The sequence below is a fragment of the Eschrichtius robustus genome, chromosome 8, assembly GCF_028021215.1.
Source record: "Eschrichtius robustus isolate mEscRob2 chromosome 8, mEscRob2.pri, whole genome shotgun sequence".
Classification (NCBI taxonomy): Eukaryota; Metazoa; Chordata; class Mammalia; order Artiodactyla; family Eschrichtiidae; genus Eschrichtius; species Eschrichtius robustus.
In genome coordinates, this window is record NC_090831.1 from 12,561,560 (window position 1) to 13,714,992 (window position 1,153,433).

Sequence of the window (1,153,433 nt, forward strand, 5' to 3'; positions counted from 1 at the left end):
AGAGTGGAGCCTCCTGCTGCCTTCTCATCTTCTGTATTAGCCATTTGTTATATTTCCTGTGTTGACAGTTGAAACCCTAAAGGGTCAGCCTTTACAAACTTCTATTTACTGTTCATTCATCTCAGCAGTTTATAAAAAGGGTTATTCCTGAATAATTCAATGTAAAAACCTGAGCTAAACTTGGGAGAAAACACTACTACTGGGGTGGTAAGCTGCCTGATTTAGTTACACATAGCATAGGAAAAAATAAACCAAATATACTTTGTAATTTCACTCTAAAAGTCGTTTCTTTCCTTTACAGAAATAAAAATTTGCCTATAATATATTCCTGCTGGGCACTCTATCATCTTGTGTCATTCAAAAACAATACTCAGTTTGTCTCACCTGCAGAGATTTATAGATTAATCTTTAAATTTCTGGTTAGAAATTCATATATGTGAATGAAATGCACGTTGGCCTTTGGCTTTTCATTAAATATTTTTTCTGATTATAAACAATTATATTCTCATTCTGGAAAATATGGAAAGTGCAAAAAAGAATAAAGTAGGAAAAGAAACAAGTTATAATTCTTTCAATTTGTTGGACTCTTTAAAATTAAATCTCAGATTACTTCAGTGGGAAAAGAGGAATTCTTGAAGTAAAGACATAGATATTTTTTTGTCTGAGGTAGAGGAACCAAATAAGTAAGTGGAACTCAAAGAAGTATTTATTTCACATGGAATCAAGAGTCAGAAGGGTGAGCGGAATAAACGTCATTACATACAGTAGAGTTATTTGGGGTTTTGCAGAACCCAGGCCCTGCTCTTGCCCACCAGCATCACCAGCAACGAGAGAGTTGGTCAAAACCAACAGTGGGTTGGAAATACCTATATCCTGGTATAGCACTTTGAAAGCCACAAATCACAAATAACTGACGTTATTTCATCCTCTAACAATGCCATGAAATAGAATTTATTATCCTTTTAGAGGTCAGAACACTGAGTCTCAGAGAGGTTAAATGGCTTTACCAAAGCCACAGACTGATAAATGATCAAATCAGGACTGCAGACTAGGTCTTCTGACCCTTAGACTAGTGCTTGTTCTGTTAGATTTGGCCTCGTCTCTAGGATGATGATGATGATAATCACAGTTGTGATAAAGCCAACATTTCTTGAGCTCTTATTATGTGCTTGGCACTGTTCTAAATGCTTTACATGCATTAATTCATCCAGTAAAATGATGGAATAATCCCCCCAAAGTTCACAGTACAGAATTCTTTCTGCGTTTACAAATATGTAATTCCCCTTGGCATTGTGCAAAGTTATCACCTTCACGGTTCTGGAATCCAGAGAATTTATGCTAGATTGTGTGAAATGCTAGACAGAAGCATGGAAGAAGCAGATGGCCACCCTCAGGCCTAGAAAGGAGAAAATGGACCCTGACTAGGGAGGGGAATCAGTATTATTTCATACAATAAAAAGGCTGACTCACATTCCAAACAAAGTAAACCTAGCATTTTTATCATCTTTCTCTAATTTGGAGCTATCGGAGAGTACAGTTGTCTTTAAATTTGATTATAGATAAAGTCAGTTTGCAGAGGATTAGTGATATTTCATTACTTTGAAATTCTTGTTCAGTTGTTTCTATGCAAAGAATTTATTGAGGAATAATATGAGTTTTATTTTAGCAAAAACAGCAAAATTTAGTTTTACTCTATAAAATATCTGTTGAAATTTCTTCAATTTTTTTTCCTTCTTTTGTTCCCGGCCCAGAGAATTCTTACATAGCTTTTAAAAGTGGGTTTACCATCTGTATGAGACACCTGTTGTGTCCAGTTTCACATCCATTCAGCCCACCTTTTCTCCAAACCTTGCTATGGAAACCAGCTGCCAACAGGTGTACCTGGTCCGACAGCGCCACAAATCTCTCACTTTTTGATCACAGCACAGATGTTGTGGAAACCTGCCTGGCATCTGCCCCGCAGCAACCTGGTTATGCAAAGGAGTCAGCACTCTTGACCAATGGGTAGCAGGTGTGGGTAAATGCTGTCTTCTATGGTGCAGGTGGGCAATTCTGAAGCAAATTCTGCAAGGCTTCTCTGAGGGTCCTGATGGAAGGGAGTCCCAGTTGCCCTCAGGGTGACCAACAGGAGAGCACTTACTTTTTTTTTTGCACTGGCTTGAACCCTTTCCGTGGTTCACTCTCCCCAGCCTCCACTCCTGTTCCTTGGAATCACTTCCTAAAATAAACTACCTGTACACAATCCTTGGCTCCAGCTCTGCTTTCTGGGGAACCCCAGACTAAGACAGTCAGTTTTGCAAGTGGCCCTAGAAAACAGACCCTCAGGATGAGGCTTGGATTAGGATCTCTCCCTGGTTAGATGGTGGTAAGAGCTGCACTGCTGATACAGCCTCCTGGGAATACTCTGGGCCTGCAGTAGCCCCACAATTCCTAAGACTCTCAGGGTGGCCAAAGGGAAGAAGGTACCGTTAATAGGTGAAGCCACAGCCTACAGCGCTTGAATAGTACTGGAGCAGAGATCATCAAAGGACTTTGGAGTTGGCTGGCCTCCATCAGTTGCTTTTAAAACCTTAAACAATGTAAATCAAATGACTCAAGATAGGCAACAATCAACTCTAAACATGCTGTCAAATCAGAAGGTCTCCATGGTAGCATTTTAAGAGATCTTAATTTTTGTAGCTACAAGGCAGACTCCGATGAAAATCAGACTGAGGATTTAATTATAATGGTAGTCGAACAATAAAAGAGATTGAATATACCTCCTCAATAGGCCACATAGGCAAAGTCAGCCCGAGGAGGAAAAGAGTGGAATCCTAAGACCTAGGATGGGGAAAATTGGGTGGATGAGCCTGAACAAACTGAACTTCCAGATTCCCCTGTACCCTCTGGGAGCTCAAGGGCACAGGGCATATGTCATCCACTACAAGTACAATGTATAATCTCCTGCCCAGTTTCCAGACCTAAGGCAGTTCACAGACACAAACCCCTCGGCTTAAGGGAGAGTTAGTCCCCTTGAGAAAGGACCTGCCATGGCATCAAAAGTATGTACAATAAATATAGCCCCAATCCTTCCCAAAGGACATGTGTCCCTAGAATAAATAATTTGGAACTCAAGGGGTAGAAGTAGGATTGGTCCCTCTCACCATGATTCCTGTGACTTCTCTACCTGTGTCCCACCTGTGGAATGTACACTCCCATCTCCTACTTTAGGGTCTCTGCGGTCAGGGAGAAATACTTCCACCTGGGGATACTCACCTAAGGCTGTGACTGCTGCCTGGTCATTTGGGGCCCAACGTGCCAACAGGGCAGCAAACCAAGAAAGGAGTTGCCATACTGGAGGGGGTAACTGATTCCTATTACCACGAAGAGCAAGAGTTGCTATGACACAGTGAAGGCACGAAGCCTCTACCTGCTTCCAGCCTCTACCTGCAACAACAACTATAAAAGGCCAATTGTAGCAACCTCGGTCAGACGTGTGCCTGGCAAGAGATTCAACATACAGGGATGAAGGTCTATGTCTCTCTACCTGGGAAGCAGTGCAGATCAGCTGAAATGTTGGGCAAGAATGAGGGAAACCTAGAATAAGCAGTACTGTCGGCACAGGCCTCTCACCATCGTGGCCTCTCTTGTTGCGGAGCACAGGCTCCAGACGCGCAGGCTCAGTAATTGTGGCTCACGGGCCTAGCTGCTCCGCGGCATGTGGGATCCTCCCAGACCAGGGCTCGAACCCGTGTCCCCTGCATTGGTAGGCAGATTCCCAACCACTGCGCCACCAGGGAAGCCCTCTTTTTATTATTATTGCATTCAGGGCTCAGCGTAAACTTGTGCTTTTAATAGCATAATGAGATAGCTCATGAAGGCCCACATTTTGTTTCTTGAAAATTTTCTCCTAAGTGTTGCTAAAAAATAGAAAAAAATATTTTTCTTCTCAGATTTTGCCTTCTTAGAACCTACTTTCTGACATAACTTGTCAGACAAGCAAAACAGATATTGTTCTTAAAAGCTTCCCTCCCCATCCAGAACTGTCATGCCGGTCACATTATGCCACCTCCTAGAATGTCTTGGAGGTGCTGATGTGGGTCACAGTGGCATCATATAGTAGAATCTATGGGCAGTTATTTGTACCTAGGTTACTTGAGGTAAGGTTACTTGAGACAGGATGGTAACTAACGATTCAGTAGAGATCAGGTAGGAGAATTACCCATGAAATTGAACTTGTCCACTATAAGAAAGCATATATTACAATCAAAATTTATGAACTGAAAAATTAGTCAGCTATTTTATTACTTTCCTAGGGCTACCGTAACAAACCGAGTGGCTTAAAACAACAGAAATTTGTTCTCTCACAGTTCTGGGGTCCAGAAGTCCAAAATCAAGGTGTCAGCAGGGCCAGGCTCTCTGATGCTTCTAGGGGAGGATACCTCCTTGCCCCCTCCAGTTTCTGGTAGCCCCAGGCATTCCTTGGCTGTGACAGCATCACTCCAATCTCTGCCTCCGTCATCACTTAGCTGTCTTCTCTCTTCATGTCTCTGCATCACCTTCCCTCGGTGCATGTCTGTGTCCAAATTTCCCCTTCTTTTAAGAACACCAGTCATATTGGATGAGCACCCACCCTAATGACCTCATCTTAACTAATTACATCTGCAATGACCCTGTTTCTAAAAAAGGTCACATTTAGAGGTACTGAGGGTTAGGATTTCATACCTTTTGGGGGGACACAGTTCAACCCATAACAGGTGTAATCTTTGCAAGCATCTTAGAAACAATCCTGCAGTTTCAAGTTCTCACAGTGAACTGCTCTCAACTTGGGAGGACTCAAGGACTTGTTCACGTGAGAGGCTCTACGTGAGGACATACTGAAGGGCCATGGGAATGCCGGGAATTAGGTACTAGGACTGTCCTTGCTCATGAGCTCATGTGCTACCTGGCAGCTCTACCCAATGTAATAGAGACCATTCTATTGATACAGTAACTTGTATTTTCTTACGAGACAACAAATATTACTACAAGTTCACTTCTAATTCCTCATTTCTTGTCTTTTGTGTGGCTTTTGCATCAGCTACACTTTACTGCCAGTGGATCTAATGATAAACAGAAATCACGAATAATGTGATGGCATTCTGAAGAGAAGGAAAAATTTCAGTAAATTTGTTGTATGATTGAATAAATATATGTAAGTATTTACAGATATGTGTTGAGTGCCCATTATATTCAGAGACTTACTGATCATTTTTCCAGATACTATGCTGGGGGCTGGGGATGCAATAGAGAGCAAGATTTATGATTCTTATCCAAACGGAGCTTCGTGCCTATTAATTCTCTTGCTCCTTTTAACGCTGCATCAAGACAGCAGAGTTTCCAGGTGGGCTGGCTGGGCATTAGCACCCATGGACGAAGACGGAGTTACCAGAATGGATGCGAATTCAGATTTTTAAAGATGAATTTCAGTGAAAAAGAAACTTAAAGCATCTTGTTGATACAAACTGTAATAATGCTTGTATTTATGATACTGTCACTTCAATTTCTTTTTTTCCACTGGATCTCATTCACAATGAGTTCCTTATGGTATAAATATTAGTGAATACTCACTTGGAGACAATGGGATTTCTTACAGAGAGATCACAGAGGTCTTTAGTAGAATGTATTAGGTACACAGTCATAACAGAGAGAAAGAAATATGCACTAAATCCAAACTCAACTTTAACACTAAAGAAGTGACAGGAATCACCATTTGACAACTTGCTGAAAGATTTCTGAATGACCCAAACCAGTCTGAAATGCAGTGGAACTCAGAAGTAACAACATGATAAACTGTAAAAAGGATACTTCAAAAATATGTATATGTATGAACTTATGTGTATATATTTATAAGTAAATAAATATATACACATATTATGTACATATGCACATTATATATATACACACACACACACACACACACATCTATGGGGTTGTAAGGGGCCAATTCTCAGAAAACATGCAAATAAGGTCATGGCCTATTCTCTTCTTTCCCAGTGTTGTCAAAAATTGTTTTCTTGCTCTAGAGTTGAATAGAGCTTGATATATTTTTTTTTCAGAAAATTCCTGGGCTCAGGCAAGCAGTGTTAGGTGTCCAGATCCCCTTTAGAAGAATTATTTACTAAAGAATAATTGAGATCACTGCAATGCACCCAGAAACAGTAAATATGAACTGTTCTGATATACTGTCATATACATATCCTTAACCTCTGATTCAGCTTATTGGGGAAGCAGTGTGAATAGGGTGACCAGGCTTTCCAGGGAAGTTTGCTTGGGGCAGTCCTGGTTTATGCTTGTTGCCCTGGCATAATTGTCAGTAGCACCCTGTTTTACTTCTGAAAGTGTCCTAGTCTGAACAATAAATTATTGGTTTCCCAATAGACACAGAATCTGAAGACAAACTGTTAGATTTATCTAACAGATTTGTCTAAAATTCCACCTCATCCACACATCAAATAAGTCAATTAGGGCTTCCCTGGCGGCGCAGCGGTTGAGAATCTGCCTGCCAATGCAGGGGACACGGGTTCGAGCCCTGGTCTGGGAAGATCCCACATGCCGCGGAGCAACTGGGCCCGTGAGCCACAACTACTGAGCCTGCGCATCTGGAGCCTGTGCTCCACAACAAGAGAGGCCGCGATAGTGAGAGGCCCGCGCACCGCGATGAAGAGTGGCCCCCGCTTGCCACAACTGGAGAAAGCCCTCGCACAGAAACGAAGACCCAACACAGCAATCAATCAATCAATCAATCTTTTAAAAAAAAATAGGTCAATTAAACTCTAATCCTCAGTTTCCTCATCGGTAAACTATAAATACTCTTAATAACAACCTTTACATCCTAGTGTTGTTACAAGGATTACATGCATTGATTAATAAGTACCTGGCACCGTGCGTAGTTCACAGTTACTGCCCAATAAATACTAGCTGTTATTTTTATCATCACTGCATGATGCTGTCCTGATTTAAAACAGGGAGCACAGGAGCCCATCTCCCCTTCCAAAGCCACGTCTTGGAGTTGTACCTCTACCCTCCAAGTGCAGCCACCATTCTGGGTCTCTCTTTTAGGGTGTCCCCAAAGGATTTACAACCTGGATCTCTTTCCTTTGTCAGAAGTGAAGCCACTTGGCTTCTCTTCCAGATCTAGTTCTAAGCATGTCACTTTCAAATTAAACCCCATCATTGCCCACTAGTTTTAAACTGAATTTTTGAAAATAGCTTATCGTTAGATTTCACAGGAAGTCGCATCCGTCACTCTGGGATTGCCAAGAAGGAGGGTGCTGGAACTATTCCTAATCTGTCTTCTGTTCTTTTCTGAGTGGGCATTCATGCTTGTACAGCCTGCGTCTTGGCCAGGAAGGCTTACCTCTGCTGGGAAGGTTAGGTGGGAAAGCAATGAAATTGTAGCTGGGAGCGGATGCCAGGGCGGCAGTGGCACGATGATCCAGCAATATCAGAGTTCCCGCCGAGAGAGGTGGCGGTGGAAATGACGCTTTAATTGTCCTCGACGCTGCAGCTCAGTTCACGGAGAACAGAAGACTGTTCTTTAAACAGATGGCAAACCTGTCCATCCACAACCAGGCGTTTAATGAGATAAAGCAGAGCAGCCAGGGCTGCAGGTGTGTGAGTCCAGACCATTTTGGAAGACATCAATTTAATTGCTCTTCTATTTTCGTGAAAGCTCTTCCCAGATGCCTTCCTTACCCTCTATTCTACCTTCCTTCTTTATTTTTATCTTTCCTGCCTTTCTGGTGTTTGGATCACAATCAGATGGACGGTTTCCTTTCCTGACTCCCAGTGCCACAGGTTTTAAATCACGAGCGTAATTGGGGCAGCGTGGCGAAGCTGAAGGCATATGGACTCTGATGCCAGAGAGACCTGGGTGTGAATCTCTGCTCAGTTATTTAGTGGCAGTTTCCTTTTCTATAACATAATGATAGCACTTTCGTGAAGTTTGAAAAATGCAATATACGAAAAAAATATCAAGCATAGTTCCTAACCCTTAGTGGGTGTTCCATTAAAAAAAAAAAAAAAAAAAAAAAAGGAAACAAAACAGTGGCTGCTATTATTACTATGCCCAACTTTTCTTACATGATGTTGAAGTTAGGCTCTCCTAAGCTGCTCTTCCCAATTTATTTTAGGCTTCCAGCATAATACCCAGGGTCATGCCCAAGGAAATACAATTACATGGTACTCATGACCACTTTATTATGTTTACTCACTGCCCCATCCGAATTTCTCCTGCCCCTGTGTAAAAGCATCGCCCTCTGTACTGCCTCATGGAGTAGACCAACTAGTTGATCCCAATCAGTGATTAAGTCCTATATATTCAATTCAAAACAATTAGGTTCATTTCTATGAATGTCTACATGTGTAAAAACTGAATGCTACAGAGGCAGTGAGCTGGGCATATGTCATGGCCCCTGCCTTTCAGGTGCTACCTGTGAAATAGTTACACCTGAATAAATGTATAAAATGATCCTCTCTTGAGAAAAAACCAAGATTCTCTCCTGGATAAATAGTTCTGTTTCTATTCTGTCTTTGGATGTTTTATAATCCCCGTGGTACCCTGTGATGTTTGTGAAGTACTAGCATCATTTCCGTAACAGTCTAGTATCAGTTTCTGGAGAAGCAGCTCTTCCATCGTGGAGCTTTAGTACAGCTAGGAACAGAATAACTTAGCTATACCCTATTTTCCAAAGCTTAAACATAAAATTATAAAGTAAACCAGAAGTTGAAAAGGAAAAAAAAGTGATAACATGTGACAGTCAGCTGGGTGCCCATCTGGGAAGAACTAGGCTGAAAATGGAGCACAGGTCAAGGTCAGGAGTCAGCTGGGTAAAAGCCTGAACCACAAGGAGCGGAAGTGGGAGAGGGAGGGGACCTAGGGTTCAAGGCTGTTTGACCATGAGTGGCTCAGTGCCTGCAGGTTCTATAGTGTTGTTATCCCACAAGAATGCAAACTGGCAGCAGGGATGCCCCCTGGGCAGGTGAGACAGCAAGGGGAGGGGAGCATGCAACACAGGTGGCGCATCAGCTCTGCATGGTTTGGACAGTGGGCTGCTGCCAGACTCCTTTTTGAATATCTGTCCACTGACCTGGCAGATGTGCCACTGCTGGTCTTCATTAGGTGCTATGCACAGGCGCTGTCCAACACAGAACAAGCCCCACCGTCCACCGCTGGTGAAGGTGGCCTCTCCCTCCCCCTGGTTTGCACCATCTCTTTAACTAGCAAAGCAGCACCCTATCATAAGGTTCTGATTTAAGAGATGACTTCATTTTAGCAATAGTGAGTGCTGTAGATAAAATATTTAAAAGCCTTATGGTTTGATTAACATTTTAAGAGTTCAAAGAATTATAGCTTTTAACATCCAGATTTTTTTCTTTTTTATGTTTTAGTATAGGGAAGGGATTTGGGTATATGTCCTCTCTTTCAAATCCTGATCTAAACCAAACAAGAGGACCTTCCTCACGCTAATTAGCTATAGCTTTATCTTAACAGTTTTAGGTTAATGATGAATTCTCTGTGAAATGGGATGGCTTTTTGCCCTAAGGCTAAGAGGAACCAGACCCAAACGCAAATGATTTTAGGGACCAGACACCAATATAAACGGCAGAGTTTAAGGGCAATAGGGAATGGTAGAGGTGGTGGCGAAACAAAGGAATGCAGGCCCCACCTAAGGAGATTCAAATGCAACTTTTTTTTTTTTTAATGTGAAAAATAAAACTCTTCTGCAGGCTACATTTGATCAAAGGCTTTCATTTGCAAACCTTGCTTAAATGATTCGATATATTGCTTACAATCTAAATTTTTATTGCCAGGCATTTTGAAGCTTTGTTTATAAAACACAACATGTTGGTTCCTTTTCAAAATTCTCTTATTTCAACTTAACTTATATCCAACTTAACTTTCATAAATTTAGAACTATTTTTGCAAATCTCTATATGACCTCCTTTGTTTCCACTGACTTTTTCAGACTGAAATGGGGGGGTATGGCCGGTTGAGTAGAAGTGCAGTAGGCTCAGAGACATCTTGCTTGATTATATATATTCGAGTATTTGAAATTTACTTGAGAGCATAAGGTACACACATCTCAACACTGAGCAAATTCATTCATTAAACTGTTACTTTTCTGTTAACTCTTAATTCACCAAACACTTAAAGAATACCTTCTATGTGAGGTACATAGTTTTCAGGTGACTTTTATTCTACAATGAATATACAATGTGGTAAGAAATACAATGTGGTAAGTTCTATAAAGGAGGACTGGATCATTTGATATGATTAAATAAGAGGTATTTTTTTTGCCAGTTTGCCAGCCCGGCAAGTAGGAGAAAAATCGCCCATGTCTACAGAAAATTCTGTAAAGCAACATCTTAGCATAAAAAATTTGGTTCAACTCTTGGTCTTCATGTATAACCCTTGTTTGTAATGGAAATTGGTGTTGTGGTTTCCAAGACTGAGTGCATAGGATAGTTTCAGAGGTTAGGCACTGCTTTGCAAAGATCATGAGATATTCCACCCCAGTACCTAGAACAGTACCTAGCACACCGATTATAGATATTCAATCAGTATCTGTTGAATAACTAGGTGAACGGATCATTCAAGGTTCAGTTAAGAGGACTGGAGAGCTCTGTCTTGCTTTTGACACATGAAGCCCCTGAGGAATACGTGGGCAGTTCTCACAGTGTCTGATATACATCACTGAGCTCACCAGGCTGTTTCCATGTGTGAAGAGAGATCTCTGCAATCACCTGACTCCAATTATAGGCAGATGGTCAGTGACAAACATTGAGTTTACGGGGGAGTTCATTCTTCCCCTTTGGATAACTTAAGTGTTTCATCCTATGAAATAAAACTCACTGACCGGCATTAGATTCTTCAGTGCGTCCCAGAATAGCCATTTTAAGCACTGTGCAACGGAGTTTTAGAGTGGCAGGGCTAATTCAGTTACTTTGTGTTTGAAATTGGATTGACAAGGTCTATGCTTTCTGAACTTCCTTGTTTAAGAGAATATTTGGCTTATCACAATACTAACATGTAGTACCCGGTAGCCAGTAACAATAAGAGATATATGATATTGACCACGCTATATGTTATAGCGACAAAGCACATAGCTATGGATCCCAGCCTGTCAGGAGATAGTTTAGATCCCAAACATTCTGTCCTGGCCTCCTCATAATATTAACATTAACTATCATTGGCTGAGCACTATTCTTTGTGAGGCCCATGCCAGGGGCTTCATTTGCATTGTCTCTCATGTTAAAGGTGGCTCTTGCTATATACAGGTTAAAATGAAACAGCTGATGTACAAAGAGAAAAGTGCCTTGCCCCAAATCACGTACAAAGTGTCAAAGTCCTTGGGCACATTTGCATTTCATTGATTTTGTCTTTGGTTTCAAGCCCAGAAAGTATGGTTACTCTGTATTTCATTTACTAAGACTTACTTTATCACACATAGTTACAGCAATATAAAAGGTATAAAATAAAACAGAACTTAAGGGAAAAAAAGCACAATAGGAGCCCACCACAGTCCTACCCTGGTGTTTACACTTACAGGCACAGAGACCTTCTGTCAGTTTTCTCCACACGAAACGCTTTTCACTTTCACACGTGTTGTTCTTTCTGCCTGGAGTGCTGTTCCCTAAATAATCACCATCTTCCTATGACACCCCAATCTAAATCAGGTCACCCATTCATTTTTCCTCAGTACCCTGTAATTTTTCTTTATAGCACTTTCTACAGTTTTAGTTGGTATTTAATTTTGTGTTTATTTCGTTAATGCTCATTTCTCCCACAAAGGTAGGAACCACATTTGTTCATGTCTTAGTCAGCTGTTATAACAAAATATCGTAGATGGGGTGGTTTAAACAAGAGACATTTACTTTTCACAGCTCTGGAGGCTGGAAAATCTGAGATCAGGGTATTAGCATGGTTGGGTTCTGGTGAGAGCCCTCTTGCTGCGTCCTCACATGACGAAGAGAGAGGGAGAGAGAGAAAGCTCTTTGATCTCTTCTTATAAGGGCACTAATCCTATCACAAGGATCCCACCCTCATGATCTCATCCAAGCCTAATTACCTTCCAAAGGGCTCACCTCCAAATATCATCATGTAGGGGATTAGGGTTTCAACATAGGAACTTGAGAGGGCACACTTCAGTCCATAGCAGTTCACATAGGACAGTGTTTACCATAACACAGGTTCTCAATATTTACTTAATGAATAAATGAATGAATTAATTAAAAATGTCCAGAGATCTCTATGTCCCTTTGAAAGCTGCTAAATTACAACTGGAATCCAGAACAGGGGGAGTGCTCCAGCAACAATGTAAGTAAGTAAGTCTTTAAGCCAAGAGGTAAGTTCAGGAGCTGCTGAGAAACCAAGGCTACAAGTGAAAGAGCTAGGACAGCAATGCTTAGAGAACTCTGAAGTGAGCACCAGTGTAACAGTGGGTTGCAGCCCACCGCTGGGGCTACCACGGTGAAGATTTGACTTTTTCTTTGTCATGAGGCATCCAAATGCTATAGGTGAATGAGGTGGTAAGGAACTCACCATCATGCTCCATTGTCCCCTTGGACTGACTTACAAAACAGAAGTTCACAGTCAACAGTGGCAGGAAGGGAAGAGCATGAGAAGATGGTGGAGGGAGGTGGGTGGGGAAGGGAGGACCAAGACTAAGCCTGTCGTCTGAAATTCCACGTATTCTTTCTTCTGTGTCTCCATTTTTTTCCCGATCATTTTTCATTTTTCAGTGGAGATAGAGAGCCCCCTGTTTCTACTTCCTCCCTGAATCACACTGTTCAAAGGCAGCCTGCAATGGCCAGAAGAAGCCGCTACCTTTGGCCCACTTTTCTAGCTGAGATCAATAAGGCAGTGCGGTCACGGGGACAGGGCACCCAGGAGCTGGCTGCTCCCTGTGGTCTTGTACACAAGACTTTTGCCCTTTGTGGAGCCACCCATCTTCACTTAACGGCTTAAACTGTTTCTTTTTTTTTTAAAGGTCACATGAATTTAGGCATTAAACAAATTGCCAGATTAGCCAACATCAAAACCTTTTTATCCTAACAACAACAACAAAGGCTCTTGTAGCTACCACCCCTAAATAAAGAAGTACTTTAAATTAAAGATATATGGTTTAAAAATTCTGCCTATAAATAATAATCATTGATAATTATCCCTCACCAGAAACTAAAGAATTGGTGTGTTTCCCATGTATAAATGCTGACAACTACTCTATTTGCACAAAGAGCGTTACACAAGCAGAAATAGTTTCATTATTTAAATATTATTAAGAAAATCCTTTAAAAATAAAGGATTCCACTATACTTTATACCACATGAAAATGTAAGGTAGCATGTGCAAACTGTTTAAAGTGCTTGTTAAAGATTCTTATAATAAGAAAGTCTGGGAAAAGTAGAGTCACATCTTATCAAAACAATCTAAGAAATCTTAAGAATGCTGCTTTTCTAGTAATACATAAATATACACGAACATGAGCAAGAATCCAAGTAAAGAAACAGTTCTTATTCATAGGATTGACAGTTTTATTATTACACCAGCCTGAAATAACATATAATGGTGTGTGAGTGTGCACTGGAGTTTCTAAAAGCAGCTTTTAAGATAGGCTTAATGTGAGAAGGGTTCAACTTTCTTCTTTAAATTCTGGAGGATGGGGTCTCCTGGGGATAAAGGGGAAAAGTGGAGATAAACTTTTAATGCAATCTCTATTCTTGCCACAATTTGTTGTATTTATTTGTTCAGCTCTATTTATTGTGTAGTCGCCATATGCCAGGTCCTGTGGATACAGTGAGGGCCTTGACAAATACACACTCAGCCTTCAGGAAGCTCAGAGCACAGGCCAGAAATAGTCTAGCACAGAGAACGTCACAGGGAAGTAAAAGGTATTTAGGAACACTTGGTGGGGGAACCTAGCAAGACCAAGGGTGGGGGATCAGAGAAATCTTCCAGGAGGAAGAAACATCAAAATTAAGGGCCCTGGGATAAGTGAGACGTGACCAGGTCTGCAATGGGGGAGTGGAGAATGCTGAATCAGCAGAAATCCTGAGAAATTCTTTCAGGACCTGGTTTCCCCAATTTTTATTAATCATGAGCTGAGGCTCCTTTTAGATGATTTGAAGAAATTTCTAGGACTGAAAAAACTAAGTGCTTGTTATGATTGTTCTTGTGTCAGTTTGAATTTTGAATGTGTGTAAATAATTGATGAGGTTGAATCAGAGAGGTAAACCAGCTGGGCACCTTTAGTGGGGACCAATAAGAACCACAGCCATACCCAAAGAGCTGCACAAAAAGGAAGTGTGGTGTCTCTTCTTTGGGCCATGCTTTTGGGCACTAGGGAATGCCAATCCTTTCTGGGTGAGGGAGGGGGCAATAAAAGTAGGTTATGAGTTGGACCTGGATGTGTGTATGGGAGGGTTTTTTTTTTGATGTTATATACATCTAAAGGAACCTAAGACACACGTGTATTGAGGTGTGTGACTGTATTAGTCAGGGCTCTCTGGAGAAATAGAACCAACAGGATGTACATGAGGAGATTTATTATGGGTAATGGCTCACACAATTATGGAGACTGAGAAGATCTGCAAGATGGAGAACCAGGAAAACTGGGGGTATAATTCAGTCTGAGACTGAAGGCCTGAGAACCAGGAGTGCTTCTGTCTGAAGGAAGGAGAAGGTGGCCGTCCAAGCACAGAGAGCAACTTCACCCTTCCTCAGCCTTTTGCTCTATTCAGGCCTTCAACTGACTGACTGATGCCCACCACCTTGGGGAAGGTGGTTTTCTTTACTCGGTCTACCTATTTGACGCTAATCTCTTTCAGAAACATCCTCACAGATACACCCAGAAACGTTTTACCAGTTATCTGGGCATCCCTTAGTCCAATCAAGATGACATAAAATTAATCATCACAATGATCCAACTGCCAACCATTGGCCATCAAGTACTGTATTCCAGGCAGAGGGAATAACATATTAAAAGACCCAGAGGCTAAGATGCACCAGCATCTCCAGGTGACAGGAAGTACTTAAATAAGGGTGGGCCAAGTATAAGGCAGCAAATGGTGAAGGGTGAGTCAGAGAGTAACCAGCAAGATTTCAAGTGTGTTGAGATTTTAGAATGCTGGAAATGGAAAGCCATTTAATGCTTTAAGTAATGAAATGATATCATCAGATTTGCCTTTTCAGAAGAATACTCTGGCTGCAAGTTGGAGGCTAGATTTAAGTGATGGCAAGATTGGAAGGAAGAAAAGTAATTTAGCAAGGAGATGCGAGTGGCCCAGAGCTGGGAGTGGCAGCGGGCATGCGGAGATCTTGGACTGATGCACCTTGGTGATTTACCAGATGTGTGTCTCTGGGTGTGTGTGTGTGTGTGTGTGTAGTGAAAAAAGAGAGAGGTAAGGTTGACTCCCATGTTTACTGTTATGAGAACTGGGTGAATGGCTGGTGCAATCACCAAAAAAAAAAAAAAAAAAAAAAAAGGAATATAGAAAGAGAAGTTAATGTGTATAGGGATATTCCAGAGGTTATTACTACATCTTACATGTCTCCTTGTATGAGAAATGGAACTGAGTGTTGCCAGAATAATGACCATAGCCATTTGAGGGGAGTGTTTTGGAAAATAAAAACATTTGTAAGGGAGAATGCACTTAGATATTTGTTGCTGAAAGTAACTCTGACCTTGACTTCAACCCTTCCCACGTCAACATCCATTCCCAATCCCACCCACCTAAACCTTGTCCTTCCTTTTGGAGCTCTAGGTATGAATCTTACTACTATGCAACATGGCAGCGCTTTTGAAAGGAGCCGGCTGGCTACTTCTTTCTCCAGTGTAAAGCATAATGGACCTCCAAGGACAACAAAGTTCAAACAGATCTAAGCGAAAGGTTAAGACTCAACCAAAGCCTTTGTTACTCATCTTATTAATATTCCTTTTTTTTAATACCAAAACTTAGGCCTAATGTCCTGAGAAGGGAAGATTCATGCATATACCCTTAATATTAAAAAGCATTTTTTGAACCAACTGGCAAGAAAGTATTGTCATAACAACATCACTAATAATGATAATAATTTTATCTGCCTTCATTTATTGTCTACTATGTGCTAGTTGCTTCTTGAACATTATTTCCTTACTCATATAAACCCTACATATTTATTATCTCCATTTGCCAGATGAGCAATTGAGAGCAACGCTAAGTGGACCACAGAGGGAGGGCAGACCTTCAATCTGGTCTCCTTTCTATAGTCTAACCAATTACCTATACCTATAAGATAGTAAGAGCATATTTTGGAAATAAATCATTTCAAGTAAATAGATGTGGGCAGTGCTTTTGGCTCTGTCTTAATCTTTCCCTCAAGCCTAGGAGTTTTGACATAAAAGGTTCATGATTGCTTAGCTATGAATAGATCACTATTTTTTATTCACCTGTTGATGGACATTTGGAATGATCTATTAATATTTAACATATTTTAACATGATATTGATATTTAACATAATATTTAACAACATATTAAATATTCATATGTTGTTAAATATTCATTCCATTTTATTGCTGAATTGTATTCCACTGTATGAATATTCCACAATTTCCCGGTCAATGGGCAGCTTTCTTGCATGCAGTGATTTTAGGCCCAGGTCTTTTCATTCTGTGGTGTCACAAAATAAATAGGTTTGATGCCTATGCATTGAGTTGGCAAACAGATGTAGAGAATGTAGAGGTCTATAGTCACCTCGGCCCAGAAATAACCCCTTCTCACACACATACTTCACTGGTGAGAAATACTCATGTGGCCTCACCTCAATGCAAGTGTGTTGGAAAATGTAGCTGATTGGACAGCTGCTTCCCACCATACTCTATACTATGTAAAGAGGAAGCTGAGATTGGTGGATAGTTTTATGTCACTGTCATGGATGTTTAACCCATCAATCGTTTCCTTTAAAGTTTTTAACTTCGGAGTCATGTTTAAAAAATAGTTCTTCACTCAGGAATTAGAGAAACATTCACCAATATTCTTCTAACATTTACATCTTTTTAAACCAGGTAGCCTAACCTTAACACCATCCACTCTCCCCATTAATATGAAAGTGCACTTTAATCAAATACTAAAATAATTCTAGGGCTTCCCGGGTGGCCCAGTGGTTAAGAATCCACTTAACCCTGCCAACGCAGGGCACACGGGTTCGAGCCCTGGTCCGGGAAGATCACACATGCCACGCAGCAACTAAGCTTGTGGACCACAACTACTGAGCCTGACCTCTAGAGCCCGTGTGCCACAACTACTGAAGCCTGCGTGCCTAGAGCCCATGCTCCACAAGAGAAGCCACCGCAATGAGAAGCCCACACACCGCAACGAAGAGTAGCCCCCGCTCACCGCAACTAGAGAAAGCACGCGCGCAGCAATGAAGAGCGAACGCAGCCAAAAATATATATATAAATGAATAAAATAAATAAATTTAAAAAACTGAAAAATAAATAAAATAAAATAATTCTAAGACACACACTTGGCACCCTTTATGAACTTGACTGTGTTCTATTTCACTTTTGTCTTGGGCTCATACCAGCCCTTGAATATTTTAATTATAAAAGTTCTGTAATTAAAAAAAAATTCTCTGTGCCTCTCCCTCCAAAATTAGTCTTATTCTTTCAAAAAAAAACCTTTCCCATCATATGCTCATTATACATCAACATAAGTATCTCTCCAAATCTCTCCCTCAATCCTAAAATAATCACAGAAGAGTTTAATTAGTAGATAGATACATACATACATATATACATACATGACAGATAAACAGATCATAGACACATTTGGAGGATAACTGATATATTTTCAACGTTGATTTTTCTCATTTAGGAGCTTAGTGTTCATATTCAAGTTTTCTTATGTGTCCCTCATTATGCTTTCAACATTATAAACCTGGTTAAATATTAAATAAATACTTGCTGAATGGATCATATTACCATACTGTGCACACCTCTCATTAGATTATTCCTAGGTATTTTATATTATACTTTTGTCGCTTAATAAAAATATCTTTTTCTATTATAGATTTAAACTGCTTATTGCTAGTATATGAGAAAGCTAATCACTTAGAAGAACTGTATTATGTTGTAAAACTTTCATGACTGAGAACGTGTTTCTGTGGCTTTCATAAATGAATGATAGTTTCAATGGATATAGAATTCTAGGTCAAGAATATTTTCTTTTCACTGAAAACTACAGACATGACTCATACTATCTAATTATATTGATTGTTACTGAGATGTCTGAGGTCAACTGGATTTTTCTCTCCTTTTATTTAGCAACTTATTTTTCTTTCCCTGTTGGATGCTTATAGAATTTTTACATTATCAGAAATTAAAATACGTTTATGTCCAATTCCTTCATTAATTTTTTTCCTCTGTCATAACCTAAAAACCAAATTTTTAACTCAGGGAATTTTTTTCAATGATTTAATAATTTTTGCTCCTTTTTCACATGCCTTGTGAATAATATGAATTTCCATTATAAATATGTTGATCTCCTAGGCATTTCCTCCTGGTCTCTATCTTTTCTCCAGCATAATTATCTCATACTTTTCCTCTAAGCTACAGAAAAATTTTCAGTATTTGACTATTATTTCACCATTTTGTTGAAGTAGTGAATCTATGCTTCACTGCCTCTATTGTATTTTAATTTGGGGAATTTTAAAAATCTGAAGTCAAGCTTTACTTTATGTAATTGATGTAGTCTAGCATCAGTTAAGAAAACAATTCAATATATTTTAAAAAACATTTTACTATTAATCTTCTAGTAAGTTTGTTTCCTGGGGTGGGAGTGGTGATGGAATATTTCCTCTAAATTCCTTATACTAGTGTCTGTGTTTGGAACTAATAAATGTTTCCATAAATGTTATTTTTATAACTTAAAGTTTGTTCCCTCTTACCACCAACATCTCTCTATCTTTCCCCACCCCCAGCCCCTGGCAAAGTTCAACCTTTTTTTTTTTTTTTAGATTCTACATTTAAGCGGTACCATGAAGTATCTGTCTTCCTCTGAGAATCTAATATATAACACGATAACTATAGTTGATAACACTGTATTGCATAATTGAAATGTGCTAAGATTAAAATTTAAATGTTCTCACCAAAAAAAAAAAAAAAAATATCTGAGGTGATGGAGGCATTAACTCAGTGGGGGGAATCCTTTCACAATGAATAATGTATCAAATTGTTATGCTGTACACTTTAAATATCTTACAAACTTATTTGTCTATTATACCTCACAAAAGCTGGGGAGGGGGGAGAATGATTTTTTTTCCCTGCAGTTTACTCATCCTTTAAATGGTACTCCCTGCTTGTTTAGTTCTGTTACTTAACACGAGTTGAACCGGAAATTGTCCCAGGACACAACTTACAGTTCCAGACAAAAGCAGAGGGGCTTTACTTTTAACAGCTTAATTGTATTCAAAGTCCATTTTCTATCTGTGATTAGTAGAGAGGGAACCGGAACCAGAAGATCCACGCTGTGACTCATATATGGTGGGAACCCGGAGTTAGCTGGGTACCACCCACTTCTCTAACTGGTGTGACTGCCTTAGTGATGAGTACAAGCTCCCACTTCACTCAACAGGCCTTCCTCACCAAATTAAGTCAGAGCTGCCACTTCCTAAAGTTCTGGCTAAAGGAAGGTTACACTAATCTTGTTTTATAATCATATTTCTTTCAGTAGCCCAAAGATAGCTGGGACATTTCTCCCTTTCTCTAATTGTAGACAACTGCTCTTAAATGGACTTCACTGTCTCAATGTTACATTTTAGTCAGGGCACCATCCAGGCAAAGTGTAGGCAGGCTGAGGGCCAGGGCCTGCAGTTCTGAGGATGGTAACTGTAAAGCCTCAAGTTCCCTTCTGGCCTTCCCCGGCTTACTGTCATCTCCATCTCCCTTCTCTCTTAATCTTAAGGGTACCTGTGGCTTTCTGTCCTTTTTAGTCCCACATAGGTTCTTCCTTTGCATGAGATAAAAAGTCAGGCTGGTTGATTTTCACCTAGGTTAGGGCTCACCTGGATTCTATATTCCTGAATTCCCTCTAACTTCCTCTTTTGTGAATAGTGGGTATCCTTTCTTTTCTTCTTTTCTTTCTTTTCTCTTCTTCTTTTGAGTGCCCAACCTGACGTTTCTCTATTTCTTCTAATGGAGAGATCAGAGAAGAAGGTGCTAAATACGTGTCATCAAATTATTACGTTGAGCCGGAAGTCTACATTTCTGTATTAGTTTTCATATTCTAGTCCCATTAGCTTTAAATAGAGGAAGAATTTTATACCATGAATCTGAAGAAAAGAAGGAAAAAGAAAGAAGGGAGGGAGGGAGGGAGGGAGGAAGGGGGGAAGGGAGGAAGGGAGGAAGGAAGGAAGGAAGGAAGGAAGGAAGGAAGGAAGGAAGGAAGGACGGACCCAGACAGCAAAGCTATCGAAACACCACACTGACCGGTGAATTTACAAGGATTAACTTTTTCTGACTGACATAGTTAGACAGCCAATTAAAGCAGTGGGGGACACCTGGTAATATTAAAACATTTTGAAGGAAAAGTAGCAGTAAAAAGAAATGTACTAATGTATGTCTAATTTCACTATCCAAGATAAACCCTTCAATCTGCCAGATTCATCCTCTGGGTTGACAGCAGACCAAAGTCAACGCTGACCTTTGAGAAACCTCATGTTGATGCCTTTGGTCTTTGTGGAAAACACTGGAGGTAGCTTTAATTTAAAAGTTTCTCTGTCCACGGCACAACAACTTGTTAAGGTGTTGCAGACCAAGTCAATCCCTCCAGCTTTACAATACCATCTTTTAGATTGTAAAACTGCCCTTGAAAATGGCTGGAGCAATTCTGGGCACTCTTATCAGCTCTCGTGGCCTGTTGGCATGAGAACTCTTGGAAGACAGATTGGTGTCCTGCAGCAGTTCACTGTGCTGGATGGGCTCAATCCCTCCCCGGCACTCTCTCCAGCTGTCCTCCCTTCACACATGGCTACCTGGCCCTGCCCCCGGAGCTCTTCCTGCGTTCCCAGTTACCTGGTATACCCTTCATTTGCTTGCCATTTAAAGAATTCCCGCATTAAAGAGTCAAATGAAATAAATCCTCTCAAAGTTTACTTGCAAACAAACAACACCCCTAAAAAGTTAAGTTCCAAATAGTTTACTAAATTATAGTATACTATGATGCAGATATCAAAAATGCTAATGAAGAGATTTTTAATGTAAAATTATAATGATATGGGGAAATTCTGCAACATAAAGCAAAAATAAAAGGTTTACAGGGAAGTATATAATATTATATCAACTGTGGAAAAGGAAAGTGTATTCAAAAAAGAACGAAAGAGAATATACTAAAATGCTAATAGTTGTTGCCTCAGTATGGTAGCATTATGCATGATAGTTTTATTCCTTTATAAATATCTCCATATTTCTATAAAATACATTTTCTTGGACAATTTGTATTTTTTAATGATTTAATCACTTCAGTTTTTAATAACTTGAAATGTCAAGTAGATCACAGCACTTTATAAAATTGTCTACATAGTATGATTTCAACTAAAAATAATGTATAGATGACTTGATGAAAATATGGGGAAATGTTAATAGGCAATCTCTTCTCTAGGTGAGATAATGAGTGATTGCTATTCCATTTCATTTCAAAGTTCACCTATATTTTCAGACTGGGCACACTGGTGGTGTATTAATTTTATATTAGAAAATAATGCCTAAGGCAGAGGAGAAACAAGAAAATTGCTATGTTCCTAATACTCCTAGTAAACCAGTGTGCTACAAATACTTTCGATAAAAGTTAAGAGTTGTTTTCAGAAATTAAAGATATTAGCTTCACATATTTCAAGATAACATATTTCACATTCCCCAGTTCACAAGTAGCAAATAGTTTCTCAAAAATATTTTTACCTCAAAGTGAAGTCAACTGAAATGAGGGGAAATCCTGTGAGAAAATTAAAAACAAATAAAAATAGAAAAGGTCTAGCCAAAGGTTCATCATAAAACAAGGATTCTGGCAGGACTCTGAAATGGAATGAGAAGGTTTGAGAATATACACCTAAAGTCCAGGGCCCCCACTGCCTTCTTCTTCCACTGTTTTTTGTTTGTTTGTTTGTTTACAGCCTTTGGGAAGACATTTTGATACACAGAGGCCAGTGAAGAATTAGATCTTCTAATTCTTTCTGCAGTGGAGATGGGTATGCTCGCTGCTTTCTCAGTCCAGGGAATTCATTGTTAAGGAACTGTGTAGGTACATATCACCTGAAGAGGTATGGTGGTATGTTTCTTGGTGGGTGAATGACCTGAATTAGGAAATCTTGTTGCTGTTACCAAAAGAAGTGTGAATATCTTCCAGCAGAGTCATCAAGCCATCCAAATTAGACTTTAATCCAGACATTTGCAAAAATCTGTGGTGTCTTGATGGTTCGTGTGGAACTATACACAGCCTCTATCTAAAACAAAAGAAACAGCTGATTTATCTATTCAGGAAGACTAAGACATGATATTCAGAGGATGAAGATAAAATTCAAACAAATACTTATATTAGAGGACACCAGGCTTGGACCATAACTTCACTATGTCTATGTAAAGCAGGAAAGGTGAAAATAAATATCTACTTCTTTATCTTGTCATACCCTCAACCCTCCATGTAAAGAAATTAAAATCCTTATTCCACTCTCAGTAATTTCTTTTGGAAAAGAGATGCTTTAAGAAAATACTGGCAGTAAAGCTAAAACTTCTTTTTCATCTCCGATGAGAATTTGTTTCATGATTCATTTTGAACCATTTGACTCTAAACCGTTCTTTTATTTTTGTGTGTTCTTTTTAAAAAAGGAATTAATACATTTAGACATAGGAAAATACAACAAATCACATTTTACTATTCTCTGCATTCATACACAGCATGCTATTTTTTTCAATTTCAAGGACAATTCACCATCAAAACATATATTTAAACACATATAGACCCAAATAATGAAACTAACAATGCAAACATTTATTAATGTGCATATCCTACACACTTAAAGTTCCACACCACTTGAAGTGTACTGTCATTTATCTTGTATATTATTATAAATTAGAAAACTTAGTATGCCTTAATTTTTTTTCAAATTGGAGAACTTTATGGAGGGAATATTATGAAACATTAAGTGTACAACAGAGTGTTTGATTTTTATTGCCAGAATAATCTGTTCACTTGCTTCAAAATTGCCAATTTTCAGCTAAAGATCTTAAGGGAGCTCAAGGTGGCTTTTTCTGTTATACGTTTAACAAAAGTCAGAAAAAAAACCCAAAACAAAACCATGAAACCTTCAATACTTTCAAGCTCAAATTTCAGCCCACTGTTTATTTTTCTTTGTGCTCCCACTGCGCTATTGAACAAAGAGCTTGACATTCAAAGCTGGTTTGGGAAAAGAAAGAGGGGGCACAGCCAGTTGGGATTTGGCCCAACTACCAATAAATATGGAAGATAACAGTCATCTTAACGGCTTTCATTATGACTTGATATTCATTCACTGAACTTTTCAATATAGTAAAATGAATTAATGGGGAAAGGGAAAAAAGAAAATCTCACAATTATCCTATTTAGTGTTTAGGTTAGAGAAATTATACCTATTTGAAAGCAAAAACTTTAAATTATTATATTTCAAAATCCATTAGTTTCCGAAGAAGAATCTTCATTATACTGTTTATTTTCAAATTGAATCCAACTGCTCTACATTTTTCCTTAATACACTTTTCTATTTTATACCCCACCCCAAAAATGTCAGAAATATACTCAAATAAATAATTTAGGAAGCTTTTTAATCTCTCTTAAAAGAGTTTGTGTTAAATTTAGATAAACATAGTAATATTTGTGAAACATTTCATCTAGAGAAGCTACACATTTTTATGACTCCCTTTTAGTTCCATAATTTTTGTTTTAATATTTTAAAATAAAATACTGAATTAAAAATTAATATATTATTATTTAAACATTCAAATGATACAGAAGTTTTTTTAAAAAGTTCCTATCCCTCATTTCTTCTCCCCTCAAATCTAAGAGTTGGGTGTGTGTCTTGTCACATCTCCTTTTATAATATAGAAACATACAGAAACACACACACACACACACACACACACACACAGATGGGGTATGGATTTTTATAGACAGTGCTTTATATGTGATCTGTAACTTAATTTCTTCTTCTTTTATCCTTTCATCATGGACATTCTTCTGTAACAGAATAAATAGAGCAACCCTATTCTTCTCAATAGGAGTCATGTATTCCATTTTAGGACTGTACCAGGATTTATTTAACCAAGCCCTTACTGATGAGCAAGTCAGTTTTACTCTTAAACAAGTACACACGCATATCTATAAGTCACACCACATGAAATAGTCTAAAAAAAAAAAAAAATTAAGCACTCCTGCTTCTCCTCCAAAAGATCATCAATTTTAAACAGTTTCTGGGTTTTTTTAGACTTTTGATGGTTAACATTATAACTTTTAAACAATAAATTTAAATGTGTTACTTTATGTGTTACTTGACACTGTTAATTTTCTTTAATTAAAATGAATAATTTAGCACACTTACAACTACCCCTTGCTTTGCTTCCCCTTCCCCTTCATTTTATTATTTTTATATTGTTAAACTTTGTAACTTTTATATTGTTTTGATAAACACAGTGAAGTCTTCCCTGCCAGTGTTTAAAGTGAGTCTAAGATCCAAAGGCAGTGAGACAGCATCTGTGGTACTTTGACCGAGTGTGGCTTATTTGCTGCAGAGCCATATGGTGTGATGGGGCCATGAGAAAAGAACTCGGTCCTTGGTGCATGCACACAATTTTTCCAAACGTTAAGGTCCCAAGGGCTCTTCTCTAAGTTTGTTTTAGCTCTCTGGGCTGAATTCAGGCTTAATGGTAAGATGACAAAGATGACAAAGCTCAGAAGCTGTGTGACCCACAGGTAATAAGCCCTTCTGTTTTTTGGGCCTTGTTCTCATTTACAGACTGAGAGAGAAACTAGTCTGCCTCTGCTGGCTTCAGCATTTTAATATTCTAAATTATTGAATATCACCTAGAAATGTGTTGCAGGTACAATGACACTGCAGCCCTAAAAGCAGAGTTCTAACAGCAGAATTTAATTCCACTTTTCTAAGTGACCCTAAGTGATTGCCAAAGACATGTTCTCCTTAATGCCTCCATCATTTTAGTCCTTGGAGATATTTTGAAAATATGAGGCCATCACCTTTAATGGCCTCATTGGGTTTTCTGGTCTGTTTGTCTGTTTTGCTGCAAAGAAGAACACTCCTATTAAATCCTAGTGTGTGCACTTTAAAATGTAAAATTATCGTTTACCCTTTCCACGATAATCAGAGCTAACAATATAGATAAAGCTGGGATAATAGTAATACGTTGTACTAAACAGAGCAAACAATGTTTCTTCCGCACTTTTACACCCACAGCCTAGAATCATTTTCATTTCTCTCTCTCTCTCTAATCGTTGTGGGATTAGCACTGGAGATGAAAGATGGTGATTCAAAAGTCTGGATTTGGGCATACCAAGCAGTTACACATGTAACCCAACCAGGGCCTGTATGCAGAGTCTTCCAGCCATTCTATCAGGTCAGGAATCTTTCCTGGTAGATCTATCACTGCTGATGTGATTTTGACACTTCCCTCTCTCTTTCCTCACGGGGGGTGGGGTGGGGTGGGGGCCCGACCCAACACTTTGGCCTTATCAGCCCCCGCAGATGCTGCTCAGTGTCTCTTCCTGCCAGTTCTGGCTCAGCGCGGTGTCTCCTGGGCCCACTGACTGTTGGTTGCCATAACGACATTCAGCAGCCGAGGGAGGCCTGGCGGAGCAGTGACTGGGCCAGGTGGAGAGCGGGAGGTAGAACAGAGCTGAGCCACACCGAGTCCCAGCAAGGATGATCAGGAGGCAGGTGGCCATAGGAAAGGAGGAAGCCTCTGCACGGGCAGGGGCGGCGAGGAAGAGACAGAACCCATTATTGCAAAGTAGCAGGGTCTGGCCTCAGATGCTGCTGAAGTTAGAGAGGGAGGAAGAAGCTGGTGGGGAAAAGCGGAAGGAGAAAATAAAAAGGTCAAAAAATATCACAGGGAAGCATAAGAAAAATGGAAACCAGAAAAAGAGACATTTCTGCAACTGAAGAAATGTCAACCTCAGATATTGTGAATATAGTAAAGGTATTCTTCTCCGTGGCCCATTTATGCTTACACTAACATTGTTTTAACATGAAATTAGAGGTAAAGGGAGAGACCAGCTTCAGGAGGGAAATATGTACCAGTCTTGGTTATGACAGACTACTGGTTCAGGCCTTATTTAAATTTGTAAATCGTGGTTGAAAATACCTAATTTGCCTTCTTCCCTGAATTGTTAATGATTTCAATGAGTTGTTGAATATTCAGATACTTGGTAAACTCTAAAACATTCTACTGCTTGATGTAATGGCTCATCACTGCTTGATTTTATCATTATCAATATATTTTTTTTTAAATTTTTTAAAATTTATTATTTAATTATTATTTTTATTTTTGGCTGTTTTGGGTCTTCGTTTCTGTGCGAGGGCTTTCTCCAGTTGTGGCAAGTGGGGGCCACTCTTCATCGCGGTGCGCGGGCCTCTCACTATCGCGGCCTCTCTTGTTGCGGAGCACAGGCTCCAGACGCCCAGGCTCAGTAGTTGTGGCTCACAGGCCCAGTCACTCCGCGGCATGTGGGATCTTCCCAGACCAGGGCTCGAACCCGTGTCCCCTGCATTGGCAGGCAGACTCTCAACCACTGCGCCACCAGGGAAGCCCCTCATTATCAATATTTAATGGGCTTCTCTTTCACTCTTCCAATCTCATTTGAACCATTTTTGGAAGATTCTTTTCTTTCATTACTTATAGGATATTTGGACTCAAATTTTTCTCACAGGAGGAACTGAGATTTATAATCCAATAAGGCCAGATAACTTTCATCTGCTCTAGTTACTATCAGTAGAAATGATATAAAGTTGTAACCTAATTCAATTCAAACATCCCTATCTATATTCAATCAAAATTTCTTGATGCTATGTATCTTTGATGGATTCCTTTTTCTCTGACCAAACTGCTCACAACAAAGGAAAGCAAAATAAGGAAAGATAAAATATATATTGTATAAATGTATATTAGAGCACAGTGCCAGAGCTGAAAGTGACTTTGGGGAACAACTAGTACAATGCTCCTTAAACTTTAATTTGAGATGGGTCATCTAATGATCTTGTTAAAATCAGATTCTGATTTGGAAAGCCCAGGGTGGGGTAAGACTGCAGTTTTAACAAATACCCAGGTGTGCTGATACTGTAGGTCTTTGAGAGGCAAGAATCTATTACAGTGGCAATCAAAGATTTTGAGTTGCAGAACACTTTCTTTTAATAAAATCTGATAAAACAACTAAAATCACACCTGTGCACACTAAAGCAATGGTGGGAGGCCCAGAGACCTGGCTGTCCTCCCACAGTCCCCCGGGGTTTTTGAGTCATTTTCTAAGCACTTTCATGGAAGATCTTAAAATCTGTGGAACATGATATGAAATGCACAGGCTAATCTAAAAAGTTCTTTTAATCATAAGAAAACTGTCTCAGGAGAGTTTAAATATCAATAAATGAAATCATAAGATTCTCTATCCATACACATATATCCAATACACATACACAAAACATTCACACGAAGGCATGTGTACAGGCACTCCAGAGAACGGTTGGTGCTTTTCAGCATCCAAACTCTATTTGGAGGAAGCAAACCAGAAGATTAAAGCTGACAGTGTCTCTCTCTATCCCTTGGCAGGTAAGCTGAGAGCAAGTGACCGAGATTCAGCCAATCACAAAAGCTCATTCCAGGGACTTCAGACCTAGATGGAATGAAGCTAAAATTCAGAAACAGCTATTTATCATTCATGGTGGTGACACTGGAAGCAATAGTTCAAGAATGGTGGTTTGAGGAGCTACTATTCCAGGTTAATCATGGGAAATGACTGTAAGAAAAAGAGAGTGACCAACATGATGAAAGTAAAGAAATGTAACAGGTGGAACAAATAGAATATAAAAAAGTGAGAGAGCAGAAGAGCTTAAGATGATTGGAAAAGGGTTTCATACTGGTAAGTACACAGGAATGAGGCTCACATTTGGGTTGCACAGGCTAGCCCAGCTGCTACAGGGGCTTCAGTGGCACAACACTTTGGAGAGTCTCTAAACTCCATGAGGGCTGGATTTTACCTACAAACCTTTGCAAAAGGTAAGTCTTTAATATTTGCCAAATGGATGACGGATAGATACACATCCAAACATACATTCAGTATTTCTTATATGGTGCCATTTACAAACATGCAGGATAATAAGTAGAAGTTCACAAGGTGAGATTAGGACACTGACTACAATATCACCATGAACTTCAAAAGTAAAAAGAAATGAAGTCAGAAAAATCCTTCCTAAAATTTCTATGACTTTTTGACTACTGCTGGTAAAATTATGGAGAACTGTGGAACGGGAATGTATTTCTGCTTCCTGTAAGAAGCTTTCCAAATGAAAGGAAATAGAAAACTATCAAATTTGAAATAAAGACAAATGGTTGCTAAGGAATTAAAGGGACAAGATCACTGTGTTTAGTTTTTGGAAAGGGGAGTGAGCTTGGGCCAGAAGTAAAAATTCATCAAATTTTAGTCATGTTTATTTACTTATGATTTTCATTTTTATTTTAATGATTTCATTAAAAATTTTTTGTTTCCTTGTTATTTTGTCTGTTTTCAGATTTGTTTCTTAGGTACCCAAGTTTTCTTCGTTTCTTTTACTGTTTATAATTTGGAAATCATTTTTCCCAACTAATAGCTAATTTACATGTAAAATCCCTTTATAGGTATTTATTTAATTCTGTATCTTTAACACTTCAAAAATAAAATACAAGGATTTGAGAATCCCCCACCCACACACATAAAATGAAACATTTTGCAAGCAATTATTCACACTCCTCTAAGATTTTGTTGGTGTTACTTAGAATTTCATACCCAGAATATTATCATTTTTTTAAACATTTTTAGTTTCTTTTGGAAGAATTACTTAAATGTTTTTCTATTGTTTTTAACTTCTCACCATATTAACAACAGAGATTTAAATATTGATTCTTTGATTGGTTTCAATTACTCACTACCCTTCTTTTTACAACACAGTCTAATCCCCATTGGTTTTAATTATTCACCATATTTTCTTTTATAACACATAATCCTCATTACTTACTTTTTTAGTTTGATTCATTCCTCAGTCAGCTGGAATACTTTTTCAAGTATTTTTTTTTTTCCAGAAAAGGAATGTGGGTAAAAACATTTGGAGTCCTTTTATGTCTATTATTATGACTCTATTGCTTTCAAATATGAATGATAGCCTGTCTGGCTATAACATTCTTGGGTTTCAATATATTTCTCAAGAGTCTTGTGTTCGTTTCTCTTCCGTATTTTTCAAATTGTGGAGAGTCTGATGTCAACTTGAATTTTTTCCTTTTATAAACAAACTTCCTCCCCTGTCATCTTGATGCTTTAATTTTTCTTTAATTCAGGATTTTCTTCATCATAGTTTTAGATAAATGGTTTTCCCTGAGCTTTAAGTCCCCACCACCAAGAAAACATTCTACCATTATTTCTTTGGGAATTGCTTTTCCCGTAACTGCTCTGTTTTCTCCTGCATGTATCTTTGACTTCTTAGGGATGCCCTTTATATTTCTGATTAGTACATTTATCTCCTTAATTCTTTTACTCTAAATTCTGGGACATTTTCTCAATCTGGTATAGTAATTCACTGATTCAGTTTCCTGGAATATTCAACATATATTTTTTGTTTTCATGCCATAACCAACCCTTGTTAATCATCCTTTTCATCTGAAAGCTATCTTTTCTGATAGGTGCCTTGTTTGGAGACACAATAGCTCCCTGAAATCACAAAAAAAAATTTTAATGTTTTCATTCATTTCTTGAAGTAAATCTGTTCCATAGATTTGGAGAAGCATTTATTCTTCCACAGGTTTTCTGCTCTTGGATTACTGGCCATATATTAGATATCGGGTCACCTTTCTCTTTGTTCATCTTTACAGTTTGTTTATGTTTTTCTATTTTGTTTTATTTTTCAGTACTAAGAGAGTAAGGTGGTAACTGTAAACTACACTGTGCTACTCTCATTCACTAAATTAGTGGGAAAATAGAAGTATAGGTTTGCAGTAGATCTACTTTGTCACTTCAGACTTTCTCTTGACTGTGGGATAAAGGACAGTTCAAGGTCAACCATGCCAGTCGTCACTATCTCAGAGGATGTATTCACTGTGACTCTTGCTGGAGACCCTTTCTCTAAGTTGCATGACTACGTCCATTAGGCACTGGATGAAGCAGCGTGTGTTACAAAGCATGATGTCAATGGCACACACTTCTGAGAGAGAACACTGCACGTGTGCGTCAGGGAACTAGTATCACTGCACTTTCTCAGGGATGTCAGTACTGCCCACTCACTTTGCAGTGGCTCACCTTTGCTCAGGTACCTGTTGCAGACTTCCTGAAGCCTGTGGGGTTTTCCCATCATCTCAGATTCTTGTTCCTCAGGCAGAACTCTCTATTGCATCTGTTGACTCATAGATTGATCAGTCCTATCTCAATCCTGTCTCTCCTCACTGTGTTTTATGAAAATTCTTCCAAGCATCTGACGTGAAAATGTTATCTTCCCCTCACTTTTAGTACTTTATGGGTTTTATTCAATTTGTATATCTTTTTAGTCATCTTAATGCTAAGTGGATGAGTTAGACAATAGATGAAGATTTCCATCTTTATCCTGAGTTTCTTGTTTCTCACTTTTTGTTTTTGCACATTTTTGACAGTATGAAAACAAACTAATGCTATTTTTTTTTTAAAGCTGATCAGTGAACTTCTGAGATTCAACTGGGATCCTGAAATCAGCTCTGTCCAATAGAACTTTCTGCAATGAAGGAAATGTTCTTCTGATCTGTTCAATTCAGAAGCCACCAATAGGCTCATATAGTTATTGAGCACTTGCAATGTGGCTCATGTAACTGAGAGACTGAATTTTAAATTTTATTTAATTTGAATTTAAACAGCCACATGCACCAAGCAGTTAGTGTATTAGATAGCTCAGTCCTAGGTAAACATCATTTAAGTTTCAACATCTGAAACTGGAAGTCCTAGGCCTCACACTAAACTTATAAAATCATAATCTTGGGTGTGTTGGCATGGGGGGGATACATATTTTAAAAGTTCTCTCCATGATTCTTAATGTGCACTAAGATAGTCTTAGATGGTAGGTTTGATACCAGGAATAATGGAAATGAGACTTGGAAGGGTAATGACCTTGTGTTCTACCGAGCTTTAATACAAACTAAGTAACAATGAGTTGTGCACGTGAGAAGTTTGACTAGAAAATACTAAACCTTTACCACTGTCCCCCTACCTTATCTGAGACAGACATTGCCTGTCAATCACTGTGGACTTTTCTATGCAACCCACAAACAGAATCCTTCTCAAACAGGATCTTGCAACCCCTGAGGATCAGTCCCAGAGGAGAATCATGTTTGCTATCTAGATCAGGGGTCTACAAATCTTTTCTGTAAAAGGCCAGATAGTAAATGTTTTAGGTGTTGTGGTCCATATGCTCTTTGTCACAACTCATTTTGTCAATGGAGCATGAAAGCTGTCATAGACAATACATAAAAATGCGTGACTGTGTTCTAATAAAACTTTATGCATAGTGAAGTTCAAATTTTATATAATTTTCCCATATAATGAAATATTCTTTTTTACTTTTTCAACCATTTAAAAATATAAAAACTATTCTTAGCTCTTAGGCATAAATAAACAAGCATTGGGCTGGATTTGGTCCTTGGTGGGAGTTTGCCAACTCTCATCTAAATGACAGCTAAGGTCTCTTCCATTTCTAATATTTTATGAGTCAAAGCCTTTTTGCTATATATTTCCTAGAGTAGGACATTAGTATAATACTTGGTGGCTCTTTACGTCTTCTTATAACATAATATCAGGATCTGCACAATTCAGTATACAAAACACAGACATAATAGCGATAACTTCCTAAGGTAAAATCTCTACAACATGAGTGATTAATGTGATTATACATATGAAGGCAAATATAGTGACGTCTTAGCTTTTTGCCCTTCAATTTGCTTAAAAAATTTAAACATTTTCAAGTAAATGTCTACTGAATTTTATTCCAACAAAACTTTTATTTTGAAAATACTCTAGTCGTGCTATTTTTTTTAAAGAACCAACATTCTATTTATATCTAAACTGCAGTTATGTTCTAAGTTAGAACAATATTTATTTCTGCAAATCTACTACTCATTTTAGTTAACATTTAACTTCTTTCTATGCATTTAAAGTGGATGAATAAGTAACAAAAGCAAAAGCTTCTTAGAGACCTGCTAGGAGATCACTGTGAGGAGTATTCCCCGAACATCAGCTGCTATCACCCAATGACCCCCATTCACCATCCTGCCCCCCCACCTATGTGACTCATGTTTCTAGGTCAGAATGTGTTATTGTGATTGAGCATCAATCTCAGCAGGGCTCTGAGTTCAGGAACAACATACACTTCACATTTCCCAAACACCTACACATTACGCTTTCGTTATTTGCTTACCATTACTATTATTGCTGCCCATATATTTTATACTTCTTTTCATATTTCATTTATTACACAGTCAAGATAAGAGAAGACAGTTAAACATCAATATAGGATTCTAAAGCATTCAAATTTTAAAAATAAGGACATTCTACTCTTTTTCAACTAGTATTATGGATTTTTAAATTTTGTTTTGATTGTTTTTCTAAAGACTTGAAACACATTCTCACACATATTGGGGGGTAAATAATAATTTTTTTTTATAAAGATTGCCTTCTTTTGAAAACTTCTATTTTCTTAACTTCTAGACTTGAATTTTAATTTTATTTTGCTTGTTTCTTTTTTATATATACTACTATGTTGAATGCAGTTTCAAAAGTGTTCTCTACCTAATACTCTTGATTCCAACTTATTTAATAAAATCTTCTTCCCAAATAAATGGAAATTACTAGCAACCTCTGACTGGGTTGTTAATTACTATCCTGGGGCCAAGATGATGTAGCATTGTCAACAATACTAAAATACAAAACCAAACACACACACACACACAAAAACTGACCTACAGATCTTAAAATAAATATACTAAAGTTAAATAAAGAAAACATTTCATTATACTTGTGAGTCAGCATTTTTCTTCAGTAAAATTTGCTAAAAGACTGAAAATGAAAAAAAAAACTTCATTAGAAGAAAAATACAGAAGCAACACTTCTCTCCATGAATTTCAAACATAAAAAATAAGCAAGCATTATATAAAAATAAGAGGAAGAAATGGCAATATATTTTAAATAAAATGCTTAATGTTTTGCCCTATCCTGTTTAATCTACAAGATGATACTTAAAGGGGAAATATAAGAACTTTATAGCTAAAAGAGACTTTAAAAATCCCTTTATGTTATAGATAAGAAGCAAAGTCTGGAAAACGATGTGTTCATTAGCAGTAGGATCAGTACAGGAACACTTACAAGGTAGTTTCTTAACCTGCCTGTGGTGGTGAGTTCCATTAAAATGATTTGATTTCAAGTGGCTTCTCTGGGGTCACTTATAAGTTTGATATAAAAAATAGCTCACATTTATAGTACATCTGCTGTATATATTACTTGTAGGCTGAGATCACCAGTATGTTAGTATTTCACCCTAAGGCCCACTATATAAGTAGCAACACTCATACAGAATTATTTTACTATTTTAGCCATCAGTGGGTAGAGAACTATGAACAAATGACAACCATTCATCACCATCTTTTTCGATTTTGTTCTTACAACAGAAAATACACATTGCTACAAACCAGTGTGCCTGACACAAATAACAAAGACTACAAGAGTATTTTCACTTAGGTAACAGGTATGGTTAAGTCAACACTTATTAACTGGGGAAAAGGCACAGACTTCGGAGTCTGAAATATCCAGGTCCAAAGCAAATGGTTCCCAGTACAGCATATGGGCTCATGAATCTCTTTTCCTACATGTCAAACAAATTTATAATAACAGATAATATAGTACTATTTGTGAAGATGAATGACATTGAAGATAAAATACCTGGTAGAGTACCTGAAGTAATATTCACTTAATGACAATATTCTTTCTCCCGTCTGTTACTCCCTATAGGAGGGCCTGTAGTAATTTGCTAAATATTACCATTTTGGTCTGACAGAATTATTACAACTTTACATGCTTAACTGCTAACAGTCACTTAAACAAGGATGATATATAATTGCTGAATTATAAAACCATTAGCCCAAGAGATTAAAAACCATCACAAGAAACTCAAACTTCTCATATCTCAAGACCACAGAGCTGAAGTAGAGTGGGTGATTTCCCTTCTGTATCTTATGAGAAGCACAGAAATAGAAGTTTGGAAGAGTCAGACTTCAGACTTCTGGTGAAATGAAACTAGTAGGCTACTTTTCTTTTTTTGTCTTTGCAGAAAGAAGAGGTTGGGGATTTGTGTTCTAACAGCTCCTTCAGTGACTCTCTAGAAGTGGTGGGTAAAGAATTTGAAAATCTAAACTTGAAAGGGAAATAATATGAACATACCTCCATGCAATAAATAAGTAGCCCTGACTTGCACACCAACCCTGACAGCTATTATTAGACCCCACTGGTTAATTAGACAAACATATTTGGCTAATTTCCCTTCAAATTTACCATCAGTGTCAACACATTTGGATAATCCTAAAAGGCTGGGAATTTACAAGTCATAAACATTTAACAAAATAGCTAAGCTTCTTAAAATACTTTTCCCATCTGTGTTAAACCACAGAAAATCTAACCGGAACAGCATTATATCCCCCAGCCTACACAAGTTTTTATTAGAGATAGTAAGTCACTTAGAGCTCTATGCTTTAAGTGTAGGGGGAGAAACACAACACAACACAATAAAAAAAAAAACAAAAAAGCCAACTTTGACCCAACTTCTATTACTTTTTTTTTTAAAGTTTCTTAGAAGTTTTATTCATTTAGGAGCAAGTTTACTTTTATCTGTAAATGTCTTTTCACTGTCTCCCTTCAAACCATCATCTGCATTGTGAAGCCTGGCCTTTCCCCTGATGACCTAGTTACCCCGTCAGTTCTCTTATGGATACTCTTATTCCCCTACTCTGCTTAATGCACTAAAAGTCTAGGCCTTGCTCCCCAGAGCAGCTTTCTGATTACTGATCAGTTCTCATCCTTTCACTTTTCTACAATGGAAGTCCACAGAATTTGTTTTTATCAGCCTCTTGACCATCGTTTATCATCCTTCACCACTCACCATCACCTTCCTCAACCATCCATTTGCCTGATTCATTACCTTCTGCCCCTTTCCTTTTGTCATCACTAGTGATTTAAACATTACAGTGGATATTCTGACTCACTGCTGTTTACCTTCCTCCACTTTTTTGACCTTCCATTCCAGCAACCTCAGCCTCTAGTGAGTCCAGTCATATCCTGTGCATGCTGACCCAACACCTCCAAGATCCCAAACATTCTTATCTTTTCTGAGCGTGAGTTGATTATAGATCACACAACCCTTTATCTCCATTGCTTGAAACACTTTTGCTTTTGCTGAGCTCTCTAATTACTCATTTTCTAATGATCCCCACCAGTAATGCCTCTTGCCAGTTGGGGCTCTCTGGTTAGTCACTTCAATACTGACCTCCCTGACAAATTAGGCACCAGATTTCTAGGCCTCCACTCACACACACATTGCTTTTCTCAACGTTTTATTGCTTACGTTCCCAAAGGATGAGTGTCTAGGGGGTTATGTCCTGGTCTTCCCAAAGTGCGCAATCCCCATGGAGCTCAGCTTGATGGGAGAGTGGGAAAGAAGATGCCCTTCTACTCACTGTTCTGAATATCCCCTCTGTCACTTAGTACTCAGAGTGACAGGATTTTAGCCTCAAGGTTCCACATTTTTCCCTCCCATGAACAAACTCATCTGCTAAGACACTTCTCCAGGAGACATCTCCCATCACATACACACAAACAACATATACTTATGCAAACTAAGCTAACAATCCCATATTATCAACAACAACAACATAAGCAACAGTCTTCCATCCCATAAGCTCTCCACAAAATAGCCTCCCTGCCGCAACTCTCCAAGAACCTTTCGTTTGCTCCATTCATACTGACATTGCATTTCTGTTTTTCTGGAGAACCACTGCCCCCTACACACACACACGGAAAAAAATACTATGTCCCCAAATAGATTTAAAATATCTATTTGGCCTTCCTATTATACTAAATGCCAGCCATTGAATACAAACTAATTGCTTTCTCTAGCACTAGTTAACCCATCATAAGGGTATAAAAATTCCATGAGTCGAAACAGATTCGTGGCTCCTAATCATAGCAATTCTGACTTAGTAGGTCTGGAGTGGGGACTTGACTCTGTGTTTTAATAAGCACCCTACCTGCTTCTGATTCATGCTTTTTAGAATACTGCTTACCACACCCCAACTGCTGCTTGAGGACTAGCTTGAATGAGACATCAATCAATAGGAACCACAATACTATGGGTCTGCTCTTTGGGACATTTGTGCCATATGCCAACCACCCACCAGATTTATGATAGGAAGGCCTTCTAGAAGACCAACTTCCTTACATTCCTTTGAATGTTGCAGTAGACTAAGCAACTCTACTAACGTAAGACTAGCCAACTCTATAAACGCATTGCTGACCCCAACCATGTCCCTACCAAGCTCCCCTTCCTCTGCTTTCTATGGCACGAAGAGCACGAATAGAGGTTGAGACTGAGCTCACTGTAAAATTTCCTCTGTATGTCACAGTGATATAGTGATATATTATGTGCTTCTTTCTGATGTTTATGATTCTAGTCACAGTTCAAATATTATTGCATTTATTAGAACATTCAAAATAATATTAAAAATAATGGCAATGATGAGCTACCTCTTTTCTTATTGACATTATTCTTCATTAAAAAGAGCTTACTTGTAGTGCACAAAGCACTACTTTGATAACACTTGTATCAAAACATCATGGGGTTCTTGTTAAATAATCGGATTCCTGGGTCCCATTAAATGGTATTAAAATACTCTCTGGAAATCTGGAAATCTGCACTTTAATACATACTCTCAGGTGGCTCCAATTCCCACACAAAGCTCCCTGTGCCAGCACCAGCCTCTTATTGTTAATCAGAATCACCTGCAGAACTTTTATAACCTATTCAAGCTCATCCCTGGACTTAAAAATCAAAATCTGATGGGATGGAGAGAAAAAGAAGATGCTGTTGGAAGAAGCTCCTCAGATTAATTTTTTTTTTAAGTATAAAATTCAGGCCGAAGATTGAGTTAGTAAAACTTTCAGTTTGTGGCACATTATCATTATTGACCTGTGCAAGGCCCCCTTTTGTTTGGTTTGGTTTACTTTTTCCCCCTTCAAACCACTAGCCCTTCTCCCATTTCATGTCCTTTGATATGTATGGTTATTGTAAAATATATAGGGTTGTTTTGCGGCCTATGAACTTTTAATTTGCATAAATATAACACATGATAGATTTTTTCCTACTGTTTTCATTCAATAATGTTTTTAACAGTTACACATGTTGTTGCATGTTCAGAGTAATTCATTTGCTAATCAGTTTCTCACTGTCGTGAGGGATTACGCAGCATGCATTCGCATCAAAGACATTTCATTTATCCATTTATCCACGTCCCTGAGGAGCGACATCTAGGTCACCTCCAGTGCCCCACCACCATAAACAAAGAGAAACAAGCATTTCACTGGACAACATGCTGCGTTACGAAAATTTTTCATGCTTAGTTTAACAGAGAACTGCCGGATTGCCCCCCAGACTGGCTTCATGTGTTTACATACCTACTAGCAAGTAAGGCTGAGCACTTCATGTACCTGTTAGTTACTCAAGACTCCCTCTTAGGAATCACCTATCCATATATATGGACCGCTATTCTATTTGATCATGTATTTTTCTCTTCTTCATTTTCTTTTTTTTTTAAACTTTATTGAGGTTATGACTGACATACAAAAAAGCTGTACATATTTAATGTGTATAGCTTGATGTGTTTGGAGGTAAATACATATCATCAAACCATACTACAATCTATGCCGTAAACATATTCATCACCTCCAAAAGTTTCCTCTGCCCTATTACCATTTTTTGTGACAAAAACACTTAACATAAGATCTACCTTCTTGGCAAAAGTTTAAGTGTACAATACAGTAGTATTATTAACTGTAGGCTCTACACTGTACAGGAGATCTCTAGGACTTACTCATCTTGCGCAACTGAAACTTTGTACCCTTTCATTAGTACCTCCCCGTTTCCCCCTCCCCCAGCCCCTGGCAATCACCATTCTATTCTCTGCTTCTATGAGTTTGACTATTTTAGATGCCTTATGTAAGTGGTATAATGCAGTATTTTTCCTTCTGTATCTGGCTTATTTCACTTAGTGTACTGACCTCCAGGTTCATCCATGGGGTTGGAAATGGCAGGATTTCCTTTTTTAAGGCTGAATAATATTCTACTATATGTATACATTACATTTTAAAGAATAAATCTCTTTTCACGTGTGAACTTGTTAGTTTTGTATGCTGCAAATACCACTGCAATGTGTCATGTCTATTTGCTTTGCCTATAATGACGTGATTAAACAGAAATTCTGAATATTATGACAAATACATCCTTTTCCCCCTTTAGTGTTTGTGCATTTGGGTTCACTGAGATGTTTAAAGAGTCCTTCTCCACACCAAGATACAAAACCATTAGCTTATAAATTTTTTTTAGACTTATATTTTTATCCATCATCTTTAAATATTTAATTCTCCTGTGCCTTTTCTCTCACTTAATGGAATAGTCTAAACTTATGTTTCTTTATAAAGTGAGACAGTTTCAACACTCCTAAGTAAGCCACACTTTCTCTCTTGAATTTTGTGCTATCTACTTCATATACTAAGTTTCCACATGTACACACGTCTATTTCACCATGAATTGTGTGTTCCTGTGCCAACATTTTATCAATAAAACTTTACAACTTGTCTTAAATCCTTGTGGTGCACGTCATCTTTCTCTGTGCTACCTTTTAAAAACGGATCTAGTTATTTGTGATTCTGTGTCATGTATATGAGTTTTACAGTGAGCATGTAGAGTTCTTAAAAACATCCTATCATAGTTTTTATTAGAACTGACATGAATTTACAGATGCCATCAGTATTAATTCATTCCACCCATGAACATGCTATTCCTTTCCATTTATTCATTCGTTTCTGTTGTTCAATGTATTTTTAAGTTTATTTCTTACTTGCTTTACACATGAGTTATGATATATTTTCTATTCTATTTATTATGATACTACTGCTGGAATAGCCGAACAGTTAATATTTCTCAGTTAATCTTGTGTATATGGTTATTTTGCTGACCTGTTATTTCTAAAGGTTGTCTGATGCTTTTGAGGGATTTTCTTTGGTAAATGATCATATAGTCTACTCATAAGTAGAGTTTGCATCATCCCTTCAGATATTTACCTCTTATTCCTTTTTCTCATCTTATTGTTTTGTCCAGGACTTTTGAAAACATCTTGAATGAAAGTGATCATAATGGGCATCTTCAACTGGTCTCACAATATAGAGTAAGTTCTTTCATACTTTCTTGAGTTAAATGTTTGTCCCAAGTTTTTGATAAAAGGCTTTATTAACATAAAGGATGATTTTCTTTTGTCTCTGATTTTTTATTATAAATATGTGTTATTTAATCAAATTTTATTAAATTTTTTTTTCTCAATTTTTAAGATAATCATGTGTTCTTTCATGGACCATTAGTGTGGGAAATCATGTTGATTGCTTTTTGATGACCAAACATACTTGCCTTCTTGGGATAAACCTGAAGGTGATATATTGCAATATTATATATAATCATAAATATATATACTTAGAATAATATATTATAAATTATGGGTAAAACATATGTGATATGTATTATACAGACGATATAGACTACAATACAGATTAAATAAGCTAACATTTATGTAGCATTTTGCCTGTATTTTAATAAGTGAAATGTACTCTACATTTTGTTTCCCTATATTAACTTATCTTCTGTTGGTATCAAAGTAATACAAGTCGTGTAAAATAAGTTGAGAAATTCTATCTATGTATTTTTTAAAAACAACTTGTATAAAATAAACATTATCTGATCCTTGGAAATTTGAAAGAACATATATAAAATAACACCTGAGCTTCTGCATTAGCAACAAAGGAGGCTGAATAGTATTTCCATTTATTTAATGGCTTTTCTCTTTTTTTCTTGTGCCATGTTGGCAATATTATGATAAAGATATATATTTTAACAAGATTTTGAAATATATTTTCATATAATTGTTCACAGAATTTTTACTTTAAAACTATTATATAGTTATTTTCTTTTTAATTCTTGTTTTTATATTTTTACCTTCTACGTTTTTTCCTCAATGCCAGATTTTTCCATCTTATTTATCTTAAAAAAACTCCAGATTTTTCTTTAGTTAATCTTCCCTATTGTTTTTATTCTCTATGTCATTAATTTCTGCTATTATATTTAATATTGTTTCTGATATCTTTGGGTTTATGGTGAAACACTTTCTCCCACTGAGTTGAAAGCTTTGCTCATTTACTTTCCATATTTCTTCCTTTTGGATAAGTATATTTAATACTTTCAGTTCTTCCCTATGTGCTTCTTTAACTGTATCTAGGAAATTTTGATAGATTTTCCTTCATAAAAATAATTGTCATTTTTAATGGTTTCTTTCACAAAAATGTTATTAAATAGTATAATTTTTAGTTTTTAAGCCATTATTTCATTATTGATATCTAATTTTATTGCCTTAAGTTTAGAAAATAGTCTGTATGATGTTGATATCACACAACACAGTTTATGTATGCAGGGGGAGGGGTTACATGAGTGTTCAAAAATAATATGGAACCTCTGTTCAATATAAATTTCCCTATATATTTATCAGTTAAAAATCTATTACCTTGTTGTTCTATTCGATAACTTTGAGTACTTTTTTGTATTTTTGATCTTTGTTTTTGATGTTCCTAAATTTCATTTTAATAGATTTGGGCACAGTTTCCCCCTGCCCCCTTTAGCAATACTCTTTCACTCTTTAAGTCATTTTGACCTGAGGGCATTTCATCTTTCCTAAATTATGGTAAAATCTCTATGATTAGTTTGACAATTACTTCCTTTCTTCTACTTATTTTAATCTCATTTTAAGCCTTCTATTATATGAACGCTGACAACTCTGCCTTTATCCTTCCTACCTCTTAAATTTTATTTAAAAATTTCCATCTCTTTCTCCTTTCTTGTTGGCTCCTATAATAATTTATTCATCTGATTTTACAGAAACTTATTTGTTCGGTGGCTGTATCCATTCTACTATTCAATGACTTTTTATTGTTTCTAATCTACTATGCCATTTCATACTTAATTTTTCCAATTGGCTCTTGATAACTATCCACTTGTTTTTTTTTATCAATATCCTTTCTTACTTCTTTAAGAAACTTTCTGACTTTAAAAAGTTATTCTCTCTAGACGATTCTTCATGGGGATAGGTTGTTTAGTTTTTTTGCCTCTCAAAGGAGTTGTATTACTCAGAGGTTTTGTTATTATTCCCTAGGATCTCACATTTCCTTACCTGGCAGTATACCCCCGTAGGGAGGGACTGAAGTCCAGACCCTAACTTGTGCCCCTTCCAATAAGTTTAGGGGTGTGTGTATCAGGGCTCATTGAAAAAAGCCCCTGTCATGAACGTCTGGGTTCATTGTTCTTTATCGACCAGACCCCCAACCAATGGCCCTGCCACACAGAAAATTCCTATATCCCCATCTGGAAACTGCTTCCTCCCCAAAGCTACACCCCTCGCTTCTAATCACTTAGACTTTGGGGTAGATGGGGAGGAATAAAGGAAGGAATACTCATGGGTTGACTGGGCTACTTGTTGTAATCCACTAACAGCATAGGGAACAATCCCTGGACCGCCCTTGGGAAGTGTGGCCTGTGTTCTATCTCACAGTAGCACAGGAAAGGACAACGTTTGCCCTGTGATGTGTGTGGAAAGGCGGTCTGTAAACAAACACACACACATAAATGCAATGAAAAGGTCTAACCCCTTGGGCTCCTAGACTTTCTTCCTCCTGGGTTGCTGCATCACCCTTTGCCCAATCTCATCTTCTCTTTCCTAGGGGTTTCTCAGGATGTAGCAATATGGCTCTTGGTTTTATGGCATCGATATTATTTGCAGCATCTACAAGAAGGGAATCAGAGGGCTATATTTGTTCGCTATCTTGCCGGAGACTAAAATCTATTCCCAGGTATTTCTGATAGGTGTATTTCTCTCCATGTTGAAAATCTTTAATCTAATATTTGTCCACTACAAACAATTTTGGCTATTGGTTTATAATAGATAGTGTTTCTTTTATTAAAATATGTGTCAACGTGCTTTTGTAATTACCTGAAATCAATGTTTTTTTTAGGAATGTATATGTATTTTTTCAAGGCATCTATAGGAACTTTATGCAGATTGCATTATATTGACAGGGTCTCATATCTAAACATCAATATTACTGGATATATTTTATTTGATTATGGTGGATTATTCTTTTATTGTGTATTATTTACTTTTGCATATTTCATTTAAGGCTTTCTTATCTACTTTTATAAGTGAAATCTATCTCTAGTTTCTCAAATTATTTTTATGGAATATTATTATTTAATAAATTGTCACATTTTCATCCAGGAATAAAAGAGATGGCCACCTATAACTTTCCCTTGAATGTTGAAGGAATTAACCAGTTAATCCATATATGGATTGGACTACATAAGATTTCCAATATCCAACTAGTTTTGACCAGGAAAACAGACATTTCATATGTTTTTATCCACCTGAATATTAGAGGGAACACTCCCTATAGTTCTCATCAAGTTTTTACTTCATTGGGAGTAAACACTGATATACCAGTATATCATTTTGATTAAATGGAAAAGCATTCTTAATTTCTCTCCCAAACCTACCACACATATTTGGAATGATATACAGATGTATACTTTAAGAACAGTTCTAGAAAAATAAAAAAACCTATCCTTTTACTTACTAATCTTCTGGCCTATGATGTTCTAGACAAACAACACCGAAAAATTAAGTTTCATCTATCTATTGTTTGTCTTGTTTATTCCGGTCTTTCTTTCAAGGCAAAGTACATGGGAAAAACAAAATAAAACAGTGAACCAAGAATTCATGGGAGAGTCTTTTGAGTTCATTTTCTGGATGAGTGTTTCTCTACCTGAGCACCAGAAGAGAGGAGCTTCCAGGAAGTTAGAGAATTGAAAAATAGGGAGAAAGAATGAGTCACAAGAGGGTCTTACCCTTTTACTAAGAGGGAGATTGGATAAAAGATTTGGAAAATCACTGCAACTTACGTATACGTGTGCAGTTATCATGGGCTATTCTATTTCTCAAATGAAGCATGTACTATAATTATTTTGTGAGGCTATGAAATTCTAGAAATAAATAACATTAAAATGCCACAGGTTGTGTTAAAGTAAAATAATTTATTTATCATAAATTAAACTGCATGATAGAAATTTGGGGATTTTAATGATGAAGTACCCTTGGATAGAGTCCAGTATAGGCCTTCTACATAAAACATGTTTCAAAAGTGAACGATAGAACAGTTAAGTTTCCAGGGCAAAGTATCGAAAAACTGTATGTGACCCCTGTGTTAACCTCAATTTGCTCTGTGTATAGAGGACAATTTTAAAAGGTAAGATAGTGGAGAGAACTAAGTATTCACCCATTGTACCTTCAGAAAATACATTTCAGAATGTACTCACTGATTCCAGGATGGTTCAGGCTCATTAGAGCTAAGTTTGTGTTTGAGAAACCCTCCTCTCTGTGAACTTTGTTCTTGCTCTCCCTGTGGTTATGATGGCTCCCAGCCCTCCTGTTCTGAGAATCCAAATCTATTGCTTCTTTCATGACCTGTTTCAAAGCTCTTGTTTTAAAGAAGGATCTCCTAAATATCCCCCCCACCAAAAAAAGAAATATTTCCTACCCTACTGACCACTCTCAGGTAAGAAAGTTGATTGTAATTCCTAGGAGAGTGAGCCATGCCCTTTATAGTCCACAAAATTCTCTGCCACTTCTTAACTTTTCATTACTAGAGATCCTTTTGTGCATTAGACATCGCCCTCTCCTTGAAATCCTCTTTTGAAAATACAAGTATCTGGAGAAGGTCAAACACGAGACCCTTAATACTTTAGTATAGATAAGATTAGACTATGTCCCTTTGGCCCAGCGGTCTCATCAGAGTTCTAGGTGCCAAGAGGAGAGAATGGACGGTCAAAGAAAAGAGAGACAAAGTCTAGAGTGAGATCAGCTCACCATTTTTTTTCCTTTGGCCTTCCTAATTTTGCACATAACTATATTTTGGTTTAGTGTGAAAAGTAAGATTGCGGGGTCTCTTGTTAAACTGCCTAGGTTCAAATTCAGGCTCTACTACTTCCTGTATTTGTGACTTTGGGAAAAGTACTTCATTTTTCTATCCCACGGTTTCCTCATTTGTCAAATGAAAACAATGTATCTATCTCACAGAGTTGCTGTGAGCATTAAATGATGTAGTGCATATAAACTCTTAGGACACTGCAGGGCACAGAATCAACACTCAACATTACCTTCCTTTACTTTTCTCTACCTTGTCTCATTCAAAAAGTGCAGCTCTCAGAACCAGGGTCCTGATGTTTAATGGACTCACAGTTGAAATCTCACTTGCCTCTCTTTATATATAATAATCCACACATTCATCAGTGACTAGGACAGCTATTGCCTAGGACACCTGTCCTGCTTCTTTGTGAGCATATTTTCCTAAAGATCAAGACCTCTGTTAAGTCACAGTCTGGTTGTTACTAGTTCAAGACAGTGAGAAACTTGAGAGGAAGTGCTTCATTTACTTCAACATCTCAGTGCCCCACACAGCATCTGGAAAATGATAACCATGGGAAATACTGACTGGATTGAAAATATATTATTGTGATAAGAACAGTAACACTTGGGGTTTACCTTGATATCTTTATAATGCCATCTCTCCGATAAACTGCGAGCATTCTATAAACCTTGCCAACTGTAGTATATAATACTTGTTTCACATGGTTTTGAACTGGGAAATTATTCCCATTTAGGACAAAAAAAGGACACTTATTAAATGACACTAGGTGATAGGCAGTGTGCCCAGTGTTTGGGAATTATGAAAAAAGGAAAGACACAGTTCCTCCCTCTCTTAAGTACAGCTGGGGCTCCAGTCCTTAAGTACAACACTTTTCCCTACCTGGTCTTAGGGCAACACTCTCCTTTCTCCATGTTATCTCATAGTGAGAATGATTTCACAATCACATATACAAGTTTTGTTCACACCTGATGGCAAAACTTATCAAGACTTTTCTTAGTGCTGTTTGATTCTACTCTATCTTACCATGAATAGCAATAGCCTCCTAATAACACTCGCTATGTAATTTGCAACAATAACACTTGCTATGTAAAGGCCGTTAACCTCAATCAAAAAGATAAAAACAAACAGGAGTTAAATCATTATCTTTTCTTTAAATTGTGTGGTGTTATACAACCTCTGAACAACAGGGCTATCCATACTTTGCCCACTTTCTTATACCAATCATATGTGTAAAAATCTTATTTATCTATTTATTTATTTGGTTGTGCTTAACATTTGTACGAGTTTATTCTGAGCTTTTCCTGGTACCATCCTTAGGGCTACATAGCACTCTCTGGCCTTCTTTTATGGTTAAACACACATTTTCTTTTGAAATCTGAGTTCATAGAAAATCTTCTTCCCAGAAGCCATGTGCTCTAAATGATCTTTCAGCTTTCTAGTGAGAACTGGAATGACATGATCATTTATTTCCCAAGGTCCTCCTCATTTCCTAATCACCAGCCACTGAAGGACACCACAGTGGATCCAACATTATGGACTCTGAAGCCAGAGTTTCCATTCTAACTCCCTGCATTAATAATTACTGCCTATCACACAGTTATAAATCTCTCTGAGTCTTTACTTCCTCATCAGAAGAATAGGGCTAATAAATGCTTCTTCAGTTGGATTTTAAGAAGACTTGGTGATGTATGGCTGAGTCGCTTTGCTGTGCACCTGAAGCTATCACAACATTGTTAATCAGCTACACTCCAATATAAAATTTAAAAATTAAAAAAAAAAAACACGAAGACTCGCTGAGATGATGGCTATAGAAAACCTGGAAGAGTCTGATGAATGTGAGCTCTTCCATCCCATTTTGTTGACTAGACTCAAGGCCAGAGTAACCATTCATCTGTGGATCATTCTGGCTCTTCAGTCATAAAAGATTCTTCTGGGTACTCAAGAATATATCAACTGCTCAGTATTTAGAAGAAGGACATTGCCAACAGAAGACTAATTTCAATTCCAAAAGCATTTTGCTGTAATCTAAGGGGGATTCAAAGATGAGAGAGATAAGGTTTCTGACACTAATAGCCTGAATACTTGAGTTATACTCTACATGAGGAAAGCATCAGCTGTATCTTCTCTCTCTCTCTCTCTCTCTGAGCAGTCTGTGGTGTGGTATCTCTTGGCAACATCATTTATTTTTTTCTCTCCTCTTACTTGTCCATATCCATTTAGAACATTGTTTAACATATCAATGTACTTTTAATGCCAATCCACTTTGTACATTAGATCTCGTTTCTGAAGACGGATTTCACCTCCTTTTCCACTGCCATCATTACCCCTAAGACTCATCCCACCAAACCTTAGTGATAGCCATGATAGGGATTTTACCTATGTAAAACTGACTATATTAATCAAATGCCAAATGCCGAGTGGTTCATATCAAAACCCAAGATTTTGAGACAAATCAGATACTTTCTGAGGTAGTCTATTTACTATTCCCCTGTTCCACCCAGTTTTTAAGGGGTACTACTCCAGACTCACTGAGGACTTGTATGAGTCCTGACAAGCTCAACCTTAGTTATGCATACCGCTCAGGAACTATCTACAGCACTTCTGAGAATTGCACCGTAATGTCCCATTCTACATCTTTGGTTGTAATTCACCTTCCTTCACAAACTTTCAAGACCTGCTTGTTGAGTTTGGGCAATCTTACGCCACACATACTTCTCCCTCAAGTGGATCTCAGCTAATAATACGGTACAGTTGTTAAGAAGTGAACATAATCACAGATACTTCTAATATTAATATAAATTTACAAACCAGATAATAGAACTCCTGGAACTTACGGTTTTCAAATCTTACCTAGAGTTCTTTGTGAATTTTTGGCCTGTGCCTTTAAGGAATCTTTGAGAAACTGAAAAAAGACCACCAGAATGGTGAAAGCTCTACACATTATTTTATAATTGAAATGTTTGATGGACCTGGTTTTTATTGAAGATACTGAAAGGAGACAGGCTAGCTGATCTTGATATTTGGAATATTCACCTGTTAATAAAACAGATTTATTCTGTGGTACGTCAGAAGGCAGGACTAGGGGAAAAAAGAATGAACATTATAAGGAAGGAGATTAGAGATTTATACATCAGCAATACAGATATCAAATCTTTCCAACAAAGCCTGATGCCTTGAGATAGTGTGCATTCTCAATTTAGTCTTCAGCTTAACATCTCTCCTTAAAGTTCTTATACATGCCTTCAAAGAGGCCAGGTGCTGCACTAAAAATAGACGTTCTGATTTCTAGTAACTAACCCTTATTACCTTTACTCTCAACTATCATTTCAGCTCTTGCCTTACTCTTCATACAGTTTTGGGTATTTATTTTTTCTTCCCAGCTACAATTTTTCTCTTCTTGACAAAAATGATTATTCTTCCCTCAGGCTCCTCCAAGTTTGACCCAGCAACCCTGTCACCACTCCCCTCCAATCCGCATTTGGCATTCAAGCAGAAAAAAGGAAACTACATATTAGATATTATATAAAAAGAGCTTGCACTGAATAAGAAATTTAACACCTAGGATTTATAATCCCTTTCAAAGGTAAAACACACTGTCTTATAAAATACATTTAAATTATTGCCATCTCTAGAAAAACACATTTCTTTCTTCTGCGAGGATAACTGAAGAGAAAAATCTTTAAATTTTTAGTTGTTTTAACCAAAGTAAAATTACATTTTACTTTGTGGATTGAGGATTAACAATTATTGAGGCAACAGATGAAAACATATTAGGATTTTTTATTGATGGCATGGTGATTCCACAGAGGCTGGACACTGTTGAGCAGGGATTTTCAGGCTTCTCTGGCATTCATTTTCACAAGTAAAGCACATGCAATTTATAAATAATATTTAAAGCAAAGACTGTGAATAAAATACACTATTGAGCCCTTGCTCACTTGCAGTCTGGTCTGCTTTCTTGTGTTGGGGTAATGGGGTGGGATTCGAATGAATATAATGGCACTGCATTCAATCCTGGACAAGGGAGCTTGTTTCTGTCGTGTGTGGTAGTGGGGAAAAAATGAAGGTCTTATCCTTGCTTTAGCTCAGATCACCAACTATCCGTGTCACCTTAAAACAACCCATTATACTCACTGGCACCGTTTAAATAAGGATTCTGTTTAAATCCAGATAATCTAGGGTCCCCAAAAAGCTATAGAAACCATGGGAGGAAGGACGGACTGGGAGTTTGGGATCAGCATATGCAAAATATTATATACAGAACGGATGAACAGCAAGGTCTTACTGTATAGCACAGGGAACTATATTCAATACCCTATGATAAACCATAAAGGAAAAGAATATGAAAAAGAATGTATGCATACGTATAACTGAATCACTTTGCTGTACACCAGAAATTAACACATTGTAAATCAACTATACTTCAATTTTAAAAAACTAAAAAAAAAAAAAGACACGAAGAAACCGTGGGAGGAGGCCAAGCAAGCCAAGCAGGGCAGGGTGGAGAGGCAGAGACACCAACCTTTATGTTGCAGCTTCCAAGGCGCCAGTGGGGTCCCCCGGACTTCGTTTGCAAGAGTTGAGGGCCCGTCCGCAGGTCACCGGACAATGCTTCGTAAGGCCCCGGAGAAGCGCCAGGGTCGATGGGAAACAAAAGCCCTACCCAGCAGCCCCCGCGGGCGAAGCTGGGCGGAAGCGCAAGGCCTGCCGGGACGGAGGAGGGCGGGCGCCGGGTTTACCGGGAGCCGCTGCGCCTGGTTGGCTTTCTTGTTGAGTTGGCGCCAGGGAGCGCGTCGTTTGTTCCAGGTCGGCTGAAGCTGCCCGGGGAGCTGAATTGTGAGCGGAAGCCTGGCAACCAGACTGCAGCTCTGAGTTCGTTGGCCTTGCGAGCAGGCCTCCCCCGGGGGGGAACCGTGGCAGCGGCGGCGCCCGTGGTGGACCGCTGCTGGATGAAGCCTCGAAGCACGGGGACTTGATGGCCTTAGTCTCCTGCGCGCATCCCTGACTGCGCGGGTCTCGAAGCTGTCATCAACCAGGCCGAAAGCAAACTGCTCGGAGCCCCGTAACAGGTGCTCCTCCACATCCTGCTCTGGTCCGTGGGCCTGGGGAGGAAACATTTTCTGTATTTACGGTCTCTTCTGGAAGCTCTTGCATGACCCCAGATTCACATATCTTGGGACAGAAATAACCAGCAGTCGTAGGATATTGCCGGCTGAGCAGCAGTGACAAAAGGACCATCCCGACTGTGGGGTTACCTAGGCCCTGGCTGCACCGCCTCTGTATTCAAAAGCCCTTTTAGAAAGTACTAGTGATGTATCTTGAAAAGCACTTGGTACTTCTCGGTCATAACCCACCAATCTACGAAAGGAAATGTGGATAAAAAAGTTGGAAAAGAAATGAAAACGACTGGAAAGAAAAGAGTACACTTCAAGTTTAAGGAAGCAGATACGCAAAGGTAAGTAGTATGGTGAGTCCAAGAAACAAACTGCACGAAGAAAAGTACCTCTCCCAGTCTCCTCTGCGACGCTTCACTTACACCCCAAAGGAAATACTAGTCTTTCTGCAGTATGCATTCACCGGGGCATTTGCACAGCAATCTGTATGAATTTAGCCTATAGTATCTACAAAGGATGAAGAGTTAGGGACCAATTATAGTGGGAATTTCCTGTCAGACTCATTCTGCTTTCTCTGTGTTTTGTTTAGCTTTTGTTTTGTTTGTTTGTTTGTTTGTTTTGCATATGGGTAGCCAGAAAGGGCACACACGTGTGTGCATATAGCTGAATGATTCATCTGCTGGAGCTGCTACAACTAATATTTTTAATGAAACAATTATTTATTGTGGTTAGCATTTGGCTTTAGTCAGGTGATGAGAAATGAGATAAATCTTACAGTAAAGCCTATATTTTGAAATCCTGCCCCTGGGATTAGAGAGAGAGGATACAAACTTGCAAAATGCATAGAGGTTGGTAATGTACCTGCCTCCACCTTTTGATTCACTGTTCATGATTCTTGCTTTTCACATGGACTCTAAATAAGTGTTTCCTCTTGCTGGCTGACTTAGCCTTGTTTGAACGACTTGTGAGCACAGAGGAAAACATGACAGTGAATTGAAAACCCATGAGCTATTCAATAATATTTAATACCATATGTGGTTCTGTTAAGACACGTTTGGGACAAAATTTCTGGTTCTGTCCTGTTTCCATTGTTAAGTTTCCTTAACAATGTGTCATTATTTATGTCGTTTACACCCCTTACCCTCAAAGGTCTTAGCTGACTTAGAAAATGAGTAATAGGTAGGGCAAGTAGAACTTCTCAGAAAAAGTCCTGCATTTTTCATAGATTAAAAACACAACTATCTTTGGACATCTTCAGTAATTTAAAAAGTACACCCCACTGGTTGAGGAAAATAATTTAAATGATGGCCGCAAGCATGTTTAGACATTGGAACATGAGGCAAGTTTAAAGGAATCGCAAAATAAGCTCTTAAGTTTTTATTTTTATTTTTACAAAGTTGGTTTTTTTTTTTTTTTTTTCAATTAAATACTCCCTGTCCTGCACCCCACTCCACCTCATTTTCAGAATGTTCTCTTGCAGTGACAGTTAGCAGTGCAGTTACTTATGGCCAAGGGGCTAACAAAATATTCCACTGGGGTTTTAGGAGCTTAATTTGTGGCATAAATCTCTGTTCTCAGGCCTCTGGTCTCAGACCCCACAAGGCTGTCAAGTGGTGCCAGAGGGCAGTAGGACTTAGTTATAAGTTTTAACTTTTATAGCATTTAACATGACTCTAAGACCATTGTTTTCCACTGGATTTCAGATGGAGCTGGTAGTTCCTCAGGAGTCCCCCATCTGGGTTTCCATTAATCTTAGTAACAGGCTCAAATCCTTTTACATTCATGCTTTGTCTGCATCTGCAGCAGGGTGACGGTGGATGGAACAAATTACTCTTATTGTTTCCCGATATCCTTGCTCATGACAAAATCTTCCATAAAAGACGGCATCTTGTGGGTGGGATTTGTAAAAAGGACAAAATAGGAATGGCTTAAAGAGATTTTGTATTAAAATACTTTTTTTGTAGAAAGATCTTTGTGCGTGTGTTGGGGTAAGGTGTTAACATAAGGGTTACTGAGGTTAACTTAGATATAGAGAACTTCATCCTTTACGGGTTTATAGTTCTATGCATTTTAAAATAAGGCATACATTACATAAAGCAAAATCTGTCCTTTTTAGTGACTAGTTGCAAGCACAAGTTTTTACAAACATGAACAGTCATGTAGCACTCCTGAAATCAAGCTATAGAATATTTCTATTGATCCAAAAAAGTTTTCTTGTTCCCCTCTGTAGTCAATTCCCTTCTCTTACCCTACTCAGTAACAACCCCTGATCTGATTTTTGCCCCTATAGTTTTGCCTTTTCCAGAAAGGCCTATCAGTGAATTAAACATGTATGTAGCCTTTTGTGTCTGGCTTCTTTCCGTAAGCATAAAGTTTTTGAGATTCCTCCATGTTTTTACATGTGTCACTAGCTCCTTATTTCTTTTGCGTATCATTCCATTTTATGGGTATATATTTACACACATACACTTTTGTGTGGATGTACCACAATTTGTTTATTTACTTACTAATAGATGGACTTTTGAGTTATTCCTAGTTTTTGGTTATTATGAAGAAAAAGACTATAAACATTCACTTACAGGTTTTTGTGTGGACAAATGTTTTCATTTACCTTATATAAAATACCTAGAAGTGGGATTGGTAGATTGTGTAATTGTATATTTAACATTATAATAGGCTGCCAGACTTTTCCACCATGGCTGAACCTTGCTGGTGATTGTATTCCACCCAGCAAGGGATGAGCATTCCAGTTGCTCCAGATCTTCACCAGGGCTCGATATTGTCATGTTTGGGAAGTGTGTGGGGGTGGGGGTGTTTGTTTTAATTTGCCGTTCGATGTGTGTAGTTATATTTCTTTGCGGTTTCAGTTAAATTTGCCTAATGACTAATGATGCTTTATATGTGTCTAAGTGTGTCTGTGTATAATGATGATATATATGCATGCATATATTTATTTAGGGCAAGTGTTACAGTGCACGTACTGTTTTACACAAGGAGGACATGTTTCATAATCCCACCTTGGGGGATTGAGTTTGACACAGTGGGAAAAGTGAGGACTTTGGAATTGGGCAGATAAGGGTTTGAATTATGAGTTGTGTCACGGGGACAGGGACCACGTGTTATTCACCCCTATATCCCTCTTGTTGAACGCCATCTGGCTTGAGGTCAGTACCACTGCCTGGTACCTTGGCAGCGCTGTGCCTACAGCATGAAGGTTGGTAGAAGGAAACCATGTTTGTCACGGGACTGACAACAGCCAGTGTTTGGACATTTAAACTTATGTTTTATCAGAGGATTAATGTTTCGTGTCAGATTTACGTTCTCTCTAGCTGTTGTTTATGTACTCAGTTGGGCAAACTTAGCTGGAGAACTCCACAAGGCTGTGGGAGAGTATATATTTGTCCTTGCTCAAGCCAAGAGCACACGTAGTTCTGCTGCCCCCAAACTCAAGTAGCCCAGGTATTCCAGGGAAACCTGCCCTTTGAGATAAAGGATGAAACTGACTCAAACCCTAATCTATAAGCAGAAGTAGCTTGGATTTTGCTGATTCATTTTGATTTATGAATTATCATTGCTATACCATGTATGCTCTTCCTTTGTCAAACAACAAAACAAACCACATGAAAGCAGATATTAGACATCCCCATGCTCATAAAAATTCCTGTTTCTTCAAATTCAGTCCAGCAACCTGGTTTTCTGCCCAGATTTCTTTCTTCTGCCTATCTATCTAATCTAAATAAAACAGCAAAACTTTCTCTTATGAGAACCAAAATGTTTCCATTTTCTTATAAAGATTATCTTTTCTCTTTGTTCTTACCTCTCTTGTACAGCAATTTCCATTTCCATGATTCTGGTTCTAGACTTCATCATTTCTTTTAAGACTTTCCTATAGCCCCTTATTTACATCCTTTTAATATGACCAGATGTCTTTCTAAAGTATAGTCACAGACTCCTTGCGGGGAGAGGGGGTGCCTCATGTCCCTTGCTTATAAAATAATTACAAGTTTCTTGCTATTAATATCTAAAATCCTTCACAATCTGGCTACAAATTAACTTTTTCCAATGAACTTTTAACTTAAATATATGAAAACAATTCAAAACTCTTAAAGTATGTCCCTAAGCTACTTCATTTTGTGAGTTCAAGACCAACATTTCCAAATGCCTTAGAGCTATTCCTCGTGAATGTCTCTTACAAACACTTCAAGATCAAAATGGCCCAAATCATATTAATCATTTTTGTTATTTTATCCTCCTAAAACAATCCTCTAAGGATTAGTAAATGATAGACACGTTATAAATAGAGATAAGTATAACTTGACGGTGAGCACATAAACAGAGTTTGCTTCCTAATGGCCCCAGAATGAATAGCTATGGGAATTGAAGGTATTCTGATATGATTAACTAGAATATTTCTTGTTGGATCTTGCATATTTTGGTGTGGGAAGAGTTATCTGGTTAAGCAGATTTAAAATTTTTATCATTGATTGATTGATTGAAACTGAAATTATGTAATTTGCCACTTGATGCTAGGTCTGGAAGCATCACTTGAGTGGCCTTTCTAAAGTAAGAGAGCGACAGGCAAGTTGTTTTGCATTGCTTTAATACCCAGGTGTTATAGCTTGACAAATGGTATCCTTCTCAATACCCCTTTTATACAGAGCTAGTTGCTGGGTGTGAATTTGCATAGGGACCAAGGAACCTCCCAGGAACACATGGATGGAGACTGCAACTCCTTCTATTTTGAGTTTCTGTATTATTAGATATTTTCTGAATGATTTCAATACATGCAAATGAAATTCCTTGCCAAGAAATGAGTACTTTCCCATGTGCCTCACCCCTCCCCAACCTAAAAGGATGACAAAAGGAGATGGTGGGGTCTTATGATGGAAGGAAAGGAGTGTGGACTGAAGATGGGCCTCAAAGCCAGAGCCTACCTTGTCTGTTGAGTGAGGAGGTTGGTCTGCATGTGACATATGAGTCCTAACTCCTCTTGTGACCCAGCTATACTGGCATAGTGGGTTTGTTTGGCAACAGTGGCAGAGCCCCAGGTACCATGGAATGTAAATTAATGAGGTAACATACAGTAATGATCAAGCATATGGAGTCTGCAGCCGATTGCTGACCTCAAAATCCATTTGGGGCAAGTTACTTGTCCATACCTCAGTTGACTCACCAGTAATATGAGAATATTAATATTACATATTTCCTAAGATTGTGAAGAGGATTAAGTGACTTATTACTTATAAAGTGCTTAGAATAATCTCTTGTTCATAGTAAGTGCCATATAAGTGCTTGTTAAATAAAATGAAATCTCAGGAAGCCAGTGGCATATCAGCCTTGATCAAGGAGGTCAGCGGTCGAACTGTCCTCTCTCTAGAAACTAGATTTGTTTCATGGAGATTAAAATATCTAACACTTCAGTTACCTAATATAAAAGACATTGTTCTCCTAAAATACAGTTTCATTTTAATTTTGTCTCCTTGTATATACCTGGATATTTTTAAAATTAGAATACAAAATAGCTCTGTTGTTTTATTTAAAAATCCATAACTGAGTATCCACTGACAATTCAAACAATTTTTCCCAGTAATGGTTTTTAAACCAATTGTACAGATGTAAATGCAAATGTTTTGATAGTGTTTCATAAGGCTGTAGTCTTTGTGTGTACAAGTAGTCACATGTATGTAAGTCTGGCAAGTTGCAATCCCTGTTTATAATCAACACCAGAATAACACCAGAATAAAAAGGTAGACTGTTTCAGAATCCTACCCCATTAGAAATGGCATATCACATTCATTCTTCTCTCGTTTTGTGGCCTGAAACTGGACATCGTCCCATTTTGTTAATCTCAGTAGATTCTGTCAGATATTTGGTCATCCCCTTTCACTAAAACTAAAAACTATGTTTCATTTTTTTAAAATGCATTGTTGGCCTCTCCCAGTAACCATGATGAAATGGCAACACCAAGGAAATAAAGCAGCATTAGCAAATTCAAACACAGTGTTTCCTTTAATTGCTTCAGGGATCTGAAAGGCTAAAAGAACTATTGTATCCCTAGACAAGGTTGGCCTCTTTAGGAAAGCCAGGGACTTAAATTATGAGATTTCTGCATTTGGTTATCCTTCTCAGCAGATCATTGTTATAAAATCAAGCAGGATATCTTTTACACCTGAAACGTAAATGAAATGACATGTTTTTCTTGCAAAATATAAATGAAATGACATGTTATTTTTGCAAAATATGAGTGCTTTATCTAAATTATAGCTAAAACATCTTTTATTAACTCACTTATCCACGGGTCATTAAACAGTTTAGATCTTTGGAACATGACCACAGATATGAAATTAAACAAAAAGGTGGCCAATAACAACCACAAAGTTCATAGTCTTTTTTTTTTCAGGTTCCCATGTAGTCCTACTTTAAATCTAATTCCAACGAGTTTGAGAGACTGACTTCTCGACCTATGCAGATTAGAATTTGTGGTTTTTAGGAGGGTAAGGCCAGAAGACATAAGTGTAGTCAGGTCATCACCTGATTGGCTTTGATGATGCTGGAAAACCATAAAAAATAGATGCAGCATCTCACGAAAAACATGAAGTCATTAAGTTTAAGGGTAAGTAGCTATTTATACTTCAATAATACTAAAGAATATTCCACTGAACAGATATTTTGGAGTCATTAAAAATAGGTTATTTTAACACATTTTAGGAAGTTTCCATTTAAAAATATTTAATGGAATAAATTAAATATTTCTGTGAGGGTGCTTACAGTGGCAAACTCATATAACTGAAAAATCCACTTCCATCCAGCAGCTCATTCTCTGTGGCTATTTCGTATCTGTGGTTCTAACCCAGAAACACCATAAAACATACTCATGTAATGCTTCCTAATATTGCGTCCCCGTTTTTAAGTCAGAAAATATAGCAATAAGATCTATATCATATAGAATAAGCTGAATTCAAATCTAAGAGTTCATGAAATTATTTTAGAAAGACTCTGTTTATCTAGAATTTCAACTATTTTCAGTGTCACAAAAGAGAGCAAGAAGATGAAAGGTGATTTTTCCTTCCTCTACCACCTTATTCATTTTGCAACTAATCCATACAGTCATCACTCAGTATCTTGGGGAACTGGTTCCAGGACCTCTGCGGATACCAAAATCCTTGGATGCTCAAGTCCCTTATATAAAAATGGCATAGCATTTGCATATAACCTACACGTATTCTCCCATATACTTTAAATCATCTCTGGATTACTTATAATACCTAATACAATAGAAATGCTATGTAAATAGTTGTAATACAATGTAAATGTTATGTAAATAATTGCTGGTGTGCAGCGAATTCAAGTTTTCCTTTTTGGAACTTTCTGGAATTTTTTTTTTCTGAACATTTTCTATCCTTGGTCAGTCGAATTTGAGGATGCGGAACCTGCGCATACAGAGAGCCAGCTGTAATTGAGAGGCTCTATGGAGTGCTTTATTCTTCCTCTAAATTTACCCTTGCTTGATAGAACAGAAAAACTTGAAAAGGTGCACCTTAAGTGCAGAGACGGCTAGAAGCATGGGAGCTAAAAAGGAAACCAATTCCTAGAACATACCAGAAAGAATGATGTGAATGAAGTGATGACAATGGGGGACATTTACCAACTGAAACCATAGTTCAAAGATTATGCCTCAATAATATAAATTAGTACTGGCATGCCCAATTTTTGTATGGCTGAGGAAAACTTCACAAATTCAGTTGCCAACCTATCACAAACTAGTACAAGTAATATATATATCCTCCACCAGTGTACATTTGCAAATAGCACTCCAAAAAGTCCAAGGGCAAGACAATGCAAACTGGTGATGCCTTCAGATATGCCATTGGCCTTATCATTGCTCTAACGTCTCACAAGAATCCTTATTACATCTAGGTAGTATTTCTTTCCTAGAGTCAGTTATGGCCTTTAGAACACAAGTGACCATCAGTAGACAGTAAACTCATTTTGTTTTGTAAAATTTAGAATTGTTCCTCCCTCAGGATATGAAAATATCCTATACAAAGTACTTGAGACTCATCAAACTAACCCTTGACACTCGTACAAGCGTGATAATCACACGTCCTTTCTCTGTTGACATTTTGAGTGTACTTGAAGAGAACACAAAAGGTGATTTGAACTGTGAGACCAGTGGTATATAGTCTCATCATACCACTTGCATTCTGAAAGATGATTTTGATTTGAGTTTTTATTACTTTGTTAATGTTTCTGTTTATGGGATTTTCATTGTTTGGGACTAAACTTAAGGATGTTTTTTAGGCATTTACAACTGATTTGTCGGAGATGGTTTAAATTTGACTGCAGGGAGTCCAAATGAAAATTTCTCCTTAGAATTTGTATGAAGTTTATATTTGATTATAATTTTAATGTCTTTAACTTTTAACAACAGCACAAGCTGCCAGCATAAGAAGAATGTTTTACATCATGGGGTCATTGAGTGGATTGTAGAGTTTCATTAGTACAAGCCTTGGGTAAAACTGGAATAGGTGACATTTGGCTTTGCTATTCATAATCTCATCTTTTTTTTTTTGCTTTCTCTGAAACTTGGTACAGCTGGTATTCCTTCTGGCCTCGAGCACCCCTGTGTGATCTCCTTCTTTCTATCGACCCATACTTGTTGCCTTAGGAAACGTCTGATTTCAGTTTTCATCTCTTTGTTATGAATTTAGGTCTAGGTGTTACTCACATTGTGGAGGCAAAATTGATTGATTGGTCTCCTACTTAAAGTATTTCAGGCATCACTGAAGGTGGGAGAGGGGGCAGAGGGCCTTCCCAGTGACCTAGGGGTAAGGTCAGCCTTGATGTCATGAGCTCAGGTAGTCCAAGGGGGGAAAAATTAAAAAGAAAGAAATCTGAACCAAACTTATCAAATATTAATGAGTTTGGTAGAACTGAATTTTTTCATAGAATTCATTGCACTAACGTTGGCAGGCTGAAAGTCAGATTCTGATTTCTTTCTTTCCTGTTACAGACGTTAATTTGATTCAGGCAAACTATTTTGCAAACCACCCAGCATTTCTATGTTTTCAAAGTGAAATTAATCATCCTTTCCACCTGCCCATCCTTAGGCTATCGCTGTACTAAGGACACTGGTCAAGGAGTGCTTTTACAAATCCCTGAGTCAGGTGTGGCTACATGTGTGCAGTAGAGATCAGTGAGGAAAAAATTAGTGGCTGGAGGAAAATATGACATCATCATCATTAGGAAAATGTTGGTCAAAAAACCTATTTTGTCTTTACATAACCAGCTGCTTTGCATAATTAGATAGTATCTTAAAATACATATTACATGAAAAGATTATTTTGATAAATTTATAAAAGTCTGGATCTGATCCTTTTACCTCACTGATCTGAATTCTTCGTAAACTAAGCCCAGCTTCCATTTTCAGCCTCACCTCTGGACACAATTTAGTCATACTTATTTATTTGAGTCCGTGCTTCTCAAATGAGGTGGAATGGCATAAACTCTGCGGTAGTAGTTTATGAGGTAGCTAGGACAACACAAAATTTATGAAGTAACCAGGACACACACAAAACCCAAGGGACGCACTTGATACATTTTCCCAGAGCTTCAAATATTCCTCAAGAAAACATTGATTCACGTGGCAAGCAATTTTAAAACATTATTTATAAACAAATACAGGTGAAGTTTGGACTAGAATTCCAGATACTAATCTTTACTAATTTTTAAAATAAAGCAAAAAAGGTCAAAGAAATTCTACTTTGGTAAGATTATTTCCATCCTGACCCTCATCTTGCATAAAAACTTTCACTCTATTCTTTAGGGGTATTTAGGAACAGATATCTGAGAAGTACTTCATTAGCTCCACCAGATTATTCACAGGTTCCAGAACATTCCAGACGCTTGCTTGCCTCTGTACCTTTGCTCATAAGTTCCTTCTATTTAGAACCCTTGCCCCATCTCATTTCTCTTGAGAATCCTTACTAAAGCATTGGGTCTGGATCAAAAAAGTTTTCTTTTTTTTTTTTTTTTTAATGTTCCTTGAATACATCCCATCCTAATTTACAAAATAAACCTTTCCTTAGCCATGTCCTAGCCCCTTAGCATTTTAATGGACAACTGTTATTATATATATATTATACTGTATTATAGTTACATACTTATTTAACTTTCTTTCCTTAGACTTGAGAGAATTTTAAGAGAAAGGACCATGACTTTCTGGTTCCTTAGATCTTTCATAGTATCTGTGTCAAGCATATATCAGGTGTTTCTTGAATGAGTAATGAATTTGCTTAATCTAATAACAGTGGCATGAATATTGGTTCTCACACATGGTGGCTTCTGTGAGACTTCAGTTAATGTATTTAAAGATAGCAAATATTTTGAAATCAGACCTGGGTTTGAATCCCAGCTCTGCTAGTTCTTATTTGTGTGAATTTGGGAAATCATTTAATTTATCTAAACCTCAGTTTCTTCATGTTCAAAATGGGGATAATAATAACTCCCTCATGGTGTGGTTGTATGGATTCTGAAATGATCCATGCAAAATGTCTGGCACCTAGTAGGTACTAAATATTGTTTCCTCCTCCAGACCTATCAATCCCTGCCTACATGATATAATTTGAAGAGTGACGAATAAACTCCTAGCTCTATAATCACCCAATCCCAATAAGTCAGAGTCTCAGAAACCATGGTCAGGAGAGGGAGTGGGCTGGTTGAGTCGAAGACTGGGCAACTGGGACAAAGGGATGAAGTAAATGAAATATCATGTCTACAGTGGAAGGTAAAACGTAGGAACAAATCCAAAGGTGAAGATCTACGAGTGAGCATCTTGACTGACTGTAGATCCTAAACAAGACGGAATGGGTTGAATCGAGGAGCAGGTCTGCAGATGCCCTGTGAGGCATCAGTAGGGGTAGGGGGTCAGCTTTGCTGGGAGCAGCTTTCACTGACCCCACAAGAAGAGAGAGGGTCTGTTAAAAAGCTTTTGAGATATTTAAAGACTTACCCAAAATACATCCCCAAAGCTTTAAATCTCCACCCATCGTATTTCCTCCTTGGGTGATTTGTGGAAATGGCCATTTTTTAACCTGAATTAGTCAAATCTGGCGGAAGAGCAACTTGGCGTTTGATCAGAGATTGTTGTATCAGACTTAAAGACATGACAACAATGCCTGCTCTCAGTCAAGCAGAAAGCAGAAGCTTGATGGAATAAGAAAGAGAATGGGTAAATTTTGAGAGAAAAGGAAGTTGGGGAATAATTAAAAATGAGACATTGTGTAAATTCCGTTGGGATATTATCCATCTATGAGATACGTAGTGACTACCTGGAGGAGCTAAGAGGAGAGGAGTATAGGATTGGGCAACTGCAGGCAGGTACTGGGAAAACCACATCTGGTCAAGGCCCTCTCACTTCCTGCAAGCCCTTGTGAGGCTGGGAGCCTCTGCTTGGACCCCAATCCACCATTCATCTGGTTGAAAATAAGAGGACTCGTTTATCTACTCAGTGGAAGTGGATTAGAAGAGTTCATAGCGGGTTTCTGAAGGATCATTCCCACACGTTATTGTCCTTTCTCTCTTCTCTCTGTCAGATAAACCCATGCTGTAGCCAGTTTGGTGTAATCCTGTGTCTGCACTTCTCCTCTCTCTGCTCTTTCATTCACATCCTCTTTTCCCTCCATCTCCCTCCTGCTTCACAACAGTGCCACACAGACAGCACAGCAAGATGAAGCTGTGTTTTCCAAATATCAGGGCACGAAATGGTATGTAGAGCAGCAGTTCTCTTTTCAGACTTTCCCTTGCCCTAACTTCACACCCTGAGTTCCTCTTTATCCTTTACCCATTTACACTAATCCCGTGGTTTTAATAGAAGGTTCACTGACATCTGATATTTAAATGTTCCTTCTTGAAAATATGTAAACTTCAACTGATTAATGTAATTAAAGTAAAGCTCATGGGCACCACTTTGGAACTGGATAAAAATATTATTATCCAACAGAATAAGGATAAACTTGCTTGTTAACCACCGGTTCTGTTAGGAACATGTTCCCTCATGGGATCTCTGTAACTGGTGTGGTTCTTTTGGTTTGAGGCAGAGATGCTTTAAGGTATCATGTTGAGCCATGAAGGATCAGTTACCCGGAAGAACTAAGGGGAATATACGGCGTCTTTGTTATTGACACCCAGGCTAAAGTCAGGGAACAATTCAATAAAACTAATTAATGCTGATTTGATTCCACCTACAAATGTCACTGGCATAACATTTGCGGTCATCTTAAGAAAATGTAGTCATTCCAAGCATGGAAAAGCAAAACAGAGTACTTGTGAATTAAATAGCAAAGTAATTTAATAAGATATTCTTGAAAACACATTTGCTGAAAAATTCCATAATGTTACATAGAATTTAGTCATAACTCGGCACAATTCTAAACAATCACTGACTTATTAGCGTCAAAAGACGTTTATGGGGTCGTCTAATTGAACTCCTTCTCTTCAGCCACAGATGTACCCAAGATAGATCGTTTTCTAGCATTCTGCTAAGCATATTTGAGACCAGAGATTTTGCAGTTTTCCTTCAGTAAAACAGTGTGAGGTGGCTGAGTCATTCCTTGACTTTACTGAATAGCAGTGGATCTGCACTGCAGAGGTTGGAAGCGGTCTGCTCCCTCCCAGCCACAGAAAATAGCAGGAAGGAGAATGAGCTGCAAAAAGGAGAAGGCCAGGTGGGGCTAGCCCTGTGGGAAAGGCTGAGTTTGACTTGAGCTGCTGAAGTTTATTACTTGGGAGAGTTAAGAACATGCTTGGCATTTATCAGGGATCGCTTGATCTGATTTAAATATATGAGCACTGCCACCCACTGTTACTACTACCCACTGTCATTGGGGGATGTGGTTCCACACCCCGGCAGCTCATGCCTGTTGTTTATAATTTCGTGAAATTACTGAAAATTGCGATTTGGATCACTGGGGCTTCACTGGTAGCTTGAAATTCTTTCTGCAAGGGGATCTTGGTTCAGTGTGTGTGACTGTGACCTCCGAGCGTCCCACGACAGCCTCGATACTGTACAACAAGGCTTCTTCGTCCTTTTTGGAGCAGAGCCTCCTCGTGAAGATGAGGAACACTATATATATATGTACAGGGTACACGGAAAACTGCAGACAGTTCCAGGAGGTGTGCAGACCCCTTGGCGTCAGCCCGTTGGTCAATATCTGAGTCACCTCGGGCCACTGACATTACAGAAAGTAGCAAGTGCAACTGGCCAGACTGAAGACCTCACATTTTCTTTTTCTTTCTCTCTTTCTTTTTTTCTTTCTTTCTCTGATTTTAGAAACAGCACCACCAGGAGCAGGGACTTTCGCATATACAGTAAAAATGTACAGTATCTTCAATGCAAAGTTGGACAGGTGCCAACCCCCTCCCCCTCCCCACCCAGAAGCATCTTCATTTGAATTTAAAGGGGTGGATGAATGACAGCAAGACTCTGTTCTCCTTCTGACAGGGCTTTGGCAGATCATTGGTTGTCATCAAACCTATTCCATTTCTTGCTCCCTGCCAGGAATTCCACCTACATGCCTGATGGCAATTAGTCCCTCGTAGGTGCTAATGAATAAAACGCAGCACGTAGACTTCACGAGGATGAAAAAGCCTACGATCCAGATCCAGAGAGTCACTCCAAGTATCAGTCCCCCACGCCGGTCCCCCGTCAGCTGTCGCTCTCACCCTGTCCAGCACGTGCTGTGCCAGGGCCGGCAAGCCCGCCCCTCCTCTGCACGCTTGGGCACGGGGAGTAGAAGGGAGCTGTCCGATGAGGACACAACTCAGCAGAAAGCACGATTTTAGAACCTCAAGTGTTAACCTGTTTTTCTGTTGCTGTCACAGGCCATGATGCTACCAGTTTAGGACAGTCTGTGTTGGGGCATGTGAGCTAAATCTCCAAACCAAAAATGCTTTAGAAGAAGCATTTAGAGACCTCGTCAGAGAGCATTCTGCACTGGGTGGGTTTCGGGGCTTGTATTATCAGTGGTTCCCAAGACTTGCTGATAATCAGATGTCTCTAAGCAGCCTTTAAAAGTACAGATTCCTTGGCCCTGTCTCTGGAGAGTCTCTGCCGGGAGGTCTAGGATAGAGCCTGAGAATCTTAACTTTTTAAAAAAATCTTCCCAGGTGAATCTGATACTCATGCCGGGATCGATACTCTGGGATTAGATGAGCTCCTGTGTCCCATCTGACTGGAAAACTCCAGGACTAGGTGTTGATTGAAAGATTCTCAAAGATTGTGCTCACTATTCATCTGTACCTTTACTATGTTTTGGCGTTTAAAACGAGCAAAACGATTCTCTTTTGTAATGTGACCACCTATCAGATATAAATCAATGTTCAAAAGTTATTTTTAAATGAAGCTGTAGGTGATTTTTTTTAATACTTTTATTATAATTTCTAAATTTTATAACTTTACTGAAAAATGAACATGTATTTTTTTAATAATAAAAGCTCAACAAATGTTATTTTTAAAGATCTTTCTGCATCCCAACAGAAGCTAATTTGTTCACAGAGAAAACTATATTTTAGTACTGTTGGTGTCTTTTAAATCCTATGTGTTTTGACTTATGCATTTAAAAATATTGCTTAGAAAAGGGGATTATAGACCTCACCAGACTGTCACTTAGATAGTCCAACTTAAAAAAAAATGTCAAGGACCCCAATACACCAAAGACCAGTTTGTTATTCATATTTCGCATGTACACAAACATTGTCTTTCTAGGATCTTAAGATATGTTATCAAACAACTGCAGCTAAAGCCTTGGAGTGACACACATGCTTGCAGTTTTGTCTCCTCTGATGGTAGCAAACCAAAGAAAGTGACGAGAAAGAAATTTTTCTTCTAGTTTTCATGGGCTCCAAAAGTTAAGATAGTTTGAATAGGATTCCCTGGAGCATTTAAACTCCATCATGTTTATCAGAAAGAGAACTTAATCCAAACCCTTTGAGGTTTGTTCTTCTCTAGTCAATATCTATTACAGCAAAACAATCATGGTTCTAAAGTATAACAGTGAAGCTAGGAAGCAAAGAGAGATTTTTCTTTCTGATAGTGAAATGGGCAGGTGCAGTTGAATCTGAAAGGCCATAATTAAAACATTGTTCAGCGGAGGCATGGTAGAGGTTCATGCAAGACTGCACAAATCCTCCCCTGCCCCACACGGACGAGTTCAAGGTTTTGGCAGGAAAGGAGGCCGAAGGTGCACTGCCATTCAAGAAACAGAGTCCTGGAGCCTGAACTTTAGTACCCTTGAGGGACACATGGAAGAAATTCTACACTGCTGGACCTACAAAATTGGCTTGTTTAAATCCGTACATTTTGAACCACCTAAGAAAGGAAAGGAAAACAAACATTTTTAATTGAACATATAGTTATGTGGCAGGACTTACGCATACAGTAGGTTTTTAAAGCTCTAATGGAATAAGTAGTATTATTTCTATCATATAGATGGGAAATTAAGCCTAGTTGCGTAACTTGTCCAATGTCAGAATCAAATATATTTTATTTTTTACTGGCTGAATTATAGGATGGACATTGACTACATCTGTATATGATCAGATTAGAACATGCAGACTGAGAAAAGTGATGAGAACAGCGTTGGAAAATTCCTGGCACATCCTCTCAGCTCGTACCTGAGGCAGATCTTGTAAATCGATCACCGCTTTTTTTTTCCTTTCTGGCCCAGAAACGTGCCCAATGAAACATTCAAGGAAATCACTACAGATCAACTAGGGTTAGCACATGGGTAACACCTACCACCAGGGCAGCCAGGAGTGGTAGGCAGGGGCTGGTTGATGGAGCCCCGATTTCTAGCCTCTTCCCCAGGCTCCATGGAGGGGCAATTCCATAGCAACTCTGTACACTCCTTAAAAGATCACCTAAGTAATTGAGAAGATATTATCCTCTGATAATAGTTTATTGTGTTAGCTGTTCCACTGAATCATTTACAGGCTCTACATTCACAGGAAATAGATTGCTTTAACACAAAGGATTTAATCTCTGTGGAAGAAATGACTTACTCCTTGACTAGAGGTTAAGGCAGCTTTCTTTCTTTCCTTTTATTTTTTATTATTATTATTTTAAATTTGGTGGAGCGTTCCCACATCCCTCGTGGGTAGCTGCCTCCTCTGCATATGGGTAAACCAGCTGTCCTTTGTTACGACACACGCCCTCACAATGTCATGGGTTAAGACTGGTGGGAGTTGACTGAGAACTTTGAACAGCGATGACGGGTGTAGGCTACTAGTAGTTCTGGGCCAGGTCATACTTTGCCAGGGTTCAAAGCCGGAAGGCCAAGACTTTTGACCTGGACCACCATCTTTCAGGCTGCAGGCCAAGGATTGCTGAGGCCTAATATAGGCAGGGAGTCAATCAGGAGAACTTAAGAGGGAAAAAAAAAAAAAGATTCTGCCTTTGCTTAGTTCTCCAGATTGGCTCTCCAGATGGCCCTCTTTTCTCTGGTAAATTATGCAACAAGCTGCTTCAGCCGAGTTTTGCAGACCTGGATGATCTTGAACTGATTTCAACAAACGGGCGGACTTGTGGGGTTGCAGGGCTTTCTCCTAGTCCTTTCATCTGAGGAAGAACACTGGGGAAAGAAAGCCAGACAATTTCTGGCACCAGTCATAGAAATAGAGCAATAAACATACATAAGTACCATTGCTTTATGTCCGCCTTCATAAAAGAAATGATTTTGAAGAAGCTAAGAGGCTGTCTCATTAGGCAAGGTTAGAGTTCATCATGATTACTCCACAAAGAGGAATTTGGCCTTGCAAATTCTCACTAATTAAATGCCAGAATCGTTCTCCAGTAATATTGCTGGAATTGAAAATGAAGAAGGGTTGCTTTTCAACATAAAGAGGTATGAGGGTCTCACTCTCTGCTGTTATTAACACGTCCTGGAACCAAAATCAATAGTGCATGCAAATGAGCCTCTGATTATTTCTTTGATTTGGAGAACGTCTCCTCCCACCGTACCCTCCTGATTGAGGCAAAATGGATTAGCTCCTCAAGCCCTGGGACTGCTCTGAGTGCTGAGGAAGACGAGGTGGGGAGAGGCCACTCTGTGCCTTCCCACCCCCAGAAGCAACATCGCAGCCCTGACACAGCTTCTTCCTGTTCCTGCACTGGAAAGTAGAGGCACTGGGGCCAGCTTTGCCACTGAGCAGGGAGGAAGGCAGAGTGAGAACAGGAGGGAGAGTCAACAGACCAGGTGGCAGGGGGAGCAGACGGGTAGGTGGTGGCTGAGCTCAGACTACAAAGTGAAGAGTTTTAGGAAAGAGGAGCAACCCACTAAGAAGAGCAACTTGGGAACTAAGATGAAAGAGGAAACAAATAGAAGATTACGTGGCAAAAAAATGTTTTTGAGATGATGAAAGTGTATAAAAGCCAAATTACAATCCACCCAATCATCCATTCAAAACTTGTTAGGCACCTTTCAGACCCTGCACTGTGTGTTGGAATGCAAATAGGAACAAGATATGGTCCCTGCTCGTAGTCTTGGTACATAGGTAAGACCTTTAAAGGAGAATTAAAATATGATGTGATAAACTACCTAAAGAGAAACATCAGGTGCTAGAGGGACACAGAGGGAAGAGTGACTCAACGGGTGAAGGTTACAGGAAACGTGACAGAAGAGGAGTTACTTGAGTTGGATCATGAAGTTGATCAGGGTTTCCCAGATGAGAAGGGGGAGAGAGCATTCTCAGCAAAGGGAGCTGCAAGGCAATGGCATGGATGAAGGGGTGGAAGACCCCACTCGAGGGTGAAACAGTGGTACTTCTGAGACAGTGATACTGCCTGAGAACAGGCTGTGGAGACAGGAAGTGGTCATCCAAGAATATGGAAGCAGGCTAGTACCAGCCTTACATGTCATGCTAGGAACTTTGGATTTTCCTTTGATAGTACAGCACATTTGGAAGAGTTGGAAAGATAAAGTGATAAGTTTACTTAGTAGTGGGTAAGAGAAGGTAGGAAGGGAAAGGATTAGTGAGTGTTTAAATTCTGGTTCCCCAAACCAGAGCTTCCTTAGTTTCCCTTCAAGCTTAAAGCCAATAAATACCTAGTAGAGTGGGGCCTGATCAATTTACTGACTCCACATATAACTCACAGCTGATGTCATTATTAGTTATGCTTCTGAGAAGGACCACTGTAACCAAAGAGTGAAGACAATGCTAGTGTGAATAATTACTATTCATTTATTCAAACACTATTTCTAGGAACACATTCTACAGGCCAAGCACTGTGCCTGGCACTGGTTAAATGATGAAAAACATTACTATTGTGTTCTGTGACCTCTTGAAGCTTTTGTTGAAAAGGGAATAACAGTAAACATGTAAGTAAATACATAGTTATAAATCATGATACATCAAATGAAGGAAAAGACCAGAAAACCAAAAGAGAAAATAACAGGGTAGAGGGAGAGGACCAGTTTTACATGATATGTGAGTAGGAGTTTCATGAAAAGGGTAAGGTTGTAGGAGGTGGAAGGAGAAGGGTGTGTGATAGAATGAGTGAGATGATGTTGGAGAAATAGTAAGAACCAAAGTTGGCATGGACTTGTAGGCAGCTTAAGGGGATAGTCTATTATTCTCCATGGAATTGAAAACCATTAAAGGGGATGCTTTAAGTTTTTTAAAGATCACTCTGGCAGTGGTGTAAATGGATCAGAGGAAGGAAAGATTAGAGGTGGAGAACACCAGCTAGAGGGCAGTGGTCTAGGGAAGAGATAACAATAGCTTAGAAAAGAGTTGCTCACGGAGATCAGAAAAGCAGATGAGTATGAGTATTTCTGAGGATCCAATTAGAAAAAGCAACGAGAAAGCACTCTAAAGTAGAGGAAATGTAATCTGTGGAGTTGCTTGTCAGGCAATGGAAGAGCTAAACCAATAGGGGAGAGTGAGACAACCTTGAGCTTAAACAAGACACTTTCATCCTTCTCAGCGAGAGGGACCAGGAGAGAAGGTGGCACCACTGGAGCTCCTGGGCTGGAATCACCTGCTTGAAAGTTGGAGCCATTGCAAAGATGCCACCTATCATGGGGTGGAGGAAGAAATACCCTCTTCTCTCCTTTCTTCCTGTTCTCCATTATCCTATCAATGCCCTCCATTTATGCAACACAGCCAGAAGCCATCTGGCATGGGAACCTGGAAACATAATTTTCAGGGATAAATCCCCTATAGTACAGAACAGAGAAGATAAAAGATAAAGAGTGACTCTGAGTGCAAATAGACACAGGACTGGTATAATATGATACTTGTATTTTAAGGTAGAATTGACATGACTTGGTGATGAGTAAGGAGTAGGGAGATGAGCAGGGAAGAAATGTCAAGAATGGTCGCTAGGTTTTAGGCTTGAGCAACTGGTACCATACGCGGAACGAGGAAGATGTGGGACAGAAGTAGATTTGGTGATGAAGAGTATACAAAAAAATTCAGTTTGGGAGGGGTCAAGTGTAAGATGCCCATCAGATGTATACTCAAGAAGCCATTTAAATCAGGAAGTTGAATTTATAGATCTTGAGCTCAAAAGAGAAGTCAGAGCTTTTGGTTTCGAAGTCGTCAACATTTAGGTTGTATTTACGGCCATGAAAATCAATGAGGTCACCAAGGAAGAGAATTTAAAATAAGAAGATGGCTAGGACTTACCTCCATGAAGCCCACCATTTAGAGGGCAGACAAAGGAGGAGGAAGAGAAAAGGAGATGGGGAAGCCCATGTTACCAAAACAAAAAGACCCTACCACTCTTTTTTTTTTTTTTCCCAAGAGCAAGTATATTTATTTTATGATAACATAAGAATGTAAGACAGGTCACTTTACAGTTATATTTTATAATAGGAACAATAAACTAGAACTTAAGTTAAATGAAATTCTTAATATGAAATGATTCTGAGAATTACCATAAACCTTTCATCATAAAGTCTTCCGTAAAGAGTATGATACTAAAATTTCATGTATAGTTTCATCTTTCCAAGGAATAGTTTGTAAAAGGACATACTGAGAATAGCATACGTGTATTTAGTACATTACTATTTTCAAAGCACTTAAAATTTTTTAAATTGATGTAAACAACAGTCCAGTGAGAGATTTTTACCTCTCATTTTATAGATGATAAAGTTCAAGAGTGATAATATGTGGAGAATCACCATAATTTACTACTCTTTTCCATTTTAATTGATCAGAATATTTTATTTATTTGCATTTTAATATTATGCTGCAGTCTTATAAACAGATAAATATCCATTCACTCTGATAAGCAATAAAGAATAAAGGTTGCATAGGTAGTATTCCTTGGGAGAATAACAGAATTACAAAGAAACTTAATGAGCTAATTCAGTTTTTAATCTCTATTTATGGGACTGTTCTAAATAGCAGTTTTTCCATGTATGCAAGATAATTTAGCTTACAATCAAAGATAAAAGTAAGCTGCATTTTTTCCATTATTTCAGATAGCAAATAATATTGAGAACATTCAGTATAAGGTAAAATAGAGCTGAGGCACATTAAATGAGAAGGTAGGTATTTTCATTTAGTCAATCAACTGAATCAACCTTCAAAGCAGGTGAAATTGTACTATATGAAATCAACCCCTACCACTCTTGACAGCAAAATGCCTTCTGGCTACAAGCTACTTTTCTGCTCCCTTTTTAAGCAGAACTTCTTGATTCAGTTGTCTTTACTCACTATCTCCAATCCTACTCACATTCTATCCTGAGCTCTCTCTGCCCAGGCTCTTACCCCCATGGCCTCCACCGCAACTGATTATGTCAAAGTCATTAACAACTTTCACATTTCTAAGTATGAATCAATCCTCAGCTGATCTTACTTGACCTACCAGTTGGCTGACCACTTCACTTATAAGAAAGAAAGGTGGTACTATTAATAACCATGTGAAGACAACAGGCATGATAGAAGACTGTGCTGGGCAAACCACGACCTGTAGTCTTCCTGTCTATCAGCAGCAGTAAACACAGGTTTTCACTCCCTGCCTGATGCATGTGTCTTATTTGGCTTTCATTGCGCCACATCTAGTTGTCTTCCTGCCCCACTGTCAGTTGTTCTCAGTCTCCTGTGATGTTTCTCTCATCCACCAAACCACCTCACTTTGGAGTGCCCTCCAAAGTGGCCCCAGACTTCTTTTCTTCTCTATCAAAACCCATTTTCTTGGTGATCTCATCCAATAGCCTAGCTTTCAGATCTAACCGTGTACTAGTGTCTCTCAAATGTATCTCTCTAGTTTGAAAATCTCTCCAAACACAAATATTCAATTACACTGGTATATACCATCTCTACAACCAAAAACCCTGGACGTCCTCCCCAAACTTGTTTTGTGATCCTTCCCATTTCAGTTAATGCAACTCTGTGCTGTTTTTGTACAGGTTAAAAAGCTTGGAGTCATCCTTAACTTCTTTCTCTCTCTTTTTCACAGCCACATCTAACCTATCAGGAAATGCCAGCCTCTGTACCTCCAGGTATTTTCCGAATCCAGATGCTACTTACCACATCTACCATAACCGCCCTGGTCCAATGACTGAACAACGGTACCCACCTCCTTGCTCCTGTTCCCGTGCCCAGGTACTCTTCTCAGCTGGCTTTTGCCAGAGTGATTCTGTGAAACAGGTTGAATCGTGTCACTTATATGCTCAAAATAATCCAGATTTCTATCTCACTTAGACTATAAAGCCAAAGTCCTAACAAAAAGCCTACCAAGCCCCCAAATAACGTTTCTTCTCACCACCTAGTCCTCATCCCTGACATTGCCTTCTTCTCTTTGCTGGTCCTCGAACAAGCCGGGAGTGCTCCTGACACTGGACATCTGCTCTGGCTATTCCCTTGGCTTGAACAGGTCTCCCACCATTTACTCACGTGGCCCCTCCTGCAACTTTTTTGCTCAAATATCACTTCAGTGAGGTCTTCCCTAATCTCCCTTCTCGAAATTGAACCCCTTCATACCTCTTCCTAGTTTTTTCTCTTTTACCCTTATCATTATCTAATATACTGTACATTTTTGTATCTATTTTATCGTTTGTCTCCCCATACTGGAATACAAGCTCTATGAGGTTGGAGTGTTTATCAGTGTCGTTTACTGCTATATCCTAGCTCTTGGAATATAATGTAGAGTATAAACTCAATAAATATTTGTTAAATAATGATGAATAAGAAGAGTGGGTCATAGAAGAAAAGAAAACCAGGAGGGGATTGTGTTACAAAAGCCAAGAGAAGGGAGTGTTTCACAAAGAATAGAGTGATCAATGGCATCTAGTGCTGTTGAGACATCTTCTGACATGAGATCTGACATCATGTAGGTCCCCAATTATCAATGTATCGGAAAGAGAAGTTTCAGTGAAAAGGTGGAGGAAGAATACAGGCTGGAGGGAGATACAGACTGGAGGTTGATACAGACTGGAGGTCGTGCAGATTGAGTGGGAGATGATAAAGGGGATATACTTCAGCACACACAGCCAAGAAGCCTGGCAGTGACAGAGCAGGGGAGGGGGATGAAGATGAGACAAATCAAGGCCATCATCAAAACCCAATTAGCCAAGTTCCAAAACAAAGAACTTTCTTTGATGCTTGATCTACCCAATCATAAAGTCCTAACAACTGAATCTCAATTCAATTCAATTCCACTTCAATTGTTAGAAAGACCTCTCAATCCTACTCTTTCTTTCTGTTGTCATAGTTCCAGCTCTTATTTTAACAGTATTTCAGTAGATTCCTTACCATCAGTAAATGAGCTAGCCTCAGGCTCATCACATTTTTGGAGTTCCCCTCAGGGGAATTAAATAGGCTATGATCACAAGATTAACAGAAGTAAGAACTGAAGAACATGGACCAGAATAGCAGGGCTGATCTTCTAGCTCCTACTCCATCAACCCAACAGTACAAAACCATGTACAAAGAGGTGCATCAAATTTAGGTCCAACCCTTACCTAGATCAATAATCAGTGGATAATGAGCGTAGGGAAAATTGGGTGTGGTATCCAGAGTTCCAGGTGGCAGCTATTCTCTGTATGTGGCGATTCTGCAAGCCACGGTAGGGCATTCAAGTAAAGAAGTGAGAATACTGGTTGCATGGTGTATCCCTAGATAAAAAGAAACTGACAGGAGTAAATGGAGAGCTGATGGTATGGAGCGATGAAATGGGTACCAAAGAATAGAAAGAAAAGAGTGAATGGACACCTAGAGCTTGAACAGAGATTTCAGGCACAGACGGGTCACGTGGGATGAAGGTAGACGGGGAGACTGTAAATCCTGGCTCTCGCCAGCACAGGACTCTAGGAGCAGGGCAGCAGGATATTTTCAGACCCTATTTTCAGAGGCAAGGAGACTCTCAGTGTATCACCCGGTCTAGTTTTCATTGAACCAGGCTCTGACCTGGTGAAAAGCCTAATCATGGATGCTGAGCTTAGGCTGCAGCAGGCTCGGGCTGACACATGTCTTCACACCCTTCATGCTCTCCTTTAGTTCCATTCCCCCCTCTTCGGGGATACTAGGGTTCTCTTCCTCAGGCACGTTCTGATCGCACCACTTTTGTGACATCAGTCACTTAATCATTTTCCATTTCACAGCCTGAGTCTAACTTAGCTTTCAAACCTTCATGCCCTTCCTGCTCTCATTTCCTAATCATGCAGAAAGGGCCACTCTTTACCTCACTAAGCTCATCTAATGCCTTTGCTACTGCAGTTCCCACTGTTGCAAGGCTTCTCCTTTTCCATTCTCTACCAGACAGACTCCTATTCATATGTGAAAGTCCATTTTACCATGTTTCTTCCCCAACCATACATATTAATGTGTACTAATGAAGGACTACATCAAGTGCCATAAACTAGAAGCAAGTGTCTTAACAGTTGAAATAATTGCTCAGTGTTTTTTTATAGCATTTTAAAGCTATGAAAATGAAATGACCCAGGTAAAAGTTGCAATAAAAACACTAGCGTTTAGCATCATCTTGTACTCAGGTGTTTATGCGACACAGCATGTTATGAGACCATGGTCCCATATTTTTCAATTCATTATTTATTTATTTATTTATTTGTTTTTGGCTGTGTTGGGTCTTCGTTTCTGTGCGAGGGCTTTCTCTAGTTGCGGCAAGCGGGGGCCACTCTTCATCGCGGTGCGCGGGCCTCTCACTATTGCGGCCTCTCTTGTTGCGGAGCACAGGCTCCAGACGTGCAGGGCCAGTAGTTGTGGCTCATGGGCTTAGTTGTTCCGCGGCATGTGGGATCTTCCCAGACCAGGGCTCGAACCCGTGTCCCCTGCATTGGCAGGCAGATTCTCAACCACTGCACCACCAGGGAAACCCCTAAACTCATTTTTTAAAAAGACATCTTTAGAACTCATTAACAGCATCCCTGGCCTTTGTATTAGGTGAGGGACGGGTATGTTTAAAACAATAGTTCTCAACTGAGGGTGATTTTTGTTATCCAGGGGACATTTGGCAATGTCTAGAGACATTTTTGATTGTTGCAACTGGGGAAGGGAATGCTACTGGCATCTCGTGAGTACAGTCTAAAGATGCTGCCAATATTAAGTTGTTATGGAGTAATTTATCTTAGAGAGAGCTTTGAGAAGCCTGGAATGAGCACAGTATGGAGACAGCTTCTGTCTGATGCAGAGGAGGGAGCAAGGTGGAGTCAGATGCATGAGAGCAGCTGAGTGGGGCAGGAGGTGGCCCCCAGTGGACACTGCCAAACACAGCACTCCACAGAGCTCAGCTGGGAAACCACTAACGTAGTGAAAAGAAGATGGGGGTTTAATTCATTTAGATCTGTGTTATAATCCTGAATCCACCACTTAGTAATATCATAAATTTGGCTAAGCTCTTTAATCTTACCATGTCTTAGTTTTCTCCTCTGAAAAAGAAGAATAACAATGATCACTTCACGGGGTCATTGTGGAGGTTAAATAGAATGTTTGTAAAACTAAGCCATTGCCTAGGAAATGGTGCTTAATATTTTTAAATTTGTTTTAAAATAAATTCTTTCAATACTAAAGAATGCCACAGTTAGCCCCAGAAATACTGACTGAAAGCTCGTTAAAGTTTGAAGTTTATGATTATAAATTTCACTTTTACCATTTAAACTATTAAGAAAGACTTTATAGCAATATTATTTTTAAAAGGAAGACATTTCAAAATCTACAATTTATAGGACTACCCATTTACCAAAATAATCGACAAATTTTATAAATAATGATTGATTGCATATTTCTACAAAGCAGAGGCATGTGAGCTATTATGTACTGTAGACACACAAAGTACGAATGTAGATGTTATTGTAAGAGTGGGGCAGTAGACATCTATTGTTTCGCTTTCCTAGACTAGCATACACCTTTCTGCTGGGAAATCTTTCTTCCACTTTAACTTTGGGGTGTAAACAGGAGCTTCTCTTGGTTTATAAATCCTTCCCCCTCACCCACTGTTTATTGTTCCAGGGGAAAACATATAATCCAAGCTGGCATGATATTCTTGTCACCCTCCAGCTTTTCTGTACAGGTATGGACTCCTGATCCATGTTATACCAATAAAGCCCTTTCCTGGGATTTTTGAGCTTGAGATCAGAGAGAGAAAAAGCAAGTCTTAACTCTCTCTGGTGGTGAAATTGGAACATATAAATCAGCAGGTGGATTTCCTTCAATCTGAGAAAATGAAATAGGAAGCAGAGTTGTGGGCATGTGTGTATACTGTGCTGGGTGGTAGGGACAGTGAAAGACTTCCTCATTCCAGGCGTACATCTGAGGCCTGGCTATGCACCCAGCCGAACGCCCTGCCTTTCCCCACGTGTGGGTGTGAGTCAGGGAGTTCTCCCTTTGGCCTAATCTCGTTCTATTTGGATTTCTGTCACCTAAAACCATAAAAGTCTTTACTAATTCAAGTGAGTTATGCTTAGTCAAAAAACAAAAAAACAAAAACAAAACTCTCTGCAAGTTATCTAACTGGAGGCTATTATGGTGAAGGCTGGAAGAGTAAAAGATTTCTTCAGATAAACTACAGTTTATAAGTTACAAGTTAGTTGTGGAAACTTTAAAAAGTTAAATAGATCAGTTAATCTATGTAAGTTTTAAGCTCAGTCAGGAGACAGAAACCACCCCAGTTATTTTAACAGAGAGAATCCAGTGTAAAGGGTTGTTAGTTATGTGTGAAAGAACTAAAAGAGTGAAAGGAGAATTCTAAGGTATCATGAGGTGGCAACTGCAGGAAACAGCCACTGCCCACAGGGCTGGGGGAAGCAAGGGAAGGTGGGAATTATTAACACTTCCGAGCGTAGAGGAGCAGCCTGCTGGGGCCAGAAGCCAGGCCTTTGAGAAGATGTCCCTCAGCTGGCGCTGGTGCCTCTGAGGGGGCTTCATGAGACCTACTCTGTCGGTGTAGGAAGCACTGCCAGCTAGATTCAGCTCCTGCTCCAGTGCACTGTCACTGCTGGGGTGAAGAAGCGTTGCTCCGGTGACACTCACCGACAGGGAAAAGCAAGCCCTGCAGCCTTGCAAGCCCTCTTCTAGCTTTCTCTATCAGCAGAGCCTAATATGGAGCCCACTGACAGGCAGAAATGCGCTTTCAGAGTCCCAGGCCCTGAACACAAAGCTGATCATAGAAGGCGGATTTGAAGCTGAGGGACAGCAGCTTAATAATTGGCAGTCTATGAGGAGGATGAAATATATGTCAGCAGGACGTGGGGCATATTATTGACATTAGTCTGAGAAGAACATTCCCTGAAAAGGAGTAGTTGTTTAGTAAAAATTGTGTCTCTTCTTCCAGTGAAAATTCAGTCTCATGAGGCCACTGTTCGAGGTGCCAAGGTCTTGCTCCTGCCCAGGGAGACACCAGTCATTTGTCTCCATTAGGGTCCGTGTGATGCCATCAGATCACCTTCCCAAGTTCTAGCTGTAATTACTCGCTTCCAGTCTGTTCCCTGCAATTCAGATTCACCTTTCTCTTTCATCCTGTGCCTTCATAGAATGTCTTTTTCAGCTGTTGTCTACCTTTAAAACCCAACACATATTCTTTTCCCTTTGGGAGCATTTTCCAAACTAAAGTGATTTTTCTGCCTTCTTAGTTCCTAGTACGTTTTCTATGTTTTTCCTTTTTTTTTTTTTTTTACAAATAATGGTGATATGCTTTGTAATGTGGCTGGGGTCCATAGCCAGGCTCAGATCTCTCTGAACTAGAGAAAAAATTGGAAGGAACTGGAAGGAAATGTGAAGGAATTGGTGGGGAAAACTTGTGGCCTGGGCAGAAAGGCTCACCAGGCAGTCTGCATCCCGTGGTGGGACTAGGAAGTGAAGCTGAAGCAATCTGCTCTCACTGGCACCCAGTGCCCTGTTCACCTCCAAGCTCTGGCACCTTAGGCATGGGACACTAATGAACGATCTCCAGTTCCTAACTGCTCTTGAGGAGGAATGTAAGGCTAACCTGCTGATCCAAGTTTGCTTTAATTCCAGGACTGGGCATGTTTAAGGCTGTGCTTGAGTATCATTATGGGCTTCTGGAGTTTGGCTAAATTTGACATTGCTTAGATTAGTCAATGCTTTGTATCCTCATAGGTCTTTACCTAGTTCTTTAATAAGCTACTATGTGTAAAGGAATGATATCCAATCTTTCCTATGAAGATCTGCCTCCCCTATGGATTGAGAAAGAGACTTCTAATCTTTTACCAGTTCTGTTCCAGGACTGAAACTAAATTAGATCTGGATAAAATCTGAGATATTATCTTATTTATATGGGATCCTCATAGTTGACTATGGACCAGACCATAATTACCAAAGACATTCTACTCATGGTAGAATCCAGAAACTATAAAGAGGGGCAAAAAGTTCTACACATAGACACTGCATTCTTCCTGGAATAAATCCTTCCCATGGAAAGATTTCTTGTGACAGGTGATAACAGTCTTCCCCAATTACTTGTAAAAGTAAGTTGACAGTACAAAATTTCTTTTGAAGATACTCTATTAAGTACATCTCAACCAATGTTTACTGTCAAGCCAGGAATTTATGCCAGACAGGTAGAATCATTTTCCTTTATAAACCTATTATTAGCATCAGATAGACAAGCAGGCTGCTAAAAGAGTTTTCATTAGCATTTGCACATTACCAAGAGACAAATATTTTATCTCCTAGTCCCTCCATATATAATCCCCAGTGAAAAATATAACTACTATTTATTATGCCATGTACCAAAGCCTGTGCTAAATGGTTTATGCTTGTATTTGACACTAAGATCAAATACTTAAATGGCTTGAAATCCATGGCCTTTGATAATTTTCAGGCCATGTACTTTATGTCAAGTGTGTTCACAGTTCATTGGTTTTGCTAGAAATACTTATTGAATGCAGTGATTTCCTCTTATTTCCTTGGTTTCTCCTTTCTAGGCAAGCAGTGAGTAGTGAAATGAGGAAAGAAGGTTTCAAAACATACAAAACCTGTTCCTTGTGTAGATACAGCTTAAAGAATATAAACAGATGGGTTTCTCCCACAAGGACAGGTCATCATACCATCAGGGGAAAATGAGTTGGCTGCTGCTGAGTTAAGAAGCAATGAAGTCATTGCTATGCACATAATTAAAATGTGATATTTCAAGAGGAGTGAATCCAAGGAGGAAAAAAAGAAAAATTGCAGATAATACATACTGTGGTTGTGGCTTTGAATTAATATGTGCCTGGGTGCAGAAGAAGCAACGCAAACAAATGTCAGCCATTAAAAATAGGCAAAATAACAATATATTTAACCTGTAACCTTTTCCACCCCACCTTCCTCAACATACACCCTTAAAGCTACTATTATTTACTTTTGCTAAGCTCCTTTGAACTATATAAGTGTTGTTGGCAGACTGGATTTAGGACAGGTAGAATTGCTTGATGCACACCATTTTGCTGTCTAATAGAAGCCCTAGTCAGGATATAATAAGACAAACCAATCCAGAAAAGATGCATCCAGTTCACACCCCTCTTGATGTTGCAATGACACCTCTTGCATCTATATCTGAATTACTAAATTGACCCGTTTAGGAAAGAGGCTCTTCTTGTCATAGCCGTTATCTGGCTTACACAGGTATTCTCCTTTCTAAGCAGACTTAGGCCTAAATAAAGAAAAGAACACTATAGGATTTTGAACAATGGATCCTGTGCCCTTCCTGTCCAGGAAGCTGCCTAGTGAGGAGAAAACAGCAGATGCACAAGCAACTGTTATCTTGGGTAAAAGAGATGCTTTTCTTGGGACCATATCAGTTTCATGTTTATAGCTCCTTAGAAGGCTATATCTATATGATGACAGGCTTTCTGGTGAAAGCTGAGAAATTCAGTTGCAAATCTGAATGCTACAAAATGTGTGGCTATTTGGCAACGGGAGGATCAAACATCTGGATCTTTGACTCAGTTTTTCCATTTTCACCCAATATTTTCATATCGTGAAAAACACCAATTAAAAAAAGCAGCCAATATGGTGTTTTGGCTTTCTTAACAGCCAATTTGTATCTCAGAATGGTTGGACCAATTGATTGTTCTGCTTTACATGGCCAAAATGAACAGATCAAGATAAAAATAGTTGGTTAGGTAGCTGTTCCGATTTATTTCAATTGATATACTGGTGTTGTGAACTCTAGCTAAGTGCTTTACAAATGCAAATAATTTCCGACATCTAAGAATTCAGTAATCTATCAGGAAGTAGATAATTGTCACTTCTCCTCAGTTCTCCAGATAAAGAAATGGCACCAGGAGTAACATGATTTTCTTTGGGAAAAACGCACGTCAGTGTGTTCATTCTCTGTTAGAACTTGTGGGTTCCTCTCTCAGTGGGGCCTCAAACTGTCCAAATGAGACCAAACTACACATGAGTATTCACAGACAGCACACTACAGTTTACTTCTGAGGCTCTGAGGAATAGAATTACTGCAAGACTAAAAAAAGAAAAGACAGAAAAGTAAGAGAAATTGTATTGAAATTCTGTTTTACAGTGTACTACGTTGGAGTTTCCAAATATTCTAATTCTGGAGACTAGCCTACATTTTTTCAGGCTATCAATGTTAATATACTAAATGCATTTCATTTAGGAAATTAAGGGGTATGTAGATCAGGATAGAAATTATTGAGGTTATGATACAGTTTATGTACAATTTCACTTGAGTAATACTAGGTCTAATATTAAAGTGGTAAGAACCCTAGTCAGGGAATAGATTGTTTTTGGTAACATTTACATAATCAAGAAATGTTTTAAAAAGAAATGTAATTTATATACCTAAGTAAATCACCTTTGCATTACATATGCCATTCTTTTCCAGTAAAGATCACCTAGATCTACAAATACGAGTATAACCATTTTTGTAGGCCGGCATCTAGGTTTCCATATGATGATGATTCTATAGCTGCCTTCAAGATGACATTTTTTTTCCTTCTGGCAAGGAATATGATGCTATGGAAAGATTAAAAAAGAAAAAAATACTAAGTCAAAGAATAAAATTGAAATAATATTTAAGGAAAATTATTTTCTTTCCATGTATTTTTAAATTTTACAGCTTTCAAAATAACCCAGCATACAGTACCCCTCAGATTGACTGACTCATCTCCATGTCCACACACTTTCTTTAAAAACAGAAAAATCATTTTTGAAAATGATCAAAACATAACATTTTGCTGGAACAGATGCCGTGCCTGCGCTCTGTGCCACATTTTTGTAGTATTTAAAATGAATGTTTCAGTTTTAAACACCACGGCATGACTAATCGCCAGTGAGGAGGAAAGGAAGGTCCTAGAGGAGTCAAAGCTGGGGTCCTCCTGTACCCCATTTGTGAGAAACACTGTAGCTCTGGTCTGTGTGCACCTGGCACGTGTCCTAGGGCCGCCCTTCTCATGCTTTCTTCCCAGCAAGAAGTGTTTGTGAAAATTTGACTATCTTGAGATTCAAAGAAAAGGGGGCATTTTTTAAATATCTAAGACTGATATGCACTTTGGGGGGATCTGTTTGTAATTTAATTTTGCATCTCTTACTATATTCCATGCATCCTTTTAAGTACCATCTGAATTTTAACTTTTCAGGATGTATTCTGGATCCCAATTTAGCATAATATCCCAATTTGTATGTGCTTTGCCAGCAAAGTATTAACAATGGTCGTTTTCCCTTTTAAAATTGGCCTGATTTGGAAGATAAATTATGTTGTGACCCAAAGTACAAAGAGTCTCTGTCCAGGAAAAAAAAAAATACACGGTACATTATTTTTCTTGTTACATTTTTTATGTTAGTGGGTTTAGTGATGGATGGATAAAAATAGATGACACTTTAAATCAGGCTTCTCCACATTTCTACAAGTTTGGAAGACCAGCTATGTGATCTTTTACTTTTCACCAGGGTAAGAGATCAATAGGGCTTTGCCCTCTAATATTCTGCTGATTGTCATATTACAGTTGACTCCTGTGACTGGCACAGTGGCTTTCCTCTTCTTCTCTCACTTCCCTCTCCACATGCATGCCTCTGAAACCCGAGGAATCATTGAAGAAAACTTTTTCCAAGTAAAGGTTTTATAGGTCACTGTAGCATGTTAGGGTCATATGGCTATCCCAACCATGATGACAGTAATAATAAGTATTCTTCAGTATCAGGCTGTATGCAGTAGGACTAAAGACCTCCTTCTATTTATTAATAAATATTTTGCTCATTTCTAATCTTAACACATATGTAGGTTTTGGCCTGCTGTGAGCTCCAGAGTTTTTTGTTTGTTGGTTGGTTTTGTTTTTGTGAGATTTTTGTTTGTTTGTTTTGTCCTCATGGACTTACTCAAATTCTGTATCTTCTGGTCTTTGATGGGAAATGTGGGATTCGTGGAGAGACACAATCAGACAATTCTGTCCCAATTTTTATATGTTTCTAAATGTGTAAGGCAAAATCTAGGATCTACCATTATACTATGCCAGTCCACTGGAATCTTGTAATAATTATTAAGAGTTAATTTACTAACAAGGTTTCAATGGAAATATGGACAGAATGTGGGTGCATTTCACGATCCACAGTGTTGCAGTTAGTGATAAACCACTGATACTTCATCTTCCTTACATAAAGTATTCGTCTAACCCTGTGTCTAGAGTATTTGTCAGGGACTCAATCACACATTACATAATACCGTATTTTCCAGAGAGGAGTCATGGCTCACACCCTCAGAGCAATATTGTGAATGTATAGAAGGATATAGCCAGGTGTGGAGCCAGACAGGGATGGGGGCTATGCATTCATATTTCTTTACGTCATCCTGATTTATCATTTTGGGGAAAGTTCTATTTAAGTGGATTCTTGAATAGCACAAGAAACCCTATGTCTCTCCCTAATGGATGGTATTTATAAATGAGGAAAGGGTTGATCATAAGATAGAATATGGAAATGGAGAAATCGTCAAAACATTAACCTAAGCAGAAACTACCTAACTCTGCTGTTCCCACTGAAGATCTGCAATGTAAAATGATCAGTACATTTCTAGAAAGTGTTTACATTTCATTTATTTTGTTTTCTTTTTTATACTAGAAAAGCTTTGGGAAGCTTATACATGTACTATATGCAAGAGGAAGTCAGAAGGACTAAAAAATATGACTCTTGGGCATCTAATGACCTAAAATGCTGTTGAGAGTCAGCAATTTGAACTTATTATGGGGGTAAATAATTATTTGATAAATAGTGTCACATGAGAACATGTCACATATATTTGAGACTATCTCAGGTATTCCAGGATATCTCATATATTCCAGAATTATAGTGATTTCTAATATTTTATTTCATTCTTTCATAGGTGCCTTTTCATCAGATGAACATTTTTTTTGGATTAGAAAATATAATCACCGTTAATATAGCTTGGAAACCTTAAAGGCATCTAGAGAACAATTACATTAATGAATATGTGCATGTTTAGTAAACGCTTCAAGAAAGATAAGAAATAAGTTGGGACTTAAAGAATTACTGATTGGTTCAAGGGGAAAAGCTGAATATTTCAGGCAGTCAGAACAGAACAAGGAGGACCTAGGAAACTGTGAGATGGTAAGAACAGTAGTTGGCAAAGTCAGGGATTAGGTAGTGGACGAAAATAAGGTTGAATGGACGGGAATTCTGGAAGATCTTTAAAATGAAGTAATGCAGGAACGATTTGCCCTGGGGACCACCCCATGCTTTGACCAAGAAGAGTGACCACTTATTGTTGGACTTAGAAAGGTTGGTCTGATGGTGATGTGGAATAAAGCAGGGAAAGGGCAGAGTTGGGGCATCCAGGCCAGAAGTTAGTGTACTAATCTAGTTATGAAGTGACAAAGGCCTCAATAGCTAATTTTTCTTTTCAGTCATACAAAGATACTTTGCTGTTGACTTATAACAGCCCGGCCTAATCAGTCACCTCATTCAACAGACACAGGGTTGAGTGAAGGCAGTTTCTAAAAACCGAACCACCTCCTAGCGGTGAGGGGGCTCTAGCCTGCAGCATTTCCAATCAGATTGGACCACAACACTTTTGTTTCACGTAGCATATCCTGGGACCAGGGGGCCATTGAACATAGTAAGAAAGGCTTGTATACGGAAAAAAAAGAATGCAATATAGTTTCATGTGTGATATGGAATATAGATAAAATATAAAGATATATGGACATATAATTTCATTAGGATGGAATCATTTCATAACTGCAAGGAATTCAAGTAATTCAGCCTTTGCTAATTGCCTTTGGCTTTAAGGCTTGTCAGAATTCTTCTGCTCATTAAATTCATAATCTCTCCTTATGAGGGAGCATTGAGGACTCCAGAGAAGTGGTTCACCCACTCACAGCCCCCAAATCAGGCTGTTCATCATCTGAGTGTTTTTCTTCAAGCACACAAAGACACTATTTTCTTCTGGGTAGGGGCTTCCCCTGACCTCCCACCCACCCCTGTTAGGTAGGGAGTCATCCCCAGAGAGATGTGTCATTCTTGGAACAGAACAACATCCCTTGGCGAAGATTCACTGAGTAATCATTCAGCTAGAAGCATAAATCTACCCCGAGGGTCGGAAAAACCCATAGTGCATGAGAATAATGGGCAAAGGGAATTGCATTCCAGGCTATTAAAATAGACACAGACACTGAAGTGAATGTGCTGAGATGAAACAAAGGGAATTCTCCAAAATTCAAACATGGAACTCTGGGTGATAAACTCTTGCCTGGGTCGTGATTAACTCTTCAGTCACTAAGGAAGAGATCACTCTTGCCTTTTACTCAGGACAGTAAGGTGGTTGATCTGCACTGAGCCATTTTCTGTTGACTTCATGGAGCCTATAGGGAACACAAGCTTTCTTCCTTTTCCTCTTTCCTTTCTTGCCTGCTCCCCTTCCATTTGTGGCTATCATGTTGACCCTGAAAAAGACATTAGACAAAGGATTAGTCAGAACTCAGGATTCTCTGGTGAGTCAGAGCAGCCTACCTGCAGCCAGACAGGCCTGGGGCAGGGAGCAGAGTTGGCACCAGCCCTGCTCTGTAGGTTGGAACAGGAGCTGAGAGTGCTGTCCTTGCTGCAGAGGCTGGCGGGGAAGTTACTGCTGGGTGGGCTAGGCACAGGCCCAACAGGGATCAACATGTTCCCGTCACGATTCAGACAGACGCCTGGCACCAGGGGGTTCCAAGCTGGAGCCACCCAACAGGTGGGCAGAGCACTGCTCAGAAATTCAGACTGGCCAGGGGCTTGATTATTAAAAAGACAGGATATGGAAGGAGTGAGAACATGGACCCCTGGTCTCATTTGCCTCCCTTCTAACTATGTGATTAGGCAAATTACTTAACCTTTCTGAACCTCAGTTTCAAATAATGTTACTAAGGCTGTTATTATTTAAGGGTGAAATGAAATAATAAAAATATCTAATATTTATTCAGCACTAACTATATGTTAGGTACTATGCAAAGAGCCTGCTATGTATAATTATATTTAATCCCCATGGCAAACCTATGGGATAAATGTCACGATTATCTCCATTTCTTATGTGAGGAAACTAATACTCAGGTCACCAGCCGGTAAGGGATAAATCCAGATCTGGCTTCAAGGACCAAGAGTTTAGCCAAATGTATATCCCCTCTGAAAAATCTAACTCCTCTGCCACTGCTGTAGGAGATGGGGATGATGTTCCTGGCCCAAGTTCCTAGGGTACAACTCCAGTGCTTGGGGTGAGAGGGATAGCCAGATGATAGTAAGACTCTGGTCTTCTTCTCAGTCCAGAGAGAGAGAGCTGGGGCCCTGCTCAGTTTGTTGGAAAAGGCACCAAAAGCAAAGTTCACCCTTATAAACTGTAGCACATAGAAGGGACTTGAGTACAAGGAGCCATCAATAGAACTCAGTCTTCAAAATGGGGTGCCATGTGGGTGGGCAGGTAGCAAAGGAGGAGCTCAGGGATCAGCCCCGGGGCAGTGGCCCTGGATTATCATCCAACACAATCAAGGAAATTAGGAAAGAGTAGCAGAGGCTGCTACATGGAAGGTAGTTGAATCCTAACGCCCAGGTCAGGAGGCATGGGAAATGTGGGACAGGATAGGGTCCGTATCAGTTCAAGGGCTGGAGCTGGACTGAGCTTGCAGGTTTGGGATATCAGCGGACTCCTGTGGATTAAATCTAGATGGTAGAACATGAAAATTTATTCAGGTTATTTCTTTAATATTATCATGTGTGATTTTGTGTAGTGTACTGTAGTGTAATGTATTATAGTGCAAAATAGTGATAACAGTAGTACAGTAGTGTGTGGTGTGATGTAGTGTTGTGCTGTGTGGTATAGTTTGTTGCAGGATAGTATAGTACAGCATAATGAGGTGTGATATGGTAGTGTAGTGTATTGTAGTGTAGAGCAGCACAGTGTAGTACAGAGCAGCGTTCTGCTGTATCGTGTGCTGTCGCGTAGTTTGTTGTAGTAGACTGTAATGTAATGTAGTGAAAGAACCACTGAGCTAGAAGTCAGGAAACTTGAGTTCTCATCTTTTCTGTGCCATCAATAGCTGTATGGCCCTTGGATAAATCACTTAGCCCTTTTTGGCTGTAGTTTCTTGTAGCATGTAAAATGGGGAGGTTGGAAAAGATGATCTTGAAGGTCAGTTCTGAAACATCCCACAGCTTGGTGTTACTCATGAGACCTCTAACAACTTTATTTTCTGCCAAGATTTAGAGGTTGCTTATACAGACTTTCCCCAAGTTTAGAATGCCAGATAATGTTCCTGGAAGAAAGTAGAAAAGGAAAAAGCCCATAAATAGATTTTAGTACCAATCTAACATTAGGAACTAAATTAAATGAAAGGTTAACTTATTGCAATCCAATTCTGGTCATAATTCTTTGTGAAGTGAAAGGCATTCTTAGCCAAAATACTGGGAGGTCTGGGTAGCTGGAAACCAGCTCCAGAGAGTTTCCTTTGTTATACCCTTGGTACAAGCACAACTGCAGTACCTGGAGGTAAGCAATCAATTTGGTCAAAATTGCTGGACCAGATGATCCTACCAATCCAGATTACTGTTATCAGTAGTCAATTTTAACTGATTTATCCGCCAGAAGAAGTATGAATTCTGTACAATATTTTCAACTGAATTATTAATTGATCTAAAAATAAATGTACAAGTTTTAAAGTTAAATCATGTGAAGAGGCTTATTGAAAAACACAGAGGTTCTTTGTCTTACTCCTTTTCTCTTGCTCTAGTCCTCCTGCCCCAAAGCAACCACTTTTGACTGTTTCACCTATTACTTCTGGTATTTACACATTTTCATATTTATTAAATAATGTTATAGTACTCTCTTTTGATTCATCAATTTTAGACATTATCTGTTGACTTCCTGTGTTGATAGATTAGGCTTTAACTCTCTAACACCAACATTCCTTCTGGGTCCACTCTCCCACACTCATAACTTAGTACCATATTTTGAGATTGAATCAATATTTAGTGTTAACATTATTATGCCCCAGAAAATAGGGTGTACTGTGATTCTGTTTCCTTCCTTCCTTTTGTTTTTCCTTAATACAGGCCTTATTTTTGTTAATTTTCTTTGTATGTATTGTTAATTGTTTAAACATCTTCCAAAAACTTGTCTGTGAAGACTAATTTTTCACAAGGTGGATCACATCAGTTATCTTTCAGTGCCTTGTTCTGTTTTGTTTTGTTTTGAGACATCGCTAGGTCTGTTTCATAAGTGTCACCCTGGGACTTCCCTTTGTCCATCATCCTTAGAATTCCCTTTCTCCTTATTTGGGCTTCCTGTTCCCTGTGTCTCATGATGCCATCTGTAATGACACGCTCCTTTGTTTTGAAGGAGCAATTCCTTTAGCCATTCTGTCAGATTACAAATATAGTATTAGAGCAGGTATCATGATGATAACATGCCCTCGACACGCCTGTCTTTTGAGTCACAGGGTTCTAATTTAGACTGATTTCTTCAGTTCTGTGGACCCTTTTGTCATCCTGGAATTTCCCTTCTTCATCATTATGAATATTTCCTTGCTTCTCTTCTGTGTTGACTTGTCTGTTGTCTGAATCCTTTTTCTACCTATTTCTAGATTACTACCTCCTCTGGTGGAGAATTTCTTCCATTAGCTTCCTGAAAAAAGGTACAAGGGAGGCAAAATATTTGAGACCTTGAATGTTTGAAAAATGACTTTATTTTTACCCATACAATTGATTGATAGTTTGGCTAGGTATAGAATCCTAACAGGGAATTTCTTTTCCTTCAAAAGTTTAAAGAAATTACTCTTGTCACTTTCTTGCTTTCAGTCTGATCTAGAAAAGTCAGATTCCATTTTGATTATTGATCCTTTTTGTGTATTTTGTTTTTTCTCTCTGGAGGCTTCTAAAACTGCTGGTTTTGTTCTTTTTCCTGGAAGAGTTCCTTAACTTTATTTTCTAACCCACTATTGAGTTTTTCCATTTCTGCTATCTATAATGGTTTTAATTTCCAAGAGATATTTTTTGTTCTGTGAATACACACACACACACACACACACACACACACAGAGTTGATCCTCCTTATTCACAGAATTTGTAGTGGCACTTCTGTGATCATTCATAGATGTGTAGAACTTCAAGAAAATTTGAGTAAGTGATGCACACATTCCCAGCTGAGGTCAAAAAAGGTGATACTTTGCCTTCTTTTTTCAGCTCTCATACCGTAAACAAGTGTCCTTTTCATGGTATAACTAGTGCCTCATATTCCACATTTTTGTGCTTTTTGTTGCTTATGTACTGATCAGTTGACGAAAATGTCGTCAGAGGCTCAAAGGAGTCTAAGCCTGTATTTTCCCCTAGGGACCAATGATTCAGTATTCTCTACTTCAAAGTTGTAGTGACATTACAGAATATAAGTACCACGAATAATGAGAATCAACTGTATATATAATATAACGTATGTCTGTGTGTGCATGTGTATGTGTATTAATATAGTTTTCTTCTCCCTGCATAGTCTCTGTTTCTTCCAAGTTGCTTTTATTCTTCCATGTTAAGTGCCTCCTCGGTTATTTGATAGTATTTAGTTTCTTGATCATGATAAAAGTGAAAAATTAATAAGATGATTACATTCTCAGAGTGTGTGTGGAATCATGTTGACTTTGAGCTTCACTTTTTTTGAAAAACCCAAGTATGTCAATATCCCTACAGTTATTTTTGGTTGGTCAGATTATCTAGAGATTACTTCTTTCAAAGAGTATGCTCTTTCAGTTTTATGCATAATCGTAAAACTTTTCACCTCAATTTCCCTTTTCAAAATAAACCCTTAGAAAAAATAAAAAGGACAGATAAAAATTTAAACAATGAATAGGTTCTTTGCAGTATAGTCATTTTGAGAAACTGTCAACAGCCTATATTCTCAATGATCAATTAAATAAGAAGAACATACAAAAAATTTCCAGTGGAATGTTACAGAGTCATCAACTATTATATTTACAAAGAAATGTTAACATCAAAACAAATGCTTATCTTATAATAAAAACAAAGAGAACAATGTAGAATATGGTGGGATCTAAACAATGCCAGAATACATGTATAGATGGAGTTATGTCTAAATAGTAGGATTATGAGTGACTTTTATGCTTTTCTGTGTGTTTCATCATTTATTTAGCAAGTTTCCTACCATAAGCATGCTTTAAAAAGAAGAAGAGTTTATATCTAAGAACTAAGTGCTAATAGTAGTCTGCTTTCCTTTACTCCCAGTTTTCTATAGGACATATTAGTAACCAGAACTAGGGTTAGCAAGCATCTTGGTTTGCTTGGAACTAAGAGATTTCTCAGGATGTGGGTATTTCATTGCTAAAACTGGGACAGCTCTGGGCACGCTGATTGCTGGTCACCTTATAACCAAAACCCTTAATGGCAGAAATATATGGCAACATGTAAAATTGTTTTGAAAACTGGATTATATTCTTCTAAATATGCAAAAACAATAAAAATCTGTTAACTCTGCACAGAAAACAAGTTTCATTGAATTATACTTACAAACACATTCAAGATTGCCTAAAAATTATAGCATCAAATATTTGGATTTGTGAAAGTTTAATTGTATTTTATGTTTTACTTTCTTTTATATTTGGTTCTATTTTATAGTTAACATGACACAGAGGGACTATGTTGTATTGTGTAATGCTAGAAAAAGTTGGGAGCTTGCCTCCCTCTTGACTTCTTCTCAATTTCCTTCTCCTTCTTTGCTCCATCCACCCAATTCCAGAGTCTGTTCCTGTGGTCTCTTCATCTATACTCTATCAGTGACCCAAAGCTATAGCTTCAGGTCTCACCTTTACACAGAGACTCTCAAATTTATCCTTTCTTCTGATTTCCAGTATTTAATTTTCATCTCTATATTTCCTGTCATTTATCATATCCCAAACTACTTTTCCCTCCCTAAGTCACCAAGACCCTACAATTCCCCATTCAGATTAATCACTCTACCAACATTCAGGTTACCATCCATTTTCATTCATTCTGTCCCCTCACCATTCTCAAAGCAATCTATTGCTAAGTCTTGCCGATTTTAACTTCATAATATCTCTCTTCTTTGTCTATTTTGATAATTCCGGACTTTTTTGGCCACTGAGTGGTACTTTTAATATAGCTTCTAGCACTACTAGGAAGGCAAGCGTTTTGTTCTTTTAAATAGTCAGATGCCCGTACATTACTGTCTCTCCAGGTTCAGCAAAGTCTTCCTGCACCCCTGACCTCTTGCGTTTCTGAACTTGACTTCTGTACTCCATTCTAATTTTTATATCCACACCAGTCAGTGCTGGGCATATCTCTGACCTTTGCTTTGCCCTTCTACTTTGCCAACGTTTCCTGTACTATACTTTAGACAAACAAAATGTAGTTCTGTGGACACAGTCTGTGCCTCTACTTGCCACCTGGATGCATGCCAGACCTTGCTTGCCTGAGTATATCAGAAACTTGCAAAGGACACCAGGAGACTTTCAGGATTTCCCATGTACTTTACCCATATATGAAAGTCAGGAAGATACATTCTCATCTTCTTTCCATTGGATCCTAGAGCAGGAGAAACATTAAGGATACAAAGAGGCTCCTGACAGAGTAGTAGAGTCCCTTCTTGAAAGAGTTCCAGAGGTATTTGGAGATCCTTCTAAGTGGCAAATTTCCAACTAAGCTCTATCAAAGGTAAATCTCAAACCAAAAGGATACTACTATTTTTTGCCTCTTTTTTTTTTTAACATCTTTATTGGAGTATAATTGCTTTACAATGGTGTGTTAGTTTCTGCTTTATAACAAAGTGAACCAGCTATACATATACATATATCCCCATATCTCCTCCCTCTTGCGTCTCCCTCCCATCCTCCCTATCCCACCCCTCTAGGTGGTCACAAGGCACCGGGCTGATCTCCCTGTGCTATGTGGCTGCTTCCCACTAGTTATCTATTTTACGTTTGGTAGTGTACATATGTCCATGCCACTCTCTCACTTTGTCCCAGCTTACCCTTCACCCTCCCCGTGTCCTCAAGTCCATTCTCTATGTCTCCGTCTTTATTCCTGTCCTGCCCCTAGGTTCTTCGTGACCTTTTTTTTTTTTTTTTAGATTTATAGCACCTAAAGCAGAAGTCATACCAGCAGAGTTAGGTGGATCACTACCTCCAATGAAATAACTTGGCCTATGAAACTCTGAAACACATCAGTTTGGAAGGGAGTCACAGCACTTCATAAAGTCTCTTACCTGTGAACCTGGTACCCATGATTAGCCCATTTGGTCGCCTCAGATAGAGAAAACATGTAACACTTGTATTGAGATGTCAGGATCAAGCTATGAGTTTGATTCCCAAGGGTACATACAGAAAAATCTTGCATGCATGGCAAATACAGAAGTGGTGTTTGACAGGACATTTAAAAAGTAGTGGAACTCTTTCTTTAACAATTTTATTTGAGATCAAAATGTAAAGCAAAATTGGAATTATGTGCTTAAAGCTGGTTAGGCATCTCTTGGTAGATTCCATTATAGCCTTTGGAGAACTCTAGTGTTCTAGGAAATTATAATTTGAAATAAATCATAATAAAGATAATCTTTGTCCACATTTCCATAGAGGAAAAATTACATATGCAACTGTCCCCAAAATTAACTCTGTCCCCTTTCTCCAAATATCTTAATGACAAGTTCATGATGACTTGGATTTAATGTGCTTAAGCCGATTGGGTTGGTGGCCTAAGGCACTATTCAAACCCCCAAAATCTAAGTTGATGGGTCTTCATTGACCTATACAATGGCATAGACATAGATGTACAACCTCAGGGTCTGTGTGAGGAGTAAGAAAACCTTGGTCCTAGTGCTTTCAGATTATCCCCATGTGCATACAACAATCAAACATTTTTTTCCATAACAATAAACTGGCTTATTATTTGCAGAAACTGAAGATTGCTTTATTCCACAGCATTAAAACAGAAGACACCTTGTTTTACCACAGAATACTTTTCACCAAAGAAATATTCAAACTTTCAATTTCTGTAGAATTGATGTCAGGTAACAAGAGTAGAGTGTACTTGTTGCCCAGTTTTAGACTCTTAGAAATGCCCTTGCACTTTGCTTTTTAAGTAAGGAAGAAAATTTTGTGCCTTGTTCCGGAAATTGAATTTCTTTCTTTCCTTCAGTTCTTCCTTGCCATACCAACAAATGGCATATCTTTAGAAAATAGGAAAACATAGGAGTCTTCTCTTGAGAGATTGCCTACAACTTATAAAAGTTCAGTGATGCCTACAATTTATAAAAGTTCAGTGATATCATTTATCAAGTCAGCCAAATCACCCCTGTTTGTATCTGTACATTCTGGACACGAGTCAACAAGTTATTGTGTAGACTTGGATGACTGACCAAATAAAATGTGAATTCAAAGCCCCTTTTAATTCAATTGCCCACTGATTTCTTCCTCAATTCTTAGAGCTGATGATCCCATAAACATAATTAGTAACTTCTTTTCATTTAAATTCTACTTTAATGTCAACAAGTCAGCAGCCCTTTCTTATTAATGTAGTTCATTCCAGAATAAAATATAAACATCCTTTGCAGAATAGGATGTTAAAACTAAAATTTCTGCTGAAGTGACGAGATTCAGTCTTGAATCTCAAAATGAAGGGCCACACCAAAATGCAGAATTCATAAAGGAACTTATGGAGAACCAATCCCACAATACCTTCATCAAACTAAGGCCAGAAAGGGGGAATCAGAGTAAGTAAAGGAGTTCTGAGGCATTGTCTTTCACGAGAATTGTTATGTGGATGAGCCACTTCCAACCTTAAGGGGATTTGTTGGGGAGGTGGGGGTCTGGGAGTGGGAAGTTGCTGCTTACTCTGCCTCACTTATAGAGCCATATGAAGAGCTTGAAGCATGTTCTTGGAGTATGGGTTCCTCTTGGATTGCAGCCTTTATTCATGCCTGAGAAGGCTGTATGAAGGAAGCGATTTAAAATGGTTTATGGCAGGAAAGAGAGAGAATAGAAGACTGCATTTGGGAAGTACTCTCATTCATTCCAGGGCAAATGGTGTGAGAGTTTTTCTCAAGTACCACACAGAAAAGAGAAGGCCTAGAGCTATCTAAGTCCTACTTGAGAGGATGCTTGGAAGGAAAGACATTCATCAGAAGAGAATGGGCATGGAAAGGACCACCTGAGAACCATCATCTGAGTGGGAAGGGGCCTGCTTACCAGTCACCGGCTGAATAAAATTTGGGGGGAAAGGAGAGAAAAGGCTAACCATCCCCCTTCCCAGATGGTAGGTGGCTGTGCAATATAGGCCTTAACAGGAGGACAGGATGGAGGCGTCTAATCTTAGGATGAAAACTGAAATTATAATTGTTATCTTAACCTGGACATTCTAATTTCTCAATTGGCTGGTTTGCAATTTAACATGATTTTAAGTCTGCCTGTGACCCAGGATTGACTGGAGAAGTCTTGGTAGTAGAAGAAACAACCCCTTACCCCCAAATAAACTTTAAAAGAACAAAGGGAGACAAAGCAAAGTTGCATTTGATTACATTTTGGTTGAATTTTGGTCATGACTTTTCACATATTGATTTATATTTGGATTGTTGAATTCAATTCAATGAATATTTATTAAGTCCTTACTACAAGGAAAATTAATATTGTTTAGTTAAAAAAAAAAAAGTATGTGCTTTGGGGTCAGAAAACCCACCTTTGAATGCCAGACTTTCACCTAACTCACAGTATTGTCCCAAGGAACTTGACTTCTCAGAGCCTCAGTTTCCTCGTCTGTTGACTGAGGAAAATAAATTGAGATTATTTTGAGGATTGAATGGGATAGTGGAAAGACCAACAACTTGTTGGCATTTTGGAAAGTGCACTAAATGGTCACTCTATAACACATAGTCCTAGGTATGTACTCTTTAAGTGAGCTCAAAGAAAGAATACTGGTATTTGTATCAAGAGATCATTTCTTTGTAATTTTGAACAAGTTCTTTCTTGTCTTTGGAGGAATTACTTTTCAAATGCATTAATTAAGCAGTCTGCAGACTCCTCTCCACAGTCATATAAGGACAGACATACACAGAATAACAGTAATCGTCAGTCGTATTAATACTGGTTAGCCACAATGACACACACCTCTGAAATGGTTATTCAAAAAGAAATGTTAGAAAATATCTTTTTAAACACATGTCTCATAATAATGACTACATCTTGAGTAGTGCCTAAAATAGACTGACCTTGTACTTTTTTAGTGTCTAAAAAACGTAGATTCAGCACATCCAAAACCTCAAATGACTTATTCCAGGCTGTTGAAACCCCCGTCAGTGAAAAACCACTCATATTTTGGTGAAGGATGAGCCTACAAATTCTGCTTATTTTCTTCTACATTTAAGATCCTGAGCTATAACTGTGTGGACATTAAGATGACTAATACAGACTCTCTGGTCCTCAAGGAACTTAACAACAGAGTTGGGTAAACACAGCCTGGATGAACACAGTTACAAAGAAAGACATTTTATGCCAAATTCCAGGGTGGGGTGAGGTGACAGAGAGGCAGGTAAGAAAGTACCACAAAAGTTCTAAAAGGGTCAGGCAATTATCATCCAAACTAACCATCTCTGGTCTCCACCTCATGCTTTATAATTATATGGTCCTCTGACCCCTCCCCAGCTAGCAGTTTCCAAAAGACGGTAGAAATGCTCCACTGTGGATGACGTCATCGTTTGGCATTACTCACTACACTTGCAAGCTAGCCGGGACAAGGAATGTGATCTAGCCCTGTCAGGAGGATGCTGTACTTTCTCTGACCTGACTGAATACTTCACGGTCCTCAGGCCCCTTTTTCATCCCTGGCCATCTCCACACACTTTTAATCATAGTATGACAAGACACGCTAATCATAATTCATATGTAGCCCCATCAATCCCTTATAGGGGCCTGCAGTAATTTCCTTCCATTTACACTCATTCAGACTCTCTCTTTCTGGTTCCCAGTCTTCTCTTTATACTGTTTATTCTCAATCTGTGCTGGAGACTTGGGAATTTATTTTTCCAGTCCCTCAGAACTCTTTCTGTCCTAATGCCGCTAAGCTTTATATAGTTCCTTTTTCTAGAACTTTGACCCTGTCTTCATTATTTGACATTTCTTCACATGGAATTTCATCAGCCAGTTATCAGAATATGTTTCCATTTGTCTTTTCACATCGTCCTGAATTTTACCATTGGTCTCCTCTGTAGGGATCTAATTCTTTACTTTCATCACCTTATTACAAATAACTTTCGTTGGGCAAAGTTATTCAGTAAGAACACATTTAAACATGCCCTTATTCCTCCTAGCAATCACTTTCCATCTTTCTCTATATTTAGAAAAGTCAACAAAAAATTAACCTCCTCCAAAGACAATAGCATGTTCTATATATTTATGTGCAAATGCAAAGATTGCTCCTTAAATGTACCTGCTATCCTTAGGCATCATTCTCCCAGAGAACAAAATTCAAAGGAGTGTCTTTGGGGATACCATTTTTAAAAGAGTCATCAAAAACTGTATGTCTCCTTCCCTTGAATATTTTATTATAACCACTTTTCAGTAATTTATTCATTCACGGGTGCCCCTAATTTGCATCAAAGTATTAACTCCTTTCTTGATTCATTAAAGCTCTGTTACCGTCTCTAACCCCTTAGCAGCATTTGACACAGTTGAGCACTGGCCTTGGCTTCTTTAACACCACACACATCTATTAGTCCTCATACCTCCCAACCACTCTTTCTTAATCTCTTGCTGGTTCCTTCTTCTCTATCTAATTTGAATGATGAAGTCCTTGGGGTTTAGGTCTGGACCCTATTTTCTATCCACATTTTCCCCCTCGATGTTTTCATCTTATCTCATAGCTTTAGATACCATCCATATGATGATATCTATCAAAGTAATGTCTGAATCTCTCCCCTGAGCTTTTTTAAATTGAAGTATAGTTAATTTATAATACTATATTAGTTTCAGTTGTACAACATAGTGATTCAATATTTTTACAGATCATAGTCCATTTAAAGTTAGTATAAAATATTGGCTATATTCCCAGTTCTGTACATTACATACTTGTATCTTATTTATTTTATACCTAGTAGTTTGTACCTCTTAATCCCCTTCCCCTGTAATTCCCTTTTCCTAGAAAACTCTTCCCATAGTTCTTCTTATGAATGGGTTATTTTCATATTTCAGGTCTTAACTCAGATATTACTTCCTCAGAGAATGTTCAATGATTATCCTAGTCTTCCTACTAGCACTTATCACTATCTTGTACAAGAAGAAAAACCACATGGTAATGTCAATGGATACAGAAATAGAATTTGGCAAAATCCAACATCCATTCATAATAAAAACTTCAACAAACTAGGAATTGAAGGGAATTTCCTCAACTTGATAAAGAATATCTACAAAAAACTTAACAGCTAACACCATACTTAACGGTGAGAAACTAGAAACCTTCCCATTAAGGTCAGGAACTAAGCAAGGATTTCCCCTCTTTCTACTCTTTCAACATTGTAATTGAAGTCCTAGCTAATGTAACAAGACAAGAAAAGGAAATAAAAGTTATACAGATTGGGAAGGAAAAAATAAAACTTTCTTCACAGATGACATGATCATCTATGTAGAAAATCTGGAAGAATTTTTAAAAAAAAGAAAAAAAAACTCCTGAAATTAGTAAGACATTATAGCAAGGTTGTAGGATACAAGGTTAATATATAAAAGATAAAAGTCAGTTAGTTGCTTTCTAATATTTATATCACTAATGAAAAAGTGGAATTTGGAATTAAAACACAGTGTCATTTACATTAGCACCCACAAGGTGAAATACTTATGTATAAATCTAACAAAATATGTACAAGATCTATATGAGGAAAACTACAAAACTCTGATGAAAGAAATTGAGAAAGAACTAAATAAATGGAGAGATAGTCCATGTTCATGAGTAGGAATACTTAACATTTTCAAAATATCAGATCTTCCCAGCCTAATCTATAGATTCACTGCCATCCCCAAATCCCAACAAGTTATTTTGTAGACATAGACAAACTGAGTTTAACATTTGTATGGAGAAGTAAAAGACCCAGAATAGCCAACATAATATAGAAGGAGAAGAACAAAACTGGAGAACTGGCAGTACCTGACTTTAAGACTTACTATGTAGTCAACTGAACTTTGACAAAGGAACAAAGCAATATAGTTGAAAAAAAGATAGTCTTTTCAGAAAATTGTGCTGAAATGACTGAACAACCACAAGCAAAAAAAAGAAAAAGTATCTAGACACAGACGTTACAGCCCTCACAAAAATTTACTCAAAATGGATCATAGACCTAAATGTAAAATGCAAAAACTATAAAAATCCTAGAAGATAACATAGGAGAAAATCTAGATGACAATGAGTATGGTGATGACTTTTTAGATGCAACACCCAAAGGCACAATCCATAAAAGAAATAATTGATAAGCTGGACTTTATTAAAATTAAAAATTTGCTCTGTGAAATACATAGTGAAGAGAATGTGAAGATAAGCCACAGACCCAGAGAAAATATTTGCAAGAGACACATCTTGCAAAGGACTTTATCCAAAATACACAAAAATACTCTTATAACTCAACAATAAGAATATGAACAACCCAATTAAAATGGGCAAAATATCTGAACAGACACCTCATCACAGAAGATATACAGATGGAAAATAAGCATATGGTAAGATTCTCAACATCATATCTCAGGGAATTTCAAAGTAAAATAAGATCTTGCTATATACACCTATTAGAATGGCCAAAATCCAAAACACTGAAAATGCCAAATGCTGACAAGGATGTGGAGCAACAAGAACTCTCATTCATTGCTAGTGGGAACTCAAAATGCACTGCCACTTTTGAAGACATTTTGGCAGTTTATTACAAAACTAAACATACTCTTACCATATGAGTTACCAACCATGTTCCTTGGTATTTATACAAGTGATTTGAAACGTTATATCCACACAAAAGCCTGCACATGAATATTTATAGCAGCTTTATTCTTAATTGCCAAAACTTGGAAGCAACCAAGATGTCCTTCAGCAGGTGAATGGGTAAATAAAGTGTAGTACATCCAGATAATGGAATATTATTCAGCACTACAAGGAAATGAGCTATCAAGCCATGAGAAGACATGGAGGAACCTTAAATGTATATTGCTAAGTGAAAGAAGCCAGTCTGAAAAGTCTGCATATTGTACAATTCCAACTCTATGATATTCTGTAAAAGGCAAAACTATACGGACAGTAAAAGAATCAGTGGTTTCCAGGAATTAGGGAGGAAGAAGGAATGAACAGGCATAGCATAGAGGACATTTAGTGCAGTGAAACTATTCCGTAGGACATTACATGGTGTGTACATGTCATTATATATTTGTTGAAATCCATAGAATGTAGGCCACCAAGAGTGTATCCTAATGTGAACTATGTACTTTGGATGATGATGATGTAGCAATATTCATTGATCGTACAAATGTACCATTGTGGTTTGGGATGTTGTTAGTGGGGAAAGCTGTGCAAATGTGGAGGTGGGAAGTATATGGGAAATTTGTATCTTATGTTCAATTTTGCCGTGAACCTAAAACTGCTCTAAAAAATAAAGTCTATTTAAGGAAAGTTATATGTGATTTACATTGTCAGGAGAAACAGGATCCATCCCTCCCACCCTGCCCTGAAGTCTGGGAAGTGTCCAGGTGCCCTACTGTCAAGTTTGGAATCCAGCTTATAGGAAAAAGATACCATAGAGAAAACAGTAATCAACAGCAGTTAACAAGCTGTGATTGAACCATGTACAATTATAAATGACAATAGAAGTCAAGTTGTATGATTTATTGGATTCAGTAATCTGACTCACAAACCCTTAAAAAATAAAAGTTATATTTGAACATGTTAGAATACAATTTAGAAATAGTGTTTTCCAGTTTGGAAGTAGTATGATCCAGACTATAGTTGACAAAAGTAGTAATAGTAATGGCCCTAACATGTCTCTAAGAAATGACTGTTTGAGTCTCAATAGCTTGGTCATTCGTTTTTAAAATCCTTCTTATATGTTGCAACATTATGTGTACTTTTAACGTACAACTTATTTTGGGATTTTCAGAGTCTATAAACCATTTAATGAAAAACATGAAACATAACAAATACAAAAGTCAAACAACATTTTTAAACAAACGTTCTTTGAGGAAAGAAAAAAAGTTAATTTATATAGCAGTTTACTTTTAAAGCAACTCTGTAGTAACTAATACCAGTCATTTAACTGAAACTATTAATTGAATCAAAGAGAGGAAAAGGACCTTGAAGAGACATTTATGTCACGTCAGTTCTTCCAGATTGTAGGTTTAAAATATTAATTCAACAATCAATTTTTTTCACAAGGAAATTGAAATGCTTGACAATTCAGTTACTTTAGGCCCCGTTTGAAGTCTTGTGTGGTCTGAATTTGTGTGGCCATTCATCAATAAGATGATTCATCAGTGGTTTTAGCTTCCAACACAGCAGAAGATTTTAACTTGGGCATTGCTAGGAGTTACTCATAAAGCTGGCTTCTCTACTCTGTAAAGGAAAGGAAACCGAGAATACAACCATTATTCTATTATGTAGCTATAAGTTTTTACATACTGGTGGCTTTAAAATTTTCTTTTAGAAGAATAAGTTGTATCTAGTGGGTCTCAGTCAGGGTTCAGTTTATATACGGAGTTAGCGAAAGAAAGAGATGAATCTTTCAGAAATCCAGAAAGTAGGTTGAAGGTAGTAGTGAGGACCTCTGACAAGAACTGAGGAAACAAACTTCTCATCCTGAACTTCCCTGATGCTGTTTCCCCCACTTTTTTTTTTTTTTTTTAAAGATTAGTTAGTTTTTTTTTTAATAGCTACTTTATTTATTTATTTATTTATTTTTGGCTGTGTTGGGTCTCTTAGTTTCTGTGCGAGGGCTTTCTCTAGTTGCGGCGAGTGGGGGCCGCTCTTCATCGCGGTGCGCGGGCCTTTCACTATCGCGGCCCCTCCCGTTGCCGGGCACAGGCTCCAGACGCGCAGGCTCAGTAGTTGTGGCTCACGGGCCCAGTTGCTCCGCGCCTTGTGGGATCTTCCCAGACGAGGGCTCGAACCCGTGTCCCCTGCATTAGCAGGCAGATTCTCAACCACTGCGCCACCAGGGAAGCCCTCCCCCACGTATTTTAATACTGCAAATCCATCGAGGGCTAGGCCTTAAAATTTTTCTTCCTTCTGAATAAGTTGTTGCATTACAAGTTTGATACCCACTGGTCCAATTAATAAATCTGTAAATAATTGCTTTTATTTATTTTTGGTTGTTATCTGTGCACTCAGGATGTATTTGTTTGATTTTTAATATAATTGAAGAAAATAATCCACTCATAGGTAGCTTTAAATTTACAGGGCATGGACACAATATAGAAAATTTAAATCTTCTACTAGGGCTTCAAGTTTAATTACATAATTGAATGCCTTTGTTAAATGATCAATAAGTAATCCATTTATAGTTCACTCTAGTCTGTTTGACAAAGGAAAAGTACATAATAGAGTTCCTTCTGGCTTGTGAATCCTCCTCTTAAAACATAAGCAGCCTTACTGACAGACAGACAACATAGGAATGCACAAACCCTCTTTGTGGAAACTACCATGGCAATTTCCAGCAAACAGAGACACATTTGCTCTGTTGTATCTGGAAGGTACTAGCAATACGTGTCAGTCTGACCTCTTTCTCTAGTCTCCTACGTAGTTGGGCTTGGAACAAATCCCCATCTGTGTTATGGCTGTAGTACTTCTAATAGTTTGGCTTATGAGGTACATTTTTAAAGTGGGCTGCAGGCTTCCCTCCAGACAGACTATTAGAGCATTAGAAGAATCCCAGAGCATCCCACACTTCACAATCCCTCACCAAGGGCCAGGTCCTTCAAAAGAGGTATGACACAGGGCTCTCGTGAATGTCCAACAGAGGTTCCTCAGAGCCTGAGAAGGACAGGGACCCCAGGGATTGGTCAGACAATGGCACCATGGATCAAGTGTGCCTTAGTCAGAGGGTAATTACATCACACAAGGCAGTGAATGAGGAAAAGCTCAGAAAACAACAATTTGCACAAATAACATGGAGATTTTTAAAATAGATTACCCAAACTGCTTTTGAGGATTGAATGGGAAAATGTGTTCATTAACATCCTGCGGGGGTGTGTGTGTGTGTGTGTGTGTGCGGGTGTGTGCACATGCGTGGATGTATATGAATTCAGGTGTTATTAATATATTATTGGAAATTTATTGTCCTCCAGGATAAACTGGTCACTTATGAGGAGATATTCAATGAATAGTTGATAGACATATCAGAATCAAAGTTAGATCTAGTATTGTAGTAGATAAAGTTAGTAATAGTAGATAGTAGATAAAGTTATAGGATTGGATTAGATCACCAAATGAGAAAATATGGAGACCATCTAAAAAGAGTACCAAAAAAAAAAAAAAAAAGGAAGAGTACCTATGAGGATTGCAAGAGGCTTCATGTAGGAAGTGACACCTGAACTTAGACGTGAAATACTGATAATATATCAGTAGGCAGAGAGGTCAGAAAGGAAATTTCTGGTAAAATATTCAAATGTAGGAATATGTACTCAACGTTCAAGGAAGAGAAAACTGCAATTTGGAAAGTACACAGGCTGTACAGAGGCTGTATTCAAACATACTGGTGTAAAGTTAGGTTGAGGGAAAATGCCATACTTGTCCTATTAAGGTAGAGATATTTTAAAGATTTGTTCATGCTACGACCAGTTAATATAAAAAATAGAGATGATAAGGGGAAGAGAGGAGAACAGAGGAAATACAGAAAAAGATAATAATATGAAATAAGAACTGGATAGTAGTAGGGAGAGAAAGACTCTAGAGGAATAGAGAAAACTAAACAATGAGACAGACGAGGCTGAGATAAAGGACAGCCTCTGGGAATTTAAGATTAGCATTCGAGGCCCTGCCCTGGTGCTGTGCTGGATGTGAGGTCCTTGGCCATGTAAAGCATCTGTTAATGACTGGTAGGCATGGCTGTCGGACGGCTCTCCTCCTTAACTCGAGTCTCTCCTCTGCCTGATATAACCATGTAAACACCACAGCCTCTAGGAGAGTCATTCTTGTCTGCACTGAAGCACAGGTGACCATGGCAGGAAAAACAAGTCTGAAGGTCAAGTCTGGCTCCTCATCCACAGGTTCCTCATCAAATACTAAACAGACTCAAAAGTTAGCAGTTTTACCCAAATGACAGTCTGTCCTTCCCTGTAGGAAAGAAATCTCAACCTCCAAAAGATGAAAAGAAAATTCCTTTTGCAGTATGTATACCCTGGCTAGTCAAGGATAATAGCTATTGCCTGTACTTTACGGCACGCAAAGAGAAAATTCACCAGCAGATTACATATGGATATTTTTGCCTTGTCACCAGTAGAGTTTCCATTTCTGGACCTCAAGTTAAAGTGCTGCCACATCCCTTTTTTTGTTTGTTTATTATTCCCATACACTGTGCTGAACCATGGGAAGCACTGTGTTCTGACCAACCCCAGACTGCATGGTCTGCAGTCTGGGCAGTGTAGGGTCCGCTAGACCCAGTAATGTCATCCCCCTGTAGTTGGTGCAACTGGAGATGGGGCTTTTATCTGTGAACTTGTGTAATCCCAAGATTTAATTCACCTGATTCATTTCTGTGCTGTGTTTTCCAAACTTACTTCTCTTTGCAGGTTATTGAGACTCAGAAAAGCAGACTTTTGCTTAACTGATTACACTGAATAATAACTCTAGTCTAGTTTGCTTTCACATAGTTAACCTTATCACATTTCACACCAGTTACAAATGGTTACTCACAATTGCAGCATTCTGCCCATCCCTAAACTACAGGCCAGTTTCACACTTCTCCTGATAAGTTATTTCTCTAGCAGGCCAAAATACAAAGTTCCGAGGGCCTTAAGACTGTGGATTGCCCTGTCTTTTTGAACTAGGAGGGAGTGGGTGGGGCTAGAGAGAATTTTCTGAGTGTTTTCTAAGTACTAGGCAATGAACTAGGCTCAGTACATATTTTATCTCATTGAGTCCTCACAACTCTGCAAAGAATATATCATTATACTTATTTTATGATATAATGGATCCTTTATAGGTTGATTAACTTGCCAAACATTTTACAGCTACAAAGAATATGCTCATCAGTAAAGATCAGAAATCTTTATGATGTTATCTCAGGATTCTGAATCTAGAAGCAAGGCTAGAGTTGAACAACCCCACAAAACACGGACACCCATACCCAGGGTACTTTCTTGTGTGTGTGTGTGTGTGTTCTTGTTCTTTGGGATTCTTGTGCTGCAAACCCACAAGTTTTCTTAATATATACAAGTCTCTTTAGTTACTTGGGGAAGAAATTTCTTTAGCAAGTAATCCAATATTTCAGAAAGCTTATTTGGGTCTATTTGCCATAAGCCAATTTGTGTTTTTCAGGATTCCTGACCTTGTGAGTAATTATTATTAAATTTGAATGTGTTCAACTTCTTACTCTGTATTCCCATTTTTAACTATCTGTGTGGTGCATATATTCCCTGAAGGTCAGATTTCTGTGTGGTCCATATATTCCCTGATGGTCAGATTTTGGACTTTCATATGGCAGCTATCCCTCACAGACCCTTCCAAAAACCAAACAAACATAGAAACAAACAAATCTTACATTTTACTGCACTAACTTCTCAGCGGGCTTTCCCACCTATTTTCTCATCAGCTCCCCACAAATTCTTGAGAGATAAATAGGAGCTTCCAACCAAAAGACAAAGACCTGCCCTGTCCATTTTAACCTGCAGTTGACGTATAATTAGGGTGCCACTTATGCAAAATGAACTTGGCACAGAGTTCCAAATACAATACATTTTAAGGGGGAAAAAAAGTCACTGATTTCTAATTTCTGAACATTCCCAAACTCTCAAATTACTGAATTCATCAGAAGCCCCAAACTGCCCAGCCCTGAAACCATGGCCTTGGGCGTGAGGGAACCTGGGTTGTTGTTGTTAACTGGACATGTGTTTTTTCCACATGCTTTTCTCAAATCACAACCTGACATGGCTTAATTTTCAAAATCATTATTGGCCTTCCTCAAACCCAGAGCACTCATCCTCCAGCGCGTAGCTTTTTAGCCGTGGAAATAATAGTGCTAGTAATACTTTATTCACTCCAATAATCCCAGTGATTTTTCCATACATCACCTCAATTACTCAATTGTCTGCTTGTTAATCAGACTAGCTTTTCTCCAAGTGTGGCCTGGGGGTGACTGTGGGTCCCTGAAATTCTGTAGAAGATCCTTGCAGTCAAAACTATTTTCTTAATAATAATAAGGCATTATTTGTCTTTTTAAATTCTCATTTTCTGAAGAGTGTACAGTGGAGTTTTCTAGAGGCTGCTGTAACACCAATAGCAAAACAGATTGAATACAGAAGCAGATACAAGAACCTAGCGGTCTTCTATTAAGAAAGACATTGAAGAGATTTTGAAAAATGTAAAATCTATTTTTGTTTTGGAACATATAGTTTCTTAAAAATATGTTATTTATGTTAACATGGGATAGGTTTATTGTTATTTTAATAAATTATTGAACATTTTAGAATCTCTTCAGCTTTAATTTCTAATATGGTAACTATATAATTCATATAAACAAAAGCTCTTTTTTTTTTCAAAAGCTCTTTTTAAGAGTGCAAAGTGGTCCTGAGACCAGAGAGTTTGAGAACCACTGATCTTAGACCAAGGTAAATAATTTCTTGTCAAGGAAGAAGCCAAAAACCTGATATGAGTCTGATTAACTTTTTTTAGAAATCTTATGGATGAAGCAGCCAGAACAATGATATCTGGAAAAACTACTCCTGTCTCCACTGCCACCTTCCAAATACTTCCTCCTGAGTCTAAGCAAACTGCTTTTGCACACTCTTTCCTAAACCCCATCCTTGTAAATATATACATTCGCTCTGATTCCTCACTGTTGGAAGAAAGTAATTTCTTTTTACACACACACACACACACACACACACACACACACACACCCTTATAAACATAATTCTCTACTTTCCTCTTGTAACTTTTCTCACCACTCAGCTTTGTAGGTCAAGGGTTCACTGTTAGGACTTGATTTGCACCCATTCCTTATACCACTGGAGGAAATAAGGCAAGATTCAGGGGAAAAAAAAAAACTATTGAACAGTGCATGGAGGAAGGGATTTGGAACACCACAAAGTCCTTTTATTTTTTGCCATTTGCACCAGACACTTTATCAGTTCACACCAACTGTGGATTTGCAGAAGGGCTGATTTTCTTTCTCTGTGACCCAGCAGTAATGGCCTGCTCGCCTCTCTTACCCTCTCTCTCAGAACCTGGGAGAGAACAATGCAGCATTCTGGAGGTGTCAGGTAGCAGCTAGAGCTTGCCAACATGCTTGACACCTGAGTCCTCTAGTGATGGATACAGTAACTCCTCCTTTGGAGGTGGCCAACTCACTGGTGCCTGGAGACATATGGTGACTTCTTCCCTGCCAAAGAAACCAAGCCCCTGTGCCAGGGACTTAGTCAACCAGTGCTGACTCTCAGGCCTTCCTTCCCAGGGGACGATAAGTGAGCATCCCCCGGCATTGTTGTTTGTTCGGAGTCCAGCAGCCCTCCCTGGGCTCCCGGGTATCACCGTGTCAGGCACACAGAAAAGGAGAGAATTCGATCGATTGATAGGAGAGACATGATAGAGAGGGCAGCATCCTTCTCTGATCTCTCTGCCGATAGGAAAAGCAACACAGTGGCGCCCACGTTCTGCTCCAGCAAGTCAGTCCCGTAGGCCAGCTCAGGAAAGGGGGGCGCAAAGCAAAGAGCCTGCTGCTGTCGGGGGTTAAGTGACTTCAAGTTTCATCACTCCGTGCCATAGCGAGAGATTTATGCCAGCCTGGGTCGTTTTTCCCTAGAGTTCCTGAGGACGCTTGGGATCCCTTCCTTTTTTTTTTCCTTCTTTCTTTTAAATTTTCTTATTTGTTTCATCAGGAAAAATTAAAAATCTGCATATGGTTTTTAAAAAATCAAACAAGTACAGAAAGTTATAAAATGGTTGTAAGTATCCCATATTCCAGTACCCAACTTTTATTTTTCTACCCCGGCTGGCTACAACTAATAATTTTTTGTATCTAGGAAATAACAGTGTGTGTGTGTGTGTGTGTGTGTGTGTGTGTGTGTGTGTGTGTCTCCCCACAGCACAGTGATTAACAGTCCACAGTGCAGGATTTAGACTTGCACTGCCTGGTTTTGAATACTGGCTCCATCATTTGCTAAGACCTTGGGTGATTTACTTTGGCATTCTGACTCACAGATGGCCTACCTTTTAGAGTTGTTTAAGCGTGTAAAGGGCTTAAAATAGTACCTGGCACATAGTCATAATTAAATAAGTGCTGGGCATTATTACTTTTTATTATTAATATAATTAATATAATTATTATTTACATATAACTCCTTTTAAAAAATTTACACATACTAAACGTGATACTTTTAACTTTGCTTTATTTTTTCATCAAAATAAAATAGCTACAAGATCTTTCCATGTAAGCACAGATCTGCTTTATTCTCTTGAAATAGCTACATGGCCTTTTATTGTATGCATATACATTTCAAAAATTTAATTAGACTTCTATTGACTGGCATTTGGGTGTTTCCAGTTTTTTTCTATTATAGACAATGTTTGGAAAATTATTAACGTATCTCAGTGGTAAATTTCTAGCAGTGGGATGATATGGTCAAAGAATAAATGTATTTTTAAAATTACTTTTTCATTTTTAGCATTTGAAATTTTAATCTATTTGGAATTTATTTTTGGTAAGCTGTGAGGTAGGGATTCAGTCTTGTTTTCTTCCAGATTGATGACCAATTATGCAAATTTTATTAAATAAGACATCCTTTCCTCACTGAATTGAAAGCTTATTTGTTATATATTAAATTCTGGATCTTTTTTGAAAATTATATGTTTCAGGTGTATAGCGTTATAATTTGACATCTGTATACACTACAAAGGATCATCGTCACAAACCTAGTTACCATCCGTCACCATTCAGTTAACCTCCTTCACCCATTTCACCCACACCCCATCCCCTTCCCCTCACTAATATGATTTCTGTATCTATGAGTTTGTTTTTGTTTTATTTTGTTTGTTTGTTTGTTTTGTTTTTTTAGATTCCACATAAAAGTGAAATCATATAGTATTTGTCTTTTCCCTTCTGACTTACTTCACTTAACATGATACCTTCAAGGTCCATCCATGTTGTTGCAAAAGGCATGATTTCGTTCTTTTTTATGGCTGAGCTGTGTTCCATTATTGTATATACACCACATCTCCTTTATCCATTCATCCGTCAGTGGACACTTAGGTTGTTTCCATATCTTAGCTATTGTAAGTAATGCTGCAGTGAACATGGGGGTGCACGTATCTTTTTGAATCAGTGTTGTTGTGTTCTTCAGATAAATATGAAGAAGTGAAATAGCTGGGTCATATGGTAGTTTTATTCTTAATTTTTTGAGGACTCTCCATACTGGCCACAAATTGTCTTCTAGATCTTTTGTGAATTTGTTTTTGTGTGTATCAATTTTTAAGGAACTGAAATTTCTTTTGGTATAAGACCTCACAGGTCTTCTTCACAAGCGTGTTGTTTGTGTTTGAAATGTCCAGCCTGTTCTTAACATTGTTTATTGACTATTTTGTCTTTTTAATACTGATTTGGAATTCCAGAATTATCAAGCACTGAAATCCACATGTTTACCTGATCTCCTGTATCAAAATGAATTCATTATGAGAGCTTCACAATATGATTAATATCTAGTTTGATGGATATTACCTTCTTTCTGTTTTTCTGCATAATTTTGGTAACTATTCTTGCACATTGGATTTTTCCAGATGCAGTTTAATATCATTTTCTTAATTTCCCTAGCAGAAAAAAAAAACAGTTATCAAACTGTGAGTCGTTTAAACATATCAAATTGTATAGGTTGGGTATTAAGATTATTAAAGTGTGTTATCCCTATAAAATATAGTCTGAGCATGTCTCTTCTCTGCTCACAACCCTTCTAGGGCCCCCGTCTCACTCAGGCTGCAAGCCAGAGTTGTACTTGGCCAAGGGACCTGATGTGGTTCACTCCTGGCTGTCTCTCTCAACCCATCTCTGGTTACTTTCTCTCTTACTCCACACCAACCATTTGGGCCTGCTTGCTGTATTTAAACACCTGAATCCTCTCTCACTTCAAGGACTTTGCACATGACTTGCATCCTTGCCTCCTTTGGTCACAGCTTTAGATGCCACCGGTCAGTGAGGCCTTCCCTGACCATCCGGCCATGCTGTTTGAAAGAACACACTTTTAGGCAAATCTTCAGCACTCTATCTCCTTCCCCTGCTTTACATCTCTTCACATCACTCATCCGCATCACTTACGATATACTGTCTGTCTCCGCTCACTAGATCCCCCTCCATGAGGTCAGGGACTTTTGTCTATTTTGTTCGCTGCTGTCTCCTAGGCCTAGAACAGTACTTGATGCATACCAGATCCTCAGTAAATACCTTTTGAGCGAGTGAATGAATAAATGAATGAGTCTTTTCAAAATTCAGTGTCCCTATTCAAGACATGATATGGTTTAACACTTGAGTTTTCTTTCAAGTCCTGTACTTACATAAAAATGTATAATTCCTATTTTTCTATTGTACAGGAAACATTTTTTCCAATCTATTTTTAAGTGGTTATCATTTGCACATAGAAAGGCTATTGATTTTTTTGAGTTTTAATTTTGTAAATAGCTCCTTATTAAATGATATCATTCTAATCATTTTTCAATTCATTCTCTTGCGTTTTCTAGATATCAATAGTATATTATGCAAATAATGATAATTTTTGCATCTGCACTCCAATTATTATACCTGATTTATATGTGTTCCTTAATTGCCTTAGGTACTATTTACAGAAAATGTTAAATATAGTAGTTATAGAGGGCATCCCTGTCTTGATTCTTAATAAGAATGCTTCTAGTGTTTCATCCTTAACATGGTGGCTTTTTGTTGCATGTATTTATGCATATACATATACAAATACCCACATCCATGTACACACAGAGAATGTCACAGGAGTATCCATTTAGTTCTGTCAGTGCTCCTTTTTTTTAAATTAGCAATTAATGTTGAATTTTATTAAATTATATTTTGATATATTTGAAATAATTATGTTTTTACCTTTTAATCTATTTATATGATGAATTAATATGATTCATTCTTGAGGAAAATCTATTCGATTATGCTGTATTTTTCTTTCAAGGTGGTGTTGAATTTTATTTGCTAATGTTTTAAGATCCTTGAATTCATATTTATAAATGAAATTGATCCCTAGAGTGTATTTTCTCTACCATTTATTGGGTTTTCGATTTCAAATATATCACTTATCTTTATATTAGTTATTGCTTTCTAAAATTGTTTTAATCCCATTTTTTTCTGCATTCTTTCATTGATATAAAGCCTTTTTCCTTGCTTACTAATTTTCAATGGTGTGCATTTGGCTCTTGATATTTCTGATTTATTTAGTGATTCTGTAATTGTTTTTTTTTTGATCCTGAATTTGTTTCCTTAGCTTTGAAATTGTATTCTGTTGTTTTAATGTTTTGTTCTTGATGTCTTTCTTTTTTAAAACTTTTTGTTCTGTTTAAGTTCCAGAAAGAAAAACACTCATTGCAGGGAATTTCCAGCCAGTTCCTGGCTGGTATCATCTTACAGAATGCAAGCATTACCTGTCTTAGGCCTACTTTTCCTTTCCTCCATACTTACCGCAGCAGAATTTTTGCGTAGTTACCATCAGTGGTGTGTGAAACTGATTCACAAGTGTCAAATCTTCATATCTCTTCCCAGCTTCACATTCAGTGATGTCACTTTGGCAGGTTAAATTGGCTATGGTGGGAGTATTTTCCCCATGGCAATTGGCAAATGTTACATATTGCTTTTTTTTTCCCCCAGAAAGCCTATTGTTAAAACATTTACCAGCATGATCCTAGTTACCATAATATAGACGTTAATACCATGTAACCAGTTACCATAATATTTCTTTTCACCTCATTTATTATGAGCAAGTTCTAACGTCTATTAGATCTTTGTTCTGATAACATGCAGATGAATTCTCCTGGACATTCTGTCACCTCTTCTTGACTTTGTCCTTAGAGCTTCAGTTCGGAGTCAGGATAGTGTGTGTTTTCTTGAACTTTACTTCTCTTCCGCAAGAGTTTGGGGGGAGTAAGAGAAGGCGGCGCTTTTCTCCCTCAATAAGCCACTGTGCCTGGAAGCCTGATCTTTGCTAGGCCTCCACCAGCTTGGTTAAGGGGTGTGCGATAGGGTTCACTTCCCCTGGCCTGGGGCCTCTCCTCATCCTGTGTGAGTTACCTCCCAGTGCAGAAATCCCTTCTTCCACACCCCTTCAAGGTGGATCCTTAGGAAGGTATGTAATCTGCTCTCAGTGTTCCCTTCCTCCGCTTTACCCACAGATCTCAAGCAGCTTTCCCCTCTCCCTCCCAGCACATTGAGGAGTCTTGCCCAGCTTTTTGCTTTTTGACCTCAGGTGAGATTTTGGAGTGTTAAAGAGGGTCTTCTAATTTTTCAGAGCTTTCCTCTTTCTCCCCATCTCCTGCCTAAATACCTACACAGTCCCTCTTGTCTAAGTCTCTCTTGGTTGGGGGATATTCATGAAGTGTTATTCTGGGTTTTTTCAAATCTTTTCCCAAGACTAACTCTGAGGGTCATGACTAAGAGGCACATCAATTTCCAAAACCGATTATCTGTTTTTCTCTTTCCTCATTCATAACTTTGCAAAGATTATGAACTAAAGTTGTGCCTTTTTTTTTTTTCTGTAAAGTTTTGTGTATGTTTGATGCTGTATACTCACTTTGAGTTCATTTTATTTATTTATTTATTTTTTTGGCTGTGTTGGGTCTTCGATTCTGTGCGAGGGCTTTCTCTAGTTGTGGCAAGCGGGGGCCACTCTTCATCGCAGTGCGCGGGCCTCTCACTATCGCGGCCTCTCTTGTTGCGGAGCACAGGCTCCAGTCGCACAGGCTCAGTAGTTGTGGCTCACGGGCCTAGTTGCTCCGTGGCATGTGGGATCTTCCCAGACCAGGGCTCGAACCCGTGTCCCCTGCATTGGCAGGCAGATTCTCAACCACTGCGCCACCAGGGAAGCCCTACTTTGAGTTCATTTTGTTACATTTTAGTAAATAGATATTATATGATCTTTTTTCTCTTTACCATATTTCCTGCCTGAAATCTCCTCCTTCTGGCCCCATTTTTTGATTATACTTGTCAAAGAAAAACAAGATATGATATTAATAATGTTATTGAGTGTGTAATGTAGAAATGGATGAACATTTTTCTTACCATTCTCCATTTACTCAAATAGGGCTAATTCAAGTTCAAGAAAAAATGTGGCTTCCGGTTAAATGCATATTGACTGGTTTTAATTCACAAAAGCCTTTCAAGTGACTATGAAATTCAGATTGGATTGGAATTCTTCTGTGGGGAAAACAATAGTTCATTAACTGTGTATGAAAAGATATTAGGAATTACATTTAGTTATTTTAGACAACATGAAAAGCTACCAATCTAGTATCTACTATCCTACCTTGAAATGCACATATTTAGATCAAGTGATATTTTTTTTTAATTAATTAATTTTATTTTTTTTATTTATGGCTGTGTTGGGTCTTCGTTTCTGTGCGAGGGCTTTCTCTAGTTGTGGCAAGCGAGGGCCACTCTTCATCGCGGTGCGCGGGCCTCTCACTGTCGCGGCCTCTCTTGTTGCGGAGCACAGGCTCCAGACGCGCAGGCTCAGTAATTGTGGCTCACGGGCCCAGTTGCTCCGCGGCACGTGGGAATCCTCCCAGACCAGGGCTCGAACCCGTGTCCCCTGCATCGGCAGGCAGACTCTCAACCACTGCGCCACCAGGGAAGCCCCGATCAAGTGATTTTTATGTCAAAAGTACAATTATGTATTTACAAGGTATAAGTAAACACTTGTGACAATTCTGCCCATTCCATTTCTCTTGACCAAGTTTGCAAGTTCTGTAAGGATCAGAAAACCTAAAGATGCTAGTTTCTATTTTTATCAAGGCAGGCAAGACCTGTAAGCATTGCCCTAAATAATCTTTGGTACCTAGTGAAATTGGGCAGATCAAACAAATTCTGCAACAACAGAAATTTTGTACTGAACTCTCTGTCTTATACTGGAAGAGAATAAAATGATAAGCAGAGGGATTTGAAATTAGTCCACCGACACTGAGACGTTTGATCAACATGTGCTGGGACCTACTTTGGATCAAGCTCTACACATCTTGTATCATTTAATTATCATGACAACTTTGAGGTGCAGGTGTTATGATCTCCATTTGACAAGTATGGAAATGGAGGCCCAGAGAAGTGGTGGAACTTACTATAGATCACAGGGCTAATAAGGGGTGTTGGCAGACTTTTGGTTTAAGTCTGAACCCTTTTGGTTGTTCTATAATGCTTCCCCAAGCAGTCAAGAACATTCCATCCTTGGAAACTGCAATTACTCTCAAGAATGAATTACTTAGTTCTTGTCTCTGTGGCCACAGAGAGTCAGACCTACGGCCACTGTAGTTGGTAGGACTTGTTCTTTAGATGCTATCTGGAGGCTATGAGGGAACTAAAAAGTAGTCAGCAAGAGTTAATGACAAGGGACAAGGACAATTGACCTTATAACCTTGTTTTCATAGACTCACTGAATCTTTACAAAGGCAGCCAAACTAACGAAAACAGAAACTTTGTACATTTTGTCAATGTCTGAAGCATGCATACTTCTCCGCCATGCAGGTAATGTCATGAAAGTTCACACAAGAATCATATATGACTATTTAGGTCAAGTGCCAGACTTAAGAAGTGGGTGTAAAAAGGAAAGAAACAAAATAAAACAAACCCTTCATTGTATTATTTTACCTCTATACTACTCTCCATTCAATATAGCTGATTTTGTTCATAAAATTTACTGCTTTAAATAAATGAATTATTCAAATGTTAGTCAAATTAAGTTAATTTTGGTCTATTGGTGCAAAAAAGAAAGTTGTGTCCATAACAAACATGTGCACCTACCATGTACTTGGAACAAAGGACACGAGGTGAAAATGACGTTTCACTGTTCTTCAGGATCACCTCTACATGTAAAAATACAGGAAAATTGTCCTTCTGTTGTTGGAAGAGAATTGATTTTTATCTTGCCTCCTGTCTCTAAAAGGATAATGCTCAGTGTGTGACAAGGAGAAACAGAGAAATATCAGTACCCTGAGAGTGGGTTGCCATGAAAAGTGGGCTTCCAATAACTCGATTAGAGAAACATGGAGGAAAAGCCAGATGTGGCGTCTTGAACACTCAGTGGAGAATCCCACTGCTCCCTGCAGTCAGAGAGCAAGACTGAGCCAGACTTAAAGCCTGAGGGAGGGAGCCAGGGGGTCCAGGCCCAGGGAGGTCTGGCCCGAAGAGCCTGGAGGATGACGACAGGATGGAGGAAATATCTGCACAGAACAGAGACACCCTCAAACAGTCATCATACATTTAACATCTCTATTTAGGATGACCTCTTATTAAAGCATTCAGGCTCTCCAGGGACGCTCATAGACTCAGGAGAGGTATTGCTTTGTTCTAGACCGAAGTCTGAACTGTTACTTGAGGGTCATTGAGAATACATTACAAGGGTGTCATCAGTTCCAATGTTTTCATAATTTTCCCCCCATGCAAGGTTGACTGGGATAAAATCTAGACAGAAAGGTAATGACCACATAGAGAAGGGAACAAGTTAGCTATTACCTTGTTCCTTTGTTGGATATAAACAAGAGTATCAGTGATTTCTGGCCACAAAACATGCCTTCTGATCTAAATTTTCTAAATTTGTTTTCCCTAAAATGTCGGTTTATGAAAAATTCACCTCCGAGTTCGTCTACGTAGATTTACAAGGACTTTGAGTGTTAAGATTGATGTAAAATTTTGAAAAACATTAAAACGATGACAACTTTCTAGTTCCTGACAACTGGAACTTATTCAGCACAGGTTTATTTTGATGAGGATATTTACTTGTGATGAGTGCTAATTATAAAAGAATAAAATTCAAACTCATTTGTAATGGGTTTAAAAATGTCATTAAGTGCAGGCATTTTCTGTCATTTCCTTCAGGTTAGAGGGAGAAAACTATTTTCCTTTAGGTACGTTAAAATTATAGCCACTTGCCTTGATCCAGTTGCAATCTCATGGACCAACCACTGATCAGAAAGAGCATTTTTGGTGCCCAAAATGCCTGATTCTGCTTGATTCCAAAGACACTATTACAACCTAAGATTCTGATAAAATGTGCACATGGTCAGGTTGTAAGAATATTGAATTCTGACAATCCACTAGCCTCAGTGAAGTGGGCATTAGCCTGAGGAAAATCAGACTCTTTCCAGTGAAAATATAATCAATCTCTTTGGTCACTGAGCAAATAACCAGATATTGATTTCCAGATTTCAACTTATTTGTAGACAGGCCTGAACTTCGTTGGAATATTCTGTTGAGGCCAAAGACCAGGGGGAAATCTCCTGAAAACAAACAACAAACAAATAAAGTCCTTGTAATGATAAGAAAATATACAAGAAGCATTTTTTCTTTCAAGCCTAGGCAAACAGATATATAGAAAAGGTATGGTGATTTTAGAAGTAACCTTATTCAGATTCATAATGGTTTGAGATCCTTGGATGTTCCTTAGTATGTACAAAAATAAATAAATAAATAAACAGGGAGGAAATACAACTTCAGGAGCTATTTGAAGCACCTTTATTTGAAGTTATTACTATTACAATTCAAGATGTCAAATGCCAAAAGACATAAATTCAACATAAAGTTCAACTATCATGTAGTTGTCCCAAATGTTAAGAGAGATTGGCTTATCTGTAAATGAAGAAACCGTGAGGACTGTATAGCTTTTCTTGTTTTGTTTTGTTTTGTTTTTCTTTTAAAACATTGCTGAGCTACATGCAGTATAGCTTTGGCTTGTGGGAGGGAAAGCCAATGTGATCCTTGTTCTGCCTCAAATGCTTTTTGGATGACTTCCTAACTCCTTCTTTACTCCTATACATTTGGCATTAATTGTGCTTAAGGTTTTGGATGAAGCAGGAACCCAGAAGGGATATTAAGTTGTATCACTCAATAAAGCATTCTCTGTTCAGCCTGATGCATGGCCTTCTGGATCTTGGTGGGGTCACTGTTGGAATATCAAGGTCTGTCTGTCCTGGGATAGCAGGAGCCATAGGAGAGCCAAGATGGAGACCTTCAAGTACCGGGCCACATGGGCAAACTTGCAACTCTCTTGATTGGGAAAAAATAGCTCAAACTTGGCTATTGGAACAGCAGATCCAATTGGCCTGAGGAACAGCAGATCCCTGGTGCCTTCTTCGAAGTGCTTTCCACCTTTAATTTAGATGTTTCAAGGGAAATTTAATCCATATGTTTTGGATTCATTTGGACTTAACTCATAAATATGCTTCATCAAGTACTGCCAAGCTCTGTGTTCACCAGAATCAAGTAGTTTCATGGGACAATAGTGCAGACGGAGGAAACCTGATATACAAGGGTCCATCACCCAAACAAGGAAAAGAAACCCTCTGGTTCAAACCACTATCTATAAATAATCTTAGAGCAGTAATTTACCCTCCAACACTGTCATGGTAAAATAAACCACTTATGACTGCATGGGGCACATACAAGTACACATACAATAAATATATGCCCTTTCCCAGAGAAATATCACAACACGTGGTCTTTCTCATCATCAGTTCCAGAAAAGTTAACGACTCTAAGAAGGAAATAGAGGCATCTACCTATTTTAGCAGCTTTTAAAGTCCTCGCAGACTCTTTTCTCTGTGTATCTCACTTTATGTCTCTTGCTTTCTGTCTCTGTCTCTGTCATTACATAAGACTAGGGCTCTGCCAGGCCACAGGCTGAGAACCCTTTTACCTTCTGTGTATTTCTATTTGGTCAGATAATTTTGACCAACTTTACTTTCCCCAATGTAAAATGATATTATATCATTGAATATGCTTTCTTCCAAACTAAATCTCCCTTGCTCTGAGATGATTTTACAGCTTCCTAGGGGGCTGTGCCCTGCAGGCTAAGAATCCTTGTGTGGTCACTGCTCGGAATAATGCAAAGGAGAGTGGCTCAGTGAGAATAGTGTCACGGTCCCTCCCCATTCGTTTTTTCCCCTATATATTAAAATGTTATAGATTCAAGATGACCAGCTTCTATGTACTTTTAAACAAAAACGGTATTTTGGAGCAATATGTGATTTTAATATTCTCTGTGCTATAACATCTGTGTTCAGAGTTTTCAAAAATAAAGAAAGGGAATTCATGGCCCATTTCCAAATCAGTTCAAATTTCTTGTGCCAATGGCACCTAATACCTCAAAGGATCTGAGGGCATCTAATAACCAAATACACTTCAGGTAGTAGAGAAGCCTGTGGCAGGGTTGTTATCTTCACATTCTCATATTATAGAAAGTGAAAGGGGAGAGAATAGTGCAGGGTGATATGTCAGATGGGATTCCCAGATTCACGCACGCTGAATTCTCAGTTTTCAGCGAGGATGGACAGTCGTGCCATGATGGACGAAGCCCAGCAGTGCAGAGTTAAGTTGGCCAGGGTTAATGTTCTCATAGGCCACATTCCCTGAGCATTTCTTACCTAAGACAGTGCAACAGCAATTATGATGTCATTGGTTAGAAAGTCTGATGACATAGATGAGTAATAATCAGATTGGGCAACTAGATATTAGTGTAAAATATTATATAACTATCTTTTAAAATGCATAGCATCTTAGGCCAAATGTCCAAAGATTTTTGCCTTGTACAAAAGAACAACACTGCACATTTCCCCTTTCACAAGAAAGGACTATACATCTTTTTTTTTTTAAGATTTTTTTTTTATGTCTTTTTTATGTTTTTTTTTATGTCTTTTTTTTTTAAAGTCTTTATTGAATTTGTTTTTTTTTGTTTGTTTTGAATTTTATTTTATTTATTTTTTATACAGCAGGTTCTTATTAGTTATCCGTTTTATACATATTAGTGTATATATTGTCAATCCCAGTCTCCCAATTCATCACATCCCCCGACCCCGCCACTTTCCCCCCCGCTTGGTGTCCATACGTTTGTTCTCTACTTCTGTGTCTCTATTTCTGCCCTGCAGACCAGTTCATCTGTACCATTTTTCTAGGTTCCACATATATGTGTTAATATACGATATTTGTTTTTCTCTTTCTGACTTACTTCACTCTGTATGACAGTCTCTAGGTCCATCCACGTCTCTACAAATGACCTAATTTCATTCCTTTTTATGGCTGAGTAATATTCCATTGTATATATGTACCACATATATTTGAATCTGTTACAATATTGCTTCTGTTTTATGTTTTGGTTTTTTTTAGCTGTGAGGCATGTGGGATCTTAGCTCCCCAGCCAGGGATCGAACCCGCACCCACTGCGTTGGAAGGCAAAGTCTTAACCACTGAACCGCCAGGGAAGTCCCAGGACTACACATCTTTTATTTTGAAGTTGGAGCAAGAAAACAGGTTCAAAACAACACAGAATCAACTCACATTGTTCTTTTCCTCAGGCGGAGTGTGTATCAGATGATGCTCATTTTCCTCCCCTGTGCACTTTTCCAGTCAGAAACCCTGGTAGTGAATCTTCAAGGGGCCAACACGGAAACGGTGCTTTGCCTACATCCCTAAGTCCTTCCTGGTGGGTGTGGTGATTTGCTGAGGTATAACAAGCTTTCAAGAAAAGGAAAGCAGAGACAAAAGATGAAAGGGAGAAGAGAAACCAAGTAAGTAAAGAATGTTGACTGGTTTCCTAGCTGGTGAGAGCCACCAAATCCCTTTCCTGGTTTCAATGCAAGACAGACAGATTCACAAGGAAGGAACTGTACTTAGCGGACTGACCTGCACAGCCAAACCCCGCTCAGAACCTTGGCCAGCTTACCTGGGTTACTTCACCAGCCCTATCTACCTCCTTCTCCACCCACAACCTCCAGGCATTAAACTGCTTCTGAGCAGCTGAGCTCAGCCCTACCCTAAGTCACACAAAGCAGCCATCTGCACATCGCTGTGTCACCAGTAAACCCTTCACAGTGCATCCAAGATCCAAGGTATTTCCCTCTAATTGAATTTTTCACGTGTTAAAGGTGATTAGGGGGCTTCCCTGGTGGCGCAGTGGTTGAGAGTCTGCCTGTCAATGCAGGGGACACAGGTTCGAGCCCTGGTCTGGGAAGATCCCACATGCCGCGGAGCAACTAGGCCCGTGAGCCACAATTACTGAGCCTGCGCGTCTGGAGCCTGTGCTCCGCAACAAGAGAGGCCGCAATAGTGAGAGGCCCACGCACCGCGATGAGGAGTGGCCCCCACTTGCCGCAACTAGAGAAAGCCCTCGCACAGAAACGAAGACCCAACACAGCAATAAATAAATAAATAAATAAATAAATAAATAAATAAATAAATAAATAAATAAATAAATAAATATTTAAAAAAATAAATAAAAATAAAATTAGTTATTAAAAAAAAAAAAGGTGATTGGAAGTGGTTTCCATTCAACCTTGTGTGGGTTTCCCTTTTTAATACTCAGGAATGCCCCAAATATATTATGATTGAATGAGGTGGGTTGTCTCCCCTCAACTCAGGTGGATTTCCCTGGAGAGGGGCTCCTGTTAAGGCCAAGTGCCATTCTAAACTGTGAGGCACTACATTTAGCGTCGGCTCTAGTTCCTTTTCGAGGATTACCAAAGAAGAGGGGCCTTCGTGGAGAATGCTGGGGTTGGAGAAGTAGTGGCAGAAGGAATAAGGTCTGGGGAGCTCTTAGCTCAGGAGAAAACAGGGGAGCTGCAACCTACTAGCTCAACAAGGAAGTAGCACCATCAATCAAGAACCACGATGGGAAAGATTTTAGAAAACCTGGGAACCAGTGCAACTTTGGTTTTATGCCCCTTGTGCTTGTATTGGGATCAGCAAAGGAATCCTTGTCCTGCAGGAGACCCCAGCACCAAGTGGGGAGGCTGGGGAGACCACGCCGCAGCCCACAGCCCTATGCTGAGTCACAGCTCGCCGAGGTTCTCCTCAAAGCGGACAATTTCCCAGTTCATCGCTGGGGTTGACATATATACACTAATATGTATAAAATGGATAACTAATAAGAACCTGCTGTATAAAAAAAATAATAAAATTAAATTAAAAAAATTTCTTTAAAAAGCGGACAGTTTCTAAGAGGAATGCCAAGTAAGCCCTGAGCCAGAGAAGCAACTCAGGCTAAAAGCAGGCTGAGCTGTGGGGTTCTAGGACCCTCAGTTTTATAGTGTGACTGGCGCAGAGTCGCCATCACACTGAAAGGAGGTAAAAGCCCAGTGGGTTGTGGAGCGTGGAGAAACAACACCCTTCTTGGTCAGAAGAAAACCAATTATTTCAGCTCTTCAGTCCTGGGAGGTTTCAAGCTATTAAAGGTAGATAGCAGACACTCGATGTGTATGTCCATCTGGACTCCATCCTTGCTCTTCTGGTAATAGCACCTTTATTTTCCCTGTGGAAACTCTCCCCCATTCTCAGCCCACCCCACTCTCCGTCTCGGTGTAGACAAGTACCCCAGCCTCAGTCAATTAATGCTGCTCGGCGACAGTGATTGGTAAAGGCTGGAGCACGTGAACGATTTGGGGTCAAAGAGAGAATTGCTTAAGACTGTGTCAGCTGTTGGTAAAGAAAAGCTCTGTTGCCCTTGGACTTGTCCCTGTGAGGCTGAAAGTCTGAAGTTTCAGGGACTAGGCAAGGTAAGACTGAATCCTCCCGACATCCTTTGGGTTCCTGAATCAGCTCTGCTCCTGGACTTTCCAGTTAAGCAATCAGAAATAGTTCCTTTTCTGTTTCAGCTGGGTGCAGTCTGGTTTTCCATCACTTGCACCTAGAGATCCTAATACAGAACAGCATCAAGTTAAAAAAAAGAGCGGGGGTGGGGGGGACTAGTACAAAAGCATAAAATTAAAAAATGAGCAAGCAGATTAATTTAACTAGAGTGAGAGTCCATATAGGAGAGTAATGAGAAAACCATATGATCGTCTCAATAGATGTTGAAAATGCATTGGACAGACTCCAACACCATATGTGATTTTTTTAAACAAAAGACTTAAGGTGAAATGGATGGCTACTTCCTTATCATAATCAGGAACATCTATTTTAAACATCATACTTAGTGATGAAACAGTAAAGGCATTCTAATTAAAATTAGCCCCAAAACGAGGTAGATAGATAGACCAACAATTTATAGATTTGCTATTTGCACAAATTCCTGAAATGATTATTTTTCTTCTTTTGTTCTTGGAACTTTACCAAATGGTTTTAAAGTTCATGGGGAAAAAAAGCAGATGAGAACCACTAAGACTTACTCTAAAAGATATTAAAATATATTTTAGTACAACAACAATACAAATGGTATATTACGGTATAAAAATTGACTGTAAAATGAATCAATAGGATTGTTCAATAAATTTGGTTTATGAAATTGATGATTTGGCAGGAAATGAAGTTAACTTTTATTTATTAAATATTTAATATTTAGCTGAACTTTGCAATAAGTACAAATTTTCTAAAATTAAAAGAAATAGAAAAATAGGAAAGACAAGAACGTGCAGGAAGATATTGCACAGGAAATGATTAGTAAGTTACCTGGGCTATATACAACACATCCTAGGAAAACATAAAGATAAACATCAAACTGGAGAAAAGAATTACAACAAATATCTGAAGCTTAATATTCTTCATATATAAACTTTTTTTTTCCAATTCAATAAAGAAAATATGTATTTACTAACAGAATCCTAACTAAAGGAGATGAGATGATCGTTCTCAGGGCAAGAGATAAATTGCAAATGATCAATACAGGAAATGGGAACTCCTGCAATCTGCTAAAGGGAAAGAAAACTGTTGAAACCTTCCTGGAAAGCAATTAAGTCATGAGTGTCAAGAACCTTAAGGAGTTCAGACTTTTTGACCCAGTGATTCTGCTCTAGGATGCACCCTGAAGATACAATCAGAGGTCTAAACACACCAGTAAGAACAGGATAGTTCAGGGTGGCTTTACGTAAAACAACAAAAAGGGACCCAACTGAATAAATAAATTTTAATACATCCGTTTCAATTTTTTAAAAATCACAAAGATATTTTCTAGCAATTTTTGAAAGTTATATGATTTGTAACATTATAAAGAATATTATTTATTAAATGTAGGTGATATAATTATAGGTTATTTTCATTACTATGAAAATTTTTTCAGTTTTTTTCTACATATAAGTGAAATCATATGGCATTTTTTTTCCTTTGTCTTATTTACTTAGCATAATGCCCTTGAGGTCTATCCATGTTGCTGCAAATGGCATTATTTCATTCTTCTTTACGGCTGAGTAATATTCCATTGTATATATATACCACATCTCCTTTATCCATTCATCTGTTGATGGGCACTTGGTTTTTTCCATATCTTGGCTATTGAAAATAATGCTGCAGTGAACATAGGGGTGCATATTTCCTTTCTAATTAGTGTTTTTGTTTTCTTTGGATAAAAACCCAGGAGTGGAATTGCTGGATCTTATGGTAGTTCTGTTTTCAGTTTTTTAAGGAACCTCCATACTGTTTTCCATAGTGGCTGCACCAATTTACATTCCTACCAACAGTACATGAGGCTTTCCTTTTCTCTACATCTTCACCAACACTTGATCCTCTGACTTCATTCATTTTATAGCTGAAAGTTTTTACCCTTTTACCAACCTCTCCTTATTTCCACCACCTCCCACCCCTAGCAGCTACTTTTCTACTCTCTATTTCTAAGTTTGACTTTTTTTGTCTTTGTTTTTAGAATTCACATATAAGTGATAGTGTGCAGCATTTGTCTTTCTCTGTCTGGCTTATTTCACTCAGCATAATGCCCTCAAGTTCTATCCATATTGCAAATGGCAGGATTTCCTTCCTTCTCATGGCCGAGTAATATTCCATTTTATGTATACACACATACACACACTTCTTTATCCACTCACTAGGTTGTTTTCTATTGTGAATAATACAGCAGTGAACATGGGGGTGCAGATATCTCTTCAATATCCTGTTTTCCTTTGGGTATATACTCAGAAGTGAGATTACTGGACCATATGATAGTTCTACTTTTAATTTTTTGAGGAACCTCCCTACTGTTTTCCCTAGTGGCTGCGCCAATTTACATTCCCACCAACAGAGCACAGGGTTCTCTTTGCTCCATATCCTCACCGACGCTTGTCCTCTCCTGTCTCTTTGATGATATCCATGCAACAGGTGTGAGGTGATATCTCACTGTGGCTCTGATTTGCGTTTCCCTGGTGATTGGCGATGCTGTGGACCTTTTCACGTGCCTGTTGGCCATTTGTGTGTCTTCTTTGGAAAAAAAATGCTATTCGTTTCCTCTGCCCATTTTTTAATTGGGTTTTTTATTTGCAATTGAGTTGTATGAATTCTTTATGTATTTTGGATATCAACCACTTATCAGATATGTGATTTGCAAATATCTTCTATTCAGTAGGTTACCTTTTCATTTTGCTGCTGGTTTTCTTTGCTGTGCAAACGAACAGACAAAACAGAAACAGACACCTAGATACAGAGAACAAGCTGGTGGTTGCCAGAGGGGAGGGGTGGTAGGGGGATGGACAAAATAGGCGAAGAGGATTAAGAGGTACAGACTCCCAGCTACAAAAGAAATAAGTCACAGGGATGTACTGTACTCATAGGGAAAATAGTTGATACAACTTTGTATGGTGACAATAGTCACTGCTTTTATTGCAGTGATCATTTCATAATGTACAAAAATATCAAATCCCTATTCTGTACACCTGAAATCAATATAATATTGTATGTTAATTATAACTCAACTAAAAAATGTTTTAGTGTTTTTTTTTTATTATAGGAAGATCAGGAAGGAAAATAAAAGGCAAAACTGTAGTTAGTCATTTTAGATTGTCTCCTATTAATATAACAACCCAAAATTGTCAGGATTTTTTATTTCCTTAATCAAATTATACATTGATTATACATAAATGTGTGAATTTTTTATGGCATGCATTTTTACTTTTCATAAATTGGATTTATTAAACATACAGTCGTACTTTTATATATTTTATTTAAAGTTAACCTCAAATTAAAAATGTCTTTTTCAGAGACATAATTTGAGATAGGATCACCAAGGTCAGTTGCGCATGAATTGTTTATGTGGATTATTTCTGTCACCTTAACTATAAAGGAGGGAGGGAAGGAATCACTCTTCTTCCAGAGGTCTCCTGATTAACTGTGCTTAGACAACATCTATGGGGTAAAAGATTAAAGATTTAAACTTTGAAATTAAGTGTCTTTCTTAGGTGTTTAACTCTCTCATAATATGTGGTATCCTATTGGGTATTCATTCATTCAGTTAATCTGTAGGTGTATTAGCTAAGCAAATGCTTTAACCTTTCTAAGCCTCAGTTTCATCATCTGTAAAATGGGAATTATGTGACACTATCGACATCTAAAAGAGTGCCTGGTCACAGCAAGCACTGTGGACTCCAGCTCTGCTGACTCTCACTGGCATCCCTGGCCGATAGCAGTGCCACACGGCAGGTCACAGAAGTAGAGCAGCATGGTGCCAACTCTGTGGCTGGGCCCATGTCCCAGATCTTCTCCTCCCGGGCTGTGTTTCATTTCAGAAGAACATGACCTGGACACGCTCAGGGCAGAGGCATCTGTCCAAGTGGCTCTGATGGTTGGCCCCATGGTTAGAAATGCATTCTTTTGTAGGCCTTGTGAATCATTTACTGATAGCAGTAGTAGGTACGGAATTCCCACGCTTGTTGCGCAGTATTGTCTGTCACTCAAACACAAGGCCAGTGTACATGAAGACAATTCACACCCTGGTTGCCATTGTCGGTCTTGCTTCATAATGGCCTAAAGTTTAGAATAATCTAAAGTTGAGAATGTGCTGTATTAACTGCTAGCAAACTGCCTACCCAAGCGTGCAGGCATACTGCCTTGGGCCCTTTCCTGCATGTGGCCTGGGGCTGGGCTTTGGACTGGGGGGCTCTGATGGACAGAGGGAAGGACTTTATTGTTTTCTAAGTGATTCGATTTTTAAAGAAAGGTTTTGCTAACAAGGCTACCTTATATTCCAGGAACAAGTGCCAGTATTAAGGTAATCTTTAGGCAGGTGCCATTGCCCATGGTGTGTTTACTTTCCTACAAGTCCCTTTTTAAGACCTCCAACTGAAGCACTGTTTTCAATAAGTTAGAGACTAAAACCACTTCCTCTGTTAAGATGCAAATACACACGGGGTGGGCAAAAGACGTAATATACCCTGTCTATTGTTCCTACCTTCCTGAGGACAATTTCTGAGAGCAGGCTTACTGGGGCGAGTGGTGCTAGTCTCCGGACAAGAGGAAATGGTGAGGATGTAGCCCACCACTGGGGAGGGACATTGGGAGGGAGCTGAAGACCTTGCCCTTTATCCCCCATGGCTGCTCCAGGCCACACCTTGCAGCACAGGGCACAGGGGTGTAGCCCCCTCTGCATGCAACCCCTCTCAGGGGCTCCACCCCTGTCATCTCTGTGCCTCCGTGACCCATAGCAAGCCCTAGGGATGTTTGTATGTTCTTCCTCATGGTTGAAGACATTTTCTTATTTCCTTCATAAAACCGGACGCTTGCACATCTTGGTCCCTGCCTAAGCTAGAGTTAAGGAAGCAAAATAAAAGGTCCCCTGACACTTTCATCACATCTGGGTCAGAGACAAAGTGGGGAAGAGTGTTGAGAGTGCCAAACATCGGCAAGTCCCAGTATTATAGTAATCTCACTTTCTGTTTTCTCTAAAATTTGTTTAATCTTTTCCAGATTTACCGGCATAGACGATCACCTCATGGCCTGACCTTCTCCTGCCACACTGGAGGCTGGGCAAGGGGAGTGACTTCCCGGAGAAGAGGCTGCCCTTTAGCCAAGGTCCAATGCTACTAAGTTGTCCAGGAAACGGCCATTGCAGTAGGTGCTTTTTGAACTTTCTCATGTCCCATCAGCACCTTGATACCAGCACAGTTGGGGGCTTTTAAATATACCCGGTGGATAGGTAACTTATTCCCTTTTTCAAACTCAGATACTCTTGGCTACTCACTGTAAACTAAATACTTCTCTCCTTGGAAACCTCAGAATAGTTCTGTGTGATATCAACACCTATGCTGGAAAAAACAGGAACAAACAAAGCCATAAGGGACTGCCTTTGAAATGGAGCCTGGGAACCCGTCAACCACACTGAGTATTTGTTTGCTTTCCTTGTTTCCCTAGAACTGTGCTCACCTGGAGGCAACAGCCTGTACTTTTGTCGTTTGTTGGGATGAGGAGGGGCAAGGGAAAGGAGGCACTTTGGCTGGCTTGTCAAAGCATCCCCAACAGGAGACTGTTTAAAAAGTTCCTCTCTTAAGTAACCCTCAACCTGCTGTTCCTTTCATTGGGGGACATGCCAAGGGCTGCGGCTGACTCAGCTTGGGCCCAATTCTGCTGTCATTACTTAAACCCAAAGTTCCTGGTTCCCTGGCTTTGGTGGGGAGTTTGCCCACACAGAGAGGGTAGGGACAGCACCCTGGCTAGGACCGGCTTTGCGTTAGGTGTGTCTGAGGCTCTCATTTTCCTCTGTGAGCTCTAATTTCTGGCATCAAAGGAATGAAGGAAGCAAGGAGTTCTCTTTTCCAGAAGCAGCCCAGTTGAGGACACATAGATCCTATGTCACTCAAGCAGGAGGGTGGAGAAGGGGACACTCACTATCCTTCCTTGATAACGGAACAAGAGGCAGTCTGTTGAATCTTTCAGGTGAGAACAGATGTAGTCCAGTTCCTTTAGTTGGGAGCTACTTCTTATAAGGATGAGAAAGGAAGGGACTGTTTGGGTTTTTTTTTTCAATTTTTAAAAATTTTTTATTTTTTTATACTGAAGTATAGTTGATTTACAATGTTGTGTTAGTTTCAGGTGTACAGCAAAGTGAGTCAGTCATACATATACAGATACCTATTCTTTTTCAAATTCTTTTCCCGTATAGGTTTTTACAGCGTATTGAGTAGAGTTCCCCGGGCTATACAGTAGGCCCTTGTTGCTTATCTGTTTTAAATATAGTAGTGTGGATCTGTTAATCCAAAACTCCTAATTTATCCCTTCCCCCCATCTTTCCCCTTTGGTAACTGTAAGTTTGTTTTAGAAGTCTGTGAGTCTGCTTCTGTTTCGTAAATAAGTTCATTTGTATCATTTTTTTAGATTCCACATATAAGTGATATCATATGATATTAGTCTTTCCCTTTCTGACTTACTTCACTTAGTATGATAATCTCTAGGTCCATCCATGTTGCTGCAAATGGCATTTTTTCATTCTTTTGGATGGCTGAGTAATATTCCACTGTATATTTGCCTATCAACAGATGAACGGATAAAGAAGGTGTGGGAAGGGACCATTCTTTACCAGGATTGAAATGCCATATAGGACAAAGCACAGACCTGGCTGCCTGTGATTTTCTCTACTCCAGGGCTCTGCCATCAGGGTGCTGTGTCGTCTCCCTATCTCTGCAGTCAAGTCATCAAGTTACTATGTAGCTTGGGTTCAAACTCCCCAAGGAATGATCTCGTTAGTCACCATCTAGTATAGCGTGTCCTGTTGACCAGAGCTTCTCCCTCGTCTGCCAGTTGGCTGACCTCTATCTAGATGGCTGCCTTTGGCCCCGATGCCCATTCTTGGCCCACAGGTGAGACCAGCTAGTGGGACCACATGGTATGCTTCATTTGTGCATGAGGGATTGCCATGGCTCGTGGCCTTGGATGGGGGCCATAAGTGGGGCAAGCAGTCGGTATCATATTTTGCCCAGTTCTGCAGAGGCAGCGTTGAGGTGGTGGTGGTGTGGGAAAGGGTGGTTGTTTGCTAAATACTCTAAATAATTTGCGGCACCAAAAGTTTGGCTTTGGTTCTCCTCTTGTGGTCACGCGAAAGTAAGATGAGGAGCATTTTCCTAATTCCTGGGAGGGACCCTTAGCAGCTTTGGCATATGGGGAATTTACCACAGAGCTAAGCTTTAGCACCCCAAGGATGTCAGTGCCTCATAGTGACTGTGGCCCGTATGAGGGATCAGAGGGAGTGAAAGAGGTGACGCTGGAGGAGGCAAAGCGGGAGAGGGCTAGGATACCGGGTTGTTGAAGCTCGAAGAGAATGGACTGCGAGAGCACGTGGAAACCCTACAGTGACTCGAGGACTTGATTGTGGGGCCTTTTGGGAAAGGCCGGAGCCCTAAACCGGCAGGTGTAAGAGGAGCCACGAAAACATGCGCTATGATAAGGAAAAGGACAAGAAAAAGTCCAAAGAAAAGGAATAGGGAAAGAAAGAAGAATGAACTAAGGGGTAAGAACTTCAGCTTTGTACTGTGTAGGAATCAGCAGGCAGTTCTGAGATTTCATTCACTCAGGAGTTTAGAAAGAGATCCAAAATAAAGCCCAACCCAAGAGCAATTACTGTCACTCTTAGAGCAGTGAAGAGACCCAAGAGGTCATATATACATCATGCCAGGTGGGGAGCCAGCGTGAGTGAAGTTATAAGGAAAGTGCCGTAAAGTGAAGGCTTGGGGCTAAAAATGGTGAGAGCTTTAGAGCTGGAATTGGCAGAGAACTCGTGTTGTAATCCTGTGTCTTGTGGAGCAAACCGAGTTGCCAGCCCAGTTGAAATCATATTCCATTATATGAGCTGCTGACCTGCAGTTGTGCACTTTAGACATTAACGTCTTGACTATAATCGCCATGCCAACCCACCAGGCCATGTGTTTGCCTGTAAAAATACCTGCAAGTGTTCCTTAACTTGAGGTCTTATGACAATAAAAGAAGAGACTTGTTGAATTATATTTTAATATACAAGTCAATGCAATTAATGTATACTATAAATCATTCAATGATTTTTTAAAAGTGGCTCTAGTATAAATTTGCAGTTTTCCTTCACTTAGGAGCTGTTGGGAACTCATACGCTGGGGATGGTCTGCTCTCAAGTTCTGCTGACTTTCCTCTACCTATGCAGTGCTCTCCTTAACAAGTAGATCTTTAATCAAGACTCTGTTTTATTGTGTCAGGGCTTTTCCTCATAATTCCTGCTGACCAAGTTGCTCCAAGTTAACTTTAAGGCCAGTCTTCATCAGGAATGGCTAATACTTTTTGCTTCCTGCCAATCCCATCTGGAAATGTTGACAGTCTACTCTGCTTGGGGCCCTAGGGATTGGCATTCTCTCCATTTCCCCTCCAGCTCTTCCTCTTTCTGTATGGTTCCAAATTAGCCCTAAGTTTCCTGCTTTGTATTCTCTGCCCTTGGTGGCCATGGAAGGAGCTAAGTTCTGCCCTTTGGGTTAGGTCAGAGCATCCCTGATATTAAACAGAAATACGAACTTGATGCCCCTTTTTGTGTAATGCTGGCAGGAATCCCCTCAATAACTGCAACTTGGGAATTGTTTCTGTTGAGCCACTTTATACCTCCTTTAGTGAAGGTGTTAGTTATTTGAGCTTTAAAGAGGTCCAAGCTCTTCTACCACCACCCCCCATCCCCAAATATTATACGTAGTTACTGAAATGTTCCATACATACCTCCCATTATAAGGACTACTGCTACCTACGCCACCACTCCAGCCATCATCACCACAACTTTGCTACCTTATACTTGTATATTACTTCACAGTTTTCAAGGTACTTTCACAATCTTTACCCTATTTGATCTGCACAACCTCCTATGACCTATTCGTAGTACCTGTTATTACTCTTTTTCCAAGTGAAGATCCTGAAGGTTACATGTCCCAGGGTCATGACTTGGCCCAAGAGCACACGGCTAGTAAGTGGCAGAGCTGGAAAAAAACAGATGCTCAAGGTATTCACAGCGCTCAAAGTCCCTCCATAGTTTAACCTCTTCCCCATCATTTGCCCAGCTCCGGAGAGAGCTGCTCTCTGAGTGCTGGGAACGATGAAGTCTGAAAAGGATCTGACGAACTAATCTACATATGCTAACATTCAACGCTGATAAGTTTCAACATGTCACCCCTCTCAAGGACATTGCATTTTAATGAGCTTCATTCGGTTATATAACGTGAAGGAATACTTTCCCAAGTATAAAATTGCAGGTATAAGTGAGAAGTTAGCCGGGGACGTATTGGTGGAAAACGGGAACGTTCTGACGTCCCTCAAATCACATCATGTCCAGGATCCCCATCTGACGAACTCCCTGTTCCTCACGAGGCTGCCCCACCTGGGAGGTGTGGATTTACGCACCTGCCAGGAGCTTGAATACAGGCCTCCGGCTTCCTTTCCAGCCATGCATGGTAGGGTCTGTGTTTGTCTTGAACTCACTCCTCAAGCACGCATTGGCTCTTCTCCTGCACTCTCCCCAGCGCAGTTTTGCTCCAGGGCTTGTCACACCCGGTGCTATCAGATCTCTGACCGTGAGAAGCAGCAGCCCGGTGACCCAAAGCTTGGAGCAGTGGCAAGCAGCAAGGGTTAACCGGTTTTGCACGAAGCAAGCCTGGCTCAACCCTGTGAATCTCTTTTTCACATTTGCTGCTTGTTCATAACCCAAGCCCATCTGCCGCGCAAGTAACGATCCGCAGCTCCTGTTTCAGATGTCAGCCGCCCCAGCTGTTTCTCTCTCTCTGTAAACATGAAGGGGGGAAGCAATTACCGCAATATTAATATTCTGGCTTGATTATCTCTATGCAGCGAAGTGAAGACTGATGAATTCCCCTTGGGGCCCAGCGTCACTTCAGCTCCACACAGAGCACACCTACGCAGCGTAGCGCAGGCTATCACCTCCCAGGAAGGCCCAGGTGAACCTCGGAGCTTCTGCCTTGACCCTGGCCACCTGGAAATGCCAAGGTGAACGCGCTGCATGCAGGGAAAACTGATGAGTCGCTTGGTTCGTGCAGGGCTTTGAGAGTGAAGTCTACGTTGAAGTTGAGGAATGAGGCTTAAAGATACCCCATGTAGCTCGGGATGACTCTTAGGTCTGTTTTGATAGAGATTCCAAGAGTCATCATGTCTTCCATCAGCATTCTTTGGTTTAAAGTAAATGTCAGACAAAAGCTATCATCAAGAACATGTTTCCCGCTCTGGTTTTTCACTGCCATCCCGAGGCAGCAGGAACTGGAATGATCTGACTCATCAAGAAAGCTTTCTTCATTGTTTCCTAAATTTGTGTTACGCATCAGCACGTCTTCCCTCGGTCATAAGCAGGCACCCAAGCGCCGCGTGTGAGGAGCTCCGAGATACAAAATTTAATGTGGACCATTTCCTGCCCTCCTCAGACTTCATACTGCCTGATACTGGGGTAAGAACTTTATTATTTTTTTTTTTAGGCCGTACGGCATGTGGGATCTTATTTCCCTGACCGGGGATCAAACCCGTGCCCCCTGCAGGGGAAGTACGGAGTCTTAAACATTGGACCACCAGGGAAGTCCCAGGGGTAAGCACTTTAAAAAAGAGGTTGAATCAGAATCGGTCTGCTTGGCTTCAGCTCTTGGCTCTGCCGCGTTCCACACGTGTGACTCAAGGTCCATGACCTGCCCGTGCCTCAGTTTCCTCATTTATAAGATGAGGATAGCACAGTTGAGAGGATTAAAGGAGTTGATGGGCATGAAGTGTTTAGAACGGGCCCTGGCCACGCCCAGTGAAATATACATGTTGCTATTGTGCTGCTCCTTGTATCTGAAAGGGATTTCGTGTGATGGTGTCTGGGTGGAGGTACCGGGAAGGCCCCAGAGAAGAAGCATGTGTAAGCCATGCCTCGGACAAATGAACTCAAGAGTAGAAGAGAAACTGGAGGCCGCGGAAAACACATGGGCATAGTGACGAAGGAATCAAAGTTCTCAGTACGTTCGAAGTTAATTAAGTCACCCAGGGAACAAGAGAGTTGGGTGCATGGAGGCAGGAAAGTGAGCTAGGGTGAGCAGGGGATTTAAGTTTGGAATAGATTAGAAAAGACCCCACGTGACAAACCAAGGCATTGGGATGTGTTCTTATAAGGAATGGGAAGCCTTGGTAAGTTTCTAAGAAAATAACCTAAATAAATTCATGTTTTGAAAAACTGTAGGAGCAGGCAGTTGGGAAGACTAAAATGGCAAAAGCGCGGGGAGACTCCTGCCGGGTCAGTCAAGGCGGGGTCTGACCCAGGGCAGCAGAGTGCAGACAAGGGCACAGGGCAGCGACCAGAGGGCTGAGGGGGGTGAGCGAGAAGCTCAAACGGAAGCAGACCGTGAGGCTCAGGGTCCTGGCACGTGGGAGGAGGGAGACCCCCCTGCCGGCTTAGAGGACACAGGAGGACGTGAGGAGCAGCGGCACTCCCCTGGGGACTGACGTGGCTCTTGGTCACTGGAGGGGATTCCTGAGGTGCTCGAAGGCAGGGAGCAGCTCCTTCCCTCCAGCTGCACTTGAACAAGCCGCTTCTCCCCCCAGCAGCAGGTGTGAGCCCTGAGATCCCACCCACCTCCCAACCGAGCCAGCCAAGCACCGCCTCACGAAGGGAGGGAAGCCTGGCAGACTCTTCCTGGGCGTGGAAGTTCGCTCAGCTTATTCTAGCTTGCTGTAAGAGTCCTGCATTTTATAATGGACAGTCTTATTTCATGAAGCAGGTCGTTCTGGTATATGTGCGCGTGTGTATGTGTGTGTGCCGGAACACAGGTGTGCATGGGTGCACATGCATGTGTATGTGTGTGCGAGGGGAGGGGGTGGATCCGATAAGAAGCGTCGGATTTGCCTGATAAAGTGTCGTGGACTTCTAACCCCAACCTCGAATACCTCTCACCCATCCCACTGCTCTGGAATCTGTTAATGGTGACTCGATTCTTTCTTTCTGTTCAGCGTAGCCATATGCACCACAGTGGGGAATGTCTGTGGGTAGAACCCCTCCCTCTCAACAAGACAGCTCTGTGACCTTGAGCGGGTTACGGACTTGGCTTCCTCATGTGCAAATGTTCATAACTGCAAGGATTGTAAGTAGTATTGTAAGGACTAAATACAGTAAGGCAGCGAAGCCTCACATCTGCTAAGTGCAAAGTAAACGTAGGCTGTTGTCGTTGTGACAGGACGCTGACAAACTGACACGGCTCGCGGTCCGGGGTGGGGTCGGACAGGGCGCCCTCCCACCCCGGGCCAGGCTGTGTGCTGGGGGAGCCTGGAGTCCCAGCTCCGCCCCCGCGTGGCCTGAACCCCTCCGTGCCCGAGCTTCCCTTTGTGCAGAGTGGAGACGCCGACCACGCACCTTCTGCATCCACTTACTGTGCACGTGAAATTGTGTAAAGTGGTGAGAATGGTGCCTGGCGTCTAACAGGTACTATTGCTATTTAAGTTTAGCTGCTGATACCTCTCAAGTAGAGGAAAGGCAGAGACAAGGGGACTGGTGTGAGGGAAGGTGTCGTTGGTCCCATCATTGAAGATCGGCTTTTCTGATGACCAGGCCCGAGGACACAGCAAGACCCTAGCTGTCCCTGGAACTTGTGCGCTGTGACTATAGGTTTGGTAGGCTGTCCTTCTAGTGTCGTTTCCAAACTGGAACTAGAAACAACTCCCAAAGTACCCTGCCAGAACGTTTTAGGTTGTCTCAACATGATGACTCGGAGGGGATGGCATTCCTTTGGATCTATGAATTCAAATTTTTCTTTTTTTTTTTTTTAAAATGATTAATTCTTAAAGCCTTCACTTATACTCTTTTATTTATTTACTTTTGGCTGTGTTGAGTCTTCGCTTCCGTGCGAGGGCTTTCTCTAGTTGCGGCAAGCGGGGGCCACTCTTCATCGCGGTGCGCGGGCCTCTCACTATCGTGGGCTCTCTCGTTGCGGAGCACAGGCTGCAGACGCCCAGGCTCAGTAGTTGTGGCTCACGGGCCTAGTTGTTCCGTGGCATGTGGGATCTTCCCAGACCAGGGCTCAAACCCGTGTCCTCTGCATTAGCAGGCAGATTCTCAACCACTGCGCCACCAGGGAAGCCCCCCAAATTTTCCTTTTTAATTGAAGTATAGTTGATTTACAATGTTGTGTTGATGTGATTAATGTTGTGTAAAGTGATTCAGTTATACATATATATACATTCTTTTCTCAAATATATTTATTAAATATTACATTCCTACCCAGTCACCACTTTTTAAAGAGTTAAGAACAAGATGGGAAGAAGAGACCCATGAAGCTAGCTAGCCCCAGGCCTAAGAGTTGCTGCTTGCCTGTGAACACGGGTGTCCCGTTTTGAGAAATCCCAATGCACATCAATCAAAATCTGCTAAGCTTGTAAAAAAAAAAAAAGAGTGTAGTTTTCTGTAAAAAGAGTGAAGAGAATCAACATTTGCATTATCAAAGGATTCTTTGCTTCAGGGGGAAAAGAGACCACAAAGAAAGAAAGAAAAGAAAAAAAAAAGTAAAAAACAAAAATTAAAAAGGATTCCCCACATGGTCTGTTTAAATGGTATCCTTTCTTGGTGAATTTCAACCCTGATTCAATTTGCAAATATTGGATTTATACTGCAGTGCATAACCCATATGTTCCTGAGGAGGATTAAAAACGTGTAAAGTGAGGTACCCCCGTAGGAACGATATTTAGGAGAAATTAAAACAAACCGGAGAAAAGGAGCACGTTCCTTTGTAAAGAAGTCGGGTAATTGAACTCAGGGTGTGTGAGCTTAAACATCAGCTGAAAAGCAGCTGCTCTTCAGAGGAAGATGGGCCAAAAGAGTGAGGCTGGGCGGAAGTTGAGACGAGAACGGTTTAGTTCTTTAATGCTCCTGTGCGTGGATAAAAGGGTGAGAAGCAGGGGATCTACTTTGGCCCCAGCAGCGGTTCCAAGCAGTTCTAGAAGCTTCTGCCTCCCTGAATATGATCTTCCCACATGGCGGCTGGCGTGGAGGACCAGGGTCACACACATGGAGCAGTGATGTAGCAGGGCCGGCGGGGCAGGCACCTGTGAAGCCGCAGCCATAATACATTCTTCAGAAGCTGCTTTTTGACTTAATTGAGCACAATTTTCCATCCCATATGTGCAAAGCATTTCATCCGTTAGCATCTTCTTGGCTCCTCTGGGCTTCTTTCTTTCCATTCAAAAAAAAAAAAAAATATCAAAAAAAATCAAAACTCCCCATACTTCAACTCATCACACACAAATATTTTGCTTCTGAAATCCACTCCATTTTCTCCTTGACGACTGGCATATCTTAACCTGTAGAGAGGTTCAACCGCCCTCATCTGCTTTTGATTAATGCAAGTTCCCTCTTTCCTGGGTCTGAACCCAATCACATTAAACAAGGTACTTTGCTAAGTGTTCTGAGGCATAACAAGGGATCATGAACAGCTGTCTTAAAGGAGCTTACATTTTAATTTAATGTAATTTAACTTTAATTTAATTTCCATGTAACTGCCTGTCTGATTTTCTCAATTTCTACCATAGAGTACCCCCTCCAAAAAAGAAAAAAAAAAAAAAAAAACACCAAATGCTTCTAGAAACTTGCAAACTGACACTTTAACTCTTGTGTAGTTGGGGAAGGTGGGGAATACATGCGTCTATGTGCATATGTGTGCACTCACACACGCACAAAGATGCACAGATATCCAAAGTAACAACCTCAGATCCTATGTTGTAACCATGCTTTACTTAATTTTTAATTAAAAAAAATAATTTTTTTAGCTGGGAAATGCTGAGCAGCACTTCCTTGAAATGGTACTTTGCAGTTAACCGAATGAATGGCATAGATTGTGTCTTTTCTTTTATGCCCCCTTCACCTATTTCTCTGACCCTGCCCCCCACCTCTGGCAACCACCGATCTGTTCTCCGTACCTGTGAGCTTGGCTTTTGTGTGTTTCTTTGTTTGTTTATTTTTTAAGGTTTGTTCGTTTTTGTTTTTTTTTTAAGATTCCAGACATAACAAAGAGCACACGGTATTTGTCTTTCTCTGTCTGACTTAACTTCACTTAGCATAATGGGCTCAAGGTCCATCCACATTGTCACAAATGGCAAGATTTCATTCCTTTTTATGGCTGAATAATATTCTACTGTGTGTGTGTGTGTGTGTGTGTGTGTATATATATATATATATATATATATATACACACACATTTTCTTTATCCATTCATTTGTCAATGGATACTTAGGTTGTTTCTATATCTTGGCTATTGTAAATAATGCTGCAATAAACACGGGGGTGCATTTTGTCTTTTCAAGTTAGTGTTTTCATTTTTTTTCAGATAAATACCCAAAAGTGAAATTGCTAGGTCATATGGTAGATCTATTTTCAGTGTTTTGAGGAATCTTAATACTGTTTTTGACAGAGACTACTGTTTTACATTCCCACCAACAGTGCATAATGGCTTCCTTTTCTCCACATCCTAACCAACATTTGTTAATTCTTGTCTTTTTGATAATAGTCATTCTAACCAGTATAAGGTAATATATCTCATTGTGGTTTTGATTTGCATTCCAGGTGACTGATGATGTTGAGCATATTTTCATGTACCTGTTGGCCGTCTGTATGTCTTTTTCTGAAAAATGTCTATTCCAATCTTCTATTTTTTAATTGGATTTTTTTCCTTCTTTTTGCTACTGAGTTGTATGAGTTATTTATATATTTTGGGTATTAGCCCCTTAACATATAAATGATTTGAAAAAACTTTCTCCCACTCAGTAAGTTGCATTTTCATTTTGTTGATGGTTTCCTTTGTTGTGCAGAAGCTTTTTAATATGATGTAGTCCCACTTATTTATTTTTGCTTTTATTGCTTTCACTTTTGGTGTCAGATTTAAAAAAAAAAATCATTGCCAAGGCCATATTGCCTATGTTTTCTTCTAGAAGTTCTATGGTTTCAAATCTTACATTCAAGTCTTTCATACATTTTGAGTTAATTTTTGTATATGGTGTAAGATAGTGATCCAGTTTCAGTCTTTTGCACGTGACTGTCCAGTTTCCCTAACACCATTTATTGAAAAGAATGTCTTTTTCCCATTATATACTTGGCTCCTTTGTTGTAAATTAATTGGCCATATATTCATGGGTTTATTTCTGGGCTCTCTGTTCTGTTCCATTGATCTACGTGTCTGTTTTTTATGCCAGTACCAGTCTATGCTGTGATCATGCTTTACTTTAAACAATAGCAACCTTTTTTGGAATCTAGAATGAAAGGGCCTTTGACCTCAAGACCACATGTAGCCCAGATGTAACTGACCATGGTGAAGATGATTTCAAAGGGATAAATGCTGGGTGCAGGAAGAGTAGGAAAGGGCACTGTCGCAGTTGTGCAAGAGTGAAATGACAATGACCTAAACAAGAAAATGATTGTGGGAAGGGAATGGAGTCAAGATATATTCAAAGATAAATTTGTAGGACTTGGTAGTTCCATGGATTGGGGGGGGGGATAAGGAAAGTGTGGAGTCTCCGTTCACTCCCTTTTATCTGAGCAGATTGTTAGGAAGGTGGCATTGATGTTCATGGAGATACAGAACTCATGGACTGGAACAGATCCGGGGTGGAAATAGAATGAATTAAGTGTGGGACAAATTACCTTTGAGAGTACCGCGGGAATTCCAAGTATATATATATGCAGCCAGCCCTCGTATATGTCGAGGAGTCTGAAGCTGAAAGGAGAAATCCCTGCTGGAAAGCAGAAGAATGCCCCGTCGGAGAGGTGAGTAAAATCATGGAAGTCAACGACAGAGCAAGGATTAAGGACGGGTGAGTGGACAATTGTGTCGAGCAGTGTGGGTATCCTGCAGGCAGGGATTGGGGCACGTCCACTAGGTGTGGCAAAATGGTGGTTCTCCCCAGGCAGCTGCTGTGACACGTTGAGAAAGAAGACAGCAGAGGAGAGTTTGGGCGTTGGTAGAAGGCTGTTAGGCGAATGGCCGTGACTGTAGCCACACAGATCATCACAGTAATCTTGGCGTTTGTTCTGCAACCGCATGGCCTTTAGTTACAAAAGGGATGAGGAAAGCTTGGGAGGCTGTGTGAAGGCAAAGCCACGTGAATTCCCGGGAAACGCACTGAGTGCAGAGCATCATTCTAGTCTCTGGTCTCATCCTAAACCTGTCTCTGTCGAAGACACACGCACACGGCCAGATATGTGTGCCCCAAGAACGCGAAAGGACTCAGATTCTTTCCAATGTAGAAAAGTAAGAATTTTAAAGACCAGTACACATTGATGATCCTAGGAACATCAATGCATTTACAAAGCTCCCTCCCCCCCTTTCCTGGCTGTTGGATAGCAGGTTGGTAGATGACTAATACCAGCATTTTCAGGTGACAGATGATGTAATCGAATGGTCAGGAATCCTTTATTTGCAGTTAAGAGGCATGAGAAGTGATATTCAGAGATGGCTAGAACTCCAGCGCCTCACTTGTGCGCAAGGGATTTTGCAGGGATACCGATTCAACTCAGTTTCTCTACCAAACTCAGTCTCTACAAATCCTTGGATCCTTTAAAATGTAGATTAAGCATTTCTAACATATGACAGAATTATAGAGCAACTCTGTATTTAAAAACATCTCTCTGAACAGGCTGACCTTTATTTTCAGAGAGTATGTGGTCAGTGCTTCCTGTAGCAGTTGTGATGCCTGTGTGTTGACATACCCAGGCGTGCTGGCTGGTTCCCTGGGTACACAGCAGGCACTTAGAAAACGTGTCGAGTGGTTCGTGGAAGGTGTGCATTTCTAAATACCTGGCTAGGGTGAGATGTAGTCCACAGCTATAGATCGACACTTCAGACCTTCGCTGTAACCCCAGATCCCCTCCCCGTACCCCAGTCAGGATGACAGCTTCTGGCTGGTTCTCCTCCCATCTGAAACCACACTTGTGTAAGTCTCCTTCACCCATGGCTAGATGTACCCACTCACCAATTTCTGCCCCTCATAGGAAATATAAAAAAGCTCATAAAAATACAGGTGACTTAAGTGTGTGTTTCGGTTGCTAGTTTTGTCTCTTGACCTCCTTGATCTGCTGAGCTTTGGGACCTTTGCACACCTTTGCTAGATGACCTCTGACCCCTTCTAGGTGGAAGCAGTTCATCCTAGTGGTGGAGAATGTGGCCTCTGGCACTGCCTGGGCTGACTTCCCAGCTCTGCCACCTCCTATCTTTGTGCTGCGGGCAAATTGCCTAGCCTCTCTGTGCCCTGGTTTCCCCAGATCTAAAATGGGGCTAAAAATAGAACCTCTCGTCTGGTTATTATGAAGGTTAAATTAGTTAATACATGTTATGCGGCTGGAAGAGTGCCAAGCACATGGCAGACAGTCACTAGAGGCACTATAGTTGCGGAGTTGTGGTTATTACCTACTGCTCTAAGCTTCTCGGCCTACAGCTCCCCATTTCTGACCCCGTGGAGTGGCCGATGGAGGAGCCCTGCGGAGCCTGGGACTGGGCGTCAGCTGGCCTTGCTGCCGGCCGCCGGCGGCACAAAGCACACTTTAGCCACAGGTTCTCGGGCAGCTCTCAGGAAAGACAAATGTTCACTTGGGGCTCGGAATTGCTCTCCTGACTGAAAGGAGGTACAAAGAAGAGGAAATTCAAACCATTGTTCCCCTCAAATTATCTTTTATTGTACAGTGTTTGCTGATCCTTCGAGTTTTTTTTTTTAAACTGCGTTTTTTTGTTTGTTTGTTTGTTTTTTAAATTTTATTTATTTATTTATTTATTTTTGGCCGTGTTGGGTCTTCGTTTCTGTGCGAGGGCTTTCTCTAGTTGCAGCAAGTGGGGGCCACTCTTCATCGCGGTGCGCGGGCCTCTCACTATCGCGGCCTCTCTTGTTGCGGAGCACAGGCTCCAGACGCACAGGCTCAGTAACTGTGGCTCACGGGCCTAGTTGCTCCGCGGCATGTGGGATCCTCCCAGACCAGGGCTCGAACCCGTGTCCCCTGCATTAGCAGGCAGATTCTCAACCACTGCGCCACAAGGGAAGCCCTCGAGTTTTTTATTTACTCTCTCCTGACCCACTCAACTTCCAGAGGAAAAGAGAGTTTCAGAGATGTTGTAGGATTGAGCAGGGGCGAGACACATAACAGGAAGACATGTGTCCTTCATTTACGAGTCTTAATTTATGAAACTTTCTTCATTTACACCAGTTTCTTAACCCCTCAGACAACTGGCGTTACCCATTCTTGGATGAAAATGCTCCTTCTCCATTACTGGAGAGGACCAAGTCCAGCTGTCCCAGGTGATCTTCACAAGAAGCATAGGTGAGAGCCACCCTCCAACAGAGCTCCCAAGCTGCAGGTCCCCAGTGAACCCAGGCACATGTCCCCGTGGAGATCCGAGCACAGAAGGCATTTGGTGGGAAGACACCAACATCAGCAGGCCCTAGGAAGGAAAAGGAAATCTGTCTTTTCTTACTATAACTCACAGGCCCTTCTGGTAAAGGGAAATGATGGTCCAGGTAGCCTTGGAGACATTGCTGATAACAGAGACAAGAGGCTGGGGATGCAAAACTTAGTAGTGGCTGCAGCAGCAACAATGGCAGCTTGATTTATTGAACACTTACTATGTGCCAGCCATTGTGTTTAGTGCTTTATATGCATCATCCCATTTTATCCTCCCAAACCCCTCCTGTAGATGTTATCTAGTGAGAGACAACATCTGGTGTAGATGTCTCTTAGTGGTGGCTAAGAGGACAGGCTCTGGGGTGGGGTTTCTCAACCTCAGCACTGCTGACATTTGGAGCTGGGTAATTCTTGGTTGTGGGGACTGTCCTGTACATTGTAGGGTGTTAAGCAACGTCCCTTACTCAACCCTGTAAATACCAGTAATATCCCTCCCCTGTCCCAGTCGTCACAACCAAAAATGTCTCTAGGCATTGTCAAATGTCCCCTGGGGAGCAAAGTTACCCCTGGTGAAGGATCACGGCTCTAGACTCTCAGAAAAAGCACAGAGAATCCTAGCTCCCAACACTACTGGTATGGCTGTGGGTTAGTTTCCTCATTGGCGAATGTACACACCACATATTTTTAAAAATTTAACTGAAATAATTTCTGTATCATGCTTAGAACAGCACCTGGCCCAAAGGAAGTTTCAGTCGATGTTAGCTCCTTTAATTACTTGAAGTTTTACCTTTTGATATATTTTTGTAAACAGATGAAGAAACTGAGACTCAGAGAAGTTAAATAACTTGTTACATTCTCAGCGGAGGTGTGGCTGAGCCAGGTTCAAATCCAGACCGTCTGCCATCAGAGTCGCATGCCCTCAACCTGGCTCTCCTGCGGAGTAAGCTCGGAGTCAGCCAGGCTGTAAACTGTCCAGCCACTGGCTCGGGGCTGGCTGCCTGGGGTCCTAGTGGGACACAAGCCCTGGAGCCTGGTGACTCTCCCTGATAGCAGCAGGGGCGGCAGCGGCCCAAGCAGCTCAGCCAAGGCGGCCACTGCGGTTCCCTGGCCTTTGACATTGTCTGTCGGCATCACAAGTGGCCGCTATCAGGGATTACTATTTGCGTATCCGTGAATCACAATATGCCAGATTCATAAGAGCCAGATGTCACAGCTGACCCAGACGAGGCCCTCAGACAGATCCCACGCATTTCATGTGTCAGGCCTATATCCATTCATAAAACAGCTCCCTTCCAATCCCCAAATATAAGTCTTGAGAAAAAAAATTCAAAGTTGGATGTGCAATTCTGAGACTAGTTGCAACTGACTTCCAGACCTCACCCGCCTCCACCATCCCCATCCCCAGCCCCACAGTCATCTTATACTTTTAATTCTGGGTTAATTCTTCCATGGTTCAAAGCAGAAAGAGGGGCATGGTATCCATCATTCGACCCCAGAAAAGGAAAGAGGAATTCGAAGACATATGTAGGTGAGCATAGCATAATATTATTTTTGCTGTTGTAAATGTGAAAGCTACAGAAATAATTTGTGGTTGGACTCAGGGGAGATGTGTCACTAACATCCTCCCCTCTTTTTCTTTTCTGTTTTTTTTTAAACTGTTTTTGGAGCCACTTTCTCAGAAGCACAGCTGAAAACCCCTTAAAAACGCACACACGCATGCATACCAGTCTCAGGAGTTCGAGGGGTCTGGAGTAAGGATTTGAGGGGTTCAAGTCGGCTCCTCCTGTTAAAAATTACAGCTGCACCAAAGATGGTACAGAACATCAACCCAGGGCTCAGGAAGCTTGTCTGGTTCTCAGGAATGAGAAAGTGCATCTGTGCTGGATCAGACAGAAGGTGGAGGGTCAGGCTTCCCTCTCCCGTCACCACTCTGTCCAGAAAGAAAGGTCAGGGAGACGCCCACCGTGTCTGGCAGCATCCTGGTGGCTGGGTGCGGTCGAAACACAATGTCTGTCATTCATGAGTGGTCAAAAGACAGGGACGCATTTAAAAAAAACAAAATATGCGTGAAAAATCAACCTGGCGTTTAGTGTTACTCGCTTTTCGTTTTCACTTTTTGATTTCCTCCAGGGGCTGAAATTTTATCTCTCTTTTAGCAAACTGGAGCTGGCTCCCTCTCTTCCTCTGGCTTTTTCTCCCCAGTGGGCTCTCAGTGCCTATCCCACAGATACGCTCAGCCGATTAGGAAGCCTGTGCATTGTCACCAAGACCCGTTGTCACCAAGGAAATGTGTTGGGGCAGGTGCTTTCCATCCCCGCCTCCGCACACCTTCAGCCCTGCTGACCCTGCTAATTTTCAGGTTCAGCACTTGTCAGGTGCTGACAGAGAAGGCATTCCCTTTACAAAACACACCCACCCTGGGGTGTCCGTGCGTGCGAGCCTGTGTGCGTGCACCTGTGTGTCCCACTCTCCCGCAAGGTTCCACATTTCCCATGGGTCCCGCTAGTGAGGGAGTCGAAGTGACACGGCCCCAGTAGCTGTTCTAAGAAACTCTGGCCAAGGGCTAAGCTTGCCCCTCTTCCGAGGGTGTGCCCCCGGACATTCCTCCCTCCCCAAGAGGCACTTTTGGTGAATCAACACAAGCACCTTCACCCGCTGTGCCCCCGCCCCTTGGCTTGATGACCTACATTACTGGCGAGCACAGAGTCATTTCTTAGTTTAACTCACATCCGGTTAGACACAGGGATATTTGTTAAGGCTACTTTGTGGCAGGTAAGAATACATCAGAGGTCACTCCAAATCCATTCCAAATCCGTCTTGCAGGCCAACCCCGCAGAGAACCAGAAGGAGGAAATGACTCACTCTCCGAGCCCATTGCTCTCTGTAATCCCTGAGACTCTCTCCTGGCACAGAGAGCCAGGGGCCGTCGCCGAGGTTCAGCTGCTACTTGAAATCAAGTCCTGCCTCTAACAACACTGGTGCCCCCTGCTTTGCAGAGGAAGGCCCTGCCCTAATGGCATGTGTCTACAACCTGGGCCATTCTTGGATTGTACGAAGAGTGGACAGAAACAGCTTTCCCACCCACTCACTTTCCTGATAACCCTTAGAATGTCCGTTGTTGAAATAAGGTAGATTTAGTACATCGATAGCAAATGAGAATCACACATTTTCCCCAACTCACAATACTTCAGCTCTATTGTTTTCAAGCAAACTGATAGATTAAGTTGGAATTGTATAATCATGATACACCATCCTTCATTGGCCAAAACTTAGATTTCTTTACTCACTTGTCTCTCCAACAATCTGCCCATTCATTGGAGAACACATTAAGTGTGGGATCTGCCGGAAACAGCGAGACCCAGGGCACGGACATGAAGACACAGTCCCCATCGCTGATGGGTTGGCCAGATGGTAGATAGAGATGGGCAAGCAAACATGCACAATTATGTTGGCACCACGATCTGGATCTTCTGAAGCACAGGGCATTGACACAGTGCAGGCGGTCAGTACCACCTTCAGGCATCAGGAAGGCTCGCAAGACTGAACGAGCAGGTATTTCTAGGCATGAATGTGGGCAAAGGTTAAGCAGGCAGTGGGAACCCTTGGAGCTGTTTTGTGCCTCTGCCTTTACTCCTGGGGCTTTTTCTGCCTAGAATCCCCTAACCCAGCATGAAGGAAACTGCTGGCACATAGTAGGTAGCTACTGTGCCCATTGGGGTATTTATGAATAAATTCCTGATGATGAGTAGTTAAAGAAGCTGGTAAAGATGCAGTAAATCAAAGTAAGTGGAGGCAACTACAGACAAGGCCCAACAAACACATGGCGTGTGAATAGCTGCCCCTGGAGTCCTCGCCCACGGCGGATGTCATCAAGGATCAGAGAAGTTTTCTGGTTAAGTTTAGATGGCAAAGGACTCAGCTCTGCACAACAGAGCGCTTGACTGGCACACAAAGTGGAACCTATTTGCCATTTGCCTTTGTAGACTATTCATAGGAGGCACTTGACAAGGAAGAGTGAAATACATACATACATACATAGCATTAGAGATGAGACTATTTTCTCCATAAAGAGTCTTTGAATATACCTGGAGAAAGAATATGAGCTAGAACATCTGCATAGCGGTCACATCCCGTATATAGTGACAAGAATAAGAGAAACAGTTCTAGAATGTCTATACTTTTTTTCACTGTGATGTTTGTTTCTACACTGAACAAATGATTTGGATTTTCTGTGGGGTACTGGGCTCTCCGAGGGTAAGATGAGGTTGGTGGAGTTGTGAGGGTGAAGCGCTATGGAAATGCAGAGGGAAGGATGTGAACCTTCCAGCATGAGCGCTGAAGACTGCTCTAGAGGATGTAAAATTGAGCTGCACTTGAAAACACGGGTCATGTTTACACAGGAAGGAATTGTTAGAGAAATGACCGTTTAGGGAGGAAAAAGCCTGAAAAAGAAGTCTAAGAATAAAAATTTGAGGCATGGGGGGGATTACAGGGAAGAGTATAATGTGTCCAGAATATGCACTATGCTAAGTGCATCCTGGGCATTAATTAACTAAATCATCTCTTAATCACATGTGGTGTCAGTCAGTACAAGGGTCAGGCAGACAGTATGCTCATATTTTCATACTTTAGGGCCTTAAAGAAAATAAGTGACATTTTTAGGAAACAGAGGTTATGACAGTCACGGCCGATAAGAGATCCTTCATCACATCTATTTGGTCCTGGGAGAAAAGTCTGAACCACTGGCTCAGCTCAGGGCTGTCCTTCCATCCCTGGACAGGACGTGTATACAACCAGATTTCCCAACCTCAAAGGACTGCTGTAAATAGTAGATAAAATATATGAGTCTAGGACAAAGCCGGGAGCCCAGTCTGTACTTGGAGCACAGGAATTGTGGATTGTGGACAGTAAAGGAATGTTTCCAACTTCACCGGGGCATCAGGATCACCTGGAGGCTTCTTAAAACAGATTGCTGCCCCCTCCACCCCCCCCGGGAGTTTCTGATTCTGTAGGTCTGGAGAGGGACATGACGTTAGCATCCTTGGGCGATGCTGCTGGTCCAAGGACTGCTCCGTGGGGACACCCACACTGGGCCACACTGCCTTTCTGTGCTGTGTCACTTGACACACCCACTCTGAGCCTTTACTTCCTTCTGCAACTGTAGACTCAGAGAGAGGGAGTTGATAAACTCATCCAGGGAAAAGTTTCAGACAAGCCATTAATTTACTACCTATTACTTAATATAAATGAGGGAAATCCAATGGTAGAACTTATTTCAGGCACTTTAGGTCATGAAGTGGAAAAGGATTTGGAGGAAGGAAAGATTGATAATGCTTTTGAAATCATACCTCTCCTATAGGTGAGATGACTGGAAATCTGAGAATTTCTTGGCTAATAAAATGTAGTCAATATTCCTACGTAGCGGAAAGATCACTGCCTTCACCCGGCCCACGAATACTGCAGAGTTCAAGTCCCTTTTTCATCTGTTCTTCTTTCTCCCTCCCCCTCCCCTCCCCACCTGGGAGAGTACTGCCCTGGGCACTCCAGAACAGCTTTGACTGACCCTTGTGCAATAGACAAAGCATCAGTTACCATGACATCCAACCCAGCATGGACACGTTGGCACTGGTGGTAGGCCACATACATTCCTCAAAATCTGATGCTTCCTCTTGAAGGTCTAAATATGAAGGTTCAAGAACAGAAAACCCTAACCCCAGTCTGTCACTCAAGGATCCTGCGATTGCCGAGCGGAGGTTTAGAAAAGAAGCTGAGAATTTTTTTCTGGGAAACCACCAGTATTCCAGCAAAAGCCACAGCATAGTGAGAACTTCTGAGTAAAACTAGGAAATACCAGCTATGGAAAGAAATGGCAGTATGTTGACCATACATGTAAATAATTTCCTGCCCCCGCCCTCCCCTGCCAGCCATCATCTCCAGGGGAAAATAAGCACATCTGTGTGGGAGAGTGTCTGCCTTCTTCTGAACACAGGTCAGGAGCCAAGTCAGTCAGGAGAGCCCCATGGAAGCACAAGATACACAGCTTCGAAACATCACTGGCCTCTCTCTCAAGTACAATAATTGCCAGGGATGGTCCACAAGGTACACTCCTTCCTGACATGAGACCTTCCACATAGACCTCATTTCCAGTTGGCCCTCACTGGCGTGTGTTCATGCATATTAAGTAAAGGAACAAACATTTATTGAGCACCTTCGACGTACTAGACTTTGTGCTAAGTACCTTACACATAGTGATATCTTATTTAATCCTCACTCCAACCCTGTAAGGAATGTCCTGCATTAACAGATGAAGCATAGGCTTAACCAAGGTCGAGCCACCTACTGCACATTAGTGATGTGATATAAGATTCAATCCTGGACCTGCTTGAGGCAGAACAGCATCCAGCCATTGCTTTCAACAAAAGACCTGTCTTTTCGGTGGTTTTTTTAAAAATTATGTTAAAATACACATAATATAAAATTTACCATCTCTGCCATGTTTAAGTGTTCAGTAGTGTTAAGTGTATTCACACAGTTGGGCAATCAATCTCCAGAACTTTTTAATCTTGCAAAACTGAAATGTTCTACCCACTAAACAACAACTCCCCATTCTCCCTTCCCTCATCCCCTGGCAACCACCATTCTACTCTTTGTCTCTAGTACTTTGACTACTCTAGGGACTTCATATAAGTGAAATCATACAATAATTATCTTTTTGTGATGGGCTTATTTCACTGCACATAAGGTCTGCAGATTTCATCCACGTAGTAGCATGTGTCAGGACTTCCTTCCTTCTTAAGGCTGAATAATGTTCTATTATATGTACATATAAACATTTTGTTTATCCATTCATCTATGAATGGACAACTTGGGTTGCTTCTTTCTTTTGGCTATCATGAATAATGCTTCTGTAAACATCTGTGTGAAAACAGCTCTTCCAGACCCTGCTCTAATTTTTTTCTGGATATATATCCGGAAGTGGAATTTCTGGATCATTTGATGATTCTATTTTTAATTTTTTGAGTAACTGCAGTACTGCTTTTCATAGAGGCTGCACCATTTTACATTCTCACCAATAGTGCACAAAGGTTCCAATTTGTCCATGTCTTTGCCAATGCTTGTTATTTTCTAATGGGTGTGAGGTGTTATCTTGTGGTTTCTTGATTTGCATTTCCCTAATAATTAGTGATGCTAAGCATCTTTTCATATGCTTGTTGTATATCTTCTTTGGAGTAATGTCTATTCAAATTCGTTGCCTATTTTTAAATCAGGTTATGTGTTTTATTTGTTGTTGTTTCATTTTAGAAGTTGTTTATATATTCTGGATATCAAACCCTTATCAGATATATTATTTGCAAATATTTTCTCTCATTCCACAGGCTATTTTTCACTCTGTTGGTTGTGTCCTTTGATACACTGAAGTTTTAATTTGAATATAGTCCAGTTTATTTTTTCTTTTATTATTGTGCTTTTGTTGTCGTATCCAAGAAATCATTGTCAAATCCAATGTTGTGAGTCTTTTCCCCATGTTTCCTCTAAGAGTTTTATAGTTTTAGGTCTTATGTTTAGGTCTTTGATCCATTTTTTTTTTTTTTTTAAAGATGTTTGTTCCTAAGGGTCTGTTTCTCTACCATCATGGTGTTTTTTTTGTTTTTTTTTAAGTTTAATTTTTTTTAATTTATTTATTTATGGCTGTGTTGGGTCCTCGTTTCTGTGCGAGGGCTTTCTCTAGTTGCGGCAAGCGGGGACCACTCTTCATCGCGGTGCGCGGGCCTCTCACTATCACGGCCTCTCTTGTTGTGGAGCACAGGCTCCAGACGCGCAGGCTCAGTAGTTGTGGCTCACGGGCCCAGTTGCTCCGCGGCATGTGGGATCTTCCCAGACCAGGGCTCGAACCCGTGTCCCCTGCATTGGCAGGCAGATTTTCAACCACTGCGCCACCAGGGAAGCCCTCTTTGATCCATTTTCAGTTACTTCTTGTATATGGTGTAAAGTAAGGGTCCAACTCCATTCTTTTTCATGTGCCTATCCAGTTTTCCCAGCATTGTCCTTTCCCTACTGGATGGTCTTGGCATCCTTATAGGAAATTATTTGACCATATATGCAAAGGTTTTTTTCTGGGGTCCCTCTTCTAATCCATTGGTCTATACGTCTGTCTTTATTCCAGTACCACACTATTTTGATCACTGTAACTTTGTAATGAGTTTTGAAAGTCAACAAGTGTGAGACCTCCAGTTTTGTTCTTGGTCAAGGTCGCTTTGTCTATCAAAAGACCTGTTTTGAAGAGATAATAATAATAATGACTGTTTATTATTAAAAATCCAGAAAGGGAATGGAGTTCTTAAACATGCAAACTATGTCGCTTGCTTAGGATCAATGAGTATAGATGTCAGAACCATCTTTCAGTTTGAGAGGATCACGTTTTATAAGAATTTGAAGATGTTGTCCCCTCCTTCATAAGTTAGGTCAACTGACTTTAGAATTAGTCCTGCCTTGTCCCCTGTCTTATCCCTACTCTCCTGGCTACTCAGGGTCCTGGCTGAGTTTCTTGTTAGTTGAGCTGCTCTGGATGGAAGTTGTACTATATTCCCAGCCTCAAAATTGGGAGTCCAAGAGCAGCGGGGCAGAGGAGATCAGTAGTAAACAGAAGGAGATTTGTGGAAGCTCCATAGAGGGTTGGGGCAGTTCAAAAAAAATGGAGTTCCCTCTCCAGTTTTCAGTTTAGTGGCAGAGGGTTAAAGCCTGACAGAACAAAAATACCAAATTCCATAGGAAATGCCTCTTTCAGTCCAAGGCACTGTGGCTGGATATGTGGAGTGGAGATGGAAACCTTTTCTCCTTCCTTAAAAAAAATACAATCGAAGAAATATGAGAAAAGACAATACTGTTAGCGCACTGGAAGAGAGTGGTGAGAGGTCCATGGGAGCCTGGAGACCAGTTGTAATGCCAGAGCTGAGGAAACGTGAGCAAAAAGACAAGAACAGCAGTGATGGGAATGAAAGAAACCCAGGTAGTGGTTACAGAGATGCCTCAGGGTCCCAATGCTAACCTTAAGTATTGTCCTAAGGCACCAGCAGGCTTCCTAAGGTAGTCTGAGGCAAACTCAGACAGAGCATTACTCCGCTCCATAACTCTCCCTCCCCCGGAAGCTCTCTCCTTCCCAAGTATTCCCTGTTCATCATCACTGTGGTCTCTCCTTCCAAGATATCCTTGGCTTCTAAATAAACCCTCTCCTCCCCCCACCTCAACCCTTAACAAACCCTAGACACGTGTACACACGCATACACACACACACACACACACACACACACACACACACATATGACTGACTCTCCCTTCTTCCTGCCTTGAGCCTGGTCTCACAAGCACCTGCTCCCCAGGTGTCACCCAGGGGATGCTGAAAGGTTGGCAGTCAATGGCAAACACTTGATTGACAGGTGGCCTCGGGATGCCTTCACTTGGATAAGCCGGAGAGGCATGGGGGACTTTGAATTAGAACAGGGATCTCTGACTCTGCTCAATTTATGTGGCAGCCCGGATGGGAGGGGAGTCTGGGGGAGAATGGATACGTGCACATGTTTGGCTGAGGCACGTTGCTGTGCGCCTGACACTATCACAACATTGTTAATCGGCTGTACCCCAATATAAGATAAAAAGTTAAAAAATAAAGAACAGGGGTCTCTGGTAGAGAAAGAGCTGCCAACAGAGAAGTGAGCAAGATGCTAGAGGTAAAGTAAAATAATAAAACATGTTTAAAAGAACTTAATAATCATGCTTTAAAGAGCAGTCTGTATTTCCCTGCTCTACCTCACACGGGTCCTGTGTACTATGTCGTTCAATTCTGATAACTGCACTGCACGGTAAATGCTACCATCTTCAGTTTGCTGCTGATGAAACTGAAGAGAAGAGAGAGGAGACCCATATGCTCTCTTTTATGGAAACTATGAGGTCGGGTCTGAGCGGCAGAGATCTGGCCTCCTTTGATTAACCTGTTCTCCTTCTGTGGATAGACCCAGCTTTGGGGGAGTTCAGTCTGGGTTTATTAAAGCACAGTCATACCGCACAGGTCTCTGCCACTGCTGAGAGAGGCGACTCCTCTCCCTCCTCTTTCTGAAACCCTTATTGATCACAGAAGGAGTGAGTCCGCAACTACTGAGTAAAATATGCCTGCTTGGTCTACTCAGAGCAGTGTCATTCGTAGCCCACGTACGAATAGGTGTGAGGGGCGTCCCCTGAGGGGTCAGAGACAAGAAGCCTCATCTGGGCTTTTGGCCAAGGTGCCATTTTTGAGGGTTAACTTCTCAGGGCCTCAGTTTACTGCCTGCAGCATGGTGGAGGTGAGGGAAGAATAAGGGAAAAGCAACACCCAGAAGGCATCAGGGGGAAGTCTCCAGGAGTCCCTCACCACCCCCATACAGCCCAGCAGCAACCCTTTCTTTGCTCTCACCCAGGAACCACAGAAGGGGAAGAAGGTAGGGAAGAGGGACACCTCCCTTTCCTCCTGTCCCAGCAACGGGCTGGCATCCTGGTGACCTGGGCTGTATAATTCTCAAGGTCTTCTCCCAACCCTTCCCTCGCCCCCCAGTTCAGGATTTCTTGGGAAGAAAAATACAAGGATAAGAAGAACCGTTCGCCTCCCTTGCAGGGTGTGTATGGATTATAAGATAATTCTTCTCCTTTCCTGTGTTCTGAGTGACCCGACAACATTCCTTCATAGCAACTGCACTTTTATATGGATTAAGAACCAAATGTTGAAAACACAACAGAAAAAGGAATCTTATTGCAGTTTCCAATATCTGACCTGCCAAGAACCAGGAGCTTCAGGGAAGCTAAATCAATTACTTAAGAAGTTTCCATCTTTTCAGCTTTTCTCAAGAAAAGTTGGAGGTAGCCTCCAACCTATCTTTCCAAAAAAAAAAAAAAAAAAAAAAGTGCACACACGGCAGTGAACGGATAACAAAGGCATTTCCACCAATTCCTCATTGGATGGGAGGGCCTGCCTAGAGATTTGCCAAGAACACCGAAGCCAACTCCAGAAAGCTTCCTGGGATTGCAGTTGAAACAGCCCTCTTGATTAGTGAACTTTCCCAGGTTGGTTAAGAAATTTGCACTGTTCCCCTGTCAGCAAACTCAATTTTTTGGAATTCAGCACTTTGAAGCAAAAAAAAAAAAAAAAAAAGAAAAGAAAAGATCTAAGGACATGGACTGTATTGTCTTCTTTCTAGAATCTTATTGAAAATGTGTATTTTGTCATTTTTTTATTAATTTTTATTGGAGTCTAGTTGCTTTACAATGTTGTGTTAGTTTCTACTGTGCAGCAAAGGGAATCTGCTATACGTATACATATATCCCCTCACCTTTGGATTTCCTTCCCATTTAGGTCAGCACCGAGGATTAAGTACAGCCCCCTGTGCTATACAGTCGGTTCTCATTACTTATCTATTTTATGCATAGTGTCAATAGGGTATATATGTCAATCCCAATCTCCCAGTTCATCTCACCACCCCCCTTTCTCCTATTTTGTCATTTTTAAAAAGCTGCGTTCTACCCAATGCAATTCACCTAATGTTTGTCGAATGCCTAAGTGTGTCTGGTTTGTTGAATGCCTGATGTGAAAATTCAGAGATTCAGTGTGAATTCAGGAGCTCACGATGTAGAGGGGAAGGCAGCCTGCAAAGGGAGATCTGTGGAGGTACGGAATGCATGCTTCAAGGAAGGGGGTGTCTCTGTGGGGAAAAATGAGTCTGCTTCAGGGAGTCAGGACAGACTGGAGAAGAAGGATGAAGATGAATGCCCTTGGCTGGCAAGGGGAAGAAGTCATTCCCAAGCGAAGGGGCTTCCTTTGTGCGTCCAATTTTACATACTTTATCTCTGTTCATCCACACACAACAGGTGGGTTTCAGGTCTTACAGAATTAGTCTTTCCATGTTATGAGTGAGGAAACCGAGGCAACGAGAGACAGTTACGTGTCCAGGGTTACAAAACCGTAAACCACGGTTTGCACAGGTGTCTAAGTCACAGTCTGGGAGTTAGCTCTAGATGGAGGCCAACAGGCTTTGGTCAGAGGTGAAGGGAATGAATTCTGCTCTGAATACGTCAAGCTCGAGGTACACGTGGGAATAGATTAGCTAGAAATAAGGACCTGGGATTGGAAGAGAGTTGGGGGCGAGATGCGGGAGCATGGGCAGGTTGGTGACAGCTGGGGTATGTGTGAGAGTGAGTGAGATTGTCCCGGGCAGGCATGTGGTGAGAAAAGCAGCTGTAGATAGAACCCCAGGGCAACAGGAAGAGCCCGAAGACGGACAGAGAAAATGGGGGAGCGGCTGAAGCAGTAAAAAGAGAGGCAAAGCCATGGAAACCAAGACAGAGGAGAGTCTTCGGGAATGAACAGGGCCAGCAAATGCCATAAATGCTGCCAAGAGCTTACACGGGATGACAGCAGCCATTCGATTTGGCACTTGGAAGGTTATCGGGGACTTTAGTGGCAGGACTTTCAGTAGAGTACCGAGGGAAGAAGACAGGTGAGGACCTGGCAAGGAGGAAAGTGGGACAAGAAAGCAAAACTGGTTCTGCGCCATTTGTGGGTCTCTTTCAAGGTGGAGGAATTTTAAGAAAGTTGGCGTGCAGAAGGCAGGCTGTCAGTGAAGAAGAAGGGGTTCTGGGATAAAGTAGAGGCCGAAGGTTTGAGAAGGAACAGAACCCCAAAGGGAATGGTGTAGAAGTCAGCCTTGGAGAGATAAGAGGTGATGCAGGCAAGTGTGAAAGGCACTCAGGGAACAGCCCTGCCTGCTGCGAAGCTGGTGGCGGGAGCCTATGATGAGAAGGAGGAATCTTTACCTTTGTGTGGGTGTGTGTGTGTGTGTGTGGCAGCGCCGCGCGGCACGTGGGATCTCAGTTCCCCGACCAGGGATCGAACCCGCACTGCCTGCAGTGGCAGGGCGGAGTCTTACCCACTGGACTCCCAGGGAAGTCCCAGAGAAGGAAGAGTCTTATAGGGCCAGCGAGGCATGGAGCTCCTGAGGAAGATGGGACTTACAGGAATGAAGAAGTGCAGAGGGAGGCTGTCAGAGGCAGGTGTGATCGAGAAAGAACAACATCTGGTGTCCTGATAGCCATGGGGGAGACAGCGAAATGCCAGCAGAGACAGAGAAGTGAGTTTCCGTGCCAATCAATACGGGATGCTCCCGCCGGAAACACCAAGTAACTAAGCACACTTTACGTTATACCCAATATCCTCCATGGATGAAGACAGGAATGTGCACGCTAAGAAAAACAATTTAAGTAGATAACTTTTTCAGACACATTCTATGTGCCCAGTACTATGTTAATAGCTTTTTAAAATTTCCCAGTATGAATTGTTGTGGATGTTACCTCCAGTTTACAAATAAGGGACCTGAGGGTTTGTTAAGAAACTTGCCTCAGATCATCAAACTGGTTTGTCAGAACCAGATTTAGAACCCAGGTCTGTCTGTCTGATAACAGCACGCTCTTAAATATTACTTTTTTCCTGACGTAGAGAAATTGCTCACATACATTGTCACAAAAGGTTCGATATTTACAAAAACTTTCTAGAAAGGGGCTTTAATGTGATTACCCTCCTGGTGAGGTGGACATGAGCTGTTCATCCATCCCTTGTTTGCCCCCGCACTCATTCATTCATTCATTCATTCATTCCACAGACATGTATTTCTTTGAGCATCTATAATGAGCCTGGCATCAGGCAAGTCAGCAAAGATCCCCGTGTGAAGGAGACCTGATTCCTCCCTGGATGAGCTTTCAGCCTCAGAGCAAACATGTACCACAAAGATGTCCACTTCTCTATGGTAGGTGGCATGCGGGAAGACGGTGTGGGCACCCAGGGGCACCGAGGGCAAAAGGTTGCCCTTCCTGAAGGTCAGAAAAGATTCAAAGATGAAGTGGCCGGATCTGAGTGTCAGTGGTGAGTCGGTGTTGCGTGGACTCCCCTTGGGGCTGGGACCGGGAGCAGGGCAGGCAGGGGCGGTCCTGTGAGGGGAGGCTCAGGGCCAGGAACAGTGTAGCATGTGGAGCCACAAAAAGCCCAAGTGGCTAGAGTGAGTTCTCAAGCATCAAAAAGCTGCCCTCTTCCTGATTTTTTGATATACCAGCATGCACCTGCATAATTATCTGAGGGATATATTTATCTATGCCAACTCTAAAAATAATCTAGCTTCAAATTTTAAAAATCCACAAAATTGCTGTTTTAATCAGTGGTTATTTATTCCTTTGTAAGATGTTAAAATAAAAAAATATCCATTGGTATATCTTACAAATCACCTGTCGCGTGCATAATAAAGTGTGAACCCCCTTTGAGAGCATAGAGATGAGAGTCCAGATTGGGGGGGTCTTCAACTTTCGGGGCTCACACAGCACTTGGAGAGTATAATGGAAACGATGGAGCCTCTCTATGTAACCCTGTGGGTACTAGCACACACCCTCACGTGTGGTATTTTGCATGTTATTTAGGAAAGTAGCGGGGGACTTCCCTGGAGATCCAGTGGTTAAGACTTTGCCTTCCAATCAATGCAGGGGGTGCGAGTTCGATCCCTGGTCGGGGAGCTAAGATCCCGCATGACTTGCGGTCAAAAAACCAAAACATAAAACAGAAGCAATATTGCAAGAAATGCAATAAAGACTTTAAAAATTGTCCACACACACAAAAAAAATCTTAAAGAAAAAAAAGAAGAAGGGAGGGGGTCAGTGGTTCCTGGATGAGAGGTCGGGGTACCCTGCTGTAGGAGTAGGCAGGATGCAATATGAATGGTCGTGTTAAAGCCTGAAAGAGCAAAGCTGAACCCACCTGCTCTTCCTCTTATTTGGATGCCAGGAGGCCACCTGGTTGCACTCAATAGCCAGAGGTATCATTTCAGAAACTTTGTCGTCTCAGCAACAGGAAAACGGCAGCCTTAAGAGGTCCAGGCAAAACTGCTGTATAGTGCAGGGTTCCCAGCTCGGTGCTCTGTGGTGACTTAGATGGATGGGATGGGGGAGGGAGGGAGGGGAGATACGTATACATACAGCTGATTCACTTCGTTGTACAGCAGAAACTAACACAACATTGTAAAGCAACTATACCCCAATTTAAAAAAAAAAAAATGCAAAATCAGCCTCGGCCTGTGTAGATGGGGACTTCAGCCCTCTACTGGCTGAAGGGAAAGACTGAGTTAGCCCAGCAGGCAGCTCGTGGCAAAAAAAAAAAAAAAAAAGCAAGCCACGGAGGTGCAGAAGCAGGGCCACTGCCCCCAGGCACGAACAAGGAGGTGGGGGCTTGGCAAGCCGAGCTGAGAGGGTGGGAGAGGGAAACCGCCGCCACCAACCAGGAGCAGAGCCACGCTATTCAGTCTCTTAGCTCCGTGGCTGTGGCCGGGGCCCCGTTAAGTGACGCCCCCCAGCATCCACAGAGAGAGGGCCAGACAACAAGTAACGCTTGTCTTCCGCTGGCAGAACAAGTCCACTAGCCGGCCACTCTGCCTCCCCCAAAAGGCCAGAAGAAGGGCAGACGGAAGGAAGAGGGAAGAAAGAAAAGCAGCGAAGAAGGATCGATGGACACGCGGAAGAATGTCTGCTGCTTCAAATGTGGCACCGTTTAAGCTCCCAACGCGGGAGCCAAGAGCTCCCGTTAAATGGTGAGTCAACAAAAAGGTCAGCTCGTCCAGGGACCCAATTACCCTCCGCTTGGTGCCCAGGAAGGCCCAATTAATCCTCATTAGCTTGGCTTCGGTGGGGCTCTGAGCGCTCTGGCCCCTCCAGCTCCAGCCCGGGTTGTGGTCCTGGGTCCAAGCACCCCACTGTGAACCTTGTTTTCTCAAAGCTCACACTCGGCTTAAAACTCTTGCTGGTTTGACCCAAGAAAAAAGAGCCTGTGGCCTAGAGGTAATGAACTGTTCTCTCTAAGTCTGTCTCATCTTTCTCTAAAATAAGAATTGTTGACTGCACAAATATGACACGAATCAAGACACGCCACACCCCCCTCTCCCTTGCATACACTTACACACTCAGTCTCCTGAATGCACATGATTTGATTCTGAGTGAGAAGCTGGACCCTGTCAATATAGCCTAATTTAAATGCTTTAAGCAAAATGAAGAGTATCATTAAATTGCTTCTGCCTCTTGTGTTCTATTGGTTTAACACCTATGATAATAAGTTTGCAGCCCTTAAGCTAAGCAGACAATTCGGTACTAACATCCTGCCCCTGGAAGGTACAAGGACAGGATTGACAGGTCCAAACCTCTGCGGGGATGGACACTTTGTCTTCTGACAATTTCATCCTTTCATTTTAGTATTATCATTCCCCCTCCCTCCTGCCAATTTTCTTTTCCCACATTCCTTATCCGCAACCCCCAGTCGTGCCCCCGCCCTGGCTCGATTTCAGTTTCCTGTTCCTCAAACCTTGCTCTCGGGTGGGGACCAGCTCATTCACACAGAGCCACCTCAGGCCCATCATGGGTCAGAGTTCCCTAAAGTCTGATCCAGGGACCACCTGCAGCTGAAACACGTGGTGCGTGTCAACAGTTTAAATCCTGGGCTCCACTCACTGAATCACAATTTCCAGGAGTGGGAAATCGAAATAAGCATTTTAATTGTTTCCCAGGTTATTCCTCTGCATACACACACACACACACACACACACACACACACACACACACACACACACACATACACATGAAAAAACCGCTAAGATACAGCATTTGGCCTCCCAGGGCTATACGAGAAGTTTGTAAATCATACAGACTTGGCAATTCCAGGACAAGGAATGCACTAAGAGTTGGTCTCAGCTGGGAGATGTACGCACATGTGTGGATAATAGAGTTCCTGCTGTGTATGTGAGCTTCTCACGTCCAGTTCTCCACAAAAGGCCAACTGGAGAAGTTCAAGTGGCCATACCTCATTGCCCAAAGGCCAAAAGAGGGAGCTAGTATGGTAAGAGTGAAAGGGGGAAGGAATGCTGGCAAAGGGAGATGCGATAGGAAGGATGAGGGGGAAAAGGTCTGTACTTGTTGATCTGATTTCCTGCAACTTCTGAACATGTATTGGTAGGATGTCCCCACCGTGGTGGGATTAAATGGGCCTTGAGTATTGAATGACTAGACGTTGGGGCCCTGCTCATTTCCTTTGCCCCATGTACATTAGGCCACACAAAATAGGAGCTCAAATCTGGGACTTCCTCCCCTCCCCCATTCAAATGCACTCACTTCAGGAGCCTGGAGATGAAGCCCTGGGTCATTTAGAAATTGGGTTCTTCATGGAACACAAATCAGTCTGCTGTGGCTTAACCAGTTTCTTTTTTAATTTTTATTTATTTATTTATATTTTTATTTTTGGCTGTGTTGGGTCTTCATTTCTGTGCGAGGGCTTTCTCCAGTTGCGGAGAGCGGGGGCCACTCTTCATCGCGGTGCGCGGGCCTCTCACCGTCGCAGCCTCTCTTGTTGCGGAGCACAGGCTCCAGACGCGCAGGCTCAGTAATTGTGGCTCACGGGCCTAGTTGCTCCGTGGCATGTGGGATCTTCCCAGACCAGGGCTCGAACCCGTGTCCCCTGCATTGGCAGGCGGATTCTCAACCACTGCGCCACCAGGGAAGCCCTTAACCAGTTTCTTTTCCTTATTCGATGATACAGCTGCAGGTGGGAGCTGCCACATTTTTAAACTCCAAGGCTCCTTCTGTCTTTCTGACCTGCCTTCCTTGGAATGCAGCCTCATTCTCACCTTCCCTCTGTATTCCAGGCCCAAAGAGGAAAAGGGAAAGCACAAGGAGGAAAGGTGCCACTTCTATCAGGAAAACCCAACTTCCCCTGAATCCCCAGAAATCTTCTGCTTCTCACTGGTGAGAACTGCCTGCGATAGCCACCTCAGCTGCAAGGGAATGTGATGAAGGTAGCTCTTATTTTAAAAATCTGGAACATTGTCTCCTTGAATAACATTGGGATGCTTTAGTAAGGAAGAAAAGACACCTGGGTACGGAGGAGGTAAGGAGTGTGTGCCCCACGCCTAGAGACACAGCTTATCTGGGGAAGATGACTCTTCTCTGATGTGTATTTGCTTGTCCTCACAGCTGTGACCTGAATAGCAGGAATACTAAGCTCCTTCCCTCTTGACATAATCCCCCAGCTTTTAACATGTGCCTCAAGCTTCTTGAGCCTAATTTTAGGTTCATTCAAGTTGTTCTTTGGTTGAGACCCTACTTGGTGTCAGGCTTAAGGCCTCACCCGGTGGGCACGATGGGGTGAAGCTGTCTTCTGCTGTCATGCAGCTTGCATCGCAGCAGAGGGAGGGAGACACAGGACAGGTGGGTACAACACAGAGAGAGCAGAGCCATGACAAGGGAAGTAAATGATGCAGTGGGGACACACAATATGGCGGGACATTCAACCCATGGGGGGTTAGGGAGCTGCTCAGAGGGTAGTAAAGAGGGTAATGGAGATGAGAGGGTGGATTTTTCTAGGCAGAATGGCCAGCATCTTCTAAAGGACGTAGGGGACGAATATTGGTCTTCTGGAAACTTTTGAAGTTCAGAATGTCTGAAATATAGCCTGCAATGCAAGGGCAGGCAGTCAGGCGAGAGGTAGGCAAGGGTTAGATCATGGTGACCTTGTTGGGGCAGCATGCGGATCCGATAAAGGGCTTGAAGCAGAAGTCACAGATGGTCACAGAAGGTCACACTGCAATCTCTCTCAATTCTGGTAGCCTGTCTGGGAAGGACTGTTTTCACTGCCTTTAATCAGTCAGTTCAAATAACTCCATTCTAAATGGTTTCCATCTTATTTGGTGAAATAACTGGGTGGAGAACAGATGATTTTATTTTTCAGTCTTTTATGGTAGGTACCGTGTAGACTCAGCTTCTAAAATTTATGAATCAGAGAGACCAGATCACACTGCTAGTGTGCTCTCTGGCCTGTGACATCTAAAGCCACGTCACTGAGCCATCGAGACTTAGCATAAACTGTTGGCCTAGGACCTACTGTCGTGTTAAGAATCCTCCCCTGCAAGCCAGCACTACAGCACTCCCGACTACCTCCTTCCCTTCCCCTCACCAGCCCCTCCCACAACTCGGTAGGCAACTAGCTACTTCCAGCCAATGAAGACTCACCTTGGAATTAACCCAGTTTCTCTTCTGATCATAAGTGCAGAGCCCAAACAGAAATGTCAGCATACGTTCAGAAATTCTTCTATGTGATGGACCTAGGATGGAAATCGGGGTGGTATTGAAAATCCTTAGATACTGAATGAAGATACAAACAGAACAGCATCTGGAAACCTACTTTTCTGAATTTCTCAGCAGGGAAAAAAATGAAGGGAGAGATGGGAGGAGGGAGTAAAGCGTGCCAGGAAATAAAGGAGGTATTTATTGGCTGCTTCGTCCTTTGTAACCATCACCTTCACACACACACCCCAGCCTTTATGTTTGCACTCGTCCAGCAGATGAGCGATCCGGAGTTCAGAGAGGTTAAATGAAATCCTAAAGGATGAAGGCCCACGTCGCCCACATCATCCGCCCCCTCAAATGAGAAAGGCTTTAAAATGAAAACCCAATTTGTGTACTCTCTAAGAAAATCAAGTAGGAGCAGAAGACCTCAAATCAATCTGAAGATCCTAATAATGAAAAAACAGTCTTCACAAAACTTATGTTCACACAAAAGCCTGCGCATGAGTGTCTATAGCAGCTTTATTCATAATTGCCAAAAATTGGTAGCGACCGAGATATCCTTTAATAGGTGGATGGCTCAACTGTGGTCCAGCCATGCAGTGGAGCGTTATTCAGCAATAAAAGGAAATGAGTCATCAAGTCATGCAAAGACATGGAAGAACCTTAAATGCATATTACTAAGTGAAAGAAGCCAGTGCAAAAAGGGTACAATCTATATGAGTAACAATATGACATTCTGCAAAAGGCAAAACTATAGAGACAGGAAAAAGATCAGTGGCTGTTAGGAGTTGGGGGGAGGGATGAATAGGTGGAACACGGGGGATTTTTAGGGCAGTGAAACCATTCTGTACGATACTGTGATGATGGATACGTGACAGCAGACATTTGTCAAGACCCAAAGAATGCCCAACACGAGAGTGAACCCTAATGTCATCTTTGGACAGTTGGTTCGTCAGTTATCATAAATGTCCCACATGTCAATAACAGGAGAAACTGGGATGGGGGAGAGAGTACATAGGAAGTCTGTGTACTTTCGGTGCAATTTTTCTGAAAACCTAAAACTTCTCTGAAAAATAAAGTCTATTCAAAAAAAGTCTCTGGTATGAGCTTTTCCTGGAAGGAAGACACAGGAGCTTCAGATGCTCGTGGTGGACCTGGCAGAGGCAGGGGCTTCACAAGCTAAGGGACAGTTTCATGGACGTCCATTCACTCAGTCGCAGCCTAACACTGCTTACTCAAGAGGGTCGATAAGTCCCCTGCAGAATCTGGAGGTAAGCTCTCCCCTCTGACTTGGGGGTGTTCTAACCTGTGACTAGGAATTTTCAAGGAGACATGACCCCGTTGTCTGTGCAAACAAACAGCACTGTCCTCGTAAGTGTCACATTTTGAGTGAGGTGACTCATGCTCACGTCAGAGTCTCCAGATGACCGGGTTTTCAGGTCACCACACGGCATGGAGGCTGGCTGGCTGGCTGGCTGAGGAGTCTTCATGGGGGCTCCCACACCTCTGGGGACCCCAGGGGAGGAGGGCAAGAGGAAAGGCTGGCAGAAACGGGCTGCAAACAATCAGAAAAGCTAACCCTTTGATCCACTGTCTGAGAGACATGCGGAAAATGTGACTGTGGTGCTGCTGTGTCCTCCGAGCATAGCTCTTCCCTGGGGACACGCTAAGAAGAGTACAGGCTGCCACTGCTGAGGACTGAACAGTCAGCACTTCAGTAAGCCCACAGGGAGGCACGAGTGACACCCCGATGTTAGAGGTGAGGAGACCTGGGCTTACAGGAGCTGAAGGGACAGGCCTAAAGAATCCACCTGGGCTCTCAGAGGTGGAGGGGCAGGTCTAAGACACCCACCTGGGCTCACAGAGGTGAAGGGACAGGCCTAAGGCACCCACCTGGGCTCACAGAGCTGAAGGGGCAGGTCTAAAGCACCCACCTGGGCTCACAGAGCTGAAGGGACAGGCCTAAAGAATCCACCTGGGCTCTCAGAGGTGGAGGGGCAGGTCTAAGACACCCACCTGGGCTCACAGAGGTGAAGGGACAGGCCTAAAGCATCCACCTGGGCTCACAGAGCTGAAGGGACAGGCCTAAAGCATCCACCTGGGCTCACAGAGGTGAAGGGGCAGGTCTAAGTCACCCACCTGGGCTCTCAGAGGTGAAGGGACAGGCCTAAGGCACCCACCTGGGCTCACAGAGGTGAAGGGGCAGGTCTAAGTCACCCAGCCAGAGCACACTGTGGGTGCCTGTCTCCAGAGCTGGAGAGCTGAGTGGATTAGACATATTGATTTCCGCATTAGTAACCCAGGATGGCCTGTGATGAGTTTAGTCCTCTCGGGGGATTATTTAGTTAGTGTTCAACAGAAACAGGAAATCCTAATGCTTTTCTTTTTTTGAGGCCTTTCTTAGACCTCCTCTGCTTCCTTTGTTCCAGGCTAGTTTTCCCCACATATCTAGGCTCTCAGCCTCAGAAGAACGAAAGCTTATCTCCTTTCTCTTGGCTTCTAGGTCTACTGCTGTAACATAGGTACCCTCCACACTGAATTTAGGGGCAGGAGAAAGGGTCCAGACATGCGAGGCCCCTGCCTGACTGCCCGGCAGCCTGTGCCCTAAGCATCCACCAAAGGCTTCCCGAGTGCCGGATTCAGAGCTAAGCTTTTTTTTTTTTTTTTTAAGTATTTTGTCTTATTTATTTATTTTTGGCTGTGTTGGGTCTTCGTTTCTGTGCGAGGGCTTTTCTCTAGTTGTGGCAAGCGAGGGCCACTCCTCATCGCGGTGCACGGGCCTCTCACTATCGCGGACTCTCTTGTTGCGGAGCACAGGCTCCAGATGCGCAGGCTCAGTAATTGTGGCTCACGGGCCCAGTTGCTCCGCGGCACGTGGGATCTTCCCAGACCAAGGCTCGAACCCGTGTCCCCTGCATTGGCAGGCAGATTCTCAACCACTGCGCCACCAGGGAAGCCCAGAGCTAAGCATTTTTCATGCAGCATCTCATCTCATCCCTGAAACCTTATGATGAAGATCCCAATATCACCCCCGTTTCCACAGATGTGGAAAGCGAGACTTGGAGAGGTGAACTGCCTTGCAAAGCGGCAGAAGGCGTGGCAGCACTGAGGTGACAACTACGGTGCTCCAGACTCTTTTTTTCTTCAATCTGCCTTTTTTTAGACTTTTTATTTTCTATTGGAGTATAGTTGATTCACAGTGTCATGTTAGTTTCAGGTGTACAGCAACGTGATTCAGTGATACATACACATGTTCCAGATGCTTGAGTCCCACATGTGATAATGTGTATCTACTCAGCGTAAGCAGACCAAGGAGGAATGTCAGTCTTTCATATCGCAGACTCTCTGTGGTCTTTAGATGACATTTAAAAAAATCAAATATGTCCCTGTTATGTCTATTTTCTTCTAATGTTTTCCCAGTGGGAGTTCGAGACGTCTCCACGGGAGACAACTGCGTTATATTCCCCAGGAGCCCCGCGGCATGTCAAGAGTGACGTTACCATTGCCCTGAATACCCCTGATTCCCTCATAACCACAGAGCACAGTGTGTGCAAAATGCACAGACAAACTTCCTGTATATTTGTCCCCTCCATTCCAGGCATGCTTCTTATACCACAGAATGTTATATATACCCAGGAATTAATGAGTCTGCAAAGGGGAACTCCCCCTCCCCCCAGTATAATGCAAGCTTCAAACCTAGGCCAGCCACAAGGCAGGATTAGCATTTTTCTGCTCACGAACACGACGGAGCCACCAAGACCAGGAGCACCAAAGCCCTGGGCCCATCCTCAGCCCTGCCGCGGGAGAGGTCTTCCTTCTAGAACTGGTCGCTCCACTCATGGCACCCAGAGCCATCCTTTCCTCCTTTCCCTGGGATTCTTGCCTTAAAATTCCCCGAGAAGTCTATGGAAGGCGATGGCAAAGGATGAAGCCTGGAGATTTTTAGAGGACCAGCCCTTTAAGGCCCTAGGTGGAAGGCCTGAACTTCTTTTTCCAGAATTGCTTCAGCTTCCAAAAGTGAACTTCTGCTGGGTTCTAGAAATAATATTGACCTTTTAAAAAAAAAACACTTTTCAAGTATAAAACCTAAGAATCAGATACTCAGTATCTACGAAAGCCAGCATTAGGAAGGTGCCTTTGACATGGATACGGACTGTACCAGACTTTCCGCCTAGGTGTGTGTGTTAATGCTGTGTAAATACAATCAGATCGTGTTTACCTAAATACTCCCCAAATAATCACTTCTGAAATACCATAACTTTATTTCTTCTTCGACTTTTACTTCAAGTCCTTGTCGTGAGTTTCACTGAAGATAGACAGAATTAGCACGTCAAAATCAAATTGAATGCGGCCTTTTGCCCCAGACACCAAGGTTTCCCAGAGCTCCATGGCTGAAGGGCAGCTTTTCTCCGAACCCTCTTTAGTGCTGCAGAGATGGATCTGAAAGATCAAAGCTGTAAAATAGAGGCAGCCAGTGCAGAGACCTGCAGAGACCTGGCAAGTAACGTAAACGGGAGATGCCATGTGAGTGTCAGGAGCGGTGGTGACCAGGAGAGGAACTCAGGCCTTTAGACACAGGCCGTCACCACTCTGTTGGTGCCACGAGCTGGATCGTCTACGTGATAATGAAGGGCCCGGTGCAAAATGAAAATGCAGGGGCCTTTGTTAAGACAGCAACAGCGGAGCATGAAACCAAGCACGGGGCCCTTCTCAGTGCGGGACAGAGTGTGACCACGCAGGTCAGGGGGCCCAGGAAGCCAGCCCTGGCCACCCGGGTATGTCAGGCCAAGTTGACAAGAGCAGCGCACAGACACGAGAGCTTACTCGCTTCTTGAGACCTTTAAACCCAGATGAAGGCCCAGCAGGGATGTTGTAGGAGGTGGCCTGGCCTGCTGAGGGGTCAGCACTCAAGGGCCCCATCCTCTGCTGCCTTTCTTGGGGTCCACCCCTCCACCACTACCACCTGCTGCCAGACTTACAAATGCAAACCTGTTCAGAGAGCCTGAGCTCAGCTGCACCTGAGTCTTTGATAACCTGGCAAGGAACTTTTCCAAAAGGTGCGGGCACATAGGTAGACTCAGGGTAGAGACCTAATACATCTTCCTTTCTCGTCCTTCCATTCTAAAACAGAATGGATGTCTTTCTTACAACCATATTATTAAACGTTTTCACCTTTTTTTATAACTCATTGTATATTTAACTTTTTGTTTATTTTATAATTTATTGTTTCATTTTAAAATTTTTATGCGTTGATTCTCTTAAACATGCAGAAGAATTACATTTCAAATAGAATATACAGACCTCCAAGTATATTTAACCTTAGATTGAATAAATGCTGGCATTTGACCTATTTCTTTCAGATCCATATCTTTGTTTTAAGAAGGAAATCTTGCAGATATATTTGAAATGCTCCATATACTCCTTTCTCTTTTACCGAGAATTAACCACAGTCTTGAAGTTTTTATAACTTTCCCATCAAAGGTTTTATATTTTGACACTTACGTAGATGTATAGTATTATTTTCTTTTTCTGTTTAATTTACCAAAATCATATATTTGCAAGTTGTTTTGTTATTCCCTCCACGTAGAATAGATCTATGTTGATACAGTAGATCAAGGAGTATTCATTTTAACTGCTGTTTAGTAAGCCCCTATATATATGAAGGATAATTTATTGATGCCTCATGTATGAGTCTTCCTGTTTCCTTCTGATTTTTTGTTGTTGTGAAAAATGTGCAGTGAGGGTCCTGCTATTTGGGTCTTCGTGCGAGCAGGTACATTACGCAAGGATCTGTATCTAGTGGTAGAGTCTGAACATCTGCAAGTTGGGAGCAGCTTGGTGATATCCATCAGGGGCTGTTCCCATTTACTCCCCACATCAGGTCTGAGAGTTCCCAAACCTCACATCCTCGCCCACACTTGTTATGATGAGACATTATTTTTTGTCCAGCCAGTGGGTGTGAAGAGACACTTCACTGCTGATTGAATCTCCATTTCCCTGTCACTGATGGGATTGATATGTATTTCCATATGTTTATTGGTCACTAGGGTTTTCTCTTCTGCTAAACACTTATTTATATCCTTTGTCACTTTTTTAAGAGGTGGATTGTTTTCTCTCTTTTACTACTGTGAGGGAGTTCTTTATATTCTGAATATGGATTCTTTGTTGGTTGTAAGTGTAGCAAATATCTTTTCACGGTCTGTGGTTTGCTTTTTCACTTTGGATTGCCTTGTGTTATACAGAGGATTTTAATTTGCGTGTCACTAAATGTATCATTCTTTGTTTTTTGTGGTTTATGTGTCTTGTTTAGGGAATTCTTCTCTAATTCATGTGTGTAAAGATACTCTCCAATGTGTTCTTTTGTTTAAACTTAACTTCATAATTTTATATGGATTATTAAGTCTTTGTCCATAAGCATGTATTTTTTTTAAAAATTGTGGTAAAGTACACATAAGAGAAAATTTAACATCTCTCCAATATAGTCTTTGAAATATTTCAAAATTTGTTCTCCATATTTATGTCTTTAATCCTCCTGGAATGTAATTTTCTGTATTACAGAAATAGGTAATATTTCTATTAGGTAGGATGTAATATTTCTGAGTTAGTATTTCTAACATTTTTTTTTCCAAATGGAGTTTTCTCAGGATCATCTATTGAATAGCACATTCTGTCTCCACTTACTTGTAATGCCATTTCTGTCATATATCAATTTCCTGTATGTGTATGTTGCCTTTCATTGGTCAACTTGTCTGTTTCTTCACTAATACCCTGCTGTTTTAATTGTCATAACTTGATCATGATTACTGATACCAAATAAGGCAAGTTCATCTTTGTATTGTTAGGATGTTTTGGGCTGCACTAATACTGGCATAAGAAATGGGGTTTTATAAAATGCCATATAATAATAAGTTCGAAGAAAAATGGCTAGTGCTACTTCCAACCATCACTTTCTCGTGAAGTCCCATTCAAAGACAGAACGAGGCGTGGAGGCTTAAAAGGCATCCCTTGATTTTTATTAGGAAAAAACTATCCTTTCCCAGAAGCCCTGGTAGAGATTGCGCTTTACATGCCATTGCTCAGTTGCAGGTGAAATAGACAGCCATCCACCTGGGCCTGGCAAAGAGAAATAGGATTGCAATAATCGACGTATTATTGTGGCTTTGTCCATCTCTCCTTGTAATTCCGTTGTCCATTTTGACTTCATATATTTTGGGGCTATGCCGTTAGAACTTTAAAGATTCAGGATGATTATCTTCCTGGCAGATTGTTCCTTTTATTCTGATATAAGAATATATTTTCTATTTTTCTTCTTTTCCCTTAATAATTCTTTGTTGTCTTAAAGACTATTTTACCTAACATTAATATTAATATGCTGGTTTTCTTTTGATTAATGCTTTCCTCTATCGCTTGTCTCATCTCTTTACTTTCAAAATATATTTCTTTACATTTTACATCTTTCTCTCACATATATCAGTGAGGATGGGTTATGTTATGCTGTGGTAATAAACAGTTCTAACATTTCAACAGCTTAAAACAACAAAGATTTATCTCCCTCTTTCAAGCTGCAAGTCTCACAAGGCACCATGGGGAGCTCTGTTCCATTTCATCCTTCCCCTGGGGTTCAGAGCAGTCACTCTCCTAATCAATGCTAACGGTTGTAGCAGAAGAAGGGGGGAAAGTGATACATCACGCACTGGATGTGAAGGTTTCCACCCCAGTGTGGCACACATCCCTCCAGCATATGCTTTACAGGTCGTAACCAACACCTTCCTCTCATTCCTGGGGAGCAGGCAAGTGAAATCCAAACCATGAGTTCAGAATGAGAGTAAGAAATATTTAGTGAACAGCATTAATAACTCTCATAAGTTGTATTTGAACTGTTAAAATAAAATTCAGTTTGAGAGGCTGTATCAATTGGTAAGTTTATTTATATTTACTATGAATGCTGATCTATGGGACGATTTGTGTTTTCTATTTATTTCCCTTGCCTTTACTTTTTCTTGTACTTTTCCTTTCCTCTCATCTATTGGGGTTAAAAAAAATACATATTCTGTTTCTATGTTTATAGGTTCATCTTAACATTTTAATAAGTATATTTAATGCAGCAAATTAATATTTTTACTTTTGTCCCAAACATTACAAGGAACTCAAAATACAGTAGTTGTAGGGAGCATCCCCCGTCCTCTGTGGTGTTATTTCCTAGCATTTTAGTGCCACCTTGCTTTTAAGTCTCTCTCAAAATTGTTTTTAAAAATATTAAAAAAAATATATCTATATATTTTTAACAGTTAGTACTGTTTAGACTTTCCTCCCATTTTAACAATCATTTGCTCACCACTGCTTTTTTGCATCCTACGCCTCATTCCAGGGTTAATTTTCTTCCAATTTGATCACACTCTTTGATAGTTATCTCATCAAACATCTTTAAAGAAATAAGTCCCGCTCATTGTTTGTCAGAAAATGTCTTTATTTTGCCTTTTTTCTTGAATAGAACTTTAGCTACTTGTAGAATCCTACACTGACAGTTGTTTGCAACATAAGGTTATTTAGCACTTTGAAGATATTATCCCATGGTCTTCAGATCTTTATTTTTGGTGATAAGAAGTTCATCATCAGTCTAATTATCATTCTTTTATTTAAAATATCTTTTTTATTTTCTAGCTATTCTTAAGACCTTCTCCTTGTCTCTGGTGTTCCATAGCTCCACTACAATGTGTCTAAGTGAGGATTTTGTTTTAATCTATCCTGCTTAGGATTCACTGGGATTCCTACATCTGAGAACTGATGTGTTTAACAAATTCTGGGAAATCCTCTGCCATCCTTTTGAATGTTGCCTCTCTTCACTCTGTTTTTTCTTTCTGAAAGTTTATTTTTATTTTTAAAAAATTTTTCACATTCTAGTATTTTATTTTATTTTTATTTTTAATTTTTGGCCATGTCGCACGGCATGTAGGATCTTAGTTCCCCAACCGTGGGATCAGACCCACGACCCCTGCATTAGAAGCACAGAGTCTTAACCACTGGACTGCCAGGGAAGTCCCCCTTTCTGAAATTTTAATTTGACATATTTTAGACTGCCTAAATCTATCCTGCTTATTGCTTAACTTCTCTTTTAGCTTTCAGGTAATTCCAGGTGCTGCATTACGAGTAATTTCCCAGATTTTATATTTTTGTTTGTAGATTCTCTCCTCTACTATATATAATGTGGTCTTTAGTCTATCCTTTGAATTTTTTTATTGTATTTTTTCTCTTTGTAGAAAGAAGCTCAATTAGTTCTTTTGTTTAATTAGATTGTTCTTTTACACAGCGTCATGTCTTTCATCATGTTTTCTATTTCTTTTAAATAAAATATCTAATAATTTTAGATAATCTTGTTTTCTGGTTTCTTTCAGATTATTCTATTACTTCTAGTTCTTGGAGCGAGGGGAGACATTCATCCTCTTTTGACTGTCCCTGTTGACTTTCCTGTGGTGAGTAATTATTTGTATTATGTGCGATGTTTTTCTTCCAAGTACATCTTGACATTTTTCAGATTGGCATGTTTTCTCCTGAATGGTGATTTCTTACATAGAAAGTAATTCATTGTCTGATTCTAGCAACATGTAGACCCAAACTACTGCAGACTCACCTTCAACTACAAACATACAAAAATGTTGGATAAACTATAACAACAGCACGGTTTTAAAAACCTATCTGAGGGGAAAGAATAGAGGGCATCTCTTTTTTTCTCTGTTAAGTCCCTTTAGCTCTGAGTCCTTAATGGTTTTGTGTTTTCAAGGTACCCAAGCATTTCACCTGGGCCAGAGCAGCTTTCCCATTAATTTCTGAGTTGAGATTCTGCACTAGCTACAAGTGTTAATTTGATTGTCACTGTGAATATGGCAGGCTGGACACTTATTTGTTTCTTTTTCTGTTCTTCCCTGAGCCCTGGGCAGAGCAAGCTTGGTGCAGCATGCCAGGTTGGTCCTGGTGGTTTTTCTGTGAAGGTCTTTCACAGAGTGAGTAACCTTCTAGGGTTCAATGCCAGTCTCAATTCAAGCACCATGCCTCATGGGGCCAAAGTCCACGTTTCCTGTCAAGGTGTGAGCACCAGTATTTCCGCCCATGAATGGTAGGACACCTTTCTAAATCTAATTACCCCACTACCACATCAGGCTGCCTCTACGTTAGGTCTGTGCTGGCCGGGAGTTCTCTTTTCATTTCTGGCAACTAGAGATTCATTTTAATATTTATTTGTTCCCCTTGATATGTTTTAGAAACTGCTGTGTTGTTACAACTTATCCAGAATTCTTATGTTGTGGCGAAAGGTGCAATAGTTCAGTGCTCCACATTGCTAGAACCACTCGGTGCTCTATTTTCTGTGTGAGAAATCACTGCTCAGGGAAAAAAATCGCCAACCTGTAATTACTTTTATAGAAGCTTATTAAAACATTGAATTTTCATAATGAAGAAAACCTGGAAATAGCATATGTGAGTGTGTCAGAATGGCATCTACACCTCCAGGTAAGAAAAGTATTCTCCATTGCATCAGTCACTATTTACCTTTTGTGTCTTAGTCCATGGCCACGTTGTTTTAAACCTGTGTTTCGATAACGAAACTTTTCAAAATTAACATATGGAACCACACTTTTGCTAAACTATTTACTTCTCATTTCTTGTTTCCAGGTTTAGTTTAATATTATCCTTCACTTCAGCTACCATACTTTGTAGAAAATGCGTTCTTTTGCAGAGCCAAAGAAATGTAAAACAAAAATGACACACACACATGTCCCAAAAGTGTCCATCTGTTCATTCACCCTTCTGGAATTTAGGAATTTTTTCATATACTAGTATGGAGACTTTTCCCCTTTAAGACTCATATATTTGATATTTTGTGGGACCTGGTAAATCCATAACATAACCTGAGATAAGTTCCAGGGAGTAAGATAACATTTGTTATTTACAATCCATTCAATCCCCTTGACAATTGAGTGTTATTTTCACTCTAAGAGAAATGGTAAAACGAATGAGAATGAAAATTAAGTGCTGGGAGTTGGCAAAATAGGACTCTTATGTTGGTGAATATTGAACACAGGGAGAATGACAAGTGACAGCCAGCTAGGAATTACATTTCATGGGAAGGTACTTCATAGCCAAATATAGACAGAGATTACTGCTCACTGAAATCCTGTTTTGAAATATTCCTTAAGATTGTTAAGAGATGTGTTTGTTTTCCTATAGCCAAAGCCCCCAGGAAACCCATAGCAGCTCTATTCCTTGCACCGTTCAAGACAAGAACCATTACCAATAACACCCCCTCAGCCAGAAGCTATATTTACTGAATCAACCCTAATTACAGCTTTAGCTGAGGTTGTGAGGTCAAGAGAAGCAGTCACATCTTTCTCAGAAGGAAAACATGAGGTTGGAAAATTTGATCTGCAGAATTTGTTTTCCCACCCCAAGTATAGGGGATCTATCCAAGATATACAAATAATGGTGTGTTTTCAGTTCTCTCTTGTAATCCTGAAAACTACAAAAACAACGTGAAGGCAGCTGCTAATATATGAACAGGTTGGATTTCTGAAATGCATTCATAAGTATAGGAACAAGAATGAAGGGAAGACCAGCTCAAAAACTGGGCGACAGTTTAGTCCTTTGAGAGTCACATTGTAAATCAACCCACAAGGGATCAGGGTCAGGAGAGCAAAGTCACTTTAAGATGGCAGAACTTGAAGGTTCCAGTGTATCTATGACAAGTGCATGCATGGATGACATGTAAATTGTTGTGATCTGACAGTTTATTGCTAGAGTTTTCATCATGAATCTTAACCTCGATCCAGCAACCTTGCAAGTTGTCCTAAAGAGATCCTTAAAGATATACAAAGTAATCACATCAGTGTTGTTTATAGAGAAAAATAAAAAATAAACAAAGGTCAATGATGTTGGTTAAAGAATTGTTAACACTTGTTCACAATTATTTGTAACTGTTAATAATTTCAAAATCATGTTACAATATAGTGCATGCAACCCAGGGAAATTCTTCAGTTAGCATCTTTATCTTTGTCTTCCACAGCTTCTTCCGACTTTATTAGGTAGGGGGAATTCTCCAGATGGAAACTTAGGGAGCCCCATGTCTTGTTTTGTTTTGTTTTGTTTTAACCATTCTTAGCACGTAATTCTCAAATCTTAGCACCTGGTTTTAATATAAAACTTCTCTATCTAACTCGGACCCTCTGCAGGCAAAAAGTCTGGAAGGGCTAGTGGTTCTTCCTCACTCTCCACTCTGTTTCCTCACTTTTCCCCCATTTTCCTGACCTGTTCAGGGTTCTGGTCAGGGAGGGGAGGAGGAGGGAACAGGAAAGCTTTTGACTGGTTCTGTAATGAGAGGAGCCCTGCTCCTGGAGCCCGTTTGGAGGCCGAAGCTCTCTTTCTCTGGTTGGCCCTTTGCTGGCCTTTCCTGAGACCCGCCACTGGACTCACTTAATTGCATTTCTCTTGATGCTGTCATGTGTTCCTACCACTTGGCCACTCTCTTCACAGCAGCGCACTAGACAGAGACTCTGTAAGTCCCAAGGCCCCCAGGAAATCCTCTTGGGCTGCATTAAAGATGGTCTGACCAGCTCTCCCTGACTGTGAGGCCACATCTGGTCCATAAGAAACATCCACCTTCCTTTTCTCTGAGGGCAGGTAGGCTCAGGCTAGTGCATCTAGTCCAGCTCCGCTTTTAAGTTTTCCAAGCAAAAGTGAGACATCAGCCTACCGTATCTCCCCCACAGAGGAGAACACGTGTCAAATCAATTATGAGTGGCCCTTGAAGCTTTTCTCTTTTAATCAAGAACTTGATGTGGAATGGAAAGCATCCAGTCCCCATATTGGGATGCAGATTCTTATAGCTCCCTAACTGCTCTATTCATTGAAGTCTTTCTAAAAGCTTTCTCGATCTCCATGCTTGTCTCTTTATATACTTGATGTGAGGAAGGGGCCTAAGAACTATGAAACTCATTTTTTAACATCCCCTTTGAAATCCCCACCATGTGGAATGTCTTATTTTCACTCCTTTGTCTTTGCCATGCATTGCATATCTGTATCTCAGTGGAAACTTCATGCCACATCTGGGGATGTGAACGGCCCTTATCCAATAACTCCAGCCCCTTTGATAATGTCAGTGTCGAAGCTTTGGGGGAGACTTTGTGTATAGAAAGGGAATTCCTGAAGTTAAGTTTGTGGGAAAGGTCTTTAGTCAACTGAACTGTTTTGTTAGATGGAAAAAAAAAAGTGAAGAAAATGATTTCTGCTTGTGAGAGGGAGAAAGCAAAAACAGATTGGGAAGAGGGGAGAAAGTGCATGGCTGAGTAACATGGCTTAAAGACTAATGATCCCTAAGGAAAAGGATGTCTAATATTCAAGTGTAATGGCCTTCACATCCTGAACTTGAAGTCGGCTACGCATCAAAAAAATCCTTGTTTGGATAATTTGTTGTTACTAACCAATCAAGGAAAGAGCCTTATTTCCACATTTGGGTCTATGGCCAAAGCAAAATAAAGGAACAGCTGTAAGCTGAAGAGTGGAGAATGGAATTGAGAAGAAGCAGGAAGTTAGAGTCACAGGTGATCATTAGAATGTGAGACCCTGGGAAGTTGCCAGAATCCCGAGGAAAGCAATGAAATGAAGGACCAAGGCATCTTATCTAGATAATAAGGAGCAGAGAGACCCAGTTGACATCTGGCTTATGCATACAAGTGTACATATTAAAATGTCTGGAAGATGTTAACTGTGGCTATTGCAGAATGGTGGGATTATAAAAGATCATTATTTTCTTCTTCATTTTTTCCCACTAATATATGTTTCTTGGATTCTTCTACCATATTTTTGTAATTAGAAAAAAAAAGCAAAGTTGAGTTTAAAGGAAAAATAAAAGAAAAAATATGAATCAGAACCAGGTGAGTCAGGGAGACAGGAATCCATGGGCTCTACCTTGGCAAGTCCATTCTAGATGTAATGACCTGTTGGCCATTACACATTTAAATGTAAAACAGTATATTTCTATTTTGTTGTATATATGCATCAGTCTCTGAGATTAGGTAACATGCATCCACCCTGAAGGTACTTACCAAACAATAAAAATAAAGACAAATAGTAATTTTCAAAAATGTATTTCCCTGAAGAGCCAAGAAAGCTAAGGAACAAACATCAAACTGTAGTGACTTCAATAAGGAAAATGTTCTCTTAGGGGGCCTTTGGTTAGCCAACCACAACTTTTCCCAAGATACATCTTCATGGGTGTTGGGAAGGTGGGGACATTTTGTCCCCTAAGAAGAAAGCCGGGCATAGTGGTGGGGCTGGTCCTCGGGTTCCAGCCTGGCAATGGCTCTCTGATTTTCACAGAACCTCCCTCCACGTGTCTCCTGTTTCCTAAGGGGTATAGAGGGGGAGGGTGGCTGTTTAGGGGGCAGGTCTTCCAGTGGTCATGGCAGCTGGTAGCCGAGGCTGTAGGTGCCAATGGACAGAACTGTTTGCAAGGCTAGTGCTGCTTGTGAACGAGAGTGGTCCCCAGGTCACCACACTTGGAGAGATGAGGTACATCTTGCCTTGTGTACGGAAAGGTCTTACTCTCCATCTCGATCAGAAATATAGGCTTAGGAGGGGACATGCCAGTGCCCTGGCTCCTCCTGGAAAAGGGCCTTGGGTTAGGTGAGTAGACTTTCCTTTACTAGGGCATCCTAACAGATGGAGAGAAAAGGAGAAGGAGGGCGGGAGGAGAACAGTAGAGAGCTGTCACTGGTTCAGTCTAATAAAAAAAAAAAAGTAGGTTGACAGAAGTGACCGCCAGATAATACAGTGGTACAAGGTTGGGCTCTGGAGTCTGACTGCTTGAATCTGAATCGTGGCCTTGCCACTTACTGACCAAGAACACATTTCTTTCTTTTTTTTCTTTTTTCTTTTTTTAATTTTTATTGGAGTATAGTTGACTTACAATGTTGTGTTACTTTCTGCTGTACAGCAAAGTGAATCAGTTATACATATACATATATCCACTCTTTTTAGATTCTTTTCCCATACAGGTCATTACAGAGTATTGAGTAGAGTTCCCTGTGCTATACAGTAGGTCCTTGTTAGTTATCTGTTTTATATATAGGAGTGTGTATATGTCAATCCCAATCTCCCAATTTATCCCTCCCCCCTTTCCCCCCTGATAACCATAAATTGTTTTCTATATCTGTGACTCTATTTCTGTTTTGTAAATAAGTTTATTTGAACCATTTTTTTAGATTCCACATATAAGCGATATCATATGATATTTGTCCTTCTCTGCCCGACTGACTTCACTCAGTATGACAATCTCCAGGTCCATCCATGTTGCTGCAAATGGCACTACATTGTTCCCCTTTATGGCTGAGTAATATTCCACCACACATAGGTACCACATCCTCTCGGTCCATTCCTCTGTCGAGGGACCCCTAAGTTGCCCATGACCTGGCCGTTGTAAATACTGCTGCTGTGAACATTGGGGTGCATGCATCCCTTCAATTTATGGTTTTCTCTGGCTATGTGCCCAAGAGTGGGATTGCTGGATCATATGGTAGCTCTATTTTCAGTTTTCTAAGGAACCTCCACCCTGTTCTCCATAGTGGCTGCACCAGTTCACATTAAAGAACACGTTTCTTAACCACTCTCATCTGTGAAATGGGGATCATCAGGGGGCCAGTCTAACAGGTTCCTATGAACATTAGATAAGCTGTTGCAGGTAAAGCGCTTACCACGGTGCTCAGCACAGAGTACATGATCGATGAATGTCAGCTCTGAGGACAGGTGTTAAGGCCTGTGGGTGGGCGGTCATAAATCTCTCTCTGCACCCACCCCTTTACCCTACTTCCTAACTTACTTTCCCTCCTGGGTCCTCCCTTGTTGCCCACCAGGCACCAATCTTCTTGCTTCTTATCTGAGATTGGCGTTCTTGATTTAATGAAAATCATCAGGTTTAGCCTGTTCAGTCAATACTAAGCTGCCAGGTCACCCAGACGTTTTGCACTGGTCTCCACCAGCCAGGAAGAGGGATAATTAATTATACAGGCTGTTTTTAATTTAATCCACTCAACAAGCTCCTCAAATAGGTATTATTATTAGTCTATTTTTATAAAATGTGTAAACCAAGGCTCAGATAGGATAACTTACCCAAACACACATAGGAAAAATAACCCAAACTTTTTGTTTCTAATTTCAAGATGAGTGTCTAATTTTTGAAAATAAGACTGGAAAAAGATAGGTTCTTTCTTCTTTTCTCTTCTCTGTGAATATGTGAAAAAAAACCCAAAAATTATTTAACAACTTACCACTTTTTGAGTGTAACATTATCTAAATGCCGTTGAAGAATCACTAGTTCCACAAGAAGTTAATGCATAATAGACAAGAAAGGGAAAAAGAAAAATGAAAACAAAACAAATTTCCAGGTAAAAGCAGTTTGGGTGATGTTGGATTAAACCAAATGAGAAAAACTGATTTACTCTGGGAGTTCTCAGACTCTTCCACATGTAGGTCTCCAGAATTGTGGTATGAAATACTATATTACCCAAACTATCCTGGGGAGTTTTAAATAGGAAATCTTTTTTTTTTAATGGGAAATCTTTCTGGATTAATATTCCTTTGAAGTTCTACTCTATTACCATTTGGTGAAATTTTCAAATATATTTGACAGACTCTGTACAGAACATTTTGAGATGACATGGAAAAGGGGCAAAATATGATGAAAATATGTTTCTGTGTAAGTTACTGTTGTTAATAATAGAGTTCGTGATACGAAAATCTAAAAGTAGTGATCCCAGTGAAAACCAGGTGAGAGGCTTCCTGAATCCTGTGCGTGTGTATACGTATGCATGTGTGTCTAAGGATATGTTTGTGTGTTTTAACACAGAGGTATAAGAGCTTTTAATTTTTGCATTCTTTATTGTTTTGGTCCATGTTCTTAGAGGAACATGAAGCATGGTATTAAAAAGGTAATACAATAATCGTTCTTGAGACATGATCACTCTGAGATGAGGAAAGGTAGAGGGAACAGGTGTAAGTAAAATAAATGAGTGTAAGGGGAAGACCAGAGTAATAATTTCTCAGTAGACAAAGTGGTTTTTCATGGCTATGGCGGGAAAACAGCTGTAGTAGGGTTTCCTGGCACTCACTGTTTAAAAATTTTACACAAACTTAAAAAAAAATTTTAAAACAGTTTTAGATTTATAGAAAAGTTATGAAGGTGGTACAGAGAGTCCCCACGTGCCCCAGACCCCAGATTCCACTATTATTAGCATCTTACACTCGTATGATACACTTGTCACAATTAGTGAACAAATACTGATACCTTGTTATTAACTAGCGTCCATACTGTATTCAAATTTCCTTAGTTTCTATTTAAAGTCCTTTTTCCTTTTCCAGGATCCCACCCAGGACACCACATTACATTTACCTGTCATATCTCTTTGGGCTCTTCTTGGCTGTGGCAGTTCCTCAGACTTCCCTTGTTTTTGATGACTTTGGCAGCCTTGAGGAGTCCTAGTCAGGCATTCTGTAGAATATCCCTCAATTGGGATTTGTGTGATGTTTTTCTCATGATTAGTCGGGGGTTATGGGTGTGGGGGAGGAAAACCTCACAGATAAATTTATTCTCATCACATCCTATTTTTAAAGCCGCCAAAGAGATGGTGGCAAAGACTATGTGTTCACCAAAACCTGTTTCTATTTTTACCTAAGCACATAGCTAGCCTACATTTCTTAGCCTCCTTCGCTAAGTGAGGTCATGAACCTGGGTTCTAGCTAACAGACTCCCTAAGCTTTAACCCCAAAAAACCCCCCATGTATTTTCCATTGTTATTTCCTCATTCCTCACCTGCTGGTCTAATGCAAAGACTTCAGTGGAGGACTCTGAGACCCTGGGAAATGGCAGAACCGTGAGAATGAAGGATCCTGGGTCCCTGCATGACCCCGTGGAGCACAGCCCCAAGTGGCTTGCAGTACACTGGGATGGGAATGAGAAGTTAACCTTCGTTAAGCCACTGAGGTTTGGGGATCGTAAGGAACAGAAGTTAACCCTCCCTGAATCATACAGAGATGATCAGGGTGAAGCTCTATGCTGGGCACAAGATTGAGAAGAATCCATTTTTGAGTAAAACCCCTTCCCCTTTGTCGATCTGGCCAGTCAAGGTGTTTTCATAAAGAACCAGTCTTATGAGTACCCATCCCCTTTAACAACAAGTCCTTCCAGTCTGGAGGACTACCCTGAAACACCAGATCTTGGAAACCGTTCTGACTGAATGCAGACACCACACCGGGCTGAGAAGCGGTCTGCCCTGAGGGCTTGCCTCCTGGCAGACACACTCCTACTGCCACACACAGCCTGGGGACTTTTTGTGTGGTGAACTGTTGGCATTCAAGGGAGGAAGCAGGAAAGAGATTTGGGGGGATATGTGTAAATGGATTCCTGGGTTAAAATAGACAAATCTAGAAACAAAGTCACTCTGAATGTGTTTCCCACACGGCGGAGAGTTCACACTGGGTCTGCCATTGTCTCTGGGAGTTCATTGTCTGAAAGGCTCCACCAGGAATGGCCCATGGACAGTCTTGTTACCTCAGCACAGTTGAATAGAAATGGCCTAATGCCAGTGTCACTTGAAGGATGGGAAACTGAAACATCCATTCATTCCTACTTAGTTCTCCAAACCTGAGTGATACTAAGAATCATCTGGGGAGCACTTAAAAATCTAGAATTTAGGGCTCTGCTTTCAAAGATTCTGACTCACAAGGTCTGGAGTAGGGCCTGGGAATCTACACTTTAAAAACCCTACAGGAGGTAAGGATCAGCCAAGTTTGAAAATCTCTGATCACAACCGTTTTCAGTAACCATCTACACTAATTTATTTTGCTGCATCAATCGCTTAAAATCAGCATGGGTACACACACACTCACACACACACACACACACACACAAGCGTGCACATGCCATCAAACCATGCAAAGCAAAAAGCCTCCATTCACGCCACTATCAATTAATCAGTTTTTTTTCTGAGACAAGAGGCTCTTATTTGAGTTCCAGCTCTAATTCATTGTCTGTCTTTTCACTCCTGACTCCTTCAATGACCACCAGACTGCTGGGGAGAAAAAGTCTTCTCAATGTTAAGGATCCACATCAATATCTCCTGCCTATAATTGTATCTCTCCTTTAATTAAAAAGTTCTGCTTGCAATAATACTTGTCTTTTTGTTTAAAAAAAAAAAAAATCACAATTCCGGGAATTCCCTGGCAGTCCAATTGTTAGGACTCCACGCTTCCACTGCTGGGGGCCCGGGTTCGATCCCTGGTTGGGGAACTAAGATCCTGCAAGCTGCGTGGCACGGCCAAAAATTTTTTTAAATTAAAAAAACCCCACAGTTCTCAGGTACGTTATTGGGAAATGAATAGATTTCCAGCATATGCCATACGTGGGCTAATCTATGCTCTACATTTTCATTTGGTCATTTCCAATTTCTCCAACCTGCTTCTCTGGGTGCTGTGAATGCTGTGTCAGATCCCTAAGGTATTATGTCTGCCATCTTCCTCCACCTACCAGTAAAAGAAATCTAATGATAAAAACAGAAAGGGAATTCAGAAAGCTGAGTAAAAGTTTTCTTAGGGATCCTGTGTGGCCGTGCAACTCTCCCTAGTTTCATTTTCCCTTGTTTAAAAAAACATCTCTTTAGTCATCAGTTCAAACTGATTCCTGGGATTAATGTCAAGTTTGGTAGCTTTTCCCTTCAGGGATTATCACCTCCAGCCTGGCAATCACATCCCCAAGTCCTCTCAGTAGCCTGGAAGAAACTGGAACCCACCAGGAGAGGCTGGAATTCCTTTACAGTTTTCAGATCCCTTTTATCAATGCTTATCATGGTTTTCCAGTATGAAAGTGGTACAAATTGAGGTGCAAGTAAAATGCCCCTTCTCACTTCTTAAATCTGATGTGAGACTGATGGGGTGGCCGTGAATTAATTAATAAAAATATCTAAATTTGATGTTTCTTTTTTAAACAGTAGCTAATATATGTAATGATCAAACTTTTATTAGTCACCGGACGTTCCACCAGAATATTGGCCATTGCAACTCAATCCATTCACCACATCCTCCACCCCAACACACACACACACACACACACACACACACACACACACACACACACACACACACACACACACACACACACGTACTCATATACAGCCACATAATTTTTTTGGAAACAATTAGATTCATGTGCAGTTGCAAAACTTCACAGAGAGATCCCATGTACACTTCATCCAGTTTGCCCCAATGTTTTCGTTTTATGTAACCACAGTTCAGTATTAAAACCAGGAAACTGGCATGGGTACAATGTTGTTACACAGACTTTAAAAAATATATATTATTATCTGCTTCTCCAGGCAAAGGCTCCTTCTCAGAAGCCACTGACTTTCGCCAAATCAGCATCAAGTCACAACTGCCCTCCCGTGTGAACCCAGGTTGGTGGATTCAGTCAAAGGTTTTGTCTTAGAATTGGATTACGGTTCCCCAAATTTAAAAAAATTCCCCAAAGGGAAAAAAAAACCATCAAGCTAATTTCACATGGTGTGTGCTCCAGTTTATCCGTTGTTGTGTAACAAACCACCCCCAAATGGAGTAACTTAACCACATTTATTTTGCTCATAAATCTGTGATTCGGACAGGATTTGGTGGGGACAGTTTATCTCCGCCCGTCTGGATGAGTGCATCTCGGCTGGGAGGCAGGCTGCACCTGACACGGGCGAGGGCAGCGTGAGGGTGGGGCGCGGGGTCGTCTGAAAGCTCCCTCGGCCCCGTGCAAGTTTACTGCCTCAGCTGAGAAAAGTCAAGAGAGCTGGGAGCTGGGCCCCTGGGCTTCTCGGGCACGGCTCCCTCTGCAGTGTGGTCTCTCCTCAGGTTGCCTCCAGCACGGCAGCTTCAGGGAGGGTGTACTCCTTTTTTTTTTTTTTTTTAATTTTTATTGGAGTACAGTTGCTTCACAATGTTGTGTTAGTTTCTGCTGTACAGCAAAGTGAGTCAGCTATGCATATACATATATCCCCTCTTTTTTAGATCTACTTCCCATTTAGGTCACCACAGAGCATTGAGTAGAGTTCCCTGTGCTATACAGTAGGGTCTCATTAATTATCTCTTTTATACATAGTAGTGTGTATAATATATAGGTCAATCCCCATCTCCCAATCCATCCCACCCCCGCTTCCCCCCTTGGTATCCATAAGTTTGTTCTCTACATCTGTGTCTCTACCTCTGCTTTGCAAATAAGTTCATCTGTACCACTTTTCTAGATCCCACGTATAAGTGATATTATGTGATATTTGTTTTTCTCTTTCTGACTTACTTCACTCTGTATGACAGTCTGTAGGTCTGTCCACATCTCTGCAAATGGCACTATTTCATTCCTTTTTATGGCCAAGTAGTATTCCATTGTATGTATGTACCACATCTTCTTTATCCATTCCTCTGTCGATGGACACTTAGGTTGCTTCCATGACCTGGCTATTGTAAATAGTGCTGCAGTGAACATTGGGGTGCATGTCTCTTTTTGAATTATGGTTTTCTCTGGGTATATGCCCAGGAGTGGGATTGCTGAGTCATCTGGCAACTCTATTTTTAGTTTTTTGAGGAACCTCCATACTGTTCTCCATATTGGCTGCACCAATTTACATTCCCACCCACAGTGTAGGAGGGTTCCCTTTTTCAGGGAGGGTGTACTCCTTACATATCAGCTCAGGGTTCTCAAGACATGTGGGAGAGAGGCTGAAAGAGAGAGAGAGAGAGAAGCTACCAGCTCTTTATGCTGCAGCCTCAGAAGTCATGTAGCCTCGCATCCATGGTATTTTATTCACTGGGGAAGTTACAAAAAGGCACACTTTCAAAGATGGGATTTAGACCTCACCTTTTGTTGAAGCGTTGCAAAGTTTTGGAAGAGCGTGTGGGACCAGGAATGTTGTTGTGAGAGATTAGGAGGATAAACAAACCAGTGGGAAAAAAATTTTAAAGAAATGTTTCTCTTTTTTTTCAAAGCAAATAACCTATGTCATGATCAAAATTTTATTAAGTAGCCCCTTGAAATTCTGTCAGAATATTTGCCTTCCTCCATTAGCTCATAACTACAGCCACAAACACACACACGCACACACACGTGTACACACGTGCACAGGCAGACAAAGCTTGATGATTTCAGAGCCGATAGAGACCGAGAAACCATGGCATTGAGTGTGCTGAGTCCAGACAAATGATATTTACACACACACATCCAAATTTGAAAAGAAAATGTATTTCTTTAGGTTTCAGACACTGTAATAGATAGAAAGCAAAAATGAAAACCTGTTGCAAAGTTCTAAAAAACAAAAATACATGCATATGTACACCTATGCACACATGCACACACAGACATCACTTTTTTTTTTTCTATTACTGTATTTTTATCTCTGTCCTCAGCCAAAGCTTCCTTCTCAGAAGTCAGAACTGACTCACTGGCTGTCCATGAATCCAACATCAAGACACTATTGTCGGGAATTCCCTGGTGGTCCAGTGGTTAAGAATCCACCTTCCAATGCAGGGAACACAGGTTGGATCCCTGGTCAGAGAGCTAAGATCCCACATGCCATGGGGCAACTAAGCCCGTGCACTCTAAGGCCGGCGCGCCACAACTGGAGAGCCCGTGCGCCGCGACGGTGACCTGACGCAGCCAAATAAATAAATAATAAATATATTTTTTTAAATGTACACTTAAAAAAAAAAAAAAAAAAGACACTCTTGTCCCCTGATGTGGACTCAGGTTCGTGGGTTCAGCCAAATTGTTTTTGGTTTGTCTATGAACTGGGCTGTGGCTCCCAGGAGAAGGAACTGAAATCATCGAACTAATTTCACATGATGTACTAAGAAGAACGCAGTACCACATGAAGGAGTTGAGTGATTAGTTTACCAAGCCATCCAGCCCTATGTAAATGACCTGTGATAAATGACTGGTCAGCCAAAGGAGCAGAAATCATGTAGTATTTCCACAGTTTGTAGTGAAATGCCATTTGTGTTTATCATTGTTATGAAACAGCACAGTCAATTGCACGGGACAAAACTTTCTGCAATCACAGAAGTGACTTTTTAGTTAAAAAAACAAAATCACAGTATAAGATTGTATCAGACATTCTTTACTTGGATTATCAATGGTGGCTTGCAGATGGCCTTAGTGTGCTGACAGCCGTGTAATCCGCTTATACAGATATTTACAAGAGTTCTGAGTGTGGAAATACTTAAACAAGGTCGAGCTCTTTTGCCTTTTATTTAGAATTTTCATCGTAGATCCTGAGAGTCAAAAAGTACACCCACAGCTTCATCATGATACATTTCCTGACTTGGCATTCTTTTACTGGATTTTTCTTTCAGTTTCTCTGGATATAAGAGTAGTGTAATTGAATGGACAATCTTCTCATCTAAAACCTACATGAATCTTAGGGTAGCCCTGTCCAGAGAGAAGTGAAGTAATCACAGTATAAATGAGGCATTTGGATAGACTAATGCTTCTTATAAGTCAAGATTATCTAATTTACCATCAAAGGCCCCAGCTAGCTGTCACTTATCATTTTTTGAGCACTTGCCATGGGCAGGTGCCATGCTGACAGCTTTAGGTAACATTGCCTCTTTGATAATGACAAATTTCTATGCGGCTGGTACTATTATTCCCATTCTACAGGTAAAGAATCTGCAGCTCCTAAAGACTGAGGAACTTGACCAGGGCCACAGACACCTGGAGCCAGGTTGAACCCAGATTCGTCAGACGTGAACCGTTGCCCTAAGTCAGGTTAGTGCCGTGCCCTTAACAGAGACTTAAAAACTACACAGAAAAGCAATAAGGAGCTTTCGAGGTGATGGGAAGAGGCACAGTGGAGTGTAAGCTAATCAAGTCTGGGCCCTCCTGAGGAGTATAAGAAAATACTTACGAGTGATGGAAAGTTCACTGGAACTAATGCGGGAGGGTCCCTAGGCCCTGGAAAGAGGCTGGTTCCGAGAAATTTCCACACTTGAGAAGCTGGGGAATCATTATTTTTCCAGCTGAATGGCAAATAACTGCGGTTCTAACTGTCGTGATTTGGCTTCGCCAGTTATTGGTTGACCTGGGGCTGCACTCAAGAAAGATTCAAGAGTGGAGTATGAAGTAAAACAGGGAAAGAACATAAAACATAATTGATGAAAGGAGCTGGGTGTAATTCAGGGAAAAGACAGTAGCTCCGAAGTCGCATTGTAAAGAAAACAAACAAGCTGATCTGAGGTTGGACACAGCAGAAATTCTCCCACCGATGCATTCCCAGGGACTCCTGTTTGTGTGCACAAGTGTACATCTGTGAGTCTGAGTCTCCATGGTTGGATATAAGTGGGTGGGTCTGCAGCGATTCTTGTAAACTGTCCAAGTTCCATTGGCAGGGTGGTGGGACTACCTAACACTGCTTCCTGTCCCAGGGGATTACAGTCATTCTCTCACCTCTAATTTTCTCACCTCTGATTTTATCTACTTTGCTCCAAATCTTCTGACACAGCGCTTCTCAAACTTTAACATGCTTATGAATCATTTGGGAAAGACTGTGAAAGTGCAGAGTCTTCCTTAGTAAGTCTAGGGTGAGGTCAAAGTCGCTGTATTTCTCAGAAGCCCCTGGGGGTTATGGATGCCCCTGTTGGGGAACCACACTTTGAGTCATGGGGTTCTAAGCAATGAAATCGTCCTAGCACAGGAGGATGAGGATGGTGACTGTCTCAAGAAAACAGCATTTTCCTCTGTCTTCCCACTCGTTGGGCCACTACACACCACTTTCTGTAGGTTCTGATTTGTGGCGAAGGCTGAGGAAAGGATGGGCAGTAGGTGCCGCAGTCCTAGTCTTGCCCTCTTCCCAGAGCTGCTTTCTCTCCCATCCTCTGTCTGATCCCATCTGGATGGCTGGCCTTCCTTCCTCTCCAGAGGGAATTCCACTCACACAGCTGCTTCCTCCTGTGTCTCAAGCAGTGTTCTTACAGAAGAGTTAGACTCTAGAGCCTGGAATCGAGCACGCAAAATCAGCTGGCCTAGCCTTCCGCCCTCATTAGGGGGATGTCTAAACCATTCAAAGGGAGAGAGATGCCTATTTTCCTCACCCAAACCACCATCTTTTTTTTTTTTTTTTTCCCTTCTTAGCCGTTCATATTTTCAAACATTGGTGTGGGCCTTTGTTCAGCTGGAGACTCGGTCATCAAGACCACATTTGGATTAATTTGGTTCCAGGTCAAACAGTCCAACTTCACACATTTATCCCATGATTTCCTAATGCTGTTGAATGACACATCGTTTTATTTTTCCCTTTGTTTTTCTCTTTCAACTAATTTATTTAATGGGTCCAAAATGGGGGATTAGACCATAAAAACATGTGGTATCCTAATTGGATTTTGAAAATGTGTAAACATGGCCCTCCAGTGGCTTCGTATTACCATCTGGCCCAAATAGAAACTTCTGACCCTTGATTCCAACTTGCCTCCACTTGCTCCACCTCGGTGCCCCATCTCATGTGTTCCTTCTCTCCAGGGTCTCTCTGCTCCAGCAAAGCTGGGCTTCTGATTTTTCAAAACCCATTTCTCAATTTCTGCCTCAAGGCCTCTCCCTGAATTAGTCTACAGAGGAGCAGCAAGTTTCTACTTTCCATTCTCTACACCTTTCAGAAGGGTTTTTAGATTTCAGCTCAAGGTTGATGCCTCTAGGAATATTTCCAAAATCAACCCCAACCACTCTTCAACCTTCTGTGATCCCTAGTCCATTTCAGTGCCTTCTGATTATTTTGGCAAAATTTGTGTTCTGCTCATATATTTATGTGGCTCACTGAGTTCTTAACAGAAGCTAACTGCATGCTTCTTACGTGCTGGGTACTAATCCAGGTGCTGGGATCACAGTGAACAAGCAGGCAACATTCTTTTTTTTTTTTTAATTTTATTTATTTTTATTTATGTATTTATTTATTTATGGCTGTGTTGGGTCTTCGTTTCTGTGCGAGGGCTTTCTCTAGTTGCGGCAAGCGGGGGCCATTCTTCATCGCGGTGCGCGGGCCTCTCACTATTGCGGCCCCTCCTGTTGCGGGGCACGGGCTCCAGACGCGCAGGCTCAGTAATTGTGGCTCACGGGCCTAGTTGCTCCGTGGCATGTGGGATCTTCCCAGACCAGGGCTCGAACCTGCGTCCCCTGCATTGGCAGGCAGATTCTCAACCACTGCGCCACCAAGGAAGCCCCCAGGCAACGTTCTTAATATCGAAGAGTTTACATTCAGATTTGCAAAGGTGGAGAATGAGCCAAAAACAAATAAACAATCATTTCAGACGGTGAAGAGTACTTGCTATTGGGTGGTATAAGTCTATCGGGCAGGGTTAGGGTTAGTAAGTCAGTTTACTTTTGATCTGAACTCTCTGAATGCACTTTACAAAAACCTTTCATGTACTGAGCAAACACTTGTAGACTCACTTTATTTAGATGTGCACATTCCAGTTTGCATGTGAATAAAACATGTTGGACCAGGTCTCAAGGGAAGGTTCTTCATGAGGCCATTCATGCCTGGGAAAATGTCACTGAGGAGACTGACCACTGATTTCATTGGTGAGAAAGGGCCATACTGTAGTTTTCAGTGTAGCCCAGAGTTTCACAAACTTTAATTTCTCATTAGTTTTCCAAACTTTAATCAGATTTATCTGGGGTACTTGCTAATACTCCAGATGATTCTAGTGCAATTGACCTTTGGACCACATAATTAAACACTGTGTTATAACAATTTAATTGATAACAATCAGGACACGGAGATGGATGAATGGATGGGTGTAAGGATGGAAGGAAAGACGGATGCATGGGTGACCCAAAGATCTTTAAGCTGTAAGTTGGAAGCTGAATTCAGGGGGCATGTGATACAACATATGCTCGTTGACTCTACCTTTATCCGTCCTGTGGCTCTATGCCTGTGATTTGGGAAGGTGAGCTCAATTCAGGCTCCTTTCTCTAATTTTCGTGAAGAAAAAGCTTATCCTTTGAGCCCCAAATATAAAAAAAAACTGGTTTAAACAGGGTGTGTGAAATGTAATCTTTCATTCAATTGTCCATCACTTACTTACCTTAGAACTTGCATTTTTTGGAACCACATTTCCCCCCCAAACAAGTCACTTTTAAGTCATGTCCAATTTTGCTAGTATAACAAGATATTTAATACCATTGGAATCAGAGGTACCTTCCTTCATATTCTAACAAGACCCATAAAGAAACCATCATGCATTAGGACCAGAAACTACACTTTAGGGTGTCTGAGAGGCAGTAGGATGGTCCCACTGCCACCAAGCACCATCCTACCGGGCCCTCCCCAGTCTAGAGAAGACGGCTTAGTAAGGGCGATGTGGGAATTACAGTGCACTGGTACCAGTCTGTTCTCACCCTAACCAGGGGACCGGGAAGAGTATGTCTCCACTTCCGAAACCAAGTGGGGGGGGGGGTGCTCCAGAAGAGTCACTTATAATGACTGGGGTACTTGCAATAAAGGGAAATTGGCATTTCATTCTTTAATTGGAGGCCTTCTGAACCTCCAAAGCTCTCAGACCCTCCCTCAGGATGTTTCCATTGAAGAGGGGCTGCCAGAGCTCTTGGGGGAGCTTGATGTGTAGCCCTGAGGGGTGGCAAAGCATGTAGGAATATGCAATCTGTGACCCTCTTTTTAAAATCTTTTTAAAGATTTTTTTGATGTGGACCATTTTTTTTTAAAGTGTTTATTGAATTTGTTACAATATTGTTTCTGCTTTATGTTTTGGCTTCTTGGCTGCCAGGCATGTGGGATCCCAGCTCCCTGACCAGGGATTCAACCAGCAGTGCCCCACTACATTGGAAGGTGAAGTCCTAACCACTGGACCGCCAGGGAAGTCCCTGACCTTCTTTCAGCCTAGAAATTTCTGAAGGCATGAGTATCAGAACTTGGAGGAACTGTGGTGGAAATACCTGGGAAGGGCAGGATGATCCCCAGCCCACCTAGTTTTCTTCCATTCTTGGATGATGTGAATGAAAGAGGACCCCCGCCTTTCATTGGCTCCACCTGAGGGAGCCCAGATATTAGTGGAGGTGCTGGGTACAGGAGCCATGGGATTCCTTCAATAGCCACCAAGTCAAGACCCGGGATGGAGGGCTAATGGCAGACATGGCTGAATTGGGGAGGGTGGGGGGAAGCTTAAAAACCCACATACTCCACCTGTGGGGAAACCACTAGTAGTAGGTGGAACCAGGAAGAATCAGAAAAATGTCCAGAGGTGCCTCCCTCCCGAGAGTGAGTGGACATTTAAGGAAGGATTCTTGAGTTCCCTAGCCCTGCTTCAGGCTCCCAAGTATCTAGGTCTAGAGGAAGAAGAGGACAGCATTGATCCAGAGCCAGATCTTGCCCCCCATCCTCTTTCTAAACAGTCAGAGTCGCAGCTCTAGCTGTAAATTGGATATGCAATTAAGGGTTTAAATTAAGCCACACTAAGTTTTAATTACCAAATGTGACCAGGAAGTTATGGAATACACCCAAGATTTTGTTAAGGGAGGAGAAAATAGTGGCTTCTACATAGCACAATTGAACACAGAGATTTAAAAAAAAAATACATACAGCTATTTCATTTTTCTTTGGATCTCAGTTGCAATTCCTTCAAGACCCCATTGTCATAGAAGGCTTTATTGAAAGCAATTTTCATGCTCTCATGGTCAAATAATCCAAGAATGTTAATTTCCCTTTTCTTTTCCTGACTTTTTGCATACTTCTGGGATTGCATAATGCACTTTCACTCATTGATCACCCCATATTAAATCTTTCCTTAAAAGTTCAAAGTCAAGTATTTGGTCATTTGCAAGAGAATCTATCTGGCATTGAAGGCTAGGTCTCCAGAGTGAGGGGCTTAGAAGACAAGCCACAGCACTGCATCCGGTCTCCTGGGTGATATCCTAAGGCACGCACAAAGCAGAAATGATGCTACAGCCAGACTCAGAGAGAAGCGCATGAGCCCCCATTCTGAGCTCATGCTTGAGTTGACCTTTTGTTTACGTTTAGTCACTCTTGTATATACTTAGCTTTATTCTGGATTAAGGAGGCCTTGACTTGATGTAAAATGCTTTTAGAAAAGTCTTTTCAATGAGGACGGTCTCCACTGATCAAACCAGACCATGCAGACTGATCGGTAGGTTAACAGTAAGTCGGGTTAGTGGACAACTTGAGACACGAGACCCACCCTTTATTTCTATCTGATGACTCTGTGCGAAAATCTTTGTTTTATTGCTACCAAAGTTAAAACGGAAAAAAAAAATGTTTGAAAATGAAATCGTATTTGTGTTTCTATTCTTTAATTTTAAAAATAAAATATGAATCTCTAATTCTAATATTTTTCCAGATCAATAAAATAATATTTTTTTTTCCAGGAGCCTCCCTGAGGCCCCTCTTCTTTGAGTTTATGTCGTCAGTTGTCTAACAAACTAATGAAGATGCATGTTATAATGGATCCCTTCACTTCAGTGGATGATTATGTAACTTTCAGAAATCATTCCACAATCTTAGAATAGTCATTCTTGAATCAGCCAAGATATTCAGTCAATAAATGCCATTCCATGTGATCATTACTATGACTGCCAAACTGTGCAATCTTAAAATGTAGGGGGAAAAAAAAAAAAAAAGCAAGAAGGGTGAATATCCAGGATAAGACCAGGTATTTTGGGGCAGGAGGCTTTTCAGGTAGACTGGTCAGGTTCTACCTAAGTCCATTCCTACCTGGAAGTCTTTATCGTTGTCTTAAGCCTGGAGTCAACGACCATCATCCCCTTGAGAGTCTGAAACCTGAAACAAGCATATTTCTTTAAGCACCTTTGCAAAACTGCTTAATTTTCCATGAGAGCTCAGTGTCTTGACCTGGCTCCTGGAATTCAAGAAAAGGGTGGAAAGTCGAGTCCAATAAATGAATAACTTTCAGGAACTTCAAACTTCATTATTTCTGATGGCAACCCAACGCGTTTTCCATTGTAAAAAAAGGGGGGAAAAAAAAAAGGCCAGGTATTTTGTGCTCAAGTAGCTCTTTCTAAGCGAATGAGCGCACGCAGCCCTCTCTACCCTGGTTGAGAGCCTCACATTCTATATCTTGTTGGCTCAGACCGTCTTTGTTTCAAGTCCAGCCCCTGGTTGAGGGTCAGCTAACAAAAGACAGAATGAGGTTCAAATTCTTTAATTAGTTTTGTCAGTGATTCTCTGTGGTTGGCAAATAAAAGAAATACTTTCTGGGAGATCAGGTTCTCACACTGGAACTTTGGACAGGATAAAGCACTTGAAAGGCCAAGATCATTTTCAGCCCATTGTTCTAGCCTGTCTCTGAACTGGGCTTTTTGCTAAAGAGCTTTGGAGCCAAAATTTTTATGTCATCCCCAAAATCATGGCCCACAGGTACCAATAAGAATCTCTCTTTCAGATATTAAAGCACAGAGACCTGCCATCTTAGAAGGCCTTCATGAAACAGTGAACTCCCTGAGCCAATTGGGAGAAAAACAGTTTTTGTTGGTGAAGGTTTGTGAATGAGCACAGTCTGGGATACAGATTTCCTGAAATGCTCAGAGGTCGAGTCCTCCAAAGTGAGAGTGCTTAGAGCAGCATGAGGGCGGCTCACCAAGGATGCTGAAACACGCTTAGAAGTCAATGTTGAAGGTGGAGGAAAAAAAAAAAAAAGGAAATAAAAACTTTCAAAGAAGCATCTTTGGCATGACCATGCCCTATCATACCAGAAAGTTCTATTCTTTAAACTCGATGTAGGTCCTTCTACAACTGACCACATACCCTGATACAGAGGCAATAACTAACCTTAAAACTATGCAACTTCATTGATATGGCCATGTCCCGAGACAGAAATTCTTCGTATAGCACAGGATAAAAACAGGATTCCAGTTTTATCTCAAAAATGGGACATTGCAAATTCAGGCAAAACCCACAAAGGAGAAGTGACCATGTCTTTCCGGCTTACGAAGCAGCTGCAGCATGTCTGGAAGGAACCACACCCGCTGCCTCTTCTCTGACTCATCCCCCTCCTCCCTCCTTAGGGAATACCCGCCTCACTTCCTGAGCAGGAAAAGGTTTCATACGGGGGCACCTATTCTCTGCCCTCTGCGTCGGGGCCCGGGGCAGGGAGAAGGTGTCCAATCTTAGGGTGACAATTTCACAAATGTCTCTCTTGGGCAGTCTGACTTTCCTCTAAAGGCCTCTAACAAACCCAGATCATACATTCAGTTGAGGGGGAAGTATTTGATTTCAGTTGACGGGGAAGCATTTGATTTTCCTTTGAACTTGACTGTCCAGGAAAAAAAAAAAAAGTAATTCCTTGGCTAACATAAGGGTACAAATGAACTTATCTACAAAACAGAAATAGAGTCACAGATATAGAAAACAAATTTATGGTTAGCAGGGGGTAAGGAGGGGAGGGATAAATTGGGAGATTGGGATTGACATAAACACACTACTATATATAAAATAGATAAATAATAAGGATCTACTGTATAGCACAGGGAACTCTACTCAATACTCTTTAATTACCAATATGGGGAAAGAATCTAAAAAAAAGAGTGGATATATGTATATGTATAACTGATTCACTTTGCTGTACACCTGAAACTAACACAACATTATAAATCAACTATACTCCAATAAATTAAAAAAAAAAAAAAGTAATTCCTTGGGAGTATCACTTCTCTGACTTGAGGCACCAGATGACTCTCAAAACCATCTTGGGATCACATCATGTTCGCTGAATGAGAAATTCAAACATCAAGACAGAAAACAAGAGCAAAGAGAGAATAGAGAAAGTAGGCATTTGTTTACCACTTTTGGAGCAAACGCTCATCAATACCTGTTTCTCCCACTGGAGACATGTATTTTATGTGACCATCAGGGCCACGTCCACCGATGTCACCCACATCGTGTCATCCGTAAGTTCCATTCCCGACCTGCCATATCTTGGGAGTTTTCTTCCCAGTGGAAGGGATCAGGCACTTGTTTTATATTCAGAGGAACACTGAGATAGAGGTGATTTCTTTTCACAAGGGCAATGCACTACACACGTAACTTGTAGAATATGCAACTGCATGGTGACTTTTCTGTGTTATTATCTGCCTCTTAATTCAACACACTGGACAAATGTTCCCAGAGGGCAGAGAAGACAGAACTTGTAGCTCACTGATGTGCCCTGACAGCTCTCCTCTTCCGTACCCTGCCCGCTGGGCCTCTGGTTATATCCGCCAACGGTTACTTTCTGAACCCAGTGGTATTTGTGACTTTGCCCACGATGTCACCCGTTACTGATGTCTGCACATCAGGCCGGCCTCTTGGCTGCAACAGTTACCTCCCCGTGCCCCAGTTCTGCAGCAGGGTTGGAAGTTTTCGTGCTGGGTCTTTTAAATTATTTCTTCTGCCTCCCCTGCTTTGGATTGCTCGAAAAAATAGCAACTAACAACAGTAAGGCTGTCTTAAATTTGCCCAAAAGAAATTGCCTGGGACTTTTCAGAGGCCACATTCAATTTATGAATAAATGAAATGGATCTTCTCGACCAGCCATGACAATAAGCACTGGCCTACATATTCAGGGCCTGAAAGAAGTTGAGGCAATGGGCCTAATGAGAAGCAGTCAGCGGATCTAATGAGAATCAGACAGAAGGCCTAATGAGACATTTCACATGCTCTCCCTCTCCCTCCTCTTTTGTTCAGTTTTCATGGGAATCTGTGTTTGGGGAGCTCAGTTGCACTGGCTACAAGCAGATACATATGGCCCTAGTGGGGTGATCCAGGAAACAGTAGAAAGGCATGGAGATGGCCAGGGATGGGGGGAGGGTGAACTTGGAATATATACCCCCAGGCCATGATAATGTGGCAGGGCGGGGGGGGGGGGGGGGGGTTAGCTATTTGTTTTACTCATATTTTAATTGTATCTATGCCTTTTCCAGAATACCATAAAGTCATTGAGCTATTGGTGATGATACAGTAAACAGGCAGAGATTTCAATCTCATTACATCACTGCTTAGAGAGAAATAAAGAGGAAAAGTATGCAGGGCTGTTTCTGCGGCTGTCTCCATTCAGAGAACGATGACTGGAATGTAGGTGCTGCACAAAGGGGGATGCCCGGAATAGAGTCCTGATGAGGCCACGTTCCTTGGAACACTAGGTATTTTCATTTGTTGACCTTGGATGGAGGTGGCAGCTAGAGAAATAGCAGGAGCACAGACCTTCCTGAGTTACAGCTCTGTGTGTCAGTTACCTGTGCTGGTGGTATGCAAAGGAAATACGTATGTGTCCGAGCCACCGTTTGAAATGTTGTCTGACCCATGGATCTGTCGGTTTTGTAGTATAGCTTGGCTTTGAGAGAGTAGGCAAGATTGCTGTCTCACTATTTAGCCTGCAAGCCCGAGAAATGTGCACCGGTCCTTGTTGCCTGCCTATCCCATAACAGTCTCTGTGGATACACATACTCTTTGTTTTATTTGCTTGCCCCAGCACATGATTGAAATGCAACTCTATCCCTCTCTCTAGCCATCTATTTATTTATTTATGACAACTCTTCTTTTGGTTGTCAAGGTCTAACTTCCACTGGCCCACCCGTATCTTAAGGATCTGAAGGTAAATTAAACAGTCTTGTTCTTTGGTGGCGCCACTTAGTGGCCTCACAGGGCAACACAGTCTCAGCAGTTAAATGACTAAGGATTTGGAGATCAGATTATCACCCGGGTTAGTGGGGCGTGGACAGAGCAGACGTGCACCAGCATTTATACGTTCCAGGTACCAGGCTCAGAATTCACATATTTCAGCTTTTTAAAACTTTACAAAAATTCTATGGAGTAGATGATATTATTCTTGAAATGCGGCTGTTCATATTACCTAAAATTTCCTATGGGCAGAGGACTGTGCTAGATGCTTTACATTAACATTGCCTTGTTTTTCCTAATAATGATATTATGAGGTGTGAATTACGTGGTCTTTTGAGTCTAATTGCTTGGATCTGTAATGGGCTCCAGCTCCTACTTGCTGTGTGACCTTGAACAAATTACTTAACTTCTCTGTACCTATAGTAACAGCGATATAGTAATAGTACATCTCTCATAAAGTAAGCACTTGTAAAGTGTTTTAAAACGTGTCTGACACATAGTAAGCATTCAATATATACCAGCTAGTACTATTATTAACAATAGCAGCCACAGCTACTGCCTCAGTGCAACTAAACATTGCTGGACAAAAGCCCCAGTATAATGACTGGCCTCATACATCTCATGTCCATAAATCTCAAATGGACACTCAACAGCGCCGGACCATCCTACATGTATTTCCTTTCCACGTTCATTTTCAAATTCCCCCAAACAACTATTTCCCACCCCTCTATCCTCATACCATTTACATCATGACCACTTCCACACTCAGCTGATGAACTTGCCTCATTATTGAGGAAACGATTAGCTAGGAGCTTTTTCATTTCTCCCCAGCCATATCTGCTGACCTACCTGTTCTCCGCCCTCTGTCTTTGATAAGGGATGAAGTCCCCATTCCCATCAAATGCTAACGGCTCCAGTCACACACACCTGGATCTCATGTCCTCTAGTCTTTTCAAAGACTTGGCTCCTGTGTTTGCTAAATCCTCACAATTTCCCTTTCTCCTGGATCACTACCATCAGCATAAAACATGCAACCTTAAAAGAATCCTGCCTTGAGGCTACACCCCTTCCAGTTAACTCCCATTTTCTCCTCCCCATTGTTCTAGATAGAATGAGGATAAAAAACAATGCATCCTAATAAGACCTCTATTTCCACCAAACCCATCAGTCTGCCTTGGTCAAGGTCACCCATGACCTCTATGCCACCAAATCCATCGGCGGCCTCTCTCTCCTGGCTTTACCTCTCAGCAGGATTTAATGCATCTTCCCTGAGTTGCTGGGACACCAAGCTTGCTCTCTTGCTTTCACTCCCCACTCACCCACCTTCTCAGAGTAACCTTCACGTGTGGATGGGCTCACCTGAGAGCTCCATCCTAGCCCTCTTCTACTCTCTATCTGTATCTTTAACTTAGGAAATTCATCCAGATCCATCACCTTAAATATCGCTTTCATAAAAGTTGAAACAAGATCTTCCCAGCCCTGGCCTTTCCTTGAAACTCCAGATTCAGATACCTCCTCCTGACTTGTCCTTTCCATTGGAAATACACTGGTACCTCAAACTGCCACAACAGTAATTTTGATACCATCCTCAAACATCGTCCTTGTCCTGTTTTTTTTTTTTTTTTTTTAATCGTTTGATTTTTGGTCTTTTTTGTCAGTAAGCAGCATGACTGTTGACCGGTTTGTCATGTCAAAAGCCTAGGAACCTCTAGAAGGAGACTTTGATGCTTCTTTTCCTTTCTCAGCCTTAAAAACATGCTCTGCTTCTGTCCATGGCTCTCTACATGGACATTTCCCACTTGCAAAACCCAATCATTCCTTACATGCCGGCCAAAGTGTGTCTCCTAACTTACCCTGATCTCATCCCACACATTTACAATCTACTAGCCACGCAGCAGCTACAGACATTATCTGAAAATATAAATCAGATCACTTCCGTCACTTCTCTCCTTTAAATCCATCCGATGGCTTCCTTTCACACTGTAACTTAGCCCAAATTTCTCACTCTGGTTTTCAAAACACAATAGAGCAGAGTATCTTTAAGAAAAATGACATGAGGCTTTTCCTTAATTCTGAGAGTTCTCCAGTAACTTTCCAGCAAATTCCTTTCTTAACCTAAGTTAGCCAGAGTCTTAGTTGCTTACAGTTGAAGAACTATAATTATATAGCATGGGACTAGAATTACATTGAATGTCTTCATAGGAAAACGTTTGGGATGTGGATAAATTATGGACCTATCAACCAGATTGTCTACGTGCGTGTGTGTGTGTGTGTCTGTGTGTGTGAATGTGAGAAGTGTAATGAGAGATACACAGGCACTCACAAACATAGTGATACTTAATAAGAACTTGTTGAATTGCTTTGAATTTGACTTATAATTTCTCTATGAAATCTGCCTTCTCCCAAACCTCAAAAACAAAACAAAACAAAACAAAACCCTCCCATCTTGTCCTGGAGAGGAGAAGAACTGGCAAATAAAGGCCTTTAGTATGAGACTAGGGGACAAGAGGCACATTGCCGAGGGCCCATGATACTTTTAGGAGCCCTCAAAAATGTTTTACGTTCTTTATAATCATAAGAAAAACATAATATAATAATAATGAATATATAATACTGAATACAACTTGTAATATATTCACCTTTATACTAAAGCAGTCATAAAATGTAATTTTTAATATTTTTTGTGGAGGAAGGGGTCACTGAAGGCAAATATTCTGGAAAGGCCCCCATGAAGGTCATGCTATAATCCTGTTCCTGGAAGCCTTGCTCTCTGCAGAAAAGATTGGGGAAGGGGCTTCGGGATTTCTGGTCCCACTTGAATCTCACTGATTGGGGAAGGCCAAATGAAACCCAAATGGACACAGAAAAGCAAAAATAGCAGCTTTCCACTACACTTATTTTGTTTTTGTTTAACAGACACTTATCTAAAGCTCACTGGATGCAAGACACTATTCTAATTGCTTTGCAATCACTAAGTCATGTAATCTACTGTCTCCTAGGTGAATATGAAGTGAGTATCAAACACCTTCGCTTAACCTCTGCTAGGCTACTTCCTTCTCAAGGTAGATATTCTTCCAGGACCAAAAGGAATGTAAACACAGAATTTTTGAACTTGTAACTGCAATGCAGCAGGCATGAAATAGCTGAAAAACAGCAACCAAAAAACTGTTTTTAAGCTTAAGCTATAGTGTCCAGTGTTGACATACTTATAATGTCCTTAGTGATGTTCATCTTGTTTCAGGAAAACAGAAAGAAGAGAAAGAAGAAAGGAAGAAAGAAAGAAGGGAAGGAAGGAAGGAAGGAAGGGAGGAGAAAGAGAAACAGAGAGAGAGAGGGAAGGAGAGAGAGAGAGTGAGGGAGGAGGAAGGAAGGAAGGGTGAGCTGTGAGCAATCTGAGAGTGTCTTGTGTCTTTCAAGGAGCTCCCTCACCCTAGAAGATGTCCTCCAACCTACCTTAATGAATATGAGACCAAGTTAAACATGTGTCACTTCAGCAGGTCACAGCACAGCAATGCCTGTCACCCTGCGTTCTCAGGAGGTATGCACGTAATTGTCATATTCACATTGGGTTTATATTTACGTGTGCCAGTGCCCATCGGTGATTAGATTAACTGTTACAAAAACATAAATGTGATCCTTTTGTAGTCTTTTTCTTTTCTTTTCAATGAATTCCTCTCAGTGAAATTTCAAGCTGAAGCATCATTTGAAGCTGTGCTAAAGAGAGATCACCTGAGCTTTTGTGAAGTCCACAATGAACCGGACTTGCTCTGGCTGGAGAACCTGATGGGAAGAAGCTCTTTGTAGACCATCCCATCTCAATCGTGGATGCTCAAAAAACCAGGGGGCTTTCTAGAAGATCCCAACACTCAGGCCCTACCCAGACTGATTAAATCAGAGTCTTCGGGATTGTACCTGGGCATCAACTTTTCTAAAAGCCTCCTAAGCTATGCTGATATGCAGCCAGAATTCAGAAAAAACACTGATTTCTGTTTTGTAAATAAGTTCATTTGTACCATTCTTTTAGATTCCACACATAAGTGATATCACATGATACTTGTCTTTTCTCTCTTTCTCTGACTTATTTCACTCAGTATGACAATCTCTAGGTCTGTACGTGTTGCTGCAAATGGCACTATTTTGCTCTTTTTTATGGCTGAGTAATATTCCATTGTATACATACACCACATCTTCTTTATCCATTCATCTGTCAATGGATGTTTAGGTTGCTTCCATGTTCTGGCTACTGCAAATAGTGCTGCAAAGAACATTTTTTTAAATTATGGTTTTCTCCAGATATATGCCCCAAAACAGAAAAAGAGTCACAGGTGTGGAAAACAAACTTGTGGTTACCAAGAGGGAAAGGGGGGTGGTAAATTGGGAGATTGGGATTGACACGTATACACTATGTAAAATAGATCACTAATAAGGACCTACTGTATGGCACAGGGGGAGAAAGAAAAACAAACCAAAAACACTGATTTCGTACCAACTGAGTACTAGGACTACTAACACCCCAGCCCTTTGTATCAGTGGGATGCTCTACAGCTGTGACCTCCTCCATGTAACCCTACGTTTCTCTGTCTTTATTCTGGGATGACTTTTTAATTTAAAGTGATTATCTACTCAACTCACTAGTCCTAGTTTCAAAGTCATTTGGGAATTAGATCCTCATTGAAAAAGTGTCTTAGAACTGCAGAAGGGCTATGGAGAGCCCAGGGCTGGATCCCAGGACAACTGAGAGGTCCCCTAGGAGTCAGGATTGAAGTGGTCATTCACCAAGACACCAAGGGCAGCATCACTGGAAGGGCAGTCTGCACCATTGTCAAGGCAGGGAATAAAGCAAGTCAAGGGATCAATGCCAAGAATACTGGTTTAGGGGGAAAGTGAAGATAATCATTTCTGTCCAACAAAGATCTCTTGAGGACCTACTGTGTTCCAGATATTGGGCCAGGCATTGTAGGTACAATCCTACTGTCTAGGAGCTGAGAGTTTAAGGAGGAGATATCATCAAATAATTTTAAAATTACATGGGAAGTTATGAGCAGAGTGAGAAAGGATATTTGGTCCCAAGTGATGCATGTGAGTAGAACTTCTAGAACATACAACCTTACGCAATCCTTGAGAAGTGAATGTCAGTGAAGCAAGTTAGGGATGCCCAGGAAGTGGACAAAGCAAGGGCCAGGTGAGAGATGGTGGGACCAGGACTGGACCAGTGCCATTGTGGTGAAGGTTGGTGTGAATGAGCAGAGTCAAATCATCAGAACTTCAGGACCGATTGGATGTGTGGCTTGAGTGGGAGAGAGTAGACTCTAAATTTAAAAAGTCAAGCGCCGGGAGAATGTTGCTCTCAGGACATGGATTTTGAAATGGGTGGAGACAGGCAGTCTAAGATAAAGGCTATGAACCACATGAGGGTTAGGGGTGCCAGCTTTTAATGGGGTACCAGCTGTGCAGCTCAGGATGGTGCAGCCCTGAGTGGTTAAGCTGGAGGGGGCGTCTGCAGAGAATGAGGTGGCAAGCTAGGTGCCTGTGTCCTTCACCTTGATTCTGTACTTGACTCATCGCATTGACAGTTGGGATTAGTATTTTCCTAATTCAATTGTTTTTGTAAGTCCCCATTGGTCGGATGATTGCTTACAGGTGGCTATAAACTGAGAAATGATGGAGCGTGGCTTAGCCTCCCCTTTCTCCTTCCCTCAGCAAACCAGAGGCCTGGAAAATCTTGGGGTTGCCTTGTGAAAGGAAATGCACTCTAAACGAGGAGCTGAAGGAAGGTGGAACATTTAAATTAACCTCCAGTAGAAACCCCAGCCTACTTGTTATGGTCATTCTTGGCACCAAAGGCCTCCCATATTGGCTCAAATCCAGTAACACAAAAATGGTAAAGTTGCAGGACAGAAAGTTGGCATGGACCCTGTGGTGATTTCCCTGTCCCACTGACTCCCCTGCCTTGGAATTCTGTCTAGACTTGGCTTCAAGGCACATTCCTTCAGCTTTCAGTAGGCAGAGGTGTCCGGCTCTTGCAATGTGTACATGATTTTAAAAGAACTAAGAACAGGCTCTCAACCATTGCTTTCTTTTTTTTTTTTTTTTTCAACCACTGCTTTCTAAAGGTCAAATCTCACTGCTCCAAGTGTGAGCGGCAAACACAAATATATTCCAGATCACACAGCCCACAGGTGCAGAAGTGGAGTGCTGCAAATTTCACATGCAGACTGGCGGGGTCCTTTCTTTGAGTCTCCAGATGCACAGGGAATGTTTTATGTACAGGAAGACAGAGGCTACACAGGGACAGCTGGGCTTTGGAGAAAAAAAGTACGGACATGTAGTTAACTCTACCACAAATCCCCATATTCAAGCCACCAAGATAGGAGGGAGAAAGGAAGCATGCAGGGGGATTTCATCCACACATTTGTTCCAAAAATGTGGAGTGTTTACTATATGTCAGACATTTTCCAAAGATATTTTCCTGCCTGTGACAAAATTGCTCACACTAGAGAAATGTGTTTCTTGCCACTTAGAAATCACTATGCAATTCAGGGAGTTAGAAGATCGGCATACCGTTTGCCTTTGATTTATGACATCACCAGGAAAGTGATTTTATGACTTTCCTTTTATCTAACTAAGCTAGTCACTTTTCGCAAATGCCCTGGAGAGAAACATACCCTGAGAAGTGGGTTTCACAAAGGAAGCAACCTGCCTGAAGGAGGTTGGGAAATGTTTAACTGAAGTGCAATTACTGGTCTCTCTTGTTCTCGATGAATAATTGCCAGGAGGCTCTTGCCATGGACAGCCATTGGTCTTCAAATTCTCCACAAATAGAAATGCAAACCATTTTATGTGATGGTTACAGTAATGATGATGATGATGATGATGATGATGGTAGAATAGGCTAAGGAAAATACTGAAGGAGGTAAGAAGAGTGAGAAAAAAGCACAAAATTCTAAAACAATAAGGTGAGGGCAATGTTCATGGACATTGATACCAGGGTATCATTCATTCAGAGATATTTATTGGGCACCTATTATTTTCAGGTCATGCTAGGTGGTGGGGATATAATAATAAACAAAGAAATCAGACTTTCATGGAACTTGCATTATAGTGATGGAAGAGAGAAAACAGAAACAAAACAAAACATAGGATGCCAAATGCTGAGATAGAGGAAGAGGTACGGGGGAGGCCATGTGTGTACATGTCTTGGGGTGGGTGTTAATTTGCTTAATGGTGTTGGAGAAAGAGACTCCTAGAAGATAACATTTTGACTGATTCCAATGGCTAAAGGGAAGAGTCATTCTTTGGGCAAACAGAGCTGATTCTTTGACTTCCTCAGCATTTCTTTTCCTAGCCTTGGAGCTGAGCTGGTGTACCCTTCACATTCAGTATCCTCAGTTTCATAGGGAACATCTTTTGATTGTGGGAGCGGGTGGACTGAGACACAGGGAGAATTTACAACCAGTGCCTACCTTCTGTGCTCTCCTCCGGCCACGTCCCAGATCTCCTGCTCTGTATGCTACATAGTTCCTGAGCTATTCCCTGCTTCTTCCAAAAATGTCAAGAAACCTATCCAGAGCTTGTGTACCAATCTCTTCAAAATAAGGCCATGGCGTTTGTTAATTCAGGTCAAGGAGCTGGAAAAGAATAATGGTAGGAAGCTGGCAGGCTTCCAGAGTGGGTGTAACTCTTTGGGAGAAGTGGGCCGTGAATACTTTCTTTGTTCTTTTCCCTCCTTACATTGGATTGGGGGGTGGTATTTTCATTTTTAGTATGAATGATATGGAAGAAACTGGACTCCATCCTCTTACTTGAATGTGCCTTGTTAAAGTGGGTAGATGTCTTTACCTTTAAGCTAAATGCACCCTGCACACAATTTGGAGTCTGGCCTTGGCTGTCCCTGTCCTGATTAGCAGTCCAACCTTGGGGGCAGGAGTGACCACACCATGTGAAAAAGGATGGTACACGACAGATTTCCTGAGCAGCTTACACACCTTTCTCTCTGCTTTGCCCCTTCCTCGGGTATATTTAGGTCCCACCTAGTAAGATTTTAGAGTCTAGGACATAATTCTATAGTCAGGCAATTGGGTAGCTAAGCTGCTTTAGAGCCCTTGTCTCAATAATCCTTTATAATTGTGTAATGTTTTATTTGTTTGTCAAAGTTCTCTCCTATTTTCTCACTTGTTCTTCACAGTAGGGTTGTTAGAAGGCTTGTGCTATTTGAAAATCTGTTTTACAGATGAAAACTCTGGTCTCAGGGAAGCTGGGTTGCTAGTCCAAGGACATGAGAAGGTCATTTGGGAGCCCTGAGTGACATATAGCTCTTCCGACTCTCAATCTGTTGGTCTTCAACTGCATCTTAAATGTGCAGAACCCTGGGATTGGATCTCGGCCACAGGTGGAAATCCTTGCCAGTGGGAAACAAGTCACCTTCTTACCTACCTTCTACCCGGGGAGTGATTTGATCTCCCTGTACTCATGAAGGAAACTGCAGATGAAGCTGTTTCCTGTACAGTGAGATGTGAACATCCAACGATAGTGACAACTGGTGACACCGAGAGCCTCTCGTTTCCCACCTCTCCTCCCCAGAAACCCTCCACCCAGGGCTTGGCCACGATTCCGCCAACGCTTTCTGACTCAGGAGCTCGGCTCCACTGGCGAAGGAGTTTCCAGTGAAGCTACACAGGATAAGCAGAGGCGATGAGGCATCCCCTTCACCTGCCATGATGAAGCTTTGTCCTCTATGCAGTGAGCAAACATAGCACACAGAATACTGAACACATCCAGGAGTGCCATGTCGTGGGTGGCAGGGAGGGCTTCTAGGGAGCGAAAATAAGGGTGATGAGGTCCAGCTTCATTCGTGACCTAGAACCTGACTACCCAAGTGCTCCATAAAACCAGCAGATAAGCATCAACCAGGAGGTGGGGACTAGAAATGCAGAAACTCAGGCTTCTTCTGCAACCTCTGGAATTGGAACCTGCGTTTTACCAAGATCCCCAAGCCCCGACTCCTCATCCTGTCCCCTCTGTCCCCCGCACTTTCTCTCTCTCCCCTCGCTCCTCTGTTATCTTGGTGTCTGTCCGTCTAACTCACAACACTTTTGCTCTGGGATATACTTCTGGAATTCTTGCAACTTGTAGATGTTTTCTTTCCCCTCTTTACAGACAGAGAGCGCTTCACTAGGGTAAAACTGCCAGTAAGGGGCTTCCCTGGTGGTACAGTGGTTAAGAACCCGCCTGCCGATGCAGGAGACACGGGTTCGAGCCCTGACCCGGGAAGATCCCACATGCCGCGGAGCAACTAAGCCCGTGCGCCACAACTACTGAGCCTGTGCTCTAGAGCCCGTGAGCCACAACTACTGAAGCCCGTGCGCCTAGAGCCCGTGCTCCGCAACAAGAGAAGCCACCGCAATGAGAAGCCTGCGCACCACAATGAAGAGCAGCCCCCGCTCGCTGCAACTAGAGAAAAGCCCGCGCACAGCAACAAAGACCCAATGCAGCCGTACATACGTACATACATACATAAATAAATTTGGGAAAAAAAAAAAAAAAACTGCCAGTAAGCGTGACTGTGCCTTTGTCTGGTTCACTGCAGAGCCAAATCTCCTCCCTCAATGACCAGAACTCTTCCATACAAGGCCTCTCTGGCCCACTCTTTCCAGGGAAGCCTTTTCAGAACAAGGGAAAAGCAGTTTCTTCAACTGTAAAAATATCTACTTCACAGGGTTGTGGTAATGACTAGAGATTCTACACATGGAACATCTAGCCCAGTGCCTGAAGAAAACAGATGTCCTCAGTAACTGACGTATTATTGCAGTGGAGATAGGGGAATGTAAATCATATCCGGGGTGGGCTTTTGCCATAAAGCTACACAACATCCAAATCTTCTTAGTATTTTGGCGGAACCATGGGGGAGAAGAGCAAGGCTCACCTTCCACTATGGAGGTTCTAAGGGAGGGTCCCCCTGTGTATGTGAGGGGAGGAGAGGGGGCAGTGGACAGGCGGTAGAACTCAACCAATCAGAACCTCTGCCTGGGGCTCTGAATCTGGAAGTGACCGGCCGCAGGGGCACAGCCCAGCACCCATCCCGTCGGCCCACAGGAGGAAGCTTTCCTCCATCAGGTCAGGGCTCCCCCTCCGCGGTCACAACATGGCTGAGGGAACTTCAAACTTCACCACTTCAAACACCATCCAAAGAAAGAAAGGCCCTTCTGATATCCGCTTGTCCTGGGATCCGTTATCACTCATTGGCCCAGATTGTTTCGTTCCCATTATTATACTGATCACAGGGCTGAAGGTGGAAGCACTGACAGATATAAACCACTTAGGGCGCACTCCTAGGCCTGCCAGTGGGGTCTTTCCACCTAATCTCATGGCTCGACAAGAGGAAATAAATCCCCCCTCACCCTCACCCCCGACCCCAAATCAATAAGGATACAAAAGGTGAAGTGAGAATATAAGCTGAGGAGGAAACCAAAAAACCTCTACAAAAATTAAAACTGTGCTAAAAATATTTTTATGGACAAGGTCGTATATTAACTGGAAAAAAAAAAATCAAGTCGTAAAAACAGGATTTTCAGCATTCTTCTGTTTCTTTAATTATCTATCTATAAAACAGGATAAATAAAAGAATGCTATGGGAGCATAGCATTATGGGAGATTTTTATTTTATTCTTGATGCTTATCTCAATCTTTTACTTTTTTTCTCTATAATAAACATATTTTTAAACACGTACTTTCTTTAGCATCATTATTATCTTCAACATCAGTATCCACATTTTAGGACCCATCCAGTTCTACAGTATTGTATAAAATTAGTTTTGGGGTTTTTTTTGGTATCATTTTACTTTTTTTTGCCTTTTAAAAAAAATTTTATTGGAGTGTAATTGATTTACAATGTGCTAGTTTCTGCTGTACAGCAAAGTGAACCAGTTATACATACAGCTGTACATATTTCCACTCTTTTTAAGATTCTTTTCCCATATAGGCCATTACAGAGTACTGAGTAGAGTTCCCTGTGCTATACAATAGGTTCTTATTAGTTATCTATTTTATATATAGTAGTGTGTATATGTCAATCCCAATCTCCCAATTTATCCCTCCCCCGCTCTTACCCCCGTAACCATAGTTTGTTTTCTATATCTGTAACTCTATTTCTGTTTTGGGGCATATACTGGGAGAAAACCATAATTCAAAAAGATACATGCACCCCAATATTCATTGTAGCATTATTTACAATAGCCAGGACATGGAAGCAACCTAAATGTCCATCAACAGAGGAATGGATAAAGAAGATGTCGTGCATGTATACAATGGAACATTACTCAGCCATAAAAAAGAATGGAATAATGCCATTTGCAGCAACATGGATGGACCTAGAGATTATCATACTGACTGAAGTAAGTCAGACAGAGAAAGACAAATAGCATATGATATCGCTTATACATGGAATCTAAAAAAAGGGTACAAATAAAATCAGTTTTGTTGAAACATCTCTTTGTGATGTTATTTTCTCAGTAGCTTAGTCCCTTCTACAAAAGATGCCTTCAAGGAAAGCACATCTTCTTTTAGAAAAACGAACCCCAGAACCTGTTAGCCCTAGAAGGAGAATCTTCTACATGGGGGAGGGGTGATGAGGCAATTAAGTCTGCCTTCCTTTCCCTGGGATTTGCCCTCCCGTAAGGCCTCATCCCCACCTACCATGTCCACGGTGCTCTTAGACTTTAACACTTCTGCTCACGTTCAAACTGAACAACTTCTCATAGTTGCCTCTTTGCATAGCTGAAAACATGCTGGAAATTTTACAAAGAAAATAAAAGAATTTACCAATGAATGACGAAAAAATGAATAAACCCAAAACACCATGATTCTATTACACATACCCAGCTCTTTAGGGAGTAGAGATGGAGCTCACACAAGTTAAACCATCTAGAACAAGAGGATGGCATCCTACTCCCTGGATCCACCCCAGCTTTCTCCAAGCCTCCTTTTCTGTTCTTGAGAGGGAGAGAGAGAGAGAAGTTTCAAAGTGTTTCAATTAACCTCTCAGTTATAAGAATGGCTTCCACATAGGCCTCAGAACATCAACAAAAGTATTTATTTTATTTCTATTGGCTCCTCTGAGGGGATAATAAATAAAATGTAGAATCATGGTTCCTGCTCTAAGAAGCTTACCATTTCCAGTGGGAATATCCAACAAATGCCTGTAATTCTCGTTGGAGCCCCAAGAAGGAAGTATGGAAATGTTCTCCATTTATCACTGGGCTCATGGTTGGACGGTCTGTCTCCTGATCACTGCTTCCTCGACTCATACCTGGCCCTTACAAACCAGGTGTAGTGGCATCTCTTCCACGAAGCCTTCTCTGATCCCCTGCTCCAAAATCATAGGATTCCTTTTCTTCTGAACTCCCCACATATACTGCGCTTTTCTTGGGAGACATTTCACAGTTTAATAAAACGATTCCTCACTGGGGGAAAGAATGGGGGGGACACACCCTCTGAGAAGCATAAAATCATAGTGACAAGAACAATAAATGCCCTGTATTGAGAACTTGTAACCTGGAATAATATAATAAGCCTTTTCACAGTATCTCACTTAGTGATAACATCATATATGCTTCAAAATGATTATGTAACTCATCCAAATCACACAGAGAGAAGGTCTCATGTTTTAACTCCCGTCTGTTTTATTTATTCCAAAGGCCCTGCTTTGAATCACCAATTCCTCCTGAGAGTTTTCAAACGCCTCCCCAGACCTCCTCTCCTTCCACCCCTCCAGCCTAGGCTGTGGCCAGCACGTCAGGTCCGTACACTCTTTGTCAACCAGTGGGTCCCCGGGCTTGGTGGCAGGGGGCTGCCTTCTGTTCAGATGCTGAGCTGAAACAAGACTGAAGACCATGTAAATTTAGATCCTATTCATCTGCCTTGTCCCTCCTGCTGGGTTTGTACCCCTGCAGGGAAGAACCTTTTTTCATCTATCTGCCACCTTCCACATACACCAGCCCTGTGGAGTCTAGAACAAGGTCTCACTCCTATCATTTCTGTATGAGTTTTTTAACTAACATTTTTGAGTATGGGAAAGAACACAGAATAAACAGATTATGGAAGTGAAAATAATGTCAAGTGCATGTGATAACGTTTACCAGGGAAAGAGAGGCTTCCTGGAGGAGGTGATATTTTTCATTTCTTTTGCCTGGGAGGATCCTGACTTAGGAGAGATGAAGATGAATGGCAGCCTAGTTGGGGAGGATTGCATAATGGTCTGATGTAAAACATTTCTCGATGTTGATGAGAAATGACGGTGCTGATAGAGTTCCTGTGACCATAGAACAGATGAGCAAGAACGTTTAATTCTGGGAATTTCTGTTTTCCATCCCAGGGATTATTCCTTGGGCCATTATCGCTTCAGTGGATGAAGGTACTGGCTAAAAATAGGCTACTAATGTTTTCCTTAGAATTACAGCACACGTCAGAAGAGACTAATGACCCAACGCTGCACTGTTTTCTTTTCATTTCAGTTGGCCTCAAACAAATAAACCCGATAAATATTATCAGAGTCACATATGCTCATTAAGGGTTATAGTCAGTGGCTATGTTTGTTTTACTGTGTAATAGATGATGAAACCATGGTGATGAGTGGAGTAAGCTGGGATGGTTTTCATATTTTCCCATCTTAACACTGGAGACTGGCTCATTGTTTTTTTCACTGGCTTGTATTAGAAATAGAACAGCTTACTAAAACACTTATTCATTTTGACATGTCTTAAAGCAGTCCACACTCACATCTTCCAATCTACTTCAATGATACATGATAGGTGTTTGAAAGTGGTCCTTAAATATAGCGTTGAATGGGAAATAAGTACTTTCAGGGGGTGGACAACCAGTGTAAAAGCTTTCAGTTAAGAATTAGCATTCTTTAATAGCTTATTAATTATCCATAACCGAGGATTTTGTTGTTAATCATTTTATGGGTTAGAGAACAAAATTTGGCTCATGCTATATAAAATTTATGTTCTAAAAAGTCAAGATACACTGTACTGGCTTACTGTCCTTTTTCATTTTTTTTAAAGATTTCAGGCCAGTAAAAGAAAATAAGCACTGCAATTATTTCCTAATGAAAATACTACACATTTTCCTATCAGATCCTTACGGCCTTCATATTTTTAAGGAGACTGTGAAAAACGATGTCTTCTCCTTCCTCCAGAAATTCTTTCCAAAATGGTAAAATTGTACCTGTAATCTGGCTGTCTGTAAAGTCTCCTGTCCCCTTCTTGCTCTAATTCATTCTTCTGTCAACAGAGTGGTCTTTCTAAAATACAATCTGATCACATCCCTCTCCAGGTGAAAACCTTCAGTGGTTCACTATTAACGTAATCCAAGCCCTTTGCAGGACATATATGACTATTCATATCATTGCCTCTTTTAGCTCCTTTTAAAATTCTCCTTTCACTCTGTTATTACTCCCTTCCTATGTAATTCACAGTCATCCTGAACTCTGTATGTCCTAAAACTTGCAAACTTTTGCCCTTCAGCCTACAAATAACCTCCCACTTAATGTTCCGGTTAAATTGTTTTCATTACAGCTCCACTCAAATGCAACTTCTATGATTTTTTTTTTTTCACCTTTACCCCCAAACATCTAGTCATTCCCTTCTCTGTGCTCCTCTAATACATCCTTCAGGCATTCATAACATATTTCCATCACCCTGCATTTTCATTATGTTTTCATGTCTACTTTCCCCCAGCCACACCTCTACACCCCCTGCTGAGGATTTTGTCTTTTTTGTAAGTAAAAGCTCAACACTGATACAATTGCTGGCCCCAAGCAGGTCCTCCATAAATGTCCATTTACAGCACAATGAAATGAATGAATCACAAACCGCCCCCTCATGAGGAAGGAACACACCCAGAGCATATGCCTTTTAATGCCCTGATGCTAGTTGCTGTTCCAGACAGGAGTTCCAGACCAAAGCCAGAGACACGGTTCTGAAAAGTGTCCAGGGAGCTTTAGATTCTAGTTAAAACCACGTGTGGCCGAGAGAGCATCAGGGGTGATTACTTGAATGACGCCCACCTCCCAACTTTGTCCCCATTAAAGTGGCGTGAACACACACACTGTCTTCTTTGAAAAAGTTCCTTTGAGTCTCTGCTGAGAAGTATCCATTTAGAAGAAGAAAGGGTGCTTAGCATATCACCAGCCAGACAGCAGGGACTGTATATGTTCAGCAGCCACTTCCACGGGGATTCAGGCCTGTGGTTAATTTCCAAACAGATTTCAGGGACCTGATTTGGGAGGTGAGGTACGATCTTCTGGGGAAGGCTGCATAAGCCCAGAGAAAATGGTGTCACGCTTGACACTGATAAGGGTTCCACCAACATCATCCATATCTTCTCTGCAGTTATACACTCAATGCCATTTTAAAACGGTAACTATCAGAATATAGTTATAGAAACACAGAATGACACAGATGAAAGCCTTAGAGATAAATGTGTCAATACCCTTTATTATTCAGATGTGGACATAATAGTTTAGAAACAAGTTCTATCTGCATAAACTACTTGGGATATGGAGAAAAAATTTAGGTGAAAATAATACATAGAGGCGACAATTTGATGGAGTGGGCAGGCCACAAGTTCTGGGGTCAGATCATCCTGGGTTCATCTCTTACCACCCGTCTGGCCATAGGCAAGTTACTTAACCTCTTCAAGCCTCAGTGTCTTCAACTGTAAAAAGTACATCCTGCTATTTACTTCACAGGGTTGTGGTAATGACTAGAGATTCTACACATGGAACATCTAGCCCAGTGCCTGAAAAAAACAGATGTCCTCAATAACTGACGGATTACTGCAGTGGAGATAGGGGAATGTGTATCATATCTGGGGTGGACTTTTGCCATAAAGCTACACAACATCCAAATCTTCTTAGTATTTTGGAGGAACCATGGGGGAGAAGAGCAAGGCTCACCTTCCACTCTGGAGGTTCTAAGGGAGGGTCCCTGTGTGGGGGGGAGGGGGAGGAGAGGGGGCAGTGGACACGTGGTAGAGCTCAACCAATCAGAACCTCTGCCTGGGGCTCTGAATCTGGAAGTGACCGGCCGCAGGGGCACCGCCCAGCACCCTCACCAGTCTCCTGCCCTGACCGCATCCTGTAGGAGGACCGGCTATCCGGACCCCTTTGGTTCCTACCTATGCTCTGAGTCTGACATTTCCGGGAGCTCTCTGATCTCCTCCAGCAAATTCCTCATTTGTTTAGGTTAAATCAACTTGATTTCTATTTCTGACTAGTAAGACTCTCACTATCGATACAATTCCGATAGAGGCAGACTGATTCTTACCAATCTATTTACCGCCTGCTGTTAACACACTTGGCACTATATCATTTCCTCAGTTATAACCACGGCTTAATTTTCTGTGTTCACGGAGGAAGAGTAGTCTACAAAAATGAGAAATTGGGAGATTAGGATTGACATATACACTCTACTATATATAAAATAGATAACTAATAAGGACCTACTATATAGCACAGGGAACTCTGCTCAATATTCTGTAATGACCTATATGGGAAAAGAATATAAAAAAGAGTGGATATATGTACAGGTATATGTAAAGCTGGTTCACTTTGGTGTACAGCAGAAACTAACACAACATTGTAAATCACCTACACTCCAATAAAAATTAATTTAAAAAATGAGAAACTGTGAATGAACCACAAAGTTTACTTTGAGTCACAAAATGAAGTCATTATATATACAAACATAGGCTGAGAGCATCTCTGTATACTCTGAATTCAAGGGTCTGATCGAAATGGCAGTGGGAGTAGGAAAGGAGAAGCCCAAAATATCCAGTCTCACTGAGTGAGAGCCAGTTACAAAAGAAATGGTCATCTAGCGCAGACATCACTTTGCGCTAAGTAACCAGTGATTCTCCAATGTTTTTAAGTTGGAGGAAAATATATGACAGATGTGTTGGCGCTAGAAACAATAAAAACAGCTCCTTAAATCGCCAAGAAGGGGGGGGGGGGCGGGTGAGAAGGTAACACAATACAGGATAAATCAGGAGGGAGTGGGCAGGACTGCCTGTTATGGTTGAGGGTAGCAAGGGGATGATGCGGTCGGTAGCAGTAAACAAGCTTGGGGGGGGGAGGAAGTCTTGGACCACAAGCATCAACCAAAGCAGAAAAGTGCCCTGAACCCCACCCTGAAGGAAAAAGATATACAACTAGAGGAACACAAGAGGGATAAAATGCTAACAGAAACTCACATGGGACAATAACATTAAAGCACATACAAATAAATTTAATAAAACATAGGGAGGGAAATAATGACTCAGCATCCTGTGCTGAGTTCCCTGGTGGCGGTGGTTCTCAGCATCTAGGGTACATCGGAATGATCTGAGCTAAAAATGCAGATTCCTGGGCCTCTTGCCCAACAGGGGCTGCTATAGTGCTTTTTGTGGGGGGCCTGGGATGTGTATTTTTAACCGGTTCAGAAGTGCTTCTAGTGCAGGTAGCATTACTTGCTCCAATCGCAGATAAGCCCGGAAAGTTTTCTTAGTTTCAATAGGTACAATGTCAGGTTCGTGTTGTCCTGGGGTCGGGGGGCAAGGCTGCCTTTACGTCAGTTTCAGAGATCAGGATTGCCACCCAGCTGCACCCTCACAGGTTGCCACGTGGGTGGGCTTACCCCCCTGATCCCTGGAGGCGACACTGCCTCTCCCGTGGGCTGGAGTGAAGCATCAAACCAAAGAGGATTATTCTTGAGCTTTAAGAGCTAATGAATTTGCCTTGCTAGGTTTTGAACCTGTTTGGGGCCTGTCAGCTACTTCTTCCTTCTAACTTCTCCCTTTTGAAATGGGAATGTCTATCTTCTTCCTGTCCCACCGTTGTATTGTGGATGCATGTAACTTGTCTGGTTTCACAGGTTCACACTGGAAAATAATTTTTTCTTTTTTTTTTTTTTTGGCCTCACCGCACGGCATGTAGGATCTTAGTTCGCTCCCTGACCAGGGATGGAACCTGCGCCCCCTGCATTGGAAGTGCAGAGTCTTAACCACTGGACCGCCAGGGAAGTCCCTGGAGAAGAATTTTGCCTCAAGATGAATTGTGCCTGGAGTCTCACCCGTATCTGGTTTAGGTGACATTTAGGTGAGACCTTGGGCATTAGACTTTAGAGTGGATGCTGGAAGGAGGTAAGACTTTGGGGGCTATTGGGGTGGAAAGAATGTATTTTGCATGTGAAAAGGATGTGATTTTGAGGAGCTGGTGCAGAATATTACAGACGGAATGTTTATGTCCCCCTGAAATTCATGTGTTAAAGTCCTAACACCCAAGGTGATGGTATGTGAAGATGGGGCCTTTGGGAGGTAGTTAGGGTTACATGAGATCATGAGGATGAGGCCCTTATGGTGGGATTAGTGACCTTGTAAGAAGAGACACCAGAGCACTAGTTCTCTCCCTCTCTCCCTCTCTCTCTCTGTCTCTCTCTGTCTCTTCCATGTGAGGACACAATGAGAAAACAGCCATCTACAAGCCAGGAAGAAGACCTTCACCAGAACCTGTCCATCTTGATCTCAGAACTGTGAGAAATAAATTTCTGTTGTTTACCATAAATTGCTATCCAGTCTATGGTATTTTCATATGGCAGCTCAAGCAGACTAAGACACAGACCTAGGAAATGGTTGAGTTGGGATTTGAACCCAGAAGTCTGATTTGAGGACTTTTACCTCGACCAACGACACGACACTTTCAATAACCCTTTTTGCCAAAAGATATCTAGGAAGCAAGCCTTATCTTTTCTTAGAGTATGTTTCAGTCTCCAACATTTCCTTTATACCAAGGGACAGAGAAAAGTGTGACTTGATTGAAGGATCCAGGTGCTAGGATTTATTCTTCCTTCTGTAGCTAAGTGGCGGGACAGAAACTCCCCCACCTTTCCCCTCATGAAGCTGTGTAGACAGGCCACCAAGGGAAGGAGCAACTGAATCTCTCACTACAGGACTTGACCATGTCAGCAACACCTGTGCTGAAATGAAGTTTCACCAGAGGCAGCCTGGCCCACAAGGGGACCGCATAGCTGCCGTGAATCCAGGAGGGCCCGTGGATGACGCATACTCCAAGCAACTCATCAGACCACCGTGCACTGACCTTCTGTGGTCTGCTAAGTAGGGAACACTTGGAGAAAACACAAATACATATTTATGTATAAAGGTAAAGCATTTTGCAACAGCATTCCTGGTCTTTAGATTAACAAGTACAATATATCAGGTTCACAGGTATTTGGGGGTCAGATTTGCATCTTGGTAAAGAGTTGGTGCATGGTTATAGGGTGGTGTGATGAACATCTTGGAAGATGTTCACTGAGTATTTATTGAGTGAATGAATGAGATGAAAGCCTCTGTGACAAGAGCTGAGCCATCCCTGTCCGTGCCAGGATGTGGCAGTCCCCTGACAGGAGTCAAAGGAGCCTGGAGAGTGGGCACTGACTGCCTTGCCCCCTGGCCGACCTCTCGGTGACACTTGGGCTGGGCGGCAAAGAGAAAGGTGTTGCCGCCAATCAGGGCCACGGCGTGCATCCACGTGCAGTGCAGGGGTGCACCTGGGGGCTGAGGACCAGCCTGCGTGCCACGTGCCGGCCGTGTGCCCTGGCTCAGCTGCCTCAGTCCGAAGAGGGATGCTTTCTAGTCGGTCTGCCAAGAGCTGGGAGCCTTTGGTAATTCACACAAAGACACAGTAGGGCCATCCAGGACCCTGTCAATAACCCAGGGGAGTGCAGACCAGCAAGCCAGTGGGGAGCAGAAAGAACTTGAGTCTCAGGATGGCTGAGGTTTAAGGGTCAAGTGGCCGGCCCATCAGGCTGCAGAGTTAGCCTTTAGCGCACAGAAGGACAGCAGCCAGATCCAACATTAAAACTTCCCACAGGGGCAGGAGTTGGTGGCACTGAGTAGGAGTTCACTGGTCACTTTAATGCACTCTGGCCCTACATAATTTGGAGAGAAAAGCAAACACCAAGGGAACCACAGAAACAAGACAAAGGAGAGTAACCTTGTCTTATTTCTTTATCAAAAACAACATGCCGATTGGAAGGGGTGGTTTCCATTTCTGGTCAGAGTAGCAGCTTCATAAGTTTGGGTCCTCCTCCCCCCTCCCCCATCAACCCTAAGCATCTTGTCACCAAAGCATCCCTCCTTCCTTTATATTCCTTTTCCCATGGGCACAGATGGACCCAGGGAAAATGAGCACATGCAAGTTATGAATTTGCAAAGACTCATGACAGACTTTAAATAATCTACCCCAGGGGAAAACTAAGAGGCTGGAAACATTTGCAAGGACGTTGCCATTCTTTCTAGTAGTAGTGCTGGTCCAGTCCCTGCAACCTCTTAGCTTCATTCTCTGGGAGACAGAGCAGCAGCTCCCTTCTGCAGATGGTCTATTGCGTTTGCTGTTATTAGCGACATTGCAACCTGTTCCCTTTTCTCTCCCTCCCAGCAGCAGCCAGAGTATCGACCAGTCGGCCCTTGAAAGAGGAAAGCTGTTCCAGGCATGAGTCTGCGGTGGGTTGTCTGTACGTCCAGGCCTCTGCCTCGTACTCACTCCATCCTGATGGGGGCAGGAGGTGGAAACATTGCTAGACAGTCTGTTTCTGAAAAGGATCAACCTGCTGCTGAAAGATTTATCGGCGGGGAACTGTGAGGTAGGAGAAGGCCTTTACTTGAGCCAAAATTGGTCATTCAGAGTTCATTCTGTAACCTGATCATTTATTTATATTTTATGCACCTTCTCTCAAGGAGAAGAGGATGCATGTGGGACCATGACCTCATTGAATGTAGCGTGGTCAAGTGACTATCTCACCGGACAGCCTGTTAGAGACTTTTGTGTGCAGCTCCTTGGAACGTTGCTTTAACCCTTTGGGTTCTGTGTGAGCTCCAATGAGCAGGGGAAGATCAGGTTTTGCCTTCTCTACTCACATACACTACAAATGATGACACACAGCTCTTGGTTCCAGCAGACGCATGCTCTAGGCACAGATGTATCTCTCCCCATCCACTCCTGAAAGAGGACATGGCTGGTGAGAAGAGACAGAAGGCCTGGAAACACCGAAGACGGGTTGTGGGAAAGAAGATTCTTTTTGTAAATATTAATGGCCTATGTTCTCGTGAGATCACATTCAGTGACATGAAACATATCAATGGCTGGCAAAGGTAGTCACAACTTGGCACTGTTCTGGAAATCATAACAACACCTTCTCTGTCCACAAAGCTTTAGGCCTGTCAGAGTGTGCTTATTCCATTTCTATCCATGGGTATTTCTAGTCTTACTTCATGCAGGAGATAATGGAAGTCTAAGGAATGAGCTGCCCAAAGTCATTGGCCAGAGCTGGAATGTGAGCTTGTTTTGGGATGCTAAGGCCAGAGCTCTGTTCTTCAAGGTCCCTAAAACCACCTCAGGAGGATACTGAGGGCAAACAGTATCCTCAGGAAGCAATCTTGGAAGAAGCTGCTTGCCGTTCCCATTCACCCCCTCAAGGTTAGGTAGACCCCCTGGCTGGCTCCCTGACTCAGAATGACCCTCCTTCTCTGAGAATAGCCATCAATTCATCGGGTGACCCCCTGCCCCCACCAATGAACCGTCCAACTCTGACCCTCAGCCAGCAGGCCTCCTAATCATGATTGGTTCACATCGGGAGGGACACCTCATCCTGGGTTGGCTATTTAGGTTGGAACAAGGTGACACAGACTTGGGCTTCCATGGAACTTATTTAAGGCTGAGAAGGGAATGCCCATAATCTCTTGTTGCTGAATCTCAGAAGCCACTCTTATCTCCCTGTCTCCAAGTCTCGTTTGGGATTCTCCAAAAGCTTCCTCTTCTTCCTGGAGATTGTGTGGAAGACAGTGGAGGTTGGTTCGGTCAACACACATTCTCAACCAAGTCCTTCCTTGCATTCGTCTTGTTCTTGCATCTAAGGGGAACTATACTGTGGAGTTCTGGCCAAGGAGATGTAGGCACCACTCCCTGGGCTGGATTATGGGATCCAAAATAAAAAGGCAAAGATGTGTCCTTCCTATTTCTGGCTGACTGGGAAGCAGATGTTATGCCTAGAGGGGCAGAAATCATCTGGAAAACAGCTTTTTAAAAAAGCTGCACAGCTGAAAGATCACTGAATCTGGATATCAGCCCTGGAAAGCCTACCGTAGACTTATGACATATATAGAAAGGAAAATACAACTATTAGTTTACTACCTTGTACGTTGGGTATTCTGATATCTGCAAAAAGAAGCAGCTGCTTCTTGAGCTTAGAACTAACAGAACCTTGCAATCCCTTTTAAACATAGCAAACTGACTTAAATGATCTGAATATCGCAACTGTGACATAGGGACCAAGGAAGTCATCCATATGTAGAGATCCAGTGGAACACACTGTGTATTTAAGAAGGATGGCCCCTGAGATGCCTGCTTCTACATTTTCATTCCTTTACAGATTGGAACTCGATGAAGTCATCCTGGTCAGGTTTCTTTAGGCTATTTGAAAAGAAACGTATAAAAAACCTTGGGTAAAAAAGGTTATTGCGAGTATAGAAGAAATGTGGAATGATCTGGAAAATTGACCAGACACTATAGTCAGTTTACATTCCATTTACTGTCCATTCATTCATTCATTCATGGATTTATTCATCTTGCAACTAATGTTTATTGACCACAAATAGTAATGCCAGGTTCACGGATTCACGGTAAATATGATTTATCCCCTTTCAGAAAACTTTAACGTCTAGATCTGAAGGCAGATGATCCAGCAATTACTTCCTAAAAAGTCTGATGAGCATCTGGGTAGTAGGGATCTGCATATGTTTCATAGAAAAATGGAAAAATAGCTCAGCACGGCTAAGAACAAAAACTTCGAGCCCACATCATCACTTTTTTTTTTTTTTTTTTTTTTTGGCTCACCTAGCATTTGTGCTTTCCCAAGAAAAGATTTGAGAGGACTGGTTTGAGACCAGTCTTGGAAGGTGACTGGATCCCCTCCTGCCCAGTCATGGTGGCTGTTTCTGGAGTGTTTACATGACTTTGCCAGGGCTGCTCTGGCTGCCATAACAAAATACCACAGCCTGTGTGGCTTCAACAACAGAAACGTCTTTTTTCACAGTTCTGAACATTAGAAGTCCCAGATCAAGGTCCGGCAGGTTAAAGTTCTGGTGAGAACTCTCTTTCTGATTTGCAGACAGATGCCTTTTTGCTGTGGTCTTACATGGTGGAGAGAGAAAGCACTGGTATCTCTCCTTCTTCTTACAAATGCACCAACCTTGTCAGATTAGGGCCCTACCCCATGACCTCATTTAACCTTTTTCACCTCCTCTCAGGCTCTATCTCCAAATACAGTCACATGGGGAGTTAGGGCTCTAATGTATGAGTATTAGGGGCGGGGGGGGGACAGAAACATTCAGTCCATAACAGTGACTGATTCTTCCTGCCTGGAGAACATTCTTTATGGACATTACCGCAAGATCAGGAAGAACGTTAGGGCCAGTTTTCTTCAAACGTGCCTCTTTAGGTACTATGGACTTTTCCTTCAAACATTTCAATAGGAAAGGATGTGCTTCCCTGGTGGGCGGACACAAATAAACCACCTGGAGGGCACAGTCCTCAGGGTCTCTTCCCTGCAGAGCATCCAGCTTATCCACGTTACGGAGATACCACATCTGGCCAACAGGTATTTCAAATGATGTGTCCTGATGGGCCAGGACGCGCAAGGCAAACCATGGAGAGTCACTGCTGGCCGGGGGGCTGGGTGTAGGGGGTGGATTAAGGAGAGGGGCACCCCGTGGAATACAAAATGTGCCTGAGGATCTACACTTGCGTCTCACACACGTAAATAAAAGCCAGGGCTTCTAAGGTGGTTCTCTAATTGAGGTCAGGGTCAGAGATTCGCATGCTCGCTTAACAGAAGAGGAAACCAAAAAGAAGTGAATACACCGAAGTCATGGGAAGAGTCTGTGATAACAGCCGAGTTTCCCATATGGCCCAGACCACTGCAGCCACTACCAGGACGCATGTACCAGAGTCCTCGCCCAGGGGAGGCTTTGATCCAAGGACAAACCTTCCGTCCTGATGTAACTCTCTGATGGTTCAGTCTTGATTTTAGCAGTGTTAGCTACTGCTCCAGGGTCCTCTCCCAAAGTTTTCCTATATATTAAAGACAACACACCTGGAAAAGGGAGAGCACTTTCAACAGTAAAATTCAGATTGGCATAGACAAAGAGCCCCCAGGGAAGGACAGTAAAAAAAAGTAAGAATTGCATATTTCCACATCTGTTCCCAATGAGATTTATGTCAAATATTTTTATTATTTGACAAAAGCAATCCAAAGAATTACTTTGTTTTTCAGGATGCCTTGAAATGTCATTAAAATTCACCTACAAGCACACAGATACAACATACCACCTGTCTGCAGTGTTAGATCAAATGAGAAAACAGAGCCCTGGGCCTCCTGAATAGGAAGAGACTTGACCTGCTACAGGCAGGGTAGGGTGTGGGGAGGAGAGGCTGTTGCTTATCTTAGCATTTCTGTTCCCACCAACCTGGGGCAAGCAATCTATTTTCAGCTTGACACCAATCAGGAAATGGCCCTGCTAAAATATCCCCCCTGTTAATACAACGAGACATATCCCCGGAAAAGCAGAGAACACCAACATGGGCCTGAGTGCTCAGATGAGAGGAAGTCATTCCTGGGCCAACATGGGAAACACAACAGTCATTTTACAGAACACAATTGAGAAAGCAAACCTGCAAGAGGAAGTTTCTAGAAGGTCATCTGGTAACACTGGTAACAAGTACAGAATGTCTACAGCAGTGCAAACTCTTTGGTTGAGTGATTTCATTCCTCTGTATTTACCCTAAAGATATTTTTCCATCCTTTTTTTTTTTTTTTTTTTTTTTGGGGGGGGTGGTTTGTGCTGAGCAGCTTGCGGGGATCTTAATTCCCTGACCAGGAATTGAACCCGGGCCCTCGGCAGTGAAAGTGCCAAGTCCTAACCACTGGACTGCCAGGGAATTCCCTCCTAAAGATATTTGTAAATGTATAGGAAAGGATGTTTATTGTTCAGAGACAGTCCTTCACAGTTCTCTCGTGCTCCTGCACACCTTGCTGGGTATGCCAAGAATACAACATCCTTACCACTCTTTACCCAGGCCATTTCTCACACTTGCGCTTAAAACAAGTGACCTTGAAGGATGAGGTAATGTCTCCTCCCGGGGCAGAGAGCGGGCTTGCTTACTGCTTACCCAGCAGAAGGCGATTCCCTAAGCTCGATATTCCTCGGCTGTAATGCCAACCCACCCACCGCAAGCACCGCATCCATCCGGGCCCAGGGAACCACTGCTGTGGGGTTCGGGGGCCAGTGGAACCAACGGAACCAATGCCACGCTGATACTCCTGCTGTCTGTTGTGCTGTAGGTAATAAAGTCCCTTGTCTCTGATCCAGGAGTCTTGTGTCATCTGCCAGCATCCACAAGACAGCAACAAGCTTACTTCTGAGCTGGTAAGTAGGGTAAAATCAAATTCCAAACTTGACACTTAAGACACTATTGTTTAGTAAAAAACAATGAAACTAAATGGCTCCGAGGAAAAACTGATCAGGTTAATTATGGTACACATGTACCCAAAGTATGATGCAGGCATTTAAAATGACTTCAAGTTGCGTATTGATTGACACGGAAATAATATAACAATTTATTTTTGAGTGAAAAAAAACACTTGAGGCATCATGCTAGGTGAAATAATCCAGACAGAGAAAATCAAATTCTGCATGGTATCACCTATATGTGGATTCTAAAAAAAAAAAAAAACTCACAGAAACAGAGAGTAGAAAAGTAGTTGCAGGAGCTGGGAGTTGGCGGGAAATAGGGAGAGATTGGTACGAGCGTACAAACTTTCAGCTACAAGATGAATAAGGTCTGAGGATCTAACGTAAAACATGGTGACTATGGTTGACAGCACTGTATCATGTTCTCACAGGCAAAAAAGGATAAATACGTGAGGTGATGGGTGTGGTCATTACCGAGATGGGAGCCCTTGCACAATGTATATGTGTCCCAAATCTCCACAACGTACACTTTAAATATCTTACAATTTTATACGTCAATTATCCCTCAGTAAAGCTGAAATTAAAAAAGACGATCTGCCGCCACTATGAATTATACCATAATTCACCCACAAAGTCTGAGAGTCGGCCCTCAGTCTTGCTGACTCATGGCTACATGGATCCTTTTAAGATCTCTTAGGTGCCTCCCTTCCAGCTCTGGCCCGATCTAGGTCCTCCCAGCATCTTCCTGGAGATTACAATCACCTTTGAACTGGTCTCTGTCTCCATTCCACATCTCCCTAGCCCATCTATAACTCTGCTGCCACATTAATTTTTCTTAAAAAAAAAAAAAAAAAGCCCACAAATCAGAGCATGTCACTTAAAAAAAATTTTTTTTTATTGTGGTAAAAGTCACATAATATAAAACATACTATTTTAACCATATATAACTGTAGAGTTCAGTGCATGTCCCTCTTTTGCTTCAAATACTTCAGGGCCTCCCAACTACTGACAAAGAGTCCCCCGTCATCCGCTCCTGCTGGCCTCACCGAGTTTCTTTGACGTTGTCCCCCTCGCTCGGCCCCCCAGATTCATTCCTTTTGATTCCTTGCCCCTTCTTTATGGAATGCCCCACCCCGACCCTGTTAGGCAAATGCTTATTTCAAGATTCAGCTCCTCCGGGGAAGTGTGTCAGAACTGCCTCCCCAAGTTGAAATCCCACCTCCTTGGAGTGCCAACGAGATCATATGCAAATTCATCAAAACACTTACCAGGGGTTTCCCTGGTGGCGCAGTGGTTAAGAATCCGCCTGCCAGGCTGGCTGAATGGATACAAAAACAAGACCCATATATATGCTGTCTACAAGAGACCCACTTCAGACCTAGAGACACATACAGACTCAAAGTGAGGGGATGGAAAAAGATATTCCATGCAAATGGAAATCAAAAGAAAGCTGGAGTAGCAATTCTCATATCAGACAAAATAGACTTTAAAATAAAGACTATTACAAGAGACAAAGAAGGACACTATATAATGATCAAGGGATCAATCCAAGAGGAAGGTATAACAATTGTAAATATTTATGCACCCAACATAGGAGCACCTCAATACATAAGGCAAATACTAACAGCCATAAAAGGGGAAATCGACAGCAACACAATCATAGTAGGGGACTTTAACACCCCACTCTCACCAATGGACAGATCATCCAAAATGAAAATAAATAAGGAAACACAAGCTTTAAATGATACATTAAACAAGATGGACTTAATTGATATTTATAGGACATTCCACCCAAAAACAACAGAATACACATTTTTCTCAAGTGCTCATGGAACATTCTCCAGGATAGATCACATCTTGGGTCACAAATCAAGCCTTGGTAAATTTAAGAAAATTGAAATCGTATCAAGTATCTTTTCCGACCACAACGCTATGAGACTAGCTATCAATTACAGGAAAAGATCTGTAAAAAATACAAACACATGGAGGCTACACAATACACTACTTAATAACGAAGTGATCACTGAAGAAATCAAAGGGGAAATCAAAAAATACCTAGAAACAAATGACAATGGAGATACGATGACCCAAAACCTATGGGACGCAGCAAAAGCAGTGCTAAGAGGGAAGTTTATAGCAATACAAGCCTACCTCAAGAAACAGGAAACATCTTGAATAAACAACCTAACCTTGCACCTAAAGCAATTAGAGAAAGAAGAACAAAAAAACCCCAAAGCCAGCAGAAGGAAAGAAATTATAAAGATCAGGTCAGAAATAAATGAAAAAGAAATGAAGGAAACAATAGCAAAAATCAATGAAACTAAAAGCTGGTTCTTTGAGAAGATAAACAAAATTGATAAACCATTAGCCAGACTCATCAAGAGAAAAAGGGAGAAGACTCAAATCAATAGAATTAGAAATGAAAAAGGAGAAGTAACCACTGACACTGCAGAAATACAAAAGAACATGAGAGATTACTACAAGCAACTCTATGCCAATAAAATGGACAACCTGGAAGAAATGGACAGATTCTTAGAGATGCACAAACTGCCGAGACTGAACCAGGAAGAAATAGAAAATATGAACAGACCAATCACAAGCACTGAAATTGAAACTGTGATTAAAAACCTTCCAACAAACAAAAGCCCAGGACCAGATGGCTTCACAGGTGAATTCTATCAAACATTTAGAGAAGAGCTAACACCTATCCTTCTCAAACTCTTCCAAAATATTGCAGAGGGAGGAACACTCCCAAACTCATTCTACGAGGCCACCATCACCCTGATACCAAAACCAGACAAAGATGTCACAAAGAAAGAAAACTACAGGCCAATATCACTGATGAACACAGATGCAAAAATCCTCAACAAAATACTAGCAAACAGAATCCAACAGCACATTAAAAGGATCATACACCATGATCAAGTGGGGTTTATCCCAGGAATGCAAGGATTCTTCAATATACACAAATCAATCAATGTGATACACCATGTTAACAAATTGAAGGAGAAAAACCATATGATCATCTCAATAGATGCAGAGAAAGCTTTCGACAAAATTCAACACCCATTTATGATAAAAGCCCTGCAGAAAGTAGGCATAGAGGGAACTTTCCTCAACATAATAAAGGCCATATATGACAAACCCACAGCCAACATCGTCCTCAATGGTGAGAAACTGAAACCATTTCCACTAAGATCAGGAACAACACAAGGTTGCCCACTCTCACCACTATTATTCAACATAGTTTTGGAAGTGTTAGCCACAGCAATCAGAGAAGACAAAGAAATAAAAGGAATCCAAATTGGAAAACAAGAAGTAAAGCTGTCACTATTTGCAGATGACATGATACTATACATAGAGAATCCTAAAGATGCTACCAGAAAACTCCTAGAGCTAATCAATGAATTTGGTAGAGTAGCAGGATACAAAATTAATGCACTGAAATCTCTTGCATTTCTATACACTAATGACGAAAAATCTGAAAGTGAAATTAAGAAAACACTCCCGTTTACCACTGCAACAAAAAGAATAAAATATCTAGGAATAAACCCACCTAAGGAGACAAAAGACCTGTATGCAGAAAATTATAAGACACTGATGAAAGAAATTAAAGATGATACAAATAGATGGAGAGATATACCATGTTCCTGGATTGGAAGAATCAACATTGTGAAAATGACTCTACTACCCAAAGCAATCTACAGGTTCAATGCAATCCCTATCAAACTACCACTGGCATTTTTCACAGAACTAGAACAAAAAATTTCACAATTTGTATGGAAACACAAAAGACCCCGAATAGCCAAAGCAATCTTGAGAACGAAAAATGGAGCTGGGGGAATCAGGCTCCCTGGCTTCAGACTATATTACAAAGCTACAGTAATCAAGACAGTTTGGTACTAGCACAAAAACAGAAATATAGATCAATGGAAGAGGATAGAAAGCCCAGAGATAAACCCACACACGTATGGTCACCTTATCTTTGATAAAGGAGGCAAGAATATACAGTGGAGAAAAGACAGCCTCTTCAATAAGTGGTGCTGGGAAAATTGGACAGGTACATGTAAAAGTATGAAATTAGAACACTCCCTGACACCATGCACAAAAATAAACTCAAAATGGATTAAAGACCTAAGTGTAAGGCCAGACACTATCAAACTCTTAGAGGAAAACATAGGCAGAACACTCTATGACATACATCACAGCAAGATTCTTTTTGACCCAGCTCCCAGAGAAATGGAAATAAGAACACAAATAAACAAATGGGACCTAATGAAACTTAAAAGCTTTTGCACAGCAAAGGAAACCATAAACAAGACCAAAAGACAACCCTCAGAATGGGAGAAAATATTTGCAAACGAAGCAACTGACAAAGGATTAATCTCCAATATTTACAAGCAGCTCATGCAGCTCAATAACAAAAAAACGAACAACCCAATCCAAAAATGGGCAGAAGACCTAAATAGACATTTCTCCAAAGAAGATATACAGATTGCCAACAGACACATGAAAGAATGCTCAACATCATTAATCATTAGAGAAATGCAAACCAAAACTACAATGAGATATCATCTCACACCGGTCAGAATGGCCATCATCAAAAAATCTAGAAACAATAAATGCTGGAGAGGGTGTGGAGGAAAGGGAACACTCTTGCACTGTTGGTGGGAATGTAAATTGATACAGCCACTATGGAGAACACTATGGAGGTTCCTTAAAAAACTAAAAATAGAACTACCATACGACCCAGCAATCCCACTACTGGGCATATACCCTGAGAAAACCATAGTTCAAAAAGAGTCATGTACCAAAATGTTCATTGCAGCTCTATTTACAATAGCCAGGACATGGAAGCAACCTAAGTGTCCATCATCGGATGAATGGATAAAGAAGATGTGGCACATATATACAATGGAATATTACTCAGCCATAAAAAGAAATGAAATGGAGGTATTTGTAATGAGGTGGATGGAGTTAGAGTCTGTCATACAGAGTGAAGTAAGTCAGAAAGAGAAAAACAAATACAGTATGCTAACACATATATACGGAATCTAAGGGAAAAAAAAAAAAAAAGCCATGAAGAACCTAGTGGCAAGACGGAAATAAAGACACAGACCTACTAGAGAATGGACTTGAGGATATGGGGAGGGGGTGGGGTGAGATGTGACAGGGTAAGAGAGTGTCATGGACATATATACACTACCAAATGTAAAATGGATAGCTAGTGGGAAGCAGCCGCATAGCACAGGGAGATCAGCTCGGTGCTTTGTGACCACCTAGAGGGGTGGGATGGGGAGGGTGGGAGGGAGGGAGATGCAAGAGGGGAGAGATATGGGAACATATTGTATGTGTATAACTGATTCACTTTGTTATAAAGCAGAAGCTAACACACCATTGTAAGGCAATTATACTTCAATAAAGATGTTTAAAAAAAAAAAAAAGAATCCGCCTGCCAATGCTGGGGACACAGGTTTGAGCCCTGGTCCGGGAAGATACCACGTGCCGCAGCGCAACGAAGCGCGTGCGCCACAACTACTGAGCCTGCGCTCTAGAGCCTGTGCTCCGCAACAAGAGAAGCCACCGCAATGAGAAGCCCGTGCACCGCAAGGAAGAGTAGCCCCCGCTCACCGCAACTAGAGAAAGCCCGCGCGCAGCAACGAAGACCCAACGCAGTCAAAAAAAAAAAAAAAAAAAAAAAAAAAAAACCGGGCTTCCCTGGTGGCGCAGTGGTTGGGAATCTGCCTGCTAATGCAGGGGACACGGGTTCGCGCCCTGGTCTGGGAAGATCCCACATGCCACGGAGCAAGTAGGCCCGTGAGCCACAACTACTGAGCCTGCGCGTCTGGAGCCTGTGCTCCGCAACAAAAGAGGCCACAATAGTGAGAGGTCCGCGCACCGCGATGAAGAGTAGCCCCCGCTTGCCACAACTACAGGAAGCCCTAGCACAGAAACGAAGACCCAACATAGTAATCAATCAATCAATCAATAAATCTTTAAAAAAAAAAACCAAAACTTACCATCCTGTGTCCTATCTTTCTCTCCTATTGGCTTGTGAGCTCTCTGAGGGCAGAAACCACATCTTATTTATATTTACATCATCCACATCTAGTCTACTCTGGGCACAAAAAGACTATTTATACATAAACGAAAAAAATACAGTGAAAACTTCAGAGCCCGAGTTCACTCATACTGTCAAATGTTAATTCTGAAAAGTTCGAAGTTGAGGACCCCACCTGATGGACTCACTGTGCCGCCATCAGTATTTTGCTGCCCGGAATGGAATAAAGCAGGTGATTCCTACCTGCAAAGAATGTTGCTCTGGAAATATTTGTTTCTGTCTGACACAGTGTGGCCCCCTCTGCTGCCATTAGAGGGAGAACGAACACCTTGGCAAAGTCCACAGCCCTGGGACAAAAGCCATGGGGAAAAACTGACCCTGTAATGGCATACTATGCGTCATGAGATTATCTTAGGAACTGAGCATACTAAGATGCTTTAAGCCTCTTCAATAATTTATTATTAATGAAAACATTCAAAGGCAGAAACAAATGGCAACCCAGGCAGATCAACGCAGGTGTGGGAAATAAAACAAGCAAAAGCCTTTAGACAGAATGAGTGATCCGATAGGATGTGAGCCTGAAACTGGACAGCAGGTTTCTAGATTCCACTGAAAACGTATCATTTGGGACTGGACTCTAAAACACGGACCAAATGTAAGTTTGAACTATATTTCTTCAGGATGACCCCTTATCTGAAGCAGAGCATCACGTAACAGTGCTTCCCAAAAGGTTTTAAAACATCAAGACAGATCCCGTGATAGGCCTTGATAAGCCATTTCTAGCACGAGGATTTTTGCCGAGAAAGGCTCTGCAACAGCCAGTGGCCTTTACAGAGCTCCCTCTTAAGTCAGAAGCAGGACAAGCCATCCTGACACCCATGTTGCCCTGAGCTGGCCTCTCAGCTGGTTAGAGCAGGAGCTGGAAGGAAGGCATAACAGAGGGGCTGCTGGAAGGGACTGGGTCTCTGGGGGTGGCCCAGGACCCACAGGGCTACAAGCAGGCCACCAGAGAGGCTCATGAGGCAAGCTTTAAACCCCCTTAGGCCTCCATATTGGCAGCGCTTAAAGTAGGAGTCTTCCCACGACCTGTAGCGGGTCTATGGCAGCCAGCCCTTGAAGATGGAGCAGCGGCAGCCTTCTTGCTACTTGAGGTTTTGCTTCTGAAAACGCTTTTGCTCACCCCGCTTTGGATTCCTCCATCTTGGTTTACTAAACACTGAGTCCTGAATCCTCACCCTACCTTTAGCAAGCACAGCCTTTTGTCTTATGATCAGCATGACTTCTTTTCCCACAAGCCCTGGAGGACTTTGTTTGGTTACCTGAAGTCTCTTTTGGCCTCAGGAGCTGCCCCTCACCTCTGAGGTGGTCTCATCAAGGCTGGAAACCAGTAAGTCTGGACTCCACACTGCATCAGTTCCTCAGCTACCCAGAGCCAGAACCACCCTCCGAACCACATATACAGAAGTAGCATATTTAACTGATGGTGACTAACGGTGCTACCGTGGTCTGAGCTCAAGCCATGACAACAGAAGGAGACTGACCTTGAAGCACTTGTCACAGCTGACACGGCAAGCTCAGTGCCATTCTTTGATCCAGAGTTACGGGCACGTGAAGAGGACGGTTCAGTTTGTGACCTAGTCTGTGAGTGTTGTAAATGATTTGTTGTACAAGGGTTTATTTCATAAACATGTCAGAGATACTTAGATTATCTTACCCTATGTCGTTCATTCTACTTTCACAAAAGTAGGTAAATAAGACTCAGAGATAGGGACAGAAAGAGGAATTTGTTCCAACCCTTATCAGGTCCATTGTTCATAGAATAGCATGTGTTTCACTTGGAAATTTCCTTAGTTTAATGAAAGAGGAAAAAAAAATGGGTGGGTTATAGAGAAATCTATTGAAATTATTAAAATCACACTCCACAGATAAGAAATAAACATCGTATCCATTTTTTCTTCATTTGATTTCAGTCGTAGGCTCTATACTAGGGAAGAAAAAGTGGGGGAGTGTCTTTTTGTGGTTATTTCATGTATTTCTAGATGAGAAATCACTGTATTTTATTTCCAGAAATTCCCATCATTTGGGAAAAGTTATTCAAAGCTGCATAGCCAGAATTTATACAAGTATATCGTCGACTTCATTTTGATCGAGGGTGGGGATGTATGAGATCGGGAAATGGGGAGCGGATTGGGTGGGAGCGGATCTGGTTATCAGTTTCCTATGAGATGCGCTCCATGCTGAGGGGTTCTGTGCTTGTCATTGTCATTCAACGGAGATTCTGCGCTTCTCTCATGACTTGCACATGAACTTGGTGACTTACAATAACACTTTGTGATCCAATCTCAACTTGCTCTTTTCCATCTGTGACAAGGATAACATCCCTGGCTCTGGGGGGCCGCAGCACCTTTTCCCTGCCAGTGAGACTGAGCTCTGACCCGTGCAGAAGCAGCAGCTACAGGAGGGAGAGCACAGGACTCGACAGTAACAGGAGCGATCGCCCAGGGCATGTCCATTTTCACCCCATTTGGGCAACATGTAGCTTGTCTGAGTAACTCCTAAGTTGTGCTCCACAGACATTGAGCTTGGAGAAGGATATGCTTGGTCACGTCCAGGGTCACTGGATGGTAAGCACCAAACTTTCCAAAAGATGGCAGAAGGGAAGTACTACCAGATCTGATGGATCCACAAGTTCATTTTTCTAGATAACAGATAAGGAGCTAAGTTAAACATCTCTGGTCTGGTTGAAACAGCTTCTAGAACAGTTTCATATGTTTTCTCTCCATTTGTTCCTTCAGAAACTTTTTCAGCCAAACCATGAATCTCTTTCCAACATAGAGCAATCATATTGCTCTATGGTTAAGTTAAACTTTTGATCACTACTTAATGAAGTCCTTAACTTCTGAAGGGGTGAAAGAGAACAATCCATTACCAGTAAGAAAATATTGCTATCATAGGATCACTAATGGATATCCAGAGAATGATGCAAAACAGTGTTGCTTGTTTATTAGTTTGTTTTCAATTTTTCCATTAATGCAGAATCCTCCTTGTGAGTCCTTTCTCTCCTGGTCTCTCTTCAGTCTTTGTGTTCTGCTCCCTTCTTCCCAGAACCCTGCCTCCCAAGTAGTTGTCCAATTTACTTTTCCACCTGTACAGTCTCCATCAAAAATACAGCGTCCTATTCGTCTTTTAGGTTCTTCAAAATTAAAACGCACATGATAAACCTTTGTCTTGTTAATACTACCCACTTTTTATTTTATTTTATTTTTTATTTATTTATTTTTTGGCTGTATTGGGTCTTCGTTTCTGTGTGAGGGCTTACTCTAGTTGCAGCAAGCGGGGGCCACTCTTCATCGCGGTGCGCGGGCCTGTCACTATCACGGCCTCTCTTGTTGCGGAGCACAGGCTCCAGACGCGCAGGCTCAGTAGATGTGGCTCACGGGCTTAGTTGCTCCGTGGCATGTGGGATCTTCCCGGACCAGGGCTCGAACCCGTGTCCCCTGCATTGGCAGGCAGATTCTCAACCACTGCGCCACCAGGGAAGCCCTACTACCCACTTTTTATTGCACCACCTTGATGTTCTCTGCAAATAGATCTCTATTCTCTATTCTCTAAAAAGAAAGAAAAGTTTCTGAGTAAGAGAGTGGTGGAAAAGGAAAGGAAAGGAAAGGAAAGAAGGAGCATAGAGAAAAAAGGAAAGAAAAGAAAAAGGGGAGTGACAATAGGGGGAAAACACTGTTCTGTGACATTTGAAACTAGGCCATTACTGTGACTAAATTCTTACAATTTTTTTGATTTTCAGCCACTGTTTTTTTCAGTCATAGTATCTGCAAATTAGTGACGTTGAGCTAATATAAATAACTTTCCTTTTTCATTTTTTATTCTTTATTTTAAAATGAAGGATTCAATCTCTGATAGTAGCTGCATGATTATCTGATTCTATATCAGTTCTTTCAAAAGGATGTAATATGTCTTTCAGAAGTAGAATTGACAAATTCCTGAAACTTAAATCTACCAAAACACAAAAGTGTTTTTTAATTTTATCTCCTGTGTTTTCATGTAAATATATAATACTTTAAAAGAAACACCATATGCAGCTCAATTAATATGATTCATAGTGTTGTCCTTAGAAATTGGCCAATAATCATGTTGAGGTGGAACAATCTTTACTTTGAAAATTACCAAACATTGTTCTACTTTTTAACAATAGTAATGTATCTCTGCCTCTTTTCTCAGAGTAATTGATGAGGGTAAGACTAAAATAAATAAATTCATGAAGAAAGGAAAAAGAGAAAGAAAAGAAGGAACAATGATAAAAGAATGCAAATACAATGGCCACAAGGGCTCATATAGCCACACACATAAAAATTTGGCTTGAAGTCCCCGGGCAGCCAAAGCAAAGAAAGGGAGATACGGTCTTATTATTAGAGAAGAAGAAATGTACTAGTTCCTCAGGGAAGCAAATGTATTTTTCTTGTATTAATTTCACAAGGAACTCATGCTGGTGGGGTCTCATCTGGGGAACACTGAGAGATGAGTTCTACAGGCAAGGATGCCACACAGAGTCCCCCTTAAAAATCGAGGGTACGGCATTAAAACACAACCTAATTTAGGCAATTTTTAAACCCAAGTGTGAAGCTTTCTGTCCGCCAGCTTGAGTGAAGGCACTAATGGAGTGCTTAACCTTTAGACACCCTTGTTGAGACTAGATCACAGGCGGTTTACTATTGCCTTTTCAGTGCGGGCGTGGAAGGCCAGCAATGTGATGAGATAGTTGAAAGCAGATCCATTGTCTAGACCAGAGAAACTCAACCAACCACATTCGGGGCTCTTACCACCAACCACATCCGGCTCTCCGGCAGCTGTTCCGCTCATCCATGGCTGCCCCCACTCCGCACGGAGTTAGGCCCTAGGGGTAGATACGGACACAACTTCTCATAGGGAGTTATTTCCAGCATATAAAGGATTGAGTGTGCGCCTTCTGCAAACATGGCAGAGCATATTCTTGGGGCCTACGCAGTTGGGATCATCCCTGTGGAGCTGCAGAGACTGAGACTGGAACAGCTCTAGGGGACAAAGCACCCTCACCCAGTACTGAACACCACTGACGATGTTTTACCGAGTGAGCTTTGCTATGCGGGGTGGCTGGGTCCCAACCAGAGGGGGCCAAGTGCCTATGACATTTGAGGCACTTTCCTAGGCTGGGCTTTCCTCAACCCCTCCCCAGAATCTGGGTCTCAGAGCCTACCCTCTCACCGGTCAGCACAGCCAACATTGACGTCCCCACGAAGATCGGATATACTTCTGATTTTAGGATGTAATACAGTGTTTAAAATCAAGTTTCAATTTTAGTTAAGTTCCCATCTGTTTCCCTTCATATACTGTCCTTTTGACCTAAATGGGGATTTTTGCACCCCAAAAGACCTTCCCAACCAAGAACTAGATAAGCAAGATCCATGTTTACTCGAAGATAGTGAGACAAATCTTTTTCAATCTGTGGATGGTTCACTGATAGGAAATGAATAGGGAAGTTAATAAGACATTTCAATATCTTCACGACGACAAGAAATACTACATAGAATATGAAAACCTTTCTGAGAATTCCTAATACCACTTGCTTGATTTGTCATTTAGTGGGCTGAGAGACACTGCTTCAAGGTGAAGGAAAAACAGTTGCTCTGGACAAGTCCAGGAAATCTCTCCTGGTCCTAATCAGGATAGATCAGCTTCATGTAAATGTGATCTAAACCTGCATTTGATATCTCTTCAAAGGATCAAAATACTGAACAGCATAAAACCTTGCTGGGTTTGGCTTCACTTATTTTTAACTTCTATCCTGATGCTTTGGAATGGCTTCTAGATCATCTAGATGCACATGCCCTGCCAGAAAGAATGAAGAGAACGGACATACGCTAAGGATCGCATATAACCAGAATGAGCTGTACTAGACTATTGATATACGCAAGTAATATGTCCCCATGTTTATCCCATAGAGTGCCATTTAACATTGTTAAATTTTGTATGCAAATGCATTTGGAAAGGAGTGTTCCGTTTAATTTAACACAGCTCTCCTTAAGGAGAACAACACACAAACGTTTTCCCCTACAAATTGGCTCCAGGTAAGGCATGAAAGCGTATCCTACTGTTTAGGTTTCCAGAGACAATTCCGGAGACACATTCTTAAAAGTGGAGAAAAAAAATTGATGTCAAAAAGCTATCTAATTGGAGCCTAATATTGAAGTAAACCATGCATTAGTTGCATTGGAAAAAGTAAAAATCAATGAAGAACATCTCCGTCTCATTAGGAAGCTGATTTGGGAGGCCACACGGTCTTGCTCAGTGGGCCAGAGGAGCTTGGTGACAGCCTGCACTTGGCCAGCCAACACTATATTTATATCTGCTAAAAACATCTCTCACTTCTGGGTACACAAACCGAAATACTTGAAAATGAAACAAGTGTAATACGTACGTGTGGGAATAATTCAAATAATTAAGAATTGGGTACAATTTGAAATCGTATAACTTAGAATAAAGAACTTGTGGAAATTTCCAGCAACGGTGCCATAGATGCTTAAAGTACAATCCCTTTGGTTTGGTCAGTTTCTTCCTGGCCATTATTAGCAGGGGAGGAAGCTGGAAATACACTCATCTCCAGATGATCCTCCTGGAAACCTGCCTAAAAGGGCGACATGTAGATTTGAAAATAAACAGGCTGAGGCCGATTAGGGTAGAAAAGTTTCCAGGAGCTGATCTGTGACATTTCTATCTAACAAGCACATTGAACTCTGCCATGTTCCTTATCGAAAGTCAACCTGGAGCTATTGTGTGATCTGCCCAGGAAGGGCCAAGTCACCCACCTATTTCCCATCGAAAAGCATGCTATTTTCATTACATCAATCGTGGACTTTCCAACTTAGAACTCCTCAGCAGTCATGCAAGTGTGCTGCCACCCAAGCAAAACTCACTATTTTCTTGAGTGCTGCTGTTGTTGTTATTGTTGTTGTAGTTGTGTGTCTTTGTGTATCTGTATGTGTGCGTGTGTGTGTGTGTATGTCTTTGAAGGAATCCACATGGTAGGGGCTGGGAATTCTTGGGGAGGAGTCTATTGAACTGGGTGTCACTCAACTTGAAAGATCTGGAGACACCAACTGGCCACTTGAGGAAAGAGGACAGCAAGCACCCAGCTCGGTTCTATCTTAGGTTTGAAGCAAGTATAGAAGAGCTGGAGTCTTCTGAGTCCTCCCTTGCCTCTTCAGCAATAAAAGGTGGGAGAAGAAGGCCATCCTAGCAGAAGCCAAGGCCAGGGAGTGGAATGACTGATAACAAAGTAGAAAAGCAAGAGACAGACGACAGGGTCCTGGAGGCACCATGGAGTCCTCAGTGAGGGACCTCTTGGTCACACTTCTTCATCTTCTTTGGAGGGCAGGGAGGGGTGTTGTGTATGAACCCATCTGCCTTCAAAGTCTTCACTTGGAGAGCACCAGTATGTAGACAAGAAGTCCAGCCTTTGAAAAAGAGTTAACTTGGACTTGGTAAACTATTTCAGTTTGAAGCCATTCAAGATTTTTTTTTTTTTTTTTTTGGCCTCGCTTCGTGGCTTGTGGGATCTCAGTTCACCCCAGGGACTGAACATGGGCCACAGCAGTGAAAGCCTGGAATCCTAACCACTAGGCCACCAGGGAACTTCCGCCATTCAAGGTTTTTCAAGTATTTCTAAATACTTTTTCACTATGTAATTGAAAGTGACCTGATATGGGGGGCGTGGGGAGAACTCACATCCATTTACAGTAAACCCGGATAGCGGTATTTCCTAATATCATCTGTGTGTACATAGTATTTTTCCCTTGTAAGAGAGCATCCAAATCTTCCAAGAATAAACATTCACCTTCAAAAATCCTTAGGGTAAGTTATAATACTTTTCAGATGTGCCAGCTCAGATGTCTTGTCATATCACCATTGATATGTGTGTGACTGCTGCCGAACACTCACTGAAACACATATACATGTGTGCGAACTGAGGCATTAAAGTTCTGGAGGAGAAGCAGTGTGCTAGTATGGTAGTATATACATAATGAAATATAATACTGAAAATTTCATTTAAAAAAAGAGAAGGGAATTCCCTGGTGGTCCAGTGGTTAGGACTCTGTGCTTCCACTGCAGGGGGCACGGGTTCCATCCCTGGTCGGGGAACTAAGATAGATCCCGCATGCCACCTGGCATGGCCAAAAAAAATTAAAATAAAATACAAAAAGAGATAATATGTAAAGGCATGGGAAAGATTGGAAGAAGAACAAATGGAAAGAGACACTCCAAACTTCTCCAAGTTGATGTACCATATATTTGTAATGTTTCTCTTTAAAATAAGTATTTTTAATGCCACTAAAGCTCAGTCCTCTGAATTTCCAACATCTTTTAGATTCATGGGACATTTGAAAGTATTTACAGTATCTGGAAAGCTTGTGTATTGTGTAAGACTTTCTCTGGTTTCAAACAGTATTGTCTGGGCCTGGAAGCAAAATGGAGTATCCTTCTGATGGCACGAACGGGACCCTCCTTGCAAATACTGATGTCATTATGTACAATGACGGCTGCAAGAATAAATTTATATGGGAAAAGACAAAAGACTGACATGAACACAAAATCTATATATCTCAAGTCTCAGCTCCCAAAGAAATAGCCAAGACCACTATGAGAAACAACCTTTGAAGTGGGGAGTGCAGATGAGGTGCTATGCCCTTTTGTGGGTAGTTGTTTTTCCCCACCACACAAAGGGCTCAGAATCTAATGGTTATCACTGGCCGTTGAGCAATGGAACATCAAAGGTTTCTGGGGGAGTAGAGTTACTGCCAGATTTGACACTAAATCTGTTTGTGGGTCATATTCCAGTGTGAGTGACATGAATAATAGAATGATGGAGAAAGTTATCCATTAAATGTTGTGTTAGTGATCTATCTTGCAACTACCTTGGAACACAATCACGGGTGGCAATTCTTTTAAAAATTATAGCCGTGTTGGTAATTTCATGTGTAGAAGGAACGGCATGACTATAACAAATAGATAAACTATAAAAACAATTTTCTGTTTCACATTCAGACTTGTGCAATGTCACAGTACATGAGGACCTCCAAGACATCCATGGGGTTGCTTTGTAGAAGCAAACTAGCCTAAGGGTATGCCTGTACTTTGCCAAACACAGAATGAGAAAGCATTAGCCATTTTTTTGTGGTCTTCAAAATGGCAATGGAGGCTTCACTGGCTAAAGGAGAAGAGGCTGTCTTGCTGCATACTGGATAAAATAAAAGCTCAGGCATTCCTGCTGTTGTTCTTTATTCTACCAAGAAACTGCGAATGAACTTGATGCTCTACAGAAGCAAGAAGAGATATAACAATTATAAACACATGCACATATAATCAGAGTCCTAGAATACAAAAAACAAAAACTGACATAACTAAAGGGAAGAATATACAATTCATCAATCATGGTTGGAGACTTTGATACAACACTTTCAATAATGGTTACAACAACTACAAAGAATAATGAGAATATAGAAGATTTCAATAACACTGTAAACTGACTAGATCTAACAGACAACTATAGACGTCACCCAGCAACAGCAGAACACATATTATTCTCATTAGCCAGACTTATCAAGAAAAAAAGAAGACTCAAATCAATAGAATTAGAAATGAAAAAGGAGAAGTAACCACTGACACTGCAGAAATACAAAGGATCATGAAAGATTACTACAAGCAACTATATGCCAATAAAATGGACAACCTGGAAGAAATGGACAAATTCTTAGAAATGCACAAACTTCCGAGACTGAACCAGGAAGAAATAGAAAATATGAACAGACCAATCACAAGCACTGAAATTGAAACTGTGATTAAAAATCTTCCAACAAACAAAAGCCCAGGACCAGATGGCTTCACAGGCGAATTCCATCAAACATTTAGAGAAGAGCTAACACCTATCCTTCTCAAACTCTTCCAAAATATTGCAGAGGGAGGAACACTCCCAAACTCATTCTATGAAGCCACCATCACTCTGATACCAAAACCAGACAAAGATGTCACAAAGAAAGAAAATTACAGGCCAATATCACTGATGAACATAGATGCAAAAATCCTCAACAAAATACTAGCAAACAGAATCCAACAACACATTAAAAGGATCATACACTATGATCATGTGGGGTTTATCCCAGGAATGCAAGGATTCTTCAATATACACAAATCAATCAACGTGATACACCATATTAACAAATTGAAGGAGAAAAACCATATGATCATCTCAATAGATGCAGAGAAAGCTTTCAACAAAATTCAACACCCATTTATGATAAAAACCCTCCAGAAAGTAGGCATAAAGGGAACTTTCCTCAACATAATAAAGGCCATATATGACAAACCCACAGCCAACATCGTCCTCAATGGTGAGAAACTGAAACCATTTCCACTAAGATCAGGAACAAGACAAAGTTGCCCACTCTCACCACTATTATTCAACATAGTTTTGGAAGTTTTAGCCACAGCAATCAGAGAAGAAAAAGAAATAAAAGGAATCCAAATTGGAAAACAAGAAGTAAAGCTGTCACTGTTTGCAGATGACACGATACTATACATAGAGAATCCTAAATGATGCTACCAGAAAACTACTAGAGCTAATCAATGAATTTGGTAAAGTAGCAGGATACAAAATTAATGCACAGAAATCTCTTGCATTCCTATACACTAATGATGGAAAATCTGAAAGTGAAATTAAGAAAACACTCCCATTTACCACTGCAACAAAAAGAATAAAATATCTAGGAATAAACCCACCTAAGGAGACAAAAGACCTGTATGCAGAAAATTATAAGACACTGATGAAAGAAATTAAAGATGACACAAATAGATGGAGAGATATACCATGTTCTTGGATTGGAAGAATCAACATTGTGAAAATGACTCTACTACCCAAAGCAATCTACAGGTTCAATGCAATCCCTATCAAACTACCACTGGCATTTTTCACAGAACTGGAACAAAAAAATTTCACAATTTATATGGAAACACAAAAGACCCCAAATAGCCAAAGCAATCTTGAGAAAGAAAAAGGGAGCTGGGGGAATCAGGCTCCCTGACTTCAGACTATACTACAAAACTACAGTAATCAAGACAGCATGGTACTGGCACAAAAACAGAAATATAGATCAATGGAACAGGACAGAAAGCCCAGAGATAAACCCACGCACATATGGTCACCCTATCTTTGATAAAGGAGGCAAGAATATACAGTGGAGGAAAGACAGCCCCTTCAATAAGTGGTGCTGGGAAAACTGGACAGCTACGTGTAAAAGAATGAAATTAGAACACTCCCTAACACCACACACAAAAATAAACTCAAAATGGATTAAAGACCTAAATGTAAGGCCAGACACTATCAAACTCTTAGAGGAAAACATAGGCAGAACACTCTATGACATAAATCACAGCAAGATCCTTTTTGACCCACCTCCTAGAGAAATGGAAATAAAAACAAAAATAAACAAATGGGACCTAATGAAACTTAAAAGCTTTTGCACAGCAAAGGAAACCATAAACGAGACCAAAAGACAACCCTCAGAATGGGAGAAAATATTTGCAAACAAAGCAACTGACAAAGGATTAATCTCCAAAATTTACAAGCAGCTCATGCAGCTCAATATCAAAAAAACAAACAACCCAATGCAAAAATGGGCAGAATATCTAAATAGACATTTCTCCAAAGAAGATATACAGATTGGCAACAAACACATGAAAGAATGCTCAACATCATTAATCATTAGAGAAATGCAAACCAAAACTACAGTGAGATATCATCTCACACCGGTCAGAATGGCCATCATCAAAAAATCTAGAAACAATAAATGCTGGAGAGGGTGTGGAGAAAAGGGAACCCTCTTGCACTGTTGGTGGGAATGTAAGTTGATACAGCCACTATGGGGAACAGTATGAGGGTTCCTTAAAAAACTACAAATAGAACTACCATACGACCCAGCAATCCCACTACTGGGCATATACCCTGAGAAAACCATAATTCAAAAAGAGTCATGTACCAAAATGTTCATTGCAGCTCTATTTACAATAGCCAGGACATGGAAGGCACCTAAGGGTCCATCAACAGATGACTGGATAAAGAAGATGTGGCACATATATACCATGGAGTATTACTCAGCCATAAAAAGGAACGAAACTGAGTTATTTGTACTAGAGATAGAGACTAGAGCCTAGACCTAGAGACTGGACCTAGAGACTGTCATACAGAGTGAAATAAGTCAGAAAGAGAAAAACAAATACCGTATGCTGACACATATATATGGAATCTAAAAAAAAGAAAATGGTCAGAAGAACCTAGGGGCAAGATGGGAATAAGATGCAGACCTACTAGAGAATGGACCTGAGGATACGGGGAGGGGGAATGGTAAGCTGGGACAAAGTGAGAGAGTGGCATGGACATATATACACTACCAAACATAAAATAGATAGCTAGTGGGAAGCAGCCGCATAGCACAGAGAGATCAGCTTGGTGCTTTGTGACCACCTAGAGGGGTGGGATAGGGAGGGTGGGAGGGAGGGAGATGCAAGAGGGAAGAGATATGGGAACATATGTATATGTATAACTGATTCACTTTGTTATAAAGCAGAAACTGACACACCATTATAAAGCAATTATACTCTAATAAAGATGTTTAAAAAAAAAAAAGAATGCAAAAAAAAAGTGCATAGAAAATTCTACAGGATACATCATGTATCCATAAAAGGAGTCATGTATGTATCCATAAAAGGAGTCACAAAAAATTTAAAAGGATTGAAATCATATAAAATATAACATTCCATACAATGAAATAAAGTAGAAATCAATAACAAAGAAATTTGAAAAATTAAAAAATATGTGAAAATAAAACAACACCCTCTTAAACAATCAATAGGGCAAAGAAGAAATCACAGGGGAAATTAGAAAATATTTTGAGATGAATGAAAACAAAAATACAACATTTCAAAATATACGAGATGCAGCTAAAACAGTATGTAGAAGAAAATGTATAGTTCTAAACACATATATTTAAAAAGGAGAAAATCTCAAATCAATAACCTAACTTTCTATCTTAAGAAAGTATCAATGGGACTTCCCTGGCGGTCCAGTGGTTAAGACTCTGCGCTGCCACTGCAGGGGGCACGGGTTTGATCGCTGGTTGGGGAACTAAGATCCTGCATGCCACAGGGCGCGGCCAAAAAAAAAAAAAAAAAAACGATTGAAAGGAACAAACTAAAAGCAAGAAGGAGGAGGAAAATATTAAATAATAGAACCTAAATAAGTGAAATGGAAAATAGAAGAATAATAGGTAAACCAACAAAGCTAAAAGTTGGTTTTTTGAAAAGATCAACAAATATGATGAACTTTTAGCTAGACAGGCCAATAAGAAAAGAGAAAACTCCAATTACTAAAGTCAGGAGTGAGAGAGGGGGCATTACTACTGATCTTAGAGAAAGAAAAAGGATTTTAAGGGAGCGCTATAAACGACTGCATGACAACATTTTATATAACCTAGATGAAATAAGCAAATTCCTAGAAAGATACAAACTATCAAAACTGAATCAAGAAGAAACAGCCTAACAGTTCTAGGGGCTGGGAAGTGTAAGGTCAAGGTGCCAGTCAATTCAGCTCCTGGTGAGAGCTCTCTTCTTGACTTGTATGTAAATGGTTGCCTTCTCACTGCGTCCTCACAGGGCACAGAGAAAACCAGCAAGATCTCTCATGTCTCTTCTTATAAGGACATCAATCTCATCGTGAGATCTCACCCTCATGAGATCTTATCACTTATCACCTCATCTAACTCTTATCACTTCTCAAAGGTCCCATCTCTAACTGTTATCACATTGGGGGCTAAGCCTACAACACATGAATTTTGGATGGACACAAACATTTAGTCCGTCATGCAAAACAAACTACTTGAATCTAGAAAATTTCTGATTGCCTTTATCCCCACTTTTCGTTTTTGCTCTTTCACATTCTTCTGGTTTCTATCAGCAATTTCAGGAAATCACCTGATCCACTATCTATAAAGAGCCCATAAAGAGGAATTCTGTGGATGTTTGGCTGAATAACACCAAACAAAGAGTCTAAGAAAAAGACAATGTTACTCAATTCTCAAGAGCTCTTTTCTGTTTTCCATTATAAACTAAGAAGTGTAAGCCTCAAGATTCCCATTATTATTACTGAAATATTGAGTAAGAGCATGGTCCTGTTTAGAAAGCGTCAAACTGTATTAGATAGTATTTACTCAGCATTAACTAGCTACTGTCAGTTCTTAATTAGAAGAATGAGCAATGGAGTGGAAATTTTTAAATGATAATTCATCCAATGTTCATTTTGTTAGGCTTGAGTATTAGGCTCCTGGAATTCTCTGCTTCAAGGAAAACACCAAAGTTGCACTGTGAAGAGGCCATTTTGGAGGCAATAAGAAGCCATCCAGTTTCATTATCTTGGTCTCTGGTGCAGCTACTCTGTCCTCTCCACTCTGAACTGGAGGTCTGCCAGTCTCATGCAAAGCATAAGCCCCAAAGAGCTATTCTTGCTCATGAGTGCGTTTGTCGAGCTCTATCTGAAGGGCTTTGCAGAATAGAGAATGGTAACACTTGGAATAAATGGTGCTAATATCACAGTAAAGTTGAAAGCATGCTGTAGTTTGTCACAATGGTTGTCTCTGGGAAGATAATATAGATGCGGATAACTGAGGGAGACGAATGCATTGTGATTGCATCTATTAAGTGTATTAATGAGTAAGTCAAACAAGGCTCACTCCTTTCCCTGAAGCAATTCAAATTGCAGGAGTCATGCAGAAACCAGGCTTTACATGGGGGAATACCAGGTGGGCTCATCCCGTAAGATGAAAAACCATTCTCAGTGTGAAAGTTAAAAAAAGAAAAAGAAAAACAACTTTAATAAAAGAGTCAGGATGCACTTAAGAAAAAATAAAATGATTCCAAGGGAAAGTCTTGGAATCATAAGCTCACTCATAACCCAGAGACATCACCAATTAAGCTTGGCAAGCTGTGGTCTGCTACAGTTCTCTTCCTCCTTGAAACAGAGACCACAAAGAGTTCTGGGCATAAACACTAAACTTAGAGAAACTTACATGCGGTCCACAAGGACTGTTCATAGCAGCATACTGTCCATGTGACTGGAGAATGGATAAATAAATTATGATGTTATGATAGAATATTATATAGCAGTAAAAATAAGTGCACATAACACCATGATAGCATCTTAGAAACTGTGAGTGCAGAAGGTTCACCTTGACTTTACCAAAGTATTGATGGCACAGAATTAATAAGCAACAGGCACTCTCCATGTTTCCTTCCTCTGTTCACATCACCTAGAGAGACTATGCACTTCTTGGGCACGTAGACTGAGTTTTACGCAAGGCTGTGTATTCGAGCCCCAGAGGTGGTCTTCCCTGCTAAATGTGCCCTGTAATGGGCACCGAGGTGAAGCAGAGAGCTGAGGTCCTTGGACCTAGGCTGATGGCTGATGGGCTAATCCTCCCATCCAGTCCAGGGGGATTTTCCTGCAGGGTTTAAACTTGGCTGAAGGCCGAGTGAGGAAGTTTATCACCAACAGGGAAAAGCCTCCATTCACAGTTCAGGGAGATCAGGGTCCACGGCCTCAAGAGTGACTTGACTGAGTGAAGATTAGAAAAGAGACCAGGATTCACTTAAGCAGAGAGTGCGACTCAAAATGGGATGTGCAACACCAAATGCAGATTTTTGTTAAGGATGCAGGCAGCAGTGTTGGAATAGAGAAAACTGCAGATTTACGCAAGAGATTTATGGTCCCAAAGAAGAACCTTGACCAGTCAATGCTCGTGTCTAGGAAAAGGGCAGATTGAAGAGCCCTTGGGTTTTTCTGAAACTAGAAATTATAACAAGTATTTTCTTCCTCTTTGGATTAAAGTAAAAGCACATGCTTCTTTTACCATCATTTATTGATGGGAACTCTCTGGCTAAATTCTTTATATGTATATGTGCTGTGGATGAATGAATGAATGAATGAATGATGCAAAAACGTGGTTCATTATCACTAATGAGCAAACTAAAGTCACTCTGACTTAGAATTTGAGTCAAAACTGCTTAATGACCTTGATTTTCTGATTCTACACGGGCATTTTCCAGACCAAATATCTCTTGCATGGAATATCTTCAACATCCAAAGCACGCAATTCTCTGATGGCTTCTGGCAGTCACTTTTTGCTAAGCAACTCTCATGTTTTTAATAGATACATGTATAACTGAATCAATTTGCTGTACACCTGAAACTAATACTACAACATCGTTAACCAACTATACTCCAATATAAAATAAAAAGTTTAAAGAAATAAAAAATAAAACCAGGCAGGGGACCAGGGGTCCTGAGTTCCCAGATGGAGACCCCACAGGGTACACACCCTGAAGGAAACATTACTTATCTCTTTCTTTTCCTTCTACACACTCTCAGGCTAAGGAGTTTTCTTAAACTCCTTATACAGAGGCTCCAACTGAATCTCGAGTGTACCTGCCATGCCGTCTACCTCCCACCCTGGCTCACTTTCTAACCTTTCCGAGAGCACGTATGAAATGACCTTGTACCAGAGTGCCTGCTCCGGGTCTATCAGTAGCCAAGGGCTGGGACTTCCATGACAGCTCAGGGAGCAGATCTCCCATTGGTAATTACTTCATGTTGCCCATGCCTGTGTAAAGCAGGCAAAAAGCAGTAAATAGCACTGGGACACACAGGGGAAGTAGAGGCCTATAAGCGCAGCTACATGTTCCTTTTGCTGCAAGGTAAACGCTACTCACTGTTATCAGCAAGTTGCTAACTCCAACTTGGGGCAAGGGGCAAGGGCACCTTTCTATTGATCAACTTCAAGCTCACTAAGCTTCTCCCTGAATCCTGCTCATTTGGGGATGAGATGAAACATACCGGTGGGTTCTTTCCAGGGAAGAGACAGTCATGGGGGACTTGGAGACAGTGAAGAAAGCCAGAGTTCTTTGCTTCTTTACAAGCAGGCGTGTGATTTCAGTTTTGCCTGAGGCTGTTGTCTCCGGCTCCTGAGCGAAGACCAAGAACTTTGCCCCATGAGTCAGGGCCTGACCGCCAAGGCATGAACTTGAAGGCTGGCTCCAAGAGCCACCTGATGGAGAAGGAGGGCGTTTCCTTCTGAAGCGCCCAGGTCTTCAAAAAGGGCTGAAGAGTTTCCTGATATCTGGGCTGGGGTGCTGGTGCTTCCTCCACCAGGGGGGTCAGGTGGGTGACATCTTTACCGCCGGTCAGTTCTACAGAAACTCTGGGATACGTGGCAATCATTTCACTAAGCCCCAAAGGGATCCCGGGGAGACGTATAGTCCAATTCAGAGAAAAGTTAACCTTATTCATCAAAGAGCCCTACACTCCTCTAAACCCTGGCATAAAAATCAAGTGTCTCGGGTTTCCCTGGTGGCGCAGTGGTTGAGAATCTGCCTGCCAATGCAGGGGACACGGGTTCGAGCCCTGGTCTGGGAAGATCCCACATGCCGCGGAGCAACTGGGCCCGTGAGCCACAACTACTGAGCCTGCACGTCTGGAGCCTGTGCTCCGCAACAAGAGAGGCCGCGATAGTGAGAGGCCCGCGCACCGCGATGAAGAGTGGCCCCCACTTGCCACAACTAGAGAAAGCCCTCGCACAGAAACGAAGACCCAACACAGCCAAAATTAAATAAATAAATAAATAAATAAATAAATAAATAAATAAATAAATAAATAAATAAATAAATAAATAATCAAGTGTCTCCCTTCATAGGTGTGGATAACCAAGAGGAAACAATTCAGGTGATAGCAAGATGTTTTTTCTTTTTATCATATCTGAGCTAATATTGGAACACCTCGAGTCTCCTTTGAACTTGCAAATTAACTGACTCTAGTGTGGTTTATATTAATATTGTGGAAATAGATCACTTCTCCAGGTTGGAGTGAAAAAGACGGTAATATCAGATTTTAATGATCTAAATAAATGTCTGGGGCCTATTGTGAAGTTGCTTTTTCTCCAGTCTAAAATCTTCCTTCATTTGCTAATCATAAACACACACACACACACACACACACGTCTCCCTTTCCAGCTGGGGCCCCTGCAAGTCAGCAGGGTACAACCACCACTACTCCTGGAAGCTTGTGGAAACAAAGGCCTGTGCGGCAGACGCTGGCTGGGAAAAGCGGAGGCGTTTACTCCTGCTCCTGGGCCCTGACTGGGTCCTTCTTTGCCCCTGGAGAAACTCTAGTCTCCTCACCTGGCTACAGTGGCAGTTCTTCGAGGTGAAAGCATTCCTGCCCACACTAAACCGGCCTCCAGATGCTGCCTCCTCTCCCCTAGGCCTGGAACCTTCCTTCCCCTAGGGGCTGGTCAGAGCCCCGTGACACCTCAGAACCACTATTCATGTGGACGTCGGCTCAGGAGAAGGGGCACTGAGCCCAGCCTCTCTCTAGCGCCGTGGAGATCCCGTTCCAGAGGGCTTGTAATTCCTCTTCCCCGGGACCTTTTTAACTCAGACAGATGCCAACAACTTTGAACTTTAAAAGCACAGGGTTCAAGGACCCGTGCCTCCTCGCTCTTAGGAGGGATGTGCTTTCCATGTGCAAATTTACCCACTATTCTTGGTAACAACATCTTCTCTTGGGAGAAAATAAACAAAAATAACAATTCCACCTTGCTAGCACCTACTAAAGCGAGTCTTGCAGGCATTAATGTTTTCGGTTTATGTTAGTGCATTTCCATCCGTATCTCTAGAGCGCTGGCATTGGAAGTGCCAATATTGCCAGACCTATGGTGGGAGAAGCACGCACAGAGGGTCCCCCCGAGGTCCCCAACCAGGAACAGTGACCGTGAGGGCCGCACCAAGCTGCCCACTTCCGGCCTGGTTCCTTCTTCAGAGGGGCCCAGGGCAGGAGCGCTTGTCAGAGAAACAGGACTGCAATTCAACGACCATCCGAATGAACGTGTTTGACTTTTCTGTTCTCAATTTCTTTCCAAGACTTTCAGAAAACAAAGCTATTAAGTATTTCAATCTTAAAGCTGCTGATTTTTCATTTACCTCTTGGCCACATCTTCTCACACTCTTTCTCTTTCTCTCTCTAATAACATCTGAAAAGCTGCCATCCTTTCTCTTCCATCTGAGGATTCTGGGACATCCCTGAGATCAAACAGAAGATTTGCCAGGTAGCAAATGGGGCTGATGATTTTCTTGCAGAGACAGGGCAAGAATAGTGGAAGAGGGAGAAGAAGCAAAACCATCTCATCTGCCAACCAGCGACAACGGCAAAAGTAAAGCCCAGTTCGGGCCAGAGGGTATGACAAAATCCCCGGCAGACAGGAAGTCACTGTCAGACAGGCTGCGTGAGAGTGCATCGTTCCAGCCACTCCAGGAGGAAAAGTCCCATCCTCTCCTTCAGCCCTTTCCTTTTGGCAATATCAGCAGGTTGAAGGCAGGTGGCAACCAACGTTGAACTTTCTCCGGCTTCTCGCGACCTTCTTGTCAATCTCATTCACAGTCACTGTTTGTCCTGCACGTGGCATACTTTCCCCACAGATGCGGCCATATCAAAGAAAGAAGTCTTTGTCACAGCAGGGGATGTGCCAGAGCTGTACACTTAGGAATCAAGAGTGACCAAGACATGGTTCCTTCCCCTGAAAAAAATAACCGTCTAGCAGGTGAGCTGGACCCATACATCATTCCAATGCCAGGTCATAAGTGGCTGAATTCTAGAATGCCTAGGACACTGTGAGGTCACATGGAAGGACCTTTAACCCAGAAGAGGAGGTGGGGGAAGGTAGTCGAGGACAAAAGTCAAGTACCAGAGAAGGTGCCCCTAGGCTGAGTTGTACAGGACAAGTAGGGGACATTGTAAGAAAAACCATGGGGGAAGAGAGAAGCAGGACCTGCAGAAGATGAATTCAGAGAATCAGGGGAGGCCAGACTGTGGAGAGCTGAATGCATTCTGGGGCGGGTAGGGCTTTGTAAGTGAGGTAACAGGGGGTCACTGAGAGGTTTTGCATGAGGAAGTGAGATGGTCAGATGGATCCTTCTAGCAGGAATCTGGAAAATGAATCTGGGAGGGACGGCCGGTGGTCGAGAACGCTGGGACGAGACCTGTCAATCAGTTATTACAATATATGTGGCTAAGAGGTAATAAAAAGTGACTTAAGAACCCCTAGGGGTGGGGTTATTTATGAGGTGAAATTAATAGGACGTTTTGAGCGATTAAATGGCAAATGGAGGAGATGGAGGATGCAGAAGTAACTCCCGGCTGAGTGACGGGATGGATGGTGGCCCCCAGCAACAGCACAGAGAAGGGAGACGGAAGCTGCTTTTGAAGGAGATAAAAACATCAGGCAGGTTGTGTTGGAAGTTCCCAGGGGACTTCCCGGCGGATGTCTGGTAGGCATGGGGCACAAGAGTATGGGGCGTGAAGAGAGGGCATAGTGACAGAAATAAATGTGTGAGTCATCTGCACCTAAGAGGGGGATGAGGGCATGCGATCCAATGACTCACTCAGGAATGAGGAGAGGGGAAAGGAAAAACTCTGGAAAACCTCAACAGTGAAGCCCAACGCTTTCCATTCCTCTGAATTAAATCAGAGTGTTTAGGGTCACTTTTGTCCCATCGCCAATTTTGGGGGGACTTTTTCATCTATTCAGAACCCCACCCCCAGGCACCTGATCTTTCTGACAATGCAAAGAAAAAACAGATTTGCACCAAACAATAGTATAAGAGACTGAAAGCATTACCACTCCTTGTGAGATTTAGACTCTAAGGGACTATGGCTGGTTGAGTATTTTAATGCCGAGGAATGAACCGCAAAGAATTAAATTTCAGGTGTAAACAGTTTTGAAGGCAAGGTGGGCAGCAAGGAGTACATTCCCTCTTCTCTCCATTCTTGCCCCATCCTTTTATTCCAACCTTCTCCTTCCAGGATTCTGGTCTCATTCAGGGGATGCTGTGCATTTCACCCTGGAGAACAGCTGCAAGGTCTGTCAGAGGGAAGTGTCTCTAATACAAGTAAATCGTTCTCGTGCTAATTTGGGTCTCTTCTGGTAAGCATAGCCTTGATGCTAATAAACTAATAGAGTTTCTATATTATTCCCCTTCTTACTAAAGATTTCAGGAGGGTGGGGTTATGTGGTGGAGACGATTATTTTCCATCCAATTTCACTCTCTTCTCTCTAGGCTCACGGCTAGGCAACACTTCCCACTTCCCCTGGCAATGACCAACTGACTAGGTTCTCTCCAATGGAAAGAGCCTGACACCCCTGCACATGGACCTTCCAGGCTGTGGACAGGCTTCTCCTGTCCCCTCTGCAGGTACAGCCTGGGCATGGCTGCGCCTCAGACTCTACCATGCAGACGACGGCAAGACCCTAAGGAACAGTGTAGTCACAAGATGAAAGGAATCTGGGTGCCTGCTTGGATCCCACCGACCTTGAACTCTCACCTTGAACTTTAGAGAAAAACAAACTTTCTGTTCTTCGAGTCTCTAAATTTGGGATATCTTTGCCAAAGCAGCCTACCTCCCCTAACTAATGGAAGACAGAAGTAGTGGGTACGATGGGTAATAAAACCAAGATCTCCTCCTTCCTTTCAGGGGAGGCTGATCATTAAAAGAAATTCTAGAGAACACTGGAAGGCCGTTTAATAATGATTAGATGTCAAGGATATAAAGAAAGTTTACCAGATATTTGATAGCCATGCATTTTTGTCCGAAGTCGTCCCTATGTGGGGCTAATGCTTCTCAACTCAGAGGAAGAGAAACGGAAATTGTATGATGGAGGATGCTGTATGATGGTCCTCGTTGGAGCCTTTGAATAACTGTGTGAGTAACTGCTTTGCTTATTGTTGTGTCGGGTATTTCAGTTCTTTCAGTCTCTTCTTCAAATGACTTTCTGTGATAGTTTGAATTATTATTATTATTTAATTATTTTGTTCAGCAAATATTTCTTTCTTTCCCTTTCCTGTGTGGGTGAAGTTTATTTTCCTGCCCCACTGGTGCTTAGCTTGGCCCTATGTTTTTCTATAGCTAATGGAATGTCAGTGGACAGGTCTTCAATGAGTTTGTGCATTTTGGTTTGGCTCTTCTGCTTTGGGAATCTTCCATGAAAAGAGCCTGCTGCAGATAGAGAGGCCCTTGCAGCCTGGATTCCAGAATAAACACAGGTACAGCGGACCTGAATCCAACTCACAGTGCCTAGAGGAGCCCATTTTAGATCAGCAGCCGTCAGCCTGCAGAACTGAGAGCAAGAGGGCAAAGGCTGGTGTTATAAGCCGCCGAGCCTTGAACGAATCACGCAGTATTATTTTGGCAATAGCTTGTTCAGACATTCTCGCAGTAGATGTACCTGAATTTCTTTCTAAAAGCAGAAATCTGTTGGGAATACGGGACAAAGGAACTTATCTTGAAGTTGCCTTTACAGAGCAAGGAGACTCTTCTTATTTAGATTGTATATTTACTTGGGGCAAGCTAGTTGAGATTCGGGGATGGTGTGATGGTCTTAGTTCTAAAGTGTACGTTCTTTTCCACTCTAACATCGCTGGACCAGGATGTGTTATAAAATCAATGTGCATGTGGCCTTGTGGTCGATGAGAGAGTTTCTTCATTTCCTCAGCCCCACCCTCGGTGGTGCGTCCTTGAAAGGTAGTATCTTGCAGCCCAGCAACTCAGAAGAACAGTAGGGTTGGCAGGGCTGGAACAGATCAGGGGTGTGCTTCCAGACCAGGGCATCAAGTGTTTAAAAAGCATCATTAAATATTGATAGAGTACAAGTTAACTGAAAGCAATGGAGCATTCTGTTGTGAAAACGAGAGTCCGCATTGGAATATGGTGAAGTCACCTTTTTTGGAGAATATGCTTAATGGTCTGAGTGTAGTCTTTCAGAATCCAGGTTACTGTATCGTGTAGTAACAGAGCAATTATTTTCAATTTGGAAATTTTTCATAACAATTCTTACCATTTGGCCATCTTGACCATAAAAGCAAGCGTGGCCCCATCCAGCATGGGAAATTGCACCATATCAATTCATGATAGATGGAGTCACTTAGTTCTTGCCTCATGAAAGGTGGAGATTGTCAACTGAAAATTTTCATTTTAGTTTATCTGATATTAAGCTGCTCTTTTTGATTCTAGCTAGTCAACAGTTTCAGCTGCTGAAGTTTTCCCACGGAACAATGTTATAATTAGTTGGATAATTGGAAGTTGTGTTCCTGACCAAGGACTCATTAGCAAATAAATCATAGATATAACCAACAATATGTCATACGAGCAAGATACAGTTACCAGAAACCTCCAAAATCATTTGAATTAGTAAAATTATGATCCCAGGCCCATAAAATAGGCAGGAATTTACAAATAACATAAAATACAGGCCTAATGTATCATAAATTTGGCCAATCTGAAACTAATAGAAAGATAGCTATTGTAAACATTGAATTAAGACTTTCGTAGGATAATGTGTATGGCCTGGGTCTTCAAGGAAAGAAAAGCAATGTCTCACAGTAAGTTTAACCGATGCATTCTTCATTCCTCAGTAAATTCTGCTGCTGTAAATATGTCAAATAAAAGCCAATACTGTTTCTTGAGATGCAAGACCTTGGGGAAGACTGCTTAGGACAAAACACCAACAGATCTTAAATTTTAATTATTGCTATGCCCATCTATCTCCGTATATAATTAGCTGGCTCGTGGGACATGCGTGAGCACACGCGCACACACACACACACCCCCTCCCTCCTCCATAATTCCTTTAGTGTCCATCTCTAAACATTGGAATGTGAGAAACAACACCAAGAAAACACCTTTTGATGGTTCCTTTACACCAGCGGTTCTTAATTAACATGAATTTTCTTGATATTCAGTATGTCTGGAGACACTTTTGGTTGTCAAAACTGGTTGGTTCTACTGGCATCTAGTTGGTAGAGGCCAGGGATGCTGACGAAGAACCGACCACACACGGGGCAGTCCCCTATAACAAGGACTTGCCTGGCTCTAAACGTCAGTGTTGCCGAAGTTGAAAGACCCTGCTTTACACAAAGGTTCGTATTACAGAAGAAAGGTGGATTCAGCCAGTCGGCTTACTTGGATAATTCTTGACCATCTATCTTATCGCTCAGCAGGAAGCGCCACTCATCAGTAGCCCTATCACAGTTAACGTGCAAAGAAAGCAGGAAACTGGATTATTTTGTTCATCACAGTGATCTTAGCCCAGTGTCTGGCATGTTAAGGTGGTTTAATGAATATCTGTTAAGTAAAGGAATAAATGGATGGGAAGAGGAAGAAAGAGTAAGAAAGAAAGGAAGAAGGGGGGAAAAAGGAAGTGGATGGTGTTAGGACCAAAGTTTGCTCGATTTTGGTGAACTTGCTTCCCTTTCCTTTACTGTCTTCCAGAAAATCAGTAGGCACAGGTTCAGCTAACAATTATTGTTTACTAATTATTGCCATTAATGGCATATCATATTTAACTTATTGTGTTAGTAGTAATTAAAGGACTGTTATTGACGATCACTATACAATGGTTCTTGTAGCAGCTCACAAATCGAAGAGTTTTAAATAATGTCATTGACTTTCAATGGTACTCAAAATTTAGAAGATTATTTTCAAAAGAGCAATCACAACATCTAAAGAACCTAGGACTTCAAGTTTTTGGCAGGTTGTTTGATGTTTTGCATTGTTTTGCTTTGTTGCTTATCCTCTTTGGTCTTCTGGTCTTTCCCCAGCCATAAGCAATATCCTGGCAAAAGAGTCACCCTGGCTACTTTGAGGGAAGTGTACAGGAAAAACTGGAAAGTTATGCCCGCTAGCCATCTCACAGGGAAGGGGCTGGAAAGGGGAGGGGGACACGATGATATATATTCATAAAGTCCAGCCTTATTTTTAACACCTATTATCAGAATGCCTTCCTTCTTTCCCTAACTCACAATCCAGTGTCTGCATGGTCTCTGTCACAAGAAAACAACCAAAAACTAATAAACAAAACCCTGCAAGTTTCTCTGTAAAGGCATTTTGACTTTGTTCAGGGCCTACCATAGTTTCTACATGTAAAAGTCAATCATTAAATAAATGTTAAAATATTGAATGTATTTGGGATCTACCATGTGCCATCGGCTATACTGGGTACTGGACACAGAGAGATAAAGAATGCTTCTTGAGAAGGGAAACATGGATTACCATAAATAATGAAGCCCTGATCCATAGCTGGAAGAGACAGACGAGCAAAATTGGAAGGCGATACAGCAAAGGCTGATTAGAACTGTCAATTTCACCAAAAGAACTGCATCGGTCAGACAGGGCACTAAAATTCTTGGTCAACATTAGGCACACAGATAGTTATTCTTACTTCCTATCCCTTCTAAAATGCCCTATGTCCCCTCTCAGTTTGCATGCCAACAACACTTTAAAAACATGAATCAACTGTCAAGTTTATATCTCATTATAAAAATGGTCCATATTTTTACAGGCATCTATAGGCAGGCATCTCAATGTCTCTTAAACCCAACACGTGATAAATTAACTCTTTTCTGCAGATAGCAAATAGCAACCTAAGTTTATAATTCTTGCTACCCTCCATTAAAAGTTCATCATCTCAGGGCTTCCCTGGTGGCGCAGTGGTTGAGAATCTGCCTGCCAATGCAGGGGACACGGGTTCGAGCCCTGGTCTGGGAAGATCCCACATGCCGCGGAGCGACTGGGCCCGTGAGCCACAATTACTGAGCCTGCGCGTCTGGAGCCTGTGCTCCGCAACAAGAGAGGCCGCGATAGTGAGAGGCCCGCGCACCGCGATGAAGAATGGCCCCCACTTGCCGCAACTGGAGAAAGCCCTCACACAGAAACGAAGACCCAACACAGCCATAAATAAATAAATAAATAAATAAATAAATAAATAAATAAATAAATAAATAAATAAATAAATAAATAAATAAATAAATAAATAAATAAAATATTAAAAAAAAAAAGTTCATTGTCTCAGATTGGGCATTTTGCCATTTTTCTCATATTTTGACCTAACATCCATCATCCTTGGTCTTAATCTTCCGTCTATAGTTTAAGATATATTTCTGGTTAAGCCTATGATTGCTTCCTGTCTCAGAGGCTTCATCTATTCAATGGGCCCTTTATAGGCCATGGAAGAGCACTTTCCATGTTGAACACACACAAAAAACCTCAACAACAACAACCAACAAAAACCAAAACACCGGACATCCAGGTTAACACAAGAGCAGCTGGATTAGATCGAAATTATCCTACTCTGGATGCTTCTCTTCTTGTCACCAGCTTCCAACAAGGAAACTGAAATGTAAGTTAGGCCGTTGAACCCCAAATTAAGGAGGCAGCTGGCAATGTGAGCGCGTCCCTGGCGGGCGCCCTGGGGTGGACTCCTGTCTAACCAGGTTTGCTGTTTTTAGACTCAGACACATTGGCTCTAAACGCCACCACTCTGCAGGAATTTCATCCAGATGAACTGACTCTTCTGGAAACGTCCCTGATAAAGGCCCTAGATGAGTCCAAACTGCCTCATAACCTTGGAAGGTGCCAGAATAACCAGACAAGTGGCCTCGTCAGAATCTCTCACGAAATAACTGGAAGCAGGTAATAAGGAGAAAACAGGATTCCAGATGAAGTTACACAGAAAGAAAAGCCGAGCAAAGGCAGCCATGAGTGCGGGAGAACTAGGGTGCTTCAGCATAAATCTCCCTCCCTCCCTCCCTCTCCTTCCTGGGATGCTGCGGTGAGATCAGCAGCCCACACCTCCGCTGTCTTCACGTTTCATTGCATCTAGTGACCGGCTCCGACTGTCATAAAATAAAACAACACTCAGCAAGTGCGCACTGGCCCACAGCCCGAGACCAGGAGCTGAGTGAACCCAGGAGGACACGCAGCTGCCCCGCGGGGTAGTAAGTCAAAGACACAGGTGGAGGGACATTCCCTTTGTCCAAGTCACACTCGGAAAGCAAACCCAGCGTCCAGCAGCCTTGCTCCCAAGTGATCTATGGTTTTCCAGACCTCAGCCTGCCCTGGGCAGAGCCCTGGCCCAGGTGACCCGAGGAGGAACTGCTGATTTTGGAAAAGGCTGGGGCCGTATTTCTGCCACAACAAATGATCGGGTCTCCACTCTCTTTGACTTAATAAAAATGTTATTACTATGCTTGCAGTATATGTTCATTTTAGAAAAAAAAACATGAGAATAAAGAAAATAGAATAAGTGACCACCCAGAGATAGTTTTGTGGGATTTTAGGGTATTCCGTTCCAAAGATTTTTTTTCTGCATAAGACAGACCAGTGTATATTCTCCAAAAATGGAACCATACTATCCAGAGTACTTTTTTTAAATGTAAATAAAACATATGTACAGAAAAGTGCACAGAAAAGTGAACAACTCAATACAATCCCTATTATGTTGTAAATTCTTCCTTCTTTAATAATTCATTGTGGTTTCTACAGCTACAAACAGTCCGCTGGGTTTTAGCAGCCACTTGGTATTTAATTAGAGGGATCTTCCAACATTTGCTTAACCAACTTATGGTCCATATTTTTTAAATGACTTTCCTGATGGTGCCTTTCCCATTTTTCTCTTAGACTGAGGTTGAGTGTGAGTCTTTTTCTTACTGACTTATATACATATCTTACAAAAAAATAGTTACTTCTGAACATTTTGAAAATACAAAATAATGAAACTAGACCTCTATTTATTAATGTTAAGAATTAAAAGTAAGAATTGACTCTCCCTCATAAGATAAATTAATTAACAAAGTCTTCTTGCTTTACTCTTTCAGTTGTGGCGAGGATGATGCCAGACTTTTATCTCAGATTATAGTTGTAAAATGCAGTGTGTCTCAAGCATCGTCCACATACCCTTCTCATCTTTACACAGTTCCGAGTCAAAGATCCCATCCAGAAATAACATCGTGGTTAAGTGAATGGGCTGTGATGTTAAACAAATCTGGATTCAAGCTCTTTCTGTGACCTACTAGCCGTGTGACATTGGCAATATAATGTACTTAATCTCAGTTTCAGTTTTTTCAGCTGTGAAATGGGAAGAGTAATCATGCCAATTTCATAGGGTTTTTGTGAGCATTAGATGAGGCAACTTGCATAAAAATAACAAGAGCTACATGACAACTACATTTAGGCACAGCTTTACAGTCATAACGCCTGACATGGAATGATAACTTAATATGCGGTGGCTGTATTACACTCGTATTATTACACCTGTTCTTCACGGACGCTAATGACTAGAATGAGAAATTCCGAGCCCAGGGAGGTAGAAGCTAGATTAAGCACCACCTGCTATAGAACTTTGTCTCAGTGACGTTGATTTCTGTCTGGGAGTGCGACACAGAACATGCTAGTAGGTAGGCTAGGTCAGGGTGCAGAGATTGCATTTCTGAGCTGAGAGAGCATCTAATCTTCAGTGTGCTCAGGAAGGAGTGCAGAAGCCAGGAAAGCTCATGATCACACACCAGAAAGCCAAGTCCCCACTCTCACAAGTCTCTCTCTTTCACACACACACACACGCACACACACTCATACTTAGGACAAATGTTTCTCCTGATGAATAGATCCTTACTTCCAACAAAGAAAATATTTAACAATTGTATTCCTATTAGAAGTTTCTTTATAACTGAACTTCTAACTCCACGAATTTACCATTTTACAGAGATTGAAGTTGAAAGTGATGACATTATTTATCGCACAAAAAAATACTGTCATCTAGGACTTGGAGGGCATTATCGTCAGTGAAATAAGTCAGACAGAGAAAAACAAATACTGAACGGTCTCACTTCTGTGTGGAATCTTTAAAAAAAAAAAAAAAAAAAACTCATAGAAAATGAGTAGAATGGTGATTGCCAGGGGCTGGGGCATGGGGGAGAGGGAAGAGGTTGGTCAAAGGATAAAACCTTCCAGTTATAAGATGAGTAGATTCTGGGGATCTAATATTCAGCATGGTGACAATAGTGAACAATATTGTATTATATACTTGGAAGTTGCTGAAAGAGTAGATCTTAAATGTTCTCACCACACACAAAAAAGTGTAATTACATGGGCTGGTGGATGTGTTAACTAAACTTAATGTGGTAATCATTTCATAATTTATATGTGCAGCAAATCAGCATGTTGTACACCTTAAACTTACAGAATGTTCTATGTCCATTATATTTTTTTAAATTGGAGTATAATTCCATTATATCTTAATAAAGCTGGAAAACACCAAATAAATAAATAAATAAATAAAGCTAACTCACACAGATCTAAAACTTCTCTCTACCCTTTTTATTCTTTTCTGTTATTCTGAGCTTTATTTTCAGCACATGGTAGGAATTTTTATTATTTAATTTATTTTATTTTGAAATTTTATAGCTGTTCATTGATAGCAATTCATGGGCAGAAAGGACCCCTTTAAAAAATGTAAAGTCTAATTTTTGCTTTCAGGTGAGCAAACTTAGACTGAAACTTACTAAATATCTGGCCCAACTTCTAAGGTGAAATATCTGAGCATTTATCTGGTTCTGGAATACAGCACAGAATATTGTTTATGTTCATAGTTAAAATGTTTAGTACTTCTAAATATGTATAATTTTGTCTTTGCCTTTGCTTTTTGGAATAGGCCCACTGAAAAAGATATATCTGTTACATAAAATCATAAATGTTTAAACTCAATAATTCTACTTTTATTCCATTTTATATTAAACAATTATCTCTATCTATAGATCATTTAACATTGTTTTATTCTACTTTAATTACATTTGTTTAATTATAAATTTTAAAACGAAGTTCAAGTTTAGTTATGGTTATTATTATTTATGTTTAATAATAAGCATTACTGAGGATTGAAAAATAGAATAAAAATAAATAAACATGCCATCTTCCCCTGTTACTCAGGCAAACCTGGCTGAAATGATAAACCTAAAATGTTTTAATTGTCTTATACTAACCCTGGATATCAGTGTTATCAAAGACTAGAATAGGAAGCTAAATATGTGTTTTAAGAAAGGGGTTACTATATATATTGTTTTTTCTCCAATCCAAAATCTCTATGCTGTACCTTAAGACAATAGTATATGTCTTCATCTTCCAAATAAAAAAAATGTATTGTGGTAATATACATTAACATGAAATTGCTCATTTTTAAGTTCAGGGGCGTTCACACTGTTGTGCAACCATCACCACCATCCATCTCCAGAATTTGTTTTATCTTTCCAGACTGAAACGCTGTACCCCTTAAACAATACCTCCCCATTCCTCCCTCCCTCGCAGCCCCTGGCAACCACCATCCTACTTTCTGTCTCTATGAATTTGACTATTCTATATACCCTATATAAGTGGAATCGTACAACAGCAAAGAATTTTTTAAAGTGCAGCATAATTATCTTAATTTTAGTACAGTTAATCAAGCAAATTATGTCCTTTAAACTATAGGATCAACCCATCCTTGGTACATATACAAAGGCCTCATGGTTTGGCAATGCAATCTAAGCCTCGGCCTGATGGGGACCTGCTTCCATCAGGCAAACACAAAGCCCCTTTCTTTACCCTGTTTAGTTGAACCCTAAACAGTCTGACTGGCATTCTGGGTTCTGCCTGTATACTTTGTGTTTCTGATGGTGCAAACTCAGTCGTAAAAAACATCGACAGTACTTGCTTTAAAAGTACTTGCTGCCACTTAACTGTAAACAGACTTGTAATTTGGCTGTAAAAATTCACGACTTGCTGAAAGGAGCTATAATAAAGTCATAATGATTGCTGGTGTGAGCACCGTCGGAGAGGCCGTGAATGGCTGGCTGGCCACAAAGCACGGTATGTCCGCTGGAAGCTGGGTGAAGAGTGGGTAACAGCCACACGGGACTGCCCTTAGAGAGGTTCACCTTTCCTGTGATCTTCAATGCCCAACTATATCAAGTGCTAATGCGTTCACGGTCGTTGGCCAAATGCGTCAACATTATCAGCCTTACTGGGGGGACAGAGGCTCCCTTCAAGACCCTCGAGTCCTTTGAACACTGATCTTCCTTTTTGACAAAAGGTGTGGAGCAACGTTTGGAAATGAAGGCTAGAGATGGAGGCCGTTTCATGCTAAAAACTGTTCCGATTGGGAGTCTAGATGCCATCCTTCACCTTTTGTGTGATGAAAGAAAGCTTCTCCTTTCTCCAGGGATTGCTAGAGGAAGGTTTAGCCGAGAAAGAAGGTTATTTCTATTTTTTCTGAGGTGGGGGGCATGTAACCAAAATGTGAATTGTGTCAGAAGTGACTTCAGGACCAGAAGTGACCTGGTACCAGTGGGCCTGTGTCTGCCGTGGAGGCTTGGTGTCGAAGGAAGTTCTCATAGTGAACCTCAGTCTGAACAGACCAGAGTCTGAACAGAGCTACAATCTCACCAAGACCACCCCTCTCTTCCTTCCCCGGAGCTCTTTTCTCCCCTTCTCAACTCTATCTCTCTCTCACTTTCTGTGAGTTTCTACCCAGGGGACAGTGTGGACGTGGGGTCCCCTGCACAGGGAGCTGTCCCTCAGGTGACACTCGTTCTGGCTGAGGCCCATATAGATTTACTTCTCACCCCAGATACAGCTGCACAGCCCTTCAGAGGAGGAGAGTTTGACTAAAGAAAACAGCTGCCTTGGGACGTCCCTGGTGGCGCAGTGGTTAGGAATCCGCCTGCCAATGCAGGGGACACGGGTTCGAGCCCTGGTCCGGGAAGATCCCACATGCCACGGAACAACTAAGCCCGTGCGCCACAACTACTATCCATGTCTCACTAGTGACCTCCCCAGCCATTGGTCACTGAAGTCTCTTTCCCAATTCTTTGTAACCAAGCTCTGCTTACAATTCATGTCAGAGCTGGAAGTCATTTGGAATATCTACTCTGTAATGGACTTCAAGCTTCCCAAAGCCAAACAGAACATGAATCACAAGATGAAACACCTGAAACAGCAAGATCAGAGTCGGGACACCCTCCCCCATCCCACCCCTGCAAAACACACACACACGCACACACATCCTTCCAAATGTATTTATTTCTTTATGCCCAATGGGCCAAATATAATCTCTGGACTTATTATTATATGTATATTTGCCCTCGTTTGTCATGTTGAATTGCACGTGCTTTTGAAAACCACCCAAAATCCTTTGAGGAAAAATAATGTACAGACCAATCACCTCCTAAATGAAAAATCGACAAGGTGCCATTTTTCTGGCGAAGGCCCCCTCACCCCTGCCCTGCGGTTCTCACTCTGTCCTGAGTTCCTTCAGCTCTCTTGGAAGCAAGCTTCTCTGCTCCCCGTGGTTACATGCACACAGGTAGTTTCCTGAGAGGACCCCATGCTCTCGGTGGACGAGGCCCCTCGTATTTCTTCTGCATTTTTCTCAGGGTCCCTTGGCACCGACCCAGCCCAGGCCTGGGCCAGGAATATTCCTTTGATAACCAAACAAGCTCTATTGTTTTAGCCAGCCAGATCTGTAGCATGACCTCTGGAGATCAACAGCAGCAACTACTAGTTTTCTTTCACATCTACCAGGCCCACGGTCGTGGTTTAAGTAATAGTCGTTGAGGACTAAGTGAGCATCTTTGGAGAAGGTGGTGGTGAGTGAGACTCCAGCACGAGTCTGGGCAGCCTGCTTCACGAAGGCCGCTTTCCCCCGGAGAAAGCACCGCTCTTTCCGGTGTCCTGGGCCACCAGGGGACTAGTTAAGTATGGGAATTCCCAGCTCCCCTCAGGGCCTGACGCAGAAGGCCCACGCTGGGTCCAGGAGTCTGCAGGGTTAAGAAGTCACCCGTCGGATTCTAAGCCGGGTTTTCCCAGCAAAACGGGTCAAGGATAAAGAGTAGCTTGGAAGGAAAGTCCTGTCCTCCTGGGAAGATGACACCTCCACCCCCAAGCCTGATGCCCTCTGAGATGGGCGGGAGGCGGGTGCTCTAACCAACTCCACTGCCATCGCCCGGTATGAGCTTGGATCCGTCACTTCCTCTTCACGGTTGTAAGATGAACAAAACAACTGTCCACATTAACCTCCAGCAGGGCACACAGAAGGCTGGACGTGGAGAAAAACTTAACAGTTTCTTCATGAAAACCAAAATCTCTCCTTTACCGTGAAAACACATTACTGAAACGCAGGAAAGATGGAAACTCAAATGAGCATTATTCACTCTCATTTCCAATAGGATGTTAACCAAATGCACACTCAATAGCCCTGCAACACCTGATGTCTGCAGGATCCAAACTTCTCTATCTGCAAATCGCTGCGAGGCGAGAGTGGGCAGTTAGAGGCTGAGGCTTTGGTGACGGATGGACGTGGGGCGACCCCAGCCACAGCTTTTCCTCACTGCAGGAACCTTGACAAGCTACTTAACCTCTCAGGGGCCTTGGTTTTCTCACCTGCAAAACGGGAGTGATAAAGCCAACCCTCTTGGGAGGAGAGAGGAGATACGATCCCAGTATAAGAAACAGAGGTGACCAACGCCGAGAAAGAAGTGCAAATAAGCGATGAGCTTCCCCAAGAGGCTGTGAGCTCATGAAGTCCGGGGCCCTGACAATTGTGTGCATTTTGGTCCTCCCGGTGCCTGATAGGATGCCTGAGGTGAGGAAGGAACTCAGGCAGATTGCACTGGCTACAATCACAGGCAATGAGGATTGAAACTCGCCATGGGCCAAGCCCCAGGCTAAGTGTTTCATGGGCAAGATCTCACTTAATCCACCCAACTAGTTCACCTTACAGACAAGGTTTAGTAATCTGTCCAACATGGTGGAACATGGCCGTGAACTCCGAATTCAAAATCTGAACTACAGGTTTGCATGGGGGGCAGAGAGGGGCCGGAGGAAGAAAAAGCTGGGGGCTTGAAGATGGCTTCACGGACACCATGGTGCTTGCCCTGGACCTTGCAGGACAGAAAGATTTGAGACGAGCAGAGATGGGGAGAGGATTTAAGGAGAAGCACAAGCCGACTTGGCAGAGCTAGAAAGCACAGCCTGTCCCGTGAGGGCTCTCTCCTCCTGGTGGACGCAGGGCAGCAGCTCCACAGTGACCGAGGCTGTGGTCCCCGTGCTACTGTGACCCCCAGCCCGGGGCGGGGGCAGCTGATGCGGAAGCTCCTCCTTGACTAGGCTGCCCTTTGTCTTCAGAAATCAGGCTTAGTTTCTGCTTTGGAGCAGAGCGATATGTAACGGTGCGCACGGCCGGGCTCGGGGAGGGAGGTACCAGGTTAAAGACTCAATTTCCTGGCCTCGCCACTCTGCGTCACCCTTTTTAATGACATTTCAACATGGAGAGGGTTTCTGGTTTGTTTGTTTTTTTCCCCTCTTTAAATTAAACATACAGTAGGTGTTTTGTGTTTAATTTCCTTAAGAAAAAAGTGTATTATGGGGGTGAAATGTTTTAAAAAAACGTAGCAGGGAGTCTTGGAAGTTTATAAAAACCGTATTGTGTGCTCAAAGGACTGGGGTTACCTTTTGGGAGCCTTTTCATTCTCTCGGGAACGCCCACAATGCAGTTTTATGAGTTTTGTTTGTGGTTGTATTTTCGCCTTCATTCTTTCTCTCCTTTTCAGCCAGTGCGTTAGTCACGTCCTGAGTCGCTTGTCTTTTCATGCGCGTCTCCGAGGTGTGCTGCTGACACAAGAGCCCAGAGCCAGCAGGCTTTGGAGCCACTTCTGTTCCATCACGTCATTACCTTCACACGGCGTATTTATAGCAGCCGGGGTGCCAAGCGGGGCTTGGAGGCGGATGGAGGGCCAGGACGGGTAGGGAGGGCCTCACAGAGCACCTCTGTCCTGTCCATCAGGCTGGGAGGGCGCCAGGGGTGCCAGTCTGTCTGCAGAGAGAAGGGCGGAGCTACACACTGTCCAGCTCTCCCGCCCTGCCCCTCAGAGCCTGGGGTGCTGTCAGAGTGGCTGGGAGGCCACAGCTGGGGAGGAGCAGTAGGGGGGACCTAGCGGAGGAGGCAGGCCTGGCTCTGGACCCCTTCCCCGGCCCCCAGTGAGAGCCACTCCACTTTGATCTGACCCGTTACGGAAGTTCTAATTTTGTTTGCAGAAAATCTTCTTCATTTACCTAAAAAGTTTGTCCCTTATCTATGGGAACTCTCCTCTCCTAAGAAATGAACCATCTCAGGGCCCCTTGAGGCATCACCAAGTCTGCTCTCTGGCCCTCCACACCCCCTACTCCATCCCCTTCTCTGCTTCCTGCCCTTGAAATCCTCCAGGCCTTGTCCCTCACCGAAGGCTCCTGGTGACCTGCTGCAACAGCCCCCCATGGGCTCTCTGCTTCTAGGAGATACAACCCACTCTCCCCAGCCGCTGGAGTGATCATTCTACAACACAACTTAGATCCCATCCCCAAACCGGATGAAGCTCCTCTGTGGCTCAGCCACCTCCTAGAAGGTCAAGACCAATCATATTCACACAGACCCAAGGGCCTGCACACGCTGAGCCTTACTCACCTCTCCAGCTGCTCCCCCGCCTCCCCTTCATCGCCCAGTATGGCAACCTCACGGACCCTCTATTGACCCAGTGATTGATACGTATTTACTGAGCAACTATTATGTGCCTGGCATGCTGTCCATGCTGAATGAGAAATGGAAAGATGCCTGCCCGCATGGAGCTTGCCTTCCACAGGAGAAAAGGGGCAGAAACACGACCACACAAATCATATGGCCGGCAGGTGTTTCACAGGAAGCAAGGTAGGGGAGAAGAGAGGGGCCATTTAGTAGAGGGTGTGAGACTAGGCCTCTTTGGGCAGGTAACCTGTGAGCAGAGACCTGACAGGTGAGCAGCTAGGACAGAATCTGAGGAGGCAGCATTCTGGGGGCCCAGAAACAGGAGATGAGGCCAGGGAGGTGGGCAGGGTCAGAGCCAGGGCAGACGGTTAGGATTTTGTCTGATTGTGAAAGGAAACTATGGGAGCGTTGGAAGCAATTTCCATTTTTTAAAGACGGCCCCCCTCCAAGTTGCTGTGTGGACCAAGGTGATAGAGGAGGATGGGGTAGGGGCGGCCTATTCAGGACCCCAGGCCTGTGCACCAAGCGGAGGGAAGCACGGGGAAGACGCTTCACAGCCCCCTTCCTTCCCACCCCTGCCCACTGGCGATTTCAGAAGAGAGGCGCTTGCGCCCAGGAATGAATGGGAAGTAAGAACGAGGGGACAGATCTTTCCTGAAGTTTTGCTGGGAAAAGGCCCCGTGAAATAGGACTGTGTCTAGCAAGCAGTAACAGAGTCAAAGGAGGTCCGTTCACTTACTTACTGGCTGGAGGAGATGTTGGTGATGGTGGGATGTACTGTGTGTACACGTGGGATTCCACAGCGAGGGATCTGAGTCTGTGAGGCCAGGAGTCCCCTCCCGGGCCCCCAGGAAGTGCGAGGAGTGCGGTGTGAGGCCTGGCCATCGCTCCGTTTCTGCTTCTGAAGACAGTGAGGGCTCGTGGTCAGACAGCGCAAGGGTCCCCAGGACCCCTCGTGTCAGGATCGCGGTGCTCAGAGACAAGGCGTGAGCATCCCAGGGCCCTGTTTCCCAGCCCGCTCCTCTCAGGAAGGCCGGCCCCACAGAGCACACAGCCCTCAAGTCTGAAACTAGCTGTGCTCCCAGGGAGCCCTGCAGGCCATGTGCTTCCAGACCACCTGGCCCAGCCAGAAGCCACAGATCGATGGCCCCTGCTTTCCAGATGTCCCCCCGGGGCCACGGTGGCCGGTCAACCCACCTATAGGTCAGGCAGGGCCCGCATCCCTGCCCACTGGGCTCCGCGCTGCCAATGCGGCCTGTGGACCTGCCTCAGGTCGCGGCTTAACGCCGGGATCTCCCAGCTCCCTCCGTCACAGTGTCACAGTCAACCTCTAGCGCGACTGCATTTCCTTCCCTGCATTTTCTTTGTGCCAGAATAAAATCAGTCAAATAAAACAATCATGGGGCATCAGGCCACAGGCTGTTTGTCTCAGCCTAACTCACTCTGACAGCCTGGGGAGGACAGCAGCAGCCAGGGCTCAGGGTCCGGGAGCAGAAGTGGCCGCCGCCCTGCCCCAGCTGGAAGTAAGTATTCAGTACACGCAGGCTGGGTCACAGGGCTCTGCTCAGGCTTCCTCTGGGCACCTCGCCCCTCCTGGGCCTCCCCAACTCCAGCAGAGGCAGTGAGCAGGCCCATCTGTGCTGTACCTTCTTCCCTCTGAGGTCCGGGAACGCACAGGTCACCCCATCCATCCATCCTTCCATCCGTCCATCCATCGGGTCCCCGCGGAGATATTCCCAGCTGCCATCCCCAAAGGGCACCTGGCCTTCAATATTCTGTGACAGGGTTTTCAAGAAACCTATGTCCCTGCTTTAAAGCACAAGGCTGAGAATGTCATTCATCGTGGCGTCCTATGCAAATCAAGCTTATCTGGATCGTCCGAAAACACTGCTGCCACCCTCACATTGGGTGTCTCTCTACTCTGTGGTTCAAGCTTCATGGAGAGCCATTTCTATATCTTCCCGGAGCCTCTCAATCCACACTGTGGGCAGAGGAGGAGAGGAGGGCTGCTGTGGGCCAAGAGACATGGATTTAAGAGCAAGGAAGCCCCCGTTTCAACCCCAGCTCTGCCACTCCAGGGATCAAATAAGATGCTTAGCGCCAAACGCTTAGAGCCATGCCTTCCCAGTGAGCACTTAGGGCACCTGGTCCTGCGAGAGGCCGGCCACGTGGGAAGGCACTGGCCCCTCCCACTTCCGGGTGCCACACCCCCTTGCTTTTCATCCAAACTCTCTGAACGCTTCGTTTACGTGTCCTTTGCCTCCTCCTCCCAAACATGAAATTTCGGAGGTACTGGGAGTTAGTCCCAGAGCTCTGTCCCTTTCCTCTCCCCTGGGAAGCTCCGCCCTCCCACTTTTGTGTCTCCAGCCCACACCGCTCCTGAGACACCAAAAGGTCCTGGATAAACAAATGCCTCCTTGAGACACCACTGAAATGTCTCAAAAACAGAACTCATTATTCTCCTGCCAGAGCAGATCCTCAAGCCATATATTCCATTTCAGTCAATAATAACACTCATGGCCTGATGGCTGCATCTAGAAACTTAACAGATTGTCTCGATTCCACCCTCTCTGTCTTCACTACTCTTCTAATCCATTATTGAACTCCGTGGTCCTATACCTAAAATAAATTTGAATCTAGACTTGTCCACATGACCCCCGCCGCTACCCTCTCAGCAATCCAGATGATCATCACCTCTTATTCCAACCACCGCAGTAGCTTCCCAGCTGATTTCCAGCTTCTGGTCCTGCTACCACTCAGCCCATCTTCCAAACAATTGTGGTCTTTCTTTCTCAAAAGTCAGATCATGTCACTCAGCCACTTCAGTCCCCCCTGATAACTTCCTCATTACACACAGAATTCAGTTCACATTACTCTCCAGGACTTGGGATGCTCTATAGCATCCAGCCTTTGCTTTGCTCTTCAACTTCATCCCAAGCCACTCTCCCCACCACTAGCTATGCCCGGTCTCCCCTGGTCCTCCTTCCCACCTCGAGGTGACAATCCGAGCCCACCTCTGCATGACTCTATCATGCACTGTCTTAGCTGTTGCATTATTTTGCCTCATTTACAAGCATGGCTTTCTCTCCCACGTCCCTTGAGACTTCATCTTCACATATCCTAGGCCTCCACACCATACGATACACCGACACTTTTTGGACAGTGCACTGTTAATAGGGTGGTTTCTTATTGTGCTTCCGTGAAGTCTTTTAAAAGGGAAAAAAAAAAAAGGTGAAGGTCCTTCCACAACAGCATTAACATTTTGTTGTAATGAGAAAAAGTCGGGAAATTGATATCTAAATGTTCCCAACGCCAACATTAGTTTAAATTCTCATCCACACCCTTGGCCGAGGCAGGCCACACCAAGACAAGTCATCCTGCCCTTTGGAGCCCAATCATTAGAGAAGGGAAGTGTTTACATGGCCTCAGTGCGGGAATGATATAATGATTGCCTTCCCTCCCAGCAGGTCTCACCCTGTCTCAGGAAGACGTCAGGGGTCAGCACCAGGCCGGGCTCCAGGCTGATGAGTCACACTGGGAGAAGGCCAATCATCACAGGAGGAAGGTTGGCTCCAGAGGACTGAAGAAAGGAAATGGTACCTTTCCCTTGGAGGACTGAGGTTGAATCTGACCTCAGTCTGATGCCATGGAGAACCACCTGGTCTGTCTGGCTGGGGATCCAGGAAGGGGAACGGGGGTCCCCAGAGAGGAAGACTCAAAGGCCAGGCTCTAGCCAGGGCTCTTAGGAAATCTTCACTGCCAGGTCTCTGAGGAGCTCAGGTGAGGCAGGTGTTGGGAATATTGACCCGTCTTATTTTTTTCCATTTGTAGGTCTGGTTTCATGAAAAGCAGGCAGAAGTTGTGGAAAAGTGTACTTTGGAGAAGGCAGTAGAGGGGTGAGGCCAACAAGCTCTGGTTCTTCTCCAAGCCAGTACCTCTGCTATGGCACCCTTGAAGGACCATTGAATCAGGTGGTGAAAAATCTAGAGCTTACTTATATTACTGCCTCTTCTTCCTCTGACGCTATGACCATCACCACCACTTCAACACCGTCATCACCCCTCCACACCCCCGCCACTACCATCACTACCACTGGCTACCCTTTAGTGCCACTGAATTATTTGGCAGGTACCATTCGAGGTGCTTCGTGTTTACTTTTCATTTAATGTATCTTTAATAATGAGGAAACCAAGGTTTAGAGAATTCAGGCAACCTGACCACGGTCTATATCATGCAAGTGCAGAGCTGGGATTCTCACCCAGGTGTGTCTAACACCAGGGCTGTGCTCTCAGCAACTGTACCAGATGGAAGGTTCCCTTCAGGCCAGAAAAGAAAGGTTCAGATGAACAAGCAAACAACCATGAAGCAAAGGCCAGTCCTACTCCATGTCTCTCCCATTCCCAGACTGCTCTCTTTCTGCTCACTCATATGTTCGGCGACTCCATGGCACTCTTTAGAATGACCAACTGTCTTCCTGTCCCTTGGGGCCATCTCTCCCTTGCCCATTTCTACCAAGCAAAAGGTGCCCACCATGTTTCTACTAGTCTAAATTGCCACGGCCATTCTTGCATCCTCAGCAGGTCACTGTGAACGCTGTTTGAAAATTTCAGGAAAGAATAATTCCCTTCACAAAAGCTCCCCACCATCTAGCATAGCAGGAAACACGAGCTAAATCTTAAAAGTTGAGGAGGGAACCAAGGTGAAGGGCATCCGCCAGCCTCAGCCGTCCACTGAGCTGGGGCTACACAGTCCGAGGGAAGGCCCATCTCTCCAGGAATCCCAAAGCACTTGTTCCCTCACTGGAAGGTTCTAGGCGAGGGAAAAACAGACGAGTCAGGAAGCCTAGAATTTCATTTTCAATCATCAACTGCAAAGAGTTAATGTTGACACAGACCCTTCCAGGGAGATAAACAGTCTGTGGAAGGTTCCTGAGTCTTTTCTCTGCCTATGGCAGCAATTAAAGAGAGGATTGGCCAGGTAGCAGCTCCTGTTGCTGCCTTGGAAAATTTTCCAGTGGGCTTATCAGGCATAAACATCTTGGGATGAGTCTGATCCCAGTTAAAGAACCAAATGTCAGGAAAGCAAAACATAAAACTTGCCTAGGGTAGGGATTCCTTGACAGTCAGATTTTTTTTTTCACTAGGGTTACAAGAGAGAGGATGTGAAAGGAAAGCCCAGTCTGATTTTATGAGCCATAATCATAGTATTCCTCTCGCTGGAACACAGAACTCTTCTGTTATTGAAGCTCCTGGAAACTGAACGAACTAGAGACCACGTCTGTGGTTGTGTGTCTTGTTTCCCCAGTCGGGTGCCAGGTCAGTGGGGCCCTCCCTGGAGTCAGCAGGCAAGGTTTTTCTGTCCCTTCAGGGCTGAGGAAGAACTACATCAACTGCCTTATAGTAAAAAATATGGGAAGTTAAACCATACTTGGTGTTATGAAATCCGTTCAAGGTGTTTGCATTTTGAAACATTAAAACAGGCATCCTGGGAAGTCCCATCCTTAACTTCTAGAAGGTCAATCTTAGACTATAACAATTCTTGCAGCTAGCTTTTAATGAGATCTTACTCTGTCCTAAGCATTTTACACCATTATCTCATTCAACACTCATGACAATCCTATGAGGTAAACAGACATATTATATTATCCTTATTTTATAGGTAAAACTGACACAGAGAGGTTCAGAAACGTTTCTAAGGTCACACAGAACATATGTCAGAACAAAGATGTGATCTTAAGGCAGTTGGACTCCAGGGTCTATGCGATTAACTTCCATGTAATGTTACCTATGGATCAAAGAAACTGACTCTCAGTGGAATTGCTGATCCCACATCCTTAAGGTCCTCAAGTCACACACGGAGTTGAGGAATAAATAGCAGCTGGTCCCAAACCACCAGAGGCATGCTGCTTTGATTCCAAATACACATGGGAAAGGTCTTCACCTCTTGCATCTCATGAGCTGGATGGATACCTAATTAACAAGCCTGTGTTGTTAACAAGCAAGCATGGCGAGGCCTAGTGAACTGGCCACACAAACTCAAGTCGGGGACGCCAAGTTCTGATTGCCGTGGTGTAATCTCTTGCTTTCAGTGAGGCAAGACAGCTGAGCCACGAGGAGGAGACTCAGAGGGCAAATTGTGAAGATAATTCTCACTGGGCACCCTGTTGTCTGAGCTCAGGGCTAGGCAGTAAAAAAAGCTCTGCTGAGAAGAAGCAAACCAAACGATCCACATCATCTAGGAGGGTGGAAAAGGGCCAGGGAGATATGGGTCCAATTTTTTGAGGCCCCAAACCATAGGGAATCTTTCTAAGAAATAGCCAAGGACAAATGAGTGGTTCTAGAATAAATGAAATAAGATGAAACTGGTTTTACCTGCTAAAACACCAATTCTGATCACTCCCTTTTTCTCCTCTTTAAAATTAGACCAAGAAATCGGTGACTTTATTGTTCCGTTTATGCAACTAAATGGATACAACTTCAAAAAGGCCAAAGTTCCCCTGTATCATCTTTATTATCTTTAAGTCAACTTTAACCCGAATTCAATGGGAAGCAGACTTTACATGCCCTTGGTGTGACCAGCCCTCTAAGAGCCTTATTGTTTGCTCTAATAGTGAGCACAGAGATGTTCGTCTTCTGTTTATGACACTGGGGATCTTGAGAGCTCACTCAGACACACACACACACACACCCTTGACGTGTGCTACAAATAAGATAAATTCTACAGTGATCATTGGGTACTGCCTTCCACAGGGGGAAAGAGGATCAATTTTCACTGGAGGAAGTGGCTAAGGCGGCTAAGATGGTCCATTTATAACCCGACCCTAAAGAAATCCCATCAGTTGATTATGCTCCACAGAACAACTGGGTCATTTTGACTACTTTGGACTAGGAGTAAATAGAACTTTATGTAAAATTGTTTCTACTGGCCAGACTTCAAGAACTTAAAGTTTAGTGTTTGATATTTCGTAATCTTCATAAATTAATGAATATTAATGAATTCCCCACCCCCACCCCCGCCCCCGTTTCAGCCTGATGGACCATCCCCTGATGCTTGGAGGGTAACAGGAGAACTTCCTATTGGTGGCAGGTCTAGCCAGTTGCTTTCATCTCTACAAGGATGTTTCATAGCTTCCAAGACTTTGTCTAAAAGGAAACTTGGAAGCACGCAAAGGTGTGAGAAAAGGAACCTTTCTCAGGGATTTAGACAATAATGAGAACCAGTGTTGGTTTACTTAGCAAACCAAGTGACTCTCTTTCTCTGCTGGCTTTTGCATCTACCTTTTTACTACATTAGCCCTTAATGTTGCCTTAGGTTATGCCACTTCCCAAGGCTTCCCAATTCAGTTTTTCCTGCTGCTCTTTCTGCAGTCGGCTTTCCCTAAAGTGGGAGCGAGGACCTCAGAATAAACACAGTCCTTTTAACAACAAGGTTCCATCTTGACTCTCTCCAGGACCACCCTATTTGGGAGAAGCCAGTGTCAACTTCCACATGGAAAAGGATGTCTGGAAAAGACATCCGAGGTTATCTCCCAGCCCGTTGCTTTCCTTGGCATGACTAGAGTCATTGCAACTCTCGTGTTAAGACAGGGCCTGACAATATCCTCTTTCATATCGGGACACGGGGCCACTGGCATGTCCAAGCTAAAGCGAGAGAAGGAGCATTTGATAGGCAATAAAGTCGACTGTCATTCAGATGATCCAGTCTCCTAAACCCCATAAACAGGTGCCTGAGTCACAAGAGAGGAAGCAGTGGGTGCAACTGGAGAGGGCTGTTTCACTCAAGTCCCCGTAAATCATTGAGTGCCCAACAGAGTAGCTTTTCTATTTGTGTAATAAAATGGAACATAAGTATGGAGGAAAGGAATTCTTCCTACTTAGAAGGAGATCAGAGCAGCACACCAGGAAGTTCAGAGACTATAGCAGAGCTGTGTTCTTCAGGAGTGGCAGGTGATGGTTTCAAAGCAGCCAGGGCTTTGGGTGATGGGTCATGAGTGAATGACGGATACCTCCACGTTTCTGAGAACATGGGAGAGCATGTTATCCCATAAAACATGGGAATAGTTTCAGGGTACTTTAGAGGAAACTAAAGGTCCCATAGTGGACGATGGGAGGAAGAAAAGGGTAGAGGTTATGTTTGTTATGCTTTTTAATCCTAGTTTTATATCTTACATACTTGTACAACTTGGCATAAAAATCATTCTACATGGCTGCTAAGAACTGAAGGCTTGAAGGTCATTCTCCCTTGAGTCAACAAGAGGCTGATGGCCAGGGGGACCGTCCATGGCTTCATCATAATCCAGTCTCCTCCAGAACAGAGGGAGAATCTAACTGGCTACCTTTGTGCCATCACAACAGAACCTCTATCAGCGGGACTTCTTTGTCCTGTCATGAAACACTGGTTCAGCACAGGTCACAGAATCATAAACCATTAGTGCTGGAAGGTACCCAAGAGATCCTCTGGCTCAATGATTTCTTAACTGTTTTTAGTAAAATTTTTTCAAATGAAATTTTTCTTACACCTAAAAATATAAAATAAATACAGTAGCTATAATTCAATATGGCAGTTTGATCATAACTTTGTATTATTCTTATCTAATAAATAAAGATGGATTTAATTAGGGAAAAAATCATTATTTTACAGTCACTAATGAAACAATGGATCTAGGCAATAATCATAAATAGGTGCTGAAAACGTAAGATGGGAGGTTGAGGGGGAACTTTTCAATGGAAGGATTAATTCAACTGAGCCTATGGGTCAAATTTAGCCTTAGTAAAAGGGGGTTAATCAACTATATTGTGACTTCAGAAGGTGGCGCGACAGGAAGTACGTATGAAAAGTATCTACGAAGTACTCTTGCCTAAAAAATATTGAACCCTAATCTAATTAATCCTAAATATCAGTTTCCAGGACATAAAAAATAAATCAAGCAATACCATGAGGAAGCAATCAGCCAAATTCAGACTGTAGGACAGTCTGGCTTAGTTTCTCTACTTGATCAAATGCATGTGCAGTGGACTTTACTATTTCCCAATTATTCATTCTCCCTTCCTGTAAGAGGAAGGATTATACATTTGTAAGAGGATCATACATTCATGCCTACTGCCTTTTGGCTGGCCACTCTCGTGGTGGAACTGTATGCCTTCCTGCCCCATCAATCTTGATGGGGCCTCATGACTTGCCTTGGCCAATGGCAAGTGAGGAAAAGAGACTATGTCATGTCTAATCAAAGCTTTGCCCGTCACTGCATGATCAGCTATGTTGCCCTTTCACTTCTGCCACAAGAACATCCTTACACAAACAGCCTGGGTCCCAGAATAAGAAGACCCATGGAGAGAGGCTGAGTCACTGCCAAACTCTGAAGACAATGTACAATGTGAGCCAGAAAGAAAAGCCGTAACCTTTTTTTGTTATAGACATTGAGATTTGGGGGTCATTTGTTACCATGTGAAGCTGATAAATTTAATAGCACACACACACACACACACACTCACACACACAAAGAAGAACTGTTACAGAATAAAAGAAACTTAATAAATGTAGTCATTGAAGACATGTTGTGGACCATGATTGGACCTCAATTAAAACAACTCAATCTATAAAATTATTTGGGGATAACTGAAGCAATTTGGATAATGTTTGTGTACTATGTAGTATTAAGGAGTTATTGTTAATTTTGTTAGGTGTGAGAATGCTCATATATGCATGTATTTCTCAGGTAGAGAGGTATACTGGGGTATTTATGGGTCAAATGGTATGGTGTCTGGGTTTTCTTTTGAATATTCCAAGAAGCAACAGTAAGGGAATAGATAAAATGTTCACAAAATACTGATAATTGTTGAAGCTGGGTAATGAACACATAGAGGTTAATTATACCATTATCTCTAATTTTATGTATATTTTAAAATATTCCTTACAAATAAGTTTTAGATCATATCAAATAAGTTAAAGGGCATTAACAAACAATGACAGACAAGACATGATGGGAGTCCCCTGTAGACAAAAAATTCCAAAATTTCTGGATGATGTAGTGTTTGGAAGAGTGGTTATTTAGAAAGTAAAGTTGAGGAAGCGTCATTCGTGTGTGTGTGTGTGTGTGTGTGTGTGTGTGTGTTGGGGGTTGACAGGGAAGAGTATCCTTAAAATGAGTGTGACTTTAAAAAAAAAAGAGTGTGACAACAATGGGTGTGAGAGAGTCTACAAAAGCAACAGTTTATAACATCCACCCATCCACACACCTACAAACAGAATGAATAACGCCCAATAAAGTGTTTGTCTTCCAGGTGAAAAACAGGCTTCCAAACCAAAACAAAACCTGCTAATGTAGGCACTGATGCCCAAGAGCAAAGCACTCCAAAATCTGGCATTTTCAGGTCATGGTCAGCTCGCCACATATTCACCCTAAAATAGAGCCTAACAGTTAGACAGTCATCCCTGCCCAGAGGAAGACCAACCAGGTCACCGTTGCTCCATTCGTAAATGTGAGCAGACTACTAAGGATCTCACTGTCCAACGAGAGAAAACGTGCAGCATGACAGAGATAAACACAGAGGAAAAATGACACAAGAGAAAACAGAAAGAATTAAGAAACAGAGGACAATTTGTTTCTAAAAAAGGAAAAACTTTTGATGAACAGTCTCCGAGATTTGAAACAAGATGGCGTCCAGAAAACAAGAATAGGTTTCAATGAAAAAGGAAAAGTCAGAGACAAAGAAAGTACTGTTAGAAATTAAAATGCAACTTTAACCCTCACTCTGTCCCATCGAAACAAAGAAGAAAAGATAAAAGAAGATAATGTAGGCCCTACCAGAAAAGAAAGAGAAATAGGATACTCTCCATCACTGGGAAGGTGAAGGAAGTATTGGGACATACAGAAGAGGGATAAAATTAAGCAAATAAGAGGAGGGTGGAATAGCCATTTATCTGTGAGAACAATGGACACCAGAGCTTTGTTTAGATATTTGGTGTTTTCATCATGTCTGGTTTGTCACCATGCATTTTCAGAATATATGGCACACACATGTGCAGAAACAATTTAACGTGATGAGAATACTGTAGAAATGTTAAGCCAAACAAGAGTCAGTATCATAAGAAGTAAATCCTCGAGTATCTAATAACTCAGCCAGGCTTTTATTTCTAGATCTGAAAATCTCAAAGTCTAGCCTCTATATTACTTGTGAGCACTTGGTATAGAAAGGTTAAGGTTCCAAAAAAAATCTTAGTTTTGAAAGTTTGCCGTTTTCGGAGGAGAGTTATGTTTGAAATTTTTGTAAAACGAACGAAGTTACATATTGAGAAAAATTCTACTCACACCCTCCGCCACCACCCCCCGACTCATGGAGTACACGTTCATGCCTGCCGTACATTACTGAAAATCCACAAAACATGTCAAAATTACTTTCACACAGGCTTTGTCTAAAAATGCTCATCAAAGTGTTAGAGCCCACTTGGTAACGTCTGGGGAGAAGACATCCAGTGATGAACCTTGAAATCGCATGTGATTTCCAGTCAGCACACAAAGACCCAGACACACATGTGGTACGACACGGAAGATATTTTCTGGAAGCCCTTGCTAAACTGTTTATTACATTTTATCTGAAGATCATTTCAAGTTTTGATGACAAGCCGTAACTCAAGAGAAACTTTGTTCAACTGAGACCATCCTTTGGCCAAAGGAGGCTTCAAGCTGGTTAAAATGATCAATACACAAAACGAAGTTATCCCTTAAAAAAGAAATCACAAGTAGCCCTCAACTTTAAACGTTTTTGAACTTCATCCAGGCTCTAATTTAAAAAGGGGGTGGGGATCCCTGTATATATTGAAGAAGAGAAGGTTTTTTATGAATTCTGGGGGAGGGTACTGTCAAAAAAGGAATGGCTGACCCAGGGGAAGTTAGAAGGCTGACAACGTGGAATCCTGGAATGGCTCCCCTGCAATGGCTCCAGGAAACACAGGCCCCTCCAGAAGCAGCACAGACAGTGTCTGTTCCCAGTGGGGACCCTGGTGCTGAGCAGCATTTGTCAAGAGTGGCAGCCCTGGGAGGGACGCACGCTCACAAATTCATTCCGCGCAATGATTCACTAACCCAACCCAAAGGGCTTTACTATCCCAGCAAACTAAGTCCACCTTCCACGGGCCTGAGACAACCTATATGGAGTTTGCAGAGGAGTGTCTGATTTACGGTGGTGAAGCTTTCTTTCCTTCTCAAATAGAGCTCCAGCCTGCTGGGAGGAAAGAAGCCAAATAAAACACTTTCTGTATGTAGACTTCTAAGTCACAGGTGGCATCGGGCGCTTAGTTATGTCTTCAGCTTGGTACAGACACATAATCCCCTTCCCTTTAATGTGTTAAAAAAGACTTCCTAGAAATTCAAACATGCCCAGCCTGTACATTTTTCTTGTTTTTTTCCTGTGGAATAAATTGACAGACAGCTTGACTCTAGCATAATGATGTTTAAGAGAGTGGGGTTCCTGAGTACAAATGACAGCTCCAATGCATAAGTGCTCCATGACTTCTGGAAATTTGCTTCAGCAATCTAATTCTCAGTTTCCTCCCCTGTGAAATGTGGATGAAAGGTCGTATCAACCTTGAACAGTTACTATGAGGATTAATTGAGATAATCTTCATAAAGTTAAAATATTCCCCTGCCCAGAGGTATTGTGGCTGCAAACAACGGAAATAGTGACTCAAACTGGCTAAAACAATAACTAAATGTGTGTTTCATACAGGCTGGAATCCAGAAGAGCAGGCTTCCAGCACAAAATGATTGACAACTTGATGGATTGTCAAAAACCTAGGTTCTTTCCCTCTGCCGTATGCTATTCTTGGCATTGGTTCATCCCAAAGCTGCTTCCTCTCCTGGTCACATTTTGGCTTCCTATGGCAACTAGGACTACATTATTTCGTATTCATATTCAATAAAAAAGGACAAGGTAAACCTTGCAGAAGCTTCCAGTAGAATTCTCTCATCCCATTGGCTAGAATTGGATCACAAGCCCATCCTAAAATAATCGGTGCAAGGAGAACAGGATCACCATGACCAGAAGAAAGTCATCTTTGGAGAAGAAAAGGATGTAGGGAAAGATCATTTAAGTACCTGTAAAGGTTGCCTCTTATTAGCATTACTGTCCATGTTATGTTGCCCCTACAGTCTTACAGTTTTTCCAAAGATGCAACTGGCTATTGCTTCAAAGGTCTTGAAATAGAAAATGGATTTGTGTGTGTGTGTGTGTCACTTCAGGTTTATTTCTAGTAGTGGTCTAAAGTGATGCTTAAGAAAGATTCTGAGATGCCACCTATGCCAGGGAGGGGAAGGTAAAACAATCAGTTACAGGAATTGGCCAAGGGGGCAAGATATGGCTTCCTCAATGCCAAGGGTAGAACTGAACTGAACAGCTGGGCGTGTCCACTTGCATTCTTTCTCTGCCACTTTTTAACCTTTAGAACACACAGGACTACCTCTTGAAGACTTTCAGACTAAAACCAGGAGTGGATCTTCACCACTGAAGAATGAGTTTGACAAAACAGCTGGTCTTCCAGATTTCTGAGAGTGTGGGCTTTCTCAGCAGACCAGTTCAACAATATTCACTGAGCACTAACTCAGCTTCCTGTTTTGTGCCAGGTGCTTAGCAGAATCCAAAAGACGTGCAAGACACAAACTCTGTCCTTAAGAAATGTCCAGTCTATCTTGGAAAAGAAAGCACGTGGACAGTCAAGTGTTAAATAGTAGAACAAGGCAACCTAGAATTCAGGGTCCAAGGAAATTGCTAGAGCCATTTTAACTGGCCATGACTAAACTAACCAGGGAGAATCCCATAATTAACTGCAGCGCTGTTGTGCAGATTGGCATATGGGCTCGGCCTCAATCTGTACTAGGGACTGGTACTTTCCACGGAGCAGGCAGACAGATGGCCTCAGAGTTTTTCAGACTTTGCGTCAATGTCTCCCATGCGCTAACTGTAATCACAACCTTGACTTTATATAAATACGTCTTCTTCCAGAGAAGGGTGAATCCTGAAGCCTGATGAGGTGGTAAGTTTCTAGAGCTCTGCAAGTGTGGCAGTGGTTTCTCAAGGCTCTAGCTTCCAACAAACCCTCCGGATTCACAGCTCGAATATGATTGATCTGATCTAAATGGCTCTGTACCCTTGGCCCTAGAGAATATACTACATAGAGAATATATTGGAAATCACAAATACTTACGTGATTGCCCATCCCGACGCTGTGTGTTTACAACCTATGCGGAGCAGCTAAGTCTGATAAAAATGTATTGAGTAATAATAACAATAACATTTACTCACCAACAGACAATTAATTCTGAGCACTGGATAGACAAGAAGGGACATGCTATACAACTAGGGAAATGTATTTCTGGTTTACAAGGAATTCATAATCTGATTAAGCTGATACGATATAGATGTATGGAACACTATGTATAAAGCAACATATAAGACTACCACCTCTGGTCCGGGCCCTTACTGACTCACAGTCAGATCACGGCAGTCAGTCCCTTTGGAACCAGTCCTTTTATAATCCGTGTGCTCTATCACATCCGCCAGGGCCATCTTCCCAAAGTACAGCGGTGGGCAAGTCACTTCCTTGTTGGAACAACTACGTGGCATCCCAGTGCCCATCAAAAAATTACCCTCCTGGCTTTCCAGTCCTCCAACTACCCTCTAATATCTGCTCCTCTCCAGTCTTCCAGTCTATTGCCAATAGAGCAGCCCTCTTTCACTAAATTCATTTACTCAAGATCTCTATTTCCAAATATGTCATGGCTGCCCTGCCTCCAAGGCTTGCTCACCTGTGCATATAATACTCTTCCTGCTTATTATACTCTTCCTGCTTATAATACTGCTTCCTGCTTATAATACTCTTCCTTTACTTATTTAAGTCTCACTCTTCTTTGAAGAGGAAAATCTGTTTCCTACCTCATTACTTTCCTAAACACACTGGATTACAGAGATCATTCCCTCCGCTGAACTCCAATAGCACTGGCATTTCTTAGGTAGCACTGTGAGTCATTCTGCATCAATCTTATATAAGGGTCTTGCCTTCCCATCTGGGTTTCCAGTTCCTGGATGTTTAGTGCCTTGTCCCAACCCTATCTGCCCAAAGCTTAACAAACACAAGATCTTCAACAATGCTGTTGATGGCAACATAAAGTCAGGCACTGACTACTAGAGAGCAGAGTAATCAGTTACAATCAGAATGGACTAGAATGAATTTTAAAAAGCCTTACTAGGCAGGCGACTTCTTTGTAAACTGTGTTTGGAAGAAAGGACAGGAATGGCAGACGGGCAAGCAAGAAGCGTGTGGGTTAAAATGGAGATGGTGGACGTGGGACGGAACGGGTGGATCTGAGAGCCTGACCATGTTCTGATAGTTGAGCAAAATCAACAGATTGGTACGGAAGTCTGGTGGCCACATGCCCTTCCCTTTGCATATCTTCTAGGTGTAACTTGCTTAGGGCCATAGAGTTGACAATTAGGGCCAAGAAAAAGTCATCATCTAGGCTTAAATTCTATCTTATGACCTTTAAATGTGCTTCTTCCATTTAATTCTTTGAAATATTATTTCCTTGGGTGAGGTAACTTTTTCCAATGGGAAACTCGTTTGTGAGTTGTTTGCTCCTCATTTTAACCTTGTCAGAACAATTGGGCAGAACTGCAAATGCTGATTACTGCTTTGCACACATACTTATTCTGCTTTTCATGTCCTTGGGTCCCCTCGAAAACTCCACGTTGTAGCAAAGACCCTGTGACATTCATATGTAGGTTTTCAGGGGTGTCAGGGGATATCACGGGGCATGTGCTGCTCAAGGGGTCAGCTGGGTTCCACCGAGGCTGAAACTGAGATCCAATCCACTAGGTCTGACCTGAGATCCTTCCCATGCAGAACACTTCAACCTCAATCACACCTCAACTCTTCCTAGAGTAGCCATCTACCGGGTCCATACAGCAAAGAGAGGAAGATGTGCCGAGGAATGTGTGGATTATATCCTACTTATTTGTTAACTTTGCAAACCCTCTACTTCTCTACAGTTCTGGATCACCAGATACCCAAAAGGGGTCCTCTTAATTCCTCATTTAAAGTGTCTTTCTTCTCTAAACAGTACTATTCAAACCTGTCCATCAGTTTTGTCTATACATATGGCATTCTCCGTGCATCCACAGTACGACCCTAAATGAAAGAACCATGGAATGCAAGAACTTGAAATCTCAGAGGATCTCAGAAATCATCTCATCAAAGCCCCTTACTCTGTAGAGTCACCTATGGCCCTGGAGAGGAACATAGCCTGGCCACTCTCACCTGAGCATGTGACAGTTCTCTGATTCTATTAAGGACTAATATTTTTTTCCTACAATTTGACCTGTGTCCTTAATGCAACTGCCATTGTGAAGAACAACTGGGTTCCCTCCGTTAACGAGAATGTCTTGCTCCCTCCACTATAGAAGCACATTTACTGCAAGAAGTCAAAACAAGGATTTCACGTTTCCATCAAAAAAAAAAAAAAAAAAAAAAAAAAAGAAAAGAAAACACGTGTAGGCTTTATCTGGAGATCATATGATAGCTCAGTGAGCCCAATTCTCTCCTCTCTTAAACTTACATAATGTAAAAAAAAAAAGAAAAGGACATAGAGGTGATGAGTCAGACACCTGCTCAGAACAGTGTTTCGCAACAGCATTACTATTAGTATTTCAGGTGAACAATTCTCTGTTGGGGGCTGTGCATTGCTTGTGTTTATCGCCATCCCTAGCCTCTACTCACTCCCTCACCAGGAACACACTATCCTTGTGCTGCCCCCGTGATGAGAACCAAAAATGTCTCCAGACATTGCCAAATGTCCCATGGCGGAAAAGCTGATCCCACCCTTCTTGAGAACCAGTGGGTCTAGAACACGCCATGAATGCGGAGGTGACTCTGAGGGGTCCTTTCAGAAGTTTCTTGTCAGTATTTGACAGGCTCCCATCCGCCAACTCTGACATCACTGCTCTCATTTCCACCCTGGGCTCCCACAAAGAGGTCAACACACAGCAGGCAACTCAGTCCCTTTTTCTTCATCACGCCTCCTCACGGGGCTGTACAGGCGTATCACCCTTAACAGTGGAGATAACTGATGAAAATCATCATGTCGAAAGGTCAAAATTGAAAGCCACATATTAAAAAATGACTTTTTGCCATCATCTAATGGGTAACTGTATTTGTGATCTATCGCTGTGTCACAAATTGCCCCAAACGAAAGCTAACCTGATCTATTAAAAATAAAGCTGAGACAACAAATATGTATTATTTCACACAGTTTCTGAGGGTTGGGAATCTGGGTAAGCTGCACGGTTCTGAGATGTCGGTAAGCTGTTGGCTAGGGTTGCAGTCACTGTCAGGCTGTACTGAGGCCGGAGGATCTGCTTCCAAACTCACTCGTGTGGTTCTTGGATTCACTTCCTCATTGGTTGTTGGACAGAAGCTTTAGTTCTTTGTCATGTGGGACTCTACGTAGGGATGCCTCACTCCATGGCAATTGGCTTTCCCCCAAAGTGAGCGACAGAGAGAGACAGAGACAGAGACAGAGAGGCAGAATAGATGCTTTAGTTTTTTATACCCTAATCTGGGAAGTGACGCACCATCCCCTCTGCTCTATGCTGTTGTGTCCACAGACCACCCTTGGCACAACATGGGAAAGAACAGCGCAGAAGTGTGAAGCAGGGGTGAGGCTCACTGGGGCGCCAGCTTAGAGGCTGCCTACTGTGGAAACCCCTCAGTAACTTAAATCTTTCTAGAGTTTAAGCTCTTCCCAGATTGAGAACATGACAATTTCTGATCATAAGTATCCTCAGTTTCACCTGAGGGTGGGAAGGAATTTGCATCTGGTCAGAACGATGACCTGGGGCACCACATCATCCAAAGGAACACATTCCATTCCTTATAGGACAATAGTGGGTCAATTCATTTTAGAAGAATTTTCAATCAAAGCAGGTTTTTGGTTGCCCTCTTTCAATAGGAAAAAAAAAATTAAAAAACCATAGCACATATTATTTGCTATTTCAATCAGTCACGATGCCGTAAGAACATCAAGGTATAAGTAGCAAGGCCTTTCCAGACCCATGGTAAAACAAAGGGCATCAAGCTTAGCCTCCTACAAGAGATGGTCTCTGATCTGTCTCCTGGCCAAACACAGACTTGTGAGAAGGGCTCTGAGAGCACTCAAGTAATAATGGGGGACCCAATGGCCTCTGGTCCCTCATGCCCTTCCTATGTGCTGTTCTGTGGATGGTAACTTGACAGTTAGCTGAGGGGAACATCCCCTAGCCCTGTCTTCCCATCACTACCGCTGCATGCTCCTCCCCATGGCTCAGCCTTCACTCCAGAAGGAGCTGGTGTTCCCAGAGGCTGGGCACAGTGGAAATCATAATAAAAAGATTGTGATGCTAAAAAAAAAAAAAAAAAAAAAAAAATCTCTTCATCAAACTACATTTAATATTGAGATCCTTCTCTGAGTCAGAAATTTGCTTATAACAAACCATCTCACAACAGTGGAATAAAACAACCTTAGTTCATGTGGGTCAGAAATGTGGGTAAGGCTCAGCTGGGCCATTCTTCCGCTCCACGGGGCAGTGGCTGCTGTCGATTACTCAGCTGTATTCATGTGATTGCAGAGGTGGGCTGGAGGTCTGGGAAAGATTCACTCACATGTCTGGTGTCTTTGGGCTCCTCCGAGTGGCTCCTCTCTCTCTGAAGAGAGTGGGCATGGGTATCACGGGATTCCTCAAAGGACAGTGGTCAGACGCCTTTCATGGTGCTCGATTTCCAAGAGCAAAAGAGCATGACGCTAAACCTCTTCAAGGCTCAGCCTAGAATTGGCACTACCCCAATTGGGGTATTGGTAGTGCCCAATTGGCACTATCACGTCTACCCCATTCTGTTGGTCAAAAGGAGTCACTTTTGAAAAGTTCTCTCATGTCAAACCCCCTTTGTGCTTAAAAATCTCTGGCCTAATGTCTTTGACCTCTGGACCCAGACTTAAAGGACTCATGTGATTAGGTCAGACCCACCCAGACAATCTACCTATCTTAAGGTCAGCTGATTTTGGACCTTAATTATAGCTGCAAAATCCTTCCACAGCAGTACTTAGATTAGTGTTTGACTGAATAACTAGGAGAAAGTATGTGTACATCAGGGGCTGGGAATCTTGGGGACTATAGAATTCTGCCTACCAAAGTGAGACAACTGGTAAAATCTGAATAATGTTTGTACATTAATTAATAGTATTGTATCAACGTTAATTTGCTGGCTTAGCTAATTCTGTATATTGGTTACATAAAATGTTAATATTAGTGGAAACTAGGTGAGCAGTATATGGGAATTCTAAGTATTACTTTAATAGTTTTTGTAAATATAAAATTATTTAAAATAAAAAGTTCAAAAAAAAAAAAAGCAAGTCACCAGACCAGCCCAGGTTCCAGGGGAAGGAAAATAAAGTGCATCTTTTGATGGGAAGAGAGGCATGTGCCTATCGGGAGGGAGGAATTGATGGTGACCATCTTTGAAAAGTGTTTATTACAGGCACTACGAGTTTAAAAAAGAATGAACAACACCAGTTCTTCTCTCATAGAACATGTCATCTGGTGAGTGAGAGAATGTCTAGTGGACAGATATTTACTGTGTGTCTCCTGTAGAGTAAGCATCACGGTAATCACTGGAGATGCAGTCGTGACTAAGATACCCACAATATTACAGTTAATAGGAAAGAGCAATTGGTGACTAGTAATTATAACTCAGTGTGTGATAACTGTTACGGTCAGATAAATACAGAGGCCTGAGATAGCAAACAAGATGCAGAAATCACTTCCAATTGTGGAGATCAGAAAACGCTTCGTTCATGGGTTAAGACAAACACTAAGATGTACTCTCCTCTCCCCTCCACTCCAACCCTTTGAAATTGCTCCAAACAAATCGAGAGAAGTTATCTGTATGGTTCACTGCTGTATCTTTTATTTGGGGGGAATTATATTTTTCACTGAATTTGCTTGTAGAGTAGATTTTTATACAAATGAGTATTTTCCTACTAATAAAAATTGTAATTCAAGCTGGAGTCATATATATCATCCTAGATTATCTGTCGCACTTCTTTCATCTGTCCAAGGAGAATCTGAAATTTCATTGGAAATGGGTGTCACTCATTTCCTGACGTTCAGTACCTCTAATAAGCTATCCTTTGTTTACACTGATGTCTCTCTCTCTCTCTCCAGGTCTAGATTTCAGCAGTGTGCTGGTTGTTCTCTAGGGCACTAAATGGTGCCCCCTATGTGGTTAAGTCCAAGCGTTCTAGGCTCTATCATTTTTCCCAGCAACGGCCTTTGGGAGAGCTGCTTTTGACCTACTTCATCAGCAACCTTATGGCTCCATTGAACCTTTAAAAAGAGTCACACATGGCAGGCTATCTCTGTAAATTCATACACAGAAAAATCTTCTGGAGTTGGGGGAACATTTTCAGGTCCTCTTTGGTAGACGTATATGTTCTTAGGATGTTTAACAGTTGAAAAACTGTGATATCTCCCTGAGACGGCAGCCTGAGGAGACTTTCCTGAGGGTTTTGCTGACAGTGTTTGAGTTAAGCTGATCCTTTTGGGAACCCTGTTATTTCTAGAGCATTTGTAAAGGTTGAAATGAATGGATTAGGGTCTCTCTGCTCCTGATATGTCTTGCCCTTTACCCCTTTGAAGATCCCGAAGTCCTGGGGTGCATGAGATTTAGGGACACAATCTGAGGGTAGCGTCCGTGGTAATGACGGCAGGGTATCACTTAGTCACACTGAAGGTGATGGAGCAGAGGACCTGTGAGTGTGCCCACTTTAACATGACGACCTCCATCTTTTTCTTTTTTTTTTCGTGGCTATGCCATGCAGCACGTGGGATCTTAGTTCCCCGACCAGGGATCGAACCCGTGCCCCCTGCAGTGGAAGTGTGGAGTCTTAACCACTGGACCACCAGGGAAGCCCCGACCTCCATCTTCAGGCAGTAGCCTTCAGGGCTTCCCAGGCACACTGAATAAGTGCATTAGTACATATAAATCTATTAGGATAGTGCTTTACATATAAGACCTTAACAGACATTGTTGTTGGTGTCATTGTTATTATTATTATTATTAAGCATCAAATTTAACCCCAGTCACAGAACTCCTAAGAAGATCTTCCAGCATTGCTGAACTATATCTATCATGTATCCTGAGAGAGAGAGAGGAAAAAAAAGAATATAATAAGAGCTCTTATTTCACGCGGATGCAGAGTAAGTCTACTTCAACTTTGCACAGGAAATGAAAGGTACTGACTCTGACTACCAGCAGAATCCTCTTCCTCCCCCAGCTGGGCCTATTCTAGCTCTGACTGTTCATTCTCCCAAGTTAAAAAACCCTCCCCCAGAAATGTACCCACACAGAGGTCCACCAAGCTACTCACTTCACCACATGTCACCTGGGTCGTATGAGTGTAGCTGCACAAACTGATGAGTTTTGATCACTGTCATCTCTGCAGGGTTTTGTTGGTGACTTCAGCTAACTGAGTCACTTAGCGAGCCCTGAGCACCACCTCTGCTCGCGTGCTGGGCCCGCACCCTTTCACTTAAGTTTTCCCAGAAAGTAAATTTGGAGAGCCAGACAAATGTTTGGGATGCAGAAGATGGGAAACAGGGGCCCAGAGATGGAAACCCTAATGACTGGATATTTCCAACTCTGTCATATTTTTTAAGAATGGAACACTCTCCCATTTGTACAGTTCAGCAAATCAAGCTGAGAAGATTCAGGGTCCTGGGTCACTGGGCACTGTTTCCAGAGGTGACCTGTGGGTCATTGCATTTCTGTTTTGCCCCCTCATCTGTGTCAATGCCATTGCAAGCGTTTGGCTATCTATAATGATAATCTTGGAAATACAGTTCATTTTCTACCTCTCCTAAAGAGTGAATCTTTAGCAGTCCCCCCAAAATAGATGCTACAGTTTTCTTGACCCTCTGAGAAGAAAGAACACGGTAATGCCCATTAGTAGTATATTTCAAAGCTTTGATCAAGAACAGCCAGGAAGTCCTTTGTAAAACCTACAAACATAAATTCAAGTCTACTGGGGTGAATGTGTGTTACACATGTGGCCATGTCCCATACCAAGAGATGCTACAGCAATCCGAATTTTTCTCTAGGGTTCAGAAAGAGGTAAAGGGGCAGACAGAAAGATGTTTTCCTGTGGCCGTTTTACATTAATTTCTTTCCTCTCAGTTGTGTGTTCTGAAGCTGTGTCTTGCTTCATGGGCAGCATTTGTACACAAGTTCTGGGTGAGAGCAAGTTCTGCTCATTCTGCAGATGAGCAGCAAGAAAGCTTTGCTCCTCCAATCTCTGTGGTCAAGAGCCAAAGACACCAATGTGAGTTCAACAGACTGTCATGTGGTTCATTTGCAAAGAAAAAGAAAGGGGTGGGGGGAGAAAGGAGGGGCGTGTCTGAGTGTTTTTCATCCTGTTGAAAGAAGAAAGCAAAGGGAACTGTGAGGATCCAGGCTCCCCATTTCACAGATGGCAAAACCAAGGTGGAGAAGGTACCGCCTTTCTGGAGGCCGTTTGACAGCAGCGATTAGGGGCAAACTACTAATCCCCCTTAGAGGCCGAGTAGCTGCCTTCTCCAAGAAAAAGCAAGAAACAAAGGGACTTCCCTGGTGGTCCAGTGGTTAAGACTCCACGCATTTCCACTGTAGGGGGCACAGGTTCAATCCCTGGTCGGGGAACTAAGATCCCACATGTGGCAAGGCCAAAAAAAAAGAAAAGAAAAGAAAAAGCAAGAAACAAAGGCCAAGGCTGAGTGCTGGAGCAGAACCATTAACCCTCATGCCCTCCTTCCCCTTTCTCTGAGGAAAACTCAGTCACAACAGCAAGACCCCGGCTGTCACAGAGTCTAGTCTCTGCTCTGTATTACATTTTATTTATTTATGTTTTTCTTAGCACTGGGGGCATGTGACAGGTAGCAAGCCCGAGGGCTCTGCCTCAGACCGGGGTGACATCTGGAACACTCCTTCACTTTGTTCCCTGAGTTTTGAGGGAGAAGGAGAGGCAGCCAGTTATTCAGGGCTCACCCTACCCATAGATTAAGCCAAAATCGCTTGTGGAGCTGAAGTCATGGCCAGAATTACCACTAGCTATCTTCCAGATCACTGAACAAGTCCTATTTTTCTCGAGGTCAGTGGCGGCTTTTGGTGTCCATGCTTATGTAACACGGACAGAAAGAAAAAAAGAGAGAAAGAAGCGGAGGAGGAGGGAGAGGAAGAGAAAGGAGAGGGAGAAAGAAAACATTACTATAGAGAAAGGATGGGGAAAAAGTGAAAAGTCAAAAAGGAAGTGGAAATAAAAAAAGAGAAAGTAGAAAAAAATGGACTTACAGGGAGGTGTCAGTTAGTCACTTTGCAGGGCAGTGATTCTCCCGTCATTTTAAACTTTCAAACCAAGGAAGAGCAGCCTCCGTATTAGTTTCCTATTGGTGCTGTAACAAAATATCACAAATGCTGTGGCTTAAAACAGCACAAATGTATTATCTTACAGTTCTGGAGATCAGAAGTCCAAAATGAGTCCAAAATAGGTCTCACTGGGCTAAAATCAAGCAGGACTGCTTTCCTTCTAGAGGCTCTAAGGGAGAGTCCTTTTTTTTTTTTGCATTTTTCATCTTCTAGAAGATGCCTACGTTCCTTCATTCATTTCCATTTTCAAATCCCATAACGATCGGAAAAGTCCTTCTCCCATCATGTCACTCTGACACTGACTCTTCCACACTTAAAGGCCCCTGTGATTGTATCAGGCCCACCAGGAAAATCCAGGATAATCTCCTTATTTTAAGGTCAGCTGATTAGCAACCTTAATTCCCTCTTGCCATGGAAGCTGACACTATCCACAGGTTCTGGGAATTAGGACATGGGCCTCTTTGGTGTGCCTATCACAGCCTCTTATTTAAGAAAAAGGATACAAATGACCTTATTTACAAAACAGAAACAGACTCACAGACTTAGAGAATGAACTTATGGTTACCAGGAGGCCAGGTGGGAAGGGCGGCGGGGGTAGGGATAGATTGGGATTGACATATACACACTGCTCTGTATAAAACAGATAACCAACAGGGACCTACTGCAGAGCACAGGGAACTCTACTCAACATTCTGTGATAACCTATATGAGAAGAGAATCTGAAAAAGAATGAATATGTGTATAACTGAATCACTTGGCTGTACACCTGAAACTAACACAACATGGTTCATCAGCTATGCTCCAATATAAAATAAAAATTAAAAAAAAATGTTGCAAAGGGTCAGGAGGCTGGGTAGTCCCTTTAATGTTAAGATCGTAAAGAATGGGAAAAAAGAACTATTTCTCCAGAAAAAAAATTTGAGGTGGGTGAGTTCTGTTTCCTGGGTAGCATTTGAGCGCCTCTCAGTGCCCGTCCTCCCCTCTTGGCATTCACACGTCAGGTCAGGCTGGGCTCACACTGTGATGGGCTCACCAGGGTCCCCAGGGCCAACACACCCTTGGGTCTGCCTGACCTGGGCGTGCCCTCTCTTCCTTTCCTCCTCATCCAATTTACTTATTCCAACTCTCCTCCCTTCAAAACTCACATTCTCTCCCCCTAGTGTGTAGAATAAATGTATGGTTTCAAAGTATTTGCATTCATTTGTCAATAATACGTTAACTTCCTAGAGTGATACTAAAAGACATGGTTTTGAATCGGCTTTTGGGGAAATGTGTCTATTGGAGGTGCTTATACTCCACGAATCCCACCACATAAACCTGTCCTGCATAGAGCCAGCCTGGTTTAAAAGTTCAGGTCCAGGGACTTCCCTGGTGGTGCAGTGGTAAAGAATCCGCCAAAGGAGGGGACACAAGTTCGAGCCCTAGTCCGGGAAGATCCCACATGCCGCGGAGCAACTATGCCGGTGCACCACAACTACTGAGCCTGCGCTCTAGAGTCCGCGAGCCACAACTACTGAGCCCACGTGCCACAACTACTGAAGCGTGTGCACCTAGAGCCCGTGCTCCGCAACAAGAGAAGCCACTGCAATGAGAAGCCCAAGCACCGCAACGAAGAGTAGCCCCTGCTCGCCGCAACTAGAGAAAGCCCGCGCGCAGCAACAAAGACCCAACGCAGCCAAATGAATAAATTAAAAAAAAAAAAAAAAAAAAAAGTTCAGGTCCTTTTGTGCCCAAAAGATAGCCTGGTATGTCTATACAGAGAAACCATTTAAGCATCATATGAGAGTAGGAATTTATAAAACACTGAACCCTGGTATTACTATACTAGGATTGTAAGAAGTAACACAATTTTATCCTGATGTCTCAGAAAAGTTCTACATTTCCTCTGTGATGTGTTTTTTATTTTCCCAACAGCTGTTTGAAATGGAATTATGTACCTTTCTTCCCGAACCTTTTCATCCTCCTTAACAAATAATGATCGTACCACAAAATAGAGAGGGAAAAGAAGTGAGCTTGACATTCTGGCCTCCTAAGTGGCACTGATACTACAATCAAGGTGAACAACCATTTTCTGCAGCCATCTCGTGTCTGAAGAATCTCATGAATTTAAGGACTCACTATAGCGGATATTCTCCCATGAACAGAAGCAAATGCAAGAAGAATCTATTAATCTTGGGGGATGAGCTTGAAAATGAACAGCCCAGGGCCAGGGAATGGAGGGTGAGGACGGTGCCTTTCTTTCCCTCTCGTCTCCTTTGCCACATGAGCTGTCAGAGCAGAGGCAGACGATCTGGACCTAACGTTCTTTCTCAGCACCTGCTGGCCCAGGGTCTGGAGAACGAGTCCCTGTGGACAAAGGCAGCATTGAGCCACGTGGGACAGGGACAAGCAAGACTCACATCCATAAAAGCAGACCACAGGCCAACGTCATGGGACCAAAGAGTCAGTGGTGAGCTATCAAATGCAGGTGAGATATGAGCGGGTGTGAATTTCCGTGCCAAAGGCTGAAAGCAGGGGTCTTGAAGTCTTATGCAAAAGCCCCCCACTGTGGGGTTATCTAAGAGGTTAACCCCACATAGTCTAATAGTCTAATGAGCTAGTATGAAATAACCTATGTGAGACCTCCCTTGTTTTTCTGTTTTTTTTTTTTTTTAAATCATGATTGGGCTTCTAACTGCTAGTAGATGGACTGAACACGAAAGAACACCAAGTAACCCGGGGGAGTCACACAAAACTGGTCAATGTTCATTTCTCTTCTTCTGGGGAAACATTCAGCATATCAGAATGCATGATGGAAAATATCATGCTTGATTAACCAGAAAATCATGGCAGCAGAAAGTTTAAGAAAAAAATCAAGGGAAGGAAACCAGTTGCTCATGGACACACATAATGATTGACCTGCGAAGTTTCAAAGAACCTTCTAGGCCAACCTCAGACACAAATCTGCCAGAAGGTAGGCCTTGACACAAAGTGAACTGGAGCATATGGTATCTTAATAGTATGTTTGGTTTTGGAAATGCATAAGATAATAGGTCCTGATCATTAAAACAGCACATTGTTTATAGGTATAACTTGATCTGGGACATGTTGCTAGAAATTTTAGCAAGCACAGTGTTTCTTGCAGGACTAATTATCTATCTGAACATGAAATATATTCTAAATTACTTCTCTCACTAAATCAGTTGGGTAAATGCTATCTGTTGGGTAATGAACAGGTTCAAAGTTCTCCTGGATCGTTTTGAGGTGTGTCGGTGGAAATCTGGACAGCTACATATATGATTACACTGGAGATGGTCTCCAGTGGCGACTCTTGCTGTGGACCAAGACTGCACAATCAACCAACCTTGATTGATTTCAAGGTTTTAGAGGCATTCTGTGACCCTCTCTGAATGATCAACATCCTGCTACATATGGCGACCCAGATATTTAAGGGTTATTGCTCAGTAACCAAGTAATTTGCATTTCAAGACATCTACTTGGATCACTAGGAGAAATGGTGGAAAAACGTCTTTCAAGATATGTGTTTTGCCAATTCTCTGTCATCCAGCCTTTTACCATTTTCATTACTAATTGTATATACATGGAAGAATTTCATTTAGATGTCTGGCCTGAAGTGAATGTCTCCAAATATATATCTACAAATTAGCCACTGGGGGAAAAGTACTGAAGAAGGTATCAAATTACCCCTGCATGATGAAATTCTAACTAGTGGGATAACAGCAGGAGTTCTTCAGAATAAGTTGCCCACAAAGAGGAAAGCAGAGAGGACAATAAGTGTTTCAAGAATTAGTAGGCATTCTTCTAAAATGTCCCAGGAGGCCTCGTGAGAAGACAAACTTCCTATTTATTTGGAGTCCTTGATTCTACAAACATATTGGGGCTTACAGCATGCATAAATGGCTCGAATCTTTCCAATAAAAAAGAACACAATAAGAAAACTAGCTCTAAATCACAGTTTGAAAAATGAACATCTGTAATTTAACTTTCAGTGACCACTTGGCATGTAATGACATGGCTTTAAGATATATGTGCCTAACAGCGTGAATTGTGTCATGGGGTCATCTGATTCCTTGGTCTGTACCTGGGCTTGGGTGATTGGCAGTCTGAGTGACAATTCACCCTGGAACATATAGGCAAATCAGCCACCACCTTCTGGACAGAAGATGTTTCTATATTTCAAATTCACTGACAAATACTTAAATGCAAATACTTAATATTAAGGCATGATATATTCTTCTACAGTGGATACTCAGATCACAAAGAAATATTTTCCTTTCAGTCTCCAATTTATCATTATTTAGACGTTATTTAATACCGAGATAGTCATCTGACATTCATTTAAAAACCTATTGCATTTGTACTTGGCTCAAAATAAGGTACCAATTAAAGAACCACTCTTCACCCCATACATCCCAAAATTCATTGGTGGAGATTGATTTTCTGCCATGTCTCATGAAATAATCAAAGAAATACAACATAAAGCCACTATTTACCCCCATGGGGGAGAACGGAGCTCAGTTTTATAATGGACATTAACAAATTCCATGGTTTAAATTACAGATTAACAAAGGGTTCATGAGCTCAAAATTAAGTTATTCTGTTTAAAATCAATCACCGAGACTGTCATTCTGCTTATTGCTTTGACTTCCTAACAAAGGTTTAAATGAGGACTTTATGTGCAAGTAAAGAACGTCAAGAGATCTGCTCTTTTTCAGACCTGCGTGGGCTGGAGGGGCAAACGTTTAGGCTATTAACGTAATTAGAATGAGGAATGTATTTTTCCAGAAAAAAAAAAAAAAATCTTCACCCAAAAAAAAAAAAAATCCCACAAATCCACAATTAATCTATTATCTGGGGGGAAATGGTAAGGAATCAAAGGTGGGGTACGTTTAGAAAGCACTAGATTCATTGATACGAGAGCCATTCTGGAGACGCCAGGCAGGAAATCTGGAATTCCTCTAACTCTTCAGTGGCAGGCACCAGAATTGGGGAGAAGGGTCCAGAAAGGCTATTTTGCCTTTGCTAGCAAAATGCATTAGAACTGTGGTTTTGCAAAAAAGCATATTTCCTTTGTCACTCAACCTCATGTTGGGTCACCACTCCAGCGCCGAACAGCTCTGTGATGGCCCTGTCATCGTATCTGAGGACCTCCTTCAGGATGTGCGTCGTGTGCTGCCCAAGCAGGGGGGGCGGGCCGGCCTCTGACATCTTGAACTCACTGTATCTCACAGCTGGGCCTGTCAAAGCGGGAGGAAAGCAGGAAACCTGTTAATGACTAACCCTCAGAAATTCATTACCCAAGCAGCCTGGGGTGTTTGAGATGAATGCCAGGAATATCACTGCCAGTTACACCCTTGCAAATGGACCATCATTTTGGAAAGAACTGTCTTTGCACACATGGCTTTTCTTGACTTAGTTTTATCCAACTGTGCAGTGGTCATCTGACCTGCCCACCACCATGCAGGGGGCCACATGGATGCGCCTGGCCTGTCACAAAGACTCACAGGGGTAGGTCACTCAATTGAGTTGACTTTCTGGGTCCCAGAGAACAGTGGCCATGGGTACATAGTGTCTCTCCGAAGCTGGAAATCTGACCCCAGGTGAAGGTAACACAAAGGTTTACTGCTCAGCATCTACTGTAGGGTTCCAAGATTCAGTTCAACAGACCGCAGATCAACTACACCTCAGCCAGAGCCTGGGTGAAGCCTTTAGGTGGTAGCAGAGGCTATGCGTGCAAGCTTCATTGTCAGAGAGACTTCTGTTTGGATATCAGCTCTTCTACCTTCGAGCAGCGCGCCATCTCGGACTAATTACTTAACGTCTCTGAGCCTCGTGTTCTGCAACTAAACTGGGTATGATCAAGTTTACCACATGGACTTGATGTAAGGATTTAAATGAGATAATGGACAGAAAGCACGAAGTAAGCATCCCCTAACCCACAACAATGCACAAAACCTGCCGGCCACTATGATGACACAAGCTGCCCCATCACCTCCCTTGATGCTTTGCAGTGCAAGGGGGAAAGGATGTTTATTGTCAGCTCTTTGCCGAGCACTGAGCCACTGCAAACAGGGTGACTCAAGAAATGCTTTCAACACCTGTTGGGAATGGAGTTTATCATCCCCAGTCTTCACATAACGACACTGAAGTCCCCAAAGCTAATAAGGTTTTGCTCAAGGTCACATGGCTAATAATTAATAGCCCCAAGAAGCAGATCCATGTCCACCTGAGCTGTCTCACATTGAGGACCATGTACTTTCCATAACCTCAGCAGCCTCATCTTGCTTCTCACTCTTCCATGGACAAGCTGGGGAACATGCTGTTTCAACAGATTTTACTTCTGTTGCCTCATTCAATAAATGGTATTTATGTTGGCTGTCCTTTACATCTCACTTGATTAGGCTTCGGGAAAACAAATTAGGGAGTCACAAGAAGACTACAAAACAGTACATTTCTATCTCATAAAGATTTTTCCAGCCTCCTCTCGATTTGGGGAGCTCATAGGAAGAACAAATAAAACCAAGGCACATGTGGGTAACAGAATGTCAGTGAGTAAAGCAGCAAATGTGCTGCCGGCTCTTCGGAGAATTCCGTTCAGAAAAGGTCATGTTGAGGAAGCCGTTGTTGATGGAGAGAGGGGACACAGACCTCCTAAAACCATCAAGCCGCCCCTTTCTGTCACCCATACCATCCACTCCGGATAAATGGCAACTTCCAACTGATTCCACAGTTTTCCTTCTCTGAAGCTCGGGGAAATTCCTTTTTTTTTTTCCCTTCTCACACTTCCTTTCAAATGCTCCAGTGTATGACTGTTTTTTCACAGGTTGGTCCCTTTTCAGGAAAGGAGCACACATTGGGAAGCAGTGTCCCCTACACTCCCGGGAAAGCTGATAATTTGGTGTTTTAGGCATGTGATCCATTTTGACATTAACCATGGTTTTCATCTAAAACTTGTCTTTCAAAAGAAGGACTCTGCTGAGCGAATACAAGGCTGAAGTCAAAGTCATGTATGTGGCTTTTTCCTAACTGGATGACCTGAAGCAAGACGATCAACTGGAAAACAGTCACTTGACTATTCAGGAATCTGGGTTGAAACACAGCTACCATTTACTGCTATTGCTGCAGCTGCCAGCAGTATTAGCAGTGGTAGCTACTGTTTCCTAAGAATCTGGGCTGTGCCAGCCACTGTGCCAAAGGTTTTACATACATCATCTCCTATAATCCTCACGGCAATCCTGTATGGATGTTGACGGAGGTTTAAGGTAAAAGGGTTAAAGTTAGGATCCAGGTTGGAAAATGAGAATAACTTGCCCAACATCATACAGCTAGGAAGTTGTCAGTTTCCAAGTCCAGGTCTGTTGGGTTTAGGAACTTGGAGTTTTGTTAAAAAAAGAATGGGTTGAGGTGAAATTCACATAACATAAAATTCACCATTTTCAAGTGAACTATTCAGTGGCATTTAATACATTTGCAATGCTGTGTGACTACCACCTCTAATCTAGTTCCAAAATATTTCCATCGCTCCTGAAACGGAGCAGGACCCTACCTGTGGTCCTTGCCCCCCCCATGTCCTCCGCCTGCCTTTGGTCTGTGGAAAAACTTTAACCAAAGAATAAACTTAATCAGAGAAATGAGAAAATGCAGAAACAAAGGAAAACCGTACAACAAGGCTAAATAATAATAGTTTCGTCATTAAGCGTAGTTAAGGACCTTTAGTTCCTTCTCAAGGGCTATAGATAATATTCTGAGCCCTATCCTGTGAGCTGTCTTATAGACACTGAAACCCCACCAGGTGGAAGAAGTGAACTACATGATGGCCAGACTGTAGCCGTGACATTAGCTGCCACAGTTCCAAGAATTGGCCTCAAGGAAATGGGAATAAACCGACCCTGGAACTGAAGATTAACTGTACTTGAAACAATCAGGATGACGCTGGTCAGACCAGCGATGACCGATTTCAAGAAGACTGTCAGAGCTGACTGTGCTGTTCCTGCATGTAGCTCCCTCCCTCCATCTATAAAAGCTCTTGCTCCCTGACTGTGAGGGGTGGAGTTGGCCTTTGGACAGGCGTCCGCCCTCCCCCGCAGGGCATCTAAAATAAGGCAAACTTTCCTTTCTTCCAACCTTGCCTCTTTATTGGCAAGCAGCCTGACCCCACTTTCAATTACACTCTCAGTAAAACCCTCAACCCTTAAGCAGATTCTCTCAATTCTCCCCTCCCCTCACGCCCCTGGCAACCACTAACCTTCTTTCTGCCTCTAGGGATTTCTCTATTCTGGATATTCCATATCAATGAAATCACACAATATGTGGCCTTTAAGTGGCTGGTGTCCTCCACTTAGCATAATGTTTTTGAGATTCATCCACATTGGAGTACTGTGGTATTGGTACTTAGAACTTGGACTTTTAACCACCCTGCAGGGATGATGTATAAGGGAATTCTTCAGGTCCAGCCATAGGAAAGGGCAGTTCAACTTGTGTCACCCTCACTATGCACCATCCTTTCCTGGGAGCTTCCAGATCCACACCGAACACTATGCTACCAAGTTTGGGATGAAGGGCATTTAACACTTTGCACAAAAAAATCTTAGAGAATTTAGGTTAGTGGAATGGTATTACTTGGTAATTTTTAGACTTGCTAGGATAAAGACACCTGGAAGACACTATATATTTGGAAAGCTTAGGCTTCTTTAAATAAATATAAGTTACTAAGTAAGCCATATTGCAGTTTATGAAATTGTATATACTTTTTCATATGCCCCTTCAGAAACCAGGTATTTTGCATATGATTGATTTTAGAAAGATTCTGAAGCTGGGGTTTGTCCATGTAATTTAATATCAGAGTATGGTATAGGTATCTGTCTTGTACTGGCAGTTTTCACATTGCAATTTCCTATACGTTTCTTAAATACAGCAGTGCTCCCTTATCTGTAGGGGATAGTTTCCAAGACCCCATATGGATGCCTAAAACCACAGATAATGTCAAACCCTACGTATACTCTTTTTTCTTATCCACACATACTTATGATAAAGTTTAATTTATAAACAAGGCACAGTAAGTGATGAACAACTATAACTACTGATAACATAGAACAATGATAACATACACTGTAATAAAAGTTATGTAAAAGTGGTCTCTCAAAATATCTTACTGTACATATTTAATGCTTTTTCCATCTTAACTAAGCACCTATGACATACTGTGGCCTCAACTTTTGCAGTTTGAGGTGTGACAGCAAAACTAGCACGAATTTCTTTTTCCTTCTTCACAATTTCACAGATAGAAGATTCGCTCTGACTGTAGATCTCAGCGACCTCAGCTTACAGTTTATTTTTCTTTCCTTATTAAGTTGAGCACTTTCACCTTTTCGCTTAAAAGAAGCTCTTTACAGCTTCTCTTTGGCATATCCGAATTGCCAGCATCACTACTCTTGTGCTTTGGGAACATTATTCAGTAAAATAAGGGTCACTTGAACACATGTGCTGCCACTGACGGACAGTCAATCTGATAACCTAGATGGCTACCAAGTGACTAACGGGTGGATACGTTGGACAAAGGGATGATTCAACGGACAGAGGGGGATGGCGGGAGAGTTCATCACTCTCCTCAGAATGCCACACAATTTAAAATTTATGAATTATTTTTTCCTAGAATTTTCTGTTTAATATTTTTAGACCATGGTTGACAATAGGTAACTGAAACTTTGGAAAGTGAACCTGTGGATGGGGGTGAGTGAGGAGCTACTGTAGAGTATCATTTTGCCACGTGGTTTATAAAAAACAGAAATTTACAGTCCCTTAAAAAAATATATAGATATGCATAATGAGACAAGGAAGGCAATATCTAGATCCCAGAGAAAGCTAAATTCTCATGAGTCAATTGAATCCTGTCCTTGTAACCCTGTGCAATAATCCTATGTACCTGGGACGTCCCTCCCAGTCTAGGCTTTGCATGAAGGGTTTTTCAAATATTTGTTTCAAGAAGTAGAACATGTTTGACATAATTATTTACATCTAAGGTCCAGAAAGAATGATCTGATTTTCTGTTTAAAAAAAAAGATGAGCGGATAAGTCACATGTTCTTAAATTACTTTTTGGCAAAGCAATATCTACACCCGCATATGCTTTCAAACACTTGAAAGCTGTGCGATCTTGAGAATTCTTAAAAGTCCCTGAGTCTCAGTCTACAGATTTCTAAAGTGAGGTTGGCAATACCTATGGAGGATTGGTTTGAGCAGTTGGGTAATACAATATGGGTAATAACATCAGTAATAATCAAAGAAATGTGTATGAAGATAATGAGCCCCAATTTTGTTTATAAAACTAGCAAATCATCTTGTGGATGTCATCTTAGCATGTGTTTAAGACATCCGTGATTGGGACTTCCCTGGTGGTGCAGTGGTTGGGAGTCCGTCTGCCAATGCAGGGGACCCGGGTTCAAGCCCTGCTCTGGGAAGGTCCCACATGCCGTGGACCAACTAAGCCTGTGCGCCACAACTACTGAAGCCTGTGCGCCACAACTACTGAAGCCTGTGCGCCTAGAGCCCACGCTCCGCAACGAGAAGCCACTGCAATGAGAAGCCCGCGCACCACAAGAAGAGCAGCCCCCTCTTGCGGCAACTAGAGGAAACCCGCGTGCAGCAACGAAGACCCAACGCAGCCAAAAAAAATACATTAAAAAAAAAAAAGAGGTCTGTGATTGGTAGGAATACAAATTGGTGCAATCCTTCTGAAGGGAAATTTGTCAACTCAAAATCAAGAGTTTAAAAAGTGTTCACACACTTAGATGGAGAAATCCTGCTTAAAAAAATTTTTTTTTCTATGGATGTAAGCAGGAATATTGACAAATTTTATTGGCAAGGATCTAAACAACTTTCTAAATCTCCTTAATACTCTTAATACCTCTCTGCTTCCCACAAGGCTTTCTAACACACAGCCTGTGAGGGTCCTTTGTGGGGCATTCTGAACTTAAAAAAAAAAAAAAGAAAGAAAACTTTTCCATCTTTTCTTAGCTTCCAAAGATTACCTTGTTAAGAGTAGATGTTTAGCAATCATTCCCTCATGTACTGTCCTCAAAGGCCTATCTCTAACTGCTTCCTTCCAGATAAAGAGGTCAAATAGTTGTAATACTGAAAAAAAAATTAGGAAAATATGCCCAAAACTTTGGCACTGGTTCAATAAATTACAGTACATCTAAATGATGGCAAACTGTACTATAATTTCAAGTTGTGTATTTTGGGGCTTTGAACAGCTATAATTGCCTTCACTCTCTCCTGATAAACCACTGAAATAAAAGTACACGAGTTAAACAAACAAACGTAAAACTTCATATGAGGGAAAAGGATGGGAGAGAGCATCACTAGTGAATGGGATATTCCAACAAATTTAAGAATGACATGGGTGGGATCATGTTGATGGGGAAAAGAGGTAGAGAAAGCTGAAGCACAGAATATTCTACAAGGACACTGAGAGGAAGTCGATGCCAATTGGTCTATTTCACCTCCCCAAGAGCCTCTTTTTTAAAAATTTAATTTAATTAATTAATTTTTTTACATTTTTGGCCACTCTGCGCATGGCTTGTGGAATCCTAGTTCCCCGACCAGGGATCGCACCGGCACCCTTGGCAGTGAAATCGCCGAGTCCTAACCACTGGACCACCAGGGAATTCCTGAGCCTCTTTTCTTAAAATCAATGGTTAAGAGAGAGACAGATCTTAGACTAGAAGTAGGGCTGAAAGCAGAAGGATTGAACGCCTCGATATAGACTAGTCTCACTGGTTTCTACTAGAAACTAGAAGAAAGTGAAGCTTGCTTTCAAATTTCTAAACTGAAATGATGTTAAACCTAGAATTGTATATCCAGTCAAATGATTAATCGAATATGAAGGTATTTTCAAACTTTCAAAGATTAAACTTACTAAGTATGTTTCTTGAAGTTGACTCCAGTAAAACATTGGAGTAAACGAGATAAGAGGAAAATTTTGGTACGCACTGAGGACCAACCAAGAAGTGTAGGGAAGGAAGGTCCCAGAATGACAGCTTGGACAAGGTAGAGATGGAGAAGGACAGAGATCTTCAAAAGGGGGAGTCTAAGGAGGCAGAAGAGCCTTAACTGTATAATCAGTATGACTCAGAGGCTGGAAAAAGTAAAATAATGAGATAAAGCTACATACGCAAGAAAAAAAAATAAAAACTAGGAACTCCAGAAAAAAACAAAATTTGCCTAAGAAAATCAAGATTCAAATATGAAGCAAATTACAATGTGGCAAGATTTTAAGTAATTGATGGAATATAAGTAAAGAAAATCCATTTGACTTTGATGCCAAGAACATTCAAGAAGCACTTATTATCTGTGTATCCTCGATAACGGCACAAAGCATAGTGCATTAGATTGTCTATGAGTTGCTGTATGCCCTATGCAGGCAGGAAAATGCCAACTGTATTTGCTAACTGGCCCTCCATGCCTTTCGTGGTCCTTCTAATGAAGATAACAGCAAGCATCTTCTCTTGAACACTTGTGAGGACTGTGGACTCTGCTTTTTATTTGCATTATCTCACTGGACTTTTCAACTTATAAAATAGAGAGCATTATAACTTGCATTTTACAGATCAAGAAATTGAGACCCTTTAAAGGGTTAGTTTGTCTAAGGCTACCCAGCTAAGTAAGCGATAGAACCAGGACAAAATGTCCTATACGTCAGACTCCACGGTCCATGCTCTGTCATTCAATACAAATGTGTTGAACTAATTATTGCTAACAATTAAAGATATTTGAATAAATACTATTTATATTATTTTATTAATTCATTTATCCACTAATTTATTCTACATATAATTTGTGAGTATCCCTGTGTCAAGATCTGGGCTATATAATCTAGATACATGTTAGCAAACAAAATGTATCTAGACCCTCCTTTCATGGAATTTACATTCTGATTTGGAAGGCAGACAAATAGGCAAACAAATAAATAGTTTTAATTTGACAGAAATTATAAAATGAGTAGAAACCTAGCTGAAAAGAGGAGAATATTGCAGGCACGGTGGAGAGGGGTCATGGGGTAGTAAAGGACTACATAAGTCCCCTACATCCGAACCTTCAAGTTGTGAACTTTCAAAGATGTGAACGTGTCCCTGGATGCCAGCTGTCGTACTGGACTACTGTACTTTTCAAGGTACTGTACTGTAAGATTAAAAATGTTGATTTTTGTGTTTGTTTTTTATGTGTTATTTGTGTGAAAAGTATTATAAAACTATTACAGTACTACAGAACTGACTGTGTTAGTTGGGTACCTAGGCTAACTTGTGTGAACAGGCTTGATGTTCAAGGCACTGAAAAAAGTTCCAGGGTGGCTCAAATATCATTTGGTAGTTTCTAGATGAAGTTGGAGGGAGAGGCACAGGGATTTATAGGCTATGGTAGTAAACTTGGATCCTATTCTGAGTTCACTGGGAAGCAGCTGGGGCTTTAAGCAGAGCAGTGACAAGACTTAAATACTCCCGTTGCTGGGCGGAGAATGAGATCAAATGAGCTTGGAGGCTGTTCTGGGGAGATCAGAGGAGACGATGGTGGCCTAGACTAGGATGGTGCTTACAGAATTTAAGAAAAGTGGATGTATTTGAGAGCTGTTCGGTGATAGAATGAGAGGGCTTGCTGATGAAGTACACGGCCCACCCAAGGTAGTTGAGGAGGCAGGGAGAAGGATCAAAGGAGAACTCCCTTTTCTGAGTTGAGTAACTGGTGAGGCCGTTTACCAGATGCTGAATGGATTCACAGACAAGCCTGGGTGGAAGCAGAAGTCAAATTCTTTTTTGAAGATGCTGTTTGACTTGCCAATGAGATATCTGAGGAGAGAAGCCTTTAGCTATGCAAGTCTGGAATTCAGGGAAGAGTTTGGGCCAGGATATGTAAATTTAGAGGTCATTTACCATCTAAATGTCTTCATTCCAAAGCAATATTATTTCCAAGGCAACTGTATTTATTCCAACATCCCTGATGCTGAGGTTTTAAATTCGTTATTTAGGCAGTCTTTCCTCTATTATCTAAGTTCTATATCAAAATCTATTGCATCAAAATGGTTTGTGTCCCCAGGAAGCAAATTAAATGAATGAAAAATTAATCTGTATAGCTCATAAGTTCGGAGATAAATGCATTTCTTTTTTTTTTTTTTTTTTAAATAAATTCATTCATTTTATTTATTTATTTTTGGCTGTGTTGGGTCTTCGTTGCTGTGCGCGGGCTTTCTCCAGTTGCGGCGAGCGGGGGCCCTACTCCTCGTTGCAGTTTGCGGGCCTCTCATTGCGGTGGCTTCTCTTGTTGCGGAGCACGGGCTCCAGGCGCACAGGCTTCAGTAGTCGTGGCTCACGGGCTCCGGAGCGCAGGCTCGGCAGCTGTGATGCACGGGATCAGCTGCTCCGCGGCGTGCGGGATCTTCCTGGACCAGGGCTCGAACCCGTGTCACCTGCACCGGCAGGCGGACTCCCAACCACTGTGCCACCAGGGAAGCCCGCATTTCTTGCAAAGAGGAATTCTTGGCCTTGAACAGACACATCTCCACTGACTTGAGGGGTAGAAATCAGGGCAGTTTTACTTGTGAAAGAACTGTGGACTCTGTGCTCACAGAAAGAGGCAGAGAAAGAAAGGCAGAGTTCTCTGAGACTGAGTCATAGGTACTTAGGGATGACCAAAGGTGTGGATGTTTTTCATCTGCAGTAACAAAGGCAATCAAACCAAACAATGCTGAAAGAAATGCACACCACAGCAATCTCCAGCACAGCAGCTGGTACCAAACCTGGAACCCCAGGTGCTGTCCTTGTGAGGAGCCTACCTAGTCAAAGGATTAGTGGGCAAAGCCCTCACCAGGAAGGGGGCTGAGTGGCACAGCTTGTGGGTTAGACCCACTCCTCCATGAGGACTGTGTGCGAACTGCCCTCGGTCCCTCAGGAACAGTGTGTCAGATTCTAGGAGAGTGACAATGCCTTTGACCTCAACTTCTGCGTATGCCCATTCTTGGGAGGCTGAAATAATAAACCTCCAGGAACCCATAGGTCAAGAGCTGGAGGCTGACAAAATGCAAAGGTAGATGAGGAGGAACCTGCCCCAGTCTCTAGTCATGCACGATGACATTGGCAACTACTACTTAGTGAGCCCTTACTGTATACCAGGCCTGGGGCGAAGAGTTTTGTATTTGTTAATCTAATTTGATCCTCACAATAACCTTAGAGAGTTTTTGCATTTATCAGTGCCTTTTATTCCTATATCACAGAAGAGGAACATGCAGCTCAGAGAGGTTATGAAATATGCACAAGGGCACACAGCACACAGCAGATGCACATATAGATCTGCTGATTTCAAAGCCATTGTTTTCGAGAAGTGACATGGCAAGAGGGTTAAGAGCGTGGGTTTGGGGAGCCAGAGGGTCTAGATTCACATCCTGGCTCTGCCATGTATTGAGTGTATCTCCTTGGGTAATTTACTTAATCACCCGTGCCTCAGCATCTTTCTCTGTACAATGGGGATGAAAATGGTCCCTTCCATATAAAGTTGTGAGGAGTTTTAGAACTTCTTAGAACAGAACCGAGCACACAACAAGCACTCAATACATGCTAGCTGCTGTTGTTACCTTTCCTTCTTTGCTGCAGTGCTAACCTTAGCAACCTAGATTCCTCAAGTAGAGCCTTGGTCACCTGTTTATTTCAGACTTCTACTTCCCAGAACATGGACAAGTGAGCTGCATTTCAGATTCACGACAGCGAGCTGGGGATAAAAGCCTTAACTTTTAAAAATCTTTAACAGTCAAGGATAAGATTATTTAAAGGAAAAGGAAAAGGAAAGAGAGGAAGGAACCCTTTTTTAAAAAAACTCAATTCTATTCATTCATTTTACTTAAGGGCAGCTTTTTTTGTCTTCAAATACTAATTTTTTAAAAAGTTTTATTTTATATTGGAGTATAGTTGATTAACAATGTCATGTTAGTTTCAGGTATAGAGCAAAGCGATTCAGTTTACGTATACATGTATCTATTCTTTCTCAAATTCTTTTCCCATTTAGGTTGTTACAGAATATTGAGCAGAGCTCCCTGTGCTACAAGGAAGGAACCTTTTCTTAAGCACATCGGACATAAGAAGCACTTTTCAAATGTTTATTTCACGTATTCCTCACTACAACCCCTTGAGATAGGCATGTTTTCCTCTTCCTACAGATAACAAAAGGGAGGCTAAGGGAGGTTGAATGATTACCCGATCATCTGATAAGTACATACTTACTATCTCCAACGGCATCATAACATACACCAGAAATTAATTTTATACTCTCTCGAATTTTAACTAGTTACGTTAAAAGGAACTTTGGAAACATGGGACTTATTTTACTTACTTAACAAACACTTACTCTGTGCCAAACACTATTATATGTGCTTTGCGCATTTGATTCACTCAGCCCAGAAGGTACTACTGTGATCCCCATTTGCAAAATGGGGAAAACTCAGCAACACAGCAGGGGAGTCACAGAGCTAAAAGGGTCGCAGAGCTAAAAGGAGCTGAGCCAGGATTCCAAGCCAGAGAGTCTTGCTCCAAATCCCGAATCTTTGCCAACGGGCCACGCTGCTTCCCAGTAGAAAGGAAAAAGCAAAAGAACAGAGAATTATCTAAGCTGGAAAATAAACTCGGGGTCTTGGAGTAGAACATGCCAAGGAGCAGAACATGCCAGCTTCAGATTTCGTCTTCTGACAGTCTATTCCCTCTGTGTTTCTAGATCACAGTTCTACCAGATTTCTTATGCAACAGGTACTCATTACTACTTCACCTTTTCACATTAATTTGTCATACGCCACCTATTTCATTGTAGGAGGTCCTGGAAACACAGCAACATCGATACATTCTGATTTCTCATGTTTCTGAGTCAGGCAATGCTCTCCAAAGCTTTCCTCTCTACCCACCCCAAAAGGAACGAAACCTTCACTGTGTTCTCTGTGGAAAGTTATCTGGTTCAAGACACAGGGAGGGCCCAGTTCCTGGTGTGCCGGAAAATTCCTCAGACTAGCCCTGTGTCGTGTTTTCCATCTGTGGTTTGAGGCCCTTCGGTGACAAGACCCTGACTACTCTGTCTCATCTCCTCTTAGACGCCTTCCACGATTCTCTTAGGCTGAAAAGGGAATCTACCCCACATATGCAAACATCCCAAGCTACTCTAACTGTACACAGAGTTTGAGCCACGTTTCTATAATCCAGACCAACTTAATTATGTAAACAGTTTCAGGAAACAGAGGTAGCCAAACACATGTGGGAAACCATAACGAATATTCAAGTAAGGGGAACATAAGATCACATCATCACGAGGGAAGGGACCTCAACGGTCCTTTTCTCCAGAACTCCATGCACCTTCCATCGTCACGGTGCATTTCTAAAGCAATGAAACAACTTATTGCTCAACCTCACAGCAAACTGGCAAAGGATCAGAACTAAGGGTTAAATTAATTAACATAGCTGGCCAGTCCAATCATAATGGAAGAGAGAATGAATACAATTAAAACTAAGTGTGTGGGTCTTCTCATCTGTTGGTTTTTTTTTTTTTTTTTATGTCTGATATGGGTGTCAACTTTTTTAAAAAATTAAGAATACTTAAAAGCAAACATCTGTTTCATAATATATGAAATGCTATATCAAAAGTTTTTATTTTGACTTCTTCGGCCTATTGCTAAGATACGTACTATAGATACCATTTAATCTTCAAGGCTTACTAGCGTAATAAGCAGCCAAACTTCATCTCACTGAAAATAATGATAGCTCCAGTACCAAGTTATTTCACAATTTCCCCTCCACTGCTTGAACTCATCATCATAACAATAACAATATTTTTTATATGGTGCCTCTCAGCCATAGCATCCGGGGCGCCAAATGGAGCCATATTAGAACACATTAAACCCATTAGATGTAAGACAAAAACAGATAAAGCCATTTCAACTAGCATGGAATAGTGAAAAAAGGCCACAGAGAATAAAAATGGCTTTGGACATCTTGAACAGAAGGACTCGATCGATGGCACTGCTTATATGGTCCGGCATCCCAGAAACTCGAGGCAACGTGTGGTGTGTACCACCAACTTGGACGAGTCACCCAGTCTTGGCCAGGGCTCAGAAGCACCATATATCACTACTGCTGTAACAGACTTTAATTCATTATTTTGGAGCTCAATAAAGATGCCTCAAGCCCCGCTGCCTACGAGGCAAGAGTATATTTTCAACTATGTCTATGGTCCTGTGGTAGTCATCAGTGTTCATCAGATGTCCAGTTTCCACCTTCCAGGGCCACAAGGCAGTGTGACATGTCCTGATCCCTTTGTGTGAGGCCATGGGATTGGCCAACAAATGGTGAATGGGAGGGATGCGTATGCCCCACCTCCAGGCCAGAACACTCAGTGCTGAGGTAAGCCCCTCCAGGTCTCTCTGGTATAACAACTCCACCTTGCAAACCATGGTGAACATGGGATGTGAGCAAGGAATCTACTTGTGTTGTTTTAAGCCAGTGTGATTCGGGAACTGTTACTACAGCATGACCTAGCTTCTGGAGGCTGATTCCATGCCTCAGTTTTAAAACAGAGACCTATTTGCCTGAACCAGAGGAGGGGATCATTCACCTAGTCCCTCAGCACTCCTTTCAAAAGCATTCAGTTCAGATGTTCCAAATACTTTGAAACTCTCATTTTATGTGGAGTCAATTTTGCCCAGTGGAATGATGAGAACAGCTATTATTTATTGAGTACTTACATGTGTTAGGCATTTGGTGGAATGCTTTTCATATATTATCTTGTTTGATAGACTAAATGACTTTTAAAAGTAGGACGATTATTACACCGTTTTATCAACAAAGGAAAGTGGGGTTAAGCAACGTTATCAAAACAACACAGTCAGTCAACTAAAGAATTTTGTTAGAATTGAGGCTGGCTAAATACAAAGTGCATGCTCGTTAACACTAGGATATATTTCCTCTCTGCATAATGTGGAAGAAAATCTGTTCGCATATCAGTGGCTGAATAAATACCATTCTTTGGCAGATGGTGTTATAAAGCAGTACTGTATTATAAATACTTATATATTTCATGATTGCTAATCCATTAAGGCATTTATCTTTCATTTGATAAAGAAACAGGGTAACTTGCATTTGATTTATCTATCTTGTTCCAACCCACTGAAATGTCATAGTAGATTATCCATTTCCTGCTGGAAAAAATATACGGTCCATAAGGAAATGCTATTTATATTCATTAGCGAACACGCCATCTCCCCTCAAAGTGTGCTCCCCCAACTTTCAGCTGGGGTCTCTGAAAAATGTCGGGCTGGAAGAAACTACCCCCTGAATGCTTCTTTCCAACATTTGTGTTTGCTTCTAATTATTTTCAACACTTCTGAAAACGCTAGGAAGGGTGAAGAAACACCTTGCTGACAATGTGCTCTTTGCCAGAATAATCAATCCTCCAGCTTCTTTTGCTTTCTAAAATTCTAATATTCAATACAAGCTCTTTGGGCACATTCCCAAGATTTTGTTTGGTTCGACTTCACCATGGAAAACAAAATTGGTTCAGCTGAAGTCTGTAGCCAGAACGTTTTAAGCTTCATAGACCTTCAAAGTAGTGACCTTCTCCTCACCTCCTCTGCCTCTGTGCTCCATTAAGGGAAATACCGGAAGAAGTTTCCAGGCAGAGAAACCAGATTGCATTTCGGTTCACTTTTGAGAGGAGGAACTGAACAGAGCTGGAGCAGGTAGTTATTTGTGGCTCTTACCTCAAATGAGCTTTGAAAAGTTCTTCTGTAAACCTTGGAAGGTCTTTTTTAATTTAATAAAAATTGCCTGCGCTTCTTAGCCTCTTACCTTAAAGGAACAAGTCTTATATCTACCATAGTCTTTTCTTTTCCAAGAGTTTCTTAGATCACACAAATCACAATCACAGCCCAGGCAAATAGAGGATCAAGAAAATTAGGTCCTCAAATCTGCTGCTGGGAAAATGGGGGTGCTCATTATTTGTCACAAGAATTGATCTTAGGTTTTCTCTTGCACTTTGTCTCTGCAGTCCAGATGGAAAGACTTTAGGAGAAGGTCCTTTCCCTCTATGCCCCTATTTCCGTTTTGGCATCACCAGCCTCTCAATAACAGCATCCTAATCCTCAGCATTCCCTTTGAGACCTTGTTACGCCAGTGGTCCTGTCTCTGAAGTGTCTCTCACACCTCCCCACACTTCTGATCTTTTCTGCCACCTCCTCGGCCTGAAGCACTCTAAAATAGGAGGACCACTTGTCCAATCTTTTTTTCCCCAGCTGTTCCCTCCAGGCAACCTGCCCTCATTCCGCCTTGGACTGAATGCTGTGCAGGTCCCTGTGCCCACCTAGAAGGCATCTCAGGTTGGCGATCCTCAAACCCAATTATTCTGAAAGTTCTGTTCAGGCTAACTTGATGCAGAGCCTTTCCTTTTTTTCACAGTGCAAAGGAACAGCTCTCTTCTCTGACTCCCTATAACATCTGATCTGCTTCTCCTTTACGGTGTATCTCCACGTCTAATGGTATTGCCTCTTGGGATGTTTTTTGAGACCATAATCAATGTTTTGCTCATCTTCCATCCCTCACTGCACCTACCACACGGTGAGTGTTCAGTAAATAATTAGTGGAAGCATTAGACCAAAAAACCCTAACATATTCCTAGATTAGGAAATGAGACTACTAGAAATATGTGAAATACAGGAGGAAAGAGACATTAAGACTTGCAAATTAATATATTTTGCCCTAGGCGTCTAAATGGAGCCGTCTTGACTCTTCTCTTCCTCTCACATCCCATAACCAACCCATCGTCAAATCCTTCTGGTTCCACCTTCAAAATATATACAGAATCCAACCACTTTTTACAACCAGCCTAGTCCTGGCCACCATCACATCTTGCCTGGATTTCCGTGAGAGCCTCCTACCAGGTCTCCCTGCCTGCATGCTTCCCTGCAATGTATTCTCAACAAGGCAGCTGTAGTCATCCTTTAAAAACATAATTCAGATCAAGCCACTCCTCTGCTCAAAATTCTGCAAAGTTATACCTTTGTAGTTGTTGATGGCTCAGAATTTTGTTGAAGGATAGCCATCTCTCCTCCATAACTGTAAAAAACATTTTCATATTTGGTTTATAAACCCCAAACAGAATGATGGATCCAATTAACTTTGTTCATTTCTGTATCATCTGTTTCCTTGTAAGCACTTTTATATACACAACAGACTTCAGGATTTGTCCACTTATGTACCATATCAAGTGAATTCTGGTGCACAAACATCAAAAAAAAAAAAAAATCTGCAAAGCTTTCCCTGTTTGACTCTTGACAATGGGCTCTGAGACTCCAAATCACCTTCTAGCCTTCCAACTAAGCAGGCACCCCTGCAACCTCCCCTCCTGCATTGCTGCTCTTACTCTGCTCCACTGTGCTGGTTTTCTTAACCAGGCAGGCTCATCCTTAAGGGACTTGCTCCAGCTCTTCTTTCTGCTTGGAACATTCTTCTTTCTGATATCTACACAGATTGTTTCCTCAAATCCACCAAGTCTTCGCTCAGTGAGGTCTACCTTAACTACCTACCACCTTTAGCATTTCTACTTGCCATTCTGACCCTGTCACTTCCAATCACCCTCCCTCTGCTCTACTTCCTCTTCCTTCCATAGTACTTTTCAAATATGTCTGCCATTCTTTGCCTCCCTCTGCTAGAATGTAAGCTTTACAATGGCAGGGAGCTACAACTGTTTTCCTCAACAATATATTTGCTGAATACAAATGTATGAATGAATAAGTGAGTGCTTTAGTCCTAAATTCAGTTCTCAGGTTTCTTAAACAATGAGGTCACACCCTCAGACCTCAAGATTCGAGAAAAAGAAATCTTGTCAGATAGACCCAGAAGTAAGTTGAAGCAGTGTTACTGACTATGAACCGAAATAGTCACATGTAAACAGAAAAGTGTTCAATGCAATGTGTCTGTTCTCACTGCATCTGGTCTCTGCAGTTGTGCAACTTGCACATATGCTACCCATGAGGACAGACACCTGCAACGTTCTAAAGATGGAACATTCCAGCAGCTGTGTGGCATTTTTGAGTACAGAGATTCATATCACAGATTGGATGAAAACAGGTGTTCAGGAGAATTATTAAGCTCCATGAGGGCAGGAATCATATCTGTTTTGTTTGCACTGTCTAGAAGCCAGTAAATTGGGATGCTCAATACATATTCGTTATGTGAGTGTAGGAATAAAGAGAAAGGATCCCTATTATTTTCAGAAATAAACAAGGCAGTAAAAAGTAATTTTGTTATTCACACAAAGGAAGGTTTTACCACCTGGATGTTGGTACAATGATACCAAATTTTACCTCAATTTAGTTTGTTTAGAAGTTAATTTTTTATTATGACAATAATATGGGGGACTCTATGAACAATGTAAAATAGCTCAGAAAACACTGTCAGACTTAAACAATTGTTTATTATTCCTTCTTGGAAAGACAGAAGTTCTTTTGGATTTTTAATGACTGCTTTTCTGTTTGGAAAACGTAAGTCTTGGTTTTTATTTATATGAGACTATAATTTTTACAATTGCACGTTAATTTAATTTTGTTTCCCATGTTTCTCTTTGTTAGTGGGTATTGTGAATTTCACATAATAATAATAATACATGTCTGTTGTGGTGTACAAACACTTTCCTATTTATTCTTTCCTTTCCCACATGCTCCTTATTAGCTATTTCGAGCCTTACTTACAAAATGCCCTGCTGACTCTCTTGCACATGAATTCTGTGGTTATTCTTTCCTGGTATCTTTCGAATTATTTAAAAGCATTTAACAACAGTAAAAAGGGCTAATAACTATTGAATATCTGAAATGTTGTTTTCGTTTTTTACAGTTTCATTGTAAATTTGAAGATAGTCATTGACTTTTTATATATTAATTAAATGCATGAGTAATATTCTTTCCCCTCATTTGCACAGTTTCCAAGAACACAAACTTGGTTCTCTTCTTCCGCTAAGGGTAGGGCTGGCTATTGTCTATGAAATATGTTAGGATATCCTCAGTACATGCTGAGCGAGAAGACATTCTTACCACATTGGAACTTCATTAATTTTGCCTGAGTAACAATCCAGCTTAAGTAAATGAAAAATATGAAACCTATCATTTCTTACAAATAAATGAAACTAGGCCAGAGATGTCTTGTAAATCCATAGTAAAACTTCCTTAATAATATACACAAGTGGATTGTAATTAATACATCAATTCCTTGCCCACAAAAGGTACTTCTTTGTTTCAGCATGCTTATTTTTAGGAGTAGTTGAAACATTTCCTGTGTAACCATAATTAAGCCAATAATTTGTTCAGGAACTTTTTTTAAAAAACAAGATAGCACAAAGATAAACCTCAAAATTATCATCTAAATATCTAAATGGTCATATATTCCAAATTAATGAGAACCAAATTTAAAATGTTACTGTTCTTAGGTCTCTAAGTTCACAAGGTCCATAAAACCAGATCTGGTCCCAGATAATGATTTGTAGATTATCATGAACAAGAAGGTCCTTGATGAGCAGTGATACAGGAATAATTTATCATCTGTATCCTTAAAAAAATAAATAAGAAATACTCCAGTGAAAAGGTTTCTACATGACACTCTGAATCCCGGAGAAAAAGTCTAAATGATAATAAGTTTGAGAGTCCTCCCTGGATTAAACTTTCTCTGAAAGTTTTTGTACCTTAAAATTACATGAAGAGGTATAAAACAGTTTATGTGAGGAAAGAGACTATTTTCGTTCACTAGAAAAGGATTTGGAGGTGAAACTCTATATAAAGAATATTATGGACTTGAAAACATCCAAATACATGATATATATTTTAAGGAGAACCACAGTTTTGTTTCCTATGAAACAGAACATTCAAAACACCTTTAAGTGGCCACTCTACAGTGAGTCCAATTGCCCAGCCCACTGGTATGATGGCGAATGTGTAGTAAACCCCACAAAACATGTCTGAGAAAGTCCTGAGCATCCTCTTGGGCAAAATCCAGAAAAGGGGAGCATCTCCAAATTCCTGTTTTCTTTAGAAAGAAGAGGTGTGCTTGTTTACTCCACCCTTTGTTGGTCAAGGCCATTCCACCAAAGACAAGACAGATGCCTCAGTGCCTTGGGGTTTGTCAAAGTGTGAAAAAAGGGCTTCCCACCTCAATTTTCCAGCCTGACAAGTCAAAAATGCATATTGATGGGCCTGGCCTTATACCTAGTACATCAGAATCTTTGGGAGCAAGGCTTGTTATCTGAAATGGTATAAGCATTGAACTTGAACCACTAAATTGGAAAAGCCTTGCTACTTCCTAGCTTTGTGGATTTGGGCAAATTACTTAACCTCTTTCAGCATCAGTGTCCTCATCTATAACATGAGGGTGATAACCGTATCTAGTTCGTAGGCTAGTTTGGAGAACTAAGTGAGAAAATGCTTGCCAAGCACTTAACCCAAGCACCTATTAAGCCCTTGCAAATTGTTAATTCTTCTAATTAGTCTTGTTGTAATTAACATCACAGGGTCTGAGGGGCAGGGGCAATGAGAATTGAGTTTCTGCTTCATGATGGCTAGCAGTGATTCAAACTCATGCTTAGGATCTAGTCTGAATTTTAGTACAAAGAGACTCTTTCTAAAGGGAGGCTGTTTATTTCACCATAAGGAAATGGACAGTGAAATCTTAAAAATGTATTACATAAAAGAAATACCTTAGACTTTCATTTCTGACCTCTTTCCTCCCAAGTCCTTCCTCTTGCAACTAAAAAACTCTGGACATAAGGCAACAAAAAGTATAGGAAACAAGAATATGACTGCCAAGAGATCTTGAGACTTGGGGAACAACACTGAGGAGATTTTTCTGGGTTTCTTTGTGGCCTCCCATACATCCTGGACGGGACACTATAGAATCCACCAGCCCAAAACCACCAACAGACACAGACTAAATAAATGCCAACAAAAGCCTATTCCTCCTAGCCAAAATACTAGGAAAAGGGTGGCCTAATGAACCCTAAACATTTTTTGTCAATATCCGCTGTACTCTGGCCAAACACCAATGAGGGAGACCCCTCTATCACCACTGCTTCATGGTTCCAGTGGAGCCAAGCTGAAAGCTGATCTTCTATCCTACCAGCCTCACCCTAATCCCACAGAAGCAGGCAGTGGCTCTCTGATTTCCCAGCTCTGTAATGTCACCAAGACCAAGGGTGAGCAAATCTCTTATTTCCCATCCAATAGGGCAGATGGTAATCTACTTACTCTGCCAGGATAGTGTCATGGAAATCTGGAAGTGAGCTGAGTGGGGTTGGGAAACCCAGTGGGAAGCTGACCATACACACCAACTTGGCCTTCACGCTACACCTCAACAGAGGGATAGCCTGCTTAAAAAAGGGAAGATTGAATAGGATACAAAATCTCAGAATACAATGTCCAAAATGTCCCAGATACAACTGAAAATAACTCATTATAACCACAACCAGCAAAATCATAACTTGAATGAGAGAAGGCAATCACCAGGTGCCAATGCCAAGATAAACCAGATGTTGGAATTATGTGACAAGGATCATAAAGCAGACATCATAAAAATGCTTCATAAATAATCATGGGTTCTCTTGAAACAAATGAAAAAACATAAAACTCAGCAAAAATAGAAATCATGGAAAAGAACCAAAAGGAAATTGTAGAACTAAAAGACACAATAATCAAAATAAAAAGACTTACTGATGGGCTCAACAGCAGAGTGGAGATGACAGAGGACAGAGTCAGTGAACTTGAAACCAAATCAATAGTATTTATCAATCTAACAACAGAGAGAAAATGTATTTGAAAAAAGTGAAGAGAGAATCAGGACAATAACAGAAGAGTTAACATTTCTATCATTGGAGTCTCAGAAGAAGAGAGGGAAAGAGTGGGATGCTTTGAAAAAGTATTCAAACAAATAATGGACAAAACTTTCCAAATTTGGTGAAAAACACAAGTTTATAGCTGTAAGAATTTGAACAAACTTCCAATAGGACAAACCCATAGAAACTCATGCCAAGACACATCATAATTAAACTTCTGAAAACAAAAGACAAAAAAAAAAAAAAATCTTGAAAGCAATCAGGAAAAAAAAAAAAAGCACATTACCTATAAGGAAAAAACAATTCAAATGACGGGATTTATCATCCGAAATCACGGAGGACAGGAGAAAGTGGCACTTTAAAAATTTACTGAAAGAACTGTCTACTGTAAATTCTATATCTGGCAAAAAAATGTCCTTAAGAAATGAAGAGGAAATCAAGACATTCTCAGATGAAGGAAAACTAAAAGAATTTGTTAGTAACAAACCTGCCCTTAAAAAATAGCTAAAGGAAATTCTTTTAACAGAAAGGAAATAATAACAAAAGGAGACTCTGAGTTTCAGAAAGGAAAGAAGAATATCAGAATGGGTAAAAATAGGGGTAAATATACAGATAGTCCCCAATTTACTGTGGTTTGACATACTTACAATTGTTCAACTTTACAATGGTGTGAAAGTGATACGTATTCAGTACAAACTGTACTTTGAGTTTTGAATTTTGATCTTTTTCCTGGCTAGCAATACATGATACAATAGTCTTTTGTGATGCTGGGCAGTGGCAGCGAGTCACAGCCCCCAGTCAGCCACACAATCATGAGGGTGAACAATCAAGACATTAACAACCATTCTGTACCCATACAAAATTAAAGGACTTAAATGGAGTGAAGGTCTCTATACCTCACTTGAACTAGTAAAATGTCAACACCAGTAGACTGTGATAAGTTATGTATATACTACATAATACCTAAAGCAACCAGTTTAAAAATTCTATACAAAGATATACTCTAAGTAAATGAAAGCGGAATTCTGAAGATGTTCAAATAACTCACAGAAAGGCAAGAGAAGAGAAACAGCAAAAACAGAGAAAAAAATTCTTAAGCTGTAACATATCCCTAATTACTTAAATGTAAATGGTCTAAACTCACCAATTAAAAGACAGAGATTGGCAGAAAGGATAAAAAAAAATGCTGACTATTAGAAACTCATTTCAAATTTAATAACAGAGGTAAGTTGAAAGTAAAAGGTTGGATATATATTGTGAAAATACTCCTTTAAACAAAAGCAGGTGACTATAGTAATATCAGACAAGGTAGACTTTAGAGCAGAGAAAATTACTAGATACAAAAAGGGAAATTACAGTAAAGATGAAGGAATCAATTCAACAGAAATACATAACAATCCTAAATGTGTATACACCAAACAACAGAGCAGCAATTACACAAAGCAAAAACTGATGCTACTAAAAAGAGAAATGAACAAATACAAAATTAGAGTTGAAGACTTCAATATCCCACTCTCATAAATTGATAGAACTAGACAGAAGATCAGCAAGGATATAGAATTGAACAACTCAATCAACCAATGTACCTATATTAACATATATAGAACATTCCACCCAATAGGAACAGAATATACATTTGAAAATTAATAGGTTCAATCCACCATACCAACGGGTTAAAAAAGAAAAATGTTACAATAACATCAATTCACATAGAAAAAAGCATTAGACAAAATCCAACACCTGTTTGTGAAAAAAATTCTTAGCAAAATAGGAATACAGTATACATCCTCAACCTGATAAAGAGTATTTGAAAAACCCAACAGCTAACATCATATTTATGGTAAAAGACTGAATACTTTCTTCTAAGATTAGGAACAAGGAAAGATGTCTCCTCTTACCACTCTTATTTGACAAAGTACTCTAAGTTCTAACCGTCATAATAAGGCAAGAAAAAGAAGTAAAAAGCATGTGAGTTAGAAAGAAAGAAAAAAAGAAAACTGTCCCTCTTTGCAGATGACATGATTGTCTATGTAAAAAATCCCAAGTAATCTACAAACAAACCAAACAAAAACCTTTCAGAACTAATAAGTGAGTTCAGCAACGTTGCAGGATACAACACAAATACACAAAAAGTAATCACATTTCTATGTATTAACAAGTAAAATGTGGAAACAAAAATTTAAAACACAACGTTTCCAATCACTCCAAAGAAAATAAACTTAACAAGTAAACTCAACTTGTACAGAATAAGTATGCTGAAAATTACAAAATGCTGATGAAGAAATCATAGAAGAACTAAGTAAATGGAGAGATATACTGTGTTTGTGAATTGGAAGACTCAATATGGTAAAGATATCAATTCTCCTTAAATTGATATATGTGTTCCATGGAATCCCTATCAAAATCCAAGAAAGTTTGTTTTTTTTGTTTTGTTTTGTAAACACAGGCAAGCATACTCTAAATTTTATATGGAAAAGTAAAATATCTAGAATAGCTAAAACAATTTTGAAAGAGTGAAGTGAAAGGAATCACTCTACCCACTCTTAAGTATTATATATAGCTATAATAAAGACAGTGTGGTATTAGTGGAGAAATAGAAACATAAGTCAATGGAAATAGAGAATCCAGAAATAGACCCATACAAACATGACCAATTGATGTTTGAAAAAGTTGCAAAATCAATTAAATAGGAGAAAGATGGCCTTTTCAACAAATGGTGCTGGAGCAACTGGCTGTTATAGGCAGCCTAACCTCAACCTCAACCTAACCTCAACACTCTATAAAAATTAACTTAACGTAAGTCACAGAAATAAATGTAAAATGTGAAACTATAAAACTCAGAATAAACACTTAAAAAAATATCTTTGGGACCTAGAACTGGGTGAATAGGTCTTGACACCAAAAGTAAAATTCACAAAAGGAAAAACTGATAAATTGGACCTCATCAAGATTAATTTTTTTTTTCCATGAAAGACCATGTTAAGAGGATGAAAAGACAAACTACAGACTTGGAAAAAATAGTTGCAAACCAAACACTGACAAACTGATAAACAGGAAATATCAAACAATTCAATTAGAAAATGAGCAAAAGACATTTCATAGAAGAAAATATATAGTTGGCTAATAAGCACATTCAAAGATGTTCAATATAATCAGTTATCATGGAGATGTAAATTAAACTGCATCAGAATGACCAAAATAAAGAATAGTGATAGCACCAAATCCTGGTGATGATGCAGAAAAATTGAATCGCTCATACACTGCTGGCTGAAATGTGAACTGTTAACACTCACTCTGGAAAAAAGTATGACAGGTTTCTTTCAAAAGTACACAAACATTTACCATATGATCCAGCTACTGTACTATTGTACTCCTGGACATTTATCCGAGAAAAATTACAATTGGTGTTCATCCAGAAATCTGTTTGCAAATGTTCAAAACAGCTTTATTTGTAATAGCAAAAGCTGAAAATAACCCAAATGTCCTTCATGAAGAGTTAAACACTGTGACATTCATTCCATGGACTACTATTCAGCAATAAAATGAATGAACTACTGATACAAGCAACAGCTTGGATGGATCTCAAGGAATTTATGCTGAGTAAAAAAAGCCAAAATCAAAAAGTTACATACTGTATGCCTCCATTGATAGAACATTCTTGAAATGACAAAACTATATAGATGGAGGGGGACAAAATTCTTGAAATGACAAAATTATATAGAAGCGGGAAGGGTGGGAAATGGCAGTACCTATAAAGAGTAGCATGAGGGATCCTTGTGCTGGAGCTGTTCTGTTTTGGCCATTGTGGTGGTCACATGAATCTACATGTGTGATAAAACTGCAGAGAATTAAACACACACACACATGCTAACGAGTCATGTAAACTGGTGAAATCTGAATATGATCAGTGAATTGTATTAGTGTTAGTTTCCTGTCTATAATTTTGCATTATAGTTATGTTAGGTGTTATCATTGGGGGAAACTGGATGAAGGAATTATTTCTTACAATTTCATATAAATCTACAATTATCTTAAAATAAAAACTTTTTTAAAAGCCATAAAAAGACAATGAAAACAAACAAAAGCAATAACTTACATTTGATTAGTGATTTCCATTTTTTTTTTTTTTACTACAGATTATTTCCTATATAACTCCACATCTCAAGAAAATGGAAGATACTAATGATTTCTTCCCAATAGAAGATACTGGATATTTCTCGAACCTAAATGGATGGATCCTGAAATTGGGGCATGGAGAAGTAATTTTTCTGGACCAGAGGGCTTAATAATGGGTTAATGAAGATGTACTTCAAACCAAGAATAAACTTTGCTTTGAATCAAAAAAGATGTTTATCTTTTTAAAAAATTTGAAACCAAATGAGAATATACAATACAACCATCAAATATGTTCTCCTGCCGAATTGTTGGGAAGCCTTGGGGGATGCCTACCATGTCATACAAATCTGTTCATACTGGGTTGGGGGCAGTTAATGCAGGTCCTTTCTTGGAAACACTCTTTCTGGAGATCTGGCAGCAAAATGTGGGTGCTGTCAAAAGGAAGGTACTAACAGAACTTAACATTAAGTTAACTTAATATTGATTGCAGAACTTCTGCAATCAATATTTCAACATGCAAGAAACGAGGGAAGGTGTTTTGAAGCAGATGATAAAAAAATTTGAAGAACTTAGGAAATATTCAGAAGCAATATAAAAAATAATAGTCCACATTTAGTAATCTGAAAATTAGACATTAATTCTGTTATACATTTGCTTTTACATTTTTCAGTGAATCTGGATGAGACAAAGGACCAAATTCCAAAGCTGTTAGCAAGGAGAAATGGGAGAAAAAGACAACATTTTGACCTATACTGCCCAGTATCATAACAACCAGCTCCATGTGGGTACTTAAATTTAAAATTAAATAAAATTAAAATCCAGTTCCTCTGTTGGACTAGCAAATTTCCAGTGCTCAGTAGTCACATGTAGCTAGTGGCTACCATATTGGACAGTGCAGAAAACATTTTCATCATCTCAATAAAGTATTGAGCAACCCCAATCTAGATAATTTTTAAAAATACTACAAAGCTCCAAAACTTTTTTTTAATTTAAAAGGACACCGTTTTACAAAATGGCACCTCCCTAGAAGCATACGCATGGCCTAGAAGAGCAGCATTGGAAAGGACCCTAATAACATCATGTCAAAACATCTGTCATATGCTTGAATCTTTCTGGTTGTTCAGTTTATGTTCCAATATCTTTTTCTATAGCAAATAGTTGTTATTTTCTTCATTCTTTTTCAAGTTAAAAGAAACATTTCTGTTCTTTAAAACTATTCTATGGCTTTAAGTCTTTCATCACCTTGGCTCTTCACTGCTGGATTCCCATCTGAATTCCAATTTCTCTACATCTCTAACCAAATATCCTGTATCAAAATTAAATGCATGTTTCAGGTGCTCAGAATATGAAAGATTTGTCTTTTCCCTTATTCTAGATATTACACCTCTATTTTTACAGACTAAAATCATATGGTATCTTTCAGTAACCCCACCAATCAGTCTATTTGCACTGAGTTTTCAGTCAAATAAAACCCTGCAATAGGGTTAATGTGGACATTGGTCTAGCTAATTGAAATTTTTTGGTATCCTAATTCTAATAATGTCTCCATGAAGTGGACCACCTGCATACTTGTGAATACTTCAGGTGGCAAATTCAATTAATGTCATTGGTTTTGTAACAGATGCAAATTTATGGCCTCCTACATCTTTCCTGATGTAACTGATAAAAATGTTGACAACAGGGACCGAGGATATATCCTTGGAAAACTCTCACCATCACCCACCCCTAGCCCCCAAATCATCACAGTTTGGATCCAATCATCCTCAACTCAGTTGGACTCTAATAGTATCCAATCCATTCTTCTCTGCTTTATCCACAAAGACTTTCCTGGTAATCGAGATTTTTTTATTGAGTTTCCTGCAACATATGTTACCTTTTCCAGAAATCTAAAAACAGAGGCCGAAATTTTTTTTTTAGTTTAAGAAAAGTAAGAGGCTTTTACAGCCCAAAAGACAACTCATCAACCCTGGAGAACAGAGGATGCACTTAAGAGTCTTGGCACCCCACAGCGGGCAACTGTCACATTTTATGTTAAAACAATTCTGAGAACAATTCCTCACAATCCTACTGATTTTCAAACATTAATAAAGGTGAGGTCCTGCTAACCCTCTTGTACAAAACTACCTGAACTGGCGGTAGGAGAGTACGCCCTGCCTTCACCACTGTCTGGCTGGGATGTTTTAGAACCAAATCTCTTATTGATTCATTCAGTCTAGAGACAAATAGAGCAGCTGATCTCAAAGCAGGCGGCTGTACAGTAATGATGTAGCATGTGCCACCATCCTGAAAGGCATGGTTGTAGAGAAACATTGCAGGACACCATTATTTTTAACAATTTCTCCAGCTTGAAAATGGTTTGTGTCCATGACTTCAGTTTTCAAAAGACACAATGCAGTCTGGGACTTTAAGAGAATGTGGCTAATTAACTACTAAGTTTATGAACACATGTTGAAGTGGCCAAGCACTAACTAGGTTGCATTCTCCTACAGAAAATAGTCATGTAAAAAGGAGTCAATCAAGTCGATGTTTACTTTCCACATAGAACTTTGTGTCACAAACTGGAGAGAAATAATTCTGCAAGTAGGAAAAAAATGCTTTCCAAATAGGAAAGCTCCTTGAGTTCTTAATGTTTCTTGCTCTGTCCAGGGTCTTGGAATACAAACTATCTCAGTTCAACATTCCTACCTTTGGAGTTTGGATGAAGATTTGTTTTTCCTCCAAGAATCTGCAACTAAAATGTGATCTGTTTGATTATTATTTGGAGGATTAAAAACAAAAAGGACTATGTATTAGATTCTCCTCTAGCAGGACAACAAAGAAAAAGTAGGCTGTTGGAAAGGGAGATTCTGCTAAAGGGAGAACATGCAGCCAACAGAGCACAACGTTGTGTATTCTGAGGCAACCGTGGCAAGTAGACGTGGAGGACCGGAGGTAGAGTGCCCGGAAATGGAGATGGTCTGGAACAAATGGGGTGTCTAGGCCGAAATCTTCCTCTTCAGATAATTCTCTGTTGCTAGGAGTGCTTGAAAAAAACCACAGTGGATGCATGGAAGTTTGTGCATGTCCCTCCCTTCTTTGTTTTGTGTCAGAACAAAGAACACTGGAGTTTTGGAGACCGTGTGTTCTATTGTGTAATACTAGATGTAATACTAATATAGCATTGAACGGGATAGAAAGTGTTTTCACACGCATATCACAACAACACATGCTCACAATGACCCTGTGGAGTTAAGGGTGATCATTATTCTTCCCACTTAACGTTAAAGGAAAATAAGGCTCTGAGAGGCTATGTGTTGCCTAGGGTCCCCGATTAAGGAAGCAGAGCAAGGACTAGGGCCTTAGGATGGATACCTGTTCTGGGTACTTTTCGTGACTCTGCACTGCCACCCACATCATCAGAACTTTCCAGAGATGTCAGGACACACACAGGGAACAGTCCCACATCGGCACATGCTCCCTACTTACTGTTCACGTTCTGTCATGACTCAGCCTGCTCAGGTCACTGTACCACATTACAGAAGACCCTCCAACACACTCTGGGCCCTGAAACTGGAGCCACTACTACACATGGGTTCTAAGCACAGCCTACTGCCCTGCCAGAGGACCCTACTTTGGGAACCCTCTTTTGCTCTTGGAGCCCTTTACTCCCCCCTCCTTCAAATGCCCAGTATCCTCCAACACCCGAGGCTGACAGACAAGCAGCCCTGTTGAATCCAGCTGGGCTGGGGGCAGTGGTAAGGAGCATCTTACCCAGAGATAGGAGCACGAGCTGAATAATGTGAAGAGAAGTGTCCTTGGTGTCCCCATTTGGAACTCAAAAGCCTATTTTCCCACAGAATCGATGTGACGGGTGCTGACTGGCTAGCGAACTTCAATAATTCTGGAGGATCTAGTAGTATCTTGGTTGGACATTACACAGGGTTTCATGGATGACCCCAAGACCCCATCCATCATTGATAATATTGTTTCTAAGGGGAAATGCGTTTCGAGTTTCACATGACAACCCCACCAAAGAAGTTCTAGCAAACAAACCCATTTGCAAGTCGGGCACCGTCTGTCTTCCAGTACTGGCTGTTCTCCCACTTGTTCCCCTTGACATAACCTGTGTTCTCACGTCCAACTTCTGGGTGGCCCACGAAAACTATTGCTCCTCTGAGACTACAGCAGGTGTAAGCAATGAGTAGAAGGTGAAAGTTCTGGGGAAAGGTCTCTGCAGTAGAGGGAGGGAGTGAGGAGAGGGGAGAAGACAGAGTTGGACTCATTCACGGGACAGCAACGATGGATCAGTAAGCCTGTGATGTTGACAGGCTACAGGGACGGCCTTTTACGGGAATTAAAATGGAACTTTTAGGCAAGCAGGATGCATGTCATTAAGAAAGCACAGGCTGTGGATGAGGCAGGCCCGGGGTACATTCTGTCACTGAGGAGAATGGTCATTTTAAGCTAAATATTTAACCTCTCAGAAGATTCGGTTTTCTCATCTCTAAAATGGAGATAATGTTTACTTCTCAGAGTATTCGTGAAGATCATAATAATTTTGTAAACGTGACCAGCACAAGCCCTGGCAGCAGAGAGCAGGGATGTTACTTTTTCTAGCTTTCCTTGAGAGATGCAGTGTGATGCAGGGGAAGATTAGAGTGAAAAGGAATGGGTTCGAATTCCACTCTGGAATGGGCACCAGTGACAGCCTGTGGACATCCTCTGAGTGTCAGTCATCTGTGCTGCTCCAACAGGACTTCCTCAGAGGGCTTTGGTGGCTAGTAAATGAATTAATGTGTGTGTGAATGCCTGCCACCAGCTGGTGCTTGAGAAGCATTATGAGTTCAACATTTCAGCAACTGTGTGTTGACTGCCCAACTATGATCTAGAAAAATGATTCTGGAGTGTGGGGAAAGAAAGCCACAGCCTGTTATGTTAGATGGGTGGCAGGGAAGTTTCTCTGAATAGATGAGATTTGAGCAGAGACCCGAATGGATAGAGGGAGAAAGAGAGAGAGAGAGAGGTAAAGAGAAAGAGAGCCATAAAAATATCTAGGTAAAAGGATTTCCCTGGCAGTCCAGTAGTTAAGACTTCGTGCTTCCAATGCAGGGTGCGCAGGTTTGATCCCATGGTGCAGCATGGCCAAGAAAGAAAAAATTAAATAAAAAATAAATAAAATTAAAAAAAAAAAATCTAGGTAAAGAGGCGTCCAGGCAGAAGGAAGACCAAGGCTACGGGCCAGGCCCCTGGGGCTTGTGTGGGCCTGATTGAGAATCAGCGAGAAGGTCTCAGAAGGTCATGGTGATGGGGGGCAGGGAGCAGGGAAACGATGGGCATTGGAGGCCCCGGTGGCCCAGAGACTGTGCACTCTGCAGACACAGAAAGGACTCTCTACTTAGTTCTGAGCACAGGGAGGCCCTGGGAAGGTTTCGAAGAAGCCATCTAGAAAAGAGGTGGAGTGGCCCTAGCATTGGGAGGTGACGGCCGTCAGTGGTGAAGGTCAGAGGTGGCGGTGCCGGACCAGGGTGGGAGCAGCGGGAGGTCCAGATGTGTTCTGGTCGAGTGTGGATTTTGAAATAGAGCCGGTGAGATTTGCCAGTGGGTTGGTTTGGAGAGCGACAGAAAGAAGGGTGCTAAAGACAGAATTGAACTGTTTTCACTCTAAAGGTGATGCCGTTTACCGTGATGCAGAATAGCCTAGGGGGATCAGTGTTCTATTTGGAGCAGGTTGCATTTGATGTACCCTTTGGCGGTCTGTGTAGAGAGGTAAGGCAGACCCTGGAGCGCGGGGAAGGGCCCAGGTCTGGAACAGACGCTGCGGAAGTCTCAGCAGTGTAATGGTCTGAAAGGCAGGGACCAGACCCGGTTGTCTGAGGAGTGGAAATAGAGAAAAGGGAAGAGGACTGAGCCACCCCAGGGCAGCATTAAAGGTCTGCAGTTGGAGGGGACACACTCCAACACTGGAAATTAGCAGAAGGGACCCTTTCTAACTAAAGGTCTGCATGTTTCTTTTGCTTATTGCTTTTGTTTTCTTTTAACTAAAAAAAAAAAAAAAAAAAAAAAAAAAAATGAAGCATTTCAAACATACTGAATACCGAAAATAAAATGACTGACACTCCACCCCAATCTAATTTGTGAACACTTTGCTATATTCATTTCAAATACAGCAGAAGTCACGCCCTTCCAGCCCCACCCCCCCCCCTTCCCTTTCCAGAGGCTTCAGTGAGCCAATGAGCCTGGCATGTGGAAAGTTCTCAGTAAAGGTCAGGTACAGTGATGCTGGTGAGAAGTGACATGGTTGTGACCGTTATGATGACACTGACGTGGATCCTTCTCATGCAATTTCTAGCTTCTATTACGTAAATATATCTTCATGACAATGTACAGTACAGTTCGGTGTGGTTTTTGAAATTAATATAAATGGCTGACTTTTGGACTATATTGTTTTGTAACTGGCTTTTTTAAACTCAATATTGTGTTCTTGAGATGTCATTTTTTTTTTTTGGCCGTGCTGCGCAGCATGTAGGATCTTAGTTTCCCAACCAGGGATCGAACCCGTGCCCCCTGCAGTGGAAGCATGGAGTCTTAACCACTGGACCACCAGGGAGGTCCCGAGATGTCATTTCTCAATCTGTTAAGTCCGACACAGTTTAGGAAATAAGAGGAAGAGGAGGAGGAAACAAACCCTGCAAAGAGAGTAACGTGAGGGAGCTCTGGAAATCCCAACAGACACACCCGCTCCCCAGCACCTTTGTCCATCCCTTCATTCTTTCCCTCCCTCCTTAATTGTGTAGCTGTTTCAGGGGAAGGGGGTCTCACTCAATGTTGAAGCCATATTAAATGCTAGCTTCACAAGCACTCAAGCCAGGAAGGAACCCTAAAGACCACGTGGTCCCATAGCCCCCAGCTCGCTCCACTGCCCGAGCCCCAACTGTTACCAACCAGAGTTCTTGGCCTTCCCCAATCAACAGAAATTGACTAGAGGCCAGACAAGAAATTCAGGCAAGGCTTTACTGGGGTCCCTGCCGCAGCAGGGGGGAGCGAGAACAAACCACAGGTTCCCCTGCTTGCTGGCTCCCTGAAGGGGGGGCAAGCTTGTTTCTTATACAGGGTGAGGGTAGGGGTGTGTCCAGGGGTCGGGCCAGAAGGGCGGCTTGGGTGTTTTGCCCACCCCTTAGGTGGTGTTGTGTGCAGGGGGCACGCGCAGTACCTGCTTTTGCTCCCGACACCCTGTTTTTGCTCCAGGCTCTTCAAAAGTGGCAGTTGGGTTTTTTGGTGTCTTTGTATCTTTTGGGTCCAGAATTTGCCCCAGCTCGGCATGCACGCAGTTATTTTTAGTCCCACACAGTTTCTTTGTATTTTGTTCTCCAGGAGAGGTGTGTCCAGGTGCAAGTATTTGCAGCAAAGGGTCCCAGATCCCAGCCTGTCTCATGACAAAGAGCCACACAGTGGGTGACAAGAGTCCTCACCCCACGGAGTTTCTTGCGCTAGAGCAGCTTCATTTTACCCACGAATTGACGAACACACTCACTTCTGCCAGCGAAGCAAAACTGAACATAGAAGCGATACTTGCTGGTTACTGTTATTTTTCTGCTCTCTCATATTCCAATTGTCTGTTTTGTTTTTATTTCAGAGTCTTCATAGAACAGGCAATGTTTGGATTTCAGCTCCAAAGAGACGTGGGGAGACAGAGGGCACATTCCACATAAGGATCCAGGCATGAACTTCCAAGTGGCAATTTGACCCCTGTCGTCGTGGAGCTTAAGGGGGAGGACAGGACTAGTTTTCAAGCCCCTGCTGCCAACGTGCATTGGAAGGGCAACCTCTACGCTGCGGGTATCAAAGCAGCGCCGAGAGACAAGCGAGCCCCTCTGTGGCTGGATGGTATCCATGGCGTGGCGGAGTTTTGTTTCTGTTGCTCTTGTGAAGTTCAAGTTCTTGTGGCTTTTTCCCTTTTGCCAGCCTTGCTTGGGCCCCAAGGAGAGTTGCATGGTAAAGACTCCCTGGAGGGCAGGCTGGGCATGAGAGCTTTTAACATGTTAATTGACTAGAGAAAAGCCTCAGGCGCCCCAAATCAGAATCAGCTTGAAGCTGGTGAGCAGAGAATCAGCACTTTGGCCCCTAAATGTGAGCAGCTCCATGGGCCCCTAGCCTGTACCAGCCTAGACTGTACCCGCCTCTTTGCTCCCTCCCTCCTGCCAAGCCACTGAAGGCTTCTCGCCCTTTTCCTGAGGCTCCAATCTTAAAGCAGCAGGTGCCTGATACCAGTGGGATCTTCCCACCGCGGAATGTCTCAGGGCCAAGCAGCACCTGCCTCCCACCCGCCCTATCACCTCTGGTCCTTTGCCGCACGCACTTGTGGGTTTCATCTGACCTTGCACCCTGACTTCGCTCCACAATCTGTGTCTCTGTGTTTTTCTTTCCTATGCTTTTCTTTCTCTCCTGTTTACTGTGGCCCAAGCTCTGGAGCTTCTTCCTTTGTTTGTATGAAGGGGGAGTTCCTTCTGAGTCCCCTGTTTTGTTTTTTAATTATGTATGACACAAAGATGCATCCAAAAGAAAAATAAGACAGGAGAATCTAGTGGATTTGGTGGGGGGGGGGGGACGTGAAGAAAAGCAAACTTGCATCCCATTTTCCCAAACCTCGACCATATTTCTTTTCTTGGCCACATTCTCAGTTACACACCAAAGTCCACTTATTTTGTGCCTGAAGGGATAGGCAAAGATGCCTTCCTGCTCAGCATGTACTTAATACTTAAAAGAAATACCCTTTCTTTGTCTGGTGAGGTACCTGCTGTCAGCAGTGGAAAGTCAGGGCACCCGAGAGGCAAACTCTCTGGAAACCCGGGGCCAATTCCTCTGAAGATGGACGCCTTGTGGGTGATTCAAAAACAGCCCGAGTCCGAATGAACTGCATTCCCCACGTACTGTTCAAAGAATAATTCTTTCTCTTGAGCTGTGTACTTTCTGAAAACCATTTCTCTGGCCCGCAGCAGGCCCGGGCTTTGGTTGTGAGGCCCAGAGGTCTAGCTTCTTCACCCAACGCTTGCAAAATATTTATAGCAAATTCAAATACCTTCCATAGATTACTCTGATTCTCTGACTGATTTCTCCACCAGCTGTTCTCTGCCTGATTCATTGTGCAGATTTCTTCCTAGTGTAGTGGATATTCCCTAGTTACCTACCGTAATACTAGGTCTTACAGGTGTAGAGCATGTTTGTAATGCTTGTTCATACACTTTCAGGGAAAAAAAATCATAAAATACAATCTTATGTGTAATTTTCCTGAATACTAAGTGCTTTGCCCTAAACCTTAAGATAGTGTATCAGTTGAAGGATGCCAGGAATGACTTCACCTCGTGTACATGTACCTGTTATAAATTATATTCATTTTAAAATTAATTTCAAAGCCAGCTGTTATTGTTGCTAAAAGTAATCTCTGATGGTATGCTTTAGCAACTACCATTTAAAACTTAGAGACAACTAGCTGAGCAATCTGAGGATTTAAAAATACACAGCCTCTGGATTGCTTATTATGGTTTTACATTTTGAGTGTAAGTTTCCTTCTTAATTATGTTGTCTGCAGCACTTAATAAAATGAACTTTTATGGAAAATAAGGAAATACATATACATAATGTTGGAACTTTTGAGTGATTTATTTTTCCTTATTTTTTCTACCACACTCATTTAATTATCTCTACAGCAATGCTAAAATTGAAAGGCTGGTTCCTATTCCACGGGAGTTTGTTGGAAGTTCTAACTGGCAATGCAAGTACCTATGCAATCTTAATCCAAGGAGACAGCTCCTCTAACTGGAAGGTTGTCTGTTTTGACCATCAGATAGCTGGGCAGGATGGGGTACCTTCCCTAACTTACTCAATGAGCCAAGTCAACTCTGACAGAGCTGGGAGGAAGTATCTCCTTCAAAGTGAACACACATTGAATTCCACCTGCCCATTTTCCCTTATTCATGGGGAGTGGTAGTACTTCTGAAAAGTCAGGTTTTCTTTTTTCCTTTTGAATGTAATTGACACAATGAATATATGTAATATGAAAGATGAAAGAAAGAAAGAAAGAAAGAAAGAAAGAAAGAAAGAAAGAAAGAAAGAAAGAAGAAGGAAAGAAAGGAAGGAAGGAAGGAAGGAAGAAAGAAAAAGGAAGGAAGGAAGAAAAAGGACGGAAGGAAGGAAGAAGAAAGAAGAAAGAAAGAAAGAAAGAAAGAAAGAAAGAAAGAAAGAAAGAAAGAAAGAAAGAAAGAAAGAAAAAGAAAGAAAGAAAGAAAGAAAGAAAGAAAGAAAGAAAGAAAGAAAGAAAGAAAGAAAGAAAAGGAAGGAAGGAAGGAAGGAAGGAAGGAAGGAAGGAAGGAAGGAAGGAAGAAGGAAGGAAGGAAGGAAGAAAGGGGCTTCCCTGGTGGCACAGTGGTTAAGAATCCGCCTGCCGATGCAGGGGACACGGGTTCTATCCCTGGTCTGGGAGGATCCCACATGCCACGGAGCAACTGGGCCCATGCACCACAACTACTGAGCCTGTGCTCTAGAGTCCGCGAGCCACAACTACTGAGCCCGCGTGCCACAACTATTGAAGCCCGCGTGCCTAGAGCCCTGCTCCGCAACAAGAGAAGCCACCGCAGTGAGAAGCTCACGAACTACAACGAAGAGTAGCCCCCTCTCACTGCAACTAGCGGAAGCCTGCGTGCAGCAATGAAGACCCAACGCAGCCAAAAATAAAATAAATAAAGTAAATAAATTTAAAAAAAAAAGAAAGAAAGGGAAAGAGTGAGGGAAGGAAGAAAGATGGAAAGAAGAAGGAATCTTCAGCTTACGTTATTCATTTCAAATTAGGTTTCCTCAGAAAATCTGAGACTTTAAAAATGTTCTTCACTCAAGTCATAGAGAGATACAAATAATAAGTATATAGATTCAAACTCTTGTAAGTAATGCTAAAAACAAGGCAGCCAATGCTCCAACACGGGCAAGACCTCACTTGTCTCATGACTCATCAGTGTCCGTTTTAGCTTGACAAAAGCATGACCACATGTCAAAGACAATGCCATATGTTCACCAAATACAATTTAGTTTCCTCCTGGGCATACAGGAAGCTACATTTCCCAGTTTCTTTAGCATTTAGCTTTGGGCCATGAGTCTGAATTCTATCCAATGGAACACAAGTGAGGGTTTTGTATGCCACTTCCAGAGCTGGCTACTAGCCTCTCTCCTCTCTGCCCCTTTTATAGTAACCAGGGGACCACATATTGAAGGTGGATAAGAAGAGCCTAGATTCCTGAAAGACTGCATGAGATGATGTCATTTTCCCCATCACCACATTGGACTATAACAGGGGCAAACAAGAAATAATTATTTGAGACTAGGGGTTGTTTATAATAGCAGCTAGCATTACTGCCCAAATAATGCACACCATATTCTACCACATATGTTCTCTGTGTTGTTTATTTCCTGCCTCACCCATAGTCATCATTTTAAGATAAAAAAAAATAGGAAAAGTACTTCATCCACACAAGTGCTTCTCCCTACCTGATGTTTTTCCTCTTTTTCTTTCCTTCGTCCTTGGCTCCCCAACACACACACACACACATCTTTACCTTTACATACCCCTTTTCAGTTTTGAATTGGTATGCAGGCTTGTCAGCAAAGACTTCTTGGGCTTTCAGAACATCAATCAGCTTCATAGCTATAGGCAAAGTTCTTTCCTTAGGGAACACTTTTTATAAAGCAAGGGATATATTTTGCTTTCTCCAGTCAGAGTAAAGTTAAGGATGTAGCTAGCTACTTGTCATAAGCCTGAATAAGAGGGAGAAATTTTCTACTCACTGCTCACTGTCATTTTCTCTTTCTAACTTCTACTTCCCCTGAATTATTGATTAATCTAGCAATTACCCAGTGATCACCACTTTAACGTGAGTTCTTTTAGGAAAAGGACCAATGCTTACTCCCCTTTTATCCTCAGTATTTGGCACCTACTAGGTGCTCAATAAATGTTGGCTATTCTTTAATGATAACATTATAAATCAGGAAACCAATCAGCTTTAACTCTATCAAGAGGAATTAAGACAATTTCATGGGACCAGGACAGCTGTCTGGCCCATCTCATAGTTATTTGAATCCCAGATCTGAAACTGAAAGGAAATGAAATTTTAAATATAAATATCACTTTTTAATTCACCTTCAAATAACTTCTCTTTCTTTTTCTCTTCTCTCAAAAGAAAGAGAAGGAGGAGGAGGAAGACAAGGAGAAAGACAAAGAGGAGAAGGAGGAGGAAGAGGAGGAAAAGAAAGAAAAGGAAAGGAAACTTCTAAGAGGCTCATTTTCTTCTCCAAGCAGAAAATGGAGGTCTCAAACGCTTACAAAATCTGCCGCTTCCATCTCACATTTACAGTCAGCAGTGAAGTAGAGTTAGGTGGAGGAAATGAAAAACTACAGGAGTAGAAATTGCGTGTGCCGAGTACAAATGTAAAACTCCAGTTTCCACCTTCATTCTCCGGTGTTAGTTTTTGAAATCCCCATAGTAGGAAATCCACTTGAAATATGTTTGCCTTTGGATCTATTTTTAAATGAAAAAATCTTAGTGCTTCTGGTATATGTATGTACTAGAGACAGTCTTAACCTAAGACATTAAGAGAGAAGCCTGGGGGCAATTTATCAATGACAGAGCCCAACACCAGAAGAGAAATTCTAATGGCTTTTTAACACAGGTTCTATTTTTAAGACCTAATTGGCTTATCCACAGGGATTATTTCTGGTATTAAAATTTTCAAAAAGAGATTGTTCCAAGAAATTCAGACAGGATGTATGGTAAAAATCATCACTAAGGTGATACAACAGCAGTAAATATTTATTGATGCAAAATAAGAAGCTCTGGACTATTTGGGGACTTGCCTGCTACTGTGGTGAGTTATGAGAGACATCACAACTAAGGCCTGCTTTTGTTTTTCTTCTTGCAGCCAGAGAAATAAACGCAACCCTGAGAGTCATCAGAACATCCAAGGGGACTCGTGACCTGTCCCTTGGGAATATTTGGTCAAACTCCTGTCTACAGATTCTTCAGCTTCCCAGTCTTCCTCTTTTCCTATTCCCTTTAGCCTTCCTAGCTGCCCACTGGCATGGTATTTCTCCATTTCTTTAACACACTCACTTTTACATTTTAGTCCTTCTTCAGATTGCTCTCAGAATTTCTCCACACCCAGTAATATCTGGTTGCCTCAGATGGGTGAGTCCACTGGGGAGTGTAAATATGGATCAAGTGAACGACGGTGCTCTGCCAGGTTCCCTTCCAGCTCTTTAGGGACCCTGGTCTATTAATCATCGTCTCCCTTGTATATGCACCCTTTGTTTCTCTCTACTCATTTCTTCCTATTACAAGTACCTTCTATCTTAAAAGACAATCTTGTCTTGGAAGCATATATTCTATTAGCTCTGGTACTGTATCTTCCTACCTTCCTTCCCACAAAGACTGGTCTATATTCCCTGACCCTACTAGCTCACTTCCCATTAACTCCTCAACCTACTAAAATCCAAAACCCGGCTTCTGTCTCCACCATTCCACTGAAGCTACTCCCCTTGGCAGACCAATACTTCCACATTACCAATGTCCACGGTACTAAAGAAGAGGCTTTAAAACAGGAAGCATCTTCCAGATCCACTGCCACTTGCTGAAGAAAGCAGTTCTTGGTGGTTCTTTATGAGGAGGTAGACATATTGTGGGTACCACATTACCTTGCCTCCTGGCTACAGCTGACCCCAGGGGGTGGGTGTATACCAGTGACCCAAAGACTACCAATCTATAGACTAAGAGGTCCCTGTCTAATTAGAAACATGGGGATGAATTAGCCCAACTGGAATCTGTCCTTGAAAGCCTGGTCTAGAGATGGAATATGGCAGTGCAGCCAAAGCATGCAGACCTCCATAGACAGCCAAAGAGTTAGGTTGATGGCAGGCAGCCTAAAGAGAGATCACGAAGCACCTCCTACACAAAGGGATTGTGGAACCTCCTCTATGTTCCCATAGTTTTTTTCAGGAGGCAACAAGATATCCCGAGTGCAAGAGTTTATTTGTATCTTGAATGGACTTCTAGTTTCTGGACTGTCTTCCATACTCTACGAGGCCTGACTTTTCTGGAGTTCCTATTCTCCCTAAACCTGGTTGCAAAACTAGGGTTCCTGTCTACTTCATTTTCCTGAGTGTGTACTTACAATAAAGCCACTATTGCTTCATAAAACTTGAAGGAACATAGTCCTAGGTAGCAAAAAGCCCACATAAGTAATAGAGACACCCAGCAGACATTATCTTATGTCTGTGATATTTGACTCTGCTGATCACTACCTCCTTCTAGAAATTCTTTTTCCCTTGGCTTATGTACACTTCTTCTTGGTATTTGAATTCTATGGCTCTGTCTTTTCTTTCTTCACTATCTCTATTTCCTCACTTCAACCCTTAAAAATGGTTATTCCTCAGGCATACCATGATCCACTTTTCTTAAATCTATCAATATATATACTATCTCTCTTAAGAAGTACATACATTATTCAGCCATAAAAAAAGAATGAAATAATGCCATTTTTTGCAACATGGATGGACCTACAGATTATCATACTAAGTGAAGTAAGTCACACAGAGAAAGACAAATACCATATGATACCACTTATATGTGGAATCTAAAATATGACACAGGGACTTCCCTGGTGGGGCAGTGGTTGGGAGTCCGCCTGCCAGGGCAGGGAACACGGGTTTGAGCCCTGGTCCAGGAGGATCACACATGCCACAGAGCAACTGGGCCGGTGCACCACAACTACTGAGCCCACGTGCTGCAACTGCTGAAGCCCGCGCGCCTAGAGCCCGTGCTCTGCAACGGGAGAGGCCACCACAATGAGAAGCACGTGCACCTCGGCGAGGAGTGGCCCCTGCTCGCTGCAACTAGAGAGAGCCCGCATGCAGCAGCAAGGACCCAACGCAGCCAAAAATAAATAAATAAATAACTTTATTTTAAAAAATAAATAAATAAAAATAAGTAAAATACGACACAAATGAACTTATTTTCAAAACAGAAATAGACCCACAAACTTATGATTACCAAAGGGGTTACCGGAAGGAGGGGAGATAAATTAGGAGTTTGGGATTAACATATACACACTACTATATATAAAATAGATAAACAACAAGGACCTACTGTATAGCACAGGCAACCATATTTAATATCTTGTAATAACCTATAATGGAAAAGAATCTGAAAAAGAATATATGTGTGTGTGTACATATAACTGAATCATTCTGCTATACATTTGAAACTAACACAACATTGTAAATTAACTACAGTTCAATTAAAAAATAATTAAGCAAAAGTTAAAAAAAAAAAAGAGTACCTACACACATAGTCATGGCTCCAACCTCCATTTAAATCCTAATGACAGCTGCTTGCTGGACAACTTATCTTCATGGCATGTCACACAAGATCCTCCAGTTCCACATGGTGAGAACCAAAGTCACCATGATTTTGCACAAAATACCTCTTTGTCTTGAATTCCTTCCATTAACAGATGATACCCTTGTTATCCTAAGAGCCCCAGCCAGTGACACAATTCTAAATACAACACAGGCTCTTTATTTATTTATTTACTTGTTGGCCATGCCGCGTGGCATGCGGGATCTTAGTTCCCCAACCAGGGATGGAACCCATGCCCCCTGCAGTGGAAGAGTGGAGTCTTAACCACTGGACCGCCAGGAAGTCCGCTCCATGCTTTAACTACTTTCCAATAGATCTTTACCCCAGCCCTCCTCCATTGCTGTCTTGTTCTGGTTCTTCTCCCCTGAGCCCCCCTTGATCATTGCTTTTACTGGGTACTCCCACTGTGCCTTCTGTATACCTGCCACAGCATCAACCTGCTATACTGACAGCTGCTGGCTTCCCCATCTGCCTCTGTTAAGACTGCAAGTTCCTCGTGGGTAAAGATCCAGGTTTAGTCACATTTGTACTTCTACCACTGAGCACAATGCTGGCATACTACAGGTACATATTAATGTTGAGTAGATAATAAATAAATGACTAAACGAATGAAAAGTCAGACTTGCCTGCACTGTTCCAGCCTCCTAACTGCATCAAAACCCACTCAGCTAAAACTGGGAAATGTAATACTGAACAACAGAGGGGTTAGTTCTGTTGACTGAAAAAAATGCACAACCTAAAAGTTGAGAATTATGTTTTATTTGGTGGTCTTTCTGAGGACTCCATGCCCGGGAAGCAGCCTCTCAGATCGCTCTGAGGGACTGCTCCGAAGGGGTAATGGAGGAGCCAGGACATACGCGGGGTTCTGCAACAAACACCAGGCAGTGGGAACATCAAAAGATGACTGTTAATTAAAGAAAATCAGACATCTCAAGTTAAGGAATTTAGCCCTTTTCTATGTATGGAAAGATGCAAGAGTCTGGGTTCATTGAAATCATTCCTTTGGCATGCAGCTTAGGTATCTAGGGCCGGTATCATGTTCCTTCTCATCCTGAGTCCCCTCAGGGCCACCGCTGCGGGTGGCTGCAGTGGCTGAGGGCTTGTGCAGCAGACATAGTTCATCTGTAGTTCATAATCTCCAAACCTTTCCCCTCAAAAGGACCTCTCTTCTCAACAGACACTAGAAGACAAACACGTCCTCCTGACTCCCATCCCATCCCCTTCTCAGAGTCTTTCCTTACAAGACCTTCATGCAGCTCTCATTTGACTTATTTGGGGACTCCTACCAAATAGGGCGTGACTCTGAAGTTAATGGCCATAGCTAATACTGTAGAGCTGTGGTGACCTCACTCATCAAGGTTCTGTTCATTCCATATGTAGGGAGGACCTTTACTTTTGCACACCGTGGGGTTGCTGAAGAGTGGCCTTAACAACCTCCTTAGTCTTAAAACTTCACCTGTTGTCTTCATGGGCCATTGGTTCAAAAGGAAGGATTTGTGAAAGAGCTCGAGGAACCAAATACTAGTATGATGCCTCTTTACCTAAGTTAATCCTAGACTCTGTTGATGGTAGGAAATCCAGTTACCTTTTGCTGTGTGTGTGTGTGTGTGTGTGTGTGTGTGTGTGTGTGTGAGAGAGAGAGAGAGAGAGAGAGAGAGAAGGAGAAGGAAAGAAAGAGAGAAAGGAAGAAAGGAAGGAAGGAAGGAAGGAAGAAAGGGGAGGGAGGGAGGGAGAGAGAATACATGTACACACACAGATGTACTTGTATGTGTAGAATAAAATATAGAGTCACCATTGCCCATTTTGATTTGCCCACACTAACAGAAAAAGGTATTAGCATATATGGTAGAGAAAAATAGATTTATATAAAATTTTGCATGAAAAACTATAGATGGGAAAAATAATATGAGCTACAATTTATTTAACACTTATAATATTCAGACACTGTTAAGAACTTTACAAGCATTATCTTTAAAAATCCTTATAACAACCTTGTTTATAGATAAGAAAACCGAGCCTTTGATGTAGTTGAGTCACTTGGCAAAGTAACAGAACCAGGATTTAAAATTAGGTGGATTCATCTTCAAATCATGTTTCAACAGCTATAACACGCTGCTGATCAAATTTACCTTATCAAGTCCAACTTGCTAAGTTTCCAGATAACAAAACTGAGGCCCAAAGGTGTGAAGCAGCTTGTCCAAGGTCACACAGTTGGTTAGGGACAGAGTCAGGACTAGGCATGAACTGCCTAGGGGTAGCTTGCCTTGTCATTGAAATATGTGATTCCTGAAGACAGATAACAATGAATAAGAAAGAAAAGTCTGGGAGGTGAGCAAAATAAAGTCAGATGCTTTCCGCTTCTGCCTGACTTTGGGATGGCCTGCATTCTGTTTCCTATAAAATTGTCAAGAGACAACAATTACACTCATGGGAAGGAAAACAGTCTGTTTGAATGACACATACAAGAGATATTTTTGCATAAAAGCAGGGAATTGGGCCACTTACAGCCTCTTAAAGATCAAAAGGCCCTTGGAAGAATGTTCTTCCTCACCACCAGCTCCTTATCCCAACCCACAGCTGACTGACTTCCTTATTAGGCTTGGACAATGGAAGGGCAAAGAATTTAAACCAACTAGGCCTTGCGAAGTTCAGAAGAGTAAGGCTTGGGGAATGGAGGCAATGTCCCCTGGGAGCATGGCTGAAGTAGACCGTTTGGGCCATGAGGGTGGAGACAGTGCCCAAGCACATGGATGCCTCTGTATTCAGACCTGGCTGAACACAGTCCTCTCAAATCTAAGGCTTCCTAGTTTTCTAGACAGCCCTTCCCACTTGTCCGAGACCCCAGGCTTCTGCTGCAGGCTATCTGATATCCTCCGCTTACAGGGGAGGCTGGGGGCCAGTCTTCAAGAAAGGAGTCCTTCCAATGCTCCCAGGAATTAAGCAGGTCTCTGGGATTTGGAATCTGCTGCTAAGCCTGCTCCAGTGCTTTCCCTTGCTGGCAGACAGGGTAAGGGCAGGGTGGCCTAGGGACATGCCCAGTGTAGCTATATGGCCCTTCCACCCTTCCATCAAAACTCAAACTGCCCCCAAGTTAGCCTCTTCATGGTACTGGGCTTCTGTCTGGCTGTCCAGCTCCCTCCCATAGACCCTTCCTCAAGGGTTATCATCCTTTCCTAAATCTCAGCTCATTGACTAAGTTTTAGTTATATGACCTGGTCCTTGGGCAGTCTGCTTATTTCTGCTGAGAAACTGAGTAATTTCCTCCAGACTTTACCTGCCTTGGCATTGTGCTCTCCACGGATTCCTCCTCCTCAGTGGCCCTGGTTTATTGAAAATCTATCAGGTGAGGCCTCATATCAAGATTTACTATTCTATAGCATTAGGCATCAAATAATATCTGTTTTTTGAAAATGCTAATAGAACTGGCCTGTCGGTTGTCAATGATTCTCTCCAATTTGTGAGATTATAAAGAAACAGTTAACTGCAACCGCTGCTAAGCTCCCACGACTTCTACTACTACTATTACTAATTACCATCCTTTGGGTGATGGGCATTGTGCTAGGTGCTTTACATGCAGGAACTCATTTAATCTTTACAACTTTAAGAGGTAGGTAGTGGATATCCCTCTTATTTCCATTTGGCAGATCAGGAAACTGATATATAAATGTTGAGGTGGTTCTACATGGAGACTAGGTTAGGAGTCTTCTGAGATATTCATCATCTCATCCCTTAAGGCAGCTGGGCCAGACTCTCTGGCCTCTGCCTCAAGCAGCCCCAATTGTTTACTCCAGGGTTCTTACCCCAGCATCTGTACAAATATTATCATTTTTAAACGTATTCCATGACATTAAAAATGTTGCAAAGCCCTAGCTTAAGCAACTTGGTTAAGTGGTAGAGCCACTCTGAATTCGAATCTGTGGAAATCAGAACCTGAGCTCAAGACAAACATTCATAATGATTTTTTCCCTAGTGAAACAAATAAAAGGGGAGGGAGTAACAAAACCAAGATATAATTCTCCAAGGATGAGTATAAGAGAGCAAGATTTAGTTTCAGTAATTTTATAAAATTGAGAGAAAAGAGTGACAAAGTCCAGAAAAGAGAGGAAAATCAGGTTGAAGAGGGAGGTTACAATGATGATGGTTGAGAGGAGAAGGCTAAACCTGTCTTGAATAGAATCTCAGTACTCAAAGAGTTCCTCAGGAATAAATTACACTCAACGTTCATAGAGGCATGGACAGGATAAAATAGATTTAAAACAGGGTGGACTTTGGGGTGAACATCTGTTAAGTCTTGACCACGAGTCTGATGAAACCCTGAAACTGACTCTTCAGGACCACCTGGAATCCTCTGAGAACAAAATCCTGTCAATACTGCAGGGTTTAGACATCCTTCTTCTTAAAAGCTGGAATTTAGTCCAAAATCTCTAGCCCTAGGTACTTATAAACTTGAAATTTCTTTAAGCTTTTAGTTTTATTCTATAGACAAAAGATCTCATTAAACTTAATGGTTTTCACTTGGATGCTTGATATTTTTTGAGGGTTTGGAAGTGTATCTACTCATTGCTTCTCAGGAGGTTCCCCAAGTGCTTTCCACGATGCATGCGCTGTCTCAAGGGGCCTTTTCTTCTCACTGCTCTACACTTCTGGTGTTTGTCTCTGAGGCTCCTTAGATAACATTACACACACACACACACACACACACACACACACACACACACAATGATTTTAGACCAAGTCAGAGCAACACCCTCATTTTATGTTACTACAATAGCTTGATAATACACATGGAACCATTTACTATGTTCAAAAGCAGAGCACTAGCATTTTTATATTAAAAACAACCCCAAAGGAATATGTGCTCTTTTCACAAGGACTTGAAACAAATGACAGCTGCCATTAAGTCAACTGCACAGAAGAACTATTGATTCCTGACAGTGGAGGCATTAATTAACAGTTTCCTAGGCTGGATTCACGTTTGGATGATACCAAAGTGATTGCACCCCAAATGGTTTCCAAGAACTTGAACTTTGTAAGAAAAGCTTCGAGAAGGTTCAAACCAGTCTCAGTGTCTTTGTCATACCCTCATGGCCACAAGAGCTTGCATATACCCCTCTCTCTGCATAAAAGCAAGTCTCGTTGCTTTAAGGTGTGGTCAGGTTGGGGGTCAGCTTGAGTTGAAGTGGAGAACCCCAAACATATTTTGGCTTCCAGATAGGAAACCAGCAAATGGTTTTCTTTCTAACTAAACCCAAGGAAGAAAAATGTTCATGTCTGTTTTGATGAATGAGTTATTCAGAAGCAGTGAGTTCATCTGTTTTGGCGTCCAGAAATTGGTGAAGGCCCACATAAATAGTAAACAATGCCTTTCTAGCTTTGTGCCTCAACCCAAACAGTATGTTACATGCAGCCAGCCAGATTCTACCCGTGGACATACCAGGATGAGTCCCACTGCAGCCAATGAAAATTATGTGAGAATTTCTGGGGGGCAGAGTTCAGCTAGGGAGCTATGCACGAGGATCCAAGGACAGGGTTTGAGCCCAGAACTTAGCTCAATGGGTTGGATGCATGGGCCTTTAAAGACAATGCCTTTTTTCTTTGCCGTCTATTAACTAGCATGCTTCATGCAGGCATGGGAAAACTGATCCAGGAGCCAGTGAACCCTAAAACTGTCCAACTGTCTGAAGTCATACTATAACAAGACAGAGTCATTTTACTTCTGATGTGTGCTTTCGTGTAGACATATCGAAGCTGACCACAAATAAAAGTGAAAACAGATCCAGAATAAGTACAGCAAACAATGGAAAACAAATGGATTCTGGAGTTCAGATGACAAGACTGGTTTCGTATGCCCCCATATTTTTGCCTTTTTTCCCCTAAAACTGTTTTCTTTGCATTTCTAGCATTATTAATGGAATTAAATTATTCCACATGGGTGCAGAATCAGTCCCATGGTGCCAACATTTGTTTTCTGCACTCAAGCTGGGAGAAACACGGCACTTCCATGACAGTGGCACTGATCTTTTATTACGGCAATTTAGGACTCGGTGTTTACCCATGGGAAGGTGGGCATCATTCGGAACATATAAACGACAAGGACTTTGTTTGTGAATACCTTATCATGTTTTCTAACAGATGATTTCACTTAAGATATTCAGTCCTTGAATCCCCACAACGTTGATTACACTGAAAGAATGTGTTTGTTTGTCTGAGAAGGGCAACTGCCTGGACAGTCATATTCTTAAGAAGAAGAAGAAGAAGGACAATCCCACTCTTGCCCCCCTTAAATATAGAAATAGATGCAGGGCGAGGTGCAGTATCCCCTGGATTCCTTCTCTTAAAGTTCACATTATCTAAGAAATACTTATTAAGCATCTTTTACGTGCCAGGTACTTTTCTAGATGCTAGAGAGATAGCAATTAATTAAAAAATTACCAAGTGTCCTCTCTCATGGAGCCTACATTCTATTTGGTGTGGAGAAAATAAACAAATATATCAATACTTCATTGTTCAATTCAGCATTTGCTTAAATTTTTGCTCGGCATCTCTTCTCTAGTTTTAAGTCCAATGTTAGATTTCTGCACTAGGTGTATAATGCTGCCAAAATGTGTAAGCTTTTGGAAGGCAGGATGAGGTCTAGGTGCCTTTCTTTTCCAGGCAATCATCAATTCCTAAATGATTATGATCAGCATCTTTGAAACAATGAATCAAATACTATTGTCTCAAAATCCCATGTTCCATTTAGTCACTCTACTATATGGATTAAATTCCGTGCAGTGAAGTGGATCTTTTCAAATGACTAGATAGAAAAAGTCATAGAAATCACTCTTTTCTTCCTCTTCCAAAAGCAAATGTAATCAATGCACTACTCTGCCCACTATGGATTGTCATAATGTGCTTTATACTCTCGAATAAAACTAGCATTTAAAAAATACCAAATGCGATAGCATGAATGTGCCAAAAATGGTTTTCAATTTACTATATGGTTTTCTTTAGAACTACTGCTTGATTTCTTTCGGTTCACCTAAAACAAATCTCTCCCTAGGTGCATGATTATATTGTGTATGTGACTATTTTAAATAGCTGGCAAAAAAATTAATGATAATAGTGTCTACTATTTTTAATAGTTCAAAAATCTTATTTTGGAAGATACTCCTGTTTCCTTCTTGAGGATGGAATAAGAAGACACAACGTGAGGGAAGGAAGGACCACAGGAAATGTGATTTCATTAAGATTTAAATGAAAATGTGTCTTTCTGAGGCATATGGCAGGTAGTTAACAACACAGGCTTTGGAGTCAGAAAAAATTGGCTTGACTCCTGCTACACCAGTTGTATAATTTTAGGCATAGTTGAACCTCTCTGAGATCAATCTTCCCATCAGTAAAATGAGAACATTTTTCTTATAGAGATAGCAGTTGTGAGGGTAAAATGGAACAATATCCAATGAAGGACTTAGAGCAAGGTCTGGCATGTCTGTAAGTACTCTATACAGGGTAGCTGTTTGTTATTATTACTATAATCAGAAATATTGTTATATTATTTTACTATTACATGATCAAGTAGAGAATCTTGCTTGATCTTAACCATGTGCAGCAAGGAGAAGAAGAAAAGGAATGAAGTATAACAGAAAAGTTTTGTCTTCCAAAACAAAATTACAATTGAAAATAAAAATTAATAGTTTTATTATATCTCGCTGTGATCAACAACCGGGACTAAGTATCTTTTTAAAAGAAACATGAACCAATTTCTAACTTCCCATAATCAGGGAGTGAAAGTTAACAGGTTTAAATGGAAAACCATAAGTAATCTTTTAATTTCATTCAAATTTCTTATTGTAGCAAACACAAAACAGAACAAAAAAAAATGAAATCCAGTCATTTATAGATCTTCTGGTGCAAAGTGGGCTGAACTCTGAATTGGAAATAGGGCAAATGGTTACACTGAATGTCCCCACTTTGAGCTTCAAATCTGCAAGAAGTTGGCTCTTCAATACTGTGCTTTCCACCAGCTAGTCATGAAAGTATGTGCTACCCAAGGGATGCAAAGGATGCTCAGTGGCTTTATGGTGGGTATTTTTAGTGAGCCTGATGAAATGCACAGCTTCTGCATGTCCCCGCTTGATGGGAGTTGGGTTGTCCTCTTGGTTCCCCAGTGGGTCTCAGAGAGGAAGCACTTCTGCTCACTACTTGGAATCACTAGGACACACTGGGGGAAGGTGTTTACACGGCTTTAAAAATGACAAAGGGGAACTCGGAAGGATTTTATAGTCTGAACAGAAAACCTAATCCATAATGAAGGACGAGGGGGATCAGAATAGACAGTGAATGTAGACCCATCGGTAGAAAGAGGCTTTTGAAGTTTTAAAATGCTATTTTGGTGATGATCAAATTGAGAAGTCAGAAAGGAGACAATCTGAAAGTGCATGACCGTGTGTGTGTGTGTGTGTGTGTGTGTGTGTGTGTGTGTGAGTGCTGACACCACTGAGGAAATTTCCATAGGGGATAGAGAAAAAGTTCATTCACCCATTCTCTACAACCCTGCCTCTCACAGCGTAACTTCAAGTAATTTGTCTGGTCTAGTTTGAAATGACTAAGTGATGGGGTTTCCAAAATGTTCCCAGAGAGACTATTCCACAGTCTACAAAATTTCACTGTTTCCTCTTATTTAGCTTAATTTTACTCCACTTCAATTCACTGTTTCTATTCAAGGGGAAAAAAAAAGGAAGCCTGTTCTTTAAATTCATGTCATAGGAAACAGTTTCTGTTTTCTTTTCACTTTAATGATTGGGTTTCTCCGAGGCTATGCCTAACGTCTGCTAGAAGGGATACAAGACTATAAGCCAGTTCTTTTCTGGTTCAAAAGAGCTGTATTGGCTCACGTGTGAGGTCAAATCCTCATCGAGCTCAATTGTGAGGGCATTTTTAGTTGCATCTACCCTGGCTCACAGGGGCCTGAAGAACATCTGATAAACCATACATTACATAACATCTTTAGGGTTGTTTTTTTTCCCCATTCCTATGCCCAAGATACATAAATAAGAGTTTAAAGTTCAGCCCAATTTGAAATGTCCTCAAGCTTTCATTTCTAAACTTACTTCCTCACAGGAGCACAAAGACATCTGCTGTGCCTCCCGGAAGAAGGGACGTCCTCTCTTGAAAAAAATCAAGTCTTCATTTTCCTGGTTAAGATCTTAGACTATTGCCAGCTTCTTCAAACCCCTTCCCTCACTGCCCAAGTGAAACCTGCCCAGGAAGATGAACTTGAGTTCTACAAAGTTTCTTACCTAGGACACCTCCAGAAGACAGGGGAGATGTTTAGGATAAAATTTTAGTTTCTTTCCATCCTCTCTGAAATAAACCAAGCCTGTGAGTACAAGGCACAGGTCTCTAAGGAAATCTATCTCAGGCGCCCTGAAGATGCTCTGAATTGATGGGAGTGATTACATTAATGTAGACCCCAGGCTCCAAGACATGCTGGATCAGAAACTCCTGCAAATGGGGGCAAAGCTAATAAATGCCCTAGGGGATGTGTATGCACGCTCAAGTACGAGGACCTTGATGGAGTCAGTCTTTTTGACTCCATCCAGGAGAGTGTTTAGAAACTTTTGATACTTATGCTCTTCCTTACATGTGTTGCCTTTCCCTTTTCCCCTATGTATACTCACAATGGAACCATCCTCCACGCGGACAGCTGATCTGGTTCACGTGAAATGCAGACAACCAGAACCGTGGGACTGCTCTAGGTCAGCATAGCAAGGGAGTTGGGAACATGAAGCCAGCTGCCACTCACTGAACTTGAATCCAGCTGCCACTTACTGGCTGTGTGACCTTAGCCATGCCGCCTAACTGCCTCTGTCTTGGTTTCCTCCTCTCTCGAATAGTAGTAATAATAGCACCTACCTCATGGGCTAGTGTAAGGACTATATGATTCACTTAATTAATATTTGTAAAGGGCTTAAAAGAAAGCCTGAGATACAGTAAACCACTCTCTATAATAGCAGACACTGTAAATTTAGGACTCTGGTTTCAACTTCTGTACACAGTATAGCGCCGTCTGTAAACCCTGTACACCTTCTTGGGTAGAAAATAAAGAAACAGAGAAACTTGAATCTATGGTGAGCAGTGGCAGGAAAAAAAAAAAAAAAAAAAGAAACCTTGATGTCCACTCTCACCACTATTATTCAACATAGTTCTGGAAGTCCTAGCCACGGCAATCAGAGAAGAAAAAGAAATAAAAGGAATACAAATTGGAAAAGAAGAAGTAAAACTGTCACTGTTTGCAGATGACATGATACTATACATAGAGAATCCTAAAACTGCCACCAGAAAACTGCTAGAGCTAATTAATGAATATGGTAAAGTTGCAGGATACAAAATTAATGCACAGAAATCTCTTGCATTCCTATACACTAATGATGAAAAATCTGAAAGAGAAATTATGGAAACACTCCCATTTACCATTGCAACAAAAAGAATAAAATACTTAGGAATAAACCTACCTAGGGAGACAAAAGACCTGTATGCAGAAAACTATAAGACACTGATGAAAGAAATTAAAGATGATACCAACAGATGGAGAGATATACCATGTTCTTGGATTGGAAGAATCAACATTGTGAAAATGAGTATACTACCCAAAGCAATCTACAGGTTCAATGCAATCCCTATCAAATTACCAATGGCATTTTTTACAGAGCTAGAACAAATCATCTTAAAATTTGTATGGAGACACAAAAGACCCCGAATAGCCAAAGCAGTCTTGAAGCCAAAAAATGGAGCTGGAGGAATCAGACTCCCTGACTTCAGACTATACTACAAAGCTACAGTAATCAAGACAATATGGTACTGGCACAAAAACAGAAGCATAGATCAATGGAACAAGATAGAAAGCCCAGAGATTAACCCACGCACCTATGGTCAACTAATCTATGACAAAGGAGGCAAAGATATACAATGGAGAAAAGACAGTCTCTTCAATAAGTGGTGCTGGGAAAACTGGACAGCTACATGTAAAAGAATGAAATTAGAATACTCCCTAACACCATACACAAAAATAAACTCAAAATGGATTAGAGACCTAAATATAAGACTGGACACTATAAAACTCTTAGAGGAAAACATAGGAAGAACACTCTTTGACATAAATCACAGCAAGATCTTTTTTGATCCACCTCCTAGAGTAATGGAAATAAAAACAAAAATAAACAAGTGGGACCTAATGAAACTTCAAAGCTTTTGCCCAGCAAAGGAAACCATAAACAAGACCAAAAGACAACCCTCAGAATGGGAGAAAATATTTGCAAATGAATCAACGGACAAAGGATTAATCTCCAAAATATATAAACAGCTCATTCAGCTCAATATCAAAGAAACAAACACCCCAATCCAAAAATGGGCAGAAGACCTAAATAGACATTTCTCCAAAGAAGACATACAGACGGCCACGAAGCACATGAAAAGATGCTCAACATCACTAATTATTAGAGAAATGCAAATCAAAACTACAATGAGGTATCACCTCACTCCTGTTAGAATGGGCATCATCAGAAAATCTACAAACAACAAATGCTGGAGAGGGTGTGGAGAAAAGGGAACCCTCTTGCACTGTTGGTGGGAATGTAAATTGATACAGCCACTATGGAGAACAATATGGAGGTTCCTTAAAAAACTAAAAATAGAAATACCATATGACCCAGCAATCCCACTACTGGGCATATAGCCAGAGAAAACCGTAATTCAAAAAGACACATGCACCCGAATGTTCACTGCAGCACTATTTACAATAGCCAGGTCATGGAAGCAACCTAAATGCCCATCAGCAGACGAATGGATAAAGAAGTTGTGGTACATATATACAATGGAATATTACTCAGCCATAAAAAGGAACGAAACTGAGTCATTTGTTGAGACGTGGATGGATCTAGAGACAGTCATACAGAGTGAAGTAAGTCAGAAAGAGAAAAACAAATATCGTATATTAATGCATGTATGTGGAACCTAGAAAAATGGTACAGATGAGCCAGTTTGCAGGGCAGAAGTTGAGACACAGATGTAGAGAATGGACATATGGACACCAAGGGGGGAAAACTGCGGTGAGGTGGGGATGGTGGTGTGCTGAATTGGGCGATTGGGATTGACATGTATACACTGATGTGTATAAAATTGATGCCCAATAAGAACCTGCAGTATAAAAAAACAAACAAAACAACTAATACTAAACTTTTATTGGGTTATTTGTATGGAAATATGTTAATATAAATGTTTCAGACATTACATGAAATTTCTAAAAATCTTATATGTTCTGGTATAATGTTATATGTAATAATCCTAGTTATTACTTTAAAATGTATATCTCAGAAATAACTAATTTTCTTGTCAACTGCATTATTATGAACTTTCATCAAATCTTTAACCGTGGTCATTTTTAAGTCTTTTGTCATTTACAGACAGTTCTGGGTGTACTCTGATGATTTTGCAAATATGTTCCTATAAAAGGGTTTCATCTTCAAAAAATTCATGGAAAAGACTCTGACAAGTACAGGTTTCTGGTAACTGACTGTACTGCTGAACTGAATGAATAAGCATTTTCAGAACTCTAATGAAAAACTGATGAACTCATAAAAGTGCTAACAAAAGATCAAGATGAAAAAAAAAAAATTTAATTACATGGGACTGAGTGAACTGATGAGGATGAGTATAATTTTCGTGACTTTCTGTCTGAATTTAAAAAAAAAAAAAAAATCCCACAAGGACTCAGAGGCAAAGAATATACAAATCAATTTTCACTGCAAAGTAAAGGAGCTGTTACAGTGGAGGATTACTGGACTGAATGTCAATATTATGACATAGTATGAGTGTGTTTCATGTTTGGTAATTGCAATCATTGTTGCTTTTGTTGTGGTCATCCATGTACAATGCTTGGTGTCAGTCTATTTATCTCTTGTAAAAATAAAATACAGTGTGTGTGTGTTAAAAAAAAAAAAAAAAAAAAGAAACCTTGGTCTCTGTGGAATCTAGCAGGAACAGCAAAGACCCTACAAGAACATGAGTGCAATGCCCCAGACCATAGACACCCTCAGACAAGGCCACCCCTACCGTTCAGGGCAGAGAACATTAGCAAGAGGCTGCCAGACAGCTCAGACCCCACCATCATGTAAAGGAGAGGAGTACATCCTGCTTTTTGGCCAGGTAGGCTAGAATGAATCTTTGGACACTCATGACAAAGACTCTTGAATGTCAGAAATGAAAACCAATGTCTGCCTGGAGCACAGTGTCATTTTCCAGGCCCACGGTGACTAAAGCCACCCTCGCACTTGTACTAAGAAAGAATGTTCCTTTGGACAAAAAGATTCTGAAGAAAATCTTGCTGATTTTCCGGAAGAGAGTCCCTCCTAAATTTGTTACCTGGCTTTGTCTGTGACAGGTTCGCGATGGTAATGACTTTTTCGCGGCAGGTATTCAGTATTCTGCTTGTTTCACAAACTTCCTTCACTGTGTTTCGCAAGCTACTGCCAAGGGTAAGGCTTCTCCATGCCAGGTTTTCTGAAAAATTAATAAATCTACTGCCATAATCCTTACTGCCTCAACTGACAAATGTAATAAACGACAGGATACAAAACCCAGGTTTCCTAATGGGATTGCTTTCCCCTGTTTTTGGTTTTTTTTTTTCTGTCTTTGACAAGTCTTACAGAGTAGCACTTCTGAGACGTGGTCAAGTGCTATAAACCTAATCCTTAGCAATTTCCTCCTTAGCTCAAATAATCTAAATATTTTATTAATGGTAAAGGGTTTCACATGTCAACTATCAACCAACCCACCCTGGCCTATCCCTTGCCTCTGTCTTTTCTTCTGGTTGTTTGGATAATTTTCTTTAAGAAAACATACTTCTGTCAATATTTCAAACAAAACACACAGGATATTTTTCATACCCTTTCTTTAGAAGTTTTCAAAAGTAGCACGCTATTCCTAAGCACATCTATCAAAATGTTGCAATAACCCTGATGTCCGTTAAAATGAAAATGTGTTGGTTTAAGTGTGTGGATAAGTCAGAGGGCCAATTCCAGGAGATCCAAAGGGCTTTATGGTGCACAAAGGGAAGGGGGCGGCTGGCTCCAGACTCCCTGCTTGGGAGAAGCAGTTCTGGCAATCTTTCGGGACTTTGGAGATGTGACTGGAGATGGGTTTGGGCCCAGGATCTACTCTGCCTTGTAGGAGTCCCTTTGTCCAAGATGGCTGTGGGCATCCTCTAGTAGAGCAAAGCCATTCATCCACGTAGTCAACAGCCATCTCCCTATAGCAAAGATCTGCAGAGATTTACAATGGTGCTAGGGTAGTTTGTAATAAGGAATGACAAGTTATTACCTATTTGTGAACCTAACGTTTTGGGGGTAGAGTCCATTTAACAAAAATATTTTTTTAAACAAAAGAGAAAGCAACATTTATTACTAAGTGCTAACTATGTCAGCCAGTGTTTGAGGAACTTAGGTATTTTAGCTCCTTGGATCCACATGATAATTATGATAATTCTGTGAGGTAAGTTTCATTTCCCTCACTTTAAGGTAAGGATTATGATGCTCAGAGAGATTAAGCAGCGTCCACAAGGCATGTAGGATAAAGAGAAAATAAACGGTGGTATTTGAACCTTAGAGCATTAGAGAAAACAATGTATGTTTATTTAAAATCCAAGACACCAAAACACTTTGAAATGGTACCCACTAGCACTAGGAGGTATTGTTTGCTAAAACGGATTAAAATTCACTTCTTATTGTGATTAAAGCTCTGTTAGCAAGTGATGAATGCTGACTTTACCTTTTACTACGGTTAACTTAAAAATTTTTTCCTATATCTTCTCACTGTCTTAATGTTCTGCCTCAGCAATCCTAAACACATAGTTTTCTTTTATTTATATTTATTCATTTGTACAGATCTCAAAGTAACTCACAAAAAGGAGTGCACCACATAAAACAACAGAATTTGTATCTGTGCCAGAGTCATTCGTCATAATTAATTAATCTTAGCACACTCATTCATTCGACATACGCATTAATTGATCCAAGCTTTATGCAAGGAGCTCGGGATAAAAGATAAATAGAATACGGGTTTACACTCAAGGAAGTCACTGGGTAGAGAGGAAGACATCATAGCAAGTTATTATTACAACACAGTCTGATAACTGCTAGGAGGTGTAAGGAGGTGTAAGGAGTGTAAGGCAGCTTGGCGAATCTGTGTGTGGCTGGGGATTCCGTCAAAGTTGCTGATGCTTGAATTTTGAAGGAGGGATTACAGCTTTCCTGGTGTGCACTCCAAGTAGAGGAAACACCATGAAGCCATGCATCTGCACAATGCTGCAAATATGTCTGAGTGGCTAATGCATGCAGCAAGAGTTTGGGAGTGGGGCAAGACAGGCAGGGAAGGTGGACAGGGTCCTGCTTATGAAGTCTTTGTACTCTAGGCTATGGCATTTGAATTCTGACCTGTAGGTCAAGGGTATACAGGGGGCCAATCTAATACTGAGAGGCCCAGAATCTTAAAAGTACCTACCACTTATTTGCATCACTTCTTCTAAGCAAAGCAACCCCTGGCCATTCCTTCCGGGATCCATGCTTTTTATCGTGTGATCCTGGGAGCTTGAAAACAATAAACTGGGCTGGGAATCAGTGCCTGACTCAAACCAGTGGACATGAGAAAGTCCATTCGCCTACCAGGTAGATAGGATGGGAAATTTAGGGACGGAGAGGAAGGGATCGATTTGAGAGGCGTATAGGACTTGGAACTGAGGATTCTGTTGATCGGATGGATGTGGGGATTGAGGGGAAAGAAGCAGCTTAGGATGGCTGCAAAGTTTCTAGCGACAGTGACCGATAGGACCCATAATTCAGAGACCACGCACGGGAAGAGGAAGGTATTTCAGAGGACAGATGACCCGTGTAATTTGAGAGATCTTGAGTTACGAAACCGAAATAACTGAGTTGTATATTATGAAGGGAGTGGTTATATTTTCCAAATGAAAAACTGGTTTATAAGGACCTGCCTAGGATGCAGGTTTTTTTGTGAGAAAATAAGGGAGGTACATATTTCAACTTGGGCTATTACGAGAGCCCACTGCTGTGTACTTTAAATTAAATACTGACATCAAAGGTTAGTTTTATAGTTTAAAAAATCAGTTCATGTTGTGCTATTTCATAAACACTAACCTAAAATGCATAGAATTAAACTGTGCATCACCTACTCTGCTCTCTATCCTATCAGACATAGGAAAAGTTATCACAGGACTTAAATGAGACCCCTCAGTTTGCCCTGTAGGCTACAGATTGAGGAAACTTAGTCATGACCAGTAGCAAATGCTTTTGCAGAAATGTCCTGATCCACTTACGACTTTGCTCATACCCCAGTCAACCCTGGCTCTACTGTGCCTTGTTCTTTGGACGTTCAGCTTCCAGGCTGCCCCTGGCTCATCCCCAGGGACCGGCCAGTGGCTCATCCATTGCTGCTCTCCACTCACCACCATCCTCTCTTTTCAGCACCTGCCTCACGCCCAAACCGCTGGGGTTACCAGTTGGCGCCAGGCTTTCACTGGTTCACTGGTTTCAAGTCACTGCATAAAGTCAAACTCTTTCTCCAAAATGGCAAAGATATAAAAAAAGATATGAACTGTAGCCACACCTGCTGTAGAAGGCAATACAGCTTTGTGATGAAGACCAGGGCTATGGTGTCAGAAAAAAAAAGTTGGGTTCAAATCCCTGATCTGCCATTTATGGTGTAAGATTCTGAACGTGTTACTTTAGCTTGGTAGTTCTCTAAGCCTCATTTATAAAATAGGGATAATGAGGATAGAAGCAGCCTCCCAGCTTTTGATGTACAAATACAATAATACAATGATATATGACCAGTGCCTAACCTGGTACCTAACAGAGAGTAAAAGTTCAATATTTCTTCTTCTCTTCCTCTTCTGTTTTCTCATTATTATGAATTCTCCAGAATATGCTTCCTGTTAATGCAAAAATCTACCAAGTTGCCATCTTACAAAACACCTTCTCAGGAATGCTGAGGTCACTCCCTACCTTTCAATTAGAAGTCCTCTCCTTAAAACATCTATAATGTTTTCATCCCCCTGAAATCTCTTTGTATATATCCACTTGTTTACATGGGTTTATGGCTACAGGGGACACCAACCAACTGGATTCCAAACCCAATACTCACCCTCACTGTCCTATTTCAGTGCTATTAGACATCATTTACTATTTAGTGGACTCAAGGCACCATCTTTTCTTTTTTTTCCCTGAAAAGTATTTTTGGTACACAGACAAACACAGAAAGGGAAATTCTGAAAGGAAAGAACTTTGAGGTCTAGGATCCAAAGGGGTTATTATAAACAACTAAGAGTGTTTAAAAAAAAGAAAAGAAACATTTAAAAGAAGTCGAAAAATTACCTCGACAGGACCCTTTTCATTTATATTGCTTCAAGGAAAAGATCACATATTCAAAATGTTCCTATTAATTTTCATATGCTGCACTCACTCAGAATGCTTGACTATGTTCATAATGTTTTGGCACAAAAATGTAAATAACATTGCACTTCACCTTCCCAAGTTCCCACAGTCCATTTTCTGGGTAATAGAGGGAAGAATACACTAACAGTCAGAAACTGTGCACATTCTGCTGGTTGGAATCCAAAAGTAGTTTTAAAAAAAGTCTTCTGTCACAACTTGTTCTTGGGAGTTTGCTTCCTGCCAAGTAAAAACTATGATTTTCAGGAGAGCACAAACCCTCTTAAAAATCAGACAAGATGACAAGATCTCTGCATTGATTTGAATGGGAACCCTATTAAAATATCAATTTTCTACTTCAGGTCAAGACCTGGAACCCCTGCTTTTCTACTTCAGATTTTATTTTCCTTAAGAACTTCTGGAGCATTCCTATTTAGCTGTTTTCGGGAATGATGCCAACGTTCCTGTCACTTAGTGAAAGAAGACAGGCTCTAAAAGCATCTCAATTTTAGGATGGGGTACTACTGGGAATAGTAGCTACTTACAGAATGTCCATTGTCATAATAAAGAGGAAGGGAAAGTCAGAAGAGCTGGGTTCTAGTCTTGATTCTGCTATCAACTACTTCTTTGGTCTTAGGGAGGTCATTTTTACTTCATGCCAGCTTTCCTCAAGTGGCTCCGGAAATACACCCATCCTATGAGTTACCCTACTCTCAAAGATGCACACGCATATTACACACAATTTCTTCACTAAGGAAATCTGTAACTTTGTTTAACTCAGTGTTTCCCAAGCTTATTTGACCATGTAATTACAGATTAGTGTTCTACAGAACTCACTTTGGAAAGTATTATTTTAGGTATATATTTACTCGATAGAAAAAAAAAATAAGGGTATTAGAAAAGATGTACAGGCATACCTTGTTTTATTGCTCTCTGCCTTATTGCACTTTGAAGATAATGTGTTTTTTACAAATTGAAGTCTGTGGCATCCCTGCATTGTCAGATGATGGTTAGCAATTTTTAGCAATAACTTTTTTTTTTTTAAAGACTTTTGTTCTTTATTTTTTTTTAATTAATTAATTAATTTATTTATTTTTGGCTGTGTTGGGTCTTCGTTTCTGTGCGACGGCTTTCTCTAGTTGCGGCGAGCGGGGGCCACTCTTGTTGCGGAGCACAGGCTCCAGACGCGCAGGCTCAGTAATTGTGGCTCACGGGCCCAGTTGCTCCGCGGCATGTGGGATCCTCCCAGACCAGGGCTCGAACCCGTGTCCCCTGCATTGGCAGGCAGATTCTCAACCACTGCGCCACCAGGGAAGCCCAGCAATAACGTATTTTTTAATTAAGGTATTTTTATTGTTTTTTTAGACATAATGCTATTGCATATTTAATAGACGATTATATAGTGTAAACATAATTTTGACATGCACTGGGAAACCAAAAAACCCCCGTGTGCTTCACTTTTTTGCGATATTTGCTTTATTGCAGTGGTCTGGAATTGAACCTCCAATGTATGTCCATATATTAAGATTTCTGCGAACTTTTGTATTGTCTGATTGCTCAAAATGTCTGTGGCATGAAATGAGAATTGGAGAATGAAAAAAAACTTTTAATTAAATTTTAAAAAGGACATGGAACTTCTGGTTAGGGAAATAAGGTGGATTAACTATCATGAAAAACCTCTTGATAAAAGATATTTTTAAATGTTAGGATATATTTTTAAAATAGTTTACATGTATGGCTGAAACAAGAAAGGACAAGAAATCCTTTGGTGGGGGTGTAGGGAGGGCTTGGGGGAGGTAGGGAGGACCCAATAAACAGAGAAAATCATAAAAAGTTAATTCAGTGAATTCTGAAGCCAGCAGCTGCCCCAAGAACATTTACCATTGCTTACTGTCCTACAGTTATGGTATAAATGACCACTAAATAATAGAAGACATAGCCTAAGGGTTGTACAAGGTGAGAAGTCATATTTGGTCCCCATATTCCATAAAGCTGAGATCCACCCAAACTGTTATAAGCTCAATAAAATGGTAAATTATCCACCTCACATGGCACAATGGCAAGCAAGATTCTATGTCTCATTCTGATGAAGATTAATAAAATAATTTCCTTGAGAATGTATAACCACAAGTCAGTCCTCATACAGGTTTGAAGCTTGAATTCATACCATTTTGACAGTCACAAAAACTATAAGGTGAAATGTAGTTTAAAGAGTCATTAGGTTTGAAGTGCCATATGTCTACCAGAAACCAATACAAAGGAAAGTGCTCTCAATCTAGGGCTCAAAGAATTTCGACAAAGTCCCAATGAACATAACACACAAAACATACCTGAAAATAAGAGAGCAAAACAAGCAAACAAAGAGATATTCAGTTATTTCCGATATTAGATTATCAGGTGCAGTATATAAATACGTTTAAAGGAATAAAAGGAAGAATCAAAGTTATAAGAAAAAAGCAAAAGTCTTTGATCAGAATGATCAAAGAATGATCAGAAGTATTTGAAAACATACCTCCTAAAAGTGAAAAATAAAATCATTAAATTACAAACTCAGTGGAAAAATTAAACATCATTAGACACAGCTGAAGAGGCATTTAGTCAATTGTAAAACAGAACTGAAGATACTAAGCATACAATGGAAGGAACAAAGAATTTAAAAATATGAAAGAGAAGTTAAAAGACATGAAAGATAAAGTGTTAAGGGTTAACACACATCTAATTGGAGCTCCAGAAGGAGAGAATATAGAGTCAACATTGGAAGAATTTTCCAGAATTGGTGAAAGACTTGACTTCTCAGATTCAGGAAGCCTAACAAATTCCAAGATAATAATAAAAAAAAATCAATAAATCCATATTCAGACACACTCAGTAAAACTGAAAGAAAAAAAAAAAGGCCAAGAAAAAAGTTTAAATTGAGCAATAGAGAGAGAAAGAGAAAAAAATTCCTGTAAAGGAACACAGATAGCTGACTTCTCAAGAGCAAAAAATGAAGCCAATCTTTTTTAGATTCTTTTCCCATGTAGGCCATTACAGAGTATTGAGCAGAGTTCCCTGTGCTATACAGTAGGTCCTTATTAGTTATCTATTTTATATATAGTAGTGTGTATATGCCAATCCCAATCTCCCAATTTATCTCTCCCCACCACTTACCCCCGGTAACCGTAAGTTTTCTACATCTATGACTCTACTTCTGTTTTGTAAATAAGTTCATTTATACCCTTTTTTAATATACTTATGTGTATAGCTGATTCACTTTGCTGTACACCTGAAACTAACACAACACTGTAAATCAACTCTACTTCAATAAAATTTTTTTAAAAAGTGAAGCCAAGGTATGCTACTAGTCAGTGCAAATGATCACATAAAATACTCTGCAATCATGAAAACAAAGTAAAGCAAATGAGAAGCTGATCAGTTAAGTGACTAACTAGAGATAGGATATCATTAATGTTAAGGGTAGGGCCATCACTAATCATTTCTGAATGGAAGTCTCTAGGGAAGGGAGCAGTGCACTATTTACCACATCAAAGTTGCCACTGCCACTTCCTACTTTTGTTGCCATTGCCCCCTTCACCCCTCCTACAAAGTCAGAAATACTATGGTTACTCAATTAGAGATTCTTTCTAGGGCCATATATATGAGTATAACACAGGCAAATCTAGTAATTTACTAAATCTAATTATGGCTTTTAAAAAAATCAGTAAAAAGAAGCACATCTGAAATATCACATAAAGACAGAGTTTAAGCTGGTGGTTCCCAAACACATCTATACAGCAGACCCATCCAGGGAGTGTTTTTAAAAATGTGAATAGCTGTACCACACCTACTCTACTGAATCAGAATCCCAAGCACAGGAATCATACTTTTAAAAAGCTCTCCAGGTGATCTTTATACACTGACAGATTTTAACATTGTTGGTCTAAGTGAATTCCAGCTAGATCCAGCCTTGTGCTTCAAAGACCCATAACCTGGTTCTTATCAGGTCTCTGTCCCAAGAAAGCAGATACACTCAAAATCAAACTGCCTTTAAAGCCGAAATAGACACCAGACTGCCACTCCTTAATGTATATAGCTGTCACATGGAGCACAAATATTCATGTTTTCATGATTGGCCCATTCTCCACCTATAGTCAACTACATGGAAACACAATTAGAAGAAGAGGCTCTATCAATCTGCAATAGCAACCATGGTTACACGGACCAGATAGCTACCTTAAGTCCAGTATATTCCATCAGCATATTTTCTTTTGGGGAATTGATAGGTTGCTCGTGAATGCAGAATCCGGACAAGAGGAGTTAGGTCAATTGAAGATCACTTGAAATATTTCTCTCACCAAAGGGATGGTTTTCAATACAAGCTCAGAATATTCAAGTCTGTTGACAATGACCAGTGTTGTGGACAAGGTCAATGGCTTCAGGAGTCTTCTGACAATTGGGCTGACGGTACTTGGACGGGACTGTGATGGGCACAGGTGACATTGCCTCTGTAAAACTCCCTAGCTCACCACCCTAGCCCTGTTTCAGATGAAAACTTTTTTAATATACATTGCTCTTTTCTATTCTAAGACAGGAGCACATGTTCATATTTCTAAAGTCATGATGTGTCTTAAGATAGATGTATAGATTTAATGTGACTTAAAAAAAATCACATCAATGCAGCTCTGGCCACCAGATAAGAACTCTTTCTTCCATTGTAATTGCAAAATTTCGTGTAATGCCTTCTATTTACCCATCTCGGGTCAACCCTTAACCAATCAAGTGTGGGCAGAGGGGCAGGATCAAATTGGTTGCTCACAATCTCCATGTGTGGGGGAGGAATTTCCCCAGAAAAATGAGAGACTAGACCAATAAGACAGAGAAATAAGATAGAAGTGTGTAAGGCCAAATAGGTGCTGTGTTCATAGTATTCTTAATTCCAAAGGGAGCATCTGTCAGAAACAAACCAATTCATTAAAGTAACATGTTTATAAGAGCAGGGTGGCAGCCCAGGTGAGATCTTAAATGTATTTTTAGATTGTTTTAACAGTAGGAATTTGAACTGAGGTAAGACAAAATGTAAATCCAGGAATAATATTTCCATTTTTTATTCCTTCCTGCCTTTATTAAACATTGGCCTTGATTGCAAAAACTTGCCAACATTCTACTGTTTGTTTACATGGGACCTATGGAAACAGTATTAAGAAATTTATTCCTTCAAACTACCATCTTGCTCTTAAACAATTCTAATGTGCAACATTATGGTTACTCTTTCAAGCATACGAACTTGATCTAGTTAGCAAGCCTTACAGACCTCTGATCACTAAAGTAAATCCCCAGTCTCTGCATTTATGGAATAAAATATCCAGCATGAAATGGTAGTTCCTGGAAACTCAGATCAGTTAGAACGATGGTTAAGCAAACTAGTCAGTAAAAACATTCTTTGATTTTTAATAATTTTGTTTCCATCTTTAAGCAAAATTACTTGTCTACGTTGTGTAGACAGTAAAGAGTTACACAAATAGTTTACAGTAACGGTTACTTGATGAAGACAAACTTATGTTACACTGATTTTAATCCAGTGGTCTTACCTTTATCATAACAACTTTTATTTTCTTAATTGAAAAGATACATTTTATGTAAACAGCAAATGCATTTTCTGTCAAATATAATTAATGTCTTATAAATAAAGTTTATGAATTTTGTAAGAGAAAAGATTTTTGTTTGGCTTTTGAACGATCTTTGCAAAATAGCTTTCTCTGCTCTTTTGACATCTGTTAGCTCCTCCATATCCTGGAAGTATTAAGTGTATTATGCTTTCAGCTGGAAACAAATAAGAACAAATCTCAGCTATCTCATTTTATAAATCCTTTCAATCATTCGTAATATTCTTTGACTAGCAAATAAAAGGACGGCATCAAAAAAGCAATGTAATTCATTGCTTATAGATGGAAGTAATGACCATCAGTCATTGTCTAAGGACAGAATACAATACTCTATCTAAAACAGATCACACTCATATATTTTTTCATCACCCTATAAGTTGGAGTGCTCCTGAAAACATCACTGATGATATCTCAAATTTATATTTTTCCAAGGTAAAGTGATCAGAGTTGTGCACATAAGTAAAGATGTAGTGACATAAAATTCTTGAATTATTTCACTACTGCATTGAAATTAATTTTATTTGTCTGAAAATAATTTCTACTGCCCATCCTGTTATTCTATTATCCATTGGAATTGTTCTTTAAATCTGAATTAGAACTTCAGAGCAAAGATATTTTAATAAAATCCTTCTCTTTTATATGTTGGCTTTTAACTAAGTATTTGGTTTTTCATATTAGTATATATCTAAAAGTTGTGCAACAGCAGTGCAAATTCAATGATGGAGAAATTGCTTGCAGTACATTTTATCTTCCTCATATATATATATATACACAGATAAATCTTATTTTGAAGGCAGTCTTTGGGATCAGCCATTTCTGACCTTGAATTTTACCTCCGGCATTTACTAATCAAGGGAACTTGAACACTTTCCTAACCTTTCTGAGCATTGTTCTTTACTCATTTGTTCAATGTGGAACTCACACTCACCACACATTGAGTTTTATGGGGATTAGGTAAGTTGATCAGTATAACACCTGGTGCAGTGCTTTGAAACAAAGGGTACAGGATAAAAATCAGTTTCTTTCTGGGACTTCCCTGGAGGTCCAGTGGTTAAGACTTCGCCTTCCAATGCAGGGGGTACAGGTTCAATCCCTGGTTGGGGAGCTAAGATCCCACATCCCCCGTGGCCAGAAAACCAAAACATAAAACAGAAGCAATATTGTAACACATTCAATAAAGACTTTAAAAAATGGTCCACATCAAAAAAAAAAAAATCTTAAAAAAAAATCTGTTTCTTTCTATATTTTAATCAATAGAATTATAATATAAAATAGACATTTTCTCTTTAGAATTCTCTATTTTGGGGGGCTTTTTAAGAAGCAAGTGACCTAACTCAAAACCTAACTCAAGCCCCTCTCCTCTGGCAACCACCAGTTTGTTCTCTGTTTCTATGAGTCTGTTTCTGTTTTGTTTTGGGAGACAAGCTAAAATAGGTGAAGAAGATTAGGAGGTACAAACTTCCAGATGAAAAAGAGGTATCTCTGCCAATAGTTCCAGCAAGAATTCCAGAATTTTCTCTGATTATCTTATCTGGTTATGTGCCTAACCCTGAACTAAATTCTTTGGCCAGGAGACTTCAATAGACTCGTGATTCCTCATTGACCAAGGGAGAAGGTAGCAGCCCTACCTGAAGCATGATGAGAAGGAAGAAACATGAGAGGGACAACTGGGAAGTAAAAGCTGACACAAATGTGAGAAATGTCTGAATTTGAATATACACCCATCCCACACAGAGATTCATCTGAAGAGAATGGAAACTTTATAGGCTCAATATGTTTTATCATTTCCATTTGGTCCTTCTTTATAAGTTCTGTTTCTTTGCATAGATGTTCTATGTCATTGCTAAGATTTTCTACTTTTTCCTTGGTTTCAAGTGTGTTTGCAATTGCTTGTTGAAGCATTTTTATGATGGCTGCTTTAAAACCTATGTCAGATAATTCCAACATCTGTGCCTCTTCACTGCTGGCGTCTGTTGATTGTCTTATTCAAGTTGAGATTTTCCTCATTCTTGGGATGCAGAGTAATTTTTTATTGTATCCTAGACCATCATGGGTATTACGAGACTCTAGATGTTATTTAAATCTGTTATGGCAGGGGAAAGGAGGTACTGCCTCATTACTTCAAGGTGGTGGTGGAAGCCCATATTCCCCACTTGGTATCCATTGACACCTTGTGGTGATGGCGGCAAAAGAGATAGGAGAAAGCTCCTCAATGCTGCTAAGCAGGGGTGGAAGTTCAAGTTCCCCACTAGGCCTCTGCAGATACCACTCTGGCCCATAGGAAAAAGAGTGCCTGGTTACTCCTATCCATGTAGCTTCCAGTGACATGGCAGGTGGAACACGTGGCTTACCATTACTGGAAGATAATTAAAGTTCAGGCTTTCTACCTGGCCTCCTCTGACACCACTCCAGCATGCATGGGGAAGAATGCCTTGTTACCACTGGGTGGGAAAGGAGGTCCATGCTCCTCATGGGTCTCCACTTTCAACACGGGGGCTGTCTTCATTACAGCCAGGCAGGAATGAAGGTCCAGGCACCCTTCCTGGCCTTCTCTGACACCAACCTATTATGGGTGTGTGTTGTGGAAAGGCTCTCATTTCAGCTGGGTAAGGGCAGAACTCTAGGCCTCCTATTTTGTCTTTCCTGACAGAGGTGGGAGTGGGATTGTGTGTGTATGTGTGTATGTGTGTGTATTTGAGTGAAGTAGGGAGGTTATTGTCGAAAAGCCCGAAAAGTCTTCTGTCATTCTGGTCTGCACCTTTTCTAGTCCTTTGGCAAGACAGAACAGGCGTTTCTTGGGGCTTGTTTTTTTTGTTTTTTTTTGTGGGATTTTTTTGTCTTAGAATTATTTGGTTGCCAGCTTCTTCAACACCCCGTTGGGGATACATGAGGCAAAAAGAAATCCCAGGGAACTCACTGCCACGTTGATCCTTGGGTCCCTAGATCCCTAGCTGGTTTGCCTTCTTTTCGCCACCTTTTAGTCTTATGTTTATCTCTAATACTCACTTTTCTCTGAGATTTTGGCCCCTTAATCCAGACTGCCTTAAGAATCCCTAAACTCAAACCCAGTAAAACTGGTGAAAGCTCTAAGTAACCACTTTCTGGTAGGCTTCTATGCTGTGCATCAAAAATGGTACTTTCTTAGGTGGGCAAAATGAACCAGTGTATAGGTGTCACTTTAGTACATTTCCCTTCCCTTTGAGATGTTGACCCTTAAAGGCCTAGCTTTCTTGGTAGTTCCTCAGTGCTCTTCAAACAGATTTTTTAAATTTACCAAACTTATTATTTTTATTATTCAATTGAGGGTTGGTAAACTAAAAGCTAATCTTCCCATTACCAGAAATGGAACTCTCAGATATGTCCAAAGGGTGTTTATATAGCATTGTACCTGGTATCTTCTTCCTTTGTACCTGCTCTGGGCTAAAAAATTAATACTGATGGTGAAGGCCACAGTTAGACAGATTCCATTTGTAAAGTTTACTGGGAAATGAATAAGATGTTTACTAATGGGTTAGTAGGTATTTCCTATGGCAGATATTCAGCTTGTGTGCACTAGTACATCCATACTGGTTACTAAAATATCAATATATTAATTACTCAATAATTGCTGCCCTCTATACCTCCTTGGGATCCCACTGAACTTTCTAATGATCCAAAATATAAAGGTCTAACAGCTGATCAGGAGGCACCTTCAACAGTACTGCTCTGATGTCAAGGCTAGCATCCTACCATTTTTGATGAGGGTCCAGGCTTAGCTGTTGTTAAGTATTTTGAATACCACTCCTGCGTACACATGAGCCATGTTTGGTTTTTCTTTTGTTGTAGGGATTAATTCTATTTTCCTCTTGGTTATTTCCATAGAGAATTGTTTGGCATGGCTTTTTCATTTATTTGAATGATATGCAACAATATAATTAGCAAAAATATTCAGAATTGTTTCTGCTAATGAACTCTATTTTAATTTCTAGTCTATGAATATCTTTACCTTTCATTAACATAATTAAAATCAAACCTAATTGCCAGGTTAAGCCAAATAACTCCTGATAAGGCCAGCCTCACAGCTGAGATAATTTTTTCTTGTTAATCAAAAATGCTATGCTGAACACATGAAAATAAGAACACTCTATAACACGTCTTACAGAAAATAATCATTGCAAATCCATTAATAGTGGCCATCTTTATTTTTCTATTATTCACAGTAATTACTTCTCAAACTGTGGTCTCAGTGTATTATTGCCATTATGCTTCTGTGATAACATGCTCAAGTTTCACAAGAACATATGAGAATTTTGTGTTTCCTACCAGCCTTAATCAATATTTCGCTTATTAACTTTCTATAGGGAGATTCAAGGCATTCATTAAGCTAAATTATTTTGCTTTGAACTAAAATACAAGCAGAAGCCTAAGTAATGATTTTGCTAAATTGTAATGCAGTGGCAAAATCTCTGCTCCCTCATATTTTTTCACTCTGAAACTGACCCATTTAGAGGATCCTGCATGCAATATTTTAATGCCTTAACTTTAAAAATTTTTTTCTTCATATGCAACTTTGGAAATGGTGCCGTGCACTGCAAGTAAAAGGGCAAAGTGCTTATAAAGGGCAAAGTGCTTATATATGTATTACTAGTGCCCACTTTTTTTCACTATTGTGAAAAAAAGCCTTGGAGGCTTTTCTTGGATCTACCTCAAGTTCTTGGTTACTAATTGGGTGCAAAGAAATCTCAATATCAAATTTATCTTGTCTAACTAGGACTAAACTTCTTTGTGACTGACATATCTGAAACTACTGTAACGACTGGGTTACTAGATACAGGAAGACTGCCAGCTGGTCGGGATTCATTTCATTGAGCTAATTCAGTCATGCTTCCTACCCCTAAAGAATTAGTGAAAAACAGGTAGTCAGACCAAGTGAACGTGAGAACAGCCCTCTTGTCCGTGGACAATAAAGCAGTTTATGCTTCCTTATAGACGAAACAGTTCATATCAATTTTGTACACATTCTGGTTCACTCTGAGAGGCAGTTTTCAGCTGACAAAATGTACACAGAAAATGCGAAATTTATCAATATCAGGGGGCGTGGGGAGAATGGCAATGGCAGGAATTGACAGACTAAAACCACCTAGCTGTTGGCTATGATTAGAAATGTGAATGTTCCCTTCTAATTGGTCTCTACAAAAATATTTTGCTATCAAGATGTAATATGCAATATTACCTTGTCTTTATGGGATCCTATAGATAGATGTATGTTAATATTATTGATTTCTGACAGTAAGTAAAGCTTTATTTATTTTAGAGTGAGGAAATGGAAGCTCAGCCTAATTGGTGACTTGCTCAAGGTAACAAAACACGTAAGTAGAAAAGCCAGATTCTAACTCTTAGTTCCATGTCCTTTCCGTTTGACCACAGTCTGAGTAATACCTGCATATACTCTAATCACGTCTAATAATGCTGTTCCAATAATTAACAAGGAATTTCTAAGTCATTTCAGTATTACATTCATAATTGTTTAAAACTTATTTTTTTTCCTCAGTCCTTTTTACAGAAAAGATGAACTAGACAGAGGTCAAAGAAGGGGCACCCTCTGGTCTAAGAGATCAGGAATTCCCAGGGTATTAATAAGGGATTAGTCTATGAGAATTCCTCCCCAAAGCAAGTGAATCTAGTCCTCCGAATTTAATCTTTAGTAATGTAGGATTTTAATGATATAAAAGTGTTAGAAATAGCTGTGAGAAGAGAATGACCTAAGCAGTGCTGAATGGTCCACTTGAAACACTGAAAATGAGAATGACAAGAATGCGGTTAGCCCTGTCCCAGGGAGACATCATCAGAGGAGCTTAAGTCTCAGATAACTACAAAGACACACCGATGAGTGGAGCCGAAATAATCTTTCACAAGGTTCTGAGATCACTCTCCCCCAGCAACTGCTCTAAACTATCTGCTTCTATTTGCTCTGAAACCAGGCTCAAACCATCTCGCTAATACCAACTTGCCCTACTAGGTTTTTAGACGAAGAAGAAGGTGCTAAAGGCATGGATAGAAATATCCAAGCATTGCAAAAGGCTTCTCCTGCTCAACAATTTAATACATATTCATTCAACAAGCACTGATTGAATCACACACCCATGCTCAGCACTGAGGCATCAAAATAAAATAAAATAAAATAAAGATACCATTGCCCTTTGCAAGCTTAGACTCTGACTGGCTTTTTGGTGCCAATTACTTTTACGTGATTTTAAAAGGCATGAATCAGTTTCTCAGGATCTAAAACCTCCTGTGTGAGTAAATGATAGTGATCCAGGTCGAATAACTGAGGAAAACTCAGAGAAGTTCAGAGGCGAGAGCAAATCTAGCATCCCACCCTAAATATACTGGCATTCAGTCATATCCACATCAACACTGGTATGTTTTCTCAATAATTCACCAAGGGCCATTTCCTTTAGTAGGACATAGTCAGGGGCCTTCAGAGGTTAGCACCGAACAGAGAGTCTACCACAGGGAAGGGGCATCTTACTACCCCTCCTGGGCACCCCTTACTGGCCTCTCTCTTTAGTGCCCTAAAGTAGACATGAACCAATTAGTTTTGTTCATTAGTTTCAGCTAACACTGGCTGAAACTGTCTGAAGTTTCCTACCTCAATATTAAAGAAGAACAACGGAGAAATAAGAATATTAAACATTCAAAGTTTTTTATTCTAACCATTTTCCTTGGAGAATATTTTATTTTTCATTTTTGTTGTCATTTTGTTATTTTCAGCTTTTTTTCTGTTTTTTTTTTTTTTATTGAATTATAGTTGATACACACAGACAAGCTGATTAGGAAAAGCTTTCTGACTGTGTCAGAGCCAGTTGGCCTGTGGGGTTTGAAAGTCCTATTCCCCTTCTATATGGGATTCCCTGAAAAAGGGGTGACTACTTAGACCCCAAGAACTAAAGTTAACTCCACCAACAAGGAAGCCCAACGTCCCCTTCCTAGCACCAGCTGGCCTCCACAGGCAAGCTTCAGAATGTTGTCCCCACCCAGAGTTTTTAACAAAAGACACAATTTCCATTCCAGTTTCTGGCTGGAGGTCTGACTAATCATTGATACCAGGAAGAAACCCCTGATCAAGATTAACTTTCCTCAGGACAGAAGCAACCAAAACCCGTATCTTACAACAGCATTGTAACCACACAGCGCTGGTGTGGGAAGAGCTACACATGGGAACTTATCCCCTCACTCATTCCTGTTGACTGTTTCCCTTTTCCACAAAGGCATGGTAGGGAAGGAAAAGGCAACTGGTTGTTAGAAAGACTAAATAAAGGAGGAGAATGAAAGTGCTTGAGTTTGTTGGACATCCCAAGCTACTGGGGTAAAAAGAATCTTCATCGTGAAATAACTGTGTTCTTCCAGTCTCCTGTTGCTCTTCCTAAACAAGAATGTGGCAATGTCATGAGATGGATTTAGTCTGGAAAGGTGCAAAAAATGAGGCCCATGGCACTACTTCTAACCTTGACAACAATGAATTTTTTTCTGGATTCTCATTATTTTCAGACTCAATGAACCTGTGTGCCAATCCAAATACATGCAGCCCTCAAACTTTTCTAGACTTTTTCTAGTGCTTTAGTGTGAAATTAAAAGCAATGATCGAAATTTGGTGGCTGCAGGAGCACTTCTGCTGAAGATTTTGTTTGAATCCTCTGGTTAGGAAAGGAAGGAAACTTACAAATCTCATGTATTTACTGTTTAGCTTCTGTATGTCATACATCACAGACAATAAACAAAATAAACTGGTGATGATACCTGAAAATTTTTGCATATGTTTACCTTACTAAACTGTCTGAAAGTGAAAAGAAAGGAAACAAAGCAAAAATATTTATACTGGCAATAAAAGTATGAGAAAACTAAAGAATTAGAAGTTATTGATGAATTGGTGAAGCACACTTAAAAGGTATGGATATAAAAAAATAAAAACAAGGATATAAAGGATACAGTAGCACTATGTAAAACCCTGATAAATGTGTATTGAGAAAAAATAATACTTTAAACTTTCTAGGAAAAACAATGTTCTATTTATTTATACTGTACTTCTAAAAAATACGGTATATACCTTTTTCTCTTGTTTTTCTGGAAATATTTTTTTTCTAAATGTGAAAGTAATATTGTAAATATTTAGAAAAAAATACTGAATAAAATAAAAAAGTTAAAAATTACCCATAATCTTGCCACCCAGAAAGAATTGCTATCCTTAACATCAAAACATTATTATTAACATTTTGATGTATTTCCTTCTTCTAGACATTTTTTGGGGGAAGGCATAAACATTATATCAATTATGCAAAAGCTTGAATATTACATAACAATCTAAAAATTGAGTTTTAGACAAATAACAAGCTCTAACACCTTGATAGGAAAGAAGATTAAAATAAAAGAGAGAGAACTACCATTTGATGTTAAAAAGTTAGCTAAGGAAGCTAAGGAAGTAGTCTTGCCTGAGAAGCTGGTAGACTTGCTAATTCAGTGGTAGGGAAACAATTGCTAACTCATTACGGTACGTTCCTCATTACTGTATGTTCCACTTGGGCCACATTAGCCCTGAAATTTTAAAGAATTCCATTCATTCTCAGAAAACATTTATTCTTTCTGTTTTGGTCTGAACTCACACAACCACTGGTATGCCAACGCCTCAACCCATGCTGTAACTCAACACTCCACTATAATACATATATGTGTAAATATATACACACAAATATATGTGTGTACCAATGTGTGTATAAGTATATATGTTATGTGTACATGTAATATGTCTATGTACATGTACTACACATATGTGCATAGGTATATGTATATGTGTGTGTGTGTATATATATATACCCTGTACCAGAAACCAGAACATTTTATTAGAATTTGTTTCTTAGTCCTGGCTCATCCCTAGTGCTGGTGGACAGTTGAAGCATTTTTCCTGAGCCTGAAGATTCGATTGTTATGTAAGTTTTATTATGATAACATGGCTATCGTTGTATTAAAGGAGGAAAGGTTATCAATTCTGATGATGTCCTTTTAATTCCAAGGGAGTGTAAGACGGAAATGTATTGTCAGAAGCCCAAGGCTAAAAAAATGCAGATAATCAGAAAGCCTTGAGAATAACTATCTTGGGTATATATACACAACACTGCTACATTATGTGCATAGCTAAAGAGAAACAGCTAGCTGATACGACTTCAAGGAGAAGGAGATTATAACTGTACATGGAGAAGAAAAACTGAGATGAGCTCTCTTCAAAAGCCCATGTGACACCAAAAATAAGTAACAAAGTCTTCAACATGAGGAACCCAATGCCCAAAGAATGCAGAAAGATAAAAATCAGTGATGTTGTACTTTCTTTTTTCTTTTGGTGAACTTCATCCTTGGAAGTATTTCCCTTCTTCCATTTCGAAGATTTATAATGTAATCCTTTATGCTTTAATGGACTTCAAACTGTTTCCCCAAAATGTTTAAAACTTTTCAACGTTGGTGTTTTTAAATTTTTTAAAGACAAGAAAATTTAAAAAAATAGAAAAGAAAAGAAAAAACCCACACTAGGAACTCCAAGTCCTGCCAATTTTTCCTTCCTGCCAAGTCCGATTAGTATAAATGAAGGGTTTATTTTAAGAAATGCCTGATAAATTACTCTACACAATCAGTAATGAGGGTACTGTCAGCAAAGGAGAATCATTTCCAAAATTTACTTGGCATTAAGGAGCTAGAGCCTTCTAAGCTCAAACTGGGTTATGTGGCCCCAGCCCCTGTGGATTCCATAAATCTCTCCCTTCTTCTCGAGGACAGAGGAGTGGGCTGATATGTGTAACTACCGAGGTTTCTCTGTGTCAGCTTACGGTTTCTGAAAACTGCAACGAAACACGGTCATTTTCAAACTTTCCCTGTCAAAAGTTTCTACCACTCTTCAGAGTTCCTTTTCTTCTTGGGCTTTGCCCCAGAGGAAAATATTAAAGACCTTAGGTTTTTATAGTAAAATGAAAAATACAGGCCAGGATGAAACAGAAAACAGCATGATGTAAAAAGGAAAGGGGCAAAGAGCTTCATATTTCTTTTAGGCCATAAACGTTCACTCGGTGCCCGGTTCATATCCGATGTGACTTCGGAGAAATACAAGGGTAGTGATGTAGAGACCACAAGTCACTACTCAAACGTAAGAGCAAAGGAGGGCAACAAAGGACCACTTCTTTTGGAAAAAGGATGAAAGAAAAATGCATCAGTTAAAGAATCTGTGGATAATGGAAACCACGATGGTTACAATTCAACAATGGGAGTTGAGAATCATCTTCACGGCTTCTCCGCAGTCCCCCCATGGCTGTCTGCTCCTCTTTACTCAACCAGCGTGTGAAACCCATGGCATTTTTATTAATGAAAACCCTGAACCGAGAGCTCAGAAATAAGAGACATGCAGTGGTATCCTCTATCCCTAAACACTAATGGAAAACTCCCTTGTCTTAAAGTTTTATTTTTCTAAAGGGAGAAATAGCTGGATGTTCTTTTTGATTAATTACGGCAGCAAACCCCTACAAAGCTGTTGGGGGATGAGGAGTTTAAAGTTTGAAGTCTGTTATCTGTAAAGATTTTTGTGCTCTTTAGAGGAATAGCATTATAAAAGTTAATGTGCAAATAAAATAAACAAATACCTCCAGGCCTTGCCCACCCATGAGCAGTGCAGACTGGTCCCCCTCAATTTTCCTTGGCCCACTTATAAATCCCCCAGTGATGGGCTTCCAGTACTTTTGCTGTAAGACTATTTTCCAGCCACTGACTAAAAGACTTCCACTTACTCTAAGCGGCATCTGTATAATGTTTGTGGTGACCCTGCATCAAAATCTTGTTAGGCCTCCAAGTAGGAGACCAAAGTGTTTCACACAATTTATACTACTCATATTTTGTATTTAATATGTTTAAACACTAGGATCGGAGTTCAGCGTTTAATGCAATGCAGTCTGTACACAAGCTGACTAAATTACAGATGAACAGAGGAGATGCCGCATACTTCCTCCAATCTTATAGCAAGAGGAAAGACACCAGCTCTTCTTAGGAAATATTTATAAGTTCCAAGCATTCTTAGCTTCATTAATAGCAAACCTCACCATGGTCCTTAGAGGTCATCGAGAGGAACTGATCCCCATTTTGCAGATGAGGAAACTGAGACCTGGAAAGAGGTTGGGTGACTTTTTCAAAGGTAAGGTCAGAAACAGAGACAGGACAAGACAGGACGGGACCCAGCAGGATCTCAGACCCCTGAGCCATCCTGCCTGATTCATTTCTCCAAGGATGCTTCTCACAGTGCTACTTACCTCCTCTTACCAAGGGAGGGGTGGGAGGATTGGTCAATGTCCATGTTAACATTTCTTAGGAGGCTGGAAGGAGGCCAAAGGGGCTGGATAAATGGCCTGTAATCATGGCTTGACTTGTACTTGGTAAAAGCCATCCAGAAAATAACAATGGAGTGGAAAATCTCCCCCTTAACCCAGACTCTCAGCCTCATCTTACCTACCACAGAAATATGTTCCTACAAAAAAGGAAAATTTATTTCTCAGGTCTGATCCCTAGTTGCTACTAACATCATGTATCATTAATTACAAAGGTCAGGGTAAGAAAAGCATAAGCTTTTTACCAAGCAGGTCCACAATATTAATTAATATTCCTCAGCCTCCAAGCCTACGATCCACTGATTATTTTCTGATCTTTGACAGAGTGTACAGCAGAATGTAGAGTCCTTTCTTTGTAGTCTCCCCTTACCTTTGGGTGACAGACAGCATTCCTAGATCATTAAATTATGAGATAAGCCAATGGCAATACTTACAGGAAAAATGAGTGCTTCTGAAAGGATTCAATGTCAGCCAGAGGAAAAAAATAGTGAAGATGGATGTAAATTTCACATGGTCTAAATTTCTAAACATAACTTTAAACCTATTGTCAACTCTCTGGAGCCGGCTTTGCAAGCGGCTGGCTCCTGTACTGTTACACTCTTCCCCAGGCAAATCCAATTGATTCTTATGATTCTAATTCTGGCCTTGGTCATTCTATCCTCATACCTGTAAGGGCGCTGGGAGCACCGGTATCCTGAAGAGGCTGCAGAGGCAGCTATGATGTGTATGGTCTGATTCTGCAACCTCTGGCCATAGCTGATTAAACCAACAGAGCCCGGACTCAAAGGGAGCTAAGGGGTCTCCGTCTGTGTGACATTATGACCAGTGGGTCGGCTTGGAAAAGATAAGTGGTCTAAGTCCTCTCTGTGGAATCAGAGGTGGGAAGCTAAGCCTTGCAACTAACAGGTAGTGGTAGGCGGAGCTGGGGTGGCCATAGGGGTCAAGCATCTGCTGGATTTGTGAGTGGAGAGCCACTATGGATGCACAGAGGAAGCCAGGTGGGAAAGGGAGAGGAGAGTGAGGGCATGATGATTCAGAGAGACAGAGATGCCAGGGCGGTGCAGCTCAGCTTCTGCCCTTGCTGAAGCTGGTCATTCAGCTTCTCCCACGCACAAACTTTCAATAAATCCTGCTTCCCGTGAGGCAACTTAAGTGCATGTCTGTTTCTTGTAACCAAAAGAGCCTTGAGAAGAACAAAGGCCCCCAAGGAAATGATTAAAGACCTTCTGGGATAGTCCAAACTTTGCATCCAGCAACAGGCACACACAGCTCTCCCCAGGCCCGGGGCAACGTCAGGACTCCTGGAAGAGGGCGCCCCCTCGTGCAGCTCCTGGTTGCTTAGACTACTTCAAGCCACTTGGTCATTCTTCCTCTCAAGTTAACAAGAAGTGTCACGGAAATGTAATACTACTCATAGTTAGATTAAAAGATGACAAAAACAAAGCCAATGGATACGAAAAGAAATCCCACCAAGAAGACACAGATAGGGATAGAGCTATTCGTTTTGGATCTGATGTCTTTTTACTCTAAGAGTTAACAAGAATGTTAAGTGGTTAATTTTACCACTTCCTAAGGGGTACTCCTGATGTTCATGGAAAAGGTAACAGCGCCACATCTGATGCATACCTCCATATGTGCCTTTGTGTTCAAGCTCAGGAGAAAAAAAAAAAATAAGTAGGAACAGTCCCTAGAGACTAATATCTGGGTCCAGGCACAAGGATATGAGATCTGTGAGTGTCTGGTGAGCGTGAATCCAAGCAACCTGTCCCGATGAAGTGTAAACGAAAGGCCACCTACAGTGGAAAAGCAAATACTTCCTCATCCTTGCCTCTGCTAGTGAGATTTTTAACTCAAAACTTCATTTCTTCACAAGGTATTTTTCATAGATGAGCTCCCCATGACACCCTTCTAGAACTTTTAAGAACTTCTGGGCCTTCTCAATGGATTTCTACTCTACTACAAAGTATCTTTTCATTAAGGTTTCAGAGTGCTCCCTGAGGAGAAAAATCTGTTTGTCTTGGTGTATATCACACAGAGCCACAGAGCATGGTTCCATGAATGGCAAATTGATTTTATCCTGCATGCCAACTCCAAATGATTGTTTGAGCTCTGTGCAAAGAAGGGTTCTTTAAAGCCAAATGGCCTCTATGCTTGGTAAGAAAGAACCCAGGATCGATTAGCAATGTCTGGCACAGGCACGGGATGGAAAAGAGCCAGAGTGCTAGAAACTGATCACCTTTAGTTTACACCTTAAATGTATTGGCAAGTGTTTGATTTAGCACACTGCATTTCTGAGCTGAGCCCAAAACTTTTCTGCTTCAAATTTCCCTTCCAGATAGAGGTGCTGACATTCAAAGCTAAAATAATATACAGTAAATAACACTGATATGAAATGTTGCCTCTAAGTTCTGAAAAAGTAACAGTAACTAATTAATAACTGAAACTTCCAGAAGAATATGAAAACTCAAATCCAGGAAGTAAGGTTTTTCTCATGATTTGAAAGAATCATATGCCAGTTAAAGAGAAATAACCATAAAAATGAGAAAAATAAAAAGTAATGATGTAATAAACTTGGGTTTAAGTCCTAAAAAAACTCAAAAATTCTTTCACTCCAAGGCTAAGCTCTCCCTTCAGAACATATGTGGTTTTTTTTTTTCTTTTTTCCTTATTTTGATAAATGAGAAACTGAGGCATAGTGAAAAGGAAAAACTGATTCAAAGGCCCCGATGTGAATCAGTAGCAGATTCTGGGCATAGAATATAAGACTTGATTTGGAGCTGACTTGTTTTAGCTCTCACACACCTGGATTCCACGGCTGACTTTGACAGAACAGGATGAAGGCAACCGCTGGGCACCTCCTTGAAAACTGCAATATGGCCTGGCAGGAGACTGGCAAAGGTTCATGGTGGGCGGGGCTCAGGTGAGTGGTCAGGAAATTACTGGTCTGAAGGACAGTATATCTCAACCGAATAGAGTCTTCAGAACAGAAACTTTAGAAAGAGGAAAAGAAGTGCAGTAACAATTCCAGAAGCTGAACCATTTCTGAAAGCCTCATCTGTGTTCAAACTATGTATCGAGCACCTCCCTCTGACATTAAATGATGACTTGATTCTATGTTGCTGCTTCTTTAAAGGAATTGGGAAGACTGCACCTATATGGGCTTATTTATACTTTCATGAGAGGGGTGAAGTACAGAAATAATCCACTTACTTTACACTTAAGCCGGAGACAGTTTAATATCTTCGGCTTGCCCTCTGAAAGGATAAAGTGCATCTGTCTAAAATCAGACCAGATTCTCCCCACTGGAAAAGGAAAGCAAAAGGTTGGTACAGTGCAGTGATTATAGAATCAGACTCACTTCAGTTGGAATACTGGTCCTGCACCTCACCAGCTGTGTGACCTTAAACATATCCTTAATCTGAACCCTGGTTTCCAAATCCTTAAAGCAAAGAAAATAGTATCTACCTTGCAAGATGAAAGAATATTTTTTAAATAGTGTATGTTAAGCACCTGATCCAGTGTCTGACAGAGAGTACTCAATGCATAGTAAATATTAGCATATAGATATAACTCTTAGTATTGTCAACTGAGAATGCTTGTGGATGTTCGCTTTTCAGGAAGAGAAACTGGGACTCCATGTCCTGTCAAAGCCTTCAGGTATAAGTCAGTGGATACACCTACTTGTAAGTCAGGTATGTAATTGGACCAAGGACACCCCACTCATTATGAGCACAGCTCATTAGAATGTGCTGGCCCTTAAGACCACCTCCTTTTAGTACAAGTTACATAAATGGTTACTGATGGTAAAGTAGGTTATTTTCAAAAACTTCAGAGGTGTTCAGGCAACTCTTATGGCTCTCAAATAAATGTTTTTGTTTTTTGATGTTTGTTTTTGCTATCTCTTCCTTGCAGAAACAAACCCCAGTAATACCACAGTTGAAATTGCATGGTATGGGACTTCCCTGGTGGCTCAGTGGTTAAGAATCCACCTGCCAATGCAGGAGACATGGGTTCGAGCCCTGGTCCGGGAAGATCCCACATGCCGCGGAGCAACTAAGCCTGTGCACCACAACTACAGAGCCTGCGCTCTAGAGCCCGCAAACCACAACTACTGAGCCCAAGAGCCACAACTACTAAAGCCTGTGCGCCTAGAGCCTGTGCTCCGCAACAAGAGAAGCCACCACAATGAGAAGCCCACGCACTGCAACGAAGAGTAGCCCCTGCTCCCCACAACTAGAAAAAGCCCGCACGCAGCAGTGAAGACCCAACACAGCCAAAAATAAAATTAATTAATTAATTTAAAAAAAAAGAAATTGCATGGTATGGCAAGCTGTTACCAAAAATAAGTATCAAACATTACTGTGAAATATGCATTTTCCCAAAACAAGCATTTGGTCCATTTGAAGCACCAAATTGTCTTGCAGTTTAAAAGATGTGAACCATTTTATTTGACTTTTCCTCCCTTCTTTCCTGAATGTTACTAACAGGAGAACACTAATGACCATGAAAATTCAAGATACTTAACATCTTGAGGATCAGGACAAATTTGTGTTTTTTGCCAAGATGCCTTAGTTGTTATATTTCACAACTGCAGTATTTGGGGTAATTGAAAATATGAAATTTGTAGGAAAAACCAACATAAAATCAAAACCCAGAAGTCTTTTCAAGGTTTTATAATCTGTATTCAAATACCATCAACACCAGAAATAATTGTTAGGAAATTTAATTGCATTTGGGCAAGATACAGTGTCTTTGACCTACAGGTTCTATGTAAGCATCATAAAACCAAAATGTAGCAAAAATCCACATGATCAGCTGTCTCCCCATCTCTATAATGAGATGAGAAAATGCCAAATTAATTTCCTGGAACAACTGGCATCTGGGAAACTTTTAGGGTTAATGTTTAACATCTATTCCTGAAGGCAACATATATATATATATATATATATATATATATATATATATATATATATATATATATATATATATATATATATATATATATATATACACACATACACACACACACAGATATATATTAAATAATCTATATAGTATTTGTGAATCATTTTACTTAACTTCATATAATACTTATAATATATATAAATATGATATTTATAATATGTAATATATTGTTGTACTTATTGAGCTCTCTTTTATATAAATTAGAGCAAATCTTTCAGTTTTTGTTTTGCCTGCTACTTTCGAAGGCATTCTTTTGGCAACAATAATGTTTGGCCATTCAGTAGATAATTTAAATCTACTTTATAGAACTCCTTATCTCCCCTGTGACTTGTAGAAGGATTGTTTTGTAACCTTTGATAAAAGGGAAGGAAGACTGATTTCCAAAACTCTGAAATAATCACAAACTTTACACAATTTTGGTGAGTCTTAAATTAGGGGAAAAAAAACCCCCAAGTGTAACAAAAGAAAGATTTCGTTTCCCAGATGAATTAGGCAGTATTGTGGAATCCTAAGATCTAATGTAGTACATTTGCCCTCACTAAAAGTTGTTCAACACATTTCTGTACAAAACAGATTTATAGCATCCATTTTCACTCTGATTTCCTGTTTCTCTGTCCATCCACCAAGCAAGTATTTGGAAGACTACAATGGCTATGTGGAGTGTTTTAAGAGTTGACCTAGGAAGTGAGCACCCCTCTGGGAGCAATTTGATTGGTTAATAGTAGTTCTGAGCCCCATATGTGAATCTTTATGACCGCACAGCTTCAGGAATGAATTACTTGACCTCAACTTTCTCCATAGGGGTGCACACCTTAATTTTCCACACTAATTTTCAAATGGAATTACAAAAACACTTTACTTATCTAGAGGTCAACTATTCTACAAACTTAACTACCTGGAACACAGACAAAAGGCAAGCAAAAAAGTCTCTGTGCAGCCAAAAGTGATGTCATAAAAACCCACAGATTTTCCCCATCATAGTTTCATTTACCTGGATTTTATTTACAGTTCTGGTCACTATACTGAAGTTGTTTTTGAACCTGCAGCAGATAGGAAGAAACAATTCAAAAGGGCAAAAGAGGGACTGTTTGAAGCATTAAAGTAAGAACAATATGCTAATTTTAAAAAGCACTAATTTAAAGATTAGAGCAAAAGGACAAACAACTGCATATGCCTCATAAGTCTATGAAGACATCACTTATTCAAAACATAATAATTAGCATTCTTTATGATTATAAAAACAGAAAACTTTTCATTTTATTCAAACCACATTAATTAAGAAAGCCAACCAAGCATTTAAGTCATTTTATAAAATTTCATCGAATAAGAAAAACACTTCAAAAGGGTTATCAAAAAGGATAAGCTCTGGTGATTTATCTATCGTCCATCGATTGATAAATCTATACAGGATATTCACCTCTGTACAATAACTCATTCCCTCAGGGGAAAAACAAAAAAGATTTTTAAAGGTCAAAAGCTAAATTAATTACAGTAGATCGAATTACTGAATTTGGAAAAAGCGTATCTATCCAGTGCTGGATGATCTAATAGTAATTTAAAGAAATGTTTTTTGTGAACTCAAACATGGAAATCTTTTTTTTAAACCAGAAGCACGTTTTCCTCCAAAGAATAAAGGCTTTTATCTACAAACCACAGGAACTTGAAACAATCTGCAAGGCTTGAGTATGGGCTAATACTCAGCAGGTGGTAACAGGAAAATCCGAACCACAGCCAGAAACTGAGCTTTCAGGAAGAGTAAGTTGCCCTCTTTCCTAGTCTTACATGCTTTTGGTGTGGAAAGGGAGGAAGAAGGGAGAAGTGAGGGGACGTACATCCTGCTGAGGATGGAGAAGCAGGCCATGTACGGCCGACTCCAGGGAGTGAAAGGAGCACTACTAATAATCATGCTGAGACAACAGGCGTACATTGAGACAGTCCCAGGCAAACTAGAACATATGGTCACCCTAATTTTAAGGAGCAAGTTGAAAAGTACTCGGCTAATTAACTGTACTCTAACAATTCTTGAGGTAGCGGATCGTGGAAACATATGAACAGGTAATTCACAAAAGAATTCCATAGAATACCCTAAAAAATGGTCTCCCGGATTCTTATGGTCATTCAGTCATTCACTCAGTTAACCTCAGTTGATAGCTACTGTAACAATTACCTTTTTAAATAAAATCTCTCTTCCCTACTAGATTACAAGTTTTTAAGAGCAAGTATCATGTCTTTTTTCTTATTACATTGACTTTCAAGTCTGGTGTATTTTATTTCTTCAGCAGATGATAAATATCTGTTAATGATCAAAAGAGTATCCTTAAGAAAAATGAAGACCTATATACTGAGAACAATAATGACACTTCTACTGTCCCATCTAACCTTAATCTTACTAGGGTCAAACTAGTTGTTTGAACTGAAAGAGTGCTATAGGATTCTAGATTTCTCCAGACCATAGTACCTTTCTAGTATTTATGATCTCATGACACTGTTAAAGCACATTTCAGAAAAGAGGGATATCAGAAGAAAGATCGCTAGAAACAAAATTATGTATTTTTATCACTCAACAGATTTTTTACTCAATAAATTTATTCGTCTACCTCTTAACTGGATAGTGTTACAGTTACCTACATAATTTGGTTACATTAATACAGATTAGGGTCCACATGCAATCTGCTGCATTTTAATTGATTAAACTGACATAAACTTCCCTTGATCACATTTTTTTCTAAACCATCCTTACAGGGAAAAGTGAGGTGGGAATGTAAAGGAAATCTAAGTACAGTATCACCACCCCCTTCTCCATGGGGGATAAGTTCCAAGACCCCCAATGGATGCCTCAAACCTCAGACAGTACCAAACCCTAGGTATACTATGTTTTTTTCCTATACATACATACCTATGATAAAGTTTAATTTATAAATTGGGCACAATAAGAGATTAACAATAATAATAGGGCTTCCCTGGTGGCGCAGTGGTTGAGAATCCGCCTGCCAAGGCAGAGGACACGGGTTCGAGCCCTGGTCTGGGAGGATTCCCACGTGCCGCAGAGCAACTAAGCCTGTGCGCTGCAACTGCTGAGCCTGCGCTCTGGAGCCCGTGAGCCACAACTGCTGAACCTGAGTGCCACGGCTGCCGAGGCCCGCACGCCTGGAGCCCGTGCTCCACAGCAGGAGAGGCTGCCACGGTGAAAGACCCCCGGTTGCCGCAACTAGAGAAAGGCCCGCGCGTGGCAGTGAAGACCCAACGCAGCCAAAAATAAAATAGATAATAAAATAAATAAATTTTTAAAAAATTTACACTTTAAAAAAAACAATAATGATAAACTAGAACGATTATAACAACATACTGTAATAAAAGTTATGCAAAAGTAGTCTCTCTCAAAATATCTTATTGTACTAATTTAATCCCTTTTCTACCTTAATTGTGGCCATAACTTTTGCAGTTTGAGGTGTGACAGAAAAACTAGCAGGAATTTCTTTTTCCTGCACAATTTCATGAATAAAAGATTGGTTCTTACTGTAGATCTCAGCAACCTCAATGAACCTTTTTTTTTTCTTATTAATTTGAGAACTTTGAACTTTTCACTTAAAGGAAGCACTTTAGGCTTGCTCTTCGGCATATCCGATTTGCCAGCATCACGCGCTTGTGCTTTGGGGCCATTATTAAGTAAACTAAGGGTCACTTGAACAAAAGCACTACAATATGAGGACAGTGGATCTGATAACCAAGACGCTACCAAGTACAGAGCAGGGTACGCTGGACACAGGGGTGGGTCGTGTCCCGGGCAGGATGAAGCAGGACGGCACGAGATTTCATCACTCTACTCATAGACTAGCACTCAGTTTAAAACGTATCAATTGTGCAGGGAACTCCCTGGCAGTTCAGTGGTTAAGACTCCATGCTTCCACTGCAGGGGGCACGGGTTCGACCCCTGCTCAGGGAACTAAGATCCCACATGCTGCACGGTGCAGCCAAAAAACCAAAAACAACCAAAAAAAGTATGAATTATTTATTTCTAGAATTTTTCATTTAATATTTATCGACTTCGGTTGACTGCGGGTAACTGAAACCGTGGAAAGTGAAACAGATAAGGGGGTACTACTGTATGTCTTGTCATATGCAGAATTCTAACTTTTAGAACCATAAAATACACACATACACACACACGGCTACATTTGCTATATGTTTGGATGTACACTCTATTAATTTCCTAGGAATTGCTGCAAAACTATTTTAAGAGCATAAAATACAGTACAGCTTAAATTAAAGTATCTCCTCAAATCTCAAAATTTCTGGGATGCTGCCATCTGAAAACTCTGGGGTTAATTTATTCATTCACTCAATATAAATAAATTTTTATAGCTACTTTGCTAGGCAATACAGTGACAAAAACAGAGTTCCTGCCTCAAGTTGTTCACATTTCCATGTGAGAGACAGCCAAGGTAATAAAGGCGTTTGACACAGGTAAAGTATTCACAGGATGTATGGGGGCACAGAGCAGGGACAACTGACACAGTTGGGGTTAGGAACATCTTCTCAGAACAGGAACCACATAATCTGAGTTTTAAGTGATAATGTGACAGATAATGGTTCATTGTCAATTAATATCCCTTTCTTTCTTCCACAGAAATAGAGCATCTGGTTTTTAGTATGGTCAATGCCACCCCCTCACCCCAAGATGAAAACTACATTACCCAGCCTCTTTCCAAGTGACTAAGTACTTGTTAATGTATGTGAGTAGAGGTATAATTTGATAGCTTTCTGGAACCTTCCCCCAGAATATAGATGGAATGTGCTCCTTGTCCTCTTTGTGCTTTCCTCCATCTTTCTGACTGGAATATAGATGTGATGGCTGGAGCTCTAAACACTATCTTGTACTATGAAGACTAAGACATATTCTAGGGGAGGCAGAGCAATGAGCTGGTCTTAGAAGCCTGATTTCCTGTGGACATCCCAGAGCTGAGATGCCACACCAGTGCCAAACTGTCGTCTTCCGAATTGTCACAGGAGAGAATTAAACTTCTATTTAATAACGTTGCTATCTGGGGTCTCTGATATAGCTAAACATAATCCTGATGGAGACGAGTAGAAGTTATGTAGACAAAACAGAATGTAAAAGCCATTCACTACAGAGGAAACAACACATGCAAAATAACAGAGGCAAAGTAGCATGGTGCTTTAAGGAAACTTGTGAAGTTCAGCATGACAGGGGTTCAGGAAGGAAATAGATGGGCAAGTAGCAGGCTTGATCGTCATGCTAAGAAGTTTGGATTTAATTACACATGCATAGAAGTCATTCCAACACATATGTAAATTAAAAAGGAAAAATTCCATTATAAAGGAGCAACTTTACATAAGGCTGAATCTAAGAATCTACAAGTGGTATTGGGGGAGGAGAGTGAGACGGCTATATTTCTTTCATTGATATATGTATTTTGGCCCTCACTAGCTTGCTTAGAGCGCAAATAAAATTCCAAACACAGTCTAGGGAAAGGTAGGTATATTAGTTTCCTGTTGTCACTGTAACAAATGATCTCAAAATTAGTGGCTTAAAACAACCCAAATTTATTTTCTTACATTTCTGGAGGTCAGAAGTCTGAAATGAGCCTCACCAGGGTAAAGTCAAGGTGTGGGCAGAGCTACATTCTTTCTGGAGGCTCTAGCAGAGCCTTTGTCAGCTTCTAGTGGCTGCCTACATTCCTTGGCTTGTGGCCCATTCCTTCATCTTCAAAGCACATCACTCCAACCTCTGCTTCCACCATCACATCTTCTCCTCTGACTCCAATCCCTCCTGACAACCTCTTATAAAACTATCCTGAGGATATTCCAGGATAATCTCCCTAACTCAAGATCCTTAACTGAATCACATCTGCAAAGTCCTTTTTGCCATATAAAGTAACATTCACACGTTCCAGGAATTAGGACATGGGCATGTTCGGGGACTACTGTTCAGCCTACTACACAGCAGGGAATCAGGCAAAAAATTCAGATTACAAAATGGAAAATTCACTCACTTTAAAAGCCATTTAGGTCAATTCTCTATACTTAAATATAACATTCCCGCTAAGTCCCCACCCACTGTCTACTTTGATTGAACTCTACACTTACTGCCATGTTCACTATCTTTCCAGGAAATCTACACTCCCCTCTCCCCTTTTTCTTTACTGCTCCACAGGTAAAAAGTTTGTCCTTATTTTGAGCCCAATTCCCTACCCTATAACATCTCACAGTCTCAGCTCTGTCCTCCGAAGGCATATCCCTTGCTGAGTTAACCACTGTATCCGAGATGTCTACTAAACTTGCCCAGGGCAGGACATGAGTTCAAGGTCATCACTCTGCTGGCTGCTCTCTCCTTAAAGAACAGTTTGTCACACATGCCTCCCCATCAAGGTACACTGGGCAGTAGTCTGCCAGTGCAGGGTGCTGATGTTTGCTTGGATGCATGATTAGGCGTTTACATACAAAAGGAATGTCATGAACAGCTTAGGGGTATTACGAATGTGTCGCCAGCAGCGTAAACCATAATGAACGTGAAGGTGTTTGGATTGTAATATGGCAAACGCAACATTATTTGAAAGTAAATAAACTGTAGGGCCCAGTGTTTAAGCATCCAGCGTGGTCTTCACAGCAAATATTCTTTTAAAGAGCACCATTTGGTCTCGGTCATATTGAACACTTCCTAGAAATGACGACAGAAAGATAGGGTGGGTGTATGGGTTCTTTAAGACATATTGGTTGTTGGCATCTAGCTATCCAAATAAACTGAACAGATTTCTGGGTGGCTTTGCCCTCTGGTCAAAAGATGACTCCCATAGAGTGGCCTAGGAAAGCTAAAACTTCACCTTGATATCCTTCAGAGAGATCAAGAGTCCAGGTGGCTATTAAGGACCCCAGGAAGCTCCTGGGGACTGGTTCAGGGTGCAGGACACAGCCTTGAACTCCTGCACCCTGACTGTCGTGATCCCTCCAGGAGCAGTTACTGCCTCTTTCCACTGAAGCTGAGAAAGTTCTGAGAGATAGCTTGTTAAGCAGCTAGAGGCCAGTGCCTCTGAACTCTACTGAACAGAGAGGAAAAAGCTCAAGATGAGCTGGAGGCAGGTTCTGGGTGATGTTCTGCTTGGCTTTCTGCCCCTGGATCCTCTTCCCCCACTTCTGCAAACGCCGGGGGCTGCGCTCAGAAGATGCGGAGCTGGTCCAGTCCTCACTGCGCGCTGCACCCAGTTGATCCTCTTCCCCCACTTCTGCAAACTCCGGGGGCTGCGCTCAGAAGATGCGGAGCTGGTCCAGTCCTCACTGCGCGCTGCACCCAGTTGATCCTCTTCCCCCGCTTCTGTAAACTCCGGGGGCTGCGCTCAGAAGATGCGGAGCTGGTCCAGTCCTCACTGCGCGCTGCACCCAGTTGATCCTCTTCCCCCACTTCTGCAAACTCTGGGGGCTGCGCTCAGAAGATGCGGGGCTGGTCCAGTCCTCACTGCGTGCTGCACCCAGTCACTTGTTCGACTTTGCCCTGAAGCCAAGTCTCGCCTTTTGCTCAAGTTTTGAAGAGTAGTTTCTGCCCTCTCCCCGGGAGCTTTGTTCTGTCCTTAAAACCATTCTAGCCACCTTGTCCTTCCAGAATCTGGGAAAATCGATGATTCCATCTTGTTCTTGCCTTCTTCTTTCTTATGCCAGGATTTGAGTTCTGCTCCTGAACACCAGCCCTGTGGCTGGGGCCTTGCCAAGCAGAAGGATCTACCTGAGGTCCACTGCATACTGTTTGCTGGGGTTCTGTGATGTTCCTTGAACCTACAATCTCTGTTTGTGTGTTTTGTCAGGGCCCCTTGCCATCTCTTGGTAAATCAACACCGTATTTACCAGTTATCATGCCCCTCCTGATGGGTTGGCATTCTCTGCGTTGCCCATGGACAGGCTGCCCCCTGCCATTCCGCTGACCCACACCAGTGAATGTGTCCAGGTCCAAGTTCTTACATCATTGGGCTGCTCCATCCTGCTAGGGAGATCAACCCTGCCACTCTGCTCCGTGGTTTGATATAAGACCCAGGGATCAATGAGCGATCCTTCAGATTAATGGCATTTTTCAAAATGCACCATTAAGATCGTTTTTGGAGTGCTAAGGCTTAGGAATACCATACAATTGTCTTTTATAACACATGATTATATAATTCTCTTTTATAACACATGTGGTGTGATGAATTGGGAGATTGGGATTGACATGCATACACTGATGTGTATAAAATGGATGACTAATAAGAAAAAATAAAAAATAAATAAACATACATAGGTTATTTGTGAGTTAAAAAAACAAAACACATGATATACATTCTAGATGCACATCTTGTGTGTATGGAAGTATATAAGGAGGGTTCTTTTTTTTTCCAAGTAGAGGAATCAATATTATACTTTTTATTAGAAAATTCTATGAAGAGACCATCTATGTTATTAAAAAGAAAAAAGATAGGTTAGTTTCTACTGATCTATTTGTTTTCAGCCTTATGGTTTAGGTGAACTTTTCTCTTTGCAAAATACAGGCTTAAAGGTCTTAACTCACTGAAACATTTTCAAAAGCACCTAATAGGTAAATAAGGCAGACAATACATATTCAAACATGTCTTACTTTAGTGGTAGAGCTGTTGCTATTATACAATGATCATTATTAAAATAAGGTCTCCCTTAAGTACAGACTCCAGTTTTCCTGCCTACACTGCTATGCCCAGTCTGTTGTCCCCAGCTAACATCACTAAATTTTCCCCGGCACAAAGTAGACCTCATGTATATAAAAACAACAATAACTGACATTTGTATAATACTTAAAATATTTAACACAACACTTTCAAATACGTCACATAAATACACATACACTTCAAATTGGGTATATTAGCCAGAAGTATAGGATTGGATTACTTCTATTAAAAATATGTATGTGTATATATGTATATCCGATAAAAATATGTATATCCACTAAAGTCTAAAACTGACAGATTTTCCAGACAAAGACAAATATCATAGGGTATCACTTATATGTGAAATCTAAGAAAATGATACAAATGAACTTATTTACAAAGCAGGTACAGACTCACAGACATAGAAAACAAACTTACGGTTACCAAAGGGTTGGGGGGAGGGATAAATTAGGAGGTTGGGATTGATATACACACACTACTATATATAAAACAGATAATCAACAAGGAGGTACTGTACAGCACAGGAAACTCTACTTAATACTCTCTAATGACCTATATGGGAAAAGAATCTGAAAAAGAATAGATATATGTATATGTATGACTAAATCACTTTGCTGTACACCTGAAACTAACACAACATTGTAAATCTAATATACTCCAACATAAAATAAAATTTTAAAAAATTAAAAAAATTTAAAAAGATATTTAAAAAACTGACGGATTTTCAAATAATCTAGTAGTCCTAATAGAGTGTTATAGGGGGAAAAATATGTTTCAAAGGCTTAATTCTCACTAACATATTGAGATTTACATTTTTATTAGAAAACAAAAGTAAACTGACCTTAGGATTCGCAGGAATGTAGATTTGGGGGGAGAAAAAAACCAACAGGCATTAATACCTATAATATAAAAATATAAAACTGAATTTCGTTGTAACCAGAATTTGTCTGTGGATGGTATAGATTGCTTTTTCTACACTTTTTGGGGGGTCATGGTTTCAACCGCCTTTTAGATTTCAACCATATATTACACTGCAAAAATACAAAGTTATAACAGACTTCCATGTGTTTAAGTAGAAGAGCACTGAAATAAACTTCTCCCTTTTTCCCACCTCACACGAAAGTTTAAATGTTGACATTCCCATTCATATATGTGAAGTATTTAATAAGGGTAAAGAAGAGCGGTCCAAAGAAAACACATGGCTGAAAACTTAGAGGGTGATGCTTGATACTCAGGAAAAGCACCGGAAGAGGCTGGGTTGTCAGAGCATTTCCCTGCATATAAGAGAAGGTGCACTGGTTGACAGAAGTGAAAGATTCAGACCATTTCAGAAACTGTTCAAATATGTGCATCCACTCTATTTTTTTTCCCTCATGAATTCCAGTTTTTTTTTTTCCCCCTTTATTTGCCTTTCTTTAGTCTTCTTTGTTATTACCTCCTATGTCCCTTTAAATAAAGACAATGGAAACCAATGATAAACAGGAGTCAAATTTGCTTTTTACATTGGTTTGGAAATCTCTGATTCTAAAGTTAATTTTTCTTCTGGCTCAAATACTCAAATAGATGATATGAAGGCCTAAAAGTAAGTTATTTTCTATTTCAGGGGAGACACACAGTTTTTGTTTTCTTTTTTAAAACATCCTGCCCCTGAAAGCATCTGTGTCCAACTCTGGATCCCAGGCAGAGGGTTTGAGGGATGACTGAATGCAAAGAGCCCAAGAATCATCTTCAAGCAAAGTTTGGTTCGGTTTTGTTTTGTTTTGTTTTTTAATGAAAAGAATCCAGTGTCATAGAAAGTATCTTGGTATTTCAACTGGAATGGCTACCTTTGGTTTGGAGTTCCTATAGCTTTGGTTTGATTTAAGACCGATGTGTTTAAATGACACCTCTTTTGTTTTTTTGGACTTACTGGAAAATTTCACAATTCAAGATGTAGGAAAATAAAACAGAAAGAAAACTGTCTGTAATGCACTGCAAATGAAGGGACATCAACTAATTAAAACTCCTGGATCTCAAATGTCAAATATGGAGTAAGCTGTCACTTACACTTTCTGAGGACTCAGGGACCCTACTGCTATACACAGGCAAAAGATACCGAGGAAAACCTTGGTGCCATTCTGAGTATAACTTGAGCTACCATAAGCACAAAGAATAATACATCTACAAAACAGAAATAGAGTCATACATGTAGAAAACAAATTTACGGTTACCAGGGAGGAAAGGGGGGAAGGGATAAATTGGGAGATTGGGACCGACATCTACACACTACTCTATGTAAAATAGATAACTAATAAGGACCTACTGTGTAGCACAGGGAACTCTACTTAATACTCTGTAATGACCTATATGGGAAAAGAATCTAAAAGAGAGTGGATATATGTATATGTATAACTGATTCGCTTTGCTGTACAGCAGAAATTAACACAACATTGTAAATCAACTACACTCCAATAAAAGTTTTTAAAAATAAATAAAACTGGAATAATAAGTTCTCTCCTCCGAAAGAGCATGCTGCCACAACCCGTGGTCTGCTTTAAAGAGCTGGGTGAGAGCCCCAGCTGTAATCTTGCTCATGTCCAAGAAACTGACAGCTCACCTTAAACTCCAGGCCACAGAGGGAGGAAATCGGACTGGGGTTACTTCCACGGGAAGCGTTGACAGGGTAAAGGCCTTACCGGTTCAATTCGGTGAAACGGCTCCAATTAAATTTCATTTAAAGATATAATCTTCAGGATTATATTGTCTTGTTTTTAAAGTCTACTCCACCCTACTCTCTTGAATGATTCCAGAAGAATTGTTTAAGTAACTTACTTTTTTTAACCTTCCTGTCAGATCTGGTTTTTCCATCAGTCTTAATATACCGTTTATATTTTTTTTTTTAAGAAAAGAAGAAAGCATTATAAAGATAGCCAAACAAGATGATATATATCATCTCTGCTAAGGTCCTGCTATGGAACTGAATTCCTTAAGTTTGAAATGCGTTCCATGAATGTAAAAGACATAAGCAGTCCGTCCTGATGGCTAAAAAAGGCGAATGAGGTAACGGCAACACGGATGGCTGTTTGTCTCAAATGTCCTATAAATAGGAATGTGAAATTAATTTTTTTTCAATCTACATTCGCTCTATTGAAGGAAAATGCTCTTCAGTGGTAAGCTGAGGTTAGGTGTTTAAATTAAAATCTGAGTTGTCATTTCCATGCTTGTCATTTGGGAACTTCTTACTGAAATAAAAACGATACAAAGGTGTATATTTCCTAAATTTCCTGTAAAACTCTTGAATGCAGGATGCCACTTTGCATCTTCTAATCGAGTCTACTGGATTTATCTCCCCCTGCTGTATGTGTGCTGCAGGACAGTTGGAAAGAGGGCTTACCCGAGGCCTGCTATTGTGACAGCTGGTGGCTTTGGCATTTTCGTATAAACATGCAAGCCGAAGAGACATTTCTCCTTTATAATTGGCCCCATTTCCCCCTTCCTGGGACATTCCACAATGCCACCAACAATGAAGTGCTCAGAAAGGAGGAATCGTTTCTGTTTATGTGAAAATCGATCTGAACTCCGCGAGGCAAGGGAAGGAATAACAAAAAGCTTCAAAGACCACAAAGAGAAGTTATAATCAAATCTGGATGCTGTTTCTGAGATCTGACAGAGCTGCTCCACGCACCCGCTCTGAATGCTCAGGGAGCTAGGACCAACTGCCTTTGCTTCTAGCCCTGCCTGCTTCATTCCCTGCATCGCCCCGGCCAAGCTGCTTGGTGAAGCCGAGCCATGGCCCTGTCTGGGTTAAGCGTGGGCAATGCTCTTAGCGACCACCCAACTCTCAAACACAAGCGAGGCGCCTCACACGCTAAGCCACTGGTCGCAAGCTTATAAAAGCGATGACCAAAGAAGCCTTCAGAAGGCAGCAAGAGGACATGGATGTTTGAGTCACTTGGAATTGAATGCAAACTCACTGCCACTTACTGGTCGTGTGACCTCGGTCAGGTTACGTGATTGCTCCGAGGCTCAGTTTGCTCATCTGTAAAATGGGGATGCTAGCGTCTCTCTCAGAGTGTCCATAGGAAGATTAGCATCTGTATAGGTAAAGCACCTAATGCAGAGTCACAGAGTGTTCGCTAGTTTCATCAAGTGCTCTTGATGGTAACTATCCTTACTATGCTTTCCATCACAAGCTGTATCTCCACACACAGTGTAACAGAATGCACAGATTTTCTATGATTCTTACCAGCCAGGATATTACTATAATTCAGCTTAAGGGAAAACACATGTAGAGGCCTGAAGCAATCCTAAGTGTTGTTACCACCTCACAACATCCTGGAGCAAATTAAATATTGTGCTCTATTCTTCAGTTTCTGCCCCTAAGAAACATGAAATGTATGCATCCTTTTTAAAGGAAAAAAAAAAAAAAAATGTTGACACCAGGATATAAGAAAGAAAAGTTTCATCCTGAATCTTTATCCAAATAACTCCACTGACTTCCGCTGTGATGGCAGTCGAATCACCCTTACGGGTAAATACTGTTTCCCTGATAGGCTTCAATTCAAGCTTCCCTTTTGGTGCTTAAAGCCCACTTCTTCTCATCTGCCACATTAGGCAATTAATTGGGTCTTTATAGGCAGCTATCATACACCCCACTGTCATCGCTACTCAGTCATACATCTTAAATTCTCCACATCTTGCTACTTAAACCCTACCCCTTAATCACCTCATCATCTTTGTCACATTTAAAAAATTTCCTTCCACTTAATCAACTCCATTTTCTAAGCTAGAGTACGAACAATTGTGCAGGATTCCACTAAAGCAGCTTTCCCGAGGCTCGATGAAGAGGAAGCATTTTCTTCTTAAGTGGTTTCTTTAGATCCCAGGGTAGTTTCTGCTTCTAGTGCAAGAGCATCACCATGTGATCTGTTCTTGAGCTGCACTTCGGTGTTGCCCTCAATCCATTTCCATTTTTAATGCCTTTGAACAAGGCTCTCACGGGTGATGGCTGCACCAGCTTGAAGCAAAGGTGCCACTCAGCCACCCAGACACCCCCGTGGCCGTGCTCCTGGCTGACCCTCTGCTGCCCGGTGTTCGTGGGTGTTCAGCCCTCACAGGAGAAAGAAACCCCTCCTGATATTCTTCAGGACCCTTGGTCCCTTGAGCTAAGAAACAGGAAAAACTTCTGATCCTCAGAAGATGGGCAGCTTTCCATTTTGGCTTCCCTACCCTTTTGTTAGTGTCAACTAGCCAATTTCTCCAGTGAATGACCATTACAACCTGTTCCATGTGGCTCCAAGGGACACATGTGCTCAGTGGAGTGACCCACAAAATGCTTTTCCATGGGATCTGAGTAAGAGCTCTGGAAAGAAAAGGGCACCGCTGTCACATAACTTCAGGAAACACGACATCTCCCTCTTGGAGACTCAAAGCTATCTTAGAACGTTCATGGATCCGAGAAATGCCAAGGTAAAGAAAATCCATGGACCTTTGTTTAAGGCAGTTTCCCAAAGGTGTTGGACCAGAGAGTCATTTCTCGGTGAGACAACTATGAGGACGTCAAGAAGCTGCAGTGTGTGCAGAGTGTACTTTGGAAATGCTGCACCGTTTTGTGGTCTTGCTCTCGTTCCCCCTAAACAAGCTGTTACGTTCTCATCTGTGGTCTCTGAATCATTTTCACCTGCACGATCTGTCTAGCACAGTGCTGCTTCTGGAGGATGTTCTCACACCGCCGTGGTCTCCACTGACGCTGTGTACAACACATTTATCCAAGAGCTTCAAAGCTGGTTTGGCCCTACACACGTATCTGCAGCGACGGTCCAGGGTTCCCTGGTCCCCACTGCATTTCATTTGACTGGTCACTGTCAAACGCCCCATTAGACGAGCTCCTTGTCAGTCAGCACTTAGCACAGAGTAGATACTAGATCAATGTTCAATGAAAGAATGATTTGTTTTACTCTATTTCTTAGAGAAATATGCATGATTATTTCAATGTCCCATGTTTGAAAAATAACTAATAATGTGGCTAGTTTTATTTTCCCCCAAGAGTTGTGGCTACTGTAGACACTGCTGACAGTTTATTAATTATCTACAACGTGCTTCCACTTACTCCTACGCGCTGGGTCCTTGGCATGTATTGCTATTTAATTATCGTAATTATCTTAAGTGTTTGATCTTCATATTGCAGAAAAGACAGATGTCACTGAGACAGATCAGGAAGGCTGATCAGGAAGGCCTAGTATCGCCAACCATTTCTGGCAGAGCTGAGTTTGTACTCAGGTCTCCCCGACGGAGCCTGAATGCACTCCTCTCTACACCACACATATACGCCCCATGCACGTGGGAAAACAGCATAGAAATTAGCCAATTTTTTCTAGTAATCATATATTTTATTGCGGTAATATATATAACACAAAATTTATCATTTCCACCTTTTTTCATGTGTGCAATTCTGTGGCATTAAGTACATTCACACTGTTGTGTGACCATCACCACCATCCATCTCCAGAACTTTTCCGTCTTCCCCAACTGAGACTTTTCACCCATTAAACCCTAACTCTCCATTCCTCCCCCACCCAGACCTGGGGAATCACCCTTCTACTTTCTGTCTCTATGAATTTAACTACTCTAGGTCCCTCATATATGTGGAATCGTACAGAATTTGTCACTAACTTTTTTTTTTTTTTTTTTTTTGGCCGCACCGTGTGGCATGCAGGATCTTAGTTTCCCAGCCAGGGATCAAACCCGTGCCCGCTGCAGTGGAAGCACTGAGTCTTATCCACTGGACCGCCAGGGAAGTCCCTAACTTTTAAATTCTTGCTCTGGCCATAGTATCAACCACTCACTTGGAAAAAATATCACTGTAACGTTCTTGTACCAGCACGACACTGTTTGCAGATTAATTAAAGTTGCTTGAAGGGAACTGGCTTTAACTTGAAAATAAAACCCCCAGTGAGCAAGAAGAAATTTGCCCACATAGTACCAGTGCCACAGACAGATCACTGCAAAGATGAGAAATCTGGGTAAGTCAGCGTGGCAGCTTAACATCACGGGTCTTTTGATGATTGAAACCTGCATATATGTCCCAAATATTTTTCTTTCCTCCCCCCCCTTTCAAACTGCTTTTCTGTTGATGTGTGAAAACAGCACAACTTGAGGGAAATGTAATCCACATGCTTTGGTGCATTTACACTTATATGCTCTTGAGAATATCGAAATGGCCTAACAATATATTTTCTGATGGCTTTTTTTTTTTCATAGAAACACAATAATAGACTCAAAACCAAACTTAATCCCCAAAGGACGGAGGCTCAATCAAAGCTTAAATTATTGAATTTTAACATTCTTAAATAAATTTCCAAGCTCCTCTTTAAATGAAACATTTAAAATATGTTAATCAGCCTTTAGACTAGAGACTAAAGTTGTAAGATAAAAAACTCAATAACTGGCTCAACCTTCCTTTTGGGCTCAACTTTAGGAGACAGTAGGAAATAGGAAAAAGAGGACAGATTTCAGAGATACTCAGATCTGGGTTCCCATTGGTGCTGCAACACTTAGCAAGTCTCAATTTTCTCAACTGTAAAATGGACGTAATAATGTATGGCTTACTGAATTTTCCTAGAGATTAAACAAATCGTATGCATAAAGGGCTCATAGAGAGAGAGAAAGAGAGAGAGAGAGAGAAGTACTCAACAGATGTTCACTTACATTCCCTTGTTTCAAATTTGAATGTTCCACAGCAATGAAGCTATTAAAATCTATTCACAAAATACCTTATATGCAGTATTGTAAATGACATTTTTCCTTTAAACTGAAAGAATGCAAAAATCAATCTCATCAAAGCAAGACAAGGCACTAAAAGGTGAAGTCAGTTACTTAAGTTCATGTATCAACTTGAAGGCCCAGCAACCAAGAGAATGCAGTTTATGAAGAGTTTATGAGAGGTAAACCATTGAGGATATTCTTTAAGTCTATGTGGGGTAGTATTTCTCTAGCTTTTTGTGGCTGCAGCATCTTGTTGATGCTTTTATCTCACTATACACTCTTCTGAAATCCCCCAAATGTCTTGTACTACCGTTTTTTTCATTTGTAATCTAATTAAAATTAGGTTTTCTCTTAATTGCTTGAAAAGCATATGGCTTCTTGCAATAAGCTGGAGTATAGGGTTCACTGGAACACTTTCAACAGACACAGGGTTCTGAGTAGTTTTGACTAACGGGTCACCCACCCTGAGAGTCACATGGCCACCGTGACTTACATGATGTTCTGATGAAGGACAAGTTGGGAAGCATTTCAAGGCCCCTCATCCCTCCCCCTCTAGGCAGTGTCCTAACCTTACGCAAAGGATGAGCCCAGGGACTGCTAATGCCATACCAGATAAAGATATGACTATAGGGAGATACGGTCCCAAAAAAGTCGGTACACAGCTAACACAGGGAAGACAGCATTTGCTCCTGCTGAAAAGGAGATAGGCAATGAATTTCAAGACCCAGCTCAATGCCAAATAAATCCTTAAGGTTTGGAGGTGATGGCATAAGTGGGATATTGCACATGACCCCTTGGTTAGGTTAAAATATCTGAAGGTTCTTATTTAACCCTTTTACTACCATTTCTTTACCTCCACCAACACTTATTAATATTTATAGTACAGTGTGTGCCTCATCAAAATTAAACTATAATCCTTTGAAATAAGAAGACAGCTAACTCTACTGATATTTTCTCTGGCTAAGTCTTCTTAACAGGAGTAAATCTTGACACCTTAAGGAACCATATTTAAAGAAAACAATTTTCCCCTGGGATTCAGCCCACTTGTCATCTCTTCATGGACCACAGAGTCCCGACCTGGCAATGCTGGAGGAGAGCAAAGCCATTCCTCTCTCAGAGAGGACTAAAATGACCCCTTCTCCAACCCTAAATAAACCCCGCAATGAGGTCAAGCAACTCCTCCCGGCTGAAGCCCACTTGGAGGCAAAGTTAATGTCACTTCCTAATTATCCAAGTTAATTCCACAACACGGAAGTCCGAACTGGAAGATAATTTCAAGCCTTTTGCATTTAGCTATTACATAGTATCCGATTCTACTTCTCCAGCCAGTTTACGTGCCTAATTACATTTAATTAATTTATTCTTTAAAGATCTAGCGTAAAGTCAGTATTTAAATTAGATCCAGAAAAAGACTTCTCTGGGTACCCAATGAAAGCTGGCAGCAGCGAATACAGCAAGGACTCAAGAATTGATCCCGGAAAATGTCTGATCCGCCTTTTAAGACGAAAATGACAAAAAATGCTTTACCATCGTTGAGCCTTCCACTCTTCCTGTGGCTTTTTATTTTTGTTTTTATTTTGCTTTGATTTCTGTGTTTGGGTTGACACTCAGTGGTCTACTCAGATGATGTCAAATCTCTAAGCTCAAGGATCACTCTGCATAGTGATACTTGAGAAAACACCCCAAACAATGCAGAAGTCCAACTAAGTATGCACCCAGGAAAATTCTTTAGCCGTATTTAGAAATATGAATTTCTAATAGTGAAAACAACTCTGCACACCAGAATTTCACTGATAACTTAGGACTGATTTGGAACATGAGTTTCTGGCCTTTTGGACAGATGCACTTATCTTAGCGCCTAGGTTGATGAAGATGGTTGAAGAGGAACAACTGAGATCTTGGCCACCTTCCCAGTCCCGAGTAACAGGAACGTGAATTCCCTGAGCGTGAAAGTCCAGCTCTCACGGCATATTTCTTCCTCGTGGCACAGATAAGCATCGTTGATGGAGATCCCTAAGTCATATCAGCGATGGTAACTTGGCTCTTAGGGCTTCTCCAGTTCCTGATGGAAAGACATTCCTGGGGATGCTATTCACTCCTCCTGTTTCCTCCCTGCTCTCCTAGGAAGGAAAGTCACTCTGGCTATTCATTTCTCACTGAACAGTAACAATGTCTATGACCCCGCCTCACGGGAACGGGATTTCCAGGGAAGGCTGCAGGCACTCTGTTAAATCACCTGAGAATATGCTGATTTATTTAACTCTCAGGGCATTGCTGTGTGTTAAGGGCTTAATCAAGTTAAAAATCATTGAGGACTTTGGGAAGTACCATGGCTAGTCTATTTGAAAATCCACTTCCCTGCCAGCTCTGTCTCATTCTGTTGACAGACTATAGACCCTTCTTTTCATCTCTTTCCTCTTTTTTACAGCTTAGCCTGGTCCCTGAAGGAGTATGCTCTTTCTAGAACATAGATTATGCACTATACACAATGTGAAAACTTTACACATTCTTCCTGTTGTCATCTGAAAGATTTTTCTACCTGGAAGGAATAACTTATCTCATCTTTCACTCTCAGATTGGTTTTAGTTAGAATTCCTTATGAGAACCAACATATTTAAACTTCATGGAGGAAGATAAGCTGAAACTTTTGTGCCTCTTTAATTTGTCTTTTTCCCTAGTAAGATTTGTGACAGCTTTCCCCGTTGCTGTTATCCATTATCGAAATTTAACTAAACTTTGAGGATTTGTGATTTCAGAAGCATCATCTAATTTTCTATGTAAAGGGGAAAAAAAAAGCTAAAAGTAACGGGGAAAGCTGAAGGCGTGTATAGCACAGAAGAGGAAGATCTGTAACCATGCAAGAGACTAGGTGGTCACTCCATTTAGTGTATGTACTTCAAACTGGAAACAAACTAAAGAAGTAAAATAGATCTCTTTCAGATAGCTTCCACAGGTAGTCAATCTGTTCATAAAAAATTGTGTACTGCTTTAAATTGTCACAAATCATCTTTTTAGTTATTTTTCATCTAGTAGTTTTTTATCGTAATCATCATCCAGAAAACATCTGTTAGGTACTTCCTTGGTACGGAGGGTGCTGGTTAGAGTTAAAATGACAGCATCTTTGCCCTTCAGGAGCTTTACAAAAGAAAGGTGTCTTAGATCATCACTTATAAAAAGTCTTGCAAAACATTCGGAAATACAGTATGTTAGATAATCAAATAAGGAAGTACATTCAGCTTCTTAAAAAGTCACTATAAAAATCCAAATGTCAATATTCGAATACTTTGGTTTGAGCTACATTAATCCATAGTGGTGACTGTTCTTCCTGTATCCAACGCTCACTAGCTAAAAATTGTTGCAGGTTCCAAATACGAATATTAAAATACTGTGGGGAAAAACTTAAGAAAAGTTTTATTTAAAAGAACTTAGAGCTGCTTTCTGAAAACACAGATCAAGGGACCAGCAGGCAAGGGTAATTCAATTTAAAATCATTTTGCACGATAGAAGACGGCTTCCCTCTCACAGCCCTGACACACTCACCACTCAAATACTTCCCAGAAGTGCTGCTGGAATCAAATGACCACCATGCACATTTACAGGGCGGTACTGGTAAAAGGTTATGCTGAGAAACTAGAGTTACGCATCAAACTCTTATTTCAGTGACATCCTTTGAAGTTTGGAACTCAGCACCAAGGCTGTTTCGGCACCTACACAGTACACGGAAGGACAACGTGTTCCTTTCTGGCTAAAAGGCCAATAGCCAGCGGTATTATAAGAAGATGCAAATGGTGAATGGCTCAGTGGAAAGTGGCAGTCCTTTGGAATGTGATAACTAACGTAAGATCTTCCCACTAAAATCACAAATAAGGTGATGTTTATATGATGGCTCATCTCTTATTGAGGAAATGTGGTATGACCTGCAATGTCTTTCTTCATTTCCACGATTAACAAATGAGAATTTTATCAATTTCACAATTTAAAATTCAGGACATTAGAAGTTTTATAAAAATTTTCAACGGAGTTAGAAGCATTTTAGAAATTACACCTAAAAGCAGTCAGTGAGAACGCCTGCCAAACCAGGTTTGAGATTCCTCCCAATCTCCTCCTCTGGGTCCCACTTCACCCCCAGAGAGTAGAGACCTGAGACCTCAGCACAGATCTCCTTTACATTTTGATCTGTTTGTAATGTGATCATTAGCTCTACTTGAGGTCTTATTCTCCTGGCCTCTGGCTACCTCTCCAGGGTCATCTCCGTTCCTGCCCTTTCTCAGCTCCTCCAGCACCACGCTCAGCACCGCCCCGTCCCTCCCTCAGCCCACACCAGTTTGGCCCGGCTGACAACTGCTCGTAGGTCACGCGTCTGCTTACGGTTCATTCTCAGGGCCGCCTTTCCTGATCGCACGCGCTAGGTGAGGTCTCCCTCACCTGTGCTTTCAGGCCATCCTGCTGTTGCCCCTGGTTCTCCATGGAAACGCCCATCTCACTTTTCTGAATTTATTATTCAGAGTAACAAAAAAATTCCCTGGCAAACTGTAAGCTCCATGAGTGACTGGGCCCGTCCTGGGTACAACCCTATCACCAGAGCTTCATATAACGTATGGGACACGGTAGGCTTAGTGAGTTAAGTTGTGTGTGTGAGTGTGGGTGTGTTTAAGGTTTTAGCACTCAACCAGGTTATCTTAGTTAATTATGAGCAAATTGGTAGACTGTGCCCACTGTGCTGACACTTCTGTCACTAAACGAATGGTGAGCTAAAACTACGGACTGACTACTCCACTCACCAGGGACTCATAGAACACCAGATTACTTAAGCTGGGCAAAGAGAGATATGATGCACCTTCTCATTTATACTCCAATAAATAACTAGTTTTCTTTGTATCTTTCTACCTTTAACTGTAAAATAGGATTTAAAGGTCAAATGAGAGAGTAGTTTAATAAACAATGTTTGAAAAAAGAATGATAGAATTAGCAGGACTACATCTCATATTTAGAGATAATTCATGACTATTAACTAGTTTGCATGCTTTAACTATGACACGTATATACACAAATGAAATTTCTTTCTTAACTGTTTACTAGAGATTGGAGGTGGTGGGAAATGGTATGAAAAGGGAGCATGTTACAATAGATATAAATTAATAAAGGAGATAGTTTGGACTATACTACTTCGTTTATTATTTTAATATTGGTAATGGTTACAAATATTGGAACAATGTATTAAGTGCTGACAATAATTATTTAAGTAGCAAAAAGAAATTTTGAAGAGATAAATAATTTCCCATTCCTGTTCAAAGTATCTTCAACATTGGTGGACAAGCACCTTTAAGGTTTTAATCAATTAGCACTCTCCTATACAGGAACTCTAATGTGAGAATCTGAGGGAATGCTGTGGATTTATACATCTCTAAAAAAGGTGCCATAAATACTGTTCTCCAAGAGACAAATTTCTCATAATGACTAAGATGGAAATTCCTTCAGGCAAATTAGTGCAATATGTAGAAAATTCAGTACTGTTCACAAGAGATTCATTAATAACAAAGGTAATATAAATAAGTGGTTTTAATTATGATTTTCACTGTAAATATAAAGATGCAGACATATATGTAAATCAGCATAACTACATTTAATGAATCCAAAAATGTGTGTCCACTGGCTAACAAGAAAACAGTGCAGCATAAACACCACTTTTAACTCCACCCACCTTTCCTGTTTTGGCAGATTCGCCTCACTGAGGCATTGTGGGAGAATCTGAGTTATTTCTACGGCATTCATGAGGTTCCCAATGAGGACATTCCTTACAAAGAAAGGCGGAACTATCGTCCGTAAATAATATCAATGAAAAGGACAAACCACAGGAAAATTTTAAATTATTTACTGATAAATTCTCTTTGCATTTAATATCCCGTCCTGTCTGAGTGGTCTCTTACTGGGATACACTGAATTAGGAGATACAATAGCAACTTCTTATCTTATGTCTATGAGCAGAATTGTCTCTCCCCTTCATGGGGAGTCCAGATGTGCTGCCCTCAAAAGACACTCAGATACTAATTCCAAAAATAATCTAAACACATCCATTTCATCTCAAATCTGAGACTTCCTTTGTTGGTAATTCTATAGAGAGAATATAAGGTCAGTCAATAAGACAGACATACCAAAAAGATGCCTAAGCCCTATAAAAATTAAAGAAACAAAAATAAAAATTTCCAAAAGGAGATTAAAAAGTGATCTCTGTAGACCTGAGAATTATATTGTAGTAAATTGAATTTTGGGCCCTAGTTATTTACACCTCCCTCTGCCCATGCCTTCACCATGTAACTTTACAGTTTCTCTTCAAAGGAGAGGTATATTTTCCCCAACCCCATATAGCCTAACACTTGCTTTGGCCAATGAGTTGTGGGCAGAAGGGTCTGTTAGTTCTGCAAAAGCTCTTAAGTGGCATTGGGGTTTCTGTTTGCCTTCTTGCTCTTCTGGCATTGCCATGAGAAGAAATGAGAGGCACATGGAGCAGAACTGGGCCTAACTCACACTGGAGCCAAGTCCAGCCAGACCTGCATCTAGAAGCAAAGCCACCCAGGCAAGTCCAGCCTAGATCAGTCATCTACCATCCAATCCACATGCATGGAATAAATAAATGCTTATGCTTGAATGTTACTGAGATTTTTGTGGTTATTTGTTACACAGCATTATTGTGAGAATAGCTAACTGATACACTTATACATTAAAGTGAGCAAAAGGGGTATGCATTCTCCTTTAGGAGTCTGAAAAAATATTTCCTTCTTGATTGATTGTTTATTTATTTACCAAGGAAAGTCAGTAAATGCACATCTGACAGAGAGAGAGTTACATCCAATGAGTTCATTCTAGGTTGGCCTCTGACTTACTTTTTTCCTTACTATCATGCTAATAACTGTATTAACTTTCAAATGTTTACCTTATTCTCTCATGTGTTGGGGATATCAATGTGGCATGACCTCATCTGTAAACTTGTGGAATTAAATTAGATCAGTGGTTCTTGAATTATTCTTCAGGGACCCATGGTTCCAAAGAGGTGTTTGGAGGAGTATAGCATGATGAAAGCAGGGGAAAAAAGGTAAAGAGTTGGAGTGCTAACTTACCAATTGCAAAATTCGACCTTGATCTGTTTTAGATAGTTAGACTTCATTTCAGAAATCAGTTCCACTGTTTAAAAATTAAAGTTAAAAACTACTGGACAAAATGCTTTTTAAAGTCTTCTCATACTGAAAGCACTATGATCACATTTTTTGTTTTGACTATCCCCTTCTCTTTCTCGCTATTACCATGTCCTTAATTTCAGATGCCGACTGTCACCTGAAGTCTTGTAATAACTTCCAAACTTGACTCCCTGCTTTAAGTTACAAGTTGTGTCATTTCATTCCTCTGCTTAAAACTAGAGTAAAACTAAACCTAGTGGGGCCTCGAGGCTCTGATTCTCTCTTCAGTCTCCATTCCTGCCCCTCTTTCCTCACTACTTATTTATTATTTAATTTTTAATTTTTTTTATTTTTTTATCTTTATTGGAGTATAATTGCTTTACAATGTTGTGCTAGTTTCTGCTGTACAACAAACAAAGTGAATCAGCTATATGTATACATATATCCCCGTATTTCCTCCCTCTTGAGCCTCCCTCTCACCCTCCTTATCCCACCCCTCTAAGGTGGTCACAAAGCACCGAGCTGATCTCCCTGTGCTATGCAACAGCTTCCCACTAGCTATCCATTTTACATTTGGTAGTGTATATATGTCAATGCTACTCTCTCACTTTGTCCCAGCTTCCCCTTCCCCCCCCCCGTGTCCTCAAGCCCGTTCTCTACATCTGCATCTTTATTCCTGCCCTGCCACTAGGTTCATCAGTACCGTTTTTTAGATTCCATATATGTGAGTTAGCATACGGTATTTGTTTTTCTCTTTCTGACTTACTTCACTCTGCATGACAGATTCTAGGCCCATCCACCTCATTACAAATAACTCAGTTTCGTTCCTTTTTTATGGCTGAGTAATATTCCATTGTATATATGTGTCATGTCTTCTTTATCCATTCATCTGTCGATGGACATTTAGGTTGCTTCCATGTCCTGGCTATTGTAAATAGTGCTTCAATGAACATTGTGGTACATGACTCTTTTTGAATTATGGTTTTCTCAGGGTATATGCCCAGTAGTGGGATTGCTGGGTCATATGGTAGTTCTATTTTTAGTTTTTTAAGGAACCTCCATACTGTTCTCCATAGTGGCTGCACTAGTTTACATTCCCACCAACAGTGTAGGAGGGTTCCCTTTTCTCCACACCTTCTCCAGCATTTATTGTTTGTAGATTTTTTGATGATGGCCATTCTGACCGGTGAGAGATTATACCTCATTGTGGTTTTGATTTGCATTTCTCTTAGTGATGTTGAGCATCTTTTCATGTGTTTGTTGGCCATCTGTACGTCTTCTTTGGAGAAATCTTTCCTCACTTTCCGTTCCGGTTTAAAGCATACCCAGCTCTTTCCCACCTCAGAGCCTTCTCATAGGCTGGTCCCTCTGCTCCAGTGCTCTTCCCCTATTCTTCAATGTCAACTTCTAACTCTCCTTCAATTCTCAGTGTCCAAGTCATCCTCTCAGAGAGGCTTTTTCTGATCAACCTAAACGATCACAGGTCCCTCTGTCCCCATTACTCTCTATGATGCACACTGTTCATCCCCCTTCTTTGCACTTATCATGACTTACAGTTACAGGAACATTTGTTGGTTGCTTTTATTATCTGACTTTCCATTGAGTATGAGCTTCATGTGGCCAAGGGCCACGTTGCCTGGTTTATTTTTGCATTCCCAGGACCCAGAGCCTGGCACATAGTACATACTCAATAATATAAATGAAAAAATGACTTTCTTAGCTTTTATCAACATGCTTTTTTTCCCACTACTTTTCTATGCCATATAGCATTTCCCTGTTAACATGTGATCCCAGTTTCTGATATGCTTATACCTGCTCTCTCTCTTAGTTACCTCCCTTAATTCATGTATAACGTTCCTTATACTCCTGAATATCAGAATTTTCTCCTTCCATTTGCTTTACTCATCATACTTCCTTCCTCTCATTCTTTTTGTTGGCCAGTGGCCATGACCTGATCTGTTCTAGGACATTAATATCCAGCTGATCCCAAATCTTACAATTAGGTTATACCCACAACCAACATAACAATAGCAGTTACTCAAGAAATGAGATCTGATACCTACAGAAGTAAATACTTATGTCATTTGACAGAGGTGACTGAGGGATTTGGGAAATACCCAAATTTCAAGCAAGGTGACCAGGATATAGTTTCAGGAAAACAATGACCAAAGTTATATTCTAACGAATTTCATTATTCTCTGTCAGAAGAAGAGAAAAAAAAAAATGTGTATGATTTGTGTATAGCCCAGAAAATAGGGATGCAATGGACAAGAATGTGGAGTGTCTTTCTAGCAACGGCCAGAGTAGAGACGGCAGATCTGAGGAACGGTAATGTCACGATCACTAGAGAAGTGCAGTCTGTTGGGGCCAATAGGTCGATCATAAGCTCTCGCTACAGTTTGGATGCTCTGAGAGTCAGGCCTGAGGCTTCTCCCTAGAAGTGAAAAACCTGGCATTTTGGCTTAAGGCCAAAATGTCTTCAGTGAGTTTGTTTGGTATGAGTCAAGTTACAGAAATTCAATATATTCCGAGTTTTCTGAAAACATTTAGTTTCTTGATCGACAAAGCTAAGATCCATACCTTAAACCACAGTTCAGAAAAAGAAAAAAAAAAGAAAAAAAAAAAAATGCCCTGGCCTGAGTAGTCAGTAGCCTTGCTTGGACACCACCTCTCTGGTGCCTGGCTTTCTTTCTCATTCTCATACGAACCAAGCGTAATTTCAGAACATATTCCATGTCTATCGCCATCCATCTGTGGGCCATAAAGCACTTGTGTGAGTACGTGATTCCACAGAATGGAGTTAGGTAATACAAGCATTTTTTTGTCACCCAGACAATCAGGGTGAAGACACAAGGCCACAGCCTCAGCAAACACACTTGTGGGTGTGATTCTAGGGTTCCCCTTTTATCCAAAATGGAACGTTTAGATAATGTCTTGACAAGCTGCCTGGAGGGTCATCAGCTACTTGCAGTGATCAGCACAGGGAACAAGCTCATGAAGGAAGGAGTTAAGAAAAATAAAAATTTTCAAACCTGGGACTGATATCTTCCCCACAGTCGGATGTTTCATCTCCACAACGAGGCCATTGTGCAACACCTGAAAATGTAAAAACAGAGAGAAAAATTACTCACAAAGTAAAATTATCTTCAATCTCAAGGAATATGCAAAGCCACCTGTCCAATCCATTGAAGAAAGATATTGCAAAACACAGATTTTTTTTTCACATCTTTATTGGAGTATAACTGCTTTACAATGTTGTGTTAGTTTCTGCTGTATAACAAAGTGAATCAGCTATGTGTATACATATATCCCCATATCCCCTCCTTCTTGCGTCTGCCTCCCACCCTCCCTATCCCACCCCCTCTAGGTGGTCACAAAGCACCGAGCTGATCTCCCCGTGCAATACAGCTGCTTCCCACTAGCTACCTATTTTTCATTTGGTAGTGTATATATGTCCATGCTATTCTCTCACTTGAAATGTTCCTTTGAAAGTAAATATTTGAGGTTAAAATGTTTCCATCTTATATTAAACCCAGTGAAGCCAAAAAGAATGAGAAGACTCAAGGGCTAGCAAACTTGACTTTTATAAAGTCTTCCCACCCTTAAAAATGTTATTTGCTCCTAAATACAGGGTATGAGTTCCCCCCTTTCATCTATGCTTGATCCTCTGAATATTAAAGCTCAGCCTTTTCCTGCATGACCTCATAGCAGGATTGGGCCAAGGTCAACTGCAGAAGGACAGGATGGGAGGAACCAGGAACTGGAACAGAGGAGCCCTGGAAGTTTATTCAGCGGAAGGGGTGGGGAGTCAGTCCAGTTTGAAAGGTGAATCAGAGTACCCAGAAGGCCCAGTGACTGTGGGAAGGAGACAGATCAGAGCTGCTGTGACAAGCAATGAGCAGAGCCAGCTGACAGGGAGCACAGAGTAGGACCAGGTCAGAGGCCTGAGCAGGAGACTGAAACCAGAGATGTTCTCAGGGGTAACAAGACCTTACTCGTAAGACTAGGTTTCATAACTAGGACTCCACTACCCTGGAGTCAGCGGGATGGAGACAACTGAGAAAACAGAAAGCCAGGAACCCCATCCTAGAGGGCTGATTCGATCTCATGCATTGGACCAAGATAGGTATTTGGTGTCCCATCAAGACCACAAGGTAGACTTGACCTCGGGGTTAAGACTCAAGGCAGTTACTAGGACAGGGACGTTCTAGCAGAGCCCAACCAACAGAAATGTGACTTGATGCTGAATTGCTCGGCTACTGAAACAGAGCTACTTAAATCCTTGGCACCGTAGTTTAAATCCTTTAAACTACGTAAATCCTTGGCTGTAGTTTTTCCCAGGGGGTGGGCAGGAAACGAAAATCTGCCAGAGATCAAGTGCCCTCCAGCTGTAGGTAAAGGATGAGATGAGGGTATGGAACTAGATTCTAGAACATAAAACACGAATTACTGGAGGCAAAATGTTCTGTCGTACACAAATGAAAATGCTACAAAGTTGTCTTCTTTTGTTAGTTTGGTTTTTAACAACTGGAGGCTACCTGAGTATACTGTCTCAAAGAACCCCCAAATTCAGTTTTTTATTACTATTACTGGATCTTCAGTGAGACACATATTGGTGACTTACATGTGAATAGTGCTTCACCTGCACTATCTACCAAATGCAGAGCTTCTCTCTTCCTGTTCCATACAAAGAAGTATTTCAGTGGTCCAGTGAACCTGCGGACCACAATTTCATGCTAATATCCCAAAGAGTAGCAGTAGTAATGGTACTCTAGCATTTTGAGCCTCAGGTAAAAGCAAGATCTACACATCCCTATCCTTACCATAATCTTCCCACAGAGCAAAAGAGCATGAAATAAATGAACCAATAAAAATGTTTTCTCACTCGGAATACTCAGGGAGAGAGGACAAGTGTCTTGGCTTTTATCCATTTCCGGTGAGCTTACTGGTCACGTGATGGAATAAGCCATCCATACGACAACCTCCTGGATGATTTTTTAAGGTTAGAACTGTAACTCTGCCTATGGCTAAATATCCTGGCTTCCACTGTTTTCTCTGGGAATGGTCACCACTTTGGGGGCGATGCTCTTTACACGACCACGTCAAACCTCCCCACTGAGGGTGATGCCACAGCATAAGGAGATCCTTGCTAGGGATGCCTTGCCTTTCTTCTGGAATTGCCAGCTTTGCACCCAGGAGCTGGCCAGAGGAAATTCTTGCCGGTGTTCGAGCTGTGCTATAATTTAATTCTGGTGTGCCTCATTTCTCAGCACCCGCCCAGCACAGCCCCCTCCTTCGTGGGGGTGAGGGCTAAAAGCCAACGCGAGGTGCTAAATCTCAGTTCTACTGAGGACAGGAACAAAAATACCACGCTAAATTTCACTCGAAACAATTATCTGCACACTGAATCATTCTTCTCTTCTCGTATCTCTGTTGCCCTCCTGACTACCTCTTTGTAATAACGCCGCAGTGCTACTCACAAAAGACAAAAGTGAGTGTTCTCAGCTAAATATAACTTAACTGATAGTGTTAAAATTAATTAACGCTGAATTTTAATCATGTAGCAAACGTTAAGTGTCAAACGTGAAGGGGTAGTTGTTAAAGGTCAAGGGACATACGTCAAAGTTTGTAAAGCAAAAGCTAGCAGTTGATTGAAGTTTTTCGTGGAAGCAGCTTAAGGAGTGTAGTTCCTTCAGCTCTAACCCTCTCTGCTGTCTATAGGTGATATTCCCAATATGAAACTTTCTTATCTAACTGGATCAATTCCTTTGCATTGACAATTGTTCAGTTTTAAGCAGAAATGCAAATTCTTCTTACGCTTGAAAGGAAGGTAACTGCAGCTTCTCATTTGCTGTAGTAGTTTGTACAATTATGATGCAAATAGGCTAGTCTGAGCTCCCATCTTCAGAAAAGAATTGACTTATCTCCCTGCTTGGTTGCCACCCACCTTTTTATGTGAAGTCTGAGGTCCATCAAATTCCATTGGCTTTCTTCATGAATCAGGTCAGATTATCTCAGAACAGCTGAGGCTGTGGCACTGCTGTCTCTGGAAACCCTGCCTGATGACTCGGAACCTTGGAAAACTCTCCAGCCTTGTTTGTGGGGCAAGTCCTGCTCTGCTTCATAACATATTCAAGAATCTCAGAACCCAGGCAGTGTGTCTGGATTTTAACATAACTCTCTCCCGCTGCACTTCAGGCCTGTGTCGCATCCTAACTTCACCGGAAATGCAGGAACTGCCACTTGTCACCATGTGTATGACATTTCTTTGGGAATAGTTACTAAATGTTTCCTTTTCCTTTTCTCATCCAGGTGCAACGCCCCATTCTCTATTACCTTAATCAAGAAATTCAAATGTAAAGTGCTTCTTTTTCTGACCATTAACAACGGAATGGGGACCTCAGCCTTAGGGACCTCAAACTGCCATTTTCCTTGAAGGAAATTTCATGCCTGGAACCGCAGTCTGGCCATTCAGGATATTCTTTGTTTCATAATTAGTTATTTTAAAATAAGGCAAGGGGCCTTCCCAAGAACTCTGATGTGGACTTTGTCCTTCTTTTACTTATTTTATCCTCCTTCGATCCTTCATGGATTGGTAGCTCTTCTAAATTTCATTTCTTCTTGAAATTTCAAAAGCCTATTCTTGACAAGAATAGAACTGTAGACACTGCACCCATCTCTCTAGCAAAGTATCAGGCCTATTTAAAATAAGGTCTCTCTTTCTTCTTCAAGAGTTTAACAGATTGACAGCCTAATGACAGAGTCAAATGGTAATGTATTAATGATGGGGGGGAAGAGAAAAATGTATACCTTAAAGCAATGTGGGAAATAAAATTTTAAGTGGAAGTGGAAAAGTCTTTTTATAAAGTCCTATGGCAGGAATGGCAGCAAAAAGTCTGTAATACAGCAGTAGCGAGAAAATAAATGTTGAAAAAAACAAAAATCAATACTCACTATATAAGCAGTGAAAATCTCTATGGAAAGCAAGAGATCTGAGTCCAGAGTAGAATTAGCAAGCCATATTCAAATAAAAAGAGTGCCAGCATTAAAAGACGGACACAAATGATATGTGTGAAGACCTTATCAAAAATCAATGGGGACTTCCCTGGTGGCGCAATGGTTAGGAATCCGCCTGCCAGTGCAGGGGACACAGGTTCCATCCCAGGTCCGGGGAGATCCCACATGCCACGGAGCAACTAAGCCCATGCACCACAACTACTGAGCCTGCGCTCTAGAGCCTGCACGCCACAACTACTGAGCCTGCGCACCACAACAACTGAAGCCCACGTGCTCTAGGGCCCGTGCTCTGCAACAAGAGAAGCCACCACAAGTGAGAAGCCCACGCACAACGAAGAGTAAGCCCGCACTCGCCGCAACTAGAGAAAGCCCGCGCGCAGCAACAAAGACCCAACATGCCAAAAAAAAAAAAAATCAATGTAATACCCTCAATGACATTAACAATGATGCACAAAAGATAATCGATCTATCCATTCGCTGTGAATAGAGACATGACCTATCCATTCAATTTGACAAACATCATAGAGCACCTACATACTAGACGACATGGAAGGGCTGAGACTAAAAAAGGTGAATGAACTGGCATTCAAAGTGCCTACAATTGGAAGGTAGGCAATGAGACTTGAGCCAATTTTTATAACAGCGTACGTTCCATAATGAAGGCGTAATATCCAATGAGCAAAAAGTAAGTAACTCTGTCTACCTTGGAAGGAAGCTGAGGTTGTAGGTCAAGGAGGTCAGTAAAAGTCACAGAACAAAGAAGATACTGAAAATAAAACATTAGGTTGACAATTACAATGATAAATATAATAATGGCAGCTATTGCTCAACAAAACTCCTTAAGGGCCAGGCATTGTGTTAGGAGCTAAAGAGTTACCTCTTAGTGAGAGGATTAACTAGACTAGGTAGAACTACTATCACCTGCATTTCCACTGATAAAGTGATGGAAGCCTAAAGAGGTTAAATACTTGCCCAAGGTTTCATAATTAATAAGTGGCTGACCTTGGATTATAATTTAGGTGTATCTGATCCTAAACTCTTAGCCAGTTGGACACTTAGTAAAAGAAAAAAATAGACGAGCGTAATTTGATTTACCATTAAAATAACTAGCTGATGTGGTCAATTCTGTAAAACAAATCAGTCAGATCATTGGGGGGAGGGGACAGGTAATCCGCCAAAAGGCTGGCTTTGCACCATGCAGCCCAATTAATTAATGAACTGAACTGTTCCCTTCTAGGTAGCCAAGGATAGTCTGGCTCCCACAGAAATAAAGGCTGTGGAAAGAGGAAGGATTTTGGTCCCAGCCTAGCGCAGATGTTGAAGGGGACAGACCTAGAGGGTGACCTTGGGCAAGACACAAGTTCTCTGAGGGTCAGAACCCTCCTCAGTCAAAAGGGGGCAATGATACCTGTATCTCAGGCATTTGTAAGGATTAAGTAAGATGAGGAGTGAGCAGTGAGCGTGGTGCCTTGGACAGAGTAAGCTCAAAATAAATGGCAACTGTTCATCATTATTGATAGACTAGGTTAAACTCTGGCTCCACCAAGGATGAGCTTGTGGCTTTGGGGCACATTCACTCATGCAACAAACAAACGTTAAATGTATTAATGGTCATGATTAATAATAAGTATTAAATGCATATTAATGTGCTGGACATTGTTAAGTGCTAAGGAAAAACTGGGTCACAGAACAAGCAAGGTCCTTGCCCTCAAAAAGCTTATAGGCCTGTAAGGTGGACTTCTGAATTAAATGATACACACTGGTCTATTATTATTACATAATATCTGTTTAGTTCTCTGTTTTATTTCCAGTGCCTTGAACATTATCTGGCACTATCTGGTAGATGCTCAATAGTATTTTATAGGGTCTATTGAATTAAACTTATTTATTTGTTTGTTTGTTTAATTAAGTAGCAAGTAGCTCCTTCTGGTTTCTTTATTATATGGGTGGGGGAGTTGGAGGGAGTTCTCTGTTTTAAGCTTTTAATAAATACCTAAAGTTCTCTAGACACAGAACTATTTTACTGGGTTTCCAAAATATATTCACTTTTAAGAACTTAGTTATTAAGTCCCATTGTTGCCCTGCAATTCCCTCAGTTTCCTAAAGCTTTCCAGGTGATCTTGAATCTGTCCTAGATAATGCTCATTCCAGAGGCCATGCTGAAGAAGCTCTGCAAGGATCATGGCCATTAACCATGAAGAAAACTCAAAAAGGGTGACCTATGAATTCAGCAGAAACAACGGGCACGCACATTATACATGTAAAGTCAATCTGCCACACTTGAAGACAATAATCATAGCGTTCTTATTCGTTGGGAAAACTCAGAAAACCATTTTCAAAATAGGCAATAGTATCTTAGGAAGCAAAGGAAGCACTGGAGTAATCTCATTTATTGTATAGTATATTTTATCAATGTAGTCACATCCTTTAGCTCAACAGAAAATAACCTTGGAATAATACTTGAAAAGTTACATACTCAAAGGCATAACTTACAACTAACAAGTTAAAAGTTAATTCAACTGTTACTGAAAACTATGACTACAAAAAAATGCAAAAATAACATATAAATTCATTAAAGAATTGACATGTAATCTCCTAACTTTACTTACATAATGGAAATCAGATTTAAATGCTGACATTTTCGGTTTTCTTATTTCTTTTGAAACAACAACTACTGTAACCTTTTTTCTGGTGCTAATAATGCACACGACTCAGACTTTTCCTTCTTTTCTCTAATTAAAAATATGAATATGAATCATCCAAAGAGGTATGATAATATATATTATTGTTTGAGTGCTAACAAAATGAGCACCCGTGCACCCAAGACCCAGCTTAAGAAACAGAACATCACCAAAATGTTTGAAGCCCCAAGTTTGTCCCAGTCCCTCCCTCCTCTGTCACCAAATAATCACTCTCCTAAATCTTTTATCATTTCCTTACTTTTTAAATATTTGTACTCCACATTCATTTTCTCTAACAATTTAGTGTTTGTTTCCACCTATTTATAACATGTATGTCAGTGAAATCATGAGTATGTATTCTTCTCTGATTTACTTTTTCTCTTAACATTGTTAGTGAGACTCATCTATTTTGAAGCTTGTGGCCATGGGCCAATTATGGCCATTAATGTAAAGTATACTAGTATACAAATGTATCGTAATGTATTAATTCATTCTGCTCTTACGTTGTTTCCAGTTATTTCACCATGACAAGCAATGCTGGTATTAACCCATCTCTTCATGCAACATACACCTAGAGCTAGAATGGCTAAGACTTAGAGCACATGCATCTCAACTTGTTAGGTAATTTCAACTTATTTTTCTAATTGGTTTACCAACCATTCCCGCCAGCAATGAATATTATTTTTAGTTGCTTTACACCCTTAGCAAAACTTGATAGCATCAGAGTTTTTAGATTTTGCCAGTCTAATCACTGTGAAAATATTGAGGCTTTAGATTGTATTTTCTTGATTACCAATAAGGTTGAGTATATTTTCCCTGCTTAATAGCTATTTATATTTCTTCAGTGAAACGCTTGTTCAAGTCATTTGCGTGTTTTTCTATTGGCTTAATTATTTTTTTCTCATTGATTCATGGAGTTCTTTACATATTCCATTTATGAATCCCTCATTGGAACATAAATTGAAAATATTACGTCTTTATTTCTCACTCACTTGCTGATGAAAGAAATCAAAGGGGACTTAAATAAATGGAGAAGCATACCATGTTCTTGGATTGGAAGACTCAAGACAGTAAAGATGTCGGTTCTCCTCAGATTTATCTATAGGTTTACGCAATTCTTACCAAAATCCCAGCAAAGTTTTTTGTGTATATAAAGAAGCTTATTCTAAAATTCATTTGGAAAGACACAGGACCCAGAATAGCTTAAATACGAATAAAGTGAAAGGGAATCAGTCTACCTGATATTAAGGTATACTATATAGTTGCTATATACTTTAAGAGAGTATGGTATTGGCAGAGGGATAAACACATAAATCAATGGAACAGAATAGATGTCAGACATATATCCACACAAATATGCCCAAATAATACCTGACAAAGGTGTAAAGGAAGAAGGATAGCCTCCTCAACAAGTGGTATTGGAACAATTAGGAAGAAAAAAAACCAAAAAAACACCCCAACCTAAATCTCATCTCATAACTCACACAAAAGTTAACTCAAAGTGGATCATGGACTTCATTGAATAATTTAAAACTATAAAATTTAGAAAAGAATCTTTGGTATTGCTCTGCAAAAGATCATGTTAAGGGGATGGAAAAAGCTGAGACTAGGAGAAATATTTGCAAGCAATATATCTGATAAAGGACTAATATCTGGTATATATATAAAGAATTCTTACAACTTAAGAGTAAAAAGAAATCTAATTAGAAAACAGGCAAAAGACATAAACAGACATTTCACTAAAGAGGCTATACTGATGGTAAATAAGCACATGAAAAGATGTTCAATATCATTAACCATTAGAGAGTTGCAAATTAAAAGCACAAGGAGATATTACTATACATCTATCAGAATGGCCACGATTTTTTAAAGTGACAGCAAATATTGGCAAAGAGAAACTGGATCACTCATACGTTTCTGGTGAGAATGTAAAATGGGATAGCCATTGTGGAAAACAGCTTGGCAGTTTTTTAAAAAGTAAACGTGCAGCTGCATACGACCCAGCAGTTGCATTCCTGAGCATTTCTCCTTGATAAAGTAAAAGTTATGTTCATACAAAGAACTGCACTTCAATGTTCATAGAGCTTTATTTGTAATAGCCAAAAACTGGAAACAACACAGATGTCCTTCAACCAGTGAATCATTAAGCCAACTGCGGTACATCCATAGTATGAAATACTCACAGACGATAAAAAGGAACAGACTATTGACTCATACAGCAACCTGTATGAATCTTGAGGGAATTATGCTGAGTGAAAATGGCCAGCCCCCAAGGGTTACATAGTATATAATTCCATTTATATAGCATTCTTGAAATAATAAAATTCTAGAAATAGAGAATAGATTAGTGGTCAAGGTTAGAGGAGAGATGGGAGTGGAGGAGAGGAAGGTGGGTGTGGCTTTAAAAAGGCAACAAGAGGGATTCTTGTGATGGAACTGTTCTGTACCTTGACTGTATCAATGTCAATATCCTGGTTGGGATGTTGTAAGATAATTTTGCAAGATGTTACCCTTCCCGGAACCAGGGTAAAAGGTGCATGAGATCTCTCTGTATTATTTCTTGCAACTGCATGAGAATCTACAATTTTCTCAAAATAAAAAGTTTTATTTTCAGATGTTTTAAATTTGGATCATAGTTTGTTTTTTGAAAAACTGAATTGAATTTTGTGTATAACATGAAAAGGAATTTGATTTCGTTTTTTCCCTTAGAACAATTTTGAGCAGTCCTTCTTTTCCTTATGAATCTGTAATACTAGCTCTGTTGCAGATCATTTCTACACATGTTGGGCTCTTTGTCCTGTCCTAAGGGTCTGTTTGTCTGCCCCATTGCCGACACCACACTGACTAAATCACTGTAGATTTATCTTAAGTACCAGTGTTTCATTTGTCAAGGTCCTCACCCCACCCCTGCCTTATCCTTTGTCTTCAGGGGTTCCTGGCCCCTCTATAAATTTTAACGTCAACCTGTCAAATTCCAGGAAAACCCCATTGGGCAGAAATAATAACCTTACAATGTTACTGTACTCCCCATTAAACATTTACTTTAATAATTTCCATTTATTTAAGTCATTTTTAATATTTTTATAAAGTATAAGCATTTTTCCATAAAGGATTTACACATTTTTCATTAGCTTTACCCCTAACAAAAACAATCTATTTTAGCTGATACGGTAAAGTGAATCATTTTTTAATAGAAAACTTTGTTTATTGCTAGCATATAGAAATGAAATTAACTTTAAAATTTTGATTTTATATCTGGCAAACATTCCTTTTTTTTTCTTCTTTTTTATTGGCTGCTTTGGGTCTTCATTGCTACGTGCAGGCTTTCTCTAGTTGCTGAGAGCGGGGGCTACTCTTCGTTGCAGTGTGCAGGCTTCTCATTGCGGTGGCTTCTCTTGTTGCGGAGCATGGGCTCTAGGCGCGCGGGCTTCAGTAGTTGCAGCACAGGGGCTCAGTAGTTGCGGCACGTGGGCCCTAGAGTGCGTGGGCTTCAGTAGTTGTGGCTCACGGGCTCTAGAGCACAGGCTCAGTAGTTGTGGCACACAGGCTTAGTTGCTCTGCGGCACGTGGGATCTTCCCAGACCAGGGACGGAACGTATGTCCCCTGCATTGGCAGGTGGATTCTTAACCACTGCACCACCAGGGAAGTCCTAAACACTCTTATTAATTTGTAGATTCTGTTAGGTTTTCTATAAAATTAATTATATTATCTCTGAATAATTATAGTTTTGGTTTTCCGTTCTAATTCTTATACCTTTTATTTGGTTTTTTTATATTGCTTGCTAGGACTTCCAGTAAATTGGTGGAGTCTTAGTAGAAAGCATTTTTATCTTTTTCCCAGTTTTAAAGGAAATACACTTAATGTTTCATCATTATGTTTGCACCAAGGTATTGTAGGCACACTTTATTAGGTTAAGAAATCTATTCCTAGTCTGTTGAAAACTTGTATCATAGATGTTGACTTTTATCAAATTATCTTAATCCATTTATTAAGAGGATCATATAATTTTTCTCCATTAATCTGTTAACATGAGGAATTAACTAATTTTCTAATATTGAACCAAACTTACATTTCAAGAACAAACTAATTTTTAAGTTCTGTTTGCTAATGTTTTGTTTAAAATTTTCTTGTATCTATTGCCATGAGATTGGCCTGCAATTTTCCTTCCTTGTATTGACCTTGTTTAATTTTAGTATCAAGAGTAACTTTAAGTCATAAAGGGAGCTACAGTAATCCTCCTTTTCCTGTTTTCTGAAAGTGTTTATGTAAGATTGGAATTAACTGGTCCTTCCTTCAATACCTGGTGGAAACTTACCTACAAACCACCTGGAACTGGTGTTTTATTAGTGAGAATGTTTTTAATTATCAATGTCTTTTTCTAATCATACAGGGCAATTCAAATGTTCTACTTTTTCTTGAATAAGTTTCAATTAAACATATTTTGCAAGCATTTTACCACTCCTCTAACTTGTCAAATTTACTGTCTTAAAATTGTTTATTACTTGTCATACAATTTTAGAATTCTTATATCTTCCTGGTGAATTGAAATTTGTATTATTATGCAGTTACTTGTTGCAGAGTAATGCATTTTTTTATACATCTTTATTGGAGTATAACTGCTTCACAAAGCTGTGTTAGTTTCTGTTGTACAACAAGGTTAATCAGCCATATGTATACACATATCCCCATATCCCCTCCCTCTTGAGCCTCCCTCCCACACTCCCTATCCCCACCCCTCTAGGTCATCGCAAAGCACCGAGCTGATCTCCCTGTGCCACACGCTGCTTCCCACTAGCTATCTATTTTACATTGGGTAGTGTATATATGGTGATGCTACTCTCACTTTCCCCAGCTTCCCCCCTCACCCCCGCCATGTCCTCAAGTCCATTCTCTACATCTGCATCTTTATTCCTGCCCTGCCACTGGGTTCATCAGTACCATTTTTTTTTTTTTTTAGATTCCATATAAGTAGTGTTTTAAAGTTACACTAGCTTAATTTTGGTTTCTATTTTCTTCATATATCATTTTATGCCTATACAGTCAACCTGTCTAAGTTTTAGGTGTGTCTCTTGAAAATAGAAAAATCACAGTCTTTATCTTATTTTTTCTTTGTCTTTTAACTGGAGGATTTCACACATTTACATGAATTGAGATTACTAAAATGTTTGAATTCATTCCTAGCGTCTTAGTGCCTCCATTTGTCCCACCATTAAAAGAAAAGTCCCATTTTGCCTTGTTTGAGATTGATTGAGATTTCCCACATTTCCTAGTTTGAAGATATATATATCTATACTTTCACTATTCTTTTCCTCTAGAAATTTTAACATGCATATTTAACTGAACGAAACAGAAATTTGACCAACACCAATCCAGTTATCCTCATGCCAAATTACATGTCAGTTGTTCTCAATTTTCGCAGTTCCTGGTATGTGTCTCAGTAATTTTTTCACAATGCTCCTAGGCAAAAAAGAAGAATCTTTTGTTTTGTTTATTAAGTGATTATGTCAAAACAACTTAACACATATTTGTGTCCTAATAACTTAGTAGCCATTTGAAAAAAGCAAGAGACATAAATTGAAAGGAAAGGCACGGCATAACTGCTCAGATCTCGGAATAAAATTGAATACTTTCACTCTCATTTCTTGTTTCATATTGATTTTATCTTGGTACTTTTTTTTCACAGAAACATCCATCCAAAAACCCAGTTTCAAGAAGAAATAATGTAATCAAAAGGAACGTAGTACAATTCAACACTGAAACCATAAACTGCCTTGAGCTAGCATTCCATGCTGTCCAATAGACATTGCTGTGTCCCTTAGAAAATGTTAACATCTTCTGGTACCCCTGTGCATTTATGGGGATGCCACAGCTGCCTCAGTATATAGATTGGGAACAACAATTATATGCTATTGTTCAAAATTTTGGTTCTATATCTTTTTTTAATTCAAAAATTAGACAGTATTAATATTGTTTTCAAAGTCAATGTTTTTAACTTACTTCATGTCTACCAGATTTTTTGCTCATTTTTTTTTTAAATCATAGGACTTCCTTCCATGGTTGTGGTCCCTCATCCTGTAGGATAGTCATTAGAATTTCCACAGTCATCTGTTTATAGTAAATTCCCTTGGTTTTTATCTTCTTAGAAGTTACATTATTTTGCTCTCATTCTGAAAGATAGCTCTACTGGTTACACATTTCTAAGCTGACAGTTTTTTTTCTTTTGGCACCTTGATGATATTATTCCACAGTCATGTGGTTTTCATTGTTGTTTCAAGAAGTCGGCTGTTGGTCTAATTGCCAATCCTTTGTAAGTACAGATCTGCCTCGACTTAACGAGGCAGTTATGTCCTGATAAAGTCACCATAAGTCGCAAATGCATTTAATACAGCTAACCTACCAAGCATCACAGCTGAGCCTCGCCTACCTTAAACGTGCTCAGAACGCTTACGTTAGCCTACGGTTGGGCAAAATCTTCTAACATAATGCTGATTTTATAATACAGGGTTGAATGTTTCATGTAATTTATTGAATACTGAAAGTGAAATACAGAATGGTTGCCTGGGTACAGAATGGTTTTAAGCCTCTTGGTTGTTCACCCTCGAGATCTAGTGGCTGACTGGGAGGTGTTTGCTGCCGCGGCCCTGAATCACAAGACAGCATCTACTGCATATCACTGGCCCAAGAAAAGTTCAAAAACTCAAAATCCAAAGTACATTTTCTATTGAGTGCCTATCACTTTCATACCATCATAAATTGAAAAATCTTAAGTCTAACCCTAGTAAGTTGAGGACAAGTCTGTAATCTGGTTCTCCAGCCCCCGTCCCCCTCCCCCCAAGGCTCTGGGTGATTGAAAACTCTTCTCTATGTTTTTGGTTTTCTACCATCTTTCTAGGCCTCAACTGCTTTTTTATTTAATCTAATTTTTATGTAATCAATTGTGCCTTCAAAACTTCATGAATCTGAGGAATTAGGTCTTCAAAAGTTCTGGAAAAATCTCAACTATGATCAAATACTGCCTCTACCTATATACTCTCTATCTTCTCCTGGAACTCCAATCAGATATATATTAGCTAGACATCAGACTTGATCACTCTTATACTTGCTCTCTCTTCTTTGTCTCTCTGGGCTGAGTTCTAATTAACCTACTCATATCTATGTACCAGATCACAAATTCTCTCTTATGCTGTGTCTAATCTACCGTTTAACGTGTCTGCTGTTCAGCTATGATTATCCAGAGATGATTTGCATTTGTTTCATCCAAGTGAAGCACCAGCAAAATGGGACCACATTAAATTAAACTTCATGCTTTTAGATTTAGAGGTCCTGAATGGAATTAATTCCTGCCTTATATGCAGGATGGCAGGTATGTGGCTAAGACATCTTATGAGAGATTTTTTTCTCTCCACCTCTCCTGCAGAAGCCAAAGTCAAACAGGCCAGAATCCCTACTGTTTCCCTCTTCAGTCTTCCACACAGGTTTTAAATTTATTTTGTTGTTGTTGTTCTTCCCACCTAGTTCACCCACTGAGAATGCTGACTTTTGGATGTCCAAGGTTTATTCCGAAGTCCAACTTCCCACCTAGTGTGTGATTCAGGATTTCTGTCCTACCCCCATTTCTTATGACCCAGGAAGTTCAAGTTCTAAGCCCAAAGGTATCAGTCAGTGTACACTTCCATGCATGTGTGTCTTCGAATGACTTCTGTACCAGCAGGTTTTCTCTGCTCACATACTCCTCCACTTTGACAGAAACAGAGGTTCTTATGATGTCATCATGTCTTCTCTAAGCTATACTTTTCAGGCTTAATTTGCTACTCCAAAATTTCCCAATATTAATTCGCCTGGGGAATAAGTAAAATAACTATTAAGTGAAAGAGAATATAATAGAATCCAGTGAAATATAAAGGTGATTTATGAACTTTAAAGTCAGGATATTAGACGTCCAGACTTACATCATGTATTTTTTATTTTTTGGCTGCACCTCGAGGCATGCAGGGATCTTAGTTCCCCAACCAGGGGTCGAACTCGTGCCCCCCTGCAGTGGCAGCACGGAGTCTTAACCACTGGACCGCCAGGGAAGTCCCCAGACTTACATCCTCCTTGGCACTGGGACGTTTAATGAAATTATCCCAGAACCAGTTGCTATAAACTTTGGTGAAAGTTGAGAAGGTATTCTTTTCCCTCCAGCACGGGGGCCTGCAAAGCCCTATAAAAGGAACCATTCCAAGAGGTGATCAGCAGGGGGATTGTGTGTGCTGTCTTCACTTAGCATGAACCAAATAATTCCTTCTTTTTCAGGAATTATTCAACTGCCCCTTGGGAAAAGCGAGTTTTGATTAGTTCTAAGAACATGTCAGGAGGCTGTGAATGTATCATCTTTCTTGCTGGATTTAGTCCTCTCCTCCCAGGACACTCTAAAGACGCTAGGCAAAGTTCGGGTGTCCAGTCTAGGATGCATAACCTGATCTACTTTATTTAGTGAAATAGTTCTTGATCTTATTCAATATCGTGCAAGTAAACATTTTTCTTATTAATATCCATTAGTTGATCAAGAAATCATCACTTAAATGTGAATCACTGCCAACCACTCTCCTCTTTCAGAGAACAAAGTAACAAAAGAGTGTGAGAAGGGAAAAAGTCAGTTGGATGAAAATATAGCATGACCATAAAAAATTATGTGGACCCTTTGAGTGGGCAGAGTTTTCTAAGTGATGTGTCAAGGTTAGACAGTGTAAGCAGCATGAATGTAAAGAAAGGACAGGGGTGAGTGTGAGGAAATAGCTCTGCCTACCTCATACGGGGCAATGTGCATGCCCTGTCTCATTTTATCCATACAGAAGCCGAGTGGCATAGGTGTTATTATCTCCATTTCTTAGATGAAGAGGCAGACTTGGGAAGGTAAAATAACTTGATTAAGATCATAAATAGAGCGAAAAACTGGCACACCCATGTCTCTCTGACGGCAGAGCCTACACTCTTTCTATCACATTATGCTGTCTCTTAAGTGTTCAATACCACTTCCCACTACAGTAAGATTCTAGTGTTCCTGATCTGGGTCCCACACAGATATAAGGGGAAGGAATCACTGGGGACACCAAATATTCCAAATGATTCAGCAATTTGTCATTTCTTCTGTTGGCTTGAGTGCTACCTAGAAGCTCGGGTATAGTAAGATGCAAGTAATATTTTATTGGGGGCTTCCTTTCTGCCTCCTTGATGGTAGTGTGTTGTAAACTCTACTTGGGATCTAGTGACAGTAAGACATCTCCTTATTTGGAGTTGTAAAATGTTCCCTTAGGAAGTCCACAGGAATATGAAGGACAGCAGGGTGTAACAAAGCATCAGCAGCTGCTTCCTTAACAATCTCTTCTTTAATAAAGTCATGCGTGCCAAATGTGTTTAAGACTTGTTATCACTCTTGACACAGTATGATATAAGTTTAACCAGGAAAGGTTTTCAGCATCAGGAAACCACAGAGGAAATGATGTGGCACACACGATATCTAAACAGCCACAAAGCAGAACACCACTTGATAAATGTGATTATCCAGTCCTCTACCATGAGGAAGCAATATCGTGTGTTTACTTTATGTCAGACGTTCCAGAGAACCATAGCCACCCAAGAGGCAATCAAGTGACAGTCCTATGGCTCCAGAAAGATCATGGATGCTGCATACCACATCCTCCTTGTACCTGATTCATCAATCACAAAATCAGCTCAGGTTCAGAAAACGACAGAACTGTTATGATAATTAGCATGTCTCTAAGCACAAACCGCTAAGGTGGTGGTTCTAAAATTCACTGAATTCTGTGTTTTCATTTTATATTTTGGTTGGGTTTTCACAGGAACTTGTGTTGGTGGGGAAATATCTTGCTTGCTGCAGGCAGATGCGGGTTTGCTCTAGGGCGAGAGATAAGGAGAACTATTTTAGGAAGGAGCCTGGATGACTCTGGGGCGGGGGGAGATGATAGTGATCAGTGTGAACAGGGTCACTGATAACTTTGTGGGCAGTTGACCCTTGGGATACACCAAGAGATTTTTATCATCCAGAAAGGGCTGAGTCATACACACACACACACACACACACACACACACACACACACACACACGTATATATAATTTTGGCTTGAATTAGCTGGAGCGTGGGATGGAGGGGTAGGGATGGTCATACATAGAAACTAAAACAGAAGAGACATGAACCCATTTGAGAGTTAGGCCTGAGACCCTTTCAGACACATTTGTTTTCCCAGCTGACTTTTTGCATCCAGTGGCTCATAATTTCAATCACACATTATCAACCTGCCTTACAGGCACATTTTTCAGCCTGGATAGTCATAGCACTGTCACATCTCAATGGAGCAGCCAGAAAAGTGGTTCTCGCCTCTGGTTTGCTTAACTTGAGTATCATGGGAAATACTGTCTTATAATGCTAGCTGTGTGATCCATCTTCCTATCTATAACCTGGCTTTATCTTTTGGAATTGACACTTGACACTACTATCCCGATTTGGTCATTTTGCTTCTGCTCACAACGAAGACTTTCCTTCAAGCTGAACCCTGTGGTCAAATACACATCTTGTTTAGCCCAGTCCTTGAAACAAACCTTATATTGTATGTAGTAGCCACTCAAAGATATCGAGTCCTAATGCCTGGAACTTGTACATGTTACCTTATTTGGAAAAAAAGAGTCTTTGCAGATGTGATTAAATGAAGGATTTTAAAATGGCAAGATTACCCTGGATTATCCAGGAGGGCCCCAAATGCTATCACAAGTGTCCTTGTAAGAGACAGGCAAGAGGAGACAACACCAACACACCTACAAGGAGGTGGCAAGGTGACCAGAGAGGCTGAAAATTCAGTGAAGTGGCCACAAGCCAAAGAACACCTGGAGCCGCCAGAAGCTGGGAGAGGCAGGGGAAGATTCTCCCCTACAGCTGTCAGAGGGCCTGGGGTTTGTGTCAAACACCTTGGACCTGGAACTGTGAAAGAATAAATATCTTGCTTTAAGCCACCCGGTTTGTGGTCATCTGATACAACCGCCCTAAAATACACAGTACCTATCTCTTGAGTTAATCCAGATAGACCGTCAGGAGCTAGAATTCTCAGTTTAGTTCATGCACCCGAATCTAAACATCAAAATTTTGCCTGATCTTTATAAATCTCATTTATAAAGCCAAATGAGACTCAGAGTTTCTACATAAAGGAGACAGGAATATTTTCAGCAGCAGGCAGCCATGCTTCAATCAACTAGATGGTATTTCACTGAAATTATTTTCATGAGGGAATATTTTTTAATCCTATTTTTGCACACTTTTGGTACTAGCTTTGCCACTTTCAATAACCTGGTAGAAACTTAAACCTACGCACTATTTCCACATCAAATATTTCTTTCTGGGCTTCCCTGGTGGCGCAGTGGTTGAGAATCCGCCTGCCAATGCAGGGGACACGGGTTCGAGCCCTGGTCCGGGAAGATCCCACATGCCGCGGAGCAACTGGGCCCGTGAGCCACAACTGCTGAGCCTGCGCGTCTGGAGCCTGTGCCCCGCAACGGGAGGGGCCGCGATGGTGAGAGGCCCGCGCACCGCGATGAAGAGTGGCCTCCGCTTGCCACAACCGGAGAAAGCCCTCGCACGAAACGAAGACCCAACACAGCCAAAAAATAAATAAATAAAGTATCTATTAAAAAAAACAACAACAAAACTTAAAATTAAGCTTAAAAAATTAAAAAAAAAAATTTTTTTTCTTTCTTCCACTTCAGTGATCTGTTTATGCAAATTACCTGACCTCAGGTACAGGTTGGTGCTTCGTGGGGGAATGTGCACCGTATAAACGAAGATGCTTATTATCCTGCCTATTTTGGTTCATTTGTAGGATGCAGTTATTTACTGATGACTCACAAATATTGACTTTCTCAAGTTTTTCCCCAATGTATGAAGGCATGATTTGAGATGATTGTATAAGATATTTATAAAGTCTTAGACAGCTTTTGGCACACAGTAAGCATTAAATACATTTAGCTGTAATTATTATTATTGTCGTTATTATTTTGTTATATAAAGCCTTCTTAATGAAGCCGTCTCCCTTGCGTAACAAACCCATGAACTGGATGTACAGAACAGCATTCTAGTGAAACAGCTATATTCTGAGGTGTTGTATTTTACTTCCATAAGGTAAAAAAATATATATATTCGAAGAAGTTGTAAAGCTCCCTTTTTTCCCATAGGTGAGGCCTTCAGGAAACTCCTCTTTTCTTTAAGCTCCATTTAATCCTAAACAAATATACTTAATAGGAGAAAAGCCATGCTAGTCAAACATAAGCAATAAGATTCTATATGCCTAAAGCGACAATGAAATACCATATTTTATTGGCAACCTTCGTAAATATGTACATTCTTAAACAAGGAGGTACCTTTCAAGGGTGAAAGGAGACACATAATTTTTACCTTGAAGGTAAAGATCTAAATGTATATATCTTTTTGAGAAGGTTTTAGTCTACATATATATGAAGAACTTAAAAAAATACATCATTTGACCAAGTAATCCTAATTCGGTGCCTCTGTTCTAAAGAAACAGTTTTTTAAAAGGAAAAAAGCCTCACACGTAAAAATGTTCACCTCAGCACATTGAAGCATTATCAGATTGGTAATAACCTAAATCTTCAAATACAGAATAATAAATAACAATACAAATATACAGGCAGCTATTAAAATTATGTTCACAAAATTGTTTAATGACACAGGAAAGTTAAAAATGCAGGATACAAATTTGTATGAAGAGAGTCCCAAATATTAAGGGAAAACAAAGAATGAAAGGAAATATACCTCACTTATTTTGTACACAAGTGTCTAGAACCTCAGAATTCCTAGGGTATGCAAAATTCTCTTTCTGCCTATTGCAATGAAATATTTCATCGTTATGACTCATGCAGAACTAGATAAAAAGGTTGTATTAAATTTATAGTGACACTGTAAAGAATCAAAGTTTGAAAACCTCACTTCTCACCTGAACAGGATGACTAATTTGGAAGAAACCACACCTATGTGGAAGAATATGGTATTTCTTGCTGAGCCCCAGCACAGCTATCAGATATGAAGGGCATAACTGAATGTTTTCAATGGAATGGTCTACATTTGTCAAAGTATGAGTGTAGGATGAAAAAGAACTCTAAAGGCCCTTGGGACTCACCTAAATGAAAAGTGCTTACGAAAGAGGAGAGCAGTCCAGTGGGCCAGATTCTATTGCTGAAGATGAAGAAGGTTGCCTGGAAAATGGTTTCCAAAATGTTGCAGCTTTATATCCACTGAGACTTTGCATTCTGGGAACTAGATTTTGCATTCAAAAATGAATTCATATCTCTTGGATAAGCCAAAGAATAACTTCCAGGGGACAGCAATAATAAATTTCCTACTAAAGAAATCATGGCATGGAAAAGTATACTTGCGAAAGGCAAAAAGAATCTCAAAGGTCATGAAATCCTCGTATGGAAAGTTACTGCCTTAGCTAACAGTGAGCAAAGGAGTCACTAACAATAACATGATACCATCCTACTAATCTATTATTTAGTATTTGACAGCCCACAGGGGCCTCACCTGTTTCTCCAAACACAATATACACAGTCAGTGCAGCCCTTCAATCACACATACTGCTCTGTCTCAAGAGCTTTGCTTAAGCACCTCATCCATCTTTCACCTGCCATGCAAGTGTTGTGCCTTGTTTATATATCATTCTTTGTTTTCTTAGTGCACAGGCTTTTGGCTGTAAGCATTAAACCCTCCCCTGATGATCAAACTTGTTCCTCGCATGGAAATGCTTATTCCAAGCAGCACCTGTGTAGTCCATTATAGTGTGTTGCCACCATGGTGGTGGCGAGCCAACCCAACGCCAAGGTCCTCCAGAAAAAAACCCTGGCAACTCAGCTGGTAGATTACTGCACGGTTGTGGAGCCTCAGCTTCTCTTTTACCCCGCTCTAAAGGTAATCTCACTCCATGAACTATTATGCTGGAGTATAAGATGTTGACCTTTATAGACATCTAAAAAAGAGTTTAGTAACTGGGGCGTGCAGATTAGTCTGTATTAGGTAACAATTGCCAGTATTTAATAAGTGTTTACTGTGTGCCATGTATTTTGCATGGATTATTTCCTTTCACTGTCTGTTAGCCCCATTTTACAGACAAAGAAACTGAGGTACAGAGTCTATGTAATTTGTTAATGTCACCCAGCCAGTTTAAATGGCAGAGCTGGGATATGAATTGAGAGCGCCTGGTGCCAGAGCCAAAGCTGCCAACCCCTGTTCTATACTGTCTTCCACTTACTGCCTTCCTGACTATAAAGTTAGCTATTATTTTTCACCAGGAGTTGCTTGCTGCCCCTCTCTGTAAAGTTCTATACTCTCCTTACTCCCTCTGGTGGGTTCCTTGCCTAAAAAATTTATTGTCACAAATCAACACTGTCAACGGGTTTGAGGTAGTAGAAAATGGAGGAAAATACAATTTCTCCATGGAAAGAGTCTGGGACTTCCATCAAGAGCACAGCAATTCCGGGAACTAGAGACCTGGATTAAGTCTGTGGAGAAATAGGATTGTAAGGTAGGTATAAACGATTAGTTATAGGATTCAAGCGATTATTTCTAGGAGGGAGCATATCAGCCAAGCACTAGGACAGAAAGTTCTGGTAAATTCTAATAGTTAAAAGAGAGAGAAGAAACAAATGGAAAGGTTTGGAAAGGCTGTGGGAAAGGACAGGTCTCTACCCCATCGTCTTCCACGACTCTTAGTGTGTCATACTGGTCACCTACTTAATAGGTAGGATTTTAATCTAGAAGAAAATACTTTTACAAAGAAAAGTCTAAAGAGACTAGATCTTAATTATTCTCACCACACACAAAAAATGAAATGATAATTATGTGACGTGTTAGAGGTGTTGGCTAACACTACAATGGCAATCATAGTGTCATATATAAATGCACCAAATCAACATGTAGTACACCTTAAATAAATGTTATATGTCAAATACATTTCAATTAAAAATGAAAATAAATAAAACAAGATCAGATTTTTTTAAAAAAGGAAAGAAAAAAGTGAGCAAGCAGGAACTCAAAAGATTAAAAGATTAAATATGGGTAAGACTTCTAAGCTGGTCCCTCTCTACCAGGACAGAAAATGAATTGTATCATTTAGATATTAGCATTCTAAGAAGAAAGTTTCAGATAATACATATCTGTAAAAGAATACTCTAAAGAAAGGTCTCCCATTTTTCGATCATCCATTCATTCATTTACTCATTCACTCCTTCGCTTACTTAGGCTGAAGTGTGCTCTTGATCAGTGCTTCAAACCCTAGCCTGCAGAAGATCCCCTGGAGAGCTGGTTTAGGAGATTTACATTTCTGAGACTACCTTCCTAACACGCTCCCAGGTGATGTTGTTGCTGCCAGAACACACCTTGAGTAGCAAAACTCTATATAACTGCATGAGAAGACCACTGGATGTGCACATCCTGGGAGGGGAAACAAGGCCAGGCTGCAGTGACCGGGGGAAACCGGAGCTGGAAGGAGTCCACAACAGCTCCCATCCGAGAAGGCACTGCTCTGGTCAAGCATGTCTCTCAACCACTCTGAGTCCTTTTAGAGTTTTAACAGGGCTGTAGAAATGGGCTCCTGGCAAATGCAGCCAAAGGTGCTTTTTATCATGGCAGAATAGATGTTTAAAAGGATTTTCCTTTTGTTTTCTCAAACCTTAAATAAAATGAGTTTGTTAATGTTTTATCTGTTTCCAATTTGTGTTTTTTGTAAATAAAGGATATCGAGTTGATTCCAATAGAAGTCTGGCTTTCATGCATATGAGAGAAACATACATATGTTTTGTATGTATAAATTTATATATACATATACTCTGTATAACATGTCATATGCATAATAAACATATATATTACACATACAATACATATTCAAATTGCATTGTACTGACTTCAGAGGAGAAATTAGTAAACCACTTGCTGTACTTGGATCTCAGATTCCAGGCCATTGCATTCAGCCGGCCCCAGATCTTCTTAATAGGAGAGAGGAAGGACCAAGTATGCCACATAGACACAAATAGGCTCAGATGTGGCAAAAGCCATCTGTGTCATGTCCTCCCACTTGCTAGCGCTCCCATGTGAACAAATCCTCCTCGTATGTTTTGATTTCTCAGGTTAAGAGAACAACATCGTCAATCATGTGCTCATTTTTTTGCCTCAGTTGAGAGTTAAGTCTAGTGCTCAAGTGATCTCATCCCAGGCCCTGGCCCTTGGAATAAATATCTTTTCATTTTCTTTGCATGGTGTCTGGTCTTTTTCTTATTTTAATTTTGTTTTGTTGCCCATGTGTTTTGTTACCAACTGCTTTGAATCCTTTAAGGAAATAGACAGGAAATACATAAATATTGATGCATTTATTGATTCACCAACAGCTGCCAAGTGTCTATTAAGCGATAGGTACTGGGGATGAAGAGGGGGAAGATCTCCTATCATGAAAATGCAAAGAGAAAATAGACGATTGCTATGTGTAGTGGTTAAGGGATCAATATCCTCAATGTATGTCTCAAGTAATGGGATATAGTATGTTATTCAATAAAAGGAAAATCAGTTATTATTTGTCTGAAGGAACACGGTCAAATAAATGTAGACTTCCACATGTGAGCTTTTTAGAACTAGAAGCCAAGCATCTTTTAGGAACACCTAGTTTTCTCTGTCTTCATTGGCATGATAGATCATTGAGCACCATTTTTATAAAGTGTACAAAACTATTAAAATGAATATGCGTATGATCTCTGTAGTTCCCTCTCTGAGCCAAGAAACTTCAGAATGTTGACCTTCTAGGAAAGAGGATTAAATTATCCGTTTGGTCTGTTTGGACCAGTTTCCCAAGTGATAGATGTAAAGTAGTACCTTTCAGGGATTTGCGATTTGTTTTAGGTCAGCTTGAGGAGGCTTTAAAAATGCTAAGAGGATTTTTGATTGTTTTGTTTTGCTTTGTGTGTCAAGGGCCAACCTAATCACAGCTGGTTTAAGCATGGCCAACTTAATCATCGCTGGTTTAAGCAAGGCTAACCTAATCACCACTGGTTTAAGAAAGGCTAACACCAAAGCCCCTCAGGAACAGACACACTAGCTGTCTCGGTCTGCACTCATCCGCCAGGAATCTTACACGTTTGATTCACACTTGTACTCTGGTGCATTGTTCTCATGCCCGAGCCTGCGCGTTCTAGTATGCTGAAAACCGCATGAAGACTTGGATTCACTTTTTCCTTAACTTTCATTTCTCTCATTCATTGGATGAAGGAATCAATAAATAAATCACTGAGTCTTGCCCATCATTCATTGGCTGTCAATCCAGGAAGAAGCAACTCTATGTGGTTGGTCACTAAGAGTGACATTGTGAGCCCAGGTGTCTCTCCTCTAATGCTACTTGCTGACATGAAGCCATCATCAAGGTTTATGTACAAAATAAAGGGTGAGCCCTCCCCAAATCTGACTTACTTTCCTCATGAAGTTAATTCCTTGTAAGGAGAAACTCTTGCCTTGGCAGGACAGTTGCACATAGCCTGCGTTCCAGACTCACCAGCTGTACAAGGGGTGAAACTTCTGTGCCCAGGGTTGTGGGGAACAGAACACTCTCTGGCCCTTTGCCACACCCTGGCCCAGGACCTTCACAGCATCCATACTGCAACTCATCAGACCCAAGAGAGACCTGCTCTGATCCTGCCTCCAGAAGGTCCCGTTCAGAGGACCATGAGCATCTTAAGAAAATGCAGATTCTTCAGAGCTCCTTCAGGGCCACTATATCTGGAGTGGAGAAACATGTGGTTTTAGAATGGTCATTCCATCTTCTGTCTCTGTTGAGGCGACTCCAAAACAACCAGTGGAAAAGTGAAAATTTCATTTTCATGCAGTTGGTTTGACTGCTTGGTTGGAATTGACTATATTTGGTCTAAAACTGACTGTTTTCTCATTGAATGAGCCAACATTCCCAAGGAGCATTTAAATGAGCTCTGTCGTCACAGCATGGGAATGGCTGAGCCCTGCACCAAGGTCTATTTTCACTTGATTATATGTGTACTTATTATACAAAAATAGAGCAAAAATATGATTCTGCCAAGAGACTCTCCTACATTATAGTATAAGAGTGAGCTAGGATTTCTTTAAATTGAAGAGCTGCATGCTTGTTTTCACAGCTGTCAGCCTTCTTTCTGTTTAATTTTTTTCCCAATTGGTGTTATTCATTGTGGTTAATATTTAGGAGAATTTACTGGTAGCAAAATGTGCTTGTTGGCAACCCAAAAAGAGGAAGTCCTCTACTCTGTCAGTTTGTGGTGGATGGAATTGTTCATATAAAATAAAAATTGACTGGGAAAATGACCCCAAACACAGGCCAGCTTTCTTTGTATTTAAGCGGATAGGTTTTCTTGGTCATAGGCTTCTACAAGGCCTGCTTTCATCCTGGAACAGAATTATATATGCAGTTCTAAAATCTCTCATGAAAGGGCCGTCTTGAAATGCTTCCAACTCTAGAAGTCTCATTGGGAATCGTATTTTCTACTTCAAGCTACGCAAAACAAAATTTCAAAAGCTTCCACCCCTTCACAGATTGTACACATATGCCTAAACAGTGATAGAAGAAACTTGATTCCCACTGCAGCAACTGCAAACCAGAGGACACTCCTCTGAGGCAAAGAATGTCCAGGTTATAGGAATGGAATGAAGTCGCTGAAGAAAATGGTCAGTTATGGAATGTTCTGTGCATAAGTATGTCCATTAACTAAGAAATGAACTGAAATTACTAATGGATTTCATAACGGCCACCAAGAAGCTGCCAGTTGGCTGCAGCTTGGTGACAGATGGTAGTGACTGATCTGGACTAGATTTGACCTAGAGATAGTCCATCATTTATTAAATTGCAGTCCCAAATAAAATTCCCTGCATTGCAGCATTTTACCATTATGTCTCACAGTGAGATGCACTGATAGCATTCCTTATCTGCCACCGCTGTTGCAGACAGCAAACTATTCAAATGGCTTCCATGTAACACTCAGTAAAGAAAGTCCATAATGCCTCTCAAGAGATGGAGAAAAAAATGCAGCTTGAATGAGTGCCACTTGAGCGAGGTATAGGATGAAATGAAAGCACCGTTTTGTGCTAATCTGGTTTGTTACCTCCTGGCACCAAGATTTACCCCTCAGCTTTTTTTTTTTTAATCAAAGCATTCTCATTTACACAGCAACTGACAGGTAGTGACTGTTTAGGTTCTGCTTTCACCCATCAACACATCCTCAGAGTGAAGAAAGCTGCTGCAGACTGGCTCCAGGACCTGCCTATTTAGGGCTCTTGCATAAACAGTCACTCAAGTGGGCACATCAAAAGCCCCAATTACTGTCACCAGACTCATTGTTGGAGTATTTGGGAAAATGAACCTTAGCTGTGCTTTTGGAAGCTCAAGTTCATAAAGACCAGGAGGGAAAAAATTTCTATTGCTATAAATCCAGGTAGAACCTAGAAAGACATAGAGAAAATACAGGTCTGTTTTAAAATCTTTTATGTAACATGTGATAGACCTTCCTTTGTGTTGTCAAAACACCATGTAGCTTCTTGTTCTATTTCAAAGATGACAGGTAAAAGACAAGCTTTAATATAAGATATATGCATTCAAGAAGCAAAATGTAACATAGATAAGTGGTATTTGGTCACAGTAAGGTTACGTTTTACTTGTTTCAAAGAAAGAGAATACTACTATAAACAAAGCTTATACTTAACACATTACCCTAATCTTTTTATTAAAAAAAAAAAAAAAAAACCAAAAACCAAAAAAAACTTCCTGTTTAGCTGGAAGAAGCCTGAGTAATAAATGCTATAGTCTCTGTTCTCACACGTGTCCACTGAAAGGCCCCAAACGGTAGAGAGGAATAAACAGGGATCCCTCAAAGATTTGGGGGAAAACCCTACAGGGGCTGACCATGGATAAAATTTCTTTCTAATCTCACACCTTACCCTAAAACTGTATTCAAAGTTTGCATTTGACTCCACTGCATATCCATTTTTCTATGGATTAAAAAAATACTATTTAACATTACCTCACTATATAAAATTAATGCTCCAAGCAGTTGTGACATCTTTATCCTATAGCCTTGTGAACCCCTGCCACGTCCTCTTGTAGCTCTGGATATTTCTGTGCCAAACTTTGACAAACAGAGATCTAACCCAAGTTGCTCAGTTGATAGATAATACTCGAGCCCCAAGAGTTTGTGATTTAACCAAGTCACATGACTCGAAAATCACATGAGATTAAGTGACTTGCCCAAGGTCACACATAGCAGTAGAGAGACTGGAATCTAGATTTACGACTGTCACACCAGCATTGCATGTGCCTTGTGTGGTAACCAAAGGCTGCCTCGGACATTTCATCTGAGCTTGCGTGTCCTTGCACTAGAACTCCATGCCTTCCTATTTCAGGAGCTTGATTGCCTCTTGCCTCAACTTGCCCATCAGGTTTTCTTATTTATCCCAATTCTCCCTCTGTATTCACCCAATTCTCAATCTCATTCTGCTTTCAGGTTTTCTGTTGTGGTCTTTGGTAACTCTTTGCCTGACCCAGTTTTCAGCTTTGCTGTTCTTGAATCGGTGGCTTGTAGAGGTCCCATACATCTCGAGGCCCCATGACATATAGCTCTTCAGGGCTAGCTCCAGCTGGGCATGTTAACAAAGGGACCAAAGTGGGAAGAACAAGAGGAACCAAAAGCTCCCAAGGGAGATTAGAAATGGAGAAATCGCCTGGATGCAAACACCAGACAGCTAGAGCAGCAGAAGAGTTCATGATGATGATGATGATGATGACGATGACGATGATGACGATGACAGATGAAGCAAAGAGCCTGGAACAGACTGGGAAATAGACTGGGATACAGAGGACCGGAGAACAGGGAAGGGAAAGAATTGCCAGGCAGTCTCACAAAGAATAGCATGAGCGAAGGCCCACGTGCCAGAGAGCAGGGTACAGCCAATGCCCTAATGGAAGCCCTGCCTGGTAGAAGGCAAAATGGGATGGAGTCAGTGGGGGAAGACGAGCTTAGGAGGCTGACAAGTGCCAGATCATGTATGGCTTTGTAGGCTGTGTTAGGGAGCTTGGACATTATCCTAAGGACAAGGAAGGGATATTAAAAAGTTTAAACATGCAGTAAGTCAGTGAAATTTGCACTTTAGGAATGCTGCCTAGGAATTCTCCAGATCAACCTTAATTGCTGAAGGAACCATATTCAATCACCTTTTCAAAGTGGTCTCCTTTCATATCAATGGGTTGTTTTTTTCTTTAAAATTTTATATTATATAGTCTTTGAGAAGGAAGAAATATTTTTGTAGTCTCTAATATTATAAGAACTTGTTCCCAGAGTTTGTGGCAATAGTGTGGACACTGGCTCAAACACAAGTATGTGGAATCCATTTCAATAAGTATTATTTAAAATACTCAAAGTTCTTTCACTGAAAAAAAATGTCACTGCAGAATCACTTAAAAATGTTTACGTATATACCTAAATCTCCAAACTGCAGATAGCAATTTTAAATAGAACACCAAAAGCTGTACTATTATTAACCAGCCAGAAAACCTAGCAGTTCATTTATCAGAGAAAAAAAGTGTATAAATGCTTGACAGATGAAGGCAATAGCCATAATGTTATGACTTTATTTGTATTACATTATATAGACAAATCATGCCGACCCATCGGCCTCAAGTTACTACCCAGTTACCTATGGTAACAGATATTTTCCTCATTACTTAATAATACCAAATCTCAAATAAGTATCACAACATGAAAAACAGATGTTAAAATGTGACACTCAAGGTCAGGTTACATCAAATACTTGTTAATTTTTAAGTGCCTGGTTACTTCCCAAGAATTGTTTCTGAAAATTTTCACAAGATTTTGTTGGATTTGGTTGCAGGGGTTAAGAGTCTTAATACGTACAAAAGACACAAATACGAACTTGACTTGTTATTAATCAAAGTAGCAATAAAACAGGGAGAAACTGGTTTTTATACTAGAAGGCTCACTACTTTGCATGAAATGTGATTTTACACAAATGACCGAAATCAAGGGCATAGTTTATATTTTTAGTTCGATAACTTTCATTTGTATTCTCCCCTTAATATTTCAAATAATTTTAAATTATTAAAGGCATGACTCTCATTTTAAATAGAAAATAACTTTTCATTATTATGTAGTTACAGATGATAGTTTTCAAAATATATAAATAAAAAAGGGGATATAATCAAAATATATAAATAAAATCAAAATACATAAATAAAAAAGAGGACAATAGAATTCTCCTTATGGCACCACCCTCAGTAAACACCTCAAATAGAAAGTTAGTTTCGGGTTTTTTTCCTCTGTATTCATATATATATATATGTTTTTTTCCTGGAGAAATGGAATCAAAACAGCAAAGATCTTTCCATGCCAATTAATCTTCATCAACAGCATCATTTTTAATGACTGAAACAGTGCCCTGATGTAGATATGCTATAGTTTGTTTAACTAATCACTGATTCCTGAACACAAATCATTCCAATGTTTTGGTTTTATAAATATTATGGCAATGAACAAATATGTAGCTTAATCTTTCTACACATTCTTGATTATTTCCTCAGCGTAAATTCCAAGAAGTAAAATCTGCAGGTCAAAAGGATGCATGTTTTAAAAACTTTGGTACATAACTGCTAAATTGCAGCCAGAAAGATTGTACTGTTACCTTCCCACTGGAGGTGAGTAAATGACATTTTTCTGTCATGTTGGTTTTTTTTCTAGTTTGCTACCATACTTTCTTGATCTCAAGAGGCACATTTTCTCATCCTTAAAAACAAGTCACATTTTACAATTGATGGCATATCATATTTGTTAGTTCTGTTTTTTATTTTTTCCCTTTCTGGTGATACTTATAGTGCTGCATCATATGATCAATGTCTTAAGTGTCACAGAATTTAGTATTTGCCTTCATATGTGTGGCTAGGTTTAACAGATACACAGAAGATTTTAGCTTTTATATAGTCCAACAGTGTCTTCGTTAGCTGTCATGCTCATGATTTCTCTAATTATATGTAACAGTCACCTGTGTTTCCTCCTGTTATTATATTTTGCACTCAAATCTTTAATAAACTTGAAAATTACTTTTTCACAAATGAATTAGCCAATTACCCTAATGTTTACTGAATAAATCATTTTTGCTCATATATCACCAAGCTTATTCTATTTGAATATTAATAATTCCTATTATTTCAGTGTCTCAAACACAACCATTTAATAGATTTTCATTGGTTGATTAATTAAATTTGTAGAAACAATTTGTAGAGGTTGCTCTAGGTTAAGGGTTTGAACTCACAGTTTAGGGCTTCTGAAGGGACTCTGATTTTAGGGGTCAAAAGCCAATCGGCCATTTTGACTCCCTGACCTATCGCTGCTTCAGCCACATAATATATAATAGGACCCAGCAAACCGAAAACTAGTGTTCCTCCTTGTTGGCATCCATTCTTCTGGCCAACCGGAGTCAGTCAGGAGGGCTTACTGTGCAGGGCTGGAAAGTCTCTGCTTTCAGGACTCAACAAAACTCCACAGGAATGGATTGAGAGCCCACCAGGGCAACACGCTAAAGTCAGAACACACCTCTCACCCTGCTCAGCAGCTGCATTCACAAGTCCATCTTTTACAATGCCTGCATCCAGGCAGTGCACTCAACTAAGCTTTGATGAACAGCTATTCTGTGCCTCGAGTTAATGACAGGCAGATAGGTCTGAAAATGTTTCTCAGAGACCAGCCAGTAAAGTGCTATAAAATCCAGTCCTTAGTTTACTAATGTACAATGGGAGAACAAAGGAGTAAACAATGATCCAAGAGGAAGGGAGGAGAACAGAAAAACCACATGGAAGAGGTATCTGAAGAATCAGAGAAATCTGAAGATGCAGAGTGGGGATATGAGAGCTGGGAACACCTTAACATGTAGTTATGGGGTCTGTATCAGCAGGCTGTTTGGTTGAGGAAACTGCAAGCAGACCTGTGGGCTTGGGCATTGAAATGACAGTGAGGGTTAGGGTTAAGGTTAGGGTTAAGTCGGGGGAAACTGAAAAAGAATCAGATAGAAGATACTGTGAAGAGGTGAAATTAGGACTTGAAAAACTGATTGAATATGGAGAGGAAGGGACAGAGAGAAGTCTGGGCAGATTATCCATTTAGTAGCTTGTATGCTTGAGAACATGCTTGTACCCATCCATTGAGATAGAAAACACAGGAGGAGGGGCAAAGATACACTCAGTTTTAGACGTGTTGAGTTTGAGCCGCTGAGGCGGATATATCCTAGTAGCTATGCTCAGCTCACAGTTGGGTACCTGGAGCTCAGGAGAGAGTCAATCACATCCAACTGTAAATTACTTTAGCTCACTTTCTTTCCTAGTCAGAGCACCCTTGAGAAATGAGAGTTGAGCCTTTTTGCTTGTTTGTTTGTTTTGTGGGAAGCAGAATCCATGGATGGAGTAGACATTGGGTTCCCAAAAGGCAGGAGAGGGGAGGTCAGAAAATGGGAGAAGGGGCTTTAGGAAGGCAACAAAAGCAAGCCAACTGTTCTTTGCAATTGTGCAAATTAGGTCACAGTTGCGAAATTTCCCCTTCTCATCCCCCCCAACCATCAACACCTCTGTCCTGTTTGCTGTGCTGTCCATAAACTACTCATTCTTCGCTGTACAAATGAAATGAACAAGTGCTCAAGAATGACCTTTTGTACTAGGTTAGTCTGTTTTAAAAACAAAAGAGAGATTTTTTTAAAAGATACTGTTTCAATAGTATTAAAAGTGTGATTTTCATAATCCAAGTCACACCCCTGTAATTCTCCTTTTTCAAGACAATCTTAACTCCTGGCAGGTGGAAGGAGGAGGCATCTTCACAACTCAGTAGGTGTACAGACCTGTGATTTGCGACCCGATTTCTGGAATATGATATAACTCCTCTGTGAATTCGATTTTTCTCCCGTTAAAGCAGAATCAGAAGTAACACTATCCAGGGTGGGAGTTTCGATTGATAAATTGCCTTCACAAAAGGAGGAAAGGATGGATGGGAGCTGTGCAAGTATTAGGTATTTCACATACATATTATTTTTATATATTATCCTGTGCAGTTTGACTTGTAAAAATTCAAAGAGTCTCGCTTCCTCCAGGGTGTTACAATCGGCTTTAAACAGGTCCAGAGTTAAATTTGCTTCTGAGAACAAGTGTTAATGTCACTTAATTGATAACAGCCAATGTGAACCTTATTGTTTAAGACCTATGCATTACTAAATGGTTTCATTAAATAATGGAGAAGAACTTTAAAAAGAAAAACAAAGAAAACCCACACAGCACATGGTTTTCATTTGGGGAGTTAGGGCTGGAGAGAGGCTCAGCTCTGAGGCTGACTTCATGGCTTCGGGCAAAACTGGGAGATTAAACAGAAACTACAGCAGAACCATAGGTCTCGGTTTTCAGAGACACAACTCAGTATATGACAAATCTCAGGAAATCTTTTGTCTTTTTGGAGTAGGGGGAGAGTGAGTAGCTGTATTTTTGTTTTGTTTTGTTTTGTTTTCAATAATTAATGTTAGCTAAATAGTTTCACCATGAGAAGTGAAATAAAGTTTAAAATATTTCTTAGTTTAATAACTTTGGATAGTTTTCTACTGGCAAAAGGGAGGTAGATGTCAAATTACATCCCCTTATGTGGTCAAAATGCCCCCCTTCCGAAAGAGAAAAGAGAATATGAAGAACAATATAAAGCATGAGGGTCGGGGGAGAGGTAGGGGTTTGAGAAGGTGTGGAGCTGGAGTTTGAAGGAATAAGTGTTTGAAAGAATAATTCAAACATTTCTATACACAACTGATACTTCCCAGAAAAATACTCAAACTGACCACTGCTAGATACCTAAGTCCAGAGCAGGAGTCACATGTGCTACAGGATATTAAAATAGAATGACTTCCACCTCTGTTCTGGTTAAGACCAAACAAAGGTGAACACAAAATAGGAGGTTGCTGTGGTTCTAGACCACCTCTGTAGGACCTGCAAGGAGGTAGCAAAAATTAGCTTTGTAACCCTTAACAGCCACTGATGAAATGTTGGCGAATGATGGCGTTTATTGTAATAATACCTTCTGGCCATCTAAAAATCCTCTTTCCCTCAAGCTTAATAAGAGAAGTTTAAATAAGACAACTAAGAAAAGAGGAAAGGTTTATTATACCTGCTGGGTTCAGAGGCTGGGGCTGAGGAAACGCTAACAGATCAGGTGCAGGGCAGGCACTGTTTGAGCTAAGGGACCCGCGGTCAGATTTTCTGGGTGGGAGACTCCGAGAGTAATTCATGAAAGCACATCATGAGAGGGTCAGCTTTGAGCTGTCTCCAGGCCCAGAAGGTCTACACCAGATCATCCAACACCAGTCAAGTGAGGCTTTTTCTGCCCTACTCTCTCCTTGGGTCCCTCTCCTGGCAAGAATGAGGGTCAGGGGATAAATGACAGGTTAGGAAAGGCGACCGAAGCCAGCCGTGCGTCCCTCTTCTGTCCCCCACCCCAGCGGACTTCTGAATCAAAGTGGGCCAGGGCTAGGGGGGATATAGGAGTTATCGTTTTAAAATAAGTTCAGAGATATTATTAGTCCACTGTAATTGACATAGGAATTACATTTTAGATGAATCTTGTGATTGAAAGCAATGTGGCAGACTTCTTACTAGTAGATCACTGAAAAAGTGATGGGATCTTCCCAAGATGCAATGGCAGGAAAACCCAAGGGTTTAAAAAGCACAAAGGTGTGACATCTGCTCCTAAGTTTAACTCTAGGGAGATGTGAGGCCTGCAGATGCCAACAGCTCCACAGGGTCAGAGCCTCCATCCTGTGAATAAGGCACATTCAGAGGCTCAATGTTGAAACTGTGATTCAACATACTTTTTTGCAAGGATGCCACATAACTAGTAGTTATAATAAATAGAAGAAAAACAAACATACTTACATTTTAGTATATGGCCAGAATTTCTCTACAAGTAAGAGTTGCATACTCAAACCAAGTTTTATATGATCCTAAACTCTCTTTTTCTCTACATAGGCAATTGGCAGTTTTCCTTCCACACTGCTTTATGCTATGGGGGCTTTTACGTAACATCCTACCACAAATTAGGAGGAGAAATCAACTGACTTAGGCTACATAAGGTCAGATACACACTGCTTTCCAGTTCTGGCTGATGAAAAGCAATATGCTTTATTTGACTAGAAAATATAGCTGATCTGTTCTTATAAAATTACTTGTGGCTAAAAGGAGTAGGTTATATTTTTCACCAGACCTCACTAACCTCCTTCTCTCTTAGTATCCCCCCTTTAGCAAATAGCATATCCTAAAAGTTACAAGATGACTGTCTAGCAATCAGTATAAAATAATTTGAATACTCAGTCATTGATTCATCATGTCAAATCCCTATTTACCAGGCAAAGTAGCTATAGTCTATAAAATTGGTGTGGACTTGAATGTTTGTGTCCCCCCCCCACCACCCGCCCCGATTCCCATGTTGAAATCCTAACATCCGATGTGGTGGTATTAGGAGGTGGGGCCTTTGGGAGATAACTACATCATGAGAGTGGAGCCCCAACGAGGGAGATTAGTGCCCTTGTAAGAAGAGATACGGGAGAGTGGCTTCCTTACACTTCTCTCTCTGCCGTGTGAGGCTACAAAGAGATGACCCTCTGCAAACTAGGCAGTGGGTCTGACCAGACACAGGATCTGCCAGTACCTTGATCTTGGACTTCCAGCCTCCAGAACTGTGAGAAATAAATGCCTGTTGTTTAAGCCACCTAGTCTGTGGCGTTTTTGTGACAGAAGCCTGAGCTAAGACGTTCACATAGAGGGCAACAAAGCCAAAGTCAATTTCAAGTGCCAGCTCCTCCCCTTGAGACTGGGCCACCTTGTAGGTCAGGTAGGCTTGCTGAGGCTGTGTCCTCCCTTCGATGTGGGCCTCTCTTACAGGGTCATGGTAAGTACCCCTGCCATATGGTGAGGACTACCTATATGTAAACCAGGAACCTCCCCTGCACACGTCAAGGTCTGAGTCTCTTCAGGGTAAGTGAGAAAGACGAGATTGGATATTGTGCCCAAAGGTTTCACAAGCTTCCCATCTCGTTGGGGATACAAAGAGACATTTAAACAACATCCAGATAAAAACTGAATTCACAAAACAGTGTCAATTCCAATGAGCGGCTCAAAGAGTTAGTGCTAGGACTCCACAGGAGGAAGTGAAGGACGTGAGCAGCAGTGTTCGGGTTGCAAACGATGGGGACGCAGAGCTTGGTGAGGGGGTTGAATTGGCAAAGAGGAACAGACATGGGAATGTCTAATACAGACGTTGCAAACTGGTGGCTCAGCTGTAAGATTTCACAACAAAATCTGATTTCGAGCTTCTCTTCTAAACACAGAGGCTGAGTCTGAGCTGCCAGAAGAGGAGAAGAGGAGGTGTGCCACCCTCTAGCTCCCCACAGCAGTCTCCAGCTGAGCCTCTCCCACCCTTCGGCCTTCCCTTACCAGTGGTCCCTGACTGGCCCTTGTAGGTACCTGGGATTGCTATTCTCTGAGTTAGAAATGTCACTGACCTTGTTAAACAGTGACCCTAACCTGACTGAACATCAACCTACCCAGGCAACCACAAGCTACTTCCTATTCCTTTCTGGACCCCGTTCCACTGGCAGGAACTCATATCCTAACACCTCAAGGGGTGCGTTCCACACTCTAAACATAGAGAGACTATAGGCAAAGCTTGAATTTATTTTAGATGGCATCTTTGCAAACAAAAATTCTTAAAGGAAATTTTCTTAAATTAAGATCCCACCGAAAAAGAGAACCAAATGATAATAAAACCTCTGATGAGGACTAGGGCTGAATTTTCAATAAATTGATGATTATTAGCTAGGCTTCCCCACTCAAATAAAAGTATCTAGTTTCAGAATCTTTTTTTTTTTTTTCCTGGTCTAGAAAGTTTTTCTTATCCTTTTTTCTTCAAGCATGATTTTAGAAATCTCTCTTAATCTCTCTCTCTCTCATACACACACACACACACACACACACAAATCCCTAAAACCATTCCTTTTATCAAGATCTAGAGGAATGAGGTTGGAGGAGTAATGGAGTAGAAGAGAACCTCCAAAGATAAGGACTCTGGCATAAAACATTAAGCCTCACCCCCTTTGGTGCCCCTTACTCATCAGCTATAAAATAGAGGCTGGGACTGTATCTTATTCTTTCCATAAACTGTGAGATGGAGCACAAGTAATTTGTTCCTAAGACCTATAGAATAAAAATGTACTAATAACTTGTTTCTATATAAATAAACAAAAGCACATTTAAGATTATGTTTGTAGTAATGTATTTCTGTCTTGCATTCGACAACACTTTCTGGAATGGGAAAGAGGTGTCCCACCTTACAGCTAACACTCAGAGAGTGTTTTATAACTCAGGGAGAGATGGCAGTTACAGTGAGAAGTAAAACTTTGAAGAGAGGAACAATATCGAAAAATTATTTCGTAGAAAGTTTGCTGAATGTGATGCAGTGGACATATACCCCTACCCCTTCTTCAAGAAAATTTCAGTAAAGATTTATATGACTTCCAATGCCTTTTGGAGTTAAGATTTGGGTTTCTTTGTCTGAGGATGACTTCAAGGAAATCTACAATGTGATACATTCTCAAAGTTGTTCCCCCATCCCTGACTGGCATCAGCAAAACCTGGGAACTTAGCCCCACCCCAGATATGCATCAGAAATTCTTGGATGGGGCCCAGCAGTATGTATGTTAAGGAGTCCTCCAAATGATTTAGATGCATGCTGAAGTCTGAGAACTACACTAGAACCTGGAGCAAGCAGCCGTTATGGAGGACCCGTGTGTAGTGGAGACTGCTGGGGTCCACCCATACAGACCCCGTGATCAGCCAGTGCACCCATCCTCTGGCTGCTTTGAGTAGTAAAGCTGAGCACTTACTCCTGTGACTTTTTCCAGGGATTTACCCGTGACTGACAGAATGAGGAGAGGTGGCTGGGAAGCCACCTAACAGCCACCCTCACCCCGGGGGCAGCCAGTGACCAACTGACATAAGAAACTGAAGCTGGACCCTTTGAAGGGCAGGACAGCTCATGCCTGCGAGTCCTGTGCTTCAGGCCAAAGCTAGACTTTACCTAAGACCACATCCTTCTCCTCCCCTATCTTGCCCTCTTCACTCTCTCACAGGGTTTTCCTAAAGACTACTCCCTCATTAAATCAGTGCACCCAAATCCCTTTCTCACATTCCACTTCTAGGGAACCAGACTAAGACATTATTAATAGTTTTAATGATTAGAAGTGATTGCAAAGCTTGTCTTAGGGCCATGACAGGTGGGAGTAGTTATCGTTTGGTGAGAAAAGGAGTGCCTAAATAGGGGATACCCATAGGAGTCTAAGTATACCAAACTATACTTGGTTTCAGCTCAGTAAAAATAAAGGTTGAAAAATGATGAACCAAATGATCTCTACTGACCATTCAATTCCTAAAATGTATGTGTCATGACCATCCCTGGTAGTCAGTAAGAGATACTTAGTGTACAATTTTATTTGTGTTCAACTGTATGAAGAGAAAGGACAAGAAGTCTTAAGAGGGGTTGGCATTCATGTTCACTGCCATAAAACATCTCATTCAACAAATATTTATTGAGCCCCTATGTGCCAGGCACTGGGGCTTCCACAGTAAACTCTACGAGCAAAGTCTCTACCCTGAGGGAGCGTCCATCATGATGAGGGAGATAAGCAATAAACAGATGAATACACGTAATCTGATGCGACAGAGTGAGAAATATTATGAAGAAAAGCAAAGCAGGGGAAGGGGATAGAGAGTGATAACTCGGGGGGACGGCAGGAAGCTCACCAAGGAGGAGATACCTGAGCAGATACTTCAGTGCAGGAGGAAAGTCATGGGAGTGTTCCAGATAGAAGCAGCAGCAAGTGTAAAGACCCTGGTGGGGGCTCAGTTAGTGAGGAAGACAGTGGCAGGAGGTGAGTTCAGGAGGTAGCCAGGGCCCTGACCATGTAGGGGCTGGTAGGTCATAGTACAAACACGGTGTGTTGGGAAGCCCTCAGAGGTTCTGAGCAGGTGGTCGCATGATGGGACTTCGGTTTGAAAAGTCTGTCCTTATAGAGAAGAGGCTGAAGGCAGACAAAAGAATCAGAGACCACAGATAAGAGGACACTGCAGTGTTGACTAGACAAGACTGAGATGAAGACTTAACATCTTCCAGGCAAGTTTACTTACCTAACTAATCATTTACGTACTTTTTTAAAAGATTTATTTATTATTTATTTGTTTATTTTATTTACTTTTGGCTGCATCGGGGCTTAGTTGCAGCACGTGGGCTCTTTGTTGTGGTGCACAGGCTTCTCTCTAGTTGTAGAGCACAAGCTCAGTAGTTGTGGCTCGTGGGCTCTAGAGCGCAGGCTCAGTAGTTGTGGCACATGGGCTTAGTTGCCCCGTGGCATGTGGGATCTTAGTTCCCTGACCAGGGATCGAACCCGTGTCCCCTGCACTGGAAGGCGGATTCTTTACCACTGGACCACTGGATCACCAGAGAAGTCCCTAATCATTTACCTCTTTAATTCAGTGAGAGCTCTGAATGGCCTTGCAAGACGTGCACACTCTAGGCAAATCTCCTTCCTTCTTTATCACAAGCTGGGAAGGAAGGATTTACGGAGGCATTGAGTCTCAGCCATCCAGACTGAGTTAGGAACAGGACATCATTAAAGTACTTTCTGTGCTTTAAAGACCCAGGAAGCGTTTCAGTCCTGGTCCCCCAGGATGACATTAGCTCGATTATATTTCATAAAACAGCTCCCTGCTTCCTATCGTTGTGTGGATACTGTGAAGTTCTGGGAAGTTTCACTGAGACCAAGTCCTATTCTCTAAAGCCACAATGTAAGGAACAATTTATTTCCATCTCATTTTATTCAAAGTACATAAATATTATTAAACAATACCATGGAAGAAGACATATGATATCATCTATGCTAAAAACTAAAAATTTCTACTTCATTTTTTGCTTCCAATGACATCTATTCTTTGCTAAAATTTTACTGTCAGTAAGTTTTTAAATGCATGGAAAAAAGATTTCATTTACAATTTATAATCCAGAGAGTTTTAACAGAGGAAGTCAATTCTTCAGAAAGGAACAAAAACCCACCAGAGCTTACTTAGAAACAATATTTAAGGCTTACATCCGTGGAGATTTCTAATACTTCTCTTCTAAGTGGAATTCAATTTTCCCATTTGTAAGCATCCTGGTGGTGGTGGTTGTGGAGTATGTGCCTGTGCTCAGGTGGTTTAGGGAAAATGAGAAGAATGAAGGTGCTGGTTTTAAAATTAAACCTGAATCTTTCACATGCCTTAAGGATCATGTCCGAAAAGAAATTGCTTTCCTTGGGACCAAAGGTACTATCTCACCATTCAAATGCAAAGCACCAGAGGTTTATTTATACCTTCTCCATGATTTGTTTCCCAGATTTAGCTTTCTACAAGCACTTCCTTCAGGAAAACACACACTTTTCCTTTCTTGCAGCCCAGTTTCCTGTAGGAGCGCCTCTTTAGGAAATGATAATCACAGCATCATTCCTGTGTTTTATAGTGACAACTTAGAAGCAAAACACTCATATACGCATATACAAAACACCTCCCAAAACAAAATGAGGATGAAGCAGGAAAAAAGAGAATAAAGAAATTTTCTTCTTTTCCCAAACTGCCTCTCCTTTTTTTTTTTTAAGAGGAGTTATTGCAGTATTTTCAGAGCTTACACTGGGATTTCAAATCTATACCCTTCATTTAAAGGTAGATTCTTCCTATAGTGTGAGATAGATTCATGTAATCTGAGTCACTATTAGAGTTTGGTTCAAAGAAGCTCTACCTTAGGCAATTATAGAATACCCAGGGCTGCTCTTGGTGCTGGTGTGTTCCAAGGTGAAGATGAACAATGAGGGTGAGTAGTTTTCTAGGTGTCAGAGCTGTGTCATGACCACAATCTTTGTAACAACTCTCTTAAGGAATAGGACTGCTCATCTGACCTAAGTGAGAGTCTCTGGGGCTGTATCCACAAAAGGAAAAAGAGGGGGCAGCAGGGTTACATAGCCTAGCTTTCTGAACACAAAGCTATCATACAAAGCTATCTTGTAAACCCCTGACAGTGTTGTGGCTTCCTCTAGATTAAGCCTTAGCAAGGTCCCGAGAGACAGCTGCCCACTGGAGGTGGTCTCAGGAACAAGGCAAGTTGTCCTGCTGCTGAATGGATATTATTACCAATAGAAGAAGCTACTGCCATGAAAACAGCACCCAGGGAGGAAAGAGGAAGTTTCCGATTATTGATTGCTATAGACTGAATGCGTGTGTCCCCCCCCCCCCCAAAATTCATTTCAAAACCTAATCTTCAGTGTGATGGTATATAGAGGTGGGGCCTTTGGGAGGTGATTAAGTCATGAGGGTGGAGCCCTCAGGAATGGGATTAGTGCCCTTATAAAAGAGGGCCTAAAGAGCTTCCTCTCCCCTTCTGCCCTGTAAGGACAGTGAAACCATGGCAGTCTATGAATCAAGAAGTGGGCCCTCACCAGACACTGAATCTGCTGGTGCCTTGATCTTGGACTTCTTAGCTTCCAGAACTGTGAGAAATAATTTCTGTTATTTATAAGATACCCAGTTTATATTATTTTTGTTACAGCAGCCTAAACGGACTAAGACACTGATCATCAATTTCAACCTCACTCTTATAACAACCATATTTTCCCTCAATTCTAAGACTCTATCATGCTGACCTTTCAAGAGGGAATAAGAAATACCATCAAGATTGAAGGCACTTACCAATATAAATAAATAAAGACATATTTGCCATAAATAAAGAAAATATTATATTGTTGGAAATCATAATGATCATAAAAATATTAGACTACATTGAGCCCTTCCTAGGCTATATATTCAAAGGCAGCAAAAGGAAAAATAAACAAATGGGGCTACAAAAGGGAAAATAAACAAGGGGGGCTACATCAAGCTAAAAAGGTTCAGCAAAGGAAACTATCAACAAAAAGAAAAGGCAACCTATGGAATGGGGGAAAATATTTGCAAATCACATATCTGATAAGGAGTTAATATCCAAAATATATAAAGAACCCATACAACTCAACAGCAAAACCAACAAACAAAAAAACAATTTGATTAAAAAATGAGCAAAAGATCTGAATAGATATTTTGCCAAAGAAGACATACAGATGGCCAACAGGTACGTGAAAAGATGCTCAACATCACTAATCACCAGGGAAATGCAAATCAAAACCCCAATGAGATATCATTTCACATCTGTTAGAATGGCTATTATCAGAAAGATAAGAAATAACAAGTGTTGGCAAGGATGTGAAGAAAAGGGAACCCTTGTGCACTGTTGGGGGGAATGTAAATTGGTGCAGCCACTACGGAAAACATTACGAAAGTTCCTTAAAAAATTAAAAATAGAACGACCATATGATCCAGCAATTTCACTTCTGGGCATTTATCCAGAGAAAATGAAAACACTAAATTGAAAAGATATATGCACCTCCACGTTCATTGCAGCATTATTTATAATACTCAAGATATGGAAACAAGTTAAGTGTTGATGGATAAATGGCTAAAGAAGTTGTGGTATACCTCTTGCACTGCTGGTGGGAATGTAAATTGATACAGCCACTATGGAGAACAGTATGAGGTTCCTTAAAAAACTAAAAATAGAACTACCATACGACCCAGCAATCCCACTACTGGGCATATACCCTGAGAAAACCATAATTCAACAAGAGTCATGTACCACAGTGTTCATTGCAGCACTATTTACAATAGCCAGGACATGAAAGCAACCTAAGTGTCCATCGACAGATGAATGGATAAAGAAGATGTGGCACATATACACAATGGAATATTACTCAGCCATAAAAAGGAACAAAATTGAGTTATTTGTAATGAGGTGGATGGACCCAGAGACTGTCATACAGAGTGAAGTAAGTCAGAAAGAGAAAAACAAATACCATATGCTAACACATATATATGGAATCTAAAAAAAAAAAAAAAAAAAGGTTCTGAAGAAACTAGGGGCAGGACAGGAATAAAGACGCAGATGTAGAGAATGGACTTGAGGACACGGGGAGAGGGAAGGGTAAGCTGGGACGAAGTGAGAGAGTGGCATGGACTTATATACACTACCAAATATAAAATAGATAGCTAGTGGGAAGCAGCCGCATAGCACAGGGAGATCAGCTCGGTGCTTTGTGACCACCTAGAGGGGTGGGATAGGAAGGGTGGGAGGGAGACGCAAGAGGGAGGTGATATGGGGATATATGTATACGTATAGCTGATTCAGTTTGTTATAAAGCAGAAACTAACACAACAATGTAAAGCAATTATACTCCAATAAAGATATTAAAAAAAAAAAGAAGTTGTAGTATATATACAATGGAATATTATTCAGCCATAAAAAAGAAGGAATCCTGCCATTTGTGACAATATAGATGGCCTTCGAGGGCATATGCTAAATGAAATAAGTCAAACAGAGAAAGACAAATACCATATGATCTCACATGTGGAATCTTAGAAAACAAATGAACAAACAAACAAAAAACAAGCTCATAGATACAGAGAACAGATTGGTGGCTGCCAGAGGTGGGGTGGGCAAAAATGGGTGAAGGGATTTAAAAGGACAAACTTCCGGTTATAAAACAAATGTCATGGGGCTCTAATGTGCAGCATGGTGACTGCAGTTAACAATAGTGTGTTGCATATTTGACAGTTGCTATGAGAATAGATCTTAAAAGTTCTCATCACAAGAAAAAACAATCTGCAACTATGTATGGTGACAGATGTTACCTGGACATACTGTGGTGATCCTCTCACAGTATGTACAGATATTGAATCATTATGGGGTACATCTGAAACTAATACAATGTTGTATGTCATTTATACTTCAATAGAAAGAGAGAATAAAAAGAATTACCTGTAAATAAATAAATAAATGAAATACATTGCCTCCTTTAACCTTCATAAAAATTATAACCCTGAGGCAGATACAAGTTTTCTCATTTTACAGATGAGGAAGTTGAGGCTGAAGAAAAATGAAGGAAATTAAGAAAAGTGATGGAGCCCTGAGTTTTGTGACTCTGAACTCATGCCCAGTCCCTTCTGAGTTTCTGAGATGTGCTACCCTAAAAGGGAGACACCAGTAGGTGCAGCAGGTGGTCCAGCCCTCCCCGCTGTACCAATGAGACTCATGGATAAATTCAAAGAAATAAAGGCAATCATTTCACAACAACAGCATAGTTAAGTAGCCCAAGACCCTGATGTAAGCTCTGTTGCTTCTCATGGCATAAAAATCAAATCCCACTTCTGCCATGACCCAAATTTTAGGAGGTAATGTAGTAAATTGGAAGAACAGTTGCCCTGAGCTCTGAAAGATCTGGGGTTTATAACCATTCAGTGCTGGAATATAAGGGTGAAATTTCTAATTAGTGTCAAATGATGATCTATAAAATAAATGGTTCTGAGAAAATTAGAAATTAGAAGATAGATTCCCTACTTCTCAATAACACCAAAATAAACTCCAGATGAATCAAAACATTTTGAATAAAAATGAAAGCATAAAAAGCTTTGTGATGATGGAATAATTTTGCATCTTGATTGGAGTGATCATTACATGAATCTACACATGTGATAAGTGGCAGAGAATTATGTACACACATTGTACCAATTCCGGATGTTAATAGTGTGCTATAATTATGTAAAATGTAACCTTTGGGGGCAACTGGGTGAAGGGTACACAGGACTCCTCTGTACTATTTTTAAAAGTTCCGTTGAAGCTCTATCTCAAAAAAAAAAATTGAACATAATCATAAAAGAAATAGAATAAGGTAAAACTGAGTGGCTGAACTTGATGTGGGCAAGGAAGAATTCATTTTTTAATTGATAAATTTAACCACATAAAAATTGGAAATTTCTGAATGTCCAAAAATACAAACTGGAAAGGCAAATATTCAGATGTTTGCCTAAAACTGGAAATTTCTGAATGTCCAAAAATACAAACTGGAAAGGCAAATATTCAGATGTTTTCCCCATAGCTGACAAATGAGGGTTTAGAAGTATTAACTTAATATGATTTATAAAGTGGTTAAAAGTGTGGACTCTGGAGCCAGACAGCTAGGGTTAAAATCATGACTCTATCACTTGATAGCTGTGTGACTTTAAGAAAGTTACCCTCACTGACCTTCAACTTTACCATCTGTGAAATAGTATCTGGAACATAGTATCTGAATAGTATCTGGAACATAGTAACACGTGCAGTATTAGCTGAGTTAGTTGTTGTTGTTATGATAGATACAATTCAGTACAAAAGAAAGATAAATCCTTCTGTGATGCCAGGCTCTCCGCTATTCAGGATCTGGCTGGCTAAACTCATTCTGGATAAGACTGGACGGACTGTCCTGATATAACGAAATCCTCAGGCTGAGTCAGGCCTGGACGTTTATCCCAATAGCTGATGATCTGTATTAAGTGGCCTCTCCCCTGCGGTCACCTGTGAGCTGGATCTCTTCTCTCTTCGATGTGTCTACCTGCATCCACTTCTCTTCTCGTGCTGTGCCCCTAGTCCACTGTGGTTATGCATCCACTTCTCTTCTCGTGCTGTGCCCCTAGTCCACTGTAATTTCGTAACAGGATAATTGTAAGAGGCCCCTGGTGTCAATAACCACTGTCGTCACCTGCACACTCCCATACCTTAGCTCTGTTAACCCTCACAGTGTCCTTAGGTAGATATTACTACTATCTCCATTTAGAGAAAAGATGGTAACTCAAAGAAGTCACTGACTTGACCAAGATCACACAGCCAGCAAGTAGTAGCACCTAAGCTCAAAACCACTTTTTTCTAGCATGGGCTTTTGGACAACCTTCTTGACGCCTGACTTTTTTCTTGCTGTTTCTTGTCAGTGTTCCAGAAAGTAGTACACACCATACAAGTCTCATCTGGACAAGTCAGCTGCTCCTATAGTTGGGTCACACTCTATACAGGAATACACATTGCTTTCCGTGCTCTTACGATGCTTTAGAGCTCTGTCTCCCCAAATAGATTGGAGGCTCATAGGATACAGGGACCACGTGTTGACATTATCTGGTACCCACTCAGAACAATTGGTGCTGTGGCCTGTAACTTCAGATCGTTGGCCCCCAAATCTGGAACAGTGTTTTAAAAAAATTATCCATGTTTCTGTTTGAGAAACTCCTGTGTGTATGAATGACCAACTGGGATTATGAGCATGGAAGCCTGAGTGTCAGGTAGCCTGATACCAAGAAAGAGGAAGAGGATTTGCTTTATTGCCAGCTCTTGGGGCCAAGAACAAAACTTCTGTAAAATCATTATTTAGTGTGACCTTGGGCAAGTGGATAAACTTTACTGGATCTCTCTTTGCACAATGTAAAAGGAATCTATCACTTTTCAGGAAATCTACTCTATAAGATGGTACCTCCAATCCTTCCAATTGCCAAATAAATTTGAGTATCTACAGAGAGAAAGGGGAAGGTGGGAGGAGAAGAGGGCTCAAAAAACACATTCTGAGGGAATGCTGTGGACCAATGTAGAGCTTCACCTGTGCTGAGCTCTCCAGGGCAAAATTATCTGAAAGAACCATGTCAGTTGGACCCAGGCAATAACCACCACGCATAGAGGAGACAGGCCGACACAGGTATACGTACACATATTCCCCACACGCACACATACAGAATGTATCCTTCTCCTGTTACAATACTGGATGTGGATTATCACTTAGATGCTTTTCCTTGGGATAACAAAAGCGGGGGCAGGAATGTTAGAATGGCTGTTATGCGTACAGAACAGAACCAACCTCTAGTCAAAATCTTCTTGCACAGCATGTGGGCTGACTTAAGAGTAGCGTGGTTTTTGACTGTAAAAGAATTCCATGTTTAGCTCTGGTTTATAGGTGAGGGCCCTGCAGGATAAGAAAGCAGCCCAGAAAAACGCATTTCAGTGATCTTCTATTGAGCTGAAAATCCCACACTGGCGCTAGCAGGGTATTAATAAGAACGAACACCTTACCCCACAGTTCTCTCAACCCCGAAAGCGTGAAACAGACTCAATTTGATAAATTACTATGAAACTGAAAGCAGCTTTACAGTAGGTTGACCCTTAAAATAGAAGGTTAAAGTGAGGTGGACTCAGGGCCTTTAAAATACATAAGCATAAATCTAATGTACCAATACCACACGCTCCAGACGACGCTGCTGACCACACAGGAGGAAAATGAGGACGGATGCCCATCAACCAAGAAGCTGAGAAGGTAATTTGAGGCTCCTAGAGGTAATGAATAATGATTTAACTTGGTTGTCTTGACTTTGATGTTTTTATGGAAAAAGTCACATGAAAATGTGTTTTCTACTCCATTATTTCCCTCCTCTGAAACCGTGCCAAGTTTCTTTCACATTAGAAAAACATATCTCAACAGAATGAAAGGTTAGAAACTTGATTTTAAATTTCTCCTTACTTGTTCTAAACAGCCTGCCTGCCCGTCCAGCCCAAGTAGTAAGATGCAAAAGAGACCTAGCTGGTCACCGATAATTATCTCTTTATCGCCACCTAGGCAATCAGAGGCAAGCCAGCTGCCTTCAAATTGCCCTGCGTCCTGCAGAATCCTCAGGCTTTTGGTGGCGGTGAGGGTTATTTGGGGAAGCTAGTCCTTGGCTGGATTTAAAGAAAGGCTAATGACAATGAGAGAGCCGCATGCTGTGATGATGTAACCCAGGTGGATCTCACACTGATCTCTGAGTTTCTTCTGCATTTTGACTGCTTCACCTTGGCAAGCCTGTGTCAGCTAAGGGTTATAACTGTGGCCCAGAGGTACAGTAAGGGCTCTGAACCCGAGGCTGAGTTTCTAGAACACATCTCCCACTAACTCACTGTTTGGCTTCAGGCCATACATAAATTCTTCTACAGGTCAGTTTCCTCTGCTGCAAGGTAGAGGGAAGCTCCCACTTACCTACTTCACAGAGCTTCTCAGGGGAGATATAACGAATTGAACTGGCAGACCATGCTACCTTTTTAGAATTGCTCTAAAGATTCTCAAGAGTCGAAAACACACAGCTACTAAACGCAGCTCACGAGATGAAATATGGTAGAATGCAGATCTGGAAATTCACCTTCTACCGATGCTGGAATGGCTCGAGGACTTTGAACAGCTCCTTCAATCTCTATGTATCTCTCTATTTCCCTAAATAAACTGTGCCACTTTTCAGATGATCATCTGGAAAATGCTCTGCATACAGCCGGCGTATAATCAGTCTTTTCCAGGATACCTGTCTTTCGAAAAGCAGGTAGCAGCTACCTCTCTGAAAAGTGCAGTGTTACTCTCAGGAGCAGCCAGCCTCCCCCGCAGCGCTCTTCACAGCTGCCCACACCTCTGAACACTGGAGTGAGCCGGGGGTGAGCTCAGCTTTCAGAAGTGGCTGGAGGGGCTGAGAGAGCGGGAGCCTGCCACACTCACTTCCTAGGACAAGTTCAACCAAAGCCACATGAAAAGGTGGTTGCTTAATGTCGGCAGAACTTTTCAGAAGGCACCAAAGGAGGGCACGTGGGCAGGGGAGTGGGCAACTGTGTCATAAATGGAAGAATCCGAACACGTTTCCCATCCTCATATTTAAAATCTCTGAGGGAAGAGGAAGCTGGCCTCAGAGGCCTGGTGCTTTCCTGAAGAAACTATCAAAGGAAAGAATGATAAAAAAGAACCACAGTTCTTAGCAGGACCACTACCAACCAAACCAAAGAGGGGGAAGAGAAGGTTCCCCCGCAACCCCAACCTCTGCTTATAATTTTCAGACTGGGTCTGCTCTAGGAAGCTCCTCAGAAAGAGATGTGAGGTTCGGTTTAGTTCCTGGGATGCTTCTTTTCCTCAATAACTGCTTACAGCGGTACCTGCTCTTCTCATGCTCCCACTATAGATCCATTTAAGAAGCTCAATAAGAATCAATGGGGACTTCCCTGGTGGTCCAGCAGGTAAGGTTTTGCCTTCCAATGCAGGGGGTGCGGGTTCGATCCCTGGTCGGGGAGCTAAGATCCCACATGCCTCGCGGCCAAAAAAACCCAAAAAACAGAAGCAGTATTGTAACAAATTCAATAAAGACTTTAAAAACGGTCCACATTAAAAAAAAAAAAAAAAAAAGAATCAATGACTTTGTTTTGCGTCACACACCTCCTGGTAATTCTAACAAAATGTCCTGCCTGCTCAGCAAGTATCCCTTCCTATCTCAAATCAGGAAAGAAATTGATTCAAACAGAGGCTATAACTTAGACATAAAACCATCAATATAGTCAATGAATACATTTCCTTCACTTGATTTCCAGGACCAGGGAAAGTCATGAAGCATTCCCTCTGAGATCTGTCAATTCTCAGTCACAACAAAAATACGAATAATTGATTTGAAGCAGAACAACTGGAAAATTGTCCAAAATACTCAGACAGCATGATTGGCCTATTTCCTTCAGCATTCCAACTTACTCAAGCACTAGTCTGTTGGGAAGGTTTCCCACAATGAATACCCTGAATAGATTCAATGCTTCATTTCTCATTTCAAGATCACTTAAGTCCTGCAATATAAGATTCCACTCAAGTAAGGCCTGAAAAACCCATCAGTTAAGAAAAAGCTAAGTTCTCCTGAATGCTTTGAGAGTCTCCAGTCCTAAGATGGGACTGGAGACGTGAGTGCAGGCCCACTTCGCTAAAGCACGTACGCTGCATAATTTAAAACACAGCGTGTAAGGCAGCCCTTCAAGAGACTCCAATCATCTTCAGAGTCCCAGGAATTGTATTCAACTCACAAAATTTAGAATCGTCCACCCACACCATCTTCTTCTCACCCTTGTTCTAGCCTCCTCTGTGAATCGAGAGACACGCGCAGCTGCCGACAGCAATCACAAAGATTTCTCCAATAAAGCAAATCCCAGCAAAAAATGAAAAAAAAAATTTCCAGGAACACTCCCAGAATTTAGTGGTTCAGGGGTTAAATCCAATAGCCTGGGTTCCAATCCTGATTCTGCTGACAATTAAACAGTGAAGAGCATGTAAGTGCCCTTTATATATTTCCAGTTCGATAACATGAAGCAACATATGTGACCTTCATAACAAACCTCTGAGCGAGAAGGGGAGTCTCTGGCATCCCGAACTGACAGATGAGCAAGGCAGCCTCTGAGGTCTGCATGACTTGCCAAAGGTCCTATTTCTATCTCGGCAGAGCTGTTGTCACACACAGCCTTCTTGCTGGGTGTCCATCCCGTGTGGCCTGAGCTCTCTGTCTCCCCAGGTCACTACTGCTCTCACCTGCACACACATACCTACTCACTCTCCACCCTCCACACCCCTAGAAGCTGGTCTCACCACACCAGGCACTGTCACTCAGTCATTTGTGTACGTATCTTGTGTTCCTAAAGGTTGGAAACCTCGCTGAGGACAAGGAACCTGTGAGGCCCATCTTTGATGGTCAGAGGAGGTGGTACCACATCTTGTATGCAGCATGTGCCCCATAAATATTTGGCAAATTGAGCCAAATGTAACCAATCTGATAAAATTGCAAAACAGGTCAATTTTGTGCATCCCATATCCTGTAACCTCTTGTTCTCAACCTCAACTCCTATCTATCAAAACCTACTCAGAGATCTTTCAAACACATTAAAAATACTGTGTGATTGAGAAGAACTTAAAAATGTTGTTCACCACTGTAGATAATGAACTTGAATCTAAATGGATGTGGCTCTACTAATTCCAGGCATAGCCTGAAAGTCAGGGACGACTTGGAAGTGTTAGGGCTTTCCCAGCAGGCCAGAAATCACACTGAGAACACAGCGGCACTTCATTCAGCCTGTGCCAAAATCACAGGCATCTACAGTCACCCACCTTGGTTTTCTTCATCTATGAGTTGAAAAGTATGAGTCACAAACTGTTGGAAGTATTTTTAACTCACCAATTATTTGGATAGTAAAATGTAGTGTTTCAACCCTGACTGAATGCTAGAGCCAATCTCAGCAATCAATTAGACAGAGTTGACTTTGAAATCAAAGTAAAAGTCCAAGCGACAAAGAGTAAACTATTTAAAAAGATGATGCTGATATCCTGAAATGTGTAACTCAAAGCATCTGTGAACGCTCCACATAAATCACGGGGTGTAACTGCTTCTTTTTTTTTCTTTTTAACATCTTTATTGGAATATAATTGCTTTACAATGGTGTGTTAGTTTCAGCTGTATAACAAACTGAATCAGCTATATGTATACATATATCCCCATATCCCCTCCCTCTTGCGTCTCGTCTCCCTCCCACCCTCCCTACTCCACCCTTCTAGTTGGACACAAAGCACGGAGCTGATCTCCCTGTGCTATGCGGCTGCTTCCCACTAGCTATCTATTTTACATTTGGTAGTGTATATATGTCCATGCCACTCTCTCACTTCGTCCCAGCTTACCCTTCCCCCTCCCCATGTCCGTGTTAGCATACGGTATTTGTTTTTCTCTTTCTGACTGACTTCACTCTGTATGACAGACTCTAGGTCCATCCACCTCACTACAGATAACTCAATTTCGTTTCTTTTTATGTCTGAGTAATATTCCATTGTATACATGTGCCACACCTTCTTTATCCATTCATCTGTCGATGGACTCTTAGGTTGCTTCCATGTCCTGGCTATTGTAAATAGAGCTGCAATGAACATTGTGGTACATGACTCTTTTTGAATTATGGTCTTCTCAGGGTATATGCCCAGTAGTGGGATTGCTGGGTCGTATGGTAGTTCTATTTTTAGTTTTTTAAGGAACCTCCAAACAACATCAAAAAAACAAACAAACCAATCCAAAACTGGGCAGAAGACCTAAATAGACATTTCTCCAAAGAAGATATTCAGATTGCCAACAAACACATGAAAGGATGCTCAACATCACTAATCATCAGAGAAATGCAAATCAAAACTACAATGAGGTATCTATCACACCTCACACCAGTCAGAATGGCCATCATAAAATGTCTACAAACAATAAATGCTGGAGAGGGTGCGGAGAAGAGGGAACCTTCTTGCACTGTTGCTGGGAATATAAATTGATGCAGCCCCTATGCTTCTTCCTCTTTGATGTGGACCATGTGAACAGGCCCAGTCCTGCAGGAGGCAACACCCTGAGCTCCTTCTCAGCCCTGAGCTTGTGTTCCAGTTACAAATGGACACGCTAAGGCGTCTGCATACCATCCTGAAGATTCCCAAGACTCAGATCAAGGCAAGTCCACCCTCTAGCCTCAGCCTTTCTGCTTACACTCTGAGCCATCCATCCTGCCCCCGCCACCTCCTCCCTGGCACCTCCAGCAGCCTCGGTTCAGGTCGCCGGAACCGGCGACTCTCATCGCGGCGGCCTCTGAGCCACCAGCACCCCTGCCCCAGCCGTGCCGCACTGGCCGGCGTCTCCTCACAGCTCTGACTCCATCTCCAGGACTCACTCACGCTGCACCTCGCCTGGGACACCCACCCCAGTAACTCCCACTCCTCCTCCAAGGCTCAGCTCACACAACCTGGGACGTCTCCACTGATGCCGCAAGACGGAGTTGGAATCCCTTCCTCTCTGTTTTCCGAAAATCCTGGACATACACCAAGCACAGCACTTATGACGCTGACTAGTACTTCCTCTTAACTTCTCTACCTTGTGTCCTCGGAGATCCTGCAAGGGGCCAGCACACTGCGAGCACCAAGGAAAAAACTCGTTGGCTGACGGATTCATCGGATGCATGGGCAGCGGTAAGCGCAGTCAGAGCCATCACCTCGGACCACCGGGAAGAAACGGCCGAAAGCTGTTTGAGATGCCCCTGCTCCTCAGTGCCTGACACAGAGCCCGGTGCGCGTTATCCGTTAGTTAAATGAAACGGAACCACAGAATTCTTGCCTTGCCTTCCTTATTCATTCGACCGTCATTACTGATCATCTACTAAATACATGTCTTTCACTAGGCACTGTGGAAGCAACAGCCAGGTAAGCCGAGGGTCTAGAGGTGTCATGGATTCATAAACAGAGAAGTCATAGAGGTCGAAGTGAAATGCCAAGTATTCTTTGCAGGGGAAATAAGGATGATTTAGCTACAGAGATGAGTTTTGAGGCAGATCTTAGATGATGAGTACAGGAATATACACTTTTTCTGAGCCTTTTAGCTGTGTCTGTGTGTGTGTGTGTGTGTCAGTGTGTGCGCGCACACGCGTGTGTTTTGGATATCTGCTACTACCATCCGCAAAGTACCCTGGTATGAATATTTATGCAAATGTTAATTACACGCTATAATCTAAAACTCCCCTTGTTTATTTTCTGCCAACACAATGTCCTTTTGCATGTCTAACATTTTAGCTGTTCTTCGGATGACAGTTTTACATTCCACAGACCCTGGTTCACCATCCCTGAACTGCTTCCTCTCCAGAGCCCTGTTAATCTCTCATGTTTATTATCATTTTTTCAGCTGCAGTCATTGTGGACAGTAGTGTTTTCCCCACAGTAATAAATATTCATGTATTTATGAAGTAATGAAGAGTTGATGTCAAGTCAGGAGCGAATGAAACACAACATTAGATCGATTAGCATTCTCACACCTTCCTAGAGACTCAATTGCTTCAGACAAGAGGCTGAAACTTGGAGTTTGGAGGCTTTGATAATGACTACAGGATGGGAAGAAAAATAAAAGTTACAGTTGGCTAGTTATGGCTCTGGGTGTCATTTCTATTTCACAATAGGAAATGGGTAGGAAGCCTTTTCATACTATTTAATTTATCCTTTGGAGACTGAGATGGTCTACTTACCCCAAACATAAGATATAGTCTGGGTAGTGAGAACTAGAGTCCTCCTGGGAAATGAGGAGTTGCCTGCAATGGGGACTCCTAGTTTGAACTCAGACCCATACCTCTGACCTCAGACCTCCACTCAAAGGCACCTACTGGCTCAGAGACAGCTATTGTAGGGACACAAGTGTACGTTTCTGTTTCTACGATTCCTGTCTGATGGTGTGTGAAGATTAATGCAGAGTTCGTTTAAGAGAGCTTTGAAATAGTAACAGATATTTGCTGGACATGGGTGCATCCAGGTGTACACACACGGTGTACTAAGCAGATGTTCATTAGACGTATGATATTAGACAGAAAAAAGAAAAGAAGAACAAGGATGGTTTGATGGAGTAGTAGTGGTATAGGATAGTAGATAAATACTTTGTACTTGGAAAAGATCTGTAGTCCTAGCTCTGCCACTTACTAGCTGGGTGACCTTTGGAAATCTACTCAACCTCTCCAGGCCTTAGTTTCATCATGTCCTTAATGCAATGCTTCTTACCTGGGGGAAGTTTTGTGGGGGCCATTTGAGTGCAGATGGCAATTTCAACCCCCTTCAGTAATACCTCATAAGTACTCATCTTATGGCCAATGTTGACCTTAATCTCTCCTGAAACCAAGACTTAGATCATAAAACAAAAGTGTGGTCAGCACAAATGTGTGCTGATTTTCAAGCCAAAGCCACTAGAACTGACCAGGTGACTCACTAGCGCTGGACCATCCTACCCCACAAAATATCTCTAGGCATATGGTCCAGATTCTTCCTGCTACTTCTTGAGGCCAGGTGCTAATTTTATCTTAGAAAGTGCAGCACCATTTCCTAGGCAGTGATATCTTCTCAAAGGAGAGATCTGGCCACTGAACAATTCTGGTCAAGAATTGTTTTATGTCTTCTTTGGTTTGTTTGTTTAACCAGACCGAAAGAGGACAAATTCACATCTTTCTCACTGACTTAACCAAGGGCAAGGTTCTAGTTAGAGACCAGCAAGAACAATGTGGAAATCGTTCACTCACAATGTGAATCATTTTCAGACAATTCCCAGAAAATCTGGGATAAGTTAGGTGGAAGAGAGATAGATGACAGTATGTGGAAAACTTTATTTATGAATGTTAATAAAATTTCTATTGCAAAGGAAATACTAGAGACAAAACTGAAAAGCCCTACATTGAGAAGTGAAGCTTATTCCAGCCTGACTCTGAGATGCAAGCAAGCCAAAGACCGATTCATTAAGTGCCAAGCTCAAGAGAGGGATGGCAGGCTACAGCCACAGCTGGAGAAGTTCTCCTCCGCAGGGTTTTGCCAAGAGCTTGATCACATGCTTTGCAAAGCACGATAGATATGTAGGGCAGCCCTGACACCCTCGCTGAACTTCCCCCATGTCAGATTTTTGCAGCATGGAAACAAGTTGGTGGGTTTTGGATAAAAGGCAATCTTCCTCATTCACACTTGAGGCCTCTGACAGAAACTTTCAAAAATGCAAAACAACAGTGGCAGCTTGTCAAATTCAAGATTTTAATTCTTACAACATCTGGAGATCCCTTTTGAGGACAATGACTGATACAACCAGAATGGACTTGAACTTATGTAAATATGCACTCCAAGAAATATCCAGATCCGTGTTGGTTATATGATGGATACTGACACCTCTAATTTGTTTGAGCTGTGGGAATGTTTTCCAGAAGTATGGTGAGAACACAGCAGCAAGATGTTTCTGTGAGGGTTTGATATACTGACTTCTATTTTCCACAGGTTGGAATAAAATCATTTTAAAACAGTAACTGAAAGAAGTACCGCTCCTTAGAACTTTCCAGGTGATGGAAAGAGTAACTTTTAACTGCGTACATGTAACTGGGATTTGTGAGGAAGTGAATATCAGTTAAAGTGGCATCAAGGTTAAGATGAGGGTTTCAAAATTCTAATATTGAGGAATACACTGAACATCAGGTTTGAATTTTTTTTTATTTAAAAAGGTTTTCTTTAGCTAGCTAATTTTTATTCCATGATTATACCTTCCAGCAAATGTGCCCAATGCTCTACACTCCTTGGTAATCAAAGAGTATGACTACTGAAGTCCAAAGGTCTGTGTTCAAATCCTGGCTCTGATACCTGTGTGACTTAGGGAAACTTATTTAACCTCTCTGGCCCTCAGCTTCCTCGTTGGCTAAATGGGGATGATAATGGTATCTGCCTTATGTGGTCATTGTTTTAAAAATTAAATGAGTGAATTCATGTAAAGCATTTTGAAAGAGCAGGACCTGATATGTTTTAAGAGTTCTATCAATTCTAGCCCTCATTATCTAATTTCATCTTCACACAGATTTCATGAGGTAAGTACTATCCACCACTCTCATCTCACAGATGAGGAAAGTGAGGATTTGATAGGTAAATTAAGTTGCCCAAGGTCAGACAGCTCAGAAGGGGTAGAGCCAGTTCTTGAAATCTCTCTCTCAAAGCTCAAGCTTGCAAGCACTCACTCTATAATATATGTGGGGAAATAACTGTGAAGAGGAAGGGTTGGTCTTTCCTACTAAAGGAACTAATAGCTGCTAGGGCAGAGATCAGGAACGTTCTTAGTTCAGGAAGTAGCTCTCCATAACCCTCCAGGGGCATCTACAATGCCTTTCCTCTCCCCAAAGCACTTATAATAGAAGTGAAAAGGTTTGATTATAAAGACGAACCCTATCAAAACTCTTCTTCCTTCAATTTAACCAGGTCACTTCTTAACACTTAGCAAAAGCGTGAATATCTGAACGCCATTCTCCTCTCCTTCCCCAACAAACTTCTCATCACAATTGGTGATGAGAAGTCTGTTGTCGGTAGAATTTTGCCGACTGAGTCAACTTCGGCTGACTTCTGGCTGAAGGCAAAGAGGCCTAGCAGGCTCTTGCAGAATTTTTAAATGAAGTTTAGTGTTGGCGCCTGAGTCCTATTTGTACCTGCCCTTCTTCTGGAACCCTCTCTCCTCTATCACTCTCCCTTCCACGCCTCCTCCCTCCCCCCAACACCCATCCTCTTTTGCACTATACCATCTCTGCCTCATCTACTAAGATAGATGAGGCAGAGATGGTATAGTGCAAAAGAGTATAATTTTTGATATCAGAGAGACATAGGTTTAAATTCTGGTTCTACCACCTCCTAGCTATGTGATGGCAAGACCTACCTCTATGAACCTCTGTTTCTTCATCTATGAAACAGACAGTAGAATTAAATAAGAAAGGGATATAAACATTTTTGCTGCATGGTGCCCACTTAAAATTTTGGGTCTTTCTTGGCTTTTGTGCACATTATCTTCTCTTTGTAATCCTCCTCCCATTCCCCACCCCACCCCATTTCTTCTTCTTAGAACAGAGGAATGCCGCTGTTGAAAGTTTGGATAAAGGGGAATTATAATGACATGTTACAGGAGAGTCCCTCCAAGCAGAGTCCAGAAGGGAGAGATCCATCTGACTTGAATACCACAAACCTGATATCAAGGATGGCCCTAGTATGAAGATGAATGTAGTATTCTTAAGCCAGTGGACTTCAATGATTTCTGGCCCCATTGACAAAATCAAAATCATCACCATTATGGAGCAGACACAGCAGGATATCTTGGTTTGGTTCCATTAAATGTAATGCATCTAACATGGTTATTCTGACTCCACACTCACCGGAAATCTGGACCTGCCTGCTGGGGAGAATTATGGATCATACTGACTTTGCCTCTTTCCACACCCCAATGGCTGTGACATTTCACAATCAGAAAGCAGCATGGCTTCTGATTATGATCTGGCTGTGAGGAGAAAATCTCTGGTCCTATTTCAATCCTAGAGACAAAAAAAAAGTCTTTCCGTAAATTAATCAGTTTTCTGGAGTCTACCACAGACGCATATACAGTGCATCTCAGCATGAGACAATACGGATTGACCTTAAACACAAAAATGATTTCTTGCATCTTCAAGGAGAGTCTAGATCACTCTAGGACTTCATTAAGCTTTCTTTTATTTCTCCTGTTCCTATGGCCTCCATGTGTATTCTCTGAGATCCTTAGCTCTCCAACAGAAGAGAGCCCCAAACTCTGTTTTTCCTAGGTCCTCATCTTCTGCCCCCAAGAGGAAAAGTCAGAGAGCCAAATGCAAAAGACCCAAGTATATTTGGTCTTTATGTACTCTTGCCTTTGCCACTGGAGGAGAAACAGACCTTGTCAGTGACTTACGGTCAAAATTTTTAGGTCCTCCTAGAGACTCCAGCTTAAACGTTTATATGAATGAATCTCTCTTACTAGTCCATTAATGTGACTTACAGCAAGACCTATGAAAATGTAGCTTTTCAACAATTAATATATAACCTAATCAGCCATTAGAAGTCAGCACTTAAGAAAGATAATATTTGATTTATAGAGCACATATAAAGGTGACTAGGAAGAAAGTCTAAAGTCTAAAACATTTTCTTGTTCTAAATTTTTTTGAACAGAAGTCAACTCATGTCACAAAAATGTTCATGTTCATACATATGATGATACTGTAAATACAAGTTTTAAAAAGAGCTGTAAGGCAATAGCTGCAGACAACCAAATTGTAGCCATTTTGTTTACCATGTTGGCCTAAGTCACAAGCTCTACATGTTCTCAGCATCGTTTTTTTGACTCAACAATAAGGGCACAAACATGAATATTTTGTTGCTATTCCAAATGCATAAGAGAACAAATCCATTTATCTAAATATGAATTTGAAACTCTTTGGAGTATGGTGGCCATATGCACCAATCCTTAGAAAGTAAAAGCAAAATATTAATTTCCCTTTCTATTGGAACACTTGAGGTTTCTGACATGAGGAACTGATCCTATTAAGTGGTAATTTACAGTGGCTACTTATTGCTTAAATGTGGAAAATCCACAGGGGCAAATCATGGGAATTAAGGAAGAGAGTACCGTGAGTAAAATAATATGCACAGCTAACCCTCATCATTCATTCGGTACCATTCTCCCCCATCCAATACCCCATCCACTTCTTCACCTTCCACTCCATCCATCTGATACCCCGACTGCTCAATTAAATGAGAAATGCCTGGTGAAGTTTGCTACAGGAATTTGAGTTGCACCAACAGACTTGGTCTATTTACAAGAAATGAGCCTTCTGCCATGGTCTCCGAGAAAGATCCCTGCCTTTGCTATATGAGGCCCTTCACAGAGTGAGAAGGAAAGAGCTATGGATCAAGCGGAAATTTTGTCTTTATGAAAGCCAGCAGGCCAGTAGCAGAAAGGCTCCATCTGAAATCTAAGACAGCTATTCCATTAAGTTTGTTAAATTATCTCATTAGGAAATCACTCATAATAATCTTCCTTGTCCTTTGAGAGTGACATTCTAAACAAACTATGCTGCTCTCTCTTTGCTTGGAAATGTATGATTTTTTTAAAAAAAAATTCAGATGTCAAAGATAAAATACTGCCTCCCCATTATCTTCATTTTCCCCAGAACTTGAAGGTTCATCACTTGCCATTAACTGGACAGTTAAATCTTCTCTAGAACCATGAGATGTCTGCTTTAGCAAAGGCTTCTTTTTCAATTACCTGATAGGCTTACAATGAGTAAACAGAGAAAAATGCAGGGCAGTGGAAATTGGAATACATATTGATTGATTTGTGGCTTTCTGAGCAAGTCTTGGTTATGATAAGTTTTCAAAGAAACACCAAGTTGAGTCTTTGCCTCATGGAATTACGTAAGTTTCTTCCTTTCCTTCATTCACTGACAAATTATATACTCAGGCCCCACAGTCCTATAAGTTAGCCTTTAAATAAATCCATTTCATTTCAAAATTCCATAGTGGGACTTCAGAATGTCTATGCCCCCCAAAGTTTCTTTAAAATATGAATAGAGAATTTAAATAATCTCATCCACAAATATGTCATTTTAATTTATTTATATCATATAATTATTATGATAATATAATGTATAATCTATACTATGTGTTACTTACATATAAATTATTTTTCAACTCAAAAAGAATAAAATTTCATTATAGGAGATTTGGAAAATGCATAAAAAATTTTTTAAAAAGGGAACAGCTACTCATAATCTCTTTCCCAAACACAAAGAGTGTTACTATTTGAGTATATTTCCTTCCAAACTTTTTTATTTTGCATATTAACTTTAGTATAATTGTGGTCAAAGTGTGCTAGATATTTTGTATCTTACTATCTCCTCTTAAATATTATATACTTTAATGGTTTGATGATAATCTATTATTTAATACAACTATTTTGGGGCTTTGGGAGTTATTTTAAATTTTTTATTATTAATGGTATCTTGGAGACAAACATAATTTCAAGATAAATAAAAGTTCCACAGCAACTATTCCAGTGAATGGGAACAATACCTGTTTTTTTTATTTATTGGGGCAAATCGGAACTCAGAAGCAAAATGGCTAGTAGGTCGTAAATCATCTCACTTTAGATGTCTGGCAACAGAGACCCTTTTTGGTCCCTGCAGATTCAACTGAAATTTTGGTAAAAGAGGGAGATTGGGTCTCTAATGCCATCCATTGCAATACAGACATAAGCAAGAAGGCTCAGTCTATGGGACCAAGATTCATTGTACCATGGAACTCCAAAGGTCTTTACTTACATAGCAGTAATATATACCAACCATAGCCTTAAGAATTCTACTAAGATTTTTGCAATTCTATGACACCTTCTGGGTTAAGTCTTAACATCTTAAATGTTTAATAAACTTTATTGAGGGACAAATAGCTCCATATTACCAAATCAGTTCCTCGGTAAATAAGTTGATGGACAAAAACAAAACAAAACAAACAAACAAAAACACTTCTGGGCCTGTAACTCCAAACATACACAAAAGAAATGGATAATTTATCTTCTCCATTTCCAAGTACAACCACCTCCCCTCTGCTTGAGACTTGTTGACTTGTAGAATCTGGAAGATCCTCTGGGAAGGCCTTCAGAGGATCCTTATGGGAGAGTGCCAAAGAGCTTGACAAAAGTCTTGTGAGGTATGTGTGGGTAAAAATAATTGAGAGTAGAGGCTAATGCTTGCTTCTCATCTAGTGATTACTGAAGGAGGGAGGTCTGTTGCAGCGGCCCATATCAACAGAGCATGAAGCAACTGCAGTGTAGTATGGTGTTGGCTGGAAGAAAAAAGTGTAGGCACCCCCATTCCAGTTCCCCATGGGACTCTGAAGCTGTGGAAGAGGAACTCAGTTGTTGCTGAGCTGCTCAAGAAGGAACACAGCGGCTAGAGGAGCTGTGAGAGCTCTGGGGCTGCCAAGAGGACACCAAAAAAGAAACTAGGAGGCAATGCAGGTAGAAAAAGGATTGGGGTGTCATCAACTACTGGTACAGCTAGAGGGAAATGAATTTGCCACTGTGAGGGGGAGCTGGAGTAAAGTTGAAAGTCACCACAAGATATCACAACCACTACATCAGCAGAGTCCATCAGTCAGTGAAAGTAAGACAGAACCAGAAACAAGAATACCTGCTCACAACCAACAAGTGTCCACTGACATCATATCTCTGCTTTCCCATCTCTCCTCCTCCACCAATGGAGCCAGGCCTTGCCTGGAGAGGGACAATTACACATGGTAGGTGGAACACACATGTTTACTATTACTCCCTCCTAATTCTCCACAAAAACGATCATAAAGGAATTTTTTAAAGGATAGACTTAGAAGGACAAAGAGAACAGGAGAGAAAGTGACATAAAATAAGAGATGGTAGCAACAATGAGTTAGCTGAAAACGCAGTGGATGAGTGGTCATTAACTTAGAGATGGGAAAAAGCTAAAACTGTGGATTAGAGGGTGGGGTACAGTGAGAAACAAGCCAGGTTAAGCTGAAAACATCCAAATCCTGGAACTCAAGGCACCAGCAACCTCCAAAAAGTGGGGATGTGGGGTAAAGCTGAAAACAAGAGCACCTGTAGATGGTTGACTCTTGACTGTCCCTCCTCGTACTTTCTGGAAAGGCTGAACACCATCCACAGCCGAGGACAAAAGAGATAATCCATGCAGGAAACTAGGCAATTCAGTAAAAAATCTGCATGGCCATCATGAGATTCCCTAACCTCCTTCCCCCGCTTCGCTCATAGAACACAGACAACCAGGCTTAAACCCCACAGGCAGAGATTTGCAAGATTTCTCTCTAGAGAACTGAACAGACCAAGGATCTAGATCTGTAGATGCTGATATTTGGAGCCCCTCAATGAAAAAGCCTTCTTATCAGCCTATACTCAAGAAGCTACCCGTCAACAAGGCTTCCAGTCAGCTTTTTCCTGTCACATTCTTCAAACTTATGGTTACCAGGGGATAAGGGGGAGAAGTACATACTACTTTATATAAAATAGATAACTAATAAGAACCTGCTGTATAGCACAGGGAACTCTGCTCAATACTCTGTAATGGCCCATATAGGAAAAGAATCTTTAAAAAAAAAAAAAGGGGGGGATATATGTATATGTATAACTGATTCACTTTGCTGTACACCTGAAACTAACACAACATTGTAAATCAACTATACTCCAATAAAAATTTTTAAAAAAATAGATAGCCAATGCTGTCTTTCTATGCACCAAGCATCATTCCAAGCACATTTTAATTTTTTACACAAATTATTTCATTTAATGCTGTATGCATTTAACGTTTTGCACATATACAGATAAATTTATTTAATCATCATAAAAACTATAAGGTAAGTACCATTATCATCCTCATTTTTCCGAGTAGGAAACTGAGATATATAAAGACTAAAGTAACTTGCTCAAGGTTACAAGCTACAAGGTAGTATGGCCAGTTTCACAAACTTTCAATATGGATCCAGGGCCCATGCTTCTAATCTCTACAACATACTGCCCCAAAATCAAGGTAGAGACAAAGTCAAGGAAAAAAGAAAAAAGGGAAACAATGCAAACAGGCAACCAGGGACCAGAAGAAAAGGGTAAATCAACTATAACATATTTACTCAATTTGCTCATTGCATACATTAAAAAACAAAAGAAAACAAAACAAAAACCAGAAAACCAAGATGTTCTCTCATTCAATGAACAGGAGAATATGGGAGCAGAAGATTCAATACATGTAAAAGAACTGTAGCATTAAAAGACAAAAATAGAAAACAGGAGAGAAAACGAAGACAATCTATCTAGAAAAGAACTGTGGTGATATAGGTATCAAAGAAATAATATAAGAAAACTTCCTGATTGAATGAGTTCATGAATATTCAACTAGCTTAATCAATGAAAAAGGATTCACATTAAGAAATATCACTAACAAGACAACCTACTGAATGGGAGAAAATACTTGCAAATGACATGGCTGATAACAGGTTAATACCCAAAATATATAAACAGCTCATACAACTCATTATCAAAAAAACAAAGAACCTGATTTAAAAATGAGCGGAAGACATGAACAGACATTTTTCCAAAGAAGATATACAGATGGCCAACAGGCACATGGAAAGATACTCAACATCACTAATCATCAGAGAAAGGCAAATCAAAACCACAATGAGATATACCTCATACCTGTCAGAATGGCTATTATCAAAATGTCTACAAATAACAAATGTTGGAGAGGATGCAGAGAAGAGAGGACCCTCCTACACTGTAGCTGGGAATGTAACTTGGTGCAGCCACTATGGAGAACAGTATGGAGGTTCCTCAAAAAACTAAAAATAGAACTACCAGATGATCTAGCAATTCCACTTCTGAGCATATATCTGAAGAAAATATATAACTCAAAAAGATACATTCAAAAAGATATAGTCATCCTAACTCAAAAAGATATATTCATCCTTTATATTCATTATGCTAGCTGGATATTCATGAACTCATTCAATCTGGAATGTATATATCACTGCACCACTACTTATAATAGCCAAGATATGGAAGCGACCTAAGTGTCCATCAATAGATAAATGGACAAAGAAAATGTGGTATATATATACAGTGGAATACTACTCAGCCATAAAAAATATGAAATTCTGCCATTCGCAACAACATGGATGGACCTAGAGAGTATTAAGTTAGTGAAATAAGTCAGAGAAAGAAAAATACTCTGTATTATCACTTTTTGTGGAATCTAAAAAATGAAACGAATATATATTATGAAACAGACTTACAGATAGAGAGAACAAACCAGTGAAAGAGGGAAGTGCAGAGGGGCAGATAGGGTTCTGGGATGAAGAGATACAAACTGCTATGTATAAAATAGATAAGGAACAAGGCTATATTGTATATATAGCACAGGGAAACATAGCCATTGTTTTGTAATAAGGTTAGATGGAGTATAAACTATAAACGTACTGAATCACAGAGCTATACACCTGAAACTAATACAGTATTGTAAATCAACTGTACTTCAACTAAAATAAATAAATAAATAAAGCACTAAAAAAGAACAACATGGGAATGCATATATCTTTCCAATATCTTCTTTCATTTCCTTTAGATATATACCCAGAAGTAAAATTGCTGGATCATATGGTAGTTCTACTTTTAGTTTTTTGAGCACCCTCCATGCTGTTTTTCATAGTGGCTGCACTGCACCAATTTACATTCCCGCTAACCGTGCACAAGGGCTCCCTTTTCACCACATCCTCACCAACACTTGTTCTCTCTCATATTCTTGATGATAGCCATCCTAACAGGTGTGAGATGATATTTCATCATGCTTTTGATTTACATTTCCCTGAGGATGAGTAATATTGGGCACCTTTTCATGACCTCTTTCTTAACTAGAACATCAAAACCATTTGGAATTTACACGGAGTAACTGGGAAATTGCTTTTATTAAAATTTCCAATCACTGAAAAAGTCCAGGATTTTTTCTCAAGCAGAAAAATCATCTACAGTAAATTCTGAAAGAATAAATCATTGATATAAAGCAAGGAAAGGAAACTGACAAACCACAAAATAAAAAAGAATCCTATTTCCACCCCTGACATGTTAGAAGGTCTAAACTCTGCTGAAATAATAACGGTAACAGAAATGGAATTGATCCTTTCAATTCTCACACTATATATTGACTCTTCATTTTCAGATCCTCTCCTTTTGCAGACATCAAAAAATCAGAATGAAATAATATGAGGTCTACATTCACAAAATGAACAAAGAATAAAAACTATTTCAAGCTAGATTTAAAAAACATATAAACAAAAAATCTTCCCTTCCTCCTCCCAGGGAGAGTAAAGGGATTTTTTTTTTTTTTTTTTTTTTGTCTTTTGCCTCAGTTTTCTTTTTTTTTTTTTAAAGAGAATTTATTTTTTTATTTTATTTATTTATTTATCTTTTAGCCACTCCATATGGCATGTGGGATCTTAGTTCCCTGACGAGGGATCGAACCCGTGCCCCCTGCAGTGGAAGCATGGAGTCTTAACCACTGGACCACCAGGGAAGTCCCTGCCTCAGTTTTCTACGTAACTCCCTCAAGGTCCCCAGTACCTGGGGTGTACTATAGAGAGGGATCAGGATGCCTTGAGGTTAATGTCTCAGAGGAAGTCTTCAGTCGTCCTTTGCTAGTGGAAAGGTGCACACACTTAAAAGTTTTGCTTAAGTTTAAAGAAAACACAAGGACTTTTCTAATGTAAGTGTGAATGTTTCCTCATGTTGAATGGGTCATGGTAATAAACTGGACATGGTTCTTCATCTCATTAGTCATTACTGTCTCTAGAGCCTCCCTTACTGTACTACTACGTTAGTACCAGACTGTCACCCCCAGACAGAATGACCTTGACTACACTGCCACGCATCCCAGATTTGGATCTGGGCACCACGGCCTCCATCACCAAAGAGAGCATACAAAATGCAGAACGGGAGATACGTGATTCCCGATCATAAATGTCAAAATGCCCTCCAGATCAGTTTACCAATGTGAAATATAGAATTTTTTCCCTATAAAACCTCATGAAACAAGGAGTAGTTACATCCTTTGTTGGTGGTGGGGAATATAATTACCTTTGACAATAGGATGTATCCTGGGGCTTTCAAAGCAAAACTATTATGCCTTTTATTTTTCTTTTACTTTTTGTGTGTGTGTGTGTGTGTGTGTGCAATCCTTTCTTAAACATTTGGTCTACAGATGGATAGACCTGTGATTTTAAATGGCCTAATGAGCCTCAGACAGACTTCTAAGTAACACTCATGAATAAGCCAAAGAGAGAGTCTCAGATGCTAACATTTACCATACTAAGAACTTCTTTTCTGTTTGCAGATCTTTTTCCCTTTTAAAAAGTTAACACTTATTGAACATAATATATCCTGAATCTTTCGCAGGTGTTAAGCAGCTGACTTTAATTTTTTAAAGAACCAAATCCATCTATTACCAAACCAAAAAAAATTAGCTCTATTTATTTAGGTTATTTTGACAGTAAATCCTTCCTCTCTAGTCTGTCCTAGGAAAACGATTGCATTTCTCTGTAAAAATAAACTTTCCATGAAGATTAAGACATGAGCTCATGTGGACTTGCTCCTTAAAAAACTGAAGGGTACAAAATGTGACATTACATTTTCTTTTCTCTAACCCTTTAATAATTCAGGATGGAGGGACACAAACCAGCAATACTGGCTTAAAGATGAAATAGTATATCTTTCTATAATGGTACGAAATGCTATGGCATGGCAAGTAGCTTTAAGTTAAGGCATTGTCTAGACTGGATGTGAAATCCCCAACGTGGGAGAATACTGCAGTAAGAAGGGATCAATCACAGGAGAGCAAATGAGATTTGGAAAAAGGAGGGGAAAATTAACAAAGACAAACTAAATTTTAATTCGTGAAAGGTTTGACCTTGGACTCAGGACTCTACCCTAACATCTGGGCTTTTTTTTTTTTATCATAGATTTGTCAATGTTTTTGCTATTTTACCAAGTGATTATCTTGCGCTGTCTACGCCAAAGTGTTCTCTGCCTTCAGTCACCAAAGTAGGGACTAAATCAATAAAATAGGAGCAAAATAGGAACAGTTGCCTGGAGTACTACTCATTGTTAAAAAGGACCTTGACTTCATTGAAGGGACTGGCATAATAAAGGGTAGTTGGTGAAGTGGGATGCAGACTTGTCCAGTTTTCCAATGCATTGCTGCTATGATATTATAACTTTCTTTTAAAGTATTCCAGCATGGACAGGTGATGTATCCATGTGGGTTCATTTTCATCTATACCCTTGGGCTGGTCATCTGTGCTAATCAGGAGTACACACTCCAGGGTGGTTAGCTAGCATGGGAAACATCTTAATCAAAAGACAACTCAAGATACAATTATCACAAGAGAGTCCTCAGCTATCTTCAAATCTGATAAATACCAGGGGCTTTGTTCATTAGCATGACGGATATTTTTTTAAAAAATAGAAATAGTCTTTAATCAATGAAATTAGTGGCAAGATGTGTGATAGAAATATTGTAATGGCATTTCTACTTTCCCATAAATGAGGTTTAGGAATTTGGTAAAAGCTCAATTGTCTAAACTCTTTAGAATGGTGGCCTTGGCTCTCTGAAGAAGTCTTGTGTCCAGCCTCTGATTTGAAAAAGCATTGGTCACCACTTTCTGGAACTACAGGCAGCTACCAAGTCAACCAGAAATCACCTAAAATTTATGAATAACCAAATTGGCTAAGGTCCTTTTACAACAGTGGTCAAGAGACCTTCCTAAAAACCTGGGGCAAGTAAACCAAACTGGTTACAGTGTGGGATTAATTGGATCAAAATACCTATATTTTCTTCATGTCAGAAAAAAACATTTGTCTGCCCCTGTGTCTCATATAGATATACCATATGAGCAGATCACCCCTGGAAAAAATAAAAATAATTCACACCACTCACTCTGTGTTATTGCAGTGGAAATTTTTCTTATTATTTTGTTAAAAATCACCCAGTGATGTCTGGCTTTTTTTCAGTGAATTTACTCAGGAAGGGAAAGAAGGATTTCCCATCGATACCCTGTTTGTAGATTGTTTTCTTTCATTTGGTGACTGTAGTTCAGAAGGATTTTCCTGGTGAAGTAAGGAGGTATGGAAATTTTTTCTTGACAGCTAAATGTAACTCTAGATCAAGCCTTTTGTTTACTTCATCACACATTCATTCATTTTTGCTCATGGATAGGGAGCAAAGAAAGTGGTAAAAAAAAAAAAAAAAAAAGGTCTCCATGGTTGCCAATAAAACAGTGTGAAGCAGGAGATAAAATAGGAGCAGTACCTTATATTTTTGCTGCTGTGGCAGCCTGTCTCCAAGATGGCAACCAATGATCCTTGCCTTCTGGTATTCATGCACTTGTGTGGTCTCCTCCCATATTTTGAGGGCTGACCTGCATCATCAATAGAACAACACTACAGAAATAATGGTGTGTGAACTGAGAGCAGATCAGAAAAGATACTGCAGCTTCTGCTTTCATGTCTTTAATCTTTTTCTCCGGGAAGCCAGTTGCCATGCCCTGGGGAGAGGCTTACTGGAGAAGAACAGAAACCTACCACTAACAGCCTGCACCAATTTGCTGGCCATGTTTCTGGGTTATCTTGAAAGCAGACCGTGCAACCCCAGTCAAACTTTCAGGTGACTAGAGCCCAGGCCAACAAGTAACCACAAACTCATGAGAGACTCCAAGGCAAAACCACCCATCTAAGCTGCTCCTGAATTCCTGACCTACAGAAACCATTTATTTTGTTTAAAGTCACTATATTTTGGAGTAATTTGTTACGTAGCAATATATAACTAATACAGCTGCTAACCCAACAGCATTTTTAACTCCATTCTCTTTTGACTGTCATATACTGTAGAGATTTTAAAAAGCAAGATGCTAATTTTCTTATTAGCCTCCCTTGTAGCTACAAGCAGCCCAGGAACCAATTTTGACCAATGAGACATAAGGAGAAGTCTACTAAGGTAGTTTTCTTATAAAAGGAACTGTTTCAAAGAGAGAGTTCACTTACACAGCTCCCTTCCCCATGTTTCTGCTTTGAAAATAATGTCTTAAAGCTGAGGCAGCTTTCTTATAGCTGGGCTGCAGTAGGCATGAGAATGAAAAACTAACAGCAAAGGATTGTGGGGCAAACAGGAGAGAGCTTAGGTTCCCGGTAACACTGCTGTCTAGGTGAACTAGTGCTGGCTACATCCTACCACCTTGGTAGGTGATTAAAATAAACCCTATTTTTATAGCACTACTAGCTGGGGTTTCTATTACTTGCAGCTGACAGCATTCCTAATTGATGCAGACTTTGAATCAAAGAGGGAGTGCTTTAAATAACAAACCCTAAAATGTTGAATTGGCTGATGAGAAAGGAGAGGACAACAGGCTATGAGGTTCCAAGTATTCCTGTTTGGAAAGAGGATTACCTTGGTTATACAGTGATGAAGCATTTGTCTTAACTGTTGCCTGTTGGGATGCATACTGAAGAAAAGATGTAGTATTAGGGGAAAATGTAGAAAAACTGGTTGTAATAGCTTATTTTTCCAAGCACCCTATTTCTGCATATTTCAGAATGTTTAGAAAACTCACATGCGGAGGTGAGTGACTTTTCTGGGCACTTTATGGCATGGCATGTCAAATAGTAAGAACTTTTACACACACACACACACACACACACACACACACACACATACACACTGAGTGGTCAGGTCCTTCTGATGGCTTTGGGTTTGTATGCTTGGTTTACATACAATCTTTGTATGAAACTAAATAGGCGACTTTAAAACATAAGGTATTTTTCTCCTTTTGGCTTTCCTCTGTTTTGATAAATACCAGTTAAGTAAACTTTTTGTAAATTTTGATTTATACTTTTCCCATTTAGCCCCTGAATGGGAAATAAAAATTGGCAGGCATAAGAGCTCATGAAACATATTTCACTTTTTGCTCTACAATAAAATAACAATCATTAGAAAAGTAATAGTGGGCTTCCCTGGTGGCGCAGTGGTTAAGAATCCTCCTGCCAATGCAGGGGACATGTGTTCAAGCCCTGGTCTGGGAAAATCCCCCATGCCACAGAGCAACTAAGCCCGTGAGCCACAACTACTGAGCCTGCACCTACAGCCCGCAAGCCACAACTACTGAGCCTGTGCTCTAGAGCCCGCAAGCCACAACTACAGAAGCCCGCGTGCCTAGAGCCCATGCTCTGCAATGAGAGAAGCCACCGCAATGAGAAGCCCGCGCACCGCAACGAAGAGTAGCCCCCGCTCGCCACAACTAGAGAAAGCCCGCGCGCAGCAACGAAGAAAAGTAATAGTAACCATATATCAATCCTGTACTGTTTTAAAGCACATTATATGCATCATTTTATCCAATCTTCACAACAACTCTATAAGTTTTAACAGTCCCTTTTGCCAAATGAGAAAACTGAGGATGCTTACAAAGTAAGTCCAGCATCGTGTGGCTCCAGACTTCTGCTCATATCATTATGCTCTAATTCCTCCTAATGTTTCTGTTACTGTTAATTCTATTGCTTGAATATTTCTCAAGGTTGTCTCCTTCCCTGATGTGACTGGCCTCCACCTCCTCACTGGTCTCCCTGGCTCTCCTCCAATCTGACTGCAGCCACAGATGTCTTTCTCGAGTCTATACTTGCTCATGTTTACACACTGTCGTTTAAAGAATTAAGTCAAAGCTCCTTGACAGGGCACTTCTGAGTTCTGTGTCACTCACCCTTTACTTGCCCCCCAGCCTCTACTCTGCATTCCTCCCTGTTTTGACACCTCTTTATACCTCCTCTTAATACTCATTTGATGTCCTATCCATGCTGGGTTTCTCCCACTTACCTAAGCTTTTTCTGTCCCAGACTTTTGCAGTCAATGCCGCCTCTGCCTGGAGCACTTCCTCTGACTCTTCTGGTCTGAACTCTCACAGGCTTTTCCTCTTAGACATCACTTCTGAAGCACCTTGTGCTTCTATAAATTTCAGTCCTCACTGGCTTGTCTCTCTCTTAGCTTGAATGTATAAATAATTTTCACCACCGTGCTCCCAGTGTTCAATATAGGTTCAAGTCATTCATTCTTTAAAAAAAAAAAAAAAAATGCTTGTACCCTCATTTAAATAAAAATTGACCAAGACACAGCCCATTCTAAAGAGTGAACAATTGCTAAGGAACAAAAGTGAAGCTGTACTCCATCCATTGATTTATATTACAACTAGCACCATCTTATCAAAAAGTAAAGCTTTGTTGGCACACTGCATGCTACCCACACATATAGACAACATTCTGCTAGTTTCACAGATACAGCAAAGATCCCAGGCACCTGGTCTAACTAAACTTGCACATTTAACTAGTCATTCTCCTTGTAAAATATACCAAATTTTCTACACAAGAGAATGTATGTGTATATAGCCAATGTATATTTTATACATTATGGAATGTATGGAATTACACATTAGAATATTCTATATATATAATTATATAGTCTCTCTATATAATTAATTATAATTATCTAACAGAACAGATTCCCTTTCAATGTTAGAGTTATGTCAGCCTAATTCATGTCCTCTATCACCTTCCTAAACTCTCTGAGTAGACCAGATTCCATCAAAACTTGCTTTCCCAATATTCAGCATCCCACTGCCACCTTCTACACCATGGGTGAGAGAGCACTTCCTCTTTGTCTAATAAATCACCAATTTAGTTTTCTATACTTCTTACTATCACCAATACAGATTCTAATACTGCTATGTACTTAAATATTTCTTGAAAACTATCCCTATATCAACACCCTCAAAAAAAAAAAAATTAACCTGGATCTCCCCTTATCTATTTTTAACGATAGTCATTTTTTTAAATTTCCCTATTTAAGATTTATTTTAATTTTTGTATTTCCCATTGGATGAAGCTATTCTTTCTCAGAAATTCAAGCATGTCCACAGAGGCCAGAACTTTGGGTCTCCATCCAACTTCTTTCCTTCTGTGCTTGATGGACATACTCTGTGGCTATCAAATGGTTCACTATTATCTTTGGTTTTCGTAAGTGTTTGTCTTCTCTTACGTCTTCATGAGTATTTGAGTTAGGAAAGGGCATATCACGAAATGTAAATATGATGCCATTTTGAAATGAAAGGCCCTGCCTGTCCTTCAAGGATCTCTCCTTCTGCCGTAGGTGGCACTAACCAGCTGTATTTCTTGGAAGAGAAGTGTCAAATTAGGCAACAGGGCACTTGGCACGGCAAGGTAAACGAAGTTTCCACAGACTATCTCCTGTGGTCAAAGTCTCCATTTTATGCAGTCACTCCGTATAGAACATTCACTCCTCCTAGGAAGAAACAGCATTCAGTACTTTAGTAACAAACTTGTTCTTTCAGAAAAAGGAAGAACAGCCTCACATCTTAACCCTTTTACATTTCTTCCCTTGATAATACTTAATTTTTAACTACTCTTCCTCTCCAAACTAATTTCAGTAGAACTTTTGAAGTTTAAAATCTGTGACTGGTTTTCATTGTTGTTACTGTTGTGGTTGTTTGTTGTTGTTGGGTTAGTTTTTTGAATTTTATTTTATTTATTTTTTATACAGCAGGTTCTTATTAGTTATCTATTTTATACCTATCAGTATACATGACATGTATACATGTCAATCCCAATCTCCCAATTCATCCCACCACCACCCCTCCCCCGCCACTTTCCCCCCTTGGTGTCCATACGTCTGTTCTCTACATCTGTGTCTCTATTTCTGCCCTGCAAACCGGTTCATCTGTTGTTGTTTCAAGTGAGTTTGGCAGGAAATCAGTTTGGGGAGTAGAAGAGGTATCTAGAAAGATATCTGTAATATCTTCTAAGGTAGCAAAAACTCGTGCAAAATTGGGGGAGGAATTATTTATCTCCAATAGGATTAATAAAATCACAATGCATACAATTTTTGGCACTGAAACATAAAATTGGCTCCAAAGCACAGGTAATTTTGTTTCAAAGTCCAGCTATGCTTAATAATATTGCAATGAATCTGTGTTTGCAAATATTTCATTGAGATAACTGTTTTCAATTATTTTTGAATACATACACAGAAGTGGGATTGCTGGATCATATTCTATTTTTAATATTTTGAGGAACTGCCATATTGTTTTCCAAAACAGCTGCACCATTTTACATTCCCAGCAGCAGTGCATGAGGGTTCTAATTTCTCCACATCCTTACCAAAACTGGTTATTTTCTGGTGTTTTGATAGTAGCCATCCTCCTGGGTGTGAGGTGATACCAGCTGTGGGCTTGATTTGCATTTCCCTGATGTTGAGCATCTTTCATATGTGTGTTGACATCTGTATATCTTCTTGGGGAAATGTCTATTCAAGTCCATTGCCTATTATTTGGTTATTGGGTTACTCGGGTTTTTGCTGTTGAGTTGTAGGAACTAAAGATGAACATTTTTCCATGTCATTTGTATATCATCTTAGATGAAGTATCTGTTCATGTCTTTTGCCCATTTTCTAATCAGGTTTTTTTTACTGTGGTGTTGAGAATTTTTGTTTGTTTGTTTGCTTGTTACTAGGAGTATTAGTCCTTTGTCAGTTACGTGGATTGCAAATATTTTCTCCCATTCTGTAGCCTGTCTTTCATCCTCTCAACAGGGTACTTCAGAGAGTAAAGTTCCTAATTTTGATGAAATTCATCTTACCATTTTCTCCCTTTATGGATTATGCTTTTATGTCAAGTCTAAGAACTCTTTGCCGAGTCCTAGATCCCGAAGATTGTCTCCTGTTTTCCTAAAGGTCTTATAGTTTAATGCCTTACATTTAAACCTGTGATACATTTCGAGTTAAATTGTTGTATAAGGTGGACAGGTTTATTTTGTTTGTTTATTTGTTTATTTGCCTATGGATGTCCAATTTATCCAGAACCATTTGTTGAAAAGGCCGTCTTTCTTCTATGAATTGATTTTGCATCTTTGTCAAAAATTAGTTCGGCATATTTATGGGGGTCTATTTCTGGGTTCTTTCTTCTGTTCCATTGATGTATGTTGTCCCTCTTCCAATTCCACAAAGTCTTTAGTACTGCAGCTATATACGTCTTGAAATTGAGAAATCTCCCCCACTGCATTATTCTTTTTCAAAACTGTTTAGCTAGTCTAGATCCTGTGCCTTTAAACTTAAAATTTAAAAGAAGTTTGCCTGTATCTTGCTGGGATTTTGATAGGAATTGCATTTAACCTATACAGTCGTCCCTCGGTATCTGCACGGGATTGGTTTTAGGACCCCTCGCAGATAACAAAATCCAAGGATGCTCGAATCCCTTATGTAAAATGGCATAGTACAATTGGCCCTCTGTATCCATGGATGGAACCCACAGATACAAAGCATCGACTATATATCAGTATTGAGACAAGTGACATCTTTTCTATGTTGAGTCTTCTAATCCATGGACATGGCATGTCTCTCCATTTAGTTAAATCTTCTTTGATTTCCTTCATCAGCAATTTGTAGTTTTAGCATACAAGTCCTATACACACTTTGTTAGATTCACACTTAAGTATTTTATTTTTATTTTTGAGAGATTGTAAATGGTACTCTATTTTTAATTTTAGTGTCCAAAGGTTCATTGTCAGTATATAGAAATACAATTGATTTTAGTATGGTTAACATGCATCCTGTGATCTTACTGAGCTCACTTATTAGTTCTAGGGGTTTTCTGTAGATTTCTGATGATTTTCTATGTAGTCAATTATGTCATCTGCAAACAAAGACCATTTTATTTTCTTCTTTCCAACCTTTATGCTTTCTATTTCCTTTTGTTGCCTTATTGCAGTGGCTAGTACGTGCAGAACTTTGCAGACACACTTTAGCAAGTTGGTAAATTTCTCCTCTATTCCTATATTTCTGAGAGTTTTACTATGAATGCGTTTTAAATTTTTGCCAAGTGTTTTTTCTTCATTGACTGATATGATCACATGACTGTTCTTCTTTAGCCAGTTAATATGGTGGATCCATGGTAATCCATAGACTGGAGGACTCAACATAGGAAACATGTAAGCTCTCCCCAAATTGATGTATAGGTTTGACACAATTCCTTTCAAAACTTCAGCAAGACACATATAAGCTTGTATTTTCAAATACTGTACCTTGCATCTCTGGAATAAACCCTACTTTGTCACAGTGTATAACTCTTTCTACATATTGCTGAATTCTATTTACGAATATTTTTTAAAGATTTTTTTACTTCTATATTCCTGAGGAATATTGATCTGTAGTTTTCTTTTCTGTACTGTCTTGTCTGGTTTTGGTATCTGAGTAAAACTAGCATCATAAAATGAACTGCAGTGTAGTCTATCCTCTTTTAATTTCTGAGAGAGATTGTGTAAAATTAGGGTTCTTTTTTAAACACTTCCTTGGGGGGATTTTAAAATTATGACTTCAGTTTCATTAATAGTTATAGGGCTATTCAAATTATCTATTTGATTATTTAATTATTTTATATTGGGTGAGTTGTGATAGTTTGTGCTTATTGAAGAAGTGGTCCATTCCATCTAATTGTCAAGTTTATATGCATACAGTTGTTCATAGTATTCCTTTATTATCCTTTTGATGATGTCTGCAGGGTCTGCAGTAATATCCATTCTTGATATTACTCATTTCTGTCTTCTTTCTTTTTATCTTTGTCTGTTTTGTAGAGGTTTATCAATTTTATTAGTCTTTTAAAGAACCAGCTCTTTGTTTCAATGATTTTCTCTATTGCCTTTTCTATTTTTAATTTCATTGATTTCTGCTCTTACCTTTATTAATTCCTTCCTTCTGCATCTGTTTTATTTTGCTTTTTTCCTAGGTTCTTGAGGTGGGAGCTTAGCTTATTGATGTGAGACTTTTATTTTTTTCTGATGTTTGCATTTAGTGCTAAAAATTTCCCTCTCGGTGCTGCTTTAGCTGCATCTTGCAAATTCTGATACACTGTATTTTCATTTTCATTGTGTTCAGTTTTTTGTTTGTTTGTTTTTTACTTCTCTTGAGATTTCCTCTTTTATCCATGGATGATTTACTTATTTACAAGCGTGTTGCTTAGTCTTCCAGTGTTTGGAGAGTTTTCTATTATCTTCCTGCTATTAATTTCTAGTTTAATTTCATTGTGGTCAGAAAGTACACTCTACGATTTCAATTCTTTTAAATTTGTTGAGGTTTTTCTTGTGGTCCAGGGAATAGTCTATATTGGTATATGTTCTGGGGACACTTGGAAAAAATATGTATTCTGCTACTGTTGGATGTCAGTTATGTACTATTGGTTGACAGTGTTGTTGAGTTCTTCTATTTCCTTGCTGGTTTTCTGTCCAGTTGTTCTACAGGTTACTGAGAAAGGATTGTTGAAATCTCCTACTATAATTATAAATTTGAGTATTTCTCTTTTCAGTTCTATCAGTTTTAACTCACGTAGTTTGCACTCTGTTGCCTGCTGCTTACCCATTTAAATTTGCAATCTCTTCTTGAAGTATATACCCTTTTATCATTATATAATAACCCCACTGTGCCCTGATAATTTGCTTTGCTCTTAAGTTGACTTTATTTGGGTATTAATATAGTCACTCTTGCTTTCTTTCGATTAATGTTTTCAAAATACCTTTTCCCATCCTTTTACTTTCAAGTTACGAATTTTATTATATCTGAAGTGAGTTTCTTGTAGATAGTCATGTTTTTTAATCCGCTCTGCCAATCTTTATTTTTTAATTGGTGTATTTCAACCATTTACCTACAATGTAGTTTTTTTATATTTTAGGACTTGAGTCTACCCTTTTGTTTTGTTTTCTGTTTTTCTCTATTTCTTTTTCCTGCCTTCCTGTGTGTTACTTGTATATTTTTTAAAATTCTATTTTGGTTTAGATATGGTGTTTTTATTGTATCTCTTTATATAGCTTAGCTATAGTGTTTTTGAACTGTATCTCTTTATATAGATATTTAAGTGACTGCTCTAGGTATTATATATGCCTATTTTTAACTGTCCACAGGTATTGTCATTTTGCCGGTTTAAATGTAGAAACTTACTACCCTTTACATCTCTTTAGCCTCTTTTGTTTAGAATTGTCTTACTTAGTTCCTCTACATATTGATACATTTAGAACTAGCTCAGTGTCTGCAGTTTTGCTTTAACACTCAACCATAATTCAGAAAATTCCAGAGAAACCTAGTGTATTTACCCATATTTTTACTTACCATGTTCTTTCTTCCTTCCTTATGTTCCAAGATTTCTCCTCCCCCCTCCTCCAACTTTCATTTTTATTTAGAGAGTTTCCTTTAGTTATTATTTTAGGGTAGGTCTGTTAGTGACAAATTTCTCTTAGGTTTTTTCAGCTGAAAAATGTCTCTATTTTCCCTTCATTCCTGAAGGATTTATAGGAGGTTCTGGGTTGACAATTCTTTTCTTTCAGCACTGAAAATTATTGTGCCAATTCTTTCTTGGCTTCTATGATTTCTGATGAGAAATCTTCTGACATTTGAATTGTTTTTTTCTCTATAGGTGAGATGTCATTTTTTTATGGTTAAAGATTTTTTTCTACGTCTTTAGTTTTCGGAATTATGATGTGTTTGGCATGGATTTCTTTGGTTTTTTTCTTCAAGATTTGCTTCACTTCTTAAATCTCTACATTTATGTCTCTCGCCAAATTTGGGAAGTTTTTAGTTATTATTTCTTCCAGTACTTTTTCAGCCTCACCCTTTTTATTCTGTCCTTCCAGGATGCCAATAACAGGAGTGTTAAATCCCACAGGTCCCTGAGGCTCTGTTCACTTTTTTTTTTCCAGTCTATTTTCTCTCTGTTTTTCATATGAGGTGATTTCTAACATTCCATCTTAAAGTTTATTGATTTTTTTCTCTGGCCCCTCCACTCTGCTGTTGATGCCATCCACTGAGGGTTTTTTTTAAAAAATATTTTATTATTTTTAGTTCCAAAATGTCCATTGGGTTCTTTTTTATATCTTCTATATCTTTGCTGAGACTTTCCATTTCTTTGCTTAGACTTTCTATTTTTTTCTTTTGTTTCAAGCATTTCATAATAGCTAGTTCAAGCATTTTAATTATGGCTGCTTTAAAATATTTGTCAGATAATTCCCGCATCTCTGTCATCTCAGTTTTGGCATCTACTGATTGTCTTTTTTCATTAACCTTGAGATATCCCTAGTTCTTGGTATGATGAGTGATTAAAACCTGTGCAATGTGAGCATTATGTTATGAAATTCTGGATCTTATTTAAACCTTCTGTGTTAGCTGGCTTTATTTACTCTCTTTCAGCAAAACCCTTTCCTCTCCTCCCTCCCTTCCTTCTCTCCTTTTTACTGTATTTATGTATTTATTGGCACATGGAACGTTAAAATGGATTGAATTATTAAGTCCAAGACATTTCACATAACCCTCTCCTACTCTGCAAAAGCCCAGTAGTTTGGAGGGGAATAATCCCACCTTCAGCTTCAGAGGTTAGCCTCCTTTAGCCTAAGCCATTTTCAGTTGCCCCTCTGCCCTCATCAGCATTAAAGATTTGGGAACAGGCACATAAGCCAGGCTTAAACCTTTCAGCACCTAGTGACTCTCAGGCCTTAGCTACAGTTTATTAGAAATGTCCTAATTGGCCCAGTCAGACTAAAGCAAAGCACCCTCCTTCTCCTCTGAAGGTGACTTAGGAAACATGCAGCCATAATTGCTGCCGGCAGCAGCTCTGTGACCTTGAAGAAAGTCTTCTGAGGACAAAGCAAACTTACGGAGAACAGAGACTCAAAGTCCGAGCCCTGATTCACCACACCCAGGGCCCACACTATGCAGGATTTTCAGTTACTTAAGTCCATAAATCAGTAGTTCTCATCCCTGGCTGTCCATTAGATTCCTCTGGGAAGCTTATGGATACCTGAGACCCATCCTGTTTAAGTGTTCTGAGCTAAGCCCCTGGCATTTATATTTTTTAAAAGCTCCCCAGATGATTCTAACACTCCTCCAAGGCTGAGAACCACTACAATCAATCCTCTTTATTGTTGACGACTACTGAGTTAGGTTTCCCCTTACTTGCTCTTGAAAGCATTCTAACTCCAAATTTCCAAAATTTAACATGCATAAAAAAAATCACTTGATGATTTTCTTAAAATGCAGATTCTTATTCATGGCTCTACAGTGAGTATTAGTTTGCTAGGGCTACTATAACAAAGTACCACAAGCTGAGTGGCTTTAAAAAAGAAATGTATTCAAATTCTGGCATCTAGAAGTCGAAAATCAAGGTGTTGGTAGGGTTGGTTCCTCCCAAGGACTCTGAGGAAAGGATCTGTTCCAGGCCTCTCTGCTTGGCTTGTAGACAGCATCTTTCCTCTATGCATGTCTCTCTGTGTCCAAATCTCCCCTATTATTAGGATACCAGTCATATTAGATTAGGACCTACCTTAATTACCTCATTTGAACTTGATTACCTCTGTAAAGACTCTATTCCAAATAAGGTCACAGTCTGATGTTCTGGGGGTTAGGATTTCATATAAGAATTTTGGTGAGACACAGTTTTCATCCAAAATGGGTGAGGATTGATTATTTGCATTTCTAATGAACCTCCAACTGATGGCCATACTGCTGGCCCATGGATCACACTTTGAATAGCAAGGTCCTACCTGATATGTTTCTTATGCTTAAGACTGAGCAGAATTGAAGCCCTGCTATTCCAAGATGAATGGCCTTGCATCTACCTGAGGCATAACCAGCTAGTGGGCAGAATGCTAGAAATGGACTACTGTTCATGGATGTGGTATGGATTAATTTAAGAACACACGTACAAGAGACCACCCCACGCACAGAGGGTATCCTCTAAGAGAGCGAGTTGGGAGGAGGACCTTTAAGTAACCAAACACATATAAAGTCACTGTACCAAAAGGTCAGAAATAATTTTCTCTTGATGACTTTAAAAATAATACTTTTACATAACTTTCTTTTTTCACAGATTTTTCAATATTTTTGAAACATGTATGTATTATATTAATAAGTGGAAAGAAATGTTATTTTTAAAAGAATTATCCTTAATTAAAAAGTAAACAAACGGAAGCAATAACATCGACCGGGTCTATATCTTTATGAAACAGGGCAGTGGTTCTTTGCTGCAGTATTGGAGAGACCCTGGTATGCTAATGTTTTGCCATTGTTTGGACATGACGCTGAAGTTTTATTAATGTCACTTAAAGTACTAAAGTCTTCCTGTTTTCTATGTATGGAAACCAAGACTACTGCTCATGTGAGATTTTTGGTCATAAATTTGAAGTGAGTCTGGTCAGTGAAGTTGCATGTTTTTTCACTAGCAATGTTCAGCTTCACAGATACAGGTGTGACATAAGTAGACAGTTGGATTTAACCAGACTTGGGGTTTTGCCGGTCAAATACAATGAAAGGAGAGAGAAGTAAGGAACATGAGATTGCAAGAAATGTCATACTGCTGGGCAATGGAATCCCGCCAGTAGGCAGAGAAGGGAAGGCACAAGGAACATAAGGAACAGGTGAAAAGAGACACAGTAGAGATGAGTGGGAGAGTTCCTAGGCAGAACTGAGGGAATGAGCTAGAAACACAGGAGGTGATGGTCATTCTGGGTTGTTTTTATGAAATCAAGTTTTCTGAGGTGGTACAACCTCTAGGATATCACTGCCTGAGTGAGCTGCCAACAGGCGGTGGTAGAGATCATGGAAGCCAAAGAGATCAAAGAACAGAGAACCCTGCGTGTTGTTTGAATTATCTGCTTGGATGTGGAAACTGCTAAAAATAAAAGGAAAAGTGGTCACGAGCGAGACAATGACCCAAATGCTGACATCTTCAATAGGTAAGAGGGGCCAGGAGGCCAACAGATGATAACAGAAAGGGCTCAGGGTAATAAAGTCTGATGACATGCATGTCAAAGACAGAAGAGGGAAAGACAATTTAGAAGCAGAAGACAGAGAAAGGTGATACCTACCTGGACTTCTAGCCCAGATATATGTGGAGTAGGCAGAAATCAGAGCTGAAATATAATATAATCAGGCAGAAATATAATCAGGCAGAAATCAGAAATCATTGGACAGGTCTTGGAAGAGAGGCAGTGTGCTCAGGAGACAGCCAGGTTGGGTTATAGTCAGAGCAAGAAAGGGAAGGGAACTTTCCAAGCAAAGGCTGAGGCTGTGGGGAAGCTGATGATGAGAGATCACGATGGGGAAGTCAGGAGAGTGAGGGAGCAGAGCGTGGCAAGTGGGACGAGACTGAGACAGTCACAGGGCAGTGGGAGAGATGGAAGGTGGGGAGCTCTGAAGGAAACTGAGGACGTGAGGGCTGATGGGACCGGTCTTGGGTGTGTGCACTCAGTGACAGGCAAGCCCGGGAGGCCTTGTGGCTGCTAGATACTACAGCCCAGGGAATGTGGTCCAATACCTACAGGGAGGGGCTCTTTCCCAGAACATCTGGCTGTGCTCTCCTCATGGGTATCCCGCTTCACACGTGTGCCACGTTCGATCTGTGAATGCCGTCCTATGACAGCAATGACTAGCTGTCTACCAAAGGTTCATACTCTCCTTTCTTATTGCAGGATGAGAAGCAGCTTCCTAACCTGGGACTACATGTCCCAGATACCTCCCCTCACCCCAACCCTGTGAAATTAGATGGAGGCATGAATTAGGTGCAGCTAAGTTCTGGACAATATGAACAGGAGTGATGCATGTCACTTCAGGCCTGACCCACAAATACTTCTTTCCTGTGCTTACAGTCTTATCCCATTCACTGGCTGGATGTAAAGGTCATGGTGACACTGCAGGCCTCCTATTAAATACGGCAGAGCCTTTCTCAGCCTGAAGGACTATATACAGCAAGTCTTCTGATCAGGAGACTTTATGTGAGAACAATATAAACTTATGTTGAATAAGCCCCTAAAATTTCAGGGTTTATTTACTACAGCAGCTATTGTTACTTTGACCAATATGTATCTATCATGTGTCTCATAATTGGACCCAGAGTCCTCTTCAAAAATTTACTAAGATGCAGTGTCCCTACCACGCACCAACCATGACCCCATACCCCCTCCCTAGCTCATGTAAGGAGAGGACTAAGAAAAGGCGGGAGGTGAATGCTGGTTTTATGAGGAGCACAGCATATCTAGGGAGAAGGAGAGACAGGTATGCCCCACACCCAAAGCCAAGCGAGAAAAAAGTAAATATGTGAGGTGATGGATGTGTGAATTAATTCAACGGTGGGAATCCTTTCACAATGTGCATATATATATATCTATATATCTATATATATATCTATATATATAGATATATATATATATATATATCTATCTCAAATCGTCATGTTGTACACTTTAAATATATTACAAATTTATTTGTCAATTATACCCCAATGAAGCTTAAAAAAATATAAGATATCTGCCTCTGCTATTCCTCCTGCCTGACCCCAACAGATAAGGATCTAAGTCTAGAAGAGGGTGGGAAGAAGGTAAATCAGAGCCAGGTAAATCACACCCTTCCACTCTAAAGGAGAAGTCTAGCCTGTGACAGGAGAAAGACAAGGCTTTAAATTGAGTATGGCGTTAGACTAATATTTAAAAAACTGGAAATGTCTGGAGTCATTCCAATATGATGTTAAGAGATGGGAAAGTAGGAGAGGGGTCCAACATAACAGCTGGTAAAAATCAAGACCATTTTCTGTTTCCATCTCAGTGAGTTGAGATTCCTCAATATAGAGGTGATACATCATATAGTCATTCTGACTTGTAACTATTCAGAGGTTAATACAGAAATACCATATAGAAGGAATATGTAGAAGTCAATAGATGGAAATGTATGCGTTAACTGAAGACTTGATACATACTAATAGAGGGACAATGTGTTTGACTGCCATTTGGGGCTTCAGAGTTCTGAATAGTGGTGTTGTTGTGCAGTAGGTCACTGGGTTTGTTGTCAATAGACCGAGGATCTCATCCCAGCTCTATCACTTAAGCGCTACAAGAGCTTTACAAGTCACCTATCCTCTTTGACCTTAGTTCCTTCCTCTGGAAAATGGGGATTATGAAAATCTACTTCATGAGATTACTAATTAAAATGTACTAGGGCCTAATTGAACACTTGATATAGAATATGTAGTCCTGAGAGACACTTAAAGCAGAATTTGATAACTGGACATTTACATAAATGGTAGGATAGTTTTTATTCTGACCTTGTTGTCAATGTCAAATATAGCACAGATACAGTACTGACATAGTACTACCATGACCAAATTATTCCTGGGCTGACAACAACAAAGGAAATGGTCCCTTCCTGACTCAGCAAAGGGGAGAAAAAGCATGATACATACACACACACACACACATACACACACACAAAAGTCTATAACAGTTATACATATACATATAACTATTTTCATGGAAAATTGATTTATAGCTTTAAAGAAAAAAATAGCCTTAAGACCATGTAACCCCTAATGCATCCTTTCCCTAAAGCCATAAACACACCTCTGGTTATCCCATCCAACAAAAATATACCACAGCAGGTAGAGTCACAAAGAAGTAAATGGTTTCAATCTTTTCATTCATTTTAGTCTATTCCCTCAACAAAAACTTCAACCTGCAGGTGCATGCAGCATACTTCTGCAATGACAAGAGCAGTGTATCTTTGTAACCGGGGCTTCGCCTAATGATGTGTGAACTAAATGTTAACTGCAGCAAAATGACTCCAAGCCAAGAAAGCCCCAGTTGAGGGTCTCGCCTGGAAGAGGGGCTAAGCCGCAGGAACACACCAGAGTAGGGTTGCATCTTTGGTCCCTGGGAGATCATCATTCCTTTCCTTACCTGCACGTTCTAATGTTTTGAGGGCAGTGTGTGAATTAAATTGGAATTTTCAGTTTGCAGACATTCCTCACTTGAGGGTCCCAATTTGATTTCAGGCTGGAAACGAGCATCTAAATGAGTTTGAGAAAGGAGTAGGTTTTAAGAAAAGTCAAACCAGTGAAAGTAAAACACTAACCAGTTATCGTAGGGAAGCAGTTTCACATCTGGAACTGGTTATACGTGGAACAGAAGGAAGAGTTTTCTTAGGACAGTTGGTTTAATTATATTTTTAAAACAGGAAAGAGTAACCTAGGAATTCCAGCTCATCTCAAATGCAAACAGGTCTCCTCGAGCTAGTGAATAGTTTATCATTTCAACGAGAATCATGAGTGCTCTATCCATAAGAGGTTTCTATCAGCTGTTGATCAACAAAGGCAAATTTTCAAATGGCCCTTTGAGGTGCACAATTTGTCTGGGAGTTTTTGTGTATTAGGGTCAAATCTAGGTGTTCAGACATCTTGTCTCTTTTAAAAATGAAAAGATGCTGTGAGCAGAAGCATGGTTTTGGCATCAGACTGACCTAGATTTTAATTTTATTAGCTGTGTGACTTTGGGAATGTTACTTAATCTATCTTTATCTTTTCCTTATCTGGGAAATGGGAATAATTCCTATCTTGAAGAGATCTCTGTTCTGGTTATTACATTAAATCATAAAGCATATGTGAAACACCTAATGATTATGGGACTACGTGGCTATAAAAAGTATTCCACAAAAGTTAACTCTCTTGACTCTCCCTTTCTCTCTTTCCTCTGTCCTTTATTAACTTATTTTTCTAAAAGCGATACATTTTTGGCAAATACAATGAGACAGGAGGTTACATGTTCCCTGTGACTTAAAATTTTAGTAGCATAGCACAAAAGAATACAAGAAATGAAACACACACATAGATTTCAAAGTATTTGCCTTTGGATATCTCAGAAAAGTTTATCACTGTAGTGAAAGGCATTTCATGGAATGTATCTCCTGACATGTATTTTTATGACTGTAGCAAATTGTACCTTTATGCTTTCTCCGCCGCCTAACCCCAACCCACCAAAAATTGTCCATAGTGGCATATTACAATTTTTGATTCACCAAAATCAAGGCAATCACAGGGCCCTGGGGTTACAATACATCTTGGAACTGCCTTTGTAATCCATCTCTTTAGAACATTCAGGGTTACCAGGGGACAAGTTGGCAGACGAATACTTTGCCCAGCGTGGAGGACAGAATGCTGCCTTGCAATGAAGAAGTTTAGTGTAGCTAAGAAAGATGCTGAAAAGCAACGTTTTACTCCCGAGGAGCAGGTTATGACCTTTCAAATGAAACTCAGCCAGAACATTTATATCACACTAACACCAGTGAATGGAAAAGAGAGAAAGGTCAAGGATATAATCGTATTTGTGAAGGCATCGTGACATGGGTCGTTTTTATTGCCTTTCCCTTAAGTTTTTCTGAGGTTGATAATACATTTCATGAAATTAATAGTAATCTTGAATCCCTTCTATTTTCCCCACTTGAGTCCAGGTGCAGGAGCAATGAGGATGAGTTCGGGGACTGAGAGTGGCCCGGTGCTGTTGCTGGGACCAAGGAGATCAGGGTGACAAGTAAAGATGATTTCAAAAACACCAGATGCTACCGACCAAAAGTGGTGGAACAATGCATCCGAATTATCAAAAGAAAAGAGAGATGTTTGCCCACGTTTTTAAACCCCTAAGGACAGTTCTGAGGCACTTAGACTCGGTCTTTGTGTGTATGATGCACAGAGTGCAGGACGGACGAGATAGAGTCGATAACTTAAATGACATGCGAGAGAAGGGAGCCGCTTGATGTGGTTGAGCATTTGCTCTCCTTACACTCTGTTCTGTTTATAAACATTCCAGCTATGTGAATAATAAAGAGCCAAGCCCAGGCCTTTGTCATCCCTCCATGATCTTTCTGGTACCAAAGGGGCTCCGGAGGAGGTGTTGAGTTTTTGTGTGCTAAAGCTTGTCAAGGGCACATCAAAATGTAATAACGAAATCAACTACCAGACAGATTGGATGGCAGATTTTGGCAGCTAACAGGGAGCTTTCTCGTTATAGGACGTGCAGGCTTGTGGGTTGCAATGCAATTAGAAATGAATTTTTTTCTTCTTTGCCTGAGCTCTTCTTATACTTCTCATTCTCATAAGTGACAACAGCAAAAGACTACTTCTCACTCCCTAATGTACTCTATCCATCTCCGTGTTGCTGAAGTGACTGGTATCTTAGCATCAAATTTTAAAACATCAAATCAGTGTTCTTCAGTGTTTAAGAGACTGTGATACTTCAAGGAAAAGTCAGGGATATACTGCTTAAACTAATTCTCTTGAATTTTTTCTGTGGGTGCAAAATATCCTTTTGGTACTTGTAATTGTGGTGGTGGTGGTTATAACCATATGTCTCCAGTAGGAAAGCAAGATCTTTGTTTCTTAACAGCTGATGTGTACTTGCTACTGTGTCACACAGGAGTCCATAATACTGTTAGTGACAACTAAATCATTTCCACAGAAGCTAATTATAGCATTTGGGAAGGGAAAAGCAACACTAATTTTCTGCCACTTAATAGTCAGATTTCATGTGAAACAACCGAGTGAACCAGGTCAACCTGCTTTTCAGAGGTTAAAAGTGAGACACCCAAAGTGGTAAAGTGTTTCCCCCGAGATTTATAGCCTAGCTGGGCCAACATTAGGAATACATGCAACTGATCAAGCGACTCCCAGATTATCCTGGTTGTTGAAACCATAAACAATCCTGGAAAGGAGTGGAATAGGAGCTGAAGGTGAGGGGAAAGGAGAGAAGTGATTGAATTCAGCCTTTTAAATAGGCTCAGGGACTGCCCATTCATGAGTCAGCTACCATCTTAAGCCATTAAGCCCAACAGGAAGGTTGATGTATCCAACGGTTACAAAGAGGAGATGTAGAGAACAAATGTATGGACACCAAGTGGGGGGAAGGGGGGGTAGGATGAATTGGAGATTGGGATTGACATGTATACACTATTGATACTATGTATAAAATAGATAAACTAATCAGGACCTACTATATAGCACAGGGAACTCTACTCAGTGCTCTGTGGTGACCTAAATGGGAAGGAAATCCAAAAAAGAGGGGATATAGGTATACGTATAGCTGATTCACTTTCCTGTACAGTAGAAACTAACACAACATTGTTAAGCAACTATACTCCAATAAAAATTTATTAAAAAAAAAAAAAGAAAGAGGAGGTAATGGACAATAAAGTCACAATGCAGTTTATGTTTTTTTTTTAAACAGGATAAGAGGTTTCAATTTTATTCAACAACAACAACAAAACCTCAAGAATTGGATAGTAAATCCTTAAGAGATAAGAGGAACTAAAGAGAGGAACTAGCCCCCCATATTTATCACTCTTTTTATTTTACTGGGAGCGAGAGGAAATTTATTTACATATCTGAGATCTCTTTGAATCAGCAACAATTTTTTAATGCATTTAATATGTACCGGGTGCTATACCAGTTTCTGGGATTACAGAGGTAAACTAGAAACCTCCTCTGTCCAGCCATGATCAAGTAAAAGTAATGAGGAGATAGAGGTGCCGAAACCAACTCACGCACAAAGATGGAATTATCATGTCTCCTCTTCATGGAAACGAAGCTGGAGCTGAGTCTTGAACAAGCAATTTCAAGACAAACTTGAATGAAAGGACATAATAAGCAGAGGGGAAAACACCAGTCAAAGCAAAGAGGGTTGTAGTACAGCGTGAGGAATGAGGCTGGAGGCTCGGGCAGATATGAGATTTTGAAGAAGATCAAATATTCCGTGACAAGGAGTCTGGATAGAGAGAACATTCAGGGGCTTTAAGAAGGGGATGACATGATCTATGCCTTTTATTAAGAGCTTTAGGCAGCACTGTAGCAAACACATTGAAGAGGCTAGTAGTATTATATCAATACAGATTTTTCTTTCAAAACAATGTTTGGTAGCAGCCACTAGTGCAATTCCCCTAACTTATTTCCATGAAAACACAGCAAAAGTAAAAATACACCTAAAACCAGTATCAAGAGACAATGTCCAAATCTAAGAAAACGGGCAAAAATTAGAAGATAGTCGAGCTAGAGTGAGATATGCCTATCTCCCTAATATCTCCCCAATATTCTATTTCAGCCAGAGACTGAAAACCAGAAAGCCATGGTAGTAAACATAGGGGGAGAAGGTCTAGAGGTAGAATAGTAAATTTCGGAACACAGGTATAGACACAACTCTGGGATCACAAATGTTATAGTGTTTCACCAGAAAAAGAAGGCAGGGAAGAAGCAGTTGTTCCTTCAATGGGACAGAGGTTCATTATAAGTTAAGCCTGTTATGAAATGGGAGACAAATACATAAACCTGCCCTCCACGTGCACAACTAAGAAATCAATTTGGTCTCAGGGTATATAAAGGAAAGTCTAGTTGTCTTGTTCACTGAAAAATACTGAGTCATGACCCTTGTTTGAAAATAAGTGAGAGGAAAACCAATATGGAGAAAATAATTTTCAGAAAAAGGGAGGAAAAAAATAGTACCCACGAGATAGGAAAGAACAAAACACTTCATAACATTGATTTCTAGGCTGAGAAGAAATTTCAAGAAAATGTTTGATTTCCTCAATGAAAGACAAGAAGACAACTATGAATAGGAACAAATAATCTTAAGGAAACAACAGGCTAAAATAAAAAGATAAAAGGACATATTTAAAAGGGTAACAACAAAATGAAAAAATACTGCAAGGACACTAAAATCACATACTAAAATTAAAATAATATTTAAATTTGCACTGAGGGTAGGGCAGAAGCAATGACACAAAAAAACTCAAATAAATTATGTGGTGGTGGGCATTGAAGTTTTCTTAGTACAAAGGAAAACACCAAGCAGAAAGGAGGAAATGAGAGCTACAGATGATCAAAATTATAAAGCCAAGTTGAGGCTGAAAGGTGTTTCTGAAAAAAAGGATGAAATGAAAGAAAAGCAGCAATAATCAGATATAAGAGGATAAGGTTTCCTTGAGATGAAGAAAGACCTGTGTAACCAGATTGCAATGGGTGACAGTTTATAGTTCACAGGAAAACAGATGAAAAATTGCACGCCTAGGCACATCCTGATAACATTTTTAAAGGAAAAATTAGGTGACAAAAACTCCAAGTTCAGGAATACAAAGCAACAAATTCTGATCACTCTTAGCAATATCCTTTGCGATGTTAAATACCAAATGACACTGGAGGAACATCTTATTTATTGCTAATATTTGGTTAAAACATGTCCACGTCATCCCTGCTAACCATTTCTGCCAGAAACAGGTTATAAGAGGAAGCAGAACATTTCCCCCAGAAGCATATGCCCAACAGCAGTCTAAACCCTCAGCTTCCTGTAAAAGATCTCAGGTGATTCAAACTTCCTCAGAAGTATAATTTTAAAACATTATCTATGAGCAGAGAGCTAAAACCAAGATGTGGTAGGAAACCTCTAAGATGGCCTCTGATGGTCCCCATCTCCTGGTATATGTGCTTTTGTGGAATTGCCTCTTCTTGAACATAGATTGAATTTAGTTATGCCTTTCCAATGCATTAAATGTGACAGAGGTAGCAGAATGATACCTCCAAGATTAAGTTACAAAAGACTTGGCTTCTGTCTTGGGATCTCTCATTTTCTCCCTCCCTGAGGACTCCTGCTGCGATGTTGTAACCTGCGCAGTTGAGAGGACCACTGGCAAGGAACTGAGACAGGCCACCAGCCAAGAGCCTATGAGAAATTCAGACCCTCAATCCAACAATTTATGAGGAAATCAACCCTGACAACAAAACTCAGCCCCCCAGTAGCCTTCAGATGAGAATGCAGCCCTGACTAGCATGTCAACTGCAGTCTTGTGAAAGTCCTTGAGCTAGAGGCACCAATTAAACCATGCCCAGATTCCTGACACAAGAACTGAAATAAGAAATGATTGTTGTTTTAACACATTTTTGACCGGAGACGTATTATCGCCACAGGCGTTAGTTTCTGCAAAGTCCCCTGGTCAATAACGTGTTAAACCACAAAGTGCTGGGTAATTTGTTATGCAGCAGTAGATAACCAATATATAACAAGTTGATACTGAGTAAAGAATAAGGAGATAGAAAGTAAATCTTTGACTGGTCTCTGGGTCACTTCGTGTTCTGAAATTTCTACCATATGGCCTAGTTTTAAGTAACAGAAAATGAGTCTTGCTCTTGAGACAGGAGTCACCTCTGATCTAAGCAAGCACTTAATACAAGCCCATCAAGTCTCTGACCATGGGCTACACAGACTAATCCATCAATTAATACATCAATCAACCTATCTTTGATACTAAAATAAAATGTACAATAAAATCTTAAAATAGAAGATATAATTAACGTAGAACATCATAATCTAGGTCTAATCTAGGTCTAAATCTAATTAGGTCTAAAACCTCAGAATTTATTTGGAAGGCCTGATAGTACAGTGGTAGAGAACATAGCTCCAGGAGTAGAAGACTCTTGTTTGAGTGATGGAATCACTCCTATCCTATCCTCCAGGAAGGATACCTAGTAACCTTGGGAAAATTCCATAATCTCTCAATGCTTCAGTCTCCTCACCTGTAAAGCAGAGATATGCTATTACATGTATAGCACTAGAGCATGTTACTTACTCAGTAAATGTGAGGTATTATTACTATATTTTAAGGGCTAACAATGGAAAAGGGAAAAAGTAAATTTGCTCAACTCCTAATCTCAAGTATAGGCAACTCAAATACTGTTGTTTCAATCTGAATTCTGACAATTTGAAAAATGTAGGTCAAGAATGTTTTGGAAAAATGTAAAGGTAATAGAATATAGATATTTCAAAACACTGGAGAAGATATAAGCAAATAAAAAGACCCCCCCCAAAAAAAAATGTAGGACAGGAAGCATATAAAAACATCAAATAAATCAAAGACATTAGACTAAATATATTAATTAACAAATGAAAATTAGATTAAGCCCTCCAACTTTTTTAAGGAAAATGTTTTTTCAAATTCAGTCAAAAAACAAAATATTACTACTGTATTCATTTCCTAGGGCTGCTGAAGTAAATTGCCACAAACTGGGTGCCTTACAACAACAGAAGTGCCTTCCGTCACAGTTCTGGAGGCCAGCACAGGGTGAGCACTGTCTAGAAAGAGTCCACCCTTGCGTCTCTCTAGTTTCTGGTGGTTGCCTGCACTCCTTGGCCTCCCCGTCTTGTAGTTGCAGCTCCCTGATCCCTGCCCCCATCTCCAGGTGGCCATCTTTCCTCTGTGCGTGTGACTCTGTTTCTAAATCTCTCTCTCCTTATAAGGACACTAATCATTAGATTTAGGGCCAACCTTAATCCAGTATGACTTCATCTTAACTCTAGTATGTCTAAAAATCTTATTTCCAAAGGAGGTCACATTCACAGGTACCAAGGGTTAGGAATTCAACATATCTTTTAGGGGACAGTTCAACCCAGAGCAGCTATGTGCTATTTACAAAAGCACACCTAAAAGTAATCAGAAACAATCAGAATATGTGACAATAAGGAGATAGTCAAATTAGCATATATTCATATAATCAAATATCTAAAACCTACTAAATATGCAAATATTTTCTCCCATTCTGGGGGTTGTCTTAGTTACAAAACATAAACAGACTCACAGACTTAGAGAAGGAATTTATGGTTACCAGGGGGTAAGGGTGGGGGAGGAGGGATAGTTAGGGAGTTTGGGATTGACACGTTGTACACACTGCTATATTTAAAATGGATAACCAACAAGGACCTACTGTACAGCACAGGGAACTCTGCTCAATATTATGTAACAACCTAAATGGGAAAAGAAGTTGCAAAAGAATAGATACATGTATATGTATAACCGAATCACTTTGCTGAACATCTGAAACTAAAACAAGATTGTTAATCAACTATACTCCAATATAAAATTAAAAGTTAAAAAAAAACCTACTAAAAATCAGATAATGGAATAATAACTAATATGTGAGAAAATGTAAGTGATATGATATAAAGTATATTAAAATACAAATAGATAGTTAAGTAGGTAAAGAGATATAATAACTTCAAATCATCTGTGCACATGTATACACAGAAAAATACCTTAGAGGAAATACTCTAAAATATTAATAGTGGTCAACACTGGTTGGTAGGATGAGAGGTAATTTTTTTATCATCTTCATAATTTGCTCTACTTTCAATATTTTCTTACAGTTAGAATAATTTTTTTAGACTTTCATAATCTGTTTTTCTTTTTAGCAGGAAAAGTAAAGTATATTTTTCATAACCATCTTCAGATGGTTGTGGATATGCTTGCGTGTTTTTTGAAGGAATTTAATGAACCTCCAGGACTGGATGGGATGTGGAGTGGTTGTAAATTTACAAGCAATGTTCAGATCACACAGCAAATAACCTGGGTTTACAGTCAGAATATGGTACTTCCTGGCAGTATGAACGTGGGCAAATAACCTAACCTCTCTGCATCTCAGAGTCCTAACCTCTAAGCTGGAAATAGAATAGGACGTTATTTAGGACATCAGAACATTATTTTAGCAAAGTTTTTCCTAACATATTCAACAAAAATGACAGGTCAGTGGCTTTCTAGCTACAATTTGGCCAGCAATTTCATAAGGTATATCTGATAGTGTTAGTAGGAATAGAAGTGGTGGTAGTAACACTGAATCTTCTAAATAGTCCACATGTATATCCTAATTGAGTGTATTTCCCTAAAATGCAGTATGATGACTTTAATGACACACAAGACATAGAGGTCCTAAAGCGATTGTACAGTTCCCCCTGCCCCTCCCCTAGCAAACACACAGGTTAAGTCGGATGCATTTCCCAGTATTATTTGATATCCTTCAAGTGCCTTGATCTTACAATGATTTAATGTTATAGACTTTCAGTTACCTGTCCAGCCCCCAGTGAAACGGGCCACAGAAGGTGCTTGAAGGCCCTGATATTACCAGTTCCCGTCTGTTCCTGCCTTGCCCCGTCAAAGTGCGGGCGCTGAAGGCCTGGACCTCAGCCCCGCCCGGCCCGCTGAGCGGGGTGCTCAGAGCTCTCCTGCAAGAGCAGGGCAGTCCGGCATGTGCCCCATGTGCCCACTGTACTAGCAGCGCAGAGGTGCTCAGTTTCTGAGTCAGCACCACCACCTTCCTCGCCCTGACCCACACCGGGGTAAATAATTCAATCATGTAACAAACATTCACGGAATACAAGGATCTGTACTAGATACTGAACAAAATAGCACCTGCCCTCCTGGAGCTAAGTGAATTAAAGCGCTAAATGAATACAGAATTATGCATGGTGATGAGCAGCACGAAGGAAATAATAGGGTGCAAAGAAAGGGGAAAAAAACAGAAAGAGGTGACCCAGTTAGACTGGGGAAGAGGGAGGGCCTCTTGAAGGAGGTGACAATGAAATAAAAACCTCAATGATGACAGGAACAAGCTAGGCAAGGTGTTGGGGCCGGGAGAGGTTAGGGAATGTTGGATCATGGTCCTGAATGGGAAAGCAACAGACGAGTTCAAATAATAGAAATGAAACCAGCGTAGCGGTGCAGGGGAAGGAGGAAAGATATGGGTATGGGTTGGATAAACAGAGGTCAGATCTCGCAGAGTTTGGTCTCGTGGGGCACAGTAAGAAATACATTTTGATTCTGTTTTGACAGTAAGAAGAAGACACTGATAGGTTTTAAGCAAAGGAACAACAGTTAAACGGTTATTCAAATTATATTTTTATAAGATTGACTGCTTTCCGGAATATAGAGAGAAAATAGAAAGGAGTGGAAATGGGAGACCAATAAAGAGACACTTCCGTATGAAGTGTAATTAAGCCTTCAACTAGTGTGATGGCAAAGAAATGGATGCATTTGAGCTTTAGGCTGGGCAACAAATGACAGAGCTTGCTACTCCTTTGTATATTGGGAAAAGGAAGGAACCAATGGTCACTGCTGGATTCTTGCTTGAGCAAAATGGCTGGATGGTAGGGCCATTGACTGAGAGGAGGACAGACTTGGAGAAAATCTTCTTGGGGGGCTGGTGGTGATGGAGTTGAAAACAGGGATGACAGCTGAGTTTTCCAAATGTGATATTTGAAATACCTGGAAACCTAGTATCCAAAGGGAAATGAAGGAGGCAGTTAGACATACACATCTAGAACTGAAAGGTGGGGTCTGAGCTCAAGATGAAAACGTGAAAGCTGGTCCGTGTCAGAACTGCCCAGACCTTGGGCGACAGTTCCCACCTCGACCAGAGCCTTGGCCTGAATGCCAGCTTGGTGGCCTGGGGGACTGACCTCCCACCCACTCCTCCTCACTGAGGTGGAGGCCCTGCAGCCAACTGAGGTCCACCCTTGGATCCCGCTGGGTTTCCCCTCATGCAGACTGAACTGACCTAGAGACGCCCTGCTAGGATTCCAGACCCCAGATCTGCCTCCTCTGATCTGGATCCAGCCTGGACCGCACCACATGCCTGCGCTTTATCAGGGGCTTGCATTTTAAACGAGGCGGTGGAAAGGCAGTGCCTCTTGGCAGGAGATAAATCACAGTGTTTGAGGGACGTGAGGGTGGGAAAAATCTTGGGATGGATGGTCTCCTTTGTGCTCCACGGAACAGATGTACGCTCATGCGGTGTGAATGGAGGAGTATACGAGAAACGTAGTCCTGAGAGTATTTCTTTTCTTGCCCACATAGTCCCTGGCCCTCTGTGCACAGCTGGCCCTCCCACACCACACAGCAACCAGGAGAGAGAAGAGAGCCACGGTCAACAGCACCAGGCCCTGGAGTTCCTTTAGGACCATCCTCTCCCTCGCCCTCTAGATCAACAACTCCCTGTCTTGCTGACCAGCTCCCTGAGGGTGGGAAGGGCATTTTGGGCAGAGCCCATAGGAGGGAAGGCACAGAGTTGAGACACAGCCTGTGTGGGAGCCTCAGTGTCCCTCTACACTAAAGTATGTGCTGACTTGGTGACTTAGACGGAAAGGAGCAGGACATAGCATGTGACAGCAACTGCTGCCAGAACAACGTTGACTCACATCGGTTCCAATGCATTAAAAAGCCCTGTGTCATTCTGACTGGTGTGAGGTGATACCTCATTGTAGTTTTGATTTGCATTTCTCTAATGATTAGTGATGCTGAGCATCCTTTCATGTGTTTGTTGGCAATCTGTATATCTTCTTTGGAGAAATCTCTATTTAGGTCTTCTGCCCATTTCTGGATTGGGTTGTTTGTTTTTTTGATACTGAGCTGCATGAGCTGCTTGTAAATTTTGGAGGTTAATCCTTTGTTGGTTGCTCCGTTTGCAAATATTTTCTCCCATTCTGAGGGTTGTCTTTTCGTCTTGTTCATGGTTTCCTTTGCTGTGCAAAAGCTTTTAAGTTCCATTAGGTCCCATTTGTTTATTTTTGTTTTTATTTCCATTTCTCTAGGAGGTGGGTCAAAAAGGATCTTGCTGTGATTTATGTCATAGAGTGTTCTACCTATGTTTTCCTCTAAGAGTTTGATAGTGTCTGGCCTTACATTTAGGTCTTTAATCTATTTTGAGTTTATTTTTGTGTATGGTGTTAGGGAGTGTTCTAATTTCATTCTTTTACATGTAGCTGTCCAGTGTTCCCAGCACCACTTATTGAAGAGGCTGTCTTTTCTCCATTGTATATCCTTGCCTCCTTTATCAAAGATAAGGTGACCATATGTGCGTGGGTTTATCTCTGGGCTTTCTATTCTGTTCCATTGATCTATATTTCTGTTTTTGTGCCAGTACCATACTGTCTGGATTACTGTATCTACCAACAATAAATGCTGGAGAGGGTGTGGAGAAAAGGGAACCCTCTTGTGCTGTTGGTGGGAATATAAATTGACACAGCCACTATGGAGAACAGTATGGAGGTTCCTTAAAAAACTGTACCATACAACCCAGCAATCCCACTATTGGGCATATACCCCGAGAAAACCATAATTCAAAAAGAGTCATGTACCACAATGTTCACTGCAGCTCTGTTCACAATAGCCAGGACATGGAAGCAACCTAAGTGTCCACTGACCAATGAATGGATAAAGAAGATGTGGCACATATATACGATGGAATATTACTCAGCCATAAAATGAAATGAAATTGAGTTATTTGTAGTGAGGTGGGTGGACCCAGAGACTGTCATACAGAGTAAAGTAAGTCAGAAAGAGAAAAACAAATACCATATGCTAACACATATATATGGAATCTAAAAAAAAAAGGTTCTGAAGAACCTAGGGGCAAGACAGGAATAGAGATGCAGATGTAGAGAATGGACTTGAGGACACAGGGAGGGGCAAGGGTAAGCTGGGATGAAGTGAGAGAGTGGCATGGACACATATACAGTACCAAATGTAAAATAGATAGCTAGTGGGAAGCAGCCGCATAGCACAGGGAGATGAGCTTGGTGCTTTCTGACCACCTAGAGGGGTGGGATAGGGAGGGTGGGAGGGAGACGCAAGAGGAAGGGGATATGGAGATATATGAATATGTATAGCTGATTCACTTCGTTATACAGCAGAAGCTAACACACCATTGTAAAGCAATTATACTCCAATAAAGGTGTTAAAAAAAAAAAAAAGCCCTGCACCCACTGGCTCTCTCAGCGGGAGTAAATTTCACATGCCCGTGGGAATGGAACACTGGAAGGAGGCAGGAAGAGGAGATGGGCAGGAGAAGCATTTTGAAATGTATCATGCCACGAGCAGTGGAGACAAGCTGAGACAGCAGCCCAGCAGCAGTGCAGCTGAGGAAAGGCGTAGGATCTCCCTTCCCCCTGGACCCAGGTGCAGAGATGAAGATGGACCTACAAAGGGACCCTGGTGGACACCACGAACCAGTGTGAGAAGGGCAAGTCGCGGTGAGGGCAAGCGCCTACGGAGTCTGCCCCAGAGGGAAGTAAAGAGACAAAGGAACGAACGGCAGGGGCTTCCTCCTGGACCTGCAAACTTCATGCCAGGCGGCACAGTTCCCCGACAGCTTGCAACTGGCAGGCACATCTGCTCGTGACGGAACAGAGAAAGGGACCCTGAGATGAAAGGGTTCCGCGTGTCTGAGCACAGAACACTGTGCTTGAGCCAGTTGCTCTTGTCAACCAAGACTGAACTCCCTGCTTTCTGGTAAAGACCAGATCCACCTATGATAGTTCACCAGGCTGTGAATTAAATTGTACTGCAGGCAATGTGAAGAAAAGCAAGGCACCAGGACAGAAGAGTGCAATCAGTAATGAGATTCGCTTATTAATCCAATGTGCAATTATTGTGCACCAGGTGTAGGCACAGCCCAGAACAAAAGAGGCAGTAAGTAAGGAGGCAAGAGGAGCACAGCAGGACAGGTTCTTAATCTAGACATGGAAGCCACTGCTCTACAGGTCAAGAGATTGGTGGGGCAGTGGGGAGATGGGCTCTCTACCGGGGAAATCTAGAATTAATGGCTAACAAATAGGACTTAGTTTGTTGGACTTTCTCCAAGGAAATTTCCTCCATCTCCCATCACTCCTACAGTTTCAGAGAATCGGATACAGGAGTCACACCAGGATCGGTCTGTCAGCTTTATTACCAGTAAAGCTGCGTCAGAAGCCGTGGCTAGTACCTGAGGTCACAGTCAGGCACCCATCCCAAACTGCAGGCTTTCCCCACACCCATCCCAAACTGCAGGTTTTCCCCAATGCAGGGTCACAGCCTACCCCATCCGGTTGCCACAAGGGGCAAAGAACAAGCCTCGCCTGTAAGCAGACTGGGCTGACAGCAAGAAAACCCAGGGGGGCTGAGCCACACGAAGTCAGTGACTCTCCCCCAATCAGGCAATCAAATGAGTCCCCCTCTCCTTTGGGAGGGGGCTGGAAGGAAGGCTGAAAGTTTCCTCCCTTCCCAGTATTTCCAGAAGGACAGATGTTTCTATTTTATGGGCCTCAGTAGGGATGCCTGGAAAAGGAAGAAAATTACTCTCCTTGCATGGTACTGGCATATACTGTCAGATTGTACATTTTGATATTTAGGGGAAAAATTCTAATTCCTCAGTGAGCTAGAAGAAGGCCTAAAGATCATTTGGTCCAGTGGTCTTCAAATTTTTTTTTTTTCTTTTAGTTGCTGAACTCTTTCTTCGAATATAAAACACAAAAGACAGAGCCGCTCTGGCTGAAAGGTAAGAGGTGTGGAAAACCCAGGCTGGACCAATGAGGATGGCTCACCCTCCCCAGCAGCCATCCAAAGGTAACTCAAGAGGATCCCTAGGACTTCCCGCTACAGTTTCTAAACCTCTGAAATGGTTTACTATACTAGGAAAATGCTAACCAGAGAAGTTACATGACTGCCCAAACTGTGCAGCTGAGTCAATGGTGGAGATGGAGCTGCTAGAATCCATCATGGTATCCTGCACCTCCACAAGGGCTCGCAAATAACACAGAGAGTTTCAACTCACATGGAAGCGATCCTTATTAGTACTGGTCTCATTTCTTTTTCTACTACCATACATCTCATCTATGAATGTCCACTGGTCTTAGCAGAGTTCACACCGAACACTGCCATTGCTGCTGATAGAGATCTTTACCAAAGGGTAAATAATCATCATCAGGATGATTCAACTGAAGGAAAATGGATCAAAGGAGCTTCTGGGGTGACCTCCAGCACTATAGTTTGAATGTGTCTTTCTGTCTCTCCTTCCCAGAAGGGACCAGTCAACAAAGATAACAGATGTTTGTCACAATAGACAGCTGCTGGTTAGAACTGACTGTCCCCATTGTAACCCTGGCCCTCCATGAGAAAGGGGTGGTGAAGGGGGTATTTCCAAACCAGAAGGATACAACCTATTTGGCTAGTGAAGACAGAATTAGGTTGAATCATGAAATCAAGTGAAATGAAAACATTGAATCATATATGTTTTTATAAATTATAAATGGCTAAATATTGGCTCTTTTATGTGTTTCAACCTGTATTTCACTGGCCTGATCCCCAACCAACTTGGACCTCCCAGTAGTCCAGGCAATAGGCTCTGGTCCATGTTCATCCCTGATTCTACTTCTTAACTTAGGACCAGGACCAGAAACAATGGTGCGGCCTTTGATGTTAGGTTACGTGTGTTCTGCCAAGGACAACGGTGCATGTCAGAGGCACTCTCTCATGCCCTCCCTCTCCCTAACACTGGTTCCTGCCCATCCCCCCCTTTCCCCTGACCCTCAGTTCATGCCCACACACCTGCATCATACAGAGACTGCACTGAGACCACCAACTGATTTCACACCAATTACTGAATGCTTACAATGCAGAGCAACTTTCACTACTGTTAGAGGTCACAGAAGAGCCAGGAACCAGGGTTAGAATCTCTGCATTTGATCACTTACCCTTCCCCAGAACATTCTCAAAAGTACGTAAGAACATACTTATTTCTATGATCCCTCTCTTAATTATATCCAGGGCATAATCCCTGCAAAGCACATGCACGGTTTAACAAGCCGTTCTGTGAGCGTCAGGGGAAATCACATCATCACGTGTTAGCAAGCCAGAATATCACTATTACTAAACTTACTTTACAAAACAAAGTGGGGGTAAAAACCAGGGGAAGGGAACTTCGAACATCAAACAGGATTGATGGGCTTATCATCATTGCGCTACATTACAGGGTGACCTCGGCAGACTGGAAATTGGGTTACATCAACAAACCTTTCACTTTAAAGTGTGAGATGAAAGAGTACCTCCCCTCACATTTGCAGTATTACTGGCTCAGGTTTAAAGAAAGTATGCAGCCAGGTACGCGTGTCACATTTCAATCTGTGATATTGACATGGATGTGAAAACCCAAGCCTTTGAAACTGAGCCTTTCATATGTCGAACAAAAACCTGAAACGCACTCTGCTGCAAAGACCTGAAGGAGAGAGAAGGTAAGATGATAAAGGGGAAACCTTTACACATGAAACATTTCTGAATTCTCCTGCCATGGGCCATAACTCAAGTCTGCTAATGTAGAGCTTAGTTCAGATAATTGACATTGGTTTGTTTGGTTTTCTTCAATATCAAGGCTTACCTGCCCTGTAAAGATTCCAAAAAGTCAGCGATGTGTGGCCAAAGTAAGGAAAATTATTTAACAGAACCAGCCTTCCTTAAGATCAATTCAATTATAGTCCCTGAGTGCCACCCACCCGATAGTACCATCTTGTCGTTTATTTGTTTAGCTAAACTGGTTTCTACAGTGTTGCCTCAGCAAACCCCCAAGCAAGCAGTGAAGAGCTCATATACTGTATGCAAGCTTCACTAACCCTCTGCCAATGTTCTCTGTATTTTTTTCTACAGTATTCCAAAAGGAAAATGTCTCTGCCTTGTACTTTTAAGTGTTTTACTAGTATTGTATTTTTGACCTAGAGGTTAACAGACACCAAGCCATATAGCACATCCTCTGGCTTAATCAACAGGTACATATATAGGAAACAGAGGAAATACAGACAGAGGATGTCTTAACTTCCCATAAATCATTTTAAGCAAGGTCCTAAATTCTGCCCAATCATGACCTTCAGGTTAAGGTACAGGAAGGGTTAACAGATATATCACAAAGAGCATTTGAACTCCTTGTAAACAGGAATGAAAGGCGATCTGCTAATAGGTGATGATGCAAAACAACAGTAAAACACAAAGATGCCCTAATATTTTTAAAACCTTGAAAACATCTCCAGCCCCAGGTCCTTCCTTGGCTTCCGGCCAAGGGAACAGAACCCCAGGATGCATTACCCTTCCTAATTCTTCATAGTCTGCTTCATTTGGCAAAGGGCCTAAACCTAACCACAACAGTTAAAAAGAAAGGCTTACATTCTACTATAAAATATACAAATCATGAAATGTATACAACTAACAAAAACAGTCTCAGTACTACTTGATGAGAGGAATTTTGTGTGGGGTTTTTTTTTTTTTTTTAATTTGGCATTCCAGTAATGTGAAACCACTGTTTAAGGTAGAAAATCATTTTTCAATCTCAGGAAACATCGTTACTAACTGCCAAAAGTCAATCCATATAATAAGAACTATTTGCTAATGCTGAACACCTGCATTTTTAAAGATAGCCTCTCAGGACAGCTGTAGCCAAGTCTTCGAGTCTACTGATACAGCAGCTGAGCAAAAACACAAAATTTGTAGATAAGAATGCTTGCTGAATTAGCCATGCATGCATCTCTACTAAATCTGGTGTATTTATTGGTGGACTCCGATAGTCATTAGATACAATAAAGAACATACAAAATACGTCCAGGATGAGGATCCCAGCTGCTAAAAGCTTACATCTTGAGGTGGTAGGATACACAAATCAAAACATACTAAAGGCATAAACATATATCATGCTTATGGAAGCCATGTGTAAATATTTATTTCACGTCCCATGGTTAGTTTTAGCTTTTTTGGTTTCACTGTTTGATTTTCTGACTCACTAGGTATAATGGAAGAAGACAGCCACCAGAAGTTGGAAGGAAGGGTTCATTAAGAAGGTGCAGGGCTTCCCTGGTGGCACAGTGGTTCAGAATCCGCTTGCCAATGCAGGGCACACGGGTTCGAGCCCTGGTCCGGGGAGATCCCACATGCCGCGGAGCAACTAAACCCGTGCACCACAACTACTGAGCCTGTGCTCTAGAGCCTGCAAGCCACAACTACGGAGCCCGTGTGCCACAACTACTGAAGCCCGCGCACCTAGAGCCCGTGCTCTGCAACAAGAGAAGCCACTGTGATGAGAAGCCCACGCACTATAATGAAGAGAACCTTCCCGCTCGCCGCAACTAGAGAAAGCCGGCGCACAGTAACGAAGACCCAATGCAGCCAAAAATAAATAAATAAATTTATAAAAAAAAAAAAGAAGGTGCGCGCATTGCTTTATATTCTTCTGAAATGAGGACTTTCTAGCAAGCATCTTAAGGAGAGTTTACACATTCTCACATACTTGTTCAAACATAGTGATGTTGAATCGTTATAGCTTTTTCACTACAGTGGTCTCTTCTAACCAATAAAACAAGAACCAGAGAAAGAAGATTTTCATGTTATTATTACAAATAATAAAAACATTTATTCAGCACCTACTAAGAACCAGAAACGGAATGAAGTCCTTTATAAACACTGTCTTTAATTCTTACAGCATCTGTATCATGCTGCTTCTTTTGCCAACATTTAGTTAGCACTGACGTTTTGCCAGGCATTGTACTGGAAATGGAGTAGTTAGTAGAGTAGATGTGGTCCTGCCCTCACAGTTTACAATCTTGCCAGGAAGACATACATACAAGGAGTACTAACAAGTGAAACTGGGGTTATTAAGGAGGAGTAGAGCATGCCAGGGAACGCAAGCTAAACCTAGCCAAATGGTACAAATTCTGAAAACTGCACCAGAAGATTCAGAAAAAAACTTGCTGAGTAATCACATTCATCCCCAGAACTTTAAGTCAGCCCACTGTTCACTCAATTCAGTCTTTATATCTTGACATTTCTATTTAAATAGGATACCATGCAATCAGTTTTCTCTGGTTGACTGTGATTTCAGCATATTAGTAAGGTGAGAGGTACTGGAAGAGCTCTTAAATGCCAAGAAAAGAATAACTGACTTTTCTTTCCTTGGATTTCAAGTTTTTCCAATGCCCTCCTCTCTAGCACATGTCCTACCTTTATCTCCAAAGCAATCTGTTACCCCCTCTCCCTTCACCCAACCATGACACTTTTATCTCCATCACCCTTCTCCAAGGTTCTCTTACACCCCAGGAACTGCATCCCTACTCCATCCTCTTCCTAATACACACCCCATTTTCCCTCCTCCCTTACTGACCTCTAGAGCACCTCTGCACACTAGGATTGAACAACTCCCAAAGGCAGAAAGGACAAATTCATATAATTCTCTGGTATTAGGTCCTTGCCTCACTTGAAGCAGAAAAGAACTTTTCTGGAAGCAGTCTAATGCAGCTTTCACCACGTTGGGACATGTGCTCAGTCATTTTGGTCTTAAGATTTTTCAAAAGCAGGCACCAGCAAAGTGCCAAGATTAACATAAAGTGCCAAACTAACCAGAGTTCTTCGACATGCACGTGATGGATGATCGATCACATGGGAGTGATCCAGTCGTAGCTTCTCCTACTCTCTTCTGTCGAGAAAGCATCGCAGAATGCATGTGTGTAATGTTATTAAAGGGAAAACCTTGAACCTGCTTTTTTAAATAAACCGCTCTAAAATTTCACTTAGCTAGTAGTAACAATTATCTACGCTTACAACACACCTTACAACTAAGGCGTCGTGGTTACAAACCTGCCACCAAAAATAACTGCGAGAGGTTTGAAGACAAGGACTAGTTACCTTGCCTTCTAAAGACAAACTGACTCTTACTTTTAAGGACACTTACTATATGATAGAGGTAAACTTCCAAAATAAAGACACACATCAGCTTTTTTTATGGCACATGATCTGAAGGCACGAGTAGGTCTGATAAAATATAACACATACGTGCAAGTACTTACCCCGTAGCATTTCCTGAGAAATTCAAGCAGTATCACCACAAATAACAATAATGCTATCAAATACTTCCGAAAACTCCGAAACAAGTCAGAAGGAGGAATGCTATGAAACTGAGCCCGAAGTTTTCCTTTCCACATTGGCTGATTGTGTTCAATTTTACATCTACTAAACCTTTCCTTTTAAAGAATCTTCTGACCACTGTACTGCATTCTCAAAGGAGTACATTTCATGCTGTTAGCATAATAATCAATTAGTTAGCAGGAGGATGTTATCACTGTTGTAAAACTAAGAAACCACAGAGGTAACATATTAGAACATTTGTTGGGGTCCTCAATTAGTGGCAAAACAGGGAGAAACCAAGCTCTGGCATTCCTAATAAGGAACCATCCCACTGCAATGGGGACAGCCGCTTTTCTAAGGGTAGTGAGCCATGTGCTGTGGTAGCTTACTAACTAAGGTCTGACATTGAGGAATTAACCACAAATATACCAGAAAGTCATTTCTGTTTCTGGGAATGGCCTAGGGTCTAGAGCCATACAAAAGATCCCAGGGCTGACTGCCCACCTCCATTCACTATTAAATACTTATTTTTCTATTACTTTTCAGAGGTGCTGGTTCCTGTATCTCAGCCACGCTTCTCCTTGATACCAGACACTGAATTCAAATGTCTCAGTGGAGGTGCCAGGTGTCACAAGCCTGTAAAGGTTCTGGGCCTGCTGTTCACTGGGTGGCCAGTCTTGACACGGTGCTCACGGAGTCCCAGGGCAACTTCGTGAGTCATTGAGCCTATCTGGCTTTTCCTGCCCTTGATGAACAGAAAGAGGAAGCTGGGTTTAAAAAGTTGAAAATCTCCATTATAACTTCCCTGTTAGTTGAGTTTTCCCTGGAGTGAGGCAAAATTTCACTCATCAAACATAAACGGAAAACGTGTGCTTCATCAGGCACCCTTACCTATTGTAAGTAGCTCCCCTGTTGGGTTGCTCACCAAATAAAATCGGAAATAGCTTATTCCAAACTTTTCTAGATCTCATAGCCCAGTGCTAGCAAAAGTCAGCACTCCTTTCATTAGTAGTATTTGCCTTTGTGAAATCCCTGCCAGGAAAAGGAGGGGTTAGGAGTTCGTACCTTTCATGAATACTTTGGGGACATACATGTATTCAGAAGGAATATTTAAAATGCATTAAGACCAAAAGTCAGGCACTGATTAATTAGAATGGGTGCAGACTATGTTATTGTGGTGGTAAAATATACATAACGTAAAATTTACCCTTTTAACCATTTCAAGAGTACAATTCAGTGGCATTAAGTACATTCACAATGTTGTGCAACCATCACTACTATTATTTCCAGAACTTTTTTAGCATCCCCAAAAGAAACTCTATAGCTCTTAAACAAAAACTCCCCATTCTCCCCTCACTCCCAGCCCCTGGTAATCTCTACTTTATTTTGTGTCTCTCCGAATTTGCCTACTCTATGTACCTCATATAAGGACTACAGGGGTTTTAATGTCTATCATTCTTTGATACTCCTGATCATCAAAAGGTGAGTCTAACTTGAATATGGGTCTGCCTTAGTGACTCACTTCTAATTAACAGAATGAGTTAAAAGTGGCCTTGAGGAAACCATAATTCGAAAAGATACGTTCATCCCAATGTTCCCTGCAGCACTATTTACAATAGCGAGGACACGGAAGTAACCTAAATGTCCATCGACAGAGGAATGGATAAAGAAGATGTGGCACATATATACAATGGAATACTACTCAGCCATAAAAAAAGAAAAAAATAATGCCATTTGCAGCAACATGGATGGACCTAGAGATTGTCACACCGAGGGAAGTAGGTCAGACACAGAAAGACAAATATCATATGATATCGCTTATATGTGGAATCTAAAAAAAAGGGTACAAATGAACTTATTTACAAAACATAAGTAGAGTCACAGATGTAGCAAACAAACTTATGGTTACCAGGGGATAAAGGGGGGGAGGGATAATTTGGGAGATTGTGATTGACATACACACAGTACTAGATATAAAATAGATAACTAATAAGAACCTACTGTGTAGCACAGGGAACTCTACTGAATACTCTGTAATGGCCTATATGGGAAAAGAATCTAAAAAAAAAAGAGTGGATATATGTATACGTATAACTGATTAACTTTGCTGTACACCTGAAACTAACACAGCATTGTAAATCAACCATACTCCAATAAAAATTTAAATAAATAAATAAAAGTGGCCTTGGGTGATTTCAAGGCTAGGTCACAAAGACCATGCAGTTTCCACCTGGCTTCTTCTCTGTCTCTTACCCTTGGAATCCAGCTGCCATCCTCCGAAGAAGCCAAGCAGCCACATGGAAAGATCAAGTATAGGTATTCTGGCCATGGCCCCAGCTGAAGTCCCAGCCAATAGCCATCATCAACCACCAGACATGTGAGCGAGTCTTTAGATAATTCCAGCCCCCAGCTTTGGAGCCACCCCAGCTGACACCAAGTGAAACAGAGATAAGCTGGCCACATCGAAGCCTCCCCAAATTTCAGATTCATGAGAAAGATAAATGTTTTAATCGTTCTATGTCACTAAATTTTGAGGTAGTTTGTCATGCAGCAATAGATAATTGAAATACCAACCAATCAGGGTCAGTGCTGGCCAGTAACATCACATAGGTGTATATCAGCTGAATATCAGTCCTCTAAGTCTCCCGTAAAATAGATCAAGCAAAAAAATCAGAAACCCACTCCAGGAACTCTTGGAGACAAGATGGCTGCGGAATGTTCAATTAAATGAGTTCACAGTAACTTAGACCAAAGTTAAGGAAGGAAGGAAGGAATCAACAGTCTTGAATGAACTAGTGATACCTGAGTATCTGCACAATAGCTAGTAATATTCAAACCTTGGGAGAAAATTAGAAAATACTTAACCGAGGATTAGATATATTCATATTATTGATGGATACATATAATTATGAGAGAAAACATCAACGATGAGAGAAAACAGTGGATAGAAAACTAATCCACTGGCAAAATCAAAGTGTATTTCTCCTTGATAAGAAAACAAAATTCAGATTTTGGCTATTTTAATCACATGCCCCTTAACTTAATAAATATTATTGACAAAAATAGGTTAATAGGCGATCGTGGCGGCAGAAAGAGAGATAATACAAACAAACTCTGTCCTGGCAACAATATGGTTAAAAGAAAAAAATTAATGTTTCCAGTTTCAAAATATTACTTCAACTTAAAGCTTCCATAAAATGTGTTTACAAGTAGACTTTTGTTGTTTTGCGTTAATTTAACGTGATTGGCACTCTGTGCTTTTTCTAGCTATGAACTCACGGCTTTCTTCAGTTCTAGAAAATTCTTAGCTGTTATCATCTGTTGTATATTGTCTTTTCTTCATTCTATCCTCCTGGAACGCCTATTAAAAATATATTTCAATGTCTCAATTCATCCCGACTCTTCTCTTTCATATTTTCGTTTATTCCTTCTTTCTTTTCTTTTCTTTCTTCCTTTCCTTCCTTCCTTCCTTCTTTCCTTCCTTTCTCAATATTCTATGTAACCTACTCAGTTCTATTTCCCATTTCATTTCCCATTGCTTCTACTGTGTCCAATCTATTTATTCTCTTCATTGGAGTCTTTTTTCTTCAGTTTTTAATATATACAAAAAATTCATTTTCAAGATTTCTAATGGGTTCTTAGATGCATTTATCCACACTAGTTTCAAATTTTTTGGTTTTTTAATTCACAATTTCGAATTACTGTTTAATTTGGATACTAGTCCTTTTTTATTCTTTCAAAGATATATAAAATAATTTTATTGAAATCATTGGACAAATGCTTGATTATTTCTAATTCCTCAAGTGTAATTTCTCCCACTTGTTGGGTACACTTGCTATCTTTCATAATCTTGAATTTCCACATAGTCGTAAATTTGGGCTTTGTGAGTTCTTCTTGCCAGGGAAATTTTATTTGTTTTGTTTCTTTGCTTGTATCCCTTCCTAAACTCACATTCGTATAGTGGGCAGTTTCACCATTGCCTCAGCCTGACCCGAGAGCCCACAGCTCAGAACTAGGTCTTATTCTAGAAGCTTGGGACATTGCCCAGTGGGGAGCTGACAGCCCCAGTCTGCGTAGTAGCAAACGAAGTCATTATTGGAAAATCCACTGGAATGAGCAACTAGCTCTGCTTCCTCCCCTTGCATGTCATTTCTAATTCAGCCCCTGACATCATGGAGGGCATGGGCCCCTGTGATTCACCGTGGTGGGTACATTTTTTAGCACCTCATGGGGCTTGGACTACTGGGCCTGCTCCCACTTTCCAGTTTCAGTGTCCTGGGTATTTCAGCTCCTGCTCACCGTGTGGATTTTCATTCTATTTTTGTTCATTAGAGATTTTTATTTTAAATTCTGCTTTTAGTGAAACTCTGCTTTAAAAAAAAAAAAGTTCTCTCTTTTTTTTTTTTTTTCAATTTTCTGTGTTCCAAATGGATGGGGAGGTACACCCATTCTGTCATCTTGACCACAGAAGAAAAAAATTAGGATAAAAGGAATTCTGCTCTTTTCCTCAATTTTGAATGAAAATCCCTATAATTTTCATAGTTGAAAATTTCATCTTTATCATGAAGAGAAGGTAAAGTGAGCCTACCACTGCATAAAATAATATATTTGCTCTGAAAATACTACTATGAAGCAAGTGTTCTAGGTAACGCAGAGATCTGATGAATATTTGATTCAGTACTAGTACTACCAAAAGAATACAACTTTTAAATACATGTGCATATTTATGCAAAAGCAGAGGACATGTAACACACGTTACATCCTCACATGGGAAATAAACCTTTTGCAGATCTCCACAGCTCTGTTTAGGAGCCTTTAAATCTTTTGAATTACTGAGTTTTGCTTTTTTTTTTCAATTAATTTAATTTGTTATTTTTTATTGATTGATTATTTATTTATTTATTTATTTATTTTGGCCGCACCGTGAGGCTTGTGGGACCTTAGTTCCCCAGCCACGGATTGAACCAGGGGCCTCAGCAGTGAAAGCACGGAGTCCTAACCACAGGACCGCCAGGGAATTCCCTACTTTTTTTATATAAATTTTAAAGGTTACTTTCCATTTAAAGTTATTACCAAATATTGGCTATATTCCCCGTGTTGCACAATACATCCTTGAGCTTATCTTACACACAAGTTTGTACCTCTCACTCCCCCACTTGTGTATTGGGCCCTCCCATACTGATAACCACTAGTTTGTTCTCTATATGTGTGAGTCTGCTTCTTTTTTTGTCATATTCACTAGTTTGTTGTATTTTTTCGTGAATTTTGCTTTAGATTCATAGCATAAACAAGCTCATAGGCAAGTGAGAACTGGCTCTTCAGCTCTTCTAGTTTTCAAAGACAAGTTCTGATTGTCTGCTCTTGCACCAAGTATCATTTTCCTGGCTGGAGGTGCAGATGATTCAACACATACACTGACAACAGATTTCATATAAACACTTGTCTACATGTCAGTTCAATGGGAGCAAACTTTAATACGTTCAAAAACTCTGAGCTGAGTCAGTCCATTTTGGTGTAGGCTTGTCTTTCTACAAAGAGGTCAGATTCTGCCTATGGGACGTTGCATTTATAGAAAGTTTATTTTCTTTAAAAAGGAGAGATTCTCTTTTAATCCTTACTATTAAGTATTAAATAGATTTGAAAGAAAAAAACAGATACTTCTGATTTTGATTTTATTAAAATATGTCTTTACAGGAACTCAGAGGCAAAGTTACTGAGTACCTTCACCGGGTGATACAAAGAATGTGTAAGACACTCACAATTCTTCCTCTAGCTGATTTTATAATATTTACAATATAGTTGTTTTATAATATGTGAAGAAACCCTTATAAATCTGTCTCTCTCTGATTCTCCCCTTCTCTCTCCCTCCTCCCCTCCCCTTCATGGTTTTTGAAGATATTCTCCTAGAGATACACTTAAAAAAAAAAAAAAAGTTCTCTTAGCTGAAGAAAATGCTCTTTACAATGCAGTCTGTATCCAGTTTTATGAAATGTGCATGTTATTAACAGTAATTTTAGTGGAATTTATAAATACTATTGTCCTTCAATTTCAAGAGAACTCATAAACTAGTCATTGTTGTTTAATATTTCTAAATGAGAGAGTCTAAATCTCTTTTATGAGGAGGCAGAGAAAAAAATCATACTTTCAAAAATTTGTGCGACACGGTTAACACTCATTGAATGTTTTTTGAATAAATTAACATGATTTTACACAACCTGTGTGGAAACAGCTACATAACTTAATATTTTTCTTCTTGCTCAAGCATAGGAGGGCAAGAAAGTCAGAAGAAAAGAATTGATGGGGTGGCTCTACATTTTTTTTTTTAATTTTTATTGGAGCATAGTTGCCTTACAATGTTGTGTTAGTTTCTGCTGTACAGCAAAGTGAATCAGCTATACGTATACATATATCCCCTCACTGTTGGATTTCCTTCCCATTTAGGTCACCACAGAGCACTGAGTAGAGTTCCCTGTGCTATACAGTACGTTCTCATTAGTTATCTATTTTATACATAGTATCAATAGTGTATATATGACAATCCCAATCTCCCAGTTCATCCCACCTCCCCCTTTCCCCCTTGGTATCCATACATTTGTTCTCTACATCTGTGTCTCTATTTCTGCCTTGTAAATAAGATCGAATATGCCAATTTTTTCAGATTCCACATATATGTGTTAATATATGATATTTGTTTTTCTCTGACTTACTTCACACTATTTACAGTAGCCAGGACATGGAAACAACCTAAATGTCCATCAACAGAGGAATGGATAAAGAAGATGTGGTACATATATACAATGGAATATTACTCAGCCATAAAAAGGAACGAAATTGGGTCATTTGCAGAGATATGGATGGACCTAGAGACTGTCATACAGAGTGAAGTCAACTCCACATTTCTTTTTCACGATTGCCTAGTTTCTCTTCATGCTGAGTGAGGATGATAGGAAGTGAAAAGTGAATTGCAGAAGGACAAATGCTTGAACAGCAAGACCCATGGCCATCTCAGAACACCTAAGAGGGGACTCAGAGGTAGAAGATTCAGCTGAGAAAGTTTGGCATTTACTAGCCATAAGCTTTATGCCAGGCCCGAGATAAAAGGGCACAATTCTCATCTTTTAGCAAAAGGCAAGCAAAAGAGTATATCAGAGCTTCACTAATAGACGTTTTCCTAAAGAAGATAGTCAAATGGCCAACAAGTACATGAAAAGGTACTTGACATCACTAATTATTAGGGAAATGCAAATCAACCACAGTGAGATATCACCTCACACCTGTTAGAACGGCCATCATCAAAAAAACAAACAAAAACAAACAAAAAAACAAAACAAGAGAATAACAAATGCTGGCGAGAATGTGGAGAAAAGGGAACCCTTGTGCACTGGTGCTGGGAATGCAAATTGGTGCAGCCGCTATGAGAAACAGTATGGAGGTTCCTCAAAAAATTAACACTAGAAGTACCATATTATCTGGCAATTCCGCTTTGGAGATATATCCAAAGGTAACAAAATCACTATCCCAAAGATATCTGCACCTCCACATTCACTGCAGTACTATTTACAATAGCCAAAACATGGAAACAACCTAAGAGTCCATCAGTGAATGAATGGATAAAGAAAATGTGAATCCAGCCATAAAAAGCAGGAAGTTCTGCCATCTGTGACAACATGGATTGACCTTGAGAACATTATGCTAAGTGAAATAAGTCAGACAGAGAAAAGACAAAAACCGTGTGATCTCACTTATATGTGGAATCTAAAAAACCAAGCTCATAGAAAAAGAGATTTTGTGGTTGCCAGAAGTGGTAGGTGCTGGATGGGGGAATTGGGTGAAGGTAGCAAAAGTTACAAGCTTTCAGCTATAAGACTGTATATTTGAAGGTTGCTAAGAGACTAGATCTTAAAAGTTCTCATCACAAAGAAAAAAAATTTGTACTTATGTGAGGTGATGGACGTTAACTAAACTTGTGGTAATCATTTCACAATATATATGTGTATCAAATCATTATGTTGTACACCTTAAACCAATATAATGTTATATATCAAATGTATCTCAATAAAACTGGGAAAAAAATTCAAGAAAGGAAAAAAAAAAAAAAAAAAGGCTTTGCTGTGATGCTGACATACGGCCAAGAATGGAGGGGGACTTCCATCCCAAGAGGAAATCAGTCTCGGGCTCAGATGGGTCGTCCTGAGTATCTAGTGGTACCAACTTTATTACATACATACTTATGAAAAGCACCATTCCAGGCATACCGTGATGAATGAGGTCCTCCTTCCTTGGAGCTAGCATTCCAGTAAAACAGTTAGAAAGGGCTCTGGGCTGCGGGCATCTGCAGGGGGTAAGGTCAGAGTCTAAAGAAAGAAGCCAGTCACTTCAACAACCATGCTGGGTTAAAAGTCAAAGGTGGGTGCAAATGGGAGATAACTCCAAGTTCTCAAAGGAAAAAGTTCAAATCCCTGTAGAAATAAAGCAGACCTCTATTTTCCTAGAGAAAAGAGAAAGCCCTGTCCACGAGCAAGGGAATCTCAACTCAGTGGTCTTCTCGCTATGTCTGTCACACTCTACCTGGAATTTTGAGATAGAACTGGTCTTAGGTCTCAGAAGTGGTGGATATCTACAAGAAGAATCTCATCCAAGAAATCCATGGTATTACCTTCCTGATTACAAAAAGAAAAAGTCTAAAATCGAATCACCTCATCCCTCCCACAGTTACCCGGATCCAAATTCAGGCACAGTGTTTCCGATCATGAAAGGGCTCTTTTGCCAACATGTAGGCCAACTACTGATTTGGTTCTTTGATGAGTAAAAACAACCTCTTGAAGGTTCAATCTGTAAAACTAAATCTAAACAGCTGGTGACAGGGACAACAAATGTCCCAGGGTAATCTCATCCAGGATGCACATTACATTAAAAGACCCATTAACATGCATATACGGCCAAAGTTAGGAAGAAGAGGTGTTATTAAACATAAATCAGGAGTGCCTGTTGAAGGCTAGATGGTTTCTTGTTACATAGAAATATGTAACAAGGAAGAGAAACCCAGAGTCATCCAGAGTAAAGCTGCACAAGACATCCATGTTACAATAGAGGGCCCGTGATAACAAATACTGGTTCCTATTTCCACTCCGTTGTTCTTTTCTACCATCCTAGATCATGGGGTTATGAAGACAGGAGACAGTGAAGTGAAATAAAACAACTCTGGACTTCGGACAGATTTGGGTGTGAATGTCAAGGTAACCACTTGCTAGATAACCTGGGTCAAATTACACAACCACTCTGAGCCTCAATTTTCTAATCCATAGAAGAGAGATATTAATGACTATCTCAGAGGAGTTTCATGTGAAACAAATGAGATTCCCTCTCTCCCTCTCTCTCTTTCTCTCTCTCTCAGACACACACACCCACATACCCAAACATGCACACCCCAAACAGTTAATTAATTCCCATTCTGTTAGCTCTGAATCTTGTGTGTACGCTATTACACAACTTTCAACATATTTGTTATAAATTTGCCTTCTCTACTAAACCAAGAGCTCTTTGGGGACAGAACATATATCTCATTATCCTTCTGTCATGAGGATTCAGAAAGGTCTTAGCATAGAGCAGGTACTCAAAAAAAAAAAGTTCCTTTTTGGCTCTGTTTTTCTAACATTCACTGTGTTCATTTCACAAGAGCCCTCTCCTCCATTTAAGATAGGAAATGAGAACAAGAGAAAGACAGCACCTGAGTTCCAATATCACAATTGTGCACATGCAAGATCCTTTTACCACAAATGATGTTACAGTGAGAGATCTGCTATTTCTGGTTTCTGCTTATCCTTGTTTTGTGGTTACTCCTGTCTAAGAAGTAGTATCTTGGTTCTCAGATACTGGGTTGAGCAACTGTGGACAGAGAGCAGGTATTTTATCACGCAAACAGAAGAAGCAGGAGATAATGAAGAAGAAGATCTCCTCCCCCACTTCCTGAGATCCAACGTGGAGCAGGGCAAGGGGTTTCCTTCTTCAGTGTGACCTGACAGGTCGCTGGCATCAGAGGACTCTAGGTTTGGTCTAAGAAACAGCTACTGGAGGAGCGAAAGGGAAGAGCAGGTCAAGTCAGGGAGCTGCTGGCAGAGCAGGGGTTTCCTGACAGCACAAAGAAGGGGGTAGAGGAAATTTTGGGAAGCACAAGTGTAGGACTGAGCTGACCAACTGAGGGGGAGGTAAGGGCCATTCTGTGCCTAAGTGTAGGTTTAAACGGAGAAGCAGGAAGCCGGAAGTCAGGGGGAATAGAGGCAGGCTACCCCTGAAATGTTCCTCCCCTGAAGCGCTGGGGTTTTACTTCCCCCGTTGACATTGGGCTCAAAAATTTAGAGATGTTTTTCCTCAAACTCTGTAGCTTCTCATTCTAACTCTGCAGTTCACAAAATGGAGCTCTGCTTGTGGACTGACAGATCTTTTGAAGGGTCATTACATATTTTACATGTAATGTCAATTTTATATTTGGATAAAATATATAATCCAGATTTCAAGATTGATAACTCTTGATACATACATAATCTGACAGATGAGGCAGTCGAACTCTGATCACGAATTCTGAGCAATAACTTTCCTGGCTCATTCTCAAATAAAATAACTTGATTCTCCACTCAGTTACTACAGACTATGTGACTGTGGACAACACAGTCAAGGTCAAGGTCAAGGACAACCTTCTCAAGGTCCTTCAAAATTGACCCCCTCCTCCTTCCACACTCCCACCCCCTTTTCTAGCCACACAGGATTCCTGGAGGTCCCCAAAATCATGTTCGTAGCTGGAGTTTCGAAGTCCCTCTACCTCTTGACAAATCGAGTCTACCTTCAAGGCCGTCCTCAACGGTCTTCATCTGAGCACTCTGAGGGCCCTCGGGAAGAGAGGAACAGAGAATCTTCTCTCTGCCCTTGGTTTATCACTTACTCTCTATATGAGGGACTCTCTGATTTCAAATGATTGGCTGAATTATTTAGATCTCACATGTCCTGAAGGGGGGCACACAAGGTTCTTTCTTTCTGGATAAATATATCGTTCACTGATTTAAACCACATAAATGATGCTCAGTAAACGTCAGGCTGTATGTTGGGCTGGGCTTCTGTTCCTGATCTTATGGAGTTCACCGTTTAGTAGAAAATGATTAAACAGTTGGGGAAATGGAAAATCACGCTGTGATGAGGCGAGTACTATGACAGAGAAAAGCAAAGGGTGCTGAGAGATGATACAGAAGCTATCAGATGAGTATGATGCTCATCAGATGGTTGGTGAGTCAAATGAAATGGCCTAACTGAACTAATTCCCGTTTAGGGGTTTCTTTATTCTACTTATCTGAAGCCAGAGCCAACACTCCCTAAAAGTTTTGAATGGCATTTAATGCTTCCAGAAATTGCAGCTTACCTATCCGTAGATAAGACAGTTTCCCTTTCAGCTGAATCATATTCAGTCAAACTGTTCTGTTAAATAAATATAAAGTGGCCCCCTTGTGTAATTTAGAATACATAAGTTACGTGACCTTCCCCCACAGAGAGATTCTGCTGGTAGGTAAAGAAATAAAGTTGAGTGGTTTTATTCGTTTTTCGTGGCGTCAGGACCCCGAGCAGAGGGCTCAGGAAGGGAGGAGGGAGTGGCTCTGGGTGAGTCTCACCCTTCAGGGTGAGGACACCTGGGTCAGCGGGAGCAGGGGGGTGGCAATCCCTGGGCCACGGATGGAGAGCGTACACGCTGGGACCGGACGCCGATCCATGGGAACACAGCATGGGCAGCGAGAGGACAAGGGGTGATTACAGAGGCGCGAGGCGAGGGTTTTCGGTTTCGTTCTGGAACACTGAACTCCATTCCATGTATAGCTGGAAGCTGCTGGGGGATGGCTGTTAATTGGAGAGACCTCTTAGGATGCTGTTGTTACAAAACGTGAGAAGCGATGAAGGCCTAAATGAAGCAGTGACGGTGAGAGCAAAGGAGGGAGGGTGGATTCAAGGAAGCTATTTTAAAAGTTCTCTCTGAGGAATTCCCTGGCATTCCAGTGATTGGGACTCAGGGCTTTCACCTGCCACAGCCCCGGGTTCAATCCCTGGTCGGGGAACTAAGATCCCACAAGCTGCGTAACCGTCAAGGTTCTCTCTGTACAGCTTAATGACAGGTTGAATGCGGGGGCTAAGAGAGAGCCAGATCAAGGGTGACCTCTTTGTTTCTGACCGGAATGCCTGTTATTGGTAAGCTACAGAAAGAAAGGCAGATTCAGGAGGTGAGAGATGGAAAGATTATGAGTTTAGTTTGGCACGTGTTTGAGGTCTTGTGGAGCATCCAAGGCAGAATTTCCACATGACACATGACTACGTGTGTCTGGCCTATACTAGAGACAACTGGACTGAAAACGAGAATACTGGAAATGCTGGCATATATGTGGCTGCTGAGTTCTGTTCAGAAGCAAAAGAAGAACATATAGAACAAGAAGTAGGTCACGTATGTTATGACTATGATGGAAATCTATTAAGAGATATTCAGAAGCCAGAATCCTAAACTTTGTCTTGCCACCGAATTCCCAAGCTCTACCCTTTGCCCTCAAACTCCCGTCATGAGTTCCTCAAGGAAATACAAGCTTAGAGGTCAAGAACTAAGATGAGGCCAAAGTGTATGCTTTCCCACTGTAACGCTCCACCACTATACCTTCACCAACGTAGAAAGTCTCTAGGTGAGCGAGACTGGACCATCCATCCTCTAAAATCAGAGGCAGATGCAAAGGATCTACAACACATACAAGAAGCTGAGAGGCAGGTTAGTCCATTTGCCCTAAACTGAAACACAAGTCTCAGTCCTCCTCTGTATCTGACCACTCTGGTGTCAAGGAAAACTGTATCAAAGGAAAGGCAAACTGAGGTAAACAAGAGGACAAAGCAAGGGGTTTTGCCATGGTCTAGAATAGAGACTGTTTAATCCAGACACCAAGGTATTCTCAGGATAAGGTATTTCCCTAGCAGTAATGGCTCCAAACCCATATTGCTCCCAGTTTCATGGGCGGAAGAGAGGGACTGTCTAAGGGTAATAATCAAGAGATAGATAGAGAGTAAGAGACTCCCCTGCACCTGGTTCTAATAAATGTCATTGCCCTTGATCCCACTTAATCATCCCTCTTCCTTGGGGATGAAGTTAGGAGTCAGAAGTTACTAAGACTTGCCAAGAGCTCCCATTGAACCCAAAAGACCAAACAAAGGACCTTGATAAATATCTAAATTTTAGGAACTGACAAAACAAAGAGGAACTTTTAAGGAGGTGCCTGAGAAGGAAGGCTAAAAGGGCAGAAGGAAAAGTACAAGAGAGTGTACATTTCTAGAAATCATGAGAGGGTAGAATTTAGAAAGGACAAGTAGTCAAGAGTATAAAATGCAATTGGATGTGACAACTACAAGGGTCATAAGCGGCCTCAGTATACATGGTTTTCAGTGGAGTAGTATAGGACCAGAACCTCTGACAGTGGCGAACAGGAAGGCACACGATTCTTATATATGCTAAGATCTGCATGGGTTAGAGCATGAATTGAGAATTCCACTTTTACATGACAGCTAGCCAGCAGTCCTCAGAACTGGCTAATGGCCAAGATATAACAGAATTCTCAGCTAAGTTAGAAGGTACCTCAATAACATGGTCTTTGCTTAGTTAGTGCCCAGATGGCTCATTTGAGTTTCTGACCACCAGATGGTGAAGTATCACAAGAGTGTTCTAGTTTTTGATGAGCTGTGAACCTATACATTCTCCTTTCCTGCTTACCATTTGGACAAATGTGGGTTAGTATTTCTTTTGGAGCTGTAGATGAATAAACTTTTTTATCTTAAATTTCATGCTAAACAAAGATGAGAAGATAAAAGAAGGCCCCATAGGACATCAAACTCAACATGTCCAAAACACACACACACACACACACACACACACACACACACACACACACACCCCAGCAAAGAGGCAGAAAGAAACAGAGAAAACAAATTTCACAATCTGGTATTACATTAAAATAGAATACCTACACAGAAGTTACACTAATATTAATTTTGTTAGATGATTTGAGTCCTAGATTCAAGTCCTGGCTGTGCCACTTACCAGCTATGGATCTTGGGCAAGTTACTTATTCTCTCTTAGTTTCAGTTTCCTTTTTGGTGAAATGGGATGATAATAATAATATCAAACTCATAGAGTTGTAAGAATTAAGTTTAAGAACACATACATATAGCATGACTACTGGTGCAAAGTAAGGGCTCAATAAATGTTATCTACTCTAATTATTATGGCACTCAGAATCTGGCTGGGCCTCCAGTGGATCATTATGGACCTCAATACTAATTACAGCATATGTACTATTCGAGATAATTTGCACTCATAGAACACACATAACATAAACACCTATACATATGCATATACATGTGTGTAACAAGACAGTTTCTCCAAAAAGGCAGTCTCCACATTATAAAGAGCTTCGATCTAAAAATATATTGATACGAATGTTGTTTGATCTTAGAAATGTTTTTCCCCTCACACTGACTATAATAAAATTAATAAATAATAAATAATAAATAATAAAACACTGACTATAAATAATAAATAAATAATATAAATAAAATAATAAAATAATAAACACTGACTATATAATAATAAATAAAATTTATTTTATTTTATTTATTATTTTATTAGTTATTAATAAATAAATAATATAAATAAAATAATAAACACTGACTATAAATAATAAATAATAAATAATAAAACACTGACTGTAATAAAATAATCACAGAATTCTAGGACCCAAATTAACTTTATAAACAATGATACTTAGGAAAATGTAATAAAGTGAAGTGAAAATATTCAAGCTTCAAGGGAATTACTGGATGCTGAGAATATATTGGTCCAAGATCTATTCTAACTCTCTTCTAGTTATCAAGAGACTGAAGAGTTAAAACTTGGGGGGAAAAATCCAAGACACTCTTGTAATTAGGGCTCCGGGCAAGACTTAGTTCTTAGTTTTCACCAATCAGATGAATTTATATGACAGTTTTAAAAGTCTTTACTGAATGTGTTACAATATTGCTTCTGTTTTATGTTTTGTTTTTTCGGCCACGAGGCATGTGGGATCTTAGCTTCCCGACCAGGGATCGAATGCGCACCCCCTGCGTTGGAAGGTGAAGTCTTAACCACTGGATCTGCAGGGAAGTCTCTTACATGAAATTTTGATTTTGAATAGTGAGTCACGTGGAGAGAGAAGCAGAGTGTGAAGCATTCCACTTTCTATGTGGTTCCTGAATTGAGTTCTTCCTGGCTTAGTGGTCACTGTTGCTTTCCTAAGGGCAGCAGAAGCAGCAGACCTCTGGGAGCAATGGCTTCCTTATCATCAGCTCCCTACAGAGGTGGTGGTGGCCTCCTTGACTGAGCGCAGTAGAAGGTTCTGGGAGCTTGTCTCTAGGACGTCAGCCTTCTAGTCCAGCTCTTCCAACAGTTTTGAAGCACCTAATGCCCTGAATCAAACCTTCATCTACTTAAACTAGCTGTAATCGATCCTGCTGTCTGCAGTGGAACCATCCCTAAACAAGAGAGATGAGCAGAGTAAATACGGCTCTGGATCAGGGTCCAGGCACTGCTCATGCAAATCAGACTTTCTGAGATCCCTGCATTAGCGGGATCTAATTACCTAATCAGCATTACCTGTGCTGATTCCCACTGTTGAATTCCCCCCGCTTCAGAGCCCATAGAAACTAAGGGTACTTGCAAAACAACTTTCTATCAAAAAACCACATGGGATTGCGGTGGAGGAACTGAGGAGAAGGTGGAAGAACAGAGACATTTCAGAAGTAGAAAAGGAGGTATCTGTATGTATTGGTTGTCTGCAACGTAGTTATCTGAAAGATAGGCACCACCTGTAGTGGAAATACTCAAGAAGCAGCTTTGGAAAAGCCAAGCTTTTTGGATTCCACCCCAAGTTAACTCAGTCAGAACCGATGAGGGGTGGCACACCTAGGAATCTGACAACTGTGCTGGGGAGTGAGGTTTGAGAACCAATATCGTAGAGCAAGCATGCTTAAACAGAGAGTAAATGTCAACAATTTTACAACTATTCACTTTCAGAACTAATTTAGAACCTGAAAAGAGAAAGATCACTTTATCTAGGACACACGTTTCCTTTTGGCTTGCAGTTATTCATGTTAAAAGGAGCAGGATTTGCTGTCAGGTGAGATATCTCCATTCAAGGTGACAGGAACCCTTGTGTAAGCCAGAGAGCCTGAGGGCTACGGATGTCTCACCTGACGGGAACCACCGACTTAAGGAGAAATTAAACGGCATCCTCTGATGATTCAATCCTATCTGCCTGATCAGCGGTTCTAGAGAAGCACAGTGGTGATATTTTGCGCTTCTGGTTGAGAAGAGGCACATGCACCCCAATGTTCACTGAAGCATAATTTACAATAGCCAGGTCACGGAAGCAACCTAAATGTCCATTGACAGACAAATGGATAAAGAAGATGTGGTACATATATACGATGGAATATTACTCAGCCATAGAAAGGAACGAAATTGGGTCATTCGTAGAGATGTGGATGGACCTAGAGATTGTCATACAGAGTGAAGTAAGTCAGAAAGAGAAAAACAAATATCGTATATTAACGCATATATATGGAATCTAGAAAAATGGTACAGATGAACCGGTTTGCAAGGCAGAAATAGAGACACAGACGTAGAGAACAGACATATGGACACCAAGGGGGTAAAGGCGGGGGGGATGAATTGGGAGATTGGGATTGACATACATATCACTAATATGTATAAAATAGGTAACTAATGAGAACCTGCTGTATAGCACAGGGAACTCCACTTTGCTGTACAGTAGAAACTAACACAACACTGTAAAACAACTATACCCCAATTAAAAATAAATAAATACATAAATGAAAAGAAGATATCTGCCAAATCATTGGATTGGTCACTGGATTACCCAGGCTCACTGTGGTAAGCACCTTGCCTTTGAACGAGCCCATTTAAACAACAAAGCACAGTACATTTGGATATAAAAGCATTCAATATAGTCAATGCTGATAACATAAAAATCCAAAATCTAAAAGTCAGTAAACTGCTATATTCCAATGAACACAGGCACATGTTTTCCCTTTGGGGATGCGAGAACCGCGCTCACTCCTTCATACATTTAGAGAGACGATGTGCCACCAACCCTGCAGAGGACTTCCTCTCATGGGGCTTGAAGCCACCTCCACTCTCTTGTCTACATGCTTTTCAATCTTCACCAAAAGTAGGAGCTGGATAACAGGCCTCTTCCTCTTGGCATTTAGAAAGACCTCTATTTTCATTTCTTTTTTTAATACATAAATAAATCTTTATTTCATTAAAGTACCCACAGATTTTTTTCCAGCTCAAAATGGGCCTTCCTAAGTGTGTGGGTTTTTAAAAAATTTTTATTGGAGTATAGTTGATTCACAATGTTGTGTTACTTTCTGCTGTACAGCAAATTGAATCAGCTATACGCACACATATACCCACTCTTTTTTAGATTCTCTTCCCTGCAATGTAGTTGCATTTCATTACAGAGTATTGAGTACAGTTCCCTGTGCTATACAGTAGGTCCAAGCAATTATACACCAATAAAATGGACAACTTAGAAGAAAAGGACAAATCTTAGAAAGGTACAACCTTCCGAGACTGAACCAGGAAGAAAGAGAAAATATGAACAGATCAATCACAAGTACTGAAATTGAAACTATGATTTAAAAACTTCCAACAAAAAAAAAGCCCAGGACCAGATGGCTTCACAGGCGACTCCTATCAAACATTTAGAGAAGAGTTAATCCTTCTCAAACTATTCCAAAAAATTACAGAGGAAGGAACACTCCCAAGCTCATTTTATGAGGCCATTACCACCCTGATACCAAAATCAGACACAGATATCACAAAAAAAGGAAATCACAGGCCAATATCACTGATGAACATAGATACAAAAGTCCTCAACAAAACACTGGCAACCCGAATCCAACAACACATTAAAAGGATCATATACCATGAACAAGTAGGATTTATCCCCGGGATGCAAGGATTCTTCAGTATACATAAATCAATCAGTGAGATACACCATATTAACAAACTGAAGAATGAAAACCATATGATCATTTCATTTCTTATTATAAGAAAAATGTATGTAAAAAGCTAAGGAGAACTGGAAAAGTAGAATAGATTCATCACATCACCTTCCTTCCACTTCTAATGTTGAAACCATCTGATATTTTGAACAAATACTAAGAAAACAGGCTGATGGGAGAATTTCAACTAGTAATATAAAGGGAAAGAAACTGATACTTATTGAGCATTTTCTGAATGCCAAGCACTATGGTAGGGAAGTAGGTATTAAGGGAAGATCAGCAAATGGCCACAGGACACACAAGAAGATGTCGAACCAGGATTAGGCCCATGACTGTCTGGGCCCTTTCCCTATGAGCTCACTCATTATTGTTAAAAAGGAAAAAAAAAAAAAAAAGAATGTTTACTTAAGCACATTTCATTTAGAAATACAGATATCCAAATATACACTTAACATGACTTGCAGATTAAGCTCCGTTCTTTGCTGGATACTGGAAAAAACACATATTCCCAGAAGGGAGCTGAAAATAGTTGCATCCCTCAAATTCTATGAGAGTCTCTCAGGAGGCAGAAAAATGACACGGAGCCTGAGGAACTGCCCCAGGGGAGCAAGGATGCCAGAAGGTGGACCAGAACATCTTGGAAGAGAAGTGTTCTTTTGACCACTAGGTCTTTTGAGTAGCACAGTGCTGTAAAGAAGAGCTTGGAAGTGTCAGTGCCTGGCCCAAGCACGACCCACTGCTTTCTAACTCTGTGCCCTTTGGGCAGGTTGCTTAACCTCTTTTATTACTTAAAAGAAAATACAAATATGTACTTCACAGAATGTGAACATTTTTTTCTTTTTTAATTTTTATTGGGGTATAGTTGGTGTACAATGTTGTGTTAGTTTCAGGTGTACAGCAAAGTGAATCAGCTTATACATATACATATATCCACTCTTTTATAGATTATTTCCCTATATAGGTTATTACAGAATATTGAGTAGAGTTCCCTGTGCTATACAGTAGGTTCTTATTAGTTTTCTATTTTATATATAGTAGTGTGTATATGTCAATCCCAATCTCCCAATTTATCCTTCCCCTGCCTTCCCCGCTTGGTAACTATAAGTTTGTTTTCTACATCTGTGACTCTTTCTGTTTTGTAAATAAGTTCAATTAAATTAAAATTGTGAAGTTCTTAGCACAGGGTCTGATGCTGAGTACCTGCTTAATAAATTGTTTTTATCACTCTTAGTAGTAAATGTTCAAGAAAAACACAAATTGTTTACCTGCACTTCACACAGGCCCCTGATTCTTCTCCAACAAGGGTGATAGCTAGCCCCTGGTTTGGGTCTGCTGTTCCGCCTGGTTCTACCCCTCCAACAAGAGCTATACTGTGTTCACGTGGCTGGGGGGAACCTCATCTCAATAGCGTGCACCAGGGTTCTTCCTGGAGAGAAAACTGTCTTTGTTTAGAAAAATACCCTAATAAGTTGTTTGGGGTAGAAAAGGTGAGGTTCTGGGAGACATGGTTAAGAAAGAGGCAGCAAACAAAGCCTAGCTGAAGAACAGCCAGGGATTCTGAATTGAGGGATGACAAGAAGAAAGGGAGGGGGTTGAGTGGGCAGGAGTGGGGGAGGGAGTGGGAGGGGGAAGAGGAGCTGAGAGGGCCTGGACTTGGGGTGGCAAAGGGATGCAGCCAATAGGAACCTTCTGGTGGCAAAGCGGCTTAAGAATGTTTAAGAACAAGGATGCCTCATATTCTGCTTAAAGGTTTTGCTGGGATGTAAACCCTCTCCTGTTGCCTGCAGGTCTGCGTTATGGAAGAGTGCCATGTGGGCGTGAGCTGGGGATGAAGCGGGGATGCTGGTTCAGGGAAAAGGACTGAGTTCCCCTTGGGGTCAGCGTGGAGCACAGGGAGCAAGGTGGCTGGGGGAGATAAGATGCAGGAGGTCAAGAGTTAACCAGGAACTGGGAGAACTGGGTCGAGAATGTGCAGAAATCTAGAGGATAGCACTGGAACCTTCCAGGAGATGTGAAATGGGGGACTGAGACAATTTTATTTAAATCTCAAAGGACAGGGTGAACTCAGAGACAAGGACGACCTCGGCTAACATCTGAGTCACATTAGCAATTCCAGATCAGGGGGCGGGCGGGGCGGGAGATAAGAAAGCACTATGATAAGTGGGATTGTAGAAAGCAGTAATTTTCAAGGCTTGTTTGTATTTTACAGAGAAAGTTTTTTCTTCATATGAAACATTACTTGGAAGTCCAGTGTGAAAACAAATAAAAGATCATCTGTTCAGCTTGGTGTGTGTGTGCAGATGCGTGCGTGCGTGCATGCGTGTGTGTGTGTGTGTGTGTGTGTGTGTGTGTGAGAGAGAGAGAGAGAGAGAGAGAGAGAAGAAAGCGGGGAGAGGCAGAGCCATATCTACTTGCTTCTTCCACTTTCCATTTTCCTCTCACACATATCCCAGTTCTTCCCGTGATTGGGGTCTAAGCATCACGGTTTTAAAACCATATATAAAGGTGCACCTGGCTATTTTTCAAAGAAGGAGCGCATGAGGTAAGCAAGCAGGTCTCAAATCAGACTGCCTTTACTCCCTGTGTGAGTCTAGACAAATTACCTTGACACTTTTTTGTTCTTCATCCACAGAGTGGGTATTTAAAAGACCTCACAGGATGAGTGTGATGATTAAATGCAAAATTATGCATAAAGTATACTAAAAAGTGCTTAACCATTACTGTTACTGTAATACACTTTCTTTGCACAGGAATAATAAGCAGATGGTTTATCAAACAATTTCCAGGTTGGCAATTACCCAAAAGAGATCTCAGTAGAGAGATGGTCCACAGCGAAAGGAAGCTACTTGGGAGACACACCAGGGGTGGGGGGCTCTGGGGCAGCCTCAAACCGAGGGGAGAGTGAGGGAATCTCCAAGGGGAAGGAAGGTCCTCCACCCCACAAGAGTAACCACCGACACCATGCCAAGCCAGAGGGCGTCTGACTTATAACACACAACCTAAGTTACTCCACTAATTGTTCAACTCAAGGCCACTGGATTGACTTACTAAGAACCACATGCTGACTCTTCTTAGTATTTTAAAGGACCCTTAATTATCGTTAGCAGAAATAAACTGACTAAAATGTCAAAACTCAATGTCCAGTGAGACATGATGTCTTGAGACAGAAGTCAGAACGAAATATCAGTGAGAAAAAAATATTCACGACTCTACTGCTCCAGCCTTATTCTAAAATGCGGAAAGAGCAATTATCAGGAATCTAGAAGTTCCTTACAAAACACAATTTTCTCTCATGCCACCCCACCAAATTCTTGATCACACACTGGGACGTATGTGTGTGTGTTCCCAAAACTTAAAAGACACATATTATCTGAGCAAATAATCTAACAAACTCCAAAAGCTGAAATAGTGCATGTTTCTTACAAAAAAAAAAAAAAAAATTCTCAGAATTGTATTGCTTTTAAAAAAATTTATTAATCATTTTCTATAAAAGGAGATGTTAAAAAGTAGATGGAGTATAAAAATGATTTGTGTAGGCTCATAAAACAATAAACTGTACTTTGCAGAATGCAGAAAAATGAGAGAGAAATTTAGCTCTCTTCTATTTACAGTAGCCATGTGAAATCCAGGGCAGAGTCCAGTTCTGCACAATTCACGCTGCCCAGGCAACTTAGTTCTGTGGGGTATGTATTTGGGGACAAAGTTTGGAATCCTGCGGAGGGCTGAAATAGAATAGCATTGCTGATGTGTTTTTGGAAAGAAAAGTAAGATAGTAGTACCAAGACTTGGGAAAACAGCCCATAGTAAGACTCTAGAGTCCCTGGCACGGGGAGGTGGGCAAATAGAGAAAGAGAGTTAAAAGCCTGAAGGATAATGAAGTGTAGCCTTCCCTTGTGGAACCAAGGAGTGGTTCCATATGTCTTTATTGGCAGGGAGATTTCTAGAAAATCCTGTTATCAAGCATCAGAGAGTTTGGACAGAGATCAAATGAATTGCCCAAGGTCACACGCTGTGTCAGGGCAGACCCAGAGTTAGAACTCTTAGCCCTGAAGTTTCCAATCTATTGCTTGGCTCCCTAAACCACAAATGCTTGTCAAGGAAAAAGTCTCCCTAGAGCCGAGGCAACACAGCTGGAGAATATTAACCCCAAAGTTTAAAACAGACAGGATTTCACTGCATCACAGATCCATAACCTCTTTTGGTGGATACACAAGGAAAGCTGGAGGGCAAGGGGCTGGGGGGACAGGAATGGCTGAGAAAATAGAGAAGCTAAATGAGGTGATCAGATAGTCCCACATCAAACCATCACCCTTCAAAAACACACACACACACACACACACACACACACACACACATTCTATTAAACGTTCCCGGTTGAAAAAATTGAAAGTACTTGTCTGAGCGAAGAATCATCGCTTTCGAATAAGTCATTGGTGTGTGTGTATGTGTGTGTGTTTTCCTTAAACCCAGAAAAAAGACTCCTATTAGGGTCAATAATTAGTTCTGATCAAGTAGAAGATGAAAACAAACGAAACGAAACGAAACGAAACGTGAAGGCAGTGAAGTCTAAGACCATTGATAAAAGTACCTTTCACCTTCTGAATGATCTCCTTGTATTTTTTGGCCTTTAAGCCTTGGGTTTGCATCCTTTCTTGGCCATTAAGTCCACTGAGAAATTAAAACTATGGTCCTCTCCCAGGGAATAGTTTATGGACTCATACTCACAAGTTTAATATTAAAATTTTAGGAGTTCAAAGATTCCTTAAGTCAAAGAACCCCCTTATGAGAAGTCCTGTTGTAAGAGGCTTTGCAATGCTCAGAGGAAGATGTGAATGGCATTGACTGGTCCACTGGTTTCCAAAAACTTGTCCATGAGCCAGCTGCCTCGTGTCACACAGGTCACTTGTTAAAAATACAGATATCTGAATATCTTCCAGATCCTAATGGATCTGAATTGGGGGGCGGGGGGGCTACAGGGGTGGAGCAGGTGCCATAGGAACCAGTGTTTTAACAAACGTTCCAGATGATTCTGATACACAGTCAGACTTGAGAACCACTGCTTTGGACAGTTGCTTAGTGATGCTATTAACTATTTGGAAACTGAATGTGATAAAGGTGACAGAAGTTGGAAGAGAGGTGTGTAAGAACAGTGCTCATATTTTCCATTCCTAATTTGGGACTAATGGCCTAACAATGGCAAAAATATTTGAAATCTGGCCCATCCTAGGAAATCTGGGACATATGGTCATCATGATATAAGATGAAAAATGTCTGAGAAATCACTGCTTTAAAGATAAGATGACCAGATGGTCTACATTAAGACGGAAAGTTCCATCATTTGATTTCACATCCTGCATCTCTGATTTTCCCTTGCCTGTTACCTTCTCCTCAAGCTATCGAGGCACCCTCCTCCTTTTATCACCAGATTTCTCTAACTGCTCCATATGTCAGGAAACCTCACTCTAGCCCCTTCTGATCAGCCTCAGGGCTAATCCTCAGGTCAAGACCAGCCTCCCCTGTTCTCCTTTGCTTTATAAGCAAAAGCCCCAGAGATTTAACCTAGTTCCTTCTCCTTAGGTAGCTACTTCCACCCACTCTACCCTTGAGACTCTGTCCTCTCAAGAAACGAGCAAAAGAGCAAAATGCAGCTCAGCATCTGCAGCTGACTCTCTGAGAGTATTCACACCAGCCCAGTTTTATCACTGATCATTACAAGGAGAAAGTCAGGAAAAATGCAAATAACAAACACGGAAAAGCTCCCTCGTTTACAGTGATCTTCCTGTTGTAGTCACTGGGCTATAATTGCCGATTTCTTTATGTATCTTAAATTTCTTGCTTCCCATTTATTTCTCAACCTGTTATGATAATAAATACTATAATCATAATTATATAGAAAATATATATTATATAAATAAATATAATAAAATTGTCTTAGAAAATAGAATGAATAAAAACACAAGATAAATTGTTGGTGCATACTTATAGAACTGTTTTACTGGGACTTCCCAGGAGGTCCAGCGGTTAAGACTCCACACTCCCGGGCTTCCCTGGTGGCGCAGTGGTTGGGAATCTGCCTGACAATGCAGGGGACACGGGTTCGAGCCCTGTTCTGGGAAGATCCCACATGCCGCGGAGCAACTAGGCCCGTGAGCCACAACTACTGAGCCTGCGCGTCTGGAGCCTGTGCTCCGCAACAGGAGAGGCCGCGATAGTGAGAGGCCCGCGCACCGCGATGAAGAATGGCCCCCACTTGCCACAACTGGAGGAAGCCCTCGCACAGAAACGAAGACCCAACACAGCCATAAATAAATAAATAAATAAATAAAAATTAAAAACAAAACAAACAAACAAACAAAAAAAAGACTCCACACTCCCAACGCAGGGGGCCTGGGTTCGATCCCTAGTTAGGGAACTAGATCCTGCATGCGTGCCGCAACTAAGAGCCCGCATGCCGCAGCCAAGATCTTGCACACAGCAACGAAGATCCCGCGTGCTGCAGCTAAGACCAGGCGCAGCCAAATAAATAAATAAATATTAAAAAAAAAGAAAAAGAACTGTTTGACTCGCTGTTTCAGAAGCAGCAAAAGGAAATGGGCTGCAAAACACGAAACATCGTCCTCACTGGACTTGCCGTGGTGGTTTGCCGTGTGACACGTCCTGAAATTAGATGCTGAACTAAACCAAAAAAGGCAAAGACTCATACAAGAAAGAGCTTACCAAGAATGCGTCCACTTAAAAACAGACATTTCTCCCAGCATTTTGCCACCTTGTTCCTTGTGCTACTTACTTAGCGAACAGTGACTAAACCAGTCCTGTAAATTAATGTAAACAATCTATTTGAGTTTGAAATGATTATTTTTATCATTAGCATTATTACAGCCATTCATTAAGTGCTATGTTAAAAGCTGTAATCTATGTTATCTCACGTAATTTTTTCCAAAAATTTTAGAGAAGTGGAAAATGAGGCCCAGAGAGATTAAATATGTGAGCAAAGTCACGCAAATTAAGTGTGCTTGAACCAGTGTTGTGTTTACCAACCAGCTCTTTGGGGTCAGGGGAGAGTTCTGGTTTGTAATATTTGCTGCTTCCCACGGTGTAAATGCTCCCAGCAAGGGATTTCAAACTGCCCAGGTGATGTCACTGAACACGGAGTTGGGAAAAGATGCGCATGGTCCCATCTTGTCAGCTATGACATCGGCCCCAGCACACCATGGCTTGAATCCAGGCCAGCCTTATTCAAAAAGTGCTAATTCATCCGTTGCAGCATTCCTGTGATCATACATGAGTTCGGAAATTGGACACTGGCCATGTCTCTATCCTGGCAGTACCAAACAATTTGTAGAAGATGGCATATTTTTTCATTCACTGAAAAGGTAAAATATAGACGAAAGCCACCAAATTACCCTGTTGTTACCGTATAAAGACAGAATCAAATGTGAAAACTCTGTGGACAACTTTGAAAACTGAATTGGAAGTAATATAGCCAAGAAACATCATATAAAGTATGATGAGTCTACTAATGGAAAATATCAGCATTCTTTGCATTTTTTTCCAAAACCAAACGTTATAATCCAATAAAGAGAAGTCATACCGCCCAGTCCTCAGCTGTAACACCCAGGGTTTTTTTCCTTTGTTTCTTTCATCTGTATACCACATTGTGCTAAAATCATTCAAGTGTCTTTTACTGGTTACTTTCCAAAATACCCTAATATGCATCTTCTAGGGCAAAAGTTATAAATCAAGTCAATGTCTCCAATCCCAGTCTAACTCACGACTACTAATGAAAGAGAAAGGAGAAAAGCATATCTACCTTTTGAAAGATGAGCCTAAGTCATCCATAAGTGACTTTTCCCAAATAAAAAGACAGAGGAGTAGAGGAAAAGGCAAGTCTCCAGCATCAACTTTAAAACCAGTCATTACCCTGGTGAATTCACAAATTCATCACAAATGAATTTGAGGGAAAGGAATTTTTAAAAGGCTTTGCTTGGCTGAAAACATCAATGAGATAAAAGGTAAGAATTACTTTATGTACAATTATAAAACTAAAATAAATCTTCCCTCTATAACAGATTCCATAAACCATATCATGAAAATATGTTCTCTTATATGTTAAAAATTTCCAAAAAAGTCATAAACCTGATGGGAAGACCACTTATTATTAATGTATAAAGATTGGCAAACACAAAAACAAATCATAAAATTGTCAGAAATGATTTGCTTTGAGATTTTAATATAAAATGTTGAAGTACTCTAAATGAAGAAAAAACAAGAAAAATTAATAGACGAATATCATTTAGCCATGTGAAATACAGAATTTATTTTCTCAGCCGTTTGTCAGGAAAGTTCTTCCATTTTAAATATACTGGGTGAAATATATAGGATGGAAGAAAATAATACAAATACTAAATATTAAAGAATTAACAGACAAGACAGAAGGAGTTATGACTAATAATTTAGCAGTTTCAATAATTTAACAAAAATTTAGTAGTTTCAGTAATTTAATAAAAAGTAGCTCTATTAAAATGAGAATGCAAGAAGGCCCAGCAGTATCTTTGACGTATGGGTTCTTATAGAAGCAAACATGCCCATAGGCCTTTATAAATGACAGAATTTCCTCTCTGAAAGGATATTTGGAAGGCATCCCGAAGACTTACCTAATCAATGTGGAATCGCCACAGGATCCCTGGCCAGGGTGGGCGAGTTGGTGGAGGGGCAGGGGGCTTGGGGGAAGTGGGAAGAGACCCGTGTCTACCCCAACACCGGCCCTGATAGAAAATCTGCCATCTCTGGGACACATTCTGACGTTAAACACTAATTACGAGAGTGTCCATCTTTGTTCAGTGAGAATCTCTCTGTATACGTTAAGACTACTAGTCCTAATTATGCCTCCTAGAGGACAGAAGACAAGCAATGGAAAGAGTATAAGATTTAGAAACAGAACAATCAAACTCAAATTCTGATGTCATCGCCATTAACAAGGATAGGCCAAATCATTTAGATACTGAGCCTCAGTTTCTTCATTGGCAAAGCAGTGACTAAATAGCTACCTAGAAAGATTATGAAGATCAAATGAGATAGTTATGAAAAGTGCTTTATAAACTGGAAGTTGCCGTATAAATGACAGATAATGTGACTCCAATAATTACTTCTTACTATTTCCATCTATTTGACAGTCCCTAAATTATTTGAAAATAGCTACCAAATGCCGCCAAGGGTATCTGATGGGAGATAATTTCATGTTCAAATCAGAATGTATCAAAACATGCTACCAGCCTGGCTGTCACCTCTTAAGTGTTTCAGTTTGTTAACGAGAACAGAGTCATTTGGTCATATACAATTCTGAGACAGTAGTATGCCTACCACTTCAGTGATGCACGTGGTTACAGTAAAGGTCTGGTTAGATTCTGATATACTCTGGCAATAAAGCATTTCCTGTTGGATTAGATGTACAGTGTGAGAGAAAGAGTCAAGTGTGGTTCTAAGACTTCTGGCCTGAGCAACTGGAAAGATGAAGTTGTCATTTAACAGAGGAAGTGAGGAAGGAAGCCTGTGGACACAGCAGGTCTAGTGAGAAGATCAGTTAAATTTGACATGTTAATTAGACAACTATGAAGAGATGTCAAGTAGTACTCCTACAAAATAGGAATGAAAAGACCTATTAGAAAGACATTAGTGGTCGAACATATAATGTCGAAGCCAGCTCAAGAGTTCTTTGAAAATAATTCTTGAGATGTTAGCTTTGCAACAGGCCTTCGAAAACAACTGATCAAAATTAAAACAGGAAATCAGTGGAAATCTCCAAGAACAATGTCTTCTAGAAAAAGAATGTAATGGATTACAAGAAATACACGGTGCAATCAAGGAGCGGCGTTACAAAAAGTAGAAATATATTTTTTTCTCTCAAGTATGTAAAAGAAAGGCAACTAACAACCGGAAGAAAAATGCGATCTGAGACAACCTAATGTAGTAAATACGAAAAACCTGAAGTAAGACATGATTTTGAGCAATTGGTACAATGTAAGAAATAATCATTTATTTGGCATTTTTTGAAGAGCACAGAGGGGATGTCAGTGAAACCATCAAGAAGAAAATACAGTCATAGTTCTCCACTAAAAAATATATATGTAGTTATTGGTTTTCAATATTTACAATCAATTTATACGCAAAGACCTAAAGGTTATGAAATTTCTGAGATATTTTGACTGAAGTCTTCCAAGATTTTAAAACTTAACTCTTTAATACCACTAACAGTTATTTTGATACATGGTATCCTTAGAGAGGATCTACAGTTAATTTTTTAAGTAGCCAAGTTTCTTTTTTTCCTTGAAGAGCTGGTCAGTGAATAATAATTTTTTTTTAAAGAACTCTAACCAGTTGAATTTATATCTGAATTTTACTGGACATCTGAGCTCTTTTACCATGAGAATCAAAACTTCTTCTTTAAAAAAATATCTCAAAAGCATACACTTCATGGGCAAACTTCAGATAGCACAAAAGTATAAAGCTTCAAGCTTGAGAGAAACCTTGGAAGAGATCTTATTCAAAGCCCAGGACTAGATGACCTTTCAGTGCTTTCATCTAACCTTGATCATCTAAGGGTTTTCATTACGACCCATATGACAAAGGTGTTCTAGACATTAAAATGGTGTTCATCCATCTTTTAAAGACAGAATTCCAGGCTTTAGGAATGACTTCTTCAAAACAGTAAGAAGTACATAGATGCAAATGCCTTTGGAATCTTTTTTTTCAAATATTAAGCAAGAAGTTAAAAAAAAGTTGAAAAATAAAGTCTGAGTTAAAAAGAAAAAGACATAATATTCATTTGCCTTGTAGCATGATATGAAAAAAGTCATAAATATTCCTGACCTTTAATCCACTAAAGATAGGCTTTTCATATTTGAAGTGGAAGTATTTACTGACTATCTGGGTTCATTTATATGCGAATGGAAAATCTAGATTTTTGCCATGACAACCAACATTAATCAAATAAAAATGTGTTGCTCCCAAGCCCACAACATTCAGAATGGAATGTCACCTGAAGCTTTCAACTCCCCTCAAGGTGAAAGATGGAAAGGGGGGCCACACCCACTTCTACTGAAGACTTTTGCTCAAGGACCATAAGAGCCCTTAGTCCACTGCTACCTTCAGGGTCTTTCCTCTTCCTATTAAATTGCACAGTGACATAGTCCACAACATGTTTGAAATGGACTATTTATTCCTGAAATAATTTTCTTCTTCTCCAAGGATAACTAGGTTTGTATTCCTATTCCATCATTTACTAGCTCTTGGATCTTGCGCAAATCACTTGAACTTTAGCCTTGATTTTCTCAAAACTAATTTATCATACCTAATTCTTAGGTTTCTTTAAAGAATAAAGAAGATAGCATATGTAAATATGTAAACATATTATACAGTATCTGGTACATAATAGGCATTTAATAAATATTAACTGCATTCTGCAGTCATATATTTATATTTTTGACATTTTAGATAGTGATCCTGAAATCAAAAGTATACAGGGACCTTTGCAGGAAAAGAAACTGCTCCCGTTTCTAAGAGTTAATTAAGGGCATTAATTAAGCCCTAATGATATTAAACATTTTAAATGGTATGGGTGACTTTCAAGAAAGCAAATTCTTCTATATCTCCAGCAATAATTATTTGCTTTACTTTCTGTGCAGAGAAGGGACTCACTCTTTAAATGTGAAAGCATGTCGTGTACAATCAACAGAACAAAGCTGAAGCGGGGAGGAAGACTCAGTTTTTAAAATAAAGTTTATATTTGTAATGAGGTGGATGGACCTAGAGTCTGTCATACAGAGTGAAGTAAGTCAGAAAGAGAGAAACAAATACTGGATGCTAACGCACATATAAGGAATCTAAAAAAACCGGTACTGATGAACCTAGTGGCAGGGCAGGAATAAAGACACAGATGTAGAGAAGGGGAAGCTGGGACGAAGTGAGAGAGTGGCACTGACATATATACACTACCAAATGTAAAATGGATGGCTAGTGGGAAGCAGCCGCAAAGCACAGGGAGATCAGCTTGGTGCTTTGTGAACACCTAGAGGGGTGGGATAGGGAGGGGTGGGATAGGGAGGGTCAAGAGGGAGGGGAAATGGGGATATATGTACACATACAGCTGATTCACTGTGCTGTACAGCAGAAACTAACACAACATTGTAAAGCAATTATACTCCAATAAAAATATTTAAAAATAAAATAAAGTTTATACTAGGTCTTACTATTATACATAGCAATCTAAAAATTGTATTTGCTCCCGAATGATCTTTACGTGTTCCCTAAACAATCAAGAATTACAGAACACCACAGAAGCCACATTTCCATGCCCTAAGGAACCTAAGAGGTCATGTATTCTGCCCAACCTCTTTGAACAGATGAGAAGTCAAAGCATAGGCAGATGAAGTTCATTCCAGAAACAGGTGTTGGGTACCTGCTCTGTTTCAGTCAGGGAGCCCATCTAGGTCTGAACTTAACAAGGTCACCAAGACCTTCTGATTTCCCGTCCCCTATTCTTCTAGAGTACCCATATCCTGAGAGCAAAAATTAAATTTATTCTCACCTAAGAACTAAAGGGTGCAAATTAAAACACCACCATAATAAGTCATCCTGTTTACTACAGTACTAGGATTAAGAGGTTCTGGAAAAATGGTTTTCTGGGTACCTAAGGATGTCCAGAAATATTTTTATTTTAATCCCTATTATAAAAAATTATCAGTAATTCATTAATCTGTATTGTACTGCCTTGCATTTGTAAAAAGAAAGAGGAGGAGGAAGAATAAGAGGAGGGGGCACAGGTCGGGGAGGGGGAAGAAGAATATCTTTGAGGATTGAGGAGCTTATAGTACCCTCAAAAACCTGACTGTAAATAGGGTATGTAAACTATTAGCTTAGATTTCTGATGGATGCAGGATTCAGTATAGAATTAGAGAGTGTTTTTAAGTTTATTCTGTTTTTCTTTTTTCTCATTTTCCTTTTTTGTCATTTCCTCAAGTTTTATACAAAGGAAAAACACTCCAGTAAGTTCTGAATTTAGGATTTTCTTGTTGTTGGTAAGCTGTGGTACGATATTTATGTAATCTTTTAAAAATAACAGCACAATTACCATTAAGCTGTGGCCACCTTTCCTTATTTTTGTCTGTGAAAATGACTACTGTATAAACTAGCATTTCCCAAAGCATGGCCCTCAAACATTAACTGTAAGACGTTGCAAGAAATAAAGATGCCAGTCAAATAAACACAGCTTATGATCATCTCTTGGAGACTGACATGTTCATTGGGTCAGTAAAGGCTCTACGAAGTCCAGCAGAAGAGAAGCCTGGTTATGTTGCACACGCCAGTGCTTCCCAAACTAATGTAAAAAATTACACGTTTTCAGCAGAGTATCTATTAACATCCTCTTAAGTGCCATTGTACAAAACAGACCGAGGAAGAAGGCTGTAGCCACGTGGAAACCTGTTGTCTTCTTGAATGTAGAACTCAACAAAAGGAAGAGAAAGCAAGAAAAATGAAGCAACATCCCTTAAAGTCAACTGGATAACGGAATGGGTTTTGAAACAAACACTGCCTTGGGTTTGTGTATGGTTTTTGGTTTATCTTTTTCCTTCCTTCCCAGGGATATCCCCTGAAGGAAACTGTAGGCTTTCAGAGAGTAGAGACTGTAAAAATCCTACGCATATGAATTAGCATAGATAAGGTATTCAAAATCCAATGGAAATAACTTAAAAATTAATTAAATCTAAACTATAACCTATAGCATTCACTACTGTACTATTTAGAAATACTGGGTGCATGATAGGACTGGGAGGGAACAGCAAATGTGCATGTCAGCTGTTGCAAGAAGCCTACACCACTTGGCTTATCTTCCAAGAACAAAAGAATCAAAGACGAGAAAGGCATAATGTCAAGAAGTCATCGTGTGTGCTCTTTTCTTAAAAAAATTAATATTTTTTCAGTATAGTTGATTTACAACGTTGTGTTAGTTTCTGCTGTACAGCAAAGTGAATCAGTTATACATATACATATATCCACTCTTTTTTGGATTCTTCTCCCATACTACAGAGTATTGAGTAGTGTTCCCTGTGCTATTCAGTAGGTTCTTATTAGTTATCTATTTTACATACAGTCGTGTGTATATGTCAACCCCAATCTCCCAATTTAGTTCCCCCCCCCCTTCCCCCGTTGGTAACTATAGGTTTGATGTTTTCTATATCATCTGTGACTCTTTTTCTGTTTTGTATATAAGTTCATTTGTGTCATATTTTAGTTTCCACCTATAAGCTATATCATATGATATTTGTCTTTGTCTGACCTACTTCACTCACTATGACCCTCTCTAGGTGTGCTCTTTGTCACTGTGTGTGTTCTTTGTCGTTCTCTCTCTTCTCAGTCTACCCCAGGTCTGGAAAATAGTCATGATGGGGCTAAGTGAACTCTGATGGAAATAAACTGCCTAAATACAATTTCTAAGGGCCCAAAATAAATGTAGCAATCATTCTGGCATTTTCATCCGGTGCTCCCACTATCAACTCCAGCTGTGTAAGCAGCTTCATCGTGTCCTTCCTAAAGCCCTGTGATAATAGCCCACGCTCTGACTTTCAGTGTAAGACAGTCACACACACAGACTTTCAGAGGGAGTCTGGCATAGCTTATAGAAGTATTCATTGAATTTGGCTCCCAGGATTTAATCTGTGACTCTAAAATTCAAAGTATAATTGTGAATTACAATCGTAATTTTATTTCTAATAGCCATAATAACGTTAGCTAATCTTATTTGAATGCTACCATATGCCAGGCACTATACAAAGAGCTTTAGATAGGTTTTTCTCCTTTAATCGTCACGGCAACCCTGTAGACATAAGCATCCCCATTGTACAGATGAGAACCCCAAAGCACAGAGAGTTTAGGTAAAATTCCCAAGATTGCACAGCTATCAATAACTGTTTACAGATTCACGGAGATGATATTCCAATCTAGGCAGACTAACTCCAGATGGTTTCCTCTAAACCCTGATAACATGCTGCTTCCCATAAGTAAAGCAAAAGCTTCAGTTCTGATTGGCAAATGCAGCAAGTAAAAACGAAAGAATAATTCATAAAGGTCCTGATTTTTCTTGCTTGTGTGGTGGTTGAGTGTGTGCTCTGGAGTATGACTGTCTCAGTTCAAAGCCCTGCTCTGCCTCTAAACAGCTATATGCCTGTGAGCAAGAAGTTAACCTTACTAAAGTCTCAGTCTCATCTGTAACATAAGGATAATAATAACTAGCATTTATAGAGCACTTACTATATGCCATGCATTTCATATACTTTGCATATACTAATATATTTAATTCTATGAAGTAGGAGCTGTTATTATCCTTAATGATACTTAAGTAATGGTAGAATTAAATGTTTTAACTCATGTAAAGAACTTTGAATGATGCCTGACATACCATAATCGATAAATGTTAGCCATCAAACATATCACCACATACACTGAAACTTCAAAACACATTATTACAATCATAATCATCATCATAACAGCATCAAAGGAATGCTGCCCAAAACCAGCGGTATATTATTTTTTAAAAGGAGGGGGTAATCTAGGTCTCCAGCAATGCTTTACAATATAAATTTATAAAATAATAACAATAAAAAATGAAGAAGGCAGCTCTATGATAGTGGCTAAAGCAGCAGCTCTGCACACCGGCTGCCCAGATCGGAAGATCACCTTTGCTACTTAACAGCTGTGTGACTTTGGGCAAGTGGCTTACCCTGTCTGTGCCTCAGTTTATTCACCTGTAAAATGAAGATAATAAAAATGTCTGCCCTTAGAGGGTTGCAAAATGAAGATAATAATAATATTTGCTTTCTAGGATTATGAGGTTTAAATGAGATAACATATGTAGCATATTTATAAAAAAGCTTGGCAGACACTCAAAAAACAGCTAGTAGTAGTAGTAGTAGTACTATCACTACTATCATTACAACTACTGCTGTGCACTTCTACTACGTAACTCAGTATATCTTGTGACTGTTTTCCTCATAGGATTATTGCCCCAAGAGAAACAATGGGGCACATATGACATAGGGATAGCATTTGATTTAAAATAAACCCAACAGTCTGCATGAAGATCCAATATCTCCATTTCCTGAACTTTGCAAAATGACATCCGGTATGTTTTGGTTCTCTTTCAATCACATCTCAAAATCAGTGATCTAAAATGGAAAACTTCCTAGGGTATTATTCTTAACAAGTCATTACCAACCACCATGATATAGCACAGGGATATAAATGACACTTTAAAGAAAACTGAATTTACTGATAAATTATGGTAATTGCTTTACTTGAACCAGGGAATAACTGTTTACAGATTCACAGTCTAATAGCCTTTTCATTTTCAATGTTGGAAAAGGAATTATACTTCAAAGCATATGGTCATTCTGGAGTTTAATTACTAAATCTGATGTACCTTGATTATATAAAAGTATGAGAAAACGAGAATGTACAGCAAGTATACATAAAGGTGTCCACGTGTACTGTTAACAATGGGACATCAAAGCCTCATGGGGAACCAAGCATGCTTAGGGGAAATGTGTAAAAAGCACGTCCTTCACTAAAATCTACTTCCTTCCCCAGCCTTCCCAGTTTTGGATCAGGGGAGGAGTGTTGATCCCGACGGTAACTCTGACCTGTACTCAGTTGCTTTGAGAATTACCATAATTAATCTTAAACTGACATGGGGCAACACTGAGGCTCACAACGGAATTTGAAGCCAGGAGCACGAATAAATCCCCTTGGCCCAAAGTGGAGGCACACATACTAAGCTGTTAAAAATCAGGATTATTCTTCAAACCAGCACTGTGATCCCAAGGGAAGCCCAGAAATCATGGGGATTTGCTGGTCTCTTCTAAGAATACCCCATTTCCAAACACTCAGTTTGGGATGTGCCAAAACAAATGCATTTTCCAAGAGAGAGCAGATGAGGTAGGTGTAAACTGACCCAGGTTTTTCTTACCCAATACAAGTCAAATGTCTGGCTCATTTAGGAACTAGATCTCTTCTAACAAAAGAGTTAACTAGATTTTTTTCTTATTTATTTATTATTTATTTATGTATGTATGTATGTATGTATGTATGTATGTATTTAATGAATACTCCCCCCTACTCAAAAAACTTTATGAGATCACTAATAAAAAACACATTTTAAAAATCAGGGCCAAAAAAACTAAGACCGCAGCTAAAATATCACAAGGCGAACATAATTTGGGTGACAGATTCAGTTTTAAGCTTCCTGATGTTCAATGCAAGAAGGACAAAAGGTCTCCAAGAATTAAATTAAAGGCACTGCAGATAGACAGCCAGATTTAAATGATTATTCCAAAATTACAGGTCAGACTATTCCAGCGAATGTGTGTCTACTTAAGACTCACAGATCTACGCTACATTGTTTCAGAGCAACATCCTGTTGCCCTTTCCCCTAGAAAAACCTCTAGATTCTACAGAAGGATGGTCTCCACAGACAATATTTCAGTTCTTAAGATAGGTCGATGTTTTTATTTTAAACCAAAGACATGGATTATTACCAAGTAATGGCCACTATATTGCCAATAATGCACTCTTCCTTTGCTAAAAACTAAACAAAACCAAAACAAACGAAACAAAAAACTCCCTGTTTTGTACTGTGGACTTATCAAGATTTCAGAAAGAGATCAGTTCTCATTAGTTAGTCCAATGTATTTGCACAGCAAAAGCTCAGTAAATGTGCTGAGTCAAATTAGGCCCAATTCTTCAGGTATCAGATATATTATTATAAGCCACAGCTGTTCTTTTCATGTTATTTATTAAGGGTTGTAAGTGCGATTTTAGAAGTGTTCATATTTATATAAAATAAAGTGTATGAAAGAATAAAATCATTGTAATATATATTTTGTAAGGAAGAAGGAAAAGAGCTTAACATGCAGTGAAAAACTACCCTGTATCTCATTCTGGTCTCTAATATTTACACACATTATCTAATTTACTCCCCACAATACAGGCATAATTTGGAGATGTTATGGGTTCAATTCCAGACCAGTACAATAAACTGAATATTGCAATAAAGTGAGTTTCAAATTTTTTGGTTTCTCAATGCACAAAAAATTATGTTTACACTATACTGTAGTCTATTCAGTGTGCAACAGCATTAGTACTTTTAAAATGTACATACCTTGAGCCCCTGTGGCTGCCGAGAGAGGCAGGAAGATGCTCATGGGCATGGACGTGCAGCGGGTCTTTAAAGAACCGGTAAGAAGGGTGACGGCCTGGCAGGAGACCGCCGTCCCCATGATCGTATCTTGTGGCTTATATTAGGCACTTGGTTCCTTCGTTGCTGGACACCCTGGGACTTTAGGAGGCGAGTGGTCCCCTCCTGGAGTGCCACCTCAGCCGTGTGGACCCCGACGGGTCAGGACACCCAGAGAAGGCATATTTTCTTACGTCATATACTAAAACATAAGCCGTGCGGCTGACAGGGTCTCGGTGCTCCAGCTGGGTATCAGGCCTGAGCCTCTGAGGTGAGAGAGCCGATTTCAGGACACTGGTCCACCAGAGACCTCCTGGCCCCATGTAACATCAATCGGCGAGAGCTCTCCCGGAGATCTCCATCTCAACGCTAAGACCCAGCTCCACCCAACGGCCAGCAAGCTCCAGTGCTGGACGCCCCATGCCAAACAACTAGCACGATAGGAACACAACCCCACCCATTAGCAGAGAGGCTGCCTAAAATCATAATAAGTTCACAGACACCCCAAAACGCACCACTGGATGCAGCCCTGCCCACCTGAAAGACAAGATCGAGCCACACCCACCAGAACACAGGCACCAGTCCCCTCCACCAGGAAGCCTACACAAGCCACTGAACCAACCTCACCCACTAGAGGCACCCACCAAAAACAATGGGAACTAGGAACCTGCAGCCTGCGAAAAGGAGACCCCAAACACAGTAAGTTAAGAAAAATGAGAAGACAGAGAAACACACAGCAGGTGAAGGAGCAAGGTAAAAAACCCACCGGACCAAACAAATGAAGAGGAAATAGGCAGTCTACCTGAAAAAGAATTCAGAGTAATGATAGTAAAGATGATTCAAAATCTTGGAAGTAGAATGGAGAAAATACAAGAAACGTTTAACAAGGACCTAGAAGAACTAAAGAGCAAACAAACAATGACGAACAACACAATAAATGAAATTAAAAATTCTCTAGAAGGAATCAATAGCAGAAAAACTGAGGCAGAAGAACAGAGAAGTTACCTGGAAGATAAAATAGTGGCAATAACTACCACAGAGCAGAACAAAGAAAAAAGAATGAAAAGAATTGAGGACAGTCTCAGAGACCTCTGGGACAACGTTAAACACACCAACATTCGAGTTATAGGGGTCCCAGAAGAAGAAGAGAAAAAGAAAGGGTCTGAGAAAATATTTGAAGAAATTATAATTGAAAACTTCCATAGTATGGGAAAGGAAATAGTCAGTCAAGTCCAGGAAGCACAGAGAGTCCCATACAGGATAAATCCAAGGAGAAAAATGCCAAGACACATATTAATCAAACTATCAGGACAGGAATAAAGACACAGATGTAGAGAATGGAGTTGAGGACACAGGGAGGGGGAAGGGTGAGCTGGGATGAAGTGAGAGAGTAACACTGACATATATACACTACCAAATGTAAAATAGATAGCGAGTGGGAAGCAGCTGCATAGCACACAGGGAGATCAACTCTGTGCTTTGTGACTACCTAGAGGGGTGGGATAAGGAGGGTGGGAGGGAGACGAAAGAGGGAGGATATACGTATGCATATAGCTGATTCACTTTGTTATACAGCAGAAACTAACACAACATTGTAAAGCAATTATACTCCAATAAAGATGTTTAAAAAAATTAAATACAAAGAAAAAAATTAAAAGCAGCAAGGGAAAAGCAACAAACAACATACAAGGGAATCTCCATAAGGTTAACAGCTGATCTTTCAGCAGAAACTCTGCAAGCCAGAAGGGAGTGGCAGGACATATTTAAAGTGATAAAAGGGAAAAATCTACAACCAAGACTATTCTACCCAGCAAGGATCTCATTCAGATTTGATGGAGAAATTAAAATCTTTACAGACTAACAAAAGTTAAGAGAATTCAGCACCACCAAACCAGCTTTACAACAAATGCTAAAGGAACTTCTCTAGGCACGAAACACAAGAGAAGGAAAAGACCTACAATAACAAACCCAAAACAATTTTAAAAATGGTAATAGGAACATACATATCGATAATTACCTTAAATGTAAATGGACTAAATGCTCCCACCAAAAGACTGGCTGAATGGATACAAAAACAAGACCCATATATATGCTGTCTACAAGAGACCCACTTCAGACCTAGGGACACATACAGACTGAAAGTGAGGGGATGCAAAAAGATATTCCACGCAAATGGAAATCAAAAGAAAGCTGGAGCAGCAATCCTCATATCAGACAAAATTGACTTTAAAAGAAAGACTATTACAAAAGACAAAGAAGGACACTACATAATGATCAAGGGATCAATCCAAGAAGAAGATATAACAATGGTAAATATTTATGCACCCAACACAGGAGCACCTCAATACATAAGGCAAATGCTAACAGCCATAAAAGGGGAAATCAACAGTAACACAATCATAGTAGGGGACTTTAACACCCCACTTTCACCAATGGACAGATCATCCAAAATGAAAATAAATAAGGAATCACAAGCTTTAAATGACACATTACACAAGATGGACTTAATTGATATTTATAGGGCATTCCATCCACAAACAACAGAATACACTTTCTTCTTAAGTGCTCATGGAACATTCTCCAGGATAGATCATATATTGGGTCACAAATCAAGCACTGGTAAATTTAAGAAAATGGAAATTGTATCAAGTATCTTTTCTGACCACGACGCTATGAAACTAGATTATCAATTTCAGGAAAAAAATTGTGAAAAATACAAATACATGGAGGCTAAACGATACGCCCATTTATGATAAAAACTCTCCAGAAAGTGGGCATAGAGGGAACCTACCTCAACATAATAAAGGCCATATATGACAAACCCACAGCCAAGATCGTTCTCAATGGTGAAAAACTGAAACCATTTCCACTAAGATCAGGAACAAGACAAGGTTGCCCACTCTCACCACTATTATTTAACATCGTTTTGGAAGTTTTAGCCACAGCAATCAGAGAAGAAAAAGAAATAAAAGGAATCCAAATTGGAAAACAAGAAGTAAAGCTGTCACTGTTTGCAGATGACATGATGCTATACATAGAGAATCCTAAAAACGCTACCAGAAAACTGCTAGAGGTAATCAATGAATTTGGTAAAGTAGCAGGATACAAAATTAATGCACAGAAATCTCTTGCATTCCTATACACGAATGATGAAAAATCTGAAAGGAAAATTAAGGAAACACTCCCATTTACCATTACAACAAAAAGAATAAAATATCTAGGAATAAACCTACCTAAGGAGACAAAAGACCTGGATGCAAAAAACTATAAGACACTGGTGAAAGAAATTAAAGATGATACAAACAGATGGAGAGATATACCATGTTCTTGGATTGGAAGAATCAACATTGTGAAAATAACTATACTGCCCAAAGCAATCTACAGATCCAGTGCAATCCTTATCAAACTACCAATGGCATTTTCCACAGAACTAGAACCAAAAATTTCACAATTTGTATGGAAACACAAAAGACCCCAAATGGCCAAACAAGTCTTGAGAAAGAAAAACAGAGCTGGAGGAATCAGGCTCCCTGACTTCAGACTATACTACAAAGCTACAGTAATCAAGACAGTATGGTACTGGCACAAAAACAGAAATATACATCAATGGAACAGGATAGAAAGCCCAGAGATAAACCCACGCACACATGGTCACCTTATTTTTGATAAAGGAGGCAAGAATATACAATGGAGAAAAGACAGCCTCTTCAGTAAGTGGTGCTGGGAAAACTAGACAGCTACATGTAAAAGAATGAAATTAGAATGGTTCCTAACATCATACACAAAAATAAACTCAAAATGGATTAAAGACCTAAATGTAAGGCCAGACACTATAAAACTCTTAGAGGAAAACATAGGAAGAACACACTTTGACATAAATCACAGCAAGATCCTTTTTGACCCACCTCTGAGAGAAATGGAAATAAAAACAAAAATAAACAAATGAGACCTAATGAAACTTAAAAGCTTTTGCAAAGCAAAGGAAACCATAAGCAAGACAAAAAGACAACCCTCAGATTGGGAGAACATATTTGCAAACGAAGAACAAAGGATTAATCTCCAAAATATACAAGCAGCTCATGCAGCTCAATATCAAAAAAACAAACAACCCAATCCAAAAATGGGCAGAAGATCTAAATAGACATTTCTCCAAAGAAGATATACAGATAGCCAACAAGCACATGAAAGAATGCTCAACATCATTAATCATTAGAGAAATGCAAATCAAAACTACAATGAGGTATCACCTCACACCAGTCAGAATGGCCATCATCAGAAAATCTACAAACAACAAATGCTTGAGAGGGTGTGGAGAAAAGGAAACCCTCTTGCATTGTTGGTGGGAATGTAAATTGATACAGCCACTATGGAGAACAGTATGGAGGTTCCTTAAAAAACTAAAAATAGAACTACCATATGACCCAGTAATCCCACTACTGGGCATATACCCTGAGAACACCATAATTCAAAAAGAGTCATGTACCACAATGTTCAATGCAGCACTATTTACAATAGCCAGGACATGGAAGCAACTTAAGTGTCCTTCGACAGATAAACGGATAAAGAAGATGTGGCACATATATACAATGGAATACTACTCAGCCATAAAAAGAAACGAAACTGAGTTATTTGTAGTGAGGCGGATGGGCCGAGAGTCTGTCCTACAGAGTGAAGTAAGTCAGAAAGAGAAAAACAAATACCGTATGCTAACACACATATATGGAATCTAAAAAATAAACAAACAAACAAAAATGGTTCTGAAGAACCTAGGGGTAGGACAGGAATAGAGACGCAGACGTAGAGAATAGACTTAAGGACACGGGGAGTGGGAAGAGTAAGCTGGGATGAAGTGAGAGAGTGGCATGGACATATATACACTACCAAATGTAAAATAGATAGCTAGTGGGAAGCAGCTGCATCGCATGGGGAGATCAGGTCGGTGCTTTGTGATCACCTAGAGCGGTGTGAGGGAGATGCAAGAGGGAGGGGATATGTGGATATATGTATATGTATAGCTGATTCACTTCGTTATACAGCAGAAACTAACACAACATTGTAAAGCAATTATGCTCCAATAGAGATGTGTAAAAATAAAATAAAATAAAATATACATACCTTAATTTTAAAATACTTCATTGCTAAAAAATGCTATCCATCATCTGAGCCTTCAGCAAGTCGTTATCTTTTTGCTGGTGGAGGGAGGGTCTTGCTTCGATGCTGATGACTGATCAAATGGTGGTTGCTGAAGGTTGGTGTGGCTGTTGTCACTTTGTTTTTTTAAAAATTTATTTTTTTATTTTATTTATTTTTGGCTGTGTTGGGTCTTTGTTGCTGCGTGCGGGTTTTCTCTAGTTGTGGCGAGTGGGGGCTACTCTCTGTTGTGGTGCACGGGCTTCTCATTGCGGTGGCTTGGCTTGTTGTGGAGCATGGGCTCTAGGAGCGTGGGCTTCAGTAGTTGTGGCACATGGGCTCAGGAGTTGTGGTACGCAGTCTCAGTAGTTGTGGCTCGCGGGCTCTAGAGTGCAGGCTCAGTAGCTGTGGTGCATGGGCTTAGTTGCTCCGTGACATGTGGGATCTTCCCGGACCAGGGCTCGAACCCGTGTCCCCTGCATTAGCAGGAGGATTCTTAACCACTGCACCACCAGGGAGGCCCCTGCAACTTCTTAAAATAAGACAGCAGTGAAGTCTGCCACATCAGTGACTCCTCCTTTCACGAATGATTTCTCTGGAGCAGGCAACACTGTTTGACAGCATTTTACTCACAGTAGTACTGCTTTCAAAATTGCAGTCAATCCTCTCAAACCCTGGCTCTGCTTTATCAACTAAGTTTATATAATATTCTAAATCTTTCATTGTCATTTCAACCACCTTCACAGCATCTTCATCAGGAACAGATTCCATCTCAAGAAACTGCTTTCTTTGCTCATCCATAAGAAGCAACTCCCCGTCCGTTGAAGTTTCATCATGAGATGCAGCAACTCAGTCCCATCTTCAGCCTCCACTTCTAGTTCTAGTTCTCTTGCTATTTCCACCACATCTGCAGTTGAGTCTTGAACCACTCAAAGTCATCCATGAGGGTGGGAAGCAACTTCTTCCAAATTCCTGTTAATGTTGATATTTTGACCTCTTCCCATGAATCACAAATGCTCTTAACAGCATCTAGAATGGTGACTCCTTCCCAGCAGGTTTTCAATTGACTTTGCCTGGATCCATCAGAGGAATCATTATCTATGGCAGCTATAGCCTTATGAAATGTACTTCTTAAATAATAAGGCTTGAAAGTTGAAATTGCTCCTTGGTCCATGGGCTGCAGAAGGGTTATTGTGTGCTAAGGCAGGCATGAAAACAACATTAATCTCATTGTTCATCTCCATCAGAGCTCTTGGGTGACCAGATGCACTGTCAACGAGCAGTAATATTTTGAAAGGAATCTTTTCTTTCCAAGCAATAGGTCTCAACAGTGGGCTTAAAATATTCAGTAAAACATGTCATAAGCAGATGAGCTGTCATCCAGGCTTTGCTGCTCCGTTTATAGATCAAGGAGTAGATTTAGCATAATTCTTAAGGACTTTAGAATTTTTGGAATGGTAAATGAGCACTGGCTTCAACTTAAAGTTGCATTAGCCCCCAACAGAAGAGTCAGCCTGTCCTTTGAAGCTTTGAAGCCAGGCACAGACTCTTCCTCTCTAGCCATGAAAGTCTTAGACGGCATCTTCTTCCAATAATAAGGCTGTTTTGTCTACACTGAAAATCTGTTGTTTCGTGTGGCCACCTTCATTGATTATCTTAGCAAGTTCTTCTGGATAACTTGCTGTAGCTTCTATATCAGGACTTGCTGCTTCACCTTGTACTTTATGTTACAGAGACAGCTTCTTTCCTTAAGCCTCATGAACCAGCTTCTGCTGCTTTTCTCCTGCAGCTTTCTCACCTCTGCCAGCCTTCATAGAGTTGAAGAGAGTTAGGGCCTTGCCCTGGATTAGGCTGTGGCTTAAGGGAATGTTGTGGCTGGTGTGATCTGCTACCTAAACCACTAAAATTTCTCCACATCAGCAATAATGCTGTTTTACTTTCTAATCATTTGTGTGTTCCCTGGAGTAGACATTTTAAATTTCCTTCAAGAACTTTTCCTTTGAGTTCACAGCTTGGCTCACTGTATGGGGCAAGAAGCCTAGCTTTCAGTCTATCTCAGCTTTCCATGTGCCTTACTCACTAAGCTTTTTCATTTCTAGCCGTTGATTTAAAGTGAGGGACGTGAGACTCTTCCTTTCACTTGAACACTGAGAGGTCACTGTAGGGTTATTAATTGGCCCAATTTCAACATTTTTGTGTCCTGGGGAATAGAGAGGCCAGAGAAGAGGGAGAGAGACAGGGGCTTGGCCAATTGGGGGAGCAGTCAGAACACACACAACATTTATCAATTAAGTTCACCGTCAGATACAGGTGCTGTTCCTGGCACCCGGAAACAGTTACTACAGTAACATCAAAGATTACTGATCAAGGACCACCACAACAAATATAATAATAATGAAAAGGTTTGAAATATTGTGAGAATTACTGAAATGTGACACAGAGACACTAAGTGAACATATGCTGTTGGAAAAATGGTGCCAGTAGACTTGTTCGATGTAGGGTTGCTGCAAACCTTCCATCTGTGAAAAACACAATATCTGGAAGCACAACAGAGCGTAGTGCAATGAAAGGAGTTATGTCTATGAGTCTACTGTGTAGACACTATCATTATCATTGTTTAACAAATAAGGAACCAATGCTCAGAGATTCAATAATTTAATCAAGATCACAGAGCCAGCAAGAGAAAATGACTCCACATATATGTCATTGTGAAGCTCATGTTAGTCCCAGCATTCTCAAAAGAACTCTCACATAGCAGGGCACATGATAGTAGGCCCATTTTCTAAGTGAGGAAACCAAAAATCAGAAAGTCAAACTGCCTTTCTAGTGTACACTGGAGCCGGAACTAGAAGTTACAGTTTTTCTACCACATCACAGTTGGTATGATCTAAAGAGAATAATTTGTAATAGTGGTTTCATTGATGGAAAGTCTGCAACATTCTGAAGACAGAGCTTAAGTTAATAAATAAAAATAATGTGTTTTCTTTCTTTCCTTTCTTTTTTTTTTCCTACCCTTTTTGGCTCATTGGTAAATAGACTTTGTAAATTTATTTTATTAGTGAATTCAACTATTGTACTAAAAGTACAAAGGGATATAATTGAGATAAACTAAAAACATAATAAATGAACTAAAAATATACCATTTTCACAAGGGAAACCACAATTTTCTAGGCTACATTCCCTAGAGCTAGAGAATATACTTTTAATGAGCTTTGAGTAATCACATAAATTGAAAACCTAACCTTGTAATGCCTGATAGTGATCTAAACTACTTAGCTGTGTTTTGTATTATACCACAAAACAGTGGTTTGTTCACGAAATGTAACAAAATATCATGTGTTATTCATACTTTGGCCTTAGGCTTACATGTGTTGAAACCATAATCCCCGACGTATTTCAGAGTATGTTTGGACAACCAAAGTTACTCTATGAAAATGACCCAAAAGGAAAACCCTATTCCATTAAAAACACAAATTGCTAAGAGTTAAATGTTTAAGTATTGCCTAGAGTGTATAAAGAAGATTTAAAATATAGTGCTCATTTTTCCCACTTAAAAAAACAAAAACGGAACATTCAGGAACCATACAGGAAAGTTGTAAATTAGCTATATCCTGACCTACTTCATACATGTTGCATTATGTAACGTGGAAGAAAGGAGATACTACATCCCAACAAAGAACTGCTTGATAGCAAGAGCTTCAGATTCAGAGAGAAAGGGGTTCCCTGGCTGCTAATATGGAAGACTTGTCAGGGTAAATGTCAAGGGTTAACATTAAACATCACAGTTTGGAGGTTCTCAAGTCAAGATACCTGAAGCCCATCTCGGGGATGTTTGTGGGCATTATTTAGGCTGTAAATTCTCCAAGGACAGTGCTGTCATTGTTAAGAATGTGAACAATGGGAACAGAAACTACATTTGAATCCCAGTTCCGTAATTCACGAGGTCCATGACCTTCGGAAAATCACTTCACCTCTCTGAGCCTTAATTTCCTAATTTCGTATATACTCAATACTCAAATACTACTCACTTCCCTCACTGGGCTGGGAGGATTAAAAGAGATGGCATATGTAAAATACTTAACCAAATTTCCTAGCAGCTAGTAAGCACTCGAGTTTTAGCTACTATTATTATTATTATTAATATTTTATGAATAATCATTGTGTTCTTAGTACCTAACACAATGCCCATAAATATTAAGGAAATAAATAATGTTTGCAAACTGAACTGAGCTTTGTGGCTAAGAGTTTGAAATCTTACACTACTCCACTTAATTATGAAGAAAACCTTTAAAGCACCATTATTCAAACTCTGGGAAATATTGGGTTGGTCATCAAATAAGACTGGGAAATCTAAGTTAAACAAAATCAGTATTTTCTTTCCCGCAGAACTTCTCAGAGCCTTTAATGTGACGATGTGAGTTATGAATCCCCTAAAGAGGTATAAGATACAGCCTTCAGTGCTTCTTAAATTTACTGTGCCGTTTCCTCATCTATAAAACATAAGATTTTACAGTATGATTTCTAAATTCCTCTCTCCTCGTTAAGAGGTTAGAATTATAGGCATTTTTCAGAACTAGTTATGCATATGAATATAGATAAAAAATGAATGCTGATTCCCCCTTGAGATCAGAACAATTAGATCTTTTTCCATCTTCCCATTCCAAAGCCCACCCCAAATGAACACGATCTTTGACACTTTATCACATATATAACTTAATACTGGCTTTAACCTGAATAGATCAAGTTCATGGAGAGTTTATTTTTAAGTCGTTTCTGATTTAATATGATTTTTTGAAAACATACATTGACATTAAATCCAAGATGTTAAAGCTAACAAACTCCTCGATGAAGACGCAATCATGTAGGAGTACATTAAAAAACAAACAAACAAGCTTACTTCTGAATAGATTTCTCTTTAAGATCAAACGTTACCCAAATCCACATCCTTGACAACATTTGACATTTAAAAACCAGGTAATGAAATTGTCACTTTACTGAGCAAAAGAGAAGCATGAGATGCTCCAATTTTGCCTCTCCCCCTGCCTCCACACGGAGACTCTTCTTGGCATTCTCACGGATTCCTCGGGCTCCACGTGGTGAGTCCCAAGTCTCCCCCATTAGCCATTTTCTCTCTTTAAGCTCAAGACCCATACCCATATTTAGTGCATAGCCTTACATGCTGTCACCTCAAATTCAAAGTGAAACACATTATTGCTACGAATCGTTTTCTGCTCACCCTGGTATCACTGCCGGATCCACTACTCAAGTTTTCCTTCCTTCTTCCATCTTCCTCATCCTCCATATCTAATCAGTTTCCACCTCCGTTTTCCAGTGAATCCTTTTCCCTGGATCCCCACTCTCATTCTTTTTTTCTTTTCTACTCCAAGAGTTTGTTAAATAGCCTCCTATTTGTTGGTATTTTGATATTCCCTCACCCACTATCCCTCTTCTACCTTCCCGAGATATTTCTAAAATGAAGAGCAGTCGTTATACTCTCCTGGTTACGATGCTTCCATGACTTCCCATCTCCAGTTGGACAAAATCCAATCTGCTTAGCATGCTAGATAAGGCCCTTCACAAGCTGGCTCTAAACAACCCCTCTAGCCTCACTCCACTCTCCTCTCCACTTCTTGGGCTCCAGACTCTCAAGAGACTCTGCCTTTCTCCTTTTTTTTTTTTTTTTCTTTTTTGCAATTGTAATCGCTGAATAAATATAAATTTATTTTATGATTCAATGTAGCATTTCAAAACAGTTTCCATTATCTTTAGTCGCCATTATAATTATACATTTCCCCCTAGAACTATTTATTTTTTGAATGAATTCAAATTTTTTTCCTTTTTCTAACTTTCGATTTTATATTGAAGTGTACTTGATTAACAATGTTGTGATAGTTTCAGGTGTACAGCAAAGTGATTCAGTTATACATATACATGTATCTATTCTTTTTCAAATTCTTTTCCCATTTAGGTTGTTACATAATACTGAGCAGAGTTCCCTGTGCTATACAGTAGGTCCTTGTTGGTTATCTAATTTAAATATAGCAGTGTGTACATGTCAATCCCATGCCTTTCCTGAGTCACACACAGTACCATTCCTTCTCTACCACCTACTATCTGCTATGTCCCACTTTGTCCAACGGACAAACACACAAACATCTCTCAGTATTTACCTCTCCCATCCTACGAAGTATATCTTAACTTCTGCCCCTCCGTAGTGCTGTGATCCCGACCTTTGCGTTTCCCCAACAACTTGCGCCTTTTCTTATTAATGTTTTTATGTTGAGAGTCTCAAAGTCCCGCTCTAGACTGAGCTTCTCAAGATTCTAGGTATCTGTTTCATCCCCCATCTCCTAATGTCCTACACAACCCTGCACGGTGCCTGGTATAGATAATGTTTGCTGAATGACAAAAATAAACAAATAAACAGATGAAATTCAAATACAATTTTAAGCCCTGAAATTGGAATATTAAGGTTAAAAAGAACTATGTTAAACGTAAGGAAAAGTGTTCAAATACGTCAGAAATCTTGTACTCCCCCCAAAACGTGACACTTGTTAAATAGAAGGTGTGAGTTAACAGGTGATTCTCCCTGTGATTCCGATTACTCTGAACACAAAGACATACACTTTGGTTTATAGCGCCGTTGAACTGAATGCCATTAGAACAAGATTAAAGCCACATTGGGCACAGAAAGGAAACGGGTGCATATGGAGTCGACCGGCGTAGAACATAAAATGAGTTTTTGTCTGTTTATTTGCTCAGATTAGACTTGAAATTACACTAAACAACCCAAGTCTCTGTTTTCATGACCATCATCCTGCACCAGAAGAGCATCAACGCCGAGAAGAAAATCTGCCCCTGCGTTGGCAAACGCTTGAACTCCATTAGGCCAGGTGCTGCGCGGCGGCCGCAGGTGTTGCTCCGCCCAGCAGAGGGCGCGCAGCCCCCAACACCGAGCAAGGCGGGTCAAGGAAGCCGGCGAAGCCGGGGTGAAGTTCAAGAAACCAAAGCCTCCGAAGAATCCGGGTCAGCGCGCTGACCTCCTGTCCTCGCCTGCTCCCTGGCACCCTGTTCTGTTCTTCTCACTCACAATGAGGTGTTAGTGAACTTCCAGATCTCAGGCACACCAGTTTTGGAGCAAATGGGGAGAGGGCAAAGGGGGGCCTGTTCACGTAGGGACGTGATAACTTCTTGGAAAAGGAGACTTTAACTCACTCCTACTGAGCATCGCAGCTACAGAAAGCATCCCAAACTGGTTCTACCATACATTCGGGTTCCTCCCTCCTAAGGGTGAACAGGGGAGCACAGAAGTGGAGGCTTTCAAAATGCCCCTCCCCCCAACTCGAAGGAAAATGATTTTCTGCCCTTAACAGTATTAGTTTGATATTTTAGGCATCAGAAGGATAACATTAAGATCATCAGGCTATATTAAAAGGCTGAATGGGGGTAAACTCCTTCCCCTAAATATATATTTACATTTTATGAGGGGTAACTAGTAGAAGAGGAGAAAAAAATACTACATCCTCTCACATTCTAAAGACAGATGCTTCTGGTGTCCAACTTAAGAGTAAGGGCCACTGATCTCGAAAGGCAAACTAAAAAATACAAAATAAACCAGATTCATGCGGCTCTCAAGGAACCCACAAGTGTCCTTTCTGTGCTTTATTTGAGGAGAACAAAGGAACACCACAGTCCTTATGGGGAGCTCGTTTGTCTGCTCTGTTAACCCCGAAACGTGTTGAGAGGAAGCAGATAGCAAGGGCTACTTGTTAACACTCAGAAAGGGCACACGGATTCACTTTGTTATACAGCAGAAACTAACACACCATTGTAAAGCAATTATACTCCGATAAAGACGTTAAAAATAATAAAATAAAATAAAAAGAAAGGGCACACGGAGTATTGTCTTATCCCTTCAAAATACACCTCAGGCAGAGAGGAGAGGTCTTCGTGGAATCTTACCCCTGCATTGAGAAGCCTCCGTCCCCTCCTAGGCAAGGGTCTAGGAGCAGAATGCGAAGTGACTGTTGGAAAGCTGTGGGTGCTTCCGGCCGCCTGGAGGACAGAGTACGGAGCTGGGGAGTGGTGAAGGTGAAGCCTGGCGTAACTCACTGTAAATCATGCTAAGGGGTGTGATTATACCTTGATGCCGTAAGAAGCCATTGAAGAATTTTAAACAGGGAGTGACATGATTAGATTTGCACGGTGGGAAGATCACTCTAGAAATAGCAGATAGTGGGGCAAGCTTATACAGATCAAATGTGAAATGCTCAATCCGATGTCATGCTTGTTAACTAGGATAAGGCATAGCAAGATCATGGATTGGTTTTTGAAGAACAAAACATACCAAATAAGAGTGGGGACTTTCTTCCATTTCTAGTCCACTTGCCTTACCCTAGACCCAAGTCCCCATGCTTTGCACAAGCTTAAGGGCCACCATTTACACAGACCACAAGGCCTAGAACCACTTAAACTCAGAATAAAACCTCAAGCGAACCGACTTGCAATCCTACTTTCCAATTATAAAAGTATCATTTGTTATACAGGAATTTAATTTAATCTCACAAATATTTTTGGAGCAGCTACTGTGTTGAAACCATCGTACAAGACTCTGCTGGGAACTCTGAGGTTAATAAAATGCAATCTCTTTCTTCTAGAAACTCACAGACTACCTCAAATCAAGTAAAAAGGAAAACACTTTTTTAAAATGTGTTATCTTGGGCAAATAAAACTACTAATGAAAGTACTTTTTGTTATTATGCATTTGTAAAATATATTCATATGTATCGAAGCTCTTTTAGTCTCTAACACCCAATTCTCCAAGCATAAACATACAGTTTGAATTTAGGAAAATCAAATTTAAATCAATATTTTTTCTATATTCTTAGGTTGTATTTCTCCTAAAAATAGAGGCTGGATATTCTAAAAGCACACCACACCAAGTCTGAGAATAACGAAATGAAAAATGTATCTAATTTCTCCTAGAATTTAAATTTCTCCTAGAATTTAAGAAGCTCAGACTATAGTTCTTTTGTTTCGGACCTACTTATGCTTAAAATGATGTCAGCCCACTTGCTCTGAAATCCCATCACAACTGCTGGTCTGAAAAGCAGCCACTTGGCGCATTAGGGAGACTCCTGTCATTTCCACCAAGCAAGTGGGCAAATCCTAAAGCCAAGTGTTCTGTTGTGAAGGATGCTGGGACTACTATAAATAATGTCTAGAATGGGATTGCTAATACTATAAGGGAGTGAGAGTGTACCTAGAAATAACTGAAGTGCATGACAAAAAAGAATGAAATATCTCAGAAGGGAAGGAAATAGTTCTAAGTAGGTTCTCTTGAGGCCACTATGACTTCCTACTGCTTCAAAGACTCAGGCTTTGGGTGTGTTTGTTTGTTTGTTCATTTTTCCCCATGGCTGGAGTAAGTCTATACCCATAGCTTGAGGGTAGACCTACAATTTAATCCTGTATTATAGCAGACAAGATTGAGGGAGAGAAGAAATCTACTTCACTCAACAAAGTTGAGCTGAGATTACTTAAGGTGAAACCATGCTTAAAATCCTAAGTATTGTTATACGAAGAGAACTTCAAAGGAATGACATAAATTAACATTTTTAGCTCCGGTACAAAATTGAAATAGTTTGTTTATAAAAGGCCAAAGGAGCTATGTCTAATTAGATATGCTAGATGCTTTAAAATGAAAACTTTCAGGCAAAGGGCAATTCTGGATTTTTAAATACACTTTGAATTTGGCCATTTGAATGTTCAGATCTTATTTTGTGTGATATTCTATAGGCCAGGGCTTTCTTCGGCAGGGCTGCTGTCATTCAATACTGGAAAGGAAAAGGGTGAGGTTACTGTGATATCATGGAATTTCGTAATAATGAACCACAATGTGAAGCCAGGGTTTTGTGTGGTTAACGTCGTTATTTCCATAACAGACTCAAAACCTTCAGAAAAATGCTTCTAAGTAGTATTATTTTGTCACTCAGAAATCCACTGCACTAATAGCACCCAGATTTGTGGCAAAGACATATGTGCTTGGTGGTCACAACCCACAGGGGAGCCTGGGGTCTGCAGGTCCATGATTTCTCCCTGTGGTTCCTGATCAGATGAGCTAGGAGCTGCAGTCAGCACAACGAGACAGAAGCTTAACTTGAGTAACAAGGAATTTTTAACGTGTACCTCCAGACGTCAAACACTACATATTCCCGATTTGTGTCATTATTTCCCTGGAAGCTGCGTTCTTCCTTTTGTATCATCTGAGTGCAGGACCTTACACGTGGCTTGAATGTGCTCGTTTCCCTACTACCATGAGCAGTTTTGAATTTCATGTAAATATGTGACCTAAAAAACCTAGCCCCTTTCTCCTCTTCCTTTCTAGAACTGACATCAGATTCATAGAGTTCCATGTATGTCGCTATATTAGAATGACAGTGGTACATGTCATGTTTCAACCAAAAAATACTGGAACAAAGTACTGAACGTCGGTACTGAAAAATGCACTTAAATACCACCTATATCAAAGTAAAAATGGATTTCTTTGAACTGTCTTTAATTAGAGGATTTTGAGCACCATCCTCACCCCATGGACATACCTTATGAATGCTTATTCAATGGAACCTAATTCACAAGACTTATGAGGAAAAAAACATCTCTAATCTTGATTCTTTAGAAATTCTGAATGTGTATGTCCCCTTGACCAAGAAAAGAAAAGTGGTTTACTCTGACTTTAATGAATTCTATTTTTTCCCAAAGTGTTTGAGGCTTGATTTTTCCAATCACATAGCAAGTCAAATATTAAGTGTCCTGTGTCTCCGGCCAGAGAAAAAGGAACAGGGATTGTTAACAACTTTATCTCCTAAACTGATGTGAAAGCCCTAGAGATTCAGCTGATGCACAGAGGTTCTCTCGTAAAACTTGTGACATTTACAAAATTAATGCCTTGGATGACATTCTGCAAATACGTGGTAACATCAGTCTTGATAACCCATTCATCTAGCGACAAGGATACACTGGATTCTGACGGAGGGATTTTCAGCACGTGTGCTTCAGCTTGGTTAAAAAGAGACTTGCATGAAGTAACTTGTTTTATATGTGCAGGGATCCAGCTTGAGTCTAAACTGGGGTTTACACATAACTGATGAATGGATGGGTAAGAACTCTGGCATTTATACTTTTGTTGGAATTTTTTTGCTTTTATTTGTTTGTTTGGGGGCCGGGTTCCTGAAAATGAATAATAAAATGACTTTGTGTGCATGTCCAGGAAGGGGCTGTGACAGGCAGAACAGTCTCTAGTCTCTGGCAGGTACAGCTCCCAATGCCAGTCCTGCAGAAAGAAGGACTACAGGTAAAGCTGAAAGGGTGCTTTCCTTGATGGGCACAAGGAATTTGCTCCAGGGCCCAACAGACAAAGTATAACTGCAGACAGGAAGAGAGACATTCTCCACACTGTGTGCAGCCCCGTGTAGCTTTCCCCACAAGGAGACATGCGGGGAGCCCAGCACCACAGTCACCTGAAGAAAGAGCCTGAAGAGCGCGTGGTGTCGGCTCTTCTGATACAGACACCAGTGTTCCTATAGCAGCCCTGGCACTGCCTCTAACTGACTTCCTGGGGTTTGGACCCCAACAGGGGGGCCTGGGGCTAGAGTGGGAAAAATAAGAAAGGACTGTTTAAGCACTGTTTACAACAGCCAAGACATGGAAGCAATTTAAATGTCCATCGAGAGACGAATGGATAGATGATGTGGTGTATATACACACACACACACCCCCACACACACACAGTGGAATACTACTCAGCTATAAAAAAAAGAATGACATAATGCCATTTGCAGCAACATGGATGGACCTAGAGATTATCATAGTAAGGGAAGTAAGCCAGACAGAGAAAGACAAATATATGATATCACTTACATGTCGAATCAAAAATATGATACAAATGAACTTATTTACAAAACAGAAACAGACTCACTGACATAGAAAACAAACTTACGCTTAACCAAAGGGGAAGGTGTGGGGAGGGATAAATTAGGAGTCTGGGATTAGCAGATACAAACTACTATATATAAAATAAATAAACAACAAGGTCCTACTGTATAGCACAGGGAACTAGATTCAATATCCTGTAATAAACCATAATGGAAAAGAATATGAAAAAGAACATATACCTATATCTATATCTATATCTATATATAATTGAATTACTTTGCTGTACACCAGAAACTAACACAACATTGTAAATCAACTATACTTCAATTTAAAAAAAAAAAAGCAAAAAAAAAAAGAAAAGACTGCTTAAGAGTGGGCCTCTTAAGAAACGTGGAGTTATACTAGTGAGCAGCGATGATACTACAATTTATTAGTTTCATCCACAAGCTGGTAAGCCTAGGGAAACGGTTCAGAAATCAAAAACAATTGGACTTTAAGTTTGTTTCTAGAAGGAACAAGAGAGTCTTGAAGAAGAAAATCAGATGGGCACTTTGGGGGAAGAGAAAGGAGACTTGCAATCAATAAGATTACTTGTATTACTCAGAATCACGCTCACACAGGAAATCTTGTAAAACAAACCCTTCCGGCGGGGACTGAGCCGCCTTCTGAGGGACCGGCTTTGGTGCTGAAGTTAATATGACCCCCAAAGCAAAAGCAAGTAAACCGCTGCAATTTGGTATAAACAGCATAGCTATCAACTAACCTCCCACGCTTCATTTCCTCAACATTAAATAAAGACATTCCTACCTCTCCAATTTATAGTCAACAATCTAATTTCCTAATTAATGAGAATGCACAAGCTACCCACAAACTTCTCAGAACATTTCCCCGACCCCGTGGTATCCTGTGGTGAGAGAACAACTGGTGGCAAGGGAACCTCAAGCATCAGCCTCTGAGGCTTCCCGTAAAGTGCTGGTTTCAACCTCCCTTTCTTGCGTCTGACTGCAAAGCAGGGCTGCTTCCTGTGGCAGCTGAAGTGGGCAGCAGGAACCAGAGAGGGCATTTTGTTCGGAAGGGAGTGAGGAGGAAGGTGAGCCACGTGGGTTTCTCTTACGATCCCATCTCGACAGCCACCATCATGTTTAGAATTGTGGGTGGAAAAGGATACAGTCCTGGAGATGGAGATGATCTCTTTAGAAATCACTATTCCTTTATGAGTATTTGGAAAGTCCAACATGCTTCCTCCCTCCAACTCAGTTTAAAGAGAATACTCTCAGTTCTAGAAGTCATGTATCACATGTGAGAGGTTTGAAAATTGGTGCCCTATGCACAACAATGCTGGGTTTGGGATGACGGCTGTCATTTACTGGTCGAAGTGACCATCTTACATCACCTCCTTTACCATCTTGTTTTCCAAATAATATCCTACAGTTATTTCTTACTCCCTGTGTATCCCAATAAGCTCCTTTCCAAATGGACGTCTCATCAGAGCCCCACCTGCCCAGCCACTCTGGGTTCACTATTTCCCTAACACTTTCATGTCTACAAGAACCGTCCCAAAACACCGATCAGAGACTTCCTAGTGAGATTTATCATTCTTCCTGTATATGACAATTCTATTGAGCATTTTGTTTCTAACTTTTCAAAATTTTTGAATAGCTCTGTACTAATATAACCATAATTATGATGTAATTTCATGAATGTAAGTAAACTTTTCCTTTGGTTAATCTGCCATTTTATTTGTTTGGTGATATTTAATAATGATTTATTTTGTTTGTGCACATTTATGAGATGAGAAGGAACTTTGCATATCACCATTGGTGAGTTTTAACCAGAATTAGAATTTTTAAAACTGAGTGTTAAAATACCCTTTACAAATCATATCATTCAGTAAGTAAAGAACCAAAAGCCTAAAGCTGCACTGTGCAATATGATATTGCACAGTAGAGCACCTGAAATACAGCTAGTCCAGACTGAGATGTCTTAAGTTTAAAATACACACTGAGTTTTGAAAACTTAGTACGAACAAAAGAACATAAAACATCTCATTAATAAATTTTATACTGATTACATGTTGAAGTGATAATATTTTTCTCATATTAGATTAAATAAAATATATTATCAATATTAAAAAAAAAAAAAAAAAAAACAGTCCCTCTTCCTGTAATGCCTTTCTCCAGTTTTCTACTAGAAAAAAAAAAAAAAAAAAAATCACATACACTTTGAGGCTCAAATCAATGATCACTTCTATGAAGTGGAAAAATAAGAAACGTATTTCCCTGTATCAGTCAGGAAAGGTTAGATTACGCTACAGTAACAACAACCCCAAATCTCAGTGGCTTACAACAACAAAGATTCCTTTCTTTCCCAGGCTAAATGACAACTTTGGGTCAGGAGTGGACTCTGCTCCGTTTAATCACTCAGGGACCCAGGTTGACGGAGAAGCAGCATCTCCAGCATTTAACAGTCCACTGTGCCAAAAAGAATGAGAACTCTGTAGGGTCTCAGAGCAGATATTAAAGGCTCTGGCCCGAAAATGACAGCCTCTGTTCACACTTCGGTCAGATCTACTCACATGGTCCCATCCCACTATAAGAAAGCCGGGAAGTACAATTCCACCATGTCACCAGGAGGCAGAAAGCTGGGAATATTTGGTAAACAGCACCGATGACTACCACATGACCTTATTTGCACCCCAAGCTCGTAAAGTAGTTAACACTTGTTACAATAAATTGAATTATATTTTACTGAAACAGGTTTTCCTATTGATTTAGTTTGAATTAATAAAATGCACATTGTTTATCGATGTTATACGAGTCTCTGTATCCAGTCTGAAAGATTCTAGAAAAACCTATTTGAACCTGAAGTGACACACTGCACAATTACATCTCTAAGAGCTTTTGCTAAGGAAGCCAGGACAGACCAGTTCCTTGTTTGATAAATATGTTGGGAAAAATTAATTCAACTCTTAACAATCATATATTCATAAGTTAATAATTTTTTTCAAAGGAAGCAGAGTCTGATGAAAACTAAAGGTTGATTAGAATAACAAAAAGCTATAAGATCTAATTCCTCACCTTCTACCTACCTGCTGTTTAAACTTAAAAGAGTCTCATAAGCTCATATGCTTCAGTTTTTCTATCCAGAAATGGATAGCATTAATTCATCCAAGTAACAAATATTCATTTAACATCCACTGGATACAGGCACTTGACTGCACTTTAATACAGCGATTAAGAGGCAAAACTGCATGATCCTTGACCTCATGAATTTTATAATTTGTTTACCACTAGTGATCAAACTTGGTTCTAAATAATGGAATGTGGTAATACAGGTGTGGATAAACATAATAGGAAAATTACTAAGACTTTCACTAATCTGTTCAATGCACTGGTATATGAGCCCCCATGGGGAGGTAATGGGAAACATAAAAGATAGGTAAATGAACACTTTAATAGCTAAATAGAATAGCTGAGAGAAGATCTCAACCATCCCTGACTACTGGACCTCAAGCAGGCAATGAAACATTATGTTCAAGTATTAAACAATACGTACAGTTGAAGCTGTCAGTGGGGGGCCCCTTCATGGAGGTGAAGCCCTGTGTTTCCTTGGCTAGCCCATAGGGCCTTAAAGAGTTCTCCTTTGACCTCCTAGGTATTTGACTTAGAATAATTTGTGCATATTTAAAGAATTCAATTTCCTGAACAACCTGGGAAAACTGAACACTGGCAGCCACAACATGCGACGCTACCAAAATGCTCTTGATACGCTCGCAAAAGCCGTTGGAGAATTGTGTCTGCGCCTCTGTGGTCCTTTTCCTCTCGGTAGTACACCAACATGGCTTCCAAGGACGTGGTGTACTCACAATGCCTACTGTAGTTTTATTTTTTAGCTATTTTTATTGGAAAGAGTGAGTAAACTATTAAAATACAGAGGATCCTTTTAAACCCACAAAGGAAATGTGCAAAAAGCCATGAAAAGGATAAGAGATGATTTCTAAATTGAACAGTTGGTTTTATTAACAATAACAAGAAAGTAAGTCACACAGTTCATAAGTCCTCCCAGATGAGACATCTGTGGGATTCTCTGGTCTGAAAAAGAAGCTTAGCTTATAAACATGTCAGCCATGTTCTGAATAAAATGAAGATTTCACACTATGTGGGAATGTGACCATTTGCCCTTAAATGTGTCCAGGATTTAGTGTTATTTTAAGCTGCTTTTCCTTCCAATTATTTGTCCTATTTAGGACATTTTCCCATCAACTTTAGGCAGGGGAAAGGTACCAGTAACTGCTTTTGATGAATATAAATTGTTTAAGCTACTAAGCTTAAGGTCATAGGTTATCAACCATTGGTACAAATTCTAAATCCTACCCAGCTCACAAGTATAAAGAGTCACAGGTATAAATAGGTATAAATATAAAAATGTTTTAACATTTGTTGGCAAAGACCATCTCTATATTCTGGTTTCCACATTTCACGTTTAATGAGTTGTGGTAGTTGAGTGATTTGGAAGAAGAGAGTGGTGGGTGATATAGCTGTAGCTAGTTCCTAACATTATGTTGAAAATTTATTGCATTCTTCTTTTTATGGCAAAAAAAAAAAAAAAAGAAAAAGAAAAGAAAAAGTGGAGGGTGTATCTAGTAGCCCATTGAGATACAGAGCATGAAGGGAATTGCTGAAAGTCCCCAAAGTTTCTCTTTTTCCAGGTCCCTGTCCAAGAAGTACTGTGAGGACGTGTCCTCTGACTCTTTTTTTTTTTAATTAATTTTTATTGGGGTATAGTTGATTTATGATGTTGTGTTAGTTTCTGCTGTACAGCAAAGTGAATCAGTTATGCATATACATATATCCACTCTTTTTTAGATTCTTTTCCCATATAGGCCATTACAGAGTATTGAGTAGAGTTCCCTGTGCTATATAGCAGGTTCTTATTAGTTATCTACTTTATATGTAGTAGTGTGTATACGTCCTCTGCTTCTTAAATGTTGTCAGTCTTATCAATCTCAACTTGCCAATTAACTACTCCCCACTTTCGACAAAGTGCTTTTTTCCACAGGCTCTACTCCACTCACTTCTCTACTCAAGGCATTAATGGATCATCATAATACATTACAGCAGAAATTAAAGAAGCACAATACATTTCCTGAAGCCTCCACAGATGGAAAGGTGGAATGGAAAGAATGCAGCCTTTAGCGTCATCCAGATCCATCACTTCATAGCATTATGACGTAGGCCAAATAACTTCACCTTTTTTAGGCGCTCATTTTCATCAACTATAATATGCAGGATAACAGTTTCATCAGAGTTGAGGCAGGTAATATATATTTTAAAGCACCTGCCTAGCTCACTGTAAGCTTTAAAATTTTTGGTCTCTTCCTTAGAATATTAAGTACATGGAGAATAGGGTTTTTTTCCTAATATCTGATAAAAATTCCTTCTTTTTTTCATTATCAATGCCGATGGCTGCTCTAAAGCAAAAATGATTCAGTGATGAGACAGAAAAAGGAGACTGTCGATAAATTACTCCTAGGAGAAAAGATGCTTTAAAGATGTGATCTTCTTTCTAAACCTAGCAGAGTGGCCTGAGGAGTTGTTGAGGTGGATTTGGGGAAGCCCAAGCCAATGAGACTTTGGGTTGCTGATCTGACTTAAACCAACACAGCTGTACTTTGTTCTATTTTATATAGACCACATATAAACATTGGATTTAAGAAATGCACCAGGTAATTTCCCGGTGGCGCAGTGGTTAAGAATCTGCCTTCCAATGCAGGGGACACAGGTTTGATCCCTGGACCGGGAAGATCCCACATGCCACGGAGCAACAAAGCCCGTGCGCCGCAACTACTGAAGCCTGCACACTCTATGGCCTGCGTGCTGCAACTACTGAGCCTGCGTGCTGCAACTACTGAAGCCCGTGTGCCTAGAGCCCATGCTACGCAACAAGAGAAGCCACCGCAATGAGAAGCCCGCACGCCGCAACAAAGAGTAGCCCCCGCTCGCCGCTACTAGAGAAAGCCCACGTGCAGCAATGAAGCCCCAACGTGGCCAAAAAATAAATAAAATTTAAAAAAAAAAAGAAAAGAAAAGAAATGCACCAGTGATGGCCTACTTATGATTTTCTTGTTGGTGCCACACAGGTCCTGACTGTAATCCTGTGAACAGAGAAGGGGTTTCCCAGAAGGGGACAGCTGTTCTCACTATGAATAACCGTGGGAAAGTTTCATAGTAGGGCAGGTAAATCTGGGGTCAATGTTTGACCCAGATTCCCAGCCTGGAGGCCTGAGTGGTTTTGGCGGTGGAGGACTAGCTACCCCTGCCTTGTCGGGGAGGCTGAGAGAGGTCAGCAGCTGGCCTGGAAAGAGTCTGGGCTGGATCTGGATTTGTGCTGCTATTGAGAGTTATTTTCCTGTGTTGTATTCTCCCTCTGTTATCCCCAAATCTTTTATATGTCTCATACAAAGTGATAGGGTAGGCTCTGATGGACTGGGGTGATTTAGCTAAGGACCTGTGTCCACAGGTGAGAAAATCAATACAATGTCTTTCTTTGGAAACTAAAGTGTGGAGTGGTAGTCATTGTCACTGGGAGAAGACACCTAGCCTTGCACACTCTCCCAAGGCAACCATTTGGTGACTTGAAGAGTCTGAGCTAGATAAACAGAAAATTAAAGGGGGTAAATAAAAAATGTTGCCTAGAATCACAGTCTTGAGGATACACACACACACACACACACACACACATTTAAATAACTCTATGAGATTACTGAACAGAGTGACAAGTCACAATGACACCGATTACTGGTTTTGTATCAGTTCAAAAGCAATTTTATTTATACTATTTTAATTAGATCACTATGAAACTTTGTTATATGTAGATGTAGAAATTTAATTATATATTTATTTTTAGTGAAACAGAATTATTTCCTAGCTAGCAAAAACATCAGACTTCAGTTTTCTCTGCAAATGTATGCCTATGCATTGCACTACTCAGGATTCTAGGAAAAAATGGCAGACAAATGACTGAAAGATAAAATCAAGGTAAAAAATAGTAACATTTGTTCCGTGCTTTAAGGCCAGCAAAGCACCTTCATATTCATTATTTCAGATTCCACATTAGTAAATGCAGTCTATTCTTAGAAAACAAACTTATGATTACCAAAGGGGAAAGATGGGAGGGGGGATAAATTGGGAGTTTGGGATTAACATATACACACTACTATATGTAAAGCAGATAACCAACAAGGACCTATTGTATAGCACAGGGAACTCTGCTCAATATTCTGAGATAATCTAAATGGGAAAAGAATTTGAAAAAGAATAGATACATATATATGTATAACTGAATCACTTTGCTGTACACCTGAAACTAACGTAACATTGTTAATCAACTATACTCCAATATAAAACAAAATTTTTTAAAAATTATCTATCATATGTTAATAAAGTAAAATAAGGTGTTTACCAAAAAAAGTAAATGCAGTCTATTCAAAGAATAATACATCCTGTAATTTACGCTTTCCCTAATAAGAATATTTTAAGATTAATCAGGATTATTTAACTATTATTATATATGATGCTAATAAAGCTTGAACCTGGAGAAATGCTAATGGCAGAAAACCAAGAAAAATGCTTAAATCGTAATCGTTAATTAATCTTGTTTATAGTTCTTTATTAAGATTAATCAGTCTTTGAGCATGGAACCCCAAGCATTAGATATGTGACTATGGGAAAGTTATTTAACTACAATGTATGTCACCTCTTCAGTTATAAAAGAGAGATAACCCCTAATCTGCTCATAGACAACGGAGTGGGCTGTAAAATATTTTGACATCCCCTCTGCCTGAAAATTACACATATCTATGGTTTTATGAACACACAACAAAATGACTGAAGACAGAGTCATGTAAGCCTTTTAGATGATTAATTCTGCATGACAGTTTTCTTGGAAATATTACAGGAGGAAATAAGTATATGCAAAAAGATATCCATTGTACTATTGTCTCCTACAGTGGTTTTATTGTAAAAACAAGAATTACATTATGCATTGGGAAATTTTAAAGTAAGCTTTCAAAAGGGCTGATGACTTCATATGCTAGTTATTTTTCACTTAAATAAAAGGAAAATGGGATAAAGCATATAACATCCTACCACTCAGGTCTAATTAAAATATCTCTTCCTCTTTCACCTCCACCCTCTTTCCCATGCCGATGGCAAATAAACACCAAGTTGAATAAACATTTACTGTGTCAACTCATGTTAAATACAAATTTAACTGCTTTAGACACACACACACACACACACACACACACACACACGTTTGAGTCTTCAATTCCTACATCGTTTTTCTGTTATATGTGTGTATATACATATCATAAATATGAAGATATGTTTAGACACAAAAAAATTTAGAATTATTTATTTTTCAAAATAGCCTGAGTCAGAATAACCAACCATATTCCCACCTGCCTTTGTGAAAATAAACTTGGATCTACTTGTAAGCCTTTCTTTCTTTTTCAGTTAAGTTTATTGAAGTGCAATTTACATATGGTAAAATTCTCCCCTTATAGGTCACAGTTCTATGAGTTTTGACAAATGCATAATAATGTGACCACCACTACAATCAAAATATAGAATGTTTTCATCACCCCCGCACAAATTCTCTTGTTTCACTGTAGTCAATCCCCCCTTTACCACCAGCTCATGGCAGCCACTGATCTGTCTTCTGTCCCTATAATTTTACCTTTCTGGAATGTCATATAAATGGAATCATACAGTATGTAGCCTTTTACATCTGGCTTCTTTCACTTAGCATTATGCACTTGAGATTCATCCATGCTGTTACATTTATTTCTAGTTCTATTACTTTTTATATTGCTTAGCAGTATTCCATTAATTGGATGTATTCCGTTGTTTACCCATTTACCAGACGAAGGACATTTGGGCTATTTTCCACTTTTAAGTCTTTCTTAACATGTCAGAGCATGAGACAATATAGTATGTCGGTATAAGAGCTTAGGTTTTTAAGCTAGACAGACTTTAGTTCAAATCCCAGGTCAGCCATATGTTAAACTGCACCCTTGGGCAAATTACTTATATACTCTGAGTCATAATATTGTGAAGATTAAATTAGCATGTGACTTGTAGTATCAGTAAGCAGCTGCTATTATTATTACTATGATCTCTAGTTCTTAAACTCTGCTTTACTTCAAGTCTTCAACCTGATCCCAAACATAACATCTTTAATTACCTCAGAGCTTCTGCTGTATCCTTTCACTTAAAATGTATCTCCCCTTCTTTCTGCTTCCCATCTTCAAGACTCAAGTGCATCTTCCTCCATGAGGACTCTTCCATCTCACAGTCCACATTTACCTTTCCACTCCCCACATTCCTGCAGCATGCATTATTCCATCTGGCAGCCACTACCCATACATGGCTTTTTAAATTTTAAATTAATCACAGTTAAATAAATTTAATCCAACTCCTCAGTCACGGTAGCCACATTTCAAGTGCTCAGCAGGAAAATGTGGCTAATGGCTACCATATTGCACAATGAAGATAAAGAGTATTTCAATCCTCACAGAAAGTTCTATTGGACAGCACTACTCAACATTCAAAACTGTATAGTTCCATTTAGAACTAGGCTATAGGAAATGGAAGATGGTGGAGGAGTGAGACGTGGAGATTGCCTTCCTTCCAGCAAATACATCAGAAATACATCTACATGTGGAACAACTCCTACAGAACACCTACTGAACGCTGGCAGAAGACCTCAGACCTCCCAAAAGGCAAGAAACTCCCCACGTACCTGGGTAGGGCAAAAGAAAAAAGATAAAACAGAGACAAAAGAATAGGGATGGGACCTGCACCAGTGGGAGGGAGCTGTGAAGGAGGAAAGGTTTCCACACACTAGAAAGCCCCTTCGCGGGCAGAGACTGGGGGTGGCAGAGGGGGGGAAGATTCGGAGCCGCGGAGGAGAGCGCAGCAACAGGGGAGCGGAAGGCAAAGTGGAGAGATTCCCACACAGAGGATCGGTGCCGAGCAGCACTCACCAGCCCGAGAGGCTTGTCTGCTCACCCGCCAGGGTGGGCGGGGTCTGGGAGCTGAGGCTCAGGCTTTGGTCGGATCCCAGGGAGAGGACTGGGGTTGGCTGCGTGAACACAGCCTGAAGGGGGCTACTGCGCCACAGCTAGCCGGGAGGGAGTCCAGGAAAAGTCTGGAGCTGCCGAAGAGGCAAGAGACCATTGTTTTGGGGTGCACGAGGAGAGGGGATTCAGAGCGCTGCCTAAACGAGCTCCAGAGACGGGCGCGAGCCGCGGCTATCAGCGCGGACCCCAGAGACGGGCATGAGATGCTAAGGCTGATGCTGGAGCCACCAAGAAGCCTGTGTGCCAGCACAGGTCACTATCCACACCTCCCCTCCCGGGAGCCTGTGCTGCCCGCCACTGCCAGGGTCCCGTGATCCAGGGACAACTTCCCCGGGAGAACGCACGGTGCGCCTCAGGCTGCTGCAATGTCACGCTGGCCTCTGCCGCCGCAGGCTCGCCCCGCATCCGTACCCCTCCCTCCCCCCGGCCTGAGTGAGCCAGAGCCCCCGAATCAGCTGCTCCTTTAACCCCGTCCTGTGTGAGCGAAGAACAGACGCCCTCAGGCGACCTACATGCAGAGGCGGGTCCAAATCCAAAACTGAACCCCGGGAGCTGTACGAACAAAGAAGAGAAAGGGAAATCTCTCCCAGCAGCCTCAGGAGCAGCAGATTATATCTCCACAATCAATTTGATGTACCCTGCATCGGTGGAATACCTGAATAGACAACGAATCATCCCAAAATTGAGGCAGTGGACTTTGGGAGCAATGATATATATATTTTTTTCCTTTTTCTCTTTTTATGTGTATGTATGTGTATGCTTCTTTGTGTGATTTTGTCTGTATAGTTCTGCTTTTACCATTTATCCTAGGGTTCTGTCTGTCCATTTTTTGTTTGTTTGTTTGTTCTTTTAAGTATAGTTTTTAGCACTTGTAATCACTGGTGGATTTGTTTTTTGGTTTGGTTGCTCTCTTCTTTCTTTTTTCTAATTACTTTTTAATTTTTTTAATTTTAAATAATTATTTTTTATTTTAATAACTTTATTTTATTTTATTTTTTTCATTCTTTCTTTCTTTTTTTCTCTTTTCTTCTGAGCCGTGTGGCTGACACGGTCTTGGGGCTCTGGCCGGGTATCAGGCCTGTGCCTCTGAGGTGGGAGAGCGGAGCTCAGGACATTGGTCCACCTGAGACCTCCCAGCTCCACGTAATATCAAACAGCAAAACCTCTCCCAGAGATCTCCATCTCAATGCTAAGACCCAGCTCCATTCAACAACCAGCAAGCTCCAGTGCTGGACACCCTATGCCAAACAACTAGCAAGACAGGAACACAACACCACCCATTAGAAGAGAGGCTGTCTAAAATCATAATAAGGTCACAGACACCCCAAAACACACCACCAGACACGGTTCTGCCCACCAGAAAGACAAGATCCGGCTTCATCCACCAGAACACAAGCACTAGTCCCCCCCAGCAGGAAGCCTACAAAACCCACTGAACCGAACTTAGCCACTGGTGGCAGATACCAAAAACAATGGGAACTACGAACGTGCAGCCTGCGAAAAGGAGACCCCAAACACAGTAAGTTAAGCAAAATGAGAAGACAGAGAAATATGCAGCAGATGAAGGAGCAAGGTAAAAACCCACCAGACCAAACAAATGAAGAGGAAATAGGCAGCCTACCTGAAAGAGAATTCAGAGTAATGATAGTAAAGATGATCCAAAATCTTGGAAATAGAATGGAGAAAATACAAGAAATGTTTAACAAGGACCTAGAAGACCTAAACAGCAAACAGTGATGAACAACACAATAAATGAAATTAAAAATTCTCTAGAAGGAATCAATAGCAGAATAACTGAAGCAGAAGAACGGATAAGTGACCTGGAAGATAAAGTAGTGCAAATAACTACTGCAGAGCAGAATAAAGAAAATAGAATGAAAAGAACTGAGGACAGTCTCAGTGACCTCTGGGAACACATTAAACACACCAACATTTGAATTATAGGGGTCCCAGAACAAGAAGAGAAAAAGAAAGGGACTGAGAAAATATTTGAAGAGATTATAGTTGAAAACTTCCCTAATATGGGAAAGGAAATAGTTAATCAAGGCCAGGAAGCGCAGAGAGTCCCATACAGGATAAATCCAAGGAGAAACACGCCAAGACACATATTAATCAAACTATCAAAAATTAAATACAAAGAAAAAATATTAAAAGCAGCAAGGGAAAAACAACAAATAACACACAAGGGAATCCCCATAAGGTTAACAGCTGATCTTTCAGCAGAAACTCTGCAAGCCAGAAGGGAGTGGCAGGACATATTTAAAGAGATGAAAGAGAAAAACCTACAACCAAGATTACTCTACCCAGCAAGGATCTCATTCAGATTTGATGGAGAAATTAAAACCTTTACAGACAAGCAAAAGCTGAGAGAGTTCAGCACCACCAAACCAAGCTTTACAACAAATGCTAAAGGAACTTCTCTAGGTAGGAAACACAAGAGAAAGAAAAGGCCTACAATAACAAACCCAAAACAATTTTAAAAATGGTAATAGGAACATACATATCGATAATTACCTTAAATGTAAATAGAATAAATGCTCCAACCAAAAGACATAGACTGGCTGAATGGATACAAAAACAAGACCCTATATATGCTGTCTACAAGAGACCCACTTCAGACCTAGGGACACATACAGACTCAAATTAAAGGGATGGAAAAAGATATTCCATGCAAATGGAAATCAAAAGAAAGCTGGAGTAGTAATCCTCATATCAGACAAAATAGACTTTAAAATAAAGACTACTACAAGAGGCAAAGAAGGACACTACATAATGATCAAGGGATCAATCCAGAAGAAGATATAACAATTATAAATATTTAGGCACCCAACATAGGAGCACCTCAATACATAAGGCAAATGCTAACAGCCATAAAAGGGGAAATCGACAGTAACACAATCATAGTAGGCAAATTTAACACCCCACTTTCACCAATGGACAGATCATCCAAAATGAAAATAAATAAGGAAACATAAGCTTTAAATGATACATTAAACAAGATGGACTTAATTGATATTTATAGGACATTCCATCCAAAAACAATGGAATACACTTTCTTCTCAAGTGCTCATGGAACATTCTCCAGGACAGATCATATCTTGGGTCACAAATCAAGCCTTGGTAAATCTGAAAAAACTGAGATCGTATCAAGTATCTTTTCCGACCACAACGGTACGAGACAAGATATCAATTACAGGAAAAAATCTGTAAAAGATACAAATACACGGAGGCTAAACAATACGCTACTAAAGAACCAAGAGATCACTGAAGAAATCAAAGAGGAAATCAAAAAATGCCTAGAAACAAATGACAATGAAAACACAATGACCCAAAACCGATGGGATACAGAAAAAGCAGTTCTAAGAGGGAAGTTTATAGCAATACAATCTTACCTCAAGAAACAGGAAACATCTCGAATAAACAACCTAACCTTACACCTAAAGTAATTAGAGAAAGAAGAACAAAAAACCCCCAAAGTTAGCAGGAAGAAAGAAATCATAAGGATCAGGTCAGAAATAAATGAAAAAGAAATGGAGGAAACAATAGCAAAGATCAATAAAACTAAAAGCTGGTTCTTTGAGAAGATAATCAAAATTAATAAACCATTAGCCAGACTCATCAAGAGAAAAAGGGAGAAGACTCAAATCAATAGAATTAGAAATGAAAAAGGAGAAGTAACAACTGACACAGCAGAAATACAAAGGATCATGAGAGATTACTACAAGCAACTATATGCCAATAAAATGGACAACCTGGAAGAAATGGACAAATTCTTAGAAAAGCACAACCTTCTGAGACTGAACCAGGAAGAAATAGAAAATATAAAAAGACCAATCACAAGCACTGAAATTGAGACTGTGATTAAAAATCTTCCAAAAAACAAAAGCCCAGGATCAGATGGTTTCACAGGCGAATTCTATCAAACCTTTAGAGAAGAGCTAACACCTATCCTTCTCAAACTCTTCCAAAATATAGCAGAGGGAGGAACACTCCCAAACTCATTCTATGAGGCCACCCTCACCCTGATACCAAAACGAGACAAAGATGTCACAAAGAAAGAAAACTACAGGCCAATATCACTGATGAACATAGATGCAAAAATCCTCAAAAAAAAACACTAGCAAACAGAATCCAACAGCACATTAAAAGGATCAAGTGTGGTTTAATCCCAGGAATGGAAGGATTCCTCAATATATGCAAATCAATCAAGGTGATACACCATATTAACAAATTGAATGATAAAAACCATATGATCATCTCAACAGATGCAGAAAAAGCTTTTGATAAATTCAACACCCATTTATGATAAAAACCCTCCAGAAAGTAGGCACAGAGGGAACTTACCTCAACATAATAAAGGCCATATATGACAAACCCACAGCCAAGATCGTTCTCAATGGTGAAAAACTGAAACCATTTCCACTAAGATCAGGAACAAGACAAGGCTGCCCACTCTCACCACTATTATTCAACATCATTTTGGAAGTTTTAGCCACAGCAATCAGAGAAGAAAAAGAAAGAAAAGGAATCCAAATTGGAAAACAAGAAGTAAAGCTGTCACTGTTTGCAGATGACATGATACTATACATAGAGAATCCTAAAGACGCTACCAGAAAACTGCTAGAGGTAATCAACGAATTTGGTAAAGTAGCAGGATACAAAATTAATGCACAGAAATCTCTTGCATTCCTACACACGAATGATGAAAAATCTGAAAGAAAAATTAAGGAAACACTCCCACTTACCATTAAAACTAAAAGAATAAAATATCTAGGAATAAACCTACCTAAGGAGACAAAAGACCTGGATGCAAAAAACTATAAGACACTGATGAAAGAAATTAAAGATGATACAAATAGATGGAGAGATATACCATGTTCTTGGATTGGAAGAATCAACATTGTGAAAATGACTGTACTGCCCAAAGCAATCTACAGATTCAATGCAATCCTTATCAAACTACCAATGGCATTTTTCACAGAACTAGAACAAAAAATTTCACAATTTGTATGGAAACACAAAAGACCCCAAATAGCCAAACAAATCTTGAGAAAGAAAAATGGAGCTGGAGGAATCAGGCTCCCTGACTTCAGACTATACTACAAAGCTACAGTAATCAAGACAGTATGGTACTGGCACAAAAACAGAAATATACATCAATGGAACAGGATAGGAAGCCCAGAGATAAACCCACGCACATATGGTCACCTTATTTTTGATAAAGGAGGCAAGAATATACAATGGAGAAAAGACAGCCTCTTCAGCAAGTGGTACTGGGAAAACTGGACAGCTACATGTAAAAGAATGAAATTAGAACACTCCCCAACACCATACACAAAAATAAACTCAAATGGATTAAAGACCTAAATGTAAGGCCAGACACTATCAAACTCTTAGAGGAAAACATAGGTAGAACACTCTATGACATAAATCACAGCACGATCCTTTTTGACCCAACTCCTAGAGAAATGGAAATCAAAACAAAAATAAACAAATGGGACCTAATGAAACTTAAAAGCTTTTGCACAGCAAAGGAAACCATAAACAAGACGAAAAGACAATCCTCAGATTGGGAGAAAATATTTGCAAACGGAGCAACCGACAAAGGATTAATCTCCAAAATATATGAGCAGCTCATGCAGCTCAGTATCAAAAAAACAAACAACCCAATCCAAAAATGGGCAGAAGACCTAAATAGACATTTCGCCAAAGAAGAGATACAGATAGCCAACAAACACATGAAAGAATGCTCAACATCACTAATCATTAAAGAAATGCAAATCAAAACTATAATGAGGTATCACCTCACACTGGTCAGAATGGCCATCATCAAAATGTCTACAAACAATAAGTGCTGGAGAGGGTGTGGAGAAAAGGGAACCCTCTTGCACTGTTGGTGGGAATGTAAATTGATACAGCCACTATGGAGATCAGTATGGAGGTTCCTTAAAAAACTGAAAATAGAACTACCATATGACTCAGCAATCCCACTACTGGGCATATACCCTGAGAAAACCATAATTCAAAAAGAGTCACGTGCCACAACGTTCATTGCAGCTCTATTTACAATAGCCAGGACATGGAAGCAACTTAAATGTCCATCGACCGATGAATGGATAAAGAAGATGTGGCACATATATACAATGGAATATTACTCAATGACAAAAAGAAACGAAATTGAGTTATTTGTAGTGAGGTGAATGGACCTAGAGTCTGTCATACAGAGTGAAGTAAGTCAGAAAGAGAAAAACAAATACCGTATGCTAACACACATATATGGAATCTAAAAAAAAAAAAAAAAAAAATGGTTCTGAAGAACCTAGGGGCAGGACAGGAATAAAGAGGCAGATGTAGAGAATGGACTTGAGGACATGGGGAGGGGGAAGGGTAAGCTGGGACAAAGTGAGAGAGTGGCATGGACTAATATATAATACCAAATGTAAAATAGATAGCTAGTGGGAAGCAGCCGCATAGCACAGGGAGATCAGCTCCGTGCTTTGTGACCACCTAGAGGGGTGGGATAGGGAGGGTGGGAGGGAGACACAAGAGGGAGTAGATATGGGGATATACGTATATGCATAGCTGATTCACTTTGTTGTACAGCAGAAACTAACACACCATTGTAAAGCAATTATACTCCAATAAAGATGTAAAAAAACAAAACAAAAGAGGTTATATTATATAGTCATAGTCTCAGTTTTCCTGTGAACACAGTCTTATGTTCCATCCAAAGCTAATTAGCAGACATGGAGCAGGTTTTCTGTGCCAGACACTTTGCCAAGAACTGAGGATCTTTAGACCTGCATCCTAAGAGCTTATCATCATATGAACATTAAGCAATGATGCATCATCTTTCAGGTGATCTTTAGCCACCTGGACAACAAATGTTGAAGGGATTTAAAAGAAGAAATGATTACCAAGGTCTGGCAGGTAGAGAAGTGGATCATTGAAAGCTCAGGACATATATGAGAAGGAATATTCCGGGTAGGTGGAAGAGTGGGCAGAACCCTATCTGTTATTTTTAGTATGCTTTCCAGAGCATCAAGTACAGTGCTAGATACAGAGGGACATAACTAACACATTGAGAGTGGAGGAACCAAATGATAAGGGACAGGAATAAGTACAGGTAGTCAAGTTACAGAGGGTGACACATGACAGACAGTCATGTGATGAGGATCCGAACAACAGATACTCAAAGCAGATCAAACTAAGGGCAGATTGGCAAAGGTAGGTAAAGAGCAAATTCAGAGGCAGGGGCTAAGAAGCAAAGTCAAGTCAAGTTGAAAGAAATGAATAGATGAATAGAGAATAGGCAATCAAAGCGATACTGAGATAAACACAGGCTCGAGAAGGAAGGCAGTGTCCAAAGGTTAGCACAATGCAGCCAGAAATAACTCATCGCCAGAGAGGTTGAAGGATGAGAGAACGAGTGCCCATACAGGAGGCCAGACTGGGGAATGCAGCCAGTTTGGAAACACTGTTCCAGCTATCTTTTATTCCTGATGGCTCCACGTGGGATGGTTTATCTTCCTGTCTCAAATGCTCAAATGACATATGGAAGTCATATAAATCTTTTGGATAGGCTGTGTTTATCGGCTAAAGGCAAGATAGCTGAAGTCTTCATATGGATATTCTTAAATTAAGCACAAAGGTAAAAATCTGCAAAAAGTATAGTGAAATGTGAGGTAAAAAGTAACATGCTTAGGTTTACTGGCTTTCTGCAAGGCCCTGACTGCCCTAATGGTGTCCCTCCATTTTTCCACTGCCTTAATTGGGCTTACATTTGGCTTGAGTGATCCGCTCAAGAAGCTGGTTACAGAGACATGGTTTCAATTGCTCGTTGTTGGATTCCACCACATGTGTTTTGCCAAAAGATTGAAAGAGTCACAGAACAGTGTTCTTCCTGGCTTTGTCTAAAGTTAAAGAAATATCAAAGAAAGTATGAACTTTTTAAAGACTAAATCGTTGATGAGAAATCAAATGTGTTTTTAGAGGAAAAGGCAATAAAACAACAACAACAAAACTCAGCAGCTGTAGCACAGTCAATTCTGAATGATCTGAACACTGTATGTTTCAAGAATGCATCCACATACTATATCACTTACCCCTCAGGCACAAGGCCATGACTCACTGTCTGAAACCACAATGCTCATAGAATCTTCAGAGCTTCTAGAATAACCACACTTGGTCCAAGTCAGCAAAGGACAGGAAGCCCACTAAGAATTGCCCATTTTCCCCACTACAGTCTACAACCAGGAGAAGCTACCTACGCCACTGGCAACTGGTGCCTGGATCATTCCAATCACATCTACTCAGGGGGGATTCTGGGAACTGCTGGAGGGTGACTTGAAAGACAAACCATCAAAGTCAGTTTAAATGTTATGGAAGGATTAAGCCGTGATATCATCTGCAATGTACTTGCATTAGAAGACCCTGGTTTTCGAATTTCCCAGTTAGACAAGGACGTCAGCAGTCCCTCCCGAGAGGGAGCAGAATGCCATGTTATCCTGGGAAGCCAGAGTCACTGCTGTTACATCAGAGACAGATCTATAATGGTAGGAGAAAAGCAACCAGCATAAAGATTCTGCCATAGACGCACGGTACTGTAAATAGAACACCAGATTTAGATCAAGATCCATATTCGAATCCTAGCTTAGTATAATCCCTTAATTTCTCCTGTCATCAGCTTATTCATCTGTAAAATGGGATAACACATCCCTTAACGACTTTGGTGGGGTTTTGTTACAATCAAATGAGGTAATGGCTGGGAAAACGCTTTGTAATCTGCAGATCACTACGCACACGGGAGCCATTATCTGGTCTTTTTCCCTAAAATGCTGTTCCTTGGAACTCACTTAGCCTGGGGTTTTCCAACTGCACTTCTAAAAGAGCATTTTTGGAGCTACTCAAATGAAGACTTACACAAAATATGAGTATCTGTTTTCTGCTTCTTTTTCTCTGATCCAAGGAACTTGCTTCCTTTCACAGATTTAGCTCTTTATGTCATTAACTAAATTTAAATCATGCCTAAAGACTTACTTGTTTGGCATCACAGTTTCATATCCTGTTTGGTTTAATTTTTTAAATTCTTTTGTAAAGCACTCCAAGATGTTTGCATGAAGATCATTCAACAAACGGAAGCCTCTCTTGAATACACACACAAGGACACACCCACATCGAGGGGAAGAAACATAATACAGATTTTTGTTAACACGGTAAAACAAGTCTACAGAAAACAGTTCCTAAAATTACATTTGCTGCAACACTGTATGGCCATTTCTTGGCTGAGAGATCCTTAACTCCCTCAAAACCAACTGGGAAGGATAATGTGATCTTCTAGAACCCAAGTCCACCAAGGCATACAGACAGAAGATTTCAGGGTACAGTTCAACATAGACACAGTATTTTCCATGAAGCAGGCATCCTGGCAAGAGAATATTCCCTAGCGTTTCACCATTTATCAAGAGACTAACCATCAGGTCCTGAACTGTGTTACATAAGCACAATACCCTTATTGTTAGCAGCTGTTCATTGGTCAGCATTGCACAACTGTCCAGGTGCATGGCAGGATGGAGTTTTGTCTTTATCCAAAGATTCAGGGTAGCTGGGCTCAGGACTTGTTCAATGATGGTGAAACATTGGTTCCAAGCCATCAGGATTATTATAGCCTTTAAGGTACTTTGCCAATTTACACATATGGGGTAGAAATTAAAGCATGCTGCAGATACAAAAAGAGCCATTGGTTTAACTTGGAAACATTCTTTTTGATTTTGTATGTTTAAGAATTGATTTTAAGCTTGATTGTCTGGATGTTTAGGAAAAATCATTGACTCAGTGTCACTAAAGGTCATCAGACAATTCTAGGGAAGGTATATTTTGAATTATCAATGGCAAGGATGTTTGATTTTTAAATGATCACTTTAAGATAAATATATAATGCTAAAATGTGTTTATTGAAGAATCAAGGAAAGATCTATCCATGTAGAACTGTTTCAGAGCACAAGAAAAATCCATCTCCTTCTACAGTCAAGAAAAAAAATCATTTCACTTTAACCATGAAAGTTCAGGTTTTTATATTAAGACAGGAATTTCCAGGCTATTTTTTTCACCTTTTCTCTTTACTTGGTTTTGAGTTTTTCAAAATATATCTTTCTTTACTGGTATACCTCTTCATTTAATGAACCTGTTTTCAAAAGTTTCAGATAACCAGTTAACTGTTATTTAAGAGTAATATGTTGTAAAGTAAGTTATCGAGCTGCCAATTTTTGTGTTCAATAAATTGTATTTTCCTAGTGAGTAAGTTTTTTGTTTTTGTGTTGGTTTAGTTTTCTAGTAAGTTATATCTATCTATAAAATAGAGCTGTAAGTTGATGCAGGCTCTATGGAAACAGTATGGGGGTTCCTCAGGAAACTAAAAATAGAATTACTATATGATCCAGCAATCCTACTCCCGGGCATATATCCGGACAAAACCATAATTCAAAAAGATACATGCACCCCTATGTTCATGGTGGCACTATTCACAATAGACAAGTCTTGGAAACAACCTAAATGTCCACTGACAGATGAATGGATAAAGAAGATGTGGTGTGTATATATACATACATACACACACACACACACACACACACACACACACACAATGGAATACTACTCAGCCATAAAAAAGAATGACATTAATGCCATTTGAAGCAACATGGATGCAACTAGAGATTATCATACTAAGTGAAATAAGTCAGAAAGAGAAAGACGAATATCATATGATATCACTTATATGTGGAATCTAAAATATGACACAAATGAACCTATCTACGAAACAGAAACACACTCACAGACGTAGAGAACAGACTTGTGGTTGCCAAGAGGGAGAGGGGGTGGGGGACAGATGAACTGGGAGTTTGGGGCTAGTAGCTGCAGACTATTACATATAAAATGGATAAACAACAAGGTCGTCCTACTGTATAGCACAGGGAACTAGATTCAGTATCCTGGGATAAACCATAATGGAAAAGAATATAAAAAAGAATGTATGTATGCGTATAATTGAGTCACTCTGCTGTACAGCAGAAATTAACACATTATAAATCAACTATAGTTCAATAAAAAAATAAATAGAGCTAACCTAAGGCTCTTTGAGGGAAAAAAAATGACAATATCTAGGAAAGATTAATAATATCAGAATTATTATAGAAAACGCCATATACTGACATCATTAAATCACTGTTCTCCTAACCTTTTTGGATAGAGAGCTAATATATACTAAGCATGTGCTCTGTGACAGGCATGGAACTGAGACATGTACCCAATGCAAGAGCTACCATCAGTCTCCCCAACATAGAGATGAAGGAACTGAGGCAAAGGGTTTAGAGAAAGCTGGAGACACCTGACTCCAGACACTTGCTCTTACCCAGCAACCTAATTTTGTCTTTGCAGCAATAACTGGCGGGAGAGGAACAGGCCTTCAATCAAAGTCCTTTGCTGCAGCAGCATAAACAGATTCTATCTCAACATTTGGGCCACAGTGGATCTTCAGGACAGATGAAAAACTAGCATCCACAAAAAGAGGACTACCAAATACTCAAATTATGAATTATGTTTGCAGCACTTTTATTAATGAAGAACACTCTTAAGACCCTGTGGCTTGATTATACTGTTTAGTGGCAAATAGTGACTAAACTTTGGTTCTGGTTGTGAACTGTAATAATGGCATTCAAATACATCATTGTTGAGAGACACTAAAACCATTACACAATTTGGTAATATGCCCTCAATTAGGAAGTGACATTTAGACTCTATCAGTGACGTGTACAATTCACAGTCCTGCCAGTGTGGCCATACTGAAGGGGACGACTCCATTTTCAGACCAGACTGTAGGTGGAGGTTTATAGCCTGTGATGATCTATTTTCCATGTAAGGAAAATAAGCATGTTTTTATGTTTGCTTATTGTTTCCGGAAGGAATCTCTTCTAGTGACTTTTCCCTCTTTATGCTTATAAAGAATGGTGTAAGTTTGTTCAGGACTGGAATTTACAATAGGTTCTGTGAGAGATTGCATGTGCGTCCCTGTTCAGTACTTTCAGTACCGAAGTGTAAAGAAGAAAGATTATGTTTCCTGAAGTTTTGTTACCCTAGATTAGACATGCAGGAGGAGGAACATTCACTTCCGTGCCCGATGGTTTCTTGTCTTTAGTTTCATGGACTAGTCTTTACAAACATGGAGGTGATTTGGGAAGCTTCAAGATTCTCTCCGCTTACTTTCCAGGTGGACTTCTCCTTCCCCTACTGTAAATGGCAGGCTGAGCAGAACCTCCCTAAATTAGGTCCTATTTGTACTACATCTTGCAGAAATTATTCAAATATTCTAGCCCGTGGGTTTTCCTATTTCTTATTTCCTGTGCACATACAGTATTTTACTCGATATGCATCAGGAAAAAGATTATACACATACATCATTTGGGAGGCAGGGTATTAAATGTGTGGGATAAAATCACAATTTTGAAACAAAAATAAAGTAGTCCCCTTTTAGGCTTCCTCCACAATTACCATATTTTAGGAGAAAAATTAATTTCTGTATCTTTCTCCAAGAATACAATAAAACTAAAGTTACTGTTCATCTTCTTCCTTTAGTTTTGAGAGTAAAACATAAAGTATGAGAGGTTTACAGATTTTCTGGAAACTCTGAAATGTAAAGTACTCTTTGGCTGGCTAACTCCCTCTAGGCTTAAATGTCGTTTAGCTGCCCTGCCCCATCCCCCATTTAAATTATATCCCCACATCAGCCTCTCCTTGCACCCTTTTCAATCAAGTCAGAGCATTCCTGGAGTTATAAAGTGTAAAATGCCCTGCCTCCTCTACTTAATTGTAAACTTAAGAAAAAAGTGTAACCATTATATACCCAGTGCCCATCACAGTACCTGGCACATAATAAATATGGGTTAAATTAATGATTAAATAAACAGGAAAATAAACAACAGGTTTTTTAACGAGGCTGTTTAAAGAAATAGTCAATTGCATCATCCTTTGCTAGTGCAAGTACTATTTCATACAAATCCACAATTACAAATTCATCAAGAAATATCATGTGCCTTCCTCTTGATCCATCACATTTGAATGCCTTTGCTTTGTGGAGTCACAGTGGGCTGAGTTCTTACTTCAGCTCTAAACAAAGTGCAGGGCAGGGCTAGATACACCTCCTAGGATGTTTTGGGATTCTGGTTGGGCCTTTAGCAGAGTGGCTTGGGTATCTGGCCTACACAGCAATTTAAAAGACAATGTAATGAGGTAGATGTTATACCTGGACAAACTACAAGTCTTCTAGCATTTTCACTGAACTTTTTTCACTAGAACATAAATATTTTAAATGCTTATAGGGCATATTTTCAAGTAGAATAGTCACTGCCTTTTGGCAAACCAAGAGTCTGTCATCTCATTTAGACAGAAAAACCAACAGACAGATATACGATAGACACCATACATGGAAAAATATGTCTTGTTCGCACTCAGGTTTCAATTAACTAATGGATTTCTCTTTATAAGTTTGTATTACAGAGACGAAGCTCTAGACTAAGCTTTCCTAATGGCTTAATAATTAAAGATGTGATAAATCTAGATAAGCTAGTCAAGGCTGAGGTTTGTTCCCTTATGGTGTCGACAATGACTGTAAGTTTGCTTCAAGTGGCTGAATAAGTTACCACGTGTAAGTTATGTATAAAAGTATCCCTTTTGGGCTTCCCTGGTGGCGCAGTGGTTGAGAATCTGCCTGCCAATGCAGGGGACACAGGTTCGAGCCCTGGTCTGGGAAGATCCCACATGCCACGGAGCAACTGGGCCCGTGAGCCACAGTTACTGAGCCTGCGCGTCTGGAGCCTGTGCTCCGCAACAAGAGAGGCCGCGATGGTGAGAGGCCCGTGCACCGCGATGAAGAGTGGTCCCCACTTGCCACAACTAGAGAAAGCCCTCGCACAGAAACGAAGACCCAACACAGTCATAAATAAATAAATAAATAAAAGACCGTGAATTTCACCAAAAAAAAAAAAAAAAATTTAAATTGCATTTAAAAAAAAAAAAAGTATCCCTTTTGTCTTGACCCAGAGAGGTGAATTCTCTCAGAAGGAAAGAGAGCATGAAGAAATGCTAACTCCACCTAACCCCTAAGCCACCCTGCTCCAGGCCAGGCAGAACAAGACCAGCAAAAAGCGACTACTTGCTGTGGCCTTGTGTTAGCTAAAGTCTATTAGACTTTGCACACGGATCATCATTTGGCCTGCAATGCTCTAGTCCTGACCTCCAAACTGAGTTCCCCCTTCGCCGCAATTTCTGCTGTCGAGGTTTAGTCACTGTCTTCTGACTAAACCCTCTGGAGTCTAGACACTCCACGTGCTAAGGCATCCCCGCACCATTTATGTCTGTTTCCATAAAAATGGGTGAGTGTACGCTTGTTTACGTGTTCTCTCTTGTGTGTGTTCTTGGGCCCTTTCATGTGTCTGTCTGGCTGAACTGAGGGACTGCAGAGTACTTCCTGCAGCCCGACCGCAGCAGGAAGGCTCGGCCCCATGCTTGGACCTCCAGGAGCATGCCACCGAGGGCCCGCTGCGCGGGGGAGGAAGCCGCACCGTCTCACGGCTCCTTGGTAGCACTCTGCAGCAAGGGGAGGCTAACGGAACTGCAGAGCCCCGAAACCACGGCTGAGGTTGTTATGAGGCAGGGTTAAAATGTCACTTCAGTTTCTACAAATCACTGAGTCTCTTAAACCGTGTAAATGCGTGGCTGATACTACAATGAAAAGAAGAGATGCTAGTGGCAGTCTTTATATGGTGAAATGTTTCCCCTTTATTTGTTTAACCATTTACTTCTCTGAGCTTCTAACAGAATAACATAAAATGTTAACAAAAAAAATGTAGTCCACTAGGTTGTGGGCGCTATGAAGGCAGAGAGCGCTACATTTTTGGGGGCAGGGGTCATTGTTGTTACTGTATTTGTTGTTCATTATTGTACTATCCCTGGGCCCTGACACAGTGCTTGGTACATCACAGGCCTAAATTAATATTTATCAAGGGCTTACATGTTCTAGGATCCATTCTGAGATCTGAGGATATAGTGATACACAAGACCGAGCTCTTGCTTTCATGAAGCTTATATTCTATTTGGGGGTAGGAAACAGAAAATAAACAACTAGAGAATTCAATAAAGAAGAAAATATCAAAAAGTAGTATGTGCTATTAGAAGTTGTTAGAGAGGGGGGCTGAGGAGCTAATTCAGATGGAGTGGATAGGATGGGTCCTTTTCCCCGAATGACAGCCAGGAGAAGATCACAATACTTCTCAATTTGTCTGGCCACGAGAATGACTTGGGGAGTTAAGGAATCAGAGACTCTGATTCCACTGGGCTTAGGTGGTGGGCCTGGGCATCGGTATCGTTTAAATGTCCCCAAGCCAACTCTGAAGGGTCAGTCAGGAATGAGAGCCACTGAAGAGGAAGTACCTTCCAGGCAAAGAAAGAGCTAATACAAAAGCCTTCCCACGGGACTCAGCAATGATTAATAAACCTCTGACGAGAATCACCTAGAGAGCTTTTAAACATCCAGATGCCGTTACCACACCCTAAACGCATTAAATAAAGACTCTAGGGCCGGGAGGGCCAAGCACCAGTGTCTTGGAAAATTTCTCAGGAGATTCCAATGTACAACAATGTACAACAACGTAAGTGTGTCTGACTCAGGGTGACCAGTCATGCTGGTTTGTCCAGGACTGAGGGATTTCCAGGAATGTGAGACTTTTAGTGCTTAAAATAGAGCTGTCCCTGGTAAACCAGAATGGTTGATCACTCTAGTTAGACAAGTGGTTCTCAAAGAATGGTCCTAGTGAGTCAGAAATGCTGGGGGTGAGGATGTGCAGGCAACAATCTGTGTCTTAAGAGACCTTCCACATCGTGGAGGCTAAAGTTTAAGAACCACTACATTAGGGCAAAAGAAAACTCTGTGTCTACAATACAGATACAGTTAAAGAAGCAGACACTGGTAAGAAGAGTGAAGGAAGGAAGGGAGAGATGAATGAATGAATGAACTCACCAGGATATCTTCTAATAATGCCCCTACTATGGGGTGAATATTAAAGTCTCTTTGGATTTTATGAACACGTAAGCCAGTTGAAAGGCATACTGTGCTCAAGCAATAAAACAAATGTTCATAGTTTTTAAACAATCAGGAGCAAAAAAGAAAAAAAAATCAGCATAAGGCTCAAACTGCTGTGAAACTCCTAAGAATAGAGTACCTTGTTAATAGAATGCCAAAAGAACACCACTCACAGTCCGAAAATGTGTACTTGCTACAATCTCCTGAAAGAAATCAGAAATGAGAAGCGCTCTGTCTTGCCATCAAGGCTGCCTTAGTACTAGAAATGCGGTGACTTAATCCATCGCTCTCCACTCCCAACTCAAGCGTTTGACTTCTGCCAAGCAGGTGGTGAGGCCAGCAGGAGTCAAGCAGGACCTTGGGGATGTCATACTATAGATACGTAGAAGGGACTGCTCCTCTTTGGACCCTCTTGCTTCCCTGGCGATCAAACAAGGAGAGTCTCTGGACTTGATTCTGAAAAGCTGGGCCGACTGGGATCCTTGGAGCCCAAGATACTGAGGAGTACTGAACAGGTAGGTGGAGTGGTCTCCCTCTGAGGCTGACAGACAGTGTGGAAACCAGGGAACAGAGAGGCTTTCTGGTGTCTGGACATGAAACTCACCATCTGCTTGTTGCTGCACTGAGATCAGAGGCAACCTGCCCTCTACCATTCCCACGCCCACAACTACTTGTGCTACCCTAACCAGAGGATTTAAAAAACAAAACCAAAAAGCACCATAATCTCTAAATTTAAAAATTTGTTATGTAAATTGAAGGAGAGGCTGGTCTCTGTTGAGAGTCAAATTAGTAGCCTAGAAAATCAAAGAGAAAACACATGGAGAGATAGAAATTATGAGAGAAGGATAAGTCAACTAAAGATAAATCCAGGGACGCTTAACATCTGAATAATGGGATTGGGGGTCAGGGGAGGGACAGTAAGGAGCAAGAACTAATAGAAGAAAAATAATTACTAAACAACAACAAAAAAATCCTCCAAGAGGAAGAAAGCCTTGAAAGAGTCCACTGAGTTTTAAATAAAATTGATGATAAAATACATTTAGACATATACTATAAAAAATTCTTTAAATCCAAGACTTAAAAACAAAATTTTATATTCTTCCAGATTGAAACAACAGTTTCTTTAAAAAAAAAAAAAAAAGAATCAGACATGGATCAGACTTCTTAAAGTTGGAAGTTGGAAGACAATAAAATAATATCTATAGATTATCTAAAGTAACGAATTGCAAGCCAAAGAACCTCCACTTATTATTAGGCTCGAAATAAACTCATATCTTCAGATATGTAAATATTCAGGTAACAAATGACCTATACATCCAACTAAAGAAAATACTCAAAAAAAACAAATCCACTGAAACAATAAATATGAACAGAAGCCTCAAGAGAAGATTAAGAAAGGAGGAAACATTAATGAGAAATAAATACACACACACAAATATATATATTTATGCACATATGTTATACACATATAATTAAATCTGTGGATAATGATACATTGACAGACTGTCTAAAAATGTATAAAACACATGCTAAATAAGGACTACTGACTAGGAGTGTAATGTACAGTATGATAAACATAATGAGCACTGCTGTATGTCATACATGAAAGCTGTTAAAAGAGTAAATCCTAAGAATTCTCATCACGAGGGAAAAAATGCTTTTTTTCTTTTATTTTGTATCTATTTGAGATGATGGATGTTCACTAAACTAATTGTGATGATCATTTCATGGTTTACGTAAGTTAAATCATTATGCTGTACACCTTAAACTTAGACAGTGCTGTATGTCAATTATGCCTCAATAAAACTGGAAGGGAAAAAATAATAAATAAACAAAAAATAAGTAAATAAATAAATACTCCTAAGAGATCTACCATGAGAGAAATTTTAATAAATTCCAGAACTTAAAATATTACATTAGCTCAGTACAACCTAGAGTTCGGGATAAGGATATATGGAAAAGAGGAATAGATAGTAAAGGTTTTCTATAGGCTTTATTCATCTACCTGGAAGAATAGAGTATACTGGTAAAAGAAAATTTGGTATCTTGATTTCATGTGGTAATCGAGGAATACATATAAGATTATGAGTACTGGAAGGTGAAGACAACCATTAGTGGAACAGGAAACTAAGAAAGGGGAATAAAGTAAATAAATTATGACAGAAAATTAGCATAAATTTTTCAAAATGGGAAAGGAAATAAATATTAAATGTAAAGTAAAATAGGGGGAAAAACTACTAAATATATCAGTGGTAAAATAAATATGAATGGTCATGATTCTCCCAATTAAAAAGAGACTGACAGATTCGATTTTTTATTTTTATTTTATTAAAAAAAATTTTTTTTAACATCTTTATTGGAGTATGATTGCTTTACAATGGTGTGTTAGTTTCTGCTTTATAACAAAGTGCACTGAACAAACAAGCTTATAACAAAGCTATACATATACATATATCCCCGTATCTCTTCCCTCTTGCATCTCCCTCCCTCCCACCTTCGCTATTCCACCCCACTAGGTGGTCACAAAGCACCGAGCTGATCTCCCTGTGCTATGCAGCTGCTTCCCACTAGCTGTCTATTTTACATTTGGTAGTGTATATATGTCCATGCCACTCTCTAACTTTGTCCCAGCTTACCCTTCCCCCTCCCCGTGTCCTCAAGTCCATTCTCTAGTAGGTCTGCGTCTTTATTCCTGTCCTGCCCCTAGGTTCTTCAGAACCTTTTTTTTTTTTTTTTTTTTTTTTAGATTCCATATATATGTGTTAGCATATGGTATTTGTTTTTCTCTTTCTGACTTACTTCACTTTGTATAACAGACTCTAGGTCCATCCACCTCACTACAAATAACTCAATTTTGCTTCTTTTTATGGTTGAATTCGATTTTTTAAAATTAAAACAAAGTAATAAAGATTTAATATAAATAAATGAACAAAAAGATAGGCAAATGCAAATAAAAAGAAGGCAGAAGTACCAATATTAATATAAAAATATGGTGAACATAATGACAGGGAAATTCAGTTTTAAAAAATATATGTATACCAATCATGAATCTGGATATATGAAACCACAACATAACTAAATATTTAAAGCAAAAGAACAGAAACAAATAAACAAATAAAAAATGGTCAGATCCATGAGAGGAGGATAAAACTCTCATAGAAAACTTACAGTCTCAGTCTTACGGGCCTGAAGAGCCAGAGGACAGAACACAGGGAAACTACAGCTACTGGAAAGTGAAGGGAGATCCGAGAGAGGAGAGAGCCAGAAAGCCGGAGCCCATAAACCTGACCTCATGGCTGACGACCCTGGACTATGCATATAGCACTGACAGCTGAGGCTAAGAAGAACTGAACCAAGATTTGAGATGCAAAGGAGACAGGGTTTGCAGTTTGAATCCAGCAAAATTCAGCGCCTGTTTTTAAAAATCAGCACTCTTAAAAAAAAAAAAAAAAAATCAGCACTCTTCAGGGGAGTATACCGAAATAGATTCTCTACTACAGATCATTCACAATGACCAGAAAACAATCCAAATTTACTCAATATACACCTTCTCCCACTCCAAAAAATATTTTTTTAAGGAAAATACAACATTTTTAAGAGAAAGAAACAAACAATGGAAATGACTCAGATATTAGAACTAACATTCTGAGAGGTTCCCACTCGATCTTCCTTCCTCTCTCCTTCACTCAGGGTAGACGTGCACGAGTTTGAACAGCTCTCCCAGCCCTGCCCAGCTCCTACTCCATTCTCTCTCACAGGTGTTTTGTCTGCTAAAAGCCTTGTAAATTCAATCTCACCTTGGTGTCTGCTTCTCTGAGGACCCAGTTACACAACTGATCTGAGAAATCTAAACCTCTGAACCGATGCCCTGGTGATGATTCTCAGACTTTGGTGCTCTTGACACTTGCAGGTCTTATGAGAACACAGATTGCTAGGCCCTACCTGAGGCATTTTGACACTGAATTTGCATGTCTAATAACTTTCCAGGTGATCCTGATGTCACTGGGGCCACACTTTGAGAACCACTAGACTATCACTCCCCTTGGCCCCAGGGCAACAGGACGATCAGGGAGCTCACCAATGATATTTCCAAATGTGACTGTATGGTTTCCAAACCATGTCCTGAAGAAATCTGATGCTTGGGGATCTGCTATAGGAGGAAAGGTGGCGCTTAGCAGGCCGGGGTCCAGCCCTCTCCCCTACCTCAACCAAAACAACTCTTAAAACCCGTTTTACATATTGATCCTTCATTTGATAAAAGAGTTCAAATGATGAGAAATATATTTGAAAACAATGGCTCTAACGAAGCTCAGCCAAGCCTTTGCCTTTAAAATGAGGACAATACTGACACAACTCCCTCCTTCTGGTCTGGCTGACTACCTGTACTACACTGCCCAGCAGCTATTCTGAACAGCCTTCCCCTATGACCTCATTCTAACTTTCACATTCTAGGTCCGCAATAACACTCAGGTCTCCAAGAGCCTTCTGGTTTCCCTGATTCACATGCTCTCTGCTCTCAACGGACTGGAAGTAGCTTTCTTAGAAGCTTTTAAACCCTATCTGAGAAGCATTTTCCTCTGGTGAGGACAGACCTCTTTACCTTCTTTCTCCCTTGCTTTTTCAAAACCTGCCACTCTCATTTGACAGCTGCAAGGCAGAAGACAAAATAAAGTTAATAACCAAAAGCTGCAAAGCTGCTAACATTCAACCTTCAAGCTGCTCTACCAAAGATCAACACTTTTCATTAGTTGTAATCTTTTTAAACACATTCCTGCTCTGCCACTAGAGCTGAGTTGCTCAAAAAGCTAAATGAGCTTTATGATCCTTATTTTTTATCTTCATGTAAATAAAAGGGCCCATCTTTTACCGTTCAGTACTAATTGACAAATGTTCAACACGAGCAAACAGTGAATTATAAAAGACTGATTGTTCAGCAATACTGTCTAGTTTTCACAATCCAGGACAAGCATTACACGTGTCATAACTATTCGGGTACAGGTGATTCAATTTGAGGAAACCTAAGAGATTTTTAACTTCTCTTCCTCTTTACTGTTCTATATATGGCCACTTAAAGAACCGATAGGACTTCTGAGATGAAAAGAAGGAAAGAAAACGAGTTGACATTTATGTTTGATACTGGTTAGAAGTTCTGACAAAGAATTTAGTGGGAAGAAGCGACAGGACAACTTCTATGTTTTGGACCAACTATCAACTCAAATGTCATCTTCTCTTCTCTGTGATCCTTAGATAATTAAGAGCTATCTTCCAGGGGTTAGAATACTGAACTCATTCCTATTAAAAAAAAAAATACCGATGGTAAGACGTTAACTCAGACAAGTTGTACATGGAAATAAAGGCAGCAATAACAAAGAAGACTGAGGGAGACTTAGTCCCCTTCTTTCAAAAGTATAATAGTCTAACATTTTTCATATGGATGGCGGTGACTTTTGAACAAATGTATGTGAGGCAGACAATCCAAAGAATTACCCGCAAACTTCCAAAATTTCTCCCAACTCCCCCTCAACTACCGACCACTCTTCTACCTTGTTGAAGTATCAGACATACTGAAAAAAAGTGCTTAATGAGATAAGGATGGATGTAATGAGGGGAGAAAAAAATCTTGAACATTAATTCCAATGACTAGGTTTGAATTTCAGATTCAACCACTCAGTAAACTCAAGATGTGCACTCATTGCGTTTCAGTTTCTGTATCTATACATAGAGTAGGACAACTTAACTTCCCAGGACTGCTTTGAGGATTTAATGGGATGATATCTATAGGAGCAACTCCTATGGTTATTTGTAATACTAGGTGCTCAATCAATGTCAGTTAATTGAAAGTAAAAACCGATTCACCCATAATCTGTGGGGAAAGTGAACTAATAGGACCTTCTTCAAGATGACATGCATGTTCAGAAACGTAATTAGGAATAAAAGTTAAAGGGGTTTTAAGTTATTTAGAAGTTTGTCCTATAAAGAATTCCATTTTTCTATATTATGGAAATGGGGATAAAGAGATATAAATGAATGAGTGAATGAATAAATAAATAAATATAACACAACGTAAAGAGCGCTCATAGCCACACACACGAACAGTTGCTAGGGTACACAGAAAGGACAAGCTGCGGGGGGTGAGGGGAGGTGACTGGCCGGGGAAGGGTCTACTTGGCACAGAGACGTGCAGAGGACTTGAGCCTTGGTTATAAGTGTGAGTTCATCAGACAGATGTGGTGAGAGGAGGGGGCTGGGGGGAGAGCAGTGAGCGTACCACACAGAAATCGCGTGTTCATATAACGTATGATTTCAGAATTATATAATTTCATAAATTCACCATGAGAAACAAGAAGAAGGAAACATCACAGGTGGATAAGACAAGCCCATTTGTTACGTATAAGTTTAAGTGGAAGAAAACAGGTGAAGGAAGACATAGGGGTGAAGCTCTCAGATCACGTGGTCCAGGGGGAAGAGCGCCAGGAGCTCAGTGGCCTGGCTCAAGTCGAGCCCTGCGAGCCAGCACCTGTGTGACCTGGGGTAAACCTCTGCAAACACTGCGCCTCAGTGTTCTCATCTCTGAAAGCTGAGAGCTGGCTCAGCAGGTCATTAAAGTATCTGCCATCTCTATAAACCCTCGGACACAATGAAAATTGAAGCCCCATTTTTACATACCTATTAATAAAAACAGATCAGTAAAGCATTTAGCTCTTATTAAAAAAAAAAACTGCTGGGGCTTCCCTGGTGGCGCAGTGGTTGAGAATCTGCCTGCCAATGCGGGGGACACGGGTTCGAGCCCTGGCCTGGGAAGATCCCACATGCCGCGGAGCAACTAGGCCCGTGAGCCACAATTACTGAGCCTGCGCGTCTGGAGCCTGTGCTCCGCAACAAGAGAGGCCGCGATAGTGAGAGGCCCGCGCACTGCAATGAAGAGTGGCCCCCGCTTGCCACAACTGGAGAAAGCCCTCGCACAGAAACGAAGACCCAACACAGCCATAAATAAATAAATAAATAATAATTAAAAATGAATATCTGCTTATAAAAAAAAAAGAAAAAAAAACTGCTGTTTTGAAAACTCACTTCACAGTACAAAAAAAAATTACATACACATAAAGTTTATGTGTGTATGTGTGTGTCACGGCTTACTACTTAGGGGGAATAGGGGGAAAACAGACTGGATTAAGTCACACCTGGTTAAGGTGGAAGGGGTGGGAGAGAAGGGAAGGAAAAGGAATTTGAAATGTCTGCAGACCTCATTAGTGCCCTGACACCAAATGATTCAAGGACATCTTTGGCTTTGATTCAAACAGTTATTCTGTTCCGAGTAACATGATGACAATCTAAAGATACACAGCTGGACTCTGGAAAATCTTGTTTGATTTTTTCTGTAATAAAAGTAACAAATTTCCTGTATAGGTTGTAGGACACAGGACCATTTCAGAAAGAATCCTGTCAAAGCCCGGGGCTCAGAGGACCTGCTTTATGCAATTTTGGTAAAAGATGTGATTTGTTTTTAAGTTGCTCTGGTATTAAGAAAGGTTGAGCAAGCAGTCTGCAGAGGTCACAGCTCAAGTTAAAACAAAAAGTGACCATTTGTGCTCACACATTGTGATGGGACGCATTTTGGTTACTCTAATCTTCCTCAGTCCCGGGGTTTCTCAGACCACTCTCCAAACGACACAGGACAGACCTCTTCATCAAGATGAAACACTTACCCACATGGCTTATATCCTGTCTCCTCTTGTTTCACAGAAGTTTGATGCCACAACGGATGCTACCAATGACACCACTTGATTTCGAAATAAGGGGACATGCCAGATCTTTCTCAGACACAACCTTTATTCTTCATTAATCACAGCATCACTGAAATCTAAAGCCAGCGGGGACCTCACACATCATCAATTTAGCCACTTATTCTTAAGGAAAAGTTAATAATTTAAATACCACAGTAATATGATGAGATTAAAATCATACTTTCTTCCAGAAGTGTTAAGCGTTTTTCCCAGATGCCTTTTTCCCCTGCTGCTCTTTAAACTAAAGATAATCCCCATTAAGTTTGGGCACAGATTAATTCAGTAAATAATGTCCACTACTTCCTCATGATTTTCAAGGATTGTTGTAACACAAATGTACCTGCGATCCTTACAAGGCCTTCGACTCCCCCTCATCTTTCCTTCCTTGATCCCCACAAAGCTCTCCAGAATCTTCTGACCACTGATGAATGAACCCCAAGCCATTTGAGAGCCAGTGATCCCCCAATATTTCTAGGAATAAATTTATTTATTTTCAAATATAGACTATAAACCTGATGGATTTTTCGTTGGGGAGACAAAAGAAATATTTTCGCTGCTGCCCAACCAATAAATGTTCTATAGCCCCCCACACACACACCCTGGATTTTTAGAGGCAATTTTCTACGTGAAAATTTGCATGCACAGTGTAAACTTTCGGGAGCTTTCCTCCTGGAAAGCCGATTTCTCATACACCTTCCAACAAACACTGACCACATGCCGACCAAAGCTTGAGCACTGTGTAATGCTAAGCAGACCTGGGCCTGCTGGAAATAAGATGCCACATTCAGGACAGCTGTCAGCACTTGTGCAGCACCCGGCCTTCCACACATCCCTCCCCTGCAATTAGCCAGAAGTGAGGTTTGGAGGTGAGCAGACAGCTTCTGATCCCCGAAACAAGGGAGAAAGTCACTGGATTGCTGTTTTGCAAATACTTTGCTGAGGTTGACCACTGGCTGAAACTACTTCATTTCTGTGTAAGTGTTGCTTACTAACCCGTTTCTCCTGAGACATCTGAAGATCATCTTACACATTCCTACACAATCCCAGAGAATTCTAGAATACCACAAATTCACGCCTTATTTTTCAGAAACTGGTGCCTGACAAAAGCTTTTCTGAAGACCAAAAAGCATCTAGATGATGAATCCTGATGCGTTTAGCAAAGGCTCAAGTCCAGATTCAAGCCAATGGATTTTATTCATTTATGCATTCACTCAATGAGCATCTTCTTGATCATCTAATTTGCTCAAAATACTGTGGCAAATGCTGAAGTTGATATGAAAATAGAAGAAACAGCTTCTCCCCTCAAAGAGTTAATAGTTGTGTGTCCATGTACAACTGTGCACTCCTGTGTGCAGAAAGTTTAGTCTAGAATTTGGGGATAGGAAAATAATTACATGCATTTCCAAACTGCAGAAATCATTAGACATGGAACACAGAACTCTAATTTTCACTTGAGCTCCCATTTTCTCACAATGCATTTTGTAGTCAGATGAAGAAAAATGTAATAGAATAGATGATTTATAGTTAAATATTGATCCTCATTTAGACAGCGATCCTCAACACTTCAACTGTTTAGTTTCTCTTAAGTCAATATTAATGCATTGGGGGTGCTATTATTTGAAGAAGTAGTTAACACTTCCAGATAATTAAAATGTGGTAAGCTTAACTACGGAAAACACAACAAATGCAATTAATTTTTAAAGATCTTTTATAAAACCATTATAGATTGAATTACCAACTGAAAGGGCACTGACGTGGTGTTTTGGTCATTAACCAGCTTTCATACAGGAGGAAACTGAGGTCTAGAAGGAAAGCGGTCCATTAATAAAAGCATATAGATTTTGCCCAGAGGAAACTGTTTATGTTCCAAATTCATGGCTTTTTTACTCTCACTTTTAGACACAATCCTAATTAGTCTGGTTATGTGATTCTTCAACCCAACAGAAAGCAAATTAGAAAGAAAAGAAGATCAAGTCACCAGAATCAGATGCAATAACTGCTGCAAAGTCAAAGAATGAACAGCAGTGAAGGAAGAAGTAAGAGGAAATGACGTCAGAACATCACAAAATAAAGACATCACACACATCACAAAATGTACAGCAGCCTGGTGACATTAAATTAAGGACAATAGCCCTATGCACATTAAGAACCCCTCAAGTTTAACTGCATTTCAGTCTATCACTTGTGCTCTCTCGTTCCATTCTCCTCCTCCCTCACCAAGGTCTAACCACACTCTCCTTCAGCTCTGCAAACTTGCCAAGGTCTTTCCCACCTGAGGGCTTTGCTCACGCTGTTCTCTCTGCTTGGAACTCTTTTCTCCCCATCATTCACATCCTCTTTCTTGAAGACTCAGTTTATACAATAACTGTCACTGGATGGGCACTTAGCAAATATGTGTTGAATAAATTAATGAAAGAATAAATATCAATTATGTTAACCCTGTGTCCTTCAGAAAAAGCTATCTTTAGTATATTCTAGCTAAAAAGCAAAGAGTGAAATATATACAGTATGCCCACCAAAAATGTTTACAATGAATCAGTCTCAAGAATAAAAGCAGTAGCAACTCCAGGTAACTAGAAAAGTGCTATTTTCTGAAACGTAATATAATCACCACTGAGCCACTATTCCAATGCAGTCATTTCTCTTGAAACCTACACTTTCCTTACTATGCAAGCAAGATTTGATGACAGTGTAGTGATGCAGCCTTCATTTTTATGGAAGCAAGCTACACATCATTAACTCTGGATACCATACTTCATATACTGGGGGGAGAAAAACTGCATAAATTTCTGCCTATTAATTTTTCCAAATAATTAAATGAAAAACAATGTTAACTTTATGATTTAGGGATTAAAGGTTTAATAAGATTAAAAGCTTTCTGATGCCATTTTCTGTTCCGAATAGACCACAGGTCAAAGGGATCAGACGGTTTGATTGTTTCTTATAACGTAACTCTCAACTATCAATGAATTAACCCAAAGTTCATTTTTTTATGATCCTTCCACATTCAGAGAATTGAGATCTTACAGAAGAAATTCAAACCCACATTTGTATCCTCTCAATGATTTGTCAGTCCAAGTTGCTCAGTTCACAAGTCTAAGGAAGATTCCTTTCTGCCCTAGCTGTGCCAATTCAACCCAGAATGGGAAACATTGAGTTCTGACACCCTTAAGAGCTACCAAGATTTTGTGATGGAAATGAAGCTGACAGTTCTGTCAGGGATGTGAGAATCAGAATCAGATCCAGCTCATTCCTGCAGAGATGTGCTGGCTCTAAGGACCTGAAGATAATAAAAGCAAGTTTGGTGGGTAAAATGAGCAGATACAAGCCAAAGACACACGGGAAGAGACATTGAACAAAAGGGTGATTTTTCACACGTTACTGATTGGGTGAATGGTGACTTTGCCGAAGGTCCTGCAGCCACTGGAAGAAAAGGAAGGGCAGGGTGTCTCCTTAGATTCTGCTGCTCCTTTCAAGCTAAACTTCCTGCCCCCTCAATCTCATCTCCCTTATTTGGTGTGTCAGGTAATGGAGTTACATGTCCCTGGTAGTATACATGTCCTACGATGAGGCTTTTCATGATCCAAAGTCCCATTCCTCCCATAAATTAAATACCTGATGTTTTAAAAGTCATCTTGGGCCAATACATATATTCCCTGCAATCTCTTAAACAACCTTCAAGGTAGATGCTATTATTTATGTTTTGCAGATGAGAAAAACGGAGAATCAAAGAGAAAAGTTAACTTACCCAAGATCACACAGCTAGTAAAAGTAGGAGAGCCAGGATTTAAACCCACATTCTTCAGAACTACACTACTCTCGTGCCTTCTACTGTTACTGATAGAATTCCCTCACTGAGAAATTTAAGCGTTTTCTGCTAAAGGAAGACATATTCCTTTTATAAAATGTCAATTAAAGAAAATCTCCACATATGTATGTAAAACACTTCTGTAAGCTTGACATCCATAAATAATAACTTGAGAAAATGCCCTGGGTTTCCCAAGAGCCTTACCATGTCTACAATGCCATTGCCCAGACCATGTCTGAACATGCCATGTCTCATGCTGATGCCCTGCAAAGGCAACATTGCTGGCCTGCAAAGGTGACATTGCTGGCAATGGCGGCATTGAAGCAGCCAACCTCTTGGAGCTGAGAAGCAAATTCTCTTTAAAAGGGTTTTTGAGGCAACTGTTAGAACAGATTTTTATTTTCTTTAAGTTTTGTTCAAGAAAGACCTTTAAGGTAAGGAGAGACTCCTTTACAAAAAAGCGTTACAGATTTCTAGTTTTGGGTTTTGCATTTGCTTTTGTCCCTGGCCTGGAGGTAGGGGTGTGTGTGTGTATGTGTGTATGTGTAAGACTGATAAGATAAATAAATATATTTACTGATAGATAAATAGTCTTACACATATATTGTGTACCCAGTTGATTAATCTAAAAATGGAGAAATGTGGTCCAACATCACAAAACAGCCATTTGACTAACTTTCCACTGAGTTAAAATACTAGTTTGTCCATTATACCCAGAGAGACGTGATCTTTCTCCCTGGCGAAATAAAAGAAATACAGATTTTAGGGTCTTGCCTCACCACGTAGCCTCTCTCAGAGGCTGTGTCATCATTTGCAATGCGGAAATCTCTAAAACCCCAACTTCAGAAAGTTACATCGAGGCTCGAATGAAATCATTTGTGTGAAGATCTTTTGTAAATGACAAAGTCCAATAAGCCCTCGTATTAGCCAGTGTCTTATCTAACTCAAAACCTACCTTTTTATACTATCATAAGAGATTCCTCTCAGCAAAAGTCTCTGTACCTTCAAAAGGGTGTGGTGTTGCTGAATTTGACATTTCTTTTGATATTTTACATTTGGGAATATCTTTTTTCCCCAGGAGTTACCACGATTCTGCTCTGAAGACACAAATAATTTGGAGAAGGCTACTTGCAGGTGTGGTGGCTACTATGCTCCTGCACAAGGGTGAGAAGCTACCTTACAGTGTATTAGAATGTTGGCCAAAGGAAGAAGAGAGGGTGAGAATGACTTTGAAAGCAAGACAGACTTAAACTGGATTGATGTCCCCTGAATCACTTCCTTCAAGGCTCTCACGTTAAGATCAGTTGGACAAATGGCCTAATGACCAGGAGGAGGAAGTATGATGTCCATATTTAAATGCCCAGAGTGCAGGAGGAAAACCCTATTTATGTTGCATTAATATTTTCAGTAACTTTTCAGATAATATCTAGGCCTATAATGATTACAGTGTGGTTAGGAAATGAACAGTAATGAACAGTGTTGAATCATTTCATCTTCTAAGAAAAACATCAAGAACAAAGTCTAATGATTATCCCTAGCAAGTAAAATATTGCAGACCACAAAATAGTTTGCCATTCTAATCCATTTCAGGCATAAACAAACACATACTTGCATGTACACACACATACCCCTACACGGAAACCATCGTCAAAAGCTGAAAGAGTTAATTTAGGCCTTGGAGACAACCGGCTTTAAGCACTGGTTCAAAAGCTCTTAAATAGCAGAAAAATCAATACACTTTTATCAGACTTCAGTGTTTATAGAAGCAATACAAAACAGGATTTTGTTAAATGTATATATTATGCCAGATCAAACTGTAAGTTAAAACATCTGTGTCCAAGTTAATCTCAGATACAGCATGGAGATTATTTGAATTGTGTGTTTCCTTTTGTGACCTTTTTAGATGTGGCTTTTGGGGGGTACAGATGGGGAATAATTTTCTTAAGCTTTTAGTTGCCTGCAACAGTGCCAACAGTTGAACATAACAGCAATACTTTTTTAAGTTACCCAGATGAATAACAAAAAAAGAAAGAAAACCCCTTTAGTAATTTCAAAATAGTGTTGTATAGGGAATCTTAAAAAATAAGTTATAGACACATAAATATAGGTATGTGCATCTAAGATTGCTATAGGCTATCCATGACATAAAATTTTCAATTAAAACCACTTTTATGAGCAATAATCACATTCTGAAAAGGCATACACAACTTGCTAGTGGATTATACTACTTCCCTGATGAAACAAACCTTGAAACATACTCAAATAGAATGTACTTAGTTTAACGTGCACCAATGTTTTTAACACAATAAAGTCTATGGAAAATGTCTTATACTAAAGTCCTTAGTTCTTGTTTGGAGGAGACAAGAAAACAAGAACTGAAGTTGATGGAAGCTTTCTTTTCTTAGATCTGTTTTTAAGGGATCAGACATCTGTAAATCAAATCCATTTTGACTGAAACAATAAATTTGATTCAATTCTGAAATTTCATTTCAAAAGTGTAAGAGAGATATGCATGGGACCCCTCAAGGTTAATGACAAGCCTGGTCTCTGAAATATGTCAGGAACACATTAGCACCATGTAAAAATAACAGCAGAGCCAAACCAAAGTCACAATGGCCAAATATCCCGAAAACAGGACTCTAGGACAGGAACTTGCAGATCTAATATTAGTTGTATCTTCTGTAAGTAACTAAGACTTCTTATGATTAAATTCCCTTAATAAGTATTTTTGGTATAGTAATGCTATTCCTTCTTTGTTTAGTTGGACAAAAGACATGAACCCAAGATTAAGAAGATTGGATTGTAGATGCTCCAAGTGAAACAGAGTCATTCGACAATCTACAAATATTGATTAAATATATATTATGCCCAGGCTCTGTTTTAGGTGCTAATAATATAATGAACAAAATAAAATACCTGACTTTATGGAGTTTATATTTATATTCTAGCGGAGAGAAAGGCCACACTCAGTATATATATAATGCCAGGTGATGATGAGTGCTATGAAAAAAGATGAAGAAAAGGGAACAGAGAATAAAGGAGTAGTAGTACCATGTCAGGTAAAGCCTTTCTGTTGAGGTGACGTTTGAGCAGAGCCCCGAATAAAATGAGGGAATAAGCCCCATGGATGTCTATAGAAACAAGTATTCCATACAGACAGAACAGCAAATACAAGATTCCTAAACATGAGCTTGCTTAGTTTGCTTGAGGAACATCAAGCAGGTCAGTGGGGCTGGAGCAGAGTGACAAAGCTGGACAGAGGTAGGAAATAGGTGAGAGAAGTAACTTGGGCGCGATGGTGTTCAACCTTGGAAACCCCGCTGATTGTGATGGAAAGCCATCGGAGGATCTGAGCAGAGAAGGGGTGTGATGATCGTGGTATGCAAAGACTAGCACAGGCCACATCAGCTTCTACCTAAAGCAGAACTATGAAATCCTCCGCACAATACGTAAAACAGTGCCTAGCATATAACAGATGATCAATAAACATTTGTTGAATGAAAGAAAAAAATGAACCAATATAAGATATAATGGTGACAGCCTATGCCCCAATAAAAACGTATTCACCATTTGACCTTTATTCCTTTAATCAAAACCACGTTCCCAAGCCTGCACTCCAGAGCCCACGAGCCACAACTACTGAAGTCTGTGCGCCTAGAGCCCATGCTCCGCAACAAGAGAAGCCACTGCAATGAGAAGCCCGCGCACCGCAACGAAGAGTAGCCCCCCGCTCACCTCAACTAGAGAAAGCCCGCACGCAGCAACGAAGACCCAACGCAGCCAAAAAAATAAAATAAAATAAAAACTTTTAAAAATGTGGTAACCCTATTATCTGTATCAATTCTCTAACTCAGGGCTAGCAAACTGCAGTCCTGACATCAAATGCAGCTGCTGCCTGTTTTTGTAAATAAAGTTTTATTGGAACCCAGCCACACCCATTTGTTTTGTATTGTCTATAGATGCTTTTGTTCTACTACAGCAGAGTTAAGTTGCAACAGAATAACTGAAACAGAGGCTGTACAGCCTGCAAAGCCTAAAATATTTACAATCTGGCTGAGCCTTTACAGACGTTTGCTGACCACTCCCTCCCTCCAATCTAATTTGCAGAAGAAAAGTACTATGTATGTGTCCAACTACCTCTTCTTCCACCTTTATCTTGGCTTGGTTAGGTTTTTAATTGTCATGGTATGAGTTTTCAAACCAATGAGTCCATATTAAATTATTAAAGGTTTAGGAATACACCACAGTTTTGTTTTGTTTTGCATTTTGCTTTATTTAGCCTCAGTTGCAAGGTGGTATCTTCAAGGTGCTGATAAGACACGAGAGACAGTAGGTAACTGCAGCCTAGTGGAAATAGTTCTGATTTGGGGAATTATCTGGAAAAGTCTATCCAGTGTACCCAGATTCCTACTATGAATTTCTGAGGATGGATACCACCAAGCTTATCTCTTCAGCATCCTGGAGAGAGCGCTTTCTAATTTGCTCTAAATACCTGCCAGCAGCTGTCCACAACCCTGCTTCTCAGATCATGTTCTAAAGTAACTGTCAGTTCCTTAATTATCGAAATTGATTCCATGCTTCCACTTGGAATGTAGAAAACCACAAGAGGTCCTTACCCTCATAATGAGAAAATCCAAAAAATTTACAATGATTTTTTCTTGAGCACATCTTAGAGCTGAACTAGCAAGGCAACCAGATGAACCAATTTCCAAAGAATTGACAAGCCCTTCCAAGGAGAAATGGGTCATAGAAACTATTTCTCCTTTGGCAGAGCATAGGAGGAAGGGGTGACGGCCATAAAAGCAGCTAGGAAGAAAACAGCTAAAATTTTAATAAATCCTTCAAGTCCAAGGACAGGATGGAAGCCACAGATAAGGACCAGAGGCTGGAGAGAGCCCTTCCAGGGGCACGTGCATGCAATTGGTATCACCTGCCAGTAGGGGGCAAGCATTAAACCCCGCTCACTTCCCTGGACCCTTCTCTCATAGGAGGTAAAAGCCTTAAGCTCCCAAGAGAGGGGCAGGAAATGCTTGGGCTACCAAAGGCCAAGATGCATACTTCCAATATATTCCACTCTAACCTCAAATTCAGCATGTCCAAACCAGAACTCATTTTCTTTCTCTCAAACCTCTACTACATTCCCTAACAACAAACAGTGCTGCCACCCACCCAGTTAGCACACCACAAACTGTGGAATTCATCAGGACTCCTCTGCGACCTTCATTCCTTACAGTGAACTTGGTTCTTCTTCCTAAATATCTCTCAGACCTAAAAAGGACAGCCTTTTAATTCCCACTGTTAGGATTTAGTTCCAACTCTCACAATCCTCTCCAAGCCTGTTAAAACAGCTTCTTATCCAATATTGGTATCTTCAGTTTCCTCAGCTTCTGCTCATACAACATTGATCAATTTCTGCTCCTTCTTGAAATTTTTTAGTTTCTCCATATTCTACAAGATGAAGTCCAAACTCCTCAGCATGGCAGAAAACACAGGGCCCATCCTGAATGCCCCGTCCAGCCACACTGAATGAATCACCATCACACCAACATCCTGCACCCTTTACACACCTCAGTGCTTTAGATGGGTCACTTGCTCATCCTAGAATGTTCTTTCCTGCCTTTCCTACCTGGTAACCTTGCATTCACCTTTTAAGTTGAAGCGTCTACTCCTCTGTGCAATCTTCCCTGTGCTTCCCTGTGGGTGAGCACACCTCCCCCAGCCCTGGTGTGCTACCTGTTATTTCCCCGGCTAAGTAATGATGCTCTCAGAGCAGAACAGTTGATGCCGCTGTGTCTTACTCCTGTCAGTAACTTCAGCTCCTTGCACCATTCCTGGCACAGAGTAGATGTTCAGTATGTGGGCTGACTACATTTTAAGCCAAAAGTGAAGACAGAGACATGACAACTCTTTCCACGTCTCACTTTCTTGCCTTTTTCTTTTTTCTTAAAGGATTAGATTGATTGATTGATTGATTGGTTGATTTTTGGCCGCGTTGGGTCTTTGTTGCTGCACACGGGCTTTCTCTAGTTGCGGCCAGCGGGGCTACTCTTCGTTGCGGTGTGCGGGCTTCTCATTGCAGTGGCTCCTCTTGTTGCGGGGCGCGGGTTCTAGGTGCGTGGGCTTCAGAAGTTGTGGCACACGGGCTCAGCAGTTGTGGCTCGTGGGCTCTAGAGTGCAGGCTCAATAGTTGTGGCACACGGGCTTAGTTGCTCCGCGGCATGTGGGATCTTCGCGGACCAGGGCTCGAACCCGTGTCCTCTGCATTGGCAGGCGGATTCTTAACCACTGCACCACCAGGGAAGTCCCTCACTTTCAATAAATGATTAACTGTTAATGATTAGTACTACCAATGAGAGGGAACTCAGTTCTCCATATCAAATGAAATATATTCTTCTGTTTCTACTTAGACCTTCTGAAGGAGATTTAAGGAAAGGGAGCTGAACTTTCTCATTCCATTTAGAGGAGAGAAAACCCTAATAAAGGCTATTATAGATGGTTTTTGCCACCCCAGCCTTTGGTAAAATGGATGTGCTTCATCATGGTGGCACGGCATTGCTAGAGTTCTGTAGCAAGCTGCTTTTACTTACTTGGGCAAAAAGGCTTGTATCTAGGTCTTACCCATTTGTGAGTAATTTCTGCAGGATACATGTTCAGTGACAGTATTTCTGAGTCCAAATACCGGCAATGCTTTAAAGAAAGGACAATGTGGTGATAATCACCATTTAATTTCAAGTGTTGCATATTTGTTTCAACAAATTTCAAAACATTTCCCAAGGGATTTTAAAGAAAGTCACCAAGTATGTTTAATAAACAACATATGGAATGCTAATTTTGTTGTGATGCTATACTCTAATACAGTAAGAAACAGATTTTTCGTAAAATCAGCAGATTTGCAAACACTAATTAAGAAACACTGAAAACTATCAAGGTCAATTTAAAAATCCATTTGAAAACAAATATTACTTGTCTTGTTAGCTCTAGTAATTTCCCACTAGGGATTCACTGCACATCAACAAACTTCCACTGTGCAAGTTTTTCAATGAAGGTAAATAAATAAAGGTTTACTTTCAACTGTCAATAAAAAGCCAGCCAGTGAGGTTTGGAGGGTTGGGTGGAAATAACCAATTTGCCTCTATCAGTATAATCTCTAATCAGGAATCTAAGATCCTTGGGGTATAGGACTTCCACTTAACTTAAGATACATCACTCCTAAGAGACTTTCCACGAGTTCTGTGCCTGCCATAGGGGAGTATGCTCTGATACTGTTAACTGTGTGTGTGAGAATGATTCTCTGCCTCGTATGAAAAGAGAAAGGAACGCTAAGAAACCACTTTTACAAGTTACGCTTCAATGCTGCCTTCTTCCCTGTGGCCATTCCTTTTTCTGTCTCTCTGTCCATGGACCATGTCATTGTTTGTAAGGTTCTCCACCCAAAAAGTGGGAGGAATGTACATATAAGTATACATATATGTATGCATGCATGTATCGTGGTGTGTGTGTGTGCGTGTGTGTGTGTCACTTTCCAAATGCTCAGATTTTAACCAGAGGGTATTGACTAAGCATTCACATGGTCAACCTAGGTATACGTACCACTCATCTCTTGTCAGACTTAACTCCACACACAAGGGATGGACAGATGTATTATATTTACACTCTCCAAGAACAGATCCACCAGTAACATCAACCTGCTTTAAACAGTATAATTTATAACACACCACCCTTTCACCTAAGAACCCTAGACCAACAACAGAAGAAAAGCTGATGTGAATCCAAGTAGCAAATATAATATGACATATCCAAAGGCCAAAACTTTTTGGATTAGTTTGACATATTATTGTTCCGTCTCTTTTATACCTTGTCTTGCTTCAGAAAAGATTTAAAGTAGTTTTGTGTGAAATAAATGTGAGACTGGCTGAAGTTTGGAAAGTTGTTAAATGGACTTTGGCCTTTTGTTCCCATTATATTCCTTTTGATGAAATTTGATGTAAAATAACGTATATTTGAATGAGTCAGTCCTCTGTCCCACAGACCCCCAACTCTGTCTAAATGAAGATCAAAAAGTCTTAAGATAAAGATGTAAAAGTATGAGAGGCAAAGGCAAAAATATGTCAGCATAAATGTTACGGAGGTTTGTCAAATGTCATCTGATTTCCTTGAGGAACAACACCTCACAAACAAACGCACCTTCTCTTTTTCTTCCTTCTTTCATTTCACGTCACTGTTTATGATAAAATGAGGAGAATCTGAGGCTATGGGCTGGGAAGGACCATCTTAACCAATGAATGATTGAATTTATTCTTGTGTGATTTAATTTATTCTTACCTCTAGGGCTTTTGCCTATAGATACAGAGAGCACAGCAACTAAGACACAGACATTGGAAATTCTAAAACACTATTTATCGCTGAGTCTAAAACACTCAAATACCATAGTACAGTGATTGCCAAATCTGAATTAGAGTTTGTGGGGTTTTTAAAAGTTACTCTTCAGGGGAACATTTCAGCTCTATGGAGAGGTGTGATACATAAGAAGATGGAGTATCTGGCTGGAGACCAATTTGCCTATGAGCCCAAACCAAGTGGACTCATATGGATAGCTTTTATAAAATCATAAACAGCAAAGCTGAAGAAAACTCTAGGCTCGGACTGCTTTATGGGCATCAGTAATTAAACCAGACTCACTGCACTCATGGGGTTACTGCAAATTCTGACTAAACCTAAAGAATTTTCAAATAATCTAACTATTCCTTTATTTATTCATGTTTATCCACAGTGTTCTTTTGCTTCTCTGCTTTTAATTGGATGTTTAAAACTTTACAGCTCTTCAGAAACTTTGTTTAAATTCTCACAGACAACTTACATGTACTTCTTTTGTGCGAGAGAAAAGAAATATTAGTGAGACAGATATCAAAGTCCCAGAGGCAGAACAGCAATAACAAAATGAAAGACTAGAATTAATGCATTCTTTTTTACTCTGGTATAATACATATAACATAAAATTTACCATTTTAACCATTTTTAAGTATACAACTGCATTAAGTGCATTCGCCATGTTGTACAAACATCACCACTATTTATTTCCGAAACTTTTTTAATCATTCTAAATAGAAACTCTGTACCCATTAAACAGTAACTCTTTGACCATGAAACAATAACTCCCCACTCTCCTTCCCCTCCTAACCTCTACTCTACTTTCTGTCTCTGTGAATTTGCCTATTCTAGGTACCTCATAAATGGAATCATACAATATTTATACTTTGGTGTCTGACATTTCACTAAGCATAATGTTTTCAAAGTTCATTCACATTGTAGCATGTTTCAGAATCTCATTCCTTTTTATGGCTGAATAATATTCTATCATATCCAACATTTTGTTCATACGTTCATCTGTTGATGGACACGGGTTGTTTCCACCTTTTGGCTATCGTGAATAATGCTGCTATGCTCATTGGTGTGCAAATATCTGAGTGTTTGCTTTCAAGTCTTTGGGATATATAACTAGGAGTGGAATTACTGGATCATATGGTAATTCTATGTTTGGTTTTTTGAAAAAACTGCTATACTGTTTGCACAGCAGCTGCACCATTTTACATTCCCACTTAGCATGAGGGTCCCAATTTCTCCACATGTTCACCAACATTTGTTACTTTCTATTTTGTTTGTTTACAATAGTCATCCTAATGGGTGTGCAGTGGTATCTCATTGTGGTTCTGATTTACATTTCTCTAATGACTAATAATGTTGAGCATGTTTTCATCTGTTTATAGACCATTTGTGTATCTTCTTCAGAGAAATGTCTATTCAAGTCCTTTTTTGAATTGGGTTGTTTCTTTGTTGTTGAGTTGCAGGTGTTCTTTATATATTCTGGATGTCAATCCTTATCAAATATATGATTTTCAAATCAGCATTTACTCTGTGCCAGGAAACATTTTAAGTGCTTTACAAATATTGATATATTGAATCCTCATAACAACCCAGTGAAGTACCATTATTTTTTTTTTGAAGAAATTTTTTTTAAATTAATTTATTTATTTTATTTATGGCTGTGTTGGGTCTTCGTTTCTGTGTGAGGGCTTTTCTCTAGTTGCGGCGAGCGGGGGGGCCACTCTTCATCGCGGTGCGTGGGCCTCTCACTATTGCGGCCTCTCTTGTTGCGGAGCACAGGCTCCAGAAGCACAGGCTCAGTAACTGTGGCTCACGGGCCCAGCCGCTCCGCGGCACGTGGGATCTTCCCAGACCAGGGCTCGAACCCGTGTCCCCTCCATTGGCAGGCAGATTCTCAACCACTGTGCCACCAGGGAAGCCCGAAGTACCATTTTAACTCCATTTTATGGATAGAGAAACTGAAGCACAAAAAGGTTGAAGCCCAAGGCCTCACAGCCAGGAACTGGTAGAATTGGGACTTACACTCTGACAGTCTGGCTCCAGGGTCCAGGCTCCTCACTATGACACTGTACATCTTTTCAAGCACTCATTCATTCAACAAGCACTTACATAACACCTTCCAAGTGATTTATTAAGGAAGTGCTCCCAGGAGAAACCCTCTAAGGGAATAAGAACAGCAGGATACAGGAGGGGAAGAAGCCAAACAAGGGTTTGATTCCAGGCAAGGCCCCTGCCTCAGCCTGATGCTGTGAGTGCTGTGGCGCTTCCAAGGCAAGGGAGCTGAGCTTTCATACTGTTGCAGCAGTCACTTAGCTATAGGTCACTCTGCTGGGGATGTGAACTCCCAGACAATTCCAGCTCTCCACACGTCTGAGTGAAGCGGCTCTAGCAGTTCAAGTTTAGTCCTCTGAAGAAAGTTACAAGTTCAAGTAGGTAGGGACAAGGTGTGCAGAAGCTGGAGGATGGGTACACAGAAGTGGTCAAGTGGATCCAAAGGGATCTGCGTAGAGAACCAACTGAACCTTCTGTTTGTAAGGCACTGTACTGTATTGAGCATGTGAAGAAGCAAGATAAATGAGACTAATACGCTTGCCTTCAAAGAGTTTATATGTTGGTAGCAAAGCCAAGACGTGCACCCTTTACACAGAATTGATGGCAGTAAGTACTATAAGAGAGCAAACAAACTGCTAAGAAATTGGAGAGAAGAGACCATACAACAACTGTTTTATGCCCTGGCTGAGGGAATGATAAAAGATCACTGAAGAGGTAGCCTTCGACCTGTGTGTTACAAATGGCAAGATCTGGGGAAAGCCTTCAACATCTATCACACTACATGTGCAGCCACACGGAGGTATGAAGGGACAGACAGTGCTCAGCAACACTACTTCCAAACAGAATGCATTCCCAAAAAGGTGTCAGAAATGCAAAATCTCAGGCCCCACCCCAGACCTACTTTATCGGACATTCAGGGATGGGGTCCAGCAGTCTGTTTCAACAAGACCAGCAGGCGACTCTGATGCACGCTCCCATTGGAGAGACACTGTTGTCCCACCCCCTGGACTACAGCCCGGGGAAAGCGCACCTGAGCTGCACGTGCACCAGGCCACCTGTGACCCTGCTGCCTGCCCAAACCGCACCCTCCCACTGCCTCTCTGGAGTGAGTAACAGCAGGGCCTGAAAGTGGACTCGATGAAGGGACAGCCACGCCAAAGAGCAGCCTTTTGTGATCCACAGGCTTAAGGCCCAGGTGATTCAGAGTTCCATGAGGCCCATTCAGTGAGAAAAAACATTACAGAGAGGAACAATTTCATTGATCAGAGGGGGGAGTGTGGACCACCATGAGGGCCATCTTCCCTATCCGTCTCCTGGAAGTTCTAGAAGTTCTTGCTCTTCCCCCTTCCTTGAGGACTGGGCCAGCTCCAAGGGCTCACAAATACCCACCTTACTCCAGAAGATGACAGGCTAATGGTTTATGCCAGCAGAGGATGAGGACAGACAGCGCCACCAAAGTCTGAAATCACGTACCAAACGCCATTTAGGAGACCAGGTCATTCCTACAGACGCGAGGAAGTGATTCATTCGAAGAGACCACGAATATGTAATACGTAAAATTATACGTTATGAAAGAATAGCATAGTTTAGTGGGACAGGACATACAGAAAGGAGTCATGGAAATATGATTCGGGAGGACAGGCATCCTAGGTCAAGGCGAGGAACCATTGGTCCTGGGAGTGAAACGAACAGAGACTGAGCTTTAGGTAAGTGTCCTGGAAGAAGAGAAATCTCTTAGGAGGCTCAGAAGCAGAACTATGATAAGGTAGAAAAATATACGAGAAACTGACAAATATTTGGCTAAAGAAAGATAGGGGACAGTTTTCTGCAGACTGCAGTTATCAATAAATATGATAAACCTCTTCTACTGAAATCTGATTTGTTTTTTTTTTTTTCTGGCTGAAACAGAAGATTTATCCTTACCCTCAAAACAATGGTCAATGAAATCATCCACCCAGCAAAACACAGTACAGAGAAGCTGTAGCCACACATATGCTGATTAACTCTCATATTTATCACAGAAGAGTTCTAAAACATGGACAAGCTAAATGATTCCAGGTGTCAATAAGACAAATACATGCAATCACACTTTTAGCTTAAACCTACAAATACACTCATTCCCTCACAAAGTTGGCAGGTTATAAATCAACAAAATGCTACTTGACATGCCACTAAACTCTCCAGATCTGTCGTTAGGATAGGTTTAGAGAAACCATTCCCCCTCAGAGTTAGACATGGCTCATCATAAAAAAGTTAACAACTGCACAGTTTTTATAATTTAACAATAATAGCGAATATTTATTGAGTGCTTACTATGTGCCAGGCCCTATGCTCTTTACATGCTTTACATCATTTATTGCTGAGGCACAGAGAATTAATTGAAATGTCCAAGGTTACACAGCTTTTACACAGGAGAGTCAGAATTCAAATCCACATCTGCTGACTCCAGAGCCAGAGTTCAAAATACTAAGCAATGTCTCTTTACACGTGATCTCTTTTCATTTAATCTTCCTAAAAATGCTTTACGGTAGTCATTATCACCATTCTACAGGTGAGGAAGATGAGACCCAAAGAAGTTAAGTGTCAAGTTCAACAAGAGTCCACCAGGAAGATCTAACCAGAGTTATCTATTCCCAGGGCATGCTCCTCTGTTACCTGAGTAACAGGAGTTACTCTGACTGGGGGCATCCTCAGTATTCCTAAAACATACCAATATTTTCTGAGAAAGAAGTAGAACATTTGAAATACAGCATAGCTGAGAGCACTGAGGATGGAAGTGCAGACACACACACACACACACACACACGCACGCACACATAATGTGGCAGCTTAGTAAAGGTAATAGTGGTGTGGGAAGAGTCTACACTCTAGCTTTCTGCCATCATTAATGTAAATATATATTTGTATAAATATATACAGCTATATATCTATATAGATATAAGTAAGTATATAGATACCTGTTTTCAGAAAGAACTGAGTAATCACGTAGACTAGCTGTGATTTCTGAAAACCCATGGAGGAATTATTATCTGTTATTATAAAACATAACCATCCTGATAAAGAAAACATTAAGCATTTACAATGGCTTTAAACAAGCGCTGCATCATTCAGCCTTGGCTTTCCTGGTCTTATTCTGTATGATGCAACATCTCAGAGACAACTTCAATCTAGAGAAGAATCATATAAATTTTGCTAACTAAATAAAGGCCTTTTGTGCTATCTGAATGTTATTTTTCTAAAAGAATCATTCCTCATAGTTAATTCCTAGTTATTCCCTAACTTGAGGCCATTCCCCAAATCCGTATCTCCCTTTCTTTAAGGCACCAATATTCATTTTGAAGAGAAGCATAACATGACAATAAACACTGCAAGGTATTCTTTAAAATCTGGACTACAAGCCCAAAGGTATTACCCATCCAATTACTTCCATAAACTATTGTTGCCATTATGAACATTGTTTGTCAATATTGTTTTAAACAAAATGCATTCAGAAAGTAAATTATCTCTGCTCCCAACACAAACAGAGATAATTCATCCCCACTCTTCAGGAGGAAAGCCAGAACCATCTCAAACCCTGAATACGGAATGACAGATATGAGTGCAGGCGGGTACAAAGTCTGCAATCACAGCCACAGCTTCATATAAACAGAAATCAGTATTTCCCAACTCCTGTGATTAGGTCAGGAAATCTCAAATCCCTGAACAAATTGATTAATACGACTATGATGGGTTCAGGAAACAAAGCAAGGGGGGCGGTTGGATGAGGCTGTGCAACAGAGGCTGTACTTAAGCATAATTTGCCCTTTTCCTTCCGTGCCTTCGGGGAAAGTGTGATGGAAGACGTTACCCAGATAGCAGCCTCTGTGTCCGGGGGCAAAGTTCTACGTTATCATTTATGTATCCTTCTTGGACTTTGATCTGACAAAGAAAATGAGTGGAGCAAGCCGGGCAAACCCACAACGCCTGGTAATCGTGACGGATGAACACAGGGTTGAACAGTTCCATCTGGCCTGGCAGGCCGGCACCAGGCCCCGCGTGATCTATTCGCAGCGTGAGCCCAGGTGTAGGGACCAGGCTCCAGGCTCACCGCGTGCAGGCCTGGCCGTTAACCCATGTGAGCATCGGGGAACTTATGAGAAAGCATGCAACATGAACGTCAGTCAGGAAATGGTTACAAATTAGAAAAAGAAAGAGGAATCCTGGGCAAAGGGGCCTCTTATGCCACAATAATAAAAGTAACTTCCTCTTTTCCCTAATTTCAGAACCACAGAGTAGAATTCTCTCCATATGAAATTCCTTACAAGTCACATGCTGCACTAAACCACTGCCTGTCCCCTTCAATGTACTCACAGGATAGTCACATAGAAACAGATGTTCTGGCTTTGCTATCATGCTGTGAAGGGAAAGTGTCCCTGTGACATGGGAAACGGTGACCTATGACCTCTCCAGAACAATTCTCAAGCACCTCAAAGATGCTTTTGGCCTCTAGACAATCTGCATCCTGAATGTTTGATAAAGCTCTCCAAGATCCTGTAGCTCAAGTTTAATGACTCTGATAAAGTATGTACATGAGCTGAAAGTGGCCTCTCCCAGCTGGCAAACCAGGGGTGACGCTGACCTGTGAAATAACAGTCTTTCTGCCATTCTCAGGCTGGCTAACGAGCACCACGGCAGTGCAGCAGCTTCCTGGGCTGGGTCATAAGTATTCACTCTCTTAGCTGTGTTCTCAAGATTATTTGTATGCGCCTATATTATAGGCACTCATCCTGTCCCACTGTAATCACCCATATTTATGTTTGTGTCTCCAACTAGACTGTTAACTTCTTGTGGACAGAAAGTAAGTCTTCCACTGCCTCGAATCCACAGAACCTAGCACATACAATATCCCATTCATGTATGTTCAGTGAATGAATGAATATACTTCAGTCTGAATTGTCAATATATATTATGACCTAGCACAATATACATTTATTCCTCTTTCTATCTATTTTAGATTGTATACTTCCTTGTGATTTAACGAAACCATTTTTCTGTTTACAAACCTTGTGAGAGAAAACTTAACTATGTTTTAACGTTACATGTGAGTATAGGTTGAATATGTTTACACAGGTGATAGTATTCCTGGTAGCATTCAGCCCAGTAGTCAATTCTTTCCCTCCAAAGAGAGCGAATATTTGGAGGGAAAATAAATAGGACTTTAAATTCAGCAGAAGCTGTGGGGAATAGGAGAGCAAGAAAGTTGTAATCCATAAAAACAAAAGTGGCCCAAGAGGACAATCAGGAGGGGGTCCTGGGAGTGCCTATTAGCCAAAGAGCATGCTCGCTTGAATGCAGAGGGCCTGAGACAGCAGAGCGAGGGCCTCCAGGCTGCAAGCCACCGCAGAGACACAGGACACTGCAGCCTGATGAAATGGAGCAGGCTGCCACGGGAGGAAAAAAGCGCAGGGGAGGCAAGAAAAGGAAACAGGCCAAATGAGTACAAGAGAAAGCAAGAGGAAGGGAAATGCTCCAGTGAGACTTTCAAGCCAGATCAGGAGAGCTCTAGTAACACAGTAAATAGGTCCTGAGGAAAAAAAGGTGAAATGTAGGGCAACCTTGCAAAACATCTAGAGCACCATGCAGGACAGCAAGAGAGAGCATGAGGGTAACAGGGAACGGGAAAGGAACAACGACTCTTGTGGCTACAGTTGGGGGCCAAAGAGAAGTATGTTAGTATACGTGTATTCATCTGTAATGCTCAAATAATCACTTAGTAAATTTAATGTTTTCTCCATAGCGTAAGATTACATGGTTCTCAACTGAATCTTTATTGGTTACAAGTCTCAGGGTAAGACCACTGTTAGGATATTGTTATTATAACAAATGCCTCAGTGTGAGGGCCACAATAGCCATCCTCTCTCCAAGCAGGAATAAACAGTTCTTGCCTGGATCTGCCTCTGCTCCTGCCTTCCTGTCCAAGAGTAGAAGAGGTGGAACGGAGCAGAATTTGTCCCCCAAAGCAAACGCAACCTCATAAAAGATAGGTATTAAGAGAAGATGAAATCCAGACTGTTAGATATCAGGAATACTTAGTACCATTAGCCACACCTACCATACAAATACTCCCTTCTTATAAAAAGAGATGCAACCAATAGCAGAAGAGAAGATGTAAGACATTGATATCCCATAAAACTACTGGAAGACCCAAAGTCAAAGATGAAATCCAAGACAGTTTAAACTCAATTAAAGTGTCCCTTCATCAGGCAATAGAGCCACTATTATAGACAACCATTTTTATTGAGAAATAATTGACATACATCACTGTATAGTTTAAAGTGTACGGCACGAAGGTCTGACTTACATATATTGTGAAATGATGACCACAATAGGTTTGGTAAACATCCATCATCTCGTATAGATACAGTAAAAAGAAAATTTTTTCCTTGTGATGAGAACTCTTAGGATCTACTCTCTTGGCAACTTTCTTATGTATCATTAAGCAATGTTAAACTACAGTCATCAAACTGTACATTACATCCCTAGTACTTATGTATCTTATAACTAGAAGTTTGTACCTTTAACCACCTTCCTTTAATGTGCCCCCCCTCCATGCCCTGCCTCTGGTAAACACAAATCTGATCTCTTTTCTATGAGTTTGTTGGCATTGTTTTTGTTTTCTAGGTTCCACATATAAGTGAGATCACATAGTACTTGTCTATCTCTTTCTGACATTTCACTTAGCATAATGCCTTCAAGGTCCATCCATGTTGTCACAAATGGTAGGAGTTCCTTATTTTTTATGACTGAATAATATTCAATCGTATATATATTATATATACATCTCAGAACTTCTTTATCCATTTATCCATTAATGGACACTTAGGTTGTTTCCATGTCTTAGCTATTACAAATAACGCTGCTATGAACATGGGGGTGCATATATCTTTTCAAGTTAGTATTTTTGTTTCCTTTGGATATATTCCCGTAAGTGGAACTGCTGGATCGTATGGCAGTTCTATTTTTAATTTTTTGAGGATCCTCCATACTGTTTTCCACAGTGGCTGCACCAATTTACAGTCTCACCAGCAGTACACAAGGGTTCCCTTTTATCCATATTCATACGAACATTTGTTATCTCTTGTCTTTTTGTTGATGGCCATTCTAACAGGTGTGAAGAGATATCTCATTGTGGTTTTAAGCTGCGTTTCCCTCATGAGTAGTGATGTTGAGCATCTTTTCATGTACCTGTTGGCCATTTGTATATATTCTTTGGAAAAATGTCTATTCAGGTCCTGTGAGCATTTTTAATTGGATTATTTGGGGGGTTTTGCTATCCAGTTGTATGAGCTTTTTATTTATTTTGGAAATTAAATTAACCCCTTATCAAATATATGGTTTGGAAATTTTTTTCCCATTCTGTAGGTTGTCTTTTCAATTTATGGCTGTGGGTAGTCATCCTAAACTATTGTTTGTAAAGACGCTCAACTGTTCTCTCACCTCAAGTGTCTAGTCCTTGCAGTCTATCTTCTGGGACAAAGTCAGAGTAGTTATCCTAAGAGAAACCCAATTATGCCATCCCCTGCTTAAAATCCTCTCCTCATTGCCTGCAATACCTATAGAATGAATTCTGAGCTACTTAGGGTGGCACTGAACATTCCTCAGAATCAGACTGCAATCTACTTTTCCAGTTTTATCTTCTACCACTTTCCTCCTCTGTCATCCTTTTTTTTTTACACTAAACTAGACTCTTCAACATTGCAGGAACAAATATGTATTTTCAGATGTTCACACTGCCCCTTCATCCCATCTACACACTTATAATTCACTTCCCACACTCACACACCAAAATCCTACCTTTCAAGGTCCTGCTTAAATGTCTTTTCCTCAATGAATCTTTCCTCAGTACTTAGTCACAATAATTGTTCTTGCCTATATCTTTGAATAACATTACATTAATGGCTAATTACATCACCACAGGAAACTGACATACTAGAGAGTTGTGTGTGTCCAAACTTCCAGCTGGATGATAAACTCCTTAGGCAGAAGTACACGAATGATGATCTTTACATTTTTCTCCTAAACAAAATTTCAGCCAGGTGCTTGCATTTCTTTAACGCTTGCTCTACTTTCATACTCAATTTAAATTTAGAGATCATTCCAAGGTTTATTAGGGTATATCCTTAGTTATTACAAAAAAGTGCTCTATTTTTAGAACGCAATATTTTCTATCCATAATTCATTAATCAAGTCTATAGAAAGTCTAGATCAGACTAAATATCGAGTAAAAGCCCAAACAATAAAATGACAGTGAATGTCTTATTTACAAAGGGCCACATCCATGTCATTAATTAAATGGAACGATTTTCTCACAGAACATCATACCAGGGCAAGCACAAGGGTGGCCCAAATAATTCTGTATCTATTGTATATAACCAGGATTGTTAGCTATATGTTTACATGTAGAAATAGTGTCTCTTGGGTTTCATTGCACTTTCAAACATAACCATTGCACTTTCAAACATAACCATTGAAATAATCTACCCAAAGCGCTCAATAACATGTGTCAGTTGATAGAAGGATTGAGAACCTTACTATTTACATTTAAATTGTCTTGTGAGCTATCAAATTTTCAAAGCTGATAAAAACTATACAAGATAATTTCTTTAGGTTTTAGACTATGGAACTGAAAATAGTCTAACAATCCACAATAAATTTACTAACAACTCAAATCAATTACTATATATTTGCTTATACATACACAAAAATATAAAATACGATTCTTCCCTTCAAGAAGCTGATACCTAATTTGGAGGACTAAAATTCACACGTGAAAAAAGAAAAGAATACAAGGCAATATAAAACTGAGGTCACTGAATTAGATTTGTTTTAGAAAGGTGTAGAAATCATAGTTAGGATTAGAAGGTGAAAATGAGGCAAAAGAGTTCAGAGTTACTAGGATAAAGAAAATTAAAATTCACCTGTAAGGGTACAAAATTAATGCACAGAAATCTCTTGCATCCCTATACACTAACGATGAAAAATCTGAAAGTGAAATTAGGAAAACACTCCCAATTACCATTGCAACAAAAAGAATAAAATATCTAGGAATAAACCTACCTTAGGAGACAAAAGACCTCTATGCAGAAAATTATAAGACACTGATGAAAGAAATTAAAGATGTTACAAATAGATGGAGAGATATACAATATTCTTGGATTGGAAGAATCAACATTGTGAAAATGACTCTACTACCCAAAGCAAACTACAGATTCAATGCAATCCCTATCAAACTACCACTGGCATTTTTCACAGAACTAGAACAAAAAATTGCACAATTTGTATGGAAACACAAAAGACCCCGAATAGCCAAAGCAATCTTGAGAAAGAATAACGGAGCTGGGAGAATCAGGCTCCCTGACTTCAGACTATACTACAAAGCTACAGTAACCAAGACAGTATGGTACTGGCACAAAAACAGAAATAAAGATCAATGGAACAGGATAGAAAGCCCAGAAATAAACCCACGCACATATGGTCACCTTATCTTTGATAAAGGAGGCAAGAATATACAATGGAGAAAAGACAGCCTCTTCAATAAGTGGTGCTGGGAACACTGGACAGCAACATGTAAAAGAATGAAATTAGAACACTCCCTAACACCATACAGAAAAAGAAACTAAAAATGGATTAAAGACCTAAATGTAAGGCCAGACACTATCAAACTCTTAGAGGAATAGGCAGAACACTCTTATGACATAAATCACAGCACGATCCTTTCTGACCCACCTCCTAGAGAAATGGAAATCAAAACAAAAATAAACAAATGGGACCTAATGAAACTTAAAAGCTTTTGCACAGCAAAGGAAACCATAAACAAGACGAAAAGACAACCCTCAGAATGGGAGAAAATATTTGCAAATGAAGCAACTGACAAAGGATTAATCTCCAAAATTTACAAGCAGCTCATGCAGCTCAATATCAAAAAAACAAACAACTCAATCCAAAAATGGGCAGAAGACCTAAACAGACATTTCTCCAAAGAAGATATACAGATTGCCAACAAACACATGAAAGAATGCTCAACATCATTAATCACTAGAGAAATGCAAATCAAAACTACAGTGAGATATCATCTCACACCAGTCAGAATGGCCTCATCAAAAAGTCTACAAACAATAAATGCTGGAGAGGGTGTGGAGAAAAGGGAACCCTCTTGCACTCTTGGTGGAAATGTAAATTAATATAGTCACTATGGAGAACAGTATGGAGGTTCCTTAAAAAACTAAAAATAGAACTACCATATGACCCAGCAATCCCACTACTGGGCATATACCCTGAGAAAACCATAATTCAAAAAGAGTCATGTACCACAATGTTCATTGCAGCTCTATTTACAATAGCCAGGACATGGAAGCAACCTAAGTGTCCATCAACAGATGAATGGATAAAGAAGATGTGGCACATATATACAATAGAATATTACTCAGCCATAAAGAGAAACGAAATTGAGTTATTTGTAGTGAGGTCGATGGACCTAGAGTCTGTCAGACAGAGTGAAGTAAGCAGAAAAAGAAAAACAAATACCATATGGTCACACATGTATATGGAATCTAAAAAAAAAAAAAAAAAAAGGTCACCAAGAACCTAGGGGTAAGACGGGAATAAAGACGCAGACCTACTAGAGAATGGACTTGAGGATATGGGGAGGGGGAAGGGTAAGCTTGGACAAAGTGAGAGAGTGGCATGGACACATATACACTACCAAATGTAAAATCGATAGCTAGTGGGAAGCAGCCACTAATTTGAAAAAAATTTACATATAAGTGGACTCGTGCAGTTCAAACTGGTGTTTTTCAAGGGTCAACTGTACTATGAAATAATTTAAAATAACCCTTTCATAGGTAGATGTGTATGTGAATGGAAAATGATGATATATCAGAATAAGCATTATATATAACATTTTATAAAGCTGATTATACACATGAAAGCCTAAAAAGCTATAAAAGAGGTTACCTCTGATCCTTGAATTAAGGAAAATATTTATTTCCTTCTTTTGTTTATCTCTATTATCTGCATTTTTATGGTAAACATGTATTTCTTTTATAATAAGAAAAATAAACACCAAAAGGGTTTCTTAGTACCTCAGAGCAATCTGGCACTCAAAGTCAGCCTTCCCTCCTCTTTCTGTGTCCAAGAGAAGATCTAAAAAGATTAAAGTCCATGAGAAAGTTCTGAAATGAATAAAATGCTCTACTAAAAAGAAAAAAAGAAGACAGCCATTTTAACTTCTTAAGGAAGGTAAGATAGTTAACTTTACGTGTCAACTTGACTGGGCCACGAGGTGCCCAAATATTTGTTCAATCATTAATCTGAGCATGTCTGTGAAGAAGTTTTCGGATGATGTTAACATTTGAATCCACAGACTGAATAAAGCAGATTGCTCTCCTTAATGTGGGTGGCCCTCATCCAACCAATTGAGACTTGAATAAAACAAAAAGGCTAAGCAGGTGGGAACTTTGCCTGCCTGACAGTTTGAGCTGAGACCTTGGTCTTCTCTTGCCCTCAGACTAGAACTTATACTATTGTCTCTCCTGATTCTCAGGCCTTCAGACTCAGGCTGGAACTACATGACTGGACTTCTTGGGTCTCCAGCTTGCCAACTGCAGCCCTTGGGATTTCTCAGCCTCCATAATTATGTGGGTCAATTCCTTATTTTATTTATGTGTTTATTTATTTATTTATATCCATCTGTCTATCTCCTACTGGTTCTGTTTCTCTGGAGAACCCTGAATAATGCAGATAAGGGATATTTAATTTTTAAATATGCTTAAAGAAGGTTAATCTTACAGTTGTGTGAAGGATGGACTAGAGTTGGGGAAGGCCAGAGGCTAAGAATCCAGGTGGAAAGATGGTTCAGAAAATGGGTAAAAACGATGAGAGGATGGAAGACGGCCAGGGATGAAGCCAGTGAGAAAGGGAAGCTTCTGGTGCTCAGAGAATCAATAGGACTGAGTTCTAATTCTAGCTGGGCTATTATGCCCTGGAGTAAATAAGTCACTTCCCCTCTCTAAGACTCTGATTCTCGCCATCTATAAAAGTGATTTGTTTACACCAGAAATCCTCCAGGGTCCTTTTCTGTTCTATAAATCTAAGATTCTATTATGATAGGAAACAATATTTAGATGCTTTTATTCAAACCGTGAATACACTGGCTTAACTTTTTTCTTATACTATACTGAATATTCCATCAGTGCTCAATAAATAATACATTAAGCAAGCTCTTTTGGACATCACGGTTTAATTGTAAGGCCTGGAAATGCCCTGCCTTTTGGCAAAGTCTTTGCAATATCAATTACTTTATTAACTTTGCAAACATATAATGGAAAAATGGGCACATTACTTTGAAACAGGCCTGTTTTAATCCAATCCTCTTTCTTAATCATGGAAAAAGCCAATTTAGAGGAATAACACATTTCATATCAGATAATTTATTTATAATGAAACATTAAGTCACTTTAGGACTTGATGCAATTTTAAGTTATTGCACAAGCATTAGGTGAGGTTCCAGTAGACCAGACAGTTATGCCAGTTTGATATGTGTGCATTCCCTTCCCATAGGTCTGCTCTGCTTAATGGCCTCCTATTACTGAGTCTAAGCTAGCCTAGGAGGAAAAAGCCTTAACTTTATTCCAAGAAGAAATCTCATGTCAAAGTTGAGAAGCACTTGGGTACTGTATCTGAAGATTAACTTCCTCGGATGTTGAAATTCATGTGATCCACATTATATATGAATCTTATATATAAAATAAGATTATATAAAATTCTTACATATAAAATTTTATCTATGAATTTTATAGATACTCATGGTCAAGCCTATCTGATCAAATTAGGACAATCTTACAAACAAATCACTAGGCCACAGAAGAAGTAATAAACCCACAGAGAGTGTACTGTCTCACCCACATTCACCAATACCACCTTCATCTAAATCATACAGTTTTCTGGGTATTTCCTGAGTCAGAAGTTTGAAAGAACACACCCATGGTTCTTCTGTGGCTAGCATACTACTTAGTTATTCTCCATATGCCTGGAAAAATCAACAGAAAAAAAGAAAGATGGAAAAAAGGACAGCACACTAAATCTCTTTTCAGCCTGTTGCCTGATCTCTTAGAACCTGGACAAATGGACCAGTCCTTCCTTTCATAAAGTCCTTTTCCTTCCTTTGTCTTGGGTGTTTTTTTTTTTTTTTTACAACTAAACCTGGATCTAACAGCATTTAATGTCCTGAAGCTTTCAGGTAAGGCCATATTTTACATCATATTTTATTTCTGGTCTTGGCAGTAAACTTGGAATTAGCTATTAAGTCCGGATTTCTCATCTAGTCAGCTCCAGGAAAAAGTACAATAGAGAAAGGAAGAAACAGCCAGAGACCCTGACCAACAGGAACTATATTAAACCAGAAGAAAAGTATTCTACTTGTGATTTAATAGAAAAGAAAAAAGAGAGGCTCAACATTTCCATCATCTAATGAGGACTCCTTCCAGGGGAGGGGCTCCGTGGTGAACCTTTCCCTGACTTTTATCCAGGAATACTGAATTCGTCGTGACTCCTTTCAACTCTACCTCCTCATTCCATGCTATTAATTGAGGTTTATGTGCTCTAACCTATTATTTCTAAAGAGGGAGAAAAAGGAGAATTCCTTCCAAAACTCTCTGGTTCTCCATCCCCACCTGCCTTCATTTATAAAACAAGCCATCTAAATCTCTCAGGCTATTTTTCCACCAGCTTGTTTATAATGTGGTAATGATTATGCTAATACCAGCTGGGAATACATCTATGTGGACCTGCTGTGTGAGTGTGTGGAGTGGGGCAGGGCTCTATAAGCGCCTGAGGAGAACAATTCAATAAAATTACAGTACATGTGTAGCCCTTTTCCCGTATTTACTAGTTTGTTGTAAGCTCCTTCTCAAATGGGAAATAGACCATGTTTCCTTTGCAGAGGGATAGTTATTGAATAACGAAGACCATGTGTTCTGCTACATCTTATTCGTCTGAGCACTCTGTAGCTATTTTCTAAACCAAATTAATAACAGTATACTAAAGTTATTTCCCCAGTGAAAACTTCTGGCTACCAACGGTGTCAGTATATGCACCTCACTGTCCCCAAGAGCACAGGTAATCACCATGCGACCAAGTCCATGGTGCATCCAAGCGAGGAGAATGCAGCTTTCACGGTATGCAAGGGAAAACGACACCCTCTAATTAAATGATATTGTTTATACAAGCCATAGAGTATTACATCACTTTCGCTACAAAGAGAAGAGAATGTGAAGTTTCAGAAAAGACAGATAGTTATTTAATGTGTAACTTGTCACCATGGTCAGCTTCAGCATAATAAAATGCACATGGAAAAATCGCTTGCAGCAAGCCCCTTGCATAGCAGATTCTTGCTTCGTCTGTGTTCGAGGGTGAGTGTGTCTCTGAAGGAAATGATATCTCTCCTTCGCTCACACACGCACACTTGCTGCACAGCGAGCTTCAAATAGCATTTCAGAGATGTGTCTGCTGGATGCTGCGGGCACAGAGGCAAGAGGCTGGCAGTGAGCCCCCGGTGTGGAAGGAGAAGCAGCAAATACCTCCTTCCTGCTGATCAAGGAAATGCACATCCACATGATAGCTAAACACTGGAGAAGCCGGTATGTGTACAAACTGCTCTTTTTTATTTTTACCCCCAAGAGCCAAGTAAATTGTAAGCAAAGACAATTCAATTCTGGTAGCAAACTGATCACAAAAGGGATTTCCAATTTTTCTACTACTTTATTCCAAATGACAGCACCTCCTTACCCAGGATGATTTTTGCCACATCAATGCAACGGCATTTTTCTGCTCCCAAACTTGGAAGAAAACAGAATCCTGTTCTTTCAACAAAACTTTCAATGAATGTCGCCATGGATGGAGGTTTTGTAACATGTCCCTATTTCAAATAGGGTGCTTTTGTTCCCAATCCAATATATAAGCATATACGCTTATTATTCCAATGCACTCTATAAAATCCCGATTGGGGGGATTTTAGTTCCATTTGGACATCACAACTCAAACATTCAATTCATTCCACAGCACGTTCTCTCTCTCCAACTAAAAATTCTTTCTGTTGTTTCCGATGTAAACTTAAAACATTAATTATAATTCACACATGAGAAATCTTTGTAACAGTTGGAATCAGAAATAGTAAGGGTTAATGGTTTAGTCCAGCAGATAAACTTTTGCAGGTTTCCATCTGAAAGTCATAACATAACCTTTTATTCTGTGTGTCATTGGTACAGAAGGTTTTTCAAGGCAGAGTTCTTCAAACTGCGAGATGTTAAACAGATGTACTGCAGAGTCTTCCAGGTCTAAACTATGAAGTCTGTTTTCAGTCTGTGTGTGGAGTTCTCCGTTTGTTTTATTCTTTTATAAAGATCTTCAGGTTTGGGTATCTCTTCTGTTATAATTATTTTGTTGTTCTTGTTTCTTAAGCTGCATGTCTGTTTAGAACCAGATTTTAAAACATACTCTTTTTGAACTAAATAAAAAATATTAATTTAAATTTTACCATTTAAGAGCATGTTTTAGCAGGAAAATTCTGCTTCCTGTAGCAGGTGCTGGAAGCCCAATCCCAGATGTTGTGATGTGTAAATAGCAAAGGAAGAATTTGAGAAATGGGGAGAGGTGCAAGAAAGAGGAAGGAATACATAAAAAACAGACCTTTTGAAACTTCAGGTCTCATAGGCTATCACTAAAAGCCCCTTCTAAACATTTTGGCGTTTGTTTTCTGTGGGTGGACTTCTATACGTAACGGTTTCTCATGCTGCAAATGTCACTTTCCAAAATGTGGGAACAGTCATAGTCATTGGCCTGGCTATTCATTTCCAACAAACCAAATATATCCCTGTATCGACCAGAATGAGATGTCCTATATTCCAGTTCAATAAGCTAAGGCAAGGAACCCTGTCTTATAGATGTGGCCATTTCTCCCATCTTTAACTGCATTGAAGTCTGGAGTTTAACAGTATCAAGGCAGCATGATAAATAGGGTTCTCTGTAGCCTAACCCTCTGTCTTTGTAGTTGAAAGGCCGTTTTGCCCCTTCTGTTCTTACCCATTTGTTACTTGGAGGGATTTCAGAAGGCATAGCTCTAACAGGGTTAGCAGGGCGCTTCTAAATGTTCTCTCCTGACGTAGCTTGATGTTGGCACTGGCCCCGCCATCGTTTCAATGAGAGACACATGAGCAGAAAGCCCTTTATAAAAAATACGGGCAGCTTCCTTCTCGAACATCCTTTTGCTATCAAACTAATCAGCAGTAAGGGATAATTAAAGCCATACATAGCATAGGGCTGAGTTTGGACTACTTTAACCACTTCACTACCCAGGCCCCTCTGCATCTACCCCGACAGAGGAATAGAGAGCATGGCCGTGAAAGGAAGTCTAGCATACGGGTTAAGAGCACAGGCTTTGGGGTCAGATATAACTGGCTTTTCGTCATGACCAGCACTTACAGGATGTGTGGCTGGAAGGTTACTTACCTCTTTAAGACATGGTTTCCCCATCTGTAAAGATGATGATGATGATGATGATGATGATGATGGTGGTGGTGGTGATGAGTAGATTATAGATGTGATATGGCCATTGTGAGGATTAATTAGGAAAGATGCATAAAGGACTCAGCAAACAGCCTCACACTTAGTCCTACACGTTAGCTATTACTGCATTGCCGTACCTGTACCCTACGTTCCAATCAAAGTGAACCCCTCTCTCCTCACTGAACCCTTGGCCCCCGTCACTGTATTGCCAAGCATTTGCTGGTCCTGATCCTTTTCCCTGGAAGGCTCTCATCATACATCCCAATATGTACTACCTGTACCAGCATCCCATCTTTTCCAATCTCTGTCCAAATTTACCCATCCTTCGAGACACAGATCAAATGCCACTTCCTCATGAAATATTTCCTGAACTCTTCAAGTTCTGACCTTTTACTGCCTTGAATCCCCATGATTTTTGTTATTTCTGCTGTAGAGGGTTGAATTAAACATAATACTCATTTACTATCACAAATTATAATCACTGCTTCATGGATAGTCCCTGAATTATATTTATTTTCCCCTTTATTCGCAATCCCCATTCCTAGTCTCCTCTTCCCATAGGAAAACATTCTAATATACTAAGTTTGTATCTTTTTATTAATAATTATTCTTGGAAAATATGTATTGTTTTTATGCACACACATAAATGTATTTAAATGAATACTGTGATAGATTTCATTCTCGTTCTTTTACTTCTCCGTGCTCTTTCGTGATCCTTCTGTGTTGCTATGGGTATTTCTAACTGCTGCATAATACTCTATGATGTGCATTGCCTACATTTTACCCACACTCTTGACAATGAACTCCTGGCCACCAGAAAAGAATATCTTCACACATGACCCCTCATGGACTTGTTTGGGAATTGTTATTGGGATATAACCAAAGAGTAGAATTGCAGGGTCACAGTAGTAAGTCCCCTACATAACGAACAAGTTCTGTTCTGAGACCATGTTCATAAGTCCAATTTGTTCGTAAGTCCAGTTAAGTTAGCCTAGGTACCCAACTAACACAATCGGCTATATAGTACTGTACTGTAATAGGTTTATAATACTTTTCACACAAATAATATGTAAAAAAACAAACAAAAAATAAAACATTTTTAATCTGACAGTAGAGTACCTTGAAAAGTAGAGTATTACAGTACAACGGCTGGCATACAGGGGCTGGCATCAAGTGAACAGGCAAGAAGAGTTACTGACTGGAGGAGGGAGAGGAGGTGGGAGATGGTAGAGCTGAAGGATCGTCAGCAATAGGAGACGGAGGGCAAGCTGCAATTTCACTCACGCCTGACGTTGATGGAATGCATGTTCGCATCTTTGAAAGTTCGCAACTTGAAGGTTCATATGTAGGGGACTTACGTAATAGGTAAGCCTTATCGACCAAGTACCGTCAAACCATTCTCCAGAATGTCTGCACTAACATGCACTCTCAACAGAGGTGCACATTGGCCTCTACATACCCACATCTCTGCCAACATGTGGCTCTATCCAGCCTTCTAAGTCTTGCTACTTTATTCAGTGTAAACTGACATCTCATCATTGTTTTCACTTGCATCTCTCTGCTTACTAATGCATTTACTCTTCATGGTTCTATTTTTCTTGGGCATTTGGCTTACATAGCCTGAAGATTTTTCATCTGAAACTCTTGTCTTTCCTCTTTGCTCTCTGCAGGATCATAAATTCCTTTAAGGTAGGAGCATAATTATTTTTCTAATTTTTGCACACAACAGAGAGCCTACCATAGCACCTGAAGAAAGACATAAAACATGTACACAACAATAAACTGAAAGCATCCTCTTCTTGGTAAAACCATGATTTCCCTTGGTCAGCTGAACTGAAAATGACAGCACCCGTTTACTACCTCAAACACCATAGTGAAGGGTAGGAAGAAGCTGCTAATATGCTGATTCTCAAGTGGAGATTCTACTGTGACATCTACAATCAGTCCCCCATGATCAGATGTGCAAGTGCATTCCCTTCATTACTCACTTCAAGGCCCTAATGGAAATTACACTGGCAGCTTCATCTTAGGAACCCCCAAAGCCCTGCTCTTAAATACAAGATACAAAATCTGGTTAAGAAGATTCTCCTGTTTGCCAACATTAATTTGCCCTAGAGAGTAGGTAGGTATTTACCTAGTAGCCCATGCAGATAGCTATGCTTTCTATAACTTTCCTGACAAGGGTAGAGCAACAATGGTCTCACAATTAACTCTACCATCATGCACACTTGCTTGATTAATATCATGAAAGCTGACAAGTCACACAGCATGATGATCAAGAACAAGGTCTTTGGAGTCGGACTGACCTGGTTAGAATTCTGACTCTGTCACATGCCAGCTATGCTACTTTTTTATTTCTTCTGCCATCAGTTTCTTCATGTGCAAAATGTGAACAATGGGACTGGTTTTATAGGTCTATTGTAATAACCAAATGAAACAATGGTATAGTACTTGATAAATGGAAGCGATTTTATTATGCCTATCATTCCCCCAACCTATTCTACACTATCAAGATGAAAGCAATAGATGAAAGTATGCTACTAACATATGAAATAAGTCTTGGAAAGAAAGGTCTATGTGTGTGATAAATGATTAAGTGAGAGGTTTTCCTTGCAAAATTGAATTGTATTTGCTGCAGTGGGGAAAATACACTATCTTAAGAAAGATTTGGTTCTAGTTTGAGTCCCAGCTATACCACTTCCATGCTGTGTGAGATTAAGCAAGTAAGTCCCTTGACCTCAAACCAGTATGCAGACTGCTCTCAATAGGGAAAATACTATCTACTCTGCAGACACACTGTAAAAATTTGATGTGATAATAAATGGGAAAGTACTTTGCAAACTGCAAAACAGCATCCATAAAACATGTTCAATATCATTGGTTTCCAAAGTCTGACAGCACCTTGGTTATTATTGGCACTTAGTTGGTGCTCAAAACAATAATCTATTCCATGATTCAAAATGTCAGAATCATTTTTCTAGGGATTAAATAATGTCAGTAAATACTTTTATCTTTCACCTTATTGTTGAGAACTTTCATTTAGTACTTTGGAAATCAGAAGATTCTACATAACATTTCAGACAAAGGAAAGAAACCACCATTTCCCTAACTCCATAAGGACTAACAAGAGAAATGTGTCTCTTTAGTGCCAGTGAAGAATTTTGCTTCTCTAGAACAATTGTTTACTTTAATCTTATGAAAATCCTGATGCTTGTAAGTGATCTGGTTTCCTTCTTTTTGCTGGCTGCTAGAAATCTCAGAATGAAATTTGAGATCACTTCTGAATGTGTCAGGCTACATAGCATTTTATATTTTGTGTTCTCACCTCTTTGCAGACATATTTTAGTATGCCTACACATATTCTTCTTTGCCCAGATTTTCCTACTTGCTCTTTCATCTTCTTGAGCAAGGAAATTAAAAATAAATAAACAGAACAATCTCAATGACTAGGGAGAAGTGAGTTTGGGGCTTCACTTTAGAGCTTTTTAAAGGAGAGCCATCTTTTATCTGTGTGTCTTGCTCCTACCCCTGGGCAGTACCAAAGCATCTCATTCAATCTTTCTTCATTTGCACACCCACTTTACAGAGACAGGGGTCTTATATATTCAGTCTTCGCTCAAGAAAATGTCTCTGGTAAAATTTTAATGCTTACTGCTTATCATTCCTTTGTGTCTTCAGCACCTAGCCTTAATCTTTGCTTTGGTTTTTGTTGAGAAGTGTTTCTTGAAAACATTACCCAGACTATTAGCTTTCATATTCTAATCTTTAATATTCTGAACTACCTTTAAAACTAAACCTACCTTGCCTACATGCAGTGCTTATGTAACAGTGGTTCTTACTTTGTTTTACAGAGCTTCAACCTCTAACCAGGAACTTAGAGGGCAAAATGCCCTGCTCTAATTAAAAAACCAAAACCAAAAACAACTTTGGTGACGGGAACTGTAACCTTATCTAGTTAAGTCTATTTTAGGAAGGAGGGGAGAGAATATTTTGACTGTGAAGATCAAGTCATAAGCCTTCATTTTCTACTGTAGGCTGTACACAAATTTTAAACTTTTTATATTGTTTTATATCTTCCATACCAGGACATTTATTTGGTAATCAGTAATAATCCTAATGGTTTCATCCTTCAAACTGTTCTCAAACATAGTTTCAAAATCCAAGCATTAAAAATTAATACTAAATGGAAAAATATGTTCATTACCTTGATTGTGGTGATGGTTTCTTATGTCAAAAATGTCAATGCTAAATGATGCAAAAATAATAATAGTTATCGTTGTCATTAATCGTAGTAATAAATTTGAACTACCAAAACACAGCATGGTGTGCTTTGCCATAGATGTATTTTCTTACTTGACTTATTATAAGAGCAACATCAATAATACAATTAAATTGATCACCTACAGTTGAATACCATTGAGGCTGTAAAGGGATTAAAGTAAATCAGGTAAAGGAAACGATATATTTTGTAGGTATTCTTGGTCATTAGTCTAACAACAGGAAAAAAAGAAATTCAAATATATGAATAGGGCACATTAAATGACTCATGATGATTAATCATATAAGACATATATATTATTTTCCAAACTTCCCCAAATAGAAATTCCCTTGTTTATAACATAGTCTAAAGTTAGCCTTATGCTACTGTGTTTTGACTTTTTAAAAATCTCTTTAAGAATATTAAATTTTCACTATCTGATAGTTTCCTATTTATATTAAACATTATTAGAAAAAGCGCTTAATAGTCAGTTGGATTACACTAAATTCAAAATCTTCAAGATCTCTGTTAAGAGGCCAGTACATCTGAATGTTAAAGGGACCCCACAATGAAGAATTTATAATGCTTTATCTATTCAGAGCTGTATAACCACAAAAATTATTTCTCAAACAAGCACATATGATTTAGTCTCCATCCACAGCTAACATTCTAATGTATATTTGTTTTCTACCATTTATAAATTACTCACTCTAAACACCAGAGTTGCACATGGTGTGTATTTAGAATTATATTGAAGTAGTTAGTGACTACTTGGTTAATAAAAGTGAAGCTTTCAGAATTAATGAAAAAAGCCTTAAAAGTACTCAACTAATTCACAAGAAAAACTCCTGATAAGCTTTAGTTGTAGCTTTTATAGTTTTATTCCAAATTTTAACAAAAATATGAAGAATACCATTTTTTGGTTTTGTTTTGTAATGGTAAGGCAAATATTTCCCATCAGACTCAGCGGCCAGATTTGATAGGAAATGTAGCTTTCCTGCACCTGGCGCTCAATAGTCTGCCACACTGCTTTGGCAAAAGAAAAGTACTATTCCCAAAGGGACACAGGCTTATAGCTGGGATGGTATGGAACTGCAGGAGAAAGAGGCTCCATTCTCAAAAATGTAGAAAGACAAAGACCCTGGTGACATTACTTGAACCCCTAAATGCAACCATTCCTGAAACCAGAGTGACTCCCAGACATTAGCAATGGTGTGAATCTACAGCTTCATTTTTTTTTGTCTTTAATCTATTTTGAATTGGATTTTGGTCACTAACAACTGAAAGAGTCTAAGATGTCAGTGGGGTTTTTTTTTTTGGGCTTTTTAGATTTTGTGGTTTATTTCCTATTGTTCTGTCAGATGTCATCTAGTGCATAACAGACTTTAGAATCTTCTGATGTTAATTTGTTTGAAAACTAGATAATCTTGTCTCAAATGCATAAAGTAAAGCTAACCAGGCACATAAAAGGGTCTAAGAAACTCTCCTTTAAGAGAAATTTATCAGCTTCTCTCTTCTCCCTAGGCTGAGAAGGACGTCCCTCCTCTCAGCTCCCATAGCAGCACTACATGGAAACTAGTGACTTTCATATCTGTAAATTCCTCGGGGACCAGGACCAGGTCTTTCATCTCTGTATCCCCAGAGCCTAACCAGATACTTAACAGGTAGCATGCCTTCAGGAAATGCTAGTTAAATTAATGGGTCTCAGCATCACCCAGCTAACTACCTCCCTGGCCCTAGTTGGCTAGCTCACCTCCAACTCTGAGAACAGCCATTCCAAAACTTCCCATTCTCACATCCCTCACGATTGCCTTGCTTCTCCTCTGACCATTCACAAATAATCTTTCCTCCTACTTAACTGAGAAAACGAACAAAGCAGGAATTCCCTCTGCTTCACGTCCCTTCACTTTTAATCCAGCCCTCTCTCTCCCTTCTTCCTGGCAGTCTCAGAGCATAACGTACCCTTTCTCCTAGGTTCAGAATATAGCTCTTCCCATTTCCTTCATGTTCAAGATCTTATTCAATTTGTTACACTCTTTCTCTAGAATAGGCAACCTCTTCCTCCTCATTGTTAATGCCTTCTCTGAAATGTGCAAGTCTCCCTATCTTTGGTCCAACACCCTCCTTTAATTATCCCTATGACCTTCCATTTACAGCCAAGCTTCTGGAAAGATCAATGCAACTGGTTTCCTCACTCCTATGAACACTTAGACGAATTCCACTAGGGCTCTGCCTCTCCCATTCCACGGACAACCACACAAACAACATTTGTTGGCACTTGTACAATTTTGAAAACTTATCTCCTCCAAGAATTCGGTCTTTTAGTCAATGATTTGGGGTTCTTATTAATTTTAGTTACTTGGCAATAATGTTAAAATAAAAGTCTGAGTTATAATGTTTCACAGAAATGGGGAAGTCAAGCCATAGTGCTAATGGCAATTGGGGGAAACAACTGCGTGTTTTGTTCATGAAGATCTGGCATCAAGGTATTCATAGAGAACACTGCTGTTTTAAGCCTGGATTCCGCATACAGCGTGAAATTCAAAAACTTAAGTGATACTATATGTAAGAATTTATCTCAAATAATAAAAATTTAAAGACAAAATATATTTTAAAGCATTTTACTATTTAAATACATAAATGATAGTTGGGATACTACACTTAAATCAATACAAATGTGTCCTGCCATCAAAAATTTAATCTACAGAGGAGCATCACTCACAAATCATTGAAAATATTCATTAAGTACACAAATAAGTATATTTAAAATAATTGCAGTTTTGGAGTGAATTCCTTTATAATCAACTGTCACTAATAAATTATAAAAATATGTTAAGAAAAACAGAGTAGGTGAAACTCATGGTTTGAAAACATCTTATTTCTTGAAAACATGTTTATCATTAAGATGGCATAAATAATTTTTCAACTCTGACTAAAAGCTTTTGGAAATTATTGGAATGAAAGATAAAATCATTTTAACTTAAGACTTAGTGATTTGATTCTTACAAATATGTCTAAATTCAATATGAAGTCATTGGTATAACAAATTCTTATTGAATACTGTTAATGAGATTAATGTCCTTCAGTTTATTCAATATCAGATATGACAACAGGTAGTCCACCACAAAAACAGAATCTAGTTGTGTAAGATACATTCAGTAGGCATCAGCAGCCATCTTAAACAGAAATTGTGGAGAACAGTGAAATTGTCTTACATAGGTTTTTGTTTTTGTTTTTAAGTGCACCAATTCAAAATTACTTTCCTAAAAATTTAAATCAGGCCAAACATCATACCATTAACACATGTAGACATTTTGCTGCAAATTTAAATGTATGTATTCTGTCATACATATTTTTCGATTTAGAAGTGATAAAGTTTTCAGAGGAAATGGTAATTAAAAAACTGCAGACTGTCCCCAATACTATCAATTCTTTGTATGCATCTGCAAAATGATTAGCCGTTTTCAAAATATCGAAAAATAGAGATTAATAATGTGCAAGAAACACAGATGCAAAAATCCTCAACAAAATACTAGCAAACAGAATCCAACAGCACATTAAAAGGATCATACACCATGGTCAAGTGGGGCTTATCCCAGGAATGCAAGGATTCTTCAATATACGCAAATCAATCAATGTGATACACCATATTAACAAATTGAAGAAGAAAAACCATATGATCATCTCAAGAGATGCAGAAAATGCTTTCGACAGGATTCAACACCCATTTATGATAAAAACCCTCCAGAAAGCAGGCATAGAGGGAACTTTCCTCAACATAATAAAGACCATACATGACAAACCCACAGCCAACATCATTCTCAATGGTGAAAAACTGAAACCATTTCCACTAAGATCAGGAACAAGACAAGGTTGCCCACACTCACCACTATTATTCAACATAGTTTTGGAAGTCTTAGCCACAGCAATCAGAGAAGAAAAAGAAACAAAAGGAATCCAAATCGGAAAAGAAGAAGTAAAGCTGTCACTGTTTGCAGATGACATGATACTATACATAGAGAATCCTAAAGATGCTACCAGAAAACTACTAGAGCTAATCAATGAATTTGGTAAAGTAGCAGGATACAAAATTAATGCACAGAAATGTCTTGCATTCCTATACACTAATGATGAAAAATCTGAAAGAGAAATTAAGGAAACACTCCCATTTACCACTGGGACAAAAAGAATAAAATACCTAGGAATAAACCTACCTAAGAAGACACAAGACCCGTATGCAGAAAACTATAAGACACAGATGAAAGAAATTAAAGATGATACCAACAGATGGAGAGATATACCATGTTCTTGGATTGGAAGAATCAACATTGTGAAAATGACTCTACTACCCAAAGCAATCTACAGATTCAATGCAATCCCTATCAAACTACCACTGGCATTTTTCACAGAACTAGAACAAAAAATTTCACAATTTGTATGGAAACACAAAAGACCCCGAATAACCAAAGCAATGTTGAGAAAGAAAAACGGAGCTGGAGGAATCAGGCTCCCTGACTTCAGACTATACTACAAAGCTACAGTAATCAGGACAGTATAGAACTGGCACAAAAACAGAAATATAGATCAATGGAACAGGATAGAAAGCCCAGAGATAAACCCACACACATATGGTCACCTTACTTTTGATAAAGGAGGCAAGAATATACAACGGAGAAAAGACAGCCTCTTCAGCAAGTGGTGCTGGGAACACTGGACAGCTACATGTAAAAGAATGAAATTAGAACACTCCCTAACACCATACACAAAAATAAACTCAAAATGGATTAAAGACCTAAATGTAAGGCCAGACACTATCAAACTCTTAGAGGAAAACATAGGTAGAACACTCTATGACATAAATCACAGCACGATCCTTTCTGACCCACCTCCTAGAGAAATGGAAATCAAAACAAAAATAAACAAATGGGACCTAATGAAACTTAAAAGCTTTTGCACAGCAAAGGAAACCATAAACAAGACGAAAAGACAACCCTCAGAATGGGAGAAAATATTTGCAAATGAAGCAACGGACAAAGGATTAATCTGCAAAATTTACAAGCAGCTTATGCATCTTAATATCAAAAAAACAAACAACTCAATCCAAAAATGGGCAGAAAACCTAAATAGACATTTCTCCAAAGAAGATATACAGATTGCCAACAAACACATGAAAGAATGCTCAACATCACTAATCATTAGAGAAATGCAAATCAAAACTACAATGAGGTATCACCTCACACCAGTCAGAATGGCCATCATCAAAATGTCTACAAACAATAAATGCTGGAGAGGGTATGGAGAAAAGGGAACCCTCTTGCACTCTTGGTGGGAATGTAAATTGATACAGCCACTATGGAGAACAGTATGGTGGTTCCTTAAAAAACTAAAAATAGAACTACCATACAACCTCGCAATCCCACCACTGGGCATATACCCTGAGAAAACCATAATTCAAAAAGAGTCATGTACCACAATGTTCACTGCAGCTCTATTTACAATAGCCAGGACATGGAAGCAACCTAAGTGTCCATCGACCGACGAGTGGATAAAGAAGATGTGGCACATATATACAATGGAATATTACTCAGCCATAGAAAGAAACGAAACTGAGTTATTTGTAGTGAGGTGGATGGACCTAGAGTCTGTCATACAGAGTGAAGTAAGTCAGAAAGGGAAAAACAAATGCCGTATGCTAACATATATATGGAATCTAAAAAAAAAAAAAATTGGTTCTGAAGCACCTAGGTGCATGCAGGACGGGAATAAAGACGCAGATGTAGAGAATGGACTTGAGGACACGGGAGGGGGAAGGGTAAGCTGGGACGAAGTGAGAGAGTGGCATGGACTAATATATAATACAAAATGTAAAACCGATAGCTAGTGGGAAGCAGCCGCATAGCACAGGGAGATCAGCTCGGTGCTTTGTGACCACCTAGAGGGGTGGGATAGGGAGGGTGGGAGGGAGACGCAAGAGGAAGGAGATATGGTGATATATATATGGTGATATATGTATACGTATAGCTGATTCACGTTGTTATAAAGCAGAAACTAACATACCATTGTAAAGCAATTATACTCCAATAATCAATAAAGATGATTTACAAATTAATAAATAAATAATGTGCAAGAAGCTACATAATTTTTAAAAACATGTTAGACTTGCACTATGGTGCATTACTGGGTGTGCCTGAAATGTTTCCAAAGGTTATCGAAACAATGGATGTTGTAGATAATGATTTTTCAATCAAGTAAATAGGTGGCTGGTAAATCACAGGATTTGATGATACTGCTTGTAAATCTGAATTTACATTTGATTTAAAAATTTTTTATCATATGCTAAGTTATAAGAATTCTTTCTAAAGGGATTAAACAGAGAATTATAGAATTTTCTTTACTCTTAAAAGTAGAAGTGGTTTCAAAATAGATTTGCCAGAGTGGAAAATATATCAAAAAATATTCTCCAAATGCATAAAAATCAATAAAACCTTCAGCTCAGAGAGGATAAGATTATAAATTTCTTACTTACACCTTTCTCAATAGCTTTCATAGAAAGATAAATACTGATATTTAATTACTATTTGAAAACTGTATTGCTTAGATTAGATTCAATATTATTAAATTGAAATTCTCATTTTGAGGTCAATAATTTGAGCAAAATGAAAGGAATTTCAGAGCTACTTTTTTGTTTGTTTTGTTTGTTTGTTTGTTTGCCACACCACGTGGCTTGCGGGGATCTTTGTTCCCCCACCAGGGATCAAACCCGGTCCCGGCCGTGAAAGTGCAGCGTCCTAACCACTGGACCATCAGGGAATTCCCCAGAGCTACTCTTTAAAAGAAATAAGCACTTAAACAATTGAGGATGTGCAAAAATTTTATAGATGATGCAAACATGATTCCCAGATTTTAATTTTATTGTTCAACATAAAATTAATTTTTTTTTATGGTTGAATCATCTTTCTATACTCTGGCTCTTTATTTAATAGAAACTTTATAATAATGCTCCTTGCATTTCATAGCTATTATGTGGTATATTACTTTAGCTTCTAGTGTTATTTAGTAACTCATGTTCTATTCTCAATTACCCAAAAACATTTTTGGAGTGGAAGGAAAGGTTTATCAAGAGATTTAGTAAACCTCACAAATTTTAAAAAGCAGGAACTGTTAACCTTAACCAACTAAACTGAACTAAAATACCACAGTTCTATTCATCTGCACAAGCAGAGAGACTACTGATGTGGTACTGATTTAATTTCATCATAATTAAAATATTGTGTTTAAAATTCACATGTTAAACATTATAGGTCTGAAAGCTTTATTGTTCTGGAACAAAATGCTGATACTACCATTTGGATGACATGATGGAATCAGTATGTTACTTTATGAAAATCCTCCCTTAATATTAAAAAAAAAAAGTTGTCAAATGTTAACATGAAATGTCTTCTAAAACCTCTTGCATGCTTACTTAGGATCAACTTTGGAGAATTTAACACTACAGATTAAAAGTAATCTGAGGCCACCCACAAACACGCATAAATACACACACACATACACATTCACACACACACACACACACACTCAGTTTGTGGTGCCACACTGGAAATGTTTGTTAATTTTTCATGCTTTATTGGGTCCCTTTAAATAACCTTGTTACATATTAAAAAAAAAAAAAAGAATATAAGGAATCCTATAGGTTCCCTCCCTCCATTTCAGATAAATTACATACACACATACACCTGGCTAAAGCCTAACATGGACCTCTCCTAGGGAGAATGGGCCCTAGGTTAATCAATTTGCCCTTAAAAAAGATTATTTCACATGTGTGGTCCCCAAAGGAGCATAAGACATGGGTAAATTTTGTTTTGTCTTGTTTTGTCTTGAGTTCTAAAATAAATTCTTTTAATGTTTCTGCTGTTGTAAAGTCACTGTAAGACATTAAACCATTCAGTAGTATTGGATCCTTATTCCTGAAGAAATTAAGCAACGCTTTTGACCAACCTCATGTAATAAAAATCCACATGAGGCCACCCTTCCAGTCTGCCCTATCCTTTAGGCCTGTTCCTTCAGCTATCTGATCTCACCTCCCAGGCTTCTGGACAAGTGGGCATTCAGAAAGACTAAACTAAGTACTGTTCCATACATGTGGTAGAAACATTTTAAAATATCTCATGCTCAATACAAACTATAAGCATATGGCTATGGAGGTAGATAGGAACTTCTTGCTTGTTACAATAAGAGCAAGAACTATTATTATTATTAATACATTTTTTATACATCTTTATTGGAGTATAATTGCTTCACAATGCTGTGTTAGTTTCTGCTGTATAACAAAGTGAATCAGCCATATGCATACATATATCCCCATATCCCTTCCCTCTTGTGTCTCCCTCCCACCCTCCCTATCCCACCCCTCTAGGTGGTCACAAAGCACAGAGCTGATCTCCCTGTGCTATGCGGCTGCTTCCCACTAGCTATCTACTTTACATTTGGTAGTGTATATATGTCAGTGTTACTCTCACTTCACCCCAGGCTTTTGAGTAGTTTATCTAAATAGCATTGTTCACAACCACAATGCAATTCTAATTCAATACTCGCTCACATTTTATGACTGATCATATTTTATGACTGATCATACTGTTAAAAACAAAAGTGGCCATTGAGAAGTCCAGTAACTCCTTTGCTGTGGTAGTGAGAAAAGCACTGGATCTGTGGTCAGAAGATCCAACTCTGCTGCTTACTGTGTGGCCACAGGCAAGATGCTTAAGCTCCCCAAGTCTGTTTCCTCGTCTATAAGACAGGCAGGACACCACCTACCTGACAGAGTTCTTGTGAGGTTAATCTTGAGATAGTTTATGATCTGGCTTCCACCCTACTTTTCAACTCTCATATCTAGCCACTTCCTCAGCATGCATCTTATGTTCTGGTCACTTCAAAGTCTTTGAGATTCTCTAAAGGTGTCACCTTCATTCTTCCCCTTTGTTTTGAATGCCTTCTTCCTCTGTTTACTCAGATAATATGGATTAATTCATTAACACTCAAGGAACCCTTCCCTGACCACCTCCACGTTGAATCAGCTCATCCTCTAGGCCCCAAGATCAACCTGAACGAATCTTTATCCTAATATTTACCTGTTTATTGGTCCAACTCCCTGACTACTCTACACTGCTTCAATTCCTAAATTATGCCTTCCATCTCAACATGTGTACCTAGCACATGTAACCCATAGTGGGAAAAAAACTGGATGATGATTAAATGCATGCATAACATAACACAACAGAATTGAGCTTAGTTATTTGCGATACAGTAGGAATTCAGTTTAGGTTAGCTGAATCTGAAATGTAAACCCTTAGAGATAATGGGTCCTATAGTTCACCATGATGTAACTTCATTTTTTTGATTTAAACTTCTGAAAAATAACCACCCGTGGTCCTGAGATAGGTTTTATAAAGAAAAATGGAAAACATCATCAAATGAATCCCACATATGGTCAGCACACTCTGTGAAGAATATTTTTTCTTGTTTGTATTAAGTTAGCATCAAGAACTTTCAGCTTACAAATCCCATGAAACAGGCAAACTGACACACAAGACTTCAATATACCACAAAGCTAAACTGTAAGCATGCTTTTCTCAAGTTTCAGTGTGGTCATTGAATTCGATTGCTTAGCAGCAGTAGCTGAAGGGTTACATACACTTCCTGCTTTGGTCAGCTTGATTCTTTATTAAAACAATTATATCTTCATGTCAAAAAATACATACTATGTTTCGAATAACAGTAAAGGCATAGGAAGAAAACTGATTCCAAATAGTCATCTTCTGTAGCTAAAAATTACAGAACAAACTACTCCCAACTTGCTGTGTTATAATTAGAATTGTTCAAAAGAAACAAAAATTAGTGAGAAAGCAAGAAACAAATAAACCTTAAGAGTGTATCACAGTCCTTCTAGGTATAAACAAATGCATCACTGAGCTTCTTGAATTAGGGAACTAGTTGACAAAAGAGGCAGACTGCAGGCAGATGATTATGTGGGCAGAAATATGCAGGATAGGATTTAAAGGAGAGAAATTGGAGTCAGGTGAGCAATTAGGTTAAAAATCTCCAGACACTAGGATTCTGGGGGCGTGTGGTCCACACTGGGCTGAATGAACTGTGTTTATAAACTGCCCCATTTCCAGACCTTGGAAAACGCAACCTTTTATGTACTTTTGAACACAGAATGATTATCTTAACTAATACTTTCTGTAGTGGGGATGAAATTTATATTCTACAACTCACTTTACTTTCTATCCCTGATTATATTTTCTTTGTAAGCCTCATTCTTACTGATGGCAAAACAAAAATTTTTTAACTTGACAATTAAAAGGAAAACATTCTTTTTCCTCTTCCTTCTTCCCAAGACGGTGTTGTCTGTGTGAAGAGGAGCAACGGGTTCCTTTATCCTCTGGGTTCTATCTGGCTTCTGCTGAGATGTCCTGTAATTTGCCCAGTCTACTGGGAATCCTCTGCTAGTGACACTGATTTCCCGGGCTTGGATTTTTATGGTGTCAGGTTGGCACCCACTGTTGTTGACCATGGAGCTTGCCACTGTGCCTTGGTGGTGAGGTCTCCACGTTCTGCATCCTCCCTTTGGTCCACTGGTCCTCCCAGGATAGGGATAATGGAGAGGGAATGGGGAAGAGGAAGACTTCAGCTGATCTCTCTGCTGCACTGTGCAGGACGCAGGACACCACCCACGTACCCTCAGTCATTGGTCCTCTACCATTCCAGCGTCATGCTGGACATTTTGCCATGACAAACGTTCTGCAACCTCCCAGGCTTTTCCCAAGTAAATGGGAGTACCAACTTTCAATGTTCTTGAACTCAGACACATCTATAAATATTTTACTTCTCCCCTCCCAGTTTCAAGATGCCACCTTAAGGTGGTAGGATACAGAGCTGAAGGCATTCTGTCAGCTTTCTTGACCTTCTTCTCTTTCAGCGATTCTCTCCAGTACTGGGAGGTTTTGTCCTTCCCATGTTATGGGAACTTCCCATATGTTCTGACCTGTTCTCTGCTCTGCTCTGTTCTGCTCCATGATCGCCACTCCAAATTCTGATTTATAAGAAAATCATAACACACATCTCTTTTTTTTCTCAAAAAAGAATGGCTTTTGCAAGCAAAAGGTGCTTACTTCAAGACTATCATCTTGCTATAGATGTGACCAATTCTATTTGAAAGTTCAAAGCCGAATGATGACTGTATTGCTCTCAGCTGGGTCATTCCTTCCCAAAAAGTAATGGATATTATTGATTTCATGAGTTGGAAGACCCAAGGAACAAGTAGAAACTTGGGTTTATAAGTAATCTAGACCCACTATTTTAGTCTCTCCAAAATATCTTCCATGTGCATCTCAAGTCCAAATATACAGTTCAGAAAAATTCCTTTATGTGAAGCTATATTTAACTTGAGCCATTCTTAACAGTTTCAATATAATTTAAAAATTACCCTTTTTCGTACTAACTTTTCATTCATCAGAGAAAAGAGAACAAAAATAAAAATCACAGATCCTTTCTCATTAAGCAAAAGAATCTAAAATCTACTGGCCTAAAAGAATTTTCTGTTGTTAACGTATGGGGAAATTACTGTGATGGAACATGGTTTCTAATATGTAGAAATATAACCCATGACCAAAATATCACATACTCAGTTTTCATAAACATGGGTCTGATTTTATAATATTTAAGGCATTTTAAGTCTGAACCATTCCCAAATGATATTCTAAATAGCAATTTACACTGAAGTTGTCATAATCTTCTCTCTTTTGGGGAAATAATCAAACAAGGAAGTCCACTCAAGGTAAAGAGTAAAGGCTAACATTGATTGTGCCTATTATGTGCCAGGAACTGTTCTAAGGGCATTAATGTACTATTTCTTCTCTTTCAAGGGAAGTATACTCATTATCTTGATTTTACAAATTAGGAAATGAAGGCACAGAAAGGCTTAGCAGGTTTCTCAACATCACTCAATGAATAAGCAGTAGAGTCAGAATCTGAATCCAGGCAAACTCACCCCTAGTCTTTACATCCAACCACTATTCTGTGCTGCCTCATAGGTAAAGGACATGTGGGGGCACTGAGTTTAAACTGCAAAAAGGAAAGAACTAGGCACAAAAGACTCTGCTGTCTTTACAAGGACAAAAGAAGGGACTAAGATTCCATATTTAGAGCTGGCATGCAAAATAACTCCCAGAACCATATGTTTCATATGACCCAATCATTGGGTCTTTCATTTCTGATCATTTGACATTTTTAAGCATGAATCATCTAATGAAAAAATTACAGGGCTTTCTTTTGAACACATTGTTTATTTGTCACCAAGAGATCTCAGATATACTTTAAACAAATTCCTGCTATAAAGGAAAGACTACATACCCTCATGAATGGCACAGTCCAAAAAAAGAAATTATTTAAAACAGCTCTAACACCTTTTCTAAATTTCCTACATTGTGAAATGACAGCAGTGTCTCCCTTTCAACACTGCCTTCTAGTCAATGTAAAAAGAAATAAACCATCCCCACATGCTCATATTTGGTGTTTACTTTTCCGTCAGTCATCTAAAATGGGACGCGGGAAAAGGGGTGTGTCTGTCTCTGTTAGAAAGAGAAGAAAAGTGAAGGAAAGAAAATCTAACGCAACAAGAGAGTTGCCAGATTTGAAACTGATTGAAAGAGTTTTGTGTCACCAAACATTTTTCAAAGACCTATCAATCTGCAACTCTTTTTATAAACCAACCTGTAATGACTGGTGTTTCCACACATTTTCTTCACACAGTTGCTTCTGTGTTTGGCAGTGCCTTTGATTTGAGAAGAATTTCAAACTTTAGATGATCACACAGAACCTTTTTGGCATCATGGAAAAGAATATTTAGATCATAATGACTTAAAGGAATGTAAGCTAGAGTTCCAAGTAGTTTAAACTTTCATTACAGAGATGCCGAAAGCCACATTGCTGTGCTTACAAGTATAAGTGATGCCACTTGTAACTCTGACTAATTAAATGAGAATTAAAAGGGGTGAGAAAGAAAAGCACAGATTAAAATTACTATTAAATGACAAATACACATTCTACAGTATATCAAATACCAAGATAGACCCAAACACCATCATAATGTTCCTATTCACATCTTCTGGCATCAAGGGAAGTCCATCTTGGAAAAACCAACAAATCCTTAAAATAACAGAAAAGTGCCAGCACTAACAGTGGTACACTTAGTAATCCCTGGGAAAATTCAAAGAAAGTGGAGTAATGAAATTTGTCACCTGCTGACTGGCTTCTGCTGCTTCAGAAAACAAAGTGTACAGCAGACTGGGGTTCAGGATGTACAGCCAGAAGAGAATGGAACTCCTAACTGCAAAGTAACTGAATCCATTGTGAATACAAATCTCATTCCCCTCTTCCCACCCCCAAAACCACTGGTTCTCAGAAATTCAGCCCGCAACCAGCAGCATCAACATCATCTGAGAACCTGTCAGAGTTCTCAGGCCCCACCTAAGACCAACTGAATAAAAAATGCTGGGGATGAGGCCCAGTAACCTGTGTTTTCATAAACCCTAAAGATTATTTTAATGCACACTAAAGTTGGAGACCCACTGCCTTAAACATCACAACCTGATCAGTAAAAAAGTAGAGATGCCCTTCTTCAGTCTGAATCCTAATAGCAATAAAAATTACAATTATTGAGAGCTTACTATGAGCAAAGTACGCTTCATGACACATTACTTGTATGTGCTCATTTAATCCTTATGCAACCCTATTAACTACTATGCCCATGCAACTCATTAGCTAGACAGGACACAGTGAAACTAAGTTACTGAGAAAAGACAGTGCTATTATAAGAAGAATGAGTTTCTTGAATGTACATTTATCAATAGCAACAGAAGCATAAACACTAGGAAGCCTGAAAAGAAAATTCTTATGTAGCTTTAAAGCAACTTTCACTGGTAAAAAATCTTCATAAAAATATGAAATTTCTCTTGATAGACGAACAGGTCAAGGTCTAGTTTTTTTCATGAATTAACTTCTTGAAATGGTTCCAGTCCGATATCCTTCATTATGGTCCAGAATGGGAACTGGACTGAGTCCAGCTAGTCAGCTGCACTGAATAGTTTGGTCACAAGTAATATGGAAGATATTGCAACCAGACTGTTCTCAGGTCTGACCAGCACAAAGTTCAAACACCATCTTTTATGACCCTGCTCTCATCCCCTCAGCCTTGTATAATCAATGGATATTCTTAGCTTCAGCAGACAGGAAATATAAAGGAACTCAAGATATAAAACATGATTGTGTCTAAGTGTTTAAATGACAGCTAAAATCAGGAAATAAACAGATGCCTCTTTTTTATTTCCTTATTTAGTTCTATTACCTCTTCCAGTAACCCAGGCTTGAATCTTTGTGTGTCTCCTTGAGCACTCCTCTTTCTTCACTCTCTCATCCAAATCACTAAAGCCTAAAATTATTTTGTTCAGACTCTTCTATATGTCACTTTCTTTCCATTCCAACTTCCCCTACTTTATCTCAGGCTCTTATCACCTCATCCTAGATTACCAAAATGTTCTCTTAATCTCTTTGTCCCTTGTATTTATTATGGAGACCACTGTCAAATAAAGGCGCTTTGAACATGATGCTTCCATGCTCAAAACCCATCAGAAATACTCCATTACTGACAGGGTGAAGTCTAAACTCCTTAAACATAAATATAAACATCTTCACAGCCTGGCTCCAGCTTTATCTCCAACTGTTTCCTTATGTGAATCCTAAACTCGAATCACAGTTCTATGGTCACTGTCTCTAAAACACGTCATGAATGTTCCAGCAACTCTTCTCCAGCCCCGGCCACAGCTTCAGACAAAAGATAATAGATGTAAAATGCCAAAGGGAGAATAGGCATTAAAGCAGAGAATAAAGTCTGTTTACTAGCCAGGATTTAATTATAGATCAGTGCTTCCAATTTGATTATTCTGCTATATGGAATTTACAACTGTTAGGAAAAAATAATAAGTGTCTAAAAGTCTAACAGAGGTCTTCGGTTAACCTACATAATAGCATTTGGATTAAATATTAAGCAAGTGCTATTCCAGATGCCAAGGATAAACACATTTATACGGGAAGAGGCTCCAGAGGCTCACTGAAGCACTCTCCTTTCTCTCTCCATAAAACTGCTGCTAGAGCCACAGTTCCTGGGATTTGACCAAATTCACTGCTGAAGGAATAGGAATTCCTATTTGCCCTTAGGAAACAACCCTCCAACTATCAAAACCATTCAACTGAGTCCTTCAAATATAACTATTAAAAAACTAGCAAGAGAGGACCTTCAAGATGGTGGAGGTGTAAGACGTGGAGATCACCTTCCTCCCCACAAATACATCAGAAATACATCTACATGTGGAACAACTCCTACAGAACACCCACTGAACGCGGGCAGAAGACCTCAGACCTCCCAAAAGGCAAGAAACTCCCCCTCGTACCTGGGTAGGGCAAAAGAAAAAAGAAGAAAAGAGGGACAAAAGAATTGGAACAGGACCTGTGCCACTGGAAGGGAGCTGTGAAGGAGGAAACGTTTCCACACACTAGGAAGCCCCTTCACTACGGAGAAGAGGGGTGGGCAGGAGGGAAGTTTCGGAGCCACGGAGGAGAGCGCAGCAACAGGGATGCGGAGGGCAAAGTGGAGAGATTCCCACACAGAGGATCGGTGCTGACCAGCACTCACCAGCCCCGGAGGCTTGTCTGCTCACCCGCCAGGGCGGGCGGGGGCTGGGAGCTGAGGCTCGGGCATCGGAGGTCAGATCCCAGGGAGAGGACTGGGGTTGGCGGCGTGAACACAGCCTGAAGGGGGCTAGTGCACCACAGCTAGCCAGGAGGGAGTCCGGGAAAAAGTCTGGACCTGCCTAAGAGGCAAGAGACCATTGTTTCAGAGAGCACGAGGAGAGGGGATTCAGAGCGCTGCCTAAACGAGCTCCAGAGACAGGCACGAGCCACGGCTATCAGCGCGGACACCAGAGACGGGTATGAAACGATAAGGCTGCTGCTGCCACCACCAAGAAGCCTGTGTACAAACACAAGTCACTCTCCACACCTCCCATCCTGGAGTCTGTGCAGCCCGCCACTGCCAGGGTCCCATGATCCAGGGACAACTTCCCCGGGAGAACACACGGCGCGCCTCACGCTGATGCAACGTCACGCCGGCCTCTGCCACCGCAGGCTCGCCCCGCACTCCGTACCACTCCCTCCCCCCAGCCTGAGTGAGCCAGAGCCTCCAAATCAGCTGCTACTTTAACCCCCTCCTGTCTGGGTGAAGAACAGATGCCAGAGGGCAACCTACATGAAGAGGCGGGGCCAAATCAAAAGCTGAACCCCAGGAGCTGCGCGAACAAAGAAGAGAAAGGGAAATTTATCCGTGCAGCCTCAGGAACAGCGGATTAAAACTCCACAGTCAACTTGATGTACCCTGCATCTGTGGAATACCTGAATAGACAACAAATCATGCCAAAATTGAGGCAATGGACTTTGGGTTCAACTGTAGACTTGGAGTTTGCTGTATGCGACTGACCAGTTTCTGATTTTTATGTTTATCTTAGTTTAGTTTTTAGCGCTTGTTATCACTGGTGGATTTGATTATTGCTTTGGTTGCTCTCTTCCTTTTTTTTTTAATTACTTTTTTTATTTTTAATATTTTCTTAATTTTTTATTTTAATAAATTTATTTTATTTTATTATTTTCTTACTTGCTTTCTTTTTTTCCTCCCCTTTCTTCAGAGCCGCGTGGCTGACAGGGTCTTGGCGCTCCAGCCGGCTGTCAGGCCTGAGCCTCTGAGGTGGGAGAGACGAATTCAGGACATTGATCCACCAGACAGCTCACGGCCCCACGTAATATCAATTGGCAAGAGCTCTCCTAGAGATCTCCATCTAAATGCTAAGACCCAACTCCACTCAAAGACCAGCAAGCTCCAGTGCTGGACACCTTATGCCAAACAACTAGCAAGACAGGAACACAACCCCACCCATTAGCAGAGAGGCTGCCTAAAATCATAATGAGTTCACAGACACCCAAAAACACACCACCAGATGCGGTCCTCCCAACAGAAAGACAAGATCCAGCCTCATCTACCAGAACACAGGCACCAGTCCTCTCCACCAGGAAGCCTACACAACCCACTGAATCATCTTTACCCACGGGGGGCAGACACCATAAACAACAGGAACTACGAACCTTCAGCCTGCTAAAAGGAGAACCCAAACACAGTAAGTTAAGCAAAATGAGAAGACAGAGAAATATGCAGATGAAGGAGCAAGGTAAAAGCCCACAAGACCAAACAAAGGAAGAGGAAATAGGCAGTCTCCCTGAAAAGGAATTCAGAGTAATGATAGTAGAGATGATCCAAAATCTTGGAAATAGAATGGAGAAAATACAAGAAACGTTTAATAAGGACCTAGAAGAACAAAGGAGCAAACAAACAATGATGAACAACACAATAAATGAAATTAAAAATTCTCTAGAAGGAAGCAATAGCAGAATAACTGAAGCAGAAGAACAGAAAAGAGATGTGGAAGATAAAATAGTGGCAATAACTACCACAGAGCAGAATAAAGAAAAAAGAATGAAAATAATTGAGGACAGTCTCAGAGACCTCTGGGACAACATTAAACGCACCAACATTCGAATTATAGGGGTCCCAGAAGAAGAAGAGAAAAAGAAAGGGACTGAGAAACTATTTGAAGAGATTATACTTGAAAACTTCCATAATATGGGAAAGGAAATAGTTAATCAAGTCCAGGAAGCACAGAGAGTCCCATACAGGATAAATCCAAGGAGAAACAAGCCAAGGCACATCTTAATTAAACTATCAAAAATTAAATACAAAGAAAAAATATTGAAAGCAGCAAGGGAAAAGCAACAAATAACATATAAGGGAATCCCCATAAGGTTAACAAGCTGATCTTTCAGCAGAAACTCTACAAGCCAGAAGGGAGTGGCAGGACATATTTAAAGCGATGAAAGGGAAAAACCTACAACCAAGAATACTCTACCCAGCATGGATCTCATTCAGATTCGATAGAGAAATTAAAATCTTTACAGACAAGCAAAAATTAAGAGAATTCAGCACCACCAGAGCAGCTTTACAACAAATGCTAAAGGAACTTCTCTAGGCAGGAAACACAAGAGAAGGAAAAGACCTACAATGACAAACCCAAAACAATTAAGAAAATGGTAATAGGAACATACATATCAACACTTACCTTAAATGTAAATGGATTAAATGCTCCAACCAAAAGACATAGACTGGCTGAATGGATACAAAACAAGACCCATACATATGCTGTCTACAAGAGACCCACTTCAGACCTAGGGACACATACAGACTGAAAGTGAGGGGATGCAAAAAGATATTCGATGCAAATGGAAATCAAAAGAAAGTGGAGTAGCAATTCTCATATCAGATAAAATAGATTTTAAAATAAAGACTACTACAAGAGACAAAGAAGGATACTACATAATGATCAAGGGATCAATCCAAGAAGAAGATAAAACAATTGTAAATATTTATGCACCCAACATAGGAGCACCTCAATACATAAGGCAAATGCTAACAGCCATAAAAGGGTAAATCAACAGTAACACAATAACAGTAGGGGACTTCAATACCCCACTTTCACCAACAGACAGATCACCCAAAATGAAAATAAATAAGGAAATACAGCTTTAAATGAGACATTAAGCATGATGGATTTAATTGATGTTTATGGGACATTCCATCCAAAAACAACAGAATACACTTTCTTCTCAAGTGCTCATGGAACATTCTCCAGGATAGATCATATCTCGGATCACAAATCAAGCCTTGGTAAATTTAAGAAAATTGAAATCGTATCAAGTATCTTTTCCCACCACGACGCTATGAGACTAGATATGAATTTCAGGAAAAAAACTGAAAAATACAAACACATGGAGACTAAAAAGCATGCTACTAAATAACCAAGAGATCACTGAGGTAATCAAAGAGGAAATCGAAAAAATCTAGAAACAAATGACAATGAAAACACGATGACACAAAACCTATGGGATGCAGCAAAAGCAGTTCTAAGAGGGAAGTTTATAGCAGTACAATTCTACCTCAGGAAACAAGAAAAATCTCAAATAAACAACCTGACATTACACCTAAAGCAATTCGAGAAAGAAGAACAAAAAACCCCCAAGATTGGCAGATGGAAAGAAATCATAAAGGACAGATCAGAAAGAAATGAAGGAAACAATAGCAAAGATCAATAAAACTAAAAGCTGATTCTTTGAGTAGATAAACAAAATTGATAAACCATTAGCCAGACTCATCAAGAGAAAAAGGGAGATGACTCAGATCAACAGAATTAGAAATGAAAAAGAAGCAACAACTGACACTGCAGAAATACAAAGGATCTTCAGAGATTACTACAAGCAACTATATGCCAATAAAATGTACAACCTGGAAGAAATGGGCATATTCTTAGAAAAGCACAACCTTCTGAGACTGAACGAGGAAGAAATAGATAATATAAACAAACCATTCACCAGCACTGAAATTGAAACTGTGATTAAAAATCTTCCAGCAAACAAAAACCCAGGACCAGATGGCTTCACAGGCGAATTCTATCAAACATTTAAAAAAGAGCTAACACCTATCCTTCTCAAACTCTTCCAAAATACAGCAGAGGGAGGAACACTCCCAAACTCATTCTACAAGGCCACCATCACCCTGATACCCAAACCAGACAAAAATGTCACAAAAAAAGAAAACTACAGGCCATTATCACTAATGAACATATATGCAAAAATCCTCAACAAAATACTAGCAAACAGAATCCAACAGCACATTAAAAGGATCATACACTATGAACAAGTGGGGTTTATCCCAGGAATGCAAGGATTCTTCAATATATGCAAATCAATCAATGTGATACACCATATTAACAAGTTGAAGGAGAAAAACCATATGATCATCTCAACAGATGCAGAAAAAGCTTTCAACAAAATTCAACACCCATTTATGATAAAAATCCTCCAGAAAGTAGGTAAAGAAGGAACTTACCTCAACATAATAAGGCCCTATATGACAAACCCATGGCCAACAACGTTCTCAATGGTGAAAAACTGAAACCATTTCCACTAAGATCAGGAACAAGACAAGGTTGCCCACACTCACCACTATTATTCAACTTAGTTTTGGAAGTTTTAGCTACAGCAATCAGAGAAGAAAAAGAAATAAAAGGAATCCAAATCGGAAAAGAAGAAGTAAAACTGTCACTGTTTGCAGATGATATGATACTATACATAGAGAATCCTAAAGATGCTACCAGAAAACTACTAGAGCTAATCAATGAATTTGGTAAAGTAGCAGGATACAAAACTAATGCACAGAAATGTCTTGCATTCCTATACACTAATGATGAAAAATCTGAAAGAGAAATTAAGGAAACACTCCCATTTACCACTGCAACAAAAAGAATAAAATACCTAGGAATAAAGCTACCAAAGGAGACAAAAGAGCTGTACGCAGAAAACTATAAGACATGGATGAAAGAAATTAAGGATGATACAGACGGAGAGATATACCATGTTCTTGGATTGGAAGAATCAACACTGTGAAAATGACTCTACTACCCAAAGCAATCTACAGATTCAATGCAATCCCTATCAAACTACCACTGGCATTTTTCACAGAACTAGAACAAAAAAATTTCACAATTTGTATGGAAACACAAAAGACCCCGAATAGCCAAAGCAATCTTGAGAAAGAAAAACGGAGCTGGAGGAATCAGGCTGCCTGACCTCAGACTATACTACAGAGCTACAGTAATCAAGACAATATGGTACTGGCACAAAAACAGAAATATAGATCAATGGAACAGGATACAAAGCCCAGAGATAAACCTACACATATATGGTCACCTTATCTTTGATAAAGGAGGCAAGAATATACAATGGAGAAAAGACAGCCTCTTCAATAAGTGGTGCTGGGAACACTGGACAGCTACATGTAAAAGAATGAATTTAGAACACTCCTTAACACCAGCCACAAAAATAAACTCAAAATGGATTAAAGACCTAAATGTAAGGCCAGACACTATCAAACTCTTAGAGGAAAACATAGGCAGAACACTCTATGACATAAATCACAGCAAGATCCTTTTTGATCCACCTCTTAGAGAAATGGAAATCAAAACAAAAATAAACAAATGGGACCTAATGAAACTTAAAAGCTTTTGCACAGCAAAGGAAACCATAAACAAGACGAAAAGACAACCCTCAAAAGGGAGAAAATATTTGCAAATGAAGCAACGGACAAAGGATTAATCTGCAAAATTTACAAGCAGCTCATGCAGCTCAATATCAAAAAGCAAACAACACAATCCAAAAATGAGCAGAAGATCTAAATAGACATTTCTCGAAAGAAGATACACAGATTGCCAACAAACACATGAAAGGATGCTCAACATCACTAATCATTAGAGAAATGCAAATCAAAACTACAATGAGGTATCACCTCACACCAGTTAGAATGGCCATCATCAAAAAGTCTACAAACAATAAATGCTGGAGAGGGTGTGGAGAAAAGGGAATCCTCCTACACCGCTGGTGGGAATGTAATCTGATACAGCCACTATGGAGAACAGTATGGAGGTTCCTTAAAAAAACTAAAAATAGAACTACCATATGACCCAGCAATTCCACTACTGGGCATATACCCTGAGAAAAACCGTAATTCAAAAAGAGTCATGTACCACAATATTCATTTGCAGCACTATTTGCAGTAGCCAGGACATGGAAGCAACCTAAGTGTCCATCAACAGATGAATGGATAAAGAAGATGTGGCACATATATGCAATGGAATATTACTCAGCCATAGAAAAGAATCGAAATTGAGTTATTTGTTGTGAGGTGGATGGACCTGGAGTCTGTCATACAGAGTGAAGTAAGTCAGAAAGCAAAAAACAAATACCTTATTTTAACACATATATACGGAATCAAAAAAAAAAAAGGTTCTAAAGAACCTACGTGTAGGAAATGAATAAAGATGCAGATGTAAAGAATGTACTTAAGGACATAGGGAGAGGGAAGGGTAAGCTGGGACGAAGTGAGAGAGTGGCACTGACATATATACAGTACCAAATGTAAAACAGATAACTAGTGGGAAGCAGCCGCATAGCACAGGGAGATCAGCTCGGTGCTTTGTGACCACCTAGATCTGTGGGATAGGGAGGTTGGGAGGGAGACGCAAGAGGGAGGGGATATGGGGATATATGTATACGTATAGCTGATTCACTTTGTTATACAGCAGAAACTAACACAACAATGTAAACAATTATACTCCAATAAAAATGCTACAAAACCCCACAAAACTAACAAGAATCACCAACATTTAAGGGAAACCAACAGAGTGATAAAAATGTTCCAAACAGAACTAATCCCTCAGAAATAAGAATTTCTGAAACAGAAAGAACTTTTAAAAGGATTATAATTATTATAATCAGTCAACAAGACTAAAGAAAATATTTGCATCTTTCAAAAAAAAACACTGTTAAAAGAAAGAAGAATAGAAAGAAAAGAGGAAGAGAAGGAAGACTAGGAAGAGAAGAAAGGAAAGAAATAATGAGTATTTCTGGAAATTGAAAGAACTGTGACTGAAATGAAACAAATCAATAGATGAGTAAACAGTAAAATAGATACGGATATGGATAAATATTCCATTAGTGATTTGGAAGATCGTTAAGAACCCTCCCAGAGTGTAGTAAAAAGGACAAAAAGTAGGCATTAGCAAATACACTAAAGATAAGAAAAAGACATAAGGAATCAGCATTTGGCGTAGGAAACAAAATTAGCATTCTTTACCAACAATTTGATGTCCAGAGAAACATATAGAAAATTATTAAAATAAACGAGTTTAATCATCCAGACAGAAACAATATCAACCTATAAAATCACTAGCCATCTTTCATGCTAGCAATCACAAATTAGAAGATGAAACCCTTAAAAATTTCATTCAGAATTCAAATAATACTCCCATGATAAAAGTAATGATAAAGTACATGTACAAAACATATTTTTAGAAAAACTGTCAGTCTTAAATCCTTGAGAAACACCATACTCCTGGATGGGAAGATTCAATATTGTAAAAGTGTAAATTTGCCCCCAAATTAATCTATAAATTACAGAAAGTCACTAATGTCATTCTAAAATCTACGTAAAATAGATTCATGAGATGGGTAAGAACATTTTTTAAAAAGAAAAGTTGGCCTAAATACTATGCAAATATAGTAATTAAAAACCAGCAACAAACTAATCCGGGGATATACAGACTGAAAATTAAATAGAATAGAGAATCCAGAAAAAGATCCATGCATATGTGAAATTTATCATGATAATGATAATATTTCAAATCAGCAGGAAAAGGAAGACTACAAGAATAAATGGCACTGGGATATTTGTCTTTTCACCTGGGGGGGGAATAAAAAGTAAATTATAGTTTGATCTCACAACATAGACAAAAATTCTTGATATAATGAAGAGCTAAAAACAAAGCTATAAAGATGTCAAAGGAAAAATGAATATGACTATCTTAATAACTTTGAGAGGGTAGGTCTTACACAAGACAAAAAAAAAAACAAAAACAAAAAACAGGTGCCATAAAGGAAAAAACTGACTTCACGTGACCTATATTAAAAACAAAAATGTTCTATTTGACAATCAATCAATCAATCAAAAAAAAGCATGAATAAAGTTATAAGGCAAGCAACACTGGGGGAAAATTTTACTGTTTATAAATAGAAAAGGGGTTAAAATGTATAATATACAAAAGTTAAAATAAAATCTAATAGAAAAATAAGCATAGATTTTAGCAGTTAAGACAAATAGACATTAAAAAATACTCTCATTTTTAATCTAGGAAATGAAAGTGTTAGTGCTAGTGTTTATACAATGCAAATGCCATCTCTTTTTGCCAGTCAGATTAGAGAAAGCTGCAAGACTGATAATATCTAGTATTGGTGATGGTGTGGGAAAACAAGTATTCACTATTCAGTTTTGTTTTTTTTTTTAACATCTTTATTGGAGTATAATTGCTTTACAATATTGTGCTAGTTTCTGCTGTATAACAAAGTGAATCAGCTATATGTATACATATATCCCCATATCCCCTCCCTCTTGCATCTCCCTCCCACTGTCCCTATCCCACCCCTCTAGGTGGTCACAAAGCACCAAGCTCATCTCCCTGTGCTACGTACCTGCTTCCCACTGGCTATCTATTTTACATTTGATAGTGTATATATGTCAATGCCACTCTCTCACTTAGTCCCAGGTTACCCTTCCCCCTCCCCATGTCCTTAACTCCATTATCTACATCTGCATCTTTATTCCTGTCCTGCCCCTAGGTTCATCAGAACCATTTTTTGTTTGTTTGTTTTTTAGATTCCATATATATGAGTTAGCATTTTGATTGGAGTGTAAATTAGCACAGCCTTTTGAGAATCATTTTGGTGGTTCTACTTAAATTTAAATCATGCTTACCAGCTCAGCCAGAAATAATACTTCAAGGAATTTATTCTAGAAATACATGCACAAGTAAGCCAAGATAAAATTGAAGATGTTCATTTTCTCACTATGTGCATTGTCAAATGTTTCAAGTCACACATGTACCATCTAAAGGAATTTGTCATTCCCATATACCAATGTGCATTCTTTGAAAGTAACTAGATATTTAAATAATTAGTAAAAATATAATTATAATATATAAATAATTTATGATTTTACAACAATTAAAAGTAATTCTTTATAAAATGAGAACTGTTTACCATAGCATTGTTTACCACTGCACAATACCCTTAACCATTGCATAATAAATATTTACATGGAAATTTTTTGTCCCTACTTTTAGGTACAAAGTGCAACTTTATTGTGTCCATTGAGTCAACAGAGGAATGGATAAAGAAGATGTGGTACATATATACAATGGACTATTACTCAGCCATAAAAAAGAATGAAATTGGGTCATTTGTAGATACGTGGATGGACCCAGAGACTGCCATACAGAGTGAAGGAAGTCAGAAAGAGAAAAACAAATATCATATATTAACACATATACATGGAATCTAAAAAAATGGTATAGATGATCTGATTTGCAAAGCAGAAATAGAGACACAGACGTAGTGAACAAACATACGGATACCAAGGAGGGGGTGGGAGGAATTGGGAGATTGGGATTGACATATATATACTATTTATACTATATACAAAATAGATAACTGATGAGAACCTACTGTATAGCACAGGGAACTCTACTCAATACTCTGCGGTGACCTAAATAGGAAGGAAATCCAAAAAAGAGGGGATATATGTATACATAGAGCTGATTCACGTTGCTGTACAGTAGAAACTAACACAACACTGTAAAGCCACTATACTCCAATAAAAAATTTTAAAAATTAAAAAAATAATAATAATAACATTGGTTCTCTGTTATAGACCAGTACAGCAGGCAGAATAATAACCCCTCAAAGATGTCCACATCCTAATCCCCAGAACCTATGAATGTGTTATTTTACACAGCAGAAGGACTTTCCAAGTGTGATGGGGTCAAGGAGATTAACCTGGATAATCCTGGTGTGATCATAACAGTCCTTATAAGAGAAAAAGGGAGGCAGCAGGATCAAAGTGATGTAGTAGGAGAAAGACCCAACTGGCCATTGCTGGCTTTAAAGATGGAAGGAAGTCGTAAGCCAAGGAATGTGGACACTTTATAGAAACTGGAAAAGGCAAGGAAATGGATTCTCCTTTAGAGCCTCCAAATGATTTTAGCCCAGCGAGACCTATTTCAGACTTCAGACCTCCCGGATTATAAGATAATATATTTGTATTGTTTTAAGCCATTATGTGAAAATTTGTTTTAGCAATAATAGAAAACTAATACACAATCAGATACTGTATTCGGTTATAAAAATACTAAGATAGCTTTTTGCCTTTGAGATCACCGTTCTTTCAGTGGAGAAAATAGATAGAAATTATAATTCTTAAGATAGATGTTAAATGTCAAGGTATAAGACTTTCTGATTCTTTTAAATTATGCATAATTTCATTATATCTGCTGATAGTCTCAAGTTAGAAATTTGTAGATGTTCTAGATGTCTGCATGTTAAATAAAATTGATTTTGGAGGTTTGATATTATTGATTGAAGGAAATAAAACTTACAACTTTGCTCTAAATATCTCAGTCATTGCTATTAGAACATTCTTCATGTCCTTCTGAATTCTACTGATAATGTTATAAATTATTTATTATTGAAATAGGGATAAAAAGGGACATATTTTCTATATTTCATTGTCAGCTTCACTTAGTTTGGCAGACATTAATTATGACACATCACTGAGCATTTATGCATAAAATAGTTTATGTAATAGATTTTGAATCCTGAAATTTTTAGAAAGTAAGCAAAATGTTTGTGTCAGTTGGCATTTCTTAAATGAGATTTAATCAATAAACAACTTGGGAATTTACTACTGAGGAAGAGAATTGCTGGCATTGCCCACAGGTGTTTAGAGCCTCACAACAGTAGTGTGAACCCCAAGGCAGCAGAGACAGAAAATGACTTGTAAATATGCAAATGGGAAGAACTGTTTTAGCTTGTAATTTGGGGGTTATTCCTACAGCACCAGCAAGTAGGCCTACTAATCAACCAAAACTAAGAGGGAATAGGGCAGCTCAGTCTAGACACTCCCTTGATGGAAAATTTCAAATATTTATGAGATGTTTTCCTTCGTGGTACATTTAATATTTCCTACACCAAGTTTTCTCCAAATTAAATTGTTTCCATAAGGCTTTCAATATCAGTTAGGGTCAAGTCAGAAGACAGAAATCATACCGTTTCTCTTTTCAGAGACAATCTAATTAGAAGAGTTCTCCACTGAAGTTGTTAGCTAGGTAACTGAACAGATAAAAAGAGAACTCTAAGGCATTCCAAAGGTAGCAACTACAGGAAGCAGTTACCACTCCTAGGACTAGGGGAAACAAAACAGTTAGAAATTGTTAGGGATTGACATATATACACAATTGATACTATGTATAAAATAGATAATTAATGAGACCCTACTCTGTAGCACAGGGAACTCTACTACTCAGTGCTTTGTGGTGACCTAAATGGGAAGGAAATTCAAAAAAGAGGGGATGTATGTACACGTATAGCTGATTCACTTTGCTGTACAGCAGAAACTAACACAACATTGTAAAGCAACTATGCTCCAATAAAATTTTTTTTTAAATATTAGAAAAAATAATAGAAATTGTTAGAATTATCAAACTTAGAACCTGAGAGGAAGGGGCCATGGAGCTAAAACTCAGATCTCTGAGAAGTGCTGGCAAATTACAGCTGGTTTCTCTGAGACAGGACATTTTCAAGTTAATTCTGCAAGTGTTGGGAAAACCTCAGGCTTAATTCAGCTGCTGCCACCTGGAAGAACTGCTGCTGCCAAGGTGAAGAAGTGCTGTTGGGGTGATGATCAATGGGAACCACAAACGAACCGGAGTCCCCGGAAAGAAAGCAGAAAAAAAAAAGGAAAGAGAAGGTCTTTCCTGCCTCTCTCTACCTTGCTGACTCCCTCTAGTGCCTCCTCTAAGAGTCCAACAGGGAGTCGGGTGGCAAAGTAGAAATGTGGTTTAGAATCCCAACTCCAGCCTCACCAAGCAGTATATACAGAAGGGCGGATATGCAGCTGAGAAACGACTTAGTAACTGGTCCACTGCTTTTGACAACTCCTATCCGTGAATACCTTTTCAAAAACAACAACAACGACTCTACTCAATGGTTCCAGTTAAAAAGCTGGAACTATTCTTAGTGCAAATGAAGACATGCTTTCTCCAAACTCAGTGGAGACAAAAATCTCAAAAATCATGGTATCCATCCCTGTGCAACGTTTATTCCCCAAAATGAGTCAATCCCCTTTGAATTTTCTCTTACCTAGCATTAAGTGGAAAATAATCTCTGAAAAGCTATAAATTAAGAAAAAGAAAGAGAAAGAAGAAAGTTAATATATACAAATATATATGTATATTCATACAAACATGAAAAACAAGCAAAGAGGAAAATACACATAGCTGCTACAGTCACATTTATGTAACTGGTCAGGAGCCTGTCACTGATGCTTATAACTTCCTTTTCTCACAATCTATTGAACATGGAAGTACTAAGAGGCTCCTAAGAGAATGCCCTGGGTTTCAGACATAGTTTTCCCTGCCCCCATTGTGCGGTACTAACTCTATTTTCCCTTGGTATTCAGGATCAATTACCCCAGCCAGCACTAACCACATTGGTTCAGCGAAGCCTGTTGCTTCAGTGGGATTCAGAGAATCCCCAAAGAGTCAGGTGGCAGTCTCATCTTCCATTCAATGAATTATTACTGCATCACCTGGTAGAGGCATTCTTTCCTTAGGAAACAAGATCATCAAACCAGCAGAGCTTAAAGTGGTGGAGAGAGAAGCAAAAATTCTGAGAATGTATATTATTAGATATTATAGTAATTTATAATGGTATCTACTTACAGAACTCCATGGATTATTCAAAGATATGTGAACTCACCCAGCGACAGTGAGTGGTACATAGGAGACACTAAACAAATAGTAATTAGTAGTAGTGACAATAGTAAGTATAATAATAGCTTACATTTATTAGGCCTTATTGTGTACCAGATACCGGACTAAGAAATATTTATGTTATCTCATTTAATCATTCCAACAACCCTACGATTGCCAAGATTATAGTCACCGTTTTACAAATGAGGAAACCAAGGCTTAGAGAAGAGTGACTTGTTCAAGATTACACAACTAGTGACAGAGACAGCTACTGATTCCAAAAGCCATGTGCTTGATTAGTAAGGAAAGAGACAGGAGAAAGGGAGGGAGGGAAGGAGGGTGAAAACAAGAGATGGAAGTCCTTGAAGTTAAATTGTTCAATTAGTAGTGGCAATACTTTTGATCTTAAAGACTGTGCGACAATAAATTCACATGTACCCCCCACTTAAATGCACAACAAGTGAAACAAGAGCATTGCTTCTATCCTGACCACTCCCAGTTTTACTTTTATCACATTTTCCCTCATCTAGGTTTTTCACCTGTATTCCTCAGAGCATGACAATTCCAGGTATTTTAAATCCTTTATCCACTCTTGCAACAAAATTATTTACTACTTCTGGGTTGCAATCTTGTTTTAGAACCAAAATATTAGCAATTATAACTGAAGTTATCCAATCTGAAGGATAACTATAAGAGAATGTGTTGCCTTTACACTTTTCCATCCTTTCTCCTGCCATGTAAATTGTGATAATAAACACCTCCTTCAGCGACTCTGCAGTGGCACAGGAGTGAGGTGTCAACTTCTAAGGGCAAAATGATACCCTTGATTCAAGTTATTTTACCTGGGATACTTTGGTCCACAAACCGGAAGTATTACAGAAGTGAGAGCACAGACGGGGTGGCGAATTCCTCATCTCAAATTTGGTTTGTCCAGACCAGGAATTTGTTCTGTTCTCCTTCCTACTGAGCAAATGACTTGAAAGAGTCCTAGTTGTTTAAATTTTGTAACATTTTCTTTAAAATATAATGACTGATATTTTTCCATTATTTCACTTGATCTCATGATAACCTTGGGAGATCAATATTATCACCATTTCACAAATCACAAAGCTGAGGTTTACAGGGGTAGACTTACTCAAGATTGTAGGACTGAAACTCAGATTTCCTCACCCAAATTTCTTCCAAACCATGAAAGCCCCTAGAAAGTTTAACTTTAATTGGCACCAGAATTTCTTCAACCTGTCTCATCTCTAGCCTTTCTAATTATATTCAACACTATATGCTGACAATTATAGGCATTTTAGTGTTGTAAGAATATTATGTCTCTTTTTAGTATTTTGTTTTTATTCCACATGTCTAGGAAACTTGCTATTGCTATCCCTCCCTAAATACAAATTGGGTGACAATCCTAATTTGGACTTTTCTTTTTCTTCTAGCTCAATAAAAAAATTCCTTATTATCTCCTTTTGATTATTCTTTCTGTCTATATTAAGTAAGCCGATTTCCCACTTTTTATTTCCAAACTTTAAAATTAGAAGCTATTCAGCTTCCTTTTCAAAAAATTAGTCTAAATTCTAAAGTATCATATAGTATAACAGAGTCACATGCTATCGGTAACTGTCATTTACTCAGTACCTGGAATGAATGAACAGGTGAATGAGTTTTTCAACAAAGTTCAAGTTTGTTGGACACCTTTACAAATCATCCTAATTCTGCACTAGAGTTTCATCAAATTCACACTGCCTCTGTCTTGGCAATGTAATCCTTCCCTACTGGAAGGAAAATCCATTTGTATTATTAAGCAAAATAATTTGCTATTATAAGTGAATAAAACTTATCAATAGCCTGTCATCATTTATGGATTGACCCCATTATAACACTTTTTATTAAAAATTCTACTCTTCTAACAACTTATTTAAGAGATTTAATTCAGACATATGCTGTCAGGATTTTCTCAACCTTTTCCTATCCTCAGCTCAAAGAATTTTCTGTATCTACTCTACATATAGCATCTTATGACACGTCTTATACAGTGTTGTTTCATTGTATTTTTGTTTAATTATTTAAATTATCTACTTTGAAATAATTTCAGACATACAGAAGAGTTGCAAAAATAGTTACAAAGTTTCTGTGTACTCTTTACCTAGCTCCTTCTAAGGCTAACCTCTTACATAACCATGGTACAATTGTCAAAACTAAGAAACTAATATTGGTACGATACTATTAAGTGAACTATAGACTTTATTCAGATTTCACCAGCTTTCCCACTAATGTCTTTTCCTATAACAGATCTAATTCCACATTACTAAATTACTAATACTATTATTATTACTATTATTATTATTATTATTCTTACTATTGGTGATGTTACTGGGACTACAGAGTTAACGTGTGTCTTCCAGTTCTTTCTGCTGTAAAGTTATCACTCTTCATATTGTAATTAATGAATATTTGGAGGGGAGAATGGTGATGTATCGCAAATATCATGTTTCTCATTAAACACTTACCCACTAACTTAAGCACTCACTGGTGGATTTTGCCTACAGTAATCATTACTGTGATGTTCTAATGGTAATTTTCTATTTCCTTCATTCCTTCTACATTTATTAACTGGACTACTTTTGTAAAGAAGACTTGTCCCTTATCCCCTATTTATTTATTTATTTAATCATTTATTACGCCAATATAAAAAATGGATTTTATTTTATTATTTGAGTTGTAATTCAAATAATTTTGTGTTTTTTGCTGTTGTTTGAATCATTTCTTTTTCAATTTGATCTAACTTTGGCTGCTGGGAGTTCTTTCAGGTTAGCTCCTATATCCTTTCGATGTCCCCATACTCTTTTTTTTTTTTTTTTTTTTTAGCATTTCCTTATTTTCTGGCATCACCAGACGTCCAAGCTCATCTTAGATTTTTCCTGCGCAAGCCCTGGAATCAACTACTACTCCAAGTAGCTCTGATACTTTTTAGTAGGAGAATGATATTTAGAAAGCAAGACGTGGAAGTTAAGTATGTTCATGGCTACTGGGGAATCACTGCTTCTAGGACATCATGTGTATGCATATTAACCAATGCATGCACACATATCTATATTTACTTCTGTATCTATGTATCTGTGTATATTAAGAACACATGGATTGATACTGATATCTCTGATTTCAATCCAGCACCACACGTCATTCTATTATTCCTACTATGGTTAGTGATAACTTCTTTTACAACATAAAAAACCTGGCTTTCATTATCTACAATATATTTACTTATTTGTTCAACCCTAATATACATGTAAAGTAGTTTGAGAATCGCTAACCCATGCCCATTTGAAAAACAAATCTACCAACTACATAGAGTACATTGTTTGTATGTGATAATTTTTGTCTTTACCCTTACAGTAGCCAGTCAAAACACTGTTTCCCAAAGTTTTAGGTCAGCTCCTTTCCTCCCTACCCCTTTCAGTGTAGTTATGTCATTCATTTGTCAAAATCTAGATTGCATCTTGGGTTTTTTTGACATCCTGGTTGATTTTTTATTAACGCACATACTCTTTACAGCGTAGAGTTGAATGGATTTTGACAAATGCATAAAGTTCTGTATTGACCATCATAGTACCATACAAAACAGTTCAATAACCTTCAAAATTCCCTTGGGCTGCCCCTTTGTAATCAACCTCTACCCCCACTCTTAACCATCAATCTGTTTCCCAAATCTATACTTCTACTTTTCCTGGGATGTTATATAAGTAGAATTACATAATATGCAGCCTTTTTGCCTGGCTTCCTTCACATAGCAACACGCACTTAAACTTTACCAAGTATGTTGGGGAGGGTGGAGGGTGGTATTTGGTGACTTCCAGAATGATGACATGAGGAGCTCCACAGATCCACTCCTCAGTGAAACAACCACAGCTGGTGACAATCATTACCAAAAACAACCAATTAAGTTTCTATAAATTATTCTAAAAGCATAGAGCAAAGGAAGAAATATTTATTCAATAAAATCTACTAAATCTCAGTAAGAACAGAAAAATTCTGTGGCACTTGAACCACAACTTCACCAACTCCCCTCTCTTAGTGGCTCCTGAAATCAGCAAGATAGAAGCTCTACTCTGAGTGGGTGCATCCAACAATATGGGGTTCCTGATCCACCCACCCAGCTCCCAGTCAAGGGCTAAGGTGTCTCTTCAGAAAATGCATGCCAACAGTATTTCTCACCTGCTACTCCATCCCCCAGCTCAGTATTGCAGAGTCTCTGCTTCAGGCAAGAACTTTAGAGGTCCAGGGCTGTCTTCTTCCACCCAGCAAAGACCCATAGACCAGAGGCTCTACCTCAGGTATGACAGGCCAAGGATATTGAGATCCCAGTTACTCTTTTCATAGCTTGATCATAGAATAGAGGTTCCATACTGGGAAAGGCAAACAAAGAAGACCAGAAGCTACCACTCCCACCCAGTGCCCCGCTCACAAAGCAGGGGTGTCACTCTGAGAGAAGTGACCACTGTCCCTGTCTCCAACTCCAGAGCAGTGCCTCAGAGACTTCACCCAAGGAGAGAAAAAGGCAATAAGAACAGAAAGCTCAAGAGTTCTCCCAAAGGAACTGACTGTATTTCGCAAGAGTATGGGGAAGTTCATGAGTAAGGATGCTCTCCAAAACAATAGAGATTTGCTGGTAGGCAATTAATAGGAGGCTAGTAGTTACATGAAAGAAAAAAAAAAGTAAACTGAAAGCCAGCTTATTTACCAGCAAGTACCAGGGAAAAAGAAAGCTAAGTAGATACTTCCTGTGATCAGGACAAACCACAAAGACTGGTCTCAAAAACCATCCCTGCAAGGGGGGACCAATTTAATTGGATCATACTATTAACTGGAGTTATTTATGTTCAAGGGCATTGCTAAAAACAATATAGGAACAACCTGGAAATTAATGGAGCCTAACAGCAGGTAGGGGATGTGATAGCAACAGAGGCTTTAAAAGAGATTAAGGAGAGGCAAAGAGAGCTCTGCTAAAACCACTGTAATCCCAGGGTGACTCTACACATGCCTGAGGCTATACCTTATGAATGGAAACATTAGAGGGCAACTCTGTGTGTGTTGGGTGGGGGGGGGGGCAGGGGGAAGACCTCAATAAAATCGGTCCAGGAAAGTCATTAAACAAATAAACAAGAAGCATTGCAGAGGGCTGGTGGGGGACTCCATATCCAAAGTTGCTACAATACATTATCTAAAATGTCTAGTTTTCAACAAAAATAATGAGACACACAAAGAAACATGAAAATGTGACTCATACACAAGAAAAAGAGCAGGTAACAGAAACTGCTTGTGAGAGTATTCAATTGTCAAACTTAATGGATAAAGACTTCAAAATAGCCTTATAAGTATATTCAGAAAACTAAAGGAAACCATGCTTAACGAATTATAGGAAAGAATGATGAAAACGTCTTACCAAATAGAGAATATCAATGAAGAAAAAGAAATTATTTTAAAAGGACCAGATAAAAATTGTGGAGTTGAAAAGTAACTAAAATAAAATATTCACTAGAGGGGCTAAAAAGTAAATTTGAACTGGGAGAAGAAAGAATCAGCAAACTTGAAGATAGGTTGATAGAGATTATGCAATCTGAGAAACAGTGAAAAAATAATGAAAAAAAAAGTAAGAAGTGCAATACTATTAAGTTCACCAACATAGCCATTATGAGAGAACCAGGGAAAAGGAGAGAAATAAGAACACAAAAATGTTAAATAATGGCTAAAATTTCCCAAATTTGATAAAAACATTAATCTACACATCCAAGAAGCTCAATGAGCTCCATGTAGGATAAATGTAAAGAGATCCACACCCAGACACATCGTAATCAAATTGCTGAAAACCAGAAACAAAGAGAAACTCTTGAAACCAAGAGAAAAACAACTTGGAACACAAAGGGGACACCAATAAGATTGGCAGCTGACTTCTCACCGGAAACAATCGTATGCCAGAAGGCAATGGATGCTATATTGAAAGTTTTGAAAAGTTTTGAAAGAAAAAATCTGTGACTCAAGAATTTTACATACCAAAAAAGTATCTTTAAGAAATGTAGATGAACTAAAGACATTCCCAGATAAACAAAAACTGAGAGAATGTGTTGCTAACACACCGGCTCTACAAGACATATTAAAAATTCTTCGAGCCCATGTGAAAAAAATAAAGAGCACCAGTAAAGACAAATGTGAAAATATAAAAGACATAACAAATATACACTTCTTCTTTCTTCTCTTAACTAATTAAAAAAAAACAATTATACCTATATATATATGAGGCCAACTCATTATATAAGTTTTCAACTCATTATATGAGGCCAGTATTACCCTGAAACCAACACCAGACAAGACATAACAGGAAAACTACAGACTAATATCTCTTATGAATATAGACAAAACAAATTCTCAACAAAATACTAGCAAACCAAACACAGCAACACATAAAAAGGATTATATACCGTGACTAAGTGCAATTTATCCCAGAAATGCAAGTTTGGTTTGACAGTTGAAAAATCAATTAATGTGATACAACATGTCAATTAAAAAAAAAAAAGATCATTTCGACAGATACAGAAAACTAACACCTCTTTATGATAAAAGCATTCAACAACAAATTCAAAGTAACTGCCTCATCCTAATAAAAGACATCTATGAAAAGACCACAGCAAATGTTATACCTAATGGTGAAAGACTGAACGCTTTGCCCCTTAGATCAGGAACAGACAAGGATGCCTGCTCTTGCTACTTCTATTCAACACTGTACCAGAGGTTCCATCCAGGGAATTCTAGCAAAAATTGAGAAGGAAGCCATCCAGATTGGATTGGAAGATGACATGATCTCATATGTAGAAAAATCCCAAAGAATCCCCATCCTTCCAAAAAGAAATGTTATTAAAACTGATAAATGCGTTCAGCAAGATTGAAGGATACAGATCAATATACAAAAGTCTTTTTTATCTCCATGTGATAGTAGTTAAAAATACGAAAGTAAAATTAAGAAACCAATTACATTTACAATATCATCAAAAAGAATAGGCTACTCAGGTAAAATTTAACAAAGAAATACAAGACTCATACAATAAAAACTACAAAATATTTCTGAAATAAAGAAGAGTAAATAAATGGAAGGACATCCATCTTCATGAATCAGAAGATTTAATATTACTAAAATGGCAATACTACCAAATTGATCTGCAGATTTAACACAATTCCTTTCAAAATCCCAACAGACTAGCAGAAATTGGCAAGATACTCCTAAAATTCATATGAAAATGCAAAGGACCTGGAAAAACAAAACAAAACAACCTTCTAAAAGAAAACCATAGTTGGAGTACTCACACTTCTTCATTTCAAAACTATGACAAAACTACAGTTCCAGACAGCGTGGTAACGGCAAAAGGATAGATATACAGACCAATGGAACATAAATAAAGCCTCACATTTACTGTGAAATAATTCTCAACAAGTGTGCCAGAAAATTCAGTGAGAGAAAGAAGAGTCTTTCAACAACTGGTGTTGCACCATTGGTTATCCATATGCAAACGAAAAGAGTTAGACTCCTACCTCACCCTATATGCAAAAATCAACTCCAAATAGATCAGAGAATTAAATATAAAAGGTGAAACTATAAAATTTTTAGAAGAAAATATAATCATAAATCTTTATGTCCTTGGATTAGGCAATGGTTTCTTTGATATGACACCCAAAACAAAAACAAAAGAAAAAATAGATAAATGAGACTTCACCATAATTAAAAGCATTTGTGCTTTAAAGAACACCATCAGGAAAATAAAAAGACAACCCACAGAATGAAAGAAAATATTTGCAAGTCATATATTTGATTAAGAACTTGTATCCAGAAGATGTGAAGAACTCTTTGAACTCAATAATAATAGACAAATAACCCAATTTTTAAACAGGCAAAATATCTGAATGGACATTTATCCAAAGTAGACATACAAATGGTCAATAATCACTTTAGAATATTTTTAACATCGTTATCCTTAGTGAGATGCAAATCAAAACTACAATGAGATACCACTTCATACCCAGTAATGTGGCTGTAAATAGAAGGAAGGAACAAAAGAATGAAGGAAGGAAGGAAGGAAGGAGGGAGGGAGGGGGGAGGGAGGGGGGAAAAGAAGGAAGGAAATAAATAAGGAAGATAGATAATAAGTTTTGGCAAGGATGTGGAGAAATTGGAACCTTCACACATTGCTTGTGGGATTGTAAAAGAGGGCAGCCACTTTGGAAAAAAGTTCAACAGTTCCTCAAAAAGCTAAACATAGAGTTACCATATGATCCAGCAATTCCACTACTTGGTATATAGCTAATAGATATAAAGCCTTACGTCTTCACAAAGCTTATATAGGAATTTACAATAAAAGCAATATTCACAATAGCCAAATGTGGATATAACCCAAATGCCCATCAACTGATGAATGGATAAGTAAAATGTGGTATATCTATACAATGGAATACTATTCAGCCATATAAAGCAATGAAGTACTGACACGTACTACAACATGGAAGAACCTTGAAAACATTATGCTAAGTAAAATAAACCACTCAAATAAGGACACATGTCGAATGATTCCATTTATATGAAATGTACAGAAAGGCAAATCCATAGAAACAGAAAGTATATTAGTGGTTACCAGGGGCTGCGGGAAGGAAAAATGGGGAGTGAATGCTAATGGGGTTTCTACTAGGGGTTACGAAAATGTCCTGAAATTAGTTACTGGTGATGGTCGCACAATTCTGTGAATGAGCTAAAAATCATGGATTTATACTTTAAAAGGGTAATTTTACAGTATGTGAACAATATTTCAATAAAACTGTCATATTTTTTAAAGTCACATACTGTATGATTCCATTTATATAACATCCTTGAAAGGACAAAATTATAGTGATGGAAGACAAATTAGGAATGAAGCAGTTGTGGTAGCATAACGGAGATCTTTGTGGTTATGGAACAGTTCGGTGTCTTGACTGTGTCCATGGTTACATAAATCTACGTACTTGTGTATTAAAATGGCATAGAACTGTATACATACTCTGTACTAAAGTCAGACTCCTGGTTTTGTTATTATACTATAATTATGTAAGATGCAATCATTGGGAGAAACTAAGTGAGGAGTCCACAGGACCTCTCTGTACCATCTTTGCAACTCCCTGTGAATCTAACTACTTCAAAATAAAAAGTGGAAAAAAAAATTCTGAACTCCAGTGATCTTCAAATCTCATCTTTATTAACAATATCCTAATTATTAACTTAGCTCCCCATGAGTTCCTTAATACCCAAAAATTATACCCTGGCAAGTAGATATAACATATTAAAGGCTTTGAAGCAAATACGTTTCTCACTGCAAAGAAATAACTTGGTCCTCCTGTTTATTAACTAGTCTTATGTTTGCTTAGAGTCAACCAAGTATTGCTATTCTTTCTCTCCACTGTTTAGCACACTGCTTTGCACACAGTTGGCACTCATGAAATATTTGATCACGAATGAATTCTGAATCTTCAGGTCTCAGACAACAAACTGAGCTCCATTTCAATACTATAAAGCCTAGTCTAAAGGTAACATCAACATTGTTTAGGGAATCTTCTTTTCTCCGTATTTAAAGGCTTCATTTTTTAGAGTAGTTTTAGGTTTACAGTAGAATTGAGAGGAAAACAGAGTTCCCAGGTACCCCAACTCCCACATATGCATAGTCTCCCCCATTATCAACATCTGCCACCAGAGTCCCACTGCTGCAACTGAAGAACTGACAATGACACATCATCATCATAACCATCTAAGGCATCTTCTTTTCCAAGTCCAAGTTTCTCAGACTCTGAAAAAATACAGTCCTTATTTAATTGTACTTCCAATATAGTTTGTATATACTTCTCTGAGCCTCTATACCTTGCAGCCACCACTATCTGTGTGAGAATTTTCTAATTTAAATAAACCCTAGATGCATTCATAAACTTTTTCGGGATAAAAGTTAACTTTTTCAATGACACGATGGCATTGTGTGCCTTGGGTCAGAGGATCCCAGAGTACAGAATGGCATCATGCTTTAGCCTGTGTCTGCCTCTGCATACGGGTGTCCCCACAGAGTCAGGTCCTGGCTTCCCCCTGCTTTAGTGACAATTTGAGGATAAGTAAAATGGAGCTCCATGGGACTAGGAACTGAATCTTATCCTGGGGAAAGCTCTTTAAAACAGATTTCACAATCCAAGATGGCTAGGAGTAGGGCTTAGAATGGGATATGTCCGTCCAGTTGCAGTTCAATAAATACCATTCCCCAACATGCCCGCACACATCTATATATTAACGTAGCTGACTTCCTGTAACCTGGGGCGTACTTCTTCACAGTGCTCGTTCACTGGTCATATATAGCTTGATTAATACCAGAATTAGAGTTGATGAGAGGTTCAGTCCCAGCTTTCTGGCTGACAAGGTATAAAACAAAGAATGAATAGCTATAATGATTAAGTTCCCATTAACTCTGACAATGTATTTTTTTCGGCAGGCTGTTTCAAATATGGCTTGGACCTTAGGACTTCTACTTTCTATACTGAATCTCTACTCTGGGACTAATAGACACGACATATGTCGTATGTAGGTGTACACAGGCATACCTACATCCTACATTCTCCTGGGCTTCATAGCTACCCAGGATCACCAGAATACACTGCTGCTGGTATGAGTACATCTGCTCCACTTCCAGGAGCTGGCATCATACTACATGTTCTGACAAACAGTTTGGATACAGATCAAACTCTTCAGCATGGCATAAAGTATTCCATAAAACGACTCTTGGGTTCTCCATTTACACCTCCTACCATATCTCATCCACACTCTATGCTCCAGCCATAACACACCACCTGCCCTTCTCACATTCCCCCAGGCAGTTTTCACATCTTCCATTTCCTTGCTTGGTTGTTGCTTCTGCCTGAAATACCTTCCCTTCCAACTATGGCATTTTCCATAAAACATCTAATCATCTTAAAAAACTAATCAATAAAAATTGCCTTCATTTTAAACACTTTATATGCGCTATCTTCTCTCACTGAAATATTAAAAAAAGATGAGGTCAGAATCATTAAAACCTCTATTTTATAGAGGAGCAAGCTGAGGCATATGAGGGTTGAGTAATGCCCAAAGTCATCCAGTGAGTAAGTGGCAGAGCCCAAGTAAAAGTCAGGTCTGCTTATCTAACAATATAAACTGCATACACTTTGTTTTCAGTTTGGTAGGAGTTTTCTATCTTATCCTTTGCCCATTTTTGTCATGTTTCTAAATTAAATTCATAATTTATTTGTGGGAAAAAAAAAAAAAGTCAGGTCTGTCGCAACTAGAAAGACCATGTTCATAACCATGACATTCTCCCCTCTCCAAAGCATTCTACAGTTCTACAGTACAAGCCTTGGGGAATCTTCTAAAAATCCAGATATCCTTAACTCCATACTGACTTGTGTTACCAGAATCCCTGATGCTAGAGCTCCAGGAACTAGATTTTGGAAAAGTTCCCCAGGTGACTCTAACGCACATCCTGTTTGAGAACCACTGCCTGATGACATAAAAGGGCTTACAACAACTATTGACACCTAGTGTACCACTAAGAAACTGGATAGCTTCTGAAACCAACTGTGAAAATTTAACCATTTTTCATAAAAGTTAAATGAGACATATCTATTTTGCAAAAATGAGAATCTGTAGAGAAGTATTTCCAAGAGTAACTGCATTCTGGTAACATTTTAATTACATTTTATAAATTAGCAAAAATCTGTTTTCTAAAGAAAAATGAATTTAAATTATCTTTCATTTAAATTCTTGACAAGGGATCAACTACAGTTGTGTGAAAAAGATCTGAACATTTGATTGCGTGTGTTGCTGTCTTAGTGGTCCTCAGGCATCAGAAATAAAATCTCAACTATGATGCAGAAATATCAATAATAGTTCAGGCTTCATACTACTCAGAGTCTCACGTCCCTGAACAGCAAAGAGAGAATTATTATGATCAGTCAATTTGAAATGCGAGAAAAACAAATGCAATGGCATATAAGAGCCCTCTGATATTTTGACAAGCATTGTTTTTAAATGATGGACACCTGAGAAGCAATAAAACTTGAAATTTTATTTTGCATGTTCTATAGAGGACTCCCCTTTGACACTTCACACTTTCATTTTTTTTAATGCAAGGCTCTTTACCTTTGTATTTATACAATGTGAGGTATTTGAAATAAAATTTCTGTGTTTTTTTTTTTACTTTTTATTTTGAAATAATTTTAGGTGGACAGAAAAGTTGCAAAGCACGGTTCTCAAATACTCATCACCCGTCTTCTGCTATTAACATATAAAATGTTAATAGCAGATGTTTGGTTATCAAAACCAAAAAATTAAAATCGAAACAATATCACTAACTAATCTAGAGACTTGGAATTTTGACAAGTGTCACACTAATGCCCTTTTCTCTGGACCAGGATATAATCTAGGATCCCACATTGCAAATAAATGTCATATTTTTTTAGCATTCTCCAATCTAGGACAGTTCCTCAGTCTTTGTCTTGCATAACCTTGACACTTTTGAAGAGCACTGGTCAGGCATTTTATAGAACTTCTCAATTTGAGTTGGTCAGATATTTTCCCACAATTAGATTTGGGGCAAGAAAGCGATGCTATGCTTCATAACGAAAGATTCATGATGTTGTCAGATCTTATTACTGGTGCTACTAACTTGAATCACTTGGTTAAGCTGATGTCAGTAAGGGTTCCCCACTGTGAAGTTCCTAGTTTTTCTTTGTAACTGAGAAGATAAAGAGATACATTGAGATTATACAAATATCCTCTTGTCCACCATAGTTTTAGCACCCTTCAACAGTTCTTTGTTGCAATAATTATTACTGTGATGTTTACCTAAAGATAATTTCCTATTTCCCTCATTCTTTTATGTTTATTAGTTGAAATTCTACAATCTAAAGAGTTCTTTGCATTCTTCCACATTTACTGACTGATTCAATTGTTTATTTATATCAGTATGGAGTCATGGATATTTATTTTATTCTGTGGATTATAGTCCATTACTATAATTATCTTATATTTGCTTTGTTATTCAAATCGTCCTGCGTTGGCTACTGGGGCCTCTCTGAAGTCGGCTCCTTTGTATTAATGCCTTTGCCACACGTTCCCATCATTTTCTGGGCACTTCCTTACTTCCTAGCACCACAGGAGGTCCCAGCTTTGTATTATATTTGCCGTGAAAATTGGTGAATGATTTAGTACTGCTCAGAAACAAGAAAACAGACTCTTTTTTAAAAAAACTTTTGCCCCGTCTCCCTGACCATTGCAAGCTCTGATACCTTACTCCTCTTTCTGAGAATTCTGTTTTCCTTCAGACTCCAAAACACTGCACTTGCCAGAGAATGCTGAATAAGTGCTAGTTAACTGTCAAATGACAAACATAGAAAATTGACATTTAAGGAAAACAGTTTAAGGACAACCTAACCGCTCATTCCCGTAGGTCAGAAGACGTTCTTTCTTTCCTTGCAGCAGGAAACACTTTAACAAAAAAGTAAACAAAATCCCAATATATGAAGAATTCAAAAGCAATAATGTATTGGTCTAAATATATTCATATAAATGTTCAAAACTATAACATCTGCTTACCCGACAATCAGTATAAAAGTTGGAGTCCACTGTAGTTCCAGTTATTTATTAACCTCTTCATTCAATTTATTTCTATATTTTGTTTTGATTAGACATTTCCTGAAAATTCTAATTTGCATGAAAAAGTAGTTGCAAAGTACATGAACTTTTTGAGTTACTTCAACTTAACAATTGTGTTAGGATTCTCTTCAAGAAAGATGATCTAGAAACCTTTTCTTTAAATATTAAGAAATGTTTGCTTTACAGTTGAAATGTTCAGGTTCCAGGTACTATGAAGCAATAACTATACTCTACATTGTCTCCCACTGAATGCAGCTATAAAACCTGGACAGAATAAATGAAGCAGCTTTTTAAGGACTCAGAAGTCAACAGCAGCAGATAGAGAGGGGAAGAACAGAATTCAAATACCACCATATAAGTGGAAAGTTTATCAGTTTTTTTTTTACTGTTGTATCCCCAGGTCTGAACCCATCACACAGGAAACAACTGAGCATGGGGACGTTGCTATAGATACATGATTGTGCACCCCTGGCCAAATTCATACACTGAAACCTAGTCCTCCAGTGGGATAGTATTTGGAGATGGAGTCCTGGGGAGGTGATTAGTTCAAGAGAATGGAGCCCTCAAGAATGGGATTAACATCCTTCTAAAAGAGACCTCAGAGAGCTCCCTCACCCCTTCCACCATGAGAGGATCAAGTGAAAGAAATGGCCGCCTATGAACCAAGAAGTGGGTTCTCATCAGATAGTGAATATGCCAGTGCCTTGACCTTGGGTTTCCCAGCTTCCAGAAATGTCACAAATAAATTTCTGTTGTTTATTAGTAACCCTGTCAATGGTATTTTTGTTACAGCAGCCAGAATGAAAATAGGTGCAGACAAAGAAGGCTCCAGGAGAAGCCTCTTAGTTCGGGCTCAAGGAATAGGAAAGGGAATGAGTAACACTCAAAGAGAGTGTGGAAATCTCCTGATTTTTTCTTTCTTTTATCCATTTCCCTACCCCAGCTCTCAGGCAGTGCTGAGGTGACAGTGGTAGCAGCAGCTTTGACTAGAAGAGGCAATGGGAACCAGCAAAAGCCAAAATCCAAAGAAAGGGGAACGTCCCATTAAGTTTGATGGAACAGCAGTTTCAAAAAAGTGGAGTTAAATCCACTGTTCTTTTCCTATCTCTGTCCGGCTGCCACCTGGCCCCAAAGACAGGAGCAGTTACGGAAGTGCACAGGAGAACAGGATAACTGAAGCCATAGCGTTCTGGCCAGAAGACCAAAAAGAGGCACCCCAGGCAACTGGAAACCACCAAGGAGGTCATGAGAAAGGAACTCAGGAATATAACTGCATAAGGCTGTTTATGAATTCCTGGGCGTACGCACATACTGAATTCAACAAACCACACTTTGAGAACTGAACTAACAGATACAACACCACCCAGATCTCAGGCTGGCTATTAGGTGGTGAATACACATCACAGATTTGGATAGCTCTACAGAAGTTTGGAAAACTGAAGTGACATTAGAACCATGGCCCACAGAAAGCTAATCAGAACATGTAGCCTGAGCCCAATCACCCTGAAACCACCAAGTGTGATATTTTGACTCAATGGCTTATGCCTGCCCAGGAGTGATCACTAGGTAAAAGATAAAAACAAGTGGAACCAAACTGAGCTGGGACATCAGAAGCTGTGCACTGCAGATAAAAAAGACTTCACAGAATTAGCACAGCTAAATCACTGTTGTTTGACCTAGTAAGCAACAAACAAAACAACCTCTGGGGTAGGGGGATCTAAAATGTCCAGATATCAACCAAAAGTTATGACACATGCAAAGAAACAGTAAACTGTGTCCAATACACAGCAAGAAAAAGCTGGCAATAGAAACTGCCTTTGAAGAGGCCCAAATGGTGGACTTAGCAGAAAAAAACTTCAAAGCAACTATTATAAACATGATTGAAGAACAAAAGGAAACCATGCTTAAAGAATTAAAGGAAGATATGAAGACAATGTCTCATCAAAGAGATAATATCAATAAAGAGATAGAAATATTCAAATTATCAAAAGGAATCAAATGGATATTATGGAGTTGAAAAGTACAATAACTGAAATGAAAAATTCACTTGAGGGGCTCAACCATATATCTGAATTATCAGAAGAAAGAATCGGCAAACTCAAACTCAGAGGTAGACTAATAGAAATTATTCAATCTGAATTTCAGAAAGAAAAAATAATTAAGAAAACTAAACAAAGTTTCAGAGAAATGTGAGACACCATTAAGTGCACCAACATACACATAATTGGGGTACCAGAAGAAGAAAAAGATGAAAAAATCAAAGAAATAATAACTTAAAACTTTACAAATTTTATGAAAAACATTAATCTACCATCCAAGAAGCTCAATGAACTCTAAGTAGGATAAATGTAAAGAGACCAACACACACCCAGACACATCATACTCAAAATGTTCAAAGACAAAGAGAAAATCCTGAAAAGAGCAAAAGAAAAATGACATCACATAAAGGGAACCCAATAAGATGAACATATAACATCTCATCAGACACCATGGGAATTAGAAGGCAGTCAAGCAACATACTCAAAATGCTGAAAGTAAAAACTATCAAACAAGAATATTGTATCCAGCAAAACTATCTTTCACAAATGAAGGCAAACTAAAGATAATCCCAGATAAACAAAAGCTGAGAGAATCTGTTGGTAGCAGACTTATATTACACTGAACACCAAAGAAAATTCTTTAGGATGAAAGTAAATGACCCATACAGCACTACGAATCCACACACTGACACACATAAAGCATACCAGTTCGATAATCATGTAGCTCTAAAGAACCTAGGGGTAGGACAGGAATAAATACACAGACGTAGAGAATGGACTTGAGGACATGGGGAGGGTGAAGGGTAAGCTGGGACGAAGTGAGAGAGTGGCACGGACATATATACACTCCCAAACGTAAAACAGATAGCTAGTGGGAAGCAGCCGCATAGCACAGGGAGATCAGCTCAGTGCTTTGTGTCCACCTAGAGGGGTGGGATAGGGAGGGTCGGAGGGAGACACAAGAAGGAGGGGATATCGGGGTATATGTATACGTATAGCTGATTCACTCTTTTATACTAACACACCATTGGAAAGCAATTATACTCCAATAAAGATGTTAAAAAAAAAATTCAATCAAAAAGCAGATATTTGCAAATTGGATTTAAAAAAACCAGGACCCAACTATATACTATCTATGTGAGAGATACTTTAGATTCAAACATGCAAACAGGCTGAAAATAAAAGGATGGAAAAGATGTACAATGCAAACCACAACCATAAAAGAGAATGGGTGGTTATATTAAAAAAAAAAAAAAATATATATATATATATATATATATATAAATATCAGAAATATCAGAAAATATATATTAAAACAAAATATGTTATAGAAGAGAGAGACATGATGATAAAAGGGACAATCCATCAGGAAGGTATAATAATGATAAGCATATATGCACATAATAACAGAGCCCGAAAATACATGAAGCAAAAACTGACTGAAAGGTTAGGCAGACAACGCAACAGTAAGAAGTGGAGAAGTCAGCACCCAACTTTCCATAATGGATATAATGACTAGGCAGAAGGTCAGCAAGGAAATACAAGAGTTAAACAATGGTATAAACAAGACCTAATAGACATCTACAGAATACTTCAACAAAATATACATTCTTCTTAAGAACACATGGAACATTCTGCAGATAGATTCTATGCTAGGGCATAACATAAGCCTCCATAAATTTGAAGAAGTTGAAATCACACGAAGTATGTTTTTCAAACACAGTGAATACAATTAGAAATCAAACTTAGAAAGTTTGAGAAATTCACACAAATATGAAAATTAATCAAGACACTCAAATAATCAAACTTCTGAAATTAACCTTTCTTTAATGGTCAATGGATTTTGAACAAGAGTGCCAAGAAAATTCAATGGGAAAAGAATAATCTTTTCAACAAATGATGCTGGGACAATGAGATAAATTCATACATACACACACACACACACACACTCACTCGAAATGGATCACAGACCTGAATATAAGACTTAAAAATTGTAAAACTCTTATAAGAAAATATAGATGTAAATATTCATGTCCTTAGATTAGTCAATGGTTTCTTAGTACAACACCTAAAGCACACTGACAAAAATAAAAGAGATAAATTGCAAATTCAGGGTGCATTTTTAACTGCTGAGTTCTCAAAGAATGTAGAACTCCATTCCAAGCTCCCTTTAGGCGACAAATACACCATTTTGTATCTATTCCTCCTTCATTATTAATCATTTTAGAAAAGTCCTTAAAATATCAATAGTGCTCAGTCCTTGTCAATCATCGTTCATGTTCAGTACTACCAAGAGTACAACTAGAATGTTTCTAATGTATGTAAATAACTACAATAAATGATACTTAAAAGTATCTTTATGGGCAAAGGGAGTCAAAAAGTACAAACTTCCAGCTATAAAATAAATAAGTCATGGAGATGTAATGTACAGCATGGGGACTATAGTTAATAAGCTGTATATTTGAAAGTTGCTAAAAAAGTAGATCTTAAAAGCTCTCATAAGAAAAAAAAATTTTTTTAACTATGGATGGTGATGGATTTTAAATTGATTTATTGTGGTGATCATTTCACGCAATACACAAATAGCTAATCATTACGTTGTACATTTGAAACTAAAATAATGTTATATGCCAATTACACCTCAATAAAAAAGTATTTTCATTTGAATACATATGTGAAATCATAGCATTCCGTATTGGCATCTGTTTTAACTATTTAAAAATAACAAGAATTCATTTTAAATTTCCACTTAAGAAACTATTTAAGCTATGGGGAGATTTAAACCCTTTTTTTTCCCGATTACAAAGTAACATACGATTGTTTTAAAGAGAATAGTTGTACAAAATTGAGATCATACAATATACACAATTTTGTATGCTGCATTTTTATTTTTATAAATGAACACTTTCCCTGTCATTCCTCAAAACCATGAGATAAAGGCAATATGTTGTTCCACTGTATTGATAAACTTCAAATTATTTAACGTATACTTCTATGAAAAATGGGCAAAGGACTTGAATAGACATTTTTCCAAAGTATACATACAAATGGCCAACAGGTACATGAAAAAGTACACAACATCACTAATCATCAGACAAATGCAAATCAAAACCACAGTGAGATATCACTTCACACCTGTTAGGATGTCTATCATGAAAAAGACAAGAGAGAACAAATGCTGACATGGATGTGGAGAAAAGAGAACCCTGTGCTCTGTTGGTGGGAAGGTACATTTCTACAGCCACTATGGAGAACAGTACGGAAGCTCCTCACTGTGATTTTTATTGGCACTTTCCTGAGATTACTCTTTCTTGATTTCTATTTTTTACTCATCAAAATAACAAATTATGTCTTTGGCTTGAAAGTTCAAGGCTTGGTAAAAGTCAATGCTTATACTATGAATCTCTACTCTGAAATAGGAGATAAGTGGAGCCTGATGAATAAACTGTGAGAAAGAGGAGAGACAGACAGAGAAAATAACTTTTGCCAAAAATAAAAAAAAAAAGTCTTCAGACTGTCTCAGATCACAAATATCTTCAAAATTACTGAATAAAGTTGAAACCCTCCATTAAATTCCTCTTAATCATTGAGAAGGAATTTATTCGTAATATGATAAGCTAATTACAAAGAGTATTTAAAAGGATAAAGAGTTCTTTTGGTAAATTTCATGATTAAGACATTTTGCAAGTCTTTGTCAGATTTTAAGCTTTTGTTAAATTAAATAAGAGAATCTCATGATGCTTTATACCTATCATTTCTTGCTACTAAAAATACCCAGAGCATTTTTGTGTAACTCTTCTGTGACACTGGACACTTTATACCTTAAACTGGACTCTGCAACCTCCCTGAATGCTTAATAGTTTCATCTTTGTCCCATTGCTTCACTGTTTTCCATCATTCCTCCCCTGGCCAAATACCTAATACAAGACCATACAGAACTTCCCTGGTGGCACAGTGGTTAAGAATCCACCTACCAATGCAGGGGACAGGGTTCGATCCCTGGTCCGGGAAGATCCCACATGCTGTGGAGCAACCAAGCCTGTGCACCACAACTACTGAGCCTGTGCACCACAACTACTGAATCCTGCACACTCTACAGCCCACGTGCCACAACTACTGAGCCCACGTGCTGCAACTACTGAAGCCCGCGGGCCTAGAGCCCGTGCTCTGCAACAAGAGAAGCCACCGCAATGAGAAGCCTGCGCACCGCAAAGAAGAGTAGCCCCCGCTCGCTGCAACTAGAGAAAGCCCGCGTGCAGCAACAAGACCCATCACAGCCAAAAATTAAAAGACCATACATATATAGCAGGCCAGCAATTACTATTTGCTGAACAAATGACTGAGTGACTGACTGACTACAGTCTCCTCTGCCCTGAACCATGCCTTTCATGAAAATATCAAAAAGAGAGGCTTTTTTTCATTAACATAAATTCTATTATCTTTTTTCCATCAATATCAATCAGGTAATGTCCAAGGCATTCCAGTTAGATATCTAAATATCCAGTTAGATATCTAAATAAGTGTGATAGCTTAAAAAAAACCCAATGCATCCAAATTTCCTAGGTATACATAAAGAATGAACATAAAATGCCAGTAATGTAATACTAAGACCTTAACTTTAATTTGACATTTCAGTAGGTTTCCTCTTACATGATAATGCGTGAGGGTTTTTGTATTACGATTGTTTTCAACCCAACAAAATAAAATTGGATATTACTGCCTTATATTTTATATTTTAATATAAAATTGAATCCTTAAACTTTCAATTTCTATTTCATTTAATCACTTACATATGAAATAGATTATTTTTTCCAAAACTGAAAATATTATACCCAGGTATCACAAAACAAAATGTCTGAATTTGTTCACTATCTGAAATGTGTCATATATACTCAGAGATATACATAAATTTTATTTTTGTATCTCTTTTGTCTACTAGGAATTATTTCCAGACATACTGTTTTACCTCAGATCTTCATCAACTGTTTTCCAGTTACAGGGAGCACTGTATGTATGTATTTCCCAGCAGTATTAGAAACATGGATATAATTTTGCTTGATTTGTATAACACTCCCAGGGCTATGCAACTGCATTTCAATAAATATTAACTAATGTCATTCAAAAGGCAATCTTTAAAATGCATCAGTAGTGCATGTGTGTATGTGTGTGCACATGTGTGCCTGCATGTGTAAGGTAGAAAGGGCTTGAAAAATAGCTCTGTATTTTGGGGAGCTTCTGACACTTACTATATGAATCCTGAAGGCTTTTTTCCCCCAGATGCTCAGATATTTTGCCAAAATGTGCTAAAACAAAGTCACTTGGAGAATATGAGCTAGCCTAGAGATTAATAAAGCCTCCAACTTCACAGGCTTCCACAAATAATGATATGAAAACAACAGATAATTTTAAGCTATCAAATATTTCAAGACTTCACTCTGTTTCTATGACATATTTATCCCATACGAAAGATTGGCTGGCTACAGGAGTTATAATGGCCTTCTGGGACAGGAAGAATAAGGTTTCTGTAGAAAATGTTAAATTAATCTTGATGGTGATGCAAAGTTAGGGAAGGGTTGTTAAAGGCTGGCTTGCTGCCACAGGGTGGGGTTTTATTTTGGTATCCTTTTAGAGCCTGCAGGTGTTTGGCACCAGTTAAAATCAGGGCCAGCTGTGATATTTCAGTTCTGATATTTCCCTCCCAATAGTTCTCAGAAGTGATGCTTCAGGGTGATGTCTTACACCTGATGGATTCAACTTGTGTGGTATAAATGCGAAGACTCTGTTAAATAACACCAGTTTTGCGACACCCTTTGCCCTCTCTTCCCCACCCACAGGTCATGGCATCAAGGAGAAAGATAAACATTAATCAGCGGTTCAGTCATTCATATACACATATATTTTTTAATTGAGCAGTTCATTCAAAAATGGTGATACAGTAGAACCGCCAAATTTACGGTCTTGAGCAAAATAGAAAAAGCAGGATAGCACATTCTCTTTTGATTCTCATGGTAGATAATGATGCTTTTAAACCCTCTCAGTGGTGAGATCCATACCTATCTTTGCAGGAATTTGAATAGTTTCTATTAAAAGCTGCATTTTCTTTTAAGTTTGTTTGGGTTGGAAAACCTCAAACCACAATGTATTTCATGCACATGTTCCCAAGGGTATGTTAAATAGGACCATACTGAGGTCATCTAGTAAGTTTTTTAAACTTTTTAAGAATTCCTTTAATGTACTACACAATCTTGGCCTGATTAAAAGAAGATATTTTAAGAAAGCACTTGGAAACATGACTATTAAAATCTATATGCAGATAATCTATATTATACTTCTACAATGCACGGAGTTTTCCACAGATAATATATCACTGAGGGAGAAAAAACAATAAAACTACCACTAAAAGGGTTTTGGATCAAAATTTCTCAGAGATATCAGTAAATACAGACCAAAATCTCCTGTAGTATTCCTGATTGACTTAACAGTGGATGCCTGCAGGATCATTTTAACTGTGCAAAGGTCTGCAGCACATAATCAGAGGATAAAAGGTAGACACCCTTGCATCCATCCAAGAAAAAAAGAATCATTTGTTGTTTCGGTTGAGTCAAAAAGGCAAGTTTTCTCGGAACATGAGACTATGAGGAAATTATTTTGGTTAGGAACAGTTTCGACCGTCAAGCAAAGTTTTGTTGTCCGCCACGTTCAAGCCACAGATGAAACATAAATGGGCCACTTGATAAGCAGGCCCACAGAAAATTCTCTCCTGCTCTTTGATGCTTCTAATCTTTTTCTTTCTTTCTTTTTTTGGTTAGACATACCCCTTTTCACTTCATCAGAGTCTCACTTCCTGTGCCATGTTCCAGGCCTTGTACTTCACCCAAATCAATTTTCAGTTGAACTAGCAGCTGTGCTGGCACGGCGCACATGGAGAGCTGGGCCACGGGCGCCAGCGGTGCGGTCCCACACCTGAACAGAAGCGGCCGGTTTCATGTACCCAGGGCCGAGAAACTCCACAGCTCGTCAGGGGAAAAACAAGGGAGGACACCTTGAACGGAAATCATACTTTTACGGAAAACAAAAAGATTTTCAGTCATCAGAAAAATTACTGAAGGGCTGAGAACTTCTTGGCACAAAGTTTGCAGACGGGTTTTCTTAAAAGGATATTAGTTAGACCTTGATTTTCAGCTAATGATCCCCATCCCCGCACCTACACTGGATTTGCCTCTATCCACTAAATAATAAGTAAAAGAAAGTGGTTTTTAATAAAAATATAACCATAAAGGGCACCATAACCAGAACTATTACCATTTACTAAACTTTTACCATCTAGCAATCCCTACTATGTGCCTTTGATAAACATTGTCACATTTAACACTTACAAATACAGAGAAAAGATTCTATTTCATCACTTTACCATTGAGGAAACCAAAACCTAGAAAACTTATAAAACTGCCCAACACTTTTGACTCCATGGTCTTACTACTGTATCATGCTTTAGTCTCTGGAGCTTTCCAACCAAAGGCTTCTCAGCCAGCTCTACAGACAGAGTCTGTCAGTCCCACACAGGGGGACACAGTAGCCACTTGATCATTTGGAAACCTATACTTTACAGAGTTAACCAACTCACTCATCCACTGATTCATGCATCAATGAAATTTTATTGGGTACCTGCTACTTAAGTCAACTTAGAATTTATTTTTCAGAAAGGAAAAGAATTACTAAATTCATGATAAATCCCTAGCACCTGGAACATAGTAAATACAATAAAAAGTTTGTTAAATGAACTTTCAGAGTAGTTCTTTTTTAGATGTCATCTTAAGGTACTTTTTAAAAATAATTTATTTTATACAAATTTTTTTTAACTCCCTGATTTTTTCAGCTTCTACATTCCTTTCAAAATACATAATGATAGGGAATTCCTTCTAAAAGAGCCAAACACTTCCAGGCATAGGGGAAAGACGGTGCCCTTACCTCTTGTGCCAAACAGTCCTACGTACAATTGCCATAGTCATCTTTGCTTATTTTTACTTTTTTCAACTTTTTATTTTATATTGGAATACAGTTGATTAACAATGTTGTGTTACTTTCAGATGTATAGCAAAGTGATTCAATTATACATATACATGTATCTATTCCTTTTCAAATTCTTTTCCTGATTAGGTTGTTACAGAATATTGAGCAGAGTTCCCTGTGCCATACAGTAGGTCCCTGTACTAATATTACATTGCTCTCTAGTCTTTCTAAAAATCCAGATAATTTTATACACCCATTTTGGTGTTTAAATTCCAAAGAAGAATGAAATGGTATATAAAAGAGACCAACTCTACGCTATTGTCAATAACTATCACTGTATGATTAAGAATTTTTGATGTTAGAATTGTAACAATTAGAATCTACTTTTTGGTGGATAAGAAGGCAGTTTTCAAAGACTTTTGGGGTAGTAGGAAAAGTTGGTATCCTGACTTAGAATATCACTATTCTCCATTTGAAAAATTGTTTAAGAACTAAAATAAGCCATAGACCAATAACAGAAACTTCCTGCAGGTCCAAAAGAGTTGAGATACAAAAATTAAAGTAATTAAAGTGAGCTACAAGGGAAAATTGGGAATGAAAATCCTAATTACCCGATATTCAATCCGAAACAGCCCATAAAGTGAACAATTTTAAGGGTGGGACCTTGGATCCTTGTTTATCAAAGCCTAAAAAATAAGTAACACGAATATATCTAATAATTTTTAAAATAACACTCTTTGCTTTGGTGCCTTTATTCCTGATGAAACACAGGTGGAGCCAACAGAAATGCTGATGGAAAAACTCTCAGGAATTCTCTCTAGAGAAACGTGCCCTCAAATTGAGTTAAACAGGAAGTCCTACACACCTTGGTTCTACTTTTAAGCCGGAAAATAACGGTGAAACCTACCCATTCCCCTACAACAGCTTAAAGACAAAGCTTGAAGTGAGAAAACTGGCCCTCTGGTCTATTACATTCCGGGTGCACACACTGCTACCTCATCACAAGGAATCACCAGCATTAATCACTGACGTAGTGGAGACCCTTTCACAAAGACTCAGTTCATACAAGTGGGCCACCTTTTCTCCAATTCTTATTGACCATTCTTTCATTAGGAACAAAGTGTTGCCATACTCACAATCTTGACGGAAAAAAATAGCACAGAGTAGAATTCCTGCCTTCATTCACCTTTTTTTCTCCAGTAAATATTGTAATCATTGAATTGAACACAGTTCAATTATCCTTTAAACAGATATTCATGTAACATAAAGGTACCAAAGTTAGAGTTAGGTCAGTTTTCTCCCTTGAAAAAGTATATTCCATTTTCAACAATTCATTTCAAAGAAAAATCTACCACTATAAAAAATGAAAAGAATAAAGAGAAAAACTATAATTTTGAAATGACGGAAGCTGACAGATACATGAATAATCACAGTGAAAGTTTCATAGAAAAAGGGAGTTCCTCTACATTGTGGGATTAATATGTGAATCTGAGAAATGGTAAATTGCTTGCAGTGATACTGATTAAAGTAATAAAATCAAAACTTATCATTTTGACATTATCTCAAAATAATCATTTGAACAATGTTATAGAAGAAGTATTTTTTCAGATGATCCTTATCTCTGTACCCCAAGAAGGAGTCTGTAAGCAATGTACAGCACAAATCTCTATTCAAGTACATTTATTCTTCACGAATAATGCACATTAATCAAAGCATATAAAAGCCTCTCATCAGCAGAATTAATGATGACTTGCTTTGTACATTTTAAGACAGCCGTACGATGAGAGGGGGACTACCGCTGTGAAGGTCCTCCCATTTCTTTCCGCAGAGAATCATCTCTGAGTGCCTGACCCCAACCTTTCAATTGTCTATATTTCTATTTTTCAGGAAAAACAAATGCCCCGACCTTGGATACTTTATGGCTGGCTGCTGAAGAAATATGTTCGATCAGATACATATAAAAGTATGATTGTAGGCTGCCAGTGCTAAATTCTGATTATTTTTATTTCAGACCCACACTTTAACGTAAGAGTAAAAAATCATGTGATGTGACTTAAGCTCAAGATCGATGGCTAATGTACACTTATATGAATCAGTCTGGATAGAAAAGAGAGGCAAATTCTTGTGTTTTTAACCGAAACATACTAACAATTTCAAAAAACAAACCTGGGGTTCTGCAAACACATTCTTCATGTTGTTAATTGGGCCATACGGGACTCCACTGCCTTCAAAGAGGTGTAACCACTTGCTGGTCATCTCTTCTTCAAACCTAGGAAGAGACCAAAAAAAGATGCACTTTTATACTCTAAAGAATGTAACACAACCTGTTTTCTCATATGGCCCTCTTTGAAAGCAACTGATAATGACAAAAACATGTTTCTTTAACTTTCCTTGTGCCTCGTTTTGAGAGAATGTTGCCAATATGAAACAACTTGAGTTGCCCTGTAAGTGATAAGAATAGCCACTCCCATCCCCTTGTTTGCAAATTCACCATTAGAGTTGAAATTCCTCCTATTTCTGACCCTATGAACTTTTTGACAGAGAGACCCTTGGAGAAGAGAGATTATGTAGAAAATGGTACTAACTGAGCTTCAAATGTGGTATTGAGCACTTGATGAATTTAATAATGATAATATAATGTTACTGAAGTTTTGAGCGTAACGTCATTGTGCAGTGTTTTTTAGGTCTCAGGCAATAGTACATGAGGTTAAGATAGACACAGATACGCTAAATTATTCCTCAAAACAAAAAATAAACTAATGAATTGGTTTTAAAAGAAACTGTATGGTTTACCTCCATTACTCTTAAAGCACACCAGAATTAACAGCCACAACCACTGGCCTAAAAAAAACCTTAATTACTTATTTACTTGTACTATTATGGTTTACTAATTAGAATAAATGGAGACGTGTAAAGACTAATACCTCAATTTAGCCAACAACCCTCAAATTCATCCAAGTCCTTTACCTCTGTTTTATTTTTACTATAATTTAAAATTGGACTTCACAGACACAAAAGCTTATTTGATTTCCCTTCTTTTTTCTATTAGGTCTTAAGGAAAGGAGACCTAATTCATTAATGAGATTTACTGTTTTTTTAGTTCTCTGTTAAGACAGTGAGCATAGAAACAAAATCTTGGATCCTCAAAGACAAATCAACACTCATAGTTTGTAACATATGAAGAATTTGACAACTGCTAATTGTTAAAATAGCAAACTATTTTTAGTTAAGTAATAATCTAGGTTAAAAGAAATTTTTAAAAAGCGTTAACTATAGTAAATTATTGGCAGCAAGTAAAATGCTTCACTAATATGGGAGGGCTAGTGGAAGTATAGTAGAAATAGTTAATATTCATGGGCTTCTATTCAGCTCTCTCAGACATAGCTAGAATTAATTTCAGATCAGCAGATTCTATGGGAATTTATGTCAGAGAAATGCACTTTTTCCACTATTTAAAATAAAGATTAAAAAGTGTCAATACTTTGAGAACACTTCTCTAATTGCCATCTAATAGATAAAAAGAAAAGAGAAGTTTGAATTAACATACTCTCTAAAAGACAGACTACTATATGAACTATGTTCAATCATGTAAATTTTTTACATAAGAATCTGATAAAAATTTTTAATGAAGGTAGTATTACATTTCACTAGGAATATAATTAATCCTATTCACACATCCACTTATTCTACAACCATCTAAGGAGCGCCTACTCTACACCAGGCATTGATTTTTGTCTTCACAAATAATGCCTTCCCTTTTCTTTCCATTATGATAAAGATTTTTCATTATACACATTAATTATGGCCCACTAATGTTAACTACCCCTATTTAGTACACAATAAAATACTTCACTTCTAAATATTGAAAAACACTCTTTCATGGGAACACCACAATGCAGGATTATATGTTTTGAATTAGTCAATTCTTCGCATCTACATTTTCTTTTCAATGACTATTAAAGTCATCTCCTGGCCAAGACTTGCTAAGATATATATATAGATATATATCACCAGAATGATATATGTTGAAAGAATAAAAGAGGTACTTTGAACCCGGAGCCTTTTCAATCAGGGTGTTAATTATTTAAGTTTTCATAAACAGAGTGTTATAATGGATACTCTGATGAATTTTCAAGACATAAATTTATCACCACTAGACTCACCCAAGTGGCCTGAAAGATCCGCACAGAAAATGCATGTCAATATCTAAACAAACCCATAGCTGCAGGCTTGCCAACAGAAAACTCAGGGGGATAGTTGAAGTTTTAGTATTTATATAAGCTTTTCACCACTGGGCAAAAGAGAGGGATTTATTTCATGTTATGGAAAACAACGGATGCACTTTGGATATGAGACTGGGGAGAGAGGCAGCGTCTGGAGCTGCAGTTGTGACCACTGTTTGTGTATTTGAGTGGGTGTGGGCGTGGAAGTGTTCACAAATGCCTTAAACTCAATCAGTCAGAGACGAACATCACTGCATTCCCTTACTCCCAGAGGACGCATCCATCATTTTCTTCTGAAAATCTATCTCTTGATCTAAATCTGATGTAGAATCCTTTCCTTTATCTATGCAAGAAAAGCTGTAAGTGCTTGTTTTTATGAACCACAAAAATTCTGCTTAAAAAAAAAAAATGGAAAGAGCTGATTTAACTCACTCAGGGCAACACAATCCTGAAGATAAGACAAGAAGGGTGTCCTTGGATCCAGTGTAGTGAGCCTCGAAACTAGGGCCTCCTCTGGGAAGTTCCTTGGAGACTCATAAAACAATTCAGACTTAATTGTAAACTTATTAAATCAACCCATATATTTAATTCTAGATTTTTGTTGAATTCACTTGATGCCGAATGGCTATTATTAATCAGATTACATTATTTAGGCAGATGAAACACTGCCGCTTAAAGATAGACTTGAGTTTCAATTTCTTAACATAAAAACTTAACGTAGAAAATGAACCAAAAATTCTTCTCTTTTGAGAATGGATTAAAGTTGCAGCCAAATCCAAGGCCAGAGAGCAACTAATAAGAGATCCATGCCATGAAGGTGGGAGTTGGAAATAACTGTAACATTAATGATGAATAAATGCTGGTCATTAATTGTTTGATCTATATTTTGTAGACTTTATCCTCACAAGCACATTATAAGGTAAGTATTATCCTCCTCTGACCAATAGGAAACTCAGGTTTGGAGAAATTAACTTGCTCAAATTCATATAGCTTCCCCCACCCCAACTTTTTTGAGGTACGATTGACAAATACAAATCATATGTATTTAATTTGTACAACATGATTTTTTAAGGTGAGCAATGTGATGATTTAACATACGTATACACTGTGAAATGATTACCACTATCATAGTTACCATTTGTGTGTGTGTGGTGAGAACACTTAGGAACTACTCTCAGCAAATTTTAAGTATTTGATACAGTATTATTACCTGTAATCACAATACTGTACATTTGATTCTCAGAACTTTTCATCTTATAGCTGAAAGTTTGCACCCTTTGACCAACATCTCCCAATCTCCCGCACACCCTAGCCCCTGGCAACCACCGTTCTACACTCTTGTTCTATGAGCTTGACTTTTTTTAGATTCCACACATAAGTGAGATCATGCATTATCTGTATTCCTGTGTCTGGCTTATTTCGCTTAGCACTAAGATGCTTCTTCACTTTTATCCTATATACCTCATGATATATCTCTTTACATTAATACTCACTCATTCATTCCTGATGCTTTTAGCAAGAGTTTTTTTTTGTGCCAGTCATGGGGATTACAACGATAAAAAAAGACAGTCATCGTATTCAGAGATCATATAGTCTAATGGAGAACAGAGCTATTGAAATTTATGAATTACAATGCAGGATGCTGAGACAAAAATATGAATGAACAACTTCCAGTTGAAGCACCAAAGAGGGAGACCTGCACTGGGCCTGGGGAGTCAGGAAAGCGTTCAAAAATGAGGTGACATTTGAGCCAGGTGTTGAAGGATGAGTTAGAATTTTCCACGTGAAAGGTGGGAAGAAGGATCTTCCAGGCAGAAAAAGCAATGTGTACAAAGACTCAATCTGGAAAGAATCTGAAATCTCCTGTGCCTTGAGCGGCAAAAGAGGAAATGGAAAAGGGAGGTTAGAACCAGAGTGTGAGGCATCTGGTGAGCTATGCTAAGGATACTGGATTTCCACTGGCAATGAGGAACCCAGAGAGGTCTTTCAGTAGGGGGCTGACATAATCAGCATTGATACAGAGAAGGGAAGGATATCGATGAGACTAGAGAAGAAGAAACCTGACAGGAGGCACCATGCTGTCTCCCTCTGATGCTTCTTAAACCTGCCTCTCCATCAATATCTTCCATATTACTGTCAACCAGAAATAAGTTTTCGTTTGAAAAAATAAGTTTTCCAGGCATTCTTACCCCTTTTTGTTACTATCCTATTTATGTTTCCAATCTATCATTACTGCTTGAGCCTCTGATATATGACTTGGCCGCCAACACCTTTTCTTACCCAGTCTCCAAGGGTCTCCAGTGACCGCTTGTCAGACCCAATATTCTGTTCACAGTCCTAATCCTACCTGCTTTCTGTGCAGTATTTGACGCTGTTCACTATCTTATCTTTAGGTCCTATGATACCTTCTTGCATTTTTAATACCTCTTTGGCCATTTCTGTATTTTTTTAATTAATTATTTTACCTTTTCCTTCCAGTCCCAATATTCTTCATTTTCTTTTATGCACTTAAGTAATCCCGTCATCTCTATGCAGATGATACCCAAATCTATTATTTCTAGCCCTGACCCTTCCTCAGTTCCCCTTTTCTAGTTACCACAGAATATTTCCACTCAGATGTAGTATCATCCCCATGGATGATTAAAATTTCCATTTGCCCCATAAACCTAATATTCTCCCTTGCCTGAACTCAAACCCTCGGCTAAATCTGGAACTCCTTCTTCTCAGCATTTATCATTTATACATAATTGCCCTGTAGAATCAACGTTTCAAAAGTTAAGTTTTATTCCTCTATTCCCACTATTACTATCACAGTTCAAGCCCTTGATTCGTCACACATGGACTATGGCAATAGTTGATTAAAAACTTACTGCCTCCAACTTTCCCCCTTTCCATAAATCACTCATTTTAGATATGTCTCAAATCTGTCCAACGATTTCCTTCCCCAAGATCATTACTTTCTCTCACACTAGAGAAACAGACGATTTCTTGACTGTTATAGCCCCATAACTTAAAATATAGTTGGCACTCAATATTTGCTAAATGAATGAATATATGACTATTTGGGAAGAATAAGAGGGTCTTGTTTGTTTGCCTGGTGCGCAGCACGCCAAACGCTGAGGCGATGGGGTCTGCAGCAGAGAAAGGGTTTATTCCTGAGGCATCCAAGTCAGCAGACGGGAAAAGTCTCAAATCTGTCTCCCCGAAGGCGAGGGGCTGGGGATATTTATGGGATAAAAACTGAGGCAGGGGGAGCATGGAGAAAGGTAACTTGAGATAAGAAAAGGGAGAGGCAATCGTTGCTCTGTGCAGATGCAACCAAGCCACAGGTTTCTTCATGGGAGACATGCTCAGAAAACAGCAGCACTAGCATGCTGTGAGGGTGGAGATTCTGGCCCTCAGACATCAAAAGGTCACCGAATGGACATTTGCACATGCCCAGATGGAGGGTGGGAGGTCTTAACCAGTCTTAATCATGTCAAGCTCAAACTGGACACAGCTGACTCCAAGTTCCTAAAAAACAACGTGGGCAAACATCCTATTGCCCAGGCTATGTGACCCTTGGAGGGCATACGAGCTTTTATAAAAACAATCAAAGTAAGCCTAACCAGTGAAGGCAGGTCACAATTCACCATTTATCAATGGCTAACTGATAACTACCCTCGGTTTCATCTCAATCACATTAGCTTGAATTAGTGGGGTGGAGTATCTTCTCCTAAAACCTTGCTGAGACTAGGTTTATTCAGATACTGAGGTTGGGAGAAGGAAGACAGTTTGAGGCCCTCAGCTTTGAATGTAATATCACAGAACCTCCTCTTCCTTCTTCTTCTACACTGGTCTCTAAATTCTGTATAGAAGTATGTCTTATGGAAAATAGATTTCTAGTTCCCAAAGACCAATTTACAAGTAAATGCTTCAGACATAATGTTTCAATTTAGGGACTTCCTATTATCCAGAGAATCATAAGATCCCAGGAATTCAAAGGATCTTAAAAATCATCTATTGTTTTCTATGATCCTACAAAGTCATCATATCATGTATATTGAAAAGATTTCTAGTAATAGGGACCATACTGGCAGTTCAGTTACTGGAAGTATTCAAACACAAGAAGTGTGCTACAAGAGAAAAGGCATGAGATGTGGATAGATTTGGGATTGAGTCACAGCCCCAGCACCTCCTATCTATATGACCTTAATAAAAATATCAATTAAAAATGTTCACAATTTTTTCAAATCAAAGCAAACATTTATTAAACATTTACCAATTGCAAGGCTCTGTGCTAAGCAGTTTACACACATTATTTCATTTAATTCTCGTAACAATCCTGTTAGGTAGGCACCATTATCATGCTCATGTTAAAGATGAGCAAACCAAGGTTTAGAGAGTTTAAGTAGCCTTTTTAACTCGAATCAACATGAAGTAGTCAAGCTAGAAGACTATCCTGAGTCCAAAGGTTAATCACCACTTTCTACTGCCTGACCCTGGGCAGCAGAGTACAGGCGAGCAGATCAGACAAAGTTTTGTGAGTGATGTGCTGCTGAAGACCTGTCCGACAGAGGGCTTGAAAAGGCAGTACGGCACCTTGGTGCTACTGTTAACTGAGAGCCTTTTATAGTATGTACTGGACACCACAAGAAATACTTGGCATATATTATTTCTTGTCCTCATAATCCCATGAGGTGAGGTTTACGATCCTCATGATTGAGGAAACTAGGGCACAGAGAAGTTGAGCAGAAGTGTACAGATCAGAAGGTTCAAAGCCACAAGCTGGTGAGGTCCTGAACTGGTCTTTGTCTGTGCTCCTTCCGTAGGGTAGACCCATTAAATGTCAGCGTCAATCCAGTCAAATCTAGCACACGGTGCCACCCTTAGGCCACTGGCAATTCAGCTACTGTTTGCCCCAGAGCTGGGGGAGGAAGGAAGGTTAACTCTCTACTCGGTGAGTTGTCTGGGTTCCAACTATTCGTGACTTCCTTCCCACCAACAACTGATCAACCCTATGGTCTGATAAGGTCTCCTAATATTGGCCACCATTTTTAAATCTCATCCTTTCAAGAATTCTATGAGAAAGGACTCATTATTCTTATTTTGAAGATGAAAAAATTGAGACTCACACTCAAGTCCACATTTCAGGCTCAGAGCTCATCTCACTATAATACACTGTTGCCATTTATAAAAGATAATCAACAAATAAATCAATAAATAAAATTTATTGAAAAGACAAGCCTGATTTTTAATCCTAAACTCACCTAACTTTGTGACCACGAGTAAATTGTCTAACTTCTCTGAGCTCCAATTTTCTCTTCTGTTCTAAGGAAATTATAATCAGTTGTAAATTGCTTAGCACATCACCTAGCATGTAGTAGGTACTCAAAATGGTATTTACTTAGTTGTAAGGTCACATAACAAAAATGAATACAATAATAAAATATGTCTATAACTTCAAATCCAAGGAAGGAATTTTAACAATTTATATAGCAACTCCTATTTTTTGCTGATCATAGCTCAAATATTTTCTGATTATAAAAGTCTAAGCATACTAATATCAAATCATTCCTATGTTGTACACCTAAAGCTAATAATATATAATATATATCAATAATCTCTCAATTCTAAAAATTTAAGTCTAAGCTTTTGGGAGTTCTAAAATATATTAACATGTTACTTTGTTGTTGTTTATTCATTTCTTATTCTAGAAAATCTCAGCATTTGCACTGAAGCCTCTAGGGGATTGGTGATGGCACCGGTGTCGGGAATCCCAATCAGTCTTCATTACACTTAGAGATCCCATAGGAGGGAGTGACAATACAGAGATTTCAAACTAGGCAGGGAGTAATAAGATAGACACATTTTACCAGGCTAACGATCAGCATGGTTGAAACAGTTTAAAGAGGTACCAACATCAAAATAGCTTGTGGAAAAGCCACAGAAGTTAAAGATCTTGTATTTTTGCCTCATTCTAACGGTTAAGACAAAGTCCGAGGCTTCGACTCCTATCAGTGATAAAAGAAAATGCCTGCTATGGCTCATGCTGTGTCCTTACCTGGACAAGGCCTCATTTCCCTAAAAGGCCCAGGGTGCTCCCTGGACAAAATCTGGTGACTTCCTAGAGGGATGGATTAGGGAGGGTGGGAGGGAGACGCAAGAGGGAGGGGATATGGGGATATAGGTACACACATAGCTGATTCACTTTGTTATACAGCAGCAACTAACACAACGTTGTAAAGCAATTATACTCCAATAAAGATGTTAAAAAAAAAAAAAAGGCAATGACAGCAACTTGGAGCAAATGAAAGGTTTTCTTTACCCTTATCTCCTGCTAGACTCTATGAGATGCTCAATGACACTTTCCTCCATGACTTTTCAAGTTCCTGGAGCAGAAAATAGGGTAAGTGTGGGGCAAAAATGAAATCATATCCCTCTTGGTTTCATGAACTCTTCCCCACTTTTGGGTCAGAACAGAAAAGGATTTCAAGGATAAACTATTTATGGAGATTCTTTGGTAATATTCTAAATCTTTGAATCCTGGCATTTTCCCACATAAAAATTCAGGGCTCCAATTTGGAGTCTAGTTAGTTGTCTTTTCATAGAGGTTTTATAAGAAAATTCAAATGTAACATACTAACATATTAGAATATGACTTTATGTTACAAAAGTATTCTCTAATTCACACAATGATTTCTTCATATAATTGGAAAAATGAATCAACTTTCAAAAAAGTTTTGTATATTTATGCATAAGTAGAAAGGTATACCTGTCTTGTTGCTATACTATCTCTATGGTAGAGTTGTGGACTTGCCAACTACAGAGTTCTGAAAGTAAGTTTGGATGTTTATACACCCGAAACCCAAAACCCATCAATCTTTTTAAATTTGCACATATTAGTTCCATCCCCTTACACAAATAAAATACAACTACAATGGTGGACCTCCCTATTAGACCATGAGGGTGGCTCTCCAGGATAGTGGAGACAAAGCTCTCCTAACACACCACCTTCTTGATATACAGAAAACTAGACCCAGAAAATTGTGTCTTTAAATTCAAAATAATTTTGTGAAAAACCCAGAAAGCTAAATAAATATCTTGCAGAGACTTAACAAAAACATTGGAGAATTACAAAATCCATTACTCTGTAAGCCAGTGAGAAGTGAATACAAAACTTTGGAAAGACATACTGTCCATATAACATAAAAGTTTTGGGATGAGTTTATGTCAATATCATAGCAATGCTTCCCAAAGACTTTTTTTTAAAATTATGGTTGTTTCTGAAGTATTCTTCTTCTCCAAGTACTGTCTAATTTCCTCAGTGTCCCTTTTTTTTTTTTTCTGTGGCCACCCCATGTGGCATGCAGGATCTTAGTTCCCAACCAGGGATCAAATCCGGGCCCCCTGCAGTGGAAGTGCAGAATCCTAACCAGGGAATTCCCCCCAAAGATTTTTAAAAGAAAATTTAGGAGTATTAGCCACTAGAGTTAGTTTATAGCACAGGTCAGGTCGGTGCTTTGTGACCACCTAGAGGGGTAGGATAGGGAGGTTGGGAGTGAGACGCAAGAGGGAGGAGATATGGGGCTATACGTATATATATATAGCTGATTCACTTTGTTATACAGCAGAAACTAACACACCATTGTAAAGCAATTATACTCCAATAAAGATGTTAAAAAAAAAGAACATAGTAAGCAAAAATATAGGTAAATACAAAAAAAATTATTAAACTTATTTATTTTACTGTTGTGAAATATTTCAAATATGCCAAAAAGTGTAGGAATAGAAAAGTACAGAGAAGAAAATAACATAAATACTTATGTGCCCTCACCCACTCACATTGTTAATGAATCTTAGCATATTTGCTTCATATCTTTAAGAAACAAAATGTTACAGACACAGGCAAAGCCCCTTTTGCACCTCTCCTTGACCTTTTTTCCCCTTCTTCTTCATGTCAGAAGTAACCACCATCCTAGAAATCTTGTGCATCTCTCTGCTCATGCTACTGCACTTATATTACATATGTGTGTGTCTGTTTAGATGAATCCATAGGCATTATAAAGTATCACGTTGTGTGTTTTTAACCTTTACACTGCAACTTGCTATTCTTTTTTTTTTTTTTAACATCTTTATTGGAGTATAATTGCTTTACAATGGTGTGTTAGTTTCTGCTTTATAACAAAGTGAATCAGTTATACATATACATATGTTCCCATATCTCTTCCCTCTTGCGTCTCCCTCCCTCCCACTGCTAATCTTATTGAACATTTTAATTTCAAGATCTATACATATGCATGCATATAGATTTGACTCATTTATTTTATCCACTGGGCACATCCCTGTGTGAATATTCCACAATTTATCTTTTCTCCTATTAATGATCAATTGTTTCCAATTTCTTACTATTGCATACAATGCTTCAATGGAACCTTATACATTTCTCTGTTGGGTCATATGGGATTGATTCCCCAAGGTATATATACAGAGGTAGAACCGCTGAGTCGTAAAGCAGGCACATTGTCAGCTGGCTTCGATTTTGCCAAATTGCTCTGCGATGTGGTTGATGTCAATATCTGCTTCTACCATGCTCCATATTCTCACCAACTTTTACGGTCAGAAGAAAGTTTTGCCTATCAGATAGAGGTGGAATGGTATCTCATGGTTACTTTAAGTTGTATTTCTCCCAACTGGAGAAATTAAGCATCTTTCATAAGCTTAAGGGCTATTAGACTTTTGTTTTTCTTTTGTTTCTTTCCTCTTCATATCCTTTGCCCCTTTTTCAGATGAACTGCTTTTCTTTCCTTATTGACGTATAAGAACATTTGCATAATCTAGATACAAATCCTTTATTAGTTACATGCATTGCAAATTTCTTCTCCTAGACTATAGCTTGTCTTTTGGCTTATCAGTATTTATTTTTTCATATAGAAAAAAATTAACTTTAATGTAGACAAACTATGATTCTTGTCCTTTAAGGTTTTTGGTTTTTGTGTTGGTTTAAGAAATAGTATCTAGCTCATAACTTTGTCATGAGGAATTAGATGAATTAATACTTTGAAGGTATTTAGAACAGTGTAATTGTACAATTAAGTGGTACATAAGTGTTAAATAAATAATATTACACTAACATTTCTGGGGAGGCAAACTGTTGGCAGGAAGAGGAAGAAACTAGAATAGAAGTTATAGAAACAAAAATTTGGTACAGGGCGACTACATTCCATAAATATATTGCCTATAGGAAATGTGTCTTTGGGCAAATCTGAGTAAACCCAAACCAAACCAATGGGATTCCATAACAACCAGGCTGGAGTCTACAATGCAGCAACTATAGATAGGCCTGTGACACTTCTATAACCCAAAGAGAAACAGCTGGAATTTGTTGGTCGGCGTTTCTACCGTAAACAGAATCACAGATTTAATATTTCCTGTAATTTCCTTAGGCCTTATTTCCTCTTAGGAATTTATCCCTACATATTACTAATAAATTATGGTTAAAGTTATCTTTTTTTTCCCCGCTAGTATTCACTAGCTCTCTCCTTTGTCTACATGTCGATTCACAGGCCACACAAACGATGGTGAAAGAGTCCATCCAGGGACTCCAATCACTGCTTTCTAGTGCAGGGTCATTATGGACTTATCATACAACTTGCTCTTAAATACATCAGGACACTTACTATAAGCTGAGCAGCCACTATGTCTTACGAGTCAGACTAATTATTATTACCACATTAATAATTCGGGTCCATACTAATGATCACTCACAGTTCCAGAACATGTTCTGCTTTGCACAGATTTTACACGAAGAGTGGATCATATACGATAATGGTTTGGACTGACCAGCATTGCTGTGACTGTCCCTACAGCCTCAGCGGCATCACTGCAGATACGACGTGGGAAAGTTGCCCACACTGCCAAGGTCCAGCAATACCTCACACCAGGGCTCCTTATATCAAAAAATAAGCCTCTTGAATCAAGATCTCTTCGTAAAAGACTATCAATAGGGACATCCCTGGTGGCACAGTGGTTGGGACTCCGCCTGCCAATGCAGGGGACACGGGTTCGAACCCTGGTCCGGGAAGATCCCACATGCCACGGGGCAGCTAAGCCCGTGCGCCACAACTACTGAGCCTGCGCTCTAGAGCCCGCGAGCCACAACTACTGAGCCCACGTGCCACAACTACTGAAGCCCACACGCTCTAGGGCCTGTGCTTCACAACAAGAGAAGCCACCGCAATGAGAAGCCCGTGCACCACAACAAAGAGTAGCCCCCTCTCGCCGCAGCTAGGGAAAGCCCACGCACAGCAACGAAGACCCAACGCAGCCAAAAATAAATAAGTAAAAGTAAATAAATTTATTTTAAAAAAAGACTACTAATAAAGCAATACATAATTATTGTAGAAAAATATTTAAATGTCAACAGGCACAAAAGAAGAAAGAAAATCAACTATAACCTTATTTACCACACAGAAATAATTCTGATTTATGCATATCCTTTAGCATTTTGTATGAATATATATTTCTTAAAAATTCAAGAGATCACAATGGTTTTTTCCCCTTTTTACTGTGTTAAAATACGCATAACATAAAATTTACCATCTTAACCATTTCAAGTGTACAGTTCAGTGGTATTAAATACATTCACATTGTTGTGCAGCCATCACCAACACCTGTCCCCATAACTCTTTTCATCTTGTAAAACTGAAACCCTCTACCTATTAAACAATAAATCCCCATTCTTCCCTCCCTTATTTTGTTACTGTACATAATACACTAACGTGAAAACTGCCTAAAGGAAAAGAGTTATAGGCTATACAATGCTATTTCTGATTTCAAAGGATCCCAGAGGCGGAATGAATTTTTCTGGCAATTTCCTCCTATCTTTGAAACCCAGAAGAGTGGTCATCCAACCTGCTTCGGCAGCCATACAGCAGAGGAGGTTCTCAGCCAGGGAAGACAGTACTTTCAGAAGCAACTCACCTCATATTTGGGAATCTCTTAATAAGAATTCCAGCTTCCCAATCTTTCTGCGCTTTCTCATTTTCCCTAATTCCACTCACACTGGTCTCCTTTCCCTGTTAGAGATTCTAAGATCCCTTCCAGGTAAGAACCAGTGCTGTAAATGTTGGAGCAAATGTGCACATTCATCCTAGAATCGGCCCCTGGAAACTTCCTACTATTGATCCTTGCTGAGTCCTGAGGAGCCTCATGCAATGTTCTTCCCCTTAACAGTCCTTCAGTATTTTAAAACAACAGCCATCCTTCCAGAAAGTCCTCTCTTATATAATTTAACCAACCCATAGCTCACATATCAACAGAAGAAATATTTCATTCAAAGGGAAAAGATGAAAATAAGTCAAAACAAGGAAACAAGCTCAATCCCACTTATAATTTAAGAAATGCAAGCTAAAATATTTGAGGTGTCATTAGATACTGTAAGAAACGGCAAAAATTAATGGTTACATATTACTGAGGTGTTACAGATTAACTCATATTTTCTTGAAAACAATTGGTTAAGAAGTAATAAGAACTATAACTATATATATATATTTATATATATATATTTATTTATATATATTTATATATATATTTATATATATATTTATATAACTATAAATCTGTTCATTCAGTTTGAATGACTCCATTTGTACACTAATAACCAAATCAAAGACTTCAATAGCAGCAAAAACATTTTATAAACCCTAAATGCCTAGAAAATAGCAAAATACCTTCGTATGCTGCAGAATATTTATACAACAGATTAGTATACAAGCAACTTAAAGTAAATATATAGCCAATATACACTAAACGCTTTATATAATATACACAAAAATACTTTAGCAAATGCAAAAACAGAACTCACAATTATATGTGCATATAATTATATCTAATTGTGTATATACATTAACAAAACTCCAGAAACAATTTGGCAAGATATAAATAGAACTAAATGTTCATCACATTCTCTTTCTTTTCAAGATTTTTCAAACCCTTAACAGAAAAAAAAAAAGCAAGCAGATTTGATTAAAGCAGTCTCATGGCTTCATAGAGCATATGGGGATTTCTGTAAGTACTACAGGACAGGAAATGAGTCTGGTTGTTCCCTGTTGTAGCCTTTTACCGGGACAGAGCCTGACATTTTTTGACAGTTGACATTTATATGGCGTATACTATGTGCCAGACACATTTTAAGCACTTAACATAGATTACACATTTAATACAACAACCCTATATCCATAAATACTATCGTTGTTCCCATCTGATAGAGGAGGAGCCTAAAGCACAGAGAGGTTTAAGTGACTTGCCAAGATCACGCCTTTAGTAAGAGTTAGAGCCAGGACTAGAAGGTAAATAGTATGAGCTCCAAAATCCAAGCTCTTCCCATCCTCCTCCCATGCTACACCACCTCAATAAATGAGGTGAGTAATAAAAGGTGGCTTGAATATATGCATATCTGGATGAATGGATGGATGGCTTGATCGAGCAATGGATAAATGAGTTATTTGGGTTTAGTCTCTTGGAACCTGGGAAAAGACACTGATATACTGAGCACCTTCTCCACTCTGGCATGTGCTAGGTTCTTTCATAAATTACCTCGCTAAATCACAGTAATAACTTTGCAAGGATGCATGATTATTGCCCGTTTTTGAATACGAGGAAACTGGGTTTTGCTCAGTAGATGCTGAATATTGGAAAAGTAACCCTGGGACCCAAAATGATGCTCGACAGAGTGGGAGCTCAATATACATTTGTTGAATGAAGGACCTTAAATTACCTTTTTTAATACTGAGAAAGGGAAGTAGTATTAGTTAGAGAATATGGTCTTCTTAGAGGAAAATCATACCAAGCCAATCTCATTTTCTTTTTTGATTGGGTTCTAAACAGGCATGTGAGAGAAATACAACGGGCAAAGTGTTCCTGGATTTCAACAAGGCTACTAACAAGGTCATTCAAAATATCTTCATGGATAAGATGGAGAAAATGTAGTTTGCATAGTGACGTAATTGTGTGAATTGGAAACCAGTAAAGATATACCCAGAAAGTTCAGTTTCCATCTTGGGGAGTAAGGGTGGTTCCTGTTGTTGAAGCTAAATGAGGGCTCGGATGATGTCACGTTGGTCAGATTTGTGAATAACAAGAAGCTGGTAAAGACAGCTATCAAGTTGGTTTCAACGGAGCCAATTTTGTTTTAAACAAAATTAATTAAAAATGTACGTAAGTCCAAAAATAATAAATGCACAAAGAGAAACAAGGCTTAGGAGCCGCCAAGATTTTTTTTTAAAGGACGTTTTTGTGGTTACTTAATACAAGTCAACATGCCACATGGCTGCCAAATAAGAGGGAACACAAACTTCAACAGAACTCTGTTACTCAAATTAACTACCACCCCACTGTACTGCCCCCCAGCGAAATCCCTACAATAAGTAATACTTATCAAGTGTTTGCCATATGCCAGGCACTCTGCTTAGGGCTTTACCTATATTTACTCATTTAATTCTCTCAATAATTCTAGAGGTAAGGATTATTATTACTCCCAATTTACAGATGAAAAAAATATGAAACACAAAAGTCATACAACTTGCCTAATATCTCACAACTAATAAGCCAGGGCAGGTATTGAAAGATGAGCAGTCTAATTGGAGCTTCAACTTATCTTAACCACGATTCTATTCAGTCTTTCGGGCCCTCTGACACCAACAGTTGCAGAGGCTGTAGACGGCGTACTCCACGTGCCCTTAACCAACATGAATGAGTTCTACAGCAGCTATAGACAGTTTCAGCCTGCTGACAGCTTCCCATCTCAAATGCTTGCACCTCTTCTTCATCTGTGGGCTTCTCCAATACCATGAAAGTTTGCAAGGCTGTACCCTCCTCTGCCTCACTTTCCTCCTTGCTGATTGTATTTCTTGAGATCATTTCCCTAATTAATTACTTGTACCCAAGTCCCTGGATCAGGGTCTGCTTTTGGGGAAACCCAACCTAAGATACCACTTAGGTGGAATAAGTGGTTAGTGAACCTACTAACTTTAAGTATTTACTTAATTTAATTACTTTAAGAATTTAAATAATTTATAAAGCATACCATAGATAGCTCTGGCATTAATTATACATTCTTTGATTGTTCTATGTTCTGAGCTACACTAGAGCATGACTTGGAGGAAAATAAAAAGGTGCTAACGTTATTTTCCTGCAAGCCACCAACCAAACCCAAAGGCAGCTGAGAAAGAAAGAAAAGGGAAAATGGCAAAATAATGGGAGAGGAATATGAGACAGGAACTTTAATGGAATTTAACCATGATAACTCAAGTAAAATTTAGGTCTTTGCCCACCCATGGACTCCCAGTGCCAAATTATAAAACTGGCTCATTCTCAAGAATATTTCTGAGAGGGAAAGTCCTTAATTCCTTAATTCATTTTCTTTTTGGATATGCTCAAAGGAAGTTACTGGTAGTTAGAAATGTAAATCAAACTGGGCTGGTAAAACTGGAAAACCATTTCTTGGTCCTTGGTTAAATCATGCTACCATTTGTTACTACATTTGTAGATCACAGCCCTAGTCTTCTAATTCCAGGAATACTTTCGGGAGGTGGTAAAAACTGCCGTTGATAAGTCAGTAATGCTAAGGTGCTGCTATCTTACAGAATGAACAATTCAGACTTAGAAACACTTTGGAAATGGGAAAAACAAAGGCTACTTAAGGAGGTATCCTAAATGCGATCTTACTTTTTAGCTATTTCATTATACTGGAAAATAGTATTTTAATAATTGAATGTCACATTCAACTGCTATTGTTGCCTGAGAAAAATAAGGTAACCAATTATCATAAAATTATTGACATTTCTCAAATATACAGCTTTTGCATGTACATGTTGCTTTAAGATGCTTCATATGGTTACAGTTAAAATAAGTATGTAAGTTTTATTGAACAATACAGTAAACAACCACAAAAGGCATGCGTAAATTGTTAGTAGATTCCGCTACTTATGGCAGAATTCATTGGTGGACTGTGTTTCATCAAAACATTCTCTTTCCCACTGAAAAATGAAAAGTTTTGTAGCACGCAAACAAAGGACGTGGGCCTTTTTCTTCTTACCAAGTTTACACTTTCCCTCACCATAAGTCAAAGCAAGAAAATATACAACTTTCTCAATGAATTTATAAAGGAGAAAACTGCAACTGAAAACAAGTGAAAAGTATAGGACATTATAATAAAAGTTTAGGTATTTATCCACAATAACATAAAAGTTAGAAAAATATCAGAAATACCTTTGATTTTGATATTCATGCTAAATGAAATTAAGAACATAAATTGACAAATATTTCCTTAAATAGCATAAACTTCTTACATTTATTTTGACCTCTGTGGTCTGTGCTGTTCTTGGCCCTTAATGACCTAAAGTTTATAATAAAATCTCTCGTATGTCTACCAACTAGGTCAGAGCACAGATTTTTTTTTTTTTATTTTGTGGCTATTTTTGGTATCATGTTGTTTGCCCTCTTAAAGATGGGTGTGTATTGCAAAGGTATTTGTTAGTTTTATCCATTTATTGATCATTAATATGTTCATATTAAAAAATTTGAAAAACAGAGAGAAATATAAGGATGTGAAAACAAATCTTACTTATAATTCTATCCAGAGACAACCACGGTTAACATTTAGCTATGCAGCTGATCTTCAAACAATGCAGAGGTTGGGGCACTGACCCTGTGCGCAGTCGAAAATCCAAGTATAACCTAGAGTGGGCCCTCCCTATAAGCAGTTCCTTCATGTCCGCAGTTCTGCATCTGTGGACTCGACCAACCATGGATCATGTAGAACTACAGTATTTACTATTGAAAAAATCCACATATAAGTGGACCTGCACAGTTCAAATCTGTGTTGTTCAAGGGTCAACAGTGCTTTCTCTTTTGCTGTTATTCCTTAGTTGTCACTGTTAATATAGCTTATAACTTTGCCTTTCCAAATTAATGTTATAGAATAAACATTTTCCTTCCTATGAAAAATTATCAGTAAATTTAATTTTTGGTGAATGTACAATATTCCAAAGTATTTACTTGTTTCCCTAATGCTAGATGTTTATGTGCTTTGCAGTATTTCATTATTGTGTACAACTCTGCAAGTGTATTTATCTTGATTCCTCTAAAGTGTTTTACTAGGACATCATGGATGAATATTTTGAAATAGAATTACTGAGTCAGTAAGAATGAACACTTTAAAGCTCTATATGCCTATTGCCCTATTGCTTTCTCCCCAGCAGAGTATGAACCTATATGTCTTACCACACATCAGGCAACATTAATTGTTTATATTTACTAAATATTTGAATGATTAAAAAGAGGAAAAACCTATTTGTGCCATTTTTATTTGCATATATTTAATTACTAGTAACACCAAATACTTTTTCATATTTGACACCAGGATTTCAGCTTTTACGAATTACTTCTTCAAGTTAATCAGTGTAGGTTTTTTTCTGATCTATTTTTTTTTGTAAAATAGCTACCATTATCTTTAGTTATTGTTGGAAATATTTTCCCTACTTTGTTGGGGTTTTTTTTCAATTTATTTATGGTGTTTTAACACTAGAGTTGTTCTAATATACAGAAGGGATTGTCCTCTCCAGTAATTTTTAATAATTTATTTAGTCAATTTATTCTCAAGATAAACTTTAGAATTTATTAAATTCCAAAAATAACCCTGTTGAAATGGTGTTTGGAATTTTGGTAAACTATCAATAATAATAAGAAAAATTGACATCTTAACAATATTTAGTCTTCCTAGTCAAGGAATTTTTATAGTTTTTTTTCAGGTAAATCCCATACATATCTTGTTACTATTTTCTTTAGGTGTTTCATATTTGATGTTGCTACTTTTAACCATGTATGGAATCTCTCCATTAAATTTTTGGATTAGATAGGAAAGTACTATTTTCTATACACTGACTTTGTATTTGGTCACAAGCTTAACTCTGTTAGTTGTAAATTTTTCTTAAAAATATCACTCTTTTAATTTTATATGCAATATTATTTTTTAATACTTTCTTTTTTTAGTGAATCATTTTCATTAACAAGCTATACTTGGTAGTACACATTCAGAGACCAACTCTACTCTCTCTCCCAATTTCAAACCCACTCTCTGGATTTAGTATTTCCCAAACCCTGGATAAAATTTGGGAAAGATCCCACAGTCTTTCCAATCTGTCTTAGGTAATGAATGCATAGTCCTTTTGCTCTGGTATTAAAATAATGTAGTCCAGTCCAAGAACTACATAATTCTACTCTAGTGTAATACAACAGTAAAAGTCAGAACTCCTACGCAAGTTCAAGTCCTAGGTTTTCTATAACTTTAATACCCAAGATAAGCTCTACTTAAATGCAGTGACTTATTCTTTCAATATAATATATTCTATCTGATACCACTTTAGTACATATTTCTCTAAATTATATTAGATTATATACTCTGATTTCCCAAACTGTGTTCCAAGGCACACTAGGATCCCTTGACATGTTAACAGGAGTTGGGATTCATGGAGTAGGGAGGAGAAAGAAACTTTCTCTGGCCACATAAGTTTGGAAATCACTGCTTGCTACATTTCTCCAAAGAGATTCATAATACACATTAGCAAATTATTTGTCTTCAGTGTGAATCTGCGCTGGCCTCGTGACTCATTTTGAGTAACGAAATGTGATGGAAGAGACATTGTGCAAGTTCTAGAGCCAACCTCAAGAGGCCTTGTCGCTTCTGCCTTTGCCTTTTGAACCAGTGTCCAAAGATCACCGTGTAGGAAAGCCTCTCTAGCCTGACAGGTGAAAAAGATGAGGAAGGCATCCAAGTCACTCCTTGTGGCCAGGAGCCAACCCCCACCCGTCAAATGAGAGAGGCCATCCTGGGCTTTCCAGCCCGGCTAACCATCTAACTGAAAACAATCACATAAATGGGCTCCTCCAAGTCCAGCAGAACCACCCAGTCAACCCTCAGAATCATAAAAAAATAATAAATCACTGTTGTTTCAAAACAGGGGCTGGAAAACTGTGACCCATGGGCCACATTTAGTCCACCTCTTTTTGTGAAACCCTTGAGACAAAAATGAATTTTAGAAGTGATGTCATTAACATGGTGATGTAGATTGTTCCTGTCTTCACTCCCCGTCACCGGAAGAACAACTAACAACTATTCAAGAACAAGACACCAATGAGAGAATTCTAGAGTCTGAAGCACTCACCTGTACCACAGAAGCCAAGACAGACTGCATTAGAAGAATAAGAGAAGCAGCTGCACACTGACCACACTGCCCCTCTCCCAGGCCAGGGCAGCACCACACAGAGAGGTCTCTCCTGAGCCTCTGGTTCCTTCAGTGGGAAAGAGAGCTGGGGAGACAACCAACCCCGACCCCGGCATTGCTGGCTGCTTTGCAGGAGTCCCTATTCCGATCTCACACCACGGGGATGGCAGGGGAATCTTCAGGGTTCAGCCACTGGGAATCTGACTGTGATGAAGAAGGGGGAGGGGCTTGCAACAACCAGCACACTGATCTGGGCAGACTGAGCTCATACCTGCAGCGCCCACATAATAATCCCAACCAGCTGCCCTGCTCATCTGCAGAACCAAGTCAGGGATGTGCTCTGACCAGGAAATTCAGAGGTGCAGATTTGTCTGATTCATATCCTCAAATGAGGAGTTTGGATAGCCCCAGAGCAGTTTGCCCATGCCCAGGCAAGGATCTGAATCACAACCCCATGCACTGTGGAGAGTGTCTTTGGCCCCATCTGACCAGAAGGGCTGGCAACAACTCCTGGAAGCCGTGCAGCCCAGCAGCACCTGAGCTGAGAAGCAGGCAGAGCTGATCAGCCCCAGAGCAAAACCGGTGCGGAGCATCCCCCTGTTATGCACAGGCAGGGGCATTCGTTCATAACTAAGGCTGAGAGTAGCTCCTCCCAGAGGGAGGAGAGCCTGTTTAGGAAACTGAGGGTATCCCAGAGCTATTCCTCCCCTTCCTGCCCAGGCAAGGGAGCTGAGATATAGCCCCACTTGCTGTGGAGTACCCTCTGTCCCCATCTGACCAGAAGGGATGGTGACAACTCCTGGAAGCTTTGTGTCCCAGCAGCACTCAAGCCAAGAGTGAGGAGATAGAGCTGATAGTTTATAGAAAAAGCCAGTGACCCTGTTCTGTCAAGGAACTTGGGGTGTGGGTAGGTTTGAGTTAAGACAACAAAAAGCTTTACCAGCTTAGGGCTTCCCTGGTGGTGCAGTGGTTAGGAATCCACCTGCCAATGCAGGGGACACATGTTCGAGCCCTGGGCCGGGAAGATCCCACATGCCGTGGAGCAACTAAGCCCACGTGCCACAACTACTGAAGCCCGCGTGCCTAGAGCCCGTGCTCCACAACAAGAGAAGCCACTGCAATGAGAAGCCTGCGCACCGCAACAAAGAGTAGCCCCCGCTCGCCGCAGCTAGAGAGAGACCGTGCACAGCAACGAAGACCCAAGACGGCCAAAATAAATTAAACAAATAAATTTATTAAAAAAAAAAAAAAGCTTTACCAGCTTCAGAGTTGCTTCTCCCACTGCACCCGGTAAGGGAATACAGCCTTCAGCCTGTCCAACCAGGGAACCTAACCAGAACACATGAGAAGCTGCACAGCCTATTCAACAGCCCTATGTACATTAGTTCCTGAACAGAAAGCACAGCCCGTGGCTTCCCCCATGTGCAGAGCAAAACTGGTGGTCTCACCTGACCAGGGAATTCAGTGCACACTCTGGCCTGATTTGAGTCCTCAAACAACAAGCTTTACAGTCTCTGGGTCCTGTCCTGCTGGCCTGCCAGGGCACGGAAGCTAATTTATACCCCCATTTACTACTTGAGTATTGTACCCAGTCCCAACCAACTAGTAAGCTTTACCAGAGAATCCAGACAACTACAGAGTCCCTCCTACAGCCTCATTTGGGTAGGAAACCAAGCCAGTAGTCCTATCTAATTGTCACTAGCCAGTGGAACACACCACCATCCCCATCCTCAGAATGGGAACAGTTGCCTTGCCCCAAAACAGACCATCATATCAGGCCCCACCTGCCCAAGAACATTACCAGCAACACACCCAGAAACCCAAACTGAGCTAACTGGTGAAGAACTGTCTCTGCCAAAGCAAATCTTTAAAGTCTGGAAGAGAACCCTGATTACTCAAAAGCACAGATACCAGCACAAGGAATCAAAGGTCATGAAAAATAAGGTAAATATGATACCACCAAAGGAAATTTTAAAAACTCTAACAGCTGACCCTTAAAAATTGGAGAAATATGAACTGTCAAAGAATTCAGAACAGTCCTCTTAAGGAAGTTCAGTAATCTACAGGAAAATACAGACAGACAACTAACCAAAATTAAGAACACAATGCATGAACAAAAGAAGAAGTTTGATAAGGCAACAGCAAGCATCAAAAAACAAAACACAGAATACTAGAGTTGAAAAATATAATAACTAAACTGAAGAATTCAACAGAGTTTCAAAAATAGACTTGAGGGCTTCCCCGGTGGCGCAGTGGTTGAGAGTCCGCCTGCCAATTCAGGGGACACGGGTTCGAGCCCTGGTCTGGGAAGACCCCACATGCCGTGGAGCAACTGGGCCCGTGAGCCACAATTACTGAGCCTGCGCGTCTGGAGCCTGTGCTCGGCAACAAGAGAGGCCGCGATAGTGAGGCCCGCGCACTGCGATGAAGAGTGGCCCCCGCTTGCCGCAACTAGAGAAAGCCCTCGCACAGAAACGAAGACCCAACACAGCCAAAAATAAATAAATAAATTTAAAAAATAAAAAAAAATTTTTAAATTAAAAAAAAAATAGACTTGACCATGCAGAAGAAATAATCAACAACCTGGAAGAAAAGACATTGGAAATTACCCAGTCAAAAAAGCAAAAAGAAAAAAAAAATGAAAAAGAGTGACAGGGCAGAGAAGCATCAAGATGGCGGAAGAGTAAGACGCGGAGATCACCTTCCTCCCCACAAATACATCAAAAATACATCTACATGTGGAACAACTCCTTCAGAACACCTACTGAACGCTGGCAGAAGACCTCAGACCTCCCAAAAGACAAGAAACTCCCCACGTACCTGGGTAGGGCAAAAGAAAAAACAGAGACAAAAGAATAGGGACGGGGCCTGCACCAGTGGGAGGGAGCTGTGAAGGAGGAAGAGTTTCCACACACTAGGAAGCCCCTTCACTGGCGGAGACTGCGGGTGGCGGAGGGGGGAAGCTTCGGAGCCACGGAGGAGAGCGCAGCCACAGGGGTGCGGAGGGCAAAGCGGAGAGATTCCCGCACGGAGGCTCGGCGCCGAGCAGCACTCACCAGCCCGAGAGGCTTGTCTGCTCCCCCGCCGGGGCGGGCGGGGCTGGGAGCTGAGGCTCGGGCTGCGGTCGGATCGCAGGGAGAGGACTGGGGTTGGCGGCGTGAACACAGCCTGAAGGGGTTAATGCGCCACAGCTGGCCGGGAGGGAGTCCGGGAAAAGGTCTGGAGCTGCCAAAGAGGCAAGAGACTTTTCTTACCTCTTTGTTTCCTGGTGCGCGAGGAGACGGGATTAAGAGCGCTGCTTAAAGGAGCTCCAGAAACGGGCGCGAGCCGTGGCTATCAGCGCAGACCCCAGAGACCGGCAGGAGACGCTAAGGCTGCTGCTGCCGCCACCAAGAAGCCTGTGTGCGAGCACAGGTCACTCTCCACACCGCCCCTCCCGGGAGCCTGGGCAGCCCGCCACTGCCAGGCTCCCGTGATCCGGGGACAACTTCCCCGGGAGAACGCACGGCATGCCTCAGGCTTGTGCAACGTCACGGAAGCCTCTGACGCCGCAGGCTCGCCCCGCCTCCGTACCCCTCCCTCCCGCCGGCCTGAGCGAGCCAGAGCCCTGGAAGCTCCTTTAACCCCATCCTGTGTGAGGGAAAAACAGACGCCCTCAGGCAACCTACATGCAGAGGCGGGGCCAAATCCAAGGCTGAACTCCGGCAGCTGTGCGAACAAAGAGGAGAAAGGGAAATCCCTCCCAGCAGCCTCAGGAGCAGCGGATTAAATCTCCACAATCAACTTGATGTGCCTGCATCTGTGGAATACCTGAATAGACAACGAATCATCCCAAATTGAGGAGGTGGATTTTGGGAGCAACGATATATATTTTTTTCGCTTTTTCTCTTTTTGTGACTGTGTATGTGTATGCTTCTGTGTGTGACTTTGTCTGTATAGCTTTGCTTTTACCATTTGTCCTAGGGTTCTGTCTGTCTGTATTTTTGTTTTTTACTACTTAAAAAAATTTTTTTTAAATAATTATTTTTTTTAATTTTTAATTTTAATAACTTTATTTTATTTTACCTTCTTCTTTCTTCCTTTCCTTTTTTTTTCTCCCTTTTATTATGAGCCGTGGGGATGACAGGCTCTTGGTGCTCCAGCCAGGTGTCAGGGTTGTGCCTGTTAGGTGGGAGAGCCAAGTTCAGGACACTGGTCCACAAGAGACCTACCAGCTCCACGTAATATCAAATGGTGAAAATCTCCCAGAGATCTCCATCTCAACACCAAGACCCAGCTCCACTCAACGACCAGCAAGCTACAGTGCTGGACACCCTATGCCAAACAACTAGCAAGACAGGAACACAACCCCATCCATTAGCAGAGAGGCTGCCTAAAATCATAATAAGGCCACAGACACCCCAAACCACACCACCAGACGTGGACCTGCCCAGCAGAAAGACAAGATCCAGCCTCATCCACCAGAACACAGGCACTAGTCCCCTCCACCAGGAAGCCTACACAACCCACAACCTTAGCCACTGGGGACAGATACCAAAAACAACGGACATTACGAACCTGCAGCCTGCGAAAAGGAGACCCCAAACACAGTAAGTTAAGAAAATGAGAAGACAGAGAAACACACAGCAGATGAAGGAGCAAGGCAAAAACCCACCAGACCTAACAAATGAAGAGGAAATAGGCAGTCTACCTGAAAAAGAATTCAGAATAATGATAGTAAAGATGGTCCAAAATCTTGGAAATAGAATGGAGAAAATACAAGAAACGTTTAACAAGGACCTAGAAGAACTAAAGAGCAAACAAACAGTAATGAACAACATGGTAAATGAAATTAAAAATTCTCTAGAAGGGATCAATAGCAGAATAACTGAAGCAGAAGAACAGATAAGTGACCTGGAAGATAAAGTGGTGGAAATAACTACCAAAGAGCAGAATAAAGAAAAAAGAATGAAAAGAATTGAGGACAGTCTCAGAGACCTCTGGGACAACATTAAATGCACCAACATTCGAATTATAGGAGTCCCAGAAGAAGAAGAGAAAAAGAAAGGGACTGAGAAAATATTTGAAGAGATTATACTTGAAAACTTCCCTAATATGGGAAAGGAAATAGTTAATCAAGTCCAGGAAACACAGAGAGTCCCATACAGCATAAATCCAAGGAGAAACAAGCCAAGACACATATTAATCAAACTATCAAAAATTAAATACAAAGAAAAAAGATTAAAAGCAGCAAGGGAAAAACAACAAACAACATACAAGGGAATCCGCATAAGGTTAACAGCTGATCTTTCAGCAGAAACTCTGCAAGGCAGAAGGGAGTGGCAGGACATATTTAAAGAGATGAAGGAGAAAAACCTACAACCAAGATTACTCTACCCAGCACAGATCTCATTCAGATTTGATGGAGAAATTAAAACCTTTACAGACATGTAAAAGCTAAGAGAATTCAGCACCACCAAACCCGCTTTACAACAAATGCTAAAGGAACTTCTCTAGGCAGGAAACACAAGAGAAGGAAAACACCTACAATAACAAACCCAAAACAATTAAGAAAATGGTAATAGGAGCATACATATAAATAATTACCTTAAATGTAAATGGAATAAATGCTCCAACCAAAAGACATAGACTGGCTGAATGGATACAAAAACAAGACCCGTATATATGCTATCTACAAGAGACCCACTTCAGACCTAGGGACACATACAGACTGAAAGTGAGGGGATGGAAAAAGATACTCCATGCAAATGGAAGTCAAAAGAAAGCTGGAGTAGCAATTCTCATATCAGACAAAATAGACTTTAAAATAAAGACTATTACAAGAGACAAAGAAGGACACTGCATAATGATCACGGGATCAATCCAAGAAGAAGATATAACAACTGTAAATATTTATGCACCCAACACAGGAGGACCTCAATACATAAGGCAAATACTAACAGCCATAAAAGGGGAAAACAACAGTAACACAATCATAGTAGGGGACTTTAACACTCCACTTTCACCAATGGACAGATCATCCAAAATGAAAATAAATAAGGAAACACAAACTTTAAATGATACATTAAACAAGATGGACTTAATTGATATTTATAGGACATTCCATCCAAAAACAACAGAATACACATTCTTCTCAAGTGCTCATGGAACATTCTCCAGGATAGATCATATCTTGGGTCACAAATCAAGCCTTGGTAAATTTAAGAAAATTGAAATCGTATCAAGTATCTTTTCTGACCATGCTATGAGACTAGATATCAATTACAGGAAAAAATCTGTAAAATATACAAACACATGGAGGCTAAACAATACACTACTTAATAACCAAGAGGTCACTGAAGAAATCAAAGAGGAAATCAAAAAATACCTAGAAACAAATGACAATGAAAACACAATGACCCAAAACCGATGGGATGCACAGAAAGCAGTTCTAAGAGGGAAGTTTATAGCAATACAATCCTACCTCAAGAAACAAGAAACATCTCAAATAAACAACCTAACCTTACACCTAAAGCAATTAGAGAAAGAAGAACAAAAAAACCCCAAAGTTAGCAGGAAGAAAGAAATCATAAAGGTCAGAGCAGAAATATATGAAATAGAAACAAAGAAAACAATAGCAAAGATCAATAAAACTAAAAGCTGGTTCTTTGAGAAGGTAAACAAAATTGATAAACCATTAGCCAGACTCATCAAGAAAAAAAGGGAGAAGACTCAAATCAATAGAATTAGAAATGAAAAAGGAGAAGTAACAACTGACACTGCAGAAATACCAAGGATCATAATAGATTACTACAAGCAACTCTATGCCAATAAAATGGACAACCTGGAAAAAATGGGCAAATTCTTAGAAATGCACAACCTTCCGAGACTGAACCAGGAAGAAATAGAAAATATGAACAGACCAATCACAAGCAATGAAATTGAAACTGTGATTAAAAATCTTCCAACAAACTAAAGCCCAGGACCAGATGGCTTCACAGGTGAATTCTATCAAACATTTAGAGAAGAGCTAACACCTATCCTTCTCAAACTCTTCCAAAATATAGCAGAGGGAGGAACACTCACAAACTCATTCTACGAGGCCACCATCACCCTGATACCCAAACCAGACAAAGATGTCACACAGAAAGAAAACTACAGGCCAATATCACTGATGAACATAGATGCAAAAATCCTCAACAAAATACTAGCAAACAGAATCCAGCAGCATACTGAAAGGATCATACACCATGATCAAGTGGGGTTTATCCCAGGGATGCAAGGATTCTTCAGTATACGCAAATCAATCAATGTGATACACCATAGTAACAAATTGAAGGAGAAAAACCATATGATCATCTCAATAGATGCAGAGAAAGCTTTCGACAAAATTCAACACCCATTTATGATAAAAACCCTCCAGAAAGTAGGCATACAGGGAACTTTCCTCAACATAATAAAGGCCATATATGACAAACCCTCAGCCAACATCGTCCTCAATGGTGAAAAACTGAAACCATTTCCAATAAGATCAGGAACAAGACAAGAATGCCCACACTCACCACTATTACTCAACATAGTTTTGGAAGTTTTAGCCGTAGCAATCAGAGAAGAAAAAGAAATAAAAGGAATCCAAATCGGAAAAGAAGATGTAAATCTGTCACTGTTTGCAGATGATATGATACTATACATAGAGAATCCTAAAGATGCCACCAGAAAACTACTAGAGCTAATCAATGAATTTGGTAAAGTAGCAGGATACAAAACTAATGCACAGAAATCTCTTGCATTTCTATACACGAATGATGAAAAATCTGAAAGTGAAATTAAGAAAACACTCCCATTTACCACTGTAACAAAAAGAATAAAATATCTAGGAATAAACCTACCTAAGGAGACAAAAGACCTGTATGCAGAAAATTATAAGACACTGATGAAAGAAATTAAAGATGATACAAATAGATGGAGAGATATACCATGTTCTTGGATTGGAAGAATCAACATTGTGAAAATGACTATACTACCCAAAACAATCTACAGATTCAATGCAATCCCTATCAAACTACCACTGGCATTTTTCACAGAACTAGAACAAAAAATTTCACAAATTGTATGGAAACACAAAAGACCCAGAATAGCCAAGGCAATCTTGAGAAAGAAAAACGGAGCTGGAAGAATCAGGCTCCCTGACTTCATACTATACTACACAGCTACAGTAATCAAGACAGTATGGCACTGGCACAAAAACAGAAATATAGATCAATGGAACAGGATAGAAAGCCCAGAGATAAACCCACGCTCATATGGTCACCTTATCTTTGATAAAGGAGACAAGAATATACAATGGAGAAAAGACAGCCTCTTCAATAAGTGGTGCTGGGAACACTGGACAGCTACATGTAAAAGAATGAAATTAGAACACTCCCTAACACCATACACAACAATAAACTCAAAATGGATTAAAGACCTAAATGTAAGGCCAGACACTATCAAACTCTTAGAGGAAAACATAGGTAGAACACTCTATGACATAAATCACAGCAAGATCCTTTTTGACCCACCTCCTAGAGAAAGTGAAATCAAAACAAAAATAAACAAATGGGACCTAATGAAACTTAAAAGCTTTTTCACAGCAAAGGAAACCATAAACAAGACGAAAAGACAATCCTCAGAATGGGAGAAAATACTTGCAAATGAAGCAACTGACAAAGGATCAATCTCAAAAATTTACAAGCAGCTTATGCACCTCAATATCAAAAGAACAAACAACCCAATCCAAAAATGGGCAGAAGACCTAAATAGACATTTCTCCAAAGAAGATATAGAGATGGCCAACAAACACATGAAAGAATGCTCAACATCATTAATCATCAGAGAAATGCAAATGAAAACTATAATGAGATATCATCTCACACCGGTCAGAATGGCCATCATCAAAGAATCTACAAACAATAAATGCTGGAGAGGGTGTGGAGAAAAGGGAACCCTCTTACACTGTTGGAGGGAATGTAAATTGATACAGCCACTATGGAGAACAGTATGGAGGTTCCTTAAAAAACTAAAAATGGAACTACCATACGACCCAGCAATCCCACTACTGGGCATATACCCTGAGAAAACCATAATTCAAAAAGAGTCATGTACCACAATGTTCACTGCAGCTCTATTTACAATAGCCAGGACATGGAAGCAACCTAAGTGTCCATCAACAGATGAATGGATAAAGAAGATGTGGCACATATCTACAATGGAATATTACTCAGCCATAAAAAGAAATGAAATTGAATTATTTGTAGTGAGGTGGATGGTCCTAGAGTCTGTCATACAGAGTGAAGTAAGTCAGAAAGAGAAAAACAAATACCACATGCTAACATATATATGGAATCTAAAAAAAAAAGAAAACAAAAAAAATGGTCATGAAGAACCTAGGGGGAACACGGGAATAAAGACGCAGACCTACTAGAGAAGGGACTTGAGGATATGGGGAGGGGGAAGGGTAAGCTTGGACAAAGTGAGATAGTGGCATGGACATATATACACTACCAAACGTAAAACAGATAGCTAGTGGGAAGCAGCCGCATAGCACAGGGAGATCAGCTCGGTGGTTTGTGACCACCTAGAGGGGTGGGATAGGGAGGGTGGGAGGGAGGGAGATGCAAGAGGGAAGAGATATGGGGACATATGTATATGTATAACTGATTCCCTTTGTTATAAAGCAGAAACTAACAGACCGTTGTAAAGCAATTATACTCCAATAAAGATGTTAAAAAAAAAAAAGAGTGACAAAGGCCTGTGGGAATTATGGGACACAATGAAAAGAAACAATATTTGTGTTATGGGAATTCCAGAAAGAGAAAAGAAAGAGAAAGAAACAGAAAGTATATTTAATGCAAAAGGGTTGAAAACTTCCTGAATCTGGGTAGAGAAATGGACATCCAGATCCATGAGGCCCAAAGGACCCCAAATAGGTTGAACCCAAATAGGGATATACTGAGACACATTATAATTACATTGTCAAAAGTCAAAGACAAAGACAAAGAATTTAAAGAGTAGCAAGTGAAAAGAGTGAAGTTACATAAAAGGGAACCCCCATAAGAAAATTCAACATTCATAATAAAAAACTCTTAGATCAGGTATAGAAGGAACATATTTCAACATAATAAAGGCCATAAATGACAAGCCCACAGCTAACATCATCTCTGATGGTGAAAAGTTGAACGCTTTTCTTCTAAGATCAGGAACAAGACAAGGGTGCCCACTCTCACCACTCTTATTCAACAAAGCATTTGAAGTCTTAACTAAAGCAATCAGGCAAGAGAAAGAAATAAAAGGTATTGGAATTGGAAAGGATGTAGTAAAAGTGTCTACCTTTGTAGATAACATGATTTTACATATAGAAAATCCTAAAGACTCAACCAAAAAACTGTTAGATCTAATCAATGAAGTCAGTAATGTTAAAGGATACAAAATTAACATACAAAAATCAGTAGTGTTCTCTACACTAACAACAAATTTTTTAAAAAAGAAATAAATTAATCCCATTTACAATAGGATCAAAAACAATAAAATACTTAGGAATAAATTTAACTGAAGAGGAGAAAGATCTCTACTCTGAAAACTACAAGGCACTGATGATAACAATGAAGACACAAATAAATGGAAAGGTATTCCATGTTCATGAATTGAAAGAATTAATATTGCTAAAATGTCAATACTATCAAAAGCCATCTATAGATTCAATTCAATTCCTATTGATATTTCAATGGCATTTTTTACAGAAGTAGAAAAACACTTCTAAAATTTACATGGAGCCATAAAAAATGCTGAGTAGCCAAAGAAATCCTGAGAAAGAAGATCCAAGCAGGAGGCATCATACTTCCTGATTTCAGACAATGCTATAAGGCTGTAGTCATCAAAGCAATATGGTACTGGCATAAAAACAGACAAATAGACCAACGGAATAGAATGCAGAGCCCAGAAATAAATCCAAGCATATACAGTTGACTAATATTTCACAAGAGAGCCAAGAATACTCAATGAAGAAGAGACAGGTTTTTAAATAAATGAAACTGGGATAATTGGATATTTACATGTAAAAGAATGAAACTGGATCTGTATCTTACACCCACTCACAAAAATTAGCCCAATATGGATTAAAGACTTAAATGTAAGACCTGAAACCATGAAACTTCTAGATAAAAACAGAAATAAAGCTCCTTGACATGAGTCTTGGTAATGATTTTTTTGGATATGACACCTAAAGTATAAGCAACAATATCAAAAATAATAGAAAAATGGTATAGGTGAACCTATTTGCAGGGCAGATATAGAGACGCAGATGTAGAGAACAAGCATGTGGACACAGGGGGGAAGGGGATGGTGGGATGAATTGGGAGATTAGGATTGACATATATACACTACCATGTGTGAAACAGACAGCTAGTGGGAACCTGCTGTATAGCACAGGGAGCTCAGCTTAGTGCTCTGTGATGACCCAGATGGGTGGGATTGGCGGGGGCGGGGGTAGGAGGGAGGTCCAAGAAGGAGGGGATATATGTATACATATAGCTGATTCAGTTTGTTGTAAAGCAGAAACTAACACAACATTGTAAAGCCATTATACTCCAATAAAATAAAATAAACAAGTGGGACTACATCAAATTAAAATGCTTCTGCACAGCAAAAGAAACCATCAACAAAGTGAAAAGACAACCTGTGGAATGGGGGAAAAAAATTGTAAACCATATACATGAAAATGGGTTAATACCTAAAATATATAAGTAAGTAATTAAATCCAATAGCAAAAAACCCCAAATAACCTAATTTATAAATGGGCAAAGGACCTGAATAGACATCTCTCCAAAGAAGACACATAGAGGGCCTGCAGACACATGAAAAGATACTCAGCATCACTAATCATCAGGGAAATGCAAATTAAAACCACAATGAGATATCACCTCATGCTCGATAGAATGGCCATCATCAAAAAGAAAGAGATAACAAATGCTGGCAGAGATGTGGAGAAAAGGGAACTCTTGTGGACTGTTGGTGGGAATGTAAATTGGTGCAGCCACTGTGGAAAACAGTATGGAGGTTCCTCAAAAAATTAAAAATAGAACTATCACATTCCAGATCTGGGATTATATCCAAAGGAAATGAAAACATTAACTTGGAAAGATATCTACATCCCCATGTTCACAGCCGCATCATTTGCTATAGCCAAGGCTTGGAAAAAAATGTGTCCATCAATGGATAAATGGATAAATAAATTGTGGTATACATAGACAATGGAATATTATTCAGCCATTAAAAAGTGAGAAAGGCTTACCATTTGTGAAAACATGGGTGGACTCTGAAGGCATTATGCTAAGTGAAATAAGTCAGACGGAGAAAGACAGATACCGTATGATCTCACTCACGTATATGCAGTACTAAAAAACAAAAAACAAAAAACCCCATAGAAAAAGAGATCAGACTTGTGGTTACCAGAAGCAAAGAGTAAGAGGAAGGGAGATTGGAAGAAGGTGGTCAAAAGGTACAAACTTCCAGTTATCAAATAAACAAATACTAGGGATGTAACATACAAGGCAACATGGTGACTGTAGCTAACACTGCTATAAGATATGTAGGAAAATTGTTGAGAGTGAATTCTGTGAGTTTTCAAGAAAAAAAAATGGATTTTACATTTTTAAACGATTGAAAGAAATCAGAAGAATAATATCTCGTAATGCATCAAAAATGTATGAAATTCAACTTTCAGTGTCCATAGATAGAGTCCTTTTGGAATACAGTCACACTCACTCATTTAAGTATTGTCTATGGTTGCCATCTCGCTACAACAGTAGAGTTAAGTAGCTATGATGAAGACCACAAGGTCTGCAAAGCCTAAAGTATTTACTATCTAACTCTTCATAGAAAAAGTTTTCAGATATATTTTAAAACAGTAAGTTTTAGGATGGTTTGCTATACCACAACTGTTAACTATGATTTTAAATTGTTCATCCTATGTTAAATTTTTTGGCTTACATGCTGTGTTTTATAGTTATATCTATGCTTGTATATTTAAATTTGTTATTAATTTTTAGAATATTTCATTGTGGTTAGTTTTTCTTTCTTGAAGCTTACTAATATTTTCTTTGTAGCCTAGTCTGTAATCAGTGTTTGTAAATGTTCCATAGACACTAAAAAAGAATATGTGCTCTCTGTTAGCAGGGTATGCAGTGTGACATATGTCTACTACCTCCACCTCATTAAATATGCTAAATAAATCCTCTTTTTATTTACCTATATTAGAAAATAGTTAAATTATTACAAAATGATTATGTCTCTCACCGTTTCTGTTTCTAATAGTTCTAAATTTCTATATTTTAGAATTTATTTCTATATTCTAATGTGTTTAAAAATAGCTTGGAACCACCAATTACTCTTATTTCCCAAATATAGTATGTATCAATGGCCACCAAAAAGGGCCAATCCCAGAGCCACAAAGATCCAGGCCAGCATTCTGATTTTCCTTTTTTGTTTCCCTTCATTAAATTGAACAGAGTGCTGAGACTTAAATAAACTCAGACATTCCAATGTCTGGATTTTTCTTTTTCCAAAGTTAGCAAATGAGAAAAGAAAAACAATTCACAACAGAGGGAAGAAAAATCATTAAGAAAGAAAAATGCAAATTTATAAATTGAAAGATTAAAAGTTGTGTGTGTGTGTGTGTGTGTGTGTGTGTGTGTGTGTTTGGGTTGGGGGGGCGTGCAGAATGTTCACTTAATTTCTTTTCCTACCTAGGATTATCCTAAATACAAAATTTCTAGTTAGAGAAAAGGGAAGTAAGTGATTGCCCCAGGAGTACTGTGGAAAAAGGAATCAGGAGATTCCAATTTGAGCTTCACACACCAGTGAGCTATGTGATATTGGGGAAAACATATTAAACCAGAACTAAGGTAGGTCCAGTCTGGCTTTGGAAGCAGTGCGCAGCTTGCCAGAACTACTGTGGATCGTCCAGGTGAAGACGGCCAGGAGCAGCTGGTCACTAGGGGATGTTGCAGGATGCCGGACAGCTGGTGGAAATCAAGGCTCAGCAGGGATGTCAGCTGTCAGCACTGGGAGAGAGGTGGAGTCAGCGCTCACTAGAAACATCAGTTGATGTCAGATCAAAGGCCCAAGGAAGGCCTACGCTGGAAAGCTGAAGCTAAGAAGAGATAAGAATAGAACCCAAGTGGGGGCAAAGTAGCTGCAGAACAGAACTCAGTCTGAGCCAAAGGCAGGCAGGAAATTGGGCAGGGCAGGAATGAGTCTGGGAGTCGGAGGAGCAAACAGAGTGTCAGGCGACCGAGTCAAACTCCAGATTCTCTATCCAATTCAAAAGTCAAGGGCAAAAGAAGGTCAGCCAGCAAAGTCTGGAGAGCTGCGCCTACACGCTCCCAAAAGGAAGGCCTTTCGAGTTGGCTTTGTGGAATCTCCCACCAGATTTCAAGGGGTCTCTGGCCATGATGCTGTTAAATTCTAAGTTCTTACACGTAGGAAGGGGTTAAGTCCAATGATATCCCAGGTTCTATCCAGCTCCCCAAGTGTTTAGGGCTCTAACATTCTATAAATCTAAAAATATACATTAAGTTCCAAAGGAGAAATGAGGGTATTAAATGTTTTATCCAGGGAAACAGAGTTTACTGGACTCCCTCCCGCCACCATCCTCACCCCCCTGCACATACATATAAATATCCCACCACTACCACCTAATTCTTTCTACTAAAAGGCAGTGTGGAATGTTTTATAGCCCTTCTGGAAAAAAGGAGGGGGAGAGAAGGAGTGGATGACATTCCATTCCATCCTGACTCACTTAAAGATATCATTTGATTCTCAGTCACAAAGAATTCTCTTAACAGGGTAGAAAGAGCCCGGTCACAAGGAGCTTGTTTGGAGTTGCAGTGGTTCCCTTTGCATCCTGTAAGCCAAAAGGGATGCGTTCCAGGGCTGTGTTTCTTTCATTCTTTTGCCCTCCAGGCTGATTTTATAGTAACAACAAATAGCCACTTAAATCTATCTCCAAATAACCAACATTCAGGAAAATGTACCACATAAAATATAGACATTTTACAAGGGACCATCTATTAGCTGATAATGGCAGAGCTGCCATGGAATGCAATAAGAAAACAAATGTGACCCTCACCAAACGTCAGATCCATTTATCCAAATCAGCCCTCTGCAGTGGATCCCAGATAAACCTACAATGATATGATTCAAAGCATTATGAAAGGTTGGGGGGAGGTTACAATAAACTAAATATGTAGGTTGAGGATATATAAAAATCACGTGAAATGCAGCCTCATAAGATACTAAGAGTAGGCAGAAAAAAAAGAAAAAAAAAGGCTGGCAGAAGAGATTTTAAAATGTGATCATATGGGAAAGAGAATATTAGACCAACAAAAAAGTTTCCGTGGGAGAAAACAATAAGTTTCTCTATGTATATTAAAAACATGTAGACATGGGAGAGTCGATGGTTGCCAGGTTTAGAGGGGAGGAATTAATCAGGGTTAAAAGAGACTCCCATAGCCTCCCAGCCCTGGCAAAAGTGTCAGTGAGGGGAACTTAATCTCTGGGGCTCCGGATGGCTCTCAGCCTTCATTCTGCTTTTCACTCACCTTAGGCAGGGCTTTGATGATTTCTCCACTTTCCCCATATTAAAATCTAGTCTGAGGAAAGGGCCTGGGGAATTTTACTTACTCGAAGGAATAAGACTACATGCTTTAACACACCCCCAACCCCTGTGCTGTTTGAAGCTTAAGAGCGGACAAACTTTTAAGCCCCTAAAATCTATAATTGCAGGATTTCTGAAATCAGCAAACTATGTGTAAGGAAGGGTTATATTCCATGGAATAGAGGTTCCTTCCAGGCTTTCTAAATTATATCATATAGGTGGCCCCTGACAAAATCCTCCCTGTTCTCTAAGCAAACCACTTGTTCAATGAAGCCTTCCTGCAAGTAGCTAAAAGCCACCTAGGAAAGTGGTAAGTGATATCCATGTATTATTTAATTGTAAGAGTTCAAATTGTGAATGACAGGATAAGGACAGGAAGGTGGGGGCGTGGAAGGCAGGCATGGGGGGAGGATTGAAATGGGGATTTAGGACAGGGGGTAGGGGAAGGGGCAAGAGATAGAGGGCTGTCAGAGATGAAATATGTGGTAGTTTTATTTTCTACTAAAAATGAAAATTAAGGATATTATAGATGTTATTAGTAAAGTCAACAGTTTTCAGGAAGGCCAAAGATACCCATTAAAACTTTGAAAAACTTAACCATAAAAATGACACAGGAGAACTCATGGATGTATTTTATATTTCAGAGTTCAAAGCCCCTGACTGAAGCTTTTCATAGAGTCTATTAACACAGCATAGCAACTCAGGAACACACTAAAGTGCTTCATTCTTTATGAGGGTACAACCACAAATGCATGGAATAATTTAAGTGGAATGTTCACAAGTTCCAAATTCATTGCCCACACTGAGAAACAGTGTTTCTTGAAAGGGAATAGTATATGAACTATTGAGGTCCACTTTGGGTTTGAAAGAAAAAAAACAAGCACTATTAATAGCCTTTATTAGGAGCAACTGTACAAAGTTAAATGTATTCCTGAGTCTTGTGAGCTATTTTTAATTTTTTTAAGAAGTTGAACAGAAATCATTTGTTTAGCTGCAAAAAGGTCATACAGGCCAACTAGAATGTCATGCTTTACTTCTGTTAGAATTAAATCAAATCAGTACAATAACACTAGTTATATCGTCCTAATCAGGATCTGATTGGCAGTTAAATGAAACTTTATTAAATAAAAATTGTGGAAGGTAATTCATACAATAATTACAGTTTGGGAGAGGAAAATCTCTCAAAACTTGGCATCCATGAATAAAAAAATGATATAGGAGAACTCTGATGGCAAAAAAATGTGGGAACTGTAATTTCTGATTCTTGAGGATCGAGATTCTCCTCAAATATACTGAGCACTGTTGTTTGCTGAGGGCTATGCTGGCTGCTTTCATGCCTGTTCTGTTTTTTAATTCTCACAGTGATGTAGGTATTCTTATACGTACCGTATATACGAGAACCTGAGGCTCAGAGAAATCAGAGGATCTGCTCAAGACCACAGAGTTAGTGGAAGACTCTGGTTTCAAATTCAGGCCTTCTGACATTCTGTGATCATAATGCAGGCCTCCTAGGTTAGTTTAGAAAAAGTTCTCATTTCTAGCTGCCACCGCTCTCTTTTTATTCTGACCTGACATTGGGTCTCTTCCCTTTGGCCAGTTGGCCAAATCTGGATGGCTTGGCCCCTCATTGGTTCATACATTCGCTAACTGAAAGAACATCTAGCGCCAGGGACCCAAACAGGCACCAGAAGTAAAAATCAAAAAAGACATAGTCTCTTACGACGTGTCAAGGTAGGCTCATCAGTTATACTCAGTGTACCACTCTGGTGAGGGCTGTTGGTAGTGAGGAGGCTGGGGGAGAGGGCAGGGGCTGGGGGGCAGCAGAGGGTACGTGGGAACTCTGTACCTTCCTCTCAGTTTTGCTATGAGTGTAAAATGGCTCTAAAATAACTGTCTTTAAAAACAAAAAGATAGTCTCTGCCTTAAGAAATTTACTGCTGCGTCAAGGAGAAGGATTAATGACAGCTGAACGCAATAGATGCTTTGATTCAGCACCACAGGAGGGGCCGCTTTAAACAGACAAACGAGAGGGGAAGAGCTCCCAAAACCTGTGCTCATTTTAAAGGACTGGTCGCGGCCAGTGAGATGAAAAAGCTTCATCATTTTAGTGAAAAGCAATGAGCCTGTGGGAAGACACAGCAGATTAAAAGACCAGGCCAAATTATAAGACGGTTCTAAGGCAAAAGTGGGAGATGCAATTACATGTGTTAAGATAAATAGTTTAAACTTTATCTTCAAAGCGGTGGAGACCCCCCTGAAAGACCTAGGCAGGGAAGTGGAATGACCAAATTTGTCTGATGGAACCAAGATGTCAGTTTTTAAAAATTAATAGTATATTTAGGCATCTTTGAAGTCACAAGCCCTCCATGAACAGCCCAAAAATGCTCCAGGTCCAACTCTCCAATATTCTGAACAAGTATATTAAAAATAACTTGACATCAAATTTAAAGAGGTGAAGCTCTTTAATAAGTTCTGGATTCAATTCAACAAATGTCTGTTTAGCACCTCTGTTTAGAAGGCCCTGAACTACAGCATTTAATTTCACAGTATTTTAATACAGCAAACTGTGAAAATAAGTAGATATTCAATTGCATACCGGAAACTTGACTTCAGAAAACCCAGATCATTCAAAACCAAAAATAATTATTTATTTTACTAAAAGTATTGCCACAGTATTTTACTTTTTTTTTAAACAGTTCATATGTGGGGTTTTTTTTTCACATCTTTATTGGAGTATAAATGCTTTACAATGTTGAGTTAGTTTCTGCTGTACAACAAACTGAATCAGCTATATGTATACGTATATCCCCATATCCCTTCCCTCTTGAGCCTCCCTCCCATCCTCCCTATCCCACCCCTCTAGGTGGTCACAAAGCACCGAGCTGATCTCCCTGTGCTATGCGGCTGCTTCCCACTAGCCATCCATTTTACATTTGGTAGTGTATATATGTCAGTGCTACTCTCTCACTTCGTCCCAGCTTCGCCTCACCACCCACCCCCGTGCCATCAAGTCTGTTCTCAGCGTCTGCGCCTTTATTCCTGCCCTACCACTAGGTTCATCAGTACCGCTTTTTAAAATTCCATATATATGTGTTAGCATACGGTATTTGTTTTTATCTTTCTGACTTACTTCACTCTGTATGACAGACTCTAGGTCCATCCACCTCACTACAAATAACTCCATTTCATTCCTTTTTATAACTGAGTAATATTCCATTGTATATATGTGCCACATCTTCTTTATCCAGTCATCTGTTGATGGACATTTAGGTTGCTTCCATGTCCTGGCTATTGTAAATAGTGCTGCAATGAACATTGGAGCACATGTATCTTTTTGAATTATGGTTTTCTCAGGGTATATGCCCAGTAGTGGGATTGCTGGCTCATATGGTAGTTCTATTTTTAGTTTTTTAAGGAACCTCCATACTGCTCTCCATAGTGGTTGTATCAATTTACATTCTCACCAACAGTGCAGGAGGGTTCCCTTTTCTCCACACCCTCTCCAGCATTTATTGTTTGTAGATTTTTTGATGATGGCCATTCTGACTAGAGTGAGATGATACCTCACTGTGGTTTTGATTTGCATTTCTCTAATGATTAGTGATGTTGCACATCTTTTCATGTACTTGTTGGCCATCTGCATGTCTTCTTTGGAGAAATGTCTATGTAGGTCTTCCAACCATTTGGTGTTGAATTTTGTCAAAAGTTTTTTCTGCATCTATTGAGATGATCATATGGTTTTTATTCTTTAATTTGTTAATATGGTGTATCACATTGATTGATTTGCATATATGGAAGAATCCTTGCATCCCTGGGATAAATCCCACTTGATCATGGTGTATGATCCTTTCAGTATGCTGTTGGATTCTGTTTGCTAGTATTTTGTTGAGGATCTTTGTGACTATATTCATCAGTGATACTGGTCTATGGAGGCTAAACAGTGCACTACTAAATAACCAAGAGATCACTGAAGAAATCAAAGAGGAAATCAAAAAATACCTAGAAACAAATGACAATGAAAACACGATGATCCAAAACCTATGGGATACAGCAAAAGCAGTTATAAGAGGGAAGTTCATAGCAATTCAAGCTCACCTCAAGAAACATGAAAAATCTCAAATAAACAATCTAACCTTACACCTAAAGCAAGAAGAACAGAGAAAACCCAAAGTTAGTAGAAGGAAAGAAATCATAAAGATCAGAGCAGAAATAAATGAAATAGAAACAAAGAAAACAATAGCAAAGATCCATAAAACTAAAAGCTGGTTCTTTGAGAAGAAAAACAAAATTGATAAACCTTTAGCCAGACTCATCAAGAAAAAAAGGGAGAAGACTCAAATCAATAAAATTAGAAATGAAAAAGGAGAGATTACAACTAACTGACACCGCAGAAATACAAAAGATCATAAGAGACTACTACAAGCGACTCTATGCCAATAAAATGGACAACCTGGAAGAAATGGACAAATTCTTGGAAAAGTACAACCTTCCAAGATTGACCCAGGAAGAATTAGAAAATATAAACAGACCAATCACAGGTAATGAAATTGAAACAGTAATTAAAAATCTTCCAACAAATAGAAGTCCAGGACCAGATGGCTTCACGGGCGAATTCTATCAAACGTTTACAGAAGAGTTAACACCTATCCTTCTGAAACTCCTCCAAAAAATTGCAGAGGGAGGAACACCCCCAGACTCGTTCTACGAGGCCACCATCACCCTGATACCAAAACCAGACAAAGATATCACAAGAAAATTATAGACCAATATCCTGATGAACATAGATGCCACAGTACTTTAAAAGGTAAATGTGTCTGACACTGTTAGTTTTATTTATGACAACTTAGGGTAACCAACATTTTAGGAATGCCTTCACTAGGACTATACTGACATACACTTCCCTGACATGTGTAGCATTTTTCAAAAAGCAATTTAAAAGTTGTCATCAGTTTCTCTCCAAGCTACTTTTTTTTTCTTCTCCTATGATTTATTTTTTCCTCCGTATAAAATTACACTCAGTTTGATATCTCCTCCTTTGATGTGAACTATCTTTTTTCCTCACCTGCCTAATTCTATTTGCCCTTTAAGACTCATCTCAGCTGGAAAGAAAAAGACTCACCTCAGCTGGCACTGTCTGCAGGAAAGCCTTCCCTGACTTGCCCAGATTGAGGCAGTCACCCCTTCTCTGGGCTCCCACCACCCTGTGCGTACGTACGTGTAGAGTGGCACTTCACACACACTACTTCATGCATTGCTTTACTTGTTTGTTTTCCTACTTAAACCAGGAGGCACCTCGTCTTTCATCTCTGTATCTGCAGGACAAGGGCACACAGGCAGCGGCCATTTACGCTGATGAAGAGAGGAAGCAGGAGGAAGAAAATGGATTGTGTTTCTATTTTCCCTATTATTTCTCTTTTCCTTCATCCTCATTTCATGTCTTCCTATTACTTCTCCCCAACTACTAATACATCCTCATAATCCTTCTCTTCTTAGTATCAATACACATCATGATTTTTCGTCTCTCCCGCGAGGTCTGAACTATTGCAAAAATGCTGGTCCCGTGTGTGGGGAGCACAGGTTGAGGAGTTTGCTGCTCCTTAGCTTTGCAAAGGAGGGCTTTGTTGTAACAGACCCTGCGTTAGTCTCGATTTTATCTTTTCTTCTGTGTTTTAGCTGGGGACTTTTAACATGCTTTAGTTTTGCCTCGTTTTTGGTCTTAGCAGCTGGGTAAACAGACTTTTTGAAACACCCTGGATAAAATGGCAAGTTCAAGGGGAAAGTCTTCCACCTTTAAATTAAAAAGAAAAAAGAAAAACTTGCTCACGGCCACAGTTGGGGAATAGTAACACCTGAGAGCACTTGAGAGGGATTGTGTTTGTGCTGGCTGTGGAAAACTCCGCTGATGACAAAAACATGCAGCTGCCTTTCCAAGTGAGGCCGACCACTCTCAGAGAGCAGCATCAAACTGAATTTAGCAAGAGTGACAGAAAAGTGAGGTAAATGACTGACATTTCTGGTAGGCACTTTCTAAAGAGTCTTTGAACTGCAGAGGAGAATGCAAAGAGAATCACCTGATTCTAAAACACTTAAATGAACGCTTGTCATGGGCAGGAAAGTTACTTTGGGAAATTACTCAGGAAATTAATCAAAACTTAGGAAAAATACTTTGGAAGGAAGATTTTGAAACACAAGAGGGAACCTTTATGTGTATTTAGGAGAGCAAACTTTGTAAAAATCCATAAATGCTTCTGTTTTCACTTTTGGATATCGAATTGGATGAAAGGGGTGCGACGTTTTGTTTTGTTTTGTTTTTAAGGAGCACCATGAGTCCATCATTACTAGAGTTTTTTTAAAAGTTGTCTGAAGTGCAAATTCACTCTCACAAATCCCTCTACATTTTTATGTATTTTAAAGATTTTCCAAAATTGAAATATAGGCTGGGGAAAGTGTCTATGAGCATTAAAGGAAAGTTTTATGACGTAATGTTTAATAGCAGACAACAGGGAAAAACATGGTATATTCGCATAGCAATGTAGCTACTGTTACCAAAAATATGCTTTTCCACAGAAATGACAGGAAAACCACACACAAAAAAAACTGTAGCGTGTGCACTGTAATATGCTCACAAAAAGACAAACAGACAATAAGTTATTAACAGGCAGAGACTGTAGCTGCAATACTTTTGTAAAGCAAAATTTACAAAAAGTTTATATGAAAAATACGGACAACTAACTTCTCAGGCATATCAAAACACATGTTTTTATGGAAGAGGTCTTAAAGAAAAGTCTTCTAGAACGTCTACAAGGTTTACTCTAATGAAAGTCCAGGCAGGCAGGGAGTTTCGTTTTGTTTTGTTTTTGAAGCCATCTTCCTAGTGCCCAAAACAGTCACTGGCACATAGTAGGTAGTCAATAAATACGTGTTAAATAGATGAGTAAGAAAAGGAACAAATGAGAAGCATGTTCCATTGAAACTCTTGAGTCCCTCAGGTCTCTTCAGGTGTGGAAGGAAGTTTTTGCTGGTTCTAAGTTGCTGGAAAACTTAGAACTCTACCAGGTAGAGTATTCCCTTCAAGACGTCTCTTCAGGGTGGGGGGAATGGGTGAAGGTGCTCAAAAGGTACAAACTTTCAGTTATAAGATAAATAGGTCCTGAGGATGTTATGTGCAGCATGGTGACTATAGTTAATACTACTGTATTGTATATTTGACAGTTGCTAAGAGAGTAGATCTGAAAAGTTCTCATCACAAGGGAAGAAAAAGATTTGTAACTGTGAGGTGACAGATGTTAACTTACTAGGGTAATCATTTCAGAATATATACATATATCACGTCATTATTTGTGTGCCTTAAACTAATGCAACATTATATGTCAATTATATCTCAATAAAACTGGAAGAAAAAAAAAAAGACCTATCATCAGGTTACACAGAAACAGAAGTTGTTGACAAGCTAACTCATTTTATGGCCAAAAAATTTCCTTTGTTTCACAAACTCCTTTATCATAAACTCTATTATAACTTTTACAGCATGATTTTCCTGCCATCTACCCCTAGTCTCTCCCTCTGGACCCACCTTCCTATATTATTCCTTTATATTGAGAAAAGGTGGAAAGGAAAGGTCATGTCAGATTGTGGAAGGCCATGATGTCAGAATAAAATGACCAGATTTAATCATGTAATTAATATAGAGCCATTAATATTTTGAATATTGGAAAAACAGAAAATCATATTATGAAAATGAGACATTTTACAACATTCACAGAGACTTCTGAAAGCCCAACACTTAACGGTACTAATGAATCCAGGGATATTTATTCAGAAAAACAAATGATAAGGTTATCGATGGGACTGAATCAATATCCTAATCTTCCCTGGTCGTCACTGTTTGATCCACCATGAAGGAGAAGGGACCTGAGCTGGAAGAGACTGTAGAACTGCATCCCACAAGACACCACCAAAACACGTCCACACGCCAGCCCAAGAGAGCAGGGACCCTGGCCTCTGGGCAACCAAGGGCCTCTCTGTGGTCTGTGTTTTAACAGCAGGATGATGATGATGGGAACTCCCTTATCAAGTTTCCTCTCTTAAGACTACCCTCTAGTCTCTTCTTTACAAGTTTGATTCCTTAAGTCTGAATAAAGACGTAAGAACCTATGGGTCCCAAAATGCTTAAACTCCCACTTCTGGGTATATAAGAAGAGAAAGAAGAAAGGTGTTAGGTTATTTAATTCACCCCAAAAAGAGAAATTTGAAATTAAACTGTTACAGATGCTGCTAGAAGTCTGTCCACAATAGAATTCTATAACAGAATTTAGCAAGGAATACAGGTTTTAGGACACAGGAAACCAATAACCTAACTCTGTGGTTCTTAAAGTTAGAAGAGTGCTGGCAACTCAATAACAAGATGACACTTGTATCTGCCTAGCTTTTGTACTTTTCTTGGGTCCACTCTTCTCACAGCATGGATATAATTTATTTAGACTCTCAAAGAGCTTTTGGTAAGGTTCTCACAAGTGCCTGTTATTGAAACTTGGTAACCGTGGTGTGAAAGGAAAAAGTCATATCAATGAATTAAACGAATCAAAAACTGCTTGAGAGGCAAAGAGGCAAAAAGCAGAGATAGAGGGCCAGTTCTCATGGGGTGAAATGTTAATGACTGAGGGCTCTCCGGCTTTGCAGTAGAATCTGAGTTTTATTTAACTAATGACCAAGAAAGGGGAGCCCAATTCTCATTCCCCTCTTCTCTGCATATCAGTCCCACACACAGAGGCCCCATTGACTGAAGGAGGAGATACAGGCAGCGTAGAGAAGAAGTGCTTAAAATCCAGGAAAAAGCAAATAGGTGATGAACGCAGACTCACGTAGAGATCCCCAAAGGAGAAGGGAAGAGGAATAAACATAACATTAGCAGAAGTTTTTTTCTAAGAACTTTTGTTTGTTAGTTTTTTAATACAATTTTTAAAGCTTACACTCCATTTCGTTATTACAAAATATTGGCCATATTCCCTGTGTTGTACACTACATCCTTGTAGCCTATCTTACACCCTATAGTTTGTACCTCCCACTCTCCTACCCCTATATTGTCCCTCCCCCACCTCCCCACTGGTACTCAGTTTGTTCTCGATATCTGTGAATCTAAAAACTTTGATGTATCTATGCTACATGGAAAAACAAGGGCAATTTCAAAAGACAAGATATGGTATTTGAACAAAAGTCCTTAATTTATTGGTTTGATGAAAGCAAATGTTCCATACTGAAGAACGGTTCACGTGGGCACTGAGATCCACAAAAACCACAATCTATTCCTATAGATTGAGAAGTTAGATGTAAACAAAAGTGAAACTGATAGGCAAGAGTAAGAATTATTAACTTCTTCTGAGGCAAACTTGAAAAACTGATACAGGTTTTAACAAAAGTATAACCCGACATGAATGGAATAATTTGAAAATCAAATACTCTAATTGGTCAGCATTAATCCTTTATGACTCAATCTGCCATTTTCAAAACATCATCATGACAAACTACACAGAGAGGCTCAGAAAAGCCAACAAACTCTTGACTGAACCTCCCTTATCTCAGTTTCCTCGTCTGTAAAATGGAAATAATAGAACTTCCCTCATGGGATGATTATAAGGGTTAAATGAGATCATGTATGTAGAGCGATTCATACAGTAAATGTAAAAAATGATGTTGAATTATTGCTGTTAGTATTTATGATAGACTAAACCCAAACACTTACATGCCACAGAGAAGCAACTAATGTAAGCTACTGTGACGTTCTTATTTGTATCATTGTTATGATGCAATACTTAGTAAGACATGTGAAATACCTTCAAATGCTTTCAAACAAAGAAAAACATAGCTTTAAAATATATTTCCACTAACCAATTTTGTAAAATGAAAGATAATTATAAGTTAATCTAAATAAGCCAAAAAGAGCACCACAAAATGCCAGATAAATGCTAATAACATACTAATTCTTAAAGGTACAAACAATAGAGCCAAGCTTACCGTGCCGATAGTATTTTAATAAGCTCTTTTCTATTCTGTACCCGAAGGTGGTTAGTTCTATACTTGGAATCATCAATCAGTTCAGGCAAATTCAAGATCTAAAAGGGAAAAAGAATTTTAAGTGTAATTCACAAAATTTTTGTGTACCTGCCCGTGGGTACTAGTGTTCAGGACCTACCACTCCATCCTCAAGACCATTCCTTGCTGGTCTTTATACTTCTTAACACAAGGATATATAGAGGGAAGGATCATGCAATTAGGATGGGTCATGCTGGTGACTGGTTTTCTCATTTATAAGAAGTTTTTACTATATTTAAGCATGTGCCTACATACAGGAAAACCGAAAAAGAGTTATCAGACCCCCCATAATATCTTGTACCCATTTATGAGAATATAGGAAAAGAGTTATCAGATTCCCACAGTAAGTCTTATCTAGAGGAAACAGAGATAGAGGTACAAACTGGGTAAAACTGACCTAATTCTAAGAACCAATATCATAAGTGCAAGTCTGCACTTACATCAAGCTCATAATCAACATATATCTTGTGGGTACATTCACTTATTTGTTCCACATGTAAATAAAATAATATTATCTGTCCCAGTAGTCCTTTCCAGGATGTTGTACAAGGTGCTAAAATAAAGGGGAAGCACACACACTTGCCCCAAATGCTCACCGTTAAAACAATGTCAAATTAAAAGATATTCCTCCTATAGAAGTGTCCCTATTTTTCTTTACTATGACTCCCTGAAGGAATAACAAATAGAAATGCTTTTGTATACTTCCTCTTTTGCTCCTCCTCAGTAAAGAGAAAATCTATCTTGGAAGTCCCAGTGGACATCTTGCAATTTTAACAATACCATAATGAAAGTACCAAGCGGATTTGGAATGGAAAAGAAGTTTTAAAAAGAATGTGTGGAGGCAGTGCTTGGCAGTTGTGTTGGAAAGTCAGAAGGAGCATTTATGGGCTAGGGGCAGGCCATGTGGCCTACAGAAAGCTTCACTACCTCTATTAATGTATTTGCCTTAAATATAAACACTTAATGGTTTCATTTGTTTCCCACAGTTTAAATAAAGTCAATCCATTAATCATCTTACAAAGGAGAGAGAAGTGAAGAAGATTCCCTGAAGTAAAGAGAGCATCTCAATGGTGTAATTTCTCTTTCACATGTTTCACTTATTCATTTCCTTTAGGAATAATAAAGACAGCATTACTCTCTCAGATTTTAAAAAGTGACACCACATACAGTGCCCTTTCTAGAAACCTCCCTGTCACCACACCTGATCCAAGAATTGGCCTCAAGGCTTATCCAGGAATCAAAACACACCCTCCCCCCCCCCAAGAGTGAATAAGTCATTTCAAGAAAAAACAAGTGCCTTCACTAGATCACATGTTACATTTATAAATGTGGCCTCACCCAGAATACACTGTAAGCTACATAAAAAACTACTCAGTGTTTGCACTCAATGGTAACTGGGGTTCACTCATGTCTCCTTCTCTGAATATGACTTATTGGACCTCTTTTCTCTTTGAAAGTTGGTGTTAAATAGTGGGTAAAGTAATTATCCTTCTGTCTTCAACTATGCCAGCATTCAAAATGTTTCTAGAGAGACTGCTTCAAGAGCTGTGGTCATAACCATGCTTTAGGTGCTTGAAAGAGAATGCTGCCTGGGACAAAATGAAACAATGTAAGTGAAAGTACTGACATATTAAGCATTAAATAAATGTGAAATATTCCAAGTAGGTACTGTTTCTCCCCAAAGAGATACTAAAGCATGTGTTTGTTCAAAAAAGAAGGATGGGAAAGAAGGGAGAATGTAGGGGAGATTATCTACTTAACTTTCATTTCTTAAGGATATTTCTATTGGATACAGAATTCTGCAGTTACGGTTCTTTCCTTTTGGCCCTTTAAACACGTTGTACCACTTCTCTCTGGGTTCTGTAGTTTCTGACAGGAAACCTGCAGTCAGTTGAGTCAGCGTTCCCCCAAATGTATCAATAACACGTCATTCTCTCTGGGTGCTTTCAAATGCTTTTTCTTGGTCTTTAGTTTTCAGCAGTAATATTTTGATGTGCTTGGGCATGGATTTATTTGGATTTATCTTATTTGGGGTTTGCTGAAATTATTAAATCTGTATGTTTTTAATCTTTCACCAAATTTGGGAAGTTTTCAGCCATCGTTTCTTCACTGGCTTCAATTTTTTTCAGTCTGTTTTCTTTCTTCTCTCCTTCTGGGACTACAGTGACACAAATATTAGATTTTTTTTGTTATTGTCCCACAGGTCCCTGAGTATCTGTTCTTTCTTTCATTTTTGGGAGGGGACTATCTTTTTTTCCTTTCTGATGTTCACACTGAATAATTTCTATTTATCCATCTTCAAGTTCCTTGACTGTTTCCTCTGTCGCCTCCATTGTGCTACCTACTCATTCAGTGAGGTGTTTGTTCCTGTATTTGGTTGTTGTATTTTTCAGTTCTAAAATGTCCATTTGGTTCTTCTTCAAATCTTCTATTTCTTTTCTGGACATTTCTACTTTTCTATTTATTTTAAGTGTCTGTGATGCTTGTTGGAGTATCTTTATAATGGTTGTTTTAAAGTTTTCATGAGTTAATTCCCACATCTGTATCATCTTGGCATTGGCATTTATTGATTTTCTTTTCTCATGCAGGTTCTGGTTCTTCATATGCTGAGTAATTTGGGATTGTATCCTGGACATCTTGAATATTCTGTTATGAGCCTCTGAGTCTTGTTTAAATCCTACAGAAAATTTCTGTTGTTATTGTTTTTAGCAAGCAGTTCACCTGGTTAAGTTCAGTCTGCAAGTCCTAACTCACCTTCTATGTGCTTTGGTTCTACTGTTAGTTCAGTTTTCAAAGCCTTTGCAATTGCTTTTTGAACCTGTGCCCTACTTAATGGTCATGCTGCAACCTGGGAAGTTGTCTATTTGTTAATAGTTCTCAACATCTTTGGTGTCCTGATTAGGACCAGATCAATGCATGTGCAGCTCAGGGGTGAGCGCAGGAGTTCACAAACAACTTCAAGGATCCCTTTCTGAAGCTTTTCCCTCTCTGCAACCACTTTCCAGTTCCCTAGAGCTCCCCTCTAGTTACCCTACTCCCCAGCATACTTCCAGGGCAGAGGCCAGTCAGTGGGAGGACAGAGGAAAAAGCATCAAGGGTTCACCCCTCTCTTTTGGGATCACAGCTTAGTGGTAAAAGAAAGGTCCCCTTGCTCAGAATTTTGGCTCCTGCACATCCGCTGCTGCCACTACAGGACTGCTTGGAGGCTGGGGTGTGAGAAAATGAGGAAGAGGACAAACACGGAGGATGTCCACACTCTCTCTGACATTAGACTTCACTTTTATGCTCCTCACACCAGGAATGAAGGGCATCTCCTGGAACTCAGCTCTGTTCCCTGGTGCCCACTTCCAGGTTTCAGGCTGTGTTTATGTAAAGGAATAATCAGAGGGAAACACCGGTAAACTTACTGCCAGTTTAGAGGTATTTCAAATTCTGGTATTCCTTCCCAATTTTCCTGCTACTGCTTACTTTTCACAGTCCTCATACAGATGTTCCATGCATTCTGTACAGGTTTTATCACTGTGTTCCGTGGGTGAGACGGGGAGAAATGTGCTTACTCCATTTTACCCAGAACCAGAATCTCCACACCTAACTGCTAGAAAGACCATTTATTAAGTTCATACTGTGAGCCAGGGACTGTACTAAGTGTTTTACTCATCTAATCTAACTTTTAAAAAAACCCCAAAAGTTATATATTAGTAAAGTTATGTATTATAACCTTCATTTTATCAGGACACTGATGCTTAGCAAAGATAAAGTACCTTGCCAGAGATCACCTGACTGGCTTCAAGACTCACAAAACGCCCTAGAATTAAAATGTCCTCAGACCACCTGCTCTAAAATCAACTATAGGGCTTGTTAAAATCGAAGTTTCCTGTGCCCCACTTCACATACTAAGTCAAAATCTTTGGGACAGGGGCTCAAGGAGATTTCCTATGCATGCTAAAGTTGAAAACCAATGTATATTGCCTCCAATAAAAGAAACTTTCAGTCTATATGACTTTTAAAAGGATGTCAGTGTATTTCAAATAGGAATACCCATTAGTGTTGGCATCAATCAGCTTAAAATAGCTTACATGTGCTCATGTTCCCTACCCTTCCGTATCATGTTAAGGGACATAAAATAGGGTTTGTTATAAGCCAAGGTTCACTTTATATGCAAGAAGATTTTCTGAAGCCCAAGCCTTGAACCCAAAGCTCTTACTGCCACTCTAATCCCTGACAATAAGAGTATTCTAATAGGGCCCCTCCCAACGAAGCTATTAGTCAACCAGTATATCGAACTCTCTTCTGGAAAGAGATTGGGCATAAGTCAATTCTACTCATTCGTCACAAACAGTACTGCCACATTTCTCCCCAGGAGGTAGAGCAGCCCTGTCTTTCATGATGGACTTTACATGGCAAAAGAACAATTTTGATAGGCTCATTGTCTAACTTGGGGTCCTCCACTTCCACAAGGCCAGACTGAACTATAATACCCTCCGTAATAGACAGAGCTGAATAAAAAATACTTAGAAAAAGCTCACTCACTATATATGGGAAGGGGGAGAACCTTGCATCAAATAAGGAAACAGATGATTTTTTTTCCTTAGGAGAAAAGGTTTTTAGGACAAGTTTACATGTAAGGGTATAATTATGAAGGTGAAAAACTCAATCAGATTGCAACGTTTGCTGAAGATGCCTAGTAAATGATGTAGATAACATTAAAACCCTGTACACATAAAACTTTTCTTCTGAGGATCTCAAAGAGTTTTATAGACATTGCCTTAATGGCTCATAACAGGGATTATCATTCCTAACTCACATATGGGAAAAACAAGGTCAAGTATGCCATTCTCCAAGGCCCTCTGCTAGTCTCCTTTTTAAAAAATGTGTCATAACACACCATAACAATAAGTCATATTTTAGTACTAAAACTGATGGCAAATATTCTGCTTTGAAATAAAAATCTTTTTCAAAAAAAGTTCTTATGGATATTTATGAGGAAGTTCAAAAGTTTTAAATTGATCAGCAGTAATGAATCAAAAATAAAAAGAATTCAGTGCAGCTATTTTCAACAGTGAAGAATATGTCAACCAGTAATTTCTACCCCCTCCCCACCCTGACTCTGGAGAGAGAAAACTCCAAAACATATGGCCCAGGAAGAAAATCTGTCCTTGTTTATAGCAATGAACTGGCTTTTACATCTCTGCAGCTAGAGTACGCAAATGACTTCACAGGCAACGGCTTCCGTATGTTTTATATTTTTAACATTGACCGTTCATAATAAAGGTTCTTTGATCCCAGATCAAATGTTTGAATCAATTTTCTCTACACTTACTCAGAGTCACCATTATAAAAGCTCCCCTCTTTCCCACCTCAGATGTTCCAGCCCTTCCTGCAATTGGAACTATCTCCATTTGTCACCTTCTCTGCGGTACTTCCCACCCCTTTGCTGTGGTTTTTAGCTGTGCTCGTTAACCTCTCATACAAAAGAGGCACAGCAATAAATAATTTTTGTACATAAGTTAACTGCAGTAAATAAGGTTCCTCTAAGGAATTCACAGGCATCTTTATTAAAACTGAAAGCTCATGGTACAAGGGAAAAAAAAAACCTTTCCCAACCAGTAAAAAATCCTCAACAGGTAAGGCCTTTCCATACATGTAAGAAAAATAAACTTACATATATATATACATTTAAACTAGATTATTTGCCTGGGATTAGAACTCTAAAAAGTGAACTAAAAACTAAAGCCTTAAATAAAAACAAAAGACCAGAGTCTGGATAAATAATAAAAACATCAAATTAAAAAAAAAATGTCCAAGCAATGCTAAAACTTGAGAATATCTTCAACATAAAATAACTTTAAATAATTCCAAGGCCTTTATTTAAGGCCTTGTTAGGAACAACATTTTTTTTTTTTTTTTTTTTGACTGTGTTGGGTCTTCATTGCTGCATGCAGGCTTTCTCTCGTTGCAGCGAGTGGGTGCTACTCTTCGTTGCGGTGCACGGGCTTCTCATTGCGGTGGCTTCTCTTGTTGCGGAGTATGGGCTCTAGGTGCGCGGGCTTCAGTAGTTGTGGCACGTGGGCTCAGTAGTTGTGGCTCGCGGGCTCTAGAGTGCAGGCTCAGTAGTTGTGGCGCACGGGCTTAGTTGCTCCGCAGCATGTGGGATCTTCCCGGACCAGGGATCCAACCCGTTGTCTCCTGCATTAGCAGGTGGATTCTTAACCACTGCACCAGGGAAGTCCCCAGGAACAACATTTTTAACATGACAATTGCTAAAAACTTAAAACATGAATTTTGCAGAAAGGTACTCATTAAACAAAGACTAATTTGAAGAAAAAAATTAATTTTCTAGTGGTAAGTAAATAAATTTGGTAGTAGAATGACCACATTTGGGCCTAATTAGATCTTGTGGGGTTTGAAAAAGAAGAAGAAAAAGAAAGAAGAGAAAAAAATCTCTTTTTCCTTCCGTATCTTGGCTATTATACGTAATGCTGCAGTGAGCATAGGAGTGCATATATCTTTTCAAGTTAAGTGTTTTCATTTTCTTCAGATATATACCTTTAAGTGGAATTGCTGAATCGTATGGTAGTTCTATTTTTAACTTTTTGAGGAATCTATATATTGTCTTCCATAGGGGCTACACCAATTTACAATCCCACCCACAGTGCACAAGGGTGCCCTTTTCTCCACATCCTCACCAACATTTGTTGTTTCTTGTCTTTTTCATAATAGCCATTCTGGACAGGTGTGAGGTGAGATCTCACTGTGGTTTTTATTTGCATTTCCCTGATGATTTGAGATGTTGAGCACCTTTTTTTTTTTTTTTTTTTTTAACTTACTACTATTGGTTTATTACAAAGGATACAACTCAGGAATAGCCAAATGGAAGAGATGCACAGGGCAAGGTATGAGGTGGGAGGGTGCAGAGCTTCCATGCTCCACTACCCTCCCATCACCTTGCTGTCTTCACCAGAAGCTCTCTGAATCTTATAGTTCAAAGGTTTTCATAGAGCTCAATCTCCAGTCCCCTCTCCCCTTACTGGAGGTTGGTAGGTGGGGCTAAAATTTCCAACCCTCTAATCACTTGGTCCTCCTGGTGACCAACCCATCCTGGGGCTATCTAGAGGCCCCACCCTAAGTCACCTCAGTAGCATAAACTCGGGTGTGATTGAAAGGAGCTTGTTGTGAATAACAAACAACACTTCCATCACTCAGGAAATTTCAAGGGTTTTAGGAACTCTGTGTAAGAAACTGGGGACAAAGCCTAAATATATTTTTGTATTTTACCACTTCATAGAAGTAGAAAGAAAAAAGAAAAACCCACTTCTATCCTACCACCCAAATATGGTCTGTATTAGCATTATGGAATACTTCCAGGCTTTTTTGTGAATTTTGAGTACTATATTTATATTAGCATGGCAAACATCTTATGCTAATATTTATATTGAAAAATCTTATCGCTATTGCTTTATGAATGTCACTCAGATCTCATCTTAACGTTATTTCTTCAGAGAGACTTTCCCCTGACAACCCAGCCACTATTTTAACACAGTAGCCTATTTTAATTCTCTGCATGGCACTTACCATGGATCATTTTGGAGTTTTGTTTATTTATTTATTGTCACTCTCCCACTGAGCATCTTTTTTAATGTACCTGTTAGCCATCTATATGTCTTCTTTGGAAAACTGTCTATTCAGAACTTCTGCCCATTTTTTAATTGGACTGTGTGGGTTTTTGTTATTGAGTTGTATGAATTCTTTACCTATTTTGGGTATTAACCTATAATCAGATATATGACTTACAAATATTTTCTGCCATTCAGTAGGTTGCCTTTTCATTTTGTCAATGATTTCCTTTGCTGTGCAGAACCTTTTTACTTTGATGTAGTCCCACTTGTTTATTTTTGCTTTTGTTGCCTTTGCTTTTGCCAATAAATATTCACCAAGACTGATGTCAAGAAGCTTACCACCTATGTTTTCATCTAAGGGTTTTATGGTTTCAGGTCTTATATTGAAGCCTTTATTTTATTTTGAGTTAATTTTTGTATATGATGTAAGATAGTGGTCCAGTTTAACTCATTTGCGTATGACTGTCCATTTCCCACCACTATTTATGGAAGAGATTGCCCTTTCCCCATTGTACATTCTTGGCTCCTTTGTCATAAATTAACTGAGCACATATGAGTGGATTTAGTTTCGGCTGTCTATTCTGTCCCATTGATCTGTGTGTCCGTTTTTATGCTAATGCCATACTATTTTGATTACTATAGCTTTGTAATATAGTTTGAAATCCAGGAGCATGAGGCCTTCTCCCTGTTCTTCCTTGTTCTTCTTTCTCAAGATTATTTTGGCTATTTAGGGTCTTTTGTGGTTGCATACTAATTTTATAATTTTTCTATTTCTGTAAAAAATGCCACTGGAATTTTGATAGGGATTGCATGGAATCTATAGATGGCTTTTGATAGTACTGACATTTTAACAGTATTAATTCTTCCAATCCATGAGGACAGAATATCTTTTCATAATATCTTTTCATTTACTTGTGTCTTCTTTAATTTCTTTCATCAATGTCTTACAATTTTCAGTGTATGGGTCTCTCACTTCCATGGCTAAATTTATCCCTAGGTATTTTATTCTTTTTGGTGCAATTGTAAGTGAGGCTGTTTCCTTAATTTCTATTTCTGATAGTTTGTTATTAGTGTACAGAAATACAATAGATTTTTGTATATTGATTTTTATATCATGCAACTTTACTGAATTCATTTACTGTTCCAATAGATTTTTGGTGGAATCTTTAGGATTTTTCTAACTATAAAATCATGTAATCTGCAAGTAGAAGCAATTTGACTTCTTCCTTCCCAATTCTGATAACTTTTCTTTCTTCTCCTTGCCTGCTTGCTCTAGCTAGGACTTCCAATTCTATGTTGAATAACTTTGGTGAGAGTGGGCATCCTTGTCTTGTTCCTGATCTTAGAGGAAAAGCTTTCAACCTTTCACCACGGAACATGATGTTAGCTGTAGGCCTGTCATATATGGCCTTTATTATGTTGAAATATGTTCCTTCTATACCTAATCTAAGAGTTTTTTATTATGACTGTTGAATTTTGTCAAATACTTTTTCTATGCCTATTGAGATGATCATGATTCTTTTCTTTCATTCTAATAATATGATATATCACATTGATTGATTTGTGTGTGTTGAAACATCCTTGCCTCCCAGAAATAAACCCCACTTGATGATGGTGTATGATCCTTTTAATGTATTGTTGAATTAAGTTTGCTAATATTTTGTTGAGAATTTTTACCTCTGTGTTCATTAGGGACATTGGCCTGTAGTTTTCTTTTCTTGTGGTGTCCTTGCTGCATTTGGTATCACAGTAATGCTGACCTTGTAAAATGAATCTGGAAGTGTTCCCTCCTCTTCTATTTTTGGAAGAGTTTGAGAACGACTGGCACTAATTCTTCTTTGAATGTTTGGCAGAATTTACCAATCTGGTCCTATACTTTTGTTTGTTGGGAGGTTTCTGATTACTAATTCAATCTCCTTACTAGTAATCAGTCTTTTCAGATTTTCTATTTCTTCATAATTCAGTCTTGGAAGGTTGTACATTTCTAGGAATTTATTCATTTCTTCTAGGTTGTCCAATTTGTTGGCATATAATTGTCCATAATAGTCCCTTGCAATCCTTTGTATTTCTGTGGTATCAATTATGACACCTCCTCTTTCATTTCTGACTTTTTTTTTGAACCTAGCTTAAGGTTTGTCAATTTTGTTTACCTTTCAAAGAACAAGCTCTCAGTTTCACTGATCTTTTCTATTGTCTTCTTAGTCTCTATTTCATTTATTTACACTCTGATCTTTGTTATTTCCTTCCTTCTACTAACTTTGGGCTTTGTTTGTTCTTCTTTCCCTAGTTCCTTGAGGTGTAAATATAGGTTGTTTATTTGAGATTTTTCTTGTTTCCTGAGGTAGCCATCTATCGCTATGAACTTCCCTCTTACAACTGCTTTTACTGCAACCCATAAGTTTTGATATGTTGTATTCCCATTTTCATTTGTCTCAAAGTTTTTTTTTAAATTCTTTTAATTTCTGCATTGAGCCAATCATTTTTATAGCAGCATGTTGTTTAATCTCCACACATTTGTGATTTTCCAGTTTTTTTCTTGTAATTGGTTTCTAGTTTCATACCATTGTGGTCAGAAAAGATGCCTGATATGATTTCAATATTCTTAAATTTATTAAGACTTGTTTTGTGGCCTGACATATGATTTATCCTGGAGTATGCTCCATGGGCACTTGAGAAAGAATGTGTATTCTGTTGCTTTTGGATGGACTGTTTTTTATATACCTGTTTAGTCCATCTGGTCTAACTTAAGACCAATGTTTCCTTATTAATTACCTGTCTGGATGATCTATCCATTCATGTAAGTGGGGTAGTGAAGTCCCATACTATTATTGTATTGATGTCTAGTTCTTCCTTTAGCTCTGTTAATATTTGCTTTCTATATTTATGTGTTCCTATGCTGGGTGCGTAAATATTTACAAATGTTATATACTCTTGTTGGACTGACCCCTTTATCAGTATGCAATGCCCTTCTTTGTCTCTTATCACAAAAGTCTATTTTGTTGGATATAAGTATTGCTACCAGAGCTTTGTTTTGGTTTCCATTCGCATGAAATAATTTTTACATCCCTTCAGTTTCAGTCTGTGTGTGTCCTTACATCTGAAGTGAGTCTCCTGTAGGCAGCATACATATGGGTCTTGTGTTTTTATCTATTCATCTACTCCATGTCTTTTGAATGGTGAATTTAGTCCATTTCTATTTAAAGTAATTATTGATAGGTATGTACTTAGTGCCATTTTGTTAACTGTATTCTGGTTGTTTTCTAGTTCCTCTATTCCTTTCTTTTTCTCAGAAAAAAAATCCTGGCATTAAAAATCCCTTTAGGGGCTTCCCTGGTGGCGCAGTGGTTGAGAATCTGCCTGCCAATGCAGGGGACACGGGTTCGAGCCCTGGTCTGGGAAGATCCCACATGCCGCGGAGCAACTGGGCCCGTGAGCCACAACTACTGAGCCTGCGTGTCTGGAGCCTGTGCTCCGCAACAAGAGAGGCCGCGATAGTGAGAGGCCCGCGCACCGCGATGAAGAGTGGCCCCCGCTTGCCGCAACTAGAGAAAGCCCTTGCACAGAAACGAAGACCCAACACAGCCAAAAATAAATAAATTAATTAATTAATTTTTTTAAAAATCCCTTTAAAATGACATATTTTCCCTTTTTGTTTGGACTAGTAGACAGGTCAATTTTTAGCATAATTTAAGCTACTATGATTCTTCATTTAAAAATACAGCCAGATACATCAATTTTACAAAACCAGAGTGCTAATTTAGACCCTGTCCTTAGCATTTGTAAGCATAGAAAAAGCAAACTTTTAGGTGCTAACACAGGAAGTCTTGAGTATAGACTTAGCAACACTGCTCTAGGTAAAACTGAATTTTCCTGGCTTTGTGCAAAATGAGTTGTTGCATATATTATCCACCCATCCCAAATATTATAGATTACCTTGCACACAGTAGCAAACTGTTGGTTATTTCCTGCTCCGACTACGAGATATCCATCCTTGGTTTTAAAAGCCTAAAATAAATACATACATACATAAATATATAATTTTACATATTGAGAATACCACAAAAATTGGCTTTAACTTTTCAAACTTTTATATAGAATCCTTGTTCTAACGTAATGTTATTAGTTAAATCAATATCAACTAATTAGTATACTTTTCTCTTATATTTGCATAGTTGTCATTTGAGGTTTTCAAAGCACTTTCTATCTCTTCCAATAACTGTTATATCATTGGAAGCAGGGGGGAAAATGTGTGACTTAGAAAAATAAAGAAAATACTGGATTTTTATTATAATTCATAACATCAAATTCTATATTCATTATAGTATGGATTAACGTTGGATTTTCCCCAAACTTTGTGTTTTGTTTGTTTCCCGTTTTTCTCATAGGGCAAAAAGAATGATGGTACATTGTTTTCTACTAAGCATACAAAGAATACATGGGAAAAAGCAAGGAAATAAGGGAGGGAGGAGAGAAGGAGGAAAGAAAGGAGAGTGGGGTGCAAGGAAGATGAGTAATGGAGCTATATTTTTGTCTTTGAAAATCTTAGATATAAACTTCTGGCTAATTTTCACTTTCTAGTAAGTGAAAAATGACACACCTAGACCTCGTGTGGCTTTATGTACCTGAGAATGCCTGTTCCTTTTAGGAGACATGTTCATTTGGTAAAAGCCAGAGACATATAAGTAACTGATGCCTCCACCTCCCACAGCCTTAGCCCCATGGAGTACTTTGCAGCCCTCTCTGATCCACATTTGATCACAGTGATGGTCGGAGGAACCACATTTTACCCTCAGAAGGCCTCATTCCTGCTTTCTTGAAGTAAATGAGTTGCTTTAGTTTCCTCTCTATGTAAAACTTGCTCTGAATCTTCACCTACTTTTTCTTCACTTACTCCTGCCTCTGAGAAAGATAACTTCTATCTTCCTTGGCACATCTTACTCCTAGGCTAATGACCTTAGTTTTACCTTCACTCATATCCTTCAGAACCCTGCTCAGTTAACTTTTATGTCTTCATTTCCACTGGATCCTTTTCTTCTGCCTACATATAAGCTCGTGCTTACACTAAAAATATTAGAAGTAAAATAAAATTTGGGGCTTCCCTGGCGGCGCAGTGGTTAAGAATCCTCCTGCCAATGCAGGGGACACGGGTTCGAGCCCTGGTCTGGGAAGATCTCACATGCCGCAGAGCAACCAAGCCCGTGAGCCACAACTACTGAGCCTGCGCTCTAGAGCCTGCAAGCCACAACTACTGAGCCCGCGAGCCTAGAGCCCGTGCTATGCAACAAGAGAAGCCACCGCAATGAGAAGCCCATGCACCGCAACGAAGAGTAGCCCCCACTCACCGCAACTAGAGAAAGCCTGCACGTAGCAACAAAGACCCAACTCAGCCAAAAATAAATAAATAAATAAATAAACTTTTTAAATAAATAAATAAAATAAAATAAAGTTTGCATCAATCCTGACACCCCTCTCAAGCTATCTTGAAATTTTCTCCCTTCCCTCTATCTCTAAATAATATTAAAGTGCCAGTTCTTCACCAATCACCACATTCCAATGCCCTTTGTCATCAGGATTCTTATCCTAACACTACACTGAAATAATTCTTTCTTGACCTCTCTGTATTATTTGGTACTGTTAACCATACCCTCCTTCAGGAAACTGTCTTGTCTCTAGGCTTTGTCTGGGTTCATCTCCAATCTCTCTGACATGTTTTCCACATGCCCCTTTTACAGGATTATCTTCTCCTAACCTTCAGCATTACTTAAGCGTCTGTATTTGGTCTTTTACTTCACTTGCTTCTTATGGTAGCCACTAGCCACATGTCAGTATTAAATTTAAATAAACTAAAATTAAATCAGCCAGTCACAAAAGACTACAAATTGTGATTCCATTTATATGAAATGTCCAAAATCGGCAAATCCATGGAGACAGAAAGATTAGTGCCTGCCTAGGGCTGAGGAAATTGGGGAAATTTGGAAAGTGACTGCACTAGTACCGGCTTTCTTACTGAGGCAATGAAAATGTTCTAAAATTCACTGTGGTAATGGCTGAACAACTCTGTGAATGCACTAAAAACCATTGAATTGTACAGCTTCAATGGATGAACTGTATGGGATGTGAATTATATCTCAATAAAGCTGTTATTAAGAAAAATTAAGTTAACAGTTCAGTTACACTGACATACTAGCTACATGTCAACCATTCAACAGCTATATGTGGCTAGTGGCTGCCATGTGAGATAGTCCAGATAGAGAACATCACAGAAAGTTCTGTAGTACAGTGCAGGTAGACTCGGTTGGTTGACTGTATTTTTTTTTCTTTTATTCTTCCTATATACTATGTGGTATCCGAAGAATGTGAGGCAATTAATAAATGGTTATAAAATGTTAATCACTCAAATGATTGCTTCCGTATAATAGAGTTGTGGCTAAAATGGATCTCAAGCAAAACACTATAATCGGGTTTTATTCTATTTACATTTTTGCTTGATTTGGAAATTAATGCTACTGAGATATTACATGAACTATTTTAAATGTTTATATTCCCTTATCCACCAGGCAAGGGAATATAAAAGCAAAATCAGCGTTATACCTAATGCATTAGTGTTTCTTAAACGGCAGAAAGGAGGTCTACAACAGAGCTATGAGTGAGGACAAGGATTTTGAGCAGAGATGTCTCAACAAACCATTGATAATTACGAAGTTACACGGGTTGTTTGTTGGCTTTCTTTTTTATGGGGGAAGGGTGAGTTGGGGAGTGGATAAGTAATGTGAAGTAACAATGTGTGTTGCCAAGTATAACATGAAGAAAGGTTTTCAAAATTTTGGATCAGTGACATGTTCAATGAGTTTACATTTTGGGGGGGGTGTTCATTTCCTTTTAATTAATAAAGAAGTGCCTGTTTCTTCCTCAAGCCTGAACCATAACATGAAACATATTTTTACCAATATAATTATTTTTTTTTAATTTTAAGCAGAGGTAATTAGTTAATGACCATTGGAAAGTAAATACTGAATAGCAGCTCAGCCACCAGGATATAATTAGACTAAGGCTCCCCAAGTAGATTTGTTAGGATGAAGGTAAGATTGTGAGTTCTTTACACGATTATTTGTTCCCTGTTATTATTGCTACAGTGTTTATTTAATAAATATATTTTAAATAAGAATTTTAAAGTACTATATTTTGCTATATACTGAATGTTTATATCCTCCTCAAATTCATATGTTGAAATCCTAACCCTCCAGTGTGGTGGTATTAGGAGCAAGAACACAGCCATCTCTGAACCAGGGAGTAGGCCCTCACAAGACATCAAATCTGCCAGCACCTTGATCTGGGACCTCCTAGCCTTGAGAACTGTAAGAAATAAATGTCTGCTGTTTTAGCCACCCAGTCTATGGCATTCTGTTATACCAGCCCAAATGGACTAAGAAATTGGTACTGAGAAATGGAGTGCTGTAACAAATACCTAAAAATGGGGAAGCAGCTTTAGAACTGGGTAATGGGCAGAAGCTGGAAGTTTTGAGGTGCGTGCTAGAAAAAAGTCTGCATTGCCGTGACTGGACTCTTAGAGGCAATTCTGTTGAAAGCTCAGAAATAAAAGAGAGTTGTAGAGAAAGCCTCAGTCTTCTCAGAGAATACCTAGGTAACCCTGAACAGAATGTTGGTAGAATGCTGTGCATTAAACTCATATTGATGAGGTCACAGATAGAAATGAAGAACATGATATTGGAAACTGGAGGAAAGGCGATCTTTGTTATAAAGTGGCAAAGAACTTAGCTGAATTGTGTTCATGTTCTAGCGTTTTGCAGAAGGTAGAAACTTCTGCAAGTGATGAAACTGGATATTTAACTTGAGCTATTTCTAAGCAAAATATTGAAGGTGCGACTTGGCTCCTCCTGACTGTACAATATAAATAAATATAAATATAGTGCAAGTTAAAGACAAGCAAAGAGGAAGCAGAAATTAAAGATTTGGAAAATTCTCAGCCCATCAATACTGTAAAAAATGAGAAAGTATGGTCAGAAGGAAACACTAAGGGGATGGCCAAGTGACTGTTTAAGGAGATGTCCTTCAGTAGGTGAATGGGTAATGCACTGTTATACGTCCAGAAAACGGAATATTTTTCAGCACTAAAAGGAAATGAGCTATCAAGCCATGAGAAGACACAGAGGAACTTTGTATGAATATTACTAGGAAGCTAATGCGAAAAGGCTACATACTGTATGATTCTCAACTATATGACAATCTGGAAAAGGCAAAACTATGGACACAGCAAAAAGATATCAGTAGTTGTCAGAGACTGTGGGGAGGTAAAGATGAATACGCAGAGCATAGAAAATTTACAGGGCAGTGAAAATACTCTGTATGATACTATAATGGTGGATAAATGTCATTTGTCTAAATCCATAGAATGGACAACACCAAGTGTGAACCCTAATGTAAACTATGAATTTTGGATGATTATAATATGTCAATGCAGTTATACCAATTTTACATGTGGAGGCTGTGTGTGTGTAGGGGGAGGAGATATATGGGAAAATTTCTATACTTTCTGTTCAATCTGGAACCTAAAACTGCTCTAAAAAATTAATTTAAAAAAAAGAAAAGCAAGAAGCATCCTCGTGGTGATGATAACATTCTGTATCTCAATGTCAATATCCTGGTTGTGATACTGCACTAGAGTTTTGCAAGATGTTACCAATGGGATAAACTGGGTAAAGGGTACACAGGCTCTATCTCTACTATTTCTTAAAATACATGTGAATCTACGATTATTTCAAAAGTTTTTCTTAATTAATTTTTTTAAAAGATGATGGCGTATTAGGTTAGGGCCCTGACAACAGAGGAGGAAGAAAATGGGTTCAAGAAATATTTAGGTGGTAAAATCTACTCATTTGGTAATCTACTAGTTGGTAATGACTTGAATATGATGGTTAAGAGTTGAAGGCTGAGGAAGAAGAAGGTGTCATGGGTAACATGTAGGATTCTGAGGAACTTTTGAGATACTCCAGTGGAAATTTCAAGTGAGCAGGACTTGGGGACCAGATGAAAGGCTGAGCTGTAGATAAAACTTGGGAGTCACTGGCTTATAATCTATAAGTGAAGCTATCACATAGATGAAGTCACTTAGGAAGAGAGTTCAGGCTGTAGAGCGGGAAAAAAAGGGAGCCAAGGGATAATCTGAAGGCCACCCCCATTTGAAGCCCAGGCAGAAGAGGAGTTAGCCAGGGAATAAGATGAGGACTGAAGAATGCCCACAAGGTGGTCTTTCATCAACTCAGCAAGTGCTGTGCTGGTGTCACAAAGTGGACAGAATGCAGTTTGAAATGGATCAAGGATTAAGGAACAGTTATGGAGATGGAGAGAGAACATGTGAACATCTGTTTGAGAAGTCTGGCTGTGAGGGGGGAGAATAAGCAAAAGACTGAGAACACAGGATGGGCACGGGTGCAGATACAGGTCCGCATGATGGTTTGGTGATGGGAGGTTGAGGAAGTTCCTGGTGGATGCTTCTATTTGCTTGTGAACTAAGGGGTGAAGTCATCAGCTGAGAGCAGCGTTGGGATAAATGAGACTGGAAGACCGAAAAGAGTGGAGATGTTCTGATGTATCATTGAAGAGAAAGGGACAGAAAAGTGGCCAGATAAGCATAACTGGAATGCTGAAGTGCTGAGAGCCCAAATGAGTGATTTTCTCCATCGTCTCTCAGTTTCAGACATAGAATAAATGGATATTTGCATTCTCCAGCACTTTGTCAGATGGATATGACAAAAGATACAGGTGTAGGAAAATTAGAAAACTAGCCAGAAGGTTATTGAACCATGAGCTATGGACTATCTAGATATGGAGGAAGGTAATAGAGACAGTAGGAGGTTATGGATAGGGGAAAGGGAGAGGTGTTGTCAGTGGATAAGAAATCCTGATGAAGTCAGAGACCAACCACAGTGGGAGCAGTTGAACATGCATGGTGGAAGACAGGAGACTATGGATGGTCAAGATGTAAAATGCTTCATTTAGTGTTTACTGAAGCGAAGCAGTTTCAATGTGAAGTGAGAGCTACAGTATGAGGTGAACAGAATAGTTGCTGGTAAAAGGTAAGGACTCAATAAATATCATTATTATTAAATAGTTACTAATATGCTGGTTCCTACATAAAAGGAACTCCCTAGTGCATTCTAAGCCTTTGGATCTTGATTCCTGGGCCCTTAGCCACTCTGCAAACTCTCTTACCCCATTGCCTTGGTCACCTCACTCCCCATACCAGGCAAGATTAGTGACCACATGCTATGCACACACACACCTCTAGCAGGTTCTCCATCACAGGAAGAACTAAAATCAAAAGCATCAGACTGGCCCACAAACACTCAGGGCTGGGATGTTTCTCTGGTAAAGAATTTAAGCCTCAAGAGGAAAGAAACAATTGCTTCTGCATGAAATGATGAGGGAAAGGGCAGCAAGTGTCTGTAGTTTTGAAAGGACAGGCCAACACCAAGCCTTTCCTCATAGGAGACCAGATTTCATTATTCATTATTCATTATTCCACACCTCTCATTGTGAGCTGTGCTTATTCAAGGGTGACAAGTTGCACTGGTAGGGAGACCACACAAATTGCACGGTTTTCTTCACATTCTAGTCATAATCAACCCCTTCTCCTTGGGAGAAAGGTGATTTTCAGGCTGAGAAAATACTGATGGATCAAGGGATTAGATATTCCAAGGAAACTGCACAACTTATGAGCACATTGGGAGACATGTAAAGAGGACACAGGGGTTCAAAGTTTAGTTCCTGTAGTTAGAGCAGTTTCAGATGTAAAATGTGACCACACCTGAGAAACTGAAGGGGAGAGATGTAACATACAGGGGTAGAGAATATTGAGCAGACATGAAAGCAGAGAAGTAAGAGGGTCAGTCAGGAATTCCCATTGCCCTTGAAGTTGCTATTGATCTCCAGATACTGTGCTTTCTGAGCTTCCAGCCATGCTAACCTGCTCTGACGATGTCTTCATTATTGAGCTGACTAAAGACAGAACTACAGAAGGACTTCTAGAAGTTCTGCATCAACTCAATGTATTATCAGACGATCAAATGGGAAAAGGAAAACAGGAACTTCCTCCGTCACCCTCTCAAACTACCGTATCGGTGCATCAGTATTTTCTCTGATCTAAAAAAGGTACATACAGTTGGTAGTATGTCTACTTCAAAAAACAAGAGCACAAACTTCAAACCCTCCTGGAGCTACTTAATTTTTAACAAGATTTTCTTCCACAAAAGGTAACCATTGCTAAATGACTTCATCATCCACTGGAAAGAGACATTCCATGAAGTTTAACTCATGGCCATGAGAATGTTTTCTGGAATGTCAAGAAGTTACTGACTTTGGGTCTGTGCTAGTACATCGTGACAAATTTAGAGCAGTATTTCCTACCACTAACCGTTCAGTTCACCTTATGGCTGAGCCAGATGGCAATGAGGCACAAACTGCTTACAGCTCAAGAACAGTCATCTATGGGACGGAACTGTGCAAAGTGGTAAAGGAGCCCGGGAGGCCCTAATTTCACCTACTACCTATTTCTCTGCACATTTTTTCATGGGGAATAAGCAGTTTTGAACACCCATTTCTAAATGCTAAATACAAGCCCTTGTCCTGAATTCTAGAATAGCTTTGAAAGCAATATTATGTATTGATTTCCTGCCACCCCAGATCCAGGTCAGGATTTTCCAACACCACAGGAAGTCTGAGTGTTCGTTGAGGTCCTTCAAATCAATTAAATCCCATTTCAAATCAAAAATATTTAGAATTTTCAATCACTCATTATCTGATACTAGGTATGGAGGCAAGGGCAAGAAAGGAAATGGAAACTGTCCTATTTTGTATCTTTTTCACAAATTATCAGTGGATATTATTTTTCTTAAAAAAGAAGTCCTTTGTGAGGAAAGCCGGCTGTTATTCAAGAAGGCAGCCATCGTGTATCTTGGACATAATGTACAATGGCACATGGGGTTGTTTTTCCTGGAAAGTATGGGTTAGAAACCAGTTTTGATGATTCTGAATCGACTGTTTTATAAATTGATTGTTTTAAGCCAGATTGTTTGGAAGAGCCTGCCAAAAGCACCTACTATTTAACGGAAAGTAACAAAAATTTCTGGACGAGAGTCCACACTGATTTTTCAGGAGCACTTCAAGGTAAAAATTCCTTGACTGTGTTAAGCATTTTTTAAGTGCTCTTTGTTTTATCTCCAACATGTTACAACAGTCATAGTTCCGTACTAGTTATGTACCATACGTGAGAATATCATTTCTGACAATGAGCCTACATTTATCTAAGACTAGTTAAAAGCATTCATAGGCTAGAACTTTATTCAGGCTCTCACCGTAACAGTTCACCTTCAAGCAAAAAATATAGCTAGAACAGAATATTAACCACAGTTAAAATAAGAATATTATTGTAAAGTGGATGATAGAGTGGATTGCCAATAAGATTTTTGAAACATATTTTAACTCCATCATGTCTCAAGATTTATCAATGATAAAACGTAAGGCACACACGGTAAGACTGGGATTAGGGGAGAGGCCTGACATTAGACCTACCCACTAGACCTGAAGAGGCACTGGGGTACAGGTCCAGTTGAAAGTGGAATTTCAGCCCAGAGTATAGAAAGTGTGAATAAGCATGGCTTAGGAAGGCATTCAGCCAGATAAAGTATGGGGGTATAGGGAGGGAATGGAGTAAGAAATTTTGACAGACTATTTCTTGAAAGTCTGACAGTAGGCAGTCGGCTCCTGAGATTTATAGGCAGAGGCTGCAGGATCCCAGTTATGGGAATGAGGTTCAGAGACTTGTCTCCAAATTCCCACAGGAAGAATTGTGAAAGCAAGCCAAAGGGTGGAGGGATAGTAACCAGGTAGTTAACTAGATGAGAACCTCAGAGAATATAAGCAAAAGCAGAAGCCCAAGCCTTTGAACAAAGACATATGAAGCAATGACAGTGACATCAGGTGAGCATGGGAGTCTGGCTGGCAGATAAGAACTTAGAGCCTGCTGCAGCTACACCAAGCATCTAGGACAATATCTGGCATAATAGAAGCTTAATACATTTTATTAAATCAAGGCCGATGTATTAATGCTCGATCACAGCAAACCAAGCAATTCAAGAAATACTAGACAGTATACAAAAGGCTTGCTGGCAAAACTAGGAAACATGAAGTAGGAAAGAGGAGGAAGTGTCAGGGACCCAAAGGTGAGGACTCACTGAGAATGACAAACATACTCAGAGTTGATTCCCACAACAAACTTCCTTCTTCACAGGTTATTGCCTAAGTTTAAGGGTGAAGATAAGTTTAAAGGGAGATGGAGAATACAATTTCATTAGGAGTTCCGGATGTATCCTGTAGTTGGAACAATGCAAGACTCAGTCCCCCTAATTAAGTACTTATTCATGCTACCACGGTCAAAATTTAGCCCATTCACAAGACAGCCCTCCCATTTTCAGAGGCCATTTAGGTGGCCTGAAAGATCTCTTCCTTTATCTCCCTAACGCTCAAAGCCAAGGGTTTCTTAACCCATTGTGGTGTTTGGAGGCAAGGAAGTTGTTATCCTATAGGATGGTGAGGAGAAATCTCCTAGCATCTCACCACAGGGCAGGACCATCAAGGATGCATTCATACTGCCACCACCTCCAACCATCAATTCCATCATCATCACCCCAATCCGGTACCCATAGCAGATGTTGCTATGTAACTTTGGCACTCTGTCTTGAAGCATATAGGATCAGCCTTAGTATTCTTTCCAACAAATAACCCAGATAGCTACTACCAAATAAGTGAACATTAACTGGAAGTAAAATTTCTTTTCCATCCAAATATAAAATGGGTTCCTGTACAGAGCCTTGGAATCTAAAGTATACAGGTTCGCAAAACATCTTTGGGCTTGGCCCAAAGATCATGGGAAGAACTAATGGCTACTCAACTTATGCAGTGAAGAATAAGTGCTTATGGTAAGGCCCGGCTGACTCACAGGAGCAAGTGAAATGTAGTCCTCATGGGATAACCAAGAATCTTAAACAAGTCAACTCCAGGGTCCGAAAAAGCTTAGAGGAAGGCTCCATCTTAAATATTTATAGACATCTCTAACTAAGCAAAGTGATGGAAAAGGTGGTAGGCTGCACGCTGCTGGTAGGACCTTGATGAGATGGCCACATTCCAGGATCTGAACCGGTTCTTTAAAGGACTCATTCCTTCTTCTGTGTGATCAGGACCTGGGAGCCTAACTCAGGCCATCTGTCATGCATGTGAGATTAAGGTAGAGACCAGAATGATGAATTGCTACTGTATAGTGAGAAATAACTATATTAGAGGCCAGAATCTTTGAAGACTAAATGATCAATGAATTCTCTCTCTGGGAAACTAAAAATCAGAAGGCAAAATTAACAGAATTGAGCATGGATTAATTACTTCTTGTATCAAGTCCTTATGAATCTGGAAGCTGAGTGAAGCCTGAATCTTCGATGGAAAGGTCAGTAGACCCTTCCGTGTGTGCCTGTAAGAAGCAGGGGAAAACGAGCCCAGGCAGAGGGAGTCATGCTGAATTGCTAGGGGACTGAAGTCTCAAAATGTACCTCAACTATTTCCATTTCATGACATACAAGAAAAAACAATATGTACTCTGAATATTATTCTGTACATTCCTGTTTCAATCACTGGTGACCCAAAAGCGTTGGACTCACTCACATGGGCACATACACCACAACTGAGGTCATGGGAGTGTTATGCAAGGTTCTTTTGCGTCAAAATTTAGACCAACTAGAAAGTTGTCCCTTCCAAAGTAATTTAACATCAGAGCCATTAGAAGCATTCTTCCAAAACAACCTGAAAAAGATTTTTCAGTAAGTCCTTCCAGTAGGTCAAAGGGTGAAGAAAGCAATAATTCTTTTCTCATCTCCATAACCACTTAAGAAAAGGTATTTGGTATTTCTATGACCCCTGCCAACATTAACAGGTCATATTAGCTAAAAGGTCAGGGGTTACAGGAGATTCTGTTTTATTTTAGAGTTTATTCTCTGTTTGAATAATTGTTTCATTTCAGTTCCTCTGGGATCCATGCTCTGTAAATAAAGATGGGAGCTAGTTAAGCATTTTTATGCATAATAGAATGTGCTGGAAATAATTTACCATTGCTTGTCTTCTCAAACACTGAAATTCTTCATCCCAATTACGGTAAATGTTTAATTTCCACTCCTCCCTCAACACCCCCGAAGAAGCAGCTCTGTACATGGTATGACCGACCACTCCTCATCCCTGGTTGACGAGACTCATGTGGATACTACTCCCAAGCCAGCCAATAGATTCAGCGATCAGGAATCAATTACATCAGCTTGATAATTCAAAAGGCCACTTGGGGGTGGGGATGGAATGACCATATGAGGCTTAAGTAAGTAAGTAAGAAAGCCTCAGAAAGACTAAAACTGAGACAAAAGACCAGACTACACCAAAGAAACAGACAAGGACTAAGCAACTGCCGCATGCCCAACGGCATCCTGATTCTCATGAAATGGAACTGTACTTTCCTTTCTGCAAAACCTCTGTAGCTTTACAATAGCCTCCCCTTATCCACCCCCCCCCATCCCTGTTTATGAGTTAGCTTGACTGCATTTCTGCTTGTTAGAACCAAAAAAGATTTAATCCTAGATCTCCTAAACTATGCTATATGATGCAAATTCAGGGTCAGTATGTGACTGAAGTTCTCCTGCACACTGGAGTTTGGGGGAGTAGTGAACAAGAAGGCTGGGTCTATATCTTATGGACTTATGATCTGTTTGCTCCACACAGGGCCTGACATATAGGAGGATCTCATATTTATTTGAAAATGGTTTTTTACAGAAGATTTTAAGCCAGAATTTCCCAAATTAGTTTCACAAAACACTGTTCCGTAGGGTGTTAATAACAATGTTCCCTCTGTTTTTCTCTCTCAGCACCACACACAAAACTTTTCTTCACGTGAATAAGTTTGAGAAATGCAAGCTCAACAGCTTTTTTACTCTACTTTTCAAAACCCTTAATGTGCTAGCAAATTTATGAATCTCCAAAAGGGGCCTAGAATTTTAAAAAAGGAGTTTGCCAAATTAGTTTGATCATGAAACTCTTTTTGGTAAGAATGCCAATTAATTTTTCCCAGAAGAGTGTTCCACAGAAAAGTTTGAAAAGGGCCAGGCAAACTGTCAGGCCTATACAGGAGCAAGGACCCTGCTGACATCCAGAAGAATCTATAGAGTGTGACCTTTCATTTCCTTCAGTGTTGTTTCACAAATTAACTGATATATTTAAAGTCTGATTTAATATTATCCCCTAAAGAATAAACTATGTTTGCAATTTTATACAAGTCCCTAAATGAAGGCTTTGGCTAAACGCCAAGAGAATGCTGACTTATTTTGCCTTAATCCATATTTTCCATCCAATAAAGTTCAGTTTTTTAAATATGATAGCTAATTATTTAGACAGGGTGTCTTTTTAAAAATGATCATGAAATCTCATTCATCAGGTGTTCTGAGAAGAAAATGACATTTGCAAAGACCAAATAGTTTAAGTTCTTCAGGAACTTCCCTCCACATGTTGGTCAATGAATATTCAGTTTTTAATTACCTAACTATATATAATAAATTATTTTGCTCTCAGATAGTAGTCCGTCTCTGCTTCCATTCTCTACCATTCATTCATTCCTCCCTTCCTTGCCTGGGATGGCTCCTATTCAGCAAATCTACTCTCAACTGACATCTTAATCACAACATTTTTTTCTCAAAGCCCTCACCTTTTTTGATCTCCTTGCCCCTCCTAAACGCCCTCTCCTGTTTTACCCTGGAGAGAAACTATGCAATCTTACTTCCTTCCAATCCAATTCCTCCTACTCTGTGGGATTTCTGTGCTTTTCTCCTCAGTCTCTTTCTTCTCCTTCAGCTTTGTGACCTCACTCACTCTCAGAGATTGAACCACGACTTCTACAGGAATTCTCTTTGTAACACTGACCCACTTCCAAATTCTTGTCCTAAATTTTTCAAAGTTGGTAATAAACTGAACCACTTAACTACCATCTAAACCAGGACTGTGACAGGTTAGAAAACCACTTGGGGGGCTTCCCCGGTGGCGCAGTGGTTGAGAATCTGCCTGCCAATGCAGGGGACACGGGTTCGAGCCCTGGTCTGGGAAGATCCCACATGCCGCGGAGCAACTAGGCCCGTGAGCCACAACTACTGAGCCTGCGCGTCTGGAGCCTGTGCTCCGCCGCGATAGTGAGAGGCCCGCGCACCGCGATGAAGAGTGGCCCCCGCTTGCCGCAATTAGAGAAACCTCTCGCACAGAAACGAAGACCCAACACAGCCATAAATAAATAAATAAAATTAAAAAAAAAAATGAAAACCACTTGGGGAACACCATCATAAAGCTGGAACACATAAAGGGTAAAAGTGTAATGAGAAAGACCCACTCATGAGAAAAGGTGGGAGGAAAAAAGACTTCCCTGAATAATCCGAATCATGGCTTTTCCTTAAAGAGGTTCAAATCTATCAGTAGGGTCTGAATAGCAAAAGCCAAAAAAATGGTCCCTGCTTTCCATTAGGTCCCTTAGGGTGCCATGCAAGAAGTAAATACAAACTCTATTTGGAAGGACACCCTCAACCTAAATTGCAAAGGATTTACACTGAGACAGCCCAATTATCTTTGAGCCCACAATCCAACATTACACAATATACAAGGAAATAAGCTACTATGAGCAGGCGGTGGCAGAAACAATAAAGAGTAGAATCAGAATCACAAGATCTTCAACTAATGGTGTTTCCAGATATAAAACATAAAATAACCACAGCTGAAATGTTTTTTAAAATGAGGGGTAGATTCAAACATATGAGAAAAGTATAAGTTACTCTCAAGAAAGGTACATTTTTTAAAGAACAAGATAGAATTTTTAAAAATAAAAATATAATTGACATTTAAAACTCAATGGACAGGTTACAGAGCATATCAGAAAGCTGAAAGGAGAATGGCTGCCTGGAATAGAGGTTTTTAAAAATTAGCTAGAATTCAGCATAAAAAAGAAGAGATCAAAAACGTAAAAGTGATACTAAGAGACAAGGAGGTTAAAATTAAAGCATCCAAATGGAGTTATAGATGGAGAGAACAGAGAAAATGAGGGAAATGCTATATATGAAAAGCTAATGCCTGAGAATTAATTCTGTAAACTCAATGGATCCCAAGTGGGACAAAGAAGAAGAAACGTACATCTAGATAAACCATAATAAAACTGAAGAGTATCAAAGACAAAGTAAGAATGTTACAATCATCCAGGTAAAAAGATAATCTGTCCTTTTTAAGAATGTCATTTAGATCGGTAGCAGAAACCTCTATAGCAATAATAGAAGTCAGGTGATAATTCTGAGATATAATAACAGACAACATAGGATTTCTTTTCAACATAAAAGTTTATACCTAACTAAAATATTCTTAAAGAATAATCTTGAAATAAAGTCATTTTCAGACTAATAAAGTCCGAGAGAGTTTATCACCACCAGATCCTCACCAAAGCAATTTCTAAAAAAATATGCTTTAGAAAGAAGGAAATTAAACCTAGAAAGAATGAGATACAAAAGGGAATGGTGAGAAAATAAAATAAAATACAGTATTTGAGTGAATCTAAAACACTAATATTAAAATAATAATAATAATAATTAGTAAGGCAGTAATGAGGATGAACCACTAAGATCTCCCTTCAAGAGAGAACCTGATGTGGGGTGACATCAGCAAGATGGCAGAATAGGAAGCCCCAGATCCTCCTTCCCTCAACAATGGTACATAGACCAATTCCCTTTGTGAGAAATCCAGAAAATGGTTAAGAGGTTCCTGCACACCAGGTCCCCAGGCAAGTGTGAAACCAGTCACATCAAAGCCAGTAGGAAAATTTGTGGCACTCGTCTGCCATACCCCCCCAACCCCTACTCAGTGCATCATTATTGGGAGAAAACTCCAGTTGCTGGCTTCTTCCTGGGGAGGGAAAGAGAAGACTGAGACATACAGCCACTGTGCAGGCTTTTTGAGACGCTGCCTGAGGGACGAGGTTTCTGTCTCACCTGTCTCAGAGAACTTACAGGACACAGTATACTCTAGACGCCTGAGGGCTGCTGAGGAAAAAAAAAGAGAGAGAGAGGGAGAGAGAGAGAGAACTGGGTGGCATCTACTATTCCAGAGGACCCACAGTATGACAGACAGAGGTGTACAACGAAGTGGCCGCTCACTCAAACAGGGGAAGAGACGAGTAAAGTACGCATCCAATATTCCAGCTCTTCAGGCGGCTGCTTAAGCAACTGGCTTCTGCCTCTCCAGTCTCAGAGCACTTATGTGACACAACATACACTAGATACCTGGGGGATGCTGAGAATAAAAGAGAGCTGGGAGTTTGCTGTACATCTAGAGAACCTGCAGTACTGCAAACAGACACCAGAGGGAGGAAGAGATTATGAGATCCTGAAAAGAGAAAGTGCAGTCCAGGGAAGATGCATCCACCAAAAAGGTTTAAAAGGCCTCCAGGATCTCTAGCTAGGCTGATTGGTAAAGGTCTTTCCCTTTACAGAGCCAGCACATAAAGACTGGAAAGGTGGCTGTGGTTTTCCAAATGCATGGATCCCAGCACAAAGTTATAAGGCACATGAAGAAACGGAAGCATGGCCCAATCAAAGGAACAAAATTATTCTACAGAAAGCGACCCTAAAAAAAAAGGTTGCTATGAATTACTTGACAAAGAATTCTAAATAGCCATCATAAAGATGTTTGATGAGCTCAGGGAAACTATGCATGAATAAAATGAGACAATCATTAAAGAGAGAGAAAATACAAAGAACTAAAATGAAATTTTGGAGCTGAAGAATACAGTAGCTGATTGAAAAAATTCACTAGAGTTTGTTGTTCACTAAGTTAACCAACAGCAGACTTAACCAGACAGAGGAAAGAATCAGTGAACTCAGAGATGAGTCATTTTAAATTATCCAGTCACAGGAGCAAAAAGAAAAAAGAATGAAGAAAGCATAAGGGACTTATGAGACACAATAAAGCAGACCAATATACACATGTGAGAGTCCCAGACAGAAAATAGAGAAAGGTGCAGAAGGACTATTGGGAGAAATAATGGTTAAAAACTTCCCAAATCCAGGGCTTCCCTGGTGGCACAGTGGTTAAGAATCCGCCTGCCAATGCAGGGGACACAGGTTCGAGCTCTGGTCTGGGAAGATCCCACATGCCGCGGAGCAACTAAGCCCATGCATCACAACTACTGAGCCTGCGCTCTAGAGCCCGCAAGCCACAACTACTGAGCCCATGCACCACAACTACTGAGCCTCAGCTCTAGAGCCCGTGAGCCACAGCTACTTAAGCCCACGCGCCTAGAGGTCATGCTCCACAACAATAGAAGCCACTGCAATGAGAAGCCCATGCACTGCAATGAAGAGTAGCCCCTGCTCGCTGCAACTAGAGAAAGCCCGTGTGCAGCAACAAAGACCCAATGCAGCCAAAACTAAATTAATTAATTAAAAAAAAAAAAACTTCCCAAATCTGGGGGGAGAAATGGATATCTAGATTCAAGAAGCCAAAAAAACCTCAACTAGAATGAACCTAAAGAAGCAAGTCCTTCCCTATCAGTAATTACTCAAAATATAAATGGATTAATCCTCCCATCAAAGGCATAGAGTGGCTGAATGAATAAATTCCAAACTGAAGTTCAAGATAGAAAAAAAGAATATTATTTATTGACTTCTCTATGAATTCACTAATTCTCTCTTGCTGTATACAAACTGTCGTTAAATTTATCTAGTGGGTTTGAATGTCAGATATATTTTGGTACTCTTTAATGCCTATTAATTCATTTCATATTTCTGTTGAAATATCCTATCTTTTTATCATCATTTTGTCCATCTTTTCCTCTATTTTTTTAACACATTAATCATGATTAATTTTGAAGTCCTTGTCTATTAATTCCAGTATCTGGATCATCTCTGTGTCTGCTTCAATTGATTATTTTATACCTTCCTTACCAGTCACTTTTTCCAGCTTTTTCACATGTCTACAAATGTGTCTGTTAAACGATATAAAGGATATATTGCAAAGGCTCTGGATTATGTTAACTTCCTATAAAATTCTGGGATGTTTCTGTTAAGTTTTGTTCTGATGGGCAGGTTGAGTTACTTAAAAGATCACCTTGATCTCATAAAGAATTGGCTTTAGCCTTTGTTAAGGTTGGTCTATTTCAGTATTGTCCTTACTCCCAGACTTTGGTCCTTACTCAGAGGGTGCAGTCTTTCCAGGTTCCCAAGATAACAGTACAAAGTATTGACAAAGCCTACTTTTAGCAGAGCACATCACAATTTATAAAGAATTTTCATAGATGTTATTTTATTTGATCAGACAGGTTCTTTTACTAAGAGAACTAAAAGAAAGGATTTAGCACATACCACAAAACATCCAAAAGTTCTCCAGATATAATAAACTATTCCTTGTCCCAGAATATTTATTCAAGTCACCAATATTCATTCATTCGATACATATCTATTGTTGACCTACTATATCTTCTTCTGGGTAATATATTAGGCACAGGGGGAGACAAATATGAATAATATACTCTCAAAAAGTCTAATGTAAAAGCTTATGATCTTGTGGATAAAGGGAGAAATGAGAGGGCTGATAGAACCGAAATGTCTTCCGTCTCATTTGGTTTCAACATTTTCTTTTCATGGTTGTATTTTGACTTACAAATAACATACAAATAAATGTTTCTTATTATTGGTGAATTTATTTGTGTCTTCTCTATTAATCTTTAATGCACAGGCTTGGCATATATCATGCCCATGTGATTTACCCCCTCCAGCTGCTTCAGGTTGCACCGATTTCCCACAAAACTCCATGATCAAAAGACCGAAATTAAGACGTATAAAGAGCTTAGAAAAAAACAAGTATTTCCAAGTCTATTGGAATACATCAGAAATTTATGGTGGGGACAAATTTGTTGCTCAGGTTTTTGGAGTTCAAATGGATTTTTAAATGGCCTTATTGAAACCTGGAGCCGCATTTTAGAACTAAACTGTAAATACAGCTGTAGCCAGTCATCATATCACTTAAAAACTCATTTTGAAGCAGCAGAAAAAAAAATCTTTAGAAAATGTAATATCTAGGGGCTTCCCTGGTGGCACAGTAGTTAAGAATCCACCTGCCAATGCAGGGGACACAGGTTCGAGCCCTGGTCCGGGAAGATCCCACATGCCGCGGAGCAACTAAGCCCGTGTGCCACAACTACTGAGCCTGCGCTCTAGAGCCTGCAAACCACAACTACTGAGCCCACGTGCCACAACTACTGAAGCTCGCGTGCCTAGAGCCCATGCTCCGCAACAAGAGAAGCCACCGCAATGAGAAGCCCGTGCACCGCAACGAAGAGTAGCTCCCCACTCACTGCAACTAGAGAAAGCCCGCACGCAGCAACAAAGACCCAACAGCCAAAAATAAATAAATAAATAAATTTATTTAAAAAAAAAAAAGAAAGAAAATGTCATATCTAAAAGAAGATGTCTACTGGCCATCAATGATAAGTTTTAAAGTAGCTAATAACAATAGATATTAACTTGGTGTTATTTAACAGTTATCTTTGTATAAGAGTCCAGGAGGGAAGGCCACCAATGATCTTTGAATCTAGTCAGCATAAGGTCAGTGAAATTTGTCTTACACTCTGAATCTCTTTTGAGTCTGGGATGTACCCAGCTCACTTGTATACACTGGAAAGCATAATATTCCCTGTGTTGCACTCCTTGAAAATACTAAATACCCACCTTGTTGCCCTGCTCAGGGAACAGGTTTCTGTCCCAATTTCTCTACTACGTACCTCTTTTATCTGTTCAGACTAGAATGTTATCCTAAATTGTGAGTGACTTTTCTAGGACTCTGAGAACCTAATAAGTTCTCTAAGTACTTTTGTCTCAAGGGATAGAATTTTCTCCCTGTAACAGATCTCCCACCACGAAGAGACTGGTCACTTGGGATTATAGCGATAACTATTCTTTACTAAGTGGTTATAATCGTGCGGGACTCTATGCTAAATTCATTTCATGAATTACCTTGCTTATCAGCACATCCATAAGATGTAGATAGTATTTATTATAAAGTTACTGTAGAGGAAACTGAAGCCCTGAAAGATAAGCAACTTTCTCAAGCTATTAGTTAGCAGAGCCTCCCTAGAGCTAAGGTGCTACTGCTTTTCTGACTTTGAATATACCACCCCACTACTTCGATATCTACCTGATGCTTGCCTTTCTGGTTCAACCTGACATCCTTAGATAATTATTACCTGATCATAACCAAGATCATAATATCCTTTATAAACGGTGTATGGGTCCATTCAGGAAATTTCACGAGGGCCAGCCTCTGCCACCCAGGTAAGGGTCCCTTACTTTAAGCCTTACCCAATCTTTTCTTTCAGCTATATGCTGAATGTCACACATATGTATGCTGAGGGTCACTTTGTAGAGCCCCAGTGCCACCTCTCCTAAGTAATGAAAGCCTCAATTTTGTCCGGATCCAGTTGTCATTTCTCGCCCGTGAATGTTCGGTCTTGTAGACAAAAGACCTGGATTCTGCTACTAACTTACTATACGGCCTTAGGCAATCACTTAAACTTGTCAGGTCACAGCTCCCTCACTTACAAATTTAGGGTGTTGGACTGGTCCCTTCCAGCTATTAAATTCTGTGATTTTAAGATCAAACATGAAATCCTGATAGGAGGACTGTAATAAAACAATGAAAAAGAAAGAAAATGGTCTGGTCTAGAAGATCTTGCTTATTTTATTATGAGTGTTTGGGGCTATTTTATGTATGTTTACATGCACTTAGAGACATTTAAAATGAGGACATTTTACAAGGTAAGAAACAAGAAAGCCCTCACACACATGAGATTTCAAATGTAGCTCCAGAGTTCACAACACCCTCATCGTGTATAAACAGAACACAGCATTTACAACCACTTACGCTGCAATATTTTCCTTTTGGCTGAGGTAATGTCAACTACGTGAGCTTCTGAGAACACTAACCTTCGTTCTTTATGTTGCTGAGTAAAGTAATAATACTTTGTAAAGACATAGTGTCCTTAGGCACTCAATCTAATTATTACTGTGGGTTTGTTTTTGTTGGTGGTGGTTTGTTTTTGTATATAATTATAATTGTCCCATTCATCAAGCACCCACTATTGGGTCTGACTCTATGCTTGGTAATTTACATGCATAATCTCATTCTTCCAACAAGCCTGCAAAACATGTATGACTATCCCACTTTACTCATAAGAAAATCAGGTCTCAGAGAGTACAAAAGCTTAGCTAAACACTGTTAAATAAGAAACCAAGACAAGAACCCAAGTCTGTTGGGCTCCGCTCTGCCATTCTTCTCAAAGTAACTTAAATCTGCTTGCTATTTAAATAATAATAGTAGTAAAGTTTATTGAATCCTTATTGTGGAATAATGCTTGTAAGGGTCCCAGCAATCTTTTCAGTTAGACACTATTATTTTCTCCATTTTACAGGTATGGAAACTGAAGCATAGAGAAGTTAAGTAATTTGTCCAGAGTTACACAGTTTTAAAAGATCAATGCTCTCAAACCCCTTCCTGCAAACCACCTACAACGTGGCAGAAGCTCTAGGTCTAGAGGGAAAGTACTCATTTCTTCTCAAGTTTCACAAATTGATATGTAAGATGATTAGACTGATAAGGCAATTATTGTAGAGTCTCAAATCACGGAATTCTTCCACATCTGCTATTTTTCCACACATCTACACATATATCAAGTATGTATGAAAAGAAACTGCCTTCCAGCCTTGCACGTGTTCGCACATCCCTGTCACCGTCTCAACTGATTCAGCTCCCTACACCTTGCTTCCCTTCTTCATGAAAAGTACATAGGCAAGTTTCTCTGCCCATACCAGTAAGGCCAATGATGATGATGATGATGTTATCTTTTTTTTTTCATTTGCATTTGATTTTTATTGAAACATAGTTGATTTATAATGTTTCAAGTGTCAGCAAAGTGATTCAGTTTTATATATATACACACACACACATACACACACACACATATATATATGTTCTTTTTCAGATTCTTTTCCATTATAGGTTATTACAAGATATTGAATATAGTTCCCTGTGCTATACAGTAGAACCTTGTTGCTTATCTATTTTATATATAGTAGTGTGTATCTGTTAACCCCAAATGCAAATTTATCCCTCCCCACCTTTCCCCTTTGGTAACCATAAGTTTGTTTTTTATGTCTGTGAGTCTATTTCTGTTTTGTAAATAAGTTCGTTTGTATCTTTTTTAAAGATTCCACATATAAGTGATATCATATGATAACTGTCTTTCTCTGTCTGACTTACTTCACTTAGTATAATAATCTCTAGGTCCATCCATGTTGCTGCAAATGGCACCATTTCATTCTTTTTTATAGCTGAATAATATTCTATTGTGTATATACACCTCATCTTTATCCAGTCATCTGTTGATGGATATTTAGGTTGCTTCCATGTCTTGGCTATTGTAAATAGTGCTGCCATGAACACTGGGGTGCATGTATCTTTTCAAATTAGAGCTTTCTGCAGCTATATGCCCAGGAGTGGGATTGCTGGATCATATGGTAGCTCTATTTTTAGTTTTTTAAGGAGTCTCCATACTGTTCTCCACAGTGGCTGCACCAATTTACATTCCCACCAACAGTGTAGGAGGGTTCCCTTTCGATGATGATATCTTTTAAATTCTTTCATGCTCAGCTATTTCTAACATTTGACACACTATCCCACCGTGGCAGAGCATACTTTAAAATTTAAATGTCAAAAAAATAATTTATGAGGGATAGTGTAGTTGATCACCTAAGACTTGTTTTTACTTACTGAAAATTGAGTGTAAGTAGTCTGGTACCAGCCCAAAGAGAGACACATAACAAATATTTTGTCCAAGAAATGAGAAAAAACTTCAAAATAGGGAGCATAAATAATATATGGCCAGTTGTAAAATATGTGTTAAATATCATAAAATTTATGATAAACCTTAATTCCAAATAAACTCCTTGATGTTGTAAACATACACTGTGCTAGAGTGTTTCAATATATATACACAGAATCAAATTCTCCACTGCAACATTAATTTTCCATTACCTTTTCAATAGTATCCTGTGAAAACATACACATATTCAAGATGGATACTTTATAATAGTAACACATTGGGGCCAGTGTAATGAGGTTTATGTCAGTATTTCCACTTAAGCTACTTTTTTCAGTAAGTTAATGACTGGACCGTAAAAATGCAGTTAAATGAAAGCTGGCATGTGTGTTCTTAGTGACATTTTTAAGAGTGAAAAGAAAAAAAAAAAGCAACTGTTGACCATTTAGAAGATTTTTTTTTTCAATTATTTTGAGGAGCAGGTACTATAGAAGAAAGTTAAACCAAAGCTTTTAGCAATTAGATTTATATATATATTTTGAAAGTTTGTTGCTAAATATAGTCTTATCTTTTTCTACAAAATAATCTGTGATTTCAGGTACTCTGACATACATGTTCTTACCAGATATGACATGCCTCAGCAGCAACATTAATATTTTTCTACTGTCGCTAATCACAGTATTTGGGAGTCTAGGTATTCCTAGAAGGGTAGTATGCCAAAGAGTAATAATGGAATTAAATGTGAAATGATACTCCACTTAAATGTTTACCTGGCTATCTGTTGACAGAGCTGGAAATATGGGCCAGGCATCAAAGACATATAGGTTAAGGTGTCAGCTCTGTTGTTTGCTACTTTGTGCGACCCAGGCAAGGTATCTGACCTCTCTGTGCCTCAGGCATCCCATTTTTAATCTGATAGTAATAGTACCTATCTCATAGGATTCATTCATTCACAAAATTGAGCACCTACTGGGGCAAACAGCTATAAACTAGACTTCTTGGAACTTGCTTTATTCAAACACAGTTTATGGCCTTCTTAAATCATGGAAAGTTCTCAAAATAAGTACTAGTGATTCTTAGTGATTACATGTTCTAGAGAGGCTGTTTGTTTTCACTCTGGTTAGTTCTTTAAGACGGCAGGGATGAAGTGCAATGAACAGTCTTAAATCTCATTGATTATTTGGCTATCGCAGAACATCTGCTTAGTGTAAATGAGATAAAGTAGCAAATCTACCTAAAGCACCTGATGTTTAATATAACTAACATTCACTGAGCATCTACTTTATTTAAGGACAGTGCCAAAGATCATATTCAGTATAAACTGACTGGAGTGTCTTGAAGAGATACAACTACAAGTGTAGGATTCTTTTTTATCTTTGGAGTGTAATTGCGTTACAATGTTGTGTTAGTTTCTGCCGCACAGTGAAGTGAATCAGCCATACGCATACACACATCCCCTCCCTCTTGGACCTCCCTCCCCCTCCAGCCCACCCAACTAGGCCATCATAGAGCACTGAGCTGAGTTCCCTGTGCTATACAGCAGGTCCCCACTAGCTATCTATTTTACACGTGGTAGTGTATTTATGTCAAACCTAATCTCCCAGTTCATCCCACCCTCCCCTTCCCCTGCTGTGTCCACAGATCCATTCTCTCAAGTGTAGGATTTTGATGTGAAGAGAAAAGAATGAATTCTAGGGACTTCCCTGGTGGTCCAGTGGTTAAGAATCCGCCTTCCAACGCAGGGGACGCGGGTTTGATCCCTGGTCAGGGAACTAAGATCCCATATGCCGCGGGGCAATTAGCCTGTGCGCCTCAACTACTGAGCCCACCTGCTCTGGAGCCTGTGCACCACAACTAGAGAAGCCTGCGTGCCACGACGAAGATCCCACATGCCGCAACTAAGACCTGACGCAGCCAAATAAATATTAAAAAAAAAAAAAAAGAAAACAAACAGAATGAATTCTATATAAAGGAAAAAAAGACATATGCTAATACAGCACGGAAAATAGCCAGGAACTAACTGTCACAAAGGGTTCAAAGATAGTGGAAAATGAGTCTGAACAAGAAAGTATAGGCCAAATTGTGAAAAGCCCAAGAAAGCACTTATACATGATTCAGTGAAAGATGCTGACAGTTTTTCCAAAGGTTTAAATGATTAAATGAGATAATACATATGGTAACTTTTAGCACAGTGCCTGCCACCTACTAACCACTAAAAAAATACTGGCAAATAAATAATTTATTAAAAATTTAATTACACCCCATTCTTAACACTAACAAGATACTACCAACATAAACATGGAATCATGCAACATATTTCTAGCCCCTCCCCACCTGCTCCCACCACCTTGTATGTATATTATAAATTTAAGACTAATTTAGAAGCATTAAAATCCATTTTAATTGTATTCCACCAACTTCCAGGAATCAAAAGAAAAGGTACAAAGAGTTCTTCAGGTCACCTAGACCTGGTCTTGATAAAGGAACAAATAACACAAGTGGTAGATATTAGAGTTCAAATGTTAGGCACCAGATCACCAAAACATGGTCAATATTTTAATATTTAATATCTAAGGGAGAGAGCTGGGGCAAGATTAAGGGCTCAAGGCTAGAAGAACAGAGCCCTTCTCTGATAACTGTTCAGAAGGACCTGCCATTTTCTGTGAACGAGTCACAATTCAGTGCTAGTGCACAGTCTTAGGGATGGTGACAAGTACCAGCTTTGGGGAATTCTCAAAGAAGCACTTCCTGACCTCCTTAGAAAGCAGGATCATACTTAACTGTTTGGCTCAACACTAGGTCTCCAGTGCCTGGCACACAGTAGGTGATCCGCAAATATTTGTTGAAGGGACAGATGACAAAACAAATCAACAGGCACATGGAATTAGGGCCAATCATCCTTCCAGACTGGAGGGCAGGAGGAATGGTGAGCCTGGATTCTGGTAAAGTACCCTGGAGCTTGGTCTGGTCAGGACAAGAGGTAAATTGTCACTTGCCCTTGGGCACTCAATGCGAATGTTGATGATGCTAGAGGTGAGGTACTGGGGAGAAGACAAAGGAAAAGGCAGGCAATAGATCTCCAGGAACTTGACAATAAGATGGAGACTCAGATAATTAGATGAAGGTGGAAAGTAGAAGGTTAACGCTAGAAAAAAATCCCCAGACCTGCAAAGGATAGCTCCTAAAGATCTTTGAAGGGTCCAGAGGTCTCAGTGGGTTGATACGCATCTAGTATTACCGCTCTCTAGCTGGCTGGATAAGACAGACTTTGCAGATGCAAAGATGGGGGAAGATAAAGAAGGGGACTCCAAGAGAGAGCACAGGGTGGAAACTGAACAAATGCATCAGATAAGAACAATGGATTGATAAGAACACAGGTTAAATAAAGGAAATACCGAAAATATGGTCAGAAAAAAGTCTTGGATTCTTTAACAGCTTCTGGGTTATGGAAGCTGGATTTTAATCAATAAACCTTACAGAGCCTCTGTAAATTCGTGAGCAGGAGAGAGACCTGATCAAAGCTCTGCTTCCAGGTTCAAGAGAGTGTATATTAGAAAAAAAGAGGAAAGGGTGTGGCTTGTATAATGGTTCCAGGCAAATGAAAATTAGATAATAAGGTAGGGTTGTGTCCATGGAAATGGTGATGCAGATCACAGCAGCACAAAGAGCCAGTAGAAGAATCTCCCCCATAGTACACTTAGAGACCTCAAACGAAATGTGCAGACATAATCTTTGTAAAAAGCAACTGACATAATTTGATCTGACTCCTGCCCACCTCTATACCTCCGTTTCCCATCATCGCTCTCGAGAAACTTTTACCGCAGAAAGGAGCAGCAATACACCCCACCTAGTTACCTACCCACTTAACTTCACAGAATGCTATTACTTGTTATCAGAATGTCCTATCCCTACTCTCTTCATTTATCAACTCTTTCTCATGTTTCAAAGTTCACCTCAGCATCTGATTTCCCTAAAGTTCTCTGATCTCCCTGCAGTCCATATACTCCCATAGCAGCCCTCCATATCTCTACCGTGGTGCCTACCGCACGCTAAGTGTTGATTCAGATTTTCTGTTCTCCCTGGTTAGGAGCACAGGCTCCTGCTTCTGCAATTTACCAGCTACATAGCATCCTTGGGCCTACTCTCTTCTGTGAAATGCAGAGAATATCTATTGTACCTCACAGGAATACTGCAAGAAGTATATGGAACAATAAATGGGAACTGATTAATACAGTAACTGGCATGGCAGAAGCATTGAATAATACAGCTCTTTCATTAACTCTTCTTGTGCACTGCAGATTAAACAATGCAGCAGACCAGGCTACTTGCCTGAGGTGACCCCCCAAATCAATGACCAGACAGACTTTCTACCAAGACCTCAGTCTCTCCACCCCCTTGCTTCCAGATATGCCTCTTGGCACTGGACCTCCTCAACAGTGGATTCAGACTGTAAATTCACAAGGAGACATGCAAGCTCTTGAATCAATTCCTCCTTTCCTCCCACAGATATCACACAAGAAAAAATGCAAAGAGAGAGCTACCTAAAGTACAAACTGAACTTAGCATATCTTTGTGGCCAGAAAAAAAATCGGGGGAAAGTAGCTTTTTACAGACTAATAATTATAACTCTCCTCTCTTCCCTTCTAATTCAAGCCAAAATTATATATTTTCTTTCTGTAATAAATCGGGTGATTCACGAGTATATTGGGGATTCTGTCGAGGCTTAGAGTTGCCTAAGCAATATACAAAAGTGGATGTGGTTAATTAAGTAAAGGAAAAAAAAATTAAATTCCTGCTGTCAGATCTCTCTTTGCATTAGTTTTTAGTACCTTTGTCATCAGCCAAAGAAATTCAATCAGCAAAACCCATGAAGAACTATCCATTTACGATATCCATTTGCAATATGTAAACGTGAACCTTGCCTTTTGTTCCATGCAACAGGAACTCACTGCTCCATGAATGACCACATTCCGTTATGATTCTGCTGCATCTCATTACACCAAAAAACTTAGTCAACATACTTTACACTGATGTTCTTCTTTAAAATTATATCTCTTGCCATAATAACTTCCAAATATATTTACAGGACTCTACTGTAGGCAGAGAGTAAGGCAAAGAATTAAGCATCATTTCAGGACCCTGGAGAATGTTAAAAATTCTGGTTAGAAAAGTATTACAGTTTATGGGTTCCAACACTTAATAAGGCATTGTAATTTCTTTTCACTATTCCAGAATTAAGTTGTCCAACACTCAGAGAGCAAATGGAAAAATGTCACTTCCTCTGTTTTACAAATGAGAAAACTAAAAAGACAATGCTCTTCATTTAAAGAACCTCTTGGTAACTGACAGATTATACAAGTAATGCTGTCACTACCTATCCAGATCACACCTCACTTACTATAATCTGCCTGCCTATAACAGCTGCCCCCGAAGCGGCTTAGTCCTCTACCACGGGATCCCAATCTCACCACAGTTGGTGGGAGTTAGACAATGGCACTTGACCAGTGACAGGTCGTCCAGAGGCCAGCCAGTGGCCTATGCCTGCCCAAAACTTTGAGCTGGTCCAACCTCATTAGTCTCCCAAACACTTGATACTGGGAAAAGAAGAGAGTGAGCCATTTAAGAAGCTGGTAGTAAAAATATACTATGAAAGTGAGTCAGGGACATGTCAAGGCAACAATACATGCACCCCAAAATAAGAAAGGGGCAAAAACAATACTGACTAGTTGGTAAGGAAGCCAATCAGTGGAGATCACGATACCATCCAAAGAGAAGCAGAGAGGCAGAGGGACCAGTTCCCAGAGAAGACAAAGTTCCTGAGACTTCCAATCTGTGAATCCTTACAATAAACTTCCTTTGACAGAGTAGCTCTCTGCTTGCAATCAGAAACATAGTGACTTCTGCCATAGCGTCTACTGGATAATTAGTACAGCTCTTCCAGAATTAAAAAAAGAAAAGAAAAGAAAAGAAAAAAGACTATTTCACAGGAATGTAAAATTCAAAACCATAACCAAAGGGAAGAATTTCTTCTGTTTAAACATCAAGAATATATACAAACTTAGGGTTAGATTGACAAAAAATAAAAATATATTTGTCTTAAACCAGTTGATATCACATGAAGCTTGAGGTTCATATGAAATACACAATGCTCGTGAGATATATTAATTTTCTCCGCTGCATAATAAATTACTATTAACTTAGTGGCTTAAAACAACGCTCACTTATTATCTGACAGTTTCTGTATGGCAAAGGTCTGGGCACGGCTTAGCTGGGTTCTTTGTTCAGGGTCTCAAAGGCTAAAATCAAGAGGTTAGCCAGGCTGTGTTCTCATCTGGAAGCCTGACTAGAGAAAAATCCCCTTCCAAGCTCCCTTAGCTTATTGATTCATTTTCTTGTGGTTGTAGGACTGAGGCCCCCAGCTAGCATTCTCTTCTTTTTAAAATGCATTCTCCACTAAAGTATTTTATAATTCAATAGCTCAACTTGTTAATAAAATTTACTTCTGATTTCGACTAATGCATCAAACCTCCAAAGATTTTTAAAAACTTAAATTTTTTGCCAAATAAGACATTTATTTGCTTCTTTATATCTGAAATTATTCATATTAGTACATCTCTATTATAGCAGTTATCACAGTTCATTTTAACTATTGTTCTACTTCTGTTTCTTATCTCCTATAGTGTTAATTCTTTCCAGGCCTTATCTGTCATGCCTAGCCCTTAGCAAAGCTTTTGGGCCCATAATATTCTCTCAAGTAAATGTTTATTGAATTGATTTAAACAATACAGAGACTTTGAATTTAAGGGATTTGAAACCATATTCTAAAACTTTTTACCAGGAAGTCATGGCCTAAACAAATATTACTGATGCCCCTTTCCCCCCAACACCTATTCCATGACTTCTCCAGGGCAGAGGGACAGCCAGAATGGTCGAGCCTGTCAGCTCAGGGCAGTAATTCAAATGCAAGATTACGATGAAATCTCTAAGGGAGAAATTAGGCCCAGGACTTTATTCTACTCTGGGACAGGGGCCAGCAGAAAAGATGCCTGTGGCATCATTGAGGATTCCACAGCTCAAAGGCTGGCCCAGGAGACTTGGGTACCTCATGGAACAGAGATCATCCCTTAAGTATGCTGTCCCAGGAGGATCCACCCAATCTCCTTGATCCCAGAGAAACTGTAGGAAAGTCATGATGAGGGGTTAACGTAGCCCCAACCACTGTATGTAAGAAAGGTGAAACATATGCAACCAGGGAGACCTGGGAGCAAAGAAACGTGTCATCACAGAGCTTCATCAGAGGACCAGCAGCTGACCAGTACAAGGCTGGCCTCCTCCCTACAACCACATTCAGGTCCACTGTGATCTAAACACTTGACCTGCCCATTGAAAGTGAACAGAGGCATGAGTAGACAAAGGAAAACAATAAAGCTTCCAGGAAGGAATAAGGAACTAGGATTAACACCAAGAACACTAGAACAGACAACTCCTGGAGAAACAAAACGGCTAGAAGAGGCAGATGACAAGTTTTGAAAGAAATAAATATAATAAGAAGACTGAAAGAGATTCAATTATAAGGATTTTCTACACATAAAAAACGTAATTGTTGAATCACAAAAGTAAGTAGATGCGGAGTGGTATTGGCAGAGGAATCGATACATAAATCGATGGAACAGAATGGAAAATCCAGAAACAGACCCCCACAAACACATTCAACTGACTTTTGAAAAAAGTACAAAAGCAATTCAGTGGAGGAATGACAGCTCTTTCAACAAAAGGTCTGGTGCAATTAGACATCCATAGGTCAAAAAAAGAAAGAAAGAAAAAAAAAGAATCTCAGACTTTATATAAAAATTAACTCAAAATGGATCATGGACTTAAATGCAAAACATAAAATGTAGAAAATAGCATATAATAAAACTTTCAGGATCTAGGGCTTGCCAAAAAGTTCTTAGGCTTGACACCAAAATCACAATCTATAAAAGGAAATATTGACAAATTGGACCTCAAAATTAAAAGCTTTTGCTCTAAGAAAGACCCTGTTAAGAGAATAAAAAGGCAAACTGCAAAGTGTGCAAAAACATTTGCAAACTACATATCTGGGAGCTCTTCAAAAATTCAACAGTAAAAATAAATAAGTAAATCACACAATCAAAAGAGAAAATGGGCAAAAGACAAGAGACATTAAAGAAGATCTACATACGCAAATAAGCATATGAAAAGATATTCAACATCATTAGTGACTGCAGAAATGCAGATTGAAACCGCAATGAGATATCTCTACTTATCTATCAGAATGGCTAAAATTGAAAAATGGTGCTCACAGCAAATGCTGGTAAGGAGGCAGGGATTCTAGACCACTCATGCATTGTTTATGGGAATGTAAAATGATACAGTCTCTCTGGAAAATAGTTCAGCCACTTCTTACAAAACTAGGCATGCCACTACCATACATCCTAAAACTGCACTCCTGGACATTTATCCCTGAGGAATGAACACTTAGGTTCACAAAGAAATCTGAATGAATGTTCTCTTAGCAGCTTTATTCATAATAGCCAAAAACCAGAAACAACCCAGAGACCTTCAAAGGGTGAATGGTTAAAAAAATTGTAGTATACTCACACCATGGACTACTACTCAGAAATAAAAAGGAGTAAAGTATAGACAGATGTAATAACTTGACTGAATCACCAAGGAATTATGCATAATGAAAAAAGCCAATTCTGAAAAGTCACATACCATATGATTCTATTTATATAATATTCTTGAAATGACAAAATGAAGATAAAAAAGTAAATGTCAGAAATAATAGATGATACAAAATTATATTTTGGGACTTTCCTGGTGCTCCAGTGGTTAAGACTCCGCGCTCCCAATGCAGGGGGTCCGGGTTCGATCCCTGGTCAGGGAAATAGATTCTGCATGCCGCAACTAAAAGATCTGGCGTGCCGCAACTAAAAGATATGGCATGCCGCAACTAAAAGACCCCACATGCCTCAACTAAGACTGGTGCAGTCAAATAAATAAATAAATTTTTTAAATTATATTTTTAGATAAATATTTTATACCCAGAAAACTCAAAAGACCCTAAAATTAAAGCTACTATAATTCATAAGTTAATTTGATAAGGTGACTAGATATGTTATACACAGAACCAACATTTTATATCTAACAAACACCATTCAGATATTAAAATAGAAAAAAATTGCTATTCACAGAAGGAAAAAAAACTATGTAGTTATAAAATTTTATTCTTAAATACAAAATCAGATTTGAACAAGTAGATAGGCAAACTATGTCCTTGGAAAGGAAGATTTTATGCCAAAATACTATAAATGTATATCCCTCAAAAAGCATATACTTTCTAGTGGGAAGCAGCCGCATAGCACAGGGAGATCAGCTCGGTGCTTTGTGACCACCTAGAGGGGTGGGATGGGGAGGGTGGGAGGGAGGGAGATGCAAGAGGGAAGAGATATGGGAACATATTGTATATGTATAACTGATTCACTTTGTTATAAAGCAGAAGCTAACACACCATAGTAAGGCAATTATACTTCAATAAAGATGTTTAAAAAAAAAAAAAGTTCATGCCCCTGTGTTCAAGAAGATTCTTCCTTTCCTTTTTTTAAAAAATAAATGTTTATTTAAAAAAAAAAAAAGCATATACTTTGAAAACAATCCATTTGAATTATAATCATTTTGAATTATGTTAAAATGATTTTAATATTCAAATGGAAGAATAAATGTCTAAGAAGAGAAAAAATGTGAAAACAATTTTAAGTTGAGGACTTCCCTAACCATCTACTAAAACTTACTAAAATATCTTCTTAAACAAGAAATACACAAATAATTTAGTGGAATGGAAGAGAATCAGTAGTAGTTCTCAATATATACAAGAAGTTAATATGACAGAGAATTTTAATTTAGTAAGAAAAATCTATTTATTCATAATGCTGTCAAAACTATCCATTTGTAAGTAAATTAAGTTGGACTTTAGTTCCCATCATAGAAAGAAACATATTTCAAATGGGGTAAAGATACAATTGTAAAACATAAAACAAAAATAGAGTAAACTTTAGGGAAATAAATGTTGGGCTGAACTTTTAATCAAGGCCTTTTTAATCAAAGGTAGAAAACCCAGAAGTTCTAGGAGAAAAACCAGACACATTTGACTATATAAAAAATAAACACAGTCAAAGATGAAAAATGGATTGAAAAAATATTAAATATTAATAAAATATTATTAATATAAGAAGATTTCTATATATTGGTAAAGAAAATATGAAAAATGGATTGGAAAATACTACATATTAAAAATTTAATAAAATAGTAGTAGTAGTAGTATAAGATTTCTACATACTGACAAAGAAAATATAAAAGCAAACAAAAAAATATATGACTAGGAAAAGCAAATATCCAATAAACATATACAATGAGAGTCAAACTCAATGAGGGTCAGAGGACTAACTATTAAAACAGCAGTGCTCTTCAATTTCTTACCCATTCAGTTGGCAAAAAATTTTAAGGGTGGTAACATCCAGTATTAGAGAAAATTAAAAGTAGGATAAGAGCATTTTCATATACTGTTGGCAAAAATGTGAATTGTGGGACTTCCCTGGTGGTCCAGCGGTTAAGACTCTGTGCTCCCAATGCAGGGGGCCTGGGTTCTACCCCTGGTCAGGGAGCTAGATCCTGCATGCCGCAACTAAGACCCAACGCAGCCAAATAAATAAATAAATAAATATTTTTTTTAAATGTGAATTGCTTCTTCATTCCCTTAGTTATGACAATACCACTCCTGATAATCTACCCTGTAGATATAATAGCCATAGTTTATTCCTATATAAAAGAATGTTTATTGCAGCATTTATTATAGTGGGGAAAAATGGGAACAATATACTGTCCATCAATAGAGGAATAAATCATGTTACATCCAAGCCATGAATTATTATGCAACTATTAAAAAGAATGTCTTGGAAAGAAAAATTTTCATGATGTACCAAATAAGTATTAATACCTTTTCTTTCCATTTATCCATATAATAAAGAAAATTGTAATTCATTGCTGTGATTTATATTTATTTGATTACTAATGATACTAAATGGCTTTTTCATGTTATTAGCCATTTGTATTTTCTTTTTTTATGAATTATCTCTTAATGTTGCTCATTTTTCTGTTAGAACTTTCATACTTTCCTTATTGGTTTACAAAAATTCTTTATACATAAGGACTCACTCTTTGACCATCAAATCATGTTATAAACATTTTTATTTGCCATATAATGGTATACGGAGTGAGCTTCCTCACATACAGATGTTATACACATTTGTAAATAGTTAAATCTATCAGTAATTTAATTTGCCCTCGTATTGGACTTAAAATGTACATTGCCACACAAAGTGTACAGAAATATTTTACCATATATTTTTCAAGTAATCATAAAGTTTTATATTTTTTTACATGTAAATCTTTAATCCATCTGGAGTTTATTTTGGTGGATGAAGTGAGTTAGGAATCTGACTCTCCCACTGAAGTAGGGCTTTTGCCTGAAACAGCAGGCAGGAGCTCCAGGAAGGAGGTCAGACACAGCCAAACAGTACTTTTGAGGGGAAGCCAGGAGGTAAAGAACTAGCTATGGAAAGCTGACCCACAGCACAGCAGTTTCCCCATGTACAGAGAATAAACCAAGCAGAGGAAATTTCCCTGCTTGGATGTCCCTTGCCTCCAACTTCTTCCAGATTGCTGGGCCACTAATACAAATTTACCCTACCCACCATTCAACTGTAGCTTTTAGGAAAGGATCCTAACATCTTACAAGAGAATATTAACAAAACCCAAAAAGAATCCACCCATGCTATTTATTGGCAAGAACAAGATCAGAATAAATCTTTTTCATTTAAGAATGTATAAATAAAAAGATGAAATGATACCCATAAAGATATTATATCCTACCAAGGGAAATAAATACAGCATGTAAGAGGTAAAGAGAATATTTTAATGTAACTATGGCAGGAAACATAAGAAAATTTTAGAAACCATTTATCTATGCTCTCAAGGAAATCAAAGAAAACTGTGCACTCTCTAAACAAAAGGAGTAAAGGTGAACTAAGAAAAAACACTTATACAAAAAAAGGAAATTGATAGATTCACTAAAAGAGTGTAGGGAGGAAATAAAGAATGCCTTAATAGAATTTAAAATTACACTAAAATTTGTAAAGGTCAGACTCTAAACTGCAGAAAATCTAATAAGTCATGCAGAAGACAAACATAAACCTAGCTAACACTGTTCAAAGAAAGGGACAAAAATAGTAAAATGGTCAAAAATGATAAAAAATTATGGAAGATATAAAATGGAGATTCAATATATAAATAATGTATTTTATTAAAGAAGAAATCTAAACAAATGATACAAAAGTATCTAATATTGCATGAAAAGCTTCCCTTAAAAGAATAGTTGTTACTGTTTTTATTTTTTATTCTTATCTTGGGAGAATGAAGAGAGGAGAATAAGCACCAGCTAGTTTTACAAACTACAATTACTCTGATCAATAACAAGAATTTTGTCTTGGTCAGCACATTAGGCCATTAAAAGATTTTAGTTCCTGCTTAAACTTTGCCTTCCTAACAAGATAAAGTAGATGCACCAGCAGGAATTAAGCACTCTATTTTGAGTCAAACTTAGGAGAAAAAAAAGCCAATGAGTGGACAGTGGTTTCTGATGTGATAGTCATGAGGACTTTGGACAACCAGCAGAGTCTCTGGTCTAATAGACAAGATTTTGTGCGTTGAGAACACTATAAAAGGAATAATCAGACACGAAACCCCACCGGTGCCCTCTGACTTCCACTTTAGAAGAAGAAATCATTTACGTCGTATTTGCCATCAACAATGCCCAACCAGAGGAACAGCATTTGAGCACTTGAACAGGGTTAGGAAAAGTGGATGAGGTTGGGGGAAAGGGGGTGGGAAGAATACCCTGCCATATTTTTGTCCATGATACTCAGTAAATTTCCTTTTATAAATGTCTGATTCATTGGCTTATGTCAGTGGGTTAGGGAAGAGTGAGACGAGCCATTTTGCCCAGTCTATATTCTTGTAGCTTAATCAGCGTTTTTCTGTAACAAATAAAGTTACTGAGCTGAATAAAAATCTGTATCTGCTAACCAAAAAACTTCACCCTATATAGGACACAGCTAAATAAACCCAGATAAAACCTGATAAATATTTTTAATAGTCTTAAAAAAAGTATTTTTTAAAACAGAAGATTGGCCTAGATCACTTCTTCACAATACTACATATGGAGTAAAATGTATCGCCTTTTAATGGGGAAAGGCTGCTTCTCAAGAATTCTATATCCAGACAAACTTTCACTCACTTATAAAGACAACAGAAATATATTAACAGGTATGTATGGGCTTATAAAATATACCACCCATGTATGCTGGAGGAAAAATAAAATGCTTGGAGGCATATTTCAGTCATGGACAGGTTAAGTAAGACAAAATAACTCATGATATGCAAACAGTGCTATAAAAGAAATGGGAATGAGTATTGCCACCACTTAATCTCAGAATTACATCCGAACAGCTGCTAAAATATAAATAGAAAAATAGAATAATTATTATTGAAATAAAAGATACATGAGTTAAAAATAGCAATTTAAGTAGTAACTGAGATCAAATAAAATATGCAAACAAAAATCTGGAAGTTGTCGGGTAATGAAAGTAAAAGAGTGCAAATTCTTTCGATTCACATCAAGGGAGACAATATGGTTTGTTTCGTAATGTGGGTAATTAGAAAAGTATATTTTCAAGTAAGGTTTTTTAAAACAGAAAAACAGTCTTTAGAGCAAATACAGACCCACTAAATTACTAGAAAGAACAAAAAGGCAAAACAGCAAGGTTTCAAAAGACACAAAAGAAAGGAAACAGCAGAAAAGATTTTCATAAATTCAAATCACATATGTGAGTAGAATGAAATATATCAGTAATATACAAATAAGTATTCAGAGAAAAAAACTACATCTCTTTGCCTGTATGCAGCTTAAAGTTGATAAAGAAACATGGTTGTATCGAACTCCTCTACAGATGTGAAGGAATGGAGTACTAGAGTCAAGCAAATTTTCTGCAGATTATCACAAATCCATGAGCTGAGTAACTGCAGCTTGCCAAATCATTGTGTTTCTGGGTCTGATGTAGTTCCTTTCCTGCCTAATTTCGAATTAGTGAAAAGAAATAATAAGTCATCAAATTACGAGTTACTGTGTAAAAGAAAAAGGCTGTTTGTGGATGCTGAGGTGATTCAGTTCCTTCTTACAGAAGTATTAATTCACCCCTACACTAGAAACACAGCATCTTAGTGGGTAGGTCTTTTTCATAAGCCTCCGTGGCTCATTAGATTGGGTTGTTATTAGAAGTACATTAAAACACTGTAGTTTTAAAAATGAAAATAGGGCTTCCCTGGTGGCGCAGTGGTTGAGAATCTGCCTGCTAATGCAGGGGACACGGGTTCGAGCCCTGGTCTGGGAAGATCCCACATGCCACGGAGCAACTAGGCCCGTGAGCCACAACTACTGAGCCTGCGCGTCTGGAGCCTGTGCTCCGCAACAAGAGAGGCCGCGATAGTGAGAGTCCCGCGCACCGCGATGAAGAGTGGCCCCCACTTGCCGCAACTAGAGAAAGCCCTGGCACAGAAACGAAGACCCAACACAGCCATAAATAAATAAATAAATAAATAATTTTAAAAAAAAAAATGAAAATATTTCTATAATCAAGGTGTGTTGATGTATTCTAAAGCTAGTAAACTTACCTAACCTTTTGATTGCCCTTCTTTGGATGCTTCCCTTGTAGTGGGTTTTCTTCCATTAATGGTGAATTCTTCTGTTTAATTAAGATACAGTATATTTCACACAAATAATTAACCTTGCCAATACAGTGGTTTTTTCATACCAAAACACGTATTAACAATCTTGGCAATTTTTGACATTAACTACAAAGCATTTTAGCTTACATGCCAGATTCTACATTATTTTTCTTCTTTTGAAAGAAACTCAGCTATTTCAAGTTTTACCTTTATTCCCTTCTCTAAATGTTATTATTAAAGTATCTAGACAGCTCTTTCAGAAGGGCTCCATATTGTTTGAAGACTATATTCAGGGTAGTCCTAGCCTCTTTCAAAATATTCTGAATAACTACGGGCAGAAGAGCCCCAGTGCCAACTAATCAAAAAGCAAAAGGCAAGGCATGCTGGAAATGTAGTACTTGAACTATCCACTATCCTAAGTGTTATCGGTGTATCCTATGTAAATGGAAGCTGAACTTGAAACCTGGTGCTTTTAACTAGGCATAAATTAAATGTCCTCTCACCTCTAAAAGCATAATGCAGTGACATTTTAGTGAATAGGCCGTTTTGAACACTTGTTCCTTGGGGTGTTTATTGAAGCTTTATGGAAACTACTGATGTTTCTTTAGTATCCTTAAAGTTATGTCCAGGCTTTAAAAAGTTTCTCTGTAGGAGAGAAATGGTATTTATACCATGTTTTTAAATTCTCTAAGATGAGACATCTTAGCTGCTTTCCAGGCTTTTAAACTATTAAGCCACTCAACTTGCCTATATGTTACTGGAAATACTTTTAAAGCTTGCGATGTGGTCATCTAGAAAGGCCTTTTAGGGAAAATTCACAGTCCCAGTGTCATTGCCATACAGCTTCATTAGAATTCTTGAACCACAGCTGAAATGAGGCTATTATTTTTTAGTTCCCCCAGATACCATTTAGAACTTTAAAACTAAAGGTGGTAGGTAAAAACTTAAGGAGTCTTAAATAAAAAAAATAATAATAACTTAAGGAGTCTTTCCATTATCTTAGGTTACAGGAAACTTTGTAGTTTTTGAGGTTTAACACATTGTATCTCCCTAAATTAATATTAATCACTATGCTAATGAGTATGTAAAACATTCATTTGCATTGATGCATTTTGTACCTCCCTCCATTAAAAGTATAACAGCCAAAAAAATAAATTAATTAAATAAAATAAAAAGCATATCTAAATCAAAATTATTTGCAAAAATTTAAAATAAATATAAGAATAATAACAATAATAGCAAATACTTATATAGTGCTTAGTATGCTCTAGGCACTATCACAGGCATTTTCTATTTAGTTACTCATTTAAATCCTCAAAACATCCCCATTTTATAGATTACAAAACTGAGGCATAAACTGGTTAATCAACTTGCCTATGGTTATATAGGAATTAAGTGCCACAGCCATGATATACATTGATAACCAGGAGCATCTGTCACTTAAAAGAAAGGAGTATTAAAAAGTATTTTAAAGTAACTGTATTTAAAATAAAGCATTTAAAAGAAACTGTAATAGGAAAGTTACTTTCAAGTCAAAGGACTCCTCTAGAAACATTGTCCTTTAAAAAAGAAAGACATCACCTTCAATTTACCTCCTAATTTTTTTTTACATAATGACTACCAAAAGATTACAGGAAAGTACATTTGATTTGAATGACTTAGAAATGTTTCCTAGCACCAAAATCAACAAATCATTAGTATCCTTCCAAGGAAAATAGGTAAAACAGGACTAAAGAAAACATCTGAACTCAGGGGTAGGTTAGTGGGTTATGGTAATAGAAAACTATTCCAGCCTCACTAGGGAACGAATCGGATGGCTCTTATTTCAGAGAATGTTTCCTGTTTTAAGCTAATATAGTCTAGTTTAGAAGAAATACAAATGAAAATGCTCTTCTAGTCTATGTTGCCAATTCTTCTGTGTGCATTGAGAAATAAACTGGGGGGTAGGGGGTGGAGTAAAAAAAGAGCACTCCTGTTACCTATATTCCTGTAAAAGCCTTCTAAAAGCTCAGACCTGCCAAATTCTTTTGCTGAAGATTGCCAAAATTGAATGAGGAAAGATCAAAATCAAAGTATTGTCAATGTTTTCCATTCTTCAGTACTTATAGACTGAGATCAACGTAACTTTTTAATTCTTTTTTTGGCATGGTCTTCTTAAGTTCTGAAGCTATTTCTATCCTTTTATGACTTAAACTGAACCACTTTTAAAATATATATCAGACAACAAATAATGACATTCATTTTGTTTTTTAATTTTTGCCACGGTTTTAGTACACACAAAATTTTATGTCTTCATCAACTTAAGAGATATATGATTAAATGAATGTTTACCTTTATTTCAGATAATATACTGACAAATGCTTTCTGACTTTTATTGTTTTAATAAAACAAAATAACTGGAATAGTTTTTAAACTTTAAAAGCCATTTCATCCAGCCCTTGAAATATCACATAGCTACATTTATTATATTTTTATTCAGAGCCAAGTAACTCAGGAAAAAATGTGGCTTGAATCAACAAGGAGATGTTGACAGCAAAATTTTATCTTATGACATTAAGGTAAATTGTAAGTATTTTTCTATACACTTTTGAATTTGAATTCTCATTTTCATTCATATTTCCTGTTTTCTTTGTTGTCTTTCAAAAGAAGGTCTTAAAGCTCCTTTTGTTCTTTTCTTTCTTCAAAAAAATGTATTTAAGTTTTTATTTTTGTGAGGTAGACTTTTTCAACATTTGTTTTAAACCAAGAACCTAGACTATCATTATATTTCCCAGTTTTCTGTCCATATGTATAATTTAAAGCTCAGCAAAAATAGCAAATGAAAAAGAGAGGGATCCTTTGTTTCTATTCCCAAGCCAAATGATCATTGTAAAAATTCAGAATTCTCTAAGCTGTCATTGAATATGAATGAGCACCTAAAAAATCAGTACATTTTGCTATATTATTTACTCTTTAAAAAACTTCTCAAAAGACTAGGACAGATTTTTGGCATATTTATCCCTGAGCTATATTTTTATGACCAAGTAACAATATTCTGAATAAAAGAGATTTGTATAAATTAACTCAGAATTGAACAAATCCTAAACAGATTAGCTCTCTAGTGAACCTAAATAAACCACTTTACTTTCCTAATGGCATCACAGTTAAAATTTGCTGTGACAGCATTACAGGATTTCACAAATTGTAAAGGCTATTCCCTGATTGTTAAAAATGCTAATTTTATAAAATATTTTCTATAATAAGACACATCGATATTATAAGAAGCAAAGTAAATGTGCTCTGTCATACTTAAAACATTACATATTCAAATGCTAATTTTAAAGCAGGAAACATATTATCTTAATGGTAATGAAAAAGGAAAAGACATTATCCTCATTATAAAAATGGAGAAACTGAGGTCCATAGTCATATAACACATCTCCTATCACCCTTATATCACCTATCACTTTAAAACCAGCATAAAACACTGAATGGATTGTGTTCACCTGGGGATAAGGTCACTGCATCCTCACAGCTGGGACTCTCTTACTCCCTATGGCCCTGTGACTAGGTATCAACAGACTGATGCCATAGCCTTGTCTGAACAGTCCAGGAGGAGGCCCTTCTATTAAAACTCTTCTGCTGCTCTTGGGGACATGCTGGGGGCACTGAGGGGGGAGGCGGCTCTCGTATCTTTGATCTCCTACGTGGCTTGCAGAAAGGGGATGAGGTTTAGTGTTGGGTTTTAGGTGACGAAGAGGCCTAGAAATTAAACTACATACCCCAGCTCAGCATACCAGAGAGCTTTGCTGTGGTGTTTTAGACTAAAGCCCAGCTAATTCTATAAAGATACAAGAATTGGGAACAGGTACCACTTAGCCCCAGCACTGCTAAGGCACATTCAGCTGTCAGCAGTACAGACCTGGCAGAGCATGGGATGATCCTAAAGAGTCTCTGTTGGCCTGGAAAGCATTTTTCTCTATGAGAAGCTATGTTATCAAGACACCAGAACATCAGAATCTCCTTTATGTGCAAAGATAGACCAACAAATGCGACTAGAGACCTCTCCCAAAGGAATGTCTTCCTCAGACCAAGGAGGACAAAGGAGAACAACAAAGATCACTGCTGAGGTACCCACTCCTATGTAAGGTGCCAAGAGCCTTGCCTGGCTTCCTAATGAGAAAGACCAACGTCACCTTCCCTCTTTTACATGATTTTTATCATGTCACTTCCCCTCTTTGATCATGGAACAGTAGCTCGGTAAGGAACCTCAACGGCTCTAATTCTTCATCTCTCTGATGAGAAAACTCAGCCCTAACGAAATTCAGCAACTTGAACAAGGTCACCCAGTCAGAGGCAGAGCTTCCTGAGACACAGGCAGGGGCCCTCCCACTGCACAGAGCAGCGCTCCTGTGTCTGCCTCAGTTCCTAAGTGACCTGTACCCATGCACTTTGCATTGGGACCCTGAATGAAGCCAGTGTAGTTCCTCACCTGATCCCTGCCTTATCTCCTTCTCCTGTGTTGCTAAAACCTGAAAGAGACAACTCACAAAAGAAAAGAAATAAGTAGCCAAGACCAGAATGCATGATTCCATCTAGATTGATTACCTTTCATCAGCCAGCAAGCTAGTCAAAAAGAATCTCCAGGAGCAGATGCTGCTTCGAAAATTAATCTTCAAAGAGATTAAAAGGGCACGTTCACACTGTAAACTCAACCTGTTTGCCACACAGATAGAGAAAACAGGAAAACATGCTTCCCATCAAACTGTGTCAAATGAGTTCCATTCCCCTATGAAGAAACTGAGTAGAAATAACTTCTGAATCATCTAAGCACATCAAAACCAGAGGCAAGGGCAGACTCAGAGATTAAAAGTTTTAGCTACTCTGACCTGTGTTCAGGTCACAGTGACCTGTTTGCATTGTGTAAACATTCCTCCTGAATCTTAGAATGGCACCTGCATTTTTATGACTGTGTAACTTTTCCCTTTTTTGCCCAACATACTCACAGTTTAAAACATAGTTAATGTTCCTTCTTTGCAAACACTATTCCTCTGTCCCTTTAGGCTTGCAAAAGGGACAAAAGTCAATGTTCCTGAAAGTGTTATCACTGTTTTTAATACAATGAGATAAATAAGTTGTACCACATTCAAATATGTGATGGATAAAACACTATCCAGCTTCATTCGGCATGACAAGTCTTGTCTTATTTATTAGTGAAAAAGACTTGCATGGGACTCTTTACTTACTGACAGAAGGATTTTTATATTAGTTGGCTTATCTATTTCCTTGTTTTTTATGCCAGGTCAGCAGCAAAAGCACTTGCATTTTTGTACAAAACCTAATAAAATTATGGAAAATGACAGCAAAAAGAAAATTATTATGCTTAGCATATAGTTTATAGTCCTCTACTTCCCAAAGGAAAAAAGAGAAGGAAGGTGGAAAAATACATGTAAGAATGAACACAGGATGTGAGGAATATGGTTACAGTTTAAAATGTAACACAGATATAGAGACCAGATAATGCCTCTATGCATACAATCATGCCTCTAGCCCTTTGGAAATTGTGAAGTACAATGTGAACATTCCAGTAAACTCTCTGGTGTTCCCACCTAAATCCATGGAAGACAGTAGTCCTCATCACTAAAACCACGCATAAATCAGCAAGTTGTCAGTACTTGTTCTGGAGAGTACAAAGCTTAGGCTGTTTGGAGACTGAACTTCCTCTCACCCTAAGGAGGGTGGATCCTACCTGATCATGATGAAGTAATGAGAGAGAACTTTTTAAAAGCTTAGAAGACAGAGACAGACAGGCAGATATTTTACTTCCAGAACCATTTAAAGTATTGTAGCTCTTCATAAAATGCATATATGGATTCCCATCCCAACACATTTAGGCTAGATACATTCTCAAAAGTAGATTTTTAGGAAAGAACAGAAAGAAAGTAGGTGATAAACAATATCTGCAGAACAAAGAAAAATTTCACTGTCTTTGTATGAGTACATTGTTATTGGCCTTTACTTTTCTACCTTATCATCAGTTTTACTCCAGGGAAGTTTATAAAAAGAAGAAAGAAAATATGTGCTTCTCACAACAAAAGTTGCCTGTCTCAGTTGAAGCAGGTGATTTCCAGGCCACAGGGTGTCAGAAAGCACAGTAAGAGCTGGCCGCTTGGTCTTCTATGTCAGCCATGAACTGAGCTCCACAACCTTCTCTATTTACTCATCTTAAAAACGAAAACAGATTATACTAAATCATGTCTAATGTCTCAACCAGCTCAACAGAAAGACTGAGGCAGAATCACAGAATGCTTCATAGCACAGGCTCTAGACCCACCCTTACTAATCATGTGACCTTGGGTAAGATACTTAACTTCCACATGCTTCAGTTTCTTTATTTGAAAAGGGGGGGGGGGGGCACGGATAATAATATTTCATAGAGCAAGTGTAGGGTAAAGAAGATAATCCATATAAAACATTTAAAATAGTACCTGGCACATAGTAAATGCTCAATTAATATTAGCTATGTTTATAATGAGTGCTTACTAAAAGTGGTTTTATGAAGCAATTTGGAATGTTCATTTAAAAAAAAAGCTGTTGCAACCAAAAATATTAAAGGGAGCAACTTGGAGCATTTTTGAAAGAGCCGCAGGAAGAAATAGGATCGTGGTTAAGAAGAGAGGAGTCCTCACTAAACTAGAGTACCCTTAACAGTTGGGATAGGCTTGTCCTTAGGGATACTACTTTATTCAAATACTATATATATACCAAGTTGCTTTCTGCTCTTGATTTATAGCTCTTTTTATTTCTAGTCTTATGTAAACTTCCCTTCTAAGAAGAAGGATTTGCTATTTTAGGTTATTAAACTAGTTTCTAGCTAAAATCAGAATTGAGTCACTATGAGTCCATTTTCCCTAAGACTTAATCACTCCTTAGATTAACCGAATGGGCACCTCCCAGACTGCAAAATTGGAAGAACAAACGCCAAAGAATAAAGAATCCTCAACCTACTTTTCCAGAACTCTTCACAAGTTTAATTGACCATTCTCTGCTTGGGCCCTAACAGTGTCCTGCTTAAGTTAATAAACTAGCAGCCTCTCACATTCCGTTACACTTCCATGTTTCCTTGTCCGGTCCTCATTGCCGACCACTTCCACTTTACAGGGTTGTAGAACACCCAGAAGGCAGAGCCCTTGTCTAGATAATCTCAAGGTCTAGCCCTCTTGCTACCTTGTGCATAAAAGACCCTTTAAAAAATTGAAGTGAACTGAGCAAGGCACTACTGTATCCTATATTGTCACACAATGATTCTTAGATTAAGTGTAATAAAAGCCCAAGTAGGTTTTTTGACCAGCTGGTAACGAGGAAAGTTCTCCTTTTTATGACCAGACATTCTAATTTTTTAAAAATATATCTGAGGCTTGTGAGATATGGGCTAGGCCAAAAGGGAAAAAAAAAAAAAAAAAACAGCCAGTTATCTTTTCTTAATCTCAGAATTTAAGAAAAATAATTCAGGATTCACAAGAAGGAGTAAATCATGGTTAAAGATTAACATTAAAATGAAAGAAGGGTGTAAAACAAAAGTACTTTAGCAACTTCAAAGGGATGAATTAGGCTGCCTTTTTATTTATTTTTTTTATTTTATTTTTTTGGCCACTCCGTGAGGCTTGGGGGATCTCAGTTCCCCGATCAGGGATTAGACCCGGGCCCTGGCAATGAAAGTGCCAGGTCCTAACCACTGGACTGCCAGAGAATTCCGTAGGCTGCTTTTTGATGAATACCTGTATTGGAGAGTTTCATCTGGCTCTGTTCAAACCCATCTAAGTACCTCTCCACCCCCACCACTGCCCTGGAGTACAGCTTCATACCCTTCATCTCTGGGGATTGGGTTGATGTGATGTGTGGTATGTGTAGCAAAGGACACTGAGAAGTGGGTTGCCACCTAGGTAAGTAGAGCAGGAAGTAAGCAAAATATGGAGGCACAGAAATGCATCACATGACACCAGCTGAAAGTCAAAGGAAGACATGCTGGCAGGTGGTGAGGTTCTCACTAAATGCCAATTGGAAGAGCAATTCATGCAAAGTCCTTGCCACTTCCAACACATTAATAAATTCTGCTCCGATGGAGACTATAGTTGGCTCCCAAGAGAATCCCATGAGAATGGGTGCTGGGCAACCTCTAGATATAAACTCTGCTCCTGTTCTTGAGCCCTATCTAAGAGCCCTATCTCCTCATTCCACCCTTTTCCATTTCTCCCACCAACTCAGGGAATCTTATCTAGTTTTGGTGATGAGAAGCCTTGTTCCAGGTTCCATTCTTCTTTCTTGTGGCAAAGGTGCCTCAATTTTTTCCGGGAAACCATCCTTCTCCCACTGTCAATTCAAGCACTTGGGTAAAACTGACTTTATTCCTTGAGAATCTAAGCAAGATCATGAATTAAAATAAGTTAATCTTCCTACACAAACTCTTTTCAGAAAATAGAGGCAGAGGGAACACTTCCCAACTAATTTTATGAGGCCAGCTTTACCCTGATACCAAAACCAGATAAAGATATTACAAAAAATACATAACAAACGAATATCACTCAAGAACATAGACATAAAAATTAAACATACACACATTAAATTCAGCAACTTATAAAACAAATCCAAAACATCATGACCTTTTAGGGTTTATGCCAAGAATCAAGGTGAAATTCACTAACATAATTCACCATGCTAACAGAATAAAGAAGAAAATTCACATAATATCTTAACTGATGCAGAAAAGCATTTAAGAAAATTCAGCACCAATTCATGATTTTTAAAAAAATTCTCAGCAAACTACGAATAGAAGGGGACTTCCTGAATCTGATAGATGAAATCAATGAAAAACCTACAACTAACACCATGCTTTAAGGTGAAACACTAAACCATTTTTCTCAGTCATCAGGAAAAAGCTAGGACGCCTGCTCTTACTCTTTCTATCCAGCATTATACTGCGCGGACCTAGCCACTGCCGTAAATCAAGAAAAAGAAACTAATGACATACAGATTGAAAAGGAGAAAGTAAAATAAGTTAATGTGCTCACTTATGTTTGCAAATGGACATATGACCCAAATCTGACTAATGAGGTTCAACTCCTGATTTTGAGTTTAACTCTCTTTCTGCTGTGCTGTCTTTTATTGTGGTGAAGAGACCCTCAAGCTTCTGGAGCCCATAATACAGCCTGAAAATAGAACCACTCCATTGGGTACGGGGCCTAAGAAGGATCCTAGTGACATCAAGCCATGAATCAAGCTGGTTTGAGAGTACTTCTATCACTGGGCCATTCAGTTATATGAAATAATAAATTCTCTTTTTGGCATAAGCCAATGTGAGTTATCACCTAAGAGTCATAATTTTTCTCATATCTTCTTTCATACCTTAAATCCCCTCAGGGGTTAGACTCTTGAATTCTTTTGCTGCTATATTTTTCTTGCCTGAAGGCTGACTATAAATCTAACTTGAATAGGTAAAATAACAACACAAAAATCAGTATATATAAATATTATCCTGCCACACGTGTGATAAATAAATGTAATTGATTAAAAAAATTTTTAAATCAAAGTCAGTCCTCTGTAAACCTCTTCACCAATGTAAAAGAGTGACAATGTAGATTCATCTGTTATACTCCTTCTAGATTCACTTTTCATACTACAATAGCAGTGGAGTGGCAATCAGACATGGCAAATCTGTGCAATGTAGATATATAAGACATTTATTTTATGTTTACTGATTATGACCAAATTCATCAGGAAATATGAGAAGTATGCAGTATAGTACACATTACATTTCAAGCATGAAGGCTCAATATAATTCTTTTATCTACAACCCTAGATTAACTCTTGATAAGTCCATCCCTTGTTCACTGCACAAATTCTTCCCAGACCCCTCCAAAAATCCTTCTCCAAAATGATGCTAACGAAACTACATTTTTCCCACTCTGATTACACTATGCTTGTTTTACCTGTGGCTACTGTCACTATAAAATTATTAATATGAAGATTGAACCTCATAATTGAAGTAATTTATTCTTTGCTAAGACCTTAGCTCTACTTGATCAGACTGTCTTGGGATGGGCTAACCCAGAGAAAGACCCTATTTGTTACATGATCCCAGAAAACACAAATTAGGGAGAAATAAAAGTGAGATCGGGATGGGAGAAAAGCAAATAAAGAACATGTTAATGATCAGGTTACTGCTGTGGCCAACTGAAACTCAATCCCACCGGGGACTTACTGACAAATCACATACAATATACCTCAGAACTATCTTACTGAGGAACCGAGAAGGTGGAATATTTGGAACCGAGACGGTGGAATATTTACCCACTGACTGTCATCCTTCACTGGTTGAGGGTTGCCCACGGGCGCCTTAACTCCACGGCATTTCTGAGCTGCCTTGTGTAAGTTAAGCAAGCATATGTGACATGGAAGTAAGGCCTGAGGCAAAAAATCAGAGAGACACAGATGCTTGGGGTGGGAAGCTGTCAGTGACTATAGGAACTTTCTACCACACACAGAACTCAAAAGTAGATGGAAGAATGGAATGTCAACAGCATCGGTTACACAGTCCAACTGAGCTTTCAAGTTACCTCATCCTTGTGATCACAAAAATACCAACATTCTTCTGTCTCCTCCTCCTTATTATCTCATGGATTTCTCTACAGTCTCCACATGCCTCTTCATTCACCTTCTTAACATATTATATTTCAACTTCTAACATAGATACAACTCCCACATTAAATATAACATATTCCCCTTTGATCAATATTCTCCAAAAGATAAAAGAAACTTTACTTGATATAAACTGTCCCTTTTTTAACCAGTCTACTTTTAGTCTTCTCAAGAATGATCTTCTTGAGGAAACGGGAGCATTAACTTTCAAGAGTTTCAAGAATAAAGAAGACATAGTTCCAGCTCTCCAGCTGCCTAGCAAAGGAAAGATATCAAGGTCACCAATAACTAAAACATAAGGCAGAATGAGCTAAGTGCCATAAGAGAGGTACATACAAAGTGCTTTGGGGGCTCAACGGAGATAAATATCACATCTAGTTGGCAGGATCATGAAGGATACGTGAACGAGGGGGCTTGTGAGCTGAGTTCGGAAGGATGGATGGGATTTTGTCAGTAAAAGGTGGCTACAGGGCTTTCTAAATATAGAGAATATTCTAAGCAAAGCTCCAACCACAGAAAAATGCATGCTCCTTTGAGAAACAGTCCGGTTTGGCTGAAGCATACTGTACACATCACAGAGGTGTACTGGGAGATATAGCTAGAAAAGTCTACTCTGCATGTATTTTTAACCCTTTCAGTAATCTATCATCAGAGCTTTCAACTCTTAAAAGTGGCATGACGTTAGTATCTCTTGTGGTAAGGTCTACCAGCTGTGTATTATTTTTTAATACCAGGTTACTATTCATATTTTAAAATTTCTACAAGGTCAAACTTGTTGAAAGCAAATGTAGGAAGTCAGAAGGGGAACATTCCCTTAAGGTCATTTAAGGAGAGCATTAAATTTTAAAAGCCTATGATCTTTTTTGTCTTTCTTTGTCCAAATACTGCTCAAAGGACAAAGTGATAGCTTGTATTTTACAAAAGAGGTGGAATGAGGTAATAAAAAAAGATGAATGAATAAAATAAGTCAACATTTAATGTTCTCCTCAACAGGTGCCCGAATCTACACATATATGTGAGTTTAAAAGGAAATTAGCCAAAGTAAATAACGTGGGAAATCAATATTAAACACATTTGTATGCATGTGGTTTTTCTCCCACATCCTGGGGGAATTAACATTTTAGACTTGCTACAGTTCCATTATTAATCTTATTCTTACCAGAGTCAAATGGGAAGTAAACCTGCTGAAGTGTAATAACTGAAGCTAAAAGGAAACTCTTTCTTTCTTACAGAATAATATTTTAGTTCAGCTTGAGGACTGTTGTAAACAGTCCTAATAGTTGTTTTGTCAACCCACAAATACACAGTCTTAGTCTAGCTCTTATGAACACACAATAGCATGAGTTCATCTACATCAGAATATCAATTAGTACTTTTCAGAGCACACTCCCATATATTTAATCTTTAGACTAATTCTGGAAAGAAAATTGAAAAAACATTATCCTCATTTTGATTAAAAAAGCAAGGTTCAAAAAAAGTTAATAGGCTTCCTCACGTCCAAGTTGTAACGTAGTGTGTTGAGTCCCACTTGAACGTTCTTTCCAACTTACCTGAGTCTGAGAAGCAAGCCTTTGCTAAATCACTTTTTTAATCTATGCAATGCAAGAAAAGGTGGGGGTCGCTTCTTTCAGGAATGGGCTCATTAGGAGGGTATGAGCTAGTCTGTAGACATGTAATATTCTTCCACGATTTCCATGACTGTTCTCCCACAAAGCTAGGCTAAGATGACCTCTTACACGTTCTTGGTTGTAGTTCTCTGGAGTCTCAAAAAAGTCCTCATTAGAGGCTATTGATTAAATTCAAGGTGTTTCTTAAGAAAAGTTTGGCCCTGCCGCCAAGAACCACATTTTGCCTGGTCTGTATGAAGACAGATCTCTGTATATGTGCTGGAATATAAATTAAACCTTCCTTTTAATAACAGAATGTCAACGTTCCACTTGTGTCTCTAAGCCCTAAAACCAGTCTATCTGAATTGTTAAGCGATTCAGAACACCTGGACGACAGCTTCTTACCACAGACTTCTTAAATGCTCTCTAACTTTCATTAAAAGGTCACTGAGACAACAGGGAGGGATGAAGAGGATTCCCTATTTTCTGAGCTGAGTGGGAATGAGATAGTATGGGCTACAGCAGATTAATGATTCTCAAAATTGCATACAATTTACTTCAGAATCTTATTAAAATGCAGATTCTGATTCAGCAGAACTCACTCAAGGCTCAAAATTCTGCATTTCTAACTCCCTTTGAGGTGATACCAACGTTGTTGGTTCAGGACCACACTCTGAGCAGCAAAGGCGCTCAGAAGGATCTGCAAACTGCAGGCTATACCTATATGACCCATGAGCTAATGGAAATCAAAAGAAAAATAATACTTCATGACATGTGAAAATTATATAGAATTCACATTTCAGTGTCCATAAATAAAGTTTTATTGAAACATACCCACGCTCTATTTATGTATTATCTATGGCTCCTCTTTTTGAGCTATGACAGAGTTGAGTAGTTATAATAGAGACTGTGTAGCCCAAAAAGGCTAAAATATTTCCTACGTGGCCCTTTACAGAAAACATTTCTGACCACCAGTCTAAAGCAGTGGTTCTTAACACTGGCTACATAGTCAAATCACCTGGGAGCTTTAAAAAATATTTATGACCTTCTACCACACAAAATCAGTCAATCCAGAAGCTCACGCGGTGACCCTGGCATCATTTTTTTAAAACTCTCCAAGTGATTCCTATGAGCAGTCATGTTCGAAAACCACGGATCTAAAGGAAATATCCCCTTCCTACCCCCGTCTCAGCATCTATAAACAAAGTCACCAAAGTCAAAGCTTAAGGTCCAAGTCCTCAACTATTCACAGCTTGTTGCTGCACAACCACTACGAACTAAGATACAGTCCCTAGCACAAGTCTTTGGGGATTTTTTATTGCTCTTCTTAACTCCAGCACTTCAAAACTAGTAAGAACCTTCACTACTCTCTTCATCTCTCACCACATTTATTTTCAAGAATTGTCATTGCTTCCTTCTTCCTCCGGATGGCTGAAACCAGCAGGTGTGTTGTCATTGGACTGTCTAATGCACGTGACCTATAGGTGATCTGCAAGTGTATCCATCATGATTCCTTTCTTTCTGTAAAGGAATGGCCCTATAAACCCATGCGGGTCCATGTCTCTTTACTCCGGCCCTAGGGCCTCATCTGGGACCTGCACATTGGTCATACCTTCTCCTGTATCTTCAACCTCTCCCTCTCAGTGGCCTCCTTTCCCACATCCTAGAAACCTGCTAAATTCTACTCGCTCCCCTCCACAAAAAAATAAATAAATATTTACCTTTAGCTACTACTCAATCTTTTCCATTTACCAACCAAAACACTTGAAACAGAATTCCTTACTTGCCGTCTCAATTCCCAGCCTAACACTTACTTTTAAACCCAATGTGTCATAGTTTCCCTCAACACTATTCTATTAGATCTCTTCTTGCAAAAATCAGGTTATCCACGTTGCCTAATTTAGTGGACATTTTTCAACCTTTATCTCATAACACTGCTCTACAGCACTGCCACCCATTTATCATTTTCCTGAAATTCTGTGTCTCTGATACCACACACTGTTGGTTCACCATATCTCTGATTACTCTTGTTCTATCTCCTTGGTAGGCTCCCCTTTCTTCACCCAGGTAACCCAGTGGTCCACCTGCAGCCCACTATTCTCAATTGTACCATGATCTCAGTCACTCTAAAAGTTGCGCCTACCATAAAGGTTTATGATTCCTAAGCCTGACTCCACCTCAAGTCCCTGCCCAGAATCTCAGATTCATATAGTCAACTTCTACTGACTGTCACCACTTGGCTGTACCAAACCCAATACGCCCCAAACAAAACTCATTTTATCCTCTGCCTGCCCCTCTTCCTGTATTTCTCTGTCTTGATTGGTAACTCTACAATCCACCCAGGTATATAGGCTGGAAATCTGGTACTTATTGTTTACTCCTTCATCTCCTCATCACCCAGAGCTAATAAGCACCATTAGATTCTGCAAATGTATCTCTTAATTACAACTCAGATGGGTCCCCTACTACAATGAACCTAATCTGAAGTCTTCAGCATCTTTCACATGGAAGACTGAAACTGGCCCCCCTACCACCAGTTTTGTCTCCTAGAAGCATCTCCTTACCCATTCGAGAGGGATTTATCTGCAACACAAACTATGTCAGTTAAATGCCTGAGACCTGTCAGTGTCTCTCTATCTTATAATATCATGCTTAAGCTCCTCAACATAGATTCCCAAAAATTTGGACCTTACCTCTCTGGCATCATCCCCTGTCTCACTTAATACTCTTAGTACACTGCAATTAACAGCAATAGGATCCCCTATTTGCAGAACCCTCTACCTGAAATTCCTTTCTTCTCCCCCTCTACTCCCCCTACCCCTTCACAAACACCTTTAGCTGATTCATATACTTTAAGACTCAAGTCTCCCAGGTTTGGTTGTGTCCACCTCTGTATGTCCACAATAGCCTGTGCATTTCTATATTATTCATATCATAATGCAGTAGCTAAGAGAACCTGCTAATGACAGAGATCTGGATTCAAACCAGTGCTCCAACATTTGCCAAGATTCTTACCTAAAAAAAATCATATAACATCTTTAATACCTCATTTCCTTTGTGTGTAAAATATTCACTTTACTGCTTTCTCAGTGAATTAGTGAGGTACAATGCTTAAGATATAAACTGGCACAAAGTAAGAACCCAATAAATTAGAATTTTAGGTGTTTTTATCAATGTTTTTTGTTGATTTTAAAATCAGAACACAAAACTATGATGTGTGTTCAGTAATTCCTCAAAAGTCTTACTTTTGCAAAGGAATCTTTATCAACTTAAGTTAGTCGTTTTAGTGTTCACAAATATCTCTCCCTTACAAAAAGAAATTATCTGGATAATTTAATAAAACAATAAAAAGAAAAAAAGTCTGACAATGACTTGCCGATGAAAAGATAGGGGAGCAGTAGTATTTCTCACAATAAATGAGTATCTCAAACATATTTTTAAAGTTCTTACTTGGTAAAAACACACATACTAAGAACTATAGATGACTTTCTGGGGAAGAAATTATCCCTTTTATTAAATTATTATGAATTATCCACACGTGAACTAGGAGATCCTGCTTTCAGTTTACTTCAGAGCATGATAATGTGAAAAAATAAAATGTGATGTTCTACAAGAACATCTGTTAATTTTTAAAATGTTAAAACATTCTGAATTTTGTTTTTCCAGTGATTTGTATTAAAATGGATTTCAATTCCAAAACCCAAATTTTCTCATTATATCTTTTTTTTTTTTTTTCATTATATCTTAAGCCTGTTCATTACCCTAAGGAAAATAAAATGCAATCTATTACCACAGTGCCCACCTGCCTGCTTCATTAAATAATGCCTGTAATTACAGTATATTTTTCAGGAGTGCGTAAGGAGGACCCAACAAATATATTCCAGGTGTGGACTCTGTACTCGGCAAACAACCAGATTCATTTTTATTTCAGTCTTAATATTGTGGTAATTTTTATTAGATTTCTACTTCGTTTTTCTACTTTCAGTAGAAAGCAGTGTGCAGGCATGTAGGGGACGAAACTCGGCACAATACCAACGGAGGCTTTTACAATTAGATACGCCCAAACCCCTTTCTCCACCACATCTAGGAAGAGGGTACTTCTTTCTGTACCCGCCGCCAATTTCAACTCACCCACTGACAGGCTGTTTCCTTAGGCAATGAAAAAACTCCTTAAGTCTCCGATTTCTCCTCTGTGAAATGGGGATAATAATATCCACTACAGAACGGTAACTCGCATGGTGCCTGGACACATTAATATTATGCCCTTCCACAACACTTACTGAGTGCAAGCAGGGTTCTAGGCACTTTACATATATTAATTCCTCTAATCCTTTAACAGCCCCATGTGATAGGCACTATTATCATCCTCCTGTAGCAGATGAGAAGCCACCTGTCAATCACAGTTCTGATTATTTCACAAGACAACAGGACCAGACAAACAGGGATTAGCACTAACCACTCCAGGTGGTTCAGTAAGGGAAATAAAACCTAATGCCCTACGACAGCCACTGCATGGAATGAATTAACTTTCCTTCTATCAAACTGGAAAGTACTATCCACAGGAGAATTGACAAAAAATAGTAGCTCAAATAGTTTTTTGGGTTCCATTGCTTAGTAGAGGAGCGCCAATAGAGAAAAGGCAGTACAACCCTCAACCCTGTCAAACTGTTCTCTGCCTTTGCCGCCGTGTTACCAATAGCCATATGTCCTATTTGCCCAAATTACAGAGCTCCGATTCCCTGTGGGAAAGAAATCAAACCTTAGAAGTCAGACAGGAACATTTGTTTTTGAAGGAAATGTGATACAAAATCTAGGTTTAGGGACACGGTGCGATAATCTGTTGAGATATTAGTTAGCTTTTTGATTTTGCTGCTACTGAATCACCCAAGAGTGAAGCAACATTGAGTAGTTCTTATTTTCTATTTCTCCTTATACTCCACCCCTACCTTCTGAGAAGATGGCCAGACTTTCCGCACTCCCTTGCCACAGGCAGGCTGCAAGGCTCAAGCAGAAGGGGCCTGAAGAGAACCTCCCTTCCTTGCTAGAGTTTTCCAAAAGCCTTGTGCTATGGAGACAAAAAGAAGCCACTGCGTTTGGGGTGAGACTGGAGGATAAAGGTGGGGACAGGTGTAGCACAGCAGCAAGAGGAAGAAAAAGATTGCCCCCAGCTTAAGGGAGAGCTGGAGGCCTATGGGACCTCCAGAGAAGGGACCCCCAGCTTCCCCCTTGCGGATTTCCAGGAAGGAAGTTCGGTCTCCATAGGAAACAACAGCAAAGTGGCCCTACAAGCATGGCTCCATTCAGAGCACCTGAGTCCACCTGGGTCCCCACACACTGGGTCACACAATAATCCCAACACCATCAGATTCCAAGGGACTGGCTGGGGAGATAAAAGTAGGCCCATTACGGGCTCAACCAAGGGGCTTTGGAAAGGCGGGGAAGGCGTTATTCACTCCGTGTGACTCTCACTGTCACAGTGAGTGAGAGCCACGGATGCTGAAAACACTCTGCAGTGTACAGCACCACAAAAGCTGTTCCACCAGATGCCAGTACACTCTGTCGAGAGAAACTGGTAAACAACGGGCATCAAGGGGGAAACGGATTTGGACTAAAAGGCCAAGGACTGCCCTCGAGCACTGTTCTGTGCAACCCCCCGTGATCGCGCCCGCACAACTCTGGAAGAGAGGGAGTCCCCGCATGACTGAGAATGAACTCCCTTCAAGCTGGTGGGATCGGAGCTCAGAGTTGGAATTAGGCTGACTGGAAAGAAATAAGTAACATGGCATTTCTTACACACCAGAGCTTAAGGAGAAGACGGATATGACCCATAGCTATTTCATTTTTAAGAATACAGCGTCAGGGACTTTCTGAAAGCATGATAAGCTCTCGCTCATCCTGTCTCCTGCACACTCCCGAAGATGCACTGCATTCTGCACTGTAATGGTTCTGAAGGTGACTTTCCAGACTGCATCTGTGTCCTAGTTCAATGAAGAAAAATCCAAGCCATCCTTCTGTCCCTAAGAGAACATCCATATTTCTTTGCACTGACTTTTTTACGAAAATGGAAGCAGTGATTATATTTTTAAAGTTTTATTTTTAAGCTATTTTATTTATAATCAATAAAATATGGCTAAGCATCTGTATATGCATCCATCCCACCTAACAACTGTTACATGTCAGGAGAAGATTGGCAAGAGAGGACTTTGGCAACACTATATAAAGTGACACAAATTATTACTTCATGAGAAATGTCCACACATCACATTAAAAGTGAAGTAAACAGCCACATGCATTTTTTAAAAAATAGAATTAGAAAGAGATGTGAAGCATTTTCAACTTTTGTAGAAAAATTAGTTGGAGGGAAGGAATAAAACACCATTTATGTAGCACCTTCTCTGAAAGTGAAGAAAACCATTACAGGATGTAATTAGTCTTGAGACCTCTTTACGAAAAAGAAAGAAGGGGCAACATGATCCCTTTTGGGAGAAGCAGAATAAATTCAGATTACTTGCCTAAGGCAGTGATTGGTGGAGATGGGGTCGAAATCCTACATGAAGATTAAGACGCTTGTGAAATCCCATTCTCTTACAAGCACTACACCTTTTTAAAAGATAACACTCATTGAACACTACGTACAAGTCATGATGCTTTATTCTTTTTTCTTTTCTCTTTTTCTTTAAAATTTTTATTGGGGGGGCTTCCCTGGTGGCGCAGTGGTTGAGAATCTGCCTGCCAATGCAGGGCGCGCGGGTTCGAGCCCTGGTCTGGGAGGATCCCACGTGCCGCGGAGCGGCTGGGCCCGTGAGCCGCAAGTGCTGGGCCTGCGCGTCTGGAGCCTGTGCTCCGCAACAGGGAGAGGCCGCGATGGTGAGAGGCCCGCGCACCGTGGTGAAGAGTGGCCCCCGCTTGCCGCAGCTAGAGAAGGCCCTCGCATAGAAGCGAAGACCCAACACAGCCATAAAATAAAAAATAAATTAATTAATTAATTAAAAAAAAATTAAAAAAAAAAAATTTTTATTGGAGTACAGTTGCCTTACAATGTTGTGTTAGCCTCCACTGCACAACAAAATGAATCAGCCATACACATACAGATATCCCCTCCCTTTTGGACTTCCCTCCCATTTAGGTTACCACAGTGCATTAGGCAGAGCTCCCTGTGCTATGCAGTATGTTCCCATCAGTTGTCTATTTTATACATAGCGTCAATAATGTATATGTGTCAATCCGTCTCCCAATTCCTCCCTCCCCACCCCTTTCCCCCTTGGTATCCATACATTTGTTCTCTATGTCTAGGTCTCTATTTCTGCTTTGCAAATAACATCATCTATACCATTTTTCTAGATTCCACATATATGCGTTAGCACACAGTATTTGCTTTTCTCTTTCTGACTTACTTCACTCTGTATGACAGTCTCTAGGTCCATCCGTGTCTCTACAAGTGACCCAATTTCATTCCTTTTTATGGCTGAGTAATAGTCCATTGTATATATGTGCCACATCTTCTTTATCCATTTCTCTGTTGATGGACATTTAGGTTGCTTCCATGTCCTGGCTATTGTAAATAGTGCTGCTATGAACACTGGGGGACATGTGTTTTCTTGAATTATGGTTTACTCTGGGTATATGCCCAGTAGTGGGATTGCTGGCTCATATGGTAGTTCTATTTTTAGTTTTTTAAGGAACCTCCATACTGTTTTCCATACGGGCTGTATCAATTTACATTCCCACCAACACTGTATGAGGATTCCCTTTTCTCCACACCCTCTCCAGCATTTATTGTTTGTAGATTTTTTGATGACGGCCATTTTGACCGGTGTGAGGTGATAACTCATTGTAGTTTCGATTTGCAGCATTTCTCTAATAATTAGTGATGTTGAGCATCTTTTCATACAAATCACTATGCTTTAAATACTCTTCTCACTTAAATCTTGCTGCAATCCAAAGAGACAGATGTAATTTTCCTCATTTCACAATTGAAGAAACTGAGGGCAGTGACATTAAGTAGTTTACACGGGATCACCCAGCAAACAAGTACTGACAGAATTCCAACCAGGACTGTTGGACTCAAAGCCTATGCTCCCAGGCATGAGTCCTCCTTCTCTCTTTACGCCTCACACAGTGAAGAGACTGTATGCATTTCAGAACTAATACTGATTATTCCTAGTAGCCATCAAGGACTCCGGCAGTGACAAAGCATGAACTGATAGGACATATTTTCAATTTCCTTGAAATGCTATGATCATGGAAAAGAATCCTAGCTTTATCTTCCATGCTACTCAATACCCTTCCCCTATCATTAATACTAATCATACCTTATTTTAAGGTATTACTTTTTTAACATGTCTTCCCTGTCAGACTATAAGACTCTTGAGGATAGAAAAAGTGTTCACCATCATTTACCACTAGTCTCAACACCTAAGCACAGTGCCTGGCACAGAGTAGGCGCTCAATAAAACTTGGTTGAATGAATGAATGAAGGTGCCAGGGCAGCCTTGTGAGCTAAGGGAAGCACGGCACAGTGGTGGCACCTGGCTCAGTAAGACTTCATTGTCAACTGCTGGATCATGATTGACTTGTAGAGAATCTATGGTCAAAGGAGACAAAGCAAGACCAGAGGTCAACAGTAACTAAAGCCCCACCTACCTACAAAACCTTTGAAAACTCTTTACTAATGGTTACCCCCCCAACCTAGGCATGAAACTCTCACACTTGATTTCTCCATGTTTTGAACATCACGCTTACTTCCATCTCTAAGTTGCATATATTCATCATTGTATTACCAGCACACCATATAGCACCTACATACTCAACTTTTCTCTATCTTCTACCCAATGTACTTAGCATTGACCGACAGCTACTATTAGTTTATGCCCCTTTTTATAATGGCTCTCTTGTATCCATAGTTTTTATCCACAATCAAGCTGTAACTCATATTCCAAATTTATTTCCCACTATCCCTCCCTTCACCCGTTTTAGTGTCATCTGAAGAGAACTATACCTGCTGATGCCCTGACAAATTTCTTGCCTTTGCTCATGCAGTATATTTCGCACCAAATGCCCTTCATTTTCACACCTGAGCCCAGTTCAACTATCATTTCCTCCAGGAAGGCTTCACAAACTCATTCCAAATGGACATAACCCTTTCCTCATCTCAATCCCCACATTTTATCTGTATTTTTTTGTTGACAGATATAACTTTACTCTGTAAATTCAGATATTGCTTTATATTCCCAACTAGATGGTAAGCTCCCTAAAGGCAAAGGCCATACATCATTCACTTCTTTATCTTCCACATCAAGTAGAACAGGGCCTTCTACATAGTGGCTGCTTTATAACTGTAAGTTGAGTGAATAAAGGAATGAATAAAAGGTTAAGTGCATTTTTTGTTCAGTTATTCTTAAGTCTTGAATCTGGCTTAACGAAAATAGCATTACTCATCCATACATCATAAACCCTAATTCAGTTTTTCTCATAAGCTAGCTATGAAATTCAGGCTGGTTACTCCATGGGTTTGAGTTTCCTCATCTGAAGAAAAGATGAACTACAGCTGATCTCTCAGGCCATTACAAATATGTAAAAATATGACAGTGTAAAATATGTGGATAATTCCAAGCAGAGGAAACACAATTCCCCTTACCTTTGTCTAGTAAATTTCAGTCTTTCTTCAGAGTTCAACTCATCATCACTTCTACAGAGAAATTTCCCTGATGACCAGGACTACATCAAATCCCTCCACATAATGCTCATATAGCACCATAAACCTCCACTTTGCAGAATTTACCATACTTATCATTTTTGTTTCTATGATTATTTAATTAAAGTCTATCCCTACTCATCCCCTGTATATTCAATAAGATGAATGAATGAGTGTAATCTGTTTTAGGATATAAGGTTTTACAAAGCAAAAACATTTTTTTCAGTAGTTCTCTTTGTAGTTATATAATCACATATGTTTCAGCACTTAAATATTTTCCAAAGATGAGGGACAAACCTAGGTGGTCACAACTTCAAAGAGTTAACATAGTTTTCAAAGAGCCTAGCTTGTCATTTCATCAAAGTTTATATGTTCAAAGAATATGGTCTCTGATAGACTTTTTTTTTGGCCATGCTGAGTGGCATGCGGGATCTTAGTTCCCCAACCAGGGATTGAACCCGTGTCCCCTGCACTGGAAGTGTGGGGTCTTAACCACTGAACCACCAGGGAAGTCCCTCTGATAGACTTATTTCTAAATGGGAAATCTCTTTTGTTTTATTTCAGCTCTTTCTTATTTTTATCTGTACTTTTTTTCTCTATTCAAAAGAAATTTATCTATAAAAAAACTCACCCCATGTGTTTTCTTGGATCATTAGTTAGGTAAAAATACCAATTTAGAGATTCTTTTTATGACGTAGAAAGTAAGCCCCCTAATATGAGCAGGAAAAACAAGAATGTTTCTTTGTAAACAGCTACAATTTAATATTTGATTTTTTAAATCAACAAACAGAAATTTAAAAGATTTAAGAATTAACTAAATAAAATATCAATGACATCATCTTTTTTTAAACATCTTTATTGGCTTATAATTGCTTTACAATGGTGTGTCAGTTTCTGCTTTGTAACAAAGTGAATCAGTTATACATATACATATGTCCCCATATCTCTTCCCTCTTGTGTCTCCCTCCCTCCCACCCTCCCTATCCCACCCCTCTAGGTGGAATGACATCATCTTTTAACACTGCAAATCTTCAATGTGAATAAGGCAAGTCTAAAACTTATCTTAATGATAAAACTAATCCAAGCAGTAGGAAATAAAATCTGAAATGCTTTCCTTGATATAAACATTTGAAACTTATTGGTTTATTTTTCTTTATCCCATGAATACTTTTGAATTAACACAAATACATTTGATTTAACAAGCTGTAACATTTTATACCTCTCTAAGTCCACAAAACCATTATAGTTAGTACTATAATTATGAGTTAAAGGTATGACTTTAGACACAAAGCCAAAGCTTTCTATCTTCTTTCATGTGCTCCTTTCTGTACACTTGGGGGGTATTCCTTTCCACAAAAAGGAGAAACTGACTGAAACTAGTGACACATGACCTCTTCCTATCCAATAAAGTGGAGTGCCCAATCCTTGAGAGTGATGTTCCCTCAAGGGATGACACAGTATGAGCTAAGCTCACTTCCACCTTAAAATAGGTTTTCACTTTTTTAATCACATGTATAAACACGTGAAGGATAAACCTACAAGCAATAAAATTCTATTCGTGACAACATAATTCTGAAAGTCACTAGATCATGCAAGATTCTGAAAAACATATTCATTCTATCAGAAAAGCCACATGCTCTTAAAACAGGTTATATAGAGACATAGGAAAATAAATATACTAAAGAGCAGTGCTTATTTTTTCAAATAATTTAGGTGTTTTTTGAAAAATAAAAACAGCACTATTAAATAAAAATTATTACTGTATGTCTTAATTATCACACTCAAGACATTTTTAGAGTTATACAGACACACACACACACCCCTCCCCCGATGGTAGGAACTACAATTACACCAGTTCTGCATAGTCCGCAGCACTTGGCATGATGGGTTGGATGAATAAGTTAAGTTCATTGACTCCTTCTGAAATAACTGGCCAGGGCTTCCCTGGTGGTGCAGTGGTTAACAATCCGCCTGCCAATGCAGGGGAAATGGGTTCGAGCCCTGGTCCAGGAACACCCCACATGCCACGGAGCAACTAAGCCCGTGCACCACAACTACTGAGCCTGCGCTCTAGAGTCCGCGAGCCACAACTACTGAGCGCACGGGCCACCACTACTGACGCCCGCATACCTGAAGCCCGTGCTCCGCAGCAGGAGAGGCCACTGCAATGAGAGGCCCACGCACCACAACTAAGAGTAGCCCCCGCTCGCCGCAACTAGAGAGAGCCTGCGTGCGGCAACGAAGACCCAAAACGCAGCCAAAACTTTTAAAAAATAAAATAAAATATTATAACTGTCCAATGAAAAAAATATAAAATACATATAAGCACAAATGATTGACATGAAAAAAGACCACTCATTGTTTGGTTACCTAAACAAAACTGACACTTTTCCAGATGTTATGTAGTTATTTGGTTTGATGGGATTTTCGTGTGTCCATTTGTTTGTGATTTTGAATGATTAGGATTTTTAGTACAGTGGGAGAGATGGGGGGGATGATATGATATGGACTTGCCAATATATTCCTTATTAATGTTTGTTTGTTTTGGTTGTTTTGGCTGCATCGGGTCTTAGTTGTGGCAGGCGGGATCTTCGTTGAGGTGTGCGGGATCTTTCGCTGTGGCATGCGGCTTGCCTCTAGTTGCGGCATGTGGGTTTTCTCTCTCTAGCTGTGGTGCACGGCTCCAGGGTGCGTGAGAATGTATTAAGTTTTATTACATCCATAGTAGCCAGGATGGGTCTAGGGTGTCTCCTAAGACATAGAAACAATCTCATCACACTGATCTGGAAATTACTGAATTCTGTATTTTTTTCTGAACAACCAGTCAACAAATATAGGGTTTTTTTCTGTTTTTACAAAAGCAAAAATGGCAATGCTTTATAGCCGGTTTTCAAAAGAACTGGACTTTTAAAAAACAAAATTGTAAAGGTTTCATAATCACATTTTAATATTTTACCCATGTGAACAAAAGATCAAAGTATTATAAGACTTGGGCAAAAAAGCCTAAGTAATACAACTCTCTTAAAATATCCCTGCAAAAGTGAGCTAAAAATACAATTTACATATTATCAAAAGTTTCTTATTAATATTATTATTACTACTACTATTACTACCACAACTACTACTACTACTATTACAGCCCGCCACATTCAGGAGCACACAGACCTGCAGCATAATACTATCATAAAAATCAAACTGACTCTTGAAGAAGCAAAGGATTCAATGAACTTAAAGAGGTAAAAGAAAATGGATTCTATCTCTCTTAAAGAGGTAAAAGAAAATGGATTCTATCTCTCACTCTTCTCAACACATTCTACTGTACTCCACCTACTGAGAATAGATACTAATACATCTTTCATGCAGATAGCATTGTTTCAGTGGCACAAACTAGGTGTGATCACAGTAAGCAACAGGCCTTACTAACTAATTACAAGTCAGAAAAGAAAGGCTACACACTCATTTTTCTAAAACCAACATTCTCACTTAATAGACATTTACTAAAGTAAATAATTCTATATCATTTCAGGGGAAGACAGTAAAAAGAAAGAAGGGAGTCATAAAACCTCTACCCCAAAAACCTAATAAAATAAATACAAAAAAAGAAAAAGAATCAAAAAAGAAAGGGGGAGAGAATGGAGTTGTAGAAACAAAGTTTTTGTATAATATTGAAACTAAGTTACTATTAATATGAACTAGATTTTTATAAGCTAAAATATTCATTGTAGTCCCCAGGATAACCACTAAGAAAATAACTCGAAAGAATATAACTTTTTAAGGAAGGAATTAAAATGGTACACTAGAAAATATCAATTTAACAAAAGCCATATGTTTAGAAAACGCTTGTTCAACTAAGTCATTCAAATTCAGACTTTTTAAAAAAACACCGGACTTGTCACACCAGACTCATCTGCAGGCTGAATTCAGTCCATGAACCACTCTTTCAGTTTGTGACATCCCTGGTTCTGCAGATCTAGATTTTGCCTTTCCTTTAAGGCTTTCTCGTACTACTTCTCCCATTAAAATTGTGATGATCTCCTCAATTTGGATTAATACTTTGCCTCTGTCTCCACTTGATGGAAAGAAAAAGTAAAGAATATGGAGCCAGAAGACTGGGGATAAATCTATCTGCTCATCTATGATTTAAGGTAATTAATATCTCTGAACCTCAATTTTCTCAACTGTAAAATGAAGATAACAACACCTACCTCACAAGGTCATTTTGAAGGTTGGATCAGAAAATACATGTAAAAAGCACCATACAAATATTAATTCAGACTATAATTGCTGATTTTCCTCATCTTCATCCCAGAAAGTGGCTTTCACTCATGGGCGAGATTAATATTCCTCTTTTCTCAGTCCTATATGAGCACTTGCCCAACAAAGTGCCTGACACACTATTAATATTTTGCCTTATGGGTTTACATGCATCTCTAAGTATGGTGCCATGTAACTCGGTTGCTTCACTAAGAATTTCAAGTCTTACTTCACAGCAAAAAAAATAAGAAATGAAAAAATATTAACCAGAACATCTTTGTATTTGACCAGATGACAGATGGGGTCCTAGTTATATATGCCAATAACAGCAGACATAAAAAGAAAAAATTAATATAGCTATTTTGTACCTACCTTTATGAACTCTTTATGATAATTCAACTTGCAAATACTTTTTATCTATGGAATATGTGAAACATCCTCACAGATTTCTATTATTCCTGTCATTGACTCATTCCTATTAAAACTGAGTTATCTTGTCAAAACTCCTGAAAATACTTTCCAAAATTAATTTGCCACAAACAGAATGAGTCAATCGGAGATAAATCACCTGTTTATCTCTGCTGTTACTTACAAAAATAAACTTGCACTCAACTTCCAATATCAAGGACAATCAGAAATACACATATATAGACAGAATGAAGCCCTCAGTATCTTCCTAATTTGAATTTTGAAGGACTTCCTTGTATTATATTCCTTCTTTAGGATTACGTACTCTCCCACTGAAAATTCTCACATGTCAAAAATGAGTGTCCTCAAATTATGAGGGTATTATTAACTTAAAAGTAATTTTTAAATATCATAATGCTCTTCAGGGATAAAAATCTATAAAGCTTTAGGGTTACTTTTCACTGATCTAAAATTGATATAAATCATTCTATTACAGCAAAGTGGAAAACTTATATTTCTAGAATCTTCAACTTCTCCATACAAAGTATAAGAAGGAAAAAAAAAATGTAGCTTCCCAATTTAATTTTAAATCCCATCATCTAGGAATTTATACTATCATAGTTTTACTCCTTTGGACTTCACTGGTAGTAATTTTCACCTATGAATCCTCTGAAATGGTTTAGTAATAATTATTGCTATGACATACAATGAAACCACATGATATGTTTTTTATACACAGTATATAAATGTTGATTCTTAGAGTCGGCTCTTGCAAACTAATAGCCCTCTGTGTATATATATGTATGCTATGACTTCTTTTATGAAAAATCAATATGAACGTAAGATTATGAATTCTTAGGCACGGTGTATCTAGGTTACTTGCATTAAACTTTGCAGTTATTTGATCAAGAGTGTAGCTGCTTCTGGGCTTCCCTGGTGGCGCAGTGGTTGACAATCTGCCTGCCAATGCAGGGGACACAGGTTTGAGCCCTGGTCTGGGAAGATCCCACATGCTGCGGAGCGACTAGGCCCGTGCGCCACAACTACTGAGCCTGCGCGTCTGGAGCCTGTGCTCCGCAACAAGAGAGGCCGCGACAGTGAGAGGCCCGCGCACCGTGATGAAGAGTGGCCCCCACTTGCCACAACTAGAGAAAGCCCTCGCACAGAAACGAAGACCCAACACAGCCATAAATAAATAAATAAATTAATTAATTAATTAATTTAAAAAAAAAAAAAGTATACCTGCTCCTCACAGTCACATCTGTTCCTGTGTTTCAGACATATACTAACTTTTCCTGTAAATAAGAGTTTTTCATGGGATAATCTGTTCTCTTAGCATTCTCTGTGATCTTTAGGTTTCTCTTTAAAGGTTTATGTAGATGTATGGTTTATTTGTCTGAATTAATTTTACAGATTTTTCCATTGACTTAAAAAATTAAATCTAATAAGAATTAAGATAACATTTGAATGGTGTTTTCCAGCTGAGAAATATACATGTACCAGGAAAATCAGAAGAAGCAAAACTCTGAAGGGTATCCCTATTCAAATGGTAAATAATGTATAAAGAGCTCAAAGGAAAAAAGTGCTTAAGACCAGTCATGGCACAATTTAAAAAATCAGATTAATGCATTTAGTGTGAAAATAAGAGAAAAATACAGAAAGAGTGAATCATTCAGTATATTTCAACAGCCAGTTTTACTCATCAATTGCAAAGTGCTTTGTGAACATTAATTAATCAAAGATGTAGGGTCTAAGATGTGCAGTACATTTTGTAATGGCCTCAATCGGTCTTCAAAATTCCAGATAACTAATAAGAAAGAGAGACACCTGACAGATGACGTTACAGACTGTCTCTGTGTGAATCTGTCAGCTCTTCAACTGTTATTTCATTACTGGACTTGTAAGACAACAGGAAGAGCCTCAGAAAAATAAAACCCCAAAACAAAACTTTAAATAAAAACCTCAAGCCAGTAAGACCACATCAAAAACATACACACAACCTTAGGTCTCATTTGAAGGATGTGTTGTGTAATCTTGATATTAAAAAAACAAAGCACATTGTACTCCTTAAGTTATACTATTTTTAACACACATATATACACACCCCCAAGCAAATAATTGTTTCCTGTTTACTTAAAACAATTATGAAGAATTTCCTGTGAACATGATTTTTAAATTAGAGAGAAGAAAATCAGAAGATTCTTTTCCTCCTATACCTCAGGAAATGAAATGGACTTTTTAAAATAATCTTTTCAAATATCAGCACAATGCTGAGTGTTATCTCTGAGCAGTGACAATTAAAATACTAAGGAAACAATATCAACTGTCTTTAATGACTGAAAACATCTTCTAAAAATATTAAATTTAACGAATCTCTGGTGCATAGCTGAGGTTTCTTTGTAATATTTTCAAACAATGTGCAATATTTTGGCAAGTTCCCAAACCTGCTCATTTAGCAGGAGTAAACAAAATATAATTAATTCATTTTCTCTATTTTTTTAATAACTTTTAGGAAGTTGAAGTGCACAGGAAATCATGCTTTGCCTTCATCTGACTCCACAGCTGCATTCCTTAAAGTTCATTACCGATTTTCTTTTGTGCAGTAACCTTTCCAACTCTACACTCACCTGGCATCACCATTTACTATGTGCTCACCAGCTGTAGAAGAAATCCAAATAACAAATCAAACAAAGCACTGAATGCAAAGCATAAAAAAGAGTTCCTGTCTCATCCTGTACTGTATTCAACTTCTGCAGTCACTGAAAGTAACCAATCAACATTTACTGAGCAGTTATGATTTGCAGCAATAAACCTTGTTCAAGTAACAAAAAGAGAGAGACAGAGAGAATGCAAACTGGATAAGTCACAGCTGAGAACTGGTCAAATGGTCAAATGGAATCTTCTTTTCTGGTATTTTTTTCTAAATGTTCATAATAGTGAAAAGAATTAGCATAAAAGAAATGTCCATGGTCTTCTGAGTCGGGACTATCTAGCTCTGTGCCATTTGTTACATGTCTCTGAGCAAGTCATGTAACTTCTCTGAGCATCAGTTTCTCCCCCGTAAAATAATAATAATAATAATAATAAATCTTGCCCAATGTTACTGAGAGTTCATTAAGTGTTTAACACACAATAGGTGCTCGATAAATTAACACTAAGCTTGTTATTGTTAGTTTAAAGCATATAGTGCTCACATTTTTGCATGAATGCAAGTTATAGCTGAGGTGCTTCATAAAAATATATTTTCTTATTAAAAAGTAATATACTTAAATTGTAGAAATATTTGAAAAATACCAAGAAGCAAAAAGAATAAAAATGAAAATTATCCCAAATCTTAAAACCGAGATTACCACAGTTAACATTTAGGTGTATCTCCACTTTGTGTCTCTTGCTCTCTCTCTCTCTCTCCATCTCTATCACACTGTTTTCTTCTCCTTCTCCCTTTCCTCCCCGCTTCTCTCTTCTCCTTTTTCTTTCTTCCTTCATTTCTCTTTTCCTTCCTTCCTTCCTTCCCTCCCTTCCTCCCTCCCTCCCTCCCTCTCTCTTTCTTTTTCTTTCTTTCTTTCTTTCTTTCTTTCTTTCTTTCTTTCTTTCTTTCTTTCTTTCTTTCTTTCTTTCTTTCTTTCTTTCTTTCTTTCTTTCTTTCTTTCTTTCCTTCCTTCCTTCCTTCCTTTCTTTCTTTTCTTTCTTTCTTTCTTTTCTCAGTTTTCCCTTCACACCCACCCTAACCATAGTGAGAAGAACCCCTGCAGGTGAAGATCCCTTGTTATACCTCTTCCTGTAGCCCCTGCTACAAGTAAAGCAATCACTTTCATATAGAGGGACTCAGCAATGATCTCTCCTGGGGGAAAATCACTCCTGACCCTCCAGGTTGGGCAGAGTGCGGAGAATATACGTATAGGGAGGACCACCTATTGCTCAGATTCCCACAAATCTCCCCTGAAGACTCATTCCCCCCTCAGGGATTTCTCACAAGTTAATCATCACCACCACGCCATACATATTCCAGGGACATCACTCTGTACATGGTTCTGGATCTGCAACCTGCTTTTTTTTTTTCCACGTCGACATGCTTTTTAAAGTTAGCATTGAAATGCAAGAAGAATACATATGAATTTACCTAGAATAAGAAGAAAGTAAGATATGCAAAGAAAATAGCATGGCCCAAAACAGAGAGGGCTGAGGGAAGATGGCATTTTCAGGAAATTAAATGTGTCATATATGGCTACTCAGCTACAGAAAGAGGATCAGGGGAGAAGACAGCCTGGAAGAGAGGCAGGTACAGATAGGAAGAGAACTCAGCTGCCATGCTAAGGCTTTTAGACCTCAGAGCCTATTGGTCAGGGGCATGAATTTTGGTGTCAAATTGTGCTGAGTTCTAGTTCCAGGTACACCACTCACTGGACCTTGGTGAAATTACTTAACTTCCCTAAGTTTTGGTTTCCATATTTGTAAAACAAGGATAATAGCTGCATGTGTGTAAGAATTAATTGAGTCAATATACAGTCAATTCTTGTTATTTGCAGCGGTTATATTCTATAAAGTTGCAGTGAGCACAGAATTCACAAAAAACTGTTCTCCTGGGTGAAATACAGGGTTAGGTTCCTAAGAGCTTCTGCTCACAATACTTTTATCACTGCATTGATACATAGCTTTCTTTTATGTATATTTCTGTTTAAAGACACCTTATTATGTATTGTTGATTCATTAATATTGAACTCACTATATAACTCATGCAAGAATGAAGCTTATATAACACACGTATTTTCCCCATAAGGCACATTACAGTCTCCTTGTACTTAGGAACACAGGAACGCTAGACAGCACTTCAACACTACACTTGGGGTCCTTGTTTTTTGTTTGTTTTTTTTAAACATCTTTATTGGAGTATAATTGCTTTACAATGGTGTGTTAGTTTCTGCTGTGTAACAAAGTGAATCAGCTGTACATATATACATATATATATATCCCCATATCTCCTCCCTCTTGGGTCTCCCTCCCACCCTCCCTCTCCCACCCCTCTAGGTGGTCACAAAGCACAGAGCTGATCTCCCTGTGCTATGCGGCTGCTTCCCACTAGCTATCTATTTTACATTTGGTAGTATATATAAGTCCATGCCACTCTCTCGGGGTCCTTGCTTTTAAACAGCAAAGTCACATGAAACAGCACAAACACGTGAAAACCACGGCACTAAGTAGACCATTGGAAGGACACTAAGTTACAGTATGAGAGCTGAAACAAGAAGGCAGAGCATCGTTCAGTTTGGCCTCAGCTGGGCACATGCACGACAGGCAACGCTTCTCTGTGCAGTATTGCGAGTGACCATGAAAGCACGTGAGTATCGATTTAGGGATTACAAACATATTTTGGCAAGTAGGCAAATTCACAATACAGAGTCCGTGAATAATGAGGATCGGCTGTATACAGAAAAACTAAGAAATATTCAATAAATATTTATGCTATTTGTCAGAGGGAAACACTGAAGCCTTCTGAGCGGGATGGAGACACTCAGATTTTTAGTACAGAAGGAACACTATGAGGAGGCACTGCAGCAAGAAGAGCACGGAGGCAGAGAATGGCTAAGGGCAGAAGAGGAGAGAGAGATTTCAGAGGGATTTAGGCGGCAGAACTGATACCATGTAAGGATAGGGAAAGTGGAACAAGAGAATTCAAGACTGACCACAACGTTTCTTATGGGGGCAACGCAGTAACGAAAGAAAAAGAATTCAGAGGAAGTACCAAAAGGAAACTGGTTCTTCTTTGAAACTGATCTCTCCCTGATTTTTGCAAAAACTATTCTTATTTTCTTCCTTCCTTTCTACCTACCTCTTCTAGGTGTCCTTTACTAATTAAGCTGAGGGGAAAAGGGAGGCAGGTGTGACAGGACAGCTTCCTACCTATCATTCAGCTCTGGAGTGCCAGTGAGAATCAACACCGGAAGTAGATCAGACGCTCCATTCCCACTCATGGGCAGAGTCAGATAATTTGCAGACTGCCCTAAATCCAGGATCCAAGGTGCCCAGGGTGTCTCACCTCCCCCTGCTCCCAATTTAGCTGCAACGTCCTGTGTTTCACAAACAACGCCATGTGTTGCATGAACCATGTGTCCCTGAACTGAATTTCTGTCACCTGTCTAGTATCATCTCTAGTTCCCTACTGGCACTGCAGCCTGGCCATGGACCTCACTTAAACCAGCCATCGCTCTGCTATGCTGCTAGATGTCTCCAGTTTCTTTCCTCCTTTCCACAACTACCTCCCAACACAGATACACACACGACTCACAGGAGCCTGGGATCTACTGCAGCTGATCCTCGGCATCATAATCCTCAGGGCCACCTGATTCCCTGTGACCTCCATTCAAGGCTCCTCCTCCACTATAAGTGCATAGATACTAAACCCACGTGGATTAACTCTTCTATGGCTCTTAAATAATATGATTGAGAGAGATGTCTGCCCCATTCCCCTTCTTAGAGACCAGAACTGCTACAGAATCTTTTCTTGGCATGGCCCTATCTCATCTCAACTTCCTTCCTTCTCTCAATAGCCGAGTGTAACATTCCATGAGTGGCCAATGTACATAAAATTGTTAGACAGTTACAGCCTAAGCTGCTGCAATATGGACAAGGGGAGTCAGGATTACGATAGAATATTTGATAGTGTAAAAAGGGAAGAAATTATACAGAAATTGTTACAGGCATAAGTGGGAATTAGTTTCTTCAGGAAGAACTCAACTTAGAAGCTGTTTTCTTTCCATAAAAGCCAAAGAAATATATTATAATACTCTACCGTCTCCCCATCCTCCACCCCATCTCCAAAACAAAGAGGGAAGATAGTCACAACAAGCATTTTGCCAAGTTTCCTGGGGTACTGGTTCCCAAATACCACTCTGCAGTGCAGTGCTAGTTTCACTGAATATGAACTACCTGGAGAACTTATTAAAAATACAGACACCCAGGCTCCAACCAAAAGTTCTAATTCTGTAAGCCTAAAACCCAGGAATTTGCATTTTGCAAAGCTCTCCAGATGATTTTGAAAACGAGCCAAGTTGGGAAAACAGACTTCCTTCAATTCTGTGGTTGCCCAGTTCTGAATAGTGGTAAATTAGAATTGATACTAGCTTCAGCTATAGATATGTGGCTGGTGAAGAGGAAGTCTGAACTTGAGGCAACTGCAGACAAAAGATGGTAACTCTGTGCAGTCATCATATCGACCTCAGTATAAGATAAACGTTCCAGTCAGGATAAAACAAGAAAGAATATGGAGCTCAGAATACAACCAATCAAGGACAATGGATCCATTCATTTACTCATTCATTTTTTTTTTTTCAAGAAAATATGTACTGAGAGCCCACTGTGTACCAGACTCTGTGCTATATCTGGGGGTACAAGAACAAGCAAAACAGACCCAGCCCTTGCTCTTATTAAATTTATAATCTATTGAGACAGATCATGAACATCAAACAAATAATCACAAAAATAAACACATACCATATAGACTAAAGTTTTACAATGGGATATTGGACTCAGCGGGGAAAGAGCAAGAAGCATGGAAGTGTGGTCAGGGAAGACTTCCTGAGAAGTTGACATTAGAGATAAAATCTGAAGGGTAAGTAGGAGTCTACCAGGTGAAGAGAGGCAGCAGAGAGTATTCCAGGGAGATGGAAAAAATGGCACGAACAAAGGCTTAGGGGCTGAAAGGGGAGTGACTCATCTGAGCAAGCAAAAGAGGCAATTTACCTGGAGTGCAGTAAGGAAGGAAGAGAACGGTGGGAGATATCGATGGGCTAGGAAGGAAAGACAGGTCATGCAAGACAGGAAAGCCAAGTTAAGGATTGGCTCTTTAATCCTTGCAATGCAAGAATGGAAGCAGGGAGACAAGAAAGAGAGATGATGGACGAGAGTGCGGGCAGCAGTGATGGAGGTAAGTGGACGTAAGAGGAGAAATTTAAGAGGTATTAAGGAGAAATATCTTTGCCTCACTTAAACATTTACATTAATAATTTCCATTACGTTTATTTTTACTCTTACCTACTACTAATGGCAAATGATGCTGGTTCTATCACCTGGAAGTAAAGTAACATTTTTTTAATAAGAGTGGGGGGTTTTTTTAGTGCTCTTTAGTGAGTGGGTTTTTTGTTTGTTTGTTTGTTTTTTGGTGTTGTTTATGAGTTAGTAAATATCTCAGTGCCAGAGTTTTTTTAATAGATGAGGGGTTTCTTTGCATTTTTGCTTTTTATTTTTTAAAACTGGAACTGTTTTCATATACTATTAGACTAAGTTATATTTTACAAACAAAATGACCAAGAGCAAATTCTAATCCCATCACATAGGTCAAAATTACATTTGCTTTCTGGAATTAGATAGTAGTGATAGTTGTACAACCTTATGAATATACTAAAAACCACTGAATTGTACATTTTAAAATTCATTTTTAAAAAATGAATTTTATGGCATATGAATCACATCTCAATTTTTAAAAACTACATTGTTGCTTCCAGACTTAAGTTTCTACTTTCAACTTTTCTCCTATGTTGGATGTGATCATTGTTAATACTAACAGCTATATATACTATACTATTTTTTTTTGAGAGTTTCTTTTTCTTTCTTTCTTTCTTTCTTTATTTATTTTGGCTGCGTTGGGTCTTTGTTGCTGCACACGGGCTTTCTCTAGTTGTGATGAGCGGGGACTACTCTTCGTTGCGGTGCGCGGGCTTCTCATTGCGGTGGCTTCCCTTGTTGTGGAGCACAGACTCTAGGTGCGTGGGCTTCAGTAGTTGTGGCATGTGGGCTCAGTAGTTGTGGCTTGCGGGCTCTAGAGCACAGGCTCAGTAGTTGTGGCACACGAGCTTAGTTGCTCCACGTCATGTGGGATCTTCCCAGACCAGAGCTCGAATCTGTGTCCCCTGCGTTGGCAGGCTGATTCTTAACCACTGTGCCACCAGGGAAGTCTTATACTATACTATTATACTACAGCTGCTATACTATAATAGAGAAAGATAAATGTATGTATATATGGAGAAAGACAGAGAGAGCAGATACATGCATGAATTCCTTTCCCAATCTCCCTTCTCTGGCATGCAGACTTAGTACCAGAATCTTTAACCATAGCAGTCATTTTCATCCTTATACATCCCAGGAGGAACACTTTAGTTGGTAGTGATGGACGCTTTGGAGAACTATGATGATTGTTTGTTTGGTTGGTTGGTTCTTGAACTCCTCAATTATCTGAATCAAGCATATATGATGCAGCTACACCTGATGCTCCTGAAGAACAGTGTTTCCTTGAACTCCATGGCAGCCCAGCTGACTTAACTTTCCTCTCTGGCCTGATCCTTAAATGTTGCGGTCCTCCATATTCTTTACTGGGATCTCTTCTCACTCTAGGCCAGTGCTTCTCAAACATTGCCCCAGGTCATCCTGGAGCAATTCAGTCAGAATTTCTGGGGATAGTTCTTAGGCATCTGGATTTTTTTTTTAAAGTTCTCCAAGTGATTCCAATGTGCAGTCAGGAAAGAAAACCCCTGCTCTTCATCCTCCCCCCCAATAATCTCATCCACTCAGTCATTTTAATTGTCATCTTTATTCCAAAAACTCACAAATCTGTATCTCTAGTTCCCACCACCTTGTTCATTCAAAATAAAACAACCACTAAACCACAAAATAAAATTTCATTTTTTTAATCTACACAAAATTTTAAAATATGTTGAAGTTTAAATTATTTCTTTCTAGATTTTTCTAATTTTCTCTCTCTTTTTTGAGGGGTGAAGAACCTGTGCTTTGTTCGTATCCCAAAAAACTGATTAGACTCCCTCCTGGGAAATGGAACACGTGCTAGCACGCCTTTCCAAAACTGCAGACATCTGGCGGCGGGCGGGGGGGTCTCAATTCAGAGGTCCCATAAGCACTAAAAAAAATCAATATGCCTGCAAAAGAATTCATCATTTTCCCATGTCCCCAGACAAAACCTGCTCTTCCTCTCACCGAATGACCGGCAGCTAAAGTAAAAAACTTGGGAATCAGGATTTAATCCTCCATCTTTCACATCCTCACCCTCAGTTATTGGCCAAGGAATATAATTCTAACCCTTTAATAGATCACGAATCTGTTTGCTTTCTCTCCATCCCCATGGCCACTGTGTTCTGTTGCCTGGGGTACCGCAACACCCTCTGAACTGGTCTCCTTGCCCGCAGTCTTTACTTGTTCCGCACTACTACCAAAATTAGATTTCTAAACACAAATGTTTTTTGTGTACTTAAAACCTTCCAGAGGCTCCTTCCCGCCCTTGGGATGGTGTCTGCATTTCACGACGTGGTTTCCAAGGCCCTTTAAAACCTCCCCAGATGCCTTCACCGCTCCTTCTGCCGCCAGCCCCATCCCCTCATCACTCCTTCTCCTAGCTTCAGCAGAGGTTTCTTTCATCGGGGAAATCTTCTCTAAGCTCCCAAAGCCAGGTTAGGTGCCCCTTCCACTCATGGCCACGTCACCACGCAATTACTCTGTTACCGCGTCAGTCGCTAACTTGATTGTCTCCCCCGCTACAAGTGAGCACCTCAGAAGCAGAGGCAATGTCTTATTCTTCATGGTTGCCCATGCTTGGCACGTTGTAAGTGCTCAGTATTTGTTGAAATAAACAATGAATGAATGAATGAATGAATGAATGAATAATAGCCCTTGTAGTCCTCGCAAATCTCATGAGTGAAATCTGCGTTTACCCTCTCCAAGCAACGTTAGGATACAAGAAAAATAGTTGTTAAAAAGAAGTCTTGCTCACACATGCACAGCAGACCCATGCGCTATCCTGTGGATATTAAAAGGCTGGAGTTCTGCCCCTAGGTGCAGCAGAGACTAACGCAACACTGTAAAGCAATTATACTCCAATAAAGATGTAAAAAAAAAAGGCTGGAGTTCATTCATCCAACATTTGTAAGTAGTTACTGTTCACTCTGTCCATAATAAGCTTGTATTATGCAGTGTCAGCAGTCACCTAGTCATCTTAAATTAAGAAACATTACAGTATGAAATGTGTCATTTAATATAAATAACAGCTACCATTACCATTCTGCAAACACTGTGCTCAGCAGTTGACCCGTATTGTCTCATCTAATCTCCACAATCAAGCTCTGAAGTAGCTCGTTTTACAGCTTCTCAGAGGAAGAAACCAAGGCTTGCGAAGGGTAAGCACCTAGACTACAACGATACAGTTAGGATGTGTTAGCCAGTATCCCACCCTTATAGCAGAAAAATAAACCGAACGTGAAACTTGTACTTAATATGGCCATGTCGTGTCCAGCCTTGCTCTAGTAAGTGACAGAACGCAAAGTTAAGGCTGCTGGGGTGAGAAACGCCTCCGAGTTGATAAGTCGGTGTGTATCCATGGAACATAGCCCCATGCCAAAGAGGATGCTTAAAAGCTTACGGAGAGCCCTGTGCCCAGCAAAATGGAGTTTGAGGCCCTGAGCAGATACACCAGCCCAGTGAACCCGGCTGTCTTCCCCCATCTGACCGTGGTGCTGTTGGCCACTGGCCTGTTCTTCACCGCCTGCTTCTTAGTGTATGAGGTCACCTCCACCGCATCCACTCGGGATATCTACAAAGAGCTCCTCATAGCTTTGGTGGCCTCCCTCTTCATGGGCTTTGGAGTCCTCTTCCCGCTGCTCTGGGTCAGCATCTACGTATGAGCTCCCAAGGGTCCCAACCAGGCGGCTTCACTGAATCCCTGCTTTTGTAAATTATTTTTTTTTTACTATGCTGGAAGTGTCCCACCTGCTGCTCACAATAAAGGCAGATGTGTGACAAGAAAAAAAAAAAAAAAGCTTACTGAGTTCTTTGAGTGCAATGTAAATGAGTTTGAAAATGTAGTATAAAATGTACCTCTGGTTAACAATCATATGTCCCACATTTACCGTATCTTAGAGGCAAACCAGATTCCTGAAAGTCCATATTAACTGGGGAGGGGGGGGTCTTTGGTTAAATAGTCTAGCATATTAAAATAGCTAAAATACACTGAGTCCACCCTCCTGAAAAATGCAATTAGCTACTAGCTTCTTTGTCTTGAAAACCTTGCCTTGTTGAAAATTCTTTCATTTTCTCCGCATAAGTTTTTAAAGGAATTTAATTATAAAATCCAACTGTAAAGAAACTTATTGAAATAGCCTGCAGATTGTTTTATTTGCTACACCTCCCTCACACCTTAATTAACCAAAATAATATTAGCTCTCCAGTTATTATTACATAAATTAGTAACCTGGCCAAAATGATTCCCAGCTACTAAACACTTCATGCTCCTCAGGGCTGGCCTCTCTCTATTTTAATGGCTCTAAGATTAAACAATTCATTTTAATCTCACTATCTTTAGGATCCCATATATTGTGTAAGATATACAGTAAATCATTCATTCATTTCATTCATCCAATAGACCTTTATAGGCTTATTATATGCCAGAAATTGTCTTTTACTTACTCAAAAAAATACTTATTGAGCATCTATGTGCTGGGGATTTAATGGTAAACAAGATAGCCAGGGTTTCCTAACTTTGTATGCCAAGTCCTAAGGCAGGACCTAGACATCTGTATTTTTCGGTGTCTCTGAGATTTTACTAATTATCATAGATCAGAGATTGTCAGTAGCAAGGGTCAGCAAACAATGGCCTGAAGGCCAAATCCAGCCTGCTGCCCGTTTTCATAGGACCACAGAGAAGAATTATCTTTACATATTTACATGGTTTTTAAAAATCAAAAGAAAAATAATATTTCATAATAGATGAAAATTATATGAAATTCAAATTTCAGTGTACATAAGTAAAGTTTTTTAGAACATGATCATCTGATTACATCTATGTCTGCTTTTGTACTACAAAAGTTTAGTTGTTGTCTAAATGTCCATTGACAGATGAATGGATAGAGAATATGTGGTATATATATAATGGAATACTGCTCAGCCATGAAAAAGAATGAAATAATGCCATTTGCAGCAACATGGATGGACCTAGAGATTGTCATACTAAGTGAAGTCAGTCAGACAAAGACAAATATCATATGATATCACTTATATGTGAAATCTAAAATATGATACAAATGAACTTATTTACAAAACAGAAACAGACTCACAGACATAGAAAACAAATTTATGGTTACCAACGGGGAAAGGGGGTGGGAGAAGGATAAATTAGGAGTTTGGGATTAACAGATACAAACTACTATATACAAACTACTATACATAAAATAAACAACAAGGTCCTACTGTATAGCAGAGGGAACTAGATTCAATAACTTGTAATAAACCATAATGAAAAAGAATATATATATATATATACACATATATATACATATATATATCTGAATCACTTTGTTGTACACCAGAAACTCACACAACATTGTAAATCAACTATACTTCAATAAAAAAATAAAAAATAAAATTTAAAAAGTTTATTGGTTGTGATAGAGGCCACGTGTGGCCCTTTCACTCTCACTGCTTTGCACACCTGCTTGTTGTACTCTGAATCACAGTGATGCAGTTATAACTCAACAGCATTTCAAATGTCATGTGTATTACCTTACCATAATTTTTTTTTATTACGAGTGCATACCCATCATACCAAAACAAGAGGAGAAGTGTGCCATACTTTCAGCACACACTGGAAGATGGACCATGCTGTTACTGAATTAGATGACAAAGCACTTTATTATTCAATGACACTCTATCTGTACTAAAAGAATACAATATATGCCAGATTAAGCACTCACTGCAGTATTTCCAACTCACAGAAAATCCAGTGGGCAGAAAATATTACAAACTCAAAACAGACTATCTCATCACAGCAGAATTTCTTCACAGAAGTAAAAAATAAATAAATAAATAACAATAAGACTGCAACCAAAGTGTTTGTAAGTGGTTCACTTGTTAGCCAAGCAAGGAAGGACATTTACCAATGGTAAGTTAATTAAGTCACGTTTGATTGCAGCAGCTGAAGCAATGGGTCCAGAGAAAATAAACTTGTTTAGTCTTGGTAAGAACAGTTGTTCAAAGAGTTGAAGACACTGGGAGCAATATCAATATAGTCAATTTAAAAATGAGACAAATTATTTTGAGAGGTTTCCCTTGGCTTTGGTGAGATGACAGATGTCATGGATACTGCTCAGTTGTTCTTTATACCAGGAGTCAATGCCAATTTTGAAGTGACTGAAGAATTAGCCTATATGAAAGGCTGCACAAAACAACTACAAACAAGAATATTCACACGAATTGAAAAAAACAATAATTCAATACAACTTAAGTGGAATCTGCTAAGATGTGTTACAACTTAGGGTGGTAAAAATTATGTGTGGAGCAAAAAAAGACTTGGCTGGACAAATTTACCAAGCTTGTAAAAATGTATGGTTAAAGCCTATGGTTATTCACTGTATTATTCATCAGGAATTCACTGAGGTTATTCACTGAGGAAAATATTTGAATCTCTCATGTGACATTAAACCAATAGTGTTCATCTGCTCTGTGAGCTTAACCATTGTTAGTCCTATGAAGTTTTCTCAGAAATAGAAGCTGAATAGCCTGACTCATTCTACCACACAGCAATTCTATGGCTTAACAGTATAAAGTTTTACTGTGATTTGTTTAAGCTCAGGGTCAGGAATGAGTCTTTTCTGAATTAAAAAAAAAAAAAAAAAACCAACCCCCAACCACTACCATTGACCACCGAACGGCTTTGGAAATTAGCTTTTCCTGTGGACTTGATGATCTTTTTCAATGAATTCTACCTAAAATTACAAGGCTAAATAGCACATACATGCCAAATTTTTATAACAGTAAAGTCATTTTAGCGACAATTAATGTTAAGTCATTTCAATGAAAACTAATGTTGTTTGAATCAAAAGTAAGGTTGGGCTACTTTACATATTTCCCATGATGGCAAAGGTTAAAACAAATAGTGAGATTTCATTCCCACACAAATTTACAGCAGATATATTTTGTGAGCTCAAACTACAGCAATGTTTTTCAGACTTCGACGCAAGTGCAAAGGAAATTTCCATATTTCAAAATCCTTTTAACTGTGCAATTAAGGAGCTTCCACCTAACTTTCCATTCTAAGTGATTAATCTGCAATATAATGACATGTAAAAGGAAAACATCAGGAGAAAAAAATCTAATAAATTCTATAAATGCCTTCCAGGCAATGAATATGCTCAATTAAAATCAGAAGCTTGTGGACTGATAGCACTATTCGGCAACACCTTACTGTGTGAAAGACATTTTCAGAGATGAAATATGTAAATTCTTATTACAGGTCAGCATTAAGCGATAAACATTTGCAATCAACTCTGATGACAGGGAACAATAACTCTGCACCCCAATTAAGTGAAATGTTATCCCCCCCAAAAATAATTCCACTCTTCTCATTCGCAAATCTGTATTACCAAAAAAACTGTTCTCAATTAGTATTATTTTAATTTAATCAATCAAAATCTTGTGGAAATTTGTTTTTTCTCGTATCGTATAAGTACTTACATAGCATCTTCAACTTCACCTCTTGACCTCCAAAGCCTAAATTTGCCTTTTACCAAAAAAGTTGGCCAACCCTTGCTCGGGAGAGTTAGTGGTAAAGCACCCCACAATCTCCAAGGAGCAGTAACTGTTTATATTTTCCAAAAGTAGAATAGGTTACAAAAGTATAAAAATAAAAAATGGTCACAGATTATAACTGATATAAATTAAAAACTCTAAGTATAACCTTGACTAAAAGAGGAACAAGAGACAATATACCTCCTAAGACTCTTACCAAAAGATTCCAACACAGATTATGACTTTAGGAATGATGAAGAAAGAACCTACTAAGGTTCAATGGGGCTCACAGCCTCCACAAAGACTCCAGGGTCCCACTCATGGTTGAAAATCCAGGGATTCCAAGTAACAAAGAGAAGGTAAGCAGAATCCAGTGGCCTGGAAATTAGGGTCCTCCCCATTTATGTGGGCACCATGCTCATCTCCTGGATTTATATGCAACTCAAAGGGGAAGGCAGGCACCAAAATAATGACTGAAACACAAATTACCAAGATGGGGTAAAGGTTCAGAGCCAAATCTGAGTTAAGGTAAAAAAAAAATTACATTTGTGGACAAGAGTCATAACTGCTTTGTGGCATGGCCAACTTCCTAACCACATGAGGACTGAATGGAATAAATTATGTATTTAACAAAGTGCCTGTCCCCAAAAGTCTTAGCTATTTATTAATATTTATCCAGCCTGCTTCTGGATAAACCTCCTGCTTCTACTCTCCTTTCCCATTGCTGCCTCCTGTGCTCCTTGTCACTCCCCAGAGTTGCCAATCATCTTTTACATTTCTGTGCGTCAGTACATAATGTTCCTTCTCCCTGAAATTACCATTTCTCCCTTATCTCCTGGTTACTTTACTTTACCCTTCAACCTTCATCCTTTCTCAGCCTGCTGTGCCCTGCTCGGTGCTCTGGACACTGACCCAATGGGCTGCAGTCCCAGTTCCCTTGCCGGCTGACTTTTCATTAGGTTTAGCCAATGGGAGGCACCAATGGGAAGAGAAAGAGTTCACGGAATTTCTTTGCAGCTCCCTCATAGCTTAGGCACTGTGCCTCTGGAAGTAGCCAGGTGTCTCCACAACTACAGTGTCAACCAGGCAATGTCTCTTCTGCAGTTTCAGCTCTCACTGGGCTCCAAAAACTCTACTTCCTTCTTGTTCCTTTGGCCCTATGGAGAGATAATAGTCTCCCACTTTTCCTACCTCTTTATCTATTCTTTGCCCTCTGCCTACACTGTTGTATGTAGTATCTCCATTTGAGCTATCATGGCTGAATTTGTTTTCTGCTGACACTCTGATTGATAAATCTGCCTAGAGCATTCTTATTCAGCCTTCTGCATTCAGTTTGAATAGATGCACCTCTATGTAACCCTATTTGACAACACTTTCCCCAGGATGAGCTGGGTACTCCCTTGTTGGTTTTCTTCTCACACTTCCTTCATCACATTGTGATTGATTTTACATATCCCCAATAGACAGTCAGCTCCTTAAGAAACAGAATCATATCTTGTTTATGGATAAATCTCTGGCACCTTACATGTAGTATGGAGAAAGGGAGAGAGGAAAAAACTGTAAATATCCTTATTTATTCTTTGACAGGGATCAAGGCAGTAGAGAGTTGGAAAATATCCTAAAATAAGAAATATATCTATCAATAGGGCTACCCAGCCTGGTCTTATTTATTTTCCTCAATGTAGCTCTTTTTCTTTTTTTTTTTTTTTTTTTCTTTTTTGAAGATCTAATCGGCTCTATTAGGCAATTCATGAACTGGGCAGCATCTTATTTAGCAACTAGAAGCGTGCTCCCAGTGGTTGTACAAAGTGGAAGGTTTTTTTTTTTAAATTGAGGTATAGCTGATTTACAATAAGTTTCAGGTGTACAACACGGTGATTCACAGTTTTTAAAGATTATACTCTATTTATAGTTATTATAAAATATTGGCTATATTCCCTGTGCTGTACAATATATCCTTGTAGCTTATTCATTTTATACATAGTACTTTGTACCTTAATTCCCTACCCCTATGCTCCCCTTCCCCCTTTCCTCTCCCCACTGGTAACCACTACTTTGTTTTATATATCTGTGAGTCGGTTTATTTTATGTTATATTCACTAGTTTATTTCATTTATTAGATTCCACATATAAGTGATAACATATGGTATTTTTCTTTCTCTGCCTGACTTATTTCACCAAGCATAATGCCCTCCAAGTCCATCCATGTTGTTGCAAATGGTAAAATTTCACTCTTTTTTATGGCTGAGTAGTATTCCATTGTGTATATACACCACATCTTCTTTATCCATTCATCTACTGATGGATACTTACGTTGCTTCCATATCTTAGCAATTGTAAATACTGCTGCTCTGAACACTGGGATGTTCATGTTAGTGCTTTTGTTTTCTTCAGATATATACCCAGGAGTGGAATTGCTGGATCATACAGTAGTTCTATTTTTAGTTTTTTGAGGACCCTCCCTACTGTTTTCCACAGTGGCTGCACCAATTTACCTTCCTACCAACAGTGTACAAGGGTTCCTTTTCCTCCACATTCTTGCCAACATTTGCTATTTGTGGTCTTTTTGGTGTCTGTCATTCTGCCAGGTGTGAGGTGGTATCTCCTGGTGGTTTTGATTTGTATTTCTCTGATTATTAGTGATGTTGAGCATCTTTTCATGTGCCTGTTGGCCATCTGTATGTTTTCTTTGAGAAAATGTCTATTCAGGTCTTCTGCCCATTTTTTAATTGGGCTGTTCATTTTTTGGATATTGAGTTGTATGAGCTGTTTATATATTTTGGAGATTGATCCCTTGTCGGTTGCTTCATTGCAAATCTCTTCTCCCATTCAGCAGGCCATCTTTTTGTTTTGCCAAAGGTTTCTTTTGCTGTGCAAAAACTTTTAAGTTTAATTAGGTCTTATTTGCTTATTTTTGCTTTTCTTTCCTTTGCCTTAGGAAACAGATCCAAAAAAATATTGGTACAATTTACCTCAGAGTATTCTGCCTATGTTTTCTTCTAGAAGTTTTAAAGCTTCCAGTCTTACATTTAGGTCTTTAATCTATTTTATTTTTGTATATGCTGTAAGAAAAGGTCCTAATTTCATTCCTCCATGTGTAGCTTCCAGTTTTTCCAGCATGACTTATTGAAGAGACTGTCTTTTCTCCATTGTATACTCTGGCTTCCTTTGTTTGATTAATTGACCATAACTGTGTGGGTTTATTTCTGGGCTCTCTATTCTGTTCCATTGATATATGTGTTTGGTTTTGTGCCAGTATCATACTGTTTTGGTTACTGTAGCTTTGTAATATAATCTGAAGTCAGGAAGAATGATATCTCCAGCTCTGTTTTCTTTCTCAAGATTATTTTGACTATTTGGGGTCTTTTTTGTTTCCATACAAATTTTTAAATTATTTGTTCTAGTTCTTTGAAAAATGCTATTGATATTTTGATAGGGATTTCACTGAATCTGTAGATTGCCTTGGGTAGTATTGTTATTTTCACAATTATAATTCTTCCAATCCATGAATATGGTATATCTTTCCATCTGTGTGGCACTTTTTTCTAAAAATTCTTTCTCAGGATCTCAAAACAAATATAAAAATGAAAGCAGAAAATAGTGATAGACACCAAAAGAGCTTCAACAGGAGCCTGAGACAAACCTAGTATCTCCAATTTTGTCAGAAGTTAGTGACTGAAGTGGAAAAAAAGAAAGAGACGGGGAAAAAAGGATTCAGATACATTCATGTTTGATATTGATGAAGCTGATGATAGTTGTCATATTTCCTGTACTTAAGATGTTGTAATATTAAGATGAATTAATAGAAAATCTCAAATTTTATATCATATGTGATAAAAACAAAAAATCCAAGTCTATCAAAAAAAAAAAAAACTAACAAAATGTATCTTGAAATGACTAAGATATAAAAGCAGAAAAACTGATACCAGTTTTGCTTAAAAACTGAGTTTATCTTTACTACAAGAGAAATTATCTTTACTATAAGAGTTATTTACTACAAGAATAAATATCTGAACCCAATTTCCAAAAACTGATTTGGGTTTTTTGTTGTTGTTGTTTGAGTTTGTGTTTGTTTTGTTTTGTTTTGTTTTTACCCATTCATTAGGTATCCTTCAAGCTCAGTGTGTACACAAATTACCTAAGGATCTTATTACAATGAAGGCTGATTCATTAAGTGTGAGATGGGATCTGAGATCCTGCACTTCCATCAAGCTCCCAAGTGAGACCTATGTTGCCGGTCTATTAGCACACTTAAGAGTATTCAGACGAATCCTTATGAAAAAACGATCTGTTCCTGCTCTTATGGTTTCATTTTAGAAATGTTTCCCAAGGCTTGGCTGCATCAGAATCACCTGGCGGCTTGGGAAACCACAGATTCTTGTATCTTGACTGTGGTGGTAGCACACATGTGGTAACACTGCGTAGAACTAAAGACATACACATAAGTGCATGTAAAAATAGTGAAATTGGATCTCTGCATTATTTCTTCCAAATGCATGTGAATCTACAATTATCTCATAACAACAACAACAAAAAACCAGTAAATCCCCAACAAAACACAGATTGCTAGGCTCTATCCCCAGAGTTTCTGATTCAATAGATCTGGGATGGTGCCTGATAATTCACATTTCTAACAAGTTGCCAGGTGATGCAGCAAGTCTAGAGACCACACTTTGAAAACCACTGATGTCAAATAATGGTTTTCTTCTCTGGCTGCCCATTAGAATCACCTGGGGAACTTTTTGAAAACTCTCAATGCCCAGTCCCATCATAGAACAAGGAAATAATAATTTCTGGGCATGAAACTTGAGTATTAACATTTTTTAAAAGGCTTCTTGGATGATTTCAATGTGAAACTAAGATTGAGAACCACTAATATAAAAATTTAAATCTCCATTTCCTCAATCATAATCCCTGTCATTTCTGAAAGAGGTGCAAGTGTAGCAAATTTTCCATAGGTTTAAAAAATAGACAGAAAATAAAAGATGAGTTGACAAAGCTGCCATTAAATAGAACTATGTTTTTATCCCAAACTCTAAATGTGATGTCAGCTAGTCATTAAAGACTGTTTACAAATGTTTTGTTAACAAAATTAAGAGATTTTCTAAAAACAGCATGTGGAACTCTGATCACAGTTATTACCTAACTCAAAAGGGTGCTATGTGAATTAACAAGATAATGCTTATAAAAGCTTGGAGAATCTCAGAAGGATAGTGAAAAAAAATACAATCACACTATTATTAGTACATTAGGCTGAATCCCAAAATAAATCTAATAATCCATTCAAGGAAACAGTAACACAATTTGTTTACTTTTTAAAAGGGGGTAAAGAAACATATATATTTTCATGTGGAATCATAAAAATTTGACCAAAAGAGATAAATCATTGTCATATTTCAGGATGGAAAATACTTTTTAAGCATAAAAACAATAAAAGAGGTCAAAAAAGAAAAATTATCAAATTTAATATCTATACATAACATTTTGTACATTACAAACCTAAATAAAATTTTAAAACAGACTGGGAAAGAGTAGTTACAACAACTGTGAGATGGACATGATATTGTCAACCTGCAAAAAGCTCATAAGAAGACTCACACCACAACAAAGAACACAGGTAATTCATTACTTATTTAATAAATGAGAAAAACATTCATAATCACTAATAATGTAACAAATGAAAATAAAACAATAATGAGTATGATTCACCTACCAGATAGGCAAAGATTTTTTTAAACGTTGTGTAACTTATAAGTAAGAAGTTGACATGAAAAGTATTATCTGTTACTCTTCCTAGATCCCCATTTAAATGTATTTATTTATTTATTTAGTCATTAATTTTTATATATTAGAAATTATTTTAAAAAGAAGAATAAGGACAGTACTGGAATAAAGGACACTGGAAGAGAAATGTTAAGGATTTTCTGCCAAGTATATTCTAAATGAACCAAAGTAAATGAAATCACTGGAGATCACTGAAAACTCACAACTTGAAAACAACATTGATAAAAATATAAGAAGATCTTGTTAAGGAATGAGATGATGATACAACAGGTGGGGAGCAAGGGGCACAGCCTTCATTTGCAACTAAGAATAAGCAGTATTTGAAAGCAGGGCTTGGGGAGGAAGCCCCAGAATTTGTGCACTGACACCATCAAACAAAAAGAAGAAAAGGAACAAGAATGAAATTGAAGAGACATAATAAATAAGGAGGACAGATAGAGACCCAAAATAAAGATAGTTTGGTATTTCTAAAAATAGATAAAAAGATAATGGAAGTTCGTTCACCTTCCTAATTAAAAATATTTGTAAACTTAAAAGACTCAAAACATTGATAAATGAAGACCAGCCTAAAAATATTCTGCTACAAATTTTAAGAAAAAGAAATCGCCATTTTGATAAAGATGAGATTCTTTAAAAAAAAAAGAACCTGAGTTAAATTGAAGTAAGAAAAAGAGGATCAATCATCAAACACACAAAATTAGAGAGACCTGGTGACAAATAGAGGTGATTCATAAAACAAGAGAAAACATATTTAGAGCAATGATCATTGATTAAGCCAAATACCTGAATAGACAAATAACTATTAGAAACTAAAACTTACCCCCAAGAAAAGGCACTGCAACCAGATAGTTTTTTGAAAAGATTTCTTTTATCAACATTCAAAGAAAATATACTTCTTCTGTTACATAAAGAAGTACAACATCAACACTGCTAAGAGACTAGCTCTTAATGTACTCACTACAAAAAAAGAATGATAATTATGTGACATCATAGAGGTGTTAGCTAACACAAACTATGGTGGTGATCTCATTGCAATATGTAATTTTACCTATTTTGAAAGAAGTCACCAACAAAAATATCTAAGTAAAAGATAAAAAGGAAAAACAAGGGGTAGATGTTGGCCACAGAATGTTAGAATAATCTAGCAGATTGTTTCCACCAAACTTTTAATACGCAGATAATTCTAATCTTCTAGAGAACAGAAAAGTAATGGATAGTCCCTATCTCATTTTATGAGACTTACATAGTAACATAAAAACCAAAACCAAACAAGAACAATATGAGAGAAGAAAATTCTGAGCCAGCTTACTTATGAAAATTGATGTAAAAATCCTATATGTAACTCTAGAAAAATAAATTGATAAGTGTGGAAAAACAATACATTATTACCGATGGGTTCTCCTGGGAATGCAAAGATGATGTGATATTAGAAAATCTATTTATATAATTCAGTTTCTAGCAATATCAGGCAAAGTTGAAGATACACACACCTATGACCCAGAAATTCTACTCTCAGTTATAGATTCCATAGAATTTCAGACATATGAACAACAACAAAAATGTACAGGAATGCTCATAGCAATGTTATAAAAGTAAAAAAGTGGGAAACAATACATGCATCTTTCAACAGGTGAATGGTTAACAAGTCATGTCATACTGAAGGAATGGAATAACGCAAGGCATGAAAAATGCATGTATTAGAACTACATGTATTAATACAGATAAAACTCTTAAAAATTAGGTTGAAAGAAAAGAAGGCAATTTTCAGAATGCTGTATCAGTACATTATTTATGTAAGTTTTAAAAATATGTGAGGGGCTCCCCTGGTGGCGCAGTGGTTGAGAATCTGCCTGCCAATGCAGGGGACACGGGTTCGAGCCCTGGTCTGGGAGGATCCCACATGCCATGGAGAGACTGGGCCCGTGGGCCACAACTGCTGAGCCTGCGCGTCTGGAGCCTGTGCTCCGCAACAAGAGAGGCCACGATAGTGAGAGGCCCGCGCACCGCGATGAAGAGTGGCCCCCACTTGCCGCAACTAGAGAAAGCCCTCGCACAGAAACGAAGACCCAACACAGCCATAAATAAATAAATAAATAAATAAATAAATAAATAAAATTTTAAAAATATATATATGTGAAACAGTACTAGGTAGTCTATAAAGATGTATACCTATGTAATACAAGGATAAAAGTATTCATGATATTGATAACACCAGATTTAGGATGGTGTTCATCCCTCTATGGCAGAGGAAAGGGAATGAGAGGTCACCTGGATGCATTCTTCCATCCATGCTATGTACACACCCAGTCGTGGAATGCTCAAGCCCTCTCCTCCCCATTCTCCCTTCTTCACCTAGCAAACTCTACTCAGTCTTCAAGATTAAGATCAAATTTTATTTCCTATTGGAAGCCTTTTCTGACTCCCTGGGCTACTTGCTCTTCTGGGCTCCCACAGTTCTCTGTACAAGTCACAATTAAAGCAGTAATCACATAAATTATTTGTATAGCAAAATCCCGTCTTCCCTGCTATGGCTCCTTAAATGAATTCTGGAGGATACCACTAAAAGAAATTCAATTAAATTCAGCAAATACCTCGTTAGGGCCAAGTACTATGAGCCTAATCCTTGGCTGAGTGCTATGTTGCTAAACACATTATATGGTTCCTGCCTTCAAAAAGATTACATTTACAAAAGAGGGGGGGGAAAGGACAAAACAATATATGTAAAACTTTTAGAGAACTACGCAATCAATCAAACACTAGTGTGTATTAGGTAAAGAGGAAAGAGAAATTTTTGAGGGTCATGAAGGAAGTGGAATTCAAGCTGGAACGCTGAGAAAGGAAAAGGCACATGGAGAAATATAGAGTGATGCTGATTGGGTCTTTGGAGACACTTTACAACCAGGGTCAGCTAACGTTTTTGGTAAAGGGCTCATTGTAAGTATTTTCAGCTTTGCAGGGCATACAGTCTCTGCCAAGACTCTTCTGTTATAGCACAATAGCAGACGTAGATAATACATAATCAAAGGAGTGTGACTACGATTTCATAAAACTTTATTTATGAACACTAAAATTTAAGCTTCACATAATTTTCATGAGTTACAAGATTTTTTTCTTCATTTGATTTTTCTTAACTATTTCAAAATGTAAAAACTATTCTTGGGTTTCCCTGTGGCCCAGTGGTTAAGAATCTGCCTGCCAATGCAGGGGACACGGGTTCGAGCCCTGGTCCAGGAAGATCCCACATGCTACGGAGCAACTAAGCCCGTGCGCCACAACTACTGAGCCTGTGCTCTAGAGCCCGCGAGCCACAACTACTGAAGCCCGTGCGCCTAGAGCCCGTGCTCCACAACAAGAGAAGCCACAGCAGTGAGAAGCCCGCGCACCGCAAGGAAGAGTAGCCCCCGCTCGCCACAACTAGAGAAAAGCCCGCGTGCAGCAATGAAGACCCAACACAGCCAAAAATAAATAAATAAAATCAATAAATTTATTTTTTTTAAAAAAAACTATTCTTAGCTCACGTGCCACATAAAATCAGGCACAGGATGTATTGGGCCCACGGGCCATGGTTTGCCAACCCCTGCTCTAAAGGAGTAGCAGCTGCAATACAGAAAATAAAATAAATCAGACTGAGGGCGGGATCACTATTAACAGCTAACTGGTCACGGATGCTAAACAAGGGAAGGTGAAGATAGGCCTGCACAGTAAGCGCCTCACAAATATCAAGGTAAAACAAACATACTAATAAATAATGCAAACAGAAATATCGATGAGGCAAAGTTCTATGAAGTCATGTGGGTAGAAATACATCCCACCTTATATTCCTCATCCGCATCCATAAAATAAGAGGTTTTGAATGAGTGATCTCTCAAGTCCCCTTTCTTCTCTGTTACTCTGTTGCCTATAAATCACAAGAAAGGTAGCTTTCAACTAAGTATAAAGTCCTTAGTGACAATCAGAGCTGTTCAAAAATTAAATTGTCTCCCCTGTAAGAAGCAAGTTCCTTGTAGCTGAGTTGGAGAGAAGATAGATCAGCACCTTCCTATACCAAGTTAGAGCCTGAATGATTTGGTCCAACCAGGAGAGTCTACTTCCATCATGTCCCCCCTGATACTACATTCAGGGCTTGCCACGGACCACCGTACTAGGCAATTTCACATATATTCAATTGGGTCCTCATAAAAATCCTTTAAAGATTGAGTCAGGATTTGAAACTAGGTCTTTCTCATACCCCTTTGTCAGATAGGACAATCAAAACCAAAAGAATGCAGAGGCACCATGGTTCTGCTTCAAGTGCACCTTTGGTTTCACAACCTTCCAGCATTCGCTGGCCTATTCAGAAGGATGCAACTACTGATACAAGGACTCCAAATTCCTTTCCTGGTCCCTAAAGGAAAGCAGGTTTCTAAATAATTCAGAGCCCACAGTTTTACAAGTTTAGTTTGGTTTCTTTTTCCCTAAATTGGTAGCACTTCTTACGTTACTGAGCCTCCCTGCCACTTTCTCGTCCACTTACATGATCTTTCAAAAGCTTATTCCTGTTGAGTTATAATTTCACTAGCCAAAGGAGCTTAGTCCTGTACCCTCAGGTATTTCATTGTGTACATACTCTTCTAGATGATCTATAAATATGTATAATAACGAAGTCCAGCCGAAATCCCTGGAGGCGCCTCACTGTTTACATGTCTCCATCAACAGCAGGCTCATACACCCTACTTTTTGTTTCCTCTGTTGATACCCACGTGTGACAAAATCTTCCTCCTAATACCATGGTAACACAATTTGGAATAGCTTTGTTGTGAAACTTCGTAACTGACTCCTTGAAAGTCTAAACAAATTACATTTGTTGTTTTTTTCCTGGTGCTTATTTACCTCTTCAAACAATCCAGCATGTCACAGAAAACAGACTACTTTCCTCCATTCATTATACCAAGTAGTCAATGATCCTACCACTTCTGAAGTCCACCAGTATGAATGAGATTCACCGATAGATTGTAGGGTGTCCTCATTAGAAAGGAAGCAAGAGTGGAATTCACTCATACTGAAGAGTGAGTACAAGACTTATTTTGCATTTTGGTCAATTTATTCCCTTGAGTTTCTTTAGCCCTTTACAATGGATGCCATAAAGTTTCAGCAATTTACTTATATCCAGCATGTCGATCAGGTAGAACATCCTGTTCCCTGACCACTATTTGATCTAATACTATATCTCTCACCTCTTTGCTTCAAAAGACATGATGACAGAAGAAATTTTTATGTTTCAACAAAGACCAAAGCAAAGAGTTCATTGAGCCCCTAGATCTCCTTTCTTCCCCATGAGCACATCTTTTGCACCCTGATCATCAAGCAGTCCCATGGAGTTTCCAAGTGACCTTCTGCCTTTCATGTATAAAAAAGCTTTTATTTCTGGATTGCAGTCTTTTTTGTGCTGTTTCTTGAATTCCTTTACAGTCTGACTGGCTTCTTATTTACACCTGACCTGTCACACTTTGAGGCATTCCCTGTTCTCACTTGAATAATCTTTTGCCTACTTTTTCCCCTTATATTTGCTTCTTTTACTTTATGAGATGGATGCAGAAGTTTTTATAGGAGCTCCTAATCTTCGGTATGTGACATATTTTCCTGTCCTACCACTAACGTGTTTAAAGCATTTCCAGGTTTCCTACAAGTTACAGACTTCTTAAAATATTACTTTCAATTTTAACTTAAAGCACACATTGATTTGATCATAGTTCCATTTTCTAAAACTGAGTAATAATGTAACAGAATTTTTTTTTCTTTCACTCCCCTTCAGAAGGTTGAATGTAATTGAGTTGTGAACATTATTACAATAGTCACAGATAATTTCTTACACCAATCCCTGTCTAATCTTAGGCCCAAGTCCATTATAATTCCTTTCCCTCCTTAATTCTAAAACTTCTTCCCCTATGAAGCAGACATTTGTGTGAGATCTTTCAGTCTCAGGGTATGATTTCCCTCGTAACTACTATTTGGTCTAATTTTCTGGTGTTATCAATAGAATTTCAATATCCTGACCCTAATTCAGTTGGTCTTTGGCAGGAATCCAGGGATGGGTCCCAAGAGGTCTGAGAAGCTCCTGAAATCACGTGCAAAATCATGCATGTATATGGGTATGTGTACTTTTCTGAGCAAGGATTCCATATTTCTCATCAGCTTCTCAAAGTAACTCTGAGCAAAAAGAAAGAAAGAAAAAATGTTTAAAAGCCATTGGTCCTTAATATCTCTAAATATATTCTTATTACTGAGCATGAATTTCTCATTCTCAGTGAATTTCTTTGTCCAGCATTATTTTGTACATTTTCATTTACTGTTTTTATTATACTTATTCTGTTTTCATCATTTCTATATATAAAATGTCATAATCCCATCAGCTCATCCATCCCGAAGATTCCTATAGATTTCCTAACTCTGCAGTACCAGTTTTCACTAGTTTCTACATTTTCTCCTTCTACCAAGCCTGTGAAAACCAAATGGAATTGTGATCCTTACCTGCCACCAGTCATTCTATCCACTCTGCTTTATACTAGAGTTTACATGCCTTTAAACACTTGGGGCTTTGCTTTTCTACAAAACTGTCGATTTCCTGTTTACATGGATGAGAGTTTTGCCATCCCCACCTTCACCCAGTACACCACAGAATCCCCTTCTCCTCTCCCTCCTCCTTCCACCCACCACCATCACCCTAGTGAGTCTCTGTCAGATTGGGTCTCATGCTTCCTCTGCACTGATCAACTTTTCTCCCAATTTTTAGGTTAAACTGTAAACTGCCGCTTAACAGATTCACTATACACAGAGCTCATTTTCTGGCCCCCCTTATTAACACAACACCTCAATGCACCATTATATTTGCTGAACAAACCTCAGATTCTTTTGCAATCTACACAGTAACACCATTATAAGTTTTGTTCCCTACCCCCCAGCTTCTTCGAACTGGGACTGACCTTACTGATTTGACTCCTTGCAATGGAAACAAGAATGATATGGTAGGAAGAAAGAATAATCCATACCCCTTTTAAGGTTTTTTTTGAGAAAGCATTTTAAACAATTATCAAAAATATATATTAAAGTTAACTTTGTTGAAACAAACAAAAAAAAACCTAATGCAGACTCCAAAAGTCTAGCAAGAAAAATAAGAGTATATTTTTAAGATACAGAGTGCTCCTAATTCTTTAATATTTTATATCCTCTTCTGTTTGAGGCAGCACACTAATACTATTGCCGTTACGTTGAAATCTTCATTGTTTTTCATCAACAGGATATTATCAAATCAAACCATAGGGCAGCTTATGTTGGAACTGCAAAAACTCCTACAAGGGTGTTTTCAGGATGAAAGATCTCTTCGGACTGCCTCACAGTAGCTTTCTGACGCTGTTGCTGAACCAGGTAATGTTCCAGTGACCCCCAAGATATGAGTTACAGCTATTTGAAGTCTAGAGGTCCTCTCTGAACCAAAAAGGTCATTCCAAAGCAGTAAAGGTAATAACGAGCAGGCAATCCGGAATCTGCACTGCCGAAGTCCAATTGAGATTTCACAGTTTGCGCCTTCGAGTTTGTTTCTCTTGAGAAATAATGTTTAAATTGGTGAATGGGACCATGGTTCAGCCTGTGATATGGCTGTACGGACAATACTAACAGGGCTCACTATTCTCAGTTCTGCTGAACTCGACCACCGTTTTAGGACACTGAGGGGAACTTTCATTGAGGATTCCAGTGTGGGTTGTAAGGAGAACTTCTCTCCTTGTTGCAGTGCGGGGGTCAACGTCCTCCCTACCACTCTGCATGGTACTGATCTGCTCCCCATCCACTTGTCTCACACACACACACACACACACACACACACACACACACAATATTTGCCAGGCAGAGGGAAAGGACAGCTCCTTGACTTGGATCTGTCCTCTGGTGGAGAAAAAGTGTAGGAACAAGGGTTCCTGCCACAGGTGGTGAACTGGGTCTCAACAACCGAGAGATGGGGACAAACACTATAGGACTGGGGTCTGTGGGATGGGTACAATACGGGGATAACAGCTACCATCTGCTGAGCATACACCACGTGCCTGACTCTAGGCCACGTACTTTGCATGCACTGTCTCGCTAAATCATCACCACTGCCCAGGAGGCAGGTAGGATTGTCCCTATTTTACAGATGAAGACACTGAGGCTTGGTGAAATGAAGCAATTTGCCCAAGGTCTGTCTGACTCCAAAGCCCATGCTTTTAAACAATACAGCTAAAGTACGCTGCTAGATCTGGTAGCATCTGCAGTCTTAGCAGCAACAGTTAAAAAGGAAATCCAACAGTGACGGGGATGGTGGTGTAAAATCCTATCAACTTGAAGAAGTAGACATTTAGACCGTGGCTAGGAATGGGAAATGAGCATTTCAGGCTTGTTTTCCATAATTTAGATACTACTTTAAAAAATGAAATTGATTCTCCATAAAATGCTTGAAAATTAATTCTGCTCCTGGTCATTAGAAGTCACCTCATAATAAATGATGTTGCAAAAAGGACTCTAAAGAGTCAAAGTAAATACTATGGCCACCTTAATTATTTGGAACAAAGGAAAGTTATATTTAAGCTAAAACCGTGTTGTTTTCACATCAGTAAGAATATTTACTAGACTGAAATCAAATTAAACATGTTTTACTGATTTAGTGATATTATAAATGCCCCTGCCACTCACCAAGAAGAGGAAATACACACAAAAAACAGTCACAAAACACACCCAAGTGCACATACACACACACACACACACACACACACACACACACACACACACACACCTGCTACTTTACTACTTGTTTGCTACCCTTGTTAACTGAAACAGATGAAAAACCACATCAGACTCAGAGGGAGGAGAATTTTGCAAGAGACTGATTTATTTCAAGAACTAACTTTTCTCAAGCTGGGCATCCAGCAAAAAATTGGATAGTCTAAAGCATAGTCCTTAACCTTTTCACCTCTCATTCTTAATATTCAGACCTAACCAGTTGTTAACAGGACTTGTCCTAGGGGCCTCATATATCTCTGAAAGTACATCATCTCCCTCTGGACCTTACTTTATCTGTAAATGTCCCTTATATCCATCTTCATGGCTGAAACTAACGCCCTTCAAGATTACACTTGGGACATTTCTTTCTAAGCAGAAGTGGCCTTTTCTGTAAAACCACCCCTGAGACACCCCAAGAATTCAGAAAGGGCTGCCCTTCCTCCAACAATCACACAGAGGTTGATGCTAATTTCAGGATACAGCCTTGCTTCCTTTCTGCTCTCAGTCATTTCTACAGAGATCAAACCTGTACGTTTATTCTGCGTCACTGTGCTGAGCAGGCCAGGATGCTGTTCTCTCGGTGAGTCAGTCAGTCAGAGTGACTGCAGCATAGTCTGTGCTAAGGTTATATAACGACAGAACTAACCCAAGCAACAGGAGGCTTGAAGGACAGAAAAATGGAAGGTACGAGCGCTAATTCCACAAAATGAAAATCATTCCCAGGCATCTCTCTCCAGGACTGTGAACCAGAAAGAAGGGTAGTTTCACCTTAAATAATCAACGTGTATATCAGTAGCTCTAAGCATGGGGAGGAAATCACCTAATAACGTGTTCATATTCACGGATTCTTCCAAGTCCTCACTGAAAAAAAAATAAAAAAGCCTTTCCATTACCAGGTTACAAGAGTGACATCTAGTGGACCCATAATGCAATGACCAAAGGGATTTCACACACATACTTGAGAGCAGGGCTTCTCAAAATCTAACGTGAAAACACATCACTTGGGGATCTCGTTAAAATGCAGGTTCTGGTTCAGTAGAATAAACGAGACTCTCATTCCCAGCAAGCTTCCAGGTAATGCCGAGGCCACTGCTCCATGGCGCGGCAAAGCCCTAGAGCATTTCACACCAGCTTTTAACCTCAGGAAAGAAGAGAGGAAAGGGACACTTGAGAATCATTTCCAGGTTAAAATCTCAGGTCAAATGAATTATTAACATGATTTTTCAAAAAAAACACCACATTCCTATTTCACTAGCCCCACTCAGTATACACACTTAGCATCTCCTGTCTCAGCAGAGTCCTTGCACCAGTACCCCTTTCCCTAAATGCCAGAAACAAAACTAGGATGCAAAAGAGCATACTTCACAGCCATATTTATATATGTGGACATGATGTGCTCAAGTCTCCAACATAGGTTCACTTCAGAACTTAACATCGTATAGTTTTTCTTCCACTGTATGATTTTATCTGCCCAATATTGAATTATATTATAACAGTAATTTGTACCGTATCAGAACTCAGTTCTTCTTCCCCCAGGTAGCCTGCACCTGAACAGGGAGGCATCAGGGTATTGTATCAGTGCTAAGCACACCTACTCAGAATTTCAACAACACTTGCCCTGGACACCCCTAAGAACAGAACCGGATGTGTAACTACATCCAAGTCCAACTGTTTCCAGAATCCAGTCCCACGTGATTTACCTGAGCCAAAGAGCCTTGACCTCCACGCAGAGTCACCGGGCCAGACTCTCAGCTGGGAGGTAATGTGTGTGCTCCTCCACAGAGGAGCTCTGCCAGGCATCACACAAACTCCTGCCAAGGCCTCCAGCTCAGCTGGATTAGACCCTTTAATAAAGGTTCTAGGTCACAGCTCTAGGAACCACCAACATCAAGGAAAACGAGTCTCTTTTCCCAAACACACCACAAACATGTACAAAACCTACTGTCTAGTCGTGTAGAATCCTTCAGTACAAGTCGGTTGACCTAGGACAAATAATCATTCTTAACCAGTGGACTCTGTATTTCAAACAAACAAACAAAAAGTGGAGCTGTTCTGGTTGAAATGGGGTTGGAACACGTGGAGATCTGCCTATTTGGCCTCTCCCCCCGCCCCATGCCCCTGAATGTCCACTTCTTCCCACCTCGACCTCCAAACTCACAGAGATACCATTTGAAAACCAGAAACTAGGAGTCTCACAATAGCTAAGACCATCCCAAGCTCCTAGACTGCTCAAAGACAGTATTGTTCGCATTCATTACATAGATGGAGCGAGAGATAGCTGTTTCACTATGACTTGACTTAATTATGATTCTAATACAATTTTAGCATAGGCAATCAAAGGATTTCTTCAGAAGATGTACAACCTGATTTCCTGAATGAAATTAAGTCCTAATTAAGGATCTCAGTAATGAGTAAACAACAGAATTGTTTATACCTCTTCAATTGCTCTTGGCAGTCCTAAAGGGGAAACTATGTAGAGGAAAACGTCACATAATTCTTCCTCAAAAGTGGGATGAAGATAGAAAACGAAACTAAACATGTCAGTTTAAGTAAGTAGCATCACATCATCTGCCTATATAGTATAGTCCCCCTGCCTGGGTTAGAATTCCAGCTACACACTTATATGCGACCTTGGGCAAGTTATTTAACCTCTCTGTGCCTCATCTGAAAGTGAGGATAATAGCTTTGCCTATTTCACAGGGTTGCTGTGAGGATGGAATTAATATATATAAAGTACTTAATAACTGACACATAGCAATCATTCAATAAATGTTATTGCTGATTATAATGGTTATTATTAATACAATATTATTAAGTCAATAATATTAATATTCTTACTTAGCTGAATATTCAAAATTCTTTGGGGTAATTTTAGCCAAATTTGATAGGTATAAACAACATACAATCCTATCAATTATCCATATATAACGAGAAGAATATCGAGAATCCCAGAGAAGCTGATAAGATCCTAAAGGAATTTCAGATTTATTCCTTGAGATACATTGTCTTTCCTTGTGCCTCTTTCTATTTTACCTCTTGGTGAAATGCATTAAAAAGACCATATTTGTCAACTGAAGGCAATACTGATTTTTTAAAAATCACAATGGTCTTTGCACAGTCATACATATGTTTATTCTTTGTGCAATATGCTCTCCTTAAACATCATGTTGCCTAATTTATTTTAAATTTAGGGATTTTATTTGAAATCAAAGAAAGCTGAAGCTTTTCTAGGGAGAAGCAGAGAGGGTGGCAGCTATCATGCCAGTAGCTAGCATGTCTGCTCTCATTTTATCCGCCTGTTGGACTGCCCCATTACCTATATTCTTAGGACTGAGACAAAATCCTAGCCAATTGGATTCAAAGTAACCAGGATCTTCAAGTAAATGATTTTGTTTTGTTTTAACAAGAATTCCAAATTCATAAGGATTAAGACAAATATAAGCTCTAAAGCAAATAATCAAAAGCTACCTGGACAAAACCTTTAGAACAAAAGGGGCGGGGGAAATTCAGACAATTCATGCCTTAAATTAAAAAAAAAACAAAACAACCTTTGAATATTCTAACTTGTCAGTGCTAAGTAATCCAAAAGTTTGCAGAAACCTCTGAGACAGAATCTAATGTATTTGCTGTCACCTGCACTTTTGTTCCCAATAAAAAATCTTCAGGTATTTTTTTTACTGGTTAGAGATTACCAAAGTTCATTGCAATCTTAAGGTTATAAGAACAGATGTTCAGAATATTCTGTAGTTCTCTCACTTTTAAAAACTGAAAGAGAAATCTCTACAATTTTTGGCTCTCAAAAGGGTAGGTATGTATCTTTTATAGAAACAGGTTCCCATCTTGTGGACTCCTCAGAGAATACTTCTGAAAATCATTTTTACCATGTTTCATTTAGTTAAGTATGCATTTATGCTAAATCTCAGTTTACTAAATAAACACATCAGTAAACTAGAAGCCCTATTCACTTTGACAATTGAGTGGTGGTGCTATATATGATTCTCCTCAAACTGTGTTTCTTTCAATAACGCTACCTTTGAGCAATGGCTCAATACTACAATTTCTAAAAAATATCTGAGAACAGTTTTTTTGTTTTTTTTTTTTAAAGAAAGAAATTAAAGTGGAAATTCCATTAAGAAAGAAAATCAGCTATGTCTCTTTATTTATTCTGCCCCTAAACTGCCATGGACAGTTTTCATAGGGACTATTTCATAGTTTCCTAGAAACTATTTCACAAAGTTATAATTACTACTTCAACTACAGAATAACAGGAGCCACCTTCCACCACATGCTGACTAGAGTCAGCTACTACACAAAACACTTAGCACACACTATCTCATTTAACTCCATCAATGAACATGGAAACAACTATCATCATCACCTTTTTGCATAGGAAGCAGCTAACACTAGGGATATTAAAAGACTTGTCCAAGATTTCGCAGCCATGAAGTGGCAAAGCCAAGTTATGAGTCCAGGCCTGTCTGACGCCAAAGCTCAAACCCTCTCAGCTGTGCTTGCTATATCGCCTCTGAGTTCACTGAAATCAAGGGCCTAGTTTTTCCTCATTTGGAAGCCTTCCGGAACTAAAACAGTGCCAACTCCATAGGGGGCTCAAGAACTGTTGCTTATTTATCAGGAGTCATTTGAAAGCATGAATGAAAACACGGTAGAGGGAAACCTGCAGTTGCCGCATAGCTCAGAATTCAAATATAGTTCCATAGCCAGGTCACTTATTAGGTTTGGGACCCTCTAAAATCATAATAAATAGGTCATAATAAATAGGTCGTTTGTCAAAGAGATGATGGAAACAGATCAGAAGAATTCTATCTGCCAAAGAAACTAAAAGACAGGTAGCTACAATGTGTCAAGCACCAAAAGAACCACTAGTTCGGATATAGTGAGAAAGGAAACAAGTTTTGAAAACTTAAAACCATGGTTCCAATCCAGGCCCTTTGACTTTCTAGCTATAGCCATAGGAGAGTTGGTTCACCTCTCTAAATGTCCCTTTCATCCATATAGAATGAGAAAGAAAAATATACATATATGTAGATATATATCCCAGTTACATGATATGTGTTCAATGGAAGCCAGCATGTTTATTATTACTCTTATTATCAATGCATCAATTAAATAAGATATGCAATGTAATCATATGCTTGTTTAAACTGTACTTGCAAACTTCAGCAAATGAATGCTTTACTGCTCCTATGGTACAAAGAAAAAGTCACACAAGAAACAGATGTATATCATTCACATTTTGGCTTTTTAAAACATCCTTAACATGGGTTAAAAGAAAAAGATTCCCAAGGTTACCTAATCTGCTATGATTTAACAGCATTTTGATGTTTTTCTGAGGAATGATAGCAAAGTGCTGTATCTCTTCAAACTTGGAATTTACTGCCTGTCTCAGTCTCTGCTTATGCCAAATTAAATATACAGTATAAGGTCCCTACCAGGAATAACATAGCACAGTTTCCTGCTCTATTCCTTGGTTGAATGAGCCCAAACTGAAGAAAGGGAGACGTGGTTTTATTTAATCATCTGAATAATAGTTTTCTTCACTCTCTTGAATTGGAAGCTCTTGGTGGGGGAGGGGAAAGTTTGAAAGAAATCACCATGTGAATTATCAGGCCATTTAAAGGAACAATTCTCTTTGAAGGCCCTACATTTGAAAGGCTCAAGAAAAAGCGTAAGAAGAGTATTCTTATTAATGAACTGCCCAGAAAGTCAGCTTCCCCTGCTGGTCCACTGCACTCAAGCTCCTGAGGCTTCAGAGTGCTGTAAAGTCTCTTTACCTGTGAGGTACAGATGGCACTTCAGAATAGAGGTTGCAGTGTTTCCTTCCTGCAGACACCACCCAAAACTTTCGAAGAGTTTTGCCATATAAATAAGAGCACGAAGAAATGGGATGGTAAGTGGAATAAGACATGACCCAGAGTTGGGGGGTTAGGGTATGGGGGGGGCGGCGATGTCCAAGGCTGGGTTTTTTTAAAGTGAAGGACGTGATCAGATAATACAGGTGATGGAAGAGATCAAGTGCAGGAACAATGCCTTTAAATCGGCAAAATGTGGAAAGGGACAGTTCATTCACTGTAATGGGAGGAAATGAAGTTTGAGAGTTATGGCAGAAAAAAAAAATGCAGCAGTTCTCTTCTGGCTGCATCAATTTTTAGTGTCATATGAGACAAAGTCTTTGCCTAAGGATGAGGAGAGAAGAGGAAGACTTGAAGAGAGAGAAGATGTGAAATAATCATATCAGAGAGAGAAGATAAATATGTAGATAAATGTGGCAAGATTGCTGAGTAAGGGTGGGGGGGAGACAGCCGTGAACGTAACATGGTGGTTATGTTTTTCCGCAGCCATATTCACTGCTTCCGTCAGGCACGGAATAGATGGACTATTAAATCCAATCGGCACTGGGATTTGCCAGTGGAATATAAACGAGACGGTGCAGTCATCGATCATAAGAAAGTCTAGGTCTACAATCTTATCATTGCGATGGGCAGCGTCAACATCACCTGGAATCAGAATCGGCATCTTAACGGGGTTTCCAAATGATTCATGTGCACGTTTAAGAGAAATAAGTGTGGGGAAGCCAAGTGAAATAGGAGAAGGTCATTAAGAGCGATAGGAGGCTATGAGCAGCCGGGCTGTTGCTTTGGTCCTTGATGTGTATCATGCTAGTCATATATCTAAAGAGGGGTGGCCACACTGATAACTGCACATTTACATAATAAACAAAATGTATTCTTTTTGAAGACCAGCTGCTTTCTCTGCACTCTCCTCTCCTGTCCCTAAAACACTCCTGTCTTTACAAATATAATTGTTTGAAGGGTTGAGAAACACTGAACTAATACCAATGCATTAAAAATATTAACATGAGCATTATGTAATGATCAATCCCTTGGGCTAGGTACTTCTCAGGGGCAAAACCCACTGATAATGGGAACAAAAGGAGCACTGAAATCAAAAATTCCTTTTAAAAATCTGAATTCTCAGAAAAGCCTCCACTAAGATGTTCAAGGAGCAAAATGCTTATCTCAATTCTGTATACTTTGTTTAATTTACTCATTTTCAAAAAGGTGGCAGCCAAAGAGCAGGGAGGAGAGAGCGCAAGTGGATAATCAACCCGAGGAGTTAAGAACTGCATGTATACAGGGACTTCCCTGGCAGTCCAGTGGTTAAGACTCCGTGCTTCCACTGTAGGGGGCACAGGTTCGATCCCCGATTGGGGAACTAAGATCCCACATGCTGCACAGAGCGGCCAAAAAAAAACCATTATTGCATGTATACAAAATAACACACAAATCAAGAAGCACTACTTTTCAAAAATTTTCATTTCATGCATTTGAGGTCCTTGATCCCCAGAATCCTTCAGAGTTCAATAAAATTGAGAAGGGAGAGGGATGGACTGGGAATTTGGCGTTGGTAGATGCAAACTGTTACATTTAGAATGGATAAACAACAAGGTCCTACTGTATAGCACAGGGAACTATATCCAACCTCCTGGGATAAACCATAATGGAAAAGAATATGAAAAAGAATGTCTGTATGTGTAAAACTGAGTCACTTTGCTGTACAGCAGAGACTGGCACAACATTGTAAATCAACTCTACTTCAATTAAAATATAAAAATAAAATGAAATTTTAAAAAATTGAAGAGAGTGAGGTGGCCACCTTAACTAATTCCTGAGACCATCAGAGTCTTCCATTATAGGCTTTCAGCCCAAAACTCAGACAACTCAAATGAGATGCAAAGCTTTAATTATTGTAGAAAACTGAATTATAATTGCCCCGTAATTCACCCATAAAAATATTTCCCAAATCTATTTTAAAAAATTGAAAACAGACCAGGGTCTACAAACATATCTAGGCTCCATCTTGGTATACTAGCTTCATTCAAGCTAAATTTGCATTTGTTCCTTAATCACAGTGCTGAACCCGTTCTCCATCAAGAGGAAACAAATTAATTCTGGGCTTTTGAGGAAAGACCCTAGTAGATCTTCTTTTATTTCTTACAGATTATAAAGCTGCAATCAACTAGATCAAATAAGCACAGTGTCCATTTTACGTAACTGGGGCAATTCAAGAAGGAAAAGTACATTTCTGTCTTCAATGAAAAGAAACACACACACACACACACACACAGAGTCTCCCATATCTTTTACCTATAACAGAAATAGCCGATGATTCTAAATTTCTTTTCACCTCACAGTGAAATAATTGAGAGCACACCCAAGATGCCAGAGCTCCTGGTGTAAACACCCAGGAGGGATACTGAGGTCTACACAAAACATTTTTTAAAGACATTCTGTTTTTTAAAATAAGCAAAAAATAGACTATAAACGTTATACTTGAACATAGTGAATACCTCCCTATGTGACATGATTTGGAACTTTACTGTAAAGCCTTCTGACTCACAGATACTTTCTCCATACGCATCAAAAACTGAAGCCTGAACTTCCAACATTTGAGATGAATTCCCATGGTTTCCAGCATTGTCCTCTGTTGAAAAGGTTGAAGACGAGTTTTTGTTTTTATTTTTGAAAAGTCATAGTTTCTTCACATATTCATTCACACTAGCCAAAGTCAAGAATTTCTGAGGACAAGTTTAGACACTTAATAAAGAACAGCAGTTCCTGAACCATCTGCTTTGCTCAAGAACTGAAGATCTGTCACACGCAAATTTTCATTTTTCTCCAACCCTGTGAGAATATTATTGTCAGCTGGGGTAGGTAACATTTGGTTTTTAATTGACGTGGCGAACAAACCAGGCTTTATAAAATGGGTACAATCAGTGCGTCTTTTGGGTGAAAAAAATAAAAGTAAACCATCATCTGAGTCCAAAAGTCACTCACTTTCAGCAAGTTCTTTTGATCCATTCAAGTGTCCTGTTACTAATCTTCTGATGAAGGAATGTGCAAAACACAGAATTTGAAGTGAATAACAGAACCTTGTTACAGTCAGACAAAGATATATGACAGAAAACCCTGAAAGTCTTTTTTTAAAGAGGAATCATCTCTCAAACTCATATCATACAGAACTGCAGATTCTAATAGACTGATCCTATATTGTTGTATTCTTACCTGGTAAGGAACAATACTTCCATGAGCTGTGCCCCAGCGCCGCGCTTCCTCTTGGCCAATAAGATAATTCGCAGCGACGTGAGTCAAACATGCCACCTACCAGAAGAAGAAAAAAAAAAAAGCTACTTTATCTATACTCATAAACAGAAGGTTATAATAGGAATATTCTCGTTTGATTTCACTTCATGTCATTGTAGAAGGAAAAAGGAGAGAGAAAAAATTGTCCCGCTTGGTTAGAAAATATGCAGGCAACCACACTTTCATCATACAAAGAAAAGAAGAGCAGTATTACATTATTGCGTGAGACTAAGTACTGAGTAACTGTCAATTGAGAAATACAAACACGGAAGCACTCAGCTCCTGAAAAGATCATCTGAAGGCAGAGGTTAACCCAAACGGATGGAACCCTGATCCAGCCTTTAGCATCGAAGCCATTGCAAAATACATCAGCAACTAGTACATTCCCTTCCCCTTTTACTTTCCATCAAGATGACACAAGAAGAGCCTGCATCATCACTGAGCAGGTGAACTAGTCAGGGGCCACATTCCTCTAAACTTCTCGTAACACGAAAAAATAATAATAATAAACCTCTATTTTGTTTAAGTCAGTTTAATCAAGTTTTCTGTTCCTTGTTGCCCAAAGCATTCTTACTGGCACAGAGGATCAAGATTACTTAACTTTTTTTAATTCATTAGTGAATCATTCTCATTTAAACAAAAATTACTGTACTTCTTTCAACTTGGTCCTAGGATCATATCCTCACTATTATACTTGTTTCAGCTTTCGAGAACTACAGATCTATTAAAGGGGTCATCTAAAACTGTAGGGTCAACCTCTGACTCTTGCAGTATTTCGTATCTAGATCTTAAAAACCTATAATAATTCAATTCCACATGAGGATAATGACTCGATTCCTGGTCATCTGCCACAAAGGGCTTATGTTCCAATGACTATCCATGGCTCCAAGGGCCCAGAACTATGGAAAGGAGGTGACCAAATAACAACTTTCCATCGTTTCCAGAAAAGAGCTTCTGGCCTCACAGCATCATCATGACCTAACAGGCGCTGGCTTTTCTCATTCTGTTATCATCAGATGCGATTAGGAATCTACCAAGCCAGCAAGTCAAACATCCCAAATGGAGACTGGCTCCTGGAGCGACTCAAGGGGTGACTTTTCAGGGCTTGGTGCTGCAACCTGTCCTTGCCCTCTACCTGGCATGGCAGCTGTGCCTCCTACAAGGGCTGTCAATGGGGCTCAGCCTGAATGAATCTCCTTGCAGCAGCAGCCATTCTCCTTTACTTTTTTCTTGGGATTTACACTCACTTTTATGTTCATTTACTGCTTTGTTGAAATTGGAACTGCCTTATGGCAGCTGGTTTGGCTATACTGCCCAGGTGGCAAAACTAATAAACTTTGAGTCATCCACTTCTGGACCTCCATCTGGTCTTGGGCATTTGAACCATGGAGCATTCCAGGGCTGCCTGGGGCTGCCTGGTGCTAATCATCATTTCACAGATCACTTCTGTGTCTTTCAAAATGGAAAATCAAATCAACATTTTGTAGTAAAAATGTACTGGATGGGAAGTCCAGATTCATGTTTCCTAATTTCTGTCAACCTCTAGTTGTACAACTGTAGGTATTTAATTTAACCACATTGACCTTCAGACACTTTTTCTATAAAATCTTGGGTGTTTGACCTAAACCAGTCGTTTTCAGACTTTGTTTTTAAAAAGCATAACTCCTGTATCAAACCAAATAATGCATGAAGAAGATAATACCCCACATGGTCTGGCTGAAGTAGAGGCAAGCCTACAATGCCACCCTAGGAAATGTGAACACAGAACACAATTTGCAGATTAGTAAATGGTCTTAAATTTGCTTCCAAGGTCTATATTTCTGACTCTGTTCTTCTTCTTAACAATATAGCAGATAAAAAGCTACCAGGGATGCAATAGTAGTTATTTTCCCATGAAGGCTCTTCCTGAAACTGGGGAAATTTTCTCAAGTCTGAGGTTTTACTTTGATCTAGCCATGTTGGCGAGGGGGGAATTGTCCCTTTCAAAAAGCCTAGTGAAAGTCATTCTCTAAGGAGCTCTGGTGCTACTGGAGGCCAATAATTCACATTAATAAAGGTAATTCTCTGCAAGCAAAAAGTCACAAGGGGCTTGGTATTTCCACTTTTCTAATTTCAAAGTCAAGTGATAGTCAATAGGCCAACAACAGCAAGGGCTGCAGGAAGTAGTGGGCTGACTGGATGGTTACAGGTTAACGTGTAGCTCCTAGATTGACCTGAAATGGTTTCCAGGGGTGGGCATGGGCCGGATGCTAGGCTAGAGGTCAGCCTAGCTGCCTCATTTCTTGCCCACTACCTCATTCTTTCTTCTCAATTTTGACTTTTGTGTTTCTGACCCTGCCTTGAAAAGCTGTCTTTGACAACTATTGAATAAAAACAGCCCCATGTAGAGTGAGTTTGAATGAAGGGTCAGAATTCATCTCACAGACTGTTTCCAAATGGAAGATCATACCCATTTTCTCCACACAATGGTAGCTCATGAAAACAAAAAGCATTTCAGAACTAGCAGGCTCCCACTGGGCAGGAAGGTTAAATAAGATTTTACGCCAGTTGCCATCCAAGAAAAAACAAAGTGTGATTTGTCAGTGATGACTCAGAGGCAAAGTTGGTGGGGGGGAATTCTATTTTAAAAAAGAGAGCAACAGGGCTAAACTTAGCAACCCAATGTTTAAAAGGAGCATTACAGATCTGAAAGTAATCTATTTACAAAGATGTATTTTTAAGGCAGGAGAAGGGGAAGAAAGTCAACAGCTATGACATGATTATGTATGAAAAATCAGAGGCTTCCTGGCAATTAATGACAAATTTTCCACAAATCAAAAGAATGCAGGATGTGACTTTTAGGTTAATAACTACATACTGTATACCTATTCTAAATATTGCATTACATCGTTACTTTCATCCCCTAAACTTAAGCTCATTATTTCATCATGTGGATGCTATATAATTTACTCAGAATGTTGCCTTTATACGGTTTCATCTAAATAAAAAAGCCAACTTTGGTTTAGTAATAATCATTCTGACAGCAAAATTATTATTTTAGATAACATAATGGGTCCTGATATTCTTTGTGTCTAACCAGGAAACCAATGGGGTTATCAAAGTGGATCTCAAAGGGCACAGCCCTAAAAGGCTTGAGGAAGAATATGCCCAATTATTTCCCAAAGCGTCCTCATGGTGTCCATCACCTCGTTTTACCTCTGCCTAATGAAGATCAAGCTGCAATAATATAGTCTTTCATCTCCAAAAGGACAACCAAGTATCACAGGTAAAATGGGGAAAACAAGATCAGAAGTATGGTCCATTGCATCAAAATGGGTAATTTTTTCCCTCCTGCTTCTTTGCATATATTCTGGCCTCCAACTAAGCTAGACTAAACACCGTGATCGCTTCTGCACCTGCCCAAATCTGCATCCTCTCTTCAAAGTCCATTTCCACATTGCTGTTTCATTAAGTCCCCACATCACCCAAGCAAAAAAATATTTCCCCTGCCTCTGAACAAATACAACACCTTAATTTGCCTGACTCCTGACTTCTACACTTTCACAGTCAGCTACATACTACAATTAGAATTATAAGACTATTTCCCTTCCCCTGCCCCCGCCTTTCCCCTAAACTAGAAAGACCTAAATCAGTAGTTCCTAAACCTAGTGGTACATCACAATCACCTGGGGAATTCCTGGACCCCACCCAGACCTACTGAGTCAGACTGGAGCCTGGGAAGAAAAAAATGAACCAATGTACCATTAATTGTACACAGCTTTGAGAACCAAAGCCGTAGGAAACTCCAGTCAAACTCCTTAACGTTACAGATAGATAAATAAAGGAACAGAGAAGGTAAATAATTTATCTGATGTCACGTAGTTGGCTAGTGGCAGAACTTCACTCCAACTATAGCGCCTTCCTCCATGCTACAATATTATTCAATCACTCCTTTTAAATTGGGAACTATTTCAGGGTAAGAATTATGTATTATAAACCCTTTGTATGTACTCATAGCAGCTAAAATAGAACTTGCACACTAGTATTTTTTAAAGCGTGAATGAAAACAGTAATTACTATTTATTTATTCAACAAATACTGAATGTTGCTTTGCGTGAGGCATTATGCTAGGTACTGGCTATACATAAGTAAATGAAAAAGAGGTAGTCCTGCCCACTTTGGACTTAAGAATAGTGGAGAAGACAACTAAACAAACAGTCATAGGAACTGCCATGGGGAGAGGAGATGGAGGAGAACTTTAAAAACAAAGAGAATAACATGTGTGAAAGCCCTAAGGCAGGAAAGAGACTGGCATCCAGGAAGAAAAAAAAAAACTGGAAGTAGACCAGTGTAACTGAAGCATGGCAAGAAAGAGACAGGAAATGAAACTGGAGAGGTTTACAGAGGCCAGACCATGCCAGTCCTTGCAGATCATGGTAAGGAACTGTTCTTTGCACATCTTTCAGATGATCATTTTAAAATCACAAATCATATCATGTCATCCTTCTACTTAAAACTCATCGGGCTTCCCACTTAAAATGATGCAACAGAAGAATACAGTGGGAAAATGTTCACAAATCTTTTTAAAACTTTTTATTTTAGAACAGTTTTAGATTTATAGAAAAAATACCAAGACACTACAGAGAGTTTCCATATACAACACACCCAGTTTCCCTATTATTAACATCTTACATCAATGTCATACATATTTTACAATTAAAAAACTAATATTGATGCATTATTATTAAAGTGCCTATGTTCAGATGTCTTTCGTTTTAACTTAATGTCCTTTTTCTGTTCCAAGATCCTCATCCATATTATGTTTATGTGTCCTTAGGCTCCTCTTGGCAGTAACAATTTATCATACATTCCTTGTTTTTGATGATCTTGACAGTTTTGAAGAGTACTGATCAGGTATTCTGTAGAATATGCCTCACTGGGACTTTTTTTTTAATGTTTTTCAAATAATGAGACTGGGGTTATGGGTTTCGAGAAGGAAGACGATAAAAGTAAAGTGCCATTTTCAACACAGCCTATCAAAGGTACATACGACCAACGTGATTTATCACTGTTGGTATTGACCTTGATCACCTGGCGAGGTAATGTTAGTAAGATTTCTCCACTGTAAAATCACTCTTTTTTCCTCCCCCTGCCCACACCGTACTCTTTGGGAGGAAGTCACCACGCACAGTCCACACTTAAGGCATGGGGAATTATGCTCCTCCTTCCTGAGGGCAGTGTCTACATAAACTATCTGGAATTCTTCCACACAGGAGATTTGTCCCTTCTTTCCTATTTATTTATTCATCCAATCATTTATTTATATCGGCATAGACTCATGGATATTAATTTTATACTCTGGGTTATAATACAATACTACTGTATTTTATTGTTCAAATCATTCCAGTTTGGGTCACTGAGAGCTCTTCAGTTGGCTCCTGTGCCCCTTTGACACACTCCCCATCATTATGAGTTTTTTTGTTTTCAGCACTTCCTTCCTTTGTGGCACTACAAGATGCTCCAGGCTCATCTTTATATTTTCTGTTGCAGTCTTACAAGAAAGCATAAAGAGAAGAGGAGTCATGCAGTTAAAAAAAAGGAACTAATATTTATTTCAGTGTAGATGAGAACCACATTCATTCACTCGATTATTCAAAAATCTTCATATTGCACCTCCTACGTGCCAGGAACTCTTCTAAGGCACAGGGATACGGCAGCGAACAGGACAGATACTGTCACACTTGCATGAAGTTCACATTCTAGTGTAAGATACATTCAGACATAAACAAGAAAATATCAGGAAATGATAATTAATGTGAAGAAAATGAAATGATCACAGAGAGGGCTCTACTAGACTAGCAGGTTAGTAAAGGCCTCTTCGACAATATTACATTTTATCTGAGATCTGGAGAAGGCACGTGAAAATCTAGGGAAAACCTTTCTAGGCAACAAGATCAACCAATTAAAAGACTGCATTGTGGTAAAAAGCTTACCATATTTAGAAACAGAAAGAAAGAAGCTCACTGTAGCTGGAACATAGTAAGTAAAAGAGGCAGTAGTATAAAGTGAGGTCAGGGAGGTACGCAAGGGCCAGATCATATGGGTCCTTACAGGCCTGGTAAGGACCTGGGATTTTTCTTTTTTTTTTTTTAAACATCTTTATTGGAGTCTAATTGCTTTACAATGGTGTGTTAGTTTCTGCTTTATAACAAAGTGAATCAGTTATACATATACATATGTTCCCATATCTCTTCCCTCTTGCATCTCCCTCCCTCCCACCCTCCCTATCCCACCCCTCTAGGTGGTCACAAAGCACCGAGCTGATCTCCCTGTGCTATGCGGCTGCTTCCCACTAGCTATCTATTTTACATTTGGTAGTGTATATATAGGACCTGGGATATTATTCTAAGTGTCATGGGGAGCCATTGATTTATATAATTAGATAAACTGGTTCTTATATGTAGTATAAAGAGACAATGAATGAAACCAAATTATCTCACATGACGTAGGTATTACAACTTCCATTTTACAGACGGGAAAACTAAGCCTAGGGAGATTAAGTATCTTGTCTAGATCTCACAGTTGGTGAAGAGCAAAACTATGACTCACACTTAGATACTCTACCCTCTAAGCCATCCTTACACCACTGCCTCCTGTCTATTTAACCTCTCTGCTCCCAGCCCCTCTCACCCTAGGAGTGCTCAGCTTTACGTCTGTGTCCTATATATATTCTTGACTTCACATTTTATATTCCCTGCAGGGCCCCCCAAGTCACTGGAGTAGTCTAGAAGCCCTCCACAATCACTCAGCTGTCCTCTGCATTTGCTTAGAAAGCAGGTCATTAACTGAATCGATTAATTCTCCTCACGTTCTTCTGCTCAACCTCACTCATTTACTAACTGTAAAACATTTTCTGGGAGAAATATGTTAAAAGAGAAATTAAGAGGCTAGCATTCATGGAGAATACACCTTTCAAGATGGAAAATTCTTCAAAAAGAGCCTTCATCAGAGTGTCTGAGATCCTGACATCTCTCTTTTTCATCTTGATTCCATTACTTTGTACATCAAACTTCCTATGCAATTTAATCTGCTTTGCTTTGTCCCTTACACCTTAAGGTAGACTAATTTCTTCAGAACCACTAAGGACCAATGAGGAAAAACATTCAGGAGTAGAGAAGGTATTTTGGCTATCTCATGTTGAAAGAAGAATAAGAATTCTACCTATTTATAGTACATTTATCATTTTATTTACTAGTGATCAAAACTAATACTAAGCACTTATTGTGCACTGTTCTAAGCATTTTATGTGAAATATCTCATTTAATCCTCATAGCAACTATATGAGAGACATGTTCTGATGAACCCATTTTACAAATGAGAAAACTGAGGCATGGAGCAGGTTAGTAATCTGCCCAAGGTTATGTACCTAGTAAATGGACAAGCCAGGACCTGAACTCAGCTACTCTGGATTCTGGCATTCTATACTAAATTACGTACAGAATCAGACTCCTTAGGATTTCTGAGGGCCCTGATCCTGCAAAAGTTTTATAGGATTGGTTTTACTTGGTTTTAAAAAAAAATGATTAAGCATCCTTTTCAATTAAGTAAACATCTACAGATAAGTTTGATCTTAATTATTACAGAATACTTAAAGTAGTACTCATTCAAAGTTTTCTGCTTTGCTACAACTATGCCTTGGCTTCTATTCCAATGTAATTAGAAATAAAATTCAACCTACAAACATTTTACCTGTAAACACCAATAAGCCAGTAGAGCTGTTATGTAAATTTTAAATCTCTACTTTTATTTACTTAGCAAAAAAAACATATTACCATATCCTTCTCTTCATGGCAATTTTTTAACTTAATGAAAGAAACACACACATTTCACATTCCTCTGAATTATCACTAACGATAGTCAAAGCATATTGATGTTTACTTTATATACTGAACTCAAAAGAAAAACATATTTGCATTACACTCAGAATAATTTTGCCAATCCATCTGAATGAAAATCAGACATATGAGGAAACTGGATATCAAATGCCAGAAGGTAAGACCAGACAGCAAAGAGAGACAGAATTTCAAAAGCATGTTTAGGATAATACATCAAACATATTTTTTACCATGAACCACTGACCCAGTCAATCATCTGACTGAAAAAGTGGTTATGAACCACTAAAGAAATGTGATGAGTAAGTGAAAATGTAGAAAAGTAACATTTAGTGACATGATTTACTTATTTATCCCTATGATGGCATGTCTTCAGTTTCAAACATCTTCAAATATGATTCCACATTTTAAATAACTTAGTTCTTTAAGTATCTGTTTTTAGAATAAAATAATACACTGTTCTGCAACACTAGTTTTTAAAAGAAGTTCAAAAAATGAAGTTACTTTTGTTTACTGCTTCCTTCAGGCATTTAACAGATATTTAATAAGTACTTACTACACGCAAAGCACTCTGTCAGGTACAGTGGAAGATCCCCAAATCAATAAAACAGAGTTTCATCTCTCAGTAAGGTTAAAATCTATCATTCAAAATAGAAACATTTAGTTCCACAAGAGACTTTTCTTCAAAAAATCAAGTAGGGATAAAAAAAGTGACATTTGAGCAGTCCCTTCAATAAAGGGAATTTAGCCTTGCAAACACAAGGAAAAGGACCTTCCATATGAAAGAAATACTGTGTGCAATGTCACAGCAGAGATGGACAAGTATTGGGGGTTTTTTAGTGAATACATGAATGAATCAACGAATGGAAATAAAAACTGAAAAAAGGCATTAGATTTGATGACCAGGAAATCATAAATGCTCATTAAGATGCAATATCAATAAAGCAGTGGAAACAAAAGCCAGATTCAAGGGGGCTAAGAAAATGAAAAGAATGTGGGAGGTGAAAGAATATTTTAGAGGCTTGTGTAAAGGTCTGGGAAGGAGAGAGACTAGACAGTAGCTCAAACAGGTGAGCAGGAAGACAGAGGTTTTATTTTTGAAGATGTGGGGGAAAAAAACCCTGAAATTCATTTAATTATGCAAGAAAAAAGAATAACTGAGAGTGTGGAGTCTTAAGCAAAGTGTAAGAGGACAAGAAAGAAAATACACGTGAATGGGTTATGGTTTAAAATACCATCTCCCAGCGAGGTCTTCCCGAACTCACTCAGATGGGGTCATTTCCTCTTCTCTCTATCCATTAGTATTAATAGAATAGAAGCTTTGGGAGGGAAGGAACTTGTCCGATGTGTTTGATGCTCTCTCCCCAGCAGCAGGAACATAATCTGAGACACACTATAGGCATGCAGTCACTATTAGTTAAACTGGTAAATAAAGGAAGGAATGATACAGTTTTCCTCTAATTCGGGAGTAGAATCTTAATGAAGAAGGAGAAATCTTTCAAGTGAAAAGGAGGAAAGTTGGATGCAATCCCCACAGAAAAGCAGAACAGTAGGAGGCATCTTCGTAGAATGAGAAGGACATGCTGATGTTTGCCTCTTCCTCTAAATCCTGCCTCTGCGCACTGGAGTCACACAGAGCAAGTCCATTCATCCTTTTACCATACACCAAATGGATAAACACAGAGGCTGAGTTGCCTGAGGCCTCACATTCAGAGTGAGGAAAGCAACAAAGATGGCTTAGTAACAACAATGGAATCCTCAGGGGTCAAGACCTCACTGAGCTAAAAGTGAGTATATGATTATGCAAAAGATTCATGGATGGGTAGAGAAACAAAATAACTCTTCCCTTAAGTCAGAATTGGCCTAGGAATGGGGGTGGGGTGAGTCTGTAACAGGGGGCCCAATAGGTTCTTCGAGGAAGCACTAGGCAATTCAGTTCAGAGGTCAAAACGTTGAATAAAGGTTGACTCCCAAATTTCACAATTTGTATGGAAACACAAAAGACCCCGACTACCCAAAGCAATCTTGAGAAAGAAAAACGGAGCTGGAGGAATCAGGCTCCCTGACTTCAGACTATACTACAAAGCTACAGTAATCAAGACAGTATGGTACTGGCACAAAAACAGAAATATACATCAATGGAACAGGATAGAAAGCCCAGAGATAAACCCACGCACATATGGTCACCTTATCTTTGATAAAGGAGGCAAGGATATACAATGGAGAAAAGACAGCCTCTTCAATAAGTGGTGCTGGGAAAACTGGACAGCCACATGTAAAAGAATGAAATTAGAACACTCTCTAACACCATACACAAAGATAAACTCGAAATGGATTAGAGACCTAAATGTAAGGCCAGACACTATAAAACTCTTAGAGGAAAACACAGACAGAACGCTCTTTGACATAAATCACAGCAAGATCCTTCCTGACCCACCTCCTAGAGAAAGTGAAATAAAAACAAAAATAAACAAATGGGACCTAAAGAAACGTAAAAGCTTTTGCACAGCAAAGGAGACCATAAACAAGATGAAAAGACAACTCTCAGAATGGGAGAAAATATTTGCAAACGAAGCAAGTGACAAAGGATTAAACTCCAAAATAGACAAGCAGCTCATGCATCTCAATATCAATAAAACAAAGAACCCCATCCAAAAAAGGGCAGAAGACCTAAATAGACATTTCTCCAAAGAAGATATACAGATTGCCAACAAACACATGAAAGGATACTCAACATCACTAATTATTAGAGAAATGCAAATCAAAACTACAGTGAGGTATCACCTCACACCAGTCAGAATGGCCATCATCAAAAAATCTACAAACAATAAATGCTGGAGAGGGTATGGAGAAAAGGGAAACCTCTTGCACTGTTGGTGGGAATATAAATTGGTACAGTCACTATGAAGAACAGTATGGAGGTTCCTTAAAAAACTAAAAATAGAACTACCATACGACCCAGCAATCCCACTACTGGGCATATACCCTGAGAAAACCATAATTCAAAAAGAGTCATGTACCACAATGTTCACTGCAGCTCTATTTACAATAGCCAGGACATGAAAGCAACCTAAGTGTCCATGGACAGAGGAATGGATAAAGAAGATGTGACACATATCTACAATGGAATATTACTCGGCCATAAAAAGAAACGAAATTGAATTATTTGTAGTGAGGTGGATGGTCCTAGAGTCTGTCATACAGAGTGAAGTAAGTCAGAAAGAGAAAAACAAATACCATACGCTAACACATATATATGGAATCTAAAAAAAAAACAAAAAATGGTTCTGAAGAACCTAGGGGCAGGACAGGAATAATGACGCAGACGTAGAGAATGGACTTGAGGACACGGGGAGGGGGAAGGGTAAGCTGGGAGAACGTGAGAGAGTGGCATGGACATATACACACTACCAAATGTAAAATAGATAGCTTGTGGGAAGCAGCTGCATAGCACAGGGAGATCAGCTCGGTGCTTTGTGACCACCTAGAGGGGGTGGGATAGGGAGGGAGGGAGGGAGGGAGATGCAAGAGGGGAGAGATATGGGGATATGTGTGTATGTATAGCTGATTCACTTTGTTATACAGCAGCAACTAACACAACATTGCAAAGCAATTATACTCCAATGAAGATGTTAAAAAAAAAAAAAGGTTGACTCCCGCTGACCCTGTAGATTTCCTTCATTGCTCCCTACAGCCCAGGATGCTTCTTCTACAGAAAGTTGTGGCTCATTTTGGGAAGAGCTCCCTACACTTTGTTTAGTTATGCTAGTTCAGGTTACCTTCTCCAATTCTCTATTTTGTCACATTTTTCCTCTAGTTCTGATAACCTCTGCCTTTATGTCCTGGTGACCTTCTGTCACTGGAACCTGGAGGGTATTATGCTCAGTGAAATAAGTCAGACAGAGAAAGACAAATACTGTATGTTATTACTTATATGTGGAATCTAAGAAATAAAACAAACTAGTGAATATAACGAAAAAGAAACATAGATATATAGAGAACAAACTAGTGGTTACCAGTGGGGAGAGAGAAGGGGGGAGGGAGAAGGTAAGAGTAAGGGATTAAGAAGTACAAACTTCTATGCATAAAATAAATAAGCTACAGGATATGTTGTACAGCACAGGGAATATAGCCAATATTTTATGATAACTATAAATGGAGTATAATCTATAAAAATTTTGAATCACTGTGCTACACACCTGAAACTAATATAATATTGCAAATAAACTATACCTCAATACAAAAAAAGCCTTCCCCATCTCAATATTAAAAGAAAAACCTCTTGCATTTTCTTCTAAATATACATCTTCTCATATCCAGGAGATGGAAAGGACTACATACCCTTGGGATTATACTTACTTTTATATCCTGATTTCTACACTTAATGAGAATTTCCTCATATTTGTATATATTCCTTAGAGCTTAATTTTAAATGCCAAAAGAAAAAAAAGGAAATTAGCCATTAAAGGCAATATCAGCAGAGGAACTGGAGTGGACATCGTAATGCAAAGGGTTAGGAAAAGCAGGAAGCAGAAACCTCAAATACAAATAATATGTTAAGTTTGGCAGTGAAAGGGGGAAAGAGATAGAACAATAGCTGGAATGCACAGCCAAATCACCAAAAAGGGTGTAAATGAAGATTGTTCATGATGTTACCTTTTCCAGGGTATACAGACTTTAATAGAAAATTAATGAAGGCCCAAAAGCCTTGGAGCTAAAGGAATGAATCTCTCTTAGTGGAATTTCAGGCATCTTCCCAAGTTCATGGGAGAAAGATTTTATAATCAAGGGAGGCATTTTCCTAGAAACTTTAAGTCACAGAACTATATAAAACAACCCTGAATATAACAACAGCTTATAAACCAAGCCTCGGCATGAGAACAAAATTAACTAACTTACACACTCTGCCTACATCTGATCATTCTGAGTGACTAAAATCTAAGAATGTCAGAGTGAATCTGATGATGATTTTTGTCTGGCCATGTCACACTGCACTGCTCTCCTGAGCTTCTGTGGAATGGTTCCCAGAATAACAGGGAAGACTCACTAGAATGCAATACATAACTAAGTTCTTTACTGGTGACTCTTCTTAAAGTGACCTCATGGGAGTTCTGGGGAAAGGTGCAAAGCCAGGTGTGGATTAGGACAAGAAATCATGTCAGTGATCAAATGATTCAGCAGGTAAAATATGTATTATGTCACTGCACTTCAAGCAAAAATTCATGCAATGAATACAGATACACAGTGCCAAGGACTGCCCTGTTAATTAACAGAAACCAACTCAGTGATGAAAAACAACAACTCTAAGAACAGCAAAAGAAAGAAAACACATTCTATACTTTACATACTATTTCTGTTTTATTTGGAATTTTAAAAAATCTTGTATTTACATTTCATTTTTTCATCCAGGAAATATTTATTGAGTGATTACTTTGTTCAGGCAGTGTGTGAGGTACTGGGTATACGGTGGTGAAAAGAGATGGATTATCTGCCTGCATGGAACAGAGTCTAGTGAGAAGACACACAGCAAACATGCTAAAGCCCGGTGATGTGAGGAGTTTAGGGGCAGAAATGTGATTGGAACCAGGCCTAGGGGACTTAGCTCAAAGTGGAGTTTGCAGGACAAGCACATTCTTTTCACACTTTCTCGCCCCCTCCTCCCACCAACACACACAAAACGGTTTGGCAAATATAACAGTCATCTTTACTAATTTGGGAGTCACTTCACAGGAACAGAAACAATGAGAATATTTCACTATATTTACACAAACACTTGGCCAATCTCTCCTCTGTTCTAATACATCTCAGCAAAGATGAAAATCAAGTCAACTGGTTTCAGAACCTCACTAATTTATATCACAGTCAGAACTCATCAACAACAGCCCACATGGCACAGGCTGGATGGCTTTTAAGATCTAAGCTGCAAACTGTAGATGAGTTTGGGCTTTTCAACATCACCTCTAAGAGACCTCAACCAGCATAACCAGCCTTTGATGATACACTGTATCATATATCCGTAGTCTCACATGTCTCTAATTCAGCACATTTGCATATGATCTGCATTCTAACATATCCACAAATATGTTTTTATATGCCGGAAGACTGTAATGTGATAGAGCCCTTTAGGAGTCATTCTGCTTTGTTGTGTCAATTCTCATGCTCATCAGACAATGATCATTCTCCTAGCCACATCCTCCACCTACTTCTTAACCACAACTGGAGGGCTAGACAGTTCTGAAGAGGGCATAGTCTCTGAGTCTTTCTGACATCCTCGGCAGTCTGGTGGAAAGAAATCTGGATCCTGAGTCAACAGGCCCGAGCCTCAGTCTCAGCTCAGTAGCCCCTTTTTACTGCAAAGTCCCGAGTCAAGTTTACACAGCATCACTAACCTCTTCATAGCCCTGTTTGTGACTTCAGGACAATATTGTAAAAGCGCTTTGAAAACACTCAGACGTGTGAATAGTGAAAAATTATCATTTAGAAAACAGATTATCCAAGCAGATACAGGCCAAACAGCAAACACAGGGTTTTATGACACAACAATTTAGTAATTTCAATTAATTAGATCGGTGTTTCCCATCTTTCACTGATACAAATAATCCATCTAGGAAAAACAACTCCCACAGGATGCAAACCAGGTTAGTCAGCTTTAGAAATTCCAAGTGTATTTATTGTTTTTACTAATCAAAGAAGAATTTCTGAACTGCAAATTTTTTACCTTTTACAAATAGTAAACACACATTAAAACACAACTGGTTTAGAAAAATACCAGTGGAACCACTGATTAAACATCTGCAGTTTGACTATAAAGTAGCGAAATTTGATTTCTTTTTTTTTTAATTAATTAATTTATTTGTTTGTTTTTATTTTTGGCTGTGTTGGGGCTTCGTTGCTGCTCACGGGCTTTCTCTAGTTGCGGTGAGCGAGGGCTACTCTTCATTGTTGTGGCTTCTCTTGTTGCAGAGCACGGGCTCTAGGCACTCGGGCTCAGTAGCTGTGCCTCGTGGGCTCAGTAGTTGTGGCTCGCGGGCTCTTGAGCACAGGATCAGTAGTTGTGGCGCATGGGCTTAGGTGCTCCGCGGTATGTGGGATTTTCCCGGACCCGGGCTCTAACCCATGTCCCCTGCATTGGCAGGCGGATCCTTAACCACTGCGCCACCAGGGAAGCCCCAAAATTTGATTTCTAATAAGATTTCTAAGACAAGTGCTATCAGTTTACCTCCAAAGGTTGTAGGTTGGCAGCTCAATGAGCATGATTCAGTTCCTTAATATGTTTTGTTTGGCCTACACAGTATTTCAAAAATTGAAAGGTTTTATATAAAAATTCAGATTTCTTGCATCAAAAAATGCAAATCTGGCTACTCTAGTGGTGGAGAAGGCTTATACTGGCCCATGAGAGCAACTGTTAATATCTCTTCCAAGCATGTTCAGTAACAATCACATCAGAGGCTTGAAATGAGCTATGTAGGAATATTTACACCACGAGAATTGGCAAATGCTGCGGATCGCAGCTTTTTTTTTCTTTAAGAAAGCTAGTTAAACACTTACAAGCACACCCTACACTTGGGACCATAATCTCACAGGGCAACAACTGCCTGGACTGAGTAGTAACTATGCCCTCAGATAGGATGTGGACTTTTTAGTCCATATCCACCACTATTCCCTATTGTTTTTTGTCTGGCTTAGTTCACTCATTTTAATTACCTGCCCCACATATTTAAGCATTTGATTTTGCAACTCCTGGTTTTCAGTCACACTCTTTTCAATAAAACTCTTAGATGATAACAAAGAAAAAAAGCCAAGTCACTGTGCTTGCTTGATAATTAAAAACAAGGGGCAGGCTTAAATCCAACACTGTTGAACAAACTGAAATTCCATCTTTAGATTCCTTTTTCTCCCTTTTCTAACCATTGTGTTATTTAAGTAAAAAAGAACATTGTAACAGATTTCAAGTCATAAATTGAGCAGTTAGCAAAATGAATATTTTTAAAAGATAAAAATATTATTTAATTGTATATTCTTAAACAAAATATGAAAAACTGAGAATTTTTATTTCTAGAGGTAAAATCATCATTGCTTCTCAAAACTATGAAGTCTTTTTTGGTTTGTCTGAAGACCTTGTATGGATATTTGATGGAAATCTTGAAAACCTGGGCAGAAAAATTCCTACACAAGGCAAACCTTTGATTAAATGACTCTATCAGTAAGAATGTCTGAATATGAAACCAGATATGATAGCGGTCAGGAAAATTCCCTTTCATGTCACATTACATGGATTCATACACAGAGGACTGCTGCTTAGCCTGCTCTAATACGTAGGTCTGTGCTTCCAAAGACAATAACACTTTCATTTATCACTCCCTTCCCTTGGGGCATGAGTATCATAGTCCTACCCACTACAAGAAAAGCATTTTCCCAAAACCACTTCCAAGGTCCCAAGAACAAAAATAAAAGACAAAATTAAGGAAAGAACACAGACCAATGGAAGGTCCTGAAACAGTTCCAATCAACAGGTTTTGTATTTCTGGACACTGTCTTCGCAGTAATCACTACCACCAAAAGGAAGGGGTCATGTGAGCATTTGTCAGGAGTCTCTTGTCTCAACACACCACTTTTAAAATTCTATCTTTCCTCCTCGACCTCCCGCTAAATTTGTTTTCAGTCTCAGACCTACTTTAGCTTGGTTACTGGTCTTTTCTTTTTTTCAAGATGCTCAAAAATAACAAGTATTTGGACTTCTAGGCTAGCCCCAAAATTATAATAAGGCCATTTTTACAGTGGCGAGAAAACAAGGAGATTAAAGAAATAGAAAGAATGAAAGAAGGAAGGGAGGGAGGGAGAAAGGGCAGGAAAGAAAAAAAAAAGGACATAAAGCATGTTTTGAGCTAACATGAGAGAAAGGGACAAAGTTTTAAAAAGAGAAAGAGGAAAGCAACTGTCCTGTGTCCTTTTAGATTGCTCTTAATGTAAATTGTGGGGGTAGAATCCAAATACTGATATTCCTGATCCTCTTGAAAAAACGTTGCCTCTAATCTTTTGCACACTCCTATGTACATTAGACAGTCTCGAGTGAGCACAGGAAAGCTCAAGAAACGATCCAGATAAAGTCAAGAGGAGTTTGTGATAGTACCAAAAACAAAACAAAGGAAAACAATAGCAGAAAGAAAAAGAGTTTTACCTGTATTCAGTAAAGTACCAGCTACACTGATCTATGTCGAGCCTTTCTTCAGCGTATTGATTTTTACCGATTTAAAGCTAAAGGCCTAGACCTCAGTTACCTCAAGAGTAACTGAGTTCTTTTAGAAGAACTTGAGGTGAACCAGAGTACTTTTACTCAAAATTCTCAGGTTTGTACTGCAGCTGACTAGCAAAGAAGTATTTCCTGGACGTATAACGAGTTATCTCAGTTCTCCGCCTAGTCTAAAGCACCAGCCAGCATCCACAGGCCTCGCATGCATATTTACAATAAGCAATATGTCATCGGTATTTTTAACTTAATTTTGGCTGAGGCGTTTTAACATATACGTTCCCTCAACTTAAAAAAAAAAAAAGAAAAAGCAGTAGCAAAGTAAGACTTTTATTTTTTAATGTTTACATTCTAAATAATTGCAATAGATCATCAAAAGTAAAGGCTTTGGGGTAAAAAATATCAGTCTCTGCTGCAACCGACATGCTTGTCTGTCAGTATATGCAGGGTTAAGGAATGTAGTAATAAGGTGAGAGTGTGCTGAAGAGGGGCTGAAGGAAAAGGAACAAAAAAGGTGGAGACAATGGTAATAATAATATAACAATAACAGCTAACACTTACTTAGTGCTGACTATGTAGTGGGCACCGCTGTAAGCACTTTACATATATAAACCCATTTTAATCCTCACAGCAAGCCAGGAGGCAAACACTGCCATCATCCCCATTTAATGAATGAGGAAACTGAGGCACAGAGCCCATTTCAAGATTTGCCCAAGGGCCTCAGCTACTTCGTAGCATATTGAGGATTTAAACTAGTCTCAGAGTCCATGTTCCTAACCACTATCCCAGAGGCCTGAAGAGGCAAGTTACCGATGGAAAGAAGTTAATTCAACAATAAGGTTAAAATTAAGTTTAAAAAAAACAACAACTGAGGTTCTACCTTATAGAGAAAAATATATATGTTGCATGCAGATTAAAATGTTCTACCTAATAAACACAATATAAATCTAACAGGTACTTGGCAACAGATAACAAGTGCAATGACAAACATTAGAATGAATATAAGAAGCCTTCTCCAGAAAGGTGTGAGCACAGTATTTTAACCACCCAAGAGGTCCTGTTTCTAGTGCATCTCGTGAGCCCGCAGTGCCACCCAGTGATAGTCGACGTGAACCACGTGTATATCCTCTTCTGCAAGTGTCCATAGTTTTTTCTATAACTAATACAGAACTTTCACATAAAAAAGGAAACTTGGATTAGTAATAACCTATCTTTTATTTTACTATAACTTTTTCCAAATTGCCCTTACATTTAAATTTCCCCTCCATTATTTCTTAACAGATGACTGTGACAAGACCAACCAAAACTATTAACTTGAGGGCTGAGGGAGCTTGCTTGCTGAAAATTTAGTAGAGTATTTCACTTTCCCCAAGAAATCATTCAAAATATTTGTTAACAGCATTTCATTCACCCAGTGAGTACATAATGTTGTCACCATATTTCATATTTCAGTGTTTCCTAATATAACCTTTCAGTTTCTGGAGTATGGAGTTCAAAGCAGCCAGTGAGGAGGGCTGAAAACACCTGCTCCAAACAGCAAAGGAAAACGTGAGCAGGTCCCCCATCAGCAAGCAGTACCTGCACTATGGAACCTCCAAAAAGAAACAGATGCAGCAGTTAGGCACGTGGTGGAGGAGGGAAGGGGGGGGTGGTGTGTCAGGAGGGAAGCTAGGCAAGCATCAAACAAGACAAAATGTATCTATAGACCTAAATAGACAGGTAATCACTTTAAAAAAATTCTCCTACAGGGAATGGTTACATTATGAAAACTGAATTCTAAAGTTTAGTTTTCATCCAAAACCATAATATGACAACTGATTATACCACTAAGACAAAATAAGACAGGGCTATATATCCCTGGAAGGAATTCAAGAAAGATTCATCAGTGAGTTTTCTATTAAGATTTTTTTCTGAAATATTCACCAAATATTTAATAGTAGTTATTGCTAAGGAATAGAATGACAAAAAAACTTTGAGTTACAGAGTTACACATTTGTATATTTTTCGCATTGTTTTCCAGACATGTATTTCTTTTGTTAAAAGTGTGGGAAAGTCCTGTGCTCCACTGTATTATAATCATTAGGAAGAAACCCTGAACAGTAAGACATTTGTCCCTATTTTCTATATATCCCTTATACATTTCAATCATTGTGCAACCAATATTTTTACATACACTAATAAAACACAGCTTTTGCTTAAATTAAAAAATACCCTTGGGCTTCCCTGGTGGCGCAGTGGTTGAGAATCTGCCTGCCAATGCAGGGGACACGGGTTCGAGCCCTGGTCTGGGGGGATCCCACGTGCCACGGAGCAACTAGGCCCGTGAGCCACAATTACTGAGCCTGTGCATCTGGAGCCTGTGCTCCACAACAGGAGAGGCCACGATGGTGAGAGGCCCGCGCACCGCGATGAAGAGTGGTCCCCACTTGCCACAACTAGAGAAAGCCCTCGCACAGAAACGAAGACCCAACACAGCCATAAATAAATAAAATAAATAAAATAGTGTTAAAAAAAAAAAGAAATACCCTTCACCACAGAACTACTTACAAATCTAATTATTTTATAAAGTATATTTGTCAATTAGCAGCTAAGCCAGCTTTTAAATTCTTTCATTTTTAAAATGCCATGATTGATAACATATCTATGGGAGTAAACATGATTAAAAAGACAAATATGTGAACTCTGATCACCAGTATATGAGAAGTGGGGTCTTGAGGTTCATTTCTGTGGCCCCTGAAATGTCTCTCTCTGCACTGTTTCCCTTCAAGTCAAGGGTTGAGGATGATGAGTTCACACACTCCTAGAGACTGCAAGTCCCACTGACAAATCAGCCGCTGACTTGCAGTTAGTCCATATCATCATTGCTAAAGTTGTGTTCAGTGTACCATATAGTCATAAAGCTGTAAGGTTCTTTCTAAACCATTCTTTGTTCTTTTAGTTCCCTGACAAGCTAAAGGTCCCTTGGGACCCTGTAGAGCAAAACCTCAAATACACTGATGCCCATAACTAAATCCACAGGAACCAGCCAAGAAAGTTGTTACAAATATGACTTGAGTCTTGAGTAAAAATTATTTGGGGAACTTTGATGCTATTTAATTTTAAGAGTATCGGGATGACATATGATAGGGATACACCTTGCAGGTTTACTTTAAGACACACCTTCTTTTCAAATTGCGACCCACAGGTCTACTGCATCAAAGTCACCTGGGATGCCGCTTCCAAGTGGCAGACTCCTGAGTCCTGCCCCAGACCCACTGGATCTGAATGCTTGAGTGTGAGGCCCAGGAATCTGGTTTTTTCCAAAGCTCCCTGGACCCTTACACACCTATTAGAATGGCCAAAATCCAGAACACTGACAATACCAAATGCTGGTGATCATGTGGAGCTACAGGAACTCTCATTCATTGCTGGCTGGAATGCAAGATGGTACAGCCACTTTGGAAGACAGTTCAGTGGTTTCTTACAAAACTAAACATAATCTCACCATATGATCTGGCAATCGCACTATTGGTATTTACCCAAAAGGAGTTGAAAACTATGCCACTCAAAAACCTACACATGGATGTTTATAGTAGTTTTTTATCATAGTTGCCAAAACTTTGGTACATATAGACAATGGAATATTATACAGCACTGAAAACCAATAAGCTATCAAGCCATGAAAAGACATGGAGGGAACTTAAATGCATATTACTAAGTGAAAGAAGCCAGTCTGAAAAGACTACATACTGAAGCTTGATTCCAACTATATGACTTCCTGGAAAAGACAAAACTTTGGAGACAGTAGAAAGATTAGTGGTTGCCTGGGCGTTGCATGAAGGGGAAAGCAGAAAGGAATAGATAAGAACAGAGAATTTTTAGGGCAATGAAAATATTCTGTATGATTCTATAATGATGGATATATGTCATTACACTTTTAAGCAAACCCATAGAATGCACAACACCAAGAGTGAACTCTAAGGTAAACTACAGGTTTTGGGTGATTATGATGTGTCAATGTAGGTTCATCCTTGGTAAAAAATGTACCATTCTGGTGAATGATTCCAATACACTCTGGTGAGTGTAGACTATTCACGTGTGGTGCAGCGGACATATGAGAAATCTGTTTGTTCCTCTCCATGTTGTTGTAAATCTAAATAAAACTGCTCTAAAACATTAAGTTTAAAAAAAAAGCTCACTGGTGACAGTCATACATCATAAGTTTGGGAATCATATTATCGAACAGCAGTTCTCAAACATTGCTGAACATTAGAATCATCTGGAGAGCTTTTAAAAATCCCAGTGCCCAGGCCATGCCCCATACTAATTAAACCAGAATCGCTTGGGGTGGGACAAGAGCAGCAGTTTTTGAAACTTCCCAGATGATTCCAACGTACAGCCAAGTTTAATCATTGGTGTTATAAGGCCTCAACATACAATTTAGAGAACAAATTCAGACTTCCTGGGTGTCAAGCAACACTCAACTTGAGATTTTTAACAATAACAACAACAACAAAAATGTTTACTACCCAGTTAGTCATGGTGGCAACAAAAAAGACCTAATTAAGCTGCCATAAAAAAATAACACTAAGTATGAATGAAACATGGAAAAATCCTCATTACCAATATGACAACAGACAAAAAAGAGGGGGGAGGTTTTCAACAGTTAATTTGAGTCAAACAAGGACACTTATTAAGTCCAGGCTTCACTGACCAAAAACTTATGCTTGAAATATTGCGAATCAGCTTTATTATATAACATGATGGAAGAAATGAACAATACTATGCGATTTTTTTCATGCTATTACAAATCAATCAGCAATAGTTTGGGGATATTTAGAGGATGCTGAAGCAGAATGTGTATCAAAACAAACTAAATTTTCAATAAGGTACCAATGTCAGAGAAATAAAATGATTCAGCAAGCTGCTTTCTCAAGTCAAGGCCTTTTGAAGTTCAGACTGAAAGATGCACTTTGCTTTCCCTCGGTTTCTTACAAGATAGTACATTATTAAACTTGAGACAACATATCTTAATACAGTGGGCTTGAAACTACAGTCACAGAATTTTAAAAGCATGTCTTTACTGAAAGAAGTACAAATTTCAGACTCAAACTGCACCTATAAATAGAACAGAAAGCCAAAGGAGAATGTACTCATTTTACTATTGCAGCCTGACTTGAGTTCAATAGAATCAAAAATATAAAAGAATTACAGAGCTATTTACTGGAAGGGAAGTCATCATTTCAGAAAAGATTCAGTAGTTTGCATGATTTCAAACCAAGTTTTAAGTTTCTGCAGCTTCCTTTAGAAAAAACCTCAGAATGTATCTGTATTGTCATCGACCTTATAAGAGTGGTTCAGGGCTTCCCTGGTGGCCCAGTGGTTAAGAATCCACCTGCCAATGCAGGGGACACGCGTACGAACCCTGGTGTGGGAAGATCCTGCATGCCGCAGAGCAACTAAGCCCATGCGCCACAACTACTAAGCCTGCGCTCTACAGCCCGTGAGCCACAACTACTGAGCCGTGTGCCACAACTACTGAAGCCCGCGTGCCAAGAGCTCATGCTCCACAACAAGAGAAGCCACTGCAATGAGAAGCCCACGCAACACAATGAAGAGTAGCCCCCGCCCACCACAGCTAGAGAAAGCCCACACACAGCAACAAAGACCCAACACAGCCAAAAATAAATAAATAAATTTATAAAGAAAAAAAGAAAAGAGTGGTTCAGTTTTAGGAAGAATTAACTGAACTGAAAACAAACTATCCCACCAAGAAGACACAGTGTTCTTGGAATTTTAGAGATAACTATATGGATTCTAGAGCTGCCCAGAAATTTCTGGCAGTTGCCTCTCAACAATGTTTTAATCCTCTGCCCCTATGAAAATCCACCTAAAATACAAAACTGCTGAATAATCATTGATGTAAAGCTTGAATCAGAAGTGATATGGACCTTCACTTGTACAGAACATGAGTTTTTTTAATATTACTGAAAATTTATACATAAAACCCAAACTTTCGAGATAGCTTCATCCACCAGAGGGCAGACAGCAGAAGCAAGAACAACTACAGTCCTGCAGCCTGTGCAATGAAAAGCACATTCACAGAAAGACAGACAAGATGAAAGGCAGAGGACTATGTACCAGATGAAGGAACAAGGTAAAACCCCAGAAAACAACTAGATGAAGTGGAGATAGGCAACCTTCCAGAAAAATAATTCAGAATAACAATAGTGAAGATGATCCAGGACCTCAGAAAAAGAATGGAGGCAAAGATCGAGAAGATGCAAGAAATGTTTAACAAAGACCTAGAAGAATTAAAGAACAAACAAACAGAGATGACCAATACAATAACTGAAATGAAAAATACACTAGAAAGAATCAATAGCAGAATAACTGACACAGAAGAACGGATAAGTGACCTGGAAGACAGAATAGTGGAATTCACTGCCATGGAACAGAATAAAGAAAAAAGAATGAAAAGAAATGAAGACAGACTAAGAGACATCTGGGACAACATTAAACGCACCAACATTCACATTATAGAGCTCCCAGAAGAAGAGAGAAGAAGAGGGAGAAAGGACCCGAGAAAATATTTGAAGAGATTATAATACTCAAAAACTTCTCTCACATGGTAAAGGAAATAGCCACTTCCAAGTCCAGGAAGCGCAGAGAGTCCCAGGCAGGATAAACCCAAGGAGAAACATGCCCAGACGCATAGTAATCAAATTGACAAAAATTAAAGACAAAGAAAAATTATTAAAAGCAACAAGGGAAAAATGACAAATAACATACAAGGGAACTCCCATAAGGTTAACAGCTGATTTCTCAGCAGAAACTCTACAAGCCAGAAGGGAGCGGCACGATATATTTAAAGTGATGAAAAGGAAGAACCTACACCAAGATTACTCTACCCAGCAAGGATCTCATTCAATTCGACAGAGAAATCAAAAGCTTTACAGACAAGCAAAAGCTAAAAGAATTCAGCACCAACAAACCATCTTTACAACAAATGCTAAAGGAACTTCTCTAAGTGGGAAACACAAGAGAAGAAAAAGACCTACAAAAACAAACCCAAAACAAGAAAATGGTAATAGGAACATACATATCGATAATTACCTTAAATGTGAATGGATTAAATGCTCCAACCAAAAGACACAGGCTTGCTGAATGGATACAAAAACAACACCCATATATATGCTGTCTACAAGAGAGCCACTTCAGACCTAGGGACACATACAGACTGAAAGTAAAGGGAAGGAAAAAGATATTCCATGCAAATGGAAATCAAAAGAAAGCTGGAGTAGCAATACTCATATCAGATAAAATAGACTTTAAAATAAAGAATGTTACAAGAGACAAGGAAGGACACTATGTAATGATCAAGGGATCAATCCAAGAAGAGGGTCTAACAATTATAAATATATATGCACCCAACATAGAAGCTCCTCAATACATAAGGCAACTGCTAACAGCTATAAAAGAGGAAATTGATGGTAACACAATAATAGTGGGGGACTTTAACACCTCACTTACACCAATGGACAGATCATCCAAACAGAAAATTAATAAGGAAACACAAGCTTTAAATGACACAATAGACCAGATAGATTTAATTGATATTTATAGGACATTCCAAGCAAAAACAGCAGATTACACTTTCTTCTCAAGTGCGCACAGAACATTCTCCAGGATAGATCACATCTTGGGTCACAAATCAAGCCTCAGTAAATTTAAGAAAATTGAAATCATATCAAGCATCTTTCCCGAGCACAACGCTATAAGATTAGAAATCAATTACAGGGAAAAAAACATAAAAAACACAAACACATGGAGTCTAAACAATATGTTACTAAATAACCAAGAGATCACTGAAGAAATCAAAGAGGAAACCAAAAAATACCTAGAGACAAATAACAATGAAAACACGACGATCCAAAACCTATGGGATGCGGCAAAAGCAGTTCTAAGGGGGAAGTTTATAGCAATACAAGCTTACCTCAAGAAACAGGAGAAATCTCAAACAATCTAATGTTACACCTAAAGGAACTAGAGAAAGAAGAACAAACAAAACCCAAAGTAAGCAGAAGGAAAGAAATCATCAAGATCAGAGCAGAAATAAATGAAATAGAAACAAAGAAAACAATAGCAAAGATCAATAAAACTAAAAGCTGGTTCTTTGAGAAGATAAAATTGATAAACTTTTAGCCAGACTCATCAAGAAAAAGAGGGAGAGGACTCCAATCAATAAAATTAGAAATGAAAAAGGAGAAGTTACAACAGACACCACAGAACTGCAAAGCATCATAAGAGACTACTACAAGCAACTCTATGCCAATAAAATGGAAAACCTGGAAGAAATGGACAAATTCTTAGCAAGGTATAACCTTCCAGGACTGAACCAGGAAGAAATAGAAAATATGAACAGACCAATCACAAGTAATGAAATTGATACTGTGGTTAAAAATCTTCCAACAAACAAAAGTCCACGACCAGATGGCTTCAAGGGTGAATTCTATCAAACATTTAGGGAAGAGCTAACACCCGTCCTTCTCAAACTCTTCCAAAAAACTGCCGAGGAAGGAATACTCCCAAACTCATTTACGAGGCCACCATCACCCTGATACCAAAACCAGACAAAGATACTACGAAAAAAGAAAATTACAGAACAATATCACTGATGAATATAGATGCAAAAATCCTCAACAAAATACTAGCAAACAGAATCCAACAACACATTAAAAGGATCATACACCATGATCAAGTGGGATTTATCCCAGGGATATAAGGATCCTTCAATATATGCAAATCAATCAATGTGATACACCATATTAACAAATTGAAGAATAAAAACCATATGATCATCTCAGTAGATGCAGAAAAAGCTTCTGACAAAATTCAACACCCATTTAGGATAAAAAACTCTCCAGAAAGTGTGCATAGAGAGAACCTACCTCAACAAAATAAAAGCCATATATGACAAACCCGCAGCAAACATCATTGTGAATGGTGAAAAACTGAAAGCATTTCCTCTAAGATCAGGAACAAGACAAGGATGTCCACTCTCGCCACTCTTATTCAACATAGGTTTGGAAGTCCTAGCCATGGCAATCAGAGAAGAAAAGGAAATAAAAGGAATACAAATTGGAAAAGAAGAAGTAAAACTGTCACTGTTTGCAGATGACATGATACTATACATAGATAATCCTACAGAGGCCACCAGAAAACCACTAGAGCTAATCAATGAATTTGGTAAAGTTGCAGGATACAAAATTAATGCACAGAAATCTCTTGCATTCCTATACACTAACAACAAAAGATCAGAAACAGAAATTACAGAAACAACCCCATTCACCATTGCAACAGAAAGAATGAAATACCTAGGAATAAACCTACCTAAGGAGGTAAAAGACCTGTGCTCAGAAAACTATGAGACACTGATGAAAGAAGTCAAAAATGACACAAACAGATGGAGTGATATACCATGTTCTTGGATTGGAAGAGTCAATATTGTGAAAATGACTATACTACCCAAAGCAATCTACAGATTCAATACAATCCCTATCAAATTACCAATGGCATTTTTTACGGAACTAGAACAAATCATCTTAAAATTTGTATGGAGACACAAAAGACCCCGAATAGCCAAAGTAATCTTGATGGAAAAAAACAAGGGCTGGAGGAATCAGACTCTCTGACTTCAGACTATACTACAAAGCTACAGTAATCGAGACAATACGGTACTAGCACAAAAACAGAAATATAGATCAATGGAACAGGATAGAAAGCCCAGAGATAAACCCATGCACATATGGTCACCTTATTTTTGATAAAGGAGGCAAGAATATACAATGGAGAAAAGACAGCCTCTTCAATAAGTGGTGCTGGGAAAACTGGACAGCTACATGTAATAGAATGAAATCAGAACACTCACTAACACCATATACAAAAATAAACTCAAAATGGATTAAAGACCTAAATGTAAGGCTGGACACGATAAAACTCTTAGAGGAAAACATAGGCAGAACACTCTTTGGCATAAATCACAGCAAGATATTTTTTGACCCACCTCAAAAATAAACAAATGGGACCTAATGAAACTTAAAAGCTTTTGCACAGCAAAGGAAACCATAAACAAGACAAAAAGACAACTCTCAGAATGGGAGAAAATATTTGCAAACGAAGCAACTGACAAAGGATTAATCTCCAAAATATATAAATAGCTCATGGAGCTCAATATTAAAAAAAAAAAAAAAAAAAAACCCAATCAAAGAATGGGCAGAAGACCTAAATAGACATTTCTCCAAAGAAGGCATACAGATGGCCAAGAGGCACATGAAAAGCTGCTCAACATCACTAATTATCAGAGAAATGCAAATCAAAACCACAATGAGGTATCACCTCACACTGGTCAGAATGGCCATCATCAAAAACTCTACAAACAATAAATGCTGGAGAGGGTGTGGAGAAAAGGGAACCCTCCTGCACTGTTGGTGGGAATGTAAATTGATACAGCCACTATGGAGAACAGTAATGGAGGTTCCTTAAAAAACTAAAAGTAGAACTACCATATGACCCAGCAATCCCACTACTGGGCATATACATTGAGAAAACCATAATTCAAAAAGACACATGCACCCCAATGTTCATTGCAGCACTATTTACAATAGCCAGGTCATGGAAGCAACCTAAATGCACATCGACAGATGAATGGATAAAGAAGATGTGGTACATATACACAATGGAATATTACTCAGCCAGTAAAAGGAACAAAATTGGGTCATTTATAGAGATGTGGATGGACCTACAGAATGTCATACAGAGTGAAATAAGTCAGAAAGAGAATACCAAATATCATATATTAATGCATATATGTGGAATCTAGAAAAATGGTACAGATGAACTGGTTTGCAAGGCAGAAATAGACACACAGATGTAGAGAACAAATGTATGGACACCAAGGGGGGAAGGGGGGGATGGTGGGATGAATTGGGGGATTGGGATTGACATATATACACTAATATGTATAAAATGATAACTAATAAGAACTTGCTGTCTAAAAAATGAAATAAAATAAAATTCAAAATAAATAAATAAAACCCAAACTTTCTATAGCCACTTCCACCTGCTAAGGTGGTGAATTAGCTGGCTGAGGTGGAAATACCAACTGGAGCAAACAAGAGGCTAGCCAAAAACTGAAAAGGAAACAGTGGGTAAAGAGATGTCCACAGGGAATATTGGTTAGCTCCAACGTATTCCTGGGAATCTAGAAGGCCACATGCATGTGCAGAGCTGTGTGCATGCACAAGAACGACCCAAGAAGGCCTAATATTTTACTTATGGCCGACCTTGAGGTTCTGCACAAGCATGAGTGAAAGAAGAGTTGTAAACTCTGTCCCAACACACAGAGTGTCTCAGCAAAGGCGAGGAGATACATTCGTTCAAGGCAGTTAAGAAATTCTATGCCTAATCATCAGCTGACCACTAAGCTAACTGAACACAGTGGCTTCAAAAGACAAGGGATAAAGACTTTATAAAATTCATTCAGAAAAGTCACTAAACAAAAAAACAACCATGAATAGCAACAACAACGAACCCTTGAGCGTGGGAGAAATCTGAACTCCAAAGTTTCAACACTCTATTATTTAAAATATCCAGTTTCCAACCACACAAAAAAAATTATGAAACATGCAAAGAAACAGGAAAGTATGACCATTCATAGGGGAAAAAAAAGGCAGACAATAGAAACTGTCTCTGAGAAAGCCCGGTGTTGTACCTAATAAAGACTTTATTTTTTTTAATATTTATTTATTTATTTATTTATTTATTTATTTATTTATTTGGCTGTGCTGGGTCTTAGTTGCAGCACGAGAGTTCTTTGTTGCCATGTGTAGGATTTTTGTTGCGGCATGCGGGATCTTTAGTTGCAGCATGTGGGATCTAGTTCCCTGACCAGGGATCAAACCCAGGCCCCCTGCATTGGGAGCACGGAGTCTTTTTTTTTTTTTTTTTAATTGTTAGTTAACTTTTTTTTTTTAACATCTTTTTTGGAGTAGAATTGCTTTACAATGTTGTGTTAGTTTCTGCTTTATAACAAAGTGAATTAGCTATACATATACATATATCCCCATATCTCCTCCCTCTTGCGTCTCCCTCCCACCCTCCCTATCCCACCCCTCTAGGTGGTCACAAAGCACCGAGCTGATCTCCCTGTGCGATGCAGCTGCTTCCCACTAGCTATCTATTTTACATTTGGTAGTGTATATATGTCCATGCCACTCTCTCACTTCGTCCCAGCTTACCCTTCCCCCTCCTCATGACAGAGACAATCTTGAAAGTAGAAAAAGAGAAGCAACTCATCACACGCAACAGATCCTCAACAGATTAGCACCTTAATTCTCACAAAAAATCATAGATGCCAGTCAGCAGTGGAATAACATATACAAAATGCTAGGGGATGGGTGGAAGAACGTCAACCAAGAATTCTATACCTGGCAAAACTATTCTTCAAAAATAAAGATGAAATTAAGAAATTCCTAGATAAACAAAAAAGGAAGGATTTGTTGCAAGCAAACCTGCCCAACGAGAAATACCAAAGGGCTGAAATGAAAAAGAAAAACAAAAAACACCAGACGGTAACACAAATCCACACAAAGAAATAAAGAGCAGCAGTAAAACTAACTAAAACAAGTAAGTATAAAAGACAGTATAAATGTACTTTGTTTATAAATATTTTCTTCTCCTACCTGATTTTTAAAAGAACTGAATAGAGCTATAGTGGTAAACCTGTGTTGATGGGCATACAATGTATAAAGACGTAATTTGTATGACAATAATAGCACAAAGAAGGAGGGAGGGAACAAAGCTATACCATAACAAAGCAAAGCTTTTACATGCTGTTCAAATGATGCTGGTATTAATCTAAACTAGACTGCTTTAGATTAAAATGTTAATTGTAACTCCCAGGGCTACACTAAGAAAATACGGAAAATACGTGTGGGCGCACGTGCACATGTGCACACATACACATGCAATGGGAATTAAAATAGTGCACTAGAAAATAACTATTTAACAATAAAGAGGCATTAATGGAGGGACAGAGAAATACAAAAGACACAGGATGTAGAAAACAATAGCAAAATGGCAAAGAAAAAAAGCAGAGATTGGCAGAATATGTTATAAAAATTGATCCAACTATATTCTGTCTATAAAAGCCATATTTTAGATTCAAAGACGCAAAGAGATCAAAAGTAAAAATATGAAAAAAATATACCATGTGTAATGGGCTGAATTGTGTCTCTCCCAAAATCCGTATGTTGAAGTCCTAACCCCAGCATCTCAGAATGCGCCAAAATTTGGAGATAGGGTCTTTCAAGATGTAATTAAGTTAAAATGACATCACTAGGATATGCCCTAATCCGGAATGACTGATGTCTTTACAAGAAGAGAAAATTTGGGTTCAGATATATACAGAAGGAAGATGATGTGAAAACACAGGGAATGATAGCCATTGACAAGCCAAGGAGAGAGGCCTGGAACAGTTCCTTCCCTCGTGGCCCTCAGAAGAAGTTAACCCTGACAGCACCTTGACCTTAAAGTTCTTAGAGTTCAACGCTCCAGAACTGTGAGAAAATAAATCCCTGTTGCTTATGACACCCAGTCTATGGAACTTTGTTATGGCAGCCCTAGTAAATAATATATCATAAAAATGGTAACCAAAAACAGATTGAGAATATCAGAAAAAATAGACTTTGAGGCAAAAATTGTTACTAGAAGCAAATAACATTTTATACATTTATAATACATTTATATAATTATAATAATAGTTATAATAATAATTATATAATAATATATAATAATTATATTATAATAATAGTACATTTTATAATAATAAAGTGGTCCAATTATCAGTAAGACATAACAATTATAAACATATATGTACCTAACAGCAGAGCACCAAAAACATGAAGCAAAACTGACAGAATTGAAGGAAGCAAGAAACAATCCAACAATAAGAGATGGAAACTTAAATATACCATTTTCAATAACAGATATAGCAACTAGGCAGAAAATCAACCAAGAAATAGAAGACTTGAAATGCAAAAATGCAAATCAAAGCCACTTCAGACCCACTATAATAGCTAAAGTAAAAATCATGGGGAATAGCAAGTGTTGACAGGAATGTGAAAAAACTGTAAACCTAATAAATTGCTGGTGGGATTGTAAAATAGTGAAGTTGTTTTAGAAAAAATTTGACAGCTCCTCAAATGTTACACAAAACTTTACCATATATACCAACTAGACCAAACAAACATCTATATAACACTCCACAACATCAGCAGAATACACATTCTTCTCTAGCACACCTGGACCATCCTCCAAGATAGACCAAAAACAAGCCTCAGTAAATGTAAAAGGACTGAAACTACATAATGAGTGTTCTCCAACTACCATGGAATGAAGCAAGAAATTAAAAATAGAAGGGTATTTGGGAAATTCACAAACAGGTGGAAATTAAACAACACATTTCTAAAAACCAATGGATCAAAGAAAAAATCTCAAAGGAAATTAGAAAGTGACTTGAGATGACTGAAACAAAACACAACATACCATAACTTATGAGATGAAGCTAAAACCGTTCTTAGAGGGAAATTTATAACTGAAAACACCTATATTAAAAAAGAAAAAGACCTCAAATCAATAACCTAACACTCCTCCTTAAGATACTACAAAAAGAAAAGCAAACTAAACCTAAAACTAGCAAAAGGAAGGAACTATTAAAGATGAAAGTGGAATAAATGAAATATAGAGTATAGGAAACCAATAGAGAAAAACCAATGAAATCCAAAGTTGGTTTGTTGGAAAGATCAACAAAATTAACAAACATTAAGCTAGACTCACCAAGAAAAAAATAAAGAAGACTCATTTACTAAAATCATGAATAAAAGAGGGAATATTTGTACTGACCTTACAGAAATAGAAAGGATTATATGAGAATACTATGAACAATCATATGCCAATAAATTAAATAACCTAAATGAAATGGATAAATTCCTACAAAGATAAAAATTACTGAAACTGACTAAATAATAAATAGAAAAACTGAATAGACATATAACAAGTAGAAAGATTGAATTAATAATCATAAAACTTAACCAAAAAAGCAGCAGCCCAGACTTTTTTAGCTTCATTGGTGAATTCTACCAAATAATTAAAGAATTAGTACCAATTCTTCACCAGTTCTTCCAAAAACTAGAAAAGGAGAAAACAACTCATTCTATGAGGTACCTTTCTGATACCAAAAGCCAAGAAAACCATCACAAAAAAAGAAAATTATGGAGTAATTCTCCTTTTTGAATACAGACCCCAAAATTCTTAGCAATATACAAGCAAACTAAATATAGCAACTTTACCAAGAATTATAAAGCATAACCAAGTGAGATTTTTTCCAAGGATTACAAAATTGGTTCAATATACAAAAATCAATATCAATTGTTTAATCAATGTTAATTAATCAATAATCAAATAACATTAATAGGATAAGTGACACAAACCAATTAATGATCTCAATAGTTGCAGAAATAGCATCTGCCAAAATCCAACACCCTTTCATAATACTAGTGGTGAAAAACTGAATTTTTTGCCCTGAAATCAGGAAAAAGAAAAGGATGTCTGTTCTTGCCACTTCTATTCAACATTGTACTTGGGTTCTTTCTATCCAGGGCAATGAGGCAAGAAAAAGAAATGAAAGGTGTTCATGCTGGAAAGAAAGAAGAAAAACTATCTCTATTCACAGATGACATGACCTTGTATATAGAAAATCCTATAGTAAACACTAAAATATTCTTAGAACTAAAAACACAAGCCCAGCAAGGTTGCAAGATACAGAGCACTATACAGTCATTATGTTAAGCTCTATTGCTCAGTGCTGACCACATTACTTATCAAAATCATTCTCCCAAAAGACAAGACAAGATTTGTTGTTTTTGTATACTCTTCTTAAAAGCTAAAACATATTCCCCAGTCATCCTTATTCACCATAACACTGCCAGGAATAACAGCATGCTTGGCACTGGGCACTCAATAAACATTTAAGTGAATAAATAAATGAATGAATGTATACTGGCAGCACCTTATACCCTTAAGGATAAGTATAATACAGTCTCTGGATCCAGACTGAGTTCAGGTCCCAACTCTGCTATTTACTGGCTGTGTGACATAGGGCAAGTTACAGTGTTATTCTACGCCTCTGCTTCCTCCTCAGTAAAATGGGAATAATAAAACTGTTGGGGAAATAAATCAGTTAATATATGCAATGTGCTTAGAACTGTGTTTAGTATAAAGTAAATGTTACCTAAGTTTTATTATGTTTTTAAAGTCACTCTCAATGATTCAACTTTGGAGAATATAAACAGCCTATACAATACAGCATCTACTCCAAGGTCAGCAAGTTCATAGCACTCTCCCAATGTTGCACCTTTATATTATTATTGTTAATAATCACAGCACTCCTTTTCCAGAAACTGTCTCAACCTTCTCAATACCAGTCTCCAGTCAGCCCAAGAGGCAGAAAAGACTAACACTGTTTGCCATTCTGTGTTGCTTCTACTATCATTCTACAAAAACAGAACCAGAACTCAACTTTTGCTCTACAGGCTTGATCTAGTACCCTGCCAATAAATTCGCTCCCCACAAAAAAGAACAGTCCTCTAACTGACTTCTAACTTCTAACAGGCCTACTAGTCATAGAATATTGGATTATTATTTAAATTAAATGTCACATCTCATGTTTGTTCTTCAGATGAGTATTAATAAATGGCCAGATTTACTGCTAATGTCAGCTTCTAAGGAATGTCTTTCATTGGGCTTTTTGTCAGTGCCTAGAGCATGCCAAGTTTTGTCCTGCTTCAGGCTTTTGCATTAACTGTTCTCTCCATCTGGAACATCTTGCCCTGGTTAACAGAAGTGTCCCTGCTATCTTTATGAAACTGTTGCATATCCTTATGCAAATTTATCACTATTACTTGTTTATTGTCTGTATATACAACTACAATGTAAATTCCATGGGGCAGGAAACTTGCTGCCTTGTTTATCATTTATTGTATAATCTGGCATAAGAAACAAGTGTGGATGGATGGAAAGATGGATAATGGATGGATGATGGATGAATTCCGTGAGTGCAGATTCAACTTAATTTCTTAGTCCCTAAAGTGAGTATCAATAGGTTTAAAACATAGAGACCAAAATCATAACTTTAAAGTGAAAATATATTTAGTATATGGCATTTACCATAATGGAAAAGTAAACTACGCATTTTAGAAGATTTTCTATAAAAATGGATGAAACCAAAGCAGTTTCCTTTTAGCCCTCAATTAACTAGAAAATGAAATCAACCAGAATATCAAAATTTCTAAGCACTTCAGCTAATCAAGATCTTATTTTACCTTGGTGGTATATAATGACTCTAGGCTACGAAAAAATTAAAAAATTATTCGGCATTATGCCTCATACACATTCTGTGAAGAACCAAAGTGATTTCCCTGGAAATTAAATCTCAGTCACTATGCTTGCTGCCAGTGGTTTACTTATCCTTTAGCTGCAATGATGACATAATAGTTGGGGCCAAATAGATTCCACTGGGAATCAGTTGGTCCATAACTTAGGACAGGTAAAGAGTCACCATTAATTAGCAAATATAGAAGGATGTAATTACTACATTTTATTCTACATAAAATCTTCTGACCCTAGAAAGTACCAAGATGAAGGTGGAAGTGATTAACTTAGCAACAAAAACAAATTGTTCTACTCTAGTAATAGAGAACAGAGGTGATTCTAAGACTGTTAAACCCACCTTTAGGAACAGTCAATTGAGTTCACTATTCTACAAGATCCTTCAAAGACAAAAATCTAAATTGGGGGAATACCCGTCAACACCAATGGCTCTTTCTCCTCCTATTTCTTTTATATCTTTATCTTAATTATGTTTCTATTTTTCAGAACATTTTGAAAGCACCAAATTGTTTTAAAGTATCTAATGATAATTAAATCAGATCACAATGAAATTTGTCTTCTGGTTTTATTCTGTTCTCCTTTGAGATATTCTCCCACTAGTAATTATCAATTATTACAAGTTAAAAGCCCTGGTTTCCCTCATTATGGCTCATGTTATATAAAAATATCACATGTCCACGAATATAACTAAAGATTTCAGTTATATAAAACCAGAGCATCCTCTCAATACACTTATATTTTGCTGAATCTTCTTTAAAAAAAAATAGTGAACCGCGTTTTGTAATGCAGTCAACTTGTACTCAATCCAACCAATAGTATAAAATAATAACAGAAAATAATAGATTATCTAAAATCTTTGCAGTTTTCTTTGGAAGTCATCTGATTTTTCTTTTTTTGTGTGTGTCTTTATCTACCTACTTACTCATCTTAATATTAGTTAAATGTTAATATTCATATATCCCCTGAAATTAAATTGATAGAGCAGTGGGAGGCCTTAGAGAATTAAAGAACTGAAGTTAGAAGAGGATTAAAAATTGGACACAAGTAACTAAAGACTGTCAGGCTGGCATGAGCCTTCAAGACAGGAATGCATTAGGCTCCTCAGGGAAATTCAAATGCAAATTTGTAGTTGCCAGATTTCTTCAACTTTCTGATATTATCCTTTTTTTTTTTTTTTCCTCTCCCTACTCCAGTCTCTCAACTTCTTTGGTCACAGACTGCTGCTTCTCCATCTTTCCACCCTCTATTTACCCTTCAGGATAATCTCAACTTTCAGCCTCCACTTCCTTCCTGTATACAGGATTGTCTTTCCTCACAGATTGGGACATTTGAGACTGTTCTCAAGGTAATTCTTCCGGAGCTGACTTATTAATTAGGTAGAGTGCCTAAGGCCCACAATACTTTAGGGGTACACAAAAATGTTTTAATTTTAATTTATTTTAAAATCAGAAGAAAAAAATGAATATGTAATACCAGTAAACACACAATAATTAGTTATATTCATCTTTATACAAATGCAGTTATAAATATAATTCTTAACATTTTTATGGAGGAAAGGACCCATAAAGGCAAAATTTTCTAGGGCTCACAGAAATCTTAATAGCCCTTAAATTCTTCTGAGTCAGCCCAGCCTTACATCCCTCCCCAGTCAAAACTGGTGCATTCTAGCCTCATGGGTAAGACCCAGACCAGAGGTGACTATAAAGTATTCATTTCAAAATCTGATTTATGGTGATGGTTGCAAAATTCACTAAATTCACTAAAGACTGTTAAACGGTCACCCCTGAAATAGGATGAATTTTATGATATGTAAAATATACCTCAATAAATTGTTAAAGGTATAGATTAAATAGGAAAAGCAAAAACACAGGTGTATCTAAAGACACAAAAGTATCAGATTATTATACTTGTTTGAATTCAAAAGTTTATCCATAAAACTGTGCTATAATAATGAGTTAAAATCTCATCTAGCCTAAATATGAACAATCTACAAACAAGGAAAAAAAGGTGAAATAAAAAATGCCGAAACATTCTATATGTGAAAATAATTATAGAAGTTTGGTGCTAAAAAAACCTAACTCATTGTAGTAGTAATTAGGGGAGCCTGGTTGCAATTAAGTACAGGAAGGATATTAAAACTTTCAAAAGATATTTCTGTAAGCCACAACAGAAGAACACGAGCAACAGAAAAACTGGAACCACATCCAAACCCACTTCCTTGTTATTTACCAATATCATGTAAAGAATATTGTTTAGATGCTGACATCAGACAATCTTCAGTTGACAACTTTAAATCATATTAAGACTAAGAAAAAAAAATCAAAGAATTTTATGACAAGGGTTAAAAGTTTATAGCCTTGAAACTACAAAAAACTTGGTGCCCACTACAAACCACATCCTGACAACTGTCATGTCTCTACGGTGAAATGGTTTTGTTGTGGTTGAGGCAATCACTTCTGAGTTAATTATTAGCTACTATTCAAATCAAGTGCAATTTGTCTATTGTACATTACATCACTTCTAAGAGAGGGGGTACAAAATTTCATTTTTAGCAACTGATACTGAATGTTATAATCATTCATTGGTCATCCTATGCAATGCAATCAAAATGAGTAAAAACTATGTTTTTTACCACTGCATGAAACGGCAGTCATTTTCCAGGCAGCTGAAATTAAGTTCAAATGTTATCTGCTTAATGCAAGTGAACATTTATATAAAAAAAAGAAAATGAATACATTTTTTAAAAGGTGAAGTTTCCTATTACGTTACTTTGAAAAGTATCTAGAAATAGCACTTCCCATTTACATAAAGCAGATTTTAATCATTTTGTGGTTTGGTTTTTAGATCTAAAATCTACAAATGTTATCTTAAGTTGACAAACTAAATGAAGTTAGTCAAGATTTCTCTAATATGAAAAGTTATAATAATTATGATAAAATCATGTCAATAACCATCTTTTTAATCTCAGCATATTTCTAACATTGTGAAATATTTTTTCAATAACCTAATAAAATTAATGCTACTCATCAGTAGAATACTTTCTAATAGACAAAGAATTTGCCATATCCTTTGTTGCACTAGAACTTCAAAACAACCCAGTATGTTAGTATAGTGAACATTTGTTGATTGGCTCCCCATCATCCTTTTCCCCTTCCTCTGGCCAAAAAATAACTCCACCATTCTTCAAGGAAATCACCTCTCCCCAGTCAAAGCCATGTGGTTTGGGTGGAGTTAACCCTGTCCCTTGTATCAGGAATGGCTTAAGCCGATCAATATACTTTATCTTTCAGGTCTCATTAATTGGTTCAGGAATAGTTCACTTAACCCAGTCACTCAACAGTCACAGTCTTGTGTTCTGGGACTTCTAGGAAAGGGCACTTCCTTTTTCTTCCATGGGAACTACTGAAAAATTCAGAAACTTTCCTGGGTGGTACAGTGGAAGGATGTAAGATCTGGAACAAGAATTGTTAAAACTTTAGCTCTTCACAATGAAGAATGGAGAAAAGGGGAGAGACCAGGAGAAAGGCAGAAAGCACAGAATAGGAATGAAAACAGGAAAGGAAAGAAAGACAAGCAAAAAAAAAAAGACAGAGAAAAGAGATGCCCAAGGCTAGAGAAGCACGCATGAGAAGAAAAGAGAGAGTCCAGAGCCAAAGAACAGGGCAGAGGCAAAGAATCAAAGAAGAACAGAGCTTAGGCTGTAGTGGGTTCAGAGAATGGAAAGGCTCTTATCACCCATTGTGTTGCACTTCAGGAAGGCTTCAGCATAAATTATTACCTGTACCACTGCCCTTTGAAACTCTCTAACACTGTTCACAGCTCAGAGGTCATTCTGAATGTGGCAACTGTAGCAAGTATCCAAGGAGACATAGTCTTTGGTTGAAAGACCATCACCTAACAGAAATTATAAACAGAAGCCTTAAAAAGTTAAAATCCAGATTCCTAAGCGTGATATATGGGGCCCAACCACATTCTGCAACCCCGTTAGGGAACCACAGGGAACTATATATCACCTCCAACTTTCCCATACAACTTGGCTGCCTCTACTAGTAAACTCGGAACAGCTGTGTCACCTCCCACCCCAAGCTACCTAGCACAGAGCCTGGGATACAGTTCATGCTCAGTGGACTAGAGCTGAAACAAAAAATCCAGTCATCCCATGACTCCAAACGCTATTTTTTCTCAAAATTCTCATATTTCAACAAAAACACTTGTCCATCAGGTTAAAGTCCATGATGGCTTTCACTCAGTGGATCTAAACATGATTAGATAATGACCCAGAAGAGCCCACTTTGTTGCACTCTCTTACTGTAGCTCTTGGCATGCTTTTGGGAGGTGGGGGCAGTCTTCCTATGTGTTTCCTTATTACTGAGTGCTCTTTTGCTTCCCCTGCCTCTTACTCAATTTGCCTTCTCCCCTTTAGCTTCACCACAAGAAAGCTGGAGCTTGCCAGTCCCTCAATGTCAAAGCTTTTCCTTCATTAAGCAGGGGAAAGAGAATAATTCAGGATGTCAGAAACCAGAGGTCTTGCTGTGACTCTGCTGCTCAAGTAGGTCAACCTCTCTTAGCCTCAGTTTTCTTATAAGTAAAATGAGAATAGAAATACCTGATCTACCTACGTACCTCCAATGATAATTATGAGAGCAAAATAAAATAGTAGATGTGTAAGCGCAAAGCTCTAAAATAAGGCATAACAGATTTTTATTGTTAAAAGGTAGTTAATGACAATGGCCAAGATATAGAAACAACGTAACTGTCCATCAATGGATGGAGAGATAAAGAAAATGTGGTATGTACATACACTGGAATATTATTCATTCATAAAAAAGAAGGAAATCTTGCCATCTGCGACAACATAGATGGATCTTGAGGGCATTATGCTAAGTGAAATAAGTCAGACAGAGAAAGACAAGTACCATGTGATCTCACTTATATATAAAATCTAAAATTTTTTGAAATTTTTATTTAAAAACTATACCAAATTCATAGCTACAGAGTACAGACTGGTGGTTGCCAGAGGTGAGGGATAGGGAATGGCCAAAATGGGTGAAGGGCGTCAAAAGGTATAAACTTGCAATAATAAAATAAATGTCATGGGGATGTAATGTACAGCATGGTGACTACAGTTAGTAACACTATTCACATATTTGATAGTTGCTAAAAGAGTAGATCTTAAAAGTTATCACAAGAAAAAAAATTTTTGTAACTATATATGGTGATGGATGTTAACTAGACTTAGTGAGGTGACCATTTCTCAATACACACAAATACCAGATCATTATGTTTACACCTGAAACTAATATAATGTTGTATGTCAATTATAAAAAGGTAGCTAATGAGCCTTAAATACACTAATAATTTTAGCTACCTTTGACCGGGTTAGCTACAGCACAATAGGTTAAATCACTGCTACCATGTTTGGCAAAAGCAAATCATTTCATCATTAGTTGTTTATCAAGGACTTATCCTAAGTCGATGATTTTCTACTTTTTTCTATTTTTCCCTAAGCAAGTTTAAGGGTTATCAGGCATACCCATTGGTAACAGTGATTCTCTGATTGATCTCCAAAGATTGTTAGACCTGCTATTTGACAAATATTGGGCTGGGCTTTGAGGATACCGCTATAAGCAAGAACAAACATTATTCCTGCACACATGGAATTTACAGCCTCACGGAGCAACATGAACAACAAATATAGACACACACCCAAAGTGTGCACGAGTTTGCATTTACTGTACCCTCACTTTGAAACAGCCCTACCAGTGATTCCACCCACCTCCATGTCCACCCCCATGGAACCACACACCTCCAGATTATGAATCACTGTGTTAGGGGCTAGAAGAGAATTCAACTCTATAATACTCTACAAGAGAATTTTTTCCAAAGCTAATTAATTCGTCATTGACAAATTATAAGAAAAGCAGTCTAGGTAGAGATCTGAAGACCTAAGCAGAGCCCCAAACACAGGACCAGCTACATAATTTGTAAGTACTAGTGCAAAATGAAAAATGTAGGGCCTCTCATTCAAAAAATATTAAGAATTTCAAGGCAGTGACAGCAGAGCATTTAAATTAAGCCTAGTGCCTTCTGTGACTGCATAGGTCACACACCTAGGAAATCTTCACGGCTTCCGTATTTACTGGATGTGCAATTTTACCCAATCACTTAACCTACCTCGGGTTCCTTACAGCTATAAAATTAGCGGAGGAAGGAAAAAACTTTCAGCTTCTTCCCAGACCTGACATCTGCTTCTCTGTTAAGAAGAGAGATCATTCATTTGGAGAGAGTTCTTTCACCCTTTTATTATAACCATTAAAACTCTGACTGTGACTCAAAGCTAGTGTTGAAAACTCATAAATAGTATTTCACCTTCAATCATATTAATGTTGTTTTACTTCTATGCACTACCTTAATTTTGTCTAAAAAAAAAAAAATCTCCAAAGCAGAGTTCCAAGATTACTGTTTTCCCATGTATGCCATTTAAATCTGAAATTCCCAACTGAGGTCTTTGTCTATGAAGTAATATTTCCCACAGTAAAATGTCTCCTTGCACAAGTTAGATATTTTCTTTTTTTCCCCTCCTTGAAAAATTACCTATTCAAAATCAACTTCCACATATGGTACAGCATCTAGGTCTGATCCAGTGAAAAGGAGGCAAAGTGTCAATCTGGGAGTGAGTTAACCCTTTTATTCCACCAGCTTAGTATTTAGCATAACATAACTGACAGCTATCTAAACCAAGGGTTCTTAATCTGGAGCTTATGGAAAGAACTTTGGGAAGTAATTAACTTGAATGGAAAAAAAAATTATATCTTTATTTTCATCAACCTCTAACTAAAATTTAGCATTTTTTTCAATTATGAATGTAGACAACAAACCACAGGAGTATTAGCAGTACCTAAGTATGACCTGATCACCAGTAAATATTCTACATATTTTCTTACATTATAGTTGCAGATATCTCAAAACATCATTTATGCTCAACACTACCTCAAAATTGCAACAGTTATTGAATCCACTAACAGATATCCTGTTTTAATGTATTAATAAAACATCATATGTACTATTATAACACAAAATTGGTTTTTACATTGAAATAATGTAATCTCTCTGTAATCCTAAGTATCTCATTCTATGCATTTAAAAACATAATTCTGAGGAAAGGTCCACAGACTTCACCAGATCACCCAAAGGGTCCATAGCACAAAAAAGATGAATAAACTCTGGTAAAAAGAAGTTACAGAGCTCACATGACAATGAAATAGAAACAACTGTACTCCTGTCTCAAAAACAGTAATAGACCTATTCTAATAAAAACAGTCTTTAAAATTCTGGTTCAACAGCAATGTCTACGTTATAACAAAATCTTCGTGGTCCATTTATTTTAATATGACAATATCAGGGACACCAAAACAGAACAGCTTTTGCTGTTGTTGTTTTGTTTTTTTTGGGGGGGTGGGGGAAATTCTGTTGTTTTGTTTTTTGTTTTTGCACATGTGACCGCAGGATTTGATATGAAAAACTGTAACACAGATACATGTTTTTATGCCACTATCTAAAATGTTATTTGGATTGGTACCTGGGATGACAGTAGGTTACAATCAATGAACAGTCCTTTTCCGGTTTTATATCTTTGTATCAATCCAGCCATAATGGCTCCATATGCATAAAGGCCAGTGGCAAGATCAGTCATGGCCACTCCTGGACGAACTGGATCTCCATCCTGATTTGAGGGTTAGGTTGAGAAAAACAGAGAAACTGAAAATTAAAACCATCATATGAGTTCACAAATATCCTAAGGTCAAATAAAAGAAAGAATTGTATATCATGTGCACACACACATACACACATAAGAAATACAACAAATTGCTGTTGTGGATATCTGTTGGTGGTAAGGATATATTTACATTTGTTGTATGTTTATTATTTTTCTGAACCCACCTCCTACCAACCAAACTAAACCAAACCAAATGAAATAAAAGATTTTTAAAAACACGTCTGAAGTTCCTTCTTAATATATTTTACATTATTTATACCAAAAAAAGTAAATAATTGAATTTGAATTTAAATGAGTTAACCTGTTGGAGAGGAAAGAGTTAAAGAAGTATTTTTTTTCTTGTTGGGTTAGGAGGTTCTCCCAGGAAAGAAGAGGGAAGAAGACCTGGTCTAATCTCCTTATAAGCATGCTAATAACTGGCAAATACACTAATGGTATTTGCTTTATAAAAAAAACCAAACAGACAGTATTTATCTATAAAAGGCTTTTAGCAGGATACTCCTGCTTTAGAATTACTATGGTAAAGAAACCTAGCATCTATAGATTTATGGGGCATAAGGCATGAGCTATGCAACTATCTGGGTATAAAATGGAAATGTTCCAATAGCCCATCAGTTTCATGTAATATGAGGTAACCCATGTACTCCATTTGAGATCTTATCTACTGCTCTGGGGTTGAGAATTTTGTTATTGTGAGAAGAAAGGCATGCGGGGCCTCTCTCAATGTCCAGGAGCTCCTTCTGCTTCTCCTGTGCCTTTTGATTGCTTGAATCCTTAAAATTACAAGTAAAGCTTGATACCGATTCATGTCGGTCTTATTGACAATCCAATCCTTGACCCATATGTAAAGATATTAGAACAGTACCAGGCAAACAATAAGTGCCCTATAAAAATTAGCTATCAAATTTTTCATCAACGTTATTATTAATCATTGTTGTATCAGATAGTTCCTATTTTTCACTACCTTGAATTCTGCCAAGTCTTTCATTGCACATAATGCCTAAAAAACCTATATTTCACCTAGTTTATATATTCATTCATTCACTTCCTTATTCATTAATTCCAGCTGTTGTTCAGTCATTTTCAGAAGCTAATTTTTCCTTTTCTGAAGCCCATACATAAACTACGTTAATCATCGTACAAGACAGCTAAATTTGTTTAAAGCAAGTAAGTGAGACTGTAGAGCAACTAAACTTTTTGTCCCTGCTTTTCAATACAATTTCAAGGAAGATATTGCCATAAATATTGGAAACTCCTGAGGGCCTTCTAACTATTATTATTGGCAAAACTTGTAGTGGCGTGAATCCATAAATTTAAAATTAATACTGTCATTTGGATTTAAGATTATTTAATGTATTAAAAGTGAGAGGTAAGTTCAAATTTAAGTTTATAGACATCATCTGCTTTCTTATTATAATATTAATATAATCACATTTCTTGAGAAGTTTTCTATACTTCTCAGACCAGTAGGAACAAATCATATAATAAATCCTTTATATTACATTTTAAATCTCCTGAAAAGCGGAGACTATACCCAATATTCTAAAAATATCAATACATTATCCAGAATAATAGCATGATATGTATGAACATTAAATAAATATTGTCATCCATATATGAGACAACATTGTCACTGTTAAAAATGACCATTTGTGCCAAATAAGTTTAGCGAAATACTAATTTAAAGAGGCTTGCTAACACACTTTAGATTCAAAGATATAAATAGGCTGAAAATAAAAGCATGAGAAAGGATATAGCATGCAAACAGCAGCCATAAGAATGCTGGAGTGGCTATACTAATATCAGACAAATAAACTTAAAACAAAAAAAGCTCTAGAGAAAAAGAGAGAGATTTTATAATGGAAAAGGGTCAATGCATCAGGAAGATATAACAATTAAAAGCATACATGCACCCCAAAATTGAACCACCAAAATACAAAAAGCAAAAGTGACAGATGTGGAGGGAGAAATAAACCCTTCATGAATAACAGTAGGGATGTCAATACTGAAATATGAATAGTGAGCAGCACAACTAGATAGAGGATCAAAAAAGAAATAAAAAATTTAAACAACACCATAAACTAAGTATACCTAATAGATATAAAATGCACATTCTCAAGTGCATATGGAACATTCTCTAAGACAGACCATATCCTAGGCCAGAAAACAAGCTAAGATAAATTTTAAATGAGTGAGTTCATACAAAACATGTTCTCAGATCACAATGAAATGAAATTAGAATCAATAACGGGCATATCTGAGAAACTCAAAAATATGTGGACAGTAAACAACGTACTCCCAAAACACCAATGAGTAACAGAGGAAATTATATAAGAAATTAGAAAATATCTCAAGATGAATGAAAATAGGGGCACAACATACCAATATTTATGGATGCAGCTAAAGCAGTATTTGAGAGAAATTTAGAACTGTAAATACTTATATTAAAAAAGAACAAAGATCTCAAATCAATTACCTAGCCTTCCACCTTAAGACACTGAAAACAAGAAGAGTAAACTAAACCCAAAGCAAGCAAAAGGAAGGAAATACATATTGGAGCAAAAAATAATGAAATGCAGAATAGAATTCCAATAGAGAAAATCAACAAAACAAAAAGTTGGCTCTTTGAAAAGATCAGTAAAACTGACCAACTTTTAACTGAACTGTCCAGGAAAAAGAAAAGAGAAGCATTCAAATTACTAACATCAGGAATGAAAGAAGGAACATCACTAACAACCTTGCAGAAATAAAAAGTATTACATGGGAATACAATGAAAAATTGTATACCAACAACTTTGATAATCTAGATGAAATGGACAAATTCCTAAAAAGACATAAACTACTGAAACTGACTAAAGAATAAATAGAAAAACTGAACAGACATATAACAACGAGAGAAAATGAATTAGTAATTGAACTTCCAACAACAACAAAAAGCTTTTTTTAGCTTTGCTAGTGAATTCCACCTCTTTACAAATACTTCTGAAACCTGGAAGAGAAGAAACACTTCTCAACTCATTCTATAAGGCCAGTAAAAACTGAGGTCAAGCCACACAAAAACATCAAAAGAAAATAAAGCTATAGACCAACATCTCTGATGAATGAAAACACACACCAAAAAATCCCAACAAAATACTAACAAATTGAATCCAGCAACATATAAAAATGATTATACACCATGACAAATCAGGATTTTTCTCAGGAATGGAAGGTTAGTTTAACACTTTAATATCAATCAACATAAGCATATGATAAAACTCAAAACACTTCATGATAAAATACTCAACACCAACACACTAGGAATAGAAGTGAAATTCTTCAATCTCATAAAGGGCAAATGTGAAAAAACAAAAAAACAAAAAAACAGCTAACTTCATAGTTAAAGGTGAAAGACTGAATGTTTGGCCCCATTAGGAACAAGACAAGGATGTCTGCTCTCATCACTCCAATTAAACATTATACTGGAGGTTTTAACCAGTGTAATTAGGAAAGAAAAATAAATAAAAGGCTGGAAAGAAATAAATAAGACTATCTTTATTTGCAGGTGACATAATTTTGTATATAGAAAATCCTAAGAAATCCACCAAAAAAACTGTTAGAACTAATAAGTGAGTTTAGCAAGTTTGCAAGATACAAGGCATTATACAAAAATCAATCTTATTTCTACACAATAACAATAAATAAACCAAAAATGAAATTAAGAAGCAATTTCATTTACAATAGCATCAAGAAGAATAAAGTACTTAGGAATAAATTTAACAAAAGAAGTATAAACTTAAACTCTGAAAACTACAAAATATTGTTGAAAGAAATTAAAGAAGATCTAAATAAATGGAAAGATATCCCATTGTCATGACTCAAAAGACTTAAAATTGTTAATACTGCAATACTCCCAAGTTGATCTACAGATTCTGTACAGTTTCACCTGTTGAAATCCTAGGTGCCTTTTTTTGCAGAAATAAAATCTGATCCTAAAATTCATATGGAAATTCCAGGGACAAAGAATAGCCAAAACAATCTAGAAAAAGAAGAACAAAGGTGGAGGACACATACTTCCCAAATTTAAAACTTACTACAAAGCTACTGTAAACAAGGCAGCATGGATGGCACAAGGCAGATATACAGACTATGGAAATTCTCACCTTCAATTCAGTTTTGACAAGCATACCAAGATAATTCAATGGGGAAGGAATAGTCCTCAGAAATTGGTGAAAAGAATGCAAAAGAATGAAGCTGGACTCCCTCCTCACACTATATACAAAATTAACTCTAAATGGACCATAGACCTAAACATAAGAGCTAAAACTATAAAACAAAAGAAAATATAGGAGTAAATCCTCATGATCTTCAATTTGGCATTGATTTCTTAGATATGACACCTAATAGCAACAAAAGAAAAAGATAAATGGTACATCATGAAAATAAAGATCACATGTGTTTCAAAGTAAATGATCAAGGAAATGAATAGATAAAAAATGGGAGAAAGTTTTTGCAAATCACATATCTGATAAGGAACTTATAAACAGAATTTATAAAGAATACTTACAACTCAATAAGAAGACAAATAACCATTTTTTAAATGGGCAAAGAATTGAACAGACATTTCTCCAAAGAAGATCTACAAATGGTCATTAAGCATATGAAAAGATGTTCAGCATCATTAGCCATCAGGGAAATGCAAATGAAAACCACAATGTGCTTATAACTCAAAACAATAAAAACAACCCAATTAAAAAATAAGCAGAGGGTTTAAATACACATTTCTCCAAAGAAGATATACCAATGGCTAATAAGCACATTGAAAGATGCTCAACATGATTAGTCACCAGGGAAATGCAAATCAAAACCACAACGAGATACCACATCACACCCACTAGAATGGCTATCATGAAAAAGAGAAGTAATAATAAGTGTTAGCAGGGATGTGAAAAAAATCGAAACTCATATGCCACTAGTAGGATTGTAAAATGGTGTAGTCACTGGAAAAAGACTGGCAGTTCCTCAAAAACTTAGATATAGAGTTACCATATGACCCAGAAACTTCACTTCTAGGTAAATACCCAAGAGTATGAAAACATATGTTCTCCCAAGAAACATATGCACAAATTTCCATAGCAGCATTATTCACAATATCCTAAGAGTGGAAGAAACCCAAATGTCCATCAAACTGGTAAATGGATAAATAAAGTGTGGTACAGCCAGATGACGGGATATTTCAGGCAATAAAAACAAAGTACTAATACATACTACAACATGGAAGAATTCTGAAAACCGTATGCTAAGAGAAAGAAACCAGTCACAAAATGTCACGTATTATATGATATCATTTTTATGAAACATCCATAATAGGCAAAACCACAGAGAGAAAAAGTAGAACTGGGGGATAGGGGCAAGTAGGAATAGGGAGTACTGCTAATGGGCCTGGGGTTTCTTCTGGGGATGATGAAAATGTTCTAAAGTTGATTGCACACCTCTGTGAATATACTAAAAAGCACTGAATTGTACACTTTAAATGGGTGAATTATATGGTATATGAATTATATCTCCATAAAGCTGTTTTATTTTTTATATACCATTATAATGCTGGTAATTAAAGCAGAAAAATAGAAATAAATAAAAATATATTTTAAAAATCTTTTTAAAGGCCTGCTTAAGAACATGTATTTAGTGGGAACTCTAGAAGTTACATTTCATTCAAGGCTGCTTGGTAGCGATAATTAAAGAAGATGTACCATTTGTATTCTATTGTAAGTCAAGAGATGACTATGCTCATACTTTGGAAATCCCTCATAATCATATTCCTGTCATCTAAGAATTGTCAGCATGCCAGAGGAATAAGAAAGTGAAAATAAATTACCATTTAGTAAGCAGAAAATCCCACAGAGAACCACATTGTGGCTGTGAAGTGACTAGGTATTCCCAGGTGCAATCAGGCAGAATCAGAGAAGGGGCTGTGTGTACTCATGGAATCAAACTCCCCTTCCACATCTGGAGCTCCATAGGAGCCCTAATGCCGTGACAGTACTAACCAATGTGCCTCTTCTCCTCAAATCTGGGATAAATGGGGTGGTACTTTTTATGTCAATGGGTATAGGAATTCATCACTCACAATCTTTAGTAAAAATATATTTGAGGAAAAATGGGTAACTAACTGACCTTGTTAAGCAATATGCCCTAGAATCTCATCATAATTTGTTGGAAGAAGTGGATTTAAACTTATAAGTAGACTTTTGGAAATGAAGTAAAATTTTTATTTTATTAAATTTTAATTCTAGAAATCAATAGTAGAATGTTTTATTTTCATGGTCACTTAGAAACTGCTTTAAGTGTATTCGGTTCTTTTGATAAGTTAATGTAACCTTTTTGTAAGAGCAATTTATGATGATTTTCCTATAAAACTAAAACGAATGTGCCTCTCATCAACAAAAGTACAAGAAAAAGAAGATTCTACTTAAGAGTTAAGAGTTATAGTTAGAGGACAAAGTATAATATAAAAATATTGAGTCTTCCCGATCATTCACTTTACATATTCATTTGTGTATCTCTCCATTCTCACTGTTTCAATGTTATTTTCATATATTTTCTCATCCCCTATTCATTCGTGTATTCAAAAACTCATTACAGGTAAAACCTGAACATTAGTGGAAAAAGTAGGGAAGTCTGAATAAAATGTGGAGTTTAGTTAATAGTATCATACCAGTGTTAATTTCTTAGTTTTGATCATTGTACTATGATTTTGTAAAGTGTTAACAGTAGAGGAAACTGGATGAAGGGTACAGGAACTTTCTGTACTATGTTTGCAACTTTTCTGTAAGTACAAAATTGTTTTAAAATTTTAAAGTTGATAAGTAGAACCTGAATTAGTTCTTTAAAAAATAAAGTTTGACAATTTCAAAATGGTTTTTATCTTTAGAAAATTATGCAATCTAGAGAAGAAGGGGAAAAAAATAGGTAACCACCTATAAAGGTGTTCATTTGTTTCCTTTACATCACAATCTCCTAAATTATAAAATTAAGAATTTAAAAAGATTATTTCCCAAGCACAATTTAAGACTGTTTTAACATTTCATTCATTTCTCCATATCTATTCTCACTACTTTCAGAGTTTGCCAAATGAAAAAGAAAAATGATGTGTTTTTCTAAGTTATTCCTTAAAACCTTGTCTGGTTAAAAAGTACATAAGAAACTTTAAATCAGTTCTGACACACGTTCAATAAAGAGGCATGAATTTGGAAAGTCACCAAGAATTTTTCTCCTTAGTCATATTACTCAACCTAATCACTTCATAAAACAACAAAAAATGTTAAAACTTTTTTAAAGTAGTTGGCTTCATTATTGTTAAATAAAAAGTTATTGTTAAATATGTCCATGTCTCTATGTCATATTTTTATTTCAAAATGAGGCATTCATTATACAAATGTAATCGACAGAAAATTTTGTTTTTACTCTAGGGCACATGAACTTTTTAATGATCTACTTTCCAAAATATGAATTCTTCTACTATTTACTAACTGCATAACCTTTGGCAAGTTCTTAGCCTTTGTTAGTTTTTTGTCCATTGTAAAATCTTGCTAATAACAAAATCTACCTCATCAGTTGGTATGAAGATTAAATAAGAAAAGGTGTATAAAAAACCTTTTTATGAATGTAAAAGGCTGCACAAATGTGACTTTTTTAAGACACTTGGTGTAGTGCTCTAGAAGACCCATCAGAAAAATTTGACAGGGGCTCAGGGGAGAGAGCCAAGATGGGAACCTCAATCAAGGACAGAGGAAAGAGGGAACGGATGTATTCAAGAGATACTTAGAAATTTGAATTCATAGACTTGGATTATTGATTGGGTGATGGAGGGGTTAAATTAAATCAATTGGGGGGAAATCAATAGGAAATTAAGCTTCTTAATATGACGGTAATATTTTGATTATGAAAGCCACCATAAGTATGACTTGCAGCCCTAGTTAGGAAAAGTATCTTTAGTAGAAATAGAGCAGCACAGAGAACAAAAAGTGGTATATTCAGATCAAACAAGGGTTTTAGTGACTAGGAAGAACACAGTCACCACAGTGACTGCCTTCACACTTTATGAGCACAGACTCTGGAACTACACAGTATCTGAACCTTCTGTTCCAAGCACAAAATCTACTTGACCCATTCACTGATGCTAAAGAATATGCTTTTAGCACAGTCACATACAAATTTTCACAGAGTAACATTTCCCCTACATGAAGGAAGCTCTGTTGAATGGCTAAAACACGGAACTCAAAGCTGTAAATTCTACTAGTAGGTGCCTTCATTTTTTCACCTATAAATAGGCATAACAAAATCTATCACCTATGTGCCTCAGTGACATTATGGAGTCCTCCAACCTAAATCACATATTTTTAGAACTTGAAAGGATCCTATAGTTAAGTCCCCGTATCGATGGAGGCAGAGAAGCAGGAAAGTAAACAGTTGTTAAGAGATCAGTCTCTGCTACTTACTGGCAAACAGATCCCTGGTAAGACAGAGAAAAGAGAGTTAGCATTGTAATGCACTCCATTTAGGCTAATAGTGTTGCACAATACCAACAAGAGAAAAGTCTTTAGAATGTTCACCTAGAGCCTGGAAGAGGAAGATCATTTTTCTTAATCACATCCTGAAAGGCTCAAAGTACCACCCCATCTCCCAGCCACACACCTTCTCAGCCTCGACAGAGCACAAGTCAGAAGCCACAAACACAAGAAATTAGGATGCCGGAAGGAGGGAAGTAAAGAAAGATTTAAGAAGATGAGGGAGAGAAGAGTCCATCCTCCTGATGCACCTGCCACCCCAGATAGGCAACTCAAGAGAAAATGTAACAAATTGACTTGTGCCATTCTCTGGATCCCACGTGGATGCTTGCTGACCTAATACTAAGAATTTCTTTCTAATAATAAATTAAAACTTTCTACCCTTCCAAACATTAAAGGTACAACTTAGAGGTATCGGACTTACAGAAGGCAAAATTCTATACTGCACTTTAAAACCAGTACCTAACTTTTTGCACAACCCTTAGGAGCAAGCAATCCTTGTTATAGATGAGGACCAGCAAGGTTACCTAAATACCGTAAGATGTTACAAGCGTTTAGCAGCTAAGTCAGAAGGAGACCCCAAGTGACCCTGAGTCCATTGCCTCTACCACATTACTGGATTCAATTACCTTCCTTAAGGTTTCATGACCAGGTCTGGATACTTAACTATTTTGTATTTAGTAAACCAGTAAGAAGCTAGCTTCGGGTCTCCTGCATGTTCATAATGTCATGTACAACTTCATGCTCTTCAAAGTGCTTTAACATATGCTGTTACATTTAACTCTCAATAAGAATTCTGTAAGTACCAATCGTATCTCCATCTTACAGATTATGAAAGAAAGATTTAGATGATAAATTAACTTGTCAAAGTCACAGAGAGCAAATGGTACAACTAGAACTGGAACTCAGAAATTCTGACCCCAAAGCTTCTGATCTTTTCACTACCACCTTGCCTCCATGTATTATTCTAATTCCAACATTCATCATCTCTCCTTTACAGACAATCACTAGAAAGCAAAAATTTTAAATGAGTGAGTTGATTTGTCATTTCTACAACTACAATTAAGAAATAATCAGTTCTGATGTGGGATGGTTTGTTCTACAAAATTTAAGTGAATGGCAAGCAATCGAGTGCATCTGCAGAAAAACATGCTTTTACCACTCTGAAAAATGTAAACCAAAACCTTTTTCAGAAAATAACTGGAAGAATCCATTCACTGGGAGCCTGCTGAATTAAAAAGGTAGACAAAACTGGGAATTCCCTGGCGGTCCAGTGGTTAAGACTTCCACTGCATGGAACACAGGTTCGATCCCTGGTCAGGGAAATAAGATCACCCATGCTGCGCAGCATGGCCAAAAACAACAACAGCAACAGCAACATCATAAATAAATAAATATACAAATTTATTTAAAAATTTAAAAAATTTTTAAAGTAGACAAAACTACAAATTTTCAAAGATCCCTTAATACGCCAAACATACTATTTTCTTGTCCAGAGATTAAATACCATCTAGATTATTCTGAGTTAGCTCCCACAGTGAGATGCCCAAAATATCATCTAGCCTGGCTGTCCTCTTGAGTTTAAATAGGGTTAGACTGAGAGAAAATGGAATGGAGGGTTGGGGAATTGTGATATTTTAAGGGATGGCCTAAGAAACTATTTGAAAAGTTGTTTTGCTTCTTTCCATGCTGTTCTTCAAGAAAAAGTTTCCTAGTTATAGTTTCTGTGCTACAGCTTTCAGTGCTAGCGGATCAGAGAAAAGCAAAAACAAATCTAAACTAAACATCAATGTCTCTAATTTCTGAGACAAAACAACTTTCACACCCACTAAGATCGGCATATAGTCAATCCTATATTTAACAGGCCTCCTCTGAACTCAGTCTTACATATTCCAGACATAGCTCCAGACCTTTATAAGAGTTGTCTATTTCTGGTATGATTTAGGTAAGCCATACCTAGAAGCAACAAAACAGATGAACCCTTGAGGATGTTCCCTATCCTATAATTTTACCTATTTCATTTAATTTTCATTTCTCATCAATAAATGATGTCTCAAAGAACTACACTATGGATTTTGAATGCAATTACTTTTGAATGAAAAATCTTTCTACACCAGTGTTACAAGTTATCCAATACAGTGCTTCCTGAACCCTCCAAGATAAACTGGATAGAATCACTCTATGTAGTTGTGGTGGCCACATGCATGGAGTTGCCAGAATAAGCCAAATAAATGCAGCAGATGATCTGGTTTAAAAAATTATTTTAGTCTTATTTAGTTATGACAAAAATTAGATGGAACCAGTGACCTATTAAGGCCAGTCTTGGAACACAATAATAAACCGTCAGCGCATAGGAGAACATTTAACTTTCTGCTGTCTGTGGCAGTACATTTGTTTCATCCAAATGGATTATCAAGTCATTAAGATACAAGTTTTAAAAGGTGGAAAACATATCCTTTTTTACTCGCTCAAAATTGCTATCTAATGTATCAAGAGATAGCTTCTCTGTTCCTTTCATTCTGGTTCTCTCTTTGATAATTAGGTTCAGACACTAATAGGAGAAAATGTTTATACTGAGATCATAAAGCTTAGTGCTTAGTCCATAACCAATTTTTGCCACAGGCAAAGCCAAGAAAAAATCATTTAAAGCTACAAAAAGTCCATTGTTACTAGCAGATTTCTCCACAAAGTGGAAAGATTGCGCCTAAATCCCACCTGCTCTTTACATAGCATTGCAGCATGTTGAGAGACTGTGACAGATTGTATTTTCCAAAGATGGCTGCAATATCCCCTTCCACATGCCCTTTTAGTACCTTAACATTCCCTGTCCCCATCAACAGGTGGAGTCTAATTCCTTTCTCCTTCATTCTGGGTGCGTTTGTGACATGCTTGTAACCAATAAAATTTTGCAGAAGGGTTACAGCATGACCTCCACAACTATGTCATAGAACATACGTATTGGTGACTTTGCCTTGTTTACTGGAACACTTGTGTTAGTGGAGCCCTGAGCCCCCATATAAACAGTCTGACTGCTCTAAGGCCACATACCGTAAGGAAGCTCACACTAGCCCATGCAGAGAGATAATGTGAAAAAGTCCTGAGATTAGATGGGGAGATGCCTGGCAGCCCCAAGCTGCTCCAGCCCCCACTGTTCATGCTTTGACTGCAATTGCTTGAGAAACCCCAAGCCAGAACCACCCAACTGAGCCCTTCCCAAACTCCTGACCCATGGAAACTATGAGAGTTAATAAAATGACTGCTCTTGTTTTAAGTCACTAAGTTTCAAGGTGATTTGTTACACAATAATTATTAGCAGAATAGAGATCAAGGCTTACAAATGACCAAGAAGAAAACTGGCCTACAATGCAGAAGGAATACCTGGGAAACAAAAGGATATAAACTACAGTTCTTGTCCCAGTTTTAGGTGTTCCAAGATCCCTCTGAAACTATATGCAAAAATTCTGTGTGTTAATTTCCTAGAAGACGTTTGATAGCTTTCATCAAATTCTCAAAGAAGTCTATGACTTTTAAGATATATTAAAAATTGATTTATAATTTTAGAGAAGACTTTGCAACTAGTTTGGATGACTGAAGCAAAGAATGAATGTGACGGTATGATAAAGAAATGAGGCTGAAAAGACAGTCTCTTCAATAGGTGGTGCTGGGAAAACTGGACAGCTACATGTAAAAGAATGAAATTAGAACATTCCCTAACACCATACACAAAAATAAACTCAAAATGGATTAGAGACCTAAATGTAAGGCTGGACACTATAAAACTCTTAGAGGAAAACACAGGAAGAACACTCTTTGACATAAATCACAGCAAGATCTTTTTTGATCCACCTCCTAGAGTAATGGAAATAAAAACAAAAATAAACAAATGGGACCTAATGAAACTTAAAAGCTTTTGCAATGCAAAGGAAACTACAAACAAGACAAAAAGACAACCCTCAGAATGGGAGAAAATATTTGCAAACAAATCAACGGACAAAGGATTCATCTCCAAGATATGTAAACAGCTCATGCAGCTCAATATTAAAAAAACAAACAACCCAATCAAAAAACGGGCAGAAGACCTAAATAGACATTTCTCCAAAGAAGACATACAGATAGCCAAGAAGCACATGAAAAGCTGCTCAACATCACTAATTATTAGAGAAATGCATATGAAAACTACAATGAGGTATCACCTCACACCAGTTAGAATGGGCATCATCAGAAAATCTACAAACAACAAATACTGGAGAGGGTGTGGAGAAAAGGGAACCCTCTTGGCACTGTTGGTGGGAATGTAAATTGATACAGCCACTATGGAAAACAGTATGGAGGTTCCTTAAAAAACTAAAAATAGAATTACCATACAACCCAGCAATCCCACTACTGGGCATATACCCAGAGAAAACCATAATTCAAAAAGACACATGTACCCCAATGTTCATTGCAGCACTATTTACAATAGCCAGGTCATGAAGGCAACCTAAATGCCCACTGACAGACGAATGGATAAAGAAGATGTGGTACATATATACAATGGAATATTACTCAGCCATAAAAAGGAATGAAATTGGGTCATTTGTAGAGACATGGATGGATCTAGAGACTGTAATACAGAGTGAAGTAAGTCAGAAAGAGAAAAACAAATATCGTATATTAACGCATATATGTGGAACCTAGAAAAATGGTACAGACGAACCAGTTTGCAGGGCAGAAATAGAGACACAGATGTAGAGAACACTACAGAGATGTAGAGAACACTACATGTAGAGATGTAGTGTATGGACACTAAGGGGGGAAAGTGGCGGGGAGGGATGGTGGTGGTGTGATGAATTGGGAGACTGGGATTGACATGTATACACTAATATGTATAAAACGGATAACTAATAAGAACCTGCTGTATAAAAAAAATAAATAAAATAAAATTCAAAAATTCAAAAAAAAAAAAAGAAAGAAATGAGGCTGGATAGCAACCAAAGACAAATCATGAAGGCCTGATATTATATATCTAATGAGGTTAGGTTTATTTGTTTATTTGCTTCCGTAACTATGATGGGAAATAACTGTAAGGTTTCCAGAAAAATAAAGTTCCAAGGTCAGTTTTATTGAATACAAATTAAATATATATCACTGGCATCATTTTGTAGATTAGAGAGGAGTCATAAGAATCATAAGGTTTGAGAGTTGAGGCAGGGAACCAAGTAGAAAATTACTGCAGTTATTCATGAAAAAGATCAGAGGCCAAACTAAGTCAACAGCAGTAGGAATAAGAAGACAGAACAAATGGTCACAAGAGTTAGAACACAGAATCCAGACTTAGAGAATGTTTGGACAGAAGTTTAAGTTTCTGGGTTTGGGTTCATAGTTCGATTGAGATAGGATAAAGGAAAAGAAAAATAAGTCTGCTGAACTGGTTTTTTGTTTGTTCAGTTTAAGGAGTATATCCAATCAAGAGTTGAATATGCAAACCTAAAACCCAAGGGAAAAACAACTGGGTGAAAGATATAAATTTGAGAGCCAAAACATTATGTATGGTAGTTAAAACCACGCTAGGTTTGAGATATTACCTAGGAAAAACATATTGAACAGTGCTACCCAATAGGAATATAAGATGAGCAAAATAAAAACTACATATGTAATTTGTAAAATTTTACTAGCCATGCTAAAAAATGTAAAAGGAAACCAGTGTAATTAATTTTAGTAATATATTTCATTTAACACAACATATCTAAAATATTATCATTTCAAAATATAATCAATTTTTAAAATTATTAATGAGAAATTTTACATGGTTTTGTTCACATGTCTTTGAAATCCATTGTACTTTTTACACTTACAGCACATCTCACCAAACTTGATGCATTTCAAATGCTTAACAGTCCCATGTGGCTAATGGCTGCCTTATTAGAGAGTATAAAAGAGTAAAAAAAATAGATGAGGTCAAAGCACAGAATTCTGGGCACAATCATTACTTTAAAAGCAGGCTGAGGAAAAGGAGGCCATGAAGAAGACTGAGAAGGAGAGAACAGCTACGTGAGAGGAAAACCAGGAAAGACATATTACGGGAGACAAGGAGGAAAAGAGCATCGAGAAGGGGTAGGTGGCCAACACTGTCTACTGTCACAAAGTGAGATAAGAAAGGAAAAGTGAAGTAAGTCAGACAGAGGAAGACAAATATATGATATCGCTTATATGTGTAATCTAAAAGGAAAATGATACAAATGACCTTATTTACAAAACAGAAACAGACTCACAGACTTAAAGAATGAACTTATGGTTACCGGGGCGGGGTGGGGGGGGGGGGACGTGGGGGGAGGGATAGATTGGGAGTTTGAGATTGACATGTACACACTGCTATATTTAAAATAGATAACCAATAAGTTCCTACTGTAAAAAATAAATAAATAAACAAACAAACAGAAAGGAAAAGTATCCACTGTAGTTTCCAGTTAAGAGGTCACTGGTAACCCTCCCAAGAGCAATTTCATTGGTGAGGGGGCTATGGAAGCCAGAATGCAATGGATGGAGGAAGGAAACAGAAACCACATGCCCTTTTTTCACAAAGTATTAACAGTACCTCTTATTACTTAAACCAGTGATTCCAAAACCAGGTGGATTATCAGAATCACTCAGAAGGCTTTTCAAGAATACAGATACAGGGCTTCCCTGGTGGCGCAGTGGTTGAGAATCTGCCTGCCAATGCAGGGGACACGGGTTCGAGCCCTGGTCTGGGAAGATCCCACATGCCGCAGAGCAACTAGGCCCGTGAGCCACAACTACTGAGCCTGCACGTCTGCAGCTTGTGCTCCGCAACAAGAGAGTCCGCGACAGTGAGAGGCACGCGCACCGCGATGAAGAGTGGGCCCCGCTCGCCACAACTAGAGAAAGCCCTCACACAGAAACGAAGACCCAACACAGCCATAAATAAATAAATTAATTTTTTTAAAAAAAGAATATACAGATATACAAGTAACACCATCCCAGGTTTCTGTTTCATTAGGTCTAAGACATGGGAATTTATGTATCATTTAGAGTTGTCTAAGCAATTCTAAAGACTTCTGGTAGATAGTAAAATCGGAATCAGTGTGCCTAAACCTGAAAATAATTCAATCAGGCTCTGAAAGTCTTGTAAGATTACATCCCATAGTTCTGTACTGAAAAGTTTCTCAACATTCCTTACCCCTCAGGACAGGAATTATGATTTACTAGCACAAATGTAAGCTTTATTACAAGTTCAAAGTTCTTTTCCAGTGACTATGACTTCAGGCCAAGTATTTATTATTTTTGCACTTGCTTATCCTCAATCTATAAAAGGAATGACTTAGAGATGACTAAAAGTACATCTGACTCTACTTAAAGGCATCGTTTTTACACAGATTTATATATTAATCCTCCTAATATTTTAGAACTTTTCATGCCAAAAGTGCAGAAGTCTCCTCCTCCTTGAACATGCAATGAGAGACAGAAGTTAAACTATTTTCTCAAAAGTTAACGTGGACACTATTCCTCAGTTACAACTAAACAGGGTTATGGTTCTCGACAGCCAGTCCGGGGGCAACATGGGTGAGAAGAACATGGTTCAGAACTAAGACTAACTGAGCTAAACCTTATTTCCCTTTATTTCTTCAAAGCTGTGCACTGCCCTTTCAGGGACCCCTTTAAGCTCCTCCTTTATAGTCACTTTACCCCCCTGATTTTACTTAGATAAAAATGCTTGAGTGTAGAATACACATTGTGATCTGTCATGCAGTCCAATCTCCTAGAGAAGTTACTAACTCAGAATTTAAGCTCTCATTAAACTTTCCATCAAAAGTCTCTATGGTTCAAACAGCCATTCAAGACACTCTGCATTTTCCTTTTTACTGCGTAAAATGACAGTATGAATTAAACACGACATCCTTGACTAGCCAATCCTTCCTACAAAAGAACTTTTAAAAAAGAGAAAGAAATTCTATTGTATTAGTTTCCAAAATAAAACAGTACATAAAGACTCCTAAAGCTGAAAAACTCTCAAAGGATCATTTGGTCCAACTTCCTGCCTTTAGGCAGGTAAATTTCTAAATCATCCAGGAAGATGCTTATCCCTCTCTCCTTAAAGATCTCCAGAGGAAACAGAGCAGTTATTGAGTATCTAATACATGCCAGGCATGCACCAGAAAGGGAAAAGGAACTAGCATTATTTCCCAGGTGTTTGCCTACACATTATCTCATTTAATCTGAGTACATTTTCCAGGATGTGTGTTAGTACTCTCATTTTTACAAATGAAAAAAACAAGGTTCAGAGATGTCAAGTGGGACTGGGATTTCAAGCCAGGACAGGATCTTTCCCTCCGCCATGCTAATAGAAACCGCATGACCTGTTTCTTCATGCATGGCAATGTTCAATACCCTAATGGTCAAAAAGCTCTTCGTTCAGCTAACTAAAATATCTTCTCTGATATGAGCTCATTTTCTCTTATTCATTGTTCTATGAACAATAACAATAACTGTTCCAAATCCTCCCCAAAATAGATGAAAACAGCACTCAAATCATTTCTTTGCCTCATCTATGGCAAACAAATCCAGTCCCTGTAGACTTTCTCATTGAAGAAACTATTTTATATCCCTGGGATAATTTTGGCCATTCTTTTTAGGATTTTCTCTGATTATAACACTTTTTCAAAGCATGATGACTCAAAACGAACACAATGCTCTCAAAAGTAACCACTTACTGAGATTGAAAAAAAAGAGGGGGAGGTTTTTTCTTTCATAAGATTCAGAAAGCAAAAACATTAGGAAGAAACTTGTTTAAATGATTTTTAATTGTTACCTCAAGATGAATGTTTTTTCCAAATACTTTTTACCATATTTTTCCAGTCACAACCCAAAAATTCTCTATTCACATTTTCTGAGTATGAGGCTTCTATGAAGTGTTCCACCCAATAGAAGACTCTCCTTTTATTTTTAAGTATGTCCCTTAAAGAACTCCAAAAGGAATCTCAAATGCTATAGCTATTGCTACATGTATCAACCTCTTATTATCAAACTGAAGTTGAATCCTTAAAGATTCCAAATTCATATACAACAAATAATCAATGAGCACCAACTCTGTAGTGGATCTGTGTTATATTCTAGGGATATAAAAATGTATCCCAAAGACACTCCCTGAATTAAGGCACTTACATTCCAAAGTCAGAGACAGATGGACATACAATAAGCAACATAATGAAAATTACATTGGAGCATAGAGAAAGAAGTGGTAAATTCTACCTAAAGAAGCTAAGAAAAAAACCAAGTCATAAAAGATGAACAAAAGTCCTGTGTATCTAGTTAAGGTTTTCAATAGGGGTACTACTGGCATTTTGGAGGTGAAATTCTAGATTCATGAGCCTGTCCCATACCTTAAGGATGTTTACTCATCCCTACCCCAAACACTAAATGCCAGTACAACCCAACCATCCCACACATCATTTTAAAACTCCCCTGGAGTGGGGCTGAAGATTACTATCTGCAGATGAAAACCATTGCTAGAGCATAGGATACCTCAAGCTCAGAAATGACATAAGAAATAAGTAGGTTAGGGACTTCGCTGGTGGTCCAGTGGTTGAGAATCCACCTTCCAATGCAGGGGACGCAGGTTCGATCCCTGGTCAGGGAACTAAGATCCCACATGCTGCAGGGCAACTAAGCCCATGTGCCGCAACTACTGAGCATGTGAGCCACAACTAGAGAGCCTACGTGCCACAGCTACAGAGCCCTTGTGCTCTGGAGCCTGCACACCACAACTAGAGAACCCGCACGCCACAACTAGAGAGAGGAGCCCACGCGCCGCAACGAAAGATCCCGCATGCCTCAACAAAGATCCCACGTCCTGCAACTGAGACCCCACACAGCCAAAAATAAAATAAATAAATATTTTTTTAAAAAGAATCACTTATTTAAAAAAAAAAAAGACGGGGGAAGGCTATTTTGCTTGTTTTTTAATAGAACATCTCTGAAAGGATGCAAAAGAAAAGTGATAGCATTGACTGTCTCTGAGGAGAAGGAGGTGAATTGAGGACAGAGGGAAGGGGATTTACATTGTAAACTCAGATACAGAGTGACAAAGACAAACCTGGTTATTATATAGAGAGCTCTCTTTCACTCTTAAAAGAGTCCTGATTTATATGATAAATTATGTAGTCAACATACTTGTTTCTTGTAGATTTAGCATTATGTGAATGTATTACCTCTTCAAAAATACAAACTAAATACAATACAGTGCCTTTGGATAGCAATGTAAGACTATTTTCATTTTGTGTAATTGTTTGTGTGTCCTTAGTTTTTAAAGGGGGAGATAAATATCTAAGAAGCATCGCTTGTAAACTTGATGTAATCCATCCTGCACATATGGACCAAACTAATCTTATGAAGCACAGCTTTCATCATGTCACTCCCCTTCTGAAAAACCTCCCTAACTTCACTGTGAGCAAATAACATCTCAATTTCTTTGCTTGACCTTGAAGACTTTCCAAAGCATGGCCTTAATCAAGTTTCCCCCACTACTCTGAAACTTTAACTCTCAGCTCTTCCATGGCTGGCCTATTGCTTTTGTCTAGGTATGCCTGATTCCTTTCTACTTCCCTACCTTTGTTCACTCTGCGATCTCCACTAGGAATGCCTCAATCCATCTGAATTCTATTCACCTTTCCAGGTACCATTCAACTCAAATCCCACCTCTTTCTTGAAATCTCACCCTGAGACACATTTATATTTTACTTGTAGTAAGTTATAGCAATTTCTCTCCAACAGATTCCATGTAGGCCATAAATTAGATTTTGAAGATTTTATTAATTAAATTAAAAAAAAAAAAAACATTTGAAGAGCATCTGTTATACTGGGCACAAGGACATAAAGTTGAATAAGAGGCTTTCCCTACCCTGGAAGTTCTCACAGAAATAGCTGACAACTGGCACCATACCCCCTTGCCCTCACACATCTACCCCTCTCGGCTGCTTGCAAAAAACTTACCTCATTGTCAGCATCACATATGCACACACACACACACACACACCCAAACACTCACCCACACACATACACACACATTCCCCAGACCCAGGCCTCTAGGATCATAAAACTCAAGGGCTTTCAAAGGCTGTTTATTCCCAAGAAAGGATTAGAAACTCTGTATCCTACCGTTCTCTATATTGCCTGCTTCATAATGTTCCACTTAATTTTATGCAGTTTTCTATCATTTTCTAACTTTTCCATGAGTATGTATCTAATCTAGTCAATCAAATAATTACTTATAGAGTAACTTATTAAATTCTTTATGGTATGTAAAACAATACTATTCACATACGGTCAATACATCTTTTTCATTGATTGATATAATTCTTGATGTTTAAATGTAAGGTGAATTATTACTTAGAACATGTATCACATATGTCTGAGTCATTTACTTTCCAGAATCTCTCATACTCATTGGTTTCATTCCCAGTACCCTCTCCATTAAAAAAATTAGATAGATGATAGACAGATACATAGATAGATAGATAGATAGATGATATCCCTTTTGAGTAATAACTGGTTAGCACAGAGCCATGAACATAAAAAATAATGGAACATAATTTTATCTGGAGCACAAGACTCTAATTTAAACATAATATATAGACCTTAACAAGTCATTAACTTCTGTCAGAGTCTATGCAAAGGGATTTTTAATAATAACACCTCTCATAACGTTTCCAAGTGCGATCCACAACCATCTCCATCGGAAGCGCTTGGGGCCATCATTAAATATGCATATTTGTGGGCTCTACCCACAGATCAGTATCTCTGAGGGTGGAGCTGGGGAACCTACAGATATACCAAGCAATTGCTGATTCTTACATGTACTACATTACACTATACATGTTTGCACTTTCACATTCTATAAAAGACATTTATTTTCCCTTTACAATATCTGGAAGAGGAGCTGTGTGAACATCACTTCCAGACGCACTTCCCCGAAACAGAGAAGCTATACAATATGTTCCAGATCACACAGCACAGTGCCAAGTATTCATTTATTCATTCATTCAGCATTTATTTATTGAGTGCTTAGTAAGTGCCAGGCTCTGTTCTAGGCAATGAGATACCGCAGTGAGCAAGCAAAGACCATGGTCTTATGAGGCTTATGCCCTCCTGGTGGTGCCCCTTTCAGGCAGCCAGGTAAACATTACACAGGAGTGAATGAGATACGGCCAGGCCTCCAGACTCTTAGTTGACTGCTTTCTCACTCCACCAAATGGTGTATTCACTACAGTGCAACATATCCTATCAATAGCAAGCATAAGCAAGATGCAAGTACAATAAAAATCAGGCTTCATTCTTCAGGCAGCATGGAGAGTGGCTATAGTACAGAAGGTACTATATATAGCTAGAAGATGTAAAGCAGACTGGATTCAAAGTATGGCTTTAGCATTTTACATACCTGGGCCCCCTGTACAAGTTACCTAAGCCCTTAAGCTTCAGTTACAGAATTTATCAATACATACACCTGGAAGGATCAATGTAAGAATGAAAACACAAAAGCATATGGAAAACATCAAGCATGGGTCTAGCACAGTGTAAGTACTCAATGTCAGTTCTCTTTTCTCCGTTATCAAATTTGAATTTTATCCAACAATACCACAGCATTACCTAAAAGGCTAGATTTTAGATTTAGTTGGAGGCAACTGTAACTAGTTTGTTTAAATCTCATCATAAAGACTGCTTTCATAGATTTTATCCTATATTATACATTTAGCTGATGCCCCTTGGGGATAAAAATAACATTATGAGTCCACTATAGAAAAACCATGCATTTTGAGTTTTCTCATCATAATAATAGTCTATACTTTGGGAACATCACTCATTTTCCAGGCAGAAATATATTAGATCATCACTAAAAATATGTATATATGATAATGTATCTTTCCGTCTCTTCAAACTCTTAACTAATACAGTAGGTCCATAAACAATACGTTCCCTGCATCTCCAACCTCATTCTTCCCCTTCTTTGCTAGCTCACAATAATCCAATGAGACTAGCTCCTCAAACCCACCAGACTCTCCAGCATTTAGATGTCATGCATGGTGTTGCCCTAGAGTCATCAGGTTAGTGCTTAATTGCATCCCACCTTAAATATCTGGCCCTCAGAGAAGCCTTTCCTGACCAGCCATCCTGACAACATTAGGCTGCACTGAATAGGGTGAGGAAGCCTGGGTTCCAATCAGTCATCTGACAACATGGAGTTATGCTACAGCACAAATACACAGCTGGGCAGGTAGATACAACTTCATACGCAACATGATATAACTGGCAACAGTGCATCTGCATTGGCTGGTTAAAAATATTAGCCAGGGCTCTCAGAAGTGACCCCCCCTGTGGAACCTCCGCTGAGAGGCTTAGTGAACTGTCATATACTGCTGATATCAGGGGGAAACAACTCCTTAAAGGGGGATTCCCAGCATGGGCTGATTCGCTTCAGGCTGCTTTTATCCTCTGCTGTCAAACCACATTTTGCAGAATCTCTGGAAGTATTAAAATGGCCTGAGGCACACTGTTATACACGTCAGTAGCATCCTGTACTCTTCTTTAGAGCCTTTTTTACTTGTTTAATATTTCTTTTCTGTTAATGTTTGTCTTCTCCACTTAAGGACCGTGTCTACCTGTTGCCTGTTTAATTCCCAGTAACTGCCATAGTAGCCAGCATACAGAGGATTCCCTCTGTATATGTACAATAACCATTCATTGGGTGGATGAATTGAGAAGTGAGAGATGTGTCCGTGTGAAAGAAACACAGTATATGGAAGCCAAGTTTATTTAATGTAATACACGTGAAGTACCTAAAATAATGCTTGGCACATAGTAAGCATGCAATTAGTGTTGTTGTCATTTGCTTAGCCAGAACAAAAATCTCCTGAGGATAATACAAGAGGTGAGTTATTGACTGATAAATAATATGGTTGAGCACACGCTGTGTGGTTATCCCTGTCAGAATATAGCACAGTGTACTAAAGGAGTAATCTTTCACCTCATCCACCTCAGTTGTTTTTGAGTTAATTCATTTTAATATTTGAATATACAAATTTAAAAGTCCCATATCTTTTCACATACTCACAATTGAGTACAACGCTATTAAATAAAACCACTCACAAAAATAATGTCTTGACCATATAAGTACCTCTATGGAAAAGAGCAAAGAGATATATATATCCATGCTTCATTCTCTCAATGGATAGAAAGAAAATTGGTGCCCTTGAATATTGTAAGGAAAAGCCACACACATTCTTTCTAAGACTTGTGAAAATGAAAGAAAGAAAGTACAAAAGACCATATATTTTAAGTCACTGAAATCCCAACACCTACTTTAAAATAATAAAAAGAAAATCTGTAAAAAAAAAAAAAAAGACTTGAGGTCATTCTGCCTCATCTTATTCCAACACTGCAGCAATATTTCCTGAAGAATTAACTGAAGAAAGTGATTCAGGGAAGGAATACCTACTGGAAAAAGTTTTTTAAGGCTATCAATCTAATTTGTTTTGGAAGTGGATTTTTTTAGTATTTTTATTTACTAAGCTTTCACACTTTTTTTTTACTTTATTTAACGGCATGTGTAGTTTTCCCCAAGAGTCCATTTTCTAAGAGTCTTTGATCTAACCATCCACGTTTTGGTCGTCTATATACTTTTTGGGAACTTCCTATCACCAATGCAAAAGGAATGTGGTTATAAAATCAAATAATTCTTTCACTGTCAGAATCTAATGCATTAACAATCAGACACAACTATGTCCGAGCATTAAGCAACAAATTTTAAAATAAACAACCACTTATAATACTCCAGAGGGAAAAAGAAAACCCTCCACTATGTATATACATCAAATGAAAGTACTCTGGTAGAAATGGACATCCGCGGACTAGTCTAGTCAGCCATTCTACTTCACACGAGGAATATTCCTAAGTCACACAAAGGTGCCTTTACTAAGCTTGAATGATATAATACATATGGAAAATGTGTTCACCACTTGATCTATTGCTTCTTGCTAAAAAGGTTGTTCTTTTCCATGGGGCCATAATGACATTAAGCCTCGAGTACATTCAGAATAAACATTTCCATTTTTAACGTCATTCACTTTCCGTGGTTTTTTCCTAAAATTAACTCATGTTTAAGCCTATGGGGTTAGCAAAGATGAAAATCTCTTTGGAATAAATAGGGGAAGAAATATGAATATTCTAAAGAAGGAAACCTACCTCGGGCCCCGTGATGTGCATCAGACCAGAAACAGCAGAGGCAACGGCATCGTACCCAGCTCGCTGAGACAGTGGGCCTGTCTGACCATACCCTAAGACAACAAGAAGAGATATATTTAGCACCACCCAGGGAGAGCAACAGTACAATAGTGTGTCAAAACCATCTGTATCCAGAAATCCTACAGCATTTTGTTACTATTAGGTCTATACTATCCCTTGAAGGAGGCTGTAAAGTTTAATCATGGTGTTATACCCCAGAAGATTGCAAACTGGTGACTTGTGGGCCAGATCCCCATTATACAAATGTTTTGTCTGGCCTGAAGAGTGTTTTGAAATGTTTTTATTTAGTTTCCAACATTTAAAGATCAGGAGATAGCACATAATATACAAATTTCTGGCTTTTCTTGAAAAACCAGAAAACACATTCAAAACTAGGCTCACATCCTCACATGCCAATAATCAGTTAAGGTTAAGTAATAGTTCTTCCCTTTACACAGGGCATAAATTCTCCAATTTGCCCCACTCTCCACCCCTCCTTAATCCTTTATGCTTCAGTCTGATTCAATCATTAACTGACCTTCCAGACTCCAACAGGTATTTGCTACTCTTGCTGCATATAAAACAATATACAAAGTAAAACAAAACAATGTCTCCCTAGGTTCTATTTACATATTTTTTCAAGTATGCAAAGAAAATACAAATGATAATTTAAAATTTGAACATAAATAGAATTAATACATCTCCTGCCAGTGCTTTTTAGGATTACAAAGAGAAGGTGAAGGTGTCACTTTTTTTTGCCATCAGCAAAAATTAAAAGAACATAAAGGGACTTCCCTGCTAGTCCAGTGGTTAAGACTCCACGTTCCCAATGCAGGGGGCCCAGGTTCAATCCCTGGTCAGGGAACTAGATCCCGCATGCCGCAACTAAGAGCCCACATGCCGCAACTAAAAGATCCCGCATGCTGCAACAAAGACCCAGCGTAGCCAAATAAATAAATAAATATTTTTAAAATAAAATAAAATAAAAGAACATAAAAATATTTTATCCTGCTCTCCTCAGTTCTGGTGCTTATTGTTGGAAAATAAAGGTTATATGAGGAGCTAAATAACTCTGTCTCCAAATCCCATATATTTTGCTTGCTTCTCCAGCAACCTGGAACACTCTCCCTCTATTTCACTCCATATATGTACATACCTCACTCCCTCACATCCTCCAACTCTGCACTGAAATGTCTCCTTATTAGAGAGGTCTTCCCTGAAGAACTTTTATGAAAGATCACTCTCACTTTTCACTCTTAAGCCCCATTACCTCATTATATTTGACTTCACACCTCGTATCACCACAAGATATATAATGTAGTTTATTTATTTATTTTCTGTATCCTCCCTACTCAAAGGTATGCTCAAGAGAGTTTTTCTAATTTAATTTACTGCTGTATTGCCAGCATCTAGAATAGAATTCAGTAATGGTTACCAAATGAATAAATGAATGAATACTGGTTATATAAAAACAATTATCTTTAAAAAACAAATTAATGAATAAAGAAACTAAAGAGGCTTTTTTTCTGTTTTGTTTTGTTTTTGACCAAAATGATAATATAGGAGGCCAATTTCCTCCTCCCATGGACACAGTGATTGTACAGCTACACACAAAGCACTTCTCTCCAAGAGAAACTGAGAACTGAGAACTAGAGAAATCCAGATGAATGACTCTTATACATTGGGCAACAGAGACAATACCCATATCGAAACTGGTAGGAAAGGCTGAGACACTCTCATCATAAACCTCACCCCAGGCATAGAACCATACAATTAGGAGGAAACCCCAAACTCCCAGCTTCTCCCTGAGGAACAGGCAGTACAGACAGCACATCTAGTGTCCCAAACTTTAAGGCTCCCACCTGAGAAACAGTCCCCTAAAACTCCTATCTCTGATGGCCAGCATTCATGAGTCCTACAGGACTATGGCAAACAAAGAAGAAGTTACTGATAGGATCATGAGCACTAACCACAACTATCCCCCCAGGTCTCAGGACTGAAGGAGGAGCAAAAACATCCATCTCCCAGTCTTTCCCTGGAAAGGGTTTGACTTCATACCTTACAAGCTGTTGCCTCAGGGTCTAGACACTAATTGACAACATCTAACTGATCCTACCTGGAACCTGAAAGAATCAGTGGGCGCTTACCCCACCTTCTCCATCCAGCTCACTCCAACAATAAAACCAGGTCACCATCATCTCTCTAGAAGGAGCTTCTATACATGTCTCGTGCCCCACCTTTTGCAGCTACTGCCTGGGAGATGGGCCCCCATATCACCTGGCTCTGACTGTCAATAGAGCTTGCAGTTAACAAGTCCCACTGGACTATAGCAAACAAATAAGCAGTTTGTAATGGGCTCAAGGCTCAGTGCAAGGGAGAAGACAAAAAGCCTACCTCCCAGTTTCTCCCCAGAAAGTGCTTGATGGCATACTTTCCCAGCTGTTGCCTGAGGGTCTGGCTTTGAATCAGCCTGTATCTAAGTGCTGACTACAATCATCCCCTTTGGAACTTAAATGGCTCTTCTCATACCCTCAACTACTAAAAGGCATGAAGAAGGACAGTGGTTTGGACAGTCACAAAGGTTTGAGAGGCATCCAGGAGTTCAGGCTGGGCTGATTGACAGGATTCATCTGCTACACAAGACCATTCTGTCAAGACTGAAAGAGGTGCTGTTGAGCTAATGCACAAAAACCGACACAAGCATTCAAGAAAAATGAAGAAACAAGGGAATATGTTCCAAACAAGAGCACAATATAAATCTCCAGAAACCAACCTTAATGGAACAGAGAAAAGTGATTTACCTGACAGAGAGTTCAAAATAATGCTCAGAAAGATGGTCACAGAGGTCAGGAAAGCAATGCATGAACAAAGTGAGAATTTCAACAGAGACTGACAATATTAAAAAGTACCAAACAGAAAGTATAGAGGTAAAGAATAAAATAACTGAACTGAAAAATTCAATAGAAAGGTTCAACAGCAGGCTAGATCAAGTGGAAGAAAGAGTCAGTAAATTAGAAGACAGAGCAGTGGAATACATCCACTCAGTGAAGCAAAAAGAAAAAAGACTAAAAAAAGGAGTGAAGATAGCTTAACAGATTTATAACGCACTAAAAAAATGGGGCAATATACACATTATAAGGATCCGAGAAGACGGGGGCGGGGGGGACCTTATTCAAAGAAATAATGGCAAAAACTTCCCCAACCTGGGGGAAAAAAACAGACATCCAAATCTAGGCAGCCCAAGAAGTACCAAATATGATGAATCTAAAGAAATTCACACCCAGACATCATAATTAAATTGTCAAAGACAAAAACCTTAAAAGCAGCAACAGAAAAGCAACTTGTTAGGTACAAGGGAACCCTCATAAGACTACCAGTGGATTCTACAACAACCTTGCAGGTCAGAAGGCAGTGGGATGAGATATTCAAAGTGCTGAAAGGAAATAAAAAGACTGCCAAACAAGAATGCTCTACCCAACAAAAGAGTCCTTCAGAATTGAAAGAGAGATAAAGAGTTTCCAGACAAACAAAAGCTGAAGGAATTTATCACCACTAAACCGGTCTTACAAGACATGTTAAAGGGATTTCTTCAAGCTGAAACAAAAGGATGCTAATTAGTAACATTAAAACATATGAAAGTTTAAAACTCACCGGTACAGATAAATATATGGTTAAATTCAGAATACTCTAATATTGTAATGGTGGTGGGTAAATCAGGTATAACTCTGGTATAAAGATTAAAATTAAAAATATTAAGACCACCTATAACTACAGTAATTTGTTAATGAATGCACAATATTAAAAAGATTTAAATTGTGACATCAAAAACATCAAATGTTGGAGAAGAGTGTAAAAATGTAGAATCTTCTTATACATTTGAAGTTAGGTTGTTATCAGCTTAAAACAGTCTATTTTAGCTATAAGATATTTTATGTAAGCCTCATGGTAACACAATGCAAACCCTATAGTAGACATACAAAAGAGAAAGAGAAAGAAATCTCAGCATACCACTACAGAAAATCATCAAATCACAAAGGAAGATAAACAAGAGGGAACGAAAGGAAAAAAGAAATGACAAAACAACCAGAAAACAATTAACAAAATGGCAATAGTAAATCCATAACTATCAATAATTACTTTAAATGTACCTGGACTAAATTTTCCAATCAAAAGACACAAAGTGGCTAAATGGATAAAATAAACAAGACCCAACTATATGCTGCCTACAAGAGATTCACTTCAGCTTTAAGGATACAGACTGAAAGTGAAGGCATGGAAAAAGATACTCCATGCAAATGGAAACCAAAAGAAAGCAGAGGCATCTATACTTATATCAGATAAGGTAGACTTTAGGACAGAGACTATAATAAGAGACAAAGAAGGACTTTAAATTGATATAATGATAAAAGGGTCAGTCCAACAAGAGGATATAACATTTGTAAATATTTATGCACCCAACAGAGAAGCACCTAGATATATAAAGCAAATATTAACAGACCTGAAGGGAGAAAGAGACAGCAATACAATAACAGTAGGGTACTTCAATAATCCACTTTCAACAATGGCTAGATCATCTAAACAGAAAATAATAAGGAAATATTGGACTTAAACTACATGTTAAACCAGATGGATTTAACAAACATTTACAGAACATTCATCCATCAGCAGCAAAATACACATTTCTTCTCAAGCACACATGGAACCTTCTCAGAATAAATCATGTGCCACAAAACAAGTCTTAATAAACTTAATAAGACTGAAGTCATGTCAAGCATATTTTCTGACCACAATGGTATGAAACTAGAAATCAATTACAAGAAGAAAAGTAGAAAACTCACAAATATATAGAGATTAAACAACATGTTACTGAACAACCAATGTGTCAAAGAAGGAATCAAAACATAAATCAAAAAATTCTTTGAGACAAATGAAAATGGAAATACAACCTACCAAAATTATGGGATGCAGCAAAAGCAGTTCAAAGGGCAAAGTTCATATGATGAATTCCTACATCAAGAAACAAGAAAGGGGCTTCCCTGGAGGCACAGTGGTTGAGAATCTGCCTGCCAATGCAGGGGACACGGGTTCAAGCCCTGGTCTGGGAGGATCCCACATGCCGTGGAGCAACTGGGCCCCGTGAGCCACAACTACTGAGCCTGCACGTCTGGAGCCTGTGCTCCACAACAAGAGAGCCCGTGCACCGCAATGAAGAGTGGCCCCCGCTCGCCGCAACTAGAGAGAAAGCCCTCACACAGAAACGAAGACCCAACACAGCCAAAAATAAATAAACAAACAAATAAATAAATAAATAAATAAGAAACAAGAAAGATCTCCAATAAACAACCTAACTTTGTACCTCAAGTAACCAGAAAAACAAGAACAAATGAAGCCCAAAGTTAATAGAAGGAATAAAATATCAAAGAACAGAAAAGAAATAAACAAAAGAGAGACTAAAATTACAATAGAAAAGATCAATGAAACTAAGAGCTGGTTCTTTGAAAAGATAAACAAAATTGGCAAACCTTTAGTTAGACTCACCAAAAAAAGAGAGCAAGAACTCAAGTAAATAAAATCAGAAATGAAAGAGGAGATGTTACAACTGACACCATAGAAATACAAAGAATCAAAACAGACTACTATTAACAATTATACACCAACAAATTGGACAATCTACGAGAAATGGATAGATTTCTAGAAACTTCAAGACTGAATCATGCAGAAACAGAAAATCTGAACAGACCAATTACTGGTAAGGAGATTAAGTCAGTAATCCAAAACCACCCAACAAACAAATGTCTAAGACCAGAGGCTTCACTAGTGAATTCTACGAAATATTTAAAGAATTTCTATTCCAGAGCAGCTAGTTTATAGCTGTAAAGGGCATCCTAGACCAGACTTCCAGTCTTGAACACAATGGTTTTTAAACCACCAGTATCCCCAGCATAAAACAGGCCTCCAGGAGTAGAGAGAAGCTCCGCCGTAAGGCAGGAACACTCAGTGCTAGTGAACCACCTGCTATCTCAACAGGAAGTCAAGAGAATGAATTAGCTTCAGTCCACTCTAGGTAGAGAATATCAGGAGCTCAGGCTTCTGGCCAGGAGCCCAAATGCCTCAAATGAGACAAAGAGAGGCCCCTCACCCATCAGCACAACTCTAAATGAAGTCTTCTAAACAAAGGCCTGCAGGAAAACATGCTCATAAAAACGAACAGTTTGCTAAATAAAAAGGCACCATAATACTTGCCTTGTGATACAAATTCTCTTGTTCAGCTTACAACAAGGGGGAAGCACAAATAGCCTAATTACTTTAAATTACAACTTCCAAGTATCTCTATTAAAGAGAAATATAAATAGTTACTCTCAGGGAGGCAGTATGGCATAGTGAATAAGAGCATAAGTTTTAGGATTGAAAAAAATCTGAATTGAAATTATAGCTCTGCTAACTACTAAATCTTCAACAATTCATTTAATCTCCCTGAGCCTCAATGTCCACAGTATTCACATTTATCTCATAGATATATTATGAGGATTCAATTTGATAACACAGCATAACTAAAGTACATTTTACAGTGAGAGCTAAATATACTTAGTTAATAAATATGCATTGATTAACATACTACTAACATAGTAGCTTGCCCTTTCCACAAAATATTGAGAATAACAAAAATTGCCTTGAGGTATGTTGAAATGATGAGGAGAATAAATATTCTAAGCATTGCAATTATGTTGTTTAACAACCCATTAAAATGGAAAGTTTTTGTACTTGGAAACCAGCACATGTTCATTTTAGAAAAGAAACTTGTGAATAATAACATATATTTTTGGTAATATGATTCAAAAATTATTCCACCTTTCACCTTACACTTGCCTTAACTACTTAAATACTGACAACCAATACCATCATCAACAAATATTTATAAAAATAAATTTAAAACAGGAAACTGACATTACCAAAATGGTATTTTGCAAAGATTACTCTGCTGGCAATGTGAAGACTGAATTATTTATTAATAATTTAACAAAGAGCTGAAAAACTGGTAAGCACAGGATCCAGATAGTTCTTCTTACTTTTATTTTTAGTTTTACAATTCCAAAAACGACCATGATCAAAATCCAAATTACAGAGGAAAAAGTTAAGCATGTTAGTTCTATTTTATATTCAAGTAAGGGAGGTAAGGAAAACCTAGGAGGTTATGGAAAATCAGAGAGGAACATCTTTCTCTCTGTATCCTCTCTCCTCCCTCTCTCTCCACTACCCCACCCCCTTACTCACCCACATTCATTTTAAGGAGCAATCTCGCCATCTTGTGGCTTTTACAAACATTGACTATAAAGCAAAACTTGAACTTCCAGACATAAGTAAAAAATGCAAGGGAAGGAAACTAAATGGAAAAGATTTCTTGTCTTTTAATATTTGCCCTGAATACCAGATGCTCTGGCCTGCCCACTCCTGGCTTCACTCATTTTTCTTCTTAATCATGTCTAACTTTTTGTTTCCCTTTTCTCCTTAACCAAAACAGGAGTATGTTTAAAGTTAGTATCATTCCAGTAGCTACAGAAACTCCAAAAATAGATTGTTTACCTGAAAGGAGAACAGAAGCAATAGAATATTTTACAGTAAATTATGTAATCCTTCAAAATGTATACAAATGTCTGGACTTCTTTCCCTGATCATTTTCTAGTATATAGATTGTTTCTGAATTAAAAGATTATGAACTCAATGCATTTTATTTTTTAAAAATATTTATTTTCTTATCTGTCCACTGAAAAGGCCTAGAAGCAAAGACTAACCCAGTAGCGGTGAGCGTCACCAGTATCCAGACGGTGGTCTCTAAATGCCATTTTCCACTAAAAGAAATTAAAATTCCTTGGGGAAATGGTTGACTCCAGGATAGGGCAGGAAATGTACAAAATGCACCTGGAATATATTGTTATACCAGAAATCAAAGAAGCTATCAGACTATTAGTCATGTCAAGAGTATGCAGAAGCCAACTTAAAAAGGCCTTGGGCTTCCCTGGTGGCACAGTGGTTGAGAATCTGCCTGCTAATGCAGGGGACACAGGTTCGAGCCCTGGTCTGGGAAGATCCCACACGCCGCAGAGCAACTAGGCCCGTGAGCCACAACTACTGAGCCTGCGCGTCTGGAGCCTGTGCTCCGCAACAAGAGAGGCCGCGATAGTGAAGAGGCCGGCGCACCGCGCTGAAGAGTGGCCCCCGCTTGCCGCAACTAGAGAAAGCCCTGGCACAGAAACGAAGACCCAACATAGCAATCAATCAATCAATCAATCAATCTTTTAAAAAAAAGGAGATTTAAGAGACATATCAATCAACCGCAATGATTAGACTTCATTTGGATCCCAATTCAAATTAACAAACTATAAATAGAAAGAGAGAGAACTGGGAAAATCTGAACATCAACTGCATATCTGATGTTATTAAGGAATTATAGGTTTTTTTTAATTTACATGTGATGACACTGGGTGTTTATGCTTTAAAAAGAGTCCTTTTCTTTTAGACATATTCTGAAATATTTAGAAATGAAATGATATGAAGTCTGAGATATGCTTTTAAGTAATCAGGGGAGGGAGAATAGGTGGGGTTGTAGGCAAAATAAGATTGGCCATGAGTTGATAATTATTAAGCTGGATAATGTGCACCTCAAGAGCCATTATACTATTCATTCTACTTTTATGTAACCTTAAAATTTTCCACCATAAAATACCAAAAAACAATTAATTTAAGAATGGCATGCAAATTTCATTTTGTATGTCTAAAAGTACCCCAAGGAATATTAGAGCTGAACGGACCTGGGGCAAAAATTCTTGCTTTACAGATGAGAAAACTGAGGCCCACAGAGGTTAAGTGACTTGTCTAAAGTCATAAAGCCAGTCAATAGCAAAACTAGAGCTAACACTGAAGTTTTCAGTTTCCCAGTCTGGTTCTCCTTCATCTGAACAGGATGTCTGAAGACTCTTAGCCACTTTCTACTTTATACTTTATAGGATTAATTCAGAAACAAATTCAAGACCCAGTCTCAATAAATGTTTTTGGTTTTTTTAATTTGCGTGCTTTGTTTTGTAGACATCTCCCTTATCATACCTTTTTCCTCCACTGTGACAATTAAATGAGACCATTTAGTAAATGGGCCAAAGTTTCACATTCTTATGGCTTTTCACTCAACTTTTTCTATTGGCATTGTGAAAAACCTTCCTGTTGATTTGAAAGATTTCCCACAATCATACCTTGCATTTAATAGGGTTTGTCCTTCTGTCACATGCATAATGATTTAGAGTCTCACAGTCACACCCTGTTTTGGTGGATTATTTTTTCTTTTTCCCTCAGGTCACAGATACAGCATTTTTAACTGTAAGATACGTACCTTTCTACACCCAGGATTACAAAACTAACCTCAGCAGGATTCATTGAGTTTCCTGTAAACCTCAATAGGGCAAGAGAACTCCCTGCAAACATGCTAACCAATCAAAACTAACACTTAACCAAGGACTCCATAAAGCAAGAGTGGTAATTTAGGGTGATGGCGGTAATAATAATGATAATAATTAATAATAATAAGAGTTAACATGTACAGAGCACTTGCTATGTTCCAGGAACTGTGCTGGTGCTTTGTATGTGTCATCTGATTTAAGTCTCACAAGACTTACATGAGGTAAATTTTATTATCCTATTTGAATTACTATTGAGAAAAATGAGGTTCTGAGAGATTAAGTGCCTTACCCAAGGTCACAAAGCTACTTGCTGTGATTCTGTAACTAATTACTGACGCTTTGACACTCATTACAATGTAACCATTTTTGAACAATATTTCCATGAGTATTAATAGTTCATACATTGTTCAAAGACCAAAAATGTGACTAATATGGTTTGCTACCTCAATAACCTATGAAATTAGATCCCTCAATCTCTATCACAGAGAGGCAGCAAAATTGGTTGATTAATCGTACAGCACCTAAAACATCTGAAATACTAAGAAGTATATGTTCCTAGTCACAAAAGGCAAATAAATTTGTAAATTAAGCAGTATTACTACAATGCAGCAAAAAGAAGCATACTAAGAAAAAATGCTTATATTGATGATAGCTGGTAATACAGAATTACCACTTTTTTATGATATCCAATTTGATGATACTAATATATAAAAATATATTTTGTTTGACAATTGCTTCTTATGCATAGGCTTCATTTTCCCCAACTAGTTAGTATAACACTAAGCAGACAGTGGAAACTTAATAAATACTCATCAGCTGACTGGTGCATATTTTTGTATTTTATACTATTTCATGCATGCCTATGATATTCTTCACATAAACTATCAAAATAAATTTTTTTTTACAGGGCAGACAAGAGTAAGGGGTAACTGGGTGTCAAGATACTATCTTGCTTATAATATACAGTGTGTTTTTTATGGAAAAGAAGTAAAAAGTCTTCAAAACTCTCATCATCCAAATAGAGTCTACAATTGCAAAAGCTTTGGTGATCATGCCAATGCATCCTGCTAAAAGTGACTTTAACTACATGCCCAATCATATAAGTACACATACACACACACACACACACACACACACACAGATTAACCTAAATCTCAGAAGACTTATTCAAGTAGGAAGGGAAAAAACTATTATAAATCACAATGATATAATGAAAATAAATTGCAGAATCTGCCATTAAATTAAGAATTCAAACATATTTTCATGGAATCTATTCGAAAGAAACTACTAGGAGTTACATCTACATTCCAAGAGTCAATATTTTGTACAAGATGAATGCAGCTCACATTCTGACAGATGCCCCATAAAATTATTAAAGAATAAAGAGAATTACCATTTTATATATTTTTCATTTTCAGGAGAAAAATCAAATTTTAAATTACATAAATATAAAACATGAGTAGATAAAATATGAGCAGAAAAGAAAATAAAAACCCAGCCAGACTCTCACATAAAACCAATTCCCTATAGCTGATTCCCACACTCCAAATAGCAGCACTACGTCAGCCTATGAAGGGACATTTTAGGCAAAGAACACAGAAATGTTCAGTGCTGACCTCTTTACAGAGACTAAACATAATCTCAAATCAAAGCCAGATAAATGGATAACTCAATGAGTAACAAATTAACAAGAATCACCTTTAGCCTTGTTCCACTGCCAAGAGAAAAGTACTCAATTAAGCACAGTCTACATCTTTATTTAATAGAGATCAATGAAAAAAAATAAAAGTAACCCAAGTAAGAATGATATCAAACAAAATCCAGTAACCTTTGAACTTCCCAAAGTTGGGAACAAAGTCTTTCCAAAAATGCAGACTTCTGAGTAAGCAGTGCTTCCTGAGTAAGCAAATACACATAGTTATACCAAAGCCAAAAACAGAGAAATAAATAACATGAAGCCAGGAAAAACAGTATAACATGTAATGGTGCTGGGTAAAATAATCACTTGTAGAATAAACTAATGGGTTTTAAAAGTTTGCAGTTATGAGCACATCTAGTGCTCAGATCTTGGTTCTTAAATAGGATTCGCCCCTCAATGGAACCAGGGCTCCTTGGAGAAATGGTTAATTCCAGGCTTGGGGGAAGGGGTGTTGGGGGGGAGGACCTAAATAAATGTGGAGTATCTTGTGCCAAAAATTAAGAAAGTGCTCAAAGGATGACGAGGACATATCAAAAATACACAGGGAATAGTTTGAAGGTGTTCCCACTGGCCAAATCTGGACAATTTGAGCATCAAAAATAAATCATGATAGTAAAGGATTGTAACTGATTGAATAACATATGAGTAAAAGAGGCCAAACTGATATAAATAAATAAATAAATAAAGGAAAGAGAGAGCTCTCCCTTGTAGTAAAAAAGTCAGTTCATAAATGTAAAAGAAATGGTGGAATTAGAAAATCACTATTTAACAACATCATAATAATAGTAAACTCAGGCAAGAATCATCAATGTATGATAAAAACAGTGGAGACAGTTTGAGCAAGTAAGAGAATATTTACATAGTCTTAAAGTATAGCCCCCCTGCCAACAATATATTCTTTTAACTGTAACAGGTAAAACAATAACTTTACACTGGAGAAACCTAGCAGATACCATCTTAACCCAATCATCAAAGTTACATTGCTAGCAATAGACAGCTTGTGTTACCCGATACAATGCACTGAGAAGAACTCAGCATTACTTCTGTGGCATGACTATCAAAAGTACTGAACCTGAATCTACTCATAAGGAAACATCAGAAAAATCCAAATTGAGGAGCATTCTACTAAATAATTGACGTGCACGCTTCAAAAAATGTCAAAGCCACGAACTACACAGAAAGACCCAAGAACCACAAAGAAAAACCCAGATTAAAGGAGGCTAACGTGACATGACAATCGAATACAATGCAGAGTTTGGGTTTTCCTTTGCTATAAAGGACTTTATTGAAACAACTGACAAATTATCAATAAGGTCTGTAAATTATATATTAATATTGTTTCAGTATTCATTTACTGATTTTGGTAATTGTACTCTGGCTACATAATAGAATTCCATTTTTTTATAAAATACAAACTGAAAAATGAAGGGGTAAAGAGGCATCACATGTCTGTGTCTTATACAGTACATAAAAAATGTTAAGTAGATTAGATAGATGATACAGATGATAGGTAGGTAGGTAGATAGATACATGGCTAGATACACAGATACAAGCAGAAAGAAGGATAAAGCAAAACAATTTATATATCCACATCCATGGAATAATAGACTATACAAGTAATTAGTTAGAACAGGAAACTGAAAACCATTCAACTTGCCCCCATGTTTGAGGAAAAAGAGGAAGAGGATGAGGGGGAGGCAGCAGCAGCAAAGGCAGAATAGCTAACATTTCTTGAATACTTCCTAAATGCCAATCACGTCACATACATTATCTCATTTAATCCTTACAATAAACCTTAGAATTTGCAGATGAGACCACTGCACTTGGGAAGGTTAAATAACTTATCCAAAGTCACCCAAGTTATAAGTGGTAGAGCCAATATTTCAACCATCTATAGGGGACAATCCCCCACCTCTCTTTGCCCTGTCTGAATCTGAACAGTTCCACCTTTATCTGTGTTGGGCCTCTATGTAAGATATTTGAAGAAAAGGTGTGATAACCTCAGAACACTAGATTACACTACTCTCCCTCACAATGTTCCTGGCTGCAGTTAGAGAATCACTTAAGAAGACACAAGACTAAGGTTATAAAGAGATCAGGGCAAGCTAATTAAAGCTGCTCACCAACTCTAGTGCCTTAAAGCAAAACTTGAGGAAGGAAAAGAGCACTTACCACAGTGCTCAAATCCCAAGTAGGAACCTGGATAGTCATTTCATTTTTAATAAATTAGTTACAACATTGTGTTCCCCTAATACTGATTTGATAAATAGCTACTGAATATCAACTATGTGGAAATAGTATTTTCAAGAAAATCAGTAGCACTTGGAAAAACCATTAGTGCCCAATAGTGACAGAATCCAGCTCTCTGTAGCTCCCCATTTGCTCAGTTTCTAATGCCTGCGTGGTTGGCCAGAACTGGAGGGGTGTGAGGAAAAGAAGAGGTATGGTCAGCAAGAAAGGTCTTACTTAACTGGTACTATCATGGTGAGTTAGTTTTGTTGCTCTCTGGGCTTGACAGGAGTTTACATTCTACTTGTCACATGGGGCAAATTACTGGGTTCTTCAAAGGCCGCCCCCACCCCATCAGTGGGCATCTCTCACCTCCAGGGTGAATCTATCTTTTTTCCAGCTGATCACTTTTGAGTCCTTCCTCAGTCCCAGGTGTCATCAACACCACCAGCTTCCTCCTGCCCTCTTGGACAGGGTCTTAACCACACAATGTTTTTTTCTTTCTCACCCTGACCCACAGGACAGCAGTGGCTTCCCAAACCGCAGCCCTCCAGACATCCTCTGGCTCTCTAAATATCTCAGGCATGAATCACATATCAATCTACTATCTACCAAGCTCTGGAGAACAAAAACCAAATCCTCCCAGAGGTTCCATTGAAGGCTCCTTCCCTTGGCTTGAGGTAATACATTTTATAGAACTATTTCTTTTGAAACTATAAATGTTTGATAAACAATTTTCATTTAAAAATGACTATGGAGAACCAAGATGGCAGAGTAGAAGGACGTGTTCTCACTCCCTCTTGTGAGAACACCAGAATCACAACTAGCTGCTGGACAGTCATCGGCAGGAAGACACTGAAACTCACCAAAAAAGATACCCCACATCCAAAGACAAAGGAGAAGCCACAATGAGACAGTAGGAGGGGCACAATCACAGTAAAATCAAATCCCATAACTGCTGGGTGGGTGACTCACAGACTGGCGAACACTTATACCACAGAAGCCCACCCACTGGAGTGAAGGTTCTGAGCCCCACGTCAGGCTTCCCAACCTGGGGGGCCGGCAACGGGAGGAGGAATTCCTAGAGAATCAGACTTTGAAGCCTAGTGGGATTTGATTGCAGGACTTCGACAGGACTGGGGGAAACAGAGACTCCACTCTTGCAGGGCACACACAAAGTAGTGTGCGCATCGGGACCCAGGGGAAGGAGCAGTGACCCCAGGGGAGACTGAACCAGACCTACCTGCCAGTGTTGGAGGGTCTCCTGCAGAGGCAGGGGGTGGCTGTGGCTCACCGTAGGGACAAGGACACTGGCAGCAGAAGTTTTCGGAAGTACTCCTTGGCATGAGCCTTCCCAGAGTCTGCCATTAGCCCCACCAAAAAGCCTGTAGGCTCCAGTGCTGGGTCGCCTCAGGCCAAACACCAACAAGGAGGGAACTCAGCCCCACCCATCAGCAGTCAAAAGGATTAAAGTTTCACTGAGCTCTGCCCACCAGAGAAACAGTCAGCTCTACCCACCACCAGTCCCTCCCATCAGGAAACTTGCACAAGCCTCTTAGATAGCCTCATCCAACAGAGGGCAGACAGCAGAAGCAAGAAGAACTACAATCCTGCAGCCTGTGGAACAAAAACCATATTCACAGAAAGGTAGACAAGATGAAAAGGCAGAGGGCTATGTACCAGATGAAGGAACAAGATAAAACCCCAGAAAAACAACTAAATGAAGTGGAGATAGGCAACCTTCCAGAAAAAGAATTCAGAAAAATGATAGTGAAGATAGGCAACCTTCCAGAAAAAGAATTCAGAATAATGATAGTGAAGATGATCCAGGACCTCGGAATAAGAACGGAGGCAAAGATCGAGAGGATGCAAGAAATGTTTAAGAAAGACCTAGAAGAATTAAAGAACAAACAAACAGAGATGCACAATGCAATAACTGAAATGAAAACTACACTAGAAGGAAACAATAGCAGAATAACTGACACAGAAGAACGGATAAGTGACCTGGAAGACAGAATGGTGGAATTCACTGCTGTGGAACAGAATAAAGAAAAAGAATGAAAAGAAATGAAGACAGCCTAAGAGACTTCTGGGACAATATTAAACGCAACAGCAGGGGCTTCCCTGGTGGTGCAGTGGTTGAGAGCCTGCCTGCCAATGCAGGGGGCACGGGTTCAAGCCCTGGTCTGGGAAGATCCCACATGCCGCGGAGCAACTGGGCCCGTGAGCTACAACTACTGAGCCTGCGCGTCTGGAGCCTGTGCTCCGCAACAAGAGAGGCCGCGATATGAGAGGCCCGCGCACCGCGATGAAGAGTGGCCCCCGCTTGCCGCAACTAGAGGAAGCCCTCGCCCAGAAACGAAGACCCAACACAGCCAAAATAAATAAATAAATAAATAAATAATTAAAGGTGCTAATAATTAAAAAAAAAAAAGACTTTAAATGCAACAGCATTCGCATTATAGGGGTCCCAGAAGGAGAAGAGAGAGAGAAAGCACCAGAGAAAATATTTGAAGAGATTATAGATGAAAACTTCCCTAACATGGGAAAGGAAATAGCCACGCAAGTCCAGGAAGCACAGAGAGTCCCATACAGGATAAAGCCAAGGAGAAACACACCGAGACACACAGTAACCAAACAGGCAAAACTAAAGACAAAGGAAAATTACTGAAAGCAGCAAGGGAAAAATGACAAAGAACATACAAGGGAACTCCCATAAGGTTAACAGCTGATTTCTCAGCAGAAACTCTACAAGCCAGAAGGGAGTGGCATGATATACTGAAAGTGATGAAAGGGAAGAACCTACAACCAAGATTACTCTACAAGGATCTCATTCAGATTAGACAGAGAAATCAAAAGCTTTACAGACAAGCAAAAGCTAAGAGAATTCAGCACCACCAAACCAGCTCTACAACAAATGCTAAAGGAACTTCTCTAAGTGGGAAACACAAGAGAAGAAAAGGACCTACAAAAACAAACCCAAAACAATTTAGAAAATGGTCATAGGAATATACATACAGATAATTACCTTAAACGTGAATGGATTAAATGTTCCAACCAAAAGACACAGGCTTGCTGAATGGATACAAAAACAAGACCCATATATATGCTGTCTACAAGAAACCCACTTCAGACCTAGGGACACATACAGACTGAAAGTGAGGGGATGGAAAAAGATATTCCATGCAAATGGAAATCAAAAGAAAGCTGGAGTAGCTATACTCATATCAGATAAAATAGACTTTAAAATAAAGAATGTTACAAGAGACAAGGAAGGACACTATGTAATGATCAAGGGATCAATCCAAGAAGAAGATATAACAATTATAAATATATATGCACCCAACATAGGAGCACCTCAATACATAAGGCAACTGCTAACAGCTATAAAAGAGGAAATCGACAGTCCCCATAATGGTGGGGGACTTTAACACCTCACTTACACCAATGGACAGATCATCCAAACAGAAAATTAATAAGGAAACACAAGTTTTAAATGACACAATAGACCAGATAGATTTAATTGATATTTATAGGACATTCCATCCAAAAACAGCAGATTACACTTTCTTCTCAAGTGTGCACGGAACATTCCCCAGGATAGATCACATCTTGGGTCACAAATCAAGCCTCAGTAAATTTAAGAAAATTGAAATCATATCAAGCATCTTTTCTGACCACAACGCTATGAGATTAGAAATGAATTACAGGGAAAAAAACGTAAAAAACACAAACACATGGAGGCTAAACAATACGTTACTAAATAACCAAGAGATCACTGAAGAAATCAAGGAGGAAATCAAAAATACCTAGAGACAAATGACAATGAAAACATGACGATACAAAACCTATGGGATACAGCAAAAGCAGTTCTAAGAGGGAATTTTATAGCTATATAAGCCTACCTCAAGAAACAAGAAAAATCTCAAATAAACAATCTAACGTTACACCTAAAGGAACTAGAGAAAGAAGAACAAACAAAACTCAAAGTTAGCAGAAGGAAAGAAATCATAAAGATCAGAGCAGAAATAAATAGCAAAGATCAATAAAACTAAAAGCTGGTTCTTTGAGAAGATAAACAAAATTGATAAACCATTAGCCAGACTAATCAAGAAAAAGAGGGAGAGGACTCAAATCAATAAAATTAGAAATGAAAAAGGAGAAGTTACAACAGACACTGCAGAAATACAAAGTATCCTAAGAGACTACTACAAGCAACTCTATGCCAATAAAATGGACAACCTGGAAGAAATGGACAAATTCTTAGAAAGGTATAACTTTCCAAGACTGAACCAGGAAGAAATAGAAAATATGAACAGACCAATCACAAGTAATGAAATTGAAACTGTGATTAAAAATCTTCCACAAACAAAAGTCCAGGACCAGATGGCTTCACAGGTGAATTCTATCAAACATTTAGAGAAGAGCTAACACCCATCCTTCTCAAACTCTTCCAAAATATTGTGGAGGAAGGAACACTCCCAAACTCATTCTATGAGGTCACCATCACCCTGATACCAAAACCAGACAAAGATACTACGAAAAAAGAAAATTACAGAACAATATCACTGATGAATATAGAAGCAAAAATCCTCAACAAAATACTAGCAAACAGAATCCAACAACACATTAAAAGGATCATACCCCATGATCAAGTGGGATTTATCCCAGGGATGCAAGGATTCTTCAATATATGCAAATCAATCAATGTGACACATCATATCAACAAACTGAAGAATAAAAACCATATGATCATCTCAACAGATGCAGAAAAAGCTTTTGACAAAATTCAACCCCCTTTTATGATAAAAACTCTCCAGAAAGTGGGCACAGAGGGAACCTACCTCAACATAATAAAGGCCATATACAACAAACCCACAGCAAACATCATTCTCAATGGTGAAAAACTGAAAGCATTTCCTCTAAGATCAGGAACAGGACAAGCATGTCCACTCTCACCACTATTATTCAACATAGTTTTGGAAGTCCTAGCCATGGCAATCAGAGGAGAAAAAGAAATAAAAGGAATACAAATTGGAAAAGAAGAAGTAAAACTGTCACTGTTTGCAGATGACATGATACTATACATAGACAATCCTAAAGATGCCACCAGAAAACTACTAGAGCTAATCAATGAATTTGGTAAAGTTGCAGGATACAAAATTAATGCACAGAAATCTCTTGCATTCCTATACACTAATGATGAAAAATCTGAAAGTGAAATTAAGAAAACACTCCCGTTTACCATTGCAACAAAAAGAATAAAATATCTAGGAATAAACCTACCTAAGGAGACAAAAGACCTCTATGCAGAAAATTATAAGACACTGATGAAAGAAATTAAAGACGATACAAATAGATGGAGAGATATACCATGTTCTTGGATTGGAAGAATCAACATTGTGAAAATGACTCTACTACCCAAAGCAATCTACAGATTCAACACAATCCCTATCAAACTACCACTGGCATTTTTCACAGAACTAGAACAAAAAATTTCACAATTTGTATGGAAACACAAAAGACCCCGAATAGCCAAAGCAATCTTGAGAATGAAAAATGGAGCTGGAGGAATCAGGCTCCCTGACTTCAGACTATATTACAAAGTTACAGTAATCAAGACAGTTTGGTACTGGCACAAAAACAGAAACATAGATCAATGGAACAGGATAGAAAGCCCAGAGATAAACCCACACACATATGGTCACCTTATCTTTGATAAAGGAGGCAAGCATATACAGTGGAGAAAAGACAGCCTCTTCAATAAGTGGTGCTGGGAAAACTGGACAGCTACATGTAAAAGAATGAAATTAGAACACTCCCTAACACCATACACAAAAATAAACTCAAAATGGATTAAAGACCTAAATGTAAGGCCAGACACTATCAAACTCTTAGAGGAAAACATAGGCAGAACACTCTACGACATAAATCACAGCAAGATCCTTTTTGACCCAACTCCTAGAGAAATGGAAATAAAAACACAAATAAACAAACGAGACCTAGTGAAACTTAAAAGCTTTTGCACAGCAAAGGAAACCATAAACAAGACAAAAAGACAACCCTCAGAATGGGAGAAAATATTTGCAAATGAAGCAACTGACAAAGGATTAATCTCCAAGATTTACAAGCAGCTCATGCAGCTCAATAACAAAAAAACAACCCAATCCAAAAATGGGCAGAAGACCTAAACAGACATTTCTCCAAAGAAGATATACAGATTGCCAACAGACACATGAAAGAATGCTCAACATCATTAATCATTAGAGAAATGCAAATCAAAACTACAATGAGATATCATCTCACACCGGTCAGAATGGCCATCATCAAAAAATCTACAAACAATAAATGCTGGAGAGGGTGTGGAGAAAAGGGAACACTCTTGCACTGTTGGTGGGAATGTAAATTGATACAGCCACTATGGAGAACAGTATGGAGGTTCCTTAAAAAACTACAAATAGAACTACCATATGACCCAGCAATCCCACTACTGGGCATATACCCTAAGAAAACCATAATTCAAAAAGAATCATGTACCAAAATGTTCATTGCAGCTCTATTTACAATAGCCAGGACATGGAAGCAACCTAAATGTCCATCATCGGATGAATGGATAAAGAAGATGTGGCACATATATACACTGGAATACTACTCAGCCATAAAAAGAAACGAAATGGAGGTATTTGTAGTGAGGTGGATGGAGTTAGAGTCTGTCATACAGAGTGAAGTAAGTCAGAAAGAGAAAAGCAAATACAGTATGCTAACACATATATATGGAATCTAAGGAAAAAAAAAAAAAAGGTCATGAAGAACCTAGTGGCAAGACGGGAATAAAGACACAGACCTACTAGAGAATGGACTTGAGGATATGGGGGGGGGGGGATGGGTAAGATGTGACAGGGTGAGAGGGTGGCATGGACATATATACACTACCAAATGTAAAATAGATAGCTAGTGGGAAGCAGCCGCATAGCACAGGGAGATCAGCTCGGTGCTTTGTGACCACCTAGAGGGGTGGGATAGGGAGGGTGGGAGGGAGGGAGATGCAAGAGGGAAGACATATGGGAACATATGTATATGTATAACTGATTCACTTTGTTATCAAGCAGAAACTAACACACCATTGTAAAGCAATTATACTCCAATAAAGATGTTTAAAAAAAAAAAAAAAGGTCCTGAAATTTGAAAAAAAAAACAAAACATTTTGTGTCGGGGAGAGTCAGCCCAGGTTTGAAACTTTTCTATGGCTAATCCAAAAATAAGTAATTTAGAATCTACCATGTTGGAATAAGAAACTAAGGTGAGGCTAGCATTATTTCATAGAAAATGGATAGTTCTACTTACTTGTGGAATTGTGCCAGAATAGAAAACTTCCCACATTATATGAGAAGCTATTGTATAAATAGTACTGTTGTGCCCCTAAATGAAATGGGCTTGATGAAGTGATTAAAGACTCAGATTTTATCATCTCCACATGCAACTTAGATTAAGCAGTATGTTCCCCCATCATCACTCAGGGACTATCATTTGGCCTGATGGTCTGATAGCCTGAAAGCACTTGGTTCATGACTTATCACAAAGACTTTGTGATAAGTCATGAACCAATACTAAGTTTCCTCCTGATACAGTCAAGTTCCAAAGCCAGCTTTATGCTTTTAATTAACACTAACTTTACACCAGATGTAAATAAATATCTGGAACACTCTGGAAATATCATTAGAGCCGGAAGAAATATCAGGCAATATATCAAAAGTGGTTCTTCTAACTTCTGGGTTAACACGGCAGCAGACAGCCATGCCAGTATGCTTTCTCTCAACATTCCATCAAAATACCTATGGAGAGATACAATAAAGATCCACACTGGGGAAAAAAAAAGAGGGGAAAAAAAACCTTTAAAGGGAAGATAACATCACATACCATGTTTAGTGGAGAATTTCCACTAAAAGCATCATTGGTGCAAAGGATTTAGGAGCACATTCCTGAATGATTAAATCGTATGTGTCCTATTCTAAACCAGAATCATACAGGCCACCTTCAAATGAGTAGAAAAAGATTTTTTTTTCATATGCTCCTATTCGAAGCAAAACCTGCCAGAGATTAGGGTAGACTTCCTTATCTTTGTGAGGTCCTAATTAATTGATACTTTTTAAAAAACACTGAACAAAAGATTTAGAATTTTAAGGAAAAAAACCGGGTCAAAGAGATTTTTTTATCCAGTCCCTTTTAACTTCTACATTAAGATGTTACTTTGCACAGGTTTTTTTCAGCCCTTTGCTGATAAGAAGTTTTAAATTTTTTTATTTTTGTTTTATTGAGTTTGTTTGACCTTTGTTTTAGATATCGAAACATCAGAGTCACACCCTACCATCAGCACACCTGGTGGAGAGAAGTTCATCCATGGAAAATCTCCAAAGATACGGCCTGTTCACTACCTCTCAAAGAGACAAGGTGACCTGACTTTCATAATTGAGATGACTGATTATGATAACATCCAACTACAACCTTTTTTTTCTAATTTGGAGCACTGGGAACCAGGCTACCTCTACTCTTTAATAGAAACATTACTACTAAAAAGTAGTACACACGCACAGTTCCCCAAAGAGTGAAATAAATAATTTTGCTGAGCATCTCTTGCTTTCATCCCCTTTTTCTTTTGAAGTTTGAAAGATTGTTATTTATATGTCTTTTCTCCCCCACCCTGCCGCATTCATCTACACTCTACTTGATCTTTTTTTTTAATTGAAGTATAGTTGACTTACAATATTATATTAGTTACAGGTGTACAACATAGTGATTCAATATTTTAATAGATTACACACCATACAAAGTTATTATAATATTATATTCTATATTATAGATATACATTATAGTTATATTTTATAATCTTTATTCCCTGTGCTGTATATAACATCCCTGTGACTTCTTTATTTTATAACTGGTAGTTTGTAGCTCTTAATCTTTCTTTTTTTCTTTTTCTTTTTTTTTTTGGCTGCGTCGGGTCTTAGTTGCGGCACGCGGGATCTTTCGTTGCGGCATGCAGGCTCTTCGTTGCAGCGCGCGGGCTTCTCTCTAGTTGTGGGGTTCCGGTTTTCTCTCTCTAGTCATGGCGCGTGGGCTCTAGAGCACGTGGGCTCTGTAATTTGTGGCACATGGGCTCTCTAGTTGAGGCACTCAAGCTCAGTAGTTGCAGCGCGCGGGCTTAGTTGCCCCCTGGCATGTGGGATCTTAGTTCCCCAACCAGGGATCGAACCCACATCCCCTGCGCTGGAAGATGGATTCTTTACCACTGGACTGCCAGGGAAGTCCCTCTTAATCTTTCTTTTAAATTGGGTAAATTGTCCTCTTGGAATGGTACTCCCTAACCATGCACAACCAACTCAAAGGGACACTAATGACAGTTTTTCAAGCCCATCTTTTTCCAGGATTATAACATGGCAAGTGGCCAAATATCTCTGCCCACAAATGTAAGATTCTCCAAGAATACACTGCCACCGTCGTTAATTCTAGAATCAATAAACTGCATGGAAAAATCAACAGACAGCTTTTCAGAACCAGAATTTGGGTCCTCCATCAGCCCCATTCACTTTTCTGATTCTACAGCCATTCAGAGACTACAAATTCCAAGTACACAATACAGGAGAAACTGGGTGAGGATTGGTAGATGTGCACAACAGGCTGGGATGCTTTGATACCTATGGAAAAGCACTGTATGTAGGGGTGGAGACAAGAATAATTCCAGAAGTAATTCATGCTGAAGTGGTTGGCAGGGGAGGGGGACACACTTCATATGGTATCTGGGGCCCTAGTTTAATCATTGTATCAGGAATTTAAAGCAAGAGACTAAAAACCTTGGTGCAGCAAACCTCTCCTAAATTCAGGTATGGATACTATAAACAATTTGCCATTCAATCTAATATTGAGAGAGAGGAAACACCAGCACCCAAGGGGACAGCCAGAGTAGAAAAGAACACTCCCCTAGGAACACCCTTACATATGGCCTGAACCTCCTGATTTCCCTGTAGTCCTTTTGTCCTTCTTACATAGAGTACGAATAAATTACAACATTCTTCTTAAGCAAGTTTAGCCAGCCATGTCCCTTTATGCTTTCTTATAAGCTATCTGTATATCTGTACCAAGACAAAATTTTTAATTTTTTTTTGAACATGAAAATCCTTTTTAAAACACTTCTATTTCCCAAAACAAGTAAAGAAAGTAGAATGGGCTTTCCTGTGGATGGAAGCTGTAGGTAAATTTCATTTCTGATCCGTAATCTCTGTCCTTCAAAAGGTAATTAAAGCCAGATATTTCCTAAAAGGTCTGGGCTGTGAGTTGCAGTCATCTACCTCTACTTACTAATGGAGAAGTATCAGTTCTAAAATCCAGAACCCTTGATAGCATAGAACTTCTAAACCCTTAGCTATCTCTAAATATTATTTGCGTTTGATAAGAAATAAATGACACACTAAACTCTTTGACTGGTCACTGTGGGCTGGTATCCTAAAAGTTCTGCATCATTGTGATTAAAAATATCAAATTATAACATGGCCCTGAAAAAGGAGACATCATTAATTTTAACAGACCCTAAAATATCTGCTCGTGCTAGAAACTTTGGGGATCTTTCTCAGTCCTTTACCTCATTCATCAAGACCTATCAATTTAACCTCTGGATTATTATATATAAATATTCCCTCCTCCCTATACAGTCTTTCTACTTTAACTAAGTCTCAGTTTAGACCCACAATGAAATGGAAAATCTCACCATAACCCTAACTCCCTGTTCCTGGTACTTACTTCTGAAACACAAAGAGGTACAGATCATAACCCTATTCAAAATTTCCCAATGAGTTTCCAGTCAGAGATAGTGAGCTCAGGCATTGCAATTCTCTCTCCCAATTTTGACAGAAATAACCAAATAAAAAATGGGGAAAACCTGCATCTGTGCCCTCCAAATGCCTAAAGTTTAGGAATTTCTACTAAATACAATTCAAATAGAATTTGAGTTTGGACAAAGGTCTGGAAGTGTAGACGAGTAACTCACCTCGTTAAGCTTCACTTCCTCCCAGGAAAACAAACAATAGAGAGCATATAGTGGTAAAGGCAGGACTGGGCGAGACTGCCAGGTTCAAAGTCAACTGCCTACTAGCAGAGCAATCCTGGACGAGTGACAAACTCTTTGTGCCTCAGCTCTCTCACTCAAAAATTATGAATGGTAACAGAAGTTATGTCATGTAGCTATTGAAAAGATTATATCAATTAATACATGTAAAGTGATGAACAGTGCCTAACATTTAACGTGTTCAATAAACGCTATTATTATCCCACTATGATGTAGACTCTGATTCCAGTAACAAGCGCTTGAGAGAGCCACACTTAATGTAGACGTCAATAATGCCACATTGCTAACCTAGTGTTTGCTCTAATATAATTTTTATTTCATACAATACATAAACTTAGTTTATTAAGTTAAATGGTACTATAAGATTTATAACAAAAAAACCCACAGTCAACACTTCCCTATGTTCATCAAATCCTATCACCCAAAGACAACCACTTCCAACACTTTCAGCTATTTCTTCTAGTATATTTACCTTAATACTTTTAAATATTACTATTTCTTGAATGTCAACTTCAGGCATTAGATATTAGCTTTCTATCACAGAAGATATGGATTTTGTTATCTTACATCATTTCCCAGATATAGGTATTTATACTATTATGACTATGAAAATATTGTCCACTTCCAAGCCACATTATCTTTCTTTTCCTCACCATTTGGTGTGCTTAGTTTTCTACGTGCCTATCCCTAAATCCTCCCCCTACCTTTCCAATAGAATTGAATTTCCAATATGATGGCCAAACAGATCAGGTAATTTATTAGTTCCATTTTTTTTTAAATTGGAGACATCTTCCTGGAGCCCTGTGTCCTCTTGTCCAACCTGGGTCAGCTGCTCTCTGGGCCTGCTGCACAACTGGTCAACCAGGGCTCTCCTTCCCCTCTCTCCTCTGTTGAATTCTTTGTTTCCTAGATCCCACGTCATCCTTAATAATATAATTATTATTCCTTTATCTAGGTGGAAAACATCCTTCAGTAGCTTCCTGAGAAAGTATGCAAAAGAAGTAAAATTTCTGAATAAAACTTACTTGGCTGAATTTTGGCTCAGATTACAAAGCAAAAATAACAGCACTTTAATACAACATACGATGAAGTAAGCAGAGAAAGCAGCACTGAGCCAGTGAATGTGAGAAACATCATCAGAACATGAGGAATTAACATATTTTGTTCACAGTCTCTGCCCTGAGAAATGGTTGCTTGAGAGCAGTTTCCTCTCATTTTAGAGTATCACGGTACACATGCTGGAGCTGAGGGTATGTGGAAGGTAAGAGCTTGTAACACTGTGGAGGGAGGAGACTAGAAGACTCAAGGTATGAGAACAATACTTCACGTTAAGGTTGCATCACTTCTGTAGATTCCATTTGCGCTCTTATTTAATCCTTACGATAACATTTTAGGGGGAGGCGCCAGCATCACTGTCCCCATTTTACAGCCAGCTAACACAGGTTAAAAGAGATTAAATTACTTGACCAAAGCTATATAACCAACAACGACAGGACTGGGGCGTCAACCCAGGTCCTCTGACCACCAAGCCTTTGCTTTCGATTACGTAATCTCCTGAAAAAGAGTTTATGACTAGGATATACCCAATATAAAACTTACATAACACAATCTGAAATATATTTAGTGACTTCATGTCCTTAATATCTATAGAATAATTTGCAGTTCTGAAAGAATTTTTATGAATTACATCTCAGACTCACTAGCAGCCTATGAAGTAAGCAGGACAAATTTATTCCCATTTTAGAGATAAGACATTTAGGCTCAGATCAGTGTAATGGTGTCTCCAAGGTCACATGGCACTATAATACAAGTCTCATAAAACCTTGTTGAAAGCTTTCAATTATGCTGCATGATATTTTTTATAATTGATAAGCAATTAATATTGATACCATGATTACAAGATTTGCCTATATATAAATTATGCCAATTATGTATTACTTTATATGAGATAATATATAATAAATGCTTAGCACCATGTCTCATACATAGTAAACACTCAATAAATATTAGATATTATTTTATATAGCCAAGCCAAATGTAAAGTTTTTCATGATTCCATTTCTGCCTACTTCTGTAAGCCTTTTCATTGTAGAGAATTATTTTCATTCTTGGGAATGTGGGCACAGGACTCAGATTCCTGGCTTTTACATCATAATGTATTTTCTAACCTAAGTATCCTCAGGGCCTACACTCAAAAGGGAACAAATAAAGTACTTTTTTTTCTGTCCATTCTGTTGTGTCATCCTGCCTTCCAACCATGAATACCAAATGCCCTAAATCTGGGACCTGCAAATTTCTTCCATTAAGGGCCAGATAGAAAATATTTTTTAGACTTTGCGGGGTTTGGGGGTCTCTGTTGGCAACTACTGATCTCTGCTATTGCAATGCAAAAGCAACCATAGACAATATGTAAACAAATGGACGTGGCTGTGTTCCAATAAAACTTTATTTTTTAAAAGAGACAGCTGGTCATATTTGGCCCACAGGCACTTCCAGCCCCCTGCTCTAGATAAGTGAGTCTGAGAACTGCAAGGAATCCAATGAAATGTCGGGAGTGCGGAGGTGGGAGAGGTAGGGCCATGAGAGGGAAATGTATTTTAACATACTGCCCCTCCACACCTGTGTCTCACAATCTGCGATTCCTCCTGTGCCTTGTCCCACTTTTGCCCCACTATCTTCACCTGAGGAGTGTCTAGGCCACATTGTCCTTTGTTCAATGCTTTTCTAATTAGAATTTGATTGTTTTAGATACTTTGTGACTCAAGATAGTCAAAATAATGGACCAAATAGCTTATGTCCAGTAATCCCCATGACCTTCAGGAGTAATAAGTAGTTCAAGTCCAAATGACAGATCAGATATGAAATGGTGGAGGGATTAGAGGGCAGAAGTATATCGTATCCCACTCAAAGAAGTAAAAGACCCATAGAAACACTGAAGACAACAACTGAGGACTTCGTTGTTCACAACTGATACTGTGTACCTTCAACTAAACACTGACAGGTAAAAGCTCTAAATGAGGGTATTTCTGTGGACATGTACACATTAGCGTAGTCACTGCCTCCATATGCTAGGTTAGAAACAGAACTGAGGGTAGGTGGAAGGCAAGGGGCCAAGTTACTGTGGGAGAAGAAGAATAGAAGATTCAAAATACAAAGATGGTAACTGAACAAATAAGATTCTGGGTGTATCTAACTGAGGTGAGGGCATGTCCCACACTACCATCGTGGCTTTCCTCAGAGAGCTGCAAGAAACATGATTTAAGTTTCTGACTGGAGTAGGAGAAATGTGCCCTCCTAGAAATATTTGGGACTGTAAAATTTCACTTCTCAGATTGAAATTTTTAAAATAATTATAATATTTTTATTTTGAAGCAAAATCAGCAATTCTCATAGAACTCTCATTATTATAACTATTCATCCTAACAGGCAATTCTTCTCTTCAGAAAGAATTCATTTAAATTCCCTTTCCTCAATCCTTTGAGTATTTCCTAGACAATGTTAGGAACGCTAAATTATTTACAACAGAATGATAAATATAGGGTGAATAGCAATAAGAATCTAAAGATGTAAAATTAGCATATGGAGTAAGATTTTGACCAAAACAACAACAACAAAAACCTGGTATTTTAGTCAATATTTAGTATTAAGCAAATGACAACTATAAGCTAATCCCATCAGATTGAAAAGAAATAAAAGACAAAATCCTAAGAAATAAAGGGCTTTTAATTCATACATACATGAATCAATTGATTATTAAACAAAGGAGTGTTTTATATATTCAATACCTAGTCATCAAATATTTGTATTTGTAGACCACTATTTAAAACATAATACAAACAACATTTTCTTGTGGTTGTGACACAGTAATTAGAATTTCACAGTACACTTTGTAGTTTAGACTAGCCTTCTTTTTTTACTTTTTAAATTTTTTATTTTTTAACTTTAATTTTTTAATCATGATAAAGTATACATAACATAAAATTTACCATTTTAACCATTTTTAAGTGTACAGTGCAGTGGTACTCACATTGTCACTACTATTCATCTCTAAAACTTTTTCATCTTCCCAACTGACACTCTGCATCCGTTAAACAGTAACTCCCCGTTTTTCTTTCCCCCAAGCCTCTAACAATCATCATTCTATCTTCTAGCTCTATGACTCTGACTACTCTAGGTACCTCATAGAAGTGGAGTAATACAGTATTTGTCCTCTTGTGACTGGCTTATTTCACTTGGCATAATGTCTTCAAGGTTCATCCATGTTGCAGCCTGTGTCAGAATTCCCTTCCTTTTCAAGGCTAAATAATATCCCATTGTATGTATACCACATTTTATTTATCCATTTATCCACTGATGGACACTTGGGTTGCTTCCAACTTTTGACTATTTTTGAATAATGCTGTTAGGAACATAATGCAAACATCTGTTCAAGTACTCGCTTTCAATTCTTTTGGATATATAATCAAAAGTGGAATTGCTGAATTATATGGTAATTCTATGTTTAATTTTTTGAAGAACCCCCTATGTGGCTTACACCATTTCCCATTCCTACCAACAGTGCACAAGGGTTCCAATTTTTCCACATCCTCACCAACACTGTTAACTTTTGTTTTTTTGATAGTAGCTATCCCAGTGAGTATGAAGTGGTATCTCATTGTGGTTTTGATTTGCATTTCCCTAATAATTAGTAATGTTGAGTATCTTTTCATGTGCTTATTGGCAATGTGTATATTCTCTCTGGAGAAATGTGTTCACATCCTTGACCCATTTTTTAATCAGACTATTTGTTAGACTAGTCTTTCTTATAACCAAATGTTTACCAAATTTTTTAAACTTTGGTATTTTTCACTTGATAAATTTTTGTGAATTTTATGTTCTTTACAAAACGGATTCACTGATTCCACAATCTGATATTTTATCAACATCCCTTATCTTTCAGGGTGTATAACTGTTACTTACTCAACATACTTTGACCTTTGTGAAGCTACTATGGTTCAAATAAGGGCTGAAAGTTGTAGTATTGCACTAATGCTGGCTTGGAAGGCCATCCAAAGAAGGAAAAAATTCATTAGCATTCATGAAATAAATGCTATCTAAATTTTATCTAACATTCTTTTTTTTATCCTTTTAAGCATAACATTTCTTCCTATCTAGCACTGCTTCTTTAATTTGTGGATTTATATCCCAGACCTATTACCATAAGGGGAAACAATTTAGTTCTGATGACAGGATTTTTGGACTGTGGCTAAGTCTTGGCATGTTTATCTGGCACGATCTATGAAACATTCGATTTGTGAAGGTTTTGAAATAACTACTGCTTTGACATTAACTAACACTGTCATCTTTTTCCCTTTTGTTGGCCCCAAGTGGTTCTTTGAACTGGGAACCAATATATCCATATATTAGAAATCAGAGACCAAAGGTGAAATCAAATGATTCTAGATTTATACCATATTTCTAGGCTCAGGTTCTCTCTTTGCTTTTAGAATTTTAAAGCATTGAGAAAACAACTCAAGTTCCTTTTCAAGTCATGGGTTTCTCTTTTATCGATCAATAGTACAAGAGAAATGAAAGTGTCTGAGAACTGGAGAAGCTCAAACACATATTTATGCATAAAATTGTGTCATGAGATGGTGCTCACTGCATATCCCTAATTACACCCAGCAGAGTTCTTTTAAGAACAGCAATTTTGTCTCTTTCAGCATAATGGGGAATCATTTTATCCATGTTCCAGTCCAACAGATTTTCTTAATCCCACAGTTTCATAAAAAATTCCCAAGGAAAATTATCACAATGTTCCTTATACCCAGTAACAATTCAGTATCAGCTTTAAAGTGGGATTTGCTATTGGGAAAAGATATTTATTTAAAAATCATGTATATGGAAATGACTGACCTTTTCATTTGTGTCTAAATAATTTAAAATGTATACAGAATTAGTCAAAACACTTTTAGTTTACTAAATATTATCTTTTCATACTTAAAAATTTCGAACACAGATATCTCAGGTTTGCTCTACTTAATGTTATTCTTTACTACCTGAAAAACATATTTCTCCAACAAACTTTGAGTTAAAGAATGTTCAAACAGGACTCTCTTGCCTCAGTTTCAGTTGAGGCTTCAAACCCAAAAAGAATGCCGTAAGTGCCAGAACACCAACGCAGGTCATGCTAAAAGACTATGAAACCAGTTTTGCTGCTCTTAGCTTATCATCCATTTCAGGGTATGTGAGAAAAGGTGGAAAGATAAATGAGACCTTTAGCATGAATTTCCTTACAAAGAGTTGTTAGCCATACAGATGGCCAGCAGGCACATGAAAAGATGCTCAACATCACTAATTATTAGAGAAATGCAAATAAAAACTACAATGAGGTACCAGGTCACACCGGTCAGAATGGCCATTATTAAAAGTCTACAAGTAACAAATGCTGGAGAGGGTGTGAAGAAAAGGGAACCCTCCTACACTGTTAGTGGGAATGCAAATTGGTGCAGCCACTATGGAAAACAGTATGGAGGTTCCTCAAAAAACTAACAATAGAGATGCCATATGATCCAGCAATCCCACTCCTGGGCATATATGTGGACAAAACTATAATTCAAAAAGTTACATACACCCCTATGTTCACAGCAGCACTATTCACAAGAGCCAAGACATGGAAACAACCTTTATCCAGATGAATGGATAAAGAAGATGTGGTATATATATACACTGGAATACTACTCAGCCATAAAAAAGAATAAAATAATGCCACTGGGAGCTACATGGATGGACCAAGAGATTATCATACTAACTGAAGTAAATCAGAAAGAGAAAGACAAATACTGTATGATATCACTTGCATGCAGAATCTAAAATATGACACAAAAAGGATCTTGCTGTGATTTATGTCATAGAGTGTTCTGCCTATGTTTTCCTCTAAGAGTTTGATAGTGTCTGGCCTTACATTTAGGTCTTTAATCCATTTTGAGTTTATTTTTGTGTATGGTGTTAGGGAGTGTTCTAATTTCATTCTTTTACATGTAGCTGTCCAGTTTTCCCAGCACCACTTATTGAAGAGGCTGTCCTTTCTCCACTGTATATTCTTGCCTCCTTTATCAAAGATAATGTGACCATATGTGCGTGGGCTTATGCCAACAAACACATGAAAGAATGCTCAACATCATTAATCATTAGAGAAATGCAGATCAAAACTACAATGAGATATCATCTCACACCGGTCAGAATGGCCATCATCAAAAAATCTACAAACAATAAATGCTGGAGAGGGTGTGGAGAAAAGGGAACACTCTTGCACTGTTGGTGGGAATGTAAATTGATACAGCCACTATGGAGAACAGTATGGAGGTTCCTTAAAAAACTAAAAATAGAACTACCATACGACCCAGCAATCCCACTACTGGGCATACACCCTGAGAAAACCATAATTCAAAAAGAGTCATGTACCAAAATGTTCATTGCAGCTCTATTCACAATAGCCAGGACATGGAAGCAACCTAAGTGTCCATCGACGGATGAATGGATAAAGAAGATGTGGCACATATCTACAATGGAATATTACTCAGCCATAAAAAGAAATGAAATTGAGTTATTTGTAGTGAGGTGGATGGACCTATAGTCTGTCATACAGAGTGAAGTCAGTCAGAAAGAGAAAAACAAATACCATATGCTAACACATATATATGGAATCTAAAAAAAAAAAAAAAAGGTCATGAAGAACCTAGGGGCAAGACAGGAATAAAGATATAGACCTACTAGAGAATGGACTTGAGGATATGGGGTGGGGGGGAGGGGTAAGATGTGACAGGGTGAGAGAGTGGCATGGACATATATACACTACCAAACGTAAAATAGATGGCTAGTGGGAAGCAGCCGCATAGCACAGGGAGATCAGCTCAGTGCTTTGTGACCACCTAGAGGGGTGGGATAGGGAAGGTGGGAGGGAGGGAGATGCAAGAGGGAAGCGATATGGGGATATATGTATATGTATAGCTGATTCACTTTGTTATAAAGCAGAAACTAACATACTATTGTAAAGCAATTGTACTCCAATAAAGATGTTAAAAAAAAAGGAGTTATACAGCAGAAACTAACACAACATTGTAAAGCAATTATACTCCAATAAAGATACTAAAAAAGAAAAAAAAGAAAAAAGAAAAAAAATTTTTTTTTTAATTTAAAAAATATGACACAAATGAACTTTCCTACGAAACAGAAACAGACTCACAGACAGAGAGAACAGACTTGTGGTTGTCAAGGGGGCGGGGGGTGGAGGAGGAAAGGATTGGAGTTTGCGATTAGCAGATGTAAAATATTATATAGAGAATGGATAAACAACAAGGTCCTACTGTAATAGCACAGGGAACTATATTCAATATCTTGTGATAAACCGTAACGGAAAAGAATATGAAAAAGAACATATATATATGTATAACTGAATCACTTTGCTGCTCAGCAGAAATTAACCCAACATTGTAAACAACTATACTTCAATAAAATAAATTTAAAAAAATAAAAGAAAGAGTTGTCAGCATGCTGTGCATTTCACCCTGCCATAGGGTAGGGGCAAGCTGCTTCCTCTTTACTTCAAGCCACATGAGGGACACTTCAAAAAAAGCATCTGAGATCTGGGCCTATAGTTTAGGAATATGAAAGTACATAAGGACTGGACATGTGCCTAAAGAAGTACCAAAAGCAAGAGGCTATGGTTACAGCAGGGAAAGGCAGCAGAACTAAGAGATTTGGGAGTAAACTTCACTCCCAATGGTGAGGAAGAGCAAGGAGGAGTTTTCCCCATGGGCTAAGTGGACAATCAGGAGAGCAGAACTAGTTCATTTTAAAAGGAATTCTATTAACACACACACACTACTATATATAAAATGGATAATCAACAAGGACCTACTGTATAGCACAGGGAACTCTACTCAATATCTTGTACTAATAATGGAATGTTCCTATAACAGAAAAGAATCTGAAAAAGAATATATATATACACACACACACACATATAACTGAATCACTCTGCTGTACACCTTACACTAACACAACATTGTAAATCAACTATACTTCAATTAAAAAATTACAAAAATTAAAAAAGGAATTCTATCCATGAGGGCTGCCTATAGGACAAAGTGACCTTGACCTGAACAGGTGGCCTCTGTATACATAAGACCGCACAAAGCCGAGGACTAAAGAGGGAAAACTACAGTCTGAAGTCTCTGAGGAGCCTACAAAGCTCCCCGTAGGACAGTTTGCCACCAACTGAGCTTCAGGCACACAGGAGGCCGCAATGCAGGGCCCAACTACCCCCATCAAGCACAAGCTCTTTTATACCCATTAACTCACTCTCTTCCCTAAGAGGGCCTGACTCTGAAGGAATCACAAAGAGAAGCAAGCAACAGGGAAGAGATGGATCATGGAGGCATGAAGAAACTGACTATCCTCTTCCAACACACACACACACACTCTTCAGGTTTCCCAGAAGTCAGGCCCAAGCTGGAGAAAGGGAAAAGTCATAAATTGTACAAGAGTCTGAAGTTTTGATTTTAGATTGGACTGGAATTTGTAATACTTGAAATAAAATAATCGGGGAAAAGAGTCTGCAGGACTTTCCTGGGATTTCACCAATGAGCAAGGAAAATGAGTCAGGAGTGCAGGTTTGCAGAGGTAGCGTGGGAAAGAATAGTTTCTGCTTACGCTCCACTGAGCCCAACTTGTATAACACATCTGCTACACGTGTAAGGGTAAAAAGAAGTATTTAAAGATAAAAAGATTATGCCCTTGGGGGATAGAACGAAGGCATAAAGTCACTTTCTGGAGTCTGTCCATGTCTACAGACAAAATATAATCTCAGTCCCTAGTTTTATGGGCTGTGCTTTGAAATCTTGTATTTATGTGCTAAGTTTCTCTTCCCCTGCAGAGACGGTGTCATTGTTTGTTTAAACAATGAGTTTGGTACAAAATGGTAAATATGTTAAACCACACTTTTGCTAGGGATCACTGACTATAAAGTTGGACAGATGACCACAACACTCTAAAATTCTGGTGAAAAAATGTTCTGTTAGAAGGGGAGACAACAGAGACATCTATAATTTAGACCAGTAGTTTCCAGTTATTTTGACTGTGAGGACCTCTTTCAACGTCGTATCTGTAACTGATTGTTTATTCAATCTAGAAATGATGCTTAATGAACTAAACTGAACTATTATTTTTAGAGGTTAAAAAAACTTGCCCATTGTTATTCCATTTGACTTAGTTCTGATTCTTTCTCTTTCTTCCTTCCTTCCTCCCTCCCTTCCTTCCTCACTCCCTCTCTCCCTTCTTTCCTTCCTTCCTTCTTTCCTTCCTCTCCTTCTTCCCTCCTTCCTTTCTTTTGTCCTCTCTCCCTCCTTCCCTCCCTTTCTTTCTTTTCTCCCCTTCAAAATTTTTATGGGTTTAGAGTGCAGGCAGACTTCTAATTATTCTTTTTTAAAAGACATGGTTATGTGGTGAATATGTAGAAAATGATGAAAATATACATATACACAGACTAACTCACTCCATAAGAATCCAAGTGCAGCAGTGTTTTGTTTTGTATTATCGTTGCCATGATATAGTGTTGGATGCAGTTTGCTAGATGATTTGCCATATCCATCTGGGCTCATCATTCTCTGTTATTGACTCTGAAACACCATGGGAGCCTTTAGTAATCTAAAGAAATTTTATCTTAATAGCTACTCTCTCAAACATGAACCTTATTTCAAGACCAATGTTTATAATGAAATTCTTCAATGAGACAATCAGTATTTGATACCCACCTCTTTCAAAGATCATTTTTGATGCAATTTGAATCATATCCTTCTACTGCTCAAACCCCTTCCAGCACACCATGGCACTTGCACACCTCTATGCAGTGTCTTCTCAAGCATGCTGTTCCCAGTTATTGGTATTCTAGAAACACTGGCTTTCTCTTAGGTCTTTAAAGACAGCTAGATCTTTCCTACCTCTGCACGTGGTGTTCTCTCTGCCTGAATCGCTCCTCCCCTTGCTCTTTGCATGGCTGGCTCCTTCTCATACTTTAAGTCTATTAAATGTTACCTCCCCAGAAAGGACTTCCTTGACCATCCCATTTACTTATGCATCCCCTGCTCTTCTAATCTCCACCGCAGTACCCTGTTTGATTCTTTCATGACAGCGCAATTTGTTAGTACATGCCATACTCTCTTCTTAACCTGTTTATGAAGTGTCTCTCACACTAGGCTGTAAGCTCCTTAAAGGCAGGGACCATGGCTGCATTGTTCACTCTGTACACTCAACACAGACAGGAATCTACAGAAGCTCAAGAAACATGTACTGGAGTGGTGGGGGTGAGGGGCAGACAAAAGAAAGGAATGAGAAAGGAAGGGATTATTTGGGCATTTCTGAATCATTTGCTGCTGTTATTTCAAGCATAAAAGGGTATTCAGAATGGGGCTTCCCTGGTGGATGCAGGGGACACAGGTTCGAGCCCTGGTCCAGGAAGATCCCACATGCCACACAGCAACTAAGCCCATGCACCACAACTACTGAGCCTGTGCTCTAGAGCCTGCGAGCCACAACTACTGAGCCCGCGTGCCACAACTACTGAGCCCACACTCCACAACAAGAGAAGCCACCGCAATGAGAATCCCGCGCACCGCAACAAAGAGTAGCCCCCGCTTGCCGCAACTAGAGAAAGCCCACACACAGCAATGAAGACCCAACACAGCCAAAAATAAATAAATAAATAAGGGTATACAGAATAACATAACAAATACTCATGCATCTGCCAGTTGGCTATTTGGCAAATATAGCTGAAGTCCTGTGTGTATCCCTGTCCCCCTTCCCTCCCTCCCCACTCCCCAGGGGTAACCATTCTCTTGAGTTTAGTATTTTTCATTACTATGAATATTTTTATATTTTAATCACATACGAGTAAACTACCAAAAAATATACATTTTATATAATTTTAACTCTGTATGAATAATATCATTCTGCATATCATCTTTTGTAACTTGTTCTCAAAAATTAAAAAACTGCTTTGCAAACTACTTTCCTTAAAAAAAAGACGAGGAATTTTATTTAAAGGGTAAACACAATGTTCTTACAACAAAATTAGTTTAGTCAATAACGTAATGTAATGTTTATCCTTTTAGAAAGAAAGAGTAATGAAGTTAACATGAAGAAAAAAAGTAAATTCTTTAAAATGTGGTAGAGAGCATTCTTATTGCTAAGTGTGTATAATTAATAACATGCACAGAAGACACGAAGGAAAGAAGATAAAAGTTTAAATTAAATTGCTAAGGAAAATATCATTGTACTTCTAAAAGTATAGAAAGGTAGAGAATGGTCACTTTGAAAAAAAAATACTTTGAAAAAATATAGATATGTCCTTTCAGAGATTCTCTCCACCCAGTGGTACACAGGAAACACTACAGTTTTCTCAAAAAGGAATTCGTAGTGAATTGTATTGATAGCTTTTTAAACACTGCCCCCTAATGTTCATACTCAGCTTCTTCTGAAATGACAAGAGGACCGCGCTAATAGAAATAATCAGGTCCTTCCTCCCTTGTGATCAGTGTAGCATTTTTGTCCTGTAGACCAGGTTTCACAGACTGAGGCAATCTCAGCCACACGACGGTCAGAATGCATTAGAGTAAACTCCCAACCACTCCAAGGTTACTCTCATCAGCAGTAAGGCCAACATGTGAGTGAGAACAGACTATTTGGGCTTGGAAAGCACTGACAAGACATCAATACCACTGGGAAACATCAGGAAAGTCTAGGATCCCCATAATAACATGTGCAACTTTAGACTGATCTAATCAGTCTCATTAAAAAAAAAACAAACATTGATTACCAAGAATATCAAACTTCTAAAAAAAGAGAGATGGCCCTTGCTTTATATACACACAAACTCATGACTCACAAATGACGGCTGCTTCCAAAAGAATCCGCTGAAATTTAGACTCCCTGATGAGCAACTCTGCTCATGACTCCCACCGCTGCCAATATGATCCACAACAAATGAAAGAGAATAACAAAAATATATATTCTCAAGGAGACCTGTTCAGTGTCTTGTAATCACAAAGTCCATGTCATCACTTAACAATGATACATGTCTAAACAGAGAAAGCGTAGAAGCACTTAACACCAAGTCAAGAAGCCTGAGTTTTAAACCCATTTGCCGTTAAATAGCTGTGTGACCTTAGGTCTCTTAGCTGTTCTGGGTCTGTTTCCTTATCAGGAAATAAAGGAGAGAGAGCTGTGTGAATGTTTTTCTAACCATTGTCAGGAGGTGGGGATACACAGGAGTATAGAATAAAGAGGGCTGCTTTTTCAGACTACACATGCCTCTCCCCATCACCCCTTCATGCCCCATCCCTATTACCGAAAAGCATATGATACTCCCATTTTTCCCTCAGCTGAGAACTACTGGATTATATAATCTATCTCTAAGGGACTTTGCCACACTAAAATGTTAGTACAGGATCTGAGAACTGGAAGAAAACTTATGAGATTCTCCAGTCACAAGACAAGGTCCAGAAGAACTTTTGATTCTAACCGTAGTTAGATACAGATGTGAAACTTTGGGAAAGTGTGAGGCTTCCCAAGTGGATTAGCATTTCATTTAGCTGGGTGATGTGATGAAATACATTATTATTCCCAATCTTCACCCTTCCCGGATCCCATGCCCTTTTCCATGCGACTTTGTAGTTCCTGCCACTAGAGTATTATATTTAACCACCTCTTGGTATTAGGCTTGGCCATATGACTTGCCTTGACCAAATGAATACTAGCAGATGTGATGTGAGCAGAGACAGGCTTTAAACGTGCTTGTGAGATTAAGTTTGTTCTCTTGTGCTCTTGCCTTTCACTATGAGGAGAACACGTACTTGGTAGCCACTGGTCCAAGGAGTGTAAGACACGTGCAGAGCAGACCTGCAACTTGGAGCCAAACCTAACGAGTCTAGATCAGTTGAATCCCAGCCAATCCACATTTACGACAATGAGAAATAAATACTTACTGTCATGTAAGATTTTGCATTTGTTAGCTATGTAGAATTTTTATGGTTATAGGGTAATTCAGAAGAGTTCACCTATTTTAATATTTTAGACCTCAACATTTCCATTAGATTGTGAGATTTTAAGGAAAAATCTCTCCCTCTCTCACACACATATAAGTATTCGATACACAGACACAAAAACAAAAGTGTGATTACAGATCTATAAAATAGTACATCTGAAAAAGAGTCAGGTCTAGCGGCAAAGATCTACCATGTACAGAACCTATCTCTCGTGCTGCTCAGTAGAGAAGTTAATGATCGCTGGGCTCTTTGATCTAAATCTAAAATAATAACAATTGTCCAAATATTGCAATTACAGCTTATTTTATATGAAAATACCACCACACAGACAATTACACCATGAAAAGCACTATTTATACTAAAGTAATGTGTCACAGTCAAAGTATTATAATATCTCAATTAACCTTAACACACAGAAATAGGAGTATTTTGGTTCTTATAATTTTACGAAAAACAAATATTTTTAAGATAACATTTTTGTGGCTTTTATAGTAAAACAAGATATTCAGATACCTATTTTGAGATAAATTTACCGAAATATAAGGAGTAAAGTTTTTGTTTGGTTCCCTTTTAAAATATTTTTTAAATGTACTAGTTCCCTTACTGCCTTAGGAAAAAACCTAAGGCATAGGGACCTAATGACAATAAGTGAATATTTACTTCATGGTATGGACTCTTTTGATACCTTAAAGCAATGATCATTACGTTAATACTATGGACGAACTACATAAGAAATAACAGATGAGGCCAACTATGCCCTAACCCCAGGCTATCCTCTGAAAGTTTCTTTGGAAAATGTAAACATAACGTTTACCACTTACACTTATTTCTGAAAAGTAGAATGCAAAAAAAAAAAAAAAAAATGGCAGCTATTAAAAACTCTTTAGCCAAGTTCTGATTATTCATTCATTGAGGTAAGAAACTCCCTACCATGTGCTCTATACTGTGTGCTGAACAAGAGCCTGCAGGATAGTGGGGGAGACAGACAAGTAAAGAGTAAAATATGATAGACAACAGCCAACCCAATCTTCAGGGATCGAGAGAAAAAGTCTGCACAGAAGCAAAGACATCCAAGGTGAGATCTAAAGGACAAAGACAGAGTCACCGGGTGTGGCAGGGGATTAGTGTTCCAAGCGATGGGAACATCGTGTGTAAAGGCTCTGCCCTGAGAGCGAGTGTGGTGCATTTAGGAGATGCGAGTAATTCAGGTCCAACGTGCTTTATGCTTTATGCTTTTCTGCTTAAACTGTCTATGAAAATAAACCCTTTCCTCACTTCGCCTCTGGGCTCTCCTCCCACCTTGTTGACAATTCCTTCACGACTTCCTTCACTGCGTCATCATCATCTCCTAAACATCTACTCGTGGGAGTGCATCAGGCTCAGCCACTCAGACTCTCCTTTTTCTATCTACACTCACTCTGTAAAAGATCAAATACAGGCTTCAAATACCATGTATTTGCTCATAACTATAAAATTTTACATCTCCTGACTCTTAGATCCAAGCCCTTACTCTACATTTCAAGCTAGACTTGGACTTGACATTCCAAGTCCAACGTGATGTTCTCCCTCCCAAAGCTTCTTTCCACAGTCCTCCTCGACTCTGTAAACAGCAATTCTTCTAATCGCTCAGGCCCAGACCCTAGAGTCATCCTTAACTCTAGTCTTTCTCTGATACTCACATCTCATCCATCTGCAAACTTTACCCCCTTTTCTCGAAAACATTTAGAATTCTATCACTCTTTAACTACCTCGACCACTGCTACCCTAATTCAAGCCCCCATCATCTCTAGCCTGGACTATTTCAATAGCTTCGTAATTGTTCTCCCACTACCCTTGTCCTCGACAGTCTATTCTTAACACAGTAGCTAGAGTGATCCTTTTAAAAATATGTCAGGTCGCATCATTCCTCTGCTTAAAACTCTCCATTAGCTTACAATCTTACTCGAAGTAAAAGCCTAATTCCTTAAGAGCAGCCCACAAGCCCTTACTAACCATCATCTTACTAACCATTATCTCCCTGATTTTCTTCCTACTACATTCCCCCTCGCTCACTCTGTTTCAGCCATCCCTGCTGGTCCTCAAACAGGCCCAGCACAGTCTTGCCCCAGGTCCTTTGCACTTGCTGTTTCCCTTGCCCGAAACCCTCATTGCCAATAATGATACGATTCACTCCTTTACTTCATTCAGGTCTCGGCTTAAATGTCCCCTTTATCAATGAAGCCTTGTCTCACCTCCCAGTATAAAATAGACCCTCCTCACCTCATTCCCCTTGCCCTGTTTAATTTCACTCTTTTGACCTTATCACTACTGCACTCAATTACAAAAAACAAAACACAAAAGAATGTGTTTACTTATTTACTATCTATCTCCTTAACCTAGAATGTAAATCTGCTGGAGAGCATAGATATGTGTTATTCATTGCTGTATCTCAGAACCTTAGAATACTGCCTGGCAGATCATAGGCCTGCAGTAAATATTTGGTGGATGAATTAATAAAATCTGAAAATCTTATAAATTATTCTGACGAAAGCTATTAATGTAACTTTCTATTTTAAGAATAACTTTTTAATACTGTATCCCTAATTAATAGTTAAGTGCTTATAAACTATGTAAAGATAACTAATACAATGACTTTTTTCCCTTTAGCCTAAAGACATACTTATACACACACAAACACACACACAGAGTTCACCATCAAGGGCTGAACAATCTAAAAGACTTTATAGCACTCTTTTCCTTCAGTTGGCTTTAGCACTTTTGAATATATTGAAGCGATATGTTGAGATCCTATGTTATCTTAAAGCCAATTAATATTTCACCTGTAATTCTACATATAAGTTAATAATAGTACCTTGTCAGTATTTGTGAAATATCAATAGAAAAATTGGCAAAACTACAGGCAGACAATTCACAGAAGAAATATGAAAAATGTTCATTTAGGTTAATGTTTTTTAGTGATTAATTTTCAACAACCTAAAATGGCTTGGCAGGCAGGGAGAGCAGAACCACGTCAAGAAAACCAACACTAGCGAGAGGTTTCTTATATACAGAAAGAGACACAGAAACTGGAAAACCTCGCCACTGACGAGGGTGTGGTGCTGAAATACCTGTGATGGAACAGTAGACTATGTGAGGCGCTATCACGTCTATATCTTCATAGCCCAGCCCCATTGCAGACAATTTGCCAGGGACATAGTTTTCCACAAATACATCGCAAACAGCTGCAAGCTGAAAGAAGAGGTGAAGATGAGTCAGACTTCTTAAGGGACTTCCCAGCTTTCAACAAACCCCCACATGATAGAATTCTGATTTCAGGAAACACAATTGATCCTCGCTTTGTAAAAGCTCAGAAAAATCACAGGAAAAGTAGAATTACAAAGTATTCTTAGATAAACATGAAGGCTCTGGTCAACTACTTGAGGTATGACTGCCAGTAAAACAATGGCTATTAAAATTTTCAGTTACTACCATGGTATTAAGTGGATTCTGCTTACATTAAATGTAAGAAATATCTAGGCTACATGGTCCATCTAAATATATTCTCAGAAGTTTAGGTAAAAAAATTAGAATATAGGTACATAAAATATATGAAAAATATCTTTTAACCCCTTTAAAATAAAACTAAATACAATGTCTTTACTACTCCATCCTTATTATGTAATATTCCTCATTACAACATGTACATATAGGCACTTAATACATGTAAACATGATTCTGAATTGCTTTCACACTTTCCAGATGCTTTCTTTCCAAAGAGTTTTAAATGTATTTAATGAACTATTTTTAAAAAAAAAACTGCTAAACTATAACCCAGTAAATCAGTAACTGTCAGAAACAAAACCCCAACTCTGATTCCCAGATCACTGCAACAAGCCATCGTAAACCTTAATCTTAAAATTCTTTACAAAATTTCAATAGTGACTACATATCTTTTGAAAAGTCATCACAAAAATTGTACTAGGTCATCCAGAAAAATTCATTACAGTAATTCTCAAACATATCCAAGTGCCTAATAACTATTCAATAATTTTTTAATTGCCATGTTGACATAGATATATTCTCACACATACAAACTAATGTAATAGAATAAGACTCTGGACCAGGGGTGAGCAAACTTTTTTCATAAAATGTCAAAAAGTAAATATTTTAGCCTTTTCAGGCCACATACATTCCCTGTCACAGGTTCTTTATTTTTCTTTAACAATCTTTAAAAATGTAAGATTCACCGTTAGTCCATGGGCTGTGCAAAAACAAACTTGATTTGGCCCACACAGTCTGCCAACCTCTGCTCTAGATGGAAAATAACTGAATTTACATAAACTTTAGAAGGAAACATGTAAATAAACTGAGTGCCTGTTTGTTATTGTGTCACCAAATTTGGAGTGTATACATGGAACTGTTTGACTTAACAAAATTTAGGGGGAGGAGATCTTAGGAGGCATCTCAGGGAAATAAGCTGTTATCCTCCAGAGCTCCTGAAACAGAGGTACCAGGGGCCCAGGTGACCACCTGTCAGAAGAGGAATGATACATACATTAAGATACAGGACAGAGAGAGAAAGGTTTTCAAGTATGCACCCCAAATCTTAAGCCATACAGGCATCCTTTCCAAATTTCAGGTGCCAATTACCATTCGAGCTGCTTCTCACATGGGCAACTCTATGCAGTATGCCCCAGGGAGAGCCCAAGTGGAGATGTGTTTATTTTTTGTTAATGATTCTACCAAGTGTTGCTTGGAAAATGTGGAGGGAGAATGGGTGTTAGTATAAATAAAACACAAAGCTGTTTTTTATTTACAAATGTAAACTGTAGTTACATTGTAATTTATTCCACATATTTTTCTGAGCTTCTGTCTGCTACTTACATGGCACTCCTGCAGGCACTAAAGAAAACAAGCCACGTCAAACACATCTAGATTTTTATACCAGTCATCTCTCTGCTGCGTATTCTGCATGGTGCACAGTATAGTACCTTATGCAAATGACATTTGATAAATTATTTTTAACTTTAAAACTCTGTGTGGGTTCCTCAAAAAGTTAAACACAATTAAGATATGACCCAGAGATGCCAGTCCTAGGTATATACCCAAAATAATTGAAAGCACGGACTTGAACAGGTACTTGTAACCAAATGTTCATAGCAGCATTATTCACAATAGCCAAAAGGTGGAAACAACCCAAGTATCCATCAACAGACAAATATATCCATCCAGTAAAGTAGAATATTATTCAGCCATAAAAAGGAGCAAAGTTCTGATACATGCTGCAACATGGATGAACCTTGAAAACATTATGCTACGTAAAATTAACCAGACACAAAAGTACAAATATTATATCATTTCACTTATATGAAATATCTAGAATAGGCAAATTCATAAAGACAGAAAGTAAATTAGATGTTATCAGAGGCTGAGGGGAGAAGGAAGTGGAGAATTATTGGTTAATGGATACAGAGTTTGTTTGGGATGATTAAACATAAAGGAAATACACAGCAGTGATGGTTGCACACAATTATGAATGTAATCAATGCTACTGAACTGTAAAGTAAAAATGATTAAAATGACATTTTATGTTATATATATTATACCACAATTTTAAATCTTTTAACTATATAGGGTATTTGTATTTTTAGATTTCTATACCATCATAAGTCACATTTCAATTCACATAAAGTATTCAGATGGATCACAAACAAATTCACTGTTTCAATAAGACAAGAAAATAAATATAGTGAATAAGTTATATTAATAGAAAAGTATCCAGAATGTATAAACAAAAAACATTAAAAAACAATATACATGGTATTATCTCATGTTTATCAGGAAAAATGAGTATACAAGGACATAAAGAGATTTGATATGATACACTAAAATATTAATCTTTTTGCCCATGAGCAGATATTACTCGTATAACAACAGAAAAAAAATTTAAGCTAAGAAGAGGTGTGCTCAGAGTACCACATAGTATGACTCTCCGAAGTTATAAGAAAAATATGGAAAAGTTGAATTTAGAAGCTAAAGACTTCCACTGATAAAGATGCCTCGTAGCTTTTTATTATTACCCAAGAACTCAATATGTATGCATTATGATACTTACTGATAAAATATCCCTAGAAAAGTGTATAGCGCAGAAGTTATTCTTTGCTCCATTTTATAAATATTTATTTTAAATAAACATATACTATCTATTTACTAGGTACTGATTCTTAGTGAGTCTGCCATCCAACATATTCTCCCTCCCTCTCTCTTTCGGGATATTTACCCATTTCAAGATCATGTATGTTCCCTAAAGCGTTAACTAAGGCATTCGTTAAAATTCTAAACAGTACAGTGCTAAAATCAGAGACATCACAAACCTCCCTGAGTTATATGGATATCCACACTATCTACAAGTAATATACAAGTCAACAGCTTCAGTGGAGACCAAACATTTATCGCATTTCCCTGATACAAGGATCTACTAGGAAATAAAGTGAGGGGGGAAAAAAGACTTGTTCCCAGTTTTGCTGGTGATCACCTCTTCCTCATCTTGGCACTCACAGATCACCTACCTAATAATCTATTCTAGAATCTTACCCACAATAAGAAACAAGCACAATTTTGCATGTTAGAGAACTCACCATCTTTTTCTTTTCTTCTGGGGAAAAAAAAATCTTCCTTCTACTCACAGAGTAAAAAAACTAAAATCAATTGAAATATAGAATACCTAATTCTGAATTGTCTTCATTAGATATAATTTAGGAACAGACTGGATGAGCAAGATCAGAAATAGAGGGGAAGTGATGATAATAATTTAACCACATTTATCAGTAAAAAAAAAATCATAAAATAATTCTTAAATGTATGTCAAAGAATGTCCTTACTCTTAGATGTATTCTGCAGTCAAATGCTCCTACCCCTGAGCTATACTCCCCAGGAGATGTCTCCTGAAGGATTTAAGGACAAAGTTTCATATCTTTCACTTACTTTCAAATAGTTCAAAATCAGACACACACATACCACATGTATTCATATGTAAATAAACAAATATAGCAAAATGTTAAAACTGTTGCATCTAGGCATAGGGTAAATAAGAGTTCATTATACTACTCTTTCCATTTTTCTGTATGTTTGAATTTTTCATAATAAGATGTTGGAGGAAAATAAAACCCATGACACTGCTCTATTGGCCACGATTCACACCCACAATATGGATACTGTTGCTGTCAACTAATTAACATAGAGAATTATTTGAAATATAGATGACGTGTTAGGAAGTTATCAAATCATATTGCCATGAAAATACATAGACTTTTCTAAGCAGAGCTTTCTTTTCTACACAACCTATTTTTGATTAGCCTGGTTGACAAAGGAGTCATACTTTTTGGAGCTCTCATGTATCCAGCTGACTGCTTTGTATAATACTCTGGAACTGTATCTATAAACTAGACTCATTATATTAGCAATCACAGCCACCAAGTTCTGAATACAAAGGTTGTTTCGCTACTCTTAAGACCAAAAGAGAAATCCATGCCAGAAAGAATAAAAAGACTAGGCAAAAAATAACTTTTCCTCTAGGCTGTAAGATATATAACTTATGAACTGTATAACTAGCTGAAAGCAACAGATATGAAAAAAGACTGCAGATAATCTGTTATAAAGTTTAATATGAGTTGCAATGTACTTTATTGTTATCAGACATGAAGAGAAACCACGCCCATAATGAAACAATTTAAAACTTACAATCTGGTGGAGGACAGAGGCAGGATCCAAAGAGAGTGAGAAAGACGTCCCAGCAAATTCATTTCTTTTGGTTAGAATTATACATGTAGGCCTAAAATACTCCAGTGTACACTGATGTCTTAGGAGCAAGAGTTATGAATTCCACCTAACACTGCCCCATTGAAAAACCCTAATGAACTTGTAAAGTATTTGTTAAATCAAATCTGAAACCTTCACTATTCAAGATAAAATATCAAAATGTTCTGAAATGGAAGCAAAGAAGCAGGAACTGTGAACATTGAAGGTGGAACTGAGAAACATGAATCAGAAAGAGAAGAATTAAGAACAATCTCCTAGATGATTCATCATCATCACCATCATCATCATCATAATAATAACTACTTTAAAGATAAAAAGAAGGGCCTGAGAATGAAGACAATGGGAGTTAAGTCCAAGATGAGGGTCGCTGCCATAGAAAAACAAGGCAGGGTGGGCTTCCCTGGTGGCACAGTGGTTGAGAATCCGCCTGCCAATGCAGGGGACACGGGTTCGAGCCCTGGTCCGGGAAGATCCCACATGCTGCGGAGCAACTAAGCCCGTGCACCACAACTACTGAGCCTGTGCTCTAGAGCCCGTGAGCCACAACTACTGAGCCCATGTGCCATAACTACTGAAGCCCACGTGCCACAACTACTGAAGCCCGCGCACCTAGAGCCAGTGCTCCGCAACAAGAGAAGCCACCGCAATGAGAAGCCCGGGCACCGCAACGAAGAGTAGCCCCCGCCTCCCGCAACTAGAGAAAGCCCGGATGCAGCAACGAAGACCCAATGCAGCCAAAAATAAAAAAATAAAATAAAAAAACCTATTAAAAAAAAACAAACAAGGCAGGGCAATAATAACAGAGAACAGTTTAGAAAAATCATATTAAGTTGCAACTGAAAAAGAAAATAAAAACAAGCAAACAAACCTAAGTTATGCTATAGAAAAGATGTAGGAAAACAGGACAGTGAGATCAGGACAATTATCAAGCTTTGGGTTCAATATATATCTAGTAAAATTCTAAATTTGTTGGATTGATCCAACAGAACCAGAGCAGATGATCACTGATTCTGATCTTAATAACTAGAAGACATTATTTTTCAATCAGCCAGATGACAAGGAAAGAAGCATCAGAGCAATGAAGCTAAAGTTGATACTTTGATATAAAACAAATTTGGGGATTTGATTCTCTAATCAAAGAGATTTACATCCATTACATTTGACTTCAAACTTTTTTTTTTTTAATTTATTTTATTTATTTATTTATGGCTGTGTAGGGTCTTCACCACTGCGCACGGGCTCTCTCCAGTTGCAGCGAGCAGGGGCTACTCTTCATTGCGGTGCGCGGGCTTCTCATTGCAGTGGCCTCTCCTGCTGTGGAGCACGGGCTCTAGGAGCGCGGGTTTCAGTAGTTGTGGCACACGGGCCCAGCTGCTCTGCGGCATGTGGGATCCTCCTGGGCCAGGGCTCGAACCCGTGTCCCCTGCCTTGGCAGGCGGATTCTTAACCACAGCGCCACCAGGGAAGCCCTAGACTTCAAACTTTAACAAGGATGGCAAACAAGTTTTATCTCACATGATGAATCCACCTTCATGTGCATCGGGAACAATAATAATAGTTAATGCTGAATGAGTGCTGACTATGACTATGGCAGGCACCCTTCTTCACATTTTACACAATATTAACTCAATTCTAACAACCCTAAGAAGTAGGTATTATTATTGTCCCCATTTTGCTAATAAGGGAGCTGAGGCATAAAGAAGTTAAGTAACCTGCCTGAAGTCACATGGCTAGTAAGTAAAGAAGGCAGGATTTGAATCCCAGCAGTAGAACACTGGGGTATGCCCCTAACCATTGTGCTGGCCCCTCAAGGAAAGATGCCAAGATCAGGTCTGCACACATCAGCCATCTGAATAAGTGTTAGAAAAACCTTGGGCTCTACAGTGATGTAGACCTAGGGTTCAAATTTCAGCTCCTCCCTTTACTAGCTATGTGATCTTTAGACAATCACTCAAGCCCCTTGAGACTCATTTCACCTCTTGTGAAAATGAGGATATAATACTTCATTTACAAGGAAAATTCTGAAGATTTGAGAAGATAATACGAATAAAGTACCCAGGCCTAAGATCTGATGCAGGGCAGGCACTCAGTCAATGGACACTAGTACCATAACTGAACACTCTGACACTATGGAGAAATGTTAAACACAATATACCAGAAATTATAAAGCAAATTATACTTAGTATAAAAACGAAGTTAAACTCAAATGGCATTTACAGCAAAATTTCAGATTGCCAACAAAATAATGTTTTAAAACACTTTTACTCATATTCAAATCCCTAATTACAACCCAGGTGACAAGATGCCTTCTATAGAGCATACTGTACCTCTTTGATGATTTTCACCCCTTTTGGATCCTTGATATTAACAGCTATACTCTAAAAATTAAAAATATATATATTAAAATAGTATCTTAAAAATTTTTCTTATTGCTGACAGTTCAATAAGAGAGCCATTCATATTATAGATTTCTCCTCTTAAAGTAAATGCATTTTCTTCACGAAGAAACATTTAAATAATTTTTACTGATTTTATTTGCAATTCGGATATGTTAGGATGACAAGGATTATAGTAAAAATTTTTCAAATAATAATACCAAATGTAGGCAATTAGCAATCTCCAAAAGAATAACAAATGTAACAAATCAAGTGATTCCTCACTTTAATAAAATTATTTCCATTAAAAACCATTATAAATTCTCAAAAAATGTTTTAAGTTAGTAGAGAAGGAAAATTAATAAAAAGCTCTACTGTTTCTACTTGGTAACTGGTGAATGAATAAAATAAAATAAAATTTCACCTTATTGGGAATAAAATTTCACCTTATTGGGAATATTACTTATATCTACAAAAAGGGGTAGAAATAAACAAGCCACAATGATATCAAAAGTTTTGTTATTACAAGAGAATTACACAGGGCTTCCCTGGTGGCGCAGTGGTTAACAATCTGCCTGCCAATGCAGGGGACACGGGTTCAAGCCCTGGTCCGGGAAGATCCCACATGCCGCGGAGCAACTAAGCCCCTGAGCCACAACTACTGAGCCCGTGCGCCTAGAGCCCATGCTCCACAACAAGAGAAGCCACTGCAATGAGAAGCCCGCACACCGCAACGAAGAGTAGCCCCTGCTCGCCGCAACTAGAGAAAGCCCGCGTGCAGCAACGAAGACCCAAGGCAGCCAAAAATTAATTAATTACTTAATTATTTTTTTTTTAAAAAAGAGAGAATTACACAAAGAAAGCAAAAAGGGGATAATATTCTTACTTTTTTATTTCGGTTAACACTGAGAAAATAAGTACTTTCTGTCCCCACAAAAGGTGGACCCCAAGTTCGTGTATCATCACCAGCTCCTGAAAATAACAGTATGAACTATTTAACCTTGAAACATCATGAGACATTTCAAATCAACAGGCTTACTCATATGTAAGTTCACAGATGCCTAAACAAGATCAGTGGAATTAGCAACCTAAAGTGGCCTTGGGACCTTGTTAGAACTGCCCAAACTCTTTACCTGTTCATGTAAATCACTAAATCCTCCCATAGCTTCTTTCACTAAAATCCATCCCTGAAAGTCAAAATCCAGAAGAGAATATCCTACTGGCAGTCTTTAGATTTAATAAATGGCAAGTCTGAAGGGGAAAAAAATTACTCTCCTACTTCAACAAACAAGTCAGCTCTTTCAGTGTTTTTAGCAGTAAACGTGCAAACAAAATGTTGGGTCTACAAAATATTTTTGTTAAATATAATTTAAATCAGGATAATGATAAGTAAGTCTTTATGATAAAGTGATATCTGAGGCTAGGTATAAAACAATGACAAATAAATCTATTTTTAAAATTCTGTAGCAATAAATCAGAAAAAGCAAAATAAGCTACTGAATAGCAAGTGTCAATAATTTAAGATTCTATTTAGAATAAAATTTTAGCAGTCTAGGTCTTGCTTCAAATGTCTTGCTTCAAAGCAAAAGTTTAAAAGCATCAAAAATAAGGTATTTTACTCTAAACATCTACTTCAAATGATTCTGAAAAGTACTTGTGTTTGATTCAAAGATAACACTATCGAGTTACAGAAAAAAAGTTTTCTTTGCACAAAAAGCAAACAATGTAGATGGAGCTCAGAAAGTGAATCAACAATTAATAGGCACAAATTAGTATCACTTAAATTAAGATTTTTTATAAATTCTGATTAAATATTGATATTAGAAACTAATCACTACCTAAGTATTACTAGCCCCCCAATAAGAATTTGTGAATATGGGTTAAAGTTTAAATTCTAATCTCATTTAAATGATATAATTAATTTATTAGCCCATTAGACTTTACCCACTGAAACTGATAAACAGACACAGCCTTTTAGAAAACAAAACAGAAGCTAACGAATAGACTCCTTTACTTAAAAACAAAAAACTAAAAACCTCACAAGAGAAAGAGAGAACACAGGACAGAGGAGAAAAGAAGCATTAGTTCTAACTGGGGATGAACTGATAAACAACACAAAGCAATAAATAGTAAGTATCAAACTGAACAGCATGCTCAAAACGTCAGGGGAAAAAATAAACTACAAGAGTCCACAAAGACAACCTCCTAGTAATAAACCGGTTATAGGCTTCACGGAAAAATGTATGTGTGAATCTGGATCTTCAAGATCAGACAGGACCTCCCAGAGGCAGGAGAGAGTCCAGCCACTTCCATTTTTTTGAAGGTCTCAATACATTAAATAAAAAAAAAATTTTGTTTTTAAGAGAGCAATGTCAAGATAAGGCTAAAAGTAGACAGCTTATTTTAAATGTTTACATTCATCTCTTGGGTGGAAATAATGTCAGAAATCTAAACTGGACGCCTACATGGCTTTCCTGCCCCACCTGGTCCTGGTGTATAACCTGGGTTTAAGAGACGCGGAAGCATAGGATAAGTACGGACGGCCCATGAAATGAAATAAAGGTTAAAGGTCACAAACTGGTAAAACTGGCAATTTGAGAGTCATGTTTTATTCGACCCACACACAACTTAAAGTTCTTAAATATCTGCCATGATTTCAAAATCTAGAGATAGTATATAAAAATTCAGACTGCCTTTCTTACATGATATTTCAACACATTCATCCATTCAGCAAATAGTTATTGGGTGCCTACTATGTCACAAACACTGCTCTCTGCAGAGCAGACGCAGCAGTGAACAAAGACCAACATCCCTGGCCGGGTATGCCTGCCTCCTGGTGACAGCCCTGGAATAACAGCAGCATCACTGGCTGCCCAGCCCACGTCATTCATTTAGGTTACCTGCCTGGCCCTGCAGGCATAGCGTTTACACCCACCGAAAGACACTAAAAAGAGAAGAAAAAAAATATACTTAAGCTTGATATGCTCTTTGATTACTCAAGTAAGAATAATCTAAGTCCCAAGTCAGAAAACTGCAAAGAAATTTAATTTAAGAACTGAGGAAGTGGCCACTAAAAGAGACTGAAATGTGAAAATACTGCCAAGGGACTTTTCTTCCTATCTGTTGAATAACTATCTTGAAAAAACAAAATATGTAATATGAACATTAAAACGTACTGAGCAAAAGGGTTAAAAGAGAGAGACCAATTAGTAAGAAAAAGAGCAATGAACACCTGCTAGGAACAAAGCTTGATGCCTAGTGTATGGCTATGGGACATAATAAAGGCCTAGACTAAGGAAAGGGTCTCCCAGTGTGGAAATGAAAAAGTACAAAGGAGAAACAGGACTAAGCCAACAGGGAATAGTGATTTCTAAAATTAATAAAATAAAGTCATTCCCTCAGTATTCACGAGGGACTGGTTCCAGCACCCGCTGAGGACACCAAAATTGGCAGATGTTCAAGTCCCATGATTGGCCCTCCATATCCACCAGTACGGCATCTGCAGATTCAACCAACCGCAGATCATAAAAGTACCCAATCTGTGGCTGGCTAAATCCACAAATGCGGAACCCATGGATACGAAGGGCCAACTGTACAAATATTTAACCTAGTGATCAACTGAAATAGCAAGAGAAATCAGATTGGCTATTCTATCTAGAAATGCAAGACCCAATGCTTGAAATTAGAAAGTATGTGGTATTAAAACTGGATAGCAATGTGAAAATTAGAAGTTTTGTGGTACCTGTAAAAGAAAAAAAAAAGATGTTCAGCTAGAAAGTAAACATTACTCAGCATGTATCCAGCAATGACCAAAAGCGATAAATATCACTGACTGGATAAATGAAGCATTATCTCTGGAAAGCAGGATTCACCAGGCTCTTCCATCACCTGGAGCCTGACAAGCATAGGGCCAGATAAATATAAAATATATAACATTCCCCATGCTGATCAGAGACTCTTCTGCTAACTGCTTTGGCCTCTTAAGAAGATCTATGTAGCAGGAAGTTGAATCTTCCAGATCATGTGTTCTACTTTATGGCGTTTAATCACTTATGGTAAATTAATATGTTGATGTAATTATAAACTAGTCTCTTATGGGTCTTACAGATACATGCACACTATTCAAGGCTAGACCATTTTCACTAATTTGGGAATTCTGTTCCAGATCCATAAGCAACGGATCTTGAAGAATAAATAGTAATGCTAATTTCTTGCCTTCCCTTCATCCCTCAGTGAGGGAAGGTGGCCAGGCCCACTCTAATCTCAGTCTCAGCAGCAAGGCTTGTGTGGGGCTCAGGAGGGCCAGGATCAGAGCTGAGTGTCTGGATATTCCTTACTAGCTGTGTGACCATGGACAAATCCCTTGACCTCTCTGTGTCTCTGGCTTCTTATTTATAATCTAGGAATAGTAACAGCTCACAGGTTGTTGTAAAGATTGAACAAATTAATACAGGCAACGTGCTCAGAATTGTGCCTGGCACTAACTGTTGTTATTAGCACCATCATTATTTACGTGTTGCATGTCAGTTTCTACCAGACGCTTCCATGTGCGTGTGAAGGACCTGGCTCGGGCCTTAGCCCTTGGCACGTATAAAGAGTAGAAAGAGATCTAATATTAGTATAGGTTCAGAGGAAAATAAAGAAAGGAGAAGGGGAAATAATCTCTTCATTTCAATTCTCTCCTCATCCCACATACAGGTACATGGACATTTAAAGAACTATTAAAAATATTTATTAGCTTGTTTCTATGTTTTAAAGAGAGCAGTAGTTTTACCTGGTCTTTCCACTTTTATAACTTCTGCTCCAAGATCTCCTAAATTCATAGTAGCAAAAGGTCCCGCCAGTACTCTACAATGTTAACAATGATAGATAAATTCATTACCAACGTTAAGATTTTTAAATTAATTCTTTTCTTAATAGTCCATCAACACAGACAAGCTCATATAATGTGAGTAAGAATTAAAATTGTTAAAACTGTTCAAAAAAGTGATTTGGCCATATGTATCAAGAGCTTTAAAAAGTATATTCCCTTTGATGCAGTAATTCTACTTCCAGAATTCTATCCTAAGGAAGAAACTGAAAGATTTCCTGAGGAAAAGATTTATGTACAAGGAAGTCTCGTTTATAATATAAAAACACTGGGGGATGACTAAGTAATTATGTGACAACTATATACTGTACTAAAATATCTTACATTTTTTGTTGAATTTTGAATGACATGGGAAAATATTCAAAATATAACATTATCTTTAAAATGTGGATAAACCTGTAATTTCAATATGGTTCCAATTTTTATTTTCAAAAGTTATATATAAATATGCAGATTGGAAAGAAATGTATAAGTATTATACTAATTGTCTCACAGAATGATGAAATTACAGGAAATTTTCTTGGTTTTTCTTTCCAAAATGTCAATGATAAGCTTATAAACACCCTCTTATAATCCAAGAAATGAATGTCTTTTTAAAGAAGGGGGAAAATTCAATCACCAAAACACAGATAAACCAATACAAACCTTGTTAGATCCAGAATTCTTACACCCTCCAATGGCTTCATATTGTCAGTATCTGGCAAAGACAGAAAATACTTAAATTGACTACTAATTGTCGGAAGGAATAATGCAGAATTCTTCACATTCTTAGTAATATCTATTACTACCAAATAAATAAATAAATTTTCCTTCACATTTCTGCTTTATATATAACACAGAAACCTTGACCCAGTCCAACTAAATCAATCTGTAAAAATTAAAGCCTCTAATACCAGATTATTCCCGATTTAATAAAGTCCAAAGCTACACTTAAGATAGTTTGTCTAATGAAAAATTTAAAAGTGGGACAAACTAATGAAAAATTTAAAAATGGGGGGAGGGGGTGAATAGGCTGAGCAAAGAGGATTTTTAGAACACTGAAAATACTCTGTATGATACTATAATGATGGATACATGTCATTACACATTTGTCCAAACCCACAATTGAGAAACAGAACTTTCCATTACCTGAGAGTTTCCTCCTGCCCTTTGCAAACTACCTCTCCCTCCATCCCCAACCTCAGGCAACCATTGATCTGCTTTCTGTCATTTTAGTTTGCATTTTCTAGAATTTTACAGAAATGAAATCATACACTATGTACCCTTTTTTGTCTGGCTTCTTTCATTCAGCATTATGATACTGAGACTCATCCATGTTGTTGCATTTTTATGAGTAGTATCCTACTCTATGGATATTCCACCTTTGTTTATCCATTCAGCTGTTGATGGACACTGAGTTGGTCCCAGTTTTAGGTTACAGTGGATCAAGCGACTGTGAACATTTGTGTACAAGTCCGTGTGTGGACATGTTTTCACTTCTCCTGAGTAAATACCTAGTGGAATGGCTGGGCAATATGGTAAGTTTATGCTTAACTTTCTAAGAAACTGCCAAACAGACTTCCAAAGTGTTCGTACAACAGTGCAAGTTCTAGAAACTCCACATCCTCACAACACTAGGTATTGTTCATCTTTCTAAGGTTAGCCATTCTAATGGGTATATGATGCTTCTCTGTGGTTTTAACTTGCATTTCCCTGATGACTAATGCTGTTGAAAATCTTTTCATGTAATAATAGGCCATTCATACATCTTCTATTGTGAATTGCCTCACTGCTTTTATCTTTTTTAACTTTTTTTTTTTCTTTTTTAACTTTTTATCTTATATTGGAGTATAGTTGATTAACAATGTTGTAATAGTTTCAGGTATACAGCAAAGTGACTGAGTTACACATATACATGTATCTATTCTTTTTCATATTCTTTTCCCATTTAGGTTGTTACATAATATTGAGCAGAGTTCCCTGTGCTCTACAGTAGGTCCTTGTTGGTTATCCATTTTAAATATTACAGTGTGTACATGTCAATCCCAAACTCCCTAACTACCCCTTCCCCTGCCTCACTGTTTTTAATACTGAAGCAAAATATTCAAAACAGTGCAAAAATCCACCAACAGGTGAAATGTTAAATAAGCACCGGCACATCCATATAAAAAAATACCGTGCCAACGTTAAGAAAAATGACACATTTACATACCCTGACATGTAAAGTTCACCAAGATATATTCCTAAGTTAAAAAATAAATCAAGTTGTAGAAGAGAATGTATAATATGATCCTATATTTGTAAAGATACATAATAATATTAATAATACATGTTGGTATTTCTAGGAGCATTCATAAAATTCTACTGGTGGCTAAATCTTGGGGTAAGAATTTATGGAGAACTTTCACTAGCTAAGTTATTTATTTCTGTAATTTTGCTTAATTGTGATTAAGTGTATAATCAGCAAAAAAAAAAAGACAAAGGAAAATCAAAAAGTGAAAACATAAAAGAACAAAATGAGAGAGAAAACAAGATATTTTAGAGAAAATAAAACATAGAAAAAGACCTCAAATGTGAGAAGATATTTTGACATCATTAGGAATGAATGGACAAGTAATTCTTTATGTTACATAAGACTCCAAAACTACTGGTCTTATGTACTCATCTCTTCCGGGGCCCTTGTTTTATTTCAAATGATGCAGGAAATATATTTAGAGGTCTCTTCAACCCATAAATCTCATTTCATTATAAATCTATAAAGAGAAGTCTATATTTCTCTACCAATATCATCTCACAACCATAATAAATTTTGTTTAATGACACAAAACTTTTCAAATGAATTAATGTAACATCAGGCAATAGAATTTTACTTGTATTATCTGAGAAGATAACCAGAAAGGACTTCTAGAGCACATTTAAGTCAAAATCAATTAATGAGTTTTAAACAGTTAAGAGCATAAACCCTGGAGACTGACTGGATTTAATTCTCTGCTTCACTACTTACTACCCTAGTGACCTTGACCAAGGTAACTTCACTTCTCTGAGCTTCAGTTTCCTCATCTGAAACACCTATATCATAGAGTTTGCAAGGATTAAATGAAATGTTATATGTAAAGTGCTTAGTACACTTCCTGGCACATGGTAAATGCTCATTAAAAATCAACAATTGTTGTTAACATCATCGTCATCATTGTATTATACAGTCACAATACCTATTAAAGTAGATAATCCAGATTTGAAAACAAAAGAAAAACACATGACTCATGATTATTTCAAAGAACAGAAAATAACATATATGATTCTCAATATGCTATACTTTAAAAAGATATCTACAGCCATATTTTGCCTGTTTGTGAAAGACCAGAATAGGCTGATTACAGGGGAAAAAAACAGTTGAAAAGAGCATCTATTATAACGTAATTTGTTAAGATATATTGAGCAGCTTGTATATCGCTCTAACTTATCTGGCCTCTAGGATGGAAAGCTATTATGATGATCACAGCTGAGTAACCATGCAAAGCAGTATAACTATAATGAAGCTGCCATCAAATCTATGCTTGTCAGAGCTGCTTCTAGGAACTCCCATGGTATTTGGCCCTAAGGTTTCCACGACACAAATAAACTTGAGCAGCACCAGAGTAGATACAATTGACAGATGCCCACACAAGTGGCTCATCTGTAGGACAGCAATCATGGCATCCCTCCCCCACTGTACTAGTCAACTACTGAGACATTACGAAAAAAAAAAGTCGTCATAAAACAAACTGATCGAATATCACTATGAAATACAACATGTGATATACACCGAAATGATTTCTTAATTTGATATTTTACAGAGAACTTGACTACCAGAACTTAGGAGTGAGATAGTAGATGGATATCTCTTCAAAGCTTTATTTAGAATAGTTAGCAGGATATTTTCTTTCTAGCACAGGTTAAAAGTCTTGAAAGAAGCTCTGTTCCTAATAGTATAATTTGGCAGGTAATTTTAGGAATTTAGAGTACTTGGAAAATTAGAATCCACTGGAAAACATTCCAGGGAACCTAAAAGTTCTGAGTTGTAAAAAGGTACTGTGGAAGTGATGCCAAAGTTACGAGGCAATTACATCATTTAGAGACAATCAGTGAACAACAGCTAGATGGATAGTAACTTATAATAATTTATAATTCACCTTCCATTGACACTCAGTTTCTTGAGAATTGCCCTTCTCCTGCAAGGACTTGGCTATTACTATGGGATTTGCAATCAAACAGGTTTTTGAACTGTTGGATGCTACTATTTTAATGAAAACTTGAGAAATTTACAGGAAGAACAGTGGGAAAAGACCAGATAAAGGGTTTTTGAATGATAGGTAAAGCATGCCCACAACCAAAGGACAAATCAGTGCTAATCCCAAATCGCTCTGCTCTTCTACATTTCCCAGCTTCTCTTGCAATTAGGTTGGGCCCAAACGCCGGGGGCCTGGCCAATGAAACATAAGCTAATTCCAGCCCTGATCCTTAAAAACATCCCACGAAATCCTCCAGGCTTCTATACTCCTGCCGCAGTGACCCTGGAAGCTACAATTTTCAAATAGTGTAGCTATATGTGCAAGAAAGGTGTTTTATTGTATTAAGCCACTGAGATTGTGGGCTAATTTGTACCACCACCCCATCTAGCCTATCCTGACCAATGAAGAAACCAAGCATTGGAGGAGAAAAAAATGGTACCCTCTAAGCGATTGTAGAGCATCAAAGCCCACAACTGGAAAGTCCATTTCAGGGGTAGGTTGTTTCACTGTTAGCAGCAGTTTTCAAACTGAGATATGTGAAGACTTTTGTAAGAAATGAATCATTTTAAAGAAATCAATTTCCAGGTCTTCAACTTTCATACGTATTTTTTCCTAAAATTGATCAAATAAGGCCTACGAATAAGCCTTCATGATAAGCCTTCTCCCACTGGGCAGAAGGAAAACATATTCCTTACACATTACAGCTCTTACCCTCACCTTAGTGCTTGTAAAATTTACTTGTGATAAAAACTTTTAAATATGAACTTAAATATATGCAATGAATTGCCTTTCAAAAGTCATTTAGGAGAAAGACCACTGCTATAGACTGGCACATGGAAAGGTGGAAAACAGCACCACCTTATAGACTTTATAAATCAATTTATAGTTGTAGGATTCACAACCAGAAGTCAGGAAGCCAGAGAAAAAAACTTCAGTGTTCAGGCCTCTTTAATGGGCCAGGCTGAAGTGAACTACTCAGAGGATAAGAAGTGGCTCAACCAGGAACTCATGGAGCAAATGATCGCAATGAATTACCAAATATGAATGCCCACAAACCCGAGAAGCCCCTGGAACTTCTCCGGGTTGGTGTGGTGGCTCTCCTCCCGGAAAAGACTGAGCGAAGGCAAGACCTTTGTGCCAACTAGGAAAAGGCATCCCTTCCAGGGGACAACCAGCAAAACACCATCACAGGTACTTGAGGGAAATGATAATTATCATGGCAAAGAAGAAAATGTGTGCATGCAAGGCGTGGGAGGGTGGAGGTGGGGCACAGTGCTAGACTGTGAATGTGATGAGCCTCTTTTGACACAAAAAAGGTAGGGAACCCGATTTTACAGACCCACTGCAGATAAACAGAGGAGAAACAGAAGGGAAGAGAAGGGACAGCCTGGAAGAAGTGTGTGGACGGATACACATGTGAGAAAAAATGTCTTATGATTTGATTTTTGTTTTCGGGACTTCCCTGGCGGTCCAGTGATTTAAGACTCCGCGCTTCCACTGCAGGAGGCACAGGTTCAATCCCCGGTGGGGGAACTAAGATCTCACATGCCACATGGCAGGGCCAAAAACAATAAAGAAATAAGCCCATGATTTGTTTTCAACAGCTTCCAATGGGTAATTCTGACGAGCAGGAGATGTCTAGAGGGAATTTAGGATGCTTTCTGCGAAGGGCTACAGAACCCTCCCAGGAACTTCTCTTTAAGGAGTAAAGATAAAAATTATTCTCTAAGGGACTTCCCTCGTGGCGCAGTGGTTAAGAATCCACCTGCGAATGCAGGGGACACGGGTTCGATCCCTGGGCCGGGAAGATCCCACATGTCACGGAGCAACTAAGCCCGTGTGCAACAACTACTGAGCCTGCGCTCTAGAGCCACAACTACTGAGCCAGCAAGCCACAACTACTGAAGCCCATGCACCTAGAGCCCGTGCTCTGCAGCAAGAGAAGCCACCGCAATGAGAAGCCCACGCACCGCAACGAAGAGTAGCCCCCACTCGCCGCAACTAGAGAAAGCCCATGTGCAGCAACGAAGACCCAATACAGCCAAAAATAAATAAACAAATAAATTTAAAAAAAAATTATTCTCTAAGGCTTTTAGAGTTTTGGGGGATGGAGCAAGGAGAATGAGGAGCATGCTTCCAAGGACAGAGGAAGGTCTTAAGGTGACCTAGCCAAGTTCATGCTATAAACTCTTTCAAACTTTTCATACATTTCATCACACTGTCCACCAGAAAGGCAGTACTAACGTATACTGGCACCAGCAGTATACGGAAACAGTGCTCTCCACCATCTTCCATAACCCTGCATATGGTCACTTGGTTTGGGGAGCATACTGTTTACTTGTTTGTTGTAAATTTAACAGTTAAAAATTTGCATGCTACTACCATTTTAATTTGCATTTATTTAATGACCTCTGAAGTTACATTGTTTTTAATACTTGCTCTTTTTCTTCTCTTAAAAATAATCTATTCTTCTTGTTGGCCCATATGTCTACAGGCATGTTTATCTTTCTTCTTATTGATTTGTATGGATTCTTCGTGTAGTAAGAATATTAACCTTTTATGAGTCATAATTAGCAAAAGTAATTTTTCTTTATCTGCTGTTTGGTTTTTTGGATGGTTTTGGAATTTCACTTTGCAAAAAATCATTTCTTTTATTTTCTGCCTTTGCTATTGTTTCAGGGTTCCTTCAGACTACCCACACCTTCAGTGAGTTGCTAAAAAGACTCAGTACATAGCTGTATTCATGACTAAAGGTTTATTACAGCAAAATGATATATGACCCAGTCAGTCAGTGAAAAAGACGAGCAGAGTCTGGAAAAATCCATGCACAGGCTTCTTATGTTCTCTCCCTCCCACGAGGGGCCATGCCAAGCTTCTTTTGTTGCTTCTTTCTCCAGCAACAAAAAAATTCAGTAACATGTGCAATGTTTCTGCTCAGGGAAGTCTATTACGGACCCAGAATCCAAAGGTTTTATTGAGGGCTTTTCACATAGGCACTCTCTGCTCAGCATGCACCAAAATTCTGGACTCCCAGAAGAAAATCAGGTGCTCACCATAAATCCATAAATCACACTGATTGTACAAATCATCTAAGCACCCTTATTAATTAGGGAGCAGTTCGAGTGCCAAGTTCCCAGATGCCAAATAAGGGCCACACTTGTAAGAAGGTCCTTCTAAAGACAGCAGCCTGAGGCCTGCTATGTTAACCCTTTTCTGTACAGGTATCATGTTTTTCCAACCCCACATTATATAAATACTCATGTATAGTTGGTTTTCCCTTTTAAAAAGCTTTTATTTTCCGATTTAAAGTTTTAAAGTATGTGAGGTTTATTTTTTTCTATTCATATGTTGAGTATTTGCTTCTTAGATAAGAGACTAATATTTTTTCTTGCCTTCTATTTTGCTAAACATTTCAGGTTTTCTACAAAAGGTACGTATTGTTTTTACAATTGGAAAAATACAAAGATACCAATTCTAGCGACATTAAAATTTTACTTACTCCTTTTAAAACAAACATTTGTGTCTGGAAAAGAATAATCATACTCTTACATTCTTCTTCATGTCAAAGTATTCTGTCAACAATTTTATTATTTTCAATGAAAACTTTTATAAGTGTGAGTTAATGCATTAACACTTGCATTATACATGGGTGAAGAATATTAGTCCAAAAGAAATAAACATGTATAATACTTTTCACCTGTGCTTGACTACTATGGACAGTGGATACATGCTTAGAATTGAAAAGAAGATCATTAACAGCAGTTTGGCTCTCAGAGGCAAAAACAAGTTACTTCTAATACCTGCTTTATCAATGAGAACACTACGTGATAGTTAAGTGGTCTACTGCATTCAAGGCAGGCCTCACCTTACCAGTAAATGAGCTAATCAATCTCAGAGATGCCTTTACTTTTCTACGACTGACAGTCTTCAACATGGAACAGCTGACAACAGAAGGTATATAAGGAAAACTGAGGTAACCTGAAAGGCTTCAGGAAATATTAAGATAAAGTTTATGCTCTAAGTATACATACAGTAGGCCCTCTATATCTGTGGGTTCCCCAACTGCAGACTCAACCAGCAGCGTACCGAAAATATTTGGGAGAAAAAAATGCCAAGAAATTCCAAAAAGCACGATTTGAATATGCTGCACCTCCCACAACTATTTACATAGAGTTGCACCGTACTGTCAACTATTTACATATCATTTATATTGTATCAGATATTATAAGTAATATAGAGATGATTTTAGGTATACACAGGTTGTGTAGTTATATGCAAATACTAAACCATTTTATATGGTAAGGGACTTGAGCACCCTCAGTTTTTGGTATCCAAAGGGGGTTCCTGGAACCAATCACCTGCAGATACCGAGGGATGACTGTACAAACATTTCTAGGGCTCCCTTCAGCAGCACATATACTAAAATCGGAACAAAAATTTCTATACATAGAAACTATTAAATACATTCTTCTGTCCTAAGAAGTGCTTTCATCATCAAAAATACACTTTTGGGGCTTCCCTGGTGGCGCAGTGGTTGAGAATCTGCCTGCCAATGCAGGGGACACGGGTTCGAGCCCTGGTCTGGGAAGATCCCACATGCCGCAGAGCAACTAGGCCCATGAGCCACAACTACTGAGCCTGCACGACTGGAGCCCGTGCTCCGCAACAAGAGAGGCCGCGATAGTGAGAGGCCCGGGCACCGCGATGAAGAGTGGCCCCTGCTTGCCACAACTAGAGAAAGCCCTCGCACAGAAACGAAGACCCAACACAGCCATAAATAAATAAATAATAAAAGTGTTTAAAAAAAAATACATTTTTGGGGGGACTTCCCTGGTGGTTCAGTGGTTAAGACTCTGTGTTTCCAACGCAGGGGGGCGCAGGTTCGATCCCTGGTCAGGGAACTAAGATTCTATAGGCCGCGTGGCATGGCAAAAAAAAAAAATATATATATATATATATATATGTTTTTAATATCTATATGTATTCAAAAACATGAGGTTTTTGAAGCAGAGATCAGAGTTATTACTACTTACATCAAGAAATGCACCATTTTCCCCACACCTAATATGCCACAGGCGTCATAATGAGAGCTGGCGGACTAGGCGTGCACATACAAGGACTGAACCCCAGGAAAGGTCCCCCAGATTATAAACCTATTAGTTTGTATGGGATAGCTGCCCAGCAGCCACCTTCCCCCAATAAAAGCAGAGAAGGCTTATCTTCCTAATGCAAGTAAATTCTCCTTTGGAAGAAAAAGGGATGGTCCCTGGGTTCTAACCCTTTGGAATGTAAATAAATGTCTCCAAGGGGAAAGATAAACTTCCCTGGGTTTACAGTCTCAATCTTGGGAATGTCTCCAAGGCTCTGAGTTTTATACCCCTTTGAAATATAAACATAAACTTCCTGAGAGTTCTCTAACAATCATTTCAGTCATCCTTTAACTTCCAAGGCTTGCCCTTTAACCCAGGCTCTAGTTTCCTTGGCTTAGAAAGCCCTGACCATGCAGAAACATGAAAATATTTACTCCTTGGTAATAAGCAGTAAGACTAACCAAAGTATTTACTTTTGCAGCACTCATTAATACCTGACAGCTACCTAAAATAATGGCTTTCAAACCCTTTCTGGAGAGCCCTAGGAATTCCTCAGCAGTGCCCCAGAAGTGTCTTTTCAGGGAGGCAGTTAAAGTAGGGGACAGAGGGAGCAGCAATGAGACCCCAATTCCTGCTTCAAACACAAAGCCACCTGCTCTCATAAAGGCTCTACAAAAAAAAAAAAATTTTGTTTAATCTACTGAAAAAAGACACACCAAAAAATCTTAGGTAACCCAAATAAAGATCCTCAGTCTTATAGAAATAGACAAGGCCCCATTTTCACTTACACTTAAATTTCCTTAGTGATACTCTTACTTGTATTCATGTAAAACTTATAAAACATGCACCACCACAAAGTCAACCAATTAATCTGGGGGCTCCCCACATAACTCATGGGTACTGAGAAGGTTCCTTGACGTTTTGCCTGTTGATGTCCTCTGTGTACAATGCCGCTTGAAGACAGCACTTAGCCACTAGCAGTGTCTTCAATAAAAGCGCTAGCCTACTGAGGATCCCGCTTTCTAATGCTGGTCTTCCCTGAAGAGTGCTGCAATTCTCTTTTTGTGGGAACAATACCTGTGTTACTCACAAAAATGCTAACGTGCTCTTTTCTCTCCACAGGACTCAGACTTAGTTCATGGCGCAGCCACCAAACTCTCATATACATCATCCCAATTCACTTTTCTATTTCCAGGCAGCGCAACATAAAACTTCCTTCATCTCTCTTCCCCTGAACTCACCACCATATAAATAACCAACACAAGTCTGTATCTGGGGACCTCAGACCCACCAGTTCAGGCAGCCAGACTGCAATTCCCAGGTTAATACTCAGGAAGATTCTAGCTACATCCACAAAAGTTCAATACTAAGGTTGTATCTACTAATCTCTAAATACCTAAAATAATATGCTACGCGGTACCACTGTCAGAATTTTACATGCTTATTTATCTATTGCATTTTTCAAAGGATGGACTGAGCGTCAATTCATATTTCTTTACCTAGGAAAAAGGACAACTGCCTGGGATTCAAGAAGCCTGAGTTCTGGTCCCACATCCATTTGCTACGTGAATTCAAGCAAGTCACTTCACTTTTCTTGGACAATTTCTCATCTGTGAAAAGGCAAGTTGTCTATTCTCAGAAGTGATCCAAGTGGAATCTGGAGTTTTCATATAATTATAAAGAATGTACTCTCCCTAAATCCTCATATATACCTGAAAACATGATGACAGGCACACTGTCATGTGCAATCTACCTGTCAAAATCTACCTCCCCCGTTTCTAATGAAAGTTCATATGTGTAGAAGATAGCAGTGTATCACTATAGGAAAGAGCATTCCAGAAGTGTAAGGCAAGTAAAATGACAACTTACAGTACTTCACTCAATTCTGCAAAACATTTGCCAGTTATTTAAAAATTAACAAAGGTAATTTTGATTCCTGCCACCCTCATTTTTCTGCTCCCTCCCCCCAAAATGTAGATTAGTTGATGATATTAAAGAGGGTATTATAGGTGAGAATCACTGACCAATATGATGTGACCCACTCATTCATTCAATAAATATCTGACAGCCCAATTACCAGGCATTAAGCTAAGCACCAAAGACAATGTCCAGAAAGGTGAAATTTTGGCCAGGACAAAAGTATATAATAAAGTGAATAATCTGGGATCCCCGGGCCTTAACTACATCACAAAGCCTTGATGGCATTATCCTGCCTTGATTGATTCTACAACTTGTGTCTAAAGGAAAAGCCTGATGAACCGAATTCCCTCAGAACAAACAATAACAGAAAAGTGTGTATGTATCTCCATTCATCAAGGACGGAAGCTGAGAAGACATCACATTCTTCGGCTTGCCACGTCACAGAACGTGTCAAACGGACAGTGCGGAGCGGCACCTGCAAGAAGGCTCACAGGCTGAAAAGCACAGGTCCAGGCTACCCATTAGGCTATGATTAAATGAGTCCGAAAATTCTTTAAGATTCTGTTTCCTACAAGATGATGTCAAGACTCACAGTGGACTATCATTCCCAGATTCGGAGGGTGTAAAGAAAGTTCTAGAAAACTGGAGTAAATCTAAATTTCATCTTCTAAATAAAATTCTGAGGCAGGTATTCGGTACAAAGGTGGGTTTATACATTAGGGGTCATTCTTGAATGATCACACTTTTCTTTATAACCAAAAGTCTGTGAAAAGATCATTATTTTAAGAGCTTTAGCCAAATGTTGCTCCTTTTGAAAATCAGGCTCTCTGCTTCCTAACCAACTCGCTTACCCGCTTGCATTTAACAAGAACAAGGAAGGGAGTAAAGTGCGGCCTCTGCTAGCAGAGCCTCGCCCCCGAGTTATTTAAAGTGCAGTCTGAAACCCTTCCTGAAATGTGGCTGGGGGTGCATTTTTCAAGGTATTTAAACTTGGGGGACGAGGGGGGAGGAGTAAGGGAAAGAGGCGAGTCCGCCCAGTAGGACCGTGCAGGGGCCGGACCCGGGCCCGGACGCCGGGCAGGGTGACCACAGGGCTACCGCGGAGCCAGGGCAAGGGGAGACGCGAAAGGCCAAAGGGCGGGCGGCGGGGGCAGCGGATACTTCTGGAAAGCCCGGCGCTCTCCTTGGGATGCCGCCGGAGTGGGGAGGCTGGGGCTGGGGTCCCTTTCGCCGCCCGGACCGAGTCTCGGAGGATACCTGACTGCAGGCGGCCGGTCCACAGCCCCCTCCCGCCGCCCCGGCGGGAGAGAAGGCCGGTTCTCCGCAGAGCCGCGACCCTCGCCAGCGTCGCCAGCATCGCGTACCCCTCTGAAATCCTCGCTCCCCCCGTGAGTGGAGAACGAAGCGCGCGCGCGACCCGCAGCCACTGGGGGCGCCCGCGGACACCTGGGTCCCCGCCCCCCGCCAGGTGGGAGGGGCCCTGCCCTGCCCAGCGCTCCGGGCCCCCCGCCCCTCATCCGCTCGGCAGGCGTCGAGTCCGTCGGTCAGTGCCAACCCGCGGGACTGCAAAGGCCATTGCTGGGGCCCGGGATTCGCCCTTTCCTCTATCCTTTTTCTTCCTCCTTCCTTCACTGAAATCAGCTGAATCTGTACCCAATTCGATAACCTACTTATCCCGCCGCCCCAGAGGAACCTTTGTGATGCCGGAACCAATGTGCTCTATGGTGCTGGCGGGCGGAGGACTGTTTTGGTGAAGGACCACCAAGTGTCTCTGAACGGTTGTCGCGACAGTTCCGGCGGGAGAACGTACCAGTGAGGTTCTCGTCTTCGTCTCCTGAGATGCACCGACAGAATTTCCGACCCCCGACTCCTCCTTGCCCCGGCCCGGGTGTAGGAGGTTGGGGTAGCGGGAGCAGCTTCCGGGGTACCCCGGGCGGAGGCGGAGCGCGGCCGCCATCCCCGCGGGACGGGTACGGGAGTCCACACCACACGCCGCCGTACGGGCCCAGGTCTAGGCCCTACGGGAGCAGCCACTCTCCGCGACACGGCGGCAGCTTCCCTGGGGGCCGGTTCGGGTCTCCGTCCCCTGGCGGCTACCCTGGCAACTACTCCAAGTCCCCCGCGGGGTCCCAGCAGCAATTCGGCTACTCCCCAGGGCAGCAGCAGACCCACCCCCAGGTAATAATAGCCAGCGTTTGCCGAGCTCTTACTGTATGGCAGGCATGGTACTAATAGTCCCTTTGCGTGGATTATTTTGAATCCTCTATGAAGTGAAATACTATCGTTAGCCCCATGTCGCAGATGAATAAACTGAGGCTCAGAGAAGTTAAGTATAACTTTCTTTAGAATGCTCTAAAAAGTTGCAGAGCTGTACTTTGTTTCTATAGTCCTCCTTTTAGCCAGTACACTGCCGCTCAAACAGAGATTTCCCTACTTCCCTCTCCTTCGTCAGGGGCCTGGCCAGTTCGTTGCAGTAAATTTTTCTGAGTCCCCAGTCTCCAAGGAGGAAAAAAAGCGAATGAATCCCCAGCATAGAGCTCATCTCTAGGGTTACAGGCTAGTGCCACCTTCCTACTGATGGCACCTTTTCCCTTTTTTTTTTTTTTTTTTCTTCTGCTGTTGCTGGCACCTTTTCCCTTTTTTTTCTTTTCTTTTTTTTTTTTTCCTTTTGCCCTTAGTTTTTCAACTACATTGGCTTCTGCTCTAAGGCTTCTTTCTGGTATGTCTAGGATTCTGTGGTTTACATCTTAAATATGCTTGGTAGTTTTCCAACTTATGCTAAACCAAACCCATCCCTTTGAGTGTGGAGCTAATGAGATGGGAGGGTTCTAGAAATTTTGAAGCTGTAGGGTTAAAAAAAAAAAAAAAAAGGTTTAATTTGCTTCTAGAAGCAATAGGGAAATACTGAGGGAAAACTACAGTACAAGTAATTTCTTACTTCATCACCAGTTTATAGTTTGGGAAAGTTACTACATTAGAAACCCAAAAGAATTTGAGGTGACAGTGGGCATAACATTATCAATAAATTAGCGTATCAAATAGGTTTAAATACTTTTTTAAAACACTAGATTAAAGGAAGCATGGACTTTGCAAGTGAACATATTTGGGTTCAAGACACAACTTTTAACTAGCAGTGTGATTCCCCCCTAGCCTCTAAAGAGAAAGTACCAGTTACCTCTACTAAATGTCTTTTTAACTGATGATTTCTTTTCTAAAGGGTTCTCCAAGGACATCTACACCATTTGGATCAGGGCGTGGTAGAGAAAAGAGAATGTCTAATGAGTTGGAAAGTTATTTCAAGCCTTCAATGCTTGAAGACCCTTGGGCTGGCCTAGAACCAGTATCTGTAGTGGATATAAGCCAACAATACAGCAATACGCAAACATTCACAGGCAAAAAAGGAAGATACTTTTGTTAACATTTCTGAAATTCAACTGGAAGCTTCATTTGTCAGGAACATCTTGGACAAAACTTTTGCTTGTAATTAAGTTGAACCCTAACATGGTGACTTTGAATAATTAGTTGTGTCTTCCTTCATCATATCAAGTATTTTTGGTGTTAGAGAAGACATACGGTAGGATAATTTGTAATATTTAGCTCTCTGGAAGTGCCTACCAATTTTAGAATATTGACAGTTTCCAAATACTTAACATTCTTGGTTAAATAATGGACATTTGTCTTTTAATGTTTTTCCAATGTTTCAAAATAAAACATTTTGTCTTTCTAGCTATATTGTGCTTTTGTCATAGGCCAAAGAATTATTAAAATAATGCTTTGTAATCACATAGTTAGAATTTGTAAGTATATATTTTGCATACTACTTTTGAAAATGAAATAGACTGTCCTTTGTCCTGTAGACAGTTCTATATTTGTTCATAGGGAAAGGGGGTAAAGGAAAAGAATAAAGGAGATTTCTATTCATATTATAACCATTGTTCTACATGCATATTTTATGTAATGCTTTTGTAAAAATGCATTGAAACTTGATTGAACGTTACAGAAACCCACTTAAGCTTAAATAAAAAAAGTATTCATACCCTTTATACTCATTTAACTGCAGAGGACAAGGATAGACCTATTTCTTGCATAGCTATATTAAAGAATTCTGCGTCTGAATTTCTCTACTACACATCTCTCAGTATTGTGGAGTCATTTTCTCTTGAGGCCCAGGAAGATGGCTACCAGCAGTCTTAAATCACTTCCATTGTGAAGAGAACATTTCCCAGCTCTGTCAATCTCAGTGAAGACAGATTGGCCATGCTTAGGTCATATTTTATAGTCTTGATCCAATAACTATGATCAAGGCAGTGTGGCATGATTAGCTTGGCATGGATTCACCCCTACAATGAGGCAGGGTCCCATGGTCTTCAGCCCCACCAGGCCTCCCTGGATTAAAGAAAGGCTTTCCAAAGGAAGGAATGCTACTTACCTATACCTACAGTAATGGGGAGAAAAATGAAAATATTGGGGATTTTCATTTTCCCCAACTATTTAAACAAAATCAAGTCTTATAACATTCAGGCCTTTTAGATATTTTGGGGTCACAATATATGATGAAAGTATAGCTGAAATTTTGTTTAAACATTCCCAGAAAGAAAGCTTTAAAAGTGAAAAGGTTACACCACCTATTTGAGCCATAACCACTTCTAGTTGCATGTTAGGTCTTTTCACAGAGGCAAAACAGAAAATGAGAAGGGAAGGATTTTAGATTAATAAAAGCTCCATGACACCCAGGACTACTACTACCAGTTGCTAGCTTGGTGAATTATTTAACTTCTCTGTGCCTCAATTTTCTTGTATGTAAAATGAAAAAATTAACAGTACCCATGTCATAGAGGTGTTGTGTTTGAGGATTAAATGGGTTTACATGTGTGAAAACTCTTAGGCCAGAGCCTGGCACATAGTAAGCACTCTAAATGGTAGCTGTTACTTTCTCACCCCTATATCCTCAGCTCTTAGAATGATGCCTGGAAAACAGTAGGTGCTTAATAAATATTTGGTGAGTGGATGCAGACATTCTAACTACTATATTGCTCTGCCTTTATCTCCTATGTATAAAGAGAATAGTAATTTTTCCCCCAGTGTTTTAAAGGGAATGTCCTTATTTTCGAACATCTTGTCTTTCTAGATAATTTGAGGTCATGATGTATGATGAAAATTAGAGCAAGTAGAATACTTTTGCATACCTTTTATTGAACTTCGTAGGTAAGAAATATTATCTCTAGAAAGTGACATTTAGAAATAATTATTAAGCCATTGCTTGGAGATCACTGGATTATTGGCAAAAATAAAAAAGGAAGTCAAGAAAGGTTTTATGCTAATGTATTCGTATCATATTTGGAAAACTTCAAATTATAATTGTTCTAATGGCTTATGTGCATTTTATTTTACTACTTTATAAGTGTAATGTTAAACAACTAAATGTAAAATTTCTCTTCTGCCAAGTTACCAACATCTTCCAGAGGTCTGACCTTTCTGATTTTAAGAGAAACATTTTTGTCCTTAGGAACGATACATTGCTTTATTGCTCTGGTTGGTAGTGTATATAGTTATCAAAGGTCTTTCGACATTGATATTGGTTTGTTTATATTACTAGCCCATTTTTGTTTAGCTGAGTGAAAGGAATTGATCATTCTTTTAAATGAAAAATGATTTTTTTAATTGTTCCAGAATACACATTTTTACCTCCGCAGAGACGCTAAATAACTGTTAGGGAAATTTATAGTTAAGTATGCATCTTAAATATTCATGGAAGTGTAATCTATAGCTGGGTTTTCAAACACGGGTGTTTATACTTCTGGGAGTATTTAACTATAAAGGCAAAGATAGCTTTAAGAGTATTTTGATCCAGATCCTCAAATCCCAAATGCACTCTATAGTTAAAATGATGTGCTTAAAGAACACTTCCATGATCAGTGGATTATGCCAGTTCTCTTTTCTTCCCTTCTGCCTTTTCATAATTACCCTTCTCCCACTTGACAGAAGAAACCTATGGCAGGTTGTGCTTTTCAAAAATGATGCCAACAATATTTCAAGTCCCTCAGACTCTTCCAGAACCTTGCCTCTACCTCATCAAGATATAGAGTTATGTCCCTGCCCTTTGAACTCAAGCAGACCTTTCTGACTGCCCAAGGAAGTATGGTGGAAGTTAACGTATTTTCATCACAGGTGAAGTGTGGTCTTAGAAATGAGTTATGTTGGCCCATGTGGAGATATTCAGAACTCCGATGTGTTGTCAAGTAGGGAGATAGAGGGATGACAGTGTTTGTTTATAGGCCTTGCCTTTTTTGTCTCCTGACTATTCAAAAAATCATTTTTCCTGTGGGTGAATCATGTGAAAGCAGAGAGCATGAACATAATATGAAGGGAAAGGCACTTTATTTTTAGGAAACAATGAAAAAGTTGCTTGCCTCATTTATCTTACAATATTTAAGATTGGTATACAAGCATGATGGGTTTTGGTGAATCTGCTGTCAAGCAAACTGTCTTTTCCCCATTTTCAATAATGATAAAGAACCTGATGAATATGTCTCAAACCTGTCTTAATAGCATAATTTGCATGATTTCAAGGAGGAAGAAGTTAAAATTTCCATGTTTATTTCTGACATATTAACCTTACATCTTAAAACATCATATTTCAGAGGTAAGTTCATGATTTTTATATTTTCTAGAGCATTTTTCAGATTCTCAGGAGAAACATTTTTATTATCCTTTGCCAGTTCATTATTAGATTCTATAAATCCGTATTAATTTTTTACCTGGCCCAAGTCTCCTGCTTATTGTCTCTGAGCCATTTCTGTTTTATTTTTCATTCCTACTATGTGTTTAGTTTAAATTAACAGAAATATATTGTGGATTTTACTGTAAATAAAACCCATGATAGTCGTAAGTATACGTTGTATAAACCCAGAACTTAGTAGTGACCCAACATCTTTTTTGCTCTTAATTTCCACAGTCTAATTTTTCATCTAACCTAAGAAACTATTATTATATAATTATATATAATCCATTATATACCACTTAGTAAAAACACTGCCAACTAAACTATAATATGCTGTCAATTATAAGATGCATCCCAATTTCAGAGATGTTAAAATGTACATCTTAGTTTGATAAAATACCATAAACAATACTTTTAAAAGCAGAACATGTATTTACGTATAGGTTTGGGTGTAAATGTCCACAAAACATAGTCGAGGACAGTGCATTTAACTGTGGAATACCAGCTTTACTTAGTTAGGATTAATTCTTCCGTCTCAGGTATTTATATTCTGTTCTCTAATCTATGTAGAATTATCCGCAATAATTATGTGGAATTTATGGGGGTGTTTATATTCACGGTTGTCTTAATTTTAGGCTTCATAAACAAGATGACTGTCAGTGAAAAAGTTATAGATAAGTCTCAGTAAGGCCTTTGGTTAACTTTCCAAGGATATGAGAAAGAAAATGGCCTGAACAACAAGGTCTTCAGTGAGAGTGGTTTTTCAATTCTTTGTTTTCAACAAAATGGAAGAAAACTTAATCAGATTGTTAGTTAAAGATCATTAAAAATAATTTGATGATCAGTTTATTATTTTTGGCATATAACTTAAAAGGTGTACAAGAATTAAGTGACATCACTATAACAAAAGTCTGTCCCTTTTTATTTGTATGCGTAAATGAGTTTTCTCAGCATTTATATCTATAGTTTAAAAATAGTAATAAAATTAATGTCTCATTCTAGCAATTAGCAGTATTTATGGTGTTTTTATTGTTTGAATAGTAATGATAATCCAGATAACAGATAACTTCAACACTTGGAAGTTTTTAGCCATTGGAAATGGGTTTTTTTTTAATTTCCAAATATATTTTTTCAATAAATTTATATTTATTTTTCAATAAATATATTTTTCATACATTTTTGAGAAACAGATGTATGACAAGATATCAGTAAGAACTTTCAAGCATTACACTTTATTACAATGAGATAAAGATTACGTGGGAAAGTAAAATGGAAATATGAGTTGGGAATAAAATAGTGTAAAATTTCCTACTATGTTAAAGAGTGTTTTTAGATAGCAAATTACTGTGATAATTAGATTCAGTTGGATACTTTAATAATGTAATGGATTTAGCTTAAAACATCAGTTCTACCGAAATGACTTCCTTTGCAATTTTTGAAACTTACGATAAAAGTGTTTTTATGTTGACTTGAAAAGTATAAAAGGGTACATCACTTTTCAAAATTACTTCAGAGAATATATGACTAAAATTTTTAAAGCTCTCAAATCATCAGAGGAGGGAGAAAGAGGAATATAGTAAACCATAAATCCAAGAGAAGTCAGGAAAAGAAGTAAATGACAGCAGTAAGTCCAAATATTCCAGTAATAACAATGAATCTTAACAAAGTAATATCTTTTAAAAGGCAGATTTTCAGATTGGATTAGATAGATGGAATCAATCTATTTGTTGGTTTAGAAAAGATAACATCTAAAATAAAAAGCTATAAAAAGTTTGAAATTCACAATCACAGTGGGGATTTTAGCACATCTCTACTAGACATGGATATAACAAGCAGATGTAGAATTTGTAGGGATATAAAGAACTGGTATAGGGCTTCCCTGGTGGCGCAGTGGTTGAGAATCTGCCTGCTAATGCGGGGGACACAGGTTCGAGCCCTGGTATGGGAAGATCCCACATGCCGCGGAGCAACTAGGCCCGTGAGCCACAACTACTGAGCCTGCGCGTCTGGAGCCTGTGCTCCGCCACAAGAGAGGCCGCGACAGTGAGAGGCCCGCGCACCGCGATGAAGAGTAGCCTCCACTTGCCACAACTAGAGAAAGCCCTCACACAGAAACGAAGACCCAGCACAGCCATAAATTAATTAATTAATTAATTTTTAAAAAAAGAACTGGTATATAAAATAGAAATTATGTATTTATATACAACATGTACACGTTTTTTCAAGTACACAAGTATATAATAAATTTTTTATAAGTGTTGTAAATCACAAAGACTCTTTGCAAATTTCAAAGATTTGATAGGCAGATCATGTTTTCTGACCAAAATGTTCAATAAATGTAAAAACAAAAAGTACCCTCAAAAAAATAAGTCAATGAAACAAGGCAAAGCTATAGAGATTGTCAACAAAAAAGCCTATTCCTTGGATTAACTAAAGTCGATAAAGATTGATGAAAAGGGAGTTCCCTGGTGGCCTAGTGGTTAGGATTCCAGGCTTTCCCTGCTGTGGCCCGGGCTCAATCCCTGGTCGGGGACCTGAGATCCCTCAAGTCGCACTGTGGAGCCAAAAAAAAAACAGATTGATAAAAAAAAGGACAAAAGGAAAAATATAAACAATGTTAACCTTTGGTGTAACATCAGGAACTATCCTTAAAAAAAGAACTACAGTAAGAAAACAAAGTGATGGAATCACCTAGAAGGATAATGCAAGGATAATCATCACTTGCATCATCCTTCTGTTTTCTTTGCATTGCCCTAAATCCTGCATCATCTTTAAATAAGGGATAAAAGAAGTCTAGAGACACAATCTCTGTAAATGTTTTTTTAAGCTTTTATTTGGGCACAATTAAGAATTTGGCATTTTTCATTTTTCACCCATAATGGCAAAGAAAAGAAAATTAGCAGGTATTTCATGATTATTAAATTAATCAGCACTCTGATCTCTTATAAGCAAACTCTCAGACTATAAATTTTCAGATGACAATATCCTAGAAAAATTTTTCTCAAATTCAAGAATCAATAAGTGAACAATATATTTCTAAGGACGAAAGAAATATGATATTCTCATTTACTCAGTCATCCAAAAGGAAAGACTTCATCACAGTACTTTGTGACAAGAACATCTTTTCTGTTTGTTAATCAGAATTGTAGGTAGACAAATACTAAAGGCAGGTGTGTATTCAGAATTGATTAAAAGGAAATAGATGATGTAAAAGTGAAAAATCAATTGGATTTACCATTCTGATTGGTGTTTATAAATCTGAAAGTGAAAGTGTTTTGCAATTATGAAGCAAAAAGAAATGACCATCCTTTCCTTAACAAAAATATGACATCAAAGTTCTTAAATGTATTGCATTTTAAAGATGCAAGTGTAAAAAGAACAAGAAGTAATAATAAACTAAAGCCCATTAGAGATATATTTAAACTCTGGAGTCAAGGTTTATAAGATGAATATATTCTAAGTTCGTGACAGTAGATGAACACCTATTTATGTTCGAGATGCTACCCATCTTACGTATTAAATACTTTCAAAACCACGAAAATACTGAATAAAAATTTGGGTTTCCTATGTTTACATTCTTATTAAGATGTCTAATAAAGTTCTTTCTAACTATCTCTTTATTCTCTACATTTTGCTAAATAACTTTAAATGTTCTTAAAAATTAAAAGCGTCCATTGGACCCAGATGACAAATGATGACTAATTTTCTCTGGTATACTGATGATTAAATGAAGAAGTCATATTAGTACCAATAAAGGCTTTGAAAGTCACACAAACGCAGGATGACCAACTTTACACCACAGTATTTGAAAGCATAGATGAAATGTGTTATATTTTAGAAAAATATTGATACATTATCAGTATTGACTCAAAAAGGAATAGAAAGTCAGAATAAACCAATAACCATGAGAGAGACTGAGTTGATAATCATGAGTCTTCTCCCCACAGATGATACAGACTTACTAAGCCTTCATGGAATACTTAATTCCTGTATTATAAAAACTTTTAGTTAAAAAGTATCCAACACACCTTACACCTATGGTATTAACTGATCTCAAACCAGGCCAAGGACAGTATAAATGGAAATTATAGATCATTTCACTTACGTACATAGTTGCTAAAAATCCTAAACAAGATATGACAATTCAGCAGTTGCTCACAAACAAACCAAAAAAGAACTGATAGGGTTTATCTCAGGATTGCAGTGATGGCTCAGCATCTGGAAATTTATTTCTATAATACATTTTATTGGTTAGAGGAAAAGATCTATACTAATAACTCGGTAGATGAAGAAAAAGCATTGCTTAAAATTAAATACGCAGAAGTCTTCCAGAAGTGGGAAAGGGAGATATCTGAAGTATGAAAGTTACAAAGGAAGAGATGAAACTGATCTTATGTACAGATAATATTACTGTCTGTACAACTCCAAGGGAGGCAAAATTTTTTGAACTATTATTCTGGATCCAAGAAAAATATACAATTACAGCATTCCTACACATCAGTCCAAAAAATGCAGTAAAATGCCTCAGCCTCCAAATAGCAAGCTGCAATAAATCTCGGTGGGAAGGGGGTTGGGGGAGACAACAGAGAAAATTACAAAGCATTTTTGAAGAACTTCTTAAAAAGCACAACTAAATAGGGAGATAGACATTATTCATGGATGGAAAGATACAATATTGTACATATGTCCATTCTCCCTAAATTAATCTATAAATTCAACTCCAATCGAATTTCAAAATAAGTTTTGTGGACCCTGCAAAATGATTCCAGTATTTATATGGAAGAGGAAAGTGTCAAGAGTAGTCATAAAAATGTTGAAGAAGAAAAATGTAAGCAGGCTTGCTCTACCAGATAAAGAAACTTGTAAATCTAATGACTGATTGGTGTAAGAGTAAACAGACTAAAGAAACAAAAATAGAGAACTCAGAAACAAATTCACACATATATAAAAACTTGATATTTGGTTAATATAGCACTACAAATGAGTGGGGAAAGGACAGATAATAAGTGGTAATACGTCAGTTTTTTGTGATTATGAAAAAAATTATAAACTCAATGCAACTGAGACTTGTCTAAAATTGTACAGAATAGGATGTAATGAGAAAGCTTTCTAAGACTGTCAGAAGTACTTTGGGGAATGCATATATGTTTAGAGGTTTTTTTTAAAGGTCAGAGAATATTTACATAGCAGTTACCATAAAATCTAGGTTAAAGTACTTAAGTATGTGTTTACTCAGAAGGACAAAGACTATTCCTATAACATTCTTAGATTTATATTTAATATTGTCCTCCAAGTATTGTTGCCTGTCAACATGAGATTATAGAAAAGAAAACTTTAAAAAATATTTGTGCATAAAACTTACGTTTACTTACTTAGAGTTGTGATAGTAGGTTGAATTTGCTCACGAACTTTGTATAATAACCTGCTGACCGTGACCTCGTTGTTTTTATACTTAACTCAAATGTATTAAAAGAATTATACACCATACACAAGTGGGATTTCAGGTGTGCAAGACTGGGTCAACATTCAAAAATCAATTACTGTAATCCATCACATCAACAGACTAAAGAAGAAAAATCATATGATCTTATCAATACATGCAGAAAAAGCACTTGACCAAATCCAGCACCCATTCATGATTAAAACTCTCAGCAAACTTGGAATAGAAGGGGCCTTCCTTAACTTGATAAAAAAATCTACAAAAACCTACAGCTAATATCATACTAAATAGTGAGAAACTAAATGCTTTTCCACCAAGATCAGGAACAGGGCATGGATGTCCCCTCTTACCACTGCTTTTCAACATCATACTGCAATATGATGCAATATTATGCTAATGCAATGCAATAAGATGCAAAAAAGGAAATAAAAGATATAGAATGAGAAGGAAGAAATAAAACATTATTTACAGATGACATGATTGTCTATGTAGAAAATCACAAAAAAAGAAAAAAGGAAAGAAAGAAAGAAAAAAAAAACCTGGAAGCAGGATTAAGCAGTTACAGTTACAGCAAGGTTTCAGTATACAAAGTTAAAGGCAATCACTTTCTTATATACCAGTAATGAACAATTTGAATTTGAAACTTAAAACCCAGTACCACTTATATTAGCACCAAAGAAAAACAAACAAACCTTAGGTATAAATCTTAACAAAATATGCACAAGATCTATATAAGGACAACTACAAAACTGGTGAAAGAAATTTATTTTTTAAAAAATGGAGATATCCCATGTACATGGATAGGAAGACTCAATACTGTCAAGATATTCTTCCCTACTTGCTTTACAGATTCAACACAATTTCAATCAAAACTGCGGGAAGTTATTTTATGGATATTGACAAATTTATTCTAAAGTTTAATTGTAAAGGCAGAAGACCCAAAATAGCCAACACAACATTGAGAAGAACATAGTTGCATGACTGACACTACCAGATGTCAACTTACTATAAAGCTACAGTAACCAGGACCACGTGGTATTGGTGAAAGAACAGACAACTAGATCAATGGAACAGAATACAGAGACCATAAATAGACCCACAAAAATGTAGTCAACTGACCTTTGACAAAGGATCAAGGCAATTCAATGAAGAAAGGATAGTCTTTTCAACAAATGGTGCTGGAACAACTGGAAATCCACATGCAAAAAAAAAGTGAATATGGACGTAGACCTTACACCTTTCACAAAATAAACTTGAATCAGAGACCTAAATGTAAAACACAAACCTTTAAAGAAGATACATAGGAAATTTAGGTAACCTTCAGTTTAGTGATGACTTTTTTAGATACATCACTAAAAGCATGATCCATAAAAGAAAAAATAAGTTGGACTTCATTAAAACTGAAAATTTCTGCTATGCAAAAGATACTGTTAGGAAAATGAAAAGATAAGCCACAGGTGGGGAGAAAATATTTGCAAAACAATGAGATACCATTGTTACAATGGTTAAGTCCAATGGCAAAAATCCAAAACACCGACAACACCAAATGCTGGCAGGATGTGGAGCAACATGAACTTTCATTGCTGATGGGAATGCAAGATGGTATAGCCAATTTGGAACACAGTTTGGCAATTTCTTAGAAAACTAAACATACTCTTTCTTACCAAACAACCCAGCAATCTCATTCCTTGTTATTTACCCAAATGAGTCGAAAATGTTTGTCCACACAAAAACCAGCACACAAATGTTGATAACAGCTTTATTCATAATTGCAAAACTTGGAAGCAGCCAACAAGTCAAGTCCTTCAGTAGGTAAATGGATAAACAAACTGGTAGATCCATACAATGGAATGTTATTCAGCAATAAAAAAAAAAAATGAGTTATCAAGTCACAAAAAGTCATGGAAGGCCCTTAAAAGCATAACACTAAGTGCAAGAAGCCAAACTGAAAAGGCTACGTACTATATAATTCCAACATTTGACAGTCGGAAAACACAAAACTATGAAGACAGAAAAAAGGTCAGATTGCCAGGAGTTGGGAGGGGTGGATAAGTGGAGGGAGGGATGAACAGGTAGAGCACAGGGGATTTTTAGGGCAGTGAAACTATTCTCTTATGGTACTGTAATGGTGGATACATGTCATTATACATTTGGCCAAACCCATAGAATGTACAACACACACAGAGTCTACTCTGTGATTTTAGTTAATCATGTGTCAATAATGGTTCATCAATTGTACCAAATGTACAACTAATGCAAGGTGTCTATAACAGAGGAAACTGGAAGTGGGAGGAGGATGAGAGGGTATGGGGGAGCTCTCTGTATTTCCTGCTCATTTTTCTGTAAACACGAACTGCTCAGAAAAATAAAGTCTACTGATTTTTAAAAATTTGTTTTGCTCCGGCTTCTCTGTGGAAAACAGAATAGAAGATTGACAGAGTAGATTCCCAAAGACCATTCAGTAAACTACTGAAATAGTCAGGGTCAGAGATGGTTGTGCATTACATTAAGGTAATGACAGTAGAGCTGGAAATGGACGGTTCCAGGCATAAGAAGGTTGAAGGTATTAATCCTGTCGTTTGTCTCTGTGTGAGGAAGTATAATTCCTTCTTTGTTTTTCTCTCAGTCCTTATGTATAATCTGTGTTAAATATTTGTATATGCCAATGCCACAAATTGAACTGTCACTATAATCCTTTAATTCTGTATACTTTTAAGTATACTTTTAAGTATACATTTATAAAAATTATTCAATACAAATTATTTTTTAAATTATGTATATAGTAAATACTTAAATTGGTCCTCAACTTTCATTTCACCTTGCGTTTGGAAAGGTTAGAAAAAAAATTTTTTTTTTGAATGCCCTGACTCCCTTGCACCCACAGAGTTCTGAATATAAATTCAGGCTTTCCAATTAGAGGCACTTGCTTAAGATTTGGAAAATAGAAGCGAGTCGGAGGCCGTCTTCAATTGGCTTCTGGCTGTCACTGGTGGTTAGGAAGGTTGCAGTTTTCCTGAGATTCCAGTGTTCGTTCGCCAGCTTCCTAGGTGTCTCCAGCTTCTTGATCTAATTCTCTAGTTCCTGGATGCAGCTTCATTTGTCTTCCTGTTGTCTGGATGCTGTTGCTGGTGGTGGGGTCTTCCAGGTTTAGCCTGGCCTTAGATGCAGTAACCTCTCTAGCAGACTACTTTCTGTGTTTTCAGAGAGCATTCCAGGAGGCCCAACTTAGATCCTGCTTCTTCAGGCTTTCCAATGGCTTTATAATAACCTAAACGTCTGTCCCTTCCCACTTAATACTTACAGTGAATTTTGTTTTATGCCTTGGACCATGATTGACTAAATATATCACAATCCGTAGAGATGTTAAAAGTAAAAGTTTATCTGTTATCTGGGAATCCCTGTTTGTTTTTGGAAAGAGGAATGAGAAATGGGAAGAGAAAAACACAGGGATGTCCTGTGAGGCTGAAGTTGTTAAATTTCAGACCAACTTTCTTTACATTAGCGTACAATATCAATGAATGTCTGGGCCACGTAGAATACCCAAATCTTGATGGGTCACTAACTTTCTGATAGTTAAGAAATAAAGAAATAAAAATAAAGAATAATTAAATAAATAAGAAAGTAAGTAAATAACATCAAACCCAATGCTTATGAGGCTAGATAATAATAGGAGTTCAAAGGAAACTGCCAGAGTTTTATTTTTCTTTAGGTGAGCACATTATCTGGGATAAATGTATTTGGTTGGGTTTTATGACTCCAGCACTCAAATTTCATTTACTTTTTTTTTACTTTATAATTAGGATAAGCTTTCATCATAAGAAAATATCAGCATGCCTTTCTTTGGTTTTGTTTTGATTTTATCAAATGACTCTTAAACATCTGTAATTTGATGATGCAAAAGCAACATTGAAATAAATATTGCATATTACCTTTCCCTTTGGTCTTTAAAATTGTTATTAATCCTTTGAAAGTCAGAATCCCTAATGTTATTGAAGCATCTTCAACATTCAGCTACCAGAGAGGACTGAAGGGGCAAGAGGAGGAAACACTTCTCTTGCCATCTTTTTCCTAGCTCTCATTACATGTGAAAGAAGATGAGAAATTAGTCACTTTTTACAGTTGTACTAACTTAATGCCCAATACAGAAGTGCAGTGTTGCCAGATTTTCCCATTTTTTAAACAACTGGCAGAAACCTGGACTTTTTTACACAAACCCTCCCAGTTTTAAACTAATTTTTTAAATGTTTAAGCACTGAGTCAAACAAAACTATCTATAAGCCGAATCCCAACCCTGGATCACCAGTTTAAGACCTTTGTTCTGAGTAATTAAAAGAAAAAGGTGCACATTTTTAGTAAATGCTTTTTATAAATTTATTAGACCAGGGATCTCTGTGGCGGGGTGGGCGGGGCGGCGGGTTGCTTTTTAAGTTGGGACTGGAAACAATTGAGTAAATTTTGTAAATATTCCCATTATATGTAGATATATATAAAGGAATTCTTGTTGGCTGACATTCTACATATTAGGGCCATTTTGAAATTCAACAGTTTATTGCGAGTGAATGTGATTATTTTTTTTCTTTAATGTAATTAATACCACATGAGCCTATAGAATATGGGATGAGATTCCTGTTGAAGGATACTATTATATTACAAATCCTGAATTTAAAGTAATGGCAGATTTCTTCTCAAACTTTGGCACTATGCTGTAATCATGTTAAATTTATGACCCTAGGAAATGAACTGGACTAAAATTCAAAGCTCTAGGGAGAAGATGTTAACAAAATAAATAGTTTGTACATTGCTAGAGTTTTATCTCAAAAGCCACAAGTTTTCATGCCTATCTTTCATGAAAAATTCTATATACTGTCATGAGCAAAGTGTTTATCACTTTCAGCTATATGGCATTCGTTTAAAAAAAAAAACTTTTGGGTCTCAGTCAATAACTTGAATTGATTAAATCATCTGACTAACTGAACAAGGTAAATTAAAATTACTAAGGTTTCAACTGGTTTTGGTTTGTTTGTCTGTTTTTCTTTATCATAGATACTTCCTAAGACAGCAGATCTGGTTAACATTTGCTACTTCTGATGATGGAAATAATGTTTGTTCCTGCTGAAAAACTCAAACAATTCAGAAATGTGTAAAGCAGAACGTGAAAATCTCTTGTAACCCCTGTCCAGTTAACGGCTTAAATCTTTCAAAAGATTTTATATGCAAAAACAAATCCTTTTTTAAAAAATGGTGTCATACTAGATGAGCAGTTTTGCAGTACCCCACTACAGTTAGAAAGTTTTGTACTAGTCTAGATTCCATCAAGCTGCAAGGTTCAGAAACTCCACCGTAAATTGACTTATACAGCAAACATATTTTATTGACAAAGTCTAGGTCCTGTCTGGACAGAGGAGCTAAGATGCTTTCTCTTGGGTTTGCTCTCTCTTGCTGTTTGTTCTTCTCTTGTCTTGGTCCCATTTTCCAGCAGACTCTTGCCTCATGATTACAGTGAGGCTGATACAACCCCTCTTAGCAACCCCAGTGGAAAGGAGAGATTCTAGCTTCTGAAGTGTTCCAAGAGTCTTGGAATTGAGTCTTACCGGCACTGATTGAGTCATATGTCCATCCCTGAATCTGCAACTGTGACCAAGAGAATGTGGTGTTTGTTGAGCAGTGGGTCAAGCCTGGGGCACTTGCCATCATAGAAGCAGAGGTAAAGTTAGTAGTCCCCTCTGAGCCACAGAGACTGAAAGTAGAAGGACACATAGTTTCCTAATAGAAAGCAGAATATTATTGACAAAGGGCGAATGAATGCTAAGTAAGAAAAGACATTCCACCTCCCAGCAGCCCAAGTTCCATATATAGGCTTCCTTCTATACACATGTTTTTTTGTAGTTTTTTTGGTTTTGTTTTTTTACTTTATATTTTGAATGTTAGATTTACAGATAAGTTGTGAAGATAGTACAGAGTTCCCATATAGCCTTCACACAACTTTGCCTGGTACTAACATCTTGCATAACCATAGTACATTTGTTAAAACTGAGAATACTAAACTAAAACTAAAATGCAGACTTTATTTAGATTTCATCAGTCTTTCCAACAATGATCTCTTTTCTGTTCCAGAATCCAATCCAGGATTCCACATTGCATTTAGCATAGATACACTTCTTAAAAATAGTCACACCTCATAAAATGTAACTATCTAATGTGTATGTATGACAAAACATCTCCTTATAAAGAAAACTCAAAGTCTCATTATTCATTCATATTGGAGTTCAGAACTCTGGATGATTTGTATTTCTCTTTTCCACTCTAGATATAGCACAACTCATTATGGCAAACTACGGCTAAATTATACACTCAATCAATTCCACCATACTTAATATGCAGTGGTAGAAAGAAAAACAGGGTAATTGCAGTTGAAAGGAGGAGGAGGAAGACAAAGACATGAAGGAGGAGGAGAAGGAAGGGAGGGAGAGGGAGGGAAGAGAGAAAAAGGAAGGAAGAAAGAAAAAAAGGAAGGCAGGAAGGAAGAAAGAAGAGGAAAGAAAGAAGGCAAAGAAAAGAAAAAAGAAACTTCCATTAGGATGGGAGACAAATGAAAACATACAGTGGTCACCATATACATGTAACATATCCTAATGGAGAAGAATAGCAAAGACCCCCTGTCTTGGCAGTAAAGTGAGGTTTTTGATCAGCTGTGCTTCTCCTCTCTGAATCCCCTCTGTCCTTGTTACATGACCATATCTTAGATGCTCACTGAGGAGTCTTTTCCCTTCAAGTGACTGCCTCTCTTTAGCAACCTACTTCTTGTTCTTAGGAAGTGTTCTGCCTTTCTAGAACTGATTGACTTAACTTTGTTCCATTTTATTCTCTTACTTGAAATACTCTTATAATTCTGCTTCCAGTGAAGGGTTTCCCTTCTAAGTGCATTCCTTTATCTTACATATAAAGGGATATATTTATTATACATCTGTATTTGTTCATTAACTATTGAGCTTTTTCTAGGTGCTAGGAGTAGAGAAGAACAAAACAAAACAAAACTCTGGCTCCCTTAGAGCTTATATGGAAAAAAATTGTTAATGCCATAGAGAAAGTTGAGCTGGAAGGAAGTTCTTTGTTTGGCAAGAAGAGATTTTTCTAGGAATACGGATAGTTTGTCCATAGTAACAGGAAAGAAGTTAATGAAATGAAGACAGTTAGTGAAAGGTGGGGGTGATACAGTAGGAACTTTGGTATTTCTCTCATTTATTTCTGTATCTGTGAAAATAGGGAACAAAGTAGCCAACTGAAAGTGAGAATGGGGGAGTATTATGGGCTGAATTGTGTCCCCTCAAAATTTACATGTTGAAGTCCTAACCCTCGGTACCTCAGAATGTAACTATGTTTGGAGATAAGGTCGTTTAAAAGGTTAAGTTAAAATGAGGCCCTTGATGTGGGCCCTAATCCAATGACTGATTTCCTTATAAGAAGAGGAAATTTGGATACACAGACATGAGACATGCACTCACACGGAGGAAAGACTGTGAGGACACAGCAAGAATGCTGCCTTGGCAGCTCTAGCAAACTAATACAGGAAGGAAATACTGGAGGTTTGAGTAGAGAAGAAAAAAGTATTAAATGATCATGTGGGAAAACAAGAATGAAAAGGATGAGGTAATTATGCTTTACTTTGTCAAAGATGCCATTGATTGTAAGACACACTATTTTTTAGGTAACACTAAAAAGGGGAAAACTCTACCAATTAAAGTATGACATACCATAGTGGCATATATAAGACACATCCTCATTTCAGAGATATTACGTGTGAAAATCTATGCTTTAGAACTGATGAACCATGGTAGTTTAACTGTTGGGTAGCCTTAAGGGCCCACGTGAGATTAGTGATCATGAAGTAAAGTGAAACTAGTGGGCATGGTTGAGTGTTTTTCCAACAATGTTCAGCTGCACGGATGCAGACATAGAGTGGATTTAAACATTGTTTGGGGATTTTGGGTCTGAACAGTTCTGGCTTTTTCACATGAATACAGGAAAGCAAGAGCGTGACAAGGCAGTTGCAGATGTGTATAAGGGAGTGAGAAAGGTGGTTGGAGTCAGAGTATTAAGAGTGGGCTGCAAACTTGGGTGGGGGGAGGGCGGTTCCAGCGTAGGGTAAGTAGTGTGCTTGAATTGAGATTTGCAGGGGTCATGTAAGTCATGGCCATAAAGTCGAGGGTATGACATGGACATGAGTAGCTGAGATGAGGTGGAGGGTAAGACCATGGGAGGAGCGGCAGAGAAACAGAGAAGCCAAGATTTTAAGGATCATCCACACGGATGCTGAAATCAAGACAGAAATAGGACACAGTGATAGTGAGCCAGGAATTAAAATCTTCAAAGGATGGCAGGGAGGGTGAAAGGGGAAGAACAAGTCAGAGGTCAGTAAATAACTGCAGCAGGGAGGCATGAGTGAAGCAGTCTGATGACGTATGTGGCAAATCTCCATAGTTTTAAGGCAGCAACAAGAACAGTCTGAAAGTGAAAATGAGCATCAAAAAGGACATTTAATTAGATTCCAGGTCCAGTGGTCCAAGGGAGAAGAAACAGCCATCACTTGAGAAGGCCGCAGGGCAGTCAGTCCCCTCAGGGAAGAGCTAGATTTCAGTCAAAGCAAGAAGGCCGAGGGAACACCACTATTCCCTAACACACTGAGGATGGAATTCTAAGGTCAAAGTTGTTTCCCTTAGACTGCAGAAACTTTTAGCATCCAGTGTTAATGGTGAGGGGGTGTGGTGCCAGTACGATTCTCTGTCTTTTGCAGACAATCTGTTTTTTTATTTTCTCAGTATACAATAAATAAATGTAAAGTTCCAATAAAATTTAAAATTCTGAGATATTATTTTGATGTATATCAAGTGTGACTCTCATCATATATCTTGCTTTGCATTCCATGGACCTCTTCAATACAAGATTCATGTCTTTTTCAACTCTGGAAAGTTTTCTTCTAGTATTTCTTTGTTTATTTATCTCCATTCTACCTGTTCTCTCTTTTTGCAACTCCTATCAGATGAATAGTGGGATATCTAGATCCAGCCTCCATTTCTCAATTTTTCCTTTAAACTTTTATTTAATTTTTTAGTAGTGAATTTTAGGGAGGATCATTCCCAGCATCACTCAGCTTGATATTCAGGCTCACTAATTTGATCTTCAGCTGTGGATATTCTATTTTACAGCCCATCCACTTTTTTGTTTGTTTACAATCATATTTTTATAACATCCAAGAACACTGATCCTTACTTTGTCAGCCTTTTTTTAGATGAATGCCTAATAATAATTACAGGTGACTCTCCAACATTCCTTCAACCCTGGTCTAAGTCAGTCATGGTAATCCCATTCCTCTTCTTGGTGACTGATTTGGCAACCTTTTTATAGGAGACAGTCTATAGCAACTCTTATATAACTTCTGAAGTTATTCATTCAAGAAATAAGTGTATGTCTTTGAAATATTTAAAGCTGAGTAAAAAAGTCTGTGCACATTACAAATCAACAGAAGGCCTCAAAATACAAATTTCTAAAAAAGAGAAAAAGAAAACCAGTTTTAGCAAAAGATTAAAAACAAAGCCAGCAAGGTAGCATTAAAAAAAAAAAAAAGGGGGGGGGCAAACAGAGAGAGTGTGAAATAAACTAACAGGAAGACCAATTGTGGTAATATTAAAACTGGACCTAGTAGAATTAAAAGTTTTAAAAGCTTGAATAAATGGAACAAAGATTAAGTAGTTATGAACCTGTATGTGCTGAATGTAGCACTGAATATATAAAGCAAAAAGAATTAGACATATAAGGAAAAATACATAATAGCAGTATAAGAATTTATTTTACATTTCTCATCCCTTGAGAAATAAGTAAAGATATAGAGAATCTTACCAGTGTTTAATAATATTGATTTAATGCTTATGTGACAAATTGTACCAAATGACATACTTATCCTAAAGAAATATTTACAAAATTTATTTGCTTGGCAGGCTAAAAAGAAATCCTTAATAAATTCCCCAAAGCAGACTACATACACTGACTATATGTAATAGAAAATCTGTTATTAACAAAAAACTAAAAAATAAAATATATCCAACGACCTGGAAATTGAAACACACTATTCTAAATAATCCTTGGATCAAATAAGCAATCAAATTTGCAGCCACCAAATATTTTGAAAACACAACATTCTTAACCTACTGGATGGAAGCAAAGAAATAATCAGAGAATTCATACCATTAAAATGGTTTCTTTTAGAATTGGAAGGAAGAAAAACAAATGGACCAATTATTCAACTCAAGAGGTAGGGATAAATAAGGGAAGTAGAAGAAAAGAATCAAAGTCAAAATGTTAAAATAAATGAGAAGTAAATGATAGATTTTTATTCCCTGGTGGTGAGAGGACAGAGGTAGAATGGGGCAAATCCTAACTAGTCTAATCAGGGAAAAGAGAAAAAACACACAAAGGATATGTAACAATAGATAGTAATGTTTTTAAAACACTGAGATTATTAAGTACAACTATATGCTAAAAACATTTTAAATATAAGATGTACTATATGATGAATTTCAGAAAAAATAAAATTACCAACATTTACTCAAGAAACAGAACCCTGAAAAGATCAAGGACACATGAGGAAATGGAGAAATAGTGAAAGAATCACCTTCAAGAAAAAAGTCAGGTGTATTTGGATATAAGTAAAACAGCATCAACTTCAAAAAAAAAAAAAAATCATTCTCAGGACACATAAGCCATTCTAAATCAAATAAAACACAAGTTTTCCAGTTTCTTCTGTAACACTATCAAAACCTGTTAATTAAAACCAGACTTACCTCTCATAAATAAACATAACTACAAAATACTAAATACAAGGTTAGTCAATAGAATACAGCAGTATTTCTAATGAATGGCTCAGTATTAGATTCTACTAATATAACTGGTGCCTATCATCAATAGATCAAAGGAGAAAATGCTTTACAATAAAAAAGCATATAAAACAATTTAACATCTGATCCTGATAAATGGGCTTCATGAATATTCTTAACATAATAAACTATTCTATTTCTAATCTATAGCTTAAATTATACATGAGTGAAATACTAAAAAATTAAGACGTTTGTAAAATCAGAAACAAGAATGCCCATTATCATATTCAATCAACTGAAAACTATTAGAAATAATAGAAGTAATGTGGCCAGTTTTTAAAAAATGACAGCTTTCCTATATAAGCAGACTGGTTTAAAATATTATATTATTTATAACAACATGAAGAGCCCATTTCTAGAAGCAACAACAACAAAAAATTTTTGGAAACTCTTAAAAAAACCAACATATCAGAACTACAGTAAGGAAACTTTCAGAACTTTTAATGAGGAACATGCAAAAAACCACCAACCCAAACAAAAACAAACAACAACAATAAAACACACTAAACAATTAATATGTTTCTAGTTAAAATCGTAAAAGGATACTTGGTGAAAGTGATCAAAGTGATTCTGAAAGTCCCAAGGAAAAACAGGCAGAAATAGACAAGCTTTGAAACAATGGACAATTAAATTACGTTCCATCTTAAAACAAATACTATCGCCTGCTATGTGCTACACATAGTTTATGAAGATAGAATACAAATGTACTTCTAACCAGAAGAGAAAGATCGGGCTGGAACATAACTGCCCAGAAACAGACCCAAATAAGACAGATGACATTCTAAAACTACGGATGACCTATTTAACAAATGCTGTTGGCACAGTTAGTATAGCCATTCAGAAAAAGTATAAAGTTGGATCTTTACCTCACAACATTTAGCAAAAGAAATTCTAGAACAGTTTAGAATTAAGTGTAAAAGCAGAAAGCCAGAGAAGTAAAATAAAATTGTGTAAAAAGTAAAATAAACTTGGACTACAGAAAACTTTTCTGAGAAACCAAAAGGAAAAGATGAATAGATTCGACTACATGTTAACTATTAAATTTTCCTTTATCAAAACACACCACACAGTATTTTTAAGATTATAGTTTACAAAGGGCCACCTACCTTCTATAAAAAGCTCTTCAAAGCAACAGAGAGGAAATACCTAATAACTAAACATATGAATAGTTAATAAACAAAAGACACCAGCTAGCATGAGTATAAATTTCACTAGTAATCAGAGAAATACAAATTAAAACAAGATGACTTCTCACCTGTCAAAATGGCAAAGATTTAAAATGCGTAAATACCCAGCATAACTAAATGAAAAGGGAAAGTAATAGGAATGTAAAACTTGCAAACCTTTCCTGAGGGCAATATGGATATAGCAAAAGTTTACATGGGCACTCATTAGGTCAGCAACTCCCAAGGAAATTACATACATTTTTGTGTTTGTACTTACGCAGATTTTCCTCACATTGTTATTTATAACAGAAAAGTTAGAAATATTTTGTGTCCAGCAATGAGGAATTGTTAAGTTTTGGTTCTTCTATAAAGGAGTAATTTACAATCACTAAAATGAGGACGGAGTTTAATTACTGACATAGAAGGATGTTCACAAAATATTATTAAATGAAAAACTCTAATTACAAAGCTATGGGCAGTATAATCCCACTGTTTTAAGAAAAGACATCCATCACACACAAAATATTAATGGTGGTTATCTCTGGACGTGTTCCTACATTTTCGAATATGTACAAATATAAAAAGGAAAAAAGAAGGGTTCCAGGTTTAAAGCGTTGTCTATAAAGCATGACACAGCGGTTGTAACAAGTGCTTATCCTCATCAGATAAGATTATTTCTAAGAGTCTGTTCTGTATATGAGCAAGAAGAAAACAAGGATAAAAATAGCCTGGATTTTTAGGGCAGTTTATTTACAGACTATCAAATACAGTCTTTTTTCTTTTGTTAAACAAATGGCTTATATTAAACACATTAGATTTAGGAGTTATGAGACTTTACTAAAAATTCTTGCAAAAAAGCACACCTTTACAACAAATTAACTTAATTGTGAAAAAAATTAAAGTGTGATTCACTAGAGCCTCATTTTCAATGCGGCATTTTCAGTAAGAAAATTTTTTTTTAATGGGACATTCAATATGGTGAAAGGAATAAGACCCACAAAGTGTTAGTCTACACAATTCAAAGAGCAAGTTCTTTTCCCATATGATCAAAATTTTGTTTTCCCCACCTTCAACTGGATCCCTTGATAGCTTTTCTCTTAATAGCTTTTATTTTTAATTAAACTAGAAACAGTTTAAGAAATTATCTGGAGAGGCCTTTGGTAAATGACAAATCATTGCCCCCCTTATAAAACCGCTTAAAACTATAAAAACTGGAAAGAATTTAAAAGCAGTGTTTGCAGGCCTGCTGATACAGACCTTGCTCTTACAAACAAAATATGTTTAAGTGAAAGATTCAGTCTTATCTAATTGTTAGATATTTAGGTAACCATTGTTTTAAAAAAGAAATGAGGAACCTCCTTTTGAAAGACTATCCATATATGAAACAAACAGCCTCTACAGGCTCCTAATTAAGTTTTCTAAAATTTTATTTCCCTGTTTTTTCTGAAGCCTTAATTAAGTTGACTTTTCAAAGCCATCTGTGTTAAACTAGCTGTTCAGTATTCTAAATTTAATTATTTTATCTTACTATAACACTGGTAAGTATTTTAAGTCAATTTTCTCATTGACTTAAAAAAAGTTAAGTATTTACTACAGAATTTAGTTATGGCTTAGAGGAACAACCCTGATAATCCATCTAAATCTCATTTTTCTTAGCTGTAAAGTAAAGAGATGGACCAGATGATTTTAGATTTTTGGGACGTCCTGTTCAGACTTTTAAAATATCAAAATCATTATCCCAGGGAATCAGTAGATCTTTATTCGAATCTATTACAGCTTTACCTTTTAAAAAAAAAAAGGGGGCCCTCAGGAGAAAAATCATCTAAAATTGGATTAAGTTCATAGCAAATACAGCAAAACTTTAACTCAGAATTACCAGAAAGATTAGTTTGGAAGCATTTAACCCATTTACCTTCCATTTTCCTCAAGAAGTCTTGATACTTCTTACAAATTGGCCTACTGCAAACTGGCCAGCTCCAACCTAAATTTTGTTTTCATCAATGAGTTTCCAATTGCTCTATTTCTTTCCAGAACTTTCTCTATTCAAATTTGACTTCAAAATTTTACACATTTTCATCTTACTTTCACTTAGGTGTAATTTAGATACAGCTGAACAGTAGCAAGTACTATTAGCTTCTCCACTTTTTAAATATTCTTGCTCACTGTCAGCCCACTGGAAGTAGGATTTAAAGCCTTTCATGTTGATTGATGCACCCCAAGTACTAGAATAGTACCTGGCACTTGGTAGGCACTGAATATATATTTACTGAAGGCGTGAAGCTCTGAATCACAGCTAAAGCACTATCTTAATTCACATTCCACAAACTATTTTAATCAATAAACCCTTAAAATGAGTCTTAAAATTTCATGGGTGACAGCAACTCTCCAACAAATAATGGATTGAAGACTTGGGAAACATGAGTTGCATGCAGAAAAAGCTGCTGTATCAAGAAATACATAAGGGAATTTCACATGGGAGATAATAAATATTTTCTTCTTTTGGTAGGTCCAATCTTTTTCTATTTTCATCTTCTCATTTGCAATCTGACTTACCTGTTTCTTTCAAAAAAAACTTAACATTTTATGTTGCTTAAATTTCACCCAAGAATACTCAGTGATTACTGCAGTTATTATAACATACAGAATTAGTGATTTCCCAACCCTGTTCTCTTCATTAATCCAAATTTACTGAAGTATTAAATGATATGAAAGGATGCATTAAGATTTTTACTACCACATTTCATCAATTTTAAGAAACATTCTTTCATATGATAACATCTCTGAATTTGGGAAGTATCTTACAATTGATGTATCTTAGCCTTGAGTTGTGGTTTAACTGGCAACATTTTTCCTAACTAGTGCATAAAATATTGTTGTCTCACAATCAATGCTGTCTTAGGGTAATATTAGGAGCTATAGTTCAAATCTTCAATTTCAAGCAACAATTTCCTTGTCCTCCCAGCCACTCTCCCAACATAAAATACATAACTGAAATGTTAGGAAAAACTATCCAAACACAGTTCAATTTTATATAAAATATTTAATTTTTAAAACACAGGCTATTCATGTCACATAAATATCTTCAATTTTAGGTTAGCTGCTACGGTCAGCAGAATTATCAAGTGTGACTATTAAGAATAACTTAGATACTGTCACGTATAGGAAAGTCTAAAGCTCTAAGACTCACCATATTAAAATTCCAGATACTTGAATACTGTAGCTATTTTGCTAAATTTCAAAATATTTCTTCACTTCCTGCAATGTAGTTTTATTATAAGTTGTTAGTATTCAATATTCAAATAAAAGCAAAATAATTTTTCTTCATTTCTTTCTCCCCAACAACAAAAAAATTCCATCAAAAGACATCAACTCATTTTATAGCAGTAAAATGGTGAATTATTCACTTTAAACTATTCTTACTGTTACCAAACTATAATGCTTCCCATGTACTGTTTTGAAACGAAGGTTCACAAGTCAGATAGAGGGCACAGGATTAAAAGACTGACTTTAGAACTGGAGCCATTTCCATTTGATAACAGTTGTTCCAATTTAAGATTCCAATAAAAAAATAAGTTACCAGGAGAACAGTTAAAACAAAACGGTGAGTTGGCACAGCTCTCCTTTCCAGAGTCTGTTTTGCCATTTAGTGCTAATGGCAACACTGGTTATTTACCTTTGGTTCCTTTCTAGGATTATTATAATGGTATGTGTGTTTGAATGCACACAAAAAGTTAGTTAAACTTGACACCATTACAGTTGAAATAAGGGTTATCCATCATTCTAAAATGAACTAAAATAAAGTTACTCTAGGTGTGGCAGAAGAAGTTGTAGTAAACCTCGCAGTTTCTAGTTAACGAGTAAAATGAACAGTTAACTTTGTCTTAAAATGGCAACTGTATAACTTAAAATATGGTGTTCGCCATCCCTCCCCCCATGAACTTTAACAGAATTATGCCAATTCTGTTATTAAGCCTTGCTTCTATGCTACTGCCCTCCAATTATGCATGGCAAAAGGAAACAGGGACAATGTGGCAGCCTGAAAGAAAACGGTACTCTACAATTCTCATTTAGCTATTATTTTCAACCGTTTAAATGACACAACTTTTCAGAACTTTTTCTCAGAAGTAACAAAAGGTGCTGTTGGGAGTTGGACTCCCTTTCTTTGCTCTCACTCCCCTATCAGGAGAAGGTGGTAGTGGAAGGTAACACAGCCCAAAGAAAAGGAGAAAGTGTGATAGGCAGAGGGAATGGACCTAACAGGAACGGAGCAAGCAGCCCCTAGACACTGGAGAGCTCCCTGCCTCTTCAATACAATGCATTGATTCCCTTTAGAAGACAAATGGGTGTAAAGGTTAACTACTTTCTCAGACCTTAAGCTTACCTGTTAAGGCACTTACTTACCCTCCCCACCCCACCCATATTTTTCATATAAAACCCACTATTTCATTTGAATGCATTTTGCTAGGCTATGATAATCTGCAAAATAAAACAAAAATAACGTTGACCATTTTTTTTTTATAAAACTGTTGCATCAAGAGAAAGGTTGTGTTTTATTTTCTGAAATGAGCACAAAGTACACCTTTCACAATAACACTGAAAGCAGGTGCAAAGACTGACAGTGACCTTTGACTAAAGGTAGCTTTGTAAAAAGAAAAATACCAAATAAATCAGTGCCCTTTCTGATTGTTGTAAAACTGGAGGGGGGAGGGGTTGGTTGTTTGTTACATAAAAGTTGGTCCAAACTTACAAAAAAGCACAAATGTGCATAGTTCAGAAGATCTGCAAGAGGGCCATAAAAGACTTTTATGTCCCTAAGATTAGCATCCACTTAAAACTGCAAGAATACAAAATAAAATTGTTAACTAGAATTTGTGAAGATGTACAATCAATAGATCTAGTTTTTTAGAACAGCATGAATTTAAGCAAAGGTGTTTTTTTTGTCTTTTTTTTTTTAAACTATTGTATGCAAGACCCTTTTCCACATAAAAATAAAGCTGTTGTTGAATTAATATTATTCAAGTCTCTTGGATCGCTGCCTTAAACTGCAGCTAGAAAAGTCTTTCCAGATAAAAACGATGTGCCTGAGGAAAAACAGATACTCAGTATGGTAACCCTCTGCCTCGACCTCTGCCAGTTGATGTGCTAATGTGTCCCCTGTATCCTTGTGAATACCCAGGTCCTTGGGCAGGAGAAGTCCAGGTCTGTCCATGCATGAGGCCAGGGCCACCTGGGTTTTCCTGTAAGTTACCACCATAGTTATAGTTGTGCATCTTTGCTGGCAAAGGATGAGTACTCTCTGGCCCTGTGGAAGGGTCACTGCTGTTTGCCAGGACTGCAATGGGGCCATGGCTATATTCAAATCTATGGTCCTTGTCTCCACTAAACAACATGGGACCTGTATTGAGGTAAATGTCTCCATATCCAGCTACTGAACTGGGAAATGACTCGGAAAAGGCAGAAGGCTGAGGTGGGCCACCAGAATGAGATGAAGTAGTACTGTAGTTATCCAAGGACTGAATATCTGAGTTTCCAATGAAGCTACGTCGTTCCAGTGGTGGAGCAGAGGCGCCTCCGAGACCATCACTGCTAACGTAAGGAGCAGAAGAGAAAGAAGAGGACCCAAAGTTGTCCTTGTAGTCTGAAGGGGGGACATAAGTGTCTCCTGCTTGGTAGTCAATACCACCTTCTCTTTTGGGATCATCCTGGGGCTGATGCTGAGCAAGGAGCTGTAACAGGGCTGCTTTCACTCCGGCATGAGGGTCAGTTAACGAAGAACTAGTGGTGGGTACGTGCTGGTTTTCTGTCCGATAATCTAGATCTTCTTCAGTGACTGGTGGTGGTTCAGGTGGTTCAGGAGGTCGCTGATCAGGAGGCAGAATACGAGGCCGATCTGGTTCTGGCGTGAGCTCCAATATCCTCAAGTCTTGGTGCTGGATGAGGTCATCTTGCCCTAAGTGAAACAAGGCAAAAAAAGAGAGTCAAAAGTTACCATGGAAAACAAAAACTTCAAAATAGTTAATGTTTTCTAAAGAGCATTAGAAGTTATATCTCTGGCAAACACACACACACACACACACACACACACACACACACAAAACAAACAAACAAAAAAACCCAACCAAGCAAACAAACAAAAACAACCCAAAAGTCAAATGAAAAAGAAAAAGGTATATACAAGTATTAAAATATCGCCTGCTACCATTTGAGTCTATGGTGACAGAAAAATTTTGTCGTATTTGACTTTTCAAAGGCATCTCACATGTACCTATTTACTGCCTGAAGAACAAAAGCTACTGTATACATAAGGTTTCTGCCTTGGTCAATCATCCTGCTGTAACTGGAGTGAAAGATTATTTCTTAACCATAGGTTCACGTGAGAAACGTTGATAGCATTCATAATGAGTTCTATCACCCACAGATAATTCGTTAAAGAATCAACTCCTAGGAGTACACAGACTAAGAAATCAACCTATAACCAGTGACCTGAGAATTTTCAGGACATCTCCTAGCAAAGCTACTAAACACTACGCATTATAGCTAATCATCAACAGCAAGAAAACAGTGTGAATGCAGCCGTGTTAGTGGTCTGCTATCTGTACACTCACCTGACACCGGAGTGCTAGGTTCTGGAGGCGGCCTGAGTTGTAATGACGCTTCATGTCCCGATCCATTTTCCCTCTCTTCCAGTAGCACGTCTTTCTGCTTTGACTGCTGAGCCTTTATTAACTGAGTCAACAGAACCGCAAACGCGCTCTGCACAGCAGCCTGGGCAGCGTCAGTCTCCACTTTAGGCTGGACGTTCTGGGAAGAAGGCTGAATTCCTCCCAGCGGTTTCGAAGACTCCTGTTGTGGTGTTGATGGATCTGTCTGTTTTTCACCTGTTGCCAAAATTCCAGCAGGAAGGTTTATTTTATTTAGCTGCTGTTGAGTCTCAGAGTTTACCTTAATGTTCAACACTGGGACAAAATCAGCCACACTAACACTTGTTTTAGATTGTAGTAGGTTTAGTAGGATTGCCAATTCACTGTGGTTTAACTGCTGTCCAGGGCCTGTTTTTACTAAAGACAAAATGTGTATTAATTAGAATTGCCATGATTCACAGCTCTCCCCACCCCACAGAATGGCTCTCTATTACCCTATTAAAATGTACATTCGGGGCTTCCCTGGTGGCGCAGTGGTTGAGAATCTGCCTGTTAATGCAGGGGACACGGGTTCGAGCCCTGGTCTGGGGGGATCCCACATGCCGCGGAGCAACTGGGCCCGTGAGCCACAACTACTGAGCCTGCGCGTCTGGAGCCTGTGACCCGTAACGGGAGGGGCCGCGATAGTGAAAGGCCCGCGCACCGCGATGAAGAGCGGTCCCCGCACCGCGATGAAGAGTGGCCCCCGCTTGCCGCAACTAGAGAAAGCCCTCGCACGAACCGAAGACCCAACACAGCCAAAAATAAATAATAAATAAATAAATAAAATAGCTATAAAAAAAAAAAAAAAGTACATTCGTGGGACAGTGTTTGAGAAATACTGTGAAAAGGGAATCTCTTTCTAGTTCAATTTCATGTACATTTAAGATGTAACGGCACATAAATTAAAACAAAAAAGAAAAAGAACTGCAGTCCCTTTTGAATAAATTATCTTTAAGGGTAAATACTTCGAAAGGAAAACCAAGACCACCATTAGAACCCCATACTATAGACATGACCAGGAAACAGCACCTGAGAACGGGCACTGGATGATGATGAGGATGGCAACGACTACAATTTTAGGTTCCATTCTGAGCATTTTACATCCTTTATTCCTCACAACAACCTTATAAGGCATGCTTTATTATTGGCCCCATTTTTTTAATGAAGAAGAAACTGACATCCAGAGTGACTAAATAACTTGCTCAACAACTAGGCCTGTGAGCCACAACTACTGAGCCTGCGCGTCTGGAGCCTGTGCTCCCAACAAGAGAGGGCGCGATAGTGAGAGGCCCGCGCACCGCGATGAAGAGTGGCCCCCGCTTGCCGCAACTAGAGAAAGCCCTCGCACGGAAACGAAGACCCAACATAGCAATCAATCAATCAATCAATAAAAAAAAAAAAAAGACTCCTCATTTCCTCCTCTTCCCCTTTAAAAAATAAATAAATAAATAAATAAAATAAAATAAAATAACTTGCTCAAGGTCACAAACTCTGTAAGTGGCAGAGTTGAGATTTGAACCCAGGTATTCTGATTCCAAAGTCTGAACTCTTTTTTTTTTTAAATAAATTTATTTATTTTATTTTTTTATTTTTGGCTGTTTGGGGTCTTCGCTGCTGTGCATGGGCTTTCTCTAGTTGTGTGGGCTTCTCACTGCAGTGGCTTCTCTTGTTGCGGAGCATGGGCTCTAGGTGCGCAGGCTACGGTAGCTGTGGCTCGCGGGCTCTAGGGCGCAGGCTCAGTAGTTGTGGTGCACGGGCTTAGGTGCTCCACAGCATGTGGGATCTTCCCAGACCAGGGATTGAACCCTTGTCCCCTGCATTGGCAGGCGGATTCTTAACCACTGCGTCACCAGGGAAGTCCCCAGAGTCTGAACTCTTAACCACTCCCTGTACTGCTTATACAAAATAACACTTATTTTCTAAAAACCTAACCTTATCTTTGCAGTAAATTCAAACTGGGATTTTGTAGACTGTCTGATATAATGTCTTTCATTCAAACTGCTTTTTTTTTAAGTTAAGCACTCTTGGTAAATTAGGAACTCCTACAGAAGCATGCTTATCATGTACATATAAGTTGGCATTAATTCATGACCACTAAAACAGTTGTTTTTCTTTTTCTAATATTCAGTTTAGACTTGTTTAGACAGTTTAGACTCAGTTTAGACAGTTTAGATGGTTTACATACGTTCTTGTGCAAGTTTATCTGAGTCATAGGTAACAACAAGGCTCAAATGTACGTAATACTATAATATATATGCTAAGTGATAATACAGACACTGATAAGCAATTTCCATAACCACAGATGACAGACTAATAGTACTCCAAGATGAAAAAGTGATGATTAATGCTTTTTTAATATATTCTCTCTTTATATATTTTGAGATACTTTTTATTACTTCTTAACATTTTTAGAATAATTCAAAACAAACTCTTGCAAGTTCTTCTTGTGATCCGCAGGTATTAATAAGGACCCATGCTTGTTTGCTACACCCCAAGTGCCAGTTTTCCTCATTTTCCCTTTCATTTCTCTATTAACAGAGGTAGTCTCCATGTGAGCTCAGAGAAGTACACTTTAACTGTGGTGTCTCATCTACACAGAAGGGGCATTTTTATTTCATGGCACTTATTGATGATGTAGAAAATGGAGCAAAGAGGATTCATTCCTATTTCAAAAAACTAGAACCCTCACTTCTTTATAGTGACAGTTTGAAAAGAGAAGGGAAGGAGGGAAGGAGGGAGGGAGGGATAAAATGAAATTCTAAAATTAACAGAGTTGTAAATATGCAAAGCTAAGAAACAATAACAAAATGAGCCCAGAATTCATTTTTTATCAGCTAAAATAGAGTGAAATAACTACCTCTATTCCACTAGGCTTCCTAGTGGAATAAGGACATCAGTTCCATGAAGAGAAGCAGAAATAAACACCTGGTAGTCTTATTAAGGAATATGACAACTGTTGCCTAGGACAAGTGACCACCATCCAAATTTCCTGTTACAACCATCTCAAATCCTTTTTCAGTAGTAGATGGTATATAAAACAGGTGACATAAACACAAACCAAGAAAACTTCTTGTTGCTTCTGTCTTTCTCCAAATTTTACATATTTTTACCATGAAGAGAATACTGAACTTGATATAGACAGCCCTCACTTTGTACAACAAATAAATGTGTTTTCTCCTAAGCTATATATACATCAAATATTTTCATGTACAAGGGGAATTCACTATTTCAAGAAACTCTGAAGAATACTTCTGAACAACAAATAACAATTAATTTTGGTTTTTAAAGTAACATGTATTAGCACTTTAACGTAGTCTGACCAAGGTCAAGTCTAAGCTTGTAGACTACATGGGAAAGCATTAAGGTAATCTTTCTCAAGCTTTCTCAGCTAATCTACTCTATATTTATATTTAACCACCAAAAGTTCAATCTGATCCATAGATCTGTTTTAATCAACTAACTGATCAGTCAATACTTACTCATCTCTTAATAAGTGCTGGGCTATTTTTCATGTTTAATAAAACACCACCTCCACACATACATGTATTTATTTCTTATCATCTCTGTCTTCATAAAAAAATTAAAGCTGAATGCTTTCTGGATTCTTGAGGCAAAATGAGGGAGTGGATTCAATTTTTTTGAAAGTCGTTAACTAAATGAGAGAATGAATTTAACAGCACTTCTGACAACATTGAAGAGGTTGGTTCCTCGTGAAGAAGCTTACGCTTATAACAGATTGAGTCAGACGAAGAAATTTAACTTTCCCCAAATACCTTCTTTATCATACTTCAAGTCACTTTTGGCACAATATCAGATTCCAGTCTGAGATTCTATAATATATTGGGAAATATATTAAAAGTGACCTGAGGACATTACAAACAGTATGAAAGAGCTTCTACCCTGATTCCTGGCTGTTTTATCTTTCTTCTTACTCCTGAAAAGCATCCACATACATTGAACGCTGAGCCTCACAGAATAGTGTCAGTAAAAGACTTACTGACTCTTGCACTAGGGAAAAAAAGAAGACAGAGAAACCTGACCCATCACTAATCATATGTAATTTGATGCCTTCTTTATAAATTAATCTTACCTTGAGATTGCTTAATATTGTGGTGCCAGTAGCAGTGAAACATCTGTACTGGCACAATCAAATAACAAGGAAATGTTGATTCAGTGTTCAACTTTTAGCCACAAGTGCTTTAACACTACAGCAATATAATTAACGCCAGCCACAAAACAATGTGAAGAAAATCAACCCATGGAAGTATTACTGACCAGGTGCTACATTCGAGTTGCCCTGAGATTTCAGTTGTGAAGACGGCAGCACACCCTGAGGCGTGTTAGTTCTGCTGTCATCCATGCCCAGAGACAAGTCCTTTCTGGGGGCTTTAATTGTGGAAACATCATCAGTCATGCCCATCTGCTTCTGTCTTCTTCGCTTTTTACTCCATAACTCATGACAATCTTGCCATAAAGGAAGGCTGGAAAAAAAAGTATTAAACTGTTTGTCAATGGCATTTCTTAACAACAACAACAACAAAATGATAGTATTTACTACATAGCCCCAAAGCTGCCACCCCCGCTCTCCCGCAAGCTATTCTTGAAGATTTCACACAAAGGCTTTGTAAACTCCTCCAACACAAATCACCCTTAATGTCCCCCTCCTTCAGGGCTTCACCTATACAGACAAACTATTTTTCTGTGGCTTCTGGATAATCAATGAATAATAACTTATTAAAACTATGAATGAAGAATATATGTTCACAAAAATAGGTTACTATTATCCTTGGTGCAATCTTTTAAAGCCAATTCTTATCATAGTACAACATACATTGAATAGGACATGGAAAAAAAAAGGTGAAAAATATGCCACTTGCAGAAACTAGACACAGAATTAAAAAGTAGCAAAGGCTAGGACATAAATTTGCGAAAAACCTTCTAGTACAAGCTTTTTACTTTTTGAGACCCTCTTATTTGCTTCTATAATCAAATGCTCTAGAATTAATCTGATGCTACAGAGGAGTTTCAAAAACAGACTGTAATCCAGGGACATCAGTCATCGAGAGTTCTGAATAACTAGCAACTATCAGAGTTATCCATAATTCGGAAACAATTCTACCTCGTGTAATTTCACAAAATTGAAACACTGCAAAATAACTTCTGTTTAAAGAAAGACAAATATTTGATTTATAAATATTTTCTTCTTACCCTAATAAAAAAAATCCAGTGGGAAGTTACTATGATATCTATTTTAAAGATAAGAAAATTGAGGCTTGGAAAGGTTAATAAACTTGCCCAGAATATCTATAAATTCCCTTAAGCAGCCCCAACCTGGTCTTCAACCTGGATACGTTTACCTCTAGGGATACATGAAGACTTTCTGAGGGAGTATACCTGGAATGGTTCTAAAAGAAATTCCATATCCATATGTCCTCTTTCCTAAAATTGATCTTTGAGAAGGGCCTGCATGTTCAGAAAGTTCTTTCACACGTCTTCTTTCACAATTAGTCTTATCTCATGTTATAAAATAAAGGCATATGCAACAATATGGTCAAATCTTAGCAATATAATATAATATTAAGTGAAAAAAAAAAGTCATTCCCAACAGATTACAAACAGCATGACACTCTTTCATAAAATTAAAAGCAACTAAAATTGTAAAATGTAACTTTTTATGAGTACATATAGATGGCAACAAAAAGTATATACAAAAGAAAACAGGGATGATGGTTACCTCAGGTGGAGGAAGGCAAGGGGGATAGGTCGTGGGCGGAGAGGGTATGATATGAGTAAAGTAGGTTATTGTCAAGATTCTAGCTTTTATTTGGTAAGTTCATGGCTGCTTATTAACATCATTTAAAATAACTAATTAAATTAAGTAACTAAAAGAAAAAAAGAGAGCCATGCATGGACTAATGATGAGTGACACAAGGATTATGATTAAACCAAGTCTATGCACCTGAGGTCCAAAAACAAAACAAAGGCATACCTCTCAGCCATCTTACTATGGTGCATTGCCTCAGCGTGTAAAAACCTCCTGGAGTAACAAACAAAGGGACAATTTGAAATATTGATATTGGGAAGCTTTAAGGCATCAAAAACCTGCCAAAGACTTTCCTTTCTCTGTGTGTGTGTGTGTGTGTGTGTGTGTGTGTGTGTGTGTGTGTGTGTGTGTGTGTGTGTATTACAAGATGTGTAACCTTAGCCTCTGTTGGGGTTATTCTGAATTCAGACATACTGCAGTACTGCAGAGTGGGGGGACTAGAGTGATTTCATTTTTTTCCATCCTGATGTTCAAGGAATGCATTGCTCTTGTGGGAGAGTCCCATGAGAATAAAGCAAAGAAATCCACTAAAAAGGGCTTTTGTTCCCTCCCACAATTAAAACGTAAGAGATTCTTTATGGATGATCTCAACAGTAGGAAAGATAAACATTACCCAACAAACAGCTAAACAGGATAGATAGGCTAGTGATGTTGACTATTAGATGTACCAGGAATGTTTCCAGGACAACCAAATTTTTAATGTGTTCTTTTCTAAAGGTTCAAATACCGGCTCAGCCACTTACTTATTGTGTCTCATAGGCAAGTAACTTGACCTCTGTGCCTCAGTTTGCTTATCTTTAAAAGTGGGGTTAACAAGACAATCTACCTTGTGGAGTACAGGTAATATATGTTAACATATGTAAGTGCTTGGACAGTGCCTCTCACATAGTAAGCATTATATTCATGTTTTATCATTCAGCAAGGTAGTTTAAAAGTATTTTTTTATCATATCATATCATGAAATATTTATTCCAATTACGTTGATCATATTTATCTTATGAATTGTTTGATGCTGTTAAGAAAAAATAAAATTACAGACAAGCTGCTGGCCTAATTCACTTCTTAGCAATACATACTCTTTTCATTAAGTACATTAAAAAAGTGTGACAGGACATCTAATAAAATTAATGGAGGGTTTTTTTTTTTATTATCCCCCACTCATTTGCTTATTCCTAAAAAAAACTGATAACGAGTTTAATACACATAGCTATTTCCCAAAGGAATACCAATGCCTTTCTTCATAGCCCTTACCTTCACATTTTATCATTTTAACTACCCATTACATGATAAAATAATAATGAGATGTTATATTGTTTATGTAATTTTTTATTTAAATATCACAATAATTTCAACCTGATTGCTTTAGTGATGTACTTAACAAAGATGTACTATAATTTATTGCTGGTTTACAGAATGTTTACCAAAATGTGTACTAACATATTTATTTTTAATGCAGAAGTGCAGTTGGGTGTGTTCTGATAGAAGTTAAGTGAATTTAGGTGATGTGTTTGACAATATGAACAGAATTTCCTATTATGTGGCAAACATTTTCCATAAATTGAATGGGATACATCTACAGTTCCAAGATTTTGACAAAAGCATATATTTTTAAAATGTAATAAGAAACACAATTTAGCAAATGGATTGCTTAAGTAGCACTGAAATTACATGTTGACTTCCTAACCTCTTCTAAGTATACCGGATTAAGAAAATGCGACTAAAAGAAAAAGCAACAAGTATAAGAAGAAGTCATGTAATAAATATTGGTAAATCCTCTTCGGTTTATTTTCTTAAAATTTGAAAAAAAATAAATGATTAATGACTGGATAAGAAATCTTTTGGCAAGTCATGTGGTTTCCAATTCTTTACTGTCAAGAAAATTAGAGAAAGAATCTTAAGTTGACATCTGAAAGGTCATTAAAATAATTTTTGATGACAGAGCACTGTGATTTTTCGGACATAATGTAGAAGTTCAAAGAACTCAGTGATTTAACTATGACAAAACTCCATCCAGTCTCAAATGCTTATTTAAAAGAGCACTTAAAAAATTTTTAAATTACAATTAATGTGGAACTATATCTCACTCTAGAATAAGTAATATTAATTAATAGATATGCAAATTACTTGAGGAAAAAAAATCTCAGCACAATTTCATTAAGGTTGCATCTCCAACAAAATTTACTAATTTTTTCTTTTTTTTTAACTGAAATACGCACTACTAATACATGCAATAATTTAATCAAGAAAAAAAGAGCTTTGTAGTCAGAGGAAATTTTTAAATTAAATTTCCATTTATATACATGTATTTGTTTTAAAGAAGTACTATAGGGTAATCAATAAAATACTTTCAAGCATAAATATATGCTACATTAAAAACGTGCAGAAGCAATGTAAGTTCACACACATACACACACACACACACACACAAACCCAACAATGTCCTATTGTTGAACAGTTTGTTCATACATTTTCTGAGTGAATGTTGATGAATATCAAATGCTAAGATATTTTGATTCCACTAAATACATTTACAAGATGATGTAACTGCTCTATTTTAAAGTGTCTACACTTATACACTGAAATTATACCTTTTGCAACTATTTGAACCCTTGATTTTAAAAATTTAGATGTCTATTTAAAATGTGTTCAGTACAGTTTTACCAGAATTCTTTCATGTGGACCACTTAAACCAAGATATCAATTTAGTACTACCAATAATGGGAGAAAAATGACATTACATTCCTCTTGATGTGATACAGCAGGAAGCACATTTCACTACCCTAGGTAGCATTCTTGCCAAAAAAACAAAAAAACACTAATTACTAATGATGAGGAAGTAGTTAAAGCCAGACTGTAGAATGCTTTACAAAACAGCTAGCTCTTCAAAATGTCAGTGTTGTAAGAAGTCTTCCCCAGAGACTGAAGAGACATAACAACTAAATGAAATGTGTGAGCTTGGAATAAATTCTTCATCCGAAAAAACCAAAACCAAAACCAAGACAAAACAAACAGAAAAACAGACTACAAAGGAAACTATTGTGCCAACTAGAGAAATCTGAATATAAACTATTAGCTGACACAATGTTAAATTTCTTATGCTTTATGATGATATTGTAGTTATACAGAATAAAGTCCCAGTTCTTATAGATAACATGGTGAATTATTTATAAGTGAAATATCATTCCCACAATATAATATGCAAATAGTTCAGGAAAAAAAGATATGGAGTGATAACTATAATTTGGACACATTTAAGTGTTGAATCTAGATGAAGAGTATATGACTGCTCATTGTAATATTCTTCCTATTTTTCTGTATAGAGTTGAAATTTTTCCAAATCAAAAGTTTAAAAAAATTCTTTAAAGGGGTACTAAAGCCAAAGTTTCAAGACTGCTGATATATACTGATAAGCAAAAAAATCCATGAAACAATTCAACAGTGAATGATTCAGGTCCCTCAACATATCAGATAATAGATCCTTTTTGCCTTCCAAATCATCCCACAAAGGCTATTCAACATACAATTCAGTAAAAACTAAAGCCAAATATGATGGTCTCATAGAACTATAATAAGACCAATCTAACTAATTAAGTGGAAGAGCCAGGATTTGAACTCCAAATCCCACGTCTGTTCCTTCACAAGATGCTAATTGTTACTACATGGACACATTTTATTATTATAGGGACAGGCTTGTTTTTGTGACACTCATCATCATTTTTAAAATCACTAAGAAAATCTCTACAAACTTTCTAGAACCTATGAAGGAGAACCAAATGGACTGCTCTGTCCCCTTCCCCAAATCAATCCTAGAGAAATTACAGGAGCCACAAGGGAGTGAAGGTTCAAGAACCCAGCCATTCTGACGCCCAGACTCTGTGCATTCCCTGCCTCCCGACACCCACGCCCCGCCATCAGACAGTAGACTGATTCCATACAGGCTTTTGACATGAATATTTTTATTCAATGACAACAATTTCCTACTGTAGAGTCTGCTAAGGAGTATTTCAAAACCTCTTTTTTGTTATAGAACTAACTTGAATTTGAGAGCTGGCTTCACCCTTTACTAGATTTGTATTCTTGGGCAAGTTTCTTAACCTCTCTGAGCCTGCTTCCTTCTCTGTAAAATGGTGATACTACTACTCACCTGTTAAGATTATAAAGATTAATGTAATACATGAGAAATGCTTAGCATAGCACTCAAAATTTTAGCTAAGCAACTAGTGTTGGCAGAAACAGTACTACAATAGCAGCAGCAATAACATTTTTTTAGGGTGGAAATATATTAATAAAATTAACTAGAGGAAGGCCGCTTTTGCTAGTCCTATGGTTAGCTGAACATAAAGCAAGGCTCTGCATTCTAGATGTGCAAATTATGTACACTATTGCTATTCTATTCCTTTTGATTTATTCTTTCTTTTGACTTAACTAATCATGGAATAGCTTCTGATAGCTATATAATGATGTTACTAATATTGTCCAGATTCTGCATATAGTAAAAAGTCACTTACTCCGGTGGAGGCATTTTTGAGGGTTCCACATCCCGCAGGAACTCACACTGAAGAGCCTGCTCTGCAGTGCAGCGCTTACTAGGATCCAAGGCGAGCATGTAATCAAATAAGTCTAGTGCAGCTGCAGGAATACTGGCATGAGAGGATTACAAAAGTCATGCATGTTCTTTGACTCAAGCTTAATGTTTCTTTAGGAGCTTATTTTAAGTATTAGCATTTTATAACATGTTTGTGATACTTCATTCCAGTAAGTTCCAAATATTCCTTTAAAGAAATATTTATTTTTACATAATTTTATAATTATTATTCTAAATAATTTGAAAATTGGCAAACAATAGTATATTTTACTGCTCTATGGGCAATTTGCTGTCTTAACATAAATTAAAAACTTAACGGAATAGTTTCCTACAACAAAGTAAAACACTCAGTTCAAGTATCTTGTAAGCTGTTTCATTAAAATTTTAAATGGTATTATTTAACTTTTCAGGTAAACTCCAAAGCACTGATTTCATAATGATGGCGAAATGGTAATTTGCATGTAGCAAAGGGAACTCAAAATTAAATGACATAGAAGAATTGTGATAGGTCGACCTTAGGTCAACAGAGGCTACAGTGACATTTAGAATTCTCAAGAAATAACTTAAAAAAAAAATCAACGCAATATGGATGTTTAAGCATCCCCTTCTTACAAAACAAATTCTTCTCTTAACTTTCGACGATATTGCTTCTTTGGTTTCATGGTGTTGAAATATGGTAGTTTGATTACATCAGGCCACACTGCAGGACATGGACTTCCACATATACGGCTGAACAACACACAAAAAGAAGTACATCAATATAAACTACACAGAAAAAAATCATACATACAACTGCTATACAAAACATCAACTCATTTTTAAATATACAAATGTTGAAGTCCTGATACAATGTATAATAGTTTCATTAAATATTTTAGTCATCCCAAATCAATTACTTGTTTTAAGAATTCAATTTATTTTCAGTGAGTGCTTCTAACACTCCAAACATTCCAATTCCTAGAAAGAAAACCTTCATATCTGCAAAATCAAATCTTAAAAACACAGGCAACACTCAAAATATGTTGAGCATATTTTGAACCAAAATTTAAAATTTTCATGCCAATAAACTGAGGAACTAGAGTTTAGTGTATGTCTTTCTCTGGTTTTATAGGTACCTAATCATCACCTCTTATGAATATAATGAAGTTTGCAATAATAGCAGAAAAGATTTCCTACACCGAAGAAGCTAACTGAACTGTAGACTGCTGCTGAATTTGATCAACAGAGGACCCTAAAAGTCACATTCCTGAAACACAGAAGTTCTTCAATTTCAGTAGTGCCTCTGATTTCAAGGTATTTAGAAATTTTAACTGCTTTATTCTCTATCTATATCTTGAAATCCCTCATTATTTTTATATTAATTAGTAAGTCCTTGTTATGGTAAACTGAAGAAATGCTATAACAAATAGATAGCTCTAGCTGGTAAACATTTAAAACTAATGATTTGGTAATATGTAGATGAAAAATTGGTTAAATATGCTTCACTTGAATATACTGAATCTCAAGAATAAATGTACATTGTATATAAAATTATCAGCTAGTCTTCACATAGAAAAAGAAAAGGTCCATGCATCACTGACTAAAAGTAAAAATATTCCATATATACATAAATATAAATACATGCACCAATGTACATAAGCAAGTGACAACTAAACTTGCCAGACATCCTTTAGTGGAGCTTAAGAACACTATGTCAGAAACACATTTGCACAAGGCAACCTCTCATTTTTTAAGCTGTGTCACTGAAATTGTATTTTGTTTCAATACATTTTAGGATTTTTTTAAATCCAAGCTTTTTAAAAGGCTTTAAGATCTTACTCTTCGTACATGCCTGTCTCTTCTTCCTTACAATCTCATTCTCACAAGCTCCTGAAAAGGAGCGAAGAAGACCAAGCTCAGGAGCGTGGCTCTCTATGATCTGGTCCCAGACTGGCTTCCTAGTCTCATCTCCCAATTCATCTCTCTCCACAGACCAACCACTCCTCCACGTCTCTGCTCATGTTCCTTCTTCCTAGATTCTACCTAGCTCAATCCTTGTCATTCCTGAAGATGCAGATCAAAAGTAATCTACTCAACAATGTTTTCTGTATCCTCACTGTCCACAATGGTCACTTTTTGCATGCTCCTTGTTTCTTTTGACACTATTTCATCCTGCTTTATATTTTAGTTGTTTACATGTCTTTCTCTTACTAAATTACAGTAAGAGAACCACTCTCTCACTTTTGTATACTACATAATATACCCAAGTAACTAGATGAATATAATCAATCCCTGGCAGACTGATGTGCACCATAACAGAAGTATAAAATATAATGGAATAAAGAAAATGAAGGATACTTTCAACTACAGAAATACAAGAAAACGTACTCAAGTTAGAGAAGAGGTGCAGAATTTTGCCTACAACTCAAAGGATAAGTAAACAATCGACAAGTGGGAAAGGGAATAAGAGAACTATGTTACTGGCAAAGATTAGTGCATAGGCAAAGTCATGGAAGTAGCAAAGTATAAACATTTGTGGGAGGAAGACTAAGGAAATCAGTATAGGTGGAATTTAGGGCTAAGGGAGGTTTAGTTGGAAGCATTAGACAGGGGCCATACAATACAGTTTCAAGAGGCAGTCTGCCTAACTATAATGAAGACAGACTTTGAAAACAAACTTTAGAACTGAATCCTGTCTGTGATACTGGTGAAATTGCACTGCTTAGAATCTGTTGCTCTTTTGTAAAATGGGGATTAATTTTACTTTGGACCTGTGAAATTAAATGAGCTAGCACCTGGCTCATTAATAGCCTTATAATAAAAATCAGTTTCATTACCTCTTAGCTAAAGAGTTTTAATTATTTTATGTGTTCTGGGAAGATAGTTGAATGGGAAAGTTATCTAATTGGTAGCAGCATACAGGGTGAAATAGACATTCTAAGACAAGGAAAAGTTTTAGAAATTAGGGAAGCAGACATGACAGCAATTGATAATTGCATATTGGCAAAATCAGTGCCTGATGGTCAATTAGCTATTCCCAAATCATTTACTGAAGACATTTTGAAATGCATCATATGCTAAATCCCTAAATATCTGAGGTCTGTTTTGAGAATCTATTTTGATTTACTGATTTATCTACTCTGGTGTCAGTATCATATGATACCTTTACATTTTTTATAAGACTTACAGGACAAACCCCTCTATCTATTCATTCCGCTAATCATTCTTTTCAGTATTTCCTTACAGATGAATTGTAGAATCAATACTGTCACACTCCAAAAGTAAGAGAATCCTGTTGGGATTCCACTGCTGCTCTGAATTTATCCATTTAGAAAGGATTGCTATCTTTACAAAGCTTAATATTTCCATTTTTATACTTCCTTTGGTTTTATACAGGCATACCTCATTTTATCGTGCTTTGTAGATTTTTTTTTTTTTTTTTTACAAACTTCAGGTTTGTGGTAACCATGCGTCAGAAAGTCTATTGGTGCCATTTTTCCAACAGCATTTACTCACTTTGTGTCTCTGTGTCACATTCTGGTAATTCTCACAGTATTTCAAACCCTCCATCAGCCAAAAGACTACAACTTGCCAAAGGCTCAAATGATGGTTACTATTTTTAGCAATACAGTATTTTAAAATTAGGGTATACACACATAATGCTATTGCACACCTAATAGACTACAGTATAGTGTAAACATAACTTTATATGCACTGGGATACCAAAAATTCGTGTGACTCACTTTATTTTGATATTTGCTTTATTGTGGTAGTCTACAACCAAACCTGCAATATCTCCAAGGTATACTTATAAATTTCTTCAATTAGATCTTTTATTTTTCCTTTTATGGGTTTTACTTTTTTGCTTTTTGAATGTGTTCCTATCCCTATTACATTTCCTAAGCAATAACTAGAAGAGTTTTGTTATAGGAAATGGCTGAAATTTGACATAAAAAATTTAGATCGCCATCTGAGATCCTATGGTTCCTAACACAGTTTTCTTTTAACAGTTGTTTCTTTGAGGCTTTCCAGGTTTATTATCATCACCTATAATCAAAATTCATCTATATTTTTTCAGACATGTATTCCTCTTTATCATCATGGTATGCTACATTATGTGGCAATTTCCAAACAATGTTAAAATGCTAATCATGCCACACAATGTTAGGTAATTTTGTTTGGTTTCTTATTTTAATGGGAGTACTTTCATTGTTTACCACTGGGAAAGATGATAACTTTTAGTTTGAGAAACACAACACACAGTAAAGATATTCACAGACACATACAAATTCACATATACCTCCTGCTTAGAAAGCATTGATTTATTCCTTTTGACTATGGGTTTTATTTTTGTGGCTTTTAAATTTTAAAAGGATACTTCTTTAGTTCTATCAGTTTGATTTTTAGAAACTCTATTATAATCATCACCTGCATTTTCTTCCCTGAGTTACTAATGTCATGAATTATATTTATGACATTAGTAAGAGATTAAGAGATTTTCCAATTAAGAGATTTTTGAATATTTAGTCATCCATACATTCAAAAGAGGAATACCACTTGGGCCTAATCAAAGTACTGTTATTTTAGTGTAATGCTGTATTCTACTTTTTAGTTGGTATACATCAGCAGTTTGCAAAAATGGGGTCCAAAGACCACTTGGTGTCCCCTAGACCCTTCAGGGGTCTGGAAGGTCAAAGGTATTATTAAGACATTATTTATACTTTTCAATGTGTTGATTTTGCACTGATGGTATTAAGCCAGTAGTGGGTAAAACTACTGGCACCTTAGCATGACTTGAGGCAGTGGCACCAGACTATTAGCAGTAAATACTCTTCACTACCACATAATCTTGGTGGGGAGACAGGGGGACAGTTTCACTTAAGAAGGTACTTGTTGAAGCAGTAAAAATTATTATTATTAAACCCTTACACTTGAGTACGTATCTTTTCAATATTCTTAGCAATGAAATAGAAAATACTCATAAAGCACTTCATTTGCACAACAAAGTGATAGTTATCTTGAGAAGCACTTGTGCAATTATTTGAGTTGCAAGCTGAAGTAGCTGCTTTTTTCATGAACCACCATTTTTACCTGCAAAAACAACTAACAAACTATGGTCATTCATACTTGGGTATTTGCCAGACATTTTCTTAAACAGGAACAAAGTCAGCTTATTACTTCAAGGAAGACAATTGCAGCATTTACTGTCAATTATAAAATTCAAGCTTTCAGGAGAAAATCAGAATACTAGAAGACTTATATCTACACCATGAACTTGACAGCTTCAAAATAAATACCTAAAGGCTTTTCTGATGAGATTAGTGGTCATAACAAATACTATATAATGAAACGTTACACTTTAGAAGATCTGCTCAATTCAGTGATCCAATATTATCAAATGACCAATACATAATGTTATAAAATCATCACAGGTAAAAGATCTATTCAGAGTGTAAGATAAACCAATGGATTTCAATACATTAGAGTACAAAATCTGTGGTTACAGACTGCACATTACGACTAACCTGTAAAAAAAAACTGCCACTTACTGAAGTTTCAAGGAAGAATATGCACAATTATCTGAAAAGACTATTGAAAACAGCATATCACAGATGTTTATGCAGATGTTTAAGACAGACATTAAAAGATTTATAAAAATGTGAAACAGTGCTTTTCATTTCACCAACATTTATTTTAGTTTGGGAAATACAAACTTTTTACAATTAAAATGTTATGTTAATATATTGTTTTAAAATGAATTAATAAATATTTTTACTTCTCAGTTTTAAATTTCAATACATACAATCAACATAAACAAGTTCCTGGGATCTTTCACAATGTTTAAGAGTATAAAGAAGAGACCAAAAAGATTAAGAAGTACAATTCTAAAGAAATTTTTATGCTATTGATTTATGAAGGTATACATGCTTCACTTTTTAAAATATGGGAACTTTCCTTCTTTTCCTATATTCTGGAACAACCAAAGCCTATGCCTTTAAAGTTGTAAAAATTTTACCTGTGTGACCTGAGGCTTTGTGTATGTGTGCGGGGACTTCTTCTCATTCCAAATCTACTTTTAATTTCTTCCATGATTGTTTTTTATTCCATAAGCAATATACATTGTGTGATATAAAGGTTCTTTCACTGGCTGCCAGAACACTTAGAGTTAAAAGTGTTACTCTCATGTAAAAACATTTTTGCTCTCATTCATCCCTTTTTTTGCCCCCACCTATGTTTTTCTCTCTCTTTGCCATTACTTTTACTTCATGCTACTTCTTATCACAAAATTTTTGTTATCTTCCTAAAGTATTTTCTGGAACCAGGTAAAGTACAAATAACTTGACCACTGTAGTGTGAAGCTCTTTAAGACAGATTCTCATTAGGATTACCATCCTTGATCCATTTATATGTATTTGTACAAAGTAGATCCTAGAACTCATCATTCCTGAGGCTTTAGATTGCGGAAACATTCCAGCATTACCGCAAATAAGATGAGAGGAAGAAGTAAATATGTACTAGGAAACACGTTAATTTTTACAATCCTAAGCACGTTGTTTGTCCTGTTTTACTTGTGAAGAAAGAAACTTATAGCATTATGGAACTTACCCTAAGTCACAAGAGCAGGAAGTAGCTGAGCTGGCATTAGAACCCAGGCCTGTAAGATTCCAAAGCCTGCCCCTTTCAATATACTCTGCCACCTCCTTCAAATCAAGGAGACGTGTCTCTTTTACCAGAAACGTCCTTTTTTTTTTCATGTTTTAAAAATAATTAATGCTATAAAATCAAAATTGAAGCATCTTTTTTTGTATTATTATAAATACTTGATATCTTACCAAAACCCAAAGACATTTTGAAACATATAAAGTAGAAAGTAAAACAGTCCCTTCCCTAACCCTCTCACAAATCCATGTTCAGATTAACAATTCCAGACTCTTTTGATGTGTTTGTCTCACCCATGTGGGACCAAACCAAACACAGCCTTCTGTAAAACTGCTCTTTTCACGTGACAGTGTTGCTTTTGCATATCAACATCTCCAGATCTACCATTTCCTTTTTAGTAACTGTACAGTATGCCACTAACTGGATGGCTTGAGCTTTCTTTTTGTTTCCCATACGGTTCCCTAACTGACTTAACACGTCCATAAAATCATCCAAACACGCTCATGCCTCAGGATCATGACTCTGCTGTTCACTCAGCTCTCTGCTCAGATGGTACCTATGGGAGAGATTTTCCCTGGCTCCATGCACAGCGCTGCCTCCTATCGTCTTCTATCCCCTGCACTCATCACCACCTGATGTATTTTATTAATTTGTTTGTTTTCTCTGTCTCCCCCAACAAGAAAGCAGAAAAAGGTGTGTGCCAGTTACTAGGCACTGGGGATACAATTCCCAACCTCCACTGTATCCTCAGTACTGGTTAAGTGGTACAAAACCAGCAATCAATAAATACTATTCAATGAACTCCCTGATTTGAAATGTCTACTGTATTATATTCTCAGGTCCATATGAACTTTCTTTACTTCTGAATTTCCCATATAATTCCACTAATTCATCTGTGTATCTTGTGCCAGTACAAAATGGTTTTAGTTACTAAAATTTTGATTTAACCTATGATATGCCAAATTGTCCTTCTTTTTTAAGAATTTTCCTAGCTATTTTCAGGTTCATGCCTCCAGATAAACATTAAAATCAACTGTTGTTTTAAAAAAGTCTTTTGAAATTCTCATTAGGACTATAATGACTAATATACGATGAACTGCCATCTTAAAAAAAAAAAAGGGGCGCAGGCAGAACCCAGGGCACGCAGATCCAATAGTGCCTGGTTCAGGTTCTTCTCCCTAAGAATGGTGGCTTCCACAGCGTCCTGGGTTTTACACCCCACTCATCTTGAGAAGGATTCCACACATCCTGGAGGAGGGCACGGCCACAGCACTGGTTTTGCATTTTCAAGAGTCGCTGGGCGCCCTCACACTTCTCCTTGGCCAACTGGCGAAAAAAGTGGCTCACACCGTCCAGAGTCACATTGCTGCTGCCGAAATAGAAGCCCAGAGAGAGCCGTGTGGCTGACAGGGTCTCGGTGCTCCGGCCAGGTGTCAGGCCTGTGCCTCTGAGGTGGGAGAGCTGAGTTCAGGACACTGGTCCACCAGAGACCTCCCGGCTCCACATAATATCAAACGGCAAAAGCTCTCCCAGAGATCTCCATCTCAACGTTAAGACCCAGCTCCACTCAACGACCAGCAAGCTACAGTGCTGGACACCCTATGCCAAACAATTAGCAGGATAGGAACACATCCCCACCCATTAGCAGAGAGGCTGCCTAAAATCATAATAAGGTCACAGACACCCCAAAACACACCACGGGACGTGGTCCTGCCCACCAGAAAGACAAGATCCAGCCTCATCCACCAGAACACAGGCACTAGTCCCCTCCACCAGGAAGCCTACACAACCCACTGAACCAACCTTAGCCACTGGGGGCAGACACCAAAAACAACGGACACTACGAACCTGCAGCCTGTGAAAAGGAGACCCCAAACACAGTAAGTTAAGCAAAATGAGAAGACAGAGAAACACACAGCAGATAAAGGAGAAGGTAAAAACCCACCAAACCAAACAAATGAAGAGGAAATAGGCAGTCTACCCGAAAAAGAATTCAGAGTAATGATAGTAAAGATGATCCAAAATCTTGGAAATAGAATGGAGAAAATAGAAGAAACGTTTAACAAGGACCTAGAAGAACTAAAGAGCAAACAAGCAATGATGAACAGCATAATAAATGAAATTAAAAATTCTCTAGAAGGCATCAGTAGCAGAATAACTGAGGCAGAAGAACGGATAAGTGACCTGGAAGATAAAATAGTGGCAATAACTACCGCAGAGCAGAATAAAGAAAAAAGAATGAAAAGAATTGAGGACAGTCTCAGAGACCTCTGGGACAATGTTAAACGCACCAACATTCGAATTATAGGGGGTCCCAGAAGAAGAAGAGAAAAAGAAAGGGACTGAGAAAATATTTAAAGAGATGATAGTTGAAAACTTCCCTAATATGGGAAAGGAAATAGTTAATCAAGTCCAGGAAGCACAGAGAGTCCCACACAGGATAAATCTAAGGAGAAACACACCAAGACACATATTAATCAAACTATCAAAAATTAAATACAAAGAAAAAATATTAAAAGCAGCAAGGGAAAAACAACAAATAACATACAAGGGAATCCCCAGAAGGTTAACAGCTGATCTTTCAACAGAAACTCTGCAAGCCACAAGGGAGTGGCAGGACATATTTAAAGTGATGAAGGAGAAAAACCTACAACCAAGATTACTCTACCCAGCAAGGATCTCATTCACATTTGACGGAGAAATTAAAACCTTTACAGACAAGCAAAAGCTAAGAGAATTCAGCACCACCAAACCAGCTTTACAACAAATGCTGAAGCAACTTCTCTAGGGAGGAAACACAAGAGAAGGAAAAGACCTACAATAACAAACCCAAAACAATTAAAAAAATGGTAATAGAAAGATACATTATCAATAATTACCTTAAATGTAAATGGATTAAACGCTCCCACCAACAGACACAGACTGGCTGAATGGATGCAAAAAAAAAGACCCATATATATATACTGTCTACAAGAGATCCACTTCAGACCTAGGGACACATACAGACTGAAAGTGAGGGGATGGAAAAAGATATTGCATGCAAATGGAAATCAAGAGAAAGCTGGAGTAGCAATTCTCATATCAGACAAAATAGACTTTAAAACAAAGACTATTACAAGAGACAAAGAAGGACACTGCATAATGATCACGGGATCAATCCAAGAAGAAGATATAGCAACTGTAAATATTTATGCACCCAACACAGGAGGACCTCAATACATAAGGCAAATACTAACAGCCATAAAAGGGGAAATCGACAGTAACACAATCATAGTAAGGGACTTTAACACTCCACTTTCACCAATGGACAGATCATCCAAAATGAAAATAAATAAGGAAACACAAACTTTAAATGATACATTAAACAAGATGGACTTAATTGATATTTATAGGACATTCCATCCAAAAACAACAGAATACACATTCTTCTCAAGTGCTCATGGAACATTCTCCAGGATAGATCATATCTTGGGTCACAAATCAAGCCTTGGTAAATTTAAGAAAATTGAAATCGTATCAAGTATCTTTTCTGACCATGCTATGAGACTATATATCAATTACAGGAAAAAATCTGTAAAATATACAAACACATGGAGGCTGAACAATACACTAGTTAATAACCAAGAGATCACTGAAGAAATCAAAGAGGAAATCAAAAAATACCTAGAAACAAATGACAATGAAAACACAATGACCCAAAACCAATGGGATGCACAGAAAGCAGTTCTAAGAGGGAAGTTTATAGCAATACAATCCTACCTCAAGAAACAAGAAACATCTCAAATAAACAACCTAACCTTACACCTAAAGCAATTAGAGAAAGAAGAACAAAAAAACCCCCAAAGTTAGCAGGAAGAAGGAAATCATAAAGGTCAGAGCAGAAATAAATGAAATAGAAACAAAGAAAACAATAGCAAAGATCAATAAAACTAAAAGCTGGTTCTTTGAGAAGGTAAACAAAATTGATAAACCATTAGCCAGACTCATCAAGAAAAAAAGGGAGAAGACTCAAATCAATAGAATCAGAAATGAAAAAGGAGAAGTAACAACTGACACTGCAGAAATACCAAGGATCATAATAGATTACTACAAGCAACTCTATGCCAATAAAAGGGACAACCTGGAAAAAATGGGCAAATTCTTAGAAATGCACAACCTTCCGAGACTGAACCAGGAAGAAATAGAAAATATGAACAGACCAATCACAAGCACTGAAATTGAAACTGTGATTAAAAATCTTCCAACAAACAAAAGCCCAGGACCAGATGGCTTCACAGGTGAATTCTATCAAACATTTAGAGAAGAGCTAACACCTATCCTTCTCAAACTCTTCCAAAATATAGCAGAGGGAGGAACACTCCCAAACTCATTCTATGAGGCCACCATCACCCTGATACCCAAACCAGACAAAGATGTCACAAAGAAAGAAAACTACAGGCCAATATCACTGATGAACATAGATGCAAAAATCCTCAACAAAATACTAGCAAACAGAATCCAACAGCACATTAAAAGGATCATACACCATGATCAAGTGGGGTTTATCCCAGGGATGCAAGGATTCTTCAATATATGCAAATCAATCAATGTGATACACCACAGTAACAAATTGAAGGAGAAAAACCATATGATCATCTCAATAGATGCAGAGAAAGCTTTTGACAAAATTCAACACCCATTTATGATAAAAGCCCTGCAGAAAGTAGGCATAGAGGGAACTTTCCTCAACATAATAAAGGCCATATATGACAAACCCACAGCCAACATCGTTCTCAATGGTGAACAACTGAAACCATTTCCACTAAGATCAGGAATAAGACAAGGTTGCCCACTCTCACCACTATTATTCAACATAGTTTTGGAAGTTTTAGCCACAGCAATCAGAGAAGAAAAAGAAATAAAAGGTATCCAAATCGGAAATGAAGTAAAACTGTCACTGTTTGCAGATGACATGATAGTATACATAGAGAATCCTAAAGATGCTACCAGAAAACTACTAGAGCTAATCAATGAATTTGGTAAAGTTGCAGGATACAAAATTAATGCACAGAAATCTCTTTCATTCCTATACACTAATGATGAAAAATCTGAAAGAGAAATTAAGGAAACACTCCCATTTACCACTGCAACAAAAAGAATAAAATACCTAGGGATAAACCTACCTAAGGAGACAAAAGACCTGTATGCAGAAAACTATAAGACACTGATGAAAGAAATTAAAGATGATATAAACAGATGGAGAGATATACCATGTTCTTGGATTGGAAGAATCAACATTGTGAAAATGACTATACTACCCAAAGCAATCTACAGATTCAATGCAATACCTATCAAACTACCAATGGCATTTTTCACAGAACTAGAACAAAAAATTTCACAATTTGTATGGAAACACAAAAGACCCCAAATAGCCAAAGCAATCTTGAGAAAGAAAAACGGAGCTGGAGGAATCAGGTTCCCTGACTTCAGACTATACTACAGAGCTACAGTAATCAAGACAGTATGATACTGGCACAAAAGCAGAAATATACATCCACAGAACAGGATAGAAAGCCCAGAGATAAACCCACGCACATAAGGTCACCTTATTTTTGATAAAGGAGGCAAGAATATACAATGGAGAAAAGACAGCCTCTTCAATAAGTGGTGCTGGGAAAACTGGACAGCTACATGTAAAAGAACGAAATTAGAACACTCCCTAACACCATACACAAAAATAAACTCAAAATGGATTAAAGCCCTAAATGTAAGGCCAGACACTATCAAACTCTTAAGAGGAAAACACATAGGCAGAACACTCTATGACATAAATCACAGCAAGATCCTTTTTGACCCACCTCCTAGAGAAAGGGAAATAAAAACAAAAATAAACAAATGGGACCTAATGAAACTTAAAAGCTTTTGCACAGCAAAGGAAACCATAAACAAGACCAAAAGACAACCCTCAGAATGGGAGAAAATATTTGCAAATGAAGCAACTGACAAAGGACTAATCTCCAAAATTTACAAGCAGCTCATGCAGCTCAATATCAAAAAAACAAACAACCCAATCCAAAAATGGGCAGAAGACCTAAATAGACATTTCTCCAAAGAAGATATACAGATTGCCAACAAACACATGAAAGAATGTTCAACATCACTAATCATTAGAGAAATGCAAATCAAAACTACAATGAGGTATCACCTCACACCAGTCAGAATGGCCATCATCAAAAAATCTACAAACAATGAATGCTGGAGAGGGTGTGGAGAAAAGGGAACCCTCTTGCACTGTTGGTGGGAATGTAAATTGATACAGCCACTATGGAGAACAGTATGGAGGTTCCTTAAAAAACTAAAAATAGAACTACCACATGACCCAGGAATCCCACTACTGGGCATATACCCTGAGAAAACCATATTCAAAAAGAGTCATGTACCACAATGTTCACTGCAGATCTATTTACAATAGCCAGGACATGGAAGCAACCTAAGTGTCCATCGACAGATGAATGGATAAAGAAGATGTGGCACATATATACAATGGAATATTACTCAGCCATAGAAAGAAACGAAACTGAGTTATTTGTAGTGAGGTGGATGGACCTAGAGTCTGTCATACAGAGTGAAATAAGTCAGAAAGAGAAAAACAAATACCGTATGCCAACACATATATATGGAATCTAAAGAAAACAAACGGTTATGAAGAACCAAGGGTCAGGACAGGAACAAAGACACAGATGTGGAGAATGGACTTGAGGGCACGGGGACGGGGAAGGGTATTCTGGGACGAAGTGAGAGAGTGGCATGGACTTATATATATTACCAAAATAGATAACTAGTGGGAAGCAGCCGCATAGCACAGGGAGATCAGCTCGTGCTTTGTGACCACCTAGAGGGGTGGGATAGGGAGGGTGGGAGGGAGATGCAAGAGGGAGGATATATGGGGATATATGTATATGCACAGCTGATTCACTTTGTTATAAAGCAGAAACTAACACACCCTTGTAAAGCAATTATACTCCAATAAAGATGTTTAAAAAAAAGGCTTCCTAGCCAAAAATGAGATATGCCTCTCCAACACTTATTCAAATCTTCTTTACAATTTTAGGTGAAACATTATAGTTTTCAATATTCCTGGAGTATATATGGTGGTGGTTTTGTTAAACATGTTCTCCACTCCCTATGTTTCCAACTGGTTATTATTGGTACATAGTCTTTAAAAGCTATTGCTTTAGAATATATGTATTAGTATATAATATATATTAGTATGCTGTGTGTATATACATACATACACACACACACACACACACACACACGTGTATATACACACACATTCTTAACACTTGCCATTTTACCAAATTTTTTATTCAAGGAATTTAAGGTGATTTCCTTGCACACTGCATGTATGCAATGCTATCAGATACAAATTATGATAGTATACCTCTTATTGGGTTCACTTTTCTAACACTACTAGTTAACTAGTTAGTGCTTCTAAAACACTCTTAAAATAATGATACTGCTAGTCAATTTCTTCTCATTCTTGCCTTTATTTCTAGTATTTCACCACTAAATATTATTTAGTTCGTTTGTGATACGTATTTTATCGTGTTAAAGAAATATGCCTCTACACTTAATTAGCAGTTTATAATTTCAGCAAATGCCTATTCAACACTATCAAGAGAGACATATTATTTTACGTCTATTAAAATGATGAATTATAATAATGGAATTCCTAAAACTAAAACATTCTTGTATTCTTAGGATGGCCCTACTTGACTCTGCAAGTTAATTTTTAATAAAACATTACATACTACTGGCTAATCACTTGTTGTAGAATTTTTGTATTAATATTCTGCAGAAATTTTTCATGCTGTCTTTGTTAATTCTTGGTGTTTGTGTCATACTAAAAGTTCCAGGAAGTTTTATTTCCTACATAGTATAGAGAATTGGTTATAAGTTTAGATAGTAAGTAAAACTATCTAGGTTCAAATCTCAATTTTGCCACTTGCTAGTTGTATGACTCTGAACAAATTCTTCACCTCTCTAAGGTTGTTTTCTTAACTATAAAAACAAGACACAATTTAACTGAAGTAATTCAGGTGGAATTCCTAGAACAATACTTGTATCATGTATAAACTAAATAAATACTAACATCATTAATAGAAACCCTAGTATCCAATACAACTAGGAACAATAGTTGGCTAACTGAAAAAATGGGTTAGAGAAAATCATTACCAAAAAAAAAAAAGAAAAAGAAAGATACACAGATACATGATTTAAACATTTTATTTTTACTAAAAATGTATAAATGTGCATTTCCCAACTTTCTGACATAGGGCCATGGCCTTCTCTTTCATCAGAGGACTCACTGAATGGGATTCTGCATTAGCCAACTCTGTTAAGTCTTTGCAAAGCACTGCATCTGTCTATAGTTAATTAAACAACATATGTACAATAATAAAATGTTTGTATACAAAACGGGCAACAACTACCTCTTGGTCGTCATACTCTTCAACTGGTGGAATAAATACGTAGTCTTACTATAGAGTGGTAATCTACTAGCTGCAAATATTCAGCTTGCTATGTTATCAAGCTAGTATTATTTACAGATGGAATGTAGAGCATCAATTAGTCCAATAAGTCTGCTGAAGGGAAGGTTCACAGTACATGGGTATGTATGTGCCTTATACCAATATCGTCCCTAAAAATTCTCATCCATATTTTGAAACACTCATGCAAATCTTACAAGTTGCGAATTAATATTATTATATATGAAAACCAAAGCTCTTTTATAAAAAAGAAATTTATTTAAAATATTAAAGAGAAAGATGATTAACACGTAAGTCCTATGACCTAGGTCCTATAATAGGCTCCAAATAATGAAGACCTATGCTAGTGAGTATATGGATGTATTTTGGTATGTCTGCATATACATATACATATAAACACATGTGCATATACATATGTAAAAGAGTATTTCTTTAAAATATCCCCAAACATTAATTCTTCCATACTGCCACACTCCGAAAAAAACCAGAATCTACCATTCATTCTCTCCCCCCTCATATTTACTCCTCCTTCCCAGTCTTATCTTTAGGGACTCAAACACATTAATCTAATCACAAAATATCTAGGGACTTTAAGATCCTTAATTTTACTAGAACAATTATCAGAGTGCCTGCATTCTAGTTTCTCCTCCATTCAGCAATCATCAGCCTTCAACAGAAACATGATGTTCTCCTAGAAACACAAGCGTGAAAAAATTTTAATTTCCTACAGATATTACAAATATTAAAATCACAAGCTTACCTTATTAATTCTAGTTGTGCAAGCTCCTGATTTGCTTGAAATATAGGTTTTTTAGTGAAGAGTTCACCAAGGATACATCTAATGGGAAAAATATCCACCATTACCAAATGGTATGATTTTACTTCACTACCAAGTTTCAAGTAAATTAACCAGTCAATAAGCCTATCTTACCCACAGCTCCATACATCAATAGCTGGTGTGTATCTTTCTTCTCCCAGCAGCAGTTCAGGTGGACGGTACCATAAAGTGATGACCTTGTTAGTATATGGACGACTAAAAAACACAGAAAGCACTCTTTAGAGTCAGTATGTGTTAGAATAAGAGAAATTCTCTTAAGAAATATTATTTTGGCTCATCAAAGCAATCCTACAATCCTAACTAAAACTACTTTCATCTGCCTACAGACATGCTATGACATCTAATACAAGATCATAAAATACATCTGAAAGCAATGTGATTACCTGAAAAATTCCCTTAATATATAAAAATAAAAAGTTGTTGGCTTGTTTTAAGTGTAATACGGTCAAAGAAAAGATCTTTATACCAACTGTTGGCATTGATGATTTTGACCAAATCTGGCAAATCACTAATGTATGGCAAGATACAGTTCAAACTGTAACCACCTAACAAAAGTTTTCAACTGGGCATATCTTTCCTTGGCAATATCTCATTGATTTTAACGCACTTTGGTATGTGAATAGAAAGTACAGAAATGTAGACTGTAGTAGTTCGGGTCTACTCTGCCAGGAACCACTAGCGATAGGTAAGATACTTTATCAGATGATTCCTTTGTCACCTTCTAACAATGAGGACATATATATATATATATATATATATATAGATATAGATATAGATATATATACTACTACCATGTTGTCATAGAAGATATTATCTAGTAAGCTGTATAAGTGTTTTCACTCCTCTGAGAATGATCCTATTGTAGCTGATTCACATGAGTAAAGACAGTCTAAGAAGTTAGAGGCAGTTCTTCGACTGTTCTGTGTGATCACGTATGTCTTTAGGTCAATTCTAAACTTCTCTTCCTTTCCAAATATCCTCCAAATCACAAGGATGCAAAGGCTATATCATAGGAAATTTCCCAGAATGGCTGTATTCCAAGCCCAGTTACCTGAGGTTGGCCTGGACCCGGACCAGTTTGGGGAAGGAAAAAAAGGAGCATATAATTTATAAAGCAGTTCCCTCTTGCCAACTGTAGGTCTGAAGTTCCAGGCAGCCTAAGACCTGAGTAGCCTGCTCCCACACTGCCAAATTTCTCCAAATAATTTAAACACTTAGACTGTAAGCCATCGAGGACACCACCGCATTACCACAGATAGGACTATAGTAATAGTGTGCCAAAGCCAGGAAAAAAGGATACTTGACTTTGGTATAAATTGTGAAAAGAGAAGATAGTCTAAGAAGTATGTTTTCAATAGCCAACTAGGATTAGATTTTTCTAACATTATTAAATTACTTTTCTTAGTGATTTTTGCTTGTTTTTACTAGCATCACTTATCTTCACATAACGAGGAAATCTTTTAAACTCTAGCTATGCTAATTAAGCTGGATTTAATCATTTAAAAATATGTTCACCTCTTTATGTCTTAACACCTTTTAAATTTGAAATTCCTTCCCATTTTTCTCATTCAAATCTGTAGCTCCTTTAAAACATGGTGAAAGACCCATCTCCTTAAAGTCTAATCTTTTATTAACAACAGATTTATTTTTAAAGAAAGATTTGTTTTCATATTCTTAAATTTACACCATATTTACCACTGTAATGAACTATTTTGTTTTCTCTATGTTCCCAGAAAAATCAAAAGACCTCAGAGACCATTCTTTATTATGAAAAAAATAGTACCCACACACTAAGCCCAGAACAATGTTGGGCATAGGGCAGACCTTTTACTATATATGGCCCTGCAACTTTAGGTGACATATGAATTAGCTGGGTGGGGGAACAAAGTTTGAGAAAATTATGATAAGCAGTTTTCTAAAATATTTCAAAGATCTATGAGCATGTGAAACGTATGGTCTTGCTACTAAGGTACAACTAGGTATCTACAGTCTCAAGAAAAATGTTTAAACTAATGTAAATCTGTCAGTAAATAGTTAATTTTTTATCTTTTTATGTTAAGAAATGTTTTAAAATATATTTAAAAAAAATAAAAGTCTGCTGTATTATATGGAGAAATTACACAAATTAAGGTTAGTAAATTTTATATTTAAATAAAAGATTATTTTATTTGTGTGTTAAAAAGAAACAACAGATCCAAAATGGAGTTACTTGTGTTAACGCCCACACCAGCAAACCAAGACTTACTACCTAACCTAACTGCAGATTCAGCCCCTCCCAGGAAAGGCATCTTAACCAATCGGTCTGGAATTTCCTGGTCAGCACTAGTGAGGTCACCTGCCACACAGACCCCTCCCATCCCTTAAAGGAAAGTGACCTTGCCATGGCCAATCTGCTTTCTGCTAGTATAACTTTCTTGTCCCTGCCCCCTTCTGCCTTTAAAAACCTTCCATTTTGTATAGCTCCTCGGAGCTCCCTTCTACTTACTAGATGGGATGCGGCCTGAGTCAGGAAGTGTTTAATAAAACCAATTAGATCTTTGAATTTACTCAGCTGAATTTTGTTTTTTAACTGTATGATATATCAAGTTCTAGGCAACATTTAAACACAGCCATCTTTAGCAGTTAAAATTAGACCAGTTCACTTTTTCATTAACTCTCATCAAATTCAGAAGTGAAAATATTTAGTACATTTTCAAAAATGATTAAACACAGAGCTAGATGAACTATACTTCTAGGTGTACAGCAAAAGTACTTAATGTATACCAATTAATAGCTTTTCCAAATATATCCAAATGCTCAGTTTCTGTCAGAAGAAAAATAAGAACTACGTAAAGACTGGAAACATTCAACAGTAAAATTTGACATAGAAAGCTCAATTTTAAAACACTAATATAATCTCTAAATTGTGGAAATCCTTTCATTTATGAAGTAAATAAATATTCATACTGATATATATTTTTTGTAAAACAAAGCACCATCCCAACATTTCTCTTTACAATCAATGAAATATCAACAGAATAGAGATCAAAGATAATCTGCTCAGTAATAGATTCCAACACTTTGCCCTTCAGGGGAGGTGTGACACAGTTATGGCCTTCCGGACCCTACTACGCACCACAAGCAGCACTGTATTCCTAACAAGGCGAGCACTGCCCTAAGGGTACAGCCCCAGGCTGGCAGGCAGCTCAGCCTCCTGTCTGGTCTGAATAGGTAAAAGGCAAACAGATGATCAGAGCAAGATTTTAGGCCCTTGAAGTCTTTGGAGATTCTGGATAATCCAAATTAAAATTCACAAACCACAGTTGATAACTCTGTTAAAGACCCTTCTAAGAAATGAAAAAAAAATCATATAATAGGAAATACCTAAATTAGCTTTCAAATGCTTCACTTTTCCAACAATACATAAAGTCTACACATTTCTTTTAGAGCATAACTTATATTTTTGAGAAAAACATGGAAAGAGTTCAGCTAGCTAAGTTCATCGTATGCCCAAATGCCATGTCTCCTTCAGAATCCACTACGTAAACACCTACCAAAACTACAAAAGAAATTTGGGACCTATTTTTAACACCAACCCAACTTCTAAGGTCAAAAACCCAGGAGTCATCCTTGTTTCCTTTTTCCTTCAAATCTCACATCTAATCTATCAACAACTTCTGTCAACGCTACATCCAAATAGGTCCTAAATGCAACCATCTCCCACGATTTCAAGGAAATCTGAGCCACTACCAACTTTAAGTCAGAGCCACTATTATCTTTTTTCTGGTACTACCGCAACCGTCTCTTTACTAGTTTCCTTGCCTCTATCTCTAGCTTTCGCCCCCCACTTTTAAGTTTTTTAAGCGTAAAACCAAGTCGTATCAGTTAGTTGCTTAAACTGTCCAGTGATCTCCCACTGCAACTAAATAAAATTTATACTTTACCTCAGGTGATAAGACTATACCCTGGAGTATCTCACTTCCTATTTTTACACTGGGCAACATCTTGGCCCCCTTAAACTTTCCAAGTCTGTTTCCAGGGCTTGCAGTTGCTGAGTTCCTTCTACTTGGAATGTTATCTGCCTAGATCTTCATTAAGTTATCCTCTTCTCATCACTCAGGTCTTAGCTCAATTTTACTTCTCAAAGAATTCTATCCTAACTGCCTTAGCCAAAATTACCCAAGCAGCCACCCCCAAGCTCACAGTATCCCTACAGACACTATTTTATTTGCTTTGTAGCACTTGGTACTTTAAATTCTTTCCGCTATCCAACAGGTTCGTTGTCTACCTTCTTTCATGACTATGTAATGAGACCAGGGATTGATCTGTCTTTCATATCTCTACTACATAGCCAATAGGTATTACCTAGGTCAGTGTCTGGCATACAGTAAGTACTTATCAATATTTTTAATCAACTGATTTATGCCATAACTACATAACAATAAACACAGTCTTTTTCCTCATGCCATCTCCCCATTCCCTTCTAATTTTACCCTACTTTCCTCCTTTTGATTCTTTCTCAGAAAAATAACTTAAATTTCTGTATCATAACATTGCTACAGAAAAACATAAGTAATTTTTTTCCAATTGATGTTACCTTAGGATCACTTGTGCATTCTCATTACACATGCAAATTTAGAAGTCCTGCAAGTACGTGTATCTTAACATATCCAAAAGGAAATTTATCATCTTCTGCCGTAAACCTGCTTCCCGTTTCCTGTCTCAGCAAACAGCATCACAGTTTATGGCAGAGATTGCTAAGCTGTCTTCTAAAATCTGTTCTTCCTTTCTTCAATGGGAGCTGCCCACCTACACTACATTTCCCACCCTCACTGCAGTTAGGTGTGGCCACATGACCAAGTTCTCGCCAAAGGAACGTGAACACAGGTGCCATTTCTTGGCCTGGCTCACAACACCCCTCCCGCCTCTTTTCTAGCTTCTAGCTGACAGACATGGTGATAGACTTGGAAAGCATGTGAAGAAAGGCAGCAAATCTTCCAATATAGATCTTTAAATGACTGTATGAAGCAGAGTCACCATTTGATCAAACAATATGGTGAAATATTATCTATTGTGCAGCAAGGTAAAGTAACAACTGCTCCAGATTACTGAGTGAGAAATATAAACTTCTTATTCTTTAAGCCACTGAATTCTGAGGTTCTCTTTGTTGCAAGTTTAGCTTCTCCTAATTAATAAACCACTTATGCAATTCCTTAAGCAGAAATCTTACTGTAGGGGTAAAGGCAGGGATATGTCTACCAACACAATAGTCAACCATCAAGTTCTAACGATTCTGTATCTTATGATATAATTCATCTCCATCTTTCCAACACCTATGCCCATTGCCTAGTTAAACCCATAATTATCCTACCTAGGTTTTCTTTTTTTTTAATAATCACTACTTTTTTTTTTTTTTTTGATGTGGACCATTTTTAAAGTCTTTATTGAATGTGTTACAATATTGCTTCTGTTTTATGTTTTGGTTTTTTGGCCACGAGGCACGTGGGATCTTAGCTCCCCGACCAAGGATCAGACCCACACCCCCTGCAATAGAAGGCGAAGTCTTAACCACTGGACCGCCAGGGAAGTAAGTCCCCCATATCCTACCTAGGTTTATTGCAACAGCTTTCTAACTGATTGCCCTCGCTTGCAGACTTACAAGGTCAATCTACTTTCCAAAGTGCAGTCAAAGTGATAGTATAAAATAAAATGCCAACGTTTACACCTTCAATACACACTGCTGCCTCTGGGAGAATATCCACACAAGACCTACAAAATTATTACTTGGTTCTTGCTCTGCCCACACTGAACTATCAGTTTCCTGAGAAGGCTGAGCAAATGCTCATTTTCTAGAGCTAGGAGATAGAGCCAGGGAGAGAACAGAGGTGGCAAAAAAACTTTCAAGAAGATAGTGGTGCTGTAATTATATTTTAAATGTTTTAAATAAACATTTTAAATAAGCTTTTTAATGTACTTTTTAAAGTTAACACTGACAAAAGACAATGAAAATGATTGTTTTATTAAAGTCAAGGAAAAACTCATGATAATTTACTCAAAACTCTTACAAAATAGGTGCCATACCTCACTTTTTACCTTAGGGCTTAATGAGGAAAAAGCAAACACTGAGAAAGTATGCAGACAGAAGGACTTTAATCATGAAAGAAAATTCCAAGGTGGGTGGAGTTAGCAGAGAATAAAGCCAATCTCAAATCACCCAATTCAATATTCGCTTATAGTATTATGAAGAAAATATTCCATGGTATGATTAGGTTGTTGTGTTTACCAATGTAAAGACAGAAGTATAAGACACTGAAACTGTTTTGAAACTAGGACATTTAAATCCCAAGAAAACTAAAGTACTGATATAATAATGAAAATAGATCATCCAAAGTTAGACAAATAAATAAAAACCAGAATCCTCAAAATTGAACATTTAGAACTTGGGCTACTAGGTTTGGCTACCCACTGTCAACATCCTAAAGACGGTCTTGTTTACATCACAAAGAGAAAACACAAACTGATGTGACATCACACATACGATGTTTTTTTTTTCTTTCATGGACTAAAAAAAAAATTACATTATTGAGATATCTACCCAGTCTTTTCACAAAAAACAAATTCATCCCTACTGAAAAAGAAACAGGATGGAAAAACATATAGTGAGGTTCTTAGGTGTTACAGAATAAATTAAGGGCTTCCCTGGTGGCGCAGTGGTTGAGAATCTGCCTGCCAATGCAGGGGACATGGGTTCGAACCCTGGTCTGGGAAGATCCCACATGCCGCGGAGCAACTAGGCCCGTGAGCCACAATTACTGAGCCTGCGCGTCTGGAGCCTGTGCTCCGCAACAAGAGAGGCCGCGATAATGAGAGGCCCCGCGCACCGCGATGAAGAGTGGCCCCCACTTGCCACAACTAGAGAAAGCCCTCGCACAGAAACGAAGACCCAACACAGCCATAAATAAATAAAATAAATAAAATAGTGTTAAAAAAAAAAAAAAAAGACAGAATAAATTAATACTTTAAAAAAAAAACCCTAAAAATAGAAAAAGAACCACTCCAATTTATTCCCACAATTAAAGTTAAATCCCAAGCAATAATTCCATAACCTAGCAAAACACACACACATAAAATCCCTCTGACATTAAATTAGAAAAAGAAAACAGTAACTCCAACAAGCTGTTCCTCTTGGACGGCTAGAAACTACCTTTGTAAAAATCCAGAAATAATGGTCTCGACATTAAATATTCTGAATTTCAACTTCTACTGAATATCTTCATCTGTAAATAAGTCTCATTAACAGTTTTTGAAAAGAGAGCAGACACTATTTCTTTGTCTACTAGGGAAGTGGCACCACCACCAGCAATACTTCTTTTATTTTTCAAACCTTCTACTTTAATGTGGTTAACAAGATATTAAAGTGTAAAGTCATCATAAAACTTTCATGTGAAATCTCAGGTAATTTTAAATATTTGATGCTATCAAAATATTTCACATCTATAGACTTTATTAGATACATAAGGAGCTTTAAGGGAGATTCAGAAATGGAAATATCACACAACTTGCCGGAAGACTAAATGAGCATACTTCATTTGGCAAAAATAAAATATAATATTTGAAGGGCCAACAATTAATATTAATATAATTAATATAACATTTGAAGGATCAGAATTAATCAAGCAGTTACTATGAATGTGTTTTATGCTTTAAGGCATATAAAACACAAAAGTTTAAAATAATGATCCCTGTCTTTAAACTACAATTCTAGCTCTAGTGAAAAGATAAGAACAAAAGTAAAAAGACCAGCACTAAGGAGGCAATTTTAATTCTGAATATAATTTCATCTAGTCCCTGGACAAGCAGCAAGAGGTAATTCTTCCATTCACACCCTACATAGGTTTGGGAAAATTTAGTTTTGGTTTTAATGGCAATTTTATGAAAAGCCACTAGATGGCGATATTGCCTTCAAAAATGTTTAAAAAGCTATTTTGTTCACGGTAACTTTCAGGACCAGGAAAGAAAGGTTTTCCAATACACTATAAATATCTTAGAGATTTGAAATCCTTCATCTTAAAGTTGAGAATAATGACGTACAGAGATATTAAGTGACTTGTCCAATATTTCAAAACTGGTAAAATGGAAATGCCAGGACTAGAGCCAAAGTTTCCTGATTTAGGCCTAAGGATTTTGAGTTCCTTCCATTAAAAAAGTAAATGTGTTAAGTTATAGTTTCTTCTCTAGAAAGTGAAATTAATTTCAACTTACATGTAAAGTACATATTTTTTCATATGAGACGGTCACATAAAGAGAAAAAGATACTCCATTACTTGGAAAAGCACTGTAGCAAAGACTTGGTAAAATAAGAACTCAGAAGAGGATTTATCACTGTGGCTAAAAGTCCTGGGGAAAGTTGGACTTAAAACAGCTACTAAAAAACTGAACAGATATGAAGAAATGAGGCAAAAACCTCCGTACTCAAGTTCTATATTTCCCAAGGCCAAATAGAGCAAAGCATGAATACTGATGTTCAAAACAAGAAAATGATTCTTCAAGTTTAAAGGAATCATTTTCCCCCCTAATTTTAGCCCAGTGGTTCGCCTTTCCTCTATTGTAGCACACATGACAGAGGAGATCCATACTGGTCACCTACAACCCCATGCTCAATTCCTACATACTAGCTGTAGCTCCAACAAGTTTTCCTCAAATTCAAAACAGATATACTGGGACCTCCCTGGTGGTGCAGTGGTGAAGAATCCGCCTGCCAACGCAGGGGACACGGGTTTGATCCCTAGCCTGGGAAGATCCCACATGCCGTGGAGCAACTAAGCCCATGCACCACAGCTACTGAGCCTGCGTTCTAGAGCCCACGAGTCACAACTACTGAGCCCACGTGCCACAGCTACTGAAGTCCGTGCACCTAGAGCCCGTGCTCCACAACAAGAGAAGCCACCGCAATGAGAAGCCCGCGCACTGCAATCAAGAGTAGCCCCTGCTCACCGCAACTAGAGAAAACCCAGGCGCAGCAACAAAGACCCAATGTAGCCAAAACTAAAAATAAATTAATTTTTAAAAAAAAAGATATACCAAATCAAATAAGTGAGAGAGATGTAACTGATGCTATACAGTGATAAGCTGAAATCTGCTCTATTTTGAAAAAAACAAGAAACCCTACAATAATTTCTTGAACACTTCATTCTATCTGTAATAGCTAATTACTTAGAAAATACTTCAAAAAATATTTGGATGGGGGTATTATGGTTTCTTTCTGCTTATGATAAAGAAATATGGATGGAAATCATTTGCTGTATGTTTATTTCAAGAAATATCTAGAAAACTTGGGATAATACAGTGATTCTGCTAAAGGCAGTGAATTTCAGTATGTTATTAAAATTTACTAGAACAGTATGTGTATTTTAAAGTCATTCCATTAAATTAAGCCTACTTCTCTGATTTTAAAGAAACTGGAATTATTTGAATCTGAAAAAGAGTAGTTTTAAAGATGTACATAACCCTGAAGGATATTTGCTTATAAAACCAAATGATACACCAAGTTTTTAACTTATAAATTTGATTAAGCAGAAAATTTCAGCATACATTACCTGAAGATGCAAAGTTATGGGATTTTAAATTTCCTACTTCCTTAAGTTCAAAATTCTTATATCAATTCAGCAAGGCAATGGGGACCAAGGTTCAGTGAACACGCCACACCCCTGACACTCCATTGAAACCCAACATTCCATTTTAAAAGAGAAAAAAAAAAAATCAATGGGAAAATGGATTTTGACATATAAAATTTGGCTCTACAGTCAGTTCTTCCGGAACATATCTATTTCAACGTGAACAAATATCTGCATAAAAAGAATCTATGAGATGGAAAATGGTAATTTAGCTGTTCTCCATCTCCACAGAAACCTAACATGAAAACAAGAAGAAAGGGATTTATAGTCAAAGTATGATAGACATATACTTCTATTAAGAAAGGATAACCAAACTACAGTGAAATCTCAGTTAACCAGCTAAGCAGGTAGAATCCTTAATTAAGAAGAATTTCCCCCTAAAGAACAGTCATTGAAATTTAGTCATTCAAAAAGTACACTTCAAGTGAAGTTTTGGATTAAGTATACGTAAGGACCAATTTATTTTTTTCCTTCAAATTCTATCAAAAGGCACTATTATACACAATGAAAAGAATAAATAATTGGGAGTTGGAAACTTTGAGCTATACACTCTTGATGATACTAACAAATATTTTTGGATCTTTCAAGTCACTCAACCCTTTCTAGGTCTCTGTTTTCTCAAACGCAAAATGAGGGTTAGAGCTGTTAAGCTCTAGAACAACTTCAAACAAACAAACAAGCAAAAACATACAACCTTTTCTTAAAATAAAATATTAATTAAAAGTGTAGTAAGTTACAACAAAGGCCGAAAAGCTCTGCCTAAAGTAGGTACAGGGCACTGGAGCCCTGTCCGTAACAAGCTGTCCGTACCACAGTCTGAGCTTAACAGAACTCTAATGTATCCAAAACATACCATTTAAAAACCTCTAAACACTAAAAATAATTTTCAGAATTATTTCACAGGCGCTGCAAGATTAAAAAACACACAAATTTTTTACTCTTAAAAAAAAATTCAAAAAGGGGATTTTTTTTTCAACTAACCAGAAACTGGCAAAGATTCAGTGAACATAAATAACTATTGCTAAGAACTCCAATTAACCGATATTTTATTATATCCAATTATGATTACACTAAATAAATTATAGAACTGTAATAAGGAATTTATAAATATATGTATATATATTATATATGTATAAAGAAATAATGCTGTCTGACAAGAAAGGAATGGGCTAATAAACTGGAGATATTAAACCCAGTTAATTTCATAGTTTATATAAAATTCCCTACTTCACAAAAATACTTTATTTTGAAATTACATATTATTCTTCTAAGAATAATCCTAATAAGACAAATCAATTTCACTACCATCAGGCACAAAAGGAGCCAAATGGGATACGAATCCCTAACTTTAGCCACAGAAGCTCCACACAAAGAAGTTATACACTGAACTTCCTCACAATAGTTTGTTTAAATAAAAGGTTCTAGGGAGTTTAAAACAAACACACATATTTATATATCGATATAACTATAGTTAAAAAACAAAGTTTTAAGTAAGTCCAAAATAATAATTAAAACAAAATATACAAGTTTAAACATGTAACATAAAAAGCATTTACTAAGGTTTTTCATTAAACACAAAAATTACAAACATCTTAACGTCTGGACATGCATTAGAAATTTAAGCATGAATTTTATTTAAAAATTCCTAAGTTCATTTAAGAAACATTTATAATGGCACATTTTAAAAGAAATTATATTTACCTCTAAGTATTAAAAAATCTATTATTTTTACATTGATTTAATGTATAAAATTTTGTAATTAAAATAATCAATCCAACATGGTATAAAATTTCATTATTTCATGTATTTAACCATGAAAAGAAAATTTCCCTTTTGTTAAAAAATAAACTATCAATAAGGTATTCTTAATATAGCTTCTAAAACTGGTCACTAATGTCTATAATATTCATTTGAAAATATTCTTACCTTTCTTCTGAGCTATACAATCGAGCAAGTCCAAAATCTGCAAGTTTTATCTGCCCTCTGGTGGAAGTAAGATAAAATGAACAAAAAATATTAGTCTACTCTGAATTGATAGTACACATTCATGTTCTATTCCTAGAACTAACCAAAAATTCACTGATACAACTGAAACTTCGATTATACTGCAGTACCCAAGGTTCTACAGGAAAAGGCAAATAGATAAACTCACAACAATATAAGGCAAAAGTTAGTACTTTTCTTTGGATAATTTCAGCTACTACTACACTAGTACTGTTGTTACATTATTATGATATATATATATATATATATAGTATATTATTATATATAGTAATAATAGTACTAATATAACAGTTTCTCAGTACTATTTAGTTCCTATTTAGAAAAGTACACTTCAATGAAAATAAAACAAAATGAGGTAATTCATACTACTTTGGTAATAAGACAAATTACTTGTTCAATTCCAGCCAATAATGCACAAGAAATGAATCACATCATTTTAAATTTATGTTTAATTTTCCAGTTCTTAGAGTGACATGGTGCTCTATAGAACACTTTCTACTGACTAAAATCAGGACCAGGCATGCCTCACTTAAACCAACAAAGAGTACCGATTACAAGAGAATTATCAGAGTTCAGGTTATGTTGTCAGTAAAATATCTAAGATAAGCTTTGCATATGTATGTATGTATGTATGTACGTGCATATACACTTCAAAAAAAGTTCACTTTAAAACTGTGATGACTGTTTCTTTAAAAAATTCCAAATTAAAAAAGATGCTAAAACCTATTCTTAACCTAAAACTGAAATCACATCATTAATTTTTAGAACCACCATTCACATTATTTGGAAGAATATCAAATGAGAGGGTCAACTAAGTATTTTGGTTGGGGGGGGGGTGCCTATAATCTTTATTACTTCCCTCCCCCCCGCCCCCCCATGGAAGTATGACAGCTGTTATTGAGCAACAACAACAAAAGAAAAGGAGAGGTTAAGTAGTTTGCCCAAGGTCACTTAAACTACTATATGGTTTATGTATACTAGTATATAGATTCAAACTATTATGTGGATTCAAACTCAGGTCTTTATGACTCGAAAACCCCTATTTATATAAGGTCAAAGGGACTGTAAAGTTCTTTAGAGGTTTGATCCAATTAATCCTATTAAATTGCTTGGATTGAGGGGATGGATGGAACTTCAACAAGTCAACTAAGTATTATTTTACATACATTACAAACTATTATTGGAAGTTAATCAACTAAAGTATATTTAACACAACTTCAGACGTAGCCCAAGCTGTAATATTGATTTTGTTAAAATAGTCTGAGCAATAAAAACCTAAATTTAAAATCTTTTTAACAGAATCAAGGTATACATTATATAAGACTCATTTTAAACATATATATCAAACTCATATCATACCTATTATTTAGAAGAATATTTGAACATTTAATATCTCGATGCAAAAAGTTCTTCTTATGACAATAATCCAGACCTTCCATGAGCTGTCTCATAAATGACTTTATGTGATTTTCATTAAAATGAACCAAGCCTGATTCCAGTAGTCCCATCAGATCATGGTCCATATATTCAAACACCAGATAAAATGCACCTAAGAACAACAATTAATACATTAAAGATTTTGTTCTTACAACTTTTCTATAGGTTCAGAATTTTTTAAAAATAAAATGCTGGGGAGAAAATTAACCCTTGAAAAGAACTGCTACTTCTGTCATTTAATAATGTTCATCCCCGTCTCTCTGAATTTAATATCAATACCATCCCAAGGAAATATCTAGCCAGTTTTCTTCTCCCAAAGAAAACCGCTATGATATAAAATCAACACTGCTAATTTCCACACTGCATAGTTTCTGGGTATGATTGACGTAAAATAAATTCTTAGCTGTTTTACATATTGAACAAATTGTCTCTCAGCAGAAGCTGAATAAAATCAGTATAGTTCATCAAAGAAAATTTAAAGATGTTATAAGAATTACTTTTAATAAAAAAAAGTCTGGGCTCAGTCGGGCTTTAGATTACCTCTATTAAGTTTTCAATAAACATATAATTTAATTCTTTTATACAGCTCCAGAGCATTTGAAAGCATACAAATTACAACTTTATAATACCAGCTTATTAATCCTGCTACTAAAACCTAAAACAGCACATAGCACATACACAACATACATATGATCGATTCAAAATTCCTAAATGAAACTTGCACAAATTGAATCTAAAGCTATATCTACAAATATCTCAATCAGGCAGTTTAATTTATCAATTCAAGAATGGAAAAGCTAATAAAATTCAATACATCTATCTTTCAAAGTAAAAAAGTTATCAATATGCCAAAAAAAGGCATCTGAAGAAAGTTCATGATCAGTTCGTGATTAAAAACAGAGCAAAGGGAATTCCCTGGCAGTACAGTGGTTAGGACTCGGCGCTTTCACGGTGGGGCCCAGGTTTGATCCCTGGACCAGGGATCCTGCAAGCTGTGTGGCACGGCCAAAAAAAAAATACAGAACAGAGCAAAGATTTCACAGTAAACTTGCAATAGAAAGATTCTTTCCTAAAAGTTTATAATGGTACCTCTCTGAAATCAATAACTATTGTCATATTTAATAGTAAAATGCCAGATGCTGTACACAAGACAAGAATGTTCATTATTACTAACTATTCTAGAAGTTAGTAAGTAAAACTAAAAACAAAGTATAAATACTGAAAGTGACAAAAACATGATTATTGGTATATGAGATGATGATTCTAAAAGATCCAAAAGAATAAAAAAAAAGTAGCTGCGTTAGAAAAAAATCATACACAAAAAATAGAAGACTTTATATATGCCAGCAACAATTAGAAATTAAAATTAGAAACAATTAGAAAGTAAAATTTAAATGACTCTGCAATAGAAAAAAAATACTATAAACAACTAGGAATAAACTTTAACAATTATACAAATTTATTAAGGATTCACCAAATTGTAAAATTCTGTATTTTAATGCAATTTCAGTAAAAGGACCAATGATCTGTTATTTTCTTTTGCTGAAAGAACACTTAACTTGAGAAACTAATCCTAAAGTTCACCTTGAAGAAAACAAAACCAGGGTATCGACCAAAACGTTTCTGAAAATAAACATTTGCCCCACCAGAAATTAATATGACCTACTGTACTATTGAGACAGACAGAAAAATGCATATAATATACACCAGAAAAAAAAAAATCCCAAATACGTATCTACTATGAAAACAGCCATTTTAAATCAGTGAAGGAAAAAAAGAGGCAGAATAGTACTGGGACAAATGTGTAACCCCAAAGGCAGACTGGGAATTATACCAAAAACAAACCTATTAAAAAACTGACAAATTTCACTAAATAAAAATTTAGAAACACATATGTAAGAAATAAATATGAAATAGAGGTAAAAGGCAAATAAATGACAAGCTGAAGAAACCTATTTGCAACATAACAGATTAATTTTCTTAATATAAAACAGTCTTACAAATCAGTACCAAAAAAGACCAGTAGCATGAGAAAATGAAAAACAAAATTAACTGTCAATACACAAAAAAAGGCCTATGTACTTAATCTCACTATTAATCAAAATATACAAATCAAACAATATACTACTTTTAACTAAAGGGAAAATATTTCAAAAGAAAAACTACACAGTATTAACAAAGGTGTGAGATAAACAGACATTGCTATATAGTGCCAGTAGTAAACTGGTATATTTACAAAATATAATTTGGCAACATGCACCCAAAGCTTTAACAGTCATGTACCCTTTTACGTAGCAAGGGCTTTTATAGATATTTAGCACAAGGAAATAAAAGATAGAAAAGATTTATCTATAAGCATGTTCACTAAAACCAATATAATAATAAAATACCTAAAAACATTAAGCAAAAAAACCAAACCAAATAAACAAACAAATGGGTTATTATGGTTCATCTATACCATACCATGCACTTCGAAAAACACTGTAGAGGTACAATATTGATATGGAAATATATTGATGATACTGAGTTTAAAGTAGATTAACAAAGATTGTGTATTTGATCCATCTATCCCACTATCTTTGATGTTATTAAGTAACACAGTTACACACAGAGTATCTAGAGTTGCACAGCCCAATACAACTGCTACTAGCTACGTGTGGCAACTGAACACTTGAAATGTGGCTAGTCCAAACATACCTGAAGTGTAAAACGTACATGGGATTTCAAAAGCTTACTACAACAACTAAAAAAAATAAAATATCTTGATAATTTGTTATATTGGTTACATATTGGAATAATCTATTGATATACTGGGTAAAATAAAAATATTATTAAAATTAACAGAGCTTTAAAAAATGAGACTAACAGATTATTTTAAATTAAAATATAACGTCTTGCATTCTGTTTCTATTAGACAGTACTGAATTAGAGTAAGAATTGAAACAGAAGAGCTAAAACTATCCCTGCATGCAGATGACCTGAACGTTTGTTCTCTGAAAGGCCATACACATTCAATTTAAAAAACTGTTAAAAACAGTGACACAATTTAGAAAAAAACAGCAGAAATAAAACATACAGTAGTCATTGGGCTTCCCTGGTGGCACAGTGGTTAAGAATCCACCTGCCAATGCAGGGGACACGGGTTCAAGCCCTGGTCCGGGAAGATCCCACATGCCACGAAGCAACTAAGTCCATGCGCCACAACTACTGAGCCTGCGCTCTAGAGCCCGAGAGCCACAACTACTGAACCCAAGTGCCACAACTACTGAAGCCCACGCACCTAGAGCCCGTGCTCCACAACAAGAGAAGCCGCCGCAATGAGAATCGCATGCACCTCAACGAAGAGTAGCACCTGCTCTCCGCAACTAGAGAAAAGACCGCATGCAGCAATGAAGACCCAACGCAGCCAAAAATAAAATAAATAATAAATTTTTTAAAAAGATCTAAAAAAATAAAATAAAACATACAGTAGTCATTAACATAACTACCAGTTAAAAGAAAAAAAATGGAGGTCCCATTTATAATAAATAAAATTTTTTTTAATTTAAGAAATGTGCAAAATACTTCAGAGATAAATTACAAAACACTTTTAAAAGGCAAAAAACTATAAATGAAAAAAATGGATACATTCTTAGGAAGGTTCAACATGACAAAGATTTTCCCTAAGTAATTTATAAATTAAACAAAGCTCTATTTTTAAAAATACCTTGTTTTCTTCCTACAATTAGATAAGCTGATGTTATATCCACATAGGAAAATAACTAAGTAAGAATAGCAACGAAAATATCTGAAAGAGAAAGGCGGGGTGGGCACTAGGCTCTACCAGCCCAGATAGTTTAAGACAGCATAGTGAATTCCTATAATTAAAAAGTGCGATACTGCTAAAGGAACATGAAATAAAACAGAAATCCAGAATTATACCCAGGTATATATGGAACTTCAGTAAATGATAAAGGTGGCATCGTACCAATTCAGTGGGAGAAAAGATCAACTTATTATAGATCAGCAATATTGGGACAACGTGAACAGCCAGATAGAAATAGTTAAAACTGGTCTGTTCCTCACAGCACATATACCAGCATAAAAAGCAAACGAACCAGTTCTAAATATAAAAAATAAAACCATGAAAGTATTTTTTTTAAACATGAATTCCTTAATAACCTCAGAGTGGGGAAAACTTTCCTAACTAGGAATCAAACCAAGATGCAACAAGGGGAAAAGACTGATAATGTAACTACGTAAAAACAAAAATCTACTGAGTGGCCGAAAACACTGTAAGCAAATTTAGAAAAATATAGCAAACTGGCAAAAAATCATTAGCAACTTATTCCAGATAACTTACTTATACCCACTAAAAAAGCCTCTCTAAATTGAAAAGAAAAAGATTAATAACCACACAGAAAAGTGGGCAAAAGACAGAGCGATAACCCAGACCACACACACACAAAGCAGTAGCCAACTGCCCTTAAACCAATGGAAAGTCGCTTAGCCTTGTTCATAATAAAAATTTATTTCTCAAGCTAAAACTTCACCACAATAACAAACTGACAGCAACTCAAATGTATGACACCAGACTCTAATGGCAAAGCTGTAAGGAACACTCTCATACATTGCTGGGAATTTGGCAATATCTAGCTAGCTTAATCGTATTTAGCATTTCCATTTCTCTCTGACCTAACCAGCCCAATTCTAGGGGCCTGTCCCAAAAATTCACTGACAAAAATACAAGATGGTGTAGGCAGAGAGCTATTCAAAGCAGCATTATTTCTAATAGCAAAAGACTGGAAGCAACGCAAGCATCTGTCAGTGGGAGACTAACTGAATAAACTAGGATAGAGCCACACAGCAGAGTACTGTGTAGCCATGTCTATCTACTGATAGGGAGTAATTTTCAGTATATATAATTAAATGAAAAGAACCAGGAACAGCAGAGCAGTTATTAATATGGCATCTTTTCTATAAAAGGGGGAGGAATATGCAGCAAAGAAAAACTGTAAGGATGAACTAAACACTTAAAAAAAAAAAGTTGTCCCTAGGTAAGGGAGAGAACTGGAAAAAGGAATGAAAATGAGACTACTCTGAATGTGCCCTGTTTTACAGTTTTGAGTTTGGGACCATGTAAATGTTTCACATGATTAACTATACATCATCAAACTGAAAAGGTTAGAAAAACAGTACCTGAAAAATTAGAAACAGATGAACCTACATGTGTATCAAACCGTCTATATTACATTAACTGATCTGGTATTCTGACTATATTATCCCTAGTGGGGCATATGCTAAGGACAAAAAGAACCAATAAGAAATCTTAAACGGCATTCAGTAGTCTTCTTACTAATTAACATTAACATTGTTATCTTGAAATTATTATAGGTATATTGTAGGACAATGTTAATTTCTTAGGAACCAAGGTTTTCAGTATTAAAAAAAAGACAAGTGTAGGATCAAAAATTTATAAATCCTGTACTTTTAATTTTAAATTAAAATCATTTACAGTAGCCTGCCTCTAAGGTGACCCCAGTAATTTTCATCTGCTGGTATCCATGCCGTCTATTCAAGGATGGCCTGTGTGACCAACAGAATACTGAAGACGTGGTAATGTCACTGACCACCGAGGCTAGGTCATAAAGTTACTGCAGCTTCCATCTTATTTTCCTGGATCATTTGCCCCGAGAGAAGCCAGCCACCAAGCTGTCAGAATAGTCAAGCAACACTTTTGAAAGGCCGGTGCTAAGAAGAACTGAGACCTCCCCTCAACAGTGGAACTACAGTTTGCTAGTGATGTGAGGGAGCCACCCTGGAGTAGATTCTCCCAACCTTCTAGTTGGTTACACCTTCTAGTGACCTCCAGTCAACATCTCACTGCAATCTCATGAGAGAATCCAAGCCAAAACTGCCCAGCCAAGATGCTCCCAAATTCCTGCCCAGAGAAACTATAACAGATAATAGCTTCCAGCATCACCTCTGAAGTACAATTGCCAAAGAAGTGAACTTATATCTAAATAATCATCTGGATTTAACTTCCATTTACAGGAAATATCAGAGTTAGAAGAACAAGCTACCCACCACCAAAAGGAAGCATCTGTCAAATCCAAATTGTGGTCTATTCTTCAATAAATAAAGGAGTAAAATTTTTAAAAGGCAAGAGTGGATACTGTAGATTACAACAGACTTAAGATAATAATTAACCACATACAATGTGCAGATTTCTTGTTTGCATCCTGATTCAAATAAAGCCAACTATTAAAAATATTTTTGAGACAACTACATAAATTTAAATATGGACAGTTAGATAATATTATAAAGTTGCCAATTTTGTTAGGTAGGCCTCTTTCTTGTATTTTTTAACATAATAGCAATTTCATTATAGATTAAAGGCAGATAACCAAGAATTTATGTTTACAATATAATGCATGGGATTCACTCAAAAATAACCCAGCAAAATAAAAACAAGTGGGGGGAGAGAAATAAACAAGATTAGCAAAATGTGATAACTGCTAAATGTGAGGGATGTGGACACTGGGATTCATCATACCATCTTCTCTACTTTTAAGTATGTTTGAACATTTCAGTAATACTGAATTTTTTAAATGTCTGAAACAAAACTAAATAAATGAAAATTTTAGAAGGCATTCAAATTATGCTGAATTAAGGGATATATTTATTGTTCCCATATTTTTAATTTGGTTTTTATTTCTATCGAGGTTGTATATTTACGTAGTTTTAAGCAATGTTTTCAAACTGTGGGTCATGAAATCAGTTTCGCGGGCCATGACCTGCATTTCAAAAAGTTTTTTCTATTGCTTGATATTTTTTCCTACATTGTATTTAAACATTAATAAAATCATATGTAATAATATTTTTTATATAGCATGCCAAGTAAAATTTCACTTTGGTAGGAATTTATATACATACATATGCTTAGAAAAATGTCCAATATCAAAATTCTAAGAGCAGTTTATCTCTGTGTGAGTAGATGGGTGGTTTTTACTTTCTTCTTATGCTGCCATTTTCTGACTTTTCTACAAGGAGCACAAATAATAATTTTTAAATATATTAACAACTGTGCCTAATATACAAATTTATAAGGAAAAAACAAATAACCCAAATGAAAGAAACGGCAAAATCACAAATAAAGATGCACACAAGAAATCAAAACGGTAAACATATGTAAGATGCTTCAGACCTCACTAGTAATCAGGAAAGTACTAATCAAAGAAACAATGAGAAACCATTTTCACCTATCAGATTGGCAATATCCAGTGATGTCCAAATGAAAGGAAACTCATACACTGCTACAATTTTTTGGCAAAGTATGCTGACAAAAGAAAATATCCCTTGACTTGACTATCCCACTTTTGGAAGTAACCTAAGGAAATATCAGCACCAGTATGCAAGTATACATGGATAAGCACATTTCTAGCAGTACTGTTTGTAATGGAAAAAAGATGGGGAAAACTGAGTGCCCATCAAGGGAGAATGGTTGAATAAGCCCAGTATATCCATACCATGGCACATTATGCAGCTAGATAAAAGAAAGTTTTATCACCTAGCGATGTGCTGTATTCCTTAATAAGAAAAGTAAAATACAGAATTAAAACAAACAAACAATTAGCACAGAGGAATTATGGTTTCTGGTCCAACAGTAAGGAGTTTGGAAGTCGCCACACCCATCCTCACAATGAGAAAATAGCAAAACAAACTAAAAATCAACAGCTCTTCTTAGATCCATCAGAGAACTGAGGTCACAGAGCAAACCACTGCCCCCAAAATTGGTGAGAGAGGCAGGTAGATACAGAGAATCACCAATTCCCCAGAGCAGAGGCCCAGAAGCAGAAACCTCCACAAGAACCATTACCTTGGTAGGAAAGCCTAAACTGTAATTGACAATTGCTAGAGGCTCAGCGTGAACAAGTTTAAGAGTAAAAACTCCAGGGGTTCCAGTCTTAGGGAAGCCCTCACCACCACCTTTTGGGAGTTTTATCACCAGGAACCCTACCAGCTTATCGCTACTGAAGATCAGAGATAAATCAAGTTGTTCTTCCAGCAAGGGGAGAGGAAAAACAGTCATGATGAAATACACCCAAAGCATTCTGTTCTTTAACAAGGTTTGCCCTCAAGAGAAACTATTTTACCAGAGCCTAACCAACTGGGGTTCAACAAGAGCCTTATCAGCATGGCAAAGAGGAAATATCCAACTCCAGAACACTCTAGCCTTTGACTTAGGGGAAAGAAACACTGAACTCAAGCACCTTTTAGCATTCCTGTCTCACTTCAGAGGGAAAAGAAACAAGAAAACTGATAAACATGTCTGAAGGATATAGGCTCACTAAAAAACTGAGACCAAATCACAGGGCTACAGAACACTTCCCCTCCCCCCATAACTTAGCATCATATATAATAACAGGGTACAACACCTGAAAGAACTGCATATCTCAGACCTTATTTAAGAAGTCTCCAGAGAAACCAAAAGACAACAGGGGAGGAAATCTTAGCCTCTGACACAGCTTCAGCAAACAATAAACACAACCTAACTGCTAGCCAGATAAACATAAAACCTTACACTAAAGGCCGATTTATCTCAGTTTATTTTATCCAATACATCTTATCTGCCTTTCAGTGAAAAATTACAAGGCATGCTAAAACACAGTCTGAAGAGAAAAAGCAAGCATCAGGGAGATTCAGATATAGAAGAGAAATTGGAATTATCAAACCAGGAATTTTTAAGTAACTATGATTAATGTTCTAAGGGCTCTAATGGAAAAAATAGACAATATGCAAGAACAGATGGGTATTGTAAGCAGAAAAATGGAAATTCTAAGAAACAACCAAAAGGAAATGACAGAAATCAAAAACACTGTAACAGAAATAAAGAATGCCTTTGATGGGCTCATCAATACACCAGACATATGCGAGCAAAGAATCAGTGAGCTTGAAGATATGTCAAAAGGAACTTCCAAAAGCTGAAATGCAAAGGAAAATAAAAAGAGAAAAAAAGAATATCCAAAATGTGGGACAATTACAACATACATGTAAATGGGAATACTAGAATCAAAGGGGGAAGGGAGGAAGGAAGGAAGGGAAGGAGGGAGGGAGGGAGGACAGAAAAAATACTGAAAGTAATAATGATTGAAATTTCCCCAAATGATAAATATCAAACCACAGATCCAGGAAACTTAAAGAAGATAAAGGAGGATAAATATTAAAACATCTACACCTAGGTATATCACATTCAAACTACTGAGAATCCAAGACAAAAAGAAAATCTTGATAGAAGCCAGAAGGAAAAAAAACAGCTTACCTTTACAATAGCAAAGATAAAATGTATACTGGATTTCTCCTCGGAAACCATACAAGCAAGAAGAGAGTGAAATGAAATATTTAAAGTGTTGAAAGAAAAAACCTACCAACTTAAATGAAGGTAAAATAAAATCTTTATTTTTCTTATTGATTGACCAAACAGTTAACAGTCTGTTCAAAATAATAATAGCAAAAATGCATTCACTGAGTATAGCTTGTGGATAAGTAAAATGAAAACCAATATTATAAGGGATGGGATGGAGGAAATGGGAATACTCTGCTATGAGGTACCTATACAACCTAAAGTAGTATAATGTTATTTTACTTATTTATTTTAAATTTATTTTATTTATTTCTGGCTGCGTTGGGTCTTCACTGTTGCGCACAGGCTTTCTCTAGTTGTGGCGAGCGGGGGCTACTCTTCGTTGCGGTGCGCAGGCTTCTCATTGCGGTGGCTTCTCTTGTTGCGCAGCAGGGGTTCTAGGCACGCGGGCTTCACTAGTTGTGGCGCGCGGGCTCAGTAGTTGTGGCTTGTGGGCTCTAGAGAGCAGGCTCAGTAGTTGTGGTGCACGGGCTTAGTTGCTCTGCGGCATGTGGGATCTTCCCAGACCAGGGCTCGAACCCACGTTCCCTGTATTGGCAGGTGGATTCTTAACCACTGTGCCACCAGGGAAGCCCAAAAGTAGTAAAATGTTATTTTAAAGAGGACTTGGACAAATTGTAAATGTATCAAACACAAGGGCAACAACTAAAGAAAAATTTTAAAAGAAGAATAGTTGATATGCTCAGAAAAGAGAAGAAATAGAGTCATATAAAAAGACTAAGACAAAAGAAGGCAGAAAAAGAGTAGAAGAAAAACAAGCAAGGGCAACTAATAGAAAACATAACAAATACAGTAGATAATAATCCACCTATATCAACAAGTACTTTAAATGCCAACAGTCTAAAATACACCAATTAAAACACACAGAATGTTAGAGTGAATTAAAAAAAGAAAAGAAAAAAAGACCCAATTGTACGATGCCTACAAGAAATCCACTTTAAATATAAAGACAGAGTAATACTAAGCAAAAGAAAGCAGGAGTAACTATATTAAATTTCAGACAGAGCAGACTTAAGAGCAAAAGAAGTTATCAGGAATAAAGAGGAGCATTACATAATGATAAAGGAGTCGATTCTCCAAGAAGACGTAACAAGCTTTAATGTGTATACTCCTAAAAACGGTGTCAAAACATGTTAGGAAAAAACTTATAGACCTGCACAAATAGATAAATTCACTATTACAGTTGGAGACTTCAAAACACCTCTAACATTAATTGACAAATGCAATAGGAAGAAATCAGTGAGAACATATTTAAACAGCACCATCAATCAACTGGATCTAATTTATATCTATATTAATATTTCAACAACAGTAGAATACATCTTCTTCTCAACTTCCCATGAAACATTCACCAAGACAGACCACAGTCACAGGCATAAAACACACCTAAACAAATTTAAAAGAACGGAAATCATACAAAGTATGCTAATGGAATTAAACTACAAATCAGTAACAGAAAGATAGCTGGAAAACTGCAAAATACTTCTTAAATTTTTTTCTAAATAACACGTGGGTTAAACAAGGAGTCTAAAAATAAATTTTTAAATATTTTGAAGTACATAAAAATGCAATTTACCAAAGTATGTGGGATACAGCAAAACTATTGCTTAGGGGAAAATTACAGCACTGAATACACGTATTAGAAAAGAAGACCTAAAATCAATAACCTACACGTCCACTTTAGGAAGCCAGAAAAACAGCAAAGTAAGCAGAAGAGAATAATAAAAATTGGAACACAAATCAGAGATACCGAAAATGGGAAATCAAGAGAAAAAAAAAAGTCAGTGAAACCAAAAACTGATTCTCTGAAAAGAACAATATAATTGGTAAGCCTCTAGCCAGGTTAACTAAGGAAAAAATTACTAATATCAGAAATGAAAGATGGGACACATCACTATTGCTCCCCAAAGCATTAAAAGCATAGTAAAGGAACATATGAACAACTCTATGCCAACAAATTTTATATTCTAGATGAAATGAACCAATAATTTGAAAGACACAATCTACCAAAACTCACACAATGAGAAACAGATAACCTGAATAGGCCCAAATCCATTAAAGAAAATGAATCAATAATAGCCTTCCAAAACAGAAAGCACCAGGCCCAGATGGCTTTACTGGTGAATTCCACCAAACATTTAAGGAAGAAATTGTACCAGTTCTCTACAATCTCTTCCAGAAAATACAAAGAGACAGACTACTTCCTAACTCATTCTATAAGGCCAGCATTACTCTAATACCAAAACCAGACAACTGATCTTCAACAACAGAGCAAAGGCACTTTGGTGCGAAAGGGAAAGTCTTCAACAAATGCTGCTTAACAAGCGGACACAGACATGCCGGAAAAAAAAAAAATTCAAATCTAGATACAGACCTTACACACTTCACAAAAATTAACTCAAAATGGATCATAGACCTAAGGGCAAAATGCAAAACTAAAAATCTCCTGGAAGATAACAAGGAAGAAAACCCAGGTGATCTTGGGCTTGACAATGACACCAAAATCACAATCTGGAAAAAAGAAATGGTGTGCTTGTGAATGAAGCTGGAGTTGATTGAAATTAAAAACTTCAGCTCTGCAAAAGACACCATTAAGAGAATGAAAAGACAAGCCAGACTGGAGAAAATCTTATAAAACACATATCTGATAAAGGACTGGTATACAACATATACAAAGAAACCCTAAAACTCAACAATAAGAAAACAAGAAGCCCAATTAAAAAAATGAGCAAAAGATCTGAACAGATACATCACCAAAGGGAAGACACAGATGGCAAATAAGTATATGAAAAGATTATCAACATCATATTTCAATAGAGAATGGCAAATTAAAACAACCATGGGATACCATACATACTTATCAGAATGAAAAAATCCATAACAATGACAATGCCAAATGCTGGTGAGGATATGGAACAACAAACTCTCATTCATTGCTTGTGGGAATGCAAGATCCTACGGCCACTTTTCAAGACAGTTTGGAAGTTTCTTACAAAAGCAAACATACTCTTACCATACAATCCAGCAATCACACTCCTTGACATCTACCCAAAGAGGCTGAAAACTTACATTTACACCAAAACTTGCACATGAATGTTTACAGCTGCTTTATTCATAATCGTCAAAACTTTGAAGCAACCAAGATATCCCTCAGCAAGTGAATGGATAAATACACTGTGGTACATCCAGACAATGGAATATTGACCAGCACTAAAAAGAAATGAGGTATGAAGCCACAAAAATCCATAGAGCAAACTTAAATGCATATTACTAAGTGAAAGAAGCAAATATGAAAAGGCTACATACTGTATGTTTCCAACTTTGATGATAGTCTGGAAAAGGTAAAACTATGGAGACAGTTAAAAAATCAAGTGTTTGCTGGGGTTGGGGGTGGGAGTGGGCAATGAATAGGTAGAACACAGGATTTTTAAGACAGTGAAAGTATTTGTGTGTGTGTGTGTGTGCTCCTGTCAGATTCTCTGTGGGGCTTTCTATGCCTCTTGTCTTTATCTCTCTTTCTCTGTGTCCCCGTCTGTGAGTCTATCAAACTGTGTTTTTGCTGGACTCTGTATCTCCGCTTGACTGACTGCCTGACTGACTCTCTCTGTTTATATACTTAAATATATATTTTTATTATCTCTATTTCCATTTTTGTGCATAGACAACGGTCTTGAAGGATATATAACAGACTGTTAACCCTGGCTGGGTTGGGCAAAGTAGCAAGAGAAATGGGAAATTAATTTTTTTTTTGGCTGTGTTGGGTCTTCGTTTGGGCTTTCTCTAGTTGCGGGGAGCGGGGGCTACTCTTTGCTGCGGTGCTCAAGATGGTTGCTGCAGCAATAGCCCCTTCTTGCTCTCAGGCTCACACCCCACAAGTAAGAGGACCTCACTCAATACGTGAGATCTCAGGAAAAGTCTCAGCCTCGCGACAGAAAGACTGTAATGCTCTAACTGGCCAGACCTGAACGACATGCATCTCGGGAGCTAGAAGTGAAGTCAGTTCCACAGTTACATGGACTAAGAAGAGATAAAAGCTGGAACCTCAAAAACAAAAATAAAAAGCTCAAGGCTATTATATGAAGTAAATAGGAAGTAGGGTAAACTGGTGGTAGCAGACACCAAAACATGTCCAATACAATATCTACCCCAAAGTAGGGCCAATACCAACCTATATTCATGAAGCCGAGAGTTTTTCAAGTTATATTAAATCTAGAACATAATGTAAAATTCTAATTCCCTTTTAGAAAACTCATGTAAAGCCAGAGACAAATAACAAAAAAGCTTTCTGAAGTACAAAAATCATTCAATTCCTGTTACTACCCCAAGTATCTGTAAAAATGGACAAATCTTATGTGTATAACAGTTGTTAGAAAATCCCATTATATACTAAAATGACCCAAAATCCCCAAATCGGCAGTCTGGTACCTGAAAACCTAGGAGTGAAATGAACTTAAACCCTATGAACAAGTCCAATGATGGCAGACAAGTCAGTAAATAACTATTACATTCACTAAAATAAAACACTGAAGTCAGAACATTAAAAAAAGAGGATATCAATGCAACTTTCCACATCCTAAACTAAAAATCGTCAATAATTCCATTACCTTTATGACTCAGCATGTTTGGCTGCCAATTCCCACCTGTCCTACATATACAGACTAACTTAAATGAAAAAAAAAAAAAATGTGTGTAACCTTTACTTTGCTCAGCAGAGCAGGTATTTCTCAATCTTCTTACATAATACTCTAGTGTCTTCAGATTTCACGTAAAGCCAATGAATCGACCTCTGTATAACTCAGCTATCTCTTTCTCGCCAAGTAAGCTCCTGAGTTCTGAAAGTGGTACTTTCCTTAGTTTCTTTCCTTTTTATGATATTCTAATTTGGGTACATTTTATGTTAAGTAGGTTCTTGGCAACCCTCCTGCTCGTGACTGGTTTACAGATATGCAGGCATAAGTACATCTTCAAAGAGCCATGGGAAGCCAGGATGTCTCTCACCAGATACGAACAACTGCCTCTCCAAGCCATACTACAGTGAGAATGAAACAGACAGTATGGATAGCATAACTTGGGTCTTTGTTGACATCCTTAAGCCATTGAATCAACTTACCCTAAAGCCTGCCCAATCTCTGGACCTCTTCCTATGAAAGCTAAGAGACTTCCACACAGTTTAAACCATTCCAATTGGATTTTCTGTTACTCTGCTGAAATCACTCTAATACAAGTGAGATGGCTAATTTTATGTGTCAACTCAGTTACATTATAGTACCCAGATGATTGGTCAAATCCAGTCTAGATGTTGTGTAAAGGTATTTTTAGATTTAATTAACATTCAAATCAGTAGACTTTGAGGAGAGCTCAAACGTGGGTGGGCTTCATCCAATCATTTGAAGTCTTAAGAGAAAGGACTGAGGTCACTTAAAGAAGGAGGAGTTCTGCTCCAGACTGCCTTTGAACTCAAGACTGCAACATCAACTCCTGCCAGAATTTCCAGCTTGCCAGTAGGCCTTACAAATGACAGACTTGCCAGCCTCTACAATCATGTGACCCAATTCCTTAAAATCAATCTCTCTGTATTTATGTATATATCCTAATGGTTTTACTTCTTGAAGCAATAAGCTCGTTTTCCTTAAGTTTATTACATTTTAAAGAACAAAATTTTTTTTACAGATTTGATATATTAGTTGACAATAATAAACTGCACATATTCAGAAGGTATACTGTAAACAGTTTTCACACAGGTATACCACTTGTGAGACTGTGGCTACAATTAGGTACTGAACACATCTATCACCCCAACAGGTTTCCTAGTACTCCCAGAATACATCTATCTGTAAAACAAAAATTGGAATAAACTTTATATATTCCTTTCTAAACTTTTTTCAGTTCATAATATAGAGGGTAAACAATTTTCCTTATTATCATTTAACTTTTACATAATTTTAATAGCTATATGGTATTCCACAGTAATAATATGCCATAGTTCTGTTTAATAATCCTTTATTGTTAGATGATTAAATTGTTTCTAACATTTTGCTACTATAAGCAATGCTATGAAGAAGTCTCATAGCTACATCTACGTAAAGTCATTACTTCCTTATATGCTTCTAAAAATAGAATTGCTAATTTACAAGACACATTACCTTCTAAGAAATAATAATTATAATATCAACGTCAAATATGTACAGAGCATTTAGTATGTGCCACATACCCTACCATGCCCTTAAACCCTCTCTGAAAGTTATACCAATTTTCACTCTCAAGCATTACATAAATATACCCATCTATGATCCCATACACTGACCAAGTTTTTAAAAAAATCCTTGCCCTTCTCCAAATAAACCTCAATGTAATTCCAGTCAAATCTCCACTGATAAGTTTTCACAGCTCATATCCATCTAAATGCATGAAAATACGCAAGATCTTCTCTTAAGGGGGGAGAGGAGAGGAGACCCTTATCTACAGAAATTAAAAGGTAATATAAGTTGCAATAATTGAAACAAAGTGATATGGCAGCAGGACATGCAAAAGGATCAGTAAAACAGGAGAGCCCAGAACATATGGGAACTTGATTAAAGATAGCATAAGAGAATAAAATAAAAACAATTTAAATATCTAAGATTTTTGAACTAGAATAGAAGTTGAAAAAAATACAGAAAAACATTCTTGTAATTTTCCAAAAGGCTAAGCATCAGACAAACCACTTTCCCTCAAAAAACTCCAAAACTGACAGAATGACCATATACAAGATTTAAATTAACAAAGAACATAGAAAAAGGGCAAGCAACAGAAAGGAGAAAAATTATCTATGATATGTGAAACACATGAAGCATTAATATCCATATTTTAATAAATCTCTCCAGTTGGTAAGAAAATGCCAAAGGAAGAGGCACTTCACAGAAGAAATGTAAAAAACATGAAAAAAATATTTAACCTCACAAGTAATAATAAAAAAAAGTATTAATTTCTCTTATGAGTTGGACAAAAAAAGTAAAATCAATAATGTACTATGATTCAGTAAACTAGCCATTCACACAAAATTGTAATGAGTATGTAAACTGGTATAAGCTTTCTTATAAGTTAATTTGGCTATAATTAGTAACATAAAAAAAGAATTGTATCATTTAACCTAACAACTCTACTTTTAAGAATGTATAAAAAAAAAAAAAAAAAAAAAAAAGAATGTATCTACAGGGCTTCCCTGGTGGCACAGTGGTTAAGAATCCGCCTGCCAATGCAGGGGACACAGGTTCGATCCCTGGCTTGGGAAGATCCCACATACCGCAGAGCAACTAAGACCGTGCGCCACAACTACTGAGCCTGTGCTCTAGACCCCACGAGCCACAACTACTGAGCCCACGCGCCACAACTACTGAAACCCGTGTGCCCAGAGCCCATGCTCCGCAATGAGAAGCCATCACAATGAGAAGCCCGCACACTGCAACGAAGAGTAGCCCCCACTCACCGCAACTAGAGAAAGCCTGTGTGCAGCAACGAAGACCCAACAAAGCCAAAAATAAAAACAAATAAATCAATTTTTTAAAAAAAGAATGTATCTACAGAAAGACTCAAAGAAATACACACAGATTTACATTTAATGATGTTTGATAGAGCACTGTTAATAAAAGCTAAAAACCAATAACCTAAAGACCCGTTTATGGGGAAAGTCTAGTAAAATAAAATATATCCAAATTACAAAACTACAGGGACTTCCTTGATGGTCCAGTGATTAAGAATCCGCCTTCCAATGCAGGGGACACAGGTTCAATCCCTGGTCAGGGAACTAAGACCCCACGTGCCACTGGGCAACTAAGCCCATGCGCTCTAGAGCCCACGCACCACAACTAGAGAGAAGCCTCACAAGGCGCAACAGAGAGCCCACACGCCACAACAAAAGATCCCGCACACCACAACTAAGACCTGATGCAGCCAAATAAATAAATAAATACTTAAAATAAGTAAATAAATTCACATTAGAATTTAAAAAAAAATAAACTATAAAACACTATCTTGGTTTTTAAAAATGGCTGCATGATACACAAAATGTCTGTTTTACAGAACATTGCACATTATGTCCTCAACTCTGTAAAAATTAATGATTAAACAAGGTGTATACTTGTTTTTCACAAAAAAATGTCTGAAAAGAAACTAAAAAAGAGGAAGCCGCTGGTGTCTCTTCATTGTTGGCCAAATGTCAGAGCATCTACGCATATGTCTCTCGTCTACTCATTTATGTTTTTTATTTCTACATGTCCAGGGCTTTAATTCAACCAGATATGTTATTTTTATAATTCTAAAAAGTATCAGGTAAGAGAAGGTCTTTTAAAAACACTCCCAGTTTTTGACAGGTAAAAAATATGTTGTACTTAAGTTACGTTTCCTTTAACTACAGTGAGGCTGAATATTTTTGCTAATATTTACTGGAAATTATCGGTTTTTTGTTCCTTGTTCATGTCCTTTTCTGAGCTATAAAGGAGGACTGTGCCTATGTATTAAAAAGGACATTTGTGCCACAGATATTTCTTTTAACATGAGATATACTTCTAAAGGTATGACACATGGCATAATACCCTCCAAATTCTAACATCTGATTTTCAACAAAATTCTACACACAAACTAAAAGAAATAAGAAATCTGAAAGTCTTATGTAGTAACTGCATGATAGATCAACTATTATATTAAGTCTCTTCTATAACATTATCATATTAAGACATGTTAGCACGTAGGTTGACTTTATGGTAAGCATAAAGAATGGTAAACTACTACAGAGGTGAAAATACTTCACATATTATCTCATTTAAGCTTCACAATTACTCGAAAAGTATTATCTCCTTGTAACACACAAGGCATAGAGACACTAAATAATTTGCCCATTATCACACACCTACGAAACGGCAAAAGTGAAACAATCCCCCAGCCTGAGTGTCCCATCCTCTTTATGCCATGAAGAAAAAGGGGTTATTCGCTTCCTCAGAGAGGGCTCAAAAACCACAGGGCGATATAACAGCTGTCTTTTTATTTCAGTGCCCTAAATGGTAATGATGCCCTAAGTGGTGCTCTGCCACTTCCACTCCTCACCACCTGCCTTTCCCCACCACAGAATTTAGCAGAATTCTTTCTCCTTATTGATGGCCATAGCACTCTATGGCTTCTGCAACTGGCATCTGTTCTACTGTCTGATATTGAGTTTCACACTCTTCTGACTTCCTTTTCGCTGCCTGGGTTTGATCAACCAGTGAACTCACTTTTTAACTTCTGGTGGGTTAACCAATCAATCACAGCTAGTCAGGCGTGACAAGTTTTTCACCCTTCTTGACAACTTTTAGAAATAGAGACTACTTCTAAGCTTTCAGGAAAAAGTTTCTTTATTTTTAACTTCTGGGTCAGCACCATTCCTGATATATGATCTCCACAAAATAAAATTTCACTAAAGAACTACAACTGAAATACTCATTTCTCCCAAACATCCACCCTCTCTGCTTAATTATAAAAAATTATTATATAATTGATCTATTTCTGCCCTCACAATCAATCTACCACCAAGCTATAATAACAGTAAACTTTACTGTGTGCTTACTATGTGCAATATTCTAACCTAAGTGCTTCACACAGTTTATCTCATTTGATACAACAAACCTATGAGTTAGGTACTGTTATTCCATTTTCCAGATGAGGAAAACAGAGAGTACGTAATAGTGGAAGAAGCAAGGATTCCAACTATACTCTTAACCATTATACATAGTTCCCATTACTATTACCTTATAACATCTGCCCAAAAATAACATATTTCTTGTTCAGCTATTCAGGAAATATTGGCAGGGAAAAGGAACCCCCCGCCTCCTTCCATCTCCACCTACCCCTCACCTACTTTCCTACAGATTCCTTTTAAACTCCTGACCATCCTTTTGCCATAGATCGTATCTCCTGACAGGCACCTACACATTCTGATCTATGTTCTTTACCTCTAAATTTCAACACATGATGCTAACTCTGTATTTCCTTGTAACCCAAAGGAGGAAGTCATTACTAGTTAAGATTTTAATTTTTTTCCTTTAAAAGCATTATTTGCTATATTTTATTGATGTAACTAAAGCACCTTCCTATAACTTTTACTGATCATGCAAAATTCACAATCATGAAAGGTTCATTTAGTTATTCTGGAACACACTACAATCTGTTTCATAAATATTTTTCTCCTCAATTCAACTCAACAAACACTTTTTGATCAGTAACCTAAGAAACACATGGAGAGCAAGAAAACCAGATGGCAGGATAGTTTTTATGTAAATCACTCAAAAGATGAACATTTGTACTAGGTAAAAAAAAAAAACATTTAAAATCAATTAAGAAAAACACTGATACTCTAATTTAAAAATGGGCAGAGGACACAAAAAGGTAATATATGGATAAAGAAATATAAATGGCCTCTACACAGAAAACTGTTCAGTCAACCTGCACAGTAATAAAAATAATTATTAAAAAGACTGAATACTATTTTTACTTATCAGATTGCCAAAGATCAAATAAAATCACTATAAACATTGGTCAAAACACACTATTTTTTTTTTTTTGGGAAAAAAGTGGAAGTTAATATTTTGGTTCCTCTGTATAGTATTTAAGGTCAAACATCATTTTTGGTCCTAACCTACCTTTCCAGCCTCATCTTCTATAAAAGACCCTGTCCCTCCCCACAATACTTATCCCGCTCAATTTATATAGTATTTTTATCAAAATTCTTGGGAGCTAGTTGGGGTTTTCTTGTCTTAAGTAACATCTTTAATGTATTCATAGTCATCCAACCATCACCACAATGAATTTTTGAAAATTTTCATCACCTCAGAAAAACTTCGTACCCAATTAGCAGTCACTCTCCATTTCCAAGCCCCTCCCCAAGTCTCCTGCAACCACCAATCTACTTTCTATCTCTATCAATTTGCCTATTCTGGACATCTTACGTAAACAGAATCATACAATACATCATCTTTTGTAACTAGCTTCTTTCACTTGGCATAATATTTTTAAGGTTCATCCATGTTGCAGCATATATCAATCAGTATTTCCTTTTCATTTTTAAAAATTGTGGTAAAATAAAAATAAAATCTACCTTCTTAACTATGTTTAAATGTACAGTTTAGTGGCATTAAGCTTATTTACACTGTTGTGCAACCATCACCACCATCTATTTCCAGAATTCTTTTCATCTTGCAAAAATGAAATTCTGCAACCATTAAACAATAAATACCTCCCCATTGTCACCTCCCTCCCTGGTAACCACCATTCAACTTTCTGTCTCTATGAACCTGACTACCTCAGGTACCTCACAGAAGTGAAATCACACAATATTGGTCCTTTTGTGACTGGCTTATTTCACTTAGCAGAATGTCCCCAAGGTTCATCCATGTTGTAGCATATGTCAGAATCCTCTCCCTTTCTAAGACTGAATAATACTTTATTACCTATAAATATTTTGCTTATCAATACATGAATCCAAGGACACTTGGGTTGCTTTCCCCTTTCGGCTACTGTGAATAATGCTGCTATAAACATGGGGTACAAAATCTCTTGAAGATGCTGCTTTCAATTCTTTTGAGTATAAACCCAAAGGTGGAAATGCTGGATCATATGGTATTGTAATTCTATTTTTAACTTTTTGAGGAATCACCGTTATCATTTTCCACAGCAGCTTTACTGCTGCAGACTCCCACTGGCAAAGAACAAGGGTTCCAATTTCTCCACATCTTGTCACTTGTTATTTTCTGTTGTTTTTATTTTTACTTTTGTGATAATAGCCTAAATTTTTTTTTTTGCGTGGGGCTGCATTGCATCTTCGTTGCTGCACACGGGTTTTGTCTAGTTGCGGCGAGCAGGGGCTACTCTTCGTTGCAGTGCGCAGGCTTCTCACTGTGGTGGCTTCTCTTGTTGCGGAGCACGGGCTCCAGGCACGCGGGTTTCAGTACTTGTGGTGTGCGGGCTTCAGTAGTTGTGGCTCACGGGCTCTAGAGCGCAGGCTCAGTAGTTGTGGCACATGGGCTTAGTTGCTCTGCGGCATGTGGGATCTTCCCGGACCAGGGATCGAACCCATGTCCGCTGCATTGGCAGGCAGATTCTTAACCACTGCACCACCAGGGAAGCCCAAGATTGTAGTTTAGATCACTGTGATATGGGATTATATATAAACAAGATTGGCCATGAGTTGATAATTGTTAAAGGTGGGCAGTGGGTACAGGGAGTGTTATTTCATTATACCATTTTTAAATTTATGTATATGTTTGATATTTTACATAATACTTTTAAAATTACATAAAGCAAATAAACCTTTTTCTGCAAAAACCAATGTTGGAATTTTCATAAGAGTTGCACTGAATCTGTAGATCACTTTGAGTAGTAGTGATATCTTAACACTATTAAGTCTTCTAATCTACAAACACAAATATCTGTAATTAATTGGTGTCATCCTTAACTTCTTGTTTTGTAATTTTCAGTGTACAATACTTTCATTTCCTTGATTAATTTATTCCGAAGTATTTTATTCTTTTTGATGCTATTGTAAATGGAATTTTCATTTCTTATTCAGATTTTTCACTGTTAAGAGTATAGAAACGCAACTGATTTTTGCATGTTAATTTTGTTTCCTGCTACTTTGCTGAATTCATTTATTACTTCTAACTTTGTGTGTGTGTATGTGAAATCTTTAGGGTTTTTTGCACATAAGACCATTCTGTCTATGAACAGACGTAATTTTATTTCTTCCTTTCCAATCTGGGCATCTATTCTTTGTCTTGCTTATTTGCTCTGAGTAGGACTTCCAGCACTATGTTGAACAGAAGCAACAAAAGCAGGTAACAGGAATCCCCCATTTTTGGAAAGTTCGCTTTATGCCACTCTGCTTTTATGACAGACCTACATTAGTATCTGTTTTCGCTAACCAAAAGAAATCAGAGGAATTCTGCTTTTACAAAAGAAAGGTAAAAAGCAAAAATAGCATTCAGTGTTGATTTTGCAGTGAGCTGTTATAGAGGCAGCATGCACCCTGAGCAGTGAGAGTGGCACTACCAAGCCCCTTCCCTGGCAACTACACTCAGCATCAAGCGGTCATAACTTTGAACTGTGTCTGTGAGCACCTGTGCTTTATTTCAATTTATTTTGTGATTCCATTAGCAAGATGTGTCCTAAGGTAATTGCTTCTTCCCTTTATGCCATTTGAGCTTACAATGGGTTTCACAAGAACACTCTACTTTCGGATAGCTTGGGAAAACTATATCCTTGTCTTCTACCTGATTTTAGAAAAGTTTTTAGTCTTTCACCACTAAGTATGATGTTAGCTGTGGACTTTTCATATATGGTCTTTAATATGTTGACGCAGTTTCCTTCTATTCCTAGTTTGTTGAGTGTTTTTATCATGAAAGTGCGTTAAACTTTGTCAAATGCTTTTTCTGTCTCTACTGAGATCATCATGTAGATTTTTCCCCTTCACTGTAATAAAGTGGTGTATTACATTGATTGATTTTCATATATTGAATCATCTTTGCATTCCAGGAATAAATCTCACTTGGTCATAGTGTATAATCCTTTTAATACACTGCTGAATTTAATCTGCTGAATATTCATCAGAAAAATAATTGGTCTATAGACTTCTTGTCTTGTAGTCTTTGCCTAGGTTTGGTACCAGAGTAATGCTGGCCTTATAGAATGAGTTTGAAGTGTTTTGGAATAGTCTGGAGAGGACTGGTGTTAATTCTTCATTAAAAGTTTGGTAGAATTCACCAGTAAGACCATCTGGTACTGGGCTTTATTTTGTTGGAGATTTTTTATTACAGAGTTATCTCTTCACTGGTTTGTTCAGATTTTCTATTTCTTCATGATTCTTGGTAGGTTGTGTGTTTTTACAAATGTGTCCAGTTCATCTAAGTTATCCAATTTGTTGGTGTAAGTACTTCAATTCTTTTAGTGGCAGAATAATATTCAACTGTATGGATATACCAGATTTTGTTTATCTATTCATCAACTGATTGACATTTGGGTTGTTTACACTTTGGGACTACTGTGAATTATCCTGCTATGAACATTGGTATCAAGTTTTTGTGTGGACATGTTTTTATTTCTCTTGGATATATCCTTAAGAGTAGAAGAAGTTCTAGGTCGCATGGTATCTACACATAACATTTTGAGGAAATGTCAGGTTGTTTTCCAAAGTAGCTGTACCATTTTACAATCTCACCAGTAATGTATGAGTCTTCCAATCTCTCCACATCTTCCCCAACACTTGTTATTACTTCTCCTTTTTACTATGGCCATCTGACAGTGTGTATAAGATGGTATCTCATTGTGGTTTTGATCTGCATTTCCCTAATGGCTATGATACTGAACATCTTTTCATATGCTTATTGGCCATTTGCGTATCTTCTTTGGAGAAATGTCTTTTGAGATCCTTTGCTTACTTCTTAAACAGGCTATCTTTTTTATTATATAGTTGTAAGAGTTCTTCATATATTATAGAGACAAGCCCCTTAGATATATGATTTATAAATATTTTCTCCCATTCTGAGTTGTCTTTTCACTTTCCCAATGGTGTCCACCAAAACACAAAAGTTTTAAATTTTGATGAAGTCCAATATATCTATTTTTTTCCTTTAGTTTCTGCTTTTGTTGTCATAACTAAGAAGGCTTTGGAGGGACTTCCCTGGTGGTCCAGTGGTTAAGACGCCACACTCCCAATATAGGGGGCCTGGGTTCAATCCCTGGTCAGGGAACTAGATCCCGCATGCCACAACTAAGAGCCCGCATGTCGCAACTAGAAGATCCCACATGCCGCAACTAAGACCCGGCACAGCCAAATAAATAATAAAATTAATAAATAAATGTTTTCAAAAAGAAGAAAAAAAAAGGCGGCTTTGGCTAATCCAACATCATGAAAATTTACTCCTACATTTTCTTCTAAGAGTTTTGTGATTTTAGCTCTTATATTTAGATCGTTGATCCATTTTAGTTAATTACTGTGTATGATGTGAGAAAGGGATCCAATTTCATTCTTTTGCATGTGTATATACACTTGACCCAGCACTGATTGTTGAAAAGCCTGTTCTTTTCCATTGACTTGTGCTGGTATCTTCATCAAAAATCAACTGACCATAAATATGAGGGTTTGTTTCTAGACCCTCAATTCTACTCCACTGATCTATATGTTTTCCTAAAGCCAGTACCACACAGTCTTGATCATTCTAGTTTTGTAGTAAGATTTGAGATCACTATGTGTGAGTCCTCCAATTTTGTTTTTCTAAATATTTTTGACAATTTTACCTCTTGAATTTTCATATGAATCTTAAGATCAGCTTGTCAGTTTCTGAAAAGAAGCTACCTGGGATTCTGAGAGAGACTGCACTGAATATGTAGATCAATTTGGGGAGTAGTATGCATCTGGATCCATGAACATGTAATGTCTTTCCATTTATTTAGGTTTTCTTTAATTTTTTTTCAATGATATTTTGTAGCTTTCAAGGTACAAAGCCTTACACTTCTTTTGTCAATTTACTCCTAGATATTTTATTTTTTTTAATGCTATTATAAATTAAAGTCTTCTTAATTTCACTTTAGATTGTTCACTGCTAGTGTACAGAACTACAACAGATTTATGTATATTGATCTTGTATCCTGCCACCTTGCTGAACTCATTTATTAGTTCTAAGAGTTTTTTAGTGGATTACATAGAATTTTCTATATTGTGTGTATGTACACACACACACACACACACACACACACACACAAACTGATTAGAGATAGTTTTACTTCTTCCTTTCCAACTGGTTACCTTTTATTTCATTTTCTTACCTTATTTCCCTGGCAATGTAGAACAGAAGTGTCAAGAGCAGACATCCTTATTTTTCATAGATGCCCTTTAACAAGTTGAGGCAGTTCCCTTCTATTCCTAGTCTGTTCTGTTCCTGCCCTACATTTAAGAGTGTAAACTGGCACAACCCTTCTGGAAAACAACTTGGTAATATGTGTTAAGAAATTTCAAAGTTCAAATCCTTTGACCTAATAATCCCATTTCTATAATCAATTTAAGGGAATAATCAGATGTGAATAAAAGTTTTATGCAAAAGGACATTAGAATGGAAGGAAATCTGGTTCCAATGTCTATGGACTCACTGACTGCTAGGATTATATATGCTCATTATACAGGACCTTTATCACTCACTACTTCACTCACTACTTCATTTCTCACCAAACCTATAATTCAGAATTGGTTAGGACTTTTTCTAGCAGATAAAGCCCCTTGTTTGGTTAAAGGTATATGAATAGCTACAAATCACTGCTAGAATTTCCCAGTATAACACTTCAATATAGAAAACAGTAGTTGAAATGCCTGAAAGAACCTAAATATGCAACAATGGAGGAATGAAAAATGGTCCATCCAAGTGACATATTATTCCAATAAAAAAGCATGTTATTGGGCTTTCCTGGTGGCGCAGTGGTTGAGAATCTGCCTGCCAATGCAGGGGACACGGGTTCGGGTCCCGGTCTGGGAAGATCCCACATGCCACGGAGCAACTGGGCCCGTGAGCCACAATTACTGAGCCTGCGCGTCTGGAGCCTGTGCTCCCCAACAAGAGAGGCCGCGATAATGAGAGGCCTGCGCACCGCGATGAAGAGCGGCCCCCACTTGCCGCAACTAGAGAAAGCCCTTGCACAGAAACGAAGACCCAACACAGCCATAAATAAATAAATAAATAAATTTTAAAAAAAAAAAAAGCATGTTATTAATGAAAGAAGCAGAACCTCAGCTTGGGAATAATCATAAATATGAGAGAAGACACATTAGGAAAAATATAGAAAATTTTAATAGTGATAATATCTGAGTCATTTTATTTTCCAAATTTATAACAATAAACATCACTGTTATAATCAAGAAAAGAAAGTCTAACATTTTTCTTTCTCTTTCCCTGCCCCACTCAAAAAAAGTTACTAATTCTAAATAGTAGTACTGCTGCACAAAAAGAGGGTATAGGATCTTAAAACTATGCATCCCTGGCCTAGAGCCTTAACTGGAAACTTCACATAGAATATCAGATACAAATAAATTGTACAACTGAGACTAAGTTTTATCTTTTACATGACAAAATGAGTAACATAATATAGGCGGCCCCAGTATATAAAAAATTTAAACTTACAAGTGACTTTCCATCCCGCCTCAACATGCTGCTGGAGGCCCCACCATCACAGGAAAATTTTATCTTTAATAAAATAACCTGCAAGTTCATTTCTTTTTTAAGGTAGGAAAAAAAAAAAAAAAAAGAAGAAGACACAGTACACAGTTGGTAGGTACAGACTCCTTAACAAAGTTCTCTCGCTTATTTGGTAGATCCCACAGCCTGCATTAAATTTTTTCTCTTTTTTTGAAACTCACCACCTACAACTGAAATTCTGGCAATGACAGATTAACAGAGTTAACAACAAGGGAAAACTTCTGGGCAGAAAAAAGCCTGTCATTCATATATTAGTCTGATTTAGTTCTAGCAAGTACTGATCCACCTGGTTCCCAGAAACTTGGTTGAGTCGGGGACCAGATTTTTTTTTTTACCTTGTATATCTCAAGCACTAGTCATGAGAACTTGCTGATTTGATGAAAATGTTCTAGCTGCACTACCCAAAATGCAGTCAGTAGTAACGTATAACTACAGAGCACCTGAAATGTGGCTAATGCAACTAAGGAACTGAACTTTTAATTTTATTTAGTTTTAATTAATTTAAATTTAAATAAACACATTGCCTAGTGGCTACTGTATTGGCCAGCCCAAGTCTAGAACTGGCACAATAAACATGTATGGAAAGAACGAACAAATCAATCAATAATGCTCTCATCACAAAACCCACAAAATATTAGCAGTTCTATATTATGGGCATGAATTCAGATTTTTAAGAAAATGAGACAGGGAAGATAATTTTGAAGCAAGACTTTTTTTTAGGGGATACGCCAATTTTTCATTGCCTCATAAAACACGTTATGACAATTATGAATTAGAATGGCCTCCTCTCTACTTATCCAAATAGCACCCATCTTTAACTTTCTATCTACTCCACAGAACATTCTCACCTCTGTATTTCATTCATTCATTTATTCAAAATTTAATGATAACCTACTGTGTTCTGCACACTATGAATACAAAGTAGAATAAAACTCAGTCTCTGTCCTCAGGCAGGCACTTCAATAGGAATAAGATATAAAAACATAATGACTAAGTTGAAATAGAAAATATCGTTATAGAACTGTGTATAACATGGAATGCAAGCGTAGGGGAGCACCATGTGAGAATCGAGAGACTATAGAGGAAGTGACATTTAAGACTGCTTCCCTCAACCATATAATGACACTCTGCCATAAGCATTACTATAGAAAACTGTTTCATTGATTTTTAGAAAAATTCCAAATTAAAAGATTACTCAAATCCCCTCATTAAACAAACACTAGTATTGAGAGCATTACAGCTAACTTAATTTGTGCCAAGTAATTTTAATATTGGTTTTCGTTACCCAGGATATTATGTTAATTTTAAGTACCAAAATACTATTTTGTTGTAGTGATACCATTATTTCAATGTTTATTTTTCATCTGAATACTAAATATTTACATTTTGATATAGAGATCAATGACTAACGTTTTACTTTATATTGCATATAACTGCAAAACAAAAAGTCTCCTCTACCCAGAGAATTATAAACTGCATTAAAATTTTTCATTGAATATTATTGCATTCATTCAGAAAGTATTTTTCTGTAAATTCATAATCCTCAATGGAAAGAAGAAAATAACAAAGCAAAGCTTCTGTTGCAAAATAATTAACAGTCTAGTTCAAAGACGTTATGAACAGGGAAGTATGAACACAAGACTACTGAAATTAATACAAGTAACTGCATCCCACGCAGAAACTAAAGACCTAGAGGTATAGGAAATGTTTTCTCATACCTCACACTAACAATAAAAAGACTGAGAAACAGACAAAATAGTTCAAAGATTCCCTCAAAGAGAGTAAAAAGAAATGGAACTGCTTGAAGATGAAAACATTAGGAAAAAAATTTAGGATTAGTTTGTCTGTCTCGCTTGCATTCCCTCGATTATTTCAGAGGAAGCTCCTTCAGCATCTATAGGTTTCTGCACAAAAATATACCCATGGTGAAACCACTTAACCCTGTTTTCTTAAGGCCACTGTGGTGGAAAGTGGGAAGATTGGTCAGGTAAGGCCTCACTAATGAATAAAGCAACATTCAGGCAGAGAGCGAGAGAATGAGAAATTTGCCTTTTAAATTGTGCGCGCACGTGTGTGTGTGTGTGTGTGTGTGTGTTGGGGCTGGAGAGGTGTATGCCCAGTGTAAAGAAAGGCTTCAGGGCAGAGAAGTGCACTGGCATATCTGGTGACTCAAACAAGCGATGTGAATGGAGTTTGGTGAGCAATGAGAAAAAGTGATTGGGGTTGAGGTTGGAGAAATAAACAGGGATGTGATCACACAGATCAGGAAAACAGAGGTCCAGGGTATGTGGAGGAAAAGCAACTATATTAATTTGGCTATAGAACAAGATCAGTGAAAAACAGTATTTGCACACCACCCTCATGCATAAAATCTTAATTTAATTCTCACTACACGGTAAGAGAAATAATGTTTCCCTTTAATGGGTAAAGAAATAACAGGCTCAGAAGGGCTAAAGGCCTTGCTGAAAAGCTGTCTCTAATCCCAGACATTCTAACCCAAGTCAAACAGGTAACCTTTCTACTACACAATAAGAAGTAGTGAAAAATAACATGAAAAAGACAAACCCAGTAGAAAGTCAGACTAAGAAATATGGGCTTTATTATGGGAAAAAAACTAATGGAAGTTACATCAATTAAAAAGATGATTCTGAGGATCTCCATAGGGCATACAGAATACTTTCAAACAGAGGTTCCTTCATAAAAAATAGTTACCATACATAACAACAATCATTTTTATACTGTGTTCCCCGGAAGAGTAAGATGGTGGATGTGTACAGTTGGGGATGGGAGGAGGCTAAGTACCATGTTCAATCAGAACGTACCTACTTTTTAATCTGTTTTATGTTAGATTTAGTTTCAAAAAGAATTCTGCTCTTTGAAAACCACTGACTATAAGGGAGTCAACCTTAGTTCCAAAATCTTACTCTAAAGATCTAAAACCTACTGGAGGTAGAGCATTTCTTTCACCCATCAAATACCCTATGTTAACTACTTTAAAAAGCACACTAATTTCTTTTCAGCTTTTTTTTGCTAAAAGCCAACAATATACCAGTATAGATTATCAAAAGCAATTTCAGGTTAACATTTTTGACGCCATACTTTTAGAAATAATACATATGCCTACCACAAAGTTTCCTTGTATGTTGAGGCATTATAACATTAAAAATGTAAGGTAAATATATTCTAATACTACTATAAACTGCTTCTCAATCACTAAAAAATAAAGACTAAAAATTATATATTGAGGCCAAAAAAAAAAAATATTGCTAGTGAATACTTCATCTGTAATACCAATAAGTATGATGTTACCTAGGTGACTCGAAAACCAGTAAAGTAAAACATGTAAAATAATTCTTCAACTCAACTATTTTAAAATAGTTTGACAACCCAATCAAAAAACGGGGGTTGGGGGGGAATGAATTGGGAGATTGGGATTGACATATATACACTAATATGTATAAAATAGATAATTAATAAGAACCTGCTGTATAAAAAAATAAAATTCAAAAAAATAAATTAAAAAAATAGAGTTTGACAACCCAATCGAAAAATGGGCAGAAGACCTAAACAGACATTTCTCCAAAGAAGACATACAGATGGCCAACAGGCATGTGAAAAGATGCTCGACATCGCTAATTATTAGAGAAGAGCAAATCAAAACTACAATGAGGTACCACCTCACACCAGTTCAAAATGGCCATCATTAAAGACTCTACAAATAACAAATTGCTAGAGAGGGTGTGGAAAAAAGGCAACCCTCCTACACTGTTGGTGGGAATGTAACTTGGTGCAGCCACTATGGAGAACAGTATGGAGGCTCCTCAAAAACTAAAAATTGAGTTGCCATATGATCCCGCAATCCCACTCCTGGACATATATCCAGACAAAACTATAATTCAAAAAGATACATGCACCCCAATGTTCACAGAAGCACGATTTACAATAGCCAAGACATGGAAACAACCTAAATGTCCACTGACAGAGGAATGCATAAAGAAGATGTGGTACATACATACAATGGAATACTACTCAGCCATAAAAAAGAATGAAATAATTCCATTTGCAGTAACATGGATGGACCTAGAAACTATCATACTAAGTAAGTCAGACAAATATCATATGATATCTCTGATATGTGGAATCTAAAATATGACACAAATGAACTTACCTACAAAACAGAAACAGACTCACAGACATAAAAAATAGACTTGTGGTTGCCAAGGAGGATGGAAGGCGGAGGGAGGGATGGATTGGGAATTTGGGATTAGCAGATGCAAACTATTACAAATATAATGGATAAACAACAAGGTCCTACTTTATAGCACAGGGAACTATATTCAATATCCTGTGATAAACCATAATGGAAAAGAATATGAAAAAGAATATATATATGTAAAACTGAATCACTTCGCTGTACAGCAGAAATACAACATTGTAAATCAACTATAGTTCAATAAAATAAATTTAAAAAAAATTTTTTTAATAGAGTTTGATATTAAGGCAATATTTTTAATGTACCTAATAAATACTCAAATGGTCAATATCAAAATCTATAAGTTAGCAAAATCATGAATACACAGAATTGGTTATGTAAATATGCACACATACCTTTATCCTTCTTAAAATCCAAAGCATCTTCTTTATCGGTCACTATTTCCTTCATATTGATAATACTCTGGTGGTTAAGCTGCCGGAGAATTTTAATTTCTCGAATTGCTGTAATGGGAAAGCCTTCCTTTTCATTATCCAGGCGTACTTTTTTTAAGGCTACCATTTCTCCTATTAGAAAAGTAAATAAAATCAGGTTACCAGCTGACAAAACTAAGTAACATTTTAAATTTTTATTTTATTTTTTAGTATTTTTTTTATTTTTTCTTTTCAGCTGCACCAGGTAGTTTGCGGGAATCTTAGTTCCCCGACCACGGATCAAATCCATGCCCCCTGCAGTAGAAACGTGGAGTACTAACCACTGGACCAGCAGGGAATTCCCTAAATTTTTATTTTAATTCATAATTTCAGTTCCTACCTCTTGAAATTACAAACCACAAAATATAGTTTCCAATATACCAAATTATAATGTTTATGGTTCAAAAAGTTTCTGGTTAAATAAATTAAGGGATATTTATCAAACTATGGAATATTATACAACTGTTAAAAAGGATAAAGTAGGTCTATATGTATTGTTATTTTATACTAAGATATATTAAATGAAAAAAGCTAGATAACGAAGAGTAGATATATTACACTGCCATTTTTTAAAAAGTGAAGAGGGGAGGCTAAATATACCTAATATGCTTATACATGCATAAAATCTCTCTGAACAGATGAGAAAACTCTGGACACTGTGCAGATAAGAAAATATGCTCAGATATATTAAGCTGTCCAAAGATGCCCAGTTACCCAGTAGTAAAACTGGGATTCAAAATCTGGTTTAGCTGTCTCAAAACTATGTGCTCTTCCCACAACACCAAATGGCCTCATAATTTACATATGAGCGAGTTTTGTATCAGATAATCTAAATACTGAAACACACACAAATCCTATTATAAGACAAAACTCACTGTAATAAAAGTTTGTTCATTCCACTTCTTTGTAGGGAAAAAAAAAGGAATTCTGTACTTACAAATTTTCCAAAGGAAGGACGTTTTTCCTTTTAATCATTAAAAATTAGTTGATTCTTTTTTAATAGAAATCTAAAATGTATGATTCCTTGTTTTATAATTTAATCTCTTTTGATAATGCAGAATCATCATGATGAATATTACTTTATTGCTGCATGCTATAACTGCCTTCAGAGTTTCTATGCATAAGGTAGCCTCGCTTATACTAAGTGCCCTCAAACACCTATGCTATTTTATCTATTGGTTTACTTCAACAAGAAATTATAAATAAAGATTAAACACTGACTCTAAGCACTATTTATTAGTAAAATACATGGCGTCTAACACAGTTACTTTTTCCTCTGCCCCAAGGCCTTTTAAAACTTTCTCTTAGGGGACTTCCCTGGTGGTCCAGTGGTTAAGAATCCGCCTTCCGGGGCTTCCCTGGTGGCACAGTGGTTAAGAACCCCCCTGCCAATGCAAGGGACATGGGTTTGAGCCCTGCTCCGGGAAGATGCCACACGCCACGGAGCAACTAAGCCCGTGTGCCACAACTACTGAGCCTGCGCTCTAGGACCCACGAGCCACAACTACTGAGCCTGCATGCCACGACTCCTGAAGCCCACGCCCCTACAGCCCATGCTCCGCAACAAGAGAAGCCACCGCAATGAGAAGCCCGCGCACCGCAACAAAGAGTAGCCCCTCTCGTCACAACTATAGAAAGCCCGCACGCAGCAACGAAGACCCAATGCAGCCAAAAATAAATAAATAAAATAAATAAATTTATTAAGAAGAAGAAGAATCCGCCTTCCAATGGGGAACTAAGATCCCACATGCCGTGGGGCAACTGAGCCCGCGTGCCCCAACTACTGAGCCCGCGTGCTCTGGAGCCCACACACCACAACTAGAGAGCCCGTGTGCCGCAACTACTGAGCTCACACGCTCTGGAGCCTGCGCGCCATAACCAGAGACAAGCCTGCGTGCCGCAACAAAGAGCCCACGCGCCACAATGAAAGATCCCACATGCCGCAACGAAGATCCCAATGCAGCCAAAAAAAAAACAAAACAAAAAACCATATATGTATATACACCCCATTACATGTACTCATATCTTACATAAGTGCATATATAAAATGAAACAAAAAACAAGATGAGACAATAGCATGATAAATTCAAATTTAACTTTTTTTTTCCTGAAAATTCCTCAAGTTATACATTAGAAGAGAAACATGAATTAAGTACATTCCATAGGCCCAAAGATCCAAAGCATCTGGCATTCTTACCAGTGTCTTTATCCCTGGCCTTGTAAACTTGTCCATAGGTACCTTCTCCAATAATTCCGATGATATCAAATTTATCCACGCAGCGTTTTCCCCAGTCAATGTCTTTTTCTTTGATTTCACCATAGCGAGGCCCACATATTCTATCAAATATAGTTCTGAAGTTTTTATATACAATCAAGAAAACTGAATAAACTGTTTAATACTCAATATCCACCCTCCATACCCAATCTTAAATCATTTATTTCCCCTCACCCTTGCATATTTGTGATCATCCAAGACAGGCAACACTGTGAGGTGGTATTATAAATTATCATGAAAGTCAAGGTATTTCTCCATACTGACTCTCCTTCTGTAGACTAACACTTCAAGTGGGAATGAGAAGTAATAAAGTTTGTATGAAGGACTTTCAGAAATACAATATAATTTTTCAGCAAGGGGACAAAAGCAACACCGGTTCAAAGATTCAAAGTTCTATAAACAACCTCCAGAGTACTTTTTCATTCATTGCCAATGTGTATATATTTATCTGCTTCCAAAAACCAGAAGTTTAATAATGAACATTATCAAAAATCTAACTATAAAGCGTATTGACAAATTTAGACTTATGGCTAGATAAAATTATCTTAAAAATGGAAGCACCAGAAAGATTTTCAGTCTAAGAGAGTATAAAAATATTAATATTATCAACCCTTAGGAATCTACACTTTAAGTATGTATTATACATAACAAATATTTGATATTCTTCAAAAAGATATGTAATTTTATAGTATTTTAATATTCTGGCAGGTAAGAGAAATTTAAGTAAAGGAATAAAGCTACAATACTCAAGGAGAGACTATTCTAAAAGTTTTCTAGCTTTCTTCTCCACACTAGAAAATCACCTCATATTCTTATACTAGACACTACCTGAAACAGCAATTCTAAAATCAGATCTAACTCAAAGTCTTACTTACACTTTCCCTTGGTTAAGTAGAAGTAAAAAAAGGAATCATCATTCTCCCTCTGCCCTTAAGTGATGAACAGGTTTCAAGGGAAAGAGTTATCTCTAGGCACTTACTTGAAGCTAATTTAGGATACAGATTTCAAACCTTCTTCCACTCCACCTCTTGCAAAATCAAGAATGCATTTAGTTATGGGAGCAAATGGAGCTAAAAGCAAAGGAAAACACAGCAGCTTGCCCATTACTGATTTTGTCTGGGCTCACTGAATGCTGATTTCCACCTTGCTCAATTTCAATATCTGTTTTTTAAATATCTTAATTACAGAAAATTTCTTCAACATATATAATATCCCAAGAAATTAATACATTACAAACTGAGAGAGAAAATTTAATTTGGTTTTATTAGTCATTTTGAATAAGTACTCAGGCAGTTATGAAAAAAAAATTTTTCAAAGCTCCAGTAAAATTTATTCATATACTTAAGTTGAAAGAATAAATACACTTTTTATTATTTTAAATCTTAATTTTGGATTTTATGATTTTATGATGATCCAGAATCATCTCTGGCCAATTTAAGAGCAGGTAGAAAGCAAGCACATACTTAGGCCTCCTTTTACTATGTAACTGTGTTGCTGTTTTCTTTTCCTCTGGACTCTTTGAGAGATCATCTCCTCCTGGTAGCTCAGGGGGCAGTGGTAAATCAGCAAGTAGACATCGCAGTTTCTTTTCTACTTCTTTTTTAACTGCTTTTACTGAAATATTTCCTCGTAAGCTAAAAAGAAAGGAGTCAGACAAATAAACAAAACACAAAAATTTATTTCACTGAGAAATAAAAATGCATTTACATAGCACACAATGGCAAAAGACTAAACTGAGTTTCTTTACTTTCCAGCTAAAATAATATACTATATTCAACTGCAAAAATATAAAATTTGGGGGCAAAAATGATACAGAATTAGATAAAAACTAAGGAAATCTGAACAAAGTATGGACTTTAGTTACTAATAATGTATCAATATTGGTTCATTAATTGTAACAAATGTACCATACTAATAATGCTAGATGTTAATAATGAAGAAACTGAGTGCAGGGTATATGGGAACCCTCTGTAATATCATTATAATTTTTTTGTAAATCTAAAACTGTTCTAAAAAATAGTCTATTTTTTAAAAAGATATAGAATTACTATAAAACTGTAAATTAAAACTGAAAGTCAACTAGTCATGCTTTGCGGGAAAATTCATTAGTTTTATAATAGCATTTGGTTTGATTCTGGTAGAGAGACAAAAAGCTATTTTGTTGTAAGAAATAAATAATCCACATGCTATTATTTATCTGGCCCATTTAAATAACAACAAAGAACAAATTTAGCTTCATCCCTTTTTAGAATTAATTTTTCCTGAATTGGACAATGATTCTTTAAAATTTTTTTTAAGACTCTAGCTTATCAGAATTACAGGTGAAAATTAAGCTCAGTTAGTTTTATACTTTTTTGAATGTCTTAAGAGCTCTGATTTTTTAAACTATATCTTAACCTGGTAATTGATTATTTTAAACCTCCCAGACACTACAAAATCTGTTTAACAATATAACATGTTGAAAGAGAATATTATAATGATAATAAAATTTGGACTTCACATACTTTCATAGCAGTTATGAGTCCCAGAATTTAAAAATTTAGTGAAACTACATTGCTGTGGTCAGAAACTACTAATGATGTTAACAATATAAATCATTTCATTTTAATTATAACTTCTCCTACTCATGCTGGACTTTAATATTATTGTACAATATATGGTCTTTTAATACCATCTGATAAAAACTATTTATCAATAAAATTGTGACTTTTCTTCATAACCCCGTGTTACTAGAAAGTAATCTTTAATAGGGAAAACAAGCTCAAAAGGAAATTGGATGGCAGTCTTATTTTTATAGTAATGGTGTCATATAGCCCACTTTTCAATTTTCATGTCCCTCCATTCAACAAATATTCATTATACACGTCTATGTGCTAGGTATTACATAGGCACTATAGTTTAACAACAAAAACAATTCACAAATACATTAAGATACATACAGTTCCTCTTAGAAAGGAGGTTACAGTCTTTTGGAGAGCATCAGAAGGCAGCAGGATAAAGTACTGTACAGACTAATTTCCAGAGTAATATGGTACTAAAGGGTAGCTAACTCAGGACTCAAAGACAGTAAAAGCTTCTTTCTAGAAAAGGTACCACTTGAACTCTGTCTGAAAATAATTCTATTTAAAATAACTTATTTAGAGAACTGTAGTCTCTAACTTGTAATTAGACCTCAGTCCAAAATTTGCATTTGTCCAAAAATTCAAATCAATAGGGGGAAGGGGAGACTAGAAGTCTTAATTTTACTTATAATTTAACATTTAAAAGACTGCCTATATTCAAATATATCATTATATGAACTACCAAATTCAGCAATGCTCCCAGACTTAAGAGAAATGAAATATTAGTTTCCAAAAATAACACTATATAATTAAAAACACTGTATTTTCACTGAATACCTGCAATAACCAAATAGGGTATGTGATGAGTTTTTAAAAGTCTCCATATACTACAGCAACAAAAAAACAACAAAATGCCTTAACCAGAAAAGTATAAGACCAAGAGAAGAAAATTAAAACATATGGCTGATGAACATAAAACTAGACCAGAATGAATGAAAAGAAATGATGTTTTCATATGGGAAACTGTAATCCTGTAAATCTGTCAGTCTCCAAATTAATCATTGCCTTTAACCAAGTCCCAAACAAAAATCAAGCAAGACAAGCCAAATGATCATAAAATCTGTCTAAGAATAAAGGCAAAAAATGCCAACACTGAGCCCAAATTCATTTATAGCACTGTTGAAGTTGAGGCTGAATGGCCGGGTTATTCACTAACCAGTAATTTGCTCCACCCCTTTACTTTTACATAACCTGCCTACTCCTATAATAGAAATCTGACTTTGAGAGCCAAAATACTATGCATCTAAAGAAGTTAAAACAAAAAGGTATTGGCAAAGAAATAATAAAACATGTTAATAGAAAACAGAGTCCAGAAACACACAGATATCTATAAGAATTTTTATATATGGTACCACAAATCAGTGAGATAGATTATTCAATAAATGACATTAGCAACAACTGATCTATTAGTCCATGGGGTGATGAGGGAGAGCACATAATCAGACCATGTCTTTCTTCTACATATAATAACCAAAAACAAATTTCTGTGAGATGTGAGTTAACCTTTAAAAATGTTTTAAACCTGTAAGTTTTAAAGGAAAAATTATAGATCCAACTACATTCAAAATGGAAAACACCCACGCAGCCAAAAACAAAAAAAAGTCTCAAAGACAAGCAACAGACTGTGAGAGGCACAGGTCAAGATCCCTAACATAAGCAGTACCTATAAATCAATTAGAAAAAGGATAATAATCTTAAGGAAAAGTCAGTATAAAACACGAACAAGCAATTCACTGAAAAAAAAAAGCCAACAAGTGTTTAGAAAGATGCTATATCTCAATAACCAGAAAAATGCAAAATTAATCACATATTTTAAAGATTTTCAACATTTCAAAACAGGCAATATTTAGTGATAGTTGAAGCAATTTCATACACTTGGGTGCATAAATTGGTACACAATCTTACTAAGATACAATTTGGCAGTTTCCGTCAAATTTTTAAATGTGGATACTTTGACCTCACAACTATCCTATAAAAACTGCTCAGATGTACATAAAATATTAATGTGAAAGGCGAATTTAATAGCAAACAATTATAAATCTAATTATCCATTAATCAACAGAATAGTTAATAAGACAGTGATGCATCCACTTCCATGTATAGGAATACTGAACCTATCTCTCCCAACCTGGAAAGATCGCCAACACGTTAAATTTAAAAAAAAGAAGTGAAGGAATATTATGCATGGTATGATCCTAATTTTAAAAAAAATCATTTATTACATGTAAACATATAGTTAACAGTCTAGCTTATGATTTTCAGAGAGTAATGGATTCCAGGGCTGGGAGAGAAGCAAAGTTCAAAGTGAGCCTAAAAGATATTGTTTGGCTAGGAAGCAAGGAAGCACTCAAAAATAAAATGAGTCATATCAAAAGGACAAAGGAGTTAGCATAAAGGAGTTCCCACTGGCCAAATTTCAGACAATCAAATTTGAAGCATCAAAAAGAAGAGTGGCTCAATGTTCACTGCAGCTCTATTTACAAGACAGGACATGGAAGCAACCTAAGTGTCCATAGACAGAGGAATGGATCAAGAAAATGTGGCACATATATACAATGCAATATTACTCAGCCATAAAAAGAAACGAAATTGAGTTATTTGTAGTGAGGTGGATGGGCCGAGAGTCTGTCATACAGAGTGAAGTAAGTCAGAAAGAGAAAAACAAATACCGTATGCGAACACATATATATGGAATCCAAAAAAAAAAAAAATGGTTCTGATGAACCTAGGGGCAGGACAGGAATAGACACACAGACGTAGAGAATGGACTTGAGGACACGGGGAGGGGGAAGCGTAAGCTGGGACAAAGTGAGAGAGTGGCATGGACATATATACACTACCAAATGTAAAATAGATAGCTAGTGGGAAGCAGCCGCATAGCACAGGGAGATCAGCTCGGTGCTTTGTGACCACCTAGAGGGGTGGGATAGGGAGGATGGGAAGGAGACGCAAGAGGGAGGAGATATGGGGATATGTGTGTATGTATAACTGATTCACTTTGTTACAAAGCAGAAACTGACACACCATTGTAAAGCAATTATACTCCAATAAAGATGTTAAAAATATACATATAATAAAATTTTTAAAAAAAAGTGGCTATAAGTGATGCTGAATCAATCTTTGGCCGCACATGTCAGTAGTAGTACTCAGGAGTCTTAAAAAACTTCAGTATGCTTGAAACATACAAACACTTTCCAAGCAAAAAGAGCAAAGACACAATAAAAGAGAAAAGACAGAAAAGAAGGTGGGTCAAAAAAATTTTTTTAATGGCCAAGTATGAAATGTGCCACCATCTTGTTTAAAAACAGATGCACAAAGATTATCCTCCTTAATAAGCAGTCACCTGGGCACATCCTGAGTTCTTAAAAACATCACCACTAAAAATTTATCCCTGAAGCACATATGAAAAATAAAGTAGCGAACAACCAGTCTCACTGGTCCAGAATCACTAGATTCTCAGCAACTGGCTTATTCTCATTAATGAAGTGACTCAATTCTGCATTCATGCCTCTCTGTCCTGGACAGCCCATTCCAGGACTCATCAAAATTACAAATCACTACTGTTATGACCCTTTGGTGTTCCTAGAGAACAGTCAAACCTGCAAATACCACAATTAGAATAGTATAACTGGATAACACCTGATCAAATTGGATGGGGTCCCTCAGCAACATTTTTGACTGTAGAAAAAAGATGCCTCAGAGGGCATGAAACACAGAAATTATATTCAATACTTTATTTTCTGTTCGTTTTAAATTATAAAATTGTCATAATGCTAGCCAAAGTGAGCACTTGAAAGACCTGCCCACATGGAATTTCTATCCACTTGTTTTCAAATTCTCAGATGTCAGCTAGGAAAACTGCCCATATAGTTGCTTTTTAACAAGAAGCGGAAGGGGGGCTTCCCTGGTGGCACAGTGGTTGAGAATCTGCCTGCTAATGCAGGGGACACGGGTTCGAGCCCTGGTCTGGGAAGATCCCATATGCTGCGGAGCAGCTGGGCCCGTGAGCCACAATTACTGAGCTTGCGCATCTGGAGCCTGTGCTCCGCAACAAGAGAGGCCGCGACAGTGAGAGGCCCGCGCATCGCGATGAAGAGTGGCCCCCGCTTGCCACAACTGGAGAAAGCCCTCGCACAGAAACGAAGACCCAACACAGCCATAAATAAATAAATTAAAAAAAAATAAAATAAAAGAAGCGGAAGGGGAGGGGAACAGCTATAATTTCTTCATAAAAATAAAAATGAAAAAGGTTAAGTCAACTGGCAAATATCACACAACAGCATAAAGCTTCTATCCTAGCATACATTTGAGAAACATTCTTAGAACTGCATTTACATTTACTCTTACCTTCATCCTCTTAAAAATGTTTCAAAATAAAGTACAAGCCACACCCCCAATATTCACAGCAGAAATGTGTAAACAATTTAAAGGAAAGCATAAAGCATAAAAGCATAAACACATTTCCGTAATATGTAATTAATCTCTAATTGCAAAAAATTAAGTCAATAAAACACTAGAAAGTGATGTATTCGTAAAGCCACCTAAAGTAATAAATTTATAAGGCCAATGAAAACACTTAGAATAACCAAGATACATGCTATTATCAACCAGGACAGACTCTCTCATAAAATGTCCTGTCTCCGGTAGTATCACCAAGGAATACTCAGCCAAAGAAAATACCGACATTTCTAATTCTCAAACTCAAGCTGAAACATACACTGTATCCCATGACAATGGCAATTTTTACCTGGAATTCTTAGCATAAGCTATAATTTTGTCATCCTACAAGCCATGTGCTTCATTTTAAGTTGTACACAATAAAGAAAATTAATTCACTTACTAACAGTCATTATAAAATTTTTTTGGTGGGGGTCAAATAATTTCTCATTGCAAACTTAGATTTTTTTTCTTTAAATAGTCACTGACAAAATTTTTTGCACTTACCTATCAGCATCTTTGTCTTCAGGCAGCATGGGAGGCAAAGGTAAGGGCGGTAAGGTAGAGGTCACTAAAGCCACATGTTGCTCCTTCTCCTTGGCTCCTATGCTTGGTGTAAGTGGTTTGGTTTTCTCTTTAAGAGATACTGGTTCCTCCTTTGTAACAGCAGATTTACCCTCCTTTCCAACTACAACTGCTTTCTTGGTGGCTTTATCTACAATCAAATTATTATCCACCTTTGTTACCTGAAGAGGTGGCTTTGTTTTTGCCTTGTCATTTTTTAAAGTTCCACCGCTTGAGGGAGAAGGTGCATGCTCAATTTTAAGTTTCTTCACATCCTTCACGTGGTTGGTTTGTGATGCACTGGCACCAGTTTCCGTGTTCCCCTTGGTAGGTGTAGAAGTGTTTGAAGCTTTGGCAGCTTTGGCAGCGGCCTCAGCAGCCTTAGCTGCTTCTGCAGCTTTCGCTGCCTCTGCAGCTCGTGCTGCCTCTGCAGCTCGTGCTTTTTTATTCTTGTTCAATTCAGCTGCCAAGCTACTCTTCAGAGTTAGTGTGCTAGGAGAAATGCTAGAATGACGACTTCTGGATCTAGACAATCTGTGCCTGCTACGAGATCTTGAATGCCTAGATGAATATGGGCTTCTGCTTCGGGATTTGGCAGACCGTCTGGTGGAAAATAATTAAGATTTAGTCAGTAATTCAGAAAAGTTCAGTTTGAAGTGTACAAAAACTCCTAAGTTGAGCCTGTGAAATGAAATAGAAATTACTTAATTTCAAAATCATAATATAGTTTTTGTGAGAGAATTTTTAAAAAGCAGAAAGTGCTTTTAAGTAGAATATTATCTGGTGGTTATACTTTTCCTGAAAATAGACTCAATGCTTGATCTCAGTCTGGCCTACAAATGCTTAAAGATGAGGCTGGATGAAAGTAGATCTCTATGAAAAGAAATACTGTAAGAATCAGGAGGAAAAACTATGACAAGGCATTACTGCTGTCTCAAGAAAATAGAAGCAGTCAACAAGGATACACCCATGGTAGTAGAAGTAGCAGGGTGAAGTCTGACCAATCTTTTACCAGGGAGACCATTTCTACAACTCAAAAGCCCCCCATGCATAAGTTCAGGAGTAAGGAGTGCTCTGTCTACACCAAGAGTGAAAAAAACGAAACCTGTCATTAGGCAGTAAGTAGAAAAAGTCTAAATCATGGGAACTATTTAACAATGACTGTTCATTTAACTTCTCAAAAATCACTGGAAAACACAAAAATTAACGTATATTCAAAAGTATGGTGGCAACCAAAGTTTCTATGAAACAAATGCAGCACAGCAGCAAGAGAAATGAAGTTAAGCTTTTCAAATCCACACCTTATCAAAACTTTTAAAAAATATAAGACCAAGGCACTATTAGAGTACTTTGACATATTTGATATGGCTCACTTAATGCTCACATCAACCCCAGTAAAGTATCTGCAGTTTGCAGATAAAACTTGAATCTAAAATATTACTTGAAGTCAAATCCCAATCTCGTTAGTAGTTGTACTGGTTATTATCTCTTACTGCCACTACCCCATCCCTCCAATACTCTTCTGCCCTACCCTGTGCCCAAAGGAGGCTGACCTCAACAGATGCATCTTCTGGGTTCCAGTGCTACCCATCACTGGCAGATCAGAAGGCAGAGAAAAGCTGGATTATTTCTTTCCAGCTCCCTCCTTCCTATTGGTCACATTTTGTGGCAGAAGCTCTGTCCCTCTACCACCATGGCTCCTGTCAGGCACCGCCTTCTCCACAGCTCTCACCAGGCTCTAATAACACTATTATTTTCCTTGCCCCTTCGAGCTTCCCTCTGTAACTAACAAAAACATCCCTTGTCAGTTTTCTCAATCCACCCCTATCTCTGTAGTCCTCCATTAAAGTTTCTTAAACCATCTGAGTTGGATTCTGTTTTCTTCTAGAACCTAACTGTATGCCAGGTCTTAAACCCAGATCTTTTGATTCTAAAGTAGGCAGAGTCACATTCAACACATTAACACACTACCATGGAGACAGTTCTTATTGAAATTTTGTATGGGGATTTGGTAAATGAAGCAAAGAAATTCCTAAGCACCCATAATTAAAGTGGGAAGAGAAAAGGAAGAACTAAAAATTTTTTTTATATTTGGCATTAATATATTATGTAATATATACATATATATTACCCAATACATTTTACAATTCTAGTATGAAGACAAATGACGGTTAGATTTAGGATAAACTCAAATACAAATTCAACTTCTCCCTCATTCTTTCAGAAACATTTCAAAATGTACGTAGGGCCGATTAGTGTTCAGCACTGAGCTAGTGTTTCAAACCTCATACTTTACATAAAGTATTTATGTAACATTATTTTAGGTTAACAGGAACACTGGTTTAGTAAACATTTTAATCTAACACTTGCTTAACATTAAATATCCACATACATCAATCATTAAAATCATCAATGAGCTTACAATTATTCATGGAAATGAGAGGAAATGTTTAGCTAAATATAAAGTAATAAGTTGGTTATAAAATATCTTGGATAACTTTAATATAGGAACAAAAAGTGTCATAATATGAAACACTTGGCCACACTTTTAATTTCCTTTGCCTTCAGAATCTTGGACCTCAAAATAAGTCTGCTATGTCAAGTTTCTATCCCCTGATCAGATAATAATGAGGAGTAGAAAGGTACACAGCAGGAGAAAGCAAAGAGACTGTCGTCTCATCAGAAGTAACAGCACAGAACTTTTCTTAAATTAACTTTCCCACACTAGCAAGATTCTGGTCATCAGCTTCATACAGACACAGAAATTATATTTAACTAAGAAATTTATAATCAGTAAACTTTACTTAAGAAAACAGATACAAATATAAAATCCCAACACAATTAACTCCTCTGGCCTATTAAATTCTTATTCTCTTCTGCACAGAATCTAGATGAGGAAGTTATCAGTAAAGACAAAAATTTTTGACCTATAAAAAACATATTTCAGAAATGACATTTTTATGGTATTTAATCCCTAAACCAATTGAAATTCTTCTAGACACACACTCCATTCTTCTTCAATTTTTCTATTCCTCTTCAAAAGTTCCTTAACTTGTCATATTTCCTGCCCAAGTAAACTTGTATTCTCTCAGGAATTGCATATTTGCTCATCAATTTCAATTACATATTTACTATTTATAACAAACATATTTTGGGAAGCTAAAATTAAATAAAAACACAAAACTCAAGTTTAGGTTATTTTTACTAATGATCTAACACTTCAGCCATACAAAGTTATGAGAGTAAGAGAGAAGTGGATCTCTAAGACTACATAATGAATTATGTCATGTCTTATAAAAAGAACTTAAATGGATAGTAGATAGCACATCCTTGTTTTATAGGTAAGATTTTTCTTCTTTTTAAAAATGTTTTTTCTAATATTTCTATACTGTAAAATTTACAGTGACCATATATTAGCTGTTTCTTGTTTGTTTTTAATGTTTTTAAGATGTTACAGAATTGCGGGAATTCCCTGGTGGCGCAGTGGTTAAGAATCTGCCTGCCAATGCAGGGGACACAGGTTCAAGCCCTGGCCCGAGAAGATCCCACATGCTGCGGAGCAACTAAGCCCATGCGCCACAACTACTGAGCCTGCACTCTAGAGCCCGTGAGCCACAACTACTGCAGCCGCATGCCACAACTACTGAAGCCTGCACGCCTAGAGCCCGTGTTCTGCAACAAGAGAAGCCACTGCAATGAGAAGCCCGTGCACCGCAATGAAGAGTAGCTCCCACTCGCCGCAACTAGAGAAAGCCCGTGCACAGCAACAAAGACCCAACACAGCCATAAATAAATAAATAAATAATTTTTTTAATTAAAAAAAAAAGAAGAAGTTACAGAATCTTTTTAGAAGCTTTCCCAAATTCATACAACTCAAGGCAGAACCAGCGGGCTTCCCCGGTGGCACAGTGGTTAAGAATCCACCTGCCAATGCAGGGGACATGGATTCAAGCCCTGGTCCAGGAAGATCCCACATGCCACAGAGCAACTAAGCCCGTGCGCCACAACTACCGAGCCCGCATGCCACAACGACTGAAGCCGGCGCACCTAGAGCCCGTGCTCCGCAACAAGAGAAGCCACCACAATGAGAAGCCTGCGCACCGCAACGAAGAGTAGCCCCCGCTCGCCGCAACTAGAGAAAGCCTGCGTGCAGCAATGAAAACCCAATGCAGCCAAATATAAATAATAAAATAAAATAAATTTATTAAAAAAAAAAAAAAGCAGAACCAGGATAAAAAATCCAGTATCTAAAACCCAACTGGTTAGTGCTCACTGTTAATTAGGTTAGTGTTCCTTCGAGAGAGAGCATGGTGTACCGTTCACTTGACTGTATCACACAATCTCTCCAAGAGTCCAGGTCTTCTGCAATTGTGCCTAATTAGCAAACACTGATCCTTAAAACTTTTACTATAATAATATTCAATCCCTCATTATATAAAATAATATGTAACAGCAGTATCCAACAGAACTTTCTGGGATGGTGGAAACGTTCAATACAGGTGATGTCTCCTATGGTAGTCACTATTCACAATATTTTTTAGCCGTATTTTTCTACCCTGCTTATTTCACATGCTAATAGTAGCTATGTCCATTCAAAAACTTGTTGCCAAGCCCCCCATAAAGGTACGAAAGTGCTTCCCATGCAAGGATGGTTCAACATACGCAAAACAATAAATGTGATATACCATATTAATAAAATGAAGGATAAAAATCACATGAGCATCTCAACAGATGCAGGAAAAGCATTTGATAAAATTCAACATCCTTTCACTATAAAAACGAAACATACGGTTACTAGAGGGGAAAGGGGGGGAGGGATAAATTGGGAGATTGGGATTGACATAAACACACTAATATATATAAAACAGGTAACTAATAAGGACCTACTGTATAGCACAGGGAACTCTATTCAACACTCTGTAATGACCTATATGGGAAAAGAATCTAAAAAACAGTAGATGTATGTGTATGTATAACTGATTCATTTTGCTGTACAGCAGAAACTAACACAACATTGTAAATCAACTATACTCCAATAAAAAAATTTTTTAATAAAATAAAATAAATAAAAACTAAACAGATTGGGCATAGAAGGAACACACCTCAACACAATAAACGCTATATATGACAAGTCCACAGCTAACATTATACTCAACCGTGAAAAACTGAAAACTTTTCTGTAAGATCAGGAATAAGATAATGATGCCCACTCTTACCACTTTTATCCAACACAGTATTGGAAGTCCCAGCCAGAGCAATTAGGCAAGAAAAAGAAATAAAAGGCATCAAAATCAGAAAGGAAAATGTTCTTTGTTTGCAGATGACATGATCTTACAGACAGAAAACCCTTTAAAGACTCCACCAAACACCTGTTAGAATAAACAATTTCAGTAAAGTTACAAGATACAAAATCAGTGTTAAAAATCAGTTGTGTTTCTATACACTAATGACAAACTATTGGAAAGACAAAGTAAGAAAACAATCCCATTTATAATAGTATCAAAAAGAATAAAGTACTTCGGAATAAGTTTAACCAAGGAGATGAAAGAAATTGTAAAAGAAATATACGGAAAGATATTCCATGCTCATGGATTGGAAGAATTATTAAAATGTCCATATTACCCAAAGTAATCTACAAATTCAATGGAATCCCTATCAAAATTCCAAAGGCATTTTTCACAAAAATAGGAAAAAACCCTAAAATTCATATGGAACCACAAAAGACCCTGAACAGCAAGAGCAATCTTGAAAAAGAAGAACAGAGCTAGAGGCATCAACTTTCTGATTTCAAACTATATTACAAAGTTACAGTGATCAAAACAGTATGAGACATGGACCAATGGAACAAAATGCAGAGTCCAGAAATAAACCCATGCACATATGGCCAATTAATTTTCTACAAAGGAGTCAAGAATATACAACGAGGAAAGGATGATCTCTTCAATAAATGGCATTGGAAAAGCTGGATAGCCATACGCAAAAAAATAAAACTGGGCCCCTATTTTATACCATATACAAAAAATCAACTCAAAATGGATTAAAGACTTGAACATAAGATTTGAAACCATAAAACTCCTAGAAGAAAAAGAAGGGGGTAAACTCCTTGATACTGATCTTGGCAAAGGTTTATCAAAAGCAAAAATAAACAAGTGGGACTACATCAAACTAAAAAACTTATGCACAGCAAAGGAAACCACCAACAAAACAAAAAATCAACCTATAGAATGGGAGAAAATATTTTTGATAAGGAGTTTATATCCAAAATATACAAGGGGGATTTCCCTGGTGGTCCAGTGGTAAAGAATCCACCTTACAATGCAGGGGACATGGGTTCAATCCCTGGCCAGGAAACTGGGATCCCACATGAAGCAGGGAAACTAAGCTCACGCACCTCAACTAGAGAGCCTGTGTGTTGCAAACTACAGAGCCCACGTGCTCTGGAACCCGCACGCCACAACTACAGAGCCCACGTGCCCTGTAGCCTGTGTGCCACAACGAGAAGAGAAAACCCACACGCCACAACTAGTAAGAAGCCCACGCGATGCAACAAAGATCCCGCATGCCGCAACTAAGACCTGACGCAGCCAAAAATAAATAAATAAATAAATAAATCTCAAAATATACAAGGAACTCATACAACTCAGAGAGCAAAAAACCAAATAAACCAATTAAAAAGCGGGCAAAGGGGACTTCCCTGGTGGTCCAGTGGTTGAGACTCTGCACTTCCAATGCAGGGGGTGCGGGTTCATTCCTGATCAGAGAACTAAGATCCCACATGCCATGCGGCACAGCCAAAAATTAATTAATTAGTTAATTTTTAAAAACATTTGTTTAAAAAAAAAGTGGGCAAAGGACCTGAAGAGACTTTGCAACACATCCAAATGGCTAACAGGTACTTGAAAAGGTGCTCAATATCACTAATCATCAGAGAAATGCAATTCAAAACCACAATGAGACACCTCCACACACCTGCTTGAATGTTTATTATCAAAAGGCAAGAGATAACAAATGCTGGTGACAATGTAGAGAAAAGGGAACCCTGGTCCACTGTTGTTAGGAATGTAAATTGACACAGCCACCATAGAAAACCATGTGGAAGCAAATCTAGAAGTCAAAAATAGAACTATTGGCAATCCACTTCTGGGTATATATCCGAAGGATATGAAATCACTACCTCAAAGAAATATCTGTACAGGCATACCACCACAATAAAGCAAATTTGCAATAAACCAAGTCACACAAACTTTTTGGTTTCCCAGCACATGAAAAGCTATGTTTACACCATACTATAGTCTATTAAGTGTGCAATAGCATTATGCCTAAAAAAACAATGTACATACCTTAATTTTAAAAACTAATGCTGCTGGGAAAATGGCACCAGTAGACTTGTTCAATGCAGGGTTGCCACAAACCTTCAGTTTGTAAAAAACACAGTGTCCGAGAAGCACAATAAAACAAGATATGCCTGTACCCCCACCATGTTCACTGCAGTACTATTCATAAGAGCCAAGATATGGAAACAATCTAAGTGTTTATGAACAGATGAATGGATAAAGAAAATGTGGGCATGTGTTTAATATTATGCAGCCTTAAAAAAAGGAAATCCTGCCATTTGTGACAACACAGATGAACCTGGAGAGTGTTATGCTACGTGAAATAAGCCAGGAAAGACAAATACTGCATGGTATCCCTTATATGTGGAATCTTAAAAAAAAAAAAAAAGTCAAACTCGAAGAGAGAAGAGAAGGGTGATTGCCAGGGGCTAGAGGCTGGGGGAAATGGGGACAGGTTGGTAAAAAGGTACAAATTTCAGTTTTAAGATGAATAAGGTCAGGACTTCCCTGGTGGCACAGTGGGTAAGACTCTGTGCTCCCAATGCAGGGGGCCCGGCTTCAAACCCTGGTCAGCAAACTAGATCCCCACATGCATGCTGCAACTAAGAGTTTGAATGCCACAACTAAGGAGCCCATGTGCCGCAACTAAGGAGCTGGCAAGCCACAACTAAGGAGTCCTGGAGCGGCAACTGAGGAGCCCGCCTGCCACAACTTAAACCCAGTGCAACCAAATAAATAAATAATAAAAAAAAAAAAAGATGAATAAGGCCTAAGAACCTAATGTATATAACATGTTGACTATAGCTAATAACACAGTGCTGTATAATTAGAATTAATTTGCTAAGAGAGTTGAACTTAACTATTCTTACCCCACCCCCCCAAAAATAGAGGTAAATATGTGAGGTGATGAATGTGTTAGCTTGATTGTGGGAAGCCTCTCACAATGTATACATATATCAAGTCATCACTGTTGATACCTGAAATATATTACAATTTTATTTGTCAATTACATCTCAACAAACTGGGGGGGGGGGGGGTGGGGAGGAATGATTCCCAAAGTGAAAACAAGCACTATATAAATATAACGTATTATTTTTCAAAAACCGGTCTCTCAAAATCATCCCTTTAGTCACTCTCTCAGTCAAAACTCTAAATATTCCTATAAAATTTGCCATGCATTAGTATTATAACAGCTCTATTAAGTTTAACAGTACTATGGCAGCCTCTTAAATTTACCCCCTTGCTTCAAAACTAATCTGTATCTAAACCAGACTTACATGCCAAGTGAACACCTTCCTCTAAAATCTGCTCCCTGCCATTCTGTATTTTTAATTTCACCACTCTCCTCTACCCATTTACCTAGCTTAGAAATCTTCCCAGTCTTCTGCTGCCCATACCACATGCCATCAACTGTCTCATTTTATTGATTCTAACTCTACGTTCCCTTACATCCATAATTCCCTGCATGTTTCCTATTCCTGCTGTAAAAAATTATCCACAGATTTAGTGGCTTAAACAACGCAAATGTGTTATCTTACAGTTCTGGAAGTCAGAAGTCCAAAATCAGTCTCACTGGGCTAAGATCAACATGTCACCAGGGCTTTGTTCCTTCTACAGTCTCTTGGGAAAATCTGTTCCCTTGCCTTTTCCAGCTTCTAAAGACTGTCCGTTCCTTGGTTCATGGTCCCACATCATCTGACTTTGGTTCATGGTCCTTCCATCATCACATTTCCTCTCTCCCTCTGCTTCTATCATCACATGGCCTTTTCTGACCCTGGCTTTCCTGCTTCCTTTTACAAAGACCCTTGTGTTTACATAGGACCTACAATCCAGGATAATCTCTCCATCTCCAGATCCCTATTTTAATCTACAAAGGTCCCTTTTGCCAAGTAAAGTAACATATCACAGGTTCACATGGACATCTCTGAGGGGGCCATTATTCACATCTTCCTCTTCTATTCTCAAGGCCACTGTTCTATTTCAGACCTCATTACCTCTCCTCTAGGTTACCGTTATCATCTTAAAAATAACTGGTCTCTTTAAATCAAATCTCTCCTTGCCCCAATTATTTCTACAGACACCATAACCAAACTAATCCTCACTTTTCAGTGATTATTACATGTCTCAAATTCACTTGCTTTCCTTCTCTTTTTAGTAACTATTCCAAACCTTCACACCTTCTTCAAGCTCACAACATTCCCAAAGTCTTTTCTTAAAATCACTTTACTTCTTTTTCACAGAAAAAAACAAAGGCTATCGGGCATGTTTCCTGCTTGCAAACTTAATCTGTATCTCCATTCACTTTATATTCCACCTGATCTCAGAGCAGAGGTGTTCCTCTTTCTATCTAAGGCTAACACCTGTAATAATACTTTCAATCCCATATTCTCTAGATCCTCACTTCAGAGTTTGGCCCACAAACCAAAGCAGCATCAGCTTCATCCGGGAGTTTATAAGAAATGCTGTATCTCAGGCCCCAACCCAGACCTTCTGATTCAGAATCTGCATTTCAACAAAATCCCCATTATAGTTTGAGATGCACTATGCTAGGCTTCTCTATGGCTACTCCATTACTTGTGACTTCAACCTTTTGCTGTCTATTCACTATTTCCCCTCAGGAAATAAATAACTCAAGACTCTAAAATCTTTAAAAACGGACAAAAAAAAAAAAAAACAAGCAATAAATGGTACCTTGATATTGTATCTTTATTTCTCCTTCCAATTAGAGCCAAATTCTCATCCACCCCACATACTCCTCAAACCACTCTAATCTGGCTTGTATGTCCTCACTATAATTATTGAGGTGACCAATGACCTACCTCTGGAGGAAAAATAAAGGGAAAAAGAAAGAAAAATATCAATATCTATGATGACAATGTTGACTATACCCTTAAAAAACACTTTCTAAGCACTTCCACTACCGTTTTTTTCCTTCTATGGCTGTTTCTCAGTGCTCCTTAAGGTTCCTCTTCTTCACTATACCCATTCTCCCACGATCCCCACAATTACTTAATTTATACGTATGTATGGCTTAAATTATCACCTAAACATTGATTACCCCCCTAAGTCATCCTCCACCCCTCCCAATTATCCTAAATGCACCTTCAACACAATACAGCTGAAGCTATTAGGCTTCCTCTCCAAATCCACTCCCTTTCTCCTTAAATATACCCTATCCTCAGGCAATGGTATCCACTGAAGTAGCAGAAATCCAGAAGTCATTCTATATTCCACCTGATCCCTTTCCTCCCTTCTCCCATATCCAACTGATCTCCAAGTCCTGTCAATTCTACATCTCAAGCATGTCTCCAATTTTCGAGGCTCTTTATCCCCTTAGCTACTATTTCACATGAGGTCCTACCCCATCTTTTACTTTGCCCAGTGTAATAGTCTCCTTACCAGTTTCCCCACCTCGAGTCTCTACCTTTTCCAATTTACTGCCACCTGAATCTTTCAGTTACCCTCTATCAAAATTCTTCACAGCCTTGCACTGCACACAAAACCTTGTCCAGCCATCCCAAAGCACATAAAATGCCAGGTCTAGAATGTTTCTCTCATGTTCCTCTCTTTCCCTATTTTATCTGCTAAGCAAAGGGATACTTCATAGCAAAGCACAAATGTCTACCACACCTCTATAAAGCCTCCCCTTATTATGCCAGGCAGCTGCAGATGTTCCTTGAACTACGATCCTACAACACTCATTCACATTTCATTAAAATAATAATCTGTCTTCCCCAACTAAACTGAGATCACTGAATTCTCATAGCCCTGACTAGCACAGACCTGGCACTGGCAGATGCTCAATAAATATTTGCTGGTAGTATTCCTACTGAATAGAATTCACCTTCCTTAGCCTAGTATTAACGTGCTGCATAATCTGTCTGGTCCTAACCTACCTTTCCTTATCAAGTTCTGAATTTGCCTAATGCTCCACGCCTTTACTCCCATAGATTGACCCTCTGAGGTTATCCTCTTCTCCTCCATCTTCTATTGAAGTCCTATCCACCTTTCAAGGCCTAGTTCAAGAGTCCTTCCTTCTTCATACCAGCTGTACCACCAGCTCCAAGAAAAAAGCAAGCTCTCCTTTCTTTGAAGCCCTATAGCACCTTATCTGCATCCTTCTTAAGATCTTTATCATTTGTAACATTGCACTTCAGATATTACCACATTATCTACTAGACTATATCCTCTTTAAGGAGCAACACCAGATCTAATTCATTTTGTATCACTCCACAGCCCTTAACGTAATAACACACAGATGGTAGTCTTTTATTAAATAGACAAGCATACCACACTGAACCCCACAGTTTACAAAATACTTTTATAGGCATTTTTCATTTGACTTGCTCTTTATATCAACCAAGGCATAGAGAAAGCAGATGGAAGAACTAAGATAAAGAGGGTCAAGAAATTTACTTAGAGGCCAGGAGCTATGAAAAGGTAGAGTCAGTACTCAAGAGCAAGTCTTCCAGTTCAAAGCCAGGCATTATTTATTGCTACCACACCATACTACACACTTTCCCTCCATTTATTTAATTCTTATCTGTCTTTATGGGTCAAGCTAAAGTCCCATCTCCTCTGTAACCTTCTCATTTGCTGAAATCATATAACACTTGTTACATACTGCCTTGTATTTTATGTCTTTGTTTTTTAAAAACATAAATTGTATTATGCCACACCTTCGCCTAAAACTCTCCAATGGCTTCTCAATGTATTTAGAATAAAATAAAAATCTTTTTTGTGATCCACAAAACCCAAATTGCCTCTCATCTTTATTATACCCTCCTTCACTCACTAGGCTCCAGCCACACAAGCCTCTTTTCTGCGTCTTCAAAGGGTAACGCTTTGCAACCTAAATGTCCGTCAACAGATGAACTGATAAAGAAGATGAGGTATATACAATAGAATATTACTCAGCCATAAAAAAGAATGAAATAAGGCCATTTGCAGCAGCATGGATGGACCTAGAGCTGATCATACTAAGTGAGGTTAAGTCAGAAAGAGAAAGACAAACATATGATATCACTTATATGCGATCTAAAAAAAAATGATACAAACGAACTTATTTACAAAACAGAAACAGACTCATAGACACTGAAAACAAACTACCAAAGGGGAAAGGGAGGGGAGGGATAAATTGGGAGTTTGGGGTTAACAGATACACGCTACTGTATATAAAATAGATAAACAATAAGGACCTACTGTATAGCACAGGGAACTATATTCAATCTTATAATAAGCTACAATGGAAAAGAATCTGAATGAGAACAGGTATATAGAGACAGAGAAAGAGACAGAGATGTGTAACAGAATCACTTTGTTGTATACCTGAAACTAACACAGCATTGTAAATAAATTATACTTCCAATTTTTTAAAAAATGAGAAAAAAGAAAATGAAAATCACACTTCTTCTTGATCTGATACCTTAAAACATTGTTTTTTATCTTCCTGGGATGCTTAGATCATCACACAGCTGACGCTTGTCATTTAGGTCTCCATTTAATTATCAACTTCATAGTGAGGTTGATAAATTAGAAAGATAAATTAGCACATATACATCCCTCTTCTCCACCAATGTCTTATTTACCACTATAACCCTAGTGTCTAAAACTATGTCTGGCATATAATAAGAGGTTAAAAGATATTTACTGAAGTGATTAATAAAAGTAAAGAACAAGTTATCTACTTCTCTGAATGTCTGCAAATTCTAGCAGAATGCTTTGGGTGACTGATATCCAACTAGTTAACTAATAGGCATAGGTCCACTGATAAAATTCTACTTAAACTAAGAAGGTTTAGGAGACAGAATTACATTTAGTTAAACTAGCTTCTTCATATAAACATTGAGATAAATTTATTATTTTTATTAACAACCAAACATTTTACATCCATTATCCCACAGGGACTTAATAAGCAAAACTAATTTTTCTAATGTAAAACTATATTTATTCCTTCTTTTTAATAACTGGAGGGTCTTCTTGATTAAAAAAATAATTCAGTCACAGAAGAAATACAAATGGCCATTTAAGAAATTTAAATGTTGTCTCCTCTCTGGTAACCAGAAAAGGCAAAATAAAATGTTGGTAATAAATTTACAACCATCAGAATGGCAAAAAGAAAAATTCTGAAAATATCAAGTATTCACCAGAATTTAGAGAAATGGTCACTCATATAAATTACCAGAGGGAATATAAAATTGCTAACTAAGCCTTTTTAAAAAAGGCAATTCGGTAGTACCTATCAAATGCTTTTGATCTGCAATTTCACTTATAAGAACATATCCTACGAAAACATTTCCAAATGTGTCACAAGTTATCACTCAGATATCCTTTAAAGGACTGTTTGTAATATAAAAAAAAAAAAGAAAACACAGCTTAGTGCCCAACAGTTGATGGTTAAATAAAGCTTGACAAATTTCATTATGGAATTCTATGTAGCCGTTTGGAAAGATCTTCAAATCATACTGTTAAAAAAAAAAAAAAGTAAAAAACAACACTTATGGCATAATAACATTCTTAACGTTTATGTGTATATATGTTTGTATGTAAGTATATATGCAGAAAAAGGATGTACACCAATCTATTTACACGGTTATATATTTGGAAGGAAATGGGAATGAAAAGGGCATAAAGGGTAGCTTTCACATCTTGCTACGCCTCTGTACAGTTTTCAATCACTTCATATGTTTTAAATATAAAAAGAGTATAGGTTAAAAAAAGTCACACAATTTCGTTGTATAAAACTGAAAAATGCAGAAAAATTTAAGGATAAACACCAACAGAAAACTTTAAAGATGAACACTACCAGAAATTACTACAAACCAGAATGTATGGTATTTTACAATGTTTTTTACACTGTCACTTTCTTTAATAAAAATGAAAAAAGTTGTATCAATTTATTTACTCCAGTACACCAACTGCTTAACTTCAAAGAATTATATTTAGAAAATCATGCATGCTTAAGTAACACTAACTAGATAAAAGAAACACTATCAACATTAATGCATATATTTTCCATAATGAAACATTTTTCATATGTTTCTTCTGGCATAGTCTATGAGGAAACTGATGTGGCCAATCACTATGCACATACTACAAAATAGGAGACTTCCTCTTTTCCTAGCCCATAGGACAAGAATGGATAATTACACAGGCTTGTGTATAAAGGACACCATAGGACAATAGTGGATAATTACACAGGCTTGTGTATAAAGGACAACCAAAGCATCTGGAATTTTTTTGACACCAAAAATTAGACTCTGAGGGAAACAACTTTAATCAAAAAATAAAACAAAGGCATTTATGAAAAATTCACAGCTAAAATCATTTTGTGGAGAAAGACTAAATGTTTTCCATACCTGATCAGGAACAAGGCAAGGTAGTCCAATTTCACCTCTTCTAATCAACACTGAACTTGAAATTCTAGCTGTTATAATTAGGCAAGAAAAAGAACTAGACCACGGGAAAATAAAGAAATAAAGCATTCTCTATTTGCAGATAACATATCTTGTGTATAGAATATCCTAAAGAATCCACTAAAAAACTATTAGAATTATTAAGTCAGCAAGATGGCAGGATACATGATCAATATAGAAAAATACAGTGGTTAGGACTCAGCACTTTCACTGCCAGGGCCCGGGGTTCAATCCCTGGTCGGGGAACTAAGAACCTGCAAGACACGCAGAGCAGCCAAAAAAAACCACACAAAACACTACTGTAGGGCTTCCCTGGTGGCGCAGTGGTTAAGAATCCGCCTGCCAATGCAGGGGACACGGGTTTGAGCCCTAGTCCGGGAAGATCCCACATGCCACGGAGCAACTAAGCCTGTGCGCCACAACTAATGAGCCTGCGCTCTAGAGCCCGCGAGCCACAACTACTGAGCCCACGCGCCACAAGTACTGAAGCCCGTGCGCCTAGAACCCGTGCTCCACAACAAGAGAAGCCACCGCAATGAGAAGCCCGCGCACCGCAATGAAGAGTAGCCCCCGCTCGCCGCAACTAGAGAAAGCCCACACGCAGCAACCAAGACCCAACACAGCCAAAAATAAATAAATAAAATAAATAAATTTATTAAAAAAGACAACAACACTACTGTAGTTCTACACAGTAGCAATGGACAATCAAAATTTACTTACAAAACAAGGTCCTACTGTATAGCACAGGGAACTACTAATTCAATATCCTATGATAAACCATAATGCAAAAGAATATAAAAAAGAACATACATATCTATAGCTGTACTCTGCTGTACAGCAGAAATTAACACAACATTGTAAATCAACTGTACTTCAATACAATTTTTTTTAATTTACCCCAAAAAATTTAACTTACAATAATAATTTCCATTGCAATAGTCTTAAAAAGAATACCTAAGAATAAATTTAACAAAAGAAGTGCAAGGATTGTACCTAAAACAAAAAACACCATTGAAAGTACTTAAAAACACCAATGAAAATACTAAGGAAAATCTAAATAAACGGAAAGACATTCCATGTTCAGGTATTAGATGACTTAACATTATTAAGATGGTAATACTCCCAACTGATCTCCAGATTCAATGCAATCCCTATGAAAATCCTTAACTGCCTTTTTTGCACAAATTGGCAAGCTGATCCTAAAATTTTTGTGGAAATGCAAAGGATATCCCCACCACCCTCCCCTGCCCCCACAAAAAAAAAGACAAAAAACACAAAGTCAAAGCAATCTAAAAGAGAAAATTTGGAAGATTCATACTTCCTGATTTCAAAACTTACTGCGAAGTTAGAATAATCAAGACTGTGTCGTACTGGCACAAGGATGGACATGCAAATCAATGGAATAGCACTGAGAGTCCACAAAATTAACTGAAAATAGATCGAAGATCAAGATGTAAGAACTAAAACTATAAAACTCTTAGAAGAAAATACAGGAACAAATCTTTGTGACTTTTAATTAGGTAAAGCCTTCTTAGGTATGATACCAAAGCACAAGCAACAAAAAGAAAAATTAACTAGACTTCATCAAAATTTAAAACTTTTGTGCTTAATAGACATCAACAAAGTGATACAACAGGAGAAAATATTTGCAAATCAAGTATCCGTGCAATAATTTATTTATCTGCCCCCCTATTCAGAGTACTTAGGTTGTTTCCAGTTCTCGTTATTAGGTAGGAATTATTCATTCCATTTTACAAGTGGAAAGACTAGGGCTCAAAAAGGATAAGTAAATAAATTGCTTGATATTGCTCTGCTACAAAAGCACCAGAGTTAGCGCCTAAATTCACATTTGTGTTATTTTTAAGTCTTTGCTTTTTCCTTTATACTGTCTCTCTACCCAGCCAACCCAAGGCACAAGATCTGCCAACCACATAGTAGTCTTTTGGTTGTTCTGTTGACCGCTGCCCTAGGAATTCTTTTTTCTTCTTCTTCTTTTGGGTCCATAAACAATGTCTCAAAAGCTAAGTGACTTGTCCAAGGTTACACTGCTACAATAGCCCAAGTGGTTGCCAACAAGTTACTTGCGGAAGACTCCATTTCATTGTACTAAATTAAAGTTGACTCTCCCAAACACAAGAGTTTGTCTCTCTAGGAGAAGGAGAAATGTTGCAAGTCATATTAAGGGACTTGGATCCAGAATATATAAAGAACTCTTAAGATTCAACAATAAGAAGGCAACCAGCTTTTAAAATAGGTAAAGGATCTGAATAAACATCTCCCCCCAAAAGATATACAAATGGCCAATAAACACATGAAAAAAACCCTCAACATTATTAGTCATTAGGGAAATGAAATCAAAAGCACAATAAGATAGCACTTTAAACATAAAGATGTCTATGATTAAAAAAACAACTACTGTCAAGGATGTGGAAAAACTGGAACTCTAACATACTGCTGGTTGGAATATAAAAATTGATGCTGTCACTCTGAAAAATAGTTTGGCAGTTTCTTAAAATGTTAAACATAAGCTTACCACATGACTCAGAAATTCCACTCTTAGGTATATACTCAAGAGAAATAAAAACATATCTCCATGCAAAAACTGTACACAAGTGTTCAAAGGAGCATCATTCATAACAGACCAAAGTGTAAACAACCCAAGTATCCATCAACTGATGGTAAAATATGGTATATCCATATAATGGAACACTACTTTGCTAAAAATGGAATGAAGTTCTGATACATGCTACAACATATATGAACCTTAGAAACATTAAGTTTAATGAAAAAAGCCAGTCACAGAAGACCATAAACTGTATGAGTCCATTTATATGAAATGTCCAGAAAAGGCAAGACCACAGAAACAAGAAAGTAGATTGGCGGTTGTCAGAGACTTGGGGAGGTGGGAATGCAGAGTGACTACCACCGCGTTTCTTTCAGGTTTGATTAAAATGTTCTAAAATTAGTGGCAATGGTTGCACAACTCTGTGAATACACTAAAGACCACTGATTGTACTATTTAAAATAAAAGTAAATTGTACAGTTATTTTAAAAACTAGAAAAAGTAAATAACATAACACTGAAATGTTTCATGTTTATTCTGAAGGTGTATTTCCTATCCTTTATGTTCCTAATGCAACACTGAAAGTTAAAAAAAAAAAAAAATGACAGATGGCTGACTTTCTGCAGATTTGCTCAGGCAAACAAGTTCTAATCCACTGAGCATAACCCTGTCTTCATGTTTCACTGAATCATGTCTTGAGACGTGTTTTTGAAGAGAGAAAAAGGAAAGATGGTGAGAATAGCACAGGAAGGGCTTAATACTTGATTTGCATGAAGGCACATACTTTTGATTAGTCTAACCCTAGTCATCATGAATTTATTCACAAGCCAATATTAGACCCTGTTAATAGCAAAATTTATTGTAGTTCTATACACTAGCCATGGACAATCAAAATTAAATTACAAAAACAATTCCCATTATAACAGCCTTAAAAAAAATACCTAGGAATTTAACAAAAGTAGTTCAAGGATTGTACCCTGAAACATTTTTTAAAAATTGAAAAGATTAAGGAAAATCTAAATAAATGGAAAGACATTCCATTTTCATGTATTAGATGGCAACATTATTAAGATAGGAATACTCTCAAATTAATCTCCGGATTCAATGCAATCCCTGTGAAATTTTTTAAATTCTGAGGTGCTGGATATTTTATTATCCAAATCAATTTAATATTATTTGTCACGTATCTATCACCTATAGATACAACAGGTGGCAGGTGCTTAAGAGACACTAAGATTAAACAAGAAACTTATGGAACTTAAAATCCAGTGGCTGGGGCTTCCCCGGTGGCGCAGTGGTTAAGAATCTGCCTGCTAATTCAGGGGACACGGGTTCGAGCCCTGGTCCAGGAAGATCCCACATGCCGCGGAGCAATGAAGCCCGTGCGCCACAACTACTGAGCCACGCTCTAGAGCCCACGAGCCACAACTACAGACCCCACGCGCCACATCTACTGAAGCCCATGTGCTCTAGAGCCCGCGCACCACAACAAAGAGTAGCCCCCGCTCGCCACAACTAGAGAAAGCCCACGCACAGCGACGAAGACCCAAAACAGCCAAAAATAATAAATAAATAAAAATAAATAAATTTTTTTAAAAATCCAGTGGCTGAAGCAAAAACAAATTATTACGGAAACTCTCGTCAAACTACGCAAGCCAGAAGTGAAATAAGTCAGAGTACCCAGGGGGAAAATACATATATACAGAATTCTATACCTAGCAAAAATATCTTTCACGATGGAGGCTTTTTCAGACAGACAAAACAGCAGACCTGCACTAAAAGAAACGTTCAAAGCCATCCCTCTGGCCAGAGAAAAATATTATATTAAAATCTGGATCTACACAAAGGAAAGAGAAATGTTTGAAAAGGTATATATAAAGGTAGGTAAATGACTTTTCTCATTTTAAATTTCATGTCTATACGTAACATACGTAAGTTATACATATGTAGAAATAAAACATATGACAAGAACAGTACAAAAGACAAGAAGAAAATGGAGGTATGCTCTTGTAATGTTATATTATACTTGAAGATAGACTGTGATAAATTAAAGATGTATATTACAAAACCAAGGATGTATAAGTGCAGGGAACTATTTTCAATATCTCATAATAACCTATAATGAAAAAGTATATATAAATTACTGAATCACTTCGCTGTACACCAGAAACACAACACTGAAAATCAACTACACTTCAATTAAAAAAAAAAAAAAAAGTTAAAAAAAAACCCAAGGAGAAAAAAACCTGTGAACATGCGTTAGGCAAAGTTTGAGGGCACAGGCGATGACAAAGAACACAAATCATAAAAGAAAAAATTGCCAAATGAGATTTCATGAAAATTTAAAACTTCTGCTTTTGAAACTACTGTTAAGGAAAGGTGAGCCAGTGGCTCACCTTTGCAAAACATGTATCTGATACAGAGTTTGTATCCAAAATATGTACAGAACTCAATGAGACAAACAACCCAATTCATAAAGAATATGGACAAAACATTTTAAGACACTTCTCAAAAGACACGAAGAGCAAATAAGCATACAGAAAGATGCTCAACATTATTAGTCATTAGGGAATTGCAAATAAAACCACAATGATATACCACTATACCTCTACTAGAACAGCTAAAATCAAAGACTGACAAAAACTGAAGTCTCAGTGAGAATGTGAAGCAACTGGAATGCTCATACACGGCTGACTAGAATGCAAAATGGTATAGCCACTTTGGAAAACAGGCTGGCATTTTCTTATAAAGTCAAACATTCACTTAACCATACAACACAGTAGTCCCACCCCTACTTTGCTCACAAATAATAAAAACAAAAGGTCTATATTCAAATGTTCACAGCAGCTTTGTTCATAACAGCTCAAAACTGGAAACAACTCAATTGTTTATCAACTGGGTAATGGGATAAGCAAATTGCAGTATATTCATAAATGGAATATGACTCAGCAATAAAAAGGAACAAACCACTCGAACATGCAACAACATCAGCGAATCTCAAAAGCGGGTTAAGTGAAAGGCAGACAACAAAGATTACATACCATATAATTCCATTTATATAACATCAAGAAAGGTAAAACTAATGTGACAGAAAGTAAATTAGTGGTTGCCAAGGACCACAGGTAAGAGTAGGGGACGGACTGCAAAGAGGCACAGGGAACTTTTGGGGGCAATAGAAATGTTCCAGTTATCATGATTGTGGTGATTCATCAAACCCATTTAATTGTACACTTAAAACTGGTGAACTGTACTATATGTAAAGTTATACCTCAATAAAACTAGTTTTTAAAATGAATGAAAGAAACTTGTCCAATATACAGGGGTGGGGGTGGAGAACTCTAATTAATCCAAACCTGGATATAATAAGTATTCATAAAAGTGATCTTGGGGCAATAAGCATTAAGAGAAATCACTTTGGGATGAGATTAATGAAGGCTTCGTAGATGACACATGAACTATGGTTGAAAAAATGGACAAGTAGGATTGGCCAATTGAGGGCAGGGCATAAACTAACGTACCGGGGGCTTACAACTCCATGTTTTTAAAGTGGTAAGGAGTCCAGTTTGTACTGTCATCAACACATACAGTGAGAAATAAGGTTATTTTGGGTCAGTCTATGGTGGAGAATCTTAAATGCCCAGTTCAAGAATTTGACTCTGTAAACATATTTTACAGAAAAATGACAGAATCAAAGTGGTATTTTGAGATTAATTTGAATGCAGAAAACAGGAAGGGCTCAAAGAGGAAAAGCCCAAATGCAATCAGAATCAACAATAAGGATGTAAGCTACAGAGTTTCGAACTAAATGAGAGTAGACCAGGGCTTCCCTGGTGGCACAGTGGTTAAGAATCCACCTGTCAATGTAGGGGACACAGGTTCGAGCCCTGGTCCAGGAAGATTCACATGCCATGGAGCAACTAAGCCCATGCGCCACAACTACTGAACCTATGCTCTAGAGCCTGTGAGCCACAACTACTGAGCCCACATGCCACAACTACTGAAGCCCACGTGCCTAGAGCCCGTGCTCTGCAATAAGAGAAGCCACTGCAATGAGAAGCCCACACACCGCAACGAAGAGCAGCCCCTGCTCTCTGCAACTAGAGAAAGCCTGCACACAGCAATGAAGACCCAACGCAGCCAAAAATAATTAATTAATTAATTTTTAAAAAAAAGAGTAGACCAAAGACCATTACAGAAGGACAAATTAGAACAAGCAATTCAGTAGAACTCAGGAGGGAAAGGAGATAGGTATTACTAAGGTTTTGGCACTGGATGCTTGGGAGAAACTACTGCCATTTAAAACACGTGCACGCACACACACAAATCAAAAAGTTCTTAAAACTAGACGTTACATAAACAAGGTTAAAAGACTCACAAAAATACTAATACCACAAAAAACACTTAATATCTCTAATACAAAGAGCTCTTAGAAAAACATCAAACAAAATAATGAATCAAGAAATTAGAACATCCAACATACAGATGAAAAGAAAGGCAGCCTTATTAGATATTAAAGAAACACAAATGAAAAAAAATAACGAGACATCTGACAACTCCAAGTGATGGTGGGACTGAAGAAACAGGCATTCTCACACTGTTGGGAAATATAAATTGATAAAAGCCTTCTAAAAGGGTAATATGACAGTGTATCAGAATTATAAACCTGTAAACCATTTTTGACCCCAGCAATTTTATCCATAGGAAATCCAATCTAGAGGAGATAATGGGCAAATGCACACAAAAATTCTGCGACAGATGCATAAACATAGAAAAGAACAAAAAATAAAAAAAATGAGAATCTAGCAAAATGGACTTGGCCGAAGAAGTTATGGTATATCCATACAGCAGAATACTAGGAGCCCATATAAAGACTATACTATGGAGTACAGGATACAAAATAGCATTGTAGTATGTTATGTAAAATCTTATGTCCTTATGCATATACGCATAGAAGTCTAGAAGAATGTTCATCAAAATGTCATGAGGGTGATCATCTCAGGTAGCTGGATTCAAAGGGACTTTTAATCTCATACTTTTCTGTACTAACAAAATTTCTACCATGAGCCTCTATTATTCTTTGTAGATATGTGAAAAATAATGAAGAGCAATATCAGAAAAAGAAATGACTCCAATAGAAGTGAAATAATTAATTTAATGATGGATAAATTAAGTTTGAAGTGTCAATAAAAATACCTCAGTGAAAGTATCCCTATGCAACTGAAAATGCAAAAAACGGAAAAGAAACAGAAAATGGGCATGCAGCCCATTAACTACTTTCATTTTCAGTTCCTCTCACCACCTTTTTCATTTCCATTTTATGCAAATTCCAGTTTTTAACCTAGACTTTAATCTTCTCACCTACATTTATTTTCCAAATATATTAAGAACACTAGATTCTACCATAATTTGCATGTGCAGAAATTCAAGGAACAAAATCACTGTGAATAAGTAATACTTTTCTTAATACTTTTGCTTCCAACACCCACTTTAAAGTTTACAGATATCTACATATGAAACAAAGCCAAACAAAAACAAAAATAACAACAAAAACTTAAGTGATATTCATAGAAAACATACAGAATAAGAGAAAAGATTTAAATGACCGTAAATATGAATATTAAGCAACATTAATCTCCAGCTGGTTTTTCAAAAATAGCTATTAATTTTTCAGAGTCAGGAAATAATAGCTTGACATACAGTCTACTCAGAAAATTTTCACCAAGAAAAACAGATCATTTATCATGATCATACAACAGAGTGCAAATATAAATACTAAGTCTGAATTTATTCTTTTTTTTTTTTTTTTGGCAGCGCCGGGCAGGCAGCATGTGGGATCTTACTTCCCGGACCAGGGATGGAACCCGTGCCCCCTGCATTGGAAATGCAGTCTTAACCACTGGACTGCCAGGGAAGTCCCTGAATTTATTCTATTCACACTAAAAGTGACTCCCAGCATCCTTGACTCATTCCAGTAAAGCATAAGCTAGAAGGGGGAGGTTCTTAAATTTTCTCCTTATAAATCAAAACAATTACTTCCGCCATCCTAGAGTATACGTAAACCAAAACAGCAAGTAAATTTAGAGATACAACTGGCATTTATGCAAAAGCTAGTTTGCATTAATCTGTGTACAAAAATATTCAAATTAATTCAACCACTAATAAATACACTTTGGAATTTGTCCTCTAGGAGCTTACAATCTAGTAGGGAAAACACAAATTTTTAAAAGCTCTACAGCAAAGATAAAACAAAGTGCCGTAGGGGTATAAGAAAAGGAATTAACTTTTTCTGGATGAATGGAGTAAAGGTCTCAAGATGGTGGAATTTGAGCTGGGTTTTGAAGGAAAAGCTGGAGGCAGAGAAGAGGAAAGAAGGCATTTCAAGCTAAAAGATCAACAAAAGGAAAAATGTAGAGAAATAAAAGTGCCTCTAAAAATAGAACTCTGATAGAATGGGACCAGATCATAGAAGGCATTACATGACAATGCATTAGAAAATTTGGACTTAACTAATGGAAGTGATACAATCTAACCAAAATTTTCAGCAAACTCTCCTGAATAAAGAATGAATTGGGAAGAAAAGAATAACAGGAAGTCTGATTACAAATGAGGGCTTGAACTAAGGTACCGGAAATGGAATAAATATTAGTGTTAGAACAAAAATGTGATAGAGAATGAGTAGATGTAAATGTCAGGCAAGGTTGGGTCAGAGAAGCAGCAAAACACAAGCCCATCTTGGGAATGAAAGGATTACAGTTTGGAGACTTAAGACAGTTCACCTAAATTCCCATTCCTTCTGAGTGTTTCTGCATTTATCCAACTATCCTGTATTTTTAACACTTTTGAAAAGCATTTTAAGAATTCATCTAAGGATATTCATGACTTATTTCCAGTAAGTACATATCAAATCAGTATTTTATGAGTAATAGCTTTTTAAAAATTCTGGAATGTCTTCATTTCATATATTTTTGAGCACTAGTTTTTAGGACAAAACACTAAATAATCCACAAGAGATACCGCGTATCATATGCAAGTGAATACTAATAAATTCATTTAAATTTCCATCTAGGGTATGCCCATCTTTAGATTCTCAGGGTCTCAATATTATTCCATAACAGAGGCTTCTGCTGCTTCTTGGTGGAAGAGAACTTCCACATTTCAGAGAGAGAATCAATTATATGTAACAATTTATTGTACTGATTGTAACTGGCCTGACTTGAGTGACTTCAGACCAAGACATTCCATTGCAAAACAACCCTCAATAACTATTATTAGTGTCTTCAAAAAATGTTTTTAGCCTCCTATTCATAAAACCTACAAATTAAAAGACAAAATGAGCTGAAAGAACCTTTAGAAGAATTTGGTTTTTTTAATCTTCAAAATGCTGCAAAGATGACCAGGAAACAGAAATTAACACATAAATATCCAAACAGGGGGTGAATTTTAGCAAAACAGATCATTAAGTGAGGTGGTCTGCTCCCTTGAACCCCATGTGTGGTTCAATACAGCACAATATCAAGAGCTTGTACTTCAGAATCAGCCCAGGGTTTGAATCCAAGCTGACCTTGGAACAAATCACTTAACTTTTTAGAGCTTCTGTTTCCCAATCTATCAACAGGAATGTTCCAACCACAACATGGGTTTTGGAGGTGAATATACATTAAGTATTTGTCAATGCCTGGCATTCAGTAAAACCTAAATGTCAGTACCACTGCCTCTCATTCTGAACAGCCCCTCTCTTCAGTCCACCTGCACATTTATTATAAGGCCAATCAGCAGAATTATATGACTTCTCACACCCCAACAGTCAAGTAGCAAAGAAAATATGGTAACCCGGTTACACAGGGGAAAAAGGAAAGCTAAGAAGGGACTTGATGAAAAGCATGAGCAGCAGAGGGCTGAAGATTCAGATGGTGGCAAAGAGCAGGTTGTGAAGTAGAAGTCAATAGAATAGAGAGGATTTATTCTAGGAACTAACACAGAGAAAATCTTCATTCCATGGTCTCAATACCATTTTGAATGTGCATGCATTTCCTTAAAAATATCTACAGTGACAATTCATTCATATACAAGCTCCATGTGGGCTGGAAAAAGACCACTCTGCTATTTCCTATAGCAAAACACACAGTCTCTATTAAATCCTTACATATCCAGGCCCACAATATTTCACATGCTCAATAAACGCCATCATCCCTTCCTTTACCCATTCAGCAATTATTAAGAGTCTACTTGTGCCAGATACTACACTGAGCACTAGGAATACAACGGTCAGCAAGACAGGATAATTGCCTTCATGCAGCTCGCAATCCAAGAGTCTATTCGTTAAACGACATGGGCCACCTATCACCATGACTTAAACAAAACTTTTTGCATTAAGTTGGACAAGATAGTTCAATTAATTATTCCAAAACAGTAATAACACATTTGTTATATTTAAAAATCAAGTTCTTCAATCAACTATGTTAACTATAAATTCTGGGCCCCATATTTTAAGCAGGACATTTGACAAACTAGGTATGATATAATGTGAAATCAAAAACTGTATGGAAAATGAGTTTTTTGACCCAGAGAAGAAAAGACTCAGAAGACAAAACAACTGTCTTTACATTTTGAAGAGGCAGCATACAGGTTTGCTCTGAACTATTCCAAAAAGTTAAACTTGAAGCAAGGAGTAGAAGTTACGTGGAGGCAGATTTCTGTTTCAATATGAAGAATTCTAGCATTTCAAGCTATTCAATAAAAATTCCACCATGTTACATTTCTGTAATAGTCTATAATATTTCTACACTTTCCAAAACACAAATCTTTTTTTCCCTTTAAAAAAAAAATCAGCTTTATTGAGATGTAATTTAAGTACAGCAAAATTCACCAATTTTAAGTGTACATAAAACACAAATTTTCATTTAATCCTTGGAATAATAAAAAAAAAACAAGTATTTCGCGGTTACAGTTTAGGAAACTGAGTCTCCCAGGGTGTTGCTAAGGCACTGGGCAAACCAGCAAGTCCCAAATCTAATGGAATAAGCTGTCTCAAAGTAACATCTTCCCACCTCTAGATGTATACAGGCACACAACCAAAACGCTGGATGTCAGGAATGTTGGCCAAAATATTCTAAAGCTTCTTCCAAATCCAACCACTTAGAAACACTGGTGGTCAATACAGACACCAATAAAAGATTCAGTAACGAATGGTCCTCTAGAACGCAAGCCTCATGAGGGCAAGGACCTTGTCTCTCTTCATTGCTATATTCCAGTCCTTAAAACAGTATCTGGCATATAATACGTGCTCAATAAATATTTGCCAAATACAAATAATCCCAAATGCACATACCACTGCTCTGAAATAAATATAAAATACACAGCACTATCAGATAATAAAGGACCTCACTGAAGTATCCAGCAACTAAAAGGCCTGATAAACACAAAATCCATTCTTAAAATTGCATCATACACTTAAAATTGCTATCTAAAGCACTGAAACTTTGACCTACTCCGTCAAAAACAAATTCATCTGCAAAAAATGCAAGCCTTCTGGCAAACCTATTTTAATTAAAGTAAAATATAAACTCATACAAAACACAGAAGCTAGATATGGTGAAATGAGTTTTCAATGTTGATAGTCTTTGCTTAAGGCATCAACTAGCATTGAAAGTGTGCTTGAACCCTGCAAGAATGAAGAGATTTATACAGCTGTTTTGGTTTAAAGACAAACACACACAGATCTCCACTAGCATCACATCTTTACACTTACTAGGCTGACGCTTCAAAGAGATCTAATTTTACTGGTACACATGTTGTACTGAGATTCAACATAACCGTGCTTAGAGGTACTCAGCAGCTGCTTGGCATTACTGAAAAGTAAAACCAATAGGAAAAAACAACGGATGCAAACAATTCGTAATACTCTAAACTATAAGGCCTAGAATTTCTAGACATCTAAAAATTTAAGAACCTGCAGTATCCTCAGGAGTTACTTTTAATTCATTTTGCTTAACAGATAAATATATATCAATGCACACACCGTTTTTGGAGAACAGCATTATATAACAGGCAAGGCATTAACAGCTATATTAAAGATTTACTCCAATTTCACTAGATTAAAGTATACCTTTCAAAGATATGTGAACAAAGATCCTGACACTTAAAGGTCTAGTTAACTTTAAAGTAAGCATAAACAGTAATTTAAAATACTAGCAGATAGTGTGATAGTTTAAGAAACGTCCAGTACTAAGCCATTCACTCGGTGGCTACACTGGATTACACCAACTAGCTTATGTTTATATTACGTTATTAGCAACTGGGTGTCACCACAAACCAACACAGAAACCACAATCTCATCATTTTTTTCTACTTCTTAAAATCATGACTTTGGAAGGTCAGGTGAAAAAAAAAAACTATTCCACACCAGAATACCATAAAATGAGTTATCTTCCTTATCTTCCGAATTTAGAAGCGTAAGCTTTTTCACATATTGAAAGAATGAACTTGACAGAAAGGCTGCTTTTCCCACCGCTGTACTAATCATACGAAACATTTGCAACCCACATCTAACTCTGACATCAGCACCTGGCGCCGATTCTCCTTTACAAATGCTTACTCCCTAAGCTGCAATCCACTCCTAAGTCTCCAGCAACGAAACCTCTTCGGAGGGCTTTCAAAACTGTGACAAATCCCCCTCCAGGCTGACCCAAAGCAACTGAGCTGGAAAAGCAAACAGTTTAGTGAAACCCGTTTAACGGATTAACACCAACACGTTTAAAACGGTGAACCCTTCCTCAGAACCCTTCCCCGCCAGAGCGAGGAGAAACTCTGCCGGACCTGTTGCTTTGTCCCCTCCGAAGCCCCCACAAGGTGCTCGGGGCGCGCGAAAACGCCCCTCCCCACCGGAAGCCCCGTGCCAGGTGAGGTTTTCTCGCCTCGCCGGCCGACTGGAATGCTGCAGCGCCCCATCGCCTCTTGCCCTGCCTCCGGGGCTCTGGCCGGCCCAGCCCCGAGACAGACACCGGGACGCCGGACTCACCTGATCACAGGGCTGTAGGGGCTCCGGGAGCGGCGCCAGCTGCTGCTGCTGTATGGGCTGGGGGACACGTCGCCGCCCCGCTCGTAGGAGCTGTGGCGGCTGTAGCTGGGGGAGCGGCGGCGGCTGTAAGGGCTCGGGGAGCGGGCCAGACGCCGCGAGTAGGGGCTGCTGCCGCCTCCCGCCGGGCTGGGGGACTTGCGGCTCCGCAGGCTCTGCGAGGCCCTGTGGGACACCGGGCTGTCGTCCCGGCCTCCCAGCGGGCTCAGGGACCGCTGCCGCCGCCTGTAGGCCTTGGGCTCGGTCTTGTCCTCCCGGTAGGCCTTGGGCGGCTCCTTGTAGGCCGACGGAGGCTCCTTAGACGACTTAGTCCGGCTCCGGTGGGCCTTCGGGTCTCGGTCCTTGCGGCTGCTACTGCTGCTAGACGTGGCCGAGGCGCTTTTCCGGCGGCCGCCACTGCTGCTGCTGCTGCCGCTTTTGGCGGCCTCGGCCCGCTCCTCGCCGCCGTGGCCGTGGCGGCTGCGGGACTTGGAGGCCTCGCCGCCGCCGCCGCCGCCGCGCTGCCCGTCCCGCCGCCGGTGCTCACGGTGGCGCTCCTTGCTGCGGCCGCTGCTGCTGCGGCGGTCCCGGCGGGGCCTGCGCTCCGACCCCTCCCCGCGCCGCTGGGTGCCGGAGGAGGAGGCCGGACTCCCGCCGCTGCCCCCCGTTCCCCCGGCAGCCGTCGCCGCCGTTGCCGCGCTGGCCCCCCCCAGCAGCAGCCCCTGCTCGGACTGGGAGCTTACATCCTCGTACTCCACCAGCGGGGTCACACCCCCGCCGCTACTAGCACCGCCACCGCCGTCCTGCTGCGGCTGGGGCAGCGAGAAGACCCGACGCTTCTCCGCCTCCTGCCCGGCGCGGGGCCCGCGGCGCCGCTTCTGCCGCCCTCCTGCGCGCCTCTTGCCTCTCGCCAGCCGCTTGACCTCCAGAGGGGGGCCCGGGCTGAAGCAAGAGGAGGAGGCCGCGGCGGCGGCGGCTGCGGCGGCGGCCGTGCCGGGAGCAGCCAGGAAGAGCAGAGGCGGCGGGGGCGGCGGCGGTTGCAGGAGCTGCGGCTGCAGGAGCGGCAACAGCAGCGGCGGCTGCTGAGGGGACAGGAATCGCCTCCGCTTGCGGCGTTCCTCCAACTTCTTCTCCGCCCAGCTCAAGCCCCCGCCTCCCCCCAGCGCCGTGTCCGAGCTGCTCGGCATCGCCTAGAGCCCGCCGCAGAGCGCGGCGCGGGTGCGGCCTCCTGCCGGGTCAGATCCTGGCCATCTCCCACGCCGGAAACGGGAACGGCGGCGGCGGTGGCGGAGGGACACCGAGCACCAGGGCCGGCCGGGAGACGCGCCACGATAATCCGGGTCGGGACTCGGGTCCCTGGGTTCCAGGTCACAGTGGGGTACGCAGCGGCCTCCGGGCCCGAAGGAAGCAGGGAATCCGGGCGGATGAGCTCCCAATCGTGCTCGTCTTTCTAGTCTCGGCAGCAAAAACACCAGATGCGCCGGGCGCTGACCTGCGGGGGAGTCCGGAGTCCTCCAAGTGCCCCCGGGGGTGGGGGAGAGCGACCTCGGCCGCGCTCTCGGCTCGGGCAGCGCAACGCGGAAGTACCACCTTCGTCTCCGCTTCACTCCATCGGGCCCTGACGTTGGGTGCGAGTTCAGGGGAGGGGAGTGGGCGAGACAACAACACGCCTCCGTCGCCTCCTTCTCCTCGTCGACGTTGTCCTCCTGTGGTGGCGGCGACACACGGCGGGCGCCTCAGAAGTGGCCTGGGCCTGACAACAACTCCCGGCCTAGGGCTTCGCGCACTCTGCGGCCCGCAGGGACGGGCGGCGGGGCGGCGGGGCGGCGGGGCGGGGCGGGGCGAGGCGGGGGCGACCGGGCTGCGGCTCACGGTTGGGGCAGCGAGTGTGCGGGGCTGGGCGGGGGGCTGTTTCCGGGGAGATGGGGCGGGGGGGGCGTTTCTGAGTCTGTGGGGGTGGGTATGGGCCCTGACTTTCTTCTTCCTTCGCCGCCGCGAGCAGAGGTGGCGGTGCTGCCCCTTTCCTCCGCTTCCCCCCCTCCACGAGGAGGCTCCTGGTGTGCGCGGCCGGCCCAGCTCGCTCCTCCCCTTCCCTCTCCGCTCCTCGTCAGGAGGAGGGAGGGAGATGGGAGTTGCTGGTTGGGCCCTAACCTCCACAACCCCTCCTTCTAGCCTCGCTCTTTCAGCCTTTCCCCTCTTCGGCCCTGACGCAAGGCCGGGGGCGCGCACGCACGTCGCGCTCCGAGAAAGCCCAAGGTGAGTGGTGTCGGGGCAAAGGAGGCGGGAACAAAGTTGCCGCGCACGGGCGTGCTCGCTCCCGCCAAGCGACGGCCGTCTGGCCCGGAAGTGGGGGAACGTAGAGACGGCTCCACTTCCGATGGGGGTGGGACTCTGTGAAGAAGAGTTAAAGAAAGGAGAGGATTCGTGCGCCGCCCATTGCTGGCACTGGAGACTCTCGGAGCGACGGCGCGTCGGTCGTGCCTGTTGCTTGCGTCCAGCGCGCAGCAGCGGCTCTGGATCTTCGCAGGGGCCGCACCGCCTGCCTGTTGACAGGTCACGGCGAGAGCAAGAATCTGAAGACTCAGGAATAATGCCGTTAATGACCTTCTGGGCTGGGTAATCACCCCGTCGTCTCCCCTCAGCCAAGCCCGGAGGGAGGTTGGAACAGCTGCGAGAGAGGAAGAGAGGGCACCCTGGAAGAGAGGGCGGAGATGGCGTTAGCTTAAACTATCTCTTGTACACCCAAGTTCCAGGCCCCATCTTGACCTAAAAACACAGTTGGAAATCCCAATCTGGCGCTTCCATAACACTGAAGTTTAAAAAAAAAAAAAAAAAAAAAGTCAATACGAGGAATAATGAAACGTCGAAAGGAACTCCTGGAAACCCCAGAATTTTTACCGGCAGCCTTGAAGTCAAAACATCTTGCTCAAATGAGAGCTGCCCTTTTGGCACTTCTCCCTCTTTCACCTTAACTGTCCAAACCTGTGGGGCTACAAAGCATAACCATTCGGTGACCTCACGTCTCATTTCTTGCGTTACTAGGTTAGCCTTTCAGTTACAGACTGGGCACTTGGGACAATTATCATAGATTAAAACTTAAATGGCTTATTGGTTTGGGGTTTTTTTAAAATTTTAATTGGATTATAGTTGATTTACAATGTTGTGTTTCAGGTGTACGCGAAGTGAATCAGTTATACATATGCATATACCCACTCTTTTTTAGATTCCTTTCCCACATAGGCCATTACAGAGTATTGAGTAGAGTTCCCTGTGCTACACAGCAGGTCCTTATTAGTGGCTTATGGGGTTTTAATATGGTTGCAAAGAGAAGCTGAGCAATGCATTCAATGGCTACATGTAGTCACCCGTTTTCAAGTTTATTTGTTCAGTGCATCAGTTGGTTCTTAGTTCTTAAACACTTGGTAGCCATCCATCATGCATGCCTTAGTGTAAATAATTTTAATTGACTTGACATCCACTAACACTGTCTCAGTCTGGACTCACCTAAGCTAAAATGAGACTTCACTGAAAGAACACAAAGGGTGTTTGCTGAAGAATAAAGGAGGAGGCAAAGGAGTAGGTAATCTTGAAGGCAGTTCATTTCCCAGGAGGATAGGCCCCGGGTGGGCCACACAGTGGGACCTGCCACGCAGCCAGAAGGATGTGATAAGTGCACTGGGAAACTGAATAGAAAAGTAAGGGACAAGGTGCCTAAAAACGTTTCTCCTTGGCAGTATTGCTTCCTGAAGTTCCTACAGCCTAAACCAGTTAGCGAGTGGCTTTTTCCAAAAAAATACGATCAACCTGCCCCATCATCCTACTTTGAAAAGCCAGGAGTAACACAACAAGGAGGGCAAAATGGATTTATCTAGCAGTTCGTCACACGTGACCAACTCCAGGTAAGAATATCATCTTCTATCCTATACTTGCCAAGAAAACGTGTTCCAAAGTAAATGGGTAGCTTCCAGTTCAGGTTGCAGACAGAAAACATGTACTAAAATATTTTTAGTGGGGTTCTGCCACCCCATATGTTTCTGCAAAGAGTCTGGGGGGGTGGGATGGGGAAAAGAGGAAGAAGTGAAGCATTTTGAACTCCCCAAAGATAGCTACCCCCTATGTATTGAAATGCTAATGATTAACAGGGTTCAAACTCCAAAAAATGAGAAAGACCTTTAAATTAGAAGCCATCTGTTTCTATAAGCTTGTCTACTTATCTTCATGTAAAGAGACTTGAAGTTGCCACTTGGGACTGTGTTTTAGTATTTTACTGTTTGTGTGTTATGACATACTGTCTACTGGTTTAAGAGAGAGAGAGAGAAGGAGGTGGTAGGTTTTTTGCTTTCTTTGTTTAATGGGTCATATCATACCTAATCAACTGTTCTTAAAGTGTGGCCTGAGACTAACACTTTTTCAGTGAATCATGCAGTCAAAGCTATTTTCATAGTAAGACATGATTTGTCTTTATCATTCTTATTTTTTCACAAATGCACCATGGAGTTTTCCAGAGGCAACATGACATGGGATGACATCATTATTCTGATGGCTAATGGAATGTGTGCTGTGTGTTCATATGTTTTCTAGAATGTTCTAAGGTATTAAGTTTCTGAAATGTGTAAACATTTGGAATATCTGCCTAACTCAGTGACCCGATATTTTCCAACTGACTAATGGATGAAGTTACAAAATCATGAGTAAAAGATTCATTCAAAGTGCAGGACAGACTGATGTGTTTTAATGTAACCGTACAAAAAGTTCATCGATCTGATCTCAGATTCCACTTTATAACTAACCTTTAAGAAGCTACTGTGGGGACTTCCCTGGGGGCACAGTGGTTAAGAATCCACCTGCCAATGCAGGGGACACGGGTTCGAGCCCTGCTCCGGGAAGATCCCACATGCCGCACAGCAACTAAGCCCGTGCACCACACTACTGAGCCTGCACTCTAGAGCCCGCGTGCTACAACTACTGAATCCTGCACACCTAGAGCCTGTGCTCCACAACAAGAGAAGCCACCGCAATGAGAAGCCGGCACACCGCAACGAAGAGTAGCCCCCGTACGCTGCAGCTAGACGAAGCCCGCACGCAGCAACGAAGACCCAACGCAGCCAAAACTGAATAAATTAAATAAATAAATTAAGAAGCTACTGTGGAGTTTTGGTGTAGTATCAAAGAATAACCACAATTATCTGGAAAAGCTATTAAAATACTCCCTCGCTTTTCCAACAACATATCTTGTTCATACATTTCCACCAAAATAACATATTGCAACAAATTGCATAAAAAGGCTGATATGAGGGCTTCCCTGGTGGCGCAGTGGTTGAGAATCTGCCTGCCAATGCAGGGGACACGGGTTCGAGCCCTGGTCTGGGAAGATCCCACATGCCGCGGAGCAACTAGGCCCGTGAGCCACAATTACTGAGCCTGCGTGTTTGGAGCCTGTGCTCCGCAACAAGAGAGGCCGCGATAGTGAGAGGCCCGCACACCGCAATGAAGAGTGGCCCCCGCTTGCCGCAACTAGAGAAAGCCCTCGCACAGAAACGAAGACCCAACACAGCCATAAATAAATAAATAAAAATTAAAAAAAAAAAAAAGGCTGATATGAGAATCAGTTTCAGTCCTACTAAACCAGTCGAAAGGAGATCTGTAGAAAGGTAAAACATTAATCCTCTAATATTTTTGTTTTGTAAAGATAGTTTCATTTAAATGTGTTAGTTGTGTTAATATATGATGAAGTTATTGTTATTTTGAATGACTTTCTTTTTCTTTTTGGTGCCGTGCTGCACAGCTTGCAGGATCCTAGTTCCCGGACCAGGGATCGAACCCAGGCCCTCGGCAGTGAAAGTGCAGAGTCCTAACCACTGGACCGCCAGGGAATTCCCTAAATGAATATTTTTAAATTGTCTCCATTTTTATTTCTAATATCAACAGATATAACTCATATAAACAAAAGCTCTTTTGTGGTCCTCAGAAATTTTTTGAAGTGTAAAAGGATCTTCAGACCAAAACCTTTGAGAAATGCCATACAAAATCATTAAAATTACAGTGCTTCTGTTCATGCTTCTAGTGGTATAAACAGTTCACAGATGGGTCATGCACTATCATTCCAGAATCTTCCTTATAACTAGGAGTTTCTGCAGTTTCTTTCAGCATTGCTTCTCCTTTAGAGAAGTTGGTTGTTTGAGATTTTATTAGGTTTTTCTCAGTCTTAAAAAAGTTTAAGCTCTCCTTACTTCAGCCCATTATTCTTTATCATAAGGAAGAATATCAAGCATATTATTGTTAAAAGAGAGAAAAGCAAAGGAAAAACGATGGAACTTTTCAATTTAATTATAAAAACAAGTAGTGGCCAGTATTTATGTGCACTTACTATGTGTCAGACTCTGTGCTAAGTGCTTTATATTTATCTTCTCATTTAATCCTCTCAACAGTGCCTAAAAATAGGGTGACCATAGTCCTCAGTTTGCCTGGGGTGGTCCTGGTTTATGCCATTTGTTCAAGCATAATTATTAATAATATCCCCCTGCCAGCACATAAGTTTCCCAGTTTGGACATAAATTATCTGATCACCCTCCCTGTAAAAATTACTCTCCACAGTTTACAAATTAGGAAACTGAGGCATAGAGAGATTGAGTGTCTTGCCCAAAGTACACTGCTAGTAAATGTGGGTGTGGGATCCTAGCCCAGGTCTGTCTAGCTTTGTAGTTCAGCCTTTTAAAGAATTACAAACTGTTTCACAGTGATATCAATGCTCCTGAGATTTATGTCGACCCCAACTATAGTAATATATTCCAGAATAAAAGAAAGTAGAACACAAAAATTTATGATAAAATTTTAAGTTCAGTTTCAGTTGTAAAACACTGATGTGTTAGATGTGCTGTTCCGACACTCATCTTTTACACAGTTCAGAGGCGCACACTTGCTATCAACACTTTGCAGAAAACCAATGCTGCTTCTGTGTTGGGGCTTTCGGGGGAGTGCAGTTCTTGCTGGTTCAGTAAAGCTGAAGGATGCCCATTTATAAAACAGGAAAGGTGGACCGAACTGTTAGAGGCCTTCCTAATAGGGATTCTCCCTGATCATAAGTAACAGAACGCGAGTTTCGTTGGGTGTATAAATGTGCTTAGCTTAAAACTACATCTCCCAGCACTCTGTGCAGATGAAGGACCTGACCATGCTATGCAGACCTGGCCAACGAAATGTAAGTAGAAGTTGTTGGATGAGGCTTCTGGGAATGCTTTCTTAAAGTGGAAGGCCAATTTAGCTGACCTTGCCTTTTACTTTTCTTTACATCTGGAACTCAAATGCAATACTGGAGTTTGAGCAGCCATCTTGTGACTACAAAGGAACAAGCACATGTTAAGGATGGCTAGGTGAAGGGAAGAGAGAAGGACCTGGCTCTCTGAGGACATTGTGGATCTACCAAATCAACCCTGGACTGAAAAAGACATATAAAACTGGTAACACGTTTAAGCCACTGTTTTTTTCCATTTTTATTATAGATAAACTAAATTCCTAGCTATTGCAGTATGACCCCATGCTCCCATCCCACTTCAGTGGTAGATATCATTAATGAGAGCATTCTTTCCTGCTCATCCTAAATATAGCCTCAGAATCTGTCTCAACATAAGTGTCTAAAACCCACACTGCAGCAGATCAGCCACATCGTCCAGCAGCTCAGGCTTGAGAAGGACATGGTCCAGGTATGGTTCTGCAACTGTCACCAGAAGGGCAAACGATCACACAAGTGAATATTCGCACTGAGAGGATTTTGAGGCTATTGCGCAGTCTCCTTTCTCAGGGAAACCAGTACCCTCTCCTCTGGCCCCAGGGCCCTATTTTGTCACCCCAGGCTGTAGGGACCCTCACTTCACTACGCTGTACTCCTCAGTCTCTTTCCATGAGAGTGAAGCCTTTCCCTCTGTGTCTGTCACGACTCTGGGCTTTCCCATGCCTTCAAACCGAGGAATGGGGGCCAAAGGAAAGGGAAGAGCTAGGGGAAAACCTTGGGGTTTCTACCAGGGCTTTGGGGATTAAGTTCTTTATTCACTAAGAAAAGAATTGGCAGCAGAGAAGGTGTGGGGACAGGGAGTTTGGAGGAGGTGGTTGGAGAGAAGGTGAAGTTCAGGGATGCTCCTGATTATAATCCCCATGTCATTCATCACTTTGTTCTTAAATAAAGAAGCCTGGGACATAGACACACACACAGAGCAATATATTCCAGAATAAAAGAAAATATAACAAAATTTGCAATAAAAACTTAAGATCAATTTCACTAGTAAAACTGAAGCGATGTGTCACTCCTATGCTCATTTTTCACACAGTTTCAGAAGCCTACTACCTCTGAGTCAGAAATGATACCAGTAATGAAATTATTTTTCAGGCTTGTCCTAGAGCAATTTTTGTCATTATTTGGGGAATTGCTTGGTCCAAAAGCTCAGGATTCACACCCTGGCACGAAACTACATGTCTTAGTTATGTTATATTGTTATGCCTGGTTATAGAGACAAATCAATACATTGAATTATGTCAGGATTTAAAGGGTACATAATTTATTGGAATCAATATTTTGTTAATGTTTAATGTCATAAGAATATTTATGTACTCTAAGGAGATAGTTATTCAGGGATATTTGGAAGTTTGACTACAGATTAAGAATACTTTAAATTTCTAATTACGTCAACTAACAGATTTGATAGAGAAAGGATAAACGAGCAAACAATTCATTTATGTTGTGTTAAAAGTTCTCATTAATAAGGTCATTATAGCCTTAAAGTACACTATTGGAGATATAGGTCAAAGGAAATAATTTCTACCAGAACTTTTTAACTGATAATGTGAATCTTATTTTGTGTTCAGAGCATTGCAATAAAATTATTAGAATCAGCATTTAATAATTGATTCACCCTTATATTTATGGTCAGATGATTTTTAACAAGGGTGCCAAGACAATTTGATGGGGAAGAATTGTCTATTCAACACATGGTTGTGGTAAAGGAGATTGTTGTTGATAGGTGTAAACAACAACTGCCCAGCCCCCTCCTCATTTCCATTTTCCCCATTATCACAATATAAATAATAGCAAAGGAAAAAAAATGATGCTAGGCCAGCTCGACAGCCACATGCAAAAGAATGAAGTTGGACCCCAACCTCATACAATATACAAAAATTAGCTCAAAATGGATCACAGGCCTAATATAAGAGCTAAAACTATAAAACTCTGAGAAGTTAAACATAGAAGTAAATATTTGCAACCTTGGGTTACACAAAACCTTCTCAGATGAGACACCAAAAGCACAAATGACAGAAGGAAAAATGATAAATTGGACTTATCAAAATTAAAAACCTTGTGCTGCTTCAAATGACACCATCAAGAAAATGAAAAAGACAGTGCATAAATCTTTACAAATTATTTATGTGGTAAGGGATTTGCATGTAGAATATATAAAGAACTCCCGCAACTCCACAATGGAAGGATAAATAACCCAATTTTAAAATGGTTAAAAGATCTGAATAGACATTTCTCCAAAGAAGACATACAAATGGCCAAAAAGGAAAGATGAAAAGATGCTCAGTATTATTAGCCATTAGGGAAATTCAGATAAAAACCACAATGAGATACCACTTTACACACCAGGATGGCTATAGTCAATAGACAAGTTTTGTCAAAGATGCGGAGAAAATGGAACCCTCATACATCGCTGGTGGGAATGTAAACGTGATACAACCACTTTGGAAAACAGTTTGGCAGTTCCTCAAAATGTTGGACACAGAATTACGCTATGACCCAGCAAATTCAATCCTAGCTATGTACCCACAAGATATGTAACCATATCTCCATGAAAAAACTTGTATACAAATGTTAACGGCATAATTCATAATAGCCCAAAAGTGGAAACAACCTAAATGTCCATTAGCAGATGAATGGATAAACAAAATGTGACACATCCTTACAATATAGTATTTTTTTTCAGCAATAAAAAGGAATGAATTTCTGATACATGCTATAGCATGGAGGACCTTTGAAAACATTATGCTAAGGGAAATAAGCCTTAGTTTCTGTCTTTTAATCATCACCTGAGGTACAAAGTACACAGTATTATTCCCATTTAATAGTTGAGGAAAGTAAAGCTCAGGGAGATTGAGTTGTCTACAGCCACATAAACAATAATGTGAAACTTGAATTTTCAACCCCAAAACATACCCTACACACAAATAAAAACACTTTTTAAAAAGTGTTTCTTGATCTATATCCACACAATCCCCTCTTTTTCCTTTATCATGTCCTTAGTGACCACATAAATGCTATCCATCTTTCCTTTTCCCTTTCTGTATTGGTGCCTGGCCTTCTTCCCAGTGTCCTGGGCATAGCTAAAACTTTCCAGTGGAAATCAAGGGGTTTTAGAACTTGAAAGAATCTTTAAAATTTAAGTTCACCCCCCCCCCAACTCACTTTATTGATGGAAACTGAGATTTACACAAATCAAATGTCCTGTCTAAGGTCCCGAAGCTATTTTGTAAAAGAAACCTTGCTTATTTTGTCTCCCATCCAGTACTCTTTACATTTGACTCATGGGTTTCGAACTCACTGGCGATACTCAAAGACATTCAAGGGGTACATAGGCTGGAAAAATTTTGAGGAAATCCGTTTTCGAATGATCAACTTCCATACTTCTAAAATTGATCTGCCTGAGAATGTTCTTGCAGTCAAGGTATCTTTCTGGTTCTCTCTCCCACTTTATAAAACAAAGACAGAATTCTCATTCTCTAATCTTAATGGCACATTGCCCAAAAGTGTAAGAACAAAGACAAACCAAGGCACAATTGAAACATTGTGTCTGGGAAAGACTTGTTTAATCAAGACAACCTGTCTCGTAGCAATAAGTAATATTCCTCTCTGAACACATAGAATAGCTTTACTTTTTTTTTTTTTTTGCCTGGCGCCATGTGGCTGCTGGGATCTCAGTTCCTCCACCAGGTATCGAACCCAAGCCACAGCAGTGGAACCCCAAAATCCTAACTACTAGGCCACCAGGGAACTCCTTTAACTTTACTAATATTTAAAAATGATTAATCAAAACATGAAATATATTTGCTGTTTTAATCAATTGTATATTACTGATAATTGAAATTATGACTCAATCTAGAAGAAAAATTTTAACACTCATCAGTTTTCACTTACATACTTTTTTTTCTTATGGCAGGGTGTATGATAAGGTGATGAGTAAAAGACTTTAAAGCAAAAAAAGTATGTTAGTATATTACATTAGGATAAAATTATGTGAGAGAAGTGGAATGGAAAAGAGAACAATGTAAAATTCTGGCTGTTGAAGATTAGATATAGTTTTTCTAAAAGAATGATAGTCGGTATCAAACAGCCATCGTTTGAGTCTTTTGGATACACACAGGAGTGATATAAGAATCTTAAATGTCAACATAAAAAGGTGCAAAGGTATATATAGGCTTTTCAAATCATTTTAGGAAGTATAAGCAAAAAAACCTGAAGGCCACTGTCATAGGCAATCCTTTGTAGAATATTGATGACTCATAGTAAGTCCATTGCCATTATAGAAAAAAATTCTCAACAAACCTGTCTGCTAATTTTTAACTCAATATTATCATTTCCACACATAGAGGAAAGCACATTATCATTGTTCTTAAAAAAAAAAAAAAAAAGATTTTTAAAGGCATGAAATAGAGATTTTTGTTCCCACTCCTAAACTTTGCAACCTTTTATTTTCTTACACAATTTCTCCAGGCACCCAGGCACCAGGCTCGTGTATACTGAGGCTTCTGCTTAAAACTCTTCAGTTGCTCCCAACTGCTTCTAGGAGAAAGTGCTAACGCCAGCAGGGGGCTCACATCACTCTGCATGATCCGAGTCCCACTTACGGCTCCAGACTCCTCTTTCTCTCTCTGCTCAAACTCTGCACTTCAGTCATCTGGAACTTCTTTTCAGTTCTTTGAAGGTCCTGTTCGTCTCTCAATGCTGGGCCTTCACACGGGCTGCTCCCTCTGTGTGGAATACTCAACCCACCTCCTACCTCCCAACTACGTGTAATTTTTACATATTCGAATATCAGGTTTAGGTACCACTTGAAGTTTTCTCTGACCGCCCCCACCACTACCATCACTAAGGTTGGATTAAATGTTCCTCTTTTGTGTTCCTGATGAATAATGTCCTTCCCCGTCAAGCATGTACTGCAGTCGTCTCTTTCCTTGTCTGTTTCCTCCAATAGACTGTAGGTTGCAACACAACAGAAACAGTGTCTACTCACCATCATATTAAGCCTCCCACAATGTACGGTAGGTACCTGGTAGTTTCTGAATGAATAATGGGAGAATTAATGAATGGATTGATTTTGCTGATTCATCAATTAAAAGACTTCTGTTGAAAGTAACAGCTACTTTAACAATCTTAAAGGAATTTATTGGAAGGATATAAAGGGCTCATGAATTGACAGGAAGTTGTAATACCAGGCTGGAAAAATAGGTAAAGACCCAGGTAACTCGAGCAGCCAAGAAGCTGGAAAATGTTAGTTAGCGGGAATAGCCCAATAGCCTGGGAAGGACACAGTTACCTTTGTTGTAGGGCACTGCTGCTGCCTCTTTGGGATTCCACCTCAACTGCCCTTGGAGATAATCTCCCCACTGCTGGGAATTAAATTTCATTGCCCCAAGGAAACCATAAACAAGACAAAAAGACAACCCTCAGAATGGGAGAAAATATTTGCAAATGAAGCAACTGACAGAGGATTAATCTCCAGAATTTACAAGCAGCTCATGCAGCTCAATATCAAAAAAACAACCCAATCCAAAAGTGAGCAGAAGACCTAGACATTTCTCCAAAGAAGGTATACAGATTGCCAACAAACACATGAAAGGATGCTCAACATCACTAATTATTGGAGAAATGCAAATCAAAACTACAATGAGGTATCACCTGACACCAGTCAGAATGGCCATCATCAAAAAATCTACAAACAATAAATGCTGGAGAGGATGTAGAGAAAAGGAACCCTCTTGCACTGTTGGTGGGAATGTAAATTGATACAGCCACTATGGAGAACAGTATGGAGGTTCCTTAAAAAACTAAAAATAGAACTACCATATGACCCAGCAATCCCACTACTGGGCATATACCCTGAGAAAACCATAATTCAAAAAGAATCATGTACCACAGTGTTCATTGCAGCTCTATTTATAATAGCCAAGATATGGAAGCAACCTGTGTCCATCGACAGATGAATGGATAAAGATATGGCACATATATACAGTGGAATATTGCTCAGCCATAAAAAGAAACAAAATTGAGTTATTTGTAGTGAGGTGGACGGACCTAGAGTCTCATACAGAGTGAAGTAAGTCAGAAAGAGAAAAACAAATACCGTATGCCAACACATATATATGGAATCTTTAAAAAAAAAAAAAGGTTCTGAAGAACCTAGGGGCAGGACAGGAATAAAGACGCAGACGTAGAGAGTGGACTTGAGGACATGGGAGTGGGAAGGGTAAGCTGGGATGAAGTGAGAGAGTGGCATGGACATATATACACTACCAAATGTAAAATAGATAGCTAGTGGAAAGCAGCCGCATAGCACAGGGAGATCAGCTCAGTGCTTTGTGACCACCTAGAGGGGTGGGATAGGGAGGGTGGGAGGGAGACGCAAGAAGGAGGAGATATGGGGATATATGTATAGCTGATTCACTTTGTTATAAAGCAGAAACTAACACACCATTGTAAAGCAATTATACTCCAATAAAGATGTTAAAAAAAAATTTCATTGCCCCTTTGTCTTTGTGTCTCTTGGTCAAGATTTAAATTTCTGGAAAAGTGATCATTGGCTAAAGATCATGTGCCATGCCCAGGCTGCTAGAGGTGAGGAACATCAGGATAGGGCCTCTCACGCTTCCAGACTGGGAAGGAGAGCATGCCTTTCACCAAGACTGTGGAGGAATTCCTCGAACAGGAAGAAGGGTTGGATACAGTGCAGCTAAGAAAGTACAGCTGTCTGTTACAGCTGTCTAGAACTAGAGCAAAATATGTGTTCCCACACAGAACAGTTTGTTTTGGTGCCATGTGTGTATTTAGGGCCTCTAGAATGGCTTAAAAAATAATAAAAACACATGAATTGAGTGTGATGTTTTTAGAGAAACATAATCTTCATTCTGTAGTCAAATGGAATATTCAGTAATTCAGATATGGTTATGCTAGAAGTTTTACTTAATGAAGTGCTCAGTTAAGGATAGAAAGAGAAATTACAAAGTAGACATTTAAAACATCAACTGAAAAGAACTTAAAATACTTTTAGTTACATTACGCAGAAGTTATGTGGGACTGCAATCTCAATTATAGCACACAATTCTACCTTCCTGTGGAAATAGCCATCAACCTAGACATCCAAAAGACTGAAAATCACTCAACAAATTTGTAAATGTCTGTATGAGTTTTGAGGAAACCTTGTGGTAATTAATGTTTATTGAAAACCCAATAGGAATTCGGAGTCATATAAACAAGATGAAGAGTTTTTCTTAGATATGGAAGAAATGAAGCATCTAAGAAAAAAAGTCCAGTGTTAAACCTGAAGAACCAGGGGTGAAAAAGAAGTATGCATCCACACAAAACCCTGCACATCAATGTTTATAGCAGCTTTATTCATAATTCTCAAAATTTGGAAGCAACCAAGATAGTCTTCAATAAGTGATTGGATAAACAAACTGGTACATTCAGACAATGGAATATTACTCAGCAATAAAAAGAAGTGAGTTACCAAGTCACAGAAAAACACGAGGAAAATTAGGTACATTTTGTGAAGTGAAAGAAGCCAATTCGAAAAGGCTACGTACTTATGATTTCAACTATATGACATTCTGGAAAAGGCAAAACTAGAAATAGTAAACAGATCAGGGGTTCAGGGGCAAGGGAGGGATTAATAGATGGAGCAAAAGATACTTTTAAAGAAGTGAAATTTGTTTTGCATGATATTGTAAAGGTGGATACATATCATTATACATTTTTCAAAATCCATAGAATGTACAACACAAAGAATAAACCCTAATATAAACTTTAGTTGGATTTTAGTTAATAAAAATGTATCAGTATTGGCTCATTAATTGTAACAAATGTACTGTACTAATGCAAGACGTTAATAGAAGAAACTGGGAGTGGGGTGTATACGGGAACTTCCAGCTCAACTTTTAATACAGCGGCCGTTTTAAGAAAAAGTGTATTAATTTTTTTAAAGAGAGAATCATGTATCAATACAATTGTAATTTTTAAGTACTATAAACTTCTTAGTTACATTTATCATAGTATCTATCATACTAATAAAGAATGACTGGCATTTTCTTCACAAGTAGCAGGTAAAACGCTCACTGAGGAATAAAATGAAGTAGATGGACATAAATACACAAGTAAGCATTTACTGACTGTATATTAGTCAGCCTCCAAGATGATCCCCAGTGATCCTCATCTCCTTTTTATTGTTGTTTTAAGCCACTAAATTTTGTGGTATTTGTTATGCAGTAATAGACAACGAATACACTTTCAACTGGGATTAAATCAATGGATGCACATCAAGAAGTAAAAATCTTGAGAACAAATGAACAACTTTGGATTTGCAGAGCTTTGGAGTGGTTCTGGACTTGGGTATAGGAAGTATTACAGAAGGAAGGAAAGAGAACTGGGGCAGAATCCGAATGATTTCAAGGTCTATAGGGAGCAGACCAACCCCACCCGTGGCGTGAAACACAGAATTGTTGGCAGCCAGCTGGTTACACCTGGGTGGGCGGTGGTGGAGGTTAGGGAGGGCAGGAGAATTCCTTTGTAAAGAACTGCCTAGAGAGAACTGGGGGTGCTAAGAAGGACTTGGTATAGCGGAGAAAATCTCTCCACTCTGGCATGAGAGAAGCTTCCTGCGTAAAGGGCAGCCCTTGACCTATACAGTCTCAAGAAAGGCCTATGAATTGCGAATCTCTTCTCTGCACGAATCATCCAGTCAGTCTTGCCATCGCTTCCTTTTTTAAAAAAAACTCAATTGATGTATAATTCATGTATAATATAGTGACAAATATATGTCATATAAACACCACACAAAGTAAAACAAAAAAGTTTTTCACAAAAACAAAAAGTTTCCTCCTACCTCTTTGAAATCAATCCCTAGCACCACCGGTCCCAGGCAACTAACTATAGATTAATTTTCATGTTCTAGAATTTCTGATGAATTGAGTCATAGAGTATGTGGTTCTGGCTTCTCTTGCTTAGCATAAAGTTTTTGAGATTCATCAAGTTGTAGTCTGTATCAGTAATTCATTTCGTTTTCTTGCTGAGTAGTACTCCATTGTATGGATACACCACATGGTTTATCCATTCACCTGTGGTTGGACATTCGGGTTGTTTCCAGTTTGGGACTATTATGAATAAGACTGCTATGAAGTTCATGTATCCACCACTGGAATATCATATAAAATAGTTTCGCTGCCCTAAAAATATCCCGTGTGCTTCTCCTATTTAACCATTTCTCACTCCCCTCAGACCTCTGGCAATTGCTGATCTTTTGAACATCGCTACAGTTTTACTTTTCCAGAATGTAATTGTAATTGTAATTATACAGTATTTAGTCTTTTCAGACAGGCATCTTTCACTTAACAATGTGTGTTTAAGATTCATCCTCGTCTTTTTTGTGGCTTGATAGCTCTTTTCTTTTTATCACTGAAAAATATTCCACTGTACAGATGTACTGCCGTTTGGTTATCTATTCACCTATTGAAGGATGTCTTGGTTGTTCCGAGTTTCGGGTGATTATGAGCAAAGCTGATGATGTAACCATTTGTGTGCAGGTTTTTGGGTAGACATAAAATTTCAAATCAGTTGGGTAAATACTTAGGAGTGCAACTGCTGAATCATATGGTAAGATTATGTTTAGACTATTTTTAACTTTGTAAGAAACTGCCAAATTGTACCATTTTCCATTCCCATCAGTAGTGAATGAGAGTTCCTGTTCTCTACATCCTCACCAGCAACAGGTGTCGTCAACTTTTTTGGATTTTCGTGATTCTAATAGGTATGTAGTAGTATCTCATTGTTATTTTAATTTGAAGTTCCCTAATGACAAATGCTATATATTTTTAAAAATTTATTTATTTTATTTATTTATTTTTGGCTGTGTTGGGTCTTCGTTGCTGCACACGGGCTTTCTCTAGTTGTGGCGAGCGGGGGCTACTCTTCATTTTGGTGCACGGGCTTCTCACTGCGGTGGCTTCTCGTTGTGGAGCACGGGCTCTAGGCACGTGGGCTTCAGTAGTTGCAGCACGCAGGCTCAGTAGTTGTGGCTCACGGGCTCTACAGCGCAGGCTCAGTAGTTGTGGCTCACGGGCTCTACAGCGCAGGCTCAGTAGTTGTGGCGCATGGGCTTAGTTGCTCTGCGGCATGTGGGATCTTTCCAGACCAGGGCTCGAACCTGTGTCCACTGCCCTGGCAGGTGGCTTCTTCATCACTACACCACCAGGGAAGCCCCAAATGCTATATTTTTTAAATATACAGATTATCCAGATAATTAGACTCTTCTCATATATCTTTTGACTACTAGTTTCTAATTTAATTCCATTATGGTCAAAGAACATGCTCACTATGATTTCAATATGTATAAATTTATCAAAACTTGTTTTATGGTCCAATATATGGCCTATTTTAGTGATTATTCTATAGTCACTTAAAAAATGTGTACTCTTCTGTTGTTGAGGGTAGTGTTCTATAAGGGTCAACAGGTCAATTCAGCTTATAGGTGTTCTATATTCTCACAGATTGCTACTTAATCTGTCAGTTACTGAGCTGAGTGAAATCTACTGCAGTTGTGGATTTTTCACTTCTTTAATTCTATCAGTTTTTGCTACATGTATTTTGAAATGCTGTTATTAGGTGCATACACATTGAGAAATTATATCTGCCTGATGAATTTAACCCCCTCCCCTTTTTTTCATACTGAATTTTTCTCCTGGCTAGGGATCATATTTTCACCTTCTTCACATGTCTAGCAATTTTTGACTAGAAGTTGAGCATTATGAATGTTATATTTTTGAAAATTTGAATTTTGTTCTCTTATTTAATTAATGTTAAATTTGCTTGGCAGGCAATTTAGTCACTTGGGCATCAGCTTGATCACATCAAGGCCTACTTTTCCACGTTGTTAGAGTAGATCTAAAGTAGCTTTATTCTAATTCTTATTTAGCGTAACTACTAAGACATAACACTTTTGGGTTCTCTGTTGAATGCCCCAGGTTTTTCATATGTTTTCTTCACTCTAGTTAGTAGGAGATCAAATGTCTCTTAGCCCTGTGTGAGCACTAAGATTCGTTTAGCTCATAACTCCCAGCTTTTCTTCTTTGCCCAGCCTCATGTAGTTTCATCTTACATAGGTTCAGATTATTATTCTGGCAAATAATCAAGGGAATCCCTATGCATATCTCCCTCCTCTTTGGTGTTCTGCCCCACAAATTGCAGCCACCTCAGCCTCCCCAAGTCCTTATTTCTGGATTTCAACACAGTGATATCTCCCAGGTGATGTCTGGATTTCTCCTCCTGGTACTATGGTCCAGAAATTGCCCCCAGGGAGAAAGCTGCAACAGGCAAAAGGTGTACCTTATCGGTTTCCTTCCTTTCTTCCTTCCTTTCTTCAGCCGCGCTGCATGGCTTGCGGGATCTTAGTTCCCTGACCAGGGATTGAACCCAGGCCCTCAGCAGTGAAAGCACAGTGTCCTAAACACTGGACTGCCAGGGAATTCCCTCCTTTCTTTCAATGGCTAAAAATAAATGGCTTCGAACATTTATTTCATACATTGTGTCTAGTTTTCTAGTTGTTTACAGCAGGTGGCCAGCCCCATACTGGTAACCTCTTCATGAGCAGAAGCAGAAAGTCTATCACCTCATTTTAAATATGAATGGGTAAACCAGAATCAGCAGACATTTGAGGGCCATAGAACATAAAGTATACTTAAAATTTCAGAATGTAATATGAGTGCTATAACATTGAATATGTATGTATAATGAAGTTATATTAATTCATTAGGGCTGCTGTAACAAAGTGCCACAAACTGGGGAATGAAAACAATGGAAATGTTATTGTCTCACAGTTCTGGAGGCTAGCAATCCAAGAACTAGGTGCCAGCAGTGTTGGTTCCTTCTAAAGGCTGTGAAGGATAATCTTTTGCATGCCTCACCCCTAGCTTCTGGAGGTTTGCTGGCAATCTTTGGCATTTCTTGGCTTCTGCTGCATCACCCCAGTCTCTGCCTTTGCCTTGACATGGCATTCTCCCTGTGTGTGTATCTGTCTCCAAATTTCCCCCTCCATTTTTAAGGACATCAGTCATATTGGATTAGGGACCCACCCTACTTCGGTATGACCTCACCTTAACTACTTATATCTGCAGTCACCCTATTTTCAAATAAGGTCACAATCTGAGGTCCTAAGGATTAGAACTTCAACATATGAATTTTGGTGGGGGTGAGGGGGACACAATTCAACCCATAACAATAATTAAGATGCTACCGACAAAAATCCGTGAGGTGGAAAGGGAACAGAAGAGATAGAGGGAAACGTGGGAGAAAACCCTAATATCCTGGTACCACAAAACAGGAAGGTAGCCATGAGATATTGACAAAAGTTTATAAAACATGAAATAGAAGTTTTGGTATATTATTTAAAAGTTATAAAGATGACCAATAGCATGATTAGCAAACTGAAATAGTTACAGGAGAAAAGCAAGCAACATAAATGAGAAACAGGGCTCAGGTTTTGGTGCTTGTGTTTACCTGGTTGATGTGCAGAGAACTGTGGCATACGAGTCAGTGCTTGCCCCATCTGGAGAGTACAGCCACTTAACCAGCTTTGGTCAATTCATGGGAAAGGGGCCGTATTTGCCATGTACTGGGTTAGTGTCCCCCCAACATTCATGTCCACCTGGAACGTCAGAAAGAGATCTTATTTGGAAAAAGTGTCTTTGCAAATGTAATTAGTAAAGGGAAGTTATACTGGATTAGGGTGAGCCCTAAATCCAATGGCTGGTGTCCTTACAAGAAGGGGAGATTTGGACTAAGAGACATGACACACAGAGGGAAGAAGGCCACATGCAGAGAGAGGAAGAAATTTCAGTGATACAGCTACAAACCAAGGAATGCCAGGAATTGCTGGCAACCACCAGAAGCTCAGAAGAGGCAAGAAAGGATTCTTTCCTAGAGTTTCCAGAGGGAGAATGGTCCTGCTAACAGCCTGATTCCAGACTTCGAGCCTCCAGGACAGTGAGAGTTGTTTTAAGTTTTATGCTTCCTGGTTTGTGGTACTTTCTTATGGCAGCCCTAGGAAACTAAAACATGCAGCATCTGACTTTTTTTTTTTTTAATTAATTTATTTATTTATTTTTGGTGGCGTTGGGTCTTCATTGCTGCATGCGGGCTTTCTCTAGTTGCGGCGAGCAGGGGCTACTCTTCATTGCGGTGCGCGGGCTTCTCATTGCAGTGGCTTCTCTTTGCAGAGCAGGGGCTCTAAGCACACGGGCTTCAGTAGTTGTGGCTCGTGGGCTCAGTAGTTGTGGCTCACGGGCTTAGTTGCTCCACGGCATGTGGGATCTTCCCAGACCAGGGCTTGAACCCATGTTGCCTGTCTTGGCAGGCGGATTCTTAACCACTGCACCACCAGGGAAGTCCCCTGCATCTGACTTTTTTGTGGGGCTAAACATTTAGAATTTTAAAATGTTAAATCTTATCATTTTTTTCATGTTGGAGTTTTTTGTTTGTTTGTTTTTTGTTTTGTTTTTGAACTCACTGCAACTCAAACAAAACACATCTACAGTCAGATCTAGCCTTCAGGCCATCCATTTGCAACCTCTGCAATAGAGAAACTAAATACAGTGTAGGAAGATGACTAACAGAAATGAGAAGGGAGTAAGTGAACTGAGCTGAGGTATAAGTGTGCTAAATACTCTCCTGTCATAGCAGGAAGTAAAAAGAAAATGTCTAAATTTGATTAATAGCAAGAAAATGATTCCAAGTAGTTGCCTCTGGAAAATGGTCCAGGGGTGGGGCAGGTGACTGTTACTTTGAGTTATAAGTCCTTTTATATTCTTTGGTTTTGAAAGGTAGGTAGGCGTTACTCTCAGGCTTGCCAGGAAGTTGCTCTCGAAGGTGAGGAACTAAATTTTTCTGCCAGTAATAATAGAAGAGGCCAATGGCTGAGTAAAGTTTTCAGGAGTAGCAGAAGGCAGTGCCTGTCTCTGGAGAAGAATAGGTTTTAGTACCTTTCAAAGAACAGACAGAATGTACACGTTTCCACACTTTTATGTTTCCCAGAATTTATCTTTATGAAGATCATGATAGTCCTTAATCCTGAGTCTGCTTTAAACTGTAGAAATGAAACCATTGAGTTTCATAATGTTATGGTTTACAATGTCAAGGAACTAAAAAATTAAGAATTCATTTTTAAATCACTGGTAAATTCATTTTTAAATCACCTATGAAAAACCCTGGAAGTGCCATCTGTGTTTCATAGAGGTACTTGTGCCTTTCAGAGAGGGAGTATATATCCTTAATTATACAATTGTTCATAACATCTGACATGACTAATGATTTTAAATGATAAATCAAAGGAATCCAGCCACTGAGCTTGCACAAGGGGAAAATCATCTCTAGAACTACATCCCGCTTGTCTTGGAATTCTTGTTTCTATAAAAATCTACCAACACATTAGCAGTATATATGTACATGAAGGTTGCAAATTGAATTTATATATTTAGATAGTTACTCAAGATGTCTGGGTTGGGACTTCCCTGGTGGCTCAGTGGTTAAGAATCTGCCTGCCAATGCAGGGGACACGGGTTCGAGCCCTGTTCGAGGAAGATCCCACATGCAGTGGAGCAACTAAGCCTGTGCGCCACAACTACTGAGCCTGCGCTCTGGAGCCACGAGCCACAACTATTGAAGCCCGTGTACCACAACTACTGAAGCCTGCACGCCTAGAGTCCGTGCTCTGCAACAAGAGAAGCCACCTCAATGAGAAGCCTGCGCACCGCAACACAGAGTAGCCCCCGCTCGCCGCAACTAGAGAAAGTCTGTGTGCAGCAACGAAGACCCAATGCAGCCAAAAATAAGTTAATTAATTAGTTAATTTTTTAAAAAAGATGTCTGGGTTGCTTCTAAGAGCAACACGAGGAAATTAAAATTGGATTAAACTTGAAAAACAGGTTTATTATATGTCACTTTCTTCCCTCTAAGACTTTGATATTGGCCAATATCTAGACTATCTCCCTCAATCTCTTCTTCACACTAGTCCTGAGGGATCTTACTCAAAGGCAAATCTGCTTAAAGTCTTCCCCTAACCTAAATCCTTTAATGGATCTCTATTGCCTTCATGACAGATTGAAGGTTTTTCTTTATCTAATCTCCGTTCACCTTTCTGGCCTCACCTCTCAGCATCCCGGTCAATCCAAATGTGTTGCTTGTTGGTCCTTGAACCAGAGCTCCTGGGCATGGTTCCTTCCTTTTTCAATCCTCTTTCCCATGGCTGACTTCTGTGTTCCTCCTATGTACCCACAGAAGTTCACCTTAAGTCTCCCCTCCTCCAAGGAGTGACCTTCTTCATCTCTCCAAAGCTGAGATGTACGCTGTCTTGGGTATTTCCACAGCATCTTATTGGATAATTCATCCTAGCTTGGCATCTTCACTCATTCTTTCCTGACCCTAATTTCCCTAGCGGACTTGTAATCTTATGACCATAAAGTTGGTCTTAATGAGAAAGTTTCTCCTTTTGTTTCTAAATAATGACTTGAGTTCTCAGCTCATTTATAAACCAGACAAATTCCAAGCCAGATGAATAATCAAGCCCCTGCCTGTTTTGCCTAACCTCACCCTCAAATCCCTTTATATTCAATCGCCCTGTTTCTACTCCCCACAAGGGGTGTCCCGGGTAAACACCAAATTACACAAAATGAAGCAGAAAAAAAATAACAAACAAAATTTCTACCAAAGAAAGAGGATTGTTTTCTCATAAAATAATGCACTCATAGTCAACTCTTCTAACTGTCCTTTTGAATGACTTGAATGTTAGTTTCCTGAAAATTTGAATTATATTCCCATTGCTTAGAATATTGCATAAAATAGTAGGCAGTCACTAAATATTTATTGCTGATGTTTTTTTAAAAACTTGATTTCCATTTACCTCTGGAGTTAATAGCAGAAACTTATTGCATGAGGTTTTTTTGCACAAAATTTTAATTGAGAATGACAAGAGTCATGCAAGTTAAACAGTTTTCCCATTTTATAAAAAATTATAAAACATTTGATAAGAATCTATAAATTCCAGGGACTTCCCTGGTGGTTCAGTGGTTAAGAATCTGCCTGCCAATGCAGGAGACACGGGTTCGATCCCTGGTCCGGGAAGATCCCATGTGCCGTGGAGCAACTAGGCCCGTGTGCCACAACTACTGAGCCTGCGCTCTAGAGCCTGCAAGCCACAACTACTGAGCCCACATGCCACAACTACTGAAGCCCATGCACCTAGAGCCTGTGCTCCGCAACAAGAGAAGCCAGCGCAATGAGAAGCCCACGCACTACAATGAAGAGTAGCCCCCGCTTGCTGCAACTAGAGAAAGCCCAGGCGCAGCAACGAAGACCCAACACAGCCATAAATAAATAAATAAATAAATTTTAAAAATCTGTCTAAAAATTTTTTAAAAAGAATCTATAAATTCCAATCCAGATGAAACGGGAAATGCTGCAGGATTTTCTTTTCCTGATAATTCTTTGTATTTTCTCTGAAAAATCTAGATGTTTAGAGGTCTTTGATTTAAAGAAAATTCCTCAAAATCAAAAGAAAATTCAAACTGACCATATTTCAGGAAAGGTAGAATTGGCCTAAATCTGAAAAGAAAAAGTTTGGGCCATATGACATTGATTTTCTTCTGAAGTATTTTCCAAAATATTGACTATTTCCTGCTCCTTTCCCTTTTTCTTCTGATATTCACAGCAGATTCAAAAGAGAAATTTTAAATGTCAGCTAAGTAAAACTTAGTTGTCATTTTTGCATTTTTTTTTTTTTTAACTTTTGACTGCACCACGGAGCATGCCAGATCTTAGTTCCCCGACCAGGGATCGAACTCTGCAGTGGAAGCTCGGAGTCCTAACCACTGGACCGCCAGGGAAGTCCCATTTTTGCATGTTTTTTAATCCAGTAATCCTATGCATACCTACAGTCCACTAAACATCTTGCTGAAGACACTCACAGATAATAACTCATTTACTTTTCAGAACACCCCTGTGATATAGGCATTACTATCATCCCTATTAAGCAAATGTAGAAATGTAACATCAAAGAAATCGGATAATTTTCTCAACATCATATAACTAGCAGAACCTTGAGTGATATCTGTATACTTAAGGAGAAAGGAGGGGGGATAAAATGAGAATTTGTCTAAAGAAGACATAATAGTATTGAAACATTTTTATGTTCACAGCTGTTCATGAAAGGACAGCTGGTTAATGCCTCACAAGATAATGTGAAGTCAAAACATATGTGTTTTCATCCCCTGACCACTGAAAGTGAAAGGTAAAACAAATAATTACTCCAGAAAGCCCAGGAAAAAAAATTTTTTTTAAAATCAAGCCTTGTTACTATCAGCATTGATGACAGAGATTGTCCTATTGTATCCGTGGCAGGCACCATTCTGGACACAAGAACACAATCACGTAAAGCAGACATGTTTCTTCTCTGACAGCACCATTTCTATCTCTTCTGGTGGAAAGTTTATTTGAAAGTCTACCATTCCAGACTATAACATATTTGAGACTCTCTTTCCTTATCATTAAAGATGGCCTTGGATGGACTTCCCTGGTGGCGCAGTGGTTGGGAATCGCCTGCCAATGCAGGGGACACGGGTTCGAGCCCTGGTCCGGGAAGACCCCACATGCCGCAGAGCAACTAAGCCCGTGCGCCACAACTACTGAGCCCGCGAGCCACAACTACTGAGCCTGTGCTCTAGAGCCTGTGAGCCACAACTACTGAGCCCGTGTGCCACAACTACGGAGCCCATGTGCCTAGAGCCCGTGCTCTGCAACAGGAGAGGCCACCGCAATGAGAAGCCCACACACTGCAACAAAGAGTAGCCCCCGCTCGCCGCAGCTAGAGAAAGTCTGCGTGCAGCAACGAAGACCCAATACAGCCAAAAATAAATAAATAAATTCACTAAAAAAAAAAAAAGTGGCCTTGGAGATAGTTCATGGAAGTGTTTACATCAGTAGTAGGCGACCTCTTAGCTTCCTGTGAAAGGAGCCCGTGCTGATCCTCACTGTATCTTCGCACTGCCACCATCACCTTCTGGTTTAGGACTAGGGGAGCAAGTTTGGAGACGCAGAGCTCCCGTTTGCCTCTCTCTTGGTGAGGAGGCCCTGGGTCTCCAGGACACCTGACTCAGTCTAACATTTGGATGACCTTCTCATCCCTTCCACCATCATTTGCTTCTCAGGGTAAGAACATCAGTTAATAGGTGCCAGTTTCTGTTTCCATAGCCCTATGGCGTCCGTATAATTCACAGGAAAAGTCTTCAGTTTTGAAACGGCTCATCTGTGCTGTGTGCTCCCAGGAATGCCAAGCTTCTTTAAGAGCTCTATGTCCCTTACTGTCACTCCCATATCGTCTTACTCAGAGAGTTTGAAGGCTACAAAGTAATAACCCTATTTTTAAGAGAGTCTTGATTTCACTCTATATGTACATGAAGTGCAAAAAATTAACAGTTCACATCTCATTTTCATCATTAAGTTTTACTCATACTGTCTGGAGGGTCTTTGCCCAATTAATCCCTCCATCTTGCGTTCTTTTCCTCGGAACTCAGATCGGAAAGAGGTTTGCTGTCAGTGAAAGCTGTGTGGCTTGGGCTCTAACAGTCTGACGGGCAGCTGCATCCAAGGGATTAGAGATCATGATAGTTGAGCCTGTTACTTGGCAGGGGGAAACACGAAGGTAGGTCTTGACAAGTCAGAGCATGTGTGGTCTCAATGATAGCAGCTCTCCTGCTGCGCTCGCCTGGCAAATGAGACTGCGTCCTCTGAAAATTGTTCGGAAGAGTGGGTCTTATGTTTTGTGCTTCAACAGATCACTACGATTCAACAGAAGTAACTTCGTTCAAAACAAACATTTTTTCGGAGTGCTTCTAAAGCTATGCTTGTGGGAAGGAAATCCAAAAAAGAGGGGATATATGTATACGTATGGCTGATTCACTTTGCTGTACAGCAGAAACTGACACAGCAGTGTAAAGCAATTATACTCCAATTAAAAAAAAGAAAAAAAAATAAAAATAAATAAAACTATACTTGTAAACTGATTTCAAAGTATGCTTTACTTTATAAAATCAATGTCGTTGGACACACATTTTACCCTTTATAATATCTGCCCCCGTGTATAACTTTTAACTCACTTTCATGTTTGAATCCTCTCTCTTAGGGTTTTGAAATTCAGTCCTCGGATGAAATCTCAAGGGGACATGTGACAGGGTGGAAAGAGTAAGAGGTTGAGTCAGAGGGACTCTGGCTATAGCATTTGTAAGTATTTTCATTTACTCTCTCTTAGCCTCAGTTTCCACATCTGTGAAATGGCAAGAATGATGGCTGTCTCACCTATTGTTACAAAGCTCTTGTAAATAATACTGGGTAATGTGTATGAATAATATGAACCAGCATACGAGGTAGGTCCTGTTACCATTGTACAAAAAAAGGGAGCTAAGATTTGAAGTGCTTAGCTGACCTGCCCAAGGTCACTCACAGTATACCAGACTGAGTGCATACACTACTCCAGACTCACTTGGCTCCCCCTGACCCTACCTCCTGACCTTGGCCTCTTGCTCAGTGGAGCTCACCTCATCTCCTAACGCCCCAGGTGACTCAGACTCCCTGGGGGTGAAAGCATGGCATTGGCCTGAGGTCCCTCATGCCCACTCAGGAAGCAGCAGCTTCAGCACCCAGGTCCAAAGTGACCCACTGACTGGCTCCTCGCACAGCTTCCAGATTAGATGAAGCGCTGCTTTCCCAGCACAACTCAGAAGTGTGGAGTAATTAACACCCTGTGGGGCACCCTTGGAGATGGGAAGAAGCCAGCAAACAAGTGTATCTTCCTTCCTCCCCTTGATGGGCTGCTCCCACAGCACTGCCACGTGGCACCTCCAGAGATGTCCTGTGTGACCGGTGTGTTTTCCTGTGAGGCTGTGACCAGCTCCGTAACTCACCACGTGTATTTGCTTCTCCTTTTTTTCCGTCATTCTTTGCTGCCTTAGATTGCACCTCCCAATAAAGCAGCTGACGTGATCACACTCTAGACCTGTACTATCCAGTTCAGTAGTCACTAGCCTCATTTGGCTATCAAAATTAAAATTGATTAATTACAATGAAATAAAATCTAAAATTCATTTTCTAAGTCACACTAGCCACATTTTTTTTTTAATATTTATTTATTTGGCTGTGCCGGGTCTTAGTTGCAGCATACAGGATCTTCTTTGCCACAGGCAGGGTCTTAGTTCCCTGACCAGGGATTGAAGCTGGGCCCCCTGCATTGGGAGTGTGGAGTCTTAGCCACTGGACCACCAGGGAAGTCCTCACACTAGCCACATTTTAAGTGCTTAATAGCCACATGTGGCGAGTGGCTACAGAACTGGACAGCACAGATATAGATCATGTCCATCATCACAGAAAGTTCCACTGGACAGGGCTATTCTAAACCTTATCATGACCAGTATTTCACACAGGAGTTTTATTTTAAGCAGTTCCCTTCTCTGACAGACACCTTCTGTCTTCCCAACTTGCCCTAGTATTCCCACTTAAATAATCTGTAACCCCCATTGGACCTGTAGTTATAAGATCCTGCATCTTTCTCACTGCTGTCCCCCTCTTCCCATGTCCTCATCACGCCCCCTACCCAGCTTAAATGTTATCTTTCACTTCATTTTTTTTTTACTATTTATTTATTTATTTGGCTGTGCTGGGTCTTAGTTGCGGCACATGGGATCTTCTTTGCCACAGGCAGGATCTAGTTCCCTGACCAGGGATCGAATCTGGGCCCCCTGCATTGGGAGTGCGGAGTCTTAACCACTGGACCACCAGGGAAGTCCCTCACTTCATTCTTAATTCCTTTGTGTCTCCCTTTACTATACTCACCCAATGTGTGGGATATCTTCCATTTGCCTCTCTAGATCCACTGTCCACCCTTCTCCACCCTGCTTTGTGCCCTGGGAGGGTGACCTATATGGTCTACAATCACCAGTGAACCACCTGTTCTCTGGATTCCATTTGGGTTCAGCCCATGACAAACCAAGGAGCTCAGAGAGAGGAAGAAGAGGGAGGTTAGGATATTTATTCCTCCAGCCCCCTTCTAAGAACTCAGCTGCATCCCTCAATGGAAGGACTCAGCTCCTAAAAGGCCATCAACTATTATGCACTGAAAAACAAAACAAAACTCCTGGATAACTACGCCCTGACAGACACCTGTGACCCAAACTGCCCATAATAAACTCAGCAGTATGTGTTCTACCAAAACATCAAAATTTGGACGTGCACAGCAGATTTCTTATAAAATAGAAATGGTATGCCCGGTCTCATAAGCAGGTCAGGAAGACACAAGGAAACTGCATAAGCAGGTGGCAAGCCCCCCCCCCCACTCCTTCTGCTTTGTCACCTCTTTCTCAATCCACACCAGTGCCTTGCAAGGAGTTCCATACCGCCAGTTAATAGAAAAGGGAAAAACTTAGGCCAGATTTATTGACGGACCTGCCTGTTACACCATCACCAGCTGGAAGTGAGGGCCGCTGCATTAGCACTCTGCCGCAGGGCGGCCCAGAGAGACAGTGGCGAAGTCCCCATGGGCAGAACTCTGGATGTTGCGTCTGGTGGTCCACTTCCTGTGGAAGAAGAGGCAGCCTGGCTACTATATATAAAATGGATAACCAACAAGGACCTACTGTATAGAACAGGGAACTATACTCAATGTATATATACACTCAATTGAGTGTATATATACATAGAGAGAGAGAGACAGAGACAGAGAGTATAGTTCAATATATATAGAGAGAGTATGTGTATATATTCCATTTCAGATTCTTTTCCCCTATAGGTTATTACAAAATACTGAGTATAGTTCCCTGTGCTGCACAGTAGGTTCTTGTTGGACCTACTGTGCTGTACACCTGAAACTAACACGATATTGTAAATTAACTATACTTCAATAAAGAAAAAAGAAGAGGTAGCCTGAGGTACAAAACCATAGTGACACATGGGCAGTGACTCAGTTGGTCAGGAGCTTGGAAAGATAAATCTTGGAAAGTCAGTGGCAAGAGCTCAGCGCTTCTGCCAACTCCACCAGCTTTTGTTCTCTTGGAACACCTTATTCACCACCATCATATCCCACACAGCATTGCCTGAGACGAGGGGACGCATTTTATGGCAGAAAGTGGAGCGCTGCCCTCAGCATCTGTGGACTTCGCTGACCTTACCACATGCTCTATTACACAGGAGTAGCTGGTTTGACTTGTAGTAGCTGGAATGGCTTGCTGATGGCTCAGTCCAGACACCAGCTGGGAGACACCACCCCGTGAGGTTGGGCTGCCGATTTATAACTCGAGGTGTGCTTTTAACCGGTGGTCAATTTATGGTGCCTTCTTTTTCCTAGCCAGGATGCATGGGCACCAAGGGTCAAAGATGAGAGTGTCCCTTCTCCCTGTTACACCGTACACGTGAAGAATTTTTGCTTTCCGTCTATGTGACCTTAGCCTCCCTTAGAGATCCTAGTGCCCAAGGGAGGAATGCAGAGAATGAGGCTACTGTGCTGGCTGGGTCACTGATCCTGATTACCAGGGAGAAATTGGGTTGCTGCTACACAAGGAAGGCAGAGAACTATGTTTGGAGCCCAGAGGATTCACTGGGGGCCTCGTAGTACTCAACTGGCCAACTATCCTAGTCAATGGGAAACTGTAGCGGCACAATAAAGCAAAACCACTAAGAACTGAAACCCCACGGGAAAGGTTTGAGTCACCCTACTGGGTAAAGGATCCCATCCAGCTGACGTGGTATCGGAGGATAAGAAAAACATGAAGCTAATCTGGAAGAATGCAGCTGTAATTACCACCTGCTTAGACCTCATGACCAGTCACAGAAGCAGGGATGGTCATAGCTATGTTTTACATATCAATTAATTATTTTTCCACATCCCTTTCCCCCTTGTCCTAGCCACCTGATATGAAATATGCTAGAGTCGGGACTTCCCTGGCGGTCCAGTGGTTAAGACTCCACCCTTCCACGGCCGGGGGCACGGGTTTGATCCCTGGTCGGGGAATTAAGATCTCGCATGTCTCACAACATGGCCAAAAAAAATAAAAAGCTCTAGTATTGGCTGATATTTTAGGTTCAGTTGGGACTATGACTGAATAAACATTTCCCTATGGTAATATGGAAGCTGAAGGACTTTGAGTATCTCCCATGATGGGGAGACAAAATTTCACCTGCACAGAGATCAAGAGTTGATGCTGCAGGGGACAGGGGGTGAACCCTACTGAATAACTTCTGTCCGCCTCTCCAGATCCAGTCTCCATTCTTCTCTCCCCTGATCTGTGCCCTGAGAGGCTGACCTTTATGGATAACATCAAAGCTTCCCTTGCCCTCTGCTTCCAATTAGGTTCAATTTATGAGGAGCACCTATAAGGAGATCAGAGGGAGAGAGAAGAGTGAGGTTGCAATGTTTATCCCCAGGCTCCCTCTCGGGGGGGGGGGGGGTTGCTGCCTGGTGGCCATTTTAGTTACGTCACAAACCTTAGTGACTTAGAACAACCACCATTTTATTATCTTCCTTGGTTCTGTGAGTTGACTAAAGCTCAGCTGAATGGCTCTTCTGCTGGTCTCATGAATAGTCTCTCATAAAGCTGCAGTCACCTGCCAGCGGGGGCTGGAATGTCCAAGATGTCCTGACTCTCATGTCTGGCCCCTGGGTGAAGGCAGCAGGAAGACTGGGCTCAGCTGAAGTTCTGAGAAGATGAGACTTCTCTCACCCCCCAAGTAGTCCTAGAGCCTCGCCCTCTCCGTGTGGCCCCTCCAGAGGGTCTTCCTACGTGGTCCTGCCAGAAGAGTAGCTGGACCTGGTGACTCGAGGGATCCCCAAATTGCAAAAGCAGAGGCTGCCAGACCTCCTTAAGGTTCAAAGCTTGGAGCTGGCACAGGATCACTTCCATCATCTTTTATATAGTCCCTTTATTAAAGATGGCAAGATGTGTATCCAGTTCTTGCCAAAGAAATGTGAATGTAAGTGATGTGTGTCACTTCTGGATGGAGATATTTAATAGCTGGTGTGCTGTCTCCCTGTACTATATTCCCTGCCATGGTGACCTTGGGAGCCCCAGATTGAGAAGGCAGGCATTTCTGCATAGAATAAAGCTGGATTCTTGAGCCACCAGATGGAGAAGAGCTTTGGTCTAATATATGCCAAGTCGCTGAGATTTGGGGATTGTTACTGCATCATAGCCTATCCTATCCTGTCTAATACAATTATGTACCATTTGATTTGTGTTGGAAAGGAGAACTGAACAATAGCTGATTCCTGAAATATGCTTTTCAAGTCACATCACCCACGTGTCAGATGCTTAATGAAAAGTTGATTTTCAACCAGCAAACAAAATATACAAAAATAACTTAGGGCTATGAGGAAAGTAATAAGTGGTTAAGTGCAAGACATCTTCCACATTTTGGAGATGTATCATGTGGATGTTTTAAGAGCAAATGTCAGAAAGTCTAAATCAAATTGGCTTAAAACTAAGAAAATGCATTATCTTGCACTACAAAAGGTTTCAACTAAGATGGGGAGTGCTTCAGCATTGGTCAACTGAACAGTTCAATGTGCCGTCAAGGACCTGGATTCTTTTCATCTTTCTCTTCTGAAATCCTTGGTGTTGGCTTTATTCTCAAGCTCATAATAAAATAGCAGCAGCAATTCCAGTATCGACATTGCCACAGGGAAATAAGAGGAAAAAGGATGACTTCTCTCTTAGGAATGAGGGAAGTTTTCCCAGAAGCCTCCTAATAGACTTCCCCTCATGTCTCCCTGGCCGGCATTCAGTCATGGGATCACTCATAACTGATCATTGACAAGGGGCAGTGGGATTATCCATGGAAGAATCAGGCTTATTCTTAGAACTGGGGGTACTGTGACTATAAGGAGGATGGTATTCTTATTCTTAAAATCTGGGTGGAGTTAGGAAGGAAAAACTGTGGCTGAAGCCTGAAGAGAAACTGACAGCGTGGTCCACAGTGGGGAATAATGAAGTGAGGCTCACCCGTGGCGCCCTCTAAGATATGCTTTATTAATAATTAAGAGCCATGTGTAGAACTGATACAAAGAAAACAAATACTTAAAGAATTCCTTTTCATGTCACTTCCCCGTTTATGGTGCTCAATTTTATTTATTTATTTATTTATTTTTTACACACACACACACACACACACACTGTATTTTATTTTTACAAGAGATAAATAAACTGACACCAAGCATTGTAAATGGATGACCACAACAAAAGCAGCAATGATTGCAATTACCAAACACGAAACACAATCATACTATGTCATAATATTGACATTCAGTCCAGTAATCCTCCACTGTAACAGCTCCTTTACTTTGCAGTGAAAATTGATTTGTATATTTATTGCCTCTGAGTCCTTGTGGGATTTTTTTTTATTCAAACAGAAAGTCACAAAAATTATAATCATCCTCATCAGTTCACTCAGTCCCATGTAATTAATTTTTTTATCTTGATCTTTTGTTAGCACTTTTATGAATTCATCAGTTTTCCATTAGAGTTCTGAAAATGCTTATTCATTCAGTTCAGCAGTATAGTCAGTTACCAGAAAGCTGTACTTGTCAGAGTCTTTTCCATGAATCCCTTGAAGATGAAACCCTTTTATAGGAACATTTTTGCAAAAGCATCAGAGTACACCCAGAACTGTCTGTAATGACAAAAGACTTAAAAATGACCACGGTTAAATATTTGATGAAAGTTCATAATAATGCAATTGACAAGGAAATTTAGTTATTTCTGAGATATACATTTTAAAGTAATATCTAGAATTATGACTTATAACATTATACCAGAACATATAAGATTTTTAGAAATTTCATGTAATGTCTGAAACATTTATATTAACATATTTCCATACAAATAACCCAAAGAAAGTTTAGTATTAGTTGTTTTTTTGTTTCTTTTTTTGTTTGTTTATACTGCATGTTCTCATTAGTCATCAGTTTTATACACATCACTGTATACATGTCAATCCCAATCCCCCAATTCAGCACACCACCATCCCCACCCCACCGCAGTTTTCCCCCCTTGGTGTCCATACGTTTGTTCTCTACATCTATGTCTCAACTTCTGCCCTGCAAACCGGTTCATCTGTACCATTTTTCTAGGTTCCACATCCATCCACGTCTCAACAAATGACTCAATTTTGTTCCTTTTTATGGCTGAGTAATAGTCCATTGTATATATGTACCACATCTTCTTTATCCATTCGTCTGTCGATGGGCATTTAGGTTGCTTCCATGACCTGGCTATTGTAAATAGTGCTGCAATGAACATTGGGGTGCATGTGTCTTTTTGAATTATGGTTTTCTCTGGGTATATGCCCAGTAGTGGGATGGCTGGATCATATGGTAATTGTATTTTTAGTTTTTTAAGGAACCTCCATACTGTTTTCCATAGTGGCTGTATCAATTTACATTCCCACCAACAGTGCAAGAGGGTTCCCTTTTCTCCACACCCTCTCCAGCATTTGTTGTTTTTAGATTTTCTGATGATGCCCATTCTAACTGGTGTGAGGTGATAACCTCATTGTAGTTTCGATTTGCATTTCTCTAATAATTAGTGATGTTGAGCAGCTTTTCATGTGCTTCTTGGCCATCTGTATGTCTTCTTTGGATAAATATCTATTTAGGTCTTCTGCCCATTTTTGGATTGGGTTGTTTGTTTCTTTAATATTGAGCTGAATGAGCTGTTTATATATTTTGGAGATTAATCCTTTGTCCGTTGATTCGTTTGCAAATATTTTCTCCCATTCTGAGGGTTGTCTTTTCGTCTTGTTTATGGTTTCCTTTGCTGTGCAAAAGCTTTTAAGTTTCATTAGGTCCCATTTGTTTAATTTTGTTTTTATTTCCATTACTCTAGGAGGTGGGTCAAAAAAGATCTTGCTGTGATTTATGTCAAAGAGTGTTCTTCCTATGTTTTCTCTAAGAGTTTTATAGTGTCCGGTCTTACATTTAGGTCTCAAATCCATTTTGAGTTTATTTTTCTGTATGGTGTCAGGGAGTGTTCTAATTTCATTCTTTTACATGTAGCTGTCCAGTTTTCCCAGCACCACTTATTGAAGAGACTGTCTTTTCTCCATTGTATATCTTTGCCTCCTTTGTCATAGATTAGTTGACCATAGGTGTGTGGGTTTATCTCTGGGCTTTCTATCTTGTTCCATTGATCTATGTTTCTGTTTTTGTGCCAGTACCATATTGTCTTGATTACTGTAGCTTTGTAGTATAGTCTGAAGTCAGGGAGTCTGATTCCTCCAGCTCCGCTTTTTTCCCTCAAGACTGCTTTGGCTATTCGGGGTCTTTTGTGTCTCCATACAAATTTTAAGATGATTTGTTCTAGTTCCGTAAAAAATGCCATTGGTAATTTGATAGGGATTGCATTGAATCTGTAGATTGCTTTGGGTAGTAGAGTCATTTTCACAATATTGATTCTTCCAATCCAAGAACATGGTATATCTCTCCATCTGTTGGTATCATCTTTAATTTCTTTCATCAGTGTCTTATAGTTTTCTTCATACAGGTCTTTTGTCTCCCTAGGTAGGTTTATTCCTAGGTATTTTATTCTTTTTGTTGCAATGGTAAATGGGAGTGTTTCCATAATCTCTCTTTCAGATATTTCATCATTAGTGTATAGGAATGCGAGAGATTTCTGTGCATTAATTTTGTATCCTGAAACTGTACCAAATTCATTGATTAGCTCTAGTAGTTTTCTGGTGGCATTTTTAGGATTCTCTGTGTATAGTACCATGTCACCTGCAAACAGTGACAGTTTTACTTCTTCTTTTCCCATTTGTATTCCTTTTATTTCTTTTTCTTCTCTGATTGCCGTGGCTAGGACTTCCAAAACAATGTTGAATAATAGTGGTGAGAGTGGACATCCTTGTCTCGTTCCTGATCTTAGAGGAAATGCTTTCAGTTTTTCACCATTGAGAATGATGTTTGCTGTGGGTTTGTCATATATGGCCTTTATTATGTTGAGGTAGGTTCCCTCTATACCCACTTTCTGGAGAGTTTTCATCATAAATGGGTGTTGAATTTTGTCAGAAGCTTTTTCTGCATGTATTGAGATGATCATATGGTTTTTATTCTTCAGTTTGTTGATATGGTGTATCACATTGATTGATTTGCGTATATTGAAGAATCCTTGCATCCCTGGGATAAATCCCACTTGATCATGGTGTATGATCCTTTTAATGTGTTGTTGGATTCTGTTTGCTAGTATTTTGTTGAGGATTTTTGCATCTATATTCATCAGTGATATTCGTCTGTAATTTTCTTTTTTTGTAGTATCTTTGTCTGGTTTTGGTATCAGGGTGATGGTGGCCTCATAGAATGAGTTTGGGAGTGTTCCTTCCTCTGCAATTTTTTGGAAGAGTTTGAGAAGGATGGGTGTTAGCTCTCCTCTAAATGTTTGATAGAATTCACCTGTGAATCCATCTGGTCCTGGACTTTGGTTTGTTGGAAGATTTTAAATCACAGTTTCAATTTCATTACTTGTGATTGGTCTGTTCATATTTTCTATTTCTTCCTGGTTCAGTCTTGGAAGGTTATACCTTTCTAAGAATTTGTCCATTTCTTCCAGGTTGTCCATTTTACTGGCATAGAGTTGCTTGTAGTAGTCTCTTAGGATGCTTTGTATTTCTGCGGTGTCTATTGTAACTTCTCCTTTTTCATTTCTAATTTTATTGATTTGAGTCCTCTCCCTCTTTTTCTTGATGAGTCTGGCTAATGGTTTATCAATTTTGTTTATCTTCTCAAAGAACCAGCTTTTAGTTTTATTGATCTTTGTTATTGTTTTCTTTGTTTCTATTTCATTTATTTCTGCTCTGATCTTTATGATTTCTTTCCTTCTGCTAACTTTGGGTTTTGTTTGTTCTTCTTTCTGTAGTTCCTTTAGGTGTAATGTTAGATTGTTTATTTGAGATTTTTCTTGTTTCTTGAGGTAGGCTTGTATAGCTATAAACTTCCCTCTTAGAACTGCTTTTGCTGTATCCCATAGGTTTTGGATCATCCTGTTTTCATTGTCATTTGTCTCTAGGTATTTTTTGATTTCCTCTTTGATTTCTTCAGTGATCTCTTGATTATTTAGTAACGTATTGTTTAGCCTCCATGTGTTTGTGTTTTTTACGTTTTTTTTCCCTGTAATTCATTTCTAACCTCATAGCATTGTGGTCAGAAAAGATGCTTGATGTGATTTCAATTTTCTTAAATTTACTGAGGCTTGATTTGTGACCCAAGATGTGATCTATCCTGGAGAATGTTCCGTGCGCACTTGAGAAGAAAGTGTAATCTGCTGTTTTTGGATGGAATGTCCTATAAATATCAATGAACTCTATCTGGTCTATTGTGTCATTTAAAGCTTGTGTTTCCTTATTTATTTTCATTTTGGATGATCTGTCCATTGGTGTAAGTGAGGTGTTAAAGTCCCCCACTGTTATTGTGTTACTGTCGATTTCCTATTTTAGAGCTGTTAGCAGTTGCCTTATGTATTGAGGTGCTCCTATGTTAGGTGCATATATATTTATAATTGTTATATCTTCTTCTTGGATTGATCCCTTGATCATTACTTAGTGTCCTTCCTTGTCTCTTGTAACATTCTTTATTTTAAAGTCTATTTTATCTGATATGAGTATAGCTACTCCAGCTTTCTTTTGATTTCCATTTGCATGGAATATCTTTTTCCATCCCCTCACTTTCAGTCTGTATGTGTCCCTAGGTCTGAAGTGGGTCTCTTGTAGACAGCATATATATGGGTCTTGTGTTTGTATCTATTCAGCAAGCCTGTGTCTTTGGTTGGAGCATTTAATCCATTCACGTTTAAAGTAATTATCGATATGTATGTCCCTATGACCATTTTCTTAATTGTTTTGGGTTTGTTTTTGTAGGTCCTTTTCTTCTCTTGTGTTTCCCACTTAGAGAAGTTCCTTTAGCATTTGTTGTAGAGCTGGTTTGGTGGTGCTGAATTCTCTTAGCTTTTGCTTGTCTGTAAAGCTTTTGATTTCTCCATCGAATCTGAATGAGATCCTTGTAGAGTAATCTTGGTTGTAGGTTTTCCCTTTCATCACTTTAAGTATATCATGCCACTCCCTTCTGGCTTGTACAGTTTCTGCTGAGAAATCAGCTGTTAACCTTATGGGAGTTCCCTTGTATGTTATTTGTCGTTTTTCCCTTGCTGCTTTCAATAACTTTTCTTTGTCTTTAAATTTTGCCAATTTGATTACTATGTGTCTTGGCATGTTTCTCCTTGGGTTTATCCTGTATGGGACTCTCTGCGCTTCCTGGACTTGGGTGGCTATTTCCTTTCCCATGTTAGGGAAGTTTTTGACTACAATCGCTTCAAATATTTTCTCTGGTGCTTTCTCTCTCTCTTCTCCATCTGGGACCCCTATAATGTGAATGTTGTTGCATTTAATGTTGTCCCAGAGGTCTCTTAGGCTGTCTTCATTTCTTTTCATTCTTTTTTCTTTATTCTGTTCCGCAGCAGTGAATTCCACCATTCTGTCTTCCAGGTCACTTATCTGTTCTTCTGCCTCAGTTATTCTGCTATTGATTCCTTCCAGTGTAGTTTTCATTTCAGTTATTGTATTGGTCATCTCTGTTTGTTTTTTCTTTAATTCTTCTAGGTCTTTGTTAAACATTTCTTGCATCTTCTCGATCTTTGCCTCCATTCTTATTCCGAGGTCCTGGATCACCTTCACTATCATTATTCTGAATTCTTTTTCTGGAAGGTTGTCTATCTCCACTTCATTTAGTTTTTTTTCTGTGGTTTTATCTTGTTCCTTCATCTGGTACATAGCCCTCTGCCTTTTCATCTTGTCTATCTTTCTGTGAATGTGGTTTCTGTTCCACAGGCTGCAGGATTGTAGTTCTTCTTGCTTCTGCTGTCTGCCCTCTGGTGGATGAGGCTATCTAAGAGGCTTGATGGGGGGGACTGGTGGTGGGTAGAGCTGACTCTTGCTCTGGTGGGCAGAGCTCAGTAAAACTTTAATCCACTTGACTGCTGATGGGTGGGGCTGGGTTCCCTCCCTGCTGGTTGTTTGGCCTGAGGCAACCCAACACTGGAGCCTACCTGGGCTCTTTGCTGGGGCTAATGGTGGAGTCTGGGAGGGCTCACTCACACCAAGGAGTACTTCCCAGAACTTCTGCTGCCAGTTTCCTTGTCCCCACGGTGAGCCACAGCCACCACCCGCCTCTGCAGGAGACCCTCCAACACTAGCAGGTAGGTCTGGTTCAGTCTCCCCTGGACTCACTGCTCCTTCCCCTGGGTCCCGATGCACATACTACTTTGTGTGTGCCTTCCAAGAGTGGAGTCTCTGTTTCCCCTTGTCGTGTCAAAGTCCTGCAATCAAATCCTGCTAGCCTTCAAAGTCTGATTCTCTGGGAATTCCTTCTCCCCTTGCGGGACCCCCAGGTTCGGAAGCCTGACGTGTGGCTCAGAACCTTCACTCCAGTGGGTGGACTTCTGTGGTATAAGTGTTCTCCAGTTTGTGAGTCACCCACCCGCCAGTTATGGGATTTGATTTTGCTGTGATTGCGCCCCTCCTACCGTCTCATTGTGGCTTCTCCTTTGTCTTTGGATGTGGGGTATCTTTTTTGGTGAGTTCCAGTGTCTTCCTGTCGATGATTGTCCAGCAGCTAGTTGTGATTCTGGTGCTCTCGCAAGAGGGAGTGAGAGCACGTCCTTCTACTCCACCATCTTGGTTCCTCCTCGGTGCTCAGTTTTAGATCATCCAAAGCTTATCTAGTTAAGCTATTCACAGGCTAAAAAAGGGATTAGAAAGTTGAGGATTATATGTAGTTATTTTAGGAATGATAGTGGGAACTGAAGAACTACATCAGGTAACATGTTTTGGTTCCAAATTAAAGTATAGAAACAAGACTTAAACTGGCTTAACAGGAAGGAAGTTTATTATCTAATGTAGCAATTAACAGTATACCATCAGGGACTTCCCTGGTGGCACAGTGGTTAAGAATCCACCTGCCAGTGCAGGGAACACTGGTTCAAGCCCTGGCCCGGGAAGATCCCATGTGCCACGGAGTAACTAAGCCCGTGAGCCACAACTACTGAGCCTGCGCTCTAGAGCCCTTGAGCCACAACTACTGAAGCCCGCGCACCTAGAGCCCATGCTCCGCAACAAGAGGAGCCACCGCAATGAGAAGCCCATGCACCGCAATGAAGAGTAACCCCCACTCGCTGCAACTAGAGAAAGCCCGCGCATAGTAATGAAGACCCAAGGCAGCCATAAATAAATAAATAAATAAAAATTTTAAAAACAAGTAAACGATATACCCTCATTCGGTAATAAGAATCAGGGTTGGTTAATCCATTTGTTCAGTGATACCTTCATTCCAGGTTTTTCCCATCTTTCTGTCATCCTTGATATAGGCTTCATTTTCAGGCTCATGGCAAGATATTTTTAGCACTTCTATACATCAAATTCTGAAATGACAATGTCCAGATGATAAAGGGAGGAGACATCTGTTCTCATGGCTTTTCTTTAGGATGGCAGACAATGTCTCAGGGCTATCTTCCATCCAGCAGGATTCTCCTCACGTCTCACTGGCCAGGTTTTGGCCACAAGCCATTTATGAACCCACTGGCAAGGAGTATAGAATTTCCATGATTAGCTTGTGTTAATTATCTGGAGTCAAATGGATGTTTGGGAGTCAATTTTTAAGTGAGAAGCTGAAGCCAAGATGAGGTATACAATATGTATAGAAGAAAGAGGAGGAATAAAATCAACAAACACTGAAGACTAAGGTTCCTGAAACAGTCTGGTAATATGGGAAGAGTGAAGCTTGTCCCTACACTCTCTTCCGTTTGCAAAGGACTCCTGGTCATAACCCTACAGGAAATCATGGGAAGACAATAGCGTCTCACAGGTATGTCACACAGTCACCTGGAGCAAGGCTGTCATTCATTCATTCAACATTTATTGAGCACTGGGATAAATAATGAAGATAAAAATGAATGATTTGTGGTTCCTTTCCTCAAGGAGCACACAGTGTAGTGAGGAAGTCATAATAAACTGTTCCAGGAGCTATAAAGAGGACTGTGAACTGTGTCCCATGGCAGAGACGATGAAGTGAGGGTGGAAGGATTCACCGGGGAGAATCACAGGTGCCTGTGCTAAGTACTGAATATGAATAAATTGTCAGACACATAAACAGATAGGGAGGAGCCTTCTAGGAAAAGGGAACAACGGATATGGAGACCCTGAGGCACAAGAGGACATGGCGGAGTAGAGGAACATGAAGATACCTGGTGTGGCCGGTGAGTCAGAGTTGTCTGAGTTAAAGTTGTCGAAGCAGGCTTTCCACTGAAAGGTCTCATAATCCATGATAAGAAGATTCGGATCTTTAGATCTAGTAGAGCCACCAAAGGATTGTAAGCAGGGGTGGGACCTAGTCAAATTTGTATTTTCCGGAGCTTATTCTGGCAGTAGATGGAAGATAGTGCAGGGATGAGGCTAAAATCAAGCAAACTGTTTAGGGAGGTAAATTCAGTGGGCTTCAGTTTCCTTATCTACATTGGCATTGGGCTAGGTTAGGCATCACAAGTGCAGCCTCTGCCAGGGCGGGACAAGTCCTGTGTGTGTGTCAGGTGCACTGTGTACAGCTGGGGGCTCCATCGATGAATAGAACACATCCCAGCTAAAATAGGGCAGCAGCGACTCAGCCCGGGGTGTTGTGTGTAGCTGCAGACCTAGCAGTGCCAGACTTTCCAGTTTAAAACACTTTTTATGAAGTCTTCCAGTATTTATATGTTGGTAACTAATTCAACGGTGAAAACCAACATCAGCAGCAAGACTAGACAAGCTAAGTAAATACATCTGCCAGCTAAATTCTGATGGTATTCATCAGTTGGGCACCTTGGGACATGAAAAGCTCAAGGGCCCCTTCCAGCTCTAACAATATATGATTTTATGATATCCCAATGGTATTTGTGCTACCCTATCACTGGTCATTCATGGTAAGTCATTCACACAGATGAAGATCTTTGGTGTTGCTTTAACAAGCCTAACCGGACATTTCCAGGGTTAGCATTCACCCATTGATATTTACATTTATTAATTCATTCACTCAACAAGTGTTTATATAGTGCCAGTTATATGTAAAGCATTGTTAAACTGAGATAGAGAGATAAAAGAAAGGAATGAACCTGGGGGGTTGAGGAGGAGAGGCTGGGACTTCTTACAAGAAGAAGAATTCAGTCATTTCTTACCTGTTGCCTCCACCATCAGGTCTTAGTGGAGAGATTCTGCAGCCTGGCCCAGGGCCTTCATGCCCACTGTTTCCAGCTCACAAGATGCAGGGGTGAGCAAACTTGTCCACCGGGGGTACCGGGACACTCAGGATCTGACTGCTTACTCTTCCATCCGAAGAAAAGACAAGTGGAAATAAAGGAAAGAAGGGTGAAATGAAAAACAAAAAGGAAACTAAATTGCTGCTTAAAGTGGATTCCTGTGTTTATTACAAGACTAAGATAATCAGTGACATTTGTGAAGGAGGACTTTTTACAAAGTCAGCCTAGGGACTTCCCTGGCGGTCCAGTGGTTAAGACTCTACAGTCCCAATGCAGGGGCCCCGGGTTCGATCCCTGGTCGGGGAACTAGATCCCCAGGCCCTTGAAGATCTTGCACATGGCAACGAAGATCCTTCATGCACAACTAAGACCCGGTGCAGCCAATTAAATATTTTTAAAAAGCCAGCCTAGGATTTTCCTTTTTAAAAACAGAATAAATATGAAAATGAAAGGCACAGAAAAATGTGTATTATATGGTACATTTGTGTAGAAAATGCATAGATCACCTCTAGAAGAAAACATGCACATAGAAACTAACATTTGAATTCTGTTTAATTCCTACCATCAACAGAAAGGGAGCTTGAGATGAAATTAAGTTCTAAATAAACAAAGTTAAAATATACTAACACTAAATAAAGCAAAAGAAAACAATAAATTACCATTTTAAACTTATTTTAAACCATTTTAATGTAAAATTTTTAACAAAATTACCATCTTATAAGAATTACAAAGATCTTAAAAATTATAATACCCAATGTTGTTCATGTAATACAGAACAGTGTCAAAAGCTTAAAAGATTATATTAGTAAGAATTTATCCAAAAGAAATTATTTAACATGTGTGTAAAGATTTAAACATAAGGATGATTATCATAATACACATTTTAGAAACCTGAAAACAGACTAAATAGCAATAGGGAATCGACTAAATAAATGGCATAAATGTGTTGCTATCAGGTTATTAACCATGGCTCATTTATTCTCATAGAAAGCTGTCTCAGGGAAGCCTATTTTGGTTTATGTATAAGAAAGAATCTTCTAACAGCTAGAGTCATGTAGCAATGGAGTGGGCAACTTGGGGCACTCCAGCAGGACTTTTTAGCAAGAGCTGTCATGTGTCACACAGCTCCATGGGCAATAGGATAGGGCTGTCCAGGAGGGAAAGAACTAGGAGAAACCAGAAAGGTCATGTTAGGGAAGTGGTTAAGTTCCAAAAGGTTAGAAACAGTGGAAACCATCAGATAAATACCATGGGTCCAGACCAGTAGCGTCCGAGCCACGTTACATAATTTTAAATTGCCTTGTAGCCAAATTTGAAAACGACAAATAAGGAAAATTAATTTTCATAATACATTTTATTTAACCCAATATATCCAGAATATTATCATTTCAGCATGCCATCTATCTATCCATCTGTCTATCTATCTATCTATAACTATCAAGGAGATATTTTATATTCTTACTATGTGTCCAGAGTCTGGTGTGTGTTTCACACTTGCAGCACATTCTGCATGAGCCACATTTCAAGTGCTCAGTGACCACATATGGCTTGTGCTACCATGTTGGACAGCACTGCTCAGAGTCTGAGATGAGTGTCCACACTCGTAACACTAGTGACCAGTGTTGTGACCTCCTAGGCTATTTTGTTCACCACCTCTTTTCTGAGCCTTGCTGGGTGAGGAAGGACTTGGGTACTCGGGTGGAAAGTATACCTGAAAATAGGTCCAAGGGCAGACAGCTGCAGAAGTCGGCATCTAAGACAATGTCCCCTCAGTGAGCGTGAGGGGATGGGATTCCTGCCCTGGCCAACAAATTGGACTTCACTGTCCTTCCCACCACTGAGTCCCTGAACCCTAGGGTGGGTTTCAGGCCCCGGACCTCATAGTTTCTAACAGAAACAGCAGGTGCTCAATTTCATGTTACTCCTGTTAATGTCAAGTGCACAATGGCATGCCATGCCCTCGCTAGACAGAAAGACAGACAGACAGACACAGATAGACAAAAGGTGCCTCAGCAAAGCTACCAAAATACCACACAACTGTTTTGGTAGGTAGCTTTTATTTATTTTTATTTATTTTAAACTTTATTTTATTGAAGTATAGTTGATTTACAATGTTGTGTTAATTTCTGCTGTACAGCAAAGTGATTCAGTTATATATATAGATATATAACTGAATATATATGTATTTTTTTTCATATTCTTTTCCATTATGGTTCATTACAGGATATTGAATAGAGTTCCCTGTGCTATACAGTAGGACCTTGTTGTTTATCCATTCTAAATGTAACAGTTTGCACCTACTAACCCCAAATTCCCAGTCCATCCCGCTCCCTCTCCCCCTCCCCCTCGGCAACCACAAGTCTGTTCTCTATGTCTGTGAGTCTGTTTTTGTTTCATAGATAGGTTCATTTGTGCCATATTTTAGATTACACACATAAGTGACATCATATGCTATTTGCCTTTCTCTTTCTGACTTACTTCACTTAGTATGATAATCTCTAGGTCCATCCATGTTGCTGCAAATGGCATTATTTTGTTCTTTTTTATGGCTGAGTAGTATTCCATTGTATATATGTACCACATAGAGGATCGACTTCTTAATCCTTGACATTTTAACTTTAATGTTAGGGGTATAATTTAAGGTTGCTCAGCAGAGAGTCTTGGTCAGAAACGCTAACCTGATTGATGAAAAAGGGGGTTCAGGAAAGAGGTGGAAAACTTACTCTATGATGTGCTTCCTGGGACGGAAGCCAGGAGGTTCATGCTTGTGCACCCTGGCTGGTGCTCATATCTAAGAAGGTGTACAGTCATATTGGCGGTGGGGTGGGGAAGTGGTAGCAGAAACGCAGACACTTGTTATGTGGACAGAGGGTATCGTGATCATCATCATGTCTGTGAAGTCACACGTCTATGAATCAATTTCTAAATCTTGGCTTCCCTAACAGTCACCCAGGGATCTTGTTTAAAATGCATAACTCTCATCTCTACTTTCAGAGATTCTAATGCAGCAAGTCCGGGGCTGGACCCAAGGAGTCTGGATGTAAGCAGCATCCCAGGGGATCCTGATGCAGTTGGTCCCTGGAGAAATACGGTATTTCTAGCAACATTTCCAGGCACAAGGATCAGGATCTGGCCCCTCACTAGCCAGGAGCGCTAGGATAGAGTCAGGGTCCCATGAGGGGCCAGCCTGCGAGGAACTGGGTGGCCACCAAGTCATACCGCATGAGCCAAGGAGATGGGAGGTAGAGGAAAGGGCAGGGGGATTCCAGAGAGCCAGCTTCCTGGACCGTAAGCACAGAAAATATGAGGCTCATCACAGACACTCCCTCTCCCCGCTGGGAATGACAACCGTCTCTCCTAAGGCATGTTCTTTTCCTATGAAATGAGCCAACGTCAAAGACTTGGCACTCCTGCCAGGTTAGTTTATTCGTCCTTCCGCTCTAAGCTCGCCTGGAGTCTATATTTCCAACACAGAATCTCATAACCATACTTGGCGGGGGTGTGGTTCATAGAGTTAGCAGTAAAAGTAATAATCCAGAAGCAGGCTAACATAGGACTCAGACGGCAAAAACTGGATTATTTGCTGTAAGAAGTTGAAAGCAAGGCGCTCTAAGGCGAGTGATGCATTACTTGGGATAAGTCACCAGAGGGCGCCGGAGCATCCTTCTCCAAAAGAAGTTTCCGTTCAGCAAAACCCTTTAGGCATCAGTTAAACAAAAACACTTGCTCAAAGCGACAGGCTCCACCGAGGTAACCCTAAAGGCAGAAGAGAGTGGACAGGCGGTCCCTGAAAAAGTCTTCTGAGGCATGTAATCTCATTGAAGTAATCCGTTTTACGTTAAAAATTGACATGACTTTCCACGGAATCTCCTGATACATCCTGGTTTGCTTTAATGTAGCACACAACGTTTTACATTTCTTAGGCCCTAAACAGGACGCTCCGGAGGGCGTCGTGCTGGTCTCTGGCACACAGTGGCGGGTCCTGGATTCCTGCAGCCAGAAATCACCGGGGACTGTGAACCCACTTGCCTGCTGTGGACACCTCCTACAAGCCTGATTCGGAACTTGGAACCCTGGGCTGATGACCGCGGAGAGCCCCTATTCCACTGTCTTAGTTTACACAGGGGGAACTGAGGCTCAGAGTCGCACAGGGAGCTGTTCCGAATTACAAATCAGGTTAGTCTTGCAGTGAATCTCCGTTTTTCTAACCCGTGAATTAACCCTCGAGTCCCCAACAGGAATGGGGCTCGGTCCACGGATGGTCTAAAGCCTAAACAAGGATAAGAAAGGGACTGAGATCCTGGAAGTGGAGTTCAGAGTCCAAGAGGGCAGCCTCGTGCAGAGGGTATGCGGGAGGCGACTTTGAGCAAGACTACTCTTCTGCAAAATCCCGTGTAGTGCTGCCACCCTGTGGTCAACTAGGAAATTGAACTCAAACTTTGCCATAATGCTACCTTTTCCCTTAAATGATAATGTTTTGTAAAAGAGCTGGCATTTGCTATAGTTCTCTTTTTTCCTAATGCATTTGCTGGGTATTTCCAAGCTCCGTGATCATTAGAGAAATACTAAGGGACAAATAGGAAGAGACATGACAATTTCACAACTGATTACTTTTTTTTTTTTTTTAAATCTTTTGGCCCCGTGGCATGTGGGATCTTAGTTCCACTGACCAGGGATCGAACCCGAGCCCCCTGCATTGGCAGCACGGAGTCTTAACCACTGGACTGCCAGGGAAGTCCACAACCGATTACTTAGGAATTAAATTAAAAACTTCCATTTTTTCTAGACTCAGCCTTTGTGAGTGTAAAAGATCTGTGGATCTGGAATGTTTTATAATATGCATTTGCTATGTAATCACTGACTCACAAAACATTCTGGGGCTTCCCTGGTGGCGCAGTGGTTGAGAGTCTGCCTGCTAATGCAGGGGACACGGGTTCGAGCCCTGGTCTGGGAAGATCCCACATGCCGTGGAGCAACTGGGCCCCTGAGCCACAACTGCTGAGCCTGCGCGTCTGGAGCCTGTGCCCCGCAACTGGAGGGGCCGCGATAGTGAGAGGCCCGCGCACCGCGATGAAGAGTGGCCCCCGCTTGCCGCAACTAGGGAGAGCCCTCGCACAGAAACGAAGACCCAACACAGCCAAAATAAATAAATAAATAATAAAAATAAGTAAATTAAAAAAAAAAAAAAAGTCATTCATCATCACAGCTATGAACCAACTGGGTAACCAAGAGCATAACATTTAAAAAAAAAAAAAACATTCTGAATTAAAATAATGGCAAACATTTGATATTTACTGTGTGCTGTATCCATATTTTATGTGGATAAAAGTATTTTATAGATGCATAAAGTATCCATAACGGACTTCCCTGGTGGCACAGTGGTTAAGAATCCGCCTGCCAATGCTGGGGACACGGGTTCGAGCCCTGGTCCGGGAAGATCCCACATGCCGCGGAGCAAGTAAGCCTGTGTGCTGCAACTACTGAGCCTGCGCTCTAGAGCCAGCGAGCCACAACTACTGAGCCCGCGTGTCACAACTGCTGAAGCCCGCTTGCCTAGAGCCCGTGCTCCACAACAAGAGAAGCCACTGCAATAAGTCCACGCACTGCAACAAAGAGTGGCCCCCACTCACCGCAACTAGAGAAAGCTCGCACGCAGCAATGAAGACCCAACACACCCAAAAATAAATAAATTACAAAATAAAAAAATAAAGTATCCATACGTTATGTGGATTAATTTATTTAAACCTCACAATAACCCCCAAAAGGTAAGTGTCATTATTATCCTCATTTCACAGATAAAGAAACTGAGGCATGGAGATATTGAGTAATTTGCTCAAGGTCCCACAGCAAACAGATGGTGAATTGGGAGTCCAGCCCATGATGTTTGGCCTAGAAGCCTGTGATATTAACCACAAGACCAGTGGTTCTCAAAGTGTGGCCCCTAGACCAGCAGCACCATCATTACCTGGAAACTCAATAGAATTGGAAGTTCCTGGGCCCTACCCCAGACCTACCTTTTTTTTTTTTTTTGGCTGCGTTGAGCCTTTGTTGCTGCACGCGGGCTTTCTCTAGCTGCAGTGAGCAGGGGCTACTCTTTGTTGCAGTGCGAGGGCTTCTCATTGCAGTGGCTTCTCTTGTTGCAGAGCACGGCTCTAGGCACGTGGGCTTCAGTAGTTGTGGCACACAGGCTCAGTAGTTGTGGCTCGTGGGCTCTAGGGCGCAGGCCCAGTAGTTGTGGCCCACGGGCTTAGTTGCTCCGCGGCATGTGGGATCTTCCTGGACCAGGGCTCGAACCCACATCCCCTGCATTGGCAGGAGGATTCTTAACCACTGCACCACCAGGGAAGCCAACCCCAGACCTTTTGAACCAGAAATTCTGGCGATGGGAACCAGCAGAGTTTTAACCAGCCCTCCAGAGGATTCTGCCACAGGCCAAAGTGTGACAACCACTCACCTAGGCTATGCTACCTCTAATTGTTAGAATATTTAAATAAAAGCAACTCTGTGCCTATACCTACCCTGGAAATCAGTATGGTAGATCATATTACACTGTCGTTTATGTTACTTCATATAATTATGGCATATTCAAAAGACACTTTCCGAGACTTAAAAAAAATATATATATATATATATTTTTTTTTTTTTTTTTTGAACATAGCAATTATATAATTAAGACCCTAAAAAAAATTAGCTTCATTTCCCAAACTCATCAAACCACTGGTGACTGTCTTGATTAGGATAATGACCTACTTCTGGAGAGAAGAGCCCCAAGGGCAGAGGGTGTCGGTGGTTCTGAAGAGAAGCAGAGGACACACCCAGGGGTTCAGAGCAGAGGCTGGCAGCAGGGAATAATTCCACTTTTGCTCTAAAACAAAACGTAAAGTAAATGTTAAAAAG

At 39.1% G+C, this 1,153,433-nt stretch overlaps 4 protein-coding genes, 1 long non-coding RNA gene and 1 pseudogene across 38 annotated transcripts; 4 read left to right on the forward strand and 2 right to left on the reverse strand.

The window, feature by feature from the left end:
- Positions 1–129,739: 129,739 nt before the first annotated feature.
- Positions 129,740–229,273, forward strand: LOC137768757 (uncharacterized). Of its 28 annotated transcripts, XR_011074798.1 has the most exons (14): positions 129,752–130,199; positions 152,822–152,965; positions 154,605–154,786; positions 156,884–157,033; positions 167,696–167,773; positions 178,712–178,789; positions 182,023–182,130; positions 195,240–195,536; positions 204,691–204,791; positions 209,970–210,564; positions 210,982–211,193; positions 212,475–212,676; positions 217,432–217,516; positions 224,964–225,574. XR_011074798.1 is itself a non-coding variant. In XM_068550336.1 (6 exons), exons 1-5 carry the CDS (start codon positions 129,942–129,944, stop codon positions 178,781–178,783), a joined length of 690 nt encoding a protein of 229 aa, XP_068406437.1. In that variant the 5' UTR covers positions 129,881–129,941; the 3' UTR covers positions 178,784–178,789; positions 180,771–181,041. The 28 variants fall into 28 exon arrangements, 5 of the variants coding, with proteins under 5 accessions (XP_068406438.1, XP_068406439.1, XP_068406437.1 ...); XR_011074799.1 differs by lacking the exon at positions 156,884–157,033 and having other exon boundaries at positions 129,744–130,199; positions 224,964–225,579; XR_011074787.1 differs by lacking the exon at positions 152,822–152,965 and having other exon boundaries at positions 129,883–130,199; positions 156,884–156,983; positions 224,964–225,579.
- A 57,671-nt stretch (positions 229,274–286,944) lies between these two features.
- On the reverse strand, positions 286,945–966,280 carry SUGCT (succinyl-CoA:glutarate-CoA transferase). 2 transcript variants are annotated; one of them, XM_068550340.1, is made up of 14 exons: positions 966,090–966,280; positions 954,218–954,269; positions 953,477–953,550; positions 949,589–949,674; positions 948,655–948,705; positions 941,638–941,758; positions 899,921–900,012; positions 875,943–876,086; positions 833,681–833,776; positions 730,919–730,990; positions 719,292–719,389; positions 673,288–673,390; positions 394,197–394,260; positions 286,945–287,895 (listed from the first exon to the last, which is right to left on the reverse strand). In XM_068550340.1, the coding sequence occupies exons 1-14, from the start codon at positions 966,187–966,189 to the stop codon at positions 287,732–287,734; spliced, it is 1,317 nt and encodes a 438-aa protein (XP_068406441.1). In that variant the 5' UTR covers positions 966,190–966,280; the 3' UTR covers positions 286,945–287,731. The 2 variants fall into 2 exon arrangements, with proteins under 2 accessions (XP_068406441.1, XP_068406440.1); XM_068550339.1 differs by lacking the exon at positions 966,090–966,280 and adding an exon at positions 964,412–964,490.
- LOC137768824 (transmembrane protein 258 pseudogene) lies at positions 805,910–806,206 on the forward strand (annotated as a pseudogene).
- A 31-nt stretch (positions 966,281–966,311) lies between the features above and the next one.
- MPLKIP (M-phase specific PLK1 interacting protein) lies at positions 966,312–968,841 on the forward strand. Its single transcript, XM_068550342.1, has 2 exons — positions 966,312–967,010; positions 968,050–968,841. The coding sequence occupies exons 1-2, from the start codon at positions 966,672–966,674 to the stop codon at positions 968,248–968,250; spliced, it is 540 nt and encodes a 179-aa protein (XP_068406443.1). The 5' UTR covers positions 966,312–966,671; the 3' UTR covers positions 968,251–968,841.
- Positions 968,842–991,931: 23,090 nt separating this feature from the next.
- Positions 991,932–1,106,674, reverse strand: CDK13 (cyclin dependent kinase 13). Of its 2 annotated transcripts, none has more exons than XM_068550346.1 (14): positions 1,104,840–1,106,674; positions 1,076,454–1,077,113; positions 1,070,352–1,070,522; positions 1,068,811–1,068,950; positions 1,066,536–1,066,706; positions 1,035,204–1,035,393; positions 1,033,767–1,033,823; positions 1,022,281–1,022,382; positions 1,022,110–1,022,187; positions 1,006,792–1,006,908; positions 1,006,103–1,006,234; positions 1,000,046–1,000,251; positions 995,693–996,145; positions 991,932–995,037 (listed from the first exon to the last, which is right to left on the reverse strand). In XM_068550346.1, exons 1-14 carry the CDS (start codon positions 1,106,060–1,106,062, stop codon positions 994,187–994,189), a joined length of 4,551 nt encoding a protein of 1,516 aa, XP_068406447.1. In that variant the 5' UTR covers positions 1,106,063–1,106,674; the 3' UTR covers positions 991,932–994,186. The 2 variants fall into 2 exon arrangements, with proteins under 2 accessions (XP_068406447.1, XP_068406448.1); XM_068550347.1 differs by having other exon boundaries at positions 995,693–995,965; positions 1,104,840–1,106,672.
- Positions 1,106,675–1,107,160: 486 nt separating this feature from the next.
- Positions 1,107,161–1,121,935, forward strand: LOC137768768 (uncharacterized). 5 transcript variants are annotated; one of them, XR_011074803.1, is made up of 4 exons: positions 1,107,161–1,107,491; positions 1,108,610–1,108,774; positions 1,112,191–1,112,332; positions 1,121,854–1,121,935. It is a non-coding gene; the product is annotated as an uncharacterized lncRNA (long non-coding RNA). The 5 variants fall into 5 exon arrangements; XR_011074804.1 differs by lacking the exon at positions 1,121,854–1,121,935 and adding an exon at positions 1,116,631–1,118,471; XR_011074805.1 differs by lacking the exon at positions 1,121,854–1,121,935 and adding an exon at positions 1,115,426–1,115,579.
- The last annotated feature ends 31,498 nt before the right edge of the window (positions 1,121,936–1,153,433 follow it).

What these genes read in the sequence shown, in the direction of transcription:
- LOC137768757 (XM_068550336.1), top strand. Translation starts at nt 129,942, where the DNA reads ATGTCAGACAAAAGCTATCATCAAGAACATGTTTCCCGCTCTGGTTTT. An exon ending in TCATACTGCCTGATACTGGG is followed by an intron (nt 130,200 to 154,604) that starts GTAAGAACTTTA and finishes TTCCGCTGGCAG; the next exon opens with AACAAGTCCACTAGCCGGCC. An exon ending in CCAAGAGCTCCCGTTAAATG is followed by an intron (nt 154,787 to 156,883) that starts GTGAGTCAACAA and finishes TCTGTATTCCAG; the next exon opens with GCCCAAAGAGGAAAAGGGAA.
- SUGCT (XM_068550340.1), bottom strand. Translation starts at nt 966,189, where the DNA reads ATGCTGGCGACGCTGGCGAGGGTCGCGGCTCTGCGGAGAACCGGCCTT. An exon ending in TGCACATCACGGGGCCCGAG is followed by an intron (nt 876,087 to 899,920) that starts GTAGGTTTCCTT and finishes CCCTCAAATCAG; the next exon opens with GATGGAGATCCAGTTCGTCC. An exon ending in GAAGTATTGTTCCTTACCAG is followed by an intron (nt 730,991 to 833,680) that starts GTAAGAATACAA and finishes TATTTATTTTAG; the next exon opens with GCTTTTAAAACCAAGGATGG.
- MPLKIP (XM_068550342.1), top strand. Translation starts at nt 966,672, where the DNA reads ATGCACCGACAGAATTTCCGACCCCCGACTCCTCCTTGCCCCGGCCCG. An exon ending in AGCAGCAGACCCACCCCCAG is followed by an intron (nt 967,011 to 968,049) that starts GTAATAATAGCC and finishes TCTTTTCTAAAG; the next exon opens with GGTTCTCCAAGGACATCTAC.
- CDK13 (XM_068550346.1), bottom strand. Translation starts at nt 1,106,062, where the DNA reads ATGCCGAGCAGCTCGGACACGGCGCTGGGGGGAGGCGGGGGCTTGAGC. An exon ending in GAAGACAAAGATGCTGATAG is followed by an intron (nt 1,070,523 to 1,076,453) that starts GTAAGTGCAAAA and finishes CTTTCTTTTTAG; the next exon opens with CTTACGAGGAAATATTTCAG. An exon ending in GCACAACTAGAATTAATAAG is followed by an intron (nt 1,006,909 to 1,022,109) that starts GTAAGCTTGTGA and finishes TGTGTTGTTCAG; the next exon opens with CCGTATATGTGGAAGTCCAT.